Here is a 1,149,507-nt window from a genome sequence, read left to right as displayed (position 1 = left end):
TCAGCTCTGCTGAACATTACAGACTGACTTACCTGCCCCTTTGTGTACCTACCTCATTTTGCCACTGGAGACATTCATTACCTTGAATTTAATATTTTATTCAATGGTTGTTTTTCAAAGAATTTGTTCCATATTCTGTCATTGTGCATGAGCTTTTTCTTCTTAGTGAACAAAAATACTGTAACAGCCAAGCTGTTTGGTGCAATTTTTATTTTATTTTATTTTTGCATCACAGTTTATAATTGTTAAGATTGGGATGTTAAGGCACTGATACTTTTCTAAAGAAGTTTTATTATAATTCTTCTCAGTGAGTAATAGTTACTTGGATCTCAAGTGTTTCTGAATACACACACACACACACACACACACACACACACACACACACACATATACACACGCGTATTTATATGAAAGTAAATAAGTGGTCATAGCTAATGTTTAAGAACCTGCTATATTTAAGATCTCCATATAAACTTAACCCACCAGCTGCACAAAAGTACCTTGCAACCTCTTTTAGGACATTGCTTCCTCCCATCCTCTTCTGTTTCAGTAGACAGAAAGGACATTTGGTTTCTGTCTTTGTCCCCTTTATCTGGTATTAGTGTGATGTAGCAATTTTATTTTTAAACCAAGAAAATTAGAATTTTTTTACTAAAAGAAATTTAAAGACATTCAACATCCTTATATAACTTTTTTCCTTTCCTTAACCTTCCCCCATTTTAGTGTGTAGCCCAAGAACCTTCGTCAAGGCTATGTTTTACTTCACAGTATTTTCTCTTGTCTTGGATGTCTCTTTTCTAATAGCTGAACTAATTTAACTTGTCAGCCTTGTATTTCTCTCTTGCTCCCCAACATAAAACCACAAACCAAGGGCAGTTAGTATTAGCTTTGAATTACCAGGAGGAACCTCTCACCAACTGAGGCAGCATTTGTGGAGGATTTCTTGGTCTTACAAGCTTGAAGCACGGTATAAAACAGAAGTGGAGATGTTTTTGTTTCCTGTTTTCTTAGGAAATTTTGTTACATTTCATAGTAATTTTAAGTTAGAATAAATAGTTCTGGTGAAACCAGATGAATAAATAGCAAGCCACATATGTTAGTAGTGACTTAATTGTAACGAAAATGCCAGTCACTGCATTTTTTTATAGTCCAGTCTTGACTTACATTGCACTGATTGAAGGAAATGCAGAGTTGCTGTTACTATTAATAAACTGAGTTGATAGGTAAATATGATCGAAATCAATGTGGCTCTGTATTTAATGCTACTTAAGAGTTACTGCAAATTAACTCTAGCCCCAACTTGGTCAACATACTAAGAGAGAAGGCAACCTGGAGTCTTTTTTAGTAAATAGTCTTTTTCTTTTCATTTTGCACCTTTTAAATGTCCCTTTTCACTTCCCTTGGAAGCACAGATACCTAAGACCTCAGCTGGTGAGTAGTGTGTCTGTAGGGGCCACTCCCCGTACCTACAGTCCAGCAGGTGTCTCTTCTGTCTTGCCGTGCTGTGCCTGCTTCCTTCCTCATTGCTGTGTTACCCTTGTGCTGCTGTCACTGCCCATCTCTGCACTTTGGTTCTCCATCGTGTCCCCATCCTCCTCTTTGAAACGAACTTGTCCCTTGCTCCTCTGGTTTATAGTTTAAAACTAGTCAATTAGATTATAGAATTTTCTGGCTAATGAACTGACAAATGACAATGCATTATATATTTGTAATAAGGTGTTTACTGTATTTTTGTCTTGTCTGGCTGAATAGCTTTCTTGCATACGCACATGCACACGCACACGCACACACCTTAGATTGTGATAGTTCAAGTCTCCCGAAACTTGAAACTTCCAGGTGTTTTGTCCCTAATGTATTCATTCTTAATGGAGAGGAATTGGTCAGTTTGGCTAAAGAACTCCTTTAAGAAGTCCCAGTTCTGTGAAACCATTCAAGTTCATAACATCAGTACAAGTTGCCTCAGGGAGAAGGTATAATACTGCTGAGGTTGTTTCAGCCCTTCCTACTAAGTCTGGAATGTTCTAATGTGAAAGTCTACTTAATTATAGAGGCATCTTCTGTAAAGTGTAAGCATTGATGACACTAAATGGTATTGAGACCTCATTCTACTGCTATGAGACCTTCATGAGCCTTAATTTTCTCATCTATGAAATAGAGCTAACCACTGCCCATGGTTGCCTGTGAAGGTTATGTGAAATCATTCCATTCCATTGTCAGTTTTATTTTTCCCATGGTACAGACTTCGGCATTCCATTTAGGAAGGGTGCCCTGCCCCACCTCAAGAGACACTTGGTGTATTGTATTGATTGTCAGGAATAAGACAGAGACCCAGTATAATAGGTTTTTCTGGATATCTTGAAAATAAAAATGCTTACTTACAGGTGATTGTTTTGAAAATCTAAGAATGGCAACAGGAAACAACCCAGTTGAACTAAGCTGGGTAGGAATATAAAGATGCCATGTGCACCTCATGTATGGGTAGCTTTTGAGTTCTGCATGTGTTAAGAGCTGTACTTACCTCTGTTGCTAGCCTATTTCAGGAAAGCCTCCTTCCAACGCTTTACATTAAGCTACAGCCCTTCTGTATCCTCTTCCTCAAACACACCCCAAGGCTTTTTCAGAATAAAGTGTCATAGTATTAAATATTTCTTAGCCACTTAACATGAAAAATTATGCTGCTGTTTTTATTTAAGATGCGGATACTGTTTTTTAAGAAATGACTATTCAAGGTGCTTCTAGTCTTAATTCATATTGTTGCAGCTTATAGCAAAATAATGTTAAGTTGGACATTGGGAAACAAGATTGAATTTGTTTCCAGTTGCTGTTCCAAGTAGCTCAGGCCAAACAGTTCAGTTCCCCAAACCCCTACCTCATCAATGAGATGAAGCTGATGCTAATCTGTCTTTACTAGTTTAAGTTTTTAAAAGGGTAGCTAGTGAGACCACTGTACATTATCAAGTACTGTGGTAATAAAAGTTTGGTAATGCTTTTTGCACTAATTTTTAGATGATAGTACAATTTTCTGAGTGAACAGATTTTCATCCTCAAAACACCTGTTATTTTCTTTCTGTACTGTAGATGAATACCTCTTAATCACAAGAGAGAAGAGGCAAAATTTAGCCTTAAGGATTGCATGTCATTAATCCAGCATTGTGCTTTCAAGTCAAACAGCCCTGTTTAAAAATGAGAATTTCTGTCGCTCACAAACATCATAGCGTTTTGTTTTGGTGCGCGTGTGTGTGCCCAAACAGGTGCCCATGTTTTAAGTCATGTGACCTGAGGCTATTGCAGTTGACACTAGCTTGGCTAGCTAACTGGCTCTGGAGAGTCCATCTCTGCATCCCTTCTGCTGAGATCACAAGCATATTGCCAAACCTACCTGACTTTCTTCTACAAGAGCCCTCTTCCTGTCTGCCATGTCATAATTTTAAAACTAGATCGTGGACATCGCTAACATCTGCTTTAGCCTCTTGATGATCACCCCTTCATGCAACAAATATAATGTATCAGCTTAGATAACTGGTGGTGAAATGGACACTAAAATACACTTTAGTCCTGTAATAGGGCCTTCAGCCCAGTATGAAATAGTACAGCTTAGTAACAATTTGTGGAGAAACAATTCTACTCCACTAGCATATGCTCAACTTTTAGAAATTAGGATTCTTGGGAGTAGTTATATGTGACCTACCCAGGTTTGGGAAAAGGGCACAAATGTAGATAGACTTCTCAATTTTCATAAGAACTGCAGGACCACCTGTCCAGGGGTAGTACCACCCACAATGGACTGGGCCCCCACATCAGTCATCAATCAAGAAAATGCTCCACAAATTTGCCTACCAGCTAATCTTACAAAGGTATTTTCTCAATTCAGATTCTTTATTTTCAAATGACTCCAGCCTGTGCCAGATTGACAAAAAACTAGCCAGCACAAGGTATGAACCACCAAGCCTGACCTTTTGCAACTTTTTTTTTTAATAATAAAATGATGTCTTGGGGGTAGATGCATGAATTATTTAATTCCTTTAGATTAATTTGAGACAAATGAAAGGGACAATTGAAATGAAAAGCAAGACACTAGAGAGTATCAATCATGTAATGTGTTGAGATTTCTGAAAGAAAACATGAACCTTATTCTCATGTTCCTACTACATCTAACAACTCATACATTAGGGTCTAGAATTATGGTGACGCCTTATGTCCCCAAAGAATGGACTGATTTTTTTGTCCGCCCCCCCCCCAAAGCTTATAGCAACTGTTGACAGTTTGTAGAAATTACAATATCCATATTAGATACTAAACTCTTATTTACTATGATGATGACACAAAATCAATTTGATGTCTGTCCAGGGACCTATGCTTTGTTAGATTTTCAGTAGACAAGAAGAAACTCCTTTAGGTTGTATATTCAACCCAACACTGGAAGTAAAGCATTAGATTGGTTCCTTCAGTGAAAGATGAACTCCCTCCAATCTTATCCATGGCACTCTACTAAGTCATCTCTGCCATTATTTGATACTGTTGTGTGCTAGCTTTCCTTCAAGGAAAGATTTGCAGGACAAGAAGTTTGCAGTTCATGTGTAAGATTGATTGCAGCAGGGATAGCACATAAGCACACAAAGCCAGAGTCCCCTCTATAACGTAGAAAAGGTCCCAGAGAGAGCATTGTCTGCTCCAGGAAGTCTGGGTTTATTTACTTGGTTTTTATTTGTTTTGAGATGGTTTCACTGTGTAGCCCTGTCTATCCTAGAACTTGCTCTGTAGACCAGGCTGGCCTTGAACTCACAGAGATCTGCCTGCCTCTGCTTCTGGCATGCTGGGATTAAAGGCATGCGGTACCACCTGGCCTTTTATACTTTTAATAGGGTAGAGTAGGGCTAGGTGTCCTTTCTCCTTGAATTGAACAGGGCACGATGCATTTAGCTGGTTGGGTCATATTAAATGACAGCAAGGACCCAACTGGGTGAGACACAGGTAGGGACATTTGAAATTCAGGGGAAGCAAACCCATGGAGCCTACCTGTTCTCCATATCACTGGCCCATGGGGCAGCAGGAAGGAAGAGGGAATTAGCCTAATCAAGTCCACCTTGTAGGTCATCTGTGGCCCACAGAGGAGTAGGGAAGGAAGTTGACTTGCTGGCTGAGAGTCCAGTGACCTGCTAGAGAGGAAAGAGACTCAATAATGAGGAAGGTTTTGTTGGACAAGAGTCCAAGAGGTAAAGCCATCTGGGATCTAACATGGAAGTGCTCAGAGGTCAGTCTCATTGGACCTAGGACCTCTCTTCCTAGCCATCTTCTACCTATTTAGGAATTCACTCTCTCTCCTCTCTCTTCAATACTAACTGCTGTGGGATAATGCTTTTGTACACTGGTTTAATAAAACGCTTATTGGCCAGTAGCCAGGCAGGATAAGCAGACAAGGAGAATTCTGGGAAGAGGAAGGTTGAGTCAGGAGATGCCAGCCCACCATTCAGGGAGCAGCATGTAATGGCACACAGGTAAAGCCACAGAACATGTGGCGACATACAGATTAACAGAAATGCACTGAGTTTAAGTGAAAGAGATAGTCAGTAGTTAGCCTTACCTAATGGCCAAGCTGTTTTAATTAATATAAGCCTCTGTGTATTTACTTGGATCTGAGCAGCTGTGAGACACAGAAAATCTTTCTGACTACAACTAACATTTCTTCTGTACTTTGGATGTAAGTCCTGTACATCGTAATCACGTGCAAGTATACAGTTTACATTTGGATTATACAACCAGTATATAACTAAATATTTTTGGATATAAGTCAGAATTTTTTCTCAGTTGTCTCCTGTCTGTGTGTTACAACATCAAACAAGAAGAACATCAATATTCCTTTTTTAATAAGCTATAGGAAATAACATGTTGAATCAGTGACAACAGGAAAAATACTTGATAGCCAGTAGATGTGGGTTGATCCATCTGGTCTGTAGCATGCTTAGTGGAAGACATTTATAGCGTATTTTATTATCACAGGCTGAATTCTTTGCATTAGCTCACTTAAGACCTATAACAAGTGTGAGGCAAGTATTGTCTTTGGGGAGAATAAGGCTCAGTAGATGTAGCAAATGGTAAAGCCTGACTATGTTTTAAACAAGAATTCCCCCATCACCCTAGCCCAGACTTTTAATGGTAATACTTTGTCATGTTTATAGAAATACCTTTTGGTGCTTTTTTGAAAATCTAGTCTCATTGCAGGGCCTACCTGATGCTCTAGTGTTCAGAGTCCTGCAATAGGACAAATAACTGTGCCAGGCTCACTTTCTAGTGGATCTGAGTTTCGATTACTGTTGAACCTTCAAGTTGGGTACATACGTCAAAAGTGCAACCTTGCTATCTAGTAGGGGTGTGTTGTGTGCACAAAATAATTAACGGTCCACTTCAAACTAGTTGCTGTCTCTGTGTGCATTTTTTTCTTTCGAGTTCCATTTTTTTCTCTCTGTCCTAAGCTTTCTTCCTCTAGCTTACGTCCTTCCAGTACCAGTATCAACTGGAGCCTCTGCAGTATCTTCTGTGATGTCTAACCACACACATTTCTCTTCATAATAGTTAACTGATCACCTCATTCATTCAAAATAGGCCTCTTATTGCCAGGAATGCATCCACATTCAGATGTATCTGTGTAGTGCTTTTCATTGTAGCTCCCTGGGCCAGCACTAGCTTTACTTGATAATTTAGTATGAGTGGGTATTCTCAAGATGAACCCTATGTCCACTGAATAAGAAACCTGAAGGGTTTAGGGTCTGGTTTTTTTTTTTTTTTTTTTTTTTTAACCAAGCTCTGTAGATGTTTGGTAGACACTAACATTCAAGTTACATTGGCCTAGACACCAGGCAACTGACTACCCCAGCATCTATGTCTGTGCAAGCTGCCAGACCTGCTCACTTGCTGTGTTCTGATTTTTAAGGACTTCAGGACAGGGAGATCTCCATCCGTCCTAAGTTTCTTAATGCTCTGGTCCCTGTTTCCACAGCGAACCTACTCTTTTTTTTTTTAACTATACAAAGCAATATTTATAATTCTGAGATGACAGCAAATTTGCAAAAAGTGTAATAACAATGAGAAAAAGACATAGTGTTGGAAATCTTGCTAAAGAGTCATGGCTTTTATTTTTTGTCTTTTCATTTCATCTTTAATTTTCTTTACATATTCTGGTAAGAAATTCAGGAAATTTCATTAAGTCTTGCTATTTCAATAAGGTCTTGCTATTCAGAGTAAGAAAAGTAACCACAATGTCAGCTAAACAGCACAGGTTGGCTCTAATTGCATCCTGGCTGACCGTTTCTCAAACTAATTTTTTGAATTCCAAACCCCTGTGTTGACAGAGAGTTTTCCAACAATTACCTCAATGATATTTTTAATTCCACCATAATTCATACATTTTAAAAAAATTTTAACAAAATAAAATATAATAAGATAAAACATAAACCATCACATCAAAGTTAGACAAAGGAAACCAACAGGAGGAAAAGAGCCCCAAGAGAAGGCACAAGAGTTAGAGACCCACATGTTCTCACACACACACACACACACACACACACACACACACACACACACAAGAGTCCCATAAAAATACTAAGCTGAAAGCTATAGTACATATGCAGGGAGCCTGTTGCAGACCTGTGCAGGCCCTGCACTTGCTGCTTCAGTCTCTGTGAGTTCATATGAGCTTTGCTTAGTTGATTTAAAGGGTCTTATTCTCCTGGTGTCCATCATTCCCTCTGGCTCCCATACTCTTTCCATCTTCTTTTCTGCAGGGTTCCTTGACTCTGAGGGGAAGGATTTGATAGAGAGATCTCATTTAGAGTTGTGTGTTCCAGTGTGTAATGTCTGGCTGTGGTTCTCTATTTGGGGAACCTAGTCTTAGTACTTACTAACTTCCATGAATACAGATCAGATTTCTGTTTTCCCTTGGACCTTGGCTTAATACTAGATATTATTTAGGAATTCCCGTGTACTAACTGAACACAAAATACTTCATAGAGTTTCCCAAGTCTTGATAAAGCTGGAATTATACCTTGGGAAGAACCTCCCTCATTTGCAGTATTGTGACCCTTAAAACTTGAGTCAGCTAACTTCATTCTTAGACTGCTGTTCACAAGGTTAGCTCAAGTGCTTAGTCTCACCTTACTCTTACTGCTGTATGTCACTATGCTTTTCTGAGCTGACTCTCTACTGCCATTCTCTCCATGGGTCCATAGTTCTATAACCAGAGCCCTGGATGACCTTAGTGTGCCATAATGCCCTTCCCACCATACTAGCACAACCCAGAAGTTGTCATTTCACATGCATTCTAAAAGTGAGCCCCCTTTTCTCTTCACGGATGTCATAGGAGCCTCTGCTTTCAAAAACCAAAACAATAGCTACAGTGAAGTGTTTGCATCTGGCCACGTGCTAACCATGCCCCCTTTTCTACCCATTATCATCTCATCAACTTTGGGGCTCCTTTGTATGCACTGAAGCCATTTACACCTGGCTTTTTTTTTTCTATCCAATTCTTGTCATCCTGATTAACTTCTTTAATATTTTTGATTTATAAACTGTCTATGTTATCCTTGGAGTTTCTTGCTCTCCTAAACTCAAAGGATTCAGATCTCTACTACAATTGTCATCTCTTATCATGACAATATAAGCAAGGTCTTGTACTTTCCAAAACTGCTTTCCTTCTAGAAACATAAATTTCATCTTGGCATTTGTCATTTTCCCCCTCTCCACTGAATCTCCAGAACCTAAGAGTTACTTGGTCCATGGAAATTATTTACTAAATACTGCATCTGTGAATTGAAACTTAAGAGTATTTCAATATCTGACTTTTGAAAATAGCTTATATTCCCATTCTACATAACCTGGAATGAATACAGCCATGTAACCCACATTCAATAAAGTCTTCACTTTCTTTGCAATGTGTAGCATGTTTTCAGCTTTACCTTTAGTAAATACTTTGATGTCATAAAATTGAACTTATGTCATTCTGCTTGGAGAATGTTCCCTTGTTTCTAGCTATCTGATTTGTACTTTTTCCCAGGATTGAATTGTGTTGTTTTTTGTTTTTTTTTTACTCTTTGGATGCCTGTCACACACTTCTCAAATAAATACATGGAGACTTATTCTTACCTATGAATGCTTGGCATTACCTTGGCTTGTTTCTATCCAGTTTTTCTAACTTAAATTAACCTTTTTGTCTTTTTGCCTCTGGGCTTTTTACTTTTCTTTATTCTATATATCTTTATGGCATGTACCAAATTTGTTTAAGCAAAAATTGTAAAATAAATAAATTAAATAAAAATGTTCCACAGCATGGTCTGACAAAGAAAGTAAAAAGCATTCATGTTGCACATGGTCACAATGCACACCTGCATACACACACACACATATCCATGCACTATATGTGTGTGTGTGTATGAGTTATGAGAACATACAGGAAGGATAACTTGTCAGAGGAAGTGACACTTGAGTTTTGAAGAGTCACTAGACATTTGCCAGGAGGAAAAGGCAGTGAGGATGGCATCTTGGGTACAGTGAAAAATTCTTGAAGTATCATAATAAGATCTTGTATTCACCTCATGTAAATAGTTGAATCTAATAGGTGAGACATTGCAAGGGGGACGATTGTAAAAGTGGATCATCTCATATCTATGCAGGCTGAGGATTTTGTCTTTCCTATACATAGGAATAGCAGATATTTAAATAGGGGCTTTGTATGGTCAAATTTCAGGAAGTTATAAAAAAGATGACTGATAGGGATGAGGGTAGATTGTAGTGAATTAGGTAATTGAAATCAACTGGAGAAATTCATGGACCACTGCAAAGCAAAGATAATGGTATAAGCTCCAGCAGTGTAGTTTTGAGGAAAATATCACAGATGGGCTGGGGGACAGACTGAGAAGGTGTGAAAACGAGGGACAAGGGTTAAGCTGTATCTGTGTTAGTATAAGTGGCTCTTGCTGTATTGTATTAGAGAGTGGAAGATGGCTACGTGTTAATTTGAAACTTTTGTTAGAACATCTACTTTATAAAAGCATACATGATTCACAGAAAGGAGACAAGAGCCTAGTGAATGTCTGGAGGGATTTTGGGCTGTTCCATGTGGATAATAGCTTGAATAGAATGGATAAGGCTTCTATAGAAAGGGATAGATGGTGCCATATTGATCTGTTTATTGTATTATCAATCCTCTCAGCCATACAGCCTATGCCTCTAAAAATCCAACAATACAAAATGATACTTCCCAATGGAAGGGTATCTGGTTAAGCAATGTGCTCCCTTTTGGCTCTTTTGTGTTGTCTTATTATTTGCTTGTGCACCCTGTTCAATTCAGCACAGAGTAATTTAGAAAGTAATTTCTGGCAAAGTGCACAGGGTAAAGAAATGCCATATGGAAGGACTTGGGTACTCTATGGACTTGCTATGTAACTGTAGACACTGCCTCTTTCACCTTAGGGACTTTTCAAGAACATGGAAAAGTTTTTGTTGCTGTTGTTTGGCCAAGTGATGTTGACATTATATTTTAACTTGTATTATCCTGCTTTGAAGTTTAAATTTAAGTTTGACGCTAATCTGGAAGGCTACAACATACAAATCCGTCTGAGGTCTGAATGGCTTTTACCAGATGTATGAAAAATACATCGATTATTACTGCTTATTCTATGACAAAAATTGTAGCGATACTATTAGAGAAATCACACAATTCTACACTTACACATGTATTCTAGAAGGCTGAATCTATATTTACAGACACATTACAAAATGTTGTGTTTTCTTTTTTTCTTCATGTTTTCCTCTATTTGGCTGGGTGAGTGTTCTCTCTTGCTCTCATTCTCTTTCTCTCTTTCTCTCTACACACTCACACACTCACACACTCTCCTTGTTCCCTTAAGACCCGAGTTAAATAAGTAATTTCCTAAGATGTCCTTGTCAAGCAACATTATGGAAATTATTTCAATATCATTGCTAAGCCAGGTGAGCCATTTAAAAATGTAAATAGCTTGCAATACCATGAATCCAGCTGATGAAGAGCAACCTTAATGCTGATTGATTTATTAGAATCTTTTCCTGATTAGTAATTGCTTCAAAATCTCTTTTCTGTGGTTCAGTTTATCATTTTAGTGTCAGTTCTTAATATGTAACTGTGTAGCTATCAAGTCTGCAATAAGCATTTTCCATTGTCGGTTCCCCTGCATTTCCAGCCAGTGATCGAGGCCAGAAACTGTATCCAATCTAGCTATTGACTCCACACCCTTAATACTAGTCTAGTCATACTAATGATCTGATTTATAAATATGTAAAATCTTTGCACTGGTCCTCCTCAGCCCTGTTTTTCCCTGAGTGGTCTACTTTTAAAGTTATCATGGCAACAAAACAACATTCAGGTTATGAATGAACTTTCAGGTTTTCACCCATTCCTCAAAATTAATTTAAAAGGGAAAAAGTGTAATCATGACCTTGAGACATTTGAACTTGAGCTTTGCTGAAAATTCACAAACTTGATTATGACTTTACGAAGCAGTGTCTTAGAGCTGCCTCAGTACAGTAATGAAGCTGCCAGGAATTTTCATTTATTCTCAAGTTAAATCTCAGGAAAGCTATCTCATCACAGAAAATCAGCCAGAGCTAAAATACTGCTTTGACTCTGGAGTTCAAATTTATTTGTAGAACTCCTGAGAAATGCCTATCAGTCAATCACAGACATTTTATTGCCTATCATATTTATTTTTAATAAAAATTTCAATTTAGCATTCTCTGATGGTAAGTACTCTGTGTATTGCTACTTTATCATGGGTGTATCTTCATTCATTTAACTATAGGTATGTTGGGAAATTTGCCAAAGTCTTCACGTCATTGATTTTGGTTGTATTGTGATAGTTGGATTAAGTGCAATACACATTCATTTTAAATTCTGTGATGATGACAGATTTTCTGTGTTCTAGTTAAAAGGAATAAAAGTCAGAGTGTACATCTGTAGTTGGGCTGGCAAGCTGGCTCAGCAGATGAAGGTACTTGCCACTAACTTGATGACCTCAGTGTTAGCTAAATTCCCAGGACCCACATGGTGAAGGAGAGATCCAACTTTGGAAAGTTGCCCTATGACCTCCACAGATATGTATACAAATAAATAAGTATTTAATATAACTTGTAAGAAGCTGTGGTCAGTGGTGCATAATATAACTTGTAATCCCAGGAGCAAGGAGAATGGAAGGTTTGAGGCCACCCTGGGTTTCATGGAGACCTTATCTCAAAAGCAAACAGCAGCAACACCTGAGGGTGATTAGAGAGAGAGAGAGAGAGAGAGAGAGAGAGAGAGAGAGAGAGAGAGAGAGAGAGAGAGAGAGAGAGAGAGAGAGAGAGTCTGACAATTTGGAATGAAGATTGCTGTGAAGTTATTTTGATAGATAGCTGTGATGATCTTAAAAGCCAAAATAAACCTACAGCCAGTCTTACATTTGTTATATCCCTGAAAATGAGGACAAATCATCTACTATCATAAAAGTAAGTGCTTTTATTTGTTCGCCAGTGCTCAAATAACTTACATACCAGTACTGTTTTGTTCCAAAAATATCCTCCTATGAAAATCATAAATCCTTGATGCTAGAGAGATGGTTCACAGGTTAAGGGCATTTGCTATTTTACAGAGTAGACAGTTTCAGCTCCCGGTCCTCATATTGGGCCCATTACACCCACCTGTAACTCCAGTCCCAGAGGTAGAGGTGGTATAGATACATACATGCATACAGGCACTCACACATAACTCTTCTTGCTTGCTTTCTATTGCTGTGATAAAAATCATGACAAAACACAGCTAGGAGAGGAAATGGTTTATTTAGTTAATCTTACAGTTTACAGTCTGTCATGAAAAGTCAGGGCAGGAATCTAGAGGCAGGAACTGAGGCAGAAGCCCTGGGCGGGTGCTTTTATGGGCTTACTCCCCATGGCTTGCTCAACTCTAGTGTGCCACTGTGGAGGGGCCCAAAACAGCTTAACCACACAGCAGCCACGACAGGCTTGGGGGCCTAGACACAGCTTCTGTGACAGGCTTACTGGCAGGCAACATCCAGATCCAGGAAAAGCCTTAAGCTGACACCACCCAGGGATCCACCCAGGGATGAGGAAGTACCTAACATCCCAAACATTCCAACCATTAGATAAGGTGGCCAGATGTCCTTGAGTCTAGCGCACACCTGTTTTTTTGTTTTACAGATACCCCTAGACAAGTGTCAGCCAATCAGGGTCCTGAACTCTGGATCTGGATGTTGGCTGCCAGTAAGCCTGTAACAGAAGCTGTGTCTAGGCCCCTAAGCCTGTCATGGCTGCTGTGTAGTCAAGCTGTTTTGGGGCCCTTCACAAAAACAACATTCCTGAGGAGGCAGAGAACCGTGTGTCCAGGGAAAGAAAAGCCAGGTATTTTCTGTAGAAACAGAATGGCATGGCAAGAGAGAAGAGGGGAAGACAGAAGTTCCGTAGATGGTAAGCAGATTTCAGGTAGAGTTTTCAGAGTGCCAAGAATAGAGACTAGCAGAGATGGAGAAAGAGGACACAGAGGACGAAGATGTGACTGGAAGAATAAGAATTTAGTCGTTAGCAGGACTATGAGCTAGGGAACTGGACAGAACTGAAGCTATCAAGACAGGATTTCATCCCAGAGAAATAAAGTAGATGGATAAAGGGCTTGGTGTATCTATATTTATCCTTGTCCTGAATGCCTGACAGAGTTATAGCTGTATTGATAAAATTTTGTCTCAGAGGAATAACGTTAACAGATATAAAAACATAGTTTTCATAGATTTTTTTTTTCCCTCAGATGTCCCACGCCAGATGTAGCTAACCCTGGGACTCCTGGGTCATCCCTACTCAGCCTGCTTTCTTAAACCACTCAGGACTACCATCACATGAGTAGCACCACCAATCGTAAACTGGGCCCTCCCATATCAATCATTTGTTATTCAAGAAAATGCCCTACAGGCTTGCCTACAAGGCAATCTGGTAGAGACATTTTCTTTAGTGAGGTTCTTTCTCCCTGGATAAAGAGTTTATGTCAAGTTGACAAAAAAAAAATAAATAAACCAAAAACCAAAAAACAAACAAACAAAAAAAACAGGACACTGTTTACTGCTCCAGAGGCAGTGGGACCTGGGAAAATGGAACTCATAACTGAGGCAGACTGAAGTCTCAAGCAACAACCAACTTTTTTCAGAGCATCACACAATTTATACTCTGAGGGTTAAGAGGAGTCACATGAGTAAAGTGTACTGTCACAAGGGCAAGCCGCACATGGTGGACAAGCCACACATAGCAAAAACATGGTTTTCCATAAAGGCATATAATCAAATAGCAATAGCCAGTTTTAATGAATAATCTGAAGTAAACTCACTCTGTGTCTGCTATACTTTGGAGGGGCACAGAAGCATAATTCAAGAACAATTCCATGTTTTTGAAGAAACTGAAGTCACAAGTCACTCATAAATACTCAGAAATCTCACATGCCTCCATTCTTGAACCATGTTCTAACAGGACACGAATTCTCAAAAACAGAATTAAAAACAACATAGTTTTATAAATGATGTACTAGTATTTATTACTTTTACAGTGATTATTATCAGTGCAAGGAAACCTTTGTTTTAGAGATCATAAAATTATAATATTCAGCAGTATTGCAGATTAATTGCAGATATGATTTCTCTTTATGTGTTCATCTAAATGTTAAGTAATTTGGGTAGATGGAATTATATATAAGTTTCATAAGTTCTATGCCCCTTTGTCATGAAATATAGGCTAATTCCATTCAATTTATGTTTGACTAGGCAGGGATTTGTGAGCTATAAATAGGCCATTTTTTTGAAGCCATATACTACCAGAATTTACAAGAACCATACCACTTATGAAGTCAGTAGGCAACTGACAAGCTAGAAGGATCCTAGCAAAGTACATCGAAGACCCTAGTGTAAGAACTGTAACATAGAAACTGCTATAAGAAAACACAGGTAAGAGCCTCTGAGAAGATATAGGCATGGGTAGGGACTTCAGGACTCCAATGGTCTAGGATAAGTAATAATAATAATGATGATGATGGTGATGATGATAACAATAGCTATTACAAGAAATTGAAAAGCTTCTGCACAGCAAAGGCAGCAACAGAGTGAAGAGTCAGCTCACAGAATAGGAGAAAAGTTCTCAAAGCTATTCATCTGATGGAATTAATATCCAAAATTTATAAAGAGCTCCGGATCAGTAGGTGGGGAAATGAATTGAACTGACAGTTCTCCAAATGAGAAGTAGAAATGGCCAATAAATATACAGGGAAATGTTCACTATCTTTAACCAAGGAAATGAAAATCAAAACTACTTTAAGATTCCATCTCTTCTTAATCAGAATGGCCCTCCTCCAGAAAACAAACAAAAGGTAGTTAGTACTCAAGAGTCAAAGGAAAAATATAGGCAAACAATGCTTGTGTAAATGTCAGTTTGTGTAGTCTCTACAAAATCGGGGTGTAATTCTCTCAAAAACCAAGAATGGACCTCTATAATCTAGGGATAATGCTCCTGGGTGTATACCCAAAGAATCAACATGTGTAATAGAGATGCCACCATGTCTGTATTTATTGCTTCACTGGTCACAAGAACCAAACTACAAAACCAATCTAGATGTCGAACAGGTGAATACATAAAGTATGCATAAACATGTGTGCTCACACACATGTAATGAAATTTTATTGAACCATTTAAGAGAATGCGATTAGATCATTTTCAAGAAAACAGAAGGAGCTGGAGATGACATTAAACAAAGTAAGACTCAGAAAGACAAATGCTGCATGCATGCATCCTTTTGTACAGAATCCAGCCTCTCTCTCTCTCTCTCTCTCTCTCTCTCTCTCTCTCTCTCCCTCCTCACTCACTCTGTGTGTGTGTGTGTGTGTGTGTGTGTGTGTGTGTGTGTGTGTGTGTGTAATCCATATTACATGAAAATAGAACTATTTGAGATAAGGAGAGGAAAGGAAAGAACCAGGATAATGGGGGAGGGTGACAAGATAGAGTAATGGTAGTGGCGAATACAATCAAAGTGTGTGATATACATGTATGTATGAAAATGTCATCTCTTGGTTTGAATAAGAATGGCCCCTATAAGGCTCATATATTTGAATGCTTAGTCACCAGATAATGTAACTATTTGAAAGGATTATAAGGATTAGGAGGTACGGCCTTGTTGGAAGAAATATGTCACTAGGGGTAGATGTTGGGGTTTCAAAAGTCCGTGCCAGGTCCAATCTCACTCTTGGTCTACAGATCTGGATGTAACACTAAACTAATTTTTCAGCACCATACCTGCCATTCCTGTTGCTATGCTCTCTGCCATGATGGTCATGAACTAAATCTCTGAAACTGTAAACAAGCTACCAATTAAATGCATTCTCTTATAAGAGTTTTTGGGGTCATGGTGTCTCTTCACAGTAATAGAACAGTGATTAAGACATGTCAAAATGAAATCTATTATTTTATTGAATTAATGTATGCAAATAATAAAAGATTCAAGGACCAGTGAGATGGCTCAACAGATAAGGGTATTTGCTACCAAGCTGATACCTGAGTTTGATCCATGAAGCCCATATGGTAGAAGGAGAGAATTATATCCTGGAAGTTGTCCTCGTACATCCATGCTTATGATGTGGCTGGCTCATGGGCATGCTTCTATGCACATATGAAATGCATATACAAATGAATAAAATTTTTAAAAATTGTTAATATATTCATAGTGCATTTATTTCCCTGCTAACTTCATTAAATCTAACTCTCTTTTTCTTCCCCCAAACAAAAGATAGTTCAAAATGCTTAGCTTTAAGTATTAAAATAAAAATAAATTTTTTTTTCTAATGTGGTGAAGCCCACTTGCAGAAACTAGAGACTTGATAACCTCAGATTTATACAGATATTTAGTTCAATTATATTTTTTTTCATCTGGAAAATTTGTATCCTACCATGAAAAATTCTTTACAATTAATACAGTGTATAAGAGAACACATTAAAAAGTCTGGGAGAGTGAGCCAGTCTTGACTCTGATTGATTTAAATCTGACCTTGAATAAATCATTTGTCCATTTAGTAGATACTTTTTTCTCATAAATAGATTCAATTTGATTAATGGGTGCAGTTTCAGAGAAACTAAAATATCTTTCTGTCTAGAAAAAATACATTTCCACCTTTCTATTCATTTCCATAAGACATGGTGCCATTTTTAAAGTGCTGAGAAAGGATACTTCTCATTGCAAAAAAATTGGAGACTTGATCTCTAGGAAGACAAATCATTTAACAAATTCAGTACAAGGAACAAAACACTCATGGTAGGTGGAAAAAACATAGAGCTAGATTACAAGAGCTGGATTCCTAGACTAGGTATCCCCTAGCTTAGCTCTGACTTAGTACTAGCTCCTTTATCATGGTGATCCTAAAAGATCTCTGTAGGACTGATGTTTACAGTCTGCTGAAGAGCCTTAATCATATCGGCTAGCTACAGGAAGAACATGCCATCCATCAGCCTTGTCTACTTTCTTGGTTCAAGGCAAGTTTCAGGCCATGCCCACACTCAGAGGTGGAGATAATATAATGATATGATACCAGAAGGAAGAAAATTGGTGTATCTTCCATATCTGCACTTCACTTTCCCTCACCAATACTCTCTTTGATTGTGTCTCCCTGGGAACTTTTCGAATCTCCATTAATAATGGGTATTATGAGTAGATTTGTGGAACAGGTTATACCTTACCTCATAAAAGGGAAGAAGGCTAGTGTTTCCAGGCACGTTGTCATAAAAGAGGAGTTTTTAAAAATGCTGTGGAAGCTGAAGATCTGGAGGTTGATTTTCTTTTTTTATATTTTTTTCAGAGTAATTTTTTTTACTTAAAATTTTTTTATTCATTTTACATACCAACCATAGATCCCCATTTCATCCTTCCTCCTGCTCTCCCCCTGCCCCCTCCCAGGCTCCCCCCAACTGCCCCATCCCCTCTGCCAAAAGGGTAAGGCCTCCCATGGGGAGTCAGCTAAGCCTGGTACATTCAACTGAGGCAGGACCAATCCCCTTCCCCCTGCATTAAGGCTGAGCAAGGCATCCCACCATAGGTAATAGGCTCCAGAAAGCCAGCTCATGCACCAAGGATAGATCCTGATCCCACTGCCAGGGGCTCCTCAAACAGACCAAACTACACAGCTGCCTCTCATATGCCGAGAGCCTAGTCTGGTCCCATGCAGGTTCCACAGTTGTTGGTCTAAAGATTGTAAATTCCTATGAGCTTGGTTCAGTTGTCTCTGTAGATTTCCCCATCATGATCTTGATGCCCCCTTGCTCATAGAATCCCTCTTCCTTCTCTTGGACTGGACTCCCAAGTTCAACCTGGTGCTTGGTTGTGGATCTTTGCATCTGCTTCCATCAGTTACTGAATGAAGTCTCTATGATGACAGGGTATTCCAATCTGATTACTGGGGTAGGCCAATTCAGGGACCCTCTCCACTATTGCTAGTAGTCTAAGCTGGGGTCATCTTTGTAGGTTCCTTGGAATTTCTCTAGCACCCCTGTAGCTAGAGTTTTCCTGCCTTGCCCACAGTCAGGACAAATCTCTGTCACCCGACAGTCCCACAGCTGCTCAGACCCAACCAAGTAAATACAGAGACTTATATTGCTTACAAACTGTATGGCCATGGCAGGCTTCTTGCTGACTGTTCTTATAGCTTAAATTAATCCATTTCCATAAATCTATACCTTGCCATGTGGCTTGTGGCTTACCGGCATCTTCACATGCTGCTTGTCATGGTGGAGACTGGCAATGACTCCTTCCGCTTTCCTGTTCTCTCTTTTCTCCTCTCTGTTAGTCCCGCCTATACTTCCTGCCTAGCCACTGGCCAATCAGTGTTTTATTTATTGACCAATCAGAGCAATTTGACATACAGACCATCCCACAGCACACCCCTTACCCCATAATGTCTCTCTCTATCAAGATCTCTCTTTCATTGCTCTCCCACTCCATCCCTGTTCCAGCTCGACCATCCCAATTCCCTCATGTTCTCATCCCTCATCCCTTCCACTCTATTGTGCCACCCATCCCCAGTTTATTCATGGAGATCTCATCTGTTTCCCATTCCCAAGGCTATACATGTATCCCTCTTAGGGTGCTCCTTGTTTTCTAGCTTCTCTGGAGTAGTGGGTTGTAGTCTGATTATCCTTTGATTTACATCTAGTATCCACTTATGAGTAAGTATATACCATGTTTGTCTTTCTGAGTCTGGGTTACCTCACTCAGGATGATATTTTCTAGTTCCATCAATTTGCCTGAAAATATCATGGTGTCATTTTTTTTTTTTTTTTTACAGCTGAGTAATACTCCAGTGTGTATATGTACCACATTTTCTTTATTCATTCTTAAGTTTAGGGGCACCAAGTTCTGCTATTATGAATAACACTGCTATGAACATAGGTGAGCAAATGTCCTTGTGATATGATTGAGCATGCCTTGGGTATATGCTCAAGATGGTATAATTGGATCTTGAGGTAGATTGATCCCCAATTTTCTGAGAAGTTGCCATACTGATTTCCAAAGTGGCTGTACAAGTTTGCACTCCAACCAACAGTGGAGGAGTGTTCCCCTTGCTCCACATCCTCTCCAACATAAGCTATCATCAGTGTTTTTTATCTCAGTCATTCAGGCAAGTGTAAGCTGGTATCTCAGAGTCATTTTGATTTGCATTTCCCTGATGGCTAGGGATGTCGAGCAATTCCTTAAATGTCTTTCAACCATATGAGTTTCTTCTTTTGAGAATTCTCTATTTAACTATGTAGCCCATTTTTCAATTGGATTGTTGGGTATTTTGCTATCCAGTTTCTTGAGTTTTTTATATATTTTGGAGATTAGCCCTCTGTCAGATGTGGGGTTGGTAAAGATCTTTTCCCATTTTGTAGGCTGTCATTTTGTCTTATTTACCATGTCCTTTGCCCTACAAAAGATTCTTAGTTTCAAGAGGTCCCATTTATTAATTGTTGCTCTCAATGTCTGTGCTACTGGTGTTATAATTAAGTAGTCTCCTGTGCCAATGCATTCAAGACGACTTCCTACTTTCTCTTCTATCAGGTTCAGTGTAGCTGGATTTATGTTCAGGTCTTTGATCCAAAGATTTGAGTTTGGATTTGAGTTTTGTGCATGGTGGTAGATATGGAACTATTTGCATTCTCATACATGTTGACATCCAGTTATGCTAGCACCATTTGTTGAAGAAGCTTTCTTTTTTCCATTGTATAGTTTTGACTTCATCAAAAATCAGATATTCATAGGTGTGCAGATTAATGTCAGGGTCTTCAATTCAATTCCATTGGTCCACATGTCAGTTTTTATGTCAATACCAAGCTGTTCTTATTATTATAGCTCTATAGTAAAGCTTGAAGTCAGGGATGGTGATGCCTCCAGAAGTTGCTTTATTGTAAAGGATTGTTTTAGCTATCCTAGGTTTTCTTTTTTTCCATGTGAAGTTGGGTATTGTTCTTTTGAGGTCTGTGAAGAATTGTGTTGCACAAATCCTAAATGGTCTTATAATAAGAACCCAGAGCCAGATATTGGGGTAAATGCTGAAAGATCAGAGAGACAAAGGAACAACCCACTAGAGAAATTTCTCTCTACTACCGAATCCTCAGGCTGAATGAAAGGTGAGATTCTATCTCCATGAATCCTCTGACTGAAAGCCTCTATGTCCTCAACTGAAAAAGCCTAGTTCCTGTCTCCTCATGCCTTATGTGTCTTTTTTTGCCCAGTCATTTTACTGACTTCTTAGCCTGTTTGCTTCCTAAATACTGATAGCAAAGGCATGAGATCTTAAGTGCTGGGATTAAAGGAATGTGACTTCCAAGTACTAGGATTAAAGGTGTGTGCCACCACTGCCTGGCTCTGTTTAACTCCTAGACTGAATCAATCTCATGTAGTCCAGGGTGGCTTTGAACTCACAGAAATCCAAATGGATCTCTGCCTCCTGAGTACTAGGATTAAAGATGTGTGCCATCACTGCCTGGCCTCTATGTTTAATGTAGTGACTGACTCTGTCCTCTGATCCTCAGGTAAGCTTTATTTGATACACAATAAATCACCACAGAATTGTGTTGGGATTTTGACAGGGATTGCATTGAATCTGTAGATTGCTTTTGGTAAGATTGCCATTTTTATTATGTTGGTTTTACCTATTCATGAGCCTGGTAGATCTTTCCATTTTCTGATATTTTCTTCAATTTCTTTCTTCAAAGACTAAAAGTTCTTGTCATACAGGTCTTTCACTTGTTTAGTTAGAGTTACCCCAAGGTATTTGATATTATTTGTGGCTATTGTAAAGGGTGATGTTTCTCTTATTTCTTTCTCAGCCTGTTTAGCATTTGTATATAGGAGGGCTACTGATTGTTTAAAGTTAATCTTATATTCAGCCACATTACTGAAGGTGTTTATCAGTTGTAGGAGTTCCCTGGTAGAACTTTTGGGGTCATTTATGAATACTATCATATCATCTGCCAGTAGCAAAAGCTTTCTTCTTTTTCAATTTGTATTCCCTTGATCTCCTTTTGTTGTCTTATTGCTCTAGCTAGAACTTAGAGTGCTATATTGTGAATAGATATGGGGAGAGTGGACAGTCTTGTTTTGTTCCTTATTTTAGTGGAATCGCTTTGAGTTTCTCTCCATTTAATTTGATGTTGGCTGTAGGCTTGCTGTAATTTGCCTTTATTATGTTTAGGTATATTCCTTATATTCCTGATCTCTCCAGGACCTTTATCATGAAGGGGTGTTGGATTTTGTCAAAGGCTTTTTTAGCATATAATGTGCTTTTTTCTTTCAGGTTGTTTATATGATGTATTACATTAACAGATTTTCGTATGTTGAACCATCTCTGCATCTCCGGGATGAAGCCTACTTGATCATGGTGGGTAATTTTTTTTATGTGTTCTTGGATTCAGTTTGCCAATGTTTTATTGAGTATTTTTGCATCAATGTTCATGAGGGAGATTGATTTGTAATTCTCTTTCTTTGTTGCATCTTTGTGTAGTTTGGGTATCAGGGTAACTGTAGCCTCATAGAATGAGTTTGGCAATGTTTCTTCTGTTTCTGTTGTGTGGAAAAATTTGAGGAGTATTGGTATTAGCTCTTCTTTGAAATTCTGGTAGAATTATGCACTGAAACCATCTGGCTCTGGGCTGTTTTTGGTTGGAAGACTTTTAATAACTGGTTCTATTTCCATAAGGGTTATAGAACTATTTAAATTGTTTATCTGGTCTTGATCTAATTTTGTTATGTTGTACCTATCTGGAAAATTGTCCATTTCTTTTAGATTTTCCAATTTTGAGGAGTACAGACTTTTGAAGTATGACCTGATGATTCTCTGGATTTCCTCAATGTCAGTTGTTATGTCTCCCTTTTTGTTTTTGATTTTGTTAATTTGGATGTTCTCTCTCTGCCTTTTGGTTAGTTTGATTAGATAAGGGTTTGTCTATCTTGTTGATTTTCTCAAAAAAAATCAACTCTTTGTTTCATTGATTCTTTGTACTGTTCTCTTTGTTTCTATTTTATTGATTTCAGCCCTCAATTTGATTATTTCTTGGTGTCTACTCCTCCTGGGTGAGTTTCCTTCTTTTTATTCTAGAGCTTTCAGGTGTGCTGTTAAGTCATTAGTGTGAGATTTCTCCAACTTCTTTATGTAGGCATTTAGAGCTATGAACTTTCCTCTTAGTACTGCTTTCATAGTGTCCTGTAAGTTTGGGTATGTTGTACATTAATTTTCATTGAATTCTAGGAAGTCTTTAATTTCTTTATTTCTTCCATGACACAGTGGTGATTCAGTTGAGCTTTATTTAGTTTCCATGAGTTTATGTAATTTGTGTTGTTGTTGAATTCTAATTTTAAACCCTGGTGGTCCGATAAAATACAGGAGGCTATTCCAATTTTCTGTATCTGTTGAGATTTGCTTTGTGTCCAAGTATATGGTCCATTTTAGAGAAGGTTCCATTGGGTGCTGAGAAGATATATTCTTTTGTGTTTGGGTTGAATGTTTTTTAGATGTCTATTTAGTCCATTTGAGTCATAACATCTGTTAGTTCCTTATTTCTCTGTTAAGTTTCTGTCTGGCAGACCTGTCCATTGGTGGGAGTGGGGAGTTGAAGTCTCTCACTATTAGTGTGTGAGATTTGATGTGCAGTTTAAGCTTTAGTAATGTTTCTTTTACATATGTAGGCGCCCTTGTATTTGGGGCATAAATGTTCAGAATTGAGACTTCATCTTGATGGATTTTTCCTTTGATGAATATGTAATGTCCTTCTCAATCACTTTTGATTAATTTTAGTTTGAAATCAATTTTGTTAGATATTAGGATAGCTACACCAGCTTGCTTTGTAAGTCCATTTGATTGGAAAGTCTTTTCCCAACCTTTTACTCTGAGGTAGTGTCTATCTTTGAAGTTGAGGTGTTTCTTGTATGCAGCAGAAGGATGGATCCTGTTTTCATATCCATTCTGTTAGCCTTTGTCTTTTTATAGATGAATTGAGTCCATTGATATTAAGAAATATTAATGATTTTTAATTCCTGTTTGTTTGGTTTTTGGTGGTAATGTGTGTGTTTCCTTTCTTTGGGATTTGTTGGTGTGGGATTATCTATTGCTTGTGTTTTTATGGGTTCATCTAACTTCCTTAGGTTGGATTTTTCCTTCTCGTGCTTTCTGTAGGGCTAGATTTGTGGATAGGTATTGTTTAAATCTGGTTTTGTCATGGAATACCTAATGGTGATTGAGAGTTTTGATGGGTATTAACAGTCTGGGCTGGCATCTATGGTCTCTTAGTGTCTGCATAACATCTGTCCAAGACCTTCTGGCTTTCAGAGTCTCTATTGATAAGTTGGATTTTATTCTGATGGGTCTGCCTTTATATGTTACTTGGCTTTTTTTCTTTTGCAGCTCTTAATATTTATTAATTTAATATTATTATTAATATTATTTAATAATAATCTTTATTCTGTATGTTTAGTGGTTTGATTATTATGTGGTGAGGGGACTTTCTTTTGGGTCCATTCTATTTGGTATTCTGTAACCTTCTTTATCTCCTTAGGCATTTCCTTCTTTAGCTTGGGAAAGTTTTCTTCTATGATTTTGTTGAATATATTTTCTGTGTCCTTGAGCTGGTATTCGTCTCCTTATATCCCTATTATTTTCAGATTTGGTCTTTTTGTGGTGTCCCAGATTTCCTGGATGTTTTGTGTTATGATTCTTTGGTTTCAATGTTTTCTTTGACTGACTAATCTATTTCCTCTATTGTATCTTCAGTGCCAGAGATTCTCTCTAACATCTCTTTCATTCTGTTGGTTATGCTTGCATCTGTAGCTCCTGTTCATTTACTCAGATTTTCCATTTCCAGCATTCCCTCGGTTTGTGTCTTCTTTATTGCCTCTATTTCAATTTTCAAGTCTTGAACTGTCTCCTTCACCTGTTTGATTGCTTTTTCTTGGTTTTCTTGACTTTCTCTAAGGGATTTATTGATTTCCTCCCATTTTTTTTGTTTGTCTTTTCCTAGATTTCTTTAAGGGAATTTTTTATTTCCTCTTTAAAATCCTCTATCATCTTCATAATGTCATTTTAAGGTCATTTTCTTCTGCTTCTTCTATGTTGAAATGTTCAGGTCTTACTGTAGTAGAACTGCTAGGTCTTGGTGGTACCATATTGCTCTTTATATGGTTGAATGTACTTTTGTATCTACCCATCTTTTACCTCAACTGGTGCAAACTGTGTCTGTGTCTCAGGGAACCACTCTTGGTCTAATCAGCACTGGCAGTGTTTGTATCTCAGGGAGCTCTTGGTCCAGTAGGAGCTGGCAGAGTCTGTGTTTCAGGGAGCAACTATGGTCTCAGGGGATGGGTGGGTTTGGGGAACAGAGTGGAGCTTGTAGATTACAGGGTCTGATGGGGGGCGGTGGTAGTCAGGCCTACCGGCAGGAGTTTTACCTGCTGGCTTGCAACAAGATATGCAATGGATGTGTGGGTATGGGGGCATGGATTGTGCCCCTGGGCCTAAGGCCTACAGGCTGGTGTGACCAGCTGGGGAACAATGACTTTCTTCTTGGTCTAATAAGACTGGGCAGAGTCTGTGTCTCAGGGAGCAAGCTCGAGGTTGATCTGTGCCCATCTCCCTTGTAATATCTTTGCCCACTGCAAGTATTCCCACCCATGCTTGCCTCTCATCCCTCTACATAATCATCTTATAGACTAATGGACCTGGCTTCACAGTTTGCCTTTCTCTTTCATAGAGCGGCATGGGATTTAGAAAACTCAAGGAATTCACCCACAAATGGCTGTTAGAGTGATTTTGGCCATGATGGCTTGATTAGACATACCCTTTACCCAGAATTTCATATGTACATATGTTCTTAGGGCATGTATTTATTTATTTATTTATTTATGCATTATGCCTTGTAATAGCAAAAAGTTAATTGCCCTTCAGTAGAAGACAGATTCTATTTTGGTGCATGTCCTAAAGTCATTAGTCAAAGTCAGAATTTCTTGGGCCCAAGATTTTATCTAGGAAGAAATAAATTGTTAAGGAAAAAGTAAAGATTAGAATGTTAGAAGGATTGAGGAGAGGGTTATGTATTCTGTGCTCATATTGGGCTAAGTCTTGAGACTCAACCTTTGATAAATTTGTGGAGCCAAGAATACAGAACTCTGTATTTTATTACCAGGGACTGCTCAAGGGAGTATGCAACCCTTGGCTGGTCCACAGACTGGATGCTCACTCTCACAAATACATGACCATTGTTATGTCACAATGGCAGAGTTCATGCAGTTGGAACAGGTGCCTTGTGACCTTCAGATGTCCATACAGAAAATAACTGTTAACCCCTAGCCCAGGACAGTAGCAAATTCTAGTACCCTAAGTTGTCATTGTGTAGGAGTAGGAGAAATGGCTATTATACTTGAAAACAACATAGCACATGAAGGTCAAAGATTCTCCATGCACTCAACATGACAAGATAGAGAGAATAAAAGTGTCTAGAAAGTTTTCTACAATACTACGGGCATGGAATCATGACAATTTTCAGAGTGCCTCAGGAAAACAAATCAAAAGTAGAATATTGTTATGAGTAAGATTTGTACTTTAGTAACATAAGGTGGGTCTTTCAAAGTGAAGAGCTGAATGGACCTGAGCAGAACTTACCAGAGACTTTCAGGGTTGGTGAACATGGGGAAGTGAGTCTTGATATGGAAAATGGGGGTGGTGAGTAAACTGTGTCAGAGAAGTGCTTCTTGGATAAACTGCTCTCCAAGGTGTTTCCTATGGAAAAGAGTGGAATTCTTTATTAATTTATAGCCTTCCTTTATCCTTGCAGTGCTTTTCTAGAACAAACAGGTTGTACTGACATAGGTGGTGGTATACTGTCACTTAACTCACATTACCATGGTGCTCTCGTTTCTCAACAAATCCTCCTGGAGTTGACCTTCTAGCAAAGGATGTAAGAAAATGAACACATTGTGCTTTATTACTATCCAAATCTATCCATAATCTATCACCTATATCTATCTATCACCCATCATCTCAAATGGTAGCATGCTATGGAAAAAAACAAACAAGCTAAACAAGGAAGAAGGAGATTGGAATGAGGTGGTATGCTTAAAGAATGTGATTAAGAGACAGTTGAGTCTTCTGCAGGATATGTGATAGAGCTTCAAAGAGTGGTCTCGGAATGGCCTGAGGGGTTCTCCACCACTTTAGAAATTAGGGCTTCATAACTAGTACAGTCAGAGAAGAATGGAGACCCTTTTCTTTCTCGCCTGAGACTGAAATGTAATACCTGCACACTAATAAAACAGGCAGCTGTCACTTTTCTCTTTCCCCTGTCCTTTCTGCTTTAGTCGCCACTGCCCTGTGTCATCCGTTGATAATTTCCAGGTGCCTGTCATACCTCCCAGATGTTTCCTCTGGGAAAACAGCTTCACCCTGCAATTCTCCTGGCTCACCCTCCGCATCAAAATTGTCTTCTTTCTGTACATCCCATGGGCTTTGCTGCTAAGAAAATGCACACACACACACACACACACACACACACACACACACACACACACACCCTAGTGTGCAAGAAACAGATCCTCTGGGCACACCACCTACAGGAAACTGTAGAAACCAGGATACTCTTGCTGGGGAGGAAACTGAGGTACAGATTCCAAAAGGATTTTCCTAGCAGACAGCTTTGGAAATGTAAAAGCCTTGGCACTCTCCTGATGCCTTGCTCTGATCTGCTGAACAAGGCAGGTTCTCACGCACTGTGTGGAAGGTACTGCCTTCCGCTGAAAGCTGTGTGTTAGTTTTCACCTTACCTGGCATAGCTCACACTCTTAGAGCCGAACTTCTTATTTAACATACTTACCCCTCATGCTACACTTACCCAGCACTCGCTTGCCATGCATCCTTACATTCGTTCGCCATTTGCATTCAGTTCTCTGATGTATTCTAAGCAACAGTGGCATCGGAGACCACAATGACAATGACAGAACCTTAACCTTTACCACATCACTGTCTACGGGCCCCTGGCAGTCCTAGAAGGTTTATATACATTAGCATTTCACCATCACAAAGTCTCGTGGGATTATCAGCCCTCTTTTCCTAGCTAGAAGACTAAAGCAAATCATGTGAAGATGTTAGCCATCAGTCAGGAATTAAAGCAGCATGGCCCAATGGAGCCTGCTACCTCCCTACTCTACTGGGGGCCCCAGAGCACCTCCATTTTACAGCTGTGCAAACAGAGGCTTCCCTTCTGCTTTTCAATGGTGGAACTAGAAATAGAACGCAAGGTTTACTCATTTCACTGCTTCATAAAACCTTTTAAACAGTCTTGCCCTGTTTTCCTAGCTCAAAATGGGAGCCGTTGGAAGCAGCTTCTTTTTCCCCTAGAGGAGAGGATGAAAATCAGAACAGTCATTTAGTATTAATCACAATAAGGAAGATTCAGGTCCCAGGATTGATCTACCCATCTACCCCTTATATCCCCCATTGCCTAAGTAATGAGTACTTGGTCATAAGGCTAACATAAGAACCAAAACTCTCCTGAAGAAGGCATTCTTCATGCAGTCTTATTATGCACTTAACATGAACAGCCATGTTCCCCCGAGGTCTGCTTGCTCCATGACATCGGACAGGTGGGTGATGGTAGAGGGCTCAGAGTGCCTGCCATCCACGCATGAGGACCTGAGTTTAGATCTGTAGCTGCTGCAACATGGCCAGGTTTGGCGGTGTGCTTCTGTAACCCCAGCACTGGAGGATCTGGGATGAGAAACCGAGGCAGCTAGGTTCCTGGAGCTTCTTGGTCAACCAGCCTAGCAAACAGATGAACTCTAGGAACAATGAGAGACCAGGTCTAAAAAACAAAGAGGTGGAATCTAGGAAAGCACACAAAATTGACCTCTGGCTTCCATGTGCATGCACGCCTAACTACAGATACACTCACATAACCCACATGAATACTTTTACACCCTGGCCACCACACACACAACTAACAGACAAAACTAACAAACCCAAATGTAATTTCCACAGTTTCTCTTTTCCTGACTTGAATGCAGTGGCTGCTCTAAGTGAATGTAGAGAAAGAGCCTGAGTGGAGATGGGTAAGAGATTCTTCTGGGAGTTAGCTGCAGCTCGAGAAAGATAAGCAGCACTTGGTGAACGCTTCCATCTTCAGAGTATTCCAGTCTGTTCACATAAACACCGTGCTGCTGGCTATGGTCTCTTGCATCTGTATATGTCATGGGCAGCATCTCCACAGTGAAACAGAACGAGTGTAAAGTGTGCAAAAAGGTTTCCTACACAGCTCCATGCCTTTTCTTGTTCCCAATCGTTGAGTTCCACAGCTCACATTTTCTATCATATTGGACCACTCTCATCTTCAAAGAAGTTTCGTTGTTGTTGTTGTGTTGTGTTTTTCTTTTTTCCCAGTGGTTGGTCTGTTAGTCAGCTTTCTGTCACTTTGGCAAAATCCATGGGATATTTCGGAGGAAATCAAAGAAGGCAGTTAAGGAAGAAATGTCTATTTTGGTTCAGGGTTTCAGAAAGACTGTCTGTGTCAAGCTGACTGTACTGTTTGGGGGCCTGTGGTGAGGCAGAACACCATGGTGGAGAGCAGGAAGTAGCTGATGCCTGGGAAAGGGAGCTTAGCAGGGCAAGGGGAAGGAGAAACACTGACAGGGGTAGAGATAGGGATGGATGGATATATAGGGAGAGACTGAGACAGATGAAGGATGAGGCCAGGATTTCAATATCCCTTTAAAAGCCACGCCCCTAACTTTTTAAATTTCCTTCCTGTTGGTCCTACCTCTTAAAGGTCCACAACCCCTCTCAAAAGCATCACAGACTGAGATTTTAACAGCATGGCCTTTGCTTGACATGTCCAATCTGGACAGCTGGTGATTCGTCTTCACAACCCTCTCTGGAACCTTATCATCTGCCTTTTAGAAATGCAGAAGCCAAGGTAGAAAAGTCAGGAAGTTAAGAGATTTGCAAAGAGCTAAGGGGGTATTTTTGCAAAAGCTGAGATTAAGATGACGCCGGATCTTTGCCTGAGGTTCTGCGCTCACAGACTTCTCTTGCTCCATGAAAAATACATGCCATTTAAATATTTACATTTTGCTAACAGTAGCAGATATAATGCCAACAAATGTTAATTAAGCAGCCAGAAGATGATGCTCACACTGGCACCGGCCTCCCCAGCAAGTGTAAATCTATTAACATTTCTTATTGACTCAGATGTCTCCCTGTGATATGTCTCCATGAGCTGAAACAAAACCAGTTTTTTGATCAAAGAGATTTTTCTCAGGGGGGAACCAACTTTTTGAAGAGCTGTGGCACATGGCTGGTGGGGAGTAGATGCTTATTTCAGGGCAGCCGGAAATGGCAGCATGCCCCTTAAAAAGGATTTGTCATTAAAAACAGTTTCTCTCTGTGGGTCAGACTTGAACCAGCACCGCCCATCTCCTGCCACTACTGACTTCAGCCATTTCTTGAACAAAAGGACATTTCTGCTTGCCGCATTGACAGCTCTCCCACCCCAGGTCCTGTGAAGCCACAGATGCCTGGTGAGCTTGTGTGCCAGGAAGCATGCTTGTCCCCTCATCTAGCAAGCCCGTTCTTTACTAAATTGGGGCCTGGTGCTGGGCAGGCTCAGGGTGCTGTTTTCCAGCTTATAAATCCATTTCCTGATAGTTCTATTTGCATTCCAACACCTTGACAATGGCTTCTTTGCAGTTTTACTCTCTTCCTCCTGTCAAAGAGTCATGGACATGCTTCCATGCCAGGCGTGGAATTACTATCAACATTGCCAGATTTGATCTTTTTATTAGCTACACATCTTTCAGCTCTGGGCTTACACACACACACACACACACACACACACACACTCATACACACACACACACACACACACACACACACACTTTTAATTTTTACTTCTTTCTTTTTCCTTTTCTTTATTTTCTTTCCCATTTTTATTTTATTATTTTATTTTTATTTTCTTTCCTATTAGGGCCCCTTCTTCTTGTTTTGGTTCCTGCCACTGTAGATACCTGACAGACAGACAACCTCTAGTTTCCATGCCAAGAGTTACCTTCACATATGGCTTTCTAGTGGCTCTGGAGGTCACAGATACTTGCCACTAAAGAAAGGGGGGCTTTTCTACCAGAGAGGATTTTAGTTACAAACTAGAATTTATAGTATGAAGAACTTCAAAGCAAGAATTGCTTCATTGGCTCAGTCAGAAAATACCTTGCTTAGTGTTGGGACTGCAAAAGCATGATGCCTATCCCACAGGAGAGAACCTATGAAGGTCTTCAGCCATCAGTCAATGCAGCAAGGTAAGTATCCTGAGGATTAGGATGTGTATAGAGCATCCAAACTAGACCAATAGGGTAAGGAATTCTGCATGGTGGGGATGATGCCGACGATTTATTTTGAAGGATAGATCTGCTTAGGAGTCAGAAAGAAGAGAGGGTAAATTATGAATTGTGTTATGAATAAGAGGGATGAGAAAATTTGGGGTGGCTGTTGATCTCTCTCTCTCTCTTTTGAAACAAAGGCATTGTATGTTCTAAGTAACATGACTAAGCATTGACCCTACCACTGAGCTCTACTTCCACCTCAGATTTCTTTTGAGTGTCTCCCTGGATGGAAAGCTGGCCACTGAGAAGGGAGTGCAGGAATGGGATGGGATTGTCAGGGAAGACATGCTTGTCTGGGATGTTTCCTTTGAGCAGCTTGCAGCCCAACCAAGTAAAGACGGCATTCAACTTTCTCTTGTTTCACAGCCTCATCCACAGAAGCAAACCAATGAAAGTTTTGTCAGGTCCTCGTAGAGCAATTTCCAATTAGCAAGGAGTCAGCAAGTAAGCAGCAGAAACCCTTTCTAAGTTCTTTATGGATGCTTTGACTGAGGACCAGCGGCTCCCTTAGAGGACAGAACTAGCTGTGTGTGAACACCTGTCTACCATTACCACAAGCCTTGGACCCAACAGAAGAAATGTGTCACTGTTGGCTGTCACAGGGAGGATGAGAATGATCAAAGGATTTCTGTTCTCCGAACAGAACACAGAGCCCCGGGAATGAAGCCTTCTCTGTGTGAACACTAAGCCTGCAATGCTGGTGTGTGAAGAAGAATCCTGAAGGTGGATATGCACTGAACCATGTTGCAGTTAGACACCCTCCTCCAAGCAAAAGAAAGTCTTCTCTCCTCACAGAGCTCTTGAGTCACAGATCCTCAAATGGCCTAGAACAAGATCTGAAGAGAGTTGGTGTTAGATTCTGAATGACAAGCCCATTCTCCCCTCCTATTTTCCCCTCACACTCCATGCTATAAAGCAGAATAATCTAATATTTATTGAACTTTACGATGCTTTGCTGAGTACCATGAATTGGAGACAGAAAGAAAAGATATGAACTCCATCTTCAGACTTTGTAAGCTGGCAAAATAAACACACTTTTTTTTTTTTGAGACAAGGTTTCTCTGTGGAGTTTTGTTGTCTGTCCTGGCTCTCACTCTGTAGACCAGGCTGGCCTCGAACTCACAGAGATCCGCCTGGCTCTGCCTCCTGAGTGCTAGGATTAAAGGCATGTGCCACCACCACCCAGCATAAACACACATTTGTAAATGGAGCATTGCAACATTGGTTTTTCATTTGTTCTTTTGACAGATTTTTCTCTCAAAAGTTTTGGTCAGTGATATGGATTAGCAAGGTAAGAGCACTTCTGACAACTGAGGACCTCAATTAGATCCCTGGTGCTCACATGGTATAAGGAAAGATCCAAGTCTTACAAGTTGTCCTCTGGCATTCCACCTGCCCCCCCCTCCACCCACCCCACATACTCCCCCCCACAGCATGCATGCGTGCATAATGCACACACATGTAAAATAAAAGTAGAAAATTGAAATAAGTTTAAGAAGGGCTGAAGAGATGACTCAGCACTTAAGAGCACTTTCTGCTCATGTACAGACTGGGGTTTGGTTCTCTACATAGAGGGGATCACACCACTTGTAACTCCAATTCCAGTGAATCTGATGCTCTCTTCTCGCTTCTGTGGGCATCTACACATGTGATTCTCTTTCTTCTCTTCTCTCCTCTCCTCTTCTCTTCTCTTCTCTTCTCTTCTCTTCTCTTCTCTTCTCTTCTCTTCTCTTCTCTTCTCTTCTCTTCTCTTCTCTTTTCCTCTCCTCTCCTCTCCTCTCCTCTCCTCTCCTCTCCTCTCCTCTCCTCTCCTCTCCTCTCCTCTCCTCTCTCCTCTCCCTTCCCCTCCCCTCCTCTCCTCTCCTCTTCTCTATCCTCTCTCAAATGAATGTTTCTTTGAAAAGTTTAAATCTTTAAAAAGAAAACAAAAAGTTTAACAAAGTAGCAAGAGGGGCCACACTTGGACTCTGTTGTGTTTTGAAGGTGAAATGTCCCACATGGACACTTGTGTTAGAATGCCTGGTCCCCAGCCGGGAGCACTGTTTTTTTGGTGGTTATAAAACCCTTAGGAAGGGGGAGCCTGCCTGTACAAAGAGGGTCTCTGGCTCCACTTCCAGCCTTGTCTGCCCAGATGTGAAGGAGCAGCACCACATCTCTGCTGCCACACCTTCCCTGAAACTGTGAACAGAAATAAGTCCTGAAGCTGCTTCGTGTCAGGTATTTGCTCACAGATGAGAAAAGAAAATGATAGAGCTCATCTCTGGAGACCTCCAGGAAAGAATCATCTAGTTTTTTATTTGTTTTTCTCTAAAAAAAAAAATTTTTAGGAGAAAAACCATATGAGACATTGTAAGGGGAATTCAGGCCTGAGGAGGTGTGTAAGTTCTAGTGTGGGTGATGTTCATTCCAGGCTACTTTCAGGACTTCCAGTTCTGGTTCTCAAATGTGACTTGATTTTCCCTTTTTCTTACTTCTTAACTTTTTATTTATTCTTTGTGGCTTTCATATCATGCATCTCAACCCTGTTCATGTCCACATCCCTTCGTATCTACCCTCTGCCCATGCAACCTACCCCCTAAAATAAGATAAAATAAAATTTAAGAGAAAAGAAAGAGAAAAAGAAAAGAAAAATCCTATTGTAGAAACTGTAGTGTGACAATGAGTCATGCAGCAAACCATTTTATCCACATACCTCTACTTGCAAGTGTTCATTGCAAAGAGTCATTGATCTGGTTGGAGGCCTCTGGTTTCTGCTACATTATCGATGTTGGGCCCTCACTGAGACTCCTTTTGGATATCAGTGTTGTTGTTCTGTGTTGTGGAGATCCTGAGGCTTTGGATCTGCAAGACCTGCCCCCTCATGTGCTCCAGCAGATCATAGATGGGGTGGATGTTGGGAGTGAGCCAACATATAATACTGGTTCTGGGCCTGGGTAGTTGCAGGGTTGGTCAGCCTGCCAGCTTTCTCCCATCTTCACCACCAGGGAGAGCTCTCCAGCACTGCCCCAGCTAACTCACCCAGTGCAGCAGGTAGCAAGGAGCTGGGTCAGTTTTCCTGCTCTCACACCCCCAGGGCCAGCTCACCCACACCTATATCACCAGGGCCAGCTCTACTGTGTTGCTCGGGCAAGGTGCAGGGGCCACTCTCCAGAGTGCTGAAGCTGGTGAGGGGCATGGACAACTCTCCTTCTCTTAGGACCTCAGGGCCATCTTTCCCACCTGCCATAGGCAGGGAGGGTCATGGGGTAGGTGGGGGGAGTAGGGCATCTTTCCCTCTCCCAAACCACAACATGGCAGATGAGGGAGGCAGGACCAGCTCTCCCACTCTCATGTCCTCAGGGCTGGCTCACCCACGCCCCCGAGAACAGGGTCATCTATATTTATGCTGCCCAGGTGAGGTGCAGGCCCCCCTCTCCCAAGTGCTGCGGCTGGTGAAGAGCAGGGCCAGTTCTCCCTAGTGTTGCAGCCAGTGAGGGGCAAGGCCAACTCGGTGCAGCCTTTGGTGGTAACAGGAGTCACAGACATCAACACAGACCACGGCTGCAGCAGGGCCACAGACTCAGACACGGGCCTGGGCAGCAGTCTAGGCCAGGACATCACCACGACCTTGGGTGGCAAGCAAGCTACCCACCTCAGTCCTCTCCTCGCTGCCTTCACCTCTTCAGATCTGCCTCTCTCCACAGGACATGAACCATTCTGACTCTCTTTCTCCCATTCCCCACCATGTATTTGCTCACCATGATAGTGCCCTACCACCTGGCACCTTGCTGTGCCAGGGGGCTCATGTTTTCTCCTTGCTGCCCCTGGTAGGCCTGTGGGTCTTCTTCCCCTGCTCAGTCATAATGGTCTTGGTTTTCTTTTCATTACATTTATTTATTTGTGTGTAGATGGTACATGCCACTATACCAACTTGTGATAGTCAGTTCTCCCCTTCTGCAATGTAGCTCCTAGGAAGCTCAAATTCAGGTCATCAGGCTTGGCAACAGACATCTTTACCTCCTGTGCCATCTTGCCAGCTCTCCTTTACTGTCTCTTTAGGAGGTAAGTTTAGCCATGTGCTTCAAGCTGAAAACAAAAGTCCTACCCCCTCCCATTTTTTTGTTGTTTGTTTTAAAGAAAAAGAAACAGCCCATGTTCAAACTTCAAGATGATGAGTGTAACAAAAACACAGTTCAGTGTTCTAAGCTGGGTTTATTTTAAAAGAAAAAAAGCATAAATACTTAGAAAAGAAGGCACAATTAATATGCATCATTTTTACCGAGAGTGAATCAGCTAGATTCAGTTCTCCTTTCCAGATGGCCAGTGCACTGGAGGATCAAGAAAACACAGTTGACATTACGTATTCAATTTATTTGGGTAGAACACACGTGATTTGAGGGCCACAGTTTCAAAGGCATCTGAGAACATGAAAAATTCTCTGAATCCAGCCTTCCCCATGCTCCAGGTGTAGTTTGACTGCTGTGTATTTGCCCTGTCCTGCTGTCCATCCACTGAGAGCCTTCACCCAGCCCAGGAGGTGCTTAACGAGCACTCGACACTTAGATTTCAGTTCTTTATTCAGTTTATCTCATGCCACCCCCTCTCTCAACTCTTTAATTTTCCTGTTAATCTGTTAGCCTCTCTTTAGGTGCTGTTTGCTTTAGGTCGCTTTTCTCAGGCCCTGGGTGTAAGCGTTGCAGCTCAGATGGAAAGGTATCTTGGCAGCTGTCAGCCAAGGTTTAGGGAAAAGGGGCTGACTAAAGAAACCTACCCTGACCCTGGAGCCCAGAACTAGTTCTGGCTCAGATCAGGGCAGAAATAAACACAGTTTGACTCAGTCAGATCTGGCCCTGGCCAACTGACTGGTGAAACCAACCAATCACAGAGCAGGATAGTAGGACCCTGGGCCTGGCGTTGACTCCACCCCCAAGACTTCCTGTGAAAACTGCCCTGCCTAGTCAGAATAAAGGCTGTTCTCTCCACCCTGGTAGAGGTAGCTATACTCCTGGCCTCCTTTTCAAATAAATCTCTTTTTCAAAAGAGTTTTGGGTGTGAAGATCTTCATTCACTGGCATAGAGATGACCCTTGCTGAGATGTCCCTTAGTGGAGAAAACAAGGGAGAGCTGAAAGAGCAGAGGAGGCAGGAGTTGAACAGATCTTTGCTAAGATATCCCTCAGTGGACAGATCAAGAGAGAGCTGAAAAGTAACACTTTTCTCCAGAGCTGGAGGAGATTGCTACATTTCTGCAGGGGTTTCCCCTTTTGCAAAACAAAGCAAAAGAAGCAACATCTTAGGCTGGAGAAGCAGAGTTCTGTTAGAAAGCCCCCTTAAGTGGGTGGGCTGGTAAAGCTCAGTTGTAGAGGCTTTCCAGGAGAGGAGCAAGATTGCTATATCCTTCGAGGAGACCATCCCTCATCATACCAGGTATACCTTGACTTTCCCGAAGAGTCAGGATACCCTTCCCTGATGAAGCAGTTCCAGGTCTGACTCTCCCAAGATGTCAGAAAAATTTCCCCTCCAGGGTTGAACTGTCTCCTTGCAGCTTCAGCCGTCAGAGCTGTCCTAAGCAGCTCAAAGTGTTGCCTGACTCCCAAGGTAGTCAAGACACCTTTCCCAGAGTTATTGCAACCAATTTACTTACATTTTTGTTGCGGAGACCCAGGACACCAAACCCACAGAGTTGCAAAACTCATTTTGCAACCAATTTACTTACACAAGGAATACCACAAAGTCACACCACAAAACAAACCTCACACAAGAGATTTATTGGAAGAAAAAAAAAAAAGAAACAGGAGGGTGGCTGCCTCTGCTTGAGCAAGAAATAGCAGCAAACTGAACAGGATAGAGACCTTATATAGAGTTTCTTGGGAAGGGGGTGGAACTTTTCAGGGTGGAGCTTTCCAGGGTGGAGATTGGTGGGATTTTATGTCCAGAGATTGGGCTTTTTCCTCTGCAGGATGGGGGGCAGAGTCCAGCAGTTAGGGTAGTTAGAGAATTCTGTGGGTGAACCTGGCAGCTAGAGGTCCTTGGAGGAGGGGCCTGGCCACTCCTGTTACTCAAGGGGCTTACATTGGGACTTAAGGAAAATATCTACATTGTTCATCAAAGCCGGAGGAAAATCCAAGCAGTCTCTCAAGTTTGATGCAATTTTTGCTTCACCCCCATATTTACCAACTAGGTCAAGGAGTAGACATGGGTCCCTGCAGGTCTCTGTTTGACTTTGATGTGCACTTGGCTTCCTTGATGAAAGAACAGTAGACTTGAGTGTAGACTGTTCCTTTGCAGGCACTAGATCCAGAACTTCTCAGGTTTATTTCTGCAGCAACTCATATTATGGATGATGCTCACGAGTGCAGCACAATTTTCGGTTACACCCAGATTATAGGGTGTGCCCAAGATCACACTGAGCTCAGTTTAGAAGCAATTTTTGGTGGCCTGGTTCTAAATCCATTTTCCATTTTTTACTGAGGATTACATTCTGAACTGTGAGTAAAATTCCTGTTATCACAGTGGCCTCATCTGGAGTATCATCTAGTGTTTATGGAAATCTGTATGTCCCTATAACCTGGTATTTATTAGAGGTGACAAGTTACTCACAGCATTTCATAACTGATGGGAGCCCCAGTGGATTGAAATGCCCATACCAGGGTCTAGACTGGATGATACAGATTTGCCAAAGGCTTAACCCTTCAGCACAGATTATTATAAAGAAAGCTATGATGTGTAAAGTTCTGTGTTTCTAACAACTGAGACCCTTCCATACAGGTCAATCTTTGTTTTCCATAGTGCATCTAGTTATTTATCAGTTTAAAACACACACACACACACACACACACACACACACACACACACACACACACACACACACAAATGATCTGCTGCTAAATTTTGTCTACTTTGAACCTCTAATGTTGTGGCTCCCATTGTCTTTTATCAAGAAACTGCCATGTTTACCTATGGACCTAAGGAGGCCTTTCTCTTTTTTCCATCAATTCTATAGTAACTGATAGATCTGTAATCAATCTTTAGCCCTAGAGTATATGTTTAAATTCATGTACTTTGCATGTCTGTGGAGGGTGTGTTGTTCGCCTTTTTTTTTTTTTTTGTCTTTTTTTCAGCTGTGGAATGAGAAGTATTTGTAGCTATGAATGAAATTTTAAGAACCTGCTTTAGAACCAGACAGTTTGACAGTGAGACCTGATGGTAAGATGACTTTCCCTTTTCTGAGTTCCTAGAGCAAGACTCTTGACAGGGAGGCCATGTGGGCTCCCTGCCTCCTCTACTGGGAGCTAGCAGAGTTTGTAAGCTGACATTAGGAATTCCTTGTGCCTGTCAGATGAGGAAGAGACCCATTTCACCAAGCTTCAGAATTGCCCTTCTTCCTAAGAACCATTGGATACAGTTCATTTTCACAGGTTATCTTTTTAGACATGAGTTCTAGATTTCTGATAAGAATTTTATAAATTGGATAAAGGAGACCAAATGTTGAAAGGAAAGAAAAAGCAAGGATCAGGAAACATCACAGAGGAGGAGGCAGAAAGAATGTCACAGTTGTAGGGAAAAGTGAACTGATATGAGATGCTGTCTTCTGGACACACATGCCATTGCGCTGATGAACCTTACAGCAGCTGTGCTTACCAGCACAAGACCTGCACAAGATTATGCCTATCAGCATACCATCACGAGTCGGGGAGGGGCACAAGGGGCCTCTCCATTAGCTGAGTAGCGGTTGGCAGTTAATGATCACCTCAGAAGGGGGGTTATTTACTTTTGTAGTGTAGTCATTGGTTAGCTGACCATGCTTTAGTAAATAATCACATGCCTATGCTCAAGCAACCCCAATGAAACTCAGAGGATTGGGTCATGAAAAGAGATGTGGGGCTGAGAAGGTATCTCAGTGGTTAAGAGTGCTTGCTCTTCTTGCAAAGGGTTAGAGTTTGATTCCCAGTATCTGTGTTGCTCATAATGACTGTAACTCCAGCTCCAGGAGATCCAGCACCCTCTTCTGGGTACATGCACATATGTGCACATACACATATGAATGCATTATTTAAAATAATATAATAACAAAAATTGTAAAAGTAATTTTAAAATAAGACATTCAAAAAAAAAAAAGGAGGAAGACTCATTCAGAAGAAAAAGGGGGCCAGGGAGTGTGGGAGGTGATAAGACAGAATAGATAGGGGTAAATATGATCAAAATACATCATATACACATAAATAAATTTATAAAGCATAAATAAAATATATTTAAAGGCAAAAATAAGGACATGAAGGCTTCATATCAACCATAAGCCCCACACAGTCATATTCTCACTCCTTAGAAATGTATTTATAATTCTGTCTACACCCTTTCTGAGTTGGTTAAGTACACATGATAGGCAACTAATCAGGGTTTTGTTTTTTAATTAAAAATTAGGACTCAATACTAGGGAAATATCCCACTGACTAATCTAAGTGCTAGGCATTTAAATTCAGTTTAAAACAAACCATACCCCTGATTAGGTATTTGCTACGTTTCAATTTCTTTAATTTGAAAAGTCAAATTGCAGATAATAAGCACCATTTAAAAGAAAAGAGTCTAAAGTATACCACAAATATTAGTGAAGAAGGCAAACACATATGGAATTCCCAGAAGCGTATACCACAGGCTCTCTTCTGGCCTGTTGGGCACAGTCAGGACCTTCTTAAATTTCAGAAGCAAGTTAAAGTAAGGGACTGTCCCCTTTGAGCTCTGACATGCAGGCTCCCCTGTCTTCAGTGTCTTCACAGAGCACCTCTGTCCTTTAGAGCTGTGACCGTGAGGTGAGGAGGGCCTTGAGGCTGACGGCATGGATCCTGTTCTCATCATGCTGGTGGTGTATGCTTCTTATAGCATAGGTGCTCCATGCTGCTCTTCTGGTCAGTTCTGAAGACAAAAACGATAGCACAGATGGGGTGTCTTTCCTCTAGATAGGTTAATTCTCAGGGATCTAGAGGATGGAATTGGAAAAAGGGGTATCAGCATAGCTAGGACCCATCAGTGCTGTTGCTTGGCTTGTAGGTGGCCACCTGTCCTTTGTGTCCTCTGTGGCATAGACAGTCTGGCATGACTTCCTGTAACCCTAATGGCTTCCCAGAGTCTTCCCTCCATACACCATCGCAGCTAGTGTGTGAACGCTGAATATTCACAGACAACCAACCAGTAACAACCTCATCATTTACAGTCCCTTTCAATTCTCCCACATTGAGAAAATTTTGGCATACTCCTCCCTGCCTGCCCTCTGCCTCTGATACTTCACCCTTCTGTTCTAAGCCGTGTACTCTGTGTTTTCTGAGAGCTTAGAAAACAAGATTATTTTTAATCATGTATAGGTGTAGCTGTTCGTATTTGAGTATGTGCACATGAGTGTAGATGCTCATGGAAGCCAGAAGAGGGCGTGGGATTCTTTGGAGCTGGAATTGTATGCAGCTGTGAGCCACCAGATACTGATGCTAGGTCCTAAACTGGGGTCCGCTGCAATAGCAGCACAGCTGTCAACTGTAGAGGCCTTCTGCCAGCGTCCTCTGATGATTTTTTAACACATCGCATTCCACTGTCTTGAATCCCTTCCTTAACTTGTCTTCCTGAATAGTTTTTACTCTTTCCACCAGAGCCAGTGCAGTCTCCTGCCTCCTCCCGATTTGCCCCACTGGTTTCTCTGCATCCAGCCAAGGAGGGCTTTTGTTCTCTTATTTAATTTCTCAGGAAAAACAGAAAGCAAAGGACAAAGAAGTCCACCCCTGATGTTTGATTTGAGAAGCTTTATGTTTTTCCTCAGGGAAAGACAGGCTGCTGGTTGGAGAAAATAATGAGCCAAAGAGTAGTTTTTCCTCCAACTACAGATATAAACAGCAGGAATGTACTCTACCTGTGAAGAGAGGAGGTGTTGGGGGGAGAGGCTGAAGAATGGTAGGTGATATGTGGCCAGGGAGAGGTTCCCTGGAAAGTCACTCACATTTGATGCCTGAGCCCAGAAGGCTGCATCTGCCCCTGGGAGTCCCAGAGGGGAGCTGTCTGGTGGCCTATCTATGAAGATGCCTCTAGAGGTGAGGCCTGGGTTTAAGGGGCTGATATATCTTAAAATGCTCTTAAGAGGGGAGAAGCATGGTAGGATTATTAGCTCTGGAAGGAAGTTCTCAAAGGGCCTTTCTAGGTTTGCCTTGGCCTTTGGCTCATGTGAGGGATGATGGCGAGGGAACTTCAAGGACCCTCCTGAGGAGTGGGTGGGATGATTTCTGTGGTTGTAGATGACAGTGGAGGAAGGGGAAACTTCAGTCAGGATGTAATATATGAGAGAAGAATAAATTAAAAAAAAAACGAACAACAACAACAACAATCCAAAGTTGAACACATTGTTTATCCAAATTTGTAGACTGTTTGATTCAGTCACTCAGTCCTGTCTTGCCTTAGACATCATTGCAACCTCACTGCCCCCTCCTTGGGAAAGTGAGGTGGGGCTCTCCTTTTGAAAGCGATGGAAAAAAACTTTCTTTAAAGTTTAATGGGAGCATCAGTGATAATGTGTTTGTAAAAGGTACAGTGCGGCTCCTAGCTTGGAGAAAGCCCTCAAAAGGATGTGGCTTTTATTCCAGTTGTCTTGTTTATCCCTGTTTGCATGGCAGACACTGAGCATACGCTTACTGCACTAAACCTTGATCTGGAGCCTAGTCAGTTAAGAAGAAGGAGCAGCACCCATTAAAACACAGGTATTTATCTATGCTCCACCATGCTCTCTGTATGGAGAGAGCAATGCACGTCTATCAAAGCAGTCACACAGCAGGAGGGAAGAAATGGTCACTTTTGTTAATAGTCTAGCTTCTTAAAACATGAACTGTAGGGAGAGGGCAAGTTTGTTTGACAAAGAAGCAATGGAGAAGGTGAGATCATCTTCTGTAGAGGGAAGTTTTTCTAGTCCAGCCTTGCCCAAGACGAATCTTTCCCACCCATGCTCCCACAGCTGCTTATAAAATAATTACATAGAGGCTTATATTAATTACAAACTGTATGGTCTATGGCCCAAGCTTCTTGCTAGCTAGCTCTTAGAACTTAACTCAACCTGTTCCTATTAATCTATGTGTTGCCACATGGCGTTACTGGTCTGCTGGCATCTTGTTGCTCCTTGGGCTGGTATCTCCCTGACACTACCCGTTTTCATCTCATCTTCAGCTCAAATGTACTGCCTAACCCTCTTCTGCCTCATCACTGGTCAAACCACTTTATCAGAGCAACACATATTCATAGCTTACAGAAAGACATCCCACGGCAATCTTCCATTTCACTGCAAATGTTGGCTATGTACCCAGCTTAAAGGATGCAGGATCACACCTGAACCTGAACACCCATCAAATTCATTGTAGCATTTGCTTAAATTTGAAAACAGTATTAGAGAGCATGGCATGAAGTGAGCCATGAGGGGCTTCAGCACAGTGGGACCTGCCAGAGGCTATGACAAGATGATAGGAAGCAAAAGTTGTAAGGGAAGAGAAGACTGGGGCTCACGGGAAGAGGAGGCAGGCAACGCAGTTCTTGGCTCAGAGCCACAGGCTGCCCATCTCAGCCACGGTGCAGGTGCTGGGTGTCTTGCTGAGGGCCCGCACCTTGGCAACATTAAGGAAGTTGAGACTGACATTGCTAATCAGACACCTGGTAAGTGTCTTAATCTGCACGGGGTAGAAAATTAATTGGAGAACAGACCTACCATGAAGGTGTGAGACACCAGGAGGGTGACTTGATATAATGCCATGCTTGCCTGGATGAAATGAAATTCTGTAAATTAATGGCCAGGTAAGAACAGAATAAAATGTTCTGTGAGTCCCAGTGGCCCTATCCTTCCTTTTGTCCTCATCTACACTTCCTGCTTCCTCTCCTCCCTCTTTTGCTGTCCACGTGCCCTCTTCCAGCTGTCCCTAATGCTGCAATCCTTTAATGCAGTTCCTTGTGTTGTGGTGACTCCCAACCGTACAATTATTTTCACTTCAGTTTCATAACTGTGGTATTGCTACTGTTATGAATTGTAATGTAAATATCTGATATTTCTGATGGTCTTAGGTGACCGCCGTGACCTAAGAACCCTGGTGGGGTCTTGACTCACAAGCTGAGAACCATTGAATCAGGCATTCACTGGGGAATAGCCTTAGGGCAGTCATAGTGAAGGGATCATTTCCCCTCCCCCCAAACACCAAGGAAAATATGAAAACCAAAAATCTTAAAAAGGACCCAGAAGGAGAAAAGGGATACCTCATTATTTTTGTGAGAAATTCTACACCAGGAGGAGTGGAAAGAGAGACGATTTCAATGAAGCTCTGTTGTTGGGCAGGTTGAGCATATGTAGAAGGCAGCTTGTGTGTTCTCTCACTGAGGAGTTCAAAGTCAGATTAACATATGGATGATAACCAAGTACCGGGGAGAATACTTAAGTTTATGGAGAGGTGCTGAGTCCTGCAGAGCTCATGGGTATAGAGTCAATTGACGTAATGGGCTTACCACCACCTCCGCTCACTGCCCACTGTGTGTGCATTTGTGTATATGTATGTGAAGCTAGAGAAACTTTTTTTCATCACTGGCATTGGTGACATTTGGGACTGAGGGCTTAGGTAGTCTTGTTTCAGAATCCTTCACCTCTGCCCAACAGAGTCGGTATGCTATCCGACTCTCAAGTTATGATAACCATAATCTTTCTAGACACACAGTTGTTGCTGACTGAGAAGCAGTGCATTAGGGAGCAGATGACTCCATAATGTTCACTGGTGTTTATAGTATATATATATGTAGGGCAGAAGCCCTCTCCATAGTGAATTGATGATTCCAGGTAGATTCAAATTCAGAACTAAAGGGAACCACCTTTGGAAATCTGTGACTTCTCCTAATATGACAAGCTCATCAATAGCTTTTTTCCTCAAGACAGGGTCTCTCTACATATTCCTGGCTGTCCCACAGCTTGCTGTGTAGACTATACTGGCCTTAAACTCGCAGAGATCTGCCTTCCTCTGCTTCACTCCTGAGTGCTGGAAGTAAAGGTGTAGGTCACGACACCCAGCTGTCTTTTTCTATTTTTAAAGCTTTATTTTTATTTTATGTGTATTAGTGTTTTGCCTGAATGTAAGTGTGCTCATCATGCATGTGGTTGGTGCCCTCAGAAGCCAGAAGAGGGTGTTGGATACCCTAAAACTAGAATTACACACCATTGTGAGGCATCATGTGAGTTCTGGGAGTTGAACTCGAGAGTTCTTGACCACTTAGCCAACTCTCTAGCCCCAGCTGTCCAAAATTTAACTTAATCCACAGAGCTAAAACAAAACTACCAAAACCTCTAGGAAATCTGCTAAAATAGCACTTTATATGAAACACCTTTGTCAGGGACAAGGACAGAATCTCTAGTTAGTGGAAAAATACAGACCCCCCCCCCCATAAGACAGGGAACTAGATCATCTTACAGTCAGGTTGCCTAGCAACAGGACATTGAGTCAGAGCCCTTGACCTTTTCACCCTGTCAACATCCTGCATAAACATCCTACACAAACATCCTGTTAGCTTGCCCCAACCTATGCAGATAACAGCTTCTTGCTCCCCTCACCCTGCAGGAACTATATAAACCCTCCTGGAGAAAAATAAAGTTGCACCTTGATCAGAATCTTGTCTTGGTGTATTTCCTTTGTGTCTCCTGTCCCTATCATTCTGTCGTTAGGGTGGTCGAGAACCCGTTGAAGCCCTGCTGGCCGGGGCACACCTTCTTGAAATTCTGTAAGAACACGGATGAGGAATTAAGTGGGCTACAGCAATACCCGCTTACCACTCATTATCTTTACCCAGCCAGCCAGTTGTCCAGGACCCCTGCTCAGCTTCTCAAGCAAGGAATTCAGACTGGTGGCTTAACGGCTGGGAATGAATTAAATGTGGCCATCTCTGAAGTTCACACACACGGGGTAAGCATATTTGCAGTGGTTTGAAAATCTAACAAAAATCTGTAGTATGCCTTTGGGGAAGACATGATCTCAGATATTCAGGCACGTCTGGGGAGTGGCACATATACAAGCCTTCAGCAGTGAGATGTTTCCACGCAGGGCTCTAAGAAGAAAACATACAAACACTGGGTTAAAAAAGCAGAGCGCAGAGCCACCCAACACACAAAGAGCCCTAGGCTTTTAACTAACAGTGGGTGTTCTTCTAATACCTGCATTTGAGAGGTTAAGCAAGTTTGGACATTATATTCCACTTTGCCCTTTTCTACCCTGGTGCTTACAAATAATCCTGGCTCTTTTCTGCTTTTCCCAGGGGAACTTGACCCTTGATCGTACACAGCTCACTGAGAGATTAGAGGAGTATTGTCCAGAGAATAATGAGAGTTGGGGAATAAACCAGGAGAGCTTACAAAAAGACTTCAAAGAGTGGTTGTCGTGGGTGCAGGACAGGCCTGGGCTGTGGGTCCTGTGAGTTCCATCAGTGTTGGGCCTCAATTCACCACCTCTGTCTAAGTGCTTCCACCTTGAAAAGAAGGTTAATGTGATATTGACCAAATTTGCAAATAGCATGAAGCTTGCAGGTAAGGGAGATAAAGAAGATGACATATTACAATCACAGCAGGATGTAGATAATTCAGGGCACTGGTTGAACAAAAAGGGAGATGAGGTTTAATATAAAGACATGCAAGATAATATATGCACCTGAAAGAAAATAACTCTCCACACAGATTCAAATTATGGGGGTATTACTCAGGAAGCTGTCGTGCTGAGTGAGATTTGGGGAGGTTGGTGGATAACAAATTGAATCGGAGTTCACAGTGCAGTACCACAGCAAAGAAGGCAGCGCTATTTTGAGATGTATGGACAATATAAAGTGATCTTTGAAAGCACAAGAGAGGGTGCATTGCTGCTGTACGCCGTGTGGGTGACATCTCACCTTGAACTCCCTGGTGCCCCGACTTTAACAAAGATGCAATGAGATGGAAGATTTAGCAAAGAGTCATTTGAATGCTATTCAACATGATGCACGGGTCTCCCTAGGAGAAGCAGGATTGTGTTCCTATGCCAGGCAGGCACATCTATATAAAAAAAAAAAAGTTTTCTCATGACAAGGTCCTCTTGCTATTATATTTCCTTTAATGCCTTTTTGACTTTCAGGAAGGGGAAATAATTGCTTAGACGGGAGAAAAAGACAGAGAGAAGGAAACAACCATATAAATTTTTTCAGGGAATAGAAAAATGAGCATTTCATACATTCAGCAATATTTATGGGCTCTGAATTCCTGCCCACTAAAAATCTTTGATTCTAATGAGAAAAGAGAGGGTAAAATTATCATGCAAGGACAAGCATAGCAACAAAAGAGCTGGTTGACTTGAAGACCCAAGGCTATAAAGTTTCAAAGGAGAGATTCTGCCCTATGTGCTGGTTAGGGGGTTTTGTAAGCACTGCTTCCCATTAGAATCTCTCTCTCTCTCTCTGTGTACATGTCAATGTGTGCGTCTGGTACCAATGGAAGTCAGAAGAGTGTGCTTGATCCCCTGGAGTTAGAGGTACAGGTGTTTAAGAACAACCCAATGTAGGTGCTAGGAATAGAATGGTGGCCCTCTACAAGAGCAGCAAATATTCTTAATGGTGGAGCCATCTCTCCAACCCTTCTCATTTACACCTTCAAAAGAGCAGCAAGGTGGGACTGGGCAGGTGAGCTAATGGGGGACACTACAGCCACATGGTGTGTGGCTTCCAGCTATCTGTAGGACCTTGAATGGGGTTGAGAAAAGGCTAGGGAAGTTAGAGTGAAGAAAAATCTGCACTACATGGAAACATCAAAGCTTTGGAATCAGATGCTATGTTTTAGTTGGACTTTAGAAATTACTAGATGTATGTATGGGTATGGTTCATTTAATCTCTCTAAAAGTAAGTTTTAGTTTTTCATCAATTAACTACTCTTCAAGATTTCTGTGAGAACTTAAAATCACATGTGTGAAGCACTTACAATCTCAGGCTCATGGCAGATTTGGTTGGTTACTGCTTAGGTATTGAAACCCAGGAGAAAAAGAATAAAAAGCGTTAAGCTTCTTCCCTGGCATGGATTTAGGATCATTTTAGAAACACAGAGACAGGTGAAGAGTTACCATCTCGGCAAGGTGTTTGAACTATGTTTTACCCATGGTGAGTCTGAAGAGTAGTAAAACATTCTGCCTTGTTATTTTGCCTGGTATGTCTTCTCCCAATGACAGTGTTTAATATGGTGAGAATGGAGACGTTGCTGGTGGTCAGGGTCTTGGCTGGGCATTTCCAGGTTCTTGATACAGTATTCAAGAATGAAATACAGGGACATAGAGATGGCAAAGTAGCAAAATACTTTATCCAAAATAAGCACAACACTGATTAGAAAGGAATACACTGTCCAGATTGACAGTGGTCCACCCTAGTGAAGCTACTTAAGTTCTAATTACTGTTTGGGGATTTTTTTTAAGTTTAAGGTCAAGAGAGGGGCATATTTTGAATAGTTGTCTATTTTGATTGACAGCCTTAACTTATATAATTTTCCTCTACTATTTATGTTCTTTCCCTCAACACATCTGTTTTTTTTTTTTTTAGTTACATTGCATGTTTATAAGAATAAAATGGTAAATAGGAGTATCCCTAAGAGTCCACTTTGAAACAGAGTTTGACTATTGCACATGCATCCCAAACCAATCTAGGTGGGATTGGCATTTGCACCTTTATGCTGTAGCTGGTGTATGATTGAACATAATTTAAGTTTGGTGATTGTTAAGGGGAGGAGGTACTTAGTTCATTGTTCAGACTGGACTGAGCATGCAGCTCTAAGAAGGTAGCAGTTCTAGTCTGTTAATAGGCTTCCAGGTTGCCAGGTGCATTATTTGGAGAGAGGGAAGGAGAGAGAGAGAGAGAGAGAGAGAGAGAGAGAGAGAGAGAGAGAGAGAGAGAGAGAGAAGAGAGAAGAGGATGTGTGATCAGTATGTGTAGGCAGAATTTTCCTGTCCTGATCACCCAGTCCCAAATAACCAGCAGTCACTTCCCAAATAATCACACAGAAGTTTATATGAATTGTAAATGCTTGGCCAATAGCTCAGTCTTATTACCAGTTAGCTCTCACATTTAAATTAATCCATTTCTATTAATCTATGTTTTGCCACATGACTTGTGGCTTTAGCTGTCCTCTAGCATGTCTTGTTCCTCCAGCGACTGGCTGGCATCTTTCCTGACTCTGCCCTCCTTCCCATCATTCTCAATTTGGCTTTCCCATCTAACTTCTTACCCAGCTACCAGCCTGTTGGCTTTTTATTAACCAATGAGAGTAATATATATTCATAGTGTAGGAAAGGATTGTTTCACAGCAGGAATGTGTGCATAGCCCCACACAATGGGGTCCCAAATTGCTAAAACTATTCCCTATTTTTGTCTGCTTCACATTCACTTTAATAGAGTGATCTCATAAGAATTTTAAAGTCAGTTTTCAACAATTAGACAAGCAATAACATGTTAGCATTTTTGCAGAATAGTTTTTTGTGTGTATGCATGTATGTGTGTGTGTGTGTGTGTGTGTGTGTGTGTGTGTGTAGTGTGTGTGTAGTGTGTGTGTATCTGTGCATATGGAGGCGAGAGATCAGTTCTGGGTGTCTTCCTTTATTACCGCCCCCCACAGGTTTGGTTTTTTTTTTTTTTTTTTACAAGCAGGGTTTCTCACTGAGCCTGGGACTTGTCCATTCAGTGAGACTGGCTAGCCAATGAGCTAGCTCCAGGGATCCTCATCTCTGCTTCCAGTGTCACAATCATGGACGTCTGCTGGCACACTTAGTTTTTTTTTTAACCTTTTTAAAAAAATTTTATGGATATGGGTGTTTTGCCCAAATGTATGTTTATGCACTGTGTCTGTGCAGTGCCCGTGGAGGCCAAAAGGTGAGAGAGTGGCCCCTGCACCTCCTCTGGGCAATACAGTAGAGCTGGCCCTGGTGGTGTATGTGTGGGTGAGCCAGCCCTCAGGGCACGGAAGCAGGAGAACCAGTCCAGCCTCTTGCTCCATGCCACATAGGGTGAACTAGCTGGGCCAATGTAGGAGAACTCACCCTGGCCGTGAAGATGGGGGAAAGCTGGAGGGCTGACCAGTCCTGCAATAACTACCCGGGCCCAGAACCAGGGCTATGATTTGCTGGAGCACGTGAAGGGGCAGATCTGGCAGATCCAAAGCTGCAGGATCTCCATGACACAGGAAAACAACACGATATCCAAGAAAAGTCCCAGTGAGGGCCCAGCATCAATAGTGTAGCAGAAACCAAAGGTCTCAAACCAGACCAATGACTCTTTTCAATGAATACTTGCAAGTAAAGATATATGGATTTAAGGGTAAACTGCGTGACTCACTGTGCCACTCTACAGCTTCCACGACGAGATTTTTTTTTTCTTTTTTTCTTTTCTCTTAAATTTTGTTTTATTTTGGAGGGTAGGTTGCATGGGCAGAGGGCAGAGGTTGCATACAAAGGGGCTGGGAAATGAATGAGATCGGGATGCATGATGTGAAAGCCATAAAGAATAAATGAAAAGAAAAAAAACCTTAAAATACAGTTATCTTCATGATGGCTGAAGTGTATCCAGTTTTACTGATAACTTGATAATAAAAGAGAGAAAGGTCAATTTTACTGGCTATAGTCATTTTTACAATCACCCAAATTCATTTTTACACTCTAAAATACTGCTTTAAAAATAAGATCTTTATTAATTCTTTGAGAGTTTCAGCCAACACATTTTTATCAGACCTGTTCACCCCATTTGTCCCCTAAGATCCACCCCTTCTCCCCCACCAATTTCCAGATTATGTCTTCTGCACTCTTTCTGAAGATACACTGGTTCTCTGACTCTTTCAGTCTTTCTATGCCCTCTTCCTTGACATTCCCTGTCATACTTTAACACTCTTAAGCAGGAGGCAGCAAGCATTTTTCTGGAAAGGAACAGATAGTATTTGCCCTTTGTGGTTCTACAGGTAAAAGGAAAGGTATATTGTCGGTACTGATATACAATATAGGAAACAAACATCTATGTATGTGTACATCTGTCTCTCTCTGTGGGCCCAAATGAAGAACACAGGTAGAGATGAGTGTCTTCCTTAATCACTCTCCAGTCTCTCACTGAACCTAGAGTTTGCTGATTGAGCTTGAATGGCTAGCTATCTAGCTCCAGGAATCCTCCTGTCTGTGCCTCCCTAATTCTGGGATTACAGGAGCACACAACTGTACTATGCCAAGAACTTTATTGACTGAGAAATCTCCACAGCCCCAAATTTCAAGTTATAATCATTATTTATTAGTGTAAACCATATAGAAGATTAATTTTGTAATAAAAGTTTACTATTGAGGGAAAACAGGCTTATTTGGGGGATGTTGTAGGATATTTTAAGGTGTGTTACTTTTGTTTATGTTGCATTTGTTTAACTCTGTGAAGCTGTGTTACTGTGCCTGTCTAAAACACCTGATGGTCTAATAAAGAGCCGAATGGCCAATGGTGAGGCAGGAGAAAGGATAGGTGGGGCTCACAGGCAGAGAGAATAAATAGAAGGAGAAATCTGGGAGAGAAAAAAGAAAGAGCAGGAGAAAAGGAGAACATCAGGGGCTAGCCACCCAGCCACATAGCCAGTCATAGAGTAAGAGTGAAAGTAACATATACAGAAGTAAGAAAGATAAAAAGACGGAACGATTTAAAGTTAAGAAAATCTGGCAAGAAACAAGCCAAGCCAAGGCCAGGCATTTATAATTAAGAATACATCTCTGTGTGTGATTTATCTGGGAGCTGGGTAGGGAGCCCCCAAAAAGAAGAAAAAACAACCAACATTTTGGCATTCCAATGTGGGTCTGTAGAAATTTGAACAACAGGGGGAAGTGAGAGTTGATTTAATTGAGGTCTGTCATTGTGATTGATGAGACCTCACTTTCCCACAGAGCCATAGCTTGCTTCTCTGAAACGCAGCATTGTGTTTCCAGGGAACACACAAGTGTGTGTTGTGCCTGACTTTTGGTACTTCTGTACTACCCTTATACTACAGTTTCCTTTAGTTGGGGAGGTGGGTTAAGAGCACCAGACCTGGGCCAAGCTGCCTGGCAGAATTCCAGCAGAATGGGACTCCAGAAGCTGTGTGGGACTCTCACTTCAAGTTTTTCATCCATGAAATGAATAAGGACGCAAAGGCCATTACAAATATCAGGCAAATCATGCACTTATAAATGATATTCTTCATTTTATTTTTAATGTAACAGTGTAAAACTATCCTTAGTCATGCTTGGTACAAAAGAAGATGGTGGGCTGGATATGGGTCACGGATGATAGTTTATCAAAATTTCCTTTTCCTCTTGAGTGGTCAATATCAGCATTTCAGAGCTAGTATGGACCCCCAGCTAGCTCTGTCTTGTGGACACTAATTCATGAACTGTTCAAGCAATTATCTTGGATTGATTTATTTTATGTTATGTGTATGAGTGCTTTGTCAGAATGTATGTACATGCACTACCTATGTGCCTGGTAGCCACAGAAGTTAGAAAAGGGTGTCAAATCCCATGAAACTGGAGTTACGGACAGTTGTGAGCTCCTACATGGGTGCTGTAAACTGAACTTGAGTCCTCTGGAAGAGCAGCCAGTGCTCTTAACTTTTGAGACACCTCATCACTCCCCAAACTTTTTTTTAAATCTTAAAATTTTTAAAGACAAATGTGTAGCTAGAGTTTTCCTGCCTGGCCCACAGTCAGGACAAATCTCTCTCACCTGCCAGTCCCATGGCCGCTCAGACCCGACCAAGTAAACACAGAGACTTATATTGGTTACAAACTGAATGGCCATGGCAGGCTTCTTGCTAACTGTTCTTACAGCTTAAATTAATCCATCTCCATTAATCTATACCTTGCCACATGGCTCATGGCTTACCGGCATCTTCACATGCTGTTTGTCATCGTGGTGGCTGGCAGTGTCTCTCTGATTCAGCCTTCCACTTCCCAGCTTTATTCTCCTCCTTGTCCTGCCTATACTTCCTGCCTGGCCATTGGCCAATCAGTGATTTATTTATTGACCAATCAGCAACACACTTGACATACAGACCATCCCACAGCACAAATGTGCACATTTCTTTGGAATGCTATTTTGTGATGAATAATGTTCTGTTATTTAATAGGTTTGAAGAAGAATAACTACAAAATTGTGAACTATGCCCATTATAAGTTTTGGGACATTGATTATAGTTAAATATTTGAAAAAAAAAAACCTTTAAAGAAAGAAAATTGGTAATAGAGATAAGTATGTTTTGAAAAGAACCTTAGGTATCTATAAAAGTCATCATTTACCAAGTTATTTTGGGTGGCAGATCTGGGTGGTACAATATCACTTTTAAAAACACCCAACCAGGCTTCTTGTGCAATTCCAGTTGGTGGGATCTTGGTTGGGAATCAATTTCTGGAGTTATTCCAATCACCTTGTTTAAGCAACATCTCTATAAAATTCACGATGTTTCCTCGAACACCAAACTACTACATGACAGTTAGTGTTATAATTTTACAAATGGCTTAAAACTACGCAAATTTTATGTTTTTTTTTTTTTTTATAAAGTAAACAAAATCATCTGATTATCTGGAAGGAAATGACTGAGGTAGGGCTCTTTCAGTCAGGTGTCTACAGCTCATACAGAACTCCAAACCAAGCACAGAACAGAGGACGAACCAAGTAAGGATTTCTCAGTCACCAGGAATATATGCGCTTTAAGACGAGAACTGGATGCATGCTTCTCCCATTTCCTGTGTCTTCAGAGCTTGTAGACGGCATTAGGACCGGGAGCCCTGGGGCAACGTCACGCTGGTTTTCTTCGATGTGCTTCGTTTTCATTGTCTTCATCCGCTGCCTCTTTCACCCTGGCCTCAAAGCAGCTTCCTCCGGTATGCACGCTTTCCCAGGTTCTTCCTCTTTCGTGATGATCTTCTTCTCTGCTATGGTCTTTTCCTTACTCCAAGACTGTGTAAAATATCATTTTTTTTTTAATTTTCAAAATTTGGAGAACAACCACTCAATAGAATTATGATAACTAATATTTCAAAACTTTTCAGAAACCGTCTAATCGCTAGTGTTTGTTGACACTTCAAATGGTTTCACATATATCCGTTCACTTAAACCTCTCGGTAACTCTAAGTTCCTTCACAGCACAACTGACGAGGGTGGGATTCAGGGAGGTCATACGGTGATTAACAAGATCCAAAGACAAAAAGTGGGGACCACAGCACTGTCCGAACGCCCCAAACTGCACCATTTCCCCAGTTTCCAGTGTCTTTGCCAAAGCACCCCAAAGAGGGTCTCCGCTCTGTGTCCCTTACCTCAGGAGCTTTTTCCTCCGTACTGGTCCCCACTGTTCTTCTTTCAGCTCACTTTCTCCACAGACTCGTGACAGCAAACCCCATCACGTGAACGCCATTTGATGGCTTGCCAGACAAGCTCACACATGTTGTAATTAGGAGGTGAATTTCATTCTTTTCTTCATCTTGCAGATGAGTAGCTCAAGTTCAGAGAGATGAAACTTTTATTAAAAGTTCTTCAGCTCGGGAGGAGGCAGACATGTTTGGTTTTTTTTTCCCCCTCCCCCTGCTATGTGGGTGGGAATGCCTTGAACTTCCGTATCAGAATATACTCTTCCCCAGAGGAGAAAACTGTTCCCTGGGCTATTATGGTTGAAAGAGGTGGTGCTGAGTGAATGTCACTGAAACTCAGACTCAAAGGAAGCTTTGTCCAGAAGGTGGTTCAGTCGGCCCTTTGTTTTTATTTTCTTCCTCTGGAAACCCTGTGCCGACTTTAAGTCCCTTTTGGAGATCCGTTAAGCTTTCCCCATTCTCTGGGAGCACCCACTCCCTCTCTTTCATTGCCACTGAGTATTATTTTACACACACTCTTCTCCGTCTTAAAAGCCGGGGTTAAACCAAATAAGCAAAAGGAAAGCAGAATAAAAAAAAACTTCTATTCTTTTCTTGACCTGAGACCAGGCAAACGATTTCTCCCTGAGTCATATAGCTCATAGCGGCATGCAACTAGTCAAGCCATAATCCCGTCCTCCCAAATTCTATCCTAAGGCTCTTCCACCTTTACATGATAAATGCTGCCTTCCTGAAGGAAAAGTCATTTAAAGGGCCGTTACGGAAATGACAAACTGGGATCCAGAAACAAACTCCTAAGAGAAACAGGATCAGCAGCTGCGGTGAGGCGGAGGAGGCCATTTCATCAGCAGGGCACTGGTTCAATGTTATGCCTTGGCATGATTTGGGCTTTCTTCCTTTTCACATCCAGGTACAACTCTCTTTCGTAAAACTCACTGCGGATAATTATCTGCTTGGGGGAAATAAATGAGACTTTACAAAAACCGGTGCTTCCTCCTCTACCATGCAGAAAGATAGTTCAGAATGTATCCCCCAAACGACTTAGCGAAGATGTGAAAAATATTTTTTAACCTTCACACATAGCCCTGGAGATGTGAAAACTTAACCACACATGAGACAAGTATGGAAAATACAAATGATCGAATATCCTTTCTAAGGTAATCCAATAAAACATATAATTTATGAGCACTCCAATAAATGAATGGACACACAAACACAATTCTTCACTGAACTGAAACAACAAAAAAAGATCATTTCAGTCCTCAGCAATGCTGATGTGCAATTTTATTCACTATTAAAAATAACTATAATATTCTTACTGTAGATTATTTGATCATTTAGAATACTACAGTGCTTTTGGACAGACGCTCTGAGTATGAATTCTTATGGAGTTCTGTAATATGAAGGAAACTGGATTTAATGAAGCTATACCACCAGAGACCTTTTAAGATTCTTACATTTTTTTCTTAAAAGTTTTATTTTATTTGTGGGCGTGTGAGAGAGACATTTGTACAAGTACCCACAGAAGCCAGCAGGGGGCTCTGGATACCTTGTTGCTGGAGTTATATGCATTTATGAGTCATCCCATGTAGGTGCTCAGATCCAAACACTGGTCCTCTAATTGAACAGTTAGTGCTATTAACTGTGAAAACATCTCTCCGTCTGTCAAATTCCCAAATATTTTTAAAATCTCCATTGTTTCTGTGACTGGAAATGGCACAATAACCAACACTTGGAATGTTCCACCTCACACACCACAGCGGACAACTAGAAATCGAGATAAACTATTGAATAACTTTGCTCATTATTGATAACTGGAAGAGCATAACTATGACCCCTAAGTAAAGTTAGATAAATGAGACTAGCCTTGTATTATTTTAGAAGTTGTCTAGAGGCACTTTCCTAAACTGTGGCCAAATGAAGGCGAACTCAGGCCACAGCAGCATCACAGATTATGGGGTCAGAGGTGAGAGTTCATGGAGGCAGAAGCAGTTAGAATTTGAGGCATCAGAGTACGAGAGAGGGGAGGGTTCCAGGAATTTGCACAGAGGTCCACATTGCCCTTGAGTAGTAGGCAGAAAGCAGATGTGACAGTATTAGAGTAGAATAGGGAAGATTTCAAACAGGGCTGAGAAGTGTTGAGCTTCTGGCCATCTCAAAGAGCTGCCATTGTGCACTTGAAGGGTCCAGTAGAGAACCCAGAAGAGCGAGTCTTTAACAGAGGGGCTCTTTACTGGGGGAGCTAGACCAGACCTAGTGTAACTGCTGTGCTAGGCTTGCCCTACCGGGACCCAAGCGAAGATTCTAAAGGACTGAGCTGATTGATGTTACTGAACTGCCTATTTAACACCATTAATTCAACACTCTAAAAAAAATAGCCAAATCCAGTCATTTGACAAGTAACATTTATGATGTCCAGCATCAATCATAGCTTGCCTTCCATTCAGAGAAGCAAAATATACTACCCATAATTAGAACTAGTATACTGAAGTGAATTGAAATAGAATCAGAAGTGGAGAAGTTGTTTCAGTTAGTGAATGAAGATTTTAAAGTAACTATTATTATCCTCACAGAATTAAGGGGGGAATATAAATATAATGGGAAGAGAAATGGGAGATTTTTAAACCCAGAAATGTTAGAGCTGAGAAAAACATTGTCTTTGTTAGCAATAAGTTTACTGGATGAGCTTGCCAGAAACTTAAGTGCTGTAGAATTCAACGGGAGCATAAAGACTGAAATGATGTGAACTAAAGTATGTATAGGGAAAAAGAACTGAAAAGGTTTGAATGGAGTCTAGGGACTTCTGGAATAGTGTCACTATATCAATAGGGAAGCGTTCCAGAAATTGCCTGGTGTCTGTAAAAAGAAGTGAATGACCCCAAGGCTTACGAATATGATGAAAACCATGTTCATAGACCCAAGAGGTTCCAGTGACTCTCCAAAACAATAATTACAAAGAAGCATACAGCAAGTATTGCAGTAAAGGTTATGAAAAATTAGTAAACATCTCCATTAGAACAGAGAAAGATTGCATATTCCAACATGACTTCTCAGATTTTATGAAAAGATAATGAAAACCAGAAGACGATGAACATCTTTAATAAAGTTCTGATAGAGAAAACCTGGTCATCTAGAGGTAAAAACAGCCGACAGTAAAAATAGCCATCATAAATGGAAGTGAAAAATATCTCAGATAAACTCTCAAGGATGGGTATGGTGGCTCGTGCCAATAATCCCAGCATTTGGGAGGTGGAGATAGGAGAAGCAAGAGTTCAAGTCAGCCTGAGTTGGAAAGTGAGTTCAAGGCCAGCCCAAGCTACCTGAGAGCCTGTCTCAAAAAACAACAAAAGTTATATATACAGCAATACATAAATATATATTTATTATATTGCTTAAATATGTCTATGTACTTATATACGACATATATTGATGGATATGTAATTGTACAGATTAAATTTTACATATATAAAATTTATAGTTATATATAAAAATATTTATATAAAAGCATAAAATATTTTTAACATACTCAGGCGTCGTGGTGCTTGCCTATGATTCAGACTGAGATAAGAGAATTGCTGCAAGTAGTTCAAAGCCAGCCAAGCTAGATGGAACTTATTTAGGTTGGCATGTTAGGTTTCCAAAATGGAATTTGGAGTCCTAGATCTGTAGAATATTTAAAGAAAGAAAGATAACTTCTGTTTTCTTGTTAATTAAAAGCTAACTGACCAGATAGGGCAAGATGGATTACATGTTGTGTATTTATAGCTTGTGTAAAAGCAAAATGCATGAGACCAGCACAGAGACCCGGAGCTCACGTCCGACACAGAGCTGATCAGCAACAGCACAGCCACTTTGGCAGGACAATTAACATCTATTTCCCGTATGACTTAGGAAGCCTGCCCATTCTTCACCCAAGGAAAATAAAGACCGTGCCTTACAAAGCTTCAGCACAGTTGTTCACAGATGCCTTCTCTTTTACGTTTTCTTCATTCTTGAGGATTTCATATGGATATACAGTGAAATCTGATCATATCTATGCTTTATTTCTCCCCATCCATGCCGTCCCTCAGGTCTCCCAACATGTCTCTTATATAAATTTGTGTCTTTTTTTGATGACTCACTAAGTCCAGGTAGTAATGCCTATATGTGCATGGGAGTAGGGCCATTCACTGGAACACAGGAAACGTCCCAGTGGTCACATCCTCCAGACAAATGACTCTCTCTCTACCAGCAACTGTGAATGACCAGCAGCTTCTCAGTAAATGGGTGGGCCTAGAGATCATTTACCTAGAGATCATACAGACTAAATTATTGTCTGCTTGATCTTGTGTGGGGAAATATAGCTCCTGTGGTTTTTTTGTGTGTGAGAGTCATGCCATGCCCAGAAGGTAGCATTTCAGTTTTCCTCCCCACTCTGGCTCTTAGGCTTTTCCCGTCCCCTCCCCCTTGATGTTCTCTAAACCTTGGTCGTGGTGGTGGTGGTGGTGGTGGTGGTGGTGGTGGTGGTGGTGGTGGTGGTAGGGTTGATAGAGGTGGCCGATGTAGGGCTGCGCACCCAGTCTTGGTTCTCGGCACCTTAACAGTTTCTGCTTCTCTCCATTGACTGCTGCCCACTGTAAAAAGAAGCTGTTGCAATAGCGGCTTGACTGCAGTGAGGTAACTGTTTTCTGGTTGCATTTGAGGTCTGCTCTTCAGAAAGGCGTTTCCTGCCTGGTACTGCAACGTTTTGAAGGTCATAGGCCCTAGGTTAGAACTTGATGTTTTTATTTGTTAACTGTTGTTGCTAAATGATCATGCTGTCAAATTTCCTTCTAACTATTCATGTTTACACCCAGAGACATGATGCTGCCTGTGGTGATATTTTATTTGTGCTTTAACAAATAAAGCTTGCTTGAAGATCAGAGGGTGGAGCTAGCCACTATTTAATCATAGAGGTCAGGCAGTGATGGCACATGCCTTTGGTCCCCCCGCACTTGGGAGGAGGAAACGGGAAGGTCAGGAGTTCAAGGCCACCTTGGGCTACACAAGATTGATCCAGACTAAAAGAGAAACAGAGCCAGGCAGTGGTGGCACACGCCTTTGATCCTGGCACTTGGAATCTCAAGCCTTTAATCCCAGCACTAGGGAAGTGGAGACAGGAAGTGATACGGCTGGATGGAGAGAGGAATACACGGCAGGAGGAGACAGGAGCTCAGGCTGAGGATTCGGTAGAGGTAAGAAGTCTCTCTAGTGGCTGACTCCTTTACTGATCTTTCAGCTTTTACCCCGATATCTGGCCCCAGGTTTTTATTATTAAGACCAATTAGGGTTCATGCTACAGCTGTCAAACTTGGATAAATGCTTTCTTTACTCAGGACAAATGCTCATCATGGCCTTATATTGGAGATAAACCAAAAGCAGATTTTGCTATATCCTTACAATGAGATACCGTGGTACTTGGTCAATAAACTGAAATATTAGTATATGTAATAACATGAGAGACTCTCCAAAATACTATTCTGAGTGGATGAAATAAGCCAGACATAGGAGTCAGAGTGCTGTATGTTGCACAAATCCTAAATGGTCTTATAATAAAAACCTGGAGCCAGATATCAGGCTGAAAGCTGAAAGATCAGAGAAACAGAGCAAGCCACAGCTACCACGTCTTACCTCACCAACTCCTCAGCCTGACAGAGCCTCTGCAAGAGAGTAAATCCCTGTCTCTTCCTGCCTTATATTCCTTTCTCTGTCCAGCCATATCACTTTCTGTCTCAACCTTTCAAGTGCTAGGATTAAAGGTGTGTGATCCCAAGTGCAGGAATTAAAGGTGTGTGCCTCCACTGCCTGGCTATTTCTGTTTTGGACTGGATTAATCTCATGTAGCCCAGTGTGGCCTTGACCTCACAGAGATCCAGACAGATCTCTGCCTTTCTCTCCCCCCAAGTGCCAGGATTAAAGGTGTGTGCCACCACTATTTGACCTCTGTGGCTAACTCTGTGGCTAGCTCTGTCCTCTGATCTTCAGACAAGCTTTATTTCTTATTTCTTTATTTCTCAAATATAACACCACAACTATAATTTCATCAGCTACTGGATCTTAAAATTAGCACATGTGTTTGTATATGTACTTGTGCACTCATATGTGTCTGTGATGATGTGTGTGCAATGGCATGGACATACAGGTCAGGGGACAGTCTCCAGGGCTGGTCCTACCCTCCCACTTTGCTTTGAGTCAGGGTTTCTTGTTATTGTTGCCTGCAGCAGGCTGGCTGGCTGGAGAACTTCTGTGGATTCCTTTGCCGCAGTGTTCCATCTCCCCAGAGGGATGCACTAGATTACAAACACCACTGCATACGGCTCTGAGTAGGTTCTGGGGATTCGAACTCAAGTTGTTGGGCCTTGGTAGCAAGTGCTTTACCCATTGAACTATCCCCCCAATTAATAATGTTGACTGAGTGTCGATCAGTGTTGATCTGGTCAGAGTCCATAGATTAATTACAAAGGAGGCAAGGAAAAATTTCTGGAGTGATAGTAGTATTATACAGTTTGACTATTATAAGCATAAATTAGTATAAATACTTGTCAGACTCATCAAATTACTGCTTCAAGACCTTTTTCTTAAGAACAAATATAAGGCTTATAAACCTATAAAGTTAAAATGTATTCGCTTTATAGCATATGAATTATGACCAATAAACCCACCTAAGAAGAAAACTAATAAGAGAGAACAAGGAGACATTCCAATTTAGAGAACAAACAAACTGATACTAGAAAATAATTGATACAGAAGGTTTATATCCAGTCTAAGTGAAAAATACAGTTCCTTTAGTATTTTTGTGTTTTCGTTAATAAATTTAATGTATAAAACGACTCATTCAGATCTGGTTGAATTACTTTTATTTTTTCAATTGATTATGATTTTCTGATTTCTAAAAGAGTATTAAATGAAAGTAAAGTAGAAAATAAATTCAATTGTTCCATTTTCTCTTGGTTAGTGATGCTAATTTTACTCCTTCACTCTGAATATTTGAATAATACAATACAATATATGCTTTGAGTCATCTCCAAGGCTGTCCAGTTATAAACTTTGGGAACTTGTTGGGACTTTAACCTTATGTACATATACTTTTGGTTCTACAGCATGCAGTCAATAATTGGGGGTGTGGGGCGTTGATAGGTCATAAAAACACAAAAATGATGAGCTGTAGAAACAACTCAGTGAATAAAAAGTACTCATTCTGTAAGCATGGGTCTGGTTTAGAATCCCCAACACCCATCTAAAAAGTCCAGCATAGCTGTGTGTGCCTGGAATCCAGAATTAAGCAGTAGACACAGGCAGACCCCGAGAGCTTATTCCCTAGCTACCTACCTTTTGGTTCAGTAGGAGACCCTTCTTTAAGTTGCCTTGACCATTGTGTTTATCATAGCAACAGAAAAGTAATGCAGGGGTGAATCAGGAAAGATTTTATCAATCCCAAGATCAAAATAAGGAAGGTTTTCAATTAGTGTTACTAATCCATTCTTTCTGTCCACTCTAACATTAATGCAGAGGAAATCAGGGGAAATGCCACATGTCCTACACACATGACCTTTGACAGGGCCCCCACGTTTTTCAAATTTGTTTCTGGCTCACACTGACAGGAGCTGGGAAGTAGCCCAGGCCAGTTCTTTGTGTATATGGTTTGAGATCTTCCAGCTTCAGCTGTCACTGGTTCTAATCATTGCTGTGCGATATTCCACCTATTAGGTTGAATATTGTAAAGATTTGACCACTCTATCCGGACATAATGAAATTTTTCATTCTCTCTAGTTTATATATATAAAATATATGATACATATAACACACATACACCATATTTATATATATAATTGGAAAATTAATGAATGATATCCCACTATATATGACTCCTAAGAATAGAATATTCTGCTGAAATAAATTCAGTTTTCACATTGATGAAACTGTAATCTGTTTTAACACTATTATTAAGTTCACAGGAAAGTATTCAGTTTTTCTCTGTGTATTAAAAAAAAAATCAAGGATGCCACAACAAATCAGTTGCAATTTCTCTCTACTCTGTAAGTTCTGTAAGTCACCATTTAGTTAGTTATCTGTTAGCTATTTATGTCTCTGTATTTATTTTTCACTTTTTAAAAATTCAAAGTGTGTTTGTGTAGGGCAATGTTAAGAAAATGGGAGGGGTGACTGGGGACACAGGTAATGTCACCAGTAGAGTGTTGGACTAGTATATGCCTAGCGCTGGGCCCAATCCCATCAGTGCCCCTGCCCTGTTAGAAAAGTCACAAACTAATAGAAGTATTTCCAAAACATACAATTGATAAAGGGGTAAAGGACTATTACACAAAATTTAAATAATTTATAAACAAATAATCTAACTAAAAATGTGCTAGGGGCCTGGAGAGTTGACTCTGTGGTTAAGAATGCTGTTTGCTCTTCCAGAGGACCCAGGTTTGATCCCTGGCACCCATGTCATGGCTCAGAACCATCTGTAACTCCAGTCCCAGGAGATCCGATGCCCTCCTTTGGCCCCTGTTGGCACAAGTTATGTATGTGGTATTCAGGCAAAACACTGACATACATAGATAAATAAATAAAATAAATTCAAAGATTGGCTAAAGATCTTACTAAATACCTCACTGAAGTTAATGCACATGGAAAAAAAAGGCATAGGAAGAAATTTCCCATATTAGATGTCATCTGAAAAATGCAAATTAAAACAAGAATGAGGCTCCATTCTCCACCAATCATGCTGCCCAAATCTAGAACACTGACAGCTTCAGATGCAGACAAGGGAGTGGAGCGACAGAGCTCTCCCCTACTCCTTGTTGGTTGGAATGGGAACTGGTGCAAACATGCAGAGGACAGCCTGGCAGTTTCTTATGGAAAGAAAGATACACTTATACTAATATCCAGTAATAATACTTCTTTAGAGAAAGCTGCACAAGTCAGATCAGGAGATAGATATGAAATCTCTGTATCTAACTTTCAATTTTGTTGTGTAACTAAAACTACTGTAAAATTATAAGTCTTTAACAAAAGCCACAACAACCATGCAGCAGTTAAAGGACAATTAGAAACCTGAAAAATTATACATATATAATGTAATATAATAGAATAATATAACATATATTATATATGCTATATTATACATATCATATGTACATAAATATATGTATATACACTTATACATGTGAATTGAGGGGAAAATAATAAATGTATTAAAATGGAGATGGCCACTATATCAAGGTATAATAGGTCAAAGCATTGTACACATAGATAAAAATAGGCTATAAACATGTGCACATGTATGCTCACACCCTCACAAAATATACCCACATACTCAACAGTAGGAGAAACATAAGCCAAGTAAAAAATTATTAAACAGTTAAAAAAAAGCAATGAAGAAACATATGTCATAATCATATTGATCACATCCTTCATCCTTTGGATAAGGCAGTTAAATATGAATGGATCAGCGATACCACATGAATTCATTTTTCAGATGCCCTTGGCAGTATTATACATTTCTGGACTAGGAATCTGCCTCCCTGCCCAGACTGCCTAGGTGGTTTTCCCTTGTATGCTATTCTCTACAGCTCCATGCTTATTAGAACACCAGGGATAATTTGTAAGTGTGTTTCTTTGTCTTTGAATTCTCAGTGAAGTTCAGTCTGTGATGAGGCTGATGTTCATTGCTCTTGGTCTTGGTTTTAGCCTGGGTGACATTCCCAGTCAGTTTCAATCAATCACAAGCCACTACTCTCTAAGCTTTGGGTTTTCCCTGATGCTTCAACCCTCTTGAAGCCTCTCCATTTACTTTAGAAACTCCATTAAATTTGTTAAAATCCAATTCGAGGGATCTCCAACCATCCTTCCCCAAATCTGTTTACCAAGCTAATTTGTTTGCTTATTTTGAGGATCAAGCCCACTTGCATGGGATTAATCTCTGCTATTTGGGATCTGTTCATCCACAATACATGTTGTTCTGTGGTTAATGGCCCTTGTCTCAGGGCAGGGATGAAGAAAAATGCACTGAAAAGAAGCAGATGGAGCTTTCTCTTGCATAATTTCCCTTTGTCATATCCCCCAGTCACTGTGGTGAAAACTCCAAGTTTAGCTGAAGAAGAAACTGGCCTCTGATTGCTGTCTATCTTCCTCTCTCTGCAGGGCACACTGGGGAAGAATGGCTCAATTTTTTTTTTTTTTTTTTTTTTTTTTTTTTTTTTTTTTACCCATGAACCTGCAAGTACATTTTCAAGAAGAAATGTTTTGTAGATCATTTGAATTAAGGGAGTGAGTGGAGGTAGGAGATGTGGATTGGAAAATTACTTTGGAGTCTACTTCTGGTGATTTTATAGCAGAAATCTAGAATATACTTAAACCCTTGGTGAGAGTATAGGAGAAATAAATTGGACAAGTGTATGTTATATATACTAAAATCCAACAGAATGTTGGTTTTAATCTCTCAGTCTATTATAACAACCAGAGTAGAGGATAAGGCCCAGTGGTAGAACAAGGTCCGGGGGCTGATCCTCAGCATGGGGGAAAATGGACTGTAATCGGAGAAGAGGCTAAAGAAGTAGATTACTTTAGAACAGGGGGAAGATTATGCTAGCTTTCCATCACTGTGACGGAATACCCAAAAAACTCAAAAGAGAAAATGTTTATTTTGGCTCTTGGATTGGGAGGTTTCAATCATCGTTGCTTGGTTCTATTGTTTCTAGGCCTGTGGTCAAGCAGAACATTGTGGTGGCATGGAGTGGGTGTAGAAAGGCTTCAGTCATAAGCTGCTTATATCATGACAGCTAAGAAAGAGAAGGAGAGTGGGGAGGGGAAGGGGGAGATTGTGAGGGGAAGGGAAGAAGGGATGGAAGGAGAAAGCGAGAGAGAAACTTGAACAAAAATTCCCATCAAATCATGCTGCTGTGACCTATTTTTTTCTATCTAGGTCTCACCTACTAATGTTTCTACCACTTCCAATAGCTCCTTAAGTTATGAACACATAAGTACATTCATCTATTGATAAGACTCAAGCCCTCATAATCTAATCACTTACTCTCATGCTCCAAGTCAGTAGCATTGTAGAGCAAGCATTGTAGAGCAAGTACATGGACTTCCAGGTGACGCTGAGGAGTCCAACAGTAGCAAGGGTAATGAAGGCTAATAAGCCAAGACAAGAGAGCACATTTTTTTTGTAGATTGTCTTGGATTAGATGCTTCAGGAAGGTCAAAGGCACTGGGTTAGGTAAGCAGGAGAGGTCTTCAGCATGGCACTCTGGCAAGCTCAATGAGAGGAAGTTTTTGATTAGAATGAAGGTCATCAATGGGAGGAACTTCTGTATTGTTGGTATAGAAAAGAAAGGAGATTTCAACTGGACTCAGTGGGTTATGTAAGAAAACAACCTCAAAAATAGCCAATGGAAATAATAAATATTAGCAAAGTAGAAGGGAAGAGAAAGGATGATATACAGGTTCCAGTTTGGAAAGGACAATAAGGAAACAGAAAAGGGTCAAAGGTTCCCCCAAGATTGTTTTTCTATCTCACTTCAGGCACAGACAGTGTGTCATTGCACAGGGACTTGTATGCCTGCTCACACCTTAGATATTCTTTGACTCTCCATCCACAGATTCTCCCAAACACCAACTGCAACCTTCCATCTTGCTCCTATCTTCTGCATATACTCTCTTTGCCTTTTCATTCAACATTTATTATTGATAATATCGATTAATTGTTATTGATTCTCAGTTGTCAATCTTCTTAAACTGTTGATTGAGACTCCTAATGGAGCTGCAAAGAATTTATAGCAGTGAGAGGTGTCTGAACATGCAACAACCTAAAACTAATTCAAAATTAATTTGGAAAATATAGCATTGTATTGTATTGTATTGTATGAGAATATTTGATTTTAAAAATTACTGGTTGACTTTCAGACTTGAATTTCACACAAAAAAATATATAAATAGATTTAGTTTGGGATTAGGACAGACTTTCCACCAGTCTCTAAATTGTCCTAAGTAAAGTTGTGCCATTTATATATTAATGTGAAGTTGCATTATAAACTTGGACGACTACAAAAATCAAAATGTTTATCACCTTTAAATAATGTTGAAGGTGATTTTCATCCTGTAGTATTGAATATTCATTCAAGACAATGTTCTTTTATTAAAAATTTTTATTACATTTATTTATTTGTTGGAGGGGTGTGGCAAGTGTGCCACATGCTTGTAGGTCAGAGGACAACTTTCTGGGGCTGGTTCTCTCCTTCCATCACGAGGGGCCTGAGGATTGAACTCGGGTTTTCAGACTTGTTACCGAGCACCTTTACCCATTGATCAAGTCCAACACTGATTCTTCTGTAAAAATACAACAGCTCAGTAGTATACACATTTGCTTTGTCTGTGTATTCCAAAGATCAGTTATAAAATAAAATTTGAATTGATTTCTTATCAGTAAATGTTTGATTTGAGTACCTGTTTTATAAACCTACATAGCCAGAATTATGTGAAAAAAGTTTTGACTGGGAAGGAGGTGAGTAGAACATGCCTCAGATGTTCTGCCCTAGCACCTTGGACTGGGCTGTAAGCTTAAGTAGGGTGAAGCAACTGTGAAGACTATGTCCAGTAATGCAAAGTGGAAACAGCCACTCTTTATGCATGCTCAGATAGATATAAACATTCTTTCCAAAGCTGTCTGTTGTCTTCATGACAATGGCCCCCCAAGGTGCAACTGGAAAAAGAAAAAGCCGTCTTTTTTTTCAGAGAGTGATTTTAAAAACAAGGTTACTGCTCTGAATTGCACCATCATATGAAGTGGCATTTTTCTCTGGTTCAATACAACTCCCAAAATTAACTTCAGATCTCAATTACTGTCCTCCCTCGTCTCCAGCATCAGAGGATGTGACGAGACAGAAACTTTGGTTTGAAAATTCAGAACCGCAATTACAGCATCTATGGAGATCATCAAAGGAGGCTTTAATAACCCTGGCAGATTCTCTTTTTGCAAACACTGTGGACATAGGGGATTTAAACTCCGTTCAAGCACCTTTCCAATTATAATTAGAATCGAACAAAAGCACTAGTCAATAGATTTGTTTTTCTTCCTTGGGGATCTACACAACAGGAATTATTTTTTGGGGAAAGAGTCCAAGGAATTTATCTACAGAAAAAAATTAATCATAACTATTATGATGATTTGATCTTGGGAGTAAAGAGAGTCTTTGAAATAAGCTGCTTACTCAACCCACCCGAGTCCAGATGTCATTTGTTCCAGCCCCCCAGGGATGTTTTGATGTGATTTATGCTACTTTCTTGTGTTTGTTACTTCGTGACTCAGTGCCAATGACCGGGGAGCTGAATTTGTTCCCTCTATTCTTTCTCACACTCTGGATTGATTCATACAAATCGAGGCAGCATGCGAAAGAGGTTTCATTAATTTTAGACAGGTCATGGATTGGAGAAACAGATAGAGCACTAATTGAAAATTCCAGGTTGTATGCTGTCTCCTTCTTAATTCCCCAGGCTGAAAGCTTGTGGGGTGTCTCTCTTTCAAAAGATCATGTGTGTCTGGTATGTGCTCTTTTTCAAATTGGCTTTGGATCACTGCATAGCTGAAACACCATACTGAAGCTTGTCTCAGGCCAAATTATCATAAGGTGTTTGATTGTGTGAGTGTGTGGACGTTTCATTTCTCTACAGAATCTTGTGTAGATGACACAGGTTGAAGCTTCTGAGGGTAATACAGCTAACAGACTGTCATGGTCTATTTCACAATCTCCTTGTAAAGTTTCATAAGGGAAGAGGTCTTAGATTCTCCCCTTTACAGAATTATGTGCTCTAATATAAGGTTTCATAATATAGTAATTCTTGACCAAGTGGTTGTCATATCCTCAGGGATAGGTTCTAGTAAGCCATCCTGAAAACACAAAAGCATGTATGGTGACTTAAATTTATTTGTTTTATGTTCATTGGTGTGTGTGTGTGTGTGTGTGTGTGTGTGTGTGTGTGTGTGTGTGTGCGAGCGCATGCGCATATGTGTGCACTCCCATGTATCTGTCATCACGCATGTATGGAGGTCAGAAGACTACTTTTGGAGTCTTCTTTCTTCCACCATGGGGTCCAGGGGTTGAACTCATGTCACCAGGACACTCCACCAGCCTTTTACCTGCTAAGTCACCTTGCTGGCCCATGTATGGTGATGACTTAAAAGATGTATGGCGGAGACTTGGTCTCACTGAGAGACCCACAGAGAGGGTTCTCCTGCTGTTTGCCCTTGTTAATCTACAAACTTACCAACTTCTCCTCACTTCTGGATTTCCCATACACTACCTCTACTAGTAAGAATACTCATATTTTCTCATTTCCATTTCAATTTCTGCTCTATGTCTAAATCTGCCAGAACCTTCTCTAGGGGAAGGGCAGCCATGAAAGGCAACCTGTGTTCCTATGTAAAAAATTCACCTACTTGGATGGGAAGAGTGTGGGAAATACCATTTTCTAAACAGGACATGAAGATGGCCACCATGGACTCCAAGCAGATGTGCACACTGGCACTGAGACCATAGAAGTTGGGCCCTTCAAACAGTCAGGGGGCGGGGCGCAGGAGCACGGGGCACAAAGTTGGGAGGGAAGCAAAGTAGGGGTAGATCTGAGAAGAGTTAGGGAAGGGAGAGTAATGGTGATCAAAGCACTACAGAATTGTCGAGAAACTAATAACAAGTCCCCATAATAAAGCAGGCAGACAAAGAGTTCCATCAGAAAAGTCAGGAAATAAAAAGTCATGAATATGAAAGCATTTTTGATGTTTCACAAAACTTCAGAGACTTAAGGTCATCAAAACACTCTTACACTCTTCCCACCCTCTCTTTCACAATGATACCTGTGCAAGAGAGTTATTATATATACTATATTATATGTGTATATAAAATCAAAATTTAGGCTGAGCGAATGACCTTACTTATGTATGCACTGTGACTAAAGGGTCTTTATTAAAGGGCTGACTGTGCACTGCCAATCTCACCCTGGCAACTTTAGTCTTCAGCATTACTTCAGCTGCTACTGATGGTGTCCTGTCTCTGAATCGTTAAGTAAGTAGGATTACATATTCCAAACACTATGCTAAGTTTTGATTCATTACCTTTCAGTACAATTAGATGAGGTTAAAATATGACTTCTTTCTGCTATTCATTGGATCTCCTAGTTTTGGTGTTCTTCTAGCCACACACTAGGTTTTTTTTTTTTCTGAATTTTTTAAAATTTTCCTTCCTTTGCCTTTTCTTCCTTGTTTATCTTCCTATCTTTCTCCCCCTCCCTCCCTCCCTCTCCCTCCCTCTCTCCTACTCTTCCTCCCTCTTCTCCTCCCTCCCTCCCTCCCTCCCTCCCTCCCTCCCTCCCTCCCTCCGTCCGTCCCTCTCCCTCCATTTCTTTCACCACTCCTTGCTTTTCTTTCTTTCTGATAGGGACACATACGGCTACACTGGCCTCAAACCTACTATATGGCAGAGGGTGACCTGGAAATTCTTTGTAAGTAATCTCTGAGTTCTTGTGTGTGTGGTGTGTGCATGTGTGTTGTATGCATACTTGGATGCTTTCAAGTAGAGAGCAGAGGACAATACTGGGTGTCCTGCCCCATCAGAGTTCACCTTATTCCCTTACCAAACTGTATTCTTCCGCTGACCAACAAGCTCGGTAGTCACCTTGACTCTGGTACAGAGCTGGGGTCACAGGTGTGCAATCATGCCCAAATGTTTTTTCATACAAATATTCTGGGGATGTGAACTTAGGTCCTCATCCTGCACATATACACTCACACACACAAAAACACATACACAGACTCACATACACTCAGATGTACACACCCATGCACACTGAAACATACATTCACACACAAACTCACATACTCATCCAGACAAACACATGAATACTCACAATATATACTATATTAAAATAATATTTATTTTGCAATAGCTCCATGATATTTTCATGCAAGATTGTTTTAGTCAATCATTATTATACATGTATACTGTCTAAATTTTTTAATCTAATTTTATATATTACAAATATTTCAGCAATAATCCTTGTGGTCACAGGTTCATTGTGTCTGTAATTCTTTCTTTTTTTTTTTTTAAGATTTATTTATTTATTAAGTATACAGTGTTCTGGCTGCACATATCACTGCATGCCAGAAGAGGGCACCAGATCTCATTACAGATGGTTGTAAGCCACCATGTGGTTGCTGGGAATTGAACTCAGGACCCTTGGAAGAGCAAGCAGTGCTCTTAACCTCTGAGCCATCTCTCCAGCCCTGTAATTATTTCTTTATTATAAATTTGTAAAATTATGCAATCATTTGTTACAAAATATACAAGTTTGAATCTTTTATATGTACTCCCAGTGGTGATAATCCAGCAGTTTCTTTTTTTATGTTAGTCACTGTCTTCATTAGGATTTTTATTGCTATGATGAAACACCATAAAGAAAACCACTTGGAAAATAAGGGATTTATTTCAACTTATACTTCCAGGTCAGTCCATCACTGATGGAAGTCAAGGTAGGAACTCAAACAGGGCAGGAACCTGGAGGCAGGAGCTGACACAGAGGCCATGGAGGGGTGTTGCATATTGGCTTGCTCCTCATGGCTTGCTCAGTCTGCTTTCTTATAGAACCCAGGATCACCAGCCCAAGGTTGACACCACCTACAATGGGCTGGCCCCTCCCCCATCAACACTCATTAAGAAAATGCCCTAATGGTTTGCCTGTCTATAGCCTGATCTTATGGAGATTTTCTCAATTGAGGTTCCTTCCTCTCTGATGACTCTGTGTCAAGCTGACATAAAACTAGACAGTACAGTCAATTTATATTCATTTTAGAACATTATCCCTTATATCGAGATTAGTGTCAGTAATAATAACAAACCCTTCAAAACAAACCCTATATTTGTTTTGATGTTTCCTATTTGTCACTTTTCTTCCTTTCTTTTTGTCTTATGTAGATTTTTAAATAGATTTGTATGGTTTACTGATACACTTGATAGAATGATTTTAGAATTTATTCATTTTATATTTTCAATGTAACTCATTTATACTATTATTTCTGTTTATTTTGTTTATTCATATTTTTGCTTTCCTTGAGGTTGTTTTTTTGTCTTAAGTGCTTCAGCTCTTAGATTTATGTGTTAATTCTATTTTTTTGTATTCCAAATCTTTCATTAATACATGATTTTTAATTTATATTTAATTTATGTTTTGCTGTGGCTAGACTTATTTGTTGCTGGTCATGTTGAGATGAAAACCTACACATCAATACTTAATGAATAACAGCAGCATTGTTAGTTAGGAATTCAGTCTTGCTTGGAGAGAGATCTCCAGAGCATACCCTGGAAAGACAGACCTCACTTTCCCTCCTTCTTGCTGCTTTCTGACTGCTGTGAGGTGAGCAGCTGAGCTCCATCAGTCTCTTCTGCTATGGTGCTAGCCCTCAACTGGCACAGAAACAATGGAGTGAGCCATCACAGACTGAAACATCCGAGAGTCTGAGTCAAACTAAATCCCACCTTCTTCAAAGTGTTTCACTTGGGTATTTGTCATAGTAATTATATATATATATATATATATATATATATATATATATATATATATATATGTATATTTATGAGGCAACAAAGCTGTCTTGACAACTCCATTGCATAACTGACAGGCAGTTAGTACCCAGAGTCCATGAGATCCTACAACTTAAATAGACAGACAACTTAAAAATAGACAAAAAGTCTGAATGGCCATTTCTCCAAAGATGACATACACATGGGTTAATAGATACATGGGGACGTGTTCAGCATCATTCATCATTAGGAAGGCACTCATCCAAACACAGCAAGATATCACTCACACCTGTTGTAATAGCTGTTGTCAGCCATGCAGAGAGAATAACAAGTGTTGACAAGGGTGTGACCAGATTTGACCCTTTCACACCAATGATGGAAATATAAAATGATACAACAGTTGGTACAGAAAACAGTGTATTTACTACTTTAATTAAATACAGAGTCACATATGATCTAGCTATCCTACTTCAAAAGAATTGTTAGGAGGATTAATCATTTCAGGACTGAGAAGATGATCACTGCCATTGCAGCATTATTCACAGTAGGTAACAGATGGGAATTCTTAAATGCCTATCATTCGATGAATGGAAAAAGAAATAGGGTATGTATACATAATGAAATATTCAGACTTAATAAAGAAAAATGTCATTATTTACTACAACATGAAGGAACTTTGAGGAAATCATGCCAAGTGAAATAATCTAGAAATGGAAGGGTAAACGTTTTCCTTCCCCATTTATCTAAGACATCTGAAGTAATTAAATCCATAGAAGATGAATATGGCACACTGGTTGCCATAGTCAGTTTTATGTAAAGGGTTAGACTTTCCATTATACCAGATAAAAAGTTCTAGAGATCTGCTGTACAGAAAAAAAAAGAAGATACAGGACTGGAGACTCAGTGGGTAAAGTGCTTGCTGTGCAAGTGTAAGGACCTGAGTTCAAATCCCCAGGATTCATGTAAAATTGGGCACAGTAGCACATGCCTATAAGCCCTGTGCTCCAACAGGGAGCTGGGCAGTGGAGACAGGAAAGTCTCCACAAGCTCGCAGGCCCATCAATCTGTTAAGCACAGTGAAGAACCAAAGACTCTGTCTCAAGCAAAGTGAATGGTGAGGACCAACACTTGATATTGTCCTCTGACCTCCTCAATTGTGTTGTGGACATGTGTACATTCACACACACACACACACACACACACACACACACATGATTAAAGTAAATAAAAGTAACATTTCTAAAAAGCAGACATAGGAACTGGGAAGATGGCTCAGTTAGCCAAGTGCATACCACACAAGGCTTGAGTTTGTATTGCCAGCATCCACACGATTCCGGGTGGTGGGCTCAGGAGAATCTCTGGGGCTTGATGTCCAGTCACTCCAGCTGAATTTTTAAGAATTCACACAGCAGTTCACAAATATCTGTAATTACAGTTTCAGAGGACCCAATGCTTTCTTCTGAACTTTACAGGCACCAGGCACAAATTGGGGCACATAATAATGCAAGTAAAGTGCTATAGAATCTCGCTCTGTATGTTGTGAATGTGTGTTGCTTTGATTGGTTGATAAATAAAATGCTGATTGGCCAGTAGACAGACAGGAAGTACAGACAGGATAAGCAGACAAGGAGAATTCTGGGAAGAGGAAGGCTGAGTCAGGAGTCACCAGCCAGACATAGAGGAAGCAAGATGACAAGGCAGAACTGAGAAAAGGTACCAAGCCACATGACTAAACATAAATAAGAATTATGGGTTAATTTAAATGTAAGAGCTAGTCAGTAATAAGCCTGAGCTAATGGCTGAGAAATTATAATTAATATAAGCTTCTGAGTGATTATTTTATAAGCAGCTGCAGGACTGTGGGTGAGAGAGATTTGTCCTGAACATGGGCCAGGCGGGACACAGGAAAACTTCTGACTACAGTAAAACACTTATACACATGAAATATAATAAATAAATCTTAAAAATATAAACAATAAGGTGGAAAGTGTGAGGAAGATACATAGACCTCTGGTCTTCACACATGCATGTACACACACACACAGAGGCACGAATGCACTGGTGCACACATATACACACAGACATAGTTAATATTGAGCTACATGTATGTTTAGAAGTTTAACAAGGAGGATGAAATTTTTTTTTTACAACTAAAAGTTTTCTGTCTTCAAATATTGCTGACTAAAACATTTCGGGATTTTTAGAATGCTTAGAAATGTTCTATAGTGTTTGAAAATATTGTATGCTATTCTTTTAAGCTAACTAATAAACCCCATTGCTCAATAAATCTTATAAATTCCATATTACTTGAGCCATCTGTGCCCCAGTTTGATGCTTATGTGTGAGCCTGAGTATTTGCTTGTGCACCACATGCATTCAAGTGCATGAGTAGGCCAGAAGAGGGTGTCAGATTCCTGGGAGCTGGAGTAACAGGTGGTTGGTCACGAGCTACCTTGTAAGTTCTGTGACCCTAACCCAGGCACTTTGCAGAGCATCAAGTGCTCTTAACTACAGAGCCGTCTCTCCAGACCCTGTATCGTAGTTTGAACAAGTAAGTCTTCTATAGATTGACATTGACTTATGAAACTCTACAATTATACAGCTCTCGGTGTCTCCATCAAATCCAAAACAACTTCCCATTGCATTTATATGTCTTCATACATCTGTCTTATTTAATCTTTTGTTTTGACCTTGGCATCTCTTTTATGTTTCTGGCATCTGCCTAATACATCTTCAATCATTCTCATGTTTTTTAGCCTTATCTTTGTTAGTAGCATATAACCCAGTTTTATTTAATACCTTACTTTTTTCAACTTTAGTTTGTTTTGTGTTTCCTAGATCCTACTTTGTATCTTTACTATTTCCATTATTTCTATTTTCTTTATGATGTGACATGTATATGTCCTATTCTAAACTCTACTTGCTTTTAATTTATCAAAAAAATACACAGAATCCCCACTCCTCATTTATTAAAATCGAGCATCCAGAAAAAAAAAAAAACGCCACTGTCCTGTGTATGGAGGTGCTTTTCTTTGTCTCAGGATCAGTGTTATCTTTGAAGGTGGAATAGATATTTTTGTGTATTTGGAATAGTATATGTGCATGTAAACTTGCCAATGTAATTACTGTAAACGTATTTGCAGAAGTTGTATTAGTTGTGTGTGGTTTGTGCATGTTTTCCTATGTGTTCATGTGTGAGTAGATTGTAGAGAAAGGCACTGGGGTGTCTTCCTATAGATCACTCTCTGCCTTATACCCCGGAGACAGGGTCTCTCACTGAACCTGGAGCTTACTGTTTCATCTAGAATGGCTGTCCAAAGCTGCTGGGGTCCACCTATCTCTGCCTCCTCAGCTTTAGGGTTCCAGGTACATGCTGCTTTGCCCAGCTTTTCTGTGGGTGCTGGGGATCTGAACTCAGGTCCTCACACTTGGGAAGCCAGGACTTTTTCCCCTTTGAGCCATCTTCCCAGCCCAGCATTCATTGATTTCAATGCTGCTGTCTTCCCATTCTTGATCTCTGAATTTTGATGTTCTCTTAGTAATTCTTTCTAGATTGATTTCTGTGTGGCACACTTTGTCACTAGCTTCCTGGTTTCTTCTGGTCAGGTGTTAGTGTTGTAGGAAACATTGGAAGATAGCTTAGTTTTCTGCTGAATTAGACTCTTTGATACTCATACTGGTTTTGTTTCTCAGTTATCTCTGGTGGCTCTGGTGTGCCCAGGTGTGTCCCTCTGTTGGTCAGCCACCCGGGAACATGCTGAACTCTTTGGGTTTAAAGACCAAGAATATATTTTGATCTCAGAAAACAATTATTTGAACACATCCTTGATTTTTGTGTTTGATAATGTTGGCGACAGAGCTGCTAACAGTTACTCAAATGCTGGCAATGAGTATGTTAAATAATTTACATGCATTATCTAATACACTCACAACAAGAGGCATTATCCTTCTCTTAAAGGTAAATACAGTGAAGTTTAAGATGTTAATCAATTCCTCCTCTCCCCCAGCTGGTAAATAGAAGTTCTCAGATACAAATGCCCCAGTCAGCACTCAAGGAATCCCTTAACTAAGTCCTGAAGTGCTTTAAATTCCCGACTGTTCATGTTAGTCCACTCTCTGTACTAGGCTAGCACTCAGCAGTTCAACTTTTCCTTGAAAATTCCATTTATTTTATGTGCATGTGTGTTTAAATGCCTGCATATATGCGTGGTCACAGTGTGCCTGTTTGAGGAAGCCAGAAGAGGGTGTCAGATTCCTTGGAACAGGAGTTACACCCATGAATAAGCAGCCTAGTGCGTGCTGGGAACCAAGTCTGGGGCTTCTCAACTTTGCTTTTTTATTGTCTAACTTTGAAGAATTTTGAGTTGCATTTCAGAATTCATTTAAAACCTTTAAAAATGTATTCACCTGTTTTTCTATTTAAAAGCATTTTATTGACCTATTGTGTGTTTGGGGCAGGGGTCTGCCACAGCATATGTGTAGAGTCAGCAGGAAACTTGTAAGCATTAGTTCTCTCCTCCTATCATGTGGGTTCCAGGGCCCAAACTCAGGTCCCCAGGCTCAGTGGCAAACACCTTTATCAGTGGAGCCATCTTGCCAGCTCTCATCCACCTTCAATTTTGTCTTTGATTTTGATCTCAGTGTGGTTTTCATGGTTTTGGCATTGTTGCCACAAAAACCATGTCTGTCATCTGCCTGAGAGCACTGGTGGACGAGCTCAAACACTCTTATCTATTCTGAATGTTCAACATCTGTATTTCTCAGGCTGCTTGATTTTGGGAAAAAGTTCCTATAGCCCTCCTGTTTACTGGTAGACATGGCTCATGGAGTTTTAGCCTTCGCTGTCTACCCTTGGACAATCCCTCTTCTCAGACTCTGGCAAGGAGAATACAGCCTCTATTTTCTGTTTCTAGAATCCATCCTATCTCAAGTCAATGTGGTAAGTGGGCTGGAGGATTCTCTGTGACTGGCTTCTCTGCCTTGCCCATGAGATGGGGAATCGGGCAGTGGTTCTTGGGCGAGTCTGGGATAGGGAAGCCCTGCCAGAAAGCACTTGTCTTATCCTCAACATCCCAACCTATCATAGCACTGTTTTCTTAGGAGCCTATGGTGTGTCCTCATTCTTTATGCAGTGTTTGTTGACTTCTGTGTGTGTTATTAAAAGGGTCAGGCTCATGGAAATCTATAGAGAAGGATTATTTTGGTCAGTCAGGTTTAGAATGACATCTATGTATTCATTAACACAGGGCTAATATTAGTTAAATCAGGCTGTTTTTTCCCCCCTTCCAATTTTGTAGAAATTTTTGTCTCCTGCAGTATTCTTGATCAGCTAAAAAATGATTTAAGACTATATTTATTTTATAATTATAATAATAATTAGTGTGTGTGTGTGTGTGTGTGTGTGTGTGTGTGTGTGTGTGTGTGTGCACGTGTGCACATAGGTGCCAGAATGCACATATGGAGGTCAGAGGACAGCTTTCAGGAGCTGGTGTTCTCTTTCTACCATGTGAATCTCAGGGACTGACCCAGGGCAGCAAGCTTGGTGGCAAACACCTTTACCTACCTGTTCCGAGAATATGTCTCAGCACCAAATTTAGTGGAAGATCTCAGAACTATTTAGTTTTAGAAGCTGTGGCTTACTAAACAACTTACTTCTGTTGCTGAGTCCCCTACGATCCCTCATGCTGGGAAATCAAGCTCAAGGCCTCAGGTTTAATAAGTAAGTGCTACTTTACTAGCCCCATAGCTAGTTGGTGCATCTTCTTCCCTTAGGAAATTTTAATTGCTATTTGTAATTATGCTTCTTGCACCTGTGTTCCCTGAGAGCAAAGCCAGGACCTGTAGTCTTTATGGAGTATGGCTGCAAGAAGCTAGAGGCAGAGAAGGAAGGAAGATTGGGTCGTTATAAGGATGTGTCAAGGAGTTAGTCTCTATTGTGCTGACTGACTGACCAATCCTGTTGCACATTGGAAACAACATGCAGTGTGTCTTAGCCTCTAAAAGTTTTCACTTCCCCTCAGCAGAAATGTGAATCTGTGGGATAGTGTCCTATGAATCACTTAGGCATAAAAACTGCACAGGCGCCGGGCGGTGGTGGCGCACGCCTTTAATCCCAGCACTCGGGAGGCAGAGCCAGGCGGATCTCTGTGAGTTCGAGGCCAGCCTGGGCTACCAAGTGAGTTCCAGGAAAAGGCGCAAAGCTACACAGAGAAACACTGTCTCGAAAAACCAAAAAAAAAAAAAAAAAAAAAAAAAAAAACAAAACAAAAAACTGCACAGGCTCCCGGGAGGGCACAACCTGAACACGGGCTTGGACTCCTCCATGAAGCTGGCCAGCTAAGCACAGAGCACCTTAAGGCTTGGTGACTAGAGAAGCATGTCTGAGGCTCAGAAATCTGGCGTGGTAGGAGGGGTCTGCTAGGGATGAATGATTCTCTCAGTAAGGATCTGAAGAAGCAAATGCCAAAAGCATGTTGGAGCAGAGTTATTTTCAATTATACTTAGTATTACCCGAGATTCTAATAAACTGGAAATAGCTAATATTGCTCACAAGTTTACTGATGTTCTGAGATTTTTCATTTCCTGATACTGTGTGAATTAGGGAATCAACACATCTGCTGAGGTCCCCTGATAGGAGCCTGTGTGTCGGCAATGTCTCCTGCTAATCTGACCAGAGGTCTTCATCTTATTTCCTGTGTGACATGTGTTGTATTTATGAAATCCATGAATGGAGAGAGATGATCAACAGACTTTATGCAAGCAAATCTTAGTGTAATTCAAGCAGAAGGCAGCCTGAAGGAAAACGAGGACCCTAGACTCTTGAGATAGAAAGGACCCTGGAAATCCTGCTGGAGGTATGATTTCAGGCAGTTGCACCTACCCATCTGCTTTTCCTCAGTGACAAGATGTCTTTCAAAGCAGAGAGAGCCATCTTAAGGCTGGAGCTGAGATCCACTCGAGGCGACAAATTGGGGGCAATAAGCTAGGGGATGCTTGCCTACTGAATGATGCTTAAGAGATGTCAGTAATTTCTTTTTAGAGAAGGTTTATTTATTTTTTACTTATGTGTATCTGTATGTATGCCATGTGTGCATAGGTACCCATGGAGGTCAGGAGAGGGATGGAGTCATAAGCCCCTGTAAGATTCTGCACATAGCTTCTGAGAACCAAACCTAGGACCTCTACGAGAGCAGGAAGCATTCTTAACCTCTGAGCCATTTCTCTAGACCCCCAATATCAGCTATTTCTTTTAACTTGTTGGGATGCCAGATTCAGTAATTATGCCCCAGATACAATTTTATGACTATTATTGCAATGAGTTGACAAAAGGATGAGTAAGATTTAAAGTTATTACAAGTTCATACTCACATATGTAAATACAAACTTCAAAGGATTCTTTGGGACTCACTTGGGATTTATAGAAATCTTGCCAAGATGGTGTTCAGGATAGTTTCATGTTTCTTACCACACTTTCATAGTATTAACACTGTAAGTATCCACCATACACTCATCGGTATGAGGAAATTGTCATGGTTCAATACTGGTAGCCAAATTCCAAATTTCATTGAGCTTTTCCATGTCTTTTTTTTCTCTTCCAGGATCCTACCCAGGGTAGGAACTGCAATTGTCTTTTCCTGTGCGGTCACTTTAGTCTCTCTCCTCCTCGGACATCGGCTCAGTCTTTCCTGGATACATTAGAAGAACATCAGTTAGCCATTAGGGAGCATGACCCTTGTTTGCTTTCCCCCATGTTTTCTCATGGTTGGAATAAATGGAGGCCCTTTCGTCAAGGAAACCAAGGAAATAATGTTGTGTACTTCTGTGTACACAGAGGCAATTTTTATTTTCTCAGTGTCTGAATTTTACCCTTGATGTGGAGTTTCCTGTGCACAAAAGATGCACTCAGAGATGTTATTTGTAGACTCTTGTTTTTGGATGTGAAATTAAGGGTTCCTAATTTCTATGATGCTTCTCTATAATGGTCTACGATCTCATTTCATCTATCTAACACATAAATAATTAATGAGTACTACATGCCAGGCATTGGGACACTGACAAACACTTATGTTAAACTAACTAACTAACTAACTAACTAACTAACTAACTAACTAACTAACTAATGTTGCCACACTTTTAATGCCAGAACTCTGGAAGCAGAGTTATGAGTATCTCACTGAGTTTGAGGCTAAATTGGTCTACATAGCAAGATCCAGGCCAGCCAAAGCTACACAGTGAGGCCCTATCTCAAAAATTGGCAAACAAATAAAAAAAACAAGCAGAAACCCCAGTGTTCTAGGAAAATATATGCGTGTAAATACAAAGTGCATATGTCCATGTAGATTCATACAGATGAAATAAAATTCGCTGTAGTAGTTCGAATAAAAATGCCCCCTATAGGCTTATGGGGAGTGGCATTATCTGAAAGGATCAGGACATGTGTGTTGTTGGAATAGGTAAAGCCTTATTGGAAGAAGTGTGCCACTGGAGGTGGGTATTGAGGTTTCAGAAACTCAAGCCAGGCCAAGTGTGACTCTCTCACCTGTTACCTGCAACTTGGGATGTAGAACCTTCTGTTTCTTCTCCAGTACCATGTCCACCTTCATGCATACATGCTTCCCACCATGTTGATAATGGGGATAATGGACTCAACCTCTGAACCTGTCAACCAATGCTCATCTGGGGCATGCTCTCAGCTGTGGGTCCTCGTTGCTCTTATGACTAGCTAGACAGATGCCACAGGGCTGTAATCCTAGCTTCTGTGGTTAGGTTCCGCATCTTTACTTCTAAGCATTATCCATAATTTGTTGAATAATCTCAACAATAGGACTAGATTCAGCAGATAATCTTGGCTGGATCATTTGAGTCTGAAGTAAGGATCCTTCCTTTGGCACTGCCAAAGGATTTACAAGATAGAATTCACAGATATCTCTGAGATTATGAAGCAAAATGAGCCATCACAACTCATTAGTAACACACAAAAAAAATCAAGTGAAATCCAACACATTGATATTACTTTTTAACCTACTTTAGAAATAATACAATTGTTAGTATAGTAAAATGATCAATGATTACCTATGAGTGAAAAAAGAAAAGGAAAAGAAAACCCATCCCCCAACAGGACCAAATCTATAATCTTAAATCAATTTAAGTAAGAAATTGAATAATTAGTTAAAATTCTAGGGGTAGGATATAGATAACTCTGGTACAGTGTCTCAAATGACACATTAATAATACTTCATTAGACATCTCTCTCCTCTCCCATCCCTCTTTCTCCTGAGCTTGTGGCCTCATACAAGCAAGGAAGGTGCTTTGCCTCTGATCTACAGCTCCAGCCCTTCTCTTCGCCCCAAATTCTCATTCTGCCTCACTGCCTCTAGAAGGCATATTCCCATTCTTGAAACAATCACTGGACTACTGTGTTGTTATGGAGATGAATTTGTCTGTGCTTATAACTGAAGGTTGTGCCCAATCAAAGCTCTATGACCAAGAATAGGAAACTGGGTGCTTTCTTAAAAGGGACTTGAACTGCCCTTATCGGAAGAATACTGTAGATGTTGAATGGAAAAACAATTAAGATTTAGGTACATCAGACGAACAACCCAGCAATGTGATTTAATCCTCTGTTAACACTATGGGACGTCCAGAGTTGAGCTCACAGGATGCTTCTGTGATTCTTTTACTTGGCTCCACTTCTGGAGTTGTTACAGCAGTCAGGTGGGCGTACTGGCGACTGGACACCTTGTCTTCTCTATGAAGCTAGTAATATTCACTTATATCACCATTCTCAGTGGACCTAAGTCTCTTTCCAGTTAGCTTTAGACTCTTGCAAGAAGAATCTCAGGACCTCCTGCCCCAGGGTCACATTATTGTCCTTACATTAATGACTAGACCCTGAGGTGATGGCTACTTCTGCCCAGTTTGGACCCACTGTTGTACATCTAACCAATGACTGGACTCAGTAACACTCTGTGGTCTCCAGACGTGTGCCTTTGGGGAAGACTGAGCTATGCCAGAGAAAATGGGTTGAGCAGGCAGAACTATAACCTGTGTAATGTGGTCCATTGCATCTGAGAGAAGTTAATGCTGTGTCTACACGAATTTTCTTCTTGTACTCTGAAAGGGAGCAACTGCAACTGCCAGAAATATTTTATAAAGAAAAAGAGAAAGATCATATATGATTTCCACTCAATCAGAATGCAGGAAGGATTCATGTATAGTCACTGGATATTCATGTAACTATACTTGGATGCAGGTGAGAGGAAACATGAGATTCCTGGACACATGGCTGGTGCTCCTTTAACTGCTATAATCATTGGATCAGAGGAAATAAGGCTGTTGAAATGACTGAGGTGGGTTCTACCAGCTGGATTTTGTTACAGCTCTTCCTTAATATTTCCTAAATTAAGGATCAGAGTAACAGAAAAGATGGCTCCTTTGAGCTTATGGTAAGTTTGGCAATTTCCTTATTTAGGTGTATTTCTTTTATATTCGAACCCCTTGAATACTAACTTTCAGAAATGGGGCTTAACTTGGGGGCTCTCCTAAATGTATACAACTTCATTAGACCCAGAAGTGTGTAGGGCTCTTTGGTGACATAGATTGGACATGATTCATTGTGTCTGTTCACCAGGTACCACACAGTTTCTTTCCATTGTGACCCAAGTTTTCATTCCTCATGTTTATCCCTGGGAAGGAGGCCACTGAAGATGATTAGCTCACCCCAAGGGCTTAAATGCAGCAGAATAATGATAACTTATTTAAATCTCACACATTTTGAGGATCATCAGGGCCTGTGCCCTATGAATAAAGGCGATTAAAATTCAACAGAGTTTTGTGTACCCTTAATGTGCTTTCAGTTTTCTCCACATCTTCTTTAACATACCATTACACCGTGTGCTGTGACTGTGTCTTATAATGGCCCACACTTGGTAATACGCATGATGGTACAGAATAAGTCTAAGTGTCTTTACATTATTCTTAATATAATAATGGTTCCTAGGGCTACATGCAGCTGTGAGTGCATATTAACAGGGGTAGCCCACTGTGAATTATGATTCTATAATACAGAATTTTCAGAAAAAATACTTACTGTGTATGTAAAATAGCTGCCTTTTAAATGCTTAAAACTTGGGCTGTTTAAAATTGCTTCTAGTGATATTTTTAAAAGAAAATATTCCAGAGGTAAGAAGTGAATGAAATGGGTTTATGAATGATTGCTGTAAAGTCTTCTTTTCAAGGTAATAAATCACAAAACCGTAAGAGCAATGGAAAATTATCTTTTTATGCATGTATAATATGAAATCAATTCAAATGAATCCTAGTAACTAATGTTCTTGATGTTTTTGCCAACTTAATGGAGCTCATGATTATCTTTTATGCCTGTTGATCGGATGATACTTGACCTTATTTCTTTGTTAATTTGAACTAAATGTCTATAAATGTAGATGTGTTGAGAAATAATCTCTAATGACAATTTTACCATATTTTGGAGATCTCTGCTTCCCTGTATACACGTTCCTAAAATATTTCTGAAATTCCCACCATTCTATGGATTAGTCAGAACATGTTAACATCATATATGAATTTCACTGGGAACTGCCCACCACACCTTCTCCAGACATCCCCCTTCACTTCCCAGAGCCACCAAAGGCACACCAATGTTTTGCAGTCATTCATTGTCTTGACCCCTATGATTCTGCAGTCTGTAATGCTCACCTTTCTCCCAGGACACTTCTTTTCAGTCTCATAGCAAGGTTAAAGGTTAAAGCCTCTTCTGTATAACATCCTGACCATGAATTTAGTGGCTCTTTCCTAATGGCAGGAAGCATGCTGACCTCTTTAGTGTGCTTACTGAGCAATACAGAGCCCTTGGATGAAAATATGCATTTTTCATACTGGCTAATTGTTGCTGTATGCATTGGCCACATTCTTTTTGTTTATTAAAATGATTTTTGTTTGTGTGCATACACATACGTGTAGTGTATGTATGTGTGGTATCTTCCTCTATTGCTTTCCATCTTTTTTTTTTTTTTTGACAGAGTCTTTCACTGAACCTGGAGCTTAATGATTGATTAGACTGGCTGGCTAGTGACAGAGCTCCTCCTGTCTCTGCCTACCCAATGGTGAGGATGCAGACATGTTCCATCAAACTTAGCTTTTTACAGGGGTGCCGAGGATCTGAACTCAGACCCTTATGCTTGCAAAGCAAGGACTTTACTGACTGAGCCCCTTCCCTAGCTTTGAAGTGAATTTTATTTTCTTTATATTATTCATCCTTTTAAATCTATGATCATGAAGACAATAATGATAAGAATCTCATTGTACTCCCAGGACCAAGCATAATGCTAATCATAAAAGAATTGACTAATGATTGTGTGTTACATAAATGGCTTGATTATTTCACTTAAGTAATCCATACATTGTAGAATTATTTTCCATGTGAGCTGATATGGGATTATATTAATTTTAAGACTACTCATTCTTTTACATATTTTCAGTGTTCTGAAATTAGTCAGGATCCACTATGTGCCATAATGAACAACTACAACATTCCTGTGGATTGGCAAAGGTTTGGCCTATCTCCTGGTCCAGCCTAATATGGCTCAGCAGGTTGTACTGGTTAGTTTTAAGGCCAATTTCATACACTCTAGAATCTCTAGGGAAGGAAGTTTCAATATGGGATTATTTAGGTTGGGTTGATCTAGGAACATGTCTTATATGGGAGACACTTCCTAGATTATGGTAACGGAAGTGGGAAGAACAGTCCAGTATGGAAGGCACCAATCCCTAGGCAGGGGATCCTGGGCTGTATATGACTGGAGAAAGTGAGTGGAACACTGGCACACGTGCATTGATTTATTGCTCTCTACTCTTGACTGTGGATGTAATATGACTAGACACTTCAAGTCACCTGACACATTGATTTCCTTTCAGTGATGGATTTAAACCTGGAATTGTGAGCTAAATAAATCATTTCTCCCTTAAGTTGCTTTTGTCAGGGTAATTTGTCACAACAGGAAACAAAACTAAGGCAGTGATGAAAGGACCTTGTTATATGTAGTCTTTTAGGGACTGGCACTTGTGCCAGCTGGTGTTGCCCCATTACTGGAATAATATCTTTCAAGTTAAGTGAGAAGTAGTAGGTTATGCTCCAAGGGTGAGCTTGCAAAGTACTCACAGTCCTTTCCAACAGAAGAAAATAACACACACACACACACACACACACACACACACACACACACACACACACTCCTCACTACATTATAATTTTTACATACAAGGAAGAGTGAGAACATGGAAGACCCCACAGGAAACTGAGGACCTGGTCCTTGGAATGAAAAACATTGAGTCCTTATTTCACTGGTCGTGTTGTCTATCCTGATGGCAAGAAAGACATGATTTATAGTGTTGACATGTTCCAATTGGAGGGGAAACTGATGAGCACAAAAGAATAGTTGCCATTTAGCATGTATTTCTCCATCATGCTAATATCTTTCAAGTTAAGTGAGAAGTAGTAGGTTATGCTCCAAGGGTGAGCTTGCAAAGTACTCACAGTCCTTTCCAACAGAAGAAAATAACACACACACACACACACACACACACACACACACACACACACACACACACTCCTCACTACAAAAAGAGGTTCTGGCTTGTTCCTAATAAGCCTGTCACCCCACTACTTACAGCACCATAGCAGACAACTCTGGCTCCTCTGCCACATCCTTGCATCTGTCTGATTCCATCCTCAGTTGTGATGATCATTTCAGAGGAACTTGGATTGAGGCCATTGTGATGTCATCCTTCTGCCCACTTTTTCAGTATTAAAGATTTATTGCACTTTTAATTATGTATGTGTATGTGTGCACGTGTGTGTGTATGTGTGTGTGTGTGTGTGTGTGTGTGTGTGTGTGTGTGTGTGTGTGTGTATGTGTGTGTGTGTAGGTATGTGCATATGTGTGCAGTACCTGCAAAGGACAGAAGAATGTATCAGATATTCTTCAGCTGGAATTGTAGGCAGCTGCCTGATGTAGGTGCTGGAAACTAAACTCAGGTTCTCTGCAAGAACAGCAAGTGCTCTTAACCATTGAGCAATCACCCAGTCCCTCTTTCTGGCCTCTTCACGGGACACCCCCGCCCCAAAAAAAACCCATTAGCCTAATTTGATAGACAATCAGTGGATATATGGTCATATACATTTGTCTTAGTCAGGGTTTCTATTGTAAAGAGACACCATGACCAAGGCAATTGTTATAAAGGAAAACATTTAACTGGGGCTACCTTACCATTTAGAGGTTTGGTCCATTATTGCTATGGTGGTTGATATGCAGGCAAACAACGGTGCTAGAGAAGGAGCTGAGAGTTTTACATCTGGATTCTCAGGCAACAGGAAGTGAACTGTGTCTTACACTAGGCATAGCTTGAGCATATGAGATTTCAAAGCCCACTCCAACAGTAACACACTTTCTCTAACAAGCCCACACCTACTCCAACAAGAGCATACCTCCTAATAGTGTCAAACTCCCTATGAAACACTGGGGGCCAATTACATTCAAACCACCATAATATTTCAGGCATATAGTTAGATCTTTAAAAATCTTTCAGGAAGTTATGCTTTCCTATATTGTCTGAAGATAAAGGGAACAATGTATTGAATACATCCTGGGAGCCCAGGAAGCATCCTCTGGAATTGCAGCTCAGGAATCCTTTTGTCAATGGATGAAGAGAATGTGAAAGTGCATATATGATGGATACCTACTCGGCCTAAAAACAAAACAAAACAAACAAAAAAAACAGAAGCAAATCCTATCATTTGTGATAATGCAGCTGGACCTAGAGGACATTATGTTGGCTAAAATAAACCCAAAAGAGAAAAACTAATAACACAGGGTATCATTTGCACATGGGATGACAAAAACAAGATTATACTAAGAAATGAGAAAAAAGCACTAATGCAAACAGAGAGCAACTAGAGGCTGAAGGATACAGGAATGAGAGATAGTGGGAGAGCCTGATGTTTTTCTCAGGAAAGAGATCTATTGCACTGTAAGGTGATGGGCTAGTATCAATACATTGTATAACTGAAAGTTGCTTAAATTGTAAATTTTAATGTTCTCACCATGGAAATAAATATATGAGGTAATGCTTATGTTAAACAATTTGATTTATTTTTTTGGCAATACATACATACATCTAAGCATTATTTTATATATCACATACATATTGTATACATGTACAATTTTGACTTGTTTACTGTGCTGGTTTGAAAGAAAATGGCCTCCAAAGGGGGTGGCACTAATGGGAGGTGTGGCCTTGCTGAAGTAAGTGTAGCCTTGTTGGAGGAAGTGTGTCACTGTGGGGGCAGGCTTTGAGTTCTCTTTTGCTCAAGCTTCACTCCTTGTGACAGACAGTCTTTTTCCTGTGGCCTTCTGATCAAGACATAACCACTACCATGTCTGCCTGCATGCCATCATGCTCCCCACCATGAAAATAATGGACTCAACTCTGAACTGTAAGTGAGCCACCACAGTTAAATGTTTTCAGTTGTAATAGTTGCTGTGGTTATGGTATCTCTTCACAGCAATAGGAACCTTAACTAAGACATTCACTATTGATAAAAGACCCATCTTGTCACAGACCTATCTTTTGGGGACTTAGGCCAGATTACATCTCTTCCACAAAATCTTCCAGGGTGTTGGTTGTTCATTAACTTCTTGTTCTTTATCTTAACAAACACTCACTGCCTCGGTCTCCTCTTCAATATAAAAGACTTTGTCTAACAGCTATAATGGTCTTAGCAACCTTTACAGGCTTGTTTCTATTTAAATCACTCAGTTTGCTTTATACTAGTTTTTCTAAGGAATCAATATTTCCTTACTCTAGACACATGTTGAGAGTGGTCCAGTTTCAAGCTCCCCACACAGGAATATAAGTGGTGACAAAGAGCTTTTCTTAGTTGTCAACAGCCTGAAGAGAGACTCATAATAATGAGAAGAAGCATAATTTTCCCTGACTTGTATCACCTTAAAGCTCTACACTTCTGTGTGGCCAACATAAGGAAACATAGGAAGGGTGCCATCCTAGCTCTTGTTGTAGAAGTTAACTGCAAGGGAAAAGCATCCTTAGATAGGTACTTCTCTATAGTTATTTGCCGGGAAGGTTCCCATAGCTCTGATTGGATTTGAATAAATCAGGATAATTTAATAGGTTTTAGAGTTGAATAAATCAGGATAGTTAATAGAAGTGATCCATAAAAGGTTGCATAGGTCACATTTTGTTACACGTTTCACAGCAGCAGTGAGCATGAAAAAACTGATGCATAGACTGTCACCTGCTACGAAATAAAAGCCGCACTTACACAAAAGTCACTCTTCAAAGCAAACCTATGCAGCAGGTATGATTATTCCCATTTTACAAAGAAGACTTTAAGACATAGTCACTTTCTTCAAAGTTCCACATGTGTAAATGGCAAATCCCAAGGCAAATCTGATTGAGTCGGTCATCATTGAGCCACCCATTGAGGTGACAAGGTGGCTCACTTCTTTCTGCATTTTTTCATGCTGTTTGTCTACCCACTTATATCATTTACTTCCTAATGCCTAGCCTAGGTCATCTTTAGTACTTCTTCTTCAGGAGACTGTGACTTACAGCCTTCATGAATGGGAAAATGAAGCTCTTGGGTTAAATCATAGTTGAATGAACCTGGAAGATTATTCAAGTTGTGGGTATCTACGTACAGGCTGGGGGAGAACACGACATTATAAACACCTCTAGTCTCATTCAAAAGCTTCCCAGCCAGAGCGATGTACTCCTTTTAGAACAGCCTTCTCCAAGCAATCATCCTTCTCTCTGTGGTAACTATATTTTTATTCCAGTTTCCACCAGAACTGTTGTCTGCACCAGAGAGCCAAGTTCCCTTTAGAGAAACATGGCTCCCAGGGGGTAGAATGGGCTGGCAGGGTTGATTCTGATCGTCTTTGGTCTTGATCAATTTCTAAATCAAGACAGTTTGCCTACCAGTGAATGGTTTTACATGTAGTGAAGTAACATTTAAAAATTTGCATCTTCCAGCAGACCCCACATCCCATCTCCATTAGTTAGCAGGACTTTTCTCTCTCCCTCATTCTTTCCTCACTGCTTCCTCCATTTTATTTCAGTTACCATCAGCAACAAAGCATAAATTCCTTTGGCTTGTGTCTCTCTGTGTTAGCCCATGTCTTTTAAGGGCCGTCTACCTGAAATCCTTGCTGTCAGCCTATTCTGAGAGCCTGCATGGAAGTAACACAGTGTATCTTGATTTATTCAAATCTAATCAGCGAGAGTTAATGAATTCCTAGGGGCAGGAGATCAATCATGTTCTATTTATATTTAATTAATTTCATGTTGCCTCACTTGTCTTTTATAACTACTTTAAGGCATTTGAGAGAAAGCATATTTGTGATGCATTCTTATCTTAGAATAACTTCTGATATTTTTTATGGATTTTACTACAGCAAATTCATAAAAATCTTTGTTTCTTCAGTACTTTTAGAACATGTACAATAATAATATTTTTAACCACGAGAAACAGCCTCATCACAGATTTCTTTATTTCCTCTTAGAGTCGATCCTATCATCAGTTCTCATTTTTAGTACTAAATTAAGCTCAATCATTCCAAGTGTTTATTCATCTGTCTGACTTTCTTCATCTTGCTTCACATCACACAGTGTCACTGATACACAGAGTAGATGCGCTGATGTGTTGGTTTGAAATGGTGGAAGACAGAATGATTTGAGAATGGTAGAGGTTAAGACAGGCGAGAGAGTATCTGGTGACACATGGAGATGTACCCTGCAGTGTCATTACATGTAGAATAAAACGACAGTATGAGATACTGTATCCATCCAGGAGCTGATGGTTTGGTACAGGGTGAAGGAGGGTCATGTTAAGGAAGAAGAACTCGTTTGAGATTTGGATATGTAGAAAGAAGACTATGTTGCCAGGGCATAGAGAGCCCTGTATCTTTGAGAAGTTGCTGAAGAATGGGCTGAGGATCTTAGAGGCAGACTCTCAACCTCTCTCTGGCTACTATGGCACTTTATAATTAATGCTCATTCACAAAGTAGAGGCCATATTTGGTGAAAACAGCATTTCTCTATATAGCATCATATAACAACTATTTTTAGGTTTATGCTCATGTTTTCTCTGTAGAAAACTCTCAACCCTGGTATTATGAAAACAACCATAGACTCTGTGCTAATTAATGTGTGCAAACTTGGGCTTTAGACTGGATTTGGCCAAAGGCACAACTGCTAACCTTAACCAGTATACAGACATGAGAGCAGGATGGGGCTTGAGAGATGGCTTAGCAGTCAAGAGTGCTTACAGCACCCATGTCAGGAGGCCTTTAAGTCTAATCCTTTAAGTCTATCTAACACCCTCTTCTGGCTTCCTCATGGACACACAGACACACAGACACACACACACACACACACACACACACACACACACACACACACACACACAGAGAGAGAGAGAGAGAGAGAGAGAGAGAGAGAGAGAGAGAGAGAGAGAGAGAGAGAGAGAGAAATGGAGAGGGAGAGAGGGAGAGAGGGAGAGAGGGAGGGAGAGGGAGAGATAGAGATAGAGATAGATAGATAGATAGATAGATAGATAGATTTATTTTTATGGGTGTAGATTTTCCCTGCATGCATGTATATGTACCACATGCACGCAGTGCCCACAGAGGCTGTCATCTTTCCCAGGGACTGAAGTTGTAGCTGGTTGTGAGCCACCATGTAGGTGCTGAGAGTCAGACCTGAGTCCTCTGGAAGAGCAGTCAGGGCACTTAACCATTGAGCTATCTGTTCAGCTCCAACAGACACATAAATAAAAACAAAATAACTCTTAAAAAACCAACGAAAGAAACGAGAGCCTGCGTTTTCTGGTCTTCCATTCACTCTTACATGCTCTCATGCCTTGTCCATCAGGTTGGTGCAGTATGAAATCAATGCCCTTATACTCAGAATGAACAAAGTGTAATTTTGTTCATTCAAATTTCTTAACAGAAAGTATCTATCTTTCATTTCCAATGGCTATTAACTATTCACTATTCAAGTAAGTAAACTGGATAGCTAAAAATTCTGAGTTATAATATGTCTCATTAATAAAATAAGAAAGTTCCTGTGACTGAGATTTAACCTTTTCCAAGGAGAAGAGGCAAATTGCCGATGCTTCAGACATCTGGGTTAGGGGCAGTGGTAGTGATAGAGACAGTAGACTCAAGTGATAAATGAATATTAACATGAGGAGGAAAATAAAATCAGTACTGCTGGCCACAATGTTTGCTTTAGCTTTGGTTCAGTTTGCCTTAAACTGGTCATAGAGGGATTTATGTAGAGTCTGACTACATCCTTATCAACAATAGCTTTAAGACTCCATGGCTTTGTTTTATAAGATTTGTGAGGAAAATGTTGAAATAATTTGACCATGAGAAAGAGAAATCAATTTGCAAAAGATTTGAGTTGTAATGTCACTCCATTTCTTGGATGCAAAATTCAGACCAGGGAGGCAGCATTCTTTTGAAAATGAAGCTGTAAAGTTATGTATAAAATGGTATTGGCATGGGTGTTACTTCCCCATCTTGGCCAGCCTTGTAGTGAAACAGAGCAGAAAGTGGAGTAGAAAAATGTGTAATTTGTCTAGGAAAGGAGCTTACATTTATTTAAAAAAGATTGTCCATTAGTGATCCTTCGACAACTGAGTCTGAATTGTTAAACTTTGGACAAAGCAAATGTGGACAAAGTGGCTCTGATTGCTAAGGAGATGGTGCAAATAGGGAGAAAGTGTGTATTTGTAACAGTGACCATCAGAAAGTGTCCTGACGGCAACACTCCACTCATCAAAAGCTCTGGCTTGTAAAAACACAAATTTATTTGAAAGGAGAAAGCTTGAACTGAGAATGATGGGATCCCTTGCTAGAAAATGACTGCACAGGGAAGGGTCTCCCCAGGTTCAGTTGTGAAGGCATGCAGAAGTTTTTACCCAAGGTTTTGGGAAACACCTTGAAATCACAGTAGAACTTGATGTCATTCATGTGGTACTGAATTTGTAGGTATAGAAGGTACTAGAAGGAGGGGGTCATGGATGCTTGTGCCAAGGTTTGAGAAAGCTAGTGAGGCCAAGCAATGTGTAGCACAGTCAGATTCCCTGCATGGAGCTCCTAAGGAGGCTTTGAGGGAGGCACTAAGAGAGAAGCTTTCAATGTTTGGCAAAGAAAGCTGCAGACACTGGGTAAGGCTAACCCCAAATAGGCCACAACTGCTGCAGGCAACAGAGTTGGAAGGGCAGGGCTATCCAAGACCACTGGACTCCAGGTGATGACATCATAAATTCCAACTTCTAGACACAAAGCTGCAGGATTTGCTATTTGCCTTACTTCGTTTTTTACCTTGCTTTAGTCTGCTCTTTCCTTCATTTTGGAAGGGAGGATGTTTACTTTATGCCGTTGTGCATTGGAAATATGTGACTGGTTTTATTATTTATTTATTTATCTATCTATCATTTTTAAAATTTATTTCTCACAGAGGATCACTGTCGAGATATTTCTTTGTGTTTTAGAAGAGATTGTGGACTTGGAGATTTTGAACCTTGTTGACACCGTTAAGACCCAGGGGGATTTTGGAGATGGATCAAGCTCACTTTGCATTATGAGCACCACATGAGACTTTAGAGGCCAGGTTTGGGATGTTTTGATTTAAAGTGATATGTTATGATGTCTCATTGGTAAGGAGTAGACATGTGATAGTTACTATTCACTGTCAAATTGACTAGACTTAGAGTTCCCAAGGTGATATCTCTGTGCATGTCTGTGATGGTGTTTCTACAGAAGATTAACTGAGGAGGAAAGCTACTCTGCATGTGTGTGGCACCAATCCATGGGCTGGATTCTCTGGATGAATAAAAAGGAGAAATTCAGCAGAGTTCTGATATTTTCCTTCCTGTGAGTCTTGTTCTAGTGGGATGTGAACAAGCAGCCAAATGCTCTCATTGCCTTGACATCTCCTGAAACCGTGTTTTCTCCACCATCATTGATGCTATTCTTTCAAACCATGAGCCCAAATAAATTCTTCCTCTCTGAAGTTTCCTTCATGAAGTAGTGGGTCACAGCAGTGAGAAAAGTAAGTAACCAAGCCTAAAGCCAACACACAACTTCTCAAAGCCATAGGCAGGCCTCAAATTGCTGGTTTGAGTTCAGAGACCTTATTCAATCTTATTTATGCAAGATTCTTAACCCCAGATAGTTCATGCATCTGGGATTTGAATGTGGCTTTAAACTCTTGGGCTCTGTTCTCACACTAATTATTAGAGAGAGAGGGAGAGGGAGGGAGGGAGGGGGGGGGAGAGAGAGAGAGAGAGAGAGAGAGAGAGAGAGAGAGAGAGAGAGAGAGAGAGAGAGAGAGAGAGAGAAATTGTTCTTTAAGTGCTAAGTTCTTAGATTTATGGATTCAATAAAACACAGTGCCTCTTCAATTTTTCAGGGCTTGTGCTGATTTATATGGGCTTTGCTGGCACAAAAATTAGATTAAAAATTTTTTATTGAATCTTGTCTGAAATGCTTAAAGTTGAAGAGAGACTTCAAAAAAAATTCATTCTTCTAGTTCTCTCAGTGGATCGGGCTTTGGGAAAACAGGACCTGCGCACGCACACTAACTAGGCTTCTCGTTTGTTTCTGGTCACATCCCCCTCCTTCCAGTCCATTAGAGGAATAGATTCTTTGTGCCATTCATAATCTCATCAGAAGTCCGAGCTTGGCAGGATGTTGCAGGGTGTGGTGGGCTCAGTTATCATCTATTGTGACAGGCATTTGAATTCCCCAGGATCTCACAAGTTGATTCAAACTCCTTCTGACTTACCCATCCGTGGAAGAATGATCAAGAGAATTCTTTTTGTGAATTTGGAAGAACTTGTTTGCCTGAGCTCAAAATTCAGATTTCTGGGTTGCAGCTCCCTGCTGCTGTAATCCTATCTTTTCTCTGCTTGGGTATGATTTTCTTCATTTCAGCTCAGTTTGGTCTCTAGAAGTCTAGGAGTGCTTCATGCACCTGGGTGAACATTGAATCAGGAGGACAATTAAATAGCTGAGAACAATGAACTCAGGGCACTCTGCCTTTCTTCTTTGTTTAAATCCAGGAATTCTTCTAGGCTTCGCTTGCAGGATGATCAAAACCTTTTGGTTTTTGTCCTCCAGTGGCAGGCCACCAGCAAAGTGTGGAATTGGTTTCATTACCTCGTGAGATTGCCGGCGACAGCGTCTCATGCAGGGATGGTTATTTGCGTCCTGTGATTTTCCTGCCATGCAGGTGGTTGGTTATTAAAAAAAAAGTTATTTTCAGATATGTCCTGAAATAATATCACTTCTGTTGGGTTGTCCAAGGTAATAGGACACTGGAGGATGACTGGTAGGGGGTTTGGTCTTGTACAGTGGCAGCAGAAAGGTGCTGAAATGACAGTATGTTGGAGACGACCTGGGTGTGGATTGTAATTCCGTGGTTGCTTGTGTTTTAAAAATATCAAGACAGCTTCAATAATGCAGTTATTCACTTGGCTGACCTGGTAGATGGTGGTAGTTTTATTAATGTGATTTTGAGTAACATTTTAATATGAAAGAAATATTCACCATGAAAATTGGAAACTTTGATATCCATTTTCTACCTTTTCCAAGTACACCCTTACTTTGTCCCCAGGAAGAACCTTTTTCTCCCTTGGAATAATGAAGACTATATTCTTGAGAAAATTGTTTACAATGTTTTTGAAATGTAGCTGATACATGGATTTTGTTTTGTTTTGAGACAGGTACTCTTGTAGCCCAGACTAGCCTTCAATGTTATATATAGCTGAGGATGACTTTGAGCTTCTGATCCACCTCCCAAGTGCCGGTATTACATGTGGGCAAAACCACACCCAGGTTATTTGGTACTGGGGATTGAACTCAGGACTTTGGGATGCTAGCCAAGCACTTATCAATTGAGCTATATCAGTATCCTGGTAGATGGACTTTATACATGAACACATCACTAGAATTTGTATAACAATACTACTAGTGAGTTAGAAGTATTTTTTCAGAATCCATTCTACAGGCTAAAGATGTGGACATTTTATCTTGGCATGAGTTAGCAGCCCATGTCCTAGTTGCTCAACTTACCAATGTGGTAAACACAGTGAACTCAATTGCTTCTGTAAATTGCATCAACTCCCCAAAAATGATTCCTTAGAGCTACCAGTGAGGCACTGTAGGGTGCTGGTGTCGGGAAGTCTTTCTTTCTCTCCTCTGAATGTGGTCCAGAGGTCATGGCAACCTGAGAACATCTCTCTTCAGTGGGCAAGAAGTTCTTCCAAGAAACAACAGGACAGCGGCCCTTGCTGTGATCAGCAGCAGTCCGTTTTCTCAGAGTTGTCACTTCTCAAAGACAATTTCCTTTTCCCCAGTTCATTTTGCACTTGGATTTTATTACCTTGTAAAAACACGAATACCAGAAGAAGTGTAGGTTTACTCTGAGAGGGTATTCCTGGCTCAGTCTCCTGAGGTACGGTCATCCTCACACGCTTGTTTTCAGCTGTTTGTGATCCGTGGGTTAGTTCACGTTGATCACGGTGTGTAGGATTCCCACACTTCCTGCAGCTGTGGGTTCTGCCAGTGCAGGGCTCTATCATTAGGAAAATTTCTTTAGACCATGAGTCAGAAAAGGATCCAGGGAAGGCTGAGATGTTCTGTGTTCTTAATTGAAGAGTCCATCTCTCACATGAACATTGACATCAGATGTGTGGTTTTTATGTTTTACATAAAGAGCAAGCCTCAAGTACCTTTTCCTTCAAACATTTAACTTGTGACATATTTATTTAAGGTCTGAGATAAGGGAACTGTTAGTTCATAAAGAAAATGCATAACTGCTTTTCTTTTTATTGAGTTTAAATGTTGCTGAGAAAAAGCAGGAAAGTGGAATCCAACTCCTCCACTTGGTTAACTTCTCATTCACTGGAAGGATAAGGAAAGTATGCTCGTTTTTTTAATCATGAGATCAAATTTCCAAGAACACCTTGCCATAATGAAATACCGAGTTTCTCAATTTTATTAAGCATAGGGGAAGTGAGATGAAGGATGCTTTGGAAAAATACAGTCCACACTGAAGTCTTTACCAGGTTTCTGGTAAAGGTCTTTACAGGGTCTGCCTGGGTTGGGTGTTTCCAGGTTGTGGTCTTTTACCCAAAGAATTGAAAAAAAAAAAAGTGCGGGGAGGGGGGGTTCTCTTACTGATTTGTAAAAGAAACAAGATAATTGTATTCAGATTAAAGTAGAATTGAATTAAAGAGGAATTAAAGAGGAATATAAAGATTGTCGGTGCAATATGAGTGAAGATACCCAAGGGCCCAGATAATAGCCTGGGGGCTCTTTTTATTGGTTCTAAGAGGAGGGACTGTTTACTAAGAAGCATAGTTTTTGTGGTTCTAAATTTTTGTTGATACATTAGGTTAAAGTACTGTTCTTACTGTGTGTGTCTGGAATGCATCTAATTTTAAGCATATACATGCCCATTATGATTTAAGATGACAAATAGGGGATTCTCCCTAGAAAGTTACTATAGGACACAGTTTTGCCTTATTGCGCACCATCCAAAACTAGTTCAGGCCAGATTGGCCCTTCTAGCCTTCACACTCAGTTGTACTAGGAATGTACATAAATAAACACCGAGTTTTATTGTTACCAGGGACAAGGAGACTCATCCTAATGTTCAACATACAGGGGAAGAGGAGTTTAGGGATTCAGAGGTTACTTTGGGGCACTCTTTGGAGAGAGGTGTGTGTGCATAGTGCATGCAGATGAAGGAACCAAGATTGTTATTACAAATAAAGGAGTGAATTACCTCAAACCAAATGGGATTCCCATGGCACTAAACAGTCTCCTACACTTCCCTGCATTAGAATAGATATTCAGAAACTGTTTTTGCTAAAATGCACTGATTCCTCACTAGGGCCTACCTGGTAAGTCACAGCAGGATCCAAGCTTGCATCTCCACCTGAATGCTGTGTCCGTCTCCTTTCTTTTGGCGCAGTTTTTTTTTTTTTTTTTTTTTTTTTTGGTTTTTCGAGACAGGGTTTCTCTGTGTAGCTTTGCGCCTTTCCCGGAACTCACTTGGTAGCCCAGGCTGGCCTCGAACTCACAGAGATCCGCCTGGCTCTGCCTCCCGAGTGCTGGGATTAAAGGCGTGCGCCACCACCGCCCGGCTTTGGCGCAGTTTTTACTTGACTCTACCGAGGTATGATAGTCACTCAGAGAATTATCTGTCTGCCTTATCTATCTCATCCTCCTTCAGCATGAAGGGGCAGTGACATCATTGTTCCAAACTTCTGCTCACTCTGGATTCCAGTGATAGAAAAGCTTACTCGATAGATAACCACCCCTCCTTGTGAGGGCAATTGTCTACGATGGGTGGGCTGTACTCTAAATCAAGAGCAATCACATCCTGTGAACAACCATGACCTCTTAAGGAACAAGGAGTTCTTCGGCTCACCTGTAGAACCAGAGGTAACACAATGACTCATTAGACAACACCTCAACCAAAGCCGCTTAAGTATATTTCCCCGATTCTTCTCTGTTTGAACTTAAAGTTCATGGCAGAAATCTTCCTTTGTTTTTTGGACATTCCTCATCTGTTGGGGCTGCCAGGGTCTGGCCCTTTGCCTTAAAACACTAGCTCCAGAATCTCAATCCTACACTGGCATTCAGGGCCAGAAAAGAGCCACCCTGTAGACTAAGTCAGGATAGATATTTTGTGTTTTCTAGGTTATTAGGAATTTAAACAACATTGATACGTACCAAAAAAATGATCCTCACTGAAAACAAAAGCAAAGGCATCTGTACTAACTTGGTTCATCCATTGTTCATATTTTCAAAGCATTTTCTCCACCCTGGTTTCTGTATTGAGTGAAGAACCTCTAGCATGTTTTGGTAATGGTCCCAGGTCAGATAACAGCTACTGCTGAGGTAGAACTGTGGAGGGACTGGCCACACAACTCTCAGCTTCTCTTCCATCCCCAGTTCAGGCTCTCTACTGTGACCCATAGGAGACAGATACAGCCAGATAGAGGAGAAACAGCATCAGCATTCCCAAGTTCAGGTTCAAGGCAACTTGGTTTGTGGGCTCACATCCTATTTAGTAGTTTTTCTAAGCTAGCGTATGGCAGCCCCAAGGAACATTCACCCTGTAGTAAGATCCTATTTCTAGTCATTGACCGGTCTCATTATAAAGCATATGGAAGTAAGGAATTTCTTATGTTCTGCTGGTTGTTGTTGGACCTCCTACCCCAATCTTTCTGGTGCAGGTGGCAGCTTCTACTGAAACTGAAAATAATCATTATTATTTAAGATACCCATAGCATTCAGCATCACCTCCAACCTTCCTCTCTGCAGTTTTTCTATTTACTATCAAGTCTGGGGCCCTAAGAGATATCTCTCATTTTAGTCCATTACCCATCTGACCAGCCAAGTACCTCAGCATAATTGGCTTAGTTACTCTTAGATAATGGAATGCCCAATCATTTTTGAAGGCTCGATTGCATTTTTCTGGCTGCACTTGCTTTCTTTCAACAGAATATAATCCCCAAACTGTGATTCGCCAGAACCTTCGCTGCTGTCGTGACGTGAAATCCTGTTTTTCTTTCTACTTGTCAGACAGTTTTCTTAAAGGAGAACTTGTTAAGTGACACTTCGCACAGCACCGACTGATGGACATGGAATGGGTTAGAGAAGAAGGGTTACTCATTTAACCCTTTATGGAGGGCAGCAGAAAGATGCACTCCAGAGGCAACTCTCTTTTCAGTATGGTTGATGAACATCTTTGCCTTGGAGTGCTCTGAGCATAAGTGAGCACTAACCATCTTTCATGATGGTGGGAATCAAACTTCTACATGCCAGGCTTGTTCTACCTATAATTCTAATTTAGTTTACCATTTGTCGTTCAGTGCCATGAGAAGTACTGCATCTCTACATTGCAAAAAGGAATATGTTGTTTATTTCTTTCTCGAAGCAAGTGTTTCTTGAAAATATTTACAGCACTTCTTTCTACCTTTATTCATTGAGGCAGGGTCTCTCAATCAGACCCATAGCTCAAGTTGGCCTTTGTGGCAGATGAGAGCACTGTCTATTTCAAAGACTTGCATTCCAGGCACTGGAGAGACTTTTCTGAGACATGAAAGAAATTAGTGACTTAGCCAGTCTTCAGAAGTTTACCAATTTCAAAGAGGTAAAGAGATAGTTGCAGCTGTTTCCTGAGGAAAATGCTCCAAGTGAGAGGAAAGTGGGGGAATCCTTTCTCCTATTTTCAACATGGAGAATGAAGCCTCATATTTTAACTTATCTTTGCTTTTACATGTGCAACTCTACAGAAACACCATCATTTGGTTTCACCATTGCTGGCTAATAAAATCTGATGTGTAAATGTTTATCTCTGAGTATTGGAATTATGTTCAGTGCTTTGATGAATGTGTCCAGTCTTTGAGATGACTTCCCCAGACATTGAAGATCTCCAGTGGTGCAATCTTTCTCTTAAGAGTCTAAGGAATGGCCCTAGTGGGAAACAAGGGCACACACACACACATACACACACACACACACACACACACACACACACACACACACACACACACTCCCACACTCCTATATCTGTCTCTTACTATTTATCTATATTTATGTCTATGATTCTTGGTTATAATTTAGTACTATGCCCAATTTTGAGATCCTTTGCTGTTGTAGTTAGTAATTTCTTCTTGGCTTTCTCAAAGCAATTTTTATTAATATAGAGATCCTTATTATCTCTTCTTTGCTGTCTGCAGCACTGACTCTCAACACTGGCTAAACATTACAGTCTTCAATGGACCTTTAACTATGAATTTCAGTTGAAAGTAAGACAGTTTTAAAGCACTTTTACATCTCTCTCTCTCTCTCTGTCTCTCTCTCTGTCTCTCTCTGTCTCTCTCTCTGTCTCTGTCTCTCTCTCTCTCTCTCTCTCTCTCTCTCTCTCTCTGTCTCTCTCTCTCTCTGTGTATACACATGTGTGTGTCTATGTATGTTCACATGCCATGATGAGACTCAAGGACATCTTTCAGGAATCTGTCATCTTCTACCATGTGAGTTCTGGGGATCAAATTTAGGTTGTCAGGTTTTGTAGCAGGCATCTTTGACCACCAAACCATTGATCAAGCCCAGGCATCATTTTAAAGGTAGCTCTGTTCAATATCCTGTTTTAAAGATTCCTCTTCATTTGGTTTTCAATGGCACCCAGACATCTGTGGTTTTCAAAGATCTCTATTGTGCACATGAAATTTGGAACCATTGGTTAGAGCAAGTGATCAGCCTTGAAAGGTACTTGTCAGTCACAGCAATTAGTACATAAGTTAATTTCATACTCATCTCTGTAGACTATTGGGAACTCAATTTGCTTTGCTGGACTCTTTCTATGATAGAGGGACATTTTCCAGAAAAGTTCAGATCACACATTATCATCCTCACCAGCCGCTGACCCCACTGCTAATACAAGTTATATGTTTGAGGTCTTGGTACTTCACACAGTCTGGGAGGCATTTGATAAACATTTATAGAGGGAATAGCAATGGCCTAGTTATTAGACAGTAAGAATCAAAGAGGCAGAGCACGTAGCTTTTGCATGTAAAGAAGGTCTCTTCTGAAATTCCAATTCTAACTCTGGGGATATGGGATCACAGTAAAATTCAAGTACATGGTTATTTGCTGTTGAGAATAATTAAGGTGTGATCATAAGCTTTGAGGCTCTAGTAAAGGGGGGAACTCAAAGTCAGAGAAATATGAATGGTAATTAATTCCTGGATTTTCAAACATTTTAGTTATGAGATATCAATAAAATATTTTTTTGCCATAGCCTATTCATCTCTCTACTGAGAGAGACAGGGGAAAAAAACATCACCTGGATTCCTTGCTAAATCATCACTATTTCTTTCTCTCTTGACTCGAGTGGGAGGGTAATAGAGAAAAATACATCAAGGAGTAAAATAAGGAAAAGGTGTCTTTAGGTTTGAGGAGGAGCAAAGTAAGTGAGGGAGGATGGAAGGAAGGAAGGAAGTTGATGGAGTGGGCTTTGCTCTCAAGTCACAGAGAGTTCGAACAGGATTTGTTAAAATACAATCACAATAATGTGCTAGCTTAAAAGACATATAAAATGATCCTGGAACTCCCTCTCTTCTTTGATATTTATCTTGCACCTTTAGCCAATCTACTGGCTGGGTCCTGCACCACTATGCTTAGGACCCCAGCCCTATATGCTCTTTTGAAAACTGTGGTGGTTTTTCTTCCCTTTGGATGTCAGACATTTAAGCAAGGACTTAATTCAAGGATGACACAGTGAATTCTCATCCCCCCACTGTGATGTCATGGTCACACTCATTCCAGCATGCTAAGACTCCAGGAAGAAACAACAACAACAACAACAATAACAAACATGGCAAACATTAGTCTAGCAGTCCGCAAATTTGTGACATTGGGGAATTCTGTGCATAACACATTCACAGGGCTAGTGACCTGACCTGTGTACCTGTGTGGAGAGCGGCACATTCACGTACTTTATCCTGCTTCAGTTCTGTAATTACAGTGTTATTATATGTTATGTATTGCAATATTACCCATTCTGTTGTTTTGAGCCTGCATTTATTTGTGTTGCTGAAGGCCCAAGAAAGAGGGAGAAGTTGAATATAGAGAGATGGGTAGGAAGAAGAGGATGGTGGAGCCAATGAGATGGCTCAGTGAATAAAGGTGCTTGCTGCCAAGCCTGATCAGCTAAGTTTGATCCTTGAAACCAACACGGCAGAAAGAGAGAACCGATTCCTGTGGGTTATCTTTTGACCTCCACGTCCTCACTGTGCCATGTGCAGAGCCCCTTTCCCAATATATGATATGTGTAGAAATCATTTTATAAAGGAAAAAAGAGGATAATTAATCTATTGAGAGAGGGAGAAAGGAAGGAAGGGTGCGCGCGCGCGCGCGCGCGCGCGCGCGAGAGAGAGAGAGAGAGAGAGAGAGAGAGAGAGAGAGAGAGAGAAAGCAGACCTGTGACACTGTTGCAGTAGACCCTGACACAGGTAGATTTCAGTGAATTAAAGCTTTTGATGTATGCAAGCTAATATGAAGAGAAAGAAGGAGACTGAGAGACTACTTTGGCCCTTTAAGTTTGTGATTATAGAATTGCTACTCCACTCAGATGCAATCTTGTCTTTAGACAGACAGCCTGTTCAAAAGAATTTTGATGAACATGAGCTGATCATGAGATAAGTATTTCTGGGGAAGATTTAGGACAATGAAGGAAATAGTTAGATTTCTAATGATTTTAGAATTTTTTTCTGATGTATTTTAAGAAAATCTCATTTGGGTCTTATTGTCATTTTTTTCTGTCAGCCAACTCTTTACCTGCTAAAAATTTATTGTGTATCAAATCTAATTAACAATAATCTGGCTATAGTAAGAGAGACTTTATTCATTATTCCATATTTAGAAATGAAATACAAAAGAAGCTAAGGAAAAGGATTTATGTTATGTGCAGGCAACCAGCCCCATGAATTAAGTTTCTGAAGTGATTTTGCATTGAGTGCCTAATTTGGTACAGATGAAGCACTGTGATTATCTTAGTTTGTGGATGAGAAGTTCAATGATTTGCTTGAGATCACATTGCTATGGCAGCCTGCACCTGAACTCAGTTCTTCAGGCTCCAAGTTCCATCTCCATTTTAACATATGCACAGCTTTCTTTCCAAGGGCTTTGGTTGCTACAATAACAGATATTCAAATTTCATATAAAAATGATCAGAAAGTATCTTAGTTACTTGCCTATAGACACCATGACCAAGACAACTTATATAAAAAAAGAGTTTATTGGAGGCTGGCTCACAGTTTCAGTGAGTATGTCTATGAACATTATGGTGGGGGGCATGGCAGCAGGCAGGCATGGTGCTGGAGTAGTAGCTGAGAGTCTACCTGTCATGACAACTATGAAGCAGAGAGAGAGAGAGAGAGAGAGAGAGAGAGAGAGAGAGAGAGAGAGAGAGAGAGAGAGACAGAGACAGAGAGCTAACTGGAATGATGTGCAATTTTGAAATCTCAGAGCCTACCTCCAGTGACACAAGGCCTACCTCCAACAAGGCCACACCTCCTAAGCCTTCCCAAACAGTTCCAACAATTGGGGCCAAGCATTCAAGGGTCCCATTGTCATTCAAACCACCACAGTTAATAACTGATAGCTAATGGCTACTAAAGGCTTAATATATCTGTTGGAAGATTCATTCCATGCCACCTTCAGGTAGTCCTCACAATGTTTCTATGAGAAAGGCATCTTCTTACTTCCCTAGTTTATTGACAAAGAACAAGCACTAGGTGAGCTGAAATTATCTTTGGTCTGTTTGACACTGGAACCCATGCTTCTGCCACATTGTTCCTTCTATCCATTTTCTATTGCTCCCATGAAAATTTACCACAAATTTTGTGCTTAAAATAACACAAATTTGTATGAGTTGAAAGTGGAACCCAAGTCTCAGGTGTGGACAAGGATATAATTTTGGAGCAGTCATGAGGAACCCACTTGGGGCCTTTCCAATTTTTATGTCTGCCACATCCCCTGTCTTCTGGCTCCTTCTATCACAAATTCTTCAAAATTCACCAAATCTTAGGCATCTGTTCATATTGGATCTTTCCTATTTCTTTAAAAAGTAAGGCTTGGAATTATTTTGCTCATAGCTGGATAACCCTCTTTATATTAGAGGAGTTAAGTACAAACTGTGTTAATTCCATCTGTAACCTGAATTTTTCTTCTCCATGTAAGTTAACATCTTCACTGTTGCAGAGGTGAGAAGAGAACAGCTTCGGGGAAGACTGCCACTCCATTTTTTTTTCTCTTTTTGCAGAAATGGAGATTTAGAATGTAGTACTTTATTTACTTGTGCAGACAATACTACAGTATTTCAGAAGATCTTTTACTGATAAATACGTGACCAAAATGACATAGTTAACAATAAAGAAACAGGAAATATGGTTTTAATAAGACTGTTTGGATTGTACATAGCACATAGCATGGGGCTTTGGAGTTTACAACATATTCTCACAGACATCAGTTGCTCATAGCTAGCACAAAAAACAAGGAACTGAGACCCAACAGTTAATTAACCCTATTCTCATTCTCTTTCTCTTGTTCTTCCCCCAAACTTGCTTTTGTTTACAAATGTTTCCCCTATATAAATTATGTTGTTCAGGCCTAGAGAAAATGATAACTCTAACCTAAAACATATTAAAATTTCCCACAGCTTTCCATTGCTTCTTATTCTCATTTTCAAGAAACTTGGTGGGAGAGTTTTGAAGTATCGTTTGCTGATGGTGGGCTCTTGAGCTGGCTTAGTTTATCAAGAAGAAAATGGGAATAAGGTAGTTATTACTGGGCAAAGTTGAATTTTAAAAAAAGTTATTCATTTATTTGAAAGAAATGTATTGAGAATTTAGTATAAAACAGGCACTTAACTGTGTTAGGAATTCAGTAATTTATATAACAGCTAAGAGACCCTGTCAAGGAAGTTTAGATAGCAATTTCTAGAAGAGATAGGCATGAACAAATAAGACATATAGGATATCTAGAAATGGTGTGTGCTGGGGAATTTAGTGATAGACACTTTTCAAACATGAGACAGTTGAAAACAAATCATCATAATGAGATGCAACCAGAAACCCAAAGGAAGAAAGAGATAAGGGCCACACAAAACAAAACAAAACAAAACAAAGCAAAACAAAACAAACAAACAAACAAACAAAAAAAACCTGTGGGGAAGAGATTTCAGACATAAAGGACCCAGGGTAAAAAATCTGCTTGGGCCAGGCGGTGGTGGCGCACGCCTTTAATCCCAGCACTTGGGAGGCAGAGCCAGGCGGATCTCTGTGAGTTCGAGGCCAGCCTGGTCTCCAAAGCGAGTTCCAGGAAAGGCGCAAAGCTACACAGAGAAACCCTGTCTCGAAAAACCAAAAAAAAAAAAAAAAAAAAAATCTGCTTGGCATGTTGGAAGAAGCCTGGACAAATGACCTGACATGGACCAGAGGAAGCAAACTGGAGGAAAATAGGAACTGAGCTTAGAGACATGATGGGGTCCAGACCCCAGGTAGATATTTGAGGAATTTAATTTTATCCTGAGTGAGATGAGGGATTAATGAAGGTTGTGGGAACAGAGAAGTGATGACCTCCGTTATCTCTCTGGCTGCTAAGGATGGGAAAATGAATGGACCAGGTAAAAGGTTACTCATGTTTATCTTAGTCACTGTTTTATTGCTATTATAAAGCCACGACCAAATCAACTTATAAAAGAAAGCATTTAATATGGCTTATGGTTTCAGAGAGTTAGAGTCCGTGATGGCAGAGTGAAGCAACAGCTGAGAGATCACATCTTGATCTACAACTATGAGGCAGCAAGACAGCACTGGAAATGGTTTGAATCTTTTGGTACCTCAAAGCTGGCCCTGGTGATAGAGTTCTTCCCACAAGGCCACACCACTAGTCTTTCCCAAACAGTTCCACCAATTGGGGGCCAAGTATTCAAATATATGTGACTATGGGGACCATTCTCATTCAAACCACCATAAGGATCAGACCATGAAAAAATTTGAAGGTGTTTCTGTGAAAGCTGCTGCTAATCATGAAGTGTGATATGAAAGGAAAGACGCTGAGGTTTCTGTCTTGACCTACTGAAAGAAAAGAACTGACATTTTCCTAGCTGAATAAGCCTGGAGACAGAGTGCTCTGGGTAACAAAATGAAGATTGCACATGATGAGATCTATTGGAAATTCAAGCAACAGTATCAAGTAAGTTGTTGGATTTCAAAGCTAAAAAAATCCAAGTTGAAAGTCATCAAAATCCTGGTTCATTGTGTGCATGCTAGGAGGAGGTTGGAGGAAAGAGAGATGTCAGAAAACAAACTGAGTTTTGACTAGTACAATGGGAAGAATACTAGAAGGGACCAATAATAGGAAGTCAAGTGAAGAACATGTTTCCAGAACGAGCATGAAGATGGGGCTGGCAGTGAAGGCTGAAAATTGACCAGTGGGTTTAGAAACACAGAGAAGACTTTGATACCTTGGCAAAGGTTTTTTATAGTAGTGTAGTGGAGAGGCAACTGGGAGAGGAGATTGTGAGAAGCAGCCAATAGAAGGCTGAAGATGAGTGTATCAATGAAGACAGACTGGGGGATGTCATAGGGACGCATGGTATATCTGATGACTTCTTTCCCACTCAAGTATGATGCAAGGTTTTCAGTGAGAGTGAAAAAAAGGCGGTTGACTTTGGACAGCTTACAGAGTTTTCCCAGTAGGTGAGGAGAGCAGTAATTAGCACACCAGAGTCATAGCTCACTAAGAGGTGCTGGTCCATTTCCAGTATAGCTCTGTGTTTTTCTTTTGCTTCCCTCTGGAAATGGAGGTTACAAATCAATCATAATAATTGGAGTGGTAATATTTTTAAATTTGTAAAAATATTGTCACTTCCTGGATCTTAATAAAGTATTATGAATGAAGTCTTTAATATGGTCCGCCCTCTGGGGACATTTGCGTTTTCAGCAGTAAGAGAAATCTGTACTCACAACCTCACAATTTAATAGTAGAATTTCACACATCAGTAATGAGGTTGGTAGGGAAATGGTTTTGAAAAGTGGGTCCAATTGCTCTTGTTCAAATAACCATATATCATTATCAACTGATGCATGATTTTGGAGCCTTATTTATAAGCAGTGAGAATTTTAGGTATTAATTTTTTGACAGAGACTATTCGATGTCACCAGTGTAAGTACACCTCTTAACTGCTTTATGAAGAAGCAAAAATAGGACCCAGGAAAAGCTTGAAGAGGTGAGGGAGCTGTAAAGCTTCCATTACTGTCTTGGGGTTGTCTTTTAAAGTTGTGACTCATTCCCATGGTTTTCCCAAAGAGAAAAATAGTAAGCATCACAAAGATTGTCTATCATCATTTCTTCTCGAGTCCTTTGGTCAATTATTAGATGCCAGCCTTCAATGCCTTTGGAAAATGAGAGCATGACCATGTTCTAACAACGTGGGCTGCTAATTCTGATCACTGCTTCCATTTAATAAACACATGGTGATGTCTGTTTCTCCCTTAACTGGAAACCTTATAATCTTCCCTAGCTCTGGGAAAGCAAAAAATAAAAAATTTTTTCCTAAGAAAAATCTGACACTTTTTCCCCTAGACTTCTGGCAAAATCATATATAAAGGAGATGACAGGAAGACAGCTTACTGTTCTGTCTTTTTGCCTTAATTGGAAATGCTGTTTCATAAGAGGCTGTTTTATTTTCATGTACTCCAAGCATAGGCATCACAGTTTGATTAAACTATGAAAACTCTTTGTTGGTGAGTGCTCTAGTCTCATTCTGTTCTGTGATAAAACATTCTGACCAACAAGCAACCGAGGAGGGAAGGGTTATTTCAGCGAACAGGTTGCCATCTGTCACCGAAGGATGTCCGGACCAGAACTGAAGCAATAAATAGAAGCAGAAACCATGAAGAATCAAGGAATACTGCTTTCTGGCTCACTTGTGCACAGTTCTGTGATTGTATGTTCCTTTCTTATATGGTCCAGGACTCAAGAAATGATGCTGCTTACAATGGACTTGCTGCCCCTGCACCGCCCCATACCAATTAACAACCAAGACAATCCCCCAAAGCCTTGCCCACAGACTAGTTTGATCTGGGTAATTCTTCAACTGAGACTTCCTTCTCAGGTAGCTCTAAGCTGACAGGAAAAGATAAGTAGAACAGTTCTTAGATACTGTCATTATCTGTCAGAGCTTATAGTGTGGGTACAGATATCCAAAGATAGGTTCAAGAACATGAGAATGCCTGTCACCAAGGGTGTTAGTTACCTTTGTATCACTGTGACCACAATTCCTAACAAACAACTTGAGGGGGAAAAGATTTATTTCGGTTTATGGTTTTGGAGGGCTTTAGTCTGCCCTGTGGGGAAGGTGCAATGGAATGGCTTAGTTTAGATCATAATGGAGCAGGAAGCAGAGAGGGAGTGGTGTCAGATTTCTGCCAATGCTTACCTTCTGTCCCACCTTTTACTGCCCAAAGGTCTCTAATATACAGGATCATTGCCTCCCAGCTTCAAGGTAGGTTTCCTCCCTTCTGTTAATATCCTTTATAGAAATACCCTCACACACATGCTCAGAAGTGCACTTCAGGAATCTCCTAGATGTTTCTTAGTTTAAACAAATTGACAATCAAAATTAGCCATGATATTAATTTTCTATGTGAATCCTAAATCCTGAATGGATTATCCCCAGTGAGAAACACCAAGATAAACATCACACAATATATTACAATACAAATACATCAATTACTTTTTTTATCCTTTATTAGTTACCATCGAAAGTTATTATGTAGTTGTTCATTTATTCACCCATCTGATAGGCATAGTATGAGACTTCGTATTACTCAATCAAGCTATCGAAGTAATCAGTGATGGTCACTGGCCTCGTTGCAGCTTGCAATCTAGTTTTCCTAAGAAGCCCATACTACTGGGTTGATTAGTGTGCCCCACAAAGTTTATGCAGGCAGAGAGTTAGAATATAACCTTATTTGGAAATAATGTCAGCATGAGACCAGAGTGCATTAGGGTGGACTCTCAGTCAATGGCTGGTCTTCAGAAGAAGACACACACAGAAGTGAGCAGTCTGGAATTATGCTACCAAAAATAGGTGGATACCAAGGATCTCCCAGCAGTGCCAGAAACCTTGGAAAGTCAGGGAAGGAGATGCTCCAGAGCCTCCAGCGAACACAGTCTAACCCACTCCTTGATTTCTGACTTCCCATCTCCAAAGATGTGGTGCAGTTAGTACCCACCATAGTGAAACCACACTTGCTTTGTGCTTATTCGCCATGGCAGCCTCTTAAGCGATTGTAGCGACTCAGCTGTTACCTTATCTCCACATCAGCCTTATTTCCATCCTTTCTTTTGTGAAGTCTTCCCGTTTAACTGGAAGATGTGTTCTCTAGGGCTCTGTGAGAGATGATTTGAGTTTCTGTATTATGGGGACCCTCACTTACTTCTCCCCTTACCTTCACCAAGTGCTTTTTTTCTTCATTCAAGGCCGATGTTTTCTTTTTAAAAGCACATCTCTGAGACACTGTGCTTTCATAGTGCAAGTATTTTTATGGTGGATATAAAAGCTATTAGTAGAGGACTTACTTGAAGCTGAAGGCTTTTTTCCTCCTTAAACCAAACAACAAGCAAATGGTTTTTATGGTTATTCTCTGAATTTCAAATATATTTTAGTGTGTGAAGCAAAGATGGAAAGAAAATGATATCAGGGCTTTTTAAAATTAAGTGAAATTTCTACTCGGCCACATCTTAATAAGCAGGAGTCAACTAAGCCATATTCTTTTTTTTATCTGCACACAATGAATGGCATTTCAATCAATAGATTTGACAGCAACGACAAGTCATAGTGTGTACCACTGCCAGGGTCAAATATAGTAAGTACTTGAAAAGACTTTGGCTGGAATAAGTTTTGTGCAAATGCTGTTTCATGAAAAGCAAATTCTTATGGTAATCGTTGGTGACCATGGAGATCATGTTCTAAATTAACATTGTGCAATTATTGATTTGAGGTAGGAGATGCGTTTATTCTAAAGGCTATTATCTAGCAACAGCCAAGGCAGAGTTGCCTTATCAGAAGTTGCCTCTCACAGAACTATGGAGCCCAAATGGCATGTACTGTTCTGTTGTCCTGTTCACAAAGTAGGCTAAATTGAATGGAATACTCATGGCCATTACTTTTCAAATCTACTGAAAGCCTGATTCTTTTATAAAGGATAAGAAAGAGTATAAAAATCCTGTTAGAGTTCTTAGGAGATAGAAACTATAAATTGCTTCCATAGGTTAGATAGTTTCCACTTTTTTTTCAGGAGTGAGCCTTCCCACATTTCTCCCTATAGGCTCGCTCTCTCTCTCTCTCTCTCTCTCTCTCTCTCTCTCTCTCTCTCTCTCTCTCTCTCTCTCTCTTCTCTCTCTCTTTCTTTTCCTCACCCTATCAAGTGCTTATGTTTGGAACAATATTTAGAAATGTGAAACCTAAATAAATTCTATTCTCATGTGGTATTTATTTAAAAGTATTTCTTTCTAAAATAATTTAAGATAATGATGGTCAAGATTAAACACCATTCCAATATTATGCAAAACGAAATGCAACTCATTTCCCCTGGGGTGAAGGATTTCAAGAGAAGCTGCTGTGAGGTGCCAGATTCAAAGCTCCCTTGTTCACTCGGTGGAGATAAGTAGCAATCCACAGGGAAACACTGTTCTTTAATGGTAATGAATGTTTCTGCAACCACTTTAAGGTTCTTCTAATTGCCTTGCACACTTCAGTGTGGTAGAAAAATGATATAACTCTACAAAAGTGAAGATCTGTCTTGGAATTATGAGGACACATATATTTAATAATCTATAATAATAGCCCAGCATGCATAAACACTGGGTCCTAAGCCAAACATTTTGGCCTTCTTTGCATAGCACTCTTAGGGGCTTCTTAATGATGCTTGGTTAGTTTGGATTGCTTCTCAATGGAATGGTTACTATCCTAATGTGAGGTCTATGAGTACGTGAACCATGTGTGTAACTATATATTGGATTATTTGAAACTAGTCACAAATCTTCCAAAAAGTCTAATTCTTAATCTCAATAGAATTCACTAACACATTTTTCATTGAGTTGGATATTAAAAATTTCAAGTTATTTGTTGAATACTGGCATGAATGCCACCAAATGCTTGGAAACTTTGTTCTGTCCAATTCTAGTCACTGGATATTGAACTGATAAAGTTAAGCTTATAACCAATTAACTTGTAAATGGATACTTTAACCCCCAATTCCTGTATTATATCTTCTAAGGCATCTATAGTTCAAGTGGCTCTACTAAGTTGCCCTATGACTACTACACCTTATTCTACACAAGTAGAAACAAAATAACTTAAATAATTAGGGTTTTAGATACTTAGTTGAAATCAGTGTTGAGTTCCTGAATACTTCCTAGGTGCCTTTTGAGGAGCAGGCAGTAGGTAGGAAATAACCAACAAACACAATGAAAATCTTTGTTTGTGTAGCACACATTCTACAATGAGTTTAGTAACATTAGAGATGAAGTATTTAATGAGGGCTGTGCTTACTTTTGAGCCATGTAATTGAAATTTTAAGGATTAATGTAAAAAGTATAATATACAGACAGGGTGAGACTTTTAATGATCAGACAGATTTATGTACCCATAACCACAATTATAGTCACACCACTGGGTATTTTATTTAGCCCAGAAAATTTTCTTAAGCACTTTGCCATGAACTTATGTTCACAATCCACAATAAGAAATAAGCTTGAATTTTTATCAGCAAAAATTAGCTTGCTTTTCTAGATACCATATGGCTGTAACTGTGGTCCATACTCGTTCTTGCCATGCTGCTTTTACTCAGTGTGGGGTACTTGAGATTCATTAATGTCCAACAGTAGCTCTTTCCTTGTTTCTTTTAACAGTTTCTTTTGTTTTGATTTGCATCTATGTGTCTGTATCTGCAGGATTGTATGCCACACATGTGCAGGTGGCTATGGAGGCCAGAAGAGGTTGTGGAACAGATGCCCTGGAACTGGAGTTGCACGTGACTGTAAGTGGACTGATCTGGGTGCTGAGAGTCAAATGCAGGTCCCTTGCAAGAGCAGTTGGAGTTCTTATCCTCTGAGCCGTCTTTCCAATTCTCTTACTGCTTTATTGATGGGGAGCATATCAATGTATGAGGATACCACAATTGGTTTGTTCATTTGAATGCTGATAGATGTCTGGGTGGTTTCCAGTTTCTTGTCCTGTGACTAAAGCTTCTGTAAACAGTCTGGTATAACTTTTTTCCATATACATCTGTTATCAGATATATGTACTGTGAATATTTCTTTCACACTGTAGCTTGCATTCACATTTCTGAATCATGCCTTTTGATGAGCAGATGTTTTCCATTTGATGAAATAAATTTGCCATTTCTTGTTACAATTGATGCTTTTTACGGCATCTTTATGAAACCTTTGCCTGGTTGAGCTACAGATGCATTTTGTTGCCCTTGAAAAATAAAAGAATTTTAGCTTTTGCTTATAGCTCTATGATGCATTATACTTATTTATTTACATTTGTGTTTGTATATGAACCCTTACACACATGTAAATGCCATGACCTGGGTATGGGGCTAGAGCACAGCTTGTGGGAGTTTTTTCTTTCTTTCTACCACTTGGGTTCCAGAGATCAAAAGTCAGGCCATTTGGTTTGGCAGCAGGTCTTAACCTGCTGATTCATCTCACTGGCCTAGGTCTATGATTCCATTCAGGTTAATTTTTATGTACAGTAGAAGGTTGGGATTATTTTCTTCTCTTTTAATTACTGAAGAATATTCCATAAATATTATTTTTATCCTATTGAATTGTGGGACAAAAGTCCGAAGTCCACACATCTCACCATAATCTCTTCTGGACTATTTTCTCTCTCTCTTTATTGTTCTTTCATTGATTTGAAAACCAATGAAATATGGTACATAATGTCATCACCATGGATGGAATAAACTTCCCATATTATTGGGAATACAGGCTAAGTATGTAATATTCATTTTTAATGGTACAGTTTGAAATAAAACAGCAATCAATTTCTTTCTTTCTTAAGCATTGTTTAAGTTCCTATTGCCTTTTTCTTAAGAATCAACTTTGAGCTGACAGCAGTGGTTCACTCCTTCAATTTCAGCACTCAGGAGACAGAGAGAAGGATCTCTGTGTATTTGGGGCCAACCTGGACTACATAGTGAGTTGCAGACCATGTAGGGCTACATTATGAGACCCTGTCTCAAAATAAACAAAACAAAATGAAAACCAACAAAAGAATAAACTTTGTGATTTCTAATATAAAAAAGCTTTTTATTAGGGGTTTTATTGAAACTGTTGGATTAATTTAATATAATCGAATTGCCTCAATGAATGTAAGAAAAACTAACTTTGTAATATTTAGTCCTCTAATCTATAAACATGGTATATCTCTATACTTATTTTGGTCTTCTTTTATTTCTCTTTGGAATACTGTAAAATTTTTACACATCCTTTAAATTTTTCAAATTGTTTTGTATATTTTAGTACAGTTTAAAATAGCCGGTTTTAATAGAATCAATGTCTTTTAAATTATTTACTATTGATATTTGCAAATTTATTTGCCTTTGAATATTGCTTCATGTATCTCATGAACTTACTTAATAGCTCTATTGAGTAAATTCATTTGAATTTTCTATGTGAAGATTGTAGCTACATTCACAAGCACTTATTAGGAACCAAGGCTTTCTGAGGTGCTAAAATATTGATTATGTGAATATAAAGAAAACCAACAAACCTTTACCATTTCAAACTGTATAATGAGTCTGAAGACAAATTTGTATATTTTAAAGCCTAGACCAGAGTTATCCATTAGAAATATAATATGCAACATAGACTTTCCAGCAACCACATTTAAGAGAATAGGATGACATGATTATTTCATGTTTTCTTTTTGTTTATTTTTTTATTGCGCATGTGTATGTCTGTATGCACGTGAGTGGACATATCCCACAGAGACCAGAAGAGACCATTGCATCCCCTGGAGCTGAAGTTACAAGTGGTCCCATCTCTCAAGCCCTATAACTAGCTTTAGTATACTTTATTTAATGTGACATAATCCAACCAATATCATTTCTGTATGTAATTTATGTAAAATTAATGAGGCATTTTTTTTTACTCCTGTGCTTTGTGTGCATATGTGTGTGTGTGTGTGTGTGTGTGTGTGTTCAACCTTTTACAATCTACAGGGCATCTCAACTTGGATCAGTCCTTTCAGATACTAAGAATACCAGTGGCTGGTGCCCTTCCTATTTCATAGTATAGATCAATTTTTTTAAATATTATAGAAGCCTAACTTGTAGCTGAATGATTTCATATATGATCTCTTTCCATAAATTCACCAAAAGTTAACATGGTAACTTTGTAATGGTGAAGAGAAAGACACAAAAGGAAAGACAGGAATATTAGGGAAGAGGAAGAGGGCATGAGGGAAGGGTAGACAGAGGGTGATGGAGGGGTGACCATGATTAAAGTACATTATGTCTGTGTATAAAATGTATGTTAGCTTATGTAATGCATATGTACTAATAACATTAAAAAGTAGTATAGATCCTACAGTATACCTATATTATCATATATTACACAATTTTTATTATGAAGACTACTTATTTTGACACAAGTTCTCACTATGAAGCTCTTGGAATTGCTATGAAGAACAGGCTGGCCTGGAACTCACAGAGATTAACCTGCCTCTGACTCCTTAGTGCTGGGATTCCAGGAGTGAGACATCATGTCCATCAGGAATACTTCTTTAACAGGACAATTGCAGTAATTGAGCCCAAGTTCTAAATCTAGACCAACTGCTATCCAGTCTTGTCTCTATCACTTAATATGTGACTTTGGACACATTCATTATTCTTTGGGTTAGTTGATTCACCTGGAATATGGGAATAAAGACATGGGTCACATAGGAGAATGACTGAGAGTTTACGTCGGATGGACCCAGAGAGGAAAGATAATGACATTAAAGAGTCTAGGCACATCATAAATATCCAAGTAAATTGATTAAAATGATTCTCTGTGTATGTGTGTGTGGGTGTTTGTATGTGTGGGTGTTGGTGTGTGTGTCTATTCATGTGTGTGCGTGCGCATGCATGTATGTGTGCTAAGAAACACATTTATATGACTGGTTCAAAAATAATCCAACGGAAAGCCTTTGCACTTACATCCTCTTTTCTTGGTCTTATATCTAAACAGCCGCAAGAACAGGTTGATACACGAAAGTAGAATAATTAGGAACATGACTCTTAGGAAGAAAACACAGGAGGAAACTGGAACTAAACAGAGGCAGCTGCTCAGCCCTCTAGCCAAGATAGGCTGCCTCCAGGGTCTCCCAGTCACTCTGAATTTGGAGCTGGATGGACTTCTCAGACTTTTTCTATAGACACATTTGCTCTAATTTCTATTTCTGGTCCCTGGCTGCTGGTAACCTCTGCTGGCTCTGTTGACATCTGGCAGCTCTCTGGCTCAGTAACTTAAGTCAAATTACCCTTTTCTCTTTGTTTTAATGAAGATTCCTTTCCGTCCTCCGCCTCTGGAGCCAGAGAAAGAACAGAAGGAAGACGCGAAACCCCTCTGGAGCACAGTCTTACATTTCTGAAAGAATTTATTTTGGATTCACTTTAAAATCCTTTCATTTTGATAAATATAATCTAGCATGCATCTGGAGCCAGCCCAGTACATTTGTGAAGATTCTCGGCTTCATCTCAGTTCTCTGAGAGAGAGAATAATTCGACACTTTGCAGCATAATGATATTTGTTTGCACAGCGTCCACAGGCATATCCATAGAATGTGCTCGTAGGGAGAAGGGTTGTTCGAGTATGAACACTCGACTTTCCTGCTCTCAGGAAATGTTGGCTGTTTGAGATATTTCTCTATGTATGTGTCTCTTAGAGTTTCTTTGCTTTCTGATGTGTTCTCCTCTTGGGAGGCTGACTGTGTAAGTAGTTGACAAAAAAGCTAATAAATCTGAGGTTAATAGGGCTCTAGACAGCAAAGTACATAGAATAAGGAGTCTCACTAGCTGCAGAGTATTGTTGAAGAAGGAACTGTCAACATGGCAGCTGATTATTGCAAAGGGCAGGACAGAGCTCAGAAAACATCCAGATCTGTTTTCACTTCATCGAAATAGTATCTCAAGTAGTTATATGCCTCTCCCAGGGACTTGGTGGTTGAAGAGAAAGGATTCTAGGATTTCAGTATAGCTTAGATTGAGAAGTTATTCACATATGTGGGGTTCCTAGATGGGGCAAAAATTCGTAAGAATGAATAGTACTAAGACTCAGATAATACATAATGCCATGTAAATGGTCTTGTAAAAAGCTAGCATTGTGGAAATGCATGCATATTTGTGAAAAAATAATTACCATTTGTGTGTGTTTCTAAGTGTGTGTGTGTGTGTGTGTGTGTGTGTGTGTGTGTGTGTGTGTGTGGCATTATGTGTGGTCTGTTCACATATGAGTGTGCAGCTATACAAACAGAGGCCAGAGAAGGGTGCATGATATCCTGTGTTATTGCCTTATTATTTTGCTTGTATGTATTTTCTGTGTGAGGGTCTCAGATTCCCTAGAGCTGGGGTTACAGACAGTTGTGAGTCACTGTGTGGGTGCTGGGAATTGAACCCAGGTCCTCTCGAAGAGCAGTCAGTGCTCTTAACCACTGAGCGATCTCTCCAACTCCAGTGCCTTGTTATTTTGAAATAGAGCTTATCACTGAGTTTGGAACTAGGCTGACAGCCAGCAAGCCACAGAAATCATCATCCTGTCTCCACACCCCACAGGACTGGGGTTGTATTGTAGTCAAAACCATGTCTATGATCAGGTGTTGGGGACTCATATTCAGGTCTTTAATGTGTGTTCAGCAAGGGCTCTTATAATCTGAGCCATCTCCCCAACTCTTTGTGTAGGTTTTGAAAGTAAAAAATAATTTGTATTTTCTCTTAAGTTTTAGTTCAATCGGGTGCACTTAAACATCAACCATTTATGACTGCATAAGATGGGTGAGAGGGTTTATTCCTGCAGTTTCTTTGGCTGAATAGGAAGACAGTGACTCATCTGTTCCTTAGGGGGTCTGAGGGCGATATGTTACTGTGGATCTGGGGGTGTCTTGCTAGCAGGGAGATAACTTTTTGAGACTCGAGCAGGTGATCTGTGATGGAGGTAGAGAAGAGTTTTGCACACCCATTAATATGAAAGCATCAAACATCTGAAACATTATATACCATCGGAGAGGGAGAGGAGCAACCCAAATGGTGTATCAGACATAGGGACACACTTACTGAAGTCAGCTGACCCTGACAGTGCAGCTATTTATTGGCTTCTCCAAAACTCAAGGCAAGCACTGCTGCAAAGAGAATCCTTCACACTGATAGGTGAGGAGTCCTTGTTTTAGAACGACTTAGCAGGCAACAATGTATGCCAAGACTCCCATATAAATCATACATCTTTAAGAATTCAATGGGCGGGAAATTTGTGTATTTATTTCTAGGCATGGAAGTGGTAGATTTCTGTAGCAATTCTACCCGCCAGCAACTCATTATTTCCTAGGTGTCTACCTTTGTACAAGACACTGGTTCATATGCCCGGAGACGAGAAGGAAATGCATAACCAGATCCTTGGGGATGACATCCTATACCACATAAGTTTCTCTAAGTACCTCATATAGCCCTGAGAAAGAAGAAAGGGAGAGTCACTGAGAATGATCCAGAGCCACTAGCTCTGGACAGCTCTCCAATATGCTTCCTGAGCCAACCTCTGCTTTTGAATTAATTTATTTATTTACACTTCCTCCTTGAACCAGTTCCTCCTTCAGCTTATGCCGGTTTAAATGAATATCTGTTTTTTTTTTTGGGGGGTGGGAGAAGCCAGATACCATTATAATTAACAAAGGGAAATGAGCATTCAAAAAACTGAAATAGAAGAAAGAATCTTTCCTATTCTAATGCTCACCTTCCTGCCTCACGCATATGTGTGCTGAGGTTTTCTGTCTGTTTGTTTGTTTTTCTTGGATACTTATTATTTTGAACTGTTCAGTACCCTCCCGCCCCAACTCTGAACTACCCTTTTGTCTTTGTAATTTTATCTAATATCCTGGCCCTAATAATGATGTTTCTGCAGATGAGACTTAGTTCTTTCTCTCGTATCCACATGTTAGGATGTGCTATTTTAGCCGGTGGCAGAAGTCAGCTCCCCTTATATTTGACTGCTGGCTACTCCCATGGCACTTCACACTCCACAACACGGCTTCCTCAGCATGTCTCAGATCCCGTATGTCCAAGTTCCACTTATCTGAGTCTCTCTAACCGCCGCATCTTCTCTATTCTCCTTCTTCATCCCATCCTTACTTTCCTGATCCATCCCTATTGTACTCACTGTGGAAACGTCTCTGTCCTTGTACTCTCTACACCATTCTAAGTTCTTTACATGGCCCAACTCACTTAATACTAACCATTGTCTAAAGTAGTAATCACCCTCCAACCACCCTAGTTTAACAGATGAGTAAACTGAGGCATAAAAGTCACATCATCCCAAATTCATGCTGTTAGCAATCAACAGATCCATTATTCAAATCTTCGATAGTCTATTTCCAGGAAACATTATTTTAAAACCCTTACATTACAATGCCTAAATATATTTAGGGCTTTCTATTTTGTATTAAAGGCGCTGATGGAGTCTGCCTTTTTTTGTAAGCTGCCTACTAGGGTGTTTTATATACTCGACAAACTCAGTGAATATTGGGAGAAGGATTGATTTCCTTAAATTGTTACTGTATCATGTTAGGTGGTTTGGTTGTCCTTGAATTTAAGCAAACAACCTATTAGTTGATGGTCAATATGTTGATGTGTCCAAAGCCTTATTAAGAAGATGGTAAGCCATCTCCCATGCATCTTTCATGTCACCACCCGGCTCCTCCTGCCCAAAGAAGAAAGTGGAATTGGTTTGACATGAAAAATCTTGTGTGCTGCTTCTAAACAACTCAATAACCTCCAGGATTTTACAGATTGATCTTTTCCTTAATGAATTGCCCTAGAAACTTTCAGGTTTGAGAGTCAGACTAACTGCTCCATAATTCATGAGTTAGGACTGTTGCTCCTCTTGCAATGCAGGATGAACTGATTAATTTTTTGGACATTTTGGCAAATCTGATCTGGATGACTAAGTCCCTGGCCTGTTTTAAATCTTATTTCTTAAGTCCTCTGGTAGGAATTGTATTATGTCTCTGACAACAGCAGTCTTCATAATGAGAGCTGAAACAAAACAGGCATTAAGCATGTCGATGTTACCCAACCATTTTTCATTTCTCTTTTAACTGGGGTGAGCATCTACCCTTTATTTTGACTGCAGCTGAAATATGTTTCCTGGTTGCTAAATGTTACATCCTTCTTGCTGGGCTGATCTTGTGTATCAGGAGCATATGCAGAGTCTGTGGCTTTAGATGATAGAATTTGGATTCATATTTTTCTTTGAAGGTTAAAGTTTGGGGATTATTTATGATAGCAACACACTCATGCAAGCATGACCTTTACCTTGCTATGAAGAAAGGTTGGTCACACAGACAACAACCTACTTCATCTTACCTCATTACAACACATAAATGCCTGGGAAAAATTTAGAAGCTCATGATACACTCAAATTAATACATAGCAGTTGAAAACACTTTCTTCTTGCCTGAGGACTATCGTTCTAACAAATTTAAAGTAAGGAGTTTATTTCTTCACTCACCCATTTTTGCTATAAATATGTCTTGGCATTCTCCAACATGCTGGAGGACCGACCAGGTGTTGGGTTGAAGAAATACAAAGATGATGAAGAACCCACCCTTGCTTGAGGTCAGTCTGGTGAGAGAAGACAGATAAGTTATGTATCAACAGATATTGGTAATTATAGAAGCAAGAGTGACTTCCAAGATGACTTAAAGAAGGGAAATTTGAACCGGATCTTCACAGTTAGATAGTAACATATGAAACAGAAGGCCAGGTGCAAAGATACTGAATATTAAAAATGATAAAAGAATGAGGTTTAGTCTCTGATGCAGAAGTATGAGTGATGATTCTGGAGGGGTAACTGTATTCTGAAAAGACAAGTGTAAAGTAGAGTGGTATTCTTCTACCTCAAAAGATTAGGCATTGATTGTACATATTTTCTCTATAGCATAAGTCTCTGGCACATTGTTCCCTCTTGCAGAATTGAAAATCATTTTTCCACCTACTGCTCATATTTGAAGATCAACCCAAACTCTTGACATTTAAGCTAGCTCATGTTCATTTGTGAACTGTTTGCAAAACAGGATTCAAATAATCTTTAATGTACATTTGGCAAAAAAAAATGGCCTTAGAAGTAATTGTGGGGCCCAAACTTTCCCTGTTGATTAAAACATAACCATGTTTTATTTAAGACATTGTGAGACTAGTGGCTGGGGATGGGATTTGTAGAGCTGACAGAGGCAGTGGTAATAGATCAAACACAGAAGGATGTACATCATGAATGTCTGAAATGTTAATGTATGTTGATGATGATTATGATCATTAATATGAAGAATCTCTGGGACAATGAGTTTTCTTAGACACTTAGGTTATGTGTAGTTTATTCGGGCTGCTAGAACAAGCTACTGTAGATTGGGTGGCTTACAAATAGGAGAACTGAATTTTTCAGTTTGGAAATAGAGAAGTACTAGGCTAAGGCACTAGCAGAATTGGTGCCTGGCAAAGGCTTGCTTTAGGGTTCACAGATGGCACCATCATTATGTAATACTAACATCACACAAGGGAAGGTAATTCTTGCTGGCATCACTCTTATATGGGAATTAATTCCATTAATCAATAGTCCACTCCTAAAGGCCACACCAAATGCCATCACATTCTGATTAGATTTCAATCTTATTTTGACCTGATTTTCTGTTGCTAGGATAAAATACTTGGGACAGGAACAATCTAAGGGAGAAAGAGTTTGTTCTGACTTCAATTTGAGAGTACAGTCTGTCACTATGGGGAAGTCAAGATGGCAGTAACTTGAAGAAGCTGGTCATCTTACATCCACAGTTAGGAAGCATGATGAATGAAAGCATGCTGCTGCTCAGTTCCTTTCTGCATTTCCATGTCCAAACTCCCCAAGCCCAGGGAATTGTGCCACCTGAACTGGGTGGGTCTTACCACCTCAACTAATCTAATGTAATCAAGACAGATATGCTTAGAAGCCATGCTCAATCTAGACAACCCTCACAGGCATGCCTAATGGCCCATCTCCCAGATTCTGTCAAATTGACAGCATTCACCATCAATGTATAGATTGAAGCGTGGTCAGAGAACATAAACCAGTATTGTAGTGGGTTGAAATACATATATGTTGGTTTGTCTGTTCTGCCAATTTAGTTGATGAAAATTTAGAATGTATTGCACTAGAAACAAACAAAACAAACAAGCAAAAATTAAAAACTTTTACATAGAAAGTTTCCATAATCCTGAAGAGCTATAGTTTTTAATATAAGAAGCCACATATCTCATGGTCACAAGATGTTAATTTTGCCACTCAGGATGTGTTTGAATACACTGCTGATTTCATTCGAGGACTGGGGCATATTCTTTGGTGACAAAATAATAAAACATGCAAAGAGGAAAACAAAAACAGAACCCATTTTAATATCTAAATGGGCCTTTAAAATGTTAAAACAGAAAATGTGAATAAGACGAATTGAAAATTTAGAAAAATATTATGATGTGTGTTTTAATAAGAATTAGGCCAGGAAAAAGTGTTCAAGTAGAGACCCTGATCATTTTGGTGTCAAGAGAAGATGGTATACACAATGCCAAGTCAACTCTTACGGTTGCTAGGACTCATTCTGCTGGTGATGCTTCTGCTGATGGGAACTGAACCCAGAGCCTCCTGTGTGGTAAGTGTGTGCTCTACCACTGAGTCACACAGCCAGCCTACAGCTCTGATAACTAGGAAGCCATCCTTTGAATTATGTCCAGAGACCCATGTTTAAGACCTGGCTCTGTCGTGTACTGAATTCAAGGAAGTAAGAAATCCACTTGAGCTCTAGTTTTCTCCTTTGTATAAAGAAAAGTAGATTACACGTTTTCTGAGATGCCTCTTAATTCTCTCATGACTTAATTTTGTGAATGAGGAGATATCTGATTACATCCTGGTTGGGCCAGTTAGATCCCCCTTCTCATGCCTCACCATACTTTCTTCCATGAGTTCTATAAAAAACAAACAAACAAACAAACAAACACTGAAATAACAGCTTGATGGTATCCTGTTTCCTAGGACCTTTCCTGCTATCCATTAGATCTGTGTTTAAGCTCTCATTTATGAATCTATAATGTGCTTCTTTCTAAGGTTCAACCTTTATGGTATGCGAACTGAATTGCATTCTTCAAATTTGAAAAACATGGACCCAGAGGCCACTGATTCAGTGGAAGTTTTGAGAAATTGAGAGTCTGGCACCATGAGTTTTGGGGAAAAGCCCATCTGAGGCAAGAGAAAAGTGCTTCTTTGAACTCAAAGACACCCAGATTTCTCCATGTCAGTGGTATCTTTGAGTTCAAAGAAGCCCTTTCCTCATCTAAGGCAAGGTTATGGCCAATTTGGAGGACTGGATCCATCAGAAATAAAAGAGAAGGAAGCACAGCTGGAGTCTCTTGGCACCTCTTTGCCATGCCCATCTACTGTAGTGGCTAAAAGAGTAGCTTGTTTGGTAAGTTGGAAGTGTGATTGAAGCTCTCTGAACCATAGTTTCCTTCCTGGTGCAGCTGCACTAATTCCTTCATAGAGCAGGCTAGAGGATTCAAGGAAATCACACAAGAAACAGTTCTTATGGGTACTAAGCCAGGAGAGAAAGATAACAAGCATTCAGGGGGCATAGGAAGGGAAAGGAGTCCCTTACCCTCGAATCTGGTTGAAAGACCATCTTCTTATATCTGCAAGTCAAGAATTCCAGCACAATTTCCATTTGCTGGGAAGGCTGGCTGCATAGAGAATGTTACAATGAAACAGCAATAAGTCACACTTAAGGCCTATGCATATATGAGTGGATATATGACCTTTTGCTTTTTGTAGTTGTAAACCAGTAATTTTCTAGGAGTTGCAATAATTCAATTTACAGATAAAAGACATATCTTAACCTCACTGTAGAACTGTCATGTCACAGTTTTGATAGGGACACAATGATAGGGGCACAATGATAATATTCCCTATTATAAGGACATATTTGTACCTTCTTTTGTAGGAAGGAGTTTGTCTGCATGCCCATACTGCTAATGGTTTGTTTTCTCTGAGTTAATGGTCAGACTGGATGTCATCCAAATGACTGGCTCAGGAGAAATGCAGGCCTCAGTGGCCCTGGAGTTTGCCACTGGCTTTCCCCCAGAGAGAAAAAGATAAGGAGAAAAACAGCAACACCAAAAATCTGAAACAAGACTAACTACTTGAGCAGAAGGTGCTCTGGAGATTGAAGTCTGGGATGCTCGCCTGCCTTTGTCTCCCCTTCCTCTATCCTCTGCTGGTGGAAGACAAGATGGAAGACAGTTTCCCTAGGACGCTAAGTCATAGTCTCCTTGGGTTTCAGGCTCTCCAAGTAAAAAGTAGTTTAAAGATTCAGTTCCTGAATTTTTTGCTTGTATAACAGGCAGCAGGGCTACTTAGAATTTTACCTTCTTAGACCATCTTCTTACCCCAAGAAGCATCTTAACATTTACAAATAAAATAAAACAAATAGTGACTCCAAACAGCAAGAACAACAACCACAAACCATACAACCCAAAAGGTTATTTAGAAACCCTTTGTTGTAACATTGGAAGCCATCAATGCTGTTTGTACCCTGCTAAGACACATCAGCAGTCCCTCCTGAGAAGCCCTCACCCACCCTTGGATGTGACCTGTGTGATGCTAAGACATATCAACAGTTCCTCCTGGGAAGCCCTCACCCACCCTTGGATGTGCACTGTCTTTCCCTGGGTGCCCCTCTGTCTTTTGATCTTCCTGCTTAAATCTATGGTAAAGCCTCTTATTAAATTCCAGCTCTGGTTCATTCTGACTTGTCCTGAAATCCTTTTCAATGGTGAATTCAATAATTTCAGCTTGACCTGTGTAGGGGTCTTGCAAAAGAATTTCTTAGGCTGCTATAGGGCAGGGCAGTGTGGAACTGTGACTCTGGGCCACACTCCATTGCTACAGATAATGCTTAAAGTCAGGTACTTTGCATGAACTTTAAAGCCTTAACAGTACTTATTTCTGCCCAAGAGTAGTGGGGAATGTTGAACAGGGAGACTGAGATGTATTTGAGTAAGTAATTGAGAGCCTGAGGCAGCTTTGGCACCCTAGTTTCTTGTTAAGCAAGCAAACTCAACTCAGTATAAACAGTCACATAGCAAAGCAACTGAATCACCAATTAACCCCTAACAAGGCACATATAAATTATACCAGCCAGCATTTAACTATGGACTTTTCACTGATATGATCCAAGTAGGCAATTCTTTACTTTAATCAATCAAATATATTCTTTGCCCTGACTCCATGATCACTTTCTGAAGCCTTCCCCTGTGTTCCTCTGCTGGAGCACAGAGCTTCCTGAATCTGGGGCTGCCTGACCCAGGAACCATTATCTTCTCACATGTGTTCTGAAATCTTAACTTGCCTGAACTTATCTTTTAATGAATGGTAGAAAAGGGAGAAAAATGACACTAAAACAAGTTTTTCTAAATGTGTAACTTTGTCTAGTGTCTCTTTTCTTATCATTCCTAAACATACATCCTTTGAAAGTGTGGCCAACTCTTGGACTTTCAGAAGAGAAAGCAAAGATATACTTTGAGGGAATGGGCTACTTGCTTGATATAAAAGTTCATAAACACATCTACCCAATTATTCAACTCCTACCATTTTCCTTCGCATTTCAATGTGATGAAAATAATTTGATCATTTTTTACTAAGTGGTTTTAATTTTGGGTGGAAAGGGTACTTTAAAAAGTCACCTGTGATGACCACAGCATAAGAGAATATTTTCTATACAATTCAGTTGTATTTTCCCTCTTAATATTGTAAATTAAATGCAAGGAGAAATTTAAGCAATGAGTTACTAATCTTACTTTGTAGTTCATGCATATATTATTGATTTGTCTTTGCTCTCTGTTGAGGCCACATAAAAGAAATTGCATCCAGAGGGAGCCAGGTGTGCTTTGGATAGCATAGGGTAGGACTGGCTCAGATGGCGCCTTCCAAACAGTGCTGTATGTGCTCTAGAATGACTGTGAAGAGGTCTTCCCTGGAGAACTTTGAAAAGAGCCTTGGCTTCTTCCCGTTCCTATTACCTTCTGTGCAGTGGAAGCTGAAGGAGTGCAGATGTGTGTGCATGTGGTGGGAGGTGTTAGGAGGTGTGGGCTTTCCAAATCCTTTCTGTCCAGTGTAACTTCTCAGTGTAACCCCACAGGGGAAGGGTGCTTCACAGAGAGCTGTTATCATCAGAACCGAGTTAATGACAAAGAGCAATTAAGCATTTCTATGGTGGGTAGTAGTCTGTGTCTGTTAGCTATTATTAAACTTATTGAGTTTTTGAAGGGATTTATCTCTTGTTGCCTCTCTTTGCCTTTGGCTCAATAGGGCAATGAAATCGGAATTGCATGCCTGAGACAACATGGGGCTTTGCCACAGAATGAAAGATGTTACCAATTTAGCTTGCAGACCACTTCAAAGTCAAGAGGAAGAACAGATGGGCCGGCATTGAGAAACTCTCTTGCTTAAATGAAGATAACTCATAAAATAATAAAGATGGAAAATTGATTTAAAAAATTAAGCAAATATAACTCAATTTTTACATTTATATTGGCATATATCCTAGATAATAAAGACAGTTGATCTAAGATCAATCAAAATGTGTCATTGAGTGCTTCCTATCTATGTGGTAAGCCATGGCTTTCAAAATTAATGAACACAGAAGATGTGGACTGCTTTTAAGGAGAGTATTAGATTTGTCAGAATAAGGTGCACATCTCCATGTGTGTAAAATATGTGCATTTATGTATTTTCTCTTTCTCTCTATGTTTGTAGAATGATATTGATATTAGATATATGTCAGGAGTTGCAGAGAATTAATATTAAACAGTTAGGTATGGGTGCTACTGCAAGGACACTTCATGCAATATGCAATGCAAATAATGTAGAAAGAATTTCAAGGTGAGGTTAACATAAACTGTAGCATGAGAGTTCATGACTAGGCACTGAGGTGCAGAGAGATGAATGAATGTGGGGCTGGAAGGAAGAAGGTAATTAGTCAGATATGACAAAGGAGCTTGAGCCAAAGTAGAAGTTAAAGCCAGGGAGACATTAAAAAAATTCTTAATAGAGTCTGGTATTTCTTTAGATAGAATTGTAAGAGATTAAGCAAGCCTGGAAGATGAGCTAAGGGGGCAAGATGAGGTGGAATTAACATGCTAATATAGGGACCTGAAGGGAGGGCATCACTTTTAGTGCTTGGGGAAATTTAAAATTGGAGATAGATTCTCCCCTGATGTTACTGTGCAAGGTTAGAGACTTTTGGTTTAGAATTATCTGGAATGATGACAAAAGCCAAACCTTAAAATACCACAATGTAGACAAAACTACTGATGAGTTTGAAAGGTGAAGAGATAGTTAATTTGGCATGGAAGTTCTTGCAAGTTTGATGACAAAAATATTTGCAAACCATTTTCCAGGACAAACTCTGTGCTGGGCACACCCAATAGAAAAGCCTGTCATCTTGGAGTTTACCCTAAGAATGTCTAAAATTGATGCTTGTTACCATTCTTGTCTAGAGGAACACATTCCTCTCTACAGATTCACTCATTTTCCTTATGCTTCTCTTCCCAGTGGGTAGGAGGAAAGTGTAAACTCGTGAATGAGCAAAAGTCCCTCCTCTTCTGCTTCAGCCTTAGTCATTTAACATTTCCTGTGGGTTAAGTCTTCAGTGAATTTAGAACTGTGTACTCCCTAAGAGTTGTTCAGATGGCTTTTTAAAGAAGACTAGGTCTTTTAATAAAATCCTTGATAGTTATCATTGTAGAAGGCATATTCTTGTGGCCTTGTGATCATGAAAAAGAAGAGACTAAAAATACAGTGGTGCTGTTGAATTAACAGTGCTTGCGACTGACGATACACAGCCTGCTTTGTTGAAGTTTTGGACTGTTGGGTGAAATCTACTCCTGGGGTCCATGATCAGACTGCCTCTTCTTTAGTCATTTTCCTTGACCTGGGACCTGCAGCCTCACTGTTTCCACAAACAGTTTGTGTGTGCTTCCTACTGTAGTACACGGGATTCTGGAATGCTGCACATAGGCTTTGGAGCCAGGCGATCTGTACCATCACTTTAGCTACCCCCCAAGACTGGTGGTCCAAGTTGTTTACATAGCAGAATGTGAAATACACACGTTTTTCTTGACTGATGCCTGAGACACCACCAACCCTCTTGTTTTCTGTCTGGTATCATTGGGCTTTGAGGCATTGCAACATGTGAATATATAATTCCCCCATCCATTGAGTTTCTGCCCTTGTTTGGGGCTGAATTGTGTCCTCTTAAATTCATATAATGGCTTTTTTTATTTTTAGGGCTTCAGAATATGAAGTAAGAGAGGGTCTTTATAGAGGTAACTAAGGTGATATCCAGTCATTTGTTGGGGCTTAATCCAATTTGACTGATGTCCACGTAGGATGGGGAAACTTGATCACACCAAGAGACACTATGGTTTGCTACAAATGGACCGAGTGAGGACACAGAAGGAGGCAGCAGTCAGCAAGCCAGGGACAAGAGCCCCAGAAGGAAACAGAACTATGTATATTTTGATCTTGAACTTCCAGTGTGCAGAACTGTGAAGAAATAAATTCACATTGATTTAGCTTTCTCGATTCCATTATATTGTGACAGCCCTAACCAGCAAACATGACTCTTGGTGCAGAGCATTGGACTATCTATCCATGGGGCCTCGTGATTCTTCCCTTTCTTTCCCCTTTCCACAATTCATTGAGACAGAAAAGTTAAATTCTCTATTTTCCATTATCTGCACATGAACTTTCCTGTTCTAACCTCTGTCTCCACTGGTTCACCAAGCCTCTGTCTTTACTCATGGTAGAACACGATGTAAGAATGAGCCTCTCCTCCTATACCCATGACCTAGGGCTGTCAGGCATGACTGTTCTGAAGGTAACCAGGAGATGATTTCCAGCTCATGATGAAACCAGCATGAGAATAAATTGTTTTCGTTTCCTAAATATTATCTTCATAGATGCCCTTGTGAAAAAAATCAAGTTTATCATACAAACACAGAGGTAAAAATGTAATTATGAAGTAGAATACATGCAATGAAAGGAAATAAGGATCTGTGAGATAGGGGGTGCGTAGGGGTCAGAGGTTTTTCTCTCAGAAAGGGACGTATCTGCTGAGACCTGAAGAATGGTTCAGATTTAAGTGGGAATAGGGAAGGAGTGTTTCAGGCATGTAAAGTTAGAAGAGAGGGAGGCGGCTTCTCTGTGAATGAAAATGGTCTGTGGGGTATGTGAGGTGCTGTAGTAGGACAAACAGGGATATGACAGTGTGCTGAGCCCAGACTAGATCAAGGAGGACTGGTGGACTGTGTTAGAGCATTTGGGACTTTGACCTTAGTGCCAAGGCAGCCACTGTGTGTGTATGCCTGAAACTACCGTTTTAGAATGATGGCCATTCCGCTGGCAGGGGTACTACTTAGTGTGTGCTCCCTTGGTGTCAGGAATTTTGTGTGCTGTTTTTTTAAACTCTCTAAAAACCCAGTGAAGTAATAATTGCTAGTGTATTGAGAAGCAGCAGTATTCTAGGGACCATGTGAAATGCTTTACAAATATTAAAAACATTTAATTACATTTATTTATTTTGTGTGTGTGTGTGTGTGTGTGTGTGTGTGTGTGTGTGTGTGTGTGTGTGTGTCTGTGTGTGTGTGTCTGTGTCTGTGTCTGTGTGTGTATGTATATAAGAGGACAACTTGATGGAGTCAATTCTTTTTCTCTACCATGTGGGTTCTGGAAAGGAACTCAAGATTGTTTGGCTTGGTGACAAGCACCTTTACCCATTGAGCTATTTCACCAGTCCTTACAGAGATGTCTAATCTCACAACAAACCTGTCAGGATAACTCATGAGCTTTCTATTGTACTGACACACCTCAGCTGAGACTTCAAATTCATAGCAACTAAGTGATGGTGGAGGTTAAATGCAAGAGCTGATATGCAAATTCCAGACGATCCAAGCTTGATATTGTTCCATAGCTGTAGATAAATGGTATGCCTAGCTGGATGAAGGACCTGAAAATGCAAATGTGAAAGAAAGTGAGATCAATAAAGAAGAAAACCTTTATATTCCAATCCCATTATCTCAGGTTGGACCAATCCACACAACTGATTTTTTCAATCTCCCTGACTTCTTTGCTCACTGTGGCACTTGCATTTATGCTATCTGCTTTAGTAACCTAGGGTTTCCATAATGACAGTCACAGACATTCTGGCTTATAGCCATAGCAATGTATTCTCTAGCCAGTCCACCATCCAGAAGTCCAAGTCATGGTGTCAGTTGGATCATGTTTCCTATAAAGGCTCTGTGGAGTCCTTCCTTCTTCTGATGCATCTCTAAGGATACTTGTCTTGAGATGGAGGGTTAAATAATCCAGGATGCTCTCATCCCAGATCCTTGCCTTGATTACATCTACACATCTATTTGCAAATCCAGTCCCATACACAGATTCTTCATCATAGACCAATTTTCTGACTTATCTGTGTACTTCACCACAGGAATCTCACACCCATGCTCTGAATGAGCACACCCAGAAAAACAAACAGTAGCAAAGGACTAGACCATTGCCAATCAAGTTGTGATAGCAAGACTCCTAGAGGCAGGGGACCTCCCTGCTCAGAGCTCTGCCATGGTTAAAGCTCCAGACCTAGTGCAAGAAGGTTAAAGGTCCACAGAAAACTGTGTGACAACTTCTCTGTTAATTGGGGGCATTTGTAACACTACACAAGACCACACAATTTCCCTTTCCTCATTGGCAGGAAGTAATACACACAGCTCCATTTTCTGTTCCACTTTGTACACAGGGCATTAAAATTTGTTTTTATTGAACCAGGGAGTGAAAAATGTGTCTAGGGTATCAACAACAGTTACGACCTGAAGCTTGTTTCGCCTTTCTTCTTTAATTTGTTGGTGTTAGCCAGTGAACCAAAGTGGGGAGGATCATCCCACAGCCCTGAGTTACCACGCTCTATCTTCATTCATACATCAAGGCATCCGCAGCAAGGTTTAGTATGTGCTCAGAATGACATTCTGTAATCTGACCTGCAGATCAAAAAAGTGCTAATAAGTGGCAATCAATCCATCAGCCAACAAATGGTTTTATTTTCACTCCGTGTGGGTTTCACGCTTAAAGGGGAGATAGATAATTAAGACTTCATGTTTCAAAATATTAAATATTGATTTGTAGACATTTAGCAGCAGGCGTAATGCTCTCCTGAGGGATGACAACAACTGTCTCAAAGATTATAAAAGATTTTATTTCTCTGGGTAGAATTTAGCATTTATTTCTTATTTAAAAGATGTGAAATGAGAGTTAGTAAAATATTATATCAAGGAGATAGCTTGGAGCTCTGCAGATGGATGTCATGTCTGCAGCGTGTGGCTAGCCAGAGCTAAAATAAAACTGCTTTGTTGCTTTCATATCGGCTGTTGGTTTATTGAGGTGTCAGAAGGTTTATAAGCTCTTCAACTCAAGTTTTGATTGTTTTATCCAACTACTGTCACTTCTTATCAGAATTAAAGGCAGAAATCAAAGAAAAGGCTCAGGGGAGGAAGACTTCCAAGTGCTGCCTTTTGCTGTCACATTTGTAGCATGGATACTCTCTTGACAGGCCTCTTTCTTGACACCACAGAGTAATTAGGGAGATTTTTTTATAATAGGCTTCACCAATTAGTTAATACATTTTATGATTAAACACGCCTTTGTTTCAGCCCTAGAGAAAATGCCTACATGAGTTAAAGCAGGAGCCAGGACTTGTGTCTTGAGCCGGGAGAGAGATGACACAATGGGTGTAGATGTCAGGTCGAAACTGACCTTCGCAAGACCTCCAGGCAGGAATCGGTGGTCATGCAGGTAGGTGTTCAGGACATGAGCAGCCTGTGCAATATGTGGACCTCACACAGTCACTTCGCGGTCAATAGCCCCACACAATGTGTGCAGTGTTGTGATACCTTAGGAAATTTCATGTCTTTAAAAAGATTATTGTGTTGTTCTATTATATATATATATATATATATATTACATATAATATACTATTATATTTTGCATGTATTGTTACATATTATATTATTGTGCATAAAAGATTAGTTATATCACCATTACAATTTTCTATGATGATGTGTATTATTATATATGTCGTTGTATTATTATATTAATTAGCTCTTTTGATTGACAACATACTCAGGTAAGGAGAAATGCATCAAATTGAATGCATGTGGAGAAGCTTACAAACTCTTCTTAAGATTTTTTTAATAACTAACATAGAAAGTCCATTAGAGTTGCCAAGCTTCCCAGTGGGGCTATCATATCCTTCCAGGTAGAATGCAAGTTTCATTTGTATTTATGCTGTTTAATTTCTTTCCATAAAAACAAGTATGGTATTTGAGTCTTATGCCTTTTGGTTTGTTGACTCAAGTTTTTATAGTCGATAAAAGTAAGACACTGGCCTTCCGAGGCAGAATTCCTTTGCTAACATAAGACTCGGGAGACAGAATTGAGATGAGAGTGGGTCTCGGTTTGCTTTCACCTAGGACTGCAAACAGAGTTCACAACCCTTGGAGGGCTCCGTGGAGTGTATCTGGACAGCCAGTTTGTTCCCAATGTCTCCTCCCCTTTTCTTGATTGAGAAGTTTCTCAACCTTCCTTCATTGCTCACTTTAGTACCAGGAAATAGTGATAGTAACTGGGATAATATATTCAGAATTTGGATCAAAGTTCTCCCATCCAAATACTAACTGGGTCACTGACCCTAGTAAGTGCTTATGACCATACTAGGCCAGTTATACTCTGAGTAGCTTACCCATAGTGAAATTCGTATAAACTTTATTTTCCATACAATGCATTCTTTTCACCCTTTCTCCCGTGATGCTTCCAAGGCCTGGATAGTATATATAGATGTCCAATTTATGGCTGAGCATTCAACAATCATTTATTCTTAGTATTTTGTCACCATTGATCACTGCAAAAAGAAATTTCTTCTATCAAAGCTGACAGTAGTACTAATCTATGGCCGTAAATATAGCTCTTTAGAGGTTATATAGCAAAATAACAGCAGTAGCTTCCTGACCAGAACCCAGGACCTTAGTGATGATCGGGCTTTTGACTAGGTTTACAGTACCAGACATGAATTCCCCTTGTGGAGTGACCCTCAGATCCAATAGGAAAATGGGTGGTTATCCCATAACAGGCTTGGCTCCATTGCACCCCTAGGCTCATGTTGGGTTTCATAAGCTAACTTCCTCTATTTTTCTAGCATTTATTAATGAGGTGGTTTGAATGAGAATGACCCCTTTAGGCTCATACTTGAATTCTTGGTCCACAGTTGGTGGAACCGTTTAGAAAGGACTAAGGGAAGTGGCCTTCTTTGAAGAGGTGTGTCACTGGGGGGTGGACTTTGAGGTTTCAAAAGCCCAGGCCATTCTGGGTTAGCTCTTGCTGGCACCATTCTCAGATAAAACACCATGACCGAGTTGACTTATAGGAAAAAACACTTAATTTGGGGCCCAGAGTTCCAGAGGTTTAGAGTCCATGACCATCATTGTGGGGAGCATGGCAGCAGGGAGGGGGCCACAGCTCTGGAGCAGTAGCTGAGAGCTTCCTTCTAGACCCACAAGCAGAGAGAGCTAATGGAAGAACTCATACCCTATTGTCATTAACTGTGAAGAGAAATGAGTGAGAATCCAAAACTCCAAGTTGTAGTCACAATCTCACCAATGGAAGTTGTTCTCTGATCTCCATATACAGTAGTCTCTTTTCTATTGACTTTTTTTTCCTTGTAAATCAATCACTCCACAGGGCTTCAGAATTGATCATTAAAGAGGTTGAGACAAACAAATTAGATTCAAGTTTTTGTGCTGAAAATTTGTACTCTGTGCAACTAAAGTGTTAGCAAAGGGACTCCACAATTCTCCGATGCTTCTGATGGCCCCACTGCATACAATCTATGACAAAGTGGCAAAGACTTAATGGATAGCCTTGTTGTATATGAAATTGATTTTTGAGCAAATATTCGTTTGGTTGCTCCTAGTGTGAAACAGACATGCAGGGTCACAGCCCATCATATTTTGTTTATTGAATAGGTATACTCAATTTCAGAATTTTCCATTTAAGTAGTTGGGAGTTCAATGGATGTGTTTCAGGGCTATCTTCTGCTTGTCATGAAACATTTAGAATTAAAAATGCTTTCTTTTAAAGGCACATCCTTTTTCTTTTTATTAAACATTTGAATGCATCACATTTGTTTTATCAGCCATCACAAGCAGAGGATGGAATACAGAAGTGACAGAAAATCTATTTGACAGAGAAATGGGCTCTCTTCCTATGTGTGTACAACTGCATGTGTGTAAGTAACATTACAGCAGTCATAATACAAGGGCAAGCATCTTTTAGCGTCATGATGGTGAATCATAAAATACAAAACAATTTAAAAAATATGGCTGGTTTTGTCATTTGGTTATTTCATACTAGCAGCAAATGGAAATAGACTAAGACAAGAGAAACTGTATTAGACTGCACTGAAAGTCCTAGAATGTATGTGTGTGTGTGTGTGTGTGTGTGTGTGTTTGAGATTGTGTGTACTTAACAAATGAAAGGGAATTTGGAAGATATTATCTATTAAGAAAAGAAAAAAAACAATGCAGCTGGAAATAAACACTCATATTTTATTTTAAACATATATTTTAGGAAACAAAGAAACGTCTGTGGTTTCCATAAGAGAATCATTCAGAGTGCATTAAATGGAATATTTAAAGCTGTAAAGTTGAAGTGGGAATTCATACCAATTATCATCTCCTCTAATAATTTAGATAGTATTTCCTAGTGTATGAGAACAAATCTCTGAAGTATATGATTATGTTCATATTCATATATAGCCTTGGAAAAATAAAATAACACAACAAAGAAATAACTTTTTCTTTGAGATCTTCCAGGAGATTTGTATTAGACATGCAAATTCCTTGTGTTTAATAGGTGATATAGGAAGTATTTGCTATTTCTGTAACACTAAACCTTTGAGGCTGACAACAATATACCCTAAAGAGAGAAGATAGGATACATTTAATAAAGTATACTTCATTTACAGTTCTGGGTATGTTCATTCTGCTGGCAATGACATTTCTTCCAGTCACGCCTCTGATGGATGCACTCTTCAAGCACATTTAAATAGAACAACTGAATGATACACTCAACAGAATTTATGAAGAGGAAATAGACATATTTTAGCATGGGAGAATATTTATGCATTATTTAACAGCAATAATGTTTGAATTCATACATTATGCAAATACAGTTATAATCAGGAAAATGAAAGAAGTTGGACTACTGCAGTATCTTCAACCCACCATTAGGTACTTATTTGTGCATAACATTTTATACTGCATGATGCTTTTCAATGCTGCAGGGTGTTACTCCAAGAGAAAAGTTATCAGAAATTAACTGGCTGTAAAATGAAGAGTTGATGACCCCTGATTGTTACCTTGATATTGACTTCTGTAAATTTATCCTTATACAAGTGTCAAAGTGTTAGTGATAATTAAGAGAGTATTGGAATCAAATGCACCTCAGTCAAATGCTGTCCCCTTGATTGCTTCTAGATCTTTGGTCAAATGTAGTTGACTTTACCTGTTTACCTAGAAATTCCCACCTATGTGTAAGCCCAATCCTCAACATTTTGCCCAAATTGCCTTGTTTATGCCTATAACAATTAGTTCCCCCCCCCCCCCCCCCCCGCCCCAAAAAAGCTACACAGAAATAGACACCATTATTTTTCTTACTTCACAGAAGAGGACACTGGTTAATCTGAAGTCAATGTCAGAACCTTGGCTTTGAATGCAGAAAGTCTGTATTATAAAACCATGATGTCATATGCTTTATATTACCATGGCAGTTATTTATGTCCTGTTTTTGTTTCCCCATACTAAACTCACTGCATTAAAAATGACATCAATTTAGCATTTCTTCTATTCCAGGTCTAGTGTCAGTATGGCACAGGGAAGCAAAGAGGAGTACTAAAGCTGTTGTTCCCCAGCGGCTCCTAGCTAGCAGGGCCGGTAAATAAAATTGTACCATGTGGTAGGAAACAACGCTTAGCAAGTAGAGAGAGGATCCGAGATGCCACAGCAAAGGCGTGTCACCTATGTTGACTGATGGAGGTAGAGGTGTGGCTGGATGCTGAATGGTTAGGCGCCTGTGACTGACAAATGGACCATCTTCCTTGTCCTTTTATCACCCATGAACTCTCAGCCTGAGAGTCCATATATACTAGAACACTAGATCAACTTAATGCACTTGGAAAATTAGGTCACTCGTTCTTGATGCCGGGGCCCAGAGACCTCTATCCACACTGAAGATCAGTGCAGATCACAGGAGACACACTACTCCCTGACTCTGACCAGATGACTTATACAGTGTCTTATAAAATCCCAACTCTTGCCCCCGGGAAAATAGTTTTGAAATTATGTAACATTTCAAGGTTTTGTAAAGTAGAATCCACTCAGGGACCCCACGCAGGACTTTTCCATGAAAGAAGACCGGTGCGAGGACAGCAGTAGGACCTGGCACCGTCAGTGGCTCTTAGGGCTTTTGGTCTTCATCCCTTTGTTCAGCTTTAAGGATTGTGTGGTTCCTAAGAGACAGGTTTCTCTCACAGTTGTTGCTTAAATATATATATATATATATATATATATATATATATATATTATGCCAAACTATGCTTGTATAAGAAATTAAAATTGAGACTTTTAAAATTTAATTAAAAACACAATTACCAACTCTTGCTAACACATATACATGGCCATACTTTCTAAATTAAATGAACAAAAGTTACTGACAAGCATTATTACATTTTCACAAATCTCCTTACTGTGTGGTTCACTGTTAAGACTTCTGGATTTTCACATCTCTTGTGCTTTTCCTCTGTTGGGATGTATTATTCCGGTTGAAAGACATAAAGAAAAATCTGTTCCCATACAGCTATGAAGTGGGAAAGAGAGACTTAAGCAGCTTCCAAAGATCAGAGTGGGGAATGTTCTTTGCTATTTCACCAAAACTTGCTAAGAGGTTACTTGTCCAAGGTCACCTAAGTATCAAAGTTGAAGGCATGGTAATGAAACTCATACTTTTATTTTCTAAAATCCTATTGTTTTGCTCTGCATTTTAAGATCTCTTATCTTTGCATGATTTTTTAAGTAACATTTTGTGATGCTCATTCATTTGGAACAGTAAGTTCAGTGAGACATGTACATCTTTCAAATGTTGACACAGTTTGTAATACAACATGAAAATTCATTAGCTGAAACCACCACCAATCCCATGCAAAAGTCCTCAAGTACTGGGAAACTGGTGACCTCATTCTGTGGACCACATGTTTTCCCAAAGTCTATTTTTCATTGGTAACCTTGTAATTTTATCAACAATGACAACAATAAATAATAATAATAACAACAATAATAGTAGATCAGTTACTTTTCTTGACAGATTCATTTTATTTAGTTTTGACAAAATGATCCCCAGTACACAGTATTGCATAATCAGGGCTTCTCAACCATTCTTTGACAAAAAATGTTCCAGAAAGTGGCTTGTTCAGCTTGCAATAGCATCATATCACATAACCTGGAGTCTATGTATGTCTACTGACAGCAAATGTGTTTCATGTCCACCTCCAATTCCATAATCTGAACTTTTAGAAAGTGTAATCAAAGAAAAACGTAAATAAAGTTAACACCTTTACTAACTCATCCAGGCTATCCCTAGGTTAAACTGAATTTTTTTTAAATGTGAGTCAGTGCAGTTGAAGAGCACTGTGGTTACCTTGAATGGTAGTTGGAGGTGCTTGCCTTGCATTTTGCTAAGACAGCAGAAGTCTGATCCACATTAATTTTCATACTTACTGCAAAGCTGCAAATAGCCAGCAAGCAAAAAGACAAAGATTACTTGAGAATTATTATGAAAATGGTGCAAGCTTACAGATATTTGAAAAGGCTCTTCCTGACCCTCAGGACTCTGCAGATGCTTTCAAAGGCTCTTCCTGATTCCTAGCTTTGTGGGCTGTGGACTATTGGTATAGAGGGTAGAAAGGGAACATGTAGGGCATTTAGGGGAAAGACCTTATAGGGACAGATGCTAAGTATAAGCCAAAGGTTGTATCTAACATGGTTGAAGTATGGGGAACAGGTGTGGAGTTCCCAGATGCCCACTGTACCAAGTTCAGTACTGGACCACCCGCGATGAGGTTGCCGGCCTCGTCTGGCAGTTCTTCTTCTGATGGCAGCTTCTGTGCTTAGCATACTAAACATACCAATATCTACTTCTCTGGGTAGGATTTAAAAAAAAAAAAAGACTGAGCACAAAGTGGCAGCAAAGGACTGTATTCCTAGCTCAAAACAGAGATTTGAAGAAATCTCGCAAGACAAAGGGTCTCTTGAAGAGCGAGTTTGTAATGTGAACACATGGGCTTCAGAGTGGTGTGTTAAGGTCCTTCTTGCAGAGGGAGGACCAGAAGAGCAGAAAAAGACAGATCTGCAGTAATTACAACTAACCTGGAGATGCTGAGTGATGCTTGTTATTTTGTGCTTTCCTAGCAGTGTTCAGGTTGCCTCCTAGGAATCTATTAGCATTTACATTACAAATCTCATTTCTACAGAGGTCAGAGGTCAAAGTGAAATTCACTTGTGGTGGAGACTTCTGGCCTTCCTTTTGGCCTGTGTCATGAACAGAATGCTTTTTTGTGTTATTTCAGTTGTCTAAATATTGTAGGGTTGCCTGACAATGAATCAGCTGTATGTAGTATTTTTCTTCTATTTATCAGTGGTCATCTTGAAACACATGAGGCTTCCTTGCATGAGGGTAGAATCCTATATAATACACAGATCACCGATAAGGAGATAGTGCTGGGAAACAGGTTAATAAGAAAGATTATTACTAGCCATTCATCTTTCCACTTCCAAGGCAAAGTGTCTTCCTGAGAGATAGCAAGCAGTTCATGCCCTTGTAAAACTACAGGGGTGGTTTACCCACCAAGATGATTGCTATCTGGGTGGAAACTTTTGGTAGAAAGTCATCCTGAGCTTCAGATTTCATTCATACTTTCTGATTTCCCCTGGCGCCACCATTTTGTTATATTTAAGTCTATTTTCTAGATGTTTCATATGGGCCAAAACTCATTTCGAAGATGAAGTTAGCATTTGGCAGTGTTTTCTGTCAAAGCCTTTTGCAAATGAAATTACTGTGCTGTGGGGATGGATGAAGGATGTGATCTTCGGTTTATTGAATACGAAACACAGTGAACAACGTGTGCGCTCCTGGAAGAAGAAGAAGAAGAAGAAGAAGAAGAAGAAGAAGAAGAAGAAGAAGAAGAAGAAGAAGAAGAAGAAGAAGAAGAAGAAGAAACTTGAACCAGAGCTTTCACTGTCTTGCCCTTCTTCCTTCTGTGAAGCCATAATTTTGAAAGGAAGACAAGTAGGGAGCCGATGAAAAGAGTTTAGAATTTCCAAAGAGACACAAAAGCACTGTCATTGTCTCTTTCCTCTCATATAATTAAAAAAAAAAAAAAAACAACTAGCCACCACCAAACAAAGAAAACCCCAAGCTCGAATGAATACGGTCCATGAAGGGGCCACGGGAAGAAAGCATATGTTTTTGCTCCCAATGAAGATCATACCTCTCTTGTATTTCTAGTATCGAAGTCTTTGTTTTTAAAGGTGTGAAACCTCTCCATACCTTGTCCATTCCAAGTTGAAACGTGGGACCCCAAATCACCATACTTCATAGTTTTGTTATTAATAGTGCTCTCATTAATGCAAATGTTGACACATTATCTGCCTGGCCATTTCTACGAAGGAACCACACAAATAATATTTGACATCTTATTTACTCAGCTACTGCAGTGTGTGTTTTCCACTCCTCTTTACATCTTGACTGCATGTTGGAATGAGGCATTATTTTGGCCTAGTTTTGAATCTTTTAATATGCAAGCTTGAATCAACATCAAAGGACAAATCAGCTACCCTGATTTTCCACACTACGGACTTCTGCATTCCCACTAAATATTATCACGTTGATTACTCCTGTGTTTAAGATTCAATGGTGTCCTGCTGAGTTTTTGTAGATTTTTTTTTGTCCATTAATACACAATACAGCCTTGTATGCTCTTTTTATTTTACATCGTTCTCATAGAAGTCCAGATTTTTGCTTCTAAAGCACATCATTTATTAAATGTGTAATTTTAAATATCATCAAGAGTTTCCTAGGATCATGTTGTGAATGACACTTAATTATTTTAAGCCACTGTTTGTTATGTAATTGAGCAAGGCACTGTGTGACTCTTAACATTGGGATTTCCTTCATGGGCTAGAATAGAACTGTGTTAGAATAAACTGCTGTCAATTCTGCAGGACTCTAATCTGAATCAGTGTCTTGAGAGCTATACTTTACTGTAGAATGCACATGTCCTGTCTCATAAGAAAGGCATCATAGAGAGGGCTTGCTAATTGATTTTTCCTTAAGAACAATCTGTTTCTCTTTCAGTTTATTTTAGGACACGGTGGCCTTTGTCATTTTCCCAATATTTGGAGCTGGCTGCCTTAATAAATGCATGTATCAAATGTTGCTCTCTCCCTGTCTGATAGGCGAACAGGGCTGAGCAGAAGAAGGTCACAGTGATGTTAAATTTGCTGCTGAGCAAAGGATCAAAGTGTAAATGGAATCCTGAAAGCTTGGAACTGTGAATGTGCCTGTGTAAATAATCTATTAATTATTGACAGTGAAGGGACTAAAAATTCCTATTTAGATGTGATGTCTTCATTTTCATACCAGCTGAACTATTTCTGGCATTTTTTAAATTAAAGTTTTTTTTTGGTTGTTTTTTTTTTTTAACTGTAGATAGGAAATATTTCAATTTACAGTAAACCTCTGCTTGTGACTTCTCCTTCTTGTGACATTTTTGTTTGATTCCTGCATGTTAAGGTAATATTGGTGGCGGCAGAAGGCAAGAGGAAATTCAAGGATAAGAAATTGAACAATGGTGTGATGATTGGCTACACTTTTAAAAAATTCTGAGCCTCCACAAAAGAGAAAGAAACTCCAGGAGAAAAAGAAAGCAATGTTTAGACAATCTAAACATGTTAGTTGTTTGCAGGAAGCCAACGCCACTCAAGGAGATGCCATTTCTGAACCATTTCTGCCATCATGTAGTAGGTGGTATATAACTGTCACCATCACTTTAATATTTTGAAATATACCCAAGAAAATGACAAGGCATAGGTGAACCATTTCAGTGTTCTTGCTGCAGTTTTTGAAATCATAAGATGGACAACAACTTAGAACCTTTATATATTCAGTTGCTCAAGTTCCTTTTGATATTTTGGTTATTTTCTGAATTGGCTTTTTGTTTAACTAAAACAACCAATACTCTGCTCATCATAGTTTAGCTGCAAAGAGTATAAATTTAGCTGTAAAAAAAAGGGTTGGTGCCATTGCAGAACATTTGGGGACTTCTAAGGCGCAGCGGGTTGGTGCCCCTCCATGTGGGGAGCAGCTTTTATTAACAGCAGACTTCCATTGACGAGGTGACATGCAGACCTCCGGTAACTATAAAGGCCTTCTTGTCTGGGTTTCTTAACAAACTAAAAGGTTGGACAGGTCCCCTGAAGTTAAGAACCCCTTTTGGTACATTTGGGTCAAGTTTGAAGCCCAAATGGACCAATTTATGTTTTCAGGTTAGTTTTTGCTTTGAGTTGAGGAGATGTGTTTGAACCTTCCATTCAACAATCAAACTCAGGGGGTGTGAATAACAGTGCACTTCGAGCAGGAGCCTCTGCACACCCACACTGCCGTGTCTCCTACTGCTGGCCTGCTGCTCTGAACTGGCCTTGAAGGACTCGACACCAGGGGGAGGTCTTTTATGTTCCTCTAGCTTTGATTTCACACTCTGGGCAACTGATCATTTATGATAAACTGGAGCCTTCGGAGGTGAGCAATGTCATGGCGACTGCCAAGATTTGAAATGACATGACACAGATGAATTTTTACAATGGAAACACATATGGACTCTATCATTTTAAAAAGAAATGTTTCAGAGGAAATGTAAAGATAGAGAAATGCACCCATGGAGAATGTTTAAATGTAAAGATTCAGTTTGATGGTTTGTTGAAAAGAAAGCAGGAAAGGTAAAGTAAGAGGCTACTCTGTTAGAGAATGTGCAAACTACAAACCATTATTTTATTGGTGGAGACACATAGTAGGAGTGAGTCATGGTATTTTGTTTTTAATTTGGAGAGAGATTTTTTTCCTTCCTCAATGAGTTGCTGTGTGTTGGGTGTTCTACAACAATGGCACCAGAAATGGATGAGATACAGACCCATCGTTTTTCCTGGTATTATCAAGCTACAGCCCTCCTGGAACACAGAATTCGTATTCTGCCCAGCAGAGGGCACTAGTAACTAGTGCACACCAGTCACCACATCATGGCATTTCCCATAGGCTGAATAACCATGTTTTTAATATCATACAAACCCCACAGTAGTTAGAAGCATCAGTCATTTCTTATAGCTGTTATCACAATATAATCTCTTTTTCCTACCTGAGCATAAGTTTCCAATTCTACCAGTTTATAAATATAACAATATCTAATTCAAAAGACCCTCTCCCTGTCTAGAATGAGTCTTTTAAAACAAACTCACATGGACCTTGTCACACTAATGAAGAAGATGAACTTTCCTGACATTCCAATCACTTACTTGGACAGACTCTGAAGGCAGCAATCCTAAATGTGGAGACTTTGGTAGATCAGAGAGGGACATCAGAATGGTCCAGTCACAAGCCAGGTACCAGTCTTGTACTGAAAGAGACCTGATCAAGTTGGAAAAGTTGGTTTCATACATGTACCAACAGAATTTTATTTAGCTATAACTTTACAGACTCAAATATCATGTAAGTAACCATTGTATACATACTCAGATTGTTACATTGTTTGATGGCCTTTTTGTTTCTTGGAGCATAATTCATTGGAGACTAACAAAATATTTCAAAAATATTATTCCAACCTTTAACTGAAGGGAACTGAATCTCTGTAATCCTTTAACTTTGATGGTGATGATGATGAGATCGACGACGATGATGATGTGTATGGTGATATGCATGTGCATACACTAGTGTACTCACCAGTGAGGGCACATACTGAGACCAGAAATTGACATCAGGATGTTTCTCTCCACCTTAGTTTTTTTGAGAAAGGATATCTCATTGAATCTGCAGCTCATTTCAAGTAGACTCTCTTGCCAGTGAGCACCCAGGATCTGCTTGCCTCTACACCCAACCAACTAATCAACAAACTCAACAGCTACAACAACACTAAACTAACCAAACCTCACTTCATGAAAAAGTGCAGAAGAGATGACTCAGCACTTAAGAGCACTTGCTGCTCTTGTAGTAGATCTGAATTAGGTTCTCAGAAGCTAAGTCAAGCTACTCATAACTGCCTGAAACTCCAGTTCCTGGGGGGATCTGGCACCCTCTTCTGGTTTTGAAGGGCACCTATCCTCAGCTACATATGCACACAGGTACACACACACATAAATTAAAATAGTAAAGTAAATCTTAGAAATAAAGCATGACTATAAGTTGAATAGCATTAAAATGACACATTTTACTTTGAAACTTTCCTGTGTATGACTGCCACCGAAAAAAATAGAGTAAGGTTGTATTAGTTATTTATTTATTTTTTAGCTGTGATAAAATACTGTGAACAAAAGTGACTCACAAAAGAAAGAGTTTATTTTGGTGTATGGTTCCAGAGAGAGAGAGAGAGAGAGAGAGAGAGAGAGAGAGAGAGAGAGAGCCCATAATGGTGGGAGAGGAAGGGTAGCAGGAATCTGGAGTCGGAAACTGATAGATCACATCTCAACTGCACACTGGAAGCAAAAAGAGCAAGCAGGAAGTGGAGAAAGCTATAAACTCTGAAAGGCTGGCCTTACTAGTGTATTTCCTCCAACAAAATATATGTCCTAAAAGTTTTATAACCCACCCAAACAGCACCACCAACTGGGGACTACGTGTTTGAATACATAATCCAATGGAGGACATTTCTTATTCAAGACATCTCAATGACATTAGTCAGTCAATCAAAGTTATTGAATATTTTCTTTATCGTATATTGATGGATAGTGTTCAATCTGGTCTCCATTACGATCACACCCAGATAAGTGTAGAATAAGTGGTATTCTGAGATATGAAAATGGTACAGGAAGATGGATTGATGCCATTTGAATGGGTCGTGCCAGGGTGTCTGCATCTTTAATATTCCTTTATTGTCATAACGGGGAAAAGTTTGTTATTTTTGACTTTCACTAGAGTTTCCTTCAGAGTTGGTTAGTGTGGCTTCTGCTTCTGGGGCTGACATCTCTTGTCTTTTTAGTATCTGGTACTCACAGGGTGAGAGGCTATGGGGTTTCAGCATCATGAGTGACAGAGCCTACCTCCTCGATCTTTGTTAACCTTTGTAACAGAAAGTGCTACGGGCTCCATCTCTACTGTGATGACTCTGAGATTGCCTGACACAAGGCAGCGAAGACTGTAGACCCAAGGAGGGAAGGGATGAGGCTGGAGAGACAGTGCAAGAAGTCAGCAAAGGGTGTGAGAACAAAGGTTGTAACAGAAATACAATCAATACAAAAACATAGTATATGGTAGGGCTGGAGAGACGGTTCAGCCATTAAAAGGTAGACTCACAGCCAAAAAGATAAGAGAAATATATGGTAGAACTGTGTGATTATTATTAAACTGTCATTTAAAAATCCTGTTTCTCTGTATTTGTATCATTTTCTTTTCAAGTGAAGACAGTAGAGAAGAAATCCCCTGGATAAGATTTTTTTAAAAATTTTTTGCTCTTTGGCAGAAAATGTTAAGGCAGAGATTGGGCAGATCAAAATGCCTTGAATACAAAAGTATTATCCAACACTGCAAGAAGCTTCCATGCAGGTGGATCCAGGGCACAATAGCATCCTCTGGACTGAACATCAACCACCATTTCAGCTCTGTTATCCTCACAGAGTCTGGACTCCTCCTCATCTCCGTCTTTATGGGCAGAAGTCGGGTTCTGTAGTACCAGGGGTTGCAGCCACATTAAAAACTACACAGGATCTATCTAGCACAGTGCTCTGAAGAAGCAATGACAAAATAAGTCTGGAGTATCAATTTGAACTGTTTCACTTCTGAGTATAAGCAAGATGGCTCCCACTGACCCCTGCCTCTTTGGTTCAAGTAGAAGAATCAACAGGAATAAATCCAAACCATACCAAACCAAGGAATAAAATAAGCCCCAGGGCTCAAATATATTAAATCATCTATCCTAAGATTCTGAAGCATGTATAAAATATGGTGCCTGTTGTCCCTGAATATCAGTGCTTCCTTAAGAAGCCTGGCTTAAGAGACAGGAACCCTCCCAGATACCTGTGTGTTTGTGCACACCTCTTTGTACACAGTAGGAACTTAGCGAGCATCAGCTGATTTGATTTTAGGCTCAAAAATGAAATGAAAAGGGAGCTCCCTCAGGCTAATTTGGCTTTGTTCCTTCTCTGGCATCTCTCTCTCTCTGTTTAGTTTAATTGAATTTGAACCAGACTCAACTGTTCTGGTTCAGAACAATGTCCAGGACCGAGAAAGCTTTTCTGATCTATTGGACTGCACAACATCAGCATAGAGGGTGGAAGACACAACCACGGATGCCTCCTGTTGTTTCCATATCTTGGCCCTCCTCTGTAATCAGCTAGCCAATTAATCCATACTTTTTGATCCCCTGCATGGAGATACTCCACTTATCTATTCCCAAATCTGTAAGATGCTGTATATTTTGTCAAGATGCTTGCAATATGTATGGAGAAACATCTGAAGTATATGTGTCAAAGGTTGGCTACTAATTTTAAGGCACTACATATGCATCAATCAACCCCAGTAGATTGTCTCTATGTGGGGGTGGAGGGTGCTGATTTCACAAATAGATATCGATGATCTGGTCTTTAGAAGATAAACTGGGAAAAATAAAGAAAATGTTAACTTGGATGGAGAGATTCTGCTGGAATTTCTCAGGTGTCTGTAGCCATACCACCTGCAGCATAGGAACCTGCTGTGCCCTAGAGGAGTACTAGAGCTTGGAAAACTGTGGGCTGGTGTTTAGGGCTATAAAGTGGGACAGTACTTCAGAGAGTCAGCTTTGAGAGACAACCAGGAGTATCTCTAGGATGACTTAACTAAGATGCAAAGTTTAAGGGACTCTGTACTAACAAGAAGCAGTCAATATGAGTGACCATTATGGCCAGCACAGATTCCTACAAGCTACATGGTCCACTTTGTGATATACTTCACATTGTTACTATACTTAATTACTCTTGCCTATAAGTCTCATCCAGAGTACAGGCTTCATGGACTTGGAAGTAACAATTCAGGTTGTTGCTTCTTCTCACAGAGTCTCTGAACCCAAGGAAGAGGAGTGTGGCTCTGGAAGAGACAAAGGGGGCTGTTAACACCAGAAGAGCAGATGAGATATGTAAGGAGGACATTTCAGAGGGGGAAGGCCAGAGATAGGGTCTAGAGGATTGTCCATGAAGGACACTTAACCACACTCCTGGCTGCAGCCACTGATGACATGTTTGTAAAGGTGAATATAATGAATGACAGCATCTGCACCATAGAGTTTCATGAATTAGACCTAAAACCTTGGGCAATTGTTGGACAGATAGCAGATTCCCAGTCTTGTCATTAAGACTGTAAAATTCCTGTGTTTAGTTCCCATCACATTCTCTCTAGATATTTTTCTGTAACCATGAGGCTATCCTGGTAGACCCTCTTAGATGTTTAAAATCCCTTTGGTGAATGTGCAGGTCTCTGGAAGTTTTTCTTTCCTTTCCATAGTCAGAATTCACCTGCTGTATTCTGAGCTGCACTGTCTTCACCACAGGTGTTTGCATTTTAGCTAGACAATGACACGAGAGAGAAGGGTCCTATTGCCGAGATCTTGAGGAACAGCAATAGTTTGCACAGAGCTCTTCTCTCCATGGCCTCTCTGAGATACCCCAGCATGCAGTTTCCTGTTAGTGCAATGCCTTTGAAAGCAGGAGAGGGGAGAGAGGAATCAGGATAATGGAGAATTAGGTGCGAGAGATGAACAGCGCAAGGATGCTGTCAAGTGATTTCCACAGAAACCAAGAACTGATTAAAAGAGAGAAGCAAACCAATGTGGGGTCACCTGGAGCCTAGAGATACATTTCATAACATTTCTCCATTTCTTTAAGTTTCTATCCTTCTCCCCCTATGGACGAAATTTGCCCAATAAAACATAAACCACTAATATCGTGCTGTAGGCAGAACATGGTTCTGTGAGCCAATGCAGTCTGGTTTCAGGGAAACTAACAACATTATTGATTTTAGGCAGGCTTATTAGAATCAGCATTACATGCCCTCTTCCTCTGGCAGATTGTATTTGGACTTCATTATGAAATCTCATTACATTAAGAGGAGACAGCAACGAGTTCTGTAAATAAAAAATTTCCAAAGATGGATCTGTTCAAATTAGTATATCTGTGAAACCCGCTTTGGGTATCAATCTATCAAGGAACTGAATCATGTATCTTCTTGAACCTACCTTCTTTTTTTTTTAAGTTGGAAATATTCATCTATTCTCACAGCGTATAGGAAAGCTTCAGCAGTTTTTCTGTTAGCAACCCCCGAGGAACATATTGCTGCAAAACCTGGGTGAGCCATCACATCACATAATAACTTCAGACAGCTTGAAGGGATGAGCACGGGCTTTTTCCTTTGCCACCGAGTCCTAGAACATGATAGACTCACAGACACCGAACTAAGAGCTATGAAAATGGAGTTAAGTCGACAGGAGCCTTGCCTGGAATCCTAGCGCTGAAATACGAAAACCAAGAAATCTCCTTCCACTTCTGCGGCAGTGTGTGGTATATCGCTTGGATTAGGAGGCTTAAGTGAATTGATAAAATTGATGGAAATGAACTGATAGAGGAAATTACTTTTCCAAAACAAACAGTTACAATATGTACTTTTCTCTTAGACGCTCCGTCCTGTGACTGTTTGTTCAGTATCAGCAGGCGCAGCCTTGCCAATGCTGGGGGAAATGATGGAAACTAAGTTTAGTGCCTTCTTTCAAAAGCGTAACCACAAACCCCAAATCAAAATGCACAGTGTGGCTTTCACGAACGGAGGGAGAAGTTCCAGTGTCTCCATGGGAAAAGCAGGGAATAGTGAGGAGCTGGGTGGTGGGTGCTGGAGAAATACTAGAGGAAAACTCTCATCTGTGTTTTTCTTGCTGTGTTGAACATCCTGCCCCAGCATAACCTGCCCTCTTTTTGTCCTGGAATGTTCCACTATCTCATTCACACTTAAAACATAAGAGGTGTCTAGTAAGAATATTGGTCCGAGCTTTTGGATTAGACGTGTTAAAAAAGACCGAAGCCTTTGAATGCTTAGCAGAGTGATACACTGTAGAAAGAACCAGAGAAATAGGGCAGAATCCATCAGTTCTCAACTACCCTGGTAAAGGGCCATAGTCATAGTAACACACTTCTCCTGCCTTTTTGGGGGTGGCCTTCCTCCCCCACCACAGATAAGTAGTACCAGTACAGTGAGGATAGAAAACCACATACAACCCATGCTTTAGCAATGTATTGTCTTCCTATTCTATGACTGATCTGAGCACTATTTGTGATTTCTTTCTCTTCTGAAATCTAGGAGTTTCCAGTTAGCTTGGTATTTGACTCCTCTGCTTTACAGAATTGAATTTTAGCTATCTGTTAATCTGCTTGGCCTTTCCCCGGGCAGTCCCTGTAGCCATTGCTCCTGCACCATGAAGACTGGACTGGGTTCTGAAGCCTGGGATTGTCCCAGGGATGTGTGCTTGGGACCATTTATATGGAGCTATTATTTTATTTTCTTCATTGAATTTACCATTGCCTTTCCATGCAATAAACCCCTTTAGTCCTAGTTTTAGAGTTGTAGATGGGGTTATTTTTCTACGTTTCTGCACAAGAAGATGATTGTGTTGGACACTGATCAAGCCTCCTCTGGAGCACACTATACAGTTCTGAATACAGGACACTACATATGACTGCAGATCCCTTGGATGGCAAGAGACATTAAGCCACTTAACATATATTTATTTATTATATAAATGTTTCTCATATTCTAAGTGCTAGTAATTTTTTGAGGTTCTGGTAAAAGAGTGTCAAGGGTTAGATAGAGTAGAGAAAGTCTCTGTCTGAAGGACCTTGCACTCTGATAAGTAAAATAAGAAAGAAATATTGACAAGTGTATAGAATATGCAAGGATCCTCAAGATTGTACCAATCAGAACAAAAGCAACCCCAGGAAAGAAGGATGGGATTTGATGACGGCAGATTCAGACTCAAGCCCTGCATTTTTATTGGAAGGTGCTTCAGAAATTAGAGCTAGAGCCAATAGTGTAAGATTAAGGGGGCAGCTCCTGTTTAGTGTGCAAAAGAAGCTTCCAACAAATAGAGCTTCAATCCATCCAAGCATAACACACTTTTGATACAGCAAATCTTTAAAGTAAGTGCAGTTAACCATCTGGCAGAGAGAATACAGGGCATTTCTACTTCTAGAAGGCAACTTGAAGATGGTCTAAAAGGCAGGGGTGGCACTACCACACCAAACGTTTATCAAGAAAATGCCCCAAAGACTTGCTCACAGGCCATTCTGATGGAGGCATTTCCTCAGTCAGGGTTCCCTCTTCTCAAATGATTCTAGCTTACACCAAGTTGGCATAAAACTGGCCACCACCATTAGCTATCAGAGAAATACAAACCAGGCCACAAGATACCACATCATACTTGCTAGAATCAAGAGAATAAAAAAGAGAACAAATGCTGGTGAGGATGTGGAAAAATTGGAAATTTTGCACATCGATGATGGGAAAGAAATAATGCTGTAGTATCAGGGAGAAGTCTTCCTTTTTTCTTAACCGATGGGATGTACAATTACCACATATCCAGTATCCATAACTGCACATAAATGCAAAGTAAATAAAAACATATCCATGGAGAAACTTGTGCACAAATACTATTCACAGCATTATTGACCATAGGCAAAGGGTGGTGGTAAGGTTAAACAACCCAATGTCTGTCAACTAATGACCAGATAAATAAAATGAATGTAATATGTCTATAGAAATAAATGATACACTGATTCATGCTATTACATAGATGAAGCTTGAAAACATGAGAAGATATGGTAGTCACCACAGGAAGTGATATATGATTCTAATCATATATAATACAGAATAAAGGGATGTACAAGGCTAAATATAGATTAGAGATTGCTTAGGGCTTGGGGGTAGGAGCTGGGATAAAAGAGCAGTTATTAAAAGCAACAGAGCTCCTGATTAAGGTGAGGGAAATATCCTAAAATTTTGAGAATTATTGCATATATCTGCAGATATACTAAGCCATTGAATTTACACATAAGCCATTACTTTACACATTAGACTTTGACATGGACTATAGCACAGTACATCTCTTTTTAAAAGGAATACTTGAAAATAGTCTCAAATGGTCTGGTGTCTAGTTTTAATTGTCACCTTGACACAACCTAGCTTCACCCAGGAAGAGAATATTAATGGTAAATTGCCCACATTGGGTTGGTTTGAGGATGTGTTTGTGGGGGATTATTTTAATTAAGTTAGTTGATATGATTGTTGATATGCTCAGCATGAGAAGTACCATTCCCTAGGCAGGGGGTCCTGAGCTGTGGAACAGTGGAAAAATTGAGCTGAGAGTAAGCAAGTGAGAAGCGAGCAAGCAAGCATGCATTGATTTCTCTCTGCTCCTGAGTGTGGATGTGATATCATTACCTCTTGGAAGTTCCTGCCTTGACTTCTCCACAATGATGGACGATAACCTAGAATTGTGAGCTAAAATATACCACTTTCTCCTCTAAGTTGCTTTTTGGTTGGGATATTTTGTCAGAGCAACAGAAATGAAGCCAAAACAAATCAAATGCTTGGCCTTTGAGGGGCACTTCAAAGATACCCTAAATGGCAGCACTGGCTTTAATAAAAAGATCAAGTCTTTTTGAGACTTACATGGGTCTTTTATGCCTTGCTTTCTGTAAGGAAGGAAGTCAGCCATTGGCAGAATTGGCTTAAAGAGAATTCCTACTTTTTTTCTGTGTGTGTGCTCTCTGTGTCTTCCATCCTAGGTTCTCCCCTTTACTGTACCTCTAAGGTGGAGAAGTGACCTGGAAATTAGCTGCTACAATATATTTTTGTAATTTATAAGGAACAAATATTAAAGAATTTCAACACTTCATCATCTCTTGTTCCATGATATAATCAACACTTGGCTCTTTTCTGGGAGTCAGTTCCATTGCATGTGCTTTCACATGTCTTTTTCATTGTAAGGAATAAATCATTACAGTCTATTTTCAGTATGAGGTGTGTTTGGTGCTCATTGGAGAACCATGGATAAGCAAAAGGAATTAGCTTCCTGTCTTCCCTAGCTGGCAGCTAGTGCTTCTTGACTGTTTAAGTCAGTGGTTCTCAACCTGTGGGTCTCTACCCCAACCAGGGTCACATATCAGTTATCCTGTATATCAGATATTTACATTGTGATTCATAACAGTAGCAAAACTGCAGTTATAAAGAAGCAATGAAAATAATTTTATGGTTGGGGGTCACCATAACATGAGGAATTGTGTTAAAGGGTTGCAGCATTAGGAAGGTTGAGAACCACTGCTCTAAACACTCTGAGTTCATTCCAGGGTTGAACAGTTACAGGCAGTCTGTTATAGGACTGAGCCCATGTATCAGAAGAGGAGGGAATCTTGAGTTTCAGGATCATCATTGGGTAAGGCTTCGTCTCTCGGACAAGTCGGATGGGGAATTTAGGGATGAGGCAATACTAGATACCAGAGAGACTGTACCGACCTCAAGGACTCAGGCAATGAGAACTAATAGGAGTAGAGAACTAAAATTAGACAAACAAACCAACCAACCTCAAACCTGTTTAGTGCCAACTTGGTGCGCCAGAGATTTTTGCCTTTTCCCTAGCCTGATGACCTTCTTGTATGTAACTGAGAATAAATGTTCCTGATTTTTGCTACTCTAAGACTGCAGCTTTTGCTCTGGAGTGAGGAAGATCTTGTTTCTCACAGACACGGCTGTTTTTAGGGTAAAGGAAATAAGAGATTAGAGAGACTCATTTGCTGCACATCACACTATTTTGGTAACTAACAGAGCTGGGATTTGAATGGGTAGCTTTCAAACATCAAAGTCTTTTTTTCCCCCTGAACTACCTTTGAAGAAAATTGTCCAGGGTTACAGCTTTTTCTGTCCCCTTACTGCCAACAAGTTAAAAATAAGCTACAGAGAGGCGAGCATGCTGGTTGGGAAGTCCCTCCAAAAGTTTTCAAAAGTGAAGTCGTTGGTTGAGACTTCTCACTACTGTTCCCAGAACATGTGCTGTATTAGAAAACCTTCAGAACCACACACTTCTCTCCTGCTGGCTGGCTGGATTCAGATAGAGACCTGCTCTCTCCCAAAGAGCTCACCCTACACAAATTGCTAGTGGTTGAACTGCCAAGAAATCAAGAGCTGCAGGCATGATGTCAGAGCAGCCAGGCTCATGTTCATATTCTCTCTGGCTGATGAAATATTTAAACTGTGCTGATAGCCTCAGATGGCATGTTAGATGCCGAATGCATCACCCCCCATTGTGTCTCTTTCCACCAGGAACCACAGACTGCAGTGCCTGGCCTCTATTTCGCTCCCATGTTTAAGCTTAAAAAAAAATGATGTTTCCCCCAATAGTGTTTTAATCAAAAGCAGCCCATCACCAAAAAAAAAGAAGAGGAGAAAAAAAGAAAGAAGGGATGAAAGAAAAAAGAAAAGAAAAGAAAAGAAAAGGAATAAAAAGAGAGAAAAGCCATTTTTAGTATGTTTGGCTGGCCAAGTACACACAATTACTCAGAACTTTTGGAGGAAGAATATGGAGTGTTCTCTGCCTGTTGACTTGTAATTAAAATGGTAAGAACAGCAGAGCAAGAGGAAAGAAAACCTGTTGCAGTTTTGTTAGCCCTGTAGCTGGTGTGTGGTGGGAGAGCAAGGATCTCTTTGCAAGCATAGGTGAGCAGGTCACCCAGAATGCAGCTTTTACACCCAAGCTAATTGATGGAGACATTCTCATTTTGACCCGATCCCATGGAAACCTGACAAACAAACCCAAAACACTTGTCAGGGAGCTGTGCTAACACAGGTAAGGTTAATAGGTATGAGGGACTAGACTTTCCTTAATATTAATCAAAAATAATTTAAGCCTTAACATAATACCCCTGGCTCCTTAATTTTGAAGGTAAAAATCAGAATGCTTCCCTTCAATGCCGTTAATGGGGTCAGTCCCTGGGTCTGAGCTGGCTGCCATGTCTCAGTCCCGTGGAATTCTAAACACCATCATCATTTGTTTCTAAACAGATCAAGAGCTATTTACCATCTCAGTGTTTTGTGCACAGCTGGGTGTCTGGCAAATGTCCAATATCCATTAACATTTAAAAATTAGTCCCATAATGCATCTTTTCTAGGGCTGGAGAAGTACACACTGTGACACGTGTTGGGAACCAATTACACTTGCACCACCATTAGTCTGGCTGCATTCAACTTCCCAGTAAATGCAGGCTAATTTAGTTTCCAGAATGGTGTGTCTGAATTCATACAGTAACCTCAGAGAAGATGGAGTATCTGAGGATGGCTAGTGCAGCCACTGCTCGACAAGGAGTATGGGTATGGGTTCTCCTGTGGAAGCACCGGGGCACATTGTACAACTGTGCTTTCAGTTTCTGCACAGTTCCTCCTAATTCATCCTTTCTAGTCAGGGTGAGACTAGAGGGCAGACAGTAGCATATCTCAATAACCGTCTATAACACTGCTTTGTAAGTCAGCTAATAACTTTATGTGAGTCTATTCCCTCTCACTCTTGGAGTGGGTGCTTCATTTCCTTCACCCAGACAGTGAATACATGCTATCTTCTGAGTAGAGAACTCTTTGGGGGGTATCTTATTCCAGTATTGCCCAAGCTGAACACAGTAAACACTGCAATTCATGTTGAGGTAAAAGGTTGAAAATAGAGAGGCAGGGTCAGGGCTAGAGACAAACCTGGATTGGTCTAGTGCTTACCTAGCATGCAGGAAGCCCCAGGTTCAAGCTCCAGTGCCACATAAACTGGGGAATACTAGTGCATCCATAATTCCAGGGCTCAGGAGGTGGAGGCAGAAGGATCAGAAGTTCAAGGTCATCCTCAGTTACACAGTGAGTTGGAGGCCAGACTATCGGATGGATGGGACTTTGTCTTAGTACAAAAACAAAACAACAAGCAAGCTACAAAACAGAGAACATGAAGAACACATCTTTTTTTTTTTTTTTAAATGCAGAATTGTTCTTTAAGCTTCTACTTCCAGGGAAATCCCTCTACTAATACCCAGGGTGATGTGAAGAGTCAGATTCATCCTAGGAGCACACAGAGGAGGATGTGCTTCCTCCTTGCCAGGTGTCCATTTGGTTTACGGACATAGAGTAGAAACGGGAAGCTCTGCTCTGGCTCATGAGTCCAGAGCACATACTGTACAAGCTTATCTTTGCTCGCTTCATCTGTGCCATGTTGCTTAATAAAGCTAAATTGCTCACGTAAACAGAACACTGTGCCATGAGCTTTTAGGATTCAGAGGTGGTTTAAAAATATAATTTTTCACTAACATTCAACAGGACAATTTAGGAATAGCTTACAGAAAATTGCAGGAAAGCAGTCATTTTGCAAATGAGCACAAACTGTTTCAGCAATTTACAAGTTCGAGATTTTGGGGGGTGCTTCAGGAGGTAGAGCAAGCTCAAAAAAATCCCCTCTGAAGGGGGATTTTTCCAAGCTTCAGGCCATGCTGGGAACATTATTCTGTTGTCTCTCCAGGCTGTTGTAATGTTTCATGGCAAGGTTCCTTTTTGAAGTTTTAACTGTTAGGTTAAAATTCCCATTAACTGAATTGATGTAAATTAGAATTGATCCCAGGAAATGTCATAACTACTATAATTTAAGAGTAATTTTGGGGGAGGGAGGGGAAACTGTGGCTGGGATGTAAAATAAACAAATAATAATAAAAAAAAAACGAAAGAGCCAGAGATGAAATCAGTGATAGTGTGCCTAGCAACTGTGAAGCCCTAGGTTCAATTTCCATTATAATAAATAAATACATCAATAAGGACTCCCCTAAAAGACTTACTGAAAAAAAAAAGCATGAGAAAAGAGTTGATAGCCTCTTCACAATAGATAATCAGGTGGCCACATGAAGAGAACTCGGCTTTGTTTACCTTTAGGGAAGGGGTAGTTGTAACATTGTAAAAAACTAACAAGATCAATGGAGCTACTTAAACAATGTATGTCTCTGGTAGGAGTGTAATGGATACAGTGTCTCCAGAAAGAGGGGACCCTTTACACATGATGCAACAATTCCACTATATCCACTATATCTCGGAGAAATATGACAACTGTGGCAACTGGAATGAGAAATGTCTCCCATAGGCTAACATATTTGAACACTTGGTCTCTAGTTTGGGGCACTTTTTGGGGGAGGCAGACCTTTAGAAGGTGGAGCCTTGCAGCCCGGCTGCATTCCACTTGGAGGTCTCTCCCTGCTTTCCTACTTGGGGTTGAAGATGTGATCTCTCAGCTTCCCGCTCTGCTCCTCCTGCCGTCCCTGCAACTTGCCGCTGTGTCTTTCCACACCCACACAACAGACTCATTATTCTGGAAGCATAAGACAAAATAAACCCTTTCTTCTATGAAAAAAGGAGTAATTTTGTGGGTATTGGAGGCATGTATTATATTCTTTTCAGTGTGCTCCTATTTTTGTTAAGACTGCATTTTGCTGTTAATTGTTTTAAGTTGGAGATGCTTTTAAACATTGTAAGATGTATAGCTACCTCATTAGGGCTGATCTGTGTTCTTATTAAATTAGGAATCTAGGGGTACCATCCTTTTTCTCTATTTTGATGAGTGTGAATCATTGTTCCTTCTGACAGAGGGAGCTATGCAGGCATGATAGGTGAAAATTACACAGAAGAAAAATACGTTCATTGAGGAGAAAAATTTAACCATATCATATCAAACTTTATATACTGTGTGTCTCCAGCTCATTTTGTCAACATAAGGATTAATTCAATGGATAAAGAATTAGATGAGGAGAGACGTGACTTTGCTGAGATACTTCAATTTAATGGCTTGAGAGGTAAAGACTTTATCTGTAATAGTCATTTGGATATGTGCTCTGCTTAAAATAATCAGTTCAAAACAGGTTAGGGGGGGAAGTGCATTTATCTTTTGTGTAAAATGTACTCAGGGTTATGATCTCATCACACACACACACACACACACACACACACACACACACACACACACCCTTTACAACTGGAATTATGAACAAGAAATGTATTTCCTTCAACTTAATTATTTAGTTTCCTACTAAGATCTTGCTCTGCAGAGGTCAATTATCCTTCAGGGATATCCTGGAAGAAATGAACAATTAACTTGATTTTCTGTTGAATTTGGAGCGTCAAACTCAGTATGTGATCTATTAAAAAAAGGAGATAATTCCTCTTAAACCATGTCCTAATCTACATGGGAGCCTTACACTGCAGGTAAGAAATCAGCAAAGTAATCCAACCCATCACCATGAGGCCACGCTGAGCCTCAGATACACAACAGCCATGGCTTCCAAACATTCAAGGAAAAACCTCTCATGGGGAGCAGCAAAGAATTATGGAGCTCACTTTTCTTATAAAGAGGAAAGCCTTCTGAAAGGGAAATGGCATTTGATTTTTTTTTCTTTTTCCAACTAAACAGAAGTGCTCAAATCTGATTAAAGAGAATCACGACAAACATTGTAATTTGGGGTAATCAGGAGAGTGTACAGTATTATGGAGAGATGAAAGGCAAGGGTAAGACTTTCGTAAGCCTCTAACTGTTCAGGAGGCTGACTATTTATTACCTGGATCTACTCTAAGAAAAGCTTTCTTGCCCCAAGAAACAGAATTTAAAGTGGGGACTAAATTGAGTTAAGAAGCTTCCCATACAGAGCTTTACAGAAAAACACCAGGTTCACCTAGGCAATGACCCTGGGAAAGGAAAAAAATTCTCTCTCTCTCTCTCTCTCTCTCTCTCTCTCTCTCTATCTCTCTATCTCTTTGAGTTATTTTAACATGGGAGTTGTAAATACAACATATTTATTTTATTTTATTTTTTTAATTTGAGAATGCTCATTTCAGCTGGCTGTATTTTCTTGGAAGTCAGGGCGATGCTATAAGCCTAATAAAACCAATGACCCTCAAGTCCTTTAAATCACTCTCCTGTCACTACTTTAACATTTCCCCTGAGGATGCATTCATTTGTTCTGTCTCAGTCCTGAGAAAGTCTGGCTTTCAAACAGACAGACACACTGATACAGACACAGACACGGGGGGAGGGGGCAGGTGAAATGAGAATATACCAAGGGTTAAAAAGTATACTAAAAAGTATATTACAGAAGGAAAACTTGCTATTTAAAATACAATCCCAGGCACATGGTTTACAGGCAGTGGCGGGTTTTCTTTACAAATGGAAGAAGAGTTTCATGAAAGCCGTTGAGTGGGTGGCAGAAATGGGTCTCTTCATGCAGATGAGCAAAGCTGCTTGAATGCCTGCAACTTATGATACCAACGATAATTTGTAATAACACGTAAAAAGAACACCTTGAATTCATTTAAGCAGTTTCAATGAGATTTAAACACTTCTCACACATTTCCATTTCCTTTCACAGCCTTCTGGTGAGGCTGAGTGGGCAGATCTTATTTTTTCTGTGTGCAGTTGAGAGATGGCTGTGATGAAGGTGAAGGGCTGAGAGTTGTGGAGCAGTGTCTGGTGATGGGAGATTAGCTTATTCTGCCTGGACCCCTTTAAACATGCTCTCCTGATGCATTTTCCTTTAGACGTTTTTCTGTGCTTGGTTTCACATTGCTTCCTATCTGGCCTGAATTTGTGACAGGGCATGGGAGGTGCCAGGATGTTGAATTACTCTGAAAGACATGGTCTTTGATTTTGACTGCCCCCCCCCCCCATATTCTACTTCTGCTGACAGTATCAGCATGACCTGATAGACCAGAACAACCAGACTAGCATCCAATGTATCTAGAAGAGATTGTGTGGTCTGCCCACTAAATTTGGATCTGCCTCCAAAAATTTTCCACAATGTATATGGCAACTAATACTCTCAGAACAATGGTGATGGTCTGATAGTGAATGTTTTTTGGGCAGGGGAGGGGAGACAGGGTCTTGTACATACCAAAATGGTCTCAAGAATGACCTTGGACTTTTGATCCTCCTGCCTCTATCTCCGGAATGTTGGGATTTTCCAGTGCATACTACTACATGTGGTTTATGTGGTGTTGGGTATTCAATCTAGGGCTTCATAGATGCCGGTTAGGCACTCTATCAATAAAACCACACCCTCACCCCTAACGTAATCTTGACTTTATCATCTGTAAAATGAAGACAATATTGATAACCACTTACTTGTATGAATTGATTGTTAAGTATGAACAAAAGAATGCAAGTCAAACATGGACATGGTGACTAGTGTGCTGTGACCACAGTGGAGCCTATCCCAAGCAACTTACACCTCTATGAGCAAATGATATATTCCTGAGCTATTTTTTTCTCCTTATAATAAGCTTCTTTGCCAAAGCATCCAAAGGCTCACTTTTTGTTATTCTTGTTAAATATATTTGAAATTATAGAACTCTCTTTCTCCTCTCTCTATTTCTGTTTCTCTATTCTCTCTCTCTCTCTCTCTCTCTCTCTCTCTCTCTCTCTCTCTCTCTCTCTGTGTATGTGTGCATGTGCATAGATGTGTTTAGGTGTGCATGCACATTTGTATGTGGGGTGTACACATGTCCTCATGTCAGCATTATGTGTCTTTCTTCAATTGCTTTATTTTTGAGGCAGTCTCTCATTGAACCCAAAGCTCACTGTATTGGCTAAACTGTCTGTCCAGCTAGCATTAAGGATCCTCCTGTCTCTGCCTCCTCAGGGCTGCCATTATAGGATAGCTCTACATCAGCATTTTTATTTGTTTACTTATTATTATTATTGTTGTTATTAAATGTGAGTGCTAGGGTTCTGGACTCAAGTCCTCAGGCTTGGACAAGAAGCAGTTTACTGAGTGAAGTATTGCCCTAGCCCTATTATAGATGTTTTATTATTGTTCTTCTTTGAAACAGAGTCTTACCAGGTAGCCCTGGCTGGCCTGATGCTCACTATGTAGACCACCCTGGCCTTAAATTTACACTGCCTGCCTCTGTTTTCTGAGTGTAGGGATTAAAGGCATGCACCACCATGCCCAGCACCTTAGAGAGCTCTTACATTAGATTCATGGACTAGAACTTCCGAGGCATCATGTCTTTCGCTCTACTCCATGTGTCATTAACTTAGATCAAACTGACTGGTTTCCCTCATGAAGAACTGGTTCTTGTCATAAGAAGACTTTACATTCCTTAAAATTCTTGGTGATGGTGTACAATGCCTGTGATGAGAGTTTCCTATGTGTTTGGAAGTCTTACGACCAGGATTGAAGCAGAAGAGAAGGGTGTGGCCACAGGCAGCTTGGAGCACTGAACTTTTCAGGTCAGGACACTGAAATATGAAACAGTAACACAGATCCAAGCAAGATAAGAGACCTAGACTATTAACTCCTGGTATTATGCCTTTTATATCTCGTAGAACAAACTGTGATGTTTAATAACTTTCTTCTATGTTTTATTGAAAATACATTTTTCATACAATATATTCTGATCATGTTTTCTTCTCACCCAACTCCTCCCAGATCCTCCCTACCCACTCAATTTCCATACCTTATTTATCTCTCTCTCTCTCTCTCTCTCTCTCTCTCTCAAAAACAAACAGGCAAACAGAGAAAGCAAACAAACCACAATTTGAAAACAAACAAAAAATAGCAAAGAGAAAGTATAACACACACACACACACACACACACACACACACACACAAGTAAAACCCATAAATACACAAATCAGAAACTATAATATACAAGTAAAAGACCAGTAAGACAAAAAATTCCCAAACAAAGCAATATGAGACATCTACAAAAATACCATTGACTTATTTTTGTGTTGGACATCTACTGCTGAGCATAGGGACTACCATTAAGTGTGATTAATATACCCAGTGAGACTCCACTGGAGAAAACTAACTTTTCATTTGCAAGTGGATGTCAACTGGAGAGAGCGCCTTGGTTAGGGATGAGAGCTCCTGTCCATGTCCCACTCTCAACACTCTTACCCGAATTGGCTTAAATCTGTGCAGGTGATTTTTGATGAAGATAACTTTTCGATGGCTTTTAATTAAAATTGATACCTTATGTGTGTCATTCTCTACCACAGAACTGCACCCCCAGTTCTCATGAATATTTCCAAATACAAATTTGAAGACAGTGTTTACTTTTTTTCTTTTTTATAAAAATGACTGGTCCATTTAGTAATCCAATTGCTCAAATAATTAATTTCTTAACAGGGGAAGGAGCTGATCTGTTACTGATTAGAGGACTGTCACATGAATTGTTTGGTTAATTGTTTGGTAAAAGCATTCTATTGACCAGATCAAGGGTCATTTCAATAACCTTGAAGATATAAAATACGCTGGATGAACGGGAGTCAGTGGTTATGTTGGTGGATCTCTGAACTAATAGGAAAGAGACGATTCCTCAGAGCTTCTAGGATGGACTCATTGTGTTTCTTGGCCTATCAAATGGAGTTTAAGTCTGCATAACTGTACTGGTGACATTTCTCATGGTTGTGATAAATACTTGAGAGAAAGAACGTAAAGAAATAATGTTTAATTTTAACTCATTTCAGTTCATAGTTGGCTGGCTCTATTGTTTGTAGGCCCCTGGTAAGACAGAAACATTGTTGTAGAAGTGCTTGGTAAAAGAAAGCTGTTTGCCTATTGGCAGCCAGGGAGTTACAAGGACTAACAGGAAATGATAAAGGGTAAGAGGTGTACTTGATGGGAGTGCCCTGCTTTCCACAAGTCCACAAGATCTCAACAGCCTACTCAATTTTTGATTCCATTAGTGGATTACCGTGGATTAAACCAGAGTCCTCACCATCCACTTGCCTCTGGAACCATCTCCCTGGAGATACACCTGGAGATATGCTTTTCTATTCTCCAAGATACCTCTTGATCCAGTCTAGTTGACCATCAGCATTAATCATCACAATGAGCCAGCACTCATTTCTTCTTCGGTTGTTTCCTGTGTTTTTCACTCAGTGGTGAACTTTCACCAGGTTTGATCCAAGGTGCACAACAAACTCAAAGGCAGACTAAAGAAGTTCAAAGGCCTTTTCTGAGATTAAGGTCAATTTTTGAGTTAAATCCAGGAAGCCAGATTAAAAAAAAAAAACAGTGAAAAGTGATTTTATTTTATATTCTATTTACAAGTAGAATTATATATTTTCCCCAATGAACAGTTGGTTAAGTTGCCTTACAAATAGTTTGTTTTTAAACATCTGGAGTGTGATGCAGATTTGACTTCCAGTTTTGATTTTATCTTGGTCTTTCTTTTTTTTTTGCAAAAGTATTTCAGTCTCTGACAGTTCAAAAACATTTCATCTGTTTCATTCATATTTGCTGCCCCCCCCCCATAGGGCACTAAAGTATCACCTCTACTAATATAGAACTGGCAATGAGCTCTATTACATTTACTTATGCATGATAGTGTAGGCAAATGAATGCTTTAATCTCCATTCTTTCTTTTCCATCTTCATAAATATAACAAGCACAGCCAATAGACTACCCCCTCAATAGTTAAAACGTATCTTTGAAAATTATATCCAGGAATAGATACATGTGAGTTGGGTTGGCTGGAAGAGTGAATAGTAGAAAAGTTAGCTCTTAACATGAAATCCTTGAAAGGAGGGGAGCAGGAAGTAACATGATAAGGACCCTTAGATGAGGCTCTTCCTTCCTTCCAGGGCATCTAACTCCCACTGTCTGACCAGTCAAATTATTTCTAAGGCCAAGTGCTTGCCCAAAAGGTGAACTCTAGTCTAAAGTCTGTTGTTTCTAGACAAACACACCAGCCCTCTCTCCTGCCTCAGTCTTCCCTACCCTTCTAGAATGCCTTCCTTAGTAAGGAATTTGCCTAATCTTTGAAACAGATTAACATTTGATTGGCAAACCTTTTGGCTTGTTTTTTTTTTTTTTTTTTTTTTTAAGACTAATTCTGACCTCATAAAGAGACATTTGATTCTTCCCACACCTGGGTTATGTTCTAAAGTTTCTTTATAGTAATCCACACAGGTAGCACCTAAATCTTTTCTAAATTCTCTTTTCTTCATGACCATAGACTTTGAACACAGGAATAGGGATATCTCTAAGGTCAATTTTCATAAAATGCCAACAGAGGCTTTGCTATTGTTGAATAGGTAGGAGGTAGTCTTTATATATGTTGATTCATTTTGGAAGGAACTTACTAAGTTGTTATCTCAGGCTTTGTCCCCTAGAAAGAGTCTATGGCAAGAACTGGGCAGAACTGGCTTAAATAAGGAAGGTGGTGTCAGGAAACACCAAGAGAGGAATGAGGGAACAAGATAGAGTAGAGCATCCCAATATAATGGTGAGCAATGCTCAGCTCCTCTCAGCTTTTGGGAATTGAGACTTGCATCAAAGGCACCCTACCCTAAGGGCAGATTAGAAGAGTATATATTCTTGTCTGTTATTCAGGAGTGGCACTTCAGACCGGGACTGACTCACCTACCATTCCTAACAGGCCCTATTGGGCAGAAAGTGGAGACAGCCCTAGGATAGAATCTTCAGGAAAGATTGTTTTGGAGCAGTCAGAGTCTAGGCAATGGTTGGGACTCTCTTTCCCTTCTGCTGCTACCCTGTTTAAAGTTGTGACTAGAAGTACATTTCAGACTTTACTGGTCAGTGATCCAGAGGTGCAGAGGATCATCACCTTGGTCCACATAGTTAGCTGGTGTGGGTGTGGTTTTTGTAATGGGAGCTCTTTCTAAGGGCCCAAAGAAAGTTCTAGTGGGGACGAGGGACATCTGATGGACATTGGTCCATCTTGCTTCCTAAGAAGGTGGTTTGGATTTATTGATGTAAATATTTATTAAGTAGAAGGATAAAGGAAAAGATGAGGATTAGAACAAAAATGGCTGATCTCAAGTGCTATGCTCCTTTACATTTAGATCAGTCTTTGCCTCATTAAATATTTCTCAAGATGAGAGGTCTAGTAGCTGTCACCAGCAGTGGCAAGGAAAAGGTCCCTCCCTAGGGATTCTCAGCTGAGGCTGATAATGGTTTCTATGTGTCTAAGACTCTGATCTGTAAATTGGCCTGCCAACCTGGCTGGAACGCAAAAACCCTGACTCCATTAAGGGCCATTCAAAATCAACCAAAACGTCAACACTGTTAAAGACAGATCTGCTAGTAATGCAAATATTTCTGTAATAAACATTTTCTCACATTATATCATAAAATTTGCCAATGTTTGCCCATCTTTGTAATTATGATGGCTTTCCTTTTCAGAAATAAAGTACTGATGCATGCATTTCTGCATTCAACAGCCTGTCTTGAAGAAATTTCCTGAAGTCAATAGCTCTCGTTTGAATAAATAAAATTTGTCCAGGAAACCTCTGAATTCATCCAAGAAAAAAAAGAGGCTGTGTTTGTCTTATAGTTAATGGCATTTAAGTGTTTTTTATGTCTTCTAATTCTTTGATAATTAGTTATGGATGGTCACATTCCATCCTGGATATAGGCTGTTCTGCTGGCTAGATGGTAATATTTCCACAGAGTGAATCTGCATCCACACTATGGGATCATTCATGCGTTTTTATATGCTCCTCATCTTCAATCACTTGACAAATATTTATTGGATGAAAATGTGTTTGTCATTAAACATATCATCTTAGTTGAAGGCCCACAATGAGTTAATGGATCTGCTGAAAAGGAAACATCTCGGTCCTCAGAAAGAACTTCATTCAAGTTCTAAAAGCTGCTTGACATCGAGTTAGTGAGTTAATCCATCCCAATCTCAGTTTCTAAATCTGTCAGACTGTAATAGATAGTATTTACCCCATGATCAATGAGAATGAAATTAGATAATGTGATTAAATTAATTTTGATTCTATAGATAACTGAGTGTTTGATATTGTTCACATCACCTCCATATGTGATTTCCCCCAGCCTGAACAGAATAGAATCCTGGTGCTCAAAACACCACAGCAACATTCTGATTTATATACACAACATCTTGCTTTCACCTTTTCAGGGTTGTAGAGAAGTAGCAAGAAGCTTCCTTTTATCTTTGGTGTCACTAGGATAGCTCTTATCAGGTAAGAGACAGAATCTCTTTTTTATCAATTAGATACTCATTAAGGTCAGAAAACTTGTATTGATTAGTGAGGGAGTGCATGGACAAAGGGTAGTTGTAAATTGACTGTGAACTGCAAAACAAGAGGTGCCTAGTGATGCCTCTGAAAGTATTTTCATCCATTTCCACTGGATTTTATTAAACACCTGGCACCAAAGGCCTAAGAAAGCTGTTTAAATATTTGATAGTGAATTGATTGTGTATTTTGACAGAGTTGTGCTTTTTCGGGAGTCCCAATGATCATATGGATTGGTTGTCCATTTGCCGAACTTGCATGGGCTGTGTTGACAAAGCCAGAATATCCCTTTGGGCACATGTTTGGCATCAACTAGTGTCATTTTGTAATATTGGAGCAAACATTTTTTTCTCTGTGTTTGGGAACACATTTCTAAAACCACAAAGGAAGGGCATGAAAATATGTGATTTCTGTACACAAATATTTATTTTATAGACAGTGCTTCAGGAACATTTAGTGGATAAAGCCAAGTAGATCTATATATTGATCAGGCTGGCTGGCTTCCAGGGTAGGAGAACTTGATTCATCTCCCACATTCACTGCTCTTTTTGCAGTTTTAGTAGTTTATGTGGACAGTACCCCTCTCATGGCTATGAGCCCTCTGCCACCTACTTGGGCATGGGGAGAGAAGAAGAAAATATGAAGGAGAAAAGGAGTATGTATAGAGTATACTAAAGACAGAATTAAAATTTTAAAAATTCATATTTGATATCATTTATATAAGACATGCAGGAGGGAAGGACAATTTATGTATTTGCCCTTTTATCATGTGATTTTTACAAGTCCATATTGGAGCATGGCCCATCTGAACTCCTCTCTGTCTTCACTTATCATCCACATAGTTGAAGAAAGTCTCCTGCAGCCCTGAATTCAGGCTCTTCATTGAGTGGGCAGTTAAATAATCATAAACACAGTGCAGTGTTATCATGAATAGTATAGAAATATGCAGAGAATATATAGTATAGAAAATGCACACAAAGTTCCCAAAAAATAGTAGGTAATGATTTTCAGCTATTTTAAATTTTTAACAAGGGTATTACAACCTCTTGGAAGACAAACTACGTATTTGTTAGAATATAGTATTAGAAGTGGGTGAGGTGTTAAACACTGTTTTTGGCTTCATGATTGCTCACTATATACAGGCTATTAATACAGTTATCTAACTATAAGTTACATGGCAAAGGTGTATTAAAACTTGGTGATAACACAGGAACTATAATGAGTTTTAGGAAGAGTTTGAAGGCAAGTAGGAAGGGCAGATCATACTGAGACTTGCAGGTCTTCTTGATGATTTTGTCTTTGACTTCCGCTATGTCAGAGTTTTAAGAAGAGGAACAAATGATCTGCTTTATGGTTTTCTTTTTCGTTTCTTTAGTTTATGGTTCTGATTGCTGTGTGGGACCCAAGTAGGCCAGAGATAGTCAGGCAGGGATCAGAGAGAACTCCCTGGCAGATCCTGCTACAATCTAGGTGTGTGTTGGTAGACTCTTGAAAGGAGATGATCACAGTAGAATTTCTGGGAAGCTATCCTACTGTTGAGTGTGGGCAAAGCAAAGTGAACAGTGTTGCAATGAGTTGGTTGTAGGGTGCCAGTGAAAGGATGGAGTTAACAGTCAAGTCATGGTTAAAGTTGAGATTATTTAGAAAGAGATCTGGGGTGTTGAGGGATTCAGTTTGGTGCACACCAACTATAAGAATGCTTGTTTAACCCTAATTGTTGTGCTAGAAACCTCATCCAACTACTGAGGGATCTGGATGCAGAGATCCATGACTAGGCCCTGGGTGGATCTCTGGGAGTCCAATCAACGAGAATGAGGAGGGTTTATATGAGCGAGAATTGTTGAGACCAAGGTTGGATAAAGCACAGGGACAAATAGCCAAATGAATGGAAACACATGAACTATGAACCAATGGCTGAGGGGTCCACACTGGATCAGGCCCTCCGAATGGGTGAGACAGTTGATTGGCTTGATCTGTTTGGGAGGCATCCAGGCAGTGGGACCAGATCTTGTGCTCATTGCATGAGTTGGCTGTTTGAAACCTGGGGCCTATGCAGGATTGTTTGGCTCGGCCTGGGAGGAGGGTACTAGACCTACCTGGACTGAGTCTACCAGGTTGACCTCAGTCTGTGGGGAAGGCTTTGCCCTGGAGGAGATGGGAATGGGGGGGGGGCGTTGGGGGGAAGGTGAGGGGGACGGGAGGGGGGAGAACAAGGGAATCCGTGACCGATATGTAGAACTGAATTATATTGCAAAATAAATTAAAATAAATTAAAAAAAAAAAAAAAAGAATGCTTGTTTAGTTCTCCCTAGAGTTGTGGACTTGGAAGTTAGACAAGAGCAGGTTCAAGACAGGAATTTGGAAATCATTATCACAGAGATGGAATTCAAAGCCACAGACTGGATGCAATTATTAGGAAGTAAAAGTGACAGACCAGAGCAGGGGAGCCTGAACCTCAGAGAATGCTCCTTTCATGGATGTTTCCAGAAGCAGGAAGGACTGAGTCCTCAAAAGGCTCATCCTACATCTCATCACTTGGAAGTTTTTCTGCCTTGGGCAGGCTTCAGCTATTAGACAGGGTTTGTCTTTGGGACTGAGTACATAACAGCCCAAAGCACAGTGCTCAGGCACAGTGAATCCTTCAGACTGAAAGATATTTGATGGGGCTTCAGATTCAGGAAGATATCCTTGACCTCCTCTTGCCCACCTATTTCCTGTTCCTTTTCTCCTCTGAAGTGAACAATAAATATTTCTCTTACTGAAGGGGGGATCTTTGAAACCAGAACTTCTATTCCCCCCAAACTAGTCATAAAACCCCAAAAGGTCACACTCCCCTTAATCCTTTTTCCTTGGAGATCCACAGGGCTACCTACACACAGTAAAGAATGAAGCTTTACACAGAAGCAAAGAAGAATTTGGACCAGGTTTGCTGGGATTTCTCCCTCAGGCTGGTACAGTTAGGCTAGACCCTGGGAACACTGTCAAATTTGACATCCAATCTAAGACTGCAAATGGACACTGTTCTCTGGACCTTTCATTCTGTAATTTTTTCCTGACAGTTCTCATGTTATATACAATGTTTATTGAAAAAGCTTGCAATACTTTTTATTAGCCTGTCTTTTCTTCTACAAGTGTTTTCTGTCTCACTTGTGATAGGTAAGGGACATGGACAATGGTCAAATTTTTTGTCCCTGTACTAATTAATATCGTATTTCATTTGATGTCTTAGGGTGACATTTAATTGTCATGAATTTGTTTCTGAGATGTATGAATAATATGAAATTAAGTGATATAAAGTAAGTAAAAGTTTTGAACTGAAACTTTATCAAAAAGGCATGAAAATGTCAAATGAGCTTATAAAAAGGTTCCTGTCTTTAGAGAAACACAAGTGAGTCACAATGAACTACCATTTCACAATACACAAGCAGCTAAAAATCAGGCAGACAGGATAGGGGCATGGCTTAGTGCTACAGCACTTACCTAGCATGTACAAAGCTCTGGGTGCAGTCCCCAATACTTTTAAACATCCAAACCCTCAAACAAATAAATCACAATCTCCCAGGAAGACAAACAGCAGAAAGAAAGCTGTACCATTGCTGTGGGGGAACATAGAGCACTAAGGACTCGATTAGGAATGCAGAGTGGGGCAGCTACTTAGGAAAATGGTCAGTTTCTTATACAATTCTTTATATATATACATATACATATATATATATATATATATATATATATATATATGTGTGTGTGTGTGTGTGTGTGTGTGTGTGTGTGTGTGTGTGTGTGTGTATCTGCACATTTACCCAAATAAGAGCACTAAAAAAATCCCATGCATGCACGTTTATAGTGTCTTTATTCATGTTTGACAAAAACTGGAAATCACTCCGAAGTCCTACAAACAATGAGTGGTTAAGTAGACAGGCTCCCAAGGACAGACTACTGAGAGATACAAAGAAACAACCTGAGGGCACATGCTAGCTTAGATACATCTCCAGTGCATTGTGCTGAGTGAAAAGGGCCAGACTCCCATTCTCTGTGTGCTCCGTGGTTGCAGGATAATCTGAGGAATGGCTGAGGCCTGAGGTTGTGAAGAGGGGTGATCTGTGAATATTTGGGGGGAGGGAACTGTGTTCTATCTTGATGGTGGCTACATCATGTTTGTCAAAACTCATAAAATGACATATCTAATGGTAAATTTTAGATGGCAATGGTGTTTCATTACACAAACAATAAACATGAAGAAATATTAAAACCTTGGGAAAACAGAAACCTTTTTTTTTTTTTTTCTGTTCGGTGTTGAAGTAATTGTCTCACTTAATCTCAGGAGGGATCCGGCTGTAATACTGAAGTTGTCCCAAAGGCAGAATGACAGATTCTGTGGAGTCCTCTTTCATGTACTGTACCCAGGAGAACTTTGAGAAAAGCCAGTGATGGACTTTCAGACGTGGTGGTTAGTCCCTCACCCCAGTGAATGATGACCCAACATAACGCACTACAAAGTGTCAGCACACCACCAACTGGCTGTATTTTTAGATCCCAGGCCGAGTCTCCATGTACAGTATTTTTTACAAGGGGTGAGGTTGACCTGAAACACCACAGGCAGGTTCTCTGGAGTAAAAGATTTTTAACTACATGTCAGCAATGATTAGTTACAAAGAGAAAGAGAACTAGTCCACTTGACACTAAGTGACAGGACAATATGACAAAAGAGAAAAATGGGAAATTCAGTCTTAAGACAAGAGACTGATCTCAGGACTGTAAAGGACAAGCCTTTTGATTGCATCTTTTGTCCAACGAATAATAAATCTTTACCTTCAAAAAGCTTTTTAGGCTAGTCTCCTTGATTTTGGCCTGGTGACCTCGAAAGTACAATTTGCAGAGTTAAAGGGATCTGACCTGCATTTAATATTTTATTTCTATGTATCTCCACAAAGTGTATTTTGGTGAGCAAACCAGAGACTCTTATTATTCTCCATAAATCAGTACAGCATAGAAAACATGTTCCATTGCTTTGTAAGGACCCAGGTAACAGGTTTCAAACCCTGATTAGCAATTATGCACTTTTCAATCTCTTGCTTTAGGCATCAGGCCCGGCTGTTAATGGTTGAGGCCGGCTTCCTGTGAACCCTCAATTGTAGTGGTAACACAGTAGGTGAGGTTTTGTTACAGCCAAGCATTCAGACACCAGAGAGAAGAAGCCAGACTAATTAGATGATTACCATCACCACCACCATACCCATCATATCACCACTACCATCATCGTCATCACCATCATTACTGCAGTATGAAGCAGGGGCTAAATTTGAAACATATGAAGGAAATAGTAATGCAACAGGGAAGGGGTGTATGGTGACTTAGACAGATCTGTTCTTGACTACAAGTTTAATTCCTTCACCAGGAAGTATAATTAAACAACTGATAAAGCCTCATTTTCTTTATTTGTAGAGAGGAGATCAGGGGCATGGGGAAACAGCTTAGTTGGTAGTGTTTGCTTTGCAAGTATAAATTCAGTCTCAGAACCCATTTGAAAAAGTTGGGCATGGTGGAACGCATTGGTAATTCCAAGAATGGGGCTTCAGGAACAATGCCTGAGGTTGTCCTCTGGCCATACACACACATGCATGCACATGTGCATGCTACACACACACACACACACACACACACACACACACACACACACACACACACTAGTTTAATCCCTGTTGCTTAGACCTTAGAGCTTAGTTTGTGGATGTTTAAGTACAATGCTTGGCATAGAACATACTCTTAAGTGTTATCTCTTGGTAGTAATCACAAACACAGCAACAGGATGTGAAATGAGCATCGATTTCAAACATGGCATGTCAAGTGTGCTCTCAAGGAGTGGTCCCAGCTGGAGTTAGACATTTGCAAGTGTAAATAATACTTAAGAATATGGGAAGTAGCGAGACTTTTCTACACAGCAAGGTAAAGCACAGCCAACAACAAAGAAAAAGGCGCAGGTTAAGTCTAGAGCACTCTGGAGTTAGTAGAGAATGGGATACTTTGATAGATGTCTCCTCCTGTTAGTTCATCCTATTTACCCACATCATGCTTTACAATTCTCCACAAACATCTCAGAGATGGCGTTGGAGTCTAGATAAATCCTGGCTGGCCCCTCCACTCATATTTAGTTCTCTCACTCTGAATGGAATGAGGAAAAAGTTAAGTAAATTTCTTTTGGCTTATGCCATTGCAATCCAGATCTCCATTGTCAGGGTAAAGGGTCCAAGCAATTATCTGGATAATTCAGGCAGAACCTACCAGGCCCCTGGGACCTCTTTCTCCTTCTGCTTCTTTGGCGGGAGTTACCAAGGAACTGCTTCAATCCTGTTTCTGCTTGCACAGCTCTGGTCTGACTACATCTTTAAGCACTGGACCTTGTCACTGAGATAAATATATCATATTGGAAACAAGTAGCAGCGAGGAAAGAAACCTTTGTCTCAAATGTGGGTGTATTTAATTTCCATATGGACTGAGCTGTAAGCCTGTGCAGAGGCAGATCTGAAGTGGGAAGGATAAATGAAGGCAGGCAGGCAGGGCTGAGTACTTGTCAGTTTGAAACGAAATCAAGTCCACTAAAGAGGAAGGGGTTGAGTTTTTCTGAACGAAAGCCTGCGTTAGCATGTATTGTTATTTATGGTTCTTTGGGGAAATAGCAAGAATAGTGAAGTAAAGGAGCATATTTCTGACCCATGTGACAAAACACCATCTGAATTTACAGTTTCCTCATTAGGAATGTTTCCCTAATGAAGAAACACCACTCTATCTTCATGAATAGGTGGGCAACAAGGTGCTTTTAAGAGAAAAGTCTAGAGATTTTCATTTGTTTAAATGCCTGTGGTGGTATACACAATATCGTAAATGAAACTCTAACCCGCTAGGGATGTTCGTCCTTTCGTTTGACTGAATATGAGTCCGTGGAACTTGCGGTTGTTGCAATAGAGAAACAGAGAAAAAGCAGCGCTCACCCTGTTGAGGGAGCCTGTCGGATCTTATCTTAATGAGTTACAGATCCCAAGACAGGCGACGGACAAAACAGAACTGTGTGATGAGGTGCAGAGCTCCTCCGTAACTGGATCAAGCTGGGGCCGTGGTGGTCTTAGCAGCAGCTGTGGGTACCAATGAAAGGGCTGCTGTCACTCGCTCGTGATTAGCTATGTCTCAGTTTCCACTTGAGTCCATATGGTGGGTCATGTGTCAGAAGAAAAGTCTAAGGCATAGGCTTTGCCTTCTCCGTTTGCCATTCAGAGTATTTGCCCCTATCCACACATCGGTAGATTTAATAAGGTGGTACATCTTGAGACGTCTGAAATCCTCTACGTGACTTGAACGTATTTTCTCAAATCTTCATCTTCACATTCATCAAATTCCATATGTTGGTAGCCTCGCTACAAGTTGCCCTGCCATCTCCATAATTTGCCAGTGGTGCTTAATGCAAACTCCTGTGACTGGCAGAGCGCTGAGAGTAAGCAATGGTGGAGGGCTCAGTCCCGCTTGGCACAGTTGTGGCAACCTCTTCTCAGGGAACCTTGAAGAAGGGGTGGAAAGAAAGGAGAAGCAGAGGCTGGGGAGATGTGTAGCAAAAAGACATCATTTGGAAATGGCACAGCCTTTGCATGTATAAACTAACTCAAGCTGTGGTTATCTACACACGTCCTACATAAGATTGGGGTCCTCTGTGTTTCATCACGAATGGGAGAGGAACCCATGATGTCCCTCTGCCCCCAAGATGAACTATTGGCGACTAACAGTTGCTGGAGACAAGGTATCACTTTCTTTACTGTTGTAGCCACAGACAAGTTGCCCTCGCTCTGCTCAAACCTCCCACTCACATTTGGGAGGCAATTCTTAAATGCTGGAGGGGGATTTGTTGAGAAGTGTTCCCACAAGAGGGGTGTGTGTGTGTGTGTGTGTGTGTGTGTGTGTGTGTGTGTGTGTGTGTGTGTGTGTGTGAAGAAGGGCAATGAGAAGTAAAAAAAAGACTAAAACTCATTATATAAATAAATGAAATTTTCAAACAATAACAAATAAAATTCTAATCAACTATTAAACTGTATGCCAGGAAGCCATCCTGCCAAGGATAAACTGAAGCTTTCTTATACTGGAAGAAGCTCTTAGAGGCCCCAGGATCTGAAATAATCTTGTAACAGTTCCATGGACCTTGTTTCAGGAACCAAGTTGTGTAACAAACTACCTCAACATTTAAGGGCTTAAAATAGCCCTTATTTCCTATCCTGCTGCAGTCTGGGTGGGCTGGGTGGCATGGGTTTTCTGTTCCTGTGGTGTCTATGGGAATTGCAACAGACAATATGGCACTTTGACCTTCCCAACTGGGACTTCATGTCAAAGGTCTGGACTTTCCAGGAGCTGGTCAGGCATCTGCACATCAACTTTTCTGCGCTAAGTGTGTGCTCCCTAACTTTGTGGTCTCAGAGAGGTCAGAGTTCCTACACAGTGCCTGGTTCCCAAGAAAGCACAGGAAAAAGCCTTCTTGTCCTCCTAAGGCTGACCAGTGCTATGGCACACAGGGTTTACCAATAAAAGCAAGTGACAGGGCCAGCCCAGTTCAAGGTAGCAGAAATAGGACCACCTCTCAGGAGGTAGAGGATCAGCATGTGTGTAAGAGAAGAAAGGACTGGGTGTTAGCCATTTTAAGAGGACTCTGAGCTGCCTCCTCAGGAGACCAAGGAGCACTGTATATGGGACTCATTTCTTATAAATAATTTACTCTTGAGCACACCACTGTAGAGATGTATGGAACCCCTAGAGATTTAAACAATGATTTTAACCAATTTTATAAATATTCACACTAGGAAATACTTTATATCTGAATCCAGTATATAAGCCAGAAATCACAAAATATAAATTTCAGTTAAAAAAAGGTGTGCATACATATCCCACTATGCATATACACACAACAAAAGTTCCCTGAAATAATGTCGATTCTTAATATGTGCACTGAACTCTGAGGGTTTTTCGTTCTGTTTCATTTTAAGCAGAGTACTCTTGACCCATGAAATTGATATCATGACCTACCAGAGGTAGAACTGAGATTTGAACAATACAAATCTCATCCTATCTACTCATTTGGCAGATGAGGATTCATGAGGGTGGACAAGAGCTGGGATGCAGAGCCCTGAATTCTGACAGAGAGGCCAATACTCTCTCAGCTCACTGCACGGCTTGGGCAGACACCGAGCAAGCAGTGATTTGAGGTGAGTTATTGGTTTGTGTAGTTTGTTCGTTTTCCTCTGGTCTCCACAAGAAAGCACAAGTGAGGGGTTGGTAGTATTTCACGTCCCTGCAGAGCAACTGTGTTTAGCACATCTTAGCAAACCCAGGCATCACCACAGCCCTTCAAACAGTATCTACCCCTTGTCTTCAGACCAGCAGTTGTGATTTTGCTTGTATCACGGAATGATAATCCACAGAAAGACTTACATTTACTTAATGCCAAGAGGGAAACTTTCCCAATATCAATGCCGTACAAAAGGGAGGTGGTGAGGACGTCTGACGAGCTTCTGAGGAATGAGGCTGGCTTCCAGGAAGGGATTTCAGTGCATTTCTTCCTAGAATCATAGCTTGCCTGGCTGACCTCTGAATCCAAATCATTAGTCACTGGTTTCATGGTGTTATGAGGTTGCATTAACGGATGGTCCAATTAGCTCTTAACAATAACACTGCTCATTAAGTAGACTAAACTATCTAAACGTGGGTCTGCAGTTGATGGTGGTGAGAGGCAGAGATGCTATTTTTGTTCTATTGTAGTTTGATGTTCTGCTTCAGCACGACAGAAGTGTAATGGGGCCCACTTCGGTCACACTTCTAGATTTTCTAGGAGCCATATTTTCAAAACTAGAAATAGAACTCATTTTAATTATGCATTTTGAGATAAAATTAGATCTAAAATGTAGAAAACGATGCATGATTTCTTCCCCCTGTCATTTCACTTCTTTAATGTTAACACCCTGTAGAAATAAGATGATGTTCACAAGCCTAAGAAATTAGCTTGGGTACTATATTGTTTACACAACTGCAGACTTTATTTAGTTTGGGAAAGTAATTCACCCAATAGATCCAAAATACTGCCATTTCTATGTACGATCAATTTAAAAACCATGCACAAAATATTTCATATACTTTGATTATTCTAGCTTTTCAAAAGCCACTGTCTATTTTATTCTCAATTTAGGACAAGCGTATTTCCCGCCTTCGGTTACTACACATAAAAACTCACAGAAGACCCATCATCAATAAGGTATTCTCTCTGAGTTGGGCGCTAGAGCCCATTAAGCTCTGATAGACGAGGTAAAAGAGCTTGCTGTTAAGACCATGGGTTTGGGAGTTGAGTGGATTAGGAGTTGAGTTGAATTGCATATTTGAAACTTAAACTTTTTTATATGCCCTTGACATCTACCTTTCTGGGCCTCTATTACTTCATCTGTAAAAATAACTAGGTAGAAAGATAAAGAAGTTTTGGTTGACTCGTGTGATTATGGAGTGGATTGAATGAGGTAGCATGGTAAATGCTAGTGCTACCCCTTGCCTAAGCTGGCACACAGAGGATGTTAGCTTTGGGTGGTCATCTGTGTCACCATAGGAAAGGTCAAGCGAACATTCACTTTCTTCAGTGCTGAGTGATATTAAAAGTTAGGTCAGGGCTCTGGTTAATATTTTAGAAAGGCTCAAGAAATGTTTATTGACTACCTACTGTTCATTAGATACCAGACTGAGTGCTAGGAGTCTAAAGAATAAAAACTATGAAATTTACTACTTAGTAAACGATGGATGGAATGTAGATAAGAAACCTATCTTTTCCATAATTATGTATGTTTTTGTGTGTTTGTTGTGGGACAATTTAAATTGTTGTGGCTATTTTTAATTCAACAAAGTAGTATGATTAGCTTGCTCTGTATCTATATTTTGCATTTTACTTTTTTATTGCTCCATATTGCTTGTTTGTAATCGTAGCCCAGGTACAATCATGTAATTCCTTCTGTGGGCCAGAAATTTGCAGTAGAATCTGTAAGATTGTTTGAGGGAAGAGATTGTGTGTGTATGTGGTGGGTGCATTTGAGGTGTGTGTGTGTGTGTGTGTGTGTGTGTGTGTGTGTGTGTGTGTGTGTGTAATATGAATTATTTGTGAGGGTGTGTGTACACACATGTGCAGAGGTCAGAGTAGGACTTGGAGATGTAATTGGGATCTTAATACTTTGAGGGAGGGTCTCTCACCGAACCTGGTTTTGGGATGGTGGCTGGTGAGCTCCAGCAATCCTTCTGTCTCTACACCTCACAGTGGTGGGATTATACAGGTGCTTGACTTTTTGTGTGTGTTCTGTGGATCAGAACTCAGAATCTCACGTTTGCACAGCAAGCCATCTTACCCACAGAACCATCTCTTCAGCCTTACTAAAGATTGCTTAAAATATTTATTTATTTTCATTCTTTGTTTGTGACTGTTTTTGTTTTTCTGTGTGCATGTAAGGGCACCATGTGTGTAATACCCACGGAGGGTAGAAGTGGGTGTCACACATCCTGAAAGTGGAGTTGTAGGTGGTTGTGAGCTGCCATGTAGTGTGCTGGGAACTGCTAGGCCTTCTGCAAGAGCAGCGCATGTTCATAACCACTGAGCCGTCTCTCCAGCCCCTAAAGATATTTTTAAATAAACATACCAAGTTGTATTTGTTAGCATAAATCAAATTTATTTACTTCTTATTAGAGAAGGAGGCAATGAGCCCGTCAAGACAGGTGATTTAAATAAAACTATTAAAAGCAGAGTCATTACAAGGCTAACAGTTTTAGGGGCCAAGTATATGCAATTCCATAGCTTTTGCAACCCACACACATGCCATCTCCAGGAAGACTTGTTTCTTTTAATCTTTAAATGTTGTATACATTTTCTTTTAAGCCTTACTATATACAGAAGATCAGAAACTCACAATAATGATTCTATTGAATTTGTGGCTGTCTTTTAGACAGTGTCCTATGAACTATGTACTATGTAATTTCCCTCCCTCCTCCCTCCTCCTTCCCTCCTCCTCCCTCCACCTTTCCTCCCTCCTCCTTTCCTCCCTCCTCCCTCCACTCTCCCTCCACCTTTCCTCCCTCCCCCTCCATCTTTCCTCCCTCCTCCCTCCACCCTCCACCTTTCTTTCTTCCTCCCTCCACCTTTCCTCCCTCCTCCCTCCACCCTTCTTCCCTCCTCCCTCTCTTCCATTTTCCTTTCCTCTTTTCTTATACACTTATGTTTTATATATTTATTTTGCATCATATGGCTAATCTTCTTTGACCATGGTGTCCAATTTCTATTACAGGTAGAACTTGAGGGATGAACTGCCTTGAGCTTTTAAAATGAAAGCAAATAGTTCACTGGGATATTTAAGAACATATTCTTCACAGTGTCAAAGGCAGATCTAGGTTTGAATTCTGGCTCTCACATCTCTTAGGCATATTCCTTTTGGGCGACTTAACCTCTCTGAGTATTAGCTTCCTAATTTATAAAATGCAAATTAAAATGCTTTTCTTTTAGGTTTGCTTTGAGGATTAAAGAATAGAGTGTAGGAGAAACTTGGCCTTAGGAGATGCTTTCTGCCTACTGACCTGAGAGTAGGTCTCACAACTGTCTGTGTTACAATCAAGTCAGGAGGCCATCTGACTTGAGCCTACAGGCTACAGCAAGAAAAGGGACTCATAAAGCAAGAATTTAAGAAAACAGAAATAAGGATTCCTTAAGTGTTTAATTAGTTAACTATGATTTTTGGGTTGAGGTGTTCATTACAAAAGCAAGACAAAATAAGATTTCATTTTATTACTTATATTTATCAATATATTCGTTTATTCCTGTGCATCCATCTTCTCATCTCAAATTTGTCTTTTAAGAATCATGCCTAGAGGCTTTAAATCAAGGTATATATTATTGATATATTTTGTTACTGAATGAACCTTGGGACTTGTCCATGATGAGCATGCACTCATCCACTGAGTTATACCACAGCTGCAGTATTTACAACTTAATAAGACTGGTCCTCTCCTTCTGTCTTCTAGGATTCGAGGCTCACCTTGATATGGAACAAGTTCACAGGGCAAACAAGATAGACAACAGAAAGCAACTGGCCAGTTTGCCTATGAAAGATGTGAGAAGAAGCAGGCAAAGACAGAGTGAGGATGTCTTCTTGTCCTTTGATTGAAAACACATCACGGGGACACTAGGAAGTTTCAGAATTATCCAAACAACTTTCAGATCCTGGAAATGTAAATGTTAATGGCAGGGTATGGAGAGGGCTGCAGGCTCTTATAATAATGCCAACCTTAGGACCCTCAACTTGGTTTAGGGTTGTTAATGTCACAGCTTAGGGATAAACCTGAGGTGGCCATCATGGAGCTCCTTGGCCTAAGGTTTGGGGGACATGATGAGATGAGGGGGTACAAGAGTCAGAGGACTCTGAGATGGGTGTGAAGGAATGGATTTAACTGGGTGGCATCAGTTTTTTTTTTTAAACATCATTTAGAAAAATGTGAGATAGCTGCTTGTGGTGGCCTGTGCCAGTAGGGTGTACTGAAGAGGCAGGAGGGTCACAAGAAAAAAAAACAAAACCGTAAGATAGAAGTTGCAAAGTTCTAACTCATGGAGCAGAAGAGAATGAACCAGTTATGTTAAAGGACCTGGGTGAATGACTCCAGGCCTAGCACCCACTTACACTGACAGTGTTCCTCCACACACCCTGACAACACTTACACCTAAGAGATTTGAACTTATCACACCAAGTGTCCTGCCTTATACCTAGTGGTGGGGGCACAGGCATTTGTGTAGGTGAGAAAGGGTGACCATTTCCTTTTTGATGAGACCAGCAAGACAATGAGAGAGGGGAATACCACTGTGGGAAGAAGATTAAGTTCCATTCTGTCTAGGTAGAGAGAATGAATTGGTTTTAGATACATGAATCTGAAATTTAGAGAAGAGCTATGCTAAAGAACAAAATGGGGTTCTCAGCAGATCGAGGATGGCTTTGTGTGGGGCTTTGGGGGCTGCTAATAACTCTTGAAGAACATCGACTTTCCTCCTCCTTGTTACTTTTCAGCAGCTACCTCACAGATGATAGGGCTGGAGGAGGGAAACTGAACTCTGTCCTCCCTCCCTCCCTCCCTCCCTCCCTTCCTTCCTTCCTCCCTCCCTCCCTCCCTTCCTTCCTTCCTTCCTTCCTTCCTTCCTTCCTTCCTTCCTTCCTTCCTTCCTTTTTTCCTCCCTTCCTTCCTCCCTTTCTTCTTTCCTTTCATTTGTGGTGTATATGTGCTTTTATATGTTTGGACGCTAGCAGTCAACCTTGAATGCTGTTCCTCAAGGACCATTCACCTTGTTTTTGAGACAGAGCTTTTCACTGGACCTCAGCCTGACCCATTAGGTTAGACCAGCTGATTCATGAGCCCCAAAGATTTATGTGTCTTTAAGTCCAAGAAAAGTTCCAATTTCTGGGACTTAAGCATAAGCAAACATATCCAGCTTTATGTTTTGCAAAATTACTTTTATTATATTTTTAACTACAATAATTTAAATTGTGTGTGTGTGTGTGTGTGTGTGTGTGTGTGTGTGTGTGTGTGTGTGTGTGTGTGTGTAAGTACATACACGACTGTAGATGCCCTTGGATGCCAGAAGAGGTCCTTGGAGTCCCTGTAACTGAAGTTAAAGGCAATTGTAAGCTGCTTAAAGTGGGTCCTGAGAACAGAACATAGGTCCTCTGCAAGATCAGCATGGACTCTAATCACTGAGCCATCTCTCTAGCCCCTTGTATGCACATTCTGGGGACAGAACTCATGCTCTCATGAGTACAGCAAGAACGTTACTGGCTGAGCCATCTTGTTTTCTCCCTCTATCTTAATCAAAAGCCTCAGGAACATGAAATCTTGGTGGTGGAAAGAGATGACACAGGGGTTATATTGGTTCTGAGTAGAAAATCCTTAGGCATGTGCATGGCGGCCTGTAAGGAAAGAGAATTCAAGCTTGCTTAATGGAAGGAACTGAGAAAACATATGTAGAACATCCAGGCCAATGTACTGCAGTCTTATACTTTTGTTTTTTCCCCCATGGTTTAATTCAGAGTCAAGAAGACATTCTAGGTCCTTGTGTCTGACTGAACAGTGACCAAAGATTACAGCAATGTACTATTGACTTCAAACAGTTAGAAGGATTGAAAACATATTCACTGTAAAAACACGATAAAGAAAGACATGTTCCTCTGATTTAAATTTTATATAATGTTTACATGTATCAACACATTGCATGTGTGACTGTATACATTTTCTATGCCTTTCTGTATCAGTGAAATTATATATATATATATAAATATATATAAATTATATATATATAAGTAAAATAAACAAAAAGAAAAAGAAAAAGCTCATTTGCATGGGAGGCTTAATGTATCTGACCATTTCTACACCAGTTTTTCTGGGCTCTATTGTCCCAGCTTGACAGTCAAGCTCATATTGTCAACTTTAAAGCTCTGATAATTATCAGGCTGGATACCTATTGTGTGTGTATCAATACCTAGGAATATTTGTGCCATCTGGGTAGAAATCAAAAGCCTCTGAAAGTTGATGTTACAGCTCTCAACTCATTTTTCCTTCTCTATTTTTTTGCTTCTGAGGTTGACAACCGCCCACATGGCATTCACTGGTTCTTAGCATAGCCCACAGAAATGCCAGCTGGCTGCATGCCAGTGTTGGGAGGACGGGACTGTTGAGAGCTTCCTCACTGCAAAACCTTGTCAACGGCAAAGCATTGTTTCTCAGTCTGAAATATTTTTCTTTTCCCGTCGCTTTGATTTCTCTTCCCACCTGGGAACAGGACTCAGAATGGGTTACTAATTATATCATGGGAGCTGTGATTCTGAACACCACGAGTCCACATTCAGGAGGCATCACTCACTGAGCTGTACCAGTTAATACGTGCAGAAGGGTGAGGCTGTCAGCATCCGGGAGCGGCATGGCAGGCCAGTCTGCTGTGCGTCCTTGTAGTTCTTGCTTGCTTTTGAAAATATGATTTGTTTTCGGTAAACCCATCCAACACACTACATCCAGAGGGCGACATGATAAAAAGGCATGCTAAGGCCTCCTGCCTATTTTTGGCAACTATTATCTTAAATTAATATAAATGCCGATTTTTCTTGTTTGAGAATCAATGACCACCAAAGTTCAGGCACGAGCATTAAAAAACCCAAAGATTCTTCTTCTTCTTTAACAACCTCTCCGGTAGCCTCACAGACTCACTCCAAGGAATATTCTTTATTTGGAATCTCGATTGGATTGCTGATTAGAGCAATAAATGGAGGAAGCTTGCAGGGCTCACAGCATTTCCTCGACTGTATAAAAACACTTTACCTTTTACTCTACAGGAATAATGTTTTAAAAATTGATCCTTGCTGGCTTTAGGACCTATTCTCGCCTCCAAAAATCTCACTGTCTGTCTTAGACACATAATGAAAATACATGTCTGAAGAGCGGGGAACATTTTAATGACTTTCTGTGTTACTGAGCTTGTACTGGGTGGTGGAAGAGATCAGCTCATTAACTTAAGATTTCTTTACAATGATGGAGTTCAGTTTCATATGCTTGTCATGTTTAGTTTAGACTAGGGGCTGTGATAGTTCACAATACTGCATTATCTCCCAGGGTTGTCAGTGGATTCCATGTGGCTATGGAACTGTGTGCAGCCATAGAAAAGAAGGATTGATTGACACCCCTCTGTTTCCATAGACATGAGGTTTCCTTGTGTCTATAATTCTTTACCTGACTTGTGCAGTAACTATTTACAGAAGAGGTAGGGTTTGGAATATTTGCTATTCTTCTTGCCCAGGGCATAGTGTCTATTTCCTAGTTAGAACAAAGATGAATCCGTGTTTACTAAGCACCAGGTCTAGGCATATTTTGAGGGCTTATCATTTGCCATCTCAATCACCACAACACTCTCAGGAAGTGGAGTTGCCTTTTCCCTTGTTTTCCAATGAGGACATTAAAACACAACAATGCTAAGTGAATTAAAATAAAAATTCACTTCATTTCTTAGGATGAGTCGTGAGTAGTAGAAGAGAAATAGACCCAGGCTCTTCTCTTTAGACAAATGGTGTTAAGCACTGTGGCCACGGACTTTCAGTAGATGTTTTTGCTTGATTTGTTATTGTTGTTTTTTTGTTTTGTTTTGTCTATATTATTTGGCTTTAGGAAATTTTTGTTTTTACTTATGTTTAAATTAAATTTCTTTTAAATTACCTTTTAAAAAGCATACAAAGGAACATGTTTCCTAAAATTTTCACTTCAACAGACAACTTTTGGATACAAATAATAGTAAGAAAAATCTTCCAGGTCAGGAGAATCCAGAAGAGAAGTAAGGACCTTCTACTTTGTAATGAAGACACTTTTCCCTGTGAGTTTTGGATTCTAAGGACTCTGCAATTTCAGAGAAAATCCCAAATCTATTTTAAAATCCCAAATCTAGCTTTTTCTGTGTTAAAACACACCCTGGATGTATATCCTACTGAGAGCATACAAAGACATTGCTAACTGTACAGGGTATGCACATCTAGATTCCTTCAAAGTCTGACTTGTTCTAAGAGGAGAGTTAGTTCCAGAATCTTTAGCCTTTGAAGTTTAGACTTGGCCTAAAAAAACGGGGCTCCACCAAAACAAAAGCAGCGTTTCTTGCAGCTCAGGCACATGGTGGTATAGTCCAAGGAAGGAACACCATGCACCTTCATATCAGAGGTGCTGAGTCACATTTTTGTCTTCATAATTAGCAATGACATTTTCTTTAAATGAGTTGCATGATGCACCTGATCAAATACTAGACATTTCAAGGGCTGCTTTGGGCTAGAGTGTGTTGATTTGCTTCTGTTAGATCCTGTCCCACCTCACAATCGTAGTATGAGCATAGGGTTCCACTGGGTTCTGAACTGTGGAAAGCATTTGAGTGAGAAAGGACCCTGTAAAACAAGAGTCACTGAAACTCTACCTTTGTAGATCTCTGTGTTGACCTACCTTGACCTGTGTCCAAACAGAATATGAGGTTCACTTATTTCATCCCATATCACATAATCCATTTCACTCACGTGAACAGCATCATCTTCATGACTCTAATTCCAATGAGGCGTCCAGTGTTACCTCTTGGTTGTTTTCACTGTGGCTCCATACCAAAGCCATTATTAGCACACACGCAAAATTTGGTTGATTTTTCCTGACCCATCTTTGCAATCCTACAGCGGCTCTGAGATGAAAAGGTACCCAAGTTAAGCCTCTCCATGTTAGGGTAATTCCATAACTAAGGGTTGCATTGCTAATTTGATTTTGCTGATGATCAGAGATAGGAAGAGAATTGTAATTGAAATGCATCAAGACTGATTTGTTAATGTTGGTACACATTTTCCATCATTGTTATGCTATTATGCCATTAACATAAATTAGAACATAGAGGTAATTTAAAACTGTTAGCTGGCACAGGTATATCTTATTTCTGGTGATAATCAAATATAAAGGAAGGAGGTTAGGCTTAACAGCACACAGTGTCATTGTGTGAACTGTTGATGGACAGAGGTGGTTGTGTTTGCAGCCAAAACCCATCTCAAATCTGAATTTTTCTTATTTTTCTGTTAAACATAAATTTAAAATATAATAAAACAAGCTATAGATGTCTCTTGCCAAATTAACTTTTCTAAAGTCATTTCTTCTCTTATACTTAATACTGATTTGCATAGGTTCTATCGCACCTTTTTTTCTAGCCCTGTACACTTATATATAACATGTTCCCTTGAGGACAGAACCCACTAAGACATGGCCAGGAATTATGTGGGTTGATGATGTTACCTCCCAATTCACTTGTGTGTTGATGAATTGGCTCCCTTTTGTTTTTGAGACAGTAGCTGGGGCTGGCTTGGATCTCACTCTGAAGACCATACTGGCCTTGAACTCACAGAGATCTACCAGCCTCTGTCTCCTGAGTGAGTGCTTTCATTAAAGTCATGGTTGTACTATCCCATATTCTTAACACTTTGGAACAAATGATAATGAGAGACACTGCAGGAGGTACTTCTTGGGCTGAGAGAGTAGAGAAACTGGGCAAATTGTGTAGGAAGACTGCTGTGGGAAAAGGCTTCCTGCTGTTTTCTTGGGAGTCTGTCAGGTTAAGTACTTTACCTGGCCTTTGGCCTAATGAAAAGAAAACTGAAATTGATTACATGATGGGAAATAAAGCCAGATGAAGGAGCATGGATTTCTCAGATTTAAGCTTAGGAAATCTGACACACTTGAAGCCTCTCTCTCAGCCAGAGAAGTTGGGCTGTCGATGGATATCACAATGAAAATGCTAGATGAATGTCATGACAAGAAGTGTTGTATGAGACCTTGCTACAACCAGATGTGAAGGACCAAATGTAAAGTGACAAATGACCCTTTAAGAGAATCATATACTGTCATTTCATCTTAAAGGGTTCCATCAGTTCTAGTTGAGCCTGTGAATGTCCTGTGATACAAATGTTCATGGATTAGGCATTCTGGACCTGAATGGGAGGTCCAGATTCAGACTGGAAAATAACTGCACATAAAGTCCATGGAGTGTGTGCTTTAAAATCCACCAGAATTTGCAAAAGTGAAGAGTTAAACACCAAACCTGACAAGTGGAGCTCTTTCTGAGTGAGGAATTCTGTAATAATAATGGAGGATAAGGTTACTATGTCATATTACCTTTAGAGATCCTAAGCTGGTAAGATTGAAGCCTCAGATAAACTCTCAGGTATTATGGACTGTTTTTATTACACTGTTACACTGTGAAGAAATGTCACTCAGATTGGTTTAATAAAAACCTAAATGGTCAGTAGGTAGGCAAGATTTTGGGGCAGAAAGGATGCTAGGAAAAAGAAGGGCAGAGTCCGGGAGAGTCGCCAGACAGACAGAGAGAAAGTAGCATGGGCAGTACAGAAAATTAATAGCAAAGTCACAAGACAGAAAGCAAATTAATAGAAATGGGTTAATTTATATTATGAGCTAGATAAAACAAGCCTAAGCTGTTTCTCAAGATTTCATAATTAATAAGAAGTCTCTGTGTGGTCATTTGGGAGCTGGCAGGTGGGACAGAAAGTCTGCCTACAAATGGTGCCCAACATCTGACCACACATGTCCACATAAGACCCGAGAAAGTTTAAAAGAAGGTTCTAAACACAGAAAAACAAAGCCAAATGCAGCTTCTTAGACCAGTGTCTCTCATGCCTGCTGCAGTACAGAGACACATCTCCCAGCAGCTGGCTGGGTGCTTGAGCTGCCAGTGTGCCATGAGCTAAGCCATGTGGTGGGTTTAAGATTTTGCTCATTCAACTGAATGTGCCAGGCTTTGCTGACTCCCCATGGAAGGCCTTACTTTTTTGGAGGAGGGAATGGGGGGTGGGTTGGGGGAGAGTGAGAGGAGGGATGAGAGGGGGAATCTATGGTTGGTATGCAAAATGAATAAAAAATTTCTTAATAAAGAAAAAAAAGAAGCATCACATTTTGGAGATTTCACACAAAATAATGTAAATCATCACATTAATGGTTTAGTATGACTATAAATTGAAATGATAATATTTTAATATAATTGCTTGAATAAAGCACATCATTAAAGTTAAAAAAATATTTTACTCATGTAGACAGAAAAGGTTACAGATATCAGTAAAGCAGGTTCAGATGGAAAAATCCTCTAAATAGGTACCAGTGTGTTTAACAATGTGTGTAGGCTTATGGGAAAAAAAAGGGTATAGACAGTCATAGAAAAAATAGTTTTAAATAATAGTAAAGTCTTTAAAGAGAGAGTAAAGTAATAAAAAAACATGTAAAGATGAAAAATACACAGGGAATCTGGATCCTATATTGTGTCTTGTTAACTCTGAATTTTTTAAATGTTAATGCACAGAAAACAATATCTGCTGAGAGAGACATTGGGTTATAGAAACTACTAAATTAAACCAACCTATGTTTTTTTAAAGTGTCTTAACTTCAAAATGAAAGTTGGACAATGTGTTGCATTAAGAGTGAGACTATGCTTTGTTTCCACAGGAAATGAAAGGCTGTGAATTCCTTCCAGATTAATAGAGATAAGATTTGACCAGGGGAGACATCCTGAGTAACTTGGCTACAGACATGGGGGAGGAAGACTACATGACAGGTGACATGTAATCCCTCAACATAGGAACAGCTCTGAGATGAGATGAGACATGATAAATCTTCTTGGCTACAGAGTCCTCATGACTTATTATTACATGCTATCCCTTCATATGGCATGGATAGAGATTTATATTACAATTTGATTATAAAGTCCAAATTGCTGTGGGATGGTCTGTATGTCAAATGTGTTGCTGATTGGTCAATAAATAAAACACTGATTGGCCATTGGCTAGGCAGGAAGTATAGGCGGGACAAGGAGGAGAATAAAGCTGGGAAGTGGAAGGCTGAGGCAGAGAGACACTGCCAGCCGCCACGATGACAAACAGCATGTGAAGATGCCGGTAAGCCACGAGCCATGTGGCAAGGTATAGATAAATGGAAATGAATTAATTTAAGCTGTAAGAACAGTTAGCAAGAAGCCTGCCATGGCCATACAGTTTGTAACCAATATAAGTCTCTGTGTTTACTTGGTCGGGTTTGAGTGGCTGTGGGACTGGCGGGTGTCAGAGATTTGTCCTGACTGTGGGCCAGGCAGGAAAACTCTAGCTACACCAAATGACTTATAAAATTGACAGATGCCTTTTACCTGCTCAAACATAAAACAAAAAAATCATTTTTAACTGATTTGTGTACACTGTACATTCCATACTTGTGTTAATGCAGATATGTGTGTTACCTTTGAAAGTTTATGTATTTTCAGAGCAAAAGGACCAGACACCAAAGAAAATGAGTGGCTCAGGTGATCCAGCATCTCAGAGTGCCTCTGTTGCAGTTTTCTCAGAGTTCTGCATCCAGAACAGCTTCAAAGCTACTGACTGAGATGGTCCAACATCATAGACTACTCCAGCCAGGACTTCAGATAAGCCTTGTACTTTACCATTGCAGAGACTGGACAAAGAACAGTACAGCTAACTCTGTCAGGACTTTGCCATTATCCCAATTTTTTCAGGGTCTCCTAAGGATGCCAGTGATCCCAGACAGCAGGAATCAGTCTAGAAAACATGGCAGCACTAGTCCTAAGAGATGGGGTGGATGGCTTTTAGTCATTCAGTGGGTTATAGATTTGTCATCATTTAGGGGTGTTCGTTACAAGTTGTTATTGGTCATAGTCAGAAAAAAAGCTAAACAATGGAGTTAGATTCAAGAATCTCTTTCTGAAGGATAAAAAGGGGGATATAGTATAAAAATGATGAGATAAAAGGGTAGATTCTTGAGTCTATTTTTGAACAACCACTAGTCTCAAATATTTTACATTGATATGGATTTTTGCATTGATACAAATTAAGATTATTTTTGTTATAATGTACTGTACATATGTTTCTACTCTTGTTCAAGGTATTGTACCTATGCAGCTCATTTAACAATGTTACGTAAATTTCTAGTCCTTAAAAATTATTATTACAAACTATGTAGGATAACAAAAAAATACAAGTTAGTAATTACTCACCTATAAAAATCAAACTAGTAGTCATGTTACATATGTTTTTAGGATCAAACAGAGATCGATATATTTTAGATAGGCAAATGGTCTTCCAACACTTCAGAGATCTACAGACTATGGCATTTAAGATGTTTTAATAACATAAGGCTTTTCGTGACAACGAGACACATCTCCTGGAAGCACTAGTCTATATCAGACGAAGTGATGAGTATCAAAGAACCTCCATATGGAGCTTGCTTTCTTTTTGGCAAAAGTTAGCCATGGGGCAAAAAACTGCCCTTGCCTCAACTACATGACACAAAAGAAAGTGACTACCAAACTTTGCCAGGACAGGGTAGGACTGTCCTTATCCTGCTTCACAGAAAAGTCTGTCAGATATTATAGGTCTGTAGGCAGAATATGGATGCCCCAATGTTGCAGAGAAACTTTAGGTGGCTATCCAGGCAGCTAGATGTCTCTTTTGTTTTAGAAGTTGCTTGCTCTGCACTTTCTTTTTACTCAGGTGACATTATATCCTTCTGGGTTCTTTGATGGAGTTGAAGGCTAGATAGTCATAGTTTCAGCTTTACTTAGTCATGATAGAAGGTAAATTAGGTACAGAGCTTTAGATTCACTAAGATAAAATAAATAATGGAGTATTTTCTCCAAATATGCCAAATACAAATGGACTCAACATTGTAAATGTAATTCTTACCTGATAATTGTTATTATTGTATATAGTTTTATTATGTTAGAATTAAAATCTTTCCTTTTTATTTACAAAAGGGGAGAAATGTTGTGGAATAATATTTTCATACATTGTGAAGAAATATCACTCAGATTGCTTCAATAAAAGGCTAAATGGAGCCGGGCGGTGGTGGTGCACGCCTTTAATCCCAGCACTCGGGAGGCAGAGCCAGGTGGATCTCTGTGAGTTCGAGGCCATCCTGGGCTACCAAGTGAGTTCCAGGAAAAGGCGCAAAGCTACACAGAGAAACCCTGTCTCGAAAAAACAAAAAAAAAAAAAACAAAACAAAAAAAAAAACAAAAAAAAGGCTAAATGGCCAATAGCTGGTCAAGACTTTCCAGGCAGAGAGAATTCTGGGAAGAAGGGTGGAGATGCAGATAGTTGCCAGCCAAATGGAAAGAAAGCAGCATGGGCAGTACAGAGAAAATGTAATAAAGCCATAGGCAGAAAGTACACTAATAGAAATGGGCTAATTTAAGTTATGAGCTAGCTAAAAACAAGCCTAAGCTATCCACCAAGCTTTCATAATTAATAAGAAGTCTCAGTGTGGTTACTTGGTAGCTGGCAGGCTGGAAAGAAAAGTCTGCCTATACTCAGGAATCCATTACTGCTTTCATAGCCCTTAACTTGTGTATCAGTGTTTCTGTGTATCAGATGTCATAGGTGAGTTTTAATTAGGGTTGTGATATACATGTAGTCCATATGTTTCATTTAGCACCAGCATCTGAGCCAGCATGGCAAGACATTCCCATGATGCAGGTGTGTGAGTTCTGTATTGACTGCTGATTTTCCCTTCTGTTCTTTCTTCAGTCCATCTCTTCCCTCTTCCTCTTCTTTCCTGTTTCATTCCTCTCCTATTAATTTAGCAGTTAACATCATGGAACAGAAGCATTAGGCCTCTCAAGCACACTTCTTAGTGACTTATTGGCAGGGTCATCCTTGGGGAGGGACAACACATTTATCAACTTAACTTGCAATAATTTCTCACCTATAGAATAAATAAAATGTGGCTTGGGAAGATAGGTGTAGGTTCATATGAAAACATGTCAGTACCATGAATACATGAATGAGACTGAAGAAAGTCCTGTGATAAGGATCTGAGTGATGAATAGGCAACATTTACTAGTTTGCTATGGAAGAAAACTAATAAATTTATTTATTTGAAATTATAATTGTAATTTTACAAAAGTATTGGACAGGGGTCTTGAAACATATTTCTTGATTTATGTTGTTAAGTGAATACATGGAGGGGGGCAATGGCATGCAAATCCATTTTTTGTTAGCTTGACCAATAGATGACCATGTGTTAAAATCCTACTGTGAATCTTTCGGCTAGAGTAGCATATTGTGAAGAAAATGTTACTCTTAATTTGGATGTTTAGGTGAACTTATTTAATGTGACAGGAACTCATGAAGAGATGCCAGCGAAACAGGAAACACTTGCCTTACAAGAAAAGCTGTGATCTGCCTGTGACCCAGGGTTGTGCTGAGGATGAGTCTGAGCTGAGAAAGAACATGTGTGTCCCATGTTTGGCTCTGATTCCTCAAAAGTCTTTTGATACGGTAACTGGTGCTTGGCACTTAAAAGGAATTGTTATTTTTACATTTATTTGTTTGTGGTTAGGGCAAACAGAGGTACAGCAAGGTGTACATGTGGAGGTCAGAAGACAACTTGTGGGAACTAGTTCTGTTCCTACACCATGTGGGTTTTACAGGTTGACCTCATTTCATAAAGCTTGGTAGCAGGCATCTTTACCCACTAAAGTATCTTTCCAGCACCACTTGTCTTAAAAAAAAACTCAACTTTTATTCTATTTTTAGCTTTATTTACTTTATTATTTTCGTGTGTGTGTGTGTGTGTGTGTGTGTGTGTGTGTGTGTGTGTGTGTGTGTGTATGAGTGAGTGTTTGACTGCATGTGTTTGTGTTCCATGTTTGTAGTCAGAAGAGGGCATTGGATCTCCTAGGGGTGGAGTTAACAGATGATTGTGAGCTGCAATGTGGGAGCTGAGAATCAAACCTCTGCAAGAACAAGTGCTTAGACTTGCTGAGCCAACTCTCCAGCCCTCTACTTAGAAGCTTTTAATAAAATAAATGAGATGTAATTGGTTGCTAATTTTTTATATTTTTTGTTGTTGTTAGTTTATTTGTCCCCCCACCCCTTGAGGAGAAGAAAAAAAAAAAACCAAAAATGGAAAACATCTCTTCATCAAGATAGGGCACTGAAAGCAGGCCAAATAAATGATTCCACCCAAGTCTAGTTTAGTGAATCAGTGAGGTTTTTTTGGGTTTCTTGTAAGCGTATGGTGGAGGAGCTACTTACAGATACACAGATGACTGAAAGACTCCTGCTAGCGTGCGTGCAGACTGAAGAAAGTGGCATCACCCTAGCCCCTTAGCCCCACTGACTTGCTGGAGGTCCCACTGATAATAATAAAGTCTCTTTCCATAGCAGTTGTTACTGTTTGTATAACCTTGGGAAGGGGCCTTGAGCCTATCTCTCAGATGATTCCTGAGACTCTGTGAGTTTTTATTGTACTTCTTGAGCCTTAATGGAATGCTTCAATTCCAAGGAAGTAGCAACAGTATATGCACAGCACTGTCAGTTACACAGTTCTGAAATACCAGTCTGATCCAGTTCCTAGGATCCAAAGTTTGCAACAGGGAAATTTGACTAGTTTTCTTTACCTGGTTGTCATGGTGCTCAGTAAAAGACAGTTCTAGAAAACTGTGTCTTTTCTAGACACACGTGAAGTTGTGTCAGTGAAAAGGGCTAGTGTTATAACAAGGGTGATACTTTCAGCACTGCGCTAGAATCCTGAGACAGGGACATGGTGTTTTTTTTTTTTTTAAAGCTTTATTAAGTGAGAGGAAGAAATTTACATTTGGGACTTGATACATTTGAAGATATGTGAGAGTCAGGTTGAAGCATTCCTCCCCAAGTGAGTGTGAGAGAAACTGCTCGGGCAAGCAGCTCTGAGTGCAATCATTTGGAAAAATGAATATCAAAAAGTTTTAGCTTTAATACTTTTTTAAAATGATGCTTTCTATTTAGATTTATATTTGATATTAGAAAATCTCTCTGGTCTATCATGAACTCTGGGCACATCATGATGAAAATACTAAAGCCAATTGTAGTAATGTGTTTTGCACTTGGGAATAAATGTGCATTTTCACAGAAAGCTCAAAGGGCAATTTAATAATGAATAAATATGGTCTCTAGTTTATGAGGACAGAAGACTGCCTCTGCAATTTCAAAGGATGAGCTGGTATATGTGGGGATAGGGGAGAGAGAATGAAGCAGTGTGTGGTAAATGCAAGAAAAATGCAAAATTGAAAAGAAATGAAGTTCTCTTATATAGGTGGTCTCTATCTAAATTACAGTCATTGGGGAAATTGAGCAGGAGGAAAAGAAAACAGGGCACTAAAGTCTGAGAGAAAGAAACCTGGGATGCTTCTTGGACATTGGGACCAAGACTACACAGTTTGGTCTAGGACCAATATTACAGTTGGTCAAGAGTGTGGGCTTTAGAACATGATTGTATTGCCTTCTTTCTTTTCAGCTGTGTGATCTTGGACAACTTAATTTCTTAAATCGAATATATTCCATCTTCAGAACATAGATAATAAATTTATTTCAGAAGAACACTCTGTTAAATGAATAAATCCATGTAATGTTATTGTCACAATGCCTTCCGCAGACAAATGTTTCATGAAATTTCTTATTTATGCCTATATCATAGAAATAGACCATCAATACATTTTTCTCCAATGGCTCATCTCTGTTGGCAATTTGATTGGATGCCAACAGAGATGGCGACGTGCCCCTCTGCTGTTCCTGTGGGGTGTTTCAAGAGATTGACATGAATGACAGATACTGAGGTGTGTGTGTGTGTGTGTGTGTGTGTGTGTGTGTGTGTGTGTGTGTGATCAGATGGACCCTCAGTGTGGGCAGCATTGTTCAACAGGCTGGGAGCCCAGATGGAAAAAGGATAAGGATATAGGAAGGCAGGGCATGTGTGTTTACTCCCCTCTTTAGGGGTGACATGTCTTCTGTGGTGAGCTATTGTATCCACCCAATATATCGTGCACCCTAGTAAAGCTTATCTGAGGATCAGAGGGAAAAGCCAGCCATTATATTAAACATAGAAGTCAGGCAATGGTAGCACACACCTTTAATCCTATCACTCAGGAGGCAGAGATCCATCTGGATCTTTGAGTTCAAGGCCATACTGGAAACAGAACCAGGCATGGTGGCACACACCTTTAATCCCAGGACTTGAGATCTCATGTCTTTGCTTTGGAAGCACACATGCCTTTAATCCCAGGAAGTAATATAGCAAAACACAGAAAGGTATATAAGGTCTGAGGAAATGGGAACTTCTGCTCTGGATCTGAGGACCAGGAACTAGAGGCTTTAGAGTAGTTCAGCTGAGATCCCTTCCGGGGGAGGACTCAGAAGCATTCAGTTTGAGGAAACAGAATCGGCTGAGGAGTTGGAGAGGTGAGGTTGGCTGTGGCTTGTTCTGTCTCTCTGATCTTTCAGCATTCACCCCAATATCTGGCCCCAGGTTTTTTTTTTATTAATAAGACCATTTAAGATTCATGTTACAGTCTTCTTTCTCTGCTGCCTTTATCTGTAGACTCTGTGTGTGTGTGTGTGTGTGTGTGTGTGTGTGTGTGTGTGTGTGTGTGTGTGTGTGTGAGAGAGAGAGAGAGAGAGAGAGAGAGAGAGAGAGAGAGAGAGAGAGAGAGAGAGAGAGATTACATGGTCTATCTTCTGTGCACTCATATTCCTGATATCTCATCATGTCATGCTTAAACTTTCTTGTCTCGGAAAGACACCAGCCATGTTAGATTGTTAGATTAGGGCTTTGCCTAAACACCTCATTTTACCTTTTGACTTAACTCTTCAAAGGCACTGTCTCCCAATGCAGTCACACTCTTAGGTGGTAGAGATCTGATGGAAACTTGAACCTATGAATTTGGTGATGAGACAGGTCAAAGTCAGCTCCTTAAGTTAGAATCAGCTCCCAGCCTCATATATGGGCATCCTTGCAGAGCTGAATAGAAGCACCATCTTTCTTACTGGAACGATATTTCTGTAAAGGAGGGCAATACAAAGTGAGGGTGCCATTGTCCTTTTTCAGCCCTCAGGACTCTAAAAGTACCAAGTTGACAGTGGACTGGCTCTCTAACCCAGGTGTGTCTTGACTCCTATGTCAGCTCTCTTGGCAAGAACCTGAAGTATGTGGGAACAAATGACGTTCTGAAGGCCAGAGGTTGGATTTCCAAGAAGGCTGCCAACCCTGCTACAAAGACTCCACTACCAGCTTGTCCTCACTGCCTGGTCACTGACTGTGCAGGGACGTTACCCATCCTGTCAGCTTGTCTTTGGTTTTATGGGGATTTTTTTTGTTTGTTTTTTGTTTTTGTAGCTTTCTAGCAAGCATCAATGCCTTTCTCTGTCTTTCTGATGTCTAACATCACAAGTGGCCCGGTGGTTATGTTTTTGTTTTATGTAAGGATTATTTCTATTTTGGGCACTCTCTGACTGATTTGCTGGAATAGTGCTGCAAATCAACCCATTGAAACTTGCCTCTATGGAGACTAAAACAAGCCCGAGAATTATTTTGCCCACTAAGAGGGAGGTAGGTTTGTCAGGGTTGTCTGTTTGTTTTTTTTGTTTTATTTTGTTTTTTTCTCTTCAGGATTTTTTTTTTTTTTTTTTTTAGGTTTTTCGAGACAGGGTTTCTCTGTGCAGCTTTGCGCCTTTCCTGGATCTCGCTCTCTAGACCAGGCTGGCCTCGAACTCACAAAGATCCACCTGCCTCTGCCTCCCAAGTGCTGGGATTAAAGGCGTGCGCCACCACCGCCCGGCTTTTTTTTTTTTTTTTTTTTTTTTTTTTAGGTAGGATTTTAAACTCTATGTATAACCATCACTGGTTTACTTCACCATGAAGTTTGGCTAGTAGTTTAGGTATTTTATAGGAGGTAGTTCACAAAAAATAATGAAGTACTTTGTGTCTTTTATACAAAGTCAGGACATCATCTAGGCTGAAGTGACTTAGAGAAGTGGAGCTAGGTCTCAAATGTGAGAAAAATCTCTTCCCTCCCCTTTTCTCTCCTCCCCTTTCCTCTCTTGTTCCTTAGTAACTTTTCTGTTCTTTATTGCCTGGTATTCTCTGGATATAACCAGGACATACACTCTCTCTGCATGTGTGTGTGTGTGTGTGTGTGTGTGTGTGTGTGTGTGTGTGTGTGTGTGTGTGTGTGTGTATGTGGTGGTGCGTAAAACAGATGTAAGCATTGGTCTTTTCATGGGATTTAATCTGGTGTATTTTTTAAAAAGCCTAAAGGAGTCTTTAATTTGTATAGAATTTCATTGCTTCTTTCCTTTTTGTTTCAATTACATCAGCTCTGTGAGGAGAAATTTGCTTTATGCTGAAGTGTTCTGGCTTTAAACAGAAATAGCATGTTCATAGGGAAGTGGTTACCTTATAGTATGTCTTTCCTGAGAGTAATGTCTTTTTGTTTGTATAGCTTTTAGCTATTAGGGAGGAACACAAACATGTTCTCATCTGTACATATTCAGAAGATAACTATGATGCTCTTACCTGTTTTGAATAACAGTGGGCAGAACTTGTTTGATTGAAAGATATTTTGGTGTTTGAGACTCATTAAGGTGAGACTTCACATTTCAGTTTATGAATTCCACTCTTGAATTAACTTGTTAGGGATATTTTAAAGGACCACGTATTAGTCAGGATTCTCTAGAGTAACAACTTATAGGATGAATATCTGTCTGTCTATCTATCTATCTACCTATCATCTATCTGTCAATATGGGATCTGTTGAAATAACTTACAGGCTGTGGTCCAGCTACCCTTACAATGACTGGCTGTAAATTGAAAGTCCAAGAATCCATTAGTTGCTTAATCTCACATGGCTGGAATGCTTGGCTACTCAGCCAATCTTCTGTATATGCTGGAATCCTGAAGAAGTTGGTTCCAATGTCAGTGGATAAATGGATTTGCTGGCAAGGTGAGAACAAGCAGGAAAAGAGCAAAATCTTCTGTCTTCCCTGTCCTTATATGGAGTTCCAGGAGAAGATATGGCCCAGATTAAAGATGTGTCTTCCCCCCCTTAAAGGTCCAGATTAGAAGTGGATTCACCTACTTCAAATCAAGCAAAAAAAAAAAAAAAAAAAAAAAAAAATTCTCACAGGTGTGCCTTCCATTTCTGGACATAGTTCATTCCAGATTTAGTGAAGTTGACAACCAATAATAGCCATCACAGACCATGTCTATTATATTACACAATATGGCTTATGCATACACTCAACTTCCCTACTTTAAGCTGGCACTGGGAAGCTTACAGTCAAACTCAAGCTTCCATTACAGACAACAAAGCAGTCTTTATGGGTGTGGTGGTTTGAATGAGAATGGTCCCCACGGGGTCATCTATTTTAATATTTGGTCCCAAGTTGGTGGAACCGTTTGGTAAGTATTAGGAAGTGTGGCTGTGTTAGAGGAGGTGCATCAATCAATTTGAGGTTTCAAAAGTCCAAACCATTTCCAGTTAGCTTTGTATTGGTGGAATCAAGATATAAACTCTCAGCTACTGCTTCAGTCCCATATCTTCCTGCCAACTGCCATGCTCCCTGCCACGATGGCCATAAACTCTAACCCTTTGAAACAGTCCCTGGTAAGTTGACCACATCCCAGTGGATGGCCCTGTTTATGGATATTTTGGCAGCACTAATTGGACTCAGTGGGTCATTAAAACAACAACAACAAAAGAAGGCATGAAGATGGGAGTGCGATATTGGTGGGAGGTGATCTGGGAGGAGTCGGAAGGAGAAAATGGAAGGTAAATACAATCTTTCTCTCTCTATATTCACCTATGCATGTATATGTGTGTAGCTGGAAGTTTTCCTGTGTCCCACCCGGTCCACAGCTGCTCAGAACCAAAAAAATACATAGAGGCTTATATTATTTTTAAACAATATGGCCTAATGGCTCAGGATTCTTGCTAGCTACCTCTTACATTGTAAATTAACCCATTTCTATAAATCTACACTTTGCCACATGGCTTGCTTCTCCTGGCAGTGGCTAGCAGTGTCTCCTCTGCTCTGTCTTTCTCCTTTCTCTCTAGTTGGAATGTCCCACCTAACCTTATTCTGCCTCACCATTGGCCAAATAGCTTTATTTATCAACCAATCAGAGCAACACATAGTTACAGCATGCAGAATGACATTCCACAGCACTTCTCCTTTTCTATCTAATCAAAAAGGATGGTTTTTAACTTTAACATAGTAAAATTACATATAATAGAACAGTTATTAAGCAAGAATTACAGTCTATATTTGGCAAAATTAAAGAAAATATTCTATCATCTATCCTATATTTGTGAGTTGTGGTGATACTGTGTCCCCTAATATATTGTGCACCCAAATAAACTTATCTGTGTCAGAGAACAGAACAGCCACTAGATAGACACAGAGACCAGAAAATGGTGGCACACACACCTTTAATCCTAGCATTCCAGAGGCAGAGATTCATCTGGATCGCTGTGAGTTCAAAGTCGCAATGAAACAGCCAGGCATGGTGACACATGCCTTTAATCCCAGGAAGTGATGGCAGGAAGCAGAAAGGTATATAAGGCATGAGGACCAGGAACTAGAGGTCTTTTAAGCTTTTAGACTTTTAGCAGCAGTTCAGCTGAGATCCATTCAGATGAGGACTCAGAGGCTTTCAGTCTGTGGAAACAAGATCAGCTGATAAGTTGGCGAGGTGAGGTTGGATGTGGCTTGTTCTATTTCTTTGATCTTTCAGTGTTCACCCCAATATCTGACTCCTGGGTTTGTTTTTATTAATAAGATCTTTTAAGATTTGTGTTATAGTGAATCTAAAGTTTTATATCTAATTTATCTTTTATCATAACCAAGGAAAATTATAATTGTAACTATCTAGTCTTCAACTACATCAAAGAACCCAGAAGGATGTAGTATTACCTGAGTAAACAGGAAGAGCATTGTAAGCAATTTCCAAAAATCTAGAATGACAGAGACAACTGGCTGACTGGACAGTCACCCAAAGTTCTTTTGCAATGTTGAGGTATCCATCTTCAGTCTATAGGCCTAGCCTCTCAGTCACTTCTCTCTGTGTCCTGTAGAATATCTGGCAGTTTCTACTGTGAAGCAGGAGCCTGGAGGACCATTTCACCTTGCAAAGTTCAGTGGTCACCTTCCTATAGGTCCTGCATGTCCAATTTATACAGCATTTTGTCAAGTAGTCCAGGCAAGAACAGTTTCTTGCCCAAATGGCTAATTTTTCCCATGAAGAAGATAAACTCCATATGGAGTGTCTTTGATGCTCATCTTTCTCTTTGAAGTAAATCAGTGCTTCCAGGAGCAGATGTGTGTCACTGTCCAGAAAGTCTAAGTTTTTAAAACATTTTAAGTCCTGTATTCTGTAGGTCTTTGAAGTATTTGAAGATTACCTACCTAATTGAGTTATAGCTATGTATACCTAGAAAACTTAACATGACTATAAGTTTGACTATCATAGAAGACTAATTATTAATCTGTATTTCTTAATTATCTATTACAATTTAAATGAATTACATAAACATAATACCTTTAATGAGAGTAGAAATATATATACAGTATAACAAAATTAACTTTAAATTTGTGATAAACTAAAATCTATAGCAATGTAAAACATTTTAAACAAGTTGTTGTGCTCTTTAAAATAGGTTCAATAATCTACCCTTTTGTCCTATCATATCTATAATATCCCTTTTCTTCTGAGAAAATTAAGAATTTTATTTAAATCTTGGCTGTAGCATCTGTAAGGATGGATTGTCTGTCAGTTGTTTTGAAGCTGATTTTGGATGTTGGATGATCTGGGCCATGGTGTCATCAGAGACCTTTCAGGAGGTCTTGGCTTTTCAAACCATATTAGCCTGGAAGCAATCCACAGGTTCTCATCTTCTGTGGAAACAAAAGCAGAACCTCTTTTCCAAAGTAACGTATCCTTAGACATAATTTTGAAGTCAAGATACCTTTAAAATATACATTGGTTTAACTCCACAGCCTTTACATTCAGATGTCTCTCTCCAGTTAAAAATCCTAAAGACGATATAATGGAATCAACCTAGGAGACCAACAATGGATAAGGGACTAAAGAAAACATAGTATATATACACAATAGATATTGTTTACTAAAAAAAAAAGACAATTAATTTGTCATTTGTGACCAAAAAAAGAATGGAAATGGAAGGCATTATGTTAAGTGACATAAGCCAGAAGAGAAATTCTTTCTTGAGTAAGAGAGTAGCAACAGTAGACCTGAGGGCTAGCAAGATGGTTCAGTGGATAAACATGCTTGCTGTCAAGTCTGATGACTGAGTTTGATCCCCAGGACCACACTTTCACTTAAGTGTTGAGAGATCAAACTTTCACTTAAGTGTCCTGTGATTTCTGCGTGCACTCTTTGATATATAGGTATTACCCTCCCCCATGCACAAAATATATGAATAAAAATAAATTAATAAAAATTTAAAAGATGCTGCTGACTTGAAGTTGGGAAGGTAGGGAAGATAAGGAAAAGCTTGATTTTATTAGTTCAGACTGTTCAAATATCACACTAAGCATCTTTAATATGTAAAACTTATACATATTACTCAAAAGAAAATATTTCTTAAAGAATAAAAGAGAAGCGTTCTTCACCATATCCCCACCCACACTTCTGGCAGAAGCCTCATACCCCACCACAGACCAGACCAGAGCCCTGAACCCCAGATAAGATGACCTCCCAGCCCTCCCACACTAGCCCAGCATAACTCCAGCTACCCCTTTTCTCCTTGTTACCATACCCTCTGGTGGAAACCTTGTACTGCATCAGAGGACAGACAAGTTCCTTGAAAACCAGGAAAGTTACCACCCTACCCCACTACTGTCCTGCCTGACATAACCCCAATTACCCCTCCTCTCTTTGTCAACAAACCCAGGTGCATACCTCTGGCAGAAGTCTCCTACCCCACCATAGACCAGGCCAGCATCCTGAACCCCAGGTAAGACTGCCCCTTTACCCTGCCCATGCATGCCCAGCATAACCCTAACCACTCCTCCTCTCCTTGTCTCCATATCCTGTCCCAAACCTCTGGTGGGAGCCTCCCACCCTACCAGAGACCAGACCAGCACCCTGAACCCAAGAGATCAGGCTGGCTCCCTGGAAACCCGGCAGAAGCCTCCTAACCCACCAGAAGCTAGGCCAGCATCCTGAACCCAAGGACCCTCAGCCAGATCAGTGGCAATTCATATCACCAGAACTCCAGTACCGAACTTGAGCAGCAATCCCCTGTTGGACCAGAGGCTATCCATGACATCAGAAGTACAGGTCCCAACTTGGGCGAGACCCTCTGCTTAACCACAGGCCACTCCAGCCAGAAGACCAGAGAGGAAACAAAAATCAAGGAAGAAAATATCCATCCCACAAAGACCAAGCCAGAAAGTGGCACCTGGACTTATTATCAAACCAAGTTCAGATGTGTAAACATCAGGGTAAGAAAACAATCAACAGCAGCCAGAGTAATATGTCACCACCAGAGCCCAGCCATCCCACTACAGCAAGCCTGAGTACTCCAACACAGCGGAAGCACTAGAAAACAACCTTAAAATAAACTTAATGAAGATGATAGAGGTTCTTAAACAGAAAATGAATAAATCCCTTAAAGAAATTGAAGAAAGGACAATAAAAAATTGGAGGGAATCAATAAATTTCTTAAAGAGTGTCAAGAAAGCCAAGAAAAAACTATCAGTTAAAGGAAATAAATAAAATTGTTCAAGACCTGAAAATAGAAATGGAAGCAATAAAGAAAACACAAACTGAGAGAATTCTGGAAATGGAAACTCTGGATAAGTGAACAGGAACTACAGATGCAAGCATTGTCAACAAAATGTAAGAGATGGAAGAAAGAATCTCAAGCACTGAAGCCACAATAGAAGAAATAGATACTTCAGTCAAAGAAAATGTTAAATCTAAAAATTTCCTGACATAAATCATCCAGGAAATCTGGGACATTATGAAAAGACCAGACCTAAGAAATAGGAATAGAGGGAGAAGATTCCAAGCTCAAACACACAGAAAATATTTTTTAACAGAATCATAGAAGAAAATTTTCCTAACCTAAAGAATAATATGCTTGTCATGGTATAAGAAGCTTACAGAACACCAAATAGATTGGTCCAGAAAAGAAAGAACCCTCACCACATAATAATCAAAGCACTTAATATACAGAACAAAGAAAGAATATTAAAAGCTACAAGAGAAAAAGGCCACAAAACATGTAAAGGCATACCATAAGAATTACACCTGAGTTCTCAATGGAGACTCTAAAAGCCAGAAAGGCCTATACAGATGTGCTGCAGTCTCTAAGAGACCATAGATGTTAGTCCAGACTACTATACTCAGCAAAATTTTCCATCACCACAGCTGGAGAAAACAAGATATTTCACGACAATGTCAAATTTAAACAATATCTATCCAAAAATCCAATCCTATAATAGGTACTAGAAGGACAACTCCAACCCAAGGAGGGTAACTACAGCAGACCATAAATAATTTCATACAAGCATAACCTAAAGAAGGAACACACAACACACACACACACACACACACACACACACACACACACACACACACACACGCACACACACACACACGCACACACACGCACGCACACGCACTACCACCACCACAAACGATTACAGCAAAATAATAGGAATTAACAACTACTGGTCATTAATATCTCTGTATATTAATAGACTCAATTTCCCCAATAAAAAGACACAGACTAGTAGAATGGATGTGAAAATAAGATCCTTCCTTCTGTTGCACACCTCATCATTAAAAATAGACATTACCTTGGAGTAAGGGTTGAAAAAGATTTTCAAGCAAATGGCCCCAAGAAGCAAGCTTTTAATATCTAACAAAATAGACTTCAAACTAAAATTAATCAAAACAGATGGGGAGGAACACTTCATATTTATCAATGGAAAAATTTATCAAGATGAAGATTCAATTCTCAACATCTATGCCCCAAATACAAAGGCACCCACGTTTATAAAAGAAACATTACTAAAGCTTAAATCACACATTGAATCACATACAATGGTAGTGGGAGACTTCAATACACCAATGTCAGCAATGGACAAATCATCCAGGCAAAAACTACACAGGTAAATACTTGAGCTAACATACATTATGAACCAAATTAACCTAACAGATTTCTGCAGAATGTTTCACCCAAACACAAAAGAATACACTTTCCTTTCAGCATCTCATGGAAAATTCTCCAAAACTGACCACATACTGGGTTACAAAGCAAATCTCAACAGGTACAAAAAAAAAAAATGAAATATCCCCTGTCTCCTATCAGACCACCATGGATTAAAGCTGGATTTCAACAATGGCAGAAACAACAGAAAGCCTACAAACTCATGGAAACTGAACAACTCTCTACTGAATGACTACAGCATCAAGGCAGAAATAAAGAAGGAAATTAAAGACTTCCTAGAATTTAGTGAAAATGGATACACAGCATACCCAAAGTTATGAGACACAATGAAAGTTGTGTTAAGAGGAAAGTTCACAGCACTAAGCACCTTCATAAAGAATTTGGAAAGATATCAAACAAGCAATTTAACAGCACACCTGACAGTTCTAGAACCAAAAGAAGTAAATGTACCCAAGAGGAGTAGACAACAGGAAATCAACCTGAGGGCTGAAATCAATAAAATAGAAACAAATGGAACAATACAAAGAATCAATGAAATAGTTTGTTCTTTGAGAAAATCAACAAGATAGAGAAACCCTTATCCGAACTAACCGAAAGGCAGAGAAGGAGTATCCAAATTAACAAAATCAGAAATGAAAAGGGGAACATAACAACAGACACCAAGAAAATCCAAAGAATTATTAGGTCATAATTCAAAAAATTGTACTCCACAAAATTGGAAAATCTAAAAGAAATGGACAAATTTCTTGATAGATACCACTTTGCAAAGTTAAATCAATATCAGATAAACAATTTAAATATACCTATAACCCCTAAAGAAATAGAAGCAGTCATTAAAATTCTCCCAACCAATTAAAGACCAGGGTCAGATGGTTTTAGCAAAGAATTCTACCAGACTTTCAAAGAACACATAATTGTAACACGCTTTCTTTTCGACCACCAACCAGCTCCGAGATCATGACAATGAGACTTCTTATTAGTTATTAATACTTGAGATTATCTTATACTCATTTCTTGCTAGCTCTTATAACTTACTTTGACCTGTTTCTCTTCATCTGCATTTTTGCCTCAGTTTTTTTTAACCTTCTTTCATTCTGTATGTCCTACTTACTTTCTGTCTGTCTGGCAGCTACATGGCTGTCCCCAGGCATCTCCCTCTCTTACTTCCATGTTTCCTCTCTTTCTCTCATTCTCTTCTGAGCCTAGATTCCTCCTCCAACTTATTCTCTGCCTGCCAGCCCCACCTATCCCTCTACTGCCTAGATATTGGCCATTCAGCTTTTTATTAGATCAATCAGGTGCCTTAGGCAGGCAAGGTGAAATAAATGCAACACATCTTTACATAATTAAGTAAATACAGCATAAACAAATATAACACACCTTTTCATAGTTAAAGTAATATTCTATTCCACAATCCCTAATATCAATACTCTTCAAATTATTCTCCAAATAGAAGCAAAAGGAACATTACTAAATTCATTTTATGATACCACAGTCACTCTAATACCCAAACCATACAAACACTCAACAAAGAAAGAGAATTACAGACCAATTGTCCCTCATGAACACTGATAAAAAATACTCAAATAAAATACTCATAAACCAAATCTAAGAACACATCAAAAAGGTTTTCTACCATGACAAAGTTATTCCAGAGATGTAGTTGTGGTTCAACATATGAAAATCTGTCAATGTAATCCACCATATAAACAAACTGAAAGAAAAATAAAACACACAATCAGCTCATTTGATGCTAAAAAAAAAGCCCTTGACAAAATCCAACACCCCTTCATGATAATAGTCATGGAGAAATCAGGGATACAAGGGAAATACCTAAACATAATAAAAGCAATATACAGCAAGCTAAAAGCCAGCATCAAATTAAATTCAGAGAAACTCAAAAAAATTCCACTAAAATCAGGAACAACACAAGGCTTTCCACTCTCACCATATCTATTCAATATAGTACTTGAAGTTCTAGCTAGAGCAATAAAGCAACTAAAGGAGATCAAGGGGTTACATACTGGAAAGGAAGAAGTCAAAATATCATTATTTGCAAATTATATGATAGTATATATTAGTGACCAAAAAAAAAAAAATAAATCTACCAGGAAACTCCTACAGCTGAAAATACCTTCAGTGAAGTGGCTGGATACAAGATGAACTAAAAATGAAAAGTGTAACTGAAGTTTTCTCCAGTCCTGCTAGGGCTTGCAGCTGCTCAGACCCAAGTAAACACACAGAGACTTATATTATTTATAAACTGTATGGCCATGGCAGGCTTCTTGCTATCTAGTTCTTATATCTTAAATTAACCAATTTCTATTAATCTATAAGTTGCTATGTGGCTCGTGGCTTACTGGTACTTTACATCTTGCTTTTCATGGCAGCGGCAGCTGACAGCATCTCCTGACTCAGCCTTCCTGTTCCCAGAATTCTCTTCTTTGCTTGTCCTGCCAATACTTCCTGCCTGGCTACTGGCCTATCAGCATATTATTTATTAACCAATCAGAGCAGCACATTCACAGCATATAGAGCAATATCCACAGCAGAACAGTTTGTAGCCCTCCAATATATAAATAACAAATGGACTGAGAAAGAAATCAGGGAAATCACACCCTTCACAATAGCCACAAATAACATAAAATATCTTAGTGCAACTCTAACCAAGAATGTGCAAGAAGACTTGTATGACAAAAACTTCAAGTCTTTGAAGAAAGAAATTGAAGAATATATCAGAATATGGAAAGATCTCCCATGCTCATGGATCAGTAGAATTAGCAGTAAAAATGGTCATCTTACCAAAATCAATCTACATATCCAGTGAAGTCCTCATTAAACTTTCAACACAATTCTTTACAGACATTGAAAGGACAATACTCAATTTCATATGGAAAAAACAAACAAACAAACAAAACCCCAGGATATCTAAAATAATCCTGTACAATAAAAAATTTCCAGAGATATCACCATCCCTGATTTCATGTTGTACTATAGAGCTATAGTAATAAAAGCCATATGGTATTCACATAAAAAGAGAAGTCCATCAATGGAATTGAATGAAGACCCAGGCATAAATCCATACATACATGAACACTTAATTTTTGGTAAAGAAGCCAGAAATATACAACAGAAAAAAGAAAGCAACTTCAGCAAATGGTGCTGGTCTAACTGGATGTCGTCATGTAAAAGAATGCAAATAGATCCTTATCTACCACCCTGCACAAAACTTAAGTCCAAGTGTACAATGACCTCAACATAAAACCAGGTACACTGAACCTGATAGAAGAAAAAGTGGGAAATAGTGTTGAATGCATTGGCACAGGAGGCACCTTCCTGAACAGAACACCAATAGTACAGGTACTAAGACTGACAGTTAGTAAAAGGAACCTCATGAAACTGAAAAGCTTCTGTAAGGCAAGGGACACTGTTAATAGGACAAAACAGCAGCCTACAGAATGGGAAAAGATCCTCACCAATATATGACAGTGGGCTATTTTCCAAACTATATAAAGAACTCAAGAAAATAGAAATCAAAAAGAAAGAAAGAAAAAGAAAAAATCCAAACAAAAAACAAACAACAAAAAAATAATATAATTAAAAATGGGGTACAAATCTAAACAGAGAATTCTCAGCAGAAGGATTGCAAAGTGGCTAAGAAACACTTAAAGAAATGTTCAACATCCTTAGCCATCAGAGAAATGCAAATCATAATGACTCTGAGATTCTATCTTGCACCTGTCAGAATGGTTAAGACAAAAAACATAAGTGTGGTGATTTGAATAGAAATGACCCCCACAGACTCATATGTTTGAATGCTTGGCTTATAGGAAGTGGCACTATTAGGAGTTGTGGCCTTGTTGGAATAGGTGTGACCTTATTGGTGGAAGTGTCTCACTGTGGATGTGGGCTTTGGGGTCTTATATGTTCAAGCTATAACCAGTGCGATACACAGTCCCCTACTACCTGCAGATCAAGATGTAGAACTTTCACTAATAGATAGTCTGGATGCTTATCTGTCTGCAGTTAATTCTTAGAAAGTTTGGGAAGTTTCTGCTCTTACAGAGGATCTGAGTACATTCTTAACACTCATGTTAGGGTAGATCACAACTGCCTGTAATATCAGATCATGAGGACTTTGATGCCTCTGACCTCCATGACCACCTACACACAGCTTCTCCAGCACCATGTTTGACTGCACACTGCCATATCCTGCTAGCAAATACTGTTGGGGTCCAGCCCCTTGATAGCCTTTTCCCAGGGTCCATGGAAGAATCTAACAACCAGCTGAGGAATCTAATCTTAAAGATATCAAGTGAATACATACACGAAACTCTTTAGTCCATTCACTTCATTCTTCTGAGTCAGTTCTCTCTCTACACAGCTTCTTTTCTGCTCTCATGCTTAGCTCCTTTCTTACCTGATTTTTCTCTACACTTTTCTGCTGTTCTAAGTTCTATCCTAATCGAATTCTTTTTCATCTTCTTCTTTCCCATTAGTTCTTCCCCATCTAGCTCTTCCTCATCTTCCATCTCATTCTTCTCATTCCCCATTCTAGTCCTCTCTTATAATCTTCCCTTTCCTCTCTCCCCAGTCCAGTTTAAATACACATACAATCTGAAGTTCTCTGTCTCTGCCGCTTTCTGGTCAGGTGGGGCAAGTCTGTTCAGTAGCTAGGCAACCTGCGTCACAGCTAGATGTACCTGGTAAGTAAAAGCCCTTTAGTTCTGGGTTAATTGTTAAAGGGCGATCTAGAATTAGAGATAACACTTGAAGGAAACAAGGGTTAAGCTTAATTAGCACATCCTCCAGGCTTTCACTAACAGATAGTCTGGATGCTTATCTGTCTGCAGTCAATTCATAGAAAGTTTGGGAAGTTTCTGCTCTTACAGAGGATCTGAGTACATTCTTAACACTCATGTTAGGGTAGATCACAACTGCCTGTAATATCAGATCATGAGGACTTTGATGCCTCTGACATCCATGGCCACCTACACACACACACACACACACACACACACACACACACACACACACACACACATTTTTAAAACTCTTTAAAAAAGAAAACAAGACCCAGAGATCCCAGATATGTATCATCTACAAAACTCACAAACACCAGCTCAAATAAATCAGAAAAGACCATGTTAGTACCATACATAGATCACTTTAAAGCAAGGAAAGTCATCAGGAATAAAGAAGATCATTGCAGTTGGGAAGGCAGATATTCTACAAGAAAGCATGACACACTTTATCCTGTGTGTGACTGACAACAGAGGATCAATTCTGTGAGATGAAAGTTGATACATCTGTGAGAGGAGTAGATGAACCCACCATCAGAGTGGGAGACTTACATGACCTTCTACCAGAAATGGTCAGATCCAAAAGGCAGAGAATAAGTAAGCTCTAAGTTGAGTTTAACACTGTAAAAATGGATATGAAACATTTAGGAACTACTTCATTCAACAGCTACCAAACATATTTTTCTCAGCCTGACATGGAATATTTACCAAGGTAGACAACACCCTGGGCTGCACACACCACACCTCAACAAATTCAAAACAACAGAAGTCACACAACACCTGCTCTCAGACTGCAACGGCATTGAAAAATATCAGTAGCAGAGGGATGACTGTAAAATTCCAAAATAGGGGTTAAGCACTGTGGTGGTTTGAAAGAAAATGGCCCCCAAAGGGAGTGGCGCTATTATTGTGGCCTTGTTGGAGTAGTATGGCCTGTTTGGAGGAAGTGGGCTACTGTCTGGGTGGCTTTGAGGTCTGCTATGCTCAAGTTATGCCCAGTGACACAGTTCACTTCCTGTTGCCTGCAGATCAAGATGTAGAATGCTCAGCTCCTTCTCTAGCACCATGACTGCCTGCATACTGCTATATTTCCTACCATGTTGATAACAGAGTAAACCTCAGGAACTATAAGCTAGCCACAGTTAAGTGTTTTCCTTTATAAAAGTTGCTGTGAGCCAGGTGGTAGTGGCACATGCCTTTAATCCCATCACTTAGGAGGCAGAGCCAGGTGGATCTCTGTGAGTTCGAGGCCAGCCTGGTCTACAGAGCAAGATCCAGGAGAGGCACCAAAGATACACAGAGAAACCTTGTTTCACAAAAACAAAATAAAACAAAAAGTTGCTGCGGTCTTGGTGTTTCTTCACAGCAACTGAAATCCTAAGTAAGGCAAGCACCAAACTTTTATGTGAGATATAGTTAAAGAAGACATTTTAGGAGAGTTGAAAACAATTTTTTAAATGACCCTCCACACACAAATTATCAAAATTTGTGCTATTCAACAAAAGTGCCTAGAGGGAAATTTATAGCCTTAAATGTATGTATTAGAAGAAAGATTGTAAATCAATAATCTGAACTTTTAATTTAGAAACTAGAAGAAACGTACAAATCTAAATTAAAGAGAAGAAATAATAAGATAGAAATAATAAAGAAATTGAATTATTATGGTAATAAATGAAATTGAAAAATGTTAAAAAATTGACTTAATTAAAATATTGCATTCCTAGTGAAGCTAAGAAAGAAGACACATAGAGAGGACAACAATGCTTATATTAAAAATAAAGAAAAAGACACCACCACAGATTTTATGAACATCAAAGGGAGGCTAGAGGAGCACTAGGAATACTCTATGTTCACAAATCTAGTAACCTAGAAGAAACAGATTGGTCCTTGAAGGATACAATATATAAAAACTGACAAAGAAGTAGACAACATTAATTAATCTAAAACCATGAAAAATTTAGACAAACAATTAATTACACTCCAAATCAGAAATTAATAGAGCAAGATGTGTTCTTGATGTTGGTAAATTTTATCAAACACTTAAAAAATTACTCCATTTCCCAGGCATCTCTTTCAGATGACAGATAATAATTCTTAACTCATTCTGTGAGGCTTGCATTATCCCCATGCCCAAATCAGACACTAAAATAGAGGTCTACAGGCCAATATTTTCCATGAATATAGATCTACAAACTCTTAACAAATCAGTAACAAAAAAAAAATGACACTGAAATTTATTATATACTACAATCAAGTAGGATTTACTCAAAGTATTCAAAGGTGCCACAACACAATGTCATCCATCACATAAACAAGTAAACAAAGAAAAACCACAGGGGCATATCAATAGATACAAACTAAAAAACATTTGAAAAAAATCACACATTTTTAAAAAACTCTCAGCAAACTAAAATTCTAAGATGATTCCTTCAACTTTAAAAAAGAATTCTTGTCTTTAAAAAGCCTCATAAATGATACACTTAATTATGAGAAATTTGAATTTTTACTACCAAGGAACAAGGTAAGGATGATCCCTATAATCATATATTTTCAACATTGTCTTATAAATCTAAGATAATGCAGTGAGACAAGAAAAGGAAATAATAACATATACAGATATAGAAGGAAGAAATAAAACTCTTATGTTAGGGATAACATGATTATATGTGTAAAAAAAATGTAGTCCTTCCAGTTAAACTATGAAACTAATAAGATTATACTTTACAAAAGCCATTCTCTTTGATACACTAGCAATGAACACATTCATTTGAAATTTTAAATCATTATGACATTTACATTAAAGCAACACAATAAAATACTTGTGTAATTTTCATATCGTATTATAAGAAGTGTGTGAGTAGCTAAGCGTGAAAGTGCACCTGCAATCCAAACACTTGGGACACTTTGGTAGTTAGATCACATGCTTCATGTCAGCTTGAGATAGACAGAATCTTCCATGGAACAAGATGTACATGAGTAAACCTCAAGACTCTTCAGAACACAAGTAAAGGAACTAAAAAATGAATAGGTAGTCTATGTTCATGAGTAGTATCTTAGTTAGGGTTACTATTGTGAAGAGATACTAGGACCATGGCAACTCTTATAATGGAAAACATTTAATTAAAATGGCTTATAATTTCAGAGGTTTAGCCCATTATCATCATGGCAGGACATGGCAGCATGTAGGCAGACATAGGGCTAGAGAAGGAGCTGAAATTTCTACATTTTGATCTGCACGCAACAGGAAGTGAATTGTGTCATTGGGCATAGCTTGAGCATAGGAGACCTCAAAGCCCACTCAGACATTTGGCATACTTTCTCCAACCAGGCCATACCTCTTCATGGTGACACTCCCTTTGGGAGCCATTTTCTTTCAAACCACCGCAGATGAGATGACTCAATATTGTCAGAATGGTAGTTTATTATTATTTTTAATCATTGGTATATTCAATGCAGTAGCAATAAGAATTATAGCACACCTTTTCATGGATTTGACAAATGCACTAAACTATGTGGGAAGCAAAATGCTTAGATAGATAATAGAACATTAAAGAACAAAGGTGGACTGACCCTATTGGTTACAAGACTCCCTCTAAACTAGCAGAAATCAAGACAGAGCAACACTGGTGAAGAAATTCATAAGCAGACAATGAAACAATAGAGAGGTCAGAAATAGATCTAATGGAACTCACTAATCTTGGAGGAGTAAAGGAAACACAATGCAGAAAGATACTCTTTTCAACAAATGTTTGTGGAACAACTAGACATTCTTGTCTTCCCCTCATCCTGTCTTAATCCCAACAAAATTAAATCACAGGACTAAATATAAAACTCAAATCTAGAGCTTGAGGAGATGACTCAGTCATTAAGGGTTCACTCCAGGTTCACTGAGGGACTCTGTCTCAAAACAATAGGTAGAAAATGATTGAAGAAGGTACCTACCATTGATCATTGACCTTGACATGCACAGGTACCCACACAAACACACAGATACCTATGCACATAAATACACAACACACACACAATCACACTCATACTTGCACACAAACATGCTTACACCTCAAAGCCACATGAATCATAAAAAGTTTCTTTTTGGTATATGAGAATATGAGATCTATGTCCATGTTCATAGGTGGTTGTGTGGGTGTGGGTGTGTTCATGTGGAGGCTGGAAGCCAACAGAAGGTGTCTTTCTCTGGTTGTCATGTTTGTATAGCAAACATTTTCAAGACTAATCTATTTCCCCAAATCCTAGAAGTTAACAGAAGAAAATCTAGATGACACTGAATTCAGTAACATATTTTTATCTAAAAATGAAAAGTAAGATACATGAAAGAAATAATAATCTGGACTTAGTGAAAATTAAATTGCTGCTTCATGAAAGACAATAAGAAAGAAATATTTGCATAAAACACATCTGACAATGCACAAAATATATGAAAACACTTACTACTGAACAGACCTGAACAGACACCTAACCAGGATGGCGTACAGATGGCAAATACGCACATGCAAAGACATCCCACATCCTAAGTCACCAGGGACATTCAAATTTAACCAGTTGCAAGAAACCATGCTTATTTAGTAGCATGGCTAAAATCCAGCACTGAGTGCTAACAAAACACAGAGAACTGTTAATTCTTCCATTCTTGGCGAGTGGGGATGTAAATGACAAAACCGTTCAGGAGACAGTCTGATATTTTGTGAAAAAGCTAAAACCACAACTCATCATACTCTGAAATTTTGAACACTAATGTTCCCTACTAACTTCAAATGTATTACTGTAATTGCCAGAGTTGCAGAAAGTTAGAAGTTCAAGATGTCACTCATCAGGTTCATGAACAAATAAGGTATGGTATGTCCATTCAATAGAATACTATTCAGCACTACAAATGAGTGAACTGTCAAGCCAGGAGGTGACATGGAGAAACCTTAAATGTGTATTGTTGGTGAGATACATCAAACAAAAAACTTCCTATCATGTAATTCCAACTGTATTACAGAAAAGGAAAAATCTATGGAGGGAGCAAAAAGATGAATGCTTGCCATGGCTAGGGTTCGGGTGATTAAAATGATTAGGTTGGGCACAAAAGAATCTTCAGGGCAGCAAAAATGAAGTATTCTACATAATACTATAATAAGGCAACCATATCATTATACATTTGTTCAAATTCACATATACAACTGGAGCAAGGAACTCAAATGTTAAATCTGGGTAACTAAATGTCAATTATAGGTTCATCCATTGTAGCAAAGGTATGGATTTGGTGGGGGCTATTGATCATTGGAGAGACTGACTGTACATGTGTGAGGAGGGTGTAATTGGAGGAAATCTTTGTACCACCTCCCAGTTTTTTTCTAAAATAAAGAAACAAAACAAAATCCAAATCCTTAAGGCAAAATCACATTACAGGAGGTGAGTGTGGTGGTATATTACTGCACTCCAGAGGCAGAGGTGAGATACTTGCTACTTTGAATCCATCATGGGCAATATAGTAAGGCCATATCTTAAACAAAACAACATACACACACCAGAAAATTAAACAACCATTACCACCACAACAAAACCAACTGTGAGGATAGGAAGGCATAGCTATAATCTCAGCGTTCAAAAGGCTGATGTAGAATGATTTCTATGAATTTGAGGCTAGCCTAGTCTACATGGTGAGTGTTAGGCCAGTAGAACTCCATTAAAAACAAACATACAAACAAACAACAACAAACTATTTCAAAAACAAAATAAAACAGTAACAGCAAATAGCCTTGCTCCTAGCTGAAAACCTGTTGGTACCTGATAATAGATGGGGGAAGGATAGTCATATTTCTTTGGGGGTGTGGCCACCAGTAGGGTGGGCATGCTGCAGTGGATGAGCCCACATTCATGTGCATGTGGGCAGCACTAACTGGATGCTGTAGAATGAAAACAAAATAAGAAGAAGGAAAGAAGAGGAGAAAGAGGAGATGAAGTTGGGAGAGGATGGTATTGGAGAGCCTGGAGCAAGTTTGAAAGAGAGAAGAAGGAAGATATGATCATAATATACTATATACACGTACAACAGTCTCACAGAATGAAATATTTAAAATATATCAAAAAATAAAACTGGAGCCGGGCGGTGGTGGCGCACGCCTTTAAACCCAGCACTCGGGAGGCAGAGGCAGGCGGATCTCTGTGAGTTCGAGGCCAGCCTGGTCTACAGCGCGAGATCCAGGAAAGGCGCAAAGCTACACAGAGAAACCCTGTCTCGAAAAAACCAAAAAAAAAAAAAAAAAAAAAAAACTGGGGCTGAAAGTAATTGTTGCTCTTCCAGAAGACCCATATTTAGTTTCCACCACACACATGCTGGCTCATAGCTGTCTGTATCTCATTCTAGGGCATCTGATGGCCTTTTATGGTCCCCAAGGCCAGTAGGCATGCTCATGGTGCACATACATATATGCAGGCAAAACACTCATACACAAAATTAAATTTTTAAAACTTAAAAAATAAAACTGGCAATTCACTAAAACAACCAAATATGTAAATAAATAAAAACAAATAAAAACCCAAATTATTTAGTTTTTTACTTTATGTATACCTTTACCTCTCTGTGGAAAAACTGAAGCTGCCTTAGAGTGCTACTCCTTCATGGCCTGGCTTCTTTGCCTTGTGAGCATTAGACACCATTTCTTCCAGACATTATTTTAGTCATAAAGCCTCGTTGATTATCTATTCCCTTTAAAACTACTTATTAATAGTTTGCACACATCCATGAGAGGGAAGTGGTCTGCCTTTCCTTCTGCCCAAATACATTTTTTTTCTGTTGAGATATTTGTTTGGCTTGTAAAGTCTTTCAACATTATTTGGTGATAGGAAACCTTCTGAAACAGCCTCTACCTCCAGTCGGACATGGCTTCTATTTCTCAGTCTTAGCTTTGCTGGGGGAAAAAAAAAACTATTTTCTCTAGGTTTTTCTTTTCTTTTTCATATTTTATCTTTTGTTTTTCTTGTCTAGGGTAGTGTCCCATGGAGGTGAGTTCCAAACACAGTTCTTCCTAAATCCCTCTGCCTGTACTTCCTGTGATATGAATGTGAAGTAGCCACTATAGACTCATGTGTTTGGACACTGGTCCTCACTTGGTGGCTTTGTTTGGGAAGGCTACAGCTGCAAGTGGGGGACAGGCCTTAAGATTGTATAGCATGGTCCCACTTCCTGCTGTCTGCTTCCTGAGTACAGATACCATGTAAAGAGCCAGCCCCCTGCACCCATCTCTGCCTGCTGCCATGTCTTCCCCACCATAATGGACTGTATCACCCCTGAAGTGTAACACAAAATACATCCTTTCTCCTTTAATTTGCTTTTGTCAGAGTATTGACCACAGCAATGAGAAAGCAACTCAGACAGTAACCTACTTGGCAGTAATTAGTGATTGCAACCCAAATTACCAATATAAATTACAGCTGGTGCATGTCAATTTTTGCATTCATAAGCTACTGGAGTTATTGAGGTCATTCAGCATTTTGATTTTGAAAACTGCTTCAGGGATTTGATCGTTTACAACAAACCTTCTCCTATGAATCTTATGTATAGAGTTGGGGAGATGGCTCAGTGGGTAAGCTCTCTGTCTGTGGAAGTCTGAGTGCCTGAGTTTGGTTTTCCAGCTCCTGTGACACAAACTGGGCATGGTGGTGCTTGCCTGTAACTCCAGTACTGGGAGTAGGGGTGGGCCAGAGAAGCAAAGATAATGGAAACTCCTTCAACAGTCAGGCTCCCAGCTGATGAGCTTCAAGGTTTAGTTGGATACCTGTTCTCAAAAATAATAAAAGTGGAGAGCAGGTGAATGCTTGCACAGGCATGCACACACATGAACACACATCTATACACATTTGTGATTAAGCCACATTCACAAATACATGCAACACACATATACACACAGTACCATAGACATACACAAAAGAAAGATAGTACAAACATGTTTTGGGTTTTTTCCCATTGCTGTGACAAAATGCTCTGGCAAAAGCAATTTAAAGGAGAAAGGATTTATTTTGGCTCACAGTAGAAATTACAGAGGGAAGTCAAGACATGAGGATCTTGAAGCAACTCTCCACATGCACCCATGGTCGAGAAGCAGAGAACAGCGCATGCTTGCTGTTGTTGCTCAGCTCTGTTTCACTACTTATACAGTTCCAGATTCCCTGGCTAGGGAATGGTCCCACTTACAGTTAAGGTGGGTCTTCCTACATCAATTAATGTAATAAAGATAATCCTTCACAGGCATGCCTCCAAGTCCATCTCTTATGTGAATCTAGATTTTGCCAAGTAGACAAGCAACATTAACAATATCATATGGTACATATGATGTTATTGTACAAAGGAGAGCTAGACACTACTGACAGAGAGTGTCAGTAACTTTGACTGTCATTACTTGAGTTTAAGCTCTAGTTTTTTCAGTTAATGATGTTCAACCTGGGCAAAACCCTTAGTGTTTCTACCTTAGTGTTTGTGGTTTTTCATCTGTAAAATGGTCACAAAAATGGTACTATTCATTAAGTGCAGAGCTTGGTACATAAATAGCGTTATTATGTTGGTGATTTTCAGTTGTCAAGATAATATATATATTATATAATCACTCTGTTCTGGCCTGCTGTAACTTGGGCACAATTACATTTAGTTACTTGGTCCCTGTGTTTCATGGATGCTTGTCATTGGGTTTTCATTACCCAGAGAAATCTCAATACTTAGACTTTTGTGGTGATAAATTATGTATCCTAATAAACTTGGCCTGAGGATCAGAGGACAGAACCAGCCACTGGATTAAACATAGAGGCCAGACAGTGGTGGCACACACCTTTAATCCTAGCACTTGGGAGGCAGAGATCTGTCTGGATCTCTGGGAGTTCAAAGCCATCCTGGACTTCATGTGATTGACTCAGTCTAGGAGAGAAACAGAGGCAAGCAGTGGTGGCACATGCTTTTATTTCTAGCGCTTGAGATCTCATGCTTTTGCTTGGGAAGCACACAGGCCTTTAATCCCAGGAAGTGATATGGTGGGTGGAGAGAGGTATATAAGGTATGAGGAGATGGAAACTAAAAGCTTTCGCCTGAGGAACCCCTTTTGGCTACAGGCCTTCAGGCTAGAAAGCCTTTTTAGGTTGAGAAGTTGGTGAGGTAAGAGGTGGTGGCTATGGCTTGTTCCTTTGTCTCTCTGATCTTTCAGCATTTACCTCAATATCTGGCTCTGGGTTTTATATTATAAGACATTTAGAAATTTGTGTTACAGACCTTTTAGAACATAAGTGTTTTATCTATCATCTATCTATCTATCTATCTATCTATCTATCTATCTATCTATCTATCTATCTACCTACCTACCTATCATCTATCCATTTATGTATTTATCTATCATACCAATGTATCTATATATCTATGTATGTATGTATGTATGTATGTATGTATGTATGTATCTATCTATCTATCTATCTATCTATATTCTAGCTATGTATTTATCTCCTATCTATCCATCTATCATCCACTATCCATCTATCTATCCATCTATCCATCCATCTATCTGTCTGTGTATCTATTATTACTTATCTGTCTATAATGATACTAAAAAGAAGTTGATGATTTTTTTAAAAATGAGCATTCTGCTTACATAACATCAGGATGGATAAAGAGCGAGCCCCACTCAGTTAATTAACTAGTTACTAAATGGTGTTTGCCTTATCCACGTGAATTGTAAATGAATTCATTATGGATGTGCCACCACAGTGAATAGCAAATGAATTCATAACTGTGGCCTCCATAAAAATATTCCTAATGGAGAAATTATTCATTGTCGAGTTGGCATCGAGAGTAAACAGGGCTTACCCTGAGATGGAGGCAGTAAATAATATGGGCACTGAGTTGTTAAACTGGAGTTATTTGAGTAGTTTTCTAGGACAGATACCATAGATTATGTCTTGGTTATATGTCCATCGCTTCAGATGACTCCAGTTTTGGTTCCTGTCCCTTTCTTATGGCTTTGTCTAGTCTAATCTTTGATTAAAGGAAAGACACAATCATGTTCATATGCAACTGGTCACTAAGAAAGCTTTTGTTTGTGGTTAGATGGATTAAACAAGAAAGTCTTGAAGAGTTTTCCTCCTTTCCTGTCCAAAGACTGAGGGAGTTGTCTCAGTCATTTATCATCTCAAGTCAATTACTCTTTACTATATTTGGTGAATACTCTAATATGTGCATTTTTGCTAAATGTAAGAATAAAATAAATTTTAGAATTAATGACATGAATGGTTTATCATTGAAGTAATATGTGAATTTTATGGACTGTAACAGATCACAAAATCATGGCAACAAAACAGCAGATGGTGTCTTATTATAAACCTACAACCTATAATTGAGGAGCCTCAAGACCAGTATGAGAGCACTTGTGGGTCATCCGTGGTCCAAAAAGTATACTATCTTAATGTCTTACCTAAATTCAGAATTAATTTCTTAGGTGAAAAAAGGATACAGATTCTTGGTTCATAATAAAATTAAGATACTTCTAGGCTTTAATTTCCAAGGGCTTCTAAGTTTTATATGTAATATTAATTTATAGGTTATACTTGAGAGTAAAATTCAACAAGAATATGAAGTACAAGAAAAAGTAAATATTTAGGAAGAAAAAAATTTAACAATTCAATTGGGTTGAACTCACATGATGACAATATGCAAGGCAACTTGTTAGCATTCTAGAAATTTCTGGTGTATACACCACATAGTTATTTAACTATTAGATAAATCAGACTGAGATAAGACTTGGTAGTCATGAGAAATAAGAGGAGCAGAATAATTGCACATACTGACATGATGTTTTCTATGTGCTAGGAACTAGTCTAAGCACTCTGCATGCATTATCTTACCTGACCTTCACAAGGGCTCATCCGGGAAGCATTTAGGGTTATCTCTGAAAGGTATTTGAGGAAACAAAGGCACAGGTTGATGAGCAACTCAGAAATAGCTCATGATTTCATCAAACCTTTCATGATTTCTTCCAAGAAGGAAAGTGGTTGCTGAGAATTAGGTAGTATCTAAAAAGGGTTATAAGAATGTAGAAGTGGGTAGAGTCTCAAAAATGACAATTTTGAGCTGAGGATATAGCTCAGTCAGTAGAACACTTGTCAAGTATGTACAGAATCTTAGGTTGTATCCCCAACACCTCATAAACTGAAAGTGGTGACACATACCTGTCATTTTAAGACTAGGGACATGGAGGCAGGAGGGTCAGAAGTCTAAGGTTATCTTTAGTAACAAAGTGAGTTCAAGGCCAACCTGGGATACATGGGATGCTGTCACAAAAACAAAACAGAACAAAACAAACAAACAAACAAACAAACAACCTAAAAGCCAACCAACCAACCAAACAAGGAAGTGTCATGATATTATCAGGAAGAAGGTTTGTAGACCAGAGTGCTCACAATGCCTTCAACCAGGACTTTCCAGAGGAAAAAAGTTATCTAAAACAGAAAGTATAAAATAGAATGATTAGTCTGTTATGGGGGTATCTTTGTGGATTTCTGTGGGCCTCTCTAGCACTTTGCTTCATGGCTAGGCCCTGGGTGGAGCTCTGGGAGTCCAATTAGGGAGAAAGAGGAGGGTTTATATGAGCGAGAATTGTTGAGACCACGGTTGGATAAAGCACAGGTACAAATAGCCAAATGAATGGAAACACATGAACTATAAACCAAAGGCTGAGGGGTCCCCAACTGGATCAGGCCCTCTGAATGGGTGAGACAGTTGATTGGCTTGATCTGTTTGGGAGGCATCCAGGCAGTGGGACCGGGTCCTGTGCTCATTGCATGAGTTGGCTGTTTGAAACCTGGGGCCTATGCAGGGTCGCTTGGCTCGGCCTGGGAAGAGGGGACTGGACCTGCCTGGACTGAGTCTACCAGGTTGATCTCAGTCCTTGGGGGAGGCTTTGCCCTGGAGGAGGTGGGAATAGGGGGTGGGCTGGGGGGAAGGGGAGAGGGGCAGGAGTGGGGAGAACAAGGGAATCCGTGGCTGATATGTAGAACTGAATTGTATTGCAAAATAAATAAAAAAAAGAATGATTAGAGACAAAAAAAATGTTGTGGAATATTAGTTTAAGATGTGTTATATTCATTTAGGCTGTAAAATATTTGTTTAATGATGCAAAGATGTGTTGCATTCTTTTATGTTGCCTTTGCTTAACTCTGTAAAGCTGTGTTACTTTGCCTGCCTATTAGACCTGATTGGTCTAATAAAGAGCTGAATGGTCAATAGCTAGGCAGGAGAGGGATAGGTGGGGCTGCCAGACAGAGAGAATAAATATGAGGAGAAATCTATGCTTGAGAGAAGAGGATGAATGAGAAATGGAGGAGAGGAGGATGCCAGGAGCCAGCTACCCAGCCACAAAACCAGTCACAGAGTAAGAAGTGAAGAAAGACATGTAGAATAAAGAAATATAAAAAGCCCAGAGGAAAATGTAGAAGAGAAATGGTTTAATTTAAGTAAAAAAAAAACTGCTTTTCAATTCTCTCTGCCTTTGGAATCTATAATAGATAGCCCACTGTCTTTCCTGAACTCTTCTACTTTTCTGTCATTGAGATGTATGAAGACCCATGTGTTTCTTCACTGCTGAGCCCTTTTGCACTATGTTATCTGTTATCATTTTTGCATGATACCACCTCAAACATCACCAGTACAGCCTGTAGAAGAGATAAAGTTAGTTTTTTTTGTTTATTTGTTTGTTTACTGAACTCAAAGAGAACACTATTTAAATAGAACTTGGGCAGTAGGGAAAGTTTCATTTGGATGTACTGAGAGTTGAAACTTTGCTTTGAAGTGATTTTAATATGGGGATTTGACTAGGGTTGGGTAGGGGTTACCATGTAATCCAGGATTGATGGAAATAGCAAAGATCTTTGAAGGAAGAGATTTGAACATACAAGCTGTTAGTGTTTTCTGTTGAAGAGTTCTGATTGATTCCAGAAGTTTTCATCTTGAACAACCAAGCCATTTGCCTGAACTCAAGTATGCTACGAAGATGAAGTCTCATTAATAAAGACAGTGCTGGGGTTAACATTTAGTTATATGTGGGAAGGCTCTTTCTGTCTGAGTGTAAAAAGAGATGGTTTGGGTTTTCATTGTCTGTATCTTGCTGTAAACAACTAAGTAGCCGATGGCTTTGTGAATGTATACTTCCTCTATACAATCTGTGTTTTAACAATATTAGGACATCCAGGGATGATGACCATCAATAACAATCCTTTGAATTCTTATGTAACTGGATAATACTTGAGTATCTAATGGAAAACCCAAATCTTTGTCATCTTCTCTATGCACAATTATTTTTTTCCAGTTGATATCAGGAATATAATTCTTAATGTGTCCAGGATACTTGAGTACCACATCTGTTTCTTTTCTCATTGCTGACAGAATAACTGACAGAAGCAACTGGAGAATGTACCCTGGTTCACAGTTTAGAGGGTTCAGGTCATCATGGCAAAGAAGCAATGAAGGCTTCATTGTATGTGGCACAGAAAAAAGTGACTGAGAGTCTCTAGGCCTGTGGGCTGAAGATGGATGCCCCAACTTTGCAGAGGAACTTTGGATGACTGTCCAGTCCAGGCAGCCAGCTGTCTCTGTCATTCTAGATTTTTGGAAGTTGCTTACAATGCTCTTCCTGTTTACTTAGGTAATAATATATCCTTCTGAGGTCTTTGGTGTAGTTGAAGACTAGATAGTTATAATTTTCCTTGGTTACGATAGAAAATGAATTAGATATAAATCTTTAGAATCACAAATATAGGATAGATAGAATATTTTCTTTAATTTTGCCAAATACAAATAAACTAGATATTATAACTGTAGTTCTTGCTTGATTACTGTCTTGTTATATGTAATCTTACTATGTTAAAGTTAAACCCTTCCTTTTTGATTAGACAGAAAAGGGGAGGTGCTGTGGGATGTTCTGTATGCTGTGAATGTGTTGCTGTGATTGGTTGAAAAATAAAATGCTGATTGGTCAGTAGCCAGGCAGGAAGTATAGGTGGGACAAGCAGATGAGGAGAATTCTGGGAGGAGGAAGGCTGAGTCAGGAGACACCAGCCCGCCGTCCAGGGAGCAGCATGTAATGGCACACAGGTGAAGCCACAGAACATGTGGTGACATATACATCAACAGAGATGGGCTGAATTTAAGAGTAAGAGTTAGTCAGTGGTAGGCTTGAGTTAATGGCCGAGCAGTTTTAATTAATATAAGCCTCTGTGTGTTTACTTGGATTTGAGCAGCTGTGGACCAAGTGGGACACAGAAAAATTTCCAGCTATAAGATGCCTCATAGCTCAGTGAACCAGGAAGCAGATGCAGAGATCCACAGCTAAGCACCAGGTCGAGCTCTGAGGGTCCAGTTGAAGAGAGGGAGGAGGGAGTATATGAGTGGGGGGTTAGGGTGGGGCAAGATTATGGTGGGGGAAATCTACAGGAACAACTGAACCAAGCTCGTAGGAACTCATGAACTTTAGATTGACAGCTGTGGAACATGCTTGGGACCAGATTAGGTCCTCTTCGTATAGGAGACAGTTGTGTAGCTTGGTCTGTTTAAGAGGCCTCTGGCAGCAGGATCAGGATTTATCTCTGGTGCATAAGCTGGCCTTTTTGGAGTCCATTCCACATGGTGGGATACCTTGCTCAGCCTAGATGCAGGGGGAAGGGTTTAGTCCTGCCTCAACTAAATGTATCAGGATTTGCTGACTTCCCACAGGAGCCCTTACCCTTTTAGAGGAGGGAATGGGGGGATGGGAGGGGGAAAGGCTGGAGGGGAACAGGAAGAGGGATGAGTGGGAGATCTACGGTTGGTATGTAAAATGAATAAAAACATTTCTTAAATTAAAAAAATATTTTGAGTACATAGATATTTCGCCTGCATGTACATCTATATGAGCCCTGTGTAGCCAGTGATCATGGAGGTCAGAGAGGACATTAGATCTTCTGGAGCTGGAGTTACAGGCAGTTGTGAGCTGGCACATGGCTGTTGGGAGTCAAACCCAGGGCCTCTGGAAGAATAGCCAGTGCCCTTTTAGCTACCTCTCTAGCATCAGTTTTGTGGTTATTCTTAACACGAGGTTAATAACTTTCATATAAAATGTGTAGTGACCTGCTTTATTAGCAATGGTTGGTATAGGACTTTAAGTCATAAACACTTTGTGTCTTTCAGTAATTCTAATTTGGATAATCGGCTGAAGCCTGGGGGCCTGAGACTTGTTGAAAACCGTAGGCTTGGGGCAGACTGATCTTGGCTCATCAATAGCCATACAACATTGAAAAACAGTTTAGCTTTCTGGAGCTCATTTTTCCTCAGTAATATGGCAAGATCATTATGCCTGACTATATTTTCCTCTGTACAGTCACTATAATAAAGTACCACAATTTGACTGGTTAATAGTCATGGCACTTTATTTTCTCACAGTTCTAGAAGCTTGAAGTCCAAAATTAAGTTGCTGGCAGAACAGTGTCCCTTCTGAAATCTACAACTTTGTCTCTTTCAAGCTTTGGAGGGTAGCTGTTGACTTGTGGCACTCATGGACTAGCAAATAAGTCCAACCTCTTTGTTGTGACAAAGCATTCTCTTTACATGCCCAGTTCTTACAATGATCCCCGTCATATTGGACAGAGGCATGCCCTGCTCAGGATGCCCTTGTGTTTGCATCCCTAGACACATCTGCAACAATCTTAGCTCCAAATAAGCTAATCATGTCATAGAGTACAAAGTACTAGCAAATTTATATATATATATATATATATATATATATATATATATATATATATATATATATATATTACACATACAGACCTCTGAACTCACACCCAGACCATGAAATACACATACTAAATACACACCTACACACCTACACACATAAACACACACACACACACATACACACACACAGAAGGGGGAGGGTGGTATATTGCTTCTATACCATGAGAAACTTCTGTGCAAAGAATCAACTCATCAGAGGGAATGGGTTTGCACTTGACTGTCAATGGGTCCTGGCAGCACCAGCTCTGACACAGGATATGTCTTGAGTGATGGATGTCCATAGAAAGAAGTTCCTTTTAATTGTAACACATTTACTTTTGGCTATGCTTACCTCCTGCCAGATTTCCAACTCCCTTAACATTTAAGATTGCCAAATCAGGCCATCTGTAAACATGAAAAGTTGCAAAACTGGGGTCTTTCACCAAAGTGCTAGTTTTAATATTCTGAACAGAAAAAAAAAGACATTAATCCCAGTCCTGAAAGCAACATAGTTTGGAAAAGGTATGCACGCTCTTTCACCCTTTGTAGTTTTAGGGACTGGGGATATAGGTGCATCTTTGTTTGATGACATCCTTTTTTCCCTCTTCTGTTTTTTTTCTTTCCTGTTGAGAGTTCGCCTTGGCAACCATTGTATAGAAGCCCAGCACAGCCTTGCCTGAGCCAGAAAGGTTAACACTGAGCTGACAGGACAACCCCGGCTCTCTGCTGTTGGTGAGTTATTCTGTTTATTCTACATATGTTTCCTTTTAATTAAAATGTCATTTTTAATTAAAAATGAAATGTCAAGAAGGAAAAAAATGACAAAGTCTGGGCTATTGCAGCAAATTCAAGCAGAAAAAAGTCAATGGAGAAAAGCAACTTTGAAAGGATGAGAATAGCACCTTCCCTAGGTTTGTAAAAAAGAAAAAGACAAAAAAGGGTTGGCAAGATTTGAATGCCCTTGGCTGTTCACAGCTCTCTCTCTCTCTCTCTCTCTCTCTCTCTAGCTCTTTCTCTTTCTCTCTTTCACACACACATCTGCTTTGTGGCTGTTTTATAACTAAAAAAGTATATATTTGATGTGTGGGCACATGCTTTAAGTTAATGTGTGATGCTGATGGCTGCCACATTTTTCATGAGTGACAGAGCCACTAATGAGATGTAGCATTGACTGCAGAGGGCACCCATAAATTGTGTAAAACAGCCCTGCCGGCCATTTATTTAATTTATTTGAAAGAAGTGTAATGCCTTATAGTTTAAATGGAGCTTTTATTTTGTTATAAAGACCCATGTCTACAGCTTTTCAAGAATTATGCATGGCTTATGCTTCCTGGTTCAGGAATGAAGCTGAGACAGAATGTTGCACCTGGTGATGTTGTCTCAAAAGGAGTGATTCCATAGCGAGTGGGGAATGACACCACCAGTGTATGTACTACCTGCTCCAGATGTCATTAGGAAGAGGAGACAGCTTGTGGAAATAAAAAGGGAAAGAGACACATGATGGTTAGTGCTTTGTTGACCAGGGGAAAGCACAACTCGAAGTGAGCTTCTCCCAACAGATAATCTCTCTTTCTCTCTCTCCTTCCTCCTCCTCTCCCCTACTGTTCTAATTAGGCCAAGGAATTTCCTTTCCAATTCCACATTTGGCAACAGTGGCTTCCTTCTCTTTTCTTCATGGTGCCATGTGTTCTCTACTTCACACACACACATACTGTAACTACCTTCTCCCTCTGATCAATACTGATCCTATACCCCACCTCCCCAGCACCCTTTCATCACGTCCTGAATGCCTTTCTTTCAAGCACTTGCAGTGTTTAACTGAATCCCGGTTGCCAGCTTAATTCCCATCCATTTGCAATACTGTGCACGGTAGATGTGCAAAGATGGTTCCTCCATGCTTTCTCTAAGTCCCTTCAGCCCTACAGTGTCTTATGCATAGTTAACATCAGAAAAATGTTCATTACGGAACATTTCACTGGGTGTTGACTTTCTGTCAGAATTCAGTTAGCATGGTTTCTTTCACGTCCACATCAAGGAGGCACAGGCCCATGTGGTTTAGGGAAGGCTTCATGAACAGTCCTATGAACTTCTTGGCTTGCTTTTACCATGTCTTCAGCCCCACAGCTGCCTTTGACAAGTGACAATAGGCCTGAGAGTTTGATTCTCTTAATGACACAGAAACAGATATATAAGTTAATGAAAATACAATTCAGTAAAACCACCCTGAAGGGCTCTATGCAGTAGGCAACATGTTTGGCATCTGCATTCTCTGTATGTTAGGGATGCTCCCAGTTCCAGAAAGTTTGATTGAGCAAGTAAGAAAAGAAAATCATTTCTATATTGGCCGTCTTTTCTGTTTATTTGTTTGTTTGTTTTGCTTCCCTTCAATGTGATCTAGAGAGTGGTATCTAGGAAAATGAAAGCCGACTCGTTGCCTGATTCCCAAGGCCAACACAACTCCAAACATGTGGATCTTCACAAAGTGAGACCTAAGGACAGTGAAGACCCACTTCCCTGCTTTCCTCACAAGCTGATTAACTAGGACGAAACGACCACTTTATTGAAAGCAAATGAAAGATTGGAACTGATTTATGGATGTGTACATTATCGTCCCTGCCTAGTTCTCATTTTTATAAATCTAAGCAATAAGTAAAGAAAGCTCTTATCCATTTCCCAGCATCTGTTTTGACAGTTATCTTTGAGAAAGTGATGAAAAGCTTGCCCCCTTTTCCTATATCACCATGACAGTCAAATTCTGCCTTGTGTCCTTGCTTTATTAAACCAATTTCTGCTTGTTTGTGCCTCTGTATCCATGGAGAACAGCTGATCAGCATCCCTCATATAAAACCCTTTATATTCTGGGAGACAGTAATTTCCTGTGAGATATTTAGTTGAAAGTTTCATAAACTTTTGAAATAAAAAAATGGCTGTGCTTAGTTTATAATTCATAAAAAAATACCACTCTGAAGCTTTAAACAAGATACTTACATTTAACTTTCTGTGTGAAAAATTAACTTTAATCTCTTTTTAACAGCATTCAAGTTTCACTATAGTGCACTTAACGTGCATGCTTCTTATCAAGCATGACTAATTACTGTGACAGTGTGTGCATATTTCAATTCCTTTCATATTTCCTAAATTTATTGGTAAATCTTAAAAAAATCCTAAAACTATATTACCATTATTTATTATTAATGTGTATGTATGATGTGACATATATGTGGGCACGTGCACCATGACATCTACCTGGAGGTCAGAGGACACCTTTGTGCAGTCATTTCTCTTCCACCTGTCTGTGGTTTGTAGGGCTGAGACTCAAGATGTCAGGCTTTCTTTCACTGGCTGAGCTCTCTTGCCAGACTCTAGGCAAATCTTTTTAACTGTATTCTATAGTTGGAATTTATAACAGACCGTTATGAACTGTTTTTTCAAATTATTTTTAGTAACTGCCTTCTGAAACCTTAAATCTGATTACCAATAAGACAAAGTTTATGTGTACTACAGAAAAAAAGTCTTCAGGAATAGAGATGTTGGATTGCATGGGAAATTCTCCCTGGCCTCTCCTTCCCTTCCTCTCTTCTTCCCTTTCTTCCCCTCTTCCTCCCTTTCTCCCTTCCACTCTTCTTTCATTCTCAAACTAGCCCTTGCTTTAGTTTCAGGAGTCCATCTATGGCCCATAGATGTTCAACCTTGAGTAACATTAAAGGCTCAGTGTCCATTGGAGGTTTGAAGGCCTGTGTGGCAGTCTAAGCATGCCAGCCCTTCCTGTGATTGACAGCATAGGGGTCTAAGATCTCCTAATTCATTCTTCTTGCCAGAGGAGCTGCTCTGCCCAGAAGGCCTGTGATTGGAGGGTCTCTGTGTTCATCAGCAGAGTCCTGCCCCCGTGTTTCCATGGTTTTGATGAAAGACTGCCCTCTGGTGCAGAGATGAGAAGCAACTGTTTAGCACAAGAAAACCATACTTGGTTAGATGTTGCATTTTATGTTGTATTTCAGCTTGGGAATTAGTGCTAAACCCAAAGTTCACAAGTTTTAAAATATTGGAAATCTACTCCTAGCTTTTTTTTTTTTTTGTCTCTTGTTACCTAGAATGGATCTCTCATGGTTCTCACCTTCCCTCCATAGAAACAATTCCCCTGTGAGATGTTCTATGCTTCCTCTCAGAAAATACATTTTGTTTATAATTATAAAATATTCTACTTGTGAATGGAGTCTTATAACTAAGTGAAAAATAAGTCGAAATCACTCTCCTGGGTCGCTTAAGTCTATGTCTTGCTTGGGTTTCTCACTATAGGGAGAGAAGAAACTCCAGAATCCTTCAAAAATTATTGCTGCAAAAGAGAAGCACCCTCCACTTCTTGTTCTGTGTTTTCTGAGTATCCAGCTTTATTGACTTGCTGGTACTTCTGGTGTCTATTAGATACAGAGATGAGGTAGGTGATTGCTCAAGAGATCTCAATAACATTTATTTTGTCAAATGCTCTCTTGTATTTAAATTTTTTAGAGTTTTGAAGAACTTAGCAAATAATTACTATCATGTAGAGAAGAACTAGCTGAGTATTTTGTGTGTGTGTGTGTGTGTGTGTGTGTGTGTGTGTGTGTGTGTGTGTGTGTGTGATTGTGTTAAGAGTGACTAAGTATCCTAAACAATCCCTCTGTCTGTAAGTCATGGAACAGGAAAGGTGTAACTTGGATTGTTCTTCAAAATTCTACGAAGTCTTTAGTCATGGGAAGATATTTAAGTTTTATCATTTCGGGAGATAAGAACAGCTGAAAAGCAAATGAAAATCTGAGAAAAATAACCCTCCCCTCCCTCAGAACTTGCACATGAAAGTTCACAACAGTTACAACAGTAATATAGCCAAAAAAAAAAAAAACCAAAGTAAAACAAAAAGAAAGGAAAAAACCCAAATGTCCAGCACTGAATAATAGGATAGAATAGTATTCAGCTCTTAAGAGGAACTGACCAGCTGACACGCTATACTGTGGATGAACCGTGAATGCTAAGTGAAAGAAGCCACACACAGAAGACTGGCATTCCAGCAGAAGAAAAGGCGACTGACTGAACAAAGGCAGGTCTCTGAAAGGGAGATGATAAAAATGTTCCAAAACCTATTTTAGCAAGGCTCATGCAACCTGGAATAGACTTCAAACTGAATTGTTCTCTCCAGATGCATTTTATGCTATTGTGATCATATGTCAATAAAACGATTATTTTAAAAACAAACCTTAAATTAAAGCAAACAACCAAACCAAAGGAAGCTGTACCTTGTGGCTTCAAATGTCTTCTTTTGTCTCATTGGTTGGTGGGAGGCCTCAGTGAAGCATCCACACTTTTCCCTGGAGCCCTGATAGCCTCACAGAGCCTGTTTTGATCCTAAGCATTTTGCGACTGCTTCAAAATGTGCTTTCTTGTTTTATGAGTTTAATTATTATGAATAATCCTTCCCCAGACATTCTCCACCCTTCCAGGACAAAATGTCTGGTGGGAATGTAAATATGTTAAATGTCATTACAATATTTCTGTGAGCAGAAACAAAGAGCCAATGGCTATGCTTTCCCCCAAAGGATGCCTGCACTGGCTTCCAGGCCAGACAGAGGAGCTGAACCTCCCCTCGACTGTGACTTTTGGCACAATTCATGAAGTCTTCATTTCCTCAGCTGTATATAGGGACAGCTGTACCTACCTTCTCTATATAGCTGTTGTTTCATGTTTTAAATGAGGTTTAAATGCATTTTAAACATTTTGCAGTTCATAAGGCACGGTTGATATCTAGAATAGATAGTTATTACTAATAGCAATGATTCCAAGAGAGAGGATTCTATTTATTCAAAAATTATCTTTACTTAACTAAAGTACATGAAGGCAGAGTGACTGGCTTTCTTGAGCCCTTTTAATGTTAATTAGGGTTTTTTTTTTTACATTGGTCATTAAAATATGAATATTTATAGAGTGTTCTCCCATTAAAATGCATCTTATTCCTTCAAAAGAAAAGCCAGATACAAATATGAAAGGGACCATTGTAGCTCTTGGGGGCTGGGTAAAATTATTCTCCTGAGGTATTATTTTCAAAACAACGGATTTTACTTGTCGTAGGAAATTTTTTCTCCCTTTCCATCACAATCACAATCAGCACACTCTACCTGCTTGCAGCCGCAGCTGAGCCAGCTGGATCACCCATTTTGATGAGGGATTACTCTTCAGTATTTATAGTAACACCCATTTCACCAAGTGTAGCCCCTGAGAAGGAACAAACAACCAACCAACTTTCCCTATCACAGGTAACTGTTTTCTTTGTATTAAATTTCCTTTCCTATGGCTTTCACTAGCTTCAGACTCTGAAGTTCATTTTACCACTCGGGGGACACTTAAAGCTGCCGAGTCAACGCAACCAATAGAAATCTAATTTCAAAAATCTAAAGCATTGCTTTAAAAACCCCGCAGAAATTTTAAGCATAATATTGGGGTGGTGGTGGTGGTAGATAAACATGAGCTTTAAACATGCCAGAGACCTTGACATCTGAGCAGGGACCATGTTTGAAGGGAGACATGCATAAAGATGTGTGTCTTTTCTCAGGGATATTAATGAAATGGTTAATTCTGTTGTCATGGCAACAAAGAACAGCTGTGATGAAAAGCTAGAGGTCTACACACAATGCCCAGTACAAGGTCTCTAATTCTAAAGCTGATTTTCTTAGCTACAATAGAAGTGATGTGTTTTCAGTACCATCCTAAGCCTTCACATCAAATCCTTCTAGTTAATCCAATAAATAGACTTGTGGCATAAAGGGAGTAAGTATATGTTTGTACATTATAAACCTTGTCAGAGAAGTTTACCTGTGTCCAATCTTAAGAGGGGATCTAGAAAGTAAACAAACACTCCTTCAAGAGAAAAGAGTATTTGGCATGAAACCTTAACAAAGTAGAATCTATTCAGATGGGCTTTCAGAATAATTATCAAAGACATTGTTGTCTAGCTCATTAGCAGGAATGTGCTTAAGACGGCAACATCTCCAGTACCACTTCCACAACACCAAAAGTGATTCCATTTTTATAGCCCTACACAGGAGGAGAATGTAAGTGGCTGAGTTTGCCTGTAGGTCTATTCCCATGGTCTGTGGGTAGGAGAATTCAGAGGAGCCTGCCGAATACATGACACCATCTTTTTGTGTATGTGGGCATATGAGTGTGTATGTGTGTGAGCAAGTGTATATGAGAGAGAGTGTGTTCGTGTGAGTGTGTATGTGTCTGTCACCATCTTTTTGTGTATGTGAGCATATGTGTGTATATGAATGTGTATGTGTGTGAGCTGGTGTATATGAGTGAGCATGTTTGTGTGAGTGTGTATGTGTGTGTCTGTCTGTCTGTCTCTCTCTCTCTCTCTCTCTCTCTCTCTCTCTGTGTATGTATGTATGTGTGTGTGTGTGTGTGTGTGTGTGTGTGTGTGTGTGTGTGTGTGCATGTATTTTGTGTATGGGTGTACATGTATGCATGGGGCTGCAGAAGTTGTTTGGATATCATCCCTCATTCTACACCTTATTTTTTGAGACAATGTTTTTCATCAAAGCTGGAGCTCATATATTCAGCTAGACTGACTGGCCGGCCAGCAAGCCCCAGAGATTCTCCTGTCTCCACCTCCCCACTCCTGGGATTACAGGCATATGCCATTACACCTAGCTTTTTTTTTAGGAGGGGGGGCGTTTCTGAGGATTCCAAACCAGCTCCAAATGCTTGCAAGGCAAGCACATCACTGAGTTACTGAGCCATCTCTCTATCCCCTTACAATGACCTTTCTAAAACCTAGATCAAATTGTGTCTTTTCTCTTCAAATCTTCTCAATTTGCCCTGTGTACTAGCTGAATAAAAATCCCTAAGTCCTGTCTTGGCTTAGAAGAGGATGCAAGATTTGAAGCTCAGTAACTTCTCTCACCTCCTCTGATACCCTTGTGTGACTCTGGAATCAAAGGCCTTCTGAAGTTCTCTGCACATGTTCAATATGTGGTACATCCTCAAAGGATGTGTCCTTTGGTAGCCCTTCTGCTTTGGAAATCTTTCTCTCTTCTCCCTGTGATGCTTTCCAATCTGCAGTTTCACATCAAACTCCCAATTTCAAAGCCAGAAAAACAATTTTTATTAATATGTAATAGTAAAAATTATCAAAGTATATATGTCTTATGGGTAGGTGAGTAATGAATGAATTGCAACAGGCCATGATATGGAGCTGTTAGAAATAATCCAGTGGCATATACATATTGATACACAAAAAAACTATCTGTTACTCCATTTATCAGATCATGATTACATTAAAAGTCAGCATCTAATTTTTAAACAATTATTGATGCAAAATTTTCATATCATAAAATATACACAGTTTTAGAATTGTTTTAAAATGTGCACACATCCACGTAACCACTAATAAAATCACCAAACAGAATACACATGGAATTTCCTTAACAGAAGGATCCCCTGCTCCCTTCTCTAATACATCAATATTCACATCTTCAACCCAGTGAAGCCCAGATCTTCAATCTATCACCATGTCAGGTCAGAGTTCTTCACGAGGATTTCATATAAATGGAAGCTACACAGCATGTTCCCTTTTGTGTCTGACTTTTTAAATTCAGGATGATAGTTGCTATTTGTGCCAGGAGAGCCTTTACTCAGTATGTAGTACCCCACCTGGATACTCAATAGTTCTGTGCTCTTGTGTTGAAGGGCATTTGGCATGGTGCTATTTGTGTCTCTCAGGAGTCAGGCTCCTGTGATCGGTCACATGTAAGTCCTTGAGTGGAAACTAGCATCCATTTCTGGTAGGCAAATATCTGAGACCAGACTTGCTGAGTTTATTGGTTCCTGTGGAGAGCAGGCTGTGCATTGCTCTGATTACCTGGTACTGTGTCCAACAGTGGCTTTTAGGTCACGCCTTGACCCAACTGACTCCATTTTATTAAACTTCTAATTGGTCTCTTTTGAGTGCAGATGTTGACACAGAACCCTCATCTGTCTAGCACAAGTCATGGCATAGACTGGCAGCTAATTTAGTGATAAGACATGGTCACCCATGTGTAGCTAGAGTTTTCCTGCCTGGCCCAGAGTCAGGACAAATCTCTCTCACCTACCAGTCCCACAGTCGCTCAGACCCAACCAAGTAAACACAGAGACTTATATTGGTTACAAACTGCATGGCCATGGCAGGCTTCTTGCTAACTGTTCTTACAGCTTAAATTAATCCATTTCCATTAATCTATACCTTGCCACATGGCTCGTGGCTTACCAGCATCTTCACATGCTGTTTGTCATCGTGGCGGCTGGCAGTGTCTCTCTGACTCAGCCTTCCACTTCCCAGCTTTATTCTCCTCCTTGTCCCGCCTATACTTCCTGCCTAGCCAATGACCAATCAGTGATTTATTTATTGACCAATCAGCAACACATTTGCCATACAGAACATCCCACAGCACCCATGGACTAACCAAAGTGATCCAGAAACTTGTGGACATCTGGGTGCAACAAAAACACATGAGAAGAAACAGGCCCATGAACTTACGGACGAATATGGCCAAAGATGTATAGCCTCCCTTGTCTGGAAGGAAGGATACTTTACATGGTGACATATACGCGTCAGCACTCATGTATATGCCTCAGGGGATCAACAAGCTACCAGCTCCTGACTCTGTTCCAGTATGACTTCTGCTGAAACATCACTCATCTGTTCCTGGTGACCCTGCTCATCCTCGCCTCCTCTCCTCCTGCTTTATCTTACCTGGCCTTTCCTCCTATGCTTTGCCTTGGACCTGCTTTCCATCCTGCAACAACTTGGGAGGAGCTTGATAATATCTTATTTAACTAGCTGTGGTTAGTCTTTCTGTTCAGTCTGTCCCCTCTGCCTGTAGTAAGGCCTCTTTGAACTAGGAAGCTTCTTTAACCCCTTTGTAGCTGCTCTATAATCTGTAAGCCATGTGTGAAGTGTGGTGTGTCAGCAGAGTTAATACTAGTAATTTAGACTGTGATAAAATAAGCTAGGGTTTGCCAGTCACCACACCATCAAGCAACAGTGAGAGTCCACGGTGACTTCCAGCCAAAGAAATCGATGCCCTTTGTCAATCACTGTTATTCAATATATTTTGACATCATGGAAAAACACAGATTTGTCCCTCCCTATTTGGACATAGAGTATTCACAATTCACTACAACATAATATTGATCGAAAGCTTTAAACAAAAACATTTGTTTTTCATGATGTGGAATCTGGGAAGTTAGATCAAATCACTAGTAGATTCGATATCTAGTAGTCTTCGTTTCTGATTAACAAGGGACTGTCTTGTTACGGCAAGGGGGCAGAGCCTTTTTGGAGTTTCTCTAGTAAGGGCATTAATGCTGTTCATCCAGGCTCCACCCTTGTGGCCTACTCACCTCCCAAGTTTTCACACTCTAACATGGCATGTGCTCTGGTACTGCAACACATGAACTTTTGAAAGACAGCACAGAATCCATAACCACCAGTGAGTGTGTGTTTAACTTTACAGGACACTGCCATTTCTTTCTCAAGACCATTTAACAATTATATCTTCTTCTGAGCCAGTGATCACATCTTTTCTTCATTTTGAAATTTGCTATTTTGTTGAGCTAGAAGATTTAAAATATTTTTCCTTTCTGAAAATAATTTGTCTGTTTTACCGGTATATCAAAGTATCTCAGGATATCTTTTCATTTCTTAATTTTTTTAAAGAAAGTTTTATATGGTTACAGTTTTCTCAAGTAAAGCATAACCATACGTGTGTACTGATGAAATATGTACATACACACACACCTGGAAGATAAACTATATCATCATATCTATGTATGATCAAAATAATTAGTACTGGGTGATAGAATGTGGTGATATTTTATTTGTATGTTAATAAATAAAGTTTGCCTGGAGATCAGAGGAAATAGCAAGCATTAACACAAAAGTCAGGCAGTGAGTGGTAGCACATGCCCTTAATCCAGTCACTTAGCAGGCAGAATCTGTGTGTTCAAGGACACACAGGGAACAGCCAAGCATGGTGACACACGCCTTTAATCCCAGTGCCAACCATAGAGACCTGGAGATCTGTACAGACAGGCAGTAACAAGGAAGTAAGGTAGCTGGGCTAAAAGCCAATGAAAGGGCAGAACAGCAAGGCAATAAAAGCCTGGGTAGACAGGAAGTCGGGGCATTTTTGGAAGTTTCAGAGCAGGTGAGGTAAAGTTGGTTGGTGGCTCTCACTGTTTCCTTGATCTCTAAGGCTTTCACCCCTATGTTTGGCTTCATGTTCTTCATTTAATAAGACCGCTTAGAAATTAGGCTACAATAGAATTAAAGTTTATTTAAAAGATGTGTATATGTGTCTAGATAAATGTGTGTGTGTGTGTGCGCGCGCGCGCATGTTCATGTGTGTGCACTCATCCATATGGAAGCATGTGCAGACCAGAGATCAATGCTAGGTGTCTTCCTCTATTTCTTTCTACCTTACCTGTTAATATAGGACCTCTTACTAAACCCCAGGTTGGCCTGACTGGCTCCTGGGATCCATCCCCTTGTCTCTACTTACTCCCCTCCCATTCAGCACAGGGTGGAAGATGTGCAACCCTGTGCCCAGCTTTATGTGGGTTCTGGAGATCAGAATTCAACTTTTCATGCTTGCACAGTAAGAACTTCACTTAGTAGCCCAAGTTACTTTTTAAAAAAATGACCTTTTCATCTAACTTTCAATAAGTATAAATAAATCATTTTAATATGTCATAAATAAAAACATTGCATATAATTGAAAAGTAACATGTGCTATATAAACAATATATAAGAACACTTTATATATAGCTGTATAACCTATTTGCAATGTTTTCTCTTGGGTATCTTTAGACTCATCCCTCACTTGAGGAAGTAGGTGACCCCATCTGTCCCTTGCCCCGTGATATGTGTCTAACGTGTTTGTATGCATTGATCTTAGCTCAGTACCTAAAATAGGCAATGGACAGTAAATTTAATTGAATTAATTTATCTAATAGTGTTTTACTATATATCATGTGCCAGGGACTGTGTCTGGCACTAGGAATTCAAATTGTATATAAACACAGACTTTGAAAATAAGTAACTCATATTTGGATAAATCCTTATGTTGTCTATGCCTTGCACCAAGTTCAACACCTAGCTCATTGAATAATGTTTATTAGTGATTAAATGGAGATATACTAGTTGAGTTTTGTGTTCTCTAAGACAGTATTTTAAAAGATATATTACTCATTCACTGGAATAGCAACTTTTGGGCTTATTTCATTGATTTGTGTGATCAATTAAAATAAGCTAAGATTTTATGGAAGATTGAGAAGTGTTTGTAGCACAGAGTTTTTCTCGAAACCAATGTGGGCTGAAACTATAGTCTGTGTTTCCCAAAGATCCTATAGGAAAGGCGTAGGGTGTGGTCTCCTAAAATCTGTGCTATTTTCTTCCTGTCATAAGAGGTTATAGATGATGGCAGAACACCCCTCATGTGGTTGGCACTACTACTATTTTCTCCCTTATTAGAGGTGATTAGATCCCATCTCAAGCCACTTAGAAGCATCTTAATTACTCGCAAGACTATCGTTCCTTACACGGATGTTACATATTCATTCCTTAGGCATTTGAATCAAGACAACAATGTCATTATCCATGAAATCAGATTGGATGACTTCATCCTCCAGCTCTAATACTCATGATGCGATTAACTAACTTCCTGTGAAACATTAGCTTCCAGAGAGCCCATATGTCATTGACGCCCACTGTGTGTGTTTGCCCTGTTTGTGGACTGTCAGCTGGTTACTATGGTCAATCTTTTTTTTTCCTGAAAAGAAGAAAGACAAAAAGTGGTTGCATGGAATCTAAAGAAAACACCTAGCACTCAACCATCCATGTGTAAGTAGTATAAGGAGTGTGTGTGTGTGTGTGTGTGTGTGTGTGTGTGTGTGTGTGTGTGTGTATGTGTGATTTAGGACTTATTTTCTTGACCAATTGAACCTTGATAACTTTTTAAATAGTGCAATGCTTTTGTCTTTTTACACCACAACATGTTTGTTTTAATGTTTTCAAAGGGTGGGAATTTTTGTAAACATTAGTTTTACATTGAATTTTGTTTCTAATTTCCATTTTGAAGGTAAATCCTTTGCCTCAAATGGATATGTGTACATTGACACGTGGTAATTTCAGGCAGAAGGAAACCCTTTTTCGGTGCAATCAAGGAGGCCCACATACTATAAGCTTCAGTTTTTCTCATTGGAAACACATTTCTAGGGCACATGGGAAGGTTATCTTCTTACTGTTGAGTCCAGATTTCTTGTTCACTTGTGTTAGGTTGAAGTAGGACCACTCCACAATCTTGTCAGTACATTACTGGAGCTGCACTCACTGAATGCCCATACCTGGCTGCACATCACTGGTTCAGCTTTTGACAAGATGCCGGTTGTTGACTTCCTTAAAGCAACAAAGACTTACTTTTCAGGCTTTTCTATTTCTTCCGGTAGCTGCTAAGAACGGTGGCAACAAGTCTGTGGAGACAACAGTGGGATTTCTCTGGTTTCGACTTACTTGGAAAAGCTTTGAAGTGGACAGGAATATTTTCCACATAGTCAGAAAGTCCTGCAAGAAATAGATAACTTATCTGAGGAAAGATGACTTCTATTATCTTTATTTTTAGAGTCTTTTTCCTTGTGCTTCAGCTATGTTGGGATATTCAGGGCCTGCTGTGGTAGGATAGCTGTGTTCTAGTGGGGAAATGTCCTGTCTATTATTGTGTTTTTACACTGGTGTCTAAGTATTTGGTTTTGGGGTGATTATAGATCTAGGTGCTGATTTCTGGGAGTTCAGAAGGGGCTGGTTTGTGGGGTCCATAGGAGGCACTGACAGGGTGGGAAGCTGCAGCTGGGGTGAGACTGAGGGATTGGGTCTTCTGGCAGAACCGATTGAGCAGAGAAGGTCTGCAGGCAGGCTACCCATCTTCTGGCAGTACAGCCTGGCATTGAGCAGACTGTGTCCACCCAAGCTAGGGGCTGGGACACAGTGACAGTTGGGGGAAGGCCAGAAGAGGATGGTCTGTGGGGATCCACAGGAAGCATGGAGAGGGGGAAGGGGGGAATGCAGCTGGTGTTCTGTGTCAGTGCTAGGGACAAGCCCGAGGGATTAGGTCTGCTGGGAGAATAGACAGCCTGTTTCTAGAACCTTAATGGTTGATGAAGAGGGTTCTTAGAGGGAAGAAATTCTAATATGGAATTCTATTGCCACAGTTATTAAAAACTAACAAAAACCTAAGGTTTAGCATTATCATCTCTTAAGTGAAATCAGGAACTTTCCAGATCTCTGAATCTGTAAACTGTGTCCCAGCATCTCTACCTGGCAAAGGGAGACTACTCTGGTGTTTTTTTGCCACTCATTTGTTTCAAGTAAAAATGAAAGGCGCCGGGCGGTGGTGGCGCACGCCTTTAATCCCAGCACTCGGGAGGCAGAGCCAGGCGGATCTCTGTGAGTTCGAGGCCAGCCTGGGCTACCAAGTGAGTTCCAGGAAAAGGCGCAAAGCTACACAGAGAAACCCTGTCTCGAAAAAACCAAAAAAAAAAAAAAAAAAAAAAAAAAAATGAAAGGCTATTAATAAAGGCACAGTACAGATACTGTAAAATGGGTCAATGGATAGTATCAATTATTTTTATTATTATTTAGTACTGTAATGGCTGCTGTTGCTCATCACATTTCATTGTGACTCTCATTTTTGCTGTTGATGTGGCAGACCGGATGTACTAGATGTAAGAACTGAGAGTGAAGAATGTAGCCACGCCGTCAACTACTTTTGATTATTCCCATCTTTCTAGTCCACAGTAAAGCATTGACCAGTCAGAAGGCATAGTACTTCAAGACCCTTGGCTGTTTTGATTCTTCGTGTGTATTTTGCTCATGTAACTGTGTGTGGGGTAGGGAATAGGAGCTTGGCTTGAAGATGTGGAATTTGACATATGCTAGCGAGATGAAGCTACTGAACCCAGTACACAGAGGATGCTTTGTGAGGCAGGTGGCATCCTCCTGAGGCCCCTGCCTTTGCTTATCTGGAGAACTAAGTTGATTAAAGGGCTGACTCTAGGTGACTTTCTAGTTGTTGAACGGGAAATGCTACTTCTCCTCGTTTTTTTTTTTTTCTTTCTTTCTTTTCCCCTGAAGCAAAACATCTATTTTAGGAGAGCTTGTATTTTTCTAAGGTTAGGATATAACAGGTTGACAACAATTAGTCAAATAAAAATATTTAGCTAGTGTCTACGATTTACCCACACAGCTCCAAGCCCCAGGATCATGCAAGAGAAGTAAAGAAAATGTTCCTGCCCTGGAGACACAAACAAACCCTACAGGATGAAACAGTTCCACAGTTAAACCAGGCCAGGTAAGTGTGGCTGCTTGTTTGACAGTGGAGAGAATTGGGGCTTGATGATATTTGTAAGAACTAACAGGCTAAGACCCAGGTGGACAGGAGAGTACATCATTTCTCAGAGACCCGACCAATGAATACGCTGGGCAGTGGGGCGCCTGATAGAAAGAGCTGCTGAGGGGAAACTGTGGTCAGGATGTAAAATACATAAATTAATTATACTTTAAAAAAAAGAGCTGCTGGGGCTGGAGAGATGGCTGTGGTGAAGAGTACTTGCTGCTGTTGCAGAGTGCCTGAATTAGGTTCCCAGTACCCCTCCAACCATGCCTAGTGCATCTCAACCACCAGCAATTCCAACTCCCTCTTCTGGCACCTGCATACATGTGTGTATGTTTCTCCCTAACAAATGGAAATAAACGAAAGGTACAGTTACACTCCTCCCTTTGGTTGTTTTTAATTAGCTGCTCCATAAGTAGGCTTGCACTGAGGATTCATTAGCTATTGAAGTTGGTTTCACAATGTACCCGTGTCCTCATTGGTCTACACAGGTTGGGGAAGCCCAGGGATATTCAAATAAGGCAAAGCTCTGATATTTCTGCTTGTCTCCCCAACTGAGGGAGCCTTCCAGAAATGTAGCCATCCCTCTTACAATAGTTCTCTTTAAGGAGGCTTTGTAATTCCTTGGATGGGGTTTTAAGAATCTATTATATTAGGGAGCCCCAAATCTGTAATTTCCTTCTAATGAGGCCTGCTAATTTGATGACAGCATTATCAAATCTAAATACCGCCCGTCTTTGGTCTGTAGGGTGCTTCATAATGAGATACATCCAGGGGGGCAGAGTTTCCAGACACATTAAAGAATCCAGTGTCCCTGACTAAGGAAGGCCTTATTAATGATTTTAGTCCCAAAGGAAGAGACACATAGAAAATCCTCAGAAAGCAAGAAATGGTGACAGTGAAATCAAAGCAACCCAGATGGCCTATAAACAGGCTAATTACGTGGAAGACCCAGAAGCAAACTCTGAGGTTTCCTCCCCAGCTGCCCTTGGAGCCTGCCAGGTAGCCAGATGCTGGCAGGGGGCACTTGCCTTCTACAGGTCATCAGCAAGAAGGGGGTGTGCATTAAAATGAGTCCTAGCACCTCAGCACATTTCATTCTGTAACAGAAAATGTATTTCAGATACTTATGGGTGAAATTCTAGAGAACTTTTAAGTTGTCACAGTGGAGAATCACTATGTATATTGTTTTGCAGATAGAAAAGCAGAATTACGGAACACTGAATGTACGTACTTGTCCACAGATATATTGTCAAATTAAAGAAAGAAAATATTAGCATACTGTGGTTTGTGTCTCTGTGTGTGTGCATGCTCTTCTGTGTGCGGGTTCATATGTATTTGTGTGCACATACGCACATATATGAGAGTGCATGTGGAGGCCAGAGGACAGCCTCTGGTCTTGTTTCTTAGGCATTCACGGTGTTTTTGTTGAGACAGGGAGTCTTAGTTTCCCTTCTAGCCACTGCAACAAAATACCCAGGTGAAAACAGCTTAAAGGAGAAAGAGTGTATTTAATTCAAATTTCCAGTCCATCACAGGAAGCAGGCCTTCAGTGGCAGGACTCGAAATAGCTGCTCACATTCACAGCGGAGAATGAGGAAAAATGAATGCATGCACCCACACTTGGTGCTCAGCTTGCTTTCTCCACTCCTATCCATGGAATGGTGCTGCCCACAATGGGCTGAGTCTTCACACATCAATTAATGACATCAAGACCATCCCCAAAGGACATGCCCATCACTCATCCTGATCTAGATAATCACCCATTCAGACTCTCTCTCAAGTGATTCTAAATTGTGTCAAATTGACAATGAAAACTAATCCCCACAGAAGGGACTATGAGCAGACATTTTTCTAAAGGAAATATAAAAATAGACTACGTTAAAGATATTAAGCAAATGCAAATCACAGGTGCAATGAGGTACTAGGTACCATTTTATATCATCCATGTGGCTACAATCCAGAGAACAGATAACAGCAAATGTTGGTAAAGGTTTGAGAAACCCTTTATGCACTGTTGGTGATAGCATAAAATGCTATTGTTGCTTTGGGAGACAGCCCAGTGCTTCTTTAGAAGATTACACATAGAGTTACCACATGTCTCAGTAAGTGGACTCACAGATATCACACATACCCAACAAATGAAAACATGTGTCCACCACAGAACTTACATTATGAATATTCATAGGAGCTTCATTCATGATAGTCAAAAACATGAAAACAATTCAATGTCTATCAACTTGCAAATGAGCAAATAATTGACATTATATCTACATAACGGAGTATTATTCACCCCCAAAGGCAAGTAGTACTGGTATCTTCTACTACATGAATACATGCTGAAACTGTTGTGTATTGTAAAGACACCAAGCTGGAGCAAAGCCTGCTGGAGAGTGACTGCTTACAAGACTTGGGTGCTAGTAGTTGAGTATGGTGATGGTTGCCTACCTGTGAATGAACTCAAACTACTGAATCATGCGCTTGAAATACTATTGTGTGATTTATAAACTCCATGAAGCTACTATAAAATAATTTATTGTGCACTGAGATCCCTATTGCCAAGGCTTGCACCTGGTTGTGGACATTTAAAAATGGAACTCTGAATACAAATAGTTAGATGCATAAAAACTAAAGGTATGCTTGACAAGGAAGGATTAATTTTTACTGTTGGGAATGGGTTCAGAAAAGAAGCCCAGGCACTGGATGCAGTTTCTGAAGAAAGATCAGAAATTTTCTCCAAGCAAGAGATGAAGTACAGTGCAAAATGAGGAAACACTTCATCCTAAAACACCCATGTGTGTGTTTTATGCATTAGATTTTGGTATAAAATTAATGTTTAAGAACTCTGTTGTAGCTGGGCTGTGGTGGCACACACCTTTAATCCCAGCATGGCGGAGGCAGAGCCAGGTGGATCTCTGTGAGTTTGAGGCCAGCCTGGTCTACAGAGCAAGATCCAGGACAGGTACCAGACAGACAGAGAAACCCTGTCTTGAAATGAACAAAACAAAAGCAAAAACAAAAAAGAGAGCTCTGTTGCAAGAGAGAAAGAAAAGAGAGAGAGAGAGAGGGAGGGAGGGAGGGAGGAAGGAAAAAAGGAAAAGAAAAGAAGAGAGAGCGAAAGAAAGGAAGGAAGGAAGGAAGGAAGGGAGGGAGGAAGAAAGAAAGAAAGAAAGAAAGAAAGAAAGAAAGAAAGAAAGAAAGAAAGTAAAAGGCTTGAAAAGTAATTGATTAAGCAATTGCTCCAGTACTGGTGAGTAGTGCCAATGATATAAATTTAGGTTAAAAAAAAAAAAAGATGGGTGGAGAGCCAAGCTGGGACTAAGTGCAGGGCACATTTATGGTGTGTGTGTGTGTGTGTGTGTGTGTGTGTGTGTGTGTGTGTGTGTGTGTGTGTGTGTGTGTGTGTGTGTGTGTTGTGGGGGGCAGATATATGGGCTGTGTGCATGCATGTGTGTGCACATGGAGGCCAGAGGTAGGATATTTTCCTCACTCTGGGACTGTGTGTAATGCTTTTTTCTACACTGACTCCATGAAATTCCTCCTTTTTTACTATTTTAGAGACAAGGAACATGGAGACAAAAGGCAAAGAGACTTTCTCAAAGTCCACAACTGCTAACTTGCAGAGCTAGGATTCAGTACTTGGAAATGTGTCTCTAGGACCTAAACTATTTACCAGCCCTCTTATTTTGAAAATGTTACTTCAGGCTTATATCTCCAATGAATTCTGGTTCAAAGCTCAGCCTGCATGAGGTCCTCAGAAAATGGTTATGGAGGGGTTGACTCTAAGCCCTCTTCTCTGCCCAGCTCAAAAATTCATGTAAGAAAGCCTGTCATGAGCTTGGTGTAGGCAAAGCCAGTGCCTACATTAAAGAAATTGGGAATGGATGTTTGGTCCTTGGTTAAGACAGTTCCTTTCTCCAAGCCAGCAGGTCCTATCACACAGCAACACCACACTTCTACATAGCTAGTAGCTATGAACATTGAACCCCACATTATAATACTATTATCAACCCCAAACTAGGCATTACTCATGTGCAGGCACTGTGCTAAGAACTTTACACACGGTTATCTCCTTTAGTCTGCACAACAATGCAGGCCAGTTGGCACTAGAGATAGGGGTGTATTGCTTATCAGGGAGCACTCACAAGCAAACTGTATGGCTTCCTGTGTTAGCTTTCCCACTTACAGAAGTGTGGACTATGCAATTTGCTTCATATCTCTCAGTATCACAGTTTTGTCATCTTTGAATCAGTGATAAGAACAGTGCCTACTTCACTGGATGATTGGGCTTGCGTAAAGGGTGTTCGGATATGAAGTACTTGGAGTGTAGTTGACATGCAGTGACAGCTGTTTATGGGTAGTTGTTATCAATAACCTCCATCCTATTCCTCTTCACAAGTAAGAAAACTGAGGTTTAAATTATTAAGCACCTTTCATGAGCAAGAGGCAGAGCTAGGATTCAAACACATGGAGTTTCACTCCAGGGTTTGTATTCTGAAGCAGTAAACTAAATTTCTTTCTACAAATTCAGTTCACATGGTAATGGAATGTATGCTCTAGGAAGCACCCTTTGTATCCTGCTGATGGGCCTACGATGCTTTTAGTAATATCTATATCTTTATAATACCATATTCGGTACTTTATTGAAAGTATATAATGCATTCCTGGTATCTTACCATTAGTTCATACAGTAACTGATATCTGTTAGATTCTTAATAAACATATATTTTCATTCTTAACTTTCTTGCTGAATATTTCTTGGATTCTTTCCCTCCTCTCTAACCTCACTAGATGCTTTCTTATTAGTCCAGGCACTCAGAATATCTTGCTTGACATGGTATAACAGTACCATGAGTAGACCTTCAGCTGTCATATTTCTCATCATACTTTGTCTTATAAGATCACTTTAGTGAGTAGGTTCTGTGTGAGCAGAAGAATATAATTTGCCAGCTGGTAAGACTGATGCAAAAGTTAGATGTACTCCATGCATTTCAACAATTTTGTGATAATGTGAGAAGCCTTACCACCTGAGAGTTTTTAATAAATCATCACTTGGAGAACAGGAAATCAGCTCTGACATCAGAAGTGTGGGGAGGAAGGATGTTGATTTGTGAGCGTCTAGTGACTGACTGTAAACATGGCTGACTAGCTCCTGTGTCCAGGCTTAAAAGATTTATGTTGTAGAAGTAGAGAGCAGAATTGTGACCACTAGGATTTCAAAAGGGACAGGAGGAGAGGACAGAAGGCAATAATGGGTGCAGGAGGAGTGGACGTCAAGGTTCTGAAGCACAGCAGGATAAACATCGTTAAAAATAAAAGGTATGCTTTATAAACAACTGGGAGGTTCCAACACAAAGAAGTGATAAGTGCTTAAGGAGACGAGAAAGGCAATTCCTCTCACCTGATCACATTGTATGCATGTCTTTAATTATCACACCGGACTCCATAAATACATGTAGTGGTTCCATATCAATAAGATACTTCTTAGAAAGAGTGGTCAACTCAATAGGAATACGCAAGCTATAGTATTCTTTACTATTGATGTACCAAAAATGTTTTGTTAAAATGTCAACTGTCAGACAAGTGCCTTGTGCCCATGAACATCTTCTTTAAGGGAAGGTGTCTTAGTCCATTTGGGTCAGTATAATAAAACACAATATTCTGGGACTCCTTGTAATATATTTCTCACAGTCTTGGAGGCTAGAAGGCTAAGGTCACGGAGCCTGAAATTCCAGGGAGGGCATGTATCTTGGTTCACAGATGTTGCTTTCTTGCTGTGTCTCATAGTGGAAGGGGCAAATGAGCTCCCTGGGGCCTCTAAAATAAGGACTCTAATCCTGTTAGAATATGTTAGGATCACCCATGGCCTCTTGGAATAGCACCTTCTCAATGTCATCATCGTGGAGGAATAGGATTTCCATGTATGAATTTTGAGAGGAGGGAAACATTCTGATGTTGGAGGAGAGTACTTTCTCAACCCTGAAATCAACAGTCATCCATTCATTACAACACACTTGAATCTGAAGTTAATAAACTTCCTTTGCTAAATAAATAAACCTCTTACAATACATAAACATTAAGAGTACTTCATTTCTCATTTGTCTCAGTGTGAAACTTGCATGCTAAGTTTTAGCAGTTCAGTCATACAATCTGGTCAGGACCAGTCAGATTTGGGATTTTCTACCTGCTACAGTTTTTTTTCTTTTTTTCAGATTTCTAACTGTCTGCAGTAGACCGGCATCTGAATCAAGACTTAGGTTCTGAAGTCATTGCGTTTTTATCTCCTATACCTTGATGACCAGTGGTAGTACAAATAAAGCGGATCATGTCCAATTCTTGTGACTTATTAATTTTACTCACAGCTACTCATCCAATAAACATGTAAGTTTAAATACCAAAAGACATACCTGTGAATACTTACGACATAATTATTTGCAATAGTAAAAATCACATAATCCACATTTTCTTCAACAATAAGAAAAATACAAAATTATGCAGCATTCATGAAAGAGAGTATTGCACATTATTGAAAATGTCCTGGTGAGTGCTGTATTCATGGACACAAACCACTCTCCCAATGGTATTGTCTGAAAGACAGTAGTTAAACAAAAAGCACCTCATGTGTTAATTATCTATACGGTATACTTACAAAACTATCTACCACAGAAAATAAATACACATTCGAGGAAACTATTGGACTCTACCTTTCAGTATTTGTTGTCCCTTATTCCTGTGTACTATGTTGTTTATTATAAGCACATGGATGATACTCTATAATTCTAAGATCATGTAAGTTTATTTCTGTGTACTCTGCTGTTTATTGTAAGTACATGGATGCTGCTCTATAATTCTGCTATCATGTAAGTAGACACTTTAGGCATTTTCTTCCTATCTGAAAACTAGTTTCTTAAAACCCAGAAACAAAAAAGAGCTTAAAATTAATCTCTTTTAATTCCCAGATAAAGACCTGAGATAGGACAATGAGAACAGAAGTAGACACGGGGACACTTGTTTCAAAGCAGAATCAACAGGAATCAGCAAAATTATGGGGAGAATGAAGTGGGATAGATTGTAATTAATTTTTTTTGGCCCATCTATTCAGCCAAGTTTCTTCATAGCAAGGACCCAGAAGGCATATTTTCTGGGTTTTCATTGCTGAGACAAATACCTGAGATAAGCCATAAAAAGCCAGGGATGTGTATTTTGGCTCATAGCTTCAGAGATTAAAGGCCATGGTCAGTAGTCTCCATTGCTTGGAGCATAAGGTGAGGCAGAACATCACAGTAGTGGTGCATGTCGAAGAAGACATCAGAGACCAGGAAGACATGAGACCCAGAGAGGTCAGGGACAAGATATGCCCTCTAAAGGCATACCCCAAATAATTCACTTCCTGCAAATATGTCCCACCTCCTAAGTTTCCATCTTTTCCCAACGGTGACATCAATTATCTCTCCTACAATGTAGCAATCCACTTGCAGCCTCATAAGCAAATGACTTTCAACACGTCCCAGAAGCTAGCCTTTATAGACTTTAGCCACATTTGCAGGGCATTTCAGAATCAAACCATCACATGAGGCCACTTGCACCTTGAAGGATGTTTGAATTTCCTATTGCTGCTGTAGCAAATTTTCCCAGACTGGGTGACATAAAGCAATACGAATACAATATCACGTGTCTAGAGGACATATTTTTGGTAGTTGAATTTTTTATTATTAAATTTTTTTATTTATTTTACATACCAACTACAGTTTCCCCTCCCTCCTCTCCTCCCATTCCCTCCCCCCACCTCCTTTCTACCTCCACATCCACTCCTCAGAAAGGGTAAGGCCTTCCACTGGGAGTCAAAAACCCATGGCATATCAAGTTGTGGCAGGGCTAACCTCCTCCCCCCTGCATCAGGGCTGAGTGAGGCATCCCACCATAGGGAATAGGTTCCAAAAAGCCAGCAAATGTGCTAGGAACAGATCCTGATCCCACTGCTATGGGCTATATTCTAACATGATTCTCACTGGGTGAAGATCAAGACATGGCAGGATGATGTTCCTCTTCAGAGGACCCAGGAGAAATCTCAGTTTCTTGTATTTTCTCAGTTCAAAGCTGTTACACATTTGTGGAGTAATTCATTCCATTTCCAAATACAGAACTCATATTTGAGTCTATTTTCTGTGACACCACCCTGGCACTGTCTTCTCACTCATAAGGACTCCTGTGATTACACTCAGCCCATCCTGATGATCTAAGACAGTCTCCCTGGTTATTGAGCTCTCCTGATCAGCAACTTTAACTCATTCTGCATATTTAATTGCCCCTTGCACACCAACATATTAGTTTCTTGTAATTAAGAGCTGGACAGTTTGGGGGAAGGCACTTGTCCTACTTAGCTTTCGGCTGCTGTGATTAACATCATGACCAAAGGCAGCTCAGGAAGGAAAGGGTTTATTTCATCTTATACTTCCAGGTCACAATCCCCCACTGAAGGAATTCTGGACAGGAATTCAAGACAGGAATCTGAATGTATGGACATGGAGCAGACAACACAGGGGAATGCTGGGATGATCTGGCCTGTTCTTTGGCTATTTCCTATCTAGTTTTTTAGACAGCTCAGCATCACTCGTCTAAGGAACAGTTCTATCCACTGTGGGCCAGGTCCTCTCACATCAACCACTAAGACAATTTTCCATAGACACAGCTACAGGCCAGTCTGATGGAGGTAATTCTTCAAGTGAGGTTCCCTCTTCCCAGGTGACTCTAGGTTGTATAAAGTTGACAATAGAAACTAATGAGAAGAGCACTGTTCTGCCTATTATCAGACAGAACAATGGAAACTCTCAATTTAGTAAAAAATCAGTGAACGCTACCCCAGAGCTTTTCGCTAAGCAATAAAATTCTTTTTTCCTTTACCTAAACCAGTTTGGGCTGGGCTTTCCGCCACTTGAAATCAAGTATCCTGATATCCAAACAGGAGAGGAAATGAAAAGATATGGAAGAAAAAGAAGGAAGGGTCTGTTGCAAATGTGATTACCAATATTGAGCAATTAGTAACTGTTCTAGTTTGTGTTCTGTTATTGTGATAAAACACCGACCCAAAGCAACCTGAGGAAGAATTTATTTCAGTTTATAGGCTACATTTAATCCTGAAGAGAAGTCAGATCAGGAGCTCAGGACAGGGACCTGGAGGCAAGAAATGAAGCTGAGACCAAAGAGGAATGCTTCTGACTGACTTGCTTAGATGTTTTCATAGATAACGCAGGCCTGTCTGCTTAGGGATGGTACTGCCCACAGTGGGCTGGGCCCTATTACATCAGTTGGCAACAAGAAAATGCCCCATGGACATGCCCACTGGCTAATCCAATGGAATTAGTTCTTCAGTTGAGGTTTCCTTTTACAAGGTTTGTCAAGTTGACAACTAAATCTAACTGTGACTGAAGCTGAATGATGTTACCTATGCAGAAATGAGAAAACCTGAGAACTAATGAACAGGGTTAACCTCAGACATATACTGACTTTAGAGATTTTACTTCAGTGATCATGGTCAATCAATACTGTGTGCATGTTCAGAGAAGTGGAGAAGGCAAAATATTTTTTAATATTTAATAAATACTTTCCTGTTATCATTATCATTTATATGACTTACCGTTGGTTAGCCAGGTACTTGGACCACTCACTATACTTCTAACTTTATCAGAGAAGAGCATAAATTACTACATTTTTGTCTTTAAGAAACTTTCCAAGGTTTTATTTGAAAAGCTACCTAAGTTTTATGATGCAAAAGAAGGCATTGTTGTTGGTCAATGTTAGGGTCCAAGAATCTGGGAAAAATCTACCAGGAAGACCGGGTTTGTGCAAACAGAAAATTTATTGAAAAAGGCTGATATATCAGGGAGCCAGTGTTGGGATCCAAAGTCATGCTCCTGAGGTGAGGGAGAACAAGTCACTTAAAGGGAAAAAACCACAATATGATAATGCCATAGCCCTATGCAATTCTAATAGAGCATGGGGAGACATGGTTAAGGACTTTCCAGGGTGGGGAACCCCCCAGGCTATTGGTGAGTCTTTGAGGTTTTCAGTTCTGCCCTTGCTTAGTGCCAACTAATCAGGGGAGAGTGGATGGTTTGTGGTTAGGCTGTTTCCTGTGCATTTGGGGTTAGGTTATTTCTAATTTCAAACAGAAATGAACTATCATTCCTACTTTCAACCAACCTCATATATTGGTCATCGTGGTTTGGTTCTTAAGTGTCCCCCAAAGACATTTGAGCTAACCGCTTGAGCAACTGGCTCCTCTATTGTAGTAGGTGAATACTTTATGATACAGGGGTCTAGTTGGAGGAGGAAAGTCCTTTTAAGAGAATATTAGGATTGTGATCTCTCTCTGATCCCCTCCCCAGTGGTCATGTAAACAGCTATAGCATATCCTTTTGCCAAGATGCTCTGTGCTGTCAGGGTCCCAACACTGATAGGAACAAATAGCTATGAACTAAAATCTTTGAGACTGAGAGCGAAAATAGTTCTTCCTTCATCCTTTAATGCCATTCACCTCTGGTGTTTTGTCATAGTGATGATTAGCTTATTGACATCTCAGCCATAGTCCCATGAAAGCATTAGAGCTTATAAGGCATGTAAGATGTAGTTGCTCAAACATGCAAAACAGAGTATAAATCTATTCATGAGCAGCTTCCTGAACTCTTGTCCCGAATCCTTTAATCTCTTTCTCCTTTCCTCAAATATCTGTCTTGAAATGGAGGAAGTAAGCAAAAAGTGAATTGGAAGTTTCTTATCTTCCACTCAGATTCCTATATTAAAAAAAAATATCCAGACCTAGTCTTTTCACTGTTCTTAAATTTTAATAGCCGTGTATATGTGTTCATCTGTTTGGTGATATATTTTAGACCACATGCCTAAGTACCAAGGAGATAGATTCCAAAGAAAGCCGAGAAAGACAGATGAGTCTGCATCATAAATAGGCACAACAATCACATGTTCAATAGAATCTCCTAAAGGAAAATTATTGGTAAGAGAGGAAATCTTGACCTATTAATTATTGATTAACGCAAATCTTTGAAAACCACCTTCAATCTCTAACTGTGAATTTGCCACTGATAGTGGAATAAGGAGATCAGACTGACAGGAAGGCAGGATGACATAGAAGCCTCTTAGAGAGAGCAGAACACGCCATAGGGAAAAGTAGTATATAAAATCTGTGGGTAAATAATGGTGTGGATCCTTAAATCGGCGTGACTCAGTGCCATTGACTCTCAGCCAGTGATAAAATGACCTGGACTCCTTTATAACACAGTACTTGTAAGGGTAGTAAATATGGACACAAGGGGAGGTACCATGAAGGTTAATAAGCTCTGTAGATCATACTCATGTTTCCAATGAGACCATCCAACTTAAAGATGTTGTTTGTAATTTTTAGCATTTAAGGAAAGTATGCATATTATCTCACAAGAGTGGCCATATTAATTAGCAAAAGGGAAAGCTAGAGACTACAAGGACATCCCAGAGTCATTAAGGATCAGGTCCAAATTTCACTTGGCAGGCTGTTCGTGGAATTGTGTGCATCTGTGAGAAACAGGAAAATGTTTCAGCTCTGGGTAGATAACAGTTGAGTCTAATAGCTTCGCTGTTAATTGGATTAACTTCAGAGGGTAAAAGTAAACCAGACCCTGCCATGTAGCAAGCTCACTCCTAAGGGCAGTGCCTTTCAGATAACATTATCACATGATTTTTGTCATGCCTAAAGTCAAACAAAAGTGAATAGTACATCCCCAAATACCATATTATTTCAAGACATAGAAACTAAAAACCAGCAACGGTAAAGACACGACAGGGAAGGCATCTCCTAGAAGTCAAGTTTACTGAGCTTCAAATGAAGTGCCAATCACACATCCAATTTTGTCTTTCCTTCTCTGACCCTCATTTTGAAGTAAATAACTCACAAAATGGGAATGCAGAATGAAATTATTTTATATTTGTTTGTTTTCCATAGTTTTACACAGACATATTAAATGTGTATATACATTTGTCCTAGTCACATTTTACTTCATAAATAATATACATGCTATATATTATTACTAGAGTTGTTTTGTTAGAATTGGTTGCCTTACTTTAATTTTTTCATTACAGTTTTTTCATTTATTTTACATACCAACTACAGTTTCCCCTCCTTCCTCTCCTTCCCTTCCCTTCCCCACCTCCCTTTTATCCCCCTCCCCCATCCACTCATCTTCAGAAAGATGCAGACCTCCCATGAGCAGCAACAAAGCATGGCACACCAAGTTGAGGGATAACCAAGCTCTTCCCCCTGCATCAAGGCTGGGCAACACAACCCAGCATAAGGATTGGGTTCTTAAAAGTCAGCTCAAGTTCCAGGGACAGGTCCTAATACCACTGCTAGGGGCCTCACACAACCGTCACTCACATGCAGAGGGCCTTGGTCGGTCCCCTGCAGGCTCCCTAACTCTTGTCCAGAGTCTATAAGCTCCCATGAGCTCAGGTCAGCTGTTTCTGTGGGTACCCCATTATGACCTTGACTGCCCCCTAGCTGTACAATCCCACCTCCGCTTCAACTGGACTCCCAGAGCTCGGCCTGGTGCTTGGGTGTGGATCTCTGCATCTTACTGTGGATGCAGTTACTGGATGAATGCTCTCTGGTGACAGTTAGGGTAGTCACCAATCTGAGTATACGAGATGGCCAGTTCAGGCACCCTCTCCACTATTGCTAGGAGTCATAGCTGGGATCGTTCTTGTGGATTCCTGGGAGTTTCCCTGACATCAGGTTTCTCCCTAACCCCAAAGTCCCATGTCGTGTTCCCACCCACCCCAACCACCTATCAAGAAATCTCTTTAATTATTCTCCCCATCCATCCTGCCCCCAATCCACTCATTTTTTAAAAACAAAACAAACCCATTCTTGGTCTTCACACTGCATTTTGTCCATGTGGCTGTGACAAATGTCAGCTTGGTAGTTCACATCCTCATGCGAATCTGACAAAAGCAGCTTATATTTTTTAAAAGCATATTTGAAATTCTAAATCCATGAATAATAGCAATGCCAATTACACTATCTAACATAGTAAGTGGAAAGCAGGTGTGTTTTCTATTTCATAGATGAGGCAATGGAGGCTTGGGGATCTAGTTAACATATCCAACTTCAGACACTCAGTAGACGGTGCCACCAGGCTCTCAGTCTGTGTAGAAGACAAGAGGAGTGTCTATCCACGTTACCAGGAAGTTCTGACAGCTTGTGTGAAGATACTGAGTGTGCACTGTGGTCTGTGCAGCAGACAGCTACAGTGCTGGATGCAGATGCAGGTTTTATACTCTTAGGGAGAATATGTAAACTCTGAGTCTTGTTTTTATGAAATGGGGCTAATAACCCTACATGACTAAGTTACTGTGTGGGTAAATGAAATGTCTTCTTTACAATTCCATTTTGCATTTGTTTTTGTCAAGGGAATCTTAAAACAATGCTAGAAATTCTTTTCCTGAATTTAGAATATATTTATATATTTGGTCTTAGCCTCTACACATAATGTTTTTTTCCTTGGTGTTATACAAAGTCAGCGTACATTTTGAAGTGATTTTATTGTAGCCACAAAGCTCTCGCCAGGGTGCTTAATGTAAAAACGAGTCCCTGTTTGTCTCATATGACAATACTAGATAACGTCTTAATTGCCAAGCTTTTAAAGTTATTGTTGAAGTTTTCTACTCCCTGTAAAGTATAATCTGATGAGATAAACACTGGTGTAAACTTTTAAAAGTAAAGACATGTTAAATTTTTATTTAGAGTCTTATTAAAGAGGAGAAAAGCAGGACTTACAGCTGATTCTGGCATAAATATTTTGATCTTACAATCACACTACACCAAAGAATATGTTTATTTTCAAAAGTCATTTTTGGCATGAGTGTGCATGTGTGTGTGTGTGTGTGTGTGTGTGTGTGTGTGTGTGTGTGTGTGTTTACGTGTGAATATGCACAGATGTGTCCATGTGTCAACCTCTAGTGTCATTACTCTAGTACTATCCATCTTCGTTTTGAGACAGGGTTTCTTGTTGACCTAGAAATCACAAAATAGGCTAAGATGGTAGGCCAGTGAGCCTCAGAGATCTGTCATCTCGGCCTCCTTAGGTATGTGACTGTAAGTGACTGTCACCACATTTGACATTGTTTTAGGTGGACTTTGAGGGGAAGACCTCAGATCTTTACGCTTGTACTTCCAGCATCTTACTGACTTAGCCATCTCATCAGCAAACTGCTTTGTTTCAAAGTGTCATGCAAAGGGTGCTTTTTCTTTTAAATGAGAAAAAAATGAATTTACATTCAGTAAGTCATTTAATCTCCACTTTCTCTATTTATCCTCTAATCATCTTAGGAAGTTGATAAAATTATTTAAGCACCAGTTTTATGGATTAGAAGTTGAGGCTTGATGACCGGGTGTGGTGGTGTATACCAGTAATCCCTGAACTTGGGAGGCAAAGACAGGTGGAGCTCTATGAGTTCGAGGTCAGCCTGGTCTACATAGTGAGTTCTAGGACAGCCAAAACCATGTCTCAAAAAACCAAAAAAAAAAAAAGTGTTGAAGCTTGAATGTTTAAGGTTCTACATAATTACAGGACAGTGAGGATCTTATAAACTAGAGAACTTTCTCATTGACTAGAGTTCAAGGCTGGGTCAAGTCAAATGCAGTTGAAATGGCAGTGAGAGCCTTACCAGACTTTCATTTTCAGTTGTTAACATGGAGGAGTTTGAGAGTTTTGTGGCGGTGCAGGGCCACAATAGACTATTTGTGCTGACAAGGATGCTTAGGACAGTGCTGGAGTGAGATGGTAGACATGAGTCACATAGTGTGAGCATGAGCTCTCCTATTTCTGTGATCAAGAAACACTTAGGAAAGGAATGATCTGTGCTCGATAGTTTTACGTCAACTTGACGCAAGCTAGAGGCATCAGAGAGGAGGGAACCTCAATTGTGAAAATGCCTCTGTAATAACCCACTGTAAGGCATTTTCTTAATTAGTGATCAATAGGGGAGTGCCCAGCCTGTTGTGGGTGATGCCATTACTGGGCTGGTGGTTCTCTCTAAGAAAACAGGCTGAGCAAACCATGAGGAACAAGTCGGTAAGCAGCATTCCTCCAGGGCCTCTGCATCTGCTCCTGCCTCCAGGCTCCTGCCCTGTTTGAGTTCCTACCTACCTTGACTTCCCTCAGTGAGGGACTGTCACCTGGAAGTGTTAGCTGAAATAAACTGTTTCCTCATCAAGTTGTTGTGGACATGGTGTTTCATCACAGAAATAGAAACTCTAACTAAAGCAGGTCCATTTCTGCTCGTAGTTTAAGGAGGGTTACATGTAGTCCATCATGGTGTGGAAGGCTTCGTGGCAGTAGTGTGAGGCAGCTGGTCACATTGTATCTGCAGCAAGCAAGCAGGAAGAAATGAATGCTGATGCTCAGCTTGCTTTCTCTTTTTAATTCCAGGATCCCAGTTCATGGATAGTGTTGTGCACACTTAGAATGGGTCTTCTCACCTCAGCCCAATTTAGAAACAGACATGCCTGGAAGACTGTCTTTTAGGTGATTGCAGATCTTATTACATTGCCAGTGTTAACCATCACAATGCCTAAGGGTGGAATGAGTCATGGGAGTTTTTAGAATGGCAAGTTGGAGAAAGTCTTAGGACAGATATTGGAGGTCAAATTCCTAGACCGCGATTTACTGGAAATGGGCAAGCAACATCAAGTGTGGGAGAAATAGCTGTTTTGGTTTTGGAGCTTGGAGTCTGAAGTTCCTGAACCTTGCAGATGGCCAGGTACTTAAATATAGGAGTCTAGTTGGTAAGCATAGGTGTAGGCATTAACTGGAGTGCCACCACCAGAGTGGAAGAATGGAAAAGATCTTAAGGGACATCTGCTTACACACCAGGGTTCTTGCAGATTCCTATAAATCACCATGTATTTCCTTACTTCCACTTACCTTTTCAATAATCTGAATACCTCATGACCTTTGCATTTGTTTATTTGTGGAACCCACTCTCCCCTCTCCTTCACGTGCCTGGCTCTTTTTCATCTGACCTACTCATTCAATTAAACCTAAATGTCCTTGTCTCAGGCTCTTGTTTCTGTCAGAGCACTGGCCTTATTCTATTTCGTTACTTTCTTGGTTTTTGTCATTCACTGAGATGCAAGCTCAGTGAGGCAGGACCTGTGCCTTCCTTGATCATTCCTTCAATCACAGACAGGTAGAAGTGTTTGGCATACGGAAGACACTTCACGGAGAGACTGCAAACTCTCATTTCGTCAAGGATCTTAATGCAATCTGTACCAGTTTTTGCCTTATCCCAACTCCACATTTGTTTTGTTCTAGCTAATTCCAAGTTCTTGTGATTTCCTGAACATCCTAGCCCTTTCCACCCGCTGTGCCTTCTCTATGTTCACTCCTTGAGATCTCCTTTTCTTACTCTCTATTTTCCTCTTCTACAAACTCAAAAACTGGCTTAATTGTCACCTTGTCAAGAGCAAATGCTTCTGCTGCCCCTTCTCTCTTGATCGCTTTCCCAGCACTTACTACCACATGTAGCATAAAGCTGTTGCATGTCTGTTTCCATTGCACATTACAAACGTTTTGAAGCTGAGCAGTACAACTGTCCGACTGTATTTCTTACAAATGCACACAATGAAATGATAACCTCCAAGGCGATAGCTTCAGGGCATCAGGTTTTGCAAGAGTTGATTAGGTTGTGGGGGTGAAGCACTCATATGTGGGATTAGTGCTTTGCCAAGAAGCCCCACAGGAATTATTCACCCTTTCCACAGTGAAAGGTGACATTTATGAGCCAGAAGACTAGTTGGTTCTGGTCAGCTGTTAATTCTGTTGACACTTTGATATTAGACTTTCTTGTTCTCCTGAATAGTGAGAATAGTTTTCTGTTGTTTGTGAGCCACTCAGTTTATCGTAGTTTGTTATATCAGCCCAAATGGGTAAGATGGGGGACAACCATCATTTGAGTTCACATTCTTATCTCTAGTCAAGTTCTTGATACTCTGTAGCTATTTGATATTTGTGGAGTGAATGAAGAGCTAGATGAACAAATGGAGGAATAATGGAAGCAAGCTGGGACACTTAGAAACATACCAAATTAGAGGGATAACTCGGAGTAAGTTACTTAGGTTGGATGAGAATATATGTCTTCATTTTTTTTTGGGGGGGGGGGGAAATGATAGCCCCCACCCTGATCACTGTATCATTCAATGAGATGTGTCACATTCATCAGCATTCTCCAGAGAAATGGAAGCAATGATATTGAATTAAATAATTTGAAGAAATTGGCTCACACAGTTACGGTGACTTACTGAGTTCAGTTGGTGGTGTGACACTGAGGCTGGAGACTGTGAAGAAGTGAGAGGTCAAGTCCAGACTAAGCCTGATGAGGAGTCAAAATGAAGTATGAATGCTGTGTGCTGGAGAACTCCCTCCTGGAGGTGGACCTTTGCTATACTGAGGCCTTTGGCACATGTGTGGAATTCTCCAGTGCTTTGGGAGACAATTTTATTTTACTCAGAGTCCACCAATTCAATTTTAAACCTAAATACAAGTGTTTGGTCAAGTATGAGGTTTGTATTGTCCAGCCAAGTTGACACATAAAACTAGTAGACATACATATAGGACCTCATATAGTTTCCTAGACACTAGTTAGGAAATACCAGTTTCTCTAAGCTGGTCCTGTCTTCCCACTCAGAAGAGCTACAAAGATGCATTTTGGTGTCACTGGATTGTGGCTTCTTGCTGGATAGAAAATAAGATTTTTCCCTTTTATTATACAGAGTCTCTCTCCAGGCCACGGATACAAAACTAAATTACATTTTCCACAAACAGTATGGATAAGAAAGGCTGCCCAGTGCCCACTAGTGAAGGAACATACCAGAATGAAATGTAAATAAGGAACAACACCAGTTGTTATGGCCTAACTTCAAGCCTTGGTTGTTCATAGTTTCCCAAGTAGAATAAGGATGAGCTAGCATACTGAGGTGTGCTCTCTTTCTCAGGAGAGACCACAGAAGCTGTGCTTTGGTCTGTACTGGCAGAATGCCTTCCTAGAAGACAGTATCTTGAGAACTCCAGCATACATGTATGTGATGCCTTTCATCATATTTCTGGAGGGTTAATTAACCCCTACAGTAAAAAAGGAGTTACCTGGAGTTGGGAAGATGATTTCCAAGAAAAAATATGAGGGCCTAAGTTTCACCCACAGAAAACATGTAAAGAGCTTGGCATGGTGGTAAATGCTTGTAATCCTAGCACCAGGGAGATGAAGACGGGGGATCCGTGGGATACAGTGACAAGTCAACATAGTCTAATGGTGAGAGTTAGGTCCCAGGTCTCAGTGAGAGTCTCTGCATTAGTAAATAAGGTAGAGAGATCTGAGGTTGACATTTGAAATCTACACCCAGGTACACATCTATTTGCACCTGATCTCTCTCTCTCTCTCACATTCAGGTTCACCAGTCATATATCATGGCATCTTTGTAGCTTTACAGTATTTTTCCCCCAATAACTGGATCTCTTAGCTAAGTCCTACCAACTCCCAAAGTGAAGATGCTTGTATTGTGACAACAGCATAAAGGACTCCACTCTTCTACACCCTTGGTACTGCACAACTTTATGAAGAGTAATATTTAGTGACATATGCTACCCATGGTGCGGCCAGCATCTTCAGGTGGGAAGGCCATTTCCCATGTTTCTTCATCTTGAACCACTTCAGAAGGCTTAGCCAACTCTATGTGAAAAATGCATTTTGGCTGAGGAGAGTTGCATTCAGTAGAGGATTGGGGGTAAGAGGGACAGGAAGTGAAACATTGGAAAATAATACTGTAATTTTCTTCATTAGATTCAAACTGACACACATCCAGCATTTGGATGGAATTTTCTATAGAACCAATCCCAAACTGCCCCATGTCAAAATATAAATACCTGACAGGAAGGTGCATTTGGAAAAATGAAACAGAAAAGTACATTGAAAATAGATCATAAAATTTTATTTGTGATTATTTGATCATACAGATTTTGTCAAAATGCACTCCTAGCTCTTGCATTTATCATTGAAATATGCCACAGATTGTCATTTTCTGATTTACCTCCTATAGATTCATATTAAAATGTGCCATAAGGAAGGAATAAATGAATTTATGTGATGCCATTTACTGATTATGAAAATAGAAAAATCAAAAAATATTTACCAATATCAAAAACACACATTTATATTTCATTAATTTTGAAGTCACATAAGCATCAAAGTAAAGAGTAGTCAGACAGGTTCTTCTCACTATATCTAAGTTATAGACATGAGTTTTTTCGTTGTTAACTATGAAGCGTGTGGCTCAGTGCTGTGTAATCTGGGCCTTGTTTGAACATTAATTGCTCTCCTAATGAAGGTGACTATGAAAAGCAGACAGAACAGTTTGTACACAGTGAAAAGTGTGGCATTAACCAGACATCCATCCTAATACTAAGGTGTTTTGTTAGGAACAAATATTTAGTATTCAAATAAAAATGACATGTGGTCCATCCCTGAGTAGTCTGCATACCTGTTTCAGGCATGGGTGGTGACTAGCATTTTAGTTAGGAAATCTCTCTTTCAGTGTCCAGCACCAAAGAGTGAGCTACTTCAGCAAAAGGGATCTTAAGAAAATTCTAGAAAACCACCTTACAGGTTTTGTTCCCCTTGTCATAGTAAATAATGACTTGACTTTCCTCACTTGTTCTTAATGGAGCTAATTACATGTCCTTAGAAACGGTGTTAAAATTACAGGTAGTTTTTAATTACAAAGTGTTTCCTTGGAAACGGTTTCCTGTATATGAAACTGTACTTTGTTCCAAAATAGTTCATTTCACTTACAATTAGAAATCAAAGAATGAGCACGGCATAGGGCAATTTAGAAATTGTCACACTAATTGCCATGAAAAAGTTAATTTTTCACAGTAGACAACTGACGGAGCACATCCAATTAACTGGTGTGCAGTTACTCACCAGCTACCTCAGAAAAGAATTATTCCACTTTATGACCAGTAATTGGTCACTGGCATCAGACATTGCTTTTCCAATTTAGACATTTATTTAGAAATTATGTATGTATATCTATAAAATTTGGAAAGAACTGACCACAATGATTACTTATTGTTGTGTCTAACGATCAGCCTGTGCCGGTAACATCCAAGTTCACAGCAACCATCTTACAAATCACCTTAACACACTGGCTTCACAGCTAAGGGTAAGCCTCTCTTTGGTTCATAAGGAGTTGTCCTGGAAACCATCCTGATACAGTCGATAATGGGGCAGACGCTGAGGCAGAGAGTACATCCTGTGCATGTGTCGGTAACAGTAGGCAGGTGAGTTTCCGGATCAAACTGAATAGCCTGCAAACAGAAATCAAGAGAGTTGAGCCACTGCCCACCAATGTCTAGAATTCCCCCATTTTAACATCTGCGTCTCAGTCCGTATAGCCTGCAAACAGAAATCAAAAGAGAGTTGAGCCACTGCCCACCAATGTCCAGAATTCCCCCATTTTAACATCTGCATCTCTGTCCACAGCAACGGAGATTACCATGCCGAGCACCGTGGTAGAACAATCATAGCAACTGCTGAGTTGACAGGAGAAGCAGAGAAATAAATGAAACTTCCTTAAATTAGCAATGCAGTGTTTACAGTTGATTAGAGGCTTTTCTTTCCATGTGGGAGGAAATATTTTTTTTAAACACAGCGCTTCTGCTTTCTCGGTCAGTGGAAGACTCAGGTATTGTCAATCTGACCAGGCTGAGGCACTTTGTGCCTGCCCATACTTTCACATAGATCCATTTACTCCTCACACTTCCTGTTCTTTTTTTTAATGCTTTGTTGTTGTTGTTGGTGGTGGTGGTGGTGGTGGAGGTGTGTGTGTGTGTGTGTGTGTGTGTGTGTGTGTGTGTGTGTTTGTGTGTGCCGGTGCATGGAGGCATGGAGGCACATATGTGTATTTGGTCACTTATAGTGGCAGATAAACCAAAAATATCTCCCTATTTTTTCCAGCTATGAAGAAATTCATAAGACCAACTGCTACAAGTGTGTGGTGAGAGAATATTTCTTTTCTTTTTTAAAATTACTGCCGTAAAATCCCAATCAATACCAAATGGAAGAAAATCCTCTGTAGGCTGAAGGAATCCGGTCCTTTTAGGGGATTGGTAATAAATGACGGTTCTCCTCTCTGCAGTTAGTACCAGACCATAACTTTCCCTAATGTACATTATTTTGCATGAGTTTCTGTTTTCACTTAAATGTCCCTCTCCAGCTTCATGGGTGATGAAACAATACTAAAATAATACTGTTCACTGAAAACATGGCCGTATTAGTTATTTTCCTCACTGCTGGAACAAGTACCTGACAAGAAACAGCTCAAGGGAGGCAGGGCTTATTTGGGCTCACTGCTCAGAAGATGGAGTGTACCATGGGGAAGAAGGCACCACAGCGGCTCACAGCCATGGCAGGGGAACTTGCTCACATGTGGATCAGGAAGTAAACAAAAATGCTGACAATGCTTAGCTCTTCTCCCATCTCTATTCAGTAGGAAACCCCAGCACATCGGATGGTGCCTCTGACAGTGAAGGGTGTATCTTGTCCAGAGAGATGGTACAGCAGTTAAGAGTTCTTGCTCCATTTACAGAGGGCTCAAGTTCAGTCCTAACACCGAAGTTGGGAAGGTCACCACCACTCTAGTTCCAACAGATCTGAATGGTGAATGCGCACATATAGTCTATGCTCCTACTGATACACACACATAAAATAAACAAATCGTCAAATAAAAGTAAAAAGACACACCAGCGTATTACAAGGACAGAAAAAAGGACCTGTGGTGAGGGGACATAATTGGCACACCTGGTTTGAATTGCACATTTAGCAATAGAATACACTTGCTGCCCCTAAAGAAGAGCCAAACCTGGCTGCAGCATCTTAATTCCAGCAGGGTTCCTACCTGGTAGCCGGAGTCATTACAGGTCATGTAACATTTGCCACAATTGATGCACATTTCCTCATTGATCAGGGCCACAACTTGCTCGACGCTGCTCAGCTCCCCATACGTTCCCAGGTATTGCAGCGCTTTTCCAATTACATCCTAGAAAATGGGCAGTGAGTTACTCATAGTGCTCAACTTGAAACAATTCCTTAATGACTAATATCTGCCCACATTTCCCCATTTTGAGCTCACACAGCATTGTGTTTACTTACGGGGCTTGGAGTATCACAGTTCTCACAGAAGCACTTTCTGTGACAGTTAGCTTACTTGTTTTTGAGAGATGGCCAGTAAGCACGCCCAGCTTAGAAATATAAGGCCACGGATTGTGGAGATGGTGGTTAAAGTGCTTGCTCTATCGACATGAGGATCAGAGTTTGGATCGCCAACATCCTCAAAAGACCCACATAAGATATAAAGCAGAAAGCCATTGAGGGAGATAACCTGAGATCTGTCTTGGGATTCCACATGAGTACATATGAACTCACACATGCACCTACACATATACACCTGCACACAGGACATGCAGACCCACACACATGAACATACAACATGGCACGGGGAGGGGGGAATTTACAGTTATAAGACTCAAGTTGCTGAACTCAGTTGCTTTTCTGCTGGGCACCCTATGAGAGCACTTTGTATATAGACATTAAAATAATTCTCTTAGGTTTTTGTAAAAGCTCATATATCCTAGGGTTTCCATTTGAAGGATCTAAATGTAATGTAAACCGACAAAAGGTACCACATTTACACGAGAGACTTCATTTCACTGGGGATGAGGGAAATGGAAACAAGAATGCACCCCATTTCTATTGTTGAGTTTTGATTCTTAATTTTCATTTGAAAGGGGTTCTGATAGCTCACTCACCTGTCACATCTTGAAGAATATATTTCCTTATTGAAGAATTCTAATTTATGCTAATTAATTAGGTTGATCTAGGTTGAATTAGATGCCTTTTCACTCTTAAAGAACCAGCAATTGCTCCATTCACTACCAAGATCTTTCATGCGGTTACACATGGCTTTGTTTCTTATAGTAATTGAGATTATGCTTAATATGGGAAGCACAGAGGATGTTTCATCAACACTAGGAAGCACTTTGTTTCAGAAAACAAAACAGAGAGAGTAACAATGTTTGCCAAATTAGTGTGCTGTCAAGATTATCAGCTCTTGTTTTTCACCTTTAGAATGAGAATGGTTTGTTTGAATTCAAGGTCTGTGTTCAAAGAGGCCATCTCTTGCTTGGAGTCGTCATCCCTCGTTCTCTTGGGTGTTTTGTTTTCTGCACTCCTTCTGGTCTAGTAGGATGGCCGTCTTGATTGGTCACCTTGATCTGCTTCAGAAGAGGGAACCTCAGTTGTGGAATTATCTGTGTTGGATTGGTCTGTGGCCATGTCCATCGCCCGTTTTCTTAATTGCTTATTGATATAGGTGGACGCAGCCCACTGTGGGAAGTACCATGCCTGGGCAGGTAGGTCTGGGCTATATAATAAAGCTGGCTGAGTAAGCTATGGGGAGCAAGCCAGTAAGTGGCATTCTTCCCTGGTCTCTGCTTCAACTCCTGCCTCCAGGTTCCTGACTTGAGCACCTGCTCTGGCTTTCCTTGATTGAAGTTAGCCCTTCCCCTCCCAAGCTGCTTTTAGTCAGTATTTTATCAGAACAACAGCAACAAAAAAAAAATAAACACTGTAACATGAATTGCTAAATGGTTTTATTAATAAAAAAACCCCAGAGCCAGGTATTGGGGTGAAAGGCTGAAAGATCAGAGAGACAGAACAAGCCACAGTCAACCTCACCTCGCCAACTCCTCAGCTGATTCTGCTTCTTCAGACTGAAAACAACCGAGTCCTCACCAGAATGGATCTCAGCTGAAATGCTGCTAAAAAGCCTAAAAGCTTAAAAGCCTCTAGTTCCTCGTCCTCATGCCTTATATACCTTTCTGTTTCCTGCCATCACTTCCTGGAATTAAAGATATGTTTCTTTCCCAAGCAAGACATGAGATCTCAAGTCCTGGGATTAAAGGCATGTTTTTCCCAAAACATGAAATCTTAAATACTTGGATTAAAGGTGTGTGCCACCACACCTGGCTCTGTTTCCAGTATTGCCTTGAACTCAAGAGATCCAGATGGATCTCTGCCTCCCAAGTGATAAGATTAAAGGTGTGTGTGCCACCATTTTCTGGTTTCTATGTCTAATCTAGTGGCTGTTCTGTTCTCTGACCCCAGATAAGTTTTCTTAGCGTACACAATATATTGGGGGACACAATATATCACCACAAACAAGAATGCTCAGGACACTTGGCTGTGCTGCCTTACCTTTTTGTTTTATGTTCTATTTGAGCTCTGCAATGTTACTCTGAGCTTTTAAATGGAGACAATGTTCCCACTATCCTTAGACTTCATTTGTATACTCTGAAGCCCTGAGATGATAGAAAATGTCAGGGCTGCCTTGCCTACTTCCTTTGCAGTGTGCTGAAGCTGAAGACGTCACTACCTTGCAGTGTGTTTGCAGGTGGGCCCTTGACATCCAGATCTCTACCTGTTCTGAACTGCTCTCACAAGCTCAAGCTGCATTACCAACTGCATGATAAGCATTATCACTAGAAACAAGAACGGTAAATTCCCCACCCACTGAACTTGTAAGGACACAGGGCTGTGGTGTCCCCTTTCTTGGCATTGGGAATAGCATTAGGATTTTTTTTTTTTAAATGAGGAAGACTTGGAATTTTATTCCTATTTCTCTCTTCTCTAATGTCAGCTTTTGCATTTTCTGAGGGATCTTTTGAATCCCCTGCTGTGTCTACAACATTTTTCAACATGACTCATTAACTTCCAATCGTTTTTCCTAATCATCTTTCAAAGGGAGCTCAGATATCTCTACTGCATGAGGACCTCCTCAATCCTTCTGTCTCCTTTCCTAACCAAATGTCAAGATAAGCTCTTTCTCCTTTCTCTGCCTCCCTCCCCCTCTCTCCTTCCTCTCCCCTTTCCACCTCAGCACTCTTTGTCTTCTTTCTCTCGCCCTTTGTCATGGTCTGGGATATTTTATCCATTTTGTAGAATTGCCGATAAGGATAATTTTTGAATTCTACTACACTTCAGGCTAGTGCCTTAATTTCAAACCATTTTCTTATTTAAACCTCATACATTTTAGGATGGTGAGGTGACTGTGATTTAAGATATAAAATCAAGTAGATGATGAAATAGAGCTTCAGATTACTGCTGCTAGACTTCAAATGCTGTGATCATATTCCCTCTGCCATACTGACTCATTTGTTATTCTCTAGCAAATCCCACCTCACATTGCAAATAGGATTTTAAATCTAGATTCTTGGTTTTTTTTTTAACAGAGATATATTCATATTTGAATCAAGTATGGTATATCTTGTATCTGCAGATCATCAAAGCATAACAGAAGCTCAAATATTTGTTAAATAATTACATCTTTTGAATATCTATGCCTAGACTCATAACAGTGATGAGTCTAGGCATAAATATTAACAAAAGGTCTAGTGGATATTTTTATTAATTTGGGCATTGAACATGCAAAAGATAATCAAGGAAACTTGAGCAGTTTAATATTTTCTAGTATTTCAAGAAAATAAATGCATGAGCTTTTTATATGGCTGTGAAAGACTATTTATGTGCAACAGAAACTAACTTTTTAAATGCAAATAAATCAGTCAGAACATCTCTTGAGCAGAATCCAATCATTATGGGAGAAATCACTAGTTAAAACTCAACTGATGACTAGTCAGGAAAATCTCTACATTTTCCCAGAAGAAATATACATGCCCAAGAGATTTTATTATAAGGAGCAGGTTCACCTTCTGTGTGTATTAAATATCCCATTTGCTCTCTGAGATTTGAAGCTGTCATTTAAAACACCATTATTTTCAAAACCAGATAGAATAAGTTCATTGGACCCTTTACAAGTTATTCACACAGGGGGTTAAAAATTCATAGTTCTTTAAGTATACCATCTTCATTTTTAATCTAGAAGGGGATAAAAGAATAGTATCTGAAATTAGTTTGGGAGTATCAAAGAAATAATAAAAAAGAATGACCATTCTTTGTGGCTAATGATGTAGACATTTGTTGAAAAACCACCATCTTAAGCTATACTGCCAGCTGATGGATATGTGTTGGCATGTCCTGGAATTTGTAGAAAGATGTGGATCACAGTCAGGTACCTCAGTTTCAGGTAGTGCCTTGTAGAAACACTTCTACAGAGGTTGGGAGACCTACATTTATTTATTATTCCAGATAGGGTGTGCACATACAAAGTTTAAGCAATCTATGTAATCATTCCTGCTTACTAGAAATGCTTATGCATGGAGACTATGACACTGGATCCTTTAGATTATACTTTACACGTTTGATTTGATTTGGGCATGTATGTATACGTGGTGTGTGTGTGTGTGTGTGTGTGTGTGTGTGTGTGTGTGTGTGTGTATGAATGCATGTACATGTGCTGTGTGTGTGTGTAATCCAAGTTGACATCAGATGTCTTTCTTAATCACTCCCAATCAACATGTATTGAGGAAGGGATTGCTGCTGATTTCAGTTAGTCTGGCTAGGTGACTCACTCCAGGGGTTCCCTGCCCCTGGTTCCCATGTCCTAGAATTTTGGTTGGGCCTCCATGTTCACTTGGCTTTTCAGTTGGTTCTGGGGGAGATCAACTTTGGTTTTTCTGCCTGTGTAGCAGGTGCTTTACTCACTGAAACATCTCCCAAGGTGGCATATTTGATTTTAATGTAAGTGCTCAGGGTTAGCCACAATGGCCTACAGTATTCTAGAATTATATCCATACATAGGATAATCAAAAAAATTTTTTTTTTGTTTTTCAAGACAGGGTTTCACTGTGTAGCCCTAGCTGTCCTGGAACTCATTCTGTAGATCAGGCTGGCCTTGAACTCACAGAGATCCATCTGCCTCTGTCTCCTGAGTGCTGGGATTAGAAGTGTGCACCACTGCTGCCTGGCTCAAAATTTTTTTTGGAAGATTGGTCAGCCATTGTTTCTATTTGATATACATTTTAAGGCCAACGAATATAGACCTAGAGGGATTTGATTCGGTCTCTGATGTTTTACACTTTCTTCATTATGAGCAATATAAATTTATTACTTTTGACCTACTTTTAAGGCCAATTGAAGTACCTTCCAATTGCGATTGTTATCAGGCACATTAACTACTCTTCTAGCTTTGGATCTTCACATTTGATTAGCATATTTCCTACAATTGCTGTAAATATGTGCCCTTCAAAGTCCAGAAACAAGGACAGCATGCTATGGGCAATCCCGTGACTTCTAACCTGAAGGATCTGTGACTTAAATGATTTGGGTATAGCTGTTTAATTACTTTCCTGTGCCCTTATCTGCATCATTACCAATGCCTCAGGTTCTTATCTTGTCACTCCTTGCCGTATAAACCTATCAGGAGAGGAAATGAGATCATTTGGTTTGCTCTCACTGAATTTATGCTGATTCTTAATAACTTTGTCCTCATAAATGCTCCTGAGTCAAAAGTTTAGTAATCTTTGCACAGCTCCCCTGGGCCTGGGTCTCATCCTTTCTGGTCTGTTTGTATTTTTTCTTTACTATACAGTAAGAGCATCTACATCCCCATATCCAATCTTTCCTTCTTCCTGACCTTCTTCCCTCCTTTGCTTCCTCCCTCCCTCCCTTCCCATGGCTCTCTTTTGGTTATGGTGAGACAGGGATTCAGGCTCTAAACTATGCCATCTTGGAACTTACTATTTAGCTCAGGCTGTCCCTGATGCTTCAGTCATCCCCCTGCCTCAGTCTCCTGAGTGCTGGGATTATAGGTGTGAGCCACCATGCTCAGCTTGCCTTTTCTATACTAAAAGAACCCAGAACAATATTTTTTTCATCAGTTGGTACAGAATTCTCAAACACAAGTGCTCTTAAAGCTTAACAACTTATTATCGCATGACTCTCTGAGCCAGGAGGCAAACAGCGAACACTGAGACGGGGTGGTCTGGAATTAGAACTCTGCAGTCTCTGACAAGTAAGGAGAGCACTGCATAAGCAGAGATGGGGATGACAAAGACAGTGAGGATTCAGAAAACAAATACTCGTTTGACCAGAAAAGTTGAGAGAAACAGTGTGCCAAGAGGCAGGCTACAAGCAAGTCAATGGTGTGAGAGAGGGTGGTGGAGAAAGGTGTCTGGGAGAGACAGATGGGGATGACTTCAGTATCTGAGGCTCTGATCACAGTATCCTTCCCATGTGGGGTAGACTCAGGCTTCATGTGGCAAGTGGCTGACATTTGGGGTTTTCACTTGATTTAATGAGGCTGTAATCTTATATCTTACCTATCTTAGACTCTCAAATCTATTTTTCCTCCTTCTTTTCAATTCTAAGAAAACTCTTATGTGAGGATGCAAGGGAAGATAATAGAAATGGAACAGTTTTTCTTTCTAATTGTGATTTAACAATACACCATCTGTTTGAAGTAGTGGGTGTAAGTTTTTTCTTTTTGACTTTTAATAGACAAAAATACATTCCCATTTTACCTAATATTTTCTCAAAATTCAAATCACTCCAGTAAGCTGATCCATGTTTAAAGTTTGATGTCACACTTTTTGCTTATCATCGATAAGGTTTTTTTCTCATAGGACCACTGACCACTAAGTTATCTAAACCCTTAACCTTCTTACTCCTGGGAAAATACATAGTGATTACATCATCAAATTCTGATTGACAGCTTTGCATTCTTGATTCATCTTCAGGTTAAGACCCAATGCCTCAGTTACTTGTCTTGTTGCTGTGACAACGTATCTGCCCAAAACACCTTCAGGAAGGGTTTATTTGGGCTTACAGTTCTAGGAATAGAATCCATCACAGTAGGGAAGTTATGGAGGCAGAAACAGGGCAGATGGTCAACTGTTTTCAGTCAGCAAGCAGAGAGACATGAACTCTGTGACCAGCCCACTTTTTCCTTTATATTCAGCCTATGGAATGATGCCCCCAACATTTGTGGTGGGTCTTTCTACCTCAATTCAAATAAGCTAATATAGATAATCCCTCACAGATATACTCAGAGACTATTTTGCATGGTGATTCTAAATCTCATTGACTTAACAGTCAAGATTAACAGTCAAACTGGACTATAAGATTGCATCCACGGCTTTCTCCGAACTTCCTGAAATAGATTTATTAAAGGTGGAATGCATGTGTTCTTGGCATAAAAAAACTCTAAGTTCACATGGATGGTGACATCCTTCACATTCTTTCAGGTACTGCTTCCCTCAAACACGAGCTTGTCACAGGAGTCGGAACTAAGTCTGTGTAGCCGTTTTCTTCTGTGTAATGATATTCTCAAGAACAAAGGTTGTGCAATTCCTTTTCAGATAGTTTTCCTTCCATGGAGTGGCATTTCCATCTGCAGTCTATAAAGACAAACACGGCAGCTCTATCTTGCCTGTCCATATTAACCACCTGGCTATAACATCTCTGATGTAGTCCTGGGATGACATTTCCACTTTTCTTTCATTTCAGTGTCCCACGGTTGGCTCCTTCTCACATCACCTTCAGGCTTGTAGATTTCAGTTGCACACATCTGACATACACTGCTCCTCCTTCTGGCTCTGACTGGACTTCTTCATTCTAAGCAACCTATGTTTTTCTATTGCTGTATTCTGGTCAAGCCAGGAACCACACATCAATAAATAACCACGCGGCTTAAGAGATTATTTTTTATAACCAAATTCTCCTCAGCTTTTAAAGTTCCACATGATAGATTTTTCAACTGTTATTTATTGGTACATAGACAATCAAGAATATGAATGCTGTCCCCAGCTTGCTTTTCTGGATTCTTCTGGAAATTGCTGGGCAAGTCTCCTTTATTTTTTCTTTCTGTGCAGTCCCCTCTGTGTTCTGTGGTATCTAATATGGTCTTACAGTTTTATCTGAGTGCTTTTCTCCTTCCTTTCACAATTCAGTTGAAATAATAAAGCACTCGATCAGGCTGACTGGTCCCCTGCCAACACTGCCTTGCCAGTCTTATGAGATGTCGTCTATCTCCTCCTCCAAGCAGCAGGAAGAAGGGATGAAAACATCACTAGTGTCCCTAAACCATTCATTTTCCTACCCAGAAATCTGAAGACGTTAGAGATGCATCCCCAGCTTCATAAGGAGAATGAGAATTCATTCTCAAATACAGCAACAGAACTGGAGCACGTTCTGGGACTTCATAAGGCTCGGCAAGCTCTCAAGCCTCTGTTATCTGCTGCTGGAGAATAAAGCACGCTTCTCACTCAGCTGGGCCACATGTGTGTACTGTCATGTCAGTTATTTGGGGCCAGAAGGCAGAGCTGCTCCAGTAACAGGCACTGCGGGTTTTCCTGTCTGTGGCACATATATGAATATGTGTGTGTGTGTGTGTGTGTGTGTGTGTGTGTGTGTGTGTGTGTGCATTTGTATGTATGTCAGGGCCTTTTTCAGATGGTCTCAGACTACATTATAGACAGATACCTTTGAAGCTATCCGGGCAGGTCATGTCCCTTTCTCTTGCTTTATCTCATCCTTCTCTCCAGCCTTCTAGGGCTCGTTTTGATGACCTGTGTCTGACTCAGGGCTCTTTCCCTCTTTTCTTTACAAGCTAAGCAGGTTCATTACATGGTCATATGGGAAATGCTATCACTATGAGATGGAAACCAAGACGCTGGGGTGATAAGGAGAAAATCAGCTGGATTCCAGGGCAGCTCCAGGTGTCCTGGCATTCCCTAGAGGGGGAACTCAGGCACTCTGAGGCCACTTTCAGCTTCCAAATGGTAAGAAGATTCAGGATGGCATGATGACATCCAGTTCTGACCAGAGCATTCTGATAGAGTATTGAGAATGGCCCCTTTTGGTGCCCTAGGTGGAATTCTTACTGGATTGGTCTGTTTCTTTGTTCCTTGACACTGTTTTAAATTTTTATAAGAAAACATGCTCAAAGTATTACTCACTGGTAAGAGTAAGCAATGCTCTTACAGAGGACCAGAATTTGGTTCCCAGGACCCACAGCTCGTAGCTCACAGCTGCCTGTAATTCCAGCTCCAAGAGATCTGAAGCCTTCTTCTTGCTTCTACAGGTACCTACATTCATATGCATATATTCACACACACACACACACACACACACACACACACACACACACACACACATACACATATACATCATAATTAAAAAATAAAATAGTTTTTAGAATGTTGATTAACAACACTGAGCAGGGTGATGAGATGGCTTAGTTGGTAAAGAGCTAGCTGTACAATCGTAGGAACTATGTAGAAAGCTGGGTGTGGTAGAACATGGCTTTAACCCCACAACTGGGGAGGCAGAAATAGGCAGATTTCTAGAACTTATTGCCTGGCCACTCCAGGCCAATAAAGAGATAAAGAGAACCCAGTGATACCTCAGGAATGACACAGGATCTCTGTATTCCCCATTCTCACATATAGCTCGTACATACCTGCACACAGAAATGTACTGTATACACATGATCACACACATGCAAACCCAAAGATCTCTCTCTCTCTCTCTCTCTCTCTCTCTCTCTCTCTCTCTCTCTCTCTCTCTCTCACACACACACACACACACACACACACACACACACACACACATACACACACATTATCACCTCTTAGTTTTGCCCTTTCTATAAATTTCTATTCCGCAAAATGAGTTCAACACATTGATATCACCACCTACTGAAACCCAGGGACTGTATATGGATTTAAGCTCCCTTGACTGTGTATTACCACAAATACATTTGAATATTATACTTTGCAAGCATAGTGACTATCTTGAAACACTGTCCCCAACCCCATGTACTATATAGTGCCTTAGGAAATAGGTTCAGATCTTGGCTTTATTAATGCTTTCCTAGCTGTGTGACCTTGGGCAAATTAGCTAACCTCTCTGTTTTTCAATTATTGAATCAGTAAAATTGGCGGGATACAAGTATTTCATCTCATCAGGTTATTGGGAGACTCGGATGAGCTCATTTACAAACATGTTGCAGTGCTTGAAACCTCATAAGACCTCAATAAATATTAGCTTTTATTATTAATTCTCTGCTTAATTAACACTAATTTATTAAACTCTACTTTAAATATCACCATCTCTGCGAAGCTTTCCACAATTACCCGAGGCAGAACTAATCCCTTTCAGTCGTCTGTGTTCCCAGAGCATTTTGTTCGTATTTGATTGAACTGTAAATAATTTTTAACATGTGTCTTTCTCCCTTGATATACCATGTGCTCCCAAAATATAGACTTCTGTCTTTTTAAAATTCATGCTGTATTCCTTTTCCCTAGCACAATTCCTAGATTGCAATGAACACATATTAAAAACATGCTAGTGATCCATCTCTGCTGAGATGGAGAAATCCCCAGGCTTAGACTGCATTTGTATTTCTTTGGAATCTGCCATCACCATCAGTGTTCTCATGTTGAAATAGAAGATATTCAATAAACATTTGTTGATGGATTGAGGCTGAAACTGCCTACCTGTGGAGCAAGAGACCATTCAGCCATACCAGTGGCAACAGAAAGAATAAAAGAACCAAGGAGGAGACCTATTGGGCATGCTGTCCTTTGAAACAATATCGCCATGTTAGAATCAGAGAAGCTGGCGGAGACTAGAATAGGGGCATGTGAATGAAAAGCAAACAAGAGAGGCTCAGATAATTTTGTGGGAAGATGGGGATCCTTCCATGGGAGATGGGAAATCATGTATTGTGGTAGCAGAGAGAATAAACAAGGCAGTGTCATGGAGTTCAAACAAAATCCAGAAGAATCTATAAAGAGCCTAGCAGAGGGAAGAAACAACCTGAAATAAACAGATGAGTCCACAGAGAAATTATTAGGCATAAAAACAGACAATTTAGGGTCTCCAGAAAGAACAAAAAGGAAGAAAAGAAAACTAGCATGTCAGGAAAAGAAGGAAAATGGTCGGGGAAACACAAGCGGAATAATGAAACAGGATGGGAACACAGGGCGAGCTGGGTGTTTGCTAGAAATGAGCAATGAAAAGGACAAAAAATGTCTGAAGTGTAGGCAGACAGACCAGAACTCTGAGGAAACATGGTGGCTGAACCACGTGGACAATTTATCAGGTAAATAGATAGGGGCTTTCTGTGAGAGACTTCTCCATTCAGAGTCTATGTTTCCTGTTCTCTCTGAATGGAAAATTATTCCCCTAGACATATACATTGTTCTTTCTTGCCCTTAGTTTGGGGGTGTTAACTCAGGGATAGTTCATCAAGCAAGCATTTCTAAGGGCCTATCTTGGGATTTCTAGTCTCCTGATCCTGCTTCACAGGTTCCCGTGTGTACCAGCCTCTACTCAGTTGCTTCTCCTCACTACAATGTAGGTTTCGTGAGAGCCGGGGTTTACTCACTCTTGGATGCCATGACTGTAACAGTGCTGCTCTTTTTGGTGGTGGCTGTGAATGGGAGATTACTACATGAAGCAATGGATTTGTCGTGAACTTGACTGTTGTTACAGCTAAAAGTTGGAATCCCAGTGATTGCATATGTCAGAAAAAAATGGACCCACGTAAGCTCTCCTTAGTTGGCACTGGGGATTCCTGGCCCTGTGAACCAGGGCCTCAGCCTTAAGAATCCTCCCACTCTTGTTTTCTCCCACATCATCATGCTCTTCCGGTCATTCTCCTATTTCTGCACCACTTCTCCGTTAATTCCCCAGCATGCCTTATTTCCACCTAGGGTTTTAAGTAATGATAAAGAAGGCACAGAAGATGCTTTCTCATGTCTGGCACACAGTAGGCTGTGGCAATGTCATTTTTTCCCCTCTTCTATGTCCCCATGTGTATCTGTTTAAAAATCCTCAGTGTAAAATTTGTGTCCCACCCTGCAAAAAGCTTCACCAAACTTTAAGACAAAAAGAACAAAATCCTGATTTATTACATTGTTTTCTTTAGCTCAATAGAATCATCAAAAAATTTAGTCAGTTGGGTCCTCTCATTTTCAATCCCTTTCCATGCACTATCTTTGGATAGAATTGGAATTGCTAAACCCTCTTAAGAATTAATAAAATTGTGTTGACTTCAATACAGTCTTTAGCATCGTAACTATTTGCTAAATGCAAAACCCTATTGTGGCTCACTTAACGCATGTTTCCCCTCTCATATGTTTCTAATCCTATCTAGTTTATAGGAACAATCAATTCTCTGACTCAGTGCATCAATTAAATTACCTCTGTGTAGCTGTGACCAGATGGTGAAAGAGCATCTTAACAAAGGAATGACTTTGTTTCATTCCTTTTCAGGTTTCAGAGATGTCAGGCCATCATGTCAGGGACGGGTGTGGTGGAGCACAACAGCTCACATCATGGCAGCCAGGAAGCAGAAAGAGAGAGGACAAGTGGAGCCAGGATACCATACAGCTACCCCCTGTGCTTGTTTCCTCCAAGTAAGTCTACCTCTTTCCATTTTCCCATTCTTGTCATCATATTACAGAACCATCAAGGGATGAATCCATTCATTAGGTCAGGGTCCCCAAGACTATCCGCAGAAATATCTTCACAGACACACTCAGAAATGTGATTTGCTAATCTGTAGGCATTTCTCAAAATATTCAAGATGGAAAGGTAAACCACCACAACCAGGAAGCTTTCCTTGGATCCTTGGATTTAAATTAGGTCTCTTGAAAGTTTCTGTACATCTTAGACTATTTATATATAACTCCTGCCACAAGTATAATTCTGCACTGTCTCTGCCAGTCTTTGTTAGTATCTGTCTCCTTCCTTTTGTATGCTTCATGGGCTTACTAAATATTTCTGTCATATTCCCTGAGCATTTGATGCTCAGCTCCTGGCATATTACTTGTCGCATGGTTTTTCTGAGGTAAAGACATCCTGGAAAATATAATGGCTTCAAATTTTTCAGCTTGATTGGTCTTCAGAGTTTCCTATTTCCCTACCTATTCTAGAGTTCATTTCAATGACCAAAGCAGAAATATCCACCTAACCTGTTATCTAACCTGTCCATTACAACATGATATCAACTAGCAAATGGCAATTAGGGAAGACACTATATTAAAAATGTTTCACACACCATCAAATTTATAACCCTATGGAGGCAAACACTTTCATTTACTCCATTTCACAGATTAGTTTATTGAGGCAAGTTCATAGGGCTATGACCTGTCAATGCAACCGTTTGAACATAGGGACTATGACAGAGTGGCTTAATTTAAGAACCTCTTCTGTTTTAATTATAATCTGCTAAATCTTGTAAACTTTGTATTTCAATGAAGCAAGTACCTCAAGGTTTTTCCTATAATGATGCATTTACAATAAAATCACATAAATAAAATAACACTGCTAAGCCCAAATTCATTTCATCAGAGAGAAGTGTCTCTTTGATACAGTTTGAATGTGTTCATCTGAACTTCTTTCATTAGAAATTTAACCTCCAAATTTGTGTATGAAAGTTATTTCTCCATAGGTCCTTTGGGAGGCAGTTGGGTCAGGAGAGTGGGCCTACCTGATGGCATTAGAGTCCTTATTAGAAGAGGAAGCAAGACTTGAGCCATGTTACACTGCACCGAGAAAACCTGAACCAGATGCTAGAGGGATACTGTTGCCATACACTTGGCCTTCTCAGCTTCTGTAACTGTGAGCCAAATAAACTTATATTCTTTATAAATGCCCTAGTCTCAGATATTTTATAACAACAACAGAATACTGACTAAAATGCACCACTCGTATGACATGGTTCAATATATAATCTGAACTTAATTTCTTCCTTGCTTGAGAAGGACATATCAGTAGCATCCTCCTCCTCTCCCATTTCTCCTCATCTCTTTCATTCTCCTCTTCTTTTCATACAAGGTTTTGATACATGTCCCAGACTGACTTGGAATTCTCCACCTACAGAATAGCCTGGGCTATTTTGTATCTCGCTTGTGGTTGTGAATATGCAAACTTAAGCAGAAAACAAAATTTCTCAAAATGAATGCAGCACAACACACACACACACACACACACACACACACACACACACACACACACACACAGAGCGAGAGCGAGAGCGAGAGCGAGAGCGAGAGAGAGAGAGAGAGAGAGAGAGAGAGAGAGAGAGAGAGAGAGAGAGAGAGAGAGAATGAACAGGGGAAACCTGAATAAGACTGGTAGATAGGTTGGAGAAATATCTGTGTGGTTAGCAGCAGGTATGTGGAGGCATGCCTGAAACCCCAGCACTCAGAAAGCTGAGGCAGGAGGATCTAATCCAACTTGAGCTGTAGAGCCAAATCTTATCCTTCAAAAAGGGAGGAAGGAAAAACCCAACCTTCTCCCCAAATCTTGACTGTGATGTTGCTATAGTTTTACACACTGCAGTTGTTGAGACACTAGAAAGCACACATCACATCTGTCTGTTGTTCACACAACTTGATAGGAAACTGTTTCTTTCAAAAAATCAAACCTCTATGTAAATAAGCTAGAAAGGTAAAGATACACACAAATACTTCTTAACAGTGATCTTTGTTTTGCCCAGAATAAATTCTTGAGTACCAAATACATGGGCTTGTTTTTTTGAGGTCAAACTAGAAAAGCTCTCCAAATGTAATTCTATTGATAACCCTGTTACAACCTCATAATTCAGTTGTTTTTATGACCAATAGATTTCTTAAATGTAACTCTGAATTAAAATACTGATAGTTAACTATAAGAATATGAAGAATTCTTCTTCATGTCTCCTGACTCATTAATGCACAAAATTTCCATGAAACACAAACCTGGCAGTGATCTAGAAAGTGTGACAGAAACCAAAATAGGAAACAAAGAAGTGGTTACTGTATTAGTAAAAACATTTTCATGGTAGACAGAATTTTTAGAAACTTTCAGAACATCAAAAGGCAAAAATCGATGCTATATTTAAGGAAGGAAAAAAAAGCCTTTAAGCCACATTTGAATGGGAAATAGGTAAATTTATGAATTTGTCTTAATTTTTACCTTGATGGCAGGAATAGGCTTTTGCGGGATAAAATGCTTTCTCTGGGGTGGTGAACACGCTCCGTTTTGATCTCTCCTTCCGATCTTACTCGCTGCTATGATTTTCTTGCGTTGTTCAAGGTAAGGTCCAAAGCTTGGCAGTTTCTGAAGGGAAAACACACAAAGACATCATCATAGTAACTCATAGAAACAAGGTGCGGGGGTCTCCTCACACAAATATCACCAACAAACAAATGTGCTCATCCCTTGTTAACTGGGTCTTCCTTCCTCTGGACTACTAGTCTTCTATGTGTCAGATTCCATCTGGAATCAAAAAGAAGACACGAGAAGGATACTTCAGCCAAATATGGATGTGTTAGATGCAGATGTTGATTAAAATTCATTTCTAAAGGGAATGGATTTCACCGTGGAAAACCAAATGTACACACTTAAAACAATAGCTATTAGGGAGAGCATTTGTTTGGTTTGTACAGACAGAAGGTGAAACCTATTGATGCTTTATTTTCCCTTCGTCAGGTTTTTAGCACAATATAGACACAGCCACAGCCCTTGACAAATGCCTCTGTCAATAGAGAAGGTGCTTTGCCAAGGTTCTCATCTGTATCTCCATTTTATTGTGTTCAAATTCTTACTGCGTTTCCTTAAAGATTGTAACTAATGTTGATTGCAACTTACTGGAATAGTTGAAAAACAAAATGGCAAAAATATTGATTCCTCTGCACAGAAAATAAACTTTATTTTTGCGTGAAGGAGGCAAAAAAAATAGAAAGGAAAGGCAGAGTGTATATCACGGCGCTTAAACAAACTCCATCAGCATTCAGAGTCACGATGAGGCTTTAAATCTCAAGGTTATTCAATTGTACTTTACAAAGTTCATTCAGGAAACTACCTAGGTGCCATGGAAAAATGCTAAGTGGTTTCAAGTTAACACAAAAATGCCCTCATACCATTCATTATCCCACAATTATCTACTCTTCACCATGTCCTTCCCCTTTTCTGGAACCTTTGATCTTCACTTTTACTGACACATTCCACTGATGATAGACACCAGTGAATTTCAAATGTTTTACACCAGCTGGTAACCTGAAATTGCTATGTCTTTTATACTACTGCAAACCCACCTTCTTGTTCCTGCAGAATAAAGCCCATTTATCTACCTGATGGAGGTTGGGAAAACTACAGCACTCCAAGGTCATCCTGATTTCTGACCTCACAGGTACTTCGGTGAAAAAAAAAAAAAAAAAAAAAAAAACACCTGTTTCAAAGTACCAGCCTTCACTTGCCAGCTTGCATAGGGAACCAGGGAAATTAGATCTTTGGAGAGTTCAAAAGGATAGGTAGTAGAGCACAAGCAAGCCAACCAAGGCAGACCAGACTGTAGCCTTCAACTGTGTATTTATATACAGCAAACATATTTAAAAAAATAAAGCAAAGAACATATTTATGTGGAAATATACCTAAGCTTGTTACTTTGATTATAAATTCACTATAATTATGTCAAGAAGTCAAGTAAATGGAAAGTGGAAGTCAATGCCAAATTAATTTATACCCAATTGGATTAGAATTATGTACTTCATCTCTATGTCTTAGCACTTTTCCAAATCACAACATTTAATGCTTACAGTAACATGAAATGATATGACGGAGATGTAGAATGTTTTTTCATCTATTTTACTGTAAGTTAAGTGATGTTGGCTTATTAAAAGCATAAAAAATAAGAATCTAAAAGGAGTCCTCAGAACTTATCCCATAGGAAAGCCACTTTAATATAAAAATAATTCTTACATGAGAGGTCCTATTTAATGTTTGAATAATACTTGTTTGGATGCCTGGGGGAAAGTGTATTGGGGTTACACTAGAAAGACTGTCCCTTTAGGTCTAGATGACATCTCATAAGTACAGAATACATATTACATGACATAAGTCCTGTCAGAAGATCGCTGTCTATGTATTTTCGCTTTACATCAAGGGCCGTTAACTTAGTGTCTTATACTGATACAGATGATCAAGAATGATTCAATGTTTAAGCACACAGCCTCTGGGTCTGGCAGGCTCTCATGCCAACTAATTCTAAGAAGTCTGAACCAGGATCCTCGTTGCTGCAATCGATTGTGTCTCTCTCAACACCATTTAATTCCACTTGAGTTTTGTAAGGGCTGTTCCAAAAACAAACATTCTTGGAACTTTTCAATTCATCTTCTTTAAACAGAGACTGGAGGATCACTCCTTCTGTTTGGCTGATTTGTTATCCAGGGCTGGAAGAGATAACTCAGTGGCTAAGAGTACTTTACTGTCTTTTCAGAGGACCAGAGTTCAGTTCATAGCACCCACCCTAGGCCCCTTACAGACACCTGTAACTCGAAATTCATGGGATACAACTCCCTCTTCTGGCCTCCAAAAGCACCCATGCCCATATATGCTACACATAAACACATACATACAAATAAAAATGAATCTTAAAAGAATATTATTCATTCAAATGGACAGAAGATATGTAGTTAAGCTGTGACCTTAAACTACTGCATTCACAGTGATAATGATGAGGATGCTAAATACTTGGAAATCCCTTCATGTTGAATGGCAAACATCCAGTGTAAGCATCTACTGGCAGATAGCCTCTTTGACTTTTCATACTACTTGATCACATTTGCCACATATAAAATTGAGGCATGAAGTTTTTTCCCCCATGGTTAGCAGTGCCATGACCCTAATTTCCTCATCTGAATAGTCAATACTAAGGAGATGCTCTCAATTTAACATAAAAATTCCTATAGGATATTATTTATTGATTGATTAGAAAAATTAATGAGGCAAGAGTGGCCACTGTCCATTTTTTCTTTACATTGAAAACAAATGGACAAAATACCAATGAGTGTTCCTTCAACCTCTAACCACACAGTTCCAAATTCAGATGGGCTCATCTGTATTTTCTTATTGCCATGTGGAGAGACTAGAGGCTAGGGGCTTCTTTCCACAACTTCCAGGCTGCCACAGTGATTTTTGCTTCACTCATTAGTATGAAAAATTAAATGATGAAAAAAAATGTGCATGAATGGGAAGGTGGCTCAGTAAGTAAAGTGTTTGCCATGCAAATGTGAGGACCGGCATCTAGATCCTAGCATCCATGAAAATTCTAGTGGGCATGGTAGACTGCCTGTAATCCCAGCATGTAAGAAGCAGAGGCAAGATCCCTGGAGCAAGAGGGTAGCTAGAGTAGCTGAATCAATGAGCTCTGGGTTCAACTAAGAGCTCCTGTCTCAATAAGGTGGAATAGACTTAATGTTAAACTCAGGCTTTGACTTGCCCACACACCTGAAAATATATGTGTGCTCACACACATTCTTATACACACACACACACACACACACACACACACACCCCTTCAATGTATTAAAATGGCTCTAGGATTTAGAAGTACTGAAAGATGTGTGTGTGTGCGTGTGTGTGTGTGTGTGTGTGTGTGTGTGTGTGTGTGTGTATGCAAATGTAGCTACACACCTGCATGTATGCATCCAGAGGCCACAGGTAAATCCCTGGTGACATAGCTTGGATGCCATTCACCTTGTTTAAGATAGGGGACCCTATTTCTCATAGGGGCCTGGAACTCACTCAGTAAGTTAAGCTGGTTGGCCTGTGAGCCCTAGGGATTTGCCTGTGTCTACCTCTCCAGTGCTGGGATTGCAAGTATCACTACCATGACCAGCTTTAAACATGGGCGCTGACAATTGAGCTCAGGTACTGATGCTTCTCTGATGATGTAAAAGATAGTTTTTTTTTTCCTGCTTTACCTTTAGTTAGGCTACATTCAGGCTTACATTTGTGTTCTGATTTTGCCAAAACAGACATACAGACAAACAGACAAAAAAAGGCAAACCCCAACAAGGCTAAGAAAACATGAAGATGAACATGTAGCTGGCCAGGGTATAAGTGTGCAATCAGTGGTGATTAATAAAGCATTTGGTCCAAATCTCTGCCTGAACATGCAGTTAATTGATTTCTCATTGTAGGAGAAGCAGTGGGGCCTGGCAGAGGCAGCAGCAGGAGCCTTTCCTCTTCATTCATTATTTTCTTACAGATAAATGTGTAACCTGCAGTCACTCAAACCAAGAGGTTTTGAGCATCATGCTGGGTTCCCCAAACAAAGACAAAAAGTTCTTGAGGACCACCCAAAGCTGACAAACAGAACAAAACTCAGAAAGGTTTTTTTTTTTTTTAAATTTCCATAGTTTCTCCAGGGATTCATCATTGATGGATTTGCTCTCACCAGAAAAACTAAATCCTACTCATTTAAAGCTAATAGTATCTCACACCAAAATTGTCTCCATCCAGATATAAAAAGCATTACATTGCCAATAGAAAGGTGACAACGTCATGAATCAACAATGATTCCTTAAGCCAGCAAAGCTGGGAGGGAAAGTAGTCTATTTGGATTATAATTTATTCACGGATCAATCTAAAGGTAATTGAGCATATTACAGAGTGGAAAAGGGTTCTTGTTCTTAATAGAAACAGGCACCAGCATCATCCAGTTTAAATTGCATAACTTTATGAGAATGGCATAGAGTTGGCTAATAGCATACTCTATAGAACTGTAGTGTATCAACTCTATTTTCTTAATCATGCTCTCTTATCTGATTGGAAACAATAACTGCAAGAAGAGTAATTACTGTGATATCTACACAGTAATAACGTGAAAAGATAAAAGGATTTCAGAGTTATTCTGAGCAATATATATATGGATCAGTACAAACCTGAAACACTTGATTTGCCAACCTAGCTCCCTGGAGTGTGCACATATGTGTGCATGTCTATACAATGACAGACAGAAGGAAAATATAGATATAAAATATATCTTTTACAACTATCTAATATGGATCTTTATTTTTCAAAGACCATATTTATTTATAAGATGGCTACACTAGCTATCTGTGGTTGTGATGGGGGAATGTCTTTCTGTACGCTGTGAGTATGTGTTGCTCTGATTGGTTGATAAATAAAATGCTGATTGGCCAGTGGTTAGGCAGGAAGTACAGGTGGGATAAGCAGACAAGGAGAATTCTGGGAAGAGGAAGGCTGAATCAGGAGTCACCAGCTACACATAGAGGAAGCAAGATGACAAGGCAGAACTGAGAAAAGGTACCAAGCCACATGGCTAAACATAGATAAGAATTATGGGTTAATTTAAGTGTAAGAGCTAGTCAGTAATAAGCTTGAGCTAATGGCCATACAGTTTGTAAATAATATAAGCCTCTGTATGTTTATTTGGGTCTAAGCAGCTGTGGGACTGGCGAATGAGAGAGAATTGTCCTGACTACAGGCCAGGAGAGACACAGAAAACCTTCCAGGTACATGGTTGCACACCCCTCCCACCAACAAATACAGTATAGAATGTCTGTGCTGGCTGTCTTGATTAAAGATTAAATAATTTCCATATGGAGTCTATACAGTGAACATAGTATTCATAGAGTGTTTAATTGTGAAAGTATCTCTCACTATTCATTAAGGGCTAATGTCAAACTAAATTGTAGATCAAACATTCCCACTTATCATATTTGTCTCACCTATTTACAAGATGTACCATACCCCTTGGAAGACTGTTTGAATGTGATCAAGTGATCAAGAACTGGAGAGAAAAATATAGATAATGCATTTTTATTGAATTGGTCTTTAAAATAATAAGGCAATTGGAATACTTTTTAGACATCTAAAATAAAAAAAAAGATCTAAGAGCACTAGTGTGTTGATGGTTGGGGTCATGGACTTTCTGAATCTGATGGTTTCAAGTAAAATAGCCATCCTGCAGTTGAAATGAAGAAATCTACAGGAAGTTCTGAGCCTACTTTTAATTGATGTATACGAAGAGAGATGTGATGCAAGTGATGCATTATGGCAGGTGGAGATGCTGAGTGTCTTTTCAGTTCTGTAATGTGTGAGCTCAGGTGAGTTCTCCATTATAAAAGCAATTGTTGACTCACATTAGGCTGTGGTTTTGATATCTACTTTACTGTGATTTAGAATGAGAAACTCATTCCCTGAGAATTCTTAGGCTACTCCTGCCAGGGAAGCAGGAAGGCTAACCATAAATCTTCTCCTCTCCTTCCTCTCTTCCACTTATTCTCCTAGTCTCATGCCCAGCTGTGCAGCAGACCACCTGTGCTGGCATCCCTTCCCTCCCTGCCCCCAACCCCAGAGGGGCAGATCACAAGATCTTCCCTTCTAGCTTTCCTTCTACCAACTCTTAGCCCCCAACTCTACCAGTTACTCTCTGAGAACCTGCAGATCACTACAGCCAGGGACAAAATGGCAGACTACAGAATGGGAAAAGATTTTTATCAACTATACATCTGATAGAGGGCTAATATCCAAAATAAAGAACATAACAAGCTAGATATCAAGAAAACAAATAACCCAATTAAAGTATTTATTATAGGTTAGCCGGGCGGTGGTGGTGCGTGCCTTTAATCCCAGCACTTGGGAGGCAGAGGCACGTGGATCTTTGTGAGTTCGAGGCCAGCCTGGTCTACAAAGTGAGATCCAGGAAAGGCACAAAGCTACACAGAGAAACCCTGTCTCGAAAAACAAAACAAAACAAAACAAAATTTGTTATAGGTCTAAACAGAATTCTCAAAAGAGGAAACTTAAATGGCTGAGAAACACTTAAAGAAATGTTCAACATCCTTAGTCATCAGAGAGATGCAAATTAAAGCTACTTTTAAATTTCATCTTACACATGTCAGAATGACTAAGATCAATAAAAAATTGACACCTCATGCTGTTGATGATGCCGAGCAAGGGGAACACTCATCCATTGCTGTTGGGATTGCCAACTTGTACAGTTACTGTAAAAATCAGTGTGGCAGTTCCCCAAGATGAAAATCAATCTACCTCAAGATCCAGCTATACAAGTCTTGGGCATCTAACCAACTGATGCTTCATCTTCCTACAGAGACACTTGCTCAATTATGCTTTATTTATAAACTGGAAACAACCTAGATGTCCCCCAACAGACAAATGGATAACAATGGAACATCAGTCAGCCATGAAAAAAATATGAAATCCACAGGTAAATAGACGGAACTAGAAAAAAAAAAATCATCCTGAATGAGGTGCCCAGAAAGACAAACATATGGTATGTATTCATGTGTATGTAGAAATTAGCTGTTAAATCAATGATAACCAAGCTACAATTCACAGAACCACAGAGGTTAGGTATAGTGTAAGGGACTAGGAGGGAAAGTAGATCTCTCTAGGAAAGGAACATAGAATAGATAGTTACGGGTAGATAGGAAGCTCAAGTGGGGGAAGAGGAGCTAAGAGGGAGACAGGGGAGCAAATAAAGGGAGAAACAACTAAAATTAAGAACAATTTGAGGGATAACATAGAAACCTAATACAGTAAAAACTTCTTAAAATATATACATATGTGAAGGTGATCTAAATGAAATTGCCAAAAGATGGGGAGACAGAGCCCCAATTGGAGATCTCATTTCACCAAATAAAGCTTCTGGTACAAGGAATGGGTTACATCTAATTAAATTATTGGCCAAAGAGACCCCATGGGAACGCACAAATAACCCAGACTGTTGCCAAGTCTACAGGTTGCTCTCCACAAACGGACAGCAAGGCTCCAGCAAGAATCATACACCTCAATGAATCTGGAGAAGTTGAGCTGGTGCCTACATAGAGTCTTCACCCCTATATCCAGGATGGTCTTCTGAATGTTACCAAAAGAAAACATAAACAGCAACTAAGCTACAAACTCTTAACCCTACAATGGTGTCCTGCCTAGAAGATATGCTAGGGCAATGGTGGCACAGAGCTTGTGGGAGTAACCAACCAATAACTGGCTTGACTTAAGGCCCACTCCACAAGATGTAACACATACCTGACACTGCTTGGGTGACCAAGAACCTGAGACTAGAAAGCCCAGGGACCTAGGGGAAAACCAAATACTACTGTGCTACTAAAAGAACTAAATAACTAAAAGCAATAAAATAACTCTTAATGATATTCTGCTATACTCACATACCCGTGCCTTGCTCAGACATCACCAGAGAAGCTTCCTTGCAGCAGATGGAAATACAGAAACCTAAAGCCAGACAATATTCAGATATCTATCTATCTATCTATCTATCTATCTATCTATCTATATCTATATCTATATCTATATCTATATCTATCTATCTATCTATCTATCTATCTATCTATATATATATATATATATATATATATATATAGAGAGAGAGAGAGAGAGAGAGAGAGAGAGAGAGAGATGGAGGTGGAGACTTTGGAACACTTACCCCTGCAAGGAGTGTCTCCTTTAAATCCCTCCCACACACGGCTCAGAGAACCCCATAGAAGAGGAGGTAGAAACAATGTGAGAGCCAGAGGGAATGGATGACACCAAGGAAACAAGGCTCTTTAAATCAACAGGATCACACACATGAACTCACAATGACTGAGGCAGCACACACAGGGTCTGCATATGTATGTGAAGCATAAACCTAATTAATCTTATCAATAAAAACCAGGAGTCTTTGTGGATTTCTGTGGGCCTCTCTAGCACTTTGCTTCTTCCTATTCTCATGTGGTCTTCATTTACCATGGTCTCCTATTCCTTGTTCTCCCTCTCTGTTGTTGATCCACCTGGGATCTCCCGCTCCCCCAAGCTCTCTTTCCCTCGACCCTCGCCCTTCATTACCCCCACTCATGACCAGGCTGTTCATGTAGATCTCTTCCATTTCTCTGTCACTGGGCGATCCCCGTGTCTTTCTTGGGGTCCTGTTTTCCAGGTAGCCTCCCTGGTGATGTGAGTAGCAGTCCAGTCATCCTTGTTCCACATCTAGTATCCTCCTATGAGTGAGTACATACCATGTTTGTCTTTCTGAGTCTGGGTTACCTCACTCAGGATGATTTTTTCTAGATCCACAGAAATCCACAAAGATACCCCCACAACAGACTGCTGGCAATGGTCGAGATACAGCCTGAACTGACCTACTCTGGTGATGGGATGGCCAAATACCCTAATTGTCATGCTAGAAACCCCATCCAACTACTGAGGTATCTGGATGCAGAGATCCATGGCTAGGCCCTGGGTGGATCTCTGGGAGTCCAATTAGCGAGAATGAGGAGGGTTTATATGAGCGAGAATTGTTGAGACCAAGGTTGGATAAAGCACAGGAACAAATAACCAAACAAATGGAAACACACCAACTATGAACTTATGGCTGAGGGGTCACCAACTGGATCAGGCCCTCTGAATGGGTGAGACAGTTGATTGGCTTGATCTGTTTGGGAGGCACCCAGGCAGTGGGACCAGGTCCTGTGCTCATTGCATGAGTTGGCCGTTTGAAACCTGGGGCCTATGCAGGATTGCTTGGCTCGGCCTGGGAGGAGGGGACTGGACCTACCTGGACTGAGTCTACCAGGTTGATCTCAGTCCACAGGGGAGGCTTTGCCCTGGAGGAGGTGGGAATGGGGGGTGGGCTGGTGGGAAGGTGAGGGGGGTGGAGGGGGGAGAACAAGGGAATCTGTGGCTGATATGTAGAACTGAGTTGTATTGCAAAATAAAAATACAAATTAAAAAAAAAAAAAAAAAAACCAGGAGTCAGATATCAGGGTAAAACCTGAAAGATAGGAGACGCAGAGCAGCAGCCATAGTTGCTTCCTACCTCTTTGGTTCCTCAGTCCAAAACGGGCTGAGATTCTGTCTCAGTCCTGGCTTACCACTTCCTGTCCCTCTCTCTACAGTCCTCCAAACCTCTATGGTTAGGTAGTGGCTAGCTTTGCCCTCTGACTCCAAGCAAGCTTTATATGTCAGAACACAAACAAAATGTCCCACAACAAGTATGCACCACATAGAGTCCTAGAGCTGAAAGTAGAAGTGGACACATGCCCCTACCCCTGACCCAGAAGCAATCTCCAGCTGGTGGTAATCATTTGCAAAAGAAAACTTAGTTCCTCAAAGGGAGTTTCACTGTGGAAACACACTGCTCTTAAGGGTAGGCCTCATGCTCAGTATTTGGTGGTCAACAGAAAACAAATACAATGGCGTCTTTGGAGTTCTTTGTCTCATAATGTCATGTCAGAGCTTTTTAAAAATTTTATAGTCCTTTTAATATATATATATATATAATTTCTTTCTTTCTTTCTTTCTTTCTTTCTTTCTTTCTTTCTTTCTTTCTTTCTTTCTTTCTTTCTTTCTTTCTTTATTTTCTCTCCCTCTCTCTCCCTCTCTCTCTCTTTTTTACCCTACACGTCTTTTGGGTATATATTACGGGTTCCAGTTTTGTGTCTTTATGGGATTCCTGAGTGTGCGAAGAAGTGGCGCTCTAAATCTGTTTTTGTTTCTTGTGCTTCTCCTTGGGTTCTTTTCCTTCTTTTCGCTTGTGCTGTCAAATTCTGATGGATTAGTTTTTATTTTGTCTTGTGATGTTTTATTTTATTATTATCCTTTCGAAGCTTGTTTGTTTTCTAATGAGAGACAGAAAGGGAGAGGTGGACTGGGAGAAATAAAGAGAGGAAACTGTAATCAGGATATATCATGTGAGAAAAATACATTTTCAATAAAAGGAAAAGTATTTCATGGATTATACACCTTCAATGTAGTATTTGTTGCAGTATTAAAATAAAGATTTAGAAATTCACATTACCTCCAGGTATAATTGGCATGTCATGTTTAATCACTGCTACAACAGGAAGCAGTTTTACTGATTGCTTGGACAGTGGACAATGTTAAGACAATAGAAGAAGAACATTTACATGCTATGATGCTATGTGTTATTGTAGTATTATAGTGAAAATTGGAACAATAGAGTTCAGCAAGTAATATTGAAATATACTACTTTGGTAATACACACACACACACACACACACACACACACACACACACACACACACATACATGATATCTGAGTCAGCCAAAAAAGCAGTGATAGCCTGTGTTTCATACCTCAGATTAGAGAACCAACATTCACGAGTGTTTGGGTACTGATTTATAAGTGTGGAAGTCATAGTTTTTCCAGGCAGTGGTGGCACACCTTAATCCTAACACTTGGGAGGTAGAGGCAGGTGGATCTTTGTGAGTTCAAGAACAACCTGGCCTACAGAATGAGTTCTAGGACAGCCAGGGCTACACAGAGAAACGCTGTCTCGAAAATCGAAAAAGAAAGAAAAAAAGAAAGCCACAGTTTTACACTCTTTAGCTAATTACTGTGGTTAATTACCGAGCTCTTCTACTATCGCTTTTCTGTATCAATGACATGAGAATGATAATCTCTGCCTCACAATGTTAGTACAGGCATTAATTCAGAAATTGTGTAATATGCGCAACTGTTAATTCCACAAGCCTTTGCTATTGGTGATGTATATGTATGTCATATATGTATATCATCACATATATTATATATGTATATTATCATATATGCATCATATATATGATATATTATATTATATGGTGATATTACATGTATATCTATCTACATGTGCTCATGCACTCATCACCTTACCCATAGTTTTCGCCTAGTCCATTTCAGTTTGGCTTTGTAATTTGAGCTCAGTCTTCACAGCATCTAAGAAATTTCCTTTACTGATTCTCCTCCCTAGTGTAAAGGGCCCCTGTGGTACACAGAGTACCCTGCACATATTTTAATCCTTATACATCCTACATTGTCTGTCACTTTTAGCTTCCATCTTCCTTCCTTGAGATCCCAGAGAGGAAAGTGCTGATCTAGCATTTATCAGGTACTCAGTATTGTAAATAGCTTGAATAGGCACAACATCTTGCTGCATGTTTGAACTGTGAGACATTCCCACAATTTTCATAGAAAAACAAATGATATACATATTTCATTTAAGGCTAGAAACTACATGAAACAAATAATTTTACCATCATAACAGCTGTAATACATTAATTTCAAAGAGAGGTGGGCACTTGAAGTTTATATATAAAGGACAGTCCGTGACCTTAAAGAACCGACAGTTACTAATAATTGCAATACCCTGTCACAAGGGCTGCGGCACAGATGACATGGGCAGTTATGTGAGCAATGACAATGTGTACCTCGTTCTGGCTGAGGGGCCAGAAATGGTCTGGATGAGGTGACACACCTGACCTATGTTCTGGAGGATGAGGGTAAGTTGGCTGGGCAAGCAGTGCCAATGAAGGTATGAGGGTCACAAAAGAGGATGGCAATCTGCCAAGTGAAAGGAACACGGAGGGAGAAAGGCGACAGTTTGTGCCGCAGAAGCAGCAGATCACTCACCCGTTAGGAGAGACATCAATAGAGAAATGTAACTCCAGCATTAAAGAGCAGCAGCTATGACAGATTGCAGCAAGGTTTGTTTGTTTTTTTGTCATTACACCGTGGGTGCTGGGTCTGAGGCCACAATATAGAATAGGAGAATATTCTTTTTGGAAGTCTCTCAGAGCTTTGTGAGGAAGACTGACTCATCTCCAGAGGAACTGGGTTGAGAACATTGGGATTTTCCTATTCTAATAGCATGTAGATGGCTCATATCAGGCTTCTCTGAAGCCATAAGCTGTCATCACTGACTGTGATAATCAGCCATATCTTCAGGTCAAGGTTTGGGAAAGAAGGCCCTGATTTAGAAGAGACCAAAACAAAGAGAAGGTCGAAGCTCAGTGTGTAGAGAAATGCCAAAGAATATTCAAGCAGAAGGAGACTAGAGAGAGGAAGAGGGGGGCAGGGAAGAGCAGAATGAGGGGAGAGGACAGAGAAAGGCACTGAAAGGGAACAGAGTTCCCCTTGTCAAGGGTTAAAGAGCTTCTGTTAGGAATGAGAACCGGTATTCTGTTGTGAGATGTTTACATGGTTCTGATCTAAATCCATGAGCTCTATTTAATAAGGTCCACTACACAGTTACATGAAAGCATGTAACTTTCATGAGAAATCTGGAAAAAAAAGTCAAGGAATTAAATTTCATGTTTGGGTCAGCATATAGCTAAGAGAATAGAAACCAAGAGAAAGTAAAGTTTGAGAGAGTCAGAATTCAATTGAAACAGGAACCAGAGGCAACCTAGAGAACACAATTTCTAGAGATTTTGTAGCATCCCCAGAAGGACAAAACTGGGTGGACTTAGTTGACATATGGGTTGCAACTGTACTCCTAAGGAGAGGTTGGCTAAATGCAGGAAGAGATGCTGAAGTAGTCTGATCCCTCAGATCTGATGAGCAACCAACCACAGCTGGAGTTGAAGAAGGCCTTTAGAATGAAGGAAGTGCTTATGCAGAAAAATTAAGTGGCAGAATCAGGAACTCAATCCCACAGTCTGTGCTAGAAAAGAAGGGATGAAGCAGCATTGGGTGCTTTGGCGCTTTGGCATGTGCCTGTCATCCTGGCATCTAAGAGGCAGAGCGATGCTGGAGTTTGAGGTCAGTCTGTGCTACACTGTGAGTTCCAGGCCAGCAGGAAATACACAGCAGTATATTGTCTTTAAAACAGAAACAGTAAAGAGGAGTAAAGCGGAGAAGTTATCAGGTGAATTTTCTTGTAGTTTGTAAAAATACAGTGAGTGGCAGAGGCATTGTAAGGAAAATCTGTGTGATTTAGGAAGGACTCTGAATTCTGGGTGGTGGCTTGAATTTTACTCATTAGGAAGTATGAAAGCACATAATATTCAACGATTTGTGACCAGAAGGTATGGCGTCGAAAGGAAGGGGAAGATCATGGTATCTGACTCTGGCAGAGACAATAATCCAGCATATTGGAGATGGGACTCTAGCAGAACAGTAAACTAGACAATCCATACAATTATAACTACAATCATTTAAGATTTTAAATTAGGAAATAAAATGTAGTCCTGTAGCACAATATTTAATTTTGTGTTTGATATTCATGGGCTAAGGGGTGTCTAGATAATACCAAAAGACATTGCCTATGGGTGTGTCTTGAGGATGTTTCCAGAGAGATGAGCGTGTGAGTTGATGGATGTAAGGTCCAGTTCTCACTAGTGTGGGTGACATCATTCAATCTGCTCAGGGTAAAAAAGAACCTAAGAGTAGAGGAAAGATTGATACTCTTATCTTCTGAAGCTGGGACATCAGAACTCTGTGTTTTCCAGCCTTTATCTGGGACATACTTCAATTTCATCTCCAGATCCTTTGCAAAGTGTGGAGAACATCAAGTCTTCTTCATCAGAAACATATGGTGTGTTTATCTGTCTTCAAACATTTGAGAGCAAGCCTCAGGTTCAGAAATCCTAGATCGCACATTCCACTTCTCACTATTAAGTGATAGAATCAGGAACTCAATCTCACAATCACAGCTGTGCCTCCCCTCACATTACTGTGTCCCTCACAAGAGCCTTGCATAAGGTGCTCAATATATTATTATTGACATAAAAGGTGAACTCCATCTGGTGTACTTTTCAAGAAATCCATGTCCCCTGTTTTCCTCATTTCACAAATTGTGAAGGGAAAAGTGTTTCACACAGTAAAAGCCTTTAGAGAAGCGCAGAACACATATGAAGCAAAATATCTGAATTAGTTCAGTCCTGTTTATGACTGGACTCAAGTTTAATGAGCTCAAGTTAATACAGGTGAAAGGCCACAGTGTTACATGCAGCAGTTAATGAAATACCATAGAGCTGCTGAGAAAATGATTAGCAGCCAAATGTGAATTTAATATACTTCATCTTTGAGAAGCAGTGCCCATGGGAGGCATCTTGCCAGGGCAGGCAACGTGGCAGAGTGGAGGTAGCATGCAGTTGAGCTTTTGGAGGTGGGGGGTCTGAGCTGAGCCTTGCCATCAGCTAATTTTGTGACCCATGGTAGAACGGTGACTCCCTTTGAGTCTCTGTTCCCTCATATGTAAGATGAGGGGGTTGAACTAACTGATCTGTGACACCTCTCCAGTGAGGTTTCATTTTGTTTTCAAATTTACAGTTAGAGATCCTTGGGGTTTATTCCCAGTTGGTATCATATAGCTTGTGGATAAAACATTGGAATGAGTAATAAAATATAATCCATCCCTTCTTTCAGCTGTAGAACATTTGGAATTTATTTCAGCTGTAAGACAGGAATGCTATGGATAACTACCAAAATCCCAAGGTTGAATGATGTTATAAACAAGTTTAGACTTTACTGGCAAAAGATGCACCGAAGCCGGGCGGTGGTGGCGCACGCCTTTAATCCCAGCACTCGGGAGGCAGAGCCAGGCGGATCTCTGTGAGTTCGAGGCCAGCCTGGGCTACCAAGCGAGTTCCAGGAAAGGCGCAAAACTACACAGAGAAACCCTGTCTCGAAAAACCAAAAAAAAAAAAAAAAAAAAAAAAAAAAAAAAAAAAAAAAAAAGATGCACCGAAGACATTGTATACATATACATAGTTATATGTATGTATATGCATGAAATGTATATATTCTCATCCTTTAGTAGTGAGATCTAAATAGATAACAGATATAAATAAAATGTTTTTTTAAAAAACATTCAAAAGCATTATGAGTGATATGAACTGGAAGATGTAGATAACTATTATTATGCCTAAAATTATCTGTAAGAAGTTTGTTGCTTAGTTACAAACCCATGTAAGACATACTGCATAGAAACAAACCCAACTAATGTTACAAGTGGATATAAATGATAACAGTCACAAAATAGCCAAGAAGTGAAAATTATATATGTATATATTTATATGTATGAGTGTGTGTATGCATGTGTGTGTTGCTTTTGCGGTTGCATGTGGCTGTTACTGGAATTTCAGGGCAGTGGAAGACAGTAGCCTTTTCTACTAGTAGCCCAGTGTGCAGAACAACTACTCATCTTAGGATACAGACACCAACTCAAGGACCCGGGTGAGTGGTTTGTTCTTTGTGAGCCTGTTTTCAGCTGTGCCACACAGAAATAACAATGATCACCCAGTCCGTTAGCTCTGTACAGTTGCTTGAAATAAGAAAAGCATTCACAGATTATTAAAATACAGCTTTTTAGTATTTTGAAAACTATAAAACAACATAGAACTGAGTATCTTATTACTATATTGAGCATAAACCTGATTGATGCTCATTACAGTGATATAAAGACGAAGTGAGGTTTTTTGAATTATAAAAATGTCACAAATATTAACTACCCACAAAGAAAGCCTTCCCAATCAGCACTTCCATATCCTTAGGAGGACTGGATGAAATAAATTGTGTTTGAAATCCACCTTCAAAATGCTACAGCTTTTGTGGCTACATGTTGTAAAGAATATCAAGGGCAAAAACCAATGAAGGAAAAATGGAATAAAAATTACCTCACAAAATGGGATGGGAGCAAAGAAAAACAGGGGAAAAGGGACGAAGAAGAAAATGGCTCTGCTATAAATATAAATGAAAAGGCACACAGGGTCCAGGCTGCATTTGGAGTGGTAGATTATTCAGGTTTTTCCCCACATTTGTTCAGTGTGATACCTAGTAACTTCCTACATGGAAACACCTAGGTGACTGCTGTAAGCTTTTCTACCTGGAAGGGTGGCATAGGTTACAAGGTATTGCATTTTAATACAACCGAAAACCCTACTTAGAGTTACAGTTCAGGTCGTATTAAAAAACATAATCAGGGTTTTGAAAGTCAATGCTAAAAAGAAAATTTATATTGGAGGGAAAAACAAAAGTAAGTAGAAATTATTTGTGTGTGTATGATTTAATTAGAAGGAAAACTGTTTTTCACTATAATTAACGCCCTGCTAGACAGAAATGTTTAATGAGGGGAAAATATCTTTTATGTATTTGGCTATTTGGCAAAGTTCTGCATGTAAACACCAAGCACATTCACAAGACAAAATTCACCTCAGACCCGATTCCAACTGAGATGCCTTCTCTGTCAAGACGACAAGTTAGGGCCTTCCTAAGGCTTTGTGCTATTGGCCCCAGCAACACTATAAGGTTTTTAATATTTTAGGAAAAGACATTGACGGTGAAATTAATAAACTTGGTCTGGCAGAAAGGCTTCATAAATATTTATCAAGTAATTTTTATTTAGTAAATTCCAGGTAGAAGGTCCTAAAGAACTAATAGGTAAGGAAGCAAATATGATCTCTGTCCTCAGGGAATATGTTGTCTTTTTTAAGTACAAAAGGTTTAACCAGAAGCAAAATAACTGAATAATCACTATAATGGTTATTATTAATTACTTGTCAACTTGATGGAACAGAGAATCACCTGGAAGATGGGCCTCTGAACATGCTTGTGGGGGGATAATCTGAACAATGTTAATCAATACAGGGAGACCAACCCTGTGGGTGGCACTGTTCCCTGCCTGGGACCCTGGACTGTACACATATAGAAAGGGAGCTGGGCGGCAGTATGGCTTAGACTCTGTTTCTTGACTAGGGAGGGATTCAGAGTGACCGGCCGCCTCAAGCTCTAGCCTCAGGGACTTGTCTACCATGACTAGACTGCAACCTTGAACACTCAGCCAAAGTGCCTTTCCCCCAAAAAGCTGCTTTGGATAGAGTATTTTGTCATCGCAATAGGAAAAGAAGTTAAGTCAGAAATATAGAGCATTTGCTACAATTTTCAGTAAGCGATCTAATTGTTTAAGGTTAAATCAATCCCTCTTCCTCTGCTGTACTCAACAGGCAAAACTCATCAAACCAACCATCATCTAGTTAAGCTACATCTATACCAGGGAGCTGGAATATGGCTGGAGAATCCAAGTGCTGCCCCTCTCTCTTTGCAGTGAGTGTGGATACTCAGTCTCGGTCAGTAGGCCACCAGTGTTGAGCTACAGATTTCTTTTTCCCTTTATAAAAATTTATTTATTTTATCTTAATCATGAGAGTTTTATCCCCATCTATGTGCACTGTGAATGCGTATGGTGCCCACAGAGGACAGAAAAGAGCATTAGGTCTCCTGGGATTTGGGTTACAGATGTTTGTGAATTGCCATATGGGTAGCTGAGACCCTAACCCAGGTCCTTTGTAAGAGCAGCAAGTGCTCTTAACTACTGTGTAAGCTCTCCGACTGTAGCTACAGCTTTCTCACTCTACAAATGGCATAGAACTCTTCCACATTTTATCAGTCTCCTCATCTTCACCTTCATCCTTCATCTTCAGTTGCCAGTGGAAAGATCTTGGTGATATCAAAGGTTCCACCTAAGGACTCTCTGGGTCTCGGGGACTATATCTTCCAGACTTAGCATCATTTAAAAGAAGTTGTTTCCTTAATTTCTGTCCATGACCATCCTACAATTTCTCCTCACTGTCTGGATTATGTCCATGTACTTGCATACACACTTAGGTCTCCCTTAGCTTAAAAAGAAAATACATGAAATGTAACAAAGTAACTCTAGGCATCATTGCCCATGTCCCTTTGACATTCTTTCAAGTGCAGCTCCCAGTCTCTTTCCACACATTCTCCCTTCTGCTCACTTCTCAGCTTGCACTATTGCAGAATCTTCCTCCATTCCAAGCATCTGACAACGCTTTGCAGGCGAATCCTGAGGATATATTTTGTGCTTACCTCACTTGTTTTTTTTTTCTTCAACTAACTTTTATCTTTCATCATCAATCACCCTAGTTGGAAGCTACTTTCCCCCCGTCTCTTCTGAGTATGCCCTTTGCAGAGTCATCTTTTTCTTTGAAATATATAAATAATGGAATCCCTGAAGCTCAGCCCTTGATGTTCCTTCCATCACCACACTCTTTCCAAGGTCAATTACTCTTAATATTCAGCTTTACAAGTTTTCATGCTTATGCCACTCAAAATCTGGTTCTGTCCTTTATAATGAACAGACTCAGATATCCAGTGACTTAATTCATTTAAGTTGCTTAAATGTTGAAAACCAGTTCCACACTTATGGCATCTTAAACATATCCCTGCTTCACTTTATGTTCTTCCTCTGTTCTGTCCCACCTTGCTGAGAAGGTGGCAGCTCTACCTGAACATAATAGTTCAAGTAAAGCATCTACGACGTGCTGGGTTCTGGGCTCCTCTGCTTCAATCACTTTGCTTTTCTCTAGGCCGAAACATCATCAGCAAATCTAGGATGCCCTCCCAACACCCACATCATATCCTGCTACTTCACCATCTTCGCTGATAAGGCTTTCACCCTAGGCTCTACTGTCATTCACCTGGGTTACACCAGTCGCCTCCTAAACAGTCTACCTACCATTTGCTTGACTTGTTGTATTGAATTCCCCATGTAGTAATAATATTAAATATGTGATACTACACGGACTTCCACATGAATGATTCCAGTGATGCCAGTCTACCTAGAATAGAATCTAAAAGTATCATCATAGCTTCTAACTTCTCTAGATCTGGAGAACTCTTTAATTTTAGCACATAGTATAGTACTATACTCTCTCTCTCTCTCTGTATGTGTTATATACTGTATGTGTGCAAATGTATGTATATATATTATATACTATATGCATGTATGTGTATGCATGTATGTATGTATATATGTACACATGCAAACTTTACCTATTTCCATTTTGTTCATTATATTTTAGTCATACCTTAGGGCCTTCACATTTCCTGATCTTTTTGTGTGGACCTTCATCTTGGCCTACCAGCCTCCTCCTCAGGTTTTAGCCCTCTGATAAGATATGATCTTTCAGGGAAGCATCTTATGACAACCCCGCCTAAACTTAGCTCTCCAAGTCACATTTTTCATAACCCAAATGTGTAATTCATTGTCTATTTATTTTTGCAAATATTATATATATATATGTGTGTGTGTGTGTGTGTGTGTGTGTGTGTGTGTGAAATATAAGCTACTAGAATAGCATGTTAATCAGTTCTGTTTGCTGACATTCCCCTGAGACTTTGAATAATGTTTGGCCCATTGAACATTTTGAACTGGAGCCACTGCATGGAGAAGCAACATAAACACTATAGTATCTGAACCTGACTTGGCTTCCAGCTCTCATTTCACTGATAACTAGGTGTTTTACTTGGTCAAACTTTGACTTTCTAAGATCTCTGTTTTCTCATTCATAAAATGGGGAGACAATGAATTATAGTATAATTTATATAAAGCATATGTAAGGAAGGCAACACTTCAATACACTGTGGGTTTTTGATAGTTTTTTTTTTTTTTGCCCTCAACATCATTGTTATTACAGAATTTCTGTAAATATAGTTTTCTATTGTTAACTTTGTGAACTACATATATGTACAACGAAGACACCTCAGCTTTATTTCATATATGTGCTTTCAAATATTTTGCTTAATACTACTACAGTAACAATCCCTCTCCCCTAGCAAACTACTTCAAGAAGGAGTCAATGGATTAACGTATTTTATATGATGAAGAATTACTGATTGTTAATTTAGACTGCACACAGTCTCTAAAGTCAAGGTTGCTCATGATGCTATGAAGTATTGTGCTTTACATATTGAAATAAGTAACATTAAGAAAATGAAGATTTGACAGTTGATGAATAAACACTCATGTTTTAAAGACTGGAAGCAAGACCATTCTGCAGCCCACAGTCAATGCTATTATCTGTGGGACCAGGGAAGGTGCTCAGATCTGAGCCTGTTACATGCTTCTTCAGGAACATCTGGCAGTCTGTCACTTCACAGGCAACAACATCTTCTCTAAACAGCAGAGACTCGAATTCATCAGGGATTCCTCTGGTACAGTATATGCTTAACTTAAGTACCTGCTTTCCCGTGATTTCCATAGATTACCATATTCATGACATTGTGGAGTGAAAGCATTCTTCTCACTCTCTACCCAGAACACGAAGAAGAAATTAAAACATTGGCAGGCACTTTGTCTCCAGTTTGTTGGACAAGTAAGAAAAGGACTTTCTAACCCATTAATGTAAATGAAATTCTGTCAACTTAGAGCATTTAAACAAAGATGACAGCCGCCTGTCTATTAATAAACACTTGACAGGCTAACAATTACAACTAGAGATGGTTGTTTTTCTTGCAATAAATATGTCTGTGGCTACTTTTAAGGAATCGCCTTAAAATACATTTGTAACTTCTCCAAACTTTCCTCTCCATCTTTATTAACCCAGCTTTAGCATGTACAATCTTGCCTTCATGGGTAGATTTGGTATCTTTGGTCCATAACTATTTTAATGCATATAACTGTATTTAAATATGTATTTTTATCTTGTTTATATAAACGTTCACTCATTTACCTACAATGCTCACATAAAAACAGAGTCAAGACACCTAAGTTTTAATCTAATAATTTGAATTTCATAGAAGGAATTGAAGGGTAATGAGCTACCTGTTATGAGGGGTGGGTATTCAGTTATAGAACTATCCGAATTTTTATATTGTGTTACAAAGGAAGAACATAAGGATATGTAACAAATGAACCAATGTGCTTACTTTTCAAGCTTTGGGAATTTATGGAGTAGAATTGTAAGAAGAAAATTCAGTGAATAATTTGAGTTTGGGGGAACTAGCTGTGGAATTCACTAACCCACCTGTCCCAATGCTCCATCATTTAGACCTAAGAAATAAAATACTAAAAAGAATCAAGACGGGATTTTGAATACATTTTTAGAAGATTTTCTCCAAAGAAAGTGTTTTCTTTGACTAAGGGAGTTTAAGGGAGGTCTGTATAGATGTATTAGACTATTGATTACAACCATTACTGAGACAGCCAAGAGTTTTGCATTTATGGATTAAAGATTGAAAGCACAGCTCTGTATTTGATCACATTTCAGGTACCAACATTCTTGTTCTTACTAAACAAGGGAGAAAATAAAAAAAAGAAAATTATTTAAAACACTGCTAAAACATTTTCAAATTCAGTGATTGACAATTTGAAGACATCAATACTTAGATTTTTCTGATCTGGAAATATGAATCTGAAAACAGTCATGGTTTGAAATTGAAAAAATACATTCTGGTTCCCAGTATCTTCTGGTCAAGTCTAAACTTCTTTTTCATGCCTGTTAGTAGCCATCATCATAGCATTCCACTGTTCCCAGAGGAATGCTGTGTGTAAATTTCATTAATCATCCCAAAGCCCACATATAACTCAAAACGCAACATCTAGAAGGATAAAAGTTAAAAAAAAAACTATTATCAGAGAGAAAATGGAGTATAAATATTGTTCAGTTTCCAGATTATCCCTCCAAAACATCTCAAAGGAAGAGATGAGTCAGTTAACTAGTGGATGTCATGGATTTGGGTCAAGCTCACACCTATGGCTTCTTCACTTGCTAGCTCATTAAGAGCCATTTTGTGCCAAATTTTAGTCTTTTATTTTCAATTTAATAATGTGTACAATATTTTCTGGGTGTGATGGCACACTCATTTAGTCTCAGCACTCAGGAGGTAGGGGCATGGATCTCTATGAGTTAGAGGCCAGCCTGGGCTATAAAAGAAAAAAAACTGTGACAGAAAATGTTTTGTTTTTTTCTCTCAAAGAAAATCATGAGATTTTAGTCATTTTTAAAAAATATATAATTCCTCTTTGATGTATCTGTACAAAGGAAGGCCTTTGTGTGAGCAATTTCTGGACAGGTATTTCTCAGGAGACCTAGTTATTTCTAGGAGAAATGTCCATGGATCATGAGGTAGTTAATTCCAGCCCTATTTCTTATATGTACTTTTTCCAGGACAGAATGTGAGCCACAAAGAGAAAGAAACATAGGACAATGTCAAAAAGATACAGCATTATTATGCCATTTAATGACTTACGTCAACCAACAGTCCTGGGAAAGTAGATTTTCCCAGAATAGAAATAATTTTAAGAGATAATGTCATATTTTACTAGAATCAATAAAATCATAAGCAAATACCATGTATTCCTGTTAGTCATTCAGTGATGGAGCTCTGTACGTAAAAGCACTAATGGATCCCTTAAATGTAAATTACTGCTAGATGCTTAAGTAAACCACTCCCCACTCGAGGGCCCTTGTAATCCTCTCTCATGTCAGATGAACTGCAAGACATCCTTCTGATCACAGGCTTTACCATGTTTTGTCATTCATCTCTCACACTCAGTAATCCTTTTACCTTTCCTTTCCAGGCTTATAATTTAAATTCAATCTCCTCTCTGCTGACAAAAGGATCTCGGTATAAATAGGATCTCTGAACTAGAGCCAAAGGAGCTACCACTGGCTCTAAGATGACTGGTCCAGGTTCCACTCTATGTGTTAGATATGTGGAGCCTCATTCCTCGTTTGCTTCTTCAGTATTCTATGTTCACCTGCAGACGTTAGGGTGAGTGTTGAATGTGGGTTCTGCACCTGCTTTGATGCTGTCTACATAGTTTCGCACAGTTTCTTGATGGAATAAACTCACCTTGATTATATGGCTTGAGATCCAAATGGATTTTTATTTTATTGTTTAAAAGCTCAAAAATAGAAGACTGGATAAATTGGTATTCATTCAAAACATCTTGAGTGGCCACTAGAGAGAGTTTCTTTACCACCATACCACCCTGAATGTGTGTCTGATCCTGTCTGAAAAGTGAATTAAGCTTAGACAGAGCAGAAGTATGTAAAATGTCTTCACAATATGGTTTTAATTAAAAAAAATTAAGTTGTGTGTGTGTGTGTGTGTGTGTGTGTGTGTGTGTGTGTGTGTGTGTGTGTGTGTATCTCAATGGGGGGGGGAGGGATTGGTTTGTGCAAATCAGTGCAATGTCTCAAGAAGCCAGAAGAGGGCATCAGATCCTTTGGAGCTGGGTGACAGGAAGTGAGTCACCTGATATGGGTGCTGCGACCTGAAGACAGGTTTCCAGAAGAGTAGTACACACCCTTAACCGCTGAGTTATCTTTCTAGCCAACTTGATATATTTTTAACTGATGGGAGGAACAGGATTTGAGAAACATCTACAATTTGATTCCCAATTCAGGAGAGGTATTGCTGAGAAGTGAGATTAAAAGGTATTGAGACTTGTACCTTTTCTTAATTTTAAAGTGAAAACATATTGCTTTTTATAAATACAAAAAATTAAAAAATAAACAGTAATTAAAATAATAAACAGTGCCTTAAAAGCCCCACTAATGGGAAATGCTATTAAAATCTCTGCAGAAATAAAATTTTAATTATTATGAAAGATACAATGATTATCTTATTTTTAAAATATGAACTTCAATTCATAATTTATAATAGTAGCTACCAAGCAAATTTATGTTGTGGGAAAATGCGTATGTAATGATTAAACAGATAGAAATATGATATGCAGACCTCAGGCCTACTTCTCAAATATGGTTAAATATGTAAAATGTGAAAAATATTCATGCCAGCAAAGTACTACATATATTTTAGGTTGTAGATTTTTTTTCTTTATTTCTGAGAAATTAAACTCTTAAATTTTATTTCTGAATGGTAGTGCCTCAAATCAATATTCTCCGTGACTTAAGGAGCAATGGTAACTTCCCAAGAATTAAAACTACATTGATGGCTTTTATTAGAGTGACTTCTTTCTCATTTAACATTTCTCAAAGAAGATGTACATTTTAGAAAGGTTCATATATGAAAACACATGCACACAAGAACACAGACTTTATCTTTGGCTGTACAACTTTGAACTGTGCAGCTGTATTCTGAATGCCTCTGAGCTCAATTATCCTGTGTCTAGAACCATCTTTGGTGATGAGTATCTACATACAAGTTCAAACAGAGCGAGAAGAGGGGTGAGCTAGAGGTGAACCCACAGCAGTTTCTACTTTGTATAGCTGTGGAACATTTTTGAAGAGCTGGCAATCTTTTATAGGTGAGTCTCTGTCATGTAGAAGCCAGCGAGTATGGCAGAAATCTCACTAAAGTAAAGAAGGAAGTTCACAGGAACTGAGGTGAAGGCTTGGGGTAGACTAGAAGCCTTATGAAAAAACATGATGCCACTAGAAAAAGAAAGTCTCAACTGAGCACTGGAGGGCCTATGATTGACAGCTGGTGAGAGAATATCAATCTTGGGACCTTATAAGTATGCAAAATTGAGACCCATGTTTCAGTAAGGTATATAATATATGCAAAAATATATTTATGTATATTGTATGCATATAAATAGCATGTAGTATATCTATGTCAGATATACACAGGCACAAATGTACATGGAGAAAATCAAACTGCATTATAAAATCCATCTTCTTGAAGCAAAAGACAAATGTGAACCACTGAACATGAATATGTAAGGAGTTAAAGAATGTTGATGATTTTTTATCATTTGTGTTATTTAGGTGCACTCAAGGCAGCTGTGGAGCCTCTGTGATGCTGTGTCATCTATAGTGATTGGAAATCCTGGCTAGTCTTTTCATGGAATCATTCAATTAAGTTGAACCAACAACTTAAGCATTTAGACCTTTCTAGGCATTGGTACTTCCACTTGACTCACTCTTCAGTGAGGAGACTCAATGTGACCCCAACATGGAGCCTGCTAAGCAGATGCTTCCTACATCCTATTCAGCCCTAAGCATGTGGAAGCATGAAATGAGCAATTCTGACTCTTAAACAGAAATGAATAGATTTTCTCCCAGAGTTAACTTCTGTATCGTCTCTTTCTGACAAAAATCACATCTTGGACTTTGATTACTTTTTCCTGATACCTACTTCAGAAAATGCTTAAATAAGCAATGCTAGTGTACATGGGATAAAAAGTTGTAACAATAAGTTTAATGTATTAACTTCATATGGTTGTGCAGTCAAAATGTCATCAATGGAATGTCTTATCATTATTACATATCACTCATATATCTGCTATTTTCAAGTGCTAGTGAATGTATAGATGAACAAGAGTTTCTTCCTGAACAATTTCCACTGAACAAGTACTTCAGAATCACAGACTAAAGTGGAGCTTCAATATTGCTGTATAATTCCAGAGGACTCACAGGAGAAGCTAGGTCAAGTGTCTCTCACCTTTTTATCATGTATTGATTTAACTCATATGTGGTCTCACCCCCATTCCATACATACATGGAGATGATTAGCAGAGGGAAACAAATTCTTCTGTAGTTAGTACACAGAACTCTGAATTTCATTCTTATATCAAAGACAAAAATAGTGTCTTATTAAAAAATGATATCTTTATTTCTAAGTGGAAAATGATTTGTAACTAGGATCTACATATACTTTTCCATATCCTTGTTGGACTTCGGCGTTAAGTGTCCATAAGTTACTAACAAATTTTCTGAATCTTCTCTCTTGTCTTTTGAGAGGAGGCATCATTGTATAATCTACACTTAAGTATACCAGGCTATGTCTGCTACTTGCAATCTTCCTGTCTCAGCCTCTTCACAGCTGAGATTATAGTCATGTACCACATTCAGTTCTGGATCTTTCTGTAAATTGGAACTGTTTAAGTATCATAGAAAGTCTGATAAAACTATCTCTCAGGCACAATACAACCTGGGTGTATTGTTTTGGTCATCATCTTCCCTATTATTTGAGTTATCCCCAGCAGACTTCTACTGGTATCCAGGACCCAGGATGGGTGCCCAGTGCATCCCACTCCATGTAGGCTGAGCATCTGGGCTCTTTTTACAATTCCAAGCTTCTACTGCAAATCTCCTCTATATTCCTTGTTCAGTCACTCCTCTGAGCATTCCTGGTCCTTAACCTTATGATTACATACAGTTTTCTTTTTAACATTTTTGCCTCTGGGCCAGAAAGTTTTATTCCCCAACATGTAGAATCATTTAGAATGTTTAAAAATCTCAAGATTGTGAACACAGATTCTATATTCCCTGTGGTCTACACAGGAGCAGGGATTAATGAGGGCTTTGCAAAACGAGGCCCCAGACTAAGAACTGAATTTCTGCTGAAGTCCATGGAAGAGCAGACTCCGCTGGGGAGCCCTCGTCTAGAATTAAAGATCAAGAGATTAAAATTTTAGGATTTCCCTTAAACTGTTCCTCAGTCAGATTAAGAAATGAACTCTTATTTATGGGATTATTTGTCAAATTTTCTTATTAGTACATACTTATAAGATCAGAGAAATACATATAACCATATTGAAGACAGAACAAAGCAACAGAAAACTCAGCTTTGCAATCATGTCCATCTCTGCATCCATACTTCGACGTTTGTTTGCTTACATTTCCATGGTTGATACCAGGTCTTCTGAGGACAAATAATTACCATTCAGTAGCAAGTGGAAGATTTTTCATACTTTAGGAGTACAGTATAGATGTGCGGGTCTCTGTATCCTCACATTTCCAAGAGCAGAGAGTACAGTTTGCAAAATGGATGCCTCTGCTGCCCTTTGAAACACTGCTTTTAATTCAAAGAGGACACAATATTATTTCATAGCTAAGGGGCAACACTCTCACTTTTCCCCATAGGCTTTGGAGACAATAGGATCATAGCCTTAGGTGCTGGAAATTCGTTACCAAACCTACTCATTAGAAAGCACACCAAGTATGAGATTTACTGACATTTGTGGGGACGTAGCAGTGCCCAAGCAGAACAGTACTTGAAAAGAATATCCTGTTCGGGTGCATCACACCGCTTGGCTTACTAACAGGAAGAGGAAGGAGCTGCCATGTCAGCTTTCGAACCCGTCTCAACCCTTCAGTGAGTCCTCAGGAGTCAGGAAACGGTTCTCTGTGCTAGAAGGACCATTCAGCAGTGACATGGACATGCAAATTAGTGCATTGCGCGCCCCACTTCGCACTGAGTCCCTCGATTTCCAAGATTTGACAGGAAGATGATGTCAAAGGCTGCAGAAAAGTGTTAGGGGATAGCTTAGATGCCGGTGTGTGGTGGAGCAGGTGAGTGGTTAGAATCACGCATCACAGGCTGACAGGCAAGGGAGTGCTAGGCAGCTCAGGGAAGAAACATGTGCCCTATCATAGAAAATATGCTTTTTGTTAAGACTCTCAGCATCTAGAGGGAGGGGCAACCTTTCTGGGATGAATGTGCTACTGCTGTGACGATCTAGTGAAAGGTCTCAGGGTTTGTTTAAAAAGGTCAGCTCAGCAACTACTGACCCTCACGACTTCATCCTGACAGTTTTAGCCCTCTTGCAAAAATCACTCTTGTCACTTCTAGCCTCCTGTGCCTTTCTGAAAACAAAACCTTCTACCACCTGCTGTCCATTATTCCGTCAGTGAGCGCCATGCCCTCTCTTCAGCTGATATTTCAATTTATTTGTGGTTAGACACACAGCGATCCCCTGACTGAAGCAGAGGGAGCAGTTTAAACACTTAAAGCCAGTGCTTCCAATGTCTCTTCATGTAAGGCTCACCAGACGCAGCAGCGTGGCTACTTCTCAGCTACACAAAAGCAAAATGAAGACACGCAGATGGTCCGAGCCTGCCTTCTGCAGCGGGAGAAGCAGGGTTGGCTCCAAGTAACAAATAATTACCCAGGCCCTTTGTAAATCAAGTTGTACCACTTCTTCTGCGAGCATCCACAAAGGCGGCTGTGTGTATTTGCTGTGGGCTCCTTCTTTGTTTGGGGATTTTGCTAATGCCCTTTCTTCCTATGGGTTTGTGTCCTCTTGTTCTTACATTTGACACCTACTGAAATAGCCTCACAAAACCTTTGTTTCTATTTTCTTCGAAATGTGTATTCCTCAATGAGGTTTCATCCTAATCTCTCCTTTTCAAAAGGATATGAATTGAACATGCAGAGAATCAGTCTAACAGGACCGATTATCAATTTCCATTTCCTTTCAGTGCCGCAGCCACCCGTGGGCCACCTAGGCAGCTTTCCTCGAAGACAAAGGGTGTCTGAAATGGACAACTTATTTTATACACTGGTCTCTTAGTACTTTAGTGGATGACAGAGACTCATCGCCCATAATAAATCCTTCCTCTGACCCTTTTATATAATGCACAGCTGAGCTAAAAAGGAAATCAATGCAGTGATTTTAATTGAGCACTTTCATTCTGTTAATTTATCTAAAAAAATCCTATGCCACTACTTTCCCTTGTCAAAACAGTCAATTCTTGTCAACGTGAATATGCGAAAATGCTTTGAATTTGCTGTTTTCTTTGCCTTTCTTTTTAAAAAGCAGGGTGGTTTGTGGAAAACCATGGGTCAAATACTAAGCTGTTCATGTTTTTTATTTTTATTTTATTTTAGTGTATGTGTGTGTGTGTGTGTGTGTGTGTGTGTGTGTGTGTGTGTGTGTGTGTTTCTGTGTGTTCAAACCTTTTGACAGAAATGTTAGCTCAGTATAGTGGAGAAATGTGTAGGGCCCCTAGGGAGCAAAGAAACTCAGCCTATATCACTTGTTAGATTTGTTGAAGATGTTTGTGAAATTCTTCTAAGGCAGACCATGCGTCTGAGTGTATATTTGGCTTTGAAGCCTGTGCATTTAGTAAATTAGGACTGTTTAATCATGATTGCTTCTTGGAGAGAGTGTTAAGTAGCACACTATTGTGCTTTCTGGTTTTGCTTCCCTTACCCTACTCTCAGTTTTAGAACTGGAGAATATGCTATAAATAGAGACTCATTCTGACCTGAGCATGGTGTTGTCATTGGTGAATAAGGCCAAATCCTGCACCATATTGTACCCAGTGCCCAGGGATGGAGCTGTGTGGATTATGGACCTATGAGGAGGTGGTATCTATTGCTTCTCCTGTAAGAATGTCATAGTAGCATTTCTTCAGACCTTTGCTAACGGCATCCCCTCACCAGTCCTTTGTTTATGTAATTTTGTGAGGGTAGGTATGCATGTGTGTGGGTGCATATTCCTGTGTGGATAGTGTGTGTGTGTGTGTGTGTGTGTGTGTGTGTGTGTGTGTGTGTGTGTGTGTGTGCATGTGTGTGTTTATGTTTGCGTTCATGTGGAAATCAAAAGTCAGTCTTGGGTTGGATTTTTCAGGAGCGATCCACCTTGGTTTTTGAGACACAGTGTCTCATTCGGCCTCTAGCTTACTGTTGAGGCTAAGCTGGCAGTCTAGCCAAATTCAAGGATCTGTCTGTTTCTGCTGGGATATTAGCATGCACCACCACACCTGGCTGTTTTATGTGGGTTCTCTGATCAAACTCAGGTCCTTATGTTTGTAAAATAAGTATTTTTATCACTGAACTATTTTCCCCAGACTCTTAACTCTCCCTTTAGACTGGAATTCTTCATGACACTTTGCTGTTTGTCAACAATTCTCTATAAGACCCTTTCAACACCACTTCCTCCTTTAACACCTACTAATTCATTTGTACATGGTTCATCACTATGACCTGATGTATGCATCTTGATGCTTCACTAAATTGTTCTCAGCGTATGGAGCTTGTTGTAGGGTTTATTTTTCTTGTTCCTTTTGTTTGTTTTTATAAAATAGAGGGGCTCAGTGGATACGTTTTCCACAGAGTTGTTGTGAGGTCGCTCGTGATAAGTTGTTTCTTGGCAGCAACAATGCCATCTTTGAGACCAGCACAGAGGCCTCGTGTTACTGCCAACTGATTCCTGGCTTGGGAAGTTGTTCTGGTTTAAGTGTGAAATGCCCTGCACAAGGCTCATGTGTTTGAATCGTTGGTCCCCAGTTGGTGACACTGTTTGGAGTCACCTTGGACCGTTTGGAAGGCTGGAAGACATGGGGTGTCGGCACAGGCGGTAAGGGCTAGAGTCCAGCCCCACTTCCCAAGCTGGTCTCTTTCCCCACTTGCTGGTCATCTGATACGTAAGCAAACTGACAGGTGCTTCTCCTCCCATGGTGCTGACCACTGCCGTGCTTTCCCCGGAATTACGGATTGCATACCTTAAACCACGGGCACAAGTCAATCCTTCCTTCCGCAAGTTACCTCTTGTCAGAGCAAGGATTAAGATAATAATAATAATTATTATTGTTACTTTTATTTAGAAAAAAGCCACCTCTTGCTTCCAGAACTCCTGTAAGTTCTACATACTTGGTCTGCTACAAGAAAAGACAAAGCATATTTTATAAACCCAGGACAAAAAAAAATTAATCTAAATGCAGGCTTCTAAACAGGGCCAGGTTCTGAGGCTTGACTGTAGCTGGGATAAACATGGATGGTTTAGGTTTTTTTTGGGTTTTTTTTTTTTTTTTTACTTTTATTGATTCTCTGTGTGTTTCACATCATGCATCCCAATCCCACTCATCTCCCCATCCCCTCATGTCCTCCCTCTTCCCTAGCAACCCCCCACCAAAAAAACCAACCAAATTTAAAAGAAAAATTAAAAACAAAGCAAAACAGAGCAAAAGCAAAATGAAACAAAAACAAAAGCATTAAAAAGAGAGAGAGGGAAAAAAAAAAAACAAGCTAGAAGCTGTCGTGTGGCCCTTGAATCACACACCCTTTAGCTCATTCATCTTTACTTGCAAGTGTTCATTGCCCCGAGTCATTGGCTTGGCTCAGGCCTCCCAGCTTCTGCTACACCACTGATAATGGGCTCTCGCTGAGGCTCCTCTTGGATATCCTGTTCTTGATCCTGCTGTTTTGGACCTGTAGATTTGTTCCCTTCACATGCTCCAATAGTTCATAGATGGGCTGGATGTTGGGATGGGCCAAATCACAGCCCTGGTTCTGGGCCTGGGTGGTAGCTGGGTTGCACAGCAGAAGCTTTCCCTTATCGTCACTATTTAGGCTCTGCCTTGGCTAGTTCACCCAATGCAGCCTGCAGCAAGGAGCGAGGCCAGTTCTCCTGCTCTTAGGTCCTCTGCCCCGGGTCACCCACATTCATTCCACCAGAGCCAGCTCTACTTTATTGCCCAGGCAAGATGCAGGGCCCGTTCTCCTGATTGTTGTAGGGTCCTGAGGGGGTGGGGGGGTGGGGGGGGTCAGCTCTCCTGCTCTCACACCATCAGGGCTGGCTGATCTACAACAGGGTCAGCTCTAGTGTGCTGCACAGTTGGGGTGCAGGGCCCAATCTCCTGTGTGTTGCAGCTAGTGAGGGACAGGGCTAATTCTCTCACTCTCTTGACCCTGGAGCCAGCTTTCTTGCCTGGTGCAGGTAGGAAGGGCAAAGGGGGGGGGCAGATTTCCCTCACACACCCCACTGCATGGCAGATACATGGGGTCATCTGGTTTTGTTTTGAAGCAAACCTTCCGTTGTTGATCCATAGCTGATTATTTAAGCACAGACTATGTCTAAAGTATTTTATATGTTAGGGAAGTTAGTGTTTTGTATCCAGAGCAGGGCATGAAACACACTCTGGTGGGAGGTCTCAGAGGGTTTCTCCAAAAGGTACCTTGAATGCTGAAGCTTGGCAGTGTTTCCCAAATCACCGATGAGGAAAATGGAGTTCAAGAAAATAGGAACGATGGTAAGAGTGGCAGAATGCATTTGAAGAGCATCCTCTAGTCTCTCGCAGTTCACTTAACATGGAGAAGCTCATTGCACCAAAGCTTAACAAGGGAAATGACTGTTTATAGACAGGTGACTGTTTCAATCTAGAACTGAGTCTTACATGTATGATTTTATTAGGGAATCTAGAACTTTAAAAGAGACTCAATTCAGAAGTCTCTGCTGTAGGCAAAAGTTTTTCCTATATTTTCCTATCCTATATTTTGCAGGTCTAAATATGACTAAGCAACTGAGTAAATACTCAAAAATTCAACACTGTAAAGCCCAGAAACTGTGGAATCAATCTGAATTTAACCTCAAAGCATGAAGTAGAATATTCTGGAATGGTTGTTTACTGGTTTAATTTCAGAGACCTCCCAATGGAGGCTTATTCTTGTTATTCACTTTCCCCCATGTTCTTAATCTGAATTGTTAAGAATTCTTCCTTATAAGTCTCATCACCTTAATTATAATCAGATTTATTATCTTACTCCATCTCACCTGTACAGAGAGGATGAACATGGTGCCTTACTGAAAATCTAAAGAGACTTGTAGATCTAGCTATTGTATCTAAAAAGAGTAAGCAATAAACTGTTGAGACTATTGCCTTGGTTTAGGTTTTAATCTTTTCTTTTATCACATATTTTATTCCTTTAGCTAAAAAAGAAACTTTCCTTTATTCTTTCCTTCTTTTTTCTTCTTTCTGAATATTATTCACATACACAGAGAGACAGAGAAAGAGAAAGAGAGAGAGGGAGGGAGGGGAAAAGAGAGAGAGAGAGAGAGAGAGAGAGAGAGAGAGAGAGAGAGAGAGAGAGAGAGAGAGAACACAACAATCCAAAACCCTATCCTGATTCTCAAACACTGCTAGTATCAAAGAGACTAGTGGGAAATTATGACTTTTACGTCTTTGACTTTTAGTCCACAATTGTGCTATTCTGATTAGTCAAATAAAGTATAAGGCTGCCTATACTCTAGACAGCTTTCCTCTGCTCTTAGATCCACTTCAATAACTATCTGCTATGATCTTCCAAGTAAAAGCTAACAACCATGTAGCCAGGGATTAAGAAAACATGATCTTGACACATCTATTTAGATTTTAAAGGCAAACCCTGCAATGTTTAGTTGAAACAACAGACTGAAAAGTTTGAATGCTAACAGTAACAATGAGGCTTCTGTCTGAATCATGAAGATTGGGTATTTCCATAAGAGGAACAATATTTGCTCTGCATGTCCATCAATACTAAAATACACTCACAAAGAGTTTATCACACTCCCTACAGACAAAATTTATTTTTCCTAATAAAGTCTACTTCTAACATGAAGGTTGAATTTAACCAGTTCGTTGAAACTTGGTCTTTTATTGTCCTCTGAAATTGGTACTATTAAATGATTTTAAGAAAAACAGTAAAAATTTCCACTGAGTGTGGTTTGAAATATAGTACCTTCAATAGCCTAGAGGACTCTGTCCTTTTCAATTTGATAAAGTAAATATATGAAGAAAAATACCTATGATGTTCTGCATTCATTTATTTGCTCACTTACTTATGAAATTTTCCTTTATTGGTCCTTTGAATATAGGAAAATCAACAATCTGGATGCTTAAAAAATAGATAAGAGCATTTATTAACCCAGAAAATTTCCACGGATACCTAGACATGAACCCTATAAGCATTTATTTTTGGTTTTAATTCCTCATTCATCTTTCTCTATTTTTTCTATTTTATACTCTATCTGCTTTTTAACAGGTCTTTATTGTTAGCTTCATTACAGCATCCTAAGTATCCTATTTCCTATTTAGCTGCCGCTGTGTTTCAGCAGACACCTTTATTGAGTTATCAGAGCCCGGCACAGGTTCTGAGCCCTGCAGCACACAGAAGGCACCTGGGTGATTCGGGTCAATGTGCAATAATGAATCTGGGTCTCAGCCAAATACGGCCTGCCACTGTGAAGCTCTACCCCTGCATTTTAAATTGTGATGGAGTTTTTGGCACTTTACTTTCCCGTGCATTTTGCTTTGTTCAGTAACTTTGGAAGAGGTATTTATGCTTGCGACTTTGTGTGGAAACCACCAATTAGTAAATCTATTTATCGTTTTGAATGTCACATGGTTTAATCTGTAGGAAACAGAGGAAAATTCACCTTTCTTTTGACCTTTCAAAGTTGACACCTTCCACTCTTTCTTTGCCCCAAACAGTGCATGGGCACGCACACACATGTATGCATGCATGCACAACACACACACACACACACACACACACACACACACACACACACACGTTTCATGTTTTTACACAAACAAGTTTAAAACAGATTTTAAGCCCTAATGAAATGTTGTTCCTAATCCTTAGGTGATTTTCTTCTTAATACTTATTATGAGAAGAAGCAAATACATTAACTGAGCTAGAGTACTTTAACAACTTTAGCAGCTCCCATGAGTAATTTTAAGTGTACAAGGAGGTACAAATTTCCAAGTGACAGATTAGAAGCACTAAAGGTCTAGGTTTTCTCCAAGCAAAGATACAATAGGTCAGTGTCCACATATGAATTTGGGTTTAGCATTTTCTATGACTTCTTTCTATGTGCTTCAGTGTCTACCAAGGATAAAAGAGGGAAGCTTTTATTGTCCATTTGAAATTACCTCTCCCTGTTTATGCATATGGGGGAAAATGTTTGGTTTCAATGGGCAGAAGCTTGCTGAAAAGCTAGTAGCCATTCAAATTTCTCTTCTTTTGGTGTGTATGCCCTGAAAGATCTACCCATCTTCACCCCTATTCCAGATATTTGTGAGTTCACACAGAGAACAGTTTGTCTGATGTCATCTTAGTGGTTTTCTGCATTGCTCCTGTTTATCTGCTAAACTAGGGTTGCAAAAGTACTCTTTCAAACCCTGTGGTATCTCACGTGGGTAAATTGGGAGAATTTGCTTATTCTGTTGGAAAGGAAAACTCTAGGTCCATCCAATGAATAAGGATCATACACTCCTGTATAATTCCAGAGGCAAATGTCCTGTACTTTCCTCAACACTCTCAACCTTATTTTTCAGACAAGGTCCCTCACTGCTGTGGGATGGTCTGTTCTCACTGAAGATGAAATTCTTTGACTTTGCTAGACTGACTCATCACTTCTGTAAGCTGGGTCTGGTAGCTGCAATTCCAGCACAAAGAAAGCCAAGGCAGGACAATCTACCCTGAGTTCCAGGCCATCCTACACTGTAGAAACATCAAAACAAAACCCCAGGAAACTTCTATAGTTTGAGAGATGATAGTAAAATAAATGGTATCCCTTTAAGAGTGGTCCTTTAAATAAGTTTGTTCTTTCACAATTTTACAATATATGTACAATACTTTGATCTCCCTCATTATCTTTTCTTATGATCCTCCTCTTCCCACTGAATCCCCTCTTCTCAGTAAGTCCCATTCCATGCTTATATCTTGTTTGTTTGGCTCTTATCTTAACAGATAGGGAATGATAAGCAGTTGCAGAAATTGGGGCACAGCGACTGTTTCCCCACGTTTACTATAAGACTTCTAATTTATTTGGTATAGAGTATCTTCTCTTTGGGCTCCAACTTCTAACAATGGATAGCTGATAAATTTGCTTAAATGAAATGTCTAAATACAAGGATCTGAGACACATGTCATCCCTCTAAAATTTTTACATAAATTACTTCAAAATCAATCTTATTTGAAGCTGTTGGTTTTTCCTCCCTCCACCTCTCCTCTCCTCCTCCTCCCCTCTCTCTCTCTCTGTTTACATGCTCCCATATGTTGACATGCATGAATGTGTATAGGTAGGTACACATGCATGCACACACATGAAGGTCAGAAGTCAATGTCAGGTCTCAGGTCTTCCTGCATCCTCTCATCCAAGACGATTGCAGATTTTTCTAGACTGACTAGTCACCAAGCCTAAGGAATTGTCCTGTCTCTACCCCCGCAGCACTGGGATGGATACATCACCATCCCAGGCTTTTTGATGTGGGTTCTGGGGCTCTACACTCTGATTCTTTCTAACACAGGAAGCTGTGGCTCTTAACAAAAGGAACTCTTGGCTTGATTTACTTTTCTTGACTTATTGCCAGCCCAGGGAATTCCAAGGGGTTCCCCAAAGCTCATGAAGTCACATACCTCAGCCAGTTTTTTTTAACTCTTTACACCCTCCATCCATTGTAATCTGTTGTCTCCCTAGTGTTTCCTAAGTTTCATCTTGATACAGCATCCTCTAAGAAGCATTCCCTAAGTGGGCATTCACTTCCATAACACCTGGAATTAACCATTCATAGAGTTCTAATTCATAATATTTCCTCATTACCCTGATTTCCCCCTAGACTTAACTTCATGAAGGGTGAGGACAGAGTCTTGGTGGGTTACTACCATCTCCCCCATCACACAGAAGTGCTCAGACTCTTTGAATAACTGAATGGGTTAATGAGTAGTTAAAATTTCATTTTTAATATGCTTCCTGTACCTGATTACCCATTTAAGTTCTTAACTCTCTGGAAACTGTCTTTTGGGATTTTCTCATATATTACCATTCCTTGGGATGATTCTATCTTGATCTGACTTGTTAGTCACTCATGCATCCAAAAATATTTTTGATATTTAAGTATATGCAAAGTGTTTTTCAGGGTTGTATGAAAATTCCCAGGAGAAATTGTACTTGAGTGCTGTGTACGTTGGGCTTAGTCTAATATAAAGGAGTAGTAGACATATAGGAATATACAGTCTATAAACTGATGTCCAACAGGGAACTGCCATATGTGACAGGAAAGATATCACAAGGCACTCTGAAGAGGAACAAGGACTTAGAAAAAGCTTAAAGGGTGAACATAAAATGAAGAGACGTATAAAGCCAAAAGATAATATGAAGGAGAAAGAAGGAAACAGTACACCATGGAGAAAACTTGAATGATGCTCAGCATTTATGAAGAAAGGAAGCCATGTTGATGGCATGCTGAGAAGGGATCCTGGATCCAGCTAGAGTCTTGAATTAGTCTATGAAGTTGGATTTTTTTTTTATAGGTGAAAGTGACTCATGAAAGCTTTCTCATTGACTGACTCTTGCTGCATCTGCACACACAATATTTATTTGTAAAGTGCCTCTCCTATGAGCTATAAAATCTTTTCTATTGCCTAGGTTCTGTTTTCTATTATTTGATGGCAATCTCAAAGGCCCTACTAGCAAACTTATCCTGGAGGCTATTGGAAAGGTCATCATGAACCCAGTTCTCGACCATGCTGATCATCCTGTTCCTTAAGTCAAGCTCAAAATCCCAACAATGGGTCTCTAGTGGAAATCCCTATTGATAGGACTTCTGTACCTATTTGCCCACTACAGATTTTTTTTAGTGCTTTTGAGAACATTGACACCACTCTTCCCATTCCTAGAACTATGTTATTGTTTTCCTTCTTATCCTTTTGAAATAATAAATTATGGCCAAGGTCCCTTGGCCATCTTTTGGGATTAAGAAAAAGTAGCTCACATTGACCATTAACCCTCATATATGATATTATATATTGCAACAATTAAACTTGCATGGAAAGCTGATCTTGCATGAAGGAAAGAAAGCTTAACAATAGATATACAATAAATGCTGGATGAATGAGTGAATGAATGGATGACCCCATGCAGGCTCATGTTGAAATATATACACTTCAGTGTTAGAGACTCACTTTTGTGTTTTATATCCTCACCCACTCTTACTGCTGCAGTAAATAAATAAATTCTCATTAAATTAACATATTAATCTTTCTCAGGGGAAAAAAAGAATTATAGAAAAATTCAAAGGAAGTGTGAAAAAGAACCAAGTTTCTTGCTTCAAAATACATAGTACATTAAATTTGTTATTTAGCATAACAGAAGTTTCTAGACTCCTTAGCTCCCATTTACTGATGCCAAGTATACATGGTTTTAATAAAATACAGTGATTGTTGACTTTTTAAAAACGGCAGATTCAAAGACTTGGTATCTTTGAACTAAACAAGGAGTTCTTGGTTTTTATGACTTGCACAAACAAGAGCTGAATGTTGTTCGAGTTATCCAGCCTAATATTTTAATTCCATTGTTCAATAATTCCCATTCCTTTGCATTATTTTTGCTTTATTATACTATTATAACACTCTCAAATATATCTATAAAACTTTACAACCCCTTTCCAATGGCATATGGCATGTGTTCTGGAGAGAAACATGTTTATGAGCTGAAAGATGGGAAGAAAATGTAAAGTGCTCTTGTGGGACTTGGGAGGGATTGCCGCCTGCCTTCATGGTAGGGACGTTACAGTATACCAGGCCCTCACTATCTGAATAGGAGCCCTTTTATTTCAACCATGAGTGCCAGTCTGGGAGTGTTCTATAGTGACTCAGGTTTTGTTGTTTTTGTTTGTGCTTTTTATTGTGGAAGATTAAATTCACTAGTTTCCAAAACCATCTTTACCCTGCATATCATAGAATAGCATTAACTGGGAAGGACGGGAGGGGGACCTTTTAGTTAGATGGAAGAGTGAGATTTTTTTAAAGATGCAGTTTTGCTTTCAGCAAATCTGAAGATCCCTCAGATCAGATTTTTGTTCAGGCCAAATTTAGCAATTGTGATTCTTGGTGGAGCTGTTCATTCTTCATGATATTTGGAAACCTAGGTGTGTGTGTGTGTGTGTGTGTGTGTGTGTGTGTGTGTGTGTGTGTGTGTGTGTGTGTAAGTATGCTTGCTCAATGGTGCACGTGTGCAGGTTCTAGGACATGCCCACCTTTTGCTCTTCCCCTTCACCTTACTTGAGACTTGGTCTCCTATAGGCAGCAGCATGTGCCTACATAGCTGGCTTGCAGTCTTCTGAGGATTCTCCTGTCTCTGTCTCCCATCTCCCTGTAAGACTGGTGGATTGTACATGTACACTACCATGTCCTGCTTTATTTGAATACTGAGGACACAAACTCAGGTCTTCACACTTGCATGTACTTTACTCTCTGAGTCATCACCCCAGCCAGCCCTTAGATTCAAATTTTCAACTGTCGTCCATATTCCTCATTGTTTTCCCTGCCAAATTACTGATTTAATAATTGTGTAGACCCAGACCAGATACCACAGTGAGATATCTGCTTTCTTGTTGTCTCCCAGGGATGGCTAAAGTCCTTTCTCTTCCTATTTCTAATCTACCCACATTTCTCCTTCATCTACGTTGTTAGTCACTAGTTTTATTACTTGAACTTATCCTGCATGGTTTATGACAATTGAATCTATCTCTTTAAACTCTAGCCTTTTTTATCCAAAATACCCTCCAACATGCTATCAATGAGATCACTATTTCTTCTAGAAAGCCTTAAAGAGCGCATTTAAAAAGAGCCCATTAGAGGTACCTGATTGAATGATTGGATTAGTCTAGCTTCACAACCTGGACCTGAATTTACCATGTAGCCTCATTCTGTGTGTCCTCGCTCCACACACCACTGAGTGCATTTCTTCTTTCTGCAGCTTCCATTTCAACCTCTACCTCCACTCTCTGAAACATAGCTCCTTTCCAACTCTGGATCCTGCATGTGCTCTAGGATTTCTCTGGTGAGAGATCATCTCTGATCCCTGCTCTCCAAGGGCTGTAGTGGCACTATATCTATTAATATGTAATACTATCATTCAGCTTTTTATTATAGTTTGCAATTTTAATTCCTTTTGTGTTTAATGACTTGTGTCTTTATTTCATCATCAGCATCTACAGTTCTCACTGGACTGTGTAACAGACCCAGAGTCATCCTTGTACAAATGTTCTGTTTCTGAAGATTCTCCTGGCCCATATGCTGCTATTTCTAGATGTCCCGTAGTCTCCTATAAATGCTTATTAGGGGATTAAACACAAAGGTTAGAGTCAGTCGGCAACACTGGAGACACTGTGCTGCAGTTCGGTAAGGGCACGCTCAAGCTATCTGCCACCCAGTGAGTGCCAAAAAAGGTTTAAGAATAATGGTCCAAAGGATTCACCTTTTAGAATTCTCTGAATGTTATTTCTGGGTCCAATAAGTTTGAGTTATATCTTTAGAGGTCATTTTACTTGAAGGATCTTCATGAAAATTTCCCGATTGTTACAATTATAAAATGTCACCATATGAAACTTGTCATTTCATTTATGTCAGAGAGATGATTCTAGAACAAGACATCTTTTGGTAAGGACATCAGGCATTTGGGGAAGGATTCCTAACAGAAGGAGTTACATTCATCTTCTGTTTGTTTCCCTGTATAGCTCTTGGGAAGTGTATGTGTGTTAGCTCCACTTTTTACTTCGGTTGTCATTTGGCTCAGCTTCTACTTCTAAACTTCGCTCTGTTAAGGATACGCCGCTTATTCCTAATGGGTACTTAATGATTATTGATATATATTTAGCCAAAACTCCATTGTATCTTATTTTAATGTTTTCATTAATGTTTACTCTCTGGCCTTCTGTTTCTCTATTTGCTTATCTATCACCTACCTCTTTTATCTCTCAGGTTTTTAGTTATTTATTAAAAAATGGCAACGAGAAGTGTTAGATATGAACAAGGTCTGAGAATACATAAATAAATAAAATATTCTAGTACATCCTATTTTGTACAAATAGCTGAAGTGGCACTTCTTACAAAAGTACCCAAGGGTTTCTTAATGGAATCCAACATGTTTCAAAGAATCTCCGGCAGGAAAGAACTCAACAAGCTTTTGATCGAAGTTGGACACCATGACCCAAAACTATTCATTGTTAACCTTCATTTATTCTTAGTGAGTCATGCTTCATAAGTCTTTATAACAATGGTGAGGAAATACATATCCTGTATACTCTTACATACATACACTCATATAGAGGGTCATTCAGAAAGAGAATGGTACTTTTCATGCACATAGCAGTATCTGAGCATTACTGTATTAGCTAATTTCGGCAGGTAGTTGTTACAAAAAAGCCACCCACATCTCTTTTATGTCCACAGAAGGGAAGGGTAGTACCATTGGACATGCATGAGAAGAAGGTTAAGGATCACACATTGCTGGGTCCCTGCTATGCGCAGAGCAAAACAACTGAATTACACTGAGAAGGTCAGAAGTAGTGGAGGTTAAAGAGACAGCCATTTGCGTGTTCACAGGATCTGAAGAAATGGAAGCATACATATCAGCCCACCTGACCTTATCACGCATGGCTCAATACAGTGGTGACACCAAGGTGCTCCTGCTGTGAAGCCCAAAGCTGAGATTCCTCAGCAATACAAGGTGACATGACCCAAGACCCAGGTTCTACAAGGAGCAAATCATGAACAGAGCATGTCATTCCAGCAACTGAGCAAGGTCATAGAAAATGAAATCATTATATTTTTTAGAGTGATTTCATAATATTCTTTTACATAATGAAACTTTTTAAAACTCTCATTTTATTTTACTATAGTGATTTCTAAATGAAGATACATGGTTGCTAAGGTACATGTAATTTAGCCTGTGTTTGAAAAGATTTCTGTGACAGTCACAATTACTGAGCCTTTAAATGTAAACACAATGGAAGTCTAAGAAACACAAAGAAGTCTGAGAAAATGTTAGTATATGTAAAAAAAAAAAATGAGTGAAGGTTGGAGATGGCTCATTGGTTAAAGCGTTTGATGCACAGGTATGAGGCCAGACTTCAGGTTCCTAGAATTCTAGGTGGACATTTCAGCCTACCTGGGGTAGTAGGGCATTAATATTTCTTTAAACATTTTTTTTTCAAAACTAGTGAACTTGAAATTTATTTCAATTTCTCTACTAATTTTATTTCTTATTTTGTGAATCACTGGTCTCCATATATTCTAAAATATTTTAAGTTTAATTTAGTCTCTAACAAATAAAAACAATGACTGCCACCGTTATTTAATTTTGCCAAATTCAATGCTAACCTTTCCAAATTTGGATCATGTATGTACATAGGTTTTATTGTTAATGCAGATGAATCAATTTGTTAATATGCTGGAGATGTTTTTCTGTATGCTGTGAATGTGTGTTGCTCTGATTTGGTTGATAAATAAAATGCTGATTGACCTGTGGCCAGGCAGGAAGTATAGTATAGGCAGGATAAGCAGAGAGGAGAATTCTGGGAAGAGGAAGGCTGAGTCAGGAGTCACCAGCCAGACACAGAGGAAGCAAGATGTGAAAGCAGAACTGAGAAAAGGTACCAAGCCACATGGCTAAATATAAATAAGAATTATGAGTTAGTTTAAATGCAAGAGTTAGTCAGTGGTAGGCCTGAGATAATGGCTGAGCAGTTTTCATTAATATGAGCCTCTGTGTGTTTACTTGGGTCCCAGCAGCTTCAGGACTGGCAGGTGAGAGAGATTTGTCCTGACCATGGGCTGGGTGGGACACAGGAAAACTTCAGCTATAAATGGCGCTCAATGACTCGAGTTTCTACCTGAAACCTGAGAATATTTAATAAACAATTCTAAACAGAGCCAAAAACAATTTCCTGCTTCATGTCTCATGCGGGCAGCGAGACACTGCAACATGTGGACTTGAGCTACTCTATGGCGGGTTTGTGGCTTGCGGGCTTGACCTATGCCACATTACACAGAGGTGTCTCCAAGCTGTACACTATGCTGTGTGGTGGATATAGTTTTTGCTAGTACAAAAAAAAGAAAAAAAAGAAAGGAAGAAAGAAAGAAAAGAAAGAAAGAGAGAAAGAATGAAAGAAAGAAAGAAAGAAAGAAAGAAAGAAAGAAAGAAAGAAAGAAAGAAAGAAAATGTTTTTGGGCTACATACTGTTGGATAGAAGCATAGACCCATTGCCTCCCATAGTCAGCAGACAGCTTGGTTCCCAGAGCTGGTGGTAAATGTAGTTCCACCATGATGGGAAGCTGAGGTGGGCAGAGAATGCTGCAGTTTAAAGCAACAGATTCACAATAAGGCAGATTCAGATGGAACAAGACTTTAAATGGTTATATTATGTGTAAAAATTTACGTAGGCTTGGAAGAGAGAAGAAAATGAATATAGACAGTAATATAAAGAAATAGTTTTTAAAAATAAAGTCTTTAAAGAGACAGTAAAGGTAGTATAAAAAAGCCACGTAAAGATGGATATTACACAGAGAATCTGGATTGTGTTTTCTTTGATATTTTTAATTGCAGAAAGACATTTGATTGTAAAGGCTGCTCAGTTAAACCAATATGTATATTTTAAAGGTACCTTGACTTCAAAATTTGGATCTAAGGATATGCTGCTTTGGAAAGGAGGCTCTGCTTTTGTTTCCACAGGAAGCAAAAGGCTATCGATTTGTTCCAGGTTAAGATACATCAAGTTTGACCAGCCAAGACCCCCTGAAAGGCCTCCAATGACACCATGGCCCAGGTGATCCAATATCCAGAATGGTTTCAAGGCAACTAACTCAGATAATGCAGCCTCACAGACTATTTCATCAGGACTTGACTATAATTCTTAATTTTCTCAGGATCCCCATTAGATTGCCAGTGCCCTCATCCAGCAGGAAGTAGACTAGAAAACTATGACCACATTCCCAAAAAATGGATTATGGATGTTTGTCTTTGTTTAGGTTGTTGGTTACAAATTGTTATTGGTCATAGTCAATATCTTTCTAAAAGAAGAAAGTGGGATAAGATATGGAAATATAGGATATAGATATGATAGGATAAAAGGGTGGATTGTTGAAACTACTTTTAAAGAGCAACTTGTTTAAAATGTTTTACATTGGTATAGATTTAGTTTATTGATACAAATTTAAAGTTAATTTTGTTATACTGTATTTATATTTCTACTCTTGTTTAAGGTATTACGTTTTTGCAGCCCATTTCAATTGTAATGAATAATTAAGAAATATAGATTAATATTAGTCTTCTATGATAGTCAAACTTATAGTCATGTTAGTTAAGTTTTCTAGGTATACATAGATATATTTCAGATAGATAGGTAATCTTCAAACACTTCAAATACCTACAGAATATGGCATTTAAAATGTTTAAAATCTTAGACTTTCTAGACAGTGAGACACGTGTGTTCCTGGAAGCATCTATTTACTTCAGAGAGAAAGATGGACATTGAAGATACTCTATATACAGTTTATCTTCTTCCTGGCAAAAATAGCCATTTGGGCAAGAGACTATTCTTGCCTGGACTGCTTGACAAAATATTGTATAAACTAAATATGCAGGACCCATAGGAAGGTGACCACTGAACTTTGCAAGGCAAAATGGTCCTTTAGATTCCTGCTTTGCAGAGGAAACTGCCAGACAGGCTACAGGACACAGAGAGGAATGACTGAGAGACTCTAGGCCTATAGGATGAAGAAGGATGCCCCAACTTTACAGAGGAACTTTGGGTAACTGTCCAGACAGCCAGCTATCTCTGTCATTCTAGATTTTTGAAAGTTGCTTATAATGTACTTCCTGTTTACTTAGGTAATATTATATCCTTCTGAGGTTTTTGATGTAGTTGAAAACTAGATAGTTATAATTTCCTTAGTTATGATAAAAGATAAATTAGATATGAAACCTTAGACTCACAAATATAGGATAGATAGGATATCTTCTTTAATTTGGCCAAATACAAATAAACTAGATATTATAACTATAATACTTGCTTGATAATTGTTTTGTTATATGTAATTTTACTATGTTAAAGTTAAAACCTTCCTTTTTGAAAAAAGAAAAGGGGAAGTGCTGGGGATGTCTTTCTGTATGCTGTGAAAGTGTGTTGCTCTGATTTGGTTGATAAATAAAATGGTGATTGACCTGTAGCCAGCCAGGAAGTATAGTATAGGTGGGATAAGCAGAGAAGAGAATTCTGGGAAGAGAAAGGCTGAGTCAGGAGTCACCAGCCAGACACAGAGGAAGCAAGATGTGAAGGCAGAACTGAGAAGAGGTACCAAGCCACGTGGCTAAACATAAATAAGAATTATGGGTTAGTTTAAATGTAAGAGTTAGTCAGTGGTAGGCCTGAGCTAATGGCTGAGCAGTTTTAATTAATATAAGCCTCTGTGTGTTTATTTGGGCCCAAGTGACTGCAAGACTGGTGGGTGAGAGAGATTTGTTCTGACCATGGGCTGGGTGGGACACAGGAAAACTTCAACTATGTTAGTATTGTTTTTCTTTTAAGTTGCTTTTCAACATTGGAAACATAGTGTTTGTTTGTTTGTTTTTTTTGTTTGTGTGTGTGTGTGTGTGTTTTCTGTTTGAATTTACATCTCTTTTTGTAAAGAAACCTTTTAGTTCATTTTTCTCTTTTTGCAATTTAAAATTGATTACTTATAGCATTTGATAAATATTCAGTTTTCACTTCCTTATACCTGTTTTAGTTTGCTTTTACATGTAATTAATCTTTGTTAAATTTGTTTTCGTGTATGATATATTTAATTTTTTCTGTAGTTATGATATACTATCATATGGCACATTTTAATGAAAAGAACTCCTCATTCAGTGTTATAAGAATTTTTTTCCAATACCAGCTGAAGATCTATCTGCTTCTTATTTAAATACATACTAACATACTCTTTTGGCTAAGTGTGGCAGCTACAGTCTATTTATACTTTTTCCTTTATTGTTTAGGTAAAAACTTTTGGCCAATTAGGGGTTAAAACAGTTGACTGTGAGCTGACATAAAATTTAAGTACAGTGGGAAGAATATCCTTTTCAATGTTTAGACAGTTATGATTCTAGCTTTGAAATGAAAACAACGTTTATCAAACACAAACATTTCTTTTCCTTTGGTAATTATCTTTTTAAAAGAAGAATGAGGTTTGTATCATCAGTTGAAGGGTCTGAGACTTACTCTCTGGTCTGTCCCTGATGGGCAGGGAATCCGAGTTAGTGACCTATTCTTTTGGTGTGCTTCTTCCCTCATAAGCGAAACGACAGCAATAATATGCATTAGTAATAATTGTTAGTAATAATGCCCCTGGGGATTTTAGAAGACTCAAAGGACCATTATTTCTACGATTTCACATACTTTCAGTAGAAGATGGACAAGAACAGTGACAGTAGCTTACTTAGGGAATGTGACCACTTGGTTCAATGTTAAAAATGTAAGGAGACATTCACTATTGAAGTTCACATTTAACATGAGATTCTGACACATGTAAAGTTTCTTCTTATCAGTTGCCCTAGGCCTAATGATGAAAGAGATTAATTTTGCCTTAAAAAAGTATTGCCTTTAAGTGGACCTGTGTTGAGAGTAACATAAAAGGACACCTTACTTCAGTCTTTGGCCTCCACTAGCTTCCTCATAGACACCTACATGAATTCCTCCACACACCCACAGAAACACATACACACACATAAACAAATGTTTTAGATGCAGTTGATTTTTTTTTTTTTTTTTTTTTTTTTTTTTTTTTTTTTTTGGTTTTTCGAGACAGGGTTTCTCTGTGTAGTTTTGGTGCCTTTTCCTGGAACTCACTCTGTAGTCCAGGCTGGCCTCGAACTCACAGAGATCCGCCTGGCTCTGCCTCCCGAGTGCTGGGATTAAAGGCGTGCGCCACCACCGCCCGGGCAGTTGATATTTTAAACTATCAGCCGGTAATGTAGTTTAAGCCACCATCTCTCTGAGTTCCTCTGAACACTACACTCTCTAGGAGTATTCAGAGAGTTTCTTGCCTTAGCTGTATTCATGCATAGTCCTACTGGGTTGATTTAACTAAATTTTGGTACAGCTATATGAAAGACATTTTTGTATGTTCCATAGGATGCCCGATCTTGGCATTGCAAGTTACTTTAATAAACAAAATTTATGCAATACTATTTCCCCAGTATTCTGTGCCATGAGGAAAGTCTTGTTGCTTATGATGAACTTACATGTCTCCTTTTTTCAGACTACAAAGGTCTCAAGTTTGTGAGTTCTTTGCTTGTTTCACTACCAAAAAGTTCAGTGTTATACTTGTCCTATTTATCTTTGATTTCCCATGCACTTGACTCCTACTTTCTAAAAGACTCCCAATACCCTATTTAAAACTTAAAAGTTGTGTTGCTTTGGATACTTGAAAATCTAGATGCTACTTTAAAAGACAGATAGGCACACCAATGAAATAAGTATTGTTTGTCTTTCTTATTTTACTTTATTGAATTAATTCTTAATTAATATTTTAGTTGGTAATTTTACTAATTTCAAAATGATAAATTTTATCTTTCTGACCAGATTTCAAGGTTCTATAGCAGGATAGGATTTTTTGTTTATATTGTTAGTAGTCTTCATGTATTTGTACTCTATAGCTAATTTGGTTGGTAGCTTTGAAAAGAGGATTTTTTTAAAAAAAAATGATGAGTTTGTATTTTTAGAAAAAGTCAGCTAACAGGTGAACAACTGACTGAGAGAATCTTTCTCTTGTTTCAAACCCCTCTACAAAGCAAACATCAGCTATTTCCTCTACATAAGGGGGAACACATCCAAGAATACCACCCTTTACATCAGAAAGGACTCAGCCAGATTTCATCTACTTCATTTCATACCATACAGTCAAGGCCCAGAGAGCTTATATCATTCACAGCATTAACATACTGAGTGATTATGAAATTAAGGCCAAATTCAGCACCCTCTCTCTCATCTATCCACTTTCTGCTTCCACACAATAGGAATAACCTGTCTATTCTCTAAGGTTTGTAGACCACCATGGTCTTAAATCCAGAATCGCCATTTATAAAATCCCTAGATGTAAAAGTGTTAAGAATTGTGACATGGATTGAATGAATCCTGAACACCAGCTATGCTATGCCCTCGGCTAAATGCACTTCTTGCACATAATCTTTACAATTATCCTTTGAGGAGAGTACCATTATTGTCCCTAATTTAAAGAAAATGAGAAGTAAGGCTCACATTTAGCACCAGGATTCTGTAAGGCTACATCACATCAATCTACTGGTGTACAGACACATATTTTCCTTTGGGGTAAATAATAAAAGTGTTGTTTATATTCTTCCTACACCAGACTTGGACACCCCTATCACGGATTTCTGGCAAGACTGCTAAGGCTGTCATGGGTCTGAAGTTTCCAGCTGACTATGTTTTCTCCCAGAAACTTCCTGCTGTCGCTGGAGGACTCTGTTTCATGCTTTCTGGAAAGTCAGGAGTAGTTCTGGAAGCTAAGAGGACATCAGGTATTTGGACAAATCATGGAGTAATAAACTGCATTTCTCAAAGATACAGTCTGAGAGGATAAAATACTACCATTAAAAAATACCTATGGGTCTTTATCTCTCTCTGTGTTTTCATAATGTGCTTTTGGCATGTTTACTTGGAGACTGCTATTTCAAGAGCACTGTTTTGTTTTGTTTTGTTTTAATCCTTATCACACGATGTGATATCCTGAGCCCTGGAAGTAGCCTCCAAGGGATAAACCCACTGAAGTGAAGACAGCAGTGGCAAAGCGCTTAAGACCATCAGCATCCTAGGAATGTGCTTTGAGGACACTGCATCTTCATCCTGGGAGTGTCTTGAAGCCCTTTACAGGATGATTCAAAGGGCTGATAATTAACAGACCTGGCAAGACCCCTTTCCATGTCAGTGCTTGCAATGAGAGCGGTCTTGGTTGAAACACATTGAAATAAAAGTGAGGTGTAATTCACTTCTTCATTTGTCACAGAGAGACTGACATCTCCACCATGTACATGTACCTGGTCCAGTATATTTTAGAAGACACATCTTCTATTAGAAGTAGAGTTTTGAAAGTTTTTTTGTTTGTTTGTTTCTTTCTTGTCAGTACCTACCAACCATTCTCCAGTAGAGGAAGTTAGCCAGGTGTCTGGCTATGCAGAGATACAGTCCAGATATAGAAGCTGACCTGACCAGTAGATAGATGTCTGATGCTCGGGAAACCTGGCCCTGCAGAATCCTGCTCCTCTGCATGCCATGTGGAAACCAGGACAGATGGTAGGGTCAGCAATAAGGGACTTGTTTGTTGTTGCCGATTGAAGGCCGTTTCTCCTGCCAGCAGGACTCCACAGATTTACTCTGGCATTGGTGACCAAGGGGAGACAAACAGTGTTGTTCAACAAGCATTCTGAAAGATAGCATATGGCCAGACAGAAACCTCGAGAGGATACCAGGATGTGTTGTGCTGTGCCACACTGTGGCAGTTCTGTTCCTAAGCAGTAGGGGGCATGCTGAGTTTATCAGGGTAGAAGTATAAACAGAAGTTCCTGAAAACAGCAGGAAATAACCTGGTGAGCTTGGGAACTGCAGAGCGATTGGGTTGTGTGCATCTTCTGAGGTTATTTGATTAATAAACTGCATTACTTTCTTATTCATTTTTTTTTTTTGCATTTTACTCCTAGAAAATATTCATATAGGCTGATTTCTAGAATGACAAAGTGTTAAGATCCTGTGTTGATTTAACATGTATTTGTGTATGTGGATGCATGTATGTATCTGAACTAATAAGAGAGAAGCATTAATGCTGTTGGGCTAGAGGCTTAGTTAATTGGGAGTCTCTGGAGGAGTCGCTCAAGTTGGTGTCTGCTAATTAAGCAATGTGTTTTCCTGGGATTCCAAGAGCCAAGTACTCTTTTGACTGTTCCTGGGTTACTCTGCAGCAGCAGCAATGAGAGTTCACTGATTGGAGCCACACAGCTGACTTGGTTAGATGCATTCCACTCTCACAACAAAGACTTCTGCATGGCAAGTACGAACCATCAAAGTACGTGAGTGAGAGGCCATGTTAACTTCAGAAATTCTATAATGTTATAAAATTCTATAAAATAAGGTGCACACAATTCAGAATTTCCAGTTTTGCTTAGGGTTTCTGGAATCACAAATCTTCCTCAACATGTTGATCGGCTCCCTATGATAGCTGTTAGCTGGCGAGGCTGGATTTCTGTATATCGGGTTCTGATCTCTGTTAGGTTAAGTTCACCAATGGCAAAAATAAGTTAGGGGGCTAGGATCGCTTTCCCTTCATTTCTGACGCTGCAGGGGGAGTTCCTTCACAAAATCTAGATTCTAATCAAGAAAATGCGAGTTTTTTTTTTTTCGTTTTTCGAGACAGGGTTTCTCTGTGTAGCTTTGGGCCTTTCCTGGGACTCGCTTGGTAGCCCAGGCTGGCCTCGAACTCACAGAGATCCACCTGGCTCTGCCTCCCGAGTGCTAGGATTAAAGGCGTGCGCCACCACCGCCCGGCAAGAAAATGGGAGTTTTAGACAATGGCTAAATAGTCTTCACTTGTCTGAGAAACAAGTCATAAAATTTAAAAATGATATTTATCCATAAAGTAGTTTCACCAACTGAATCTTTGGGAGTATGTATGCATGTGTAGGTAGATGTGTAAGTGTTTCGTGGATGCTAGAGGTCAATGCCTGGTGTCTTTCTCAATAACCCTCTATATTATTCTTTGAAGACATAGTATCTCCATGAACCTGAAGCTCAGATACTCAGCTAGGTGGGTTGGCCATTTCCCCAGCACTTGGATCACAGTGCACACTAACATACCCAGGTTTATTTGTTTGTTTGTTTGTTTTAATGTGAGTGTTAGAGACCTAAACTCAGGGCCTTGTGTTTGTGAAGCAAGAATTTTCCCTTCTAAGCCATCTTCCCAGGCCCTACAAGGTCAACCTTTTAAAGAAAAATAAAATTCTATATCTAGATATACATTAGAAAAATGGGGGGAAAGTACCAAACCAAAAAACTGAGCTTTCCTTCTGAACTTTTAAGATCATGAACTTCTTGGATTAAAATTTCTCTCTTAACACTAAATCTTTGTTTCTAATGTCATTACCACACTGCCATGTGTTTCTGGCCTGAACAGTTTTCCATAACCTTGCTGGGAACATATAGACGGCAAAGAGAGAAAGTGAGAACACATCAGAAGTGCTATATTAATGGCAATGCATTGGATGAAAGGCTGGAGAATTGCCCTATATCCAAAGAAGACTGGCCAGGATTTGGAAAGATATGACTTGGAAATTTGTTGTGTAGGCCTGTGGTGCCTCCCTGTTGCCCATACCCAGCCTTGCTCTATACTGTAGAGTCTACAAAGAGGCAGAAATGACACTGGAGACAAAATAATTCACTATTAGTGATGTGTTTTCCCTATTCTGTTCTTTCCTGTAGAATCTTTGTTTGTCCTACCCTACTCAAGTGACAGGAGTCACTCTGGAACCCATCAAGAATGTGATATTTACCCCAAAAGGAGACTGATAGTTTAATTCTGGGCTACCTATGTGCTACTTGACAAAATATGCCTTCTTAGGACAGTTGTGGACTGAAGTACATGGACATGTCCCCTGGTGTGTGGGTTTTTAATCAGTGGAAGGTAAAAGAAAGAACGGAAGCTGCTGTGTGGCTTTTGTCATCAAAGGTCTATGTGAGGGAGTTTGACTATAGGAGCCCCTGACTGGATAGTTCAGAGAGAGTTTTTTTTTGCATATTATGACAGATCCTAAGTGTTACTTTAGGGGAGTACATGAAAAGCTTCTACAATAAGGTCCCTGACATTTCAGTCAGACACAGATGACCCTGGTGGAAGAATGCTTGAGTAATAAGTTGCTAGAGCATCGAGCATAATAATGTACAAAGGCAGGGGAGTATGGCTGAGGTGCAAGAATGATAGCATCCTTGGCAATCTCACAAAATTATTATTTAAGAAAAAGTGCCGGTACATAATACATCTGCCCCATGCTAGGGGTGATTGCTGCTCTAAACTATAAGATCACCAGGTAAGCATGTTTTAGCTTCCATATCTCCTCTCTTCTCATCACTCTGAAGCAACTGAAAACACGAGTATGAAGAAAAGTCGAGTGAGAGAGGGAAAGGAATAATCAAAGCACTAAGCATGCCTGGATTTTTCTCCATGGCTGCTACAGGGTTTACTGCTGATAATCACAGAGTCTCTACAGAGCAGGAGAGTTAGTTTTAATTCATGGTAGATTTTTTTTTAAATCTACATATGTTCTGATGCTTGAAAGGGACCAAAATACTCTGGATTTTTATCTCAAAGCAAGAAGATATAGCGAGTTTAAGAGAGAATTAAGATGTTTCTGGTTTATTCTGGGATATTATTCAGTAAACCAAAAAAAAATCACTTTTCCCCAGTAATTAAGTAATTTTTCTGCACGGGTCATCCCACAAAAATGAACTTAGGTGAGGACCAATGTAAGTTCTGAGTCTTATAGGTTGTTGAACATGTGGGAGGGGGAGTATTATCCATCTAAACCTTGTCATTATAACAAAAATGAAATGGGGAGGAGTAACAATTTAAGGTGGTGTTGCTTCATTTAGGATTGCTACTTACATCTTCACTCTGAATCAGACCCATCCTGGCACTTGGAGGACACCAGGCAAGGTATGTATATGGGAGGCTGATGGGTTTGGAGTGAAAGAGACCAACCGCGGGCCAGAGAGTTTCTACCCTGGCTCCCTGCTGACTTCCCTCTCTCCCTTACCTGCTCCACTTCACTCTTAGCTCTTTGCTACTCCTTGGAGCATTCACTTTGGCTGTTCCTTCTGCCTGGAACTCTCTCCTCACAGGTGTCTACATGGCTTATTGGATCTTTCACACCTCTGCTAATGTCACATTCTGATGAGATCTGTATTTGCAGCTTTCTACACATCTTCTGACCCCTGTGCTTAATTCTCTGCCTTCACTACTTAACCTTTCCACATAGCCCTTATCACCCATGTGCTATCAATCACTATCTCTATTATTAGTGGTTATCCCTGTCACTTAAATATGAGTGTTGTACACTCTCCCTCTCTCCCACCTCCCCCTCATTGCTAAATCTCAAATGTCTAAAGCATAACTTGTAGAATTATGTGCAGGTTTCCTAGCCCTGAGCTGAAAAACTAGAAATCCAAAAAATACTAAAATATCTAGAACATTTTGAGCACCGACACAATGTCACACATAAAAAGTTACACACCACTGAATTTACCCAGTACACAAAATTACTTGGCATAGTATACAGTAATAGTCTGGCATGTAGCTCAGTGGCATTAGTGTAGCATGAAGGAATTCCTGGGTTCAACCTCTGGTAACTTCCTTCCCTGGTGGGAAAAATGCCTTCAGGCTATGTGCTTCAGGAATAAATTAATATAATGTTTACAGTTGGATCTTATTCCAAAAGGTGCATCATGCTGCATCTGAAAATGTCTAAAATAAAAAAAAAAAACAGTCATTAAACTGCCTTGTATTCTAGTCCTAAATATTTTGGATAAAGAACCCTCATCCTGTGGCTATATTACATTAACTGGAGGCTATTCAAGAAATCATAGAACTGGTACCTGTTCAGGGCAGATTTGTTAAGTAGCTATACTGCTCTACACAACCTCCTACCCAAACCACATTCAAAACAGCCCGGGGTAACCTCTAGCTAGGTCAGACACCAGTGCAGTGAGCTATCTTGTATTTATCTTTGCTTGAGTGTGAGGAGTACAGCACACTAACTTACAGTTGGATATGTTGTTGTTGGGAGGTTGTTACTGTGAGCCTACTCCATAGAAGGCAGAAAAGATAGAACTTTGGATAACGAAGGAAATGACAATGTATCGAGATAGACTCAGGTTAGATCGTTTTGTTGATCAAAACGTATACTCAAAGAGCACTGCAACTTTTTTTTTTTTGGTACAAGTAAACCACACTGCACACTGAAGATAAAGAAATCTAATTTTCAGTAAGGGATTCACCAAATATTTCACTGCTGCATGTGAAGAATTGACTTAGGGATTCTGATAAGTACATTTAAAAGAAACATTAGAGAAACAAAGGAAAGTGGATTCCTTCATATGGTGTATAGAATTAGGCACACAGAAAGATCTTCGTTTATCAAAGACCAATGAAAGCAGATGAAGAGAAAGGACGAGCAGAGAGGCTGTAGAGAGTTCTTCACTCTTTTTCTTTTTAGCAGCTCACTCTTAAGGAGACCTGTCAGTCTCAGACCCGAACTTTACACATCACTTTCCTTTTCCTTCCTCGGTAGTAGACTTAGCAAATGATTTCTCTTTCAAAATTGTACATACTCCTGTAATTTCTTTAAAAAAAATTAGCAGTTTCTCTTCAGTCTTTATTTGCTGACTTAATTAAATTAATTTATTCTGCAGGCTAAATAATGCAGTTCTTTATGCTCTTTCTGGCTGTGCTTTTTGGAACTTGAATAGTCTGGATTCATTTAAACTTGCCTCTTCTAAGGCTGTTTTGATGGGACTTTTGATCAATAATTCTTTAGAAACTCCCACCAAACTTTCTAAAGTTACTGCTTTCATTTTTAGGCATTGTCAGTATAAAATACACTTTCATTACAGGAAGGGGATGAAATCTAGAAAAGAAAAGATATATAAATTTCTGTCTGCAGAAATGTCTGTAATATGTACATATCATCCCTGCATTTTTTCCTCTGTCCACAGATATCTCACTTTTTGAACCAAATTTATAATAGCTAGACCATCAAGATGGCTCAGAACAGAAAGGCATTTACTAACAAGCCTGATGATGTAAGTTTGATCCCCAGGATCCATATGGTAGGAGAAAACCCACTCCCATAAGTTATCTTCTGACTTCCATATGCATTCAGTAACTTGCATGTACACCCCACATATATAATAAATAATATATTTATTTTTAAAAATAAATTACTTTAGAAGCCTATGTATATCTGGAAAAGAGGTATGCTTTTAGTTCTGGTGAAACCATTTTGTATCAGAAGTAGGGTGTGCCTTCAATCAGTTAGAAAATTTCTTTAGACTACGAAGTGAATTAATCCAGAAAAATGACTTGATGGCTACTAATTAACACTGATTGAGATGTCTGAATCTCTTGTCTATAGCTAGAAAGAAACCTTGAGGAAGTGTGAGTCCAGATATCTGAACGAAAACAGTGACATATCCCACGACTGTCCCAAATTAGTAGAGCCTCTTCTACTGACTCTTTGTCAACCTCTATAATAGAGTAGATATGATGTTCACCTCTTTCCACATGGAGGTTCTTAGAATTTAATTTGTCAAGAACACTTAAAGATTAAAAAATAGCTCCTTTTAGTCATAAGAAATTTTTATCACACCTACCAATGAGCCACTTATCTATTCATTATCTCACACTTTTAGTTCTGAAGGGAGTAGAATTTGAAAGCAAAAAGGATTTTCAAAATGAATTTTACAACTCATTTTTGTAAGATCTTTCTTTTTTTATTCTCTTGCAAATTTCATTTTGTCAGAATCTAGACAAAGAGAATGATACCTAATAAAGGTATAATCTGTGTCATCCAAAAAAGTGTTCACCAGCCAATGGTAGCTAATTCTTATAGTGTGTGTTTTATTTTCCTACTTAACTGTACCGCCACCATGATCTCAAGTCATCAACCATATTGGTATCTGTCTTTGTAAAACAAACACCCAGCAAAGACAAGGGCTCAGTGTATTCCCACAGCCAGATTTCACTCCCAGACCACAGGGGAAAGTTTTCTGACTTGTAGATCTTAGGTAATTCAAATCACTTTTTAAAAGAATGCTTCGCTCCTGCAGACACACAGACAAATGCTTTCTTTCAGCTTCACACAAAGAGAGAAAAAGATTCTTTTACATCTTGGGCAACCAACCAGAACTCTATTAAATGGTATATGAAGTAAGATGAATTCTTAGTTCTAGACGTAACAGGGAACAAATGCACTCAGTTAATGGAGGGAAAACACATAGCCCCCAAACTAGAACAATCAGAAGGTATCCGGTCATTGCACAGGCCAAGTTCATTTTATATTAACAGCCTGTCTCTGCACTCGTGGCCTTGAAGAATGAAAAGCAAAAGCTACTATCTCTACCCCAAAGTCAACTGGGTTTATGTTACCTGGAAACTTTTGCTCGATGAACTGTTCCACTTCTACCACAAATCAACCAAATTGAGAGAAAAGTCCCCCAAGGTAGCAGAAGTGCTGGAGTTTTCCTTGGTATTAGTGATGGCTATGTCTTTATACACAGGCCAGTGGAGTCACAGTGGAGTATCAACTCCTGGGTGCCATGCTGGGCTGGCCCTTGTTTAGATCAGAAAGGCAGACTACCTGTGTCCATCATTGCAACTGCATGCAGCAGGGAAGTGTGAAATGTGAAGCGTCTTTATATGACTTATCTTTTCTTACAAAACCACGTTTTATTCACTCTACACAACTGTCAAAAGAACACCAATTCTCTCACAGAATTTAACAAAATATTAGACCTTCCCACTGCCAGCTAAGATTGGATGACATTGGGAGAAGCGTGATATTCACAGACAGGTTAGCTTGGCACAAGGTTGTGGTCGTGGTGGTGGTGACGGTGGGGCAAGTGTGCACTGTTAATAGGAGAAGATGTCAAAAAAAAATGAAGCATAATAATAGTGCAATTTATCCTTGCTAAATGTACTGCAGTGTGCTATAATTAAATATGAAAACCTAAATTTATCTCTGTGTTCGGTTGTCATTAATTTAACAGGGAGTGCACATGTTCTAATCTAATGGCTGATTTTTTTTTCTCCATGTGCAGCATATTAAAATGTATATTAGCCTCGAGGTGCATAAACACAAAATAATAGACCAAAGGTTTTGGCCTGTGGAGAAAAAAATCCATGCTCAAAGGCCGTCAAGTAGCTGTGATGCAGGGGAGACACTCACTTAGCCTCATTAAGCCAAAGCTCTCTTTTGCTTGTCTTTTGTTCTGCATGACAGCAGCCTCTTTGTTGTATAATAATTCATTCCAAGTCCGTTCCAAGCTCCCGAAACTGGTGAACTGTGGCCATTTTAATGAGAAGTATTGGTGGTATGCATAATCGGGAAGCCACGTGGGCCAGACAATCACAGAGCGCTGCAGCCAGCAAAATGAGATATTGTCGAAATCACAAATTTGTCAAGTTGTTTTTGGACAGGGTATTATAATAAGCACTAAAATATGCATCCTATTACTCTGCATCTGCCAGTCAAAGATCACGGTAATGAATGCGGGCTGCAGGGTAGAACCAAGCCGTTTCCCCGAGTAAAACAAACCAGTGTACAGAAAAGAATTTTGTGGGTTTTTCCTTTTTCTTCTTTTCTTTTGGCATTGTTGGGCTGTTTCTTTTCTTTTTCCCCCCCTCCCAAACCTTCTGCAAAGGGAGTCATATCCTCCTGGCATGCTGTCCCTGGCTCGAAGGAGAGAATACACAGTGCCTACTGGTGTCTGCAAGTTAACATAAATATGTAGCTTTTTAAAATAGGCATTCTTACCAACTGAGAATGCAAATCCTCAAATTCAAGGCTCAGATTGATTCTAATGAAGAATTCCTGGGATGAAAAAGAAAAATGAAGGAAATCTCTCTCTCTCAGTGACACCAGCCTTTGGTTTCACCCTCCACTATAACCAATGGCTTCTCCTTGGAGATATTTATTCTTCCTTTGTATTTCTTTTTTCTGTCTACTGCACAAGACCCTGAAACTTTGAGAAGAAATTGGTCAAATGGTGAGGCATTCCACCTATACACTAGCTATTTAACCAAACTAAAGTGGGCTTTGACAGGCAAGGTGGATCTTTTATTTATGCATAGTAAAGGTCCTTTGGGAGAATGCTTGTGTACTTTATCATTTAAATTAGAACTCTTTAAAGAATGAAAAGGGGTTATGGCAACATTTTCACACTTAAAGACTATGAGTACCACAGGCAAAAATGGTCTATAAGATCCCCACTTGGGGGATACTGAACTGGCCAATGTAAGTGCAGCTGAACAGAGATGCACCAAACATTGCTATTTTAGGTGGCTTTGCCTTCAACATTTAGGGCCCTTTTTGTTTGTCTGTTTTGCTTTAAGCTAGTGCATGTGTTGCAGCTGGAAGTTCAGCAACTTAGAAACACAGCCTTAGAGCAGATAGGAGAATGTGCTCTTTCATTCTTTTCTAGCCACACATTAAAAAAAAGAAAAAAAAACCCTACTGAACTAGTCTGTGGTCAGCCAGCATGATGTGGGGCAAGGTAGAAAAGTGTGATCCCTGTGGCATGGAAAGTGAGTGAAAAAGATGCAAATAAACAGCTATACACAGAAACTATCAACATAGGTTACATACTCTCTTGTATCCACAGGGAGAAATATCATATTTCTGGAGCAAAAGCCTGTGGGAGAAGTCATAGCTGCAACCTGAGCAGTAACAGGTGGGAAGAATAAAGCATCAGAACAATTATGTGTTCCTCTATTGCAGGAAGGAATGTGGCATATGTGGGGACCACACGAGTCAGAGATAATTTATGTAAGAAGGAATAACAAAAAAAAGATTGGCAAAGCAGATTGTGGTATGGTATAAAGAGCCTCAGAAACCCAGTGAAAGAATGACTTACATTTGTTGGTCAAGCAGTGTCACCGAAGAGGAAAATGAACTTTGGGAAGAGTAAACTTGGAGGTGATCTATAAGGGATATGACTAAGGGAGGAACTGGGAAAAAAACACTTGCAATTATAGAGACAGGTTCAAAGACTACAATTGATATTTTGGATGTTTAGAGAGGGCATAACCTATTTAGAGAGGGACCTATACCCAACATGCTCCTTGTTTTTTGAAGTGTTCTTGCTGTAAGACTGAGATGTGCTTCCCAAATTTCATTATATATTTTAACATCTTCCATGCCCTTAGCCCATCCAGTACAGTGCATTTTGTTATCACAGCCTCAGTACCTGGAGAATGATGGCTTTCTTCAGCTCTAACTTTAGAATGGGTAGGGACAAGAGGATGTGAGCAGCATCACTTCATGTCACTTCACAGTCTGATATAGTCAGCATTTTTTGTAACATTAACGCTTTGAGGCGTGAAGACATTGGGGACTTGGCAACCATAGGTATGATTTTGACAAGGATGACACATGAGAAGTTTAGAAGAGAGCCCTGGGTTTATCTTGGGAGGTATAAAGCAGAAGTCCCAGTTAGAGCTGTAATCATGGAAGCCTACAAGTGAAAAAAATACCCTGGGAGGTGATGTCTGGAGTCTTGGGCTGTTATGCACGACAAGAGAAGCTCTTCAGTGTCACAGGTCTCATCACTGGGGCAGTGTTTCAATCTCTAATCACCCATGAGCCTTCTGCTGTTTGGGGGCACATGCAGAGGGCTGTGTGTGTGCTCTCAAGTATTACCATCACATGGTATTTCCCTGGTGTGAATGCCACACTATACATCCAAATTTGCCAGTAGGTCCTGTTAAGCTAAAGACAGATCTGCCAGGCAGCAACCAGAATATTTTCAATTATCTCTTAATTTCATTAGATTTCCATTATCTGGTCAATATTCTCATTTTATTTTCAACTCGAATGATGCATACTAAGACTTATTTTGATTTCACATCTGCTTTATTTTATCCTGAATAAAGAGAGGCATTTTTGTAGATTTTCTTTGAGGCTACCTTAAAATGTACCATGACAACTGCATGGTTGATTGTATATTGAGAGATGTCTACCATCGAGTCCCTGGAAATTCCTGGTTTTTGTTTAAAGAAAAAAAGTTCAAATAATGTCATATTATATGCTGCCATCATGACAGTAATCTTTGATCTTTTGAAAATAATAAGCTGAAGTACTTGGTACAACTTCTAGTGGTCCCCCAAGAGGTAGTGAACCTTGAAGCTGGAGCAATGGCTCTGGGTCTGAGGGCTTCCGTTGTTCTTGTAGAGGACTTCAGTTTGATTCCCAGAACCCACATGGTACCTTACTCCTATCTGAATTTCTAGTTCCAGATGATCTTACTTCCTTTTCTGGCCTCTGTAGGCACCTGCACACACACAGACACAATTACAAATAAAATAAAACTTTGAAAAATGAACCTCTTAGAGAACAGTGTTTAGATTTTCTCATAGGACAGCTTTTTTACTCTTAACTTTCAGCCAATTTAGATGCTTCTAACTCAAAGCACTGGATCATTGAGATTTCATAGCATAGTCAATAGAGTTTTGGTCCTGAAAGGTAAATGTGTATGCTTCCTACTCGATGGTCATTTCTACTAAAAATATATGGTATGCAGCTGCATCAGCAGAAGATGACAAAGATTAGCAATCTTCTGAAAATTAGTAAGTTTAAATGGATGTAATCTATGCTGATTATACTAAGTTAATGTATAAATAATTAAAATATTCTACATAGACCAAGTTGAAAGCTTACATTAGTGGCAACTGATAGCGGATTATAATTGTATTTTGCCTGAAAAATAGATATTACTTTGTTCCTATACTCCTTTCTTAGCCTATGCAACACCATATATAAATAGACTTCTATATTAGCCAGTAATTTGAGAGCCCTATAAAAATATAAATGTAGTCTCCCTTATTTAAAAATTAGGAATTATGGGGCTTGGAAGATAGCTGAGTTGGTAAAGTATATGCCGTGCAAGCAAGAAGATGAGAGTTTGGACCCTAGGAAAGACACAGGGATCGCCTGGTGACAGAGAAATGGATGAGATCTACATGAGCAAACTGGGGGTGAGGGGGGTAATGGAGGGCAAGTGTCAGGGGGAAAGAGACCTTAGGAGAGTGGGAGGTCCTAGCTGGATCAGGAACAGAGGGAGAGAACAAGGAAAGAGATACCATGATAAATGAAGACACTATGGGAATAGGAAGAAGTAGAGTGCTAGGAAGGTCCCCAGAAATCCACAAAGATGACTCCACTATAGACTACTGGCAATGGTTGAGAGAGTGCCTGAGCTGACCTACTCTGGTAATCGGATGGCCAAACACCCTAACTGTTGTGATAGAACCCTCATCCAGTGACTGATGGAAGCAGATGCAGAGATCCATGGCCAGATCCCAGGTGGAGCTCTAGGAGTCCAATCAGTGAGAGATATCGAGACCATGATTGGAAAAAGCACAGGAACAACTAGCCAAACTAGTGGAAACACATGAACTGTGAACCAATAGCTGAGGAGCCCCCATGGTACTGGACTAGGCCCTCTGGATAAGTGAGACAGTTGTTTAGCTTGAACTATTTAGGGGGCCCCCAGGCAGTGAGACTGGGACCTGTTCTTAGTGCATGAGCTAGCTTTTTGGAACCTAGTGCCTATGCTTGGTGCAGGGAGGTATGGTGACATTTTATTTGTACTGAAATGTGATTTTATTTGTATGTTAATAAATAAAGTTGCCTGGGGGTCAGAGCTAATAGCAAGCCATAGCAGAGCCAGGCATTGGTGGCACACATCTTTAATCCCAGCTCTTGGGAGGCAGAGCTAGGCGGATCTCTGTGTGTTCAAGGATATAGCCAGCATGGAGACACACGCCTTTAATCTCAATACCAACCATAGAAGACCTGGAGGTCTGTACAGACAGGCAGTGATGAGGCAGTCATGTGGTTGGGTTTACAACCAATGAGAAGGCAGAACAGAAAGTCTATATAAAGACAAACACACAGGAAGTAGGTCTCTTTGCTGAAGAGGATAGCTGCAGCAGTGAAGGGTAAGGCTCTTAGCTCTGACCTCTTGGGCTTTCATCTTTGCATTGGCTCCATGTTTCTTATTTAATAAGATGGTTACTTCTACAGGGAGGAGGAGCTTGGACTTGTTCAACTGAATGTACCAGGCTCTGCTGACTCCCCAGGGGAGACCTTGCCTTTGAGGAGGTGGGAATGGGGTTTGTGTTGGGGGAGAAGGCTGGGAGGTCAGAGGAGGGAGGACAGGGGACAGGGGAATCTGTAGTTGATATGTAAAACGAACAGAAAATCTCTTAATTAAAAAAAAATGATGAGAGTTCATATCCCCAGGATCTATGGAAAAAAACTGAGCTCAGAGGCAAACATCCGTAACCTAAGCACTGGGGAGCAGAGATGGGCAGATCCCTAGAACTCACAGGCCAGGCGGTCTAGTCAAATCAGAGAGTTCCAGATCCACTTACAGACCCTGACTTCAATAGCAAGGTGGTGAGCAACTGAAGAAGATACTAGCATCATCTCCTGGTATCACACATGTGCATGCATACTTCACACAAACACACACACACACACATGCACGCACGCGCACACACACACACACACACACACGCACGCGCACACACACAGACACCAATTAAAAACGTCAGTAGAGTTAAAAGAGGACGAATCTAAGTGAAGGACTCTCTTCTAAGAGGATTGCATATTTGTAAAACAGATACTGCTTAAGAGCCTCGAAACTGTGTCTCTGCCTTCACTTCGACACATTTCCTGCACACTTTCACATAGTAACATGGTGATGCGTTTAAAATAAAATTTGGGTAATATGCAAAGCATTTCAGCAACTCTGTTTTGTACATCTAATGTATAAATTCTTTATAAAAGGCAGTAAGTGTCTATACAATACACCCATGGTCACCCTTCCTAGTTCCATATAAATCCACATCCAATTTATGTTTAACTTTGGCCATCTGGCCTTCTCTTTGATTACGGGAAATCTTCCCAGATTCAGTTCCTTCCAGGAAGAAAATCATCCCGCAGCTCCCTCTCATGCTTCAGATACCATTTCAAATGGCCTCAGAAAGCTTTCTTTCCTTGCACCTATACTATTGGTGTATAGCGCCTATACACTCGACCTTATGTGCCTTCTACCTTTGTGCTCTCCAAGTTAGTTGGAAAAAGCACATGGCAAAAGCATCTTAAGGAAGAAGTTTGGCTTTCAGTTTATGGTCACACTCCAGCATGGCAGAAGGGGCATGGTGACGGGGAACATGAAGAAGCTGACAGTCCAAACCCATGGTCATGAGAAAGAGAGAGGTAGATGCTGGTGCTCAGCTTGGTTTCCCCTCTACATTCAGTTTAGGACCCTAGCCCTTGGGAAGGCACCCCCACATTTGTCTTCTCTCTTCAGTTAAACCTCCCTGGAAACACACTCTCACCGGTACACTCAAAGGTGTATCGTCTAGGATGAATATAAATCCAGTGAGTTTAACAAACAAGACTCAGCATCATGCTCCCCATCACTAGATTTTAATTCCCAAGAGTGTAAGAAGCCAATGTTACTATAGATGGTAATGTTGAGCACAGTACTTCACTTTTACTAGGTGGTTAAATAAACATTTGTTGAATGAGTGGATGAATGAAGACATAGTACAATAACATCATGTTCACCATTACTAATTTTTTGCATGTAGGTATAATTTATAATCAGACATGGTATTCTACAATTGTAATCCCAGAAGACTGAGACAGGGGGATCATTTGTTTGAGGCAATTCTGGGATACATAATGAAACCCTGCCTTGGGGAAATTACTTTTAATCTCTCTTATACAAAGTAAGACTCCAGATCTATGTACAGTCTTGTACAATGTACTTTCCCAAATTTTAGAGGGAATAATATATGGCTCTTCTAGATACTATTGTGCATTTTCTTTTCTACGTAAGAGTGATCTACTACCTTATTTTAACTCATCACCTTGTGTTTTAGCTTCAAGTAGTATCAAGGCTGTTTATAAGAAGCTCTACACAAATAGAATAGAGTTTGTAACAGTGTACCTTCTACAACTTCAGAATGTTATAAATGATAAATGTTAGTCTTTGCACTAATTGTATTGTGTTCAACTGTTTTTGTCTGGAAGCACTAGAATTATAACCATGCACTTTGATTATGTAAAGAAGTCAATGGAATACAACTATGCTGGGATTACAACCTCTTTTTAAAAGACAAGCAACAGAGCTAAGTCAATCTACATAGAAAAATTAGCATTGATATGAAACATCTGTCATTGTATTGCCATAACATTTTTCTGTGAACTTGGATGTGAAAACTAGAACTCAGTACAATTGTCTGGTACCAAACAATCCCAATCTTCAGAGTCATGTCCTTACCAATTTGTTGTCACAAGCTTAATCATTATAGCAGATATGAAATAAAGTTTAGGAAATTTACTACTAACCATACTCTACTCTTCCACAGAAGAACTTAAAAGGAAAGTGTTAGTTTCTTGCAAATTCCTGACATATTATCTGAAGCTGTCTCATAATGTGTTGGTTAGCACTTCGTCAACTCAGCACAAACTCAGGTCATCTGGGAAGAGGGAATCTCAACTGAGAAAATGCCTCTGTCAGTAGTAACCAGTCTGTGGGGCATTTACGTGATTAATGATTGATGTGGGAAGGTCCAACCCAATCTACCACCATATGTGGTGCCAGTTCTGGGCAGCTCGTCCTGGGTTATATAAGATAGCAAACAGTATAAGCCGTGAGAAGTAAGTTACTAAGCAGTTGCTCCATGGCCTCTGCTTCAGCTCCTGCCTCTAGATTTCTGCCCTGACTTCCCTCAATGACAGACTGTTATCTGGACCCACAAGCCAAATAAACTCTTTCCTCTCCAAGTTGCTTTTTGTCATGGTATCACAGCAACAGAAAGCTAACTAGGACACTATTCCCAAGACTTTCTTCATCCTTTCCCCAGCAAAAATAAAAGTTAAATAAACAGTATAGTTATCTAGGAACAAATTTTTCTAGTTTTACTTAATTTTCTGGATAGTTTTAATCATAATGACATCTAGAACATCCTCAATACAATTGACAATATTTACATTTAGTATTTCCAGGGAATTCCTACTAATCTGATGGAGTTATTCACTTCATAGGAAGAAATTTAAATTTTCTGGTAGAAAAATACACTATGACATTTTACTCAAAGTTTCTAGGGATGTGACAGATTACTTCCTAGCCTAAATCGTCACTCTCAGATCTTATTTAAGATCTAAGAGCTTTAGAACCAAGCAAGAAAATATGGCTGTGTTGTGTAATATTTAAAATAATGAGATTTGAAAAGTCAATGCTGATATTAATTTTGGCTATTGAATGCCAAGATATGAGTTTGAATAATAGCTTTGCTTTGTTAGGTGGTAAATACTCATAGAGGTAGTTATTACAATCATAATATCTACTTAATAATAGTCTTTGTATATATAGAACAGCATGTTTAATATAATATATCTTAATAAGTTTTGATATAATTCATATAATAGACACATATTAGAGTCATCGGCACATGTACAGTATCTTAATATATGATAATCACGTATAATATTAATGCCATGCATTGTTTCAAGTTGTTATTCTCTTAAGATATAGCATACTTGAGAGGTGAATATCTTTTAAACTTTATGTTCAGATGGTTTCTGTGGTTGTTCCCTACTGATGAAGTAGAATTTTAAATATAACATGTCTCATTTTTATCTGTCCTCAATTTGAGTGCGTCCTAGCTCATTGAACTTAGAAATCCCTTCCCATTGCCCTTCTGCCATGTAGCTAATGGTCTGTAAAACACTTAAAGACACTAGAGGAGTTCATTTTTAAAGAGGAACCCTATGGAGAAGCCTTCTGAGATGGGAGAAAATCTCTTGTAATCAGCCATTTATTTATTTGTGCTTTAAGCCCTAATTTTCTATAGTAGAAGGCAAACCTACAGTGTGTTTTGTAGCTTGACCTGATTCTAACTGATAGCATTTTGATTTTTCCCCATTACTGTACAGAAAAACAAGACTGTATCCTAATGAACTGATTCACTACCAGAGAAGCAGGGCTGAGGTTTGGGAAATAGAAAAAAATTACATAGCAGTGTCCATATTCTAACTTCACCACCACTATGCTCGTGAGCTGTATCATGCCATGGTGTTAGAGGCTGCATGACCCCAGAGGACGTGGTGGTGGACACAATGCTAGAAGTATGAGTTTTGTTCACTCTCATGGCAGACAGCCTTGTCCTGGTGAAACTGTGTGTTCTGCCTGTGGCATGGCAGCAGTGGAGTAAACCAGGTAGAGTTACGTTTCTCTTGACCTGGTAACAGAATACCGAGTCAGCAACAACAGTCGTCTGCCTTCCCCCTTGGGAGTAATGATTATTTCTTTATTTCTCTAGACTAGCTTTGAAGTTAGCATGCACAGTGGAGTTTCACTGTGGCATTTAGTACATAAGTGTTCCTTACTTTGTACTCATTCATCTCCCTTTTCCGCTTCTCTCTGCCTGCTTCTATCTACATGTACCTTGTCTCCTTCTTCCTTCTAAATAGACCCCCCCCCCTTTGGTTTTCATGTCTCATTTATTCCACCACCTTCTCTGTTTTGGAGGTTTGGGAATATTTTTGTAGCTGTATAGCACCCTAGCCTTGACCTTGGTGTTATTAAATTTTTGGCATGTGTGTTAATAAATGGGACATATTTTTTTCCTGTTGAATTTCTCTGCTATATATCAAATGTCTCTTAATATAGTAGGCTTTTCACATTGCCTATTTCCATGTGATGTCCTGAGTCTCATCATGGAATCATCATGTAAAGTGCTCATAGTTCTTTCTATGTATCAAACTCTATCTTTACATGCTCTGCTCTTGTCTAGAACCAGAGTCTTTCTCATTTGGTGTCAAAAAATTCTACTCAAATTTTCACCCAAGTCATTGAAAGGGAACCATTATCTGCTTTTACCATGATCTTTCCCTGCTAGGAAGCCACAAATTGCATTAATTGTTTCTACTGTCCTAATATTCTGAAAGGCTGGTTTTTAGTATAATCTGTTCTCCACATTCATCCCAGGTCTCCTGGTAATATGGTTTCCTAAATGATGTTTATTAAAAGTCTTATTTGGTTATTATTTCACAAATTTATATCTTACATTCACTCTAGCCTCATTCATTTCTTCTTCCTTATTTATAACCTACTTAAAATTGTTTGGCAAGAGTTATTTTTCTGAGAACTGGAAGTCATTCCCAGGTTGTAGCTATCCATAAATTTCCTTCATGTTCTTCTGACTTCACTTTCTAGTGATGTCATCAAACAGGTCATAAGAGATGCTTCTTACATTGTGGTTGTGTTTGGTTGTATGATGTCTTCCAGTATGCCTCACACTTTAACACAGACACCTGAGGCTCTTGTTAAAAGGGAGATTGTGACTCAGCAGGTCTGGAATTATATTGACATTCTACACTTCTATCTTGGTGATGGCAATGCTGTAGTGTGCTTCAAAGAGCATCAAGCAATGCAATTCAAGTTGACACAGCAACACAAATGATGAGGTTAATTGCATCTACATTTTATGGGAAAATGTTTTTATTTTTAGTCCTGGAATTTTTTTTTAAATCGTGGTTATTTGATGTGAATGGAGTTCTTTGAACTTGAAATAATGTGAGGACCTTATTGTAAGAATCCCTGAGAGGCACATTGGAGCTGTTTTTCTTCTCTGGAGACTAACACTCTGTCTTTGATAGGAGGGTGCTCAGAGGGTTCATTTCAAGTGCTCCTTGGTGACAAGTGGTCCTATCATTTGCCCACATTCAAACACTTGTCACCTTCTCTATCCATTCACACAACACCAGAGATCCTTCCTTGGTGGATTTCCATCGTCTTACCTCTTTCCCTAGGGAAAAGTTATCTACTTATATGGGATTTCATTCCTCAAATAACATAGATTTCACTACTACCCTCCCCCAGAAACATGGGTGTCTGGTTATCCCTCACTGTAGTTTAATATTATTAGGTCAGTTGTCTATTCACAACAAGAAAGTCCTTCTCATATCCATAGTGACATGACAAGGAAGCTATGATCATAAGGCCCTAGCTCAAACATATGAGACAGAATAAAAGGAGGCTTGAAATTTCTCCCTGCTCAGGAAAGATGTAGTCCATGGTGCAGAATAGAGTATGACTTTTGAAATATTTTATGTTCCATGAAAGCTGCTCACACTTCTTGATGTATATATTTTCAAGTTGTACACGCACTACCATACCTGCAATATGTGTATAAGCATTCTTATGAGTCTGACACTTTCATTCATCCTTAATGGTAGATGGAGCTAAAAGTGATAGATTTCCTAGACATGGGTTGATTTCAGATGATGTATTTCTGCAACTAAAGAATGAGATCCTTTACAATGAGTCCCGTTGAACAGGTGCTTCCATAATAAACAGGCATCATGTATTTGGACTTGACTGCTCAGGGTAACCATATATATTCTTATTGAAGTGCTGAGCACTTAAAAATGTTTTACTTCATTCTTCAGTTAACAAAAATGACCCTGGAAAGTACACTGATAGCAAACAGCATTGCACCAATTATACCCTTCACTGCATTTGATTGTAGGGTTTTCTCTTTATTAGCTTAAAAGTGAGCAATACCAAGTCCAATTCCCCAGGGCCTTTTGTGCTTCTACAAATCATGTCAAGTTGCTGACAACCAGTGAATTCATTACTCTGATTTAGAGATGGCAGTGCATAGTATGAACATTTAAGAACAACAGTGAAATCAGTCGAATCTTCAAATTGTTTTAAGTTCACAATTTGAAGGTTTTCTACCTAGGTGAATGTTCTTTCTGTGAGGCTCCCTCAGATTCCTTACATACAGTAGATGATGTGGAGAATACCCTTTCTATTAATGGACTTGTCTCCTTTTTAGTTTTGCTTTCTGCTCCTTCTCTACATAGAAGTTATCTAAAAGCACCCAGTTAAGTCTAAATTGGGGCTGGAGAGATGGATCAGTTGTTATGAGCACAAACTGTTCTCACATAGGACCCAAGTTTGGCTCTCTACACCAGGTAGTTCACAACCACCTATAACTCCAGTTCCAGGAAAATCCACGGCCTCTGATCTCAGCAAGAACTTGCATTCTTGGGGTGGTATTGTATTTCCCAATATATTGTGTACCCTAATAAACTTATCTGGGGTCAGAGAACAGAACAGCCACTAGATAAACATAGAAGCCAAAAAATTAGTGGCACACACACCTTTAGACCTAGCATTTTGGAGGCAGAGATCCATCCGGATTTCTGTGAGTTCAAAGCCACACTGGAAACAGCCAGGCATGGTGACACATGCCTTTAATCCTAAACAGTGATGGCAGGAAGCAGAAAGGTATATGAGGCGTGAGGACCAGGAACTAAAGGCTGGTAAAGGTTTTACGCTTTTGAGCAACAGTTCAGCTGAGATTCATTGAGATGAGGACACAGAGGCTTCCAGTCTGAGGAAACAGGATCAGCTGAGGAATTGGCAAGGTGAGGTGGCTGTGGCTTGTTCTGCTTCTCCAATCTTCCAGCATTGACCCCAATACCTGGCTTCAGGTTTGATTTTATTAATAAGACCTTTTAAGATTCATGCTATACATTCTTGTAAACAGACATACATATATACACATAATTAAAAATCTGATGAATGTTTCAAAAATAAAAAGAAGTGATAGAAGAAAGCAGAAACTAGAGGGGAGATGACATGAGAAAGAAGGAGATGATCCCCCCCCCCCTATTTTTTTTGTCTGAGGACAGGCCCAAGGGGGACCTAGCAATGTGGTTAAACTTCAGAGAGAAATCACAGTCCAAGGGCTTGAGAAATCTGTGTTCAGGGAGCTCAAAGCATTTAGAAATGGAAAGAATACCTGGGGAAGGAGAAAGCTACAAAGAGGAGCAAGGGAGTCCGCAGTGCTCTCCCACCAGACCTAGCGTGTGATAGCCCAGTGGAGGCTGAAGTAACCCCAAGGTATTCACTTGTTCTCTCACTGGGGAATGGGCCGAGTCTGGGTGTTTGCATTCCGAGGATTTAACTGTTAAAACAAATAAAAATCAGTACTCTCAGATATAGAGAGAACAGTTGCTCTATCACATATCATTTAAACAGTTGAGATGAAATATTTAAGATCATCAGACTTGGAAAAGCAGGAAATTATGACCCTTCTCCAAAGATGGTTCAGAAATGGGAATCTGAGAGGTTAAGGGTGTGAAGTTAGCTATTCTCATTGTGCTCAAAATATAAAGAAAAATATTCATCTGCTGAATTGATATGATAAGTATTACAGGGAGCTAGAATAAAATGAAGCAAATAAATTCTAAAGTTGAAAATTTCTAAGTACTAAGTCACATCAATTGCAGTTATTGGCACTGGGCCCACACAAGATTAGCCCTGTCAATAGTCAGTCAAGGAAGAGGGAATCACTGTCTTCAGTTGTATTACCTCTACTGAGCCAAACAGGCTCCAGTAGATAGCTCCAAATGAATGGTCCCAGATGACCCTGACCAGTATCAGTGGTCACAAAACAGAGCAAATAAACACATGTGGGCACAAATGTAAGACATTTGTGGAGAAGGGAAGAGCAGACAATGGTACAAAGACGGTGAGTGTGACAGATGAAATTGTAGAACGGAGAAAGAAAAACGTGAACTCTAAAGTAAAAAATTCGTCGGGTGGGCTTGAAAGTACAATGGGGGGTAGTCTGACAAAGACTTGAGGAACTTAGTGGAACAGCAATAGAAATGATATCCCTGAAGAACAGAAAATACATGGGAGCCACAACACAACACCAGGACACATTTTACAGAGTGGAAGGAGCCAATAAGTATCTACTTAGAGTCTCAGGAAATGAGAAAGGGAGGGTCAGAAAAGTTACTTTAAAAAATAATAACCAAATAGTTCCCAAATTTGGCAGAACACAGAGATGGTAGATTCAGGCAGCTCCAAGAGGGAATAGACATTATAAATGACCTTGTGAAAGTTTGCAACATTTTGGTGTTATGTACGGAGTTATTTGGGGACTCTGAATTTGTGGTATGTTTGGGGAAATACAACAAAAGGAATATGGAAAAATGAGAAAGTACAAATGAATTAGGGGATGGGAGACACCTCGGCAAGGTGCCTGCTTTGCAAACACATGATGTTCAGTCATATCGCCAAGCACCCACATGAAAAGCCAGGTGTGGTGGCTTGCTGGCAACCTGAGTGTTGGACAGGCAGAGACAGAGAAATCCTGGGATCCCTGAACTGCTGCAAGTCTTGGCCAATGGGTAAGCCCCAGGTCCCAGTGAAAGGCCTGGTCTCAAAAGCAAAGGGGTGGTGATGCTCCTAAGGAACTGCCCCCAAAGTTGACCTCTGGCTTCCACACTCATGCCTAAACACATGGATAATACATGCTCTCTCACCAATCAGCATTATGCTTTGTTCCTTTATTTAATTTTATTTTTTAACTTTTTAAATTGAAATGCAATTCTATCACTTTCTTCTTTTCTTCCTCCCAGCTCTCCCCCAACGAACCTCTGAGATATCCCCCAAATCTCAAGTTGATATCTTTTTCTTGATTTTTATTATTACATACATATATATGCATGTGTGTGTATGTGTGTGTGTGTGAATGTGCATATATATTTATGCACACACACACACACACACACACACACACACACACACACACACATATCCTGCTAAGTCCATTTTTGTTGTTTGGGTGTATATGATCTCAGGCCTGGTATCTCTGCATTGGGCTGTTATAATATTAGATAATATTATTGAAAATTAAACCTATTTATTTTAAATTAACCCATTAGAAAAAAACAGATATGATTACTCATCTCCTATGATACTTTCTTTCTGTCATTTTTACCTTGGAGAAAATGAAGAATAATCTTTTCTCACTGATAACCTCTATGCTAGTGGCTCTCAACCTTCCTAATGCTCCAAACCTTTAATATGTTCTTCATGTTGTGATGACCCCAACCACAAAATTATTTTTATTGCAACTTCATATTGTAATTTTCCTACTGTTATGAATTGTAATGTAAACATCTGATATTTCCGATGGCCTTAGGCAACCCCTGTGAAAGGGTCATTTTACCCTTCCCCCATCTTGGGGTCATGACCTACAGGTTGAGAACTACTCCTCTTTACTGACAAAGAATAATAGCATCTTACCATTTCGAGTAAAGATTCACCTTGAGAACTAGTAATTTTATACTTATATTGATGTGTTAGCTAACTAGTTAGCTAGCCTTCTCATGATGAGTTGTTACAATATCTTGTTAAAGGGCACAGAATGAAACCAAAATCTTACTTTGCAGCAATTGCTGATCAAGAAAGAGGTAAGCACAAGGACAGATTTTATTTTTCATTTCCTTCAAAAATTTTACAAAAGAGTGACTGGGAAGCTACACTTGAAACGCAAGATGGAATATTCTTTTCTTCATATCTTTATAATAGAATGTTAGTTATATCTTTTGATGGAACACTGTCTTTCTATAATATTGATAAGAAAGTTGAAAATGTCTGTCTCTTTAGTATTTTACCTTACACATGAGAGTCCTGTAGATTTCTGAAGGCCAATGAGGAATATCTGATTCTGAGATAAGCTTGTTCTTTACACAGGAAGGACTCTAAGAGAATGTCCCCTCCCAGTAGCTTCCCTCTAGGTCTCAGAGTTTAAAATCAATTCCAACTCCACTGGCACTTGAATCTTCTCTTATTGTTATTTGCTTTGAACACCTGAATTTCAAAGAGAACATGGCACATGGCCTGGTCTCGTTCCAGGGGAAGCAGACCTGTACCCGCAACTGTTTACTCACAAGAGTCTGTGGGAATTGGTAATGTTATGTTGGCCTGGAAGTCTGACTTTAATTTCTATTTTCAGGTTTGTATTTTCTTTATCAAAGTCCAGGTCTCACCAAATTCTGAATACGGAAATTCAGGCCTGGTGACTGCGCTTAAGTTTATCTCTCAAATAGCTTCAGGGTAGCCTTAGCTGACTTCATAAAATGCTCTCTAAGGTGAATTAGCATATTTAAAACTGGCCAGTCTTTTCCAAAAGCTCACCTCCAGCAAAGCCTGCTTAATTTTAAGAAGGCATTCTGGCATCTAGGAGCAGAAGCATCCTGGGTTCCCATTTTGAACTGGCTGATCTCAGGACTGGTGTCTGCCTGCTGCACTTTATCCAACTTAGAAGGGCAGAAGAATCATTAAGCTAGATGGAAATTTTCTTCCTCATAACTATTAATTTCTTTAAGAACTTTTCTTTTTTTTTTTTGTTTTGTTTTTGTATTTTTTTTATTAATTTATTTTGCAATACAATTCAGTTCTACATATCAGCCACAGATTCCCTTGTTCTCCCCCCTCCCGTCCCCCTCACCTTCCCCCCAACCCCCCCCCCCCCATTCCCATCTCCTCCAGGGCAAAGCCTTCCCCACAGACTGAGGTCAACCTGGTAGACTCAGTCCAGGTAGGTCTAGTCCCCTCCTCCCAGGCCGAGCCAAACAATCCTGCATAAGCCCCAGGTTTCAAACAGCCAACTCATGCAATGAGCACAAGATCTGGTCCCACTGCCTGGGTGCCTCCCAAACAGATCAAGTCAATCAACTGTCTCATCCATTCAGAGGGCCTGATCCAGTGGGGACCCCTCAGCCATTGGTTCATAGTTCATGTGTTTCCATTCATTTGGCTATTTGTCCCTGTGCTTTATCCAACCTTGGTCTCAACAATTCTCGCTCATATAAACCCTCCTCATTCTCGCTAATTGGACTCCCAGAGATCCACCCAGGGCCTAGTCATGGATTTCTGCATCCAGATCCCTCAGTAGTTGGATGAGGTTTCTAGCACAACAATTAGGGTGTTTGGCCATCCCATCACCAGAGTAGGTCAGTTCGGGCTGTCTCTCGACCACTGCCAGCAGATTATAGCTACTGGGATTGTCTCAAACAGCCCAGCTGTGTATACTATTATCTATGGCTTTTAAAAATTCCATTAGAACTTCTGAGAAAAAGCATCCTGGAAATTATGGGGAGGAAATGTAGTATTAGTCTACTATGTTCCTTCAGAACTAGGACAGTCACTTTGAAAGCCCCAGGTTCCTAGGGAAGCTGAGGGGATTTCTGTGCCAGTCAACAAGAGGCAATACACTTAGGGTATACAGAAGTACTTCCCTTTATGAAGCAAACTTTGGGCTTCATGTTGAAGTTTGTATTGATAGTTTAAGAAATCTCCCCAATGGAAACAGAATAATACGTTGTCCAAGTCTCCCCGGTTGTAATCATGAACAATAATATGACAAGGTGATAGGGTGCCCCTTTGTTTTTATTCAGTCTTTATTTGCAAGCAATGCGATGCTTCACAAAGGCTGAGAAATTCCATAATTAAAGTCCCAGAGGCTTTGGTGTATGGGGAAGGAACTTCAGCACCTCCAAGGTGACATCTTGTTCTGGAACTGTCGGGGGGACAAATGTTATACTTTCACATGCTTGAGGAGACAGCAAGACAAGACACTGTTCCCCTCAGTCTTTGTCCCTAAACCTGACTCCTAGCAAGAGCATTGTTTCCATTCGTAACTTAATCATCTCCCAGGCCACATATCTTCCCACTGGTGCAGCAGGGTTAGATTTTAGTATGAATGTTGTTGGGCAAGCAATGACTCTGACAGTAACACCTCAGTTTAGGAATGAGGTTGAGAGGGCAGCCTCACTGTGTTCTCTCTGTAAAGTCAGGGGAAGTGAGTTCTTACGAAAAAGTGGCAAGTTAAACTTGTAGAAGGAAACAGGTTTCATCAAAATTGGGAAAATGTACTTTTCTCTTCATGTTCCCTTAAAGTGACTGACAGTTTATTACTTCCTTATAAGTGGCAGGTGACTAACTCAATTATTAGCTCCCTCAAAAGTGTTCTCAATACATATGTACAAATATGTATCCCAGGAATTATATTTTGCTTTATAAATTCTTCAAACATAAGTAGAAATCTAAAAATTCACCAGATGTGCAATATATGTGTATCTAAATTTATAAAAAGCAGAATTTAATGTAGATGTAGGAATGTTGTCTAAATACCAATCATTTGAAAATTTTAAGAGTTCATTTTTAGTAATTTTATTATCACTAATTGATTAATAACTTAATAAGCATAATAATGAAATTTAGGAATTAGGAAAGTTTTTGATATTGAAAGTTTACATTTAAAATTTTCTTTTTAGTGTATGTGTGCATGTGTGTGTGTGTATGCACATGCATGTATGCCGTGTGTGGAGGTGCCCACGGAGGTCAGAAGAGGGTGTTGGATTCCTTGAAACTGGAGTTACAGGCACTTGTAAGACACTTGACATAGGTGCTGGGAACCAAACTCAGGCCCTCTGGAAGACTAGTAAGTGCTCTTAAGCCCCAAGCCATCTCCACAACCCCTAAAAGTCTAAATTTATAAAATGACAGGGTTGTGTCTTTAGATGAGTTTCATTAGGAGCAGCGTGTGGGGCAGTTTTTGTCAAGCTGACACAACCAGAGAACCCTGGAACTGTGACTTCAACCGAAGAATTCGTCTCTGTTTGATTGGTCTGTGGACAAGTCTGTGGGACGGTGTTTCATGGGATGATGAATGCGGGAAGAATCAGCCCACTGTGGGCAGTGCCACCATGAAAAGGCAATCCCGGGTTGGATAAAAAAGCTGATGAGTAACAGGAGGGGAAGCCGGTCCGGAAGCAACATTCTCCCATCATTCCTGCCTCTGCTCCTGTGTGAGTTCTTGTCATGACTTCCCTCAATGATGGAGTGAGAGGGGCATGTGTAAGCCAAGCAAACCCTTTCCTTCTCAAGTTGTTTTTGGTCATGGTGTTTTGTCACAGAAATAGAAAGTAAGCTAAACAAAAAAAAAAAACAGAATTTTTTTTTTTTCCACATCAAGATTTCTGGTAGAAAACATGGGTTTTATTTCCTTTTGGAAAAAAGTCTCATGGAAAGTTTGTATTTTTCAAAAGTTTGAGTGCAAATTAAAAGTTAAAATCATTTTGACTATAAGAAAAATTCAAGACAACTTGTGTGGAATATCTTCCTCCTGTTCATATACTCCCCGGATTTACTTAGTGTGCTAGTATTAGATTTAAAAAATTAAAGAACATATCACTCCATTTCCTGTAAGTTTCTACTTCTTGACACTGTACAGTTCTTGGGCATAATTACTTTGAGTCTCTCGAGTAAGATCAGCAAGCAACTAATGAAAGATTCCTGGTAGAAGTAGATAGAATGAGACAGAATGAGACAGTGAGTACATAGCAGATCCGATGATCTCCACAGGGAATATGGTGCTCTCTGTATTACATAAAACTCTACAGTAAAAGCACACTAATTTGGATGAATTGTGAGAAGGGTCCTTTTGAATTGGTGCAAAGTCTGAATTATAGATTATTGGGAACGAACAACAATTTTAGGTACATCTGCTGAAAGAGAGTGCTAACAAACATTCATTTCAAAAAGCAAATTTATTGTTGGTTTTCATATGAATTTTGATAGCATACTTGAAGGCTGTTAATTATCTTAAGTAGGTTAAACAGTTTCTTGAAATGCATTTATACTAATAACTTGTTTAATATAGTAGGGCTTCTTATGGCATGATGGTGGATAGGCTATAGTCTTGAGCAACTTAACATCTTGCATTTTAAATCAGTTAAGGCTAAAATTTAAGACCATAATTCTTCATTATTAGTACCTGAATATCTTATCCCAGGCCTTTCATTTGAGGTTTTTCCGACGCTTATTTAAAATTCTTAAACATGTCTCTTAAAAAAAATATATCAAATCACAATGGAGGATTTTCCAAGATTGCATGATGGATTTTGACAGCACATGCTGAGTGTTAGGATTTCCCAGGCATCTATTTGTGATTCTAACTATAAAACTGAAGGACTCAGAGAGGAAAGAATCTCATCCTAAATCTAACACTCTTCTCCAAACAACTTAAGAATTTTTATGGAGATAAGAATATTATGAGGCTCAGCTAACATTTACCCATCTCTGTGACTTAGCAACCAGTGTTCCCACAATGTCCATCAGACTGTTCCAGTCACCTGCCAAATGCCTGCCAGAAAGTAAGGTTCACCTTACTGTCAGAAATGCCTCACTCTTCTGAGAACCTAGAGCAGAGACCTGGGCTAGAGTTCAGATTTTCTGTAGTCTATGTTCAAATCCAACCCTGACTATTTATTAGCTTTGCCTGTTTTCTCATCTAAAGCAGAACTACTGAGAAGATATACTTCTCAGCTTACTCTAGGAGTTAAGTGCCGAGTTGAAGGGACACTGTCTTAGTTAGGGTTTCTATTGCTGTGAAGAGACACCATGACCAAGGCAACTCTTATAAAGAAAAACATTTCATTGGACTGGCTTACAGTTTCAGAGGTTTAGTCCATTATCAACATGGCTGGTCTCGATGGCAGCATGCAGTCAGACTTGGTGCTGGAGAAGGAGCTGAGAATTCTACATCTGGATTCTCAGGCAGCAGAAGCAGCTGTGTGTCACACTGAGCATAACTTGAGCAAAGAAGACCTCAAAGCCCACCCCCACAGTGACACACTTCCTCCAACAAGGCCACACCCACTCCACAAAGCCACACCTGATAATAGTGCTGCTCCCTATGGCGACCATTTTCTTTCAAACCACCACAGACACCTGGAACCCAATGCATCTATTTAGTAAGAGGTCCGCAAAAGTGAAGTGCTTTCTGTTGCCTAGAGATAGATATAGCAAAGGGGAAAATCATGCCATTCTAGCTAAATCATTCTTGCTAACTTCCCACTCCTAACTATGCCTTCCATAGTTAGCACTTTTTTTCTTCTTCTTTTCATAAATTAGGTTAATTTTTGAAAAGCTGTCACAGGTTCCTTTTTGAGTAGACTTTTTCAACTTGTAGCATGTAAAACCTTAAAAATCATGTATGTTGTCCTAATCTACATTCTGTCTATATTTAGTATAATGAAAGAAGCCAACACACTCTCTGTTGGTGACTGAGATTGGGACCTGCTCTGTGCACACCCGATTTCTTCACTGACTGCTGTTTGACTGGCCTATACTCTCTATACTGAGCTTGTTCTGAAATAACCCTGGAGCACTCCATCTCCTTCCTCAGCCCTGGGCCATTGCTCCACTTCCCTTCATAATGCTGCCCTGGCATCTTGCATCTTGGAACATTCAATGAACATAACAGGAGTGGATGTTTGAATGTTTTTGTTGTTGAGATGGGTTTTGTGTGTGTGTGTGTGAGAGAGAGAGAGGGGGGAGGGAGGGAGGGAGGGGGAGAGAGAGAGAGAGAGAGAGAGAGAGAGAGAGAGAGAGAGAGAGAGATTTTTTTCTAGTGCAAGAATAGAAGGAGAGGTGTCCTCTAGGAGATTTCCAGAAGAAAATCTTCAGGCCGGGATAAAGAAAACAAACCAGCCTGGTACAGGTAGGGGGAAACACATGCGTACAGATCAAGAGGGATTTAGGATGCCATTTGTAGGTTTTCTTTTTATCTCTGGAGACATGCGTACATCACAATGCTCGAGAAAAAAATGCATTAGCAAAAGCATTACTTGCATTTATAATAAAAGCATAGTACAGCCCTGGATTGGTAGATCACAGGGTTTCCTGTCATTAAATGAGTATTAGTCATTACCTGGTACTCTGCACAGCAATGAACATTAAAAGCCCATGGGAAGAAGATGCTTAGCTTAAAGGACTCTGAATTCCATTCAAATACCCAATTAATGCTTAGAATGCTAATTTTATCTGAAATTTGGGTGACTTAAGAGAAAGAGAAGGCAATGCTCATATCAACAGTTTGGCTGGGCATCCAGCCAGGCATCCACATACAACTAGACAGGCACTGCAGCCGCTGGAGGGGAGATCCAACATTGGGAGAACAAAGCAGTCCACAGGAAGCCTCTGCAGACCTCAGGAGCAGCCATCCCCCTCTTTGTCTGCAGGCTCTCTCTCTTCTCCTCCCAGGCTCCCTTCATCTCCAACACTTTCAAAGGCATGAATCACCAGGCCAGAAGGACTAGGTTCATTAAGGTAATTGGTGGGGGGAATATATGCATATAAATAAATATGCAAAGTGATAACCAAAGCTGAATTTGTTGTGGAAGAGTTGAAAGTCAAGAGTATCAACATAAAGAAGCAAAAACAGAAGGAGAAAGAGACGAACCCATGATCTGCATCAAAAAACAGAGGGTCCATGGTGAGGATCAGCCCAGTCAATGGGCAGGAGAGCAGTGTGACTGAAAGCAGAACATCCATCTGCAAACAGCAATGGTTTATTCTGAGTCCACCGACAGGTGAACACAGTTAAGATCATTCCCATCGCAATCGACTTCCTCGGGGAACAGAGAGGAAGGTGGAAGGGTCACTGATCTTGACATCTTGCTCAAGATTTAATTGAATCCTCATCTGCTATCTGCCAACTGAGCATCAAATCCCAAGCATTGGAAACAATGGCACTCTCTGCATACAGTGACACATAAAGACAGCCAAGCACAGTCTGAAGGGTACATGGGTCGGGGCTAGAATGCTGATCCTTCTGCTCTCACTAGCTTTGGGCCTGCTGCATCTTCTTCAACAGGACAGAAAAAAAGAGAGAATCATGATATACATTGCTGTAAGGATTAAGTTAAAAACACATAAAAAGCTCTCCAGACAATGTTAAATAACAGCCATTGGAAGCTATTTTTTATCATCATCATGATTACTAATTCTACTTTCCCTTGCACAAATAGCCTCAGACCCAAAAACTGATTCTCACAGCTTTGTCTGGTTTAAAAGATGAACGCATATACAAGAGGATGGTAGAAGCAGATTTTGCCTGGCTGTGTATTCCCTGAGTATAATTTAGAGGCATCGTTGACCTTCTACTACAGAAAGAACAATAGTATTGCCAAAGTACAGGGTGATGAGGACCTGGTGGAGAAAGCTCACTGGAACAGTGGTAAGTCGGTGTCTGGAAAAATGAAGACACTATTAAACAAGGGATCATTATGTTTATGACCATGATCCAAAGGGTTAAGAAAGGAGGTGAAAGTTTATCTTGCATCACACAGAATTTGAAGCACTGTCATAGTTACAATCATAAACAGAGGCTGATGTCACCTCTTTTCATTGACTTCCTACCTCTGGTCAGAATTGAAAGCAATATAGATTTTGCACCCTTTGGTGCACGTTTATAAAAGGTACATATACATGTATGTATACACACATGTACATAATGTTTTTAGGCTGGTTTACAGTTTTTGTCATCCTTCAGTAATAAAATACTTAAAATCCATTCCATTAGCTTCCGATGAGCTCAGAAAAGCTAAGAAGCGGAAAGATGATAATCTGATGCAGAACATACAGAAGTGATTTCTGTGTAAGGAAATTCCTATGAGTTTGTTTTTGTCACATGGATTTTGATAACCTGCTGTAAAACTTTTGTTTTATTCTAAGAGGAAAGACATAGCTAATACTATAAATTCACTTAGATATCTCTGCCTTACATATTTTGGTAGCAAATTAAATTTATCACTTCATTATCCCTCCTGGCAGTTGGAAGTTGTAGACTTTAATGGAAGGTGCTGGAGTAGTTAATAGAATCTTCTCGTCACAGTTGAAGGAAATGTAGAAGTAAAATTCAAAAAGATTTGATGGGATTTATGCTAAAAGACAATGCCACCTAAAAGCACAAACCGAGACTGAAGCGTGTGCTTTATCAGGGGGTAGAGTTAATTATCTACCAGACATGTAACTCTTACTGAACTATAAATACAAATGTAGAAGTCTTCACAAATGATTACTTAGCCAGGGCTGTCGCCTATGGAATGGAATTAATGAGGACATTTACATAAAACCTATACCATTTTCACCTCTCAGGACTGAGTTGATGTGTCTCTTCACAAATGCTCCCAATCCCACAGGTTGATGTGGAACCTTCCTTTGTTTTTTTAACTCTGACAGCATAATAGTACTAGTGTTGAAAGAAGCTGTGCTCAGTAGGTTAAAGGTACAAACATAATTAGGTTTGTATCTCGCTTTGAGTACTATGTGCATAGTCATACCTATTTAACCTCAGTTGTCATCTTTGTAAAATGGGGATATGGCTATACCTACATTTCATCTATATTTAAACATATATGCATTTATAAACAATTCTGGAAAACATTAAGAGAGGGTTATTACTCAATTAATGTATATTTTGCAATTGACCATTTTGCATCATTGTGAGATTTATCTGAGATCATTGTTCAGTCTTAATTATCTTCTGCATAGCACAGCACGTTAACAAATACACAGTAACTCTTGAGTGAATAGACATCTATTCAAATCACTAAAATATAAACTCAAGGTTCCTGTGTAAGGCAGAGATAATGTAAAAATCTAATTAGTACCAAAAATCAGATCTGTCATAAAAACTCTTGTGAGTTTGTAAAAGATGTGTGTGATACTTGTTTCTAGTCATCATTTTCTGGGGGACAGATCTTAGATAGTAAAAAGTGCAAAGCCAGAAACTTCAATGTAAAAATACCCCAATCAAAATATAGTTTTTGACTCTGCATGCATTTGCTACAGTGTACAAAATATGCACAAAATGTACCCAGAGTGAATGGAAATTCAACCCCTAATGTTTTGCCTTCAGTTCTACAAACGTTATGTTTTTATTATGGGTTATTAAGAATGCTACTTCAAAACAAAATATCGATGAATAATGTTAAGGCATTAAAATTTTCAGACATATCTCCCGGTGGGTTTTTTTTTTTTTTTTTTTTTTTTTTTTTTGTGTGTGTGTGTGTGTGTGTGTGTGTGTGTGTGTGTGTGTGTGTAAGGGTGGGACATAAGGGCCAGAGAGTCCAGCCCTGCATGTAACACACTATCAGCAGCAATCAATTTAAGGTTGTGTTCTGGAAGTTTTGGCCTCAGGCAAGGCCAGCTTTTGTTAACAGAGGCTGCGGGCACTGGCTGATCCTACAAAGCAAAGCCAGTTGAAGGTCTACCAAAGGACCTAATCAAATTCTCCCTCTTTAAGTAGAAACTTCTCATCTGAATCGGATGCCTCATCCGCTGCCCACACCCTCCTCCAGGGGCCAGATGTGTCCCTGTTTGGTTCCTAAGCCTGTCCAGCCTCCCTGATGTGAAAGGCCTCCAGTATTTCTCCTCCACACCCTGCTGCTGGCAAGGCGGCACAGGGAAATGCATTTGTTTATGCCCCCAGCCATCCGTTTTCTTGGAGCTAGTTTCCAGCTAAGATTTTTATCAGGGTGCCAGTCATTTTTTTCCAGTGCTTAACTTCACAAGGGTTTTAGTTCCCAAAGGCTACCTGATTAAAAGTCATTTGGACATACAGAATGTCTTTTTAGTTGTACTTAAATAATATGTCTTCTTTTGTCTATAAATTTTATGAAGTGGTCACCCTCTGGTTTCAGAGTAAGTTGTTTTGCTTCTCTTTAAAAAAATTACCTTACTATATTTATACATGCCTATGTATATAGTGAAATGTGCAGATTCTCACATATACAATTAGAGGAATTTGCAAAAACATGTGTGTTTAGCCAACTCTCACCACCAAGGAATGAAAATACCACTCTAGAAAATCTTTTTGTGCCTCCTCTGGTCATTTTCCTGTCTTTGTTATGATTTCAAATAGCATAGACTTCTTTTACTCTTATTTTCCAAATTAAATAAAATTGTTTGTGATATTCTTTTGTGTCTGGCTTTTTTAATTTTAATATTCTCATATCTTTATTTTTGTTTGTTTTCTCTGTCTTTATTATTGATACATGTACACATACATAGGAATATAAAAATCAACCTACTGAGTCCATTTAGTGTTGCTTATATGTATATGTTCTTACAGCTGACCACTTGGTATGGGATAACTGATTAGCGGGCTCATCCCTGGAGCAGACTGGTTTTCTCTCTGTCTCCGAAGTCATTAATTACCTGTAGCTCTTTCTAGGTGTTGAGTCTTCTGAGATTTCCTCCATCCATGTTGACATGTCAACTAATATCATTGTTCAATTCTTCTCTAGGCAGGCATATTGTTGAGGTTTTATGGCTATACCTTCCCTGTCTTACAGAAAATACACAATCTCTCAGCAAATGTCCTGGTTCTCTATCTTAAAACTCTGAATATTTACTTAGTATTTCTTGAAGAAATACCTAGGAGTATCATGAAAAATATAGTACTATGTATAAGAAGAAACTAGTCAAAAGAATGTTTAATGTGCCATTCTATGCATTATTTAGTAAGCTATGTTTCTCTCTGATCTGTATTCTTGCCAGCATTTAATATTGTCAGCATTGTTAATTTTAGTATTTCTAGTAAATATGAAATTAGGACTTCTACTGAACTTTCTAATGTCACCTATGCATTTTTTCTATCTGTTTCAGTATTCTGAGTTGTCAATTTCTACATGGTCACGTCATTTACACAAGAGTTTGTGAGAACAGCTGAGTGATGGACTGACTCCAAGCTGCTAATAACAAAAGGTGCACGGACATAAACATTTCCTTGTCCTCCATCTGCTAAGCTTCCTTTTGATTTTCGGGAGTGTGGGTAGGTGGAGGACCAACCACCAACATAATATCACAGAGAGACTTTTCGGAATTTTCATGAGTCAGTTCAACAAAGATCTGTTCTGATTTTGGTGCCAAAGGGGAAATGGAAGAAAAGGAGCAAGGGAGAGGTCACGTAGGTCATCTGTCTCCTTTACCTCCTCTGTCTTAGTCAACCAATGTCTTTTCCAGGCCATGAGTCCTACTAAAATCAGTGAGTGCAATACTTTCAGCCCAGGAAATTCATTCATGCCATTTATTAAAATCAAATGCTTCTGTTATTAATTGATTTAAAATGAAAAAGACTCCATTATATTCTATATGATTTAGGCTAAAGGAAAAATGTTAAACACAGTACAAATCAGTGGAACTGTTCTTTCATGTTGCATCTTACAACAGCTGAATATTCTATATGGCATTTCACAGAAATATGATTTGATTTGAGAACATCTGCAGCAGTCTGGAACACATTTTCCCCTGTACTTGACTTTTAGCTCATTATAGCTCTCAGATGTTCTCACAGCAATCCTGTGACATATTGGAGTGTTACTGAACAAACATCACTGAAGCCTGTGTCTTGAGTAGTGTCAATCTCAGTTGAAAATGTTTCAGCTTTCTTAGCATCAACACTAGAGGAATTTAATTAACCCACTGAAACTTTCAAAATGATGGCTAATGCATGGAAGAAATGAGAAATCAGAGCAGTGTGGGGGTTGGAAGCAGAGAGCGGATAAGCTTAACCTCCCACAAGCTAATGCCTGCCACCCTCAGCCTGTGCCGTTGCAGTTCATGAGAAGTCCTGCTACAGCTCTGCACAGCCTCCCACAGTCGGCCATGAACTCTCTGGCTGGTTGCACTGCCCCCTTGGAGATGGAGAAGGTGGAGGTGGCAACTACCGCTGTCACATGCCCCTGGTCCCACACAAGGTCAGCTTCCAGCCTCTAATCAGCTCTCATCCAGCTGTTCTGGTGTTTTCAGTAGGTGGGGCTGGGAGACCAAGGTCAGAAAAGAGCTGTCATCAGTGACATGGTTTTTGCCCACTGCTGCTATTACATTAAGGAAGCAGCTGGTGAGATAATGTATGCCAAAGTGCTTTGGAAATTATGAAATGCTTATGTAATTGTTGGGGATAATTGCTGCTATTGTGTTTTTTTTTTTTTTTTAAATTCCTAGGATGAAGAAAGAGCACTGACCTGGACTATTGAGTGGCAAAGTCCATCAGAAAGCCAAATAGATGGGTGTGTAGGGTTCAAAAAGAGGTCCATTGATGAGAGGATAGATTTGGGAGCTAACAACAAAAAGGGTAAAGTTGGCTTCATGGGTCAGATGAAAAGCCTATAGCAATGTGAGAGCCAGGAACAAGACATAGGTACATGGGAGGATGTCTTTTTTTCTTTTCTTTCTTTCTTTCTTTCTTTTTTTTTTTTAATTTGGTTTTTTTGAGACAGGGTTTCTCTGTGTAGCTTTGTGCCTTTCCTAGAACTCACTTGGTAGTCCAGGCTGGCCTCGGACTCACAGAGATCCGCCTGGCTCTGCCTCCCTAGTGCTGGGATTAAAGGCGCGCACCACCACGGCCCCGCTGGGAGAATGTCTTAAATGATTAACTTGAGGAATTTTCTCTGGGCTGGGTGTGGTACTCATGTTTGTAACTCAAGGACTCAGGAAGCTGAGGCAGAAGAGTTGTCACAAGTTTGAGACTGGCTTGGGCTACAAAGTCTCAAAAAAAAAAAAAAAAAAAGAGAAACAAAAAGAAAAACAATAAATGAAAAGTTTTTTTTCTGTACAAATACAAATGATATTTATCTCTTGGCCATGTTTTGTGCCTAAGTCTGGGGCATCCATCCCACATTCCACTCTCACTATAATTTTTCGTTCAGGTTTTCCTGGAAAATCTATTCAAAGTCCCCTTCACTTCTGCTCTTTTATACATATTGACAATAGTGACCCAAATGCACATTTACAAATAATTTTTTGTCTAATTTCCATTCTCATGCGTGAGAGTTTCAAAAACATGGGGTGATATTAGTAATCTTTGGACATATGAAGAAATCAAAAGGAAGGAGTGCTGAAATATCAAAGAAACCTCAACTATGCAGGAGTGGTCAGCTGTGAAGTGTAGCACATAACACCCATCTACTGTGATGAGTATCCAGAGATGTTTACTGAACTGGTGTCTACTAAACACTGGACAACTTTACCAAGTATAGTTTGAGCAGTTTGGGGAGTGGGCTGGCTGGAAATCCAACTCTGGTGGTTGAAGTTAGAAAGGCAAGGGAGGAACCAGAGACAGTGAGCAGAGTCTTTGCAGACTAGAACCCAACTTGGGAAGGGCAGAGAATTCTGACCCTCTTCATTCTCAGTTATCCTAGGAGTTGATATGTTATTTTTCAGAGTCTCTGGATTCAGAAATAGGAAGTAAGTCAATGAAGTCTGTCATGTAGCAGTTTTACACAAATTGAAACATTCCTTCCAGGAGTGTGTGTGTGTGTGTGTGTGGTGTGTGTGTGTGTGTGTGTGTGTGTGTGTGTGTGTGTGTGTGTGTGTGTGTGGTCGGGGGTGGGAGGGTCAGCTGCCTCACATTCCTGTTGCTATGTCTTCTGTGTCATTATGGGCTGTATCCCCTCAAACTCTAATCCAAGGTAAATTTTCCACAAATTTCTTTTTGTCAGGGATTTGATCACAGTACTAAGTACCTAATCCAAGGATTGGACAGTAGCAATGTCTACCACAAAAGCAAAAGGATATACACATGGGGTACCCAAGGCTTATTGTATATCTTGCTAATGATGGAATACTGTAGGACTGGGATGATTTTATCTTCTTGAAATGACTGGGTTGCTTTAGTTGGTTTCACTTGGAACTCCCATTAAATATGAAGAAATACTTGGTAACAGCTGGGGTTTGGAAGATGGCCAGAATGAGGGTCGGAAAATGATCACGAGGCACTCTGCAGCTCAGTGTGACTGTGAAGAATAACCAGTAGTAGAAGACCTGAGAGAAGGGTATTATACTTTGAGATAAGGTCATAAGCAGGGAAGACATGGGGGGTGTTTTAAAGATTGACTGCAGCAAATCTTCAAAGGGTGGCCTCTTTGTTTGCTGGTGAAATTCCAGGCCAGTGTGGCTACAAGGTGTGAGGGCTGGGAGCAAAGACTTCTGAGCACCTTGGGTCTGCTAGGAACTTCACAAACAGTGCCCGAAGCTGCAAATCAAAGGATTCTGAGCAGCATTAGTCACATCCTCTGTGTAGGCTGTAGTTCTACCATCTCAGACACATTTCCATTATGTAGTCTCCAACTACAAAGCACAGCACTATCACAATAACATTTATTTCCGGGATTATGTAACAGATTTGGGCATTGGGGATCACATGGGTAACTAAATCAGTACAGCAAGAATTCAAAGTGATCAGGTTCCCCAAGAAAAGTAAGACTATTTCAGTTGATTACACAAATTTATTTGGTCAAATGTGAGATGCCAATCATTCAACGAATTAAAGATGCCTGGCTTACCCTCCCTGACATTCACTAAAAGTGCACAAGCCTGTTTCATAGAAATGATGACCTCTAATTTTGTTTGTTTTGTTTGATTCAGTGTCTCACAATAGTTTTTAGGTTAGCCTTGAACTCAGGGCAATCCTCACATCTTACCTCCTTAGAGTTGTGATTACAGAGACAAGCCACCCTGCCCAGTTCAGCCATCTCATTTTTGAATATAAAATTAAATGTAATTTTGTTTTGTTTTGTTGGATTTTTTATAAATTAAATATCATAGTTTTTATTTTTAATAAAATAAATCTAATTTATTTCAAATCTTAGGCTAAGACTGATTTGCAGAGGCTCACTCTAGTTGGAATTTCTGTTGAGTTTCACTTATCAAGAATGCACCTTTGACTTCTATAATTACCTGAAAATTATTCTTCAACCTCATATCCTTTATACATGTCAACAGATGAGACAGAGCAAAATCATGTTTTCCTCAGGAAGATCCTTATGGCTACAGCTTGGAAGCACAAATGCTGGGGATTAATTAATGGCTATAATATGAACTCAAATATTAATTTACCTGTTCATATTAATTGCATTAAAAAACTTTCCAATATCTACACCAAATAAGAAAAATCCTATTTTTTCTGGTACTTAAAAGTCACACCAGAATTAATGTAAGTTGTGCTGAAGATGAAGAGCATTTTTGCACAAGTTCTAAGTATATAATTAATATTAATAAGGTACATTCTGATTAAAGTAGTTATATTTGATGAAGTATGAGAAATTACAGTTAACCACTTAACTTTCATGGATGACAAAGGAAATAATTACACTGTGGTTGGTAATTAGATATCAATTTTAGATGATAAGGAGAAATAAGGAATCACTTTTTTTTATATATGTATTGGACAAAGGAAAGAAGCTATGGAGAGATGGGAAAATATGGGGGATATGAGTACAAAATATCTTGTTTCAGACACACAATGATGGACTGCAGAAAGTGATTACAAATTTAAAACTATGCTGTTGTTGGAGTCTCTTGGCCAGCTGACCTGGTACTGTTCCATCCACAATGGAGAGTGGAAAGCTGTATTCTGCAACACCTTATCCTAGGTCAAGTCCACACAAACAGTAACAACTGATCACACACATCTGCTTGGCTTACCTATACTTCACAGGAGTCTTGGACACAGGACTCCAGGGATCCAGAGCTCCTGGCAGGAACTATGCCAGTGGTTCTCAATCTGTGGGTCGTGACCCCTTTGGGGTTACATACTAGACATCCTGCATGTCAGATATTTACAATACAATTCATAACACTAGCAAAATTACAGTTATGAAATAGCAACAAAATAACTTTATGGTTGGGGGTTACCACAACAAGAGGAACTGTGTTAAAATCTTGCAGCATTAGGAAGGTTGAGAACCATTGCATCACAGCTGCTCTGTGAAGTGACATCAGCTTACCCCTGGTTTAGGAGGAATGAGAGGGTTACAGGATTTAAGATGCTAACAATAAGCAATGCAAAATGACCCCTTCCTAGAAGTGAAGGACTCCTACCAGTACCTCGCCTGAGTGATTTGTGTTAGATTCGGGTATTGTTACTCTGTTCTGGCAGCAGTGGTGTGCCCCTCCCTTCTGATTCTTTTAGGAATGATGCTGGACTGCTTGTGACCCAGAATTAGCTACTGTATTTCCATTTTCCTTAGAAAACGAATGCTTACAAATTATTGAGAAGCGTTTTACCAAAGAGTGTGCTTCAAAGGAAAAAATAAAATATGCTAGCCTTTGGCCAGATTAAATAAAAGTTATTATGATTGTGTTATAACAGAAAGTTAAGAAAACACAAAAATAAGGCAAAACACTGTTTGAAAATCTACACAAATGATGAAATAAATTATTAATGCATCTCTCAAATATTTATATTTCTCCTAATATTACCCATCTATTTTAGATAAGGATATATCCAGCCCTGGAATAAGTTAATCAATCAATCTATCATTCTACTATATATTATAAATTATAATGCTAACTACTGTATTAATTGCCTCCTTTATGCTAGACACTCAGGACACATAATTTCTGGTCTTTATGAAGGGCCTGTGAAAGAGGTAACATCACCTCCTTTGGCCTTTGTGCAAATGGGAGCCTAAGGGATGCATGTCCCTGGTCCAGGCTCACTTAGTAGTAAGGCATCAAATTCTAGACTTGAATTCAAACCTGCCAGGCTCCAAATATCTCTGTAGTATTGCTCTTTACACTGCATCTTACTGATTACTGGATTGGGCTATTGAACACTGGCAAGTGAGCAGGAGCTCAGCATTGCAAGTGGGGTTATCGGATTTGATTCAATACCTTTTCTTCTTACTTGTCATTTATAAAACAGGTATCTGTTCTACTGTTCTAAGGCCCTGGGCATTCTCATACTCTACCTTGGAAACTACTCAACCCATACAATGGTGTTATATTGGTAAAGGAAGCTTCTTCATATCTCGGTTGTGTATTCTGATTTGGTAATTCTGGAGTTTGGGGACTTTTTGGGACTGGTGCTTTTTTATTTCCTTGTTTTATGATATAAACAAATAAACAACAAATTACAATTTAGCCTTGTGCAATTTTGTGTACAGCCAGACAAATTCAGCCCAATAACAATAAGATTTTCATTTCAATCATTACCTAAGTAACAGGCATATAATGTCATCTGTAACTTTCTAACAGTATAGTGAGACCTTCCGGCAGTTCAAGGGAAATGAATGTTGGGCTCAGAGCTGCAGTTGGAGAAGGCAATATGGACAAGGACCCCAAAACTTTAAGGTGAACATAAGGGGATTGGCTTTCATTCTCCCTACCCCATCCCATTTTTTCACTTCACTGATGAGGTACAAAGACGGTCATTAGAGAAATAAAACAAAAACAAAACAAAAGAAAAAACCCGAAAGTTATGTTTACAAGACTATCAATGCTGTAAGATCCCACTAACAAGTTCTTCATGGCAGATTCTTCATTCTTAAGGGTCTCTATAAACTACTGATTGAAAAGGTTGTGCTGTTTCCAATTAACCCAGCACACATTGTAAGGTATGGTCTATGTTTTCTTTTCTGATTAAAATTTCTCATGAGAATCAAGTGTTCAGACTATTTCCCCTCATTCTGTGATGAGAATTTTCATTTTGTAAACTGTCTCTTGATGAGTGGAAGTTAATTTGTAATGACACTTAGCATCAGTGTTTTTCTTGTATGGTTAGTGAAATTTGCGTATGGTTCAAGAAATCTTTACTTGCCCAAGGACATGACAATTTTTTTTCCTTTTCTCACTGTCTCTGTCTTGTCTTGTCTCTATCTCTGTCTCTCTCTGTCTCTGTCTCTCTGACTCTCCCTATTTCTCTCTCTTTCTTTTGTTATTTATTTATTTTGTTTTCTTCAAAAACTTACAGGCTGAGAAATGGTTCAGACATCCAGGTTCTTACAGACAGACACCCAGGTTCTTACAGACACCCAGGTTCGGTTGCCAGCACCCACACAGAAGCTGCAGTTCTAGGGAATCTGACTCCTTCTGATATCCGTGGGCAGTGCACACATGTGTCAGGTGTACACACATGTGGGTAAAACATTCATACACTAAAATAAAATGAATCAATTAAAAACTTAAAAATTTATAGTCCAGAGGGACAGAATACATGTCTTGTCCGCAGCTCAGTTTTGTAGTGGACCTTATTTGCTCTAAAATTCTAAATTTCATTGGACCTTTAGACCTTTATTTTTGTATATACAATGTGTTCAAATGTGAGTGTGAGTGTGTGTGTGTGTGTGTGTGTGATGTGTTTCATTAAAAGAATACTTGGTTAGATTGTACTTTCTCTACTGGATTGTTCAGACACTTTTGTTGAATATCAATTCAGTGTGTATGTGTGGGTCTATTTCTGGTCTTTCTATGTGTTCCACTGATCTATTTGTCAATCCAAGCACCAAAACATGCTTGTTTTTGACTGTTCATTCATTTTTAAAGCACCCAAAAGACCATGAAGGCAGATAGTCAAAGTCCTTTAACTTTGTCATATTTTGTGAATTATTTTGGCTCCTCTAGCTCTCTCAAAACAAATGTACATTTTGAAATCAACTCATCAACTTTAAAAACATATGTTAGAATTTTGAGTGGGATCATAATGCTCAGACAGATCAATTTGAAAAATCTGACATCTTTCTACATTTCATCAGTGATTTAAGGCTTCTTTAGCCTTCCTTCATCAATCCACTGTCATTTTCACTGGGCTGATACTGCACGTATTCTAATTTGGTCTAAAGTAGTAGTTCTTGTTGTGTTTGTGTCATTTAAAATTTTATTTCTACTGATTTTTATTCTAATTATTCATGTAAAAATATAACTGATTTCTGTATATTATTTTTCTATCATGAAACTTTGCCAAGTCCACTTATTATTTTAATCACATCTCTGTCAATTCTTGGTATTTTTATGTGAATAGGCTTAACATTGAAAACAACAGTGTTAGCATTTCCTTTAAAACTAGACATGAGTCATTCCCCTCATTGTCCTCTTCAAGTATTTATTTTAACTCTCTACCATGGGATAGAGGAACAAGAATTCCTCATCAGCTGTTGATCTTAAAAGAAACAAGTTATTCTTCCAATGTTAAGTACCATGCTAGCTGTAGAAAATCTATAGATTGCCAAGGGTTATCATGATGAATGGATGTTGGGTTTTGCCAAATAATTTTTTGGGGGGGTCTAATGACTTATATCTAATACATTAAAACTGCTAAGTTTCAGTTTAAAATAATAAAAAGAAAAACAGATTAAGCAGATACTTCATTGAAAAAAATCATATAGATGGCAATGGTGTTTAGAGTGTAATACCATTAATTATCAGGAATAAAAATTAAGATAATAATATTGATATTCATACACACATTAAAATAGCTCAAATAAAAATGACTTAGACTATCAAATGTTTCATAGAATGCAAAAGTAAGTTTACATACCAACAAGTTGTGAGGATGTAAAATGTTTCAAGGACTTTGAAAATATGCTTGAAAGTTTCATGTAAAGCATATAGCCACTTTTGACCATGAGATTAGATGCCTACATATTATCCAAGATATATGGAAATACTGAATCACAAAAACAAGTTGTACAAGAATGCATTTCAGATATCAGGAAAAATATCAAACTGCTTTTTTGAATGAATAAGCAAATTAGAGCATATTTATAAATCAGAATGCTATTTACCAATAATAAATACCCCAGTGAGTGAGAGTTATCATACACAGACCCTCCAACACACATTCTGTATACTTCTATTTAAAATGGAAAAGAACATGAGCAAACTGATATTGGTGCATAGAAACTAGCTAGTGTTTGTTTCTGGTAGTGGTTAGGAAGAGATGATGGCTAGGGAGCACTTACAAACATCCCTAGGTGTGGTTATAGCCTACATTTCAGTTGAATCAAGTCATGGTAAATGTATCTATTCATTTATCAAATACTCCATTTAGGATCTATATATTTTCATATGCAAATTTTATACCAGTGGGAAGAAATAGAAATAAAAGAAAAAATATTATAAATAAAACAAACGTATGTTTTAGTGCTAAGGACTGAATAAAATGGTTTGTGGTCACTAGACAAGCCCTTTCCAACTGAGCTTCAATCACAGTCCAAACGCAATAAAACTTCAAAGCTCACACTTAGGAAACAGTATTGTCTTCTGGTGGCTACCATCGATAGAACTTCTGTTATGGCCATGCTGTTGATTTCACACACACACACACACACACACACACACACACACACACACACACACACATTTCCTCTCTTTGGAAATTTCACAGTCATCACCATATAAACTTACCATACCCTCCTCATGACAGTCTCACACCATATTACTTTTGATTCTAAAACAACAGAAGAATGTGGGTGGCCATGTGCCTCCATCTTTGCTTTCTACCCTTGAAACAAAGCCTTGGTTCCACGGCAGCATTTCTGATCTCATCCTAATTAGAGCTCCTTAATGAGCTCAGATTAGGTTCACTTATTAATATCGCTGATATGTATTTCATCATGCTTTAATACCTGCTGAAAGTAATTTGGCACGTTTACTCTTTTCTTATAAATGCCTGCTATTCCTGAAAGACCAAGCTGGAATTTTAATTACAAATTGGCTTTCTCTTTTTCTTCTAAATAATAATACCGCAGATAATTTGTGTAGTTTAATTCTATAAACATGTAGCATTGCTCTAGGTGCTTGGAAACTCATGGAAAAGGCAGATCTTATACACAGTTTTAAAATGCTTATAATGACTTGCAGCAATGGCCAAGGAGACACAGGACTAGAGGATATGTTAAGCTTGCTAATTGTGTGAGCAAAGGTCTCTAGAAGGAGAGAGGAAGCGATTTGATTTTCCCAATGAGAAAGGAAACCCTTAAATGGTGTTATGAAGGAAATGAAACTCAAGGTATATATTAAAATAAATGAGTGATCATTGTATTCATCCAGCAATTGAATCACTGTAGTGGTTTGAATAAAAATAGTCCTCATAGGCTCATAGGGAACGGTACTATTAGGGAGTGTGGCCTTGTTAGATGAAGTGTGTCACTGAGGGCGGTTATGGGGTTTCAAATGCTTAAGCCAGGCCCAGTGTCTCTCTCTTCCTGCTGCCTGATGATTCAGATGGAGAACTCTCAGCTACTTCTTCAGCACCACATCTGCCTGCATGTTGTCATGCTTCTTGCTATGATGATAATGGACTAAACTTCTGAACATGTAAGCCAGCCCCAGTTAAATGTTTTCCTTTATAAGAGTTGCTGTGGTTATGGGGTCTCTTCACAGGAAGAGAAACCCTAACTGAGACAATCACTCTGCCACTGCCCTATATGATGGACACTGTTATTGACACTGGTAAATAGATCTGGGCGCTCAAGAAGCTTATTATCACTTTGGCACATTTACCAAGCCAAGAATACATAGCAGTTGCTTACTAGCCTATCTCATTATTTCTTCTGGATTATTCTCCATCTCATATTACTAATGTAGACTCACAAAATGAGACTTATAGGTTTGTCTTCATTCCTTTTTCATGACTGTGATTGAAATTCCCTGACAACAGACACTTAAAGGAGCAAAGCTTGATTTTGGCCGATGGCTTCATAAGGGTACACTCTGTCATGGCATGGAAGGCATGGCAGAAGCAGGAAACTGGTCAGTCAAGCTGTATTCATAATCAGTGACTTAGTCACTGTTCTATCACTATGAAAAGACACAAGGACCAAGGCAGCTTTTATAAAAGAAAGCATTTAACTGGGGACTTGCTTATGTTTCAGATGTTTACTCCATAATCCTGGCGTGGAGCATGGCCCACATGTGGTACTGAAGCAGTAGTTGAGAGCTACATACTGACCCGGAGACCCGGAGGGAGAGACTGAGACTGGGCCTGGCATGGGCTTTTGAAACCTTAAAGCCCACCCCCAATGACACACTTTCTCTAATAAGACCACAGCTACTTCAATACAGACATACTTCCTAATCCCTCTAAACCTTTCAAACAGTTCTGACCCAGCATTCTGATATATAAACCTATGGGAGCCATTCTCATTCAAACTACCACATTTAGGAAACAGAGAGAACATGTAACTAGGATATAAAGCTTCCAGGCCTGCCCCCAGTGATTCACTTACCCCAGTGAGTCTCCATATCCTACACGTTCCACCATCTTCCCTAATAATGCCACCAGCTGAGGACCAAGTGTCCAAACACATGAGCTTATGGAGGGCATTTCACATTCAAACAACAAATTTAAAGGTTATTTTCTTCCCTATTCTTTATTTATAATGTAATAGACATATTGGTAGTCTGATGAACCTGGTGGTTATCAGTTCTACATTCTGGCCCTACATTGCATTACAACATTTACCCAGTTGCTGAATCAACAATCATTAAGCCTGTACTAAGATATAAAGATAGATAAGGCAGGGGGCTGTCTAGCACAGTTAATGGATGTCAAATTACAGTTCTGTGATACCTTCTGGGACTCAGGTTCTAGGGGAAAAAAGTAGAAACTGGTTCTGGTATAGAAGTCAGAACATAAAGTGAGAAGATGGTAGTATTTAATAAGTTTTCCTTGTTGCATTGGAAAGGTGTTCCAGAGGCAGGCAACAGCATGCGAGATGCATGGATCCCCAACTATGCTGAAGGATTGGCCTGTAACTTTCCCTTCTCTGGCATGTTAGGGCTTGCTCAGTAGTCCTGTTTCCCCTCTCCAACAATGAACAGTAAGGACATTTAGTCCTGTGTTTTTCTGATCATAAACTCTGTTTCTCAATTATTAGACTGCCCAATGGCTTTCATGGTTCCCAAAGAAATAATCCCATGATTTTTCTTATTTCCCATGCCTCCAAATGCTGAATACTAACACTAAATTTATCAATTCCTTGAAAAAATAGCATACTTCACTTAGCCAAATCCGTTTCCTAGCTAAAGTCTCATGGTTTCACATTTTCTATCATCAAACTCTGCATTACAATTGTTTTATTTTCTTTTTGGTGTGTACTCTACTCTAGCATTGTTTATGAAAGAGAAAGTTTAAGGAGAATGTCACTTGTACTTTTCAAATGGGACCCAGCTAATTCTGATAAGTTTTTCTGAGCAGGATCTATGCTTTTTCTCATTTTCTCTATGGCATGAAAACACTGTAAAAAAAAGTGTCATAAATAGCAGGGTACAATATTTTAATAAGTTGCTTACACATACACACACACACACACACACACTCACACTCCATTAAGCAGAATTAGACAAGAAGTCATCTGAAGTGTGTGACTCCAGAGTGCTTAGATTCACTAGTCAGGACATTAGTCTACGGGGAAGTCTGCTGAGATGAAGCCATATATACACAGCCAAGAAGAATGGACAGCTGAATTAAAAAACCATCAACAATTTCCAGAATTTAAAATCCTGAATCATGACATGACACTAGTGGAATTCAGGTGTTTCTGGTACATGGACTGCTCTCACCCAATGTGAGGTTGAACTGTTGACCTTGTGTACATCCTACTTCACAAATGAGTCTGTCAAACACGCTAAGCCTATAGGCTGAAGATGATGCCCCAACACTGCAGAGAAACCTAAGATGATTGTCCAGGCAGCTGGCTGTTTCTGTCAACTCACAATTTTTTGGAAGTTGCTTGCATATACATCCCGTTTTTATTTTTTTGTTAGCTAATATTATTTCCTTCTTGGGTCTCTGAGGGAGTTGAAGATTAGTTAGTTATAGTTGAAGATTAATTAGGATAGAAAGTGAATTAGATACAATAGAATAGATAATGGAATTATTTTCTCTGAATTTGTCAAATACAAATGAACTTATATTGTATATAGTTATTGTACTTTTGTATATAGTTTTTCTTATGTTAGTTATAAGCTTTTTCTTTTTTTTCTTTTTATTAAAATAGAAAAGGGGAAATATGGTGATATTTTATTTGTATTAAAATGTTATTTTTATGTTAATAAATAAAGTTGCCTGGGGGTCAGAGCTATTAGCAAGCCATAGGAAAGCAGGGCAGTGGTGGCGCACTCTTGTAATCTCAGCACTTGGTAGGCAGAGCTGGGTAAGTCTGTGTGTTCAGGGATATAGCCATTATTGGATACACATGCCTTTAATCAATACCAATCATGGAAAACCTGGAGACCTATACAGACAGGCCGTGAGGAGGCAGTCATGTGGTTGGGTTTACAACCAATGAGAAGACAGAACAGGAACTCTATATAAAGACTTTAACACAGGGGTAGCTCTGGTTCGGAGAGGTAGGACCATCGCAGGAGGAAGGGTAAGGTTTTAGCTCATAGTTCTGACCTCTTGGCTTTCTTCTTTGCATTGGTTCTGTGTTTCTTATTTAATAAGAAGGTTGGTTACATCTACAGAAGTCTCCTGTTTTATTAGTCATATCGCTTTGCACCAGAGAACCCAGGGTCTATTTCCAGACCAGCTGTTTGTTTCTCATTTTATCTTTGAGAAATGATTAGGCAATCTTTTTTTTTTAATAATTGATAATGCTGAAAATCATACTAATGGTTTTGCTGAAGGCTGGGCTTACCAAAATAAAGTCCAAATCTATATCTAAACTATTAGAAAATCTATTTCCATTTATGTCATGAACACAGATGTCTTCTTCCCGATCCATCATTCCTTTGAATATGGAAATGGAGAGATGAGGGTGAATACCCTTTAAAGGACAGAACATCATAGCACAGAGGAGCTGCTTACATTTCAGTTCACATGACACACACCCAAGTTTATAGACGGTCATAAACTACCACGTCAGAAACAATTTCCGTGAGAGAGATATTTTTACACTGAATTGCATAATGTCATCTATGATTTTTTAGTTATAAACAACCTTAGGGTATTGCTGATCATTGGTAAAGGCAAGAACACTCTTTGAATACTGAAGACTCAGTCTATGATAATATGATTAGTTACACTAATAATGCTGCTTAGGCACTGTCTTCTAATTACAATATTATAAATATTAATGTCACAGCCTTTCTGTTTGATTGCCACTCACGGAGTCATTCATCATGATATTTTCCTGGAACCCACTTTGTAGATTTTATTTCTTTCCCTCTTTCTCATTACTGAACTTGCAATCACACATATTATTCTTCCAGAATTCTTTATTTTTGGTTATCTGTTACGCTAAGGACAGTGACATTTCTCAAGAACACTGCCCAGTTACGTGTTCTATCCCTCAGTCTTGCTGAGCCTCTCACCACCATCCAAGGCGGCACACCCAGGGTTTTTGTTTTCCATTCTTTTTCATGTGACCTGTTTCAAGTTAAAACTCATGTGAATTATTAAATGCTTCCTTAAAGAATCTTTTCATACCGCCTCTCTCTTTTTTAAAGTTAATTATTGATGTAGTGACAAGCTGAAAAGACTAAGAATTATAATTTTTTTCTCCCCTCATTCAGGACTCAAGAAATATCTTCTGACAATGGTTGTCTATTTAGAATAATACAAAGGAAACACAAAGGCAAAATGCTGAAGATTGTTTTAGAAAAGAGTTGCTCAAATCACTGTATTATACAAAATGTAAATGTAGTGTATATTTCTCAGAAAATAGCAGTTAGAGAGAAAGTTAGGCTGCAACCTTTGGAGCCCAGGTTTAACCACATGGCAGAGGCAGTTATAAAAGATACTGATTAGATTTTAATTTTAAAAAAATGGCATCAGATTATTCAGGACTCCAGTGATTTGATTGTCTTGAAAATAGAAAGGTAATGTTATAATCTCCAGAGCTTGTTAAAAAATAAAGAAATCGCCAGCTCCCCCACTGGAAAGAACGCTAGTCATCAGTATAGTCAGCAAGAACTCATAGGCACTTCACACTACAAACTTCAATCTTTTTCTTTTGTATGACCTTGTGTTTATTCAGAAGGTAACTCAGAGACCTCTTTTATAGCTGTAATCAAGCCTGTTTCAGAATAATTCTACTGTAAAAAATCAACACCAAATAGGCACCATCTTTGGTACCTTTGGGGAGATGTGGCAAAGCAAATGACCTAAAAGAGAAATGAACCCCAGCAGAGTTCTCCATGGTCAATATGAGAGAGACCAGCACATACCTGTCCTGTGAGCTCAGCAATACGTGGAACTGGTTTCCCTTTCTGATGACTCATAGTAGCTGGACTCTGCCCATCCCAGTCTGCTAATTCTTCAATGCTCTTCAGGTAAAGCAGGGCTTTGAGGCCAGTGCAGTAGTCTTCAATCACAGTGAAGTCCTGATTTTGAATAGCACTACATACCTAGGGAAGGTAGAATGACAGAACATCAGACCAAGATCGCTCTCTTCAGACAGACATAACCTTCAGTCATTTAACAAATGTTCATGTGCCAGATCTGTTGTAAGCAAGCAGAGCAATAGCTGGATTAGAATAGGAGTGGGAGGCAAGTGGGGAGAAACCACGGAGACACAGAAGAACCTCTAGAAGTGTTGAATCCTTCATTTAGCTTTGTGTGCTGACATTCTCACAAGCGTGAATACACATCGCAAAGCATAGGAAATTATATATTATAAACATATACAGGTTACTGCACACCAGATATGTCTCCATGCAGATGTTAAACACTGATGCCTATGGTTGAATTTTGGTATAACATAGACACTTCAGTTTTCTTGTTTTCCCTTTCTTTTGAAAATACTACCAGTGAGCTGTTCTCAAGCCTTGAAGTGGAAAAAGTGGCCTCACTAGTATTTGTCAACCTTTTGACATTCACACAGATTTCCTCTACAAGCCCATGCTTGAGAAACATACAGTTGAATTACAAAAAGAAAACAAAAATTGAACACAAAAATATTCTCCTAATGTTTTATGTCTGCGTAGGGTGTAATCCATAGCTATCCTTGACTGTATGTGGGCTGGGAACACTGACTAGTATAGGAGGAGCACAGTCAGCTAGCCTGGTAAAACTGCAGCTGTCCTGTTCTAGGTAGTGTACATAGGCATGATTGCTAGCTACTTCCCACTGAGCCAACTTGGAGTCTACTGCTGCACCTGGTGATTTGTGTCACACGACTATCAGAATGCTGAGGGCCAATGAGAAAGAGACAACACAGCTAAGAGAGTCTCTAGCTGTCAATGGGAAATCGAGGGGGGTATATAGGTTCGCCCCATATCCACATTAAACGAGTCCATTGCTTGCTTCTCACTTGACTCCCAGTGTCTGTGTCATTGACACCACCCCTTCTCACTTCCTTCCCAAAGGGGTGTCCAGATAGAGTGACCTGCAACAGACTAGGGCTTTTTTTTTAAAATGATGTTTTGACTGCTTTAGAGGTCTTTTCCAGTTTGTATCCAGATAGCAACCAATCATTCTTCAATTTCTTAATTGTTACCTTTTCAGAGAGGTTCCAGGATCCCAGAGAAGGGTAGGTATTCCTCTACATGTAGTTATCTTGATTTATAATTAATGTATGATTATATGCTTGGCAGCAGAGTCCAGAGCATCTTGGAGGCTTAACACAGGAAAATTGTTTTGTTTTTATTTTATGTGCATTGGTGTTTTGACTTCATGCATGTCTGTGTGAGGGTGTCAGATTTTGGAGTTATAGTAGTTGTGAGCTGCCATGTGGGTGCTGGGAATCGAACCTGGGCCCTTTAGAAGAGTGGCCAGTGCTCTTAACAGCTGAGCCATCTCTCCAGGACCAACAAAGGAAAAGTGTATTTATTTGGGTCACTATATTAGTTCCAGCAACCACCACATAATTTGCTATTTATTCTGTACTCAGTGAATAGAATGAGTGATTATTAAGAAAAGTTTTGGGTGAACACATGTAATAAAAATAAGTTACCTTAGAGTTAAAGAAGAAATGGAAGGCAACAGTCTCCCTAACCTGTATCAAATACACCCAGTAAATCATCCAAATAAAACTAAGAAAAGTCCAATTCACTTTTATTTTATTTTTTCAGATGTTGAATTCCTACTACAGTTGACTAATATGTGTAGACCATGGTTCTAGCGCACCCTAGTAGAGACCCACATCTGCAGATACTCAAGTTGTGCATATAAAATGGGAATAATTTTCTTTCTGCAGTATACTTTAAATCAACTCTAGATGATTTTCTATACCCAAGATAGTTCAAATACTATGTGAACTGTTCTCAGTCTTTTTCATTTGGAGGAAAATTGTCTATCCATGGCCAGGACAATTGTGAAGCATGCCTCCAGGTGAGAAGTGTTTATCTAGTTATTCTTTATCAATAAAAAATCAGGAGTCAGATATTGGAATAAGAACCTGAATGATCAGAGAAATGAAGAAGCCACCAGTGACCTCCTATCTCTTCCATTCCTCCATCTAAAAAGACTGAGATCCTCTTTCAGCCCTGTCTTATTACTTCCTATCTTCTATCAGTCCTCAGTCCTCCAAAACCTGTTTTGGTCAACTAGTGGTTAGCTCTGCCCTCTGACTCAAAGCAAACTTTATTGTCAGAATATCTTACAACACAATTGAAATTATTTCCATATATTTTCAATCTCTGATCAGTTTAAATAGTTCTTGGAGAATCTATGACATGAGGGGTGAGTTGTGGCTGTCAAGGTGCCTGCAGTGGTAGCTGATAGAAAGGAATTAGGTCAAATACGAATTAAAATTCACCCAAATGGGTAAATGAATAAGAGTCTATTTCAAAATCTTCTAAAGCCTTCTAGGCTACTGACTAAATAAGCTTTACTATAATGCATATGCCTGGCAGTACTACTTGCTAAGTAGAAATACTATTAAGTTGGTATAGAGAAAGTATTAAAATATAAGATGATTCAGAATGGGGAAGAAGTGAAAGAGTAGGAGAGGGAGGTTTACAGGAGGAGACAAAAGGAGAAGAAAGGAGAGGAGAGGAAAGGGGAGGACAAAGGCAGGGCAGGACAGGGCACAACAGGACAGGAGAGAGAATCCACCTAGCTAAGAGTCAGAGAGTCCATGATGCCTGTGTAAAAGGCAGCCAAGCATGGACTCTTCTGGATACTCCAAAGCTTAAAAGCAAGGCTAAGGAAGTAGGTCACGAAAGACACTCAGCAGAAAAGATGTGAGGGGCTTAAGTCAAGTGTTGCAGAAAGTTCTCAGGAAACTCAAAGCTGAGAAGTGATCCCTAGATTTAGCAATCCAAACAAGACTAGAGGTGCTCACATTCATAGGGAAGAAGCTACTTTTTCTTTCTGGAGGCTAAGGAATGGATGAGGACTGATAACTTAAGGTATAGGGACATTCTGTACATACAGGACATTTAGTTTCTGTTAGGGCAAAAAGAGATCTAGGAAATATTGTTTTCATTGCTCTGAATTTTATTTTTTAAGCTATTTTATGAACTTGGTTAAGACGGCCTGAATGACAGTGAGATAAGACAAAAAAACAACATAATATTTAACATGAAAGGACTTAAAATAGGCCTGGCTCTCTGGTCAACAGCTTTTAATTAGTAATATCATTTAGTTCTCAAAATAACACTAGCAAGAAGACTTATTTTTTAACCATGTTTGTGTAGATCAGGAAATGGTATCTTAAGAAGGTCAAATTAGAGACCGAAGGTCCATGTGGCATGGAAGTTCACTCATCATCACACAGGACTGATGACTTCTTAGAACTCATGATCACATAAGACTCATGACTGCACAGGACTCACGTAGTCAAATGTGAGGTACACATAAAGAGAGACAGAGGAAAAGCCATTTTAAAGTAATAATAATAATCATTCCTAAATTGTTTCAGACAAACATGTTTAGAAAAGTTTGATCTTCAAACCCAATATGGCTACCTTAAAAACAAAATCCATGATGCTGGATTAGAAATAATCAATATTTTCATTTGTTTTCTAGATTGAATAGCAAGAGTGAAAATAATGACAAACCAAACCCCTCAAAAAGCAGAAATCAAAGGTCCTAATTTCCAGTATTTAAATGTGGTTTGTTCCTATAAGGTAGGAGAAAATATAAAATTTTACTTTTCAGGCATAGCATTAATAAACTTTCTCAACATTAATGATGTTTTTGTTTTCAAAACAATTTTGAGAGCCTCAGAATTTCCTCCACAGTTTTTCTTGTGATTGTTTTTTCGTTTAGCTGTAAAAAGCAACTAATACTTTCTTTAATCTTCTTTGATCAAGCTAAGATTATATTTTTATAGTATATGTTTTTGCTATATAGTTTTAGCACATGCACATAAGAAATTTGATTTTCTGAAAATTACATCATGTCATATACTCTGTAGGTTGTTTATAATTCTTTGCTAAAAGAAATCTAGAACTATCTTCAAATGAATGAACAGGAAAACATAACCCTAGTCATTCCAAATTTTTTTTCAGAGAGAAAAATATAAAAGCTATTAATTCTCTTAATCCAGAAGCATAACATTTGTATAGGATAAACTCAACCAGGATGTGAATAATCAGAGTGCAGAATTGGTGTCTTTGATGTATTAAAGAACATGGTGAGCCATGTGCTTTATACTCTACAATGTTAAAGTTCTGCACCAGTGGGAGCTACACCAAGTATGAGAACTGAAATTTGTAGAGGGAAAAGGAATTATACTCTAGCAAGTGTATAGGGTGGTTGGTGATAGAGGCAGCAATGGATTCTGTAGGTAGATGTATATGCTGGAAGGGTCCACCTACACATACACACATACGTATGGCAGTATTCACACTATGCATCTTCATTTCTTAATTGATCTATTTCATTTTTATTGTACAATAGGATTGAATGTACTGTTTTTCCTGAGGGATTTTCTGATACTAGGAATTTTGCACATTGATATTTTCTTTGAAATTTTTAGGTTTGGGCTAAAGCTCAGTAGTAGGCATTTGCTTGGCATGACCAAAATTTGGTGTATTTAAAAAAAAACTGAATACACATGAGCCCATCTGTAGATCTCATGAAAATAAACATCGTAGGTTCTTAGTGGGATACTGGAATTAGGGCATTGGTGGCAGGTTTCTAGGATGCTGTTTGACCATACTTGGACTAGTTTGGAGTACTAGTAAAGGTCAATATCATCTACATCTAAAATACTGTCTGCAAAACATATCTCTTCTCAACAATAATATTTTTCTATTTTTCTCTATTAATTATATTAACATCTTCACAGCCCTTAAAAGAAATATTATTTATAAGTAACTGTGACTAAAGAGACAAGAATAATTTTCTGATTACATAATACTATGAGAAAATAAATTTTAGGATTTATCATTAGGAACTGGGTTTCCACTGTAGAATGTGACCTCAGAAACTGGAAGTGCTCAGCAAGGTGCCAAATTTACACTCCAGGGAGGGCAAATGATTAAAACACCAATGTATAGCTGATGTGCCTAAATGGGTGTGTTTTATATGACATTTTTTTTTTAATTTTGCAATACAATTCAGTTCTACATATCAGCCACGGATTCCCTTGTTCTCCCCCCTCCCACCCCCCTCACCTTTCCCCCAGCCCAACCCCCCCCCATTCCCACCTCCTGCAGGGCAAAGCCTTCCCTGCAGACTGAGACCAACCTGGTAGACTCAGTCCAGGTAGGTCCAGTCCCCTCCTCCCAGGCCGAGCCAAGCAATCCTGCATAGGCCCCAGGTTTCAAACAGCCAACTCATGCAGTGAGCACAGGACCCGGTCCCACTGCCTGGATGCCTCCCAAACAGATCAAGCCAATCAACTGTCTCACCCATTCACAGGGCCTGATCCAGTTGGGGACCCCTCAGTCATTGGTTCATAGTTCATGTGTTTCCATTCGTTTGGCTATTTGTCCCTGTGCTTTATCCAACCATGGTCTCAACAATTCTCGTTCATATAAACCCGCCTCATTCTCGCTAATTGGACTCCCAGAGATCCACCCGGGGCCTAGCCATGGATCTCTGCATCCAGATCCCTCAGTAGTTGGATGGGGTTTCTAGCACGACAATTGGGGTGTTTGGCCATCCCATCACCAGAGTAGGTCAGTTCGGGCTGTATCTCGACCATTGCCAGCAGTCTGTTGTGGGGTTATCTTTGTGGATTTCTATGGGCCTCTCTAGCACTTTGCTTCTTCCTATTCTCATGTGGTCTTCATTTACCACGGTCTCCTATTCCTTGTTCTCCCTCTCTGTTGTTGATCCAGCTGGGATCTCCTGCTCCCCCAAGCTCTCTTTCCCTTGACCCTCGCCCTTCATTACCCCCACTCATGTCCAGGCTGTTCATGTAGATCTCTTCCATTTCTCTGTCATTGGGTGACCCCGTGTCTTTCTTGGGGTCCTGTTTTCCAGGTAGCCTCCCTGGTGATGTGAGTAGCAGTCCAGTCATCCTTGTTCCACATCTAGTATCCTCCTATGAGTGAGTACATACCATGTTTGTCTTTCTGAGTCTGGGTTACCTCACTCAGGATGATTTTTTCTAGATCCATCCATTTGTCTGCAAACCTCATGATGTCATTGTTTTTCTCTGCTGAGTAGTATTCCATTGTGTATATGTACCACATTCTGTTTATCCATTCTTCAGTTGAAGGGCATCCAGGTTGATTCCAGGTTCTGGCTATTACAAACAATGCTGATATGAACATAGCTGAACAAGTGCTCTTATGGTGTGGTTGAGCATTCCTTGGGTATATGCCCAAGAGTGGTATAGCTGGATTTTGGGGGAGATGGATTCCCAATTTTCTAAGAAAGCACCATATTGATTTCCAAAGTGGTTATACAAGCTTGCATTCCCACCAGCAGTGGAGGAGAGTTCCCCTAGCTCCACATCCTCTCCAGCATAAGGTGTCTTCAGTGTTTTTGATCTTAGCCATTCTGACAGGCATAAGGTGGTATCTCGGAGTTGTTTTGATTTGCATTTCCCTGATGATTAGGAATGTTGAGCAATTCCTTAAATGTCTTTCAGCCATTTGAGTTTCCTCTGTTGAGAATTCTCTGTTTAGTTCTATAGCCCATTTCTTAATTGGACTGTTGGGCATTTTGATGTCTAATTTCTACAGACTGATCTCCCTCATGAACATTGATGCAAAAATACTCAATAAAATACTGGCAAACAGACTCCAAGAACACATCAAAACAATTATCCACCATGATCAAGTAGGCTTCATTCCAGGGATGCAAGGGTGGTTCAACATATGAAAGTCTGTCAATGTACTATACCATATAAACAAACTCAAAGAAAAAAAACCACATGATCATCTCACTAGATGCAGAAAAGGCATTTGACAAAATCCAACACCCCTTCATGATAAAAGTCTTGGAGTGATCAGGAATACAGGGAACATACCTAAACATAATAAAGGCAATTTACAGTAAGCCAACAGCCAACATCAAATTAAATGGAGAGAAACTCAAAGCAATTCCACTAAAATCAGGAACGAGGCAAGGCTGTCCGCTCTCCCCATACTTATTCAACATAGTACTTGAAGTTCTAGCCAGAGCAATAAGACAACATAAGGAGATTAAGGGAATACAAATTGGAAAGGAAGAAGTCAAGCTTTCCCTATTTGCAGATGACGTGATAGTATACTTGAGCGACCCCAAAGATTCCACCAAGGAACTGATACTGCTTATAAACACCTTCAGCAACATAGCAGGATACAAGATCAACTCAAAAAAATCAGTAGCCCTCCTATATACAATGGACAAAGAAGCTGAGAAGGAAATCAGAGATACATCACCCTTTACAATAGCCACAAATGACATAAAATACCTTGGGGTAACACTAACCAAGCAAGTGAAGGACCTATATGACAAGAACTTTAAGTCCCTGAAAAAAGAAATTGAAGAAGATGTCAGAAAATGGAAAGATCTCCCATGCTCATGGATAGGCAGGACTAACAAAGTAAAAATGGCAATCTTACCATACGCAATCTACAGATTTCATGCAATCCCCATCAAAATACCAATACAATTCTTCACAGACCTGGAAAGAATAATACTCAACTTCATATGGAAAAACAAAAAACACAGGATAGCCAAAAGAATCCTGTACAATAACACAACCTCTGGAGGCATCACGATCCCTGACTTCAAGCTCTACTATAGAGCTACAGTAATAAAAACAGCTTGGTACTGGCATAAAAACTGACATGTGGACCAATGGAATCGAATTGAAGACCCTGACATTAATCCGCACACCTATGAACATATAATTTTGGACAAAGAAGCCAAAAGTGCACAATGGAAAAAAGAAAGCATCTTCAACAAATGGTGCTGGCATAACTGGATATCAACATGTAGAAGGCTGCAAATAGATCCATATCTATCACCATGCACAAAACTTAAGTCCAAGTGGATCAAGGACCTCAACATAAATCCAGCTACTCTGAACCTGCTAGAAGAGAAAGTAGGAAGTAGTCTTGAACGCATTGGCATAGGAGATCACTTCCTAAATATAACACCAGTAGCATAGACACTGAGAGAAACAATCAATCAATGGGACCTCTTGAAACTGAGAAGCTTTTGTAGAGCAAAGGATATGGTCAACAAGGCAAAGCGACAGCCTACGGAATGGGAAAAGATCTTCACCAACCCCACATCTGACAGAGGACTGATATCCAGAATATATAAGAACTCAAGAAATTATATGACATTTTTTAACTGCTTAGCAGCTTTGATTAATGGCTGTTCACATGTTTGTTTAGTATAATTGGAAGCTTCTTAGTGGTTAAGGCTGGTGTACCTTTCTTCACAGCAGGGTGTTAGGTACCATTATGATGACGATTAGTGCCACCATTACTTTTATAAGTGTGAGTGTCCCTAGAGTGAGCTATTTTAAAAAGGGACTGTAAGATCCTCAGTGGGACCAGGCCCATGTGGGTACCTAAGTAGGCAGGTGGTAGCTGCCTGTGTAATGTGGTTTAAGGTATGTCATAAAGCTTTCTCTGCATCAATAGCTTTCTCTGGGGGTTTGACATGGTGCCCTAGATTTTACACTGAGTGAAGACATGCTTTATCAAAGACCCGTCTGTGAAAAAGCAATTTACAAATACCAGGGAAGTGACAGAGAGTTTAAGGGCCTATTCCTTTCCCACAATTCCTCATTTTGTGAAATTAAATTAATAGTAAATTATGCATTGACGGAGATTTATATCTTAAAAAGCTCCTTTCCCTGCTCCATTTCTTCCAGTAGTCAGAATAAACCTCATCTAGGCAGAGGATGAGGCAATAGTCTTTCCTTAAAAATGGTAAGAGATTAGATTTGAAGTATCACTTCTTAAAGTGAGATCTACTTTTATTACATATTAAGTTAAATGGTGAGAAACATATACAAATAAGGCAGGTGTGTGGCACATATCTGTAATTCTAACACTTGTGAAGGGGAAATAAAAGAATCAATGGTTCAAGGCCAGCCAGTCTCTGACACAGGGAGTTTTAAGGCCATCATGGGTTACACAGGACCCTGTCTCAAGATACAAACCAACAGAATCAAACAAAAGAGCAATATATACAAAGAGAATAGACTACTTGAGTTCCAACGAATTCTTAGATGCATATTTGTTAGCTTTCTTCACATCAAAGTAGAGATTAAACATTTTGCACATAAAAAAACCAAAGGCAATATGCTGAAGTGTTTAAAATAATAGCTGCTGCTTCATAACCTAGGTGTGGATTAGACAGGATGCAATTTTAAATTTAAAAATGTTTGGTTCAATGTCATAGAAGAAGGTTGTGACCATTGTTTTTACTTCCATTAAGTAAAAAAATAAAAGCTTTGGTGTTGGTCAATTATCTATGTGTGGGACACAGTTCTCACTGGGGGTTATATCATTCACCCCCAGTGAGAGTCACCCCACCCCTTTCCAGTCTGAGACAAGTAGATGAATTCTTGCTGTGAACATTTACTTGGCTCTTAGTGGTATGTGTGGAAACTGAAGGTCAGACTGACAGATGGTACTAGACTGCACTGATGCACCTTCAGGAGAGTAGAATTTAAAGTACCTAGCAATGATCAAGTGAAAAAAAAATCCTTGCTTATTCCAAATCCCCAGTTTCCTTTTAAGTATTCAAGATAATTTATTAAGATGCTATCAAATCTAATTCCAGACTATAATCCCAAATAAGTAATCTGGCAAAGAAACAGTTTGTAAAATCCAAGCACCCTGAGACCTGCTTGAGTTTGGTGTAAGACAGTAGCATGTTTTTTCAAATGAGAGTTTGAAATGTGCTATAGTTCTAAAATGAAGATCTTGATCTGTGAGATATAACTCAGATAAATGTATGACCATAATTATCCTCTTTTTATTTCTTATCGCACAAGCAGACAAACTACCACCCAGGGATAAGGATGCAAATGCAACAATGGTCCTCATGTTCCCATCCACAGACTGTTATAGAGCTACCAAGGATTCCAATATCTTCTCATGAACACTATCCACCCATGAAATATGGATTGGAAAGTATCAACCAATCATGTTTTAAACAGATTTTAAGAAATTTAATTATGTGTATGCCTTTTCTTGATATGTACATGTGTATGCAAATGTTGAAGAGGTGAGAAGATAGTGTCTGAGCCCCCAGAAATGTAGTTACAAGTATTAATGAATTGCCTTATGTGAGTGGTGGAAACTTAACTTGGTTCCTCTGCCATATGAGTATATTAACTACTGAGCAATCTCTCTGGGCCCCTATCTAGTCAAGTTTAAAGAATCCTCGGGAACAAAACAATCCATCTTTACTAATCTATTCTGATAAAAGGTTAAACTGTTTAAATGATGTCAAACATCTGAAATATTTTAATGAGCATTTTAGTTTCTAGATATGATGTTCATAAATCAGAAATATTTAGGTTATGATTTATTTTCCAAAATATGCTCAAAATAATATGAAAGGAAATGAATTTTTTTGTTTTCCTTTTGCACATTTAGCTTCCATATTGTCTAGATTCAGAGTGCAGAAAGGTTAAAGCTCTGTCCCTGGTCATACAGCTCATCAGGGCAGGGCTGGCTCCCACCCTGTCCAAAACTGTGGCACTACCTTTGCTGTCTACATATCAGAGAATGATGTGGTGCTTGGATGAGAATGACCCCCATGGGATCATATACTCAGTCCTCAGTTGGTAGAACTATTTGGGAAGGATTAGGAGGTGTGGCCTTGTTGGAGGAAGTGTATCACTAGGGGCAGGGGTGGGCTCTGAGCTTTCAAAAGACTCAGGCCATTTGAGTTAGCTTTCTCTGTCTCCTGGTTGTGTCTGAAGATGGGATTACTCTAGCACCATGCCCACCTGCCTGCTGCCATGCTCCCTGCCAAGATGGTCATAGACTGTAGCCTTCTGAAATTGCAAGCACCAAATAAACTCTTCTATGGGCTGCTGTGGTCATAGTGTCTTATTGCAGCAATAGAAAAGTAACTAAAATAACTGGGAAGTGTGATGTTCTGTTTATAAGTGACGAAACCCAAACTAAACAGTGAACAACCCAAAATCACAAGATCGGTAGAAAAAAGGGAGGACTCGGAATTCCTGATTTCTGTAGATATTCTGTGGATCCTTATTTAAGCAAAACTTCTCTTTAATGTGGCAGAGGCCTTGCATATGCAGAAAAGTGCTTATTAATACTTTTCATCAGAAAGATCTTATTGCAAAATGATTCCAAACACGTTGATAAATAATGGCATAAACCCATGGGTATTTATCTTTTAAAAATCTCTGTATTCGTATGACCCACTTCGATATTTACTGCTGAAACTCAAAACAGACCTTTGTTGTGCTAGGGAGGTAGCACAACAAAACATTCAATCCCACCTTTCCCTGCCCACAGATTAATAACATCACATTTTCCAGTAGCATATAATTAGTAATTCCTCACTCAGAGTTGAGGTCTGACCATTACTGATAAATATACTTTTAAAAATGGTGAATAATATATATTGTTGAAGTAATAATCTGAATAACAATATCACCCTGTGAGCTTCTGGTACTACATAAACACGACATTGCTTACTAGAATTCATGAATAAAAACACCAAATTATAATTTTATGAAAATAGAGGTAAAAAGACAGCCCCTGGAGATACATATTATTTAGTGAGCTGGATCGAGATGTATTTGTATATTCACATAAAACTAGAACTCTTCCTTGTTCTATAGTGTTAGTTTCCATTTGTTGGAGCTGTACAACATCAAAGTCATGATGTCCCCCTATATTGCATTTAGCAGTAATGTAGCAGACGATGTGAAGAAATCAAAGTGAGAGTTTCTAAGTAGATTCCTGGCAATTGAGACAGCAGGCTCTTTCATCTGCTCAGTAACTGTGGTAGTGCATTGATTTAAACTCCTTCTGAGATCTCAAATGCTTTTATATTCTTAGGTCTCTCAAGCAGCCCTCCCCAAGTGATAAAATTCTAGCATTCAGCAGAATACCATCTTGTTTCCCCCCAAAGGAGAAGGCTTATTTCAGCTTTGCTATGAAACTGCACTGGATCACTAAGTAAAATAGTTGTCCAAATGTCACTCTATTAAGAAATCTGGCTTTGAGCTCACTTTTCTATGTTCTGACCACAGCAAATTGGATTGGAGGAGAAAGAACAACAGATAGCCTCACAGATGTGGCTTTCCAAAGGTTCAACTCAGGATAAAGTCTAATGGAAAAGCAGTTCTGCTTATTAAATATTTTTAAAGTTTTTCTTTTTAAATCATGACTCATTAATACATCCTGACAGTATATGAGTGACTTATCCTGTTTTTTTTTTCCACTTGGTTTATCTTCTTACTTAACCTCTTAAATTATACCATGTCTGACAAATTCAAAGTACCTGAATTCCCTCCTGCCCAATCAAGAAAGGACTTTTTTGAGCTTGCAAATTCATCTTTTCAATGTCAGTCTGTAGCTATTCTTTGTCTAATTAATTTTTTAATACAAGTTCAACTAAAGTGAGGGTGAAGAGAATAAAGTGTTTTTAAAATATATCTTACTGAGATCCAAACCACATTTGGCCAATTAGAATAACTATCAGTTCTCTGAGGCATGACTGGTAGGTAACAGGTTACCAATTCAACTACCACTCAGAAGTGCCTACAGGGCTGATCTCTACTGTACTTTGGTGGTGAGGTGATTGAACTGAGGATGGTCTGGATTGATTACTCAAAGGGCTGTGCTCTGCAGGGGAAGCCTCCCCTGGCCCTCTCCTTGTATCTTTCCTTTATAAATTGAGCTCCTCCTGGATTCAGATCTCAATAATAGCCTGAACGAAGAAATAATAATAATAAAAGAATCATATAGAGGCACAGTGCCTCTAGCCTTTCATGTGAGTCTAGAGGTAAATGGGGCAAGTCCAGCTCAACATGTGGAGCTGAAGAATGGTGATTGCTCTTTCGCATCTTCAAAGACAGGACTGTTGATGGCTCTGACTCCCTATGGACATAAATACAGTTCTAAAAAGAGTACAGCAGCCCCAGAGTTCATAAACCAACAGGCTCCTGGGAACAGCATTTGCTGGTCATGGCTGTGGCTGCAGTTTCTGGAAGCTTGATCAATTTGCTCCATAGGCAGCAGAAATTTCTAGTAAAAGAATTTCTCATTTTCCTGGGTCAGATTTTAGTGTAGCACCTTTTTACCACATTTATCTTCCATCACTCTTCAGTGACAGGTGGTGGCGAGTGGTTCTGCCTGGACCACTGTGCATGCTCAGCTCCTCTCACAATGAAAGTAGAGTAAGAAAAGGAAACCACACATCCAAACAATAGCTATCATATGACTAAAGTCTGAAAAAGACTCCTTTTCAATACAGTCAGCACAACTGTGGAGACTTGATTTGTCATGTCATTTACTAAAACACCACATAGAATGTTGACCACTAAAGGAAAATAAAGACATTAAAATAGGGGCTGGAGAGATGGATCAGTGGTAGTAGCACTTGCTCCTCTTGCAGAGAACCTGGATTCTTTCCCCACAACCCACATGGTGCCCTACAACCATCTCTAAGTCCATTTTCTGTGGATCCAACATTCTTTTCTGGACTCCATAGACACCGTATGCCTGTAATACACATACATACATACAGACAAATCATTTATATGTTTAAAATAAAAATAAACATGCCTTTACAATAAAATGATATCAAGATAGTGTTAGTAAATGAAAAACATTTTCTCATTATGCATAGTAAAAGTATATCTCCACCAAGTTCAACAACTACATCAGAATCCACAGAAACCCACACTGAATACTTTTCTTTTGAATTGAATTATTTTTAGCTTCTATATTCTTCATGGTAACTCATAAATTTTAATTTATTTGTCTTACTCCTTAATTGTTGTTTGAATCCACTGACATCATTCCAAATGTAAGAATCAATTCCACTTCTTCCACATCTTGCTGATAGTCAAACTTCTACTAACAACAGCTCTACCCTGGAGAAAGTTTTTGTCATTTAGTGTTCCCAGTCTGGAGACACAAATTATGAGAGCAATTGTTACTAGATTTTATTTCCTTTAAGGATAACTGAAAGGAATTTGTACCTCAGAATTCGCTGAAGATAATATTAGCAGTTGCTGAACTAACTCATAGTATCAAATCCAACATATGTAGTATTCTAAACTACTAACCTCCACACAGTTAGTACATATGTGTGCATATATGTACTTATGTTAAGACATTCATATGATGACATATTTACATTTGCTATATGGTTGTATAATTTAGTGGAGATAAAATATACTGCTGTAGACAAAATGGAGCCATAGAGGCTACAGAAAACTTTACTATACTCTTTTGCATCTGGATTCTCTAATATTTGGGACTCTGTATCATACACATATCCAAGGCAGTCCAGTTTTGTCTTATGATCAAGAACCATGCTTTATTTTTAAATAGCACTTTATCTTTAATAATTTCAAGTTCTTGCTTTAAATAAATTCATTATTTTATCAATTTATTTCAAGGAATCTAAGGTAGCCGATCAAATTTATTATTCTGTACATTTGGGTAAATATTGACATTCAAAATGCTCTGCTCTTCTCTAATTCATGCCTTAAAACCACCTCATTTATGCAGCAAGGGTTTTGTCTCTGCTTTTGCTAGATATGCAGCCATTGATATTTAAAGCCTTATTTTGCACTCTGACCATGAGACAAATTCTTAAACTCACTATTTCATTAAAGAAAAAAAACCTTTTTTTTTTTTTACTTCTCAATTTCCCACCCATTCCACTATTCTTTCACTCAAGAAATACTAATTCATGCACTAACACTGGTTTGTTTCCACACCCTATTATTGAGCATATCCTATGACTGCAGTATCCTGGGGTTAGGCTGCTTGCTTTCTGTCTGTGGAGATGCACCTTCTGCACAGAACTGTCGAGAGACCCAACTGAGATAAGAATTAGGAAGCGCTAGTTATCAGGAAGGCATTGTAGGTATGTACTTAAGACAGTGTGCCTGATTCAGAAAGAAAGACACCTGTCTACATAGGGAATTTTGTGCCTTAATGCCTTCAAACTAAATTCTAAGATAAGTTACTCCATAGAGACCTAGGAGTAAAATGATGATGTGTATGTTTTAAACTACTTAATTACACAAAACTAAATACCTTAGAGAATTTTGATACTGGGGAAGGACTGAGTACCAATTTTCATGCTTCAAAAATATGAACTAAATAAGCCATCATCATTCCATCAATCAATTACTATACTACAGACTTTAAGTCAATTATTAAACATGAATTAGGGCATCAAATGTAGCCAGAAGGTTTCTTTGGTCCCACCAGGTGCCTTCAGTCCTGTGACCTACTTATAAAATAATCACTCAGAAGCTTATATTAATTATAACTGCTTGGCCATTAGCTCAGGCTTATTACTGACTAGCTTGTTAATTGTTATCTATGTTTAGTGGCTTTGTACCTTTTCTCAGTTCTGCCTTTCCATCTTGCTTCCTGTGTGTCTGGCTAGTGAGTCCTGACTCAGCCTTCCTCTTCCCAGAATTCTCCTCTATGCTTGCCCCACCTATACTTCCTGCCTGGCTACTGGCCAATCAGCATTTTATTTATCAAACAATCAGAGCAACACATATTCATAGCATACAGAATGACATCCCACAGCAAAGTTCCTCTTCCTTTTGCTGTGTAGATCCATGAACTTGCAATATGCAGTGTATTTGGTCATAATGAATTCACTAGTGATTTAATTGATTGTTTTCTCTTGTATCATTGCTTTTGGTCCAGTAATGAGAAAAGCCACAGAACTTTTCTCTCACATCATAGGTGACATTCCCACATCTAGTGTGATTTGGATGGAGTTAATATCCATGGTGTAGTGATTGATTTAGGGAAGGCAGTAATGAGATTACAATTCATGCCCGTAAAGCCTGACATCTGAAATCCTATCATTTTCCACATGAAGAAATATGTTAAATATTATAATATCTGACATGTCTATCACTGTGGGATTAAACCAGCTATCTGAAACATTGGTTTGATATTTTGATCCTTAGACACATTATCTTCTTTTGTCTTACAAACACAGAATAATTGATTTGAGGATAATAGAGGTTTATATTTGCATGCTCTCAGTTTTAATTCCAAGAAGTATTAATATGTCCTCCTGGTTTAGCTCTCTCACCTTAAAAAAAAAAAGAAGTCAATAGTAAGCATGGCTCTTTCCTATGATTATGTGGGGCATAATACAGTAAGAAAAGTATTTAACTAGGGGCATTCATGTTTTCAGCATGAGACTCTGGTTTGAAAATTCCAACAAGTTAATTTCTCTCCTCTCTCTATTGACACCCCCCCACCCGCACCCCCCCACACTCACACTCACTCAATGTGTGGGCAATCTGAGTAGCTAAACACAGCAGGAAAGCACAGGAATTAATTAGTATATTTAGTAAGGGTCGTGAACAGACTTACCTCTCTTTGGAAGGAAATATTTTCTAGATTTTTTATTTATTTATGTATTCGATTTCTTCTAACCTTTTCCTCAAACAGTCATAATCTTCTAAAGCTTCAAGACAATCTCTGATAACCCATTGATTGGTATATTATAGGCATGTGTGTTATGGGGTAAACAACAGTTTTCTGATAGTAGTTAGGAGCTATTCCACAGGCAAGAACTCATACCTGATACTGTAAACCTGGCCCAAAATAGTGACTAGGATGGCCATACACTAGAGATTACTGACAATGACCTGTGGATTATTCAATATGTGGTCACTTACTGTCCACACTTGAACATCTACTTATATAAATATAGAGAACTAGACAACCATTCTTTTCTTTTAGCACTTATCCAAATACATGTATCCACATATGTTATTCTAACCTCTGTGACATGTCCTAAGATACAAAAATGCAATATACCTTATCTTAGGGGTAAGACATGCACTCATTTATCAGCACTAAGTTATGCATGTAGTTTCAGGCTGGGTAAAAACATGTCTCCAAAGTACCAAAGAAAGCAGATGCAGCTGCCTATCCAGTATCTTCATCAAGTACTGTATCTTTCTGTCATGACTGTGCTGGCTCATATTTTGACAGCATGATACAAATTAGAGTTATTTGGGTAGAGGGACTCTCAATTAAGGAATTGCCCCCATAAGATGTGCCTATAGGCAAGTCTGTAGTCTATTTTCAGTATGAGAGATTAACATGGGTGGACCCAGCTCTTTAGGGGCAGTGTCATCCCTAAGCAAAACAAGAAAGCAGGCTGAACAAGCTATGAAGAGCAAGCCAGTGAGCACACTTCCTCCATGGCCTCTGTATCAGTTCCTACTCCAGGCTCCTGCCTTGGCTTCCCACCTTGACTTCTTGGACTGTGGGCTATCATATGATACAAACCCTTCTCTCTAATGTTGCTTTTGGTCATGTTTTATCAGAGCAATAGAAACCCTGCCTTGTCTGTCGCTAGAGAGCATTCCAAGATTTCCTGCTCCTGGCAGCCTACAATTCTATTAGTTCAAACCCTACAACTCATGCTTTATTCCTTTATTTTCTTGTCTATAAACACCTGGTGTTCAGCAAGCTTTGGAGTACTTCAACTATGTCATATGGATCTGCTTGTCACTGCTCTAATCGATTGCCATCTCTCACCTGGACTATTGCCACAGCTTCCTTTTTCCATCCTTAGGCTTCCATGAAATTACTGATATAAGCAGCAGCTCGCATTGTTATTTTAAAGTACTAACTGGTTCAGACCACTGATGGAGTCCATCAATGTCTCACCACATTTAGAAATTTGGAACATCTTCTACAAGCACTGGGTGATCTGATCCTCCCTCATGGACCTTCTTTGAGGACATCAAGTTTATTTTTGTCTTAGGAGCCTTACCTTGTCTATCTGCAATGTTCTTCTTCATATCGTCACTGAGAGGAGTGAATCATCTCATTCAGTTCTCATTTCAATGGACACCTATGAGGACTTCCCCTACCAAACAAGCTAGCAACTCAGTCACTATTATCATGTTGTCTAATTTAAATTTTCTCTGTAATAGCTCTTACTATCTGACATTGCTCTTGTAGATTTTGTTGATTTGTTTTTTAAAGAACATTTATTTAGCAAATGTATACAATAAAGTACATTTTCATCTAACTGTGCCCTCCCCCATCTCTTTACTTCTTTCAAGTGTCATGTGACCATATGCCTACCTCCATCTTTTCTAATCGTCCATTTTCATGTTCGGCCCTCTCTTGCTCTCTTCTAGTTTTTCTAAGTTTTAAACGTATTTATGTGCTACATGTTCCCTAAACAATGTGTGTGTGTGTGTGTGTGTGTGTGTGTGTGTGTGTGTATGTGTGTGTGTGTACAAACGATCTGCATGTGAGAGAGAAATGCAGTTTTAATCTTTCTGAATTTGGGTCACCTCACTTTACTTTGCCTCATACCTGTCACATTCAATAACTTGCGTGAATGAACCCAGATTATGACTACCACATTGATACTTAACACTTTGATATCAGGAGGCTCACACCTGGATTTCTCAACAAGCATTATTTGTTGATATATTGAGGACAATGTCTGAACAATCTACTTAGCTTTTCCTGAACCATATATAATTTGGGAGTAAAAACACTTGCTTCAATCATGAGAATTTGTAAAAACTGTGATCAGTACTTGTGAGAAAACATTCTCATTATAACAACTGAATACACAGGAAATCTAAGTTTACCTTTACCAAGAATATGCTAAATATGCAGACGTATTTAAATGTATTTGTTTTTACATTTTGAAAGTATCTAAGTAATTAATTTATTCCATTTGAGGTAATGAAAAAAAATCAATGTGTTCTTAAATTAAGGACTCATAATTTTCCACCAAGACATAAAAAGACAAACAAAACCAAAAACAAAACAAAAACTAGGCAATTCTAGAACTCTTAGAGATCAACCTGCCCCTGCATTTTGAATGCTGGTATTAAAGTTTTATGACATCATAATGGATCACCTTTCAGAAATTTTACTAACATGAATAACTCTCAATTCAAATTTCAAACCTTTAGCATTAAGTGATATCTATTTGTACATTAAGCTGTCCTATTTTTTGACAAACATTACTGTGCTATCACTGGCATGAAGTTTACATGTGATGAATTTGTAGGCCAAGGATCTTTAAGAAGTTTTGAGAGCTGTGCAACAGTTACTAAAAACTTATCATGTGAAATGACCTTGTGCCTTCTGGGAGGTGTTCTCTACCACCTTGCTAATGACTTGTATTCTGTGTTGACAGACTTGACACTTATAATAATAATTTCTGTTTTATAAAACAAAAATGACCTACATTTCATATATCCAACAGGTCCTTTGTGTTTGTTTGCCTTCACTCATTTTTTATACATGTTCAAACAGTCTGTGTTATTACAGTGCCAGCTCCTGCACCACAGAATAGCATTCCATGCTGTGCATGTATTTTACTTTGTTTATCCACTTATCCTGTTGGTAGGGATCTGAATTGTCTCCAGTTTTTAGATATTTGCAATATTGCTGCTTTGACAATCTATATATAAGTCATTTTGGTTGATACATGTTTTTTTTTTCTTATTTTAAATAAATACTCTGAAGGGGAATTACTGGACAGTATGTAGTGACATCATCTTACTTTTCAATAGACAATACATGGAAACTCACAATTTCTTCACAAGTATGACTTTTTAGCGTCTGCCTTTTGACACCTCCATTCTAGTGCTTTCCTGCCTGGCCCACAGTCAGGACAAATCTCTCTCACCTGCCAGTCCCACAGCCGCTCAGACCCAACCAAGTAAACACAGAGACTTATATTGGTTACAAACTGTATGACCGTGGCAGGCTTCTTGCTGACTGTTCTTATATCTTAAATTAATCCATTTCTATAAATCTATACCTTGCCACATGGCTCGTGGCTTACTGGCATCTTCACATGCTGTTTCTCATCGTGGCGGCTGGCAGTGTCTCTCTGACTCAGCCTTCCACTTCCCAGCTTTATTCTCCTCCTTGTCCCGCCTATACTTCCTGCCTAGCCAATGGCCAATCAGTGATTTATTTATTGACCAATCAGAGCAACACATTTGCCATACAGAACATCCCACAGCAGCATAGTACAACCAAACATGAGATATCAAAATAAGACTCTAGAGCAAACAGTCTGAACTTAGACACTGCCATCTGACCATCCTCTACCTTTACATTTCTGTCTACAGAGTAGAGACAACAGCACTGACTTAGTCTATGAGGGCTGCTATCACAATAGTATTCGGTGGATGAAATAACAAATGTTTATTTTTCAGTTTGGAACCTGGGAACTCCTTAGTCAAGGTGCCATCAGATTTGGTATATGGTGAGATGCATGGACAGCCTTACTCTTGTGGCATCCCTAAATGGTAGAGGAGTAAGAAAGCTCTTCGGGGTTTCTTCTTTGAAACAATTAATTTCATATATAAAAACTGTTATTTTGAATTAGCCAAATTACCTCCTGATACAATTTACATTATAGTGCAGGATTTGAATCAAAACATACAGAGGAGGTAGTCTATAACAAGAGCTACCTTATGGGGTTATTAGTAGTGTTGATGAATTAATATAGCTTAGTCTATAAAAGTGTCTGACACATAGTAAATTCTACATGAAGATGGGCTATTTTCATTTTGTTTTATTAAAGTTATAACATATTTAGCCTATTTATACATTATAGTTAGTTCTGGAAGATTGTTCTTATTCTCATTAAACTTTTTAAAATGATATTTACTTGTTTATTTATTTTTTGTGTATACGTATATGTGCGTGTGTGTGTTCAAGTGCACATACACACTTGTGCAGTCAAACAACAACTTTCAGGGCTCACTTTTCCCCTTCTGCCATGTGGGTCCAGGGGTTGAACCCAAGTTATCAGTCTTGTTGCAGTCACATTTTCCTGCTGAGCCATCTTTCCAGCCCCTGTTACCTTCTCCTATTGAGTATGACTTGTGTGATACTGCTTCAGGCACTCCAGGGAATTATCCTCAAGTCCAGGCCCCAGAATGACATGTACTAGCAACTAAAGCCAGTAAAGACCTGAAAAGGCCAGTCGAACCTACCAGACCACTGCTAATCACAGGGTTTAGACTGCAGCTTGTGAGCAAATAGTGCTCTATTTGATCCATAAAATACACTATCCAGATAAAACAGCGAAGATTGTCACAGAAAGTTGTTGTCCCTTTAAAATGTCAATTACATGGCTGTGAAGAGCTTCTGCCTCCTCTCCTTTATGACATCTATTTGTTTCTTTGTCCCATTTCTTCTCTACTCACTGGCTTTGTAGCCAATGATTCCTGAGTGCTTAAAAGCAAACAACAAATAAGAAAAAAGGCAAAGGAGTGGCATTCCTCATGAGGTCATAGTGCCCATTTTAGACCATTTTCTAAAATCATAAGGCCCTGTCTTCCTCATGTCTTTTCCTACTAATATCTAGAGAGGGAGCTCAGAAGTCATGCTAATCCTTTAAAAAAATCTACTCCTGAAAGTGTTCCAGAGTATGTTCCACGGGAATCTAGGTGAAAGCAAGCTGTGATCATTTTTGTATGCTTAAGTCACTGTTTCCTAATCTCTCCTTGTTACAATTATTGAGGCTCCATTTGAATCTCCCAACAGCAAACCACATTTTACTTGGTACCACCCACCTTCTTCCCCTTTGGAACCTTATTAAAGGCATGCATTAAATCTAGGTTATGTTATGGCAAAAGTATCATTATGACACTGGATGCCATTCCCATTTCCCTATGTAACTACCCAGTTTTATGAGTGTATTATTCAACTATTTGTGGAGTATAAGGTTTTTTCTATTTCTGAACTTCTTTGCTCCTATGAAAACAGTAGGGACTTACTTTGTTTAGTAGAGGAAAAGATACATAGAAGTAGGTCCACCAAAATATGAGGCAGGAATTGCTTATACTGTTAGCTTAGTAATATGCAAGTAATAAGTTATTTATCATGGTGACCATTCAAACAGGGTCTTGATTTTCACAAGTGTAGAAGCAGTTAGTGTTTTGGACTGAGTGACTCCATGTCCTATGTCTTGGGGTATGAAATGTCCCTTCACCAGAAGATAAAGTCTAGAAGGATGGGAAAGTTAACCCCTCAGAAGGATGAAATTCAGGTAGAAAAGAAAATGATGTGGCAGAATATTTCCTCCCAATTTTCCCATGATGGTTGTCCTAGGATGCTGTGTTCAGTTGACTGTGTCTTTGTAAACAAGGAGGTAGGTGTAGCTCAGCTATAATTGACCTATATACAATCCCATTTCCCTCTCTCAATTCTAAGTTTTCTTACCTTTTATACTATAGGTATTATTCCCAATAAACATAATTATGCTTTACCCTCTCTTTAGGCTCTGTATTACATGAAAACAAGCTGACTTACAGCAGTGCAAAGTTAGAATAGAGGACTGTAAATTTCAGTTTAAAATTCCGTGTCAGTGTATCAGACTACTGATGGATAATGATGATGGTGCTGCTGCTGCCTGACATCTGGTACCAGTAGCCTTATTTTATTCCATGTTTTGTCTGACAAGCTTTATATGTGACCATACTTAAGTATGACATCCTTAATATGAGGCATTACTATTTCCACATCAGAACAAAATTAAGTAGAACATATTTTCATGTATAATGAGTCCAAACTCATATAGCTGATGAGCAGCAGAGCTAAAATTTAAATCTAAGCAATCTGATGCATCTTCATTTGTGTTGAAGTTTCCATGAGTAAGGGGGAGCTTCCTGTTGCTATTTGGCAATTTCAATATTGATATCGCTGTGTGAGTAACTGACACTGGAATGAACTATGTGAATCTTTGCAAGCTGGTTTATGATGAGATCATGTGTCTAGATAGTAGATATCTCTTTCAGGAATATGTGGCATCAGTTTTGACCTCCCAGGCCATTCAGCTCATATGTTCAAGATGAAGCATTTCAAAGTACTCGTAAGATGAATTGATCTCTATCCTATCTGTAGAAAAGTACTTCTCTCCCACTCTAGAGACTACTGAAGGTTATGCTTCACTTTGTATTTGATTCAGGGAATTTTAATTTTGTTACACATCATTTTATCTACTACCACACAGTTTCTAGCACATCTGTTCTGCACACAAAAGGACATGTTTATGCACAGGCTCATTATGTTCCATCATCACGAGGATAAAAATACAAAGGTTCCCACTTTATGTGGTCTAGATACTTATGACTGAAAATGACCTATATTTTTTTCCTTTCCGTGGCTCTATTTAAAATAATGACTACAGACTCTTTAAATAGAAGGTCTTTTGTGTTGATGGACAGAACAGGGGATCAGATCACCTGTGGTGATTGCAAATTAATGCTCTCTTGGTAATGCATTAACTGTACACTATTGATCTACAATGGAATAATTGGGACTCCTAATAAGTCATTTTTATTTCCTTGAGATTTTTAGGGTGATGTATGCATATGTGTGTGTTTGCTCTTACTACTTTTTCTGCAATGCATTTTTCTTTCACATATGATTTTCTCTTTTTTAATATCCCAGAGTGAGATCATTTCTAACTTGTAATTAGAAGCCACAAAAATTCATATCTCTGTCTCAAAAAGCATTTCTTTTAGAAATCTACTGAACTGTATCTTGATGCGTAAGCCTCATATATGATGCATAAAGATTCATATTTCTAGACTGCTATGCTTTTGAATGGTTTTATTTTACTTAGATATACTAAAAATCCATTTGGTCCTTTATACAAAATTGCAGTTTGTTGAGAAGCCTGCTGCAAAACATTTGAAAGTTTCCTTTAAACACATGTCATCTTGGGAACTTGTATGTGCTGTGGGATGGTCTGTATGTCAAATTACTCTGATTGGTCAATAAATAAATCACTGATTGGCCATTGGCTAGGCAGGAAGTATAGGCGGGACAAGGAGGAGAATAAAGCTGGGAAGTAGAAGGTTGAGTCAGAGACACTGCAGGCTGCCACGATGAGAAACAGCATGTGAAGATGCCAGTAAGCCACGAGCCATGTGGCAAGGTATAGACTTATAGAAATGGATTAATTTAAGCTGTAAGAACAGTTAGCAAGAAGCCTGCCATGGCCATACAGTTTGTAACCAATATAAGTCTCTGTGTTTACTTGGTTGGGTCTGAGCGGCTGCGGGACTGGCAGGTGAGAGAGATTTGTCCTGACTGTGGGCCAGGCAGGAAAACTCTAGATACATGTATGATTTCCCTTTTAAGAATGAACTTTAAAGAGATTTATAAATAGTTTATTTTAGAAACAAAAAACTAGGTATGGGAGGAGAAGATGCAAAAATCTCATAGGGTAAATAATTATGTATATCTTCATGGAATATTACTACTGATCATATTCATATTTCCTTATGTTTGTGTCAAAGGTTTGTTTTAAAATGTGTGTGTATGCACATGCCACAACATACATGTGAGCACCAAAGTACAGTTTGCTGCAGTTGGTACTTTCATTCTACTGTGGTGGTTCTAGGAATGTATCCCAGTTCTTTAGGCTTAGCAACAGGTACCTTTATTCACCAAGCCATCTTACCAGCACTTGTACCAAAAATTCAATGTGTAATTATCCTTCTATGTGTTCAAGAGCATGTATTTCAATGAACAGCCTGATTCCATGCCTACTGTAGACTAAGGTCATAATGTCATGTGGATAAGCCTGGCCTCTGAACTATGTGTTGGAAATCAATGAAAACACAGAGATGTTTTGATAGGAATTCCCTTAATTCCTTTTTAGAACCCTTAAATTTATACATTTTCTGATTTCTATAAGATATGTAAGTCATTATTGTGATTTCCAGTGAAAGTCTTTAAACACTGTTTTTCACCTCATATTTTACGATCATTTCCGTTTCTAGCAGGAGGCACAATTAATATTGTAAAATAAAACCTGTCACCAAATTATTTGATTTTTTTTATTCCTTGGTAAATCATTATCATTGGCACCAAGAAAACCTTTAATAAATGTCAGCTGCATGACTAGAACTGCATAAGCCTGGTTCTCTCTCTCTCTCTCTCTCTCTCTGTCTCTCTGTCTCTCTCTCTTTTCTCTAGGAGTTTATAATTAATTAGAGGCAGAAACAATCAGAGTTGATATTCATTTTACAACTAAACTGAGAGCTGGACCAGAGCGCTGAAGACTCCCTGACATGTCAATCATTGCTGGATAATGAGAGGTTTGATGGGACCAGGTGGCTGGAGCTTGAGAAAGACATTCAGGGAACAAGGACTCTGAATTGTGATTTGTTATTTAACATGCTAAAAGTCCATTTTCCCTTCTAGCATCCCAATGAGAAAGCTACTCTAACTTCTGCTGTATAGATGAATAAACTAAGGTTTGTAGGTTAACTAATAATAATGAGCCAGGATTCATCCAGATGAAAAAAAAAATGGTGAGGCCAGACATTAAGTAAGAAGAGTGAAACTTGAAGCCCCTGTCTTCTTTGCAATGAATATGTATGCATCCACCCTAGGACACATAACAATGGCACACAAACATTGTGAGGAGGCTGGAAGGCTAGAATGAACTGAAATATTTGAAGACCGGTAGAGCTGATGTACTTTTGTATGAGTACATTCAGAAGGGGAACTTTGAGAATATGATTTCACAAGACGAAAAACAACATCAAAACCTCAATTCATGGGTTAGACAGTGACGTGGAGGCAAAGGGGCACAGAAGCAGAACGGTCCAGCTTCAATTCTACTTCATGAACTAGAGCTATTACCAGTGCTTATAAAGCAGATGTCAGAGCTTGGATGTATTTGAGATGGCCTTTGGTTTCAAGATGTAGGTGGTCTGTGGTCTAGCGGCATTTTAACAGTATTTCTTTCTCCTCTTTTCTGCATTACTTTTCAAACTTTAGATACATTCGAGGTTCAGAATCTGCAAAATGCTTATTAAATAAATCAACCCTCATATTTTCTAATCTAGAAAGGAAGGAGAACTTGTCAGTGCTGATACATAGCCATGGTCTCAGAAGACCGGCATCAGTTTACTTACAGGGAAGAAAGGAAGAAAAGGCAGAGAGAAGGAATTCAGATTAAATCGTGATGTATCACATCAAAAATAATACCTGGGCTTTTCACAGGGCAACTGCAGAGGGTGGGCCTCAGTTGTTGTGAATACATTGTAGACATGGTGACCAAACATGAGACCTACTGTAAACAGAATTGCACGTATGGGTGTAGGACAGTAGGATAAAAGACTGGAGGCTTCGTTTGTTATTATTACAAAGAGCAATTGTGTCTCCTATATGCAAAGATACATTTTAAAAAGTCACCACTTTAGCCATAGCTTGTAAAAATACAAATGTGCTTTAAATACATTAGGACAAAAAGAGAGAACATGAAGAAAAGTGGGCTATAACCCATGGGCTTCATTTGTACAATGAGCTAATGATTTGAGATCATTCAAAAATGTAATTAAGAAAAGTAATAAGGGCTTAAATAAGCATATAGAGAGAATGGCAGGGTACAAATTGAATGTCATGATCAGAAACTCTTATGGAGGTAAGCATTCAGGAGGAGCCAACTGTGAAATACATTTTTTTGTGGTATATTTTCATCTCAGTTGCAAAAGAAATACTTAGATCTATTCTGATCTAAAACCTTGGGGAAATTTTTAAATATATTAAGCACATGATAAAACTGCATGCTTCAGGAAAGGAATCTGTATTGCTCTGTTTGGGGATGAATATTTAATATTGTTTTTCTTTGTATTGAATATAGATGATGATGTTTTATCATTAGCATAATACATACTTGAGATGTATTTCCTCTATAAGTAAAGAATTTGTGTTAATAAACACACATTTTTGAGGGCAGTCCCCCTTGAGGGTAGTCTAGAAATACTTACAAACAGCTAATCAAATGTAAAGATAGCTGTTAATAGGCCTTGAAGAAAGAAGAATCAAAATCTTAAAGAATAAAAACCAGTAATTAAAAATGAATAATATATAGGGTATTAAAAGGTAGAGGGAAGAAAGATAAATAACACTAATTAAAGTTTGAAAAACAAGGCACATGAAAACATTATTTTATAAGCTTACTTAAAAATACATATACAGTATATGTGTATGTGTGCATACATACGCGTACTTATGCCACATGAGGTATAAGAGCCTCAAGAGGATGCACAGCCTAACAAAACCCTAGTGTCACACATGGGAAACCTCCCCTCTAGCTGTTATTTGGAGGAATACAAGTCTTCCAAAACAATACAGGCTATTGCCTTTACATCTAGTTACCTTTCAACACTTGAAGGTTAAGACCGCATTGCTGAAGACACAGCACACTTCGGACTCAGAACTTGGAGGAATCAAGCTGGAATGGATCTGAAAGACTCCTTCCTAAGGACTGGCTCTCCCAGCATCAGAAAGTGCTATACAAGGTGCCAAGGGAAAGGAGGAATTGGTAGTTGTATCCAGATGTAACACCTGTGAATCGTTAGCAATGACTGTCCCAGCAATATAGCTACAATGGTGCAAAAGTAGCGTTTTGTCTTGGGGATAACTAAGAGTTGTCTAATGTGACTTAAGGGCCACCTGAGGAGAGGAGGTTCATACCTAGTATTAGAAACCTAGCCCATTGCCTATGCCAAACCCTGGAGGAAAAATATGCTACTGCCATTTTCTTAAACCAATGTAATTTCTAAATTAACTAAACACTTACTCTTATACCCACAGATAAGTGTAGTTCTAACTTCTCATCAAAGAAGCTCTTTTTTTCACCCATAAAGGCTATTAGAGACTCAAAACTGTTTAAAATGCAGAGAATAAGAGATCCAACTTGAGTTGATACATCTGCAATGCAACTCTTACTTCTAGTGCTTAGGGGAAACCATGGAAGCGGGAGCAAAGTCAGAGGACCAGAACACTTGTTGCTAGATAGTGTCCCCTAGATATGACAGAAAAAACACACCCATGGAATCTCACCAGGGGTTTCCTGAACAAGACTGGCATACTGACAACCCCAGTTGATAGGCCATTGAGTACAGAAGAAATTCCACAAGATCCCAACTCTAGATGAAGAGTTACAGATAGCCAAAGGCTGCTGAGACAGTTTAGCTCCTGTATAGGTTGTCCAATCTCAAGTGGTCAGTTTTAGACAGATGTTCTTGTGAGCAACATTAAATACACTTGGGTTGTATGTACATGTGTATACACACACATGTACATAATATGTGTAGAATAATAAAGATTAGGGGGTCACTAATTTGGGAGAAAGAGAGGAGACAATGGAGGAGTTGGAGAGAAGAGAGGCAGAAATGATATAGATATGGTGCTTACACATGAAGTTCTCAAAATGAACAAGACATCATGAAAGTACAAAGTTAAATGCTTCACTGAGAAACTGGTCCTTGTCTCCTTCTTTGAGTGGACCCATTTCAGAAGAATGTCCTTAGATGTTGGTACTGCTCAGAATGATGTCCTAAGCTTGCCTTTCAAGGTCTTTGCTGAAGTCAATTTCTAACCTGACAGTAAGAAGACAATGGAAAACTTAGCTCAATTAAAAAAACAACTCTTAAGTCAGCTGCCTATAGGATTTTTTATAGAATATTAAATTAATTCTTAAAGTACAAAATCAGTGATGATATTCAACAAATTGCTTCCCCTACCAATGCCTATTTCTCATAACCATTTGGATGGATACATCATGATAAAATTGTTAAAACACAATAGTGGCCAGTCACAGCAATTTTCAAGTAAGACTAGTAAATTGGAAATAGAGAAAAGCAACACAGAAAACACAGTGTTTACAAAATAATGGAATATGAGAACCTAAACATCAGTGATATAGTTTTAACCTTTGGAGTAGAATAGAAAATAAAATAATTGTTCAGAACTTTGGTCAAACATATGAAGACTGAGAAACAAAGCTTGCAGTAAATAGTGATTTGTACATATAATATTAAAAGGGTCAGATAACATAAAGCTCTGGGGTCAGGGTCAATAAGAAAGTCAGTCAAATGACATTTCTAAGACAACGGCCATCTAAATTACATGCCACTCTATCTGCTGGTACTGCTGCTAACTCACCATTATTTTCTAATCTAAAATAGTCATCTTGTGACAATATTATTTTTCTATAGTAAAACTGTCTTTCAAAATATTAGATTTAATTTCCATTAATTTCCATTGACTCTAGATGCTAATCCTTCTGTCAAGTGGAGAATGTGCAGTCACTTGAAGGCCCAGTGGGTTTCCATTTAATTTCTTCCCTTTGCTTATAAACAACATTTGTTGCCCCGGAATCAAGATGCTTTTTAAGAATTACAGCCTCTTGAAAACAGCCTTCCATTAAAGTCATTTAAAATAATGTAATAATTGACGTGGTAATTAGAACTTCATTGAATGGGATACTAAGACCATATTTTTCTTATACATCATTGGAAGAATATAAAGCTTCTATCTTTCAAGTATCTACTTGCATATTATTCTTTAAATTGTAAATTAAATACTCATTAAAGCTAGACAATAGGAAATTGTATAATGGATATTAAAATGTGCCTATCTTTGCTAGTTACATGAAATAGATCTGATGACATTTACAAATGACTTGGTCCCAACAATTCTTCATCTACCACACACTGGCTTTAAAGGGAATGACCATAGAAGAAAAGATATGGAATCATTTAATAAATACTTTGGAGGTGCCGAGTGAAAATTTGAAATATTATATGTCATGATTTTTAAATAACCCAATGGTCCCATCAACAAAATCTGGGTGCTTAAGTCTCCGTGTACATTATAGCAAGAAAAAGCCAAAACTCTGTTCCTACATCTGTGGAAACAGAAGTGTCATCCTGCTCCAATTAATCTTTTCTTCTGTACTTTTAATAGGATAATACACTTTCTAGCCACATTAAAACATTCAATTTAGCTTAACTTAGCTACATCACATTGACTGTGATTATTGTTAAAATTTGATTAAGTTTTCTGAGTCCAGTGAACAACTGTCCTGAGATGATCTTTCTACAGAGCTCCTGGACATTAAGCTCTCTTGTTCTACTGTATTTCAGGATTTCTTTTAACTTCAATGACAGCTCCATAAACACAAAGATAGAATGCAAAAAATCACCCATCCCAACTCACTGAAGGCACAGGTCATAATTGTATGCACATGAACTGATGATTTTCCCACATCCTGAGTGAAGGTTCTTACAAGATTGAACTATAAAACCAGTATCATTAAACTGAGTTATGTAAGTCCAGAGCCAATCTGTAGAAAAGAGGTACCCCTCTTTTCTATATCTTCTATCTATATGCAATAGAGGAGAATGCATTTTATGAAGATTCCCATTGCTTAATGCAGGCTGAACTTAGGTTGAAATACAAAGCCATGAACAACACTTTAGCAGAAATTACAGAGCAGTGCTTAAATCAGAGGAAGGGGATCTAGGACTCATTAGGGAAGTATAATCCAAGACTCATAACCAAAATCAAATCAAGAAAAGCCAGACTAGGGAGAGCGCACGAGCAGTAAAGTGCTTGCAACACAAGTATGAAGACATGATTGACTTTGCTTCACAAGCATCCAGGTAAAATGTCAGAGGAGGTGCTCTGGAACCCAGTGTTGGACAAGAGATCCCTGGAGCACTGGAGCATGCTGGCCAGCTTGTCCAGGCAATATGTGAACTATATGTTCAGTGAGAGACTGTATCAAAAACAGAGTGAAGACACTATCAATCCCTTGGAACTACACATGTACTACAAACACAGGAGAGATTGAAAGATAGATGACAGATAGATAGATAGATAGATAGATAGATAGATAGATAGATAGATACTTAGATAGGTGATAGATACATAAATACATAGATAATGATAATGATGATAGATAGACTGAATTACAAAAGAAAGTGAACAATAATCTATTAAGACGCTCTCTCCAAATTCCTTTACATAAGAATTAACTTTATTGTATTGTTCACAAGCAGCTGGTTGGTAACAGAAGCAAGCTCCATAACTGTAATATAGCCCACCAAAGAAATTGCAAAGAACTTGAGAATATAATTTAACAAGGGGGTATTTACAAATTTTAGTCCCTGGAACTCACTGATAATTTTCATCTAGCCTCTTAATAGCTCTTATTTGCATATTCTAATGAAAGGCTGTCAAATAAGATGAAAAAAACCCAGAGATTTCAAAGACATTGGAATTCACTGTAACAGATTAGAAGTCGATTGAGTTGAGTGACAAAGTATGAGCAGCTATCGAGGAACATAACCCGGAAGAGATTGTGAACCTTATTTCTAGGACAGAATACTCTAGGGGGTTCCACTGGAGTAGTCATGTTCACTCCAAAGTTTTCCTAGAGAAATGACCTGCTGTACTCAGTGTGTTTCCTAACTATACTCTTAGATTTTTATAGTTTGTATTCTATTGCTACTAATTACTATTATTTTGGCTGTAAAAGAGTAATCTAAGCCTCTTTTCATGGTGCTTTTCAGTATACAGCATTTCTAACCAGAATCCTAACCTGCATTTTAGATCTTCCTCCTGCGTAAATGTAACTTTTCCCTCTAGAAAGTATAGCTCCCTTCACTGTACCTCTCTCAGTCATGCTTTCATACCCCCCATGTATGTATCTCTTTTATTTATTTTGATTCAACATACACTGAATATCAGGAAGTAGCTTGATTTGTGTGTGGTTTAGTAAATTTAGTTTAATGACCTTCTGGGTGATACGTGTTGTTAAATGTGGAGTCTACTTCTTACTGAGGTTGAATAGTCTTCCAATTCACCCAGGCATGAACACATCACACACACACATACACACACTCACACACACACACACACACACACACACACACACACACACACACGCGCGCGCGCGCGCGCGCGCGCACACACACGCACATGCGGGGTGGGTGGGGAGGGGGGGCGGGGAGAGGAGACAGAGCACCCAATTTCTTTATTAATTCATCAGTTGATGATCACTTTGGTTGCTCAAACAACAATGTATATATTTATGCAAGGTAATGCTTTAATTTCTTTGCGGCTTGGGGATATCTTGATATAAAGATTACAGGATTCTAAGGAAGTTCTGTTTTTAAGGTTTTTGAGAAACAGCCATATTGTTTTCTACAATGGCTAAGCAGATTTACACTCCCAACAGTGAATTAACATCTCCATTTCTCTGCATTCTCATGAACTCTTGCTATTTTTGTTATCTCTGTCCCTTAATAGCTGTACCAATAGTTATGAAGGAGCATCTTACTGAGGGTTTGAGTTTTCCTAGTCATTTCCTATGTGGACAACTTTTCATATACTTATTGGACATTTACATACCGTCTTTGGGGATATACCTATTCAGACTTTTGCCCATTTTAAAGCAGGTTCTTTTCCTCTCCCTTCCTCTTTCCATTCCTCCTTCTTTCCCTTCACATTTTCTTTTCTTTCTGCGTATCTATGTGCTATGCATAGGTGTATATGGTTGTATGTGTGTGTATGAATATGGACACTGGAAATTAGCATCAAGGGGTTTATCAGTTCACTTCCACCCAATATGTTTGAGAAAACATCTCTCAGTGAACTTGGAGCTTACAGATTCAGCTAGGCTTGCTGGCCACCAAGCTTTAGGTAGCAAATTTGGTGCTAGGGACCCAAACTAAGGTCCTCACACTCGCACTGCATCCATTGTATCCACTGACCCAGATGCCTCATGGGCAACATTTTCATGTGTTGTTTGTTTCTTTTGATATGGAGAAGCACTGTATTCTGACTCACTTTCATTTTTTGTTTTTGTTTGTGTTGCCTGTATTTTACCTGTCCTGTTATAAGACTAGCCACAATCAAAAATGTTCCTAGAGATTCCATCTGTTCCTGTCTAGGAATTTTACAGTTTCAGATCCTAAGTTTCTTGAGTTCACATTTATTTTGTGTTCGTGTGTATGGTACATTGTGTATGTGACTAGATGGGCAATTCTAAGTGACACATCATAGTGGTTCAGAAGGACAGAATATTTTGTCACATTCACTCAGCAGGGGGAAGAAATTTGGCTTGTCAGTTTGGAAATGGAAACACTTTACTAAAATTGTGTGTCTTAATTTTCAAGCACATAAATAGAATTTGAAATTACTGCTGGGGTACATGTCTTTCCTACTAATCTATACTAAACTTTTGAGTAGAAATAATTAGAAAAGCAGATCAGATACATATAGAATCAGAGAGGGTGATTGAGCTGGGAAATAAAAGCCAACAAGCAGAGACAAGCAGAGAAATGGGGCTGTAATGACGGAGAGAGGTGAAGAAGGGCTCCGGAAGATTGAAGCGACCTGCTAGGGAGGGTAGTATGGAAAAATTAAGAAAGGAAAAAGATAACTAAAATCAGATTCTGACTAGTGCTGAAGGCCAAGCTGACATTAAACACTGTGAACTTGGACTGAATCCAATTGGCAGAGTTGCTTGAATTTCTCTGGTAATATTCAGCAGTTCAGAAATATAGAAAATGAAAGGTTATATTAACCCAGGATTAGGGAGTGGAGTGGAATGGAATTCAGTTACAATGGAAGAGAGGCAAAAATATTATACAACTCCCACCCCACTGAAACACCCTGCACAATTTCAAATTCAAGTTTGTCCAATTTATGACCATCTAAAGAATATTTTAATACTGTTTTTTCTTCAAATTTTAGCTAAAGTTTTAAAAATGTATTTTCTGACTGAATGATAATCTGATTTCAGCTAATAGTAAGATTGGTACATAAATCTATAATTTTCAGCCAGTAAATCACTATGCATAGAACTTCATATTTTCAACAAAATTATTGGGATCCAATGTTCTAGAGAGCTTTGTGAACATTGTTGAGGCCATTCCCTGCCAGAGCTGAAGGGCAAGACTTTTTTGGTTGTTATTGTTTTGTTTTGATTTGATTCTGCAAACCACTGTCACAGAGTTTTGCTGAAGACAATAAATAATTCAAGCACCATGAACACAAAATGTTCTGGTTTACATCACATGAGCAGTACATACCCGGGTGACCAATGGCTGTGCCACGACCTGGTGTAAAGAGGCATAGTGAGCCCACCACCAGAGCCCACCACCTCTCCAGGAAACCTAAGCCAACAGCGGCTGAATTTATAAGTCATTTTGTGTAGAAAGGAGCTGAAAAGGCACCTTGTGGAGCAGATCAGAAGACGTGGCAACCGTGTGCTGATGAAAAACTCACAGGAAGAAGACAGTAAGGAGCAAGATGCAAACAGAAAAAGAGTGGACAGAAGTTTACGTTCTTGAGGCAAAAAAAAAAAATGCAGTGGTGTTCAAAATATCTGATTTCTTTTTGAAGAATCTGCGGCATGGTCATCTTTTTTTTTTTTCCTGATGCTCCAAAGTGCATTCTTTAAAATTTTAATTAATGTGTGCATGCACACACATGCCACTGCATGTGTGGAGGTCAGAAGACAACTTGTGGGGCTTGATTCTCTCCTTCCACCAGATGGGTCCTGGGGATCAAACTCAAGTTGCAAAGCTCAGCACAAGGCTTTACCATAACAGGCCATCTTGCCAACACTGCCCTCTTTCATAATTCTTTCCATCTTAAATTTTTATCAACCATTCTTTTAGTTAAGGGCTGCTGGTAATTAATTTGCTTAATTTTCCTTCAGTTGTGAGATTTTCATTTCCACTTCACACCTAAAGTAATGGGATCTGAGTGGACAGTTCTTTTCCTTTCAGCCTTTAAAATATTTCAGTACTCCTTTCTAGGCTGCCTAACTTCCTTGAGAAGCCAGTTGTTCTCACAGTTACTTCTGAGAGATTTGGAGTCCTTTTCCTCCTGCTTCTTTGAACATTCATTGGTGATAGTTTTCAGTTTAAACACAACAGATTTGCTGATAGATTCCTTTTGTCTATCCTATTCAGGGTTCCCTTGAGTTGTGGAATCTTTAGGCTCATAACTTTTGCACAATACCCTTCATCTTGACTTCCTTGCACACCTGCTCTGTAATTCAGTGTCTTGTTAGCTCTTGTAATATCTCCCAGCTCTAGGGCTCCGTTCCTTTTTTCAGATTTTTGATATATTCTCAATCACTGGTAGATTTTCCTTCCCCTTTCTCCATTGTGCTGCTGAGCACATCAGTCAGGTTTTCTTTTATAATTCTAATGAACAGGGTTGCTTTAAGTCCCAAAGTTTCCATTTTTTCTCATTCTTTTACTGTTATGAATTACTAAAAACATTTTTCATGTAATAACTTTTTATTATATTCCTTTCCCTCCCTCAGTTCTTTCCAGATCTTCTCCACCTCCTTATCCATCCAATTTCATATTCTTTCCAAAAACAAACCCTCTGAAAATCAAAACACACAAATTCCAATAAGGAAAAAAAAAAGCCAAAGCAAAGCAAAAAGCACACAAAAAACACAGAGTCTGTTTTGTGTTGTCCCACTATTACCCAAGAATATTTCTAAGTACTAGTAATACAATTTTATCTTTGCTATTTTGAAAACATTTTTAGATAATTATAAAACCTGTCACCTTGGCATTGATGTCTATCAGTTGTATTTTATCACCCAGCCGTCTATCTTCCCAGTATCTTAACATTTGGAGTATTACATTGGCAACCTTTTCTCTCATTTTTGCCTTGTAATTTCTTTAGAGATAAGGTTTCCTAATGCAGATGGTTTGGTTTCTAGCTGGGGCCCTTCTTCCTTGGCCTTCTTAGTGCTGTGATTATAGGGTGTGCTACAAAGCTGGGCTAAAATTTGTATGTGCATGCAATGATATTAGAGATGCAATCTGAAGTCTTGCACATGCCAGGTGAGCACTATACGAGGAGGTATAACCTTCTTTACACCTTCATTTTTACTTGGTCTTCTTTGAAACCATTCTGGCAAGGGAAAGAGGGGATACTGCCATTGTACTGTCAGATAGAGTCCCAGGTTCCCTCCTAGACATCCACAGATACTCCTGTGCCATAGCTCCTTGTTCTGACTAGGGGAGGACAGAGACTGTGGCTCCAATTATAATTCTACTGGCAGGTCCTGGCCACAGCAGAACGTGTAGGACCACCTTCTTGCTGTTGTCCACTTTGGCCTTGCTGACATCATAGAGAGAAGAAAAGTTTTGTAACTAAAAGGTAGAGATAACAATCTTGACTCCCCACCAGACTTCTCTGACATCCTATCAGAGAGAGGAAGAGGGATATCTCACTATTCTCTAGTGAGAATTCCCTGGTAGAGCTCACTCCTTGTCCCATGGAGATGTTGATATAATTTTGTCCTGACTAGTTTAAAACCTTCATTCTCACATAATCTGACATCTTAACATTGGTACCTGCTGAGCATGGAGGTCTAGAAACCTCAAATATCCTATACATGGATGGAGGTGGGATTAGAGTTTTTAATGCATCATGTTTGACTAAAGTAAAGGAAATATTGTCTGTCAGTTTCCTGTTTTATTGGGCTGCTTCTTTGGCTAGAGAAAGCAGGCTTCTCTGTCTGTACCAGACGCTTCTTTGTCTGGCCTCTGGCTCCACAAGGGGGATTCACAGACCAGTCAGCCAGGACATCACTTGCCTTTTGTTCCCTGAGTCTTGACGTTCTTTGTCAGCCTGCCTTCTGTGTACCTTCGATAGTCTGTTTAAATTAGTGTCATGCATAAGAAATCAATAGCTATGTTGAGTGGAGATTTGGGGAGCAGTATAAGTCTATTACATTTTCATTGGAAGACATCCCCTTTCATTTGTAGGATAACACATAATACTTCCATGGTCAACTTTCATTCATAAGACAATGTTAATTGTGTACACAGAATTAGAAACACAAGCTATTTGAATGCTACCTTTTCGCTACTGAATTTAAGTGATAGTAAATTTTACTCTCTAATTGCCATTAATACTGCATAATAAAAATCATATTAATGACAAATCACCTGAAACTCACAGTGTAGTCTTTATGCAGTATTTTTTCATTGTTGGGTTTTGCTAGCCCTCAAATCTGTATAACTGGCTCCTCAGAGAAGTGCTGATGCTTTAATGTCCTAAGACTACTACGTCCACATTGAGCAACACTTTAAAACAAATGTATAAATAAAATGAGAGGTGGACATAGTGACACTAGCCTATAAGCCAACACTCAAAGTCATAAGGATTGTGAGTTCAAAGCCAGTCTCAGATGAGAAGGAAAAATAAGATGAAATGATAATACAAATTTTGTATTATCTATCTGGTTGCTGTTAGGAATCTCTTTGTGAAGGCACTGGAAGACGTTTCCTCAGATTTTTAGTATGAGAAGCTGAATTACAAGTGTATATTTTGTAGCATGGAAGTTATAAAGCCAATGACTTCTCTGCGTGTCAGGAAGTTAGGAAATGAGTACAGTAATCCCTCCAGGCACACTCATCAGACTGTGAATTGGTTGTATCTTTGGTTTCAATCATTTCTCCATAGAGATCTCACTTTATGTAGATTTTCACATTGTAATTGTTTCTCATCTGATAGCATATAGTACGCATCTGGTCGTTGGTCTCACTTACTTTAGGATAGAAAGGTGGACAAATATACTAGAAAAAGTGTTCACAAGTTCTATCATTTAGGAGGACGGAGATAAAGTCCTGTTTTTTTCAAACTTGCAGAAGGAAGGAAAGAAAGGAAGGAAGGAAGGAAGGAAGGAAGGAAAGGAAGGAAGGAGGGAAGGAAGGAAAGGAAGGAAGGAAGGAAGGAAGGAAGGAAGGAAGGAAGGAAGGAAGGAAGGAAAAGAAGGAAGGAAGGAAGGAAGGAAGGTTTCTTTCTTTGATGGTTTCTTTTTTTGGTGGTTTCTACAGCACGTATATCTGTCATATGATTTACCTTGTTTTGGGGAATTGAAAAGGAAAACCACAAACTCTACCTGAAGAACTGAAGCACCACTATGAAGGAACTGAAGTCCACTTTCAGCTGAGTCAATTCCGCCTGTGGCCAAAATAGGAAACCCAGGCAAGGCCCGAGCAATGGCGGTCACGGCTCTCAAAGCAATAGGTCTGATGGCGGTTCCTGCAGAAGACAAGAAAGCTTGCAGGTTACAATGTCTGACACAGGTACACACTGCCTTATATTTACCATTAAGCAATGGCAACATTTTACTAGACAAATTTCCAATTCCTTTATCTGTTTCAAAGTGTTTTAACTTTTCAGTTAAATGTGGATTTAAGGATGTTGGTGCTATTATCAATTCTAGACAAGTTACAAAGTAGATAAGCCTAGAACTCTTACATAAAATGGATACAAATTATGGTCTGATATACAGAAATGTTTAAGCGAGATTGTATGGAGCATTCAAACATCTTTTTAAAAAGGAGCCAGGGAACAGAGAGTGTTGAAAAAGAGAACAGTCACGTACAGTACGTAAGTAGTCATACAACTCTGATATTTTTTCACAAGTGCAAGGAAGCTGGTGTGGAAGCAGAGGCTGGAAAACCAAAGCCCTGAAGAACATATAGATTCTATATTGCTTTGTGTATCTATTTTGCAGTTTGAAGGTTTATGGTAAGGCTGACATAATTTGACCTGCTAGAAAATTCAAATAAAATTAAAGAGAGTTAACTTAACACCTGTAATTAGAATGCACATGTCTTCATATTCATATATATGCACACATATATATATGCATATATATATATCCTAATTAGCCAAGCATTACCAGTATATATATTAGTCCCTACCTGCTGTAGAATAATCCTCTTGCACACAATAAAGATTTGTCACTCAAATTGGTTTAATATAATGCTGATTGGCCAGTAGCCAGGCAAGAAGTATAGGCGGGGTGACCAAACTAAGAATGCTGGGAAAAGGAAGGGTGGAGTCAGGGAGTCACCAGTCAGAGGACCAAGATGTATTAGAGCACAGATAAAGCCACGAGACACGTGACAAAACATAGTTAACAGAAACAGGTTAATGTAAGTTGTAAGAGCTAGTTGGTAATAACCCTGAGCAATAGGCCAAATAGTTTGTAATTAATATTAAGCCTCTGAATGATTATTTTAAAAGTGGCTATGAGACTGGATAGGATGGAAAAGCCTCTGTTTACACCTACCCTAACATACATAAAAACTGCATAATAGATACAATACACTGTAGTGATTTTAAACATTAACATATTGTACTAAAGCTACTTTGGATCCTCAACTGCATCCTAGAGTGAATTAGTATTTTTGTAACTGAGGAATATAATCTAATACTCTCAGTGATCACTCAAGTTAATGATGCATTGAAAACATTTTATGAATTAAAGGTAGTTCTAATTATGAAGTAATTTGACTTTGTCTGAAACCAGAGTCCAGTAAACAACACAAATTTGCAGCTGGCTCAGGGTCCTATTTTATCTACTATCTCAAGCCAAGTCATCAGTCTGAGCAATGTGAACTTAGTGTGTGTGCAGGGGCTGGGGCTGGTAATAAATAATTTTATTAGGGTACACAATATATTACCACACTGGAAAACGATAGATACTGGAAGTGTGTGGTAATATATTGTGTACCCTAATAAAATTAACTTGAAGATTAGAGGACAGAACAAGCCACTAGATTAAACATAGAGGCCAGGCACTGGTGGCACACACCTTTAATCCTAGCACTCCAGAGGCAGAGATCCGTCTGGATCTCTGACTTCAAAGCCACCCTGGACTACATAAGATTGATCCAGTCTAGGAGAGAAACAGAGTCAGGCAGTGGTGGCACACACCTTTAATCCCAGTACTTGAGAATCACATGCCTTTAATCCCAGCATATGAGATCTCATGCCTTTGCTTGGTAAGTCACACGGCTTTAATCCCAGCGCTAAGAAATGATATGGCTGGGTGAAGAAAGGTATATGAGGCACGAGGAGACAGGAACTGAAGTTTTTTCAGGCTGAGGAGTCCTAGAGGTAAGACATGGCAATGGCTTGTTCCTTTGACTCTGATCTTTCAGCATTTACCCTAATATCTGGCTCTGGGTTTTTTTACTATAAGACTGATTTAGCGTTTTGTGTTACACCAGCGGCTTTTCATCTGAACAGGCTACATACTACATGGTGATGACAACAGTAGTCACTAAAGACAAATCCCATGGAGACAGTAAGAAGATCATTGGAGAGAAGGGGTGAGGGGAAGGAGGGATGAGGAGCAGAGCTAGAAGAATTTTGGGAGAGTGAAACTAACAATAGATACTATAATAGCAGGTGCATGTTGTTACATATTAATCCAAGTCCAGAGAACTTAAAACAGTAAGGATGAACCCTAGTATAAACTGTGGGCTATGGGTGACAATGACACCCTGATGTAAGAGTCCTAGTTTCCACAGTTATACCACTCAGGTGAAGGATGTGGACAACATGTGTGGGGGCTGCTGGTACATGAGGAATCTTTATACCTTCCTTTCAATTTTGCTGTGAACTGAGAATTGCTCTTTGAGATAAGTTATTTTACAAAGGAGTGGTGTTCTGCTTAGGATGTTCATATCAATTTCTTATTAAACAAAATTTATGCATTTTGCATAATGCTTCCTTGTTATCATTAAAGGCATGTATGGAAATGCCTACTTGTTTCTCTATTACCTAAAAGCTTCCTAGAGATTCTGACACTTCAAAATTCCACAACAGATATTTAGAACACAGGATATTAAGTTAAACAAAAGAGGAACTAGACATCAGGATTTTACTTCTGTACCAAAATATTTACCAATGGTTCCTTTTTGTCTTTATATTTTAATCATAATAGGATAATATAACAGGTAAACTATTGCATTCAGTACTATATGCTGTAGGTATAATAAAAATAAATCTAACTGCATATAGTTAAAAGGAAATTTGCAGCATAAATACTTAGATAGACAGCTAACTACATAAGAATACAGCCTGCTCAATATATACTAAGCCAATGAGTTCTTGATATACATGTTACTTTGAACTAATAAAGAAATATTGGGATTCTTTTTCTTCCCTTATTTAGTTTACCCAAGAGACTATAGGAAACTTGAACTAAGCAGATAAATAATTTATTTCTCAGTTCACTGTTAGAAGACTATCATTAACACTAAGGGGTAAAATTTCAAAGTGGTATACAGGGATTTGTCAGCATATTCCAATTGATATTAATGGACATCAAATGGCAAAATCCCAGGACACAGCTTTGAAAATTTAACCAGTTACATTTAAAGGGCAACATTACTACACGGGTGTTAAAAACACCAGCAAATTCTCATTGGCATTTAAAGATGTTCAATTAGGTCAATACGACATTTTCTATTTCATGTTTTCCTTCTATTTCTAAAACTTTTCTAATGTGCATAATGAACATGAAAACCTTTCAAACTAATAAAGGTATCTTTTCCTTTTTTTTAATTAAGAGGAATTATATTCTCTGTGGAAATGTGAACCAAAGTTGAAGACACAGATCTTCCTGTTGTTGGGCAAGAATTAAGTCAGCTTTTATTTATATTATTATAAACTCCATTTGATCAAAAACAACTGATTCAATAGGACAAATAACCTCCCTGTTCTCAGCATTTTTATGGAAAATAAATTTTATAAAATAGGTTTTACCCACCAGGAAGTTATAGGGAAGAACACTAGAGATATAGGAAATGATTATGCTAAACTGTAAGACAAAAATTTTCTTATAGTTTTAAGATGAGAAAAGTAAAGAGATGATCTATTCCAGACAAAAAGTAAAACCCAATGTGAAGAATGTACATGTATCCATATAAAACAGAACTACACATCTGTCAATTAAAATGAACAGAAACTCCCAGAAGCCCAACTGCTGAGACAGTGACTACTAAAACATTGTCAATATTATGATGACTGCTTTTAGAACAAAAAGTAGGGAAGAAGTCAGTTCAATAGCTTGAGAGTTGTGAAGACAGGCTCCGTCCTTGTAGAAAACAACTAGGTTTAAGTAAAGAAATTGAATTCCTATCTACCTAAGTCAACAAATAGGTAACACATATTTTAAACTAGGCTGTCACCTAGGTAGCGTGGCTGGAGGAACCTGATGGAAAATCCAGTTGCATCAAGTCATTTCTATGTCAATTGTGTGGAATTCTCCAATAAAGGTCAAGCCATTCAAGGTCTGCATCTTGAAACAAACTGAAGACTCATAGAAAGGGAGGGAGGAAAAGGGTAGGGAAAGAGGGAGAAAGGGAAGAAAGGGAGGGAGAGAGGGAAGGAGAGAGGAAGAGGGTAAGGAGAAAGGTAAAAGGAAGGACTGAAACAGATCTTTGGTTTACAACATTTGACCAAGTATTTTGGATTGCACAAAGGTGGCCTCGTGGAGTCATTGATGGGCTACATTGAACTTCCTATATAATAAATATGCTAATAAATGTATGAAAGCCATCATGTGGTCATAAATTCAAATGCAAGTCAGTATGTTGAAGTTACAGATCTTCAGTAAATATTACAGAGCATTTCCAGATTGGAAATGTTTTATAAAAACATTTTTATAACTGAAACATTTTGAATTATGTTAATAAAAGTGATTTCTTTGGAAAAAATATCAATTTTTTTCAGCTATCATCTTAAATAGAATAATAGTATTTGCTGTAGTACTATGTTTTGGTATACATACAAAAATACACAAAAAATACATTATGACTTACTGTTCTTTTATTCATCAATCTGTCCACAAAAATATTTTCAAAGACTTTTTTTTCCAATTTAAATACAATTTCTATACTCGTGATACTCAAAATAGTAGCCTTTTTTTATTTCAGTAGATTGTTTTAAAGTATGTAAGTTCGGCACACATTGTGTGCCATCAGAAAACAAAATCATGATTATTTTATATCATCTATTTTATTAATATGCATTTTATGAAGAAGTCAAGTTGAGGATTAATTACTGTCTCTAACAACGTCAGTCAGACACTGGGGCCAACCAGTGAAGTTTAAACTCTGACTATGCTAATTATAGCCTGTGGAATGTTGCTGAACTTCAATTTTGGTGGGAACAAAACAATGAAAATTGTATAATGTCATGGGATTGTTCTATGGGTGAACTTAGTGTATCTCAGGGCATATACTAAACCCTGAAGCCAGAAGATACGATTAGTGAGTCTCTGAAGGACCATTGATTCTGAAGAGAATTTGCCTAGTTCACTTCCATATTGTCTTCTATGTTACTCTTCTGCAATTAGTGATGCAATGAAACTGATTTTTATAGAACAGACAAAAGCATGGTGCCTACCTTGACAGACCTTTATACTCTCTGAGATCCCGGGAGGACCAGGCATGTCCTCCCCTTTTCCTCTTTCCAACAGCTGTCAATTACCAGTGTCATAATATTGATCAGATTACTTTGACTCTACAAGCACAAACCTCAGACTCTAACATCAGTACATTAAGAATTCTTTTATAAGAAAAGGACCCAGGCACTAAACAAATATAAAAGAATTTTTAATGATGTTAGAAGTGAAGTTTTCCTGGTGAAAAGGGAGGAGAGATTTACTTCGCATGACTGAATTATTGAAGGAGAAAAGGGATTTTTAATGGGCAAGATAGTGTGGAATGTATGTTAATTTTGGATAACTGGAATTTTGAATAATTGAGTTTAATTCTGTTCCCCCCCCCAATCATTTGACTCCTAGGATAGCTACGATTACACAATTAATTGATAGAACTAAGTCCACATAAACTCCTTGATAATAAGCTGGCAAAAAAACAAAACAACAACAACAACAAAAAACAGGAGCTGGGTTGTAACACATGCTTGTACTCACTATGCATACAAAAGAAAAATACAGCTTTAATTTGCTTATATTAATTAAAATATAACGAATTAAGTGGGTAATAAATTCATTCGAAATTGAATTTCCACTGTCTAATTGTTGTAACAACACCCAAAAGGAAAAAAAAATTATGAGCAAATCAAGAATTTCAAAGATTTAAGAGTTGAAAGATTGATTTTTATAAAATACACTTAAATCAAGCAACAGCAAATTTATGCTTCATGAAAACAAGTTTAAAATGTTAATGAGCTAATATACTGATAAATATGTGCAGCATAACTATTTAAAAATACATCTTTACACATGGATTAAGATCCTCTGAGAAAATGAACATAATTCAACCAGAAACTGATGCACTAAAAGGATTGAGGGTTATATGCAGATATGAAATCAAAGGAGAGTAATGGGAAAAATCAAAAGCATACAAAATTGTTGATGCTATTTTAGTTTTTTTTCCCAAAGCTGAATGTTTTCTTATTAAAATGTTTTGATTTTTGTTGCTATTAAAATACAGTTTTGAAGCTTTAATACCTTTGTAGCTATGTTTATCTACATCTTAAGAATATCCAATATACCCATAGTCAATTAATATTCAACAACTCTACCTAAAATGTGCCAGGCATTTTATTTGAAGCAATAAGATTAATAATGTTCACCAAGGAACAGAACAACCCCCTTCCTTTCTGTGAGCATCAGGTGCCATTAGTGGAAGAGGCTGGTACATTCAGTCTAGTAAATTCCCCAGACCAGCATCCTGTTCACTTTACAACTATGTGAGGACTGACACTGTCATAAATGGAAGCTTATGCTGAATGTTATGTCCGAAGCCTGTTTAAAAAGGAATGGACTTGGACTGAAAGGCAAATCTTTGTAATGTGAAGGTACCCATGCTCCCATAGTGATTAAGAATTAAGGCTGTAGTGACTATGAACAAGAACATCTTCATGTAGTCTTGAAGAAGAACAGAAACAGGACTGTGGAATACTGAGGGCAGTGCTGAATTCAAACCCAGTAATCATTAGTCTGAGCTTGATTGTTTATAGCTGGAGTTTTTTTTCCAGTCCTGCCTGGCCCACGGTCAGGACAAATCTTCCTCACCCACCAGTCCCACAGCCGCTCAGACCCAACCGAGTAAACACACAGAGACTTATATTGCTTACAAACTGTATGGTCGCAGCAGGCTTCTTGTTATCTAGTTCTTATATCTTAAATTAACCCATTTCCATTAATCTGTAAGTTGCCACATGGCATGTGGCTTACCAGTATCTTACATGTTGGTACTCATGGCTGTGGCTGGTAGCGTCTCCTAACTCAGCCTTCCTGTTCCCAAAATTCTCTTCTCTGCTTGTCCCGCCTATACCTCCTGCCTGGCTGCTGGCCAATCAGTGTTTCATTTATTAATCAATCAGAGCAACACGTTTAACATACAGAACATCCCATAGCAATTGTTTATAGTATAATGATTTTGAACAAGCTCCTTAGCCTCCTTAAATGTAAGCCTTCCCTATTTGGAAGCAAGGACACTGATACCAATAATATTAGAGCAAGTTAAGGGGCCTTAAATGTTACAGTTTATGAAAAGCACAGTGCCTGGCCTAGTTTGTAGAAGCTAATATTATTGTCAATGCCAGAGAAAATTCAGCATAAAGAAAATATTCAGCTATAACATTATAGGGTTAATGACTTAATATTAATGGGGTTGACTGGGAACCTTTGAGGAATCCATGCCAGTTCATAACCCACAAAATTATGAATATTCATATCTCAAATCTCTCATTTAAATATGAGTTTTTGTGATCAAATATTTACTTGTGTTTCAAGTGTAATTTGTAATATCTAGATACATATGCCTATTAAACCACAAATTCCATTTTAAGGAGTCTATCATATTAGTATATAGATAGAAAGTTATATATGCAAAAATGTTCCCCAAAGTATTTGTCTTTTCTTTCCTTTCCCTTCCTCCCTCCCTCCCTCCCTCCCTCCTTTCCTTCCTTGCTTTCTGTCTCTCTCTTTTTATGTTGTTTTTAAAAAAACAGCAAAAACTATTAAATGCTCAAGTGACATCATGCTACTTAAAAAATTATGTTTCATCCATGCTAGAAAACCTTTCAAACTAACATACAACAATCTCAAATATGTAGTGGCAAGAGTTAAGCACTAGTAGCAGAAGAAAATACATGTTCTTATTCCATCATTAGCTGAACTTCTGTACATCATGCTTATGTGGGTGTTCAATGTTGTATTTTAAACTGTTGAAATAGTTTCATGTGTAATAGGGTGAGTTTGATAGAGATGGGGTTGAAAAGGAATTTTCAGTCTTTGCTACCAATGCCAATATTATTTCATCCTTGGATAAAAAGGTATTTATAGTCTACTTCTACAAAGAAAAAAATGACCATATTTATAAAGTCCCCATTTTCTATGTAATAATAGATATCAAAACCCATGCTAGAAAATTTTTATGTGTGGGATGGTCAATGTGTCTATCCCCTATATGTTTAGGAAAGCATACTTGGTTCCTCACACACTATTTTAAGTATGATTTTAGGAAGTTTAAAGCTGAGTGAATAGGATGAGCACTCTTTTTCTCTCTGTTCCTGTCCCTCTATACTATGACACACAATGTGTTCAGCCATGGATGGGAGGGAGTTCTGTATCAATCTCTATCTCTGAGGCTCAGGGAATACCCGGGGAGAGGGGATGGAAAGAACATAAGACTTGGGGGATAAGGAAATGCTAGCCTCTGGATGTGACATGGATGCTATACCCATGAACAAAAAGCAGCTGTGGTTACCCGCAAAATACCTGTACAAGATGAAGCTAGGTAAATACTCCAGCATGAAAGAAAGAGAGAAATCTTGGTACTCTGGGCTCCAGATGAGGATATATTGGCAGTCAATGACTGCTGAAGAAGAGTTATGTTTCTTTGGCAGAGGTCGGGGGTGATCATTGGTGGGTTGCCCATGTTCCAGTGCGTGACCCCTTGACCATGCACATATGGGCAGCATGAATTAGATTCATTGGGTTATAAAAGGAGCCATGAAATTGGGATATGATATGCTGGCGGCATCAGGGAGAGTTGTGGGGAAGGAGTGGAGGGCAGAAATGATAAATATACAATGTAAATGTGGATAGTTTTCAAAGAATTAAAAAAAAACCCAAAACTTATAAGAATGAAAGGTAGCTAAGAAGAAAGGCTTGTTATGTGTTTTGTGCTGATTTTGCTACTGGCATCAATACCCATGTCTTAGCATACACGATTGTTTCTACTACTCCTTTTTAATTTCTTTAAAAATTTTTTCTTTACTTTTACATACCAACCCCTGTTCCCCCTCCCTCTCTTTCTCCTGCTCCCCCCACCTCCCCCATCCCATCCCCATCCCCTCTTATAGAGAGTCAGGCCTCCTTTAGGTAGTCAACATGTTCCTACTACTCTTATTCTTATCTTTAACCAGCTGTGAATTCATGAATGAACACAGCTGTGTTTGGACTTGCCTATCTCTTGAACATCTATGGTGATGAAACTTGTAAGATGGACTAGAAAGACACTTGTAATAAGGAAGACATTAGGTGTCCCCCGATTCAAACCTTGAGGTTTGAATTTACATTTTACATTTTATTTACAATTTTACATGCTCTGCAGAGTCTAGAGACCAGTGATTAGATCAACTTAGAAAGCAAAGAATTGTTATTCATGTAGACTTTTTATAGTAAGCAGACAGAATATAGAGCACCTACTTTGAACACTTTCTAGCTGGCAATTTTCTGTGAACTTTGTATATACTGTCCTGATAACATCACCTCTATTTTTACAGCTATACAAAATGACACTGAAAGAGGATAAATATCACATGCTCAAGATCTCTCTGTCAGAAAGGGTGGAGCCAATATTTGAATACATGTGCACCCAAATCTCCCTCTCCTCTGTTATTAAGCACCATGTTATATTTCTTCTTCATTTTAGGTGTCCAAATGTAAATTAAGTTACAGAAGGATGAGTTAATTTTTCTAGCTAATAAAGATGTATTACCTAGGTAAGATAAACCAAGAATATTAACAATGAATTAATTGTTGGATAGGAATTATATTAGAGCTAGCACAGTTTGTAATTGCTATGAGAGTGACCATATGGCCCGGTTTTCCCAGGAGAGTACCTGTTTATTATACCTATGCTGATTCATAATTGTCTGATGTAATTATGAATAGCATTCTCTTTCACCTGAGAAGTGTCTCAGTTGGGATGCTACATTGTAACATCATAGTAGCTAAAACCAGTGATAATTATATCTAAGAAGAACAGAAGAAAGAAATTACAGAGGACAAGTGAAATCTGACTTGAAACAAAACCATCACCAGCAAGCATTTTGGAAACTCCTTACAGCAGGGAACCCTTAGTGTGAGGTGTTCAAGGTCTTTGCAACTTGTTCCCAGAAGAGAAAGCAAAGCAGCTACTAGGCACCTTCTGTGTGTTCTATATTTCACCTGTAGGTGGCCACCACAAGCTACACTTATTAAACAACTCATTAGTAGCATTTTTCAATACTGTCATCTTCAGATAATTAGCAATTTATTTAAATAACCAATTTCTGTAGAAATAATTGCCATGAAATGCCCTGAACCTACTTTTTAAAAACTATAATAAAAGTGTTAAGATAATCCCTGACATTTGCAAATGCCATTAGTTCACCTTTCCTTTTGCTAGTGCTATGGCATTATGTTTAAACAATTACCTGATAACACAGCAGTCTAATGAAACAGTACAGTAAGCACGTCTTCAGTGTGGCCAGAGAGGACATGCAGATTTAAAAAGAAATTCCGTGTGTAGACATGTTTACACAGAGGAAAGACATGGCCAGAAGAATAAGGATCACTGAAATAAGTACACTTTTGCTATTCCTGGATGGTTTTAGTTCACATGGTAGAAACTACAGCAAACATCTTTTCTTCAGAAATACAAATGAAAAATTGGGGTATGAATTCAGTTTGTTGGTTTTTATAAAATAAGGTCTTACACAGCTACAAAATATGCTGTACTTGTGCTTACATCTTCTTCACAGTAAAATACTCTTCATTTCTTATATCAACCACAAACATTTAGGAAGAATTTTACTTTAAAATAGTCTACATTTTCAAAGTAGAGTGGAGCTGTCAAGGAAAACTGTAAGTGGCGTTTGCATTTCAGATGGAATTTGTCTTTAACATGGACAGAGCTGTCATTTTCCCAGGTGGCATTTTAGCTGTGTACTCAGCTAGAAACCACTAATGAGAGGACAGTGTTTCTTGTCTGCAGGTGGTAAAACTCAATGAGATGTTCATAGTGTTTAAGTTGTTGGTTTTCATATAATAAAAAAAAAAGTAGAATTCAAAGTCTGTGGCAATGTCAAGTTTAGGGCTAAACTGAAATTGATACTGTTTAGTATCCAGTGGTGAGAAAATTGTCCATGTTATTTATATGCTCACAGCATCCTTATCAGTCTCAGAAGCATTATTTCCACTTTAGAGATGAGGACACTGAGGATCCCACAGTTAAACAGCTGTTCATGTAAGGGAGTCAGCACTGTGTGGCCAAGTAATGTGTCATGATAATAAAACAATCCATTGACAACAATGTCACAGTGAAATCCACTACTAGGACTGAATGCAAAGGGCCTCCTATATTTCTCAATAACCATAAACTCCATCTTCTCTCCCTCCCTCTCTCTCTCTCTCTCTCTCTCTCTCTCTCTCTCTCTCTCTCTCCTCTCTTCTATAAGGCCTGGTAGTGACATTTTTGGACTGTAAACATTAAATGTTTAACTATTGAATATAAACAGATAGACTATTAAAAAAACTCTAAACCAAGAGAGGATTGCAGGACTTGGTGTAGAAGGCATTTCTTCTGTGAGGAAATATTAACACACTCCATAGAAAGCCATCCTTAAACCTGTACTCAGAAATGGTTATCTGCAGAGGAGAAAAAGGAAGATTATAGTGATAGTGAGAATGTTGATGATTGGGATTACACTTCACCCATGGGAGAACACAGGATAAGCAGAAGTGAGCATCTTGCTGAGGACAAATGAGGGAATAACAAGAAGAGAGCCATATCTACCAGGACTGCATCATTTCTTTCTTTGGGAAGCTGTGACTTCTTTCTGAAAGCTGTGCTGTTTTCCCTGAGGGTGGATTCATGGCCAAGGTGTCCATGGTAGCACTTTCCAGAGTGTAAACCTTTCCTTTCATTCTTAGTAATGCATTCTCTTTTCACTTGTCAGTGAATTACATGTGTAAATCTCTGTGTACTGTGATAAGACTGCACCCCTCACAGTCTGCTGAAACCTGGTTGTACAGCAAAGGGACCATGGCTTGTTCTCTTCCGTGGGCTAGACAGCTCTCAAAGATGTACCCTGTCTCAAACTCTGAGATTCACTAATCTCTGTAAAATAGGTAAGTAACCTTGGTAAGGAAGGCGTAGTTGATTTCTGGATTCATTGACAATAAAACTTTCCCTTACTTCTAGCTGGATAAAAAAAAAATATGGGGAATTGTTTTCAGTCAGAATTATTTCATGTAGCCAGCAAAGGGCTCTCAACAAACATGCAAGGATGAGGAAGATAATATGGAAACATGAGTGATACATGGACAGATGTCCCATTAGATGACAGCCAGCAGGGGCAGAGGGGTAGGTAGGAAGACTGAGCTAGTAAAAGGAGGTTTTTGGGAGATAGATGTAGGTAGGACCTAGCTGAACTCTGCAAAGATAGGTAGCTAGGGTTTGTAAGTAGGATATATACGATGCTAGCTGGTGCTGAGACCAAGATAAGAACATTTGCAGATACAGTAAAGGACACATCAGGCTTGCAAAACACTTAACAGCCAAGGCTAACTACCTCAGAATTGGAAAAACAAGTGCTCTAGTGTGCTGAGATCCTGCGCAGTGGGCAAGGGACCAAATATCTTTCCCCTCCAGCTACGGCATTCATTGTTGTGTGATATTTTATTTAATGTGCATGTGATCATGTGTGTGTGTCCCTGTGTGTGTGTGAGTATGCACAAATTTGTGTGGGCATACATGTGAAGGACAGAGAACAACATCAGGTATCTTCCTCAATTAATCTCTGCCTTATTTTGGGGGGACAGAAACTCACAAATTCAGCTAGACTAGCTGTCAGCCAGTCTCAGGGACGAGGCTCTGCCATACAGCGAGGACTTGAGTAGCCAGCATATTAAACTGAAACAACAAGCTAAGTAAAATCACCTGCCACAGTGCAGGTACCAGCTTCCTAGAACTGGGGCAGTTAAATGCACCTCCAGGATAAATGCTTAAACAGGTTTAAGACTCTGCCATGATGGACCCTAGAAGGGGGCAGAGCCAGTGGCCAGAGCCATGATGGAGGGTCTAGCTACCACCTTGCAGTTAAAGGTTTGCCATGCTAGAGAGATTCAGTAAAGACAGGTCCATATGAAAAAAACCTCTAAACAGGTTAAAGTGTGTTTTAAAATATTCATAAGCTTAAGAAAGAAAAGAAAATGGGTGTAGGCAGTCATAGAAAAAATAGTTCATAAATAATAAAGTCTTTATACAGAAAGTAAAGTAATATAAAGTAAAAAAAAGCCATGTAAAAATGGGAAATACACAGGGAGTCTGGATCCTATACGGTGTTGTGTTGACTTTGAATTTTTTGAATGCTAAGTGAATGGCAGCCACTGAGAGACACTGGGTTATAAAGGAACTACTGAATTAAGCCAGGCTAGATGCTTAAAAGATGTCTTAACTTTAAAATGGAATTCAGAAAATGTAGTACATTGGGGGAGAGTTTATGCTTTTGTTTCTACAGGAAATGAAATGCTGTGGATTCCTTTCAGGTTAATAGAGATCCAATTTGATCAGAGGAGATATCCTGAAATCTTGGCTACAGACATAAAGAAATAAACCAAGAAAAACTATAAAGCAGGTGATGTATATACTAATCCCTCTGCATGGGAATAGTTTTGAGACTGGACAACAAATGTTACAACTAGTTTTCCCAGGACTTGACTATTATCTCAATTTTCTCAGGGTCCCTTAAAGATGCCATCACCCTCAGACAATAGGAAGTAGTCTAGAGAACACAATGCCCACATTCTCAAGAGGTAGGGTTGGTAGTTTTTGGTCATTTGGTGGGTCATGGATGATTATCATTATTTAGAGGGGATATAGGAATATAAGATAAAAAGATTATTATTCATCTCAAATATTTCATATTGGCATGGAATTTTGTATATTGACACAAACATAAGGTTCTTTTTGTTATACCATATATATGTTTCTACTCTTGTTTAAGGTATTATATCTATCCAATTTATTTTAAAATGTAATATAAAGTTGTAGTCCTTGAAAGCTATTATAACAAACTGTTTAGGATAATTAAGAAATGCAGGATAGTAGTTGGTCATCTATAAAAATCAAACTCATAGTTATGTTAGGTATGTTTTCAAGATAATACAGAGATACATTTTAGATTGATAGATGGTCTTCAAATACTTCAAAGACCTACAGAATATGGCATTTAAAATATTTTGTTAACACAGGGCTTTTCATCACAGTGAGATACATCTGCTGCTGGCAGCACAATTCCTCTTCATAACAGGATGATGGACATCAAAGAATATCCATATGGAGTTTGCATTAATGTGGCAAAGCTAGCCATTTGGGCAAGAAACTACCCTTGCTTTGACTGCTGACAGTATGCTATACAAACTAGACAATCAGGACTCAAAGGAATAAGACTGTCAAACTTTGCCGAGACAAAGCAGGACAACCCTTCAAAATTCCTGCTTCACAGAAAGAAGTCTGCTAGGTATTTTAGGCCTGCAGGCTGAAGATGGATGCCCCAATGTTGCAGAGGAATCTTGGGTGACTATCTAGGCAGCCATATATCTCTGTCATTTTTGTAGTTTTTGAAATGGCTTTCACTGCACTTCCTGTTTACTCAGGTAATATTACATCCTTTGGGGTCTTTGATGGAGTTGAAGACTACATACTTACAGTTACAGTTTTCCTTAGTTATGATAGAAAGTAAATTAGGTACAAAACTTTGGACTCACCAAGATAATAAATAATGGAATAATCTCTCTGAATTTGCCAAATACAAATGGATTGAATATTGTAAATGTAATTCTTACTTTATATTTTTTCTTATTGTATATAGTCTTACTACGTTAAAGTTAAAACACTTTTTTAGACAAAAAGAGGGAAATGTTGTAGAATATTACTTTAACTATGTAAAGATGTGTTACATCTTTTGTGTTACAGAGTAATTGTTTAACTATGTAAAGATGCTTATATTTGCTTGTGCTACATTTGTTTAACTATGTAAAGATGTGTTACATTTGTTTATGCTGCATCTATTTAATTATGTAAAAGATGTATTGCTGTTTTAACTTGTCTGACTAAGGCACCTGGTAGGTGGGGCTGGTGCGTAGAGAGAATAAGAGGAGGAATCTAGGCTCTAGAGGAGAAGAGAATGAGGGAGAAAGAGAAGAACATGCCCCAGGCCAGCCAGCCAGGCAGCTGCCAGCAGGCCAGACACAGAAGCAAGAAAAATAGTACACACAGAATGAAAGAAAGAAAAAAGAGCCTGGAGGCAAAATATAGATGAAGAAAAACAGGTTAATTTAAGTTAAAAGAGCCAGTGGGACAAGACTAAACTAAGGCCAAGCATTCATAACTAATAATAAGTTGCTGTGTCTTTATTTGAGAACTGGTTGGAGGCTCAAAGAAAGACTTTTACACATAGCCATAGGCCAACCTGACTTAAACAATCCCTCATGAAGACACTCTTCATTGGTGATTTGGATTGTGTCAAATTGATAGTAAAAAAATCAACCATCACAACATTTGTGGGTTGGAAAACTCAATTCTGTTGAGAAGATGAATTTCTCCAAACTGACCTATAGATTCAACACAACCACAAGATTCTAGTAAGTTTTCTTTAAATAAACCAACTTGTTATTCCTAAAAGTTCTTCAGAAATACAAAAGATTTGGAATAGCCAAAAATAAAAAGGAAAAAGCCAATAGAGTTTGAGGAGGATATTATTTCACTTTGGATACTGATTCTCAACCTGTGAGTCATGATCCTTTGGTAGTCAAACAATCTCCACACACGGGTTTCCTAAGACTGTCAGAAAACAGATGTTTACATTACAATTCATAACAGTAGCAAAATTACAGTTATGAAGTAGCAATGAAAACAATTTTATAGTTGGGGTCACCACAACGTGAGGAACTGTATTAAAGAGTTGCAGCATTAGGAAAGTTAAGAACCACTGCTTTATGATGTCTCCAAATCTCTGGAACTCACTCTAATTATATTAGAGCACATAAAAAATGAAGTGGACAGGATGGAGTTCTGAAGTGGTCCCACAGATGAGAACAATTGATTTTCAGCAAGACACTTGGTTAGTTCAGTATGAGGGGAAAAAGTGATTCTTCTAATAAATTGGGTGAGACAGCTACCTCTCTTCCTATGTAAAACTCAACTTAAATTGGATGAAAACCTAATGTAAGACCTGAAATTGTGAAAATTTTAAAAGAAGGCAGAGTGATTCCTTGAATAGGAGGATAGACAGTGATTGTTTTAGGTAAGATCCCCAAAGCATATAAACAATAACAGAGAAGAGATGAATGGTATTATGTTAAGGTAAGAGGATTCAACAACAGGGAAATAACCAAGAAAAATTAAGAGACAAGCTATAGAATGGGAATTGTCTTTTCCAAACTATTCCTCTCACAAAGTATTAGTATCCAGAATGTATATGAAACTTGACCACAGAAAGAATCTAATTGAAGTAGATAAAATACACATATCACAAACCACACAAAACCTAAATTCATGAAACTATACATTTATTACAATGTGCTCAGTTTTCTTAAACACCAGTAAATGTAAATGAGACATGATGGAATACTCTCACTGCAGTTAGGATGGCTACTATCAAAGACAAAATACAACTGATGCCGGCAGGTATGCTTATGAGGGAGAACTTTAGGATTGGCAATGTGGATCAGCACAGCCACTGTGGGGGATAATATGGAGGTTTCTGAGAAAACAAAGACTAGATGTTTTATTTGAAGTAGCTCTCCAACTTCTGGGTATGAAGTGTCAAAAATGTATCTAACTAAGCATGTACCTTACCATGGTTATAGTCACACTAATCACAGTAGCTACGACACTGACTCAATATTTATGTCCATCATTGGATAAATAGGAAAACACATGGGAACTGTACACAATGGAATGCTATTCCACCATTAAAAGAATAGTATTCTACTATTTGCAGAAAAATGTAAAAAAATGGATGCTGTTGTGTTAAGTAAAATAGGTTGATCCTGAGTGATTAAATGTGATTCATTATTTCTCATGGATGGGTGGTTCCTAGATGCTGGGAAGGTGTATGGTAAAGGGGTGGTGAGACAAGTACCCAGATGCAGACTTAGTATAGGCCCTATAGCAATGATTCACTGTGACATGTCATATGCTTTATGAGTAACTAGAAGAAAGTAAGGGCTTCCTAATGGAAGAGGACAGTGATACTAATCACCCTGATGGATAGGTACACGTTACATGCATTCACTCAAAGTTTACTCTGAACTCAATATATGTGATTACAGTGTGTTACTCAAAAGTTTACGTCAAGTTCTAGGAGAAAGGGATGTTAAATACCACAATTTGATTATGATGTCTGAATACACTTATCACATACAGTTGTTGCTTTGTCACATCATACGCCACAATGGGAAATAACACAATCTCTATCTCACTTCATTTTAAAAATTACACAGTTCTGAGATCTTAAGATGGGCTGTAGTTTCAAAAAGTAAATCTTGAAACCCACAAAGTTACAGAAAATAAAACCAGAAGATCTTTGCAAATCTGAGTTAGGCAAAAATTTCTGAAAATGATAATAAAGGTGCTAACTGAAAGATTAAATCTTGATAAACACACTCATAAGAAGATATCATTAAGAAAATGTATCAACAAGTCAAAATTTAGAAAAATAACATATACTAACATATAATATATATTATGCATATAAACTAATATATGACTCACAACTGTTAAAATGCATAGTGAATTCCTATAAAACAGCAATTAAAAGGTACAAAACATTTAAAGGCAGCAGAAAATTTGAACAGATAGTTTTAAAAAGTAAACTTAAATACATATACAAACACATTAAAATGTTCTAAATCACAGAAATACATATCAAAACTGCTATTGGACAGCATCACACATTCCTAGAATTGCTAAATATAAAATTTTCTGATCACTCAATGTTGATGATAATAGAGAATTCTTGTACATTACTGACAGGTAGGAGTATAAAATGATGGGATCATTTGGGATACTTGTTTACCAGTTTCCTAAAATAAGTAAATAAATAAAAATCCATCTATTCCATTATTCCAAAAACTTATTTCCTAGATATTTACCTAAGTGGAGTAAAATCAAGATTGCAAAGCATATGCACAAGAATTTTCATAGCAGCTTATTCATGCTGGCTTAAATCTGGAAACAACTCAGATAAACTTGAAGACAAGCAAACATTAGGTAATTAATACAATGAAAATGAGTAGAATCAAGATGAAATTATCTGATTCACGCAATAATACAGATACATATGAAGCAAAATTATGTTGAATAAATTAAGTCTGATACCATGTGCATGTACACACATGCACATCTACATACACACACACACACACACACACACACACACACCCGCACACACACACACATACACACACACTCGAAAGAGGATAGGCAAATCCATGATAGTGTTAAGTTTCAAGCTAGAGCTGGGGAATCTGCCCAGTGAGAAATCCAAGACAATACTGGGTGAAAAAAATATTCTCTCCCTTGCCTAAGATTATAGTTATTCCAGATGTGTACATGAAAGTCAATGTAGTTGAGCATTGTAATATATATAAGCCACTGTCTTAGTCAGTGTTCTGTTCCTGTGAGGAGACACGATGACCATGGCAACCCTTACAAAGGAAGGTGTTTAATTGGGGCTTGCTTACAGTTTCAGAAGTTTAGTCCATTGTTGTCATAGCAGGGAGCAAGAGAGCACACAGGCAGACATGGTGCTGAAGAAGTAACTGAGAGTTCTACATCCAGATCCACAGGCAATATAAAGAGAAAGAGGCACTGGGCCTGGTGTGGGCTTCTAAAATTTCAAAGCCCAGTTCCCAGCGACACACTTACCCCAAGGCCATACTTCCTAATCCCTCTCTAGTAGTGACACTTCCTGATGACCAAGCATTCAAATATATGAGCCTATGGGGGCCATTCTTTTGCAAACCATCACAGCCACACTACATTGAAATATAAAAACACAAACATAAAGAAGAACTAGTGAAGGAGTTCATTACATTGCCTACTTAGATCCATTTCTATGGCATCTTTGGAAGGTTATAATATTTCAAAGACTTCATCCTGTGATACACAAAAGAATCTTTCCCATTTGCAAGTCTGTGAGCTTGAATATCAAAGGTAAATAGGACTAGAGATCATTGTTTGCAATACATCAGGGAGTACATCCATGTTGACTACATGACCCTTAAGGAGCAAGTCTTATGATACGCTGGGTTCATTTATTGTTTCAATTTCCATAAATTTTTCTTGGAAGCAATGATGTTTGAAAAGGTATACATAATCATATCTAAGCACGTAGAGTAGGATCGTCTCCAGCCTTGATGGGGAACGTATCACTGGTTGCTTAGGAATGTAGATACATGGAGTACAAAGCTGATGAAATAAAAAAGCAGGTACTATATCTGGACTGTACATTTAAATCTTAACTTCTGAACTAGCACTTCATGTTAAATAGTACTATATGCAGAAAAGCACAGTTGCAGCCAGCCACAAAAGCCATTAGGCCGTCTGCAGACTGGTAAACTAAGTGAAGGCCCAGAGCCAAATTTCAAAACTGTCACCAAATGATCATCTGTATTATGAATACATAATAAGAGTTTCTGTTTCTATGTGTTATGTTCAAATTGATAAGTCACTGTATCTGTATTTCCACAAAACAAGGGAGCAAACATTCAAGGGTGTTATTCCTATTAAGACCTTATAATCATAAGTTCATCTTCCCAATTCAATCTTTAAAGACTATTTGGCTTACAGCTTTATTAAGTGTGCCATGTATTTGTGATGAAATAGCCTTGCTCTATATCACTTTTACAACCCATTATGTTTCCTGATGAAATTTCAGTCTCTTGTCAAAATGAGGTCATTACTTTGTTGACTGGCATCTATGTCTAGGCAGGTTGGCATACATGCAACCCATGCTGACTTAACTCACTGCCAAACAGCAGTTAGTGAACTTATGCTTACACAAGCTTTTTATTGGGCTCAATTTGGTGGGAAGAGGATATTTCATCATAGGGAATGCACATATCTAAGCAAAATGTGATGCATATGTTTCTCTTCATTCATGGAAACTCTTTCACTTTTTGGTTCTGCCATAGGTATTTCATCACTCAGATGCCTAAATTTCATAGCCTAATTCCAAATATCACTTGACCATTTAGATTAGGCCTTGGGCATGGCAGATGTTCTGTGTATGGCTATAACATGGTTTTCCTGCCTCACAGGGAGACATTTTTAGTGAGCTTTGTCAAAATTGCTATATGTTGTTTTTTTTTTCCACTGTAGAATTCTCTGTAATTGGGAAGATGTTGACTGAAATCATATTATAACATAATTCTTCAAAACTTTTCAAGAGTACCTGAAATATGGTGTAAATAGGTGGAACAATTGCAATGTGTGTCTTTTTTTTGGAACATTGTTGATTATTTTCCTTGATGCAATAAAAAGAAAAGTGGAAGTAGGCATGCTCACAGGTGGGATGTGGCAGCAGATATATTGGCTTACATTATAGATTATTTATAAACTGAAGAGTATAATCAGAGGCCTCAGAGTACTCATATTCACTAAATACTTAAGCTTTATAGGGGAAGTCTGAAAGTCTGATCTTGCCAGAGAATTTAGAAGTTTCAAGGGGGGCGGGGAAGCAAAACAGAATGTCAGAAGCATGTTTGTGGTTGCCACCACAGGATAGGAACTACAGACTGTAGACAGACAATATGCTAACAAGTTCTGTTATTCACAATGGCACATTTATGGAGAGTCTAATGCTATAATCAATGATTACAAGCTCACACAAACAGCACTGGAATAACTCTACATGGTGTGTTCAGAAGTAAAATAATTTACAATCTGAAATCAATAGCATTTATAGACATTGGAAAATGTCACTTGGAAAAAAAGGATGCTAGTGTTTGTATTCTTCTGAAGCACTTTTTACTTCTCAGATTTTAGTTATTCCCTTAAAAATCTCCTGAAGGCAAAAAGCAACATCTCTCCAGAGTACGATTGTGAGGGAGCTGCTTCACAGACAGACACACGCATGATCAGGATCTGTACAATCTAAGATTCTTCTAAACTTTCTGCTTAAATGCATCCTTCTCCTGTTTTCCTTTTCTATGTGCTCCTTCCTTCTAGCCTACAATGCTTTTATTTGTAACTCTCCCCTCACTCTTTTAGGCCTTTCAGAACACAGGCTTTGGTAAAAAAAAAAACAAAAAAAAAACTTTCCACTGCAATGTACTGGTTTGATACATTCTTAAAATGCAATATCCTTTATATTTAAAAGTAACAAAAACTGGGGGGAGGTTACATAAGAATGCTCCTGCTACCCTTTCAGCTTTGCTATAAATGTAGAAACTGTCCTAAAACAACAAATTGCTTTTTAAAATATCAGTTATGTAACAGTTGGATTCTTATCTCTCACATAAAAGTATCCAGGAGTCTATATTATTTGGCAAAAAACAAAGGTACAGACTTGTAAATAGTAAAAAGAATTTCTTGAAATCTATTACCATCATTATTCTTATTGATTGTAATTTCCTACTGAGATGTAGCCACAATTCTATCCATCCTTCACCAAATGACTCAATATGCATAAAGTGTTTTCCTCAGGGTTTTATTTATGCTATCTTTAATCTTATAAAACACAGAGGAGCTTTCTTATTTGTCTGGTAGCAACAGTAACATATCTTATCATTTAAACAACGGACAAACAATCTCACTTTCCACCTAAACTATTAACTTCTGAGCCACATTGCTTCCTTCAATAAGTTTAATTTATTGATGCAAATGTTTCAAATGATCCTGCAAATAGGTTGTTACTCATCCTAAACACAAAAGAAAAAATTGTGATATTTTCTGGAAAAAGCTGTTTTAGTTATGAAAGCACACAACTGTCATTTCTAGTCTTTGCTGACATTTGTTTTAGGAGTCTGAAAGATATTTAGCCAATCGTCCATTAATGGAATGATGTCCAATCACCTTATGCACCACAAATTACCTATCAACTGAAAAGAAAAGAACGAAAATTTAATTTCAGGTTACTCCAGAAACTATGGCAACCAAGCTATTTGGCAGTCAAAGGGTGTAAAATCCAGATTAGATAGATGGATATATTTACATATTCACTTTTATATTAAACAGGGTGGATGACACATCCCTGTATAAAACCTATTATTTAAACACTTCAAATGAAAAGTGTTAAAATAAATGGCTCATGACTTATGAAGTGTTAAAATAAACATTTATTTCAACACTGTTCATGTCATAAGCCATTTATTTCAACACTTTCTACTTCAGAAGACTCACACAGACAAGAGACCACTCGTTCACCAAGAAGACGTCATGAGGCTAAGGTGTGGAGGATGAGTTCAGAGATTTCATGTCAGAGCTTTGGGTTGGGGACACTCCAATCAGGAGACAGAATGGAGGTCTCATATTAACACCTTAGGAAACTATGAAGATGTGGCAAACTTCTCATCAGCACCATGTATGTTGGCTGCATTGCCAACATAACATTTATCTCAGCTGGCTCTGAGACTCCAGGGCAAGACTGAGCATCAAGTTAGGAATGAAATGTACTGTTTTGGATAATTTTACAACATGACATATGTTCCATTTCAGGTCTCCACTTACTAGAGAACACAATAGAACCCAAAGTCTTCAGGGAGAATCAAGTCAGGAATTCTTAAACACAATAAAGGCACATGGGTTTTTTGTTTGTTTGTTTGTTTGTTTGTTTGTTTTGAGACAGGGTTTCTCTGTGTAGCTTTGCACCTTTCCTGGAACTCACTTGGTAGCCCAGGCTGGCCTCGAACTCGAACTCACAGAGATCCACCTGGCTCTGCCTCCCAAGTGCTGGGATTAAAGGCGTGCACCACCACCGCCTGGCACATGTTCTTACATTGCTTCCCATTGCCAGATTCCTCTCTTAGTGCTGTTCAAATACTCAATAATTCCTCACAGCACCGTAGAGGGTATTTTAGTTTCTCTCCTCTTATTCAGATGGAACAATCAAGTCTGGAGTGGCTGAGTAAGTCGACCAAGGGATAGTGTGACACTTGGTGGCACCAGGATTTGATCCCTAACACCTGTACTAGAGTCTACATCCCATTCCTGGGCAGGACTGCTGGCTTACAGCCACAGGCAGTCAAACTTTTCTCTCTCAAACTCTGGAAGTCATGGGGCTTTAAAAACTATTCTTCTTTTAACTTCCCAGCATGCCAAACCAATGGCATAAAAAGTTATCATTCATGAACAATCTCTAGATAAAAAGAATTAAGGCTATTTCAAAAATGAGTGTTTACTGGCTATATGAATGTTGATTTATTACTTGACTGCAAATCCTAATTTTTCCAGTTTTGCTCATTTTATGACCAATTTTTCCTACCAAACATTGAATATCTACAGTTGAAATGAGACTTTCTAGTAGTAATTGAATTATTTTCATTTTAAGGTACCTCTCATGACCCCCCCATCTAGTAAAATGCTTCCATTTTAAAGCAAACTATGTTCAAAAGCAACTTCTTATAGCTATCATTGGCAAGAGCTTCTCCTGATCCTCTAGATTTGTATTGCTGATATATGTGTTACTTTGTATCTTCTGATCTAGATCATCTTCTCTTTTCCATCCCATCCTCAACTCAGTGAGTACCCTTTGTTATCTCTTGATGACGGGAGGAGCTGTAATGATGGAAACACCAGGTAAGCATGGACCCAAGTATACAGTCTATACTGGGCTGTGAGAAGAACAGAGGATGAGATCACACAGTAGAATTGGAGATGAAGTTGATGTGCAAGTTCAAGGTCAAAGAAGCAAAACAAGAACTCCAAAGAATGGTGATTGAAGACTATGATTTGGAATGGTTTGGAAAAAGTGAAATACTATTATTTTCTGCTCACATTAAAACTCAGTGAGAGTTTCATGCTTATCTTTATTCACATTCTTTCCCCATAGCTGTGCCAATGAGACTAGCAAGACTGAAACTTAAAGATGATGTGGACAATAGATAATATCGATAGGTATGTGTACATCTGGTTACATACATATGAAGTTATCTTTCACTTCTGTCGTTCTTGGCAGGTAAAGAAAAAACTATCATCATTTTTATAGTTGAATGGCATACAATGTGACAGAAGGGCCTCATGGGAAGGAAAATCCATTTTTACCCTTTTACTTTCTTCAGCAGTGATTAGTTCTAGAAATGTAAGGCTTCATCACCTCACAAAATTCGCTGTATGTTACATACTGCTCCTCTGAAGCTGACAATACCTAATAACCATGCTTTATTCCTAAACAGCAATCAGTTTCAAGAATGGCAGTTGCTTGTAGAATGGTAAGGATAGAAACAGCTGATGAATATTATAGGCATCAAAATGTCACATGACAGATGCAAAGACTTCTTGCTATGAAAGAACACTCTTATATACTAATAGTTGGTAACTAGCCACAGCAGTTTCTAAATACTGAGGTTTTAAGATTTATGCTTCTTTTTAGGAAGGAAACGTATATGGAAGTGTTCATTGCTGACATATAAAATAAGATACAGGGGTATATAAAAAATCACAAAGAATGTATTGTGGCTAGGTGTGGCAACAACAATCACTTAATTGAACAGTACCTACACTAGAATCATTATTGAAAATATGAGTTGATAATGTGTATATTTACTACAAATATATATGTAGAATAGAAGCAAACGACTTACATTTAGCATGAAACCAAAATGTATGAGTAGTTTGTGGAACTGTAATATAGGTATATTTTATCAGATATATGGTACCAAAAATGTTGATTTTAATTTTCCCAGAGCATAGCTTCAGTTTCTACTGAAGAGACAAAACAGTTGTCTTACATCAATGCAATTGCATGTTTCTGTAGAGGAAATCTGTAGGTTTAACCTAGTATTTAATGAGGCATATCTAAATGTCATAAGTCGACAGCTTGAGAATTCAGGGAGGAAGTGATTTCCTGGAGGTACTTGAATGTGTGACCATCAAAGGCACAAAGTCAGGTGGGTGAACCGCAGGCATTTAGGATATCACAAGTATTTTGAAAGAAGGATGGAGGTGATGACAGAGACACTGTTCTTCTTTTCATGGATCAATGAGGTAGCTTTTTACCTTGAGCAGAGTTTGTACAATGGTCACGGATTTAGACGTCGGGGTACAGATAGCTGCTTGGTTGAGGCAATGTTAAGTCTTGAATGACTAACAAGTTTGACCAACAAGCTATTGGTGAAATGCTTGGTCTTCTGTTAAAGTAGATTCTGAGAGGGATTTCAATAGAAAGGAGAAAAGAGAGAAGAGGAGAGGAGTGAATGCATGCTTAGACATGCTGGGCACTGTGACATGGAGTTTCAACTTTACAGCATGCTGTCGTCATGACTACTCTTTTTGTCTACATTTATACACTGGAAATCACACCCATTCAAAAGTATTTTAGAAATGCCACTGCGCACATATTTTGCAATTAGGTGCCAAACAACAGTTGCTAATAGAGATAGAGATATGACAATCTTCTTTGAGAAATGGATGAAAAGAAGAGTATGCATGTAAAGGGCCAATTTGTGTCTCTCTCCTAACTTGCCAAGAAGGAAAATTAGAAGAGAAATTGTGCCAAAGAGCTATCCTATTTAAAGAGAATAACTGGAGAGAGTCGTTCCAGCAGCCTTTCTGATGACAGAAAAGGGTGTGAGCGTCCTTAGAAGATAAAAGCATGTTCTCAGAACTGAGAACCGGGGCCAGGCCAGCCATTTGGCATCCAGTACCTAACTGATCCCTCCTAGCAGCTCTGTGAATCTGATTTTTGGTATTATCTTCAATTCACTGGACAGGTCCAGGTCATCAGCTGGTAAGCGTGTTTCTGACATTTAAACTCAGTTCGTCCTTTGCATCCTTCACGCAGTTGCTGCCCAATAATGCCAGCATCATGGAACAACTGCAGCTTCTGAAGGGGATACCATCTGTGTTAACAACTTTTTGTCATTTCTCTTTCTATTTTCACTGCTTGACCTTCTTTTTTTCTTTCCTCTTCCTCTTCTTCTTATCTTTTAAGAGCAGAACTAAGTATTCCAACCTCTAGGGCTAATTACTCAATCAACTTAAACCATCATGTTCCTTTTTGTTTTGTTTTAAAAGAAGCAAGAATATTTTGAATGAGCAATGCCTCCCTGACTGCTTTTATATGAACTCCTAAGGGAAGGAGAAATGTCAGCATGTTGATTGCAGTTCTCTTTACCGGAAGTATAAAGAGGGTCAGCTGTACAAAACCCTGGGCATAGTCAGACAAGCTTCTAAGCCTTTGGGTCACCATTTCCTCTCACATGAGATGAGGCCAAGGAAAACGTCCATCTCAAAGAGTTAAAGAAGAAACAGTATTGAGAATGCTTCGCAGAGCATCATAAGCCCCGAATAAAGGTTAGATTATATCTTCAGCTTCATCATCTTCAGGCTGAAAGATTAATAAAATCCATTTTGAAATTCCAAAACAACTGAAAATCACTACAGTTTCTTCCAGACTTTGAGGGAAATTACATTTTAGCTTTAGAAATGCTATTCTATTGGAAGGTGGACCATTTGAGTGTTTAGAGTTATAATGAAAAGTAAATTAATCATTTGTGATTCATATTTTGTCTTAGCTTTTGATGGAATCCTCCAAAGAACGAGCAATTTGGGGTACATTTATCTCTTCTGGAAGATTTATACAGGATACGATCATCCTTTTTTCTTTAGGGAAATGGAAATTATATATGACATTTTCTGATAAAGGAGATAATGCCTGATTTAGCCATTTTCCTTCTAGATCCGTGCTGGGAGAGAAAACAATGTGTGTTTTACTTTATTTATAATGTTCACTGTGAACATGAGAAGGACTGATACATTCTCAAGCCAAATTAATCCACAGCCATAGCATTTAAGATCCACTGCAAAGCTCCGATTCAAGTGTACAGTATCAGAGGGAAAGGCAAAGCAAATGGGGTAAGATAAGAGTTCTCAATCTTGGGTAATAGTGTCAGTGCAAGACTTGAGCTCTGTTAATTCAACAAGCTTGATCTTGATTGGCAAAGCATGCTTGTCAATATTTAGCTCCCAGGGGGCATGTCAGAGGCCTTCACAGGACTAGCTTAAATACGCAATACTATAGCAGGATTTGTGATCTTTTTCCTAATACTCAGATTAGAGAACAGATTTTTTTTCCCTTTCAGCATTTTATGCCAGAAACGTGTTTTCCATACTCCTATAGTAACAAGAAAGAGAGAAATTGCATAGAAGAATTATCGATGCCATTATTAGGGTTTTTGAAACCCAGATAAAATTCTGTCACATGAAATCACTTTAAGGCTTTTATCTGAGGTTTGAAATACAATTTCCCCCCACTATGATTACAATACAAAGAAAAGCTCAAGGAGAATGTTAATCTGAACTCAGAAACAAGTGTAATACAGATGAGATGGTGGGTAATGATTCCTACAAACCTAAAAACAAATAGTTTGCAATTTAAAGAGTCTTATGCCACAGTGATGCTGAGAGGGTTTAAAGCTTTTATAGCTATTATTTTTTATTGTTTAAAGTGTTGAATCATTAAAGCGATTGCATTTAAGAAAATACAATGAGGATCAATCTTATGCTAAAACCTGATTCCCTCTATGGTGATTTATAACAAAACATGGAATGAACAGAATGTGTGTGTGTATGTGTGTGTGTGTGTGTGTGTGTGTGTGTGTGTGTGTGTGTGTGTGTATGCTGTTTTCTGTTGTGCACTTGCCTTTGACACATGACACTTCTGGTACAGCAGATATAGACAGGAAATCTTTACTTTCATTTTTTGAGCCTGCTAAAAATAATCTATAAAATTGATTAAGATGAAGCTTTATTATAGTAAATAAAAACAGGACATGTTAAACGTAACTCAGATGATTGAAAAGTTACCTCCATGATTTGGAGATCAAATTGTTACATATGTTATGTTCTAATGTAGTTACAAATGACATTGATGTGATCCGTGACTATTTAATTCAAACTCACATCCAAAAGTGAAAGCAGAGCAAAGCTGCATTAATTGGAATCCATCGGGTTGAAGCAGCAGGAAGAATCGGATCATGTTCTAGCTTCTTTTGCTTTGCTCTGATGGGCCATCCTAAGTTTTCTGTTTTAGTTTGTTTGTTTAGTTAAAATATAATTACAACGTTTCCTCTTAGCTCTCCTCTCTCAAACCTTTCCCTCCTCCCCTCCACCCTCTCACACACCTCCCTATAATCAAATTCGTGACCTCTTTTTCTGTGATTGTTGTTTCATGCACACACACACACACACACACTTCATACATATAAGTGCCTAGTTATATAAATACGACCTGCAGAGTCTGTTTAGTGTTGCTTGTACACACATGATTTCAGGAATGACAATTTGGCGTTGTATCACTAATTGGGGGCCTTATCCCCTAGAAATTAGTTTTCTATCTCTCAGCTTTTGTTTTTTGCCTGTAGTTCTGTGTGAAGGGGTGAGGCCTATGAGATTTCCCCTGACATGTTAGCATGTCTATTGGTATTGTCTTTGTTCTGCTTTTGATGGGCAGCCACATTGCAGCTCTTACCACTTACCAAAAAGCTTCTCTTTACAACAGAGACCATCATAGAAAAAAAAAAAAACACAACTGGTCAAAATATAGAGAACAATTTATCCTGGGGTGCCCATCCCTGATTGATATGGCTACAAGAGAATTCCTGCACTGAAGGCTCTTGGGACATCATAGAAGACGGTGCAAAATGATTGATTGTAAGATACAAAGAAGGGGGATTGTCTGGTGTGAGGCTGTCTATTAAAAATGACAACCCTAGTTGTTAATAGTAATTTTAACACTTGGATTTTTTTTGTTGTTGTAATGAAGATTATACCTGAGACCTTATAAATGTTGTACCAGTACTCTGCCACTGAGTATGTTGCCATCTATCTTAATATTTTTATTTTCTTCATATTTTTAATTTAGAACCAGGATTCACTAAGTAACACAAGTTGGACTTGAAATCACTGCAAGTCCAGGATGGGCTTGGGCATCAGACCCCCTGCCTCAGCATCCTGTGTGGATAGGGTTATAGGCATACTCCTGCCTCAGCATCCTGAGTAGTTGGGATTATAGGCATACTCCTGCCTAAGCATTCTGAGTGGATGGGGTTATAGTCATGCTCCTGCCTCAGCTGTCCTGAGTGGGTGGGGTTATAGGCATGCAACATCAGGTCCAGCTGGATTTTAATACTTCAACAGCAGATTTCTCTTCTCAAAGTTGATATATTTCTGAGTTAATAACAAGAATGATTTACTGAAACAATGCTAGTCCTTTTACCATACACACATTGCTAAGTGAGGGCAATTGTGTAGAACCGCTCTTTGGTTCCCTCTGGAACAATGAGCAGTGACAAATACTTCCATCACAGCACATGACTTAAACTTCCTTCAATGGTAAGAGACTTTCACTACTACAGAATAGATGAGAAATGGCACTCAGGTGGTCAAGTGTGCACAATCCGATACCTCACACCAAATTTACTTTTAAATCAGGACTTAAACCTGGGTCTGGTCATTACAATCCTACTTTTTTATCAACATACAAGAAATGTCTTAATCAAGGTGAAACAAACAAGAAATGAACTTCTAGTTTCTTGTGACAAAAGTCTAGTTGTGGGAAAGATATGCTTTTCATTTATATTTTTGTCTTGCCTTAAAAAAAATCAATTCTCACTCAAGAAATAAAAATGGAGAGCTCATGCTTTTTAATGATCATTTTCTCTTCAGATGTTACCAGTACTGGATGCTGGGAATCCTAATTGGAAATTACATCCTATTATTCTTGTTCTTGTCCATCACATTTCAGCCTCCCTGGTATTTATTTGCTTTTCTGAAATACCTAAACTCAGGGCTATGTCCTTTGTGTGTCTCTACCCTCTAATTGGTGTTCTAAATATCCACAAAACTGAATGACTATCACTCCTCATCCTGTGTATTGCTGCTCAAATGCCATGTCTGCGGCACTTACATCAAGCCCCGATGTAAATAGCCTTCCTTTTTTCTACTAAATTCTAGCACTTGGGTTTGTTGTTTTCACAGCTGTTGAAGTAGCTGAGATTATCCTGTTTATTCTCCTCATCAAGTGTTCTCTGCTTCCTGTCATACTCATTGCTTCATGTTCAGTTAAGAACAGTATTGAGCATGTGGCTCATTCATAAATATGATTAATGGAAGGATCACTGAATGAGAATCATTTTAGCATCCAGATGTAACACGTCTTATTGTGTTTGTCTTGTTGCTGTGACAAATACCTGATCAAAGAAACATAAGGATGGAAGGATTCATTTGCCTTATGGTTCCAGTGTGCTATTCATTATGGTGGGGAAAGGCACAGTGGCAGGAGCTTGAGGCTGCTGATCGCACTGCATCCACAGTGAGGAAGTTCAGCCAGCTTTCTCCTTGTCATGCACTCCAGGACCCCAGCCCATACAATGGTGATGCTAACATTTAGGGTGATCCTTCCCATCACTATTAACCTGATCAAGACAACCCTCAAAGGCATACCCAGAGGCTTGTCTCTTTGGTGAGTCTAGGTCCTGTCAATTTGACAAAAATTAACAATCACACCTACCATAAGTCAAGATTCTGTGGGAAATACCATGATTAGTCTCTGGGGTAATTTGAATACTTGTTTTCTACAAATTTAATGTGAAAGTTGAGCTGCCATTGGAATGATATATGGAGAAGAAACCGTTAAGAGACGCTTAGGTCATGAAAGCTCTAGATCAGGGCCACTATCTCCAGAGGGAGTGGCTTAATTAGCACAGGAGCTGGTCAGCACTTTCTAGGATGCAAGACATCTAGACACCAAGACTACCAGCAATGTCTCAGAGTCAATGTGTCTGACACACCAGATTTTAATGGCGTGACTAAGGGCCTATGCCACAATTATTTGCTCATTTATTTTGAGACAGTGTAGCTGTATAGGTCTGGATGACCTGGTTTTTACTATGTCTCCCAGGCTGGTTTTAAACTTACAGCAATCCTCCTGCTTCATCCTCCCCTGACTGAGAGACTCTAGGCCTATAGGCTGAAAATGGATGCCCCAACATTGCAGAAGAACTTTAGGTGACTATCCAGGCAGCCAATTGTCTCTATCATTCTAGATTTTTGGAAGTTGCTTACAATGCTCTTTCTGTTTACTTAGGTAATATTATATCCTTCCGAGGTCTTTGATGTAGTTGAAGACTAGATGGTTATTTTCCTTAATTATTATAAAAGATGAGTTAGATATGAAACCTTAGACTCACAAATATGGGATAAATAGAATATTTTCTTTGAATTTGCCAAACATAAATAGACTAGATATTGTAACTATAATTCTTGCTTGATAACTGTTTTGTTATATATAATTTTACTATGTTAAAGTTAAAACTTTCCTTTCTAATTAAATAGAAAAGTGGAAATGCTGTGGAATAATGCTTTTGTACACTGGTTTAATAAAACGCTGACTGACCAGTAGCCAGGCGGGAAGTATAGGTGGGATAAGCAGACAAGGAGAATTCTGGGAAGAGAAAGGCTCAGTGAGGAGATGCCAGCCTGCTGTCCAGAAGCAGCATGTAATGGCACACAGGTAAAGACATGGAACATGTGGCAACATATAGATTAACAGAAATGGGCTGAGTTTAAATGTAAGAGTTAGTCAGTGGTAGACCTGAGCTAATGGCTGAGCAGTTTTAATTAAAATAATCTTCTAAGTGTTTACTTGGGTCTGGGCAGCTGCAGATTGGGCGGTACATAGGAAAACTTTCAGCTACACTCCCCTGTGCTGGAATTACAGGCATGCACTACTAAGCCTGGCTTACTACAAAAATTTTATGTGAAAACAAATGAGATTATAATAATACATGCCTTATGTTTTCAATGATAATAAAATATATATTGCCAGTGTGTGCCTATATATATGTATATATGTATATGTATATATATTCATACAAATTAATAATAATTAGATCTGAGTGATGGGATTAGTGGTTACTTTGATCATTTTTATGTATTTCTCTATTTTTCACACAAAATATTAACATATTAGCAGAATAACAGAAACATCTTTGTTAATAAGCTGGTATCTTAGACACATTGACTCTGAGATATTATAATGTACAACTATCTTGCTTTGGGCGGCTGTGATATTACTTAGTGGTAGTCTTGGTGTCTAGATCTCTTGTACTGTCCAAACTTCATAAGGCAGAGATGCTTAGAATTTCTGTTAACTTGATATATTTAACCTATGCAGAGAAAGGAGGAGCACTTAGGCTGTGCCTACCCGTACACCATTTGACAACAGTTCCCGATTTACTATTGATGCTCCCAATGTACACCATTTGACAACAGTTCCCTATTTACTATTGTTGCTCCCAACGTACACTCCTTTACCATATTAGTCAGTTCTGGTTGCCGGAAGAAAAAAAATTCTCTAGAACAGTGGGTTAAACAATAGAAATTCATGTCACAGAGTATGGAGATGAGGAAGTCTGGATCAACTGAACTAATTAATCTCTCAGATGTGCTCAACTCAAAAATCTGTCCCTGGATGCTCGTACTAATGCATACTAAACCAGAAGTCAAACTACCCTGGTGGTTAGCAGGAAACTGTTCTGATGTAGGCAACAAGTGGAAGAGAGAACATCATTTCCAAACTAACAGTGCCATGTACACTCATCTAAGCATGAGTCCAACCGCTGTGGCATCCCTGTCATGGCCTTGCACTCTGCTCTATATTCAGGATTGCACTGGAAAGGGAAACGGGAGTGAAAGCTTGGATTATTACGGTTAACTTGAAAGTGCTGAGAATCAATGGCAGATTGGATACTATCATAAGCAATCACGAAGTGGAGTGAAGACTAGAACTAGGCATGAATTTGACGTTGGAAAACAGGTAGCTGCTTGGGTAAATTTGTTGCCAACAATTTCCAAATAACCAATAACTGGTTGGTGGATACTCAAGCCTGTTATTTCCATGCTGGGAATCTGACCCACAGAACAGGGGGAAATTGCTCAATTGATCTAGAAACCAGATCAAGGTGCCAGCTGACTAGGCCTCTGATGAATGCTCTCTTCCTGTTTGACAGGTGGCTACTCTGTACGTACAAAGTAGAAAGGAAGAGGTTTAGTGTCACTTCTAAGATCATTAGCTCTAGAGCTGAAGTGCCACCCTCATCACGTCATATGACCATTACTGCCTCCTCACAGGCTGTTATATTCAAATATAGTTAACCTTGGGGGTTATGGCTTCAGCTCATGAATGGAGGGTGGAGACTGACAGTCAGTGCACAGGCTTCATTATCTTTTGAGTGAATTATTCCATAAATATTCACATTCATGATGAGATTTAGGTGTTAAATCTCCTTCTCCGAAAAAAAAGAATCACCTTACATTTCAGATGTTCCAGAGTCTGATGATAATATGGTACTTTCTCAGTAAGCCTATTTGTAAAATAAACTACTCGATGTGACATTTTCTATATTTCTGTTGCTATCTGATGGATTTATCTAAAATAAAGAGAGAAATAAATAAAGCTAAAATGGATTTAAATATTATTCCTGAAGAGTAGATAATGGATTCAAATTGAAAAGATATTAGAATAAAACTGACTTAAAATTTGTTAACACTGTGAGCATATTCTTATAGGATAAAGAAAATACATATTTTTACATTAGTATTTTTAACTTGATATAGAGTTTTCAGTAACAAAATCATTTGTGATTTAAGAAGCACTATATCCCTAATAATGTTGATGGAGTAAAAATATTTTTGGAAAAATTGTATTAGGGAACTAAAAAGGTAGGTAAGTTGGTGAGAAATCACTGTTATCAATATTGTACAAATAGAATTTTTTCCCAAAATAAATATAGGAAGAGGTTATTTCCTAATTATATACACAATGAAATTTTATATATGCATGCATAAGGAAATTATGCTATTAAATATTATTAACAGATAATTGAAATTTTATTCATATTCATAAAAATATATTCATTCAAGCTGACTGAAAACTTTCTTTTTCAGTCTTTTGACTAGAAAAGAGAGGCTTTCCTTATATTAGAAACAGGGTGTATTTGTGCTTATCCTACCACTGCCTGACATGCAATCTGTGAGACTTGAAGCCTGGGACCTATATACACAACAGTGTACAGACAAATAACTCTCTGAAAATTATATCCAAAGAGTGAAGAAAGATGCTCATCTTGTGGACAGTTTTGTCATATCATTTAGCCCCATTGTGTTCAACTTCTGTATTTGTAAGTTATTTCCTTATTGGATTCTAAGCAACATGAGAGCCTGAGACCTATACTTCAGTAGAGTGCTGGGAGGATTGTAGGAACTCGTTTCTTTGTTTGTGACAGGGTCTCAAGTAAACCAGGTTCAACTCAAACTTTCTATATAGATAGATGAAGGTAATCTTGAAATCCTGATCCTGCTGCCTCATCTCTTAAAAGCTGGCATTTTAGGCCTGTCCGTTATACCTAACTGTGGCTCAATATTTCCTACAAGAAGAAAGGAAGGAAGAAAAGTAGACAGGAAGGCCACAGAATCACAAACCAACCTCCTGGACCAGATGGTGGTGGCGTATGCCTTTAATCCCAGCACTTGGGAGGCACAGCCAGGCAGATCTCTGTGAGTTCGAGGCCAGCCTGGTCTACAGAGCGAGATCCAGGACAGGCACCAAAACTACACAGAGAAACCCTATCTTGAAAAACAAACAAACAAAAAAAATCAGTTTCCTATCAGGATTCTAGATTTAAAAACAACTTTGGTCTTTCTAAAGGAAACCTTGAAACCAGTATGGATTGAAGGGCACTATGACCTTCAGTAGAGTCTCTAGAGCCTGCAATCCTTCCTCTCCAACCTCTTCCAATCCCCAGCTCTGCCTTCTTGACAGTCTGACCCAAGTGCTGCATTCCTCATTTCTTAATTTTAATTTTGACAATGTCACAGATATTTAGAAATGTCCAATTAAAATGGACATGTATTATCTTTTCCTATCCATCGGTTAAGACTGTTCATTCACAGTTCTCCTTAGAAATACAAAGCAGATCAATTTAGTGCTGAGAAAAGGATCCTAACGTATTTAGCATACAAACAACTGCCCCCTTCAGGTGGGGCTGAGAAGACAAATGTCTGTGTCAATTAAGACATGTTGTATGGACACCGGGAATTCATCTGCTAACGGGAAGCCAAAGCAAAGGGACAAAGAGGAACATCTGCAAGTCCTCAAGGGCTGCATCCTATTGGCCTGAAAGTTGAAAAGGAAGTTAGTCAAGTAAGTTTTCTCTGAAACTCTTACCCTTGTCAAGTCTTCTGAGTCAAGGAGATGTATGTTCTCTGCTCAATATCTGTCCCTGCATTCAATCTCCAACACTTACAGAGAACCCACTACTAAAATTTAGGAACTCAGCTAATGAAAGTTTTGAACACTTGCGAAAGGTCTCCAATCCATTTGACACTTAGTCAAATTTCTAGAAAAACCCCCCTCATGGTTCTGTTCATTTCCTGCCCCACCTCCCCGCAAGGTCTGCATTTTAAGAGGATGTGAAAGCCAAACGAATAAAAAACAAATTGAACTAAGGCCCTCTGCAGAGGTAGGGAAGCTTGTTTATAGAATGAGCTACCTTTAGCTAGAAGCAGATTCTGTTGCCTCCGGTTTAAAGCTCTATTTACACAACAATTAATCAGCCTGGGTACATCTTTTAACTGAGTACTTGATCAAGAATCTCTCTTAGATATGTTAAGGAGTTTATTTCCATCTGAATTCTCCTGACAAATACTGAAATAGATAACCTCAGTAAGGCGCTAATGAGATCATTATACTGAGTTTTGTCTGTATTTAAAGTACAGATTCAAGATCTTCATTAATGATTAACTACTGGAAAACTTTGTTCAATCCCTTGAGTTATTTTTAAGCCTTATGTACTATAATTACACACGTTCAATCATAAAACTTTCCATGGTGCAGAACACAATTGAACTTCGAATAAGAACAAATAGGTTGCAAAGCAAGGCTGTTTTAAAGGTTAATCTTTGAGTAGATTAAGGACAAGATCCTCATCCATTTCAATATTTCACCATATTTTTTTCTTTTTTTTTTAACTGAAGAAAAGATGTAACAGTACAAGTGATTTTGTGTCCTTTAACCTAACTTATAGAAACGGTTTCTTTAGAATGTTTGGCAGTCCATACCTTGAACTTTCTGTTGAAGGAAGTCTCTGAAAACAAAGAGGTGACATGTGACCTATCATTGGACTTTAAATAACAAAATATAAATAAAATAAAATATAAATAACAAAATATAAATATAAATAAAATATAAATAACAAAAAATAAACAGGGGTCTTTCTCCCCTGTTTGAGAGGAGAGTAGCAGTTAGTTGTAAAATTATATTTGAGGGCTGGCCAGACAGCTTAGTAGGTAAGGGTGTTTGCTTCCAAGCCTAAGGATCCAAGTTCAGTCTCAGGAATCCATATGGTGGAAGGAAGAAAACAGATTCCTGCAGATTATCCCCCACTCAACAAATAAATAAATGTAAAAGAAAAATAAAATTATCGTTGACTTGAAATCAATGTCCATAACCTGCAACCATGGAGTTATCTGTGAGAATAAGAGATGTGTTTTTGCTGTTTGGTTTTTTGTTTTGTTTTGTTTTTAAAATCAGGGGAATCCCAAATTCAAGAGGAGATAGCAATATGAGGTGCTCTCTAAAATAACTACTAAATAGTTCCAGCAAAACCAACTTCCAGATGTATCTGTTTTATAAGATCTTCACACAAATTTTAGAAGGAATCTGTTTTAAGCCAAATTTGCAAAGTCTCCAGCAAAAGATTACTTTTAGAAGCAATGACTTTCTAAGGTATTCAGGGAGTTTAACAAGGTCAAGTTAAAACTTAGGATTTCTGACTGTGAAACTTTGGGGGGTGGTACTCATAATCAACGTAGGGTTGTACAAAGGATGCTGGAGAACAGTACTGACGTTCTGCAATATGTGAAAGGAATCCCTCGCACAAGCCATCACTTGGAAATGTACACCTATTTTCATACACACTGTGAAATGGCAGTTAAGCCTTTAACGTACAAATCTTGGCTGTTGTGTGCTTGCCCGACAAGGATGTTAAAAAGGTATAGTAAAGGGCGAGGGAAGGCAGCAAGCTATTTATACCCTGAAGCCTTCTGCATTTATCTAGGAATATAGATATTGCTAATATATGATTAAATTATTGCCCCAGTTTTCCTTGGGGACTGGTATGTTTATTGCTTTTTTGTAAGACATTCATGCAGCTTTCTCCATCCCCTTCTCTTTCTTGCATGAATTCACACGTATTAAAATGCAAGTGTCTCGCTTGTCTGATAAGTTATTTGCATTTGTTGAAACCCTGAAGCCCCCAAATTTCTTGGTATGTATACAATTCAAGAACAAAAATTATTTAGTAATAATTTTTCAAGGATAAAGCAATGTTTCCTGAAAATTATCTATTATGCGAAGTTCACAAGCCATTTGTTCAATTTCCTTGTTGAGTTTAAGGAGTCAACTTGGAGAAAACATTTACTGTTGAACGAAGCGCATGACTCTAAATTACCACTCACAGCCTGGAATTATTTCCTGTGTCTACTGAGCTCATAGTAGATTTTATAAACCAGAAAGTTACAACAGCAGTCTTTACTCTAGAAGCTTATATTTTAAAAAGAAAAAAAAATAAGCGAAACACACACATGAGCTCAGATGCAAATGTGCAAGCATGGAGCATTTGGAACAAAGTTAGACAAAATGTGTGTATATACATTCATTTATATATATATATAATAACAGCAATAACAAAGGAAAGTCCACCAAGCTTTGTCTGTGTGCCATTCCTATAAAAGTCATACCATGGGGTTGAGGAGTGACCAGTGCCGACGACCTCTGCACCCTGGAGTGTGGAAGTAGGTACCAAATGTGGGAGGAAAGTGCCTGCTATCCAGAAGTTGTCTAAGGAAGACAGACAAGACACTGGAAACAGATGGGGATGGAAACTCTTTAGAAAGGATACATGGACTCAGTGGGAGGGACTTCCCAAGTGGTTTAGGCACTGCAAGAAAATGCTGGACTGGGATTTGAAGGATACATAGGAAGGTACTTCAGTCATTCAAGGGAGCAGCACATGTGTAGGTTAAAACACACACACACACACACACACACACACACACACACACACACACACACAGAGAGAGAGAGAGAGAGAGAGAGAGAGAGAGAGAGAGAGAGAGAGAGAGAGAGAGAGAGAGAGAGAGATTTTGGCATTATATATTGGAACAAATATGTCAGCACGTGATACACAGCCTAGGGTAACTGCAGAGAATGACAAAAACTGGAGCCAAGTCCTCCAGGCCACTGAACACCACTGTGTATAGGAATTGTTCATTCTTCAAGATCTGATTGAATGGTTACTTCACCCACAAAGCCTTGCCTAATAGGAAAGTGAGAAGTCAACTTTGTATGATGCTGAGAGCCCAACTCCACTCCTCTACAGGTACACATAGTATTCTTAACCACTGAGCCACCTCTCCAGCCCTCCATACGGGACTTTCTATAAAAGGCTTTTTTGTGTGCACGTGGCATTTCCCACTTTTTTTTTCTTTTTTGTGGCTGTGGGTGATGGACTAAGATTAGGAAACTAGGATTCAGGAGGCGCCTACTCCTGGTTTTGAAGCTTAATCTATTGCTGCTGAGAAAAGCTGTTCAGTTTATCTTTCTCATGTAGAAGCCCTGGTCATAATAGTTAAAACATTCGCTATGGATCATGGTGAGGATGTGAAGGTGGTATTAGAAATTTCAATTGTTACAGGAGTTCGGTGATCACGTTATTTTGTTGTCCCTACAAGAATGTACATCTCTTAAAGGCAGAAAGATTTGATTTTGAGGAAGCATAGTGGTATGTTTTAGACCCAAAATTGTGTCTGCAAGCATGTGATTTGAAAACATGGCCCCCAGTAAGGAGGTGTTCAGACATGAGGTGTTTGGAAGGTGATTAGATTGCAGGGGTTCTAACCTCATTCACTGATAAACTCATAGCTGAAGGGGGCTACTGAGAAGTGAGGGAAGCCCTGGAAGCAGTAGAGCCTAGTCTGAGGAAAAGGGTCAGTCACTGGAATATAACCCGGTAGGGCACACTTGTCCCTGGACTCACTGCATTCTTCCTATATTTTCCTGACTGCTGTGAGATAAATAGTTTTGTTCCATCACACTCCCTTCCATATTGTTCTGACTCATCGTGGCCCAGTACTAAGTGACCATGGACTAAAATATCTAAAACAATCAGTCAAATAAATCCTTACTCCTTGCAAGCTGTTTGCCTGAGTATTTTTAATCACAGTGGCAGGAAGCTGACTAATACATGTGAACAGAACTTTACAAAATATTTGTAAGCCTAAAATCTTGAAGACATATTAATGACAACAGCTGCTTCTTTAAAAGTCCTTTCTTAACCTCTGTCCCCAAGGAGCTTCTCTCTTCTCAGCACACAGACACATGAATGGCCATCACATGGAACTTGCCCTCTCAGCCTTCCTACCTCAGCTTTCCTCTATGGATCTTCCAGGTTTTTTTCTTCATATTTCATTTTGTGAAACACATAATCATTCTGTATCCTATAAAGGCTAACTCACTGACTCACTATGCATACCAGGCTGGCCTGACACCAATATTCCTGCCTCAGGCTCCTGAATAATGAGTTTATAGGTTTGAGCCACAGTGCCTGGCTCTTCATCAGAAAATATTGAAATTGTTCTTGGACATTTTCTTTCTTTATCTGTGTGAGATTCAAGTCCATCTCCACAGGCTCCGTGACATCAGTGTACCTTGCTAATACTAGGGATGGGCAATGTCTGAATTCAACTTTTCCTTTCTCAGCTACAGACTTCAAGATTCAACTAATTACTATACTCTCTCACTTAGTAATCTGACATCTCAAGTGCAAGTACATCCCCAAATGAACTTTTGAGCATCTTTTATTTTCTTTCCAGACAGCTGCTCTCCATCGTTACTAAAAATGTCACCATCACTCACACAGATGCTTGGCCTAAAGTGATGGAGTCACCTATAAATCCCTTGCTCTTCCTCTCTTTCCCCATAATGTACTCAGCTCTCTAGTGTCTCTATGGCTTTCACACTGGTCTGAGGCACCATCCTGTCTTGCTTGGATTCCCAAGCTAGCCTTCAAAATAGCTTCCTTACCTAAGTTATTGACCCTACAGTCTGTGTCACACAATAGCCATGTGAGTGTTTATTAACAATAGAAGTCAGATAAGATTGTTATTTTAAAAATTAGAATACAACCCTCAGTTCACACGTAAGCTGCACAGCATTGGGTCACCTCTCCAACCACACTGTCAATCACTTTGCTTCTTGTCCACCCTGCTTCACTTTGCACATGCTCAGTGCTGGCCCTGAGCACACTGCCATCACTGGCCCTTTCAAACACATTGACAGCACTGTTTATGTGTTTAGTGTATGATCACCTCACTTGCTTTATGTGACAAACTGTGACTAATGTGCCATGTAAGAGTTTGCCATCACTTACTTCACGATTCAATCTGTTCAAAAATACAAAGATAAAAAAGATGTTCTTTGATTGGGGCTCAGCATTTTCCTCATTTAAAAATGTTGTCGCTTCTGAAGACAACAGGTTGTGCTTCTCAGAGATGCTAGACAGCTCTCATACTCAAGGGCTTCAGTACAGTCACAGGGTAGCAGGGAAGTCAACAGTGGCCGGCTAGTCACAAGGCAAACTTCCAAGGTTCCAGTGTTTGAAAGTTATACATCGCAAGGTATGTGCTTGTCCTGTTACTACACTACAATTCAGAATATGACAACAAGAAAGTGAGCAGACGGAGAAACAGGGAGTCCAGCTGTTATTGACAAGCTGCTGACCCATAACTAAGCTGCAGTAATGAAATGGTTTCTAGTGGGCTCAGGTCAGGAAGCCACAGACCAACACTGCAACTATGCTGAAGGACCTAATGGCATTACTGACCCCAGACGGACTTCCTGCCATCCTTCTCCTCTGAGAACAACAAGGAGAAACAAATGAGGCTAAATGGAGAAACAAAGAGAAAAAAAAGCAGCTTTGAAGACAGAAGCAAAGATTCATGTTACACAATAATGAAAGGAAGGGCTGGAGAAATCCAAACCCTGAATTCCTGGTACAGGAGCTTTTCTTGCATTAGGCAAGTTACTATTAATTTATCAATTGCAATTGTGTACGGATACACACACACATTAGTACATTTATACACATTGAGTTGTGGATGGTGAGCTTTAACTTACGAGTGGTAAGAATTTAGTTTAAAACATAAATGGCATGATCAATCAAAGATATTAAAGTTCATACACCAAAAGCTTTCAAAGGATTACATTTTAATTTAATTTAATTTATTATTTTCATTGTCCTTTTTGAGGTATGTATTGATACAGGGTTTCTCTGCAGAGCCCTGGCTGAGCTAAACCTCTCTGTAGACCAGGCTGACCTCAAACTTGGGGATCTACCTGTTTCTGTCTCTGGAAGGTTGGGATTAAAGGTGAGTGCCACCACACTTGCCTTAATTTTACTTTTTTTTTTTTTGAGACAAGATTTCTCTGTGCAGCTTTACGCCTTTCCTGGAACTCACTCTGTAGCCCAGGCTGGCCTTGAACTCACGGAGATCCACCTGGCTCTGCCTCCTGAATGCTGGGATTAAAAGCATGGCCACCACTACCTGGCTAATTTTACTTCTTAATTAGCATCCCAAATAATGGATTGACTTGTGTCTTGAATCCCGTAGAAAACAACAAAAGGTAAAAACAAACAAACAAACAAGAAAAGATGTATGAATTAAAGATACCCACTACACGGAACTCAAGGGACAGCAGTTAAAGAACAGGCAACAGAGCGAGCTGTGGAACATGGGGGTATCCAATGAGATAGCTCAGTGGGGAAAGGCACTTGCTCACACGTCTTCCACCGACCTCCAATGTGGATACACAGAGAAATAAGTGAATAAATAAATTTAATAAAAACTTTTTTTAAAAAAGCAAGAGTTTGATAGAGATGAAGTGTAAAAGTTGGAAATGAAACCAACATCTGCATACTAAGTGCTGAACCTAACCTGTACTCTCCACTCTTTACTATGGGATGGCAGGTATGGCCATGATAAGAGATAATGGACTCTTCTGAGAAACTACTTCTCCCCTGAGAAAACACCTGAAAAATTATCCATGAGTTCTTGTAAAAACATTTGCCCATCACTCATTCTCTTTACAATAAAATCTCTAGTTGATCAACTTCATTCATAAAATCAGAAGTTTTAATCAACTTATCAATATTCCACACTTAATATTAAACCAAGGGAGTTCCAAGACCCCGAATAGTCCAAGATGTTGACATGACCCAGAGACACCAAGACAAATCCTCAAAGGAAATCATTCATGAGCCAGGGGACACAGAGATCATACAGAAACTAAAGAAACAGTCTATTTTTAGAGATATTTAGAAAAGGCTCTGCATGTAAAAGATCAGGATATAATCCAAAAGAAACCAGTCACAGGAATATTAAAATATAATAGCCAATAAAAACAATAATCAGAATATGTTAAAAAAAGAAAACCCATTCTTTGTAAAATCAATAACTTCAAATGGAGAACACAAGATGAGAGAAATTAGTGACTGAAGGAGCGAAGATAGAGGGGGAAATGGTAATAAACAAAACAAGAGAATTTACAGATTTAAAAATGAAATTTTTATCAGGCATGTTGATGAATCCCTGTAATAATAAGAGGAAGCAGGGTATCTCTGTGAGCCTGAGGCCAGCCTGGTCTACACAAGAGGTTTCAGGCCAGTCAGTGCTATACAGTGAGACCTTGTCCTAAACACAACAACAAAAGTAAAATTTCTAAATAAATATAACAGAGGGCCCAAACAATAAATTAAAAGAAAAATTCTCATCATCAAAAAAACCAAACAGGATCTCAAGAAATAAAGAGTAAATTTGACTAAGAAGATTCAAAGGGGAGGATTCATACATATATGCATATATTCATACACAAACATATCTCTCACACAAAAAATGAGCAGCATTGTTAATAATTAAGAAACTAGACTATTGGCTTAAAATATTTAGTAAAAACATATCTTTGATATAGAATTATAGACGTAAAGAAATCACTGAATATAAAGATAACATTAATATATTTTCAAATAGTATGACTGAATATTTTGTCCACTGTGACTAATTTATTGCATGGTCTTCTATTATGAAAAGTATCCTAGCTAGTTTTGTATCAACTTGAACACAAGACAGAGTCATCTGAAAGGAGGGAACTCTGATTGAGAAAATCCTCCATTAGATTGGGCTATAGCAGATGAATACCTTGGGCATTTTCCTACTTAGTAATTGATAGGGGAGAGCCCAGTATTTTGTGTTAGGGGTCACCACCTGTGAGCTGGTAGTCCTGGGTTCTAAAGAAAGCAGACTGAGTAAGCCACGGGGAGCAAATCAGTAAGTGGCCTTCCTCCACTGCATTTTTATCAGCTCTTGCCTCCAGGTTTCTGCCCAGTTTGAGTTTCTGCCTTGGCTTCCCATATGGTTTGTGACTCAGGATATGTAAGCTAAAACTTTCCTTTCCGAGTTTCTTATGGTCGTGGTATGTCACCACAGTAATAGCAACCCTAAGACACAAGTTTTAGATCTTGACTTGGAATCAACTGCTTTATTATCTTATGGACACAGTTTGACATTCACTTGTCAATTTTGCTGATGGTTTTGATACATAGAAGTGTTCAAAGAACCTGCAGAGAATACATTCAATATTTCTGTACATTCTCTTATCCATTTAAATAAATATTCACTTGTCTATTGTTTTTTAAGTAGTTAATTTAGCGTAATTATTTAAGCCTTTAAACTTCAGGGTTTTAAAATTATATATTTACTTTTTTTTCTAAGTAGCTAAGCTGCTCTTTATTTGCTTAACAGAAAGGTTTTGTTTTGTAATAGGCTCTCACTAAAAACCCTGTTAATATAATATCTTGTTCTATATAATTTGAGAGAATATTTTTTACATGTTATATTCATTGGGATAGAGAAAGTACTCAGGAGTTCCATCTTCTGCTCATTTATCTGATTGTTCTCATACCAGGAAACATAATTTTCATTATTATCATTCTGAATTTGATTTCAATAATTAGCTGTGTCTATACTTTACTACTTTATTCTAATTGAGACAAAAAGATTTATTTAGTACCTCTTTCCTCTTTGTTCTCACTTCTATACATAAAAATAATTTCAGCCAGCATGACTTCAATCCAAGCACTTAGGAGGCAGAGGCAGGTGAATCTCTGAGTTTGAGGTCAGCCTGGTCTACAGAGTGAATTCCAGGACAGCCAGGGCTACACAGAGAAACTATGTCTCAAAAAACTAATAATAATAATAATAATAATAATAATAATAATAATGGTAGTTTCATAAATTTTAGGAAAAGAGTTCATTCTAGTTTATCATTACACAAAATATATAACAATTGGAAATATGAGAATGGGTCTTTTTGCTGTAAGAGCAAACTCTGCTTTGCAATTGATTGAGTTCTTCTTCTCTGCTACAGTAGTGCTGTTTTCTTTCTATCCCACACACTGTTCATTAAGGATAAAGGTGTTTCCTGGTGTGGATCCTAGTGGGCAAGAGAGCAGGATTTTGCATGTTAGCTGCACAGGAAGTATAGGCTTTTGAATCAGTCACACTGGGCAGCAAATTCCAATGACCTTGAGTCTGGGCATCATTTTCCTTATTTATGGGATGACTGGGAAAGCAGCTTGGCTCCTGCCTGGTCCAGTTACCTTATCAGAGTCATCTAACTGTCTTTATGTTAATTACCTTAAGTCTGACATTGAAAATAGCATTTTGTGTTGCCTGAATACATGAGAACATCTCTAATAATTATTAAATTTTTAAACACGTATTTCTTCTTTTACATATATATTAGACATAATCTCCAGTACAGTATAAAATGCCAATTCTCATGGTATACATTTCTTATCATTTATCTTGGGATAAAATATCTTTTATATTTTAAAAAGTAAACTGCTAAGTAGGACTTCGATGTTTTATTCTTGTAAACTACTTTACATGTCTAGGACTGTTTTAAAAATATAAAGACAATTTAGAAGGTTCTTCAGGTCACTTTGAGAAAATTAACCTTGTAAAAATTTAATATCAGATATAATTTTATTATATTACGTTAGCAATAATCATAAAACTCAACCATCCTTGTATTCCTGGAATAATATTTTATGGTCAATATGCTTGGCTCTTCAAATGTATTATTCAATAGAATTTCCCAGCAATTTAAAATATATTAGATTGATAAATGAAATTCGTGCAAATATTCTATGTGGTACTTTGGAAAAATTAAATTTTAGCATGCCAGCCTCATAGTCACCTTTCTTGTATAGCAATATTTTAGAATTGTTTGTGGAACTCAAAGAGGGAGTGTTATGTAAATATATCCCAATTCTATATGTGGAATATAGTTTAATTCTCACAAAACTCTCCAAAGGAGGCATTCTTACTCTCCTTTTACAGATAAAACTCAGTGGAAAGAAAGTCATTAAGGTCTGTAAGACTCAACATTCATGCCAATATTTTTGATCACCATGCTGTTTACAGTGACATTCCTAAATACAACTTTCCAAGTGTACTACAGGTCCTAGATTTTGAATATTCATCCACTGAGTCACTGTTTACTGAGCCAGTCATGATGTAGCTGCAGGATGCACAGCAAGGAGACAACTAGAGAATATAAGTGAAAGCATTGTAGAGTCCAGGTCCTCCTTTATCCTTCCACTACTTCCAAGAGGAATTAACCTCACATTCTTCAAAAGCCCCTTGAGACCTATTGCAGTTTATAAATATCTAAGTGAAGAGTAACATTTTAAAAGATGATTCTGTCAAAGCACAGAAGTGCATATCTGTAATTGCAATACTCAGAAGCCTGAGGTAGGAGGATCACTGCAAGCTTGAGGTTAGCCTGGGCTATGTAGTTAGATCACTGCAAGCTTGAGGTTAGCCTGGGCTACATAGTTAGATCACTGCAAGCTTGAGGTTAGCCGGGGCTACATAGTTAGATCACTGCAAGCTTGAGGTTAGCCTGGGCTACATAGTTAGATTAGATTACTGCAAGCTTGAGGTTAGCCTGGGCTACATAGTTAGATCACTGCAAGCTTGAGGTTAGCCTGGGCTACATAGTTAGATCACTGCAAGCTTGAGGTTAGCCTGGGCTACATAGTTAGTGCTAGGTCAGAAATTACTACACTGTTACTCTGTTTTTTAAAAACAGAAAACAAAACAAAAATATACAACAAAAACAAAACAAAAAACCCCTAACATCTTACTTTAATGGACAGTTTGAAATGTCTGAGCTCCAATTTCGGTTATTTTTTTTTTTCATTAATTGTTCTTTGTTAAACTAATCTGAGGTTAGAGTTTTTTTTTTTTCAGTATTCATGGGTCATCTTTTAGGACTATTTTTGTCATATCAACTCAGTTTTAAACCCCAATTTTCAAAAATTACGTAGGATCTAGTGTATAATCAGTATTTAAAAGATTAACACTTGTGCAAAGGCCTTCTTATTTTTGAATTGATTAATTTAATTCATTCACTGTCTTACTTAAGCTTGAGAATCACCTGGGGGGCTTGTTAAAACAGACTGCTGGTCCCACAGCCCAGAGCTTCTGATTCAGTTTTTCTGGAGTTGGCCTTGAAATTCTGTGCTTCTAATAAGTTCCCAGGTGGTGCTAGCTGACAGTACAGAAACCATAATTTGAAAATCATTGCTGCAATTCATCACTTGGGTGTGTGTGTGTGTGCGTGTGCGTGTGCGTGTGCGTGTGCGTGTGTGTGTGTTTATGTGTGTGTGTGCGCACGCGCGAGTGTACACACACACACGCGCGCACACACACGCACACACACATAGTCTTCAGTAATATTTTGAAGAAGAGTACGGCATATCTTTTGAGCCATTGTGTATCTGAGAACTCTCCTCCTGCCACATGATAGCACTTTGGATGTATGACCAGCTTTTCTCCTAATGTCTGCACCGCTCCATTTTCTTCTGTGATTGCATTTTATGAGACTTTATCCATGCTCATACTCATTGTGTGATCTATCTTCTAATGAAAAGCATTTTTAAGAGTGTGATGAGGTAGAATTCTTTTGGCATGGATTTTTTTTTTTTTCCGAATAAGAAGGGACTTTTTCTAGCTATATGGTTCTTAACTTACTATTACTGTTACTATAAAAAGGTAAACATTTCAATGTATGCTTTTATTTCTGAAATTAATATTTATTGCACTGTTAAGTGAATTAAAACATTGAAAGAGCCTAGAAAAAAAAAAAACAGGTATGTGGGAGTGCTTGGAAGATGACCACAGAAGTGTGTGCAGAAAGCTCACAGTTGCATGATATTCTTATTTTTAAAGTGACTTTGATGTCCTACTTTCTCTCTCATGAATTCACGATTGTCAACAACTTTTTCTTTGCTGATTTTAATTCCTGTGTTGTCCTTCTTGTTTTCTTCTAGCGATCTCTAAGCCTGCCCTTTACAGCATATACAACTCTGCTGTGGGATGGTCTGTATGTCCAGTGTGTTGCTGATTGGTCAATAAATAAATCACTGATTGGCCAGTGGCCAGGCAGGAAGTATAAGTGGGACAAGGAGGAGAATAAAGCTGGGAAGTGGAAGGCTGAGTCAGAGACACTGCCAGCCGCCACGATGAGAAACACCATGTGAAGATGCCGGTAAGCCACGAGCCATGTGGCAAGGTATAGATTTATAGAAATGGATTAATTTAAGCTGTAAGAACAGTTAGCAAGAAGCCTGCCATGGCCATACAGTTTGTAACCAATATAAGTCTCTGTGTTTATTTGGTTGGGTCTGAGCAGCTGTGGGACTGGCGGGTGAGAGAGATTTGTCTTGACTGTGGGCCAGGCAGGAAAACTCTAGCTACACAACTCCCCACCACCACGCAACGATGCAGACTTTGCCTTTATTGCTGTATTTTGCTCCCTTGTTTCAATTCCTCATTTATTTTGTAGCTTGCCATCTTTTCCAGGTGTAATCGCTATTTGATTTCTGTTTTATTTGTTAAGTAAATCCCCTCTTCAGGAGTACAGATAGAAACAGCATTGATGTTCACAGCTCAAAGCTAACTGAGCAGCATTTAGTAGACTTCTATAGGACTCTAAGAGATTAAGCATAGCTACTTTTATCTGCCACACCTGCCTTGATCTCTGATAATATATCGAAATTGCCCGCTTCCCAGGACACAGACTCTAAAGATCCTCAACAGTGTAATTCTACTTGAAGATCTTGGCTTCTGAAGATCACTGCCCTTAAACATCAGACCCTGCCTCCAGATGCCTCTTTGCTCACAGAGGTAGGGTGTTTTGGTGTCAGGGCCGTCCTCTGTAACTGAAATCCAACAATTCTGTTTGTCATAAAGTAAGGATAGAAATATCAAATGCTTGCTTTTCTCCCGGGTTAGAGGGGGAAAACTGTAAAACAAAATATAGACAAGAGAACACTCATGTAGCAACATCTTCTGCACATTCATTTCTGGACACATTCTCAAAAATACTATGTCATGAGGTAGGGATGGTGAAAGAGATTTTTTTTTTTTTGGTATTTCGAGACAGGGTTTCTCTGTGTAGCTTTGCGCCTTTCCTGGAACTCGCTTTGGAGACCAGGCTGGCCTTGAACTCACAGAGATCCGCCTGGCTCTGCCTCCCGCATGCTGGGATTAAAGGCGTGCGCCACCACTGCCCGGCTGGTGAAAGAGATTTTTACTGATGTGCCCTATCATTTAAATTTTAATACTTATAGACAAAATTCACTAAAAAGAATATCTGAAAATTTTATAACCATTTTAATGAGTAGGTTGAAGTCAAGTCAACATTTTGCCATTCTTTAGAATGGATGTCTGTCATTTTCTATATTGTTAGGTATTTTAGTCAGACTTTCAAAGAGTCTACTTAATGATATACTCAACAAAAAAATTAAATTGCTCCATATGAATTACTGGTATTACAACTATCATTGACTACACTTAATCAACCAAAGAAAACAATTTTATTTTATTCTGTGAAATGAACATCTCAAATTGTATTACATAATATCATATGATGATAGTATTACTCATGTTATAGTTCTTTGATTTTTCCTTCCAAAGAGAGGACTGAAAGACATAGGTACCAGACTCCTCTGGAATACTTGATGGATGTACTGAGTAAGTTGTTCTCCAGGCCAAATCAGCATAGTTATAAAGATTCTCAGGTAACTGTCATCACTCTGGGAACTCTATTGGTGACCATTGTAAGCCTTCATAGAAAGGTAAAACTAATTGGCTTTGGAAATGATTTAGAACAGCACACAAAAAGCAGACATGCATACACACATATGCACACACGTATGTGTACACACATATCTCCACAAAAATTCCTCTGTTCTTATAACTATAATAGAATTTGGGGAACTCAAGGGTTAAGGTTAAGGAAACAGTTAAACTACTCAAAGTAGTTTTTGGTCCAACTCATTTAGATCATGTTTACATTTCATACTAGTTAACAGAGAAATCTATAATTTTCCTTTAATATGAGAATAAAGTAAAAGATCAAGTGTTTGAACTAATGAATAAAAATATAACATAGTAATGGTCTGATCCATTAAGCCTTTGACATCTACCTTAAAATATTCCTTTGTGTTATTTCTCAGAATATTAATATATGAGGTTTATGAAGGACAGAGGTTAATAGAAATGATGAAGGGTTTACCAGAACAATTAAGGTACATTTGTGACCCTCCATCACATGATACTTTTTAAACTGTGATTAATCTTAGCACTATCTTTTATATATTTTTTTTTTACTTAATTTTGCTAAAGAGATTAGAGTCACTCCTCATTGTTTTCAACCTAAACATAAAGAGCCTCATAGATGTATGCTAGAATAAATTAATCTAGAGCAGTAGTTTTCAACCTGGGGGTCAAAGACCCTTTCACAGGGGCCGCCTAAGACCATGAGAAAACACAGATATTTATATTACTATTCATATCAGCAGCAAAAATTACAGTTATAAAGTATCAACAAAAAAATTTTAATGGTTGGGGATCACCACAACATGGGGAACTGTGTTAAAGGGTCACAGCATTAGGAAGGTTGAGAACCACTGATATAGAAAGAGAAAAGAAGACAAGGCGGGTATGGATGGTGAAGTTACAATACCATACATAGATTCATGTGTGCTTAACTCTGTGATTTCACAGAACATACTTAATTTCTCTGTACATCCACTTCTTTTTCAATGAAGCAGGCCACTAATTCATACAACTCAATCAGGTTGTTAAGTAGTTAAATAGTACAGAGTGTGAAGAGCTCTGGGCATTGGACACATACTGAAAAGGTTTTTTTTTCATTTCATTTTTTTTTCTTTTTTGAGGCAGGGTTTCTCTGTGTAGCTTTGCACCTTTCCTGGAACTCACTCAGTAGCCCAGGCTGGCCTTGAACTCAGAGAGATCTGCCTGCCTCTGCCTCCCAAGTGCTGGGATTCAAGGCGTGCGCCACCCACCACCTGGCTTTTTTTAAAATTTATTTATTTTTATTTCATGTACTAATTAGTGTTTTGCCATGGATGTTGGGACCCCAGGAACTGGAATTACAGACAGTTGTGAGCTGCCATGTGGGTGCTGGGAATTGAACCAAAGGTCCCCTGGAAGAGTAGTCAGTGCTCTTAACCATTGAACCATTTGTCCAACCCCATATACTGAAATTTATTATTTCCGTTAGAAAGATTTACTACAAGGGTCACAGATTTTGAAAGGACAATTAACTGGATTCCAATTTGAATATTAAGAGTTGAGCTGGATCTCCTGCATATCTTCTGTGTACATGTAGCATACCTGGGCCACAAGGAGATGAAAAAGAAGCCACAGTCTCAGCTTGTAAAAGGCATATCATTTGTTATGACACTTTTATGCATGTATATACAATTAATATATGCTAATATAAAGACTGTCATAATTCAAACACATCAGTCATCAACAATGGGCTAAGTCAGAGCAACTCCAGAAGATTCCTTGGTCTCTGCTTTAATTCACACACTTACTTATAAATTAATTAATACTAATTAAAATGTCTTACAGTGTATCACACTAGATGTGTGCTAAGAGCCTAACCTTCTCGTTTACTGATTCAATTCATATTCTGTCTTGTTTTCTTTTGAATAGGGGCAAGGGAAAACAGCGGAGGTTCCTCCTTTTCCTTTTAGAAAGCTTACACTTAATTATAGACTTTTTGGTGTTAACATCACCCCATCTCACCATCTTCAAAATGTCCTTTTCTTTCTCTCCACCTGATGAAAAGGCAGTGTATCTGAACTGCTTCCTGGTGCTTTTTGCAAGCTCAGTTGAAATTATAAAGGAGAGGATGCTGCTACTGGGAAGAAAGATGGATCTGCGGGAAAAGACAGTGAGACAGTCCCAGGAACACAGAGATTTGTAACTGACGGAGGATGGAAGAAAAGCAAATGAAGAATGGCATCCAAAGTTTGTTTCAGCAACATGGTTGGACCAAGCACTCCATAGTTCATTCAAGTCAGTAAGAAATAAAGTTATTTATTGCTATCTTGATGAATGGTTCATTTCAAGAAAACCTTACATACTTATACTTCAAGAAAAATGACTGAATGCAGCCTTCATCTTTGCTTCTTGGAATGAACTGTCTGGGCTTGTCCCTCTTCTATTCAGTTAGCTCAGTTTTCCGATAGATAGATGAAGTGGTATAGGTAACAATGGCTTCAGAAGGATATAGTCATAGGTATTTTTCAACTCAAGTTGAACATATTCATCTCTCAGTAATGCCTGTATCCTAATCAGAATTTAAGGGGTACACCATACTTAGACAGAGAATTACCATAATTCAGATCCAAGAAGACACTGATTAAAGAAGAAAATCTGGCTGCTTATCTTTGGAGAAAGATCTGAGTTTGAACTTAGTTTATGATATCTTTGGTTTATGTAGACTTTGTTGAGTTGCTTAATTAACTCTCTGTAAAATGGACCTAGTTATATCAACCTCATAGGATCATTTAAATAATGCTACAAGTAAATTATTCAATCATGTGTTACACAAAAAAAATCATATTAAACACATTGATGTTCTGACGTAGCTTGTGTGAGTCTTAACGCTGACCATTTTTCTAATACTAGCAGGCTGTGAATACAAATTTTCAAACACCACCAACAGCACATAGTAATGTGTATATTGAGATTTATAAATCCAGAAAAGATTTTTTTCTTAAAATTCAAGGTGTATTACTTTAAGAGACAATAAAATTTACATATTAAGGCCCGGTTATTAGAACAAAGTTGAATACAAAGAAAATAAAGAAACCACTATTGGTATTATTATAGTATAAACACCCACTGTTACTCTCTCACATAATGATGAGCACAGACATATTCCACAAATAGACCAAGTATAAAAGAATAATGTGATCAAACATATGAGATTATTGGAACTGTTCTAGTCAAACCACCTCGGGTTGAGTTGAACTTTTAAACTCTTTGACCAGGTAGAGAGAAGCTGGTCAAACCCTATTCCTTTCCATCCTCTACACTGATCTTAACTCTTCCCATAACTTCTGCTTTACCTTGTCAGTCTCCATTTGGAACATCACATACCACCTGCATATTGTCAAGGGTTTTCTATGCCCTGTCCTTCAGGACCTGTTGAGATTTTGTAATTCACATGGCACTGAGTCACTGGGACTGAACACCAGGACATATGTCTAAAGAATACTGTGAAACAACGTCCATGGTTTTTGAACGGTACCATGAACAGGCTAAGCACATGCCTCTGGAAGATGCTCAGTGCACAGTGAACTGCTAAAGAAGGAAATGCTTCATTGTCAGAGCTTAGTATAACTGATGGCTGCTTCTCTTCTCCTTATAAATGGATACCTTTGCCCAGGGATAACCGAAAAAAACTAAATTGACAGAAACAATCAGAAATTGTCATACTCTTTTCTATACTTTAATGTATCGAGAAAATACATAAATTTAGTGTAAGTACTTCTTCTCAGAGAGGACTTATTTTCAGTGTAGTATTGTCTCCACGAAGAAAAGAAAACATTGTATTTCACAAAACTGAGTTTAATTTTACTCTTGTCTGCCTCTCACACCTGTTTGCTTTTCAAAGGACTGCTGATATTCATAAATTATCTTCAGAGGCACTCTCAAAACAGATTGTCTTTGCATAAGCAAGTGTTGGCTTTCAACATGTAACCTTAACTGGTGTAGCATATACTTTTCCCTTCCTAGACTTCCAATTCTGTGTTCTACTGTTTTTGAAGAATTAGTTCTGATTCTACTTATGATTACTTGTTTCAGATACTTGACCATGGGCCAAGACTATTGATTTATCGATGTCACAATTCTCTAACATAGAATATAGCTTTTGAATTAATTTTTGAAATAAGATATTCAAACTAATGTGCATAATAACACAGCTTGTCTTCATCAACTTTTACAAAGTGCTCTCCCCAGAGCAGCAGCAAGGACATCACACTTCCAGCCCCTCCCCCACTCCCTATACAAAATGACCAAAGTCTGGGGGAAGGAGGGTCAGTATTGGTGCTCTAAAAAGCCCTCCAGGCTCCCATGCATGCTCAACTGCATTTACTGAACTCTCAGGTCACTGTGTGGATACCCATAAGTGAAACTTGACTACATTTTAGAATATAATAAAAGAATGTTTCCTTTACCGTTAGCAAGTGAATTCTGGATATAGAAATAATCAGCAACATAAATTCAAAAACTAAAGATTAATCTATTATTTTCTTATGTCATCAGGCATTAGCTTCCAACAGGTTTAAAGATCCTCAGATGAAGAGAGGCAAGGGTGTTTTGATAGTCTTTTAGTTGTGAAGAGTAAATGTGCCTGCTCCATGGAGTAGAGCCTAGGAGTCTGCCAATCCCCAATGCCCAGGGATTGTAGAGGAAGCAGGGGTAAAGATGGTGAGGAATCTTATTCAAGTCATGCCCTCCTTTTCCTAACTCCCCTTTTCACCATTCAGTCGGTCTTCTTCTTCCTCATTTCCTTGGGGAGCAGAGTGATTGATAGCCTAATCCAATGACTGTATTCCAGCTGCCTCAGCGAGGACTCTTTTCCTTATCATTAGCAGTTAGCCTATGGTTAAATTCGCAGCTCACTGCTCGGGACTGCCCCTGAGATTTCAGGGTCTGGCCTTTAGAAAATATTTAACATAAAACTGAAATCTTGACATACTGAGAACTCAGTTCTCTGCAAGGATTCATTAATTAATCCAATGTACTGTACCGGTGTTCGGTATGAGAGTGTGACACGAACCATTTCGGAGGCTTACAGAGATGTGTAGTCCTAAATTAAACAGCCGCTGACGTGTACCTACACTGATGTTTTAGTGCAGCAGATATGCATGAATCTCTGAATATTTAAATTCAAGCTCTGACATTGACACCATACTCTCTAGTTTCACTTTCATAATAGAACCTTTTTGGGGGACTAATTTCAAGCTTGACATCATTCTTTATGATAAAAACATACACATACAAGGAACAAAATTTAATAATTCATTACCATTGCTGCAAAGTTAAGTTTTCATAATATGCTTGTCAGGTCTTTTAGTTTACAAAGTCAATCAAATATTACAGGAATTGGTGCAGATAATAATTTATTTTCCTGATTTTACACACACACACACACACACACACACACACACACACACACATTATCAGAGGATCTATGATTTTGTCGACTCTTACATACTATTTAATCATTTATCTGCAGAATAATGGCTATTTTAAAATATCTAAGGAGAGGCTACAGACCTTGACCTGTGCTTTAAGCCTTCACCCTTGCCCCATCTGTCGATGAGCTGTAAGCATCTATGGATATGGCAGCTGAGTCCCAGAAGAAAAATTATGCATCTCATAACTGCTACTTGGCTGGAATGTCAAGCCAGGGTGAGGCTGTGCCTCAAACTCTGCACTTGGCATTTTCCCTCTGTCTGTCTGCTTTGTTGCCATGACGCAAACATGAACAGTGAGATTTGTGTAGGACAGGTAGCAGGCAAGCTCACTGTCAAAAATCTATTATTAGGGTTCTGATCTCCTGCATAGACCAGTAGTGGCTAAACAGTGATGCATGTGAACTGCAGCAAAGGCAGTACAATGCAAAGGGGATGCCTTGTCAATCAGTGCATGAGCATTTTCAAGTGAGCGTTCTTTGAATGAGCTTATTTCTAATGGTGAGTTGCTCTGGGCCAAAGTGATAATTAATAATGAAAATTGCAATTCAACATATTTTATTTAATATGCCTACTTAGAACTGTTCTGTAAATACGATGCATATACATTTATATAACAGGGTGTTTGTAATTGGATCTGTTAAACTTTGGATACACTAACAATGTTTTATATAAGGAAATAACAGAACACAATTTTTGCAATTATTTGAGTATATACACAAAATGGAGAATAAGACAGAATGCTCTCTTTTAAATGATTCTTTATGGCATGATCTAGCAGCATATTTTTCCTAAATTTTATCTTTATCTATTAAATTATTTTAAACATTTCACTGTTAAAACTTCAGCTCTTATTGGTTACAATAGATAGCTTAAATTTTATGAAGGATAGTAGGCGTGTTTTTCTAAAAGGCTTTTATGCATCAGTAATCATGTGATTGACACATTTAAAAATCCAACCCTTTAATGACTACTTCCTAATAAAAATATCAACACTGTATTTTGTGATATAATTGTGATGTGTAATGTAAGTGCTCAAGTGATCTACCAAAATCAGCAGTAGCTTGCATGTTTGAAAATAGTTATTTAAAGAAAAGTATAACTAAAACTTTTGAGTTTCCAATGTATGGTATGTTTTATCATCTTACCAGATTTGCACAAATAGTCACTGGTACTCCAGCAATCTAAGCTTAAGTCGGTGATGAAAGTGGATTACAGTGGACAGTTCAATCCCTGGGACCTATATGGTGAGAGAGAACTGGCTTCTTCAAGTTGTCCTCTAACCTTTATGTATACACTGTGGCATGCTTGCACCTGTGTACACACACACACACACACACACACACACACACACACACACACACACACTAATTAACATAATAAAAATTTAATGTAAAATTGTGTGAGTTTTTTAAAAAATCTACTGTGCAAGTTTCCTCAGTGAAACACTGTGTATGCTTAGTTCTACACCATCACAAGGGTACAAATTAGTGGTAAATTTTTGCCCTGTATTTTGTTTGGTTAGTAGTTTTTATGGTGAAAATGATTTATGAGTCATACAGCTGTAAATTGACGTCCACATAGTGGGACTTCAAATGATGCATTATTCACCTGAAGACTGTAAAGAGAATCTATGGGGTCTGCCATCATCATTTCCTGAGAAAGACAAAATCACTTCTCACATCTTCTGCAATATTGTATTCATGATTAGCACTTTAAGGCTAAAAAGTCAGACTTGAAAGCCATCTTTGATGAATTATTCAGGAATCAATAATACAAGCTTATTAGGTTTAATATAAAATAGGGTAGGTGCTATTTTTTTAATTACATATATACATAATCAAATTTAAAGCAAGCATCCAAAATTTTAAAATAAGGAGTTCCCATTTTGTGGAAAATCACAACAAAACTGGCAAACAAAATACTTCAAAACAATGATTCTGCTTTTAAGCCGTTTGGAAGTAAATTTCTCTAAGCCTGAAGTATTATTTAAAATGCCATCTGCAGGGAAATTTAATAACTTTTCCCTAAGTGCATGTTTACATGTGTGACAGACAACATACATTCAGGGAATGGAATGAAACAAAACAGTCTAAGGAATATGCTCTTCCTCAAGAATGAGAAAAACTAAAAGCATAGGAACAGTGAAAGAAAATGTCTTCAAGTAAGTAAAACCATTGAAAGAAACACAACTACTCTTTTTCCTATGTCTCTGCAAATGAACAAAGGCTATCCTCCAATGTCAATTGTAAAAAACACATAGCTTTAGCTGATGCCATGTAGGACTCACTCTTAACCGTCTCTAAGTGAAGCTTACCCACAGGGAGAACTTCGTGTGACAATATCCCACCACAGCTGAGTGACACCATTTATACAGATGAGTGATAGTAATCACTGAGTTGTGGGTGCACTAATATGCTTTTATTATTTGGAAACATGGTTAGAAAATAGTGAAAATTTTAAAATAAAACCAGAAAAAAATGAATCTAATGTAAGAAAAAAATTATCCACTCAGGTACAGAATTCATATAGGGCTTTTCCCAATTAGATAAATAAACATCAATAAATTTTTTTCTCCTTCTGCACACTTGCACATTTACACACACACACACACACACACACACACACACACACACACACACACACACAAAATCCAGTTCCTTGTGTGGTAATACATGAACTAGCTACTGTTTGATATAACAAGTTTCCTACCTACATACTAGAAATAAGAACATTAGTTGGTAAGAACTTAGGAGTATTTTCTATACTATCCAGAGAAGAGTAGAGAGTAGTTAGTCACTACAATCAATTATGTTTTTTTTTTACATTTATTTACTTATGATGCATATAGGGACGGGACTTGAGAGCCTCTGCACACATGCGAAGGTCAGAAGACCACCAGCACCACCAGTGGGATCTCTCCTTCTACTACATGGGTTCTCGGCAATATATGCTTTTACTCTCTGAACCTTCCCACCTACTCCATATCAATGATTTAAACAGAAATACTTGTAAAATGCAGAGCTTAATCAGCTACCCTAGTTTCAAGACAATATTTCTTTTCTTTTTTTTTTGGTTTTTTGAGACAGGGTTTCTCTGTGTAGCTTTGCGCCTTTCCTGGAACTCACTTGGTAGTCCAGGCTGGCCTCGAACTCACAGAGATCCGCATGGCTCTGCCTCCTGAGTGCTGGGATTAAAGGCGTGCGCCACCACCGCCCGGCAAGACAATATTTCTTATGTATATTGGACATGATTTCTTCTCAGACTGTTCTCACCATTTGACCACCTGATCTATATAAGTCAGCCATTGGTGGACTCCTCCGACAAGCATGAATCTTGCCAGGTGCTTCTCCTATGATTGACTTTCTGTTTATTCGGTCGTTCCTTTATGAGTTTAGGTTGTGTGCTTGAGCTCCATCTACATTCTGATTCCACTCATCCAAGAACATTTGGACAACATGCAGGTTATAAATTTGTAAGGCAGTGGACATGTCCTTAGAATGGAGTACTAAATCACTTTCCTAATGTATTTCAAACTTCAACAAGTAGACATTACGTTCTTACAGGCCCTCTGACTTTTTTATTTAAGAAATGTACCTTTCTCTGAACATTATAACCTCAAAGGATTTTGACATGAGCCACAGTGCAAACACATTTCACACCATGATGGACACATGCTCATTGTACATGTACAATTCAGAAAGAACGTGATCAAACAATACTTAACTACACCTCTGTGTAAAGCATTACAAAATATCCCAAATTTTATTTTATTTTATTTTTTAATTTTATTTTATTAAAATGTTGATTGCCAGGGCCAGAAAGGTGACAGTCATTTCAGAGGACCTTAGCTCAGTTCCTAGCACCCTTGTCAGGAGGTTTGCAAATGCCTGTAACTCCAACTTCAAGGGACTCTACACTTCTGTCTCTGTGGTAACTACGGCACACAATCTCATACACAGACACATGCACACATGCATATTTAAAAATAAAATGCTAAACTATGTTGATTACAATTTATTAAAATTAATTTTATAGCATATACATGATTGTAAAACAATATTTGAAAACCAGTGCAGTAGAATCTGAAATAGTCATATGAGAAACAACTCAATTTGATTGCAATTCTTTAGCTGAGTCTATCTTCCCAATGGACACTAATGCCCTTTGTTACCTAAATGCAACATCTGTACTACAGCCCCTAGTCCCAAGGCTCAGGGATCATTGCAGAAAGGGTTAAAGAGCCAGAGGCTGCAATAAACAACTCCAAGGAAACAGTGTCTTTTTGACATAGCAAGGTGGCTGCATATATGAATTCATAATGGGTACAAAAGCATGTATAAAACCTATGCAGGCTAGAGGTAGACCAATTCCAGCATGGAGAGGCTAGGTGGGCAAGAAAGCCTGTACCACACAATAGCCAAGGAGCTATTGACAACTGTAAGCTGTTGGGAGAGAGAGAGTTCATTTTCTCCAAGAGTGTAGAGCCTGGTAAGTAGACAATGATCCAGGGGAAGACCATACATTTGGGAAGTTTTGGTCAGCACAAATGGGTTTCAATAGATTAAAACAAAAAAAATAACCACCACACACAAAGTTGGGTGGATTGGGTGTGGATCTGAGAAGAGTTGGGAGGGGATGAATATGATCAAAACACATTATACAAACTTCACAAAGAACTAATAAAAATTTTTTAAAAATTAAAAGAGTACTGAAATGTGGCCTGGAAAGATGGCTCAGTACACCTATAATGTACTTGCAGAGGAGCTGAGTGGTCCCATCACCCACATTTGGAGGCTTCCAACCACAGTAAACTCCAGTTCCTGGGGAACTGCATAACCTTTTTTAAGTTCTTCAGTTACCTGCACTCACTCGAATAAATCCACACTTAGATACACATACACACAATAATTAAATAAAACATTAAACATCTTAAAAAAGGAAATGTAGAAATACACCAGGTATATAACTTAATTTCTCTTGATAACATTTCTCTTTTTAGCAACACATAACTTTTTTTTTCCTCAATGCCAGGAAGAGTATTCTGAACAAAATAGAAAGTTTGAATAATAAACTGGAAAATATCCTGAAAGCACCCTTCTCCAGCAGGATGGTGGCCATTCCAACTATTAGTCAGCTTTTCTTAATAAAATCCAAAGACAAATAGGTGTAAAAAATGACACTTTGGTGTTCTGAGAAAACCCTTGGGATGGTATTAGCCATGTGTGGTGACCATTGTTTTCAACTTGTAGAAATATTCAGCATATTTTGTGTGATTTTCTGTACTGGATCAGACTTTGAAGTTCTGACAACCACATCTAAGAGAGCAGCAAAGCATTTAGCTGAAATTTGAAACCAGTATTATCAGTTCTACAAGGCTAGGTTTTGTATGACGTATGCTGAGGGTACTTTGCCACAGCCCTCGCTTCTGCCCTAGAACATCTTATTGTGAGTTTAAGCTGCTATCCTGGTCCTATTACTTTTAAACTACAATAAGCATTTCTTTAAAGTAGAAAGACTGTATTGGTTTTGTTCAGATGGAGAAAGGTTATTTTCAAAACGGATTGTATAGGGTGGATGAATTTAATATAGAACATATTAGAAATGAAGGACAGCCCTTTAAAAATGTGAGGGACATTTTGTTGTTTAAAATGAGAGTTCCAACCCAGCTTAGCTGAGCTTACAGCCCAAGTGAATTTTTATATATGTATTTATAAATCTCAGAAATGGAGTTTCCTGGAAATGCTAACAGGCCCTGAGGTACAGCTTGTGTTCAGTGTATGTATGCTTAAAGACTGAAACATGAAGGACTCTTTCTAATGCTGTAATTTCATAGTTTTATTAGACTGAGTTATAGCAGGGGAAAATATTCAGAAATTGCAGCTTAAATGAGAAAACGTGAATGGGGTGTTACTTATATAAAATACTACCTCAATAGTTCTTTTATTAATTTTTAATGCTCAGCACCCTCTGTGACCTCCTTTATTCTCTTGCTGTCAACATGACAGACTGGAAAAAAAAACTGAAATGAGCTGACAGAAAATGTAGCACACGTTAAGGTCCAACTCCAGAGTCTCTTGACTCTTTCTAGGACCCTTGCTAACACAGCCTGTGCTATTTCACATTACAGTAATAGTTAGGGCCCTGTTTGATAGCTCAGGAGTTGCTTGTCAGTCTTCCTGCTTCACACATGGTGGCCTGAGCATTCAGTTTTAAGCATAATAGAGCCCCATGTCCTTGTGGCTTTACCTTGGCTCATGGACATGTTTCATCTATACTGCAGCCTTCTTCAGCATAGACAAGGATTTTGCTGTCAATCCTGCCTCTTCCGAAAGTACATTTTGGTCTGATTCAGCAATGCCTTTCTGGAATTGTGGAGCACCATTGCTTTCTGTATATTTACCACTTTATCACCAAGGAAACTAACCCCCATTTCAGTACAGTCAAGAACCTCAAGGCATCATCTCTGCAAGGCTAAGTTCATGTTGTCACAGCAACGGAGTATGGAGGGCGACCAGACCAGAAGGGACCTTGGAAGTAAACTTCTCTCTCTTTTTCAGATTCAAGTGTAAGAGGATAAAAAAGAAGTAGAAAACTTGTGAGGTCAGCCCCATGTCTCATCGCTAAAGTTAAATATTGAGCTTTAATGGATAGTTCTGAGTTGTGAAATCAGGGTGCTTTAAAGATGACGGAAATATTAAGAGTTTAGAAGGGTGGGAACTGATTTAAGATTATCAAAAAGGTATTATAATTGAGGTACCTTTTCTCTCAAGAGGCTATGGTGTTTGCTTTCACTAATAAGGGGCAATGTAGCCACAGTATTGAAAAACTCTAAGGAAAGCAGAGGTCAGAGGAGAAGGGAGTCAGCATGGCCCTTGTCTGGTATTCTCTCATCTCACCCAATAGTCACTGTAGCCTCATAGTTAATTTGTCCCACCATAGCAATTAGGAAAGTGACCAATAATGAGTGACGTTGGAATCGAAGATCATAAAACACACGAAACTCTTGCTTGCCCCTAACGTATGGCTTCTATCAACATCTAATGAAGTAAAATGCAAGGAATGATCAAAACCCACCTGATACCCCTCCATATGTGGTTCTCTTTCCAAGGCCCACGGCAGGCCAGGGTGTGCCATCGGCTTTCAATCCCATCAGGCCTGAGACAGTGTTGGTGGCTGTAACGCCATCTGCACCACCTGTGAAAAAACATGTGAACATTTGTCTTTAGATCTTGAAGAAAGGATGATTGAAACCCATTCAGGCCCATTCAATCCTGAATTTCCTCCTCCCAAATGTCTGCATTCATTTGACTTTTCCAGTTACACTTAAATGTTAGATACTTTTTTTAAAGCTAGGCAGTGGTGGCACATGCCTTTAATCCCAGCACTCCAGAAGGAGATCTCTGTGAGTGCTAGGCTAGCCTGATTTATGGAGTAAGTTTTAAGACAGCCAGGACTACACAAAGAAAACCTGTCTCGAAAAACTCACACAAAAAAGAAGCTAGATATATATTTTTTTTAATTTTTAATTACCATGGCTTCAATCTCTTTTTTTTTTTTTTTTTTGGTTTTTCGAGACAGGGTTTCTCTGTGTAGCTTTGCGCCTTTCCTGGGACTCACTTGGTAGCCCAGGCTGGCCTCGAACTCACAGAGATCCGCCTGGCTCTGCCTCCCAAGTGCTGGGATTAAAGGCGTGCGCCACCACCGCCCGGCAGCTTCAATCTCTTAATCATTAGATGAGTGTATTGACGTGAAGGTTTTCCAACCAGTGCAAGTTTCTGGGTAATTTACAGTGTCTTTGCAAGTTAAAGTGTGGAAGAAATTGGGCCTCATTCTCATAAATGCAAGGGACAAAAAAGTAAATTCAAAGTGGACATAGCTGTATTTTTCAACCTTAAGACAGATGCAAAAGCTGTTACTAAGTTGTACATGTTGAGGCCCTCAACTTTGGAGTTCTCGGTAGGACTGTAGATTGTTTCATATTTCATGTGTGTTAAGATGTGCAAAATAGGATTCTGTTTTTCAAAGCTAGGTATATGTCTTGTGCATCTGTGAAACCAAGTGGTCCATGCAATATGTTTCTTAAAAGGTAAGTACAGGCATACATATTTGTGTGTAGAAAGTGTCTGCTTTGGCATGGCTGCACCATTGGGGTAGCATTAGTAACTGGGCTACTGATGCAATTCCAGCTCTTACCTTCCTTCGCTGCTCTTGCGATGCTTACAATATCGGTGACATTTGGGGTCAACTTGGCAAAAAATGGAATCCGAACAGCTTGCCTAACCCAGCGACAGATGTTCCTCACCAGCTCTGGATCCTGTTCAAATAGGTCAGTTAAATATAGAACCCAATTAAAGAGTTGTGATCAAAATGTGCCCCCAAACAGTATCAGAGCTGAGCATGTGCAAGATGAGTGGAGCTGACCAAAAACTACATGACACACTTCTCAGATTCCTCCTTAGCATGACTCCTAAATACATCAGGGAGCTAAGGCAAGCACAATTCAGGTGTACTGCAAATCCATTCTGGAAAGGTTAAATTCCTTAAGGGACTCTTTGTAAAATAAAATTATGAAGAAGCAAACAGGGAAAAAGTTTCTCATTTTTCAGTTAAATGGTATCAGAAACACAATATAAACATATGGTTGGAATTCAGGAAAAGTTATAGAATTTCTACTATCTTCATTGTTGGAAACCTAAACAAATATTTGAACTGGTGAATGGTATCCAACGTGAAATCTGTTGTTTTCACTAGAGAAGGCAGACTCTTGCTGAAGTATATTCAAAAGAAACGCTGTGACTTAATCATCCACCAGAATGCAATTTATACTCATGCTAAGATGGATTCACATCCTTGGCTTGCAGAGGAGCTACTCGGTGATGTTAGCTTACTCTTTCTTCTAGGTATTACTAAGATAAGCGAAGGGTTTACAACACTCCTCTATTTCAAAGAATTGGTCAAAATGAGAAATAAAAGAAATAAAATATCAAAATGTTCCTTTTTGAAAACAAGAAATAGACATTTTCCTATGTCTACTGCCTGCAATTTTTCAAGCTTTTATTATTATTACGTTGAATGAAAAAATTATTCTTGACAAGTGCTGATAATATGATTTGATGAATTAGCTTAAAAATTGTAACAGCAATTCATTATCAAACTTGGTAATACTATCTTAGCAAGTTAAAAACTTTTTGATAAAAGAAAAACCAGAAAATACCGTCGTGTATTTAAACTATAAAGTAGTCAGCAAGTACTTCATTTGTAATTAATGTTTTCATGTGTAAAAGACGTTGCTTTTGGTATTTTAACCTTTTAAGTTTGTCTCAGATGAAATTTCTAATGTTATAACCTTTACAGGAACCTTTTCACTTGATTCTAGCATGCTTTGACTTGTCACCCTGTACTTCTCTAAAAGTTCTCTGTTTCTATGCTGAGAGACTGCAGTGAGGTCATTTCCATTGATTGTTGTTTCATTTGAGCCAAACTCAAGACTTTCAACAAGAAATTCTTGGCTTGGCTTGTTCACTTTTCAGAACAGTAATTTCTTCATTAAACATAAATATTAAAAAAAGCACTATACGGAATGCTCTGTGGGGCATACTGTGCATTATGAATAGTAAAATCGGGAGACTTAGCTGTACAAATTCTAACTCATGAAAATGGAGATATGCCCTGGCCCATGCAATGTTCATGAAATATTTATGGCCACTGCATTGGTATTGTGATAGCAGTTGCATCCCTGCGACGTTCATTTCTAAGTTATGAATTTCCATGGGACTTAGCCTAGAAATGACAGTAACTCCAGATATGAATTGCAAGTCCTCTGTGAAAGCACTCTTTAAGGTAGAGTTGAACAATAACTTAAAGATCACTTGAATAGGCTAATATAAGAAGGTAGTCTGATATGAATTACGAAAACATACTTTAAATTGTATTCAGTTCCAATAGAGTAAACACTAATAACCCGGTAGAGCTTCTATGTGACTTTTGATATTATTGACCACCATGTATTTATAATTTACTTTGAATATTTGTCAGAGATTTTTTTTTTTTTGTTTGATTTCTACTCAAAGACTACTTGAAGCAAGTGTCTGGTACCCACTGATTAGCAATTTGGAATTTGTTGAAAGTTTTTTAGTTTCCTAAAGATATCCAGTCCTGTTATAAGTGTGATCACATTGAATGATCTTCCTCGTTTTTGAGCTAGCATGATTTGACCTTCCTATAGTTCCGTGAGGTTGATGTATTCAGACACATTTTTCTTTTCATCTTCAATCTCATCCAAGCCAGCTAGGAGTAATCACCATAGCTAGCCAAAACTGAATTTGAAAGCTTGAGAATTTTAAAGCAATTTCTGACCAACATGATTGTGTAAATATTCCAATAGAACAACAACAACAACAGCAAAAATCCCAAGATTAATAACATAATCAAACAAATGTATCTATTTTGGGGAATTAAGGATGGATGGTAACTGTTCATACTTCCCTCATTTTTTCACAATTTTAATATGAAATTTAGTTCTAAATATCATGTCCTTTTCTATGCCTTGACATTCCCATTCTTCTGAATAGCTTTTTGATATTTGATAACTTTGTCTTTCTTAATGAATCAGGTTCTGAAGTCTTATTTACATATTTTCTGAAAATTTCTCCTCCCAGATCTTAAAAATAGGAACAGGTGCTATTTTCTGTTAGGAGGAATTGAATAGCTGATAATATCAAACCCAACAAAAATAAAAAAAAAAAGAGCTTCAATTTCTGGGAACCCAAAATACATGTGCTGTGGCAATGAAGGAAGAATTAACTAATAACAAACTTGGTGTAATACCTATTACCAAAATTGTCTTAGGCTCTCTTTTGTCCTTCAGTAGCCATTTACCTTAACTACTGTATTTGACCTAACATTCTCCAGTGAGCTAAACCTCTGGCTAAGCTGAGCAGACCTCTAGCCTTAACCAACCCCCAAGGCTAAAGATGCTGTAAGATAACATCTGAAACCCACAGAATCCCTCTGTGGCTACAGCTCACCTAAGGACCACTTCCATGGATTTGTTGAATGTATGGATTTGTGACATTGTCCTTTGGCTATTAAAGGTCATGTTCCCTCTTTTAACAGGAAGCTATGTTTCCAGGCTTTAGTAACATCTATTTGCCTCAGGATAAATTCATTCTTATTTCCTAAAAAGGGAATTTGGTATATTTTTAATTTACTTCTTTTTATATCTATTAAAATCCAAGTTTGGGTCAGAGGAGATTGTAGCTGGAAGATTACAAGTATTTGTTATACTTGGAGAAGACTCCAGTTCAGTTCCCAGTGACAACATTGGGCAGCTCATAACTCTAGCTCCATGAGATCCAACAGCCTATTCAGGCCTCTGTGGGCATGTAAATATATGCACATAATAACACACACACACACACACACACACACACACACACACACACACACACACAACTAGTAATAAAAAAAACTTGGCTATTTCTGGATTTAAAAACAGTTAGGTGTACTTCATGATAAAAGGTATTCTAAAAGCATGTAGTCTAAAACTATGCTTTATGAATCAGAATTTATTTTGAAGAAAATGGACAATCACTTTAAAAGAAACTATAGCTTACTGCTTCTTTCCCCAAATCTAATAAACATAAAATCTAGTAGAACTAGGAAGTTTTTATTGTTGCTTTTTCTATAGGTAGTATCGATGCCAATCTCTGACCTTAACTTCCAAGCTCATTTACAGGAGAACCTGGTATTTTTGCATGCATGTGTGTACATGTTATGTATTTTAATGCTTGTTAACACTTTTGTTATTCATATGAGCACCTGAAAGTGCTCTAATCAACAGCATGTTACCTTGGGGCAGACATGTAAGTGACATCATCAGCCGAAAGGCACTGACATCCTTAAGGAATGAGTGACAGGCCTGGGGAGTAAATGATGCTTTTAAGGGTACCATGTGAACCAAAGTTACAGGGTACACTTACAAAGTGCTACAAAGAGGACAAGAGCAGCCGAGAACCAAATTTGGCCCACATGACAATTTTCATGGGAGCCATAGATGGCAATGCATGCATACAATCTAGCACTTGGGAGGTGTGAGGCAGGAGGACTGCCATGAGTTCAGGACAACTTTTGGCTATTTAGTGTATACCAGGCCCGTCAGGGGCTACATAAACTCCGTCTCAGTGAAAAGAGTGAAGACATCAAGGGAGGGAGGGTGGGAGGAAGGGACAACTACACTGAGAGGAGCCTAGTGTCTTCACACAGTGAATCTTCTCTTGGGGAATTCCCTACAAACCCCACAGAAGGACCAAGTACAAGCTAGAAGATCTAGTGTGGCACATGCACCTCGCATCATTTTTCCCTCTGCAACAGTGAGTGTAAAGCTTAGTTTCTAGCCGGGCGGTGGTGGCGCACGCCTTTAATCCCAGCACTCGGGAGGCAGAGGCAGGCGGATCTCTGTGAGTTCGAGGCCAGCCTGGTCTACAGAGCGAGATCCAGGAAAGGCGCAAAGCTACACAGAGAAACCCTGTCTCGAAAAACCAAAAAAAAAAAAAAAAAAAAAAAAAAAAAAAAAAAAAAAGCTTAGTTTCTAAATTAAGCCATTCGATTCTAAGTCTAGTAACTGCTATATCTCTACTCTCTCTGGGCATAGGGTCTGCCCTTCCACTTCATAGGCCCTTGGGCTGCCCTCTCTGCTATCTGGCAGGCACTGGTTGCAGATCTCAGTGGTGTGACCCCTGACCCCCTTAAAAGAGAAGCACCCCAGAGTGAGGCCTTGTGCACTTCTTGAGAAGCTAAACTACAAGTGAGGTTTTTAACTTTAAGAAACATTTCTTCCCAATTTACCTGGTAATTTTCAGTCTGTATGATTCTTTTCAAAATGGATTTCTTAGAAGATGGCATTTCAATGAATTCACTGAAAAATGTTACCAGTTATAAAATGTTTTCCACTAAGAAACTCCTAAGTCTTAATTCACATGACATGACAGGAGCTGTATGGCATTTTTATTACGTCTACTTCTCTGATGGAGAGAACTGGGGCCCGGAAGATCAATCTGAGTGCTTATTTCATCTTCTTAATTTTCTTTCCCATTATCATGTTCTAAACCATCATCTCCTTTAGCAAAATTGCTCCCTAAAGTGAGATTCAGCCATCCCTTGTAAACTAGAACTATAAAAGGATCCAGCTTCATTTATACCTGTGAGACCAGATGTAAGTATAAGGTAATAGGAAAAGAAGACAAATTTGTCTTTCTGTGTCAATAAACTAGGGCAGAGTTCACTGAGGTAAAGGTATTAGTGAATTTGAGGACTGTGTGTTGGCATGGAGATGGTTTAAATGGACTTAAGTCTTATCATGTGTGTTTCTCGAATGATTTTTCTTAACTTAAGCATTATGAGTTGTGCAACTACTTTGGGAAATGTCTTGGTAGTTTGCTATTAAAGTAAGCATATGCTTAGTAACTATCCAGAAATTCCATTCAACTATATATTCAAAAGATATGGTGACTTCGTTTCAAACAAAGATTTTTCACATGAGTTATTCTAGCAACTTTTTCAAAGGAGTTCTCCATTGGAAATGACCCCAATATCATACCATTCAAACGTGAGTGAATAAATGTGTAGTGTGTATCCATCTAATAAGAGTAATTAGAGGCAAAAAGAAACAAACCAGGGAATCACGCCACAGTTTAGCAGTGACTAAAAATCTATTTTGAGTGAAGGAAGTGAAGAAAATCACATGTCATATGTGAGTCCATTTATATGAAATTCTACACAAAGAAAAGCAGAGCATTGAGTCCATTTATATGAAATTCTACACAATGGTAAGCAGAGCATTGAGTGCTGGACTCAAGACTAGCACCAGCGGAAGAGTAACTAGGGAGTGGAATAGAGAAATTTTTGAGTGTGCTAGATATAATCTTTGCAGTGATATAGACATTGGCCAAATTATACCAAACTCTATGGTTTACTATGTTCATTGGATCATGGGTATACTGTGTTGTCATAACTTCATCTACATCTTATAATAATTAAGGGAACTAACATGGAAAAGCAAAGTGTGAGGGGCTTCTGGCAATATGGGATCTATTCTTTTAGCAAGTATTCGTTGATCATGTGTTATTGCAGTTGGCCTATGCTGGGCACCTAAGTGATAAAACCAGGAAGTTGAAGTAGACTCAGAACATAATCCAAGTGACAAAATACATGATGGGTGTAAAATGTCACTGAAAGGTATCATCATAGAATTTGTCATTTCAGATTGTTTCAGAATATGCAGACCAGCACCTGGTATACTGTAGCCATTCATGAAATGGTGTCAAATTGAGAGAATTTACACTGCCAAAATCAACAGAGATTTTTTTTCTTCCTATTTAATTTGAAGGAAATAGTATGATAAAATTATTTGGTCCAGGACAAATGAACAATAACTATCTTTAACTCTATACATTGTGTTTGACAAAAGAGATTTAAAGATATATAAGATATGATCCTTATTCCTAAAAAAGTGATAATGTTTTATAAGCTGCACGTAACAAACACACACTGTATGTATAAAATATAATGTATATAAAAGCAAAGAATGTGTGTGTGTGTGTGTGTGTGTGTGTGTGTGTGTGTGTGTGTGTGTGTGTATTAGGCTGCTAGTGGTGGAATCCAGGACACTACACCTGCTAGGCAAAGGCTTCACCACAGAGTTCCACCTCTATCCCTTTATTTGTGTGTTTTTCAGAGGCTTTCTGTGCCTAAGGCAGTACAAAATGTCACAGGGTCATTTGTATGCTTTTTTCTCTACAGACACATAGCTTTCTCTCTCATCTAAAGCCTTTTCTTATTTCTCTTCTCCCTCTCCCCCTCCCTCCCTCATCCCCTCCCTTTGTCCCCCCCCCCCCATCTCCAGAATGTCCTTCTCTTGTGCCTGCTTAACATCCCTCATGGAAGCTTTCTGGGACCAAGGGTCCCATGGTCCTCAGCCCAGAATCAATTAGTAAATGATTGTCTCTATAGTGCGCCCATATGTTCCTCTTAACTGCTTGTCAGCATGGTTAGAACTGTCTTCCTCCTTGTCTGATCTGTAAACACAGAGTCTGAGACACTAGAGAATCCCTTCAAATTTTGTGTTCAGAGACAAAAATGAAGGCTACCTAGCTGTGTGTCAGTATTACACCCCAGATGTTCTTCATGTTCTATGGAACCAAAACAAGCTATAGAAACAAAACATCAATGTGTGTGTATATATATATATATTTGTGTGTGTATATATATATATATATTTACAACAGGAGGATTTGCAGAAAGCCTTCTGGTATCCCTCAGTCAGTGAAACTACATGAGGCCCCTTGACCCGATGGCATCCTGAAACTCTATAGAGTGCCCCAGGCTGCCTACAGTCCCTTCTATCTGAATCTTTATGGCACTGAGTCTTCAGAGTGACCCTATCTCAACCATAAGACCTTTGTACCTGAAGCTCTGCTGGAGAAGGCAGAGCCTGTTTATGGTCATGAAAGCTGGGAGGGTTTCTATGTCTTTAAATACAGTCCCTGTGACTATGACTTATTGCTGCTTGTTCTTGCTTGTCCCTGGTGTGGCGCTGCTCTGGCGTTCTTGGTGTGGATGCTTTCCACTGCCCTTGTGTCTCAGCAGCTTGCAATTTTCCTCATAGTGTAAGAATCAGCAAGCACTACATCTCTGTCTCTCACTCCTGATTGCCTGGGGTTCTTCGTGTGCTATTTTCATCCTCTGTCATGACCTTCGGGTCCTCTCGCTCACTTTCCACCAGCTCATTTCTTCTTTACTCTCAAATGACAATGCTAATGGTTATGAAGCTGGAGAATGTGTACCTGTTCAAGACACCTACCCCTGAACGTCCATGGCCCACAGTTCAGTGCACTACACTTTGGGGGCCTGACCCTCATGGTGCTATTCCTAACACCATCTTACTGTATAATGACTTAACTCTACCACACTGTGAATCAAAAACAAAAATACAAATGAACAAACAAACAAACAAAATAACAAGCTGGGATTAGACTCTGAGTGTTAGATGGGACATATAAATTTCAAGATCTATCTTTTTTATTGTTAAGTTGCCATAAGAATTGGTGAGCACCTAAGTTACAAACTAGGATATAAAGGGACTTTAGAAAAGTCATGCCATTTCAGGCAGCATTACCAGACATAGTTACTACTTACATCATTCTCCAAGAATAGACTGTGCTACATGTGTGCATGTGTGAGCTGATGGTCTCTCATGCCTCACACCTCCACCTCTATCTGGATTTTAAACTGAGGTCTTATTCCTCTAAGGGAGGTCCCAGACAATGGTAGGACAACCATGCCACAGACTACCACATTTGTGTCCCATAGCCAACTCTTTTAATACGATACCATTGGCCTGATGCTCTCTCTGTATTGAAGACGGCAAAGGATTCTGTCAAATCTTTACCTCAAATGACTTCCCTCAAACATGGCACACAAATAATTCTACTTTCATTGTACTTCTACCAGCCCTACTTCCCAACAAATCCTTTAACCTCCTTACTCCACCCTGGGACCAGTTCCTGGCGGACTCAATTGCTAGTGTTGCCTACCATACTATTATCTATAATTTGCTTATTAACTTGGTGGTCCAACATAATCTCAAGAAAACAATATATGTAGATGCAGGCAACGCACATTGTCTCCTGACAGCGCCAGTAGGTGGTCAAAGTCATGGACTAGCTCAGCTCAACTGAATCCCCAGCAAGAACCGTAATAATTGCTTAGAACATACTAAAAAGATGTCAGTGGGTAATAACATGCAGGCAGCTGCTGGCACCACCATGTATAGATTCATTTTGGACAAAGGCAAGTGAGTATTTACATGCATAAAAATGAGTTCTTATTCTTTGTGAACTTCAGGCAGCTTGAAATTTGTTTCCTTAATGAAAAGCATCAATGTAAACAGTACAACAATTGATATTTTACACATCTGTTGGTCTATTCACTTAGCTTAAGTTTTCCTAGGCTGGAGTTAGAAAACAACCACAGGCAAAAAACCTCAGTATTTTTATAATCCCATATTGGTGTGAATGATTAACTAAGCCAGGGAGGAGGCTAGTGTAGCACACAGTGCTGTGCCCTGGAGCACCCACTATGCTGATAGATGCATTTAGGATGAAGACAGTCTAGGGAAGTCATGCTTCTGTCCTGGGAACTTGATGAAATTCAAGCAAGAAGGAATTACTGCTGAGGCAATTTGAAATAACATAGCAGAGCAAACTTCAATCCCCTGACAATGGATGGTTTCAGCTAAGGAGAACTCATCCATAACGAGCTGATGCAGTTCCGCAAGGAATTTCTTCCTGCTGCTGCAGTAAGAACGAGGAAGAAATATCTAAATTGTTTGGGTTTGTTTGTTTTGCCAGCCTTTGGACTGATTTCTTTGAGTTAAAATGAGATACCAGAAGTGAAGTGACTTTGTTAAGAAGACTCTGGCTGAAATATGTGGTAGGGAAGGTTTCAAACATGGCACTTTGTAAGTGTGACATTTATAAGCTCTTGGCATAAAATTTGTAGATACTAGATTTTACTCAAAATCATGAGCAGTCCCAAATCCATTGGTTTATTTATGTGCACTTAGGTAGCAGATTTTAAGAATACATACCTTGAGGTCTGTGTCTTTGTCTCATCACTGTTGCTATGATAAAATACACCGACCAAAAAGAAAAACTTAGGAGAACCAGGGTTGATTTTAGCTCAAAATTTCAGGTTACAGTCTATCATATCAGAACAGTCAAGGTAGCAGTGAGTTAAAATAGTTAGTCCTGTCACATCCATAATCAGGAGCAGAGAGAAATGAGAGCATGCTTACTAGTCAGGTAGCTTAGTCTACTCTTACAGAATCCAAGGCCCTCTGCCTAGAGAATGGTGTTACTTTCAGTGGGCTGAGTCTTCACACTTCAACTAAGCTGGTTAAGAAAAGTCAATCATAGCCATGCTCACAGGCCAATATGATCTAGACAATGCCTCATTGAATTCTGTTCTCAGGTGGTTCTAGATTTCAGCAAGCTGACAATACAAACTAGCCATCATAGTATGTGCTTGTGTGTGTGTGTGTGTGTGTCTGTCTGTGTCTGTGTCTGTGTGTCTGTGTTGTAGATTTAAAAAATTATTCTGTTTTTAAAGCCTTCCAGACATCAAGGAAAGAAAAGATGATCATATCATCCCATGTTGAGTTTATTACAGACATGTGGAGACACAGATGAAAGTGACAGAAAGGTTTTGAGTGAGAAGGAAGCAGTGATCTGCCCGTCATTTTAAAGGACATGTAGAAGCTCTGGGGCTTTGAGTTTGGCTCCATGTTCCATTAAAATGGATATCTGTTTCTTTAAGGATTAGTAACTGTGATGTCAGGGCTGGAGAAATGGCTCAGTGGGAAAGAGTGATTGTACCAGTAATAGCACCTCCTGAGGCTGAGTCTCAGCACCTACATAAAAAAACAAAACAAAACAAAAAACAAAAACAGGTGCCATCACATATACTTGTAACCCCAGCACTGTGGGGTCAGAGAAAAGAGGGTCACTGGGAAAGCCTAACCCCTGGTTCAGTGAAGACTACAAAGAGCAAAACAGACCTACAGGTATGTGGAACCCCAGAGCTTCTGGAGACAGGAACAGGAATACAGATAGCTGAAGCTTGCTAGTTGTCAGTCTAGCTCCAGTTTTAATGAGATGCTCTATCTCAAAAAAATAAGGTGGAGTGGGATAGAGCAGAATATTATATGTCTTCTTCTGTCTTCTGTGCATGGACCTGCACAAACATGTGTGCATACACCATATGTGTACCACATACATACATGTACATAGCCCGCACACAAAGTAATCTTTTAAAAAGTAAATCATGATGCTAATGAGCATGCTGGTCATTCCTTAGTGCCCTTATTGCATGTGTGCATCCACTCAGTTGCTCCCCATTTCTATATTGCCTACTTGGTTCTACAGTTTAAGTTCTTTGCCTTTGGAAATTTTGCATATTGGGATCTGTGTTTATTAATAAAATCAATAGAAGATCAGATTAATCACCAAGTATGTCGATTTTAGCCATTTGTCCAATCCAATGTCACATTTCTATTTCATTGTGTGAAGATCCCTACTGTATGGCATGGGAATGAGACACAAAACACTTACAAAAGTCATATACTAACCCAGGGTGTCATGGTTGTGTTTTCATAGAGCTGGAGATAAAACCTAGGGTATGACACATGCTAACACTGGGATATATTCCCAGCTTTCTTTTTGAAACTTTTCATTTTGACATAGTGTCACACTAAATGACCCTAACTGGCCCTGGCCTTGCAATTCTTAGGTATCCGCTTCATAAGTAGCAGGGACTACAAGTCTAGAGCGTCAGATCCAGTTAAATCAGTTGTCTTCTCCACTCTCCTGTACCTGAAAGACAAGTACTCAATCTAAGTTTAGACCAGTGCATATTCGACCAAAGCCATTTATCCAGAAAAGTGGTAAGCATGCATGTGCTTATATGCAGTGCACTGTATACGAATGACCCAGTGATGGACCACAGCCTACATATAGCAGGGAGGTTCTTGGTATGTTTCTCTAAACTCCTGTGGTTTCTGTCTTCTCCACTTCTGTAAGACATCTTCTAGCCAGAGAGGTCTTGTGATGAGGGGTTTCTATGGGTACTTAAATACTATCCAGTATGGAAGGGTATGAATTGCTGTTTTACATTTCATAAAAAGTTGTTGACTTCTTTTGATGTAGTCTCTAGCTGTCTGAGTTTAGCTTGGGATATATTATCTGGTCCAACAAATAGTGGCCAAGGTAATCAGGAAACATGTTTTTGTGGCAGCTTTGTGCACCAGATATGTCTCTGACCACTTTTCCTCAGAAAGGAGCCATGGTCCCTGAAGGCATCAGAGTGAGGCATCGACTTTGTCTTAAAACAGCAACAACAATCCCTTAGAACTGAAATATAATCTCACTTATGGTAGTGAAAATTTACTAGAATCAGTATAATATCTAAATGACCTTTGGGATTTCAATGTATCTCTATTCTTCTGTAAGTCCTTTAGCATTTGAGCATGCTAAAATAAGCAAGCCCTCATGAAATTCAAAAGACCTTTGAAGAAAGAAAGGATATGTACAGGCAGATTCAGGGAAGCTTGATTTAAAATGTATTAAGAGAAGCTATGATTTCTTAAAAGATGGATACATAGACAGAGGATGGTAATATAGCCCATAAGGGAAAATATCTTGAGGCACTGAAATTAAATGAAAATACGATCTCCTCTTCAGTTTGAATACCTGTGTGATTACCAATTCGACAAGGATCTTTCATTTATCCCAACTCAACTTCACAGAAGTGCCTGAAGCCTGCATTGTTGATAAGACACTTGATGAAGCTTGCATAGGGGAAAAATCTTCACACTGCTTGATATACAGAATCATATTAGTACTAAAACAGATGGGTATTTACTTGTACAGTATTCAACAAATGGAAAGTACCTAGAGATGGCTAAATTTAGAAAGTTTAAAACTTTGCAATTATTTTTTTCATTTAAGAAGGAAGACTGTGGTAAACTTTCCTGGGTTACAGATTAATAGCTAGATGTAGTAGGAGTTAATTAGAAGTTTAGATAACATAGACTAAGGACTTGTAACATAGAGAGCATGCTGTTTCATACTTTTCTGTTTGCTAATAGTCCTGACTCTTAACATGCAGCTGTTGCAGTAACAATTTACATAATCTTTACTGTTTACCCATCTTTGATAAGTAAAGGAATTATGAGAAGCCAGAAAAGTGATCAAATGTGGACCCAGGTCCTTAACTGGGCACTTGTCACTACACTATCCTGAAGCTAAGCATGCAGGTTTTTTTGTTTTGTTTTTTTGAGAGGAGGTTCACTATGGAGCCTTGACTGTTTTAGAATTCACAATGTAGAGCAGACTGGCCTCAGACTCACAGAGATCTATTTGCCTCTGTCTACTGAGTGCTGTGGTTAAAGTAATGGGCCAACACTCCTAGCCTTATGCATGCAGTCTTTTAATACTGATGTTTTAGTATATGAAATAAATATAAAAACAATCCAAAACAATTTGCTTTATTTGAAGTGTGTATAGAATAAATGAAATCTAGTTAAGCAATTAGATAATGTGTGTGTGTGTGTGTGTGTGTGTGTGTGTGTGTGTGTGTGTGTGTGTGTGAAATTGAGAGAGAGAGAGAGAGAGAGAGAGAGAGAGAGAGAGAGAGAGGGAGAGAGAGAGAATGAATTTATGGAAGACAAAAATGAAAATGATTTATAGATGAAGAACCTCCAGATGGCACAAGCTTTAGTAAGGCATATGGAACAATACATGAATAAAGACACAAAAGAAGGACTTGGACAAAACATTAGAATGTTTATCAAGATGTGAAATGGAAGGATCTAGTACATAGGAAGGAACCAGGGAGGAGAAGGCATTGCTACTTGGTTCTACCAGAATTAGGGTCATTCTCCGAAACAGTTTTCTTTTTATTCTTTGGAGAATAAAACATGGAAGGTCACATGTTCAGGTCCATGTTTAGAAACCTAACTCCATACATGTCTCTGCAGCATGCAGGTTGAAGTAAGAAGAGAAAATGGTCTAATGTGAAGAACTGACTATACAAATAAAGAATTCAAAGCAGACCAAGTAGCCATTTAAGATAACTTGTTTCTTTCATAGCCACAGAGTAATTTTAATGTATTTGTGTTCTACAATGTGTAATGATGAATAACAAATCAAAACTGGAGGATGAAAATCAAAGTGGCTCTGGGGACCCTAACTACTGGGGGAGAGCAATTTCCTCAACCAAGTAATATGGTCAAGAGTGGTAGACTTGGAAGAGAAATGGTACAAGACTTCGAATATAATTAGGCGAGGTTCCTATGAGACTGCCTAGCTGAAGGAATCTGAGGGTGAGTTTATAAAAATTTGTCAAGAGGAGAGGAGTTTAAGAAATGTAAAGTGGGGAGTAATCAGATCATGGCTGAAGTTCTTTGAATTGAAGAGAAGTAAAGAAGGGTTTTAAGTCATAAGATCATTGGTTCTAAGCTGCTGAATGTTTGCAATGGAGAGATGGTGGGGGGGAGAAAGAAGGAGAGGGAGAAGGAGAGACAGAGGGAGAGAAGACAATGAGGTCCCTGTTCTAAAATACTGCTGTAAGGAAATCAGAGTAGCAAGTAAAATTTCGGCAATAAATAATGCCCTCATTGGCATTGACAATTGAAGAGCTGTGATCTGAGGTGGAAGGTACATTGGGTTGGGTTAGAGATGTAGAATCAAAGAAAGTCACTAGTAAATTTAACCTGAGCTATTAGACCTCAGAACTGTACTTGACATAAAAATGTACGTAAGTGGATACATTAATTATGTTACACTTCACAATTAGAACTAAGGACACTGTGAAAGCAATCATTTGCTATGTTGTGAAGTATTGCATTAATGTGAGCAGAAAGAGAACCTGTTATTAAAGGTCCCAGATGTGATTTACCCATCTCTGGATTCTTACAATGTGAAATGAGTGGCAGTTGGAAACCCAAAGGATGAACTATGATAATTAAATATATAAGTGACAGTGCAGATCTAGATGGGATCTGAGCAAGTGATTGAAATTATTCCCAGGGAATATCAATCTACCATACTTACAACTGTTAATGATTTATTAAAGTATCCCTGCATATATTCATTTTATTGTACAGAAATACTTCTAGTTTATTGTTTTCTTCAAATCATCCCCAGTGAGATGTATAAGGAGTCCTGATTCTTACAACATCTAGGATCATCAATTTCATGTGAATATTCTTCTCATCTTGCTACAGGTTAAAGTAACATCATTTGTCTCACTTTAGATAAAGGTGAAAAAATAGCCTGTTTATCACAATTTATACAACTCTTCTGCATAAATCTTCCTTCAGAAATTATTTAAAATAAAGTGATTACTTAATTACAAGAAGTATTGTCTAATGATTGTGAACAGAAAATTAAGTTTAAGTGAAAAATGAAAGAGCATAACAAGATAACTAAACAAGAGCAATATTACAAAGAAATATTTCTATTTCATTTGAGTTAGATTATGCATTCCTCAAACTTTTACATTTATCACTCTAGTTGTATAATCTTCCTTCATTTTGTGTATGTGTGTCTGTCTGTCTGCCTGAACATGTGTGCCATTTCATGTGCACCTGTGTACTGGACAGAGGTGAAACTTCACTGCTATTCTTCCAGTGTCATTGATCTTGTTTTTTGAGGCAGGGTTTCTCACTGGACTGGAACTCACCGTTTAGTCTAGGCCAGGCTGGACAGTGAGCCCCAGGGATCCTCCATTCTCTACCTTTCTCCCCAGCACTGGGGTAACAAGTGTTGGCCACCATCCTCTGTTTTGCATACATGGAATTTAGGGATCAGACTCAGGTTCTCATGGTTACATGACAGGATGTAATTGAGTGAGCTATTTCCCCAGCCCTAGACTTTTATATCATATACAGTGTTCTTTGTCAAAAGTCTTCTTCACTACACCCTTTGAATATTCACATTGCATTAATACAATTCTTCATATACTACATCTTACATTTTCTTAATTGGGGAGCTTTGAGATTGTCGGCAGATCTTACTACGAATAATATTGGACTTTCTATTTTCCTTTTAGGAACCTGCTTAGACTTAAGTCTGGGGACAACTATTGGTGAGTCCTGAGGGACATCGATATTGTCTTCCCTGGCATCTCCTTCAGAGAAAGTCACTGCTGGTTTAGAAGATAATAAAGGATTAACTTCCTCAGACAAAAAGCAGCAAAGGCAATATTTCAAGGGTTGGGGTGGGAGAGCATCTGTTGAGGGTAGAGAGACTACTTCCTGAGGTGAGATAAACCCTTGGGAATCTAAGGGCTCAAAATTCTCAGCTTCAATAGGGTCCTCCCACATATCACCATTACTAGTTACAGGATCCCATTCATCACCAATTAATACATTTACATTAAGCACTGATACTGTCTGAGGTTGGGAATTAAATTTTCACTGTGATTCAGCCAACCTTATATAATGGGGGCTTTAGTTTGATTTTCCACAACTTGAGCTCTGAGGCTGCTGGAGAAGAAATTCTCTTCCAGGCCACAGTTAGAAGCCTTTGGGTTGCTTATATATGTTTGGAGCTGGTCAGTTTTATCACTGGCTTCATTGCCCTTCACAGTATTCAGAGATGCTAGAAGTTGGTTAATATTTCCATGGAGATTATTATTTTCCTTTGTCAATTTATCATGATATGTTAGGAGCAACGGACCAGCAGAATCATTTTCCTTAGTTTTCCACAAATCTGTTGCCTCTCACAATTGGCAAATTAGGATAATTAAATGCATTTGTCTCCTTAGTCTGTAAAACAGTTCACACCATGTGCTTTCAACATTCTCCAAACTTCTAGGAAAGACTTCAGTAACTGTCGGTGTTGGTAAATTGGAAAGCCTATTTCAGATATTTTTAAAAAATCCATCCTTATACTTACTTCTCTTACACTAGAACTACTTCTGGTAACAAAAACTGTATTAGTTAGGTTCTCTAAAGAAACAGAACTTACAGAATGGATCTATATACATATTTAGAAAGGGAATTTATTAGAATGGCTTACAGGATGTGGTCCAGCTGGTAGAATAATGGTTGTATGCCAACAGAAGATTAAGGAATCCACAAGGCTGTATGTCACAGCTAGTCTTCAGTATATGTCAGATCCCAAAGTAGGCTCCAATGCCAGTGAATGAATAAACTTGATAGTGAGGGCAAGATCAGCAGGCAAGCTTCCTTTTCCCATATCCTTTATATAGGCTGCTAGCAGAAGGTATGGCCCAGATTAAAGGTAGATATTCCTACCTCAAAAGATCTGGATTAAAGGTTCACCTTTCTACCTCAAAAGATCCTGATTAAAAAATGGGTCGTCCCACTTCAAATGCTTTAATTAAGAAAGAAAAAAAATTCCTCACAGGTATACCCAGACTCTTGGGTTATAGTTGATCCAGAGGCAGTCAAGTTGACAACCAAGGATAGCCATTACAAACCTTATCTCCAAAAAAAAATTAATAATAATAAGGTGGAAATCATCAAAGTAAAATACTTAGTGTTCACCTCTGGCTTTTACAAGTACATGCAGGAGTATTCATGGACCCACACCACCAAACATGTATGTGCAAAAATACATATTAAAAATTGAAATGAGTGGACATTTCATAAGTGAATACTATGATGAATATATTTTTAAAGTATGTATTAGGTTACACATAAAGGCAGCCTAGTTAAAATAGAGAACAGAGCTATGCATTACTGACAGGAAGAAATGATTGTCTTAGAGAACCTTACATTGTAGGGGTCCCATCAATTATCGTAGCTACCAATGAAGCACTTCATGGAGAGGAAAGAATGAAACCTGGTTCAGCACAAATTTAGTAGCCAGGCTGGTTCAAAGTTCTGGAGTCTGACACAAATGTTTTAATGTTTACATATTTAAACACAGTAAAACTGTTGGGGATGTCTTTCTGTATGCTGTGAAGGAGTTACTCTGATTGATTGATAAATAAAATGCTGATTGGTCAGTAGCCAGGCAGGAAGTATAGTGTAGGTGGGATAAGAAGTGAGGAGAATTCTGGGAGGTAGAAGGCTGAGTCGGGAGATGCTGCCAATCACTACCACCATGAGAAGTAAGATGTAAAGTACCAGTGAGCCATAAGCCATGTGGCAACTTATAGATTAATAGAAATGGATTAATTTAAGATATAAGAACTAGATAGCAAGAAGCCTGCCAAGGCCATACAGTTTATAAGTAATATAAGTCTCTGTGTGTTTACTTGGGTCTGAGTGGCTGAGGGCCTCGGCGGGACTGGAGAAATGTCCAGCTACAAAACTTTGGAGAAAAAGTTCCCTCATGACAATGATCAAAAGGAAGCTTAAGGCATGGCTACATCAAACTCCCTTGCAAAGTCCATGTCTTTTGCAGAGCACCTGTGACCTCTTCCACAAGAATGGGTTCTACTGAATGGGGAACCAAGTTCAGGATAAGAGCCTAGGGAGGAAGGGTTTGTAATAATCATAATAACAAACTCTTTTGGAAAATTCACGAGAACGTCTTTCATAAGAATGGTTTCTACTTACTGAGAAATAATGCTCAGGAGTGTGGGGGATTTGGGTGAGGGTGGCTCCAAAGAATAACAAAAGATTACCATCTTATTAAACAACACCCATTCCAGCCTTTTGGGTAAACAGGTGTTGATTTCTCCAGGTGAAGAAAATGCCTTCATGTTTAACAATTCTGATTTCTCTAGTGCTATCTGTAAGACATCATGCCTTCTACACTCATACAACCTGCATATCATTTGGAAATCATATATTTTATAATTTGCCCTTGTACATTTAAATTTACTCCAAGTTTATCAACTTTTATTATGGTTATAGTGCAGTCAATCTTTGCAGAAAAAAAATGATTTCTAATTTCTAAACTATCCGATTATATGGGTTCTTCATACCAAGAAGATTCTTATTTTATCTTCTTTGTTTCATATTTAGCTAAGGCTGTGTTTAAATTGTGATGACTTGCAGAAAGTATTTTCCATGATCATAAGAAGAAACTTTTAGACATTATTTCCTAGACTTTGGAGCCAATTGATAGGGTGGACAAAAGCCCAGGACAGCTATTAAAGAGGGGTGAGGAGATGAAGGGAAATTTGAGACTCCTTAACATTTCAAAAGAAGGTATAAGCATTACATAAAATATATTTTAAACTATAATATTGTAAACAATTTGAATCTTACACAAACTCGTTTTATGTAGATTCCATTAACTTTTAATTATCCATGTCAGAATGGAAAGAGCCATTAATATAATAAGTGCATTAAAATGATGTTGATTACTCTTTGGAATGTGATCAGTTAAAAAGGAATACTTCTACCATAATTTCCAGTACTTATTCTTGGAAGAAAGTGATACTAGTCAATACTCTGTTGGCACCAAAGGGTAAGTAAGAGTAAGATGTGGTGCTATTGTGTTCCCCAAAATATTGTGCACCCTAATAAACTTATCTGGGGTCAGAGAACAGACAGCCACTAAATACAAAGGCTAGAAAATGGTGACAATCACACCTTTAATCCTAGCATTCCAGAGACAGAAATCCCTCTGGATCTCTGTGAGTTCAAGGCCAATTGGAAACAGCCACGCATGGTGACTCACGCCTTTAATCCCAGAAAGCGAGCCTTTAATCCCAGGGAGTGGTGGTAGAAAGCAGAAAGGTTTATAAGGCGTGAGGACCAGAAACTAGAAGAATTTGGCTGGTTAAGCTTTCAGGCTTCTAGTAGCAGTTCAACTGAGAGCCATTGGGATGAGGACACAGAAGCTTCCAGTCTGAGGAAAAAGACCAGCTGAGAAGTTGGCCAGGTGAGGTTAGCTGTGGCTTGTTCTGGTACTCTGACCTTCCAGCATCTACCCCAATACCTGGCTCAGGTTGGATTTAATTAATAAGACCTTTTAAGATTCCTGCTACGGTAAGATGTGACTCTGAGCTATCCATCAAGGATGGCACACCTGGTCAATGTTAAATCTATACTTGAGGCACAAAATCATCACAAAAGAATGATATTGGGTCATGTTATGTTACTTTCAAGGTTTGTTTTTTTTTAATAAAAGCTACAATTTACCAAGACTAGAAATATTTTGATGGACAAGTAAGATGACTCAGTGGATAAAACTGTTTGCCAACAAGCCTGTTAAACTGAGTTCAAATATAGAGAACCACAGATAGAAAGAGAAAAACATGTCCCTCAATTGTTCAACAATATCCATCTGTGTACCATGGCATGCACACATGCCTCTACAAGTATCCACACACAGAATAAATATTTAAAGAACTATTTGAAATCCAGTATCTGTAGCATTTCTCATCAACTTTATGTTACCAATTAGATATGGTACAACTGACTTCAAGAGCAGCCAGTAGGAGTACACTTTCTAATAGTGTATGTGCACATTACATCTTAGAATACAAAGGATATTTTCCTTACTTCTTTTTTAAAGGTATATTTTTATTTATGTATATGGGGGTGTGCTTGTGAGTGTGGATGCCCACAAAGGCCAGATGCGTTGGATTTCCCCACAGCTGGAGTCACAGGTTGTTATTTCTCATTTTCTTTTTAAGATTGTAGTTTTATTTTCTGTATATGTGTGTTGAGTGCATGTATATCACATATATGCAGGTGTCATAGGAGGTCAAAAGATAGTGTGGAATCTCCTACCACTGGAATTCCAAGTAGTTGTGAGCCATCCCATGTGATTGCTGGTAACTGCTACCTAGGTCCTCTACAAGAGCAGCAAGTGGCCTTAAACACTCATCCATCTCTCTAGCTCTAATGTCTTCTTAATTAGGAATGTGAAACTGTAAATATTCATATTTCATCCTCATGTAATATAAGGTAAAACCAGATAAAGAAGAACTAACTTTCTTAGTTATAAAGAAGCCAAGGGAGTCTCTTTGCAATCTGTAGATGTTCTCAAAAACTTCAAACATGACCAATCACTTCTCTTTTCTATCTTTTTCTTATAGGGGTTCATTGTCATGGTTGTTGTTTAATAGAGACCCAAGCTCAGAGTATAATGAAAATATGTACAGGTAAACATTCCAGCATCTTAAGTCATATTTATTTTATTTGTATAGTAGCTTTTGCAACTTGTATGCATGCTGCATGGTCAGTTTCATAATGACTTTTACTAAGTGATTAGGTTATATTGATTTATTCATCAATAGATATTTATGGATCCACTTTCAGGGGCTAGCAAATGAAACAAAATGATTCTTCCCACACCGTTTTCATTCTAACAGAAAATGGAACAAGGACAAATCAGTACTGGGTGACTTTGAGTTTGTGACGGTTGTGCCGCAAGGTGGGAGGATAATGGCCACCAGAGTGACTGGAGTACAGGTGGGTTAGCCCTCTGCAGCAGTCAGACTTATCTCTCAGTCTAGGACCTACATAACTCACCAAAATGCTTTTTTTTATGATTGCCTTAAAATTATAAAGTCACATGACTAGAGTTTTTTCATTGGTCAAAAAATTTGAGTTCTTCCAACTTAGACAGCATATTATTTTTCATTTGCAGTCTTATCCATGGGTCAGTGATAACACTGGCACTCAACATATGCAAGAGATCAGTTGACTACAAAGCTGTCGCCTTTTTGACAATTGTATTAGAAGGAAATTCTATGTCTCGGCGAAAGATATGCTGAAGTGTTTTGTCTGATCACTGCCTGTTTTCATGTCCCAGTTTATATATAATGTGGGAATATGAAATGAAATACATATATTAGGAAGCTTTTAAAAGTTAGGTTAATTCTGAACCAAGTGATGCACTCATATTGGCCTTGCATTATGAGTCCAGTGTTTGCAAAGCTATAATTTGCCTTGGTTTATATATGAAATATTTCAATAGCAGCTAAGCTTCAAAATGTGGGCTGACATTCATATGAATTATGAGAGTGGTATTTTCTTTTCAAAGGAGAAAATGATAAGGAAAGAAAAGGGTAAAGACAACATAGGGAATTGAGTTAACCCCTTCAAAGCACAGAGGTTTTGCTGTGTTATGCTTTTAGAGATGATGCCATTGCTTAGAGCAACTTCTGGGAAAAGTTGTCTCTTTGTTACTCAGATGTAGATTTATGGCAATCATAAATTAATTGAACATTTGTTCTTTAAAGGGAAATATTATTTACTGAATTTTCATGGGGGCACAGTATAATGCTTAGTTTAGGGTTAGAATTCAGGGGAGTGTAATTCTAAACTCTTAATGAGCTACTCATGTCACTATTTTATCTATGACTTGGACCCTTCATCTTAGAAGAAAGGATGTGAGTTGTCTTCGGAAAGGTTTCCAAGATCTCTTTGTTGTTTCTGTGGATTCCACCCAAGATGCAACCGGGGTGAGCCCTGTCATTTATCTTCTGACTTCATCCCTAGGAACACTGAGCACTCACCTGCATCTCTCTGGTCCCTAGGAACACTGAGCACTCACCTGCATCTCTCTGGTCCCTAGGAACACTGAGCACTCACTTGTATCTCTCTGGTCCCTAGGAACACTGAGCACTCACCTGCATCTCTCTGATCCCTAGGAACACTGAACACTCACTTGTATCTCTCTGGTCCCAAACCACACAGCCCCCTAGCCCAATTCTGCTACTTACAACTCCCATTTCTGCTCTGTTTCTTTCAAATGATGGCGTATAGTCTTGAAACTTAAGGTAATAAAACTAATTTTCCTGCTTTCATTTCACCATTTCACTAGTTACTGAGGTCAGACCACTTTGGAACATTTTGAAATAGTCAAACAAAATATACACAGATAAATAAAGTTATTTAAACTTCTTCACATAGGCAAGCAGTCACTTTTTAAAGATGTACAAATAGTGTTTTTGCACATATGTGCACATGTTTCTCTATAATATTCATATATGTTTTATAGATTTGTGAAAAATGACTTATTAGAAGTCACTTCTAATAAAGACAATGTAGCATAGGAGTTGAACTAACCATAGGACCCCTTATAGGCAATGTTTTGAGCCTGGACTTTTGTCTTTGGAGGTACATTTTAGTCCATGACCTTTGGATGTTCCGTGCCAAATGCAGTGTCTTCCTTCATGCTTGAGTGCAAATATAGCTCAAAACACTTATCAAAACATGTACTGGGGGATGGCTCAGTTCACAAAGCACTTGACACCCAAGTGTGAAGACCAGATTTCTAAATTCCAGAGCCCACGCAAATCGTCAGGTGAGCATGGCTGCCCTCAGGTATCCAGCCTTGGAAGGTGGAGATGGGGTACCTATTGTAAGCTGACTGTCTAAACTAGTTTGTACATGTGAGTTTGGGGTTCACTTGAGGTGTTCTGCCTCAATGAAAACAGTACAGAACAAGTGAGGGGACTCCATCTGACAACCTATGGCTTCCACACACAGTGTAGAAACCTTCCACACATGCAAATTAGCATACAAAATATACACACAGTTTACACATGCAAAAATTAATGAAATAAAACAGGATAGTGGTATCATGGAGAATATTCCCATTGTTCTAGATTCATGGTATAGTATTAGAAGTCACTTAAATCCTAATGCCGGGGAAATAAATTATAAAACAATAATAAATTAAATAAATTATTGAGAAATGTCCTAACACAGAAGAGAGATAAGAGTTAAAGAAAATTAGTACACAGAGCAATCTTTGGACAGTCAGAGGACAGGCTTGCTCTTTTAACTATTTGCGAATGAGTCCAGAGAACACGTATTCATACGGAATGTGGAAGGAAACTGAACGATGGGCCAGTGTAAACAAGTCTTTTGAATAAGAACTGGTCATAGCCTCACCTGCTCTTCCAGCCAGCACTCATAGGGCAGTGTGGCCTCGACACTTCTGTGTTCTACTTAAGTACAACATGTAGTTTTGAACAAGTCGAAAACCTCTCACGTGAAATGACTCTCAAAGAAAGTCGCTTGCTACTTCTGGTGCTGGGAATTGGGAAGGAGCAAAATAGTTATTAAAAGTTAATGGGTCTCGGCCAGAAAATAGAAATTCTGAATAAATTAGTGGTGACTCAGACAAAAATGAGCACACCATATGTTATATATGGGAACAAGAAAAAGTGATGTGGAAAACGCTTCAGTCAGTGCTCAATTCTAATTTATGATAATAGCATTGTAAGTGACTATGGTTCTGTTTCTATAGAATCATTAGGGGTCTACTGGGATGGTTTAAATGCTCCAGTTATACTTTACTACATTCTATGAGGAAAATTATATGTTATAGTGCTGCTTAGGGACTTGGAAAGGTCTTGAGATGTTTCCCTTTGAATAGCTGAAATCTCAGCACTACTAGATTTACTTTCCCCTTACTATTTCCTCTTAATTCCTTAAGAGATGTCAATATTTGGCTCCTTGGCTCATTTTGGAACCCAATTTTGTTTTTGAAAACATATGCCTTAAGATAATTTTAAATTTGACTATAAGATGCTAAAATCTGACTAAAGATGCCTGAGGAACTGCAGCTCTTCAGTGTGTGTGTGTGTGTGTGTGTGTGTGTGTGTGTGTGTGTGTGTGTGCACAAGTGCATGCATGCCAGAGCACATGTCTGGAGGTCTGAGGACAAGCTTTTGTGTTGGTCCTCATCTTCCACCTTGTTTGAGTCAGGGTCTTTTTTCATCCCATTTTCCCCGGCATTTGCCAAGCTAGCTGTCCCATGAGTTCCTGGGGAATCTCCAGCAGCCCCTCGCCAACACCCCCACAGAACTGCTATAATATCCACAGCTTTCCCATTTAACACTGCTTGGGAAATTGCCACTCCTGACGTGTACTTTTGTGACTAAATTTACATTATAGGAAAGTCAATGAAAAATGTTCTGCCTGTTTCATGGATTTCACTAATGGTAGGAGGGGAGAGATCAGAACAGGTAGGTACTATTCAGAACCTAGTAAGGAACGGGACAGAGAAGCAGGATAATTTAAGTCTATGAGTGTTCCTCAGAGCACACAATTTGAAAATAAAAATGATCCAAACTAATATTAGTGATTTTCACAGCTCTAAAATCAAATACCATAAAGTGACAGCATAGTCACTCGAGAACTGAATTAGTTTTTTGAATGAACAAATGAATGGGAAAGTCAGAGAATTTGTGATAAAATAAGAAGAGCAGAGGAAGAGTCAGGTGACGTACTTTGCAAAGAAAAGGAGCTCACATTTGGAGAAACAGAGAATGGGGCATAAAGAATGACATGGGAATAATCGAATAAAAAATTCCCCAAGATGCAGAAAGATGTGTGCCTTTGACTGAATGGGCTCACTAAGACTCAATGTGATTAACTTTGTAAAAGCCACACACCTAGACATAATCAGAAGAAATGTCTGACCTCCAATGTTGATGAAAAAATTCTTTTTTTTTTTTCTAGCCAGAACAAAAATAGCTTCTTACAAAAGAAAGATTATCTGACTATGCTATTAAAAGAAAAAAACTGTGACCCAAAATCTGTATTTCTTCCACCATAGTGCTCAAATGTTACAGAAAAAGCACAATAGTTTCCAGCATTCAAGTATTCAAAATAACATACCACCCATGTACTGCCATCTGAGGAGAATACTCAATGAAAACCTCCTGAGGATCACCCAGAAGCATGTGCTCTCTTTATAAGTGACATAAACGCTGTTCAGCAGTTTCTTAAAATTTACAAGATGATAATTTTGTAATTAAATTTAGAACAGAAATTACTATAGAAATTCATATATCTGTGTGCTCAGTGAAAATCTGTGAGTACAACTCTAACTGTGCAAGACTCAGTGAATGTGAGGGGAAATCTGAAGAAGGAAGAAAGGGCAAAGTCTACATCTTTCACAATCAAAGGAAAGAAGAGTTATGGGTAAAATGGGAATGTAGTCAGGCCTTTTGTGGCCACTGTCATTACTGAACTTGATGTTAATTAAAGAAATATTGTTTGACATGTGATTGTGAACAGAAAAACAATGAAATTAAAATGAAAAGCTTAAATGATACAGGGGAAACATGCAAAGAAAACATGAGTAACACAAAGTAATATGAAATAATAAATCAATCTACCACTTTATACATTAATAAAATGAACTATCAAAACAAAGAAATCAAGATTATATAAAAATCCAGATTAGAATAAAATAAAAAAGAAATGATAAGCAAATAATTTAAATGCACGAGATCTCCAAAAATCGTGTAACTATAACAGGTATGATTTCCAAAAGCACACATGTGAACTACGCATCTGTGTAAGACATGTAACTGAAACCCTACTGTTTATGACATAGTGTAAGATTTATAATTATAAGATAGGAAACAATATGAAAAAACAGCAGTAACGGGAAATTTAAATATATCTTTTAGATTTTTGACTGATCAGTTCAAGGGAAATTAAGAAAGCTAGAATATGCAGAACTTGAGTGCTACAAGTAACACATTTAATTTAATAAATAGGTGTGAACTCATGTGAAAATACATGCAGAACACATGTATTTTATTATATACTCATGTGAATAGACGGGACATGAAGTAGTCACAAGGATACCATCAAGAGCTTTTTAAAAAATATCTTTATGTGGGGAGGTGGGGCACAAGAATGTGTAGGTATATGCATGCCACAGGATGTACACAGAGAGAAGATGGTAACCTGTGAGGATCGGTTTTCTCTTTATATAAATTGGGCTCTAGAGATCAAACTGAGGTCATTGGGGTTGGCAGAAAAGAATCCTTATTCACTGAGCCACCCCGCTTCCAGCTTCTTCAACTTGAATCTAATAAGTAGATGATAAATGGTTATTATGATGAGAGGCATGTAGATATATGATAGATAATTAAATAGATACATGATAGATAGATTGATAAATCTATCTATAGGTTCCTATAGATGTCTATTAGATTCCAATAGTTGTATATTAGATTCATATAAGTATATATTAGGTTACAGTGGGTGTATACTTGATTCTTATAGCTGTATATTGGATTCCTATAGATGTATATTTTATTCCTATAAATGTATATTGGATTTCTATACAAGCATATGAGATTTTAGAGGTGTATACTGAATTCCAATTGTTGGATATTGAATTCCTATTGATGTTATTGTGTTCCAATAGGTGTATATTGTATGCCTGTATTAGACTTTTATAGACATACACTGGATTCATATACTGGAGTCACAGACACTTTCAGTCCCATCATGTTGAAGTGGAAGGATCTTAATAAGCTGCTGATCTACCCAGATTCATATCTTTATGTACTGCATTTGATGAAGTGGTGTTTCATAACAAAGCCTATTTTTTTTCTGAATTGATGTAACTTAAGAAAAGAATCCATTAGAAACAAGAGTCACATAAGAATCATAGGGTTGGGACTGGAGAGGTGGCTCAGCAGTTTAGAGCACTGGCCACTCTTCCACAGGACCTAGGTTCAATTCCCAGCACTCACATGGCAGCTCACAACTGTCAGTAGCTCCAATTCCAGGGGATCCAACACCCTCACACAGACATATATACAGACAAAACACCAATGCACATAAAACAAATAAATAAATCTTAAAAAAAGGAACCATAGGGTTTCATTATTCATACTTTCTCTCACTAACAATGAACACAGATGTTCTCTAACATGTCAAAATGTAAAATCCATCTTAAATATACCATAGGTTTTGCTACAAATTCCGTGACTCACATGCCATTTCTCTGCAAGCAGACTCATATGTCATTTCTCTCCAGGAAGACAGGTATATGCACGGTTAGAGCAGTAGGGTTCTGGAGTGGCCAGGGCACAGCTTATTTATCTTATTGGATAGCTCTACTCAGTATTTTGTGCTGTTAGGTTCTGGTCCTGCTTGGACTAAGTATGGAAGTCTCTTTCCTGGGTGCAGCCAGCAGGTTGAGAGTCAGACAGGAGCATATCGCTAGTTCAGGGCCATGAGGCTGGTGACTTGAAATGGGCTACTCTTGGAACACTTCACCCCCCACCACACAAATGACTAATGCTAGAAGGTTAGGCTTTGTCTTTGGTAAAGAGGCTTAGCTGTCTCTTGCTCTGTGTCTGGGTGACTCATTTAACAAAAGCTGGGCCTTCTCCTCAAGAAGGAAGAGAAAATCTAGAGAAAAAGATCCATTAGAAAGTAGTAATGTTTCTTTTCAGTCAATGAATTTATTTCAAAGTATAATATTTTTTTTTTTAGTCATGGAGTCCTTAAACTAATAATTTTGGGAAGATGTTAAATGTGAGAATTCATCTTATAAAATCATGAGCTAGGCAGAAAAAAAAGTCCTTTTGCTTAAGGCAAGCCAAAAACATGATCTTGCCTACTTTATTCTTTTTAATCTCCTAGGTTCTGGTAGTATTGAATCATTCTCATTTCTAATTTCAAGAACAACTAATTTAATTTTTCAAAGGATGGTTGGAACGGCATTTTGGTGAATGGGGATATTTCATATTTTTACACCTTAATAAAACTTCGAAGACCTGTTATTATTATATGGAAAAATTTGCCAATGCCTTTTCTTCCTGATAAAGAATTGTACTATTATTATTACTTCATGAAACTAGCAGAGCAAAATCAGGCTGTATTCTTAGAGAATTAATCAATGTCTAGCCGGTTTTAACCAGAATTAGGTACAGGGATAACAAATATGCACATCATAGTCACCCAAGGGAACTAGAAATCAGTCTCTCCATCTGCATCTCTAAAACATCCTAGAAAAACAGAAAAGGAAAGACAAGGCCCAAAGCAAGCACAGAATGGTTAGTGCCAAGTGCATGTGCTGGAGAGGCAGAGATGAGTTTGTGCTGGAAGTGGAAGTCATGGTAAGAGACTGTCACTGTCATCCAGGACTCTGACCTTAAGCATTTCAAGTTGTTTCTGCAGAGTGGCCTCTGCAATTACTGGCCTTGCCAGTTCACAGAGTAGCTTTATCATCGGTCCCCCACCGTTTACCAGCCTCATTACTTTGAGAAGGACAATTTAATTTATTTTTATGACAGACCACAATCTTCAAGTTCTGTATGAGGTCCACTATGTCTCCTCTATGGACTTGATTTATAATTTCAGATACTTTTGTAAAAAACACTGTTAAAACAAACAAGCCCCCCCCAAAAAAAAATCAGTTTAAAAACATACTGTTATCCAACCATGTCCTTAACGCCATGAAGGTCTCTAGAGATTCTTGTGTGTGTGCTTAATTGTCTCAGCTATCTTCTATGAATTGAGAAAGGCCTTCTTTTGTTTGAATGTGACAGATCAGTTAGAACTGTGGCAACTACCATTTACAACTATTGATTTCAATGTGACATTAAAGGCCCTAAATTCAACCATTATTCTCTTCAATTGTCACAAACAAAGGTTAATAATAGTTGAGTTTGGACTGAAGGAATCAAGAAAAGACTGCCAACTAAAATTAGCATGTTGTTTCTCTCAGAGACACAAGTCAGTCTGGAAACCTGTTCTCTATGCTTCTGGTAGGCTTTCAGCATTTTTTAAAAAATGCATCTTTTCCCACAAGTACCATATATAATACAGAAAATGAAAATGTAGGGTCATAAGAAATCATGGCATTTAAAGTAATACATAATTTTAAATGCAGTCTTCATCACAAAGAATAACAGCATTTTGTTTTGCGGCTTCTACAGAAGCAAAATAATAATCCTCATAACTGTGAAGAGTGGTATGGAACACGATTAAACAATATTTCAACCCTTTAGTTCATGCAGAGGTTACCTGCTGGAGGGAGAAAGTTTTGATTAGGTTCACATTTTCCAGGAGAAATCTTAAAGGAAAGCACACAGCACTCTTAATGTATGAGTGCTGAAGGTACAATTGCCTCTCTTTCCCATGCAGGTAGAGAGGCACAAAGTCCCTTCACAATCATAAATAGAGAGAAGGTCACTGGCAAGACACAATAAATCTTTACCAAAGCAATGCCAAGTTACAAAAAGTCTGTTAAGTCTTTACGATTTCAACATGTTTATGTTTATATTGTGATTTACTATCTATTTTGCTCAATGGTAAATAGTGAAAAAAGTGCCTTGGGCTTTGCTAACTGTCCAAGTTCTTTTTTTTTTAAAGCACTTACAGTTTTATGAGTTTTATGTTTTTAATCACTCCAACAACTTTAATTGTTGTTGGCCAATACATCACCGTGCAATGTTTCTAGTGTTATAAAATGATAAGTCTCATGAGATGATGGCTATTTATGGATTGTTGTTGTTGTTTGGTTTCTCTGAGCCTCTAGTTCCAGTTGGCCTGGAACTCACAGCAATTCTCCAGCCTCAGGCTCTCAAGCATAAGGATTATAAGATTCACCACACACAGCTTCATATTTTGAAATGTCATAAAAAAGGAATCCTACTTTAAACGAGTGAATTTGATATAATTTATGACCAACCATTACTAAAAAATAAATGAGAATCTTCCCCAAAACTGGCCTTTGTCCATCAATAGTCATTTTGAGGAACTCTAGACATGGGGTAACATTCCAAATAAACATGGCTCGCTACTTCAGAAGACAGAGCAATCTCTATGGTACAGTTAACTGTAGTGATATTTACTCACTTTTAAAAAATAGCAGTGGTAGTAAAATTAATTTAACTATAGAATTACATCTTTGCACTTAATCTATCAATTGGTTTATACTTCTCTAATCGAGATTATCTACTTGTGTGTGTCCTGTGCTGCTGGAGATTAAGCAGAGAGTGTGACACAAGGTAGGCAAATGCTATACTACCTAACTACAATAGAAGCCCTCCATTAGTTACACTATATAACACAGAAGCTGCGTGTACAGGCAGAACTGATTCTTGGCACTCCAAAAATAATGACAAGAGGATTGTGAATTTGAGGCCAGTTTTGCCTATGTAGCAAGTTCTAGGCCAGCCTGGGCTACACAGTTAGTCTGATTCAAAAGTTAATATTTTAAAAATTAAATAAAATACACAAGAATTTAGAATAGTTTAGAAGTAGAGAAACCATACTAGGATTAAAATTTCTCAGGCTGTAGAGATGGCTCAGTGGTTAAGAACATTTACTGCTCTTTCAGAGGACTCAGTTTCCATTCCCTGCACTCATATCAGGTGGCTCGCAACCACCTGTAACTCCAGTTTCAGGGGTATCTGACACCTTCTTCTCACCTCTGCAGATACCTGCACACACTTGATGCACATAAATTAACGTAGGTACCCACATAAACATAAAAAAAATAAATCTTTATGGAGATAAAATTTCCTCTGTGCTAATCCCAGAGATCTTATACATTGGTACCTACTTTCTATTTTCCAGTATATGTTTATGTAGATAAAGGATAAATACATGTATCATTAGTGAACAATGAGATTGGATCATTTGTTGTTATTTTTTTTTACTGAATACATAAGTATGTATATTTCACATTGATAGATATGAAACTTTGCCCCCAGTAGAGAACATTTCTACTTCCTCCTTTGAAGCATGGCAGTGCCCCATTTGATGGGCACCTCATCATTTTTTTAGATATTCCTTAAAGAATGTCTCAGGTGGTTTTCAGTTTTTTTAGATACTTCAAAAAGTTCTATGCTCACTGACCTCACATGTACATGCATGCTTCCTAAAATTTTGACAGGACAGATTCCTAGAAATAAATGATTGCACTTAGAAATACTCACCCTCCTATTTACTTAGATGCTGCAAAATATTCTCCCCAAGGGTGGTAGTGGTTTCTTTTCCCTTTGATAAAACATGAAAGTGCCTGCTGCTTCCCACCCTCCACAGCATCCAGCCATCATTCTTTGCCAATCCAGTTGCTGAAAGATTTAAAATATGTGTTGGCTTAATTTGCATTTCCATGCTGACCAGCTGGGGTGAATACCCTTTCATGTTTATTGGCTATTTGTAATTCTGCTTCTTTGAATTGTCTGTCCCTCTTGTTCTTTAAGCTGGTTGCTTGCAGTTTTCTTAATAATTGGCTAAAAATCTTTTTTTCTGACCCCCCCCCCATTTTACACGAATCATGTGAACTCACCTCGAAAACTCATGTGTGCAAAAAGAATACGTGGGATGCTCATAGTTCTATGCTCAGAAGGACAATTCTTTGGACACATGGCCTGTTTGCAAGGTCAGTGGCAGCCAGAATCCTCAGCCTCAAAATGTTTCTCTGCTTATATGTTTATCCACAAAGATGGTTTTTAAATCACCATCAGCACAAAACAAACAGAAAAACACAGTTCCTGAGAGGAAGCAAAATTTCAAAACCTCAACACAAGGGGAGTCGTCCCAGAGAGTCAGAAAGAACTACCATCCTACAGGAGACATGATGCCTGAGAGTGTGAGAGGAGACACGCCCCATTGGAGGAAACCACAGGCAGCTTAGGAGAGGTGGCTGTATATAAACACGTTCTTTCTTCTCAGTACATGTCACCTGCTCACACTCCAGAGCAGGTGAATTCTACCATCACTTCCTTTTACAGAAGAGAGAATGAGATCTAAGACACTTGTGTTATGTTAGGAAGGAGATTTTAATTGTCCTCTTTCCTTTCTCTATTAGAAGCTATAAGGGCTCCATGAGCTGAGGTGTGAAAGCAGCATGCAGTTATGAAATGCTTGTTCCTAGTCACTATGCAAGTTGCTTAAAAAGCACAAAAGAAGTAGGAACCCCAATCGCTCTTAGGCCATTTGCTTTTCGAGTCACTTTTCCCCCCTGAAGATTAATTACCAAACAGGATGTTGCAACATTTTAAAAAAAATTGAAGTGAATGGAAAATACTATTGGTGATATATAAATACATAATTTGTAAATTTAGATATTATTCATTTGCCATTTAAAAAGCTTTGTAGTATATGTTTCTATCCCCAGTGAATATCTAGCTTGACATTCAATTCTTTTATTATATATCCATGCACAGTACACATACATGGTTATGGTTTATTCTTCAAACTATTTGTCATCCCAGTATCATGCCCTAAAGATTCCATTATGTTTTTGTTGTATATCATTTTAATTCTGTACAATATCCCATTTTATAAGTTTTTTTTTTATTTTTTCTATTATAAATCAGCATTTGATTCACACTTTTTTTTTTTGTTTTGTTTTTGAGACAGGGTTTCTCTGTGTAGCTTTGCGCCTTTCCTGGATCTCGCTCTGTAGACTAGGCTGGCCTCGAACTCACAAAGATCCACCTGTCTCTGCCTCCCGAGTGCTGGGATTAAAGGCGTGCGCCACCACCGCCCGGTTTGATTCACACTTTTTAAATGTTGCTACTTTGTCTTTTTTGAATGGGCAGTTTAGTCCTTTTGTTCATTTTTATAACAAATTGTCTTTTTCTATTTAACTTGAAGAAATACATATATGTTAATAATACTCTACTACAGTTGTTTGTAGAAAAAATGATAATTTCTATTATGTTGCCTTTCCTCATGGTACTTCTTTAGTTTTGTTTTTTTTTAAAAAAACTGAGTTTGTGGGGACATGCAGGCACCGGAAGTCAGAGGACAAAATTCAGGAATTGGTTCCTTCTTCCACCATGTGGGTTCTGGGGATTAAACTCAAGTCCTCGGGTTTGGCAGCAGGTGGCTTTAACCACTGAGCAATCTTGCTGGCCCTTCCTCATGGCATCTATTCATTAACTCATTTTATGAAACTTCATATTATGATTTGTGGGTTTTCTTTTCCTCCTCTTACCTTTTTAAAGGAACTGTTGTATGGCCAATAAAATACTTTTAATATTGTTTTCTAAATATTTTTAGTAATGCTTATCAAATTTAGGTCAAAGTACTTGCAGTCAGTTTTTGTGTATACATAGTACATTTGCTTAGTAGTTCAACATTCTTCCACTGGCTTGCAATGATAGCCCAGACAGAAATCACCACTCCACATGGACTTGAGTATTTATATGAGTTTTGTGAGTTTTATCAATTGATATGGTGTTGTGATAAATTCAGTATTTTAAAAATGATAGTATTATTGACAGTAAAAATGTCTTACATGGAACAGAAATGATATAAGCTCTTTTCATTACCATCTTGGTCATCTGTATCTCAGGATGCCTTGTTCATTCTTGGCCTTCCTCACATACATATATACACATAATTCAGTATTTTTTTTTACCTTGTTTGCATTTAATCAGAAGACACATGGATAATGTTATTTTTTTCAGACTACTTTTTTTTAATATGTGTGTTTTATTGACAACTTAATTTTCTAGCTTTGCTTTACTGTGCTTATAACAAAGTAGGATAGATTGATGTGCTTGTAACAGATAATGCTTTTACTTCTAATCTTGAGGAATGGCTTTCCATACTTCATTCACTTAATATGGAGCTTAATATACAGTGTAGACATTTCAGAAATATCATATAAGGAAGTTCCTTCCAGTTGACATTTCTCTCTTTTTTTTGTTTTTGTTTTTGTTTTTGTTTTTGTTTTTTGAGACAAGGTTTCCTATGTAGTTTTGGTGCCTGTCCTGGATCTCGCTCTGTAGATCAGGCTGGCCTCAAACTCACAGAGATCCACCTGACTCTGCCTCCTGAGTGCTGGGATTAAAGGTGTGTGCCACCACTACCCGGCATTCCTCTAATGTTATATTCATTTTACTTTTACATTTATTTATGTGTGCCACCACACACGGGAGGAATCTGATCTCAACCCTTGCAAGAATTGGTTCTCGCTGTCTACCATGTGGGGTTTTGGGATGGCACACAGGTAGCAAGGCTGAGAGGCAAGTACCTTTACCCTCTGAGCCAATTCACTGGCTTTTAAAATTATGAACTGAAGGTGAATTAACAAACAAACAAACTCTTTATACGTGTTGAGATGACCATACGATTTTTCCCTTTAATCTGTTAATGGAATAATTTATGTGGATCGATTTTTAAAAGTCAAACCAACCTTGCTTTACAGAGCCATGCCGCATGTGGCCATGCCATGTTCCCCTTCCTTCCAGGTACTGCTGCTTTGTCTTGTTTTATTTGATATTTTGCATCTATAATCATGCCTGTGATTGGGCTTTAACTGCTCTTGTCACATTGACGTTTCAACATCACAATTACGCTGACTTCATTAAAGAAGAGGGATACTGTAATTGTCCTCCCTTCTTTCCTTTCTCTCTGCCTCAGTTCCCCCTTCAGTTCCTCCCTTCCTCAGTTCCACTTCCTTTCCTTCCTCCCTTCTGCCCACACTCCCCCTCCCAGTCTAGAAAAACTTTACATACTCTAGTACTGCCAGCTTTCCTAGCTGTCTGGAAAAGCAAGGTTGTGTGCACTACAGTGCCATTTGAATGGAATGCTGGTCAGCCATTCTACAGTTAAAATGGAAATGAGCCATCTTTTCTGACTAATTAGGTTACAAACAGCTTTGGCTTGTACGGTATATTCATGGATGTTAAGAAGGCATTGTCACAATTAAGGTTTTTCAGAAAATCCCTTCCAAGAGGATGTTTTCTATCAACAAACAGAGGCAAAATTAAATACCTGATTAACAAACATAATGTCCTTTTTAATAATTCCCGGGACCCTGGTAATTCTGTTCATAGTATTGTGCTATCTACAACTCTTGCCTTTTGTTTCCCGTCTTGAATAATTCAATTAGAAGTCTGACAAAACAATAACAAGGGATTAAATGTTGTTGGATTGTAATTTGAAATAAAGACATAAGCTCTTTGGGTACATTTATTAAAAATTCTGAGTTTGTTCGAGTCTGCAAATGAAATAACTAATTGCTTGGCCAAGTCTGTGTGTGTGTGTGTGTGTGTGTGTGTGTGTGTACTTAATTCTTACAGATGAGGAAAATATAAATGTGTAAGAGAATTAAGTGCTTACAGAACATGCCACTTGGAAAAGATCTATATTGCCTCTATGCAAAGAAAGGCTTTGCCTTGTGTGGTGGTTTGAATGTGAATTGACTCATAGGCTCATACGTTTGAATATTTATTCCACAGTTGGTGGAACTGTTTGGAAAGGTTTAGGAGGTATGGTCTTGGAATGTGTCACTGTGAGTGAGTGTTGAGATTTAAAAAGCCCATGTCATTACCAGTTAACTTCTCTCTCTACCTCCATGCTGTTGCCTCAACATGTAAACTCACAAGTACTTCTCCAGTGCCATGCCTGCCTGCCTACTGCCATGCTCCCCACCATGGTGGTCAAGGGCTCTACTACCCTCTAGAACTGTAAGCCCCAAATTAAGTGATTTCTTTAATAAGCTGCATTTGTTATGGTGTTTTTTCACAGCAATAGAAAAGTAACTATGTAACTATGATATCTTGCTTTCCTTACTACCTTATCCAGAGGGAACCCATCAGGAACAGCAGAAGCAGCAGGTAGCAGAAGTACATAGAAGACTCATCCATCATCACTTTGGCATTTAATCTGGAAAAAATCTTAATGCTCTAAGGCAACATGAGGGACATGAAAAGGAATGCCACAGAGACCTGGCCCTAGAAAATCTTTATTCCAGCCAAGTGTCATGTACATATCTGTATTCCCAGGTACTGGGGAGGGATAGGAAGGAGGAAGGAAAATTCAATGTCAGTTTGAAGAATTTAGGTAGACACTGTATCAGAAAACATAATATTAATAAAAAGGAGAGGTGGCTGTGCTAGGGATGCAAACTACAGCTCAGTGGTAGAAAGTACCTCCTTGAAACCCTGGGAACTCTAGTGAAAAGGTTAGACAAGAATTGTCTCAGCAAATGGCAGACAGAAAGGAACCAAGGCAGTATAAACATTCATATGCCGACGCCTACACAGATATAGTTCTGCATCTTCCGTCTAAACTCCTGCCAAAATTAGTAAGGAAAATAAAGTGAGAAAACCTGTTGTATATCAAAATTATAAGCAAATGGAGTTGAGAAGATGGTTTAGTGGATACCAGTGCTTTCTCTGCAAGCATGAGGATCTGGGTTAGAATCTCCAATACCCACATGAGAAGCTGGGAATGTCTGTGTGTGCTTACAACCTTCACAATGGAGGAAGGAGACAAGTAGATCCCCAGTGGCGAGCTTCCGGTTGGGTGAAAAACCCTGTCTCCAGATGTCAGTTCAAGAGCCGTGAAGGAAGGTATTCATAATCATCCCCAGGCCTCTACATCCACGAACATGGACATATTCATCACACATGCATGTGTATATGAGAAAGTAACATAACCTCATGTCAGTTGCCAGAGGACCTGTGATTAGTAGGCAAGTCAGGTAGCTGTGCTAGAGGGCAGCTAAGGTTATTGTAGTCTGACAGTTCCTGCCAGAATAACCTTTTGGTGTCTTGGCATCTTTGTGAAACTAGGGGTAATGTAATCACTCATAAGGATGATCATTGGACAATTGAGTAATGTGATATATCTAAAAGGTTAGCACATTCCCCAGCATGTAGTAAGCTCTAAAAAAAATCAGGACTATTTCATCGACAATGAAAGCCAATCTAACAAATTCTTACTTTAAACAATGCCGTGACGGTTCTGTCAGAATCCAAACCATAAGGCCAACTCATAAAGAAAAGTGATGTGGCAGATAGTGTGAAAAAAATGTACAATTGAGTAAATAAAAGAAAAGTTAATCTGGAGAAAAATGATTCAATAATTCAATGAGAAAAAAACCACCTTGGAGCTGGAGAGCTCTTCCCTAGGAGACTGGGAAGGGCAGAGGTAAGAATGGCTGGGTAGCAGAGTGAAGAAAAGAAAGGAAGTCATGAAGGAAATTGAAATTCCTTTTTAAACTGAATAAAATTATGGTTTATTATAACACAAAGTGGGATGCAGGTAATAAGAGAAAAGGAACAAATTCTCAAACCGTGAATTTTAGTATAGAATATGTATTTAAGTCGTTTTCTAACATGGAGGTTAGTGTGGAATACGACCGAGTTTCTAAACACAATCTGGACCTCCACAATTACTTGAAATTCTTTCTTCATCTTTACAAATGACACAGCAACACACATTACTCTGACTGTCTCAGCAGCTAGCTTCATACCTATAGCACAGGACCGCTTTTGTAGGTAGTTTTTCTTTCTGACGAATTTCAGGTAAAATAAATGTATAGGCTGCAGGTACCAGTGAGATCAAGGAACAGATACAAGAAATTATCATTATCTGAGAGGTTAGATTTAAAGATGGCAGGTGGGTGCTAAACAAAACAAGAGGGCAACAGATGGCTCAGCGGGTAATGAAACTTGCTGTCTGATCCCCAGGACCAACTTAGACAGAGGAGAGAACCAACTCCAAAAACCGTCTTCCAACTCCACACACACACACACACACACACACACACACGTCATGGACCAAGTGTTTACACACATCAAGCATACACACAATAATAATTAATTCAAATGTATAAAATTAGTATGTGTAAAGAAAGGCACAGCTAGAATAATTTGTACTATCAGTGAGGCTTTAGGTCACACAATGAAATGAAACAGGGACATGTGACAGGGTTGCTCAGGACAGTTTTACAAACTGACTTGAAAAGCTAATCATTTTGACTGAGTGTGTACATCGCATGTGCTTATCTGCTCTGCTGGCTCATGAAAACACAATCAGATATTCAAAATAGTCTCAAAATGTACAGTTTAAGAATTAATGTGCAGGGACCGGGAGGATGGCAAAATGGAGAAAGCTTTTCTGCACAGGCATGAGGACCTGAATTTGGTCCCCAGCATTCAAATAAAAAGTGTTCATTTGTAACCATAAGCATTGGGGTGGGCAGAGACAGGCAGATCATGGAGGCTTTCTCACCAGCCACCCTAGCTGAGACAGTGAGCTCCACATTCAGTGAGGAATCTTGTCTCAAAAAATAAAGTGAGCTTAGTTGAAGAGCTGTGGGCATTGGATTGCTGCTGGGAAAGGAAGACTCAATTTTATTTAGGGTGTGGATCCTGGTAGACTGACCACACTTCAGGGCAGGATCCATACCTAAGATTATTTGGGTAACACAGGTGGGACTCAATGAGTTGAGAGAGAGAGAGAGAGAGAGAGAGAGAGAGAGAGAGAGAGAGAGAGAGAGAGAGAGAGAAAGGAAGGAAGGAAGGAAGAAAGCATGAAAGGAAGGAAGGAAGAAAGAAAGAGAAATAAAAAGAAAGAGAGAGAAAGAAAGAAAGAATAAAGAAAGAAAAAAGAAAGATACACTGTTGGGTGGGTGAGGATCTGAGGGTGGATCTGGGAGTTGGGGAAGGATGGTGAAAATGATCAGAATACACTGTATAAAATTCTCAAGGAACTAATAAAAACACTACTCAAAACTAAGGAGAATAACAATCTAATATTCTTATTATTTTGGTTTGGTTTTTCTAGACAGGGTTTCTTTATGGAGCAGCCCTGGTTGTCCTGGAGCTCACTTTGTAGACCAGGCTGGCCTTGAACTCACAGGAATCCTCCTGCCTCTGCCTCTCCAGCACTGGGATTAAAGGTGCGTGCCACCACGCCCAGCTAACAATCAAAGATTATTGAAGTCAACCTCTGTCCTCCATATGTGCACGCACCAGTGAGCCCGCCCCCCGCCACGTGCACATACACTCATTCCATACACGGAATGATTAGTGTGCAATGTCAAAAGAGGCATGCACAGCAGAAATAACTTTGCAACCAGATGAATGGTGCCCTATAGGGTAGGCTTACAGAAAAACAACCTTGACAGGCAGAACCAGCCATCTCTCTCAGGAGACCTCTTTGACTTACTTCCACTGTGCTACCATCCATATGTTTCCTGTGGCATATCTAAGTATGCCAGTTCCCAAGCTATCACATCGGCTTATTCCTTTCAGCTTACTGTGTCCTTCACTTTTACAACCATCTTCATAGTTCTGTACTTTGGTTCGGCCCTCTCCTTTTTCTCAAAGTAGTTGCAAGCTAGGAGTGTGCCATCTGTGAGAGGAAATCACAAGCATTTCCATGTATCTAGAAGCTGATCTGGTGCAGAAAAATGGTGGAGATTACACATTAGAGAGTTTACTCTGAACTGCAAACGGAGAAAATAAAATAAGAGATGCTGTTCTTGAGGTAAATGCAACATGCTATTGAAGAAATCAATGTCTTTACTCAATGGCTTCATCCAGACTTGATAATTGGAAAAAGTCAGTACCTAAAACTCAAAGTGTCAAGCAAAGCAAAGCAAAATAAAACAACTGAAAATATGAAGAAAAGCCTGATGGATAAAAGGAACATTGATGACACAGAGGTTTGGAGGCATGTAGGAGAGTAGAGATGTCAAAAGTACAACTGTAATAAGTACAGAGATAGAATGCTCAGAACAGAACTGAGAAACTACGACGGGCCTGCTGGTATAGACCTGGAATCCCACTACTTAGGAGGCAGAGCCAGGAAGATCAGAAGTTCAAGTTCTGTCTGGGCTACAAAGGGAATTAAAGGTTAGCTAAGCAACTTGGCAAGACCACGTCTCCAAAAGTAAAGGAAGGCTTGAGATATAGCCCAATGGTAGAATGCTGACCTAAAATGCTGATGGTCCTGGATTCTATTCCTAGCCTTGGAACCCTCTCCCCCTCCCCGGCAAAAGGCAGAAGAGAATGGAGGCTGGAGAGGTGTCTGGGTGGTTAAGAGTGGTTACTTTTTCAGAGGACAAGAGTTCAAATGCTGATACCCACATTGTGCAGTTTAACAAATGCCTGTAACTCCAGCTCCAAGGAATCCAACACTCCCTTCTGCCTTCTGTAGCCCCCCCCCCCGCCGGTGTGTGTGTGTGTGTGTGTGTGTGTGTGTGTGTGTGTGTGTGTGTGTGCCCTCATGTGTACATTTTTGGCTACTCTATAGCCAGCTGCAGTAGGGAGGGCAATTATGACCTAAAAATGATATATGCATGCATGAAAATGTCACAGCCAGACTCATGTATTTGTGCAATTAACGTGAACTAACAATTACAACAATAATTTTAAAAACAAGGTAAAATAACAATTAAAACAAAATAGTAAGTTTTGAATATAATAGAAAACAGGTAAAGATAGAAATCACAGAGAAAGAGAAGACTGAGTGATTCATACTGAAAAAATGATTAGGAGAGACTACATTTGTCAAAGGAAAGAATTGAGCACGTTAATGGAATCAATAAATAAGTAAACAAATAAATAATTGGAACAATTGTGAAAGAGTTCAATTTATATTTTGATGAAGCTTTCTTATGCTTACTAAATACATGTATAAAATTTCAATTGAATTCAGCTACTAAAAGTATTGTTAATGTCTTCTAGCTACACTACATCAGAGGTTCCTGGTTTGGTTTGGTTTTCTTAATTCATATTTATAGCAATACAAAAATGGGGTTGGGAAATCTGTCATGCTCTTGGGTGTTTCACTGCCAAAGAGTTTTAAAGTTTTCTGAGCTAATAGTGAACTCAAGCAGAAGAGTTTAAAGTCCTTCTTACAACACTAACTATAAGGTAAGACTGTGGTCCAGAGAGAGACCACGGAGGAGATGGGATGGCAGACTACAGCGTGATGAAGGAAAGAAGTGGGAAAGGGCATACATAATAAAGAACATAAAATGCTCTTCCACAACTGAATGACTGCACAATCCAGGGTTCCCTGGCACCTTTGAACGGGGTGTAGTAGTTGCTCAATCTTCAAGCAGGGAATGAGCAGAGTTAGTAGCTACGCCACTGGCTCTGCCACTTCAGACGCTGGTCGTGGGATGAAGGACAAGGGTGGACTGAATAGGGAACTGGATCTGTGAGAACACTGGCCCTTTGGATCAGTCCTATTCTCAGAGAAAAGTTGATGATTTTGAAGGCTCTGAAATGAGTAGCATAAGCATACGGAGGCTGTGGGAGCAGATCTACGGGGCACAAATAGGTCTGCGCTGTTTTCAATGAGCAACTCTCCTGGTTGCTTGGATTGTCCCCTGTTGTCACCAGCCCTGGCACTCCTCCGGACATGTGTTTGGAAGTCTCGGAACTGGAATGAATGGCTCATACAGTGAGCGCGCCGATCCTGAAGGGAAAACGACAAGTCCGTAACACCACGCCGAAGAATGCAGACACAAAGAGAACTTGTTTGTCTGTATTATGTGAGACAATAAGGCTGGGAGAGAGAAAGGAAAGTAAGGCAAATGCCTGACAGAGAAGGAAAAGGAGGCTGGAACACACAAGATCAAGGAGGGAGGGGGAACCCAGGGAAGGCAGAAACAAGGTAACAAAAAGGGACAAAAGCTGTATTAGAAAAGAGCTGTCAGACACAAACCCCTCAAAACAATAGATTGGGGGGAGAGAAGGAGGGAGACGACAGCAGAGGAGCAGCATGGAATCTGGTAAGAAAAAGAAACAAAAATTTCAAATAATGGATTTTCAGCCACCCCTGCTGCTCCTTCAGCGCCTGGTGTCACAGTCTCACAGAGCTGTGCATAATTTATTATGGTCACTCGCTGCCAGGCTGCTGGAAAGGGCAACAACTCTCTGAAAATACTCCCCACTGCCTGGATGGCTTAATGATCCACCCTTTGTAGACGGGGAAGGCTGGGGACTGGCAGGCAGGGCAGAAGGATCTGGACAGGATGCTACAGATGTAACGCTTCCCACTGTGGACAAAAGGGGGCTTCACTTTCAGGGGACCTCCATGGGCTTTTGTGGACCAGGTTTACAGGTTCTAAAGAAGCAACTTCTGCCAGCCTGATGCAGTTTTCTCGGGCCCCAAACCTCCTGGACCCTCCTGGGTGGGAGGGCTAGCTTCAGATACGAACAGTAAGATAATGGATTGAAAAATAAAATCAGACCTTGGTCATTTACACTCATGGATAGAAAAACTCACGCTTTAAAAAATGTTTGATATTATCTTTTTGTGAACTTAATTTTTATTTACTGTTAGTATGTATGTGTGCACATGTATGAACTTGTGTCCACATGTGTGGTAACTAAGACTTGTTAATGTGGTTGAATGTGTTTCACAGAGCAGGTGGCACGTGGCAGCCAGAAAGTAACTTTCAGGAGTCAATTCTTTCTTTTCTCCAGGGAATCTGAGATTTAATTTTATCTGCGGACCCATCTCACTGGCGCAGAAGTTCTTTTTGAGTTTGGGTGGAGAAAATACTTGAAGCTGGAGTTTTGGTTTATTTTCTTTCAGAACTTCCATGTTCTTACTAGTTTTTTTTTAATTTAATAATATCTCTGATCATTAAATTATTTGTAGCCATTCAAACATAAAGCAAACAAAAAGGTGTCATCACCTATAGAGAATGAAAATGTTTGCACTGAGGCTGCATTCACATCTTGAGAATTACATGGCATTCAGGACACAGTGGCAAGCCTGTTTCTTATGCTTAGTTTTGAAGTGCTGGTTGTTTTTATTAATAACATTCAGGAAATTGCCCTTTGTAATCAATAGCAATATAGAGAAGTTAAGTTATTGCATTTTATTTTGCATTAATAGAGATTAGATTGGCGACTACAACCATGTTTAAGAAGCATTCTACCCAGCAGCTACATACGAAGCCCAATAAAGGACCTTCCATAATGTCCATAAGCACAGCATCACAATTCTCAACAATGAAGCCTTGCTAGAACATATGTACGGCAGGATTAGGGAGGTGCTCAGTCTGTGAAGTGCTCCTTCTGTAAGCATGAGGTTCTGAGGACCTGAACCTCATGCTTTGACACCCAACCACCACATAAAAATCCGAGTGTGGCTGCATGATTGTAATCACAGCACTGGGGAGACAGAGGCAGGAGGTTCTCTAAGGCTCTCTGGCCAGCTGGTCTAACCTTGCCATTGAGTCTGAGGTCCAAGAAAGACGCTTTGTCTCAAAGAACAAGATGGACATCTCCCATGGGATACTAGCCATGGTTGATCGCTGATCTTCACAGGCATACATACACTGGTACATGTGTACCTCCACACACCTGAATAAGTGTATAGAATCCATACAGTTGATAAGGCCAGCAATCACTTCCTTGACATTCATTCCTGATGAGGGTCAGAAGCCCAGGCCCATGAGCCCCGATAGTTCAGGATGTAGGCTCCATGTTATCTGCCATGTTACACTTCCTCTTTGCCTCTGGGGTTTCTTATGTGTCAAAGGAGATGATAGTTTAACTTGAGCACAGAGCTGCTGGGAAGAGTAAATGCAGTAGTCATGGGGTCAAAGCCTAGGCAGCAGTAGGACTGTGTGGGTGTCAGCTACACACTGTACCTGCTCTTCCGGTGTGAGGGACCATCTGTAAAACAGAACAGCTCTGCTTCTTGGCCATGAGCTTGAGAGTGGGAACAGCTGAAAACTCCGTGTGTTACTCTCCCTAGAGGCTGGGCTGAGCAGTGCACTTGCTTTCTCTTCAGTTTGGCCAGGGAAAAAAGACCTGTTTTTTTTTTTTTTGTTTAAGCATGATAATGTGGTTTGGAGCAGAAATTACACTTTTACACTTTTTTACCTCTTATTCTACAAAATCCTCAAATTACAAATACTATCTCTCTCTCTCTCTCTCTCTCTCTCTCTCTCTATATATATATATATATATATATATATATATATATATATATATATGTACATAAAGAATGTACTATATGTAAAGGAGATGTACTCCTGTCAGGGGATGGAGGATTCTAGAAACACTGAAGAACTGGTTGAGGTAGATATGAGAAAAGGAAGAAAAACAAAACCAACAAGGTACTAAGGTGCACACCCGTAGGATTTGCTGAAGGAGGCAGAGGGATCACAAGTTCAAGGCCAGCCTGGGCTATACATGAAAGAAAGAAAGAAAGAAAGAAAGAAAGAAAGAAAGAAAGAAAGAAAGAAAGAAAGGAAAGAAAAGAAAAAAATGCTGAGTTCCTATTTTGAGAATGTAACAAAACTGTTAAGGTATCAGCCACACTAGCCTCATTCAGAATCTTGTGATTCTGATAAAAGCATGAAAAAATTTATATATGGGTTGATTCAGTCAGTTTTTCACTCACTCATTCATTTATTCCTTCATTAGTCTGACCAAATGCTTTTTCCTAAACACCTACCACCTATCAAAAAATCGCAGCCTCTGTAGATTCAAAGGGAAGCAAACCGCTTTAGCCTCAGTTTGTTTTTATGGCAGAACGTCCTCTTCTATCCCGTGTTAACTGAGGAGGAATTGTGATTGCAGGCATAGACATACCTACCACAATGCCACACAACAGGAACTAGCAGAATCAACACAGAAGTCAGTATCAGTTTATCTTGAGAATGTGTATCATAAAGATCTGGTTTTCAATATACTCACTCCTTTTAAAAAGTACATCTTTAGCCGGGCGGTGGTGGTGCATGCCTTTAATCCCAGCACTTGGCAGGCAGAGCCAGGCAGAACTCTGTGAGTTTGAGGCCAGCCTGGGCTACCAAGTGAGTTCCAGGAAAGGCATAAAGCTACACAGAGAAACTCTGTCTCAAAAAAACAAAAAACAAAAAAACAAAAAAAAAAAGGAGTACATCTTTATTTAATAACTGCTGGGAAAAAAAACCCTGTATTTTACTCTGTCCTGTATTTATCACCTTTATAAAATAAGGACTAAGTAATAGGTTTAATAGGTTTAAATTTTTATTTTCTTTACTTTTTTGTTTGTTTCCAAGGAGGGTCTCATGTAGCCTTGAGCTTTCTATGTAGCTAAGGCTATCCTGTCTTCTGGCTCCTCTACTACTCTAAGATAATTGGAATTCATGACCAAATAATCCATTTTGCTATTATATTCACCCCTTTTGTTGTTAATATTCATATATTAATGAGCTTGTTGTCTGCATTGTCTCCATCCAGTTTCATTGTTATAGATCAGTCTGGTGTGACACTGTGTGCTGTGGGATGGTCAGTATGTGCTCTGATTGGTCAATAAATAAAACACTGATTGGCCAGTGGCCAGGCAGGAAGTATAGGCGGGACTAACAGAGAGGAGAATTGAGAGAACAGTGTAGAGAGCCGTGCACGGCCGTGCCTCAAAGATGGCACAGCGTCTGGCTTCTGCCTTCCCGATGGCAGGTGTTCCTTATTTGGCTAAGGCTAGGATCTGGCTTGCTTCCGCACACCTGGACCTAATCTGGCTTGCTTGCGTATGTCTGACCCTATCGGCATTGTCCACGTGGCACTATGGGGTTGATTGCCCAGTGGCTATAAAGGGTGTGGGCTGGCTTTCCCGGGAGGAAGATCGGAGGAGATCAGAGTGAGAGAGAGAGAGAGAGAGAGAGAGAGAGAGAGAGAGAGAGAGAGAGAGAGAGAGAGAGAGAGAGTGAGTGAGAGTGAGAGAGAAGAAGAAGATGGCTTTCCCCGGGGTCAGAAGATTGTTCAAGGTTCCTGAATAAACTGCTTGGAGAAGAGCCTGGTGTCACATCTTCCTTGCTGGTCGAGGCGGACGCGACAGAACAGGAAGGAGGGGGCAGACACTGCCAGTCACCGCCATGACAAGCAGCATGTGAAGATGCTGGTAAGCCACGAGCCACGTGGCAAGGTATAGATTTATAGAAATGGATTAATTTAAGATGTAAGAACTAGATAGCTAGAAGCCTGAGCCATTAGGCCAAACAGTTTAAACAATATAAGTCTCTGTGTTTACTTGGTTGGGTCTGAGCTGCTGTGGGACTGGTGGGTGACAGAGATTTGTCTTGACTGTGGGCCAGGCAGGAAAATTCTAGCTACAATTGTGGCATCACATGTCTTCATGGAGTCACAGGCTAAGATCACACCCTTTTCCCATCTCACTCCTATCTCTACCACCTTAGGCCAATGGCATTTTTAGTTAACTTTTATACTTATCAGATGCTATGGTAAGAAAGAATCGAAAGAGCTTGGCTTGACTTCTCCAACTTAATGTGATATTAACAACTATCACTCAAGAATAACTTTTAAAACCTTTAAAAATGCTTTTGCTATTCTTTTCTGGGATATAACATATATATAATATATATAATAAAATCAAAATTGAAAATACACATTTAGTTCTCTCTACAATGATTCATCAGTAAATGTACCCATTACTAAATATAATGCTTCTTAGTGCCATATGACTGCCATAAAAATCAATACTTTCAGACTTTGAACTGATATTTTAGATCTAAATGGTATTTCATTTGACTAAAAGTTTGCAATTTTTAAAAGAAGCATTCATTTGTATATCATTAACAAACATTAATAACAGCAATTAAAAATCTCATAGAATCCTAGCTTTAGGCAAAATATTGCCAGCTACATAAATGCCTCTTCAAGATCTCCTGGAGTTATCTACTTACAGGGCACACCCATCTGTGCAAATGGCAGAGAATTAAAATCAAATAAGAAGTTGAGCAACATAATATAGCACAAAGCAAATATTTCATTTTGACTCTCATAAACAAGCAGATCATTCATCTGAAAGCCCTTTGAAATTTTCATACCACGAGGAAAACAAAAGTGAACAGAGTAAACCCATTGTATGTGTGGCCATCAATCAGACAATGGTAGCACACAGACCTTCTTCATGTTTCTTGTGAAGCTGTATTAGCTCACCAAAGTTGTAACATGGGATTCCCCAGGAGTTGACTTCATGGAACGCCAGCCTAGAACATTCTACATTTACCAGGTCAACTCACAGGACTAAAAACCCTACTCTTTTCTAGTCTCAATGTCCATGCCACTTGGCCCATGATTAGACATCACAGGGAGAGGTTTGCAATTTTCTCTCTTCTCTCTCTCTCTCTCTCTCTCTCTCTCTCTCTCTCTCTCTCTCTCTCTCTTTCTCTCTCTCCTGCTCTCTCTTTCGCTCGCTCTCTCGCTCTCTCTCTGCCTGTCCTTGCTTGTCTTTTTACTTTTTATTTTTGAGGCAGGATTTCACTGTGCAGCCTAAGATAAGCTTAAAGGCACGGTCCTCCTCCCTCCGCCTCCCTAGTACTGGGGTTATCAGCATGTGCCGCCTAGCTCTGCATGCATCCCTTGTAGGAGTTACAAACAGGAGAAGGAGGAGGAATCACAAAGCTGAAGGAGAAAAGGTTTCATTTGCTACCTGGCAGTGTCAAATAAACAAATGGAATTCGGCAAGTAAACAGTGGGCTTCATTTCCCAGCAGTTTTTACATTCATCTCTCGATTTGGATTTCTCAACTTCCGAAGTTCCCAAGTTTCAACTCTCTGAGAAATTTAGGAAATACTGAGTCTTGTCAGTTTTTGGCTTTAAAGGATGTATCTTTATATTGTCCCCTCCACAGATGCTTAATGAGGACCTTATTCAAGCAGTGCTTTGGTCATAGCTCCCAGGACAATGTGCTATGTGAGACAGAGGGTCTGTTAACCCAGCTGCTAGAGGAAGGCTTTATTTCCCAGGGGACAGGCTAACACATCTGGGGCAATGCTGTCTTCACACTCAGTTTTGGACTCCCTTCCTAGTGACAGACATCTGCTCTCTGGCAGGGGTGAAAGGAATATTCTGTGGTTAATGTCTTATGGAAAAACATTGGCAGGCTGAAACAGAAACCAAGCATCGGTTTTCCTTGATTTTTTTCATTATTTCATAAACATAAAGTTTTGTGTAAATTAAATTTGGACACAGAACAGATCTTGGGGGAAATGTCAAAGTACCCCTCTGGGTGATTTTATCTGCAGTAATGATCATTTAAGATGCTGAACAGTTTAAGAGCCACAACTTTAAGCATTTTTATCCTTACTCATCTAAATTATCATGAAAACTTCATAATGTAAGTCTTCCTGAGACAAAATGAACATTGAGAATGAACTGAATCACAAACAGAAAGGTTTGGAAATTATTTTAAGATTCGTTTCTCTGTCTCTGTCTTGTCTGTCTCTGTCTCTGTCTGTCTGTCTCTCCTCTCTCTGTATGTGTGTGTTTGTGTGTTTGTGTGTGTGTGTGTGTGTGTGTGTGTGTGTGTGTGTGTTGTGTAAACAGGCACTTGTACCTATCCATGTATGGAGGTCAGAGCAGGGCCTTGGGTGTCTTCCTCTACTGTGTGTTGTCTTTCCTCTAAGGCGGAGTCTCTCCATGAGCCTTGGGCTTGCATTGTCTCAATTTAGCTGGAAGCCATAAACCCCAGAAATATTCTAGTCTCCTTTTCCCAGTTAGAGCTGGGGTAAAAGGCATGTGTGGGGTGTCCAGCTTGTTGCATGAATTCTGGGTTTCAAGCTCTGGTCCTCATAGTTGTGAAGCCAGCACTCTTAACCACCAAGCCATCTTTCTAGCTTTGATAAGATGATATGTGAATAAAGGAATGCATGCTACTGTGGGGTGGCATGATGGTGCAGTGGACAACAGACACCATCACTGTTGTTCAGTCCCTTGACCCGCCTGGGAAGCTTGCCAGTCTTTCTTCCAATTACATTGCCATTATGGAACTTTCCATCTAAATCTTTGCCAAAATACTTGTGCAGATTTAGACATGAACCTCTAATGAAGGTGCTGAAAGCCACAAACAATGGAAAACCTACAAGGGCCAGGGACAAACTATGCTGTAACCTCTTGGACGATTAGAGAAGAAAATACAAGCTCATTGGCAGGGATCCAAACTCTAGGTCATCACAGATTCAAGTGAAAACAGAACTCTGGGTCCCACCTCTACAGCCATCAACCCATAATTGTCTTCCATTTTCAGGGAACATTTGGTTGATTGATAAGTTATATCAGTTCATGAATTTCGATATCATTTGGCACAGACATAAAAGCTGATTTCCAGGTGGATAATTTCAGTCAAAAGGATATGACTTCTAGGCAGAAAGAATAACAGTAGACAAAAGGAGACAGTTGGGAGTAGTCTGGGCATTTTACTCGTGTTTTCTGTTCACATATGGAATTAGATGCTCTGAAATAACAATGTACAATACTGGTCAAGGTACCTGAGAGGAAGCCAGCAGCAAGCGAACCAAGGCTTTTGACCTTGATAGATCAAACATCTCACTATGCCCAGTTCCATCTTGTACATAAAGGGCTGATAAGGAACAACCCTTCAGGCTCCCTTCAGCTCCACATGACCAAGCTTTATTATGGCACATCACATCACAACTCAAGGGGGAAAGTAATCAACTTATATGGACAATAACAAAATGGGGGTTTCTTTTCCTGAAAAAAAAAATAATTTCCATGTGTTTGTGTATTCATCGTTGAGAAGTTCTATGGCCCAAGCCTTCTCTTGCTTCTCTTAACATGGAGTAAAAGCCAGGAAGGCAAGACAGTTAATTCCATTTTCCCCCACAATTCTGGACCCTTGTGAACTATTGTTCTGTCAGTACTTGATGGCAGGTCTGTGAAATAAGCAGCCCAAGCAGTGCCTATGATGTCAGAGAGTTAGCAAAGGTCCTGGAAAAAAAATCTGATTTCTAATATTAACAGGCTGAATTAGAAAAATGTATATAAGGGCTGGGATGATAGCTCTATCAATAAAATGCTTACCACAGTAACACAAGGACCTGAGTTCTGCTTCTAAAACTTATGGTTTGTTTGTTTGTTTGTTTTTCTTTTATACCTGGGCATGATAGCATCCCTTACAATCCTAGTAACCCAAAGCTGTGGAGACAAGTGGATCATTGAAGCTTACTGGGAAGCCAGCTGAGACTATGTGGAGATATTTAGGCCAACAGAGTCCTCTCCTCAGTAAGTGAATAAATAAATAAAGGAAGAAACAAATAAACCAATGAAAATAAATGGTTGTTGGCACCAGAGGAACAATACCAGAAGTGTACCTATGGTTTCCACATACATGCATACACACACATACACATACACATACACATACACACACACACACACACACACACACACACACACACACACACACACACACACTTGAGGGGAGTTAAATGGATGAAATCTACACATGAAACTGAGACTTATCCCTGTCAACATCTTCTGGTATTTATATCCACTAGAAGCAATATTGGAGGAGCTTAGCAGAGGTCTAGTTCCTAACATTGCCTGTTTTGGGGAGGCACTCACCTCTGTATTTTTCCAAAAGAAGTAAGAGGTAGGAAGGGTTATTTGTCCAAATAAATCTGTTAATAATAATTTCAAAAGTACTAAAAGAACATCAGTGATATTTCAGAGGATTTCTCAGCACCATTATGAACTTTGCCAAGAAGATTCAGCAAAATAAAAGTGAAAGTTCCAACGTAATTTTAAAAGAATTTTAAAGAAAGTTATTTTTTTTTGTTTTTATTTTTAATCACATGATGTTTAGGGCAAGGGGAAAACCTTCCAAAGATGCAACTTGGACTGTTTTATATAAAAAATGGTTATAGTTCAATTAGATACATAAGGTATAAAATTTTATAGGAAATACATTTGCATAATAACTTATAGACATCTTTAAATCTGAAAGCTAAGATACAGAGGGCCTCCCTCATGCCCAAGAAACAGAACTTGAATAGTAGGTTCAGGCTTCCTTGTATTTTAATTGATTCAGGAATGGTGATAAAGGGCAATTCTGAATTATGAAAGGCCTAAGAGTTGATCTGGTCTTCCAGTTAATTCTCAGCTATCAGTTTAATGCTGACACTGGACGTTTCCTCACTGGAGACCATTCAGGGTGCCTTTCCTACATTCTGGTCAGCTTGTTAATTAGAGCATGGTCTTTGGTACCCATTGGCCTGATTTGAGACCTGGACATATGGGGGTACTCAACCTACTTTGAAGGTTGACAGACAGAATAGAGATTTTTCTTACAAGTGTAACACAACTTTGCTCTTCACTGTGCACATAACCAGAATATGACCATCTTCTCAGCTTTGCTTGAATAGCAAGATTAGAACAGTAGGCATAAATGACCAGGGGTTTTATTTTTCCATTTTAAGTAATAAATGGTTAGCCAATTGTGACCTTAGTGAACAATCTTAACTTTGATGACACTCATTTGCCTTTCCTATGTTTCATTTTTGGGCAGGGGATGTGGTTATGTTCTCAGGTTGGTCTTGGAGTCACAATACTCTGACATTAGACTCCTGAGAAATCTGGATCACAGCCTTGCACCACAACATACAGCTAACTCTTTTAATGTATATTTATTATATTTTTGTTATACTGGGGATTGAAACCATGGCATAATACATGCTAAGCAACCATTCCACCCCTGAGTGCTCCATTACCAGCTTTCATTTATCAAATTACATAAAATATACAAAAAAGTAAATAGTGTTCGATGGTAGTAAAACAATGAAAATTCACTTCAGACCAATATTTCCTAAGTACCCATTGGTTTCTCCTGTGTGTGGTTTCAACTAGATGCTTTAAATAACCTTTATAATACTACATTGGTATAGTCATTCTTCTTTATTATTAGTTGCTGGTCCTGTGATGCCCAGTTTATATATTAAAATTCATCACAGTTGCATACCTATAGAAATAAATATAATGCATGTACTTTTTGGTACTATCCCCCAATTTTGTATGTCTACAGAGATTTTTAAATCTCTATACCACAAGTAAAGAGGCTAAAAGTAAAATAATGAGTTTATGTAGAATAAGGAAATATGAAAAGTTTTATTTAAAAACAACCTAATGATAACTTATTTGTTTCTTTAGGGAATTTTAAGAATCACTTATCAGTCTCCTACTTAAAATGTCCACACTCACAGAACATTAGAACTATAGGGAATTTCAGAGATCATGTTATTCAAATCTCACAGTTTAGAGAAACATAGAGACCTATTTTTTCAGGGGCATGACTAGCTTGATGGAGGTAATGTTGATGGCTAATGGAAATAATATAGAGGGAGACTGATTTGAACCCCTTAGCACAGCTAAAGAACTGAGAGTCTCATATGAAATTTCACTCAGCAGGAAACACACAATTTGAATTATCAAAGTCAGTTTGAGATTTTTTATATCAGCACATTTCTTAAGTATGATACCTGTATATAGAGATTATAGGTTTCTGTGCTCATAAACATTAAATTTTTGTCATGTATATGAGAATTTAGATTTTTATATGTATGTGTTTATATTTATTGTATATTTAACTTATGATAATTATATGAGGGTATACTCTTAGGAAAAAAATCTTTGCTCATTAGATTTTGTGAGAAATCCAATATAATTGAATAATAACAAGTATTTGGTAAAGAAAATGTGCTATATAGTAGATTTGTTTGATAGATAAAATCCCATGTTAGAACCAACACTGACCTCGCCTTCATACAGTAAGCGTTTAGCATGCTCTGACAGTGTAGATAGCCCTGCACTAGGCTCTGAGCAGTGTAAGGTTGTGGGGCATTTACCCACCAACCCCAAAGCTCCTCAGAGTTTTCTTGAGTGTGAGCAGCAGGAAATATTAGATAGAAGGATTTATATTGCGGAGATAAACAGATAGAAAATAAAGGATAGCCTCAAGAGGGCCTGGAACCTTCTCCAATGGGTCCCTACTGTCTCTGCCCCAGGGTATTTATAGAGACGCCAAGGGGTGGAGCAAAAGGCCTCCTCCCCCACCACTGCCAAATGCAGACCATCTCAGACACCTGCACTCAGGCCCGTGGTCCTAATCATCCTCCTCTATGTGGACCTGCTGGGTAAAGCCGCGAGGAACCTGAAAACGGGCTCCCACATAAGGTGACTGACTCCATCTGGAACAGCTCTTGATTGCTCCCTGACCACACACCAAGCACACATTTCCCAACATACCAACCTGTGAGTGCTGGAGAATGTGGAATTGAGGGAAAGAGGAAGAAACGCTGGGAACCAGAGAGAAAGAAGGGGGGAAATGCTAGAGGCAAATTCAAATAAAGTCAGACTGTTTGTGGCCCGCTAGAAGGCCAGTCATAGAAAAACCCTTTCACAAAAATATGCCAGTACTCTTCCTTCTCCTTCAGAAAGCTGAATAGTCATACCTTCCAAGCCTAAGCAAAGTTCATTAAGTTGGCTTTATTTTCTGATGATTTTATTTATAACATAATTAAATTCAAAAGGAAATTGATAAGAACGGGCTTTGGTTTTAGCAGCACTGAGAAGTGAAACAGAAACATCCCCTTTGCTTCAGCCAAGAAACCCAAGTCTTCTCAAATCTTACTGATGTGTCTGCTTGCAGTATTTTTAGCATTTTTAGCATTCCTGTTTGGCTCAGGCTGTGTAAAAGTTTATGCGTCTAAATAACTCTCTGGAGAGGATCCACCCACACCACCTCACAGCTGGGTAAGTTCAGATGTGTGCAAAGAACAAAACCGGTTCTGAAAGAGAAAACTCAGCTGGGACTTCGCAACATTTTCAAATAATTGTTATATTTGTAGCAAAACATAAACACCAGAATGTGCTCTTCCTTAAGAAATGAGTGTGCTCCTATTTTCCAAAACTAGTGTTATACAATAATTTGCCTTAAAAAAATGTGGGTTTTGAGGTCTAGACTGTGAGATAGGCAAAGTGGGTGAACTCAGCCGATGAAAGAAGAGTGTGCCCTCTCAGGACCAAATCAAGACTGTACTGGTGCCCTCCTGGAATCCTTTGGCATCTGCATCCTTGTGCGGGTTTTTGAGTGAGTGTATGGGCGTGGCAGTCAGAGGTCAGTGACTCCACTGTATTTTTCAGACCTTGTCTCTCACTGAAACTGGAGCTCCCTAACTAACCTGCTGGGCTGACCGGGTGGAACACTCGAGGAATCTCCCCATCTCTGCCTCCCCCAGCACCGGCTATTACAGGTAACCACAGTAGTGCCAGTTGTTTTATTTGGGTGCTGGGGTCCACGCAGAGCCTCATCTTTGAGTGGCAAGTGGTTGATGGATTGAGCCATCTCTGCAGCACAGTCTTCTTCCCTTTAATCGTGTCGCACACCCTGACACACTGTTAACTCATCATATGACTCAGAAATAATGCTGTTTTCCCCTACTTGGTAGCACTAAATAGTGGATGTGTTTACCGGGCTTAATGGCCTTCTGGGTAACCTGTGGTGAGCAGATCCTAGATACATGTGAAAGATGCCTGGCCAGCCCTTCCCCTCCTGCTGTTCATAAGAATGATTTCTTCCTGAGTTGCAAATCCATTCCCAAGGCAGATTAAATATTTACAAAGTACTTAAAGAACCCTTCTCTGCTTTTGAACATGAAAATAGAAACGCTTATTCATTTCAACATGTAAAAACTTCCCCCTCCCCAAACAAAGGGCTCTGAGTTTAACTCATGTCAGTTCAGTGACTTGAGAAAACGGGAGTGTGGGACAGTTGAGTACCGCCTAAGCATGGAGTCCTGAGTCACATGTGGACACTGAAGTAACCGTAAAAGTTCAGCAATGCCCAAGTTTTGTATTATTTAATTCACACTGTTTCCTCTGGGCTTAAAGGCAAAATGAGATTCAAAGCGCTTACCTTTTAAGCATTAAGCTTTTTCATCTTTCCTTAATACCCCATACTACATCTTGTTCCATAAAGATGTCGTATTTCCTATATATTAACATATTATTTTGCATTTATTCATTAGGATTTTTTTTATTTACTTTAACATAAAGACTCCATTTATTGTATCCCTCAATAAAAATAGCATCAAAATTTTTTTTGCAACTCCCTAAACAGAGTTAGGGAATAATGATCATATGCTAAAAACTGTAAAACGCAATTTGCGCTGTGCCCCATTTACTACAAAATCACTACGAACAATGCATTGTGTACAGTGTATTGCCCCAGGGAAACTGTATCGGCCTCAGAAATGAATAAAGAACATTTGCCTTGGATATCAGCTAACTCTGCTCCAGCGCTTTTAAAAACTATTTGTTATGATATTCCTTCCTGTCAAGCACATAATATGATTTCCTCAATAAAACCCAACCGTTGCTGTAATTCCAGTTTCCCTCATTTTTCCACTTTTTAAGCACTAAATATTTAAACAATGCAGACCTGCAAGTATCCAGCTAGTCATCAGATCCACACGCCTCCTCGCCTAAGGTACAGCAAGGATTCATCAGGGGACCATCGTGTCATATTGACAGACATAGCGGCTGCTTACCTGCCCACAAGCCAGGCCCATTCCTCTCTCCCCCATGCCGTGTGGACACGATAAATTTAACTCCAGGGCATCTGCTCCAGAAGCCTATGAGGTATTCAAAGAAAATGAGAGAAAAAGCAAAATGTTATTCAGATATCAAGATACTTTCCCCATTGACAACAAAGATCATGTCTCCTGAGCTTGAACACTCTGACTTCACCATAGCTTCCTCCACAAGGACACTCTGTCTCTTGAGTTAAAGTGCAGATAACAACAATAAAACATCGATCGAGAGCTCAGAAGTTGGAACTTGTTGCTCTATAGGCATTATATTTAATATATATATATAATTCCCATAATCTTAAATTTTATTTAAAATTGATTTTATATGCATGTGTATGTATATTTGTATATGAGTGGGCAGTGTACACCTTTAGAAGTCAGAGGACAACATGCAGAAGTTCATTCTCTCCTTCCACTATATGGGTTCTGGAGATCAAATTCCCATTGATCTTCGTGATAAGCACCTTGACTTCCTAACCCATTTCACAGCTCCTGACTCTCAAACTCTTGTGTTATTGATATACCTATTCTGTGGACAGGAGACACGAAATGCATGATGTTAGATGACAGGTCTGGCTGTTAAACGAGATAATAGAAAGTTGAACTCAATCTGTTAAGGACCATATTTTATCTTTCCTATGCAGCTTTTACTTCTGTAGAAACAACTCTTAAAATTCTGGATAATTGATGATGGAAAGAGGCATGCAAAGAAAAATGGAGTTAGATACCTAGAATGAATGAGCAGAATTAAAAAAATTTAAACTGAAAGCCAATTTCATCATATTTAAAAACAGCTTATTCCAAGAGGCATATGCTACTGGTTATCTAATCAGACTTCAATAACTGTGAGTTCTTCTAATTTAAAACATTCATCTTTTAATGCATAAAAGGATACTTTCAAAATGTAGAGAAGAGTTTAGAATACTTGGAGAATCTTAAAATTCTTGGAATTTGTTTTTTTTTTTGTTTTTTTTTTGTTTTTTTGGTTTTTTGAGACAAGGTTTCTCTGTGTAGTTTTGGTGCCTATCCTGGATCTTGCTCTGTAGACCAGCCTGGCCTTGAACTCACAGAGCTCCACCTGGCTCTGCCTCCTGAGTGCTGGGATTAAAGGCATGCACCACCACTGCCTGGCTTAATTCTTGGAATTTCTACTGGGACATATTTTAAATACTTTTTAGGGATTGGGGAGATGGCTCAGAGGGTGTGGTGCTTTGAAAGTTAATGGCTCCCAAATGGAATGGCACTCTTAGGAGGTATGGCCTTGTTGGAATATGTGTGCTCTTGATGGAAGAAGTGTGTCACTGTAGAGGTGGGCTTTGAGGTCTCATATATGCTCAAGAGTGTCTCGGTTCACTTCTTTTTTATTTCTTTAGGAATTTCTTTTATTCATTTTGCATACCAACTGCAGATTCCCCTCTCATCCCTCCTTTCAGTCCCGCCAGTCTCCCTGCCACCCAGCCCACTTCCCATCCCCTCTTCCAAAAGGGTAAGTCCTCCCATGGGGAGTCAGCAAAGCCTGGTACATTCAGTTGAGGCAGGACGAAGTTCCTCCGTGCTGTATAAAGGGTGAGCAAGGCATCCAACCATAGGCAATGGGCTCTAGAAAGCCAGCTCATGCACCAGGGATAGATCCTGATCCCACTGCCACGGGCCCCTCAAACAGACCAAGCTACACAACTGTCTCCTGCCAGGCCCAGCTCTGGGAGTCTAGTCAAAGGTAGGGAAGAGGGAGTATATGAGCAATGGGGTCAAGATCATGATGGGGAAATCTACAGAGACAATTGAACCAAGCTCATAGGAAATCAGTTCACGTATTGTTGCCTCCCTATCAAGATGTAGGACTCTTAGATCCAACACCATGCCTGCCTGCATGCTGCCATGTCCCACCATGATGATAATAGACTAAAACTCTAAAACTGTAAGCCACCCATTAAATATTTTCCTTTATCAGAGTTGCTGTGATCATGGTGTCTCTTCACAGAAATAGAAACTCCAACTAAGACAGAGGGTAAGAATATTTGCTATGCAAGCATGAGAACATGAGTTTGAGTTCAGCATGTAATGTGAAAGTCTGGTAAGGCTTTGGGTGCCTGCCTCCCTAATGCTGAGAGAGGGATAGAGATGGGCATCCTAGGGGTAACTTTCCAGCTAATGAGAAATCTTTCCTTAAAAGAATAAAAGATGACACATGATTTCCTTTCTGGCCTCTGCATATAAAACTACTATTTACTTAGCATGCCAGACTGTTCTTTAAGTCAAAAGCTGTTTCTTCAATGTTTCTCTTTCCTTCCTAATTGTTTTTCTCTGTTTGACAAAGTTTAAGTATGGTCTTAACCATCTCAATTCTAGTTATTTCCCAGCTGATTTTCTTGCATGTCTCCATTCATTAGTGCACCTGTTTTTCCTTCTGTACATTTGTGAAGGTCCATTTGATCGTTTTCCATGGTTTCAAACATGGATACATTGTGCTGCTTTGCTATCATAATCCTGTTTGGAAATGCTTCCTATTATGCAACAGTGACTGTAAATCATGCTGTTTCCTTCCTGCTGGCTTTTAGTGAGTAGAGACAACACCCAGTCTACTGGACTCTTGAGTTTGGCTGTAAAGGATTGGGGAGGTTTTGGGTGAGTCAGTTAGCCTTCCTAGTCTGCAATTGGGTAAATATAAACTGCAAGTAGTGTGTCCTATCCCAAATTCATGCCAAATGGGAACAATCCACTTAATTTAGATTGGGCATCGCAATTATATATGGCAGTGCACTTGGATTTTCTCTAGTCATTTAAGATACTTCCTTTAGACTGATTTATCTAGAAATTGATAGCCAATCAACACCACTTTAGATTAACAGATCTTTGTGAGGCACTTGTACACATATTTATATCATGGATATATCACTGAAAACTGACAATTAGCCAGTGTGGTAGGGGATGACAGCTAAAGTTAACTGAGTACATTCTGTAAGCAAGGATAGTTTACTAAGCCTTTTGTTTTCATCTTACTTAATCTTTAAAACCACTCCAAAAGCCCATTTTACACTTGGTAAGCCAAACCTAAAAGCATCAAAATGCACCCTCTCAAAGGAGCATGAATGCAGAGCCTGTCTATGACTTACCCAGCGATTTATGTCAATGGGTGAATTGTTATCAACTTGTTAGAAATCATTTGTTCCTAAAGTAAAGTATACATACCACATCTTTCCTTTCATTTTTAGTCTCCCGACTTTACATTGCTATATAAAATCATGTGTATATATAATGTAAAAGTAGATGAAAAGTTTATAAGGGAGAGAAGGGGACTAACAGGAGCAGGGAGGTGAGGAGAGGGTAGGGAATATGAAGGGGGAACATGGTCAATGCACATTATAGACGCATATAATTCCCTTGTAAATCCAGTACTATGGAAACTGAATATGCATCAATCAAAAGCCATTTAGAACACCTCCTGGAGATGGTGAATGTCACCAATGAGGAAGTCATTGAAAGCATTTCTTGTGCATCAAAGAGTTTGTAGTGACAGAGTCAGAGCTTGAACTTCTCTTCACAGTCTGGGGTGTTTTCCTGTCCATTGATTCTGTTTCTATTCATATCTCAGTGTGTACAAACACAGTTTGTCGGTCACGGACATGAGGTTATCTAGTAGACACACTTGGAGACACAAAGAGAAAGAAGTCACTTGCTTCCCAGCTGGGAATGCTGCACTGGGTTAAGAAAACATGATCTTGCAGCATCCTTATGACTTCTAAACTGCTGTTCAAATCAAAATTTCTAAATACCTATGGAATATAGTCCTATGTGGGGATTAAAAAAAAAAAGATGAAGGAGGGAGAAAAGTGTAGCAAATTGCCTGAAAAGAGCTGGGGGAAAGTGTAGATTAAGGATAGATCATGTAGGACTTATAGGTCAAGTGAACAGTTGTGAATTTGCTGTCAGCTGGGGAGATGGCTCGGCTGGTAAAGTGCGTGCAGCTTAAGCATGAGGACCTGAGGGTGAGCCCCACAACCCAAGTGAAATGCTGGGCACCTGTAATCCCCACACTGGAAGGCTGGTTGAGGAAGATCCCTAGAGTTCACTGGGCAGATACTCTGAATAGACCAGTAGGTTCCAGGTTTAGCAGGAGACCCTGTCTCAAAAGGTAACATGGAGAACAATTGAGAAGGACCCTCTGTGGCCACCTATGGCCTCCACATGTGCATACATCCTCATTCAAGAACACTTGAATATGTACAAACACACAAAAAAATATTTTGATCTTATAAAAGCTATTGAGATTCTGGGTCAATAAAGTTATTGTAGATAAGCTTGGCTGGGAGAGTATGGATACATTACACACACCCAGTTTGTATACCTTTTCACATTTAATGGCTTTGCTCACCTCCCAGACACACACTCCCACAGCCCTAGTCCCTATTATTGTCAGCGCATTTACAATGTTAGGTCTCACAATCTTCTTCTACATGAGACCTCAGGATAGCCACAACTTTCATTGTCCCTGCTAAACAAGACCTCAAGGGGGCCAAGAACCATGTCTTATCAAGGAGCTCTGACCTTCTTGTCAGTTCTGGGTTTGCAGGAAGAATCACACTGCAGGCCATGATGCCTGACTGCCCAAAGTGGTAAAACACACTGTCAACAGTGTTATAAGATTTCATCAATAGAGACTGGAGGCAAGAAGGACTAGCTCTTCCCTTACTCTTCTCTTAGTTCTGTGTTAGGATGATCTGTAGAGCTCACCCTGACACCCCACACTTGGGCAATCTGCTCTGTTTCCTCGGGAAACTTTTGCAGGCTCTCTAATGCACCATCCTGTATTCACTTTCCCTCCTACTCTAGTTCACTATGTCCGCACTGTTACTGCTCAGGGATTGTTTCCGTCCATGAGGCCTTTTCTCATTACATACGACTCAATCTCTATTTTCTAGGCTAATACACATTAATAAAGAAATGGATTCCAGTTCTGTTAAAATGCATTCAAGATCTACTTAAGATCTAATACTGGCAGCCTTCAGTAATGGCTCAATTTGCCATGTATCTGATTACATACTTAAGCTCTGTGCACATCCACGGGGCCAAGATGAGTCATGCTCACCTCTGTCTGGCTGCTCAGGGAATTCACATACAGTTCATGCTTGTGCTTTACAAATAAATATTCTTTTTGCATGAAATGAGGATAACCAATCAATGTCTCAGAAAAATTAGAGACTTTATCCCAAACTAAGAACAGAGCCACCTACTACGGAGCTTACCAAAATTTCACCATGAGGTAAAAACCCTCATGAACCTGCTTTTTTGCCTAAAAAGCATGGCAAAGACTGAAAAGAAGAAAGCACTAGAAGGTATTTCATGAGTGAGTTCTCTATGGTTAGAATTAAAAAAATGGGGGCGGGGCGGGATCGGATTAGGTTTTGTTTCATTTACAAAAGAAAACAAATCATCAAGCCAATGAGGATGACAAATAAGATGGTCTGAGCCACACAATGTCCTCGAGATGGGGCATTTAGTTCAGCTTAATGCATTATTTAAATGTACCTAGTGTTGTGACCCAACTGTACCAGTAGCATGGACAAACATGTCTGTGTCTAGGCTCATTTTTAAAGCTATTCATGTGCTCTTAAAAGTCTACAGTGTGTAGTAAAATGACATGCCGGAATCCAATGAAACAAAGAAAAACAATCTATGTATTGGTTATTTTCTTTCAATGCTTTGACCAAATACCTCAAAAGACGCAACTTAAGGGAATACCTATTTATTCAGGCTTGTGGGTTAGGAGATCCAGCCACCTTGGTAAAGAAGCTTGGAGGCAGGATGAGCCCCATGGCAGCAGGAAGCTGTCCATGTTCACATCTCATGTCTGTTTACTTCTCTATGGACCAGAAGATGGGGGGCGGGTATTTGTGCTGGTGTAAGTTGGCTGTATCTTTTCCCTTTTTTATTTAGTTTTGGGGTGCCACCAACATTGAGGGTGGGTCTCCAAATCATACTGTTCACAAATGCCTTCACAGACACGTGTACACCTGTGTCTCAGTAAGGGCCCCCGGCATCTTTTAATCCACCCAGATTGATAGTGGATTTGATCACCTCTCCCCTCTGTGCAAAGCTGAACCCAGAGTCTCTCATTCTTTCTTATCGATCTACTACAATACAGCTGTTTTGATGTCACATATATGCCTTTCCTGTTAGCAGAGGTGCTGAGTAGGAGACTGATGGAAAAGTTCCTCAATTCCAACTGTAAAGCCAACCCACTGTAAGAAGAAACTCCAGGAAAATGTACACATGCCACATCTAGCCACTTGTGACCCCTAGAAGTGTTGGCACGGAAGTGTAATATGTGATTCCTGACACCACTCACAAAGAATTGTCCATGTTAGACAGTAGATTACCTTTGGGGGAAGACAGTTTTAATTTATTTTATTGTGAATTCTTCCATTGTTAAAAATATGTTTTGATTAATTTTGAACAGTGGGTTCATAAAAACAAAAGCAGTGAGTAGTTCTCTTTTTTTCCTTTTAAATACAGTTATTTTGTATATGGGTATGGGCATGCATGGACATGCCACAGTGAGCATGGAGGTCAATCAACAAATTGAGAGCAAGCCAGTTCCTTCCTTGCACCATATAGCTTGATGGGATTGAACTCAGGTACAGGATTGGTGGCAATCACCTTTACCCACTGAGCTACTTTGCAGGCCCAAAGTGACTCATTAAAAGAATGACAGTAAAAAGAAAGGTGATCAAGAAGAGGACATGAAGTTGGGAAAGTGACATGAAACAGATATCAGGGAGGATCTTGAGCTGGAAGAAGGTGGATATGGTGAAAATACATTGCATACATGTATAAAATTTCCAAAGAATGAGTAAAATACTATATTTAAAATGTTATTAGGTGTGTATAGCATGAAAGGTGATGGAATCCTGCTGACTGCTGCTACCCTGCTACCTCAGTGGGGATGCAAAGGCCTATGGGTGTTCTCCTCATGCCAAACCCCTAGGTTAACCCATGTCTAGCTTTACAAGAAGCATGTTGGTTTCCTTGACAGTATGTATGGCTTGTCCTTGTTGATATATATATTGTCCTCCTATGGAGATATGACAGATTGTTCTGACTTAATAGAAAGCAGACTGTTCTCTCATCTTTGTTATACAGTATTTAGAAAACAATAATAAATAAAAGTGAAATTAAAGAACAATACGGAGTGTGATAACATCTACGTTTGCTAATATGCTCATAATTACAGCCTTTTGACTTTTGTAAGTTAACTCTCCCACTTAAAAATTAGTGTCCATTACTAAAGGGAATAATTTTTAAAAGTATTTTATTCTTACAGAAAAGCAGAGAAGCACACAGCATGATAAAGCCATTTATCATAGTCAGCTTAAAATTGGCAAAGCTCATGCCAAGCACGGGCTCTGTGGAAGATTTCATGGTCAATTAGGTAAATACATGTATAAAACGGACCCAGCACAGAAGATCACGAAGCCAATTACAGATCATGTTTAATTTCACCCCCCTAAGTCCCAGAAGTAATTTTTCCCTTCACAGTTTTAAAAATATCCAAATAAAATATACAATCAACATTTTTGAACACTGTAGAGAACATTATGATATTTTGTAATGTCAGGTCAATTACTTCAAAAGTCTTATTAGGTTCAGTCTTCAATGTGGCTGAGAGCTTTTCAAGACCCCCAGCAGGAAGTCTCAACCAGGATGGAATGATGGACATAAGTGTATTTTTTAAAGGATGTATTTTTCTATTTGGAATACAAGTCTGAGGCACATGGTTAGTGTTTGCATTTGCGTAAGGTTCAGTTTCTATTGTGGCATGGCAGCTGATAAGTGTTCCATTCAGCAGCATTCTGTCCTAGCACTTTATACATGCCGGCATTCAAACTAGAACAGTATTAAATGAACCTTTTATATTTTAAATATTCAAGACTTTTATATTCAGAATCTCTTCTCTTGCTGTCAAACTAGTTTGCCTAAAGGCAAGGTAAGATCAAGTTAGACTCTCAAAGGTAGAATTAAATTTTATCATGGCATCCATCATAATATGCAGTTTGCTTAATATGCAAATGGAGAGTCTATGGATTCAGAGAATAAAGGGATTTTAGGTACCTTGTGAAATCCAAGGAGCTGCTTTTATAGAATAGATTCCTTTTAAATTTACATTTCCATCATTTAAATGAAAACACATGGTAAACAAATTATAATAAAAATGTTTTAACTTACATTTTCAATTCAATTTTACTTCTACTGTAGTATTTTTCATGGCAGCTCTTTACTTAAAACTAATAAAAATGAGAGAGGTGAAACAAAATAAATATACACTAAAGAAATTTTTACCTCAGCCATCTTGGAGAGTTCCATCCAGTCATTTTTATTGTAACTGCACATGATGCTGGCGATCAGGATCTTTACAGAGAAAAAGAAACATGTTCAAGTGGCTTCCCTGCTTTGCACGTGTATTAATATCTGTACAAATATATTTATAATGACAAGCTAGAATATAAAAATTAGTTTTCAACCTGTTGAAAAAGAAATATCACTAGAAAAGACAGCATATAACAGTGAAGCACCAGATAATATTTAGGGCTGTTGGTGTGTGTGACAGCATTCTCAATGACTGTCAATGGACACTTGAGCAGGTATCTGAACATATATGTGCATGTGCATATAGCTATTTGAGTGTTCACATGTGTGCTAGTGCATATGTATGGAGGTATGCATGCACATGTGTAGATATATGATTGGGGGGTACTTGTGGAGGCTAGATCACCTTGGGAAGATTCCTCAGTGGCCACTCCCCATTTTTTCTCTCTGGTTTTGAGATAATGTCTTTCACTGGGACCTGGAGCTCATCAATTTAACTAGATTGGCTGGGCAGTGAGCACCAGGGGTTCTCTTGCCTTTATATGCTGAACACTGAGGTTACAAATAGGAGCTACTGCTCCTAGGACTTTATGTCAATTTTAGGGATTGAACTGTGGTGCTTGGGCTTTCGTGGAAAGCCCTTCACTGACCCTACAGTTTCCCAGCACTAATTTTCTTAACTTTATTGAGTCTTACTTTCTCGGTTCTCAAAATGTAGATTATAATATTGACTTTGTCATCTCAGAAAGTGGCAGTGGGAATTACATAAATTCGTGTGTAAATGTGTGCAAATGAAAGAGACGTCTCATTTCTACAGTGCTGTTGAAATGCACATTACCATAATTATCAGCACAGCAAAAAGATTTCAAGGTATGGGAAAGAAAAATATAATGTTCTCTTCAATAATAACATATCACATTATGGTTAATACAATTTCATATGTTTCTTGTGAATTATAGCTTTAAATTGTATTAAATGACTTTACACTGCATTTGGATTTCAGTAGGCTTATGATTTAAGCCTTATGTTAATCCATCAGTATATATATATGGTAGCAGTTACTAGTGTCTACTCTAAAGCCAGGAGGTCTAGGTTGGAATCCTGATTCTGCCATCTTCAGGTGCTGCCCTATGTAAAATAGCAGATTTCCTATTGGGTAAAATATGGGTAACAATGCAGAGAAAGGCAAGAATGGCAGTGGCTAACACTCATTTGGCTTTAGTGACTCAGTGGGCATTGTTTTAAAGAATTTTACTTTATGAATTTGTTTAATAATTCCAACCTTGTTTTACCCATTTTGCAAATAAGATACAAAGACACTGAGTTTTCAAGACCACACCACTACTAAGAGACAGACCATGACTCAGGCCCAGATGGTGCTAACTCATAGTCTATGATTTTAGTTGCTAACATTTGCTGGTCTCATGTATGTACTCAGGGAATGCCAATAATTGGTTTTCATTGTTACCTCGTTCAGGAACTATGAGACTGAGGCACCTGGAGTTTATGCTGTGCATGAAGTCATAACATCTAGTGATAGAATCTGCTAGAAGTCACTGAGCTCCTATTGTATACATCTTATTTCTGTATGTGTCTAACATCACAAGGACACATTGCAAAGGTTAATTGAATGTTTTCATCATGGATAGAAGTATATAAAGTTGGGACCACATTGGAGAGATTTCTGAACATCAGGATGAAGCTGCCTTTGAAGTTGGGTTAACTTGAGTCCCTTGGTTAATTCTAGACACCATGGGAACTAGGTTTTGAAGGAGTATACAAATCAGCTCCCTGGTAAGCAGACAGTCAGGGATAAAAACCGTGAACAGATGAATGTTCTCTCCCTTAAATACTTAAGATGATGGACTTCCAGGTTCTTTATTCTGTCCAAATAAAAAACGTGTTAGTAACTGTTCAGAAGAACTGTTATACCTCCTGCCTGAGGGCTCCTTTAGTGGGAACAAATCAGTTTTCTTGTCTTTTTTCAAATAATCCAATGCCCCAGGATAGCCCAAACCAGGCAATTTAGAGGACGAAAGGTGGGCTAGAGATGGAGGCTTCCATCAGTAAGCTGGGCTGACTGGAGAAACACACTTCACTGTCACTGACTGCAGGATACAGTAGATCCTCTCAGTTGGGAACTCTCGTGGCTTCTTTTTTCTAAATGCCATTTTAAATTTTGATAAAGCTATATTTGCTTGAAATTTGTATTGTTTGTTTCAGGATTCCTCGGAGTCATCAAATGCCCCAAGGTTTCCGGGATCAAAAGGAACTGTAATAGAGTTGGATGAAGACAAATCAATACTGTTCTAGAATTAATATATGTGTGAGAAATCACCCTGTTCACTTATGGATCAATAAAGAAAAAAAAGTCTTTAATAGTACACATCTGGCCCTGGCTAATGCCCAAAGAGGAGCTGGCCACAAACAGCAGATTTTACCAACTTATATACACCTTTGGTTTATGCACTTCCCCTAGGCTATGATTCTTAAATGTCCTTCAGATCCCAGCCCCAAGTTACACTTTCAACAATTTAAACAGAGACAGGAGACTGAAGATCTGGCTACTTAGGCAGAGAGGAGATGTACACAGCAAAGATGCTGCCAAAATTATTTCTTAATTACACTAGTGTTGCTCTTTTCAAATAGTTGTTACCCAGGGTCATCCTACCCACCTGCTGTAATCATGCTTTTCCTGATAACAGTGCAAGTTACTTAAGGGCCGACCAGGACTTAATGGTGATTGTGACTTACACTGTCCATCCCTGAGCCCCCTAGATGCCTGTTATTTGATATATATAGAGATGGACCTGATGGCTGGTTTAAGTCAGAGTTGTCTCCTTTTGTCATGGGAATACAGCCTAATTAGAGGTCAATCTTGGTGAGTCTACATTAGTACAACCTTTGCTAGCCACTCTGAACTTCAATTATAGTACAGAATTTTCTTTCTCATAGTTTCTAATGTGTCTAGTCAGTGCACTTCCAGTTATACTGGAAGCTGTGCTCCCTTACCTAATGTACTTTGTATAATTAATAGATCCTACTTAAGTTCATTAGTAGATTCTTTTCAGTATCATTTTTAGTACGTGAAGTTTCTATTGCATCATTATCACCTAGAGAATTGTCCTGGACATGGAGAACCACAGTGCTATCAGCATCTTGAGGATGCTCACAGGTAACCTACCTGAGCCTCTCACTGGAGTGAGGGTGGCTGACTATAGGTGGGATCCATACATTCTTCTCAGGAAGGTTTTAATAGTCTTCTAAGTAGCCAAGCTGCAACTTTTCTAAATAAGTTCTATCTTCTTGTCCCCCAAAGATAAGAAAGAACCCTGGCTGGGATAATCACGGTGATTGATTGGTTACAGTTGTCATCAGAATCCTACCACAAAAGTCAAAAAGTTTTGTTACTGGTCCCTAAACTGGACAGCAAATGTGGTAAGGGTCGCTAGTGACCCTGATCGCTCTTCATTTATCCACCTTCTGGTTCTGCTTTCAGTGACTTTACTAGAGCAGGCAGCGTGGAGAGAGGAAAGTGGGAAAGGGGAGATAACCAGGAATGGAAGGAAGTACCTTGCTGCAGACACCTGCCAGACCAGGGCCCTGTGACTGTGTCTTGCATGTAAGCACTTATAAATATTGCTTTTCCACTGAAATTCATACTTTGACTTTTAACAACTGCTGTGTGTAAAACAAATATTACCATGTTTGAAACAATCTGATGAGTGAGTGATATCTTTTTCACAGCTGAAGTAAAAAGAAAACATAACTTCATAAATGATTTAAAAGCGGGGTTATTAGGCCTGGGCTATGTAGGTTAATAGAGTGCTAACTTAGCATGGGTAAAGGCCTAGATTCAGATTCATAAAGCATCATAATTAGTTTAAACATTCTAAATATCTGAATCTAAATCCAAAGGATGGCTTGTAAAGGTATGGTAGTTCACAGATACCACAGTGGCTACAAAATTATCTTAACTTTCATTAAAACAGACCTGGGGTTTTCCAGAATCTAGCTAAAAGGTATTCACTCTAAAAGGAGATGGAGCATAATTTAATCTTTCTTTGATGATTAAAAAGTCCTTTAGTGTTTTGCTTGACTCAGTTTTTAATCAAGTAAAAGAGGACAGGCTATTTTGCTTCCTATGAGAAAAGTGAACTGATGGATATTGCATATGATGAAGAATCATGCCACGCTACCAGAAATGAATACTCACTGAGACATATTCCTAATCAAAGGTTCACTTAATTTAAGCCATTCCCAGGGCTCTTTTTTTATAGTTCATATTTTTAAAACATTATTGAATGACGTGATACATAATAGCCAAACACTACACGATATTTGAACTTTATCCCTACCCTGTATTTTCTGAGAAACACTCTGGTAGGAATTTCTAACTATGCCAAACAAGCTACTAACACACAAATTTGCTTCCTACCGTGGCAGCTGCTAAATAAGACGGTAGTCTAGAGAATAAGACGTAGTCTTTGTTCATTCACTGTTCAACCAATATTTCCCAAGTATGTACTATATGCCACGAATTGCTCTTACTTGGAAGTGACTCATGAAATAAGGAAAACATCCCTGTCACCTCAAGCAAAGAAATGCATCCACTGGGTAACTGCCAGGTCAGGATTATTGTGACAAAAGCAATAATAGAAGAAAATGAGGCAGAATCACTGGGGTGGGGGGCACAGTCACAACAGATGGGCAGTTAATCAAGGGCTCTTTCCATTGAGAACAGAGAGGTGAGAGGGTTCCTTACTCTGAAGAATGGAATGGGGAGTGAACTTTGACCTTCTGAAAAGAGAAAATTGCAGGCAAAGAGTGAGAGAGATGAGCCTGGAATGTTCAAAAGACCAAAGGTCCAAAAAGCTTCAAGACAGGGCAAGAACAGTATGAATAAAGATGGGAGATGCAGTTAATTGCTAGCAGTCTCTCTAGATAGTCTGAGTCCGTGGGAGTCTGATAGCCTGTGGGAGGTCATCAGAAAGTTGGGGATGGTGGTAAAACGATGTGGCTTACATTTTCCAAATATATTTCTGACATCTTCATAAGGAAACTGATAAGGGTAATAGATGTGAAAGGAGGAAGTGAAGTTTAGTGAGATGGCATGGTATCCACAGAAATGCAGAAAAGATAATGATTCTGAGCTAGATCCTACACATCAAGTGAGTGTTTAGATTCCAGGGGACCAAGAGAAAGGGCAACATTAAGGATGATTCCTGCCGGGCGGTGGTGGCGCATGCCTTTAATCCCAGCACTAGGGAGGCAGAGCCAGGCGGATCTCTGTGAGTTCGAGGCCAGCCTGGACTACCAAGTGAGTTCCAGGAAAGGCGCAAAGCTACACAGAGAAACCCTGCCTCGAAAAACCAAAAAAAAAAAAAAAGGATGATTCCTAGACTACTAGCTTGAACTCTGAATTTGAGAATGTAAATTATTTACAAACATAGAATAAAGTCTAACAGGAGATGAGTGAAAAAATGCAAAGTTCAATTTTAATATGGTCCATATGAGGTGTCTAGTAAGTATTGTGGTATTGAAGTCACTGATGTGCCCTTGGTACATTTGCTGTTTAATCCACTAAAGAGGTTAAGAATGAAGTTATAAAATAAGGAGATTTTAATATATAATAGCATTTATAGTCAATTGGCAAGGTGATTAGAAAACTAAAGTATATTAAAATGCAGGTCCAACCTCAAGCCACAAGAGAATGTGAATACATGCTGGAAGAAATTTCTTCAGAATGTAAAGTGTGATTCATTGTGAAGAATTCTGCTGAGAGTTTATATAAAGATGTATAAAAAGATATACAATTTTAGCTTTTAACATTCCACCCTGCTGGGAAGCTCCTTCAGCAGGAAGGTAAACAATTCAAAAGAGCTCCAGGAAATTCCTGAAACTTACCAGATTCACTAGGCTCCTCTTTGCCAGAGTAAGCAATAAAAGCTGGATATCCGTGTCAGACAAAGAAGCTAAGCTGCTAAGATGCTCAGACAAGCCAACTTACAAAGAAGACTGAGATCAGACCAGGTGCATGGAAAAAGCAGAAACCTACGATTTCCTAGAAGAGCTTTAGACCAACTGAGTCATTTGGAAAGGATACTCTCCAACCTATTGAACTGCCTGTAGGATGTACAGTGTGCTCCATGTTCCCAGCTTTTGTAAATTCTTACCATGTTGGGGTAGTGTTTGTTGATGCAGCTGTCTTTGAGTGTGGTGACATATTGTGTACCCTAATAAACTTTGGCTGAAGATCAGAGAATGGAACAAGCCACTAGATTAAACATAGAGGTCGGACAGTGGTGGTACACACCTTTAATCCTGTCCCTCAGGAGACAGAAGTCTGTCTGAATCTCTGTGAGTTCAAAGCCACCCTGTACTACATGACATTGACTGATTCTAGGAGAGAAACAGAGCCAGGCAGTGGTCGCACACACCTTTAATCCCAGCGCTTGAGATCTCATGTCTTTGCTTGGGAAGCACATACACCTTTAATCCCAGGAAGTGATGGCTGGGTGGAGAAAGGTATATAAGGTGTGAGGAGACAGGAACTAAAGGCTTTTTCAGTCTGAAAAGTTGGTGAGGTAAGAGGTGATGGCTATGACTTGTTCCTTTGTCTCTCTGACCTTTCAGCATTTACCCCAACTTCTGGCTCCAGGTTCTGTTTTTTTATTAAAAGATCATTTAATATTCAAGCTACATTTGAGTCATTTCTGTTCTAGTAAGAAACTCCTCACCCACATTCCTCTAAGTAACACCAATAAAACTCATTAGTTTACCAAGTTGGACTTTGGTAGTATCCATGTTTCCTATCTGGAGTGAGTAGGCATGCATGTAGTGTCTCCCCAGGAAAAGTTTTGTCGTACAACAAAAGAACAGAGAAGTGTCCACTGGGTTTGACAACGTAAGATCTCTGGTCACCTTTACAAGATGGTGTTCATTGAGGCAGCAAGGGTGTGACTCAGACTGGCATGGGCTGAATGAACAGAATTTGAAGAGATAGGAAGGGAGACGTAAAAATCTCCCTCAGCGCTTTGATGGGATAAGTTCTAGTTTCAGTTTCTGTTTCTGTGATTAAAAAAAAAAAATTATCCTCACAGCTTAAGGGAGAAAGGGTTTATTGAGCTCAGGATTCCAGCTTGCAGTTCTTCATTGCAAGGTATTCAAGGTGTCAGGAACTTGAAGCAGCTAGTCACATTCACACTTGAGACTAGAGAGCAATGCATGCATGTGTGTGCTGAACATACTCATTCACATTCTCTTTTCTCTCTCTCTCTCTGTCTCTGTTTCTCTATTTCAATCATTCTCAAGTCCAGCTGATGAAACACTGCCATCCCCAAAGTAGGTCTTCTCACTTCAATTAACTCAATTAAGAAAATCCTCACAGGCATGCCCACAGGCCTACCTAACCTAGGCGATTCTTTGTTCTTGATTTTAGATTGCGTTAATTTTACTAAATATCACAGAAAGCCAATAGAGGTATGAGGAGGCGAATGAAAGACTGTAGGAAGCCCAATGTGTGTCTCTTTTAATGACTTGCATTTTATTATGCTTATACATTGGTGGACTGATATGGGAGAAAGTATGAAGACGATAAGATGTAATGATGAATCAAGAGCAGGTGGGAAGCAGTGTCCCTGGAGAGGGGCAGGGCATCCTATTCAGTTTAACAGGGCAGAAAGGAGGGGAGCAAAAGATAGCTGTGATAGGTTAATAGATTTGGTGAAAAGGGTGAAATAATTCTTGTTGCTAAATTTTCTTTATGAAATAGGAGGTAAGGCCTCTTGATGAGAGTACATAGAAAGGGGGCAGAGGTTCAGAATTATGAGGGCAAGATGAAAGTAAAATAAACATCTAAGAAAATAAGAGAACAATCCTCCTAGATGATGGTACAGTTACAAGGCCTCAAAGGCAAATGTTGATAATATTTTGGGAAAGAAAGAATAACTAGTAAAAATGAAAGTACAAGATGATTTACAAAGTCAGGACACAGATTATATGGCTGAACACAAAATACAGGTTTTATAGATTGCCTTAGAGTCGTGATCCATTTTACCAGGACTCTATTGGTCATTAAAATTTGATGTGCTTCATGAAAGAACAATCTCTACTGAATTGTGCTTTGTAGACAATGCTTTTAAAGTGGAATATTTCTGCTAGGTACAGTAGTGGTTGCCTGTAATTTTTGGCACTCAGGAGCCTGAGGCAAAAGGATCGTGGTGTTAGGATAGCCTAGGTATCTTAGCTAAGGTTTCTATTGCTATCAAAATACACTATGACCTTGAGAACTTATAAAGGAAAGCATTTAATTAGGGCTGGTTTACAGTTTCAGAGGTGTAGTCCATTATCAGCATGGTAGGAAGTATGACTGCACACAGTCTGGTATAGTGCTGGAGAAGGAGCCAAGAGTTCTAGATCTGGATCAGCAGGCACCAGGAACAGAGAGAGACATTGGAATTGGCTTGGGTATTTGAAACCTCAAGGCCCACCCCCAGTGGCACACTTCCTCCAACAAGGCCACTCCTACTCCAGCAAGGCCACACCTCTTAAGATTGCTACCTCTATAAGCCTATGGGGGCCATTTTTATTCTGACTACCACTCTGGGCTACAGGAAGAGACACTGGCTCAAGAAAAAAAGTCCCCCTCATTCAAATTAGATTTTTCCATAGTTTTGAGTTTCCTTTTGGTTCATAACTGTAACCCAAGAAAATATATACTTCTTGTGCAAACATTTAATTCTTATGAATTATTAACATTTTAAACCATTCTAAAATGTCAGCTATAACAATTTATCAGTAAGGTTTTATGTATTTTTCTCCCTCAAAATAGCACAAAGATTAAAAACTATATGTGAACACTTCCTCACCAAGAAAGAACTGTTAGTCTGCCATCTTTCATAGTTCAAAGTTAAGAATAGAAATTAGTGGCCAATTACTTTCAGTTTGATTATCCCACTTCCTTATGGGATAAATACAATGACTTTTGTTTAAGTGTCACTTAAACCCAATAACAGTAAAGAACAGACTGAAATTTTCATTTGGTTATGAGCAGGGTCTCTTGTCAGATTTCCATTGACTTGAACTCTATGCTTTAAACACACTGTCAATAATGCTTTTGTATTCTGCAACTATTCTGTGAGCTATATTGGAAACCCAGTCAAAGATTCAGCTTCAAGACAGCCTAAATTTCTTAGTAGGTGAAGAGTGCAAAGTGCCAGAGATGAGCAGCTGCAAGTTACATGTGGCAGAGTTAGGCTTTGTCAAGCCATTTAACCAAATCATTCCCAATACCACTGGGATTGTATTGGTTAGGGAACACCAGCATGACACATGTGATATTCAAAGACATGAAAGCTAAAAAATACTTCTATTAAATATTACTTGATGTACACATTCAAACTTTAAATGTACTTTCTGTCTTAGTATAAATATGATGAGAGTGAGATTGGTACAGTTTTCCTGGAAGGCACGCATAGACTCTAGAATATTTAAAACCTTTCATATTGTACTTTTTCATTCTTTATTTAATGATCATAAATAAAAACAATATCCATAGAGGTTATCTTTATATTTTTATTAGGTTGTCTTTAAAATTATCTTAAAGACAACCTTTTGTTGTCATCTGGGGATTCACAATTGGTCTCTGTACACAGTTATTTCTAACACAGAAAAGTAATATTTGAAGACAAATAAGGTTGACTTTGTAGTGCATGTCTTTAATCCCAGCACAAAGGAGGCTGAGGAAGAAAGGCAGAAAGATCTCAGTAGTTTAGGAGCAGCCTGGTCTACATGGCAAATTACAGGCCGGTCAAGGTCACATAGAAAGATTTGTCTTGACAAAGAAACAAACAGTAAAGAATAAAGTGAAACAATGACAGTTTCTATAAAAAAAAAAAAGAAAGAAAGAAAGAAAAACCAGTAATGGTCTCTATCAAGAAAGCAGGTTAAGAAAAAAAAAAAAGCCCACCTTTGGATAGTCTAGGAATGTCCCTGTGCTGGTTAGATTTTATGTCAACTTGTTATAACTAGAGTCAGCAGTTGAAGAATTATTTCTACCAAATTGACCTGCAGCCATAACTTAAAAGAATTATTTTGATTGATGATTGATGTGTGAGGGTCCAGCCCACTGTGGGTGGCACCTTCCCTAGGCTGGTGGTCCTGGGTTGTATAAGAAAGCTAGTGAAGAGAGAGAAAGAGAGCAAGGCACTGTCGAGAGTTCCTCCAAAGTCCCTGCTGCAGCTCCCATCTCTGGACTGCTGCCTTGAGTTTCTGCTCTGATTTCTCTCAGGGATGAACAATTACCAGGACTTGCCAGGAGAAATTAACCCTCTCATCTCTGGAATTGCTTTTGGCCAGTGTCTTACCACAGCAACAGAAAAGTAACAATCCAGCTCCCAAAGTGTTGCTTTTTTTTTGTCTCCTTTTGATCACTCTTCATGTTCATACCATTTTTGAGATTCTGTTATATCTTTTATTTCTGTTTTTTCTATGTAACATGTTTATACATACTTTTAAAAGATGATATAAACTTTGAATGAAGGGCCCTATACATATATATCATACCATGTATGCAATTGGGCCTCATTAAAGACTTTCTTTAAAGGAATAGTAAAATAGGTAGCTGATCCAGGTGTGGTGAAGTAGGCCTTTAATCCTAGTACTCAGGGGGTAAAGACTGAGTTCCAAGACAGCCAAGGCAACACAGAGAAACCTTGTCTTGAAAAACAAAGCAAGAAGAAGAAAGAAGGAGAAGGAATAGGAGCAGGAGAAGAAGAAGGTAGCTGAGAAAAGGATTTCCATACAACATGAAATATTACTAATTCTAATTTCTATATTTCAGTTCACTTCTTTATTCCAACAAGATAATGAGGTTTAAGAACCTCATGACAAGCTGGGCAGTGGTGGCATAGGCCTTTAATCCCAGCACTTGGGAGGCAGAGGCAGGAGAATTTCTCTGAGTTCAAGGAAAACCTGCCTGGTCTACAAAGCGAATTTCAGGACAGCCAGGACTGTTACACAGAGAAACCCTGTCTCAAAAACCGGGAAAAGAAAAAAAAAAAAAAAAAAAAAAGAAGAGCTTCATGATTTCTAAGGTATATTTATTTATAAAAGAATAACTGTTTACATTGCTTTAATCTTTGCTCTTGAATACATACTTTTGTATACATTACCTCATCTCTTCCCTACAATAAGCATGAATTTACAGAAGCTTATACTGAAGACCTTGTAATGAGACACAGACAATTCAAGTTACTTTACTGGGTCAAGTTAATCAATAGCAGAGGCAGGGGCTGAGCTCTGAGCTTCGAGTCTAAGTTCCCTCTACTACATCAAGACTGTATCATATTGATTTCCTATCTTTTCAGTTTACATTAGAGATGGTAGTTAATTTTTTTTTCATTTAAATTTTTTTTATTCATTTTTACATACCAACCACAGATTCCCCTCTCATCCCTCCTCCCGCTCCCCCTCCTAACTGCCCTCCCATCCCTCATCCCCTCCTCCAAAAGGGTAAGTTCTCTTATAGGGGGGACAGCAAAGGCTGGTACATTCAGTTGAGGTAGGACCCAGCCCCTCCCCCCTGCCTCAAGGGTGAAGAGAGGGGACTGTATGAGCAAGGGGAGGGGGTCAAGACCATGATGGGGAAATCTACAGAGACAACTGAACCAAGCTCATAGAAACTCACAAACTTTCGACCAACAGCTATGGAACCTGCATGGGACCAGACTAGACCCTCTGCTTATAGGAGACAGTTGGGTAGCTGGGTCTGTTTGAGGGGCCTCTGGCAGTGTGATCAGGATCTATCCCTGGTGTATGAGCTGACTTTCTAGATCTCATTTGCTATGGTCAGACACCTTGATTTCTGCCACCCCCCCCCCCTCCCGAATCCTCTTGAGGTAGATTGAGAAAGAGTGTTCACTTATCTGAATCCAACCTTCTGCTTTGGATTTTGCAGCCACTCCCACTAAGAAGGGAAGTCTGTTTACACAATCTTGGGTTGGGGCTGATGTTGTGACATATTTTAATCAGCAGAACTTGGCAGAAGGGATTTGATAGAGCCAAGTTAAGGCTGGAAGTGGCTGGAGACTCACTCACTCACTCACTGTCTTGAAGATTCCACTTGCCATGCAGATAAGTTTGTCTAGCCCACTGGAGGAGGAGAGACCACCTACATAGATACGCCATCTTTACATAGCTCTCTAGTTCATTGCTTTCTGGACCTCCTAGAGCAGCCTGACTCTAGGCCTCTTGAACCTTGACTACAAAGAAGTGAGACAAGCCCAGACCAGAAGAACCAGGCAGCTTAGTTCAGTTAAGCAAACTGTAAGCAGCCATAGTTGCAAATTAAATGAGTTCTTTTGGCCCTAACGCTGGGATGTTCTATTATGCAGAAAAAGTTAGCTCTTGTCACCTTTAGTTAAATACAGTGGCCAGAGTTAACCTAGGCAGTGTTAGCATGATTTCTGTCTGTCACACTGCACGTGTTTTATCTTTAATTTTTAGAGCAGTTTAACATAGCTAGTTTACCTCCACTTTACAGATAAGGGATAGGTTAAATGACCAATCACTTGCATGTCTAATAAGAACGGATAAATAATTTGAATTGCCTGGTTGCAATATTTTTGTTCTGAAGAATCATTTATGTTTCTTAATCACACATTTGCGGAAAACCTATGGGTTTACATTACAGATGGTGAGTTTTATTTAAGGAATGTCAATTTTTATTATCTGAATTTTTGGAAGCTAAGTCATTTCTGTTCTTAGTCAAAGGCTATTTCCCTGTATTCCTGTGAATATCATCTAAGCTAGACAGGCTAGTGGATTTGCCCAGAAAATCATAAAGGGAAGTCTAAGATGCTGTCACTGGGCTGTTGGGAATCTAGATTTGGAGAGTCTGAGCATTCTGGATACAGGAGTGAAGGGCTTGGGATCTGGTGGTGGCCAGGAAAGTTCACCCTTCTATGGATGGTGTCCAGAGAAGGGTTTGAAGGAATCTGGGACCTGAAATTTAGCACACCCTGGAGCTGATTCCCACTACATGGAACCACACCATCTAGGGAACCTTCAGGAGGCCCACACCCCAGACCAGAGGCTCCCCACCAGGCAGTAATGGATAGGACGTTTGTCCCACACCACATGCCATATGAATGCTGGATCTCATGTCAGCTAGGCCACACCTCCCCTCCCCAATCCAGGGGAAACCTCTCCCCCGAGAATCACCTCCCTGTCTGTCTTCTACTCTGTCAATGTCTCCCACACCACTGCCTGCCTTCCAGGCTATTAACTCCCAGATCCTAGGTCCTTCTGAGAGGATCCAGTCTGCTTGTTCATGGGTAGGGAACTGCCAGATGAGGCCAGGGGACACAGCCAAGGGGACATCCTGCTCTGGCTTCAGAAAGTCACAATCAAGGACCAACACACAGGATCCTTCCTCAAATATATTCCAAATCCACTATGTAAAATTAAACACACCCAAACTGACTCAGAGATCTATTTTTCTACCAGAGAGAGAATAAAGTCCCCTGACTCCACATCACATTCCCATACCCTCTGCACTTTAATATTGGATTCTAAGCTTAGTATAACTGTGGGATAACTCCTCAGTTTTTTTGGGAGACCTCATCAAAGGATTGTGAAAGGGGACTTGGTATGTTGTGGGGCAGGAGGATCCCACCACGGCTTCTACCTGTCCCTCCAACCTACACCAAGTCCCAACTCCCTGCCCATGTGTTCATTTCAAGGGAAAAGAGATTAAATTTTCTAAGCTCTTAGAAATAATATGAAAAAATGACTAAGTCATTAAGAACCAATGAGGTGATACATGGTTTCCTGAACACTTAGCTAAGGAGAAGGTCATTTTGAATGTTGATAATGTGGCCCCAGTCACCACCCAGCTTTCCCTTATCTTGACATATCCCACTGAATGCCCCCACAGACATTGCAATATATATATATATGTGATGTGTGTGTGTGTGTGTGTGTGTGTGTGTGTGTGTGTGTGTGTGTACTTCCATTCTTTTCTTAACACTGGATCTTCTTGTACAGTGACACTACCAGGCAGTATGCCACCTCTGTAACCCGGGAGACTAACAAGGACTTACCTGTCTCATTCCACCCTCATTATTCTCAGAGACAGAATCTCTATTTTACTGGAAGTTCCAAAGAGGACCATCATCTTCTGAACTAGTTCCGGTCACGCTGCATCACTGGCCTGTTCCTCTTCCTACCACTGTATCCCTCACTCCAATCAACGGGAGAACATGCTAATTTTCTCCTCTTTCTTATCACTTGGTTCACTACTATCTTTCACTTCATGCTAGTTTAATAAATATCTGTAGATGGAAGAGTTGCTATTATTATAATTTTTTAAACTGTCTGGCTTATCTTTTATGAATGATTACAGTACATGCTGCAATCAATAGTACATACCTAAAATTACCATGAGTGACATACACATGCAGCACACACACAGATACACACATGCACACATACCACACACAACCATACACAGATACATGCAATACACACATATACAAATACCACACACATCTACATGCACATAAAGACATAGACCACATGTGCAAATACATACCCATACAGTACACATAACACACTACACACACACACAAAAAAAAAAAAAACCATGATTACTATAATGCATATAATAGTTATCTCGTACTAGTTACTGTTACATACATGACTTTACTTTTAGAGCAGTTTTATTTTCATACCAGAATTGAAAATAAGAAGAATTAAAGTACTTTCCTATATTCTCTTTGCCCTGTCTCTACACATGCACAGCCTCCCTACTACCAGCATTTCTCATTAAATTGATCCAGTTACAATTAATTAACCTACACTGACCAGTTAGCTTCAGCCAGAGTCCACACCTTCCATTCATTCTTAGGGTTTCACATGTTGGGGATCTGGATAAATGCATAGTGGCTGAATTCTCAGGACATTTCCACACGGGGTAGCTTCCTTTCCCTAAGAGTCCTCCTCATTGTATTTTTATCCCTTCTCTCCACATGCCCTGGCAGCTGCTGACTTGCTAACTGTCCCAGAGTTGCAGGCTTTTCAGATCTGCTGCTTTCAGTTACTGAGATGAGCTATAAGTTACTCCAGGTGTTTTGTGGCTTGACAGCTCACTTCTTTTTTAGTGCTCAGTAGTCTAGATGTACATCCCAGCTCAGCAATTCACCTACCGACTGATGTCTGGCTGCTCTCAAGTTTGGGCAATTATGAATAGAGTTGCTTTAAACATCATGTGCAGTTTTCCAAGTAGACATAAATTTTAACTCCTCTGGGTAGATATCCATGCACTGCTGAGTCACAGGGCTTGAGGATATTTAGTTTTATAGCCATCACTGGTGGTCTTTGAAAAGTGGTCAATCCGTTTTGCATCCCATAAGCAATGGAAGACAGTTAATTTGCTTTGCATCTTTGGCAGAATTTGGCATTGGAGGTGCTCTGCATTTGGGGTATTTTATATCGGTACTGTCTAAATGTTCATTTCCTTGATGACATGTTCTAGTTCATCTTTTCATGTGCTTGTTTTTCATGTGTGTCTCTATTTATGAGGCTTATTTGCTAATAGTGAAAAGTTCCACGTGATTGTAATATATAATCCTTTTTGTATATTTGTAAGATTTGATTTGCTTATATTTTGTTGAGAGTTTTTGTATGACTCTTCATGAGATGGTAATCTATAGCTCCCTGCAATGTCTTTGTCTGGTTTGAAGGCAAAGCTGGCTTCATAGCATGAGTTCATATTCATCCTGTGTCCTCTAGAAGAGACTATAGGAGGATCAATAGAATGTCTTCTTTAAATACTTGATGGAACGCACCAGTGAATTCAGTTAGTACTTACTCTTTTGATACAATACCAATTTTTGAGTCAATGTCCAATAGATGTAAGCCTATCAAAATTTATTTCTTCAAATGGATAAAGAAAATGTGGCACATATACAAAATGGAGTACTACTCAGCGGTAAAAAACAATGATATCATGAAATTTGCAGGCAAATGGATGGATCTAGAAAATGTCATCTTGAGTGAGGTAACCCTGACTCAGAAGGACAAACATAGTATGTACTCACTCATAAGTGGACACTAAATGGGAGGGAAGGGATGGCCAGATTGCAACCCACAACTCCAGAGAGGCTAGCTAACAGGAAAAGACCCTAGGAGGGACACATGGATGACCCCGTGAAGGAGAAGTGGATGAGATCTACATGAGTGGACTGGGGGTGGCAGGGGGTGGCAGAGGGCGAAGAGTGGGGGATGAGAACATAGGGAAATGGGAGGGTCAAGCTGGAACAGGGACAGAGTGGGAGGGCAGGGAGGAAGATACCATGATAGATGAGGACATCATGGGAATAGGAAGAGGCAGGATGCTGGGGAGGCTCTCAGGAATCCACAAGGTTGACCCCACCTTCGTCTGCTGGCAGTGGTCCAGAGGGTGCGTGGACTGGTCTACTCTGGTGACCAGCCTAGAAAATAACCTAGCTGTCATGATAGAGCCTTTGTCCAGTGATTTTTGGAGGCAAATACAGAGATCCACGGCCAGGCATCAGGCTGAGTTCCGGGAATCCAACTGATGAGAGAGAGGAGAGATACTGCAGGCGAGGGATGTCGAGATCATGATGGGAGGATGTGCAGAGATGATGGACCACACTAGTGGAAGCCCATGAACTGTGGACTGGTGGCTGTGGAGCCCCCATGGGACTGGACTAGGCCCTCTGGAAACGGAAGATGGTTGTTTGGCTCAAACTGTTTGGGGGGCACCCAGTCAGGGGGATCAGGATCTGTCCCTGGTCTATGGGCAGGCTTCTGGTACCTGGTGCCTGTGTTGTGACACCTTGCACAGTCTTGGTGCAGTGGGAAGGGGCTTGGACCTGCCTAGGCTCAGTGAGCTGGGCTCTGCTGACTCCCCATGGAAGACCTTGATTTGGGGGATGTGAGGATGCGGGGTGGCTTGGGAAAGAGTGCTGGAGGGTGGGAGGAGGGAGGGGGGGGTCTGTGGATAGCATGAGAAGTAGAAAATTTCTTAATAAAGAAAAATAAAATAAAATAATAAAAAAATTTATTTCTTCATACTGAGTCTTTGAAGATGTCTTTAGTTACCAAGTTTGTGGCAATACATTCACAGTATTCCTTTGTTATTATTTCAGTTATCATGATATCTGTAGTGATGTCCACTTTCAAATCCAATATTATTAATTTGTGTTTTATATCTCCTATCTTCCTTAGGGCCTTCTGATTTTTATTGATTTCTTTAACTAATAAGATTTTGGTTTTGTTGGTTTTTCTCTACTGATAATCAGTTTTCAATTTAATTGATTTTTGCTCTAAAACTTATTGCTTTATTTCTCTTTAATTTGAAGACAATTTTCACCATCCCACCCTTTCTTTTCTTACCCCTTTCCTTTTTTCTTCATTTTTTTTCTCATTGCATTTTGAGATGGGACTGGTTTCATTATCCTAGGTTACCTGGAATATGTTAAGTACTTTATACTGTCTTTGAACTTCTGGCAATTGTGGTGGTTTGAATGAGAATGGCCTCCATAAGCTTGCATATTTGCAAGTTCAATCCCTAGTTGTTGGAGAGTTTGGGGAAGGATGAGGAGGTGTGATCATGTTGGAGGAGGTTGCAGTGTGTCACTGGAGTTGGCCTTTGAAGTTTCCCCACACAGTCCCATTCCTCTAATTTAGGGATATGAAGCAGTCTCTCAGTTACTCCTCCCTTGCAATGCCTGCATTCCTGCTGCCATGACCCTCTCTGGAATGGTCATGGGCTCCACCTCTGAAACTATAAGCAAACCTCCAATTAAATGTTTTTTGTTTTTTTTTGTAAATTTTCTTGGTCATGGCGTCTCTTCACAGCAATACAACATTAACAAGACAGTAACCAATCCAATTCAGCCTCCAGAGTACAGGGATTACAAGAGTGCATGAAGTTTTTTTACTTTATTGAGGAGGAAACATAGCTTATTAGTTTCAGCACTTTCTTTTTTCTGATACATTAATGAATGCTCTAACCTCCCCACTAAGTATTGCTTTCACTGCATGCCAGGTATTTGGTAAGGTACATTTTACTGTCAGGTAGTTCAAAACGTCTGTCCCACATGCTTATTTTCCAGTTACCTCTCTTTTTGTTGAGTTTTAGTTAATTTCCACGGTGTTTAAAGGAGGACACTTTATGGTTTCTAAAGGTGCTTTGCAGCCATGGACATGGACTGTTTTGGTGAAAGCTTACCTATGTGTGAACACAGAAAGAATATATTTGTTGTTATTGTTGGATAAAGTAAAAATGCCTGATTAGAGGCAGGTGATTGATGATGACAAGGAGATTAACTATGTCTTGATTTTCTGCCTGCTGCCTCTGGCCATTTCTGACTTTAGCGAAGTGGTGATGTCATCCAACTTTGAAGGAGGATTCATATTATTTTTTCCTGAAATTATATTGCTTTTGTTTCACATAGTCTGAGGTCCTATCCTCAAAACAGGTACAAGAAGTACATGTGCATGAACATTAAAAGATCTTTAAGACTTTTTGGAGAATTGATCCCCTCATTATTGTGTGATGCCCTTCTTTACCTATGATAACTTTCCTGGTTTTAAGGTCTGCATAATATAAAATGAATATAGCTACTTTCCCTTTCTTTGGATTAGAGCTAACACAGTATAGATTTCTATCCATTTTCTTTTCGACTGTATGCTTTTTATGTAGAAGGTCAGTTTCTTGTTGAATCACATAGTGGAGTGATCTTTCTTGACCCATGTTGGTAATTTGTCTTTCAAGTGGTTCATATAGATAATTGATGATCTAACTCATTATTGTTTTAATGTAATAAATGTATACCATATCTATGGATATATTTCATATGAGTTTATTGTCTAAGTACATTGGAGACATGCGTGTCCATTTAGAATTTTCTCTGGAGTTTGCAAAATACACTGACAACTAGCCAGACCCCAGTTTCAAATAACAGGCTAGCTCTTCAGTGGCAATAGGCATATGATGGTAAAACAATAACTTTTTATCCTACCTTCTGTCCCTTGATTCAGTGGTAACATCTGTATATAATCATAAACACACACACACACACACACACACACACACACACACACACACATATATAATATACATATTTTGGGGAAATAATATATTAAGTGTAAACAATCAAATGCATGTTTGCCATGATAATTTTTAATGGACTTATTGTTTAGAACAATTAAGAATATTTAAAAAGTAAGAAATAAAAGTTTTTTATTTTGCCTTTACTTTCTCCATCTTCTTTGATGCAAATTCCTCCCATTTTTCTTTTTGAGGAAGTCACATTTCTACCCTCTTTTTGATGGATATTTTGAAGAATCTAGTATTCTCATCAGTAGATTTATTCTCCTATTTATTGAATGTTAAGTATTTCCCTCCACCCCATTGTTGAACATGGTTTGAGGTCAATTGCTATAAAATTTGCGATTATATAGGTAAGATAATTTTTCCTAATTTTTTTTTGCTCTAATATCATAATCTTTTATCTCTATACTTATAAAAATGAAATATCTAGGTGTAGGTTGAAGGAATAATTATCCCGCAAGGTGTTCTGAGATGTCTGGATCCACTGTTTGGTGTCTGGCACTAATTTGGTAAGATTCTCAGTAACTATTGTTTGGAATAGCGTTTCCACTCCTTCCACTCCTAATCTATGCTCTGCCTTTCCACCCATGACACCATCCTGTCTGCAGTTCTCCCACAGTCCTTGCATATTTGGTCCTGTTTTTCTTTCAAAGTTTGATCTTTTTGCTTTTCTACTTTCTGATTCTCTATTGATGTGTGCATAATCTGAGAGCCTTTCTTCAGCTGTGTTCAGTCTACTAAGAAGTCCAGCCACGGCATTCTCCTTTTCTGTTCAGGCTTTTTGATCTTTCCTATCTCCTTTTGGTTCATTTTTTTTTTTCTTTTTAGATGCGTGCCTCTCTGCCTTCTTTGTCCATCTCCTCTTGTATGCTGTCTACTTTATCCATTAGAGACTTTAGCATATTAATCATAGTTGCTTTAAATTCCAGTCTGATCATTTCAACACCCCCGCCATGTCTGGTTCAGATTCGTGCTCTGTCTGTCTCTTCACATTATTTTGTCTTTTGGTGTGTCCTGTTGTTCTCCTTGTAGTCAGACATGATGCACCAGATAAAAGGAACAACTGTAAATAGGCCTTTTGTAATGAGGTGGTAGGATGTCCAGCAGATGTGTGCTCCAGTATATGCATTAGGTCTCAGTCTTTTTTTGACTGTAGAACTCAGAACTCTGAACATCACAAGCTTTTCTTATTCTCTCACTTCTTGGTGGGATAGGTTAACTAGAGTGGCCTGGTCTGCATGTCACCCTTCTCCCATGCAGATGGCTAGGGCTGACTTGAATTGGACTTCTCTTTTCCCACAGATTAGGTAGGCTCTCGCAACCTTCTTCCCTAGACGAACACACCTTCCTCCTTCATTCCCTCGAGTTTCTGCTGCTATCTCAGTGAGTCTTTAAAACTCCCACCCCATCCTGCTTTGCTCTGGTTTCTTTTCTATAGAATTGTATATCACTTCTTTATGTAACGTCTTTGTTCTCCTTCATCCCACTGTTAGAATGAGAGCTACACCAGAGTGAGAAACTTCAAACACAGAACACTGCTGGAACACTGCTATCATGCATTAGATCCATGCAAATGCCTCAGAGACACATAACTCTAAACTGGCATACTGTTTAGGTCTTCTACATCAACTGTTTGTTCAATGGGAACAGTTTTGTTGACCATAATTAATTAAAAGGGAATGAGATTTATATAGCATCAATTTCATATTTTCAAGAAATTCATTGAATTTTGATGGAAGAAAAAATCAAATTCAGATTTGTATTTTTCTACAAATTAATGTGCAAACAATGGCATTTTGAATGACAGAATACTTTGGTATTAAGCATCCAGAAGTGAGATGTTTAACAATATGCCATTGTGAAGAGCAGAAAGCATCATTTTACAATGCTCCTGTGGGTTTTCTGTGATGTTACACTGTAGATATGCTAGGCCAGTAAATTCTAACTAGTAAATTCATGCAGCTTTAGTAAATACCTGCCTTTTTATTAACAAATTTTTGTAGATTCACATTCTATAAATAATTTAAGATTATTTATAGATTTAACTAAAACTCTTAGGAAAATCACTAATTTCTAGTATACCTTTCCAGTGAGTTATATTTTATAATTTCTATTGATTTAATTGAATTGAGATCAACAGTTTTCCCCTACTTACACAGGGAAAAAATACCAAGGACTGTAAGCTGAAGACATGGGAGCCTCCCTGACTGGGAGGACCTATGGAGAATCACAATCTTAAACAGATACCATGCTGAGGGTAGATTAGCGAGCTGGGATAGAGGACAGTGTTGATCAAAGGAAGGCAGGGGAGGTTAGGAATGAGTCCTTTACCTGAGAAGTTCCAAGGCTATGCATTCTAAACAGTGGAGCTAAACCCTTCTTCCTGTGGGAGACACAGGATTTACACAGCCTCTGCCTCTCTCCCAAAGACTTGTAAGGTGTCTTCGTCCTTGCTTTTCACCTCTTGACATTATCTCCTGGAGGATTGTATCCTCAGGGCTCACCCGGGAGCCAGACACTATGAAAATGAAGCTGTCCCTTCCTGAAAACATGAGTTCATTTTCACTGATCTGCTCTCCATCCTCTCGCTTCCTCATGTCCCAGTCCCACTTTTGGAGAGGTTCCCTCTGCTGTGTCACAGTTTTCTGTCCGAGGAGGTCTTTCCATGGTTAGATTCATGTACTTGCCTCAACTTTGGGCCTATCAGTCTACCAATGAGCACTTTGGCTAATAGTTCATAAAAACAAGACCAGATTTTTCTCTGCAAAGTAAAGATGAATAATGATATCAAGAAAGTAAAACAATTTTTATTGTCATATTTTGTATATATGTATACATGTATGTGAATAATGTAGTTTATAATGTGTTGAGTGTATATACATATAGATGTGATTGTGTGTAGGCATTTCTAACTTACTCCTTTGAGGTAGGACTTAGCATTATGCATGGAGGTAGGCTGATGTCTTTCAAGCTCCAGCAATCCTCTTGTCTCTGATCACAACATGGGCTGATGTTATAAGCGTCACATGTCTGACTTTGCACATAGGTACTAGGATTCAAATTAGTTATTCAAATTACTTCATGTTGCACAGTAAGTGTTCTTATCAAATAAGTCATCTCTCCAGCCCTCCGAAAACACTTATTTTATCATTAAAATTGGTAAATGATTTCTTTTTCTTGCTATGCTGTGGATAGTTAGGAACCAACCAATGATGTTTCCCACATTGTGTAAGTGACTTCATCTTTATTATAAATTTCAGTTCCATGTGCTTCCTTTCAGAGGTTAACAATGTGATTTACAGGAGAAATAATGGCAGAACCTCTTTCAGAGGTATTGAAATCTTTCTGGTATAAACTTTATACAGCATAATGAATGTGTTGGCATTTGTGCCTTATTTGCATTCCATAAAATAAAACACTAGGTATAAGGAGTCCCTGTTAAATTCATATTACCTGTTAAATGAAGATGCTCAGAAGCCAATGTAACCTAATTAAAATCATGAAATGTTATTTAATCCACAGTCATATGCCTACATGCCTCCAAGACATTACCTACACACTTACATTCACCATGCACAGAGAGCATACACACTCCAGTAAGTATACTAGGAGGAAATGATCCCCAGATTCTTTGGTGTAATTTATCAATTTGTAAGACTTTTAATTTGACATATCATTTCAACTACCTGACTCTCCTTAATGTATTTCTCATTTCTTATAAAAAAACAGACGGTGAAGGATCTTCTCAGACTATAAACCTGGATGCTTTTCATAGTAATATAGTTAATACTGGAACATTGGAAAACAGTATTTTGTCCCTTAAATGTGGCCCTTTCTTATTATTCATGCTTGGCAGCTTGCTCGTGAATGTCCAGATGTTGATACCAATGCTATTTTTAGAGAACAATGAGGTGTTTATTTTGCAATCTTTTCTCTCTCACTTCTCCCACACATAATTGCATGATCTTTGAAACATTCACAACAAATAACAAGAAGTAGCCTTTCAAAATGAAGTAATTGTATGGCTAAGGTTTGTAAATTAAGAATAGATTATATATTTTTTCTATTACATAGGCTTTGCCTATTTGAAGTGTGTGTAAAAAACAAATTTGTAAACACACATTTATCTGGAAAATTATTGTATAAAGGTATATATAACTAAGAGTTGTACAAATAAAAGTTGGGAATTTGGGGGGTCATTAAATGCTTACTGTGTACCTAACTGCTATATATTTTCAAAAAGCATTAAAAACCCACAGCCTTGATTACTTTTAATCAATTAGAATTAGGCAAAGAGCAACTATTATTTTATTCAACAGACAAAATTCTGGTTCAGAGCCTTTTGAATTATTTACAATTGGCCTATCATTTAATAAAAAGGCAGAGAGTTATCCTGCCACCCAACTCACACTGGACAAGTCACCCCAGTAGAACAGCTTTAGAGCTTCTTATAAGATTTTTGTCTCAGATGTAGCCCACATCCCCATATGTCTCATAAATCCTCCCAACACATTTTCACACGCATGACCATGAATGTCTATTCAGAGAGAAGCTTTTACAACATGTGACATTTTTCAACTTCCAAGAACAAAAGGCAAATGGGCCCTGGCCCTGGACTTGGAACAAAAAATAAAAGCAAAACAAAAACCTCTTACATTTTTACTAAATAAAAGAATGAATACAGACAGCAAAGGCTGAGTGGAAGCTCCTTCAGGCACCATGCTGATCTTTCTTGAGACAATTGTTCAATGAGGGACAGATAGGAAAAAATAGAGAGATAAAAATAGAGTAGAACCCAGGTGTCACTCAATCTATTTTCTCCCTAGTGGGAAGTGTTCAAAACAATGTAGCATGGAATATTCCCCTCATGCATTTTTAAAGTGACAAGGATTTTCCATGTTTATTTAAGGATAATTCACTATACAGTAAGTAGTTACTGTCAAGAGATTTTGGTTTCCTTTTACCCCAAAGATTTTTATAAACTTTAGTATAATAAATTCTTTGCACATAAATCTCCTGAATTAGGTTAAGGAATTTCCTCTCCACTTTGCTTTTAGTATATTTAATGACTTTAAATATTAGTTCTCCTTAGATACTGGTCATCTAAGCCAGACCAATTTTCTGAAACTTCTAAATATGTAACATAGTCACATAAGGAAGTCACCCCAAATGATATGTAAACAATATATTTGTGTGTGGTAGATTATGTAGAGAGCTATATGTGTGCTTTCCCCTCAACCAACTGCTCTTTTCTGAGATAGACACTTTCAGATTATACTGTAGAAAGATATTAAAAAAAGCAAAAAAACTTCAGAAAAAATGTATGTTGGAAAAAAAACTGTTGGTATGTAAATTTAACTTTAAATTTTTCTCAATCTAGGTGGGTGCATTTTTATTGCAATTTGTTATAATTGGCTCCTGTGTGAGTTGGTTACCATCCTTAACTGAGTACATATGTAATTTCCATTAAGGAGTCTATGTATTACCGTGCCTGGGCAGGGTATATAGCTCAATGGTAGAGTGCTTGCCAGCATACTCAAGGTCCTGGGTTCAGTCCCCAGCACCACAAAACAAGACACCCTCTGCTCATTATTAACAAATAAGCTGTAGGCATTGTGAAGACATATAGATGGGATTTTATACCTAATTGACATGCATGTTATGAAATAAATCCTTGGAGATATTCATTCAAATCCAATCACTGGCTACCTTTCATAGATAGATTTGCACAGATTTGGCTTGGTGGAAACTTCATATGTCCGTCTGAAATGACCCACAGAAGAATATATCTGTCAATCACTGAAAATACTCTAATGTTCATCATGATTTCCCTGTTCATACAGAACTACTCATCTCTGTTCCATTTCTTTCTGTCTTACTTTTTTCCATGGGAGAGATAACATTCGTCACTGATGATGCTGGTGCCACAAAACGTCCTAGAGTCAATTCTTAGTGCAAACATTTGAGTTCTCCATCTGGAGCTCACCTAGTGTCCCAGCATGCACAGTAAAGAAGCACTTACTTTGGATTGGAATTTGGTGTGGTTTAAAGGATCAGCTTTTCTGAACAATGGAGTCAGTCCACTATTTTTAGGGTACTTCAAAGAATTTTTATTAAAATAAATTATCCTTAAAGAGAAACAAATTCCTATCTTTTCTTATTTAATATGCATATATATGTATGGTATAGTACATATGTGTGTCCTCTATGTATGTGATTAGAGGGTGTCAAATGTCCATGAATATATATGTGGAGGCCAAAGGAGAACATTGGTGTCTTCCTCTGTCTCTCTCCACCCTATTTTTTTAAAGACAGAGTCTCTGAACAGGAAGTCTGAGATTTCACCTAAGTTGGCTAGCCAGAGAACTACTTGTCTCTACTCTCCAATGCTAGGGTTACGGGTACTTACAGTTATGGGCTGGGTTTTTATTTGTTGTTGGGGATTCAAATTCAAGTTCTTGTGATTGTATATCAAGCAATCTTATGCACTACACCATTTTCTTAGCCCCTGATTTCTTTACTTTTATTTCATTTTTAAATAAATTGAAAGTCATGAAAGCCAGTAAAATGGCTGTTTTATTTAATATATATATATATATATATATATATATATATATATATATATATATATATATATTCATATGTAGCTGTCCTTTCAGGGTCTATGAAGAAGGAAAAAAGGGGGTGGGAGGGAGGCAGAGTGGAAGGGAGGGAGGGGAGGAGGGAGGGAGGGAAGGAGGGAGGGAAGGAGGGAGGGAGAGAGAGGGATAGAGATCTCAAGAGATCATCAATGCATAAAACCAAACAACTTTATATTCTTTATATCCCTTTGTAGGGAATTTTTTTTTTTGTGCTTTCTTTTACCAGATGTGGTAACTTACATGAATTAGCTATACTTTTCACTGGTAAGTTATGACAACTATTCAGTTACACTTCTCAAGCTGTCCAAATGATGAAGGACATGATGAGTCTATCAAGAGCAATCAAGTAATACTGATGCTTCAGGACTGCTGATTTTTGTAACTATTAGTTTGTTGTGCTTATTATTAGACTGAGAATCTGAAAACCTTGTCTCAATACATAATACAAAAGTGTAAAGTTGGTCACTCCAGGAAAACATAGAAAACAAAGCAATTGGGTTTGAGGACATGCATCAGTTGGTTGAAGTGCTTGCCATGCAATGAAGATGACTTGAGTTCAGAGACCCAGCACCCATGCCCCACCTGGGGCTGGTGGCATTAGCCTTGAGTCCTAGCTCTGGGAAAGTAGATCCAGGAGGGTCTCTGGAGCTCAATGAACACTCATTTTAACCCAGTTAGAATCTCAGGTTCAATAAAAGATCTTGCCTCAAAAAATAAGGAGAACAGTTAAGGAAGACACCTGGTATTAGCATCTGGTCTCCACATGTATGCACACATACCTGTATATACACATGCACACACATATGAACACACAAAGCAATAAAAGGTTATCATTTCACAAAGCCTTACTTGTAGAAGCAATAATGCTATGGTATATCACACACACACACACACACACACACACACACACACACACACACACACAGCCACACACACTAGTTAATGTAACAATCAGTTTATATAACTATAAACAATATCACCTAGAAGAAAGGTTCTCACTCTGTTTATCAACAATGAATAAACTTATATGAATTCATCTTTCACTTCATACAAAACTGGTCAGCAGTGTGTGGGGACTTGTATTTTAGGATATGTGCAAATGCACCCACTGATAGCACATGATGCTAGAGCCTTCCAGGAATCAATGACTGAGAAAATGCTCCACTGTCTGATTTTCCTGATCACTTGCACAGCAAATGTGTGAACCACTTTCATTTTTAACTTTGAAAATGCTGCTCTGTCTTAGCTCCAAGGAAAACAGCAGTGGCTTTCCAGGGGATGTAGATCCTAGAGGACTTTGAAGTCGCTGACACATCATTTCTTGTGAGTGCTTCTCTGGTCGTCAGCAGCCAGCATTGCCTGTGGTGAGAGGCTTCACACTATTCTTCATGAGTCAGAAAAAAAATCTGGAAATCCTTAGGGATCCCTGACCTATAAAGCTATTTGCAAATAAGACCCCATTTCAAACAAATGTGAAGATTATTTCACTCATTAACTGGGATGATGGGAATATCCCACTTCCTTTGAGACACTCTTAACTCCAAGTCTGCAGCTCCTATCTATTTAGGGTCAGGTCTCATCTCAAGTCTGAAAGGTTTGTTTTTGATCTATGTTTGCTTGTTTTACCATTTTCCTAAGCATCTATTTTCAATAATATGGGCACAAGTATTAGTTAGTGAATTTGAATTTCCAAAAGGAATCAAAGACAGATCTGAAGCCAGGTGTAGTTTGACTCCATCTCTTTTGTTTGCCAGCTGTCTGAGGAGTGTATTTCCTTAAGTTTTGTGAGGAAGACCTAGTGATGTATGGAAGAGAACAGGCTTCCCCATTTATTAGCTGTAGGTGATGAGGGATTTTTCGTACTCTCTAGGACAAGTTTCTAACCACTGTGAGCATCAGTGTGCTTGGCTGTAGCATGATCTTCATGTTAACTGTCCTTGTGAAATACTGAGTTAATTCTCAAAGCATTCCATTTGCATGTCTGTCTCCATTGGTTCCTCTAGTCCTATCTCAACACTTGCTTATTGTCTTTTCTTTACCATATATTCATCATTTTATTTTTGTTCATTCTATTTTAAAAATTTATAAACCTTGAAGGTTCACTTCTTTTAAAATTTTTTCAAGACAGGGTTTCTCTGTGTAGTTTTGGTGCCTGTCCTGGATCTCGTTCTGTAGACCAGGCTGACCTTAAAGTCATAGAGATTTGCCTGCCTCTGCCTCCTGAGTGCTGAGATTAAAGGTGTGAGCCACCACTGCCCGTCCTGAAGGTTCACTTTTATTGTAAGTAGGTGTGTGTAGGTGTGCACATGCCATTGTGTGTACATGTAGAAGTCAGAGACAACAGTGTGGAGTTGGAGCTCCCCTTTCTTTACATGTGCCCCAGGAAACACACTTTGGTCTCCAGGCTTGTGCAACAAATGATTTCCCACTGAACAATATCACCTCCCCCCAAATTTTTAATTAGTGTACATAGCATTAGGTTTCATTTTGCCATTTTCAAAGAAAATTTATTTTTGCTGCTTCACCTCCCTCCCACTTCTCCCTCCAGCTGGAAGATGCCTCACCCCACCATGTACATGTCTACCGACCCTACAATCTCCTTTCTACTTCCCTGTCATTTTTTGTGCGTTAGCCCTTCCCCCCTGCAGCACACACCCTCCTATATACATACATATAAACGTATCTGTCATCTAGGTCCAGCATTTGAAAGAGAACACATGATTTTTGTCTTACTGAGTCTGTGTTACCTGCATGAATACAGTCCTGCCCAGCTCTATCCATTTTCCTATAAAATTCTTGATTTCATTTTTCGTTACAACTGAACCAAGTCCAATTTTACTCCACATTTTCATGATCAGTTCATCTATTGATGTATAACTAGGCTAGCTCCATTCCTTGTTATTGTGAATAATACAACAATAAATGTAGATGTGCACGTATCTTTGTGGTTAGTTATAGAATTCTTTGGGTATATCCCTATGCATGGTATAACAGGGTCATATAGTAGTTTTATTTCTATTTTTTTTTAAAGAAAACTCTATTGTATAAAGTGCTATAAATAAGAACTAGTCCCTCTGTCTCTGTCAATAGCTAAAATTATCACGTATTTCTTATATTAAAATAATCAACCAAACACATAAATTTCAGGGTCACTAAATAGCAAATACGACATATGTTCTGAACAACGGAATTACATTAGTTGAAAGACTGAGAACATACACATACACACACACACCCACTCCATACACACACAATCAAACTACACATAATATGCAGGATACCTTTTAAATATTTCATAATTCATAATTCTATTGCCTGGTATGTTTAGTTTTTACTTTATTTTACTATGTTGTTTTCACTTCATTTTTATATTGAAACACAAATATGCTTCTTATTAAAAACTATCTATAACAGTAAATCCCATGCAATAAGAGTGTTAACCATTGTAAACCCTGTCATGTCTCTGAGAAGCAGAGGAATTATCTTGTTATCAATTTAATAATGGAACATTGAAGTAAATGATGCCATCCACTGACACTAGTCACACTGACTCTCTGGGGAAATTCATGTCTGTGAGAACTGTCAATCTAGATGGATATGGACATATTAAACATACTACCATCAATCCATAAATGGACTCTTTCTGGGATGCCTTAATAAAAAGATTGCTTATTTTGATACAGACAAGCTATGCGGAATACCTTGACATTGCTGATCTGTAGTTCCTTTAAGAAAATATAGAATTTTTGGTAAATAGTTTAATATTTTTTCTTGATATATTTATCCTTCAGCTTAACTTGCATGCAAGTATGCTTCTGAGGTTTTAATGAATGAAGTATTGATAACTACTTAAGGGTATGTGAAGTAGATATAATGCATTTCTTTCCACTATTTCCTTTGGGAAGATTTCTAGAAAGTATAGCTAGTATCTTTATTGTTTTGCATTAAAAATGACTTTAGTTCTAATTCAGATAGTTATAACATGATTTCTTATACTAAAAATATCATATATTTTCTCATGAGAAAATATGACAAGAAAACTCAAAATTATAAACATAAACAAATGTCATAAAAATAGTGAGAACCTTCTCAGTTAAAACTGCATTGCAGAAAAACAACAAAAAAGCAAGAAATAAATTCAGTTTCACGGTTAGTGAAAAATGATGTATTAGAGTCTTGGATTTCCTATTGCATATTAAATTGCAGTAATGGACATAGAATTTAGCTAAATCCTAAAAGCAATGGCATCCACCCTAAGAACTAGAAAAAGGAAGAGCAGATACAGTTAACAGAAAACATGAAGATGGATCAGGGTTTTTTGCAAAAGGCTCTGGAAATTGATTCTGAGCTATCACTGTCCTCCTTATCTCATACGAGAATATTTCAGAATCAAGAAAGAGTCTTTTGCTGTAACATCATTTGATTTCTTCTGCTTTAAAACCTTCTGGATAACCATTTGGATATCCTACACAGTGTAAGAAAACCCGCATGCTAAAAGTCAAACTTTTCACTTTTTCCCCAAATTTTAACTCCAAGCCTACTTTAACTTTAGTGAGTGGACCTGGTAAACACACTGGTGTTTGACTGACTGAGAACTGTTTTCTGATACTTTCATTCCTTTCTACAATAAACCCTGCTCTTGCAACTGGAGTGCTTCCCACCTCTGACAAGTCCAGGTTCTGCCCACTCCAAACTCCACCACCTCCTCTGGCCTATCATCATTGGTGTGGGTCAAGGCCTCCTCTTTTATTGTCAGGGCCTACTACAAACCTGACTAACAGCAGACACTCCAGGCTTGTTAGGACTTCGGGTTGGCACAAAAATCCTTGAAGAAATCTTCACCATTCCCATTTTAAAATGTTCTTTTTTAAAAATAGTTGTTTAAAGTGTGTGTGTGTGTGTGTGTGTGTGTGTGTGTGTGTGTGTGTGTGTGTGTGTGTATTTTTTTCTGAATAAATAAGTGTAACCTGTTCAGTTCAGATAAATTCACTTGTGTGAATGTTTTAAGGATGGACCATTTAGTACTGGTTTACCAATCAGTGTACCATACCCTGGGGAAGACTATTTCCTACTCTCCACGTTCCTTAGTTGCCTATCATTCTTTGTCTAGGGTTGAGGCCTAGTGGTCTCTCCACATTCCATGTTATCACATCTCCATGTTTTTTGTAGAAAGGGGATGCTAGTCTACAATTCTACCAGCACATCAAACACTCATTTCCCCAACTCTCTTTTATGCATCAGATTCCTGGAAGAAAACAGATAGAACTCTGTTTTGGACTTACTATAGTAAGGATTCATGAAAGGAATATTTACAAAGATGTAGGATTGTATAGTAAAATGACAAGGAACAATGAAGAGCCATTGTCATTTCAAGATCAGATGGCTGATGAAAGAGGCCACCAGACATAAGGGAGATGTCATGCATCTAAGGCCACTCTGCCTGAAGGGAGCTGCCTCTCTTCTCAATTTCACGTCCCTCCATACAAAGCCCTAGATCAGTCGTAGACATTGCATGCAAGAGAAGGCAGTGAACCAGGAGAGCAAGCTGGAGATGTCAAGGATTTTGTAATTTTCCAGAGTAGATATCAGACATGTATATAGATAGGTGGAAGCTATTACATTGTACCCTGCTGCACTGAATTTTTGTTATACATTTGTTTGTCAATAATATTCAGTGACCTTGCGCTTGCTATCCCTTCTACCAAGTTCTGCAGCACTCAGCCCTTGCAATCTTTGCCACACCCAAGTGGAGTCACAGCTTTGTCCATGAATGAATTCCCTCCGTAGATCTCCATCTCTCCAGACCAAAGTTAAAACTGTGAGGTAACCATAAATGGGTCTTCATAATTGGGCTCATGTGTATAGGGAGATCACTATAACCATTATGCCTGCTACCCTTCCATCTGTATTTTATAGTCAATCAGTACTAAGCCACTTGTTCTTTTAATTTGTTAATGAACTCTGTTTCAGTTTGTTAAGGTTTCATTGTTCTCCAGCTGTGCTGGCTCTTCCACTGTGAAATCCTAGTCTTTCTCTGAGATGCTGCAATTACATTCTCTTTACATTCCCACCAGTGCTATCAATTTTTATGCCTTGTTGTATATTTCTTACCTGAGAGTATTTTGGACCTATTTACTTGCTTCAGTCCCCTGCTTTATATTGTGATCAACATGGCAGCATTGCTCATTTTGTTTCTTTTCTTTTTAAAATCTCTGTATTTGCTGTCCAGGAAAGACATTGATTTTTAATGGCCCATGGGACATCTGATGACATCTGTATTAACTTCCAGGTATCTGTGAAAAAGACCCCCAATTTCCCTAATTTCTTCCAGGTACTTGGCTATGAAATGTATATGGCCAACAATGCTAAGGGGTCAGGAAATACTTTTTAAAGCTCACCCAAACCCATCAGAGTAAAAAGAAATAAACAAAAAAGCTCAAAGCAAAACTAAACCCTCAGAAATTATTAGCCATTGATTTTGTCAGCTCCAGAATCCTTATGTCTGCTGTCAAGCTGGCCAGTATCCCATTCCCAAGCATTAGAGAGGGATGACTAAGAAATTAGGTTTCCCTAGAACTTGAGGCTATTGTAGTCTAGTTCTCCAAAGACCTAGTTTAAGATTTCTGAATGAATGAAAGAATTTGCAGCTGCCTAAACATCTGCATGACAATAAGCACAATGGCTCTGGTTTTGGTCTAGCCCCTGAGGAGAGAAGCAGGCAGACAATAGGAATTCTGATTTTTAAAGGTTTTCTTTAGGTTTTATATATATATATGAGCATTTTAACTTTACATATGTATGTGCTCCACATATAAGCTTGGTGCTGTGGCAGCCAGAAGACAGTATCAGATTCCTTGATCTGGAATCATAAATGGTTGTGAGCCACCTGTGAGTGCTGTTAACTGATCTTGGGTCTTCTGCAGGAGCAGCAAGTGTTCTTAACCATTAAGACATGTCTCTAGACTAAGAATAGCAGTTGCATATTAAAATGTTCATTTGAAGTTAATACCCTGAAAGTCTTACTCATTCCTACACTTTGTTTCCTTAGGGGAAAGACATAGAATTATCCGCACCAATAATTATAAGGAATGTTATGAGTAAACTTGAAGAAAATGTGAAAATCTAGCAGTTTCATAACTATTATTATATCTCTTGATCAGTATTATCATAAGAATCAGTATTTGAATATGGATAAACAGACTAGGGCATTTACAGCTGAAGGGAAGAAGGCACTCACAATTTAAATGTCTTTTCTTTCATTGGCCTATAGAAATAACTGAAGATGGGTCAGAGGGCAAAGGGATTTGACTCCGAGGGGAAAGTGACTTGTACAGACAATATACAGCACATGCACTGTTGGTGTACTGGAAGAGATGGTGGTTGGTTGACCTTGATGAAGACCATGAACACAACAATCTAAATGAGAGGTTACTCTCATGAACTTACTTTTCTCTGATCTGAGTCTGAGAAACCTTACTTCTGATCTGTATGGGGCTCGGAAATCTTTCCTATTTCCCCAGATCCTGAAGTTATAATAGAGACCCTGAGCACAAGACAGGGTAGTAGTCCTTCACTGCTCACCTACTAAATGCTAGGGATTGGACTAGCAGTGTTATTGATGGTGTCGTACCAGCATGCTTCATGCTCATGGCCTGGTAGAGAAGAGAAACATTACAGGCACTAAAGGTGTGATTGGTGTGAACAGAGGTTGGTGTGCAAATGAAAGGCAGAGTAAACAGAAGCCTCTAAAGTTGTCTTGCGGGCAATTTCTCTACACTGGATGGATAAATGTGAGAAGTTGACAGAGGAATTGAAATCTCTTGGGTAAAGAATGGTTTCAGCTCAAGAACAAGGTGTTTGATACATCCAGGTGCAGATATGGTAAGAGCTAAGTATGTTTAAGCAACACTTTTGAGAGAATCTTGGTAATTGACTGAGAATGGGGTAGAATGAAGGTTGTCAAGGAAGAAGACAGAAGTCACTTTGATCCTTAGAAGACAAACCATCCAGCACTGGTTTTACTAGCAATGCTATGTAAATCTGGAGCTCTCCTGCACTTCCTGTAGGCCCATTGTCTTCAACTTGAAGACAGACTAGAAGAGCAGTGAATACTTGGCTTTATTCAGGTCTGTGAGTAGCCACACAAAATCTCAGTTCATTTTCTGTCAAGTTCATAGACTAGCCAAGTGAAAGGTGGGAGTGTGTGATTATGGCTAGGAGGAATGGGTGGAAGGAAGGCAGCAACTTCCTTTGTTCATTCCCTTTCAGACCTGATATTATCCAAAAGAAGAGAGCACAAAATGACATTGCATGCCCCTGCTGTGGAGAGGGCAGAACTGGTCATGGGCAATTGTGAGCACCAGAGCTGACATAGTACCCTGGTGACCTGAATGAGTTAAGGCATTGTCCAGAGTCTCTCATTTACAACTGGGAAGAATTTGGCCATTGAGAGGCAGATTGAATAGGTCCATTTTTGTCCATTGTGATTTCAATGACAGGTCCAGTTTGCTCTGGTCTAAACTGACTCACCAAATCATGCACTCAGACAATTGAATCACCAACCCTTTGACACGCTGCAGACTCTCCACAGTGTAACAGAATCATCACTTCAGGCTGCAGCTGGGGGCATCTTCTTCTTTCTACTCCTATTCTCCAGACAGGCTACACTCCAATGCTTCTCTGGGACAGCGTTTAAAATAAGAGATTGATATTGTCACTTATCTTTCTGTTAGCCTGTGTGTGTGTGTGTGTGTGTGTGTGTGTGTGTGTGTGTGTGTGTGTATGTGTAATAGGTGCTGAATGTGTGATAAAAGCAGACATACAACAAGAGAGGCAGCAGCTATTTCTCCTGATTCCCACATTTGTTCTTCTTTAATAAACCAACTTTATGTCACATCTGTTCATCCTTTTATGCAGAGCTTTCTTAGGTATGTAATAATTACATTTACTTTTGCCTACTCATGATGATACCATTTCAGCCAAAAATCATTTTTAAAAATCTTCAGAGCTATTCATAAAACTTTTTGAATGACACTTGGTAAGTTCTTACTATTATTCAGATCAAAGGGTATGTGGTGGAATTGTCTCTCAGAGTGCTACATGGTTGTGATATAAAAGCTCTCCGATAGTGGTTGATACCCCAGGCCATGATACTGCTGAGGGAATGATTGAGGAAAGTGGAAAAGGTAAGTGAGAGTGTGGTCTGAACACTATTGATCATAACAGTGCTTCCTTACTCTTCAGGTAAGAAAAAGAAATATGGAAATAAGATCTCTTGAGAGAAGGCAAATTACCTAATAGGTTAAATTACAGAGCCTTTATCTTAGTAAGAAAAAAATTGCAAACTAATTGAAAATGTGCGTTTTTTTATTATTTACCACACATATACCACTTGTGATTCTGAATAAAACTTACTGTAATGAATTAGAGGTCAGTGATTCTTCCAGGATCCTGGTCACTTTAATAGGACCTTGCATTTGTCCCCATCTCTCCCCATCCTTTGCTCCCTTTCTTCTCTCTTTTTCCTGCCTTCCTTTTAAAATTTTTAATATTTGACAAGATCTCATTATGTAGCCCTGGCTAGCTCATGACTCCCTATGTAGACCAGGCTGGCCTCAAACTCAGACACTCAACTGCCTCTGCCTCCCAAGTGCTATAATTAAAGGCATGCATCACCATGCCCAGAGCTGTCTTTCCTTTCTTTCTATAGTTTGAAGTTCTAGGCTGACCTTGAACTCATGGCAATCCTTCTGCCTTTACCACCTTCTTGCTGGGATTATAGGTGTGAGCTGCCACATCCTGATAGCAAAATTCTATTTTTGAAATGTTATTTTGTCAAAGGTCATTTTTTTCCCCTTAGAGTTTTCCTGAATATACCTAATCCAAGCAAATAGAAGTTCCTGAGCAGACCATTAGCGGTCTTTCACTTATAAATGTTTTAATATGCTCTAAATGCACATGATTAAACAACACAGTTTACTATATATAAAAATTTTAATTAAAATATATTAATTTATGACCATTAAATTATATTGATTTTATTAAAATAAATGAATTATTTTTTTGCTTGATATCTTGTGACTTATGAATACTATGATTAGGGGTTTGTGCAAAAAATAAATTACTAAACAAATTCTAAGATTTTGGAATATCTTCCTTCATTTGAAAGTCATGGTAAATATGTATTCACTTCGTATAGACAATTTTTGCATGCAGATAAAAGTCAGGTAATATAGCAAGATGTCACTAAATAGTTAAATTCAAAACAAATGCAAAATATCTATCTCTGGTCTTCCTCTTACAAAAATATTATAGAGTATATGGTTAAGCTGGCATCTTTAATTAGCTGATAGTTTACCTCTGGAAAACACTTTGGTAAGATATTGTTTGGTAAAATAAAATGACAATTACCAAAATAGATGATACAGTTATAACTCTATAACTATGCTTATTAATATAATATTAGTCAGTTTTTTTAATATTTTTACTAAAAATTTATTAGTATAATATTAGTTACAAATTTAAAAATGGAAAGTTGTAATGTTATAACCACAACTTTTTGAAAACTCTACTCTGCCTTTAATCCCCCTTCTTTGTTACCCAGAGGAACACTTAGATTTGATACTTGATTACCTGAGGCTTGTGCTTATGAGGATTTGTACATAGTGGGGGTCTTATACTTAAACTCCACCAGAGAGAAAAACTATATTAGACATTTTTGCAACAGTCTCCATGCAGTCACACTCTAGGAGCCCACCTCAGTTACTCAGTTGTATTCGATTCCTTCTGCACAGGTACATAAAAACATTCTCATCTGATCGTTGACAACATGCTTTGATTTGCTTCCTTTTTTGAAAGTTTCATCTCTTATTTGACATAACTGAATACACATTACACATATTGGCTTCAGTTTACTAAGTCTGCAGTTTATCAATTATTCACAGTTACAATCAAATAGCTTAATGAATACAGCTTTAAACATATCTTAGATGCCAGTTGTTGGTGGTTTACAAAGAGCTTACAAAGAGTTGTCTTTTTTTTTTTTCAGTCATTGTTTTGTATAATCTTCATTCTTTTGCACTGCAAGAGCAATGGCTTCAATTAAAGTTTATTACTTACAGGCTGCAAAAAGACAGCTGTCAAATCACTATCAGGCTGAGAGTTGGGAAGAACAGAAAGGAAGCAGGAGGTCATGAGAATCAAGAAGGACCAAGGCAGAGAAGGTGTGGGACATTGTCAGATAAAGATTAAAAATAATACACCAAGCTTTCATAAGTGCTTGGGGGAAGAACAGAAAGGCATTCAAAAGAAGGATCCAAGAGGCCATGAGGCAGGATTTGAAACTAGTCTCAAGGGATAGGGCTCAGGAAATAGAAAGGTTGTCTCAACCCCTGTGGCTGATAGAAGGAAGCAAGGACAATGTGATTCTTGGATCATCAACAGTGGCATGTCGGTTAGGTGGGATGACAGGAATGGCAGGGTGGCAGGAGGTATAGACAGTATCTCGTACTTGCAAGTTCTAAGAAATGTATTTGTTTGCCAAAGGACATAAATACTTCCCAGAAAGCAGGGAGGCAGATGCAAGGATCTGAGAAAATAGGAAGTTATCAGGAAATGCCCAGAGATTCATGTTTTAGAGGAGAGAGTACAATGAAGGATGGAAAAAAGACCATGCAATGACAGTGTTCTATGTAGCATTCCCACACATTTCCAGTGTGTGAGAAATTTAAGATTATGATTTGTAGAAGGACATTACCACTTTTGCAACATATAATATGTAAATTCACTTTCTTGGTACCTCCCATATTTCTTTGACAAGCCTTTGAGAAATTTATATTTTGATATATACTCATTATATATTGTATCAGGCTACATAAAGACAATTTCCTTAAGTGTATCAGGTATTTTGAACACATTTTCGCCTCATCCTTTGTCCTTTCTCTCTCATTCACCCCACTCTCTTTTGGTTTTGTATCACTCCAGATAGTTAGTTAGTTAGATAACTGATGGATGGATGGATGACATATGGATGTATAGATGACAGATGATGATAGATGATAGATAGATAGATAGATAGATAGATAGATAGAGCTTTATGTGTTTATGGGGAAAAATCTATCATCCACAAATATAATGAGGTAAAACATACTTTATTCCCTACTCTGGGTCTGACTTATTTCACTAAATACAATGATCTTCAGCTGCATTTGTTTTCCAGCAACTTATGTAACTTCACTCTTCTTTAAGGCTCAGTAAAACTTTATTGTGTATACCTGTCACATTTTCATAGATAACTGTACTGATTACTATTGCCTGCTATGAACAGTGCTGCCATAAACCTACATGCACAGCTATCCATGTGGTATGGTGACTTAAAAGTTCTTCTGTTAAATACCCAGTAGTGTAGCAGGGTCATATAGTAGTACTATGTAGACCTTCATACTCATTTCTGTAGTGATTGAACCAATTTACATCCCCACCAGCCATATGTAAGGGCCCCCTTTCCTCCATATCCTCGCCAGCATTTGTTACTATTTGTTTTCTTTGTGATCATCATCTTGACAGGGATGACTTGAAATCTCAATGTAGTGCTGATTTTTCCTTTCCTGATAGCTAAGGATGCTGAACTCGTTCCCCACCCTCATATGTTGGCTGATCACTTGCATTTCATCTTTTGACAACTGACTATTCATTAGCTCATTTGTTAATTGGGTTATTTGGGTATTTTTGGTATTTACTTTATGAATTATGTGTATGTTCTAAATACTAATTCTCTGTCAGATATATAGCTAGCAATATATATATATATATATATGTATGTATGTATATATATGTCATATATATATTTGTGTGTGTGTGTGTGTGTGTGTGTGTGTGTGTTCTGTATACTTTTTCCTGCACACATTTAACCAATTGTTTCCTTTTCTGTGCAAATGTTTAATTTATTGTGATAAGAAAATTCTTACTAATAATAGCATTGGTTTTGAAATCAACAAGAACAACTAAGAAATAGTTTAATCCATTTTTTGGAAGTTAATGATATATTTGTTGATACACATATCAAATGGTAATCTCTATTTTGGAAGTCCTGAGCCTCAGACAGAAATAGCCTTCATGATGGTTTTCCTGGACATTATCTCAAGAGCCAACATAAATGTACTCCTATTTTTGCTTGGCCAAATGATTGACATTTTTGTGCAGCCAGAGATTCATCCCTTCATCACACACAGGCAATAATACAAGCTCCTGTTTGTCTATTCTAGGAAATGACTAAGAAAACATAACCCCAATCCTCCACTCTACACTAGGTACCAAAATAATTTCACAGCTGATTTAAAACTCTTACCCTCGTCTTCATGCCCCAAGTGTGATGTGACCTGTCTAGGCAGGAAACCGTCAGAGCGCTCTCTCTCATCCTCCTTCTGCTTTGTGTTCCCCTGCTCCCAGCAGCGCTCTGTTCCCACAGTTAACCTCACAGAACAAGATAAAGCTTTCTTGCCCAATGAAGCAAGCAGTAAAAAAAAAAATTTCTCCTTAAAAATGTACCTCTGTCTCAATTTTTCCCAGAAATAGATATTAATCCTGCCCCCTTTGCCAACTCAGTCAATAGTCAAAGCATCTCAGAATATAAAAATTCTCAGTAATTTTCTATGTTGCTCACATCAAACTGTTTCATTATGTCCAACTAAAATGAAGTACAAAATGGAAGACAGTAGGCATTCACCTCTAGAGTGATCTCATATATTTTCTAAGCATGTGATCCCACTGGCTTCTCTCATATGCAGTTCAGGGGTACCAAAAACCTGGCTATATGGTTACCATTCAGTTAAAGTGCCTTTCTTTCCATTATTCAATATGAATGATAACAACACCGTGTAAATTACATTACACATTATAACACTCACTTCACCTTGATAATATATTTCATGTAATCAAGCCACTGTCTGAAGAACAACGATATTCTTTAGGGCAGTGATAACTTTGTCCAAATTCTTTACTGGAGAAATTAAGAATTTAACCATTGATTTTTCTCTTAGTTCATGACTTTTGCCCTGCAGGTCTGTAAGCATCAGATTACAGCCTCAAAAATCTATAGTTGCTTAAATCTATTGTGGAAAAAAATATAGATAAAATCTTCAAATTCTAAGCAAGAAATTGTGGACAAATAGAAAGATGACCTTTATGAATTTTATGACCAATAAATACTAGCTTGAGTGATTACATAAAACATATTACTGCATGACATTAGTTAGACTAAAGCATGACATCATGAGTAAGACTAAAGCTGTAGAGATATGGAGGAGAAAGTTCTATTCTGGTGGACATTTCCGCATCAGCTCACTACTTAGATGCCACAGGCACAAAGCTGCTTCTTTAAAAAAAAAAAAAAAAAATTCAGCCAGCAAGGAAACAACTAAACACAAAATAGGAGCCACAAAGTCTATTTGCAGATTAAAAAAATTACTTAATGACACCTCTTACAAAGGGCATGATTCAGTGATTGATAATGAACATCATTAAAAATGGGTATATGTCAAATTTCTTTCAAAGCTCCTATAGGAATTTTTTTTTAATATTTATTGATGTGGGTAACAGTACGATAAGTTTCTTCTCAGAATGTGGAAATTGTTATGGTTAGACTTTTATACTGATTTAGATTGAGAAAATGGCTTTTGGAGGTTGACTTTAATAGACTATGGGATAGATGAAGCATTAGAAGATCCAGAAAGATGGTTCAGAGGATAAGGTACATAGCACACAAGCCTGGTGATCTCAGTCTAATCCCTGGAACCCATGTAAAGATGGAAAGAGAGAACTGACTCCATACATCTGTCCTCCACCATCCATATGGGTATCATGGCATGTACACCACCCCATACATCTCTCTGTCTCTGTCTCTCTCTGTCTTCCTGTCTTCCTGTCTCTCTGTCTCTCTGTCTCTGTCTCTCTGTCTCTCTCACACACACACAGAAGTTTAAATTAATAAAAGTGCATTATAGCAGGGGTGTAGAAGCTGTCCCATCAGTAAAATGCTTTCTCTCTTTTGGGTCAGTAGACATAAAGTGGTAGACAGTACAGCTAACTGCACTGTGTACTGGAGAGACTCAAATGTCAGACTTTGATTCCTGGTTTGCCATTTTTCTAGGACTTTTGTCCTCAAAAGTTACTTTTTAAGGTTTAGGGTTGTTTCCTATTCAGAGAATGAGAGTAATAATACTATTAAACGAGAGCCATTAAATAACACCCTTAAAGCCATGTTAAGGATTAATGATAAAGGATGTCTGTAATTTAGCATAGCAGCCAACACCTAAGTGGGCTGTTACTAATGATTTACTAATTATTATTTATTTGCTTAAATTTATGTGTATGTGCCTGTCTCCACCAGCCTTAGCCGAGGCCAGAAAAGGCTATCAGATCCCCTGGACATGGAGTTACAGTTGTTCGCATTCTACCCAACATAGGTGACAAGACACAAACTCAGTTTCTCTGGAAGATGAGCCAGGACTCCTCGCCTCTGAGCCATCTCTCCAACCCCTGTCATCACTAGCTGTTCTTGACTAATGGGCATTAGCAACTTCTAATTCTGAAGGACTTATGTCTGAAACTTAATACTTTTCTCTTGGCATGAAGGGCATAGTGGTAAGAGGAGATTAGCAGTAACCAAAGTCATTTATTTAGTAAAAGGGACATGGCCTAGTTAGTAATTGAATAAGCTAAACAGTGGCTCACACAGCTTTGGGAGCTTACTCTTCAGCCCTCTTTTTTATTTCAGTTGTAAACACAGGGAGCAATGTGGTGATTGATAACTAAGATTCAAAGATTCTTTGGCACTCAGTAATTAACAATTACTGATGTTTACTGAGAATGATCAGCAATGATAACTGTGATTTTCCTACTTTCACAGATTTTCCTACTAAGGTTAAAAGGCTGATGCATTTCTGGAAAAACAAACCGTTTCTAGGAGAAATGATTTCACTGGTGAAATCCTGATGTTTTGGCTCTTACATTCTTTCCATTCCCTCTTTTGTTTTTTTCTTTTTATGTTTTTTCTTCCATTTTTCTTTATTAAGAAATTTTCTACTCACTCCACATACTATCCACAGATCCCCCTCCTCCCTCCTCCCACCCCCAGCCATCTTTCCCAAGCCACCCCGCATCCCCACATCCACCAAATCGAGGTGTCAAGATCAGAATAATGCAGTATCAAAGAACATATTAATATGGAAGGGGAAACTTTTCATGGTGTCCCATGCTTAGACAGGGAACTACTGTCAACTAATGACAATAGAAGAAGAGAATTAGTATGTCTAAGAATGAGCCTCTGGGGCTGGAGAGATGGCTCAGAGGTTAAGATCACTGACTGCTCTTCCAGAGGTCCTGAGTTCAATTCCCAGCACCCACATGGTGGCTCACAACCATCTGTAATGAGATCTGGCACCCTCTTCTGTGTACATAATAAATAAATAAATCTTAAAAAAAAAAGAATGAGCCTCTGGAATTTTTCAGACAAATACAATACCAGTGGACCAGCTAATCATTATCTAACTACTACAGTAAAAGCTCTCTCAACGTATTAAATTCTGTCAACAATGTAAAAAAAAAAAAAAAAAAAAAAAAAGAGGCTAATGCAGTGATGGCCAGTAGCAAAATCTTAAGACAAGTCTGAATATCACAGGAGCTGGGCCCTCTGTTAGAACAGTCAGAAAATGGACTGTTGGAGAATTCTCATCTGCAATTTGGTATATTCTAAGTGAGCCATCATCGGAGGACTGCTAGACTTTGTAATCAGTTTCTCACATTTTTTTCCAACGTAGCCTGTTAGGTTTTAAATAGACGTGGGTTTTAAATAAAAATAAACTTTTTGGAAGTATTTAAAGAGCTGTGTTTAAAAACAGGCCTATTGTGACACATATTATAGAGGGCACAAGTGTTCACAGATAAGCAATGGAGAAAACAGGAATGTTAATTACTCAGGGTTGTCTCTTCAATGCAAAAAAAAATGAATATCTGCTTTCTACCTTGAAGGCTAGAAGTGGATGTTGTTAATAACCTGGTGACCTTTGCTATCTGTAGGGTCAGACTACACCCAAACCCCCCAGAACGTTTATCCCAGACTCTTTCTGTTTCTCAGTCAATAGAATCTATCCTTAGGGGAGATGTCACATGTGCTTTATAGCCTGCTGAGCTCTACATTATCTCTGTCAGATTCTAGAAGTTTGAGCCAGCACCTGCTAAGTAGTGCTGAACTGAGTATTCCTTCTTGCCTTTTGAGGTTCATTTCCCTGCCAGTACTAGCGCTTGCAGAACTCCACAACATATCCTTAGTCTATCTGAAAGATTTACATAGATAATGAACATATTTAAGAAATGTTCCCAATCATATAAAATTGAGCAAAAATTGATACAGTTGAACTTTGATGAACATGAAGCTTTGGTCTACGAACACTGAAATAACCCTGTCCAATAGAGATCAGAGGCATGTACACATGTGATTACAGGAAAGAATGACTCATGAATTGATAAAATATCATTAACCTTCTTTCAGTATCCCATTCCTTTTATCAGAGGTCTACTTTGCATCAATATACCCTCATGTATTTGTGAAATTGCCTAAATGTGGTTCACTCCACTGCAGAATTTGGAAAAATTAGAGCATGAGCATTGGAAAGATAAAAAGGAAGAAAAATAAGCACAAACTAAGTTTAGGAGATTTTGTCTCATAATCTTGTAAAATACAACATAAATTAGAGCCTTAGACTTGACTTGATGAAAATCACTTATTTATATTTTCCAAAGAAATTTGTTTTGACCTCTACTAGGTCCCAGACACTTTTTCTATAAGTTGTAGAATCTAGGTTAAATGAAAACAATGAAAAACATAAGATCATTCACTCACGACTCTTATACTCCAGAGAAAGAACAAAGGGAAGAGACCCTGTCTCTATTAATATTGTTATAAAATAGGTACCTGACACTTCGTATATATTCATGATGTATTGGCAGAATAAAATGAAAAACAGAAACAATTTATACAGGGAATAAAGTCTTGTTTCCATCATATATGTCTTCATATTTTATTTTGAGGTTATATAAAGGTATTATATATTCAAGCATTTCTGAAGAGAGATAAAGAATTTCTGATTTCATTTTCATTAAAATTAAATTGAAATGGGTTAGGCATGCATGAATCCTGTGATTCCCTGATTTGCTGTAAACAGTAGCAGTTTTGACTGTATTGTCTGGGAGGATTACCATTGTTTCTGAGTCTCTCCAAGAGACTCTATTTCCTTTGCACACTTTCTTTCCATTCCAGAAAAGTATTCCCATCTCAGATTTCTGTATGTCCTTTAAGTCTGTGTTGAGAGAATTCTTTGTTTGTGATTACTGCCTTTTTCCAGAAAAAAAGTGCTCATTTCCCAGATTTGTGCTATCAATTTTTCTTTCTTTCTTTCTTTCTTTCTTTCTTTCTTTCTTTCTTTCTTTCTTTCTCTTTCTTTCTTTCTTTCTTTCTTTCTTTCTTTCTTTCTTTCTTTCTTTCTTTCTTTCTTTCTTTCTTTTTCTTCCTTCCTTCCTTCCTTCCTTCCTTCCTTCCTTCCTTCCTTCCTTCCTTCCTTCTTTCCTTCCTTTCTTTTTCTTTTTTCAAGACAGGGTTTCTCTGTGTAGTTTTGGTGCCTGTCCTGAATCTTGCTCTGTAGACCAGGCTGGCCTTGAATTCACAAGATCTGCCTGGCTCTGCCTCCCGAGTACTGGGATTAAAGGCATGTGCCACCACTGCCTGGCTTCAATTTCTTTTATTATTATTTTAAACCTGTGTGTAAACCTGTGTGTGTGTGTGTGTGTGTGTGTGTGTGTGTGTGTGTGTATGTGTACGCACGCGCGCATGCGTGTGCGTGCATGTGTGTATGGAGAGGAGTGTCTTGGGCATGGAGAGATCAGAGGACAATTTGCAGGAGTGAGTTCTTTCTTCCTATGACATGAGTTCTAAGAGGAAACTCAGGTCACCAATGTCCTGAAGCTTGTTAGAAAGTGCCTTTATCTGCTCAGCATCTCCCTGGCTCTTCAAACTTCTTTAATTGTACTTTGAAGTCAGCTCTTACTAGAATAATTTGAATGTGAGTGTGTGTGAATGTGTGGGGGTGTGTGCGTGCGCGTATGTGGGTGTGTGCGTGCGCGTATGTGGGTGTGTGTGTGTGTGTGGAAAGAGAGAGAGAGAGAGGGAGAGAGAGAGAGAGAGAGAGAGAGAGAGAGAGAGAGAGAGAGAGAGAGAGAGAGAGAGAGAGAGAGAGAGAAATGCATCTAGTTAATGTTGCTTTTAGGAGCATGGGTGAGATGTTAATTACAGGAGAATGAACAACTTATGCTTCATCCCTGAAGAAAATGTATCACTTTCCCTCAGCAGCTTTTAACTTCCTAATGATTCTCTGGAAGTGGTACTGTCTTGTGAATCGCCTTCTTTTAGCCCCCTCCCATTTAATTCTATTGAATTAAATTAATTTTATTCTATTTTACTTTCAAAATGACATACACATAAACATTTGAGGTGACATACATTGATTTCTCTTCCTCTGTCTTTCCAAAAGATGTAACAGTGAAGAGTTGACAAAGACCTAGAATGTTTTAGAAGGATTTTTCTCAGGACTATTTTAGTTGGAGAATGCTTGCCTAAGAAAGGTCTCACTTAATCCTGCTCCTTTGTTTGGTGGTCAACCAATGAAGAGCCATAAGAAAGAGTTGGTGAACATAAATTTGGTATGGTGAGAGGGAATATATACCACTTCAAACAGATGCTTTAAGATTTTAAAATGTCACTGGTTTCAGTGTGGTGACAACCTTTTCTTTATACTATACCTCTGTACAGAGAAATGGTGTCTCTGCTTTCCTTACCACTTCCAAGGATCTAGTCCATGTAGGTTTATTTACACTTTCACATCTCAGATGGGTTTTTAAAAACCTGATTATCCCCATTTACCTGATATATATTGTTTGTTAAGGTGGTAGGGGAAACTACTTGCTCCGTATATAATAACTGGGTGCACAAGTCTTGCCTTCATTTCAAGGTCAAAGCCTAACTCTTAAATATCTAACTCAATAGTCTGAATTTGAACTGGGAGGACCTTGGAGGACTTTATCAAGAGATTAGGGAACAACAGGGATTGGGAGTTGAATAGCTCCATGGACATATATAACATGTAAAGTGTTTAAAGTATAGTGACAGTTTGAGTAACTAATTCTTGGTATGTATTGTTGCTTATGTTAATTTCTACATTATTTTTAGTAAGTTACTCTCAAGCATTATATACATTGCTTTTGAAGCCTGTAATTGTGTTTATTTTCTATATTAAGATATCTCCTTACACCTTGCAAACCCAGGGCCATACCTAAATTTACAATTTAAATAAACCAGTAACAAAACAGTCAGTGATCATTTTAATATTGAGGGTTTTAAAGGATACATTATGAAAAAAATTAACATGCAAAAGCAGCATTAAGCTAAATTATTTATTATGGAAAAATTAGTCAATCTAGTTACTCCCCTAAATTTTACATGAATAAAATATTACAGAAAATTTCCTTTTGGGTGATCAGTATATAGATCAGAAACTCCCCAAAGAAACTGTATTAATAAAGTTAACTCATTCTTTATTAATGCCCTAGGCATTTTAGCAACATGCAAAGTGAAATATCCACCTGAAAAATGACTTTAATGATAAGTTATTTCTTTGCCTTATGTACATAATGGAAAATTAGTTCAGGAAGAAAATCTCAAAGGGCAAAAAATAGCCAACTGTGAAATTTGCAAATACTTGCTTGGATTGGGTACAAATGCTATCCAGGCCAATACCAGGGATAAATTCTTTCTATCCTATTTACAACCCGATCTTGATTAGATAAGAGCTCATTTTCCAGTTTGTGAATTATCTAGGTCCTTGAGTCTTCTTTTCCCTCTGGCTGATTACCTCCCATTTCTTTGTTCATTAGCATCTCTACCAAAAAGGGGAGGATCCAGGTGAAAAGGAAAATAAGGATTTTATATTGACAGTCCTAAATACTCTGATGCTTGGTTAAAAGATCCAATAATTATTTTCCAATTGGCAGCATGCATATGCACAAGCTTTTCTCTTCTATGTAAAAACTCAGTCAAGACAGCGTAATATAGCACAAAGACAGGGTTATGGGATCAGATCTCATAAAATGTCAAAATCCTAGCACTTACAGTTTGAGAAATATCTTAGGAAAGCATTTGTCTTATCAGATCCTTCTCATTAACTAGAGGGACAGCCTGACCTTCCTCACTAAGTTATTGAGAAATGAATGGAAAGAAACACAGACTCAACTGGAAGCTGATAAGTGGCTCTGTGAAGCTGGTGTACATTATCAGTCCTTTGATTTCTGTATAAAATGCCCCTGTCACTTAGCTTTTTTTTTTTTTTTTTTTTTTTTTTTTTTTTTTTTTTTTAAGAATCAAGCATTTTTTTCAGGAATTTCAGGATTGTTGCCAGGGTGCCATTGCTTATTTATATATTTTTCTATTAAACCTTCTCTGTTCTGATGTGATGAAATGAATAGCAGAATGGTTGTAAAGACCAGTAAAGCTCCAGTGCTGTCTGTCTTGTGGGTTTGGCTCACTGATGTTTTCCTATCTGTGGATACTGAGGGGATTCTCCAGTAATTGGGCTTTGTACAATTTCCTTCCAAAATGTTTTTCATGCTAATGTGGATTGCTGTAATTTTGCTTTTTTTAAAAAATGAAAACAGCTCACTGATAGAATTTTGAGTCAAATGATGGTTTGTTATATATGTTTAACTGTTCTATGAAGTATTTCCTTGTTTGTGATATTGTCAGCTGGGCCAGACACTAAACCAGTAGTCAAATGTCTCCTATGACCAGACTCCATTTACATAGTTTATAGTGACCTGGATCATGCTTGTAAGTCAAAGACACAGACTTGCATCTGACTTAAGTGAGATCATTTACCTGTCCATACAAATGGATTTAAATAGAAAGATTATTAAAATAAAGTTTTGGGGGACCTTTGAAATAGTAATTCATTAATGTTTAAAAAGTTATCCTAAAAGGATTTCAAGAAAATGTCTTAAAAGACCTAAGGGGAAAGACATGAAATAAGTTCCATGTGAAAACCAAAATCATTGAAGAATATTTCTTGTAGGTGCAAAGTAAAAGAATGAAATACCTATTGGTGGAAAAGAAAGTTAAAGAGGAGAAACTGTATCAACAACCTCACCCATAAGATAAGAAAAGAGAAGGAAGGAGGAATGGATGGAAGGAGGAAGAGGTGAAAGAAGGGAGGATGGGGGGGTGTCAACAGGGCAGGGGGTGTGTGGTTTTGACAGAGCACAGCATGTCAGTGCAGGGTCTGAGGTTAGCTGCTAACCTTGAACTTGCATCCTCAACTTCAACTCCATAAAACAAAGGGGGCACTTTCTAAATCAAGTTTTAAAAGTTAACAGATTAAATTGCTTTAGAGACTAAGAAAAAATAAACATTAGAGACTGGAGCAGAGAAGTAGAGAGGTAATTTAAAGTTTTACATGCCCTTTCTCTTCCCTGATTCCTTTAAAGAAGGTATTAAAATTGAGTCCTCCAAAAATTAAAGCACAAAGTTTACCAGATTGATATTAAAGGAAGTGGAACCCCTGAACACACCTTAGCTTTTTAAGTTTTGACCTTGATCCATATTTGTTTACATGTGGACCTGGCCCCTTTCAATTCCTTCAGATAAAGGAAGAATCTGAATTCATTGAATCTCCCCAATCCTCTGGGTTTCTTTTTAGCTCTTCACCATGCTCAGTGCCATGCCTCCAAATTAGAGAGACACTATTCTTAACCAGAGTCAGTCTGATTACGAAAAGACAGGGAATTTGCAAAAGCACGTATTGTAACCAGTTAATGCTTGTATAATGACTACTACTATAAAGGGTTTGAGAGATTGTTCTTAAGAGTTTTCTCTTCCTGAATGACATGAACCACCACCATCTTCATCTCTCACAAAGCCAAAGCTTAGAAACTCAACCAACATCTCTCACATTTCTTATTACTGTACGAGGTCAGTTTTAACTTCCTGTGAGTTGCTATGACACAGCATCCAAATGAGGAAGCTGACAATGGGAGATAACTTCATGGATGGCTCTGAGGTACCGATGGTAGCCTGGACCTGGCTGAGGAGACTGATAGCAAAGTGTTTGAGATTGACCCATTTGGAAATGAATCTTAAGACATACCTCATCAAAAGTACTATTATAATTTTAGAGAATCTCTTTTTAAACTGAATTTGGTGAAGTACACTCCTACCCACTGAGGGCAGCAGTGTTCTCAGAGCTGGCATCCTGGACTGTATAAAGTGGAAAAAGTGAGCCAAGTAGAGGCTTAATCACTTTCTGGTTCCTAATTGTGGATACAGCATGACCAGCTGTTTCCAGCTCCTGGTGCCTTGCCTTGATGGCCATGATGATGAACTGTAGATTTGAATTGTGAGCTGAAATAAACACTTTCTCCCTTCAGCTGCTTCTACCAGGGTGTTTTATTATAGCAAAGGGAAAAAGAAAATATGAAGACTAAGACAAGTGTAATCGCTTCTTAATATATCTAGTGGAATTACCAATCTCATTCTCTGTGTTAGAAATCTACATCTCTTCTTTTTTGTTGTTGTTGTTTAATTATTAATTCTGATGAGTCCTGATGAAGTTTTATTCTTTTTGGTCTGCTCAAGCCAGGCTTGTCTTCATCTAATTTTGCATTCTTCTTTACACTGATTCCCACAACACCATTGATCTTTAGTCTATTATTTAATCACTTACTCTAAGCTTAAGTAATTTTCCCTCCTAGTTTTGAAAGGTAGAATTTGAGGTCATTAATTCAGTATTTTTCCTGAATTTCTCACTCATGAATTTATGCATCTGGTGGTGTACTTTTCCTCATGAGTAATTCCTGTATGGCATATGACAAATTTAGGCATATTTAATTTTCCATTTATTTCAAAATACTTTCTAATTTCATTTTTTTCTTGATATAAGAGTTAAGAGTATATTATTTCCCTTTAACTGTTTGAGTATTTTTCAAAAAGATTCTTGTTTCAATTGTGAGTTGAACTATTTTGTCATCGGAGTATATATTTTGTATGACTTGAATTATTCTAAAAGCATTAGGACTTCTTCCATGGACTAGAATATAGTCTATCTTTCTAAACTCTCTGACCATATTAAAAAAAACTGTTTTATTACCACTGAGTGGTATGTTCCAAAATTTCAATTAGATAAGTTGATTGATAGTATTTTTCAAATCTAATAGTTTCATCCTATTAATTACTGATATCAAGGTAATAGATATCGAAATATAATTATAGGCTTTCTCATTGTTCCTGAAAGCTATATTGGTATTTCCTTCATGTATCTTTCAGCTATGTTATTACGTATATAAACAGTGCTGTTAGGGCCTATTATGGATAAATTGATCCTTTACCATGAGAACATGATCTTTTTGTTTGGTTGGTTCTGGTAATGTGCTTGCTTTGGCATCTATTTTATTTATCATTAAAGAAATATTTTTGCTAAAGTTGACATGGAATATAATTTCACTGCCTTTGATATAAGTCATATTTGAATTTTGTACTGTATCATAAAAATAGCTGGGTCTTGCTCTTATTTCTAGTCCTTAAATCTCTGCTTTTTGATTGAGGTGCTTAGACTGTTCATGTTTTCAATGTGACGCTCAATGATGAGGCTTGACTCTGTCATCTTGCTCTGAACTTGATTTCCCTCTTCCTCCGCCACCACCCCACTCTACTCCCCTTTCTTCTTCATATGTCTAAAATTACTTTATATTGATTTTGCTTTTTAGATGGAGTCTCACATTGTAGCTCACACTGACTGGAACCCACTATGTATCCCAAGCTGTCTTCAGACTCACAGTAATCCCCATGACCCAGCTTTTCCTGTGTTGAGATCATAGGCATGAGCCACTACACCTGACTTATCTGTGTTCTCTTTTCCTTTTATCTGCCTTCTTTTATAATGAGAGAATTATTTTATGTCTAGTGTTAGCTTTTTATCTGTAATTCTTGATCTCTACTTCCCTCATCACTCTCTCCCTCCATCCTTCCCCCAACTCTCTCATTTTTCATTTCAATGTCTTTAAATTTGCTATTCTTTTGATATGCCTAATAAGTTGTTTATGACTTCCATCATATTTCTTACCTAATTCTCAGCAGTTTTTATCTTTGGAAGCTTAAATCTTTTATCTATCTTCTATTTCTTAGCCTTTTGACCATTTGAAATATAATTTTAATAATAATTCTGTCGTGTCAGTTCTCAGATGGTTTATATCAATTGATTTTCCTTTGATTATAAGTAACATTTTCTTATTTCCTACATAGCAAGTGAATTTTATTGGCTGTAAGTCACTGTGAATTTTATCTTGGTTGGACTGAGTATTTCTATATTCCTCAAAATGTTTCCAAGTTTTGCTTTAAGGTGATAATTTCTGCCTATAACAAATAACTCTGCAATGCTCAATTGGGACCCTCCTGTATGTTCTCTCCAATGGTTTCCATTGATGGGGCTTTCCAATTTGTTGCTATTCCCAAGTTTATGGAAACAAACAAATAAACAGCCTTTGCTCTCTACTCCACTCAGACAGTTCCTTTCTATAGACTGGTTAACTCACATGCACTAACTAGTTTATACTCTGCTACCCACTGTGTGTGGGGACTCCTGTGTAAGATTCTGACATCATTGTTCTCTTTGTCTTTCCTGTCTTTTTCTCTGTCTTATGAATTCTACTAAATTTGTTCTCTGATCCCTCAGCTCTGTCTCAGTTCATTCCCAGAAACTTTCTGTAGCAGGGAAGAATTTTGTTTTTCATGTTTCAGTGATGATTGTCTTGACTGTCATTATAATGTCATAATGTTCTGGGTCTTAAAACCCATTGTTATGCTTAATTTTTGTTGTTTCAGTTGGGAAAATAAACCAGGTTTTCATTACTCTACCTAGAAGCTTTCTTTTAGGAATCTAGAGACATCTATCTCAAGAAAATATTTGGCCACCACCACAGTCCCTCTGCATAGACCTCACACTCCTAAATCAAAGCCTGTGAACCACAACAGCAACCAGTCTACCTGGAAAGATGCCCCCAAAAGTTCAACAGTAGCAGTTTAATTTGAGGCTAACCAACAATTGTCTAATTAGGCTTAAAACCCTCTCAGTAGCAGGAAAGCATGCCTGACACTATAACCTAGTCAAGTTCTCATGGCTAAAAGGCCATAGTTCCAATAAAAGAACATACATTGTCATTTTCCCAACCCAGTATAATTTCTAAGTATATTCTCAATATTTATCATTATTCCCAAAGATATATATATAGTTCTCAGCCCTCATCAAAGAAGCTGCTTTTTGTAGCAGCAGAAGCCACTACAGAGATCCATAAATGGTCAAATATAGAGAAATGACATGAGGTGTCCAGTTTCATTGGGACATCTACAACTTAAGACCTAAACATTAACATCAGAGAACACTGAGGAAGAGAGGGCAGAAGGATTGTAAGACTCAGAAGATCAGGACCCCTGATGCTAGATAGCATCTTCAAACTTGTCATAGATGCTGTACCCATGAAATGTCAACAATACGGCTACCTAAATAAGACCTGAATAATAATAACAACAGTAGTCAAGCCAATATGGCTGTAATAATTTCCCAAGACCCAAGCTCTAGATGAATGGCTACTGAGAGACGGAGAATCAGTTTTCTCCAGGAACGAGGCCTTTAATAGGTTATCTAGATGTGTGTGTGTGTGTGTGTGTGTGTGTGTGTGTGTGTGTGTGTGTATGTGTGTGTGTGTGCACATGCTTATCCACCTGTGTACAAATAGATGCAAATATATGCATATTTAAAGAAGAAGTCATGAATCTGCGAGGGGGTGAGATGGTAGTCATGGGAGGGCTTGGAAGGGGAAGTGAGAGAGAGGTAGGAATGATGTAAATATGGTATTCGTGCACATAATCCTCAAAACATTAAAAAATAAGTTAAAAAATACTTAGATACAGAAAGTCAAAACCAATCACATAGCCACAAGTTAGCTGTATTACCCATTCTGGTTCAATCATCTCCACTATTTTTTGTATAGTTAAACACATTTTAATCCTTTTTTTTTGGGGGGGGGGCTTCTGCGTTTAGAATGGAAATACAGCTAACTGCCATGCTTTCAGTGTCGTTTTAAAGGGAAGCTACATAAACAAATGAATAAATGGAAGGAACTCAAATGAGTACAATGAATGAAATATTAGACAGAAAATCCTGGATGATATAAGACATACAATTCTACTTATTTATCTATTTACTTGAGACAGGGTCTCACTATGTTGCCTGGAGGGCTCAAACTTGAAATCCTCTCACCTCAGCTTCCCAAGTGCTAAGATTATAGGCATGTGTCACTAGGTCTGGCTCAGTCTTTAATTTCTTTTTATACTGGTATCTATTTAAAAACAGTATTTTATTTTATTTTTTATTTTTTTATTATTAAGAAATTTTCTATTCATTTTACATCCCAACCACAGGTTCCCTTCTCCTCCCTCCTCCCACCCCAAGCCTTTCCCCTCAACCCACCTGTGGTGGATTTGTGTTCCCCAAAATATTGTACACCCTAATAAACTTATCTGGGGTCAGAGAACAGAACAGCCACTAGATACAGAGGCTAGAAAATGGTGGCACTCACGCCTTTAATCCTAGCATTCCAGAGGCAGAGATCTACCTGGATCTCTGTGTGTTCAAGGATATAGCCAAGCCTGGTGACTCATGCCTTTAATCCCAGAAAGTGAGCCTTTAATCTCAGGGAGTGATGGCAGAAAGCAGAAAGGTATATAAGGTGTGAAGACCAGAAACTAGAAGCTTTTAGCTGGTTAAGCTTTTAGGCTTTTGAGCAGCACAGTTCAGCTGAGAGGCATCAAGTATGAGGAAACAGGATCACCTGAGGAATTGGCGAGGTGAGGAAGCTGTGTCTTGTTTGCTTCTCTGATCTTCCAGCATTCACCCCAATAACTGGCCCCAGGTTTGTTTTTATTAATAAGACTTTTTAAGATTCATGCTACTACACCCAACCCCATTTCCCCATCCTCCAAGGCAAAGCCTCCCATGGGGAGTCAGCAGAGCCTGGTATATTCAGTTGAGGCAGGTCCAAGCCCCTCCCCCTGCACCAAGGCCGTGTAAGGTGTCTCACCATAGGCATTGGTCTCCAAAATGCCCAATCATGCATGGTTTATATTTTATATAAACCATCAGTTCAAATAATTTTTTGAAAATAATTTTCACTATGTATTTTAAGTGCTGCAACTCTGTTGTTACCTTTGTCTTATCAAATATCTCTTGTAGAAGGTGTCAAGAAAGATTACTAGATTGAACTGGAATAAAAGTTAATACAGAAAGTATTTTATGGAATATAATACATAGTAGTGAATAATTGCAGTGTGTCAGAATGTCATTCATAATACCTGTTAGTCTTTATAATGACCTCTGAGGATAAGCATTACTATTGCACAGGTAGTGACTGCGGCTGATAGTGTTGCTGAATGGCAAGTGAGTTGAAAGGCTGTTTCCATCCTACCCTTGCTGACTGTGAGCACTCTGCCTTTATCGACTCTAGGAAAGTCAGAACTGAGTTACGTGGGGATAACGGCACATGGACTACCCCCACTACTGCTACAACTTGCATCTATTTCAACAAACTAGATGGCCTAAAAATCCAGTGAGATGGTGCTAATAGTTAATCCAAGGAAGGATTCATCCAGAAGTTAGGGAAAAGAGGGAGTCTGATAAATACCCATATCCTCGGGAATTTATAAACAGTATTAAGAAATCACTGTGGTGTGACCAAGGGAACCATTTCCAAGGGACCCAGCAGCCTTCCCTTCAGCAGCTGCTCCAGTGGTTTCTTAATTTATTACTTTTAAATCAGCTTGTAGAAATGGGTAGAAACAGAGCCTTGACAAGCTCGGAAAACTCCAGCGGGAACAAAGCTGGAAAAGAGTAGAGGGTAAGCTTGAATGCCTATTGTGACTCTTCCACAACTTTTAACAGTCATTGCTGACCAGACAATAGATAGGTAGCTTCATCTGTTACTAAATTTCACTTTTTCTAGACAAGTTGATTGAGTTACAAAAGTCCCCCCTCCCAGTATGGAAAGGTAATTATAATTTTTTTATTGAGGCCTGCTTGTCATGAGCCGGCCTTTATGGAGCTTATAAGGAGCCCTACGGAGGCTGCAGAACAACAGGTCTCTGAGGAAGAAGCAAGGAGCATCCTATTTGCTCGAATGCTATCTGTAGTCTGACTCCATCTCCATCTGCCAGCATTTGTTCTCATTTCTGAATAGAGGATTTAACGTGAGGTCTGGTAACTACTCAAACCTCAGTCAAACTGAGTTGCTGACATTATTTTCTGTAGGAGCAGATAAACTGCAGAGCAAAAGAACTGGGCTACCCAGGGTTTTGAGCAGGTACTAAGGCCATAGTAACGACTGTCTGATTACAGAGGTTCTTTATTAGCTAAAAGTATTTAGTTTCTGTTTTTGGAAAGTCTGTATTTGAGAGTGTACATTTGAGGGAGTAGTTAAGGAAAACTTGTAATAACATTGATTGTCATTTTCGTGTGTTATTTTTAATTCATTAATTATTATTTATGTGTATGTCTGAGTGCACATATGAGCTTCTGTCTAGGCAGTTGCCAGTGGAATTAGGTGTTAGATTCCCTGGAACTGAATTTACATATGATTGTGAGCCAGTATGTGTGTGCTGGGAACTGAACCTTGATCCTCTAGAAGAGCAGCCCCTATGCTTCACCACTGAGCTATTTCTCCAGCTCTCCCAGTTTCTTAGGTTACGTAGGACTGAAAAAAATGTCACCCATTTTAGTTTGGTTCTCTGTTGCTGTGATAAAAGACCACAATCCAAAGTAACTTGGGTAAGGAAAGGGTTTATTTTGTTTACATTTTCACATCACAGTCTATCATTGTGAGAAGTTAGGGCGGGAACTCAAACAGGAACCTAGAGGCGAGAACTGAAACATGACCATGGAGGAAAGCCGCATAGTGGCTTGTGTCCCCTACTCCTGGGTTACTCAGATACCATTAATATACAACTCAGGAGGACCACCTGCCCAGAGGTGGTACTGCCCACAGTGGGCTGAGTCCTCACACATCAATCATTAATCAAGAAAACACTCCACACACATGCCTACAGACAAATCTGGTAGAAGAAATTCCTCAGATGATGTCGCCTCTTCCCAGGTGACTCTACATTATGTCAACTTGACAAAAGACAAAATAACAAACAAACAGAAAATAGAACAGAACAAAGCAAAGCAGCACCCCTCTCCAAGGTGTAATGCAGAGATTTCTCATTCTTCTGCCTCACCCACTAGCACTGAACAGAAACACAGCATTACAATTCCTCTTCTGATTGTGTTTCAGAAATGTACCAGTATGTGAAGCTCAGCTCCAAATGAAAAGAAAATTATTTTAGTAAATAGTTCTAACAAAAGGGAGTTTCATATATAGAGGTCCACAAATAATTCTGTTTGTAACACAATCATCTAGTGAGCTCTGTGAAAAATGTTGACTGTTTAGACACACACATACATACACACACACAAGCACACACACACACACACACACACACACACACACACACACACACACACACACACACACACACACTGTGCCCATACCACAATTTCTGGAATGATTGAACTCAGGCAGGAGTGAACCATACCCTTTTCTCCAGTTCCCCAGCGATTCTGAAATGCACTTGAAATTGAGTTCTAAGTCTTAAGTTCTTCAGAATTCTTCCATTTGCAGGTATACATGATATGAAAGTGTCTACCAGAACAAAGGGGACTTACAGGAAGGAAGACAGAGAAGAGAAGGAAGGACAGGAGAAGGATTAAGAGAAATAGGCTCAATGTATAATACATCCTTGTTTAAAATTTTTAAAAAGACGATTGTTAAAAATTATCACTGTATCTTTTATCTTATTCTTACTTTACATGTTTGTGGTATATGTGTGTGCACACATATGTGGAGAGTGTGCTTACTCATGCAGGGGTGTGTGGAATGTGGAGATCCATGTTAACAGTCTTCCTCTATTGTTTTGTACCTTACTTTTTGAGGTAGGGGTCTCACTCAACCTAAGACTCAAACTAGCTAGAACAGATGTCCAGTGAGCAACTGGGATCAGCCTGTCTCCCCCTCATGGCCACCACAGCCCCAGTGCATGGGTTATACTTGCATGCCGCAATGCCTGGCTTCATGTGGATGCTGGAAGCTGAACTCAGGTCCTCTTGCTTGCATAGTAAGCACTTTACCCACTAATGTACAACCCTTCTAGTCTCCTCCATCCCCTGTTTTCAGAATGTGTTTTGAACATTTCACTTTTACCTAGTCATGATCTTTCATAACCTTAAGTATTTTGAATTATGCCTTTATTATCCAGAAAAGCAGAAGGGCTTAAGTTTTCCCTTGGTGGAAGGAGTCTCTGGTACACATAGAAGATGAAGAATTTGCATTTAGAGGGTACTGGCCAATAACACCTTCAGGAATGAGGGTAGAGATCAACTTCTTTAGCGTCATTGTGAACTTAATTGTGTGCAGTGCCATTAGCTGAGAAATAGTTTCACCAGCAATGAAGAGGAGGTAGTATTGTAGAGAAAGAATATTTACATAGCCACTGTCCCTCTTCTGTTAATGTCTCCACAAAGTCCTCATCCTGGTCTGGTCTGTATTTACCAGCAGATATTCACCACTGAATGTCTGCCTACCCCTAACTTCTAGTTGACCAGAATGATACAAGAGTATGTCTTCCCTTGCTAAGTCAGTACATTCAGGCAAATCACATGCATTTTTTTTCCGTAAGACTAAAATATGCCCGTTCTCAGCTTTTGTAATGCCAGTGAAAAGATTCACTTTAAACTGATTTCTGTAAGCCCTAATTATACAGTATATTTCATAATAAGCTTTGCAAAATCTCAGCTTACGAACAAAAACTCTGTTAGTAATAACTTGTCACTACAATGATCCGTGTGCCAAATTTAATTCACAGATAAATATAAAGGAAAATTTGGGAGTCAAGCAGGTCTAGCTTGAAGGTGGGCTCTATTACAGCTCGAGTTCAAATATCCCTCACACCACCTTCTGGAGCCTTCTTACCTTTATATTCCTGATGCTATGTAGCTGTCTCCTCTGGTTCATAAGCAGCTGTGGTCTCCCATCTGGAAACAGACCCTAGCTGCAGATATCAGCTGCCCGTATCCTCTTGCACAATTTCTTTCTCAGAAAACTTTGCCCTTGCTTAGAAGCTGCCACAGTGGGTTGAATTATCCAATCCCTGTCATTAAAGGTGGCAGCCACGCACTTGAGAATGATGTGGGAAAACTCCAGTGAGAGTGATAATTAAAGTCGGAAAAAGAAGGGTCACCTCCTTTCACTCAGCTCATTGGGTTTGGCATCAGAATAATTCTGAAACAGTGGGGGAGACGTTCCTCTCAGCATGGCGGTATCTGGGTGCACACGTGCTCCTTCCATGGGTTCAAATGAGAATGCCACTTTAATTGTGTTTAAAGTGTTATATTTGGTATGGGGAGTAAAAATGAGTTCTAAGAGTACAGAGATAAGACTAATGAGTATAATCTAAATGGGAAAAGGATTGGGGGGAAGTGTCTTGCATTATTTTTTCAAACACACACAAAAACATTATAAGAGAAGAACATTGTTGCCAGGGTAATCTAACGTTCAAATGTGCCTCTTCTTTCTTCTTGACTGTGGGATCAGAAAGCCATGGGCTCCAACCCACATATCCCCTCCTTGACTGTCATTTCTCAGTGGCCATTGTTATCGCAACATATCCCTGCCTCAGCAAAAGCAGACAGAATCATGTGATTTTAAGAAAGTCATTGCTGGGCATTACTTTTTCAACAAAAATATTTTTGTTCGGTTGGTTGTTTGTTTTTACCAGAAACACTAATTTCATTCAACATTGAAGCAGTTTGAGGGAAAATCATATTTATTTCATATTGTTTTGTATGTTACATTAGAAAGTAATACTGAATTTTTAAGTGCAACATACACAGGTATACTGAAGACACTAATATACAGAGGCATAGATGGTTAAAACAAAATTCAAGTTCAAATTTCAACTTTATGATAGATTATGTTCAAATGAGCAAGATTCCTTACTTTCATATGCCTCAGTTTACTCCACTCTGAACTTAGGCATGTAACAGTATCTATTTTATGATGATGTTAAAGCATCCAGCAAGTTTAAAATATACAAAGCTTTTATAACAATGTCTGACACAGAGTACATGATATCTTAAGTACCTACCTACCATTGTGATGAAAATGAAATGTTCAGTACCTAGCAGAATATTCAGTACCAGAGACCTAGTTAGGGTACTTATTAATACTTTTGTTTTTAGAGTTGGTTCTCTTGTTTTCGGCTAGCTAAGGAAAAAATTCCTAAAAAGATATGGGTCCTTCAGGAAACAGACACTTGGCATCTTTGTTGCAGAGACAACTGTATCACAGGAAAGATAATTGCAACATCAGGCTCCCAAACTTAGGAACATTTAATGAGCAGATGCTTAAGATTTCTGATGGGTCTCCATAGTTCCCTTCACATCTGAAGGACTGCTTTGAGGAAGATACACTATGCTTGTCCTATATGACTATATTTGGTTCAGGGTAAGAGAGAACACAGAAGCAGCCAAGCTACCTGAAAGAACACTTCTTGATCTGCTGGACAACGTCATACTTCCTTTGGAAGACTGATTTTTCAGGTTATAGGCAACCATTCATGAATTCCCTTGAACTCAAAAGTATTTAAATATTTAAAAATACATATCACAAGAGCATGCAACATGTGCTCTCTTTTGTCCCTACAGAATAATCGTTTCTATAACATAAGCAGACACACACTGCTGGATACTTCAGGCTCCATTCACCACAGCTCACTGAAAGAATAATAGAAATACAGAAGGGCAGACATTGGGACAGGGAGTGGGAGAATGAAGGAATGATACCATGAATAACCTCAACTAGACTACTAAAGAGAAAATACTCTATTACATGTGAATCTTATTTTTATTGCAAGGAATCTGTGTAGTTCCTTAAAAATAAAGCTTTCCTCAAAATAGTGAGTTCATTTAGTCTAAGGGTATTAAAATTATCTGGTAAATTATCTCCCACTGAAAAAATATAAATAAACTACATAAGATATTCTGTTTCAGTCTTAGCTCTATATTTAAAATGATTTATAGCTTGCAATTTCTCCCTAAGGTCGTCACCTTCATAAATACCAGCCACATGTGATGAAAACCAACTCAATAAAATGGGTATTTCGTTCCTCTTTCTTCTGCTTATGTAGAGGCTTCTTCCCTGCATGCAGTGCCCATTTATAACAAAGCCTCACATGGGGAGGGATTTTATGAGTTCGCCAGCTTTCTTTCTTTATCTTTCTATGCATCAGCCAAGCAACTGGCAGATTCTTTAATAAAATATATTATACTCATTAATATTTATAAGCCTATGAATTGGATGTTTAAATAAACATTCAGCAACTCATGCCCGCTCTCTTGTTTTAGATGTTAAATCACACTTACATTGTCCGGGAAGTCAGCCTTTAGTTCGGTGACACTGTGACACCAATATGCAGCTGTTTTCTCACTGATGAGCTCAATGTTGAGGAAAGAGCTTTGTCCAGGGCCGTACATGGGGCCAGAAGTGGTCCCCCGGATGATTCTGGGCGAGACGTTTGTCACGATGTCCTAATGAAAGAGAAAACATATTGAGTCTCTGTTCCACAAAGAAAACCTGCGATCTTTATTATGTACTCATTTCCATGTGACAATATTTTACCAAGTCTCTTCTCACGTTTTCCAGATGAGATTTTAACATACTTTAAATTACAGTTGAGCATATGCTATTTCCAAATGTAATGGAAGAATAAAAAATTTTCTAGCTTTTGCTAACTTCCTGCAGTTCTAAATTGTACATAGTAGAAAACAAAAACTATTTTAATTAAATAATTTCATGCTGGTTTGGGGTGTATATATTTTAGTTTGCTTACAGTTTAAAAAAATAAATAAACATTAAAATTCCATGTAGGTCTATGTAATCTAAGTAGCTCTAATCATTAACTCCAGTAAGAATTAATGTTTAAAGACAAAATGTATAATTTTCTTAAAATGTTATTTAAATGCAAATCAACTAGGAAAAACATATTACTATTACTAGCTCATTAAACTTTAACACATATGCTAAAAAATTAACTGGGTCAAATTACCTGTATATATGTATAAATATGTATACCTATGCACATAGATACATATATTCACATTCCTATATGTGTGTGTATATATATATATATATATATATATATATATTTGTGTGTAAGTGAGTATATGTACTCATATTCAATGTGAAGATAGTTCCCCTTCCCAAGATTGAAATGAGGTTATCAATAACTTCCTGATAAATATAAACAGTGAAATTAACTTGCTTGTTAAGTGTAATTACCAATCCCAGGCTGCTTCTAAAGCAGTATTAGCAAAGAAGAATAACATTCTTCCATTACTTAAACTAAAAAGAAACAAAGAAGGAAAAAATGTTTCTTTTGCCAACTTCCAATTAAAATTAATTTTGAATAAAGGTCATTTAGTTAAGGATTTATCAGAATTAGTCTTTTAAGTACCCCTCCTCACCATCTTGTCATTTTTAGTGAGATAACATGAACCCCCATTAGTATATAGCAATTAAGGTCAATTTACATATTTTAATTAAGAACCACCCCATATAAAACAATTAGTGTAATAGGCATACTAACTGGATTTCATAACATTTGGACGTTTTTCCAACTAGATAGACAGGAAACCTTAATTAGCATTAATTAGTGCTGATCTGCATATGTTTGATAAGGCATACCCTTGCCACAAAAGATTATTTATTCCTGAATGTGCCAAATGCTACAGTTGCAGAGGATAAAAGGACTTTTCTTCACATTGCATGTTAATTTCTGTTAATTTACATTCACTTTTACATCCGAATTAGTATATTATAAAATAAATGGTATAAATGTTACAAAAAGCCTCCTTAAATATGTACATTTTAACTTATAGGAATCATGCCAGTTAAATTTTTACTAATTAAGCCATTCCATTTCTATTGTGTTTGTGCACAATATCACCAGCCTTGCTTTGATTTGCTGTTGAAAAACCCTGTTACACAATCATAAACGCTAAAATGACAAATAGAATCTCTCCAGGAAGCCCTAGCAGACGGGTCAAATTTCCATCCTGGCCAATGCTTCAATGTGTATGCAGCATCCCTGCGGGTGCCTCTGTGTGTCTCTCCAGGTAGGCACTATTGTGCTGCCAGGGTTGGAAAAGACATTTCTGGAAATGTTTCCTTTGAATGACCCTGGTTTTCTGCTCTGTTCCAATTTTCAGATTTCACACTCTTTCATCGCTGAGGTCCTTCTTCCTTTACCCACTATTCTAAATGTTTTCTCTTGGATAAATCCAACCCACATGACAACCTGTTCCCCTGCAGAGTACTTAGCCAAGAAGGTGAACAGAGACTTAGTTCAAGTCATTGAGGTGAGTCAGGATATAAAGACTGGAAAGGAGTTACTTTAGAGTCTGGTTAAAGTCTCCCATGAACTGAGAGTCAAGAATTAAGTCCTGCACAATTGAAAAGTTGCTGTGAAGATTGCCTACAAAGAGGTGATATTAATTTTGCATAGAGATAATTCAAATATTATAGCAATAATAAACCATACTTAAGAGCTAGCATATATGATTTCAAATATCACTTTTTAAAAAAAAATTAAAAAAACTAGCTATAGACCTGCAGTCTTCTGGGAATCTCAGATAAAACCTATGAACCTATTTTGAAGTAAGGACGCATCTTAACCCCCTTGTAAAATCCTCTTGACCTAAGGTTTTACCTTATTATCATATGTAAACCTATCCAATGAACCTCAGAAAACAAACCATTCTATGGTCTCATTTACCTGGAAAAAATAGAATGGGAATGAGGAATACAGGAAGAAAGAGAAGGAGAGAGGGAGGAAATGGAGGGAGAGAGAGAGAGAGAGAGAGAGAGAGAGAGAGAGAGAGAGAGAGAGAGAAGTTTCTTCAAGCCCCCAATTAAATGCTTGATTTTATAAATTGCCTTGGTCATAGTGTCTCTTCACAGCAATGGAACAGTAATGAAGACCCTGTTGGGAATGTCTCTTCAGTCTAAGTTTTCCATTTCCTTAATATAAACAATGAATTATAGCACTATAGATAGTACTGTGTAGAATTTGTGAACTATCTGTGACTCAGTAACTCATTAACAGAAATTAAAAAAAATATTTTCAGAATTCAAAGTGACAAAATTATAACATTCACCCAGTAATAGGTCAGTACTAAAAAAAAAAATAGCCTGTTTTTCTCACATTGAATTGTCCTTGCAAATGACTTGCCAAAAACTTCTTCTACAGATTGAGACATTTTAAATTTTTTTTTAAAAGGGATAGATGAATGAAAATGAGTATCTAACAAATTATCCTTGGTTAGATGATTAGATTTAGAGTTTCAATAAGTGAGCAATAATTTACTAAAGCTTTTGACCAGGGAACACAAGAATTTGAGTATCATTTCATAAGAGAATTATTTACTTTAATTTTTAATAGCTAAGGTATATTGATATTGATTAATGGAATTAATTGAATAAACATGGTCATTAACACTTGGACTAGATATAAGTCCATTCTCTCTCTCTTTTTATTATTGAGAAATTTTCTTTTCATTTTACATACCAACCACAGATTCCCCTCTCCTCCCTCTTCCCAACCCCCCAGCCTCCCCCCCCCATTCCCACCTCCTCCAAGTCAAGGTCTCTCTTGGGGAGTCAGCAGAGCCTAGTACATTCAGTTGAGGCAGGTCCAAGGCCCTCCCCCCTGCACCAAGGCTGCTCAATGTGTCCCATCTTAGGGACTGGGCTCCAAAAAGCCCACTCATGCACTAGGGACAGATCCCAATGCCCCTGCCTGGGGGCTCCCCAAACAGTTCAAGCTAAACAACTGTCTCACACATCCAAAGGGCCTAGTACAGTCCTAGTACAGCGGGCTCCACAGCTATTGGTCCACAGTTCATGGGTTTCCACTAATGTGACTGGTCATCTCTGTACGTTTTCCCATCATGATCTCGCCGTACCTTGCTTTAGAATCCCTCCTCTCTTTCATCAATTAGATTCTATACAAAGATGATAAACAACCATGGTCCCGATCTTCAGTGCATTAACAATGTTAAGATTTTCAAAAACAGATGCTTATGGAGGAGGAAGTGTTAGGAGACATCCCAGTTTTACGTGCTAATGAAACCACCGTTATAAAACCAATTGTTAATGCCCTCTTACCATTGAGATGATTATAGTGGTTTTTCAGCATTCATAAAAAAATGGATGCAGACCATCCTGATTATATTTGTTTAAGTTCATCAACTTAACTTCTCTGGAATGAAAAAAGGATTATACTGTTTTCATGGCTACTCCTGAATAAAGATAATCATGATGGCCTCAAGAGCAGAAAAAGAAAACTTAGTCTGAAGAGATTAGACAGAGAACTAGAGTCCAATGGCATTAGACGACAATGAAAACTAAGATGTTCAGGTTGAATCACAGTTGGGTCTGCCACTATGGATACATTTTATGAATGGTGCTGAATGAAAAGAGCGGTCTACAAAAAATAAATACAAGATAGTTCACAGAAGGACAAGAACCACTAAATATATTGTTCAGTGATATACATCGATGTGAAACAATTGTAACCCTAAGTACAGTATACTGAAAATGCAGAAGAGGGATACACAGAGGTAGGTACACAGAGGAAAACAGCTAATGGGGGGTGGGGAGTGGAGGAGAGCAGAGCAAGCACAGCTTTCTGAGGAAGAAATGATGCCCAACTTGTAGAACAGCAGAAAGAGAAATCTGTGTCCTGAGCTATGTGGTAGTGTAGTGGATGCTGTTATAACCTGTGAATTCTAATCTGTCAGTCTACCTGAAAATACACAACCTAAATCTAAGCTATCTTTTTCTTTTTTTAAAAAAAAGGTACACATGTAGTCCAGGCTACCTATGAATTTGCTATGTAGCAGAGGCTGGCCTAGAGCTGACCTTACTGCCTCTACCTTCCAAGTGCTGGGACTATAAGCATAAGTCACTACTACACACTTTATCTTTCCTTTTAAATTCCAAGATTATGCTGTGGGTTATTATTTAAGTATTTACTTGTTTTTGCTTAAAATAGTTAAGCTATTTAACTTTATAAATCAACATTTCAAAAATAAAAAGCACTATGGGACAAGTCACTTTCTGAAATATGTCATTTTCTAGGTATGTAGGCTCTACAGCACATTTCTTCCATAACAGAAGAAAAATACTTTGTAAATTAGTCTAACAGCAAACACATTGTTACATAAGACTCCTCCAGTCTGTCTAGCAAGCCACCACCCTCAAGGAGAGCAAAAAGAAAATTCAGTACTGGCCCAGACTCAAGCACAACTCTGTCTTTGGAAGAACTCTTTCCTCTCTTACTGTTTACTTTATGAATAAATATGCCAATGTTTTATTACTTCTAAACATTATTGTCAGAAAAAATTCTGATTGGTTTGGCTGGCAAGACAGGTAAGATAAGAATCCTTTTTCAGTAAACCATCTTTTTTCATCTGAGTGTCTTATATAAATAGCCTTCAACATCTGAAATAGTAACAGGACTTACTGGATACAATACTTACAGTTTTCTACTTGGAAAACACAGAGGGAATATCAATGTTATCTTAGAAATGTTAGGTAAATTATCAAAGCAGTGGTGCAGTTGTTACTTAGAAGTATATAATTAATAATGCAGGTATGTATAGTACAGACCTTTCACATATATCAAAGCTGATCATCACTCTATCATCATGCTTGTAAGGACGAAAGACAGAAATTAGTCATTTTTCCTCGGTTGCACTGCCATTGAGCATCATAGCTAAGACTAGCTCTCAGGTACACATTGGAGAAGAGAATAATAATAGCAGTGACTACTGATACATGGTGTATGTAACAATGACTAGAATTTATTTCTTGTGAGAAAAGAAATCAGTTTGAACATCTTACCTATTGAAAACTGGAGTGTGGTATATATACTTTAAGAGAAAGGAGTACTTTAAGAACATAAGGAAACAACCACACCTCAGGAGAATTTTCTCTCTTCTAATTGCTTCAATTTGCACATCCCCTCCTCTCCCTTTCTCTGTCTGTCTCTGTCTCTCCCTGTCTCTGTCTCTGTCTCTCTTTTCTTTAGCTCTCTCCTCTCCTTGTGCCCCGTTTTTCTTCTCTACCCCAACTCTTTCCTTCTCTCAGAAGATATCCTCTGCCTCAGGATACATGGAATGGGCTCTGAGTTTGCAGGTTACAGGTATAGCCTCTCCCTAAACAGGGGACTCTTTATTCCAAACATTAACCCTTATTCTCAGGAAGAGTTAACTTGAACTGGATAATCTTCTTCTGCTTGGCTGCCCTCTCCTGTAGAGCAGAGTTAATTAAGGTCCATGTAGATGCTCAGTTCAATTAATATGAAGAAAGAAACCTAGGAATGCACAAATAATGTGAGAGGAAACTACTCAGCTAGGATTCTCTAAATTCAAAACAAAAACATGCCATACAGATATGGGTAGAATATAAGTAACTCAGAAAATGGATATAAAAGAAACAAAATATTTACCTAGTAAAATGTAAATTATTCATAATCTCAAGTCCACTGTGATCATCAATAATCTATTTTTGGTGGAAAACACTTTGCAAAGTCAAAATTCTAAGAACTTTTGAAATACCGTCAGATTTCATACTAAACTGAGAACTTGAGATTCACATGTGTCTTGTGCAAACATTGACCCGGAATGGTGGACTCAGTCTCAGGCTTGGGCTGGGCTGAATGAACAGACAGGGTCCATATGTAAGAGATAGTGGATGGAACAGGAAATAAAAACAGAATGAAAAGAAAAACTTTAGAAGTTGAAAGTACTTCAACAGGAGAGCAATGAATGGAAAGCGATGACACTGAATATTTACTAGATACCTACATCTTGACCACCCTATCTTTATGCTTACCTGGCCAAATGTACTATAAATCATCTTGGCGAGTGGCCATCTTACATTATAGAAATGGAAAGCATCATAGTCTAATGCAGCCTTTTATCTTTCCTCTTTTCATCAAACATATGTACATATTTTTGTTTTTGTATTTGTCAATATGCACTCAAACGGCTTGTCTTTTGCTCTTTGACCTCATTTTTTAATCTGGGTAATGACTTTTACATAACAGAGATGCTGTGGGATAATAAGGGAAGTAATACAGCCAAGGTTGCTATTCAGAATCTGATAAATATGTATTAATTAATCAATTATTAATTGTCAGCTTCAGATACAGCGGTGAGAGTTTACATGTGAGTTACTTTTACTAATGTGAGAGTGACAGCTAGGGACACAATCAGCCATGAGGATGGGAGATGACATGGGGATGGGCAAGGCTGTAGAGAGTACCTAATGACTGTTTTAATAAGCTCGAACTTTTTCTGCAGGCTTGGAGACTCCATTGTGTTTTGTCTTCTGTGCAAGTTATTAATACCCATGGCTCACAGCAGCTGTGCATTTGCAGAGATAAGTTTCACATGAAACAGATGAAGAATTTTTTTCAGAGCTGATATCAGATGGATTAGAACGTGATTAATCAACAGACAGACTGATTAAATTATTGGGTTCACTGTTCAGATAAGAGGTTTTGGATACACTCTGCCAAACTATAATTAAGTTAGAAATTTCTGTTGGCCTGCTTTAAAGATGATCACATGGTATACTTTGAAGAAATCTTTTATGGCCCAGAAGAGCAGCTGTGGAGGTATAAGCATGAGTCAGTTCTTATAATTATTAATTACTTTCAAGTATTAGAGCAGAATTTTCATTGAAAATCATAAATATATTCCAGTATCTTTTAATGAAACTTGTATACACCTTCTGGTTCTACTTTAGAAGCCACTACAAATAAAATGGCTATTAGTCAAGGGACTATGTTAAAGGATCAGACAGGATGACACCATTTCTGATACATGGTTAAAAAGATAGCATGAGAATTTCCACAAAGTATTTCAAATAAGTATACTAGGATTTTTTTTTTAAGCACACAATCTAAACGCTAAAATACAGTCATTTCTGAGGTATCAGAAGACAAACAAACAAAAAACCCGAAGCAGATATCCTAGAATACAAAGCAGCTATGGAGTTCTTCATCCCGTTAGGTATTTTATCTGTCTTTGATGGTCTCGAGACTGAGGTGAGATGTTTTATGAACACTGGCAAAAGGATAGTGTCAACTTGTTTACTAGAAAAGGACCACTAGGAGGCCAGGGATCCCTAGCAGCTTTTAATCGTGTTTAATAGCCAGCAAGCTTGTCATAAGAATCCAAACCTGCCCATGTTCCCAAGACTCAAGTCCTAGTCATGGTGTATTTAGATGTAAGAAATAAAATCTAATGGTTACTTTTCAAGGATGGCTGGAGCCTGCCTAGGTCCTGCTACAAATGAATCAAAAGCACCAGATCCCACTACTGATAAATGCTAGGGAAGCTACATGCCTCTCTCAACCTGAATTATGCTTCCCCCAACTAGAAAGTAGAATAAAAATCACTAACCATCAACCTTGACTGCAAGGCCATGTATATGATAAACTTTAAAAATAATCATAATGTAAAATGTAGAGATGAACCACACATACACCTTCCGTTGAGAAAAATGTCAAAGAAAGGAAAAATAGGACCTAGGTGATCTAGATTGTACTCTCCTGCTAATTCAGTAAAATGAATGTTTGTGAGTTGGGGCTAAAGACTCTTTTCCACACTCAGTCAGAATGTCTGCCTTTCCGGGCTGATGCATTTTGCTACTCTGAATCTCTAGTGCTCTTATTATCAAACAATTATCTTTCTTTCCCTCATTAGGGAAGTAACAGAAGCAAAGTCCAGTTCTCTATTCATAAAGCATTTTACTCCAGGTTTCTGAAAATGTCTGTAAATAAATTTCAAAGGACTGTGAACTCACAACAGAAGAAATCACTGAAGACAGGTGAAAGGACAACATGCATAACAGCTAGCAGGAAACAGCAGGTCACAAAATCTTGTCTCCCGAAAAATATGTAGAGTAGGTTGGTCAGATTAAATGACAAATGTTTGATAAGCTTAAAAATAAAAGAGAAATAAACCAACTACCAAAGAATCAGATCCTTCCGAATTGTAAGTGAAGACTCGTAACTGTAACCGAAGATTTGTAATACAACCAAATAGAATTTCTAGTTAAAAACAAAACAAATAAAACAGTATTTGAGGGAAAGAGAATCTTAATTATTTAGGGTATCAATGGGGGTAGGCACAGTTGAATGAGACAAAAGGTATTAGTTAATTTGATTTTATAATTTGGGAATGTTGCCTGAGAGCAGCTCTAGTAAATGGGGTAAACACATGATCAAGGGGTTTAAAGACATGCAAGGTAAAAAACAAAAAAACAAACAAACAAAAAAGAATGAAAAATTTTAGTTCAATTTCAATAGAGGATATCGGGAAAAATAGAGGAAGAGTAAAAATTGTTGAGTAGAAATTGTTACATATTTCAAATAGTTGGTCAAAGACACCAATCCTCAGATTCCAGGTACCAAAAAACAGAGAGCAATATCTTTGAAAGAACAGTGTCTAGACACCTAGTAGTAAATAAAGCACCCAAAGGAGAGAGATATGAGCTGAAATCTCTAGGAAAAGCTACACCCTTGTTTAAAAGTCTACAAGGCTGATCAACTGATCATAATTGGCAGGACTGTGGATAGTAGGAATCCCACAGGTCCAGAGCCAAAACTACCTTGGGCTCTGTTTAATTACCTTCACAGCCAATCATTGCCCACCCCGTGTGCAACCTGACATACTTGTGGCTCTGGGAGTACTAACAGACCATTAGCTTCTATCAACTCAAAAGCCAAGAATGCCCTCAAAGAGCACCCCGGGCTTATAGCAAACACTTTACTGCTGTATCTTCCTTACTTGATGTTACCATGAGTATATTTTTCAAGTGACCTGAATTATGACTTTCTTTTGTTCTGTACCTATAAAAACTTCATTACTCTTACTGCACTGAATTGTGGTACTAGGAGCAATCTGAATGTGTGCTCCAATTACCTCTTACTACCTTTGAAGGAAAGTTGTGGTTTTGTATAACAGAAAATACTGAAAGAGGAGCCCAAGGTTAAAAAAAAAAAATTAGCTACAAAGTAAAGCCATCCAACATCCAGTGGAAGCCCAAAGTAGAACATTTTGCATAAAGGAGAAAGGTTAACTGAGAATTGTATAGTTTAGAGAATAATTATAATCCAAGAATAAGCGCAAAACAAAATAGTGATGGAGTAGAATGCAGCAGAGATGATAGAGCCAACATTAATTTCTTAAGTGGGTTTTAGTTTCTTTCATGTTGCTGTGATAAAATACTCTGACCAAAAACTACTTGAGGGAAGATGGGTTTGGGGCTGATACGTCCAGGTTACAGTACATAATTTCAACGAAATCAAGGAATGAACTCAAGCAGCTGATCACCTCACATCCATAGTCAAGAAGACAGAGAGGGTGGAGCGGGGAGAACAAGGGAATCCGTGGCTGATATGTAGAACTGAATTGTATTGTAAAATAAAATAAAATAAAATAAAAAGAAGACAGAGAGATGAATGTATCCATGCTGCCTACTTTCTTTTGCTTAGCTAACCTCTTCACATCCTTATGCTGCTTAGGAACCCCTGCCTAGGGAATGGTTTCACTCAAACTTGGCTGGATGCTCCCACATCAAGGAATATTCAAAGCCCTTCTTCCCAAGCCAGGCTCACATACAAATATGTTCTAAATATTCCTAAATTGAAATTCCCTTCTCAGGTGCTTCTTCATTGTGGCAAGTTGACGTTTAAAATTGAAGTTCACAAATGAGGAAGTTAAAGCAAATCTTAAAATACAAACTGTGAGTCATACAAAAGTATGTATAAAATCAGAAGAAACAAAAAAAGGTCATGTTTATGCAACCCCTCCCAAATCTTATAAAGCCAAATAATTTCCTTTTTCTCAAGAGTTTTTTGATGGCTCTCGTCTCCAGCCTGCTTCCCATTACCTTGCTGTGACTGCTGTGTCTTTTATTTTTAAACTATCCCTCTTTCTTTTTTTTTTTACCTGCCCCCCTAAAGTATCCCTCTTAATGAAGCTTTTCTTCAGGTTTTAAAAGGAAGCCTCTCTTTCCCTTTCTCTCTGCTATGCGTTCTTTAATATAACCACATTCTTCCTTTCAGATATTCCCCAAATCATGGTCTCAGTACCCTTTTTCATAATAAGTCTTATTCCTGAAGTGTAATTATGCTACTTTCTCAAGCCAAGCACTGCAGCTCTCTTTGTGTGTGTGTGTGTGTGTGTGTGTGTTCATTTGTTTGTTTTATTGTTTTGAGACAGAGTGTTACTATGTATCCCTGGCTAGCCTGGAACCACTCTGTAGACCAGGCTAGCCTCAAAGTTCCAGAGATCTGCTTGTCACTACTTCCTGAGTACTGAGACTAAAGGCATGAACCACCATGTCCAACTGTACCTCCATTCTTACATCTAAAACTGTATATCCCCATTACACACTCTCATTTTTAGGCATGCTCTATTCTATATTTTTTTAATGTAAGTAAAACAAATTCATCAAAAAAAATGAGAGGGGAGAGAATACAAACTGCAAAGTGGCAGTATTCTTGAGTCAGCAGTCTAGGTGATACTCAAGAGCTTCACCTGCACATCATTACCTCTATCAATACATGAATCCAAATGCTTTAGAAAGGCTAGAGATTCTGCACATCATCACCTCTATCAATACATGAATCTGAATGTTTTAGAAAGGCTAGAGACTCTATTCATTTACACAATAATGAGGCTTTCTGACATGACTCCAACATCCTTTCAGCCACTACTAATTAAGGTAGTAAAAAACAAATTGCCATTAATCTATATAATGCAAAAGAGTGCATCATAGAAGCATTTCAGATTTGGGATGCTACTGCCTGAAAACCTTGACATGAGCTAATGATTCACAGGTAATCACAAACTCATATTAAAAATACTTCATGCAACATACCCCTGATGTCTAGCTTTCTTGAGGAATTATTCCCAACAGTATTTTGTTGATTAAAACAAGAAGATATAGAGTGGGAAGGAATAAAAGTTTTGTTTTTATGAAAAATCATTCATCTGAGCATATCTCCAAATTTTCATAATGTAAGTTGAGCATCCATGAGATTTAATAATTAAAATAATAAAATTTAAAGTCTGTTTTCTCCTAAACCTAATACCCCTACTCAATAGCATTCTCTCATACAGTAGGCTATAAAGATGCTTGTATTATAATTACAAAACACCATTTTAAAAATGTATTATGTCCTACAGCACTTAGCCTTGACAAACAATTACTGGATCACATTCAACTGAATACAAAAAGCAATCTTTATCACAAGGTTAAAATTAGCCTTGGAACAATAACTGCTTTCAAAGCTATTCTCAACTCTAAGCTGCTCTGCAGTGGCCTCTTTTGAGGGAATGCAAACAAGTAAACTGAAGGACTTCTGAAGAACTTCCTGCCACAGTCCTCTAAACTTTCTCAATCATTTTTAGTTTCATGTAGAATAATCTTGTTATACCCAAAAGATGGTCAATATGGCTCCATAGGAAAAAGCTCATGAATTAAAATCGAAATGAAAATTAAAGCTAAGGAAGCAAAGAAACCCTGAGAATTCTGGACTTTCAGACTGCATAACTTATAGGAGGACTTTCAATTATGATCATAGTTTGGATATCATTATGAGAAAACAAATCAAATGCTAAAGGTTTGCTTTAAGGGATAGACACCAGAAAGTGAATGTATTTCCCAGTTGTTTCAAATTAAGTATTCTAGGACATATATTTTCCTATCTACTCGCCCTTCAAAATACAGAGTGGGGGCCATCAAGATGGCTCAGGAGAAAGAGGGATTGTGTGTAACGAATCTTTCTCTGTCCTGCCAGCCAGCTCCCAAATAATGACGCTGAGACTTATTATTAATTATGAAAGCTGGGCCTACAGTTTAGGCTTGTTTCTAACTAGCTCTTATAACTTAAATAAACCCATTTCTACTAATCAACCTTTTCCATGTGGCTTTTTACCTTTCTTTCATTCTGTATGTTCAACTCCCTCCACGTATACTTGGTGTCTCCCCTGCACCTTGATTATCTCCTCCTACGTTCTCTCTCTGCCTGGCAGTTCCACTTATACCTCCTGCCTAGTTATTGGCCATTCAGATCTTTATTAAATCAATCACAGCAATATACCTTCATGCAGTGTACAAATATCCCACAACATCTCCCCCTTTTTGTCTAAATAAGAAGGAAAGGTTTTTACCTCTAACATAGTAAAACTATATACAATAAGAACAATTATCAGGTTACCTAATTAAGAATTACCTTCACAATGTCTACTTCATTTGTATTTGGCATATTCAGAGAAAATATTCTATTAGCTATCATATCTTGATGAATTTATAAAGTTTTATGCCTAAACTATTTTCTATCATAACTTGTATTATCATCCTAAAATTATCTTTTTAGACCTCAAATATTATCAGATAACAATTTAAGCTTTTATGTCCCTTGACCTTATACACTTTATACCATTTTTGTGAGTTTCTTTTCTGAATTTGATAACAAGGAAAATTGTAACTATGACTATCTCATTTTCAACTCCATCAGAGCTGAGAAGGAAATAACATTACCTGAGTAAACAGGAAGTGTAAAGCAAAAATCTTCCAAAATTATAGAAATGAAAGAGACATCTGGCTGCCTGGACAGTCACCCAAGTTTCCCCTGCAATGTTGGGCAACTATCTTTGGCCTACAAATATCTGACAGACTTTTCTGTGAAGCAAGAATTTGAAGGACTGTCCTACCTTGTCTTGGCAAAGTCTGGCAGTCTCTTTCTTTTGTGTTCTGCTTGTCCAATTTGGACAGCATACTATCAACAGTTGAGGCAAGGGCAGTTTCTTGCCCAGTAGCTAACTTTGCCATGATAAAAGGAAACTCCAAATGGATGCCCATTATTCTTTTTTGAAGTAAGTTGGTGCTGCCAGGAACAGACATATCTTACTGTCATGAAAAGCCTTTAAATTATTAAAACATTTTAAATGCCATATTCTGTAGGTTTTTGAAGTGTTTGAAGGCCATGTATCTATTTAAAATATATCTGTTTGACTTTGAAAACATACCTAATATGAGTATAACTTTGATTGTTATAGATAACTAACTATTAACCTGTATTTTTGTTTGTTATTATCCTAAATAGCTTTCAAGGACTAAAACTTTACATTACCTTTTTTAATGAGCTACATAGGTACAATACCTCAAACAAGAGTAGAAACATACATAATGTATCACAAAAAAACCTTAAATTTGTATCTATACAGAAATCTACACCAATGTAAAATATTTGAGTTTGTTAGTTTAAAGTAGATTCAATAATCTATCCTTTTTTTCTATCATTCTTATATCCCCATTTTTTTTCTTTTCAGAAGGAAATCCTTAAATCTAACCTTCCTTGCTTAGTTTCCTCCCTTACCAGGACCACCCACCTCTTGGGAGTGTGGGTGTTGTGTTCTATAGACTGCTTCCTGTTGTCTGGGGGCAATGGCATCTTTGTTTAGCTCTTCATTAAGCCAATCAGAAGGTACCTTGGCAAAGACACATCTTCATAGCATAAACAAATATTCTGCAAAAATTGTGGCCAAGGCTGATGATCTAAATAAGATTCCCAAGATCCACATAATGGGAGGAGAGAATAGACTCCTTCAAGTTGCCTCCCACACTCATACACAAGTAAATAATTTCTTAGTTATTCTTTTATGATATTAAAATTATAATTATATTATTTCCCCTTTTCTTTCTTCCCCTTAAAATCTCCCATATACCCCTCCTTGCTCTTACTCAAATTCATGACTTCTTTATTTTATCAAAGTATTTTATTTTATTATCTTAAACTTTTTGTTGTATTTTTTGAGATTATAATATAAATATGTATATTCCAAAATACAACCTGCTCAGTATGTTACTTTTTTTTAAAGACAGTACAAAATGTAGAATTTCTCTATTTAAGTTATACTTAACCAATTACTTTCTACAACCAATTACTTTTAATCACGATAGTTATAATTTCTGGAAAGGTATACTTGAAATCAAAACAAAAATTATAGGAGCAAATGTTAAAACTTGGACATCTCCAAAGAATAAATGTTTGTATATAAGATGATCTAAAAACAAGTCAGTTGTTACTGTATATATTATGATGAATGTATTCCCATCAGTTTGTGAAATGCTGATTTGAAACCCTTTATCCATGTCCCTAAAGCAGATTGGAAATTATTGCATGTTTAAAGGGAAAATCACAGTGGCTAGTCTTCAGGCTGGACCACAATCTAGCTTTAAGATTTTTTCCAAAATTAATTAATAAGAATGGATGCAGCTGTCATTGGTCAGATACCTAGATGCCAAGATTGATAAAACCACTTAAATGATAGCTTATATCTGCATAGTGCTTTGTAGTTACAATCTGGGCTTTCCTTTGCAATGAGGGAATATTTCCCATGGTCGGTCACTGGGTTGTTTGGAAACAGATGGTGGAATCATACAACCAAAGCAATGTGGGGAAAAATAAAAAGATACATCTTCCTGATGACCTACAACACACATGGGCTTATTAACATCTCTAGGATATCCAGTACTAAATATGCCAGAATAACAGATAATCCACCATCTCACATATACATTGGCCTCTGAAATGTTTTATATATTACCTATGACTATCCTACAAGACCATAATATATTTAAATGAGCCTTTCTGTATAGCCTAGGTTGGCCTGGAACTTGGGAAACAAGGATGCCCCTGTCCATGGAAAGCTAGGGCTGCAGGCAGGGTAATAATATTTTAGAGCAAGCTCATGTTTATGAGCTATTTCAATAAGCCAGTGGCCTCTGTACTTTTGATGACATTGATAATCACTAAAATATAACTACTTACATGTATCTCCACTAAAATATTCACAATGTAAGATAATAAAAACAAGAGACATTTTTATTTTTTTCTGACCACATGTCAGAGCTTTTACTAACCCCTGAACTCACAATATAGAGGAGAGCACTGGAAAAGATCCAGAGTTCAAAGGGCACAGTGATGCATAAGGAAAGGAAGCTAAGAATCTGCCACAGAGAGGGTAAGAGCAAAAGTCAGCCAAGACGTAAAGTCAAAAGCCAGATATCATTTTAGATCACTTGCTCACAATGTGACCTGTTATATTTATTCAGCTCCACCACTAGCCATGGGAACAGCTACAGACAGAATCAACAAGTGATGAATGAGCATGGTTGTGCTCCAATAAAATCTTTTGTGTGTATAACAACATTAAAATTTCATGTTTATGCATATATAATGTTTTTTTCTTGTTACTCTGTAGGTAAATGGCCCAAGTGGATTATGATAATTTAGGAAAGTATAAATCATTCTTAGCTCATAATCTGCATGAAAACCTGCAAGAAGCTGGAACTGGCCCATACACTAATTTGTTTAACTTTTGTCCCAAATATGAAAGAAAATTAAAAAGAAAAGCCAAGGGGGTAGAGACTGCAGAGAAAGTGTTAAAACACCATTTTTAATTTCCTACTAACCTACATGAGTGAAACATAAATTAGTTACTCAAATGAAGTTCTGCTTCTAATATTACTGGAAACAAACCTTGAACTATGTGATAATAAGTAGGGGCTGAAGAGATAGTGCAGAGGTTAAGAGCACTGGCTGCTCTTCCAGATGATCTGGGGAAGATTCCAAGCACACACATGGTGGCCCATAACCCTCTGTAACTCCAATTCTAGGAGATCTGATTCACTGTTTGGTCCCCTGTGGGCACCAGCCACACACATGGTATATAAATATACATGCAGGCAAAAGAGAAATACACTTAAAATAATAATTATTTAAAAATGTCAGAAAGAAAAAGTTGACCCATGCATCAACAATGGTTTCCAAGAAATAAATGAGGGAAAAAAGCTGCAAAATATTCTTTTAAAAATGCTGAGGAATTCAACAATTTGGAGGCAAATAGCTCCAAAATTACAGTTGAGCTCATGGTCCTTGAGGCTATCTATATAGTTATCAATAGTACTGATCATCAGGAACTACCCCTGCAGGATAGTAAAAAGGCATGACCTTTCAATACATAAACATCATTAGGACACTAGATGTGCTATTTGTAATACTGACAGCAGTACATACAATTATTTCCAAAGATAGGTGAGGGTTACATAAGTATTATACATCTCTGGAAGCCTTTTATTTGATAAATTTAAATGTAATAAAACCTCTTGCTTTTTATGACCAAAGGCTAAATGATGAGTAATTTATACACTGCAGGCTTACAGAAATATGATGTATCTGTTGAAATAATCCTAAGGTAAGATACATTTAAAAAGAGAAGAGCCATATAGAAAATACACCACCCTTTCTTAGAAACTTTTTTGGTACTATTAGAAATTTTTAAAGTATAATATTATTGCTGATTTTTCTGGTAGCAAAAATAAAATAGTACTTGTTTCCCAGCCACTGCTTAATTCAGACTGTAGAAAAGAGAATGCTGAAGTTAATTTATTAGCATATTGATACACTTTTGTTTCTTTAATGAAATTAAATTATAATAAAGACTTGCAATGTAGAATATAGATACTAACCATAGCACCATGTTATGAGTTTATAATTGGGTTACAATGTTTTGGATCAATTTTTAATGGGAATAATTTCAAAGTAATTCTATTTCTTTTCTAAAATGGTTGCAAATCTAATCTATAGAGAAATGTGGAAAATCACAGATACCTTAGCTATAGTAGGAAAGATCTCTGATGTTTTCTTAGAGAAGATGGAGCATACAGGCTAACAAAAATTGCTCAAATTATTTATTTTTCTTATGGAAATGGGTTTCTAATATTATATAAGAACATTTAGCCATTTCCTAAGTCATGTTCATAATTTTCACAAGTGACAGATAATATATGGGCTTGAATAAAGGCATAAGAAAATCCTACTTGTTAAATGTGCTGATGCTATTTCAAGTAATTGTAAGGTATACCAGTAGATTCAGAGACCTGACCTAAAGATGCAGGTTGATGTTGATTATATTAAACTTGCTTCATTAATCTTCCATGTAATTTTAGAGTCACTTTGCTTTAAGGAACTTCAAGGAGTATGATGATATACTAGTTTTAAAAATGTCAAATTACCTAGATTCACATGCTGATTCATTCATCAGAGTAGCTTTGCCTCCTAAACAAGTAAAAACCTATTTTATCTCCTTCTCGCTGTTAAATTGAGCAAGCCAGAAGTAACCTCAAAAAGTGATGTTGTTAAGCATTAAAGAGGAACAACAGAAGCATGGCAAGAGATATGCAAATTAGAATATTTTGAGACACTACAAATATCTATGATGATCTCATGGTCTCCCATGAGGTACACAATCTAATGTTGATGCACAATTTACATTTGGTGAATTGATGCTGAGTGTCAGGAAGGTTGCACATAATTCTGAATAATATTGTATGTACACTAAGACACAAGGAGAGCTCTGTGGGGAGGCTACCAAGTGTTAATTATTAAAGCTGTCCAAGTAGCAATAAAGGGGGATACAGAAGAAAAGTATGTAGTTTTTGAAACAGTCCTGAAAGCATGCTTTATCTGGTGAAGGAAATAATTTTAATTCGAGACTATGAGAGCTACAGTAAAGTCTTGGAGATGTATACATGTCAATGTTGGAACAGAGCATTAGATGTCAGATAACCAATGACTTCAATGATGTTCTCCCTAAAACAGAAGGTCTCTGTTTTCTAGATGTTTTATATGGATCTATAAGGAAGACAATATATGTGGAGATAATGGTTCCAGAAAAATAATGCAAAGAAATATGCAGACACACAAGCCTCACCCTACAGTCCAGGATGGAGACCAATAGGTATGATGTAGAATCAATAAACAAAAAGAGGTAAATGAGAAAGAGCAGTGGACTGACAGAATGATATGAAATAGTGCTGTGGGATAATGCTTTTGTACACTAGTTTAATAAAACACTGATTGGCCAGTAGCCAGGCAGGAAGTATAGGTGGGGCAGGCAGACTAAAGGAATGCTGGGAAGAAGAAGGCTGAGTCAGAAGTTGCCAGCCAGACACAGAGGAAGCAAGATGACAAGGCAGAACTGAGAAAAGGTACCAAGCCATGTGGCTAAACATAAATAAAATTATGAGTTAATTTAAGTGTAAGAGCTAGTCAGTAATAAGCCTGAGCTAATGGCCAAGCAGTTATAATTAATATAAGCTTCTGAGTGATTATTTTATAAGTAGGTCACGGGACTGTGAGGGCTTGGAGGGACTGGAGAAATTTCCAGCTACAAAATAAGTACTTCTATTTTGGTTCTAAAATGTCAAATGCACAAACATAAGGCAGGGGCAGTAGTTTACCAGCTGAAAAGGTTCACAAAATGCTACAGAGCTTTCATTTCAGCATAGATGGAAGGGGGAGGACGTGATACACAAACAGTCCTGATGATTACATTCATAGCAAATTAGTAAAAGGAAAGTGGAGGTGTTGCCTCATTCATTTTGGAGCTGTTCAGAACACTGCCTTTAGTTTGAAGCAGAGCAGAAGACCTTCATTGGGAAAGGGGAAAATATATTTAGAAATTTAATATCAAGCCAGATGACAAACAGTTAATAGAAATGAGCCTATTTAGCATAGATATAGTAAAGGAAGACTTATCATCACTTGTCTGAAGAGAAATCCTCAAATGGAATTTATGATTTTTCTGAATCATGTTAAAATGCCACAAAATTAGCATCTACAGAAAATTATTGAATTGGACTTTCTAAATCCTAACAATGTTTAAAGAGATGATTGTCTCTAGAGAGCCCCTCCTAACCAAAGGTAATTAGTAGACCCTACTAAAGTATATTCTAGCATTCCCTTTCTGAGAGTTTCATCCATTTGGTCCACCCCACCAAAAGTACAAAACCACTTTTGATTGGTTAGAAACAATAACCTCTAAGAGAGCCTAAGACCATTCTGTTATTTTTACAATATTTGGACACATAGTGTCATAAAACCCCAATGTCTGAATTACTTTTCTACTACTGTGAAAAAACACTATGGCCAACGTAGCTTATAAAAGAAAGCATTTAGTTGGGAGCTTGCTTACAGTTTCAGGGGGTTAGTCCATGGTTATCACGGTGGGCAGCATGATAACAGGCAAGCAGGCACGGTGCTAGGGCAGAAGCTGTGAGCTTATATGTGATCCAAAAGCAGCAGGCTCACAAATTCTGGGATTTCAGATATGCAACAGCACACCAACCAAGCACATGATTCTAAATTTGATTGCACTTTCTTAGGAAAGCTGCCTTCTTTTCTTCTGGATGCAAGGATCATCTCTTTCTGTTTTGTTATTATGGTTTGTTTGTAATTTTTATTTTCTTTCTTGCAACAAAAACCAGATGGACTTATTTATAGGATGGGACACTTATTGACAGCAAGATAGTGAGATGGGTAAACAGATAAGAGACAGTGTTCCTGAAAACATCTTTTCAGCTAATATTGTATTTGTGTTAATTATACAATTTTTAAAAATATCTATTTTTAACAGAAGAATTTGTTAATTTGTTTGCAAGACTTAAATCATTTCCTAAATCATGCTAACCCACATACCCTTATGAAGAGAAGAAATAAAAATGTTTCCTAATTCATTTACTGTTATTTATATTGATTGATTTTTTCAGCACTATTGAGGCATAATTTGACAAACAAAAGTTGCAGCTTTTTAAAAGGATAAAATATAGAACATCATAATTCTATATAAGTATGCATTTGCACAATTACTAACATTCTTAATTTCCCATGGTAACCATTGCTGTGTGTGTGTGTGTGTGTGTGTGTGTGTGTGTGTGTGTGTGTGTGTGTGTAATAGCAAGGTTTAAGATCTATTTCCTTAGCTAATTTCAACTATACAATGTGGTATACTGACCACAGTTATTATTCTGTATATTAGATGCCAAGAATTTATTACTCTTATAACTAAATTTGTGTCCTCTTTCTTTCCCTAATACATCCTTAGGTCTATTTTCCTCAACTCTCGGAATCCAGCAACTGGTATTTTATTCTCTGATTTTTTATTCAGCTGTGTTAGATTTTACTTATAGCTGAGATCTAGCAGTGTGTAGGATTTATCTTTCTGTTCCTAGCCTTTTTCTTTTTTTTCTTTTTTTTTATTTTAATTCATTTTGCAATACAATTCAGTTCTACATATCAGCCACGGATTCCCTTGTTCTCCCCCCTCCCGTCCCCCTCACCTTCCCCCCAACCGCCCCCCATTCCCATCTCCTCCAGGGCAAAGCCTTCCCCACAGACTGAGGTCAACCTGGTAGACTCAGTCCAGGTAGGTCTAGTCCCCTCCTCCCAGGCCGAGCCAAACAATCCTGCATAGGCCCCAGGTTTCAAACAGCCAACTCATGCAATGAGCACAAGATCTGGTCCCACTGCCTGGATGCCTCCCAAACAGATCAAGCCAATCAACTGTCTCACCCATTCGGAGGGCCTGATCCAGTGGGGACCCCTCAGCCATTGGTTCAGAGTTCATGTGTTTCCATTCATTTGGCTATTTGTCCCTGTGCTTTATCCAACCTTGGTCTCAACAATTCTCACTCATATAAACCCTCCTCATTCTCACTAAATGGACTCCCAGAGATCCACCCGGGGCCTAGTCATGGATCTCTGCATCCAGATCCCTCAGTAGTTGGATGAGGTTTCTAGCACAACAATTAGGGTGTTTGGCCATCCCATCACCAGAGTAGGTCAGTTCGGGCTGTCTCTCGACCATTGCCGGCAGTCTGTTGTGTGGGTATCTTTGTGGATTTCTGTGGGCCTCTCTAGCACTTTGCTTCTTCCTATTCTCATGTGGTCTTCATTTACCATGGTCTCCTATTCCTTGTTCTCCCTCTCTGTTGTTGATCCAGCTGGGATCTCCCGCTCCCCCAAGCTCTCTTTCCCTCGACCCTCGCCTTTTTCATTAGCGTATGTCCTCCAGAACATAGTAGAATGTTCAGAGATGACAGAACCTCTTTCCTTTGTGTGGCTGAATGATATTCACACACACACACACACACACACACACACACACACACACACACACATACACACACACACACACACACACACACACACACACACACACAGAATTTCTATGTCCGCCAATACTCACTTAGGTTCTTCTTCTTGCCTCTAGCCAATTAAGTTCAATCAATAAATCAGGTAACATGAGTGAAAGTATAATCTCTTACTACAAGGATTAAAGACATGAACGATAACTTGCAAAGGAGACACATAAACAGCTAATAGGAACATCACCAATTAGAGAAATGGCAATCAAGCCCAGAAGGAGCAATCACCTCATACCTGTTAGGACTGCTGTGATTAGCAAGACAAAAGACAGAAAGTGTTAAGAAGGTAGAAGAAAAAGGACATCCCTGTACTCAATGAGAATGTAGATGGGCATAACCATTCAGGAACACAGCATGGAGTTTTGCTGAAAAATTAAACACAGACCACCACATGATCCCACAAAGTTACTTCTGACTATATATTCAGAGAATGAAATCATTATCTGAATTTTGAGCAGATGATAGATATTGATGAAATGTCAACAAAATGACATAGTTCACGTGTATAATGAAATGTTCTACTAATGAACAATGCAACTCAGGCAGAAAGAACAGAAATGTAATTTGTTTGTATTTTAAGATAAACACAGGCATTAGCACAATGAACTGCAAATGCCAATATGGTCTAATTATACATGAAATATATGAAAACACACCAAAGATATATTGAAAATTATACATACATCTGTTCCGTTACATATATTCACAACTGAAATTTCTAGAGAGTATTGTTTAGACATGTAGGATTCTTTGATTAGAGAGGTCACATATATAATCAATTGTCCTTAAAAAGAACTTAGGACTGATATTAGTCCTAATAATTTTATGTTACACATTTGCTAATGTGCTCATCATTCATTTGGTCATTCATTCACTCATTCAATTATTAGTAATGTAGAAAGTGATGAGAAACACATGAAACTTCATAATTATATTTAGGTACAGAGTGAAGTGCTGAAGGCAATGTTGAAAACACATATACACGTGTGAAAACTTGGCATTTTGAATATCTTCATTTTCGTTGGCTCTGAATTATATATATATATATATACATATATACATATATATATCTTTGAGATAACTGATATGTTTTTTAGGGGGTGCAAGGTTGGAGAATAATCAGCACAATCTATTCTTTAAAAGAGCTAATTCAAAGCAGAACATTAGTCTCCCCCATCAGAACAAGAATTAACACAAGATTCTGACATTCAGGGTATGCATATATATATATATATATATATATATATATATATATATATATATATATATTCTTGCTGATCATAAAGTGTATTGGAATTTCATTTTGAGCATGATTGTGCTTGTGATTCTCCTACTTTGCACCCACTATAGAACATATTGCCTCCACTCTAGAATTAAGGCCACTTCGATGTGACACTTGGTAGTCTGGGGTGACCACATTTGATCTAAGAACTTCATATGAACAAAGTAACCCCTACACAATGAACAGGATAATGTTCACATTCTAGGACTATACTGCGAAAGGAACTTTGCCCCATGTGCTGTTTTATTTGGAGTTTGGAGTCTTTATGAGTTACCTTCATAAAAGGCATTAGGTCCCTCTAGGGAAGGACTGGAGAAAGGGTAACAGTAACTCATCAGTATTTTCTCAAGGTCCTTCCTCAGGGGAATCTGGCTGTCCCTGCATTCAAGGGGTTCTGGGTCTGCAAATTGGCTCAAGTCTGGAAATTGGTTCATGGGCCTAGATTCCTTTTCACCATAATCCAAAGGCATCTTCCTTTCATTTGTTTGAGAAATTTTCCACTTACACAGATTTAAAAAAAAATAAAGTAGGCTTTTTATTTATTTCATGCATGGAAACACCATGATTGATTAGTCAGTGCCGAAGGTCCATGTGAATCATGCCACCCTAAAAATCACTTTGCCTGTGCTGACCATTATGGGTCAGGGCGTTAAGGATATTACTTTGTCTATGCTGTCCATTACCTTACTTTTGGTGATTCAGTGATGCTCCTTGGCCCCTGCTACTTTGGGGCCCACTTTAGCCCACTGAATATAGTTCATCCAACTCAGCAGCAGTGTGTGCAGTGGTAACGTCTGGGACAGCGGAAAGGGCAACAACAAAGCTCTTCAAATGTGCCGGTGCCCTTCTCATCATTTTGTATCCTATAGGATTAGTGAAGGGTGTGTCTTCTGGGCCTTCCCATTATGGAGGATTAGGTTTTACATAGCATACCCACTGTATCATTGCAATTTCCCTGAGTCTTAAAATCCTTTCATCAACACTAAGCCAAGAGATAGCAAGCACCTCCAACTCCTTTTCAGTAGGCCATCTTTTGAAAAATGCTCAGCCAACCATTCAAACAAACTTTTGGCACCATTTTTAAACTGGGCAAGCTTCCATATTAAACTTAGAGTCTCCACTCAGTGGGCCCAATCAGCATGATCCAGTCTTATGTTCCTTGCACCATTATCCCACACCCTTAAAGTCCATTTCCACATATATATTCTCCAGACTTCTGCTTGAATGATTTAGCAAACACGTTAACCTTTTTAGTAGTGTAGCACATCCCCTCATGTACTATACTTTCTATCCTCCATCTAGGAGCTTATTTAGCTTTTAGTCTGGTTACAGGTCTAGAGACAACCATTGTTGGGCCCTGGGGGACATCAGTATTGTCTTGCCTGGCATCTCTTTCAGAGAAAGTCACTTCTGGTTTAGCAGACAATAAAGCATTAACTTCCTTAGTCAAAGGTGGAAAAGGCAGTATTTCAGGTGGTAGAGGTGGAGTACATCTTCTGTTGAGGGTGGAGAGACCACTTCCTCTGTTAGATAAAAAAGCCCTGGAGAATTTCAGGGTTCAGAGTTCTCAGCCTTAATAGGACCCTCCCACATATCTCCATCCCAAGTAACAGGATTCTATTCTTTACCTATTAATGTTCTTGCTTTAACAGCACACACCCTATGTGGCTGGCACTTGAATTTTCTTTGTAATTCTGCCATTCTTATAATGAGGGCTTCAGTTTGATTTTCCACAACTTGAGCTCTGTAGTTGCTAGAGAGAAGATTCTATTTCAAGGCACATTTAGAAAACTTTAGACTGTTTATGTGCATCTGAGACCAGCCAGTTTTATCACTGAGTTTATTGCTGCCCTCTGCCATATTCTGATACGGTAGAATTTGGTTAATTTTTATCATGAAGTACAGTCTTTTCCATTGTCAATATATCCAGAGATGCTTGGAGCAATCAAGCAGCATCATTGGTTTCCTTATTTTTCTATAAAATGTCAAAAGTTCTATATATACAAAGTCACCAAATCCATTGCCTCTCATAATTGGTGAATCAGGATAATCAAATGCATTTGTCTCCTTAAGTTTGTAAAATAGTCCATGCCATGAGCTTTCAGTACACTTTAAGCTTCTTTGAGAGGCTTCAGTAACTGTAGGTGTTGTCAAAATGAAAAGTCTATTCCAGACACTTAAAAAATTCATCTTTATACACTTTTTGCTATACCACTTCTGGTACCAACATCTGTATTAGTCAGGGTTCGTTAGAGGAACATAACATTGAATTGTGAGTGTGTGTGTATGTGTATGTAAATATGTGTGTGCATGTCTTGCTTTATTAGATTTATTAGGGATTTATTAGAATGGCTTACAATCTATCGTCCACTTAGGCTAACAATGACTGTCAACAATGGACCTTCCAGGAACCCAGTAGTTGTTCAGTTCACGAAGCTGGATGTCTCAGATAGTCTTCAGTATAAACCAGAATCCCGAAGAAGTGGACTCTAATGCCAATGAAGGAATGGACTTGCCAGAGAGAGAGAGAGAGCAAGCAGGTAAAGAGAGCAAGTTTCTTTCTCCCATGTCCCTTATGTAGACTGCCACCTGCAAATCTGACCCAGATTAAAGATGGGAAATCCCACTTCAAAGTTCTGGATTATAAGTTAGTCTTTCAGCTTCAAAAGATTTATTTCAGAAAATAAAAAATCCTTCACAGGTGTACCCAATCGCTTGGGCTTTAGTTAGTTTCAGATTTAGTCAAGTTGGCAATGAAGAATAGCAATTACAATGAGTGAATAGTATCTAGGTTAAAAAAAAAAAAAAGATGCCCTCATTTGGCTTACATACTATTGGCAAAGTCTGACCACATGGGTTCCGTTCCCAGAATATATGGTGGAGGAAGAACAATTACTGTTTCTTAAAAAAAAAAACCTAATGATTCTTTTATCATAACTAATGTATGTTTATGGTGGCATTCACTTCTTTGTGGCATGAATATTTTAAATGGCCATTTACTACTAGGAAAGTAAATGGTCTCTGTTTTTCCTGTATGAGTATTCATTCACAAACACAAATATATCCTTACACCTTTGTAGAAAATATAAGTCACTGTTAGAACATTTTACGTCATTATTATATTGAAAATATTTTTAGAATGCTTTTACTAAAGCAGATCCATTGCCTTCTCCTGTGGGTGTGTGGAAGCAAAGATCTATTACATTAAAAGTTATAAAAGATATATTGCATGTCAACCTGACAGCAATTGAACAAGCAAGTGCTTTGTTGAGAGAGGAGGTGAAGGGATATATATATATATATATTTTTTTTTTCTGGGTATAAAGAGTTACTGTCAATCAGCAAACTATACAATTATTTAATGTGTGAATGTACCTAGTTCTTCCCATTGCATTAAACTGTCTTTTTCTTCCTTGAAAATGGTGTTATCCATCTGAACACATATTCAATTACATTTTCCACTAAGGATGAACTGCTAAAATCAATGTGCACATCATATCATAGACACCTGTATTTTTCTTTCTCCATTAGAGTGTAAGATTGCTACAATTCTATAAGTATTGACTGACATCATTAGATTATTCAGGGTGAAAGACTCAAGGCAAAGACAATTTCCATTGGGAGTACTATGACATAGAATATGTACTCATATTCCACATTTTCTCTTTTACCCAAACAAGGATTGAAGAAATTCAAGTACACATGGGTGAACAACTTGAGTAAGGATTTATGCAAGCCAGAGACATAGTGATAGGGAGCAAGTATCTTCTTCATTCCATTATCATAATGGAGAATCACATTTAGTTCTCATAATGCCACTCTCCATGAGACAAATGAGGCTACCTAATCTATAGCTTCCAAACCTGTGTGCTAAGTAAAATAACTTCTTTCATATGTTATCTAGCTAAAGGTATTTTGTTATAGCAAAAGAAAAGTAACTAACACATGTCTTATTGTAGAATTTTCATTTGTAACTCTTTTAGAAATTCCTTTGCCTGAGTCATTAGACACTTCATTTCTTTGCTAGTTTTTTGTTGTAGTGCCTCTGCTAGTAGCTTCCTGACAAGTGGATGACTTAAGGTATGTATGTTTCTTCAGTCTTGTGATTCTAAATTAAGGTATTACAGTGTGACTGTATGAGGAGGTGGGATTTGACAGTGGTGACTGTACCACAAAGGCTCCTTTGTTACTAGACCCGAGTAATTTCTCAAAGACCTTGTGTAAAGCATTCATCAAGGTAGATTGTTATCTCTCTACCTTCCCCCATAAGAGAAGGCAGCAAAGGAACATCATTGTACCTTTATGTCGAACTTTCTAGCTTCGAGAACTATGAAAAAAAATGACTTTCTGTTCTTTGAAAATTAGCCTGCCTTGGATATTTTGTTGTAGAAGCACAAAATGGACTAATACAAAATAGCTCATCTATATTGTAGTCTGTGTAGAATTCAACATTAAAAATGATATCTCCCAAATCTCAGGAAAATTGTCTTTTCACATCCAATGCTGGTTTATTGACTTCTTCTTTTCTTACTTGTGATCTAATTATTCTACTTCATGCGTATTCAAGGATAGGCTAGTGAGATGGCTTAGCAGAGTAGAGGGACCCACTGCCTCAATGCTGCCAAGACTGGTGCCATCAGTTCTATTCCCAAGATCCACACAGTAGAAAGAAAAGACTTTAGCAGATTGTCCTTAGACCTGTACACAGATACCTTCATACAAAATAAATAAATTAAAATGTACTAAAATTCTAAGAGAGTGCCAAAGACCATGCTTAGCCCATTAACTCATGTTTGGGAATCTTATGGGACAACCATTATAGTGGTCATTTTTTCACCCAATGCCCTCATAGCAGCTCCGTTTTTCCTTTCTGGGAGGTTTCCCCACCATGTTGTTGGAAACTGCCTCCCTTCATTGGTTCTGACTTTCTCCATGTAGCACAACTTAGGAATTTGAGCTTGCCGGTTTGAGCTAGTGAATACTTTAGTTCTCTGGTTCGATGGCCTCTTCTCTTTTCAGTTCTGTAACCTTTCTTTCTGATTCTGGAAGATGGGTACAGCTTTGTATCTCAATTTCCCAAGCACAGATTTTCCTTTGCTGCCATGTTTCTAGTTTCTAATTCATTTTGATTTATGGATTTTTAAAAAAGCATTACAGGCATTTCACAGAATTGGTATATCTTACTATTTCTCTGCTCTTTTTATTTACTGTAGAAACTATGACTGACTTTCTTTTCATGGTGCGTGTGTGGAGGGGAGTGTGGGTGCATGTGCAGATGTGTATGTGTGTAGAGGCCAGAAGACTGATGTTGTATATCTCCCTCCATTTCTCTCCATCTTAGTTTTCAGATAGGATCCCTCACTGAACCTGGTGCTCTTAGATTGGCTAGCCAGTGAGCTCTAGGGATGCAGTTGTCTCTATCCACTCTCACCTGGAGCTGGGGTTATATGTATAGGCTGACATACTAGGATCTTTAAGTAAGTTCTAGGAATCTGGATTCAGGCTCTCACCCTTGCAGAGTTAGGGTTTTACCTACTGAGCCATCTCCTCAGGCCCCTGACTTCATTTTCTTCTCTTTACATTGAATTGTTGTATTATTTATTTTTTATTGCAGAGAACATCCTAAAATCATCTTGTGTATCTCTATGCTTTGAAGGTTTTAGTTTTCACTTTTTTCGCTTGTTTTGCTGGAAGTATAGGAGCTGCTCTTCAAGAGTCACTGAGCTTTTGGAATCTATGGATCATGAATAAATTTATCTCATTTTCTCTCTCTGCCTCTCCTTAATTTTTGGATTGTCTAAACTAGTCCCTCTCTAAGTTTTGTGCTTTCTTATTTTGTCTATTTCCTACATCTCAGCATACTACAACTTTAAAGTTTCTGTATTTTTCATGTGTTTAAGAATTTCCTCGATATTTTCTATCTCCTTTCTTTTGACGTGCTAACTTATTTATTTATTTTTTTCTTCAGCTATGGGGTCCATATATTTTTCTTTTTCTCCTTAAACTTGATATTATATTTTCAATTATACTTCTCTTTAGTCTTTTCCAAGTAAACTTTGTCCTTTTCCCCACTCTCATAGTTGGGAACATTGCTGTTGATCCTTTGGAGGTTTCTTCAGCTAGAATTACCTGGAAAAACTTTCTGACTCACCTTAAGTAAGCAAGGATGTTTCTGATTTCTTTAATCTGCTAATTAACTTACACTGAGCCCATTTGATTCCTCTCTTCCATTAGTTCCCTGCAATCTTTCTACTAAAATAATTCTCATGTCCAATCACTAGATACACATCTTATAATAGTTATGTGTATCATAGTTGAAAATGAAGCCTCCACACACAGCATAGTTCATATACACAGCAGAATTGTTTTTTTCTTGAAACATTTATTTTTTTATAGTTTTGAAATGTAATGAGAACTGGGAGATCATCGCCTATGATAAAACTGCCATTGTAAACAAGAAGTCACTACAATCTATCCAGTGGCCATGATTTTGTGCCTTCCCTCTTCAATTACCAACTATCCAGGTGGTGTGATAATTAGGAGCTGTGAAGAGACATGTCATATGTTTTCATTACCTTTTCATTGTGTCATGATTTACTTAGAAGATTTGAAAAGCATTATTTTGAAAATTTAGAAAGTTCATGGATAATATAAGAGTGAAGTTGTAAAATATTTATAAAATATATGATCACAGAATCTATTTGCATGAATAGATGAATTATTTCACTCTTCCATTTTGCAGTCTTTAAGGGCTTAAGGGAATAATCAATTTTTTACTTTATGCTGAATTATAAATGAAATAGTAGACACATTTTTTTCTTTTGATATTTAGGGCATCCCAAATTTCAGTTTGATCATGAGTTTTCTGTTTCAAAATCTGGAAAAAAAATAATCCATAACTGAAGCCATGGGTATAATAAATTAAAAAAGTAAAATACCTAGGATCTAAATTAATGTAAAGTGTTCATATTACAGAAGTCTATTAGTTACTTCATGTTCATCAATTTAGAATTCTCTAACTTGGAAGTGTTGCAAATACTTGATTCTGTGACTTTTCTCACTGTAACTTGACATGCCATGTTTTGTTGATATCCACAGGAGGCCTGCCCTTTTCTGAATAGAAACTGGAGGAGGTGGGCCAGAGGGGAGGGGGAGGGGGGAAGCACTGGGAGGAGAAGAGGGAGAGAAAACTGTTGTAGGGATGCAAAATTTTTTATTTTTTAAAAAAGAAGTATTGCAAATACTAAGAAATCACACTGCTGTTAGACCTGGTCTCATCAAATTTTACAGGAGTCTGAGAGTGATTCTAAACAGTAAACATTACAAAGCTACTAGGAGTTTTGAAGTAAGCATAATTTTTACTCTAGTTCAATGCCTCATGGCCTTTAGAACTCTAAGTTACTGAAAAGTTCTGGGAGTAATTAAGTAGTTCTTTGCGTATGCTATTTTTAAATATATATCAAAATATTCTCTTGGTAAGCTATGGGTTGTATTATTTTACCAAACATCACTATTGAAGGCAAGTGCTTCTTATTAAAAAAATGATATAGGTCTAGTTATATTAAAAAATACAAGTAGAATTGTTTTTATATCATTTCCCTAAGACTCATTTTTATATGTACTCAAATTATAGTATGTTTCCAAAGACAAATAAAGCTAAAACAAATTAATTTTTTAAATTATTCCATAACACATGAATACTTATTTATTGTACTATCTTGAAGTTTAAGATGACTAAGGTTGGTATTTGATTTATTATATATATTTTGTAATTATGGGTTAGTCACACAATTATAATTATATATGCATAGAAAACGATCAAAGACTATATTTCTAGTCTTATTGAAGATTTTTTCTCTCCCCCAACATTCTCTCTCTCTCTCTCTCTCTCTCTCTCTGTGTGTGTGTGTGTGTGTGTGTGTGTGTGTGTGTGTGTGTGTGTGTGTGTGTGCCTGCAGATGCCTGAGGAGCGTTTTGGATTTCCTAGAGCTGGAATTACAGGGCATTCTGAGCCACCAAACATGGTGCTGGGAACCAGTTTCAGGCTTTCTGTCATGGCGATTTGTGCTCTGCATTGCTGAGCCATCTCTCCAGCCATGTGTTGTTTTATTTTTATCTAAAGTTTTTTCATTTGATTTTTCAATTGATTTGTATGTATGTGCAAGTACATTTTAAGAAATACATTTATCTTCTAATGCATTTACTATATCTGATATTAATCCCCATGACAGGAAAATATGAAAAGGATATACATATAGTTGTTAACCATGAAAAACATATTCTCCATCATTAGTAGCTGGAGTTATCACATCATAGCTGATACCATAATAATTAATGAGATAGAGTTGCACATCTGTGAGAATGGGCAAAATGGTTTTTAAAAGAATAATAATATGACAAAAATATTCCCAAGAGGATGTAAATGCACTGGACCACATATATACACATTGCTTCTGGGACTGGAAAATATTACAGCCATAATGGAAAACAAGTCTGTATTTTATATCATTAAACACATATGTACCATATCCCACATCAACTACACCCATCTTTATTCAATAACAGAGAGATTTAACTAATGTCCAAACCTAAACTGGCTTCTAAATGTTCATGATTGCTCAATTATTTGCAAATGAGAAGAAATGGAAATGACGCAGATGTGCTTCACCAAGTGAATGGACAAAGGGACCCTGGTGCATCTAATGCCATGAAGTGGTGTTCATCAGGCAAACAGGAGCAAGCTCTTGGTGTGTTGAAAGCCTGAGATGAATTTTAAGGGAATGGCACTAAATTAAGAAATAAAGCCACTCATGCAAAGCTTACACGCTATGTAAATTCATTTATATGTTATTACTGAAATTAGTAAAATCTAATGACAGAATAAGCTAGTGATTTTTAGAGGCTAAGGATGCAGGGGGAAAAGGCAGGAGTACATATGTTTACAAAACTCAACATGGAGCTTGAGAAATGGTTCAGTGGTAAAAGAGCTTATAGAACAAACATAAGGACAGGAATTCAAGGCAGCCATGTAAATACCAGGATGGTGTGTAGTGTCTGTGAACCCCTCTGATCTAGCAGCGGAGTCTAGCAGGACTGGTGGAACCAGAATGTTCAGGGTTTAAGTGAGAGACTGTGCCTCAGTATAAAAGTTGGAGAGTGATCAAGACAGACTTCCTGGGTCAAAGTTACTTCTTGAATTGATTCATTTATATAACCTTCTGGAAGTGAGTAAAACACAAAGAAATAATAAGTTAGTGTTTTCCAGGGGCCAAGGATTCAGAGAGAGGACTCTGCGGCACCCACAGTTACAAAAGTGCTGCATAGCCCGATAATACTGAGGGTACAATAGTGGTACACATACCCTGGAGGCAACCAATAGCTCTCTAATTGGAGGTCAGACCTGATCAATAAGATGGAAATTATGGCTGGCACTGGAAACCTAGACAAATATCTATGACTTATAAAGTCATGGATCATGGAGGAGAACCAACACTACCACCTCACTAAAACAGCATAATCTACTACATTCTAAATATTTGCTATTATACCCACAGGTAAGTGGAGTCTTTAACCTTCATCAAGAAAACTTCTCTTTGCAACAGACAGACCATTTCAGAAAACCACAACTAATCAAAATGCAGAGTTTTGGAGCCCAGTCCCAACTGATGTATTTATAAAACACTCCTGCACCTAAAACTTAGGGAACATTGAGGCAGAGGGAACAGAAAGATTGCAAAGAGCCAGAGGACCAGGGAGTTTCCTGTGAGACTGTGTCTCTTGGTAATGCCCAAAGCTCCATCTCTAATGTCTCACCAGCATAACTGGCCAAATGGTGGATGAATAAGCACCACAGACATGCCAAAGTGGGAAAAGAGGAAAAACACAAATCCTCAAACTCACACAAAACACTGCAGGACACTAGAGAACTGTTCAGTTCCTTGTCTGTTTGTTCAAAGTGTGAAATAGTTTCTGACAAATGCCTTCATCCCTCTTTGTCCATTTTAGTTTCTTTTCTGTTGCTGTGATAAAACACTCTGGCCAAAAGCAACTTAGGGAAAACAGGTTACATCAACTTCCAAGTCATAGTCCTTCACTAAAGGGAAGTCAAAACTGGAACTTAAGCAAGAAAATTGAAGCAGTTCCCATGGAAGAATGCTTCTTACTGGCTTGTTGGTAGGCTCACACTTAGATAGCTTTCTTATGCATCTCACAACCTACATACCCACCAACAGTGGGCTAGGACCTTCTACATGAATTAACAACCACGTCAGTCCCCGACAGATATGCCTATTGGCAATTCTGAACTGGACAATACTAAAATTGAGATTCCCATGTCAGGTGACTTAAGCCATGTCAAGTTGACAGTTAAAACTAACTAGGACATGGCAATATACTGTCATTATTACCATCATTATCATCTTTATTCATTCATTCATTGAGTCATAGTTCTTTATGATAGATGCATCTTAGTAATGGCTTTAGTAAGAATATACATTCTGGATCTCCTATCTTAGACATCATGGATAACCAGCATATTATATTAATAATAATTTATACTACATATATTGTTGCAGAAATTTTGTGAATTAGTTTTTACTTAGTGCCTGGTACATAAACCCACAATAATAGCTTTAAGACCCAATGGAAGGAAAAAGGGAATATATATGAAAGAAGATAAAACCTATAAGCATACTGTGTACAGAGACTATGGGATGCACAAAACTCACTGTCTTCTGGGTTTTGATTTTGTTTTTTCACTGATTTTGATAAAGATGACAATATGCATGGTATTATTGTTGTTCTTGAGACGGAGGGCTGCTATGTATCTTTAGTGACCTCAAACTTGCAACCCCCCTGTCTCAGCCTACCAAATGCTGGCATCACAGGTATATGCCACTTATCCCTGCCTAGATGCCTACTTTACAGAGATATTTTCAGTGACAAAGAGACAGAGAGACAAGACATGACTCTGGAATTATGTACATGACAGAGAGTAGGTTTTTTGATTCTCTAGGTTTCTCTTTCCTTTACTATAACATTATGAAACAACATGAAAACAGGCAAAATCTTTTTTATTAAAAACGTTTCATATGATACTTTCCGATGAGTTTTCCTCTCCCCCAGCTCCTCCCCTCTTATGGGCTCCTCCACCATTCCCCCTCACCCAAAGCCATGCCCTTTTTTTCTCTCCTTCTTTCTATTAAGAAAAAATTTCGCCGGGCGGTGGTGGCGCACGCCTTTAATCCCAGCACTCGGGAGGCAGAGCCAGGCGGATCTCTGTGAGTTCGAGGCCAGCCTGGGCTACCAAGTGAGTTCCAGGAGAGGCGCAAAGCTACACAGAGAAACCCTGTCTCGAAAAACCAAAAAAAAAAAAAAAAAAAAAAAAAAAAAGAAAAAATTTCATTCATTTTACACTCCAATCAAAGATCTTCCTTTTCCCTCCTCCTGCACCCCCAGCCTCCCCCTCCCAACCTATCCCCACTCCCCCCTACAAGAAGGCAAGGCCTCTCATGGGGAGGCACATCCAGTAGAGGCAAGTCCAAGCCTTTCTAACTGCCTCAAGGCTGCATGAAGTGTCCCATCATAGGTAGTGGACTCCAAAAAGCCCACTCATGCACCAGGGATGGATTTTGATCCTGCCTCTAGGGCCCCCCACCCAAGCAGATCAAGCTGCACAATTGTCTCCCTATGCAGAGGGCCTAGTCTAGTCCCATGAAGGCTCTCTTTAGAAAACAACAACAAAAAAGAAAAAGTAAAAAAAAAAAAACAGATAAAACAAACAAAAACTTCAAGAAACTTGTTTACACACAAACCCTACAAAAACATTAAATTAAGAACCATAATATATATACAAGCAAAAGACTGAAAAGACAAAAAATACTCCCAAAAAAGGAATAGGAGAAAAAAGTCTACAAAACTAACACTGAGTTCATTCTGTGTTGTCCTTCTAATGCTGAGCCTGGGGCCCACCCTGAAGTATGGCTACTATACCCAGTGATATCAATAGTTAATTTTCAATAAAATATTCTATGCTATAATAGTCCATAAATATTTGGGTCATATAGAGCATTGTGTAGCTTTTTAAAATTGAAGTTAATTCTTAAATTTGTATGTGCTTATGTGTAGCTATGTGTCTTAGTGTGTATATATGAAGGTCAGAGGACAGCTTATGAGAGATGGTTCTGTCCTTTCAACAACTAGTTTCCGAGAATTGAACTCAGGTGGCCAGACTTGGCAGCCAACAGTACCTTAATCCACTGAACCATCTTGTCAGCCATCCTGTAGGTTTTAGATATGGAAGAGTAGATCTTAGAAAAGAAATTGATTCCACAGTCTGCACCTTTTTATTAAAAAATTATTTCCCTGAAGTTGCAGCATCCATAGATACTCTAACCAGTTTTCATGGTCACAGTGTCATTGAGAAGGGATTTTTAAGTTGATTGAAATGTTCACAGGTTTATTATGGATACATCTCATGTATTCGGTAGCAGACTTCCCTTTCATTTCCCAATTCCTCAAATAGATCTCGTTTGATCCAGTTTTTAATTCATTTCTACTTGTCAAGAGGGCATATCAGATTTCATTTCAAACCCATGCCATCTGTTGAGGTGTGTGATATTTGACACTGTAAATACAATACAACTCCACATAGTAAGCTTGACACAACCATAAATCTGCACTCCAAGCTCTCATTGACTTCAATAGGACTTGTACTTGGAGAATGATTGCAGATCAAGCCATTTGATGTAATGTAATTTTAAGTAGCTTTTTTCGTAAGTAGAAACATGCAGTGAATCACAAACTCCCTGCCTGGCACACACACACACACACACACACACACACACACACACACACACACACACACACCAGTCAGTATTCCTGTTCCCTTCCAAATACTTTCCACTTATATCTGGGTGTTGACTGTGACAGAGGACGTAAGAAGGCATTAAAGACATTCTCTATGGCCTTCCATCATGATTTATTAGCATAAAATACTTAGAGGGGCTTTCTCAAACTCCGTTCTTACACAATTGCACCTTGCTATCAACAAACTAGTTATCAATAGGGCTACTGACCTTCCACACATGCAAATCACACTATCTTTCCCTTCATTTTAAAATCAGCTTTTGTTTCCAAATGAAGATTTATTTTACTAGTTGATCAGACTCCAAGCCTCCACCATAAATCACAAGGAACATCGCATGAAAGTATACCTTTTAAGTTCCAGCAGCCTGTGTTTTGCTACTTAGAATCTCAAAGACAATAAGCATTTTTATCCAATCATCCAGATTCTAAAAGAATTCAAAGAATGGGAAGTCTTTGAAATACACAGGCTTTTGGATATCAAATTACCTTTGAACCCCCCCACAACCCAGAAGTATCTCTAACAAAATCCATTTGAAATACTGCTTCAATATTCTAAAAAATCAATAATTTAAACCACAGGTTGAACATTTTTACTGCTTCCACAGCAGACTGTCATTTTTCGAAATGAAAATGCTAATGGCACCAAAGGGGAAGCACTAAGCAGAGAAGATGCATGAATGGAACACTGGATTGGCTAGACTGGCTCGTTTGATCTCTTTCTCCCTCACTCATCTGTGACAAAATATCTTTTAAAATCAACAACTTGCCTTTCAGTATTCCTGAAGAATGCACTTCCCTGTTGTACAGTGCATCCTTGTCTATAGGAAGCTAAAGATTGTGCAGTACCGAGACACTAGTAAGTATGAATACAGAAATGTAATACTGAGTAGTCTGTATTATTTCAGCACAATCTGTAACATTGGGACACCTTTAAAATATTGCATGGAGCACTAGGGAGAGGCTAATCTCTCAATACTAATGGTTTTTCATATTCATAGCTCAGTACTAAACCATATGCAGTGAAGGAAGCCATGGAAATCTGGAAGTCTAGGGCCTTCAACTCAGAAAAAAAATTGGTATAGCTTCTGAAATTTATTTGTACTGTTTAAAGATTTGAGAAATAATGGTGTCAATCCATGATCATTGCCCTCCTTGTAAGGATCTCCACTTTGACTCTGCACTACCCAACACACCACCTTCCCAGCTAGTGAATGGTGGATTTCAATGGAGAATCTTTTTGTCAAAGAATTGGGAATTGGGATTCATAGAATTTTAAAGAAGGGCCAGGGTATTAAAGCCAACCAAGGGGGCTGGAGAGATGGCCAAGAGATTCAGTGTACTTGCTGCACAGTAAAGAAGAAAAATGTTCAGAAACCAGCACCCCAGGAGCAAGCCAGGGTCTCACACACAGATGGAACCCCAGTTCTGAGGGAGGTAGAGGCAGGAGGATATCTGAGGCTTGCTGGATTTTCAAACCAGCTGAGAAAATATGAACCCCAGATAGAGAGAAAGGCCTTGTCTCAAAGGTGGAGAGTAAAAGGAGAGACCACTCAATACCCTCTTCTGGCCTCCTAGTCTGAGCACACCGATGTGCACTAGCACACACAGTCATACACAGATAAATATGTTAGTTAATAATACATCTCTATGCATGAAAGTCAAACAAACAATGGTTCCAATAGTTAGATATAATAATCTGATCTCTACAATAATGAGGGAGAAATTTGTTTCCATAAAATGAGATATTTATATATAAGTCCAGAGAAAATCTTTTAAATTATTTTTTCTTTTGTTTCCTAAAAGCCTTAATGAATATAAATTCAGCCTTCAGCAATCCAAACTCTACACCAACATGATGCCACAAAAATCTTTTTCTCTCACATCATAAATCAGAGCATGTTTATCTTTAAAGAATAAAAACCCCTACCAGGAACTGGAACAGGCAGCTCATCATTCCCCGACCCCTACTCCAGAGCATCTTCTCACCCAGGATTGGCAGAGACATGCAGAATGACAATTCGGCAATCCACATAGTGGACAGAACATCTACCAAGGTGACTTGCTATCAAGCGTAAGACAAAAGGTAATTTTTGTAGCTCGCAGCGTGCCTCATGTCAAATATACACAAAATAAATACTCCTGAGTGTGAATTTAACTCCTGAGAGGCCAGACATGGCAGAGAGCTCTGTGGATGAGGGGTGTATATAGCATGTGTAAGTTCTAGGAAGACGACACCATAGTCTACTTTCTGGGACTGTATGGGCATAGTTGGGTATGTGTGACTTGAGTAGAGATGGGTCTACCAGTTCATGTGTACAAACGGTCTCTTGATTTCAGAATAAAGGACAAGTTTAATTGGAAGCATACTTTAAAAAATAATTTTAATTTTATGTGTATGAGGTTTTTGTTTTGTTTTGTTTTGTTTTTTTTGTTACTCTCCACCCCCAACATGCATGTCTGTAAATCACATGCAGGGCTCATAGAGGGCACAAGAGGGCACTGGATCGCCTGTGACTGAAGTTAAAGACAGTTGTATGCTGTTATGTGGGTGCGGGGAACTGAACTCAGGTACCCTGGAAGAGCAGTCAGTGTTCTTAAGCCCTGAGCTATCTCCCTAATTCTGTTTAGCCATGCTTGATGCTTACTACATGGACATTCACATTTTACTACTTTTGGAGCCTATGTTATTGAACCTATTTCAATGAAGACATAGGGAGGAAATTAAGGCTCAGAGAAAGTTGGGCTGAGGTGACATAGGTTTTGGGCATGAAAACATATGCTGAGAAATATGAACTTTCTCCTGTTTATATGCAAGAGATAGACATGTCCAAATATAATTCAAGGAACTATATTTGGTTGAAAATAAGTACATTCTCTCTGTTGGGATATACTAGAAATCAGGTGTGTGTGTGTGTGTGTGTGTGTGTGTGTGTGTGTGTGTGTGTGTGTGTGTGTGTGCGTGTCCATGTGTAGACATACTGTAGAGGAGATAAATTCCCAATACAGGGCCACAAAAACAATTAGATTTTCACTTTGGAGATTTATAGTCTTTTAAGTGAAGACAAATATGCCCTTAAGAAATGGAAGTCAGTGTAGAGATGGAAGAGACATATCAGTGTGCCATTCTTAATATAGGAAGGGATCTTGCAGAAATGATCAGCTGAGAGAACAGAACCTAAAGAGAGGGGTGGAGAGGACAAAGCATAGGAGGTAATAGAAATATTTCCATCATTTTCTCTCACTTCCTCTTTCCCTCATTGAAAATTAAAAGTCAAAATGTAAATATTGACTTAAAAAGATGAATAACGGTGTTTTGGTACTTTATTCACACATGAACTCTGAGTTGTAATAAATTTCCCTTTCTGAGCAACATCCAAATGAGTTGTTTCATTGTTGATTTTTATTATTATTGATTATATTACTATTGCATTAGCATTTGTATGTGTGAGACAGTTGGTTAACAATTTGTCATGACATGTCTTATGGGTGGGAGGATGACACATACCATTATCATTATTATGAAGATTCTCTCTTACAACTGGAAGCATGATAAATGATTTACAGATCAACATAGCAATACTCAAGTTATTTATAACAAGTTAATTAATCATATTGATTTAACATCCTGCCCTGTTCTTCAATGTTTCCCTTTTACCTGTTTAGTTTTAGATCTAATTTTAGAATAATTAAATTTAGTTCCCATTTTAGAACTCTACGTGAGTGTCTATATCTCATTGGAAAGTTATTAACATTTCCAGTTCAATTTTAATAACTATAGTTCCTCTATTAGAGTGACCTTTTCTTTCCAAATATTTGATGTAATTATAGTTTAGGATAAAAATATCTATTGATAGTTTCCTTCCAATATTGAAAATTTCCACATTAGCAAGTAATTGCATAGGAAATAATCTTCCTGTTTTTCTCATCTTATGCTCTCTTCCTTTGCAAGCCACCACAAACAGCAGGCACATAAAAGAGAAAGTCGCCCCAGCTTCCTCATACATTCAGTACTCAATGCTCCCAACCTAACCTTCTGTGGACACTTCAAGGAGGGTTTCTTTGCACTGTCTATGAATGTAGATCATTTCTTCCATTCTGCACTGAATCTGGAAACTCAGAGAGTTTAGGGCATTCCACCTGCCCCTCTACTCTACTCTCAGCACTCAAGCAGAGTACTTGGCTACAGACAAAAGGAAGGCAGTTATTGACTCTCTATATTTTATTATTCTAGTTAAGACAAAGAGTCAATATCACAATGAGGAACAACTTCACAGTCATGATGAGGTTATGCTATAAAAGATGGTCAGTGAGGCACGTGAAGACTAGGAAAAAGATATTGCTGGTAGGTATATAAATTAGTATTTATGCCATGGGAAAAGATGAGATCCTTCTTAAATATAGAAATAGAGTTACTCTGTCACTCAGCTTTTCCATTCCTGAGTGTATTCCAAAAAGAAACATGTATGTCTATATATGTTTGTGTGTATACTCAGAATCTTCTAAACAAAAAACATATAAATGTTCAAACAAGATTCACAATAAATATACAGAAGACATAATATACATAGCTAACAAGTAGGCAAATAAAATGTAGTATATCTATAAGATGGAAAATCCCTGAAAACATACCAATAACTTAAAAGAAACAATACACAAAGGTCATCCACTATAAGGTTCTATTTATAGATCAGTGCAGTTAGAAATACATGATTGGTATCCATAGATCGAGGGCTAGGATACTAGGGAGTGAGTGTCAAAAGAGTTTGAGGCTTGTTTTCTGGGATGGTAGAAATATTATAAAATTCATTAAATAGCAGTGATTCATTAAATAGCAGTGACTATAGTATTTCTCTATAGTACCAATCCCTATATTTACTATAACTTTTCCTATACATACATAAAAGTAAATTTATAAATTACCCACAATGATGGATTAACAATTATAACTAACAACAGAACAATTCTAACAATATGCTAAGATAAATATTATTCAATAATGTCTATTCCTTTTCAAAATATCTTATTGTACTTTACTCCCACTTCTTGTAATGGTGGGAGATAATACATGGATCACATGATTAAATCAAGCAACTGAAATTGTGTATACTTGTGACACAGGGTTAGTCTGATAATCAAGATCACTGCTGAATCACTAACAGAAAGGTAATGTGCTGGAGACACTGGTATGCTGCATCGAGGGATGACAGATCCTTGTGTAAGGGACAGGACAGGACTGTGTGAGCTTTCATGCTGACACTCAGAACAGTGCAAATTTAGCACTTATGTTTTACCTTTCTATTTAGTATTTTCCAACTGGGATTGATCGTGGATAACTGAAACCACAGCAAACAGCATTGTAAGTGAAAAGGGACCAGTACATCATGAAAATGAACTAGAAATCATGAAAATGTTAAGAATGAATCCTATGATTTGTAAAATTACAAAAAAGAACCCAAGAAATCCAGATGAAGTTGATGACTAAGGTTGTTAGATGTTGTATCTCTTAACTTTAATTTTTCATATGACAGGGGCAACACTTTCCAAATGATTTAAAAAAAAAATCTAAGATTACATACCGTACTGCCCTACCCACCAACCCTTCTACAAACATGGTTTACTTATTCTTTTAAATAATATAAATTTGTGTATATGGATATATTTAAAACATAAAGTAAAGTATCCTAAAGATTTTAATGGGTGACCACTGGAACAAGATAAACAGAATTTATTCATAGGATGGCTAAGTCCTGATGAAAGTATCTCATTTTTGATTTGGTATAAAATAATGCTGAAATCTATCTGTAACTGTAATGGAGAAATTTTGCTTACAGAAGTTTTTATTGATATTTCTTTTATTCAGACTTTTATGATATTATCATTTATGACAAATAATACCTTTATGTTATTTCGGTGAGGAATAAGTGGCTCAACACAGACTGATGGGTTTTCAGTACTGACCTCTATCTGAGTTTACTCCCTCAGAAGACATATCTTTAAATAAGCAATTTCAGTGTTTACCTTTGTAATCTTTTGGTAAATTCACTTTTCTCCTCTCTTGCATAATTTCTTTATGAAACACATTAAGATTTTGTAACCCAAGTCTCTGAATGGAATAGCTATGATTTTATGAATTTTGACATAATATTTAATTTTGCATCTATTCTATATCCATGATTAATATTCTACAATCATGAGTTAAAGATTGAAATGCCTTATTTATTGAAATGGCAAATATTTTAACTCATCAATTATATGTCTCCAAGATTAATGATAATTCAAAACATTTGAAGTGGTTCATAATGTGCCCTACACAATAGATGGCACAAACATGGTTTCTTCACCCTCCCCTTGAAAGGTAATGGAAACAAAAGCATGCACAACCTCCAATTGCAAGCAGATGTAATTTTGTCCGAGAAAGCAGCACGAAAATTTAAAACTGTAATTTAATGGAGGGCTTCTTATCTTGTAGAAATCTAGCTTCTAGAGCTTAATTTTTTTCCTCCTGTTTTATTGACAAGAAAGTGAAAATCAATTCTAGGGTCTTTGTGTTCTTATGACCCTGTTTCAACTGTAGTCTGGCGTCCAATTCAAAACTGTATTCAGGAATTTGCAAGCCATGATGTGGCTTGGTCGACAAACAATAAGCAAGGAAGCTGTCAGCTGCATTCCTGTCCCCTCTGCAGAGACCACGTGTGTGGACAGAGCTCCAGCCAGGTGAACATATTGAGCCTTTAGCAAAGACTGTTACTTCTCATGAGGGTCAGTTTTCACATGTGTCTTTCAACAAGAAATTACATGTTTAAAAGAAAAGCTCAACTTCCTCAACCATAATGATTAATAAATGCAAACTTAATTTTCAGATCTTTTATTTTTGAAACACATTCAGGTATTTCATGCAATTTTACTCACATCCACTCAGAAAAGGAGTGATAACTAATTAGGTACTGAAATACTGCATTATTATACTTTATTAAATGATGAATGAAAGCCACTTGCATGGTACATACATAAAAATTATAAAATTAAAGGTCTCTCACTAGATATTTATATTTACTTAAAGCACTATCCATAAATATCTATCTTATGGCTAACATCTTTAAAGTACATAGTGATGGAGAAACTAATAAAAACTCGAGTCTCTTATTTCACATTCCTTCTAGTCAGTCGCATTTGTTTCTTTCACATATGTTCATAAAAGCGGCATTTCCCCATGTCTATTAACCTTTTGTTTTCTTGGAATATGAATGTCAAATAGCATATTTAAGACAGGGAACTGAAAGCACACACATGAAGACTACTGTAACCTGAGATGTTGTTTTAGAAGGCTATAAGGCAGGTGAAGGGGACAGTTTCTATCGTGACACTCATTTCGAGCCTCCTTTACTCTCAGTTTTCAGCTTCAGATGCATTTCTCAGTTGCTCGGTGTAGAATAGCTGCAGGACGGAACACAAAACCTCCAGTCTAAAAATGACAACCCTTTTGTTTCCACCGAATCCGTGTTCTGTCACCCACTGGTGGGGAGCTCTCCAGTCATGTTCTCTGCCAGTCCTTACCAGTTTGCCAATTATACAAGCTGCTTCCCAGACATCAGACGCAAATTCCACAAGACTGCTGTGCAAGCGTACCCTAATTAACCATCAGCTTAATTAGACAATTTACTGTGTAATTAGCAGGCAATTAGTCAACACCTCTCAGATCTTATTGACTGCTGTGACAGCCTTTCCGTCTCTGCACATTCCAACATTCCAATACACAACAGCGACCGTGTTTCTAGCACTCTCAAGCCCTGTACGACATGGTTCTGGATGAAGAAGTGGATAATATCATATAACAAAGGAAAAAATCAATATGGAGCCTGTCCAATTATCGAACTGTTTACAAACTTGTCTTTTATTTAATACCCAAACTCCAATAACATAGATACTTTGGTACCTGCTCCAAAAATGGCTATACAGTTAACTACTTAAAATGTTCTGCTTCATGTTTTAATGGAAAACACTTAAATTAGGTTTGCTATGGATTAATCCCTGTGATTGGCTATGTCTGGAGTAATTGGAGTAAACCTTCTGATCTCTGTAGAGGGGATTGTTCTAGTTAGGGTTTCTATTCCTGTGATGAAACAGTGTGATGAAAAGCAAGTTGGAGAGGAAATGGTTTATTTGGATTACACTCCACATCATAGCACATTGCTCAGTAAAGTTAGGGTAGGAACTCAAACAGGACAGGAACCAGGAGGCAGGAGTTGATGCAGAGGCCATGGAGGGGTGCTGCTTACTGGCTTGTTCCTTGTGGCTTGCTCAGCTGACTTTCTAGTAAAAACTAGGACCAGCAGACCTGGGTAGCACCACCCTCCCCAATCAATCACAAATTAAGAAAATGCTCTACAGATGGATCATATGGAGGCATTTTCTCTTAAGGTTCCCTCCTTTCAGATGACTATAGCTTGTGTTAAGTTAATATAAAACTAGCCAGCACAGTTATATATCATGAATACTAAGAGCAATACAGACTAAATCCCCCCCACACTGTAGACACAAGTCCCCACCCCAAACACTATAGGCACAAGTCCCTCACACACTACAGTCACAGTAATTTCACACATTAGGAGATATTCTGGCATACAATAGAATTTTCTCAGTTTGCTTCATTATTTATTTTTATTCAGTTAGGAAGTTCCAAAACCAGCTATCAACACCAACTTGATTATTTTAATATTAGCATTAGCATTTAGTAATTTCACACAAAACTTATTTTAAAATATTGTTCTGCAAACCCATGAGTATATGTAATACCTACAGCTCTTTACAGTGTAAGCACTGACCCCCTGTGAAATGCTTTTCATATTTTAGACATTTCATGATTGGTAACTAATGAGATCCCTATCGCTGTAAGTAAGAATGACCTTTTAATCCTTTTCTCAGAAGTACTAACTAGGAGAATGGTTTTCTTGAACAATTTAGAAGATGTAAGATTTTTGTTTAATGCAAAACAAAGGTTTTGCGAACACCCTTCATAGTTTAATTAGCCATAGTTTCTGATATGTGATAAGCTTCAACAAATGCAAACCACTCATGACAACAATCATTTCTGCATTACTTATACTTTACCATTAATGACAACTTTATATTACTTTATCTGAGTATAAGGACCTGAAATTACTAGGCAAGGAAAACCATGGATAGGAGGCCATGCATTGGGAGGAAGCCAGAGAAAGCCATTGTGGCTGTAACAGGCTGGGTACAAGGCAAAGCAGGAATCCGTGCTATAAAATAGCATCCACAAGGCTTTGGAAATTTATTTTTTAAATCATAGGAGACCATTAGAAGGTTTTAAGAAAAAAGCCAAAACAAACAAAAACAATATGATGTAATTGAATTCATATGGCATTACTTTGGCTGAAGTAATGGAGGAGGAATTCCAAGTAGGAACTGTCTTTCAAGAGTGTCAGGGATAGTAGAGAGTGGAAATGAGTGGCTGTAGCATGAATCCTAATTGGTCTTCATAATAAACACCCATAGCCAGATATCGAGGCAAATGCTGAAATATCTGAGAGACAAAGGAGCAAGCAATAACCACCTCTTACTTTGCCAACTCCTCAGCTGAAAAGAACCCTAGCTCTTGTCTCCCCCTGTCTTATATTCCTCTCTCTGCCCAGCCATATCAGTTTCTGTTTCCTCCTCCCTAGTGCTAGGACTAAAGGCATGTGCCTCTCAAGTATTGCAATCAAAGGCATGGGATCTTAAGTGCTGGGATTAAGGGTATGTGCTACCACTGCCTGGACTCTATGGTTAACTAGTGGCTAGCTCTTCACTATGATCTCCAGGCAAGTTTTATTTGTTAGAGCACAAACAAAATATCACCATAAGTGGCCATGGTGGTACTAGAAATGAACAATGACTTACACCGTCCTACAGAGTAACTATTAGGTTTGGTGTAGCATGTAGATTAAGGCAACAATAATTAAAACTTTTACTGATATGGTTATTTGTATCATACAAATCATTTCTAAATATTTCATTTAAATGAATATTCCATATGCACACCACCAGAAAATGAAGAGTAAAGCAAAAAATAATTATGGTTTTGTTTTATAAGTGAACCAGCTAAAGTTTAGAGAACTCAAGTAATTTACCAGCAGAAACATTACTTAAGGAAGAGCTGACCTTAAGTCTATTCTCAAGTAAAAAAGACATTGCAACATTACAGTAATGTATAGAATTTTTCATGAATGTGTTTTTCTCCCTAGCCATCTGCATACAAACTTGTCTGTCTCATTTTGGTTAATGAAATTTAGTCAGAAAGTGTGCCCATTGCATTTACTTCTGACTCCCCATTGTCTGGTGTTCCATTTTTCTTTATAATCATCAAGAGATTATTTCACAATACAATGCTATTGTTTTCCACACACCCACTTAATACCACATGCAAAGTGGCTGCCTGTCTTAGTATTGTAGAAAACCTGAAGAAGTCAGCTTCTTTATCTACATGGTTCTGCCTTCTGAATTTTCAGTTACCATGATCAACTATAATTCAAATACACTGAGTAGAGAAGTCTAGAAATATTCATGTACTTTAAAATGTGTACCATTCTAGGTAGCTAGAAGTAGAACCACACCTCCAAGGTTATGAAGCATTCCTTCATTCAGTGCACCCCTTCTCCATGAATCACCTCATGCCCTCAGTGACCAGATGAACCACCACAATTTCTCAGTGTACATGTTCTGATGACCTTTATGTGTTAGGCTTACTTCATGACACAGTGCTTGTATGACTTGCCCCACTTTACACCACCACTGTGTAGACACCTCACTATCTTACATCCTCACATGACGAGAGAGTTACCAAATACAATAAGAGGCTTTTGTTACAGTATATTGTTAAACTGTTGTGCCCTTGTTGTTTTGTTAATCTGTCACTATAAGTAACTGATAAATTAAACTTTCAAAATACATTAAAGTGAAGTGCTACCTAATGTTTCAGCCATCCTTGGGGGTTTAGAACTTATCCTCAACACATGCAAGGGAGCTAGCCTATCTTTTTGGAGCTAAAGAAATTCAATCTGGAACATCATGGAACTAGTTACAGCCCTATTTTGCATTTTTTTGTGCAAAGGGTCCTTGTGTCTTTACTTTGCCTCTGTGCTCCCCAGGGCTCAGCCAATGACTTTATTAAGGTAGAAATACTCAGCAAGCTCATTTAGGAGACATGAGACTCTCCAGTGACTTTTCTGAAGCTTCTTTAGACTACAAGGTATTCATGAATACTTTTCTCCAACCTCCTCCCTTTTCTCCATCATGCAATACTTGTATGTCTCAGTATTAGATCTCTTCAACTTGTCTTCATATCTCCCCATCTGTTCTCACAGGTATTTCACTTAATAAAGTTAATGAATATTTAATCTCATCTTGGCAACTTTTGTTGGAAAATGTAGCCTAAAATCTGCTTCAATACTTAAGGTGGAATGATAGAAATAAGACCCATAAACAAAATATCAGCAAGAAGGAAATTTTATGAAATGCAAATGATAAATTTTCATTTATTTTAATGTCACAAGTTAAAACTTCATGTACATGTAAGCATATATACATATATATGGTTAAAATATACATTTGACTAAGACTTTAGGCATACTGAAAAGTTCAAGTATTCAACAATATCTTAATAACTATGTAGTGAGTGATCTATAACCAAGGATTCCAAAGAGCCATATAGAGAGTTCCTAAGTATTGGGAAGAGTTTTTGTAGTTGTGTGAAAAGGGTTAGGGAAATGGCACTGTGGGTAAAACGCTTGCTAGGCAAGCATGAGGACCTGAGTTCAGATCCCCAGAGACCTTGTCAAACTGGACACAATTATATACATCTGTATTCCTAGAAGTCTTTGTGTGAGATGGAAGACAAAAATACCTGGAAGCTTATAGGTCAGCTACTCTGGAATATATAGGGATGAACCAAAAGAGATCCTTTCTCACACAAAGTGCAAAATGAGGGCAAATACCCAAGATTAACCTCTGCTTTCCACATACATGCCGACACACATTCATACTCATATACACAATCATATATGAACATTTACCCACATACACACAGAGACAGTAAGAGTCAGATAAAAAAGAATGTAAGTGAATGTCTCTTAGATATTCTATTAATAGAATTCTATTAATTCTATTAATAGAATGTCTATTAGATATAGTTTAACCATACACACACACACACACACACACACACACACACACACACACATACACACACACTCTTATATGTAAGTTGACATCATGCTTTATTTTTAAGCATGATGATACACAATTGGAAAATATGTGTGTGTGTGTGTGTGTGTGTGTGTGTGTGTGTGTGTGTGTGTGTGTGTGTGTGTGTGTGATGGGGGAATGTCTGTACACTGCGAAAATGTGTTGCTCTGAATGGTTGATAAATAAAGCCATTTGACCTATGGCAAGGCAGCTTAGAGGCAAGTGGGAAATTCAAAGAGAGAGACAGGAAGAAGGCAGAGGAGACGCCAGCCTGCTATCCAGGGAGCAGCATGTAATGACACACAGGTAAAGCCACAGAAAACATGGTGACATATAGACTGACAAAAATGGACTGAGTTTAAGTGTAAGAGCTAGTCAGTAGTAAACCTGATTTGTGTTTACTTGGGGGACACAAGTTGGGGGAGACACAGAAAAGCTTTCTACTATAGTGTGTGTGTGTGTGTGTGTGTGTGTGTGTATGAAGACAGCCTTTACGTATTGTTAATAGTTACCAGTATAATACTCACAATATTGCCAACTCATATATGACATTCCAATGTGAAGCCATCTTGACTGGCTCACAGAAGCAGGCAATCAGCAGATCCTTGGCAGAATCTTTCAATTACAAGGCATATGGTTCACAGGAAATTAAATAAAACTCTTGTCTCAAGTTGACTCAGTTAAAAAAACAAACAAATAAAAATACTGTAGTAGTTCAGAAAAATGAAAAAAAATGGCTACTAAAAGTTAATATAGTCACGAGGACCCAGGCTGACCCCATCAGAATAGCAAAGACTGTCTTCTCATGAATGAAGGATGACGAAACTAAGGGACAGATGACACAAGCCCAAACCTGGAATTAAATTGGTTTTTATCAGAAAAGAGTTTGCATGAGAAGTGAAAGTCATCCTGAAAATGGTTGAGTGGGAATTCTATTATAGTCAACTGTGACTTCCAAATTGAATTATGTAAATCCTCTTTTAAAAACCTCTTCAGTGTCCTTGTTATCCACACAATCACATTTAAATTCCTACTCTAACAGGCCTTCCCCATCATCTCTACCACTGCATATGTCATCTTATGAGACAAGTGCTGCATCTTAAACATGCCTGGCAGGCTCGTGATCATGGATGTGCCTCTGCTACTTCTGCCTAGAAGGATGACACAGGTCATAGAGCTTAGTGAGCAATATTTTCATTCAAGAATTTTCATTGTCTTATGTTAACATTAATCTTGCACATTTTGGTGTGCCTATGTTGAGAGTTATAGTTGAACCATTTTTTTTATAGGAAAGACTATTTATATACATATAGAAACACACATGCACAGAGTTTGTATACAGTGCCTGACAAATGTTTGAATGAGGAATTAATGAAATTATATAGGGGCATCCGAAAGAGGTCTTAAATGACAGTGACTTTGGATGCATATTCACAAGTGGGACTATGTAATAATATGTTTGAGTGAATTTTAACTTTTAAAGAGGGTGAATTTGGCAGAAGGAAGGTGAGAAATTGTTCTAACCCACAAGATGCCATGGCGAAATATGTAAATCTGTGAGCAGAGCCAGAGTAAAAGGTCATTGGTTTCAATGAAAGAGAAAGACACAAATGAGAACACAGGCTCAGAGAAGTAATTGGTTCAGGGGAAGTTGACAGTATTGTTCTCTAAGCCATCAATCCTTTAGTGAGTGTTAATGACACTTTATTGTGCCTTGATATCTTATTTCAGAACTGCAGATTCAATATAGGACACACTGCATGTCCTCTGAAAAGGAGCATATAGGGAGAAGTGCAATTCTGCTAAACCTCAGTAAAGCTTACAACAGGACAATTCACTAAGAAATGTCAACAAAAATTTGAAGCAAAGTAGTCACAGTTTCATATTTAAAATTTGTAAAGAAGGATAAAGAATCGCCTTCCATAGTACTTATAGAGCCCTATTTTTTTTAAAAAAAAAGCAAATACAAAAGCAAGGAATGTATTACAGGATCCAATCCATGTTCAGTTTAACCAAAGACCACATCTTCTATACATTCCCAAATGTGGACATTTTAACTAGTTAAGTTTAAAATCCACAAAAGCATTATGTGAAGCAAAATAAGTTCCTCAAACGACAGCATGGAACTTTAAGGAAAGTTCCATTAGCCACAATTATGAGAATTTTCCATTAACCTTACCACCAGTTGCTTTCAGGAGAAAGAAAGAAACTGAATAAGAGGTATTTTCCATTACAAAGTAGGTTCACCCACCAGCTAACCCAGATCAAAATTGTACACGTCAATTTACATTATTAAAAAGTCTATTTGAAACTCACCTTGTCCACTCTACCAAAATGATTAACTAATTAAAAAGTGTGAAATCACAGCCTGAAATGGAAAAGAGGTGAAGATGTAATTATATTGGAAAATTGATTTGTCTGCTTTATAGTCAACTAGCCTAAATTTGGAATAAAGTATTTTTAACAAATGCACTGGACTCAGGCCAAGAAAGCAGGTAGCCTATCTGCAGATCTTCATCATTCCCTCCTCACTATTTGCCCCCGGTTCCTAGGGGAATAAGCAAATCCCAGTAGATACCCTGCTTTCCCTCCTTTCTGTGGACCCCTATAAGAACTCCCAGCCCATAACCATTCCTAAGTATCAGTGCCCAATACCCAGAAACACATTTTACTGAGACCCTCCAGTGATCACACCTAGCAGGATTCCAGAAGAATCTCCTACTAGGCAATACACAGACAACACACCCTCCTAAGAACCATGCAAGACAATGGAATACAAGAAAAAGAACACCCAACTAAGATAAGACCAGGTATCAGGACCAATAATTGCAATCTTCTCAAACACAGAAGCTGAGATGCCAGCAGAAAAAGACAATCAATAATAGCCAGGACAATATGTCTCCACTAGAGACTAGGAATCCTCCTACAGTAGGCCATGAGAACTGCAGCATAGCTGAAGCATAAGACAAAGACATTAAAATAGCCTTTATGGATATGATAGAATTCCTTAAAGAGGAAATAAATAAATCTCTTAAAGAAATCTATAAAAACAAAAAGAGTGGAAGGAAATGAGTAAAACATTTCAAGACCTGAAAATGGAAAGAGAGTCAAATAAAAAAAATAGGAAATTTAAATTCAGGAACTCAAAAAAGAACCTGACGAGCAGAATATAAGAGAGGGAAGAGAGAATCTCAAGCATTGAAGACACAATAGAATAAATAGTTACCTTGGGCAAAGAAAATATTAAATCTTAAAAAAAACCCTAGGAAATCTTAGATATTATGAAAAGGTCAAATCTAAGAATAATAGGCAAAGGGAGAGGAGATGAAACACAGGTCAAAGGCACAGCAAGTTTTTTCAACAAAATCACTGAAGAAATATTTCCTAACCTAAAGAAGGAAATTCCTATCAATGTATAAGAAGCATATAGAATACCATATAGATTATAAGAAAAAGAATGTGCTTTCAACAGGTAATAATTAAAACACTAGCCATACAGAACAAAGAAAGCATATTAAAAGCTGCAAGGGGAAACAACCAAGTAACATATAAAAGCAGACCTATTAGAGTAACACCTGACTTCTCAATAGAGATTCTAAAAGCCAGAAGGGCCTGGACACCTGCTCCTGACTCTACCACAGATGCCATCCTAGACTAGTATACCCAGCAAATCGTTAATCATAATTCATGGAGAAAATAAGACATTGTGTAATAAAATCACATTTAAGCAATGTCTATCTTTAAATCCAGCACTACATAAGGTTCTAGAAAGAAAATTAGAACCTAAAAATGTTAACCACATCAAAGAAAACATAAGAAATAAATAACCTTAGACCAGCACATCAAAAGAGGGGAAACACACACACACACACACACACACACACACACAGAGAGAGAGAGAGAGAGAGAGAGAGAGAGAGAGAGAGAGAGAGAGGAAATGAACACAATAACAGGAACCAACACAACTGGTCATTGGTATCTTTTAATTCCCCAATGAAAAGGCACAGACTAATAGAATGGATGCAAAAATAGGATCCATCCTTCTGCTGCATCCAATAAACACCTTTTAACATCCATCAGGATAAAAGGATGGAAAAAGATATTCCAAGCAAATGGTTCTAAGAAGCAGGCTGGTGTAGCCATTTTAACATCTGACAAAATAGACTCCAAACCAAACCTTCGGAAGAGATAGGAAGGGGTACCCCATACTCAACAGAGGAAAATCCGCCAAGCGGACATTACAGTTCTTAACATCTATGTACAAACATAAGGGCACTCAAGTTCATAAAATAAACACTACTACAGCTTGTAGCTGAAAGTTTTCATGTATCCCACCTGGCCCACAGTCAGGACAAATCTCTCTTACCTGCCAGTCTTACCGCAACCACTCTGGAACCATATAAACATTCACAGGCTAACATATTGATACCCCTCACACCATGACAGTGGGATTTCAATATCTAACTCTTGCCAATAGACAGGTTATCCAAATAAAACCTAAACAGAGAAATGGTGGACCTAACTGATGTTATAATCCAAATAGACCTAACAGATATTTACAGAACATACATACATACATACATACACACACACACACACACACACACACACACACACACACACACACACACACACAAATATATATCTTACTGTCAGAAGTTCATGGAATTTTCCCAAAACTGACCACATTCTTGGACACAAAGCAAGTCTCAAAATATATAAGAAATTTGAAAATCCCCTGCATCATATCAGACCAGCATGAATTAAAATGGATGTTAACAAAAACAAGACAAACCAACAAAACCCACATGCTTACAAATTGGTGGAAACTAAGCAACTCACTGCTTAATGAAAATGGGTAAAACATAAATTAAAAAAGAAATTAAGGACTTTATAGAATTTAATGAAACTATACACAACATACCAAACTTATAGGGCACAATAAAAGTATTCCAAGTGGCAAGTCTGTAGTCCTAAGTGCCTACATAAAAAATAAACAAACACAAAACAAAATAAAACAACCAATCAACCAACCAACCAAACAAACAAACTTGAGTGATCTCATACTAGTAACTTAACAGAATCCCTGAGAGCTCTAGAAAAAAAAAAAAAAAGAAGAAAAAAAATTACACCCAAAAGGAATAAGGAATGGATACAAAGAAATAATCAAATGCCTAGCCCTATGGTCATCAGAGAGGCTTCACACATTAACAAATGAAAACAGATGTAATGAAACACAGCTAATTGTTAGGTGGACTGCAGAGAATCCTGTGGAAGAGCAGGAAGGAGGATTGTGAGAGCTAGAGGCGTCAAGACAAGTACAAGTAAATCAAAAGAATCAACTTGGGATCATCTAATCTGGCTCACAGAGACTGAACTGCCAACCAGAGAGCTTGCATAGGACTAACCTAGGCCCTCGAGACATGTTACAGTTGTGTAGCTTGGTCTTCTTGTGGGACTTGTTAACTATGGGAACAGGGGTTGTTATCTGCTTTTGGGATCCTTTCCTCCTATTGGGTTGCCTTCTCCAGCCTTACTAGGAGAGGAGGTGCCTAATCTTACTGCAACTGATATGCCATGACTGGCAGACATGGGAGGTCTCCCTTTTTCTGAAGACAAAGAAGGAGAAGCAGATGTAGGAGGTTGGGGGGAGGGACTGAAAGGACAGGAGGGAGGGAGAGGAAACTGTTATCAGGCTGAAAAATTAATTAATTAAAAAAGAATAAATCATAAAAGAAGTTTACAAAAATATAAAACAGCAAAGAAAAAAACAAAAATAGAAAGAACCAATGAAAGAAAGAGTTGGTTCTTTGAGAAAAATCAGTGATATCAACAAACATTTATCCAAATTCACTAAAAGGCAGAGAGCGAATATCCCAATTAACAAAATTAGAAATGAACAGGAGGATATAAAAACAGACACTAAGGAAATCTAGAGAATAATGACATCTTTAAAAATCTCTACAAAATTTTCAAATTAGAAAATCTGAAAAAAAGAAAAGGAAAAATTTCTGTGATATACACCACTTACCAATGTTAAATCAAGATCAGATAAGCAATTTAACAGGCCTATAAACCCTAGTGAAATAGAAGCAGTCATTAAAATCTACCAACCTAAAAAATACCAGGACCAGATGGTTTTACCACAGAATCCTACCAGACTTTCAAATAAGAGTTAATGCCACTACTCCTTAAATTATTCCACAAAATTCATCAGAAAGGGCATTGCCCAATGTTTACAAGGCCACTGTTACCTTGATCCCCAAACCATATAAATATCTGACAAAGAAAGAGAATTGCAGACCAATTTCTGTTAACATAGATGCAGAAATTCTCAGTAAAATAGCAAATACAAGAACACATCAAAAAGATCACCCACCATGATCAACTAGGCTTCACTCCAGAGGTGCAAGGATGGTTCAATATATGAAAATCAATAACTGTAATCCATCATATAAACAAACTGAAAGACCAGAAACCACATGATCACTGCAGTAAATTCAGAAAAGGCCTTTGACAAAATCCAACACTCCATCATAATAAAAGATACTTCAACTTAATAAAGGCAGCAAGCCCATAGTCAAAATCAACTTAAATGGAGAGAAACTCAAAGCAATTCCATTAAAATCAGGAACAAGGCAAGGCTGTCCATTTTCTCCATGGATTTTCAATAAAATACTTGAAGTCTTAGCTGGAGCAATAAGGCAACTGAAGGTAATTAAGGGTTTACAAATTGGAAAGGAAGAAGTTAAAGTATCTTCATTTTCGTATGATATGATAATATTCATAAGTGACCCTAAAATTCCACTGGGAAACTCCCTTAACTAAAAAATACTTTCAGCAAAGTAGCTGGATACAAACTAACACACAAAAAGTAGTAGCCTCCCTATTTAGAAACAACAAACACACTGAGAAAAGAGTCAGAGGAACTACACCTTTCAAAATAGCCTCAAATAATACTAAATATCTTAGGGTAACCAAGGAAGTAAAAAATTTATGTGATAAAAGCTGAAGAAAGTATTTGATGAAGATATCTTCAAATGGAAAGGTTTCTGATGCTCATGGATCAGTAAGATAAATATAGTAACTTTGGCCATCTTACCAAAAGCAATCTACAGATTCAATGCACTTCTCATCAAAATTCCAATACAATTTTTTATAAATCTTGAAAGGACAATTTTCAGCTTCATATGGAAACACACACACACACACACACACACACACACACACACACACACACACATATACATACACACACTCACAGAACGGAAGATAGCTAGCACAATCCTAAATAATAAAAGAACTGCTGGAGTTATCACCATTCCTGACTTCTGACTGTACAATGGAGCTATAGTATAGTTGAATTTCTAAGCGGTTTTATTAAACAAAAAACATGGAGCCAAATACAGGGGTGAAAAGCTTAGAGACCAGGGACATAGTGAGAGCCACCAACCAACCTTACCTCACCAGCTCTGTAAGACTTCCTGTCTATCCAGGCTTTTATCGCCTTGCTGTTCTGCCCTCTCATTGGCTCTTAGCCCAGCATGAGACTCTTAATCTCAGGGTCATGGGTTTAAACCCCACATTGGGCACCATTTGTAGCTGAAGATTTTTCTATGTCTATCCAGCTCCTGCAGGCCCACAGTCCCACAGCCACTCAGACCAAAATAAACACACAGAGGCTTATATTAATTAAAACTGCTTGACCATTGTCTCAGGCCTACCACTGACCAGCTTTTACACTTAAACTCAGCCCATTTCTGTTAGTCTATATGTTGCCACATTTTCCATGGCTCTACCTGTGTGTCATTACATGCTGCTCCCTGGACAGTGCACTGGTGTTTCTTAGCTCAGTCTTTCTTTTCCCAGAATTGTCCTTGTCTGCTTATCTTGCCTATACTTCCTGCCTGGCTACTGGCCAATTATCGTTTTATTAAACCAGTGTACAAAAGTATTATCCCACAGCACTATAGTAATAAAAACAGCATACTATTGGCATAAAAACAGTCATGCTGATCAATGGAATTGAATAGAAGACGTGGAATTAAATACATTCACATATGGACACCTAATTTATATAAAAAGTCAGAAAAACGTACATTGGAAAAATATGTTATCTTTGACAAATAGTGCTGGACAAACTGGATGGCTGCATGTAGAAGAATCATAATAGAACTCTGTGTATCACCCTGCATAAAACTAAACTCCAAATGAACTAAAAAAAAATCCATAAAACAAGATAACAAGATACAGTGAGCCTGATAGAAGAAAAATATGGGGAATAGTCTTGAATTCATTGGCCCAGAAACAGACACCATTAGCACAGATTCTAAAATCAACAATTAATAAATGGGACCTCATGAAAATGAAAAGCTTCTTCATAGCAAAGGACATCATCATTTGGACAAAGTGACAGCCTAAAGAATGGGAAAAGCCTTTTTACCAACTATCCATCATTAGAGAGCTAATCAACAAAATAACTAAAAATAACTAAAAATAAAAAATAAAATAACTAAAAAAACTAGATATCCAGAAATCATTTAAAAATGGGGTACAGCTCTAAACCTATTTATCAATGAGGAAACTCAAATGGCTGAGAAACACTTAAAGAAGTGTTTAACATCCTTAGTCACCAGGGAAATGTAAAATTGGGATTTCATCTTACACCCATCAGAATGACTAAGAACAATAAAATAAATGACAACTCATAATTACAGGAATGAGGAGTAAGGGGAATACTCATCCATTATTTGTGGGAGTGCAAGCTTATACAAACACTATGGAAATCAGCGTGGCACTTCCTCAGGAAGATGGGAATTGATCTACTGCAAGATCAAGCTATATCATTCTTGGGCACATATACCCAAAGGATGTTTCATCTTACCACAAAGACAATTGCTCAACATGTTCATTGCTGCCATATTTATAATAGCCAGAAACTGGAAACAGCCTAGATAACACTAACAGATGAATGGATAAAGAAGATGTGATATATTTAATAGTGGATTATTACTCTTAAAAAAAAGAATGAAATTCATAGGTTAATGGATAGAACTAGAAAAAAAATCATCCTGAATGAGGTAACCCAGACTCAGAAAGACAGAATCCTTATGAATTCACTTGTATTAGCTGTTAAGTCAATGATAACGAGTCTACAATCCACAGGACCACAGAGGTTAGGTATAGAAGAAGGGAATTGGGGAGGGTGGGAGAGATCTGCCTAGGAAAGGGAAATAGAATAAATAGTTACAGATGGGTTGACTGGAATGTGAGGGTCAAATGGAGAGGAGGACAGATGAGAGGCACAAGGGCAGACAAACAGGGAGAGCAACCTAAAATTAAGGATCATTTGAGGGATAATATAAAAACCTAACATAGTCAAAGCTTTGTAAAATATGTACATATATCAAGGTGATCTAAACAAAGTTGCCAAATAACAGGGAAACTGAGTCCTAACTGAACATTTCTTTTTACCAAAGGAAGTTACAAGTATAGACACTGGGTTATATATAATTGAGTTGTTGGCCAAAGTAGTCCCATAGAAATGTACAAACCACCCACACTGTTTGCCAAAACGGTAGGTTGCCTTCTACACACTGAAAGCAAGGCCCCATTGTTGAAGACAACACCTACACAACTCATCGCATGTGGAGATGAGCTGGTGCCTATATAGAGAATTGACCCAATGTGCTAGCATCAATGTTACAGGAAAGGTACTCTGAATGTTACCAAAGGAGAAACATAAACACCAACCCAGCCCCCAAACCTTAGATCTACAGTGGTATCCTTCCTGCAAGATATGCTAGGGCAATAGTGGCACAAAGCTCGTAGGAGTTACCAACCAAATATCTGATTTGACTTTATGAGATGGAATGTATCCTCAACACTGCTTTGGCGATCAAGAACCTGAGACTAGATAGCCCAGAAACCCAGTGTAAAAACAAATACAACTGTTCTAAAAAAAACAAGGCAGAACAAAACAAAAACCAAAAAATCCTACAAAACAACAACAACAAAACCATAGTAATTAAAATGACTCCTAATGACATTATGATGTGCTCATAGATCAGTGCCTTGCTCAGCCACCATCAGAGAGACTTCCTCCTGCAGCAGATGGGAACAAATACACTCACAGCCAGTCATTATGCAGAGAATGAGACACCTTTGAACACTCATCCTTAAAAGGGATGTCTCCATCAAATCCCTCCCACTAGGGTTCCGAGAACCCTGAAGAACAGGAAGCAGAAAGAGTATAAGAGCCTGAGGAAATAGAGGTTACCAAGAAAGCAAAGCACTCTAAATCAACAAGATGGGCTCACAAGAAATTCAGAGACTGAAACAACATGTATAGTGCCTACACAGGTCTTCACCAAATGGGGTTCTAGAGCTCTAACCCCTAAGTCATAACCTATCTCCAATTGATAATCACTTGCAAATGAAAATTTAGTTTTCTCCAAGGGAGTCTGACCAGGGAAACAAACTATTCTTAAGGGTATGTTGCATGTTCAGCATTGTATGGCCAACAGAAAACCAACTCAATGCATTTTGGAGATTCCTGTCTCAAGATACTCTTTTAGGATTAAAAAAAAAATCACATATATAAATATATGTGATAATATATATGTGTGTGTTTTATCACATATATCACACACACACACGTATGTGTATATGTATTTATACTGCCTATAGGTCTTTGACACACATATTTAGTGTTTTATGGGATCTGATTATAAAAATGAATGTGTCTCTGCACCTATATCTATTTCATGTTCCTTTTCTTGAGCTCTTTGCATTCTGTTTTTTTTTTCTTTTATGATATACTAGCTTTTTATATTTTACTTTATTTTCTTATTATCTCTTTTTTTTTTTTTTTTGGTTTTTCAAGACAGGGTTTCTCTGTGTAGCTTTGCGCCTTTCCTGGAACTCGCTTGGTAGCCCAGGCTGGCCTCAAACTCACAGAGATCCGCCTGCCTCTGTCTCCCGAGTGCTGGGATTAAAGGTGTGCGCCACCACCGCCTGGCTCTTATTATCTCTTAAAAGCATGTTTTCAAATGGGAGCAAGAAAGTGGGTGGATCCAGATAAGAGGAGAGTGTGGTAGAACTGGGAGGAATGGAGGGAGGGGAAACCATAATCAGGATATATCATGTGAGAAAAAAAGATCTATTTTCAAAAAAAGAAGGAATACATCAAAGCAATCTAAATAACTTTAATAATGTACATGATTAAAATGATTACTTTGACTACAGTTAAAGGAGTTGTATTTAACATCAGAAATGTACTTGTCAATTTATATTTGCAAATATCTTAAGTCATATTTTCTGTTTAGCAAACAGAGCTCACAAACATGGTGAGGCAGCCAGTAGATATTAAATGAGAATTTAGGGAGAGACAAAGGCATATTTATTGGAGTATAACTTCAAGATGAGCTTCAATACTGAACTTGCAATGTAAGTGAGTATGTGTTCAAGCCCACAGGACCACACACTCATTGGCTGTAGAGAAGTTGAGGGTCCAACCAACAGCTGGGAACTTTGGAATAAACTCCCCCAGAGGACCAGCATGTGTCAACTCTAGCCTTTTAATTAAGCTATTCTTTATCATTTCAGGATGAGACAGTTTTATGAATTTTAACAAAATAAACATAAGTAACAATTAAGTAACCAAACTAGCTAATAATTAAACTAACAGTACAAGAAATCATCTTGATTTTCCGGCTGTCCATAGCCTTCTAGATGAGGTAAGACTGAATTTTTTAAAATAATTATGTCTCTAGTTAAAGCACAAGTGTGTATCAGGAGAACAATATTTTGCACTAAAGAGAAAATAAACACCAATCTTGAATCCAGAATGATAGTGAAATAGCAAGATGGACTCTTGTTCATGATTGTGTCATAGACTTTCTTGATAAGAAATAGAAAATATGAATGATAGTAAAATTGATCAGTTTAATGTTTTAAAAGAATGCAGATCTTTATTTCCAAAATGACCCAAAATGAATTATGGAAATAAATATGACATTCTTTATTGTAACCCAAATAAACTTACATAGGCTCGAAAATATTACTTAAGATATTCACGGAGTTTTCAGTAATTTCTTTTAGCGTTTAAAGCCTTGTCAGTGTTACTCTCCAGTTCTTGTCTGGCTGGTAGGTGATCCCAATTTGTCCAATCTGTGCAAATGCAGGCACAACTTCCTCTCAATTAAGATAATGTGGATCAAAACAAGTTTCTTGAAATCCACATGGGAGAATAGGCAACCTACGTGGTAGAAATCTGCAAATCTTATTATGGAAGGAAAACAGGATGATTTAGAAAGAAAGAAAAGGCTTATGGATAAGACATGAGAGCTGTCTCTGAGCCACTGAAGGGCTGTCAGATGGAATTGTGGTTCAAATTAGAATCTTGTGATTATTCATTCATCTAACAAGTGTGCTTTGAGTCCTCCTTACCTGTCAGATATTGTTCTTGGTGCTTGGCACACAGTAGTGAGCAAGAAATAAAATGTCCTTTTTCACATGCAGCTTGTTGTGAGTAGCTAAACCAGAAAGTATACAAATAAATGGACAAGAGCCTGGACATTTTATGCAACAGTGAGTACAGTGAGGGAAACCATTACGGTAGGGTGACCTACAGAGAAACTTTAGAAAGGTCAAGAAGTTCCTCTGAGGAGCAAACTATTTATCTGAAATGTAAATAAGAAGCAAGAACCAGTCAAATATAAATCTGAGTGCTGATCATTCCCAGACAGAAAAAATGCCAAGTTGCATGCCCCTCAGATAGGAGAGAAGTTGCATGCTGGAGACCTACAAGGAAGGTAATGTATTAGGAAAAAAGTGGGTCTAGAGGGATTGTGATCATGTGAATGTGGTTAAGCTGTTAAAACACCATGCTTTGTGTCTTGGGCACATGCAGTCTCTGTAAACATTCTATGCCAGTTGTATTTCTCAGTAGAAATACAAGCATCCATAGTTATTTGGTGGCCAAGCTCTGTGAAATGACTGCAAGTGCACAAGTGGGAACAACCAACATGTGTCAAGCCAAGCCCTGATTAGTCTCTCCAAATGGTAGAGAGTGGGAGGACCACACACCTTGTTGTTATTTTTTTTATTAAGAGATTTTCTATTCATTTTACATATCAGCTATTTTTCAACCACTGTATACTGGGTGAGGTTCAACAGGCAGCAATATCCCAAATGATACAGAAATCAATCATGTGCTGGTATATCCAATTCTAAAGCACATGGCATTAGCTTTGAGATTGGGAGTCTTGTAAAAGAAAGAATAGGCTGTTGGTAAAAATTGTTTATAATTAGTCTCTCCTTGATAGAAGATTCTCAAGCACATTCCACTGAAGATCATACCAAGAGTGTGGCAGCAAGACAGTTGTTAAGTTCTAGAAAGATTTAGAGTGGTCCCTACTAGAATCTCTCAAGTAGACAACAGAGTTGTAAGAGTCTAATGAAGTAGCACTATTACAGCAAGGCATGCCTAGGAGAGGAGGAAATCCATTCTGGAAAGAATTACAGCAAACACAAAAATAGTTTTGTGGTGGCAACAGTATAATGTTAGACTAAAGTGGACAGTTCAGAACAAAGCAGTAGAATAGTGGACTTTAGCTGTCTATAGGCAGAGACATCCTCAAGATGCTACTAGGCTGCCAAAGAGCCTTTTGCTATCTACAAGGAGAGAGTAGGCACCCAATTCTAGAATTAATAGCTCAGAGTGTTGAACCTAAAGCAGAACAAAGAAGTGGGGAACCACTACCAAAGAGAACAACAGACTATAAACAAGAAAGAAATACCCTTTATCCCAGAAGATACCTGTCAAACAGAATTTCAGTTTCCCTGCTATGGACCGGGGATTGTGATTTGTCTTGGACTATTGTTTCTGAATGACAATAATATCTAACAAGTCCTCTCGGGCCTATTATTGTTTTAAATTTTGTGTATGAGTGTTCTACCTGACTGTATATATGGATTCTTACTGAGAGCTTCTGGTAGCAATGGCTTTACCAGTGGTCATGGGACTATATAGCAGGTGACGACTAGTATTCAATAGGTCAAGTTACTAGATTAATAATTCTCTGTAGGGGAGCCCCACTTGGCAAAGTCCATGGGGTCACTAGCTATGGAAACTGGTTGTTTTCTGTCTGTAATTTCTCTCATGTGCCACTACATTTCTTCCCTAAAAACTGCTATTGCTGTTTTCCAACTGCTTGTGTGTTTATCTCATGAAAAGCATTCCATCTTTGGGCACACTTATAGTTGTGAATGGTCAGGAAGATAATTTCTGTTTAAGCTGTATAATTCTGATGTATAGAAATAATACCAGAATATTCTTCTTTACTGACACAGGAAAGTAACAGTATTCTCAGTCACTAAGAATATTAATTTTAGACTTTAGAACCATTCAAAACAGACTAAGCTGCCTGTGCAGAAAATACACAAAGACAAGATCCCAGGTGTTGTTTGTTGATGAATCAAGGTCAGAACTGAAGCAACTTTGGTAGACATAACTCCCTACAGTAGTTCTCTTTCCGCACATACCCCTACCACTCAAGGTTCAGTCTGCTACTGTTATTGTTAAGTCCTGAATTTCAATGTCATTCTCTGTCTGGGGAAAAAAGTTACATGTAAGGCCAAATGTTTACTCATTGGCCAGTCTTTGTGACCTAACTAGCCTGAGAAAAACTGTGTGACTTATCATGGGTTATGAGAATGGGTTGGACCCTGAAAATGGAACGTATAATTGTCCAGAGTTTGGCAGTGGGAGGGGAAGGAGGAACTGAGAGAGTATGTGAGTGTGTGCATGGGTGTGTGAAGGGGAGCTATAAAAAGCTAAGGAGAGAACTGCTGTGAAAAGGGCTAGGCAGAGGGTAGGAATGAGTATGTGAGTGTGTGTGGGTGTGTGCTGAGTGAGTGATGTGAAGGAATGGTGTAAGAACTGGGCAGATGGATGGTAAGAGTGAGTACATGAGTGTGTGTTGTATAGGTGTGCCTGCTAAGTGAGGGATGTAGCTGAATGGGCAGAGAGAAAATGTGACACACAATTGTCCAAAGTTGGGCAGAGAAGAAGTGTGAAAGTTAGATGAGAGAATGAATGAATGAAAGAATGAGTGAGTAAAGAGTGAATAAACAATGTAATAGTATGTGAAGAAATATGTGGTGATAATGTGTTCCCCAATATATCATGCACCTAATAATCTTATCTGGGGTCAGAGAACAGAACAGCCCCTAGATACAGAGGCCAGAAAATGGTGGTACACATGCCTTTAATCCTAGTGTTCCAGAGGCAAAGATCTGCCTGGATCTCTGTGAGTTCAAGGCCACACTGGAAACAGCCAGGCATGGTAACAAGAGCCTTTAATCCCAGGAAGTGATGGCAGGAAGCAGAAAGGTATTTAAGGCATGAGGATGAGGAACTAGAGCATGCTAAAGCTTTCAGGCTTTCGAGAAGCAGTTCAGCTGATATCCATTTGGATAAGGACTCAGAGGCTTCCAGTCTGAGGAAACAGGATCAGCTGAGGAATTGACAAAGTGAGGCAGCTGTGGCTTGTTCTGTCTCTCTGATCTTCCAGCATTCACCCCAATACCTTGTTCCAGGTTTGATTTTATTAATAAGACCTTTTAAGATTCATGCTACAGGAATATAACAGAGTAGAGAGAAGAAATGTGTAGCTGTAACTGTGAAAAAGAGGTACATGGCAGTGTGGAGAATTTATGGAGAATGTAGCAATGTGGAATGCATTTATGCGGAGACAGAGAGATTTTCAGAGAAAGAGAGTTTTCCAGATGAAGTAAAAGAGTAAGTTATCATCAGAAAGTATATGTGTCTCCTTATTTTACCCCTCAAATAGATAGACATTTCTTTCTACATACCCTCAGATAGAAAAAGTCTAGCCTCTAGATAGAAAAGAATTTTTATTATTCCCTTGCTACTCGGAGTTCTTCTATTCACAACCCTGGAGCAGTTTGGTGGAGCTGGCCTTCCCACAGTCTGTGATAGATAGTCATGTATGCCTCATGCATACGAGGCTAGAAGAGTGTATCAGATCCTTTAGAACTAGAATTACAGGTGTTTTGAAATCACCATGTAGGTGTTGGCATCCACACTGGGTCTTCTGCAAGAGGAATGTATTCTGTTTATTGCTGAGCCCTGTCTCCAGCCCCTAAACATATCAATTTATGTTCGGTGTCTGGTGAATAGGTAGCATGCCTTTCCATTTCACTCAGTCCTACATAAGGAGAAAAAACTCCAGTTATGTGTCTATGCATTTGGACCTATCAGAGATCACAAGATCAAGGATAGTGGTCATGAAACCACATGATTCGATGGCATTTGGGGAATCCTGGAAGGGTAGACACATTTTGCCTTTGGTAGTCATGTGAATATTGTCACTGAAGGACATTTGCAAAGGTGACTATGATATGAGTCCACATCTCACTGTGATGTAATTTTGCACCTCTATTCAATAAGTGGGTGTGATGGCTATAAAGTTGTAATGTGGTCAAGAGATTAAGTTGGAACTGACAGTATGCTTTGGATTGTTGCTTCAAAAGGCCTTTCAGCTTTCAGTCCTCTTGGAACACAGTCACTTTATGAACAAGGCCAATAAGCTTCTATGCTGATGGGATAACTAAGGCATGAGAGGATATGAAGACAGAGAGAAAGGCTCAGCCACCTCAACAACTATAACACAGCATACAAGACTCCAGAGTCCTTAGTAATAACATCTTGACATCCTCTGGGCATCTACCAATGAAAGTCATGTGTGAATGAGTCCCACAAGCACCATGTGGACCAGAAGAATATGCATATACATACAGCTCAAATTTCCATGATGCATGGTTATATGCAAATAGGTAATTGTATTAAGACTAGGAAAATTTATTTAACTTAGAATATTACTTTATCTGAAAAAAAACCTGTGTAGTTAATATGGATAATAGTGTAGTAAAGCACAGTCGATATACTACAAAAATCCATAAGTTATAGTGAATATGTGACTACATGAATAGTAACACTAGCTACAGCAATAGCAAACTCCAATACAAACACAAGCTAGGTGGTGGTGGTACATGCATTTAATCCCAGCAATTGGGAGGCAGAGGTAGGGGAATCTCTGTAAGTTCAAGGCCAGCCTGATGTATAGAATGAGTTTCAGGATGGCCAGGGCTACACAAAGAAACTCTGTCTTAAATGAATAAATGAATAAATAAATAAATAAATGAATAAACAAACAAACAAAACAAAAGTTTTAAAAAAACAAAACTCAACACATTTGTATTGCATTAAAGATGTACAACAATTTGCTTCATAATGGCTCACAGGATAGAACTATACAAAAACCATGGACTGAAGTTAAGATAAGGCTGATCTTGGATCAGTAAAAGGGACAGGTTTCTAAGACAGATCCTTACATAGCTAAAATGGGCTACATTGACTTAAATGAGCTGCATTGACTTAAAGATATAGCATAGCTTTTGTTACTAAAAAGAAAAAATCAAGTTTACTGAGTGATGTCTCAGTTGTCAAAGAACGGAGGAGCTGAGTTTGAGTCTCATATCCCAATTAAAACATTACATTAAAAATTAAGGGCAGAATATGCTAAATCTCATATCTGAGGATGTAGAGACAAGAGTATCTCTGGGCTTGATGTTCAGCCAGACTAGCCAAATCTGTGCACTCCAGATTCAGTGAGAGACTCTGCCTCAAAACATAAATGGAGAAGTGATCGAGGAATCACACCAGATGTTAACCTCTGATCTCCTCATTCATACATATGTATGCACACATGCACACACACAAACAAAAAAAACACCAAGTTATGTTTCTTCTGTCAGAATTACTAATACATGATCTTACATAGTCAGACCAGAGTAGTTTTACATATTTTCCTAATACAATGTGATTCCTATTCCATTTTCTCAATAACCCTTTGCATTTTGAAAGCTTCAGTGATCTCATTCTTAAAACATCACTCATGCATGCAGAATTTCCACCGACATTTTCAGCTTCAGACAGGTATAGAAAACAACACAGAAGATGAGAAATTTTAAATTGGCCTTTCTCCTGTGATTGAGATCAATACTGAGAGCAGTCAGTTCCTTTATGTGTTAACTATCTGTTCAAATGGTTGAGGGAAAAAACTCAATATGCTCATGGCAAATAATCTATTTATTCATTTTTGTGAAGTATCTGTGAAAAGTTTACCAAACTCTTCCTGTGAATTCAGCATTGTGATATGTGATAAGTTTGTATTTTACACAAATAACTACAATCCATAATACAACTACAAAGCAATACTGAGGAAACAATACTATTTTCAGGTTTTAATGCTGAGAGATAATATATTATGCAGTTGCCTATTTATTTAACCATCTGACAGTTATTAAAATAAGTATACTGATTCAAGATATTTATTACTAAAAGCTCAGTTGGGTGTTTGATTATATAGGTATACATTTGCAGTACAGAATATGGATCTCTACGAGAAGATAGAATTACAAAGATATTTGACATCAACAAAATGTTTTATCTGTTTCTTGTTCATGTAATGTGAGCCCAGGTCAAGGGTTATTTTATGTGATGTCCATAGACTTTTGTACTATTCCCCATAAACAAAGCAGTTCTGTTTCATCATAATAATCTAGCTTTAATCAAGCTTGACAGATTGGCTTCTCTTCCATCTTTTTGTTTTTTTAATTTGAACTTACATTTATGGGGAAAATGATTTCACAATTTGGTTTTAAATATCACTTGTCACTCTTGTAAAATATAAATAACATCTCAAAGAAAGTGATTTAGTTATTTTGGGACATTCATTCTTAGAAAGATTGATTTGAGGAAGGAAGAAGTGAGTTAATAAAAGCCATCTTTGATGGTATTTAACACAAAAGCAAACACATATCTTTTTATATTTGGCATTAAAAATCTGATCATTTGCCTCCCTAAAGAAAGCATACCCAGCTTTTATACAGACGGCACAGTGAAGAATAATAATATTTCTGTTTACTGAGATATCAGCTGGCATTTCCCTGCAAGTCAATGGCCTATTGCTGCTACACCATATTAGACCTCAATGTGGCATCCACAAATGTCAAGAGTATAAAAAATATAGTTTGAAAATCAAAAGCAGCCTCCAACACTCTACCAAAAAATAAAACAGAAAGGGGAGGGGGGCAATGTTGAGCTAAATGTATTTGCTGCAGGAACCAGGGCAATATTCAGCTGTCAATCTAGGAAAACAAGGGAGCCGCACTGGCGTAGCACTGGATAATGAAACTTCCAGCAGATGTTCAAGCAGGGCTCTAATTCTGACTGAACTCCCTTGGTGAGCATTTAATTTCTTTATCATATGCAGGCTCGGCAAATTGTACTTCATCAGAGATGTGTTGTGAAATATTAATATTTCATATGATAACAAAACTCCACAGACTAGCTTTTGTCATATTATGAGCATCCAAATTTCAAATGTCAAGATTCTGAATTATAATAAGTTTTAAACAGATTCTTGAATTGGCATAATAAATTATAATAAGGCCAATCCCAATTGGTCTGCTGTAATGTCACACACATGTGTATTATATGTGATATTTTAATACCTGTCTTTAGGAAAGGTTGTGTGGAGGGAAATGAGAGTTCAAATGTTGTGTTCAACAACATTTCATCCATAAGAAAGCATAAGTACTCATATGATGCAATTATATATTCACAACAGGCTTAATCAGTAATTAAGGACAAAGTAAGAAACAAACTGTAGTTTTCCAGCAGGTAGAATGAGTGCTCTATAAGTTCATGTATGGGAAAGTATCGTTTTTTGACACGCCATTACTCATGTGCAAGATGGCATTGTGATTTTTGCCCTTGCAATTTTCACAGATAAACTTAAAAGTAGTCTTTGCACACCAGTTTTGTACCACTATCAAAATAAGCAAGCAGAGTTGTCAATAAGTTTCCTGTGCCAGATTTAATTTACATTTTTCCTATCTTCCCTTTCATCTTGCAGTACAGACTTCTGAATGGATAGATCACATTCAAATTGTAAGTTTAGAAGGAAGTTAGCTTCTAAATTTGCTTCTGCTGGTGAGCCCATTAAAGGAGACAGCTTCTGTGTTCTTGAATGATCCAGGACCACAAATCAATGCATGTCACCAACAGAGGAAAGAATGATATCTCTGATGACTCAGATATCAATTTTGGCAAACCAGCAGCAAATCCAAACCACCTGTCCCTCCACCATAATTCCTCATTTATATCTGTTTAAATACTTATTCCTGTTGATGTGTGTGCATTTTTTTTTTTTTTTTTTGATTTTCGAGACAGGGTTTCTCTGTGTAGCTTTGCGCCTCTCCTGGAACTCACTTGGTAGCCCCAGACTGGCCTCGAACTCACAGAGATCCACCTGGCTCTGCCTCCCGAGTGCTGGGATTAAAGGCGTGCGCCACCACTGCCCGGCTGTGTGTGCATTTTAAATAGCACAATGAACACATCATTAAATGCTCTGGAGATTTCCCATACCAACAGGTTAAACATTTGATTACAGCTTTCATAATTCTTAAAATAGGAAGAGAAACAAAGACAAATGCACTATTAATGTCCTACAAAACTGGACACAACTTGTCCACAATATTTTACATCAATAGAGACTAACCAGTTCAATTTATTATTTTGTTTAGCAAAAGTCTTTCTCAATATTTAGTTGAATGCTTGATGTTCATATATACTTTTTCTACTTAAGTATGAAAATCCTTAAGAAACATTTTTTTTTCTTGCTCTGATTTTTCTAACTCCTGAGGGTTTTCTGGATTTCCTGGACCACCTTTACCCAACCAAAACCTGTCAGATTAAGAAAGCTGTAACACTTTAATAATAATGTCAGCTACTGATTCCAGTAACAGAAGAATTCAGGAGGAAAGAGCTTTCATGGCTCCTGTTAGTTCTCTGTTGTTTTCTTTGCCCAAGGATAAGGCTGATTTAAATAATGATACTCTGTTTAGTCACTAGATCCACCCATTCTTACACATTAGTTATTACTAACTACAACTTAGTGTTAACCACATTGATGGGCCTTGTCATCCAAAACTTTTTCAATAAATGGTCCGTGAAATGCTTCTATAAACTAGACTTCTACCTCACCACCACGTAAGGATGTTGTCTTTCTTCTATCCCATTAATCATCCAACTTTGGAACTGTACATTTATATGCTTATATGTTAAAGTTATCTTACATTTATTTGTTTGCTTATTTGTGTGTGCCAGTGGTGTGTGTGTGTGTTTGTGTGTGTGTGTGTGTGTGTGTGTGTGTGTGTGTGTGTGTGTGTGTATGTTCTTAAGAGGGTGCATCCCCTTGCCATAGGGCTCATGTAGCTACCAGGGGAAATCTTTTAGGAGTCAGTTTTCCCCTTTTATTATCTCAGTTCTAGAAATCAAACCCCATTTACCAGCCTTGACTGAAGGTGCCTTTACCTGATGAGCCATCTCAGTAGCCCAGATTTTTGTACTAAAGATTTGATCTCAAATTTAATTATTCATTTCCTAAGTATGTAGCATTCATTGTAAAAGCATAAAACCATATTGTCGTCACATGGAATTAATTTGGTGGGGATATGTTTTTATTAAGAAATTCATGAGAAATCTTAGAACTACTGTCAACAAATTATGGTGAAGAAGTCTGTAAGACATGTAGTGAATAATAGGATTTTATGCAAACTAAATCCATTGTTTTCCTAACTTTGAATTGAACCATATGTTCTAATCTACACACATTCTCAAATCACAAAATAATAATGTCAAAACAAAGAATTAAAAATAGAAACTCTCATATTATCAGGCAGCCACCCCCCATGGGATATATATCCAAATGAAATGAAATCAATATGTCAAAAATATGTATTTTCATGTTACTTGTTGCACTATTCACAATAGCACAAAAATATAAACTTCCTTAATGTTTATCTAGTGATGCATGGATAAAGAAAATATAGTACAGATATACAATGGAGTTCTTTCAGCATAAAAATGGAATCTTGAATTTGCAGTAACATGGGTACAACTCAAAATCATTATGTTAAGTGAAATAAACCAGTCATGAGGAAGACTTAAATCACATGCCTTCACTCATATATAGAAGCTTAAAACAGACAGATAAAGTGGAAGTTGGGGGTCAAATGATATTTACTAAAGGCTGGGCCAGTGGGAAGAAAGAGGAGTGGGGAATGGTAGATCAGTTGGGTTAAAATTACTTAGAAAACAGTTCTAGTGTGCTACCACATAAAACCATGACTATAAACATACTCTGCATTTCAAAGAGGTAGATGAAAGGAATTTGAAAGCTTTTCTCATAAGGAAATAAAAATATTTAAGACAGGAAGGTTTAATGTGATTAAAACACTACACAATACATACAAATAGAATATCATATGACATCCTTCTAATATAAACAATTAAAGTGATTTAATTCAATTAAAACAGGGATTAGTGATTGTTAAATCACTAGCACACTAGTTTATTGTTGTTGTTTATTTGTGTATAGGTTTCTGAGACAGCTCTCATGTAGCTCAGGCTGACAATGTAGCCCAGGATGGCCTTGAATTTTTGATCTTCCTACCTCCATTTCCCAAGTGCTGGGATTATAGGCATGTTCTACCATACCTGTTTTTATGTAGTGCGGGGGGGATTGAACTTAGATCTTTGTGCTTGCCAGGCAAGCACTTTGCCAGCTGAGCTGCAGCACCAGGCAAAACATATTTTTGATGGTTCTTAGACAATACAAAATGAGAATATATTCAAAATTTAAACTACAATATTTAATGTTTTCCTCTATTTAGTAATTATCATATTTTAGATTTTAAAACGTTCCATCTTATATTTATCTTTTAACGAAAATGCATGTTAGACATTTGCATGTAATATTTTCTTACCTTATCAAGAGAGAAAGTTTTGGTCAAAGCAAAACCCCATCCGGCTTCAAAGGCCCTCCGAATCATTGGTGTGCTCGTGGCGGGTGTGGCACTGGCAAGGCCAAAGGGATTGGGAAACCTCAGCCCAGCCATCTCCACACTGATGTCCACTAAGTCGACAGGAGTATAAAAAAGGGGCAGTTCAGGCTGGGCAGACACCAAGGTTCCATACTGTGCCTGCAAGAAACAAGTCAGCAATAACTGCTCTTGTATCACATCTGAACTGCCATATAATCTTTCCCCAAATCTCTTCATCGTACCACTCAGATGAATACAATTGGTCCACCTCCCTAAAGAAAACTGGTCCAAAGTCAGATTTCGGTGCCCCAACATAAATTATTATCATCATTTTCCAAGTTGAAAGATGCTATAGATGTGGTGAACACAAGAGAAATCAATTAAGCAAACAAAAAACTCTATTTCAAACCCACTGTGACTCAAAAACAAGAGGGGACCATTTTCAAATTTATCTTTCTGGTTCCATTAGCCCAGCTTCTTTGTACTTAATTTAGGAAAATGTCTTAGCACTGAGATATGGGCCGCTGCAAGTGAGGAGGTCTAAATCCATTTCCTAGTCATGTCACTGCTCTAGATGTGGCTTGAGGATGACCCCTTAGCATGCCCTGTCTCTTCTCCTCTGTAGCTCTCAGTACAGCAGTGGGACTTCTGGCTGTCTCATTTCCTACCTCAGAGGGATATTGGGGAAGGCAGAAAGTAGACCACGGGGAGACTTCTAATTGCAACAGAAACAACACACTTGAGGATTGAAGGAGTTTGCTTTTTCAGAAATCTAACAGAAACAGATACCAGCTTCCATTAAAAATCTTCAGTTTTTCACTTAGAAATGCACATAGCTGCTTTTCGGTGGACACTGGAACCAAGATGTTAATATGTTGTAATAAAAATCCTTAAGCACCTGGCTCACTAAAGGATTAAAAAGTCTTGCCGAATGGCTTCTTCCCTCTTTCTTTTCCCTTCCTCACTCACCCTCTTCCATCCCCCTCTCGCCCCTCCTCCCTCTTCTGTTTATCTCTGAAAGACAAATACTTGAAAAATACAAAAATGGATGAATATTCTCAGGCAAAGTAGTTACTGAATGGACAGGGCTACTTAATTCAAAAGTGGAACTCTGTTCTCTTGTGAATCATCACTCAAAAGAAAAGTTATTTGAGCAGAACCTTAATTTCATAGGCATGTGTCTTGTGTAGATAAAGATTACCATGACATGCATAGAAATCATTTCAGCCCTCCACCACTTATAGAGCAAAGCAAAGCTCACTTATTATGCAAAAAGGCATCAAATTTGCCAGTTGAAAGGCTATTGTGTTTCTTTCTTTCTTTTTTAAAGAGCCTGATGGCATCTAGGTTCTAGCTATGGATAGTCTTCTACACCAGGGATCTTTAGCTTTCATGGATGCTTCCCTCCCTGTATCATTTCATCTATTCCTCCCTCCCTGATTAAATTCAAATTCTCTACACCTAACCTACATCCTCCCTCTTCAGAGGCACATTTTTGGGAAGTCTCGTTATGCTTGGCTCTTGTCTTCACACGGAATCAAATATTTAAAGTATAAACCTAGACAAGAATGTGAATATATGCTTTAGCATTAGTGTAAAGTTGGAGGTGTGTGTGTGTGTGTGTGTGTGTGTGTGTGTGTGTGTGTGTGTGTTCATGTATACAGGCATCAGACAGATGGAAGTGGAAGAAAATGACCCTTGGTATTGATAGCATTTTAATTCTATTTGACCATAGTTTGAACAGGATCAAGTAAGTATGTTTTAGGTTAGTGTAAGGGAGAAGTTTCAATGTGAGAGGTAAGTAAACTGGGAAAAATCACAAGCACTGTCCCTATGTGCACATTCGCAGGCAAAACACCAGGCACCATTGTGAATGATGTCTACAGGAAGAGTACAGATGGTGCTGTATATCTCTAACAAGAAATGAATGACAGTTTTCCGTTTGCTATAGCCGGGCACTGAAATATCCAGTCTCTTCAATACTGCAGATGAATTTCAGTTTGTTTATAACTGCAGTCATTACAGCACAAGGGAATAGCCCAAAGAAGTGTGTGTGTGTGTGTGTGTGTGTGTGTGTGTGTGTGTGTGTGTGTGTATGTGTGTGTGTGTGTGTGTGTGTGTGTGTATGTGTGTGTGTGTATGTGTATACATATATGTATAAGTAAGTATGTATGGTATATTGTATCTATAATTAAGTTTGCATTGCTATATATATGTATTTTTTTTTTTTTTTTTTTTGGTTTTTCGAGACAGGGTTTCTCTGTGTAGCTTTGCGCCTTTCCTGGAACTCACTCGGTAGCCCAGGCTGGCCTTGAACTCACAGAGATCCGCCTGGCTCTGCCTCCCGAGTGCTGGGATTAAAGGCGTGCGCCACCACCGCCCGGCTATATATGTATTTTTTAAAAAATAAGGCCCAGTCCAATTCTAAAATACCTAAGAAAGTTACTGTTTGGATTTTATAATAAAATGTTTGAACAAATTTTGTCGGATTTCTTTTAAGCTTAACAAAAAGAAAACTAAATATACTGAACAACTAAGGTGTAAACATATACATATTGACAAAGCTTTTTCAAATAAGTGGGTAATAGATTATACATCTTAAAATATGTATAGGCCAGCTACAGTTGTGTGTGTATGTGTGTGTGTGTGTGTGTGTGTGTGTGTGTGTGTGTGTGTGTGTATGTGTGTGTGAATGCACATACACAAGGCTGTATTTGTTTTGCCTTTGTCCACTTCGGTCCTAAGTTGTGCCTCTTTTCCTGCATTATAGAAAAGCTTTCTTCACCTGTGCCTGACTCTGTGGACTGAATCTCAAGTTTTAGCTCTCACTAAAAGACCAATACCTTCCAAATCCCATGTTCAGCCCCCACACTGAGATTTCCAAGAGGTTTCACCACCTTTGGCTGCTGATGTGGTGGATTCCCTTATATCAAACAGCTTTAAATTGTACCTTATTGCATTCTTCTCTAAAACACATGTTATCCAGATTTTCAATTTCAGACAATACTATTTTTCCAGTCACCTGATAGTGTTAGCAAATAACAGACATGACAGAGATGTTGATTATTAGTTCCCTGCAATTTCCACTGTGGAAAGTCATTCTATGTCAGAGCCAGAAGTGACCCAGACGCAACCGGTGCACTGAGTGAACGGGTGTCTACCATGTATTACCTGGGACAAATAGTAAGATATGCTATCCATGAATGAAGAAAGTTTCATACACGTGCATACGTACATAGCAGGTTGTGATTTCTGTGTATCCCTCTACCACCAATTGTTCACATCAGTATGTCATTTTATTTGATAATTGATTTTTTTATATTCTTTGTACTTTTGTTCTTTATATCTTTATGTTTTTTCATTAATGATAGTCATTACATTTCATATCATTACATGAAACAAATAGGTTTCAGGGTATATTACAACAATTATTTAAATTATATTTTTATTCTAGGTTGACAACTTTTTATGGGCTTCAAAGTGGCATTATGATTTATGACTACGGAATGACATGATAAGGTTTGTTAACTTATCCATCTTAAGTGAAGTCAAGTTCAAAACGTCAACAAAGCCAGTGTTGTGTAATTTCTCCCCATGTTATCTTCTAATAGTTGGGAAATTTCTTGTCCTACATTCAATTTGCTTGAGATTCATTTGTTTTATTTCATGTGTATGGATATCTTGCCTGCAGGCATGTCTGTGCACCACTGTGTGCCTGGTGCCTAAGGAAGTAAGGAGAAGTGTTGAATCTCCTGGAACTGGAGTTATGGATGATTGTGAACCCCCAGATGGGTTCTGGGAACCAAACCCAGGTCTTCTACAAGAGCAACATGTGTTGTTAATGGCTGAGCCAACACTTTAGCCCCTAATTCTTTTGTTCACTAAGATTTGGGTTTTATGTGGTACAAACTAAATACCCAAGTTCACCATTCTGCATGTGGTTATACAGTTTCCCAACTCATTTATTTAAGCAACACTTCATTTCCTAATACATATTGTTTTGAAAATTAGTTGAACTTCCATGTATAGGTTCATTTCTGACTTCCATAATGCTGTCTGATTTGTTTGATGTGCTAATTAATTAGTTAAGTTTTTGATAGCATACTTAAAACAATCTTTGAAAAGGAACAATAATGGCCTAAAACTCATCTAGTGAAGGTCAAGTTAGGCACCCTGCCGGCTAATCTGGACCACAGATCATGCTGATTCAGGCCTTCAGCTGGGCTATCCCTACAAGTTAACAAGATGCAGAACCAGGATAATCAGTGATACTTGACTTCAAAAGTTTTATGATACAGAAAAAAATCTATGGACAAAGGAATTTGTGTGGGATGCCTATAGGAGCCTCAGCTACACATGCACAAAACGTGAAAGGATGTATTTCTATATAGTAGGCTAATGCTCTCAGAAGCAAAGGCTTTTAATAAATCATCCATCCTCAACTTCTGTGCTTGTTCAACACACAAAACAGGAGAAATGAAAATAAATGAAACCAAAAGGCCAAAGTTACACAGGACTGGGGTGAGGGTAGTAATCATGGAGACTGAGGGACTGTAAGAAGCCCACAACCTACAGTGTAGACAGAAGGATGAATGTGGCTGTTTCAGGAACCGTTGCTAGACATACGAAACACTGAAACTGAGAGGGATGCCAAATAAACATTTTACACTTCATTTCTTCCCCTGAGAATTTATTTTGGAGAAACTAAGTAAGGATTTTAATCACATAAAGTACAACTTCTAAAGTTTGACTTGATGGCACAGATTAGAAAAGGCCCTAAATTTATATAGGTTATAATTAAAATTTCTCATTTCATTCCATCTGCAATGTTCTGCAAGGCCTGTCCCTACCCGCAGAACTCCCAAGTGTTCCATATCCCAATTTCAATCTGGATCCCCCAGCACCATTGCTCAAGTATTACCTCCCACTGTTCCCTGAGTCCCTGGTTCCATGATGAAGTGTTTTTGCTTCAGCTGGTTGCACCATTCACAATGTTGCAAGTAAAACAACATCATTTATGGATGTGTGCTTTTCAGCTTTTGTGTGTGTGTGTGTGTGTGTGTGTGTGTGTGTGTGTGTGTGTGTGTGTGTTATGATAGTTTTTGCTTGGCTTGAATGTTTTGAAAATTCTACATTACCCTGCAATAGGAAGTGCACGTACCATCCCCTAGATTACCTGTTCTAGCAAAGTCCTTGTTTCCTCATCATATTTTGTATAATTGCTTACATACCTGTGCCTCCTGCTTAATTTCATTTTAGCACCTGGCAAGAGCAGGATTGGCTTCACACACACACACACACACACACACACACACACACACACACACACACACAAAAAAAAAAAAACCCAACTGAAAATTCAACATATTAAAATGTTGAACTTGGATACACAACCTTGTCTTTGCTTTTTTTTTTTTTTCATTTTTCAGTAAGGTGATAAGTTCATATAAAATAGTGGTAAAAATCTATACTTATTTACCTTATTTCAAAAAATAAGCTCTTCTTCCATGAGGCTTATTTTTATTTGTTTTCTATTGCTATAAACAAGGCATGTTCGAATAGTCATATTCCATATAGGTATGTCCACCCTATGGCCTATGGTCTCCATGCAGTTCAACAGAAAATTGTTTAATCTATGTTTAAAATGATGAGATTGATTTTATTTTACTTGTCACTTGGTTGTGATGTTCCCAAACAAGACTATTGTAGAGAAAGCTTCTGTTGTACTGGCAAAAGGTTGGCCTTGCCTGCTTGCAAAGCCTCTCAAAAGAGCCCTCAAGTTGCTGTAAGCAATACAGTGGGTTATTAAGTTTCAGAGTGTAAAAATACACGCATGATATAATCCAGTCACATGAAGTGACATAAAGAATCACCAACTTCACTTTTGATTAAAATACTGTATTATCTACTCCTGTACATTAAAATAAAAAAGATATATATATATACTTTTTTTTTTGCCTGCATGTGTGTATCTCTGCCATGTGCATGCAGTGGCAGGCACAGGCCAGAAGAGGGCATTCGACCCCTGGAACTGGAGTTATGTGTGGTTGCCAACAGCGTTATGTGGGTGCTGTGAACCAAATCCACCTCCCAAGAACAGCCAGTGTTCTGAACCACTCAGTCATCTCTCCAGCTCTGCTTGGTGACTTTTAACTTCCAGTTTGAAATGGACTCTCAGCATCAGGTCATTATGAGGGTGCAGAGTTCCAGCAGACTAATTAAGCTGTGAGGCAGTCTGGCCTCCAGGAAGGCTGGAAAGTCTCAGGGAAACCCCTAAGAACCTCCTTCCCTCTTCTTTGTAAAGTTATTCCATTCTTTCTCATCAGATTCTTCTACTTCTTTTCTAAAAAACAACTGATATTTTCTCGGTATAGCCCATGTTTTTCCTACTCTTAAGATTAGAAACATATGGAGAGTTTAAAACTTCTGTTGACCACACCAACTATCCTTCACAGTCATTGCATTAGACTTTCTTGGAGTAGGGCTCTTTAAAAATCTCAGGCCAGAGAGATGACAACGCTGATGTGTGTGTTTGATCCCCAGAACTCATGAAGTGGAAGGAGAGAGCTGATTTCTTCTGACTCCTAAGTGAAGGCTGTGGCACACACATGCCCTTCCCTCATTGAAGGAGTACATGTAATAAGATAAAGTTTTAAATCATCTGAAGGGATTTCACTCTGAATCCAAGGTCAAGACCTGTGTTTCAGTCACATGGACAAACTTTCCAACTCTTTCTTTTTAAGTGGAGATGCAGATTTGCCTATGGTTGTATTAGATATCTATGCTATTGTACTCAGGATCTATAAACATTCTGTTCAATGGGACAGATATTGTTTTAGCTTGCCAGAATATTGAAAAGGTACTGTCAAAGCTCCATTCAGCTATGCAGTATCTTCGCTGTCAAATACCAGCACACTGACAAAGTGTACTGTAAAAACAGGATAGTCAATATATCCTCAAAATACAAAACTCAGTGGCTCGTGTTGAAGCACCACTCATGTCCGACCAAGCAGTAGGGGCTTCATGTTTATCCTTTAAGTTGCTCTTCAAAACAGATGTCATTCTCCCACCAGAATAAGCAAGATGTGCGTCATGGAGGGTGAGCAGTCTTTACTTTTGCTGCAGATAAGGTACATGGAAGTGGGGCAGGAAGAACTGATTCCAGAAAGATCTTTGCTTCATTATGGCAACTGCCTGCATCTTACACACACATTGTATATCTAAAATATTAATATTCTAAAAATCAGTATGTAATCTGAAAGTATCTTTTATGATCATTTGGTTGAATACACATATAGACCATACATATGTATGTTTACATGTATACATACATGAAAACACACATAGTCTTTTCACTCTGAATTTGGTGGCACACATTTAGAATTCAACACTTGGGAAATGGGACAGGAGAATCAGGAATTCAGGGCCAGTTGCAACTGCCAAGATAATTCAAAGTCAGCCTAGGCCTCATGATACCCTGTCTTAAAATATCAAAGCCCCAAAATAAAAATTTTAACAAAAAATTAAAAATGCATAATATTTAAGTATTTGAGAATGGGAGTCAAATAGCATCCTGAAGCCATCATGAAGACTTACATTGCATGACATCATCACCTACTATTTACCAGTGTTTCTTATATTATACTTGGATAGTTTGTGGAACTTTAATAGAAATATCTGAGAATGCAATGGTTATGCTGATGCTGATGGGAGAAAGCAACTTGTTTATAATTATGTATTCCAGTTGCATTTCCCCCACTACATTTGTGTTAAAATAATTATTTAAAAAGGCAAAAATAACAAAGTTAAGTGCTGCTGAAAGCAACATTGTTTCTAGTGTTCTGTTTTATTAAGGGAAAAAAATCACCACCAGTATGTTGAAATCCTTTAAAATATCAAGCAGCTTCTATTTGTCATTATATTTAAATCTCAACTACATACAATAACCATTGACTCTGCTTTGGCTATACCTGCTTTAGATGCATTTCATAATTATTTTAAAACAAAGAATAAGTAGCATTGAGTAGCTATTCACAGCTTGCTTAACTCACAGACTGGGTTAATACACTGTCTCCAGCTCAGGTACTCAGCTCTCAGAAGAACTAGTCATCAAGAGGAGAAACTTAAAAAGGAGATTAGCAGCTTTATAATGCACAGGCTAAGGCCTAGCACTCACAATTCCCCCATAAAATAACATTTCATCGTCCCATTTTGAGAAGTTACTATCCGTAATGAGAATTTTAGCAAAGACAGGAGGCTACAGAAAATTTTCCACAAAGTAATGACCCTGTTGTGTTCATTTCTTGAAAAATCTATATTCACATAGCTTTAAAAAAGATGTTTACAGTAAGACTAGGGAATTAAATATTAATCCAAACCCATGTGTATTTCTCCCACTCACAACTATCAAGCTATTTAGCCACTTTTGGCAGTATTGTGTAAAGGGTTCTTCTTCAAAAACAACATGTTGAACATGGTGTGTTCATATACCTTTGAGAGTCTGATTTCCTTAATAAGGATATACCTACCTGCAGATACATTCTTGATACTTTTTCATGATACAAATTCCAGGTATAGTTTTTTGAGGAAAAGCTGTACTCTTTTCCACAGTCACTATACCATTTATATAGCCACCAGCATTGTGCCAGGATTTTAGCATGAATACCACCTTGCTGTACTCATTCCTAGTGAATGGTGTTATCTCCCCATGACTTTATTTGCATTTAGTTTGAGTAGCTTCTCATAATCTTCCTGGCCATCTGTGTGGCTTTTTTAGGAGAAATGTCTTTTCATGACTTTGTGCCTGTTATTTTTGTTTATTCGCTTGTTTTTCTCAATCAGGTTCATGTTTTTGCTGCAGAATTTTAGTTTCCTTATGCAGTTTAGAAATGGGTCTATTATCAGATACATAGCTTGCAAATATTTCTTCCTAGAAGTTGGTCTTAACATTCTGTCTGTTGCTTCCTTCTCTGTATGAAAGTGTTTTATTTGGATGCAACATGGATCCAGTCTTTCCTTCATTCTTCTGTATGTGGACATGCATTCTTAACCTATTCCTTTTAGGATACTGAAATAAATTCTTTATTTAATTTTTAAATCATAAATGGTCTTGAATTTTGTTGAATTAATTTCTTCATGTACTGAAATGTCCATATTTTGCCTGCCATTCAGCTCACATGCTGTAACACATCTATTTATTTGTATATATTAAGTTCCCTATGTATCCCAGTGATAGCACTCATATTCTGAGTGCCTGTAAGTCTTGTATTTAATCCTTTTAATGTTCCTTTGCTTTGTTGACTAATAATTTGTTGAAGTTTTTACATCCATATTCATTGGGCATAGTGAACTATAGTTTTTCTTTTTTGTGTAATCTATTCATTTAGCTTATTGTAATGGGGTGGTGCTAGCCTCTTAAAATCATTTGGAAGTGTTTGCTATTCTATTAAAAAGGATGGACATTGATTTTTCATTAAATATTTGCTAAAATTCATCCTGCCACAATTTGATCTTGGGTATTCTTTTTTGGGAGGAGGTTTTTGATTCCTGATTTAAACTTTTTTGTTACTGGCATGTTGTGGCTTTATTTTTCATTGGTTTAAATAAGCTGTATGGTTTTATGGAGCTATATAATCAATTCTATGTTGTTGAAGTAGTTGTCAAATAATTGTTTATAATGGTCTTTTTCTATGACATCAAATATAAGACCTCAAGCGAATTTCATTTTAAATCTTCTATCATTTTTCTTAGTCAAAGTAAGTATTTATTGATTCTTTTTATCTTTGCAGAAACAACCTCATGTTTTAAATTGTTCCTGGTGCTTTAATAATCTTTATTTTATGTATTTCTATCCCAATAATTAAATTATCCTATGCATTTTGCTTTGTTTTTTACAAGTCTATCAGTGTATAAAGTTAGGTTTTTATTGAGTATCTTCCTTTTGTTTAAATAATATAGTCATTTACTCTTAGAATGTTCTTGTTATTACTATTTTTGGATAAGTCCTATTATATTTTTGCTTTCCCTTGTCTCTACAAATTAGTGATATATATTTTGTTTTTTTTTTTAAATCAATAGCTTATACTATAATTTCCACACATGTTTATGGGTCTCCAATTATCTGTTGTTATTGATTTCTAGTTTTATTCTTTTGTAGTTGAAGAGGGCACAAGAGACTATTTCATTTTCCTTAAATTAATTAAAACTTGTTGTGTAACATAGCACATGATCACTGCTATAGCAGTACAGAAAACCAGTGTGCAATCAGGAGAAGTTCAGCAGGTTACATGTGTCCATGTGATAGCTCTACTTGGTTTAGTTTTGCTCTGTTGAGATGGAGTAATCCTATGCACAGATATAATTCTGTGACAATTGCTAATTCTGTTGAGAAATTTGTTTCCTTACTATTACCATCGAGATAGCCCAGCAGTTTTTGAATGTTGGTACTGATATGCCCCACAATTATTATAGTTCTGTCTGCTAGCTCTTTAGATTTGTTTGGCATTTACTTTATATTTTTTGTGTGTTCTGAGGTTGAGACTCTAATGTTGGGAGGTATCTGTCTAATCATTACATTTTTTGATTGCATTTGCAAATTCTCATTGTATACTACCTTCTTTTTTATTGTATGTTTTACTTACTAAAAGTACATTTTGTTTAAAAATGAGCACAACTATAATTGTTCTCTTTGGTCATTCTTTGCATGAGAAATCCCATTCTATTCTTGTGGATGAGTTGTTTGCTTGTTTGTTTGTTTGGTTTGAATTTTTGAGATAGGTTCTCATAAACCAGGCTGACTTCAAAGGCACAATTCTTTCTGTCTCAGCCTCTTGATTCTGGTTTTAGAAGCAATCATATGTCAACATATCTCAGTTATGCATCTTTAATTCAAAGGTGAGTTTCTTGTAGGCAGTATGTAGTTGAGTCCTTTTAAAATTCAGTCATTCTATGTCATTTTACTGGTAAAATTATTTTTATTTTAAGTAATTATTGACTTTAAAGGAATTGGTAAGAAATTACTACTGTCATTTTACTAATTGTTTTCTATGTTCTTTATGATCACTTAGAACTTTCCTTTTACTTTGCTTTCTTTTTAGTTTGATTTTTTGTTTTTGTTTTGTTTTGCAGTGATAATTTTTTATTCCTTTACTTTTTCATTTTTATATTTACCATATTCTTTCCCTCCTTTTGATGACAAGACCTTCATTAAAACTCTTATAACAGTGTGTTTGGAACAGATAGCAAATTAACTTCATTTGTATGCAAAAGGTCTACATTCTTTTCTTTATTTCCACCAAAGTTATTTATTATACTTTTATATTATGTATCCATTAAGGTTAAGTTATAGATTATAATTGCACTCAATACTTTAGTCTTGTACTACTTGTGCTAGACGTACAGAGGATTGGATACCATCAATGTAGTATTACACTATTCTGTTTTGTGTATATGTATCCTTACCAGATATTTATATTTTCATATAGCAGTTTTGTATTTCTTATAAATAAGTTTCCTAGTGACTAACTCCCTCAGTTTTTGTATATCTTGTAAAGTCTTAATCTTTCTTTCATTTTTGGAATGCATTTTTTCTAGATACAAAATTCTTGATTGACAGTTTTTATTTCAGCCCTGTGATTATGCCATCCCATTTTCTCCTGTCTTATAAAATGATTCTTGATGACCATGCTAATAATCTTATTGGAGTTTACTTTAGTAACTAGTAATTATCCTCTTTTGTTGTCAAAATTATGTCATGTCTGAGTTTTTATTTATTTAATCATAATCTGTCATTGTAAACATTGGTTTCACCATATTCCATATTTGTTAACTATTACATTTATCATTATTAATAATTATAATTATTACTTATTACTTTGCGTGTGTATGTGTGTGTGTGTCTGTGTGTGTGTCTGTGTGTGTGTCTGTCTGTGTCTGTCTGTGTGTGTGTCTTTGTCCCTGGGAGCATGTCATGGAACACATACAAAGGTCAGGGAGAGTTAATTATTTCTTTTCACCATGTGGCATCCAGGGATCAAACTTAGATCATCAGTCTTGGTGACAAATGCCTTCACTTGTTTAGACATCTTGCCAACCTCATTATTCTTTGTGAAGGATTTTTTTGCTGCTGTCTTTCTCCTTTTTAGAATGCTCCCAAGAGTACATCATTTGACTTGTTGGCAGACCATAACTCTTGGAGAACTTTTTCACTCTCATTCATTATTTGTTTTCTGGTCAGAATATAGAATTCTCAATGATTGCCTCTGGAATTGTTAATTCTTCTGCTTGATTGACCATACTCTTGAAGATCTTTTATATTTTTCAGTGCGGTCATGGTATTCTTCAGATCTAAGACTTTTATCGGATTGAACTGACATGTTGAATGTTTCTTTTTATTCATGTGCTACTTTGCCTGGTATAATTTATCAATCCTTGTCCACTGGTAGTTTGATTAAGGTTTTTTGAAACTGTTATTATGAAATTTCTAGATATTTCAAATATGTATTGGGGGTTAAAGAAAATTCAATGCTTTTATTTGTTAAAACCATATTTTCCCAATTCTTCATCATCCTGGCATACTTATGTGCATATTTGAGAAAGTGGCAACTTCTTTTAGCATTCATACGATTGTTTTCCAAAGAAAAGGTCTCACCTGTCAGCCAGATTCAAATTATGGTTAGACTAGCCCATAGAGTGTATGAGTGGGGCCAGCTATCAGGGTTATTAGGCAGGCTGATCTCAATATCGATTCTTGTAGGTTGGTGAGTTTTCTGGGAGGGCACATCTGGATGGTTAGACATCTAGCTTCTGGCTAGATGACTTAGTTTGGTATTTCTCATCAGTTATACAGAGGAATGAACCTCTTATAGGGATGCACCATTACCAATGCTGGCTGTTTGTTTGGCTAGCCCATGACTGCTTTAATTGGGTGAGGCCACCAGGTTCGGTTGAATGAACAGCTGATGTCTATATTCTAGTTACTGGCATCTCTTGCTCTTATTCCTTGCTGACCCTAAGGGTTTATCTTTGCCTATTTGCTTATTAGGTGAGGTGAAATTGAACTGTCTTTTCTCCACTGGAGAGACTGTGGCTTGAGTTTATTCCTGTAGACCAGTTTAGAGAAGGAACTGTATGAAGAAATTAATTTTCTCATTCTTTTTTAACATAGGTTTTCTCAAGTTTTGTGCTCCACTGGGATGCCAATTTCAGTGATTTTCACAAAGGAGTTTCCGTGAATAATGGCAAATTTCATTTCTGTATGTATATTAGTGTTTGGATGTCCTACTTCATTACTCCTATCTTGCTGAAACCATTCAATGCACATCTTGCTGGTGTCATTCCTTAATGCACTTTCCAGTTTTCTTCCTCCTTTTCTTTCATTCACTTACTTGAGGATGGGGTTTTGGTAATAGTACAGACTGGTTTTCAACTTCTTTTGCAGCCCAGGCTGACCTTGAACTTATGATCCCCCTGTTTGCTTTAAAATATGGTAATGAGGGATGGGAAGAGACTGACAAGAAAAATGAGTATGTGTATGTATACTCTTCTTGTTAAATTATACTTAAGTAGCTTCTCCTAAAAGGAATAGAATACAGGATATTTTGATTAGGAACAAGTGCTGTTAGGAAGGGAGGCAGTTCTACTTTAGGGTCTTACAAAATGCCTCATCAATAAAGAAACATCTGAGCTAGTACCAGAATTGGAACAGCATAGGAATAACACATGTAAGAGTTTTTTTAGCATACTCTCTTTGTGACCCAAATGAATTAGTTCCTTAATATATTAGCTGACTTAACAGCCATAACATTGGCTGCTAGTTGCTTTCTAGTAACTGCAATCCAATGTGAAACTAACAGCCTGTACACTGTTCCTCATAAGGTGTACCCTTTCAAAGAATGAAAGAAAGAATTCGCTTTAAGAAAGGGCTTTGAGTTTGAGATCTTCCCCAAATAATAAAAAAACATGTTGACAGTTTTTTTTAAATGTCCATCAATAAGGTAACAACTGCCATATTCAGAGACCGAGGGTTAGAGCAGTTGACACTGGTAGCAAGATGTCAATGACTGAAGTCAGAAAGACCTGGGGACTGGCCTAGGGTGGCACCTGACAGCAAATCCATGTCACACAAAAGAGTCCTTGTGACCAAGGGAGAGTGATGAGGGGGAATTCAAGAAGCTGACATTTAAGAAAGGTGATGGCAGTCATGTTAAATATTGAGACTTGAAATAAAACAGCCCTGGAACTGCAAGTCGACAACACAGCAGCTGATACTTGCCTTTGGGTTAAGGCGCTATTAACCCTTGCATTTCTGGAAACAGTCTCCGACAGAGGGAGGCAAAGCAGCACAGAGGAGCTAGTGCAAGCCAGTGCATCATTAAGAGGCCACCTTACCACAGGGCTAGAGACCACACATGCAGAGCACACGTGAAAGGGTAATTGCGGAGAAAATGTGAAGTGTTAGCATGTTTATTTTTCTCCTTCTGTTTCATGGTAATTCTACCTCAGCATCAAGAACCAGTTTTTCCATCACTCGACAGTAGCAGTCACCACCCAAAGGTTAGTAGTAGCATGGAGTCAGTTCCCTCAATACTTTGTCACCATGATCTAAAAAATGACCAAACATATTTACTTTTCAACCATATTTTGTGAGAGGGTATGTATGAAAAACCTTATGTGAACTAACCATCAACTCTAACTTGGCTACTATACCGACCAGCAGACAAAAATTTGATATGAACTACACTGCACTGGGATATTCTCCAGCAAACAGCACCTACAGCAGATGGGAAGTAAACTGTGCTATGCTGAGATATTACCCAACATATAGAGACTGCTGCAGCATTTCGGAAATGAATTAAACACCCCAGCTCTGTTATCTAGTCAATAATAAAACACAACAGCCCATCGGGGTGCTTTTCAGTATATCTTGGCTATAGCATATAGGAAGTGAACTACCCACAGTGGGCCTGATGTACTGAATATGATATATGCAAAGTGATGTAGAATGAAATAGGATAACTTCTTAGAGAACTGGTTTAATGAGTTACCAGAAGAAAACCCCATCCAATACTTCAACCTAGGAGCAGAGTCTCTGCTGACAGTGTCTGTGTCCTCTGCAGGGCCATTCACTTGCTCAGATAGAGCTCAGTAGGAAGAGATGAAGCAGAGAGGTTTTAAAGTCAGCATTAAGGCGAAGCATTGAATAGCCTGGGTTTAGCCACAGTATTCTCATCACCCAGTGTTTCTTTTGCTTGTTTTTGTTCATTATTTTAAGACAATTTATTGCATCAGCAAGCACAGGCCCTGAACAAGTTTGTACCAGGTTCTCTGTGTATATATTACGGCCTTAAATTTAGTATTTCTATGGCACTCCTGAGCGAGTGAATGAGTAGTTCTCTGATTCTTGTGCCTTCTCTTGGGCTCTTTTCCTTTTGTTGGTTTGCCTTGTCCAACTTCAATGTGATGGGTTTTCTTTTATTTTAAACTTGCATTTATTCTACTATCTGTACCTCACATTTCTAACAAATATCCTTTTGAAATACAATATTTTATTAATTCTTTGAGAATTATATACAATTCCTTTTGATCATATTCTCCCCTATCCTTTCCTAACTCTATCCAGATCCACCTTCATTGCCTTCCCAACTTCATGTCATTGTTTCTTATTTTTTTTTATAACCCATTAAATGCAATTTGTGCTACCTACAGAGGTATAGGTGCAGAGTCATTCATTAGGGCCTGTCTGCACATAACATAAGGGATTGAAACCAATTATTTCCAAGTCTATTTTGCCTCAACCAAATTCAAAAGTGTTTTTTTTTTAACTTCTAAAATGTCACTAATGATTAGAGAGAAATTTAAATATAATATGATTGCTAAGTCAATAAAAACAACTGCTCAACTGTAATGTATCCCATTTGGGTTTCAGAACCACATGAAATTGATATTTATAATCTCTAGATGAAATAGGAAGGCTCATGGTTTTGTATTAGTGATTTTAAAAGTTAGGTGTTTGAGCCAGCAATTCCATCTCTGTCTCGTAGCTATAAATGAAATCAAACAAACAAAAGGCTATACAGTGATTCCATAGATCCCACGACTGAAATAGTGAGCAGTTAAGTCTGGAGTTGAAATAGGTCTCATGACTTCCAGGGTTCTGTCATGCCATCCATTTCGTTTTGACTTGTTTCTTCACAACTTCAGACTGAGCTTTACTCAGTCGCTTAACACAGGAAATAAAATACAGTTTTGTTCCAAATTGCCAGGTAGGTTACTTTCGCCTTGAATTTTCCACAGCAAATGAATGGATTCTCACACTCAGCTCTATTGTGTTTGTCTAATCCCATATTGCCCAGAGGGTCGTATATTATACATTCTGAATCAGTAGAATTTATGGCCCATTTGACCCAGTGACTCTGCAGTGGCTAACTATGATTGTATTCTTTAAATACATACTGAAGCTAGGCGGGGTTTTACATGGTAAGGATCAAATTTTTCAGATCTGATTTTTTATTTTTCTGCCCATTCTAATCTCTGCCTGAAGTAGCTATCTAGCCTTGTAGTGGTAAGGAAATAGTCTGTTTTTATAGAGACAATTTCATTTTAAATTACTTCTCAGGCCAAACACTGCCATTTAATAAAAGTTTGGAACCCTACACAAAGCCAATAAAAGGCATTAAAATTACTTATTAGTCATGGTACTTCCTTCCTCTGTCACAAGATAGCCCTGTTTTGATAGCTCCATTAAATTCAGGCTTATTCCACATTTATCTTTGGTTTCTTTTTACAACACATAGGTATTGTTTTTTTTAAATCCTCTCTTCATATAAAAACTGTACATTATTACACAGAAAAGTATTTAATAGTGAAGAGGACATGTCAAATCATTGGTGTAAATAATTACTTTAAAATGTTAGCCAGGAACACACTACAGTTTAAACCAAAGAGACCAACAAAGAGGTTAATTGTATACCCAGGGCTGTAGAGTTCTTTGCATATTTCGTTATAAGCAGCTGAAATGAACTTTGTGTTTCAACGACTATGAACAAACATGACTTTACTAGTTACTGCCAAAAAAAAAAAAAAAAAAGATGAAACCCCATGCATTTCTGAAACTAATTAAGTCTAAAAATTTCAGTTTCTAATGCTAACAGGCTGAAGTTATCTCCACAGCCCTAACAGCCCTATCCCAAACAAGTGGAAAGCATAGTATGGAAACAACATTTATCTATGACATACTTCAATATTTTTTGGAGGCTATTACTATCTCCAACAGGATCTATTATGATTTAAAACTGTCTTTTTATTGATATTCATTGTTTTCCCACCTGACAGCATCCAGTGATTTATATCAATCTTCTCTTAACATGAGAATTAAGGAGTCTGCAATATATCTTAAGTGGAAGGGCACTTTTTCAATATGTCTCAAGATTTTTAACACAGCTGTCATTTTTAAAAACCTTACCTCAGTTAGGAAGGGTTTAGAGAAGAAGGCAGCTCTGTTGATAACACTGCTTTTATCTGAAGCAGTAGAAGATTCAGAAATTAGTACGGCATATTGATAATGCCTTTGTTTATGGCATTCCTATTCTTTAAGTATGGAAACACCGCAGTCAGCTGTCAATCATTACATGGCAACATAAAGTTCTTTCCCTGGCTAGGAGATTTGCAACTATACCAGCGCTGGTAAACTAACCACCAAATTATAGCCTTTTCTCCTCCCTCACCCAGATTTCACAGGGGCTGCACACCCAAATAAATGCCTCTTGGCTACCCATTCATCTAACAGCTGGAAAGATGACACTTGACATTTGGAAACTTTCCTGTGAAGATTGCTGCAAGGCTTTCCCATTAGCTTCCTGGTGAGACTGTAAGGTCGAATAAGCTGCCTCAAAACCTGCGAAGGGTAACGGAAATACTCTAATAGTAAGCTTGTGCAATTTAAATTTCTAATTCTCAAATCAGAGTTCTTCAGATATTATAGAAACCACTGGTTTAAGTGGGGGCAGAAGAATGCCTTTGAAGATGTGGAATTAAAATTACATTTTAAGCAATGATTATGATGAGAAACTCTATTTTATTTAGAGCTAGGAGGGAAGTCTGCTACAGCATGGGAAAGGACATCGACATAGGTAAGTTCTTGTTAAGTGGATTTTAAAATTCATGGCTATTATGGTTTTAGTACCTGTTCATCCTCATTCAGAGCATTAATACAAGGCTCAGTTAACACTATTCTTCAAAAAAATTTCTTCATGAGCATTGTTGCCACAGTTTTAAATTTCTTACTATATGTATTCATTGTGAAACACAGTGAGTTTGACACAAACCTGAAATCATAAACATATTTAAGTGCTACCATCTTATAAATATTGCAAACATGTATATATAATTCCTTCTAAAGACACTTCCAATCAGGAAGCTTGAATAACTTTACTGATAAAGTTGTTAAAAAGAGAAATCAAATCTTTGCAGAATATTTAATGTTAAAAATGGACAAAACAAAGATTTCTTATTACTATAAATGCAACTAATTCAATCTGGTAGCCCTGGTGATGAACTTCATGCACTGTACTCTATTCTGAGTTCTCTACCTTCAAAGTATCTTTGTACTTGCCTGTTCTTATGTGTTAACTATTTGTCAAGGGAAGATTGACAGGATTGAACAGGCTTCTCGAAATGCTCAATCATTTGTCCACAGGTCAGTGAAATTAATAAACAATTGGAGGAATAAGTCTGTTGGAGGACATTGAAGGAGCAGGAGACTGGAATGATATAAATTTCATTTAACTGGACTTTCATCTGAAAATGGAACGTTTTTTAAACATCAGTTTAATATCGTTGGACCGTACCACCTTAGCAATAGTGACAGAAAAAGATTCAAGTGGATGTGACAAATCACACCAATTCAAAAACTAACATGAACTCAGGTCATAGGAAGAAGATGCAATACATAGAAATGGTTGGACTTCTTTCTTTTTAAGCTAAAACTACAGATACCATTGTATCCTGCCTCAATAGTGGGGCTATCACCTTAATTTTTGTCTTCCAGGCACCCAAATCACATATTCTTTTCACATAACTTATTGAACTACCCTCAGATGGTAATGACTTTCTGTCACCCTTGACCTAGGGCAGGTTTGAACTAGTGACCAAGAGGTTAAAGGCTCTGTATCTCATTACCAATCCCTTGAGATACCTTGTTCCCTCAACAGTTAGTGATTCCTTTTTGCCTGGGTCAAGTCAGAAGAAAACACACACACACACACACACACACACACACACACACACACACACACACACACACCTCAAGCAATAGAAAGTAGACTAAAAATATACAGAATTTAAGATAGACCTGGAGAACTTAAACACGTAAAAAAAACATACCACATACTACATACAATCAATCATTAAAGAACATTTTCAGTTTTCATTGGTATAGCTATATATAATCTTCATTATTGGACAAAAAACAATATTGAAATCTACAGTTGAAGACAACCATAGTTAGTAAGCACTCATGATTAACAAAATAAACCTTGCCAGAAAGAGTATGTATACATATAAACATGTGCATCTTTTACATCTGTTCTGAGACTATTCTGTGACACAAATTGTTTTCAGATGTGTGGCAACTAAATAAGTGGAAAGAATAATGCAGGCTCATAAATAAAATAACCAAAATCATATTGGTTACCTTAACATTGATAGTTATCATGGGATTACAGCAGATTGCAATAACAGATAAGGTTTGTAGAAGAATAAAAATGATTATCATTTAGGAATATTCATGCTGCCAGACTCCTCTGTATCATGGAGACCCTGAACCTAAAGCAATAATGAACTATATAATGCTTGGCTTTATAGATAATTGTTCAAAGATAATGTCAAACACTGATTGCCAATCAACAACATTCTGTACCCTTTCAATATAATAATCCTGTAGCTACATGTTCAGCAGCTCTTGAAATTACTTATATATGTATAATACTAAAATATTCTACATATGCATTATCTAGTGCCTTATCTGTGCTTGATTTTCATGGAATGAATTTTCCCTGTAAGAAAATATTTCCTTTACTCTTCCTTTCACCCCATTTAAAAAAAATAGGCTCCATACAATTTTTATCCTTTATTTGGATTTCTACCCTCACCAACTGGTTTCTTATTTATTCTTCTATAATAACTTTTGTGTGTTTTCTTAGATATTTATATTTTGTCATCATAGTTTACATCTGCTTTGTATATTAGCAATACCTAACTTCAGTCACCTATTGTCAATACTGATAATGAGTATTGTGCTTGGTTTTCAACATTGCATTTAAAAGACAGTATATTTGAAACAGAATTTTCCCTCAGATGAGGTTTAAAATTGTATTTTTACTGTATATTCCTTGGTAGCTTCATACATGGATATAATGTACTTAGATCAGTTTCATCCCCTCAAATCTCTATGGAAAGTGTTCCATTCTATACCCTTAATGCACATTTTTTTGTTTGTTTTGTTTTTCAAGACAGAATTACTCTGTGTAGCTTTGTGCCTTTCCTGGAACTCACTCTGTAACCCAGGCTGGCCTCAAAATATTTATTTCAAGAGATCGGCCTCACTCTGCCTCCTGAGTGCTGGGATTAAAAAAAAATTGGCTGGAGAGATGGCTCAGAGGTTAAGAGCACTGGCTGCTGTTCCAGAGGTCCTGAGTTCAATTCCCAGCAATCACATGGTGGTTTACAACCATCTGTAATGAGATCTGGCGCCCTCTACTGGCATGCAGAAAGAAGAGTGTATACATAATAAATAAATAAATCTTAAAAAATTGTTTGAAATTAAAAAAAAAATTGATTGGATTTTTTGGTATTTTGATGTCTAATATCTTGATTTTGAGTTCTTTATATATTTTGGAGATCAGTCCTCTGTCATTTGTAGGGTTGGTGAAGAACTTTTACCATTCTATAGGCTGCCATTTTGCCTAAGTGGCCAGGTCCTTTGCCTTGCAGAGCTTCTCAGTTTCAGGAGGTCCCATTTATTAATTGTTACTCTGTGTCTGTGCTACTGGTATTATATTTAAGAAGTGGCCTCCTGTGCCAATGTCTTCAAGACTACAGCCCACTTCCTCTTCTATCAGGTACAGTGTAACTGAATTTATGTTGAGGTCTTTGATCCACTTGGACTTGAGTTTTGTGCATAGTGTTAGATATGAATCTATTTGCAATCTTCTACATGCTGACATCCAATAATTTCAGCACCATTTTCTTGAAGATGCTTTCTTTTTTTCCATTGTACAATTTTGGCTTCTTTGTCCAAAATCAGGTATTCATAGGTGTGTGGATTAATGTCAAGGTCTTTAATTTGATTCCATTGATCTATGTGTCTGTTTTTATGCCAATACCAACCTGTTTTTTTTTTATTACTGTAGCTCTGTAGTAGAGCTTGAAGTCAGGGATGGTGATGCCTCCAATAGTTCCTTTATTGTACAGGATTGTTTTGGCTATCCTGCTTTTTTCTTTTTTGTTTTGTTTTGTTTTTTCCATCTGAAGTTGAGTATTGTTCTTTTGAGGTCTGTGAAGAATTGTGTTGGGATTTTGATGGGGATTGCATTGAATCTGTGGATTGATTTTGGTAAGATTGCTATTTTTACTATGTTGATGCTACCTATCCAAGAGCATGGGAGATCTTTCCATTTCTGATATCTTTTTAAATTTTTTTCTTCAAAGACTTAAAGTTCTAGGTAACAAAGAGGACCCTTAGAAGGACATGCATGAATCACCCTAAGAGGTAGAAATAGTTAAGATCTACTGGGTAAACTGGGAGCGGGTGAAGAGGGGAGGGGATGGGGGATAAGAACATGACAAACTGGATGGTCAAGTAGGGAGAAGGGTGGATAGGGAGAACAATGAAAGAGATATCTTGATAGAGGAAGACATTTTGGAGTTAGGATGAAACCTGATGCCAGAGAAACTTCCAGGAAGTCCCAAGGATGACCCCAGCTAAGACTCCTAGCAATACTGGAGAAGGTACCTGAACTGCCCTTCCCCTGTAATCAGATTAGTGACTACCCTAATTGTCATCATAGAACTTTCATCTAGTGACTGATGGAAGCAGCTGCAGAGATCCACAGCCAGGCACTGGGCCAAGTACCTGGAGTCCAGGTGAACAGAGGAAGGAGGGATTGTATGAGTGAGGAGGGGGATATCAAGATCATAATGAGGAAACCCACAGAGACAGCTGACCCAAGCTAGTGGGAGCTTATGGACTCTGGACTGACAGCTGGGGAACCAGCATGGGACCAAATAGGCCCTCTGAATGTGGGTGACAGTTGTGTGGCTTGGTCTGGTTGTGGGGCCCCTAGCAGTGGGACCAGGATTTATCCTTGGTGCAGGAACTATCATTTTGGAGCCCATTCTGTATGGTCAAGGGGGGAGCGGCTCGGGCCTGCCTTGATTTGATATGCCAGACTTTGTTGACTCTCCCTGGGAGGCTTATTATTTCTGAGGAGCGGATGAGGGTGGGGTGGGTGGGAGGGTGGGGCTAGTGGGGAGGGGAGCAGAAGAAGGGAATCGAGAGGGAACTGTGGTTGGTATGTAAAATGAAAAACAAAGAGTTTCTCATGTTGCACTGACCATCAACAATAAAATTATTTTTTGTTGCTACTTAAAAACAAAAGAAGAACATGGATAGGACTAATATCACTTGTATTACTTAGCCAATAGAAGTAAACCAGTAGGCCTTTGAGATCATCTATTACATTCGGTTAGAGTTTGCAACACAATATTCCATGTGGGATTGTATGAGTTTTCCCAAAACCAGTATGACTATTTCAGAGAAAACAAGCCTTTGATCTGGGTTACGAATGTAGCACTTAGCTTGCACCCTATTCCAAGTTGGCTTTTCCACAGGCAATAACATGATGACTTCTAATACACTTTTTTTCTTCTATGCTCTTAATTATTTTTTGCAAATAAATCACTTTGTATGTTAAAAGTACAGCAAAGTACGTGCTTCTAGGTGATGTCTTCGTGTGTAAATCACACTGATATTAAATCTTCCCTTTGGTGCTTCGATGATGAAGGATCTGAGATACCTTAGAGATCCTTAACCAACTTGGTTGCAACTAAGAGACTAACCAGATAATTAACTTCTTTCCCTTTCATTCCTGCGATACAGCAAGGATGCCCAAAGGGAGCTGAATATTACAACCCAGTGAAAAGCCTCTCTGTGCACAGAAACATTCTTATTGTACCAGTGAGCTGTGTTTTGATCACCTCTCAGTTGCCTCTTCCTTATCCTATTTGTAGTTATAAATGTAAATAAATATTACATAGCTAATAAGTTACATGAATTTGTAAAAGAGACAAAAGTGATCCATGAAAGCTAACTTGTAGGTGGCTTAAAAGATGATAAAAGTAAGTTACAAAAATCTTATAAAATTACTGTTAAGTTGCTTGTTGTTTGAACAAGTGAAATAGCTGCATGATAACTATGTAAAAATCCCAAATTGCTTCAATTGACTTTGAAGATGTTGTTATATTTCTCACATCAGAATACACAAATTGTAGACAATAGATTATTGATAACTTTAGGTGGGAGACATTATAAAACTGCAACTAAAATTTATTACAAAGTATTTCCTTGCATGAAAAATAATAAAAAGTTAAAAAGAGAAAAGAGAGAGGTAAATTTGGGCTGGAGAGAGGGTACAGTAGTTAAGAATACTCGCTGTTCTTCTATGAGACTTATTAGATTGCTAGCACCTGCATCCTGGCTTACAATAACCTCCATCTTGGCTTGATCAATAACTGTAGTTCCAGGGCACCTGATGCCCTCTTCTGCTCCCTGAGGGCACCAGATATCCATGTGGTGCATAGACACATGCACAGGCAAAACACTTATACACATAAAATAAATATTTTTAATTAAAAAACCCTTTTTGTATCTTAGTATTTTTAAAAGAATGCTCTGGATTTATTCAACTTATATTATTAATGAGATGTATTTAAAGTACCTTATTTTTGACAACAATTAGTAACTGGATTTAGGTCTCTAATATACATGTACTTCTCTTTATCTTACTTTTCCTCTAATTTGGGAGGCATGGTCTTTCTTTCCTCAATCATTTAATTTAAGATATATTGCAAACAAGAACTAATCTGAACCTAGAATATGACCTCCAATCACAGTAAACCCATTTTCCCAGAGGAACACTCAAGCAAAGTTGTGACCCATTCTTACATTTGAAATTTTTTAATACATAACATTGTAGGCAGAGATGCCAGGACTAGTGGTCAAGAAATGAAAACTTAGGGTTGAAAAACCAGGTAAACAGACCAGTCTGGGCATTAATAATAGACACGTGTGGGCTCAACTCTTAGCTTCTTTGCTGATAAGATACTTAACATGAACAAGTTGAAACATTTAACCTTTGTTTTTAAAATCTATTGAAAAAAAATGAGATATTCACTGCTCATGTAAAGTTATCACAGGAAAAATAAAATAATGATGACATATTAAGTGATTAACAAGTTGAAGCTATCATCACAATGATTCACAGTGAATATACAAGTATATGCCCAAAAGAAGATAAAGAGCAAGGATACTCCACCATACCACAAGGACATTTGCTCAACTGTGTTCATAACAGCATTATTCATGATAGCCAGAAACTAGAACCAACCTTGATGTCCCTCAACTGAAAAATGGTTTTAAAAAAATGTGGTTCATTTACAAAATGGAGTATTATTTGGCTGTTAAAAATAATGACATCAGCCGGGCGGTGGTGGCGCACGCCTTTAATCCCAGCACTCGGGAGGCAGAGCCAGGTGGATCTCTGTGAGTTCGAGGCCAGCCTGGGCTACCAAGTGAGTTCCAGGAAAGGCGCAAAGCTACACAGAGAAACCCTGTCTCGAAAAAACAAACAAACAAACAAAAAATGACATCATGAAGTTTGCTGACAAATGGATGGAACTAAAAAAGATAATCCTGAGTGAGGTAACCCAGACCCAGAAAGACAAACATGGTGTATAATCCCTTATAAGTGGATATTAGCTGTAAAGGTAACCATGCTACAATCTACAGACCCAATGAAGCTAAGTAACAAAGAGGACTCAAGGGGCGGGAGGGGGGGCACATGAATCTCACTGTAAATGGAAAATAGAATAGACATCACCATTGAACAGGGGGAGGTGTTGGATAGGAGGGTGGGGATGGGAACAGAAGGGATCAGGTGGGGAAGGATGGAGAGAGAAAGTATTTGGAGAGACAACTAGAATCTGGGGGCATCTCTGGGATGAGTTAAAAATTTAGTGCAATGGCTGCCGGGCGGTGGTGGCGCACGCCTTTAATCCCAGCACTCGGGAGGCAGAGCCAGGCGGATCTCTGTGAGTTCGAGGCCAGCCTGGTCTCCAAAGCGAGTTCCAGGAAAGGCGCAAAGCTACACAGAGAAACCCTGTCTCGAAAAACCAAAAAAAAAAAAAAAAAAAAAAAAAAAAATTTAGTGCAATGGAAACTCTCAGGGATCTATGAGGTTGACCCTAGCTAAGACTCCTAGCAATGAGGGATATGTATCCTGAACTAGTCATTTCCTATAACCAGACAAGACTTCCAGTGGAAAGATTGGGACACCAACCCAGACACAAAACCTTCAACCTAGAATTGGTCCTGCCTACAAGATATGCTGGGGTAAAGAAGGCACAGAAATTGTGGGAATGACCAACCAATGACTGGTCCAGCTGAAGACCCATACCATAGGAGGGAGCTCACCCCTGAGGTCCAATACCCAGAGGCAGGATATCCCAGAGACCTAGGATAGAACCAAGCATGACTGGAAAAAAGTCAATAAAATGATTCCTAATGATATTCTGGTAAAATCATAGCCCAACTGTCTAGACCAACCGTCATCAGAGAGGCTTCACTCATCAACTAATGGAAATAGATGCAGAGACACACAGCTAAACACACTGCCTAAACATTAGGCAGAGATTTGAGAATCCTGTGGAAAAAGGGAGGAAGAATTGTAGAAACCAGAGGTGTCAAGGACACTACAAGATACCCCCAAAAATCAACTAACCTGGGCTCATAGGGGCTCACAGAGATTGAACCAACAACCAGGGAGCCTGCATGGGACAGACCTAAGCCCTCTGCATATATGTTGCAGATGGATAACTTGGTCTTCTTGTGGGATTCCTAATAGTAGGAGCAAGAGCTGCTTCTGACTCTGTTGCTTACTTTTGCGACCCTACTCCTCATAATGGGTTGTCTCATCTAGTGTTAATAGGAGAGGAGATGCTTAGTCTCACTGCAACTTGATATACCATGGCTGATATTCATAGGAGTCCTACCCTTTTTTTGAAGAGAAACAGTGGAGGAGCAGTGGATGTGGGTGAGGGGAGGTGGAGGAGCAGGACTGGGAAGAGAGGAGGGAGGGAAAACTGTAGTCAGGGATGTAAAAGCAAACAAACAAACAAGCAAAGCCAGACAAACCAAAAAGAAAAAAAAATCAAAGACATCATTCATTAGTCTTCTAGATTCTAATAAGCCTTCATATCTGCTTACCTATTTTAAAGAATGTGCTGGTTATAATAAAACTGTCATTATGCCCTATCATATATTTCTCCTTAACTTATTTCAGAAGGTTAAGACTCGAATTAAAACACTATTATAAGTTCTCCAAGAGACTGAAAGATTGATGGATTGATGGAGTTAAGTTTTTCCCTTATACAGAACTTTTCTTTACACACACACACACACACACAAATCACATTCACATAAAACACTTTAATTAAATAAATAAGTAGATTAAGTATGAAAATAAAACATACAAATCAAATTCAAACCTTAAAGATTTATCAATTTAGCTGCACTCAATTTTCAGTTTTGTACTTTCTCTCTGGATATTCTTATCATTATCTAGAATATTCAAAAATTCTTATTCAAGTGGCAGAAGAAAGCTCACATGTGTCTGGGCTCCACAGATATCAACCCATTAGAAACAATTATGGTGGTGTTTTGCTGGGCCACTTATCAGTGCAGAAATTAAAGAAGAGTCAGTACATTTGCTTTTAATAAAATACTGCATTATCTTGGAATATTTCAGTGCCCCAAAGGACAAAGCACTCTTGCAATATGAGTTCATCAGACTGGAGCATATGGTAGATTTTCTTTAGTACATTTTCAAAAAAAGAAATAATGACTTGTAAGGTAGGGAAACATTGACAAAATATCACGTTTTCCCACATTTACACCAGATCTGACACATCACTTCTATATGTGAACAATTTCTACCACATTATATGTCTGAAATTAAAAAGTATAAGCTAGATGCTTTCATCCTCCTGTGGAACTGCCATCATTACAGATCTTTCCTTGCCCTTTCCCCATACAGTCTATGTGTTCAAGGGCTGCATTATTCCTCACTTTACTTCTTGGTGAAAGCAGGAAACACTGCTGTCCAGGTGTGAGGTTGACAGGGCAAGATGAGAGGTCCTGTGACAGCCCAAGGAAGGTGCTCCTGAGGCTGAAGAGAAAGCAGCAGACTTTGCCAGTTCCCTCAGCTGATGTGCATTGTTCTGCATTCCAGACAGTAGGCATTCTTGTTTGGATTTTTCTTGGAGGCAGCAACCTGTAAAACCTTCCCCAGTCATTCCCCGCCCCCTGCCCCTAAGTTCCATCAGTTCTAAAGACTTGAAATTCTTTTATTTTCTAGTTCTCTTTCTCTTCATGTGCCATGGTGTTTCTGAATTCTCTATTGGTTCCACAGCTTGACACTCATGTCCATTTGTCCATGCTATCCCTCTATCTTTACATGTTTAACGATTGCACTTTATTAGACTTTCACTTCTACAACTGGTTCTTTTACTAGACTCTAATATTTTAAAGAGGATTTATTTCCTTTTATATTGATGTACCTCTATCTATGTGTCTATCATCATGTGTGGATGCTTCTGGAGGCCAGGAAAGGGTATCAGATACCCTTGAACTGGAGCTCTAAGCAGTTGTCCACTGCTCTGTGTGGTTGCTGAGAACTGAACACAGGTCCTCTGAAAGAGCAGCAAGCACTCCTAATGACTGAACCATCTTTCCAGCACTGACTTTGTTATCTTAGTGGTAAGTTTAACATTTTATTTCACATATACAAGCCTTCAATTGAGACTCTTTATAAATGATAACGCTTTAGCATACATGATTTATCGAATCAATGAATGAATGGCATAAGAGTTGATGCTCATGGATAAACCAATGGCTAAATATAATACTTGTGTAATTATTTGTAATTACCTGTTCCAATGATCAAATACTAAGATCTTAAACTTCAGGTTTCTATTTTAGAATTTTAAAAACATGTTTCTTAACATACAAGTTTTACGATATCATTTTAATGATAAAAAGGCAATGGGCTCTAATAGCCCATGACAATAATAAAACAAAGATCTGTAGAGCAGGCTCAGCAATAAGAGGTTTCCAGAAATTGTTTTTACCTAATCTTTTCCATAATCCAATACCATAGCAGCAAAACTAATTACCATTATTTCTTTATTTACTAATAACTGATTTACTCCTGAGAAGATCATGCCTTGGAGGGGTGGTATAACTTGCTGATGGTTGGTTTCTAAGTATTAGAAATGAGTTTGAATTCCTCTCTTCAATTCAGAATCCAAATTCGTAACCACGATAGTCTACCTCCCCTCCTTTACCCATTTTGATGTGTCAAGTGTTAGGCCCCACAGCTGTCTCTCAATAAGTGGTAATTGAGGAAATTAACTAATGAAACTTAAGTGAAGCTCTCTTTGGAAAATTATGAGAATAATTGAAATCCCAACAAGGATGTCTTTAAATAACAGCATTTATCTAAAAATATATGTCAAAGAAATTATATATGCACAACTGCAGTGACTGTATGCATTCATTCATGAGATAATATATGTATGCAATCATTTAAAAATATATTCTCTAGTGTGACAATTTTCCCCAAGATAAACTGAAAGGACAAGTAAGGTTGAGCTGGTTTTTTGGAGATCACTACCTATGGTGGGACACCTCACAGGGCCCTGAGGCAAGGGGAGGGGCTTGGACCTGCCTCTATTGAATATACCAGGCTCTGCTGACTCCCCATGGGAGGCCTTACCTTCTTGTAGGAGGGAAGGGAGGATGGGTTGTGGGGAGGTGGGGAGGCTCAAGGGGCAAGAGGAGGCAAGAGGAGAATCTGTGATTGGTATGTAAAATGAATAAACAATTTCTTAATAAAAAAGAATAATTTTACGTCTGTATGTGTGTGTGAGAGAGAGAGGAAGGAAGAGAGAACACACATGTTCTTGTGGGTAGTACCCAGAGAGGGCACTGGAACCACCAGTGCCAGAGCTACATTTTGGAGCTGCCTGAATTGGGTGCTTAGAATCAAATTCCTCTCCTCAGAAAGAACACCATCACTCTAGCCTCTCAGAAGTGTAACTCTCTAGCCTCTCAGAAGTGTATCTCTCTAGCCTCTCAGAAGTGTAGCTGGAGTTATCTCCAGTCCTGCCTGGGCCCGCAGCCACTCAGACACAAATAAACACACAGACGCTTATAATATTTAAACGGTTTGGCCTAATGGTTCAGGCTTCTTGCTATCTAGTTCTTATATCTTAAATTAACTCATTTCTATAAATCTATACTTTGCCACGTGGCTTGTGGCTTACCGGTATCTTACATCATGCTTCTCATAGCAGTGACTGGGAGTGGTCTCCTGACTCAGCCCTCCTGTTCCCAGAATTCTTCTCTCTCTTTGTCCTGCCAATACTTTCTGCCAGGCTACTGGCCAATCAGCACTTTATTTATTAACCAATCAGAGCAACACATACAGAAAGACATCCCCAGCACAAAAGTTTAAATATTTGTATGTGTGTATCTATGTGCCTGTATATATGTGTGAGGGCAGGGGCCCACAGAGGCCAGGGGTGTCAGATCTTATGGAGCTGGAGTTACAGGTTGTTATGAGCTGCTTTATGTCAGTACTGGGGAATGAATTTTGGTCCTCTGCAAAAGCTAGTATATGTTCTTAACTGTTGAGCCATCTCACTCATTTTTAAGAAAATGAATCTACCATTCTGTATATTTTTCCTATTGAATACATGAATATATTCTTCATAGAAAGAGATAATCATGACCAGAAGTTTGCATAAAGAATGTCCATTATGTGGGTGTCAATCATAAATGTGGTGTCACGGACCCCTTGACAAAACTATTAGATATAAAGGGACAAGTAGAGTCCAGTGAGCAGGACCCAGACACAGAAGAAATCTTGGTCTGCTGTGCAAAATTTATAATCAGCATCACATACCAGAGAGATTGAGCTTTATCTTGAATGCAGAGAGGAGACACTGGAAGGGTGTGAGTGAGGAAATTAGACTCAAGGACAACTTGGAGAAGGATGAGTGGTTGCAGTGTTGGGGCACTGGATTTGGGGATGCAAACATTTTCAAGAGAGGTCACGGAGGCTGGAGGTACACTATAACCATGTGCAATGAGAAATCTCACATACTGTCCTTTTGCTCCTGAAGGCCATCAGAGTGCTTCACACTTTCTATCTCCCACCCTGGCAGGAAGATAGAAGCATTGACGCCACTAAATAGAAAACTGGGCTTACTTTCCAGTTTGACTCCATTTTAAAATGTAATTCAGTAGCTAGTTTGACATGTTAAATCCTTCAGACAAATCCAAAACTCTTATTGAGCATTACATGTTTAATATTTCAAATACTGTCATTCTTAGAAACATGTATTTTTTTTAAAGAATCACATTTCTCTTTATCATATTAAAAGTTCACTTCTTTTATGAGTAAATGGAAGGTTAAGTGAAATGCTTATTTAGTTCTTAAGTAAAATCTTTTCAAACTCATGAGAGTTAAAAGATGAAATAAGACCTCTGACAGAAGCTTCCTACCTCACCCAGAGGTCAGGCCAGAGCCCTAAACCTCAAGTAAGACTGCTACCCCTCCCCCAGCCCATCCTCCTAGCATAACCCCAACTGCCCCTCTTCTTCTTGTAAAAATATCCTGGCCCATAAGTATGATAGAATCCTCCTACCCCACCAGAGGCTAGGTCAGAATCCTGAACCCCAAGTAAAACTGTTCCCTCACCTCACCCTCAGGATAACCCCAATTGCCCCTCTTCTCCTCATCACCATATCCCAGCACCTCTGGTGGAAGCCTCTTACTTCATCAGAGGTCAGACCAGCATCCTGAGATCAGGCCAGATTCCTGAAAAATCAGGCAGAAACCTCCCATGCCACCAGAAGACAGGCCAGCATGCTGAATCCCAGAGAGCCCCTGGTGAGATCAGAAGCCACCCACTTCACCAGAAATCCAGCTCCCAACTTGAGCAGCAAATCCCTGCTGAACCAGAGGCCATCCAGACCATCAGAAGTCCATCCCCCAACTCAAGTGGAGACCCTCCACTCAACCACAGGTCACTCCTGTGGTTGAGAGGAAATAGAAACAAGGAAGAAAACACTCATCCAATAAAGGCAAACCCAGAAATTGGTACCTAGACCTATAATCACCCTAAACCCAGATGCCTAAACATTAGTGTACAAACACAATAAACAACAGCCAGGGCAATGTGTCACCACCAGAGCTCAGGTATCTTACTACAGCAAGCCCTGAATAGTCAACACAGCTTAAGGACAAGGAAAGGATCATAAAGCCAACTTTTTGAAGATGATAGAGGTCCTTAAAGATGAAATAAATGAACCCCTTAAAGAAATCAGGGAAATACAATTAAAATTGGAAGAAATCAGTAAATCCATTAAAGAATGACAAGAAAGAAAGGAAGAAAGAAAAAAAATACAGAACCAAAACAAACAGCTGAAAGATATTGACAAAACTCTTCCAGACCTGAACATGGCAATAGAAGCAATAAAGAAGACACAAACTGAGGGAATTCAGGAAATGGAAAATCTAGGTAAGCAAACAGGAATTACAAACAGAAGCCATGAGATGGAAGAGAGAATCTCAAGCATTGAAGACATGATACAAGAAATAGATACATTGATCAAAGAAAATACTAAATCTAAAAAATTTCTGACACAAAACATCCAAGAAATCAGAGACACAATGAAAGACCAAACATAAGAATAATTGGAATAGAAGAAGGAGAAGATTCCCAAGTAAAAGGCCCAGAAAATATTTTTAACCTAAGAAACGTAAAAAGAAAATTTTCCTAACATAAGGAAGGACATGCCAATAATGGTCCAACGGTCTTACAGAACACCAAATAGATTAGACCAGAAAAGAAAGTCCCAATACAGCATAATAATCAAAACATTAAATACACAGAACAAAGAAAGAATATTAAAAGCTGCAAAAGAAAAAGGCCAAGAAATGTTTAAAAGCAGACCTATTAGAATTACACTCCAGTTATCAATGGAGACTCTAAAAGCCATAAGTGCCGGGACAGATGTGCTGCAGATTCTAAGAGACCACAGTTGCCAGGCCAGTCTAATATACCTAGCAAAACTTTCAATCATAGTAAAACTTTCAATATAGATGAGGCAAACAAGATATTTTATGACAAAGTCAAATATAAACAGTATCTATCCACAAATCCAACCCTAGTGAAGTTACCAGAAGGAGAACTCAAACCAAGGGGGTTAACTACACCCATAAAAACACAGGAAATAAATAATTTCACACCAGCAAAACTCAAAGACAGAAACACACACACACACACACACACACACACACACACACACACACACACACACACACCCAATCACCAACAACCACTGCAACAAAATAACAGGAATTAACAACCATTGGCCATTGATGTCTCCACATATTGATGGACTCAACTCCCAATAAAAAGACATAGGCTAAACAGAATGGATACAAAACCAAAATCCATCCTTCTGCTGTGAACAGGAAACAAATCTCAACATCAAAGATAGATATTGTCTCAGAGTCAAAGGTTAGAAAAATATTTTCCAAGCTAAGGGACCAAAGAAGTAAGCTGTTGTAGCTATCTAATATCTAACAGAGTAGACTTGAAAGCAAAATTAATCAAAAGAGGTGGAGAAGGATATTTTATACCCATCAAAGGAAAAATCCACCAACAAAACATTTCAATTCTCTTCTATGCTGCAAATGCAAGGGTACCCACATTTGTAAATGAAACATCACTAAAGCATATATCACACATAGACCCTCACACATTGAAAATGGAAGATTTCACTACTTCACTCTCACCAATGGACATGTCACCCACACATAAACTAAACAGAGAAATAATGGAATTAATAGATATTATGAACCAAATGGACATAACAGATATATACAGAACATTTCACCCAAACAGAAAGAATACACCTTCTTCTCAGCACCTCATGGAACCTTCTGTAACACTGACCACATACTTAGTCACAACACAAGTCTTAACAGATATAAGGTAACTGGTGTAACCCTCTGCATCCTATCAGACCACCATAAATTAAAGCTGAATTTTAACCATCACAAAACAACAGAAAGCCTAAAAACTCATGGAAACTGAACACCTCTCTACTGAAAGACTACAGGGTCAAGGCAGAAATAAAGACATAAATTAAAGACTTCCTGGAATTCAATGAAAATGAGGGTCTAACATATGCACTTATGGGACACAATGAATGCTGTGCTAAGAGGAAACTTCATAGCACTAAGTGCCTTCATAAAGAATTTGGAGAGATCTCATATTAGCAATTTAACAGCACATCTGAAAGCTCTAGAACAAAAAAAGAAACAAATGCACCCAAGAGGAGTAGACTGAAGGAAATAAACTGAGGGCTGAAATCAATAAAACAGAAACAGAACAATACAAAGAATCAATGAAACAAAGAGTTGGTTCTTGGAGAAAATCAACAAGAGACAAACTCTTATCCTAACTAACTGAAAGTTAGAGTGAAACTACACAAATTAAAAAAAATCACAAACAAAAAGGGGGACATAATAACAAACACTTCAAAAATCTGTACTCCACAAAATTGAAAAATCTGAAAGAAACAGACAATATTCTTGATTGATACCACTTACCAAAGTTAAATCAAGATCAGATAAACAATTTACATAAACCTCTAACCTTCAACGAAATAGCAGCAATCATTAAAAGCCTCCCAACTAAAAGAAACCCCAGGCCTAGATATTTTCAACACAGAATTCTACCAGACTTTCAAAGAAGAGCTAATACCAATATCCCTCAAATTGTTCCACAAAATAGAATCAGAAGCAACACTGCCGAATTCATTTTGTGAGGCCACAGTCACTCTGATACCCAATCACATAAAGACTCAACAAAGAAAGAGAATTACAGACCAATATCCAACATAAACACTGATGCAAAAATACTCAGTAATATACTAGCAAACGGAATCCAAGAGCAAATCTAAATGACCATGCACCACGATCAAGTAGACTTCATCCCAGAGAGTCAGGGATCCTTCAACACAAGAAAATCTGTCAATGTAATACACCATATAAATAAACTTAAAGAAAAGAAAACACATGATCATCTCATAAGATGATGAAAAGCACTTGACAAAATATGACACCCCTTCATGATAAAAGTCTTAGAGAGTTCAGGGATACCATGGACACACCTAAATCTAATAAAGTCAATTTACATCAAGCCTACAGCCAAAATCAAATTAAATGGAGAGAAACTCAAGACAATTCCACTAAAATTAGGAACAAGACAAGGCTGTCCACTCTCTCCATATCTATTAAATACAGTACTTGAAATTCTATCTAGAGCAATAAGACAACTAAAGGAGATCAAGGGGATACAAATTAGAAATGAAGAAGTTTTTGTATATGCTAAGATAGTATACTAAGAGAACACAAAAATTCTACCAGGGAATTCCTAAAGCTGTTAAACACCTTCAGCAAATTCACTGGATAAAAGATTAACTCAAAAAAATCAGTATCCCTCCTATATTCAAAGGGTAAATTGGCAGAGAAGGAAATCATGGAAAAAACACCCTTCACAATAACCACAAATAATATAAAATATCTTGGTGTAACTCTAACCAAGCAAGTGAAACACCTGCTGGATAAGAACTTCATGTCTTTGAAGACAGAAATTTGAGAAGATATCAGAACATGGAAAGATCTCCAATGCTCATGGATCAGTAGGATTGACATCGTAAAAATTGGAAATCTTTCTAAAAGTAATCTACAGATTCAGTAGAACCACCATCAAAATCCCAATACATTTTTTTCAGAAATTAAAAGAACAACACTAAGCTTACCATTGGAAAATAAAAATAACTCATGATAGCTGAAACAATCCTGTACAATAAAAGAACTTCTGGAGGTATCATCATTCCAGATTTCTAGCTCTACTGCAGAGCTATAGTAATAAAACAAGCACGATATTGGCATAAGAAGAGACAGGTGGATCAATGGAATCAAATCAAAGACATAGATGTTAATCTACACACCTATGGATACCTGATTTCTGACAAAGAAGTCAAAATTATACAATGGAATAAAGAAAACATCTTCCAATAAATGGTGCTGGCATAACTAGATTTCAGCATGTAGAAAAATGCACATAGATCCATATCTATCACCATGGACAAAACTCATGTCTAAATGGATTAAAGACCTCAACATAAATCCAGATACACTGAATCTGATGGAAGAGAAAGTGGGAAATAGCTTTGAATATATTGGCACAGGAGACGACTTCCTGAATAGAACACAAATAGCATAGGCACTAAGATCACCAATTAATAAATGGGACCTCACGGAATTGAAAAACTTCTGTAAGGCAAAGGACACAGTCAATAGGACAAATCAGCAGCCTACAGAGTGGGAAAAAATTCTTCACCAACTCCATTCTGATAGAAGGCTGATTTTCAAAATATATAAAGAACTCAAGAAGTAGACATCAAACAAACAAACAAATAATTCAATTAAAAATGGAGGAAAGATCTAAACAGAGAACTCTCAACAGAGGAATCTCAAGTGGTCGAGAAATACTTAAAGAAATGTGCAACATCCTTAGATATCAGGGAAATGCAAATCAAAACCATTCTGAGATTCCATCTTACTTCTATCAGAATGGGAATGGGAACATTCCTCCACTGCTGGTGGGAGTGCAAACTTGTAAAGCTACTTTGGAAATCAATATGGCAGTTTCTCAAAAAATTGGGAATTGATCTAACTCAAGACCCAGCTATACCACTCTTGGGCTTATACCCAAAGGGTGTGCCACCATACCACCTGGACACTTTCTCAACTATGTTTATGTCAGCTCTCTTCATAATAGCCAGAACCTAGAAACAACTTAGGTGTACCTTGACAGAAAAATGGCTAAATGAAACATGTGGTACATTTACACAAAGGAGTATTATTCAGCTGTTAAAAAACATTGGCATCATGAAATTTGCATGAAAATGGGTGGAACTAGAAAAAAAAATCATCCTGAGTGAGATAACACAGACCAAGAAAGACAAACATGGTATGTAGTCACTTATAAGTGATTATTAGCTATAAAGTAAAGGATAACCATGCTAAAATCCACAGACTCAGAGAGGCTAGGTAACAAGGAGACCCAAGCAGGGACATTTTTATCTCCCCAGGAAGGGAAATAAATTAGATCTCAAGATTGGTCTTGGGTGGGGATGGGAACAGGAAGAATCAGATGGGGAGTGATGAAGAGGGAGAGTATTAAAAGAGATGACTGGAAAAGTGGGGCACTTTGGGGTGAGGTAGAAGCCTAGTGCAATGGAAACTCCTAGGAACCCAAGGTGACCCCAGATAAGCTTCCTATCAATAGGGGATATGTAGCCTGAAGTGGCCATCTCCTGTAACTAAGCAACACTTTCAGTGGAGGGACACCAAGCCAGCCACATAACCTTTGACCTATGATTTGTCTTGCTTACAAAATGTGCTGGTATGCAGGTGGCACAGAAATTGGGGGAGTGGCCCATCACTGACTGGTTCTCCCTGAGACCCACATCATGAGAGGAACACAACCCCTGACACTGCCTAGAGCACTGGGAACTAGAAGTTGAATAGCCCAGAGACCTAGAATAGAATCAAAGATGATTAGAAAAGAAAGTCCACGGAATGATGCCCAAAGATATTCTGCTACACTCCTAAGTTGGTGCCTAGCCCAATTGTCATCAGAAAGGCTCCATCCAGCAACTGATGGCAACAGATGCAGAGACTCACAGCCAAATGTTAAGTGGAGTGTGGGGAGTCCTGTGGAAGAGTGGGAGGAAGGATTGTAAGAGTCAGAGCCGTCACATACACCGCAAGAAAACCCACATAATTAACCAACCTGGCCTTATAGGGACTCACAAAGCCTGAACAGACAACCTGGGAGCCTTCTTGGGACATAACTAAGCCTTCTGCATATAGGTTACAGTTGTGTAGCTTGATCTTTTCGTAGGACTCCTAACAGTGGGGGCAGGGACTCTCTCTGACTCTTCTGCTGGCTTCTCAGACTCTGCCTCATACTGATTCTCCTTGTCCAGCCTTAATATGAGGGGAGGTGTCTAGTCTTACTGAAATTTGATATGCCATGTTTGGTTGATGTCCATGGGAAGTCTGCCCTTTTCTGAATAGAAACAAAGGAGGGGTAGATGGGGTGAGGGGACTAGGAAGAGAGGAGGGAGGGGAAACTGCAGTTGTGATGTAAAAATATTAATAATAAAATCATTTAAAAATGAAAAAAAGTGAAAAACACTATAAAGTACTCAGAGTGAAGGTTTTTGGTTTTAAGTTGATCTGAATGTGTGTATAAGAGTAACTATTAAAGGCTAGGAAGTAAAGGAGAAAGCAAAGTACCCCCAAACAGCTAGAAAAAAAAACATTCTAATATTTTATGCCATGGTGAGGGGAAAAGAATTCATAATATTCAATTTTACAGTGAGAAGCTCCAAGAGAAGAGCTTGAAGGAAACCAACACACAAAATCATTTATGATCCTGATTTGATCAGTGTGTATTGTACATATGTGGAAACTCTATTGTACTCAGTAATATACTCAGCAAGTATTTCTAAACATCATGTTAATCAAAATATTTTAATTATTTAAAGGGATATTCGTATCAAACTGTACTCATAGATTTGAACATAATGATTTTTTAAAAAACTTCTAAGAACATTATGGAGAAAAATAAGTTTCTCTATAATGAAAATATGAAACAATGTTACAAAACTACATTCATAAAATATATGCATGGACTACCAGAAATGAAAAAGTAAAAAAAAATATTTAGTTTTGAATGATTAAGGAATTTTTCATCTTCTCTGAAATACATATGATCTTCAAATTCTTTCAGGACTCCTCTTCATTTTGGTTAACCAGAAAATGATCAGATCTTCCTTTGAATATTTCACACACACACACACACACACACACACACACACACACACACACACTTTGGAAACTGATCTACAATGTATATATAATTGAAATACTGAGAAAGATAACAAAAAAGGCAAGGCATTGCCCACTGACTGCTGTTCTGTTTAAGCTTTTCAAGTCTCCATATCTCTTACAACCACCATCCCGCTAATATGTTGAATTCACACACTCAAACAGATTCATCTAGCATGCCAGAAGACCTTTTTCCTTTCCCCATGTGTTTTACTTGCATTCCTTTAAGAAACTGACACACTGCTCAGTAAGATATCTACTTGAACAAAAATTATAACTCCCCACAAAAGATAAGCCATCTAAGGTAAGTGTATCTCCTAGTTAAGTTAATCTGTCAACTTGACAGAGCCAAGAGTTATTTCTGGGGTCTCAACTAAAACCTTGATAAGACTGGTCTGTGGTCATGACTGTGGGGCATAATTTATTGATGTAGGAGGGTGTGGGAGGCTCCCTTTCTAAGCAACTGGATCTGGGCTATATAAGAAAGCTCCCTGAGCATGAGATTATGTCTCACTGAGACAATGGATGCTGGTTAGTAGGGATTAAAAAAATCAGGCAAAATCTTCTGGGGAGTATTTCCTAACAGTTAGCATACAAACTATGATTTTGGGGACAAGGCTGTATTTCAAACTGGTTGCTGAACTTGGTAATGACTAAGAGTATCCCTTGTGGTACTTATCTTTAAGGTAAGGGAAATGCAAGATTAGACAGAGTTCAGGGTGAGCTGATAAGACCTGGCACCATGAGGGTGGTCATACTCCCTAAAGAGAACCCGTTGTTGAAGGTGCAGCTTAGGAGGCAGTGGAGAACACAGGATACTGTAATTATGAGGACTCTGGAATGGCCATCAAGAGCAGTAGGTAATAAGAATGAAGTGGGGCCATGCTAATCCTTTGAAGCAAGCTTTGTGCGCTGCAAATTGTAGAGCCAGAGAAGCAGGCTGCTCAAGCCCTTTGGAGACCAGAAGATAAGTGAGTCCTAGATGTCAGACATTGATCTAAAGCACTGTTTCTCAACCTCTGGGTCATTACCACTTTGGGGTTCAAATAACATTTTTACAGGGATCACCTAAGACTATCAAAAAACACAGATATTTACATTATGATTTATAATTAGCAAAATTACAGTTATGAAGTAGCAAAAAAATAAAATTTTATGGTTGGGGGTTACCACAACATGAGAAACTGTATTGAAGGGTTGCAGCATTAGGAAGATTGAGAACCACTGGTCTAGAGCACATGTATTTGCACTGCTAGATAGTAGGCTTCCTTTAATCTGCTTATAATTATGCTTTTGGAATAAGAAAATATTTAACTAGTGTTTAATTTTGTTGGAGTTCATAGTTAAGAGACTGGATATTTTAAAGACATATTGAACATTTAAAGCAGTAGAAATTTTAAAGACGGCATATGTTTAAAGTTGTAGTTCTCATTATAATTTTAAGATAACATCTAAAGACAAACAACAAAAGAAAGGGTATAGTTTAAATTGGGGTGTTTGTATATCAAGTTGACAAGAGGTGGATATCTTAATTTGCTTCATCTTTGATCTTGACACAGTTCAGACTACTTTGGTGGTTTCCTCTGGAAGACTGCCTCTCTCTGACTTGCCTGTAGGTATGATTCTGGGATGTTTTCTTGGTTGGGATAGTTAACTGATGTAGAAGCATCCATCCTACCAAGGTTGCAACCATTCCTAGGCAGGTGAGACTGGCTGTGTATGAAAGCTAGCTGGCACGAACAGTAGACAGTAAAGCAGCAAGCAACTTTGGTTTTTGTTAAAAGTTCCTACCCTGACTTTCCTCTGTGATGGATTCTGACCTGAAGTTTAAGATGAATTAAACTTTTTCTTCCCCAATTTTCTCTTTGTTAGAATTTTTTATCATAGAAACAGAAAAGCAAACTAGAAATTTGTATTATTGTGTTTGCTGAGATAGAATCATACAGATATGTACAGAGAAAGCATAATACTCAACTTAAATAACATTTAATATTACTGTGTAGAATACTGTTATGTTATGAAAAGGATAATGTATGTACTCTCAAATAGTAATATATGTCTTTTAATTGTGCTTTCTTGAGAAATAATTCTTTTTCTTAATGGTATCTTTTCTTAATTTTTGTCATAAAATTTCATATTAATATGTGTATTTATCAAATATAATTCTATTTGTTTTAATGCTGTCACTCAGTAAATCAGAATCTCTAAGTCTTGTGTTGAACTCCAATTTAATATTAAAATTTTATTAGTCTGCATAATTAAATCTAAGAACCACTAGCCGGGTTCTCGGATAGTAGATTGGACATGGGAAAAAGAATCATCAAGGGGTAGAGGTGGGTCAGGTTTGAGAAGGAATATTGGGTTTAAATTCAATTATCCTTATTTTTCTAAAAATTAGAACAAAGAATTGTTGAAAGACACTCCAGACATAACTAGAAAAATTATATTCTGGATGAGATATCTCAAAACTTAAAATTTTCCCCACTTCTCTACCCACTATTTACGCAATTTCATATTCTCCACTCACTTTATCTCTCTCTCTCTCTCTCTCTCTCTCTCTCTCTCTCTCTCTCTCTCACATCTATCTATCTATCTATCTATCTATCTATCTATCTATCTATCTATCTATCATATATCTATCTATAAAAAATGAAAATCAAAATAAAGCTAATACATAGAAAAAATTAAATTTGTTTTTTCTTCCTTTTTAAAAATTTAATCTTCTCTTATATATTACATCCTACTTGCGGTTTCCTCTCCCTCCCCTCTCCCCATTTCTCCCTTCTACCTCCCATTTTCCCCCAGATCCTCCCTGTGGTGATATATTGTATACCTCAATAAAGCTTACCTGGGGATCAGAGGACAGAGCCAGCCACTAAATTAGACATAGTGGTCAGGCAGTGATGGCATTCACCTTTAATCCTATTATTCAGGAGGCAGAGATCCATCTGGATCTCTGTGAGTTCAAGGCCACACTGGGCTACATGAGAGAAGCAGAACCAGGCAGTGGTGACACACATGTTTAACCCCAGAAAGTAATATGGCAGGACACAGAAAGGTATATAAAGCGTGAGGAAACAGGAACTCACTCTCCTTAGGCTGAGGATTTTGTAGAGGTAAGCTAATGGCTGGCTGTTCTACTTCTCGGATATTTCAACTGTCACCCCAATATCTGGCTCTGGGTTTTTTCTTATTAGAAGACCTTTTAAGATTTGTGTTACACTCCCCTCTTTCAACGTACCCTCAGAAGAGAGAAGACTTCCCAGGGACAACAATCAAATATGGCTTCACAAGCTGCAATAAGACCAGGCACATATTCTCATACCAAGGGTGGATGTAGCAACCCAATAGGAGGGAAAGGGTCCCAAAGGCAGACTAAAGAGTCAGAGACCACCCCCACTACCACTGTTAGGGATCCCACAAGAGCACCAAGCTACACAACCATTACATATATGCAGAAGAGGTAGGATCAAACCCATGCAGTCTCCCTGATCTGTGAGCCCACTTGAGTCCCTGTCATTGATTCTGTGGGATGTGTACTTGTGGTATTCTTGAACTCTCTCCTTCCTCCAGTCCTTCCTCCATCTCCTCCACAGGACTCCCCAGGCTCTGGCTAATATTTGGCTGTGTGGCTCCGCATCTCTTCCCATCAGTGCCTGGATAAAATCTCTCTGGTCTCTCAGATGATGATTATGCTGGGCTCCAGTCCCAACACATCCTGCAGGCAGGACAAATTGTAGGTCGAAGGTTTTGTGGCTGGGTTGGTGTCCCATTCCCTCCACTGGAAGCCTGGTTACAAAAGATGGCTGGTTCAGGCTCCATGTCCCCCATTACTAGGAGTCTTTGTTAGGGATACTCTCATAGGTTCCATGGAGTTTCCATTGCAATAGGCTTCTGCATCACCTCTGAAATTCCCCCCAATTCCAGGTGTCTACGTGTTCTCTCCTTCTAGTCCCACCTGACTGATCCCTCCTGCTCCTGTCCTCATCTGTTCCCAGTCCACTCCTGAAATCTCTATTTCCCCTTCCCAAGGAGATCTATGACCCCCACCCCACCCCTCCCCCATGTGCTGCCAAGCCCTCCTTGCTTTTAACCTCTTTGGGTCTGTGGATTGCAGCATGATTATCCTTTACTTTACAGCTAATATCTACTTATAAGTGAAGACATATTATGTTTGTCTTTTTGAGTCTGAGTTACCTCACTCAGGATGATTTTTTTTCTAATTTTACACATTTGTCAGAAAATTTCACAATGTCATTTATTTTAACAGTAATACTCCATTGTGTAAATGTACCACCTTTTTTTAAATCTATTGCTCAGTTGAGGGAAATCTAAGTTGTTTCTATTATGACTACTACTATGAACATACTACTATGTACAAGTGGCTGTACAAGTTTGTACTCCTACCAGCAATGGAGGAGTGTCACCCTTGCTCCAAATCCTTGTTAACATGAGCTGTCACTTGTGGTTTTGATCTTAACCATTATGACAGCTGTAAATACAAATCTAAAAGTTGTTTTGATTTGCATTACTCTGATGGCTAAAGATGTTGAACATTTCTTGAAGTGTGTCTCGGTCTTTTGAGATTTCTAGGTTGAAAATTCTGTTTAGATCTGTACCCATTTTTAAATTGGATTATTTAGTCTGTTAATGTCTAGTTTCTTGAGTTCTTTATATATTTTGGATATTATCCCTATGTCAGATGTAAGGTTGGTGTAGATCTTTTCCCGTTCTATAGGCTTTCATTTTGTCCTATCAACTGCAACTTTTGCCTTACAGAAGCTTTTCAATTTCATGAGGTCCTATTTATTAATTGGTGATCTTAGTGCCTATGTTATTGGTGTTCTATTTAGGAAGTTGTACATATGCCAATGTTCTCAGGGCTATTCCCTACTTTCTCATCCATCAGATTCAGTGTTTCTGGTTTTATATTGAAGTATTTGATCCATTTGGACTTGAGTTCTGTGCATGGTATTAGATATGGATCTATTTGCATTCTTCTACATGCCAACATCCAGTTATGCCAGCATCATTTGTTGAAGATGCTTTCTTTTTCACATTGTACTTTTCTGGCTTCTTTTTAAAATATCAGGTGTACACAGGTGTGTGGATTTGTGTCTGGGTCTTCAATTCAATTCCATTGATCAACATGTCTGTTTTTATGCCAATATCATGTTTTTTTTAAATTACTATTGTTCTGTAGTAGAGATTGAAACAGGGATAGTGATACAGTAGATGTTCTTTTACTGTATAAGATTGCTTTAGCTATCCTGTTTTCTTTTTCCATATAAGTTAAGTATTGTTCTTTCAAGGTCAATGAAGTATTATGTTGACATTTTGATGGGGATTGGATTGAATCTGTAGATTGTTTTTCATAAGAATGCCATTTTTATTATGTTGACCCTTCTGAGCCATGAGCATGGGAAATCTTCCCATCTTCTGATATCTTCTTCAATTTCCTTCTTCAAAGACAGAAAGATTTTATTTTACAGGTCTTTCAATTTCTTGGTTAGAGTTACCCAAGATACTTTATATTTTTTGTGGCTATTGTGAAGGGTGTTGTCTCCCCTTTCTTTCTCAGCACCTTTGTCATATTTATAAATCCATCCACTTTGCTGAAGGTGTTTAGAACTGACGTTTTTCAATAGTTTGTTTTCTGCTCATTTATGCACACCAAATTGGGAAATGGATAGGACTTCATTTGGTGCTATGGAATAATCCTCTTGTACACTGTAAAGTTTTGTCACTTGAATGGTTCAATAAAATGCTGATTGGCCAGTAGCCAGGCAGAAAGTAGAGGAGGGTTAGCAAACTAAGGATGATGGGAAGGAAAAGAGCTGAGTCAGGAGTCGCGAACCAGATGCAGAGAGAGCAGAAGATGAACATGCCATGCTAATAAAGTTACTGCCATGTGGCAGAACATAAAGAAGTATTGGTTAACTTAAAAAGTAAGAGCTATCTGGTAGACTCAGTCCAGGCAGGTCCAGTCCCCTCCTCCCAGCCCAAGCCAAGCGACCCTGTATAAGCCCAGGTTTCAAACAGCCAACTCATGCAATGAGCACAGGACCCGGTCCCACTGCCTGGATGCCTCCCAAACAGATCAAGCCAATCGACTGTCTCACCCATTCAGAGGTCCTGTTGGGGGCCCCTCAGCCATTGGTTCATAGTTCATGTGTTTCCATTTGTTTGGCTATTTGTCCCTGTGCTTTATCCAACCTTGATCTCAACAATTCTCGCTCATGTAAACCCTCCTCTTTCTCGCTAATTGGACTCCCGGAGATCCACCCGGGGCCTAGCCGTGGATCTCTGCATCCAGTTCCCTCAGTCATTGGATGGGGTTTCTAGCACGACAAATTAGGGTGTTTGGCCATCCCATCACCAGAGTAGGTCAGTTCGGGCTGTCTCTCGACCATTGCCAGCAGTCTATTGTGGGGGTATCTTTGTGGATTTCTGTGGGCCTCTCTAGCACAGGTTGATCTCAGTCCTCGGGGGAGGCTTTGCCCTGGAGGAGGTGGGAATAGGAGGTAGGCTGGGGGGAAGGGGAGGGGGGCAGGAGGGGGGAGAACAAAGGAATCCATGGCTGATATGTAGAACTGCATTGTATTGTAAAATAAAATAAAATTAAATTAAAAAAAAGTAAGAACTATGAAGAAAAAATAAAAAAATCTTTAAATAAACAAGTAAACCTTAAAAAATGTAAGAGCTAGTTAATAATAAGCCTGAGCAACTGGCTAAGCATTTATAAGTAATATTAAGCTTCTGAGTGGTTATTCAGGAACTGATGGGTGGAAGAAAAACAATCCATTTACAATCTGGCTCACATGGGCATACCAAATAATTTCCTACACTACATGAGGTCATTATGTATCAGTTTATAGCTCCTATCCAAGTGGGTACTAGCAATTGTGATACATGTAGTATTCTTTAATTTAAGCTATTCCAAATATTTTTCAACAAGCTTTCACCATTATAGCACTCCACTAATAGAAATGCATAATGCATTTTCAATCAGCTGAATGATTTTACTGCCCAGTCCGCATGTTAAAAGTTATATTTAAGCAAATATATAATGTATGTATTTTATAAGTACATATACAGCTTATAAAAATGCTCATACTGGCTTAAGGAGATGGCTTATTGGGTAAGAGTACTTGCTATGCGAGCATGGGCACTGAGCAAATCCTCAGAATCCTTCTAAAATAGTTGGCATGGTTACATGCACCTATAAACCCAGGACTGGTGGGAAGAATAGACAAGAGGATCAGTGGGAATTGCTGATGGTGAGGCCAACTCCTGGCTCATTGAGAGAACCAATGCCAAAGCAATAAGTCAGAAAGTATTAGAGTAAGACTCTCAGTGTCCTCTTCTGGCCTCTATGTACATAGTGACATGTGCATTCACACAGGTACATGCACAAGCAACACACACACATACACACACCCACACACACAAAGTGTTCATATAAATTAATATCAAAAATCAGAAAATACTTATGAGAAAAAAATGTAAGTGATATTAATGACAAATGCCTACCTGTATGTACTTGTGAATATACCAAGAAGCTTGTTTTCCATCATTCACTGATTCCACCGTGGTGTTAGCCATACCCACAACATCACCACCTGCAAATACCCATGGCTCACTGGTTTGCATGGTTTCTGGATCTACTTCCGGTAGACCCCATCTGTTAAACTTGATGGGACTCAAGGCTTCTCTCACTATAAAAAGAGAAAGACAATAGAAAATGACAGATCAGTGAATCATATATAACAGTTTGAAAAATATCTTTAATTATTGTTCTATGGATGTAAGCAACTGTTTTTAATAAACCAGAAAAAGATAAGTTAATGAAACACCAGAGTCAACATATTCAAGTTCTCTAAAAATATACCTCACATGTTGAAACTAAAAAGAGTTAGCAATACTTAATATCTGGTTTACTCTCTAAAAAGAATTGAATCTATGAAGAAAGTACAGCTTTTGAAATACACATAAATGAATTTTCTAAAGTGTACTTATCCATAAATCTGTTACTATTCACGTGATCCCAATAATGTCCCTGGGTGCTACAGATGAAAGTTATATAGTTGATTCATGGATTGTGATCAAAACCATGTCTCTTCTTGTCACAACAAGACACTTTATAAAGCAAAATGGAAAGACCTGCTATATTTTCACTAAATTATTTACCCTTATTGTTAAACAATTTGACTCAGCTATACAGTTACATTTATCTCAAAGTAACTGCTCTTTTGTATCATATATATATATATATATACATACATACATATATATATATATATGTATATGTGTGTGTGTGTGTGTGTGTGTGTGCGTGCGCGTGCACGTGTGCATAGGAAATAATAATTATAGGATAAGTCATGAATTTGAGAGGGTAATATCGGATAAAGTTGCAGAGCCAAGAGGGAGGAGTAGAAATGTTATAAATACATTATGCTCATGTACAAAAATCTTAAAAAAATAAATTTAAATTTAAAAATGAGCCTTGTTGTATATATGTTGCATTCTACATAAGTAGAAATAGGCAACTCTTCTTGGGCTAGCACTGTTGTTCTTTTCCTACAAGCCTGTAGGTCCTGGGAGAACAGAAATATGTCTTTGTGGCTTGCTTCTGTATTATCACATGTCAGATAGTGCTTATACCTTAGAAAATACAGGGATGGATTGATGTGTGTGTGTGAATGAAAGTGTCCACAAGTTAAAGCTATCACACTCAGGTTTCTATTTTAAAATCATCTGCTATTTGTACTTCTCATGCTAGCTCACCTTTCATCAAGAGTAAAATTAAATATTCATGTAATTATTTTCAATGCAGAATGGCATTTTGAGATTTTTCTAATGTCTTTAAAGGTCACATGAAAGGAGACCTTTCTCATTGTTCCCTGCTGCATAACAGATCATCACTACCATCTGTTGACAGTTACTTGAGTTGCAAGAAAATCAATAGTGAATATGGCTCATTTCTTCAATGGGGCTTAATGTGCTATTGTTGAATGGCACATATAATATGTTTTAGAAATATAGATCAATAATTGTAAATAATTACATATAAGAAGTGATATTATTTGTCTAAAACTTTGATACACTCTGACCCAAAGAGAGATATCAAATGAAGAGAGTTTTAAAATGGAAAATAATTAAAGATTGTTTCACTTTTAGTGAATACACATCCTATTTGTACATTTAATTTTATTCTTGACAGAAATAGCCTTGGAAATAGCTACTGGTTTCATGCTAACAATGAAAAATGAGAAAGATTATTTATTAGTGATGTTTTCCTACATCTATTAAAGACATATATTGTGAAGCTGTTGAAATTTAAATTAAGGACCTTCACTGAGACCTTTTGAGGTCTTCTGCTTAGCACTAAATGTGTAAATGATCTTTTCTTCTTTTCTTAAAATATTCTGAAGTACTGGGTGTGAACACAGAACTTGGTGCATGCTAGGTAAGTTCTCTACCATTGAGCTACATCTGAAGCCCATTAAATGTTTGTATTCTTGAAGTGGATCCCTAGGGCCTCACAAATTTCTATCTGCATGAACCAAAGAATTATATGCACATTTGTGAGTGCATATCTCAATATATTCATACATGCATTCTGTTCAAAATAAGCTCTTCAGTATGTGATTCAATCAGCTTTTGAAATCTTAGACCTAAATATCAACTATTGTAATCATGAATCACTTGCAACATCAATCAATCTAAACTACTTTTTAATTAAGCAATTTGTTGATTCTATATCCCATACTAGATACATTAATTTTTAATATTAAAATGATCTTTGATCTTTTTTAAAAAGTACTTATGGAACTGCCTTCTGCCCTTTTGTGGGGCATTCAACTTCAGCATGTTCCTAATTCCCCTCTTGAAATGTTAAGTGGATGAAAAGTCACCTAGTAGGCTTTGATATTATGAAATATAAACTAAAACAATGACAATCTGTATAAGTTTGAATATGTATTCCTGGGATTGTATCTACAAAACAATCATCGAAAATGTAAAAGATGAACAAAATATGAGTATAAACAGTGCTACAGTGGGTTCTAAATGTTTTCTTTCTTCAGTGCTGACTAGCTACTCTCCGAATGATGGCCTCAATCTCAAACCACAAGTATTTCCCTGCAGGTACAGTAGACTCTGTTTAGGCACATAAAATATTTAAAAAGTATTTACATATGGATCAAAAAGCACCTTTCTCAATCCCATGTAAGTGCACGTCAAGTATGTTTTTTATGTACCTGTGCTCATGTGTATGAATGCCAGAGGTTGATGTGAGTATCTCACCTTGACACCATTCCATTTTTATTTGTTGACACAGGGTCATCCATCAAACCTGAAGTCCATTCATTTGACTACACTGGCTAGCTAATGATCATTAGGGATCTTCCTGCCTCCATACTACCAGCACTACAATTTTAGACAGATTCCACTGTCCCTAGCTCTTTATTATATTGAAACACTCAGGTCTGCAGGCTTGGGTGACAGACACTTTCCTGAACAAGTCATCTCCTCAACCCCATCTTTCCTAACTTTAGTGATTTTCAAACTATAGGCACTATTCCTATTATTTTACTTTTTTTTGGTAAACCTTTAAGGATCTTATCTAGATTCCAAACTAAGAATTTAATACAGAAAATCTCTGCATTTTCCTTCTAATTTATCCATGAGGGGTCCATTTTTCCAGCTGCCTGTAACAAGGGGACCTCTGTTATCTGCATCATTGGAATCACCGTTTTGTGGACCACTGAAAACTCTTACTCCTCGACTGATACATTCAACTTGGAATTCAGTGCAAACAAACCTCAGAAGCAGATCACTACTGCCCTGATACAGCTTGGAAGGAATGAAGGCCCTAGTGGATGAAAAATGTATGTTTACATTTGCAAACCAAATAACTGCTTGCCATTCTTGTGAAGTGTTAAATGAATATTAATAAAGGCTTGTATGTTTTCCTTTCTTTCTTGAAGGGGGTAGGCATTTTCTGTTATGATCATTTGTAGTTTTCACACAGATTTCCAAGGGATTGTATGTTGATGGAGACAGGCATATGTCCCAGGAGCTCCACAGTTGAATAAAATAGGAACTCAAAAAAGAGCCCTTAAATATGCTTATTCAGAGTCCAGATTATTCTGCAAATGAGAGAGAAATATGCTAAATGATATGGTGCCTGGAATTTTATGCAGTATTTAAAAGAAGAGAAACATCCTTAATTCATACCAAACATTCAAGATTTATGTTAATTTTCTGCTTTAATTACTACTGTGTTAAAAGGAGCTTATTTAAAAAACAAAGACACTCCATGGTAGCTTTATAACAAGAAATGGTTTGGAAATAGGAACTTTTAGTCAATTTAATGTTATGCACAAAATGACTTTCTTTTATATATAGACTTAATTGTATTGTGACATACAAGTTCTTCAATAAGCCACAGCTTAAAATTGCAGAAACCATCCCTTAGGGACACATCAGCAGCAGATGCAGATTGCCAAGGTCAATTAAACTGACATAGCAATGCTGTCATATATGTAGAAGAGAAATCCATAAGCATATGACAAGTGTGTTTCTCAGTATTTATAAAAAGATGTGGAAAGCATTATAGTTTAGTACATAAATATAGATTAATTCTCCATAAACAAGAGAACAACAGTGCAGAAATCATAATGGAAGGGATTACTAGTATTCTTTGAAGAGTTTGTCATTATAAAGGAATGGAAGGAAAGAAATCCTTCAACATTTATAATGAAATATTATACTGATAACATAGATGAATCCATCCCCTTGAGTGTTGTTTAATTTGCTATCAGTGATGACCGGTAGGATCAAAGCATGATGAGAGAAGAAAACAAGCAAGGGCAGTCATCTCAGCAATTCAGAGAAGAAAGCAAAGTCTGAGGAAGATCAAACGATTCCAAGTACAGAGCCAGGATCTGAGAATTCTGTTTAAAAGAGGGTGAACTGGGAGAAAGCAAGGGATGGAAACAGAAAGCACCTTTAGCTGAGCACGTCATGTTGGGACAACGGCCTCTATGTCTACATACATATCCCTAAGCATACAATAAGGATGTATTTCCCAAAGTCAATGGGGACTCAGTGAGAAGCTGCCATATTTCCTCACCTACCCTGAGAAAACCCCCTTGACTCTGCATCTTCCTGTTTCTCAAGGTTTTTCTCGTATTATTTCTTACTCTGTCTCCCATACAGTATTTATACTTTTCTCTTTTCCTCGACTACTTTGAAACTTTGGATTTTGATATATTCCTCTCTTCTCATAGCCATATCTGCATCTCTTTTTATCCACTTTGTTAGAGTAATTCATACTGTTCCTTTTTCTTACCATGCAATGATGCCTTCCATTCTGTCCATCCAAAGAAACTATGGTCTATTTGGTTGCCACATCCTGTGGCCCTGTCTTCCTTGTCCACCTCCCTTTAGCATCCAACAGCTAAACTGCATGAATTTTTTTTTATCCCCTTTCTTCTTGCATGTGTGAAAAACTCTCCTGTCTACACTCTCTCCATTTTTTTTCTTGGATTATACGTAATTTCCATCTCTAAGCATTCCTCTTCTCAGCTCTCTAATATCCAGTCCACTGAAGGTCCTCCATTAGAAATTATAGTCATTTGTGTCCCTAAACTTGATCTCAATGAAGATGACCTCAAACTACTTCTAATATTTCCTTTATTCACCTCCCCCCCCAAGTCTTAGTTACTGTTGTATTGCTGTGAAGCAACACCACAACAAAAGAAACATAAAACATTTAATTTGGGACTTGCTTACAGTTTCAGCGGGTGAGTATGACTATTGGTTGGGGAGCAAGGCAGTAGGAAGGCAGAATGGTGGCTGAAGCAGCTTAGAGAGCTTACATCTTACCCACAGGTTGGATTCAGAGGGAGGGAGGGAGGGAAGGAGGGAGAGAGAGAGAGAGAGAGAGAGAGAGAGAGAGAGAGAGAGAGAGAGAGAGAGAGAGAGAGAGAATGAATTATCAGGACATTCCCTGTTCCTTCTAAGTTATCACATCCAAGCTCAGATCACTATCCTGATCAGTTCTCCCCCTCCATTTCATAATTATTAGTGAACTCCATCTTCTGCTTGTAAACCCTTACGGGCACCTTGGAGACCTTTGTATTTTCTGTTCCCAAGGCCTGATGAGTCTTTTTTCCTTGTTCTACTCTCAAGAATTGTCCTTGTCACATTTTTTTCCCTAGAAAGTCAACAGGCTATTACATGAGACCTAGCTTCTATTCACACTGTTCAAACTAAAAAACCATTGGGTTAATACCCAATAAGCCTCTCTTCTTCCTAGTATTTAAGACCCCCCTCCTGTTAAGAGCTGCTGAATTCCCATGGGCCTTTCAAGGGATGGCTTTGCTCTCCATGCCATCTCCTCCTGCCACTTTACCATATCCATTACTTCTAAGACAGATATAGTTACACATATGCACCGTATCTTCCATTTTGAAAGCATCCCAAACTTTCACCTGTCTCTCAAATTACCTTCTTCGGAGTTTCATTAAGATGTTTAATTCATTCCAGGTTGTCAAACCTTGTGACTTTCAGAAATGATCATACTTTAGGGCTAAGTATAGGGTGAGCTATGTGAGGAACCCACCAAACATGATGGAAGGTGTTTCTTTCCTTTTAGGCCTATGAAAGAGCAGGGACCTTGATTTCTCCCTATCTGTGATACTGCTTGTCATCATTTCTTGCCAACATTCAAGAGATGACCATGTCATCCTGGGAGTCCTTTGGCTTGGTTTCCATCATGCCACTCTGATTTTTTCTTGCCCTCACCATATTTTGTAATTATTAATGCTATATTTCAGTATTTTCTCCAGTCCTCAATGGCCTAAAAATAGAGCTGAAACATCATGACATCATTTGTTTCCAATAAACTCACTATGGGCTCGGTTAACAAGATCTGTGAACCCATCTCATGAATTTTTCTCCTGCTTACTTCTTGCAATCTATTGATTCTGCCATTACTCAATGTGAAGAAAATCAATTGGCATTCACAGATTTGTTGTAATTGGTAGGCATTAATGCTGCATATTTTCATATTATTTTATTCCAATCAAAAACAGACACTGAGGGTAGGTACTACCATTTTCCTTATAGCCGAGAGATGGTAAAAATTCTATTTGAATTGAATTGTTTTCTGACCCCAAAGCCTTCCTTATTACCGACCCTAGGGTTAAGAGAAAATCAAAATGAATGGGCCCAGAATGATCTCTGGGGGCTTCTCACTGGAGTCCTAGAAGTAGCTCAAATGGACAGGTGAATGTTGGAAGGATATAAAATGACAACAGTCTTGACAAGCTTGAAGATGCAGCATCTGGATCATCTTTTCCATGAATTGTTTTCTGGTACTTTCTGTTAAAGTAGGCATTGTGTGATTTCATTTTATTCTTTTGTCCTCACTATTCCCTGTGCTTCTGGGAGTCTACCTAAGTTATCTACTTCTCCAGTGTCTAGCAAAATCACTGCCACATAAGAGGACCCTAATTAAGTATTGTTTTATTCTTGTTTTTGTTTGTTAGCTTAGAGTTTCTTATTCCATTTATTTAGGATCCACATTATATCTTATTTTGTCTTGATTGACCAGTTTTCTTGTAGTTCTTAGTACCACAATGAAAGGCAGCCCACTGTGGGGAGAGAGAACCCAAATGTTTCCCTTTCAAAAGTTTCTAGCATAGCAAACATACCATGGGGGAAATAATGGTTGTGTGTGGGTACTTTCAATTGCTTTAACTATTTGTCTTCCTTACTTCTCTGCCTGGATTATTTTCAGTTTGGTTGTATTTGTAGTATTCAGGGAGACTAAAAGTAGGGGATCAGTTTTCTAAACCCATCATGCCCAGGATAAAGAGGTTCCCCAAGTTATTAAAAGGACAATTGCCAATGGCAGGCTTCATAAATGGCTTCTGTTGTCCTTGTACGCCACTGGGAGCTTCATTTCCATTCTTAAACTGACCAACTAATCAAATCAGAATTAGACCCATGCAAACACTTCACCTTGATTTGCTTATTTCTCCACAATAATTCCATCTATTTAAGACTCTGTGAACTCCTTGAAGATTTGATTTCATTTTCTCTGGAAAAGATCTCCTCAAGGAGGTCAGTGCTCTTGAAGTAAATACGTGGGGATTGTTTTCAGATTCTCTGTTGGATTCCCAAATGCTGTACTTTGATTTGCTTATTTATATTCAATGTTACCATCTACTTAAGACCACAAACTCCTTGAAGGAATAGATCATCCTTTAATCTGATTTGGACCATAATCATCATAATTCTATGCATATTTGGGTGCTTAATACTTCTTGATAATTACAAGACAGTGAAAAACGATAGGCTGCTGAGATATTTCTCATGTAATTCCCAAAGAGAAAATTTTAAAATGCTGAATGATGCCACCAAGTGATACAAACAATTACAGAAAGGGGTTAAGAAAAGATGCCCAATATAAAATCCCCATTTGCTGCATTTAAAGCATAAACAAAAACACAGAAAGCCAAGAGAAGATTATGGTACTTGTGAAAACAATATTATTAAAATATAAATGAATGCTGAAGAAAATATTTTAATTAACAAAATAAATCAAATGGAAAAGATTTCCTAAATAGAGCTTTAAAAGTAAGTCTATGTGTGTTTGACTGCCATGACTAATTATGTATCCATGTAATGTGTGTTCAATTTGGGCTTATTTAAATAGCAGAAATGCTCATTAGCTGCAGTATATCTGTGAAGCTTCAGTAAACAGTTTAATGGTTTTTATGTTTAACCAATTTCATAAGTTCCTGTAATTTTAGCTTTAGCAGCTCATTAATGTTATTTTTTGATATCCATCTTACAGCTTTTTTCCCCCTTGTCAATCGTCAGTAGGCACACATCAATGCAAATTTAAAATACATAGTAGAATTGTGTTTAAACACATTTTGTACATTAGTAATGCACAATTCAATATATAGCTTCCTTATGTAGCTGAGTTTCATGCAGTTGGGAAATACCTTTTGAATTGGCAAAAGCTGTATCCCAGAATATTTATGATGATAGCATTGGAAACTGTTAATGTGTGCTTTTGTAAACTTCTGGCTGGTTCTGGACTGTCAGGAATACATTATCTCTTTGGAGCTAAACAGAATAGCCATGATCTCAGTATTATCGTTAGACAGGTAAGTTACACAGTTCCACTTTTAAGATCTAAAATAAAAAAAAAAAATCAGCCAAGCATGTAGATTGGAGAAATCCAGGGAACTTGGGGGTATTGGATGCAGTCGAGGGATATCTAAAGTTTTGAAAGAAGAAATGCAAGTACAGGTGAAAAAAATCAAGTCAAGCATGTAAAAACAGGCAGCAAAAATAACCCGAACTAAAATTCAGAAAGATTCATTTGATTTGGATGAGGACCAAAATATTCCTTAGCCATGTGAGGCAATTTTAGGAAGTATCACTTACAAGAGAAAAATAAAAAGCAGGTCACAGTGTCTCCTAATCTAGAATGCAATGAGCAATATTAGTAACAAACACACAACAAAGGGCATGAAGGATAAGGAGTGAAGCAAAGACATAAGGTGGTGTTTGTGGGCCACTGTAATCAAACTTTAGCAACAAAAACAAAACAAAAGTTGAGGCTTCTATTTATTTATCCAATTAGCAAATATTTATTGTCTAGTACGGTTGCTCCATATATTGATGTAGGTACTATTATAAGCCAAAGATAAGTGACCAGCATGTGGGTTATACATTGCAGGAAACAAAAATAAACAGTAAGCAAGGAAGGGACCATATAATGGAGAAACAGGGTACAGCGAGGACATCATGAAAAATACAATTTCTAGATGACAGAGTTTATGGTAAGAAGTAGAATGGGTGCTTTAGATCCTAGTAGCATGGAGAGTCAAAAAGAACATTCTTTAGGAAGATGGTATCAATACTGGAGAATGGAGGGGAAGAATGAATCAATCTGGTTAAGAAGCAGAGGGCTGAACATTCTAGGAAGAGGGAATACAGAACTCTCAAGCATGAGCTGAGGCTACAGCACTTGGAGACTAGAAGTGATGCTCTTTGGATGGAGGAGAGAGGGCAGGAAAGGGGAATAGCACTGAGAAAGAGGCATGGTCCAGTCTATGCTCCTGTCAGAAGAATTGCATCCTAAACAAAGAAGGGAACTACAGTCATGTTTGGAACAAAGACTGAATGACAAGATTTCTCTCTATAAATAAAATGTGCTAGTGTCTCAAATAAATAAAAAAAGGAATAGGGTGACTAATCACAGGAAGCTATTTTCAGTGTACATGGAAGTGTCCTGCATCAGACAAGAGTGCTGGCTTGCGTGGCTTCCTGAGCCTCATCATACATGACTTGCCCTTACCGTGAATTTTTTATTAAAATCATTTATAATGAAGCAACTGTTTCATTCTTTTCATCCAAAGACTTATCTATCATTTTATTCGTTCACTCATTTATTCATTCATTCATTCATTCCATGAATACCTATTGCTCTAGAGATGGTGCCAGGGACACTAGGTCAAAATATAAGCAAACTGCCTTACAATTGCATTGTGAGTGTAACCGAGACTAGGTGAGACACAGAATGAAGCAGATCAGAGGAGAAGTCTACAAGGACGCATGCTTAATTTCGTTTGTTGTTGTTTATTTGTTTGTTTGTTTGTTTGTTTTGGGCAGGGATAGGGTTTCACCATGTAGTCCTGGCTGTCCTGGAACTCCCTATGTAGACCAGGCTGAACTCACAGAGATAGATCCACTGCCTCTGCTTCCTGAGAGCTGGGATTAACCACTGCCAGGTTTCACGTTCTTCCTTTGTGTGAAGACAGTACAGTTCTCCTGCCCTCATAGGTCTCCGGAACAGACTAACTCCAGAATAAATCCAGATGCCTTGACCTAACACTGGAAAATACTTTATGAATTTGCAATCTCGTGCTTTCCCCCACTTAAACTACTGTTTCTCATGAATGATGCTTTATAATCCTGCCAGAGGAACTAGTCTGTGCAGCACTGCAACTCTCCCTTGTCACTGTGACATCACTTCCATGCTTCTGTTCTCTGTCTTTCTGCCTTGTATTTACTTCTACTCCAAACATCACTTCCTCTGGAATACCCTTCGGTTGTTTTCTTAGTAGGAATTCATTTCTCTACGTTGTGTGCCACACCAGCAGCCTTTATGGTTCCCCCCAGGCCACATTCTACCTGTTGGCTACATGACATCCACATGACTCTCCTCATCTTTTAGGCTGCACAAGCCTGTATACAGAGACAACATGTTTACTTCTTGTAACTTGGAAACCCTAACAGGATGCTATAAGCTTATTAAACACAGAATGAAATGGCAGAGAGTTAGAGCCCACTGGAATATAGGAAGACAAATTAAAAACAATGTCAAAATTAAACTACAGCATTTGGTTATAATATCACAATCATAGGAGGCAATACTTGGATTCTAAAATATGAGGGCCATGCAATGATGCTGGTGATTTGGAACTTTTGTGGGTAGCAGTATAGAAATACAGGGGGAAGAAGCAGGACCATACTAAACTAAAACAATAGCCCATGTACTTTACAGAAAGCCTATGAAAAATACTAGATACTTATCAAACATATATTACCATGTGCTTGCCACTCTTACTAAATTTACATGGAAACATATAGTTATGAACAAGCTTTATAATAACAAACTATTTGCAGTGGTTTAAATAAGAATGGTCCCGATAAACTCACATACTTGAATGCTTAGTCTCCATTTGGTGGAATGGTTTGGAAAGCATTAAGAGATGTAACCTTGTTGGAGGAGGTGTGGCCTTCTGGAGAAGGGTCTTGAGGTTTCAAAAGCCTACACCATTCCTAGTTAGTTCCCCATGCCTAATGCTTGGGGATCAAATGTAAACCCTTAGCTACTATTCCAGCGCCATGCCTGCCTGCCTGCTGCCATACTCCCCAACATGAAAGTCATGGACTCATCTTCTGAAACTGCAAACCAAGAAACCATTTCATCTATAAGTTGCACTGGTCATGGTGTTTGAGAACAGCTGGAGTAAATAATGAGGACAATATTCTAACTGTTGGGGCCATAGAAATAAAAGATACTGACAAATAACATTAATCACTGAAGACTTTGGAAAAGACCCATGAATGGTTTTAAAAATTAATTTAGGATGCTACTTAGCAATATCAGAATATGATATTTGACTTGAGTAGCATCTGTAAGTGACAGTAAATATTAAATATGATTGAACATGAATTTTATCTTAATCAGAATGTACATGAAAACCAATGTCTACATTAAGCCAATTTTGCATTAAACCTACTTTAGATTAGGATTTCCTTTTTTATACTCATCCACTCAATAAAGAATATAAATCCATAGTTATTAACAAAACAGATATTAGCCATAATATTAGTAAATACTCCATATCACTCATCTCTTTACAGGCTAACTGACTTTTAGATCTTGGTTTTACCTATCACAATAACTTAGTGTAGTTTTAAATCTTGAAAGAATATTGGGCTTAAGAATAATATTTTATTTTCAATGTAAAATAAGTCTTTAAATAGGCAGTGTCATCTATGATTATATTAGAATCTGTTATATTATTCTATGACCTGAATTATGTTTTCCTTGAATATTCTTATAGGATATAGTCTTTGTAAGTACTATAAACTTAGTGTGTGTTATTCTGTAAAAAAGATTTTTATCTATCTAAATTATAAAACAATAAGATTGTTAGGCACATCTTTAAAATATAATTGGAAAAATTCAAGAATACCTGGAATACTTATTTATTCTCCCTGAAACTCAAAACATAAAAAGCTAGGAATTTCAAAACACTGAAAAACTTGTTTTGGTTTGTTTGTTTCAATGTATATTTTAATTCTAAATTGTATCATTATTGGTGAATAAGCATATTTTGTTTTATTTTTCAAAGAATAGCATTTTATTACACTATAGGTAACCAGTATTTAAAAAATAAATATAATAACACCTGGTCAATAAGCTACAAGGCTTCTATAACATTCACTGTATGTTGAATACTGTTAACTGTATTTTATGATTTCTGTTCTCTGAAACAATTACGTTATTTTTCCATTTTCTGCCTCCTTTCCCCAAGAAAACTTGTTACATACCACTGCTCTGCTTCTTATACGTAATCTTTGATTTGATGGAAAATGACTTTGATTTGATTTATCCACTGTCTCCCTGTAAGAATGCATATGGTATCAAGCACAAGTGAAACCTGGAAAATAAAGATAAGAAAAGGCTCTGAACAGAGCCATTCACTGGGGAAACAAACCTATTCCTATGCAGTTATTAAAGGAAGTAAAATAATTACAGAAATATCATGTTGTGCTTCAAACGGATGTCTTCGGCAGTTGTAAGTGATGTGATGTTGATTCTAAATCACTTTCAACACTGTTATCAGTTTGACCTCCCTCCTCATCACTTCTACCCTTTAAAATAATTCTAAGGGAAAACTGTGTAAGGATTCCATTATGTTCAATGGTTATTCTGTGGAAATGCCAGTACTGGCATGCAATTCTATACTCCATCTTCTCTCTGTGCAGAGTAGTTTATAATAAAAAGATAATAAATCGAGCCAGAAAAAAATCTTTCTGATAAAAAAGGTAATTTTTAAGAAAATAGATACAGTTTTCCTATTAGTCTCTTGGGAATACTTCTTGTCCAAAATATAATTAAAAGCAAGGCAAGGTGGGGAATAGACTATGATGAGTTTATGCTCATCACTGAGCCAACCAACTAGTATATGCATACATTTTGAAATGAAATACTAATGTGAGGGTTCATATGCATTAAAGGGTGGAAGGAGCACAGTACCATGAAATAAAACTTAGATGTCATTACTTCAAGAAACTTGCTATCATGAAGTAAAAATGTCATAGTTTGGCAGGAGAGATTTTGCTGGGAGTCCAAAGTCAATTCTACTATATTCATTTATCACACTTCCATAAGAAATTGCTGTAACAACTTACATTTAGTCGTCCATTCACTGAATAATAGCTCCTAGTCTAAGAAATAAGATATGACAGGGAAAAGACAGGTAAATGAGGCTAGATGTGGTGGAGCACTTTTGCAGTCCCAGCGCTCAGGAAACTGAAGAAAGAGGATGGAAATGCTGAGGGCCAGGAGCTATGAATACAGCCCTGTCAGTAAAGGGTGTGTCTTATAAGCATGAGGACATAAGGCCCACCCCAGAAGCCAAGAGGAAAAGCAGTAGAGGAGCCAATAGCAATTTATGACTACAAGGAAACAATGTCTCTGCACAGAGCATGGTAACTGCACATACGATGAGACCTGTGAAAGTCTAAGTCTCAGCATGGAAGGGGATTTGAACATAGACCCACTCTGAGTCAAGGAGTTTTGACAATCCTTATCTGCTGGGAGAGGAAGGGTTAGTCTTCCTTAGAAGCATAGACTCTGATAAATCAACCATGCTTCAGTAGAAGGCCACACATCCAAGAATATTTGAGAAGTACAAATTGGCTTTGATGAGGCAAAGAAAGGTAGAAAGGAAAGGCTGCTACATTTGGGAAGAGTTGGGGAGCAAGTAAGAATATGATCAAAACATGTTCTATAAAAATTTCAAAGAACTATTTAAGAATTCAAATAAATCTTAAAACAATAGCAACAACCAAAACAAAAATAAATAAATAAAATAATACTTGGTGGTGCATGCTTACAGTCCCACCATATCACAAGCATCTACAGCAGGTTTCCACCAGCAGTACTTGTGAGTTCTGTCCATGTTGCTTGGGAATTACCATTTGTGAACAGCTTCACCATCATATTACTAGGGCAGCTTCCTTCTAGTTTGTGGGATCATCTCCTGAAGTTGAGTAAATAAAATTTCCTCACACAAGAAAGAAATCTGTACAGAAAACACACTTGTCTGCATACATGAGTCACCAATCAAAAGTAACCCCTTGGCTTCTAACTCCTGTTTTGAATAATGTAGTTTAAAATACAATTAGATAGGAGGCAGAAATAACATCTAGCAACACTATCTATCTTGTTTAAGATAAAGGTATCTCCAATATCTAAAGCATTGAATCCATTTGTCACCTGGTTGGTTGAAATGTAATTTAACAACAATAGCAGCAAACTTAGCTTAACATGCAGTCCTTGGATTCAATAGGAATTTGTCGCCAAATTTCCTGTCATCTTATCCCTGCCCACTTCCCATCCTTACATAACCATGCCATCTGTTTCAACTAACTGAATCTCTCCCATTCATTGCCTGACCACATGAAGGTATCTTGTCAGCCTGTGGTTTTGTATGTGATATTCTGTGTAACAGGAAAATGTTTACTCATTTGTAGAACCCACTCCAGATCTGATTAGCATATTTTGTAGCAATGTGTATCTGATAATTTCTATCATTAGAAATCTATCTTTGGCAGGCAAAGACTTCCCTTTAGTCAGTCATGTCTGAAGACCCCGCAAATGAATGGGCTTCCAGCAGTCTCTCAACAACTGTACATTGAAGGGAGATTAATAATATGATGCATGGTAGAAACTATCAAATGATGAAGTTCTAATGAAAGTGAAAAATTCATACCTTCATTTATAAAGATAAGGACATGCATGAAATGAGTAGGCTGCTGACAACTTTCTAAAGACATACTTTTAAAGCAGCTTTTTTAAATGACTGTAAAATGACTACTTAATCTAACAGTGTGGTGTTAAGCACATTGCATAATCTTCTTGTGGCTTCCCTCCCTTCCACCTCCACTCCACCTGGAAACTCCTACACATCATTCAGCCTTCAACTTTTAACCCACTTCCTCCAAGAAGCTTCCCTGAGCCCTCAGGCTCAGCTCTGTGCCTCCTTGAGACTCTAAACTCCTTGCGGATCCGTTGATTCTAAGTGGGGGTTTTCTCCTTTAAACTGCATTTCTGGAAGTAGAGTGTGCAAATTCCTTTCCCCCACTTTCCCCCCAGAACCTCGTAGCTCAGAGTCTGAGATAGCAGGATGTCAGAACTTCACAAGCAAACAAGCACCTGGAATGACAGAGCCAGAACACACCATTGTTTCGATCCCTTCTAGCACGTTTGAAAATACAAATGGGAAAACTTCCAGGCAAGTGATTCCTTCATAATCTATGTGACGATATGTGACACTGTTCTGACCACCTTACTGCTTGAGTCTGTCTCAACTGTTCTTACCTATACTGATCACTGGGGAGTCACTTTCTTTAAGGTTTTGCAACAGCTGAAAATACTCTCCTGCCCAACAAGAAAACCCAGTGCTCTACCTGTTCTTTACCTGTTCAACATTTGTTGCATCATTTGGGAAAATATATACAATGGAGCAGATTTGAAAGTTTCTCAAGATGGTACTTCATCCCCTACCTTTTCTCTTTGCCTTTTTGTAAGGAAGAAGGAGACTTAAGCAAACTGGAAGTCAAAAGGACTTGATAGCCAAATAAAATTCCTGTTAAGTACTGCCACCAATTTCTGGTAAAAAAAACATGCTCTATCTTTTGGAACATCGAAAAGACAGCACAAATAAACAACAAACACAGTGATCCTGAAAAATCTTAGGGTTCTACTTCTATTGGTGAATTACTCAATAAATAATATTTTAATAAGCTGTAAAATAACATTGATTTCAAGTCTTTTACAGTATAAATAACTATGGTGGCTTGGCACTTGACCCATCTTAAGCTCATATGAAAATAATATCATAGAATTCCTCCCTACAGAAAAGACGAACATATTTGCAAACTCCAGAGTATCCACTTTGCTAAGATCTCAGGCACATCATATCTTGCCTGTCAGTTTCTCATTCTGACTGTCAGAATAAACACAATTAAGCCATGACCTGCACCTTTTCTCTCCAGGGAAGAAGGAGACTCCACACCACACTTGAAGCTAGCACCCCTAGAAAGCTTGACTTTCCCACAAGGCTTCAAAGACCTTTCTGAGGGCCTTCTAATAGATCGATGAGTGATTTTAAAACCATCTTTCTCCCTCCTCCACAAACCACTCCCTTATGCAACTAATTGCAATTAATGCCATCAAGGGAGTTGGTTTCCAAGGGCTGCATTAAAGATTCAGAGAGATCTGGGCATTGCGCTTGTTATCTCTAGTTCCTGCTGCGATGAGCAGAAACTGCAGGCCTTGATGCTGTGTATAAACCCCTTCCCTTGGAGGTTGGCTTTCCCTGGCTGTGTCCCTTGGAGCTCAGTATCCAAGCCCCTGCCCCCTGTACAATGCTGACTAGATAAGTCGGCCATCACCTTTTGTTCTACCTTCCTTTCCAAGCCTTGCATTTTAAAACTCCTATCACATACTTTTCAGGAGTTTAATATCCTCAGAGGTGCTTCATTTTTCCATCTCAAAAATAAGCATTCCCCTTAGAACAAATAAACTAATAAAATCTGTTTTCAGTTTATAAAACCAAAGTGATTTAAATTGCTTTGCTCTTCAAATACCTGATTTTTTTGAAACACAAAATGGATACTTGTGCAACTAAGAATTTGCATAAAGAAATGTGATCCAGTACTCCAAGGCAACCATCGTATTCGAAAATAAAACATCTTAAAACGTTATAGACCATTAAAATTTTGGAATTTTTTTTCACAAATAAAACCAAAAAAATACATCAAATGAACAGTTGACAGAGGCTCCAAGATCATGAGGATTTTTAATTCTGATCTTTAAATGCATTTGTGTCTACACAAAGTTTATAGTGAAGGTGTAATAAAATATGATTTAGTAATTCAAATATTTGATGTGCAATAAAAATCATATCCAATTTTATGTGACACTTTAATTAAAAATAGTTTACAGATATTATTTCATTTCTTTTTAAAGTGATACTAGGTTGTAGATACCAATTCATTTCCCTTACACAAAAGGACCATGAAGTTTAAAGAAATTTCCTAAGAGGAAAAAGGGAAGAAGGGATGGGGGCAGGCTTCCATATGAGCAGCCTGGCTCTGGAGCTCTTATTTAAGCTGATACACCAGACAAGCTCTAACTAATCTAATAATCATTGAATTTTAATGAATGTAATAATTTATGCCAAACAAGGAAAAAAAAGTTACTGTCAGAGAATAAAATAATTGTTTACCTTTTCTCAGAAAAATGAAACAAACTGGCTTGCTTCTCAGGGAAAAAATAGTTTTAATAAAATTTATATCCTCGAATGGTTGGTTCAATTCAAATGCATAAGTGCATTTGTACATATATGTGAGGTGTTAATATGTCAGCTGCCATTGTAGTTTCAAAGAACTAAAAAGCTCCTTGGAATTTTCATTCGAATTAGTATTTGATATTATATGAGTAGAAAGAGCATTTGATTTGTATCTCTTACAAGTGGATATTTAAGAATGAGAGAATGGATGTTTATAGCTGAGAACTTGGAAAAGATGTATAGGTCACAGCCTGGGCCACAGTAATCTCCATGAAAAGTATATCCAGAGAAGTATACAACTGTATCTTCAGTGGGAAAATGAAATATGAGTTTAGTAAAGAGTTCTGTTTATGGATTAAAACTCACTGACAACACACACACACACACACACACACACACACACACACACACACACACACACACACATATATATATCATAATTGCCAGTCTGGCTCCAGATAGTAATGGAAGGGGACTTAAATATAAACATGAAGTTGCTTAAATTTGACACCTCTCAATTCCACCTTTTCTTTGTCCATTCATTTGCTGAAGGACATATAAGTTTGCTCCAGATCCTAGCCATTGTGATTATCACAGCAATGAACATAGATGTGCACATACATCTATGGCTCCCTGATACAGATTCTCCCTGGCACACATCCTGGCATGGGATAGCTAAATCCTTTTGGTCATCTTAGTTTCCAGAAACTTCCACATTGGTTTCCACAGAGACTCTATCAGTTCACATTTGCAGCAGCAGTGTGTAGTGTTCCTCTTTCCCCATATTCTAACCACCATCCATTGTCTTTTTGTTTTCTTAATGATAGCTATTCTGATTTGGGTGTGAAAGAATTTCAACATAGTTATCATTTGTTTTTCGTTAATGGCGAAGCATATTGAAGGGGTTTTTGCTTTTTTTAAAAATATTGTTTGGTAATATTTTTCCTCTTGAGAGCTGTCTATTCAGTTAATTTGCAACCCCTGGACTTGGGGAAGGACTATAAAGTAACTGCAAGAAGAAGGCAGAAGTCAGTGACAGGCTTACAAATAACTAAAAGGAAAATACAGGAACTAGGAATGACATAAACAGTAATAGTCTGTTTATAGTCTTATTTGCAAGGTACTTTTCCATTGCTTCATTTTATTTCTGTCAGTCCTCTTGCAGGGTAGGGAGAGGTGGTTTTATTATGCTTGGTCTTGTTGTTGTTTTGATAGATGAAGAGCTGAACCTTAGAAAGGTTAAGTGACTTGGAGAAGAGCATTTCAAACAGAAATATTTAACATTGTCAAATGGATAAAACTGCATAAGGTGTGAAAGGATGTTTCTGAGTTTTCATGCAACTTACTGAGTCTATGCAAAATAAATTTAGAAAGAAGAGAGAAAAAGTGACAAGAGATCCTAACATTTTACAACACCAGTTATTGATAAATGCATTAAAATATGTATCACGTTCATGACAATCATATGAGAATCACACTCCACAGTCAGTGGAATTAAACAAACTCAGGTAGAAAATGGATAACATGAATGGATATCTTTTCTTCTCCAAATGTACAATTTTCTTCCAATAAACTGATTTTAGTATACCTAGAATACTTGTGTGCATGTGAAAGTTTTCTGACTTCAAAATTATCATTATTATAAGAGTTTTAAAAGATCTGGTTGAGTTCTAAAACCCAAATCCCTTACCAATTTTAAAGAGTTTCCCATGACTCCTAATTAGGATTGAAAACAGTGCATGGGAGCAGAACAGCCAAACACATAAACAGTTCGCTGTGAGTGTGGACATACCCTTTCCCCAGTGCAAGTGACAACTTAGGACTCTCATATGCACATACTAAGCACACACGCCGTTCTCCAAACAAAACATCTAGCAACCTGTGTTGAGCTTAACTGTACTGATTGTTTAGTCCTTGGAAACCCTATGATAATGCCTCATTTCCATTCAAGCCTACTCTGAACATATCCAGGAATTATAACGGACCCTTATGGCATGGACTGGGTTTGGGTTTATGCATAGTAAGGCAAACTGTGTCCACTGAGTGAACCTTTATGAGAAACCAATGTTTATCTCATGTCTATGCATATTCAGTGTACATATGACTAAAATCAGGTGTATTATAGGGACGAATATTCCCATTAGGGGAAAAAAAAACTTACAGAATCCAAGCCAATCAATTAAGACAGAACAACTTGTGCTAAGCCCCCAAGGGCCCACAATTACACCTCCTATTCTACCTGATAGGATGGAAGCACAAACAACTATTACAGCCCTTGAGCACGTTCTCAATATGTCCCCAGATCCCTGAGAGAGCATTTCAGATCTACACAACTGTTTATACTGACAAGGTTTCTTGCTACTTTGTGATCTCTGTGTGCTGTCTTTTCACTTCTTTGAATAAGACACCAACAATCTGGAAACTTCCAATTTAGACACTGCCCACTGGTGACAGGAAAAAGGAAAGGAATGTGTTTTAACATCACAGCTAATTCTAGCTACCTACTCATTTGGAAAGTAACACTTTGTCCATGTAAACCCCGAGAGGCTTCAGCATAATATGGGATTCTACATTAGGATACAATTTCTAAGCATTTTATTCCATGTCAGATCAGGATAGGAAAAAGACACCCTAGTAAAGCATCATGCTTTTCTCAGCTTCTCTAATAGCCATTGGGAAAAATCCGTGTGAAGTACCCCAAGAGACAGACACAGGCAACAAAACACACAAATTCTGGAATAAACATGATATTCTGGAATTGAATATATCAAATTCATTTTTTTTTACTTCATAAATTGAACTCTAAATACTAAATCAGATCTTGTTCTTAATGTGCATGCCCATAAATTCACACATACTCTCATAAAAGAACTTGGCCTGGCAGTGCTCGCCTGGAGGATTGGAAGTTCAAACCCAGGAATAGCTACATAGTGAGACACTATCTCACAACAACAAACTGAACAGCAAAATAACACATACACAAACCTAAGCTTTAACAAAATGTCTGAGTTTATAAAAGGTATTTTCTGTGATCTGAGCCACAGGGTACTCTGTATTGATTAGAAAATAATACATTTTAAAATATTAGACTGCCAGTTATGGAATATAATTTAGATATGTGAGCTAAATTATTTTGATACATGACTCATAAGTAAAACTGGTACCTAAACATCATTGACATCTTACTGTTTTGCAGAGAACAGTATATTTTAGATAACTGAACCTAATTTGCACACTGTTCATTTTTCCTTTACAAACTCAGTTAATGAATACACAGAGCACACAGTGACTGTGTCTACACTTCACATCTAGATGGAAAGTGACAAATTTAGGCCACCATCCTGCCATTTGAAAACATTTATCTTGATGACATTAAACATCTGGATGTTTTTAAATACCAAGATGTTGTGTGTCCTGAAAAAAAAAAATGCCTGATGACTGCTTGAATCCTGCCCTATCTATTGCATAAAAACCTACATTTGCATCCATACTCCTCCTATTTCAGACACATGGAGTTTTCACATGAATGCAGTAGGCATTATAGGCAGAAGTGTCAGGTTTAGATTTTCTGTTACTATTGTTCTTAGTGAATGTCTGAACAGCAGAAAGGCCCTTTATTTTCCTTTCAGAAAATAAAAGTGATAATTGTCATTTCAACGGTGTGAATTGAAAGGTAAAAATTTGGAAAATGAAGGTGCCTTGGTATTTCAACTTTCATTTACAATGTTACTGGGTGGGAGGGCTACAACACAGGGCAGGCTGTCTCTCAGTTGACTGATAACTCTGAGGTTGAAATGTTATATAAAACATTCCCTCTCTCATGATATGTCTAAGCATTTCATTCTTTCCCTGTATATCCAGTTAGGCCATTCAGATGAAATGACAGGAATTTGAACTTCTAAGGGATAATGCTGATGTCCCGTGTTCAGAGAGATGGTTTGTCGTGGCATTGGTAATAAATACAGATTCTAAGTTTCTGCTTTTCATTATATGCTAATTTCTCTACATCATTTAAAAGTGATGGTTCCACTTTTTCAGCTACATCTTTTTATTCTACTCTAACTGAAGAAAGGCCATTCTTTTATAGGAAACAAGGCAAACATTATCATAAAATAGAATATGCATCTTGGATATTAGCTTAAAATAAAGATTCGCATTCTTTTCAATTCTCTCTACTTTAAATTAATTCCATATATTCGGTAATAGCACTTCTAAGCCTTTTAAATCAAGATTGTTTGCAGTCCATACTAGCAAATGGAAATGAATTTTGAGATGGGAAAAGGTGGCTGAAAGTTGGAAACTCTCAGAGCCCGAAAACAACACCTACAGCATCACACACTCAGGGGCTCCCAGGAATGTCTTACCTTTGGGATCACTCAGGACAGAACCAAAGGCACTAATGACCACGTCAGCCTTCAGGCGCACCATCTGCTCTTCATCTTCAATCCAGTTTCCAGTTTCATCTTGCTCAGTCCGAACAAATTGCATTGCCGCAATTTTCCCATCTTTGACTATAACGTTCCGTGGGGAAAGGAAAGGCAAAAATTCACATTTTTCTTCCTTGGCGAGCTCCATCTAAAACAAAAGAATAAGTAAATAAAACTTGAGAAATGTTGACTATCCTATATAATAGGTGATTTCCAAATCAATTTTGCATGATAAGAGGTTATAGCGTTTGAATTTATATGGTGGTATTTGTTTTTTGTTTTTTCCACTAAAGCTGAATTTCAGGCATAAGCTGCTTGCTTGGGGGAGTCTTGAATTTGAAATGTGACAAAGAAATTTGTAGAACATGGTAACATAAGTTAGCTCCAGCTGGGAACAATACTCTGTGATAGAGCACTTCAACAGCATGTGTAAGGCCTTGGGTTCATTTTCCAGCACCACCAAAAAGACTTTTTTGAAGTCTTATTTATTAAATGATCTATAGTTGTTGATGTGTGATATTCCCATTTGTACTAATCTGGGCTCCTACCACGTTCCTTTTGCATAATAAACTCTCTTTATAGTTATGTTAAACATAAAAATATTTTTATTAATTAGCTGCATGTAACTAGACTAGGAAAAATATCAATGAAGTGGAAGAACTAATTTGTGTAAGCACATGACTAGAATAGGAGGTAAGGAAGAAAAGCTAGAAAAGCTTGGAGTAACTGAGGGAAAATCATTCAATCTTCCTTTTATAACAGTAGAGTCATGAGGGGCATCAATGAAAAAAAATCAAAGAAAGATCAGCACAGACCTCCTGGAATCCCCTTTTCATCTGTAATTCATCCTATCCTCAAATGGAAATTATTTAGTTTAGGCCTGCCTAGGTTGCCCATTCACACAAAAGGTTCATATTTCTTTATGTTATTGTTTTTTTTACCCTTTGTTTTAGATGATTCCCAGGCACTTATCAATATATTCTGAACTAGTGTATCTCACAAAAAAACAAAATAGAAAATGTGCCACTCCAGAGACCATTCTTATCCCTGTGGAAGGCAGGTGGGCTCTTAGTGGGACCTTACCTGAGCAACATATGAGCTTTGGGGAGGCAAAGATTCTCCGAATTGATCGAAACATTAAAAACAGCATGGTATACAAGATAGGTTCTCTGTACCCCCTTTGTGCTATTTGTATAATGTAGCACAAGAGACAAGCTTATGGCATTTCACGAACAAGAAATGATACTAACTTTTAATCATACTCTCATACTTGAGTGAATGACATTGCCAAATGTTCATGGGTTTAATAAGTCAATCCAGCATGTGTATTTATAATTGTCCTACTTTCTGGGAAGGGCATAAGTATAATACATAACTATGCCTTTGGTATTGCAGAATATGCCGGGTAGATGGCTTTACAACATATTTTGCCCTTTCCTATATTTCTTGTCGATTGCTAATTTGCATCTATTTGAGTACACAGTCTCTTAAGGTATTTAGCAAAGTTGCTGCTAAATTCAGAAGAACAAATTAGAAATTTCTAGCAAATTAAAGAACTTCAGGTATTCCTCAACATCTCTCTCCCATGGGTCCCAGGTTTAGAGGACCTAAAATCCATGCTTTGATTATAAAAAAACAAACAAACTGGATTCCAAAACCTACTCTGACCATATCATGATTTTTATCTTTTCTTTTTCTTATTGATCTATGCATTCTAAAGCATGCATTGTGGCTCACACTGTTTGTGAGGAATCCAAGATGATGGAGACTCCACCTGTCTGACCACATTCTTTGCAAACAGGTGAAAGGAAACAGAAATGTGTGAGTGAACTCTTTTAAGTTTCATCTCAGGATGAGCCTAGCATGTGTTAGTTTGACTGGTCCACAGTTGCTGTTGTAGGCAGCCTCCCCTGTCATGCTTTGCTATCAGCTTCTGGGTTCCAGCTCTACCATGGAAAGCTGGTAAGAGATCCAGGTACTATTGAGATGCAGGTACAATGAGAGGCAGAACTCAGACAAGGGAATTCAGTGTAAGGTAATGATAATCCATACAAAATAAAACAATATGTAGAAGCTAGAAGTGTATAGTTGAACTGGTAGCAGGTCTGTTTTATTTCTAGGCCATACCCTTTCACTGGCATATGACCACATGATTTCTGTATTCTCACATGGTCTTTCATCCTTACATCCATATCCTACAACATCACAATTTTATAATATGACAAGGTTGATAATTTTCTAAAGATATTTAGCTTCTTTGATCCCTGCTTGATAGCATGCTTAAGCCTAGCAGCATGAACACTGCCTTTCTAGCAGATTATTCTGAATTCCTATTTCAAACCTGATGACATGTGTGAGTAGACTATGGGGTGGTGTCCATAAATCACACTACATGTAGCAATTATTTTGCTATTAAGTACAATTTTATTTGTTTTAAGTCATTTTATATACAATGGGAGAAATGTTAAGAGAAACTGAGACAATATCATCTTAACATCTGCGTTTATTGGGAAAGTGTTCATATCATATTGGGCAGAAAGATATTGAAATCATGATAAGATTTGTTGTCTTGGGAAATAAGAAAATATGAGGACTATGAGAAGATGGACACATGCAGTTATATATATATATATATATATATATATATATATATATATATATATATATATATATATATCTCAGGCAAAATATCCTGTCAATGATTTAGGAATATACCATAAGGATATACATTCACATTTAAAATTATTTTCTATTTGTTTTATGTTGTGTAACTGTGTGTGTGCTGTATGGAGATGCCTATGTGCCATGGCACCCATGTGGAGGGCCAAAGAAAACTTGAATGAGATAGTTCTTCCCTTCTACCACATGGGTCCTGGACATCAAACTCCGGGCATCAGATTTGTTGCCACTTGTCTGTATCTGCCAAGTCATCTTGTCAGCCTAATTTCACACTTTAGTATATCTGCCTGATAATTACAAATGATAGTAGTAGGTATTCTTTTCAATACTTAACCTATAACATTTTATGTTCCGACTAAAGATACTTTATGACAGCTACATATGAATCATTACAGAACTTCGCCTCAAACCAACCTTTTCTTTCTTTTGTTGTCCAAAAGGCCAGCACAATGCTGTCCATCCTCTTGATTTTACAGCCAAACACCCAAGATAGGTAATTACGCATACGCAAATATTCTATTTTTGTTTTGAAGAATCCAAAATCTGAAATACTTCTGGTTATATGTGCTATAAAACATGTATTTTTATTTCTCCTTTGGAGAGGAGAGGCATCATATCAAAAATTATATTAAAGGATGACAAAACGTATTTAGATAATATCCTAATTTGGCTGAAAACAACTTCTGTATGATTTTCATTTTGTGCACGGAGAAGCAATGCTCTACATGGTGTGAAACAGAACTTCTACTGCATCTGCATGATTCCAAGGACTTGGGCCTGCCTAGGGGAGTGAATAACACTGCCAAGTGTTTAAGGGTTGAACACAGGCACATAGAAAAAGCTGGGGTTGGATGGACTGGTCTCTCTGATGGACAAACGGAAGCAACTCCAAAACCTTAGCATGCTGATTATACACAACTGAACAGAGAAGTAGAGTTATTGCATACCTTTAAATTAAGAAGGCAGGGTTTTGGGTATAGAGGTGTATGAAGGAAACTATTTTAACTAATTTAGTAGGAATAGTACTTGTAGGGGAGCAGTTCTCAGACCATAAATATCCAGGGTGAGAGGGCTATGGTAGATATTTTCTTCATATACTATCAACGTCCACACAAGGACCTGGGGAAGGCTTTGCCATTTCCTTTGAGGCTGACCCTGCAGGGGAAGGCTTTGCCGTTTTCCCATGGGTCTGAGGTTCTAGAGTCCTTGGCATGGCTGACTCAAGTCAACAATACACATTTGCTCAGAACTTTATTCACTCTGGGCTTCCTCTCCTCCATACTCAGTATGACTGTGAGTCATGTTCTTAGACCTGATGACACAAGTATAACAGGAAGTGACAGAGCCAGAGGTCTGGAAGTTGGAGGGATAGAGAGCTCCATCAGAGAGGAAGAGAGTCAAGTCTCCCAGTGAAAATAAATGAAGGAGTGCCTTAAACTCATGAAAGACAGGAACCAAGGAATAGGTTTACAAAGCCAGTCCCATAAATGAGTTAATAGAGACTTATCAAACCTAGATAAAGGTCAAATTAGGGACAAAGCAGGTTTCACATGTGGAATAAAGAGACAAAGAACATGCTTTCTAAGGTAGAAAAATAAGTGTTTAATTTTACATAACAAAGGGTAAACTACACCACAAAACTCTTTAAATTGTGAAAGAATATATTATTTAAATTCTATCTCCAGTATCCAAGAGTGATATTCAATTAGTCAATGATAGATAATTTCAAACAAATGTACTTTCAGACGAATGCCATCCTATTTATTTCTGCTCAAAGGACTGGCACACAACAGACTTCAAAAGAAATTTATTATTTTTTTTACCAGAATGAGTGATAAATGATTACAAAAGCCTGAAAGATATCCAAATTAATGAAAATAAAACTAAGTAGTAATAGATCTCAGTGAATGGCTTTAAAAACCCTCCAAGTGTAATCGGATGGGTGTGGAGAAGATATACTACCTGGTCATAATCTTACCTTACAGAGTGGAAAAAAATGGTAATTTCTCTATTGTCAGTTACCATTAGGAAATGATGGATCAGGTTGACCAATTGTCTAATATGTGTATACACAAACATTTTGCTATTAATAGAAGTTAGCTTTCTAAGCTAAGTAATTCACAAACTCAGTGCTATGTCATTCATACTTGAAGTTTGTTAATGAACATTAATAATCAGGAAGTATGAGAATCTGGTACAAAAATGCAGTTGTCAAAGAATATTTTTTATATTTATATTTTTGGCAGACTTGTATGTATCAGTTAGCTTTCTCATCACTGTGTTCAAAAATCTTGAAAGAATATTTTATGGAAGGGAAGACTTATTTTAACTCATGCTTTTAGAAGGTTTATTCAATCCATGGTTGTTTGGCCCCATGTGCTTGGGTAGAACACTGTGGCAGAGGATCTTGTGATAGAAAAAATTTTAAAACTCATGGTGAACAGGGAGCAGACTGGGAGGCAGGGAGTTACAGAGACAGAGAAGCATAGAGACAGATAGACAAAAAAGCATTCAAGGCAACAAACTTCATCAGGACCTGATCACAACTGTCTACATCATTTATCTAGACTCATCCTAAGATGTTCACAGAACCCCTCCAAACAGCACTGCCTGCTCAGGACCAAGTGTTTAACACATGAGTCTGAATGGGACATTTCATAGTCAATAAATCACACTATTCTTACACGGGGACAATTGGTACATCCAACAAACATACGATCTTCTCTTCCTCTTATCCTCACAAATAAATACTCAAGGGGGTATGGTAGTACACAGCATTAATTTTCCAGTGTTTAAAAGCTTAATTCAACAAGTCAGTTTGTCACCTCTTCACACAGTATTAAAAAGTAAAAAAAAAAAAAAATTCATGGCTTTGATTTTCACTTCCATATTTAGGAAAGATATGTAGTTGAAGCTAAGTAAAATAAAAATAGTTCACTACAGCATGCAATAATGATAATCATTTTAATGATTAACTTTATGTAATGTGATGATTTGGTCTGATTAATATTACAGGCATCATACTGCAGAAATTATGAAACAACTTAATTTACTATAATTAAAAGCATGATGTCAACTCATTTTTAGATTGCATATAGGCAAGGTAAGCATAGCTTATAAACCATAACGAGCAGAATCAAAACCAGCATATATTAAATTCTGGAATAACTTCTAATTATGCCAAAGTTTAACAAGCAATGTGAAGAAACAATATTATTTATAAAAAGAAAGCTTGAAGATCAGTATATTTAACTCTCAATCTGATAAGAACACAAAGAAGAAGTTATTTGTAATCAAAATTGCTTAGTAATCTTCCTTGGCCAGTGTTAATCTTGGAAATGATAGTAGTTCATCACTGTGAGATTGTTGGATACAATACAAATATTTATGGTTACACAGTCCCTCCATGCATAATTCAAACCCAATATTAAGTAGCTCCTATCTACGAAATTGGTATTAGCTGTCATAGGTAACAAATTAATGCTTGCCTTAAAAAAAAATCTCATATTGACAATTGTTTAACTTAAACAATTTAGGAGGGCCCCAGGCAGTGGGACCAGGACCTGTCCCTAGTGCATGAGCTGGCTTTTTGGAACCTAGTGCCTATGCTAAGACATTTTGCACAGCCTTGGTGAAGGAAGGAGGGGCTTGGACCTGAATGTACCAGGCTCTGCTGACTCCCCATGGGAGACCTTGCCTTGGAGGAAGTGGGAATGGGGGATGGGCTGGGGGGAAAGCTGGGGCATGGGAGGAGGGAGGACAGGGGAATCTGAGATTGATAGGTAAAATGAATAGAAAATCTCTTAATATTTTTTTTAAATCTCATATTGTCAAAACATCAGCAGTCATGCTCAGTACAATAACATGACAAATAATTGTCTACTTGGCCATATTTTAGTTGTATTTCTGAACCTTTGTCTATGCTCATCTTTATACTTACTTGCTCATGAAATCCAGATCTAGAAGGATAATTTTTAATTTACCTTATCAAAACCCCTGACCTTTGATATATGTTGCCTGCTAAGGACACATCACCTTCTAGTCTTATCTTCCTCATTCTCTGCCATGGTTGAGATAATATCTAATCACCCCACCCTGTCTTTAGGAAGAATACTGCTAGATAAAGAGAACCGATAGGATGGAGCCTTATTCTGGAAGACTCCAATTTTGAATATTTTAATTCACCTACCACACCTTACCCCTTGGCTTTATGCCTATTTTTTATGTTGTATTTGGAGTTGAAGTCTCATCTAAAGCATAACAATGGAGACTGACTATCAAGAGTGTGGTGTTCTTGCTGACCTGATCTGCTCATGCTCTGTGCTAAACCCGAATGTTACATAAAAGTAAATAGATGGGCCTAGATGTTCAGAAACCTAACATTTAGTTTATCAAGAATATTTATAATGTATAAACACAGTGACTCTGATCAAATATGGGTTGTGCTATACATGTAGTAAGCTTCATAACTTGAAACACTACTTACTTGCATACAACTCCCAACATCTGCTGATCTTCAACTAAATGACTTGGCATGTGTGTTCATTCTCTCTCTCTCTCTCTCTCTCTCTCTCTCTCTCTCTCTCTCTCTCTCTCTCTCTCTCTGTGTGTGTGTGTGTGTGTGCGTATATGTGTATGTATATATCTGTAGTGTGTGTCTCCTTTCTCATATACACAGACACATCATATACACATACAATAGTAATAAATGCATTTTTCAAAATGGACATCAAAGGATAGAGTAGAAAATATGCTACTCAAGCTAAATTTGAAATTAATCTGAACAATAATCAAGAACAGTCTAGTGTGAATGAGCTGGCTGTAAGAGAATTCTGGAATGAACTCTGTCTCTGTCTCTGTCTCTGTCTCTGTCTCTGTCTGTCTCTCTCTCTCTCGTGACAAGTCTGGAAAAAAGAAGGAAGCTCATCTCTACAGTAAAAGAGACGTGTTGAAATTCCCTTATAAACATTCTCCTGGAAAACAAACCCAGTGATTTCAAATGAGGGCATCATTATCTACGACATGTATTGGGCAGGGTATTCCTCCTAGAAAATGAGGGAGCACAGAGCTTTGCAATCACATATGCTGTGTAACTAAGTAAAAAAAAAAATGAGATCTTTTGTGTGAAAGCTGCAACTATTCATACTTTTTAGAGTCAGCTTGACCTGAATTAAAACAAATAGTGATACTGCAAGATGAGACCTGTTAGTGATAATGCACTTCTTCTTGGTCACCTGACACCTTCTCTTTACTTCTACCCACCAAATTGTTAATAAACCTTGAAACAAAATACTACCAGTCATGCTAGTTTGATTTTAAAATCTAATCACCTAGTTATTTTGGTTATTAAAGGGATAAAACAGGATAAAGGAACCGAGTAAATTCTAATTACTTACATGCACTCTTATACTTATTTTATTGGACAACTTTTATCTATTTTATAATTTTAAAATATATTTTATTTATTCTTTGAAAGTGCTATACATGTGTACAATGTATTTTGATCACATCCAACATTAAGTCCCTGACTTCTCTAAGCTCTGAGATTCTGCCTCAACAATGTCTCCATGTAAAATTTGTTTTCTTTATTTTTAATAACTGACTGAGTACAATTAATGCTATCCATGTGCCCATGGGTAAGCAGCCATCTAACGTAGTAGGGGCCCCACTTCTGAAGAAAACTGACCCTCCCTCTCTCAGCAGCCACAAACTGCAAATAGTTATTCAGCTATTTGGGATGATATCTTTTGGGCTTCTCCCTCATTCGTACTGGCATTTTGGCTGCTTGCCTTACAATTTTTGGTACACAAATTAACAGTGAATGAGTAATAGAAGGCACTACATTTTAAAATCTAGACTCCACTGGCTTGATCTACAATCAGTAAGTCATAATTTATAGGCCATTCTTTCTTAAAACTCTTCAAAATGCAAGCATTTTGAGCACAAACAAGTATTACTCCATATGAGAGCTGTGATAAACCTTGGATAAATATAGTAGTCCCTTAACTGATTCCCTGACTAGCTGGATTGGGTTACTATTGAGTTTCAATACCCGAACTGAAATGTAAGGAATTATTAAGAGGATGTAAAGTGACTTTGCACAGTATCATAAAATACATCACTTCTAGGAAGAAAAGAATATTTTACACTATTCATTTATGATTGATGACATTTCTTTAAACCTGACCAGATCTCACTGTTCTTCATCTTGGATTTAGCTAGAGTAAAGCATGACTTAATGCTATTGTAATATTTCACAAAAAAAAGCTGTTCCTATATAACTAGGTGTTTTGGAGGTATCTTTTTCAATCTGGAAATGACTAAATATTAAAATTCTTGTATAAATTGCAATCCTGTCTTCTTTCATAAAATGTCAGTCTTCACTTTTTCTGATATATTTTCATTAAATTTAATGTTTTAATATATTGCTTCATCATGTTTTCTGGCTTTAGTTATTATTATTATTATTATCATTATCATTATTATTTTAGTCCTTAGTTAACTTTTAAGAGCCAGGAAGCAAATATATCTATGCTACCTGCTGGCTTGTTTGCTCTCAGCTGCTTATCTTCATTTTATACATCTGAGAGACCATCCTAGAAAATGGTGATGCCCAAAATGGTCCGGATCTATAAGCAAACAAGACAACCACTGACAGGTCAGCCTAATCTAGATAGCTACTCAATAGAGATCTTTTTTTTGTAAATTATTTTAGGTTGTGGCAAGCTGTCATTTAAAAGTAATCATCGCATATATAATGGGAGAAAATGAAATATTATAGTTAAAAGTAAAATGATAATTTATCTGAAACATATCTAAACTATTTTTGAGGTGTGTAAATGTATAGTATGTACATTTTGAATATTTTACAATGAATTGAAATATTCTTATAAGGTTAAGATACCTTTAATATATTAATGTAACATGGGTCACTGACTTGATAATTTGAAGTGAAAACTACTCTATATTTGGAGTCAAACAATGAACTGAATAAAACAACCGATGGAAGGAACCTGAGTTTTCATTTGTGAGATTAGCACAAAGAAATAACAACCTTGTGTGGTGTTAGAATAACAGAAAGCATAGAGGCCATAAAAGGCCTTGAAATAAAAGTGAATTAATGAGAAAACAAAGGAAACCTTTAAAAAAAAACTATCTTCAGGGAAGGCCTTGATAGTTATGATACTTTAAAACAAAACAAAACAAGACTTGTAAAAATGATGAAGAGAAGTTAGTGGTATAACTGAAATTCCAGCTACTTAAGAAGGCAATACTTGTTCAAAGGTTGAAGATCTGCTTGACTTACACAGAGAACCAAGCCTACCCTTGGTAGATTAGGAAGACTTTGGTTCAAAATCAAATTAATGAAAGGGGGTATATCTGTAGCTTAGATGTAAAGTGCTTGTATAGACTGTTGAAGACTTTAGGCTAAATTTTCAGTACTACAATAAATACAGGAAAACTTTACGCTTATCCTTGTGTGCTTTTCTTTCACTACTCTTCTTTGGGTGCTATATACAGACTAAAATTATAGTAATTCAGGAAAGGTGGAAATTGTCTATGGCTGTATTCTCCAGAAGAGTGATGCAGGAGGATTAATTGGCCTGGCCTGGCCTGGACACACAGTAAGTTCAAGGTTAGCCTAAACTACAGTGTAAGGCCATTTTTTTTCAAAGAAGTGAATGAATAATAAAATTACTTTTTAAGATTTCCATCTTAGAAGACAAAGTAAAGATATTAAAGAGCTGAGGCAAATATGATTAAGTGCAGGGGGCTTCTGAAATCAATACAGAAATAGCCACTATTTAGCAGGACACATTCTCTCTTTGTATATATCTATATCCATCTATTGTGGTAATGCTTTATTAGTGATGAAATGTGGTGATACTTTATTTGTGCTTTAATAAATAAAGTCTGCCTGGAAATCAGAGGAAATAGCAAGCAATTTTAAGTAAACAAAGAAGTCAGGCAGCAGTAACACATACCCTTAATTCTATCACTTAGCAGGCAGGATCTCTGTGTGTCCAAGGCCACACTAGGGAACAGAGCCAAGTGTGGTGACATATGCCTTTAATCCCAGTACTAACCATAGAGATCTGGAGACCTATACAGACATGAAATGATAGAGCTGGCCAGGAAGAGGAAGTGATATAGTAGACAGAGAGGAAATCAAATGGCAGAACAGCAAGGCAGTAAAGACATGGGTAGACAGGAGGTAACTCGCCCTTGGAAGCTACAGAGTTGGTGTTGGTGAGGCAAGGTTAGCTGTGGCTTTCCCTATTTCCCTGATTTTTCTCTAAGGCTTTCACCCCTATATTTGGCTCCATGTTTTTTTATTTAATAAGACCATTAGAAATTCATCTACAAATGGGGCAAGAATTTCCACCCAAAAACTGAGAAAGCTTTAAAAAGGGGTTCTAAAATGGAGCCAAGAGCAGCTTCCTAGTTGTGTCTCTCAGGAAAGCTGTGATACAGAGAGGCTGAGACCCGCAGGCTTGAGCTATAGTATGGCAGGTTCGGAATCTGCCTTTGTACACAGAGCTGTCTATAAGCTTCACAACATGGTCTATAAGCTGTCTATAAGCTTCACAACATGGTATGTGGTGGATATAGCTTTTGCTACTACAGACAGAAAAAAAAAAGGTTTCTGGGCTACATGCTTGTTGATAGAGGCATAAGCCCATTGCTTCCAAGAGTTGGTGGTATGCATGGTTCTCCCAGAGCTGGTGGTAAATGTAGTTCCTCCATGTTGGAATGCTGAGGTGGGTGGAGTCAGCAGTCAAAGCTGCCATTTCAGTCCTAGTAATGCTGCACTTTAAAGCAATAGAGTCACAAAAAGACAGATTTAGAAGGCATAAACCCTAAACAGTTTACATTGTGTGTAAAAATGTACATAGTCTTGGAAGAAAGAGGAAAAGGAGTATGTGTAGTTATATAAAGAAATAGATAGTTTAAAAAATAACGTCTTAAAAGAGACAATAAAAATAATAGAAAAAATAAGCCACATAAAGATGGAAATCACACAGAGAGTCTGAATTATATTGCCTTTGGGATTTTTAAGTGCAGAGCAACATCGATTGTAAAAGCTGCTGAGTTAAATCAATATGTATATTTTAAAAGTATCTTGACTTCAAAATTTGGATCTAAGGATATGTTGCTTTGGAAAGGAGGCTCTACTTTTGTTTCCACAGGAAGCAAGAGGCTATGGATTTGTTCCAGGTTAAGATGGATTAGATTTGATCAAGCCAGACCTCCTGAACCTTAACAGATGGTACCTATCAAAAATCGTTATAGCTGGTCTTTCTAGGACTTGACCATTATCTCAAATTTTCTCAGGATCCCCATAAGACTACCATTACCACCATCAGCAGGAAGTGACCTAGAACACTACGTCCACATTCCCAAAAAATGGATTATGAATGTTTGTCTTTGTTTAGGTAGTTGGTTACAGATTGTTATTGGTCATAGTCAATCTCTTTCTAAAAGAAGAAAGGGGGGTATGATATAGATATATAGGATATAGATATGATAGGATAAAAGGGTAGGTGATTGAATCTACTTTTAAATAGCAACAACTTGCTTAAAATATTTTACATTTATATAGATTTTAGTTTATTACCAATTTAAAGTTAATTTTATTAATATATATGTATATATATACTTTTGTTTAAGGTATTGTGTTTATGGAACTCATTTAAAATTGTAATGTATAATTAAGAAATAGATTAATAATTAGTCATATATGATAATCACACAGTCATGTTAGTTAAGTTATATATATATATATATATATATATATATATATATTTCAATTAGGTAGGTAATCTTCAAACACTTCAAAGACCTACAGAATATGGCATTTAAAATACTTTAAAAACTTAGACTTTTCTGGACAATGAGACACATCTGCTTCTGGCAGCACCAATTACTTCAAGGAGAATATGGGCATTAAATGAACTCATTATGGAGTTTGTTTTCTTTGTGGCAAAAGTTAGCCACTGGGCAAAAAAGTGCCTTTGTGTTGACTGATTGACAGTATGTTGTAAAAACTGGACATGCAGGACCCATAGGCAGGTGACCACTAAACTTTGGAAGGCGAGATGGTTCTTCAGGTTCCTGCTTCACAGAGAAGACTGCCAGACATTGTACAGGACACAGAAAAGCTACTGAGAGACTCTAGGCCTATATGCTAAAGATGGATACCCCAACATTGCAGATGAACTTTGAGTGACTATCCAGGCAGCCAGCTGTCTCTGTCATTCTAGATTTTTGGAAGTTGCTTACAAAGCACTTCCTATTTACTTAGGTAATATTATATCCTTCTGGGGTCTTTGATGTAGTTGAAGACTAGATAGCTATAGTTATGGTTTTCCTTGGTTATCGTAAGAGAAAAGGTAGGTATAAAACTTTAGACTCAAAAATATGAGATAGATGATAAAATATTTTCTTTAATTTTGCCAAATACAAATAGACTAGATATTGTTAACTGTAATTGTTGCTTGATAATTGTTTTGTTATATGTAATTTTACTATGTCAAAATTAAAACCTTTCTTTTAAATAGAAAGAAAAGGGGAAATGATGGGTGATATCACTCTGCATGCTGTGAATGTATTTTCTCTGATTGACTGAAAAATAAAATGCTGATTGGCCAGTAGCCAGGCAGGAAGTATAGGTGCGATAAGCAGATAAGGAGAAATCTGGGAAGAGGAAGGTTGAGTCAGGTGTCGCCAGTTAGACACAGATGTGAAGGCAGAACTGAAAAAAGGTACCAGGCCACATGGCTAAACATAAATAAGAATTTTGGATTAATTTAAGTGTCAGAACTAGTCAGTAATAAGCTTGAGCTAATGACCATACAGTTTGTAAATAATATAATCATCTATGTGTTTACTTGGGTATGAGCGACTGTGGGACTGGCGGGTGAGAGAGATTTGTCTGGACCACAGGCCAGGCAAGACACAGGAAAACTTCCAGCTAATATATATATATATATATATATATATATATATATATATATATATATATATGAGATTTGGAAAATTTCCTAAAAATTAAACCATCTCCAGCACTACAGATACCCAGAGCCAACATATGCAACAATATCCATGGAATTCTGAGGATTGCCTTTAAATACACAATCTTGAATGAACATGAACTTTTGTCAGCTCTTGGCCAGTTTTCAGTCCTTTCTCTCATATTTTTCTATGAATATTAAAATGATAAAATTGGGGAATGGAAGAATCCTTTATAAAGCATGTAGCTGCAACAGTGATATCACAAATGAAAACTCAGACATGATTTTATAATCATCCACCAAGGTGCTCCAACTTTCAGTTCAATACTTCTGTTTCTTTCTACCTGCTCATACTACACTGCATCAATACAACTTTCCATCAGGTAAACATATTCAGACTCCTGGAATGTCATGATCTTGCAATAAAAAAGTATTCAATATGTAGTTACTATTTAGTACCACGGGAGCCCCTAACTGCCATTAATTAGCTTCATTTGCCTGGAGGCAGTTGTGTGTATATTTGTTTATTTTCAACTCCCCCTGGCCAATCCTGCTAACAAGTGGTCCATGAAGAATTGCTCTCAAATGATGTGCAGGTGACAAACACTGAGGAGGGGCTGCTGAATCACCCTTACTGGGCAAAATTAAATCTGTGAGCCTATACAGGCTATCTACTTAAAACAGTCCCAGGTTGATGCTTTTTACAATTAAATAAAAGCTAGGAAGCATCTGTTACTTATACAAAGAAGAAAATAAATAAATACATGAAGATGGGGTGGGAGGCAAGGTAGAGAGGGTGAAACAAGGAGTGTAGCTTTAACACCATTATGTTTAAAAATGCTACAGAGGAGGACTGTAGGTAATGCTCCATAAAAGACAAATTGTGGAGTATGTTGTATTGTCCTAAAAAGATTCAATTATAGGTATATTTTTATATGGAAATGTATTATTTCAAAAATCACAGTAAAACTTTTTTTGTTTGACTAATGGACCAAATGATCTGCCACAGATATTTACATCAATCCTTTATATAACTGAAGTTTTTGGTAATAGCCAAATCTCATTAAACCAATTACTACCCTGATAAACCAACAGAGAGAATAACACAGAGATACCATCACAACAGAGAAGGGTAACAGGTCTACCATGCTCTGCTGCTATTTCAAAACTAAGTATGTAAACAACAAATCCCTGCAATGTTCTTTGTGAATGGAATTTGTTATTAAAACTCATTTTGAGCCATACTCTTTTCTGCCATAATCAATAACAACTACAAAGTCCTTCCTTAACCTTATCGTTTAAATTGATCAAGTGAAGCAGGTCTGTTGAGTCCTGACCTTCATGCTTCCTTTTAGGGATTCCCAACCGCCTACAGCATTCTGGCAGTTCTGTCTGATCTGTCAACAGCTTTTAATACCAGCATTTTGGGGGATTCTGTTATCCTGTGAAATTTAATCTCACCTATTTAAGCTTGCAGAATGTACTGGAGGGAATTATTAACAGATTTTCCCTCATCTTCTTAAAGGATAGCACTGAGTGATTGGCTGGTTTCCCCAAGGACTAAGGGCTGAGAAGTGCTAGTGTGTCAGTAGCATCCTATTTAGCATGTATGTGAGGCCACTAGGGAGCCTGAGAGACATTTGGAATCAGAATTACATCAATATGCTGATGATGCCGCCCTATCTTCATCTCATCAAACCTATATCCTTCAGCATTAATGCTTTCTTAACTAAGATGGAAAGTGCCTCCAAACAGCACACTGCTTATGGTTCTAATTAGACAGCTGGAAACTCATTGATGATACATTAGAGCAGTGGACCAGCAGTCTCAGCATCACCAGGGAACTTGTTAAAATGCAAATTCTCAGGCCCACCTCAAACTTACTCTTACAGAAACTCTAGGGACAGAGTCCACCAGTTTGTATTTAACAAGGTGATTTTTAATCCACTCGATAAGTTTTGAAAATCTATGCATTAGAAAAACAGCTTGTAATTTGTTTGAAAACTTTATTCAGAAATGCTTCCTAGTTTTATTTATTGAAATATTTCTAGATCCATGCATATTGATCTTGGTCATTGTGATGGCTTGAATGAAAATAGTCCTCCACAAGTGTAAGTGTTTGAAATCTTTATTCCCAGTTGTGGGGAACAAGTTGACAACCACATAAGGCACATTGTCTCACGCAATTCCATACTCAAAGGTATTAAACTCTGCAATAATTCACATCTGTTACCAAAGGCTCAGAAAACATTCTGTTGCTCTGCCTTTTCCTCTCTCAAAGAAGGAGAATTGGATTGCAGTTGTAGACTATGAATGCTGAAGTGTTTGATGATGAGGCAGTTTACTACTGGGCAAACCATGTTACTTCCAAATTTCACCCAAGTCCAAATGATTAAATATTATATGCTTTGATGAAAAAGAAACATAAAGGCTATGTTCTTCAATACCTGTTGACTTTAAGGAAATAAATAGTGTGTGGAAGAAACACATGTGGGTTGAGAGAAGGAAGCATATCAGAAATTAGAGACACATAAAAGTATTGGGACATTTATGTTAGTTAAAAATCTGTTCCTGAGCATAATTTCTCAAATCCCATGTATTGCAGTAGATAAACCATATTTCTTCCCCACCACACTAACACCCCATTTCCACTGCAAACCTTGAGTGCTCTTTGGAAGTATACAAAACCAAGTAATAACTATGATGCATGAACATTGAAGCCTCTATAAATTCTGGAGTCATCAAATTAAAAATACCATGGGCACTAGCCAGATACTCAAACTTGGTCTTTATACACTCTAATAATGCATGACTTATTACATATCTTATGTTCTGGCTTTGCCTAAATTTACTAGATGAGCCCTCTAGGGATAGGAAATTCAGTTAACCTGGAAGGTTAGTACAAGAAACATGGTTCTGAGCCTCTCTAAAAAAGTACTGATGCAATTGTTTGTTGAATATTTTATATGTGGCACTCACATGTTTCGTAAGAGGAATGATAAAACTGAGCAAGGGAGACCACAGTCCTTGCTTTAATGAATAAAAGTCAAGTCAATTTAAGAATACATGAAAGTTTTGGTTCTTTGCAAGGTAATAATAAAGAAACAGTTGTTCTATATTTAACTAAGCTCCAGAACAACTGGAGTTCTACTGAAGCTCCACTGTAAGCATACCCATTGTGCCCCAGAGGCCCATTTCTGCCTCTTAGCACTCTGTGACCATGTGCATCCTACTGGTTCTGCCCCACTACTGAGTTATGCCTAGACTGAAATCTCTTCCGTTCTGTATCCTGTTACACTAATAGTCTATGTTTGAGTAGCCTGCTAACTAAGTAGGCTCCTTGCTTTGTCTCTACTATTTCATAATCAAAATTCGGCAGAGTAGTAAATCCAAAAGTTATCTTAGGACTTCATGATTCTGTACACAGAACAATTCAAGAGGTTTCCTTATACTAAGTAGAAGCTTAGTGTTGCCCACAAGTCCATACCCAATCCTCATAGGCAGTCCACATGTATCCTCTTCTAACCACATGCACTCCCTAGGAGACTTCCTCTATTATGGCTGAGAACAGTTAGGTAGGTCAATGTTATCTTTTCTATACTCAAAACTAATCAGACCCATCAGACTACCTGATGTAAGGTGGAAGATCCTGCCTTTTCCTCCACCACACTCTGCACTCAAGCACAACCTCCTACACTCCATATATCTCTGCACTCAAGCACAAACCCCTACACTGCATATATATATATATATATATATATATATATATATATATATATATATATATCCATATCACTAATGTTTTTCCATAGAACAAATTACTTTTCAATATACTACTGGTGGTACAATACATTTATTTCCCATATAAACAAGCACACTAAGTACTTGTTTAGTCCCCTGTTTATTTCCTTATAAACTTTATGAGGGCATGAAATTCTCCCTGATATATTCAAGTCACTTGAAATAATGCCTACTACACAGGAGGTAGTCAGTCAACATAAGGTGCACGAATAAACACCTTTACTTTTTAAAATAAATCCAGTCTGAGTTTTTCATGAGTTTTGTGTAAGACAGAAATACTTGCCATTTTTTCCTATTGAAGATGAACATACTGTGAGGAGTAAAGTAATTAATACTGCCAACTGTGGTGTTAAATTTTGGAGATGGAATTGTCCCCCAAAAGTTTGTGTGCAAAAACTTCTTTCTCACTTGAAAGTGCTATTAGGAGGTGCTGGAATCACCAGGATATGGGAGCTACTTGGAAGAAGTATGTTACTGAAGGAATGACTCTAATAAATTCATCTTTGCCCTGTCTACCCACCAGTACCTTCCAGGTTTTATGGCCATTTTAAGGTGAACAGTTTTTCCTATAACATGTTTCTACCCCAGTGTTCTCTCAACACAGAAAAGTTAGTGATTCCAAGTAGCCCTTGACACAAACACTGAGCCAAAATCAACCTTTGCTCTGTACAGTTTTGTTTTTTATCTCAGGTATACTTGTCACAAGAAATAGAATATCAATACCCAAGTTGTCTTCTATTTCCAACCATCAAGGAAAAACTTTTGGTCATGAAAGCTATCTAATCATAGGAATTAGAGGAAGAAAATGCAAAATACTTAGTGTAAAGTGTATTTCACATGTTTGTTTTATTTCTCAAGTTCTATACAATGCAGAGCAATACAAATATAAGTAAAATTAGCTCCCATTGTTCTTTTAATTTGGCTGTTTAAATTTGTAAAATAATGTGAGTGAACTAATTCATGTCTAAATGTGTATGTCAGAAAAGATTCTTATGATTATAAGATGACATGGATTTGGGAGGGAAAAACATATTAAAGGAGTATATGGTGGAGTAAAACCCACAGAGTAAAACTGACATTTGAAACCCAGATATGAACTGGTGGTGACGGATCGTTTACTGAGGTCAATTTGTACTATGGTTAATCTACATGTGACAAATTACCCACCAACTGCGGTTATAATTCTTGCCAGATAGAGAGGCTCCAAGCATGTGCAGGCATTCTCAAGTAAATCAAATTTAAAATACTGATTTGAATAAAATGGGTCATTTATCTTTCCATAAATATACTCCATCTATACCCTCACAACTATTATCCCTTATAAAATATTATCTTTCTCTGATAGCATTACAGTTGGAGAGATCATGGTGAACACAGCTAGCTGATGCTTTATAGAAGACTAGTCAGAATGAAATGATGTTAAACCTGTCATCTTTAGTAAGTTAACTAAAATACCAAATCTGAACAATGTTCAAATGAAGGTTCTTAAAAAAAAAACTGTGCTGCAACTTCATTTCATTTTCTTTTTAGCAGAATCAGTTGATGCTAAATGTGAACAGGGCATGCATGATATATGTGTGTGTGTGTGTGTGTGTGTGTGTGTGTGTGTGTGTGTGTGTGTGTGTGTGATCTTCGTTGCTAGTTGGACTTTGGGGATCTTAACTTCTTAACTGTCTCCAATTATAACATTCATATAGCATCCACACATTCTATAAAATGTTGAGGTTATGGAAGTCTTAGCAGATTTGACTGTTACTAATTAGAATACTCTTCAAACATACTTGAATACTGACAAAAAGATAGACCAGTGGTTTTGACCCAAATGTGTGTATCATTTTATTCAAATTAATACTTAAAAGTTCCTTTTAGGTAGACTGTCAAAATGAAAATAATTGCATATAACACATAATTTAATTATTTTTCATCTGTCCATTTTAAGAACAGTCTAATGATTTAAATTAGGACTGCATACCAACAGTGTCATTGCCTAAAATCTGCAGGATTCCACTCCTCTCTCCTCTGATGGTTCTACTTTACCTCCTCTGGAACAGCTCGAATATTCACAAAGCCCTTTCGGAAGACGATGAACACGCGTCGGGCTCCACAGCGCAGAGCGGACGTTGCACAGTCAAAGGCAGTATCTCCGGCTCCCAGTACAATCACGGCTCCCCGTACGGATGGCAATGGAGAGTGACAGGCGCACATTCCTGAACGATGAAAGGAAAACCCCATTTTCAAGTAGAGAAACCATTTCCGCATGACAGCTCAAAAGATACTTGTACTCAAAGCACTGTAAAATTGCATCTTGCGGTTTTCCAGGGTGGAGTGTCACTATCAAATTATTCTGCTTCGTTGAAAGACAGTTTTATTCCCATTTTTAAAATATGCTCATACATGTAATTTCATACTCAGTACCCTTAGCTTCCTTTTTCCCCTTTTAGAAGGACTGCTGCAACACTTTTAAAGTATTTAAGTCATAGTAAATAGAATGAATCAATTAAAACTCTAACAAAGTCATGATACATATTTTTACATTTGCATAATTAAATTTCTGTATATTAGTAAAACAAAGCAATCCTTATAATCTCAGCCCACAATCTATAGCATTTTATTAGAATGCTTTCCATAATTTCTCACATAGCTCTACTATATATTTTATATTTAGTAAACTTTTAAAATTAACATGTTGAATGACTCTAATATAGATTTCTCCCTTTATTGAATTTCTCTAGATGTTTCTGTAAAATTGGAAAATAAAAAAAAATGGGATTTCTCTTAAAACTGTTTTATTTACTTAATTAATTTTGTGCTTGTGTGTATGCGGGCATTCACATGTCACAGTGTGCATGGGGAGATCAGAAAACATCTCTGGGTGTAGTTTCTTTCCTGCCACATGTTGTAGGATCCATGGATGGAATTAATATGTCAGGCCTACACATAAGTGCCTCTACTTGCTGAGTGGTCTACTAGCTCAAGAAATATGACTTCTTAAGTGTCCGTTTTGAGAGTATCTGTATGAAGATCTGGTATTCTTATGAAGATCCTTGAAGGAAAAGAAATTCCGTTTGTGTTCTGTACTAGACAGTACTCTATTATCAGTACCGTATTATAAACTGCTGATAAGATAAATTACTATAATTGTTGATATTCCACCCCAGATGACGACTAGACCTATAATTTCACAAATATAATCATTTTGTTTGGAAGACATTTTGTTTGGGATTAGACAATTGGCATTCTGTGATACTAAAATACAAGCTTGCTACACTATGATCTTCCTGTGGAAAAAAAGCACAAGACTCCAGGATGCAGGGCTGGGAGGCAGATATGGACGTTGTCCTTCGCTGTCATTACCTTTCAAGTAATTGAATACAGGAAGTTTCTAGTCTGTTTAAATTTTGCAAGGAAAAAAGAAACATAAGTTTTGTGGGGTCTTTGTGTGTTTGCTTGTTTATCATTTCCACAAATAATTAGATGTAGGAACAGCTATGGCTCAGTCTTCTTCAAAATAAATGTTTAGAAGATTTACCTCATCTAGGTTAAAAAAAGTGCTACAGCTTTTTTTTTTTTTATCACCAAGACAGGGGCCCTAATTTGGCATAGTCTTCCCTTCAGGCTGTTCTTCTTGGGGTACATGAAATAATAGGGTGTCTATCAAACTGTCCTGCTTTAACTGCTTAGAATTACTGCTCCAGTAGGGTCCTCGATCTTCTTGCCTCTGCAGACACACATCAGGCCAGACATGGGAAGACTCATTCTACTTTAAAATAGCTCCCAAACGAGAAATCTCACCCTTATTGCTAAAATCTCTTCCAGTGTTTGCTGAAGGCTTTTTATTTTGAATTAATTTTTCATGATGCACTTTAGACTTCCATGTAATACAATAAAAAAATACCTTATCGTGATGCTTTCTTGGAAGAATAGGTGATTTGATGATTCTTGCAAACTGTAGCATTGGTTTTTTAATGTTTTTACCTTGGTGATGTCTATTCAAGGATCCAGATAAGATATGAACAATATCCTACTGAGTTTGAATTTAATATAAATTTATAATGCTTGGGGAAACACAGACAATACTGAGACAGAATACAATAGGTTTTACCTGTTTTACTGCCTTTGGCAACAAGTGGCAAAAAGTCTTTGGATGTGTAAAATCCCTGGTCCTGTGTCAAGCCTTGGAAAATATGGTCCTTTTTGGGTTCTGGCAAGCCTATTTAATAAAATTCAAAAAATATCATTAGCAGTCACTTTCCTAAATGGAGATTAAAATTATGAAAATATTGACGATCTTCAAAATAATGTGTCTCCTGGTGAAAAAAAAAAAACCCTACAAACATACCAAAATCAGAAATGTAGATAACACAATTATACTGGCTGGTTTTATGTCAACTTGACCCAAGCAAGAGTCATCAGTTGGAAGCAAGCCTCAGTTTAGAAAACACCTGTGAAGGATCAGGCTGTAGGCAAGCATGTATGGCATTTTCTTTATTAGTGATTGATGGAGGCGGGCCCAGCCCATTGTGGGTGGTGCCATTCGTGGGCTGGTGGGTTCTGTAAGATAAGAGTCTGAGCAACCCTGGGGGAGCAAGCCGGCAAGAAGCACCTCTCCAAGGTTTCTGCAGCAGCTCCTGCTTCCAGGTTCCTGCCCTGTTTGAGTTCCTGTCCTGGTTGCCTTTGATGATAGGCTACTCTGTGGAAATACAAGTCAAATAAACCCTTTCCTCTCCAACTTGCTTTTGGTCATGGTGTTCCACCACAGCAATAGAAACCCTAACTGAGACAATGATCTAACAGACCCGTATGCCTTTAATATGAAATTAACTATATATCAGAAAATTTGCACTAATTTATATTTATATGCATATATATGTACACACAAGGCATACACAGAGAGAAATATATTGTGTAATAATACACAAAAGCATAGCACACACTGATACAGTATTAGTGAAGAAATTATACTCTCCTTTATGCTTTAAATAAAAAACGTTTAAAAGGATGTAGAGTGCTGAGTGTTAAAAACCTTTAGCAAAAATAAAATAAAAAAAACAACGCATGGATACATATATTATTTAATTAATGGACAAGAAAGATTATTCTAAGGAAAAATGCACATCAATATATCCCCAAGAATAAATGCATTTTACAACAAAAATCAGCTTCTCATATATTTCAAACTATAAGTGAATTAAAAAATGGTGATAAAAGCTAATGAGATGGCTCAGCAGGTAAAGATACCTGTCATACTACAAATATGCAGACCTGAGTTCAATTGCAGGAACCAATGTAACCTATGTAGAGGTGAAAGACACAACAGGTCCCACAAAGTTGTCTTATCTTATGACCTCCAGATATTTGCCCTGCACACACATGCATACACAAGCACAGTAATATTAATAATAACAGATTAGTGGTTAAACAGAAAACTTTTAAGAAATAAAATGTTATTCAAAAGTATTTCTTAATATCAAAAAGAATACCACAAAATTTACAATATATGTATTAATATGTCAAACTATTCTCCAGTAGATACTCAAAGAATGAAGAGTTGGAAGAAAAATGTATTATGTTAATAGTTTATAAGTAATAAAAATATTAATTCCATACCTGGCTAAGGAAATGTGAGCTTATGATTTCCTTATTTTAAAGTAAAAGATTCAAGAAAATTAGAATATATAGTAGGGGTAGAAACATAGCTCTTCTCATACTTTTAGTAGAAACATATTGCCAATGAATTTTTAGAAAATGATTTTCAATCATTTCCAAAGAGATACAAAGACATGCAAATATATCTAAAATGTAAAAAGTGACCAATGAAAAACACTTTTAAAGGATGAACAAACACTAGAATTGTAATGGAATGAATAAATGAGTTATATTTCCAAAGGAAGAGAACAGAATTTGCCTTTATAATGCATCTGTATCAGAGCCTAGAAAAAAATTATTAAATAAAATGAACAATTTGGATATGCATTATTTTTGATGATTCTGGATATTCTATTTTCTTACTGTTTATTTTCTAAATCTTCTGTAGGATTTCCTCATCAACTATATATGTAAAAACTGAAAACCACACCATACAAGAGAGATCGTACCTCCTTGCAAATTCATTACCTCTTCTTCCTTAATTGTTTTTTATTTCACACACACACACACACACACACACACACACACACACACGTGTGTGTGTGTGTGTGTGTGTGTGTGTGTGTGTGATTAGTTATGGTACATGTCTGTATATGTACAATGTACTAAGTCCATCTTTGTTGCCCATATGCCCAGGGCTGACCACTTGGGACAACCTATGAGGGAACTCATCCTTGGAAAAACCTAATTCTTCCTCTATTAGTAGCCGTTGACCACCTGGAGTTCTTCATTTAGGGATGAGACCTTGTGGATATTCCCTCAACCATAATGATACATCAAGTGGTATTCTCATTATTCAGGTCTTGCCAACACTACTATTGAGATTCTTTAGTTTATTTCCCTATCATGGCAAGAGAACACTATCTAGTACCATGTGTCTTGGTCCTCTGGCTCTAAATACAAACTTTCTACTCCTTCTTCTGTGATTTTTCTTGACCCTTATTTGTCGGTATTGGATTAATTGAGATTGGTTACCCCAAATTCAGTTTTTCTCTACATTTTTAGCAATTGTGATCTGTCCAATCATTTTCATCTGTTAAGAAAAGCAGTCTCTTTGATATGGGAATGGGAGCTACACTTATCTGTGAATTAAGCTGATAAACTAAATAAAAGTCTTAAAGGTAGATCAAACACAAGGTAAAAAGGTAGGAAAGGGGTGGATATCTACTGATACTATCATATAACAGAGTCAGAAACTCTTCTTTTACTGGCTTTTAAGATAATATTTTGAAAATTTGTTAAGAGAGAAAGGAAGCTGTACATTCATAATTATTTTCTGTATCCAACTCTTAGATCACTATTATCTGAAACTACTACTGCCCTCACTAAATGACTCTTTTCTCTTCTGCAAGAAATGTTCCAAGAGAAAAACACATGACTGTTTTTAAAACTTTTATTTTTATGAAATCATAACATAATTATGTTATTTACCACCTTTCCTTTTCTCCATCCACCTCTTTAGATGTGGTCCTTTGCTCTCTCTCAAATTCATAATTTCATTTTTTAAATTGCTGTGGTATATAAGTACAATATGTATATGTAGATATCTACATATACATATACACATATAGCATATATGTACATAAGTATATATGTATTTATACATCACAACAATAATAAAACATATATAATTATTAATGTATGTTAGTCTTAAATACATTAACACAAACTCTTCAGTCTTTGCAAAGTTCCTTGTATATGTATAATCTCAGGACTGACCAGGTGGTATTGGATACAATAATGATTTTTATCCACTCATTCCTTCATTGTTCACTTGGATCAAGTTTTGAGCAAAGACAATTGAGTTTTTTATTCTCTCATTTAAATCTACATTTGGCACTATGATGAATTTAAAATTTACTGGGTCAGAGTTTCCCTATAAATGTTTCAAAGGGAATTGGCAAGATGTTCTGAGCTATGAATGTTGGCTTAAGAAGATGAAAAATGTGCCAGTAACTAGACAGACTCAGTATGATTAAATTATCCCTGCATCCTACATATCTCAGGTCACATACAGAGTCCCAAGACTCGTGAAGGCCTTGTCTGTAATGCAGGTAACTTATGTCTCAATATGGTGACTTAAACACACTTGTCATGGACACTTTGGTAGGTCCTTACCTTTAATGCTATGGTATGATCAGGAGCAGGTTGTGATCACAGACAGATTTTGGAATAAGTCCCTCCTCATCCACTTAACAGCTTTGTGATCTTGTGTAAGATCCTGTGATCATGTGTTTTATGTGTCATGGACACTTTGGTAGGTCCTTACCTTTAATGCTATGGTATGATCAGGAGCAGGTTGTGATCACAGACAGATTTTGGAATAAGTCCCTCCTCATCCACTTAACAGCTTTGTGATCTTGTGTAAGATCCTGTGATCATGTGTTTTATGTGTCAACGTGACTGAGCTATAGGGCCAGCTATTCACTAAAACAGTTACCTATGTGTTACTGTGGGTGCCTGTCTAAAATGCTGTTCAAAACTGTAATTGTTTAACTTTAAGTAAGGACTGCCTTAGTAGTGTGGGCAGGTCTAATCCCATCAGTCAAAGTCCTTAAGAACAAAACCACAGCTTCTCCAACAAAGAAAAAAAATTCTCTTACAGTACTGCGACATCTAGCTTCCTTAGAAGAATGCTTGCCTAGCATGCACAAAGCCCTGGTTACAGTCTCAGCACTGCCCAAAAGAGGTGCAGCGGAGCATGCATGTCATGCCAACACTGGGGAGGAGAGGGCGGGAACTAAAGCTACCTTAGTGGTGTACATAGTGAGTCAGGGTCAGTCTGGACTACATGTTAATAACAAGTCCATAGCCAGCCTGGTTTACATGAACCTCCCCCTCTCTGTCTCTGTCTCTCTGTCTGTTTCTGTCTATCTCTCTCTGTGTGTCTCTCTGTCTATGTCTCTCTCTGTTTGTGTGTGTGTGTGTGTGTGTGTGTGTGTGTGTGTGTATGTGTGTGTGTGTGTGTATCTCAATTCCATCTTCTTGTGTGAGATATTTTTTGGGTTGTTAAAGATCTCTGAGTTTTCATCCCTCAAAATTACACTGTTTTCTAAGATAAATGATCAGACTAACATTCTAACATTCTCTTTCTCTCTCTGTCTCTCTCTGTCTCTCTCTATCTCTCTGTCTCTGTCTCTGTCTCTGTCTCTCTCTCCTCTCTGTCACACACACACACACACACACACACACACACACACACACACACACACACACACACACACACACACACTGGTTCTGTTTTCCCAGTGATCTCTGATTTCAAGCCTCTTACTCTCTGTGATAACCACCATTTCCATTAAGCAGGTAAGAATTGCACTATTCTCATGAATGCAAGATTTAGAGATCAACTATGCTGGCGTGTGTTCGTATGTCATCGAGACCTGGTACATAATGAATGTTCAATGAGCCTTTGCTGTAAGATAGGCTTATTTATTCCATAGTTTATAAATTCTCTCAAACTTCATGTGTCTTGGTAAGGAAAAAAATGAAGTTTAAATCACAGTGAAGTTAAATCTTAGCAAATTTAAGTAAAGTTCTACAGGGAAAGAAAAATGAGGCAACCTTAAGTGAAATATGAAAGATAATGAAAGTTGCAAATCCCCATCTATCACAGGAAGACTTCCCTGGGATTCAGTGACATATTAATAAATAAGGTATGTATCTACATGAGGATGATTTCAAAATGACACAGAAATGACTTTTTAATTCACCTTTCAGTAGGAAGATGAGAGTTTATGAATAAAGAGAGCTGGACAATGATTCTACAACAAAACAATTCCATGCTATTTGCTAATGGTTGTATCTTGCAAGGACTCCAGGGCAAATCTTTGCTCTTTAGGGTGGATGGCAAGGGTTTTGTTGTTGCTTTATATATTACACTAACCAATATCTCCCTATGAAGTATACTTTCAGCTACTCCCAATGAGAAAGTAAATTCTGCTTATACAGAACTTTTATTTAACATTTGTTGATTATAAACACTGTAATAACTTCTTGATAGGTAGGGAATTTGTATAATCAATTCACTTAAAATATCTAAATAACTCTATGGCAACATGTTATTCTTTTCCACATTTTAGATACAGGGAAAGTGAGTCATATATGATCTAAATAGCTATGCTGAAGGTCACAGAACAAATTTCAATCTGTGTCCCTGTGTCTCTCCATCTCTCTGTGTGTATGTGAATCTGCATGTCTATGTGTATCATGTGTGTACAGGTGCTCATGTATGGGAAGGACAGAGGTTGATGTCAGATGCCATCCCCTCTTGTATCCTAATTATTTGAGACAAGATCTGAGAGTTAACTTTGAGCTTGCCAGTTTGCCTACACTGGCTAGCCATCAATCCCCAGAGATCATCTTGTCTCTTGCTGGGATTTACCAGTGCACAGGCCCCTTGGTTGGCTCTTTACAAAGTTGTTGGGTTGTGAAGATGGATGCTCTCAAGTGCCCAACAAGCAATTTATTGACTAAGCCATCTCTCTAGCATTTGTAAGGGATGTGTTTTCCATGTGCGTAAATTTATAATTAGAACTTGTTATAATTTATGCAGATTAATTAGTGGTATTCCAAGGAAGAATTCCAAATGCATATATTCAGTTTCCCTGTCAAACTATGGTATATGTGTGCTGCACAAAACAGGTCTATGACCAGCTTCCAATTTCCTGCTTGAGAAAAAGCTGTCTGCTTCTCTTGACTGTCTTTGTGTTTTTTTTTTTTCTAGCAAACTTCCGTTCTCAAGTATTTTCCTTCTTAAGTGTTCCTCCCTTGGGCATCTGCTGGTTATGCTTCAATATTTGATATTCTTTCAAAACAAAATGTATCCCTGTTTTGTTTCCAAAGCACCTCCCTTTGGAAAAACTACAGAATAAATAACAGCAGCACACATAGGAACCATACTCCTTGAGCTCATATCAAGTTTTGCACTTCAGTTAAAATGAAAAAGATACTAAATATCCTGTAACATATTATCGTCCAGTAAGTAATAGAGGAAGAATCAATTATGTACCTTGATCTCTATAGATGCAGAGGACTATGCTTAGGAATCATAGAGATTATATGATGTTTGCTGGTGGTACCTCACTGGATCACTTATTTGGTGTTAATCTGAGATTTTTGTGACATGTGTATACTTAAAGGTTTCTGCTGGGGCGACAGTCCAGCATGGTGAGAAAGACAGCCACCAGATAAACATGTTTTTAGTGTCTCACAAACCTTACTGAAGAAAATACAACAGTGAACTTGAGAACTGGTCCCAGTACAAGTCTGCAGCTTACAGAAATGGATGCTGCTCTAGGTACTGATGTTCTGAACGTTTACACTGGATGTTGTTATGTCACACAAGTGCTTTTTCAGAAACAAGATTTAGTAAGCATAACACTACAGATATGTCACCATCCTCAACCTGGCAAGATAAGAGAACAGTAAAATGTAGTTAATGGCAGATTTTTTCCACATTTCAAAATGTTCTTTTATTTCAGATCTTCAATTTTACCTCTTTGATATGTAATATTTGTATTTATTCATTTAGAGGGTGATATATATGTATATTTATAAAATAATCCAATAATGATAATAAGCAATTCCATTTCCTCAAATTTATATGCAAATGTTGAGAACATCTAAGCTTACTTGTTTTATTCCTTTGAAATAGATAGCAGAATGTTGTCGGCTCTGGGTATTCTACTGTGCAATACAAGAAAAAATTAATTCTTCTATGCAACTATCTCAGTACACGTTATTCAGCTTCTGTCTCCCAGTGACTTACCTACCTCTTAGGTCTTATAATTTCTTCTAGGATCACACTTTCTTCTCAGAGAAGACAATATGAGATGCTGGGGGTGGGGTGTGTGCACGTGCATGCATGTGTGTGCATGTGTGTGTGTGTGTGTGTGTGAGAAAGAGAGTGTGTGTGTGTGTGTATGTGTGTGTGTGTGTGTGTGTGTGTGTGTGTGTGTGTGTGTGTGTGTGTGTATTAGAAAAGATAAACATTTCCTATATGACACCCAGCTATCGGGATTAAAATATGGAAGTCAATCAAACAAGCCTTTCAAGGCCCTACGCATTCTGCAATGCCATGAACAATTATGAAGTTTTTTACCTGTCACTTAAAGATCACTTATATGAATCAAAGGATTTATATTTTGCTTCCGAGATACAATAGTGCCATATGGGTCATCATTCTGGGATCCATATATTGATTAGAAAGAGAACAGATCAATGGCACCCTATTGTGATTCTTTTCTCAATAAAAGCCCCTGCCTTCTCCCTGACACCCCACTGTAAATATGGTTAGTCCTGAGTGTTAGGGCTGAATACAGAAAGAATGGAGCAATTCAATATAACACCTATGAAATTAGATCACCATGGATCACAATAATATTCATTTCATTGATTTTTCAAATCCCCATTAAACATCTGCTTCCTGGAACTGCCATCTGGGCTCTCTCTCACACACACACACACACTTGTGTGTGCCACACAACTGGCTAAAGTAGAATAGGGTAAGACTTTTATAAAAATGTTACAAATGGAACTAGCACTTCAAACCGTAATTTCCCACAATACACAGGTGTTTCTGTGCAAAATCATATAGCGAAGCCGGAGCTATGTTGTGTACTGAGCTTTTCTTACTTTCAAAAATTTGAAGATGATTAAAAGATACTACCTTCAATTTACGAAACAGAAAAAAAATATGAAAAGTATCAGATAAGAGTATGCAATTACCGAAATTGATAATTATATGATGTACAAGTATATTTTAATAAGCCCTCACACCATATGTAGAAAATATGAACAAATTATCTCATGCCATTGTAGTCAGTACATATAACTTTGTTATGTCCAGGTTAGAGAAAATTTCTTAACAATAATAATAAAATGAAAGTAAATAAAATAAGTAAAAAATGAAAAAAACTAGAAAAATATCTAACTAGTATATTAACAAGTGTATATGCACACATAAAAACTGAATATGAGTCACTATTGACAAATAAGTTCTTAACGCTTTTATTCCGATTTCATCTTACTTCTGTTTTATCTGTAGGACTGGATACAACAAACTCTCCAGAAAAGATAGGAAGACCCTTTTCCCCCTTTCTTTCTACTTTTGTAGTGCTCTAATTTTCTTAAAATTAGCACTTATTTTAATAATTAAAATTTAATTTTAACATAACACAAGGTCTAATTAAAATCCCTTTTCTAAAGTGCATGTATGAATGGAACACGTTTCTATCACAAAATTATATATTCTCCTCTGAATTTTGGTATTATGTATTAAAATATGTTTTGTCTCCCAGGTCTTTACTCTCTTCCTCTTCTTCATTTGCATCCTTTCTCTGCTTTGTTGGGTTTTCTCCTTTGGCATTTGTTATAAACAATTTCCTTGAATTTTAATCTTCACATTGTCAACTAAGGGTAAGGGAAACTCCAGCAATACGCCCCAGGCAATTATTTTTTCTTCATGATTGGAGTTCTTAGATGGTCTTAGGAAATTACTATTTAGGGCTGTGTAAGTAGACTATATTCCAAAGTAAAGAAATCATTAATAATAAAATACTAAAAAGAAACAGTTATATTACAAAATAAATCTACCAGCCTTACAAAGAAAACAAATTTGCAACCGCCACCTGCTGTGGAGATGAGGCAGTAATCTCAGCACCAGGAAATAAAAAGGAAGAGAAGAGAACAAATACAAAAGCACAGACATTAAAAAAGTAATTAAAACACTTATCTCCATCGACATACATAACGAAAAAACCCTCAGCCAACCACCTAAAAACGTACTCTATTGAACTGCACAGCAGGCAACGACATTAAAGCTGCCACCATAAACACACATTCTGCAGAGGAAGAGGACCCTTTCAAAATGGAGTCTCCAAAGTGTCACTAATGCGTTAATCACCAGTAAATGCACCACACATTCATTGCATTGCATTAGTTACTTTCTTAAAGGTAGTTTTTAAAAATTATACTTCTGTTTTTATTCAAATAAATTCTTTAATACAGGCACTGGTAACCTCTTTATTTGTATCCATTCTAGTGTGTTCTGTGATCATATTATGAAAATTAAGCCTTCTGTATGTGGAAAACCTTCATGTAGTAATGCTTAACATAATATAAATTTAGATAATGCATTTAAATACTTCCATCCAAAGCCAAAATTATTCATTATTAGGGTGTAGTAAGTATCGGGGTGAAGTGAGGTGAAGCACCCTGCAGGAGTTGGAGTCATGCTTATAACTGACATGGAAGTGAAGACTTTTTTGAATTTCTAAGTGTGTTCTCATCTGTAGAGCTCTGCAAAGTGAAACAAAGCCAGCCCAGGAAGCAAGTGGCAGGTCAGGTGCCAAAGGTGCTTGGTGGCTCTCAGCTGCAGAACATGTTTCTTGTATCTATGTGATTTTCCTAGGTATGCTTACAAAGCAATGGGAACTGCTCAGTTCAGAACAAGGGCTTTCTTCTCGTGACTCTGTTCCGTATTTCAACAGAGACAAGACAAGGCACTTTCAATCTCAGTTTCCTCCTCATTGCGTTGAGAACAGTTACACAACTCTAGCTCCTTTCAAGTCTTCTGTGGACAAGTAGGCTTGACACAGCCAGCTATTGCTGAAACACATTTTACAGCTGCTAAATGTAATTCACAAGCACAGATATCTGTGATGCATGCTTACATTTCTTTCATCATGTGAGGGTACTCAGAACATTGGGTCATTTTATATTACATGTGTTTTCCTCAGCCCCATCTCAGTAGGTAGTGGATTGGTCTCACCAAGTGTGTTTTCCTCATATAAATGAAATGATTATTTCCCATGTAAATGACTTTCATCTTACTCTACATCACTATAGTAATTTATAAATTTTCCAAGAAATACTTAGTTTCCTGACATTTAGAAGAAACATGTATATAATAAAGATAAACATTAAATTACCCAACTGAAATGCATTTGGAATGTGTTTAATATCACATGTTGCTAAGTGAAAGATTTGAAAATGGAATTCTTTGATAGGAGTTTTAAAAAAATTCATAGGATAACCCCTTTCAGAAGTTCTGTTTGGGCAGTGAGATGGTTTAGCAGGGAAATGTGTCTGTAAGTAAGCCTGGCAACCTGAGTTTAACCCACAGGACCAGCGTGGTGGAAGCAGAAAGCTGACAACCACTAGTCACACACCTGTATGTCCATGCACACAAAATATATAAATAAAAATTCCTGCCGGGTGGTGGTGGCGCACGCCTTTAATCCCAGCACTCGGGAGGCAGAGCCAGGTGGATCTCTGTGAGTTCCAGGCCAGCCTGGGCTACCAAGTGAGTCCCAGGAAAGGCACAAAGCTACACGGAGAAACCCTGTCTCGAAAAACAACAAAAAAAAAAAAAAAAATTCCTGAGGCTGGATAGATGGCTCAGAGACTAAGAGGAGGTATTGCTCTCACAGAAAACATTGGTTCACTTCCCAGTACCCACAACCATCTGTAATTCCAGCTCCAGTGGACCCTCCTCTTGCTTCCATAGGCACTATGTAATGTATATACATACACATGGGTCAAGAATCTACATGCATAAAATGTAATTAATTATATTAATAATCTAAATTCTCTTTGAGTCAATTGTGTGCTTTTTTTATGTGCTTTTATTTCGAAGGCAAGTCTAAAGTAGTCCCATGTCAGCTTGGAGTTCACTGTGTATGTAGGTAAAGCTGTCCTTGAACAGGTGCCCCTCTTGTCCTTACCTCTGCGTGCTAGATTGCAGACATGCACTACTAATTAATTTCATCTGCAGAAAATATTCTTGATGGATGTATTTGATCAACAATCCTGGAAACACATGGCTGACCTTCTCAAATATGTTTCCATCTGTGTAACAGTTAAATTGTCTAGACATGTGATTAGTAACTTTGCCTATCTTTTCATAGAATCTAAGACTGTCAAAAAATACAATATTTGCATTTCACTGTATGTATATGTGTGTGAGAGAGACAGGGACTGAGAGACAGACAGACAGAGACAGAGAGACAGAGAGCTGGTACCTCTCATTGCACTCCTTACAGAGCCTCTAGGTCAAATATGGTTGAAGTGTTACACTCCTCAGCCCTAAGCTTGCATTTATTGCAATGTTCTATACCATATCCATTCCAAGTCCTCAGACCTGGCTTGGAACATCAAATGTGTTGAATTACTCACACGTGATAATCACAGCACACCACCAGAGAACACCACTTTCTGCAAGAACTTGTATTTCATGCCTGGGTAACAGGAAACAGTGGTTTCTAGCATCAGACATGACTGTATTCATAACACTATATCAGCAAATATGAGCTGTTTAATGTTGCATAATCACAGCTATTTAAAATTTAAGTCCCAACTTCCTTCTCTCTAAGACCTGCTTTATAGGGATATTGATTGATATAACATATCTCAATATCACAGTCTCACAGTTGTAAAGCACAGTGACTTACATATGGAAAACGCTAATACATGAGCTGACTTTTGTACACTTTAATTTAAAAAAAACTTACAATTTTCATATTTTTACTCTTGATCTTTTCTCTGATTTGTAGCATTATTTTCATATAAAACACCAAAACAAGAACTACAGCAACAAACATTGACCAAATTGAAATATCCATAAATAATGGTATTCCACATTTACAAAATTGGTAAGTTACCTATCTGGTGCATATTTGGGTTAAAGAGAATAAAATAGAAAATAACACAATATATTATGTTCAACTATTGGCTTTTAGTATCAATTGTGATTTTTTTAAAAAGAGTTGTGATTATAGTATGTCAGAAACAGTAATCTTAGTTGTTTAGTTTATTAACTACTTATTCAGACATTAATATTTATTGAATATCCACTACTTGCTGTAGAACAAATTAAGTGTTGGGAATACATAGATGCATGTAGCTATCCAATTGTGGCAGGACAAAGACATGAAATTAAAATTTTGAAATGGAGCAAGCTACATGATAGGAGAGAGGGGGGCACAAAGTGGACAGGGTGAGTTACAAATTTCAGGGCACCAGGTCCAAAGGAAATATATTTCAACTGAATTCTGAGAGGTCAGGGACAATGTCCAATGAAGGAGCTGGGCAAAAATAATCACTAGGTTCAGTAAAACAAAGTTTATACATGCAATCTGAAGTGGGGTAAAGAACTTTCAGAACAACATAAGGAAAAAGATTGGAGTAGGAACAAAATTGAAATGAAAAGTAGGTAGTTCCCACCATGAAGGGCAGTCAAGTGACACCAGGTAGTTAAGGTTTATATCAAAGATATGTTTCATCAAACAAGATAATGAGTTTGGTCTACTCAGGAGGACAAGTGGTAGTCGTGTGTAGGGGTGATTTTCAAGCTAGGAATAGAGGGAGGGGGAACATGTAAAGGCACACTACAAAAACCCAGATGGAAAAGAAAAACATCCCTTATGTTCCTCAACCTGCAGGACTTTCAGCTTCCATAGCAAAGGCTCAGGAGAAGCATGGCCGATCTGGAGCAAAAATGTCACTGGAGCTAATGTAATGTGGGTGATGTGTTTATACGAAGACATATATGAAGGTATCAGGTATCAAGGACAGAAATGCAAATTTCACTTTCAGTTAGTGTTTCATAGACATTTTATATATGAAATTTGAGACTGTGCCCTCCTCATTCACTAGAGGTATGCTTTTACTCTCCTCTTTTTTTTTAACATTTAAGGTAATAGATATTTTATTTATTTATTTTTTTAATTTTATTTTATAATTTAATTTAATTTTACATATCAGCCACGGATTCTCTTGTCCTCCCCCCTCCCGCCCTCCCTCCCCGCCTTCCCTCCAGACCACCCCCCCATTCCCATCTTCTCCAGGGCAAAGACTCCCCTGGGGATTGAGTTCAACCTGGTAGATTCAGTTCAGGCAGGTCCAGTCCCCTCCTCCCAGGCATAGAGGCTGTTAATGGGATTGAGGGATGAACTCAAACCAAGACACAGAGGACTAAAAACATTTCTATCTTTAGGATGGTTTTGGCCAATTTCCTAGAATTCGGTACCTTGTAGTTATATGGAGGAGAGAAAGTTCCAGTGTCAGAGCAGTCTTAGTTCCTGCTTCAGTGAGCATTTCCATAGTAACACAACCAACTGTGGCTCAGAGAAAGTGGAAAGGGGGAAGGTTCAAGGGAAATGATGCTGTTTTGATATCTTTAATGTGAAATGAGATATCTAAGAGATTTGTCCTCTAAGGAGGTAACTAAGTAACCATACAAGTATGAAGTTCATAAGCAAAATGTAGTCAGCCAAACAAATTGAGAAATTATCAACAAACAGATGGTTCCAGAAGCCAGGAATGTCAGTCAACTAACTGAGGAAAGTGAAAAAGGAACCAAAAATGAAGGTCAAATGTAGTTGCTTGTTTTCATTCTTTGTTCTTTGAGGGCCAGCCAGCCACCCAGCTCCCAAATAAATACACATGGAGACTTTGTATTACTTAGGAATGCCCAGCCATAGCCTGGCTTGTTTCTTGGTTTGCTAAATTATCCTGTCTACCTTTTGCCTCTGGACTTTTACCTTTCTCTATTTCTGTATTTCTTTCTTTACTTCTTATTCCATGGCTTGCTGTGTAGCTCGGTGGCTGGCCCCTGGAGTCCCACTTTCCTTCTCCTCATTTTGCTCCTTGATCTTTTCTCCCCAGATTTCTACTCCTATTTATTCTCTTTGCCTGCCAGCCCTGCATATCCTTTCTCCTTCCCTGCTTTCTGGCTCCTTATTAGATCAATCAGGTGTTTTAAACAGGCAAAGTAACACAGCTTCACAGAGTTAAACAAATCCAACATAAAAGAACGCAACACATCTTTGCATCATTAAACAATTATTCCATAGCAAAAAACAAATGTAACACATCTTAAAATAATATTCTACAACAATCAAAGTCAGAGCCGAAGAGAGCCATCTTCAACTTTAAACATGGTGATGGTGGTGGAGGAGGACACAAAATACATAACTCATAAATGTTGTAGCAGAGAACAGTACCCTAGGAACTTAGCAATGGGAGGTACTAATTTAAACATTCTAGACTACAGAACAGAGACAGACAGACAGACAGACAGACACACAATAAGGATCATGTAGTGCACAACAATGGACACTATAAAGCATAAAAACATCTGTTTCAAAGAAATACCTTTTAGTTTATAGTTTGTGGAAATGTTTATGATACTTGAGGAAATAATTTTATTTCTTTTTTTTTCAGGTTGAGTACAAGAAAACTGTCTTCCAATTAATTTTACTGATATTGTATCCTGAGGGGGTCTTTTGAGAGAGATAATTAACCAGAGCAAAACAACAAAGCATAAATGTATGGTCAGTTTAGTTTTCTGTGTTTTTGGGGTGTGTATCCATGAGTTACACCACCCTGGGTATATGTGTTAGAAACTTTTATCTCAATTGAATATACAGCTATGTCCTGTTTTTTCTTAAACAACCCAAATTATTAATAATTATTTAAGTTTAAAACACAAACTATTGATAACTATTAGAAAATATTATCAATAACATTATTTATAGCATTTATATATAATTTAGAGACTATTTAGATTAGATGGAATATTATGTCAGTTTGAATAATACTTGACTGGAAGCAACTGTCAAGCTTCTTTTACACCTATGGAAACAACAGTGCTGTCGGGGAGGTTCCATGCCTCCTCCAGGGGCATGGAATCCCTCAGAAAGTCATATTTTCAGGTGGCTTTCCTAGCCACATGTAATAGGATGCTGGAAAGCAAAGCCAATAAGGACTCCTGGATAGGAGAAATGTGATGACAATGGTAGCACTTGGGACAATTGCTGATACCCCTCTCTTAGCCTGTACTTTGGTTACTATTCTACTGCTGTAAAGGTATATCATAACCAAGGCAACTCCTGTAAAGAAAGCTTTAATTGGGGCCTGACTTCAAGTTTTAGAGTCTCTTGCACTATAACAGGCAGCTCTGTGGCAGGCAGAGAAGCATGGGGCTGACAGCATCCTAATCTATAGGCAGGCAGGCAAGCAGGAAGAGGAGAGAGAGAGAGAGAGAGAGAGAGAGAGAGAGAGAGAGAGAGAGAGAGAGAGAGAGAGAGAGAGAGAGACAGAGAGAGAGACAGAGACACACACACACACACAGAGAGAGAGAGAGAGAGAGAGAGAGAGAGAGAGAGAGAGAGAGAGAGAGAGAGAGAGAGAGAGAGCTTGAGCCTGGCATGGGCTTTTGAAACCTCAAAGCTGACCCCTCAATGACACATACGTCCTCCAACAAGGCCACACCACCCAATCCTTTCCTACCAGTTCCACTAACGGAGGGCTAAGCATTCAACTGTATCTGCCCAGGGTGGGGAGGCATTCTCATTCAAGCCACCACAGAGTGTGATGTGTAGCACATTAGCCTCCCTCTCGGTGTGCCATTCTCCTCACTTGTCAGATATCTTTGAGTGCCCACTCCTCAGCTTTTTGATGGTGCTGATTTATGAAACATTTATGAAGACAGGAAAAACTTAAGTTCTTTTTCTCGTGTGTTCAGCAAACAGACAATAGTTACCATGGATCATGGCTCAAACCAGGGAAACAAAATTATGATTCTTCCTCTTTGGAAATCATATAGCTAATGAGCTATATAGCACTCACATTCACAAATTAGATTAGACTCAAATTCACCTAAACCACTCTGCACCATAGCAGACCACACAATTTGACAGTATCAATAAAATTCTCACATTTTTTTATGTCAGTATAAAATAACAATTTATATCCTGAATGTCTTTGGTTTAATAAATGGATCAATTGATGCTTTGACACATTTTTCATCAGTTATGGAATAGATGATTTCTGTCCTGATCTATTGTCTTGGGGTGTTTATTGACTCTTTGTTGGTACATTTTACAGATTTTAAAGGAAAAAGAAAGAAAATTTAGTATAGCTATTTTCACCAAAAAGTACCTTATACACCTGCCTAACCCTGTACAAGCTCACAAGTAATGAATACTTTAATAACTTACATTTGAAGGTCATTCTGTTACTTAGAAATATTTTCAGTATGTCGATCGATGGTAAAACATTTAGCTGGGTATCTTCTTGGCCGTTTACAAATGAGAAAGTGAAGTGAAGGGAATGTACTTTCTAATACCTCACAGTAACTAGAAGAAGCTAGATTTAAATAAGCTAAATTTTTTAACCCAATGCTTCCTCCACACTTCTGTAAAATGGATGTTAGAGGGACTGGGAGACTGTTCAGCAGAATACTTGCTGTTCTTGCAGATGATCCAGAACCCAGAATCCAAAACCCAGAACACACAGAATGGCACTAACAACCACCTGTCCCTCCAGTTCCAGGGTGATGAGTGTATGTGTTAAGATAACACGTCACTTTTAAGGTTAGGAAGGGGAAAAAAAGTTATTACCCTAGCCTGACAATTTGGCATACAATTAGGCCTTCAGCAGTTTTATTCACAATAAGGGAAAGCGACTTTGAGGGTTAGTGGATAATTATTCTCTTACCATCTTCTCTACACTGAATTGCCAGACAATTTTAAGTAAAGCATGCCTCCTTGTATTTAAATGATCTTGTAAAGAATGCTCTATGCCCAACTCGTTTGTTTAAAGTGCAGATCTACCATGACAAACCTATCATCAATTCATTTCGAGGAAAGGGTAATAATTAAAGTGTTATTCTCATTCTTCCACTGCAAGTCATTTGACCTGTGTTAAATCAAGTATCAAATGTTCATTCATTATTTCTACATGAAGAATTCAGCCATCTCAAAAAAGTATAAATCTTCATTTGTCAAGTTTAAACTGTACCTGTCCCAGTTGCTCTCAGAGCTCATAGCTCTTTATTTCTTAAAGGTAGCAAAATATTGTCAAGCCACACAATGTCCCTTCAGTCTCAGACAACCCCTGGAATCAATAATATGTGTAAATTGTTAAGGAGAACAGAATACAAGCATGGTCTCGTTAAGCATATTGAGCTGTGATAGTGCAGGAGACTCCCTTGTGTGGCCTGTGATCAATTTTAATCTCCTGACCAGAAATAAAAGAATGCAAACTACCGATGCCAGATTCATCTTGAAAGAAAAAACTGTATAGATTTGCATAGCTGCAGTTGAAATGAAAGAGTTAATTAAACTGGCATTCCAGGAAAGAATACATCTAAATTATCATTCCCCATCATTCCTCTCCATACTTCCAGGTCCTCTATTGAAAGAACTGAAAATGAATAAGGTATACACAAAGATGTCTTTGTGGAGATAAGATCAACACACTACAGAAAAGACCCTAGAACTGGATGTTTTATTGTTGCGTGGTTTCAAAGGGAATCAGGTTATCTAACACAATTTTATATAATTTTTATGTTTTATAGTCTCAAATATACTAATAATTTTATGCCTAATTTCTCAAGACGAAATTACTAATGTTTATCAATGAAAGAATGCAACATCTTGTTAAATCATGAGTAACTGGTTCCAAAATGCATATATTCAGGGGTTTGGAATGCAAAGTATCTGTAAGGTGAAAAATAGAAAATATCACCCTGCACATACGTTTATTCCTATAACTAAATCCATGTCTGTATACATGTGCACACATATATATGTATGGTAATGCATTTTCTTATAAATGCACATATGTCCTCATTTTTCTATAAGAATAAAACATAAGATATTTCATTGTTTCCAGAGAAGTGAATATAAGGTATTCTGGGATTTTACAAGGACAATCAGGGTAGTTATAATTTTAAACTTCTATAGTTATAATTAGTTTTCTCAACGGTATCAGCAAAATTACTTCCACATATCACTATTATGAACACAGCAGGTTCTGTGTATTCACATACCTCGTGAACTGATGGTATGGACACGGATACCAGGGTCTTACCCTCAAGCCTGCTTCATGCAGTGATGGGATCTTAAGCAACTTCACTGAAAACCTTTTAATCACAGGCCCCTTATCTTTAAGATAATAATAAATTCTTCAATAGCATGAGGATTATCAGGACTTTGTAATTAAAGTAAATAATGAGGGCAAATCTAAATGTGTTTGGGGGACTCAACTGTTGACCTGTGAGGTGTTAGCTACAGGAAAATAAATTCTGTATCGCTCATTCATTGCTTCGTAAACATTGGTTATGTGCTCTGGATGTCACAAGGACTGTGTAAGGAAATAAAGATGAGCCAAACACTCTAACAATCTGACCTTCCAAATTGTTTAACTTCTTCTGGGAACCAGCCTTTGAATTTGCAATTAGAATACTAATATTTATCTTGGAGAACTGATATGAGGATCAGATGTAATTAATTATGTAAAATTCTCCTCATAGCCTTAGCTACATAAAGGAGATGGTCAACATATGCTCACAGAATGAAGAAATAAAAACACTGGCAGAATAAATGAATTAATGGATGCTTGGATAGGTGAATTGGTGGATGGATACATAAGATTTGTTATGACAAATAGAGAATGAACAAATTGAGCAAGTATCAAGAAAGAGCTGATAGGCAAAATGTAAATGTTGAGATAGCAGAATGAGTTAGCAGGTAAAGGTGTCTGTAAAACAAGCCTGAGGAGCAGAGTTCAGTCACCAGGGCCCAAAGGTGGAGAGAACCAAGTCCTAAAAGTTGTCCTTTGACTTCCACAATCCCACCAACAGAGTCACCCCAACACACACACACACACACACACACACACACACACACACACACACACACACACACACACACACACTACGCTCATTAAGCTCAAGAAACAAACAATTCAAAGGATTCAGGAAGTCCCTGAAACTGATCAGGTATACTAGGTTCAATTCTCACTAAATGTATATGAGCAGTAAGGACTACTGACAGACACTCAGACAAATTGAGATGCTAAGAAGTTCTGACCTAAGCTGCCTGCAAGAAGTGGAGACAATCTGAACTATCTTAGACGATTACCAGACCAGCAGTGCTATCTAGAAAAAGCAGAGACCAGCTGAGCTCTCTGGAAATGGTAGAGACCAGCCAAACTTCCTGAAAGACAGTCAGAACCAACTGAGTGCCTCCAAATGATTCTGCAATCAGGTAAGTTGCCTGGAGTTTGTGTAGTATGTATCATGTTTCCATCTTTCTTGTCACCTCTGATGGGTTAGATTTTTGTTAATGCGGCTGCCTAGACTAATATCTGGTTCTCTCAGGAACGTCTTCACTCATACTTCTGCAAGTAACCCCAAATACAGTTATTAATTTACCAAGTTGGGTTTTTGTAGGATCCTACGTTTTGTCTGCAATTTGTTTCTTATCTGGAATGAGATATTTCTTGATGTTTTACAGGAATAGTGTCACACAGTACCAATTCATAGCTCAAATTTGGGAGTAAAATTGAACTAATATTCTTAAGCCCGTGGGGAAGGACTGATTTATTTTATCATTTGATTTAAAATTGATTGATACAAAAAATTTCTGCAAAAAAATATAAGAAGTTGGGTTCACTTTGACATTTTTATTTTAAAAACAGTGACTCTTTCAGACAAGAGAAATAAATTAGTAATTAAATCTATTTCTATACATAAATTTTAGAAATTAAAAATCTTTAATTTTGCTTCATAGGTGCTGTTAATTAGATAGCCAAATGAAAACTAGTTTTATCTGTCCCAGTGTGCCATTCTAGTCAAATCCAGTTCTACTCACACCTAAAGCCTATTAGTTTAATGAGCTCTTGTGGCTAGAGTAATGGTATCAGCTGTCCCTCTTTCGAATAGTTATGTAACTCTACATTTATTTTAGTGGGGAAGTGGGAAAGAAGCCAGGAAAATGCCTGCATCCTAAGTGGAAAAGAAATTATGGAATACCAGACCTAACCAAGTGGTTAATAGATAGACGAATCTGGCAATAATGTGGTTAAGCAGAACAAGGGCCAAACAAAGGCCTAATGAGAATACACAGCCCAGGATGGACAAAGCAGGAGAGAGGAGGCCCCAGAGGAAGACTGGGAGCAAAGCAAGGGGCGTGCTGTATAGCAGGGACAGAGGCCTTCACATAACTGAAATGGTTACCTCTAGATGTCTTAAATACTTTAGAAGAACAATACTTGTCTTTCTTCTTTAAAAAAAAAATACTATCTGACAAAATTTTTGATAATTATACTCAATCAATTTCCAAGTGCATATGAACTTGCCTGATCAAAATCTTGTGTTAACTGAGAAGAGACTTTGGATTAATTTCTACATCTATCTTGGTGTGTTTGTTTGAGAAAGATTTATTAATAATGCAAGCAGTGTAACTTTATTATAAAATAAACTGATTACTTAGTAGGTTACTAGAATCCCTTCTAACAGTTCAAAACCATTTACACAGAAAGGTTATGTAAAGAATATATTTCTATATTCTCTTCTCAAATGGTTTTTAGACCTCTCTCTCTCCAATTCTTTTAAAATAGGCACCACTGTCTAAGGTAGTTTAATACAAGAACTTGGGATAAACTTCCCAGCATGACAACCTAAGTCTTAGCCAATCAAGTAATTTTCCATCAACTTCTTTATAGCTCATATACCTCTTGTTTGGTTTGTTTGTTTGTTTGTTTTTCGAGACAGGGTTTCTCTGTGTAGTTTTGGTTTCTGTCCTGGAACTCGATCTGTAGATGAGGCTGGCCTCAAACTCACAGAGATCCACCCAAGTGCTGGGATTAAAGGCATGTGCCACCACCGCCTGGCTTCTTGTTTGGTCTTTTTGTTATTGTTTTTCTTTGATTGAAAACAGATTATTTTCCTATATAATAGTCTTTATTATGGTTTCCCCTCACTCTGCTCCTCCCATTTCCTCCTCCCACATCCCTTCCCATCCAGATCCACTTCCATTCTGTCTCTCTTAATAGATGGATGTTATTCCTGTGTTCTTCTAAATAAGCACGAGGATGATATGCCAGGAAATATTATCTACATTCTCACGGCTACAAAGTAAGGTAGGGTGTGATGGGTTAAGGGTCACAGAGAAATCCAAAGATACAGAAAATTTATCTCTGTCCTCTTTTTAAAATACTTAACAAAATTCTCAGAAGAATTGAGGTATTTTAAATCTAACACCTTGAATCTCCTTTCAAACAAACAGAAGTAAAAAAATCTCCATAGCCTTATTGTTTACATAACATTCAGCAGTACTGGATAAAGAGGAAGAGTGAATGCTGATCTGTAATATGTATCATAATCCCAAATACTTAGTTTATATCCAATCTTCATAGACCCCCTGTATTTATATTAAGTGGTATTAAAATGAAATGGAGTTTGATAGACCTGCTTAATATTGAGACAGTACATCTTAACTTCACCATATGAATGAAATATGGTATTATCTCTGTGGAGTTTCATTTTGTGATTAAAAATAACAAGATGCACCTGATCAATAAACAGAAAATCAAGGTGTTTGTTCCTGCTAGGCTGTTCTAACAAGGATTAATCTCAGGAAGACCTGTGCATAGCTATCACGGTAGCTTTTAATCCTCTTACTCCAGTGGGTCTAAAGTACTTGTTATTAGTACTAATATAAAAACATAATGCTTTTCGTATGGCTACCCACTCAAATGAAGGGGTTAACGGTAAAGTAATTCTTTAAGGATGTAAACGATTCCTCCCATGTGTCTGCAAAATAGCTCTGGTGTTTTTCATTTAAAATTATTCACATATAGAAACATTATTATCTTTGCAGTTAATATGCACCTCAATGAAAAGTTCATGGTTTGGAGTAATTAAGGAAGGTAGCATCCTTAATAAAAGTGTAATGCATATGTCATTTATTAAGTAGAAAACACTGTCTTTAATTTAGCCTTTAATTTTATCTGTGATGATTGCATATAAAATGACAAGGCTAGAAATGTAGATAGGTCAGTAGAGTAATTGCCTAGCATTTGTGAAACCCCGGGTTAAATATCTAGCTCTGCATAAAGTGTGCACTGAGGCACATATCTGCAATTCTAGAACTCTGGAGATGGAGGCAGAAAGATTAAAAGTTCCTGGTCATTCTCAGCTACACAGGGAGTTTGAAGGGAGCCTGGGCTTCAAGAAACTCCATTTCAAAAAAAAGGAGACCCCAAGACAAATTATATCATGGCAGTTGGTTCTTTTTTCCACCAAGAAACCTCTGCCCCTATACAACATGCTGAAAAAGTCTTAGTTTCCCTCAATTTTTCCAAACAACATGTGCTACTATGAAATATTGAGATAATCAAAGCCAAGGTAACACTATGAGAATGTGCCCCAGTTAAGAGTCTGGTACATAGTTAAAATGTAGTTTTGAAGTATTGAGAGTGATTACTATGTGCTAGGTTTTCATTGCTACCCAAAATATTAGAATAACATGGTTAGGACCAATAATCTCTGTGTTAATCATCAATGAATTTTAACCTGAAAACCATCTTTCCCTCTTTCTTTAAGGAAAATATTTTAAGCCTTTATCAAACAAGGGGAGAATTTGCTTGTGCTGTATCCTCAGAGAAATCAACTATCACTATTCTGAAAATGATTCAGAAAATGTGGGTATGTCACTAAAATTCTTTCAGGACTTTTTAAGCCATTCATCAACATTTATTAATACAACACTCACCACTATTTCACACATACTATTAGATGGTTTCAGTAGTAAAAAAATTGCATTTATATGCCAAATTGAGAAAATGAAAAAGGATATGCTCAACCATTTCACCTGTTACTACAAAATAAGTATGATTATTTGTGAAAATGGAACAGTTTTTCTGGATCTTGAAAGAACAAGATCAAGGCACCATCCTATTTGGTGTCTAATGATGAATTCTTCCTCAAGATGACATCTTGTATGTCCTCTCAGTTCGTAAAAGGGGTAACTAGACTCCTGTGGGAATATTTATAAAGGCACCTATCCCATACATGATTACAATGCTTTTGTGACCTAATCACCTCCCATAGGACCTGCCTCTGAACACCAGAGTGGGGATAGGGTTTCATCAGTGAGGCATAGGAATAAATGTCACTTTCAAATTAGGCTTACTTCCACAGATTTTTTTTAATTCATTTTTTTTTTAAAGTTTTTTTTTTTTTCATTTTACAAACCCATCACAGTTCCCCCTCCCCTCAAACTCCCCCAATCCCACACCCTATTCACTACTCAGAGAGGGTAGGGCCTCCCTTGGGGAGTCAACAAAATCTGGCATACTAAGCTGATGCAGGACCAAGCCCCTTCCCACTTTTCCAAGGCTGAGAAAAGTATTCCACCCTAGGGAATGTGTTCCAAAAAGCCATTTCATGTACCCAGGATAAGTTCTGATCCCACTGCCAGGAGCTCCCCAAATAGATCTAGCCACAAAACTGTCACCCACAGGGCCTAGTTCAGTCCTATGCATGTTCCCCAGCTGACAGTCCAGAGTCCATGGGCTCCCACCAGCTTGGGTCATCTGTCTCTGTGGAGTTCCCCATCATGGTCTTGACCTCACTTGTTCCTGTGATTCCTCCTCCCTCTCTTCAACTGATGTCTGGGAGCTCAGTCCAGTGCTTGTTTGTGGCTTACTGCCTGAACTTACCTTCCCCTATAATCAGATTAGTGACTACTCTAATTGTCATTACAGAACCTACACCCAGTAACTGATGGAAGCAGATGCAGTGATCCACAACCAAGCTTCAAGAGATTTTATTTACAGGTTGGGGCATGTAGCTCAGTAGTAGAGCATATGTACACCAAGTGCAATGCATGGGTTTCATCTTCAATACTTGGGATAAAACAAACATTTTATTTACAAAGGAATACTTAGAAAAGCATGAGCAAGTAACCAAAGAACCACAAGAGAGTATTGGCATCTGGACAAAATAATTCAGTACCCATGCTATTAATGAATTAAGTAAAAATATTCACTCTGTGTTTTCAGTAGGTTAAGCATTATATAATGGATTTTATAGTCCCTCACATTTATGAGAGTGTGGATTCTTTCCCCCCATAAGTTAGAGAGCATAAAATTTACCATCAATACTCATAAAACCAGGGATAGCTAGAGATAAGACACGGTTTATGGATGACGAGCTCGGAGAGGGGCTTGACTTGTATAAAACTTCAGCTAATTATTGCCAGTGCTGAGGCGGGATCTGGTTACTAAATTCTCAGCCACACTTCATGTTCATTAACAATGGAAGAATCATGACTGCTCATCAAAATCAATTGAGTGTATAGCTTCCCCTACCCACGCAAATATATTTCCAATGTATATTTTCAATCACTTAAAAGTGATTAAAATTAGATAGGACTATTTAATGAGTTGAAGAGGTTTTTGATATCATAAAACTCCACTGTCTCAGACTTGAGAAAACATGTCTAAAAATTTAAATATTCTTACCTACTGTAATCTGGTTAACAGTAAACATAACATGCTTAATCCAAAAATTTGCATGGTTTCTTTCATTTCTGCCTTAGTTATTTAGAATTTTAGACTTATAAAAACCTAGAGCCATTGCCAAGTTTTTCAGATGTGCCTATGAAACAACTGTGGAAATTGTTAAGATGGCTCAGCTGGTAAGAACACTTGATGAAGACCTGAGTTTGTTTCTTAGGACCCAAGCAGCAACTCAGAAAGGTTGGTAACCCTAGTTCTGAGGGTCTGACACTCTCTTCTGGCCTCCACAGATACCAGGTATGCACATAGTACACATAATACATTCAGGCAGACACTCATACATGAAAAATGAAAATAAACAAATCTTTTTAAGAAAAAACACTTCAGACTGCTAAACTCTGCGGTATTGTCAGAATATCGATGATACCTATGTGCAAATTAGTATGCATTTAAAGATCAGCATTTTCTTGGTATTCACAAGTCCACAATAATTAATATTATCCTATTCTCTTTTTTTTGTGAATTCCTAAAGGCAAGGTCTTCTTTATTTTTTTCTCTATACTCTTTTATTAAAATTTTTCATGAGTATCTAGGGTGTATGTGGTGGATGTATGTGTATATATATGTATGCATAAGTGAGTATAATGTGAGTATGCATGTGTGTGGTGTGTGTGTATGTGTACATATGTGTATGTACTGTGAGTGTATTTGTGTGTGTATGTATGTGCTGTGTGTATTATGAGATGTGTGTACATATATGAGATGTAATATGTGGTGTGTGTATATGCATATGTATGTGTGAGTATATTTGTGTATGTATGTATGTGGGTGCTGTGTGTATTGTGAGATGTGTGTGTATGTGTGTGGTGTATGTATGTGATGTGTTCATGTCTTGGCATACATAAGAAAATTATAGGAATGCTTTCAAGTGTCATTTATTTCCTCCCATCGTGTACCCCTGCAGACTGACCTCAGGTCATGAGGCTTGACGGCAGGCGCTTTCACCTGCTCAGCTATCTGACTTGGCCTGTCTCTGTCGTATTTTTGCCTATTCAACCTTAAACATTTAGTAAATGTTAAGTTAGTGGAGGAACGGTAAATTCAATTGTTTTGCTTTCATTTATTTACATGCTTTCTCAGAATGCATACATATAAACATGTCATCTTATTTTTTCAGAATCCAAGGTTTCAAATACAATTTTAGAATAATAAGATTGAAAATTATTCTAAATCTAGAAGAAATTTCATATTCAAAATATTATCTTTTTGAAGCAGGTAGGATTACATTTGGAGACCAGAGGGACAATAGAGAAAGATGGAACCTCGCATGGTGTTCAATTAATTATTCATAAATTCTGTTTGGATGTTATACTCAAACCAAGATTTTTAGGCATGCTGGTATTATAAATCTAAGAGTCAAAAATATTAATAAGCAGCCTGCATATAAGCTCAAATTAATTAAGTGCTTAGACAATTGTGATAAAACAAAGAAAAGAGAGTTCATTCTTAGATAAAAGAAAAATACCTCACCAATGAGTGATTTGAACAGCAATAACCTTAATTTTCATTTTCAGTGTGTTAATGATATAGGGATACAGACAGAGATGTATATATGCATGAACACAACACAAACATATACACATCACACAGAGAACACACATGCCCCACAAACATACAAACGCACACATACCACACACCCATACACCACACACATATACACACATGGACCACATACACATCACTCATACACACATACCACACATGCATCATGCACATTTACACATACACCACACAAACATATACATATAACATATATATACACACATGCAACACACACATATACATGCATACTACACATACTACACACAGGCACACCATACACATATATCACACTACACACATACCCCAAACACATATACATATACACCACCCATACCACATACAGACACCACTCATTCACACACATACACACCATTTACACACACATACACATAAACATACAGAAAACACACACATAACTTACATACACAAACCCACTTATACTGTATACACACATAAACACATATATCACACACAATATACCATACACACATATACATACTGCTCACACAGATACATCACACACATACATATACACATACACCACACACATTCTACTCATACATGCACACACACACAACACATATACATGCCATACATCCATATGTACCACACAAACACATATACAACACACACATATACAGATACTCACTAGACACACCACTCACAAACACACCACACACATGCATATACCATTCACAAACACACTCCACATACACACAAACCAATCATACACACACACATACAACATACCCCCCCCACACACATGCATATACCACACAAACATGCACACACTGCAAACACATGCAGAACAAAAACCCACATACAGCTTAAGTTTAATTAGAAACTTTTTTTAAAAAATTATGTCTATGAAATGACTCACTTCCTTCCTTCACTGCTTCCTCTCTCTTGTTTTTTTCTCTTTCCCTCTTCTCCTTCATGATCCAGTGACCTAACCCCAAATATTCAAATTGAATTTTATGATGTGGGAAAAATATAGAATGCACATATTTAGAAGGCTCCAAATCTCCTCCTCAGAGCCACAATACTACGATTCCACAGACATGTTGAAAATGGCTACAAAGGAGGAGAGGACAAACCCGAGCCAGAAAGCAGCTATTTTAAAAAGTACATTATTATAAAACAAAAAGAGATGGCAGCTATGTCACACCAGGAAGCCTGTCTTTTTCATGTTTGTAGGTTAACAACTAAAACATGATGGAGGAAGAAATTGCTCTGAAGATGTAAATGGAATTACAGAAGTAAAAAGCGTGGATATGATTCTTAGCAGAGTCGACAGCAGTCACAGAGAGCAGGAGAACCCTGTAAACCTGAATATGGAGGAATGAAAGTTGTTGAATCTGCAAACTGAAAATGAAAATAAAAGAGGAACAAAGCTTCGGAGACTTGAAAGATGATGTCAAACAATTGAAAATATGTAAAATGCACTCTTAAAAAAGTTCTGAGAGTAATTTTAAGTATTTTATAGCAACAAGGGAAGTTACAAAGTAATACATATTTTTTTTTCAATTTTGCCATTTCTAAGGCTTGAATGAAAGGACCATTGTATGTTAAAGTGCATTCCTTCAATAGGCTATTTTTTGAGAGTCTTTCACCAGGAGTAGAATGCTGACTTTTGGCACCTATTTGGTAGGATTTGGTAGGATTCACAAATAAGACCATCTGGCCCAGGAAAAATAAATTTATAATTTGTGTGTGTGTGTGTGTGCTGTGGGATGGTCTGTATGTCAAATGTGTTGCTGATTGGTCAGTAAATAAATCACTGATTGGTCCGTGGCCAGGCAGGAAGTATAGGCGGGACAAGGAGGAGAATAGAGCTGGGAAGTGGAAGGCTGAGTCAGAGAGACACTGCCAGCGGCCATGATGAGAAACAGCATGTAAAGATGCCGGTAAGCCACGAGCTATGTGGCAAGGTGTAGATTAATGGAAATGGATTAATTTAAGCTGTAAGAACAGTTAGCAAGAAGCCTGCCACGGCCATACAGTTTGTAACCAATATAAGTCTCTGTGTTTACTTGGTCGGGTTTGAGCGGTTGTGGGACTGGCAGGTGAGAGAGATTTGTCCTGACTGTGGGCCAGGCAGGAAAACTCTAACAACATGTGTGTGTGTGTGTGTGTGTGTGTGTGTGTGTGTGTGTGTGTGTGTGTGTGTGTGTGTATGTGTGTGTGTGTGTGTGTGTGTGTGTGAGAGAGAGAGAGAGAGAGAGAGAGAGAGAGAGAGAGAGAGATGAGAGAGAGAGAGAGAGGAGAGGAGGAGAGAGAGAGAGAGAGAGAGAGAGAGAGAGAGAGAGAGAGAGAGAGAGAGAGAGAGAGAGAGGAGAGAGAGAGAGAGAGAGAGAGAGAGAGAGAGAGAGAGAGAGAGAGAGAGAGAGAGAGAGAGGGAGAGAGTGAGAGAGAGAATGTCTGCTACAATTATGTGGATCTGCAGGAAGCAGGGGTTGTTCCCCCAGGACCTAAAGTTACAGGTGGTTGTGTCATCTGATGACGGTAAACTGAACTTGAGTCCCCTGGAACGGCTGCAAGCACTCTTAACCATGCAACCTTTCTCCAGCCCCATAAAAATACCATGGTCTCTAGGTATGTCAGGGAACACCATGCCAGATGATGCATCGAACGTAAGAGTGAAGCGTCTCCCAGGAGCCTTTAGGAGCTACCAAGCATTTGCTCAGAGATTCTGTCTAGGGGTGGAGGGGAGTCTGTTACTAGGCATCAGGTAGGAGAACATAGACAGAAATGAGAATAATTAAATCCTTGCATTGTTGAGCAATCTGCTAGTGTGCAGTATCTGCACCATGTAGGAACACATGAGACACAAAGAAACCCAGACTCCACCCAGAGGTCAGTGCAGGAAGCAGATCATCAGGTGATAAATAATACTAGAGAAAATACCCTACAATTTATCAATGATCACCTTGAAAGAGAAAATTCTTATGAAGACAAGGCAAACGCCTCAAGCTGTCCTCACATCTACGACTCTGTTTGACACTCAGCTACTCAAAATACAGCCACACCTGCTACAGGCATGATAATTAGGTTTATGGAACCAAGTTGGAAAGTATCTGGAGAGGGTGGTATAGTACAGGAGTCCTCCATGGTACTGTCACCCATAAAGTAAAAGGAAAAGTCCCAACATCCACCCCGTCTATGATCTGCTGGAGCATGTGAAGGGGCTAGACCTGCAGACCCAAAGCTGCCTGAGCTCCACAGGGCAACAACAGGACATCCAAGAGGAGTTCCAGTGAGGGACTGCTATAGTATAGCAGAAACCAGAGGCCTCGAACCAGAGCGATGACTCTTTGCAATGAACACTTGCAAGTAAAGATACATGGATAAAAGAGTTTACTGAATGACCTGTGTCACATTACAGCTTCAATGACAAGTTTTTCCCCTTTTTCTTTCTTTTCTCTTAAATTTTATTTTTTTTTGGGGGGAGGGGGCGTATTGCAAGGGCAGAGGGCAAATATGAATTGACTGGGAAATTAATGGGATCCAGATAAATGATGTGAAAAACACAAAAAATGAATAAAAAGGAAGATTAAAAAAAAAAGACTTTGCCCTGCCTTCTTTGCTTTGTTGATATCTATAGAAGGCCTAACCCTTTCTGAACAGAAACAGAGGAATGAACTGGGGGTGATGGTGGGCAAAGGGGAGATGTGGGAAGGGGATGGGGGGGGAGGGAGGGGAAACTGTGGTTGGGATGTAAAATAAATAAACAAATATAATTTTTAAAAAAGAAAAATAAACCACCATTTCAAATCATTGTTTCTCAAAATTTCCCCAACAGCCAGCCTTCTCTAGTTCCAGTTCACCTTGAAATAAGATATTTTAAAAAATGTGAAAATAAATTATTAGCAAACGAAGTGAAAAAGAAAGGGCAGGCACGGAAACACATCCTTTGAGGTTTTATTATTTGGTTCATTAGACATGGAATTGCTGTGTCAAGATTCCACGTGGGTTTCTAAGCACTCTAGGCATGTGGGTGTATCTAGTCTCTTAGAGTTCTACAGAAAAAAAATTAAATTTTGTATTGTTTATTTTCATTGGTGTATGTTCATTGTGAGTTGTACTGTTTTCTAGGAATCCATTTTCATGGAGGTATTAATGTCCATGTTGATCAGATCTCTGTAGTCTATATCTACGTATTTTCCCACTGTTGCCTACTGTTACCTTTGTTTCCTTAAACGGTTCCATTTCTGCTTTCATGCCATACATGATTTTATAGATTTATACAAAATCCAAGAATTACAAATGCAAGAAAACATGTAACGTTTGTCTTTCTGAGGTCCATGTAAGCCACTTAATATGGTTATTTCCAACTGTGTTCATTTTTCTCAAAACAACCTTTGTTGTTTATGTAGGAACCAGAGTCCACTGGGCACATATTTCACCTCTCCCTTTAAAGACAGGTGACAGTCAGTTCAGTGTCTGGACCTAGTCCCCAGCTGTCCCATGACCAACACTGCTGGAGTCAATGCAGGAAGCCGTACTTGAGAACTGAATGTAAGACTTGAATTCACACAACCAGGCTTGTGAACCACCAATGCCCAGACATGGCACCAGCATTTACCCTATAAAGGGAGCATCCGGTTCCTGCTCAGAGCCAGAGTCATAGCTTTGGTCACGACACGAGATCATATCATAGTTGGTGCAGACAGAAGAAAACAACAAGGATGCAGCCTTCTCTTGGTACCCAGAAAAATCATCCCAATGAAGGTTGTTGTCATTATTTGTCATTATCTTTGTTTGTATGTGATGGGTGATACACCAGATGGTAAAAGGTAAAAACATTTCACATTGCTGAGCTGTTATCAAGAGGACATCATTTGCTAATGTTTTAAGAATTTTATTTCACTTAGATTGGCAATTTTTAAAATCTGATATTCTATAGAAATGTGATCAACTGTTTGGTTTCAACTTGACTGACAGTTGCAACATTCTTTTTTTTTGACAGATTGCCTTATAACTCTATTCTTAGTTTAATGAATTTGTGCTAAATTATTTTCAAGTACTACTCATTTATGATCACATGGAAATGCTGGTTGACAAGCTTAAATGCAGTGCTATCTGATTCAAATTTATTCACCATATGATAACAATAGACAGAGATAAAAGTTACTTTCCACAAAACTGGACTATGTGATGTGGTATTGTGTTCCACGAAATATTGTGCACCCTAATAAAATTACCTGGGGTTATAGACAGAAGAGCCACAATATTAAACATATAGGATAGGCAGTGGTAGCACACGCCTTTAATACCAGCACTTGGGAGGCAGAGCTAGGCAGAAATGGATACAGCCAAGCATGGTGACTCACGCCTTTAATCCCAGAACGTGAGCCTTTAATCCCAGGGAGTGATGGTAGAAGGCAGAAAGATATATAAGGCGTGAAGGACCAGGAACAAGGAGCATTTGGCCTGGTTAAGCATTCAGACTTTTGAGCAGCAATTCAGCTGAGATTCATTTGGATGAGGACTCAGAGGCTTCCAGTTTGAGGAAACAGGATCAGCTGAGGAACAGTCAAGATGAGGAAGCTGTGGCTTGTTCTGCTTCTCTGATCGTTCAGCCTTCACCCCAATACCTGGCTCCAGGTTTGTTTTTATTAATAAGAACTTTTAAGATTCCTGCTACAATGTGACTACTTAGAATGTTCTGAAAGGGCAATTTACTTTTCTTTTTAATGGGTTCCAGAAAGGCAGAGAAAAGCTCCATCCATTGTCTCTAGGTTGTAATCCTAACTAGCATCTACCACGTACTGGCTACGTTTCTTTTACCATTGAAAAGTTTTGGTTTCTTCATTTATTGGTATCTTTCCTGCTTCCATGTATTCATGCATTTTCACTTGCTAATTTAATTTAGTTTCTAGGAAATCTGAAAGGAACTCTAGTAAATGGATATTTTTTTAATAGGACAACATTGTTTTCTGGGCTTAATGTCTCGAAATGTTGCCAGTGGCATTTATGTCTATATAGTTTGACAGCTTTTTCGCATGTTGAAAAATAGATTTGGGGAAGTTAAATCAAATTCAAACATCTGTGATTGCCATGACTGACTCTAAATACAAGAAAGAAAGAAAGAAAGAAAGAAAGAAAGAAAGAAAGAAAGAAAGAAAGAAAGAAAGAAAGAAAGAAAAAAGAAAGAAGAAAAAAGAAAAAAAGAAAGAAAGAAAGGAAGGAAGGAAGGGGAGGGGAAGGGAAGGGAAGGGAGGAAGGAAGGTTCAAAAACTATTTTTAGACGTTCTTTTAATTAAATTTTGAAGTTTCACCAAGTCTCCTAGCCAAAGTGGGAAAAAGCAGAGGAACTTGGGAATTTTCACCCTGAGTCTCACTCAGCTCCAGTCCCTATTCCAAGTGACACACAGGATGCCAATCTCAAATTTCTGCATTTCCTGGTGTTTCCAGATTCTCTGAATGTGCTCAGATTTCCCACAAGCAAAACCTCACATGCTGTTGAGGACCATTTTGTCTTCTTAAACTAGGTAAATTGGGTCTTCAAGAAACGTACTTCATTTGAACTTCAAGGAGTTTATAATTTTAGAAATCAGAAATCTGCATTTGTCTGTTATAGTGTTCATTATTTCATATATTTCATCATATAGAAACAACATTCTCTTTAAACTTGCTCTTCTGTGTCCTGTAAATGTACTCATTCATGGTTATTTATGAGTGGGTACATGCACACAGTGTGAACAGGTGCATGGAGGCCAGAGATTCTCACTGGTTGTTTCCTTCTATTGATTTCCAAATTACTATTTGAGACATTTTCTCTCCTTTCCCTGAATCTGGAGCTCACTGGTTTACTAACAGGTGGCTATCTGGCCAACAGGCTCCAGAGACCCTCCTGTTTCGATCTCTGGAGCACTAAGGGTTCAGGGGCAAACCATGTGGGGCCTCTGGAAGAGAAGTAGGTGCTCTTAACTGCTGACCCAAGTCATCTCTCCAGAGATTATTTTATTTTTTATAGTCTTCTACTTGTAAATGCAAAAAAAAAAAAAAAAAAAAAAAAAGCAAAAGCTTTTTATAAGAACTGTATAACGGGCCGGGCGGTGGTGGCGCACGCCTTTAATCCCAGCACTCGGGAGGCAGAGGCAGGCGGATCTCTGTGAGTTCGAGGCCAGCCTGGTCTACAGCGCGAGATCCAGGAAAGGCGCAAAGCTACACAGAGAAACCCTGTCTCGAAAAACCAAAAAAAAAAAAAAAAAAAAAAGAACTGTATAACAAGATAGTACTTTACATTTAGCTAACCAAGTTGCTATAGTTTAGGTCTGGAGTCTCCCTTAAGAGACCCATGTGTTGAAGCCTTGGTCACCAGCCTGTAGGACCTTTAGAAGGTAGAGCCTAGGATATCAGACTACTGTGGGTGTGTTCCTGAAGGGGACATTAGGACTCCAACCTCTTCCTCTCTCCACTTTCCAGCTTCCGTGGAGTGATCACTTTTGTTCCATTACAAGCTCCCTGCCACATATACAGTCTCATCCCAGGGTGAAAACAATGTTGCCAAGTAACCATTATTGAAAACTTTGGAAATAAGTGACAAGATAAAAACTACTCCTTTTCTACAATAATTTTCTCAGGAGTTTTGTCATAGTTATGAAATCTGAGTAGCAGTAGCATACCAATTTTTAGTAGGCAGAATGGAAAAATACCCAAGCATATTGGAAGTAATTACATAATTACCCTGATCTCAAGGAAGTGCAGAACAAGCCTCACTTAAGTATGACCTACTCATAGTGACAAACACTGAAAAAAGAAAAAATAGAATAAACAGACACTTTATGATTTAGAATCATAATACAGACTATTATAGCCAGGTGATTGATGTTAATATGAGTCACGACAAGGCAAGTTGAGAGCATTTATGAAATGTCATGCTAATAACAATTTTAAGAACCTGCCATGAAATCTTCTAGACTATCAAGGTAGTCTAAAATAAGCAAAATACAAGGTGCTGTAACAACCAAGAAGAGCACAAAAACGTGTGCAAAATGGGACTGGAGTCCACAAATATTAAAATGATATTAGGCAAAAAAAATAGGAAATATGAGCAAAACACCAAGTTAGTTAGTAACGAAGTATTAATACCAATGTATCAATTATAAAACATATAGTATAAAAACATGAGATTAACACTAAAAGAGAAACCTGGAACATACACCAAATGGTAATATCTTCCTAGTAATTATATACATCTAAAATATTCTAATATTTAAAGACACTTACTAACAAATAGTAATGAAGAAGAGATTAAATAGCATTAAGTTTCAGTAGAGTATGCAATACCAGATACATCACGAATATTAAATTATGCATTTCACAGTGTGGCCCAAATCAGGAACGGAAGACAAGATAAAGAGAGATGGTAGAAGGACTTTGTGAAATGGACAGCATTTTCAGAGAATTACAAAAAGCACTATGGTTTTTCACAAGTGATGCTGAGAGGAAAGATAATACAGAGAGCAAAATGTATGAAAAATACAAGGTAGAAAGTGAAGACCACTTTCCAAGACACTGTGCCATCATATAGGGGACATTCGGGTTCTCCGCAAACTGGACTTGTTTGCAGTTAGTCCAAGGGCACTGGCCATGGCCAGTGACTCAGGAAGCAAGTGAACACTACCAAGAAGCAAAGCCAAAGATGGTGAAGGAGGATAAACATTAGGCACAATGTCCCGGAGGGTCAAGCAATACGGAGAAGGCAATATGAAATGTCAAAGTGAGATCCCTGGTGATTTTTCCCTGAGAGGAGCAAGCAGGGGGTCTCATTCAGAGCAGTAGAGGTGGGGAATTATGAACTGTTATTAATCATTAAAGGTGGATTATTATAAACTACTATAAATGTGTTAGAGGTAGGCAATTATAAACGATGAAAGAGGTTTTCTAATGTACAACACAGATCATTGCTAACAGAATTAACAAGAAATATGTTTGCCATACTGTGGTGTTCAATTGTTCACAAGGGCTCATAGTCAGAACTTTATAATATTTTAAGGCCTTTTGATCAAAATCATGATTAATGATAATTTTTAACTAGTAAGAAAGACGATTCTAGGCCTATGGACTCGCTGAACCTGTTTTCTGTGGCTATAATTGAATCACTGTGAATGGGTTGTCTATGAGAGAAAGTCTGTTTGGGTTATGAATGTCAATGTTGGGAAGCATCAGATTATGATCCTAGTAACTGCTGTCTGCAGAGGGATGCTTGATAGTCTTCTGTTTGGGTTATGAATGTCAATGTTGGGAAGCATCAGATTATGATCCTAGTAACTGCTGTCTGCAGAGGGATGCTTGATAGTCTATCACAGCACGGAGTAAGAACCAAAGAAGTAAATGCAGGTAAGGGAAAGAGGAGCAGATTCTCTTTAGACTCAGGAGAACCCTCCAAAGTGTTATCAGTCCATTCAAAGAGGCTAGGTTCTCACAACCAAACACTTCTTAAGTGCCCTGCTTCTGCATACTTCTATATTTATTGCTAAAATTTGAACAAATGGGGGCTAGAGAGAGGGCTCAGCGATTGAGAAAATGCATGGCTCTTACTGAAGACACAGGTTCAGTCACCAGCACCCACACATATGGCAGCTTACAACTGCATGCCACTCCAATTCCAGGTGATTCGATGCCCCCTCTGGCACCTATGGGCTCTTGCACATCTGTAGTGCTCTCACAACCATGAAGACACACAGCTACATATAAAATAGTAAGTAAATATTTAAATTTCAATTTAAATAAGTGAACCATAAAGGGATACATTCAAACCATAACAAAAAATAAAATAAAACAAAACAAAAACAACAACAACAACAAAAACAAACTCTGATGGCATTCTGTAAGAACTACTGTTTATATGATCCTGGATTATAGTAGTAGGAAAAATGGTCTTAAAAAATAGTTATAAAATGCTGACAGATTGATGTTAGATGCACAGAGAAGTACCAGTTATATATTTCCCAAATTCATAGGTAGAAGCCCCAATCTTCAGTACCTTCAGAATAGAGTACAGTGACCATATTTGCAGAAATGATCCTTAAGAATTCATATAAATCTCGGTCACTTTGGAGAGAGTCCACTGTTACAGGTGCACCGAAAGGAAGAGGAAATGAAGACAGATATACACAGCAGATAGACAGCATGAACACACAAGGTAAGTGATCACCTGTAGGCAAAGTGAGAGGTCTGAGTGTGTGGGAGCACACACATACACACACATACACACACACACACACACACACACACACACACACACACACACCCTGAGCTCACCATTTCTAGAATTGTAGGAAAATAAAATTTTGTTGTTTCAGCCCCCAATTTGTGGTGTTTTGTTACAACAATCCTGGCAAAATAAGTCAGTTATGAAACAACAATGGCCTGTTCTGAATTTTGTAGCCTCATGCACTCATTTGACAGCCTTGCTTATGCCTGGAAAATGGAGGAGGGAGTTCTTGTGGGATGTGGCAGATGACAAATCTTTCCACACAAACACGTCATTGCCTTTTTGAGTCACCTCAAGGATTCATGATGAGAAAGTTTGTGATCATGACTCCTGTATCTACCCAACTGAGAACAATGGGATGTCAGAGACTGCTCTTTCTTACAGACTGCTCTATCTGTGATATGAAAAAAAAATACTTTATGAATACATAAGCATTGGTTGAAGGAATACACCAAATTTGGAGTATTTTTTTTTTTTTTTTGCTTTTTAATGAGTTGGTTTAATTAATTCAAAGTGATACAGAATTCAGAGTACAATAGAGATGAAGCAGCTCTGATAGGATTTCAGACTGGGTTTACTTTAAATTCACAGCTGAGGTAGGAATTGCTGAACACTAGAGACAATGAGCCACTCTATTATTATTTATTATTTTTTTAAAGTTTATTACAATGTACAACAGGCTCCAGAATAACACTTCATTCTGACTACAGGTGGCAAAGATGTTATGGCAGGGAATCCAGATGTTTCCAGGGTAACACTTCATTGTAGCTGTAGGTGGCAAAGATATTATGGCAGGGAATCCAGATGTTTAAATAGGAATGGAAGAGGGTCACCATCATCTCAGATATAAGGAACAGCTTACTTTTTGCCAGATTTCTTAATTCCATCTATGGCCAGGGGTCCCTTGCCCACAGCCTTGGCTTTTAGCTTTTCGAGTTTCTTCTGCTTCTCTTTTTGTTTCTGCTTGAAAGCCTTATCTTCCTCGTCCATCCCCTTGGCCTGCTTCTTGGGCTGTTTCAGGGGCTTCTTTTTGCCACCTTCACGGCCCGACATGGCCAAATTTGGAGTATTTTAAATTTATCTGTTCATCTTAATGAATATGGAAGTAAATACTTACAATGAATGCAGTCATTTACTTCAAGTGACAGGGAGAGAAGGCAGAGGTGAGGTTTTTTGCTTCTACAAAAAACTTGGTCTAACTGAAGTGCATTTTCAACCTCACATCTCTGCTTTTATTGCTTCTAAACCAGATGCATATATTTCCCAGCATAAGTATCAGTCTTCCAACACAATGTGAAATTGGTATCATTCATTATTTATAGTATTTTCGCAGGTGGGAGCAATCAAGTCTTAGCATGCCTTCCTCATGTGTTGGAGTGATAATTGTCAAAGTGAAAAGACACAGAAAGGGAACAGAGTTAGGATAGGACTTTCATTCTTAAAATACATATTATGTGTCACCTATTTTCTGGGGGCCTTACATTCCCAAAGCATCTTAATGAAATATATAAGGATGCTTAGTTTATTTCAAATGAAAACAGAGCTTTAAAATAGAGAGAAAGGGAGTGGATCTGGAGGGGAAAGAAGGGGAGGGGAGGAGAAACTGGGAGTAGTAGAGGGAAGAGAAACTATAATCAGGGTCTTGTTCATGAGAAAAGAATCTATTTTCAATAAAAAGAAAAAAATGAAACATATTTTGGAGGCATTTTAGTCGGTTCTGGCAGCTATAACAAAGCAGAACAGGCCAAGAGGCTAATCCATAACAGAAGACTATTTCCTAGAGTTCCAGGGGTTACATGTGTGAGTTGAGGTGCAGCCAGCACGCTCCACTTCCAGTGGGTGCCTTTTGCTGTTTACCTGCAAATCACCACCTTCTTGCATCTCCATACATAGATAACAGGCTCAGAAAGCCCCCCAGAGCTTCTCTTTCAGGAACACTGGTCTGCCCTTGAGACATTTAGACTCACAGCTCAACCCTCCCCACACTGTTCCGTTTCCTAATGCCACTGCATTACTTAGGATTTCTGTATATCCATTGGTTGGAAAACAGTCTACAGAACAAGGAAATGATCTACTAAGTTTTAGATCCAGAGTTTTGCCATAAATCCCATGTGCTTTAACTCAGAAGACACTGAATTTCAGCGTCAATGCTAACAATTTTAGATATGTAATAAATACTAAAGCATGGAACTTACATTTGTCTCTCAGGGATCTGAAGTGCTGCATGCTGGCAGGTCCTCTGTGCTCTATAGCACAGCAAGAACACGAGGCCACCACTCGTGGAGTAACTCAGGAGTAACTCAGTTTATTTAGGTGTTTTCCCCAGGTCATTCTTCTGTTCTGCATCTCCCCAGGTCCCCTAAGTAGCAGGAAGTGTGTAGGGGGAAGTTTCTCTGCTTAGCCCTGCAGTCCCGACAAATCTCTCCCACCTGAGCTCTCACAGCCGCTTATAAAATAATCACTCAGAAGATTAATATTAATTACTCTATTGTCTATGGTTCAGGCTTCTTGCTAGCTAGCTCTTACAACTTAAGTCAACCCATTCCCATTAATCTATGTTTTGCCACATGGCTTCATGGCATTAACTGTTCTCTCAGATCTTGCTTCTCCTAGTAGCAGCTTGGAGCCTCTCCTCTGTCTACACCTTTCTTCTCTTAGTCTCTCTTGGATTTCCCTCCTGGTTCCATTCTGCCCTGCCATAGACTAATGCAGCTTTATTTATTAACCAATGGGAGCAACGCATAGTCATAGCCTGCAGAAAGACATCTCCCAGGAGAAGTGTATGTCCCTTTGCTTTCCTTGATGTAGCACTACTGTGGCCATGTATGGAGTCCTTTGTCACAAGCCTACAGCTTCATGATTTGCACAATCCCTACTTCACTTCTGACAGTCAATATTGCACTGAAGGTCACAGATTCCCTTCACATGGGACACTGAATCCTCAGACATTTCTCCAGCTAAAATAATCTCACGTGATTGCATATTATCCACAGATTATTATGTGACATGATGTCACTGAAAACATTAGATAATACTATATATAAATATCATATGAAGTACACAAAGTAAATCATGTTATGGTTAGAACATTGAGTCCACAAGGCAAACTTATAAAGGGCTTTGAGGGACATGCTCATGACCTTTGATGCTATCCTTAGCAAAACCAGTTTGTACGCTATATTGTAAGTATAGAGGAGGGAGAAGAGATGTACCTGTGCTATGATAATGAGAATAATACTACAAATACAGGTTCCCATTACAGAGACATTTTTTGAGCCAAATTTAGGATATAAAAATTACATAGATACTAAAAGGGAGGGTGGATATCAATAAAATCTGGGTCATGCTCATGGTCCATATCCAGAAGGGGTTTATCCATCCTGTCACTACAGTAGGCTCAGTCTCTGATCTGGGGTTGAGGACGATACATTTGCTTTAGTAATCTTTAGCCTACTCTCTGTATATCCTCGTGACTCCTACCTATCTGTGGCCACATTCCTTCAGTTTATTATCTACATGCCTTCATCACTCGCTCCTAGGCCTTGATTTTAACATAACCACAACTTTGCTCAATATATTTTATACCCTCACATAACACCCACTATACACAGTGACTCCCTTATTGTCTGGGTGACAGTGAAAATATTCCCAGACATGAACAGTTAAACTGTTATTTGGAAACTCGTTAAAAACAAGAAATGATGCCTTTGGCATTCTATATATTCTGCCTGCTGTTTTAGATCTTGCAGCAAAGCATCCCATAATGCTCTGAAACAATCTTATCAAATAACAGTTAATTATAGGAAATTCAGCACCACTTAGCATCCTTGCTAATGGCGATGATAACAATATTACCTCTTCATAATTTTTATGAGATGAGACAGGTCACAGTTTGTGAAATGGTACCCAAGTTCCACATAGATTTCTAAAATGTGTTACATGTTATATATGTATGTGTACAAAAATACCTAGAAGAACAAGAAATTCAGAAATACAACTTCATTATATATAAAAAAAGAAAGGGCTAATGAATATTAATGTAAGACTATGGGTATATTAGCAGTGCAAAAAGCACAGAGGATATGTGTTCAGTCTCTGAAACTAGATACCTGGATTCAAATCCCAGCTGCTACACGTGTGCTGAAGGACCAAAGACACATGAGGCTGAAGATTCACGAACAGCTGCTTTGATTGGCATGTTTAATAAGTTTAAAAGTGTGCCTAGCAATTGGCAAACACACAAGTTAGAAGTTATTAGGAGTCTTTACAATAGTTATCTTTTTTCAAAAGCCAATCCCTTATTTCTTTGATTTTCTGACTTCCTTCTATGTCACCTTTAACCTATCAATGAAGCTCTTGAGTCTCACCCTTGAACAAGAAATCAAATGTGGCAAATTCCTACCACTCACATTGCCACCATAGTCTTGGCATGGGTTCTCCAACAAGCAGTGCATAGGATGAGTAAGTTCAAGTATTTGTTTTGGAGACAATACTAGAAAACAACTGTTAGGATGCAGGAAGGTGAGACAGGAAAGGGAATAAGTTAAAAGAATATGCTATGTATGCTATGATGCTCTAAGGACAAATGACTCACGTTACCTACCCCAGGGTAGCTTGTGCACATAGGGGCATCCATAATCATGCAGGCTGTTGTCCTCCCTTTGGACTTCCATACTTCCCCTTATTTACTTTGATGGAGCCATATTTTATCAAATGGAAGAAAACAATCATACCTGGTGCTCTCATGAAATTAACGTACACAAATGACCCTCCCAAGGTAGGCTGTTTCTGACAAACCTATTTAAAAGATTATCCCACCTCCCATTCAAGAAAAAAATATAAATAAAATATGAGCATTCCTCCTTTATCAACATATTTAGCAAACTTACTGAGTTTTAGAAATTAGGAATTATGCAACATTGTGACGACACAAACCATTTTACAATTCTCCTGTAAAATAGAGACAGTAAAAAGTCTACAGCCTTGGAGCTGTGGGAGTAAAGTTAAACAAAACAGATATGCTAAATGTAACTGAAATGCAATATTCTTATGGTTAACAATTTTGATAGTTCACTTTAAAATTTTTTGTAAAATATCTTCTGATTAATCTTTCATATCTCTCCTAAACATATACTTCCATTTGATTGTTTATTTTGCTTTCTAAGTTCCTTTCAATAGGGTTTTTCTGTCTCCCTCTCTCTCAGTGCCCAATTTACCACTACTCCTTTTCTCTCAGACTTCCCAGTTATTCTGATTCGAGATCCTTCCAGACCCCTCTTAGGAGGCTCACTCCTCCCTCTGAGTATTCTGCCCCTGCTCTCTCTCCTGCAACTCCAAGCTCATCAGGGCCTGGACCTCTGCTTCTTCAGGACCTCGGAGCCTAGTGTTTCTGTCCGCTTCAAGCTGTTTTGTTTCTCAGCTGCAGCACTGACTTAGGGAGTCTTTCTACGAAACTTGTAAATAATTAATTTTAGGTCAAATTTTTGCCACTGGAAACTTTTCCAAGTTAATAACAACTTTCTTTATCTCCATGAAGAAAGTATGTTTTGGTGGTAACAGTGGTTAGCAACTTATTAATAAAAGATAAAGTCTATAATCGGAAGGGATATGTCTTCTACTTTGGTGCAACACTAAATCTGATACTATTTTTGTTGGGGAGGAAAGAATTATAGGGGCAATACAACTTCTTGCTGTTTACACAGCCTGTCAATAGGAAGTATTATCAAAGGCTTTGAGAGACAAGTCAAACCTCAATGGCACATTAATACTCCCATCGTCTCCATTTGTTTCGTTCCAGGTCTTATATGATAACTTAAATAACTGAAGACATGAGAGTACCTGAAACAACCACAAAAATATCCTCACAGAACGAGTTTCTCATGCAGCCACACAAAATGTGGCCTCTTGGTTTCTCAGCTGGGTAGCCTATCGCTTCAAACTTATGCTGCTCGAGCAGCTCCAGGGATGGTTTGTGAGCAGGAGTTTTGAGCGTTGGGTCACTCTAACCCCAGAAGAATGATGGCTTCAAGGCAACAAAAGGGCACAGACTCTCTTCTGACAGATAAAATTGAAAGCCCAGCTAGCCAGGATCAAAGCGGACAGACGGGTAGTTTATTTTCTCTTGTCAATCTTGGGAAACGCTATTTGTTGTTGGCATTTCAACAAGCAAGATTTATTGCGGGTGAAATGTTAATCTAGGGCCTTCTCTCCACCTTGGCCCAGGTCAGTAGGCACCCAGAGTGGTCATTCTGGAAAGTGGCGTTTTCTAATCACCAGGGCTTCTGTGAAACCAATGTGGGAAGTGATTGATGTGGACACAGAAGACAGCAAATGCATAAGGCAACAAAGACGTAGATTAGAGGCAAAAAGGAACATTCCATTCGCAATGAAGACAGGGCGGTTTCATATATACAAATAGACATGAATTAATAATGTTTCCATGTTTTATTCAGGAAAAGATACAAACATGCACACCACTAAAATGTGTGAAGAATTGAAAATAGGGTCTTTGTATTTAATAATTTGGACAATTGGTTTTTTTTTTTCCTTTGAAGTTCTGAGGCTGAGAAGAGCTTCCTCACACCATGGGGTGTGGGAAGAAAGAAGTCAGAATGATTATAACATTAAAAAGATGCAAAATAAGAATATTAGAGTATTTTATGGATAAGACATTTCTAGTTTTTTCAAGTGATTTTTAAAGACTCCTTTGAAATTGAGATTTGAATTATACATAAATATAGCCACAGGGCTGGACTTCTAAAATTCCACACCACAGTTCGATTGTAATCTAAAAGTGATACCAAGAATGCATAAGCCCAAGTCCATGTAACTCCTACAGTAAAAATAACTAATAGAACAGGGAGGGAAATGAAAAGCGTCAGCAATGCATCCCCCCCAGCATATCAAGCAGGTTTTCATAAGGAAGCTGTGGTCATCAATCACTACCTCATTACCAGCCCGTCATCTGGGCTTAAGCTAAATGTATTCTGGCTGGCTGCCATACTAAATGTTCAATGAAACATCCTTAAGGCTCTCTACAAGTTCGGCTGAAGTCGCACATGCTATACATCAAAGAGGAACATTAGCGTTATCATAGCTTAATAAATAGTGCCATTCTGGCAATGTAATCCCATGTTCTAGAGCGATCTACCATCCCCAGTCTTATACTGCTAAAATAAACAATCGTTCTGTCTCCTGTGAGGTTTATTTAATGATAAATGCATTTAGGGATAATTAGTCATGCTGCTTGCAGATCTTACAGATATCTATCTGAACTTGTTTGAAAACACAAGCATGGATGAGCTTCACAAAGTATTTTAAGATATACAGCATGCTAAAAGCCCATCTTGGACTATTAGTCATACTGGGACATGGCTATTTATCATTATTATTTTGATTCTCACTGGAGAAGTTTGAAGCCAAACAATAGTCCCAATTTTACTGTCTGATTTTTACAAGTGTGAGTACTACAGATATGTGGGATGCAACCTTTTTTAAAAATAGCTGCTTGTTGCTTTTGGCAAAATTATAGCCTCTAGATTTTTTTAAACATACTTATAGATGACATTACCTTCATATTATAATCTATAACATCATATTTTTGCATGGGAGGATTGACTGTTTTAAGGCAAAAATACTCAAAACTGTTTGAGAATGTTGAATGTTTGTACAATTGCTAATTAATCTCAGATGGTCTTTAAGAGCCTAAGGATAGAGATAGAATACACACTGCTAAGAATACTATTCCTGGCATCTATCCAGCTAGAAAAAGTAGAAGTTGTTCTAACACATAATTTCAACTCCATCAAATCTGTACAAATCATACAACCTCCTTTGGTGTCTTACTAATTACAAGGTTTTTGATTTGGAACCTCCGAGAAAAATATTTAAGGTTCTTGAAAGTCAAGCTGAACTGAAGTCAAACACCATTTTGAGCTATTGTGGGTCAAGGCAGGCTATGTCAGCAATACCTTAAGTTAAATAAGAAAGTCAGAACAAAATGTGTAAATGAAAAAGTCAAAACAAACAAACACACAAACAAGTGATGGCCAAACAGGTAAAGATTATCTGGCCCACGGCATGAGACAGATAAGTAGGGTAGTAAAATATACTAAAACTTCTACTAAGTAAACGGCACTAAAATTAAGATGGGTAGCTTGAACTAGTGTCTCCCTGAAAGCTTAGAAGTGAAATTGCTGCCACCTCACTAACTGGAATATGACATCATTTCAAGATGTGGGCCAGAGACCATAAGAGACAATGGGAATAGTCTTTTCATTATTAACCAAACCAAGATGTCTGTCCACCGACTGTCGTAGACACTATCAGACACACAATTAGCATGTAAGAATGGAAATTTTTCCTCCATCCTCAGATCCTGTCTATGGGAGCCTGTGAATTACACTAACAAAAGGCAACCAAGACAAAGGATTATTACAACTTTGATTTTATTGCTGTTTACTTTAGACATCATCTCATTTATAGCCTGGGCTAAGCTTAAGGAAGAAAAAGAAAACCCTTACTCTTTGCATGAAGATGAGCTTATAAAAGAGAAGCAAAACTCAAGCATTTAGACTGGTGATCCTTCACCACAGGGGAAATGACTAAGACTGGATGTAGACATTTTAGGAAAGTTTGTTGATGAGACTGCATTTTGGTGTTGACTTGCCATCACAAGTGTGGAGTTTCCTCTACTGTGAAAAGACAAAGAATTTTGTACTTTGAATTTAGGTGTATCAGATTATGGATACAGAACCTTCTCAATAGACCTACAGGTTAAAGCAGTGTTGTTTTGAGAAGGTAGATTCTGACCCCATCAACACCCTGACTCAGGACCACAGAAAGGGAGGGGCTAAAGAGACAGAACCACTAGTCAAGGAGTGGGCCATAGAGATGAGGACAGATATGTAAGTAAAAAAGCAGCACATATTTTAAAGCTTCATTAAAAATCAGCCTGATAGGCAAGAAAAAATCTCCTTTCAAATGGCTTGTTCATGTAGTCCAAATGATTCCCAAAACAATATAAAATATAGATGTTGCCCATGGTTGGCTATCAGGAGCACTGGGGGGCGGGGGGGGGGGGGATTGCTGAAGATATCACATATTTAGGACACAAGAACCAGATGATTCAAACAGGATCTGATCTAAAAGACTCTTTTCTGTGGTCTAGTTTCCATTTTACCAGAAAATCAGGTGCAATCTGCTAAGGGAGAGAAGCAAGTAAGCAGTCTTAGCCAACTGCAACATCTATGAACCACAATAAAACTATGAACTACATCAGTTTTTGAATCATGAACTTACAAAAATAATTCAATTGTAGAATGCTGGCAGAAACTTTAAAACCAGTATGTCAGTACTCAAACTGGAAAATGACACGGTGAATGTTTTTCTCCAAAATACAGCAACAACTTATGACACAAAAAGGTAGAAACTAGATGAAAAAAATCATTGCTATAAAATAATAGAACTAAAATATAAGCATTGAAACAAAAAAAAAATAGCTAAAGAGATTAGTCGTGCTCTGAAGATGGCAAAGCAGTAATTCCTCATGAGACCAGTGAATTCACTGGTGAGGCAGAAGAAAATGCCTCAAACCATGAGACAAAACATGTGAAAGATGCCAATAGATGTCTCAGAAGGTTCAAAGAATAAAATGGAAGGATAGAGGCGAGGGGACACTTCTCAGTATTTGACACTGGTGGCCACAGTAGGCACCGCGTTTCCACAAAGCTTACAGAATGGTGTCAGAACAAAGCCTATTCATGTCTGGACCCAGTGTAACTGACAATACCAGGATTTTTAGGGACAAAGACAAGCCCCTCAGGACCCAATCTAATCTCATCCATCTAGTTGCAATTGCTTGCAATTCCTTTAACTGGAACCAAAGCCCGTCAATCTATAGCTAGAGATAAAAGGCTTAAAATGCAAATATCCAGGGAGGAAGGATGTGCTCATCCGTGCTCTGTTTTACTTAGATGGGGTGTTCAAAACACCAGAAGAGCCAGTGAAGAGGAGACTAAGGCTCTGAGGAGAAAAAACGCTGAGGCTCAGCCTCAGGCCAGGCTACCTATTGGGGAGGCTACAGACCTCAGCAGATCCTTAGAAGATTCTGCTCTTTTTTCTTGGCTCTACCACACAGGGTGGGGTTTTAGTAGTCCTCCCCATCTTCCTCCTTGGCCTACCCTTCTCCAAAGGCCAATGGCCTGTTTTCAGGTCCCCAGTGAAGAATAAGCCTTTTCTTTAGTGACCCGTCCAAATGTGACATATCTTCCTGCCAAGGGCAAGGGTGGTGAGTATGCGGCTGTTGGGATGGGTGAAGAAACCTTAGCTTATCCCTTGAGTTTTTCCTCCATGGGAAAAGGTGTATACAGCACAACCATCAGAGGAGTGGATTTGCTTACAAATTGCCTTAAAATCATTCTTTAGCTAATAAATATATGGATATGAGTTAAAATCCTGAGCCTGGATTTCCTCAGGGCAGTGGATGTGTGTGATACATGTGAAGTAGCTTCAGTACTTACACTGTACATATGAGCTACAAATTTAATGACAAACGATCTGAAAGAAATATTTTATCATTACTTCATAGCATCATTCTTAAACTAGAATGATACTTCATTTTTTCCTGTAAACTGTTTTATCATCATGTATGTCAAAAACAAAACAATGATCCTGTTTCCTGAAAACATGTATGCCTTAATCCCACAGTCTCATGTTATTTAATACTTAGTGGTTACGAAGTGATCATCATTATGGTGATTATATCACTATATGATTACATATATAATCTTACCATGTAGTAATAATATCGACATGAAGGTATTAATATTAAAGTACTTATGTCACCCAGGCAAGTCATATAATTGACTTTCTTGTTGCCTTCTGAAAATCTGCGTTCCCAATTTTAGTGGCCACCTGTTCTCCATGTCTCTGTATGTGCATTCATTATTCCTGGCATTGATCAGGCTCAGAAGGTCTGGGTTAAATCTCAGATGCTTATGGCTGTGCAGTCTTGAGCCTCTCAATGGACCTTTCCAACTTCATGTGCTTTATGACAAAAACATGGCTTCAAGCCCCATCAGAGTTGTGACAATTTAGGACTAATATATTGATAGTTACTGGCACCTGACAACCATGCTTTAGGAATGACTTCTATCAATTAATTTTATAGGAAAAAGAATATAGGTGAATGAGATGAATGAAATACAATTTACAATTTTAATCATTATTACTAAAACTCATCCTAGAAAACAAATTTCTACTTCTAACCCTTATCTTCCACAACACTTAAGTAAACAACGTCTGTGCAAATGCTGATTTTTCCTCTCAAAAGCTTTCAGTGGCCCCAAGTATAGTCTGAATCCTCACATTTCTGTAACAAGTGAAAAATTTTATCATTGTTATCGTAAAGACCAAGAATGAAAATTCTACTCAGGGAGGGCATTGTTAGTCAGTGGAATGCCTTGACAACCTGTTCATGGTCATTAAGAAATCCCGTAAGCATCAAAGCCAGGCTTAGTATGCTGCAAAGTGCCAGTGCTACAATTTCACACTGCAGGAAGCTACTTGGAACTCCAGAGTTGGGAAAAGATTATGTGGGGCTGAAGATGCTTGATTCGATACAAGCAGGAAAAAACCTAACAGAAAGAATTCATCTTCTTTAATCCTGCCAAATGCAGAAAGTTCTGGAACGAGTTTGTCTGAAATTCTTTCTGTGGGTTGTCTTCTACTCTAGGAAATAAGGATCTATGCTGAGATAAAACCTTCCCTGACTTTTCTGAAGATGCCTACTTTTAGTTCTTATAGGGAACACCTTGTCTTTCTTCTCTTACTAAATAATAAAGTCTAAGTGTACCCACTTGTCCAGGTATATGCTTTTTTATTAGTGCAAAGTACATACCAAGACTAACTCCGCTGTTAATTTCTTTTGTTACTGTTTTTCACAAACACTGAACCAAGGGTTGTAAGAGTAAAGGGAAAACATCCGAAGTCATGAGGGTGGCTGGTGGGAATCAGAGGGCTAATGGTCGGCCTAAGAGTCACAGAATGTTTACTTTTCTTTTTTCTAGAAAAAAGTCATCAGTGTGTCAAGGTAGAGAAAAGAGGAAGGAAAAGTAGTCAGTGGGAAGTGAATACAGAGTGACTCCATGAAGACCACAGAACACTGGTGTGATAGCCAAAAGATTCTGAAAGATGAATGATGTGTATCTTTGTATAAATAGAGATATGTGAGAGTAAATTATTTGAATAGACAGCAGATGTAAAATTTAAAAAAAAAGGGATTAATCATCAGGAAAATAAAACTAAAACCACTTGTGAGACGTTACCTCACTCCAGTTACAGTGCCTACTATAAGAAAGATGAAGAATAAATAGGCAAGATTTCTCAGCAGTAAAGATACTTGCTATCAAGTCTGAAGACCAAAATTAGATCCTAGCACCCACATGGTGGAAGGTGAGAACTGACTTCAGCAATTATTTCTCTGACCTCCACAAGTCCTAGTGTACAGATCAGTGTGTGTGCCCCAACCCCTACACAAAAATAAATGAATATGAAATGTGACAAGCATTGGAAAGGATATGAAGAAAGTAAAATCCACTATTGGCAGGGATATAAACAGATCATATGGAGAACTCTCTGGTAGCCCTTTAAAATGTAAAACGTGGAACTCCCATAATCCTCAGCAATCTCACTACTTGGTATGTATCTAAAGATATGAAATTGGTATGTTAAAGGATCATTTGCACTCCTATGTTTACTGAAGCTATTCACGACACCCAAGAAATGCAAACCAACTAAGGGTCCAGTTGGGTGAATGAATAAAAACAAATGTGACATACTCACACAAAGGCAACAAACAACTATTTTTAAAAGATGATCTTTCTGTCATTTGCAACCACAAATGGACATAGTTTTTAATGAAACCAAGCTAAAATCAGACAGTGTTTCATAATCTCATTTATATGTAGGATTGAAACCAAGTTATTTTTCATGAACACTGAGAGTAGAGTGGTGGCTATCAGAGTCTGAATAGAGGAGAGCTCAGAAAGAGGAATAGAAAAAGTCCAGTCAGTAAGATATTCTAACTAGTTAGATAGAAGAACTCAGTCCTACCACTCACTGAATAGTAGAGTGAATAGGGTCTGCAATAATTTACCAGGCAGATTGAAAAAATGCTAGGAAGAAGAATTTCTGAGCTTCCCACCTCCATCTCCCAAATGCTGGGTTTACAGGCTTCCACTACCATATTTGATGAACAGGGTGAGGATATTGAATTCAAGACCTGGTGCATGCTATGTAAACGCCTTACCAACTGAGCTACATTACCAGCCTGAATATATATATATATATATATATATATATATATATATATATATATATATATATATTTTGATGTTTTAAGTGTACATGTACATTTTTCTCCAGAAAATAATTCTGGATGAGGCTATCTGATCACTATGGAAATGTGGCAAAAGTTGTTTACAGGTGATGGGTGAGGCAGAAATGATGTGGATTTTGTATTTGGATGGACTACATCTTTTAATTCACTAATCATTTGACTTAAAGTTCTTAAATTTTAATCCAGCTTTCACCACTTAAAAATTGAAATGAATCTGTATACTTGAGGATGATACAATGAATCCCAGCTATTATATATGGCTGACATATAGGAATACTTAAAAAATTAAATCCTTTATACCATATTGATAATGGCATTACTTCAACATAAATATTTCTGTAAGGCTGAATTCTGTTATCTTCTGCCTCATGTCATAGACATGGGACAGAATTGATTTGGCTGTGCTCATTATTTAATGCTACTTTCTGTGTATGTTTTTGTTTTCTCTCATTCAGCCTTTATGTTGGAATTTAAGGCTCTTGGGTTTTAGCTGGATGTGTGCATTTGATTTCATATTTGGTAGGTAAACAAAGAAATACGATTTCCAGCTATAACACTGATTCCAATTATCTCATTGTTAATTTACAGCAACCCATTGGAAGCTTAAGATCAATTCTTTTTAAAAAATGTGATTGAATTGGCTCTTTGGATACATGTGAGTTATCAGCAGACGATGCATGTCATTCCTGTTCAAGGCAACTTGGTTTCTGAGTGATGTTGATAAGGTCAACAGTCTCGTGACTGCTAGTCCTTATTCTCCTTCACTTAATTGAAACTCAGTGGCAGAAACTGTTTTGCCACATCACAAAGAAGTTAACTATCAAAACAAAAGTATCCACATGTGAATCAGTCATCAGAAAATCGCTTGTCTCCTCTGCATACATACATAACTGAAAATACCAAAATATTTGCAAATACAGGAATGAAATCTAGCCGTACAGTGACTGACATCATTCATAGCATAGGTTCTTGGGTTCAGTTTCAAGAAGAATGCCCAAAGTAGGAAGAAAAATATTTTACAGTTTTGTTTATTTAGTCTTTATTTAAAAACATACAGCTTCCAGTCTCTGGCAGAAACATTTTCATCTGAATATTTATTTTCTGTTAAACAATTTACAGTCTGGTTCCAACAGCTGTATAACTGCACTATGAGCTCAGTAGGCAGAGAACTACCCTGGAAGATACAGAAAAAAAAATTAGGGTAGTTCTTCAGTTCACAGTAATTACCACCAGTGCCACTTATATTGCTGTGTATTAAAGAAACATTCCTTGGGTGAATACAACCAACTCTTTCACAGAAGAACCACACACAAAACAGGGGGGAGACAGAGCACTGACTCACACTCAACCCTGTTGCTTGAGGCACCAAGATTGGAAACTAAAGTACCTTCTTTTGTTCTCGTCTTAGGTGTCTTTGAGAGGTAGGCCTTCTACGATAAACTGTTTCTGAGAAGCCCAGGCATCATTCTCTCTCTTCAGTTTTCAAAGTGAGATTTAGCCTCCCTGAATTTATTAGATCAGGAGACACATGTTCCTGGGTGCCACAGAGATGCCATAGCAGAGACCCAGGGCACTGTTCAGCCTACATGGAGGCTGGCAATGGGGTCATATCCAGTGAATATGCCTTTGGACACAGCCGGATGGATGCAAGTTTGGTGTGCCCACAGTCAAAAGTGGGACAGATGATAGAATCAGAAAACTCCTACAGAGTTGAGCACACCATTTGGATACAGGCACATTAGTCTCAAGGATAAATACAGAGTTAATGATGGGCATGAAGGCAGGACAAACAGACAGACAGATCAGATATGTGCAGTTTTCATCACCATAGGATGGGGAAGGTGACTTCTAATCCTAGTATCTTCTGGTTCCCATACAGCCCAACAACCTTTCTTTTCCACTGGTCAGATATTTAGATGGAGCAAGTACACACACACACACATACACACACACACACACACACACACGTACACACACACACACACGTACACACACACACACACACACACACACACACACACACACACACATACCAAGCATGCACTGTTCTTCTAGGGTTATCAAAAAGAAACTTGTATTAGAAGACGTCAAGCTCCTCTGTGTCTAAGAAATAATAATAAGAAATCTGAAATAACAAAAATTAGTACCAAAAGATCATGTTCAAAATGCTTCTTGGAGCCCTGGATTGTAATTCAATTCTAGACCTCTTGACTACAATGGGCAGGACTTGGGGTTTTATCACTGGCCCAGCAAAGCAAGCAAACAATGAAAACTCTTGAACCTTGATTTGTCTGACTTGGTAGTTGCCTACAATCCCAGTATCTGGGGTGGCTGAGACAGAGAATCAACTTGAGCCCAGTTGTTCAAGGTCAGCCTGTATAGCAGAGAGGAACTTCATCTCACCCTTCCTCCAGAAACCAATGCCTCTTTTCCCACTCCCTCTTTTTTCCTCTCTTTCTTGCTTTCTGTTTTGTATATTTAAGTATGATGTGTGAAGTGTGCATTATACTTTACATTTGTGTGTATGAATGCAGACACACATATACTATTTTATGCATGGCAGGTTCAGAGGAAAACCTCTGGTGTTGATCTTTGCCTTATGCCTCATGTGGTACACGGTCTTTTGTTTCATGATTTCATACACCAGGCTAGTGGACCAATGATCTCCTGGAGGATCCTATCCTCATTTCTCATCTGGACACAGGCACAGTCAAATTTCAGATACATAATGCTACATCAAGCTTTAAGTGCATTGTGGACCTCTGAATTCACATCTTCACTCTTGAAAAGGGAGTGATTTATCCACTGAGCCATATTTCAGTAGCGCTCATTGCTTTATGACTTATACTTCTCAGATGACTACAGTTTGTAAATAATAAAAGTGTAAAACACACATCAGATGACAACACATTACAATGTAAGTCTTGCAATAGTTTTAATGAGGAACATTTTTAAGTTACATTTAGGTTTGTGTAATATATTCACATAGTTTGAGAATGAGATATAAGAAGGTTCATCATAGAGGGGACTCCCTTTACAATTGAATTTTCTGCTTCAGTTTTTTGCAAGATAGCCTTTACATATGATTTTTAGACATATAAAAGCAAATGTTCACATTTCCATCCCTTTCTTTAACAAACGTTAGCATATATGTTTTATAGCAACCTTTTTCACATTACTAACCCATTTCAATATTTTTCCTTCACTACATCTTTTCAAAATATTTAAACTTTGTAGTCCTGTACAGCATAAATAATCTGTAATAAACTACCTATAGCTTGTTTATCCCCATGAATATTTAGGTGTTTACTTTGCTAATAAAAATAAGACTGGGCTAGCAAATGTCTCATCAATAAAGGTGCTTGCTGCCAAGCCTGAGGACCTGAGTTTGATTCCCCAAGACTCACTTGGTCAAAGGAGAGCTCGCCTTCCTTGAAATCTCTTCTCTGACCTCCACATGTATGCCGTGGCACCACATGTCGTGACTGTAAGGTGTACTCTAATACAAATAAACAAATGTAATTACAAAAATGGTTCATCTAATAAGCTTATAGGCACATCCTTTGACACGTGTAAAACAATTTCCTGCAAGTGGACTTGGTATTTCACATATGCATCGTATACGAGTACCTGTTTCCTCACAGTCTTGTCAAAGATTTGTCAGTATGATAGATAACGTGGTACCTCAGTAGAATATTAATTTGCATTTCTTTTACCATGTGTGAAGTTTAGCATCTTTCCAACTGTTTAAAGGTCATTTTTTATTTCCTTTTCTGTGAAATGTGCTATTTTACATTGGTGCCTGAATTAAACTTTATCGCAAAGGATATTCCCGCTCTATCAATGTCATGGAATGAATAATCTGTCTTTTCCATGCTGAATTGGATGCTACCTTTTTACATGGACTGACTTAGTTTAAGTGTTTGTGTCTATTTCTGATTTTCCTAATCCGTCCCTTTGATCTGTCTTCATGATCTAATACCATACATATCCTTTTAACTGGTAAGGCTTACTGACATGTTAGGCTCATCCCATTATAATTTAACTTCTGATCTTCCCTTATGCTACACCATCTACTGGCTTATTATTTGCATATATAACATCTACTGACCTCTGTACACTGAGTTGAACCCTAAGCCTCCTGACCTCATTTTCTGCTTCTGGAATATTATCAGTTGATTGTCTTTGATTATTACTCTTCAAATGATATATACTTTTTTTCTCAACCAAAGTAATTCTTTTCTCTCTAATTGCTTTATTTCTAAGTGGCTTAGGGCATGTAAAATTAAAAATAATAATAGTGATACTAAACACATTTACTTAGTTCCAAATTACTGTGAATAAGGGAATGGTTTCTTAGTTTAGTACTGCATTAGATACAGAGATAGAATATACAGATTTTGTGTTAAGAATATATCTATTTCTCATATGATTGAAATTTATCGTTATTTACCAATATCCATAGAGATTATCACATTAGTAAGTTTAGTAATATGGCACACCATTAGCTTTCCTAGTATCAAACAACTCACTGTTCTTTAATGGACATTGCTTTTTTTCTCTGAAAATCATTCTTTAATTACATTGGCGCCTTCTAAACTTAGGATGTTTGCACTCATATTTACAGATGGGATTGATATAATCACTTTACATGTTTTTTTCTCCTTTGGGGATGAAGCTGAATAATAATCACAAGGACTGGGACAACCCTGTGGAATACTACAGTTCACCTTTTATTTTAAGCCTTTACCCTAAAGTGCATTGTTTTCCAGTCCACTTTCACTGTGTAGCTGGCACAGCATTAGAACATGTTGGTCTGCTATGACATTAGCTTTTGCTTTTATTTCTTTTTCTTATGATATAGTGAGGATATTACTTAGTTCACTAATGCTATCATGTTTTATCTGCTTTTTACATATTTTAATATTCGGTTTGCTTCTTTTTAAATTTTAAACAAAAACCTATTTATATATTTATGATATAATGTAAACCCCTCAGTGGCTAAGTTTTAGATAGTACCAATAAATTCCTATTATTAAAAAGTGATGACACCTTCCCAGTACCTGTTCTCCTCTACTGGTATCTGGTGAAGTTTATACTTTTTCCTCATTTGTACTATATTGTTAGATATGCTCCCGCTTATGTTCTGGGACTAAGTCCATTATAAATGGTGGCTAACCTACTGAAGGTAAAGCAACCAGTTGCTTTGAGTCCCCATGTTGGTCTAACGCCCCTTCATTTCCATTACTTTATCTGACTACCATCGTTGGTGCATACACGATCTACGTCAGCCTGTCACCAAGAGCCTCTTATTTATTTCACTCTTAACTTTTTAATTATATAGGTATGGTACTCATGAATGAACAGTCGCAATTTCTAGAATCTTCTCTGACTGACTGAGTTCGGTTTTCTAATAGCGTTGCCAGAATATCCTGGAAATATCTTCTCTGGGACCTCGTAATTATTTGCAACTTAGCTAGGTTGAAAAAAAAAAAAAACTATAGTTTTTTCTTATTATATACATACTGTTTGTTTTCTGTTCTATAATGATGCTCTGAGAAACATAAAGATAATTTAATAACTTTAATAAGTTAGCATATGTGCAAGACCCCAGGTTCAATCCCCAGCACAAGACATTCAACACCACATGCACACACACAATCATACACACCCACACCCATCCACACCCCCACACACACATGGGAGGGGGAGGTCATCACATTTAAAGCAACAAAAATTTTAGTTTTTCTTGGCAAGTCCTTTCAAAATAAAATTTGTTCTTTCATCTAACGTATATAGGTTTCGTTGAATGTATTCTGATCTATTGGATGCCTGCTTTTCTAGCCAAGAGACTCTAATTATGTACATTTGGGATGAGACTTTCTGCTGGTTATTATTTTCTTTTTATATTCTTTAAATTTACCTATATCATTTTTGTTTTATTTTCCTCCTCTTCAAATCTGCTAGCTGTTACTGTGTTTTGTAGTCCTTATTCATTTTAAGCTTCCATTTTCATTACATTTGTTTCAATCTACATTCTTCTTATTTTCTGTCAACTCATGTTACATCCCCTGTTATTTCTGTCTTTGCTATGGAAACAGTACTCTGGTTTTTCACACATTCTCATAAGTGATGCCACATCTATTATTCTCGTTTTAGATAAATGCACATAATTTTGTCCACTTTCTTTTACATATTCTACTGCAATTTTCTTCTGGAGAATTCTCCTGTTTTTGTCTTGTTGACAGGGCAGAATTACATATCCTAAAATAGTTTCAAGTTCACAATCCTCCTGCCTCAGTCTACTGTATGTTGCGATTGAAGATATGCATAACCACATTTAGCCAAACTGTGACTTATTTGCATTAGTTTAGTTCCCGTTCTCACAAATTTCCGAGTAATATTTTTGTTGTAATGCAATGTCAGTATGTTTCTATGTCATTAAATGAGCTAACTTTGCTTAGACTGGTTATTTATAGAATATCCTTGCAGTCTTGTTATAATGAGGGACAGAGCCAGAAGACTGTCCTCTAAGACGCCATAGTCCACTGCTGCTATACTGACAGAGTGCTTTCTTTAAATATGGCTTCTTTGGAATACCTTAAGTACTTTTATTTACTCTGTTTTTGAATGAAATCATGTTGATGAAAATTTTACACAAATCATACCACCACATCATAACACACACACACACACACACACACACACACACACACACACACACACACACACATACACACACACACACACACACACAAAATCACTACCACTACCACAAACACAATCACCACCATCACCATCACACCACCACACCACATCTGCATAGTTCATCTCATTCTAAGGCTTGTTTACTGAAAATAAAACAGTGGGCCACATACTTTATCAACCACTGATGGGATTCTGAAGAATCCACAATTCTTGTTTACAGTTTCTTTTCCACTGGCCTTTTTTTTTTTTTATTTCAGCAATGCCGAATAAATCTTAAATCACTTTGTAATTTAAAAGTTACACTTATTCTCTGATTTTAATACATTTTAAAAATTTTTAAAAACAGTTTTGACATGAGAACTCTGTACTAGAAAATATAAAAAATTTGATGTGTTTCTATAAACAGAAAAAGTAAATTTATATGTTAACGTCATTTAAATGTTTGCTTAAGTATGAGCATCAGTTGTGTTATTAAAATTATGTTGGGAGTAAGCATTTTAGCCTCCAATTTTTCCTATAGAAAAATAGAAGATAAATCCTTTGGGGCTCAAATACTAGGTAAAGGAAGATAAAGGAAAAGAGTCTAGAACAGAAGAACAACAAAAATACCCACAAAAGTATAGCATAAAATTTTTATTCTAATATATGTGTATATACATGGGCATCCATCATAAAAGCAAGTAAGTTCCAACCCAAGGTTTGTCAAAGAGAAAGTGTAAACATTTCAACAAATAAAGTGACATTAAATATGACTTCATTCAACTGTATAAAGAATTACTAAGAACTAACAAAATATTATTTCAAACTATGTAGTAGACGTATTATCAAACTATAGTACATTTGCCTTTTTCCTTTGCATAATTATATACCTTCTGATAACACAGTCACAGCACATTATTATTCATCTAGACTATTTCTTAATAAAATACTAAGATCATTAAACTGTCAAGTCTGTGTCACAAGCAAAATCATTTCCAACAAGGAGTTACTAAAACAAAAAGTGCTTTGACCTCTGAATCTCCTCTGTATTTCCCCAACTCGTACATCTGATATTTGCCAATTACTGATGATTCCACTCTGCCCTTTCTCTCTCATCCATCTTCTCATCTCCATCCCTGCTGTTCCTACCAAATCAGATTTTCATTATCTCTCACCTTGAAGACAGGCTTATAGAGGCAAAGAAAGTTACTGTTCAAAGGCATTTTGCAACTCATAACTCGGCCACTGAGTGACAGGCCTGAATATAAGTGCAGGTGTTAACAGGTGATGGGTGAAGGCTATTTGCACGTCTTAATGTGGTAACCTAAAACCAATGTCCTGACTATCAGATTACAATATACAGAGAGTAGGACTATCACAGTAGGAGGGAGCATAGATTGGAAATGATGAGCTTCCATTTGGTGTCACCTAAGGAGCATGACCCCCTGTTTGAGATGCTAGGTCTGTGCAAATAGGTCTGGTGATAGAATTAATGTTCTAGGCATTGCAACCACACTGATTCAAAAGGACAGCAAAAGGGTCATGGTCCCTTCAACTCCATTTACTTAACAGGAATTTGGAAGCTGAGGCTGATGGACATTTGTATTTGTGTATAATCTGAATAGATACCATGTTACATGTTTGATAGAAATCAAAGTACTTAAGGAATAAATTTAATTTTCTGCTATATGATTAGGATTAAAATACACTTTTGAGGCTTGGGAGATGGTTCCACAATAAGGGGTTCTCCCCTACCAGCATAAAGAGTTTTGATTAATCCCCCAAACACACATTAAAGAGTCAGGCATGATTCCACATGTCTGTAATCTTAGAACTGAGGAGGAAGAGACAGGCAGATTTCTGGGGCTCACTGGCCAGCCGTTGTAGACAAATTTGGCAAGTTATAGGCCAGTGAGAGATTCTGTTTCAAGAACAAGGTTGAAAGCTTCTGAGGGAACTATACCTGAGACTGTCCTCTGGTCTGTATATACATATGTACATATGTACAATCAAAAACACACATATTCATATACACACACATACACTCACATACAAATAAATATTTTAAGAGTGAAATAAAACAGTTTTATGACTAATACTTCAGAATAACATATAAGTGGGACTAGAGCTAAGGGTAACATGAGTTTCCACAATAAGATCCCATAGTTTTATTCAGCATTGAGAGCTATGGAGATGTGATGAAAATTGCTAACACATTAAGCATTTACATCAGGCACTGCTATAGCATTTTCTCTATGTCAAATAACTTAACCCTCTCAATGATCCTGTGAGAAAAACTGTATTTTTTTTATTCAAACTGAAAATTAAGAAGTCAGAAACAGAGTAATTAAGTAACTCACTTACTGACAGCAGTCGTTTTAAACACAGATATGAAGGCTCCAACTTTTTTAATCAAGTTAGTGAAATTCAAGAATGTCCACAGCTATGAATGAGCATATGACTTACTTCAGTCAACTGCTTAGTTTACTTCAATTGATACTGCAAAATATTTTTAATGTACAAACAATATTCCATTAGAGAAAATCACCTAAAAAAAATCTACAGTCCTCTTAGATTCAAATGTAAATGTGCTTCTTCACATATTAGGCTGTTTGCCAAAGTGAATTGAGGAATTCTTACATTTCTTTGAGATGATTTGGTCTTCCTTCCTTGAACATCAGTTCATTCTTCTTCCCTAGAATCTGGAACCACCCTCCAAGTTGTTTTGACAATTACAATGGATGGGGCAAGAATGGCACTGACCTCCAAGCCTTGGAACCAAGAGGGCTTGATGGGCATGGTTTGCCTTAGAATAGGAACAAGATTTTCATGTGAACAAGCTTGGACTAACCTACAGAGGGTGAAACAACATGCACACAGACAGAGACATATGGCAGAGAAATTCGGAGATAAAAACCAGGCAAACATTGAATGATTCAAAGTTTAAGAATAGTAAATATAGGTAGCAGATCACTGGAAGAACAAAGTGCCATGGACAGAGTCATCATACAAATGATGACTTCAAGTTACTGGCTTGTTAAAGAACAATTGCTAAATACAAAGATCCCTTAGTAAACAGTTTGGTTTTCCTAACTGATCATCTCAGACTTCTGGCACTTTCTGTGCGAGATAGATTCCCTTGATTAATTTGTCTCATACATCATTATTTCATCATCTCATATCACTCCTTATCCTTCACACTTCAATACTTTTTCATAAGACTTCGTTCTCTGTCTCTGTCTCTCGCCCTCTCTCCAACTATATTTACTTCCCTCTTTTCCTACCTGTACATTTATGTGGTACTAGTCATTGTAAGCATCTGGATTAAAACCCTACAACGTTAACTTCATATTTCCATGTGAAGAAACAGTTATCTTTGAATGTTAGATGTGGGAGGATGAAGAGAGAGTTTTAATATAATTATTTCATGTTTACTGTATAAAACACTTTATAAACCACTTCCCTGAAAGGCAAACAGGTATCCTTTCACAGGGAATATTTCTTTCATTCTTCATTATAGAGTGGCACAAAGCATGGATCTGTTCTTTCCTCCACTACCTTAAAAATTTCCCTGCTAGTAATTGCAACTGAAACTGTAAGTTGTCAAATTTGGGCCAATTTTTTTTTTTAGAATGTTAATCAATCCTGACAACTGGATATGTCAGTTAATAAATGCTACTCATAGTCATTTTAATAAATATCCCTGAGACAAATTTGAAGGTACAAAAATAAAGAAAAATAATCTTAAGGTATAATTTGTTGGGTTAAAATTTCTTCTTCTTTAAATTTATATTTAAATGTATTCTCTCATACAATACATCCTGACCATAGCCTCTAGTCCCAGTCCCTGACTAACTTTCCCTCTTCCCTGGATCCACTGCTCCTCTGTTTCCCTTCAGGGAAATACAGCAGGCTTTCAGTGATATCAACTGAACAAGGCATAACAAGATGCAGTAAGACTAGGTGTCCTATAAAGGCTGGATGAGGTAACTCAGTAGGAGGGGGAAAAAAAGGTCCCATGAGCAGGGAAAAGAGTCAGAGACAACCCTACTTTCACTGTTAGAAGTCTCACAAAAAAACCTAAGATAAACAACCATAGCATGCATGCAAAGGACCTGGTGCAGACCCATGCAGGTCTGTGGTTGCAGCTTCAGTCTCTGTGAGCGCCTATGAGCCCTGATTAGTTGATTCTGTGGACGGTGCTCTCCTGGTGTCCTCAACCCCTCTGGCTCCTACAATCCTTCTTCTTACTATAGAAATTTCTTTATTTTTAATGAAAGTACAAAATAAGGACATGGAATCTGATTATAATAAATGGATCAAAAAATCACACTCAGTTTGAGGAAGAATAGATAAAATATTACAGTTCTTTTAAACATTTTATCAGGAACCTTATGTGTAGGAACAGGAAATGGTGCATCTTATCCATAGTTACCAAGACACAGCCAGAAATAAGTGGTCTATATTTATTCTAATTTCTCATTAGATTCCTTGTTACTATGCCCCAGATCTTAATTTTGTTTTACATATGCAATATCTATGTAATTAGGAAGAACAAATCTCTGTATGTGCTTTGATGTGCAGGATGTTAGGCTATATTAATATTTGACACCTGTGCAAGGAGTTCTTGGAAACTCTTAAATGTAGGTTTATGTTATGTTTGCCTACATATTCCATCTTAATTGAGGAAGTAATTTTTAGTCTTTAATTAATTGGAACTGTAATTATTCTGCCTGGAGGTGCAAATAGCTCCACTAAAAAGTCTATTTAATGAAGACTTTTGCTCTATAAGGAGTTCTCAAGATGATCAGTCCCATTTGCACTTAAAAACTGGATTTATCTGCTAGCACAATAGATGAACGAAATATTCCTGACAGTGCAGTTGGAAATTTCAGAAAACAGAGCAGTTGTAGAAATTATTTGTATGAATATGTTATCAAGTAACTCTACTTTACACTTCTTATAGTTATGACTTTCTGTATGAATAAGTTGTTTAAAATTTATTCATTTTTCTGTGTTTGAGTAATTCTGTGGCTGAAAATAACAATGAATGTACTTAAGTCTGCACAAATTGCAATTAATCCTATACCATTATTTGGGAGAGAAGAGGGAAATTAAAATTTTGACATTGCTATGGAATTTAAATATCATTAGAATGGTCTTATTGTCAAACAAACACGTTTGCTTTAAATAATCAGTAATTCAATACTAAATATAAGAAATGGGTGCAGGGTGTGTGAGACGGCTCAATCAGTTATGTCAGGTGGCTTGAGACAGAAGGAGGAACTGACTCTCACAAATTGTTTTCTGACTTCCAACTACATCTACATGTGAGTAGGCTCATGCACACAAGCGTGCACACGTACATGTACACGTACACACACACACACACACATATGAAAGACCTATCCTTTTTGTTTCAGTCTTGGGGAGAAGAGAAAGGCTGTGTCATCAAACCAGAAGAGATCTGCTGTCTAGAGTAGTGTACAGCCAATGCTACCACCTCAGGTTTACTGAGCACCTCTTTGCTAATGGCTCATCCAGCCAGGGCTTTCCACTTCCTTGTTTTGGTCCCTGAAGCTGAGAATGTCTTCTTTAGAATGCAAAAACAGTCATTTAACTTCCAAACCTAACTAGCACCTCCTGCCTCTGCCACTTTGTCCTCTTGCTCTCTCCAAGGCCAGCTTAAAGGATCCTCATCTTCATTCAGGAGGAGAGGAGTGTGTTTCATTATATGGATGTACTTAGTATGTCTCCCACCAGCCTAGTAGCATCAGAGTTCACAAGGACTATGTCTACTCTCTTGGCCATTCCATTGTCATCTATGGCCCATGACCTGGCATGGCATAGTTCCCCAAGACCGTTAGCTGAGTGACTATAATTGTGAATTCTATCTCCTTTCTAATGTTTAATTTATTCAACCATACAATAAAACATTTAATGAGGATTTACTTATTCTCCATCCTAAGTCTGCAATGGTTAAAAGGCATGCATAAAACTTATCCTAATTGAGTTACTGATTTACAATTGCATAGGCAATTATATAGTTTCATAATTAAAAGATAACTCTTCCTTTATAGAATTTAGTTTGCTTATGATGGTGATTAATTTTCATAATTGTTCTAAAGAGTGGCTGACTCATAGCTACAACAACCAACTTTGTAAAAGTGCCTTTTAGGGGCTAGTTAAATTAGCAGATACAGCTTTAGAAACCAGAAAAGAAGGGATTAGTAATCCCTATGGCATAATATTTCTACCAGCTTGATCCAGCTTAATTTTTATATTGTTTGTCATTTCTATTACAATCATTATTAGGATTCTGGTACATTGAAAGGATCACGAATATGATTATCTAGTATATGTGATGTATAAAGTAATTACATTAATAGATAAGGTATGAATTTTACCTAAGCAACAGAAATAATCCATAGTACACATATGATCTTGAATAGTAATCTTTAAAATACTATACTATTCTTACTAATTAAATTCCATTATTTATCATTATATCATGTCACCCAAATAAAATGTATTCAATCACAACATGATAGATTATTTCAATGCCAGAAAAGCTTCATCTCTGAGTATATGGTGATGAGTGTTCAATTAAGACCTCAAACTCTTTTCTACCCAGGCACTGTTGTTTTAAGTAGCTACAATGAATCCATCTTTATACATAAAACATATGTGCAGTTTTAATAGTGGTATATGACACAAAATTTGAACATTTAAGGAATGTTACAGCACATTAAGTTTAACCCTCATTTGTGTCTTCTATGATAGATGCAAGAATTCCAACTGAGGAGGTTTTATGAACCAGCTAAATGATTTGTATTCAGAACAGCATTAAAAGTCCCCATGACAAAGTGTACTTGAACAAAAATACCCTGCTTGTGACACATCCTTTACAAGTAATGTGTTTTCATTTTTCACATGTTGCATCTCATTTATTTTATTCAGGCACACATACTTAAATCGGCAAGATACCGCATGCTTTCCGATACCTTTGAAATAATAAATCACTTCTTGCAGATGCTTTTGCTGCCGCAAGGCTGCCGTTCATTAATCAAACATTATCAGTTTCTACGGGTGCCCAGTGTTCAACAGAAAAGACACTTCATTTTGAGTGCTGACTTTCACTCACTGCTTAGTCCCTGACCCCACAGTAGTCCCTGCTAGCATTTTAGAAATAGGAAACCTCCAACAGTATAATGGATTTTGCAGAAAAAAAATATAAATGGTATTATATTTTCTGAATTCTTTATTGCTTTGTCCTGAGTGAAATCAAACTGGATTTCTAAAATGCCAAATAAATGTGGTAATAATATCCATTTAAATTAGGTCCATAATAATAAGTGTGTAATATAAGCTGATTCTGTGAATATATCTAACACATCAGACTTCTAGAACACACATGCAGGTGAGTGTGTGTGTATGTATTTTAAATTTAGCTTAAGCTATTAAAATCATTTCAAGGGAAAATGAAAGGCAATTTATCTACCTGCTGTAAGTTTTAAGCACACCAAAAGGAAATGGAGCAATGTTAGAGTCAACTATAAAGTATTTCTTACCCTTTTTCTTCTGCAAAGAAATGTATTATAGAACATGGGTATTCTTGTACTATAAGGAATCACAGGTGATTACATGGATCATAAGTCACCTGAGTCACCCTGCAAACATCTTATAATTTAAGAAAAGACAACTGACATAACCTATATTTCTTTACTGCCTTCAAAACAGCCCAGTACCATTTTCTAGTTGAAGTTTTCTCCAGTCTTGCTAGGGCCCGCAGCCACTTACACCAAGTAAACACTCAGAGACTTATATTACTTATAAACTGTATGGCTGTGACAGGTGTCTTACTATCTAGTTCTTATATCTTAAATTAACCAATTTCTATTAATCTGTAAGCTGCCACATGGCTTGTGGCTTACCGGTACTTTACATCTTGCTTCTCATGGTGGCAGTGTCTGTCTGGCAGTGTCTGGCAGTGTCTCCTGACTCAGCCTTCCCCTTCACAGAATTCTCCTGTCTGCTTATCCAACCTACATTATACTTCCTGCCTGGCTACTGGCCAATCAGCATTTTATTTATCAATCAGTCAGAGCAACACATTCACAGCATACAGAAAGACATCCCCAGCACGTATAGACACTACAAGAGAAATTTTCAGCAGACACATCCCTGTTCTCATTGCAAAATAAAACAAATGAAAATGGTCTCAAGTTGTTTATCCCTTTTGGTCAACAACTCTAATCTCAAAGATAATTTTCAACCAAAATCAGCCCTGACGATAGAAAATGAGATAGACAAAAAATTGAGCACAAATTAATGCTTCATAAATACTTTGTTCTATCACTATGAATAAATACCTTTAGTCAATATTTATTAACCATTAACTTAGGCACAAAAAAGCTATACTTATGATATAATATGACTCTCTCCTTTACAATGTATTACAAAAATCATATGAATACTTCCATGAGAATTAAACACATCAAAATATGAAGGATCCAAAGTCAGTAAGAAAGCTACATGAACACTGAACTAAGGCCTCAATTCAACCTACCAAACATTGTTTCAAGACCAGACAGGGCAGGGTTACTCCATTTGTTTGGGAATACTGATGAACAGATAGACCTAAGGGAGTACCCTGATGACATCAATCAATAAACTCATACACCTTTTCATGGCCTCTGGGAAGGCTCCAAACTCCATAAACTTCTTAGCCTCATACATACTACCCATGGCAATGTCCCTCCTGTTCTCAGGCCCTATCTAGTGTCACTTACATTTCACCTCCTGAAAATGTAATCTGAGGCAAATGCCATGAAACTTGTCTTAGTTTTCAGAATTGTCTGATTCTTTCGAACCTCTGTGATGATGGGCACTATCTTCTCTACCTCTAACAGACTAGCTTCACATTTTCTGTCTAAATCACCAGATTCAAAATGCAGCCCACATGATGGTCATCTCGATAACTTCTCTATTCTCCATTTTTGCTCTAGAGCATAAATTTAAATTGCTTGTTTTGAGTGTGTGTGTGTGTGTGTGTGTGTGTGTGTGTGTGTGTGTGTGTGTGTGAGAGAGAGAGAGAGAGAGAGAGAGAGAGAGAGAGAGAGAGAGAGAGAGAGAGAGAGATTGAGAGCACCAGGAAACATGTAGGGGTTAGAAGACAACTTGAACTGGTCAGTCTTCTACCATGTGTGTCCCAGGTTTTCAGGCTTGTGATAAGCAATTCTGCCACCAAAGAAATCTCACCACACAAGATTATTATATTTTTGTTCCCTGAAAGCAACACATTTCTCTAGGAAGAGAATGCACACATTCTATATTGGTTCTCTAGGATAGTCCCTGGACAAATATAATTGTTAAAAATTTGACAAGTGATTGAACATAAAATATATCAGAGTTGCCTATGCATTAGCAATTGCTTTCTTCTTTCTATACTGATGTTTCTTTTTTAACCTTCTCAATGTCTCTTTTTTTTTTTTAGGTTTTTCGAGACAGGGTTTCTCTGCAATGTCTCTTTTTTTATTCCTGTTCCATTCATTGTATTTATTTCTCTCACCTGGTTATGAGAAAAGATAGTGTTATGATAGATTTTAAATGAGTGATAAACCTGTAAGTTTAAGCTTGCTAGAAAAAAAAACATCCATTTAATTTCAAGTATAACATATTGTCCCTTTTGTAAAATAAGTAAACCTTTAAATACAGAAGTATGGGCATGAGTTGAAAACATAATTATGGAGTCAAATTAGCATCAGAGCTCAGTAAAGTCTGAAGTTCATTGTCTAGCCATGACCAATATTGTGGGCTTTCCACACATGAGTAAAATAATGAGTCACAGTACCAGCTACAGTTTATAACTCTTTTCCTTTGTCATGGAACACAATATTCTCAAAACAAACAAACAAACAAACAAACAAACAAACAAAAACCCCTAATAGAATGTGTAGCGATGCCATTCATAAATTTGTATAGATCAACTATAACAGAAAAATGTGATTATAATATCTGATCTCTTGCTTCTCTAAGGCATCTGAGATAATCTAATATAATAGATGGATAATTTTGATGGTTGAACACTAAAATAAACCCCGGACTGGCACAATGTAACTGCTATTTCATCTGTCAGAGACATGTGTGGGATGTACAAGGTGTACATGAGTCTGTGCATCTAGGTGTCTGTGGATATAAGTGTGAGAGACTTACACTTAACACAGTAGGCTGAAGTACTCCTAGCATCCTAACTCTGAAGCTAGAAAGAGTCATTCCTGGAGTTTTGTATGCTTATTTTATTTTTCAGCAAATTGTTTTCTAAAATTCATTTTTTCAAGGAAAACAAAACAGATAATTTAATTTTTTTTAAAAAAAGACTTAATCATTTTTAGAGTAGAAGTCAACTGCAAAACACAGATAGACATACACAGAAACATTGGCATTTCAGCCCTATCCACAGCCACTGAGCATCGGAAACTAAACACTGCATACACCTGAGTCCTGATGGACTCATAGCACCTTGTATTGTGAAGTGGTTAAAAGAAAGAGGATGGGCTGAGGGAGCAGATCAGTGATAGAGTATTTGACTAGTATATACAATGTCCCTGAGGTAAGAACCCTGCACCATAAAACAAAAAGAAAAACTTAACTTGAAACTACTTATTTCTTACCATGAAATGTTCATTATTTGCAGGATAATAAAGCTGAAAAAGAATTAGCACACGTTGGAAATTAAAAAAGCAGGACAGAACACATTTTTTTTCTCAAGCTTGTTTGTTTGATTGTTTTGTTTGAAACAGAGTCCCAACTATATAGGCTTAGGGGCCTGGAACTCATAGAGACCTGTCTGCCTCTGCCTACCCAGAGTGCAAAAAATAAAGGTGTGCACTGCTATGCCTGAATTATTTCTCAAGTTTCAATTTAAAGAACTATGGGAACAAATCATCATTTCTTCTGTTCAAATGATTTCACATAATTCATAGAGTCCTCAGAATTAGAAAATTTCTTGGGCTCTGATCCTGCCATATTCCCAGTTGTATTTTAGTGTGCCATTTTGCAGTTGCTACTGATATCTAGTACAAGTCCAAATCACACGTGTTATGGCACAGATGTCTAAATTTGACCTTCGTGTTCTAAATACACAGTAGCTGCTCTAGGAGTTCAGAGAAACACGGGAGAGGGAGAGGTTGCAGACTGAGGAATGTAGAAATCTACTTGTTCCCCTCTTCTTCATTAGACTGCCTGTGTCCTCCAGTCAAGGTAAGGGTTTGCCCGCCCCACTGATCAGTGGACTTCTCCAGATTTTCTAAATGAATAGAGGAATCAAGGGGGCTGGCTCCTTCTTAACAGACTGCACAGATAATAAAGTGTTCAGCCCTCTCTCCACTCCTACTTCCACAACCACCTGGCATCACGAGCCTTGAAATAAGTAAGTGGGTTCTGTAGCACATGTTCAACCTTCTCAGTTAGTTCAGGATTCTCTTTCCTAAGGTCTTATGTGTTCACCTGCTTTCTAGTTTGTGAGGTTTGTTATCATTTTTTTTTTAAATGAAACCTCTCAGGGCTAACATACATAGTCTTAATTGTTGTGGTGGTTTGAAAGAAAATGTCACCCAAAGGGAATGGCACTATTAGGAGGTGTGGCCTTCTTGGAATAGGTATACTCTTGTTGGAGGAAGTGTGTCACTGTGGAGGCAGGCTTTAGGGTTTCATATATGCTCAAGCCACGGCCAGTGTTTCAGACTACTTCCTGTTGCCTGCAAGCCAGGATGTAGGACACTTGGCTACTTCCCCCAGCACTATCTCTGCCTGCACATCACCATGTTACACTACGATGATAATGGACTGAACCTCTGAAAATGTAAGCCACCCCACTTAAATGTTTTTCCTTTATAAGAGTTGCCATGGTCAATAGGAACCCTAACTGAAACAGCTGGCTGGCAACACTGAGCAGTCTAACACATATTTTTCTAATCATGATTTGCCTCATTCTTGTTATTTTCTGGGCTGACAATACTTTTTTTTGTTGTTGTTTTTTTTTTTTGGTTTTTTTTTTTGATTTTTTTTTGGACAATACTTTTTGTCACATGAAACTAAATTACTTTTGGACAATGCTTAGATAGGCTCAGTCAGTGACAACACATTACTACAATTATGACTAAGCAGCTGATTTATCTATTGTGTATTAATTGTATAAAGTGATGGGAGTTTTTATGACTGTTTCACACATGTGTGTCATGTGCTTTGTTTATGTTCATTCCCTAGTATCTTTTTTTCTTTTTTTCCCCCCTCACTGGTCCCAAATGGACTAACTTCTACTTTCTTGTCATGGACAAAAAGAATACATATACTATCTTAACATACTAGACAGTATATTATATAATTATATATAATTTAATAAGCCATATCAACTATAGAGTTGTGCTATCTATAACTATTACACATACATAAATTAAAAAAATGAGAATTCAGAGAAAGCATGCAACATTTGCCTTTCTGAGCCTAGCTTCCTTCACTTAACATGATGATTTCTAGTTCTATCCATTTTCCTACAATGACATAATTTCATTCTTTCTTTCTAGCTGGATAAAATTCCATTTTGATTTATTACCTTAATGTTTTGCCAAATAATCCATTAAGAGACATCTTAGTTTTAATTTCTTTTGCAAATTAAAAAAAAAATTACCTTCTTACAGTACAGGCATAACAGATGAGAGAAAAGGAATGAGTCTGTAATAGGCATCACAGATGTCCAGAAAAACAGATATGCACTGATTTTTGTCTTTGTAATGGTAGCAGAAAACTGACAAGTCAACATAGATATGGTCTTACAACTTAAAAATATATATTTATAATGAGCTGGAGACTATACACACATTGTATTATATGAGGAATTATAAAGGCTTGTTGTCTCCTAAATTCTTTTCAGAGCCCCTTCTCCAAATCCTCTAGCAACAAACATCATCTTGTTAGAATTAGTACCAAGCAAGCAGGAAAAAAAAGTTTCTGCTTTTGCAGTTCATGTACAAATTCAAATGCTTATGAAATGATTTATGGTTGAAAGACACCCCTGGAAAGCCTCAGCGACGCAAACACACATCCCTAGTCCTAAGAAGATACCAATTTTATTCTTCAGAGAGCACTCTAGGCTTGTAGCAAACAAGGCTGAAAAACAAAATCAAGAAAATACTTTGCTGGATTTTCCCAGAATTCTATTCTTTTAATGCTCTATTAAGCACTTAAATAAGTCATTATGTTTACTTTTAGTTTTATAAATTAATCTTCTCTACATTTCTAAGTATACATTTCCTAATGATCTTGAATATTCAAAGAAATGAATATGAGAAAATGCTTTGAAACCCATTATAGAAATAATCTTACATAATTTTCATATGCTGATCAGCTTACCATTCAAAACTGTCAATTCTGGGGAAATGTTGCCTTGTTTTGTAGAAAGCAGTGACTTTTGACTTGCTTTTATAATAATAATTTGCTTAATTCCATGCGCCCAGATATTACTACAATTTTGAAATCCCAAAGCCACTGAAGTTTAAGAGTATATAATTCAAATAACTACATATTAAATGCTCATTTATTTTCCAGTGTTCTTATTAAAGTTCCTGGCATGAAAGTACAAGAAAAAAAACCTTGAGCATTTAGAACTAAATATTAATGAATTAATTTGTTTGCCCAGTTCACCAGTCTAATTATGTCTTACCTGGACCACATCCCAGCCACCCACAGCAGCCACATCTCCACAAATTCAATCTTGTTACTCATAAGTCCAAAAAGCTTAAAACCTTTTGATGATTTTCCTTATTCAATGGTGTACACATCCATCCTGTACAGCATGCCATGCAATCTCTGTGACCTATGTCCCACCAGACTCTGTAGCTGACAATTGCAACCATCAGTGAGCTATCAACCCCAGCCACAGCATGTCACCAAGTGCTTACAACCCAGTCCATTGATCTTCTTCCATCAGCCTGGCATCACACCCCACTTCACCTTCTCTGCTCTGTCCAGATCACCTTTCAGTTCATGAAAGGCACCTGACTCTCTGACAAATCTCTGGGAACTCTTCCATGGTTTCTCTCAATATTGAAGTCATTTCATCAATACTGAACATTCACATCATAGGGACATCATTCTTCCCATGACTACATATATGATCACAGAGTTGGGATTGGGTCACTTTGAACCTAGTGAAGCCTTGATCTTCATGAAGTTGAGGAACATGTTTTCCCCATCACTGAAATTTTAACAACCAATAAATATACCTTCTGAAAATTTGGAGGAAAGGTTGTAATGATCATTTTTAATGTTACAAAGCACACTTTGTGAAAACGAAGTGGGTGGGGAGTATCTCTCACATATTTAACATTGGAAATCTTTTGGTGATCAATGTTGATCTAGGGCAGTGGTTCGCAACATTCCTAATGCTACAACCCATTATTAGTACAGTTCCTCATGTTGTGGTAAACACAGCCATAAAATGATTTTCATTGATACTTCATAACAGTAATTTTGCTACTGTTATGAATCATAATGTAAATATCTGATATGAAGAATATCTGATACCTGCAACCCCAAAGGGGTCAGAGTCATAGGTTGAAAACTGCTGATCTAGATAGTTACAGTTGGAAAGATCTGTCCATAACAGGGAATCATTTCCACAACATGTATGGTGAACTTGTATTCTTCAGCATATGGCTAATTAAGTCTTTGGCAGAAATCAGAACTTGGTTTTACTATGATAGAATTTTGGGCCTAAAGGCTTAGCTTAAAATTAATTACCTCATTCCTCAAAGCAGCAAGTAAAATTTTCTACTTGCTTAATTTTTTTCAATTATGAAATGGCATGCAGATGCCCTAGACTATGTAAAATTATACTCAGAAAAGAACTTCAGGACTTTGAATAAGCACTGAATTATGTGGATCTTTTTTGAATGGTTGTGTGTGTGTGTGTGTGTGTGTGTGTGTGTGTGTGTGTGTGTGTGTGTGTATACACATCTTAGCACATTTGATTATGTATAGCGATGTGCATAAGTATATGGGTACACAGATGTGTGTCTCCATGTGAAGGAAAGTGGTTAATGTCAGATGTCCTTCCTCAGACAGGGTCCACTTTGGTTTATGAGACAGGGCCTCTCATTGGAATCTGAACTCACAAATGAGGACAGAATGGTCAGCCAGAGAGCCTCAGGGAGTCTCCTGTCTGCTTCTCCAGTATGAGGATTATGACCACTTTCATTTTTGTATGAGTTTAGGGTTTGAACTCTGGTTTCTATTTGTGTATGACATGCATTTTACTGCCTGAGCATGCCTAGAAGTTCCTGTTAAACTTTATACATATTTCCCTGCTCTCTTTCTTCTTCTTCCTCATTCACCCTCATCTCCTCCATTTCCACCTCATTATGCATAAGCACTGAATGTTCACATGGTCAACCGATTTTCAAATAAGCTTAGTCTACAAAGCTTTGATAACACAATATGAGTAAGGATTAATTCCACTTTAATTTTTAGACTTATAAAAGACCCTGCAGCTTTTCTGATAGTAATATACTCTAATGGAGCTGTGCCTGATGCTATCATTACATTTAACCAAAATGTAAGTTGTTCCTTAGGACTGATAATTTGTTAAAATGCTACTGTTCTTGTATTTTAGAAAATAATATGCTTGATATAATAATTTACTAAATGAGGCTATTTAATGGCTGGATAAAATTAAATCCTTTTCAAGCCAACTAATTACAACCTAAGAATAGCTTAGCTCAAGAAACTGGCTCAAGCCAGCCTTATGGGTTGGTCTTATTTATATTCCTAGAACATCCATTTAGTAAATAATCACAATTTTTATTGTAAGAAGCACTAATACTTTTACTTTCGTCCTACAGACATTTGTTTTTTTTATCTATTTGGTTGGTTTATGCTATTCCAGGGAGTGGGGGAAGCCTTTGTACCACTGTCTTACACCTCCAGCTCTGTGCCTTCACTATAACTCGACAATAAAACTGAAAACAAGAGCATTCTATTTGCTGCCTCTGTCTTAACCAACTTCTTTATTTTATTCTTTCAGTTTTTCTACTCCATACATGCAAAGAGGAATTAAGTTCTACCATACATGCAAACTTTGGTAAAGATAAATGTAATATTCGGGTCTGTATTTCTGTATGTTTTGTGTAGTTTTATGTGTTGTTGTTCTATAAACCTCTCATAGAGTCTCAGTCTCTCTCTCCCACCCCACCCCCATCCTAGTCTCCCATCTCTATCTCTTGCTGCCTTGAATCCTCCACCTTCACCAGCCTCTCCGCACCAGGCTGGTCACATTATCCTGCTGGGATGCACAGCAGCCTTTCTCCTTCATTAACTAGACAGTAAGCATGATATATTCACTTGAGCAACAGGTCCCAACTTTACATTATTTTCTATCTTCACCAAACTATAATTCTATCTATGGGGAGAAAATTTCTTCACAAATTGCAGAAGTCAATGCCTGCCTCTTCCTCTTAAATTTCCTTTTACCCTTCCTGTATTAATCAGCATCTCACACTCTGGTTTCTTGCTTACTTCTTTACCTAATGAAAGAATATGTTCAAATTTCCCTAGTAAAACATTTACTGAGAGAAATCATGAACACTTCTCAGCGTTTCCCTGCCCTTCAATCACTTGTCACCTTTTGTTTCTACCTTAACTGTTATTTGAAATTCTGTGGGGTGCTGGAAAAGACACAGTTCTTGGTTTCTGCAGAAACACAGTGGACTGAGATAAAACTACATGCACAGCCTGGGATAGTTTCTTCAGTATTGTAATTGGCATAGATAGTGAAGTACATGGGGTTAGTAGTGAACTTTGAACAAGAGCCAATGAGAAAATGGAGTTGTTCCTGGAAGAGTGTAGGCAAAGATCTCAGGCACTGAAGAGTAATGACAATTTGACATTTTACAGTACAATAGATAACAAAATAGGTGAAACTTTTGAAACTAAAACTGCCTAAAGCAATAAGTGTACCTCCTAGAATAATGGAGCTACCACCCTTTTTCTCCAGTTGATCAAGTTATTGACAGAACCTTTAATATTCTTTCAAAAAATCACCCAAAGTCGAGTCCAAAAATTAGATTTAGAACTTTATATTAAAAAATTAGTATTTCAAAATATTTCCTATGCAGTGGTACATATCTGTACTTCTAGCACTTGGGAGCCTGACACAAAAGGATTGAAGTAGTATGAAGCCATTCTGGGCTATATGGAGGGTTCCAAGCCACTCCAGGCTACAAAGCAATACTCTGCCTCAGAAACAAATGTATAAACAAACAATCATTAGGATGTGATAATCATAAATCTTTTTCTAACCTAGAGAAATTATGAATCTCCAAAACAAACTCATGAAAGACTTATTTCATTTTCCTTATACTCATGAATAGAGAAGGAGAGATCTTCCCCAGGAAAGAGTACATTCATTGATTGTCCAATAACAAATGGTTAGCCCTGAAATCATACATAAAAATAACATTATACAGACTGACCAGGTATGGTATATGAATGCACATATGTATATGCATCGAGTAACAACTAGTACTTATAAAAAGAAGCCATGAATTTGAAGAAGAGTATAGAAAAGTATAAGGGAGTTCTTGGCGAGAGGAAAGAGAAGGAAGAAATGTTGTGATTAAATTATAATTTAAAAAAAAAGAGCTTTAAAGAGAGGAGAGAGAGAGGTCAAATTAGTGGCAAACAAGCCTGCATTTAAATGTTCATTGTCCTCTTCCTTCTCTGCATTGGGCTGAATGGCTAGATATGCTAAGCATTCCCACAGGATCCCCAAATCCCCTTAGCATCCTATTATTCCGGAGAAAGGACCTTTCTCTGAAAACAAACTTGATGAGAAAAGTGTCTATCATTTTCAACTGAAAGGTACACAGTTCTAACAGAAGATTTTACCATTTCAGAGAAGCAGCTCTTTTAAAGAACTAAGTTTGTTTCTTCTCTCTCTCTCTCTCTCTCTCTCTCTCTCTCTCTCTCTCTCTCTCTCTCCTTCTGTTTTCTTGTATGAATATAATTTACTAATGCTATACATACTGAATAGATTTCAAAAAGTTACAATGTTAGGAAAGAAAAGAATCCAGTGTAAAATACTTAAGAATTTTCAATATATGTTATGTTTGTGTAATAAGGCAAATAGAAACCACAGATTAGAGGTCTGGCACAATTTTTCCTCTTTTTATTTTATGAACTAATGAACCTGGAGCAGTAGAAAATATATGTTCAGTTATTTCACATTATGGAGACTTAAACTGTGAAACCAATTTTATATTCCCCAAATGCAGAATGCCTATCTTCCGATAGACCATAAAGAATGTGACATTGGTATCTGACTATGTAAAAAAAAAAAATCTTAATTTTAGAGACCAATCTAACAGCTGTAAAATATACTTTGAGAATATTCATTAGCATAATATTTTGCTAAACAGAAAATTATAAAAAGTATAAACAAACCATACAGGAAGAAACCTGCTACAGATTTTTATTTCTCCTATTACAGAACTGTGTTGATAAATGATAAAGCAGTAAATTCCAATCTCATTTTCAACAATGGTCATGATATAAAATATATGTTACTTATTAAGAATGTTGTTCTTAAAGACCTTAAGGTAATATTTTTAAAGTAAAAGATTTTTCCTAATTAATGCATGCTTACATACATGTACAGCACAGAAATTTTTCCTAAAGTGTGTGTATTCTCATACATGACAAATGTCTGATATTAACTCTTTAGTAATGATAACCAGATCAATTTCATTCAACAATACGGGCACTGCAAACCAACCACCTGACACTAAACTATAATGTTAGCACATTCTGTCTCCATGAATGATAACATGGTTTATTCTCTGCTGCTTTGTAAAAACTGCTCTGGTCATAGAAAGGCATTTAATTAATAAATGCTGTTGATGCTATGGTATAAGAGAATGCAGCAATTACAAAATTAAAAACTAAACAATGAGTATGTCTTGTTGGTCTAATAACCTTTAGCATGCATTTCAAACATGCTCATTGCAATGTGTTTGAATGTCATATGCTATGGAGTCGTCCATCAGGCAATTTCAGTGGGCTATAGTAGTCTCACTCCACCTAAGGTAAATATGAAGACCCAATACATAATTTCATCAATTCTATGACTTCATGAATTTCTACAAGGTGATGCTTTTGACTGCCATTTTTAAAATGCTAGTGCATGACGACTTCAGAGAAAAGATAATGCATGTTATTGCTATTACTCCCAAGAGCTATTATGGGTGGTATATTGACTAAATCTGACTAGGTTTAAGATTTATTGGCTTGGGGATTTGGGGGGTCTTTTGCTAGAACTTATAGCTACTGGCAACAGAGCATCCTCTTCTATCTAGATTTCTCATCTGATTTCCAGAATAAATAAAGTATACCCAAGGACTTATTGGCTCATAATGCCAGGATGCCATGGGAATTCCAAATAAGAAGTCAGAAAGTTTCTATCTCATAATGTTAACACATTTGGTTCAGTTGATAAATAATCATCACTATCCATACAATTGGTCAACAAAGTGTTAAAGACATTCTCAGCTTGTACCTAGACCTTATCTTTTCACCCACATGCTACTTCTTATTTCTATCATTATCTTACCACATCAAATATTGTGCCAAGACTTCCCATTATATATATATGTTTGTGTGTGTGTGTGTAAATCATATACCATAACATATAACATTATACAATTTATATATAATACTATATATCATATTAAATATATGTATTTCTTACTTTCAAATAATCTAATTAAAATTTTTTATTGCCTAAATTGTTGCAATAGCCACAATATAAAATCTCCCAATATCTGTCTTTTCCTCAATCTGTATCCATAGTGCCATCAAAATCCCTTATCTCTTACAATGAATAATGAACAAGAAATAAACTAGATATTGAACTTCTGCCAGGCTAAGCAAAGACTTCAAAATCTTACTGTTATATATTGCTATGGTTTAAATGTGAAATGTGACAACTGATTCATGGGTCCTCACTTGGTGGTGCTGTCTTGGGATGTTTTGAAATCATAAGGAAGCCGGGCAGTGGTGGTGCACACCTTTAATCCCAGTACTCGGGAGGCAGAGCCAGGTGGAGCTCTGTGAGTTCGAGGCCAGCCTGGGCTACAGAGTGAGTTCCAGGAAAGGCGCAAAGCTACCTCGAAAAGCCAAAAAAAGAAAAAAAAAGAGGAATTATGGTGCTGTAAGCAGAGGAGCTATACTATAAATAATCCATATTTTACATCCTTAAGCACTGACAGTAAAAGGAACTGTGCTTTGGACAGTCTTTGTAACTTCCTAACCAAAATGGTAATTGCCTGTCCTAGCTCCTCAGCTTGGGTAGAACTTTGTCAGCTTCTCTCCATCCATGATAGGCTAATGACTAGCTTGATCTTGTTTAGAGTCATTGTTCTTTGATTTGATCTTAATAGGTTAGCCATGTTCCAGTGCATAACCCTAAACCCATGCTCATACTGGAATGACGTAATGGACTCTGTGAGTTTAAAAAAAATAAAGAGTACATGAAATTTGGAAGGTAAAGTGGTAGGAGGTATTATAAGAGTTAAAGAGGAGAGAGTGATGGGTTGATTTGGTCCAAACACATTACAGTAATGTATCAAATTCTCAAGCAAACAAAACAGTTAGTGAAGAGGAATTGAGAACAAGAGCAAAAGTTAAAAAGTTGAAAGGCTTTAAAGCTCAGGTCCTAGACTAGACACAAAGACCACCGTGTGTGTGTTTGTGTGTGCGCGCGTGTGTTTATACACATAAACACATGCACACGCACACATTTGTCTGTGTTCCCTTTTTTCCTTATCAAAATTTAAGATAAAAGTGAAACTGAAAATAATCATATTTCTGATATATCTTTATATCTGCCAATAAAGTCATACAAAGCCAATCATTTCAATTCTCATTTATTTCTTTTGTGATTTTAATTTGTGTATGTGATTTTACTTTTAGTTTTTGACTATGGAATCAAATTGGGACTTATTTACTACAGATTTTTTAAAAAATAAAACTTTATATTCTAGAAAAGAATAAAATGTGACTTTATTAATGTAAAAATGAACACAAGCACAGCACCATTTAAAGAAGTGTGTTAGATACACTTTTTGTGTAAGCTATTTGCTAGCCTCATAGGCAAGATATGAGGAGCCCAGGTGCTTAAGTCAACACTAAAACACGGTCATCCACTTGGGCTATTTTAAAGCAGTATTACTAAAACCAACCAACCAACCAACAAACAAACAAAAACCATAAACAAAACAACCCTGAACATGGCTTCTACTTCTGACGTAGGCCATCTATTGTTTTTTTAGATAATATTTTATATAGAGATGCATAGTCTCAAATCAATTTAAGATGAATTAGATTCATGCAAAAAGTTAATGTGATGACATAAAAGTTAGTCTGATTTATAGTCAACACATATTTTCCTATAAACAGTTTTCTTAACCATGTAAAAAGTGTGACCAACCAATGTTCTTAAGTAACCCATTGATGCATAGCCTACTGACTAACTCTGCCCTCGTAGATATTTTTAAGTTTGGTTTTACTAATGTACAGAGTTATCTGTTTGTATATAGTCTACATTTGTTTTACACTACAAAGTTAGAGCTGATAGTTACATATGTTACATACAACATGCAATATTTGCTGTCTTTTCTCTTAGTAGATATTATTGGAGAGAATTGTTGGAAACTCAGAAGCAATGTGACATCTGTGTCTTAATATATATATATATATATATATATATATATAAAACCAAATACATACACACACATATATATATATATCACATGTATATAAAATCACATCACTGCAAGCTTCTGTAGATAATGCACATGATATAATAACAAAATAAATATAATTTATACTATTTCATTTATAATTTATACTCATTAGGATGACACTACCAAAACTTAGAACTATATTGACAATTATGTAGAGAAATTAGAACTCATGAATTATGGGTAGAGGTAAAATGATGCAGCTTCTATAGAGAACAGTATGATAACACTGCAGAAAACACAGTATTGTTGGGATCATTTATTTTGATATTTATGATTTTATATTATTATATTTATTTGATATATATTCAAATAAATGAATATTGGGATCTGAGGAAATAATTATATACTCGTGTTCACAGAAACTTTGTTTACAATATCCAAATTGTGTAACAGTGGAGTGGCTACTGGTGCATAAAAATGAAACAAACAACAGTAAAACATTAAGGGAATTCTGACAACTGTTAGAAGTTAGAGTTTTAAGACCAGAATGTTAACTACAATAAGCCACTTTATTAGCCTATGGTAGCTGGATGAATTAAAGTAGTAGGTAGTTATAATTTTGCTCTGTAAAAACATATTTGGGGATAAATAGATGCTACTGTAGCATGGTAAGATGATATAATAAATGCTACCAAAATACTCAATTAAGACATTTTTCATCTCCTTTTATATTTAATATTTTTAATTTATTCTCTGAGATTTTCATATATGTGTACAATGTTTTAAGTATTGTTACATCCACTCTCTACTAATACTGTCACTCCATCTCCTGCAAGTTCCCATCCCCAGAATTGCCTCTCAACTTCAAGATTTCTTTTTTATAATACACCACTGGTTCCAGTTAGTGTAGCCTCTATGTGCAAGGCTGTAGGGTCATCCACTGGACCATCTGCAACATACCAGTGACCAAACCTCTGAATAAAACTGGCATTTCCTCCCCTAGTAGCCATCAACAGCCAGCAGCTCTTCAGCTAGGATTGGCTGCACTTGAGCGCCTCCCCATCCCTACTTGAATGTTGAGGGCTTGATCTTGCATAGTTTTTCTGCAAGTAGCCATTGCTGCTATGAGTTTATGAATGCACTGGCCTTATCATGTCCAGAATATTTTGTGTTGTTTAGTTTATTTAAATCTGTGTTATCCTTTTTGAGAGAGGCTCTTATTTTGTGTCCTTGTGTTGCTTGGAACTCTCTTTGTGGCCCATGTTGGCTCCACACTTGCCTGTCTTCACTTCCCAAATGCAGGGGCTACAGGCATTGGACAACCTGTGCAACTATTCCAAATTTTAATGAGTTAATTTTAAAAGCTTGTTAAAGAAAGGATACAGTTCAGTTTCTAAACGTTAAATAGGCTATGCTAACTTAGTTTATTGTTTATTAGTTGGGTTTATGGGGTTTCAAAGGGCCCTTTATTCAAATACACATTCTGTTATTTCAAAATGTTATGTAAGACCACATAAACACACACACACGGTGTGGGGTGGGGGAGTAGAGATACTATGAGAATAGGTTAAGCATCAAATATATTGTGAGAGTTTAAAAAGAACATATGTTCAAACCTTAGTCAAAAAATGCAGCTCATGTGTATATTGCATTTACCTGTACAAAAACTGTATTTAGTTATACTAAAATTATTTTATCATTTTCTAAGAATATACTCTTTTTGAAAATCTGTAACTTTTATTCACTGCTATCTATATGGGAGATGCTTCTAATATATTGGAAAGTAAAGAGAACAAGATAAAAGTGATTACATGTTACTTATTTTGAAGTGATATTTTGGCATTTATCAATTATCAGTGAAATACATTCATTAAGAATTAAATGAATTGCCACTAGCTTGGTACAGTTGTCTCTGTAGGCTTCTCCATCATGATCTTGATGCCCCTTGCTCATAGAATCCCTCTTCCCTCTCTTTGACTGGACAGGAGCTCGGCCTGGTGCTTGGTTGTGGATCTCTGCATCTGCTTCCATCAGTTACTGGAGAAAGGCACTAGGATGACAGTTAGGGTATTCACTAATCTGGTTACTGGGGTAAGCCAGCTCAGGCACCCCCTCCACTATTGCTAGTAGGCTAAGCTGGGATCATCATTGTAGATTCCTGGGAACTTCCCTAGCACCAGGTTTCTCCCTATCCCCGTGATGTCTCCATCTATCAAGATATGTCTTTCATTGCTCTTCCTGTGGAGCCTGAAGTAGGCCCTCTACATAAGCAAGACTCTTGTGTAGCTTGGTCTGCTTAAAAGGCCCCTGGCAGTAGGATCAGTATGGTGATATTTTATTTGTACTGAAATGTGACTTGTATGTTAATAAATAAAGTTGCCCGGGGGTCAGAGCTATTAGCAAGCCATATTGAAAGCTGGGTGGTGGTGGTGCACGCCTTTAATCCCAGCACTTGGTAGGCAGAGCTAGGTAGATCTCTGTGTGTTCAAGGATACAGCCAGCATTGGAGACACATGCCTTTAATCTCAATACCAATCACAGAAGACCTGGAGGTCTGTACAGACTGGCAGTGACTAGGAGGTCATGTGGTTGGGTTTATAACCAATAAGAAGGCAAAACAGAAACTCTATAAAAAAAAAAAGACAGACACAGGAAGTAGATCTCTTTCAGAGAGGTACAGCGACAGTGAAGGGTAAGGTTCTTAGTTCTTAGCTATTGCTCTGACCTCTTGGCTTTCATCTCTGTATTGGCTCTGTGTTTCTTATTTAATAAGATGGTTGGTTACATCTACAGATCAGGATCTATCCCTGGTGCTTGAGCTGGCTTTTTAGAGCCCACTACCTATGGTGGGACACTTTGCACAGCCCTGGTGCAGGGGGAGGGGCTTAGAACTGCCTCAACTGAATGTACCAGGCTCTGCAGACTCCCCATGGGAGGCCTTACCTTTTTGGAGGAGGGAATGGGGGTGGGTTGGTTTAGGAGTAGGCTGGGGGTGGGGAGCAGGTGGAGGGAAGAGAGGGGACCTGTGGTGGGTATATAAAATAAATAAAAAAAAATTCTTAATAAAGAAAAAAATCTTAAAAAAGAAAAAAAAAGAATTAAATGAAACTATCATGTAAAGTTTTGTTTAAAATAAAAGTTAGAAGCACACATTAAGAACTTGAAGACTGAGTAAAGCAAATCCTCATTAAATGTCACTGTATTCCCACAAATTGCTGAGACATGGACATAATTATGAATCATTACTCAAATATCAATATTTTGCTCTTTAAACTTAACTCCATGAATTGAAAGTTGGATACACAATTTATCTCATTCACACAAGCAAAATGAACATCTGCTAACTTCCTGTCATGGGAGTGTGGCTGTGGTGGGCAGGGTGTGAACAGAGCCTCTGATGTGTAATGTTCATCCCATCTGCACACCAGGTGGCATTGCATGGCTAATCATGATAACACACGTCAGGATTCTTTACATATTTGGAGATAAGAAAGTCGATTTATTTAAACTTTGTTTAAAAACTTTTTTTTCTTATATGCTCACAGCAAATATCCTTAAAATTATATTGAAAGGATTACAATATTTGAGATTTAAGTTAATTGGTGCACTAGTATTGTTTTTTCTATGTGCAAATTTGTGACGTAATTTACAGTATTAACTAATGTGAGTTTAATTAGAAATGAGTAGGAGAAGTAAACAAAGTTTTGTCTGTTGAATTGAGAACACAATTGTACTGGCTATTCCTTGCACAATTCAGAGAGAAGATTGGGAGCAAATTAAATTTGATATAAGTTTTAGTTGTATTGCTTCTAAAGTTGCTTTGCTGTGACAGCATGGCTCTGGGATGGACTTGAATGGGGCAATGAGGGAAGGAAAAACAAAAACACAGATATACCACAGATATACAGATAAGCAGTGATTGAATAGTTCTAGTCTCTGATAGAGAAATTACAGGACCTCAGAATCTCAATGTGCTTATTATATTCCCTTGGGTTTATTGTATACAGCTGAACAAGGAGGCGGCATTATTACATACAGATAAAGAAGGGAGCAGGGTTTATAGTATACTACACCTGAGTCAAGGAGATGCATTCAGTTAATCTCATTATGATGCAGTTTCTGTAGGAGAGCAGTGTAGTGGGTAGCTGCTCTAGCTATGACTTTAAAGCATTGCCTCTACTGAGGGAACAGATAACTGTTACAGGTACCTATGACCCTGAAGGACATGCCAGGCATGGCCACTTGGAACCCTGAAGACCTGGGATGCACATAGGCAGTTCTCTCTTAGCCTCTTTGTGGTACTGGCTGCTGAGATATTGGACCAGGCAAATCAGCATGGGACATAGCTCAGCTTTCCTGGACCCTACCATAAATCTCTATGGTAGTGAGTTAACCCCCAGGTAGATTCCTTTGCTCATTAAATAGACTCCACAGATTTCTCGAATTAGTGCAGTCTATAGGATATTAATATCCAGAGGGAGAAAGCTGTGGAATAATTTCTGAACACTCTATCATCATTCATACCTGAACCAGAGGAAGGCTTTGCCATTGCTCTGAGCCTCACTTCGGGGGAAGGTTTTGCTATTTTCCCAAGGGTCTGAGGCTACTGTATTAGACTTGTCTATGTCAACAACACACATCCACTCAGGACTGCACTTACTCAGGGCTTCCTATGCTCCCTACAGTTTGCTACATAAAATTCTCTGCATCAGGGAGATCTCTGAAAACAGCATCTTGCTTTAGAACATACAGTTGAAAGGCACTTAAAGTCAGAGATGTGTTTGTATGCCAAAGATCATTAGCCAAATTCATCTTGTTAATTAAAGACAGTATAGCCTAATTTTACAAATAGGAAGTAATAGATAACAAATTATCCTGAAGTTTCATATTTCTGTATTACAAAAGCATGACTATTATAAAGAAATAAAACACATATTGAAACAAAAACCATTTTCCTCTAATTCACATCAATCTCTTGCCAGTTCTGTAGTTCTTCTGTCTCTTGCTCTTCATTTATTTATTTATTTAATTAATTAAAAATTTACATTTATTTTACATCCCAATCACATTTCCCCTCCCTCCTCTCTTATCATTCCCTTTCGCCCCTCTACCCACCCCAATTCACTCCTTCTCTGTCACCATTCAGAAAGAAACAGCCTCCCATGGCCTCCACAAAGCATGGCACAACAAGTTGAGGCCTGACCAAGCTTCTCCCCCTGCAGAGACAGCTGACCTGAGCTCTGGGAGCTCAAGGACCCTGGACCAACAGTTAGGGAGTCTTCATGGGACGGACCTAGGCCCTCTGCATGTGTGTGCCAGTTGCACAGCTTGGTGTTTGTGGGGGTCCTAGCAGTGGGATCAGGACCTGTCCCTAGCACTTGAACTAGCTTTTGGGAACCTATTCCCCATGTTGGGTTACCTCACTCTTCATTTTATGTACAATACTGCTTTTTATTTTCCCAAATTTTCCGTAGTAATGATTGACACAAAACCTAAAATAAACATAATTGTGTAGTTTATATTAAGAGAATAGCTATGTAGTAGCACAATTCATAGTTTCCATTTGAAAAATCACTATGAATAGTTCACATACATTCAGTGAGGTCTGGAATTCTTCACAGGCAACTGTATTGAATTGGAGGAGGTGTACTACAGTGCCCTTAATGTTTCATTGACAACACACACACTACCTTTATTATGTTTATCACCTTCCAGTGTCCACATTTGACTTCAAGAGGATACATCTACAAAAACAATCATAGCTCATTTCACGAAGTACATGCCTGCGTCCCATTAAAATTCTTATATTTAAGACGTAAAATTCAAGTTTATATTGGAGGATGGCACTAGGATTTAGATTCAGTATAGGGAATCACAAATTTAAAGTCCACCACTTTGGGATTAACATTTATTTAGAAACAACAGCAAAAAAGAGGTTTTAAAAAAGAGAACAAAGGGGTTGGGGATTTAGCTCAGTGGTAGAGCGCTTGCCTAGCAAGCACAAGGCTCTGGGTTCAATCCTCAGCTTCAAAAAAAAAAGAGAGAGAACAATTAGATAAACAAAGAAAAAAACTCTGTAAGCTCAATAACCATCTGAAAGCCAGGAAGCGGCCCCGACTAGAACCCAAGCATGTTTTCCCATGATCTCAAGCCTTCAGTTTCTATACCATATGAACATTGATGTGTGCTATCCAGTCTGAGTTCTTTGACCAGAGCAGCCACAGAAGATGATGACTGTGCTCACAGTATATGCTCAACAAGTCCCCTCCAAGATTCAAATGTTAGTGTTCTTTCCAAAATGCAACTAGTAGCCTAACAAGTGGGAAAAAATAAACATTTTCCTTACTTCAATGATTTAATAATCCTTTTATCAACTACTTTGTAAGAACTCATTAAGCCACTGGGAACACTAAAACAAAATTAATTCTTACATAATGAAAACACTGGTTTTTCCTTCTTTAGTAAGGGTAGCCATAAGGGAAATATATCTTTAGTTCATAAAACATACAGGGAGAAACGTAACAGAAATCCCTCTCTATTTTAAAAAAATCCAAAGACGATAAAAACATTTGAAAATAAAAAATATCATTTATACTTTTTCATAAATTTCATTAAATAAAAATAACAAATCTTAGAAAAACATTTATTTTAAGTATATAATGATCAAATTAATATATGACCAAATAAATATATGTTTACCATGGACAGTATTTAAGAATTTCCACTTATAAGAAAAGCTAATGTCTTCAAAATAGTTTTCTTTTTAGCTTCATTTTTTAAATGTATTTATTGTATGTGGGGGGAGCATATATAGATGCAGACAAGAGAACAATGTGTGGGAGTTTATTTTCTCCTTTTAGTAAATGGTACTCATAGACCAAACTCAAATTATTATCTTGCCTGTACCCACTGAGCAAATTCATCAGCCCTTAAAACAATTTCTTATATAAAAATAAAATACGTAACTAAACCTCTATAAGAAAATAAATCTACTCTTAAAAATTAACTCCAAATCCTCAAAGCAAATATCGTAAGCGTGTAATTCTAGATGCCACAATAAGGCCTAAATAGAACAATTCGATAAGAATTAATCAGAGCCAATGAACTTGCCTTTGAATTTTGGAGGACATGGATGGAGGGAGGAAAGGAGAGGACGAAACAGAGGACAGAGGCGGGGATGAATGAATTTTAAAAGGTTAAATGGTAATATCTTGAACCTTTTCAAGCAATAACATTCTTATTCTCTCTTCCTTTTTCTAATTTTCTTCCCTCAAAAATTTTAGTTCCCCAAATACATTATTGACAAACTGTGACAAGAATATGCTGAAAATTTTGAGTATCAAAAATGAAGTATATTTGTACTCACACGTTTCAAAGAGATAATAAACACATCTAACCAAAATAATAAAAGGGATACTAAATTCCTTTATATTAATGTAACATGAGTATTTCATTATCAACATGGAAAAACATTTGTTCGGGTGGATCAGAATGAGAATATCATGAAGGATTTGCTCTGTGAGAGGAATATTCTAAAGAGTATTGATATTAGCATCAAGAGAGATTCAAGAATTTTCTCAGTGGGGAGAAGCATATAGATAGAATATTGGGAAAATGTGCTTTGGAAAGATGGCTATTAAATGATGGTTGAGTTCTACAAATGGTAACTGTAAAACAAAAAGAGTAGTGTTGTAGAATATTAGTTTAAGCTGTGTTAGGTTTGTTGATGTTGTGGAATATTTGTTTAATGATACAAAGGTCTGTTGCATTATTTTGTGTTGCATTTGTTTAACACTGTAAAGCTGTGTTATTTAGCCTGTCTAAAACATCTGATTGATCTAATAAAGATCTGAATGGCCAATAGGTAGGCAGGGGAGGCCTAGACAGAGCTGCCTGGCAGAGAGAATAAATAGGAGGAGAAATCTAGGCTCCCAAGTAGAGAAGACAGGGAATGAGGAGTAAGAGAAGGAGGAGAGGAGGGCACCAAGGACCAGACACCTAGACGCCCAGCCATACAGCCAGTCACGGAGTAAGAAGGGAAGAAAGATATATACAATAAAGAAAAGTAAAAATCTCAGAGGCAAAACATGGAAGAAGAGATGCAGGATAATTCAAGTTACAAAAGCTGGCTAGAAACAAGCGAAGCTAAGGCTGCCCATTCATAAGTAAGAATAAGTCTCTGTGTATTCATTTGGGAGCTGGGTAGTGGGCCCCCAAAGAGTAAACAAACAAACAAACAAACAAATAAACCACACAGTAGATTCATACAGTTCCAATATCCTAAGGATATTTTAGTTCATCCTGAGTGTCATGAATATTGAGTGACAATGTATGTGAGACAATTGCTTTACGTAGAGAAGAATATCATGTGGACAAGGTTTACCCATGATCTTTATCTCTGACAATCAATCTATTTCAAAATTATTGCCAACTGTGTGAACTTAGAATCAGAACAAAAAAAAATTGGCCATCTTCAAAATAGAGTTACCTGGGGCCAGCAACAGAGCTGAGTAGGTAAGGGCACTTGAGTCTGTGTTCGATTCTTGCACTCATATGGTAGAAAGAAACTACTGACTCTAAGAAGCTGTTCTTGCCTATATTCACACATACTGACATGTCTACAAAATATATTAAAACATAATTTAAGCACTGAAGACAAAATAGACTTACTTGGCTATCACATGATATAAGCTAAAATCACTCAGGGAATACTAATTTAAGTATCTGTAAAAGAACACTGACAAATCTTTCTCAGAGTCTATATTATTTTCTTCTATTTTCATAAGGTGACCATCCTACCACCTGCTTTTGAAGATTAATATGTGCTTTCTATAGATATGTTAATACGATCAAAGAATAATTGCCCTACATCTCTTTTATCCCCTCTGGGGCTTTTCATGAACTCATTAACAGATGATTTAATGAACTCTCAGCTGGAATTCCTTTTCCCTCATTTTCAAATTCTTGGGAGCCATCTCACAATTATAAGAGAGTACTTACAAGTGATACTAGATTAAACAATATTACAAATTAAAAAAGTAATATTCACAGCAACATATCATGCCATTTTGCTTACAGTTAAGTCGGGTTTATTATTTTAAATAATGTATTTATAATTGTGGATATTGAGTAGGTAACCAGTTTTTATCTGGGGCGCAGAAGTAAAGTGGATTGTCTAAAAACTTTATTGTATTTTTCTTAAATAAATAGAAAACATACATGATTATCTACAATTTAGAAATTCCTGATTAAGAAACTAATTAAGAATAACTTTTGCAGAGACGAATTCTGGCTGTAAGAAAGCACAAGAGAGTTAAGGAAAGGCCACAGAACAGCAAATTTAATACCACAGTTTCTCAATGGATTTTCTTAATTGTAATTATCTCTTCTTCAGCTATTATAATATTTGGTAATCTTCACATTACAAAATAGTCGTCTCTTCCAGTAACTAAATGAAAGGAAAAATAACCCAAATGGTTGTAACAATGAGAAATGAAACTAAATATAGAATCTAATTTTTCAAGAATGTATGTTGGTGTTTAATAGCCTTAAGTGAAATGTTATAATGCAGGAAGGTGTCCTCAGAACACATTCACTTTTGATCTTGGATCTAGAGAAGACTTTTAATCTTAGGGGATGACATTGGTTAGCTTAATCTTACTTTTCCTATAAAATTGATTTTCCATGATTAGTGACCAATTGTTGGTTGATGTTAGAATGTTTGGAGTTGTATGTTGTATGTTGTTCTGCTTTTCTTAAACTTGACTCTACTTTCTATAATGACTGCTAGTCACACCCACCTCCAAGGCCATGCCAAGAGTTAATAGATTGGTTTATATTTTAAATGGAGCCTGGAGTCCCATTAATGTTACAGTGGTAGGTGGCAGTACCACCACTCTAAAGGCAGCTCTTCTTATTTGTTCATTTCATTACAGTGGTAATACCAACCATACAAAAAGTGACAATGTACCATCATAGGTTTTATTTGTACTGGAATACATAAAAATCATCAATGTTTTAAAATATTCTAGTCTTTTATTTTGGTAAATTGTTAAAATTGTTACATTAAAATTCAATACTAAAGTAATACTTACACAGCTCCTACTATGTCCTAGGTACTCAGGGGGCTATTTATTGATTTATTTATTGGTGGTACTACCCAAGGTCTCAAGCACAGCATATACTCAACCAGTCCTGTAATCTCCTTTATCCACATAGAAATAGAATGGTATAAGGAAGCTTAAAGACAGCACAATCAGACCCCTTGACTTTGACATGTTGACAGTGTGGCCAAAGGGACCAGGTAGGAAGGTGCCTGCAACAGGGATCCAGTAGTAGTAAGTAATGGGAGTGGTGTTAGCAATAAGGGACTCAAAAATGTCTTCTGGATAAACACAGAAACATGTCATCCCTGCAATGTCTGCCTGCTCACATTGTGCCAGATTGCCTACTGTGATGTGGAGAAGAATTTCTAAGCATTCTTATTAAATAAAAAACACAGAGCCAAATATAGGAGTGAAAGCCTTAGAGATCAGGGAAACAGGAATAACCACCAGCTAACCTTACTTCACCATGCTGCAGCTTCCAAAGTGCTACTTCCTGTCTACCTGAGCCATTATTGCCTTGCTGTTCTACCCTCTCATTAGCTCTTAGCCCAGCTACCTCACTTCCTTGCCATTGACTATCTGTACAGACCTCCAGGTCTCTATGGTTGGTACTGGGATTAAAGGCATGTGTCACCATGCTTGGCTCTGTTCCCTAGTATGGCCTTGAACTCACAGAGATACAGACAGATTAAGGGCATGTGCTAACATTGCTTAACTTCTGTTTTTACTAATAATGGCTGACCTTTACCTCTGATCCCCAGATAAATTTTATTGGGGGGACACAGATAAATGGTGATGGTCATGGAAGATAACCCTGCAACATTCTTCCTTCTCTGAAATTTCAAAAATGAAATGAACTAACCCAATATAACTTAAAGTTACATTGATTATCTGAGGGTATCTCAGCCAATGGTTCTTCTCTCACATGTTGCTAAACTTGTATTTAACACCACTATATTTTGTAAGGGTGTTAGTGTGAACCACCAGAAAATGGACAACCCAGAAGATGAATGAAGCAATGAGGATGTGTCTGCTCCTTAAACATCTGGATCTAGAAGAGGCTCACCTTCCAAATCCTAATGCTTAGTCCAGCCTTCATGTTCTGTGATGTGGTTGTTCTATTCGAATCACCTGACATTTCCTAACTCTACTTAAAACGAAGCATGCCCCTGAATTTAGATTTCTTTGTTATTTTGATCTTTAGCACTGCATACGGAACACCACTGTCATTTTGTCCTTGCTTTATTCATATGCTTCTTATTGGTAGGTATTAGATATACTATATTGGAAACAGTGATTATTATCTCAGAATTCTTACAATGCACAGCTATGGTTATCAGATTTTTGACTATTAAGCCACATTAAATGTATTTTATATATAATATAGTATGTATGTACAAACACATACAATAAAAATAAACACATATAACAATGTTTCCACAAAGTAACACCCTAAATATATACAACACAACATTGGTTCTTTATAACATATTTTTCTTTAGAATTTCCTTTTCTGCTATTTTCTTTTTTATTATTTTTTATTAATTTTACATACCAACCACAGAGTCCCCTCTTATCCCTCCTCTCACTCCCCCTACCTTCCCCCTCCTACCCCTCATCCACTCCTACAACAGGGTAAGTTCTCCCATGGGGGGACAGTTAAGCCTGGTACATTCAGCTGAGGCAAGACTAAGCCCCTCCCTGCTTTATCAGGGGTAAGCATGGTGTCCGACCACAGGTAATGGGAAGACAACCCCAGATTAGACTACTAGCAATAGTGAAGAGGATGCCTGAACTGGCCTACCCTGGTAATCAGATTGGTGAACACCCTAACTGCCATCATAGCACTTTCATCCAGTAACTGGTGGAAGCAGATGCAGAGATCCACAACCAAGCACCAGGCCGAGCTCCAGGAGTCCAGTCAAAGAGAGGAAAGAGGGATTCTATGAGCAAGGGAGGTAGGGGTCAAGATCATGATGGGGAAATCTACAGAGACAACTGCTATTTTCCAAAATAAATAAATAAATAAGACAAATAAATAACAATGGATAGACTCTCTCATACTGATTTCAATGAGCAAAGAGAGCTAATCAATATTTTGAAAAAGCTGTGGAGAGGAGACATTCTAACTCCCATTCTGAGTACTGACAGTAACACACTGTGTGAGTACTTTTATTGAAGTAAAAATATCAAAATTCTAGGGCCTTCAATCCCAAGTTGTCTCAATGACAACTAAGTCTAATGTGAATAAACACAAAGTCTCATCTCAGTAGTTAAAAGGTACTTAATCATTCACAAAATATGCATGCAGTGAGATACATACCTTAGTGGATTCAATTAGTGTCTTGGGACGTGGAACATGAAAGTGATTTTTTTCTAGCAATATGTACAATATTTAAAATGAGCAACCATGAGAATACAGTTATATTAATTCAATGTGCTTAATGAAGTATTCAAAGTTACATCTAATAAAATATTTTTCTTTTGATAAGATAATAAAGTAAGATAGTAGTTGTAAATACTGGAGAACTATATGGCATTTTCCATTTAAAAAGATCGTTTTGTTTTTGTTTTTTTTTAATTACTAAATTACCATGTTAGCCAATAATGAAGCCCAAAGTACTAAGATCATTTCCTTTCTGGTTAGGTGACTCAAGAATTTCACACATCAAACACCAAGGACAATGCACATTATGGCAGAAGCACTATGTACCTCTTTCCTCTGTGTCGCTTGGATATTAGGAACCCAATGTCCATTTACCTATGGTCACATTTCCAATCATCATTTGCTGCTAGCTATGTTTTATGATTAAGTTATAGACAATAAGATAGAAGCAGGAGTGGTGTGTTCAGCTTCCACACCACAAACCTAACTACAAGTGTTGCCTGTGAACACGAACATGATTATCACTCATGAACCAAAGAAGGAAGTGCTGCATCAAACATGGTTTTCCCTGTTCCTTGAAAGTTTCCAGCATAAGCTGAACACTGCTCCAGTCTCCAATGTGTGCCTAAAGCAACCAAACATATCTCCCAAATATCACGAAGTACCCATTCTACCTCTTTTTTAAACTCAATGAGAAAAACTAGATAAAACAAGTGAAAGAAGGCTAGTTATGTTATAGAAGCAAGAGCAACAAGGATGTGAGGCTTTTCAAATACAGTTACATGGTAATAGAAAGATCATAAAGTCCCAAATGGCCAAGGGGTGTCAAAAAAGCCTTTCCTAGGAGATATGGCTACTTGTCTCCCATAGACAGAAGCATTTCTTCTGATGACATAAAACTTCCTTGTGTATATTTCATACAAAGTACTGAAATAGGACATAGTTGCATTCCTCATATCAACACACCAAAATGTCAAAGGATTTGCTTTTCAGCATGAGAATGTACAATATAAATGCAAAAGGGCTGCACATTATATGCATTTCAATCACACAGTGCAGGGGCCAACAGAGACTGGTCTTGAAACACTGTAGCTCCATGATAAACTGACATTGTAAGGGAACTTAAGGGAAAGAATTCTAAGAAAGACCTGAAATGTTTTTTTTTTTCCAAATAGAAGGCATTTCTGACTGCTAAAATCACCAGATGTTATTAATCTCTTAATTATTCCAAATTTTTCTTTCTTTCTTTCTTTCTTTCTTTCTTTCTTTCTTTCTTTCTTTCTTTCTTTCTTTTTTTTTGGGGGGTGGTGGTGGTTCGAGACAGGGTTTCTCTGTGTAGCTTTGCACCTTTCCTAGAACTAGCTTTGTAGACCAGGCTGGCCTCGAACTCACAGAGATCCACCTGCCTCTGCCTCCCAAGTGCTGGGATTAAAGGCATGTCCAACCACCAAATTTTTCTAATGCAGGATTACTTATGTGTTAAACTTGGAACTCTTCCAGTGATGCTATTTGATTGACCCCTGCTTCCTGAGTTCAGTCATTCTTTATAGAAGTGTCCTTAGAGATAGGTGGAGTTGTTCTAGGATGTTCTACTATAACAGCAAAAATGAATCTTTGGTGTCTAGCTTCTGTAGGAAACATAATGGTGGATTTTAGTGTTGTTGATGGCATCACAAGACATAATTCCTCTCTAAACCTTCCACTTACCATGGACCAAGAACTTGTGAACAACCAGAGGCAGGGCAAAGCAGGAGGTCTTACAGATTCAATAATTCTGGGATCATCGAATATACTTTATAGACACTGTGCTATGTCTTTTTTCTCAGTAAAATCATGAAGTTGAAAAGCAGATCTAAATTCAAAATATCTTTGAAAGGAAAACCTAGGGAGACTAACACATCTCTTCTTCCCATTATGAGTGTATAGATTGGTCATTATACCTAATGTAAATGATATAGAAACATACTAATGACGATGGTACTAACAAGGTCTGAGAGGAGGTCCAATACTACAGAAAGATAGCAGATTTACTCTTTTTTTTCTGTAAATAATTTTTAAATCTAAATGCAGTTAGTGACAGAGCTTCCCTTGGTTGTGGTACCAATGCTGAAGTAAAGGAATGTATCATTCGAATGAGCAAAATCTGGTTAGTAAAGAAGCATTAATAGGTTGCACGCTACAAATGTAATGAGACCTCTACCTTTGCACCAAGCTTTGCTGAGGACTACCCAGCATACAATCACTGAATGATATGGAAATGTTTGCATCTATGCAGACAATACGCAAATGTTCAAAGATTGTAGACTGAAAAAGATATTGGTTGAAAGACAGACAGGTGGAGTTGTATTTAAAAGACTACTGATTTAATATGCTCAGTTCACATCCCAGAATTTTCTAGAGTATAACATGGAATTGAAAAAAATAGAAATCTTGAAAAAAGATGAAATTTAATCAACAATTTGTGTTCTCTGTTCTCTCAGTAAATAATAAAGTAGAAGGGAAATTGTTTGAATATTCATATCTGTGATATACTTTCCAAAATATTTGGAGAGTTCGTAAAATGAATATAGAATAATGCCAACTGTGTATTTCATTATTAGTCAATTGTATTAAGATTAACAGAAAGCTACAGCATCTAGCCAGATTTTGAGTTATCACATCATAGAGGGCAATTTTCAATCTAGAACCCACTTCTGGTGCTTCCAGTGCAGTGGGAGGCCTAAGAAAATAAATATCTCTTGGTGAAGCTTGTTCTCAATGCACATGAAGCAGCACAAACAGGCCTGTAACCACAGGATCCATGTGTACCCAGTCATTAAGGTGTATCAGTCCATGGAAGATGTGGGTTCCTTTAGAGAAAGATCTAAAGGTACTCACTCATTCTGATGGATATTGTCAGAAAGAAAACATTGAAATTAAATAAAGATATTTAGAAATAAGTCACTCACCTATTCCTATGAAAGCAGCTTTGTAGCCATTTTCTTTTAAAGTGCTAAGGGTCATTTCATCCGTGGAAAGGCTTTTACCACTCATTATCTGTAAGAAACAGTATTTTGAGTAATGATTCTTTTTTATTTTAGCAGTTGATTAATGAAAACTAAATATTTAACATACAAAGTCAAAGAAATGACTATAATAGTTATGGTGGACAGATTTATTTAATGAAATTAGTAAATAATTATCACAAACATTTTCTTCATGGGATAAATGTAGAAAAGCCAGAGTAATTACAATCAAGTCAGTTAAAATATAGAACTAGTTCATGACACAATATTTATCTCTTAAACCTATATTCAAATGATTATATATTCTACCATGGAGACACTTGCACATCCCTGTGCATTGCTGCCATATTCACAATAGCAAGAAAATAGACTAAGCCAAGATTTCCATCAACAGACAAATGGAAAATGAGAATGTGGTACATATGCACAATGAGATTTTATTCAACCAATAAGAAAGGTAAAAATATGAAAATGATAGAAAAACATGTATACCTGGAAATTATCATGAAATAAGGTAATACAGACTTCAAAAGACAAATATAGCATTGTTCACCTTTACCTTTGGATATATGTGCTGCGAGAGTGAATTTTGGTAGAAGCCAAGAAATTCAATATGATTCCATAACCAGGAGAGGGGGAAAAGTTTTTTTTTCATTTTTGTTTCCATTTTTTGTGAGAGAGAGGGAAGGGTAATAAAACACATGTGACATGAAAGTGGATGGGGGTGCACAGCAAAGATATAGGAAGAATCACACACACCCATCCCGCAAATTAAGTAGGTATGGAAATTCCATAAGTTACTTTGTATGCTAATTTAAAAATGAAATTCAAAAAGGGAAACTAAAGTTAGTAAAACTTCTCACCTTGTGTATATTGAAAGCACTATGTTGTGTACTTGAGACAATAAGATGATAATAAGATAGTTAAGGGGACCAAAGAGTTAAAAAGATCCAAGAAGTTTAGTGAAAGCAGATTTACACAGGAAATTATACTACAAAATCACATGATTAGCATGTGTATGGTAGTTCAGATAGTAAAGATTCACTCTAGCTATAGTCAAAAGTATAAAACTGCGGGGTATTTCACAGAGATCTGTACAAAGGGTAGGGTTCACAGAAGATATTGTTCACACAATATGAACAAATCAAAAGGACAAAATAGTCATTCTGACTACAAGTCACAATATTTTTGTTGGTCTCAAACATGATTCAAATAAAAATACTATTATACTTATTTATTTGGGGCAACTAGGGGAGATAACATGTACAGAGATCAAAGGACAACTTGCAGGAGTCAGTTTTGACCGTGTGGTGCCTGGGCATTGAATTCAGGTTGTCAGGTTCAATAGTATGTATCATTAACCACTGAGCCATCTCTCTGACCCATGAATCAATTTTCAGGTGGAAACCTGCTGAACAAGAGAGACACCACACTCCTAGGTAGAACTTTGCAGTATCCTGGCAAATAAATACTCCAATAATTACCCTGCTTCCCTATAGGGAATGATGGCCATTTACCTAGGCAACTGTACACCAGGGAAATAGGGATAATCAAACATTTCAAGGACAATTAGGCACATGATCTTTATTGACATTGATACCTGGAGACACAAAGTAGGGACCTATGTGAAAGGTAAAATGGAGCCTGACTAAAGTCTGGGTCCCAGTGAGCCATCAGAGACACTGACCCTGTCAGTGAGCATTTTCCTACTCTCCAAACACATAATTGAAATTGTTACACTTGTCAGTTAAGTAATCCCCAACTGCATCTCTGGTCTGTGCACTAAGAGTTGAAATGGCTAGCACAGCTGGGAAGTCTACATGCAAATATCAGAAACCTGACTAAGAGAGTTTCTCTAGCACCATATCATACCCAGCATGCTGGGAGGATGGGGAGAGATGGTAGTGGTGCCCATCAAATCTCCACTGACTTTATTGTGTGTCCCTTGCTGAGATTAGATGGTCCTCACAGGATGAATGTAAACTACTGTAGGCTTACATAGATAGTAGCCTTGGTTGCAATTTCTGTGACAGATGTGGTATAATTGCTGAAGCAGACTGGTAAGAACATGGAAACCCTGAGTGTTGCCATTGATTTGGTGAATGCACTTAATCTATTCCACTTCAAAAATAAGTCAGAAACAGTTGACACTTAGGGAGTGCTACAGTTCACCTCTGAGATATATCAACTTCAGTAATAATATGTATATTCCAAGGAGCTCTGACTTCCTATAGAACTCCACAGTGACCCACTCTATGATGACATCATGCAGGCTGGGCAGCATACACATGAAATGGTCATTATGTAGGTGAGTTCATGTTTTCCAAGCTACAGAAGACGGAAGATGAACATATGACTGGCGACATGTCACTTGAGTGGAGTTTAGGGTACTTGGTTATTACATTTGAGCCAATGTATCTGCACCCAGAGAGAAAGATGGAGTTGTATCTTCAATCCCTCCTCACAGAGAAAGTTGTACAAAACTTAGTAAGCTATTTTGACTTTGACAGCATTACATTCCTAAAAGATAAGTCTTTACTTAGGTCATAGAAGAACAATATTTATCAATGAGAGAATAATGACTACAGTTGATATACACAGATGGCTAAGAGCAGCACTCTCTTCTACATATTGCAAAAGATGATACATTTCTTCTTTAAAAGAAGCTTGTGCAAAGTTTTTGTTTTTAACTTTTGAGTTGTATAATTAACTACTTTTCATTTTTAGAGGTTAAATGATGAAGATACTTAAGATCATTGGTTTATCATGAATTCTGTATTCACTGTGTTAACAAGTACTTAAAAAGATAAGAATAAAATGGAAATATGTAAAGATCCAATCAGCTATTAATGAATAAGAAAACACAAACTTTAGAACTGGTTCTTTTAAACATAATGTTAACTATGAAGACCAAAGCACAGTTTCTTAAGAAACTAAGATGAAAGAACACAAGTTTAGAAATGAGAAGGTGATTAAAACCACAGGTTTAGGTGAGATAATTCTGACCTCAGAAAGACCATGTCTAAATCTATGCTAATAAATTCAACAGTAATATCAGAATTTGCCTAGAAAAAATACATACTAGCAAAATCTGTACTGAAATTTAGTTGTGGAAATTGATAACTTTGAAAATACTTTGTAAACTTGTTGAAATATTGTCTCTTAGAAAAAGTCTTTGCCACTTGTACGGCCACTATGGAAGTCAATATGGAGTTTCCTCAGAGAATTGGGAATCGATCTACCTCAAGATCTAGCTATACCTCTCTTCAGCATATATCCAAAGGATGCTCCATCTTACCACAAGAACACTCACTCAATTATGTTCATAGCAGTTTTATTGATAATAGCCAGAAAGTGGAAACAACCTACATGTCTCTCAACTGAAGATTGGATAAAGAAAATGTGGTATATTTACACAATGGGATATTACTCAGATGTTTTAAAAATGACATGAAATTTGCAGACAAATGAATGGAACTAGAAAAAAATCATCCTGAGTGAGGTAACCCAGACCCAGAAAGACAAACATTGTATATAATCACTTATAAGTTGATATTAATTGTTAGGTAAAGAATAATCATATTATAATCCACAGACCCAGAGAGGCTAAGTAACAAGGAGAGCTCAAGGGGAAATGCATGTATCTTCCAAGAAAGGGGAAATAGAATAGATTTTGCAGGTGGACTTGGGGCATGTGAGGATGGGAACAGGAGGAATCAGGTGTGGGGAAGAAGGGAAGGAGTGAGAGAGTACAAGAAAAGAAGCCATAAGTAGGCATTTATGGGGCAGTATGGAAACCTAGTGTAGTAGAAACTTCCTGGAACCTTTAGAGGTGACCAGAGTGAGGACTCTTAGTAATGAGATTATGGAGCCTGAACCATCAATCATCTCTAACCAGGCAAGGCATCCAGCGGTGGGACTGGGACACTTACCCAGGCACAAAACTATGACCCACAACCTATGCTACTTGCAAGATGTGCCTGGGCAGTGGATGCTGAGAGCTTGTGAGTAGACAACCAATGACTGGTCTAATTTGAGACCCATGCCATGAGAGGGAGCCCATGCCATGAGAGGGAACCCATGGCAGACACTACCTGGATGGCTAGGAACCAGAGGCTAGGTGACCCAGAGACCTGGGATAGAACCAAGCATTCTGAAAAAAAAAAAAAAAAGACAATGAAATGATTCCTAATGATATTCTGCTATACTCAAAGGTTGGAGCCTAGCCCAGTTGGTATCAGAGAGACTTCATCCAGCAACTAATGGGATGAGGTGCAGAGATCCACAGCCAAACATTTGACAGAGCTTGGAGATTTCCACAGGAAAAGGAAGATGAATGATTGAAGAAGCCAGAGGGTAAAGGACACCAGGAGAACATGGCTTACAGGATCAAATAAGCAGGGTTCATAGGGACTCTTAGAGACTGGATGAGTCTGCACTAGGTCCTCTGCATATATGTTATGGTTATGTAGATTGCTGTTCCTGTAAGACTTCTATCATTGGGAGTGTGTTGGGGGTGGTGACTCTGACTGTTTTGCCTGCTCCTGGAACCCTTCTCCTCCTACTGGGTTTCCTCACCCAGAAAGGAGTTTGTGCCTAGTCTTTTGTAGCTTGCTATGCCATGTCTGGTTGATATCCCTGGGATGCCTGCTATTTTTTAAGGGAAACAGAAGAGGAGTGGGTCTGGGGGAAAGGGAAGATGAGAGAGGGAACTGGGAGGACTGGAGGATGGAGAAACTGTAGTAGGGATATAATATGTGAAAGAAAAATTTTAAAAAAGTCTTTGCAGTCAAAGTCATATTTTTCAATTTAATAAAAAACTAGTCTCAATATACTTATCAATAATAATATAATAAAGTACTTGAAGGGCTATTTTTATGAAGTGTTATGTAAAGCTTCTAAAGACCATAAACAACCAAAATAATCAAAGCAAACAAATATATGACTCTCATATTGAAAACTCTTCAAGGACGAGAGTAGCCCATTCTTCTCTGTAATGTATAGGGATAAGGCAATTACCCAAACAAATGACACACAGGCTATTTTAGAAAGACAAATACAAAATGATGATAACCCTATTCCTGAAGACAATACTTTCATAACTCATTCAACATGAAGAAGTTGAGCTGATGCCTAAGTAGAGTCTTTACCCATAATGACTAGTGTTCACTGTACTGGAAGGTACTCTGCACACTACCAGAGAAGAAAGTTACCACCAACCCAATTACAAATCCTTTGATCTACAATGGTGCCTTGCCTGCAAAGCACACTGACATAATAGTAGCAAAAAGTTTGTGGGAGCAACCAACTAACATCTGACTTGACTTAAGGGCCACTCTGTCAGGAGGAAACAATGCCCTGCACTGTTCAGGTGGCCAAGGACCTGAAATTAGATTGGCCAGGGACTTAGAAAGAAACCAAATAGTACTGTTCTGCAAAAGGAACACAGCAATAAAATGACTCCTAATGACACTGCTATATTCATAGACATGTGTCTAGCTTCTTCATCATTAGAAAAGCTTCCTTCTGCAATAAATGCAGAGACTCACAGTCAGCCAATGCGTAGAGAGTGAGAGACCTTGGCATACTCAGTCCTTAAATGGGAATAATCAGTCCTTAAATGGGACGACTCCATTAAATCCTTCCCCCCAGGGTTTAGGAAACACTTCAGAAGAGGAGGCAAAACATTAAGAGGAGGAGAGATGGAGAACACCAAGAAAACAAAGTCTTGTAAACACTGCAAGGCTGATGCACATAGGAACTCACAGAGCATGTGGCAGCATGCACAGGGCCTGCACAGGTGTGAGCCAGATGGGGTGGTTACAGTGGGAGAACACTGAGCACAAGCCCCACCCCTCACCCGGAAGCTATCTCCAATTGATAACCACTTCTAAATGAAAAATCACTTTTCTACAATGGAGTCCAACTAAGTCTACAAACCACATAATACAAACTCAATGATATTTTTAGAAGTTCTTTATCTCAAAAATTTTTGCCAGGGTTTGTTTTTTTTAAAACCTTACAGGTTCTTTGAGTATCTATTATGGTTTCAGTTTTATAATTTTGGGGATTTCTGTGTGTCTTTCTGCTTGTATCAGTTTCTTGAACTTCTACTTTGGCTCTTTTTCTTGGTTCTGTGTATTTTGTCCTATTCTGCTTTGTCTGTTTTTATTTTATTTTATCTTATTTTATTATCTTTTGTTTTTATTATTCTTTAAATGTCTGTTTATATTCTAATGAAAATAAGAAATGATGTTGATTTGGGTAGGTGGGAAAGTGGGAATGATTTGGGAAGGAGTTTGGGCAGGGAAAATAGTAATCAGAATATATTGTGTGAAAAATATACAATTTTAATAGCAAAAAGAAAATTTGATTTTTTCTTTATTAATTTTTATTCATTTTTATAGTTGCTAAAAGTTTGGTAAACTAATGTTACATAATCAAATTGCTTATTCAATATGACCAAAAATGCTGCCTCAGGATCAGGTAAAGAATACTTTGTCTTCTAATTCTTTTTAATACTTACTAGAGATGCAAGCCACTGAAATATTAAAAGGAAAAAAAAGTAAGTAAGAGTAACTGATAAAATTCTCATTATATTCTGGTGATTAATTAAAAATCTCACTTCAGAACTAAAAATAACTAATCAATTACTTTAAAATAAAATGAAAGTATTCAGCAGAAAACTTTTCTCAAGCAGTAAGATGATATTTTATACTCTGTTATAACATGATTAGTTTATATTCTTGGGATTGAAAACTATGTGGCCTACTCAGCATACTCCTTGTTAAAAGTAACTTCTGGGTGATTATTTGTTGAAGAGGTAAAACAAAATTAAGATAATGTTGGGCAATAAATGTCAATGATCTATGTGTTTGTATCTAAATAGTTCTCAATATACCCTCCCAGTGCGTGTGTGTGTGTGTGTGTGTGTGTGTGTGTGTGTGTGTGTGTGTGACGCCAAAGCTAAACAATATAAACCTAGAAAAAGTTTATTGCTAGGAAATCGCTGTGGGAACTTAGTTGAGTGTAATTTTAGCTGAAACAAGCTAGAGACAGATGATAAGAACAATTTATACTTCTTGGTGATGAGAAGGAGATAATTTAACAAGTTCATCTCACTTTCAAAAATAGACCATCTTTGGGCTAAATTGAGCAGGTCATAGATGCTGCATTAGTATCCCATCAGCAAAGGCAAACCCTCCAAGTGTTCCCTGTCCTCTTTCCTCAGAACTACAGAGCGATCCATTGTTACAGACCAAGTCTATGAACATTCCTCCCTTCATATCTTCAAAGAAGCTGGGAGGTGTACAAAATACAAATAAATTCCTCATCTATGTTTCGGTTTTTCTCAATAAGACAGTAAATTTCTTGGCCCTAAAATTCAAACATGTGAAATGGTGATAACTTCTACACAGAACTTTTCAAAGGTGATATTTCAGAAGTAGTCTATACAAATATAAATAAATTTTACCCAAACAAAATTTGCACACTTTATGAACAGACACTGACTAAGAATAAGAATATTGCCAGACATTGTCAAGGCTACCTAACTGTAAAATCAGAGTGTAGATAAAAATGTATGTTTTCTTCACACAGTACTCTGTCTAATTCCATTTCTCCAAAAGTTTAAAAATAATGAGAATAGGTATGCTTTAATTTACATAATATATCTATCCTGTGAAAACTCAATACAATTTTTTAATCTCCTGAATTAGAGGATTATAGGCATATGTTATCACCCCTGTCTCCTATTGCTTATAAAATACTTTTAAGCAATTTCTAAATTATCTTTGACTGGTAGAAACATGAAATATATTAATTTGAAATTTTAATGTGTAATACTTTGTTTACTTAGTAAAAATTATCTGAGAATTTAAATTAAAAATCAAAGACATTTAAAGAACTTTCCAGAATGTGCTCTTGTCATCCATAGATCATCTTTTTGGCCACTATAGTTTTTAACACTTAATTTTATGATGTGTACATCCACATTGTATTTTTGTGACCACTCTATTTGTTTGGTAATTATGTGTGAAACTTCATTATTTAACCATATTAAACAATATAAAAGTAGAAACAAGTAAAAAAGTTCACAATACTATTTTGTTTTCCATTATTGATAAACTCTAGTTTTTTTTTAGTAAAAGCAAAAATCCATGCAGAGTTTCTATTCACTTTTCAAAATATTATAAAAATTATAATTTTTAAACAAAATGTGAACATGTCCAATTGAAGAGGTACGGTCACAGAATAATTGTACTAATTGAAAATTAGCGTATCTAAAGTCATAATCTGGAAGTATACCATAATCAGCACCATGTCTATCTTTAAAAGAAGAACACAATATTTACTGGACAAAACTATAAATCATAACTATTGTCTTATTCCATATGAATTTACTGCTTATGTTGAGAAAAGCCAGACATAAAAGAATAGCATGAAACACATAATAAAGAAAATAAACATCTGGAAGAAATTACCCAAGTGTTGAAATGCTAGTGTTTCAGAGAGCCACAACTTGCCTGAACAAAAACACGATTAAAGACACCAAATCCTTCCCTTGGCTGCACTGAACCCCTAAAGCTATTTAGGAATTTGTTTCTTACAGACAATTAATCACATGCAGGTGTGCCAGATGAGAACTATTGATTGCCCTTTTCCAGGCTAGTGGCATTCAGACAGTAGACAGACAAATGCCCTAAGCAAGGAGAAGTATCTTTCTGCTAGTCCTAGGATAGCTCTTAATTGTTCATTCTTAAAATGCACAGCATTGGCCGTAAATCTCAAACATGCAGCTTTATCCTTTTTTTTTTTCTCTACAATATACAGACAAATGTTATTATATCTCTTATTCACCTTTACACCAAGGTCCTTCATAAGTTCAATCTCAAAATTTACAACATCATATGGCAGCCGAAACTGAGGGATTTCAGAAGTGCTGCAACAACAAAAAAGAAAAACAGGATAAAGGAGAATTAGAGTGAAATTTATCGACCTAGAAAAATGGCACAATGTATTCTTATTGATCAGCATTTAAAGAAGAAATAATTATATTACTAGCTAATGTATAAGATAATATTAAAAAATACCCAATATAAAACAAGCAATATAAAATTATCCAAAAACAATTCTATCGCTTTAATTTATTTAGTTATTAATAATCCTATGCTTTTAAGATATTAAAATCTCAGAGTAAAAATCAATTCACAGTAAACACAAAGTTAAATTTTATATATCTATTCCCAAAAGTAAATATGTATTCTACAGAAAGACTGCACATTTCAGCATGTTTTTTTTTTTTTATTTTTGCTGATGATCATTAAAATAGATGTGAGAAACCATCTCATTGAGGTTTTAGTTTGAATTTCTCTGGTGATCGCATAGACATTCACAAATTCTCATGTGAGACATAACACAATTTGATTTCCTGATATTGAGTTCATTTTATGCTATGGACACTAACTCTTTACTGAGTATATATTATAAATATTTTTCCATCTTTGTAAGTTATCCTTTCAAAAAGCTCATTGTCTTATTGCTGTGTGTAAAGAATTTGAACTTTGGTTCCCCTGTCTTTGCTTTTGAGTCATATTCATGAAACAATGACCAAGCCAATGTCATAAAATTTCACAGTTTCTGGATTTATCTCTATTTTCATAATCCATTTAAAATTAATTTTTAATAACTAGAAATTTAGTTTTATTCTTTTATTGTGGCTACAGAATTTTCTCAGTACTATTTATTTAAAAGGATACCTTTTCCACATTATGGCACAATCCTGTTATTTTCTTGATGTTCTTTCTAAAGATTGGCTGCTTGTAAATATGTGAGTTTATTTCTGAGCTGAGTTGCAAATTTTTCCTCTAGCCTGTGTATCTGTTTTGAGCTATGGCATCTTTGCATTTTGTTTTAAGTTGGATCAACTTTATTCTTTTAACTCAGGATTGTTTGGATTTGGAGGTTCTTCTGTGCTTCAATATAAATGTTAGAAAAATTTCCCCATTTTCTTAAGCCTATTATGATCTATAGGGATGATATGGTATTCCTTCAGTAGCATGAATATTTTTGGAATATTCTTCTAAACCATGAATGCACAGTAACTTCATTTATCATGTCCAGTTCAGTTTCTTTCATCAATATTTTGTTTTTTTTTTCATGGAGTTCCTTAATTTCTATGTATTTCTATTATACCTATATATTTCTGTTGCTTCTGTAATTGGACTATATTTTTATAAAATTTTAGATAATTTGTTGCTAATCTACAGAATTTTTTACTGAGTTTTATGTGTTTATCTTTTTCTCTGCCACTTTACTGACTTTGATAATTAGACCTCCTAATTATATTGAACAATAAATCAAGAGAAGGGTTACACTCGTGGGAACAAAGTCACAGTACCTCTGTTTGCAATTGATGTGATTCTATACATAGGAGAACTTCAAGGACCCAGCAGCAGAAACAACAAAAATCTCTTATCACAGTTGATTGCTGTGCGATGTCTTTCTCTATGCTGGGAATATGTGTGGCTCCCATGGGATAATTAACAAAGATGTTTTGGCCTATGGCAAAATAGCTTATAGCCAGGTGGGAAATCCAAGCAGAGTTACAGGGAGAAGAAGGGTGGAGTCAGGAGAGACACGGCTGCTACCAAAAGAGCAACAAGATGCCAGTGGACTGGTAACACCATGGCCACATGGCAACATATAGATTAATAGGAATAGGTTAATTTAAGGTGAAAGAGCTAGCTAGCAAGAAGCCATACAGTTTGTAAATAATATAAGGCTCTATGTAATTATTTTTTTTTGTTAAGACTTTTTTTTATTCATTTTACATATAACTACAGATTTCCCTCTCTTCCCTCCTCCCACTCCCCAGGCTTCCTCCCACAACCTATCTCCCATTCCCTCCTACAAAAAGGTAAGGCCTTCCATGAGGAGTCAGCAGAGCCTGGTACATTCAGCTGAGGGAGGTCCAAGTCCCTCCCTCTGCATCAAGTCTGTGTAAGGTGTCCCACCACAGGTAGTGGGCTCCAAAAAGCCAACGCATGCACCAGGGATGGATACTGATCCTACTGTCAAGGGCCCCTTAATCAGATCAAACTACACAACTGTCTCCAAGTATGCAGAGGGTTTAGTCCAGGACCATGGAATCTCCACAGCTGCTGGTCTGGACAGAGTGGGAGAGCAATAAAAGAGATATCTTGATAGAGGGAGTTATCATGGGGATAGGGAGAAACCAGGTACTATGGAAGTTCTCATGAATCCACAAGGATGACCCCAGCTTGGACTACTTGAAATAGTGGAGAGGGTGCCTGAACTGGCTTACCCCAGTAATCAGATTGGTGAATTCCCTGTCTGTCATCATAGAGCCCTCATCCAGTAACTGATGGAAGCAGATGTAGAAATCCACAACCAAGCACCAGGTTGTGCTGCAGGAGTCCAGTTGAAGAGGGAAGAGGGATTCTATGAGCAAGGGGGCTCAAGACCATGATGAAGAAACCTACAGAGACAACCAAACCAAGCTGTGTAATTATTTTATAAGTGGCTGGAGGACCACAGGTGGGAGAGATTCTTCCTGACCATGGGACTGGGGGGGACACAGAGAAATTTCCCTCTACAGTTGATTACCATTTTCAGTAAAGTGCCAGGTTATACAATGAATGCACACATATCAGTAGCCGTCCAGACAGCCATGACAAACACACTGAAAAAGATGTCAGGTAAACAACTGCATTTCCCAACTGCCACACAAAAAAAAAAACAAAAAAACAAAAAAAAAAAAAAAAAACCAACTTACGAATAAAACTTATCAAGAAAGTGAAAATCCTCTGCAATGAAAACTTAAAGACAATAAACAAAGAAACTGAGCAAGACATTAGAGGCAAAGAACTTCGATGAATGTAAATTGGAAAATGAATCTTGGGAAAATGGTCAAACTACGAAATCCAATCCAGATTAAATGTAATTCCAATCTAAACTCCAGAGACATTCTTCACAGACATAGAAAGGTCAATCTCAAAATGTATATGGCAACACACACACACATACACACACACACACACACACACACACACACACACGTACACATGCACACACAAACACATGCACAAGCATGCAAACACATACAAAGAAAGATAGCCAAAGTAATCTTAAACAAAAATAATACTGTGGGAGTTATCAACCTACTTTACTTCAAATTATAGTATAGAGACTCACAGTATTGAAAACAACATGATATACAAAATGAAAGACATACTTCAGTGGAATAGAGCACCCACATATAAGACTATGCAACTGCAGTCATCTGATTTTTATAAAGATACGGAAAATTTATGTTCCAGAAAAGACAGCATCTTCAAAAAGTGTTCTGGATAATCTGGATTTCAACATGCAGAGAAATGGAAGCCTTGTTTCTCACTTTGTATTACACACAATTCTAAATGGACCAAGGACCTCAGCATAAAGTCTGGTTTTCTGAAACTGCTAGAGGGGAAATCAGGGAGTGTGCTCAATTTATAGTCACAGGTAAAGACCTTCTCAAAGGAGTTTCTGTAGCACATGGCATAAGACTAACACTCCACAAAAGAGACATGAAATTAAAGACGTCCACAGCAAAGGAAACTATCAGCCTGGCGAGGACATGCCATACTAAATGAAGAAAGGATTTTGCAAACTATTCATCAGATAGAAGACTGGTACCTAAAATATACAAAGAACTTATACAACTAAAGATCAATGAAACAAACAACACAATTTAAAGTGAGTTATGTGGCAGAATAAAAGTTCTCAAGACAAGAAATTCAGATGGCTAGCAAACACTTTAAAAGTATTCAAAATCCTTAGTTATCAGGGAAATGTAAATTAAAATTGTTTTGAGAGTCTGTCTCATTATCACCAGAATGGCCAAGATCAAGTATAAAAATTACAATAATTGCTGGCATGCGTATGGGGAAAGCAAGACAATTATACACTATTGGAGGGGATGTCAACATATGCATTTATTGTGGAAATCAGTCTGGAGGCTTTTCAAAAACACTAGAAATAAAACTATCATATGATCCAATTATATCACTCCTGGGCACATAACAAAAGGATATTATGTCCTACTATATAGATATCTGTACATTCATGTTCACTGAGGCTCAGTTTACAGCAGCTAAGAAATAGAATCAACAAGTGTGTCTATCAACTGATACACAGATAGGAAAAATGTGGTAAATAAACACAATGGAATATTTACTTAGCAGGAAAAAACATGAAATTTGCAGGTAAATGGAGGAAACTAGAAATATATATATATATATATATAAAATGAGTGAGGTCACAGAGACTCAGAAAGTAAAAGGTAGAAACTGGAAAAATTATTCATACTGACTTAGGTCACAGAAGCTCAGAAAGACAAGTTTTGTATATTCTTTCTCATATTTAAATCTTGGCTTCTGATCTTCTGTTTTTAATGCTTAACATGCAGTGTATGTGGAAGCTAGGACACAGGACACCAGCCTCTGGAGTATACGCTTTTAGGGAGGGGGCAGTAGAATATATGCAAAATTAAAATTGAGACTGGGACTCCTGGGTGTGGAAGTGGTCACATGGGGGGATATGAGGAATGTGGAATGAAGTATGAGAGAAGGCTTAACTGGAATGAATGGTTCATGAAAAAGCTATATGGAAGTCCATGATTTTCAAAAAAAAAAAAAAAACAGATTGGGGTTGGGGAGGGGGGAGTGGGTATAATCAGAGTGGAATGGTGGGATAGGAAAAGAGTAATGGGTGAATGATCTTTGTAAATGCAATGGAATTCAGTAATTTATTGACCATCTTTATATTCACACTTATCAGGGATATTATTGTCAGATCTTCGTGTACTCTTGATATTAAATTAAAATTTGCCTCCTGTAATGTTCTTCTACATTGATGATTTAAAAGAGATTTTTTTGCAAAAGTTATAAGTGAAAAGAAATAATATTAAGAAAGTTTTGGCAGGGAAGTCTTCAGGCCCTTGGTTTTTATTTTTTATAACAAACATTTTATTAATGATTCTATTTCTGTACTATTTATTGGCCTGTTCATCGTTTCTGATGCTTTGTGATTTCACTCTTTGTATGCTATATATTTCTAGGAATACACTAATTTACTCTGGGTTATTCAATGCTGTGGGATGGTCTGTATGTCAAGTGTGTTGCTGATTGGTCAATAAATAAATCACTGATTGGCCAGTGGCCAGGCAGGAAGTATAGGCGGGACAAGGAGGAGAATAAAGCTGGGAAGTGGAAGGCTGAGTCAGAGACACTGCCAGCCGCCATGATGAGAAACAGCATGTGAAGATGCTGGTAAGCCACGAGCCACGTGGCAAGGTAAGGTATAGATTTATAGATATGGATTAATTTAAGCTGAAAGAACAGTTAGCAAGAAGCCTGCCACAGCCATACAGTTTGTAGCTAACATAAGTCTCTGTGTTTACTTGGTTGGGTCTGAGCGGCTGTGGGACTGGCAGGTGAGAGAGATTTGTCCTGACTGTGGGCCAGGCAGGAAAACTCTAGCTATAATTCAATTTTTTTTTATAATTCATTATCATAAATCTCCTTTGATCCCCTTTCTTTGGTACCAGATGCCATGTCTTCTTTTACCATTGATAGTTTTCTTTTTGTACGTCCTATCTCCTTTATCCTTAGTCTAGCTAAAATTTCATTATTTTTCTTTATCTTTTCAAGAAAGCAACACTGTGGCTTGTTTTGTTGTGTTTTTGTTTTCCTAATCTCTAGTTCATTTCAGTTTTAATTTGTATTACACTTCTATTATTGCTGTACTTATACTAATTTTAGAATGAAACTTTTCTTTTACATTTTGTGTTTACTTTTCAGTTCTGTGAACAGCAATGTTATATGGTTTATTCATACATATGTATATATTTGTATTTATATACAAATCATATTGAATATGAATTTTGAGTTTGTGTAAGCTGATGTAAGAAAACCCGAAGAATAAACTACCAAAGTTTTGGAGGATTATTCTTGTCAATTCCTTTATGAATGCAGAGAGATGTTTTCATGAGAATGATGGTAAAGTGGATTTTTCTGTAAGAAAACAGTCAGTGAGTCCAATTTCATCAATGTGCTCTGCACTTATTATCTACGGACAAAATATATATTTAATCTGCTGTTCATTTTCTGACTGCCCATCAGTGGCATATAAACGTAATGAGAAGAAGCGTTCTCCCCAGATTATTTGGGAATCTCTTCGTGCCTGGTTGATCAGCACATCATGGGTATTCTAAGAAATATTGAAGGAAGGAGGAAAAGAAAGAAATACAAAATATCTGTGATTATCCAAACATGAGACAAATTGGACTCATTTCTTAGATATAGAAGCTATGGAACAATCTTGCATAGAAAGATGATAGAAGCTCATTTGGAAACCAAAAGAAATGTCTTTGCCAAGATAAATAAAGGTGCCAAGAGAACTGCTTGGCAGCTATAAGACATGACACACAGTGGACATTGTAGATGTACATTCAAGAGAGGACTTTATGAAGTGCTCCTTCACCAAGCACAACTTCAGGACACTAAAGAGTATACAGTTGATTTCCACATATTGGTGATAGACAGCAAACTCAGATGAAGGAGCCACATGGGCAAGGCAAAGCTTAATAAAGAAAATGACTAGGGTGTGAATGTCAGAGTCTGATGCTCAGGAAACAAAGAAAATTCTTGGAAGATATAGACTTTTAAATCACTGCACATATCTATTTGGAACAAGGGAATAAATAGCATAAACCCTGGTGACTGTGGAAGGACATAAGAGGACAGGAGACAAATTTGATATAAATGGTTATTTCCCAAGTTTGTTGAGTTTATGAAAACATTTGAAATTACTTCCTCTTGTGTTCTTTTAACAATTTGAAGTTTCAAAAAATACAGGTTTGCTTGTGGTGAGCATAAATCCTTCACTAGTCAGATGGGTGGCAGAAATGTGAAAAAATTGTCTTTCTTCTATGTTAATGCTTCTTATGTATAATGGAATATATCAATAACAATTATTTTCAATTCATTTTATAACACGCATCTTATATTTTGGCAAAACATTGCTTCAGTTCATGATTGGATAAGTATTGATCCTTAAATTTGTATTGTATTACATGTTGCAAAACAGTTTTTACTGCTATAAGTATTTTACCTAGAAACAGTTAATTTGCCAATTAACGTGAAATAATACATGATGTATATATGTTATAAAACAATAACATTTAAAAGAACTAAAAGGGTAGTGTTTCCCTGAGTATGGTACCTAATAAAATATCATAAACATAATTATTATTTTAAACAAAATTAAAAATCAAGAAATATATATATGCATATACATAACAATTTCTTCAATCATCAATTTTATATGTTCAGACATGTTCTGATATGGGCTAGATTGGCCTTAAACTCATTAGGCAGTTGAAAACGACCTTGATCTCTTGATCTTCCCACATCTATCTCACAATATCTAGGGTCACAGTAGTACATCATCATGCCCAGACACCATGTTTTTTAAACTTTGACATAGATTATCCTCTTTTAATTAGAACTTTTGTATTGCTTTGTTTTAAAGAAGGCTTGATCAAAGAAAAGTAAAATTTCTGGTAATTTAATATATGCACTGCAGAATCACAAGTAATTAATTATGTTGAGTAAAACAGGTATTCAATCTTGGATATATTTTACCGTCTAAAGTTATTTCTTTAAAACATAGCTGTTATACTAATTCCTAAGAGATAAAAGAATATATCCAAATATAAAGAAGTTAAGATACAGCCTTCAATATAGAACTAATCTAATGTCTTTTCAGATTGGAACTTTTTGATTGATGCTTCAATAGACTAAGAGGCATCTGAAAGTAAATTCACAGACAAGCTTTGGTATTGTCCTTCTCAGTAGCTCTGCATTGTTTTTCCTAATTTTCTAATAGCAATATAGAATGCCTCTACAACAGATAGTACATAAAGGGTAGGTTCAACCCTGGGTGTTGTGCTTAAGAGTCAAAAGACACAAAGCAAAAAGAAGAAAATAAAATTTCAAAACAACAGAAAAAAAAAACTTGTTTAGTCATGAGTTTCAAGACATTCTTTCTCACTAAAAATGTTCAAATACATAAAAACAAACATTTAGTGCAATTTATATAAATTACTCCACATTTGAATGAAAACTAAATACAGAGATGCTAAGAACCATAATCATGTACTAAAATTGGCAACCCATAATAATTCACAGACAAGGCTGCTTCCATTTTCAGCTTCTTGTGAAAATGCAATTAAGGGGCAAAAAGATTTTCCCTCATCTAACAGGGTACACAACAATTATGCTCATATTTTTAAAATTAACTCACATATTCATTGATGTGTATAATTGAAAAAAGAACCTACAATGTTTATACATGTTGTTAGTACATTATGCCTTTCCTAATTAATAAAGCTGGGGTGAAATGGCACTAAAATGATAGCCAGTATTTTCTCCACAAAATAAAATATAGAGAAATTTATTTCCTCAAAAGAACTTATGAGAAACAATGAGAATTATTCAATATTTATGAATAACCAACACAGAGAAATAATTATTTCTTGACCATCAGAATGATTTTAGCTTTTGATGCTGTCTATGGGGTTATACTACTATGTGAGGCTTTTGTTTGGAGAGTGAAGTAGTTTTGTCTAATGAATCAAATACTATGATAAAGTACTTGATTAATATTTATATACAATTTAGACACCACAGTTTATATCAAGGAAACAAAACTTTGATAATTTTTTATTATCTGGAGTTATCACAGAGTCATCTAATTAATATTAAAATGTATGCATTTATTACCCATTTTAAAGACACTAAGAAATACAAATGTATCATAAAATTCTGTCAAAATTAGATGAAAATTATTTTCTGATTATAAAAGATGATAAAATATTGCTTAATAAATAGTTAAGTAGCTACAGAAAGCTTAAGTGCTAACTATAAAAACATAATCCAAATGTCTATAATTTATAATCTATGAGTTTTGTATAAGTCACTTGGGAATAATAATAACAATTTGATTGATATAATCAAGATATAATAAACCTAATATCCAATATCTTTCTTATTTTATAGCAGATAATTTAAGCAGTATCCATTTCTTACTTAAAATAAATTTATTAGCCTAACCATAATATGTTTAGCCTAAACAAAATACGTTTATTTTTAAGTAAATCAAGATCCATATTAAACATTGGCCTCAGTGTCTGAAAATTATTTATACAGAGTGACCAGTTCCTAAATTCATGAATAGGTCTACATGGGAACAAAATAACTATGTGACTGAATCCCACTTCACACCAATAATAAAGACTCATACCAAATATTGAAAAAAAATATTACTTGAATAAAAAAACACTATAAAATATACTCTAAAATGGCACTTATAATAAAAGTGGTAATAAATAAAAAATTAAAATGATTTTAAATTGAAAATATATGAGCAGCACAGTATGCTTTATATAGACCAAACTATGAATGCTCCAGTCAGTATTCTACAGAGCCAACCTTTCCTTGGATCTATTGCCCATCCTTGTTAGTTGTTTCCATCAGACAAAAGATTTTTAGGGATTAAAACTTTCATTTGTCAGTTTGGCCATCCCATTCTGGTGATGGGATGGCCAAACACCCTAATTGTCGTGCTAGAAACCTCATCCAACTACTGAGGGATCTGGATGCAGAGATCCATGACTAGGCCCTGGGTGGATCTCTGGGAGTCCAATTAGCGAGAATGAGGAGGGTTTATATGAGCGAGAATTGTTGAGACCAAGGTTGAATAAAGCACAGGGACAAATAGCCAAACGAATGGAAACACATGAACTATGAACCAATGGCTGAGGGGTCACCAACTGGATCAGGCCCTCTGAGTGGGTGAGACAATTGATTGGCCTGATCTGTTTGGGAGGCATCCAGGCAGTCGGACCGGGTCCTGTGCTCATTGCATGAGTTGGCTGTTTGAAACCTGGGGCCTATGCAGGATTGCTTGGCTCGGCCTGGGAGGAGGGGACTGGACCTACCTGAACTGAGTCTAACAGGTTGATCTCAGTCTGTGGGGAAGGCTTTGCCCTGGAGGAGATGGGAATGGGGGGGGCTGGGGGGAAGGTGAGGGGCGCGGGAGGGGGGAGAACAAGGGAATCTGTGGCTGATATGTAGAACTGAATTGTATTGCAAAAAAAAAAAAAAAAAACTTTCATTTGTTTTGTTTCCACCATCATCAAGTTTTCCTGACTTCTCTAGCTTCAGAAAAAGACAGAGAAATTCATATATCAATCTTGCTTAAGTGAAACTTCAGATTTTCAAGTGAATGACATCATTAGTGAGTCTTTGGGAAAAGAACTTGTAAGATGGCATCTGTGAACCTGAAGTGTCTCTCTCCTTGACCACAAAAACATCCACACCCAGGATTGATTGCTGTCTGTATTTTTGACATTTTGAAACACAAAATAAATGTAGGCGTTACCTTAAACCACCAACATATTCTTGTTTTTCAAATATGGTGATGTTGGAATAGCCTAAGCGAGCCAAAAAGGAAGCACAGCTTATACTCGCAGGCCCGGCACCAAAAAGCGCAATTTTCGCCGAGTAGGCTTCCGGCATGTGTTCTGGGGGAGGCAGTGCTGGGTTTCTGATCTGTGGGATGTTCATTGCTTTGAACACCTATGGAGAAATCAATTGTGATGATTAAAATTTTAAATTAAATTTTACATCCTCAAACACATTTTTAATGTTTCAACTCATAATTAGCACTTTAATTAGCAATGAGAATTTCATGTTCCACATAAATATGACTGGGTTGTATTTATGAACTAGATGATGATAGCAGCTGACTTCTCTCAATCTCTGAAAGGCCTTCCTAGAATATGGGGAGAACTATGGGAAGCATTGTGACCCACATTCCTTGCCCCCACCTCTTGGTCATGAAAGATGCTCTTCTTTTGAGCTCCCCCAGTATTGTTTGCACACATCTAACATAACCAGTGTAGGTGTTCATGTGCTGATTTTCAGTCAGTGTAATGCCTCTTTACTGAGTTAGAAAACAAGTCACATGTAAGGAGGCAAATAACTCCAGAGCTGCCAGTAACCAGCAATAACTTGGCACTTAGAGGCACAGGAGAGCCACTGAAGCAAACAAGCAGGGCTCAGAGGTACCAGGCTCAAGAGAGAAAGCAACAACTTAGACTTAACACTCTAGGGGTCAGCCATTGCTTCCAAACCAAGTGTGTTTGCGTGTCTTAGGAGAAGGGGGAAGTTTAAGAGGGCCATGGCTCAGGAAACCAAGAAAAATAATCTGGTCAATCTTGTAAAACAGGAGCAATAATATTTTGGAATGCAGGATCCCACTGACTGAGAGCAGAAAAGGCAGAGAACTAGCTTAACTCCTAAGGTAAACGGGAGAGTACAGCACGGGTCCAAATAGAACCTCTGCAACACTGAGGGTGGCTTGCAGGGCATCTGATCACTGTGCATGCATGCAGATGGGTTCTGAAAGCCTCTACTCTAAATAGCAAACCGAAGAGAGACAATCTCACCTGAGTTAACGCAACCATACACTGAAATACATATAATCAGTCCTTAACCCTTCATCTGTCAACCTAACAGTAGAGTGACAAATTTTCATGTATGTTGTCTTGTTTTGATCAGTACATCTAGACTGCTAAAAAAAAAATATGGAAAGCATTGCATATGCAATACAATGAATACAGTTAGCATATGAACACCTCCAGACAACTATGATCACATCACCAGGTATATAAGCAAGAAGACAAACTCCCAGGAAATAGGAATTTGTCAAAACATAAACAAAACTTTAGAAGAGAAAAATGCATGATTTTAAATTTCATACATCTAATAGACTACATAAATAAATAAATATATTAATCAGCTAAGAGATGGGGCAAAACAAAACAAAAAAACAAACAAAAAGAACCTGTTGTGGCTGAGGCATAGGAAAAACATTGGGGGTAAATATAGAAAAAAACAAAAGAGACAAAAAGCAACAAAGGAAGAGTTCCAACCAGTGCATAATTGGATTCTTAAAAACAAAGATAACAGAATATGAGAACAAGCCAGGGAGTCTCAGATTAAAAGAATGCATGCAAAAATTTATACAACCTCAAACAAGAAAAGTGCCAACCCAAACCTGCTTCTCAGCATCAGTGAAGGAGCTGAAAAGTAAAGTAATAAAAAGCAAGGTTAAAAAAATTAAATAAGAAATTAAAAAAAAAAATGTCAATAAGCAAGAAGGTGAGCGGCTTCCTCCTAAAAGAAGTGACAGCAGTCGGGTGAGAGTAGATGAAATTCTAAATGGTCTTATTAAATAGGAAACACAGAGCCAAATACAGAGTTAAAAGCCCAAGAGATCTGAGCTCTAGCGAAGAGCCAAGACCACCTTATCTTGCCACTCCCTGCCGTCCTTCCCCTGAGAGAGAGACCTTCTTCCTGTGTGTCTTGTGTTTTATTGCTTTCCTGTTCTGCCTTCTCATTGGCTCAAAGCCAGCCACATGGTTTCTTCGTCACTGCCTGTCTATACAGACCTCCTGGTCTCTATGGTTGGTACTGGGATTAAAGACTCAAGGGTCACCACGCTTGTCTGTGTCCTTGACCACACAGAGACTCTGCCTGCCATGTGATCGGATTAAGGGCGTGGGCTACCATCACCTGACTTCTCTTCCTGGCTCGCAAATGACTTCTGATCTCCAGGAAAATTTTATTTATTAACGTACAAATAAAATCACATTTCAGCACAATTAAAATATTACCACAGGTGAGCATAAAATATTCTGGCCAATGGAAAATTCTAATATCTAAAATCATTTTAGGTGGTAAAAGTACTTTGAATATGAAAGTTAAATAAAATATTTTCTAAGAGACTTTTTAAGATATAATAGTAGTCAATAAAAATTATTTTTAAGAAGTTCAGGGAGGGAGATTTAGTTTTCTTCAGGGATAAGACACTGAAAGGTTGTCCATGCCCAAGTGATCAGGCCTATAAATATAAACATATGGGCCTATAGGCACACTGATTGGAATCAGAAGGATTTACACACACACACACACACACACACACACACACACACACACACACACAAAACTTTAATAATCACAGAAGGAAAGAGCACGAATTTAAAAGGAGAGGTCATGGAAGTGGGGGAGTTAGACATAGATATGATAAAAGTACCTTGTACTCATGTATGAGATTATCACAAAACAACCAATAAAATATACCTCAAGGAAAATTAACATTACATTGAAATTTTTAAATGTGTGGGTACAGGCAAGTTAAAATTGGTTGTAGAAAGTAATGATGTCTGTCCTATGAGATTTAAGTAATATACAAACTAAACTGTTTAACAGAGCCAGAGAGGCTAAATGCTTGCCATATTTCAGATACAACCATTATTTACATGGCCAATGTATTAACTATCACACTGTACCTAGTTCAGAGTGCATTTTCTATCCCTGCAGTAGCTACTAAACCACAGCTAAAGAATATGTAGGTAGCTAGTGGGGAGGTTTGATACTTATTATCTCATCTAAAGAAGAAATAAAGTTGAGAAATAATACAAATCAATACAGACGGTTAGGAGAGCAAAAAAAAAAAAAAAAAAAACCCAACAAATTGTTATGTGAAAAGTGTGGATAACATGAAGTAATTATCATATTGATAGGCTGAATGTAATAATTCAAAACACAATTTAAAAACTTAACCTTGCAAAGATCCACACATTAAATGTAAGTGACTGAAAGGTATGTGCTAACAATCAGAAGCCAGATGAAAGCTGTAAGGACCCCAATATCAGAGTTATCAGGCATTAAATAAAGGTGCATTTATGTCCAATAATATTTCATAGTAACAATTTCTGGCCATTCTGGATCTGTAGGCACTTAATCACATTTTATAGTATATAAAATGAACTTGACAGAAAGACTAAATTAGTTTAGGGATGTAGCTCAATGAGAGAGCACTCATCCTGTGTGTGTGTGTGTGTGTGTGTGTGTGTGTGTGTGTGTGTGTGTGTGTGTGTGTGTGTATGTGTGTGTGTGTGTGTGTGTATGTGTAAGAAAAACAGAGAGAGACAGAGACAGAGATAAAGAAAGAGAGCGACCACATGTGATTTATCATACATCTGTTCACCATTCTCTCTCCAAAATTTGACTACCAATAGAAGTAAGAAGTGACATTGGAATACATTCATACTACGGGCATATCATAATATTTAATCACCTGACAGGCTGTCTGTGTTTAATATAGAAAACATTTTTAAAAAAATGTTTCCTCTCTTGAGAAAATCCAGCCAATGATCAATATAAAGAAAGATTTTCCTGTGACTGTGGAATATAACTTTTGTATCTACCTGACCTCATTGTAGACATACCTCATCATACCAACATCTGGGTCTAAATTCTGCTACTGAAAATACACGAATCATTTTCAGACTCCTCCACATGAAAATAAAAGAGCATTAGCAACAAGGACTAGAAAACCTTCTTTCTCAGTCTGAGCCAAATGGTCCTCAGCATTTTGCCATTTGAATTCAAATTCTCCAAAGATTTTACCAGTAACAACTGTTTTCTTTCTTAAAATACAAAATTGTTAAGGACAAACATAACTTGGACTTCATCTTTTCATTTTTATGACTCTAATACATAAGTGTGTATTTTTTAAGTTTAAAATCCTTAGTTATGATTTTTGTTGAGTGTGTATTTCAGGGCGGGGCATGCATGTACCATGGAGCACAACATGCGAAGGGCAGAGAACTTTTGGGATTCAATATTTTGCTACCAGTATGTGAAACTTGGGAATCAGACTCAGGTGGTCAGGCTTGGCTGCAAGTGCACTTACAGGCTGAGTCTTCTTACCAGTCACATCGAACTGTTTCTTTTTGCGAATGAATTTTTAATTTTTTTGCAAAATGATTTCTTATTCTTGGCTATAATTTATAATTTAAAAAATTATAAATATACTTTCCAGTACTTTGGTGAACTGTTTAAAGAGTACAGATTTTCTTTCTTCTAGTATTTGCATTTAGCTCTCTCCTTCATCATGCATGTCCTAGGGATGTAGCACAGACCATCAGCATCCATAACAAGTACGTGTGTCTCCTGAGCCATCTGCTGACTCTCTGAATGAGGTTTTTGCTTTGTTTTGAACACATAATTTTATGTGTATGTGCCTAAAGTACTTAAGTGTACATGTGTTCAGGGAACCAAAGAGGAGAGAAAAGTAAAAATGTTTCCCTGGAACTGGAGTTACTGATGGTTGTAAGCTGCCATGTGGGTGCTGGGAACTGAACCCAGGTCCTCTGAAAGAGCTGTCAGTGCTCTGAAACACTAAGCCGTCCCTCCAGACACTTTCCTACTGTTTGAATCAATATTTATCTTTTCACTTTATTTCTTTCTAGAGAACATTAGCAGGAAATTAAGTCCCTATGATTGATTATTTTATGGAACATTAATAAAAATGTAGTTGGAATTTATTATATTTTCCAAAATTAATATTTTTAAATAATTTCTGCAAAAACCACATTTAAAACACACATTTAAAATTGATAGTGGAGAGATAGTTTATTTCATTTAGGAATTCAAATAAATGCATATTTGTTTCACATTCAGTTGGGTACTCTTAGCTTTATGAATTAATAATTATAAAATTTACTTTGCCATGTTGAAATATGGCCTTTGGAAATTAGCATTACATCTTAACAGACTTTAATAAAATATAAATTACTTTAAAATAATTATTTATTAGTGACTTTGTTGAGAGTAGAATAGTGTATTTGATGATTAAAGGATTCATTCTGTCCAAAAGTTTATTATGTGAAGCTAATATGTGGTAAACAACAACAAAAAAAATAGGACAGGGTTCACGGAATATCTTTCCTGTTGCATTCATTTAGAAGCAGAGAGAGAGAGAGAGAGAGAGAGAGAGAGAGAGAGAGAGAGAGAGAGAGAAGAAACCCATTTTAACTCTAAGAAATTAAGAATGTCCCCCCATGGTTTGTGGCTAATGGTATGCAAATACAGTAGTAGTTAATAGTTAATAGTATTCAATATGTGTATATTTTAGCCTAAGGATATTTTATTTTAATATTTAAGAATAAAACTTTGAATATTCCTTTCAAAACTATGAAGCATATGTATTGAGTCACAATATGTTTGGGGATCCTTGTTAGGGACTCAGCAGGTCAGAAGGAAAACAAGTGTTTACCCCTCATAGGCATACGAACCAAAATGTAAATGGTCAGCCCTTGATTTGTATAGCCTGAAACCTACCAATTCCACATGCAGTTGACACTCAACACAAGGCCCTGTTCAGAATATTAATTTATAAGTAACATCCTTGTCTGTTTTTTCCTGCTTTGTTTTGTTGTGTGCTTTGTAAGTTTATATTAAAGAGGCTTTTCTCTTTTAGCACCAACAGTGATGTAAAGAGTATGGTACTATAATCTGACTGCTTAGGTCAAACCTTGACTTCCAGCATTCCCTTGGTGCAGGGTATTAAAGAAATCCTTTAACATATTTCATTCTCTATCTATTTAATTTCTTTCTTTTTTTTTTTTTTGTTTGTTTTTTGAGACAGGGTTTCTCTGTGTAACTTTGCACCTTTCCTGGAACTCGCTTTGTAGACCAGGCTAGCCTTGAACTCACAGAGATCCGCCTGCCTCTGCCTCCCTAGTGCTGGGATTAAAGGCATGCGCCACCACCTCCCAGCTCTATTTAATTTCAAATGGAGTCAATAGTATCTCATGAGAGTATTATGAAGATTTAAAGAATTACTCTAATGCATATAACACTTTCAAAATGAGTTTGGTCACACAACAAAAAATGGTCACATTCTGAGATAGAGTATATTTAAACCCAAACTGCCCAACAAGGAAGCAGCTAACCACAATAATTATTAAAAGTCAAATTCATTAAAAGAATAGGTTTTGCCTAAGTCTGTAAGAAACCACAAAGTTACCTTACATTGGAAATGAATGAGTGTTGCTGTTGCAATTGCAAATGTAGTGTCAGTGTGCTGCCTTTTTTATTTCAGTAGTGTGTAATTTAAATGTGCCTCTACAAATGAGATGTAGACATCTAGTTTGCAATGTCATACAGTAGAGATTGGGGGATGTGATTAGGTGATGAGGGTTCTTGAAGGAGAAGGTTATTGGCACGCTGATGAATTGGATCATCCTTCATTAAAAATAAAATAAAAGCACCTTCCATATAGGAGGACACAAAGCAAACGCATCATCTAAGAATCAGAAAAATAGGCTCCCATCAGAAACCAACCAAGCACCTTGATCTAGGATTTAACACTGGAAAATCTGTTGTTTGCAACCTAACTGATTGATGGTACTGAAAAGACTGAGATACCAGGGTAATAAATGTGCTGGTGTCCAGCTGCGTCCATTTCCACTTCCCTGGTGGTGGATGATGGAAAGTGTCTCTCTCCTCTCTCCTTGCCAGCAGTGCATCTCTCTTAGAGAGATCTCAAGGACAGTTTATATTCATATTGTGAGTTTTAAGGATTCACAATGTCTGCAGAGATGGTTCAGTGGTTAAGAGTATTGGTTGCTCTTCCAGAGGAAGTGAGTTCAATTCTCAGTACCTACATGGTGGCTCTCAACCACCCATAATGGAATCTGGTGTGCAGACATACATGCAGACAATGCACCCATATACATAAAATGCATAAATAAGTATATATTTTGGAGGCAGAGCCAGGCGGATCTCTGTGAGTGTGAGGCCAGCCTGGTCTACAGAGTGAGATCCAGGACGGGCACCAAAATTACACATAGAAACTCTGTCCAAAATAAATAAATAAATAAATAAAAGGACTCACGATATATTTTGGATTAACAGTTGTTTATCAGATGTGTCCATTGCATTGTTAATATGACTTCACATTTTCAAGTTCTTGTCAAGCAAATATTTCCAAAGCTCACAAAGTTCAGATTCTCAATAATTTCTTTCTCAGATTGTACCTTTGACATTATATCAAAAAAAGTCATCGACAACAGTGAGGTTATCTTCTTCCTTACTTCCTTACCTGAATATCTTTTCACGTCTTATTGCATGATCTTACAAAGCTCTAGATCCTTGTTTCCACATCACTGTAGTTCTTGGACTATTTTAAGATTATTTCAGCATTATATCAGTATTACTTATCAAATATTCTTCAAGCCTGTGTTAATAATGTTTTATTTGCTGTGACAAAATACCCAAGAAACAGCTAAAATAAGGAGCATGTATATTGGCACATGGTTTCAGAGGTTGGGTAGCAGCCCATGGGCTTGTGGCTCTGTTCCTTCAGGACCTATTCATAGCAGAAAAAAAAAATCCTGGCAAATAAAATGTGGTGTAAAATCATGACTCAATATATGAATAAAGAGGCAGAGAAACAGAAGTCTCAGGAGAAGACACACCTTGTAAGTGACAATTTTCTTCAACTGGACCTCAACTGCTCCCAGCCCATTCATCAATGAACTCATCAATTAAACCCACTGATGAAGCTTATATTATAACAATCAAACCAAATGTCAATAATGCCACCAGATGGTATAAAACCCTCAACAAATCAGTGTTGGGGGAGATGGAAGTCCATTCTCCATATCCAAGCTGTAACAGTGTTATATTTTAACACTGTTGTAGAAAACAGTTTTTGAAAATTCTAGAAGGCTTGTTTATTACCTAGAGACTAAGCACCTTGATGTGTATTTCCTATATATTTTCACTTAATTCTTAATATATGACTGTGTCTCCCAAAAAGTTATTAAGAGAGTGACTTTCTTCCCAACCTTTAATTTCATGGTAAGAACAAGAGCTACCACAAGTAGGCACTCAACATGATTTTTAAGGAATTTAAACCTTTTGGGGCTACAATGATTGCTTCTACAAATCAGTAAGTCACAAAGGAAAATATCACTACTGCAGTGAAAAAGGAAAAATTTTACAGCAAATATTGTTTTGGGGGAGCAGTTTCAAATACATTTCCTGGCATAAACATTCTGTGATTTCTGGCCTTTCAACTATCTGGAAAGAACATTTGGTTCATCACTTCAGATTGCCTTTAGGAGCATTAGGAAATTTTCTCTATTTCATTATTTCAAAACAGGGAATAGAGTATCCTTATTTTATAAATGGGAAGAGTGACATGTGGTAAGAAGCCATGGACTTACTCCAAGCCACTTATATTGGAGAGAGAAATTATGCTTTTCTAGTCATTTTATACTACTCTATAAATTATACCACTCTATAAATGAAAAAGAGAAGACTATCTTAATGCCCCCAAATTAGAATTACATTCTAATTTGGGGGCAACTTATTTTCATCTGTTCTTTCTGAAAGGGTACATAATGAAAATACACATGGGTGTTCAATAGCTCTAATTGTTCTTCAAATATTTTATTTGTTCTTATTAACCAAACAGTAGCAGAAGTAGACCACAGGGAAATCCAAACAATTAAATAGCCTTATAAATTTCAGAACAAAATGGTTGAAAGATGAGTTATAATGGTGATTTGGACTCCACAATCTTCCCTGGAGACTCTATGTTTAGGAAATTTTTAATTCCATGACACTACAGAATAAGAATAAGTTTTGGAATTCTTGAGGCTGTGATGTTTCAATCAGTGCTTGTCTAAAAATAGCACATTTTAGTTTTCCTTTTGCTGGTTTTTAATTAATAGGATGGCAGTGTGGCTACAGTTTTACATTTGAATAAAACAAGATGGAAATGTTATTCAAAAATTCATTGCCTTAAATTGTAAGTCATTTAGAAGATTCTACATAACTTTCTCTATGACTTGCTTTCTTTTGTAAGTGATATCTAAGGAAATACTAAATAAAAACTCTTCAATGCATTCATCCTTTGAAAAGAAGTAAACTCGGACTGGCTGACAAGCAGTTTTCTCCACAGCAATTAAATCAAGAACATCAGAAGGACAACATGTGGTTTCCTGTGAACATTAGAAATGAGGAAAATTTCATGTGATGGGAATATTCGGTTATCAATGTCATTATTGTATTACTAACTATTCAATTTTATTTCATCAATTTAATGTTAAAATAAACCTTATAGAGAGATATCTTTGTTGTGGTAAATATAGGAGCCACTTTGAATTAGAATGATCCATTATATTTAATTTCTACTTCCATTAGAAAGTACTATTATGGTCCCTCTGACTTAGACACTGATATAAATAAAAACATTGAAACTCTAAGGAGAAGCTGTCTGGCTATCAGAATGTGCATACCTTATATGCAGAATTACTACAATGCAATCCATCTAGGGCAGGATTTGCAAATGGTACCTTTCAAGGATGTAGAATGTAAACCTACCTAAATGAGAGGAAAATTTGATACCTAAGCCATATCCTAAAATAAAAGGTACATATTATCTTGAAAAGTACTTACTTCACTCCTCTCCATATCAGCTCTATCACTAAATGAGTAAAACTTTCTTCAGTAATTTATTATGAGAATCAAATGAGTCATTGATGTAACTTCATAGGTTAATGATTTTTTTTCTTTATAATTCACTCTGACCATTTTGGTTATGGAGACTTCAACCTATAGCTACACTTTTTAATTAACAGTCCATGCTTTTATGGCTATAATTCAATATTAAATTTGAGACTTGAGACCGGACAATATAACTACATCATTCAATTTGATACCATACAATTTGAAAATATGTGTGTTGATACTTTGGTAAGCAATTTCACTCACACAAACAAAAAAATCAGATGTAGGTTCACAACAATCGATGTTCTATGCACTGATGTTTGCTTATGGTCTGAGTTTCACCAAAATTCTTTTTGAACAAATATTCATTTGTGGTTGTGTACATTGATGGAAAGGGGAGATATATGCATGCATGAAGGCAGGTGCCCATGGAGTTCAGGTCGCCTGGAGCTGGAGTTCCATGTAATTGTGAGCCACCTGATCTCTATGCTGGAAAATGAACTCAGAAACTCTGCAAGAACAATGCATGTTCTTAACCAGTGTGCCATCTCTCCAGCTCCCATATTTCTGAGTCAGTTGGTTTGGATGGATACCTTTTGGAACCTAGCTAAAATTTCATTTTTTTTTCAAATATGCTTCCTCTCTATGGTAGGCCATCTACTATATTTATTCCAACAGTACTCTATCCTTCCTTATCAGTACTTTACTGAATTTGCCATCTTCAGTTTCTTTCTATTTTGTCCATCATGATATCCTTATAAACCAAGTATATATTCTTGGACATAAGTTACCAGAATTTGACGTAAGATCCCAAAATCCATGCAGTTAGTGTTATTTTTTTGTCGGGGACAAGATGATAGAAAGTAGACTATGGTGATATTTTATTTGTGCTGAAATGTGATTTTATTTGTATGTTAATAAATAAGGTTGCCTGGGGATCAGAGCTAAGAGTAAGCCATTTAGCAGAAGTCCAGCGGTGGTGGCACACACCCTTAATCGGATCACATGGCAGGCAGAATCTCTGTGTGGTCAAGGATACAGCAAAGTGGTGACCCGAACCTTTAATCTCAGTATGAACCATAGAGACCTGGAGGTCTGTATAGACAGGCAGTGATGAGGAAGTCATGTGGTTGGGTTTAGAACCAATGAGAAGGCAGAACAGAAAGACAATAAAAAGATGGAACACAGGAAGAAGGTCTCTCTCTCTCAGGGGAAGGACGGCAGCAAGTGGTAAGATAAGGTGGTCTTAGCTCTTGGCTACTGCTCTTATCTCTGGGCTTTTAACTCTTTATTTGGCTATGTGTTTCTTATTTAATAAGACCGTTTAGAATTACATCTACAGTAGACACCAAATGCATTGAGATGAAGGACTGCAAAGGTGTTCCTTTATTCTATTCACATTCCAGGATGGCTCTGCATATACAAAATTTTCTATGAAAAATAATGATTAATAACAAGGCCAATGTTCTTTATAACCAAAAATAAGATGATAAAAAGCCAGTAATTGGAAGACATCTATAATAGGAATGGACTTGTAAATGATATGCCAGAGAATTCTACATTAAACTATTTTCAAAGATTTTATTTGTGAATCATCCTGTCATCTGATTGTATGTTCTGATTTGTTACTTTGTATAGTTTTATATTATTCCATACATCTGCCATCTTTCTACTTCTATATGCCCAAGATATAGTATCTATCTATCTATCTATCTATCTATCTATCTATCAATGTAGCCATCTGCTGTGGGATGGTCTGTATGTCAAATGTGTTGCTGATTGATCAATGAATAAATCACTGATTGGTCCGTGGCCAGGCAGGAAGTATAGGCGGGACAAGGAGGAGAATAGAGCTGGGAAGTGGAAGGCTGAGTCAGGAGACACTGCCAGCCGCCATGATGACAAGCCGCATGTGAAGTATCGGTAAGCCACAAGCCACGTGGCAAGGTATAGATTAATAGAAATGGATTAATTTAAGCTGTAAGAACAGTTAGCAAGAAGCCTGCCACGGCCATACAGTTTGTAACCAATATAAGTCTCTGTGTTTATTTGATCAGGTTTAAGCGGCTTGGGACTGGCGGGTGAGAGAGATTTGTCCTGACTGTGGGCCAGGCAGGAAAACATTAGCAACAAATGGCGCCCAATGTGGGGCAAGAGTTTCCACCTAAAACCAGAGAAAAAAGATTCTAAAACGGAGCTAAAAACAGCTTCCTAATTGTCTCTCTCAAATGAGAGGCAGCTGCTGGTTTGAGCTACTGGCGGGTTCCTAGCATGTGCGCTCGACCTGCCGTATGGCGGGAACGAGGCCTCAGCAAGTGGCACATTAAGCTCCATGGTGGATTTAGCCTTTGCTAGTACAAAACAAAAAAAGAGGTTTCTGGGCTACATGCTGCTTGGATAAAAGCACAGACCCACGATAGCTCCCAGAGCTGGTGGTAAAGTACCACCGCCATGTTGGGAAGCTGAGGTGGGCGGACCCAGCAGCCACAGTTGCTACAGTTTAAAGCAAGAGATTCACAGTAAGACAGATTCAGATGTAATAGTTTACAATGTGTGTAAAATATACGTAGGCTTGAAAGAGACAAAAAAGGTGATATATAAAGTTATAGAAACAAATACATAGTTTTAAAAAATAAAGTCTTTAAAGAGACAGTAAAATTAATATAAAAATAAGCCATGTAAAGATGAATATTACACAGAAAATCTGGATTGTGTTGTTTTGGGGATTTTTAACTGCAAAAAAACATTTGATTGTAAAAGCTGTTGAGTTATGCCAAAATGTATATTTTAAAGGTACCTTGACTTCAAAATTTGGATATAAGGATATGTTGCTTTGGAAAAGAGTCTCTGCTTTTGTTCCCACAGAAAGCCAGAGGCTATGGATTTGTTCCAGATTAAGATACATCAGGTTTGACAAGCAAGACCCCCTGAAAGGTCTCCGATGACTCCATGGCCCAGATGATCCAACATCCAGAATCCTTTCAAGGCAACTGGCTCAGACGATACAGCCTCACGGATTACTCCATGATCTTAAAATTTTCTCTGTTTCCCCAGAAGACACAGCGCCCCCCCCCCCTCCAGCAGGAAGTAGTAAAAAAAGCTACGCCCAAATTCCCAAATATACCAAGCTGACTTTGGAGATGTGTAAAGGTTAAAACCTTCCTTTTTAAGAAAAGAAAAGGGGAAGTGCTGTGGGATGGTCTGTATGTCAAATGTGTTGCTGATTGATCAATGAATAAATCACTGATTGGTCCGTGGCCAGGCAGGAAGTATAGGCGGGACAAGGAGGAGAATAGAACTGGGAAGTGGAAGGCTGAGTCAGGAGACACTGCCAGCCGCCATGATGACAAACAGCATGTGAAGTATCAGTAAGCCACAAGCCAAGTGGCAAGGTATAGATTAATAGAAATGGATTAATTTAAGCTGTAAGAACAGTTAGCAAGAAGCCTGCCACGGCCATACAGTTTGTAACCAATATAAGTCTCTGTGTTTATTTGATCGGGTTTAAGCGGCTTGGGACTGGCGGGTGAGAGAGATTTGTCCTGACTGTGGGCCAGGCAGGAAAACATTAGCAACAGCCATCCATCTCCTTTCTGTTCAAAACATTTCTCATTAGCATAGCATTTTCCTGTAAAAGTGGAGCCTCAATGTTAACTCAAGCTAGCTTCAAAATCATGGTCCTTCTGCATCTGTGTCATCAGTATTGAGATTACAGATGGCTAGACTTCTTGCCTGGCTAGACTTCTCTAACGAAATTAAATTTTTTATTCAAATGATCCTTATTAATTTTGCATAAGGTTATGCTGTGATGTGTATATAAACTTATGAGTATTATATCTTTAATAAGATTTTTTATCTTCACCTTTCATCAATAATATTATTTTATACATTATATAAATCTGTATGTCAATGTTAATTTTAACACATCAAAATGAGCTATTCACTATCTTACAGTCAATCTTTATATTCAACATATTTTTTGATGGTTCTTTGTCTTTCCTTCAATTTATTTCCATCACCTTAAAGAAAGACCCTTAGCAGTCCTTCAAAATGGTGAAATGTCAAAATGCCTTCAAAATGATATGCTAGACAAATACTTTTATCATGGCACGGCAGAAGCAAATTCCTCTGCTGACAGGTGCATGCCCAACACTCAGGCTATATGGCCCTATGCGATTCTTTACCCAGTTCTATTTAAGTAGACAGTTTTATATACTAGTTGCACCTAATTCTCAGTTATTCTTTTTACTTATTTCCCTTCATTGATCTTTTAAAATGGAGTCTTGCTTTGTCTCTCATGCTAACCTCAAACTCACAAGAACCCTCCAGCCTTAGCCTCCAAAGAGCTGGGATTACAGACAAGTAAAGGCATGCCTGGTCAATTCATAAAACTTTCTAATAGGGATAAGTGAGTCTGGTTCTCTACCATGTCTGATGCTTTTGTAACTTAGACCAATGCCAGATATCTGCCTCAGCATCTCTGGGTTCTTATATGAGACTAGTATAGAGTAACTCAAGTTCTTAAAGCTGAATGCTTCTATACCATTTCTGGCTCCAAGTCACATTCCTATGCCTTTTAACTTCTGCTTTGTATTTTGTGTGTATATATATATATATATATATATATATATATATATATATATATATATATTCATTAATTTTGTTGCTATCCTTCAGTGTAAAATGAATGGTCTGAATTTAATTCATAGTGCGTCTGTCACAAACAATTCATGTTGATATCATATCTTTGTTCTACACAATATCAATAATCATCTAATATACCTATGGAAACATAGACTCCTTTTAAGTAGTTAATAGTCAATCCAACTAAAATTCATAAATTTAAAACATAAGTACTCTTAAAGAGTGTGTCTACACTTCAACTTATAAAAATACAGTTAGAAATAAAGCAAATATTTTTAATCATGCAATTCTGGCCAGCTATAATGTCATTGGACCCCAAGTCATACTACCTTACTTTATATTTTGAACCTCTGAATTCTAACATACCACTTTACAACAAACTGAATATTATACTGGAACTCAGGCAGCCTTATCCATTCCTAGAGCTTTGCCATTAATTGTCATTTAGGCATTGGATATTTTTTAGATTTCCAAAGGATTTAGGTGAAGAATGTTACACATGTAGTGGTATCTGTCATAACATCAGTCCATTCTAGTGATCATTGCATTAAAAGGAACAAATGCAAGTGAATTCCTAACAGATAGTACTGTATTTAGAGTCCAGAAAGCTCCATTTCACTAGATCCAAATTTATTGATTGCACTATTGCCCACTATTTCCATCTCTATCTTATTTTTCCTAGAAATAATTCACCTTGTGTGCATATGTTATTAGAAGAGTTCACAGCTATTGATCACACTATTTAAAATAGATACAGTACAGAGGAATTTGATTAAAAGTAATGCAAGTTTGTGATAACAAGACAAGTGTGCGATCATATTAATTTAACAAATATCCTTTATCCCAAAGCCTATTTGTAAATTATCTGACCAAAGTATTGGTCATTAGCATTAGCTATTATCTCTGATCATAATAATGTATCTTAGTTTTAAGTTAGATCCATGAACTAGTATGTTTTATTCCTTAGTTTCACTAACTACATCATCAGTGTGCTAAATGTGCTCATGAGTTTACTCAGCTATCACAAAATCAGTCTTCAGGCTTTTAAATGAAAATAAAATGATAGGAAAACCAGAGGTTTGGCACCCCTCATTACATAAGGCTCATGCCAAGTTTATGCATTGTAATTTTATGAAAAAAAGTGTAATTTTTAAAATAAGACACCCAATTTTTGTATTTTCCCAAGCTCTACAAATCTTAGATTCTCCCTGAATGAGGAATGATACTTACATGGTCAATAGGAAAGCTTTTTAATAACATACAAAAAATATGCCTTAGAAAGGAAAATGACTTGAATTTATGTATCGGTCTTCTTGGAAGAATTTTAATTTTAATGTGATCACTACTTATCTAGCAGAAGATGAAGGAGTTGTGAGGTATGGTGACTGGGACAGGTGAGGTTTCTATCCTGAGACACGAGGCTATGTAAGTGCTGATCGACTCTGGATCCAGAAAACCTGGATTAAAATAAAGCCTGTCATCAACTAGAAATGTTTCCCAGAGTAGATGAGAGATTGCAAAATACTGGAAAGAATACAAAGCTCTAGCTTTCCTAGACAGGTTTACAGTTGTGGAAGTTAGTTATGTCTATGGAGTCTTTTGTTAGTTATGTATAGAAGGAAAATAGCGTGAACTTTGAGGTGATTTCAGGGCTTATTCACCACTACGCAACACTGCATCAGTGAATTTATTTAATATTAACTATTATTTCAATCACTTTGGCCAACTAAATGGCATGGCTTGTTAGTTACCCACATTTTGAAGCCTGATATCACAAAATAAATGTACTGCCATAGGAGCACTGTATCTGGAGTTTCCCCATTTATTCTTTCCACTAACATGGTCTAATTACCTACCATGAAAGTAACACAAAGCTTTGAAAGTTAAATTATTAGCCTCAGAATCCTAGTGGAATGTATAGCTCTGCATCACTTCACCCCAAAATAGCAATTATTTTCAGTCATTTATTCCTGTAACACTACCATGTTTCTATGGACCTAGAGCTTGTATAGTTTGTGGTTGCTGTTGTGGAATAAACACATAATATATTTGGTTTATAATTAAACTTTGTTTACGCACAGAAATTTATAAATTGCCGTGAACTTGATTACACCCACACGAAACCAATACTGCCAAAAGATTTTATAGAGCCTATGTTGTTAAAGAATTCTAGTATGATTATGAGGCCATCTGCCTTCTTCAGAGTAAGAACTCATTCTGCAGTTTTCTCATCACACGGATGCACAAAGGTATCTGGAGTAGGTCAAGTCATCATACTGCAGATGCAAAAACAGAAAAGAGTTGAAGAGAAATTAAAACAAAGGACCACATATCAGAAGCTGGCTTCCTGCTCCTCATGGAGGCTTAGGTAGGTGTGAATTATTCCCTTTCCTAATTACACACCTATGTGTGAACAAAGAGGCAGAGCATACAGATTCTGCCAGTAACAGAAGACTAGAGACTTGATATTTTTAAAAATCATTTCTAAGTTACAGGAAAAACAATTCTAAAAAAATGTTCTTTTTCTGTTTAGTTTGCTTTCCTAACCTTTGCTTAATTTGGTAGAGAAATATTGATTTGTATGTCTTTAAAGGTCAAAAATCAATCATTGTTTATCAATCAAAATGCAAAATCATTTGCGTCATGTTCCATTTGAGTTAAATCTCATGTCAATAGTTTAGTCATTGGAAAAAAGAATATTTTGCCCTTTGCATACTTTTTACAATTATTCACAGAGCTGATGTTTTCTTCTGCAACTTTGTGACAACTCAAAAGGTGGCTCCATTTACATGTAACAAGTCTTTCTCTGTTCTGCCAGCCAGCTCCCAATAATGATATGGAGACTTCTTAATAATTATGAAAGCTATGTCTATAGCTTAGACTTGTTCCTAACTTGCTTTTATAACTTAAATTAACACATTTATCTTAATCTACATTCTATCATGTAGTATTACCTCTCTTCTATCTTGCACCTCCTATATCCTCTCAGTTTCTCCTGATAACTCCTGCCCCTGTATTCCTCCTCCTCTTCCTGTCTTTCCCCAGAAATGGCACCTATACCTCCTGAGTAGCAATTGTCTATTTAGCCCTTTATTAAACCAATCACAGCAATATATCTTCACATGGCATACAAATATCCCACAACATTTAAGTAAACCCCATTTGATATAATAAATACAGGACTTAATAAAACTGTTCATTGTAAAAAAGATGAATGAGGAGCCCTTATATGTAGTACTCATCACATTATTTGTATCTATTAATTGATTATGAAATACAGTTTTTATGAAATAAAATAGAATGGCACATCTTTTTTAAGTTTTCTTTATTCGCTTCAGATGAATTTATAGGCACTCCTTGTTTGTGCTCAATTCTTTATTAGGTTGGACTTACAAGGAGCCCACACGTGTGTACACTTGATTTTTATTGAATTTCTGATGACTTCTGTATAGCAAGGAGGACAATATAATTCTTACAAATAAATACTCTATGAAGTAGGAGCTTATTAAAGCCAAGTAAGAGTAGAAAGTCATTCACCTATTCATTCATATTCTCTCTTCTTCCTCCCTCCATCCATCTATAGCTACCTGTCTATCTATCTATCTATCTATCTATCTATCTATCTATCTATCTATCTGTCTATCTCTGTGCCTGTCTCCCCTCACTCTCTCTCTCTTTCTCTCTGTCTGTTTCTCTCTCTCCCTCTCCTCCATTTCCTCCCTCCCTCTTCTTCCCTCCTTCCATTCCTCTTTCTCTCTAACTCTTCATTCCCCTCTCACTTTTCTCTACATCTCTCTGCCTCTATATCCTTGTCACATTTATGTCTAGATCCCTGACAAACTACTGCTAACAAATCATTTTGTTTAGGAATGTCCATTCAGCTCATGTACATACTGTATGGGTCTTCATTTGCTATGATGCATTTTGAGCAAGCTTATCCTGGCTTAGTGTCAAAGCAATGGGCTCCCCAAAGAAATATGGAGAGGAATCCAAGTGAATCTCCTCCATCAACTAAGGATTTTCCCAGGTTGTAGAGATTATTCCTTGCAGTGGTCAGGTAAGCCTAATGCAGTTTTTAATTTGGTAAGAAAAGAAATTAAATCCAAGAATTTATTGCATCAACTCACAACCTCAAATTGTTTCCATTTTCTTATTCCCAGGGGTCTTTCCTCAGAATTAACCTGTCAGAAAGCAGGAAGGGAATAACACTGATTTATTACTAAAGGCAAAGAGTGACTTAAGCTTGAGGGATATTATGGGAAAGGCTCTAAAGGGAAAGAATACATTGTGTTTAAGTTGACACAACCAGAGAGGTAAGTCATTAACTAAAAGTCCGACATAGACAGACATTTAATTTAGTCTTCTAGCCAACTAGTCCCTCAAGATTATAAAATCTTACTGTAACCTCCCAATAAGCTGATCATTTAAATGATACATGAGAATTGACTTGCTAGTTCACGTCAAACAGGAGACCCCAGAGAGCATAAAGATGTCCCAGAGAATCAGTCATTTACAAAGGATTTATAAAAGAGAATGCCAGGACCAAAGTTTATGTGACAAATGACAAAAAGCCACCTTTCATTTCATTAAACATTTTCTGTTCAAATAACAAAGTAGCTTTCAATCTATAAGCTCACATAATCTAATTATATTCTTAATGTTGTTAAAGAATATTATTCCATTTCAGGGTTTTTTGAAAATTCCCTAACCTCTATCACTCAAAGAACAGTATGAAGTACTGCTGAAATATATTTCTAGGCATAAAGATCAAAGTGAGTTCCAAGGGAAATTATCAGTTAAGGAATATAGCCTTTTTTTCCTAATAGGGTCTCCACGCTACACTTCAATGTAAAGTTAATGAACAAATTCTATTTCTAGATCATCCAATTTAGATATTTTTGGTCTAAGTTATTTTAATAACCTGCTGGGATTACAACTAATTTGACATATGGTTTTATAAACTTTCATTTTTATAGCCAAGTTTTGTATAAAGATACTGATTTCAAACAACACATTTGTAACACACACACACACACATTGAGTATCAACACAAACCAAGGATTTTAATTATTTTACGAGCTTCTGGCTTTGTAGTAGGAGAGAAAAAATAATGCAAGTGTATCTGTTACATACCTCAGTAGCAAATTGCTGCAGCCCACCAATATTAATTGGTCCTTCTTCTGCAGCATGCAAGTTGCATCCTCCCACACAGAGGTCAGAGGTTGGACAAACCATTCCACAAGTAAGACCAAGAGGATTGTCAGAAAAAATCAGCTTGGCTGCTCCATAGTAGTTCTACAGAGATAAAATAAAACCAAAATTTGTATTATGGCATAGTGTACCTGAAATACCCAATTGTGGTGTTTTAATTCTTCTGGTAAGTAACTGCATTAAAACTCAAGATGTTGAGATGTAAATGAGATGTATATGCTGCAACACTGTTCATCACCAGGAATACCAGTCACACAGGGAATTTTATACATGTGTATTCATAAAAGAGTAGTTGTTCAGCTTCAGAAATTTATCATTTAAAAGACCACTGTTCACAATACATAATAGTGATATCTTTCTTTATGTTTTTTTTTTTTTTTTTTTTTTTTTTTTGGTTTTTCGAGACAGGGTTTCTCTGTGTAGCTTTGCGCCTTTTCCTGGAACTCACTTGGTAGCCCAGGCTGGCCTCGAACTCACAGAGATCCGCCTGGCTCTGCCTCCCGAGTGCTGGGATTAAAGGCGTGCGCCACCACCACCCGGCCTCTTTCTTTATGTTTTTAACCAAGGTAATTTAGGAGCACTGTTAAACAAGCTTTAAAAATATATATGTATAACTCTTAAGACAATAGCAAAAACAAAAGTTATATTCGAAAAGCTTCCATACGGCTAAATATAAAAGAATTAGAATTGTCCCACCCAGTACTGTTTCAAGACACTCTGTTGATTAATTTTCTTCAATTGCATCCTCTAAGCAAAGATTAAGATAGGTACTTAATACAGGGACTCCTGGACTAGGCCTCAATCACTTCATCACCTCACTCATTCCCCCACATTTAAAGTTTGTTTGTAAAATAGCTTATAATTTTTCTTATTATCAATAATTTCATAACCTAATTTGTTCAAGAATTAATTAATCTGAATTATGAACTAAAATTTAAAAAGAATTTTTTTTTTTAATTTCTGTAAACTAGGACAGTCAAGAAGAGCCTAAGGAGACATAACACATAAACAAAATATAGTGTCTTGAAGGGAGTCCTGCAAAGGACAAGGGACATCAGGACAAGGAGATTTAAATAAAGTGGAGATTTTCATTAGAATGAAATTGATATTGGGTTTCATGGTCATAATAAATGTGATATTCTTTTTTTAGTGTTTTATTTTTTTATTTTTACATTTTTTTTCTTATTTTGCAATACAGTTCAGTTCTACATATCAGCCACGGATTCCCTTGTTCTCCCCCCTCCCGCCCCCCTCACCTTCCCCCCAGCCCACCCCCTATTCCCACCTCCTCCAGGGCAAATGTGATATTCTTATGTGCACGTGTACACACACACACACACACACACACACACACACACACACACACACAGTGAATAGGGGAGCTATGTGCAGATCCAGGTCATTCCTCTTGTGGTAGTGTCAGTTTTGCTGTTTAGTATATTTAGTATTTCCCCAGCACTTTGGCAATCCTTGATTCCTTCTGATCTCCACTAATACCTCACAATGGAACATGTCCAGAACTCACTCCAAAATATTCTAGACATGTTAACAGACAAAAATAAATACCTGGCAGTTAAGTGAAAATGTAAACTAAAGAAACAGGTCATCAGTAAGTTGAAGAGAAAAGAACAACTAAGCTAATGTTGATAGCAATTCAAGGAAAGAGAAGGAAACTAGTCAAAATGATTAAAGTTATCACCACAATGCGTAGATCACTCTACTATAAAAGAAAAAAGTTATCATTTAGAAGCAAATGAAACAAAATAAGTTAGTTTATGGTTTTAACAGCATTCATGATGGTTTAAAAATATTTGCCTAATTTCATGTCTCCTCAGAAAAGCTGTGTCTAATACATAAAAAGGGCTAATCAATATATATTTTCTAGACATATACTATTAATATTATATGAAAATCAGATCATAACTAAGGAACACAAGGAATACAAATCAAGTAACTGGCTGACCAATATCAACTAGCAGATGAGTAGTTAAGACAGGATTCATTCTAAAGTGTACAAAATGTCATGTCAATGCAACAATTTCAGTAGAACACAGTTCTTGATTTATACATACAACACACACACACACACACACACACACACACACACACACACACACACACACACACCTCATTGGACATTGTAAAACACCATCCCCTATGTTCACCATCTTTGAATACCACTAGGTGATTTTGTGCATAGCTTCTTTGGTAATGGTCTTTTCATCGGGAAATTTCATTAAAGTAGAAATTGTTTCTTAGCCATGACAGTTGAACCGCAGCATAAAGAGGAAATGGAAAATAAATAGAATTTTATGAAAATAAAAAACCTCAGGGCTTAAAAGGACACACAAGAAAGAGAAAAGACACAAAATATTTGAAGACCATTGTAAGACATCTCTATCTAGAGTATGTTAACATGATAGCTCATGGTGGGAGAGAATTACAACCAAAGCATTCAAAATTGCTGTGGGTAAATATTTGAATTAGTTAGCAGTAGGCACTGGAGTTATGACTTGGCAATTTGGCTTGTTCTTGATGTAGGAAAAGATGTCCAGAAGATACATTTGAAAGTTGTGCTTACGCTAGATTGTGGAGAACCCTGGCTGCCAATATACAGGTGTAGATTTTTAATTTAAGTTTTTAAATTAAGAAGTTTTGTTTTGTTTTTGTTTTTTGAGACAGGGTCTCTCTATATAGTACTGGCTGTCCTGGAACTCCATATGTAGACCATTATGGTTTTGAACTCACAGAGGTCTACCTGCATCTGCCTCCTGAGTGCTGGGATTAAAGGTGTGCAACACCATGTCCAGCTTAATTGAAGCATTTTAAATGGAAGGATTCAAGTGCTAAAAGACTGAATAAGAAGATTACTATGCAGATGTCATGAAAATTCTCAGAGAAATGATGTGTCAGGGAGATCACAGAACCAGCCTAGGAAAAGGAAAGTATGTATTAGAATTAGAAAGTATGTATTAGATACCAGGAAGATGTATCTTAAATGGGTGGTGCATTAGCAGGGTGGTGGTGATGCATATCTTTAGCCCCAATCACTCTGAAGAAAGAAGCAGGTGGATCTCTGAGTTCAGGGTTAGCCTGGTATACAGAAGGAGAGTTTCAGGACAACCAGGGCTACACAGAAAAACCCTGTCTTGAAAAACATAACAAACAAATAAAAAAGGGTTGGTACACAAGCTGAAACATGAAGTCACCTTGCAAGTTACCTTCTTGGGAAACTCTCAAGATGCCCAGGTCCCTCCAGTGTTTGTGGATCTGAATATTCACAGCAGAGCCACTCAGAATCCTTTCAAGAATGGGATACTTTTTCTTAGTCCATTCTTGAATTTCAAATGGCAAAAAGACAATTAAGAATTGCTCAGCATCCTTAGTCATCAGGGAGATGCAAATCAAAATGATTCTGAGATACCATCTTACACCTGTCAGAATGGCTAAGATCAAAAACACTGATGACAGCCTTTGTTGGAAAGGATGTGATCAAGGGGGACACTCCTCCACTGTTGGTGGGAGTGCAAACTGGTACAGCCACTTTGGAAATCAATATGGCAGTTTCTCAGAAAATTGGCAATCATCTACCTCGAGACCCAGCTATACCACTCTTGGGCATATACCCAAAGATTGTTCATTCATACCACAAGGACAGATGCTCAACTATGTTCATAGCAGCATTATCCATAATAGCCAGAACCTGGAAACAGCCTAGATGCAGCCAAACACCAGGCAGAGCTCCAGGAGTTCAGTCAAAGAGAAGAGGGATTCCATGAGAAGTGTATCAGGATCATGATGGGGAAACCTGCAGAGATGACCAAACCAAACTAATAGAAACTCACAGAAGTTGGATCAATGGCTGTGGAGCCTGCGTGGGTCTGGACTAGGTCCTCTGCATGGCAAGACAGTTATGTAGCTTGATCTGCTTGGGGAGCCCCTGGGTGGTAGGATCAGAATCCATCCCTGCCTAGGGCATGAGTAGGCTTTTTGGAACCCACTACCTGTGATGGGAAACCTCATGCAGCCTTGAGGCAGGGGGAAAGGCTTGGACTTACCTCTACTGGATGAGCCTCCACATGGGAGGCCTTGCCTTCTTGTGGAGGGGAGTAGGGAGTGGGTTGGGAGGGGGAGGCTGGGGGGCAGGAAGAGGGAAAAGGGGGATCTTTGATTGGTCTGCAAAATGAATGAAAATTTTTTCTTAATTAAAAAAAAAAAGAACAAGACACCTTCTCAACTCTTCCCAGAAAGCCACAGAATCAATATCAATTCTGTCGCTCCAGCAAGGGAGATAATTCTAAAGTCCTCTTTCTACACAAGAGATTTGCCTCTTGAACCTTTTAAAGGTAAAGACTAGAAAATTTAAATTGAGAAGGTACTTCATAGACACCCAGGTAGGCTTCTACTTGAAGGTAAACTTATTCCATCAGTTATAGCATTTCAGTGTTGTTATCCTCATGTAGAGGCTGTGTTAGGAGGGATGCAAGAAAATTTATTCTCTTTAGGTCCAGTCATTTTTTAAATATATATACAATGAGAACTTGATTATTTTGATGCTTTTTGTTGCTGTTACTAGTTTTTTGTTTGGTTTGGTTTGGTATGGTTTTTGTTTTTTTGGTTTCTGTGTTTTGCTTTTATTTTGTGTTTTTATAATGTGTATTCTGTAGAGCCCAAGATGCCTGGCTCCTTCTATGATCAAAACTCTGAGTGAAATATGATGGCTTTTTTCAAATCAATCCCAAAGTTTACCAGTGTGTCTCTCTATTTTTTTTTTCAGGTATAAAGTATCAGTTTGTACCCAAGCATTTTAATGGCACATTCTTCAGCACAATATGTGCCATTTAGTTAATTTTAAGATAATTGTAACTTTAATATCTTAGTTTTCGCTTTAAAATTATAGTTCAAAATTACATTGGTGCCATTCCTCTACAATTTAATGATTTTTAAATTCATTATCACAAACGGCAAAGCTTGTCAAACCTGCTCTCCTGTCATATGGTATAACTAATTTAACAAATAGTCCTACCATATTCAGGCCTTCCTATCACTACAAGATTATCAATACAGCTGGTGGATTTATTTTAAAGTGTTCTTCCATTTTCCAATGACAGTTTTCACAGATGGAAGCATCATTCCAAGATAAACTCCAATCTGTTGCATTTAAAAAATACTTGTGCTAAACCTTAGTAAGTTTGCATGTGTGAGAAGGCGGGGGGGGGCTTTAACTATCTAAGAATGAATGCATGGATGCACATTAATGGCTTTAGTAATACATGCTGGAGACAGGGGTACCAGGGTAACTTTGTATGAAGCTGTCATCATCCCTCAATGTTTAGCTTGTGGGTCTCAGACATTTGGCAAAGCAGTTGAGACATATATTATGCACAGAACACACAAAAAGCCCTGGCTCTGGAACCAACATGATAAGAGCACACAGAGATTCTTCATTTAGAGCCAGTTGTGGTGGTACATGACTGCAATTCCAGCCGCTCGGAGGCTGCGGCAGGACTGTGAGTGGAAAGCCAGAATGGGCTACCTACTGAAATCTTGTTAAACATAAAGAAATAAAAGAAACAAAACCTTGCTCTCATGATATGTTTTTGTAGGGTCAAAGGGTTGAATAGGATACGACAGTCCTATCTTCATAGATAGGCTAAATTTTGGTAAATTTTATACAATTTAACTAGATATTTGAGGAACACAAATTTAGTGAAATGTTCTGAGTTAAATCTAAAGTGTAAAGAACTTAACATGCTGTTCTTGTGGAATTTTGTTTTCTGTCTATAAGTTGTTAATAAACACACACACACACACACACACACACACACACACACACACACACACACAAACCCCACACAGTTATACATGCACAAAAACAAAAACATATACACATTTTCACATGGGCACATATACACAGAGTTATACAAACACAGTTATACATAATTACACATATACATACACAAAGTTACACATACAGGGATAGATATTTAGATACTCCTGGATTTGAGTGCTACCACACAAGGGCCTTTTCATTGGGAAATACGTAATAATGTATATAATCATCTGTAGTAGAATATTATTTTAACTATGTAAACATGTGTTGCATTCATTTATGGTGTGGAATATTACTTTAACTGTGTACAGCTGTGTTACTTTTGTTTATGCTGCATTTGTTTCGTTATGTAAAGATGTATTGCATTTGTTTCATCTTGCCTGCTTAAGGCAACCTGAATGTTGTAATAAAAAGGAAAACAGCTAATAGCTAGTCAGGAAAAGGACATGCAGGGCTGACAGGACAGAAAGAATAAATAGAGAAGTCTAGGCTTGAGAAGAGAAGAAAGATGAGAGAAGAAGGAAGAGAGAACAAGGGAGATGTCCCTGGCAAGAAGCCAGGCAGCCACCAGCCAGTAGACAGGAGAAGCAGGGAAAGTAATATATACAGAAGGAAAGAAAAGTGAAAAGCCCCAAGGCGGAAGGTAAATAAAGAGAAGCAGGTTAATTTATGTTAAAAGAGGTAGCCAGAAAGAGCACAGTGTCATGATTTGGGAGCTGGTTGGTAGCCCAAAAGAAAAAATCCTGGCACAATCATCAGTGTTAGGACTTGATAAATAAAGAAGAAAATATGATTATTAGGATTATAGTTTATCTTTTTAAAACTTGGCATGTATACAATGCTTCTCATTAAGTGAATTTAATAGACTTGAGCCATTTTTCCCTTTTCCTTATGGAGTTTTTCTCCTCCAAACCTTCTGTAAATGTTAATTCTATAAATTAAATATTTTATTACCTATAAAAGGAAACCCATGTGTGGAAAAGAATAAGAAAGTAAAAAGAAAAGTTGTCAAGGGTAGGAATAAAGATCATCCCTTTAAAAGTCATATGAATTGGCACAAAATATTTTATAGAGTATCTAATAAAGTCACTTCTGTTCCTCACATTTCTTGCCTCTTGACTCCTTTTCTTAACTTAATGGGCTTTATAACTTATAATTCCTCCATGAACTAGTGGAACCAACTCAATAGACTTGTAGAAGAAACCAATTCAACAATTATTTGATGTGTGAGCAATTTCCTCTGACGCAGGCAAGTTTATGAAGAACCAGCATGGATGCTATGCCTTCTCTTTACTTGAACAGAATAATACTTTTATTCATACCCAAATTCATCTTTGTGCATGTGCATGTGTGTGAGTAAGTGTGAGTTCATGTGTCCTAGAATACACTTGTGTGCATGTGTGTAAAAGACAGAGGTCAGCCTCGAGTATTCATGCTCAGGTGTTAGCTACTGTGATTTTTAAGCCAAAGTCTCACAAAGACCAGGAGCTTGGGAATATGACTGTCTCCAACTCCCCAGAACAGAGAATGCAAGCCTGTGTGCTACCTGTGATACATAATTCGAGGATCAAATCCAGGACCCCATGCTTCTTATTCAGTAAGAATTTTATGAGCTGAGCTACATTGCCAGCCCAGACTGACCTTTTCCCACTTTATAATCAATGTATAGAGAATGTTTCTTTGGAAAATATCTATATTATTTTCTAATCACAGCATTATATTCTATGACAACCTTTAGATAATTACATTTGTAAATATTTACTTATGATGCTCCTTTATTTTTCTGATATGGGTCCTCTTTTGTCTTATTTTGTCAAAGTTCTGAATAATATATTTTCCCCTTAAATATAACTTACCAAATATAACACTAAGAACAAGTATGGACTGCTATTTATTTTTAATGTAGACTATATCCTTTACTATAAAAATAAAAAATAATCAAATACTTCAGAATTTTTAATTGCCAACTAACATAAATAATGACAGTATATGTGATAAAAATGAAATCTACTTTATACAGAACAATAATTAAAAATACACTCTATAAGACATTTAGAAAGATATAGATAGATAGATAGATAGATAGATAGATAGATAGATAGATAGATAGATATCCATGGGTGAAAATCATGAAAAGGCAAACAGCATGATTTTTTTTATGCATACATTGATTTGTAAACCATTTTATCATAGTTTATTATATAAATTACCTCAAAGAGATAGAGTGACTTTCTACATCAAAATACCAGTACCAATATAAATATAAAGTGAAAATGTAAGAGTTAATGATCGTTATGGTTAAGAAGCAAAAATGATACAATTCTCCAAGTGTAATTTATAGATATTTTACAACTAGCAAACATTCTAAAAGTACCAATGATAAATATTGTACAGCCTACTAATGAATTACAATGCTCTCACATGAGAAATTAGTGTAAGGAGAAGATTGATATTAATAAATCTTCCTTTCATGATTTACATTTAAAAGTGAATTTTCCACTAATTATTATATGACAATTTTAATTATCTCTCTTGGTTCTTTTTTAGAGATTAGTTTTATTTTGCATGCGTGTATGTGTTCATGCATGTGTGCAAGCATGCATGTGTGCATGTGTGTGTGTGTGTGTGTGTGTGTGTGTGTGTGTGTGTGTGTGTGTGTGTGTGTGAATGCCTGCATGCCGGCTGCTTTTCTGTCAACTTGATACTAGCTAAAGTCATATGAGAGGAGGGAGCCTCAATTAAGAAAATGCCTCTATAATATTGGGCTGAAGGCCAGTGTGTAGGGCATTTTCATAACTAGTGATTGATAGGAGAAGGTGCAGCTCATTGTGGGTGGGGTCACTCCTGGGCTAGAGGTCCTAGGTTCTATAAGAAAGCACACTGTGCAAACCATGAGGAGCAAGCTGGTAAGAAGCACTCATCCATGGCCTCTATATCAGTTCCTGCCTCTAGACTCCTGCCTTGCTTGAATTCCTGTCCTGACTTCCTTCAATGATGAACAGTGTCATAGATATATAAGCCACATTTATGCTTCCTTCCCTAAGTTTCTTTTGGTCATGGTAATTCATAACAGCAATAGTAACCCTAACTAAGACAACCTGCAAGGATATATGGTACATTGTGATGGCCAGTGCCTGAAGGCATTGGATCTTTAGACTTATAGGCTATCTAACTAAGTCCAATACAGTAGCAACAGGTGTTCTTAACTACTGAGGTCTATCTGGTCCATTCTCTGTTTCTTAAGACTGGGTCTGCAGTTCATACTGGCTTTTAATTCATTAAAATCATCTTGGCTCAGTCTCTCTAGTGCTAGAATTAAGCCATGTGTTACAATGCTGGCTGTACAAATTTAATTTTTCACAAAACTATTTTTCATTTTAATGAATTAAATCATACATGTTAAAAGTAACCAGAATTATGCCTCAAATATAATTATTTTTGCTGTAAAAACATGCAAACATACACATATTAAAGTTATAATTGTCATCTAGCATGTTGAAGTAGAAGCTCTGGATATGTTACTACACCTCAAATAGTGGAAGATATCATCCAAAACAGAAAATGTATCCATGTTACTGATGATTCCATTTCACAATTAATTCAAAATACACCTGACACCAAACTGGGCAGATAAAAGAAAAACAAATTAGAACTTTTATTGTCACTGTTGTTTTTGTTTGTTTAAAATTCTTCAATAAAAATTATGCAAATTATTTTGTTATTCCTCAATAAAAAATGTTAAATATAAGAAAATGATCAACTAATCTCACCCCAAGTAATCTGATAGAGCCAATATTTACAACAACAATGGCAGTGCCTGCTCATGTACATCATGTGAAGTGCATACACATATGTGCATCACATATGTAGATGTGTTCATGTACTCAGTGGGTATCATGAGATATCAGTGTTCTAAGTACTATGTCTGATATGTTAATCATCGTGTATAACACATACCTGGTTATTTAAGGAATTACAACTAGACTGTAATTTCACACCACTATTTTCTTCTATGTTTAAAAAATGTCAGACTATTTTTGAGGGTTGGCTCTTTATTGCCAAGAATATGAGATATTTCTTAAGTGACAGTATGCTGTGATATGTACGACAGTATGTTATTATACAGTGGGTACAAATAGATTTCTCAAAAATGTTCTCCTTCCCAAGCACATTAATTTAAACCTACCACTGCTTTCAAAAATATAATTAGTATTGATTGTAATAATTTACTTTAAATTTTTCAATTTATCAAAGTAGTTTTAAAAAAACTAAACCCAAATATATTTAACATGAAGTTCATTGTATAATACATGTTATCCAACAGTTCAGATGCTAACAGTACTTATACAATCTGGTTGTGATAGCAGTACGTTGTTTAGTCACCCATTATATTTTAATATTAAATTACAACAAATAATTTATCCCTGCAGATTGTGTAGTATGCATCGAACAGAAGCACACTGCACTTGGATTCTGCAAAGTTATTTTATACTATCAAACAGCAAAGCAATTAGGAATGAATCTCTGGCAAGATTGAAAATATATTTTCAAAAAAAAAAAGTAATTAGTTTGGTTAGTTAAAATCAAATTCCTTTTAGTCTACCTTGTAGTTCATTATGTTTAACTTTTTCATATTAAAAACCCTAAGTCATATGCTTTGTGTTCCTTTATGTAGGATTCCTTTGGTCTTGGGACTACTAAAAGCAAAAAATTGGATATGAACTTATTTTATATTGACATTATTATTATTACTCGGTTTTGAAAATAATTCAAAATTAAAGAACATTTTAACAGACTATTTTTATTTTCCCTATTGACACACAGGTAACATCATCATGCTGCTGTTTTCATACAGATCTGGCTCAAGGGGCTGGAGGAAGGGCTCAGTGGCTATGAGCACACACTGCTTTTGTAGAAGACCCGAGTTTAATTTCCAGCAGCCACACTGGTCAGCTCACAGTTGCCTGTAACTTCAGCCTCAGGAGAATCCAATGCCCTCTCCTGACTTCTGTGGCTACTGCTTTCGTGTTCACACATCCACACACTGATATGCACATATCCACACAATTAAAAAAAATCTTGTTAAAAAACTGGCTTAAGCTGTACAATAAAATCACTATCTTATTTAAACTGAAGTATTTGTGGATCATATGTGGTTTATACCTTGCTACTTATATTTGATCCACACTTGTTTTTAAGTAACAGAATATCTGAAGATTTAAGCACTCAGCTAATGAAGAAATTCTGAAAAAAAGCACAAATTATACTAACCCCTGGCCAGAAGTAAAATTTTATCTTTTACAATGCTAAAACAATAAATCACAAAAGAGAACAGGGTAGATTTTAGATAAGCACCAATGAATCAGTCGACAGAACTCCTTTGATCTTCTCAACACAGCTCAATATGATAAATGATATGGAAAATTATATACTGGTCTTTTGTCTTTAAAACTAGTAAATTCATTATTCTAGAATATCAAACTCAATGTATGGGAGTTATACATTAATTATTAATCTTGGAAAACTCAGTTAATAGAATTATTAATGGATAAAACAGTGGCCGATGTGTGCATATATTTGTATTGATCATTTTAATCAGTATTTTATTATAATGTAAACATAATTATTTCGGAGAATTCTTTCTGGGTTTATAGAGACAGTTGTCTATGTAAAGAAAACCTAGAATATTTTAAAAATGAAAGCAGTATCAGGGTGTTGGTTACAATTATTCACTAAAATATATTGAAAGTGGCACTGTAATTAAAATAGCTGGTTCCTTTGTGGTAGAATGACAAATAAATGCATAGATACATAGACAAAAAGACAGGCAGACAAAATTTGAGAATTTAAACACATCTAAGTAAATATGGACTAAAGAATGTGCTATAGAAACATTTAAGTACAGTGAGGCAAAGGGACGTTTCAGTACAGTGAGGCAACATACAAGAAAAATACATGGAACTCTAAAACATTTGGGAAAAGGTTGGACACTGTACATTGAAATAAAAAAGTAGGTTAAAGCCATCATGTGTTATTTTGAAAACTCTCTCATAATTTTACATTGTGACTAATTTTAGTTTATAATATACTATAAAATACATATGTACATTGTGAGATGTAATTTAGATATTTTATATCAAATATTTTAAATCTAAATATATAATATTATAATATTTTATAATATTTGGTAACTTAGATATTTATAAGGAAAATCTTAAAACTTCACTTTGCCTGTAATGTGTACAGTTTATACTAACCAAACTGATTCTCTGCAAAGTAATATAATGCTTCATATTGCTAAACAACATGCCTATTTTCATTTAATAAGAAGACTTTCCTAATTAATAGCTATAATAATTCATTTTTAGAATAGCATAATGTCATTGAATAATATAAATATTGCCTAATAGATTTACCCAACAGCAAAGGTATCTCCAATTTTTGCTGTGTCAACACTATAATCTCAAGTGACATCAAATGTATGCCTATTTATGTGGTAGTTTTCATCTTTAAGGAGTATGTATAATAAACCACTACTGGTCATTCAATGTATGTGCATATTTATACTGAATTACTTACTATTCCAATAAAGCTTGCACTTTGTAATATGCAGTTGATCAACAGGAACATATTCACACAAACACAAATATACACACAAATTTAAATACACACACACACACACACACACACACACACACACACACACACACATATATATATTTGTGGTTTCACACATAGGAGAGTTGCGTGAAAGTTCTTGTTTCCTTCCTGCTGAAGAGCAAAGACTGTCATTTGACTCTGATTTTTAGCAACCAATGAGTAAACATTGGTGGCTCATCTTTTGACTTATATACTTTGAAAAATATGTAATTTCTACAATTTATTAGTTATTAACTATTTGTATCAGCATTTCATACTGTTGATAACATTTGTCCATTCCAACAACAGCTTCTCCTCTCTCACAAATTTCAGTAGCTTTTTAAGACATTAATACTTGGTCTTAAATAAACAGTGAAATGATTTTCATTTAATGTACATTTTAATGTGTATATTAAGATTTATTTTCAGTTAATATGCAGATTTTAATTTTTAAATTATCCTTAAATATACTTAATATATGTAAGTTTAGTCTGACTTTTCTAAAGATTTATTTATTTTTATTTATATGTGAGAGTATTTTATCTGCACATATGTCGCTACACTGTATGCATGCCTGGTGCCCATGGAAACCAGAAGAGGGCATCAGATCCCCTAGAACTGAAATAACAGGTCCTGCTAAGAGGTTCCTGGGAATCAATCCCAGGTCCTCTGCAGGAAGAGCTGGTGCTGTTAAACACTTGGCCATCCCTCCAGCCCTGTGTTATGTACTTCTAAAGATGACCAGTTTCAGAAAGTTAAATTTATTAAAGAACTACTTGTGGGTGAGCCATGTTTTCTACCGAACCAAAATTTTGAATTCAGTACCTATATTTTCTATGCATTCACTTCTCACTCTATAGACTTGTGCTTTTCTATACCAACACTGTAGAGCTTCAGTTTTTTTGTAGTGATGTCAATATCTGTTATAACAAATCATTTTTTTTCAGTCAACCTTCTGATACTTTCATACAAAATTTTAGATTCTTCAAATTAATGTTGACTTCTCGCCAATTCCTAAATATTGTTCTTGGTTTATTGAAACTATTTCAACTAGTTTTCTGCCATGATCTTTCTAGTCACAAAATTAAACTTATAGAGAATATATTTTATGTAATGCTATCTTTGATGAGTCCTTGAATAGATATGCCCCCAAACCAAAGATGACAAAGCCAACAGTGCACTGGTGTACCTGGAATTGCCTTCAGTACTCCTAACAACAAGGTGAATATAGGCTTCCATGGTCAGGAATTGTGAGGACATGGCATATTTGAGAGAAATTTCAAGGTTCATCCAAAATATAAAGCTAAAACAGAACCCTACTATAAAGCAAGGGCTATGCAAGCCTACATTATCACAAAGATAGAGATAATGTTCCTTCCCCCTTTCCCATCTGAAATTACAAATTTCTTCCTGCCTTTACCAAGTAACTATTCAAAGATGGAGAGAAATAGCCATTTAAAGAATTTATAATAATCCAGTGCTCAAGAATATTTTTGGCTTAATCACCAGGCCATGCTTGATTTGAAGGAAAAAAAAGGTATTTTGAAGTACTTCAAGAAAAATAATGTCAAAACTACTACCTGACCAAAGCAAATATAAACACTTTCTATAGAAACATGCATTTATAAGAGTTCTCATAGAAGTTCCTTCATGGGTTCAAAGAAAAAGCAGAATAAAAATTATATCATTAGGCATTCAAGGAAATGAGCAGACAGAACAGATGGTAAAAACAGACTCTTAGCAACTCTAGAGAGTGGAATTATAGAACAGGAAAGTAAATATTTTACCTATAGTTGGAACAGTATAGCTTGAGAAAGTAGATAAACATTGGCAGATTATAGATAAGTTTTAAAAACCTCTTAGAAACAATAGGTAATTTTTGGTCATGAGTCTACCCTTTAATGGCTGAACTATGTCTTAAGATCCAGCTACCCCACTCCTGGGCATATACCCAAAGGATGCTCCATAATACCACTAGGACACTTGTTCAACTATATTTATAGTAACTTTGTTTATAACACTCCAGAAACTGGAAACAACCTAGAAGGCCTTCCACTGAATAATGGATAAAGAAAATATGGTACATTTACACAATGGAGTATTACTCAGCTATTAAAAAAATAGCAATGAAAATTGCAGGCAAATGGATGGAACTAGGAAAAATCATCCTGAGTGAGATTATGGATACTCAGAAAGAAAAACATGGTATGTACTCACTTATAAGCAGATATTAACTGTAAAGTAAAGATAATAATCCTACAATCCACAGACCCCGAGAAGCTAAGTAATAAGAAGGGCTCAAGAGGAGACATATGAATCTCTGCTGGGGATGTCTTTCTGTATGCTATGATAAATAAAATGCTGATTGGCCAGTAGCCACGCAGGAAGTATAGTACAGGTGGGATAAGCAGAGAGGAGAATGCTGGGAAAAGGAAGGCTGAGTCAGGAGATGCTGCCAGCTGCTGCCATGAGAAGCAAGATGTAAAGACACTGATAAGCCACAATCCATGTGGCAAGGTATAGATTTATAGAAATGGGTTAATTTAAGATGTAAGATCTAGCTAGCAAGAAGCCTGAGCCATTAGGCCATGCAGTTTATAATTAATATAAACCTCTGTGTGTTTATTTGGGTCTGAGCGGCTACAGGCTTGGACAGGACTGGAGAAAATTTTAGCTACAAGTCTCCCTAGGGAAAAGAAATAGAATTGATATTGTGGAGGGGGGCACTTGGAGTGGGTGGGATGGGAACTGTATGGATCAGGTTGGGGGAGGACAAATGGACAGAGTACTTGGAGGGGCATCAAAAATTGGGGGCACCTCAGGGAGAAGCATGAAGCCTAGTGCAATGGAAACTCCCAGGAATATACAAGGGTGACCCAGGATAAGACTCCTAGTAATGGGGGATATGGAGCCTGAACCAGCCATCTCCTGTAACCAGGCAAGACTTCCAGTGGAGGGACTGGGGCACCAACCCAGCCACAAAACGTTCAACCTACAATTTGTCCTGACTAAAAGATGTGCAGTAAAAGTGGCACAGAAATTAAGGAAGTGGCCAAATAATGACTGGTCCAGCTTGAGACCTATGTCATGAGAGGGAACCCATTCCTTACATCACTTAGAGGGTCAAGACCCAAAGGCTAGATAGCCCAACCACCCAGACAGAACTAGACAGGACTGGTAATGGGGGGGGGGGGGAGATTAATGACACTCTGCTATAATTGTAGATAGGAGACTAGCATTATCATCATCAAAGAGACTTCATCCATCGAGGATGGAAAAAGATGCAGAGACCCACAGCCAAACATTAGGCAAAGCTGGGAATACTGCAGAAGAGGGGGAGTAAGGATTGTAGGAACCAGTGGAGTCACAGACATCAAAGAAAACCTACAGAATCAAATAAACTAGGTTCGTGGGGGGCTCACAGAGATTGAACTGACAATCAGAGAGCCTGTGTGGGTCTGACCTAGGCCTTCCGCATATATGCTATGGTTGTGTAGCTTGGTCTTCTTGTGGGACCTCTAACAGTGGAAGCAGGAGCTGTATGTGACTCTTTCAACTGCTTTTGGATCATTTTCCTCCTGCTGGGTTGACTCTTCCAGCTTTAACAGGAGGGGTGGCCTTGAGGTCTACTGCAACTATTAAGTACATGTGCCATGTTTGGTTGATATCCATTGGAGGCCTGCTCTTTTCTGAAGAAAAATGGAGGAATAGGGTGGAGGATCTAGGTGGGAAGGAGAGAGGGGAAACTGCTTTCAGGATGTAATATATAAGAAAAAAAAAGAAAAAAGTAGATGTAATTGTAGCTAAAACTCAATGGACTATTTTAAAAAGTTAAGTTGGTAAAGAATTTGACAGTAATACTCAAAAGAGAAATGAAGGCAATTACAATGTAATTCTCTCTCTTCCAAAAAAAATAGGAGGCGATAAATGTATGAAACATAAATTTCCATTAAAAAGTAAGAAATTTTAATATGTAATGATATCTTATAAGGTTAAAAAAGAGAGAAATGCTGAGAAATTGCCTCATATTGAAAGACATTAACCTACACATTAAAGAATCCCCATAAATTGAAGAGAATTTGCTTATAGATAAATCACAATAAAGTTATTTAATACCATTGATAAAGCACTTTTAAATATGGCCTTCCCCAAACCATCTTCAAAAGAACAATAATGTGACTTCAATTCACCTTCCAAACATAGTCACAGATCCTGGAAACACAACCTTTATGAAATAAAAGAAGAAATATTGTAAATACCAAATGCAATGGATAAATTTTTATATTAGTGAAAAAAAAGAGATGAAGAAGCAAAAACTATAAAAACACAGCCTTTTTAAATAAAATTTTAAAGAATGCCAAGAGACAACTTCCACATGAAGACTCCAAGATAAAAGTATAAATATAAATGGACAAAACGTGCACAAAGTTAATCCAATACTGACTGAAAGTAGCATTTATTATACTCACATCAACTGTTAAAAATAGAATTAACAAACAAAATACTTTTTTTGAGAGGGGGAAAAAGGTTGATCTGAATTAAAGTAATTTATTGTGTACAAAAACAGCCTCTTGGGTTAATACCTTGATGACAGACATCCCACAATCTGATGCCCACTATCTTGCAAGTCACTAGTGATTGCAAGTGGCACAGGAGTTTAGAGCTCCTGACATAAACCACATGGACACATTTAGAATTGTAGACAATGGCAGTGTACTTTGAGAGCCAACAAAGATCATAGTTTAGTTTGTTATATTAAGGGGAAAAAAAAAAAGCTCTCTTGAAGTGTCCTTCATTGGCAGGTTGGTTACATTGTGACAATGTCCAGGAAACAGACACAGGTGTCCATATCAACAGTCCTGTCACGTTAGGTATCCTGGATTAAAGGGAAGCCAAAGGTCTCTTCTGTCTCCCATAATCTAATCAATATTTATATGTATAATGCAGCTATCATTTGGCTTAAAAGGGCTTATTGGGAAATGTTATCATTTATACTATTTTCTACAGAGAAAATATTTTACTGTTTAAAATAACCCTGACTTTTAAATTATAACCTGTTTTTATGTTTAGACTATCTGAGTATTATTTCTCCTGCAGTTGTACATAAAATGTTTTTACATTAAAAATGGACAAATACTATAGAATTGTATTACATGAAATATATAGAACATACAAATTCATAGAGACAGAAAGATCAGACATGATCTCAAGATAGAGAAGAAAGAAATATAGAGCAATGATTTCCTAAGTACAGAATCTCTGTTTTGTGTGAAGGAAAAATGCCACAAATGGACAGTAGTATCAGGACATAATATCATGAATGTAATAAATCAATACAATTAATGTCATTAATGAATATCATATATATAAATATTGAATGAATACTGTGAATGTAATCAATGAATACCACAAATGTAATAAATATTATGAGTGTAACTAATGAATATGATGAGTATAATTAAAAAACAAATCTAAAAAAATAAATAAAAAAAATAAAGGGAAGCCAAAAATCTTGTTACTACATTTTGTTTTACATACTTAAAATATTTATATATTTAAAAATGACTGAGGGATAAGTTATAGGGCATACATAGTAGTTTAATATAAAAATGAGAGAAAGCCCAACCAGCTTCATCACTCACCCTGTAGATGATATTACTTTCTAGGCACTGAGGAGCAGCTGGCAATTTTGGATTAAAGAAGTAAGACAAGCACATTCTTAGTTTTGGTCAATTACTCCAGAAAAGATAATCAGCATATTGTTTCTGAGAGCATGAACCATTTTCCCGTTGAAAATGGAACTCAAACTCAGAAAACAATGCCATCTCACTACTCAACTCTATGGCTGTACGAAATACACATGCCAAACATATGCACATACACACCAAGAGAATTCGTTCAAAAATAGAAATATTACTTTTGATAGTAATTGCCAGTGCATTTTCCAGGTTAGAATTTGTGTGCCTCTGAGTTTTATGCCAGTTGCCTTTGTAACTCTTACGTGCCAATAGTTCTTTCTATTGGGAAAAGAACATTTTTTCATTTTCGTGTGTGTGTGTGTGTGTGTGTGTGTGTGTGTGTGTGTGTGTGTGTGTGCATATGCAATATGAACAAGGACATGCGCATGACGCAGCATGCTTGTCGAGGTCAAAGGACAATCTTGGGTATTAGTCTTGAAGTTCTATCTTGTTTGCTATAGAAGGTCTTTTGATCTGTCTCTGATTATAGCAAGCTAGCCACCCATGAGCTCCCAAAGATTCTTCTCCTGTCTCTCATCTCACTGTAGGAACCCTGAAGTGCAGATGGACCTTACTGTACCCAGTTGCTGTGTAATCTTGGATGTAAACTTGGGTCCTCCTGCTCGTATAAGTGCTTTACTCCATGAACCACCTCCCAGCCCCCAAAGAAGTGGTTTTTACTTTGCACTGAATCATTCAAGGAAGCTTTTTATGTCATGTGCATTATTTAATCTGTGTGTACATAATAGCTAGAGAAATGTACAAAATTTTATAAAGCAAAAGGGGGGAATTAATATTTTACCATTTAACACAATAGTTTGAAAGAGAACACATCACTACTGTTCAAAACACAGTATCGTGAAATGAATCCAAGAGCAAACAGCCTTTTTCCCCATTACATTTCTGGATTGGCCTCACATACTCTTAGATAAAGTAGTGTTTCTCAAAGGAAAACTGTCCAGAAATATGGCCCAGCGTTCACAGTTTGACGACTCTGAAACGCGTACTTCCAATTGAGAGAGACAATTGCAAACAGCGGCCTGCGCTGGGGAACCAGAGAAAAGCTGACGGCGGAGGCACAATAGAAGGAGTGTAGCTTTCGAAACCGGAGTTGTCGTCCAGTTTGTAAGAAAATAAAGAACGGAAGGATTGGTCTAAACTCCAGTGATCACAGAAGCCGAACACAATACAACACCCGTGACATCTTCTTCCCAAAGAGGCACAAGGCTCATTGAGTCGGGCAATTCAATTACCCTCTCACCCTGGGATGAACCCCCTTCCTGTGTTCAGGTCCACTGGCAGAGCAGTATGGGACAGCCTGCACTGTACACTGCCAGAACATGTTTAAAGCTCTGCAGGCCTTTATAGAATATAAATCTTTGACCCTTCATGATTAAGACAAATGATTCCTCAGGAACATATTACTTTAAAAAGTTTATTAACAGCCTGACAAAGGGCAAAATTTTTAGTAAAATATCTTCAAAATTTTTAATTAATATGTAAATATATTTGAATAAATACCAACATACAGAGAAGTTGAGAAAAAACAAAGAGGTTGTTTCTTTCTATATTTATTTTTTAATATTTATTTGTATCCTATGTCACGAGTATTTATTTGGCCTCTATGTATGTATCTATACCACATATGTACCTGGTGCCTGTGGAAGTCAGAAGAGTATGACAGATAACTGGAACTGGAATTATAGATGGCTCTGAGCCACAATATGGATCCTGGGAAATTAACTCTGGTCCTCTACAAGACCAGTGAGCACTCTCTCTTTTTTTTTTTTTTTTTTTTTACAATATAATTTAATTCTACATATCAGCCACAGATTCCCTTGTTCTCCCCCCTCCCGCCCCGCTCCCCTTCCCCCTAGCCCACCCCCAATTCCCATCTCCTCCAGGGCAAAGACTCCCCGGAGGATTGAGATCAACCTGGTAGACTCAGTCCAGGCAGGTCCAGTCCCCTCCTCCCAGGCTGAGTCAAGCGATCCTGCATAAGGCCCAGGTTTCAAACAGCCAACTCATGCACTGAGCACAGGACCCCTTAACCACTGTGCCATCATTCTAACCCAAAATGGAAGAAGTTTTAACAACAACAACAACAGAAAAATAGATCATTCTCATATTTCTCTGGTATGTTATAAACCCTTCATAGAATGCCATTATTCCTTTTTTTGTCATTATTCCTGTGAATGTGTGTAGATTTTGAATGAGTAGAATATGTAACCCTCAAGGTGGCTTAGCTACTGGTGTGAGACTGGTCAGAGACAATTTACTTAGCACAGTCTACCAGACTGATAGCCATCAACTGACCCCTTTATTTCTGATATGAGTACTGTTAATTAAGGAATATGTTTTAGCTAAAATATTTTAGGCTTCATACTTTATACGTTTGGGAGAGATAATTTTTAAATGAACATGATTTCAAGTCCATTTCATGTGGTATTATTTAATAAGTAAGACAAAGTTCTTATGATAATGAATATTTTGGATACTATGATATTTAAAACATGACCCCTTTCTAGAATTCTTCCAAAAATGCAAAGCAGATTTCCCAGTCCCTAAGGGATTAAGTGTAACACAAATTTCAAATGGTCTTAAAAATTAAAAAACCTGGGAGCCAGGTATTGAGGTAAATTCTGAAAGATCAGAGAAGCAGAACAAGCCACAGGTAACCTCACCACCCCATCTTCACAACCAATCCTGTTACTTCAAACTGGAAGCCTCTGAGTACTCATCTGAATGAATCTCAGCTAAACTGCTGCTAAAAGCATAAAAGCTTAAAAGCCTCTAGTTCCTGGTCCTCAGGCCTTATATACCTTTTTGCTTCCTGCCATCACTTCCTGGGATTAAAGGCATGTGTCTTTCCCAAGCAAAGACATGAGCTCTCAAATGCAGGGATTAAAGGTGTGTGTCACCATGCCTGACTGTTTCCAGTGTGGCCTTGAACTCACAGAGATCTGGATGGATCTCTGCCTCCGGAATGCTAGGATTAAAGGTGTGTGCTACCACTACCTAATGTCTATGCTTAATATAGTAGCTGTTCTGTTCTCTGACTCCCAGATAAGTTTATTAGGGTGCACAACATGTTTATTGGGGCACAATATCACCACAATTAAGACTTAAACATGGAGAATAGTATTGATGGACTTTTATAATCTAATCACAGTCGATTACTTTATTTCCACTTCCTTTCTTCATGGTATCTCAGGCATGTTTACTAAAGCAAAATAGCATTTCCCCAAAGAAGCAGTGGGCATGTTCACACTCCTTCTTTCACACATGTGGCATGTACAATCTTCCTGGGTCACGTGGAATGCAGTATCAACCAAAAGAAACTATAATGTTGTGTTTTTAAAATGTGTCTCTGTTTATCTTTCATTGTGCACTAATGATGATGAGGATGACTTGGTGACAGCAAGTACATCTTAATGTTCAAACTGTGGGTACTGAGTAGTTACTGTCAACAACACCAGTGGAATCACTACCATGAGACCAGCCACATCAAACAAAGAGGGACAGTAATTTCACATCAATAAAATACTTAAGTAATCACAACTACATTAAACATATCCATATGAAGTATTATTCACTTCTCACTCTGCAGCAACTTTGGAAGACTGACAGTACATTTCCTCATAGAAGAAAGCGATAAGATCAGCAGTTTTCCACTGGGTTAATAGCAAGTGCTCAAACTAAAAATTAAGTACTTCAAATCCTGCTAAATACGACCAATACGAAGACTGATGTCATGCCCTACAACCTAAGCAGTAACTGCTGATTATCCCAATACATTTTTATATTTTATTAATTCCTTGATAATTCCATACATGTGGAGATGGTGTTTTTATCATATTCGCTGTCTTTTCCTCCCAATTCCAAAACTCCTCTCAGATCTACCCCATCCTACTGCCAACCACATGTCTTCTTTTGTTTGTTTGTCTCTTTAATCCTTTGAGTCTAATTTGTATATCTATAGTTTCCTGGGTATATGGCCATCCACTAGAGCACAGAGCACAGCTGGTCTACTAGTGGTCACCCCTTAAAGAACACTGACTCTTCTTCCCACAGAAGCTAGCAACTGTCAATACCTCCCCAGCTAGGGATGGGGCTTGAGATCTACCCTCAGGATGAAATGCCTACTGCCTTTATCTTGTGCAAATCTTGCACAAGCAACCACATCTGCTGTGAGTTCATGAGTGCAGTGGTCCCATTATCTCCATGACCTCTGAACTCACCTTGTTGGCGATACTTGTGATGAATGACTTAATATCAAGATTTGTGGGACAACTCTTCTGGCAGGGGGCATCTGCACATTTCAAGCATCTAGGGAATAGAATAACTGTGTTAAGAAAATTACAAAGAAGATGACATCATCTCTCTATTTTTTAATCTTAAGCCAACTCAGAGTTAACATTTAACAAATACAAATAAAATTTAAAACTTCTAAGCATGCATTTTTTTGTTTGTTTGTTTGTTGTTTTTTTGAGACAGGGTTTCTATGTGTAGTTTTGGTGCCTGTCCTGGATCTCACTTTGTAGACCAGGCTGGCCTCGAACTCACAGAGATCCGCCTGGCTCTGCCTCCCGAGTGCTGGGATTAAATGTGTGTGCCACCATCACCTTGCAAGCATGCATTCTTTAAGTGATACAGTAAATACTTAGTCTCTGTCTTCTAAACTTTTTTACCTCCTGTTTTTTACAGCATCCTGTTTTTTTAGAGCTGCTCTTAGGTTTTAGGAGGTATCCACTGGAGATACATCATTCACTCCTTTATGGAATCTTTCACCTTTTGATATACCAATTCACTGTTTAATACATACACTATTTTATGACACAGCTTGTGTGTCTTAGAGACTACAATTATTACACAAATACAAAAGAGATCTGTATCTTAAGAGTTACAATGTCCTTATATTCTCTGCCCTATCCAAACTTCCTGCTGTTCTCTACTTCCTTCCCCCCACCTCCCTTCATCCATTTCTCTTGTGTCTTTCAGCTTATAGTCCACTCACAGCACAGGTGAGTTCTGTAGCAACTGTTTCAAAGATTATCCCAGTTTCACTCCCTTCAAGAACAAAGCATTTCCTTCCCATGGCTGCCTTCAGCTTAAGGGAAAGGAATAAGGTCATGGTATCCTTTGCTAGTGGCAGTCCTCATGAAATTACAGATCAGTGAGGGGCTTAGAGATACAAACTCCTTACTCCACTGTGGGTACTGCTCCACAGGGATCTACTATATACCTAATTATACTCCCTTCATTTCCTAATTTTGACTCAAAATCTTCTTCATGAGGAACAAGCCAGAGACATTTTTGAAGGTTAGTATTCCTAAGTGCCACTTGGGAAGCTGATAGATGTGCTTATTTCACTGGGGAGCTCCTGTCTGAGTTATAGCATTTTGAAGTGATATTAATAACCACACCGTGAGACCCGCCATCCCCCAATGCTATTGTGGAAGAGAGACAGATGCAAACACTGATTATCTCATTTGTCATTTGTACGTGTGTGTGTATGTGTGTGTGTGTGTGTGTGTGTGTGTGTGTGTGTGTGTGTGTGTGGTGTTCCCTTACTCACTCATTTACTAAACCATTTACTGATCCCCTTTATGATAGATTGAGCTTGTTAACCAAGTTAGGAGCTTGGTTTTCAAAGAAATGGTGCAGGAAGGTAGTATAGAACCTTCAACAGGTGGAGCCTACTGGGAAGACAAGTCATTTAGGGTACTAGTTCCAGAAAGAACTGATGAGGTCATGTCTGTTCTTACAGGAGGCTGGGTACAGAAGAGCAAGCCTAGCTCCTTCCTTGCCTCCCTTTGCCTTTTTTTATTGCTATATGGTATCTCTCTTGTACATGTATCGTTCATCATAAGGCTCACATGATACTCTGTGCCATGTGATTTGAGCTTTTAACCTCCAAAATGGTGAACTAAATATACGTCTTTATTTTGCATATTACTCAGTCTTGGTTATTTTTATTACAGGAACAGAAAGGAATGGAAGGCATGGAGAACATAAACATGATGGTTCCTTTTGTGGAACATATAGCTAAAGGAAAGTGCAGAAACATAAAGAGCACATCAGCTTTCAAAATGATCAACAAGATTTAACAAAATTCAGCATAAGGGAGCATACGGGAGGGTTAGTAATCCTGGAGTGGGAGTCAGGAAAGATTTGTTGAGTGCGATAACTCTTAATGAAGACTTGGAAGATGGGTGGATGTTAAAGAAGCAAAGAGCAGTAGTATTGGCAGCATAGGAAAACAAAAGAATGACTCCATAGTGGAAATGGTAATTGCCAAGGTTCGAAGGGTGAAAAAAGGGTGGGGGGGGATTTAGTCTCATCTAAAGCAAGAGAAGGTGAAGAAAGATATTCAGCTGAAGATATAACTTCAGAGAATATAGCACTGTCATGTGTGTTAGCAGACCAGAACCCTCTAATAATTTGTCTAAGAATGAATTTTACATTACTCCCTGACATGGGGATGAACACCCTCATTTTCTATCCACTTCCAAGTGGAAAGACCTTCGTTCATTTCCTTCAAGGAAACAATAGCCATCCCCTTGTCATTCCTGTACAGCCATCCTCTCTATTGTCTGAAGCAATTTCTCAGAACCTAATTAATATCTTGTTTTTAAATCTGGTCTCTTTTCTATGGCTTATGCCCTTAGCCTTCTCTCTAAATTAAATTTTTCACAATGAGTACTGAAGGCTTTTCATAATCAATTGTCCTCTGTGAAATGTAGTCATTAAACTCTCCCCTGTCAGTGCTCTCAATGCCATGGTTAGATTCACATCTGTCATTGTGTTGGCTTCCAATCTACTTAGACTTAGGTTTTTAGAATGTTTTGTTTTCTATTTTCCCCCCTAAAACCTTCTCTCTGATGAAAAAAAAAAAAAGAATTTCTTGAAAGTACATCCTGCAACATACATCACAAAGTGACGTAAACAATACTAATAATAGGCCAATGCACTCTTTGGAGTTGAGGTGAGGAATGCTGTGTGAGGAACTGCCATGTGGATAAATATGGTGGTCATAAATAGCGTTGTGAAAGACTTTCTACCAAGTACCAATGAAACATGATCAAAACCCTAGCAAAACATTTTTCTCACATTTTCTACCTTAATACGTCACTTTAACAGTTTAAACATCCTTGCCATTACATAGCTAATTAAGATATATATGCAGATGTATGCTAAACACACACACACACACACACACACACACACACACACACACACACACACACACACACACAAGAGAAAGAAGGGAAGAAGGAGAGAGAGATGGTGCTAGACAGAGAGAAGACATCATACAGATCCTGGCTATCTGTAACCAAGTTTTCTGCATTTCCTCTTTCAAATACCCAACTTGACTAATAAGGCAACTAAGAATGATCTTACAATGTCAGCAGATATGAGTGAACTGAATTAAGATGCAGCATGTCTTCCTGTCTTTCCAGAGAAATCTTAAATTGAACATAAACAGAGTCACTTAACAGCACTGACAACGTAAGGATTTTTCGCTGTGGTTATTAAGCCTCTTTACCAAATAATTCTCCCTTTATTATTGAGCTAGTTCACAAATAACAGCTGTTGGAAATGTCAGATGTTAATGAGGCAGGGCAATGCAAACCTGAATTGTAGCATTCTTTTTTTTTTTTCTTTTGGTGCCATGAATATGCCAGAATGGGCAGACTCTGATAATAATACCATCTTGCAATTCTCTAAGCGCTCTGCAGACTAAAGTGCATCAGGCTGCCATTAATCCCACTTATCACTCTGACAGCTCAGTAATTACACCACTGCTATAGCCAGGTAGCCCTAATAAAATATCAACCACTGCACTGGAATGCATACTGGGGAGATGTTTTATTAAACTTGTTGGGGGGGTTGATCATCAAGTGACATTATCGTTGACCTATTTTTCTATTTGACAATAAATTATCCTTTGACCATGCCATAATAGATATTACAGAGTATATTTACTGTACCAAATCTGAAAGGTTGAGAATTGTAATGATGTAGACAAACGATGTAAATAAAATAGCAGAAATGTACGTCCAGATGTTATTTCCTAAATTGCTTTAAATGATTGATACCATGAAGAATCAGAGACACAGTACTTAGGGGGATTTGTCAACAATTATGGTAAACCCCAGTGCTCAGTAAATTGTTCCTCAGAAGTAACATTTCAATTACAGTTGTTTGTATCTTCAGTCATTTAAGAACCCCTTTTCTGCAGAGTTACTGTGCTATAATAAGGTTTATTTTTAAATTCACTGTAAGGGGCAAAAGTTAGTTGAGATAAATAATTATGTAATATTTTTAATCTGCAGATAATTAAATTCATACTAAACTTGTATATTAGATTATCATTAAAAGCAGTAAAACATCATATGTTTTATTACTGATAAACTTTCTATTTTCATATTTAGTACAGGGCATAACAATGGATTTCATTAAAAGCAATATGTGGGATGCTAATAAATGTTAATCTTTTGTGATTAACAGGATTTTCAAAAGGCATATGGAAACTTTCACTCTGTTACTTGAGGGACCAATCTATTCAAGATATACATATTTGAGATCTTTCTGCAGGGAAAACAGACACAATGAGGATGAGCAGTTTTACTTAATAATAAATAACTAAGTTGCATTTTATTCTTCACACATCTGAAAAGAACAGATACTTCCTTCTTCTACTACTGAACAGTTGGTACTGTAAACAATGCTTCTTACATAATTGTCTACTTAAAGAGTTAAAATGAAAAATTTTCAGGAAAAACACACTCACTCAGGTGCACCCGCAGGTACACACATCTACTGGGTGTATGAACTCGACATACAATGTTTTAGTTTTGCTAAGCTTTGATTTAATGATGTCAGCACCATTCTGTTATAACCTACATTAGGACATATACTAATATAATAGAATTGGTTAAATTACTACTCACATAAAGCATTCTAATATTTTCCCAATTTTGATGTTATCTTTCTACAGGTCCTGTTCGTTTATCATTTGAAATATCTAGTAGTTGAGACACAATTAATAGTATAGATCTTAGCTTCTGCTTCCTCTCTCTTCCTTACTTTACAGGCACTAGAGTAAACAAATGCATATGTTAGTGATATTTACTAATGGTGGCATATTTCTACTGAAAACTGGGTAGAGCCGATTGTCAAGTTGGTAAAAGGCATGTGAATCAAGCTGTAAAGGTTGGAAGTGTCATATGTATGTCTGAGTTTCACTGCAGTCAGGTCTTAGGCCCAGCAACTAGAAAAAATAAAACACCTAAGATTGATGGATTGTATCTTTAAACACATGATACGGCTAATTTCATGTTGTGATCCAGCAAGCAGTCAAAACAGTGAACTGAACATTTGAACATTATATTCTGCTTCTAATAGTTTTCTGACTATTGGTTGTAGCACACTTCCCTCGATATTCCATTAACAGCCCTTCTTATACAACTTCTGATGTTGCTTATCTGATATATATATACAGAGAGAGAGAGAGAGAGAGAGAGAGAGAGAGAGAGAGAGAGAGAGCTTTTCTGGCCAAAGGATATCTAATACTAACACTGAATGTTAGTAACATTCTTCTTGGCCCACTTACTATATTCATGTTACTGAGTTAGATGCTATGGTAACATCATTAAAAATAACTAAATTTATTTCTTTAACTTTCTTTTTTTTTTTTTTTGAAAACAGATTCTTCTCTCATACAATACATTGCAACCACATTTTCTCCTCCATCCACTCCTGCCGCTCCCCCATCTTCACTCTCCTCCATATCCACTCTCCCTCCCTTTCTTCTTTGAAAAAGAAAGGCCTCCAAGAGGTAACAGCCAAATAGGACAGAACAAGATACAATAAGACAATGTAAAAGCTCTTTTATCGAACTGAATTTAACACTATGCATCACTTTGTTTTTATACACCATCTTTAATTCCTTGGTGTTTAGCCTTTTAATAACTATTTGCATATAAAATTTAAATATAAAATTTAATGTGAAACCTAATTTCTAAATTTTAAACATTAATAATAATATCAAACATATTTTTAAATATTTGCACATTAAGAATCTCTTTCAGCCGGGCGGTGGTGGCGCACGCCTTTAATCCCAGCACTCGGGAGGCAGAGGCAGGCGGATCTCTGTGAGTTCGAGGCCAGCCTGGTCTACAGCGCGAGATCCAGGAAAGGCGCAAAGCTACACAGAGAAACCCTGTCTCGAAAAACAAAAAAAAAAAAAAAAAAAAGAATCTCTTTCAAATGAGGGTTCTTTTGAACAATTCAAAAGAGGAAAATTTAGAGGAGTTTACAATTCACACAGAACTGATGCTCAAAGTAATTTTGTGAATAATGACAATCAGCCTGAGAATAAAATATAATTCGTTACTTTTCTTCCAATTTTTTATACTACATAAGAGAATTATGAATGTTCCCAGTACCAATGGCTTAAAAATAAATTAATATGGAAAGGGACAACTAATTCTAAAGACCTTTAGAAAAGCCCTAGGAAAACCCTATTACAGTAGAAGATATATATATATCTATATATCTATATATATATCTATATATATATAGATATATATATAGATATATATATATGAACTTTAAATGGAACCATCATAATGGGAGACATAATACCTTAACAAGACACTAACTTACTGAGTTGGTGGCCAAGAAGTTCCCACAGACCACCCAGAAAACTATAGCTATCACCAATGCTATTGGTAATCCCTTACAACTTGATACTAAGTCCTCATTGCTGAAGACACAATATAGTTATGGTATAGCATATGAAGAAATCTAGTAGGTACTTAATGTACACTCCATCCTTTCTGGCTAGTGTTCATAGTACTAGAAGCTATACATACTACTATAGTATAATAAAAATCATTATGCTCACCCAGCTCAAACCCTGCCAGCTAAAATAACAACTTGCTTGTAAGATATGCCCATTTTTGTCATAGTGGCATAAATTTCAGAGGAGAAACCAACTGCTATTTGAGTGGAAGATTTAGGGGTCATTCCATGAGATGGAATCCATATCCAATCTTGTTAATGAGGCAAAAAACTTAGATTATATTGGTCAAAGAAAATCTAGAAGTAAATCTACTCTTAATCACTGAATGAGTATGTCAATAACATATCTTCTAAAGACATAGATCTGTGCATCATTCAAGAAGCTTCTTTCATGCAGTAGATGGCAATGAAGATAGAGATCCATAACTTGACAGTGGCTAGGAGTGAGAGTCTTAGAAGTGATGTATTTACCACAACCCTATCCTCAATGCTCAGTGATACAAATGGAAGAAGTGAAGAGTTTAAGAGACAGAGGTGGTAGAAAATTTTTAAGAAAATAGCATTTCCCATATACTACAGAGCAAATGCACATATGAACTCATAGATTCTGTGACAGCATCCATCAGACATGCACAAGTTCAAGCCAGAAACATCCTAGCAGAGAAGGGGAAGTAGGCACAAAATCCTCCTCCTTAGCCAAGAGGCTCTTCACACACACACACACACACACACACACACACACACACACACACACACACACAGAGGAGAGAGAGAGAGAGAGAGAGAGAGAGAGAGAGAGAGAGAGAGAGCGACAGAGACAGAGAGAGAGGGGGAGAGAGAGCTGCTGGGAGAGGGAAATTTTCTTTTCAATGTAGTAACACTACATATATTAAAAAAGACAAAAAAAAATCCTCCAAGTTGATTGCCATGCTCAGGACAAATTTGCCAACACAAAACAGATTCCATTTTTTTATAGGCCTTTTTTTCTCCCTTTTGTTTGGTTTTGTTTTTTAAGAGAGAGAAAGAACATTAATCTTGGTGGGTGGAAAGGAAGGGAGGGAATATCTGGGATGAGTTGGGGAATGGAAAAGAATATTATAAAATAAAATGTCTGAAAAATCTCAGACAAAATTAATAATAAAAACAGCTTAAGGCATATCTCAACCCTTATCAAAGGACCTTCTATATGCAATACATGATGAAAATCTCAAAGATAAAAAATAATAAATAATAGATTAAGGCATATCTCAACCATTATCAAAGGACTTTTTTATATGCAATACACGATGACCAACACAGAGACCATCAACTAGCCAAGGTACAGAGAATAAGAGGTTGTAGACTCTTCAGCCCTAAATGGAACATATATATCACACTTCCTCCTCCAAAGGCCAAGGGATCATGATGAATAGTGTAAGATCCAGGAGCTTCTGTAGTGGATTACTGCAAGGAAACCTTATCTTCTGAACATAGCAGAGCAGCTGTACATATGAACTCACAGAGACTACAGGATCATATATAGCATTTAAGCCATGCCAAGTCCCAACATCAAGAGGGGAATGGGGCACAAAATCCCACTATTAGCAATTGTTAGTTGTTGGAAGAGTAAGTTTTCTCTAAAATAATTCAGCTTGGTAATGCAACCACATTCCAATGAAAGGCCATACATCCAAGAATATTTGAGCAGCACAAATTGACCTTGATGAAAAAAAATAGGGAGAAGGAAAGAAAGAAAGAAAGAAAGAAAGAAAGAAAGAAAGAAAGAAAGAAAGAAAGAAAGAAGGAAGGAAGGAAGGAAGGAAGGAAGGAAGGAAGGAAGGAAGGAAGGAAGGAAGGAAAGAAAGAAGGAAAGAAGGAAGGAAGAAAAAGTTGCATGGGAAAGAAAGTGAGAGCAGATCTGGGAAGAGTTGGGGAAGGGAGATTAAAAATGATCAAAACATTTATGAAATTCTCAAAATGATAATAAAATTATTTTAAATGTATAATTTATGCTTTCTGTATATTTTGAAATAAATGGACTTACCTTAAAATCAATATTGTTTAATTTTTCCTATATAATAGATTTCATTTATATAATATACTACTATTAGCACCTTTGCATTGATATAAGCACCTCAGAGACCAGTGGCCATGAAGCTGAAAGAACTCCTGAGTCACAGTTAGCCTCTTCCACCAAGGGCTGTCACATACATAAAAGAAAGCAAGTGAGAACTTTCAAAGATGGTGTGTTGGCCTGGTTTGGGAATAGGTGGTGGGCTGGGGGGAAGGCGGGGGGGGGGGGGGACAAGGGAATCCGTGGCTGACATGTAAAATTAAATTAAATTATAAAATAAAAAATAGAACATAACAAAAATAATCGGCAAGTAAAGTTCTTGTCATTCAAGCATGAGGATCTGAGTTTGGTTCCCAGGACCCACATAAAAAAAAAAAAAAAAAAAGCCAAGCCAACTGTAGCAGTACAACAATTCTGTAAATCCAGCACTGAGGTGGCAGAAACAAGTGACTCTCCAAATCCACTCACAAATCAATCTATCCTGCCTGGAGAGTCCCAGGTACCAAAGAGAGATTTTTTTCTCAAAGGAAAAAGCAGACAACATGTGTGGGATGACACCTGAGGTCATTTTTTTAGTCTCCACATACATGCACATACATGTGGATGCATACCCGCACAACACACACATGTAATTCACACATACACGTGTACTCACACAAGGGACATATACACACACAAAATGTTTTACTAGTTGCTCTTGGTAGCATCATTGCCTGCTTGTAAGAGCAGTGTGAAGACTGGGACAAGCAAGACCTCATACGAGGGAGGTCCACAGTCTGGGCTTTCTTGGAGTTCAATTTAGTTTCAGGAAAAGGTAGAAGGAAGTTTTGATGGACTTCTCCAGAGGCCATCAAAGTCAAGATTTGATGGTCAATGTTGGGTAATAGCCCCAGGTCATGAGGAATTAATTCAGGGTGTCCTGGACAACAGCCTCTAGCCATAAAGAATGGCTTAGCACCAGCCTTAGGGTTACACTCTACCTGCCGAAACAGTATGACCAGGTACTGAAAACAAACCACAAAAATGTTGTTATAAGGTCCTAGTAGATACCTGTGTACATACATATGTCCCCCACACCTCTGGCTGTGTTCAACCTTCAACCTTTATCCCACATAAAGGTTGGGGTCTCTCAGTGTTGTAATAAAGACGTTACAGTCTGGTGAGATCCAGTCTGTCTGCTTCTCGGCCTCATTTTTCTTACACCACACAGTTTTAACGATTGATAATTCACAATTATCAAGACAAGGCAACAGGACACAGGGGAGAGCAGTGGCTTACCCTTATATCATCAGGGTTCAACCAAACTCTTCTACCACAGCACGTAGCTCTTTCTATTCTGTAATCTTGACACTTATGTAATTATCAAGCTATTAACAGGAAGATCTTTTTATTATAATTTTTATGTAAATTTCATTTAGTCATATATGCTGGAAATATGCTTTTGTTAGAACAGTCTTATTAAGAAAACAACAACAACAACAACCACATATACTTAAAATTTTCAAAGGTGTTAGAAACCAAAAACACATGTTCTTCTTGTTATCTTAGACACAAATGTTTATGCAAAATCCTAATACATGTCACTTCTGGAAATCTTTTAAACAAACACTTCCCTGTCTCACTACACAGAAAAGGCACACATCTGTGTTTGTGGATGGGGGTTCCTAACTATAGTTTTCTCTTTGTTGACCTCAAAGTGATTTGGAAAGAGAAGACATAAAACTAAGCTTTTAGTGTGGAGAGACAGATAAGAAGGATAAAGAAAGATTGAGTTGGTGTTAATAAATAAATTTAAGAAGAATGGACTAGAAAATCAGATGCATACACCAAGAGTTTAGGCCCAGGGAGTATTAGTTAATTAGGATGGAGAGAACAGAGCCCACTTACAGAAAGAAGGCTCAGTCCTTAAAACTTTCTCAATTGGCCAGAGTTCTAGCTCATTAGAAGCATAAGCGGTATACCAGGAAGCAATGCTTAAATAATAATGACAATCATTAGAATCTCATATGAGTCATATAGATGACTACTTTGAGAAGTGGGGAGTGGCAGCAATGAGGCAACACTGTCTCTGCTTCAAATTCTGATGCAAATTTATTCAAAGAGTATAGGACAGTGACGTAGAAACTGAACTTTAGAAATAGAACCAAAGTTTGTTACACTGCCTCTAGTAAAATAGTTGAGGATAGGCACTTACTAGTATTTTATATATCAATAACGCACAAGCAGATTTGGTGAATATAGAACAATTAAAACATATATTACTTTGTTTTTCTATCTAATAGATATCTAGATGCTAAAACATAAAATAGCATGTTCCCTTCACCTTCAATTGCTACAGTAGTGTTCTTTAATTTGAAAACCAGTGAGTACAGTAGAGAGCTCAGCCTTTGTGGTCTGTAGTGATATTTTACTTGTGCTGAAATGTGATATTTTATTTGTAATTTGTTAATAAATAAAGTTTTCCTGGAGATCAGAGGAAATAGCAAGCCATTTTAAGTAAACCCAAAAGTCAGGCAATGCTAGTACATGCCCTTAATCCTATCACTTAGCAGGCGGGTTCTCTGTATGTTCAAGGCCACACTAGGGAACAGAGCCAAGCGTGGTGACACATGCCTTTAATCCTAGTACCAACCATAGAGACCTGGAGGTCTGCCCAGACAGGCAGTGACAAGGAAGTGAGGTAGCTGGGCTAAGAGCCAATGAGAGGGCAGAAAAGCAAGGCATATAAAAGCTTGGGTAGAAAGGAAGTCACTCACTTTGGAAGCTGTGGCATGGTGAGGTAAGGTTAGCTGGTGGCTATTCCTATTTCCCTGATCTCTAAGGCTTTCACTCCTATATTTGACTCCATGTTTTTTATTTAATAATACCATTTAGAAATTCATCTGCAGTGGTCCTGAAGGCTACATCATCCTAGGAGGCCATTCTTCACCTACTATGATGATGGTGGAGCACAAGAAAACATAAAGGACTAAGGAAGACATCATGCTTCAAGATAAAGACAAAGTTTCCTCCATTTTGCCAAAATGAAATAGTGTAAGCCACATTCCTAAGATAGAGTTCTTTATTAGTTCTGGCTATCTGGAAGGGACTAATCATACATATTAGGATGATATCTCACAGTTAATTTTAACATGTCAAACCTGATAGGTACCTGACACACAAATCTGGGCTTTAAATGTTCCTTTTCTATCCATTGGATTTCAAGTAAGGTTGTTTGCAACCCAGGAAAAGAAGAATATACATAGCTTTTAAGTGTTGTATACATCTTCTAGTAAAAATCCCGATTTAAGGAAATATTCTGATTTTATATGTTGTTTTAATTTGAATACATTTATGTGCATACAATACAATTACACATATCTTTATGTTTATTAGCATGAAGCTGTTTTCAAAAGCCCAAGTTTAACAGTATACTTCATAGTCAACCACTCACTTGTAACTAATTCCAGGTCATACATAATTATTTTTCAACCAGTGTCTTTTTGCCCACCATAGTGTGGGCCATTTCACTTTTAGATAGTTGGTGCACGATGCTCAGTATACACACATTTGATCTTTTACACACCCCTGAGGAAATTGGGTGACAGTGCTGACAGTTTGTATTATAGTTTTTCTACTCCACAACAATCTTATTTCACCTAGACTCTTTCCCCAGTAGTATCATAAACTCTTTGATTTATCGCAAGTGTCTTTCGGGCTTCAGAGAAAAAGAACATTATTTTTATAACACGTCCATCCACCTTACAAATTACTCTTTCAAAGTTTGTAAAAGCTGCTGTATGCTTGTATTAATATCAATGAAGCTAGTTAAGGAAAGGTAAGGAAAATGTATCCATGTGTATTTATTTCTGTTGATTACTGGCATCCATCAAGTAAACTTCCTCAACAAATTTTTAATACTACAAGAGTCTTACATTTTAGAATCATCTACAGGTATTTTCCAAAAATAATATAGTAGTAATACTGACATGTATATTTATTTGTGGTTTCTATTAAAATAATGAGTTACATAGTCTGTTATTAATTTCAATACAATTGTAGTGGTTATGGAAAATTCACTTATGCAAATGTTGACCTATCTAAGGGCATAGGAAATAAGATCTGATTTTCTACAATACTATGGTGTTTGCACTTTTCTTTTTGCAGCTGTTTGGGGTTCTGTTCACGCTCTCTGTAGTGGAATATGTCTGGACACTCTTGTCTTTTGGGTTAGTCAGCTTAGAAATAGGTTAATTTGAAATCAGATGAAGGAGTCATGGGTTGGGAATATTCTAGTTACTGCTTTCTATGCTTTGGAAGTTGTTTTTATAGTTATTCTTTAAACTTACATATGATGTTATATAGCATCATAATGTAAAATAATTATTTTAAATGTGTTTAGTAAATGTGTAAAGGACTATTCCATGCTAGCACTGTTCTAGGTACTTAATGAATACAAACCTATTGAATCTTCTTCATCACTCAGTAAAGCAGGTATAAATATCAAATCATTTCTTCATAAGAATCTGAAGAGTTAGATCCTGTTGTTAGCTTCATTTTAAAGAGCAAGACACTTTGGTGAAACTGTCCTCCATTGATTTGGCTTTGATATAATATATCAGCAATTTCTATAATACTGGCAGTCCTTAAGGTGTTCAATAAGAATGTCTCAGGGTCTTTACTGTTGACTTTTTCTGCCACCTGGTCATGATTCTACCTTCCTCATCAGGCCTTACTTCACAATTTGTGAACTCCAGATTGAGTACTCTTATCCAGTTTTGACTTAGTCTGCAGCCTAGTCTAGGATATCATTATCTCATTTCTACAAGGGTTCTTAAAATAGCCAACAATTGCAGAGAAATTGAAAAGTTTTAATTTATACTGCAATAAACTCATGACAATCCTTATCATTGTTATTTAACAGTTTAAATATTAGTTTAAAGATCACCAATTTAAAAGATCTGAAAGAGGAGACTCTTCAGCCCTAATACTGCACATTAAAATATTGTTTGTAAAGCATTTCCTCATAGGTATATTATTTATACAAATCAAGATCAATAGTTCCTGTAAATACTATGACACACAATATAAGTAGACATGAGCCATAATAGATAAAATTTAACTGCAATTTCTATAATCAGGATAAATCCTAAAGTAATTACGCCCTTTCAAACACTTATCACATTATCTATTACAGAGAAAATAAGCTTAAAACAAAATAATTCCCAGTAAAAATATTGAGTTCAAGAAGAAGAGGAGGAGGAGGAGGAAGAGGAGAAGCAGAGGAGGAAGAGAAAGAAGAGGAAGAAGACACCAAAAATGACTACAACACAGGATGAATAAGAAGAGAAGGAGGACAAGAAGGAGGAGGAGGTTAGTTTTGCAAGAAAATGATAATACATAATATCTCTTCTTAGGAGTATGATGCCTAAGAGTCCCTACTGTCATTGCACATGAAGAATCTTTTGAAATGCCCAGAAATTAATGAATGTGAGTAAAAAGTAGATAAGAATATAAATGTTTAATTTATTCCATTTAAGTTACATCTTAAGGTGGGGCAAGGTTCCAGGCAACAGTATTGCATGGAAAATGAGGTAATATGAAGACAATCTGCTCAGTAAAAGAAGATTTTTGATAAAATAAAAAAAAAATTAGCCCACTAGCCAAAGAACACAATGTTCATAGATAACATCTTGAACACAGTCATTAAAATTCGCTGCCTACAGCTTAGTATAATTTGAACTCTAAAAGGGGAAAATAAAAGGCTATCAACACATAGTATATATTTGTGTAAACACAGAAAATTCCACTCACTCTGCTCCTAATGAGATGTATTTGAACACTGAAATCAATGTCACAGGATGTCACATGCCCCATTACATTTATGAAAGCTAAATGAAGAATATGAGTAAGGATATTAAAACTTGATTATATTTTTGATCCATGGGATCTTAACACGTCATTTCCCTTGTTTCTTCCTTCTTTCTCTCTTCTGCCCTTCCATCCTTCAATGGACACGTATCCACTGAGGACTCACTATTTTTATCAAGAAATTTCTAGAAGCAGGAATACTATGGTGAATAAAACCTAAATTCTTACTCCCAGAAAAACCCAGTGGAGAAAGTAAACAAGACATTCTTGTACTCAGATGTTACAGAAATGTAACGATGGAGAGGGGGTATAGCTCAGTGGTAGAGCATTTGACTGCAGAAATGTAACGATGGAGGGGGGAAGAGATTTAAAGTGTATTTACTTGTTACAAATATGGAGTTGTGCTGCCTCTTCCATCTTCAATTATCACTATAAAGCCAAGCAATTAATAACTGTTCAACACCATTTATTAACTGAATGAGCAGATCACGATTTGTTTCTTCATGGCATGTTTATGTCTGTGTTCATTTGCCCACACAAGTACATGTACTGTGAAAAAACTATTGATGTAAAGTGAAACTTAGTGAAATAGAGAATGTGAGGAATTAGAAGCCTTTGTCACAGTTCTACAGAAAGGAGTATAGATCATTCAAGACAGTCCTCTGCATTGTCTTGGGTCCCTCTACTTCTTTTCTATGTCTTCCTGTGCCTGTGGTGGGAAGTAGCATCTTGAGACAAGGAAGCCTGGACCAGAACAGATTAGGGTCTGATCTTACTCTATTCTTCCATGCTCTAGCTCAATGATTCATGTGATTCAAAGTTATAAACCCCAGAGTAGGCTGCTTTCCATGGTCTCCCATCTGCAGTATAAGTGAGTATTAAACAGCCAAGACATCATCAGTCCCTGAGCAGTCTGGAAGGCCTGATTAACAATAAATCCTACACCTCTGTTCTCTATTATTGCAGTAATAAATATAGTAATATAATAAATACAGTAATATAATGAATATAGTAATAAATACCTAATAAATGTAGGTCTTGCCATATGTGACATATGACTCTCTTCTGTCTCATTGAATGTAGACATGTTGATAACTCTTATATAGTACACTTGTTTGAGAGCATTCTTATCCAATACTTTTAATTCACCTCTCTGGCTATCAATCATCTCTTTTGTTTTCAGTTGCTCTATTTTATCTGTATACAACACTCAATACAACACAGGATACAGGAGGCAATATAGACCAATGGATGCTGGATTTAGTACAGCTCAATAATTAGTTTTGTGATCAAGGGAATGTGATTTAAATCCTTGTATCCTAGTTTCCTCAACTAAGTTACTAATTATATTCTAGATACCATAATATGATGGAAGGATTTAAGAAATATTACATATGAAATATTCAGAACAATGCCCATGTATAGTAACTGCTCAAAATGTAGATTGTTGCAGTAGATTATTCATACTAGTATCTAAGAATACTGGAGAACATCATGCAGATATTAGTTCTTGGAAGCACACTGCTATTATAAAAAGTATTGAATGGTGATTGCTATGTGAGTCACTACAAAAAAAGAAGATATTTCTGACCAGCACCAGCAATGTTATTATTATAATAGTCAATCAATTAATGTCTTAATTATAACTTAACTATTAACTATAAATATGATAAAACATATTTAAATTTCAAAATGTTGGTCATATGATTTTTTTCATAAAATAAAATGTGTAAACAACAACAATAACAAGGAATTAATTTCATATGGTTTATGTTCATTAATGAGACTTATAATGAAAGGAGCAGTCATTGCACACAAACTGATCTGTGTAGGCGCCCAGATAGAGTGATGAGTTAGATGCAGCAAACTGGCAAGCATCTTATTTCTTCAAGTGACCTCTTTTTCTTAGTTCACTATGAATCACTCTGATGGGACTGCTTCAGCCACTGATTCTGCATGTGGGTGGTACAGGCAAATTCATCTGTGAGCAATGGTTCTGAAGCCACAGGGGTGAGCAGGCTGGATGAAAATGAACCTCCAATGTAAAGAGAAACTCTCTGGCGAAGGTTTCATCATTTTGCTCCATTTGTCTGCCCATCTAATATGGGTATGCTTCTAACATATTAATACATTTATATGTGGAAATAATATATGAAATTCCTACTTTAAACAGACATTTAAAAATAATTTCAAAGTAAATTTCTTATGTTTTAACTTCTCATTCATGCTGTGCATTTTCTCACCCTTCTGTACACTTTTTCTAAGTGAACTTTTCAGAACAATCCCACTGAGAGGAAATTGCTTTGCAAGCGAGGAAGATATTAATCTGTTCTCCCAGCATCGTGGATGCATAAATCCTTTTTTATTGAAGAGATGTTGTTAAAGTTCTATATGTAAGCAGGCAGGACAGTATTGATTTTGGCAATGCTTATACAAAGGTAGTATTTTTAGTTAAAGAAGTTGTATTCTTTCAATTTTCCTGCCATTTCTCTTGCTTATCCCTCGATACAAAAGGCATAACTCTCACTCTCATCTGTCTGGCACCTTCCTGGCCATCCTTCAAACTGCAGCACTGTGTGTCAACATCTCAACAGCTTTCTTCATCACCCCACCCAAGTATGATCCAGACACCCGTTTTGAATAACTCACCCCACCTATAACTACAGTTTCAGGGGAACCAGAACCCTCTTCTGGCCTCCCTGGGCACTGTACTCAATTACACAAATACACACACACACACACACACACACACACACACACACACACACACACACACTTTTTTAAATTAAAAGACAAATAAAATCACTTCCAGTGCAATACAAAAACAAATAAAATATAGAGCCCAAGGCTAATGCCATAGTTCTGCCAAGGAATTGGGGGTGTCGTAACAACACAGCATAAGAGGCAGAAGGGATGAAAAGAGTCTGGTTATTCTTCTTGGGTTTCCTTGTAATTTCATGAAGATAATTTTCATATTTGAAAACGTGTACATCAGTAGTTCTCTGATTCTTTTTGTTTGTTTGTTTATTTTTATTAAAAGATTTTCTATTCATTTTACATATCAGCCACAGATTCCCCTGTCCTTCCTCCTCCCAACCCCCATTCTCCCCCCCCCCCTCCATTCCATCCCCTATTCCTACCTCTTCCAAGGCAAGGTCTCCCCTGAGGAGTCAGCAGAGCCTGGTACATTCAGTTGGTGCAGGTCCAAGCCCCTCCTCTTTGCACCACGGCTGAGCAAAGTGTCTCAGCATAGACACTAGGTTCCAAAAAGGGCAGCTCATGCACCAAGGACAGGCCCCGGTCTCACTGCCTGGGGGCCGCCAGAGATCAGTTCTCTGATTCGTGGTTTCACCAATTCTCTGCACTCTTCCTGTTTTCACGCTTTCGTTGCAGTCCACTCATCAAATCTCAGTGTGTCCTGTTTCTAATACATATACCATACTTATCTCAGACGTCAGATGTCTGGGACCCCACCTTGCCTGAGGAACAGAGGTGTTACCTAACACGTGATGTATCTTTAACCATGCGTTTCTTCATTCTCCCACATAAGTATCTTCTTCAGTCTTCTGTCAGTCATCATTCTTTAAGACTCATCTTAAAAACCACCAGGATTTTTCAAGTGTAATCACTATAATATCTCCTAAACCTGCCAAATGAAGGCTAATTCCAGATCCTTAAAATAGTGATAGAAATAACACTATTTCCAAAGCAAAATGGGCCCAGACCCAAATCCTGATACTACCACCTTCTTGATTGTATGAGAAACCACCTTGCTATAAGCATCACTATTTTTTAATGTCTGTAAGCACAAAGGGCCAGATTGGAAGGTCAGATATAAAAAATTCAGCAAAGTGTTTATAGACAATTTTCAACAACTATTTGTCCATCCTCAATTAGACCAAGAGAAACACAATTTATAGTATCCCTGAGAAATAACAATGCCTCTGTTGTGACTTGAGTTTTGCTATTTTAATATTTGGAATCTACCTTGCAGAATGGTGCATAGTGTTCCTCTCTGTCTCACTCTATACCAAGCACAGTGTCCAACTACTATCAGAGGGTGGTGAGGTTAGATGTGCACACAGTTGTAGCTACTCTCTAATTTGCCTTCCACCTTCCACTCACATGTGCAACCAATGCCTTTTATAATACATAATAGGAACTTTTAAATTTATCTTTAGCTTTTGTCCACAGTTTGTTTTTTTTACATGTTTTGTTCTTCAGACAAGATAACACATATATTCCATCTTCATTATCTCCATCAAAAATGAGCTATTCATTTTCTGAACTCCTCCATTAAAGAAGGAAACATAAAGGATAGTAGTGACCATACAATAACATATTCTTGTTCCCTACCTTAGATTCTCAACCATTACTTGAATAGATTTGCCTATTAATTGAAATTGGTTTTAGCAAAACTCTGGAATACATCATAAGAAAAGGCAATACATCTTTTAAATTATTACAATTTATTAATTTGATTACTTTGATTTGTGGAGAGAATGTGAAATGAAGATTTAAAAATCCAAAAAGGATATTCTGAGCCTCAGGTTTCATCCAAGCATCTATTATGGATCTTGTTTCTCTCTGCAAGTGCATTTCACAGCAGCCTAATTAGCATGCATTTATTGTGTGTGAAAACATCCTCAAGGATTTTCCCTTTTTTCCAGTCAGTTCATAATTGTTTGTACTAATAGCTGCTACATATTTTATTAATTCAGAGTGAACATAAAGTGGAATATCATTATTGCATTCAAAAATAATGACTAACACTCTTGATGGAATCTCTTGAGGCAAGAAGAAAAACATGAGAAAAAGGAGAGGGAAGTAATGGAGAACCCGAAAGAAGAAGAACTGGCAAGACTGAGCGGGAAGGAGGATGGTAACAGAGAAACAAACAAAAGGCAAAAGGAATGGACTGAGAGGTAGATGTAAATGTAGAAATTTCAGATAAAAGGGAAAAGGGTGAGGTGGGAGAATTCCTCCCTTAGAACAATTTTCTATAGGCAAGAACAGAGCTAAGGATACTGAGGAGCCAAATGGACCATTTCTTCATGCACAGCCAATGAAAGCAATTAACACCTTCACAGTGGTCAGAAACAAGAACTTGGAGAGTTCCTTGGAGACAAGGAGCTGAGAAGGTTTACATGGAGAATGAACACTGAGCAGATTCAAAATTGCCTCCTACATTGGCCACGGGGGATTTGATAACATTTGACCAGCATGAACTCAGACTATGCAAACCAGTGACTGATACATACCTGGTGAATTCAGTACTTTATGTAGTTATGAGAAATCGGATTTGACACACTAGGGATGGGCAACACCCCAGAGCACTGAGTTGCAAGTGACAATATTTTTATTTAAGGAAACATGTTTATGATTTGAGCCAAGTATGGTCTTTAATCAGTTATTGACAAAATACATAGTTTTTGAGAAAAAAAATTTCCCTGACCTATACTTTTGCAGTATGACTTTATAATTTCTTCCTTCTAAAACAGAATGTATTTCTCTACTTCAAACTAATCTGATGCTGTGAAGTATTTATGCTAAGAGATTGTAGCATAAGTAGGGTGTACTTGTGCTAAATTTAGGCCTTGAGATAACTTGCTACAGGAATGCAAAAATACTGAGTGTCTTTGAAAAACAATGGAGTCTTTCTCAGGGGTATAGAATCCTGGAAACTCAGGAGCCATGAAAATCACTCCAAGCCATTGCCTTTAGAGTTCTTATATGAAGAAGTCAAAAAAAGAAATTTACAGACCACAGATTGTTAAAGTGATTTTTTTGTAATTCTTTTCTATTATTTATTCTTCTCTCATATAATAATCCCAACCAGTTTCCACTCCCTCCACTCTTCCCATTCTTCTCACCACCTATCTTCCCTAGATTAATTCCTTAATAAAATAGCCAGCGTCCCAGGGATATCAACAATATGATCAGGCACAAATCTTCATATCAAGGCTGGGCAAGGCAACCCAGTAGGAGGAAAGGGTCCCAAGAGCAGGGGAAAGAGTCAGTGACACCCTCCAACTCCCACTGTTAGGAGTCCCACAAGAACATCAACCTACATAACCATGACATATATGCAGAGGACCTAGCACAGCCTATGCAGGCTCTGTGCTTGTCACTTCAGTCTCTTTGAGACCCTGTGAGCCCTGCTTGGTTGATTCTATGTACCCTGATCTACTGGTGTCCTCGACCTCTCTGGCTCCTATAATTCTTCCTCCTACTCTTCTGTGTGATTCCCTGAAATCCAAGGTAAAGGATCTGATGAAGGTCTCTAATTTGGGCTCTCTCCACCTAAAGTATGGATATGGGTCTCTGCATCTGCTCCCATCAGGTGCTGAAGGAAGCCTCTCTGATCTGATAATGACTGGGCTAGGTACTGATCACGTTTGCCTTTCTGGGTCTGGGCTACCTCATCAGGATGATTTTTTTCTAGTTCCATACATTTGCTTGCACATCTCATTATGTCATTTTTTTTTACTTTTATTTTTATTTTTATTTTATAATTTAATTTAATTTTACATATCGGCCACAGATTCCCTTGTCCTCCCTGCCCCCCCCCACCTTCCCCCCCAGCTCATCCCCCATTCCCATCTCCAGGGCAAAGACTCCCCTGGGGATTGAGTTCAACCTGGTAGATTCAGTTCAGGCAGGTCCAGTCCCCTCCTCCCAGGCATCAAGAACAGAGAGGGAGAACAAGAAATAAGAGGTCATGATAAATGAAGACTACATGAGAATAGGAAGAAGCAAAGTGCTAGAGAGGTCCACAGAAATCCGCAAAGATACCTCCACAATAGACTACTGGCAATGGGTGAGAGAAAGCCTGAACTGACCTACTCTGGTGATGGGATGGCCAAACACCCTAATTGTCGAGCTAGAAATCTCATCCAATGACTGAGGGAACCGGATGCAGAGATGCATGTCCAGGCTCCAGGTGGAGCTCCAGGAGTCCAATTGGCGAGAAAGAGGATGGTTTGTATGAGCGAGAATTGTTGAGACCAAGATTGGATAAAGCACAGGGACAAATAGCCAAACGAATGGAAACACATGAACTATGAACCAATAACTGAGGAGCCCCCAACTGGATCAAGCCTTCTGGATAAGTGAGACAGTTGATTAGCTTGAATTGTTTGGGAGGCATCCAGGCATTGGGACTGGGACCTGTCCTCAGTGCATGAGCTGGCTGTTTGGAACCTGGGGCTTATGCAGGGACACTTAGCTCATGATGTCATTTTTTAACAGCTGAGTAGTACTCTATTGTGCATATATGCCAACCTTTCTTTATCCATTCTTCATTCGACGGACATCTAGGTTTTTTCCAGTTTCTGGCTATTGTGAATAAAGCCACTGTGAACATAGTTGAGCATGTGTCTTTGTGGTAGGATGGGGCATCCTTTGAGTACGCATCAAATAGTGGTATAGCTGGGCTAGAGAGATGGCTCAGCCACTAAAGGTTAGGCTGACAACCAAAACTACAAAATGAATTTTATTATAGATTCACAGGTGGAGCTTAAGAGCCAAGGGGAGAAGGAGAGATAGACAGAGTGGGTGCTCAAAGAGAGCAGCTATATAACAGAGTGGGCGGTGTCCCAGGAAATAGGACAGAATTGAGCTCTTAGTCTGGGGGCTTTTTAAAGGATTTATGGAAAAAACTGCAGTGAGGCCTGAGAACAGAACTGTTGGTCCAGTTCATCCATCCACAATGTGTGCAGGTGCCTCTTCTCGGCTTCAGTCATTTTGTCATGTAAAACCACTAGGCAGAGGTATTTATTAGGCAATGACAAAGAGATAGGAAGAACTGTTCTCTGACACTCCTGGCCTCTAGCAAGGATACTTTCAGAACAGTTGCTTTGGGGTCACTGCCCCACATGACCAATTCCTATCTCCTGTTTTAATCAACCTCCTATGTTCCCTGAACCTCTCTTGAAATCCCACCATTTTTCTTTGAATAACTACAAAGCATCTATGAGAGGATGAATGGACATGGGGAGGAGAGGCCAGTTGTTGAAGATAAAATAGCCTGATTTAGACAGCTGGTCCCTTATATGTAGAGGAACTCAAGCCAAGATCAGAACAACATGCAAAAGTCAGTCTTCAAGGCATTCATAAGTAAATTCACTAGAATTAACAATTTTTATTGTTTTAAGCCACTGAGCTCTGGGATGGCTTGTTATGCAGTAGGACTTGATCATTGCATTGGAATGCAATGATCCCTCACAAATATCAAGAGTAAGCTCAGTAACAATTTTAACAATGTCTCAATTTAATATAAAAACCAAAACTATAACTTTACTTAGGATCTATCAACTTCAGATGTTTGTTGTTGTTGTTTTCATTCCTGACAGTGAACCAGGGAAATATCTAGCAAAGCTAAGAGAAAGCCCACCTTTAAATAGAGTATTGTCTGATTTTTACTTAAATGTCCCAAGACTAAACTGACAGCCAGTTTATTTAACAAAGACATAACCAGAAGGAGTAAGCTATTCCTTAGGCATTTGGTGAATCTGAGAAATATTTTCTCAAATAAATACATGTACCTCTCTATAACTCAGTTCCAACTAAATTTAACCAGTTCTAGAATTTTTCATTTTCCGAGGTCACATAATCTGTCATACGCTAATAGAGTATGTGTGCCCATGTGTGCATTAAAAAAATTAATAAAATTCCTAATATAAAATCCATGGGCCTAGAACTCAGCAAACACGAACTTTGTGAATGTGCTCTGCTCAAAACTGATTGCAATGTCAGCTGATATAACTGCCTTTTTGGCACAAACATCACAAAGTAAGCTAGAGTTTCCCACAAATCACACTGATTGATGGGAACAGAAATGCACTCATCCTTGTTATTGTCACTTCAGAAGATACATTCAGATCTGTGATGATAATGTAAAAAGTTTAAGCATTCTTTCACATTCAAAAGGTAGTCATTTCTTTGTAATTTAGGTAGCTGAAAAGTTACTGTCATGTGAAAATTGTAATAATTCAATTACAAAAGCTCACTTTCTGGTACAAGATGGGTAAATGTTCAACACTTTTTTTCTGTTAAGTTAAAATTTTTAATGCATGCAAATGCTTCAAAACCACGAATATTTATTGTAAAATGGATCTTTTCCTAATAAGGAAAAATTCACATTGACTACAGAATAGAAACAGGTTAAATAATAGCTATTTTAATGACTCAAGGTAATTTCACAAAGATAGAAAAAGTATTTAAATAAACACTTTTCATAACAGTGAAAGAAATGGGAAATAAAATGATGTTTATGCAGTTAACAGTGATAGAATCACAAATCTTTCCAAAGTTAAAGAGAGAAGTATTACATTCTAAAAGTAAAAACTCTATTCAGTTTTTCCTCTGATGTTACAAAAAGAAAAGCGTTTACCAAGGTGTGACTTATTAGAAGGCTTTCTGCAGCTATTCATCTCCCTATTGACAGAGTGTCCCAGATTCTTACAGACTATTTAGAAATTGCTGGTCGCACTTTGGTTTCCATTCAGTAGTAATATTCTGTAGGAAGGAAAAGAACTTTTGGAAGGGATAAAGTACTCTCCGGTCTAACAATTTTCATTCCCAAAGAATGCAAGAGCTGGATACAATTATACAAATTTCTCTAAAGCAGTAGAGAAGCAATTTTCAACTAAGTGGCACTAGGTTTCTTTACTCTGAAAAGGCACAAATTTATTTCGAGCATAGAATAATCTATCAGGCATTTGAATTATATTTGAAAAGATCATGCTGGAAAACATTTGTCACTAAGCTCATTTTAACTAACTGTGACACCATTTTTTTGTGTGGTGGCTAACCCATTTGATTATTTCAGAGCAATGAAATTGTTTTGTTTTAAATATTTCCAAATGTGGAATGAGGTCTCAAAACTAGCCCTCAAAACAGTTTGTGGAAAATATCTCACAGTCAAATCTCTGTTTTTAATTTTAAAAAAATTCCAATGTATCTATATATCTGTGTGTGTTCATGTACTTTAAAACTTCTACATACCAACTGTTCAGCCCATAAATGTCAGTAGGTTAAAATACATAAATGTTATTTATCTCCATAAATTATAAAGGCCAAAACGTCTAATGATCCAAGAAAAGAGAGACATTGAAAGAAAATTGCCATTCTATTTTAGCTTCAATTTGGCTTGAAAGGGTGCCAAGGACTCAAAGGTTGTTTTGCTAAAAGAAACATTGACGCTTCTCTTGGACCTGCAAAGAGCCATCCCTCAAACATCTGTGGGAAGAGCACTGGAGGAAGAACTGGAGATGCAGAGGTCTTTTGCATATTAAGACCCCTGTGCTACACTTCCCAGTTTAGAGGCAGCATCCCAGTTGCTTCCTTAGGAGATTATTATCCATACAATTTCATTCTCCTAATCTCAGATTCAAAAAGTCAATGTAATGAAAACACAACTTTAGCCACTAGGTAAAATTTGGTATATGAGTGAGTACACTGATTTTACCCATTAAGAAACATAACACACTATGACTTTAGTAACATCAACAAGAAAATACCCAATGTTTTGTGATGATTAATTCCAACTCAAGACCTTTAAGCACACATGCCCAAACACTAAACACACACACACACACACACACACACACACACACACACACACACACACACACACACACACAAATCAGGCTATTAAAAAATAACTTTTTGAATGGTTAATGCTGTGCATGTGAATGAGGAAGCATTGAGTGAAACATAAAGATACAAATCTATGGTGGCTAGTTTTATGTCAGCCTGACAAAAGTTAATCACTGGAGAAGAGGGAAACACAACTGAGAAAATGCCTCCTTAATATTGGCCTGCAGGCAAGCCTGTGGGGCATTTTCTTAGTGATTGATGTGGAAGTGTCTAACCCATTTTAGGAAATGCCAGTCCCAGGATAAGTGGTTCTGGAGCATAAAAGAAAGCAGGTTGAGAAAGCCAAGGAGGGCAGTTCAGTAAGCAGCACTCCTCTATGGTTTCTGCTTCAGCTCCTGCCTTCAGGTTCCTGCCTTGAGTTCCTACCCTGACTTCTATGGATGCTGGACTAAAAGCTCCAAGATAAAATACACCCCTTCCTTCCCAAGTAGCTTTTTGTCATGGTATTTTATCACACCTGAAGACAAATAAATGGCAGTCAAGTGAGAACAAAATAGTGTGACTCAAACACCAAGGTTGTTTATGGGAGTGTCCTTCAGTGTGGGCTGATCAGGCAGTATTATAATCAGAATGTTCTTTTCACATATGCCCCTTTAAGTTCTACATCCCATGCAAGAGATAATGAAATGTATTGTGACATGATCCAAAATCTCAGTGTCACAGTTCATTTGCTGCCCAAGTCTAACTAAAATAGTCAATTTTGTGTACATTTCTTTGTTCCTTAATATATCTTAAAGCAGTATGCTCTACATAAGATGTGTACATGCATACACATATGTACATACATATGGATATTTTGGGGTATTTGTGAATGAAATAGATAAAAACAGAATAAGTATTGTATTTTGGCAACTAAGAAAAATGCAGTGATTCAGCATATTAAAAAATGCTGACTCTAACAGTTAAGAAGGAAACAAAAACTGAATTTAAAAGTAAGTTTATCAAGATGAGATTGGTAAACATTAAGAATAAAATGTTGAAAGTTGGGAAATGTGCATGAAACAGATCCTTCAATATGCTTATAGGGGCCACATAAACTTGCTAGGTCTTATTTTGCATTTCTTTAAGTGTATCCTGAATCTGCTGTGGTATGCTAGTGCATCCCATAACCGATAGGAAGAGAATAGGCACAAGGCCACTCCATAGGAACACCCTGTCTCAAAGCTGTACTTATGAATATTAAAGATATATTGCTGTCCTGTTAGCCAGGAGTTTTAGAATATGCCCTGGAGATATCCATATAGTACACAAATATATGTACACACAAACTGACTTCAAATTACTAGAAGATTAATTGATATTTAAGGGCTGGAGAGATGGCAAGAAAGTTATGAATACATCCTGCTCTTGCAGAGGACCACAGTTTGGTTCATAGCACCCATATCAGGCAGCTCACAACTGCCTGCAATGTGAGTTCCAGGGGATCAGACACCCTCCTATTGCCTCTGTGGGTACCTGCACTCATGTACACATACTCACACATAGAACATAGACTGCACATATAAGTAAAATACATCTTTTAAAGATTTTTATCTTTATCTGGTTTAACTTCTTTTTATGTTTCATAATATATTAAAATGTTTTCCATGTCAATAAAATTAAATGTGTGCCAAAATGTCAATTGGTATTTATTATGAAATCCCTGTAACATTAGGAAGAATTAAACAGTCTCCAAAATCAGTTATACAGATCACTTTATTCCATTTTATATCTTGCTATTATGAGTAATTATGCAAGAAAAACTTAAATATATATCCTTGTATATCTGCCAGATTATGACCTTTATAATTTCTGTTTTGTGACTTTATTACATTAAATAGTATATATCTTTGGCTTCATTTCATTCAACACCATATTTGAAACTACATTGTTAAAATGCAAAGCTTTGAAGAATGTTTTATTACCTTAATGTAAATGCTTCTTGTTTTTTTCAAATAATTGATTAAAATTAAACTTTATTGTTATGAGCTTCTTGAGTTTGCTTTACTTCTCCATAGCTCATTTTAAGTCAGTAAAGATAGTGTCCATATCACATACATAATAGGGCTATTGAGAGAACTGTATGGTGGCATATACACAGAGGGCTTAGAACAATTACTGGCATATAGGCATGAAAAATGCAATATTAAGTATGTAGCTTTTACTGAAGTATACCATTGAAATATATAACATGAGTCTAAATAGAAATGTAACCATCTCCTTATGCACACAATTATAGCTCATCTGTATGAGGGACCAATGCACATAAATTAATCAATGATAATTCTGTACCTCTTCCAAACATGTTGACTATCACCTTTGCCTCTTATTATTATTTTAATGTAGTACTGAATATTATTCACTAATTTAATTAACTTTAACTAAATAAGTATTTTCGGTTTTAGTATTTCTTTGTGTTTCCTTTCTTCCTACTGTGGAGAACTTATATTTTACATAACTAATTTTATCCATTTTTTTGTTAAATGTAAATAATTGATGTATTTTGTTTTTCCAAGAACCATGTTGTAGACTGAATTGCACTTTCTCTTCTGTGGAATCCTGTTCTTTGTGGCTCGTGGAGTGGTAGGCCAGCATCACCATGGCTTCCTTCCTCTCAAACATCCCCACTAATCCCTGTAGTTTATACATTATGCACACCAGTGATGTGCTAGCTGATGATAAACACTTTTTTCTTTTCAGTATTTCCTAGGATGCATATTCTGCTTTTAAATTTTTCAAAATCATTATGTTTTACCTAAAGATATAAAGTAGCATATTTTTCTCATGATCATATGATTATAAAGCCATACACTTTTTCTTTGACACAGAACTTTATTATTTTACAATTTGCTTTCCTTCGTAGTCTTTCTCCATAGTTACACATTCTTCATTATTGGAGTCTGAGTTTTCCATGCAGATAATCAATTGCCTATAATCAAGGTTTCAGGATAGTCTACTCATTAAAGAACATTCATATTTAACACTTACTTGTACAGAAACACTTTAATGCCTTTCTCAATTTCTCATTTTCTTTTACAGTTAGAAAATGTTTGGAAACAGGCAAGATAGTTCAGTGTGTAAAGGTGCTTGCTTCCAAGACTGACAACCTGTGTTTGAGCCTTTAAAACTAGATGGTAGACGGAGAAGACCAACTCCTGGGAGAAGACCAACTCCTGCAAGCTACAGATTGTCTTCTGACCTCCACACAAGGGCCAAAGCATTTCCTCCCATGGACACCCATAGACAAACGTAAATAATTTTTATTTAACTGTTATTGATTCTTTGTGGATTTCACATCATGCATTCTGATCCCACTTATCTCCCTGTTCTCTCGAATCCTCCCTCTGCCCTTGCAACCTGCCCCCCAAACAAAACCAAATTTAAAAGAAAAACCAAAAACCAAACAAGACAAAGAAACAAAACATCAAATTATAATAATAAATAATAATAATAAAATAGAAGAAGAATCTTCTGGAAGCTTTAATGTGGCCTATTGAATCACATAGTTTTTACCCTTTAGTCCATTCATCTTTACTTGCAAGTGTTTATTGCCACCAGTCATTGATCTGTGTTGATATCCCTGGCTCATGTTGCTGTCAAAGGCCACTCACATGCCCAGACTGCAACCTGTGACCATGTTAGTGTCCTAGGGCTGTCCTGCTGCTGGGGCCAAGCCAATTTGTGTGGCCAGTGCTGTCACTTGGGACCATGGTATCATCTGGAGCAGGGCTGCTGCTGAGGGCCATTTCTGGATCTGTGACTCTGTCACAGCCAGGGTCTATGTTGATGTTCTCAGCTCCTGAGACCATCAAGGGCTGTGCAGATACCAGAGGTCAGGGCCGCCACTCTGTTTTTAGCATTGTTTTGCCACAAATATTTATTACCCACTCCTTTGGGGCCATGTTGGTGTCCAAAGGCCATGCTGCCAGTAGGGACCATGCTGATTTCAGAAGTCTTAGCTACCACTTGGGAGCATGATGACAATTAGGCTGGGTTGCTGCCTAGGTCCATGTCTGGGTCCATAGTCCTACCACAGCCAGGGTCTGTTGACATATGTGGCCCATGTTGCCACCAAAGATCACCCAGATGTTCCGGGTCTAGGCCACACCATGTGGTCATGAGGGTGTCTAAGGGCCATGCTACCACCAGTGCCTTGCTAATCTGAGTTGCCTGCACTGTCACCCAAGGCCCTGATGTCATCCAGGCCAGTGCTGCTGCTTAGGGCCATGTCTGAGTCCAGGATCTGGGTTGATGTCTGTGGCTCCTGTTACCACTGAGGGCCATGTGGATGACTGGAATCTGGCCAGCCACGTGGGACGATGTTGGTGTTTGAGGACCATCCTGCTTCCCTGCCAAGGCATTACTTACTGATCTGGGTGGCTGGTGCTGCCACCTGGGGCCATGGAGACATACAAGTGTCAAGCTGCTGCTTTTCTTTTCTCCCATGCCCGGGGCCTAGAAACCTCTGGCTGTGCTTGGTATGATGGCACCCTACCAACCAGAACCAGAGGCCTAATGGCTTCTGGCTAAATGTAACCCTTCCAGAACAAGATGTCTGGGGGGTGGGGGGGGGTAGCCATCTGTGTTCTCCACCGACTCAGGCCTACAAAGGGACAAGCAACTCTTGGTTGAGTCTGCTGTAAATACTTCTCTATGTTGGTATGTATCCAATATGAAGATGAGACATTAGCTATATGAAAGGGTGTGCAATACTTGCTACAATCGTTGATGCCTGTCCACAGAACTGAATGCCATATAGCTTAAATGGAATATAAAAATGTTTCAAATGAGTTCATGAAATTACATATTGGACAGTCATTTTGTCCTTGACATTGTAGGATTTGACACATATACTGAAACTTTATCGTTTTCCTCTATACTTTCAAGAGGTGATCAAATTTAACTTATCACTGTTTTTAGCTTTGTTTTGCCACAAATATTTATTACCCACTCCTATGTGGAATTCACATGACTTCAGATGTTTGTCAGTTCTGTTTTTCTTTCTTCCCTCATCTCATCCCAACACACCTTCTGCTCCTTTGCATGAAGTCATGCTTTTCATGCAGAAAAGCCCCTGCTGAGGCTTTAAGCCTGCCTCAAAGTGCATGTATGTATCTTCATACCGTCCAGTGATTTTCAGTTTGCTTCATGTCTGAAAGCAGTGGTAGCAGTTGCTGCCCTTGGCACTAAGATTCCTGTGCTTCCCATGATATATAATCCTTCCTGGAAGAATTTCTGGATTAAATTTCTTAGACTTTCTCCAATTTTCAATGATTTTCAGTATCTCTGTATATGTGTAAGGAGGAAAGAGAGATGGTGGAGACCTGAGAGAGCTGACGGTAGCACAAAAGTCTGTGCTCACCTCCCCACTGACAGAAATTAAATATCCACAAGGCAATTGCATATAGAAGCATCATCTTTCCTTGATATCAGACAGCCTTTCTTGCTTTTTTGGACCTCAATACCTATGGTAGGATGCCTTGTTCAGCCTTGATGTAGTGGGAAGGGGCTTAGTCCTGCCTCAACTGAATGTATCTGGCTTTGTTGACTCCCCATAGGAAGCCTTACCCTTTCAGAGGAGGGGATGTGGAGTGGGGGGACTAGGGGGAGCAGGAGGATGATTGGGAGGGGGATCTGTGATTGGTGTGTAAAATGAATAAGAAAAATTCTTAAATAAAAAATATGTAAATCCGGGACACAACAAACATAAAAAAGCTGGTTTAAAAAAAATTCAGTGGAACTTATATGGTGTGCAGAGAAAAACACCATCAGTAAAATGGTCAAAAAGACTATATATGTTATGGGCCTTATTTGTTTTGATTAACACACTAATAATTGCCATTAACAATTATCTAATCTATTTGGGATATTTTTGCCTCTAAGCAGTAATGATTTTATACTGTCTTAAGAACCGGTATTGAGGGTTTTTTTTTTTTTAACTTCTTTATTGACTTTTTGGGAGCTTCACATCATGCACTCCAATTCTGTTCACTTCCCAGTCCCCCCAAATCCTCCCTTCATCTCTGCCATGCCCCCCACATAAAGAAACAAATCGAAGTATACAAGCAAAGAAAAGCAAAAGCAAAAACAGAACAAAAACCACTTCAACAGAAAAATCTCCTTGCCTCTCCTTCTTTCCTGCTTCTCCAACACCTCTTCATTCATCCTGGTGGCAATGGAGGATTCAGTGTGCCATATAGTGTGGCCCTTGGTCCCATTAGTTCTACTGGCAAATATTTATCGCTTGGTATTGAAATTATTTAAATAATTATTTTTTCATTCAAATTCTTTAAAACATTAAAATGTATTTACATTTATATATAAAACAGTGTTTTGGTCCTATATATCTGTATGGTTTACTTTGCATAGAGAAAAATTACTGGTTTGTGTCATTGTTGTTGTTTATGAGCAACTAGAACTCTGTTCCTTGCAAGTGACACAGATACTACAAATACCAAAGGACACACTTAATTTTCTCTTCTCTGAACATTAATTGCATGTGTGCTCACATAATTCAGTGCTTGATTATTTGCAAATATATAATATGAGATCTATCTATTTAGGGTGACAGTGCCCAATAGGCTCTTGTGGATTTCAAACTCAGTTTACAAAGAACAGAAAGAATAGAACCATGGAGAGTTATTTAAGACTGCAAAGCTATTTATCCACAGACTAGTGGTTGGAACATAGGCTTGTTGCTCTCTCTCTCTCTCTCTCTCTCTCTCTCTCTCCCTCCCTCCCTCCCTCCCTCCCTCTCTCTCTCTCTCTCCCTTACTCTCTTCCTCCCTCCCTCTCTCTCTTCCTCTTTTTCTCCCTCCCTCCTTTCTCTTCCCCTCCTTCACTCCCGCTCCCCGTTTTCTGGGCATTTCTGGAAACCTATCACAGAACATTATGCTCTGTGTGCTATGATCCCATCTATACATATGTTATTTCTAGGGTTTGGGAAGATCTTAAGTGCTAGCATATAGTGGACAGTACATGCTTTCTTTGTCTTGTGGTACTTTCCTTGTACACTTAAGTAGCAATCATACACTGAGCCATAGTCACATGACAGATCAATGTGACAACCTTTAAGTTGTTCTCTCAAAGTAAGGTCATAGAAGAAAATATTTAGGAATAAAAGGAACATATTTTGACTCTATGAATAATTAAAAAAATCTTGGAGTTTAGTAAACTCACCCATAAACATCATCTCAATAAATCCTTCAGTGACCTTGCATTATACTATTTACAAATTAATAATAAGAAATATATATTTCAGAAGCAAAACAACTTTACAAGAAAATGCGTGGGAAGGCAGGAAGTCGAACATTGTCTATTTCATTCAAAGCTGAAACTTTCTATTACTCCTCCAGAAACTGATGCTGTTCATTGAATCCTGACCAAACACTCCTGTATCTAACTCACCACTAATGAAACCTGTGATTATCACACAACATTTAAAAGACCTAGAACCTAGAAAATACTCCTTCAAACATGTAAGCTCACCTATTATTTCTCATGAAAGTGGTGGTAACGGTTCCGTGAGAAGGCGTGTGATTTCACTTTTGGGTACTGTGCACAGCCATAATGGGAAGCAACTTCTCTTGGTATTGTAATGAATAAAAGTAATAGATCTATTTGATAATGACCTCTGGCATTAGGAAAAGGAAAAACCCAAACAGTTGTATGTTGAGTAACTCCTCATGTACCCTGAGTAATAGCTGCTCAATTTTCCTTTTTAAAAAGCCGAGATTTTTATGTGAATCCTCCCCTCCATTGGCTAAGGAAACATCCAATGCAAGAAACACCCTCTACACTGACAGTTACCATTGAAATATACTGCCACCTTATGACAATTCTTTTTATATCTTAATTTTTAGTGCACTCTATTAAAAAATAACTCACTAGGAATACGACCATAAAACATGAAAATAATATGTAGATTATCTGAAACTTAAAAAAAATTTTCACTAAATCTATTGGATGCATTGGATGGAATCTGAGGGACAAAAGTCTGCATTTAAAAACATTTTTAGATTTTTTTTGCATAAGACAATAATTTTGAAGACATATGTAAGCATTTTAAAAACCAAGGAGGCTGAATATGACTGGTCACATGCTGTCATTGAATCTAACTAATATTTATAAATAACTTTCCACTTCTACATTTACAGGTTATACACAAAGTAGTTTTTCCTTATTGTGTCTATAATTTTGCAGAAACAAACAGGGGATTAAAGATTGTACAGGCTTTTAGCTGAGAAGGAAATTATCTGGGAAAAAAAACAAAGAAGAACAGATAATAAATATAACATACATTGTGAGGAATTCAGAATAAGTCAAAGTTAAAGTTCTATAAAATACTATGTTTTTCAAAATATTAAGTACCCTTTATTTTTATTGCACTAGAAAATGTCTCTCTCACCCAGCATGAACTCATTTTCCTTCAGGGATCCACTGAGTCATGGTAGTAATGGTTTCTGCTTTTCTTTCTGCATTAGCTGCTAAAGGATGTGCAGACAAATTGATGTGTTTTTTTCTACAAAGCACATACAAAACCGTTGCACAGTTGTGTGCACTAATATCATTTCTGGCTACATGTTATTTTTTCTGCCTTATTTCCACTTTGGCTGGATAGTACTTTCATTTTAACATACACACAGGACACTGTAGAAAGAATATTGGTTTTGGACAGTAAGCAACCAGACTTAAAATACACATGTTTTACAATATGAACTGCCAGACCCTGTTTTTCACTGGCTATACAGCATGACAAGTTATATCAGATTTTGGGATAATCTACAAATGTGCCATTTATAAATTGAGGTAAAAATATATTTAAAGATAACTAATATTGATTGGGATGGACACCTGATACATAATGGCTATGAATATAGCCTAATCTATGCACTATTTGATTAAAAGAAAGGTTCTGAAGTCGTTATGTTTTGTAATTACATTTAAAATAGAGTTCTCAAATCAATGATATCTTAGAACTCTGGGAAAACAGTATTAACTTATTGCCCTGTACTTTTAAAAATCACCCCAGGCACTTTGGAATTACACAAAACTATTAAATATTAAAGATATGCTCAGCTGAATAAATTAGAACATAATGAAGGAAGGAAGAGAAATAGCATTGTGGTTTTGAGGAGAAATTGGACAATTTACTAAAGTTTGTTTAAACTTCACAAGCAAAGAAATAAATCTAAAAAAATTAAACATAACATATTGCTTAGTTTAATTACTAATTTGCTGTTTGCCCAAAGTTTAATCAAGAGAGTTCTTACATGGGGCTGACAATGGTGACATCTGTAAAAGTTGGTGCCACATTGGAGTCTTCCAGGCACAGCAGCACCTGGTGACGCCGCAGGGAGAATTCGTGGACACTTCTGGAACATACTGCAACAGCTGTCAGCTCAGAAGGAGGTACATTCTAAGTTCTACTAAGCAAGTAGTACTCTACAAAACCTCACCCTGCCCCGTCCTTTAACTGAAAGGAAGCCAGATGGAAACAAGCAACTTGTCACAGCGCAAATGAAGAATTACTATAAACCCCACGGCATGCATCTCTGAATATGTAGCACTGAAAATCTGCCAGCTCAATTTTCCAAATAACTTCACTGGCATTTTTAAGAATACTAAAGCTGCTTGATATTGTGTTTGGTAAATAAGATACCTTATCTCTAAGAGAATGAAATAAAAGTTAACAATGGGAGTAGGGTCACTAGAAAGAAGATGACATCGGCATTGTTCTAGAAGGTTCTTAATGCCAGAATGACTATTACTGCTTCTCTCACAACAGTTAACAGTGCAGTCTGCTAGGAGACACAACCAGAGAAAACCCAGAAAACAAGCTGTATTATTCATGATGTATTGGCTCTGGCTAACCCTCCACCTGCACCTCCATTACACACCGCTATTTCTATCCACTGTGTGAAATTACCATAATAACTTTAACTAGATCGTGGGCAAATTTAATTGTGAATGTACACAAAGACCAAGACTAGTAATTTTGTTTTGTATTCTAGTACAAAAATTACTTGTAGTTTTAAAACCACCATGAGGCTTTTCATAAAATTGGACATACATAATTATTTCATGTTTTGAGTACCAGCGTTGCTATTTGTGAGATGCCACTGGGAATGTGTTGATTTGCTCACTCGCTCTTCTATGCCTACATAAAGACATTCATGGAGAGCCTATTATATAACAGCTACCATGAATTTTATTTACAAGGAGCCATTTCTTAAATACAACCAAGCATTTCTTTAACAGTCAGTGTCTTGTTTAAAATGGGGAAATACACTGCAAATTCTGAAAGAAAATCATTTGTATCAAGAATCAGAATCATATCACGCATGGCTCCTTTGGCTATGACATCCTAACAATGTGACAGAGACCATTAAATGTCTCAGAGTTATCTGCTTGCATTTCTCACGATGCTCTTTAGTGCATTTTCCTGGCAGCTTTATAATGATAGACATTATCTACTTCTAAATGAATCCCAACGATGAAATACATTATTCTAAATTCTAACAAGCAACTCTTTTTCTATGCCAATATTACGTTTTAGTATAGTTAACTAACACTAAATAATGTTTCCAAATGCTTCTCAACTTATAAGACATTTAATTGGATGAGCCAATGAGAAAGTTGGTCATAGTGACTTTGAATTGGGCCTAAAATTGTACAGAAACAGCTGGGTAGATGCAGCAGAAGAACTTAGATTTGCATCAAGCCTATATCTTGTTCCAAACCTTTATCCATGATACTTAAAGTCTTTAGATAGAAAAGGTCACTGCGGAAAGAAAGAGAACCACTAAGGAACAGAAAGAAAGGAAGAAACACAGACACTACTTTCTTCTTTGACACTTTCACTTCCTTTCACACTCAAAGCAGCACAAATCATGGCAAGCAATACTCTATGTAGGATTTACTGCTTTTGTGAGTTACATTGCCCAGAATGGAAGAGGTACTGAAAACATCACTAATTCCTAATTCTTTCTCCACAACAAGTTGTTTTACCACACCTTAGTCTTCAAGCCTACCCTTGAATTTGCTTTGTTATTACCAGATAGCTTCCATGGTTAACAGCTCAAGAGACCAGTAGTCACGGCACCTTGCTTGGAGTGTGATCTACAGGCCCTCACACCCTGACTCTGTATATATCTTGAGCATTAGGAACCAACCCCTACTGAGCTCTTCTTTTTTTTTTTTTTCAAGACAGGGTTTCCCTGTGTTGCTTTGCACCTTTCCTGGAACTCACTTGGTAGCCCATGCTGGCCTCGAACTCACAGAGATCCGCCTGGCTCTGCCTCCCGAGTGCTGGGATTAAAGGCGTGCGCCACCACTGCACAAGCTCATCTTTATCTACAGGTAGGATATCTACACAAGGAGCTACATGCATGTGGTACGGGGTGGGGTTTCTCCACTATCTATAGACTCTTATGTAAGCTCATTTACCTTACAGTGTAATTTATGTAGGAGCTGGTTAACAAGAATAAAACATAAAACTCTCATTAACTTTACATGAACAATAGGAAATTTTTACTATGAAGTAAAATCTGAAGAACTGACCAAAGCATCATAATGCTTTTATATTTTTAAGACAAAGGGAAATAAATTTGTGAAGAACATAAACCTAGTAGATATTTGGAATAAGGTACTATATATTCTAGGGCTATAACTATATACTAGAAATTTACGATTTTTCACAAAATTATTATTTGAATGATCAGGGCAACAAATGATTAGCTTCTTCTGGAATAAAGTGAATTGAATGGCTTTTGTCTGCATGGCTGGATAGTGGTCATTCAATATATAAACAACATGGGCTGGTGAGATGGCTCAGCAGATAAAGTTCCTAATATCAATTCCTGTGACATATCTGGGAGAGAGAGTCGATGCCTGTGGGTTGTCATGTGATGACCACATGTATATGTAACATGGCATCTGCATTGAAAGGCACAGTAAATAAATGCAATGTAATAAATACTAAAGAAATGATCTTTTTATAGAAGCAGACTTCTACCAGAAAACTTGCTTTATTAGGAGAGTTTTTGCTTCAAGAAAGAGGTTGCTTCTAAATAAAAGAATCTCCATTTTCAGATTTGATTTTCAAGTCAAGATGAGGAGACATCCTTAGGTCTAATAAAGCCAACAATAAAAAAGTGGATTTGAAACAAGTGGAAGGCCACACCTCAGCTTCCAGAAGGACTTTATCACAAATCCTGAATCTGACTCAGTAGCATGTAATAAAAAGCATCTTGTTTTCTCTACAATCCCACATACTTTTTAATAAAATTATGGTTCCCATGACAACAGATGGTATCTTAGGAGAGGTAATGTCAAAGTAGAAATAATAAACTCTTGGCTTAAATGTGATGCTGACAGTATACTGACAGTATTATCGCCTCACTTTTTTGATAGAAATATAGTAAGAATTCATAAAACATGAATCTCATTATGGCAGAACCAATGTAATGTGCATAGTTGAATTTTCATTCTAAACAAACTAAGAATGCTCAATATAGGAAGAACACCAAATGCAGGGGGTGAAAAACCTAGGGCCCTTTCAATGTCTGCTTATCACATTCTCTCTCCAGTATTTTCTTACATGAAAGCCACACTTTTCCTTTTTAAAAATCTTTCTTAGACTGCAAATAAACCATTTTTTCAGCTCTTCCAACAACAGGTAGATTTCAAAGCATTAGAGATGGCTCAGTGGTTAATAGTATTGACTGCTCTTGCAGAGGACCTGGGTTCTGTTGCTCACAACCACATTATGATTCACAACCACATATAACTCCAATTCTAGGGGATCTGATACTCTTTTATACATACCTCCATAGGTGCCAGATGTTCATGAGGTGAATATACATAACACTCACTTACAACACAAAGGTCTAAAGCATTCTTCCATCATGTCATTGTGATGTATACTGTTGAAACCTCCATGTGTCAAAGATTATTTTATGGTAAGAGAGGATCCATTATGTTCATCCTCATCAAGATCTGAGTCCTTCCTGAGGAGTCACTGGCATTAGTCATCTTATTAGCTCATCTCTGGATGAAGTAGAACAGACACCTGGCATTTACACCTAAGAACCATGTGCTTTTTAGGCTGTAGAGTGTGATTTGTGAGGGCTGGTATTAATTTACACATTCTAAGGCCCATCAGTTAACTTGTGCTATCTTGGCAACAAGTAGTTATCACTTATTTTGTCTAACCTAAAAATAGCAAAAATTTGCCAAAGAAAATCTTGCTGAAATACAGCATATACCTGCAAAAATCTGGGTGGAAAAAAAAACTATTGCTAGCATAACTAGTGAGGGAGAAAATTGTGTAAATTGTTCTCTTTCTGCATGCAAGTTTCTAGCTTTCTACACCAGTTAATCACTGCTTCATATTTTATGCTTTATTTCCCTGGATTTGGAAGAAAAAAAATACACAGGTCACTGCGAACTAAGAACAGCCTTTAAAATATTCATGCAGCCTTCTTTTCTCCATACAAAAGCCATGATAGAATTGAACACTTTGTTCAATTACAGAAAAGACTACTACAGATTTCAAGTTATGTATGCACATACAAAAATGCCTAAAGTCTGGAAGAAAATAAAGACTTTCTCTTGTTTATCGATCTCTCAGCAGGATCCTTTGTATAGGCAGTAAAAATATTTGAAAGAATAACTTAATAAGCCATAATTACACCTATATCCAAGGTAATACAGAGTAAATACAACTATCTTTATCTAAAGCAATCCAAAGTAAGTGCGACTATCTCCCTAAACAGTTGAATTGATCATCATAGCAATACTCTGGAGAAAGAAGGAAGATCCAAGATGCTGTTGTATTAGCTACTGCCTTCCATTGTCAATCTGCACTTAGAACAGGGGCAGTCATCCTGGCAAGATGCCCCAGGTCAGCTTGTAACACATGAAGAAGGGTGAAAGAAGGCAATTCATAAGATTTCACTTACCTGTCAGTGGAGAAGTAGCAAATATTTTAAGGAATAGCCCTTGGCAAAGACCACAAGACTAATGCAAACTTTAAACTAATGATCCTTTCGCAATTTTTATGATGTGTTCAATTCATTAAACAGAAAAATGAAGTATTGGGGGAAGTTGTAAATAAACAGATTAGGCTGAATAAGGTTGTGGAAAGAACTGGACACGTTTTTATCAAGAGTTAATAATTCTTGAAATTTTATTTTCTGAATCTAGGACAACATTATATAATACATAATATAATATAAATGTTAAAGTATGTTTGTGTGCTACATTGATGGCATTGTTAATAGTTTCTGCAGAGATTGCATTACCATGGACCTTTTGTAGTCACCTACTGCTCACATCTGGAAGGCGTAGTTTCATAAGATTACATCTAGAAAGAGTATACTCTCATGGAAAATTAGGCAGCTGGAATAATTATTGCACTACAGTTTAAAAATTATCTTATTGGTTATATGAGGCAGAATGTTCCAGAAATGCCTCTGATCAGTCCTTGCTCAACTGGACTATCTTTGTGAGTGCTCAGCATCAGTAAAATGTTGGCTGAAAAGATGCTGCCCTGGTTTTAAGGCTCTTCTCAAACAAGGATGGAAACTGTCATATTTGTTCTCTTAGAATCCAGATGCTCTGCTATGAGATACAGTTTAGTCTACTGAAGAGTGAGGAACCATGTGGGGGAGAGGAAAAAAAAAGGTACCTCAGCCAAAAGCTTCCACCAACTGTCAGCCATATGTGTGAGGCCATCTCAGTCCCCCCAGCACTGGCTGACGTCCCATGTGAGTGAACACAAGCAAGACAGGCGGAGCTGCCCACAGAACCCAGCCAAGTGACAGAATCATGAGAAAGAGTAAAACTGTTAAGTTTGGGGACATTAATTTTGGGGTGGTTTATTACTCAATGATATAAATCTAACATAAAGTAAAGAAAAATCATCCATACTCTATGAAGGCTTAGAGAATCTAACCTGATTTTGTCCCAAATAATACAATGTTAAAAAGTTAAAAATTTAGTTCACCTGAGCTCTTACTGTGAACTGAACAATATAAAGAAAAGCTAAAATATATTCTCAATTTAACACAGAAATCTGTGTCAGAATCAAGGTCCTCTTAACAAGATATTACATATATTCCTGGTACTCAAATACAATAGTGCTGTGGGTATTGCTCTGTATGCTGTGAATGTGTGTTGTTCTGATTGATTAATAGGTAACATGCTGATTGGCCAGTAGCCAGGCAGGAAGTATAGGCAGGACAAGCAGAAAAGAGAATTCTGGGAAGAGTCAGGAGTCACCAGCCAGACACAGAGGAAGCAAGATGTGAAGGCAGAACTGAAAAACGGTACCAAACACGTGGCTAAACATAGATAAGAATTATGGATTAATTTAAGTGTAAGAACTAGTCAATAGTTAGCCTGAGCTAATGGCCGAGCAGTTTTGATTAATATAAGCCTCAGTGTGTTTATTAGGGTCCAAGTGGCTGCAGGACTGGCCAATGAGAGAGCTTTGTCCTGACCATGGGCCAGGTGGGACAGAGGAAATCTTCAGCTACACAATAGTACATTAATGGTGGTCCAAACTAACTAAGGCTCAAGTAACAACCCTAGCTTGAGATCTATGACTGACTATTCAGCATTAATAAATTATAAAACACTAGACTATTCTACATATATGAGAAATTAACACAACTGCAACATGCAAGCTAAGCCTCTCTCAGACATGCTTTATTTGCAGCAGGTTAAGGATGCAGCTTTGATGGTGCCAGAAAAACCAATCACTGATTGGGATCTCTCTGAATGTAGCTAGAATTTTCCTGGTCCTGTCTGGCCCATGGTCAGGACAAATCTCTCTCACCCGCCAGTCCCGCAGCCGCTCAGACCCAATCATGTAAACACACAGAGACTTATATTTCTTATAAACTGTATGGCCATGGCAGGCTTCTTGCTGTCTAGTTCTTCTATCTTAAATCAACCCATTTCTATTAATCTATAAGTTGCCACATGGCTCAAGGCTTACCCGTACCTTATATCTCGCTTTTCATGGCAGCATCTGGCAGTGTCTCCCTGCCTCCAACTTCCACTTCCCAGAATTCACTTCTCTGCTTGTCCCGCCTATACTTCCTGCCTGGCTACTGGCCAATTAGCAGTTTTATTTATCAATCAATCATAGCAACATATATTCCCAACATACAGGACATCCCCCAGCATCTGAATGATAAGCTGTTAGCCATATGATCACTATTGGTCATGAAGGTACAACACCTTGGTGCTACATTCCAGAAGTCTGACTGCTGGGAAAACATATTAATAAAATGAATTTTTAAGCTTTTTCTTGTAGCCATATCTTCTTATTTCTTACTGAAGTTAAGCAGATTTTTAAAGCACACCCCCTCCCCCCGAGTACTTTTTTTTTTTCCCCTGCTTTGGTCTGATTTGACATTCTTCCTAGCCTGTGGTATCTGGTGCTGGCCTGAGTTCCTACTGTTGTTGTCTACTTTTCTCAATTCCCCAGAAAAGTGATATTTGAATTTCAAAGTGAAATTGCATATAAACGTATCTTCTAAGGCATTAGACACCCCCCCCCCAAAAGAATTTGTTTCTACAAATCACCCAACTCCATTCATGAATAAACAAACTGTACCTTTGAATACTATAGATCTTAGACCATTAGTACCGAGGAAGCTTTGATATAAAAAAATGAAGCTATAGACTGCTTTCAGCCTTTGGTAGAATAAGAGCTGGATGGTTTTACAAGATGAAGGAAGGTGCTGGGTAGATGGCTCTGTCACTAAAGTACTTGCTGTGTCAATGAGAGGATCTGAGCTTGATCCCCAGCATCAACATGTGAAAGGTCCCATGGTACTATGCTCGTAATCCCAGTCCCCGGAAGATGGAGACAGGTAGTTTTTGGGTCTTTTCGGCAGCCAAACCAGCCAGCTTAGCAAGCTTCAGGATAGTGATAGACACTAAGGAACTACTTGCAACATGGACATCCTAAGTTGACTTATGGTCCAGCATGCATGTGCACTTACATGTACACCCACACAAACAGACACAGACACAGACACACACACACACACACACACACACACACACACACACACACACGGAGGGAATGCTTCAAGATTGTAAGAATGTAAATGAATCTGAAGAATAAAGACAGAGGCCCTAGGAGTACAAGATGCTATTTTTGGAGACAGGGAGCTTGGGAGAAATAGCAAGGTAATAGGAAAGCATTAATGAAGGGGCAGACACTTGCAATCCACACTGGGAGTGTTGCATACATTTACTCAGAACATCCTCAGAAAACTTTGCACCGTTTATGAACAACTTCTTAGAATGAAGTTTTTCTGGAGATGGACAAAAGTGATGTTTTACCAAAGGCAACTTTGGCTCAAAAAAGACATTTCTCCCAGACCCTCCTGACTTTATAAACAGGTGTGAAGCTGTGTGGACATCAGCTTTCTTGAACAAGAAAGAACATGAAGATAAGAGGATTTTAGTCTATAAAATGCTTCCTTCGATATATTGAACATAATAGTACCAAACCTGGAGGGATCTGGACCAGGGCACCCTGGCAACTGTTTCCTATAGAATTTATACATTATATATTATTTTATGCCTGTATATTATATTCATATACAGAATTTCCATAGAGGACATAGAGTATTCTGAAACAATATGATTTATATGGTTCTGTTACTTTTTGGACATCTGATTCAGAGAAAAAAGAATACATTCTATTTTTCTGAAAAAAAAAAAGGGATATATGTTGTGAAAGTAAACTCAGTGGGTTTTGTTTTCATATCATTTGAATATTATTTCTTATTCTATATATCTTCTTTACTTTCAGAATCTTTCAAAACTATATACATTTCAGATCAGACATTAAAAAAATAGAATTACTAGGTCATTCTACTTAGTTAAAGATATTCTATTAGGAAAAGAAATCAACAGATGATTTTATCACTTTTGTAAGCATGATTAAATATTATCTACTATCTATTAACACAGTTATATTTCATTCTTTAATATAAGCTGCATTCAAAAATAGATTTCTAGTTATCTGCTAAACTATTAAAATACATTTTATGCATAAGTGAGTTACCAAGCTTAGTATTTTTCTTTATTGTTTATACACTGAGTTTAAAAAAAAAACTCTGAATCAAATACACACAAACAACAAAAATGGATGCTGTAAGCCGGGCGGTGGTGGCGCACGCCTTTAATCCTAGCACTCGGGAGGCAGAGCCAGGCGGATCTCTGTGAGTTCGAGGCCAGCCTGGTCTCCAAAGCGAGTTCCAGGAAAGGCGCAAAGCTACACAGAGAAACCCTGTCTCGAAAAACAAAAAACAAAAAACAAAAACAAAAAAAAAAAAAAAAAAAAAATGGATGCTGTAATTGTATTTCTATGTTTGTATGTATATATACATATGTATGTAACAATGAAAAAGGGTCAAAGAAAAAGGGTCCACCAGTTTGAGGAGGAGTAAGAGCAGGGACATGGAAGAGGTTCAGGGATGGAAAAGAAAAGAGGTGACGTAATTATATTTAAATTAAAAATACTTTAAAAATGACGGGTGATGGTGGTACACGCCTTTAATCCCAGCACTGGGGAGGCAGAGGCAGGCGGGTCTTTGTGAATTTGAGGCCAGCCTGGTCTACAGAGCGAGATCCAGGAAAAGCACAAAGATACACAGAGAAACCCTGTCTCAAAAAACCAAAAAAAAAAATCTTTAAAAATAAAATAATAAAAATAAAAAGAATTGTAAAAATAAAAATAGTTTATCCAGTTTAAATTAATCTTAAAAAAGTTTAATATAAAAGGCAAGAAAATTCTAATTATCCATATTACATGAGGATTATGAACAATTTCTGCAGAGGTACAATTTATATCCTTTATATCCTGTAAGGAATAAAGTATTCCTTTTTTCCCCATGTGTATGTGCGTGGGTGGGTGCATGCCTGTTTGTATACCTGTTCACATGTGTAGGGGTGCATGTGTCTACAGATGTGTGTGAATATGGATACATGTTCATGTGTGGACCAGTAGGTGACTGGGCATCTTCCTCAAGTGCTCTCTAGCATATGTACTGAGGCAGGGTCTCTCATTGAACACAGAGCTTGCCACCTTATGCTGGGAATGCACTGACTCTACTTTCTGAGTGCTAGGACAACAGCTGAGCCAAGACACCGACCCAGCAGGAGATCTGATCTCAAATTCAAACACTGACATTGGAAGTGCTTCTCTCACTGAGCCAACTCCTAGCATAGTTGCTCCATTTTCTCCTGTGTTTTTCCAGGATTGTGGTATATTATGATCATAGTCCCTCCTTCTACCAAACAACAGACCATACACCCATCTTCACAATAAGCACACAACCCCTACATGCATCTCCACAGGGGCCTTAGAAGTCCCTGCCCCCAGCTAATAGCAAACAGATGCCTCCTATCATTCAGGAGGGAAACACCACAGACATGTCCACTTAGTTTGAAGAACATACTGATTGGCTCTCGCAGATGTAGCACTAGAGTACTGGAGTAAGGTTTATGGTCCAGGGTCTATTTCAGGATACTGGGCTAAAGGTTTTGTAGAGGAGTGAAGAATTCACATCTGTGGGAATGCAGAAGCTTTCAGAGAAGCCATGCCCAAGACTGATGTTCATGGAGACCTGCTCATGAATCAGTGAGTTCCTGCTGCCGTTCTTTTGATGAATAGTAAGGGGAAAAATGGTCTCCTTTCTTTTAAAAAAAAGCATTGCTTTTAAATAGCAGTGGATACACTGAATAAATGTATCCCATTCAGAACCCAACACTGTGTATCAGAAGAAAACAAGCATTGCACATACCTGCCGAGAGCTATTCTGATCTCCAAAATCTGTGCATTTAAATATTCAAAGAAAACAATAACCAGAAAGGTCTTTCTTTTAACTAAATTGTAGTAAAACACTAGTTAATAGAAAGATAAAACAGAAGAAAGTGATGAGGAAAAAGAAGATAAATAAACTCTAATTCCACTATTGCTTTATGAAATGTAGAGCTGATAATAATTTTGGAAAATTTAAATTGAAAAATCTTCATCTGAAGGGATGGATTCATGCTTCTTAATAGTTGCAAACCACAGAAAACATGTTGTCTAAGCTCTGTTACATATGATAATAATGCAGTGGGGAGTAGACATGCTTTAAATAGTGACTGTGAACTGTGTCTATCATATACAAAAGAAAGAGCTTGAACACAGGAAGGCCCAGGTCATCTCCACTGTCCTGACACTGTCTACTTGGACCTCAAGGAGAAAACAGCACTTCTGAACTCTTCAGTCCACATTAGACCTCCTTGTGCTAAACATTTTCCATGCATGCTTTCTCTACTAGACTGTGCTGTATGTCAAAATCCTCATCTCCTATTTACAGATGATGGTACAGGGTCTGGACAATATCAGGTCACTCAGAAGTCTCACTAAATATAACATAAAAATGTCCTTGATAATGGAATGTGTAAATGTGCAGATTCGGTCAAAATCACATTTCTTTTTTATAAAAATTACCAGTGTTGGGCAGAATAAAAATGAGTGTATATAATTCCCTAATCTCTCTGGGAAGAAATAGCAGTAAGAGGCATCCATTCATGAAGTCACTTTGGGGAAAGAAAAATGCAAAATGGATAATATCAATTGCTAGAACACAGAGCCCCTGAAGTAGCTCTAAGCACCTACATAAAAAAGGTAGGTGTGGCCATACACAATCCTGACACCTCAGTGATTATGGATGGCAGAGACAGGAGGAAGGCACCAGCCAAGTTCCTTGTGCTGAAAGGCCCTATTTCAAGGAGGGAATGTTATATTAGAATGCCCACCATCTTCCTTTGGCCTCTACATCCTCTTACAAATGTTCACATACAAGAGACACTAATATAAATAAAGTATATTTACTGGAAAAAAGTTCCATCCAGCTCTTTTATTCTATCATGCATCAACTCTCTAAATACAAAGAAAGTGTCATTTATAGTGGCTGAATGACAGACACATGATCAGCTGTTTATCATTGAGCAGACACTATCATTTATAAGTCATGAGATGATCCTACTATAAGCCATACCTAAAATGCAAACTCATGGGGAATAAAGAGCTAAAGCAAACATGCCAGAATAAACTTCCTACACAAATCCAACCTTCCTTTTAATGATTTTTACCTTTATCTTAGCAATTCCCCTGCATTTCCTGCCCCTCATGAAATGAGCAGCCTCCACTTCCACAGGCAGCGAGCATCATGATGTTCTGCTTAAAATATAGGGCCAATAATTTTGTACTGAACCCTCTGAAATGATAAATCAAAGCAAGACTTTCATCCTTGACTTTTTTTAAACTCTGGTAATTTATCATGGCAACAAGAAAAGTTACATTTGTTGCAACCTTAAATGTCCCTGAATAAGTCTTCACCCTACTTCACCTTTCTTAATAACAACATTAAAAATAATCTATATTGCTATTATGAACATGAATATATGAAGATGCTGAACCAACAAAAGAGAGAGGAATAGAAAACAAAGGAAAAAGAAAGAGAAGGAACAGAGAAGCAGCAGGAAGAAAAAACATACATCCAAGAGTATTGATGAGAATTATTTGCTTAGTTACAACAAAAGTAACAATTACACTGTAACTCTATGGGAACTATAGTAACTTCACAGTAGCTCATGATACTGCTATCGCCCTATATCCTGATAACTGTGAAATTAATTTGCAGCACTACTCTATGTGTCAGCTATAAGCTGTTCCCTTGGTTACAGTATTCCTGTACCATAGAGAAGGAATGGTTGGCAGTAAAATGGGCAGCAACAAGCTGATTATGCAGGGGAAAGTTTCTGTCTAAATACACATAACATAGCAGCCACTCCTGGAAAAATCACATGGCTCCCCGAGAGTTCTCTCAGGGCTGAAAGTGTAGGCCAGCAACAGAGCATTTGATTAGATTGTGGGCTCCCTCCTCTGCAACATGTGTGCACATGCACCCTCTCACACACAAACACACACACACACACACACACACACACACACACACACACACACACACACCCCAAGCCAGAGTTTCCATTATCTATGGACTGACCTAATTTAAATAAATGGCAAGAAATAATCAAACTTTATATTTAACAACAGAGTTTTCTTATTTTGGAGACAATTGCCAGGAAAAAATAATACAATACATTTATCTTGCTATGTTTTCTCTTTTCTGTTAAAATCACTACTAGAGGAGAAAAGCCATATATAAATGTGTGTGTGCGTGTGTGTTACAGATATGTATAAGTCAGTGAAAACTGAGGTGGCAGATGATAGCTAGGCAACCACAAGATACAAACAAAAATACCTGACATACTGGAAAGTAATTTTGCTTAAAGAAATCCATTCAGGAAGGAAGATCAGTTACTTGGCAATTTACTAACGACTGTCACAGAATGGAAAGTCGAATATGTGGCTCAAAGACAATTTGCATCTCTTCCTATTTTAATTCATCTTAGAACTTTGACGATAGATTACATTTATTACTACATGATACAAAACAAGAAATCCTGAATTACAGAACTTTACTGAAATAATCCTGCATCCCAAACTGCTGCTGTCTTTATAACTGGAGCTGGTGTCAGCTCTGCCTTTCACGTACCTTTCATTCTTCCAGGATGCATATGGTTCCAGAACTATGATAAGTTGGATGAGTACTCTGTTTTAGCTAATGATCACTTGTCTGTGCTAGACCAAACCTCGGCCTTCTCAGACAATACCAGAAGCTGAAGCTGCTTTGACAATTGCATATTGAGATACAGGAGTGCATCCTAACATTTGGGACAAACATTGACAAGTAATATTTTCTTTAGAATGCAATACATTGTGATAGCTTCTGCAAAGTCTTTGTTTGGTGTTCTACAAACTTTTGCCATGCAAAACAACTAACCTCATACAATGCCAGGTTCAGAAAAATCTCTGTGGAGGAGTGAGGTCACCAACAACAGTGTGATGGATCTTAGCTGGCTCCTGTCAACCTGGGGGTTTCCTTTCTCATCACTGGGACAAAACTATTAGCATCAACAATGTAAAGTAGTAAGAATTGTTTTTTAAGCTCGAGGATCCAATAGGCTTTAGTACAGCCTGGGAAGGACGACATGACAGAAGAAATTATTTAAGCCGGGAGAAGAAAGGGAGAGGGAGACTGGGGGTAGGGAGGTGAAGGGAGAAAAAGAAGGAGGGACAGAGGGGTGGAGGGAAAGAGAAGAGGGAGAGAGACAGAGACAGAGACAGAGACAGAGAGACATCTCATGCCAACCCAAGTATTAAACACAGGAAGATCACAAGAGTTGTATTATTTTTATACTTAATGTAAGGATTAAAATAGTTTAAAATATATTCACTTCAGTGATTAAGTAGTCCATCTGTGTTCATAAACATCTGAGTATGCCTTTCACAGCAGGTGCAAAGGGTAGTCTTGACAAATGAGGGCAGCCTTGTGAGTTTGGCAGACAGTCATATAAATTCCAGCTTGGTCACATAGGAAAAAAGACCACATTAAATTTTTCTGAAGGTTTTTCTACCAAGATGAGATCAGAGACTCTGTCTCCACTTCTTATTCTCCTTTTCATGGCAAGGAAACATGTTCTGTATGGTGCTAAAACTCTTCACCCATCTTCATACATGCTACTTTTCCAACACCTTCAAATAGGCCACTACGGCATGCATCAAGATGAGCCTGGAAGTCTATACACTTTACCACAATTAATGCACATTCTCTCACCCCATGGAAAACTGGTGGGGTAAATATTTCTTTTTTTACAGTGGTTACTCAGTTATATTGTATCACGTGAGAATAGGTTCTCATGAAGCTCATGATTTAAGTAACTGTAGTAGTTCTTAGGAGGTAACATTAATAATTAACTCAGACCCCTGCTGGGTCATGTGGTTTTTATTTAAGTAATCAATTAGCACATTCTCAAAAAATCCACTGAGTATATAACAGTGATTTCTAGGAGCAAAGATAAACCTGCATGAATAAGTTTTCATCTGAGGGTGGCAAAAAAAAAAAAAAGTCACCTTTGGAAGTCCACACTGGTTATCTGAAATAGCAAAGGTGAGGAATAAATTACGTGATCCATCATAATCTGAAATAAACATGTGTTTCCACTCTATGATTTTGGTCTTTATCCCAGTCTGACCCATTTTTTGAGATTGTACCTCAAGATGCTCTCCCACAGAGCTTTCACTGAGAATACTTTAATCCATTTTCTTAAAAATCTATAACAAAATTACAAGGGCTTCAATGTCTTATCAAAACTCTTTTGTCTCAAAAATGGCCCATGTAAAGGATAATCTTCAGTAAATGTGACTAAAGTATTTTATACCTGTGGCGCTGAATTGTTCCATTGGAGAAGAGCAGAAAGAAAGAAAAAAAGTTCATGTTGCCAAAAATAGAACCATGTCGTCATCTCAATGTGGTTTTTTTTTATTTTCTGTTTTATTAATTTAAACATCTCAACCATATTCTCCACACTAGCCATTTGACTTGCTCAGTTCCCCCTTGGGCAGGGCAGGGCCTCGGCTGGACCTGTGTTCGGCGTGCTTAGCAGAGTGGTTAAAGACAAAATTGGAGAGCTGAGACAGCAGGCAGGCTGAAGCCCTGCTTCCTTTTCTTATGTAAAATCTCTTATCTGTTCATGATTTTAACTTCACAGGGGTGAGCACGCTACTTTGTATGCATTATAGACATAATACTTTTGATTTTTATGAAAATCATACAGAATATGTAGAAACAGTTCTTGACTCATGTTCACAAGTTACAAATCACTACCACCATTTTATTATTTTTTATCATCATCATCATTATTATTATCATTATACTTCTCCATTTTATTGTAATTTGGTTCATCCCTGATTTTACTGTTTAAACTCTATTTTTAATAGTCCCAGATCAACTTTTACCAGGGAACCTGGCCTCCTTAGCTACTCAGTTCTTCCATCGTTCCTCCCTTCAAAACCACTGGTAAGAACTTCTATTCACAGGGAGAACATCGCCTACATGCTGGAAGCTGGGGTCTGGGTGTCACTTTCAAGACAGCAGGTCACTGAGCAGTTGGGACTGAATAGAAACAGAATTTATTGCTTTAATCTAACTTCTATTCTTTTAATTTCTAGAACAAACTCCACAAAGTGTTCTTTCTCTTTGGTCTTTTTTTTCCAGTCTTGTTACACCCTTTTATCCTCGCTAGAAAAAAACAAAAACAACAACAACAACAACAAAAACCTTTCTACTTCACTGACTTTTAAGAGAATGCTTTTGGGATCACTGCTAAGTAGAACTTCCATGCTCTACCTAAGTCTGCTTGGAACCACTAGTCTTTTCTTTGGTCCTTTATCCCCATACAGTATCAGGTGCTTCTATCAAAGGTAAATCCTATGATCAGTTACTTAATCCCATAACCTACTTTTGTATTGGTTCTGAAAGCTCACTATTACTAGTTATGTGTTCCCAATGCCAGAAGGTAGGGGGAACGTTCCTTATTTATACTGTCTCCATTTACTTTCTCATTATTCTTTTATTAACTCACTAATTCATTCCATAACCTATTCCAATTGTTATCAACTAAATGCTTGTGCCCACTGAAAAACTAGTAAAGCTCATACAGTAATAAAAAAAAAAGTGATGCTATTTGGAGATGGGAACATGGGAGGTAACTAGTTCAGTAAGGTGAAGCTCACATAAATGTATTAGTGTCAGTGTACAAAGATGTCAGAGAGTTGGTTAGCAATGAAGACACAGCAGACTTATCTATACATCCTTTATCCTCCATCAACCTACCCATCATCTACCCATTATCTATCACCCATATTATCTTTCATTTGTTATTCTATCATGTATTTATGACCTACCTACCTATGATCTCCCTATAATCTACCATACATCTATTGATTATCTATCTTTATGCTATCTGCCATCCATCCATCTACTATCTGTGTGTCTACAGCCCTTCTGTGTCTTTATTTTTGGACTTGTGCAACAAATGCAATTATTAAATCCATCGAGGTTTTCCCTCATCCAGTGCTTATTGAGAATTTGCAGTGTTCAAGAACTCCGTTATTACCGGAGAACTGTGCTCTGTGCAAAGGCTGTGCGAGTCACAAACACACAGACTTCCTCTCTTAATGAAGCTTATATTTGATTGTGTGATGAATGAAAAACAAATAAGTAAGATATACAATATCTCAGTCATCAGTCACCAGAATGAAGGAAAATAGTAAATGTGGCTACCAAGTGCTGCTGATGGTGTAAGTTGGGTTACAGTTTTCTCTGGTAGCAAAGGAGATAAAAGTGAGATGGTCACATTTAAAAGAACTGAGAATGAAGAAGCAGGGCATGCAGATATCTGGACCCCAAACTGAAAATGGAAAGGTCAGTTTTCTTTATTCAGTATTTTTCCCTGTGTTTTACAAAATTATTTAATGTTTGACCTCTTTGCTCCATAATTGAATAGTCCTCTACATACAGTAGCTCCCCTCTGATTAGCATGCTTTCTTATTTTTTGTGCCTTTTCTTGTTTAATTTGCAGTAAGTAATAGATATGATTCATTTTCATATGCAACCAGTACTGTAAAATTTTCATGAAGGCATCATCCAATGTCTGCTTTGATTCCCTTTTGAAGAACATGGGAGATAAAAGATCAACAACAAAATAAATGAAATTAAAGCCTATCAGCCTGTCAGTTGAGCTTTTATACTTAAAGAGCACTATGTATATCACAAATACAAAGCAACAAGGAGGCCAGATTGCAGTGGGCTGAGGCTGGAGTGTGAGGTAGAGAGATGGAGTCTCGCTGTTCAGGTTTCACATTCAGAGGTTTGGCAGTGAAATTGCCTCCCAAATAACTCTGCAGTTGGATGCGGCACAGCTATGACAGTTGGCTCTGGTGGATTCTTTCAGGTTTTTAGAACTATTTAGTTATGAACATATGAACATACAATTGAGACAAATCTCTTTTTTCTTTTTTGGCCTTGATAAGCAATATCAATAGGTCAAGGGCAGGGCTGTGAGTCTGCTCTCACTGTCCAGCTCCTACATTAGCAGTCTGCACAGCACCCCATGCTGCCTGCAATCACAAGGTGTGCTTCTCGGGTTCAGAGTTATCTGTTCCAAGGACTTTGAACTCTCGCAGAGGAAAAAGAGCTACTTAGTCAGAAACAGTTTCTGCTTCTCAAAGCATCCATGTCCTCCTGAGACTTCAGACCGACTGCTCAGGGACTTCACCCTAAGACTGCCCACTGATCTTTCAAAACGCACTGTATTGGCCATGTAACTTTGGGGACCTTAATTTTCTTGTTTTATTTATTTTAGAATATATGGTTGTGCATAATGATGAGTCATTGGAAGACATTTGCATTCAGGTGTGTTGTGTATTTTGATTGCATTCAGACCCCGAAACCCTCTCCCCACCCATTCCTTTTGCTATTCTTCTCCCCTCCAATCCCAGTGCCTACCTTTCAAATAGGTCCCGTCTATTGCTGACATATAGCTGATGTATATGCATATATAATCCAGGGTGATCTAACTATTTTCAATATGGACATCTAAGCTCTACTATTTGTCCTCCTTAACTTAGTTGACCTTCCAGATACATAGACTTCTTGTCATAAAAAAGAATTAAATTTCCACAGATACACATAATGAATGTTTTGATCATCTCTAAGAGTCCAAGATATGGCCTTGAAATTTTAATTTTCAGAATGCCTATCATTTGCAATATCAAGATGTGTGTGTGTGTGTGTGTGTGTGTGTGTGTGTGTGTGTGTGTGTGCATGTGTGTGTAGCTTTCACTCAGAGCACCTACAACACCTTGCTGGCTCATCAAGACATAGGTAAGTACACATTTACAAACACTGATACCAGTAGAAGTAACATTTAAATGGCTCAAAGTTTAGTTTTAACGGGTTTTCTACATATATATTCATAAATCTTTTCATATGAGTATATTATTTTCTCAAACCAAAGGTACAGCGTTATTAAAAATAAAACCAAATTAAGTATATTAAATGCCATGTGATCATATTATTTCTATGGCTAAAGTTATTAGCTTACATATGATGTCTCTAAATAATTCCCATTTGCAGTCACATTTCACACTACAGCTTTGCTGCACTGGCAAAGAGGAACGGCACAGACCCTGCTGTGCTAAACTTACTGAAACAAATAGACAGACACTTTATCGAGCTTTGTTCCTGTTTTACTATTTTGTAATTGGATTACCCTCCAGGAAACACTCTTCTTTCTAATAGATCACTGAGTTACTGTAATAATCTTGTCATTTTGTGCTCTTCCTTTATATATAACATAAGAGTTTCTGCATGATTATTTTATGTCAAGGCTAAAAAAATAAAATAACCCGGGAAAAGTTAAAGACATTAATCAAAAAGGTAGTTCAAAAAAAAAAAAAAACACACAATGAGCTTGGGAAATAGCTCAGTAGGCTAAAAAGAAATGGCTTATGGCAATAAGGGTGAGGAACTGAGCTTTTGCCCAGAACAAAATTTTTAAAAATTGACGTGGCAATGTGCACCTATAATCCTGGCATTGGGGAGGTGGAGACAGATGGACTTTTACCTGGGGCTTCCTGGCCAACTAGACTGTCTAAATCAATGAACCTAGTTCAGCAAGAGATCCAGTCTGAAAACATAGAGGGTATAGTGATTGAGGAAGATATCCAACACAAACCCTGGGCTCCATATGCACATGTACACACACATACACACACAAACACACAAACACACACACACACACAAACACAAACATACACACACAAACACATGCACACAAACATACACAAACACACACACACAAGCAATTGCTCCTAACAGCAGAGTTGAATTCATATGTTGACAATGAAAACATAGGTTTACATGGTCCTAATATCTTTGAAATATGAGTATGCAAAACAAAGAGACAAGAAATGTTCCAAAGGGTGGCTCCAATTAAAATATAGATATTTTGTTATTTGAAAATTAAGAAAGTTAGTTTTCCCCTGCTTTGATTAAAACATGTAATGTAGCCAAAAATCTGTCTGATCAAATAAAAGAATCATCTTGCAATTCCTCCCTAAAATCTGTTCATTTAGAACTGTATTCTTTGATGCTTATACATTACCCTGTATTTGTTGTTAAGATTTAACAAAATAATTTTAATGAAGGGTTGATACAGTCATCAGAGAGCTAAAAGTAAACTTTAGAAAGTACTATGAAACTCCATCTCACCTGTGTCTGGATTTTGTATACTGCATTCCCTTCTACAGAAAAAGTCAATTTCCCTAGAATCATTTGATCACTCTGCAGAGGAGACGGCTCAGTGGGTTGAGGTGCTTGCCTGTGGGGACCTGAGTTCTATCTTTAGATCCCACGAGGTGACAGGAGAGAATGATGTCCAGCGTTGCCATCTGACTTCCACATTTGCACTGCTGTGTCACACACACACACACACACACACACACACACACACACACACACACACACAATTAAGTACATAAATTTAAAATTTTTAATTTATTTGAATGACTTTTAAGTTAAGTAAGTTTTTGAGCAATAATATTGGCAACAAAGAAATTTTAGTGATCTATTCAGTGATGAAAAGTTTTACTGCATCTTATTAAGGACAACAATTTTCATAATGTAAATTTTCTATCTGCAATTCTGATTCATATTAATGTAGCTATCCTTGAATATGGAGATAGCATTGCAATGGGATGTTACATCTAGTTTGAGGGTTTGTATACACAGTATCTTCTCTGTGAGCGCAGTTAGTATCTAATGAAGGTGAGAAAAATAAAGACACAACAAGTTTTTATATCACATAGACCACATACAGAATTTATTCCATAACAAACACATCTGTGAATATAAAAGCACAAAGGAAGGAAACAGTGTGTGGGGTAGTGGCTTAGCACTCAAGAACATTGTGGTTCACAACCATCTGTAACTTTGGTTCCAGGGGATCCAATACCCTCTTCTGGCTTCCAGGGTCACCAGAAATGCACATGGAGCACAGACATCAACACCAGTACACAAAAATAAATAAACATATTTTTAAAAAATAGGAAACAATTAAATATAATCATGCAGATTGCATTCTATAAATAACATCCTAAACCTCATTATCTGTGAAATCTTGGGATAACTGTGCAAAATTATTAAGAAAAAACTAATGGATGTTTTTATTTCATAAAACTTTAATTAGGCAGTCCACATCATATCTTCTACTTTATCTCTCCCTATAGAGTCTCTGTGATATTTATCTTCCTACACGAAAGTCGAAGTCATTTGGTTGTGTTCACCCAGGTGGAGCATACTCAATGACACAGAACTCTCTCCAGAGAAGAGGGAATTAAAGGAATTGGAAGATAACAGGTTGCATATTCTAGCTGTAAAAACATACTTTCAGAAAGGCAAGTGCTTAAGTGGTCATATAAAAAGCTCAATTAAAACTAATTTAACTTGGCCTCTTAGGATTTGTTAACCTACACTTTTAAGCATCAAGCCAAGTGGCCGGATCAAGTTATCCTTAGTTGTTCCTTACTTAACAAGACCAATTAATAACTAATTAGTGAGTTATTTCTTTGTATGGAGTGTCTAGAAGGCACAATAGTATTAATTTGGTACTAAGTAAAACATTTTGTTCAAACAAGGAAAGACACGGTTGCATATCAATTCAAATGAGTAAAGTTGAAAAGTAAGGCTCACAGAGCAAGGGGCTTACTGAATTTATCATCAGTCTCCTGGACAGAACCAAAATGAGAGCTTGGAAGTATAGGAGGAGTAACTAAATGGATAAAGGGAACAAATCATGGTTTTTGAGATGCTGAGTTCGAGTCTGTAGAGGACACTCAGTTGCATGGCGTTTAGGAGTGGGATCAAGGCAGGTGACACAGCCACAGGAATCAGAGATACATATACCTTAGATAAAGCCCAAGGAAGCATAGAAATCACAGCCAAGACTGCAGATAAGAAAAATGTTTGTGTTAATCAGTATGGCGGTTTCTCAGAAAATTGGCAATCAATCTACCTCAAGACCCAGCTATATCACTCTTGGGCATATATCCAAAGGATGTTCAATCATGCCATAAGGATACTTGCTCAACTATGTTTGTTAGAGCACATTTGAGCTTTACCCAGCAGGTCTACATAGAGAGGATGATTGGACCACGGACCTGAGTGCAGGTGCCTGAGATGGTCTGCACTTGGCTGTGCTAGGGGAAGGTTTTTTGCTCCACCCCTTGGCATTCCTTTAAATACCCTAGAACAGAAACAGTTAAGGCCTGTAGATAAGGATCCAAGCCCACCTGAGTCTATCCGCGGTTTCTCTCTGTTTCTCTCCCCTCTTTATTTCTATCTAAGTCACTCATCCTTCATTCGTCAAGAGTCCCTGGGGTAAATAAATGTGGGGCTGGTACCCCACAAGCCAGAACCTACAAACAACCTAGATGCTCCTCAACTGAAGGATAAATAAAGAAAATGTACATTTACATAATACTGCTGAAGTATTACTCAGCGGTAAAAAAAAAAAAAAAATGACATCATGAAATCTGCAGGCAAATGGATGGAACTAGAAAAAAGTCATCCTGAGTGACATAACCCAGACCCAGAAAGACAAACATGGTATGTGCTCACTGATAAGTGGATAGCAGATGTAAAGCAAAGGATAACTAGGCTATAATCCACAGCCCTAGAGAAACTGGGTAAAAAGGAGGATCCTAAGAGGGACACATGTATCTCCCTGAGGAGGGGAAGTAGATGAGTTCTGGGTAAACTGGGGGTGGATGGGGGTGGAGGGAAAGGAGAGGATGAGAACATGGGGGATTAGGATGGTCAAGCAGGATGAGAGATGGAGAGGGAGAGAAAGGAAAGATATTTTGATAGAGAGGGCCATTGTGGGGTTAGGGAGAAACCTGTTGCCAGGGAAACTCCCAGAAACCCACAAGGATAACCCCAGCTGGGACTCCTAGAAATAGTGGAGAGGGTGCCTGAACTGGCCTTCTCCTGTAATCAGATTGGTGACTACCCTAATTGTCATCATAGTACCTTCATCTAGCCCCTGGTAAAGCAGATATAGAGATCCATAGCCAAGCACTGGGCTGAGCTCTGGAATTCCAGTTGAAGAGAGGGAGGAGGGGTTATATAAGCAAGGGGAGTCAAGCTCATGAGGGGGAAACCCACAGAGACAGATGATCGCAGCTCAGGGAAGCTCAGCCACTGTAAACTGGAAGCCAGGTAGCCTGCATGGGAAATACCTAGGCCCCCTGCGTGTGGGTGACAGCTGTGTAGCTTGGTCTGTTTATGGGTCCACTAGCAGTGCAACCATGATCTGTCTCTGGCACATGAGCTGGCTTTTTAGAGTCTATTCCCTAGGGTGGGATATATGGGGGTCGGGAGGGGGGGAAGGCTTGGTCCTGCCTCAACTTGATATGCCATGCTTTGTTGATTCCCATGGGAGGCCTTGCACTTCCTGAGGAGTGGATGGGGTCGGAGTAAAGGGGAGGTGAGGAGGAGAGAACAGGAGGAGAGGAGGGAGGGGAAACTGTGGTTTTATGTAAAATAAATTTTAAAAAATATTAATAATGAAAAAAAGAGGTCTGCCCACTTCAAGTGATTTTATTAAGAAAAATCCTTCACAAATCTACCCAGATAATGGGGGGTTTAGTTAATTCTAGATGTAGTCAAGTTAACAACAAAGAATAGCTATCACAGGTTCTCAGTGCTGAGATGGGGAAACGGAAAAATCTTCCATATCTAACCAAGTAGCTATCGACAATTGATATTCACTGGCAAAGGGAAAAACCAGTTTTCTCCAGTGGAGTTTCTCTGGGTGTATTAACCATACTTCAAGGCAGTCCCTATACCAAGGAGTAGTTGGCTAACACAAAATTAAATTCATGACATTTTTGTGGACTTTCAGTTTCACTTTGCTTTGTTTTGGCATTGTTATTTTATTATTCTTTTGCTTGTTTGTTTGATTTTGATTTTTGTGGGTTCCTTTTGGTTTCTTGCCCTTTTTTTGGTTTTGCTTCTTGTTTTGTTTCTGTTTTTTTTTTTTTAAGAGAGAGGGGGTGGAGGTGGGGATGGGGAGTGAATTGGGAGAAGGCTGGAGCAGAGCAGGAGGAGGGATGAGGGGGATCTGTAGTTGATATGTGGAATGAATAAAAAATTTCTTAATTAAAAAAGAGAGGAAAAGATAAAAATGCATGTAATGATAAAAAATAAAAACACATTATTTTATCACTTAAAAAAGTCAAAAAAAGAGAGAGAGATGGGACACAAAACTATGAAGTTGAGTGGGTAGGGTCGATATCTGGGAGGAGTTTGGGAGGGGAAATATGATCAAAATACATTGTATGAAAAAAATTAATAGAGAAAATTTTTAAATTAAAAAAAATTGAATGAAATACATATTGGTAAAAATAGGAAGCAGGCCTTTAATCCCAGCACTCGGGAGGCAGAGCCAGGCGGATCTCTGTGAGTTCGAGGCCAGCCTGGACTACCAAGTGAGTTCCAGGAAAGGCGCAAAGCTACACAGAGAAACCCTGTCTCAAAAAAAAAAAAACAAAAAAACAAAAAAAAAAAAAAAAAAAAAATAGGAAGCAGAATAAATGATTTTCTTGAAATAAGAAATTATTTTTAAAAAGCAGTTTCGTCTTCCTTTAACTTTTACTGATCAACTTGGTTGAACTAGTTCATGTCCTGCATGACAACACAGTATGTTTAGGTAGACATGGAAGGACTTTTTCAGCTTCTAGACAGAATGTGTAACTGACAAGGGACCAGTCAGTGTTCTCAGCCCCAACTAGAACTTCCTGAAGAAATAAAGAATGGTTTTAATGGTGTGAGAGGTTTCAAAGAGCAAGAGAATGAAAGCTGACATTCTTAACCGGAAAAACTTCCTGAGGGTGAGATACAAAATCAGTAAATTTTTAGAGATCACTGATGTAAGGAGAGGGCTGCAGAAACTGGGGAATGAAGAGAACAAACACATCTGTTTCGCTCTGGAAGGAAGTGATAGCAGAAAGGGTACGAGTTACTAAAAAGCAGACGGGGGGGGGGGGGGGGATAAAGGGAAAGAGGAAGGTGAGAAATGAAACACCATCAGAACGTAAAAGGGGAAAGGAGACAAATCTCTAGTCCAGTTGTAGGTTTTCAGAGATGGCAACGAGAATGGTTTTATGCAGCGATAAGAATAAATCTGGAATATACAAAGATAAAAATGGTCTCTTGTGAATTATGCTACACTGTGTGTGTGTGTGTTTTGTGTGTCTCTGTATCTGTGTTGAATATGCTGTGTGTGAGAGAGCATAATGATTTAAACACTAAGGAGTCTTACTTTTTTTCTAAAGTTCAGTTTTGATAATCAATATCAGATCAGTAATACAACAACATGGGCATAATCAAGTCTGGATAGTACACTAGGTCACACACTCATAAAGACATGACATAGGCAGCATGCTGCAAGGATTTACTCCTGATCTGAAAATGCTTAGCAATTTGTTTACACACTCCATTTCTATAGGTCTCCATATTAAATGTATTTGCTTTTACACATAAGCAGACAGATGCATCAGCTGCCGGGGCAGACAGGAATTTCAATATGTCTAGAAATTCTTAGTCTGCTAATATAAGTTTCGGGTTTGTTAATACTGATATGGTCCAGATATATTTTGAAAATAGCTGGAGCATTTATAGAAATACGTGTGACAAAAATATTTGTTATGCCCCTGAAAATCAGACATTTTCATGCATGTACTGTAAGAGCAGTCGATTCTCATGAAATTTTGCACAAACAAAAGATCGTGTAATAATCCCGAGTGATTATGAATTACAACAAGTCTTGTATTGATACAAAATAATGATATTCTTTCATTTTAAGAGAATGACTCACCTCCAGGAATAACTGCCAGGCTACAATTAATGGAAACAACTGGCTACCCAATATTTTTAATTTGTAAATATGTTTAATTCATACAGAATCATTTATCTTCATATGTCAAATTAGCACTTTTTCTATATATGATATAAAAAAACTGTATCTTTGTTCCACTGTTAAATATAAGAATATATGATCTCCCAAACATCTTTTTAATCTAAGATGTTGAAATGTTAAACAGATTCTCACTTCTGGGCGAGAAATGTCTCAAGGAACATTCCCTCACAGAATACAGAATTACAAACAACATATAAGGGAACGAGGGGGAAATGAAATATGAAAGAAAAAATATGACAATGATGAATACAATGCCAGCAAGTAATTTAACCTTGCTGTAAATCATTTTTCTTCCCCATCTACAAGGGGGGAAGGGATTACTCTAAATGTTCATGAAAGCTAAAGGAAGATACAACGGAGATAATTGTTTTGTAAGCATAGCACAGATATTGACTAAAAGGATTACCTTTGTGGCTCAGTGACAAACACCCATCTCCACTGAAAGCTGGCTTTATAGAAGACCTCTAAATAAAATTACTGCTAACACTTCTACCCTCGGCCAAAGTGATGGGCCTTAAATGGAAGAGGACTAATTTAGGGCTATAAGGCAAAAGTCTGAAGGGCACTAAACTTCGTGTTTTAGGCTCCTCGGAAAACATAAGGAGTATTGAATCTCAAGACAAATAAACATAGATTCATCAGCTAATCGTTTGAATATACAAGCACTATATATTCATTTAGCTGCATGATCTATATGTATAATATATATTATTTACTAAAATAGCTACAATTTCATTCCTTTAATGTAGCATTTCTCTAATATTCTTTTTTTTTTTTTTTTTTTGGTTTTTTCGAGACAGGGTTTCTCTGTGTAGCTTTGCGCCTTTCCTGGAACTCACTTGGTAGCCCAAGGTGGCCTCGAACTCACAGAGATCCGCCTGGCTCTGCCTCCCGAGTGCTGGGATTAAAGGCGTGCGCCACCACCGCCCGGCTAGCATTTCTCTAATATTCTAATGTGTAAGTAAAGCACGCTGTTTTTTATATTTTTTGGCAGAGATATATAAAATTTCTAAATTTCTGCAAATAAGCACTCAAAAATAAATGGATCTGACTTTAAATTACAGCTTTCTAATTGGGACCAAATGCTTACTGCCTTCATGGAGTCTTTCTCTGGTCCCTGTTTAACAAGATGATATTGAAGCTGGGAGTGGAATGGCAAGAAGGATGGAGGGGAGATTGGGAAGATGGTGCATTTAGTAAAGTACTGAACAAGCATGAGGTCATGAGTTCTGAGCCCTAGAATCCACTTAAAAGCTAGTGAAGTACTGCTTTTCAAATAGTGGTAGTCTGAATCATGAAACATCCTGGCTGGCCAGTCTTGCTAAATCAGTGAGCTGTGGGTTCAGTGACAGACCCTGTAAGGATACTCCCTAATTACACTTTGGTTTACATACACTTGTGAACATGTGCATGCACAGGCACACACATGCACATGCATAAGCACATGAACACATTCCACCATATACCTAGGTGTGGTAGTTCAAGCCTACAATCCCAATTTGGAAAATGAGGAATGAGGTTGGTAAGAAATCAAGGCAAGCTTGGTCTACAGTGTGAAATCATATCTCAAAAATGGAGAGAGAGGAAGGCAAGGAGGGAGACAGGGAGGGAGTAGGGGAAGGGAGGGAGGGAGGGGAGGAAGAAGGAAGGGAGGGGGAGAAAACGAACCCGAACATAAAGAGGAAATGATACGAGGATTTTGTTTATTTGATTTTTGAAATACAATATATGTAAGCATGCATGTTTGTAGAATGTTATTTAATTCCAAATCTGGGCTGTGTTATAGAAGAGGGGTAATTAAGAGAACTCTTGAAATGGCTAGAATAAACAAGGTTCATGCAACCAAGAAGGAACCTGCCTTCCATAGGAGCAAGGCTTTTACAGATATCATGCAAAGAAGCTACTACAAAGAATAAAGAAGTAAAACCAGAAGCCTTGGTACTCTGCATCTTAAGAGCTTTAAAAGAGAAACATATCAGATTATTCAATATATGAACACATTTCATCCTAAAAATATGGATAAAATATTTTTGTGTCCATTATTTGCTAGTTTATTAATTAGATTTCTGGATATATGTGTTTAGATGGTCCTATGGATACATAATGTGTAAATATGTGGATCCCAAGCAGCTGTTTGAGCACATCATAGACATCATATGATGTAGACACTATGATTCTCAATCTAACTTTAAGACAAACTGAAATGCCACTCTTTGGAAGTACCACATTGTGGGGAACTCTGTTAATGAGTAGTATTACACTGTTTCACCAAATGGTTGTTTCACAGCTAAAGTATAAGCCATATACATCTGACATAAAATGTATGTTCACTAATTCAGGGGCTCTCATACCTATTCTTCACCTTGATTGCAAATTGATAATTTTATAAACTAGATTATATCATTTATACTCAAGCCTGTTTATTTTCTTGAATGAATAATTCAAGTTCATAGAACATCCCAGAAACTGAGAGATTATAACACATATACTAGTGTTCTTCAACCAGGTTCTTTCTGAAATTAGACAACTTCACAGTGCTTTAATCTATGAGATATTTAAGTCAATTTTATTGCCAACCAAGGAGGATAATAAATAGTACAACCCGAGTCCAATGCAGCTGATTTTTTTGTTTGTTTGTTTGTTTTAAAAACAATTTGCTTGGAGTATGAACCAATCTCTCTTTCACTTGGCTGTGGATATTTTGATTGTCTGGGGCCCAGCTACAGGAAGCAAATGGCCCAGGATACTGAGAATAGATGCTATGTAGTCTTCTGTTGTGGACTGTTTGTTACCTTGCCTGTCTACTAAAGCAACAAATTCAAAACAATAATTGTAATCTACCAGCTATCTTCAGTTGTCAGAATGGAATATTTTTGCCCTCAGAGTAAACTAAACGTCAGAAATGAATAGAATGTAGTATATATCATAATAACTTGAAATACTGGATAAAAAATGTTAATTTCCTATTCAGTGATACACACTGATATATGAGAAACAGGATGCTAATATCCAGAATTTAAAAAGAATTACAGGATTTAAATGTCAAGGAAACAAACCGACAGTCAGTAAGTGGACTAACGAAGTTTTCAACACAAGGAATACAAGTGGTCAAAAACTTACTTTAAAACCCAGTCAGCTTCACTAATCTTCTGAAAAATACAAATCAAAAATACTCTGATATCCCACCTCACTCCAGCTTAAAGGTGAACATCAAAAAAAATCTGACAAATATTGATGAGGATGTAGGGTCAGTGGAACCCTTATTCACTGCTGACGGGGTTGAAATTCATATAGCCATTATGAAAATAAGTTTGGAATTCCTCAAAAAAATTAAAAACTAGAACTGCTATATGAGCCAGCTGTTCCACTCCTGGGAATATCCTCAGAGAACTCCAGATCCTACCCCAGAGATAGCTGCACCCCATGTTTATTGTTGTTCTATTCACTATAGCAAAGGAATGGAAAAAAACCTCATAGTACATCAACAGATAAATAGGTAATGAGATCTATACATATAAAATAGAATGCTATTAATCTCTAAGGAAAAACAAAATCACAAAATTTCAGGGAAACATGTGGACTTATAGTGTATAACATCCAAGGAGTCCACCCAGTCTCAGAAAGAACAAAAGGAACACATGTTCTCCTTCATATGTGTTTCATAGCCTATCATAAACATATACATGTACATATGTAAACAAATGCATATTTTGGTATTATGTAACATATACAGAGAAGAAGAAAGTATGATGAGAGACAGTATGCAGGTGAAGGACACATGAATCATGAAAGAGGACATAAAGCCTACTATTTTTCTAGTGTTAACTCTGTCATGGATTTTTCATTTTTCCAACTGGATACATGCATGAAAATGTGACTTATAGTGAAAGTGTAAAATACAAAATGAAGCTCCATGGATTCGGAATGGCTCCTCTAACTACCTAAGAGTTCACTGAGATGGATAGCCTTTGGGTCTCCACAGGTTTTTGTGTGGGTGGCTAAGTTAATATAGTTGTGTGATATTTTTGATTTTAAATTCTTTATAATAAAGTGAATTTTATTTTGTCAAACTAAGAAAAGAAAAAGATGTGAGAGACATACAGACGTATCCACATAAATGGTCCTTAGAGATGATCTGGGGAAATTGTGGGATCCAGTCATTGCATCTTAGCACATTATAAAATGTACCCAGATTGATTACAGTAGCTTCTTTAAAAAGCCAATGTGTTCCTAAACAATAGTCTATTATCTATAAATCTGTTCTATTATTCTCCTTAAGTTGTAGAAGATGCCAAATATAATTACAAAATACATATTCAAAACATGTAAACCACTAATTTTCCACTTGTAAAAGCCTGATTCAAAAAGCAATTTACTTTATGGTTTACTTAAGCTCTGTAACTACATTAAAATATGATAGTATATACACAACAGCTTGTTAACAAGATTATCAAAACATTAAAATCATAATGCGCCACTTCAATTATGGATCCTTAAAATTAGAGCTAATCCTCACAGCACCAATTTTTATCTCCTAAACAATTTTAGCTATTAGCTGCTCATTCAAATCCTGTACCTCAGATGATAGGCTTTCCAGAGGAACAACTTAACTTTGCACTCTTCTTTGGTAACAAACAAAAGCTGGCCCTTTTCCTTCTAGACCATCAGTTCTCAACCTGTGGGTCATGACCCCATATGGGGGAGGGGTCACAAATCAGATATTCTGCATATCAAATATTTATATTACAAGTCATAACAGTAGCATAATTACATTTGTGAAGTAGCAATAAAAATAATTTTATGGTTGGGAGTCAGCACAACATGAGGAACTGTATTAAAGGGTCACAGTATTTGGAAGGTTGAACCATTGGTCTATACTGTATGAAGCAGTCTTTGATAAGAAGGGGGAAATGGAATCCTTTTCCTGGCCTCTGCTTAGGGGTTTCTACTGATGTTCTTGGCAGTAGAGTCATTTAAATTAGTTATCCTAATGTTATTATAAGTTATCCTAATGTTGTTATAAGTTATCCTAAGTTATTCCAAAGGTATCAATTTGGTCATCTAAAGACATTCACAATATTGACGTGGGTTTTTTTCTAAAAATATTGCTCTTACTCAAGTAGTGCATAGAACACAGTAGTCACACCAAGTTGAACATATTGATTCTTATGCCAGTAACTATGACAATGGGCTTTATAAACAACCAAGTTAACCTGCACTTGATTTCCTTTGTGCTGCTTTTCACAGAACTTATAGCAGGTAATTATATAGTCAATATTCCTTACACAGGACTAATTAAATTTTAAAGTAGTGAAAATAATGCTATACTAAAAACATTTAAAATGATATTCAGGGTCTAGAGAGATGGTTCAGTGGTTAAGAGTATTTGGGGTTCTTATACATGACCTGGGTTTGGTCCCCAACACCCACATGGCAGCTCACAACCACGTGTAACACCAGTTATGGGGGATTTGATGTCCTCTTATAGCCTTCATGGGCCATATATATATATATACCTGTAGGTAAAGCATGCACACACATGAAATAAAAGTAAATTTTTAAATATGTATAATTTTATAAAATTTATAAAATGTATGCAATTGAGACAAAATTTATAAACAATTCAGAAGTGTTATTGCTGAGCATGTTCATGGTTTTAATAAATATTAGCAAGTATTACAATACCTTTTTCTATTCCCCATGAATGGTAAAAATTAAACAGGCCATCTGAAATTGCTTTCAGTCTCCCCCGCAAAGTTGAGTAAATAAAAACCTTAGTATTCACGTGTGTGACAAGCAGGAGATAGAAAATATGTGTTGCATGCAATGATATTCACACTGTACAATTAACATGAAATTAATGACTCTATGCATTTGCTGACCTATGCCAACAATGCTGATAATAACAAATACACCATTATCTGCAAATATAGTGAAGAGATGCTTCTGTCTTCAGATTTCAAACTATCTAAAGGCAGTCTGCTTGAGTTTTTAAATGAAAGAAAACTTGAGGAAGAATACCATTAATATAGTATCAAATTTTAATTAAAACAGTATTTTTTTCTACGGCTATAATTACAAACATTTTGTATTCTTCAAATGTACGCACATGCCTGGATATTTCTGATTATACTAATGATGTGTATTTATTCCTGAAAATGCTAAACACAAATATGCTACAATGCTAAACCATCTAACATCACACACAGCACAATATAATATATTCAGAATTTTAAAAAGAAAATTTCCTTACCATCCATATTATTTGAACAACCTACCAATTTCAATATTAATTGAATTTCATCATTATTATATTTCATTAAAATTAATTGAATTATAACTTGAATTATAAATATTTTTTAAACCTTCCTCATTCATTTTGTATTCTTTTTGAAGCCTACTTTAAATTATCTCAGTTTTCTAGTCACTTACTACATTTTGTAATTTGCTGCTCTCAGATATTGAAAAATTTCTTTTAAAATTATAAAATAATTTTATGGAACCTGACTGTATGCATGTAATCCTAATGCACATAGAAAAAGCAAAGGGAATTCTAAATCTGTACATACTGTCATACTGAGAGTTTTCTTTGACTTGGAGAAGTGATTTTATGTGTATATACATATACATATATATATATATAGAGAGAGAGAGAGTATATATATATACTATGTAAACACAAACATAATACATAATTGCACATGCATGTTTATCTCCAAAACATGAAAAGTAGGACAGTGATAATGTTTTTATTTAGATGGACAAATTCTCAATAAGATAATTCTTTGCTCAAATTATGGTGGAAAGTCAGTTAAAGAAATTCTAATTTAGCAAGGGATGCATTTAATAGATAAAGCAGTACTTCAGTCCAACTACACAGTGGAAAAGCTTGTGCATCAGATGGCAACTGGTCTCACCACCACTAGATATTAACAAGAGAGTAAAATTAAAGACATACTTAAATTCCTACATTGACACAAAGTAGGCTTGGAAACCTGAATAACCTATCTGTGTTTTGAAATATCCTGTGGACTTCAATCTTCCTATCTGAAGTTTAGATTATTATTTATATTCCTGAATCAAGCACATTACAGCAATTTTAACCTTTTGATTCAAACAACATGTACACTGGTTGTATCTCCTAGAATCATTTTCTAAGTTGACATGGTTAAATCTATTTTTTGACTCTGCATCTATGCTGAGCTTCTGTTGCACCTTCAAACACTATTACCCACACCAGGAAAAAAGCCAGCAAACAGAAATTGTACAACTCAACATCTCCACCTAGTGACAACAATCTCAACACGTGATGAAGCCAAGCAAAGAGGAGAAGACTCAGCTCCTGATGTCCTGGCAGCTCCACTGGATGATAAGAATCCAGAAGCAACAGCCCTCACCCAACAGCCAGCTCCTCTAACACAATACTAGTTCACATCTGGACACTTTGGGTCTCCAGTTAGTGGTCTTGTAGAGCTATGTCCTTCAATCCAAACAATTTACATCTCCATACAGTCATTAAGTCCCGAAAATGGCTTCCAAAATATTTCACTTTTGTTTTTCTTAATGAAAAATACTATATTCTACATCACATTCTTTTACAGAATTTAGCTTCTCTGTTTCCCAGGTTATTCAGTTCTGCTATCTATGATTTCCACGTGTCATTGTTGTGTCCTGGTGTTCATTGTTCACTTCTGTCTCTGGAATTCCAAGTAGACACATGTATAAAGGAGCCTTACCTTCCCCCTTATACTCAGCCTTCATTACAGGATCCAAGATAGGCACCAAATATTAAAGTACAGAAATCAAATCACCTTGGAGTGAAGAGAGCTTTGATTCAGCTGAGATAAGCAGAAAATACTATGAAAGGAAGGCACAAAGTTACTCTTAAATTCATTATCCTACAGTGGACCAGAGACTTGACCTGGAGAAAGTGGCTTTTTTTCTTGTGCTTAAATATGTGTCTTTAGTGTCATCATTTTCACAAACTTTGTAGAAGATTTCCACAGAAAAGGAGCAGGACGATGGGTGATACACAAGTATGTAAGTCAGTCCTTTGGTGTTTTACGTGTGAAGACTACAGTGAATTTCCCAATCAATTCCACAAACATACATGACAGAAGCAAATTATTTTAAAGTTACTTTGTGCTATTAAAAGAAAACAATATATACAAACATTGTAACATGTGGTTAAAAATGATTCCTTTCTGTTATTCTCATGACTCACATCAAGTCTCTGAAATTTATAATCTTACTTAGGTTGGATCAAACTAATATTATGATTAATGTCACAATTAAATCTTATTCAATTGGACCAAGGTTATATACAATCTATTATTTTAAAAAAATTATCCAGATTTTCCGTAATTTCTATGGCTTCTGAACAATGCATTTATAGATGGTAAATTAATACAAAAGGATATGTTTATTTTAAGGCTATTAGTGGTTATTAACACTTCATTCCTCAACACATTAGTAAATTACATTCCTCATGGATTCTGTAAACATGAGAATGGCTATCTTTCGCACTCAGAACTGTTCTCCCCACTGAACTTAAGTAATAATCACCTGCAAGCAATTTCTGTAATTTTTTAAAGCTTTCAGCTTTTGTCTGCCAGATCAAAATACTGTCTGCATATTTTGGAGAATCTCAATCATAGTTTTCCAGTGATATATCAAGTTATTTTTTGATCTGTTGTACAGGTGGCAAGACAGTTCACTGAAGTCTTTACATTTTGCTGATATTTTCCCATGTATAGATTTTTAGTGTAATCAAAGCTTTGTGATTATTTCCAATGGTATTTAGTTTATTATCTTCACTTGTCAAACCTCAAAGATATGGTCACTTCCATAATCCATTGGAATTTGGCCTTTTAATTTTTTTATTTCATTTAACTATTTAATACCCATGAAGTTTGTTTTGGCCATTTGCAATAAAAATATAAAGTGATTTCCCTTTTCAAACAGCAAAAGTTTATTCCACTTATTAAGTGATTCAGCATATTCTGAATAATTTTGGGTACTTTATCTGAATAACTTCACTAGATCTTTATAGGGATTCCTGTCGAGGACAGCCATTGAGTGACTATAATACAAAGAAAAGCTTATGAATTCTTACATTCACTTTGAAGAAAATCCATTTCATCAACTGTCTTCCTTAAACTTTAATATATTATGAGCTTATCCTTCTTCAGTCCTGAAGATTGAAGCCAGGGCCTCACAAATACTAAGCTAGTGCTCTACCACAGAGCTACATTCCTAGCACCTTTTTACTTATTAGATTATTTTCCTGGTTGATCTTCTTAGGCCATTTAGAAACAAATAATGATTTAGAGAATAATACTCTTTTTTTTCTCTTCTATATCAACCCATACTTGTCAGCTTCGGTTTTACACTTGTTGCTCTGTTGTGAATGGAGCTTTTCTGTCATCTTCATAAGAAAGAGAGCACTCCTATGCTTGATGTACATGACAATGGTATTGGCTCATGGTGGCCTGTCTCTTGACTGTAACTCCATCACTGTGAGACTGCTGCACATCATTTTAGCAACATAAAATCTTGCTTTTAGGAAAGTACCATCTAAACCACAGTCATCACATGAATTCTTTAAGTAAAGTATTTAAATACATACAATAAACAATTCCACTATTCTAATAAACTGGTCACATTTTGTGGGCTCCGTAGCCATGCTCTGAATGTCTCTATGGTCCACAGAATGTAGATAGGGACCTGCCAACTACAATCTTCACTCCTCAGATGCTCCATATTATAGCCAAGTCTTACTACTGGAGGGGAGCAATTGAAATTTAAAGTCTTAAAATGTTTTTCTTTTCTTTTCTTTTTTTTTATTTATTAATAAAAGCACTTGTAACTTCAGCTGTGAAGTTTCCTTTTGCACAGGCAGTGGCAAACATTAAAATAAGAAGAGGAAAAGGAAAGCATGATAGCAAAATGAGAGACTTAGAGTAAACACTAATCAGGCTGGCCGCACGTTAACTCTGGGCTGGACTCTTCAATACTAAAGCAGTCTTGGCTCAGCCATGGTAGTGATTCAGGAGGCTGAGACAAGAGGGTTGCTATGGGTTCAAGGTCCACTTGGACAACATAGCAAGTACCAGACCATCTGGAGCTACATAGGAAGACTGTCTCAGAAAACAAACCCAAACAATAGCAACAACAGCAAACACAGACGCTTTCCTCTTCAGAGAGAGAGAGGATTAACCCCAAAAGAATTCGTAAATCTGGATCTTGGAAGATGGCTCCGTGTGGAAGGGTGCTTGCTGCCATCCTTGAAAACCTGAGTTTGATCCCCAGAAACTGACTCTCAATAATTTGTCCTCTCACCTCCACATGTGTGTCATGGCTGTGTGTACGCACACCCCCACACCCATCCCTGACACACACTTGCTTCCCCTGGGCCCAACAACTCACTCCTAGCAGAGTGTTGAGTGCTAGCATTTTGCCACTTCTAGGTGAAATCAAATAAACACACTTTCTCCTATATTCAGTTTTTAACGTTATCATATTAGATTTTTACTCCTGTTCTCATTCTCTGATTTGATAAACTACTCTTGAAAACCCCACACCTTCCCATGACTACAAACATCAAAATACTAACAAACTCCAAATGGGCACATCACCCTCACTTTTGGTCCTGAATTGTGGAACTATATTTTTCGGGTGCCTACTTCACATTCCACACATGGAGCAGCCTTCACTATCTCAAAGGCATCTGAAAAGAAAAATCACCTTCATGTAGTTCTTTTTCTTCTTCCCTCTCTCAGGTACTATAATTACCTAACATGATATTTAGCCAGAATAATAGATTGATAAAGTTGTAGTTCCTATTCTTTTTACATAGTCTGAAGGCATCCTTACACCTAGGATCCTGGACAGTATTAAGGCAATTCATGAACTGATGAGGAGCAGATTCAAGATGCATTGCAAAGACTAGCCAAGAAAAAAGGCTGGAGGAGGACACACAGGGCTGAGGAGGGGCAGAATCCTCTCTAAGTGACAGATGCAGGAGAAGCTTCGTAGATCAGGAGGTACCAAACAGGAGAAAGGCCTCAGGACAGGAGCCAAGTTCAATCTGCCAACTCTAGCCAGATGTGCCCTAGCTAGCTCCTCCACCCCCCCACCTCTAAACATTCTTAGAACAAGAGTACCCCTGTGGACACCTGAAGTCACTGAAGAGCTGGTGAATAGATGAACTGGTGAGAGAAGAGGATGCCTCCTTTGTTAAGCTAATCCATGGTGGTGGACAAAAAAAGGATCTACTGTTAAGTGTATGGACCCTGGGCGAATTCAAAAGCGACCTAGCCTTCTCCTCCACTGAATAGTGAAGCTAATTTTGAAGAGCCAAAGGATGGTTTCTATACCTGTATGATACTTTCTCCTCTGTACTCCAATTCTATAGAACAATAAATTTACCTATATAATTTTATATTCAGTGTTATCACAATATCCTAATATCCTAAAAATCCTTTTAAAAAAAGATTCCTTGAAATAATTTAAATTGTTTTTCACAGAACACTAGATTCTATAGCAAGTTGGCCTGCACCACATGCTACCAAAAATATTTTCAATGAGCTTCCCGATGTCACTCTCTTTGCTAACTGAGGCTCCCCTAAGTTATTGCTACCTGTTCCCTAATGCCCCAAACCTGGGGCTCCCATTAGCCCAGTGAAATCCTGAATGCTTCATTTGTAGTTAGAATTCATGACATAGAGGAGATCTAGTATTAATTTTTAAAAAAGCCCATCTGCATGTATGTTTGTGATAAAAAATAATAATAATTCATTCACACACACACAAAAGCTTGCCTTCTATCACAGCCTTACTGTTTTTAAAGCACACCTTCACATTCCAGTGTCCTGTTCATCACTCTATACTGTTTTCTCTACATACAACAGTGTCCTTTAACCTCAGGCAACCTCTTCACCTCTCTGAATGTTGGTCCAGCCATTCTTCATATGAGCAAGAACTTTCACAGATGAGAGATGCACTTTCCTCCTTGAAAGTTCTTGCATCACATTGAGATCTCTTCTGTCTATATTTTCTTTTCATGTGAAAGACTGAGTTCTTGGTGTATTAAAAATAGAGGGTGAGCATGAACAATATACTACATCATCTCATGCTACTGGTTACTAAATTATTTCATTGCACTTAGTCCAGACATTCATATGTGCATGCATGTATGTGGACACATAAAATATTCAGTCTAAGTAAACAAGTGCATTTCACCACCATGTGATTAAATTCTGAATTAAATTATCTGGGCTGTTGCCTTACTCATTGCATGGGTGGTCAGGGGTCATTCCAACTAGGTAATTAATGCTGTTTCCCCACCCCCACCCATTCATTCCTACTTGTTCTCTAAAAGCAAGCTCTCCCAGTATGTTCAAAATACTATTTACTTTTAAAAACTGGCAGAATTTAACAATCGTTTTATCTACAGTTCTCCTACAATTCGACTTGTTTTTTCTTGCGGACAGATCTCCTGCAAAGCTCCCAAGTCCTTCCGTTCATTGTGTTGCCCCCATTCACATCCACATCCATTCACATAGCCCTTTCAATTCTCTCTGTGTTTTTAGTTTTCAGTTCTTTTATTCAAAAGCATGAGAGCTGGCATCCTCTTTGTCTTCCTGTTTGTCTACGTATTTATTTCACGATGAATGGAAATTCAATTACAAAAAAAAATTGGCTTCTAAATAGATATTAGTATGCACATTTCACATATTCAAAAGTATAATATAAGCTCTACATAAATGACATGTCCAATTTGTAACAGTGTGGTAGTTTCCAATAAAGAATAAAAAATATATTTAAAAACAGGAGTTCATTCATGATTTCTGTCCTAGACTTTCCTGCGGTATATTTTATACTTCATTTTTAATTTGCAATTATTTTCAGTAACTTAAACTTTGCTAAACTGCCGCTGCATTTTATATAGACACACATTCTCTACTGCGTACTCAGTTTTATTTTTCCATCTTTTTTATTAGTAAAGACATTAACAATAAAATAGGTTCCCTTGCTCTGGCTGGTAATTTCTCCTGCACACTAGTAATATATTATTCCCCTTTTTGTGACATCATAATCATCTATACAGAAGTACCATGTATCTTTGTGTAGAAGCTACTGTTTCCATTAAATTTAATTACCTCCCCCTGTGGTTTTAAATAGAAGTGGCTTCAAAATGAGGGCAGCTTCTATTAAATTTAATTACTTTCTCCTGCTGCTTGCATGGTAAAAGGGAGGTTGCTAAATGAGAGTGGCTTCTAAACTAAAGTATATGGTAGCTGTGTGACAGCAATAACAAAATTGTATTGAAACGCCCAGCAAGTCTGTTAGACATCCCGTTTCTCCTAGTTTAACTTTCTGTACCTTAAAGCCATTAAAAATAAATGACCATTAAGATAATTTTTAAGTAACATTTTTTATGAGTAAAACAAAGGAAAATGCACCATTTCTTTGCACAAATGCAGAGTGAGCCACTGTAAGGTTCCAGCTGGGAACTTCCAGGGCTAATGCTGTTTGTGACTTTCTTGTTCTAAGGATGATAAACTGATTACTCAGACATTGTTAATACCTAGTTAAAAACGAATTTAAAGGATGCTTCATGAACCGTTATTAAAAAGATAGCAAGGCTGGTGTGATTTTTGAGAAAATAAAAATAGTAATGTTAAGTGAAAAAAAAATCAGGTTACTTATAGGTCTTTGCATCCAAAAGAAAGTGGTTCTATGCTTTGAAATACTGAAAAAATGTAAGTTATTTTAAAAATAATTTTTCATCTTATAAAATATAACAAAAGATGAAATTTTAAGTACTTCTTTTCAAATTAAATATTAATTAGGAAATGGTACTCAGCTAAGCTACCTTTACACAGTGTTTATTTTCCACTCACAAGCAGAATTTAGATGAACAATATTTTCATTCAATTGCACAATTTAGTATAAATATAAAACAAGACACCCCGTAAGCATTTTAAGTAACAAATTAAACATTTACATTTTTTACTGTGCACTGAGGCTTAACATTTATGCAGCTTCAAAACCAAAGTACAGCCTCAAGGGAAGTCCCTCTACTGACAAATTAATACCTTAGAGAACAGAGCTGAATGGTGGCAATGAACTCATTTGTTCCCCCAATAATGAAGAATGACTTTTTCTTTACCACATCTGTGACTGTTGCTATGGTGACCCAGACTTACCTCATTGCTTCTCGGAGAGCTCCTCGCTCACCAAGAGTAGTGTGCTTGATGTCATCAAAATTATTCTCCAGCTTCTCACAGGTCTGCAACACATTAAAACACTGAATTAATCTTCCACACCCCCAGAAAAATTACATCTATGTGGTTATGTAAAAATATAATCAATTGTATTGATCATGGGCTCATGAAAAATAGGCACAATGCTTTAATTGGGTGGGATTCATTAAAATCGACACTGAAATTCAACAGCCACAAACTCTCGAGTCTTATGATGTAGCTGCAGGAGAAATCTTTTTATCATTTTTTTTTCTCAAAATAGGTGTAAAAAAAAAAAATGTGTCACACAAAACTAGCCAAACTGCCAGGGCTCAGAACAGCAATTAGTTTCCTAAAATAATCTCCAATTAATTAAAGCAAATGTAAATTGAAAAGAGAAAAATCAGTAAATAAGTTCAAAATAACACTGGTAAGTGTATATGACAATGATCCATTTCAAAATTAGGTAGTATGTACTGAAATGGAGAGGGTCACAGTGTGGTAAAAGTTCCACAAATTTTAAGCATATTTAAGAACCAGGTCCTCAGAACAACCTCCTCTGTTACATTTGAAATTACATGTATGAATCCACATATTTTTATCTCAAAATACATCAACCTGATTGCTGTGATATCAAATATTTGAGGGCTATTAAATCAAGAAACCACACCACAGGCAATTTAAACTTCATAAATGTTTCTATTAAGTAGTACATACACTGGTTACTAGTGCATTGAAATTTCTGAAAGTAAATTTAAGTTTTTACTACAATTCTTAATTTAATGGTATACTTTACATAAACAATTATATATAATGTAACAAGTTTTAGGAACATAGAACTCCTATGAAATTTTAGACTAAGTGGGTATTTGTTATAATCTTTTCAGACACTGGTGTTTTGTAGATAGTGGTAGCATTTAGAGAACAAAAAGAAGTTTGGTTTTTTTTTTTCCTTTTGGTTTTTGGTTTTGTCTTTGGTTTTTAATTTTAGAAACAGAATAGTTAAGTAATAAAATTTAATTATTAATGTATCATTTCTATTCCCAAGTTATAAATAAACATGCTGGATTTCAGAAGACTGTAGAACTTAGATTATTGATTTCCAATGTACAAGAGTTAATTAATTTCCAACCCACTGGTATTCAATTCATCATGCTCGCCTTTAGTTCTGCTGTTTTAACTAGATCAAATTAAGGAAAAGATTGTTTTACTGTTTAATCAAATTACTTTATAATGAGAATCTTGAAATTTTCCAAAATAACTTAAATTCTGGATTCCTTTAACTGATCTAAAGTCATTTGCTGGACACATGCATTGGAAATCATTTTATGCTCTGGTTTAGGATTTTTTCATATTTTTAGTTTTCTCACAAAGAAAAAATTTTGCATCTAAGGATGCTGAATATATTATTTTTTTTCTAATATTTGGTTAGTGTTTGTATGGCCCATTTACTTGAAATGTTCTTCAAAGTAAAGAAAGCTTCCTTTAGTATTAATAAGAATGACTTGCTGGTGTATATTTCACCTTTTGGTAAAACCTGCCTGTGAGGTGACATTTATATGGTTTAATACTGAAAATCACATCATATAGATAATCAATGAAGTACTATTTCCCTTAAATACCATCTGTCATTTGGAGTCATTTTCCCATAATTAAGTTTCAGTGCTGACAGAATCTATTTTTCAATTGTATTCTGATCAATTGATCAATTTTCCATACTGTGCCAGTACCATGCACCTTAATTATATATCTACACTATAATAAATAAATTTATTCCTACAAATAAATGTAGGAAAATAACTAAATAGGAAAAGACAAAAAAATTACATAATCTTTCATGAAGAAAATTCAAATACTGTAACAAAAGTCAAGTTCTATATGATTATTCAACAGTAAAATGAAAATGTAAGCCATAACTTAGTGCCACTATATATTTGTGATGTGTGTAAAATGAAAAAGATAGACCATACAGTGTTGCTGTTCTAGTATAAAAAGCTCTACGCTAATAATAGACCTGTAAACTGTTACAGTCACTTTGAAAAACGATGGCTATTGCTTCAACAGTCAACCATTTGCTTCTCTGGCCCAGCTGCGTTACACCTGAGAATAATGTATAGTGTATTCATCCAAAGCCCTATGGGAAAATATTAATGTAAACATTGTTTCATATTCCAAGAGTAAAAGCAAAGAAGTTTCATATTAAGGTGAAATATATGTGATGTAATACATTCATACTCTAAAAAACTATGTAGCACTGAGAATGAATGACTATAACTATACTAAGTAACATAGAGGCACCTCAAATAACTAAGATTCAAAGAAATGATAGACAGAAGAAAACACACTCAAAGGTACCCCCTTCTAGTTTTCTTCTCTGTTACTGTGACACAACAGTGACCTAACCAACTTCAGGAGGGAAAGGCTTTACAACTCCCAAGTAACAATCCATCACCAAAGGGAAGTCAGGGCAGGAGATCAAGGCAGGAACCTGGAGGAAAGAACTGAAGCAGAGGCCATGTAGGAACCTGCGTATGATCTTACCCCTAGGTTACATCAGCTACATTTCTTACATAGCTCAAGCCCAGGTGCTTAGGGATGGTACCATCCACAGTACGAAGGCCCTCTATATCAACTAGCCATTAAGAAAATGCACTATAGACATGCCCACAGGCCAAGCCAAAGGAAGCAATTTCTCACTTAAAGAGATTCCCTCTTCCAGGAGTGTCAAGTTGAAAACAGAATCTAATCTATGACTTATTCCATTTGTATCAAGTTCAAAGATGTGCCAGACTACAATGAATAATCTAAAAATTGACAATGTCATTTGGAGTCACATTAAAAAGAATGAAATATCAAACAACTAAAAACTATAAAGAATCACATTTAAAAAAAATTTTTTTTGAATGGGAAAACATCCAATTGCAATGAACTGGAAGACTTCCTATTGCTAAGGTGGTGTTATTCTTTGGATTGATCCAATGACCCCATCCAATTTATAGCAAAATGCCACTTGATTTTTTTTTTCAAACTTGGAGAAACTTCCCAAAATTCACATGAATGCCAGAGGCTAGATATTCAAAACATGCTCAGGAAACGGAATGAAGTTACAAGAATTAGACCTCCAATTTCAAAACCTTTTTACCATGAATACAGTTTGTGTAGTTGTGGCAAAAGCTTACAAACATACATACTAAAGGACAGAATTGAGAGTGCAAATGGACCCTAACACTTATGGTCAATTCAATATTTAAAAGTGAACCAAGAAAATTCACTGTGAGTCAGCATGGACTTTGCAGAAATGACACAGGAGAGTGAAGTCAGACTCTTGACTCACACAGCATTCCAAACCAACTCAAAATGATCACAGACCTGGACAAGAGCTAAAATTCAAAACATTTCAAAGGGAGATGTTTTTCTGACTTTAATTAATCTATGAAAATCAGGGTTTTCATAGACAAAAAAAAAAAGACCAAGAAATCATACTTGATAAAAGACTTGTCTCTTGAATATGTAACAACTCAAACTCAACTCAATAAGACAACTTCTGCCTCCCCTATATTTTTAAATGGGCAAATACTTCTCAGTAGATATATTTTCAAAGAAAATACAAAATGGGCAATGAAAATTTTAAAATGTCCACATAATTATTCTTCAGAAGAATCATGGATCACTAAATTCAGGAAGAAGGGTAATAACATCATAGAGCTACATTTTCATTTGGTCACATGCTGACCATGTGAATGTAAAGATTCTATCTCATTAGAAAACATTTGGTGCTGTCTTAGAATGTCAGCACATGAACCAGCTGAGTATAATCAACGTATAGTTAACCCAATTATGACCAGCAATTACACTTTTATAATATGACTTTTATAATGAAACAAAACACGATTCCATATAAAAATGTGTATTCAGATTTTCACATCAGCACTATAAATAACTGACACCAAGTAGAGACAACCTAAAAGCCAGTAAAATGACAAATGGATAATCAGTGTGGTATCACCATACCGCAGACCACTATTGTCTGTAAAGAGTGAAGTCACATACATTGTCCGCTGTGGATGAGCCATGAAACATTATGCTAAGTGGGGGAAAAAAGTCATATATAAATGATAGCATTTTATAATTCCATTTATAAAATACCTAGTCTGGGCAAATCAATAGAAAGCAGATTAGTGGTTGCCAAGGGCTGTAGAAAGCACGAAGTAGGGTGCTGCTAATGGGAATTTGATTTCTTGGAAATGAGAAGAAATGTCCTGGAATTTGTGGTAATTAAGATACCACTTGTGAATAGACTACAAATTATGAAATTATACTTTCAAAGGGTGAACTATATGGTATGTGTGACATAACTCCACAAAACTGTTGTTTTGAAAAGAGGCAAGGTAGTCTACTACAGTACTGAAGGTATCCGGCCTTGGGAGGCCTAAGAGGCTCTTCTATGTACTGATCAGTTAACTTCTTGAAAGTTCCCTTAAGCTTCCACATGAAATTATAACAATAAAAAGGTTTTGAGGGAGATTGAAGGAAAGATGTGTTTATCTTGACTTAAGCATGAAATAATATACATATATATCAAAATATCATGTTACTTCATTAATATACATGTGTGTGGTTTGGGATATTACCTAAAAATAAACTTATAATTTCAAAGATATACCTCCGAGTGAATAAGTTCATAAAGTTTTAATACTGGCTAAGAATCATAATTCAGTCTCATCCAAATGGAGTTAAAATTCAAGAATTTAAAGTGCTTCAAAATGTCTGACATAACAAATATTTGCTATAGTTTAGCAAGTTTATGCTTTGGTTTTGCTTTTTATTGTACGGGTTGTGGTTTAGGAATTTTGAGGCAGGTCCCAAATTTGAGATTTTTTTCTGCCTCAGTTTCCCAAGTACTGAAAATATAAATGAACATTACAACATGTGGCTGTTGTTTAGAAGTATTATTATTTATTGCTACTGTTGTCTATTGGTTGATTCCTGAGAAGGAGTCTGATTCTAATAAACATTTGACATTGCAGTAAGTTAATTACATACTTTTTACCTGAAGATTGAATGTTTTCTTAGTTTGTTTTTGTTTTTTGTTTTTGTTTTTGTTTGGAGTTTTGTGTTGGTTTGCTTAAAGACAGTTTCCTACAGTCCAGGTGGGTCTCAAAATTGTTACACAACTAAGGATCACTATGACGATCCTCCTGCATCTACATCCTAAGGTCTGGGATTATAGATGCACTGTACCATACCCAGAGTGTTGAACATTAAAAAACAACATTTATAAGGTTGGATATAATTTCACAATGAGAAATTGAATCATTTGTACCACAAGGCCAGTACGTGCACATTTTTCCAATTCTTCTGCACTAACACCCAAGCCTGGTTAGAATCTAGACTTCCGAATTGAAAGTAGAGTTTCCTTTGTTGTTGTAATTTTTTAAAATATTCTTTTATATTTGGCTGTAGTACCAGCAGTCAGAAGAAAAGGGGAAACCCAATAGCATCTCATATGTGTGTGTATGTATGAAATACATATATTTCAAGTAACTATATATTTATACTCTAGTGTAAAATGTCATTTCTAATATTCATACAAAAGTAATCAGTTTTTAGACAAAACTGGTTCTTACAAAAATTCATGGATCATTCTCATGTGAGTGAGAATTAAGGGGAGAAGACTAAACTTTTTTAACATTAAACAAATAGTTAAATAAAAGACTTTTAAATCTGAGAGATTGTACATCCTTATTACAACTGTTACTTACATGATTTTTTTTGGGGGGTGGTTATTTATTTTATGTATGAGTACTCTACTGCATATACACTTTATGCCATAACAGGGCATCGGATCCCACTAGAGATGGGGATCCCACTAGAGATGGTTGTCAGGCACCATGTGGTTGCTGGGAATTGAACTCAAGGCCTCTGGAAGAACAGTCAGTGCTTTTAACCACTGAGCCATCTCGTCAGCCCCCATACATGGATTTTTTTTTTTTTTAAAGCAGATGCTTCTATGAAAACACAAAACAATTTTTAGGGAGATGCTTTAAAATTAAATATTATGCTTATGGAAAACAAGTGTCTTAGTCAGGGTTACTACTGCTATTTATGAAACACTATGACTAAAAGTGACTTGGGAAGAAAAAGGTTTATTTTACTCATAGTTCCATTTAACATTTCATTATCAAAAGCGGTGAGGGCAGGAGCTTATGCAGAGGCCGTGGATGGGATGCTGCCTACAGGCTTGCTCCCCATGACTTGCTAGGCTGCTTTCTTATATAATCCAGAACAACAACCTCAGGTATGGCGACACCCACAATGAGCTGGGTCCTCCCCCATCAATCATTCATCAAGAAAATGCCCTCCAGCAGGGTCTTATGGAGGCATGTTCTCAACTGAGGTTCCCTCCTTTAAGATAACTCTTGTTTGTGTGTCAAATTGACATAAAACTAGCCAGCACACCAACTAAGCTTTCTCTGTTTCTCATAGCACCGTTCTTCACCACAGCTATATCTAGTGTGGTTACAGCATATTGATGCCCTTTCCTTAGGGTGAAAATAAGAGAGCTGAGGACATCACATACAGTCTATCATTGGTTACACTTCCAGTGAACGTAGAAAAAGTGTAAAGGAAGCACCATGAAATGATTATATTGATAACTAGAGTTTTCCTTAAATGTTCATAATATTCCACTGAACTTATGTGTAATTATTTATTTGGCTAATTTCTATTTTTTGCTTGTTTTCTATTATCTCTATAAAAACAAGGAAGGAATTGATGTGTAGAAGTGAATTAAAAGATTAAAAAGTCTTAAGAAAGGAAAAAAAAGAAAGGTCACTGCAATTATTCATTCAAACTAATTTGCTATTTAATGCAAATTATTACTTTCATCTAAAACCCGCTCCAAGTATGTGACCACTACCATCAGAGGTGGCATCACGAATGAAAATTCAGGGTGTTTAATTCTAAATCTCTATACTTTTGTTCCTTAATTCAAAAATTAATGGAAAGCACTGTTAATGTCCTCTTTGGTCACATGATATTTTTAACTTCCTTTTCTTTGGAATTGGGTTGCTACAGCTAACTATTTAGGTGGATTACTGCTAAGTCTGAGGTCTTACTTTTTCTTTTCAAATTTTAAATGACTGACTCTTGCTATGAAACCTCCTCTTATTAAATGGATGCCTCCTCAGTGACAACTTCTAAACCAGACATGGAAACAAATATTTCTGTTTAATTGCCATGAATACTTTTTTTTCAAAAAATTTCCGTGCCCATGTATCTCTTGGTCACATCTATTTATCTGTAATTTAACAAAAATCAATCTGTGTGTCCCACGGTGCTTTTATTCAGCTGATTATATTTTTAAGCAAGCCTCGGAGACTTTGCATTTTCCAACGGGAATTAGTGAAATTACACAGCACTATACCTGAAGCTTTTTATTTTAAAACAATCATCTTCCATTTACCTATTGTCTTTAGAACCAGCAGTGCTGCAGGAAACATGCAGTTTAATTTTTAATAGCATTGGCAAGGCATGATAATTGCAGTACTGTAATTAAGAGAGGATTTTGAAGATCGTAGTTTAGCCATTTAAAGTTACTCTCTATGCCTGAGCAATAATGCTAGAAGCAAAATATCATAAAGAAGGGCAAAGACTGGAAGCCGCCTGTCACTACATTATGACACACTGGCTTGGACTCCAGCAGGAGTAAGAAGACCACATCCAGCCTATGTCATCAAGTAATCATGTTTGAAATGCCTTGGGGAAAGCTGTATAATAATATGAAATAAGCAAGAATTAATGCTAAATTTTCATTATTTCTCATTAATTCATGTTCTTTTTTTAAATGCAAGCCAATAAGATCACCGTTTGAAAACAGTTTATGTTAATATCCACAGACAACAACAACAACAACAAACAGAATCCTTGAGGAAACTTTAATGTTTGAGACACAGAGGTTTAAAATTATACAGATGGTTGAGAATCTACCTTAAAAGAAAAAGGAAATGGGTATTTGTATCGTTTTCTTTTTTAAAAAAAATATTGTGAAATACTTCCCTTTTTTTCTTCTTTTTTTAATTTTATAATTTAATTTAATTTTACATATCAGCCACGGATTCCCTTGTTCTCCCCCACTCCCACCTTTCCCCCAGGCCACCCCACATTCCCATCTCCTCCAGGGCAAAGACTCCCCTGGGGATTCAGTTCAACCTGGTGGATTCAGTCCAGGGAGGTCCAGTCCCCTCCTCCCAGGCTGAGCCAAGTGTCCCTGTATAAGCCCCAGGTTCCAAACAGCCAGCTCATGCACTGAGGACAGGTCCCAGTCCCACTGCCTGGATGTCTCCTAAACAGATTAAGCTAATCAACTGTCTCACTTATCCAGAGGGCCTGATCCAGTTGGGGGCTCCTCAGCTATTGGTTCATAGTTCATGTGTTTCCATTCGTTTGGCTATTTGTCCCTGTGCTTTTTCCAATCTTGGTCTCAACAATTCTCACTCATACAAACCCTCCACTTTCTTGACAATTGGACTCCTGGAGCTCCACCTGTGGCCTGGTCATGGATCTCTGCATCCGGTTCCCTCAGTCATTGGATGAGGTTTCTAGCTCGACAATTAGGGTATTTGGCCATCCTATCACCAGAGTAGGTCAGTTCCTGCTTTCTCTCGACCATTGTGAGTAGTCTATTGTGGAGGTATCTTTGTGGATTTCTGTGGACCTCTCTAGCCCTTTGCTTCTTCCTATTCTCATGTGGTCTTCATTTATCATGGTCTCTTAGTCCTTGTTCTCACTCTCTGTTCTTGATCCAGCTGGGATCTCCTGCCTCCTAAGCTCTCTTTCCCTCGACCCTTGCCCTTCATTACCCCCCCACTCACCTCCAGGTTGTTCATGTAGATCTCATCCATTTTTCTGCCATTGGGTGATCCCTGTGTCTTTCTTGGGGTCCTGTTTTTTGGTAGCCTCCCTGGAGTTGTGAGTAGCAGTCTAGTCATCTTTGTTTTACATCTAGTATCCTCCTATGAGTAGGTACATACCATGTTTGTCTTTCTGAGTCTGGGTTACCTCACTCAGGATGACTTTTTTCTAGATCCATCCATTTGCCTGCAAATCTCATGATGTCATTGTTTTTCCCTGCTGAGTAGTATGATATAAAATACCTTGGGGTAACACTAACCAAGCAAGTGAAGGACCTATATGACAAGAACTTTAAGTCCCTGAAAAAAGAAATTGAAGAAGATGTCAGAAAATGGAAAGATCTCCCATGCTCATGGATAGGCAGGATTAACATAGTAAAAATGGCAATCTTACCAAAAGCAATCTACAGATTCAATGCAATCCCCATCAAAATACCAACACAATTCTTCACAGACCTGGAAAGAATAATACTCAACTTCATATGGAAAAACAAAAAACCCAGGATAGCCAAAAGAATCCTGTACAATAAAACAACCTCTGGAGGCATCACGATCCCTGACCTCAAGCTCTACTACAGAGCTACAGTAATAATAACAGCTAGGTACTGGCATAAAAACCAACATGTGGACCAATGGAATCGAATTGAAGACCCTGACATTAATCTGCACACCTATGAACATATAATTTTTGATAAAGAAGCCAAAACTGTACAATGGAAAAAAGAAAGCATCTTCAACAAATGATGCTGGCACAACTGGATGTCAACATGTAGAAGGCTGCAAATAGATCCATATCTGTCACCATGCACAAAATTTAAGTCCAAGTGGGTCAAAGACCTCAACATAAATCCAGGTACTCTGAACCTGATAGAAGAGAAAGTAGGAAGTAGTCTTAAACGCATTGGCATAGGAGATCACTTCCTAAATATAATACCAGTAGCACAGACACTGAGAGAAACAATCAATCAATGGGACCTCTTGAAACTGAGAAGCTTTTGTAGAGCAAAGGATACGGTCAACAAGGCAAAGTGACAGCCTACAGAATGGGAAAAGGTCTTCACCAACCCCACATCTGACAGAGGACTGATATCCAGAATATATAAAGAACTCAGGAAATTAGACATCAAAATGCCCAACAGTCCAATTAAGAAATGGGCTATTGAACTAAACAGAGAATTCTCAACAGAAGAAGCTCAAATCTAAGGAATTGCTCAACATCCCTAGTCATCAGAGAAATGCAAATCAAAACGAGTCTGAGATACCACCTTACACCTGTCAGAATGGCTAAGATCAAAAACACTGAAGACAGCTTATGCTGGAAAGGATATGGAGCTAGGGGAACTCTACTCCACTGCTGGTGGGAATGCAAGCTTGTACAACCACTTTGGAAATCAATATGGCGCTTTCTTAGAAAATTGGGAATCAATCTCCCCCAAGACCTAGCTATAACACTCTTGGGCATATACCCAAGGAATGCTCAATCATACCACAAGAGCACTTGCTCAGCTATGTTCATAGCAGCATTGTTTGTAATAGCCAAAATCTGGAAATAACCTAGATGCCCTTCAACTGAAGAATGGATAAATAAAATATTGTATCATTTTCTAACACGACGTCGTGGACTGAGACCACAAAGAAGAAGGAGAAGTGGGGTGGGGACATTCATTGGTTGGTACACTGCCTGCTGCACAAATACACAGATGTGAATTGGATCCCTAGCACCGGAGTAGAGCAACTGGGTGCAATAGCATATGCCTGCAATCTGAACTTTCCAGGAGGTGGAGAAAGGAGGGTCCCTGAAGTTTATTGGCTAGTCAGCCTAGCTGAAATCATGAGCTCCAGGTTCAATGAGAGCCCCTGTCTAAAAAAAGCAAGAAGGATGTGTAGTGGGTAGCCATTCCAGCTTTGATCTGGAAGTTCCAACCCCCATTGAGACTTCGGCAACTGTCACGCCTACAAGGCGGGGCCAAGGGAGGCGCCGGGGGACCCGAGATCTGGATCGGCGGGCGCTCTCTCTGTTGCGGGACCCTGGACTGGAGAGGTGGACTGAGCAGAGCTCCAGAGAACACCGCTGGACTGTGATACACCTTCCCCAGACTCCGCGACCTACCTATCCCTTAATTTGTAAGTTACGCCATTAAATAAATCTCCTTTTAACTACGTGGAGTGGCCTTAAAAATTTCACCAATAAGGATGGAGGAAAAAACTGACATAGAACTCCAGCCTCTATGTATATCCATATACAAGCTCTTTTGCACCCACGTGCGAACAGCAAACATGAAAATAATCAAACTTCCACCTGCTTCCTCTCTCATCCCTTCCTCCCTGCCCTTCCTCCCTACTGTTTCCATTATCCCTATGATCCTCCATGCCTTCATCCTCCTTGTCATCTCAATAAAACTTTAAATTTTATCTTGTGTCCACCATTGTAGGGGGTACAGCTTATAAAAGAAGACACAAAATAATTGGATTGTAATTATTTTCAGATTCATCCTGAACACATAGACACTTCTTGACTGTTTATTTTCCCCACTGAGACAGGAGATGCAAATGTTTCTTTATAATAAAGATAAAAAAAAAGGACAGAGCCACAAAAGACCTGAAAAAGGTTCCCTTGAATACTCTATGGCTCAAGAAACCATTAGGCCAACCTTCTGTTAGCTAAAGAGAACATTCCAGAGCCTTTGAAGGACATTTAGCATTATAAAGAAGACAACCTTTGATTTTTAGGAGGGATTTACCTGGAGAGGGCTCAGAACTGCATCTTCTATCATGAGATAAAATAAAAAGCCTAACTTAGTATAAGGTTGACTAACAGAAAAAGAAAGAATGTTCCATGTTTTCTACTCTGAGCATGACTGAGGTTTATTATGCTCAATGAAACACAGAGGAAATAAGTAAGACTATAGGCATTTCAACAATGTACCTTAGCCAAAATATTTCCATACCCAGAAATAAAAATCAAATCCAAGATTATTACGTTTCATGAATATAAAAGAGAATCAAACTCCACAGGGCTTGAATTCTATTTCTAACAGTATTAGGCTCTCACCGTATGTAACACACAGCTCAAGCAACCGACACTGTCATCTGCTTATCTTCTGCATAAATTTAAGCATTAAAATTCCAATTGGTCTGAGGCACATAGGTTCCCTGTCATGCTCTCCATCATTATCTTCTCCCTGACATCAAGGATTAATCACTACATAAAAATGGAGCCAATAACCTACCAAAGTCCTTTCTCAGCTCTCAGTTCACAAGGGTATAGAGCAAAGAAAAATTAAAATCTTATTTGTAAATGGCAAATATCTTTAAAGAAACTGTCCATTATATTAATGGAGGGCAATTTTAGAAAGCAACGTCAATCAAACACAACACAGATTATTGGCGGCTGACTTTGCAGAGTAAGAAAGTTCCTGGAACCTCTAGAAACTACCAAAATGCAGATTCTGGGATGGGTGAATAATAGTTTGCAAGGAATGTCAAGCAGGGCACTTCTGTCAGTGTGTGCTATATAACTAACAGTGTGGAGAAACAAGGAATCCAACATACACATGTTTAGGCCAAATTAATATCCACAAATATTTAGCAGGCAACAGTCTTTATTTGGGTCTGTGACACCACTGTGACAAATATAATGAGCAATTAAATTCCCAAGTGTTCAGATTTTGGCAGCAATTAAAGGAGAAACAGGAAACTAAGCATGAAAACCCTGTTTCAGTGGCTTCTTGCCAAACGAATCCCCATGGGTTGAAGGAAGGTCTAGAGTTTCAAGTGTTGTAGATTTTATGGTGTTTTATGATTCGTCTGCATTAAGGATTAAGTTAAAAATAATGAAACGAATATGTAGAATACCAACATCAACTCTGGAGAAAATACCAGGCACAATGCCCTAGCACTGAGAAATTTAAATAAGATCACTAAATAAGTTATCCTTGTCTAACCTGTGCCAAAAAAAAAAAAATAATCCAATCAACCTTATCTACCCCTTCATTCACATTCTGGATGGAGGTAGGATGAAGTAAAGCAAGGAGAGCTATAAGATTATATTACTAAATAAAAACTAGACACTGCTATTTTTATTAAGACTTAATTTTCATGGGTCTGTATGTGTTATTGGATAATCAAAATATCAAAAACAACAAGATGGAGATAAAATGTATATACTAACTAATCTAAGCTTAATAAATTAGGAAAGTAATTTTAATAAATGAAAGGTCCCAGGCAGTCAATGGCATAGCCAGAAGAACTCAGGGCCCAGATGACAAAGAAACTGAAAGCAGAAGGTTCAATAGCCTTCAGGTGAGAAAGAGTAATCAATCCGCTGTCAGCCAGTGTGCCAGGTGGAGAGCTAGAGATATAAATATGAAAGATTTTGACTTGTTCCCACACTAGAGAGAAAAAAGGCAAGAGGCAAATGAACCACATGCCTTTGCAATGATTTAGTTTTCCACATAAAGAGCAAAGGTGTGAGGAGCCTAAGCCCAAAGTGGCTGTAGTCTGGGACATCATCACTGTTGCCTACTGGAGACAATCCTAGACTTGTTATGGAAATAAGCTTCTTAAGTTTCCTTAATTATTATTGCACACACAATAGATGGCGAGCCAGGCATGATGCTTACATATATAACCCCCAAATAAAGAAGCTGAGGCAGGAGGATCATCAATTCAAGGCCAGCGACAGAGCAAGTTCCACCAGACTGATTCACATAACAAATTCTAGGTCAACCTGGGCTATAGAGTAGAACTCTATGGCATATAAGCCAAGAAAAAAATTAAAGGGAAAGCGGGGGAAGAAAGGAGAGGCAGAAGGAAGAGCTTAGGATGGGTAAATAAAGAATAAGGGAAAGAGAAAAGGAGAGAAACTAAAAAGAGAAATAAAGTAGAAGAAAGAAGAGAAGGAATGAGAGGAAGTGGGTCAGAAACACACCAGAAGTGTACCTTGGCTCTTAGGCTGGAAATGAAAAGCAGGATTCACCAATCAATAGTGTGTTAGGTCAGTGTTTTTACTGAAGTAGACTAATTTAGTTCAATAAGATAAATGGTACTAAGTGAGGACCTCACATCCAGTGGGAGAAGAAGAATCAGTTGACAAGAATTGGAATATGTCCTGATAATTCTCATAGCAGGAAGCTGGAGGCTCACAACACACTATACACTAGAGGACCTTAAGGAAATTGTCACAAGGAATGACAAGAGTGCTGTAGAGGCAATGTCAGGTTCTTTACTGTAAAATATGAGGATGACTTGAGTAAAATGACTCCCTTCAAGCTTTCCCATTGCAATAACAAGGTACGTTAGGCAGTGAATATAATGGATTGTGTTATGGGGGGAAATCCAGAAAAAAAAAATGATACAAGTAGATACAAGTCTGGTGGAATCAGAACTTCCAAGGTCTAGGTTCTTCTATAGAATGAGTTGATTATGTAAAAGTGTTCCTTCTGAAAAATGCTCTATTTTAATTGTTCCAGTCAACTGAAGGCCTTGAAGGTAGCCTCACCGAAGTTCTACACCACACTCTAAGAAATAATGACTCAGTTTAGATTTCTTAAAATTCCACATGAGTATCCTGATAGAAGGATACGATTTCCAGTTCTCATCAAGAGATTCATATTTCAGTAGATAATTGCTTTTCCCTTCACTGTGTCTTAACTAGTCTAATCCTTTCAGGAGACATTAAGATGTAATCATATTTAGATAATGTCATTTCACTAATGGTGGCCAGCTTACAAGCAGGCCCTCTCTTGGAGAATCTTATGAGTCACGGGGAAATGTAATAACATCATAGAATACGAAAGGTCTGAGCTCCACATATGGGAAATCTGTTTCTGAGTTCCAATTTTGCAACTAAACTGCTTCTGAATCCCCACAAAGATGAATGACCCCTCAATAGTCACACATTCCCTCGTAAAATGAGAATGAGTAAGGCGATGAATGCAATGACTCATGTGTGTGAACATATGTACTGAATAAGAAAGCACTGTTTAACTACTATATATACTGTTTGGAAGCAGAGTTTTATGTAGCCCAGGCTGGCCTCAAATTCATTGTACCTGAAAATGATTCTGAATTTCTGATCTCCTTGCTTCTGTTCATAAGTGCTGGGATTACAGATATGCACCAAAATACCCTTTTTATGGGGTGCTATAGATTAAACCCAGGGCTTCCTGCAAGAGAAAGCAGTCTACCAACTAAGCAATATCTCCTGTCCCCAATATTCTATATTTTTAAAGAATGAGATGAGTCTCTCCTTCATAGTGTACATAAGATATATATTTAATTTTAGCTGAAATATTTAAAGCTTTCACTTTCATATTTGGTATGAGTAAAGTGATATTTTAGCACTATCTTGTGGTAGCCACAAAGTAAGTTCTGCTAAAATTCTAACCAGCCAATAATTCATGCATATATCAATGAGAAGTCAGTGAAAATTTAACTGCTATATTTCTATTGAATTTTAATTTCTTATTTAAAAAAACTACCTATTTTTTCATAATATGGAGATATGCTTTGGTTGAGTTGCATATTCTTTACAAAATTATCAAGTAAAACAAGTATTATTCCAAAACATATTGGTGAGTCCTATGTATCATTTATAGCTAAAACTCACAACACAGATATAGCATGTTCTGTAAGTCCATTATTACGTACTCATTCACAACATCCTGACAACAGGAAAGGCATTCCAAAGGAAATTAGAAGAATGAAAACGACTCATTTCAACTCTCAAAGCTTGCTTTCACCTTGAGAAACTGTAAAAACTGGCAAACCCTATCCCTATGTGATTTCTTGGACTCAGCTCCCTAATGTCACTTGCTATTCTATGGAACAATGGTACAAAAGTATAATTTCTCCTCAAGGCCTTTGCACACGATGTTCTATACTTTAGATATTCTTCCTTGACACCTTCAGAGCTTTGTTTACATACTACTTCTTTAGAAAAATTTTAAGACAGCCCTTAAAACACACTCACTTGCCACCCTTACTTTCCACAATCTTGTCTTACTTTGCTCTTTATGTGATATATGATGGACTTGGCATTATATTTCACCTTAAATTACTTTTCAAAATATCAGGTTCAGGGAGAGCAAGATATTGTTTCTTTATGTACTACTCTGTTTCTATACCACCCCTAACAATTAAAGGTCTTTTTAGTAGATGTTCTGGGAATCTTTGTGGGCATATATTCATCCCCAAAAGGACCAAATAAAGGTGAATATTACAACTGCAAATAAAATTTGGAAAGAAAGCGACCCTCCATTGAAGTCCACCCTAATCTTAGGGGGTAATCATGTTCCCAAGTTACATACTCAATCTGGTAAATGAATGAAATTAATGTTGTCAATTCAATTATAATGATTCTTCTTTGTCTCATAACAAGCAAGCAAATTTAAAAAAGTTTAAAAGACAGAAGAATAAAAGTGTGCTCATTCATGAACTGAAACTGTCTCTTATACCAGACAATAATGGCAAAATCATAAAATCCAACCTGCAGAAAACTTGATACAAAATGGAAAAAAAACCAAGTGTTGTTTGGTGAGCATAGATGGTAACCAAAAGGAATATGAAGTTTTGAAAGGGCCTCAAAAAACCCAATCCAAATCAAAGCAAACAAACAAACTAGCAAATGCCCAGCGTGCACACTCTCAGGGGAATTATCACTGGTAGCATCCCCAGGCTCGTACAGACGATGCCCCATTGAGCTTTGGATCCCATCAGTTCCTCAGATTCCAGAGATAGGCCTGCCTGACAAACGTTTCAGAAGAATGAATTTTAAAAAGTCTAGGTCAAACTGACAAATCTCTCAAACTCTTTTTTCTTAAGATTTTTTTTTAAAGTATGTGTTTGTTTAAGGGTCTGCCACATATGCGACTGCTCATAAAAGCACCAGGTCCCCTGTAGCTGGAAAGACGGGCAGTTCTGAGCCACCAGCCTTGCTCGCCAAGGACCGCATCAGGTTCTCTAAAAAGAGCAGCAAGTGCTCTTCACTGCCACTCTCTGGCCCCAAATCTCCCAAACTTTTCTGGGTAATTTTTCCTATACATGCTCATAAATTAAAATCAAATGGTCTTTCTAGAGTATAAAACAAATTAAAATAAAATGTGTTTACAAGTCACCTATGTTTTGAAGAGGGCAATTTCCAACAAAAAAAAAATTTTAAATTACTAAAAATAAATAAAAAAGCAGACACACGTGAGGCTGTTAGAACCCGATGGTGTTTACAGAATTGGCCTCGTCCAGGAAATTTTAAATAGCTACAAAGTTTTCTGATCAGAAATAATAATCTGCCTTTGAATCATTTTCTCCAGACATTGCATGGAAAGTGCTCATTCTAACGGCTTCATTTTATTTTAGTCACATAACACTTAGAGGGATTATGTGCATGTATAAATGTCTGTACTTAAGTGTATGGCAAAAGCCAAATTCTCATGACGTAAGATGCATTGACAGCTGGACAGAAGAGCAAGGGCGGTGCAATGCCAGATGAGTGGATCCCGTCTCTACACCTAGCTGTGCACAGGCCAGGCTTTACCACTTCCAGCATCTGTAGTACTGGAGCACAGCAGGAAGGAGCACAGTTAGCAGCACAGTTTTAGCTTGCTGGCACCAGTTCCTTTCTGCAACCTGAAAATGAATGAGAGTTCACACAACTCCAAGCCCCTCTGATGAGTAGTTTAAGACCAGCCCAACTGAAAGAAAAGAATAACCTAATTCTAAGAATTTGGGGATAGTCCCAAATGACAAGTCTACTGCACAGTTACGAATTTGTTTCTGTAAGACAATGTTTTTTTTTTCCTTACCAAGAATAAAATAAATTGTTTTCTTTTCACCAAGAGTATAATAAATGAATTTCTTTCTTTAAAAACAAAATTGGCTTTTTTTCAAACAGGTTTTCACCTAGTTCAGGCAGGCCACAAACTTAGTGTGTAACCAAGGATGGTCTGAAGTCACTCACTCTTTCTCCCCAGTGCTGAGGTTGCAAGAATGTGACACTACACAAGGAAATTAGTTTTCTTAACATTAATAAATTTATCACCCTGAGTGTTTCATATACTTGCTCACATTTTATCATCTATGACTGATATCATCTTTGAGCAAGCCACATGAAAATGACCACCAAAGATTTGATCCACTTGCATTGAGTTGTGTCTTATGAAAGTGAAAAATAAAAAAAAAAAAAAATTTGCTAGTTTCTAACTTACAGAGAATATTACCATTACATTAATTATTAGTGCATAGAAAAACTATAGACATATCACCACACTTAGAAGCTTAATCTTCTAAAGGTAAGATATGTGACTTCATCTTGATGCTTTAAACTTAGAGTAAGCCCCTGTTCTTGTGAGGTATTTAAGTGAGGCAATAGACAGTTCTCACTGGAATATGTCCTGTCTATGCAGATGACCAAAGTTCTGGAGTTAGAGGTGAGGTGGGACAGGCCCTTTGCTACTACTCTGGCACTTTTCTTCATCTCATAGATGATTTTATGTGGTTGATGTGTTCATACACTGTATTTATTTTGGGGACTGCTATCCACTTAAGAGTGTTAAACAAATGTCTCATTTACTGAATCCAAAGTATTTGTTCATACATTTATTAATGACATGGAAACATTAGTTTTGGTATTCAGCAATTAATTCTTAGTGTTTGTTTGAATTAGCCTAAATCTACAGAAGTATTCTTAGCTCATACAGCTATGTCATCCTATGCAACACCACACACAGCAGGTGAGATACAAAGCTAAACACTAGGCAGACTCACAGCCATGAACATAATGTATTCTTGAGCACTGAAAAGCACCATTTATTTCACTTTTACATAAAGAACTAATGGTGGATGTCTATCATTCAAAGCTATCTTGGTCTCTTGTTTGGAAAAAAAAAATCCCTATGGATCACACCAAAGTGAATAAATTCAAAGAGAAAGGAGCAATTTAGTAAGTTTGGTTTGGAAGTTAACAAGCTTTAATGTACCATAAATTTTAAATGTACATGACAAGCGAGCATGCAATCTAAATAAACATAAGCCTCTATCAGCAGTAACTAAATTGATAGCTGATTTCTGTTTATTAAAAAAAGTAACATTTTCCTATTCACAGTTATGGAATTCTTGGTACTAGATATATAATCAAACAAAAAAAAGCCCTAAAATAGTAAGTCTCATCATTATCTTTAAAGGCACATGCATTTTAAGTATGTGAAAAAAAGATTAATAGAACCATTGAAGTCCTTGTGTTAAGTTAAAATTCAGAAAAGCAGTCATTTTTAAGTCATAAAAGAGAAAGTCTTCTAATATTCTTTTGGTTTGGGAGGAATAAAGGCTTTTACTTGACAGCTACATGAGTTCATATCAAAAAGAGAATTTGGCAGGGGTTTCTGAATCTATAACAATTGTCTATTAGTCTGTTTTTAATAATTTTTCTTTGGCATGTAATCCTCTTTAATTAGATTCCATTCTCTGTTGTTTCAAGATTCCATAAACTGGTGTCTTATATACCAGCTGCTGAAGCAGGAGTTACTGTCTAAACGATATTCACAATGAGTATTTAGAAGGTTTACAATTATACCCTTGCTAATAAATTGTGCCATTTTCCCCAACAATTTTAAGTGCTAATCTTCAGAAGGCATTTTAAAATTAGCTAAAATTCTGTCAAGAGATTTACAAAAATTGTTAGCATGAAGATAATTATGTCACAGCCCTTGGACTCCATCTCTGATTGTATGCATAAATCAGAAAATGTCAGCTGTGTTTTCCCTTAATAACTGCCCCTGCAGCAATATATTATAGTCTAAACTCTTAATATAATTTTTGTTTCTCTTTCCTAAATACCCAACAGTTACTTCAAAAGTTTGGAACTGATTAAATAATTCATATTTCCCAGAATAGTAACTGATTATGAGTTCCAAAATTGTAAGCATCAGCACTAAGTACGTCAATATGGAAGGGATAAATACATTTTCCATGAACTCTCTATACTACAGAGCAAAACAGTTCAATGCAACAATGTTTTTAAAATGTCAATTAGGCATAAACACTAACATACCCAATAACAGGCAAACAGAAGAAAAAAATCTGAACATTCAAAATATTCACAATTTTTATTTTAATAAAAGAAGCAAAGGTTCCTGAAGCATTACCAAATAACTTAGATGTTGAAGTACACTACCCTCTTTTTGTTGTTGTTGTTGTTTTGTTTTGTTTTGTTTTTTTCGAGACAGGGTTTCTCTGTGTACCTTTTGCGCCTGTAGACCAGGCTGGCCTCGAACTCACAGAGATCCGCCTTCCTCTGCCTCCCGAGCGCTTGGATTAAAGGCGTACCTCACCACTGCCCCAATTTGGGTGTTCTTTTTGTTTGTTTGTTTGTTTGTTTTTCAAGACAGGGTTTCTCTGTGTAGCTTTGCATCTTTCCTGAAACTCGCTTTGTAGCTCAGGCTGGCCTCGAACTCACAGAGATCTGCCTGCCTCTGCCTCCTGAGTGCTGGGATTAAAGGTGTGCGCCACCACCGCCCAGCTCTACCCTCTTTTAATAGAACAAATAAGATCTTCTCTCATCTCAGAAGAAGTGAAATTAAAAACTATTCCTGCCCTTTATCCGAATAAACATAAATTACATTTTCTTCAGTTCAGACAAAATAGAGAAGAGGTAGAAATTTGATTTAAGTTTAATAAATGTTAAAAACAAACTTAGTAATCTCTATACTCCATTATCTAATCTAGGAAGAATTGATTGGTGAATTTTTCTTAGGCTAGATCATTTCAGAATTAACAGAGATAGCTATTGTCTTCTGGACACCACAACTCTGGATGCAATGGACATAAACTTGGATGTGGGCTTGCGAACATATTGTGAGATAAAAGAAAACCAGTGCTTTTTTTTTGGTTTTTCGAGACAGGGTTTCTCTGTGTCACTTTGCACCTTTCTTGGAACTCAGTCTGTAGCCCGGGCTGGCCTCGAACTCACAGAGATCCGCCTGTCTCTGCCTCCCGAGTGCTAGGATTAAAGGCGTGTGCCACCACAGCCTGGCTACCAGCGCTTTTTTTATGTTTAAGAATGCTGTTTCGGGCTGGAGAGATGGCTCAGAGGTTAAGAGCACTGACTGCATTTCCAGAGGTCCTGAGTTCAATTCCCAGCAACCACATGGTGGCTCACAACCATCTGTAATGAGATCTGGTGCCCTCTTCTGGCCTGCACTCATACATGCTGTATACATAATAAATAAATAGATCTTTAAAAAAAAAAAAAAAAGAATACTGTTTCAGCCGAAAAGATACTCTGGGCAAAAAGAAGTCTTTTGAAGTGTCCTGTCACAGCAATAATCTACATGACAGCATTTTCTATATTACTCGATTTTGTGTCCATTCAATGCTATCTCAGCATGGAAAAAGTTGTAGACATTAAACAAGTGGAAACTAATGGTAGTGGGTGTCGCTGCTCGGGTAAACATTGTAGCCTCCACAGTGACATCAAATGGCACGACCAAAGCTACCACAGGATATTTAAGTTGGTGCTTTTAACACAGGCTCGGAAATTCATTTTTAGGAAAATAGATTTCTAAGCAGCCTTACAAATCCAGCCTCATTAATTTTTGGTTAAACCAGTGAACAAATATAACTTTGCCTGACAAAAATCTATCACATGCTTTCTACCATCATTTCTTGAGAGCTTTAGTAATCAGTCCCTCATAAAACATTCTTTCTCTCAAAGTACAGTCTTCAGTATATCCACAAGGACTACAGAGATGGCTCGCTGGGTTAAGGTGCTTGCTGCCAAGCCTTATGACCTGAGTTCAGTCTCCAAGAAAAAAATGGTAGGAGCAAACAGAGAATAACCTCCTACAATTTGTCTTTATGATGTACTCAAGTGTGTATGTACAAACATACACACACACACACACACACACACACACACACACACACAGAGAGAGAGAGAGAGAGAATGAGAGAGAGAGAGCAGACACATGCATAAACATGTGCATATACACAATAAATAGACAGATGTTAGGTGATTGATGATGATGATAGATAGATAGATAGACAGACAGATGATTGATGATAGATAGATAGATAGATAGATAGATAGATAGATAGATAGATAGATGGCTAAAAATTATTTATATGCCGTGAAGGTCATGTGTGTAGCTGTCTTTCAACAAGATTTATTACTCAAAAAAATCAGTAATGTTTTTCAGTTAGCATGAATAAAAGATCAGTAAATGTACTTCTAAAATTGAGACAATGCTTGAAATTCCCTAATACATTAAAGGACCATATTAATAATAGAAATGCAATTTTCTGTAGCATTTTGTTATTACAGATAATGCTGTAATATATACCTTGTGTGACAGTGATAGTTCTTATGTGAAATAAATTCTTTTTCCACTTTTAATGAGCATTACTACATAATTTATTAAATTAAATAAATTAAATAAATTAAATGATTACCTTCTAATCCCCACTGATGAAGCTGAGTATATCTTTTGTTTACTGGCAGTTTTTCATAACTTTTGTGATATTTTTTCTATCACTTGTGTTAGAAACATATCCCCAGTCATTTCCCTTTGCTTATTTACAATAACATTTCTAGTGCAAGTGCTCATCATATTTTATTTGTAAAGGACATCAAGAATATAAAATAGCATTAAACTTAATATCTATTAGAGGGAGCCAAAATGTACCTTAGAGGAAAATTTATACCATTAAAAGACTGGTATAAGAAACAAAAACAAGGTATTAACATTATTTTTTGCTGGGCGGTGGTGGCGCACGCCTTTGATCCCAGCACTCAGGAGGAAGGGTCAGGCAGATCTCTCTGAGTTCGAGGCCAGCCTGGTCTACAGAGTGAAATCCAGGACAGGCACCAAAACTACATAGAGAGTGTTAAAACACATAAGGAAAAACAGGACATAAAATTCATAGTTGGCCACTAAAATGTTAGAAAATGTTTGAAGCCCAAGGCTGTACTCTTTGACCATTTGTATATATGAATCTGTTGTGAGACATAAGAAACATTTGAGAAAAAAAAAAAACAGTAGAATTATTTATTCACATCCTAATCATGAAATACAGTACACTGAAGTTATGTTTGAGTAAGTGATTGTGAATCACAGTTAGCCCTGTGTTTCAGGGATGGAAACACTTTTCCTTTTTTTTTTTTTTTTTTTTTGATTGATACAATGGACCCCTTTATTGTAGAAGACATGCCATTTGCCCAAACATTTAATGTTAAAGTAATCACTTAAAAAATGTAAGTATGAAGCTGTCTTCACTCTTTACTACTATTATTATTATTACTTTAGCACATTTGGAACTGTGGGACTTGGAGTAGATTCATCCTATTTTTTTTCAGTCTTTTTTTTTTCATGTAATATAGTGTGATGATATAGTTTCCTCTTTCCCAATTCTTCTCAGATCCTCCTCCTTACCTCTCTATCTACCTAACTTGATCTCCCTCCCTACCTCCATATCTCTCTCTCTCTCTCAACAAATACATACACACAAATAATCAAAATCAAAACAACAAAAAAGAATGAGACAAAAAACAATAAAAAAAAGCAAAGGGTATTTTGCATGCTACAAGAGGATAAAAGAAGTGATTAATATCTCACAGCAATAAACCCTGAAACCTAAAATAGTGACCTGCCTGCAAGATATACTGGTACAATGGTATCAAAAATGTTATGGGAGTAAGCAATCACTTTCTGACTGAATTTAATGTCCACTCCATGAGATGAAACCCATATGTGACCCTGCCAAAGTGGCCAAGAACCTGACTAGTAGACACTGGGGGAAAACCTACTACTAGTTTTCTGCTAAAGGAAAATAGCAATAAAATGACTCCTTACGACATATTGCTATACCCATAGAAGAATGAACTGCTCAACCTTTATAAGAGAAGCTTCTTGTTGCTTGGAATAGATGGTAATTAACACAGAAACCCACAACTGTACAATGTGCAGAGAGTGAAAGTCTTTGGAGTGCTCAGCCCTAAATGAGTTGTCTTTATAAAACAAATACCCTCTAGGCTCAGGGAAGAAGAGCCAGAGATGGTGGATAACTCCAAGAATGTCTTCCAAATGCAACAGAACTGATGCACATGTGAACTCAGAGACTGAGAAAGCATGTACAAGTTCTTCACAGGTTCAAATCAAACTAAATCCCAAAACTGGGAAGGGAAAGTGAACACAAAGTCCTACCCCTAAACCAATAAGCTATTTGCAACTGATACCTGTGAATTATTACGTGGTACATCAACCTTACTCCAGGGTAGGTGTCACACCTAGGAGTATTGGTCAACATCTTTCTGTTATTAATTCAACATATATGTCACCTTCCCAAATGCCACCAAACCTGTGAAAGACAGGAAGACAGGATGGGCCACCATGTAGGCTAGGACTCATTGTGCATTCTAGGAGCTAAGCACAGCTGAGTTTTCAAATTACACTTTTTCTCTAGAACTATGTGTTTTTTCCTTGATATTTTCATTTGTCTAGTAAGAAAGGTTATTTACAAATTTCTGGAAATTTGTAAATTCAAGTTTTTGTATCTTTAGAATTTTCATGGAAATAATACAAAATCTCCTTAACTTGATTTTTTTGTAGTCAAATGCTCTAGCTCTGAGGTATAGACCCTAATTTGTTATTCTAAAGATCATTTCAACAAATACTGGCACAAATTCTTATCTACAAAGGAATATCAGTTCATTTTTAGAGGTTAAAAACAAATAAAATAAATTGATCAATATTATCATTCACCTTTATTAATATATTTGCAAATCTGGCACAACTGAATATTCTTAAAAGTTGAAATATTATTCATTTTTAAACTATAAGGAAAAGATACATGATCAAAATGCTGAAATGAAAATGAAATTTGAAAATTAAATGAAGAGAGTTGATTATGTAAATTGCAAGGCTTGGATCATTTACAGTATCAGTTCGAAATGTAAGGGCATTATCAGTCATCATTATTCTTTGAACTGGTCTTTTTAGGAGATTATCACAGGAAAAAATAGAAAATTGACCAAGAGACTAGTGACACATTCAATCCCATTACAAAACATCAGTGCCTTGACTCGTCATCAAAAATCTACACAGTTTGGATATGCTGCCCTTTCTCTGCCTTGGGCCTGAGTGCCTCTTCTTAGTGATTATTTTGATGTACTTTGTAAGTGCTGGACTCTACTGCATATGTTTCTCGCCTAGTAGATCAGTGCAGCCTCCAATGGTGGAAAGGCTGAGACACAGAATCATCTTGCTGATAAAGTGAACACGGAACATTAGCCAGTAACTGACACAGTGGCCTGCCAGGGTCATTGCAACAGCATTCTTCCTCTATGCAGAAGAAACAATAGAGGAAGAAGAGCAAACAGAAGCAGGTTGTTCTAGAGCATAAGACAAGCCACACATCATTACAATACCACAGTGAACAACTGTGATACCAATCCGACATGTAACAATTTATATTTACCTACATTTTCAAGAGTTGTATATGGCTCAAATGCACCTACACTACAGAAGGAATTTTCCCTTGTAGTATACACTGTATTCCCCCAGGACTTTAAACAATGTCTGACTCGAATGAATAGAACCATATTAAACATAAATTACAAAACTTTGTACGAATGTTAAACTTAAAGAAAAGACTTCATGGACATTTTTTTGTAGACTAAAGGGCCAGACAGTCTCTAATACTCAGTAATCCCTTTTTTACCATTAATGAGATTTCAGTTCAAATTTGATAAGAAGTTAATATAGTTAATATAAGTCTTAGAATCTGACTGGTTTCAGATGGGAAGATGGTAAACATACCATAATTTTAATGCCCATTAATTTATATCTTAGTTGAAGACAACTTGGTAAACTGAATAGCTATCTACCCATCCTCATTAAAATGTCTAAATGTTAGCTGCAGTCATTAATAGATTAACAAATCTTATATAACTAATTATCAATGCATGTTAAGTTTCAAAGACAAATATGCTTTGGGAGCTTAATTTCTTAGTGGATGTCTTGAAGGAAAATCAAATGATGATACAATCTTAAATTATCTCTGTCCACACAAACATACTATTCACTTACTTCCATTGACATTTATTATTATATACTTGAATAATCCAAATATTTTAATGCATTAGGAATTTATATTACACAATGATTTCCTATTATTAAGATAATCACTCTCCTACTGACATCACCATGTTTTAGCTATCAAAATTGACATGTTAGTGGTTATCATCATCATGAATAGTGTATATGTTGACTGGGTTCTTAAAGAGCTCAAGCTATGTGCTTCAGATTGCTGAACACTGTGAACTGGAAGGAGCTTTAAGAAAGCCATTGATGTCTGAAGTAAATTGACACTCCTGCCCATCGATGGAATTACGAAAGTAAAAAAAAAATAGATTTTGTTAATAGACCTCTCAAAATAAAAATTCATAGGCTCTCAAGGAATTAACATCTTCACTCTCAGCTATTAGTTCTAATGTAAGCCCTTGTGCTCCCCAGTTTTTCGTTCTGCTCTCAGTGGAGATGTTCAATAAACATTTGTTAAGTCCCAGCTCTCATTCTGTACTTGGTGAAGATGGAAAACAGCTAGTCATCTTTCTCTTCTAAGAACCCTTCTTCCTTAAAGACTGTTATTAACTCCCCACTCTACTAGTCTCAAGCCTGAGAAATCCAATTCTTTGGGCTTACTTTCTCATTATGATTTGTTTTAAGTCTCAATTTATGTATGGACCCATCTCAGGAATCCTCTTCACATTCTCGGAGTCTCTTCTTAGCCAAGATTAAACTTGGATATCTTATCTTGAATCTCCAGCCATTATTATACACAATCAATCAGATATTGCTGCACGGTTTTGCCATATAGAGTCACCCACACTCTATATGCCCCTGCCCAGGTGTTCTGAGGGCTTCTGAAGTTTCAACTTACCAAAACACTGGTTCAGAAGCAAAGGCTACTTTACCTCAACAAACAATGTTTCCCTGAAGTAGATTCAGCAAGATTTTATCATGATTTCCCTTCATCTAATCTGATTACAAATACACTGAATATCATTTTAAGGCAAAGCATAACAGTGAAAAATACCATCTGGCATCAGATGATGGCTTCGAATAACTCCATTGTCTGGCTCAAACCAATTGTCTATGGAGCCTACTGAACAATTCCCAACAAACATTATGATATTGGCTTCATGAGAACTTTTTTTTTCTGGGCAAGTCGGAAATGCAAACTTGATTCTTTTTTTTTTTCAAGTGCTTATTAACAATACAACTGAGCAGAGCTTCTTTTGATATAATAACAAATTAAATATCGATTTGTTCATTGAGTTAGCAATAGCAAAAACAGAAATTCTGCAATTATTTGTATATATATCTATATATATATCTATATCTATATCTATATATCTATATCTATATCTATCTATATATATATATATATATATATATATATATATATGCCTTTGAATATATTTTCTGTGTAGAAAATCACCAGGAAAAAAAATAAAGTATTCTTAGAGGGCTGAAGATGTTGCTCAGCAGCAGAGCAATTACCCAGCATGTACAAGATCTGGAGTTCAATCCTCAACTCTGATAATAGTACTTTTACAGTGTACTACAAATATTTTGACCCTCAGTACTTATAAAGCTCATATGTTAGTGGATAGGAGAGAAATGTTGCAATGTATACTTTAAATACATTATTCAAAACATGGCTTAGCTGGCATTGTGACTCATTGGGGGATGCTTTTCTTTTTTTTATTTTATTTTATTTTACAATACAATTCAGTTCTACATATCACCCACGGATTCCCTTGTTCTCCCCCCTCCCACCCCCACCCCTTCCCCCAGTCCACCCCCCATTCCCATCTCCTCCAGGGCAAAGCCTTCCCCAAGGACTGAGATCAACCTGGTAGACTCAGTCCAGGCAGGTCCAGTCCCCTCCTCCCAGGCTGAGCCAAGCGACCCTGTATAAGCCCCAGGTTTCAAACAGCCAACTCATGCAATGAGCACAGGACCCGGTCCACTGCCTGGATGCCTCCCAAACAGATCAAGCCAATCAACTGTCTCACCCATTCACAGGGCCTGATCCAGTTGGTGACCCCTCAGCCATTGGTTCATAGTTCATGTGTCTCCATTCGTTTGGCTATTTGTCCCTGTGCTTTATCCAACCTTGGTCTCAACAATTCTCACTCATATAAACCCTCCTCTTTCTCGCTAATTGGACTCCCAGAGCTCCACCCGGGGCCTGGACATGGATCTCTGCATCCAGATGCCTCAGTCATTGGATGGGGTTTCTAGCACGACGATTAGGGTGTTTGGCCATCCCATCACCAGAGTAGGTCAGTTCGTGCTGTCTCTCGACCATTGCCAGAGTCTATTGTGGGGGTATCTTTGTGGATTTCTGTGGGCCTCTCTAGCACTTTGCTTCTTCCTATTCTCATGTGGTCTTCATTTACCCTGGTCTCCTATTCCTTGTTCTCCCTCTCTGTTCTTGATCCAGCTGGGATCTCCCGCTCCCCCAAGCTCTCTTTCCCTCGACCCTTGCCCTTCATTTCCCCCACTCATGTCCAGGCTGTTCATGTAGATCTCATCCATTTCTCCATCATTGGGTGATCCCCGTGTCTTTCTTGGGGTCCTGTTTTCCAGGTAGCCTCCCTGGTGATGTGAGCAGCAGTCCAGTCATCCTTGTTCCACATCTAGTATCCTGCTATGAGTGAGTACATACCATGTTTGTCTTTCTGAGTCTGGGTTGCCACACTCAGGATGATTTTTTTCTAGATCCATCCATTTGCCTGCAAACCTCATGATGTCATTGTTTTTCTCTGCTGAGTAGTATTCCATTGTGTATATGTACCACATTTTATTTATCCATTCTTCAGTTGAAGGGCATCTAGGTTGTTTCCAGGTTCTGGCTATTACAAACAATGCTGATATGAACATAGTTGAGCAAGTGCTCTTGTGGTATGATTGAGCATTCCTTGGGTATATGCCCAAGAGTGGTATAGCTGGATCTTGGAGGAGATTGATTCCCAATTTTCTAAGAAAGCATCATATTGATTTCCAAAGTGGTTGTACAAGCTTGCATTCCCACCAGCAGTGGAGGAGAGTTCCTCTAGCTCCACATCCTCTCCAGCATAAGGTGTCTTCAGTGATTTTGATCTTAGCCATTCTGACAGGCATAAGGTGGTATCTCAGAGTTGTTTTGATTTGCATTTCCCTGATAATTGGGGATGTTGAGCAATTCCTTAAATGTCTTTCAGCCATTTGAGTTTCCTCTGTTGAGAATTCTCTGTTTAGTTCTATAGCCCGTTTCTTAATTGGACTGTTGGGCACGTGTGAACCTCTGAGTTTTATCCATGGCATTACCAATAAAATATATGTTAAATACAATCTGTATTTATACAGTAAGTATACAATCTGTATACTTACTTCAAATGTGTACATTACAGTATCTAATAGCTTCAGACATCCAGGTGTGGTAAAAGAAAGAAAAATGGTGACAAGAAGGGACATGGTACCTCATATAATCAAAACAGCCACAAAGCCTTTCCAGGGTGATAATAGACATAAAGGAATGTCCAGACTCCAAAATGATTATGAATCTGGGAATGAGAAAGGAAGGAAGCCTAATGCCTAATACGTATATAACAACAGCCCTTATCAGACAGGAGAGTAGGTAGGTGCAGATCCCAGAGAACCTAGCTCAACCAATAAAATTGTGTGATACAGTTAAAACAGTACTTTGGCAATTATCCCTATTTCTTGGTGCAGGAATCCTTGAAGCTTGCAATATCTGAGGTGATAAGTGTTCTTTTTATATGTTGGTGGGTAGCAGGCCTTCAGGATCCTCAGAATAGGGATTGGATACCAGGAGAAACAACTGTGAAATGAAAGAGTTGGAACTTTGAAATTTACTGCCCTACTTCCTCCAAATAAAGGGGCTGAAGGTTCAGTTCATCATGAAGGACTGGCAGTTCAATTTGTAACATGTACTAAGAAAACCTCCATAAAAGTCCAAAAGGTTGGGACCCATGGGTATACTGGAAAGCTACAGTACACAGAGAGGGAACAAAAGACCCTTATCCCTTCACCAAACCTGACCCTACACATCTCTTTCATTTGTTCCTGAATTGAACCTTTTGTGTAATACTCCTGCAATCGGTAAGTAATCAGTCCTATGAGCTACTGCAGCAAACAACCTAAGCAAAGGCGTAGATCTGTTAGGATAGGTATTCTATGGGACTGAACCCTGAAAGTGGGATCTGTTGCTAATCACCAAACATACAGTATATGAAAGAATGTATTGTGTGCTCAGTAGGTGTCTGGACAGCATTGAAGAATTGATGTTGATTCTCCATACATGCTGAGTCAAAATAGGTGAATGAAGAGGGAGGGATGCAAGTGAGGGCACAGTGAAACCACCCAATTAGACCACACTGTCGGGACAAAGAATGGTTTATTTGGGAATCCAACTGCCAACACTGTCTCTTGGGGGCAGAAAGAAGCAAAAAGGCAGCGAAAGCCTTGTCAGTTTTAAGGGAATAGGTGTGTGGAGGGGAGAAAGTATGCAAGCCAGAACAGTGGGGGCTATTGTGGAGACTAACAAATTGCAGTCTTGTTGGAGTTAATCAGGAATTAGATACTCCATTGATGGAGGTATTTGGCTGCAGGGAATGGATAACGGAAGTAATGGCTTTTCGTGACAAACAGACACCCATTTTGGAATATTTCTGATGAATGTTGAGTTTAGGTATCAATTCTTCTGTTTACCTGATCAGAGTCCAGCCTGAGCTGAGCCTGGACTAACGTTCAGGACTGCAATTTTTTGGCCCCGTTTTTGGACTTTATAGAAGTCAGCAAGGAGAAGAATGCAGAGTACATAAAATACCAGAGATGTAGATAAAAATTTCAGAGGTCTGAATTAATAAACATATGAAGAATTACACATTTTTAAAAGATTTATCTTATTTTTTTAAATTATGTGTATTGGGTGGCAGATAAGTACATATGAGTTTATGTGCCTGAGAGGGCCAGGAGAAGGTATCAGGATCTCTTGAGCCACCCAAGATGAGTACATGGGACCAAACTATGATCCTGTACAAGAGCAACAAGCCCTTAACCACTGAGACGTCTCTCCAGCAACACAGATGTTTTGGGTATTTTTGTTGTTGTTGTTGTTATTCATTTTAATAGGCTGTTCTTGTGACACAGAAAGGAACTATGTGACATGGTAGATTTAGCCTGCCTTATTGTGGTAGCTACTGTATTATCTATAAGAATCTCATAACATTACCTTAAATACACTCTAAAATTCATTTAATAAAAACAGAAGAAAATAAGCAGCTTGAATGGATATTCCTGGAGACCCTATAAGGTAAGACTATAAAAATAGTTTTCTAGTATCAAAGCACTTAGAAATTATAAGAAAATAATATAAAATGGATAAAGGTGTAGATATCTGAAAAATCTGCCGTAAGTAAATAATCTTTTAATTTGTGTATAAAAAAAGAATAAAAACGAGGGTAGTATGCCTCTACAGTCAATTATAACTCCTCATCCCCATAGCTTAATGCTATCATTCTCTTATTTATCAATCTTATATCTCTAAATGATTATTAGAATTTAGAACTACACTATGCTGTTAAATATATTTGAAGTAGAACCTTATCTTTTCCTCAAAAGAAAGTCACTTTCCTTCCAAGAACATCAAATTTCCAGCATTGCTAAAATCTAGGAATTCAATTTCTTCAAAATTTCACTAAAACTCCCTCCCTTTGTTTCATTTCTTAAATACAAGGAAGACAGAATTAAATGACGAAAATGAAGAATAAACATGTTACACACTCATGTAAATGTCACATAATGTCCTCAAAATTCCTATGAATCTTAATGAAGATATTTAATTTGTTCAAAGTTTCATACTACCAAAAGAATAACTAAAAACAAAAGCAGATTCCAAATGCAAATGTGTTCTGATAAGTAAAGAAGTGCTTGTCAGTCATAAAGGCATAAACACATTCCAGCTGAAATGCAAACTTCAGGAGAGCTTCCCTCTGTTTATTAAGCAGTATACAGACTTGCAAAAAGTAGAACCACTCAGTTAAGTTAAAAACTTAACATCAGACATTTGTAGAATTGAACTATGGTATACAATTTGTTAATCAGGAGGGGGAAATGGGTACATTGTAGCAATTCCCAAAGACATGGTAAGAGATAGTGGAGGCTATGACTGCATTTGGAGGCAAGATCAAATCAATCAATTAAATATAAGTGTAAAATACTTAGGGTTCTCAACTAAAAGAATTACAGAATAAAAAATCAGACAAAGGCCAACTCTATTCTACATAGCATCCCCTTCTGTAAAAATGAGAAAAGTAAAATGCAGAAGTGGTCCAAGTGAGAGAAAGGCACAAGACTTTTTATATTGAAAATGGTAAGAACCATCTCTCCCCAAAAGAAGACAAAGTAAACTACAACTGAAAATACCATTTAGAACAGGAAAACAATATTCAATGCCAATGAAAAATTGAACTGTATTCTCTAATTCACAATGAGAAAACACTTCTTTTTAAGATCTATTGAAAGGTTTAATGGGCTATTCTGCAGAAATAGTACATTGAGTAAAGTAAATTAAATCTGAAACAGTTCATCTTTAAAATTTTACAAACAGTGTCATTTTAGGGGAAACAAGAATTTGAACTAAAATATGCAATTATATTTTATGAGAAGAACTTTTCTTTCATGTGTTTATCACATGTAAATATCAGGCACTATTAAAATATATTTAAAACATGTTAGTGTAAAAGGCGAAAGATTTATACGGTCTGAAGGGAAACCAGAGCATGAGAACAGGAAGAAGCAAAGTGCTAGAGAGGCCCACAGAAATCCACAAAGATACCCCCACAACAGACTGCTGGCAATGGTCGAGAGATAGCCCGAACTGACCTATTCTGGTGATGGGATGGCCAAACACCCTAATCGTCGTGCTAGAAACCCCATCCAATGACTGAGGCATCTGGATGCAGAGATCCATGTCCAGGCCCCGGGTGGAGCTCTGGGAGTCCAATTAGCGAGAAAGAGGAGGGTTTATATGAGCGAGAATTGTTGAGACCAAGGTTGGATAAAGCACAGGGACAAATAGCCAAACGAATGGAAACACATGAACTATGAACCAAAGGCTGAGGGGTCACCAACTGGATCAGGCCCTGTGAATGGGTGAGACAGTTGATTGGCTTGATCTGTTTGGGAGGCATCCAGGCAGTGGGACCGGGTCCTGTGCTCATTGTATGAGTTGGCTGTTTGAAACCTGGGGCCTATGCAGGGTCGCTTGGCTCGGCCTGGGAGGAGGGGACTGGACCTACCTGGACTGAGTCTACCAGATTGATCTCAGTCCTTGGGGGAGGCTTTGCCCTGGAGGAGGTGGGAATAGGGGAGTGGGCTGGGGGGAAGGGGAGGGGGGCGGGAGGGGGGGAGAACAAGGGAATCCGTGGGTGATATGTAGAACTGAACTGTATTGCAAAAGAAAAAAAAATGTAAGTGTACAATGTAATTTTCTTTTTTTATTATTAAGAAATTTTCTATTCATTTTACATACCAACCACAGATCATCCTCTCCTCCCTTCTCCTGCCCCCCAGCCTTCTCAGGGTCTCACATAGCCCCGGCTGGTTTCAAACCCACTATGTAACTAAACATATCACTGAACTCCTGATCTTTCTGCTTCTACCTTCCAAATACTAGGATTACAGAAGTGAGGCCCCATGACTAGCTTATGTGCTACTGACAGTCAGTCAAAGACAAGGTTTCATCATGTGAAGCAAGTACTACTAACTGAGTCATTTCCTCAGGCTTACAGAGACCATTCTTAAAATACTAATGTAGGTATGGATATATGGAATGGCTATTCAACTATGCTTAATTAGATATAGATCTCTGCTACTGTGTCATAGTTATAAAAAAATGAGATATAAAAATGTAGCAAGTAGAATGTCCTTCGGTATGGCACCATTAGTCAACATTGTATCATACTTTTGGGAGATCTCTGAGAATCAGCAATGGTTTCCAAATAAAAAGAATAAGAAAGGGGTGAGAATTGTTTGGTTTTCTATGTAGCATAAAGAGGGTAGGCATCACATGGTTCCTAGCATTTGAAATGGTGTCAATTTCAGTTTGCTTTAGGTTGTAACTCATGAGTAAAGGTTAGCTTTTAGAAAGAACATTTTTATGATCTTAAAAGGACAATCTTAGCTATGCAAATTATCATCTTTACACAACACACTGGTGCAGAGTTTAAAAAAAAAAATTCCCCCATAGAAAACTCCTAAGACCTCAGTCAGAGTCAGCTTTTTGCCATAAAGAGGCATGGTTTGTGGTAATAAAGCAAAGAAGCCATGCGTGAAAACATAAATGTTCAGATACAGGGTATTGGATAACTAAATTACCCAATCCCAGCACCATTTAAATAATCTGTAATGTAACACGGTTTTGCATGGAATATTGTCACATCTACTTAAGTGACCAAAATGAAACTGCAAACTAAGGCATATGCTGTTTAATTCCATTTCGCAATAAAAATACAGATGTACAAGCTAAGTAAACATCACACTTCAAATGCTCCTGACTTGATTCAGTGCACTATGAACTCTGATAATGCTCAGAATTGTGTCTTCTAAGTTCTCTACAGCATAAAAATCCTTCAACTCTGAAATCTTACTATAACTTGAGATTCTTCTAAGCCCTTAGAATCTACAGACTTTATATGCCTTAACTTTTTAAAAAACCCTACATTAGCCTCTGTTTGTTGATGAGAAAAATGCAGCATGCGCTAAATCACTTGCCTAGAATTCTTACAGTTCTTCCCTCCTTCCCTTCCTCCCTTCTCTCTTCCATCCCTCCTCCCTTCTCTCCTCTGTTCCTCCTCCACTTCCTCACTCCTTCCCTCTATTCCTGTTTCCTTCCTTATCTCTTTTCTTCAGTCTCTGCCTTCTCTTCCTCCTCCTTTTCCCCCTACCTGCTCTTCCTCCTCATTTCTGTGGAGACAAGGTCTCAATGTGCAGACCAGACTAACCACAAATTCACAACCTTGCGTCTTCTGAGCTTGGGGCTTATAGGAATGTGGCACTGTAATTGACTTGGTTAGGTTTTCTAAGTATCAACTGGAGGATCTTAGATTTGAATCTCAGTGTAGTAATTAGGTACCCAGACACACAGAGATAAGAATTGAATTGTCTTTTGTAATTTTTGAAGTGCTATAATAATTTTATTAAAAATACAAAGAAGAAAATTGATGAACTCTAAAGTTGTTGTGACTGACATTGATTAGGTGAATAGTTCTTTCTCCTATATCTCACACTTAATAATTACAGGAAAAGTATGGGCAAATATCCCTTGCCAGTTTTTGAAAAAGCAAGAGTCTCACCCACACTTTTATTTCTGATCTTCTTTTACTAAAATCAAAATACCACGTCCTGTTGTTGTATTCAAAGGTACTAAGAGATACTTTTCCTTGCCCAAGAAATAAATGACTGTCAGGGAAGAAATTATAGACTATTATGGCATACTAATAATCCAAATTAGATAAATACAAGCAAAGGAAAGGAGGCCAGAGACAGAGCGCTGGGTAGAGAATGGTTGAGAAAGAGTCACAGCTCACTCTGCACAGCCATTGTATCAGCTCAGCTATCTGAGGAAAATGAGTCATTTGGGCCTCTAGTTATAATAAAATCTTACAGAATGTTTTGTGTTTGAATAGCTAACACCTCAGGCACACAGCAATAGGTTTCCAAGTATCGTATTCAGTTCAGCTGGATTGAAAATGGTATGGATAGTTTTGTGCCTCTCTCATAAATGGTAAAATGTAAGTAAAAATTTCAGGTTTCTCTTCTAAAGCAGCTATAAATTGATGGACTAAATGAGGATAGTCTTAACTAAGTTCTTAGGAATGAAAATGATAATAAAATTCATGATTAGGACATTATTCACTTCCTCAAATCCTCTTAATGATCTATTATGGTCTTTTAAAGGATTAGTCCTCTAATTTCAAATGATTTTTTAAATATAAATGGAATTCGGTAACAGAATTGTTTTAAATTTCTAAAATGTAAGCCCTAGAATGGAGTAACTGATTAGATAGCTGTGGTGGTTTAAAAGAAAATGGCCCCCAAAGGGAGTGGTACTTTTAGAAGGTGTGCCTTTGTTGGAGTAGGTATGGCTTTGTTGGAGAAAGAGTGCCACTGTGGAGCCTGGCTCTGAGGTGTCATATAAGCTCAAGATATTCCCCAGAGTGACAGTTCACTTTCTGTTGCCTCTGTGTTTTAAAGATGTCGAATTCTTCAGCATCACACATCCTGTACTTCCAGCTCCTACCATGATGATAATGGACTAAACCTCTGAAACTGTAAGCTGCCACCTCAATTAAATGTTTCTCCTCTAAGAGTTGCTGTGGTCATGGTGTCTCTTCACAGCAATAGAAACCCTAAGACAATAGCAAAATGAGAGAAAAAATAGTTTGAAAGTGTGTGAATTTGTGACAGACAACTATGAGAAATCAGACAAAATAAAACTACTGACAGTTTCATCCATTGGTTTAAGTCTCCTGTTTTCACAAACATAGTTTGATCATGCAAACTTCCTACTAGACACCAACAAACCTGGTGAGTTTTGTCTTTCAATGTCTATAATTGTAATGCTACTCTCTGAATGATATATGACAATTAAAGTCATTGGTGATGTTTAAATCATGTAACTTTTGGAAGATATGATGGGTAAGATATAATATATATAAAATAATATAATATTTAAAATTTAAAATATTTAATATTTAAACATACATATATATTTTTTAAATGTGGCTGAAGAGATTGCCTAGCAGTTAAGAGCACTTCCTGTTCTTGCAGATGACAGGAGTTCAGTTTCCAGCACCCATACTGGGTGCCTAACAACCACATGTAACTCCAGCTCCAAGGAATCTGAAATCCTCTTCTGTCCTCTCCGAGTACCTCTAATCATTTGCACACACACACATATACATACACATAAACAAATAAATAATAAAATAAATGTTTACAAAGAGCATGAATTCATCTGCTATGATTCTTTACCAATTTAGTAGTGAGAAGAGAAAAAATGCATTGTCTTCTACTTACTAAGTGGGTTATATATTAAAATATAACACTGTTCAAACACAATTTAAAATAGAAATTATGTTTCATAATTCTATCATAGTACTTAGTTGATCACTTGACAAGTCAATGCTGCTTAAAGAGTTATCTGAAAATAGCCATATTTCTTATACTATAAAAGAAATACATGGAAGGGTATCAATTTGAATTTTATATTACACGGTAATTTTGAAGTACGAATTATCATTTCTCTAACTCCAATATCTATATCTGTGCTTTCCTCCACTTACTAGTTATTTATACAAGTAACTGTATGTTGGTTACAATCAGTCAGACTAGCACCCTCTTTACTAGCCACTGCCATATCTCATGTCACTCCTCATTGCTCCCACCAAACTACAATATGTTGAACCATTTAAGTGTGATATTGTATACAAGATTAAGGTCAAAGAAAGATAAAATACAGCAAGGACAATGGTGCTGTTGAAATTTGAGGAAATGTATAGCTATAATTTCAATACACAAATAGATCTGAGCAGTTGTAGAGGCTCACGCTTGTAGTTCCAGTACTTGGGAAGATTGGTACAAGGACAAAAACAGCATAGACTAAGAGTGAGACAACATTTCCAAATATATATTTTTTTCAATTCTCTACTTATTAGCAATATTTTACAGAAAGATTTTGACCTTAAATCCAAATATGGTAAACACTCTGCCCTAAAGACTTCTGCAAATACCACAGTATATTAACATTGCTTTTGTGATCTAGACTACAGGAAGCAGCAGGGATTCAGAGAACTCGGGGTCTAACAGTAAACACTGTGAAGTTTTCTGTAACTCATAGAGCACTATAACAAGAATTTTATGTCTATAAGAACACATTTTCCTTTCCTGTTCCATTCACAAGAACAAGCACTGTTAGCCAGAAAGAGAAATTGTTGAATGTTTGCATTTTGATGTAGGTCCTAAAGGACAGTGACAGGGTGGCTGAAGGCAGTCAAAGGAGATGGACATTTGCATGTGAACTTTTAAGAACTAGGATTAGAAAAATCACAGTTAATATACACGTATTGCCTAAAATCTTAAAAAAAGAAGTTTCCACAGTAAAAATTTATCATTCCAACCTTTTGTTTCCTGTCAGCTGTAATATTCATCCTTCACGGTGCATCACAGTTTATATGGTGCTTGTTATTTGCCTTACATGTATAATAGATTATTACTCGCTAGCATTAGTATTATAACATCTTATTGTCACCCTCCTTTTGCAGATGAAGAAGCCAAGGTTCTGAAAGCTGAAATGCCTTCCCTCTCAGAAGAGAGCGAGCCATTCTCTAAATCTGTTTGCCCTTAGCATGAAGTCAATTATGATAATTATCATTCTGTTAATTATCGTCTTGTCCTAATTGCACAAGTAGTCAGTGAACCAATGAGCAGGACATGTGTACATTTTATGTGGTTGTTTCCATTTTTCAATTGCTATGTCTCATGTCAAGGAACTCAAATTCAACCAGTCTAATGCTTATCTAGCAGCTTTCTGATTACAACTTGATGAATGTTGTTTTCAGTTGTGATTTCTCAGGATAAATCAATGACACATTTCTGATGATGTTTCAATGTGCCATATTCCTCAAATACAGGCAGAAGATGATGTTCTTGACAATGAAAAATCCCAACACATGGAATGTATTTTCCATATTATAAAATCAGTAAACCCACATATTGGAAGCTACTTGATTAAGACCTCCTACTCTGATATATTTCCCTCAGAAATACATCACCAAATGGCTATCAATACTCAAACCATACCCGCAGGCAGAACTTTCCCATTAGATCCTTTTATTTCATTCTGGGTTATAACTCTATGAAGAGATGGCTTGGATACCTATCAGACCATTTCTCTCCTGTAGTCCTCCATATACAGACATAGCCATGTTCCTCACAAAACATAACACTTTGAAAGCAAAACCCATTCATGGTCTATGGCCAAACCACCCTGAAAGCACCTGATCTTGAATGCAAGAGCTATCTTTTCTGTGTTGTTGGCTGGTGTCGCTTTTGTTCCATGGCAGAGGCTCAACAACAGTTTCCTGAACTGATTACAGAGGCATCTGTGCATAACTCTGCAGGAAGTGTTGCATGGTTTATTTAGTTATGCAGCCTTAAAATATCTTGATTAAGTGAACTCTTCTCCTTATCAGACTTGAGTTTCTGAGCTAGACAAACCACTCTGAAGAGAACAAAGGTTCTGCTCCAAATGTGGGCATATCTGATGGGCAGCAACCTCAGAAATTGCTAAGCACAGTCTCAAGTTAGATTGTTTTCCTAGCCAAGCCAGATAAAAACTACATTAAACGTCACCCAAATAAAAAATTTCAGTAGATCTACTAAAATATGAAAACAAATGAACTATTATGGATTAATATTTTAAATATATTTTTACGTATGACCTCCTATTGTGATACAAATACCCTTGTTTCTAAGAGACATGAAAGATCTCATCAGAGAATACACAAAAACGAAGTGACATCTAAAACTGAGTAGTTAGTATAGAGGATTCTTGCACTTTCCAGTGTTGCTCTGGGTTGATGACACTAATCTCTGAAAGAATTGTTATAACTCATAATAAACCAATTCACATGGAGACAAATTTCTTATCTTGGTCAAAAATACTTACAAGTAAAACAGATCATGTAGGAAAAACAAGATAAAAAGGCATTTCTCATTTCAATGGAAGTAAGTGTTGCTTTGTTTCATCTTCCTGTCTCTCACACATTCCACTACAGATTATACTGGCAAATCTTCAGAATACAGGGGTTCTATTCCAAGATTTGTATTACCCAGAGTGTTCACACATTAAAAGGATTTTATAATATTTATTATTTTCTTTTTGTTTTAGACTTCCTTCTCCTCTGTGCAAATAAGTCTTGTAGCAAAGAAACAAATAAGCAAGACTCTGAAATTTTCTGGAAATATAATCAATTTCAGCAGAATTCATAAAAACATCTATATTCATACATTTTAATGCTTAGATCTTGATTAACTCCCTTTTAACACACTTAATTTTCAAATGTTTATTTAGCTCACTTCATAGTCTCAAACTCATGAGATAATCAATACTCACTGAGAAAACACATATTTATATAATATATAGCCTAGCTCACCTTCCACAGTGAGGAGCAAATCAGGATAGCCAAAATTCCTGCTGCTAGTGAAGAATTTCATCCCATACCAACTAAGACTGAGACTCTGAAGCATCCTGAGGAGCCTTTGTACCATGGAACCTATTACAGTGTTCAGTATGAGTTTGGAAATTATTCCTATCACAGCTGCATGGCACATTCTTGATCTATGACAGCTTTAAAATATTCTACTGAATATGCCTCCCTTAGTTGTTAAAGGTGCTATTGACAAAGACAGTGGAAATACCTGGCATAGTCTTCTATAACTACCTCCCTAGCTCCTGCTCATGGGCAGTCCAGGCCTACCAACCTAGACACAAGAGGACACTGCACCAAGAGATTCCTATCCCCTTCATGTGCCCTGTATAAGTAGGATAAGGTGTTCCTGGCCTCAGGATGAATATTTATTCAAAAACGTCAGTGGCCAAAGTTGCTGGCTGAAAATCCTGTACAGCAACGCTCCCCACTCGAGCACTTGAAGGTCTTCTAAACATGAGGTGATCATGGTCCTTCAGATTTTAAGACAGTGGGGATGAACCTGGAGAAACCAGAGTCCAAGACTTCCTGCAAAACCCCAGGTGTCGCATGATTGTATTAATGGCTCTGGGTATCTGTCCATGAAGAAGCTAAGAAATATCTATTCTACCACCTGGTTTCCTCTCCATATGCACCAAAGTCGGTCCTTACGCCCCGTATTTCTTTCATCATGATCAGAGTATCTACCTGGTCACTGTGAACTCATTGTGGTACACTGACTTACAGAAACTTGAGCTATCCCAAAAGGACTCGATGTGGTCTTGCCTCCATGCTGACCTTTTGAGGATGGTTGTGGATCCAATTTAGGAATTACTAAAGTAGGTAGTGGCAATGCTCCCGTGAGTCTCTGCACAAACATGGCTCCCTGCAGACCGCTGAGAGAAATACACTACTAACAATACTAGTCTGCTTTTTAATTATTTAAAAGGACCTGCTTCAAAAGGCTGAGGATGTGGCTCAGGGGTAAAACATGTAAGTAATATACATGAGGCTCTAGGATTAATCCCAAGCCCCCTGAACTCCAGTGGAAGAGCAAGCCTACTCTGTAGACTTAGAACAAATAACAGACTGAAGGAGGGTTTGTTTGTCTCTTTGATTTGTTACTCTGTTCAAAACAACTTATTTGTAAGACTTACCTCATTTAACAGAATTAATTAAAAACTGCAGTAAACAATGGAATGCCACTCACTAATAAGAATGAGTATGTCATGTGAAGCAGCATGGGTGACCCAATGGATGATGGTGCTAAGTGAAGTAAGGTAGGCACTAAAAGCAAGTACCACATGACCTCATATATACGTGGATTTGAAGGGAGCTGGACTTGTGGAGGTAGAAATGCATATTGGTTAACAGAGTGGTAAGAGGGGAGGGGAATAGTGAGAAGTAGTTAACTATGTACAGCCACAGCTAGACAGCAGGGAAAGTCCAGGTGTATGTCTGTTCTGAGGAGTGACTAGAATTAGCAATACATTCTTATATATATAATGTAAATATTAGTTATATTTCTAATGTTCTCACCACAAAGAATGGGAAATACCAGGTGATGGGTATACTACACAACTTGATTTGCACGTGACACAACCTATGTGTGTCAAAGAAACACACTATATTGCCATGAGTATGTATGAGTACGGTGTGTCAATAAAAAACAAAAGCAAAACAAAACTGAGACAAAAATGTAAAGTCCTTGAATCAACTTCATTGGAAGCAGAATTCTAGAACAAAGCATAAAACTATGAAAAGCAGAGCCAGCAGGATGGCTCAGGGAGTATAATCACTTGCTGTGTGGACCTAAGGACCTGAGTTTGATCTGATCCCTGGAGTCATGGCAAAAGGGGAGAACCAACTTCTGAAAGTTGTCCTTTGGCCTCCGCAAGTGTGCCAGAGCATGAGCATGTGTGCTTACAGATGTATGCGCAATTAGAGAAATTAAAATAAAAACGCAAAAAACTTGAAACCACCAAAACCTAAGAAAGCACTGAAGACTCTCTTTACTTATATTTATAATAAAACTTTAAAAAATATATCAATGGAAGAAAATCCAAATGCACTGAGAAAGAAATGAATTGGTGGTTTAGCCTTTCAGACTTTAGAAGATACTACATAAACACACAGATGAATGGAACGAAAGCAGCCTGAGAAACACATCAGAATGATGTAAAATCATGTTGACAGCGGATTCTGGAGCACACTGCTGTCCCTCCTCCAGATAATGAGTGGTAAGACAGTATGTGTGCTCACGATGGTTAACTAATAAGTTAGTAATAAATAAGAGTCTGATAAAGTACCTATTGCAATTCAAACATTAAAACTCAAACTTTATTTCTATATATCAATTACTAAATTTAATCTAGTTAGATGTCTAATATATTTACCAAAATTAATAATAATAATAATATTTTAAAAGTAAACTACCTAAATGTACAAGCCTCTAGGCATTACTGTCTAGTGTTTCAATTAAGTTCCTATCAAGTACATATAACTGTTAAAGCAACATTAGTAATCATTACAATAAATGCATTTGGCTTACAGTGATAACATGACAAGTTATATGTCCTATAAATAAGGAAAGTTCTATAAATCATTGCATATGTATATCATAGCATACTTATATTATCATTAAAGCTAATGGAATAGATCAATATGCAGCCTAGTATAACTTTGTATTATATGTAGCAATTAGCAATAATGATATTAAGGTATAATGTTATGAGCTGGAGAGATGGCTCAGCAGTTAACAGCACTGGCTGTTCTTCCAAAGGTCCTGAGTTCAATTCCCAACAACCACATGGTGGCTCATAACCATCTGTGATGAGATCTGGTGCCCTCTTCTGGCCTGCAGGCATACATGCAGACAGAATACTGTATACATAATAAATAAATTAATTTAAAAAAATAAAGAAAGAAAAATAAACCATCATATTCATGTCTTCAAAACATCTTTTTAAAAAGATATACATAACTCTATGTAAAATATTTTGTGAAAAGCAATATTGTTTTTTTAATCCTCAAACTAAAATCAAAAGAAAACAACTACTTCATGAAATTCAGTAATCTAGGTCTGTCTAGAGAGAATTCCTTCAGGACCTAGAGTTTTACATGGCTAGCATTAAACTAAGGCTAACTTGTATAAACAGTGTGAAAAGAGTGTCAGTGGTCAGGATAATTTGACAAGGTCACTAAATATTTAGTAGTAAAAACAGTTTCCAGCCGGGCAGTGGTGGCGCATGCCTCTAATCCCAGCACTCGGGAGGCAGAGGCAGGTGGATCTCTGTGAGTTCGAGGCCAGCCTGGTCTCCAAAGCGAGTTCCAAGAAAGGCACAAAGCTACACAGAGAAACCCTGTCTCGAAAAACCAAAAAAAAAAAGAAAAAAAAAAAAAAAACAGTTTCCAGAGTCAAACTTTTTTCAGTTCATGACATAATGTTAAACACTTAATAAGTAGAGCAACCTATATAGTTCTTGGTCGGCGGGGGTGGGGTGGGGGGTGGGGTGGGGCTGGGGGATAAGTAAACAAATATACAAATATTGGTACAACATAATTCTAAACAGTCTAATATAATCAGCTTACTGGTAAGATGTTTGTTGTCTGCTTCTCTGTCAGAAGTCCAATAAAGCAAATGTTTAGTCTGCTTTTTCATTTGAAATGCTTATAGGAGTGCTGGGCACAGCGTAAGTCCACAGGGATTAGTTGATGGGATGAAGGAGAAAGAAGGAAACAGGTACAGGTGAGCTACATGAGTGATAAGCTCAGGCAGCTGGGTGAGCTGCTGAGATGGAATAAGAATAGGCTTTCCAGGAGAGAGAGGAGCTTAGCAGCGACTTGAAATAAGTCAGTGTATTTCAATGGTGGATGATCAGGACCTGAGTTAAGTAGAAGCTGGCTCAGAGATGATGGTATGCCTTTGAAAGTAGAATTGACTTGGCTGAACAAGTCTTCCTTACTTGGGCATTAATTTTGCTGTGAGTCGCCTATGGTGAAGAAGTCTAAGAAATATGGAGTAAAGACAGATCTGCACAGGAGGAAGCTTTGAGTGTCAACCAAACAGAAGTCTAGGATGAGGGCAAAGAGTTAGAGACCATAAAGGCTGCGGCCTTGAGAAGGCATGAAGGAAAGAGTATTACAAGGTGGAAGGTATGCCCCCTGTCAACATAAACAGGCTAAGAGGTCCCAAAATGTGTTCACTAGATTCATTCATCAAACTTGATATTACCAATACAGCTTGAGCAGAGGAGAAAGAATCCAGATGGGGGTGGATATAAAGTGGAGAGATGAGAAATTGTCATTTCTACACAATGGATAATGTCTCTGAAGTCTGATCCTGGGCAGGTTATTGTCATTTGCATGGGGAAATGCCTCTGATTGCAATACATTCTGTATTAGTCAAGATTCTCTAAAGAAACATGGGCAGTAGACTGAATATATATTAAGGAGCATTTATTAGAGTCACTTATAGGTAATCCAGCAATGACTGCTTTCACCTTGAAGAGGCTGAGAGCAGGATAGCTGCCCAGCCCACAAATGAGTTGCCTCAACAATCCCAGACTGGCAGTGGAGTCCTGGAGGAATTCTGGAGAGTCACTGGCCTTCAGTTCACATCAAAAGGCCAAAGAAGCTGAGTTCTAATGTCATTGAGGGGTGACAGTATCTGTGACAGCAGATGCCAACAGGTTAGATAAATTTGCTAACACAGCATGAAGGCAAGCAGGAAAAAGCAAGCACTCCTCTCATGGATTGCCTTTATCTGAGCTACCATCTGAATGTGCCCCCCACATTCGGGGTGGGTCTGTCTGTCCCACCTCAGTTAAACTGATCAGAGAATTCCTCACAGGTGTGCCAAAAGGTTTGCCTGTGAGTTGATCTAGATGCAGTCGATAACCAAGATTGACATCACACATGCTTGAACTGATTTTTTGAAATAACAAACATATTTGTCTGGGGTATAGGAAACACTCCTGCAGAGGTAGAAAGGACAATGAGCAGGGTAGTGGGGGTGGGGGCATCTTCGTCCCTGGACTTCTGGACCTTGTTATTCGGAGCTTTGAGCATGAACAGCACAAGGTAAGTTACTGATGCTGTTGGTTTGGAAAAGACTTGCTTCTTAACTCGGATTTGAAAGGAATACACAGTAAGCAGCTCTCACAAACAGAGTCAGTACATGTGTCTTCACTGAGCTGCGTGAGAGGCTTCTCATGGTCCCAGCACAGATGTGTACAAGTTCTGGTTGACAGAGTACATGCATTGACTTAAGACAGTATTTTGAAGGCATAGAAATATCTAGGGGCAAATTTGAAAATGACTTGTTTCAAATAATAGGGAATTCTGAAAACAGAATAATTGATTTACTGATTATAGCATGTTCATTCATTTCTGTTGTGGAACGTAAGTAAGTGGGATTATAAAACTGTAATAGCAAAAATGTTCTATATTTCCCTGATATAAATGAATTAATATACTATAATCAATAAATCAGGCTTCCTTCTCAGTCCATGCCCTAATGTCTCTACCTAAAATCCAACTCTGGCTTTGTTTTATTAATTTAGTTTGGTTTTGTGATACTGGAGATCAACTCGTTATGCAAGCACTCTTACTACCAAGCCAAGCCCAGTATTAAAACAAGAAATTTTTTAAATGAAGATTGTTTTAGTTAGGTTTAATATAAATATTACCTAATATAATTGAAATTAACAATTCTGACAAACATTGAACCTTGATAGACGCAAGAGAACTTTCATTTTTCTATTCTTCATTTACATAGTGATTTAAAGGTGGCCTGTATAGTCATACATGAAACAAAGATGACTAAGACACAATTCGTACCTTGAAATAACTCAAACTCTTTTAACTAAAGGAGCTACCAGAAGAGATAGGTGCAGTCATGTGACTACAGTCAGAAAATTCCCTTACTTAAGATTGAGTTAAATCCTCAAAAAGAATTTATAAAGGTTCATCTAAAATAAATCTTTTTAATCTAGTCATCGCCTTAGAATCTTGTTACTAACTTTGAAGTGAAAACTTCTGCTTCAGTGAAGAGAGGATGTCGGCAGGCCCTGGAGAGTAGTCATGCAATCCATGCCTCTCAACGTCACATCTACACAGGAGTGTCTACTCTGATCTTCCGCAAAAGGGTAGGGCTACGACAAGAGATACCAAAGGACGTAAAGTGAAGCTATTTCTTAGAGTTATAAAAATTGCTGAGTATTTTTATACTCATTCAAAATGTCAAAGACTTAACATGTATTTGCATACTACTGTTCTTTCTTTTTTTATGTTTTATTCCTTGAAAATTTCATGCATGCATACAACACACTTTGATCATATCCACTCCTACTACCTCTCATCAAATCTCGGAAGAACCAACCGCACAACTCTTCTCCCTCCCAAATTCATGGCCTCTTTACTATTCATCATTAATAACCCACTGTGTCTAATTAGTGTAGTCAATATGTGCATGGATGTCATGTCATCCACTGAGGCATAGGGAGCCTACCAGAGGCTACACCCACAAAGGGAAGTGACTCTTCCTCCTTCAGCTGCCATTAACTGCCGATAGCGCTGAAGTCAGAAGCAGGACCTCCAAAGCACCTGCTTCCTGCCTCCTGCGGTTTTCATTGCTATAATCTTGTGCAGGTACACACAGCTGCTATCAGTTCACATGAGTAACAACCATGTCATGTCCAGACATAGCATTTCACAGCTCTCCCCCAACTTTCTGGCTCTCACATTCTTTCTGACCCTCTTCTTGGATGTTCCAAGTGCTAGGGGATTGTGTGGCTAAAGACGATCCATTTAGGCCAGAAATCAGTCACATAGTCTCAGATATTTGATCAGCTATGAATACATGCAAGTCTACTGGTATATGCCCTTTGGATACTTTCCTGATTTAAAAAGTTATTGTTGTTTTAATTTTAATGTCATGTGTATGAGTGGTGCTACAGGAGTCTGAAGGGGACATTAAATCCTTAAAACTGGAGTTACAGGTGGTTGTGGCTTCTCCATGGGTGCTGAGAAACAAACATGGGTCCCCAACAAAGAGCAGTAAGCCCGTTAAAGCACTGAGCCATCTCTCCAGCTCTGCCTTTCTGATTTTAATAACTTGAAATGTTTCCCATTTGAAAGCTTTTCAAAATTATTACCACTTAATGTCTCCCTTCTATATAACTCGTTTCTGTATTACAGTCTAATACTTATAAATTTTCATTTATGTTTGATTACATATAATCGCATATTTATGGGGCAGACTTATTTTTTGTTGATGTAAATTATACTTCTATGACACAGGAAATGTAATAAAACCATGCATCAAGCTCCATAAAACAAGTCGAAAATGCTTCCCAATGTTTCCGTATGGTACACAAACACTGCCAATGCTTGTGTGTGCCAGAATGCCCAAAACAAAAGAGAGAGAAGAGGGGAAAAAACGTTGGGAGTACAAAGCTAAATACTGTTCCTTAACTGGTGATAATGGGAGACCTTGCATGTTACAGGGCCCTCAGTGACTCTTTTGGCAGCTGTATAACTCAGTTTGTAAAATTTTAAGCATGCAAATAATATAAATACAGTAACACTAATTCATAATGCTATCAAATGCCTGGATCTTGAATAGATTAGGGTAGAAATATTGTTACTGCTTTCATTTGGACACCATAGGAAAAGTATAGGATGCTCCTCTTAAGATCTTTTATGCAAAAGAATGTAGATAAAACAGCCGGGTGGTGGTGGTGGCACATGCCTTTAATCCCAGCACTCAGGAGGCAGAGGCAGGCGGATCTCTGTGAATTCAAGGCCAGTCTGGGCTACAGAGTGAGTTCCAGGAAAGGCACAAAGTTACACAGAGAAACCCTGTTTTGAACCCCCCCCCCAAAAAAAAGAATGCAGATAAAACAAAAATCTCTTATTTAATATTTCTATGGTATAAATTATCTGTTTTTTTTTTAATAACCAAAATTAGCCTTTGGGGGTTAAAAGTCAAAAATTATATGTATTTTTTACTTGCACTCAGAAAGTTAAAGGCCATTTTCCTCTCAGAAATATATAGTAGGTGTTAAACTGCAGATCATTTACTTGCCTTCTGCCCTTTCTATTTTTTATTTCTATTCCCATTTTTCCAGGACAGAGAGTTAAGAAGTCAGTCTGCTCTGTGGCCATGCCTCTCCTCCCTCTCACAATTGAAAGATTAAGTTTATAGTCCCATTCAGCACTGGCTGTAGGAGTACCAAGACTCATATAGACTAGGGCAGCAAAGTCACATGTAGAACTTCCTATCACCTCCTGAAGAGCTATACTGGGCAGATATCTCTCTTTGGGGGCATTTTCTCTGAAATATTTCTCTCTTTCCTTCACCCCTTACTCTGGGCATATAATCCATGGAGTGCTTCTCTCTCTTATTCTTCCAGTTCAAGCTACATCCCTTCAAAGGCTCCTCATAATCTGATAGGATTCTCTGTCTCTCATAACACTCCCCACCTTAAGACCTGACCATACCTTTCCCTGCTAATGCTGGTTGGAAGCTCTCTCTCTCATAATAAATTAGCTCATTCTAAAGGGTAATTGGTCTCAGCTTCCTTTTACACAAACCAGCCTCCTACTATTGTCCTTTGAAATATTTTTAGTATGATATTATCAGTAGGCAAATGAGGCCAGGCATTTCCAACTAAACTTTTGGACAGGGTGTACTGGTCTATCCATTTATAGCTTCCATTCCATCTCCAAGCAATAAAGAATTATCATGCATTCCATTTGTTCAAATTTATCACTCAAAAAGAAAACCAATTTGAAAACCAAACTATAAATCTCAAACTTTATACACGTGTAACTATATTGTCTATTTGATTGTTTGATTTGTTAGAGTGACATACTAACATGAACTAGAATTTTTGGTTTAGTTACTGATGTTTCACGTGTCAGGTATTAGTCTCAGCCTTGAGGATAAGCTGTAAACAAAACTGACTAAACTAATGTCCTTAAGAAACTTGTACTCTACAAAGAGAAAAAGGCAATGAACCAGCCAATAAATATGTCATACATTTCAAAAAATATAAAAAAAGGAAATGTGGCTGGGAAAATAAGGTGGTCTTGGGTGGGTTATGATGCTGGGTGGAATTGTTCATAACACTGGCCTGAACAGTAGTGCTTCATGCATGAACTGAAAGCGCAAGCAACAAAAACATAAACAGACAGATGTTACCACCTAAGGGAAAAATATCAACAGAGTGAAGAGAAAACCTAGAGATTAGGAAGATAAATGTGCAACCCAGGTATCACCCGTAAGATACTAATATTCAAAATATACATGTAACTCAACTCAGTAGTATCAAAATGAATAGCCTTATTGAAAAATGGACAGAAATAATGAATTGTTAGAGTATTTAAATATGAGAGATTTCAGCATGTATAATAAAAAAAAACAGTACTAATCACTATAGAAATACAAACGGAAACCATCATGAAATATCAACTCACTCCTGTTCAAATGTCCATTATGAAAACCATGAAAGAGAAAACTTCCAGCAAGCCTGTGAAAAAGAAGGAACCCTCACATGCTGTTAGAGGGACTGTTGGAATAACCATTACAGAAAATAGTATGGAAGTTTCAGAAAAAGCCTAAACATAGAACTTTTATGACATAGCAGATCAAGTGCAAGGTAGAGATCTAGAGTGTATCTCAAAGAGTCATCTGCACTCCATGTTCACTGCACCAGCACTTATGTATCAAGATATGGAATCAACCTAAGTGTCCATTAGTAAAGTTATAGATAAAGGAACACGTGGTGATATTGTGTTCCCCAATATATTACACCCTAATAAACTTATCTGGAGTCAGAGAACAGAACAGCCACTAGATACAGAGGCCAGAAAATGGTGGCACTCACACCTTTAATCCTAGCATTCTGGAGGCAGAGATCCATCCAGATCTCTGTGAGTTCAAAGCCACACTGGAAACAGCCAGGCATGGTGACACACGCCTTTAATCCCAGGAAATGATGGCAGGAAGCAGAAAGGTATATAAGGCGTGAGGACCAGGAACTAGAGCCTGGTTAAGCTTTTAGGCTTTTAGCAGCAGTTCAGCTGAGATCCATTTGGATGAGGACACAGAGGCTTTCAATTTGAGGAACCAGGATCGGCTGAGAAGTTGGCAAGGTCCGGTAGCTGTGGCCTATTCTGCTTCTCTGATCTTTCAGCATTCACCTCAATACCTGGCTCCAGGTCTTTCTTTATTATTAATAAGATCTTCTAATGATTCTTGCTACAGAAACATGATATATAATACAATGAAACAACATATAGACTCTCAATAGAGTGAAATCTAATTGTCTACAATACAGATGAACCCAGACATTACAATAGTTCAAATAAGCCAGGCACAAACAAACAAATCTAACACATTAGATTTCAAAAGATGTTACTGTGGTGATATTTTGTTTGTGCTCTAACAAATAAAGCTAGCCTGGAAATCAGAGTGTGGAGCTAGCCACTAGAGTACTTGGGATCTCAGGCCTTTGATCCCAGTACTTCAGAGGCACTTGCCTTTAATCCTAGTACTTGGGAGGAGGAAACAGGAAGTGAGAAGGCAGGTTGGAGACAGGAGCTCAGCCTTTCAGTCTGAGGATTCCTAGAGGTAAGAAGTCTTTCTAGTGGCTGGCTGCTCTGCTTCTCTGATCTTTCAGCTTTCACCCTGATGTCTGACTCTGGGTTTTTATTATTAAGACCAATTAGAATTTATGCTATATGTTACAGTCATAGAAACAAAGAGTAAAATAGCTGTTCCCAAAAGTTAGGAATGAGGGTAGTGTAGCTTTTTTTTTTTCTTACTCTTCGTGGGCCCCTGCCACACAGCTCCCAAATAAATACATGTAGACTTATTCTTACTTATGAATGCCCAGCCTTAGCTTGGCTTGTTTCTAATCAGTTTTTCTAACTTAAATTCTTCCGTTTCTCTTTAACTGCATTTGCCATTTGCTTCTGGGCTTTTTTTTTAACCTTTCTTTATATATCTTTCTTTTCTTCTTACTCCATGGCTGGCTGGGTGGCTGGGTGGCTTTTTGGAGCCTAGTGCCTTTGGTGAGACACTTTGTGCAGCCTTGGTACAGGGGGAGGGGCTTGGACCTGCCTCAACTGAATGTACTGGGCTCTGCTGACTTCCCATAAGAGACCTTGCCTTGGAGGAGGTGGGAATGGGGGGGGGGGCGGGTTGGGGAGGAAGACTGGAGGGTGGGAGGAGGGAGGACAGGGGAATCTGTGGTTGATATGTAAAATGAATAGAAAATCTCTTAATAAAAAAAAAAGTAATTATTGTAGGAAAGTAGGTGAAGCAACCCAAAATCTCAGAAGAGGTAAGGTCAAGAGGTCTGCTATGTATCTTGGCAACTACCATCAAAAGAAATACCCTACATACGTGAAAATTCCTGATTTTGGTTTTGCCACACACCAAAAAAAGAGGTTATGCTTAAGTTAAATGGTTTGATTTAGCCATTATAATATATATGTATTATATCTATATAATATCTGCACACACACAGAAAGATGAAATGCATTTTGTGTTTGTGTGTGTGTGTGTGTGTGTGTGTGTGTGTGTGTGTGTGTGTGTGTGTGTTGAGAGATGGATCAGTGGTAAAGAACACTGGCTGCTTTCCAGGTTCAATTCCCAGCACCCACAAGGCTGCTCACAACCATCTATAACTCCATCTCCAAGGGACCTGATATCCTCCTCCAGCCTCTCTGCACTGTCTGTCCAGCACTGTCCACATGTGCTGGACAGACAGACCTGCAAGCAAAACACCCATAGCCATAACAGTTTTAAAATCCAATTTAAAAAATCAGGAATGATGATGCATACCTGTAAGTAATTCTAGCATTTTGGAGACAGGAGCAATAAGAGTTTTAGGTTGTTGCTCAGCCATATAGTCAGTTTGAAATCCTGTCTCTCTCAAGCAGACAAACAAAAATATTTCCAATTTTTATTTATCAAAACTAAAAATAAAATAGAAACATTTGCAATATAAATAGCTAAATTCCCTTCCTACTGAAAGCACAAATACAATATTTAATTTCATGCCCAGAATCCATTTTTCCATGTATTTCCATCTATTTAATAAATTTTGAAATATTCACATGGTATTGCAATACTCACAACATTTGTCCATAAATTGGGAAAAATTTCAGTTTTCAATAATTTGATTTATTTTAAATCTATGTATTGAGATAGTAAGGGATATAGGGACAATGTATGAAATATGATTCTGTCCACCTATCATTGAAAATTTAATGAAATATAAAATCAGTTTGTCGCCGGGCGGTGGTGGTGCACGCCTTTAATGTCAGCACTCAGGAGGCAGAGGCAGGCGGATCTCTGTGAGTTCGAGGCCAGCCTGATCTACAAAGCAAGTTCCAGGAAAGGCATGAACTACAAAGCAAGTTCCAGGAAAGGCGTAAAGCTACACAGAGAAACCCTGTCTCGAAAAACCAAAAAAAAAAAAAAAAATCAGTTTGTCACATTAATATATATATATATAAGATTTTTTATTATATTTAATTTTTATGCTAATTACAACATCTTGATATTTTATTGGATTTTTTCTTTGATTTATTATTACATAAATGCCTATATCAATTTAATGAATAATTTGAGCATTTTGGAAAAAATTTAAACAGAGAAAAATAATTTTAATTTTAGCTATTCCATGTTTTCTACAGTTTAGTATTGTCCATTTTAAAAGAAATATATTCACATTTTAATTCTTTCAAATGTAACTGTCAATAGTTGCAAATCATAGGACCACCTGTGACAGCTGAAATGATGAATACTAAATCTTCCCAAATATGATATGACATTTTATGATGATATAGAGTAATTTATAAAGTATGACTTTCTTCATTAGTCATCCAAAGAGCATGAGCTCCTAAATAGAACATACATAAAATTACGGGTCTCTGTTTGATCACTTTGTATGTTTGTTAAAGTAAGATGGTAGAACACTATTTAATGTGCTTCACTTTTGCTTGATAACTTTTAAAATATTTAGGTAGATGGGCCTCTATTTGTACGGTTGTCTGTGCCAAGTACAAGCCAAGCAAGTCTGGTGTCCAGAAAGGGCTCTGGCATAGTGTACTCTAAACAGACCGCAGGCTATCATCAGAACTGCAGGAAGCTCTCAAAGCCCAGAAAGTGTGACACTTACTTATTCTCTGCACAGTCTGAAAGTAAAAATAATTTCTTGCTAGAATTGATGTGTGAGAAAATGGGAAACCAAGGATTCAATATTTCCAGCCAGAAAAATTAAACTGATAAGATGTCTACTTGAGATCTATTTGACTTCTAAAAGAAAGAGAGAGGAAGTTAGAAAGAAAGGGAATGGAGGGAGGGAGGGAGGGAGGGAGGGAGGGAGGGAGGGAGGGAGAGAGAGAGGGAGGGAGGGAGGGAGGGAGGGAGGGAGGGAGAGAGAGAGGGAGGGAGGGAGGGAGAGAGGGAGGTAGGAAGGGCAAGAGTGAAAAATGGAAAAAGGAGCAAGCAACGAAAACGTTACATTCAGAGAAGTGTTGGAAGAACAGACTTCTTATGGATCTCCTCCTGAGGAGGGCAACAGCATAGGGCCTGACCTGCAAGTACTTCACTGTGGTCGTGTGTTTGGATTCTCTGGGAGGAGACAACTTACATGCAAAGGGGAATTACCATTTTGATATTATATTTACAACAGTTTTTACACAATTTCTTAGTGCAGGTGTTCTACATAGCTATATTTTCTGAGGTCAATAGTGTGTTAACAGACACAAGGATGGATCAAATGGGAATCCCATGGTACAGTGTTCATATACAAAGGGCTTTTAGTCAAAAAAGTTCCCACAAGCCTGAGTGTGGCCCACATTGAGCACTGTGTGTGGCCTGAGATATGATTGCCCATGTACAGCCTTCCACACCTTGACCCATGCTGTTAAACACTTTCATTGTTTTTATTTCTGACAAATAAGGAAATATTTATTTTTTCTTCATTAATTCCAAAGACAGAATAAGACAACTATTTTGAGGACACCAAAATCTATTTACATATTTCTGCTAAATTAATGTTCAGCCACGATTTTTTATTGGACATATTGAGCAAAGACTGTTGAAAGGCACTTTGGGAAAAAAAAGGTTTTGAATTATAAAAAAAAATCAGTAAACATTTATTAACTTATTTTTTAACAACCAAAAACAGAACAACAAAACAAGCAAACAGAAAATAAGTAGGAGATGAAATGGGTACACAGGGCAATTGTTTCTGACCTTTTTTAGTTAAGTAAATCAAGCCTCAAATGTCATCTTCAAAAATCATATCATGAGGCTGGAGTAATGGCTCAAAAGTTAAGGGTACTGGCTGTCTTCCCTGAGACCAGGGTTGAATTTCAGCACAATGTGGTAAAGTCTTGCTTATCTTCATGACACAAACTACCTCAGGAAATGCATTCTGTTTTCTCACAGAAATGACTAGTCTTTAACTATTCCATCATTTACCATATTTACCATACTCCATATAATTATCATATTCCATAGCAATTAGCTATAGAATATCCATTATTCTCCAGTGTGCTGGAATTTGAAGTTTCAGATTTACCTATTTTGGAATTTACCTTTAAAAAATCTAATTCTGTGTATGTGTGTTCACTGTTCTAGTTTCCTTTCTGTTACTGTGAAAAAATAAATCCAGCCAAAAGCAACTGAAAGAAAGGAAAAGAATTGACTCGGCTTATACTTCCAGGTCAGAGTCCATCATCCAGGGAAGTAAGGGAGGAACTTGAAGCAGAACCCAAGAGGAATTCTCCCGGCTGGCTTGCATACTCATGTTCATCAAGCTTTCCTGTAGCTAGAGTTTTCCTGCCTGACCCACAGTCAGGACAAATCTCTCTCACCTGCCAGTCCCACAGTCACTCAGACCCAACCAAGTAAACACAGAGACTTATATTGGTTTCAAACTGTATGGCCGTGGCAGGCTTCTTGCTAACTGTTCTTACAGCTTAAATTAATCCATTTCTATTAATCTATACCTTGCTACGTGGCTTGTGGCTTACCGGTACTTTACATCTTCCTCGTCCTGATGGTGGCTGGCAGTGTCTCCCTTACCCAGCTTCCTGTTCTCTCCTTTTTTTTTTTTTCAGAGAAGAAAGCCAAGAGGTCAGAGCTAAGAGCCTCACCCTTCCTGATTCAGGGATCCTCTTCAGCCAAGAGAGCTCTCCGAAAGGGACCTACTTCCTGTGTGTATGTCTTTATATACTCTAGCTGTTCTGCCTTCTCATTGGTTGTAAACCCAAACATGTGACTGCCTCGTCACTGCCTGTATGTACCGCCCTCCAGGTCCTTAAAGGCGTGTGCCACCACCGCCACGCACTTGCTATGGCTCTAATAGCTCTGACCCCCAGGCAACTTTATTTATTAACATACAATTAAAATCACATTTCAGTACAAGTAAAATACCACCACATTTCCCCTTTTCTATTTTAATAAAAAGGAAATAAAAGAAAAAGATTATAACTAACAAAAGAAAAACTATATACAAAAGTACAATAACTATATACAATATATACAAGTAATAAATGTCTAAACAATGTCTAGTCCATTTGTATTTGACAAATTCAGAGAAAATAATTTCATTATCTATCCTATTTTGTTAAGTCCAAAATGTATCTAATTAACTTTCTATCCTAATTAATCTTGAACTATAACTAACTAACCTTCAACTATAACTAATCTTTAACTCCCTCAGAGACCCAAGAAGGAAATAATATTAGCTAACAAAAATAAAAACAGGAAGTGCATACAAGCAACTTCCAAAAAAAATTTGTGAGTTGACAGAAACAGCCAGCTGCCTGGACAGTCACCTGAGGTGACATAGTCCAGTACCAAGCGACTATGGAATGGTGGCATCCACAGTTGTCTGGACCTTCCTAAACCAATGAGCAATCAAGAACATACTCCATGGACAAGCCTACAGACCAATCTGTTTAGAGCAGTCCCTCAACTGAGAATCCCTTCTCAGGGGACACTAGACTGTGTCAAGTTAATAGATGGCGATTACTAGGACAGAAAGTGTCTTTTTTTGGCTTTTTTAAGATTAAGCCTGAGCCAAGTTTTTTTGAAGGAATGAAAACAAGTCTGTAATGCCCCATTTGCACATATTTCTGATTTTGTGGGGATTTTGGTCCAGCTAATTTATAGCATTTTCTAGTGAAAAATTAAAACTATAGTGTGACAAGTTTTGTGACACAATGTGGGCCTTTACTTGTGTCTCAGTGATAGAGAAAGGTTACTATGCACTTATTCTCCAAGATGGCATAAGGTTAACATAGCAGAAATAGGTGTTCTGGGGACTATAAACAGGAAAGCTCCAAAGAATTAGAGGACAATAAAGGAATGTGCCTACATAAAATTGAACACATCTGGGAATCCTCTACCAAGCCTAGAGATGACTTTTCAAGCCCCATTCAAAATGTTGAGGGCTGTTTCTGAGGGAACAAGAAGCTGCCTTCTCACTCTAAGAGCTCCTTTGTTCTGTTCTGGTACAGCCAGAGCGACAGAAGGTATGATGTTACCAGGGATGAAAAGAAAGTAGCAAGGATTTCTGTGATAGAAAACAAGGCTTACCAAAGCAAGGGCAAGGGCAGCAAAATCACCAAGAACAAAAACACAGCTACTAACCATGGAATGCAATTGGGACCAAGGGACTATGTCATTTGAAGGAACAGCATGAGGATGCATCACAATGGTCACAGCATGCCAATGTTTCCTTGTAGTGCTGTCTGCTTCTCTGTGCAGTGTGGTCACATGCCTAGATCCTTGCTATGGTGCTCAATATATGGTGACAGATGACATTTTGATGTTGTGATTCTTTTCATCTCTCCTTCCACATTCCATTCTTCTAAAGGTGCTTTCCCAGTGTCTGGAGGGTCTTAAATAAATTCTTCCCAGTCTCATAGTGCCCAACTTGATGGATGCCCCCACCTAACCAGTGGACTCAACATAAATATCCTAAAGACCATTTTCATTATCCTTAGAATATTATTTTAGAGAAGAGAGCATTTTTGACAAAATTAAGAATATGTTCACTGTCCTAGAGAGAAAAATCTCAAACCTTTATTGTGTACATGATCTGTTGTTCACACTGTTTTTCCTGTAATTGGAATCTCCTTTTTCCATGACAATTCCCTACCACCTTCCTGTGTATGCATGTATGTATGTGCCAAGCATTAAAGGAGGCAGAGGATAACTCGGGTGCCATATACAGGGTCTCCCATTGAGATCTGGAGCTCACCAAGTGGATTAGGCTGGCTGGCTAGTGAGCCTCTATCAGACTCTAGATCTTCAGTGTGTGCTACCACACACAGCTTTTTTTTTTTTTTTTTTTTTTTTTTTTTTTTTTTTTTTTTTTTAAATGTGTTCTGGGATCAAACTCAGGTCCTCATGCATGAGTGACAATCACTTTACTGGAGAAGCCGCCTCTCCAGCCCTCACCATCCTCCTTTACACACTGTTTCTTCCTCTGCTTTTGTACATTAGTCCATCCATCATCAGGTCCGCATTGTTTACTTGCACTTTGCCTCTCAAATATATTGTATGTTTCACATTTTAAGTTCTGTTCTCCTTGAGGACCTACTGACACTCTTAGTCACCACCCTTATAATTTTTTTCTTTATAAAAGGAAGGAGCCTAGAGAGAATATGGAAAAATTGTCCAAATGTAAACAAGAAAACTGACCTCTCTGTCAATAAATTCTCTTGCAATGGATATAGACATGGTTGGGTAGATTAATTCTTCATTTGTGGTTTTCAAAGTGCTGATTTTAAAGGCAGAAAGAGATATAGAAAAAGAAGAGGGACAGCAATACAGATCTAGAGACAGAGTATGAATCAGGAAGACAAGGGGGAAGTCAAACATGTAAAGTGTCAAGAATGAGAGTCAAGTTATCAGAAAGCGTAATACAGCCTAAAAGCAAGCCAACAGAAGCAAGGTGAGCCAACAGAAGATAAAGATAAGGTCATACCACAAATTCTACCTATGTTCTTATGGGAGCTGAGCAGAAAGGAAGGACTCCAAAGCAACCAAAGGAGTTACTGAATGTAACATAGATGCAAGTCAGAGCTGCTAAATCTATGTAAGTCCTACCATCTGAGTTTATGATAGAGTTTACTTATTCCAGGGCCAGCAAGATGGCTCAAAAGGAAAAGATGCCTCCAAGCCTGAGGACCCAAGGGGTTCAATCCCAAGAACACACATAGTGGAAGAAAAGAACAGATCCCTGCAAGTTGTCCTCTGACCTTCACATGTGATGTTCTCTCTCTCTCTCTCTCTCTCTCTCTCTCTCTCTCTCTCTCTCTCTCTCTCTCTCTGTCATACACACACACATACACAAAGAGACTCTCACATACACAAAGGAAGAGATTCTTCACCAACTTAAATATATACGTGTGTGTGTGTGTGTGTGTGTGTGTGTGTGTGTGTGTGTGTGTCCCATTAGCTTAGTAAAAGAAGAGACAAGGTCTGAGTTGGGTGGTCTGTCTCTGGGTAGACATTGGCCACATTAGGACCCCGCTGCCACAGACAACTTGTCATTTCAACATAGGCACTAAAAATGAAGTACATTGTCCTAATCCATTAGAATGTCTTGTTCACCGTGTCCTTTAGGATTTTTCGTTTTCTATATCTGAAACTTGCTTTTATATTGTAAGCCAATAAAAGTAAAACAATATTATGAACTGTGTCCCTTAGGGTTTCTGTTTGTTTTTTTTTGTATCTGAAACTTGCTTAAATATTGTAAGCCAATAAAAGAAAATAATATTAGGATACAAGAGCATCTTGAAACACAAAGTCCTTACATAAAGAGAGAGGGGAGAGAGATTCAGACATCTGTTTCTCCTCTCTCTGTCTCTCTCTCTGTCTCTCTGTCTCTCTCTCTGTTTCTCTCTCTCTCTCTCTCTCTCTCTCTCTCTCTCTCTCTCTCTCTCTCTCTCTCTCTCTCTCTCACACACACACACACACACACACACACACACACACACACACACATCTTCTTAGATTTCCCTTTACAATGTATGTGGCAGAGGTAACATGGCCACTCTTCAACACGAGTTTGAGTTCTTCTTGTCTCAAACATCTCAGAATGGAAGGGAATTTCTCGAAAAGAGACCTATCAGTTTTCTCAATCAGATTTGCATGGCTAGATTGAGAGTCAAAGAATCACAGACAGATGTTTTAAAAAAAAAAGAAAAAAAGAAAACAAACCTTGCAGAGCCAAGCTTACAAGCCTGAGGTGTACATTTCTTTTCTGTAAAGGCCTCTGTCGACATAAAAAGTAAAATATTAACATCATCTGAAGCTTTATGGTTTTCTTTGCTGCTTATCTGTCTTTCATTGTTTCAATTCACATGGCTCAGACATAGAAAATAAGAACTGGAAGAAAAGATTTTCCTCACCACACATGGTCATGCTGTCCTAGAAACTGTCACACAATCCTCAAACAAGAAATCATCACGTGGTAGAGAACTCAACCCTGAGAGACTATTCATGATGGGATCCAGCAAATTGAAGTAACCTATGTAGAGGATTTTACAAGGCTAATCGGCCGATTAAAATTTTGTCCTGGGAGTCTGTGACTGTTACAGATCCAGAGCCAAATTATCTAGGTTTATCTTCAGTCCCTCTAATAGCCACCCATTGCCCTCTTCTGTGTCTGATCTTACATCATTTTCACTATTAGGTAAAACTTTTAAAATGCATTCTTGACACATCCCTAGTTTGCTGAGAATGTCATGAGATGGTATCTGAAACCTGACAGTTCTTCCCACTTTGCTCTATCCTGCCTACCTGATGCCTCTACCAAGGCATTTGCTAATGTGCTGCTTGTGACTTTTGTTGTGTAAGTATAGAAAGTTAATGAAGCTCCTCCCACATTGGAACATGATGTTTGAAGTAACCTGGATCTTGATGCCCAGGCCATGGTGTGTTCATCACATTTTGGGTGAGAATAAAATCTCTGTCCTTTCGTTTGACAGTCTGAAGACCCCATCCAAAACTCTGCCATAATGTCCCAAGGACAGTTAAGGAGTGGGAGAGCTCTCTGCCCTCTTTCAAACTACTTAAAAGCAAACAAATTTTCTTTTCTAAAGTTGTCATATCTCTCCTCTCCAGGACAAGAATACTTATTACTGAAGACAGAAGGCCAGCACCAGGATGAACTTACTAAAACAGCCCCTACCTTCCCTATCTACGCATCCTCACATGAATTATTACCTGTAGAAGCCCAACTCCCTTCTCCTTGGTCTTGTCACTTACAATTAATTAGCTCTGGCAAAATGGTGTATAAACCTTGGATCCACTGAATATTTCAGTCTACATTTCTTTTCTGTAAAGGCCTCTGTAGACATAAAAAGTAAAATATTAACATCATCTGAAGCTTTATGGTTTTCTTTGCTGCTTATCTGTCTTTCATTGTTTCAATTCACGTGGCTCAGACATAGAAGATAAGAACTGGAAGAAAAGATTTTCCTTACCACACATGAAGTATATACATATGTATATGCACATGTGTTCCTTTCCTCCTTCTGGGTCTGACCTTCCATCTTTTTAACCAACAGATAAAATCCCTTGAATGTATTCTTAGCACACCATTAGCTTCCATCAAAACAGCAGTTGGGAACAGCAGCGCATTTGGAATCTATAACAGTTTTCCCCACTTTCCTATAACCTGACTACCTGATGTACCCACTACTGTGTCTGAAAAGTGTGCTTATTTTATAGTTTTCTTTGTTCTGTTCCCAAAAATTTCAAGAATCTGCCATCAGAAGAGGGCATAGGGGGCAAAGAGAATGTAAGTTCCCAGGCTATGGCCACTGATATTTGACTGTAAAACATATTGTCTCTTATTCCATTTCAATATTCAAATATTTTTTTTAATTTTTTAATTTTATAATTAATTTAATTTTACATATCAGCCACGGATTTCCCTGTCCTCCCTCCTCCCACCTCCCAGCCTTCTCCCCCTATACTCCCCCCATCCCCACCTCCTCCAAGGCAAGGTCTCCCCTGGGGATTCAGCTCAGCCTGGTAGATTCAGTTGGGGCAGGTCCAGTCCCCTCCTCCCTACACCAAGACTGAGCAAAATGTCTCAGGATAGACCCTAGGTTCCAGAAAGCCAGCTCATGAACTAAGGACAGGTCTCGGTCCCACTGCCTGGGGGCCTCCTAAATAGTTCAAACTAATCAACTGTCTCACTTATCCAGAGGGCCTGGTCCAGTTCCATGGAGGCTCCTCAGCTACATTTCAGCCATGGGTCTAACATGCAAATGCTGAGTAGTCATAGAAATCTTTGGTACCAAACATGGGTAGTATTCTGGGAAACAGGCTAGCAACATTGAAATATATGTTAGAATTGCTGAGAGAAAAGAGAAAGATTCTGTTATAAATGTCTAAAGCCTGATCACAGCATGGCCATGAACATAGGGTATGACACAATAAACTAACTTTTTTCAAAGATTTATTTTTGTTTCTAATTATATGTATGCATATTTGTCTGTGTGAGAGTATGTGCATGTGAGTTAGGGTACCTGTGGAGGCCAGAAGGTGGTGTTGCGTGACCTGGAGCTGGAATCAGAGGAAGCTGTGGGCTACCTAATGTCCTAATGTTGGTGCTGGGAATCAAACTCAGGTCCTCTGCAAGGACTGTACATTCTCTTAACCAGTCAGCCTGCTCTCCAGACTAACAATTAACTTTTTAACATGCCTATACAAAATCCAAGTTGATCATATTTACCCCCTTCTCCTCTCCAATTCCTCTTAGACCCCCCAACTACTAGGTCCTCTCCCAGTCTCACATCCCCAATATTTTAAAGAGCCAGCTGAGTCCCATTAGTGATGCTCACATGCACATGGGTGTAAAGTCATCCATTAGAATCTACACAACCAACCAGAGAAAATACTCTCCCCCAGTAGTCATCAACTACCAGTAGCTAGTCAGCTAGGGGTAGGGCCTCATGACTCCTCCCTATCCAATGCACTTTTTAATTAGAGTAACTCTAGATAGGTAGCACTGAAAATGTACCCCCATTTAAAGGAAACAAACATGCAATGCAGTTAGGATGTACCCACCCAGATTAGGGCATATGAAAATCTAAGTATTTCGAAATTGACAAACTTCAATAAAGGAGAGCAGTACATGTCAGCTCACATTCAATTGAAGGTGCATGACTGTAGTGAGTTCTTTTCAAGCTATTTCTCTATGGTCCCCTCTAGTCAGAAGACTGCATGCAATATTAATGCTTTTGGTTTTGTGAGTACACAGCACACACTGCATCCCCAATAAAAAGAAAAGCTCCTCAATTCCTAATCATTTCAATAGGCTCTAATGTAATATTTCCTACATTGGAAATCACGGCACTTTATTTAAGGAAATTGGTCTGGCCAAGTAAGCTGTGTGTAGTGCAGGCTGCACAGACGCCAGTTCAAAGGATCAGATGTCAAAGTGCTCCTTCTAATGTCCCTTAATCATCACTCCGATTAGTGCCTGAATAGGACTGTGATTAAAACGCTGCTGTCATTGTCTACCTATTCAGGCTTCTAGCATTCTACGTGGGTCCCACCGATTAGCGTTTGAATAGATGAGCGATTAGAAAGACAGCTGCCATTGTATGCCCATTCTGGAAAACAGCAAAACTCGCATATTTATTTGCTATGAGCACCAAATAAGTGTTTTGCAAAGGTAAAATATACCATTAGGCTCTAAAGACAATTTAGCTGATTTCTTTTGTTCAGAGCACTCTATTTTCCCATATGCAAAGATATTTCTTATTTGCAAATACAGTAATATGCTTCATTAATATCATCTAAAATATACATATTCTGTTTTGCAGCCATATCTTAACACACATCTGCTTTATTATATAGCACTTATTGACCTACAATACATCATGCAATTCTAGTTTAATATTTATGATTATGCAAAGAATTTCTGGGTAAACAAATCAAAGCAATTTGATTCCAGATCTTCTGGATCCCATCTCTGTATTTTTAGAACATTATGTCGCCTGTATGAACAACTTCTTCTAAGAGAAAGCTTTGTGTCAGATGCTGAGAGTCTGAAAAGGGCTCACATTTCACACACACTGGGTAGCCCATCAGGAGCTCCCAGACAGGCTGAGCTGCGTGCAGCCAGTGTGAGATCCCCTTTTCCCACATCATGGGATGCAGAGGTCTAGCCTACAGCGACAACTGAGCCAGAGTACCACATGGAGGTTTTTGTTTTGTTTTAGAAGAAATGTAGAAAAAATTCACAAGAAAACAATGTATTGCAACTTCATGCATATAAGGTGAAACTCAAAAGAAATCTCTCTCTCTCTCTGTGTGTGTGTTTGTGTGTATGTGTTTGTGTGTGTGTTTGTGTGTATTGGTATGTGCAGGACCAATTTACTGCCAAGAAATTTCTGGACAGTGGAAGTATTGATACAAAAATAATTCTCATCTCAAAGGGGATAAAAAATAGTTTATTTGGGAGTCAAATATGAGTGACATGGTCCAGAAATATAGATTCAGGTTGTATCAAATTCCATATTCCAACATGGGAACAGTTTGATGAACTGTTTGTAGTAACAGAAAAAAGAAAATGAAAGTTTATGACACTTTTCAACACTTTGTTGGAAACATCAGGTACACAAGGTTATGGCAAAGAATAGGAACTTCTGCTATATGCTGTCTGAGGGCATTCTTAGCTTTTTGGTTGATGGAAGCTAGGTGTGTGTTAAGTTAACACATTCCAAAAGGTCTCAACTGACAGTCACAAGAATGCTAAGTCAGACACAGAAGTCTGCAAGAAATGGCTATTGATAGGACTAAAAATAACCCAAGATAAATTGTAACTGGGCTCCAGACCTGCAACATTCCAAATTGTTCACAATCACCAAAATGTTATCAGTTAATCAGCCTTGCAGAAGGCTCAGTGTAAGGTGCAGTTTGTTTAGGGGGTCTTTCTTTCACAGAAGAAATAGTCTGTTTTCAATCACAGCTCCTCAAATTGGCCTTACTCCCATGTCCTTCCCTTTATTTTGCTTTTCCATGTCACCTGTCATGAAGGACCTCCCTGCAGCTCCACCTTTACCGCAACAGAAGTCGACCTACAGTAACAACCCCAAATGTTAATTCTCATCACCAGGACTCACAGAGGGCTGCATGGAGGGCAGGTTACATGTACGCACACATTCTCTCATTTGACCTGGTGCATAGACGTTGTTCCTATCTTCACTTACGGACAAAGAAAGGGAAGTAGGAAGAAATCTGTTTTAGTGAAAAGCACACAGCTAGTAAATGACAAAACCATTCAGTGAACCCGTGGTTGGTTCCAGATGGCAAACTCCTAACCGACCTGTCTGCAGTGGAATACTGATCCTCTGACTGCTTCTCTAAAATTCCAACCACAAAGATGGCAGTTCATTATGAAGAGTTTTTTTTTCTTCTTTTGCAAATAAAGCTTATTGAAATCCACCTCTGGAGAGTTTTCTTCAGCTTCATGGAAACCAGGACTAGGTATATAGGCTCTATTCTGATTAACAATAAAGAAAGAGGAAAAAAATTGCTGAACCATTATAGAAATTTCAAACCAGAGAAGAACACAATAAAAGTAGCAAGGCTGATGGCAGACAATTACAAACGAGTTTAATTTGTGTGCCACTTGGATGTAGAGAAAGTTGTGATTGGCCTGAAATAAATAATTGAACATCGCCTTTTTGTAACAGCCTCAGGATATCAAGAGTTAACACTTTTCTCCTTTTTAGGCAGCTACTGTTTTATTACACATGTCTGCTGGGGGAATAAATCTCTGGTCGCACCACTCTTTCTGGAGAGAAGCACCAAGGAAAGCCACTTTCGGAGTGAAAACATAATATTTGACCAACACTAAACTACAGCATATATCAAACAAGGAGTCCGCCTCCTTAATGAGCTAGCATGCACTTCTCTAAACGAAATAAGCAGATTTTTGACCTTGTCAATAAGTGTAATTAGCTGCGATCATCATTACCACTACTCACTGCTGCCCTCCCTCAACTCTACACACTACTCTTTGCAGAACTCAAGCTGCTTCTTGACCTTTGGCTCAGCCAGCTCCCTCGGAGGTCTTCCCCATACACATTTTCCACTCCGGCAGGATCCCATTTTGTAGCCTTCCTCCTTTCAACTTCCATCTTTAATTTCAGCTTAAGAACTGCTTTCTGAGGGAGGCCAATCTTGAATCCTGAAGTCAAGCTATGTATTTGCCCTACAGCTGCCATGGTAGACAGACTGGCAACACTTAACTGTGAATACAAGTTTAATGCATGGATGGATGTGTGTATACTGTCAGGGCTACCAGGGCTTATGCTCCCATCTTCATCATTATCCACAGTGGCTGGTACCTATGAGATCTTCAGTTTGGTAATTAATAAGTCTGTACAAGTGAGATACAAGTTGATGTTTAGAGTGTGCCCAGAATTTAAATGAATAAACTAATTTGGAGAGACATATTAAAAGTGTAGAACAATAAGTAAATTCTTAGCTGGGCAGCATGGCACATGCACTTAATCCCAGCACCTGGGAGCCAGAGGTTGACACATCTCTGAGTTTCAGTCCAGCCTGGTCTACAGAGTGAGTTCTAGGACAGCCAAGGCTACACAGAGAAATCTTGTCTCAAAAAACAAAAAGCAAACAAGCCCCCCCCCCCAAAGTAAGTTTTTCAGGAAGGTTCACTGCTGTGGAAAGTCACTTCTCTCCAACAGTTGAGCTAATGCACCAACATATTCAGGAGATGTTCCTCAGCCTTAATGTTCACACTTCGTTTGCAGGCAATGGAGAACAAACCATACCTGCAGTCTTTAACTTGAGTTCTCAAAGGAGTCTAGGTGAATTCTTTTAGATGAGAACTATGAAACGTGTTAACAAAAGGAAACCAATGTAAGTTTCGATGTACAGAGAGAAGACTCACGGAGCCAGCAATTCCAGCTTTGTCATTTAGATCAGAGGTTCTCAACCTTCCTAATTCTGTGACCCTTAATATAGTTCCTCATGTTGTGGTGACTCCCACATAAAATTATTTTCATTGCTACTTCATCACTGTAGTTTTGCTACTGTTATGAACTGTAATATAAATGTCTGATATGCAGATGATTTTAGGTAAGCCCTGGGAAAGGGTGGTTCAGCCCCAAAGGGATTGGGATCCACAGGTTGAGAACTGCTGGCTTAGGTGCTATATGTCACTTAGCAATCCTTTCATCTACAACAGCAATGTTTCTCTAAGGAGATGACCACACTCACGACAATCAGTTGTACATATATATGAGAATTATTACTGTTTTGTTTATATATATGTATATATACATATACATATATATGTGTATATATGTTCTGATGGGTGAGAATTATTACTGTTTTGATATATATAGTTATACAGTAATAATTCTCATCAATTAGAATGTAGGTGCCATAAGAATACATTTGGAATATTAGTACCAACAACAGGCTCTGGCATATGCCAAGAATATAGTAATTATTCTAGTTAGTAGCCATTTACTAAGCACTTAGCCACATACCCAGCACTAATCCAGGTGCTGGGGATTCTGCTATGAAAAAGCAGGTCCTTATAGATCTGACACTCTAATTAGGAGACAATACATTAATTAGGAGACATAGTGTGTTAGCTGCCAATTGCTATGTAAAGAAAAATGAAGAAGGGAAGGATAGATGCAGAATAAATGCATGGGGCAGCAGTGGGTCCACAGTTGTTGGTCAATGGATCTAGTTTAGTTATCGCTGTAAATAATTTAATCAGGATTTATCACCATTGACTCCCACCCCACGTTCTTCTTTTCTTCTTCTCAATCACCATTATCCCTGAAACTATTACAGGATATGGCTTATATCACACAACCGAATCCTGTTCTCTGCACAGTCCCTAAGTCTTGGAGCTGAGAAGACATAAATGAAATATACTTGCTTTGGGGGACAGACATGGAAATAATATATAAGAAACTGAATAATGAGACAGCATCCAAATCAGATACTTTAAAAATGCTTTGTGCATGATAAATATGTTATAAATTCATAAGGAAGGAAAATGTTAAGTATTTACACATCATGGACATTTCAATAATGTTAACTCATATTTACTACTAGACCCAGGCTCATAGAACCTAATCAATATAAAGGAAAGAAGAGGAGGACCTGCTCTGAGGGGCTAGAGAGATAACTCATCAGTTAAAAGCATTTATTGTTCTTGCAGAAGTTCCAAATTTGGGTCCCAGCACCAGATAAGGCAGATCACATGCTTCCTGTGGCCTTCTGTTCTCCTTGGGCATCTGTATTCATACATGAACATACCCACACACAGAACATACACATACACATAGTTAACTAATAATGTTTCAAGAATAGGAAAAAAAAGTTATCTCTATTCAAGAATAGAAACAAAAGTGACCCAGGGCATGCACATCTCAGCACTTAGAAGGCAGAGACAGGTAGATCTCTGTGAGTTCAAGGCCAGCCTGGTCTACATATTTAGTTCCATGATGTCCTGGGCTTTAGCAGTGAAACTCCTCAGAACAAAACAAAGTAAAACAAAATCCCTACACTACACTTTCAAAAACTTCTTTCCCCCCAAAAAATGAAAATAATGGCAAAACTCAGAGAAATAGCATTTCTGCCATAGATGGAAACATGGAAATCAACGTTTCAGGGAAAGAGAAATGAACCTGGGTGATTCACAGTAACTAGAAGAGGAAATGTGAGCCAAGGAAAAAGTAAATTTCTCTCAACTTTTAACCTTTCAACACAGATTACATTAATATTTTAATGCTAGAGAGACAGGAGAGGAACAAAAGACAAGTAAATGCTGGAGGAAAAGAGTTACAGGAAGCTCTCGAGGCTCTTCACAGATGCCTGGCCAACATCTGGTATGTGGCAGTCAGAATCCAGAGCCTCTATGATTTAGGAACTAGCTGAAGCCCTGAGAAAGAGGCCTGAGACACGAAGTATCCTGAGCTCCAGTGCCCAGCATAACATCATAATGATTGCCACACTCTCAAGGCCTTCAGGATAGTGAAAAGGTCGATGACAGAGGGGAGTCTGATGACTGGGGGAGAGGAGGGTGAGGAAGATTCATAAATTTTTGTAGGTGGAACGTGATGGGAGAGATGGCTCAGCTGGTAAGAGTACTTACTCCTCAAATTTTTAAGGGCTCTCTGTCGTCTTTCTTTTTAGACAATGTCTCTCAATGGTCTGGAACTTGCCAATCAAGCTGGGCTGGCTGGCCCTGAATCCCAGGGATTGCCTGTCTCTTACTCCCCAGCTCTGGGACGACAAGCATGCTCCATCATGCCAGTCTTTTATAAGCGGACTCTGGGGACAAAACTCAGGTACTTGTGCTGGCAGAGCAAGTATTTTACCAACCGAACTGTCCCCCTACCCATTGTGACATGCTTTCTAATTTCTAAATATCTTCACAGGTAAACTCTTCTACAAACTCCCTTACCCTGCTCTTCATTATTTATCATCCAACTTTCTGGAATAGTCCCAAAGATCTTGCCTCCTATATTTCTTTTTTTTTTTTCCGCAGATGTCTTTTTTTTTTTATTTTTGCAATACAATTCAGTTCTACATATCAGCCACAGATTCCCTTGTTCTCCCCGCTCCTGCCCCCCTCACCTTCCCCCCAGCCCACCCCCCATTCCCACCTCCTCCAGGGCAAAGCCTCCCCCGCGGACTGAGATCAACCTGGTAGACTCAGTCCAGGTAGGTCCAGTTCCCTCCTCCCAGGCCGAGCCAAGCGATCCTGCATAGGCCCCAGGTTTCAAACAGCCATCTTATTAAATCCATCTCCTACACTAAATCCCAGAATCATTCAGCTGAAGGCAAATTTACTTGATAATTAAAATCTATATATTGCTCTTTTTTGAAATAGTGCTATATTTATTGATGTCTGTCTTCTTCACCGGAACAAGAGAGATTCTTGGTAAGGTCTATGATGCATTCACATTTATTCCAATTGATGAATGACAGAGTGCCTAGCCTATTCCAGTGAGTAATAAATGGAAAAAGAAACCACACACACACACAAGAAAAAAAATCTATGTCAAAAACTAAAAAGTCCTTATTCAGTTTCATTGTCTATAAGGAAAGGTTGGTGGCTGATTTTTATCTTTTAATGTTGTAAAGTACTCTGCTTAAAGAGTTCTCATGCCCAATTACGTGGGTTCAAAGTCTAGCTCTACGTTAGCCAGGCTTCTTGGACCTCCCTGTGCATGGTCCTTCATCTAGGACTGGAGATAAACTAAAATGGCTACCACAAAGTGATCCTGAAGGTGAAAAAACAAGAACTTAGACATAGGAACTGAAACAATAAACTTTAAATAGGCGTTAGATTTTCATCATCATTTTAAAATGTGAGTACTGACTATGTGTCACAAATTTAGAAAAACTTTGCTAAAATTCTGAAAACAAATGACTCATTGAACTTAACCATACTTGCTTTTATTTTTCACCTGAGATAAATTTTCTGATTCATAAAATTTTCTGGTCTTCAAAAATTGCTCATGGAAAATGACTGCAAAATATTTATGTAATTAGGACAGTTCAACATTTTCAAAATGCCAAAAATAAACAGCGGTTATGGAACACCTGCTTAAAAGATATTGGGAATAACTGCTTTGTGCTTCATCACCCAGTCCAAACACATTTGCCAGCTTAAATTCCCTGTGTAATTCAGAATTTCCAATTAGTAATAGAATGCTAGCAAGCTGCCAAATAATGAAATTCTTGGGCAAAAAATTTCAAAATTGTCATCCTTGGGACAAAACAATGCTTGTACTCTTAGAAGCCAATCATCTACTTACTAAGACAAAATTAGAGTCTGCTTTAAAAAAAAAGAATATAACTTTTGTAGAGGTTATTTCTCTCTAAGTAGCATTCGATATGGCACCTGAAAGCATGGATGTTTCAAGCATCAGTTAAATGAGTAGAAAGATGGAGGGAAGTTAGACAGGGAATGAGAACTGCACAATGCCACCTCAAAAGTTTATCTGGGATCTCAAAGAAACCCATGCACGACCCAGATATGTACTGTGATAAGGCAATGACTTTCTGGAATGAGGCTTGACCATAGTCAACCCAAAGCTGAAGTTGTAATTCTGTCTGTCTTCTGAGGTAATGTCAGAACCATCACAACTTACACTGTATTGAACTTTTACAGTATGTCTATTTTCATAAACACATTTGGCTTTTCTAAGAATGTGAAGTGAAATACTGGTAAGGACATAAGTAATGTGAATGAGTGATCTGCATTCCTCAGAAATCTAATGCAATAACAAGATGTACACAAAGAGCCGCCATTCACTGCAATGCAAGAAAATATGCAGATCTAATGTCCAGTATATAAAGAATTGGGGAAATAAGAGTCCTGATCATTTGTTCATTCATACATTCATTCAATAGCCATGCAGTAGGTACAAGTTATGTGCCAGGTGCCATTTAAGAAGCTGGGTCACAGGTAAGAAGAAATGTATGACAAGTGAAATATAAAAATCCCTGTTCTACTGGGTTTACATACTCACAGGCAAAAGGAAGACAATGAACAAACTGTGAGTAAAAGAAGCGTACCAGTAGCAAATACTGCAAAAAAAAAAAAAAAAAGCCAAGCGATGAAGCCCAAGAACAGCCAGACAGAAAGAAAAGAGCCAGCGGCAGAATTTGGCATGGGGTTCCCAGAAACAGCTTTGCTGAGATGATAGGTCAGCAGGAGAAATTCTGAAAGTTGCAAGTGTGAAGAAAAACCCCTGGCAGATTCTCAGCACAGAACTTTTAAAGAAGACCGCAGCTGTGCTAATTGTTAATAGATTCCACGTGGAAAGGGGTTAGTGCTGAGACTAGTCTCGAGGCCACTCCAGAGCCCTAAAGGAGTGGTAATAAGTTCACCATATACTCTTAGTATTTTATTCTGAAGGAAAAGATGAAGGCAGAAATTCTGGGGAACAATTTGGAGAACAAGATAGTAATTTGATAATTTGACTATCAGCATGTTACATTTGAGGTACCTGTTAGATCTATAAGAAGAGCTATTAAGTGGATATTTGGTTATCATGGCAGAGTTGCAAAGACTGGCTAGAGATCTAAATATAGGAACTATCTGACTGAAGATGCTACTAAAACAGTGAGGGAATGGTTCAGCTAATAACACAGTTTTGAAAAAATACAAGAGAAAGGGAGAGAGGTAGAAGAAGGGGGAGAGAAATACACACACACCACAGAGAACAGGGGCAAGAGGGTGGAGGAAGAGAGAGACTGAAGGAGGGAGGGAGGGAAGGAGAGATAGACTATGAGAGAATCTGTCTTCCAGTAAAGAGAAACTGAAGGGCTTTAGCAGATAATGTGGATGGTGAGGCCCTGAAATAAAAATTTCAGCATTGAAACATAATTTTCCTAGAAACAAAATTGGACTTGGGATTGGACATATGTACTTATTAAATGAATGCTCTGCAGGAAAATGACAGAGGTAGGGAAGGATGAAGGAAGACAAGGCAGAGACAAGATGCATCCAAAATGTTGCCTAATCTCAGCCAGATCTAGAGGCTCTATAATATCCTTCCTGGAGGCAAGCAGTAGAGCCAACTTAAGAATACATCTCTGCTGTATGTGGTAGTGCACGGATTAAGAAGAGACCTTTGAAGGTTGAAGCAAGATCTCTCTAAATTCAAGGTCAGCCTAGTCTATATATCAAGTTCCAGGACCTCTACTTGGCCTTCAACAGCACTGGAGCAGAAACTTTGGAGCATCTCATTATCTCAGGACAGGGTGGGAGCTGAGGTTATTCACTTACCCTGTTAGTGTGCCTTGTAAAGGGACTGCTCTTTTACTCTGTCTTCTTGTGTTTGGCTAGAGTAAGTATTGCCTGTCTAAGTGCTGTCTGTCTTACTGGTTCCTCGAGCTAGAGACAATGGCAAGTATTGTTGGTGTTGCTATGTGTGCAGAAAGATACAAAGTAAAAATCAAATCATATCCTTGATAAGAATTTCATTCAATTCTTTACACACAGAGGATACTTATAAAGAGGAAAGGATGCTTATTCAATTGGTGAAATGAGAATCAGATTGAACCTTAACTCCCGATCTCCCCACAGGAATGAACTTCACTGTTCTTCTCTCCCCATCTCTGAGTACCTCTGGAGTTTGCAGAGTCATCTGAATCTTCAGCAGATCATGTACAACAGGATTGTTATTTTTACATAGACTGTAAGCTTTTAATTTATTGTCCCATTTATATTTACTCACTATGGAAAATCCAAAGTACACAAAAAGGTCAATAACACAAAGATAGCCACCATTAATAATTGTGTGGACATTTTTATTCTTTGTGGATGTGCACAAAGGAATAGTTGTATATAAGTACACACAATTGTAATTAGATATAGAGATAGTTTATGTGCTTTGCATGTAATGTAGATTGTGACTTTTTAAACCAGTGAATTAACTATTTAAAAATAATTTTTAATGGTCATACAATTTAACACTGAGTATATTTGCTTTAATTTAGTTAACCATGACCCAGTAGTTGGAATTCAGAGGATTTTCTTCTACATTTTATTCTCTACTGAATAAATAATGCCTAGAATAATCCTCTTTCTACATAATTAATGTTTACCTAATTCTTAATTCTTTCCATAGAAAATATTACTATAAGATGAATTACTGTGTGTGTGTTTGATAATTTAAAGTTATTTGTATAGGTTCAATTGTGTCTCTGTAAAATTTTTATGTTGAAATACTAACCCTTAGTACTTCAAAATGTAGTTACTAAGAGACAGTAGTTAAAGAAATAAACAGATTAAAACAAGTCAGTAGAACAGTAAGAATACATGAAAATAGAAAGCATTGAAAACAGGAAGTAGACACTATTGATAAGACAAGTAGAAAGATCTCAGCAGGATTCAGCTCTACCAACACCTTCACACAGTCAGTCTCCAATATGGTGAAAACTGAATGACTCAAGCCCCCCTACAGTGATGCTTTGTAATAGAAACCCTATCACATAACACAAATATTAATGAATATTCTCAAATATATTGTGAGATTGCTTTTCTACAAATTCAAAACAATAAATACTTGGCTGAGAAAATGGCTCAATACTACCTTTGGCAATTATATATTTTGGAAGATATGAAATAATAAACTATATGTATATGATCACTTCAGGAATAAAAATGATCATTTTCCTAAGATAGTAGTGATAATAACAATTGAAATAGAGGAAAACTTCTATTTCTAAATAGAACCTGGACCAAAGATCATTTATGATCATTTATGAATGAAAGGCCTCAGGGAAGGCATCTGATGTCTCTGGATTATAGCTCTCACACCTTTGAAATGAGAGAGTTATCCTTGATAGCCTTTAACAGGTAAGTTTGAAAATTATCCCTTTCTGCTATCATTGCTCTTCAATTGTTGCCATCATTATACAAGATCACAATATGTAATCACATGATCCAGTGTGTGCTACACTGGTGTCCTTCCAAAGACCTGTACTGGAAATGTCCTGGTAGAGAGCAGACCTTCCAGGAGCGGACCGAGGAAAACAAAGTGCCAAATCCAGGGCTGCCGCTGACTGGGAGACCTTTTCATGCCATAGTCTGCCTGTCTCTTTGTTGTTTTCATAGCCCTTTGCAGGGTCACACATGATAAAAAGACATAACAGTTACAAAGCATACCCACAAGTGCCTATCCTCAAATCCTATCCTCCCAAAGGAAAGAGAACTAAAAAGAACGAAAATGAAGCCATATATCTTAAAAAAACAGTATATATAAGCCATCCAGAGAACAAACACCAAACAGTCTCCTGCTATGGTCTCATTAATTATTTTGGAAAAAAAATTAGGGGAGGGGAATTCCAGTAAAAAAGGAATTCCTTTCCAACTTAAAAATATTTGTAGCCCATAAAACAGCAGTTTCAATGTTGCCTTTGAGGTCATATCTAACATCTATTCATGACCTCACAGATAAGAAAGATTCTAAGCTGGGTGCTGTGGCTTAAGCTGCAATCTCAGGAATCAGTAGGTGACGACAGAAGGAGTCAGGTGGGTATGAGGCCAGTCTGGGTTACACAGCGAGTCCTAGACTCAACAAGCAGTTAAAAACAAATAAAAACTAAAAATCAGCCATAAGAAATCTCAGCGAAGCAGTTCTGCTTCTGCACTTTACCTGGGAATGTCAGTGTTTATACTGCACTTACTAGTTGGATGTCCCCCAAGAACATACTTCCAAATAGCAGGTGGCAGTGTGTCCCACCTTCCTCCGTGACACTGGACCTCGTGATATAGAAAATCTTTCACCATGCTACCATTGCACAAAACGATTTTAAGCTAGAATTAAAAGAATTTAGAAAAGGAAATATTGATTTGAGACTATGTTCAAATATAAAATGTCTAAAGTATTTCAAAAACACAGCAGTACTTTTGACATACTTAATTACATTTCTAAGGATACAAAAGACATTGTCTTCAGTGTGCAGGATCATTTTCAGCAGTAAATCATGTGTCAGTGATACTCACAAAGCAGTTCTTATCAGAATTTCTTTTCCAATGTTTCTTGTCTAGTTTCTTGGACACAGTGGAACGCAGCGTTGCATAAGCTTGTATTCGAGGATTTAAAGCCAGGATATTCTGAATACAAAAAAAAATACATAATTATATATACAAACGTAAGTAACCATGTTGGCATTAAAACAAATCAAAATTTCATTTGTATTACCCCATTTCCCTAAGGAGAGACTTAGCTACAAGTGAAAACTCTCATGATACATAAGATAGAGAAGGAAAAAAAGTAGATGCAATCTGAACAAAATAGAAAATGGTCCAAAGTTCATACAATGATATTAAAAAGACTAAGAAAGAATTCTTAAACTTAAACCAGGATCTATATAGGAATATCACAATACACAAATGCATATGTAAAAGCTAAGAAGAACCAAGGTTGTAAAGAACAAAACCAAGCATATAAGAAAATAAAACATCATTGCTATAAATCAATCATATCTGGATAAAATGTGAACATGGTATCTCCTAATATCCTTTGTAATAATTTTCAAAAAAATTGTGCCCAATGGATATATCTACAAAACAACTCCTATACCTAAGGCTCAAGAAACATTGTAGAAGATGGGTGGGAAGATTGAAAAAGCCAGAGGATCAGAAGTTTGCTGTGAGATTGTGTATACTGGGAATGACAGAAGCTACAACGTAAAGCTTCACCAACCTGACTGAGCAGAACAAGTACAACAGGCATGCCCAAATGAACAGAGGGAAAATCATGAGGCTCCAACCTTACACAAAGAATTACATGTGAAAAGCATGCTGATAATGGAAAAAGTAGTCTTCCCCAGGGAAGAACGCACTAATTGGTTATCCAGTACCAAACGATCGGCTCTTAAAAGATACATGCAAATAACCTTATATAGGTTGAGCAGGTTACATTTAAGAATATATGTACATGCATATAAATACATGCATGTAAACATTTAAAAATGAAAAAAGAAACCATAAATTTGAAAGAAAGTTAGTAAGGACATATGAGAGGTCTTTGGAAGGAAAAGAGAAGGGAGAAATTATGTAATTATAATCTCAAAAATAAAAGAAACCATAACAATAATCATAAACCAATGTGACCAACATCAGGAAAAAAAAAACTTATTTTCACCAGAGAGGAAAATCTCCCATGAAAAATGTTTCATTTGAACTTAGTTAACATTTTTGCTAATGCCTTTGAACAATTTTGACATGGGGAAAGCGATATGTAGCAACAGTAGAAAAATTTATTTCAAAAAAGGGCTGTGGATATGGCCAATGAATAAAGGGCTTGCTGTGCAGGCATGAGAATCCACTTTCAGCTTGCCAGGTCCCAGATACAAAGCCAGGCACAGGCGGCTGCCAATAACTCCAGCCCTCCAGAAACAGAGACTGGGATCTCCACGGCAAGCTGGCTAGCAAGAATGCCTAGAATTGGTGAGATCCAGATTCAGCAAGACATATTGCTTATAAGACACCTAGCATCAGCTTTGAGTTATCACAAATGCACATGCACACATGTACACACATGTGCACACATGTACACACAGATGTGCATATCAGACACAGGAACACACACGTGCACATGAATACACGCATGCACATACATATCTACAGAACACATATACATAAAAATCACTCATGTAAAAGGATAGAAAAGACACAGAGGTTTTAAGTACTTAATGAAATGTGTTGTATTGTATTTTAAATTGGTAAGAAACATAAAATTGAGATGGTTGAAATTAGAGATTTTAATTCAGATATAAATAAAACATTCTGAACTAGAAATCACAGTAGCCACCTTTAGTGCAGTCACCTACAAGAGCTGGTGTCTCAAAGCTCTTCTCTAAAATGGTTTCCCTGACTAGATCTGCCTTTCTGCTTCAGAGCCCTCAAATATCTCTAACAGGATAGGCTATCCTGAGCAGTCACCACCCATCACAACAGCTTTCCTCCCTCATAAACTGGGAGGTAGAATTGGAGAATTTTTAAACAATTTTAACTTATTCTTCTCTCATATATCATATCTCAACCACAGTTTCTCCTCCTTCCAGTCCTCCCAGTTCCACCCCTCCACACTCACCATCACCCCTAGATCTTCTCCTCCTCCTTTCCCTTCAGAAAAAGAACAATCCTCCCAGGGATATCAACCAAACATAGCACAACTAGTTACAATAAGACAGGGTGCAAACTCTCATATCAAGGCTGGATATGTAAACTCAGTAGGAGGAAAAGGGTCCCAAGAGCAGACAAAAGAGCCAGAGACATGGCCTACTCACACTGAGTCCCACAAGAACACCAAGCTAACAACCATACATATATGCAAAGAGCCTGGTGCAGATCCATGCAGGCTCCATGATTGTCACTTTAGTCTCTGTGAGTCCCTATGATCCCTGCTTAGTTGCTTCTTGGGCTGTATTCTCGTGGCGTCCTTAATGCCTCTGGCTACAAGAGAGAGAGATTTTGCTCTAGTCTTTGAATGTCTGATATGCAACGCCAAGAAGGTAGCACATGCTTATGTCTGCAAAATGACTGATTCAAAACTGCTAATTTGTGTGTGTGTGCATGCGTGTATGCGTGTGTGTGTGTGTGTGTGTGTGTGTGTGTGTGTGTGTGTGTGTGTGTCCTGGTCATGTAACTCTCAGTGAACTACTTATCCTTTTTACCTAGACTGGAAGACCACCATAAGAGCTGGATATGGTTCTGACAGGGGTCCTAAGAATCCAGTTCCTGTTGTACCTGATAACTCCAGGAACTTCCTCCAGCCTAGATTTTATAATTCCTTCAAAATTAACCCAACGAACCTCATCTTTTCCACATATTGAAATAAATCCTTATTGGAATTCCATAAAACTCTCCATAACACCAAGACAAATGAGTAGAAAAACTCTTATACTGCTAAATATGTGGTAACAATGCCCTTCCTATCATGCACTGTTCAGTTCCTTATGTTTATCCAAATTAATTATTTTCTAGGTGAGAGTTTAGCTAATTTGTAAGAATATTTATCATATGACGATACAAAAGACTTTAAATGGTAGAAAGTATAAACATTGCCTAAGATGAATTTTGTACATAGTATATAAGAATGAAATCAGAAAAATGACACATTGCATACTGCATTTGATTTAAAAGTGTAATAATGGCACCCACCTTAACATTTTGGGGTGTTAGAATGTTTTTACATGCGGTGTATGATTTAAAAAAACATCTCCCATTATGTCCATATTTTGGATGAACGAATAAAATGAAGCTGAGATACCACGTTTACAATACACAGGAGACTGAGATATGATTTCGTCCTCTTGTAGGATTGTAATTCAAATTTATCCACAGATAAAGTCTTTCTATGTCTAATGTAGAAACTGGCTATAGCCACATGTATAACAAAAATGAAATGACATTTGAATAACTCAATAAAGAACTAATGTTGAGCAGGCGCTCTGACAACTTGAGTTCAATCACAAGGACTCAGTGGTAAAGGAAGAAACCAACTCATTCTGTAGTCTGGTTCTATACATGCACCCTGGCACAAAGGTATACACACACACACACACACACACACACACACACACTAAATGTAATTTTTAAAAAATAATAAATATCAACTCCCCCAAAGTTAAAAAAAAAAGCAATCAATGTGGGCCCTCAACTATACTATAAAAGATGAACATGAGTGAGATCACATCCAGAATGGTACCCTCAGGACCCATGTAGATCAACTCCAACAAAACAGCTAATGAGAATAACCCTTAACTTCTCTGGAAATTGTCTTAAATGCAAACAAACAACAACAAAAAAAAATAGTCACATCCATTGAAGACCCTTTCCTGAAACTCAGAAATTACACTGAGAGTCTACAGAGTCTGAAATACCAGTCACCACTGTCTTCCCCCTCTCAGCTCCATGTCACAGTAATCCACCCCAGGAGAGTGTAACCACTAAGGTAAAACTCCTTCTGGCCCAACATCCAGGTGAAGACTGTATCATCCTTAGTGCCTCTCAGGGAAGAACATTCTGTCAGCATTTCTCAGAGTGCCACCTCTGATCACATAGACAGTGAACTCAAGAAAACACAGCTTAGTGGCCCAGAGTTCCTTGAACCCATGTCAGCTCTCAGTGGTTGATCGTAGGCTTCACCTTGGGGGCACCATGCTAACAACAACCTATGGTAACATCATGGAACTTTACTACCATGGTGTGGTGAAGACTACACAGGAGAGCAACTCACTAAGAAACCAAACGTGGCTGCTCAGCCCCAGCACCCTGGTCAGAAAGTCAGGGTGTCACTTTGGAGAAATAGTCACCCTCACTCCCCCACAACCTGTAGCTGTGGCACAGAGATGTCCGTAAAGGAAGAGACCGTTTTCCACATGAACTGAACTTACTTGAACCCCTATATGGGTTCTTCAATCCTAAGATTCTTCTTCTGAGAAATCAAGACTTTTATGGCAAATCATTCACAAGAGGCTGATATCTTTTCTAAATAAAATAAAATAAAATAAAATAAAAAAGTAACATGGCAGAGAATTCACCAGGGAGAAGAGGAAAAGCCAGTCAAACAAGCTCCTAAGAAAATCCTTCAAAGGCCTGCCTCAAAGCCACCCTTAAAAAACGAGTCCAAATTCAACAGATGCATGCAACGGGGCAATTTATACTTGAGGGAACTATACAAAGTAGAAACTAAGTGTGTTAGCAACAAGAACAAAGATTCAGAAGGATCTGAAAAGGGGTATGTACAAGAGCTCTACTGAAACCACTGTACAAACCCCAGGTCACAGAGAAGACCTTGGGTAAACCCAGTGCATTGCAAAACAAAGCAAAGCAAAAAAACATGAGTAAGATAAAGGGATTTGTATGGAAAGGGAGGAGCCAGCATCAACAGAAGCAGAAAGGAGATAAAAGAGGGGGCCTATGAGAGTAATCAAATGCAATATGCACATCTATAGATTTTCAAAGAAGAAATTTAATGAAAGTTATCTAAAAAACAAACATACCCAAAAATGCTGTTATCACAAAACACCCCTGTATCCAGTGCTGTACCATATAAAGCTGTCAGACGTTCAGACTGTAGGAGAAATAGACTTCCCTAAGTCATCTACCCAGTCCCTAAACAAAAACACAAGTCCCCTGTCCTGAGAGCACAAGATTAGTGTGGCAAATTGCTATATCAAAAATTCTAAGTTTTCAAAATATATGTATATTTATGTCAAATGCTACGGTTAGGAAGTGGTTGAGGATGTTTCCAAAGATTTGTATGTTAAAACCTTGTCTCCAGTGTGGTGACATTAGAGGGCTGATTGGGCATTTAGGAAGTTGTGTCTGGTTGGGTGATTCAAGACTACCCTGTCCGAAAGTTCTGGGTCCCTGCCTCACCATGTGTTTTCTCCCTTTTCACACACTTCCACCATGATGCCACCTGTCAAGATGTTGTAGCGAGGAGAGAAGCCCTGGGTTAGACTCCCTTGTACCACTAAAACAAATGGCAACACCGTAAATAGCAGCAGCAAAAAAAGAAAGCACAAGAGCCAATAATAAAGTATAGATACTCATGGAGTTCTAGAAGCCACCGTGAAGTGTATACTGTCAGACGGAATAAAAAAACGAGACCCAACCATGCTGCTTGGTCATTAGGTGGCATATTGTAGACTCAATGATACAAATAACATGAAAGATGGACAGATTTTTTTTAAACTACCGTGTGAATTATGACCTCATGAAAGTGGGAGTGGCCATACTAATTTCATAACAGACTTGAAGCAATAGAGCATTGTTAGATGTAAAGAGTGACATTTTATAACAGAAAAGTCCTACCCATTGGGAAGCTTTAACAATTCCATCCCTATATGCACCAAAAAAAAAAAAAAAGGCAAAATACCCAAGACAACACTGACAAAGTAGAAGGGAGAACAGATATCTAGACAATAGCAGGAGGAAATACTAATGATCCATACTAAATAATAATTCAGACCCTAGGCTGAAACAGAACAGGAAACAGAAGATTTGGACACAATCTTTTGTTCCCTAATTACCCACTGAGACTGTAGAAAAAGAGCAACCCAAGAGAGCAGAACACAATTCTTCTTGGGTTTGTGTGTGAAGCTTTCCAAGAATGAGTTATACTAGATTTTATATTTTTTATTTTATAATTTAATTTAATTTTACATATCAGCCACGGATTCCCCTGTCCTCCCTCCTCCTGCACCCCCCGAGCCCTCTCCCCAGCCCATTCCCCATTCCCATCTCCTCCAGGGCAAGGACTCCCCTGGGGATTCAGCTCAGCCTGGTAGATTCAGTCAAGGCAGGTCCAGTCCCCTCCTCCCTTCACCCAGGCTGAGTAAAGTGTCCCCGCATAGGCCCCAGGTTCCAAACAGCCTGCTCATGCACTAAGGATAGGTCCTGGTCCCACTGCCTGGGGGCCTCCTAAACAGTTCAAGCTAATCAACTGTCTCACTTATCCAGAGGGCCTGATCCAGTTGGGGAGTTATACTAGATTTAAAAACAAGCCTCTGTCTGCGGAGATGGCTCAGTGGACAAAGCCTTTGACATGCAAGCATAAGGACCTGAGTTCGCATCCCCAGAACCACGAAACCATGCACTATAGCATGTGTCTGTAAGACCAGTTTTCCCACAGCAAGATGAGATGTAGAGAAAGGAAAACTGCCAGAAGCCGAAGGTCAACTAGCCTAGGGTACACAGCAGTGAACAAAGGGAGACCTTGTCACAGAAGAGGTAGAAGGCAAGAACTGATGCCTGAGGTTGTCCTCTGGTTCCCACATGTACTGTAAACAAAGGTGCCTGCACTCACAAACATGAACACATACATAAATACACAGGTACACACACACACACACACTCACACACACACACACACACACACACACACACACACACACACACACACCACATCATGCACGCACATACACGTCCTAGATAAACATGAAGGAATGAAGAGGAGTTCCCCAAACATAATGGAATAGACAGTGACAGCAGGAAGATGCTCACATGAATGATGTGGGTGGACACTATAAATACAATAATTTGAAAAGCAGAAAGTTTCACATAGTGTATGCTTGCATTCTCATAAATATCCGGGATAGGCAAATCTGTAGAGAGAAGCAGCAGATTAGGGGTTGCCTAGGACGGAGGGATAGAGGAAGTGAAAAGCAACCACTGAAGCCTGTGTGGTTTCTGTGTGGAGTGATGAAGCCTGCCTATGTGTTGGTAGCATAACTCTATGAATACAGTAAAAAAGAGGAATGTATTCCCTTATGTGGGGAGTGGCATGATATGGGAACTCTATCTTGATAAAGTTGTTATTAAAAGTTAATGAATGCTGCATTCAACAAGTTTAACTTTATACTGTATTCACTTTAATTAACAATTTTGGGACTTGCTTTACTTGCATAAATGTGATAAAATTATTTTTAGTCATTCTTACGAATGACAGACATAATGTATCTTCATTCTATCAGGTTAGTTTTCTGTGTCTTCCAAATGGAATATCCATACTAAAGCTAAAATGATTGTTCCTTGGCATGAAAAATTCCAAAGCAGATGTCATCTTAAAAAAATTCAAGAATCTCATTTTATAGGAAAAATTAAAAATAATTTCTTACTATAAATACAATAATTTGGTTTACCTTTTCAGACTTGAATCACTAGAGTATCAGATGGTAATAGAAGTCAATAAATAAAAGGACAAGTTTAAAGGTATCCTGGCCAACATTTAAAGCAAACAAACTAGGAATAATGCAAAAAATATGGCTGTATTTATTTTACCTTTTACATCCACAATCCATATTGTGATAAATGATTACATTTATCTATGCCGGCATAGTAATGTAACTTTTGGAAATAAACATTCCGAATGTAATTTATTGGCTGCTTATCATGGTTACTTTCCTTTCACATAACACAAACATAAAGTATAACATAGCATGAAATATTGGGTTAACCTTTTATGAGAAGGCATTGAGTTGAATTCAATGGATCTCGGGTAAAAATAAATTGGATTGTGGAGAATGGTTACCAAGGATTTGACTTAATAATTTCCCAGATGAAAAGTGATATAAAATAAGAATACAGGATGTGAGTGGTTGAGAGCTGCTCAAAACAATTTTCCAAAGCAAGACTTTTTAAAACCCAAAGTCAATATCATCAATAAGTAAGCAGCTGGCAGAATAATAAGGGAGAGTTCTAAATTACATTCTTCCTAAGAAATGACCAAAGCCAGGTCCCTACCAGGTCACAGGGTCCCCTCTCTAGATAAATTGAGCACTTTAAGAAGCCCATTAACTCTTTCAGATATCAAGTTACTGGTAAGAGAGGGGGATTTCTCTCTCTTCAAAGAACCTAGATTTAGCTTTTGCAGTCAGTTTCAGAAGCATTGTGTGAGTGTAATGGTGAGCATGGAGGCAGAAAAAAAAATAATAATTTGAGAAAATCTCATGGCATGAATTTTGTTTGGTTTCAGAAATGATTTGATATGATTCAAACCTACTCTACACAAAACGTGATGAGTTCTGTGTTGTCATCAGTTTCTGCAAACACTATACCTAGATGTATCTGGAGTCCTGAAGCATGCACACTGCAAGTTTGTCCCTAAACAGTTCTATGCCTCATTCTAGAGAGTGTGAAGAGTGGCCGTACTGACTACAATCATATACCCACTCTACCTGAATGAAAACAGCAATCCCTGGTCATAAAACGTTACACTTTGAATATCATTTGGGAGCTCAAAGGAAAATGATATTTCCTTCCAGCTGCAGGAAGCCATTTGGCCAAGCGTTTGTCTTTCTAAAAATGTGCCAATATTTACATGACCATATTTATTAATTAAATATAACATACCACTAAGTTTTTTTCACCCTTTATATTTGAATTATAAACAAGTATTTTCTACTCAACACTAATTCTTTATTGTAATTCTGAATTATAAAAATGATACATCTGTACTCACATTTGGAGTGTACATGCTCAAGCTGATGAATTAAATTTGATCTTACTCAAATTATGCTTAAATTTTAACATTGATGTCATACTCTGATATTTCTATAGGTCATTTCCTTGTATGGGGCTACAAGGAAACAAATGATTAAAAGCATGCTGCTTTTACTTCTTTCTAAACTGTCATACATACTTAATCTTGTTGTAACAATGTATTTTCATCTATGTGCACCTGAGTAAACACTATCAACTAACACTATTTTCACCTGAAAAAAAATTCTCTTAACTAACAGGAAAGGAGACAAGCCATCCATTAGTGCATTTTTTTGCTTAGCAAATTCTAGTGAACATAAAACTGAACTTTTTAGTACTTACTTGATGAGCTTCAGAGTTAACCAATTACCCCACCGTTTCTTATGTCTGTCATTACTCATAATGTCGGGGGAGTTTAAAAAAAATTTTGCTGGCATTTACAAACTCTTTGGGGACTGTAGATGAGCCAAGAGATGTTTTGGCCAGTCTCCTGCTTTATGGGGAACAGAGGGCAGAATGAGCTTCATTTGGTCCCCCAGGTCCACAAAAACAGATACAAGCGTGCTTGGAGTCTGAAAGCCTTGGAAGACACTAGTGGTTAGTCCTGGCCCAGGACTCTCATGTGTTCAGAGTCATCTTCTGAATGAACTCCTAGGCAACACCTTAAGTTGGGCCACTTTTCCAGGTGATGATAATAACAGAAAGTTGTCCTTTTTTCTTGACTTTTTCCTACTAGCTCCAATATTGCCTCTATGCACAGTGACTAACTCACTATTATTAATAAACAAAAGATAAAGATTATGTAAAGATTCTAAATATTACAACTTTGTGTTAAGCATTTACTAAACAATGTGTCTAGTGTTTTATGTTACACTTGGTCTTAGATCTTAACTCTTCTATTTTTCCTGGATATTTAAACCATCAGTGTCTCCTTTCACTGTTAAACAGTGATCAGTAATAGCAATGAACTGATAGTGTTGCTTTAATTATTATGACAATAAATGAAATTTGCCTGTCAGGCAGTAAGTACTTATACTACATTGTATTTTAGTTGTATAAGTAGGTTTTAGTTATTACTCAGCTAATGTGTATTTGTGCCCATGAACATCAATTTTGAATATTTACATGGGAATTGGTTTTAAAAGGAAAGGAATATGCAAAAAGAAAAAGGTAACAGACAAAAAGGAAACCACAAATAAGACAGAATGAAAAGAAGAGATGTATCTCAGATGAAATCAAATCGGTCATGGGTTCCTGAATTTATCATAGCTCCCTGACCTGCAATTGCAAAGGAAGATTGCCTGAAAACGTCAATGTGTTGTTCATAAATTAGTATGGCACTATCGAAGTGTCATGAAATTCAAATACACATGTTAACGTCCATTACAGGTATAGAACAATGTAGACAATGTTTTGTAATACATAGACATGTACATAACTCATGAACTTTGGGCTAGACATGTCAGGGTGAGTTTACATTACATTTCTGTTCTAGGAAAGACAAGCCAGATGAAAAAGATGATGAATTTGTAAAACATCATAAAACTCATCAACTGGAAATGAATGAACTCTTTCAAGATGCTAGTCACATCACCTAGGAAATTCAATTCATTTATATTGAGCAAATAGTTAACCTAAGTAAAATAGTTCATACATCTTAAAACATCCCATCTATCATGTTACTGTGCAATCTGGGTTCTATGGCTTGTGTCTCTAGTCTGTCTTTGTCAGATTTTTTACATGGTTCTTTGACTTACAATGTAACTACTATTCAATAGACTAACTTTAAGGAAGTTCATTTTCTTTTTAAAAGACTGAAAATTCACACAAAGGGATACACACACACACAGATGTATACACACACACACACACACACACACATATATATATATATATATATATATATATATATATATATATATATATATATATGATAATAACACATGAGTCTTCCTTTTTCCCCCTTGGTACTAGGGACTGTACCCTGAGTCTCACACTGGCTAGGCAACTGCTCTGTCACTCAACCAGATCCCAATCCATTAACCACACAATTCTTATAATATCAGAGCATGATGACAATGTCTGATGTAGATATTGGTTGCTCTGAATAAGATATAGTCTCTGAAAACCATAGACTGTATAAGTTAAGCAACAAACACTTCTTTCTCACAATCATGGAGACAGATAGTCCAAGGTCAAATTTCTGTACAATTTGGTCCTTGGTGAAGATCCTTTTGCTGGCTTGTAGATTACTACCTTTGCACTATATCTCTGTGAAAAGAGTGAGAACAAGTCTTCCACGGTTTTTTCTCATAAGGGCCTGATGCTGCTATAAGAGCCCCACCCCAATGAGCTTAAATAGTCCTAATTATCTTCCAAAGGTTCCATCTTCTAATACTACACACTGGGAATTAGGTTTTAACACATGACCTTTAATGGTATACAACTAGTCTATAACAGACGTAGAAAAGCCTCTATTGTGTAAGGGACTATTAAAACACTGTTCATAATGTATTTCAGCACAGGCAACAATTTTCTCTTAACATTTCAGATGGAGCCATATCAACTCCACACATTCACTGTACCAATAAGAAACTTCAGAACCAAAAAAGTCAGCATTGTATAGTATTGCTTACATTTAAGGAAAGAAAAGGAAAGCAACATTACTAAAGAAGTTAATATCAGCTCTTAATTATTCTATTTCTTTTATTCTTTAAGTAATTTAAAGAACAAAACATTAAGTATATATACTAAGATATTGTACTAGCTTGACTTTTTACATTAGGAATTAAAAATAATACATCATGTGAAAACACTTATAAAAGGATGTAAAAAGTGTATAAAAGGAAAGAACACATGTTACAGCATACTGATTGGCTCACAAGGCCCAGAGTCATTTGAGTTCAGGACGTAAATGTATAGCAGCATGATAAAAAATAAAACAACACCAGTCAACAAGTAATAAAGTTGGGAAAAAAAGATGCAAGGCTCAAAGACAAAAGCAAGACCAAGGTTAAGCTTAGAATTTTAAAAACTAAGTAAACTGAATGAGTATCTTGTTTTTTCAGGTTCAAAAACTACTAATCAATCATACATTGACTAATTGTGCACCGGCTATAGGACTCACCACCAAAAGGAAACACAGGGAATAGCAAGCAGCTTGCATTAAAATAAGGATGATCAAGGGTGACTTTTCTAGTTCAGGTTTTGTTAACTGGAGGGTCATCATAAGGAATGTGCTCTGAGAGGGATTTAGTGTGGGAAGTTGGGGGCTGAGTTTAAGTGTAAGAGCTAGTCAGTAGTTAGCCTGAACTAATGGCTGAGCAGTTTTAATTCATTTAAGCCTCTGTGTGTTTACTTGGGTCTGAGTGGCTGCAGACCAGGTGGGAAATAGAAAAACTTATGGCTGCATTGACCTGTGTGCCTTCCCTTTGAAGATTTTAATCTATCCTTTTTGTCAAAATTCATTTTGAAATGGCAATAAAGGATTTCTCAACAGCTCCCTTCCCCATACGCTTCTAAAATTTTTGTTTGTGTACACATGTACCACAGCTCAGGGATAAAGGACAAGGAGAATTTATGGGAATTGGTTCTTTCCTTCCACCATGTAGATCTCAATAATAGAACTCAGGTCATCAGGTTTGGCAGCAAGCTCCCCTACCCTCTCTGCTATCTTACTGCCCATAATAACCCAATCTACTTTAACTAGGAATCCTATGTGAAGAAAGTAAAGACATACTTAATTTTAGAATCATGGGCTTTCAAACAGGAAAGGTTAACAAATAACAGACTCTCTTGAGAAAGCCATCAAAATTTAGTATTTCAAATCTCTCTGTAGATTTGCTAATTATCTATGGCTAGACAGCAGCCAGTATCGGTTCAAAATATGTCTATAGCAGAGCTTCACAATACTCCATCTTAATGTCCAGTCTTCTTCTGTGTCAAATCCCTACTACTTTCAAAGGGCCAAGCTCTCAGCTAAAGTCTATAAGTTCTTCCCTGTGGCTCCAGTAAGCCATTTGACTGACTGCAGTTTGTAAGACACATTTAGACAAATGGATTTTTGAGGGAGTAATATCAAGGAAAGACATACCCACTTTTTTCCTCCTCCACTCTCATTTTGGAGCCTAGGCTTCCAACTTAAACAGAAAGGTGAATGTGGAATTAACAGCATGGAAAAATGCAAAGCCATTAAGAACTCAGAGGTATCATGTTCTCTGCACAGTGCATCACTGGATTCCTTTTCCATGAAAAATAAATAAATCGCTGTCTTATTTAAGCCATCTTCATTCATTTTTGTTGGTTCTCACTCTGCCCAAGGGGACTGTGGTGGCCAACCAGGTGTGGGAAGTACTGATAGTCTAAGCCACAGGTAAAATGTCCAAAACCAAAGTGTACATAAACTTGAAAATAAAAGCATTTAGCTCATGGACTTTAAAAGACAAATGAGAAACAGCATCAGCATAAGTTAGTAGTTTTCTTGAAATCCATCAAGATGTCAAAAATCCTAAACCAAAAATTACTCTTTTCAAAAAATGATCAATGAAAATTTTGTTATACTGGCCTGGGAGTGGGGTTGGGGGTAGACATGTGATTCGTTTTAATTTCCATTGATTGACCATTAATAGTTTTCTCCATTTGAACTGACATAAAATTTTTACAGCATAGAACAATGTTGTGAATAAAAATTTAGCCAATGTCATTTTTTGCACTGTGTTCTGAAAGCTCCCCATGACCTGCACAATAACTATCCTTCTATACAATCCATTCTCTCACCAATTCTTCTTGAATCCATCCCTACAGATTGTGGTAAGGAAAACACCCCTGTATCCCTTCCCCAAGATTTACCATACAGAACACTCTGCCTCTATCAATAGGCCCTGATTTAATTTCAGAAACTATCCTAAGTCTAGCAAAAAAATTAACAAGAAGACAGTTCAACTCTTTGATCTAAAAATTTATGTGTCCTCTTTAGAAAACTAAATGAACCTATTTCTTAAAATATTTTTATCAGTCCATTGTTTTCAATATTTTAAAGATTTATTTATAATTGTGTGTGTGTGTGTGTGTGTGTGTGTGTGTGTGTGTGTGTGTGTGTGTGTGTGTGCATACAGATACCTGAGGAGTCCAGAACAGAGGGCATCAGAACCACTGGAACTGAATTTATAGGCTGCTATGGGGGTTTTCCAGTCCTCTGGAAGAACAGCATGTGCTCTTGATCACTGAGCAATATCTCCATCCTCCCCTGCACTGCTTTTAATAGATGGTGCTGAATGAGGTTTTCAGGTATTCCAGCCACTTCTCTAGGAGATGGCTAAGTTGACTCTCACCATAATCTGATGGTAGTGGTATTAGTATTGCAGTTCACACATGAGGCAACAACACTACAGGAGCCTTGACATAGCTAATTTGTATGTTATTTTTTACTATTAATTATTAGTCTTAATTCTTCCACAGTGAACAATAATGTTAGATTCACTTTTTTTTTTCCAGCTCTTTTGAGATAGGATTTTATTCTTGTAGTTCAGACTGGTCCAGGCTTGCCTTAAACTCATGCCCTGCTTATCCTCTAAAGTTCCAAGATTATGGGCATATCCCACTATGTCCAGCTTACATTTTTACTACATTTTTGACTGACTGATTAACTGTTCCTGTGTGGGTTTGTGCATGCAATAGAGCTCACATAGGTCAGAGGACAACTTCTGGCAAGTAGGTTCTCCTTCCACCATATGAGTCCCAGGCATCTAACTCAGGTCATCAGGCTTGGCAACAGATGATTTACCTGATGAGTCATTTCACCAGCCATGTTTCTCTGTAGTCACCATAAATACTGGCATCAGTTTTGCCTTGTGAAGGAACTGGAGGAACATGACCTAAAATATCCCAGACTTAAGGAAAGTCTCTCATCTGTCAATTAGCCACAGTTCTACCCAATCTCCCCATACTGGATAATTACGTTTCTGTGGAAATGCAGAAGAAGGAAATCCAAGAAACTTTGCCAAGGAAGGTCTTATGGGGTTTGATAACAGTTCAGGTTGTAGAAAAGACACAAAAGTTAAGGTACCTCCCCTGTCAACAATCAGTGATTGCATTGAATGTCAATCTCAGACAGTAAAAGGTAGGACACAGAAATGGCTCAGGATTAGTGAGTGCTTCCTGGCATGTCACCTGACACCTGGCGTCATCCTACACATGACAGAGACGGAACACAAGGTGACAGTAAACTACAGTTTGTTTCCATGCCTTTGAAGTAAGTCCAGGCATCGTATCTAAAAAGCTTGTATATTTCTTTAAGTGATATAATCACAGATGCTCTGCTATGAAAAAGAATCAGTTTATAAAACAGAAATGTCAGAGAATACTACTCACATTGTAATAGAAACTTCATGCCTAACATGTATCAACTTATAAATAATTGTACATATATTATTCAACTTTTTTTTTGGTTTTTCGAAACAGGGTTTTTCTTTGGAGCCTGTCCTGGAACTTTCTTTGTAGACTAGGCTGGCCTTGAACTCACAGAGATCCACCTGCTTCTGCCTCCCGAGTGCTGGGATTAAAGGCATGCACAACCACCACCCAGCTTATATATTATACTTTCTAATTCTTGTGTTCTGATTGAATCTGGGTTATGTTTTCCCTTTACATGTCTGTCTTCCCCTCTACACTTTGAGTTTACAGAATAGGACTGGCACAATTCACCCCCGTACCTACAGTAACAGGTACAATGCATAATTTAAGTGATATTTAAAGAACCACATGTCCGTAAAGTGTGGGACATATATAGACAAGACTAGTGATGCCAGAAGACAACCCAAGGCAGAGGCAGGATCAGGTCTAGAGACCCAGACTTGGCCACATCAACATATTCATATAAAAGCAATAGCACAAAGAAAACCTCAGATATGTTGAATTCTCTGCCATTTTATATCACCTATCAGCCTACTCCAGTAGGAAGCCATATAGAGGGGCAGAAAAAGAGCAAGAACCAAAACAGCTTCTTGATAAGCTCCAATAGGAGATGTAGGCAGATGAGAGAGAGGTGTCGAGTTGAAGACAATTGAAATCTTTTAAAAGTATTAAATTGTTAAACAGTGAAAAATTAAACAACAATAATCAGAAAATATATAAATAACAAAGGCTAGTCAGAAGCATAAGAGGTTGTAGGCAGTGTTCCAAATGCACTGGGAAAAGCTAGGTATCTTTTCTGCCTGAAGTAAACATTACATACAAGGTCCCCACTTTTAAAATCTATTTATTAGTATTTATTCATTCATTTTCATGTATTGTGTGTGCCTGAGTGTGTATAGGTGTACTACTTGCATGCCGTACCAGCAGTAGCTTCAAAATGGTATCAAATTACCTGGAGCAGGAGTTAAAGGCATTTGTGAGACACCATGTGGGTGGTGGGAACTGAACTCAAGTCTTCTGCAGGAGCACTAAGTGTTCGTAAGCACTGAGCCATCTCTCCAGCCACAAAGATAGTTTTTAAGCTTTAAAAGATGGCCTCTACCATTGAAGTACTCATCACATCAAAAGTGAGTAAATTATCACTTTCCCCTCAACATGAAACTTTGTACACCTTAGCTGTTCTTTATAGATTCATTCTGAGTAGACATGTAAGGTGAATTATGCTATGTGATGAGAAGAATTTCCATAATATTAACAGTGGGCTTTGCAGACATTCTTTTAGAGTTATAATTCTTTTTTATTGACTCCCTCTACTCCTCCCAGTTCCTCCCCATCTTCCCTCCCATCAGAATCCACCAATCTTTCTTTCTCTCATTAGATAACAAGTAGGTGTCTAAGGGATAATAATGAAATAAAATATAGTAATATAAAAGGAAAACAAACAAATAGGAATAAGACAATATAAACAAACAGAAGAAAAAAGAGCCCCAGAAAAGGCATAAGAAATAGATAAAGATACAAAAACACACACCTTCACATGCTCAGGAATTCTATAAAGATAACCAGAAGCCATAATATATATGCAAAGGACCCATGAGGTAAAACAAATTACAAATAAAATTTTAAAAAAGGAAGGAAGGAAGGAAGAAAAGAAGGAAGGGAAGGAGGGAGGGAGGGAAGGAAGGGAGGGAGGGAGGGAGGGAAGGAAGGAGGGAGGGAGGGAGGGAAGGAAGGAAGGGAGGAAGGAAGGAGGGAAGGAGGGAGAGAAGGAAAAGAAGGAGGAGGGAAGGAAGGAGAGAAAGAAAGGAGGAAGGAAGGGGGAGGGAAGGGAGGGAGGGAAGGAAGGAAAGAGGGAGGGAAGAAGGAAGAAAGGAAAGAGGGAGGGAAGAAGAAAGGAGGGAAGGAAGGAGGGAGGGAAGGAAAGAAGGAAAAAGATGCCCTAACATTGTACTATAAGATTGGGAACTGAGACAGAGCCCACCAGCACCCGATTGGACTAAGAGGTGAGTCTTTATTCTCATACCCAAACACCCCATCCCCTAGGCTTTGGGCCCAGGGGCACAACCCTGCTCCCCTACACCACCACCCATTGCAGTCCCAGTTTCAGGCCAGTTGGCAGGCTGACCTCCTGCAGACAATTCAGACTACCACCATCCCCCACCAGACCCTGTAACCCACAAGCCCCACCCCTCCCAACCCACCCACATGCCAAGATTGCAGCTACTCCCTGAGACAGAGCCCAGGAATGCCAATTGGACTAAGAACTGCTCCCTGAGACAGAGAGTCCATCAGCACCCATTAGACCAAGAGCTCCCACTGGACCAAGAGTATCAATCAGACCAAGAGAGGCTCCCTCAGACACAGACACCACTTGCACCAAGTGGAGAAAGAGATGGGTAGACGCCAGTGCAAAAATACATTTAACAACATAAAAACCAATGCGGCTCCATCAGAACCTAAAACAGCAAAACCTTAACATCTCAACACAGAAGAAATCAACCTTAAAAATGACCTTAAGAAGATGATAGAGATCTTTAAGGAGGAAATGAAAAATTCTCTCAAAGAATTTGAGGAAAAATCAAACAAAAAAATGGAAGCAATCAGTAAATCCCTTAAAGAAAGCCAAGAGAAAGCAATTAAACAAGTGAGAGAAACAGTTCAAGATTTGAAAACTGAAATCAAGACAATAAAAAAAACACAAACTGAGGGAATGTTGGAAGTGGAAAGTCTGAGTAAACGAACAGGAACTACAAATGCAAGCATAACCAACAGAATGTAGGAGATGGAAGGGCAGATCTCTGGCGTCGAAGATACGATCAAGGAAATAGAATCATCAGTCAAAGAAAACACTACAGCCAACAAAGTCATGACCCAAAGTGTCCAGGAAATTTGGAACACCATGAAAAGACCAAACCTAAGAATAATTAGGATAGAAGAAGGAGAAGAATACCAACTCAAAGACACAGAAAATATATTAAACAAAATCATAGAAGAAAACTTTCCCAACCTAAAGAAGGAAATTTAAAGATAAAAGAAGGTTGCAGAACACCAAATAGACTGGATCCAAAAAAAAAGTCCCCTTGCCACATAATAATCAAACCACTAAACATACAGAATAAAGAAAAAATATTAAGAGCTGCAAAGGATAAAGGCCAAGTAACATATAAAAGCAGACACATAAGAATACTACCTGACTTCTCAATTGGAGACTCTAAAAGCCAGAAGTTCCTGACAAACGTTATGCAGACACTAAGAGACCATGGATGCCAACCCAGACTATTATACCCAGCAAAGCTCTCAATCAACATAGACGAAGTAAACAAAATATTCCATGATAAAACCAGATTTAAATAATATCTTTCCACAAATTCAGCCCTACAGAAAGCACTAGAAGGAAAAATCCAACCTAAGGAAGCTAGATACACACATGAAAACACAGGCAATAGATAGACCCACACGAACAAATACCAAAGGAGGGAAACATGCAACACTACTACCAAAAAATAAGAAGCATTATTAATCACTGGTCATGAATATCCATTAATATCAGTGGTCTCAATCCACCTATAAAAAGACACAGGCTAACAGAGTGGATCTAACAAAAAAAGATCCATCCTTCTGCTGCATACAAGAAACACACCTCCACTTCAAAGACAGACATTATCTCAGAATAAAAGGCTGGGAAAAGACTTTCCAATCAAATGAATTTAAGAAGCAAGCTGGTATAGCTATCCTAATAGCTAATAAAATAGACTTCAATCTAAGATCAATCAAAAGAGATCGGGAAGGACATTACATATTTATCACAGGGAAAATCCAACAAGATGAAGTCTCAGTTCTGAATATTTATGCCCCAAATACAAGGGCGCCCACATTTGTAAAAGAAACATTACTAAAGCTTAAATCACTCATCAAACCCCATACACTAGTAGTGGGAGAGTTCAACACCACACTCTCACCAATGGACGGGGTCTGACAGACAGAAACTTAACAGAGAAATAAGGGAACTAACAGACATAATGACTCAAATGGACTTAATAGATATCTACAGAATATTCCACCCCAACAAAAAAAGAATACACCTTCTTCTCAGCACCCCATGGAACCTTCTCTAAAATCAACCACATGCTTGATCACAAAGCAAATCTCAACAGATAAAAAAAAAATTGAAATAACCTCCTGTATCTTATCAGACTACCATGGCTTAAAGTTAGATGTCAACAACAAAAAAAATTACAGAAAGCCTACAATCTCATGGAAACTGAATAATGCCCAACTGAATCACCAATGGGTCAAGGAAGAAACAAAGAAAGAAATTAAAGATTTCCTAGAATTCAATGAAAATGAATGTACAACATACCCAAACTTATGGGACACTATGAAAGCAGTGCTGAGAAGAAAATTCATAGCAGTAATGCCCACATAAAGATGTTGGAGATATCTCACACTTGTGACTTAACAGCACATCTGAAAGCTCTAGAACAAAAAGAAGTAAACTCATCCAGGAGAAACAGATGCCAGGAAATAATCAAATTGAGGGCTGAAATCAATAAAATAGAAACAAGAAAAACAATACAAAGAATCAATGAAACAAAGAGTTGGTTCTTTGAGAAAATCAACAAGATAGACAAGCCCTTATCCAAATTAACCAAACAGCACAAAGAGAGCATCCAAATTAACAAAATCAGAAATGAAAAGGGAGACATAACAACAGACAATGAGAATATCCAGAGAATCATCAGGTAATACTTCAAAAACCTGTACTCCACAAAATTGGAAAATCTGAAAGAAATGGACAATTTTATGGATAGGTACCACATACCAAAGTTAAATCAAAACCAGATAAACTATTTAAGTAGACCAATAACCCCTAAGGAAATAGAAACAGTCATTAAAATTCTCCCAACCAAAAAAAGTCCAGGAAAAGATGGTTTCAGCACAGAATTCTACCAGATTTTCAAAGAAGAGCTAATACCAATACTCTTCAAATTGTTGCACACAATATAAACAGAAGGAACATTACCAAACTCTTTTTTATGAGACTACAGTTACCTTGATACCCAAACCACACAAAGATGCAACAAAGAGAGTTACAGACCAATCTCCCTCATAAACATTGATGCAAAAATACTCAATAAAATATCGGCTAACCGAATCCAGGAACACATCAAAAAAATTATGTATGACATATGAAAGCAGTGCGAAGAGGAAAATTCACAGCACTAAATGCCAGGGATGTGGATGGAATCTCAAAGAGTCTCTATTAATAAAATAAAACCTGAGGCCAGGTATTGGGGTGAACACTGGAAGATCAGATGCAGAACAAGCCACAGCTAACCTCACCTTGCCAACTTCTCAGCTCATCTTGTTTCCTCAGACTGGAAGCCTCTGTGTCCTCATATCCGAATGGTTCTCAGCTGAACTGTGATGCTCAAAACCTAAAAGCTTAACCAGGCAAATGCATAACCAGCCAAATACTTCTAGTTCCTGGTCTTCACGCCTTATATACCTTTCTGCTTTCTATCATCACTCCTTGGGATTAAAGGCTCGCTTTCTGGGATTAAAGGTGTGAGTCACTATGCCTGGCTGTTTCTAACGTGACCTTGAACTCACAGAGATCGAGGGATTTATGTCTCTGGAATGCTAGGATTAAAAGCATGAGTGCCACCATTTTCTATCCTCTGTATCTAGTGGCTGTCTGTTCTCTGACCCCAGATAAATTTATTAGGGTGCACAATATTTTGGGGAACACAATACCATCACACGGGGATGCAAGGATGGTTCAACATATGAAAGTCTGTCAATGTAATACACCATATAAACAAACTGAAAGAAAAAAAAACCACATGATCATCTCATTAGATGCTGAAAAAGCCTTTGACAAAATCCAACACCCCTTCATGATAAAGGTTCTAGAGAGATCGGGAATAAAAGGAACATACCTAAACATAATAAAGGCAATTTACAGCAAGCCAACAGCCAATATCAAATTAAATGGAGAGAAACTCAAAGTGATTCCACTAAAATCAGGAACAAGACAAAGCTTTCCACTCTCCCTATACTTATTCCACATAGTACTTGAAGTTCTAGCTAGAGCAATAAGACAACAAAAGGAGATCAAGGGGATACAAATTGGAAAAGAAGAAATCAAACTTTCACTATTTGCAGATGGCATGATAGTATACATAAGTGACCCCAAAAATTCTACCAGAGAACTCCTAAGCTGATAAACACCTTCAGTAAGGTGGCAGGATACAAGAATAACTTAAAAAAAAATCAGTAGCTCTCCTATATGCAAATGATAAATGGGCTGAGAAAGAAGTCAGAGAAACATCACCCTTTACAATGGCCACAAATAATATAAAATACCTTGGGGTAACTCTAACTAAGCAAGTGAAAGAACTATACGATAAGAACTTTAAGTCTCTGAAGAAAGAAATCTCAAAGAAGATATCAGAAAATGGAAAGATCTCCCATGCTCATGGATAAATAGAATTAACACAGTAAAATGGCAATCTTACCAAAAGCAATCTACAGATTCAATGCAATCCCCATCAAAATCCCAACACAATTCTTCACAAACCTGGAAAGAACAATACTCAACTTCATATGGAAAAACGAAAAACCCAGGATAACTAAAAGAATCCTATAAAATAAAGCAACGTATGGAAGCATCACTATCCCTGACTTCAAGCTCTTCTATAGAACTACAGTAATAAAAACCACTTGGTACTGGCATAAAAACCAATATGTGGACCAATGGAATCTAATTGAAGACCCTGACATTAATTCGCACACCTATGAACATATGATTTTCGACAAATAAGCCAAAACTGTACCATGGAAAAAAGAAAGCATCTTCAACAAATGGTGCTGGCATAACTGGATGTCAACATGCAGAACATTGCAAATAGATCCATATCTGTCACCATGCACAAAACTCAAGTCCAAATGGATCAAAGACCTCAACATAAATCCATTTAAACTGACCTTGATAGAAGAGAAAGTAGGAAATAGTCTTGAATGCATTGGCACAAGAGACCACTTCCTAAATATAACATGAGTAGCACAGACACTGAGAGAAACAATTAATAAATGGGACCTCCTGAAACTGAGAAGCTTTTGTAGAGCAAAGGACACGGTCAATAAGACAAAACAACAGTCTACAGAATGGGAAAAGATCTTCACCATCCCCACATCTGACAGAGGACTGATCTCTAAAATATATAAAGCACTGAAAAAGCTAGACTTCAAAATACTGAACAATCCAATTAAAAAATGGGCTACAGAGCTTAACAGAGAATTCTCAACAGAAGAATCTCAAATGGCTGAAAGACATTTAAGGAATTGCTCAACATCCTTAGTCATCAGGGAAATGCAAATCAAAACAACTCTGAGATACCATCTTACACCTGTCAGAATGGCTAAGATCAAAAACACTGAAGACAGCTTATGTTGGAGAGGATATGGAGCAAGGGGGACACTCCTCCACTGTTGGTAGGAGTGCAAACTTGTACAGCCACTCTCAAAATCAGTATGGTGGTTTCTCAGAAAATTGGGAATCAATCTTCCTCAAGACCCAGCTATACCACTCTTGGGCATATACCCAAGGAATGCTCAATCTTATCACAAGGACACATGCTCAACTATGTTCATATCAGCATTATTTGTAATAACCAGAACCTGGAAACAACCTAGATGCCCCTCAACTGAAGAAGCGATTAAAAAAATGTGGTACATGGACACAATGGAGTGCTACTCAGCAGTAAAAAACAATAATATCATGAAATTTGCAGGCAAATGGATGGAACTAGAAAATATCATCTTGATTGAGGTAACCCAGACTCAGAAAAACAAACATGGTATGTACTCACTCATAAGTGGATACTAGATGTAGGGCAAGGGATGGCCAGACTGCAGCCCACAGCTCCAGAGAGGCTAGTTGACAGGGAGGAATCCTGGGAGGGACACAGGGATCAGCCAGGGAAATAGAAGTGGATGAGATCTGCATGAGTGGGCTGGGGGTAGGGAGGAGTGGTGGAGGGCAAGGAACAGGTGGGGGTGAGAACATAGGGAGATGGGAGGATCGAGCTGGATCAGAGACAGAGTGGGAGAGCAGGGAAGGTGATACCGTGATAGACGAAGACATCATGGGAGTGGGAAGAGGCAGGGTGCCAGGGAAGCTCTCAGGAATCCACAGGAATGACCCCACCATGGACTGCTGACAGTGGTCCAGAGGGTGCCTGGACTGGTCTACTCTGGTCTAGTGAATACCCAAACTGTCATCACAGAGCGTTTATCCAGTGACTGATAGGGCGGATGCAGGGATCCGCAGCCAAGCGCCGGGAATTCAGTTGATGGGAGGGGGATATCGAGATCATGATGAGAAGACATGCAGAGATGACTGGCCACACTAGAGGAAGCCCATGAACTGTGGACTAGTAGCTGTGGAGCCCCCATGGGACTGGACTAGGCCCTCTGGATATGGGAGACAGCTGTTTAGCCCGAACTGTTTGGGGACACCCCGGCGGGGGAATCAGGATCCATCCCTGTGCATGGGCAGGCTTTTGGGAATCAGGTGCCTGTGGTGTGGCACCTTGCTCAGCCTTGCTGCAGCAGGGAGGGGCGTGGACCTGTCTAGGCTGGTGTGCCTGGCTCTGCTGACTCCCCATGGGAAACCTTGATTTGAAGGATGTCAGCATGTGGGGTGGAGGTGGGATCTGTGGGTGGTATGTAGGGTGAGTAGAAAATTTCTTAATGAAAAAAAAAAAAAAAAAAGACTGGGAACCTTCAAAGATGCCACTGAATTCATTTTCTGTTGGCCATCTACTGCTGGGCATGAGGCCTCCTTTTAAAAGTGGTTTGTTTCCCCTGTGAGAAGACCTTCTAAACACAGCAGAACTCATATGAACTTACAGTGACTGAGGCAGCATGCACAGGGCCTGCACAGATCTGCACCAGACAGGATCTTAGAGCTAAAAGAAGTAGACGCACATCCCTATCTGATCCCTAAGCCAGAAGCTGTCTCCAGTTGACAACCACTTGCAGATTTTTCTTCAATGGGCATACAACTAGGAAACAACCACTTGCTATTCCTCACTTCGGTGCAATGACTGTAATTTCTATGTGCTTTTAAAAGAGGTGCGTCCCATAAATGAACAGGCTCATATTTTCCATAAGCTCTCCTGGCCCTTAAATCCAAAGGATGATAGGTATTACTTTGCAATTAAGGTTACTCTACTGGCATAGAGGAAAATTTGAATTAATGGGGGGACTCTGTGGTGGAAATTAACTAATTTGCCAATTAATTGTGTAACAGGATAGATTGCAAGCATCATTCATGGTGTTTTTACATGCGATAATTTGAGGAAGCAAAGGCTATATAGCTAATGCATCTCTTTTAAACTTCATTGTTATGGCAGTGATAAAAACTTAAAATAATGTGTATCTTTAGAGGATTTATTTTTATTGTAGTTTGTGTATGTATGTATGTGGTGTACGTGTGCAGTGTACGTGTGCGTGTGCATATGTTTGTGTGTGTGTGTCATGGAGGGGAGAGCTGCAGAGTCAGGAAGAGGCTGTTAGATTCTGGAACTGGAACTGGAGTTACAGGCTGTTGTGAGCCACCCAATAAGGAACCAAATTTGTGTCTTCCCCAAGAACATCAAGTTCTCTTAACTATACTAAGTCATCTCTCAAGGCCCCCAAATGTGTACTCACAGCAAATTCAGCACATCACACTACCTTGGCCTTAAAATGTTTTCCAGTGAACATATGTGTAGTGAAAAGAGCATATTTTCATTAAAATTAACCATATTCCCAAAAATATAGGCTATGGATCTACATGAAATATTTAAATGTAGGCTATGGATCCACATTGAAATACTTCATAATTTTATACATACACAGAGCTTATGTGTGTGTGTATATATAAATGAATATTTCTCACAATTATATATCAATCCTGCCTACCAATCCCAAACCAGAGCGTCTGTCATAATCACAACTTGGAAATGACAACACAGATTAGCCTAGCAAAGTAACACTTAACACAGAGGAGGCTGGGGAAATGTTCTTGACATTTATGTTAATTATATATTAACATGACAAAATGTATCAATATTACCTCTTCAAGATTATTCCTTGGAAATTTTTACTTGGTACTAACAAAATTCACCTGTATGTATTTCATTTACATCACCATAATTTGGTCAGTTTTTTAAAGTTTAAACTATCCTAAAGGAACCCAGAATTTAATAGCACTTTAAAATCTTAATTTAAACTTCAAGCAGCTTTACAAAAATTTTTTTTAAAAACTAGTTTTTGCAAGATTTCTGGGCAAATGGCCAAATACAAAATTAAAAATGTACAAAACTCTGACAGTTAAATAGAAATTTGAATCTTCCCAGAAGATGATTTAAAAAGGGACACGCTAAACAAATGTGTTGTTTCTAGGAAGGGAACTGGGAGAATGTGGGCAGGGGTGAGAAATTGCTCCAGCCGGCTCAGGGGAGAAGATAAGCTGCCATCTCTGTCCATGTCCCCATCCTCATCACTCTGTAGTGGCAAATAAGGATGCTCAGACCACATGCTCACACTATCCACCTCCCAGCCATTGCTTACTGGCAGGTCATAGGAAAATCAGGAAAGGGCACCACTGGTTTTCTTTAAGAGCACTTATTGCTTATTTTTAATGCTTTTTATACTCACATATTATAATGATGATCAGTTAGTAGATATTATTGACACAATGAGATTATTCAGCAATAATTCCTGAAGGAGGTCATTGGTCAGCAAAGTAATGACATTTCAGTAATAATGACTCAAAGGATGGAGGACCAGAATGTTCCTCCTGGAATAAGAAGCATCATTGAGAGGAGCTCTCTGCCCTGCCTCTACTTGACAAAAAACAGGAAATTGATTTAAAATGACAACAGTCCAGCCTTCATTTCTACCAATGCTGCGTAAAAACCAAAGCCAACTCTTGGAGAACTGTTCATTCTCTGGGTGTCTCCTGTAAGTTTCTGAGATATGCATGGTAATAAACTTTTGTTTGCTTTTGTCTTGTAAATCTTCCTTTCATCAAAGGGATCCATTCCAACAGAGTATCCTTCAGGTGTTATTACTCCACAGCATCTTGACCTTGAAGTTCCTGATCAATCCAAAGTGACTGTCATAAGCTGAATGACAGCATGAGAATTTGCATCCACAGCCTGATTTCATTTCCCCAGGAAAAGCATTCCCAAAGGAGAAAACTTATCAAACATAATTTATTGGTTTTTATACCATTTTGGAATCGACTGCCCAAAATAATGGGAGTTGTTTCATTTTGAGTAACCAAGACCTGGAGAAATCACTGTTTGGAATACCACAGAGTGAATTATAATTATGCAATATGTTCCTCATGATAGCATAATTAATTCAAAATTGTACAGGACTAAAGAGGCAAAGGGGGCAAAGGTTAGACTAATATAAATTAGCCTCAGATTATACCCTTGTAATTATATTTTTTGAGTCCTCAAATATTAACAGGTTGTCTTGACAGTGATATCATTATAGATATAAAGTAGATGTAGAAGAGAGAAGTCCCCTCTTTCCAAGGGTTATTATTAATCAAACAAAACTGACACATGGCTATGTATACATAGACTTTTAAAGGAGAAGGAAAAGAAAGAAATGTAGAATTAAAAATATACATTCAGGCCAATAGTCAATTTGGCTTGCTTTCTTTTCCCCGCCCTCTCTCCAACAAATGAAGATTCTGACCTGTTAGAGGTCAAAGGAGCCTAGAAAAGGGAAGAACTGGTCATCTGATACCATGTTGAGAGGTGATGGATGATGTCTCCCCAGTTCTCCCCACTGCAACCATCTGGCTTGGGCTAGAAGTCTCTCTTTCACACCTAGCTTCATTTACACATGTGAAGGACTCCTTGAGGAGCGGAATATTAACTACCCTGTTGAGAGATTCTGTGAATGCCTTCAGTCAGAGAAAAATGAGGTAACTTTTAGAGGACTCCCTGCTTACATACTTCTCTGATTCCTAATTTTCATATCATGTATTTTAATGTCTGAATAAACAGCCATGTCAAATTGAGCTCCTATTCAGAGCTGTTAGCTTCCAGCTCACCATGGACTTAATCAGATCATATCTGTTTTCTGTGTCCTTGGTTTCACCATTTCTGAAACAAGCACAATCTCTTAGGATGGGGAATAGGTTCTGAAGGGGGGGCACGAGAGAAACGAGACATCCAGTAAGTGTGCAACCACTGTCATCCCTATGAACTCGAGTTTGCGGCTTCTGTGCCTGCCTTTGTTCTATACCTGTCCATTTCATCCGGGACGACTCTTCTCCATCTCTCCCTGGAAGGGGAGAACCAACACATTTCCAGTACTCCAAACTACTGTATATGAAGGCAAAGGTCGAGAGAGACTGTAGCAAAGCTTGCATGAATTTCATTATCATTTGTTAAACACAACCAATATCACTCCATACAAAGCAATCAAGTTGCATGAATGTGCATTCACAGCAATGCACATTTTGATCCTATAATTACAATCCTGTATATCACCCCCAGCACTAATTATTTTCTTTCAGGACTTAAAATTTTCTGCTAACTTACTTCATCTTCAATTCCGTATCATAATTGTATTCAGGGGGTATGCATCTTTCTCCACTCCATGTTAAATACCCAGACTAAGGTGCAGCATGTACTCAGAAGAAAACTTCACAAAGAAAACTTTGGAAGTTTCAGGAAGCATAAGACACTCTGTGGATAACCAGCTTTGGAAACCTATGAGCAAGTTGTGCATCCTTTATGTGAAATTTAGTTTTATGGATCTTAGAATATTTACATATAGTTCATCAGGTAAACATCCCTAATCAAAAATCCCCAAATCAAAAATACTCCAAAATCCCAATCTCAAAAAAAATCAGACAGAATGTTGATAGCCTTTCAGTTTTCAGTTTACAGCTTAACTCCTCAGTGAAGCCTCCTCAGATCACCAGGTAAAGGAAGGCCCACTGATCACTCCCCATCACGTCATTCTGGTTTGTTTATACAGAAGTACATGATATTATTTCAAATACCATGAATTTAAGCTTTTCGGCTGATGATCATTCTGTTGTGACACAACTGTCTTGTACACAGTAAGAAATTAATAAATATTTTTGAATGGACACACAAAGAAGTATCAGTAAGTTCATGTGCTTTCAGAGATTTAGAAATACATGTTCTAAAATAAAAAGTGTAGAAAGATCATTGGCATCATAACAGTAAGTGGCAGCCATTATTAATATTTTGATATCTGACATTAACTACATTCTTGCCCATGTTTGGACCAACTAGAAGGAAGATGCAGGTACTATGCTATTTCTGTTTCACAGATGAGGAGCTAAAACCAAAATGTTTCTGTTATTTGACTGTGTCAGAACTTTAAAGTGGCAGAGTGGTGAGCTGGCACCCTCATTCCAGAGTGGGGGTACGTTGCATGTGTGGTGTACACACTTGAGTATGTGAGGTGTGCGCCAGTGCACGTGGCCAAAGGAGGATGTCAGGTGTCTTCCAATATCACTCTCTGCTTACTGCATTGACACAGTGTCTTCCACTGGGCATGAAGCTCACATTAAGCTGACTGAGCAGCAAGCTCTCAGGAGCCATTTGCTTCTGACCTCTAATGCTGGGTTTCCAGGCACCTAAGATATGCCCAGCTTTTTAGATGGGTTCTGGGAATTCAAGCTCAGGTCTTCATGCTTACACAGAATGTTCTTATACAGTTAGCCATCTCTCCAGCCCCTCAAGTCTATATTCTTTACCCCTACTCTATGATACCTTTTTATTGCAATTAAAATACATAATGATGAGACATTACTTACTATAAATATCAATAAACAATGAATGTTATAATTGATCAGATACACAGGCTTATTGCTATTCTATTAAGTTTTCTGGAGTTACTTTTGGTGAATTGTGTCTAAAACAGCAATAATTTTGTGTGATTTTTATGATTCATTGGGGCCTATTTTTTCCTTAAAATCTATAATGTTTTTGCCTTAATTATTTGGATTTCATATTTCCATTGTTCCTGATTTTATTATTTTGTGGGGAAGGTGTATCGTGTAGATGCAGATGCACGCAGGTACACAGATGCAGGGGTCTAAACATGCACATGAGTGTACTTGTGGCACTGGTGAAGAGAGAGTTGATTTTCTTTAAGGATTTGGTCTCTGGCGAGTCAGCCATGCTCCTACAGTGGATGGCCCAACACCCACCGGAAGCACAAATTGAACTTGAGGGGTTTAAAGAAAATGAGGTCACAAAGGCTGGTGGGTATGGAAGAAGGCATGGATCTAGAAGGAGTTGTGGAGTAGCATGCATCTAATCAAAATACATTATGTTTGAAATTCGCAAAGAACTAATTAAGCATTTTTTTAAAGAAGGCACTATCTAAATAATTTGTTTAAAATAAAGGGGCAACTATTAAGAATGAAAAAATAAAATAGTTTCTGTGGGAGGCCGGTTCCTACTTTTCCCAGGGTTCCTATGAGGAGGAGAGAGGGATAAAAAAAAATATTAGATAGAAAGAGAGTGAAGAGGAGAAAGACAGAAACACAGGAGAGCTTTGGGAGGACCTGGATCAAAACCCAATGGCTTTTTCTGTTTATTCAAAGGAGCTTTTTATATCAATGCCAAGGGGTGGGGCAAAAGACCTCCCCCTTGCTAGATCAAAGCACACCGCACAACCAAGTTTAGACCCTTCTAAACACCTGGTAACCAGACCCATGGTCAAATAATCCCCTTATGCAGCCCTGCTGGGTAAAGCAAGCTCAGATTCTCTGACCCTGAGTAATTTTTAGCCTCCACAATTCTATTCAAACAAACACAAATTAAACCAAGGAGACAGTTTTTCACTGAATTATTTATTTTAAAATATAGAATAAAGGAAAGGATAGAACTTTATAAACATTCATACAAGGCAAGCTACTATATACTGGAACTGAGCATATTCACAACTTGAAAATAACAAGTTCTTACATTAATTGTACCTACCATTGATAATTTCTCATCTAAGAGCCTATTCTAATTATATGATCTTAAGCAAATATAAAGAATACTTTAGTTTCTTGCTGTTTGGATGAGGTGGGAGGAATGGTAAACACAGTTTTCATGAACTTGTAAGTTTTCCTGTGCAAACATTTTCAACTCATTCAAATCAGAGACATAAGCCTCGAACTGGAGGTAAATTTAGCTTTAAAATGTAGCATGAACTCAGGGTTATTCAGGTTAATTAACCCCAAAAGTATGAAATTTCTTATTATGAGGGGGAAAGTGCATTAATTCAAATTTATCTATACTCAAATATAGCTTTTTATTTTTTATGAAGATTAAAGATAACCAAAACTTTTGCACATGTCCTCTAGAACATATACACAAACATGATACATGGTCACATGATCACCCACTCCTGCTTCCAATATGAGGCTGGCCTAGGTGAAAAGCATCTTCTGGCAGCCTGGTATGCCACAGTGGTCCTACGGGGAGGGACAAAAAGACTGAGACAATAGGAACATTTCCATCCTGGCTCACAGGATGAGCAGGTGCGGCCTTATCCTTTTAAGGTGTTGACTTGAGATTTAGGGATGCTCCCTGTTCAAAAACACCACTTGCAGTGCAGTTGTTTTCTCCCTGTTCCTTCCTGACCTCATGCAAAGCTCAGACTATGTTCCATTAAGAAGCACTAAGTACAAACTACATCATCTCTGCAAGCAAGCTGCATCTGGATACCTTACATTCTGGCACTTAGAATCAGTGTTGGAGCACTATGTAGAGTGAGTGAGTAGCTACACCTCTATCCAGCTTCTGTCTTTGCCTGGGAAAGACACACCCTTCCTTCAAAAAAATAAAACAAACAAACAAAAACAACAAAAAACCAAAACATGTTTTTTGGAACTGAACTTGGGTCCTCTGGAAGAACAGCAATACTCTGAACCACTCAGCCATCTCTCCAGCTTCTGCTGAGGTCATAATTTTGTTTTTTTGCTTTTCTCTTTGGCATATTTTAAATCTTCACTAATGATCATGAAAATAATTTAGCATTAAATTTGAGAAATGAAAAGAAGTTTAACACAGGTTGACACAGAGAAATGTACATCTTACTGTGAAAGGAGCCATGATTTATCCCTGGGGATCTATGCAAGAAATTGAATACATTTTTTTTTTAATTACAGAGGACTTCATTTTTTTTAACTCCAGCATTTCTCAATGAAAAGAAGTCCACAAAGCTTTGAAGCTACTGTGAGAAAAAGAGTCAGAGGTAGATATTGAACTCTCCCAGGGGCAGGGGGAGGGGAGGCGGGGACTGATATCTCCCCAGCTGTGCTCTCCTTTCCACTGATGATTACCAAACTGACTGAGAGATTTGTCTCCAGCCCTAATTTCAAATTAGCAATACCATTATTTGGAAGCTGGAGAGACACCTTAGTGAGTCAACATAGGGACCTGAGTTCAATCTGTGGAACCCACATACAATAAGCTGGGTGTGGTGCAGCATGCTTATAATCCCAGTGTTGAAGAGGTGAACAAAGGAGGACCCTTAGGACTTGATAGACAGACATCCTATCAAATCAGTGAGATCCAAGCCAGTAAAGACCCTTGTCTCAAAAACAAAGCCAAAAAATAATGGAAACAAAAGAAAATGGCATCTGGTGCCTTAGAAACAATGCTTGAGGATAAGATGTATATACATACTAACACATGTGTACACAGATGTACCTGCACATAAGCAAATATATACACAAAAGTTATCATCTATAATCCACAAAATATGGATTATTATCATAAGGACTCTCGGACAAGACATGTTCATTGGTGCAATGGTGGTATGGCCATCATACGAATAACCAATCACTTTCTGATTGGATATGAATTATACTCCAAAGGATGAAACTCATACCTGGCACCATTGTCAGGCCAAGAATCTATGGCAATGCTAGCCATAGGCCCAAGTAGAGAACATAGGACTATTACTCTGATAAGTTGGAGTACCATTAAACTAAGTCCTAATGACTTACCATTAAACCCATAGATTAATGGAGCTCTCAATCCTCAGCAAGGAAGCTTCTATGTATAGTAGATGGTTAACAAAGTGACCAACAACTAATCAAGGTGTAGAAAATACAAGGCTGCAGAATTCTCAGTATCATGTGGAACAAATATGAACATGACTTCTTCCCAAGGATCTGGGGGGCATTGAAAGAGGAGATGGTAAGAGTGTAAGAACCAGAGGTGAGGTATGACTACAAGGAAGCAGTGCTTCTGACACAGGGGAACTGTACGTATGAACTCACAGAATGGGCAAACAGAATAGTCAGAACATGACTACCTTCCTCTCTATGATCACACAGTAGGCCACACTTTCAAACAATTTCCTTTTTTTAATTTATTATTATTTGTGTGTGTGTGTGTGTGTGTGTGTGTGTGTGTGTGTGTGTGTGTGTGTGTGTAAATGCAAGTGGGTTATTTCTACTGTGTGCATGTAGAGGTTAGAGAGCAACTTTCAGGAGTTTGTCTCCTCCTTCCATTGAGTGTGACCTGGGGATTGAACTCAGGTCCTAAAGGTTGGTGGCCGACTCTGTGACCCACTGAGTTTTCTCACTAGCCCCTTAAAAGAGTGACTAACAGCAGATTCACTGAAGGATCAGCAAACAGTGAATGAGTGACCTCCACAAGTTCAGAAACAGCCTCTCAAGGTTCACACCTATAAAGCAAAACCATCCCAGGTCCTTTAATAGGAAGGAAGAAAGAAAGAAAGAAAGAAAGAAAGAAAGAAAGAAAGAAAGAAAGAAAGAAAGAAAGAAAGAAAGAAAGAAAGAAAGAAAGAAGGAAGGAAGGAAGGAAGGAAGGAAGGAAGGAAGGAAGGAAGGAAGGAAGGAAGGAAGGAAAGAGGGAGCGAGGGAGGGAGGAAGAGAAAGAAAAGAGAGACAGAGAGAAAGGAATAAAGAAAGAGAGAGAGAGTCATTTCTATTGTTTTGCTGAAGACATTCACATTACTCTTCTGTTAGAAATACTAAACTTTTAAAAGTCTCAACGTGCTACTATAAACAATTTTTAATACATTCAAAGAATTTCACAACGATTAAAACATCCAAACATGTTAACCTGGGCATGTAGAACAAAAGTCAAAGCTGGGGAATGACTTTTCCCAGAGAAGGGAAAGTGGTGATGGGTCCAAACTTAAAGTGGCAAGGAAACAAAACAAAACAAACAGAAAAAAACAACAACTTAGGATGTAGACGTGCACTCAGGGCTTCATCTGTGGCCACCATCTGTATAAATCAGGCCTGGAGCTGACATGTAATTTTCTGTGTGTCCCCTGAGAAGTGGCCCTCAGGGCTTAATTATTGATGAAGAGATATTTCTTCAAAGTGGCCCAGTCAAGACTGCCTCAAGGGGACATTCATAAGCACTCATAATATCAATTTCCAAGCACCTGGGAGACAGGGACTCACATGGCCTCTTTAATTATTATGATACAGGCAGAAGGAAGGAAGAATGCATTACACAACCTGACTGAAATTCTCCAAGAAAATTATCAGGATGTATACAAAATTAGGATACCTGGTCACTGTCAAGAAAGGGTACTCATACAATTTCTTGGAACAAAAGAGTTTGGCCTCTAACCTACCTCATACCAGGAATTAAGACAGCTATCAAATACAAGTAAGTGTGGTCTGCTCACGGACACTTGAAAATCCAGAAAAAAAAAAAATTACTTAAAGTGTATGTGCTTCCTGGAAAAAAAAAAAAACCTTGTATTTAGTACAAATAATATCTTGCTATGTTTCAGTTGCATGGGATTTCTTTTAGGAAAAGAACAACATCAAAATTTCTTCAAACTTTTAATAAACGGGTATCCTCAAATATTTACCCATTCATCAGCTTTGATATAGTATTAAAATTGCTGAAGAATCTATCCATATGTAAGGTATAGTTTGGAAAAAAATAAAAGGATTATAAAAGGGGAAAGCCCTGAATTTTAATCTCATTCCACCATTTAGATGTTGCTAGTTCTGAATAGATGAGGTCTCTACCATATAATTCCTTTGTATTCCCTGAGGCCTACACTAGAGGGCTGGCATTAAGATAGGATTAGAAGCATACATTAAGTAGCAATGAAGGCAAACAGGAGTCTTTAATTTGACCTGAATGTCATTAACTCCCCCCATACCATCAGCAACTTTCATAACACACACTTGCAGCATTCATGGGTCTACACTGAGTGTCCCTGGTAATTCTTTGAATTCCGTTATGGTTATGTTTCCTCTCCCCCCACAAAATGTAGATTCTATTTTCACATATCTGTTTAAAAAGAAGACCAGTTTCCAACATGTCTAGGAAATCCTTAAAGTCCAGCGAATTCTATCCAAATGACCGTAAATGACAGTTCATGTAGCCAATAGGCACGACCATTTTGGTTTTTATTAATTAATTTATTTACTTTGTGTGTATGTGTATATGTAAGTAGACATGTACATTCCACAGCACAGTCATGGTGGTCAGAGGACAATTTGCAGGAATCGGTTTTCTCCTCTCACTATGTTGGCTCCAGGACTGAACTCAAGGCATCAGGCTTGGTAGCAAGGGCCCTTCCTTGCCCAGCCGCCTCACCTGCCCCTGAACTACCATTTCAAATTCATTCATTTTATGTGAAGGTGTTTTATGTGTTAATCCTTACATCCCTTATGTGAGAAATAAATAAGATCAATTTCAATTGGCTGACAAAGAAAGAACAGGCCATAACAATAAAAGACACAGCCTGGAGGGCATGGTGGTACAAGCCTTTAATCCCAGCACTGGGAAGACAGAAGCAGGCAGATCTCTAAGTTCAAGGCTTAGTACAGAGTGAGTTCCAGGACAGCCAGGGCTACATATAAAAACCCTGTCATTAAACGAATAAATAAATAAATAAATAAATAAATAAATAAATAAATAAAACGAATATCCAAGGAAATAGCAGAACCAGTACTTTTCAATATATATAGATATATAGATAGATAGATAGATATAGATATATATATAAAACTTTTTTCTTATTTATTTTACTTCATTATAAATCTTTTGGAATGAAATAAAAACATCACACATGAAAATTAACCAGACTCAAAGATTATGCAACTTGATGAACTTACATATAGTTAGAATTGTATATACGGTTGTATGAGTTTAAATATATAAGGCTAATTATTTTTCTAGTTCTAATTCTGTCATAGATTTCTTTTGTTATTTAGGTGTTGGTTAAGTGCATAAAATATATTCAATACCAAAAGTGTAAAATTAAGTGTGAAGTTTCACAGTTTCCATTTTGAATGCAAGTTCTAACTGAATATTTTTAATACAATGCTTTTTCAAATAGTAACCATGAAATAAAAATTTGACATTTTAAAAAATAAATTCATACAAAATTTCTTAGTTCCAAACACTAATAGACAACTGTGCTGAACTGTCTAAAGTAGAAGTTATTTGTTGTCTTAAATGCAGGCACTTGGTACCTAAGAATGCAGTATTTTACGAAAGAATAACAAAAACAATAGTGATCATATATTCCAAGAACTACATGAAGCTATCCAAAGTTACCTCAGTAACACGGCACACTCCAGGTTAACTGAACACTACTGATGTGTGAGGCCAGAAACCATTTCTGTCTTAAGAAAGCTTAAAAGCAAACGACATTCAGAAAGTAAACATATCATATTTGACGGTAAAACTCTTGATTATAAATAATGTTACCAGCAGACCTTGCCTTGTTGGAGAAGGGAATGGAGAGTGGATGGGGGGGAGGTGGGAGGGGCAGGGGGAGGGAGGAATGGGGGAATCTGTGATTGCTTTGTAAAATGAGTTTAAAAATTCCTTAATAAAATAAATAAAAAATGTTACCAGCAACAAATGTCTGATTACACATTTTAATTAGTATAGAATAGAAATGGAATAAATTTTCTGTACTAATTTTGTGTGTGTGTGTGTGTGTGTGTGTGTGTGTGTGTGTGTGTGTGTGTGTGTATGTGTGTGTGTGTGCATATATGTACTTGTTCGTGTGTGTGTGATGCTAGAGGTCAGCCTTGTGTGCTCTTCCTAAAGGAAGACTTCCATTCTGTATTTTGAGACAGAATCTCTCACTGCTACTCAGTGAGCCAGGAGGAGGATCACATCTGGGTAGGTGCTCCTGCTCACTCAGCAAGCACAGGACTGTCCCGCCAGCCCTTCGGCACAGTTTTAAAAAACGGAGATCTGTGATACATAGCTGTTGTTGTGTCCATAAAGCAAACAGGAAAAAAAAAACAATAAATTGACCATTTCTGTTTTTCAGGCTCCTCTTTAGCTACACTGAAGCTTGGACCATGCCAAAGCTCTCTTCACACTTTGCCATGGCATTTTAGGACAGTCTTCTTTTGCAGTCCCATTGTCTTTCTGTGAACATGCTCCAACTTCTGGGACTTGAACTTCTGCTTTTAAAATCTCCCAGAGTAATGGCACATCTGTACTCTATGGGGAGGTCTAGCTTCCAGCCTAGTTATTGTTGCCTGGTCACACAGAGCTTGATAGGATGATATGTTCAGCTACTGTGTAGTTGTTTAAAGACCATGTTACCTCAGCATTAGACCCTAGATCTTAGCATTCTCATTCATTTCTTGTCATTATTATTCAGCTTTCCAAATAAAGATTCTTCTTCCAGAATGCATGAGAAGAAACTACTGAATTCTAGCTACAGAAGCATGCAGTATGTTACACACAAACTACCATCAATGGAACTAATTATAGTTTGAGGCAGATAAGCAGATATACATGTTTGTACTACTCAAGTAAACTCCCTACTACTCTAAAAATAACTGATCCACAGAACAGTTTAAAATTTGGAGGATAAAGCACACATTCCACAACTAAAGCCCATTAATTGTTTTAAGTAAAAAGCTTTAAAAACCATTGTCAACTGTGTTTCTACAAGCCCTGTGATGCCCAGTGGATGAATACAAGGAGAGAGGAAAGGAATACTATATACTCAGTTTTTTTAAAAAAAAAGTATGAATGAAAAAAATAGATAACTCTCAACTTCCATAAATTTGAACACTAATTTTTCTCCTTTGGCTCTTCCTACCACGGGGGCAGAAGCAATTGTAATAAAAGATGTCCTGAAATGTATGTTGCTATTTCTGCCAGTTTTGAGCCCGTGTCTTCCTTGTTTTGAAGCAGGTCCTTCCTTACACTTCCATTTTCCAAAGTCCTCATTTTAAAATATCACTTTCTTAACTACCAAGCACAAAAAGTTCTCCGCTGTCTTCAAAGCTCAGCAGAAGGCATAGGAGCAGCAACAAGAACCATTTCTATCTGACTCAAACTCCACTCCGTTTTGTGTGCAGCAGATTGGAGTTCATTTCTTTGTTCCGGGTAAATCTGGACACTCACTCAGTGGTTAACACAGGGGAAGGATTTCAGCTGTGACTGTGGAGGCGGCAGAGGAGTAAGCGGTAACTTAGTTTGGCTGTAAATACCAAAATGACTAGTGTGCAGGTGGTTAAAAGCTTTAACTATATACTTCCATTGTCTCTTCCCAATTATCTTTGAAGGGGAGTGGGGAGCAGGTTATTGACCAAAAGTGAAGTTCTGAACAGTCATTCTTCCTTGCTTTTAGATGTGCCGATACTGACATCAGATTGGCTGGCGATTCAGTCTGAATGAAGAAATACTGTGAAATTACTGCTGAGGTCAGGGAAAGTGACCAGTGGCCAATACTTACCTACTTTGAAACTCTCCCAGGAAAGTCTGAATTCAAAAGTCATGCTTTGCAAAATTTAGACCGTATCAAAATAATAAAGCAAAATAATATTTTAAACTATGTGGCTACTCTTATTACACTTTGAAGTACTAACTATCTGTTGGAAATGATTTTTCTAATGACAACATCCTTTGCTTCATTTATTTGTTAACCTTGGCCCTTTTTCCTAACAGGAAGCTGTGTCCTGAGAGGGCTGGGCAGCCAGACAAGAGCCATGACAGGCTTTCCTAATAGCCCCTGCCAGAGACCAGGCCTTAGTTTCAGTTTACTGGAGCTGACTGGAGCTGAGCAAGCAGTTCTCAGGAAAAACGACAGCTCAGGGGCAACCAATCAGCAGGCACCCCACACAGCCTTCTGCTGGCTCAGCAGGCACCCCCACAGCCTTCTGCTAGCTAAGGACAGCTTCCCCTACCCTGCCGCTGGCAAGTCCCTCAACACTAGAACCACCTACCAATCCTGTAACAATCCATAAAAACCCACCAATCAGCCTACAGACTAATCTCTCCTCCCTGGAATTCCCCTAACCCTGATTAAGCGAGGTTCTCCCAGGGTCTCCATTTGCCACTTTGCCAGATGGTTAGACCCCAACATGTTAGATATTACTGAACGTTCTTGATGATTGCATACATGACTGGTGGTCTTTGATGGGGCTTCTCGCAGACCCTAACAGTACCTGTAGCAGGTGCTGACCACACCATTCTTATTTTCCACACTGCTTTCAGCTTTGAGAGCTAGGTAACATGGACAAGGTCACCCAGCCAAAGAGGAGCAAAGCTAGGCCCCAGTCCCAGTACTTAGCTCCAGAAGACGGGTTCTGAGCCATAACCATGCAACAGCGAAAGATAACTTGGCATCTTGTACTATTTCTGCAATTTCAACAACGACAGCAATGTTTGATTCTATAGGCTAGGTCTTATCATCAACTAGCACACCCTTTCTGTCCTTCTTCCAGCCCAGGGAATCCTCTAAGTGCAGTCTAGTGAACTGGCTCTCTACTATGTTCCCATAGAAACAGACACAAAACAACTTTGAAGACTTCAGTAATTTGACAAAATATTTGTCTGAGTGTGAAACCATATTCTACAGGTAGCTCACTGGGAAAACTAAATCACTAATACGGTAGGTGGCCTCCATTACCTTCTCTACTTTTCTCAAATATCAAGTGCTTTATCACTGTGTTCTGATCCCCATCTATTTCACACCATATTTAAATTGCCTCCTTCTCCATGTATGTGAGACAAAGACAGTGATCACCATCAGATCAATCTCCCCACAATGGTTTTTAATGAATGTGTTCAAGAAAGCTTTTGAATTTGACAGAAAATTAAGCCTTCATAATTTATTCTGATTCTTCTACACAAAGAAAACTTCAGTGGGTTAATAGGATTAACGGAGACATCTCTGTGTGTGTTCCTCCCTGCTTAATGTATTTTTCCTCACTGTGTTATATTTTAATGATTAATTTCATGCTCTTTCATGGTATTTTTAGCTCATGATTCATAGGTAATACTTTGAGGGAAAAGTAAAGTATTGTGGGTGATAAAGGATGCTACTGGTTAGAGTATGGATCACACATTGAACAGCACATAGGGTACAGAGAGGTGAATGCTGCCATACCAGGTTATAAGGTACATCAGGCTGACTGGCCACACAGAGTAAGATTACACTCAGTTGAATACAGGGAAGGCTCAAAGTGATTAAACGTTCTTGGGTAAAGTTTGTACAATTAAGCTGGACAAAATGTCTCACTAGCTTCACTTTCTCCATAAGAATGCCAGTAAAAACTGTTTTTCAAGACAGGTGCACGAGAAGCATAAAGAATGAAATCAGCTAAGCTTGAAACACCACTCTGAAATTTAACAGCTAGAAGCCAAAAGTCATCCAATCTCTGACACTAATTCCTGAAGTCTGCACAGCCTGGATGCTGCCAGAGGACAGCCAACTGATTCAGTCTAACAACAAAAATGTGCCGGGGCAGTTAAATCCAAGTTAGTACCCAGAGGACCATGACTTGAGTCAGACATGGTTTCTGTGTCCTGTACACATATGAATAGTTCATTAAATCAAGCACATTGTTCAATATCCAAAAATGAAACTATGAAGATAAGTCCTAAGTAAACTACATAAAGAAGTCCACATGTTGTCTCTTAGCTCTTATCACTAAAATGAATTTTTCAAAGGCAAATAGGAAGTCTGTTAAAACACTACCAGCTTCCCTTTAGGAGCATATAAAGGTTGGTTAACAGCGACAAAACCAGTTATCCTGCAAACAGGTGGTTTTAAATTTGATTCAAAAGAACAGAACAAAGAGGGAAAGCCTATTATTTCTAAACAAGCACAGGGAGGGGGGGAGGAAGGACAGGGGGAGGGAGGGGTGAGTAGGAAGGGAAGAGGGGCAAGGAGGAAGCGCAAATATTCTACAGGAGTTTTGTTTTGTTTTTATCTCGAAGAAAAACCCTAAACAAAACGAAACAGAAACCCGAGAAACACAGGCTTTGATTCAGTGTGATTAAAATCACGGTTGTAACTCAGTCTTTCTCCCAGCATACATACACTAAAGTACCTAGAAGAACTCAAACGAAAGGTTTTGCCGTTTCAGGTTGGAACTTATTTGCAGAGCGATGAGATTTTTGCAGAAACAGAATGCAAGAGAGAATTAAACACTGTTGAGAGGAGAGAACAGGGCAGTTTGTGTATCTCTTTCCGGGGAGGATGTACTTTCCAATGTCCTCTGTACTTCGGTCCATTCTTCCAAATGTGAAATTAAGTCGTAAACAATACCCTGGCCAGCACAGCTAGAGAGACAGCGGCCTGGATCTTGGATTTCTAGACTCCACTTTTGCAGACAGCAGGGTTCAGCTATTGAAGGTGGGGGCACTGGGTGGGAGACCCCCAACGCCACGGAGGGGACGGAGCAGGGTCATATGGGTGAGAAGGGGAGCTCTGGTCCCCTGTAGTCCATGCCTCTGAACTCCGAGCTTCTGGGTTACCGTGACTTAAGGCAGAGAGAGGTGGCTACCTTTAAGTCTCCTACGAAGTGACCAGGTCCTGGTCCCAGGGTGCCATGTCCCTCCTGGCCCACAAGTCTTCCCCTGGGAAACTTAGAGAGAGAGTCACCTGCTTTGCCCCGGGAGCGCCCCCAGGCCTCCGCCCCTCGGTGGCCCTCCCACCCCGGGGCTGCGATGGGTACCTCGATGTCCGGTGTGTCTCTGCTCAGCACACCCGCCATGGCAGCGTTCCCCGGCGCAGACTCACGCACGCAGACTCTCTGTTAGTGACCGCAGCCTCCAGCCCCGGCACTGAAGCCTCAGCTTGCCCTAAAAGCTGGTGCACTGACTGCCCTAGCCAAGGCGGGCGGTGGGGGCGGGGCGATCGCGGAGGACACGCCCCTGGGCGGGGCAACACTCTAGGCCCGCCTCGCAGCCTGTCCCACTGGTAGCAGGCTCCCTGGCTCTGCTGGAGCGAACTTTGGGCTGTGCTCCTCTTTGCTGGCTAACAGTCAAGGCCAAGCTTGGTAGGCCGGTTCAGGGGTCAGAGATCCCCAGAACTAAAAGCAAACAATTGCGTTCTTCCACGCCCCGAGCCCGCGACGTGCAGAAGCACAAGTCTAAAGAGCAACTGGATCTTCCAGAATTCTCCAGGGATCAGGGAGTATCTATCTTCCTCTGGTCACCAGCAAATAAGCCCGCAGGATTTTGAAGCTACTTTGGATTACTATGAGCCTAGGGGAGCCTAAGGCGCAAGAAGACAGACAGACATCAGAATCCACAATCCAGAACCCCAGAGCAGCCTGTAGTTCAGTGGGTCTCAGCCTTCTTAATGCTGTGACCCTCATGTTGTGGTGACCTCCAACCATAAAGTTATTTTCATTGCTGCTTCATAACTGTAATTTTGCTACTCTTATGAGTCATAATGTAAATATCTGTGTTTTCCAATGGTCTTAGGCAATTCCCGTGAAAGGGTCTTGACCCCCAGGAGGTCGAGACCCACATGTTGAGATCCCTTGCTGTTGTGAGGGGTGTTTCTAGTAGAAGGTGGGGGTGGATTCCTTGAGTGGTTGGAAAAGACTTATACTACAAACCACCAAGCTACCTTTAAGAACTTAAAACTTCTAGGGGTTGGATAATAATTCCCCTTGAATCAGGTATTCACACACACACACACACACACACACACACACACACACACACACACACATACACACACACACACACACACACACACACACACACACACACACACACAAAAAAAAAAAAAAAAAAAAAAAAAACCTAGAGGGTTAAGTAGAAACCCCAGAATCATCCTTGGCTTCTTATTCTCACTCACTCATTTAATCCTTCCCCACTTCATTTCAACCAGATCTGGAGTCACTTGGATGCTTGTGTACCAGCATCTACTATTAACTCTCCTGAACTTGAGAGTGAGCTTCACAGTATGAATTAACCCCTTTGTTCCTCACACATAAGATAGGAGCTTTTTGGTGACCTGTTGCAACCCAGATACAATTAAAAAAAAAAAAAAAAGTCATGCTTCTCTCCTCTTCCTCCTCACCGGGGTCACTCTTTCCCTGACTTGTGTTTCGTTCACCAAGTATTGTTCTGAACTTTCATGTCTTCTAATTTTGCTCATTTCCCTCCACAGGAAAGCACCATTTCCCCTTTCGCTAATCCTCAAGTCTCTGAGTCATTCCCACCACCAAAAGAAATGAGACCTGCCCCATCTCCGCCATTCTACTTTAAAACAGCCTGGTTTTTTTCTTAATAGTCATGTCAGGTTTCGTTTGCCTGCTTATTCACATGTGACTTACTTGATAAACGTCTTCTGTTCAAGATGCAGGTTCCAGGTAAACAGGAACAGTGTCTGATGTGGTTGTCTACCGAACGTTTGGTTCCTTACCTGAGCTTGAAACATACAAGATGTGCTGACTGAATGAATGGTAGATCCCTCACGAAGCATTTCTTTAGGAAAACTTTACTTTCACTTCATTGTGGAGAATGGGTCACAATATCAGTTAACAGATTTCTGGTTAAAATAGCTCAAATTACTTACTTCTCTATTCAAGGAGAACATTCTAAGGCCAGATGCTCCTGCAGCTCTCAGTCCTCCAAACCTTACCTCCAAAGTACCACCATCCCTCTGTTCATGAGGAGACATACAGTCATCATATATAAGCATAAGTACCTGCAAAGATGTAAACATGTTCATGTATTGAGAAATAATGTACACATCTTCCACAAGCATGTACACATATAAATACATGTGTCTTTAGGCCAATATTTGCATTTGTGTAAAATTATTTACATGATATGTACAATTACATGTGACTTATTCTTCAGTTGAATCAGTAAGGTCCAATGCTCAGTTTACTTGAACTTGCTCCTCAAAAAGGCATACTTTGGAAGTTTCCTTCGATGGGAGGTTAGAAAAATAATTATGGGAAGAAAGTATGTGTACACAGTGTGTAATTTTTACAAATAAAATTTACAAATAAAATCCACTGCAATATAAATATTATCAGATAACAATCAATATTTTGGTCTGGCTTTATCATGCATTGTACCAAGTGTTGGATTTTGTTATGTCATTTTCATAAATGTATGTTAGACACTTTGACCTTGCCAATCCCTTTATCACTCTCTTCACAGACTCCCTCCTCCCTCTGGTCCTCTTCTTCTTTCAAATCGCTCCCCTTCTATACCGACGTCCTAACTTTTAAAATTTAAATTTTGCATTTGGGTACCAGCATACAAGTTATTTGTAAAAATTACACACTGTGTACACATATTTTCTTCCCATAATTATTTTTCTAACCTCCCATCGAAGGAGACTTCCAAAGTATGCCTTTTTGAGGAGCAAGTTTAAGATTTCTATGGGTGACCATTAATAAGCAAATATAGACGTCAAAAACAACTTCAGCATGTCTCAACTCCTCCAAGCAGATGCATCTTGTTCTGAAATATTCAATTAAGACATCTAATCACATTGTTCACAGGCCACACATTCTCTGTGATCAGTGATTGAATCTAATGATATTTTAAATCCATGGAAGCTCAACATTAAACACAGTTGTATCTGTAAATAATTCAAGCTGTAAGAAGATCCTGCAAAGGCATTGACATCACACTCTTTAAAAGCTGTAAATTATGATGGCATTTGTCAAGCTGCCCCTCCATCTGGAAGCAGAGTCAAATATCAGGTGTTCTACATTAATTTTTTGTAGGCTTTGGTGAGACAGCTCATTTCTCAACTTAATAGTTTACAGCCTATGAATGAATATTATATTATTACTACCACAGTCAGAAGTTAGGCTTATGAGTCATCTTTAATTCCATATCTGAAAAGTTATTCACTATTGCAAATTTAAAAACACAATAAAAATTCAGATTTCCATATGCTTTTACTTTTCCCCAGTAGTCTAGCATTAGGAATTTTTGTTTTGTTTTGTTTTGTTTTGTTTTGTTTTTTCTGAGACAGGGTTTCTCTGTGTAGCTTTGCACCTTTCCTGGACCTCACTCTGTAGGCCAGGCTGGCCTCGAACTCACAAAGATCCGCCTGCCTCTGCCTCCCGAGTGCTGGGATTAAAGGCGTGTGCCGCCACCGCCCAGCCAGGAAATTTTTAGACAGGTATTGGAATATTATTTTTCCAGAATCACAATCAAAGACTTCAACTGATCATGAACTCATTTCACTCCATCTGATTTTCTAGGGTCAATTTATTACCATTCAAACTGTCCAGAAGGATAATGACTGAGACCAGTTGGGTCCAAATATTTCTTTAAAAGACCATAAAGTGAGTATCAGCTAACTTTCTGAGATAAACGGAGGACAATTTTCCTACGTGCATATAAGCATGTATTATATAATACGATTTTTTTAAAGATCACATATCACAAAATTATGAACACCTTGCAGAAATGTATTTCTATACTATTTCAATTTCAATTATTTATTGAATGCCAATATTTCAGGCATATTGGTAGGGCTTAGTGAGCTCTCTGGACAATGAAGGAATTGTCCCTGTCTTCATGCAACCAATAGTTCAAAAATATTCATCAACTCAGTGACTCTGAGCACATGGCCTAACTGAATGGGTTTGTTGTGGGAGTCAGATCCAAAATGTAAGCAGATTCACCTTGCAAATTGCAAAGTTCTGGGAAATGGGATAGATACTAAGTTTTAAAATCTGTTCCTCCCTGGGCTCACATTCTGCAAATAAGCCATTGGTGCATTTTATGGTTAATCTTCTTTATCACCTTGACTGGATGGAGAGGCATCTAGAAAGTTAGCAAAGAAATGTCTTCCAAATGTGTCTGAGAGAACATTCCTAGAACCATTGATATGTGAGTCCTAAAACTGATATGGATAGGGGCAACACCATTCAAAAGGCTGAGGGTCTGATGAGACAAAAAAGAAAGGCAGAAACTCCACCAGATGCAAGTTCCATTCTTCCTGAGCAAAATCTTTGCTTCTTGCTGCCACCAGTAGGGAGTAGGGAGGTCAGCATACCAACACCCCTCATAAAACAGACCACACACATCATAGGAATGTCAAACTCCAGATTACCTTCTCATGGCAACAACTCCTTAGGAAGCCTTCGGAACATTAGTGGGACTAGGGCGGCATTGCCATTTCTTCTTGCCCTGCTACTGATTTCTCTGGCTCACAACCCTATAAAGAGTCATTGTGGGCCTATACAGCTTCTGATTGTGTAAGCCAATGTAATAAACACACACATGCATGCATGCATGCACTATCCTCTAGAGAACCCTGATTAATAAACTGACTGTGAATGATTTGGGTTAATATGAAATAGGTGTAGGAGGTTTGTAGCTTTATGTAACTTGCTGGAAAGGAAAAAAAAAAAATCCCCTGGAGTGAAAGTCCCCTGAGTCTCTCTCTTTCTCTCTCTCTCTCTCTCTCTCTCTCTCTCTCTCTCTCTCTCTCTCTCTCTCCCTCTCACACACACACACACACACACACACACACACACACACACACACACACACACACACCACTACCACCACCACCACCACACCAGCCTTTCCCTTTGGCTTTTTTAGATGACTCATCTTCAGAAGCGGCCATGATTCTGGAAACTGGCATTTGAAACATTTTCTTCCCGAATTTTACTCTTTCATAATCTCAAGTTCAGGCATATCTGTGATTGAGACAGAATCTTGCTGTAATGACTCATTGCTCCCTTTAGCCACGGGTCACGGATGCTACAAGTCCCTCACACATCTACACCTGTCTCTCACCTCATTCAAGACTGAAGAATTCATTGGGCCATCTACTATACGTGTTGGTAGTTGACAGTTCTCTGAGTGTCTCCTTAGAAATAACCATTTGTTAAAGAAATCCATCCTTACTGAGGTTCACACCCCTACTTATGCCAGCAAATAATAAATGACCTGTTGACATGACAATGTAAAAAACATGAACCTCCTTCAATATAAGACAGTTTTTAGATCCGTTGAAACTACAAAGGTCCTTCAAAGAGTAACTCAGTGTATTTGTTAAGGCTGCAATGAAGGGCTGGGTATGTGGCTCAGTGATAGACTGTTTGCCTAGCATGTGCAAGGTCCTGGATCCACAGGACTGGGGAGGGATGTGAAGGATTAGACTTCGCTGGAGTTGAGTTCTCCTTTTTTTCCTCCTACATTATTCCCTGACCCTATTAGCCTTAAAATTCTTCCCAGGAAATAAACCTCTGCCATATATCTTTCTTCCTTCAAGACACTTTCCCAGAAAACTTCAGCGTCTTTGACATGACTATATGTTATTCAGTTGATGTAATATAGTTGATACATAATATGTTTCTATGTCAAAATTGACTTCTTGTAAAATCTCATCATTTATTCCACCATTCTCAGATACTTCCACATTCTTATTGCAAATTGTTGTGTCCCTAACACATGCCAGTCACAGTGAAAATCACTAAAAGGCACTATGGTGGACAAATTGGAGATCAAATATAGAGCTAGAGAAATGGCAAAGTGCTTAAAAACACCTGCTGCTCTATGCAGAGGATCCCAGTACAGTCCCCAGCACCAACATTATGGCTAACACCATTTATAACTCCCGGTTCAGGAAATACAGTGCCCTCTTCTGGCCTCTCTGGGCACTCCACACACTCCTAAGCAGGCAAAGCACTGGTACCTAAAAATAAAAATAAAAAATAAATACTTCTTCAGACCAAAAAAAAGTCAACCACAGAATTGATGGATCTCTAATATGGTGGAGGTTTCAATGTCTGTCTAGAAATTACTCAGAAATATCTACTGTAAATAACAGTATCAAGGAGACATGGGGAGGCTTCATGGAAGTGGATCTGGAAGCTCAATGGAGAGATCTTTGAGACAATAAAGATGAAGCAATTAAAAATTTTCAAAGAGGCCAAGGGGAGTATGCTTGGCTGGAGTCATAGTTATCATTAGGTAGAGGTAATTTCTAGAGAGAAACTCGGAGAGCTATTAACCACCAACATTTCCAACAGCTGAAGGAATGAATGTCTCAAATCTTGAATGGTTGAGGGATAGCTATGGACTTGGAAGTTAGATCATACTATTCATCCATTCATAGTATTCATCCATGCAAAGGGAATGGTGATATTTACAACAATGTTCTGCCTCCATCTCAGATACACACGAGTTAGTAGAAAGGGCGGGAGTCATTCAGGGGACAAGTAAGTGTGTAGTCTCTATCAAGAGATAAACATGATATGTCCTGTTGCAATCTTTGCTAAAGGTTTTGAACTTGGTCCAGTAAGAAAATGGGAAGCTGTTCTTAAAACAGATGAATGATGGGATCAAAATTGTCTCCTGGATAAGCACTCTGGTGGCAACTTGCATATACTGACATATTCATGTACACACTTGGGTGAATGTGTGAAATCCAATAAAGCAAATGACTTCTGTCCTTGGAGACTGTCATTCTCTGCTCATCCTAACATATATCATATCCTAATTGTCTTTAGAAACCAAACTAGTGAGTATATAATGGCTGTAGTCAACGGCTACCACTGTGAACTGGCATAACACTTAAAATGCAAACGTCTGTTTTTGATCAGTATGGAAAAGAAACTTCATTTCTATAACAATAGATATGTTAGTTTGCAACATCAAGCTTCAATCGTTTTTAGTCATTTGAGCAGGAAAAGACTTGCTGGAGTCTTCCTCAGCAGTTTCGTTTCCTGATGACAAATGCCCTTGACATCCTTGATGGGTTTTAGCAGAGTCATTTTTACTTCTTCTTCTTCTTTTTTTTTTTAATGTGTGTGATGTATGTCCCTGCTCATATGGGCATGTGCATGCAGTGAGTGACTAAAAGTTTGTTCTGATTGCAACGTCTTTTTCATTGAACTTGGAGTTCACTGGTTTGCCTAGACTGCCAGGACAGTAAGCTCTAGAAATCCACCCGCCCCTACTCTCCCTCCATGCCCCCAGCCTTAGAGTTACAGAAATGCAGCAGCTTTTTACTCCATCACTTCTGAAATTTAAACTCAGGTCCTCGTGGTTACACAGCAGGTATTATACTATACAGCAGGTACAGCTACCTCCTCAGCCACAGTTGAATGGGGTCTTATCTTTTAATTCTCCATGCCTAACATGATAGCTACTTCATAGTAGGTACATAAGTGTTCATGAATAATTATTATATTCTTCTATCAAAACTTCATTGCAAATAAATATTCATTATTACTCTCTTCAAACATGGCATGATGTGTAGAAAGCCTAAAGGGAAAAAGATTTCTAGTAACACATAAATTGATAAAGCAGCATAATAGACAATTCACCAAAAAGAGGAAAACAAGCAGTTGATAAAGTGTGACAATTGAATCAAGCAGACTAATAATCAAAGCAATACCAAAAAACATAGTGACATGCTTTTCACGTATCGGACTGGCAAAGATGCTTTAGTGAGTGTCCAGGGTGAAGACAAATTAAAACGTTTATGTTGTCCTGTAATGAGTATGAGCATAACAGGGATCCTTTGGTCCAGCTCTGGGATAAAAGCTGTGTGAAGCCACACCTGGCGTTTTATGTGGCTACTAGAGATTAGTGCATGTCCTGGGATGTTCATAGCTAAGACTTTACCAACTGAGTCATCTCTGGAGCTTAAATGAGTCTTCTAAGATTTTTTTGCTCCATGTGATATCTCCAGAGCGGAAGCAGGTCTGAGAAGACTGTAAACACTCAACAAACATGTTTGAATAAATGCATGAAGCAGATCAGGTTATAGTCCTTTATCATCTCTGCATGCTACCATACATTCTGTATGCAAACATAGACATTTTGTCCCTCTCTCAGCAGCCAGTTGGGTCAAGGACAAAGACAATGTCTTATTAATCTTTGAATTCTCAGCTTACAGAGTATCTGATATCATGTAGATGTGCTTTTAATATATGTTGATTGAATGAAAAAAATGGAAATCAATATTTTGACGATTTCTCAATAGTACCACTCCACTGGATGTGTTGATGTGTAAAATTGAGATATATTATGTATGTCAACTAGAACACTTCTTAAATATATTCCTGATTTTTATTCTGGTCATAATAACTCTTTTGGAAATATTTAATGCGTACAATCATTCATGTACACACCCATTGTGTTTTCAATGAATTTGAAAGTTTCTTCCATTTCTATAGTTCTCATTTCCAATGCATTCTAGGAATATAATTTGCTTTGTTTCTCTAAACATTCTAAGCCGAACCTTTATGGAAAATGTCATCAGATTCTTTTTCTAAATATTTGAATCCAATTCACATAATTCCAAGAGAAGAATATTTGCTAGGTAGTAGTCATAGTATATTTTAACCGTCTTTCATATATATATTTGAGACAGTCTCTCTATGTATCCTTGGCTATCCTAGATTCATAGAGCTCTGCCTGCCTCTTCTGCAGGCTTTGATACTTGCCCTTAACATTCTTTTCAAAGGGCTGCTACATTACATGTCTCTGGCAATGTGTCCAGGAAGAGTATGTGTCCATATTAAGCATACTCATACACTTACACAGAGTAAAGCTCTTAGTGTATTTTCCCATCCATCACTCAAAATGACTCATCACTGAACTCATACAGCCTTCTCTCTTGTTTTAGGCTTTAACTGCAAGATCTTTGTGGCTTCTTTTGTTGTTGCTGTTTTATTTCTTTATTCTTGACTTAGGAGGGAGGGAGACTGCTGGTCACTATGACTCTTCCAAGTACTACAGATGAGTTTCACAATATGGATTTTAAAACTAAGTCAACGGAGCTGCTTTTTGAGTTTTATAATTTATTCCAGCCATCTGTGTCACAACAACAACAGCACACACACACACACACACACACACGATTCTTAAGAGCAGTATGGTTAGTCATTGCCCACCACAAACTCAGCAGTCCTCTAGAATACAACATTAGCATATTTCAAGATTGTCTTTGACCCCTAGAATAATGTAATATCATGTGATATATCTTTCCTTGGAAAGAGTTTTTTTTTCAACATAACTTACTATTTGGAATTTGGAGATTAAAAACTGTAGAACCCAAAGCCTTCTTTTGGCATCATACTTTCTATTTAAAGGCCACCAAATGTTTCTTTCCGAGAGATTGTATTGAGTAGTTAGGAATTTGGCATCCACTATTGTTCCCAGGAAAGATTATCCTGGCCCACATTTGTTGTCTCTGGATAATGAATGACTAGGGTATATAACAGAGCCACCTTCCCATCTGCACTGGCATTAACGTCCATTGATCGCTGGGTTACAGTCCACTGTTAAGCCATACATGTTTAATTATTAATTTTCCTTGATGTTAATAAAAATAGCTAACTCTATTGATCAGCTGCTGTATGTCCAGGATATTACATATATCTCTGATTTGATTATTGCAATAACCTGAATGTAAGAATAGAAAAATTGACTTTCATATGTTTTGTTAGAATCACAAACAGTTAATTTCCTGTTTTTATAGGCGTTATTAGAGACATTCATGGAGTTAGGTTTGCTTTAAATGTAATGTAGCTTATAAAGTACATTTGTGCGTGTGTGCGTGTGTGTGTGTGTGTGTGTGTGTGTGTGTGTGCACGTGTGTCGTGTGTTAGAGATGTGTGATGTGGTGTGTGTGTGTGCGTGCGTGCGAGGGTCGTGTATGTTAGAGATGTGTGCTGTGTGTGGTGTATATGTGTGTGGTGTGGGCAGTGTGGTGTGTATATGTGTGTGGGCCCATGCATGTGAGCCTAGGTGTCAGTCTTCGCATCCCAACTTGCTTGAGGTAGCATCTTTCAGTCTCCTTTGCGCATGCCGAGCTTGCTGCTTTTGCTCTTCCAGTGATTTTCTTGTCTCTGTTTCCAGTCTTTCCATAAGGATTACAGACTACTACATCCAGTTTCATGTGAATTCTGGAGACCTGAACTCAGGGCTTTCTGTTGAACAAGTGCTGTGCCCACAGAGCCAATTCCCAAATCCTGTAAAGTTCATTTTTAAGATACATAGAGAATGGTACTAACATGTAGACTTCCTCTTTTGGCTAAACAATGCATTAGAGTGTTTATATTGATTATCATACAGTCAAGAAAACAGAGGTGAAATAACTTGATAGATGCATCTTTAAGGCCTACTGGTAGAGTATGCTAGATTCTTACTCAACATTCTTACTATAGCTTTTATGTTACTATGTAGTGTGTTCCCCTACACAATCTTTTTATCTCTTAGTCTAGTCCATTCCAAGCCATTCTGGTCTTCTGCAGTCTGTGATCTACAACAGGCCCGGTGCTTGGAGCCTGAAAATATCTGTTTGATAGAAACAAATGTACACATGGCTGCATCAGTGTTCATGTATGTTTCTTAGTTAAGGTTTTTGTTGCTGGGAAGAGACATCATGACCACAGCAATTCTTATAAGTGCTGCAAGCCATAGGAAAATGTAATGTAATTCAGCTACTATGACAAAAGCTATTACTTGGAAAGGTCAAGGACATTCCCAAAGGTCAAGCCTTGGCTTAAGAAGTCTTGGTGATATTTTAGCTTTTGTATATGTATTAGCCGGTTCCTGCAATGATTTCCTTGTATGCTATGTATGCTTCCAAGAACTCATAATAGTGTATATTATCTGAAATACTCAAGCATCCAAGGCCAAACTATCTCTTAAATTATGGTAATTAAACTCAGACCTTCCTTCCTTATGCAGCCTTAGTGGTATTTATACTAACATTATAGACTCCTAACATTTACCTAACCACCTCTAGGAGTGTAGTTTGAGTACAGAAATTTCCTTTTTCTGATATATTAACTGATTTTAGCTCTTAGTTGACCTCCTCCTTTACCACTCCCCTTTTGGGTTGTAAAAGAAAGCCTGATGGTCACTACCTGAGGAAAACTCTTGTCTGCCTTTATGATGCTGTTAGAATTCAAGCCTGGTGACCTTGCTTTGGCTAGAGCACTGCTATTGCATGGGTGTATAACTGTAAACTTCAGAGACTGAGGAGGATTTTGACTAGAGAACTAGAAGAATGTGATGGAAGATGATGAAGAGCCAGATGAGGAAGAACAAAATGGGAAAAAACAAGATGAGAAAGACCAAGATGGGGCAGAACTAAGATGAGCAAATTAAAATAGAACTTAGAGAGGACAGCAGATTAATGTAGAGAGAAATCAGGCAAGAAAGGAGCTAGGCATGAGAATAGAACTGAAGCTGTGAAGATAGAATTTTATCCCAGAGGAATAAAGTAGACGGACAAAAGAGCTCAGCGTACTTAGATTCTTTTCCTGAAAATAATCCATGCCATTTGTAGCTTCTCTTCTGGGGCCCTGGGAAGAAGACTATTAAGGCTGGACCATAATAATTTTATGAGATATAAGGAAAATACTTAATTGGGGCTGGATTACAGGTTCAGAGGTTTAGTCCATTATCACCATGGCAGGAAACATTGTGGTGTGCAGGCAGACATGGTGCTGGAGAAGGAACTGAGAGTTCTACATCTACATCAGCAGGCAGAAAGGAGAGAGAGAGAGGGAGACACTAGGCCTGGCTTGATCATTTGAAATTCCAAAGCTCACCCCCAGTGACACACTTCCTCCAACAAGGCCACAGCTACTTCAACAAGGCCACACTTCCTAATAGTGCCACTCCCTGGTGACCAAGCATTGAAATACATGAGTCTAAATGGGGGCCATTTCTATTCAGACCACCACAGTATGTTAAACACAAATTTTATTAATAACACATGTGGTAATCTCTGCCTCTATAAGCTCTATCATAGAACAGTTTTGTATAGTTTTTGGTGTTTTTAAAAAGGATTTCAAACTGTAACTGGTGCTGGCCTAGAACATTCTATGTAATATAGTCTGACTTCAAAGTTAGAACAAACCTTTTGCCTCAGCCTCCTTAATGGTGGTGTTAGTCATGCACCATGTAATATTTTAATATAAATATGAAGTGTTAGATCCTGACATCTTTCTCCAATCATTTGAACAAGCTATATTGCTAAAGAACAAGCATAAATCAACTTACAAACTACTAGGAGAAATAATTCATATTTGAGAGTGCTTAGAATAATAAAAATTTCACCTATGTGATAAAAATAGAAAATGGTTAAAGAATTTATGATTATTTATCCCAGAGATGATAATGCTAACTGTACTTACACAATTGTTTTAAACAGGACTTTTAATGGAGGAATAGTATGTGATTGTTTCTATTTTTCACATTTCTATTCATTTTTTCAGCATAATATTATATTGATTATTTTGGAATTTTATACAATATACCCCAATCACACTTGCTTTTCATACCTCCCAGGTCCACTCTCCTGCCCTTGTGCCTTCTCCCACACCAAAAAAAGAAAAAAATATACCAAGTCCAATTTGTGTTGCCTGTATACTCACTGGAGCATGGTCAAATTCCCAGTGGCCAGCCTCTCTCAGTTTTCTTTAAAGATAGCTGAGTCCTTCCCCAAGCATCCAACCCTGCCAGAACCCATCAACTGTGAAGAGGTACACTTCAGCATCTTTATCATAATTTTAAAGGACTCTCTTCAATGTCTTTCTCTCTAGACTGTTTCTTTTTTTGGGGTGGTGTCACAGAAGCCTTCAATGTTTCTTGAAATAGCTTTAATCAAATATGACCTGGCATACTTGCATATAAGGGGAAAAACTCACTTTTCTCTGTATTAAAGATGAAATATAAGAGACTAGCAAGGTGGAAGAAGAGATAAGCATGGCATGAATTCCATCTTCAGGACTCACAGAGTAGAAGCAGAGACTGAGAAGCTTCTTATCTGACCTTCATACTCACACTGTGGCATGTGCACTCTCATGCAGGTGCATAATAAATAAATAAATGTAATTTTTACTTTATTTTATTTTTGTAACTGGGTCTCAAATATGTAGTGTGGCTGGCCTGGAACTTGTTTTGTAGGCCAGACTAGCCTCAAACTCACAAGAGTCCACTTGCCTCTGCTTTCAGAGTTCTGGGATTAAAGGCATGTACCATCATTCAGATTTCTGGGATTAAAGGCATGTACCATCATTCCCATGGAGTACTACTGATTACGCAAAGTGTTTACACATGAAAATTGCACAAATAATGTACATAATCATGTATCCACTTATTGCAGATGCCTTACCAAGCTGCTGGTCATCATGATATCCTTTCTCTAAATGTATAACTTTCTCTTTCCTTTTTCTTGCCATTCAGAAATACAAAACCATAAAGCAGTAACAATTTGTGCTTTTACTTTAATAAATATATGGTCATAAAATTATTCACCACAACTCTTTCTACATTTAATATTATATACAATGGTTTAATGTATCAGGTAGTTTTTCAGGAAATAATGAAGATTCCTAGATTGGCCACAGTGATCCGAAATTCTTTCATCTGCTGCTGGAGCGATGTTTGAAAGCATTTAAATCAGCACACACCTTTTCATAATCTATCAATGGCTTTGATCAAAATTAAAGTCAAAGTCACATTTGTTAGAGTAGTCTGGTGTCACTATAGTAGTCTGAACCTCCCTGTGTCTCTAATCTCAGTCCAGTTTTCCTACAGGTCACACTGCATCACTCACCAGCCCATTACAATTTAGCTAGAATACCTGCATCTTAGTCTTCATCTTTGGTTCAGTACCAAAATAATACAGAACAGGCAACCACCCCTTCTATGGTGTTACATCAGGAGACTGAAGTCACAGGAAGGAGTCAGTGGAAGGGCCTTTGTCTTCTCTGCATCATCAACTCCTACAAATGCACCAGTTAAAGCATGCCCCACAGTCCATCTCTTCTCCTGAGCATTTTCTTCTCATACATCCTGATATATCTATACATGCTTGCTCATTGTCAGTGTCTTTTTCTGTTTAGTAGAACAGCACTCTTTGGTATGTTGTCTACAGCTAGAATAGAGTCTGGCATGTAGTAGGCATTTAATAAATCAACCCTTTAACTTCTGATGTAAGTGTAGAAATGATTTCTACTGTGCAAAAATCTGATTTAAAAACTGTAGTTGTGAAATATGTGACAACATCTTTGTATCTGTTGTATGGTACTCCACTTCCCATCTATGTGGTTTGTCATTCATGGAAAAAGAGCTGGAGTCAAATGGTAAACCAGGAAAGGCAATTTCCAAAGCACTTACTATTGATGATTTCTGAAACTGAATCAATATGGTCTTCATAAATATTGTACAGAGAGGTATAGGTGGAGTATATATTTACACATATGTATATGTACACATTGGAAACAAAGAAACAAAAACTCCTCCTGCCTCAGCCTCTGGAATGCTATGATGCTACACCAAACTGAAAAATACAAGACATGAGGAACTACTTTTCTCCATATATATTTTAAAAAGATTCTGTTTTAAAAATGTGACTGGCAGCCCATGATGGGATAGACTTTTATCAGCACTTGGGTGTGAGAGGCAAGTAGATCTCTGAGTTCTAGGCTAGCTTTGTCTTGTCTGTACAAGGAGTTCCAGGCCAAACAGGGCCTAGTAGCAAGACCCTGTCAAAAAAAAAAAAAGTGATTTTTCTCTCTGATGTGAAGTGAATTTATTCTGTTCCTTATCTGAGAATTTCATTGCCATTTGCATGTTGCCTGGAATACAAATCGTACTTAGTAATCAATCAGTGTTTAATTGCTGCTCAAGTAAACCCTTGTAATCAGACTCGCTGTAAAAATGTTAAGGTGTTGGAAAAGCATAAGGTGGCATTTCTCCCTCCTCCTTATTATGCCGTGTAACTTCCATTAATACTAATAGGAGACACAGCTGGTCGTCAACAGGAGATTACAGGTTGCTGTTTAAATCATATTTTATTTTTATACCTTGGCAAGGTTTATGTGTTCAAATCAGGTGGCCAGATTTCTGCTGTGGTTTGGAAATCTTTTACTTGGAAAGAATGAGAGGAGGTAGAAAAAAATGTCTCCTATTTTTTATTTTGGGAATATAAAGACTCCAAATCCAAGCAGCAGCTTGTCCTTCCACAGCAAGTCTGTCTCATTCTCTAGCACCAGCTGGAGTCCTGTTTCTAATTTGCTGTGAAGAATTAAGTGATTTGAGACCCATACCCTGGAGTATTTGACCTCCAATGTCAACCAGCCAGCTTGCAATTCCCTTGACTGGAAAGTTTCTCCAGAATTGATTTGAACTAACATCAGTTAAAATACTCTGCAGCCGAGGAGCAAATAGCATTGCAAACTTCAGTGTGCCTTCATAGCCATGAAAGTAAACATACCGTGGAATATTAAAATAAAAGGAAGCTGAGGCGCTTAGAGGGCATGGGTGACCAGGAAAGCTGTGATAATGGAAACTTTCACCCCAAGGTCATTTGTCTGACTGTCACCCAGTGGGTGGCTTTTCTGGCTGAAGGTAGTTGGTTGTATTGCTTGGGAGCTGTGTGAGCACTCCCCAGCTCCTTTCTTCCCATGCAGGCCACATGTCACCGAAGAACTATTTATACTGTGTTGCCACCCAGGATACTCCTAGGAAACCACGGAAGAACTGGGAAGGATGGAGTTAACACAGCATCCTCTTTATGAAGCACAAACTGGTCTCCTTTCTTCGCCATCTCCACTTTCTCATGCTGTTGCCTCCCTGTAGACGGTCTCTGTTATACTCTCTACAGCTAATGCAGCCCTCCAGGTTACTCAGCACCAGTCATTCCTGCCTACCGACCTTAATTTTTCCATAGTCCCTAATATCAGTATGTTTCCTTCCTGACTGAATGTGCACAGTACTACTGAGTAGCTACCCCGGGATGTGAGGAAAACACAAATAAGTGATAGCATCTGTGGTGCTGGAAGGACCACTGTAGGCAGCAGAGCATTGCTTCTCACAGGAAAATAAATGTGGCCAGCCCACAATTTTTCATAAACACCTATGTCTTCATTCTCTTTATTTAGCCCTCCCTCAACTTTCACACCTAAAGGAAATTCAACAGTTTATCTGCCACATCCCATGAATTTGTACCTGCTCACCTCTCCAGCATCTCCTCTGGCTCTTCATCTTGAGAATACCATCTACTGACAGCCTGTACTTCTGGCACATCTCTGTTGTCAGGGTTTACAATAACTCGATGAATTACCACTCAAGCTTCTAATGGCACAATAAATGCATAGCCAAGAGTGTTCCTACGCGTGACTAATGGATGGAAAAGAACAAGTATGAAGGTACAGGGGGTAAGAAAAGATCAACAGGTATAGGTGTTGTGGTGGTTTGAAAGAAAATGGCCCCCAAAGGGAGTGGCACTATTAGGATCTGTGGCTTTGTTAGAGTGGGTATGGCCTACAAGACATAGGACTCCCAGCTCTAGCACCATGTCCACCTGTATGCTACCATGTCCTATCATGATGATAATGGACTAAACCCATGAAACTGTAAGCCACCCCATTAAAATTTTTCCTTTGTAAGAATTACCATGGTCATGACATCTCTTCACATAATGGACACCCTAACTAAGACAGAAGTTCGGTATTTGCTGTGATAGGCCTGACCATGTTTTAGGTTGGAGGAATTTAGAGTTTGGTACTTTACGTTAGGAAAGCAATGGAATGCTTTAAGCATTACTTAATGGGCCATACTAGTAGGAACATGGAAGACTATGGTGCTGAGAAATATTTGAATTGGTGGGGGTAGACTCAAGAGGTTGCAGAGGAGAAGAATATTAATATGTGTCCTAGAGATAGTTCTTGAGACATTTTGGTGAAGAATGTGGTTGCCTTTTGTCCTTGTCCTAAGAGTCTACCTGAGTCTAAAGTGAAGAGTTTTGAATTAATTCTATTGGCAGAGGATATCTCAAAACAGTCTAGTGTAGACTGTCCTGTGGTTATTAATAGTAACTCTAATGTAGATTTATAATGAAAAGGAGCAAGCTGAGCAGAGCAAATTACAAAATGTAAAATTTGAGGAGAAAAGGAGCATCAGAAAGTGGAAGGAAGTTAAGTTTTATATTCAAGGAGATAAACAGATTAAGAAATGGAATGAAGGGAGGGGTGACCTCAGGGCAAGATCCCACCCAGCTAAGTTTCCAACTTGTGAAAAGGAATTAAAGAAAAACTTAGAGCTGGGTGTGGTGGTATACGCCTTTAATCCCAGTACTCTAGTGGCAGAGGCTGATGGATCTCTTAGTTTGAGGTCAGTGTGGTCTACAGAGCAATTTCCAGAACAGTCAAGCTTAGGCAGTGAAGGAAACCATAGAAAACAGAAAACTTGTGAAGACATACTTGAAAGATCTCTGAGTTCCAGGTCAGCCTCTTCTACAGATACAATTTCAGGACAATCAGTCTTAGGCAGTGAAGGAAACCATCAAAAACAGAAAGTTGGTGAAGATGTAACTGAATGAGGGGGCCATGTTCCAACCCCAGTAAGCAGCAGAATTTGGCAGCTTCAGCCACATGGTTCTGGAATTAAGGATAGCAGAAAGGAGCTACAGAATTTGCCTCATGACTGAGGAAAGCCACTGAAGCCAGGAATGTGTCAGGAGTGTCCCTGGATGGCCTAGAGGGGCCATTGTGTAAAGCTGTGAAGTTGAAACCTGGATTGCCTCGGAGACCCCAAGATGTTGGAGATGCCATGTGATGAGATACCTGCTGAGGAAAACTACTAACAGGGAGTAGAACCAGACCAAGAGAAAGAAGAGTGTTGCAGTCAACAAAGCTAAAAGGAATTGGAGAGCTGAAGACAGCTTTGATATTAGACACGGAGATGCAGAATTTGGAGTTTGTCCAGGTGGTTTTCAGTCTTGCTTTGGTCCAGTATTTCCTCATTATGCTATCCTTCCCATGTTTTACAATGGTAATGTATGTCCTGTGCCATTATATGTTGGAAGTATATGATCTTCTTTTTTATTTTGATTTTACAGGGGATTACAGTTAAGAGATTGCACAAATCTCAGAAAAGACTTTCAACTTCGACTTTTAATAAGTTTGAGACTGTTATAGACTATGGGACTTTGAAGCTGGACTGAAGGCATTTTTGCATTATGATATGGTCATAAGCCTTTGGGAGCCAGGGAGTAGAATGTAGTAGTTTGAAAGAAAATAACCCTGAAAGGGAGTAGAACTATTAGTAAGTGTGGCTTTGTTGGAGTAAGTGTGGTGTTGTTGGAGGAAGGTGGTCACTGTGGAGGCAGGCTTTGAGGTTTCATATATGCTCAAGCTATACCCAGTATCTCAGAACACATCCCGTTGCCTGTCAATCAAGATGTAGGACTCTTAGCTCCAGCACCATGTCTGCCTGCATACGGCCATATCCCACCAGGATGATAATGGACTAAACCTGTGAAACTGTAAGTCACCCCATTATAAAAGTTGCCATGGTCATGGTGTCTCTTCATAGCAATAGAAACCCTAACTATGACAGGGGTATTCTGAGAATTATTAGGTAGAAAGACCAAATATGACCTTGACTGCAGAAGAAGGAGAATCCATTTACCCCAGGAAGGCTCTGTGATAGGTTATACAATTCCAAGTTGTCCTTAAACGTAGGTACACGCAAGCAACATTAAATGGACTCAATAGGTTGTGTATTTGTAACAATGATAATTTAAAAAGAGGTTGTGGATATAAGGAGGAATGGGAGAGACACTGGAGGCTTTTAATGGGTTAAAAGGAGAAGTAGAAATGATGTAAATATAGTATTTGTGTATGAAATGTTCAAACAAATTAAAATAAAAATCACTTTTCATAATGTTTTCTTATATAATTTATTTATATGTCTCTTGGGGTACATAGTGCACTCAACACAATTTTCAAGCACACTGTGGGAGCCTCATGACAGTAGGCGAGTACCAACCCTGTACTTTGTTTTCCCAGGAGTAAACCTGCATGGGGATACTGGGTAGTAAAAACAGCCAAACTTTTAAAGAAATTATATTATGCCACACACTGTTTTAATTGTGTTGTAAACATTTTTCTCATTCAATGCTTAAATCAGTTCCAGAAGATAGTAGTAGTATGCCTGTATTATAAAGAAAATAGAGGAAATTGGACCTTCAGGAATGGATGTTCCTTGTTCTAAATTTCACTGCCCCCAAATGTGAAGGTTTAAAGCTGAACTGTCCAACCGCACAGCTTCTTTCCTTAAGCAAGGTTAAAGGCAATCCCTTCATCTTCTAATACTCTGTGAACTCTTCACCCCATTGAATCACCTGAGGAGCTACTCAAGATCCCAGTGTGATGCACCAAGTCGCCATAAGAAATACTGCGTTAGTGTCCTCACACAAGTGTGTTTTAATACATAGAGTGGAATGGGGAACTATGTTTAGATGCTACTATAGATAATATTTTTATTACTGGCTTAGATTTTTAGTGTAATTTCACAGTAATTGAATAGCGTTTTTATCTTGATATTATATTTTACGCTATTGTATATGAAATAAGTACTCAAAAATATTTGAGGTTGAGTTAATGGTCTGCCATCACTGTTTTAATCTATGTCAATTTATATAATTTCTTTCTTTACATAGTAGGGGTGATTTTAATAATCCGATATTTATGCCGGGTGGTGGTGGCACATGCCTTTAATCCCAGCACTCAGGAGGCAGAGCCAGGTGGATCTCTGTGAGTTCAAGGCCAGCCTGGTCTACAGAACGAGACCCAGGAAAGGCACAAAGCTACACACAGAAACCCTGTCTCGAAAAAACAAAAAAAACAAAAAAAAAAAAAAAGAGAGAAAGAAAGAAAGAAAGAAATCTCCCAAATGATGGCTTGTTGCCACATCTGTGGGGAATTTTTAAAAAATAATCCGATATTTAATCTGATGTTTGTTTTGCTTGGCATGAAACGCTGTTCTAGTAGACTTGCATTATTCTTAGTTCCAGGTTTTCTTAATATTTTTCTATGTATAAGTTAGCTTCTGCTGCAGTAACAAATTGCTGCAGATGCTTAAAACACTGAATGCCCAGGAACATTTGTGTCTGTCTCATGTGACGTATCCCTCTGGGACTGGAGAAATCTAACACACTCAGAGACTTAGGCTTTTTACTTTGTCAGCATGTCTTCTCAGGTGTTGAAGCAGGTTATCACGATGCAGCACTTTCTCATCCAATATTCAAATACTGAAAGCAGAAACAACACATGCCCCTTCAAGTTCATAATCAGCTAGAACACGTTAGCCCACTATTGGATTATAATATAGATGAAAGAGTATGGCATGGGCAATTCCACATAGCCCATTCTCAGTGTCCTTTAAATGTAATGTCTTCTTCAGCTGTGTATTTAACAGTTCTTTCACTATTCAGCAGCTCAATAAACCTCCTCTTATTCAAGTGTTTATATTAATTACACTTATTTGTGTGCTCTGTGTGTGCATGTATGCATGTGTGTGTGTCCATGCAGCCATACACACACACACACACACACACACACACACACACACACACACATGAATGTGTTCATATGCAAGTGGACACGTGTGGAGGTCAGAGGATAATTTACAATAATCTAATTTTTTAATTTTCTCCTTCTACCACATGGGCTCTGAGGATCAAATTTAAGGTCAGACTTAACAGTTAGTACCTTTATTCTTTGAACAACTCACCAGCCCTTCTGTTTGTTTTTAACATGTGATAGTTCTTAGACTTATATTTTTGGACTTAAAGCCATCAAAATGTAACTTTGTTTTACCATGGAAAATAATTTCTAGTTTGATTTCTTAATCAATCGAAAGAGAGGGTGAAACATTGACTCTCTTGCTCTTTTTGTTTCCATATAGAGTTGTTTCTAGTGCTGGGCTATTGAGAAAGGCCGGGTGTCTCAAGAAGAAGGAGGGTAAGGCTAGCTGACCTCCACCATTTTCAAGGAACATGGATAAGTGATTAGAAGAGCATTTGCCATTCTGTTTACTGCTCTATATTTGCCAGCACAGGACACTTCTATTTCTAAGGCAAGACTCCCTAAGTGTCTCAGCTCCCTGTGAACCAGACCAAACACATAGTCCTGCTCCTTCCCCTGGCAGTACAGAGAATATGTCAAGGGAGACTGAGAATAGAACATGAAACATGCCAGGCTCAGGTTCTTGGTGAAGAGGATAGGGAGTGTAAAAACAACTCAGCACAATTTACAGTGACATATAACCCTAGTGTTTAAAACGAAGAAGCAAAAATTTGAGTGATTTTTTTTTTTTTTAACCAGGTGCTCAAGTTTTGGTTGGGACTGTTATTGAGAAGCCAATGGGTCAGTTAAAGACCCAATCTCAGCTTCATAATCTTAGGAGATGGTAAAAAGTTGACCAGATGGGACTGAGGGATTCCGCGTGGCACTAGGCGTGTACCCTTGGAAAGGATGTCAGAACTGATCCCTTCTTTGTTCTCCTGCTCCCTGGCCATGAGGTGAGCAGTTATACTCAGCCTCATGTGCTGCCTCACTCAAAGCACTGAGGCCATTACATCATGGACTTAGCCCTTTCTTTTTGCAAGTGGATTTCTTTCAAGTATTTGTGATGGGAAGCTAGCAAACTATTGTCATGCTTTTAAGAAGCCTCCATGGAAGAAGCAGTACTATTGACACAGGAAAAGCAAATGTGTGAGGAAAGAGGGCAAAAATTCATAACCATTTGTCAAAAACGCTATGTGATTCCAGATTTTCTATCTATCTGTAATTGTTTTCTACTTATATGTGTTTGCATGTTTATCATTGTCCAGTTTGGAAGAAATTATTTAGCCTATGAAAATATGAAGTGCCCTCTGAAAGAAATTTCCCCTCAGAATACCTGCTGCTGAAGTCACTGTGCTGGTCACTAGGTCACAATACAGTATGGAGGCCCTAGTCAACTTTATCACCTAACAAGACCTGACCATCCAGTGTTTTCTTTAGGATCCGAGAGCCAAAATTCTCTAGAGAAAACATACATATCAATCATATTCTCAACCTTAGAAATCCACTTGAAGATATTCTGGGTATTCCCAGAATTTTTTAAGGGGTGCTGGTGGGATTTTTGTCATTTATTTAATCATGGGCTTAGTTGCTTCTTCAAGCATTTCATCTGTTATGGGGAGGTGACTCCTGGTTGCCAATATGATTCTCAGTTTAAGGACTGTGACAGGGAAGACCACCCGGGTCATCTCCTCTTCTCATGACTTCACAGCAAGAGGGAACACCATGGACAGGACTCACTGTGGACCTTGAACTCAACTGCTCTGCCCATAGAGCTAGCCAGCGTCTCCACTGTGAATCTCCTTGTTTCTCTTTCTTTTCCCATACAGTACTCTTTAGAGTGAACTGACTCTGCAAATCCCACATGCAATGTTTAGAAGAGAGAAGGATCAATGGTGATCAAGAGAGAGGTCAACGGGTGACAGAAGGCTGTAAAGAAGTGAGGTTTGCTCTGTGCTATGAATAGGAGGCAGGCTTCCGGAGGCAGAAATGACAGAGGATGAGAAAATATGCTCTTTACTGAGGGCTGAGTACCTACAAACGTTACTTGTAACTTTTTCACATGGAAGCTTTGCTTCTTCTGCTCCATTTGTCTTATTTGTTCAGTTAATTAAATCACTATGGAGTTCATGGAAATTTGTATTTTGTGATTAAAAAAAAAGAGATACTGTTTGATGATCTGTCTCAAATAGGTTCGGCCTTGGACTTGGGGAGCCCTTTAGTAGTCTCCTGTGTCTCTTTCCCTTTGATGCACTGCATCAAATCCACCCACCTCTGGGGTGTGTGTGTGTGTGTGTGTGTGTGTGTGTGTGTGTGTGTGTGTGTGTGTTGAAACTCATTTCTTGGAATTACATTGTGTCAAAGATAATCTTGGATGTTTCCTTGCTCCCCATCTAAGCAATCTACAAGGAGTCTTAGATCTTTCAGTCAAGGTTAGTACTAAAAATCCCTGTCGATAAACCTGGATGCATTTATTAATAAGTAAATGCCATTTTTAGGCCTTCTGTGCTCATAAATCAAGGAATAGGAGTGCACATCAACTCAATCCTATATCCATATCTATAAATATTTTCATATCTATGCATATCTATTATGTACATTAGATTAACAAACCTGTATGTTAAAATAAACAGTAGTGCATTTCTGTGTCTCCGACTCTAATCCATTACCACATTGATTACCTTAATCTTCACCTTGCTTTTCATGACCATCCACTTCCACACTAATCACCATCTCTGTGCTTAATCATTCAACTCTATGTAGACCAGTATCAGAATTATTAGCCCATGGGCTCTGGAAAGCAACTTTCACAGCTACACTAAAATGCTTCTATGCAACGCCTTTTGCATTAGTTTTGCATTCTGTTTTCCAGAGTTGCTTCAGCTAGCATTTTCCCCTCACTCCCTTTAATGAGGTTAAAATATGTCCTTTTAAAATAGTGTTAGATTCTTTTGTCAAGGTTCACATTCTACCCTGGGATTCCTGAATCTCTAGGATTGTTTTGGTTTGCATACTTAAAAGCTTTCTTTGTGTGGTGAAGTTTTTTGGATTTTGACAAATGCATAACATATTAAACTTTATCACTTTGCAATCTTATAGGATAGTTTTCTCACCCTAAAATTTCCCTTGTGAATCATTAAAAAAGGCTGAAGCAATAACTCAGTGGTTAAGAGTTCTTGCTGCTGAGGACCTGAATTTGGTTCTTAGCACATAGATCAGGTGGCTCACATCCAACTACAAATTCAGCTGCAAGGGATCTGATGCCCTCTTCTGGTCTCTGAGGACATCAACATACAAATATACATAAATAAAAATAAGATAAAATCGTAAAAATAATTTATTCAATTCTGGCATCTCTTGGAATTCTTATCAAGTATGACCTATTTACTAATTCTATTGGTTTATGTTTCACATAATGTCATATGAATAAAATCATATAATGTGTAGCTTATCAGGCTGACTTCATTCATCTATTAATATTTACATTTTGCATATCTTAATAACTTATTTTTTAATTACTGTGTAGTATCCCATTACAAAAATATATGACAGATTAGTTAGCCTTTCATTTATTAAAGATATTTTGATTGCTTTCTGTTTGAGGCAATTATATGTTATACTACTAAATTCATACATATAATCGATTATGACTTTGTAATTTAAAAAATGATTGTGTTAAGATATAATTTATATGTCCTAATTCACCCTTGTAAATGTATATTTTAATGTTTTGTTACATTTTTAACATGGTACAAGTATCCTTACTAATTTCAGAATAGTTTTTTGCACTCCAGAATGAAGCCCTGCATTTACTAGGAGTTATTCGACATTTCCTTGTGTCTCTAACTGTGAGAACAATTAAGTTACTTTTTGTCTCTATATTTGAATGTTCCTTATAAACAGAATTATATGCTATGTCATCCTTTGGTATTTGGCTTCTTTATCTTAACAGTGTTTTCTAAGTGTGTCCATGTCCAAATATTCATCAATCAATACAAACCACTAATTACCCTTTATATATCTGAACACTATCCTGTTACCTGGCTCCAGGATAGCCCATCTGTCTTTTCTTACCTGATACAAATATGAATTATATCCACTTTTTAACTGATAAGCACAATAGTACTTTCAACATTCAAGTGCACATTTTACATGAGTTTGTATTTTGGTGTCTCTTGAGTATATACCTAGAAGTGGAATTCTTGTGTCATATTTTCACTCCTTGTTTAACTTTTGAAATTTCCAAACTGTTTTCCATAAAAGCTGCATGCTTTATATTCATTACAGCAGTGTGCATGTGTTTCAACCTGTCCTATTCTCATAAAACCTTGCAAATGCCCATCTTTATATTATCTCCATCTAATCAGTCTGCAGGAACTGGAACCTTTATTGAAGTTTAGATTAGCATGTCTGCCATGGTTCAAAGTGTGATCTTTCTATGTGTGTGACTTATATATGCTTCTATAGAGCTAAGGTCTCAAATTAGCTCTGGAAATTGCTAGAAATACTTTTGGGAGAATTTGTCAAAATGGTGATCTTTTTAATTTCATACAGTCAAACAAGTACATGTGTGAACCTCATGATTGGTAAGTGGAAAAGGTCTACATTGCTCTGTTTAATTTTTCCCTCAGTCAGAAGAGCCATCATCTAGGACAGTTGGGCATGTGTTGGAATGCTTTAAGTTGTCAAAATAACTGTATATGATCTAAGTGTTTATGGTCTGAGGACATATCAATATAAAGCACTGTGTAGGAAAATTGTACACAGTTAAGATATGTCTCGATTCAAATGCCCCTGACTGACAGGAAATTATAGTAAGACATTTGTATAAAATGGTAAAAGAGAACATGAGATTTATAACTGATCTGATGAACGTCAGTGAAGGAAGAATACTAGTGGTTAACTGAGGCTTCATGGAGTGGACTGGTCATAAAAACCTCTTTCAGTCCCTGGGGCTTCTGTGTTTTACCCTCTCTTTATAACCAACCTTACTTTGAGAGTCTCTTTCCTTTATTGATTATTGCCTGCCTTCACCCTAACTGTCCAGCATTATCTGGGTTATAAGAGTCAATGTCTGCTCTTTTCAATCTGGAAATTCTGAGCAGTACACTTTGTCTGGTGCGTGGATAATGGTGAAAGAAATATCTGGATAGGGATGAATTGAATTCCACTTTACTCTCTGAAGTTATTATTTACTAGCTGTTAGGACTAATATATTTACAATGTGGATAAAATGTGACAAGTAATTGTAGTATCTTTAAACATTAACTTGTCCAGCTTATAATTTGATGTGCTTCAAATACGTATGTGTGTGTGTGTGTGTGTGTTTCTATTTGAGGTTCATTAACAGCTATTTCAAGCCACAAACATAAAACAAAGTCTGGAGTGTAAGCCAGTGCTTTGTATGCTCATTCAAAGCGTGTGGGCTGTATTTTATATGGCAATACGACATTACAAACCTTGTTTGACCCACAAACAAAACAAACTGAATCGGAGGTTGAACCCAGACCAGACCATAAAACTGAAGTCAAAGTAAGCAGCTGTTGTGTCAAACCTGTATGCTTTTGAATGTTGGTTTAGTTTTGAAAAATGAATAATGAAACAAAGAACCTACTACGTTCCCAACGCGGTATAATTTGCCAAAAAAAACCACAAAGAGTATATTCGAAAGGAGAGATGTATGTTTGACTTCCAGGTTTGGAGCAACAATATGACATGTGTATTTTCATTGAAATTTTCAGAAAATTTTCACACAAAAAAAGAAATGAAAAGTGTTTTGCTCTCCTTGGTAAGAATTATTATAGATTGACTCTAGCTTGAGCTAGGCATGGTAGTTTGTGGCTGTATCCTCAGCACATGGGAGAGCGAGGGAGAGTGGAGAATTCTCAGTTTGAGGCCAGACTGGATAACACAGTAAATTCCAAGGACAGCCTAGGCAATAGCATAAGACACCATCTCAAAACAAAACAAACAGAAATAAACAAACAAAAAACAGCCAAAGTAAAGGTAGATAAATAAGTCAATAATCAAGTCACACTCGGTACTTACCCAAAAATATTTAATTCACACCTCCGTGGATTTTGCATGTTGCCCAACTGCCAGCTTCATTTCCTGTCTCCCAGCAATTAAGAGATTAACACCCATTCATCTATGTTTCAGGCAGCCAGTCAACTCCCCCGGGACAGTGTGCTCCACTGGTGGCCCTCTGCTGTGGGATGGTCTGTATGTCAAATGTGTTTCTGATTGGTCAATAAATAAATCACTGATTGGTCAGTGGCCAGGCAGGAAGTGTAGGCGGAACAAGCAGGAGAAAAAACTGGGAAGTGGAAGGCTGAGTCGGAGAGACACTGCCAGCCTCCATCAGGACAAGGAAGATGTAAAGTACTGGTAAGCCAGAAGCCACGTGGCAAGGTATAGATTAATAGAAATGGATTAATTTAAGCTGTAAGAACAGTTAGCAAGAAGCCTGCCACGGCCATACAGTTTGTAACCAATATAAGTCTCTGTGTTTATTTGGTTGGGTCTTAATGGCTGTGGGACTGGTGGGTGTCAGAGATTTGTCCTGACTGTGGGCCAGGCAGGAAAACTCTAGCTACAGCCCTCAGTGAACAAGTTTCCTGGTAATCACCCTTCGGATCCTGACTGAAGACCTGATACAGGTGTCAGAGGCAGATGTCCGAGTACCACGGTATCAGCCCTCCAGCTCTGTGAGGTTACACGTTTGCTCTCACAGGAGCCTGTCATCTCCGGGTCAGAAGCCTGACTGCACCTTGAACGATGCTCCATGATAAACAGCAAGGAAAGTAGGACTTGGAGACTCCATGGAATGAGAGGGCTGATGTTTTTCTCAACCTCTCTCCTGCCTGTAGCTGACTTAACAACTGAGTTTACCCATTAAGGTATCCACAAGCAAAACAAACTGAATCAGAGGGTGAGCCCAGACCAGACCACAAAACTGCAGTCAAAGTAAGCAGCTGTTACTTCAAATCAGTATGCTTTTGATTGTTGATTTAGTTTTGAAAAATGAATAAGGAAACCAAGAACCTGTTATGTTCCCAACCCTATATAATTTGCCAAGGAAATACAAAGAATATATGTGAAAGGAATGATAGAGGTGTGACTTCCAGGTTCGGAGCTACAACGTGACATGCATATTTTCACTGAAATTTTCAGAATTTACATTGTATACAGAATGTTTCAGCTATACATTTGGTTACTCAAGATGACATGGCAAGTTAAATATATTAATTATTTTTGCTAAAAAAGTCAAATAATAAGCATGTAGAATCACTTTATATTTTTAGGTTTGCTTTTTTAGCATTTCTAGTACAAAATATGGAAGTTCTTTTAAAATGCAAAAATGTTTCATGTTCTTTTAGAAAACATTACTCTAAATGGATGCAATTTAGGCTTTAAGTATTGTTTGCAGTAAAATATTAAAGGTAGCTTTTGATTTGAAATATTTAAATTAAGGATGTCTGTAGATTAATTTCAAAATTAAAACTCATAATCAGATGTTAATTCTAATTATTTTCACTTTCATATAAGTGTAAAATTGTATTTTTATCTCTAAGGTAACATAATGAACCATGAATCTAAGATGTGAAAAACTGTATACTAATGAAGTTATAATTCCCTTGTGCGTATGATGGGAGTTTTTTTTTTTTCTCAAAGCATAACTGAACATATAAAGAATCTCTTTTAAGTGTTTGATTAGCAGCAAAATTAGTGAGCTAGAAACATTCTTCCTAATACAATGGAGATGTAAGAGAGTTGGAAAATCTCCAAGTGAGTATTTGGAAACAGGGACAACTTAATTGTTCTGAGAATGAAAGACAAATTATTGATTACATTTTTCCCAGGAAGGCATTCTCTTTAAAATTAAAACTGATTTTGTTGGTATCTTTGACGAAGGAAGTGCTGATCTTCTCTCGAAAAATGCTCATCACATAGCACTTAGGAAATGTTTAAAAATTAATTCTAAGTGCAAATATGTCCTTTAATTATGAATCTCTTAGGCTTGTTGCTCATTTGAACTAAATGAAAATTATGGTTCTTCGTGTTTTTTTCTCACAAATTAACCATAGTCAGAAAATATGAAGATGAATTCATTATTTGTTTTATGAAGGAAAAAATTTTTTGACATTTTGAGCCAACATTACTGTTTTTAGTATATATTTCTAGGAGATAATGATTGTGATTTACTGTATCTGAAACAATTAGATCTTTTTATAATGTTTCTTTAAACATATTTTAAACTATAAACCTGAAAATCAAAGAATGAAAGGGAAGGCAGAGACAGGAAGAGCCCTGTGACCTGTATGCCCTCCAGTCTGGCTGAACTGATAAGTCCCAGGTTAGTGAAAGACTCGTCTCAAAATGTAGGGTGGTCCTTGCTCACAGAATCCCTCTTCTCTCTCCTCGACTGGACTCCTGGAGCTCAGCCTGTTGTCTGACTGTGGATCTCTGCATCTGCATCCATCAGTTACTGGAGAAAGGCTCTATAATGACAGTTAGGCTACCCACCGCAGATCATGATGGGGAAACCTATAGAGATAACCAAACATGTAGTGGGAACTCGTGAAATTTAGATCAAAGGCTGTGGAGCCTGCATGGGACTGGACTAGGCCCTCTGCATAAGAGAGACAATTGTGTAGCATGATCTGCTTAAGGGGCCCCCTGGCAGTAGGATCAGAATCCATCCCTGGTGCATGAGCAGGCCTTTTGGAGCCCACTTCTATGATGGGACACCTCACACAGCCTTGAGGCAGGGGGAGGGGCTTGAACCTGCCTCTACTAAATGTACCTCCCCATAGGAGGCCTTACCTTCTTATAGGAGAGAATAAGGGGTGGAGTGGGGGAGGAGGCCAGGAGGGCAGGAGGAGGGAAGAGGGAGAACTTTGGGATGTAAAACGAATAATTTATTTTCTTAATGAAAACAAACAAACAAAAAGTAGGGTGGCAAGATATTGAGGAAAATATCTGGCACTAGCTTCCATGTGAGCACACACGTACACATGTACTTATCCATGTACACATACACACACATGCACACATGTGCATATATACACACATACGAAACAGTGAAATTGTTTAAATATTAAATAAAATGACTGGTGAAGTATTTCTTAATCTAATTCCACTCTAAACGAAGGTATAAAATTTCTGGGCAGGATAAGAATTTATGCTAAAACAAGTTATTTCTGCATGTGTGGTGAGCATATATTTGCATTACTGTTGTATGTGCTTCATGAAGATGTGAAAATGAATCATATTTCTCTTGAGTAACTAGAAATTTTAGTGTTACTAGTTGTAAATATATCAGATGAAAGAATATTTTAAATGGTAAAATCAAAATCAGTTTTGTGGTTCTACACAACCAGAGGCTCCTCTAATTTATAAGCGAAACATAGCAATAGCCAGGCTAGGTGTGGAGGGGGAGAAGATGATCAGAAATGGAGTGACATGGGTAAGGTGGTGCTTGGGATAGTCACGTGCTCACCACCAGTGTGAAGACAGCATCACTCCTTGGACAAGCTGCGGAATGAGAAATGTGGGAAAGTAACACATTTTCATATCTGTGGTTAGTGTCAGTTTTGAAGATGCTGATAGAAAGGAAGGAAGGAAGTTGGGTGTTTCCAAGCAAAGCTCACATCTAGGAGAATAGCAGACACCTCAGGCTAAACTCCATTTTTAAGAAGTCCAAAATAAATTTCAAAAGAACCACATAACATGGAAACTAAAGGTAAAGAGACAAAAATTAGGGAAGATACGTGATATTAAGGTTTCATGGAAAACTATATAATTATGTCTCTTGTGTTAGCTAGGATAAGATTATGGGCACACAATATATATGATGAAAGAAAATATAAAAGTTAAGTAGAATGTGTGCGTGCGTTGGAATTTTCAAATGTTGGGTTAAGGGGTCCTAATAGTATTAAATAAACTCACAAAGTTACCAAAAGTCTATCAGTGCTCTAACCCATGGAGTGACATGGTAAATTGGTACATTTGAGGAAGAAGACTTTGATGGAGGTCTTTGGAAAGTATGCAACAAAGGGAAGGTTGCTATGATAATCCAAACAGTGAGGCCAATGAGATGCTCAGAAGGTAGAGATGTTGCTGTCAGCCAGGCAAGCTGAGTCTGATCTCTGGAACAGACATAAAGGTAGAAGGAGAGAAGGGACTCCATAAAGTTACCTTTGACCCACACACATGTACCTTGGCATACACACCTCACATATGCATCATGAACAGGCACACACACGCACATACACACACACAAACATACACACACACACACACACAGCAATAATACATACACACACATAGCAATAACATATACATACATAGTAATAATACACACACAGCAAAAATACATATACACACAGCAATAACACACACAGAAATAATACACACACAGCAAAAATACATATACATACAGCAATAATACATACATACATATATGCATACATACATACATACATACATACATACACACATATAAAGATGTTGAGTGTTAAGTAAGAGAATTTGAGTCAGGAAGAGCAGAAAGAGTGGAAAGCAAGATGCTGTCAGAAATGAAACACAATATTGTAAAAGAAATACATTTTCACACAGGTAAAACAAGTTGAAGTCATTGGTATCTATCTATCTATCATTTTTTCAGATGCTTTTTGCTTCCTTACTCATGACTAGTATTGCTTAAAGGTTTTGCGGCCCCCTCCTTTCCTCCTTCCCTCCCTCCTTCTGCCTGTCTCCTCCCTTTGAGGCTTTGCACTGCTTCTCAGGCTGTCATTAAACTTGGGGGCTTCGGGGATCTTTATGTCTCCAAGTCCCTGGGATTTAAGGCATGTACCACTGTTCTAGGTGACCTATGGAATAAAATTTTCTTTTATTCCATTTCTTTGTTTGATGCAAGATTCTGAACACCACCAGTCTAATAAGCTGGGGTGAAACACTGGGCTGAGATTATTTCCTGCTTCCTCTATATTCGTGAAGAGTTTACACAGAATAAGCATTTCTTCTTTGAATATTTGGTTGGATTTACAAGCGAAGCCAAGAATTTTAACATTTGCTAGATACACAGTTATGTGAGCTGTCTATTTTTTTCAGATAAGGTCTCTGGTTACATGTTTGAAAGAATTTGCATGTTTTACTGAACTTACCAAATTTTGGCTGAAGTGATTTAGAATGTCCTTACATTGTTCCTTGATGTCTACAGTACCCACGCCGATATCCTCTTTCAATTTCTAACACAAGCCATCATCTGTATTTCTGTTTTCTTTCTTCATCAACTTGACAACAGGCTTTCCCAAGTCTATTGATCTTACCAAAATTTCAACTTTGGTTTCCAAACACTGTTTTTTTCTGTGATGCATATTTCTACTGTCAATTTTTAAGTTTTTCTTTGCTGTGTGGTTAAATTATTTGTTTTTGACTGATTACATTAGAAACTTAGAACTTTGATTGGAGCTGTTTATTTTTATAATGAAAACTGAGTGCATCCATTTCTCTCTGAGGGGTTGGGATGCGCTCTCAATTTGGTATGGATACTTTGGTTGTGAACAACTTCAGAAGGTTTTATGTTCCTAATTAACTCTCGTGAAGATGTCTAGTAGGGCAGCTGTGGCCTCAGAATATTTGGAAATGAAGAAATGAAGACAGACAAACTGAGGGCTCAGGACGGGACTTGAAACTAGAGTTTGCTTTTAAATATCTTGCTCTTCCCACTACGCCATATGGATTCTAGGACTCCTTCACAAGTTATCAGATGTTGAAAAGTTGAAGAAATTCATAATCAGACAACATTTTGGATATAGGAAGATATCGAAAATTATTTTGGTCCAGCCTTAATAATCTTCTTCCCAGGGGCCCAGAAGAGAAGCTACAAATGGCACAAATGATTTTCAGGAAAAAGAATCTAAGTACACCAAGCTAGAGACAAAGAGCTTGGTGTACTTTTGTTCTTCTTCGTTCCCCTAAGCTTTTGAGGTTTACAGTTATAAGCCCAAGCAATTGCAATCCTCTTCCTCCAGCCAGGCCACCAGGCTTGAATTCTTACAGGGTCATAAAGGCAGGTAAGAATTTTCCTCGGTCAGTGACTGTCAGGTTTTCTTTTACAACCTGAAAATGGAGTGGTTAAAGGAGGTCAACTGAGAGTTAGTATTAGTTAATATATCAAAAAGAGAATTGATGTGCTCAGTCTACATTCTTAGAAGTGGTTAGGTAAAATGTTACGAGTCTACAGTGTTAGTATAAATACCACTAAGGCTGTATAAGAATGGAGTGGTCCAACTGACCTAGGCAGCGTCTCCGTATGGAATTTACCTTACTTCAGCAGACTAGCATGTGGTGGTCTGAATGTGATTTCTGTTTGTCCTTGGATGTAGCGGAGGGAGATATCTGATTCTAGTGCTTAAAAAGGGGGAAACCAGACGGGCCTGAGGCTGTTCTCCAAATGCCTCAAATGTCTATGTCCAAAGAGTGACCCGTCCACACTGTTAGCGATTCTTAGGGAAAAAATCAATTGGAAAAACTATGAGCCGGGCGGTGGTGGCACACACCTTTGATCCCAGCACTCGGGAGGCAGAGGCAGGCGGATCTCTGTGAGTTCGAGGCCAGCCTGGGCTACCAAGTGAGTTCCAGGAAAAGGCACAAAGCTACACAGAGAAACCGTGTCTCAAAAAACCAAAAAAAAAAAAAAAAAAAACCTTTGAAGACACACTTGATATTCATAGCAGAAGACGGCTGATATATTAAAACCCAAAGAGCACCAAATACCCCTTGAGATTTGGCTTCATCTGAAGGAATTCCTTGATCCCTTCAGGTAGTGGCTTTGTCGTAGCCAGCTGAGTTTTTATTTTATATTCCTGCGGCCCTGTAGCAGGAAGAGAAGAACAACCTCTTTACAGGAGAGGTGTTTTTGGTTTTTTTCACCACGGTGCTGCTGGTTAAGGTGATCAGGTGATATCTTCTTAGTTTTGTTGCCTTAAACACCCTGATATACACCCCTAAATGCTGTTTCATCTGGGGGAAAATCACCTATTCTTTTCTGTTTCCAGCCACTGTAGTGGAATTGGGCTAAATATGGCTTCATTTACTTTCCATTAGAGTCTTCCATATTCAGGCAGACATGTCCAATCTAAGAAAGCAACAGGGAACAGATAGAAGAGTAGGTTGGGGGCCCTAGAATGTAGATCTCGGAGGAATCAGCTCTGTAAAGTAGATCCTGGCTGCCCTCTGTGGAATTCAGAAAGTCTTCGGAAACTGTGATTTATAACCAATCATAGCATATGAAATAACATTTGCATGACTTGAGAGTATCAGAGTGTTAATAATAACTATATAAAAATATTCTTAGAATTTAAAGAGAGGAGTAAGAAGCAAAACTTGACAGAAAATGGGAAATATATAAATGGGCCTCATCATCAAATTTACATTAGAAAAGTTATTAAAAATTGCTTTTGGAAGATGTGCTATGACAAGACAGTATGCTCACCATTTAAACTGACACTTGGGCATGTGGTTAGATACTGTTCTGGGAAACAATAAGCAAAAAAATAAAATGAGCCCAGACCTAGAAGAATATAGATGCAAATCCAGCAATCATGAGGCTGAGATAGGATGGTGAGTCCTGTGTTATCCTGAGCTACACGATGGAACTCTGTCTCAAAACAAATAAAAACCCAAATCAAACAAATAAACAACAAAAACAAAAATCCCTTACAAAGACTCTAAACAAATAATTAAAATAATACAAAGTAAAGGCCAGCGTTGATGTATGAAATAACAACCAAACAGATGGAATGTATTCAACAGCTCATTCAGATAGCAGCAAATTTTTCTTTGCAAAACAAGAGGCTGTGGAAACCAGACATAAATGCTAAGAAGCAATTAATAGTCACAAAAGTCTGCAAGGAAGCACTGTGCTTCCTGTAAAAGAGAAGAAGAAAGATCCGTGGAAAAACACTGTTTAGATGGAAGAAGAAAGATGACTTCAAAGAAGGGAAAATGGAAGGAAGCAAGTCATCTAAGGAGGATAAGATGCTTTGATGCTAGGAAATGTCTGATGGTGACAAGCAGGAAAAACCTTAACCAACCAGGAACAGAGGAAAACAAAAAACAATATATTTAAGAATTTTAGTCACAGTTTTTTCACTTAGCATAAAAATACATCTGGGGTGGGGAACTGTGAATGGTTCAGTAGGTGAAGGTGCTTGCAACCAAGAGTGATGACCCAAGTTTGATTGCTGTTACCCACGCGATAGAAGGATAAAATCAATGCCAGCACACTGCATCCTCAGCCTCCATTTGAGTGTTGTTATGGAACGTAAGTTTCCACACCCATGAAAATAAATACATTAAATAAATAAATACTTGTAAAAAACAAACTACACGTGGTGAAATTTTGAAATCGGCTCCAGTCTGTGCACATCTCAGAGACACATACATATATGCACATGGAATGTGGATCCATGTCAAGAAGTTCAAAGTTCTCCTAAATAGCATTCGTACTTTCTGTGTTGAGGTGCAATTCCAAGTCTATAGCATAACACAGGGATATAGAGCAGCATTCTTCAAATCAATACTGTACGGAACATTTCTTTTTTTCATTTTGCTGGAACCAAAGCATCCCCCGTAAAATAAACTTGGGAAAGTCCAGGACACTCAAGCCTAAACAGATGCCAATATGTCATTACTTCTCACTGCCTCTTACATGCAATGCAAGATCATGTCCCTCATCAGCTAAGCATGATTGAGATTAGTCAACATGTATTCATTTTATGATGCTATGAATCCAGAGGGATGTGTACTATTGCCCCCCCCCCCCCCTTTACATTGACATAGGAACTGAAAAACAGCAAGATGGAACGGTGTGTTTTAGTATCGAAACAGCTGGCAAATTAGAGATAGGATTCGTTCCTGGTCCGTAGTCTGTGTTACTAACCTTGTCAATAAAAACAGGAAACAAATAATAAAGGGACCAGGAAATGTTTTTATTTTGATGGAAACTCATCAGTCTTCTATGTAATTCCGTTATATAGAGCATGATATGGAAAGTAGTAACACAACTAATAATGTGGGTTGAATAGCAAATATATGTGTGTGTATGTATATATGTATATATATATATATATATAAGCTAAGACAATATACAGTTATGTAATAGAAAATTCATAAAAACAGTAGTAAATACTTACAAAACTTGATCACTTCTTAGACAGCTAAAGTATCTTAGTATATCCTATATAGAACTAGGACATACATTTTATATATTTCATATTCCTTGGTAGCAATGCAACTCAACTAGTAATTAGTAACTGTATCAGTTATTATATATTTGCGGCTGCTGAAGTGGAGTCTTGAAATAATGGTCCCTAAAGGGATAGATGTAAATTTCTCTCTTACAACAATAATTTTGTACATTTTCAGGTCAGATAAAGTAGCTCCTTGGAGACTGGGTCTTCTGCTTGCTCATTCCAGAAGCTGCTGTTTTCACCTGGGATCCAGGTGGGGAGGTCCAGATCCTTCCTTTTTCAGATCTGCATTTGAAGTATCAGGAAAAAGACAAAGACTTCCTTTCACTGTCACTGTTCACATCCCCTACCATCCCAGAATCGTCACTCAGCTCTCCTCTTGGATCTTGGTGAGATGGCCACAGACAGTTACAAAAGCAGGTGAGAAGAGGCACTCAGCTAAAGTATATGCCACCATATCAGAAGATGGTAGCAATGTTGGAGCTGTGGGTCAATCTTAGGAATTTGGATAAGAGGGGGGAGGTTGATTCCCCACTCATGGCAAGGTTAAAAATCAAAAATATTCATAGAAGAACTAAACACGGTAGGATTTTGCCAGACCAGTACTCAGAAGAAAATATAATGCTTTAATGTTTTTCATGTTAAACAAGAAAGAATGGAAATAGATTAATTAATCATTCCACTAAAAAAAGGAATAATTTTCTAAATGAGTATAAAATGGCAGGAATGAATTAATAAAGATACCATTGGAGATCAATAATTTATAAGTGAGAGAACAGTTGAGTGATAAATTTAAATGCTAGCTCTCCAAGAGATCATTAAAAGAGATAAACTGCAGAAAAGGCAAGCCAATAAAAAAGAAAGATGCTAATCCTTGGCATTATGTGTGAAAAGAGAATATAATCACAAGAAGAAAAACAATCCTATACTTAAACAAGAAACCAGCAGTGTCTGTCAGGGTACCTCCCCTGAACCAGGCCCTCATTCTTTAGTACTTAAAGGAGCTCAGCCCACACAAGGCACCTGTCAATACAGTAACTCATACATTAATCTGTTATAGTAACAACATCCAATTCAACCTAAAACAATCTTGGAAATGGAGTAGAGAAGAGCTGGGCATGCTGGTATATTTCACCATTCTGAAGGCTGAGACAGGAAAATCATGAGTTCAAGGCCACCCTGAGCTTCATGTTGACTTTAAGATCATTTAGGGCACTATCTTTTCTCAAATACCAAGCAAATCAACAAAGAAACTACAAAAGAAAGAAGGATGTTAATATATTTCTAGTATATTCTATATACCATTTGCTTTATTTAGTACTTTTTCCTTTTTACATTCATTTATTTAGTGTGTATGTGTGCTTGTATGTGTGCATGCACATACATGTGTGACCATAGGGAAATATGAAAGAAAATTCCATAGAAACACATTGAAAAAGAAGTTATTAGATTATTTTAAAATAGAGTTGGGTTGTAAAACTAGAAAACTTCTGTAAGTAACAATATTTCACATTAATAAAAGATCAAACCAACAACAGTATATACAGTTTAAAGATTGTGTTTATCCAATAACTTGTAATATCCATGCTAGAATGATAGATGATAGAGGCATAAATCAATGATAATAGAATATAGATAAATATAAAATTATTTTTATGTATGAAAAAAGAATATAAATAAATAATAAATAGATAACATAAATACATAGATTAGAAATAACATATACATAAAAAAATGTAGTTAAATGGTAGATAAAATGTAGCAAAAAGACAAATAATTCCAAAGATATTTCAGAAAATTCAACTGATTACTATTGAGGGGTGATAGAGTAAATAGAAAAGACAAAAATTGTATATGCAGGATCTAAACAACCCAACCAATGACTCACTGGCACACACTCGCATACAAATTGGATTAAATACATAGTATCTTTAGATATACAATGAACCCATACCGAAAATGAATCTTAACAGATTCCAACTAATAATACAGAGACTAGGCTTCTAACTACTACTGATTCAAATTTTAAAAAATAGGATAAATAACTAAAAATCTCTAACTTCTGAAAGTTAAGTCATTTACTCTTCAATAACATGAGAAAAAGTCAGTGGAGTTTCGGTGGTCTGTCTATGAAGCGTCAATGGAGCAGATTTTTTAAAAAAAGGAATAAAAATGAAGTCATGTTCTTTAGAGAGTTTTAAATTCTCATGTTAGAGAAGAAAGGGGTTGAAAGTCAACATCTAAGATTCCATCTCAAGAATTCTCCCAGCAAAATGAACAGCACATTATTCATGCAAAATAGATTGACATAAACAATAAAGGGTATAAATAAATGAAATACAAAGCACACACATTATATATACATTCAACAATGTGTAAAGTTCTTTTCTGGTTTGGGATAATAAAATTGCTAACAACCTACATGATTAACCAAATAAATAAAATAAAACCTGCTTATCAATATAAGAAACAAAAATAAAGACATCACTCTTAGTCCTACTGATATCTAAAAATAAAAAATATATTTAATTACTTTATGTAAATGTCCTTAATAAATAAGGTAAAATGAACTATTTAAAAATATAAAAGCTTTAAAAATACATAGATATTTGAATATCATATTTGCTTTGAAATATTTTTTTTTAATTTTGTAAGGAAACACTATTTCAACTGAATCCATCAAGAAACTTTTTTAAGTACTTAGGAAAAAATAACAGAATTTCTACACAAATCCCACTACAAAATGATGGAAATAGTTAGAGGAAACAATTTCCATTCAATGATGGGTTTATGTAAAATCTGGCAAAAATATTACAAAAAATTAAAATCACAAACGAACCACTTTCATGAATACAGATAGAAGTGTACTGACCAAAATATTAGCCAACTAAATAGAGCAGTACATTAAAATGGATGGGTCAGTTTTAGTCTGTGCATTATAACAGGGTTTTAGCAACAAAAGAATACAAATAGCTAACATTAACATCAAAAAGAATAAGAAAACTTGTCACATGAATTAAAAAGTTCAAAAACCAATCATGAAACCTCTTAGTATTCAGAGAACAGATGAGGTCTTCATCTGAAAATTGATCAGTTTATTAAAATATTGAAACCTCTTAGTATTCAGAGAACAGATGAGGTCTTCATCTGAAAATTGATCAGTTTATTAAAATATTGAAACCTCTTAGTATTCAGAGAACAGATGAGGTCTTCATCTGAAAATTGATCAGTTTATTAAAATATTGTACATAATTGCAGAGGTTTAAGAATAGTCAGGAACCTAAGGTCAGCAAGATGACTCAGTGGGTAGAGGCACTTGTTACTATGCTTGTGGACATGGATTTGATTTCCAGGACCCACGTGATCAAAGGCGAGCCACAAGATACCTTATGTTCTTCTCACATGTGCTGTGACACAAATGCCCTCAGCACACAATGAATGAATACATAAATTTAATTTTAAATGTGTTTAAAAAATAGTCAAGAGTCTTATAGAAGAGTGAGGAAGAATGACTTTCTATCAGCTATTGTCAAGACATGATCATTAAAATGGTATAGTTTTGACAATGTAATATGCCAGAAGAACCAATGTGAACTCAATAATATCCTACATTCATATGACTAAGGAGGTGCCACAGGCTATGGGAATGCCGGGAAGTGATTCCATTGGATACACACGCACACGCACACGCACACGCACACGCGCACACACACACACACACACACACACACACACACACAATTAAAATTCCTAGTATCAAAGAACAAGGCTGCAAAACAATAAAAATCAATAAGGAAATTGAATATTCTAGAAAGAGTCAATGATTTATTAATCAGTACATATCATTAACATTACATTAAGGAGAAAATGTTAAGTTAAACAGCATTACAGTCCAGTTAGTAAGCTTTACTATACTAATTTGAAGAATGTTTGGCTATGAAAAGGGCTTAGTGGAGTGTTAGTGCTCTGCACAAGCCTGACAACATAAATTCAGTCTCTGGGATGCATAGTCAAAGAATCCACTCCTGAATATTGTCCTCTGACCTACACACATGTGGCCTGGCTTGCACAAGAACACAAACACACACACACACACACACACACACACACACACACACACACACACACACACACATCACAGAAGTCTGCAATAATAATGAATAATAAAATTTAAAAAAATAAAGAATATTTGGTGACTAAAGACATCATAGATAGAATTAAAATCAAAACATATTGGTAAGTGGCATACACACATGCGTAAATTGATAGTATCCAAATTCATCTGGGCTATATTAAGAACATTTTCAAATCAATATGAAAATGATTCAGTCTAGTAGAAAACTTGGGAAAGGACTTCAATAGACTGTTGAAAAATGTGCGTGTCCAGAAGACCTGTGATAAATTCCCCCGATTACTTTGTTCATTATCTTCATGGAAGTCAGAAACTGATTAAGGCCTTTGCTAACCTACCAGAATAGAGGAAAGAGGTGGCAGACAACTCCAGTACCGGTGAGGCCATGGTGCAGCTGAACCCAGCCCGGTGCTGACAAAATACAAACTGGAGAGAGAAGTTTGGAGAAAAGCTGCACAGGCTCATTAAAGCAACACATGAACAATTGCATTCAGTACATATTCAGCAGAAATTAATACATGTACTCATATGCACGTATACACACATGAATTTATTATTGTAACAATGGTATTCATTTTAACCAAAAACTGGGGGGGAGGGCGACTGTGAGAGAGCAAATTTTTATAGATAATAGAAGGAGGGAGTCAATTGCAGAAATTTAATAATGAAGTGTATTATTATAAATTCTGAAAATAAACAAACCAGTGTTTATCTTCACCAAAATGGATAATAACTAAAGATACATATGTTGTAGAAGCCATTCAAAACAATCAGCAGTGCATAATTATAAACAGTTAAAACAAGTAAATTTCTCTTTGCTTCTAAGAGGGACAGTATCTGGAAGCTATTACTTCCCAGGGAGGAAAATGAAGATTTCTTCCCAGCTGCTGGTCTGCTGAATTACAAAGTTGGGCAGCTCATATCCATGTGTAACTCAAGCTCCAGGGTGATCTGACGCCCTCTTCTGGCCTCCCAAAGCACCTGCAGAATGCAGGATGTATTCACACACACACACACACACACACACACACACACACACACACACACACACACATACACACACACACACACACACACATATATACAAACATAAACAAAAACACAAATAAAACAATAGAAATGAAAAAAAAGAGGTGTTGTAATGCAATTAACTCAGCTACAATGGAAATCAGTATGGAGTTGTCTCAGAAACTAAAATCAGAACTACTTTACCTATTTCACACAACAAATTAAGGTAGTTTTATGCATACTAGGAACTTTATCTTAAATTGAATAAATTTGAATAGTAATATTGTCTAGAGATTGTGTTCAGTAGTGCAGAGGTAATTTTTAACATCTGGTGAATGTAGTGGTAGGCATTCTCAGTGCCTAGGAATGCCAGCATCACTGGATGTCATTTGAATATTTTTATTTGGATTACTTGCTAGCACCTCACTCTCACCCCTGCAAACTATTTGTATAGTTTGTGACCAGTGCTCTAAGATAATTGGCAAACTTGGGGAACTAAAGGATGGTGTGCAACTTATTTTAATGCTACTTCCGGCTGTATACCACACACCATCTGCATTTCGAATGTACACAAGCAGTAAGACCCAACAGAACCATTATTAGCGTCTTCCAAACAGACGCTGACTTCATTCATCATCTATCAGTTTGGGAACCCTGACAGATTTGCTTATTACCTGACTGCCACATTTTCTGAATTTCAAAAACAGACATAGTTTCAAAAACAGGATGAAAAGAAAGAATTTTTTGGGGAAAAAAAGCTTTCAGGAAGGAGTTGACTTGAGTCTCAAGGCAGGAGGCCAGGGCACGTTCATTTGCATAAGAAAGAGGGGGTGGGGATGGGTTAGGGTAGGTAATGGTAATTTTAGGAGGCCAAGGATCTGTGACAGAGTTTGAGAACAAGTTTGGAAAGGGAGTGTTGGAATGAACATTGAAAGACTTATCGATGGATGGTTCTTTGCTGTGCAACACCTAGTACAGACAACGATTTTTGGAGTATTTGGAGAAATTGCAAACTATGAAGGCTGCACCCCAGGGGATAGAAACATCAACACTTTAGGAAACAGAAAAGGCAGTAGTAGGGACATGTAACTAAATGAAAAAAACAAGAATGTATAGACTCATAAAATAGCACTGTGATATTTATAAATCAGTGCCATCCTCCCCACATCTCCCTTTATCTTTAATTATATTTCCCTTGAGAGAAATAACACAATATTTTAGTTTCACTAATGGTATATTGTGTGACACAGAGAACATCTCTTTCTGTTTGAATTGGGTTGTTACTGGATACTAATATTTTAAAAATAAACAAAGAGACTCCCAGAAAAGGTAAAATGATCTATGTGATACAATTTACAATTCAAGGAAAATTATCATAATAAACCTATCATACATATGCAATATCTTGCACTTATCATACATATGTAGTATTTTGCTTAGGTTCTTAGTGCTCTTAACAAATGATAAGCTTAAAAACATCCCCACCAAGACGGAGGTAATTCATATTTTAGTTCAAGGCCACAGCAGGAGATGCAAAATTTCTTCCTGAGCTGTTTGTAATTTGAAAATATCGATGATTTATATATACTATGTAATGAATCAAAATGGTCATCAAGAGAGTGAACAGTAAATATTTAATGGCTTTGTGAACATCAGACCTATTATTTTAACTTGTTTCCATTACATGTAAAAGGAATATTGAAAAATGGTGGTGTTTTCTGCTGAAGACATCATGTTCTGAAAGCCTCGCTGCTCATAAAAATTTGAACGTTAATAGCAACCTTATAAATTATTTCATCCTAATTTTACTAATGAGATACAGGTAGAGAGAGGGTAAGTGATTTTTCCCAGTCAGGTTGACTTTTACCCCTTTTGGTTTTGTTGAGATCCGGTTTTACCCCTCTCTTAGTTACTTTCTATTGTATAAAACAAAGGGTTTTCAGACTGTGCTTTGACCTAGGGCACTCTATATTACAAACAGCTTTTTGTTCCGTTTTAGAGGGAGATGACTGTGGTCCCTGGTGTACCCATAACCCACAGTATTCATTGAGTACCACCCATCTAGTTCCAACTGATAAATGACCTATTCCTTGTAGTAGAAAGGATGCCACCTTTTAAGTTTATTGGTGTGAACTGAGACTTTGAGGGCACCTGGGCATTTTTAAAATCATAGCAGGGAAACTAGACACAAGAATGCACAAGACTCATTAGACCAAGGAAAAGCTGTATCTCCTTCACATGAACCTGGTAAAAGGATGGGCGTCTAGCACTATGATGGCAGGTCCTCCCACCAATCTATCATATGTTACCCTGGCCTGAATTCTTAGTTATCTTATCAATACAGACTCTATTAACATTTCCATCAGCCTACTTCTAGGACCTTTTGAATGCTGATGCAGCTTCTTTAACTTATATTCATTCTGTCTAAAGATATATTGTCAAACTCACTGTGGGTTGTGTGATGCATGATCTAAGATTTAACGTTAATAATTAAGATTGAAATAAAAGAACTTTCATTTGCCTTAGACAGATTACCAAGGGTTATCTAGCAAATTACTGTAGTTGAAACTACCAAACCTTGCTAATTTATTGTTATTCAGTAAGTTCTGACATTGCTGAGTGACACAGATGTGTTCCTATGTGGCACAGAGCATAAGAGACCGTTTTCTCCCACATTTCCTCTAATTTCCCTCCAGTGTGTTGGGTCTTGTCTTTGCTTTGATTATCTCTCCTCTCTTCTGGAGTGCACCAGCCCCCCAGCAATGCATTTTACTTAAATTTTCAACATAATCATGGAGAACTGGGTTCTATTTTCAGTTGGCTATTTTATTTTTTCCATTTTGGACTTCAGCACCTGGGAAGATTACTACCCTCATAAGAAGGATATCTAAACACCAGCTCTCATGTATGTGAATACACATCCTGAAGAATAACCATAGTAATTATATTGTGAGATAGAAAACCCAAATGAGTTCCAATTTCCTTTCCCAAAGCTAAGTATGTCCTTATAGGGAGATTGGTCTGAATTGAATTTTCCTTGCCAGTCCTTGGCCCTGCACCAAAATGGACATTTCCCTCATGTGTCTTCTGGCTATAATAGTCATAATGGGCATGGCCCAATATTGCCTTTTGAAAACACCCCTTGCTCAATGTTGCTTAAGTCATTATCTACTCCATACAAGTTCATCTTGCAGAGGGCTCATCACTGTTCATGCCCGTTTCCAATGCTGGTAAAATTCAATCAGTCGTTTTCCCCTTAGAGATCTATTTCTTCAGCAAGTATTTCTTACCATCTTTACAAGCCATGGGAATATTTTGGTAAGCAAGAAAAATATGTTTTCTTTCCTTACATGGCATTGAGTCCAGCAGGGAAAGCAGGTACTTAGATAACTAAGACTATTACGCTCATCCTGATCCAGAAATTACAGAATCCGAGATGGTCCATAACAAGAACAGCTGATACAGTTTCCAAAAGAAGTTACTCTTAAGAGGGCATTGCCAGATGAGTAGGCAGTCCCCAAGCACCACAAGCCAGCTTCCATTTTTTACAGTTGTGTTTGGGAAGTATTCTTTACTTTCAACAAAATCCTCTGGGAAGAATATTTTTTAAATGCATTTCATTTGGAAATAAAACTAAAGGTTTTGTTATTATTGTTTTGTTTTTTTTTTCTTTGGTTGTTTTTTGTTTTGTTTTTGCTCCAGAACACATTTGCTGCATTTAGATTTTCAGAATTTCTATAACAGGGTCTTAACCTCTGGATATTAAGTCTGCTAAAGACTTGGTTTTCTAAGAATGGGTCACTCCCAGAATTGCTTAGGTTAGTGTCCTCTATGAGTTGGTAGGCTCCACCCCAGTCTTAAGGAGACAACCACTGGGGAAATGGGAACCATGTCAAGTGTACATACTTCAAAGTTACCCTCATTAAACCATATTGACTGCCATCTTAGTTTACGGATTCCCAGTGTGACTAAAATTCTCCTCCCTAATTTTCTGCTAATTGCCTAAAAACATTCTCTGTATGCACTTTTCAGCCTCATGGCAAAGGCTCACCTTGACTATACCCCTATCACATCACCTAAGGCACTGTGTTGGTGCACAAGCATTTCTGGGAACTAAAGTGACACATGCCTAGGGCGATCGCCAGTTACTGCAGCCCTCTGACTTGGGAGAAACAGGAATTAGAAAGATCAGTGTTCAAAATTCCTGCTTCGTCTATCTGGAGTTGTATATTTTTACCTAGGAAGAGAAAAAAGTATGGTTACTGTAAATGGTTCGCCTCTGGCCAACTAACAAAATTGGGGCAAAGTTTATCAAAGTCACTTAGAGTTTGGAACCAACTATCCAATGTTTTATCAGCTAAATCATTTTGGTGCCAAAACTTTTTGAATAAAACTGTTACCTTTGTTAGGAGATGGTCAATCTGCTGAAATATGATAACCAATGGCCATTTGGTACATTAGAGAAGACTCAACTTTACTTCTCTCTAATTTGTAGATCAATATGAGTATTCTAAGCTGTTAGAACTTCTGCTCCATGGAATTCTAGAAAGTAAAAAAGTTGGCTTAAATTATTTGAATAGTTTTCATTTCTTCCTCCTTCTCTAGCCTATTATACTTATTAGGGAGGTAAATCAAGTAGCTATAAGTTTCTGTTAGTTGGAAGAGTAAGAAAGGTAAGGAGAAACCCAAGGAAATACTATCATCTGTTCTCTTCTTATTTCAGAAAGGGAAATACAAACTCGGGGTCACATATAACATAGGGACTCAGAAATCCAATTCTGGAAGAGTAGCCAGCCTTATGCCCAGCTCCACTGCTGTGGTGAATAAGTAGCAGATGCTGGTGTTCAACCAACCATCTGCATCACTGTCCTTTAGAAATGCAAGCTGAACAATAAGCTTTACCCATGGAGTGGGTTATTGGCTCTGCCAATGCATGTGTAGTTTTTCAGGAGCATAGGAATTTATTGGTTTAATAAGGAATGAGGCATGTTCGCTTTGGGCAAATGTCTGTGTAATTTATTGCTGCCCAACAAATCACCCTGCCTCCTAGACTTAAAGAAAGAGTTCATGAAGTTTCCCCTGAAAAAGGAAAGATGTTATATTTTTAGGCTCTTCACGCCATAGACTCTCTGATTATTCAACTCTACCACTTTTGTACACTATGAAACTAATCTTAGATAACATGTAAGTAAATATATGTTTCTGTGTCACCCCAGATTCTGCATTTTTAAAAATAGCTGAATTTTTTCCATGAGCTACCTGGCTTAAAACAATTGTATTACCTATTCTCATGAGTCTTTGGGTGATGTGCGACTATCTAACACTGGACAGGTCATCTTAGTATACTATAGCCACTGTCATGTAGCT

At 38.1% G+C, this 1,149,507-nt stretch overlaps 2 protein-coding genes and 2 long non-coding RNA genes across 5 annotated transcripts in view; 1 reads left to right on the top strand and 3 right to left on the bottom strand.

The window, feature by feature from the left end:
- Positions 1-254,184: 254,184 nt before the first annotated feature.
- On the bottom strand, positions 254,185-1,103,261 carry Dpyd (dihydropyrimidine dehydrogenase). 2 transcript variants are annotated; one of them, XM_052730491.1, is made up of 23 exons: positions 1,103,080-1,103,261; positions 1,061,661-1,061,771; positions 986,806-986,888; positions 912,444-912,531; positions 889,915-890,076; positions 870,143-870,339; positions 859,493-859,574; positions 850,577-850,664; positions 756,564-756,671; positions 754,499-754,668; positions 734,904-735,114; positions 712,880-713,064; positions 666,909-667,124; positions 595,816-595,980; positions 535,346-535,414; positions 526,967-527,050; positions 471,801-471,921; positions 470,682-470,801; positions 408,450-408,592; positions 370,343-370,522; positions 272,207-272,350; positions 257,178-257,318; positions 254,185-255,588 (listed from the first exon to the last, which is right to left on the bottom strand). In XM_052730491.1, the coding sequence occupies exons 1-23, from the start codon at positions 1,103,116-1,103,118 to the stop codon at positions 255,418-255,420; spliced, it is 3,078 nt and encodes a 1,025-aa protein (XP_052586451.1). In that variant the 5' UTR covers positions 1,103,119-1,103,261; the 3' UTR covers positions 254,185-255,417. The 2 variants fall into 2 exon arrangements, with proteins under 2 accessions (XP_052586451.1, XP_052586452.1); XM_052730492.1 differs by lacking the exons at positions 912,444-912,531; positions 986,806-986,888; positions 1,061,661-1,061,771; positions 1,103,080-1,103,261 and adding an exon at positions 871,823-871,847 and having other exon boundaries at positions 889,915-890,072.
- Positions 434,309-460,900, top strand: LOC128105379 (uncharacterized). Its single transcript, XR_008216319.1, has 4 exons — positions 434,309-434,557; positions 456,345-456,562; positions 457,087-457,200; positions 460,181-460,900. It is a non-coding gene; the product is annotated as an uncharacterized LOC128105379 (long non-coding RNA).
- LOC128105377 (translation machinery-associated protein 7-like) lies at positions 794,013-794,306 on the bottom strand. Its single transcript, XM_052730493.1, has one exon. It carries the CDS (start codon positions 794,304-794,306, stop codon positions 794,112-794,114), a length of 195 nt encoding a protein of 64 aa, XP_052586453.1. The 3' UTR covers positions 794,013-794,111.
- A 35,457-nt stretch (positions 1,103,262-1,138,718) lies between the features above and the next one.
- Positions 1,138,719-1,149,507, bottom strand: part of LOC128106040 (uncharacterized) — a 20,853-nt gene continuing 10,064 nt past the window's right edge. The window contains exon 2 of the long non-coding RNA XR_008216572.1: positions 1,138,719-1,149,507. This exon is cut by the window's right edge and continues 3,421 nt beyond it. This is a non-coding gene — a long non-coding RNA (uncharacterized LOC128106040).

Source organism: Peromyscus californicus, unplaced genomic scaffold (assembly GCF_007827085.1).
Source record: "Peromyscus californicus insignis strain IS unplaced genomic scaffold, ASM782708v3 Scaffold_9__1_contigs__length_137607984, whole genome shotgun sequence".
In the NCBI taxonomy this organism is placed as follows: Eukaryota; Metazoa; Chordata; class Mammalia; order Rodentia; family Cricetidae; genus Peromyscus; species Peromyscus californicus.
The sequence above is the reverse complement of the archived record's forward strand: the minus strand, read 5'-3'. Positions and strand labels throughout refer to the sequence as shown.

Bases quoted from the DNA above. Each gene is read 5' to 3' on its own strand.
- LOC128105377 (XM_052730493.1), bottom strand. From the start codon at position 794,306: ATGTCGGGCCGTGAAGGTGGCAAAAAGAAGCCCCTGAAACAGCCCAAG.
- Dpyd (XM_052730491.1), bottom strand. From the start codon at position 1,103,118: ATGGCGGGTGTGCTGAGCAGAGACACACCGGACATCGAG. The intron at 986,889-1,061,660 runs GTGAGTATCACT...AATGTGTTGCAG, and splicing joins ATTCTGATAAGAACTGCTTT to ACCTGTGAGAAGCTGGAGAA. The intron at 850,665-859,492 runs GTGAATAAGAGA...TGTTTCTTACAG, and splicing joins TGAAGGACCTTGGTGTAAAG to ATAATGAGTGGTAAAAGCCT.